The sequence below is a fragment of the Acomys minous genome (genome assembly GCF_964271855.1).
Source record: "Acomys minous genome assembly, chromosome: 1".
In the NCBI taxonomy this organism is placed as follows: Eukaryota; Metazoa; Chordata; class Mammalia; order Rodentia; family Muridae; genus Acomys; species Acomys minous.
The window spans coordinates 31,990,001-32,862,500 of NC_140483.1; the positions used below are offsets into that span (position 1 = coordinate 31,990,001).

Consider the following 872,500-nt stretch of genomic DNA (forward strand, 5'->3'; position numbering starts at 1 on the left):
AGAAGAGTGGAGGAAATCTACTTCCCTGTATGCTGGCTCAGGAGAGGCGTTTAGGGGCCGGCCCGGCAGAATAATTTCTATTAGCTAATAATGTTCTGTTGTCTGTAATTTAACCAGTATCTTGCTGTTAGCTATTGGATTGTATAAAATTCCAAATATTCAAGGGTGATAGGTGCCCAAAATACTATGTACCAGAATCTATGCTGGCTGCTTTCCAGATATTGCCTCATCTGCACAGGATATGACTGTGCCCCACTTACAGATGGGAAAAAAAAAACAATAAACCAGCTGCTGTCTACTTGGTTTGAGTGCTTGCCCAAACACAAAGTTATGGGAGAAAAGGGTCAAGCCCCTCCCTAGATGCCTGTTTCACAGGTCTTCTGTGTATTAAGGAATTGTTCATGTTGTCTCTGGCTGGCGTCCACCTGGTTTTCTTACCTCCCTTCCTGGTTTTTTTTTTTTTTTTTTTTTTTTTTTTGAGACAAGGTTTTTCTGTGTGGCCTTGGCTGTCTTGGACTCACTTTGTAGACAAGGCTGGCCTTGGACTCACAGAGATCCGCCTGCCTCTGCTTCTCTAGTGAGTGCTGGGATTAAAGGTGTGTGCCACCGCTCGCCTCCAAATCTCTTTTGGTTCATCTTAGATTGACTCAAGAAAGGGAAAAAAAGACTACCAGGCCAACTAATTTGTGGCTGTATCCCTTTCTCATACAACATGAAGTATTTTAATAATTATATAAACTATAAAAAAGGATTCTAATATTTTTTTTTTTTGGAAACTTTAGTCCTATCTGGAACTGGAGGCAAACTTTTTGTAAGGTGCTCTGTTAAGAGTTGATTCCCGTGCACTGCACTGTAGTGTGTGTGTGTGTGTGTGTGTGTGAGAGAGAGAGAGAGAGAGAGAGAGAGAGCGCAGCTGTGTATGGTCAGCGAACAATTTGTAGAGAGTTGACTCTCCCCTTCACTTTTCTGTCTTTGCCGTGCTGCTTGCTCCAGGCTAACTGGCCCTTGAACTTCTGGCCAATTCTGTCTCTGCTTCCCGTCTCACCACGAGTACTGGGGTTTCAGCTGTGTGCCACTGCAGTTGGCTTTTTATGAGGTTCCAGGAATGGAATTCAGGTTGCCAGGTGTGTGTGGCAAGAACTGTTAGCTGCTTACTGGCTTCCAAAATCCTTGTATCAGGTAAAGATTTGGGGGAAGATTCTCTACTTCTGTGTGGCACCATGCCCCTCCACTCTGAGTGGAGACAGGATTGGAAAGCACACATGCATTGCTCTCAGAGAGGTTTCATGTTTGCTTGCCCTCTCAGTTTTGTGACTTTCTCCACCAGCCTCCCGTCTGAGTAGTAACTCCCATGAACAGGTAATTTATCTGGCCTTTGCCTGTTGCCTCATATCATGGGGCTGTGGTGTTGTCATCTTTGGACCCCACAGTAAGACCTTGGCAAGGAGCAAACAGGAGCTTGGATCCTCCTGTGATTACTGAGTAACTCCCTTCCATAGAGCTTTGGCAAAACACACAGCACAAGAGCAAGGGCATGTCTAGCTCCTCCAGATTGTTAAAAAAAAAAAAAAAAGATCTTAGGGTGACAATAGCATCTAAGGGTGATCAGGTGGATGGGATGAGGCTTATCAAAAGCAAATTAAACATCTTCACATTGGCTGCTTTTCACACGGTCTTACTGGAATTTTCCCCAATCCTCCGAACAGTTAGAAAGTTCAATTTGGGTTTCAGGGAAACCAAACCACAAGTGCAAATATTTATCGAGCACCTTCATTGCACACAGTTGGCCTGAATGAGCTAGGACTCCGTAAACATTTATGTTTAAAGAACTGCATAGATTTTTTTTTGCTGAACCAGCAGGTGATACTTCCTTAATAGAGACATTTACCAAGACTTTCTTAAACAGACATCATCTCTTCTTCTCCTTCTCCTCCTCCTCCTTCTTCTTTTTGTTTGTTTGGTTTTTGTTTTTTGAGACAGGGTTTCTCTGTGTGTAGCCCTGGCTATCCTGGACTTGATTGGTAGACCAGGCAGTGCCTGCCTCTACCTCCAAGTGCTAGGATTAAAGGTGTGCACCACCATGCCCAGCCTGCATTACCACTTCTTTAGAAGAAAAATATCATCCCCTGGCAATGGGCAAAGAGACGCCATGTTGGTATTCTTCTGTCACTCAGGGGCAGAGCAGATGGCAGTCCTTTGTTCATCCTAGCTTGATGCTTGGCTTGGTAGCCTAGGGTACCTGTCTCAAGCCTAGGGCACATAAACAACCCCCCCCCCCAAAAAAAAACCCACCACCACCACCACCAACAACAACAACAAACCCAGAGTACTAAGCAAGGTTGGAAGGTTGCACAAGACAGAGTTGCATGATGTCAAAGCTCACTCACTGCATGTCATTAGTTCAGTCAGAAGTTGCAGGTGGTAAGAGGAAAAGCTGAACACAGAGCAGAAGAGAACCTCCAGAGAAACTGGGATGATTTAGTCCAGCCTGGAAGCAGCAGGAAGAAACATGGTTAAAGCAGGGGCAAAAATGTGTGCTGTGCTGACTTCAGCCCATCCTAGGAGTACTGCCTCCTAGGCACATCTTCCAAACCTTGCTCCTGCAAAACCTCACAAGTTCATTTGAGGGACGAGGAGGACATGAGGGTATGGAAACGAATGAAGCATGGCAACTATCAGAACTCAGTGAAAGATCTGAGGCCCAGGGCTAGAGCAATGACTCAGCAGTTAAGTTCACGACACTTCAGAGGATCCAGGTTCAATTCCCAGCACCTACATGACTGCTCACACTCTTTAACTCCACTTCCAAAAGACCTGATGCCCTCTTCTGGCTTCAGCAGGCACTGCATGCATGTGGTTCAGACACATGTATTAAAAAACAGCAGCAATGGACTGGAAAGGTGGCTCAGAGGTTAAGAGCACCGGCTGTTCTTCCAAAGGTCCTGAGTTCAATTCCCAGCAACTACATGGTGGCTCGAAACCATCTATAATAATATAATCTCTTAAAAAAAAAACAGTAACAAGAAAAAACTCAGATTAAAAAATACAAAAACAAGCCGGGTGTGGTGGCGCACACCTTTAATCCCAGCACTCGGGAGGCAGAGGCAGGCGGATCGCTGTGAGTTCAAGGCCAGCCTGTCCAGGACAGTCAAGACAGCACAGAAAAACCCTGTCTCAAAAAACAAAAACAACAAAAACAAAACACTAGAGGCACTCCAACTGCGGGGAAGCAGACAAGTCATGCCTTGAGTTTTGGTACATCATCCTAACTATCCAGGGAATGAAAGGCTTATATACATGTCAGAGCATGTGTAGAAACAAAGGTTCAAGAGGGCACATTTAGGTTCCTAAGTGGACGTGGGAGGTTAGGTTTTCCCTCCAACTATGTCCAAGGGCTTTGATGCCACAAGAAGGATGCCCAAACAGATCTGCTGCACGGCCAAGGGAACTAAGGAACATTGACACCTGTCCTCAGGTTACCTCAGGACCAGTCTATCTCTCAGCCCCTCTGCTACCTCATCCCTCCATGTTGGTTCAAGACCTAACGTCTTCTAAATTGATTGCAGTGAGAACTCTCACTCTAAACATTCATCACGCAAACCAAGATCCAGCTTGACGTCTGTAGTGGTATTTAATTGTCAATTTTTAATTAATTAATTAATTTATTATTTTTTGTTTTTCAAGACAGGGTTTCTCTGTGTAGCCTTAGCTGTCCTAGGCTCAATACTTTTAATCTAGCCTCTTAAAATTCTGCTCAGCTCTGGGCTGGAGAGCTGGCTCAGCAGCTAGGTCCACTTTCCTTGCAGGGAATACAGGTTTGAATTCCAGTGCCCACATGGTGGGTCGTGACCATCCATAACTCCAGTCCCAGGAGAGTCAGCATTGACTTCTATAGGCATCAGGTATGTACATACACATACAATAATTTAAAAAAAAAAAAGACTCCAGACAAGCAAACAAAAAACCCCCTAAATTCCTGAAAGCCTCACCGAGTCTTGCTACTGTGTGCACCCACTGTGCTCCACTGGGCCCCTGGCTCTTGGGTTCATCCCCTTTTTCCTATGTAAACCCAGCTAAGAATCACCCCAGTGACTTTCCCCTTAAGGTCTTCAGGTGATAATCTTCTGGCTATGTCTTACAGCTCACCATTTCACTAAAGTTTAAGTCTCTGATAGAAATCGGATCTATAGTGAGTCTTACGCAAGTGTGCTCTTTGGCCACACAGAACACTGGCATCATCTGTGATTGTGTTGCCTCCATGCCCCACCCCAGACCAGCTGAAACAGACTGCACTTTACCAGGGGGCCCACCGAACACCAGGCACATGAGAGGCATGCTAAGTTGTTCAAGAATTGTGAATAAAGAGGCACAAATCTAGATTCTTATTTCCCTGCATAGTACTCTCTGCTTATATTTTCTTTTTCTTTTTCGAGACAGCATTTCTTGTGTAGCCTTGGCTGCCCTGGAACTCACTCTGTAGTCCAGGCTGGCCTCAAACTAAGAGACCCACCTGCCTCTGGCTTTGCTGGGATTAAAGGTGTGCTTATATTATCTTTACTTTCAGAACAAACTCACTTTATTTTTAGTTTTGAGACAGGTCTCATGTAGCTCAGGGTTTTGAATTTGCCTGGTCTTGAACTTGATCTACCCTGAAATCCACACTCTGGCATGGTCTGCAGCCCTTGTGATCTGACTCTCCTCTCCAGACATCCTCTTCCAGTAGTTGTAATGACCGTCCTCAGCTCAGCTCAGCCTCTTTCCTCAGAATTCACATATCTTCTCTTCCTAGGAATCTCAGTCTCTTAACTTCCCACTTCCTCTCTCCATACTTGAACACGTCCCATGTCTTACCTTGGGCTGTTTCCTCAGGCAATCTTCACCAGCCAAGCGGAATGTATGTGGGTAGGTATGTATACATATATGTTTTGTTTTTCTTTTGGGATGGTGTTAGTGATCAAACCTTGGGTCTTGTACAGTGAAGTTAAATCTTTAGTCTCACAGCTTCTCATTCTGAAGATAATTATAATTTTTTTTTAAAAAAAGGATGTATTTATTTATTATGTATATAGTATTCTGTCTGTAGGTCAAAAGGGGGCACCAGATCTCATTATAGATGGTTGTGAGCCACTATGTGGTTGCTGGGAATTGAGCTCAGGACCTTTGGAAGAGCAGTGTTCTTTACCTGAGCCATCTCCCCAGCCCCTAGTTACAATTCTGTACTAACTCTGTTTACTGTTGTCATTATCTTATTGAGTCAAAGGCTCTCTATACATAGAGCTACAGCCCTGACTGGCCTTGCAGCTCACCTGCCCCTGCCTCCTAACTGCTGCGAATAAAGGTGTGTGCCACCATACCCAGCAAGATTAAGATATGCAAAATCCCTGCACCAAGTTCCATAATTACAGCCTTCCCCTGTCTTCTCTCTCCTCCCTCCCTCTCTTGGTGGGATTTTCAAGACAGGGTTTCTCTGTGTAATGGTTCTGGCTGAATGTCCTGGAACTCTTTGTAGACCAGGCTAGCCACGAACTCACAGCGATCCACCTGCCTCGGCCTCCCCAGTGTGTGCGCCTTCCATTCTCTTAAGCATGTGGAATAATTTAGTACTTGATAAATTCACTCTAGCCTTGCCTGGAATTGATTATGTAATATAAGTTGGCTCTGGAGTGCTTGGTTTATGGGTATGTGTGGCCATCTCCAGCCTGACTACTTTTGTGGGAGTGAAACAGGTCTGTGTAGCCTTGGCTGCCCTGAAACTTGCTATGTAGAGTAGGCTGGATTTTGAGCTCACATAAGTCCATTTGCCTCTGCCTCCAAGTACTAGGATTAAAAGTGTGTGACATCATGCCTAGTCTATTTCTTAAATGTTAGATGTTCAAAGCAATAAAGAGGGTAGTAGGCATTTTTAAATACCCACGCAGGTTGGAAAGTATGACTTAACTACTTGCTCACTGGGATAAGACATTTATGTACACATAACAAATTCAAGTTTGTCTACGTAAGTTTCAGCTTACCAGGTCAGTTAGTTCCTTCCTGCTTGTATTATAAGCAGGGCAGGCCTAATTGAAGAGGCAGACAGATGTGGTTTTTAAAAAGAGATTTTGGAATTTCCTCTCTAGATTTCATCATTTTTTCAAGGGTGGCTACAGCACTTACTACCTCACACTTTCTGATCTCCCTTTATTATGGCTACTTCTGTTGAGGTCAGTGGTCTGTATATTTAGTAAGTGTTGATAGGTGTTATCACCCTCTGCTGGTGCTGCCTAATTTTAATAGGAAAGTATTTTAAAGTAAATTCCAACCAAGACTAATTACAGATATACATGAATACACATGAATTCATGAAACCATGAATATACATTAAAAAAAATCCTTAGAAGACACACTGTCTTATGTAATTGTGTTGTTATTGTCAGCCAAACATCTCCTCAGTCTCACATCTAATATCTAAAACATGTAATCAAACATTCCTAACTGTCTGTCACTGTTAGAACCTGTTATGTTTCATTTCAGGCCCTGACATGTAGATGTGTTTGCATGTACATGTGTGTACCTGAGAACAGAGGGCAGTGTTGGAGCCCTGGAACAAGAGTTACAGGTAGTTCACGATGTCTGATGTGGTGCTAGGAACTAAACTCTAGTCCTCTTTAAAAGCAGCTGGTACTTTCAACTTCTCAGCCAGCTCCCCCAGCCAGTCACCTCCCTTCCTGTCACTACACTGTTAACTAATGCATGGACTATAAGAAGCAATATGAACTTACTTTCAATAGTTTGGACTGACTCAGAGTCAGTTGGTAAATAAGCAGACAAGTATTTTGTCTGAGGAAGGAGGACCATTTTGTTTGGTCAGAAAAAATGTTCTTGGCTTGATGAAAAGTCATAAAATCAAGCTGTGTCTGGTCACTGAATAGGCCCAGCAGTCTCAGAACCAGCCCTCTCCCTGACCTGCAGCATACTCAAGTTAGAGAAAATGGATGACTTCCTGTGTGCTTAGTTGCACAAATTAGCTTCTTAAAGTTTTTATCAACAACCCCAAGACAATGAGATGGTAGACTCATTTACAAGAAAAAGACTACACATTGTTCCTCCTCATTAATTTATCATTTAATATAAATGCTGACAGAAAGCAGATAAAGACCTTGTAGACACTTTCATATATTTACAATCCAAAAGGTGAATCACCTCCTTCTATTTGTTAAAATGAATCCTTTTATCTGCAACTCACAAGGGCCTTAAATCCTAATTAGGAGCAACAAGAGGCTGAGTCAGTTTCCAAGGTAATAAAGGAAATAGCATTTTAACAAAATGTGGCATCTTTAATATAAACAACATGCACACAAATAATACAAAATTGAGAGAGAAGGCCTTAATCTTCTCAAGAATACGCAACAAGTGAACCATGTACTCATTCAGATCCAGAGCTCTGTGGCCCTAAACACACCCCTATTTCTTTTTTCCACCTAATTTGTTTTGAAGACTGTTTAAAAAGTGGAAATATTAACAGATTAAACGCTGGAATGTTACATTTCAAGCAATATTCTTTTTTTTCTTCTACAAAAAGAACTTTCAGAAGATAATGCCTCCAAATAAAATCTCACCTTTGGCCAGACACTATGGAATTAGTCACAGGCTGATGAACTCCAACCATTATCTGTTCTCAATTGGAAACATTTGGAAAATGTAAAATTTCACAAGATTCACTAATTTAAAAGTCAGCTGTTACTTTAGGCTCAATAAAAAAAAATCTGTGCAGGTGGATAGAGAAACACACACACACACACACACACACACACACACACACACACACACACACACACCACCCTCCCCCCAAAAAAGGGAGCTGAGGCTATGGAAAAAAATCCAGGAATGTAGGAAAACCGTTTAAAATAGTATTTTTTGCAGCACTGATCTGAGAAGGGAATTCACACTATTCAAAACTGCAATTTCATAAAGCCATCTCTATTCTGACTCAAATCTCATGGGCTCCTTTATTGGCTTAGATTACTTTTGTTAAGTATACCTCTGCAGGGCACAATCACATACAATCAATACGATTGGTAATTACACAAGCTCTATCCCAAGCAAGTATGAATCAATGTTAAAGTTATATTTTAAAAACAAAACCAAAAAAGAAAACCTAAGTAAAATCCACCCAAAAAGGTGATAATGACTGCAGAATGTCTCAGGAGACTAGTAAGAGCCAAGAGACCAAGTGATCATAGTCAGGGAAGGGTGGCAGGGGGTACAGGGGGAAAAGACCACAAAGAGGAACCTCACAACTGGAAAATGTTTAGGTGGATGAAAGGTTTGTTCATAACCTTGGTTCACTTTCTGCATTACTCCTGGAAAGTCAGATTCATTACAATACAAAGATAGGACCAGTGAATGGGTGTGTGTGTGTGTGTGTGTGTGTGTGTGTGCGCGCGCGTGCGCGCGCGCGCTTCCTTTCAAATCCAGAAAGTGGGAAGACAAAAGGATGAAAGAGAGGATAAGTGAAAAGTTAGGTAAAACAAAACATATTGGGGTGGGGGTGGGGGAATCTCTCAGGATTTAACTAAACTGGGAATGTGGAGTTGAAAAGCAAAAGTTTTTAAAGGCCTGTAAGTAGAGATATAAAATGTTATGAGGTGGTTAGGGTGTTACTGTGAAATGCCAGCCAGCCAACCAACAGAAGCAGGCTATACAATAAGTTATAAAAATAACAATTTTTAAAAGGAGACCAAAACCAAACAAAGCAAGCAGACCATTATCCACCCAGTATTTGTTTGCATTGTTTCTTGACCTTTCAAGCACTCACTGGAGCTGGGACCACCTGAAAGTTTCCAGTTATAAGATGACTCTGAGTGTACAACCTAACATGGGAGCCAAAGACTTGTGAGCTCTGTCTACTTAGCATTAAAAGACAAAACACACAGAACCAAACGAGTCTTCAATTAAAAAAAAAAAGTCCTTTTATCTAATATATAACATACATTAGGATAACAAACTCCACAGGATTTCGTTTTTCTAAATACACATTTTTCTGACACAGTACTGTCTTAAGGTTTAAGTTTTCCACCTTGGGTTACAATGCCTTAGTTTCTTGTAAAATGAAGGTTAAATTCAGAGAAATTCAGTGTTTGTCTGAAATCCAGAGGTTCTAAGAACAATTCCAGTGCTAAGGGAAGTCCCCTTGGTCACAGTGGGATTCCAAGGGCTCTCTGCCCACGTTATTCAGTGTAGCATTGAAAAACCTACTTACTGAGAACACTTATTAGAATGTGTCACTCCTGGGGTGGCGGTTTCCTATTCTTTATTAGTGAAACTAGTATTTCTAATCAATTAGAATCTGTTACTTATGAAAACTCCATTAGCAATTACAGAAATAGAATCTTAAAATTTCAAATTTTGACAGAACAAAACCAAACCAGCTCTCCTTGAAGTGGCTCAGAAAAGCTGACTGAGAACATTAAAAAAAAAAAACAACAAAAAACACCCCAAAAAAACAACTGTTAACACAATTTACCAAAACCTCCCAGGAAGTCATTTCAGCAGGAAATTTTAAAAAGCTGAGCTGAAAAAAATAAATAAATATAAAAGCCATAGCTGTCCAAGGTAGACATGGGTGTGCTTCTGCAAAACAAGCATGCAGGTAAAGAAGCTGACAGTAGTAGACTGCTTGTTCTGTTCAGCTCTACAGTGGAGAGTAAACGGTCTCAGTGAAATTGAATTCTGTTTTCAGGAGATGAGATCCCTTTGCAACACTACAAGCATGTATAAACAATTACGATCTTAACACACTCAAACCTTTCAGAGGGGCAAGAGTGTAATAGTGTAATACTGCAGTTAATTTGCAAGGTCATTAATTCCTCCTGAAAATTAATTAGGCCATATCTTTTAATAAATTATGGATGGTTTCTACACAAAGATTTTACATATTGAACTCTTGATTTTTTAAAAGCCCAAATGGAGAACATGGTGAAATTTCATTCTATCACTATTTGTACATATAAATAATAGCACATGAATCTCATTTAGTGAAAACAAGCTGTCCCTGAACATAAGCTGAGCAGGTACTAACTACTGTTAGTTATTTCTTACAAGCCTCGAGGCTCAGGTGGAATCCTCAGCCCCATGACTTTACCATAGTGAAAGTACACTGTCCTGTAGGCACAAGTGAAAGTACAGAGAGACACAGAAGATACTATTACATCAACACAACCCCCAACTGGAGAGTGAGTTGCTGAAACAAATATTGTCAAGGATGATACTTACTGGTTAGGAAAAACTGATAAATTTCCGTTACTTTTAACATTTTATAAGGCCAGCTAACCTTAACAGTTAACTTTAGACATCTACAGAGTACAATCAACTTACAAATACTACCAGGTTTCATAATCAAAATGGCTATTTCCCCTAAAACCAAAACAGAGTAAAGCACAAGTCTTTGGCGCTCCTTAAAGAAATAGCAGGTTGGTTATCATTCCTTACCAGACCTTTGCTTGCCTGCCAGTAGGGCAAATACCACATCTGTGCATCACTGAGTAATAACGCCATTAGAAAAGGCAACTTCACAGAAGTCATTGGCTAAGCAAATTCATTTGAATGCTCTGTTTAGAGGCAGCAAACTGTCACTGTTACAGATTGGGTAAGTCAAGGGGAAACTGCAAAATGGCAAGGGATAAGGAAGGAAAGAAAAAGGACAATTATGGGAAACTTAGGAACTAAATTTCAAGCTCCCACACTAGATGAAGCTCACGGGAGTCTGATGGGACTGTGTATCCAAGTGGCAAGTGAGAACTGTATCAATCTTCTCTCTTTAGGCAAAATAATAAATACATGGGAGAAAAAAAAAAAGAGGGAAGGAAGATGAGAGAAGGGAATGGCCCACATTAATGCCGTACCAAACAAGTTCTTATACATTCTGAGTAGTTCAATTTTTATAATTATTAATAATAGTGTCTCATCGTTTGAACATTACTACTAGAAACCTATGCTACAAGTTCTGTTTAATTAGAAAAGTGGTAAGGAATGGCTCTTTGGTCACATCAGACTCGAAGTTATCTGGAAGAGGGTAGCTATTCGACTTATTTTGTGACTATAAATTAGTTCTGAGTTCTTTCATCATTTCCAGAGGCTCACTGAAAACAGAATGAGCCAAAGTGCTTTTATATTCACTACAGTAGCATACTGGCTTTGTTTCTTAACAAGTGTGAACAGAATGCTCCTTAGCCCTTCCAGAATTGTCTGTGTTCATCTGAGATGATCCTCAGTCTTGAATACAGTAAAAAGCAAATAGTCATCTTCAGAAGAAAACACTGAAGTGAAAAACATCCACAGTGCTGAGGATGCTGAGTGTGGCAGCGTATGCCTGAAATCCCAGCGCTCAGGAGGCTGAAGGATACGGATCATAAGGTCAGAACCAGTTTGGGCTCCGTGGTTAAGACTCTCTCTTAAAAGGGCGTGGTGGTGGCGACAGTGGTGCAAAACCTCTACTTCCAATTTGATGGGCTCCTTTTTTAATGTCTATAAAGACACATAAAAATCAATGCTTTTCAGATTTTGACAAAAACAGCAGTTAGAGTCACGAAGTTATGCCTCCATTTATTGTTGCCTCATAGCACAGTTTGTTAAAGGAAGGAAAAAAAAAATTAACCCTCAAAGTTGTGGGGAGTTTTATTGAATCCCTAAACCTGCCAGTGGGCAAAAACAAGTAACACCCCCCCCCCCAACACACACAAAACACACCTAAGAAACGATAAGGAAAATGACTAAATAGCAAATAGCAAAATTGTAGGCACATCATTTTCCACTTTCTACCCAACCCAGATTGACTATAGAGACTGGGGCTTGGGGAACTCATGCTACTATTTAAGAGACTAACTTTCTCCCTAAATAAAAACATATCTAAAAGGATACTAGTGCACTGCAGCAGAGTGTGCCTTTTGGGGATTTCACACACACACCACAATAGAAATTTACTTTTATTCTGAAGTCCAACAAAACCAATATGCAGAATTCTTTTCTCCTAGTCATTCCAATTTCCAAAATAAACCATCTGCTTCTCAGACTCAGGAATTATCTGACATGTCCAAAGGAGATAAGATCTGCCCAAACCTGTCTACTGAAGGCAAGAGGCCAATAATGTGGCATTTTATAGATGTACAGAAAAATAAAAAGCCTGTCAGACATAACATTTTTTTCCTTCTCTCAATAAATAATGAGTAAAGTATAAATGTAAAAGACATTTTATCTTAAAAAGGCAAAAAAAAAAAAAAGCAAATGTACAAATATTTAAAATTAAAAGGAAAATGTATGCATCAACTGAGAAATGCCTCACCGTCATTCGGTGCCTCTACCTCCCAATCAGTCATTTTATTGCAACAGCTGCGCTCATGCGAAGAAATCTTTAAAACATACCCAATATATATACAGATATAACCATGTATATATGTATATATATAATATATATATAAATTTTCATTTAAATAAAAAAGAAAGCTCGAATCCCAAGCCAATATGTGTATATCAAATCCTTGACCAGCCAGGTCTGTAGGGCATAATCAAATTCAATGTGAAATAGTATATAAACACGGTGCCTTGACTGGGCAAATTAAATAATCGCTACTCAAATGAGTGTTCTGTTTGGATTTCCTACTGGTAGGCAATGGCAGGACTATTGCTCCCTTCCCACCCCCACCCACTTGTTTCAACTAACAGTATGAAATGGACACAGAGCTTAGACTGAGGTGGCTCTGACCTCAGCAGGAGTTAACGAATATAAGAAATAAGAAAAATACAAACTTTTGCTTTTACCCAACCAAAGCAATGCAGTAACTTATTACATAACCAGTGCTTTCTTGTTTAGTAGTATTATCTAGAAAGGGAAACTAGCGTCAGGCAATTAGAGGGATGGAGTGATTCTATGAAATAGTCCCCTACTAAACTCATTTTACATGGTCTTAGTAAATTAAGCATACAGTGGTAGTATTAGAATATGTGCAGCAGAACTAAATAAAAATCCTGCCTTCCTCTTCAACGTTTTCATAAATGTTTTTAATGTCAGAAAGCCAAGTCTACGAAAACTCACTTCAAGTTATTTATAGCTATGCTAGTAATTCTGCGAAGCAACAAGTAGTCAATGCATAAACTATCCTGAAGACTCAGGCAGTTTCTATCTGCCAAATCTCTCTTATGCTTTTGAAAGAAAATAAAAATTCAGTTGAAATAATGTGTCCCTGTTTACTGAAGTTCATAGCAAGTGCTAAGTTTTTATTTAAACATTTTATTTTTTGTATGTGTTTTTCCTGTGTGTATGCACATGCTCACATGTGTCCCTGGTATCCACAAGGGTCAGAAGAGGATATCAGATCATTTGGGAGTGGAGTTACCAGTGCCTGTGAGCCTTCTTGTGGAGTCCCCTGGGAGAGCAGCCAGTGCTCTTTTGCTAAGCCACCTCTCCAAGTTTTAGAACATGGTTCATTGTCCTGATTTTCCTATCCTAGAGTTTCAAGAGAAGTTTAATTTGTAAGCACAGCTCCAATTTTCCAACATGAGCTCAACACAGGAGAACAGGAATTATCTATTTTCACTATTAAGTTGAAATTCTTTTTTTTTTAATTCTGTTTTTTTCCTGCCTCAACATCCTGAGTCCTGGGATTACAGAAATGAGACATCATGTCCAGTTTAGAGTTCATTCTTAAAGTAATCTTCATTTAAATCTAATTAAACACTAAACACTAAGTAGGCTTTCAGATGTTATGGAAAGAATGCAAGGAATCCTTCACACGGAAATGTGTAGCTCAAACAATCAACTGCTTGTAGAAATCTCTAAAAGTTGAAACTAAAACCCTACTCTACTCAAGTAAGTTTTACTATTGTAAGAAAAAAGTATCTACCCACGAAGCCAGTGATCCAGAGACAGGGCGGGTATGAGCAGGTTAAATACTAGATCTAATAAAATCAGTTCGCTGCACAGTTTCTAATAACCCAATCTATTACCACAGAATTCTTGAAAACGGTGCTTTTTGTCTATTTTAGTTTTCAGTTGTGAGAGTTGGAAAGGACTGGGAGAAAGGAATTATACACTGGGTATGTAATAATACCAAAATACAAGAAAACCCTACTTCATTAAGATCATACAATTAATCAAACAGAGTGTATATATAATATCTTCTTTTTTTTAAGCCCTGGATCCAAGGCGTCCAAAGTTATTAAAATAAAGTTCATTCACAGAACAAAAACAAATTTAATCTGAATTGCTTGCAGATACTGCTAATTTTCTTTTTCTTTAAATTAAAAAATGCATTAATGTGAACTATGTGCAGGTTTGTTTAGTAGTGGTATTTGTGCACATTGCCTCTGCTGCTTTTCCTGAATTTCACTGACCACTCAGAGAAAAAGTCTGGAAGTTATCCGCACTTCTGTCCCTGTGCCCCAGGAACTGATTAAGAGCAGAAGGTTGAAGCAGGCGCCCACATTCTAGGGAGCAGAACTGGAAGTAACTCCTGATCTCTGGGAATCACTGCTGTCTCCTCCTCCCTCAGGGTCTTCTGACAGGTTCAAAGAGTTGGTCTTGTTTGATAGGAGGCTGAGATTCTCTTGTGTCAAAGCTGATCCATTTGGTACATCACTGTTAATTACATGAAAAACAGTTGGGAATTTTAAAAGGAGAAAAGCAATTACCCTGAATAAGATCCAATCCACAGGACATATCATTTAGCACTGCAGAAAATGTAAACCAGGAGTGGTGGTGCATGTCTTCTTCAGTCCAAACAGGAGCAGAGACAGGTTCATCTCTATCAATTTCAGGCTAGTTTGGGTCCAGGCCAGGCCAACTAAGGCTACACAATGAGGTTCTACCTCAAACAACCGAAACAAAAGACAACTATATAAATAGCTTCCAAATTTTGATGATAACTCCTCATCCACATTGTAGCATATGGATGATAAACTAAAACTGACAAGCTTCTTGTTCTATACGTGCAGGTTTTGTCAGAACACAAGCTGAGAACTGAGCTAAGAGTTACGGAAACAGGCATGGCAATGCCCAGCACTTGGGAGGCAGGGGTAGGTGGTGAAGCCCCCACCCCACAGCCCCCAACATTCCGTACCTTACAATATTTGCTGCCTGGAATTTAAGAAAACGTGCTAACCTCCAATTCACCAAACTTACTTGTATGGGAATTTATTTTGAACCCAGGCCAGCATACAGATTTAAAATAGCCAAAAGCTAGGAAGATAGCAACAGGATAATTAGAAATTCTTTTTGTTTATTTTTATTTGTTGTTGTTGTTGAGACAGGGTCTTTCTAGGTAGCCCTGGCTATCCTGAAACTCACAATGTAGACCAGGCCGGCCTCAAACTCACATAGTGAGTACTAGGATTAAAGGCGTGTACCACCATGTCCAGCTACATTACAGATTCTTGTTGTAGGTAGTGAGGAGGTCAACAGAGGACTGTGCATTCAAATGCCTAGAAGATGGCAAAGAAGATAAATAAGGATACACAAGTGAATCAAATATCATAAATGGGAGAGATCAAATAAAACTGTGGTTGGAGATGGCCTGAAAGATGGTCTACTTCTGCCCTGTCTCAAAAGACCAACAAAAATCCCAATCTAACTCCACAACACTAAGCAAGGCTAAATGCTAAATCCATTAAAAAGACAGACAGGCAGCATTATCAATGATAAGAGGTGGAAATACAGAAGTTTTAAAAAGTTCATATCTGAGCTGGGCGTGGTGGAACACACCTTTAATCCCAGCACTAGGGAGGCAGAGGAAGGTGGATCTCTGTGAGTTTGAGGCCAGCTTGGTCTACAAAGTGAGTCCAGGACAGCCAAGGCTACACAGAGAGACCCTGTCTTGAAAAACCAAAAAACCAAAACTATAAAAACAAACAACAAAAAAACAAGTTCATATCTAGCCATGCGTGGTGGTGCACTCCTTTAATCCCAGCACTTGGGAGGCAGATCAGGCAGATCTCTGTGAATTCAAGGCCAGCCTGGTCTACAAAGTGAGTCCAGAAGAGCCAGGGCTCTGTTACATAGAGAAACCCTGTCTTGGAAAACAAAACAAACAAAAAGTTCATATCACCCATGGAGTATTTGTTGTAATAAAAACTAAAATGGGGGTGGGGGAGACGAGGAGACCCCGGAATACAGCTTAGTGGTAAAACACGTGCTTAGTACTTGTGAGGGTCTGAGCTTAGTACCCAGCATGAAAACAATATAATATGATGGGGGATGGGCAGGCTTGTAATCATTTATTAAATTTTGTTTTTTACAGTGAGTACTGATTCTGTTTTATATAAGCATAAGGCTATATTTAAAGCAAGGAAAAGGAAATGTAACCGGAAATATATTTGTTAGGAATTAATTGGACCCTGGTTAAGTGCTAACGTGTGTGTGTGCATTCGCGTATGGGTTTTGATACAGTATCACTTTGTAGACCAGACGGGACTCAAATTCCTATCTTCTTACCTCATCCTCTCCAGTGCCCATAGCTATATCCCACTCCAACTCGAGGTAAATTTTATAACTGCTAGATTTAGTAAAAACATATTCTTTTCCCTGCTGAGCAGTGGTGGTAAAAACCTTGAGTTCAAGGCTAGCCTGGCCTATAGAGCAAGTTCCAGAACAGCCAGAGCTACACAAAGAAACCATGTCTCAAAATACCAGTGTATATATTCATACTCTTTTCTCTTTGTAGAAAAAAATTATTTTCTTTAAATCAAAACATATTCATAAAAAATTAATTTGGGTACGGTCAGATACTATAATTATTTCTCTTTCACATGTGGTTATTAGGACTATAAAACTGTCCCGTTCCTTACCTGAATGTCAATGTAAGGTCTTCAGCTGGGACCTTGTTTTGTGGCTCTGGCTGTCCATTCTCTGCTTGCTTACTTGTACCCAGTTTGCTTTTCATGTCCATAGAACACTGGTTCTCCTTTAAATAAAGAGGAAATAAAGTCAGTAATCTGTGGTGTGACAGGATAGACCAAATCCAGACAACAAAAACTAATGATTAAAAATAATAATAAAATAATAATAATAATAATAATAATAATAATAATAATAATAATAATAATAATAATAATTCCTAGTTCATTAAGAATTAACAACAGGCCAGGCATGGTGGCACACACCTTTAATCTTAGCAACTGGGAGGCAGGGGCAGGCAGATCTCTGTGTCAAGGCCAGCTTGGTCTACAAATCGAGTCCAGGACAGCCAAGGCTACACAGAGAAACCCTGTCTCGAAAATACCATTTAAAAAAAAAAAAAAAAAGAATTAACAACAGGAACTGGAGCAATGGCTCTGAGGTTAAAAGCATTGCTAGTTAAAAGCATTGCTGTTCTTCCAAAGGTCCTGAGTTCAATTCCCAGCAACTACATGGTGGCTCATAACCATCTATAATGAGATCTGGTGCCCTCTTTCGGCCTGCAAGCATACAAGCAGGCAGAACACTGTATAAAATAAATAAATAAATAAATAAATAAATAAATAAGAATTATGAACAACAACAAAAAATGCCTAAAACAGGCAGATGACAGAATATATACAAAAGCAGTACATTCTACATTCTCACTACCTTTGAAAAATGCCTCAAGCTGGCATGAAAACATAGCACAGAAAACAGTGTACAGACTATACCTCCTTTATAAAAACTAGAAAACTAGAAAAACTAGAATTTTATTGTGTAAATATATCTTAATATTACAAAGTCTAAAAGATTAAACATCCCATCTGCTTCCCTAATGAGTATGTTAAACAGGAACTTTAAAATTTCCAATTAATTGCCTTGTTTTCCCCAAAGTCTATGGCAAAGGACAAACCCAAAACAATAACTAAGAACAGTACAACCAGGTGACAATTCATCTTTACAAGAATTACCTACAATATTAGTCACTCTTCAAGGTACCTGGAATGGACTCCAAATGATTCTGAACTCTAGAGCCACACAGAGGTCATTTCACCTTCCCTCCCCTTTCCCACCATCAGCACTTACCATACTCAGTTCCCGGGTTCTCTTCCCGATCTCTCTTTCCACCTGATGCAGTTCCAAGCTTAGCTGCTCACTTGACATCATTCCAGGCCATTTTGGAGGCAGTGGAGGGGGCTGTGGCTGGCCTGCCAGGGTGTTCACCTCCCTTTGTAACACTAGCCGGTTACTAACAGCCTAGTGCACAAAGCCAAGCACATACACAACTCATCACACCTCATGCCACACAGTGAATGCTTTATTCCAAGTATTTTACCACTAAACTAGCCACAAGTTTGCAATAAAAAACAATCTATAAACATTCTCTTTTTTAGTAGCACCTGAATAAAAAAATTTTTGTTTGATTTTTCAAGACAGGGTTTCTTTGTGTAGCCTTGGCTGTCCTAGACTCACTTTGTAGACCAGGCTGGCCTCGAACTCACAGCAATGTGCCTGCCTCTGTCTCCCAAGTGCTGGGATTAAAGGTGTGCACCGCCACGCCTGGCTTCAGAATAAAAATGTTTTTATTTTTAAAAAATGTATTTTAAAGAATGTGTGTGTCAGTATGTGCATGTAAGTGTAGATGCCTAAGGATGCAAGAAGAGGGTGCTAGACCCCCCAGGAGCAGAAATTACAGGCAGTTGTGAAACAGGAGCCAAACTCTGATCCTCTGCAAGAAAGCAGCCATCTTTCTAACACACAAAAAAATTTTCATATTTCAAAAAGAAACCGATTATAAATGTATATATTTCTTTCTTATTGTTATTTTCCCTGATGTAATTCTAAATATTCAATTTTCCTTTTCTATTAGTCAAGAACTAAATCTAGTTCTGAGTTCTCTGAAGAATAGCTATCTATACTAGCACTTAAGCAAAGTCTTTAAAATTCTGTGTTTATTGTAACCCAACATTTACTATTTAAGGAGGCTGAAGAGGTGGTTTGGTGGTTAAGATCACATACTACTTTTATTGAGGACTAGGCTCTGTTTGCAGCGCCCATGCCAGGAGGTCTGTCTGCAGTTACCTGTAACTCCAGCTCCAGGCAGATCCAGTCATCCTCCAGCACCTGTATTCCCGTGCACATACCACCCCACATACCACACATAAAGAAAAAAATTAAATGCAATTTTAAATCATTGGGAGTCCTTCAAAACTAGAGCACAAAATAGCTGTAATCTCAGTATAAGTACTAAGGGTGGCCACACAGGAGGACCATGAGTTTGGGGCTAAGGTCAGCTACACAGTGATAAGCCATATCAGAACTCCTAACACAACAAGGCAGTATCCGTAGGTCTGTACCTCTAGTCCACGTAACTGGGTCTGCTGGCTGATCTGATGGTTCAGTTGCTGCAGTTCTAGCCGTAGCTGCTCTCTCTCAGCAGACAGAAGGGGTTTTCCATGGCTGGCCACTTCTGCCATGGACAATTTCTCTCTTTGGTAATAGAAAAAGAAATCATGAGGCAAACTTTATGTAAAGATTTATTTTCTGAAGTCACTACTAACTAAAAAGCTGAATGCTTTCACATATTTATAACAAGTAAAAGGAATGACTTGTACCTCTCAATGAAGTGTCCCTGAGGAGGTATGTTTGAATGAGGTGAGTATGGAGAATCTCCCCAGCCACCATGAGCTCCATACGGACTATAATCTGCAAGGGAACAGTTTATTGTAGCAACATTTAATTCACAAGTTTGATTCATCTAAGGCAAAGCACACTGATTATGTACATCTCTGTCTAGAAAGTCATCTGCCAAAATGACCATAAATGTTACTTGTTTCTTCCCCACTGAACTTTCAGTTTTTATAGTTTCTTCTTAGTGTGTGCACACTGAGTGAATGTAGAGGTGAGGACTAGACACACGTCTGATTTTTATGTGTGGGTATTGGGGACACTAATTCAGATTTTCTTTATCCAATCTCCTCAGTCATTTAAAGACAAAAGCCATGGGATTTCCTCCCCACTTCTTTTCAGACAGTCCAGAATAGCCTCAAAATCACTATGCAAGCAAGACTGAGCTTGAATACTCTGACCCCTTATCCCCACCTCCCCAGTGCTAGGACTACTGGCTTGTGTCCTAACCCCTGGCTTATGTGGTTCTGTGTACTGAACCTAGGGTTTCATGACTATTGGGCACACTCTACCAAAGAGCTCCTCCCCCAGCCCCCAGAAAAATCTTTTGTTTTGTTTTGCTTTTTATTTTTCCATACAAGGTTTCTCTGTGTAGTCTTGGCTGCTTTGGACTCAATTTGCAGACCAGGATGGCCTAAAACTCACAGAGATCCACCTGCCTCTGCCTCTCTGCTCTCAGAGAATCTTAATATATAAACCCTTAATTTTAAGTTTATAACCCTTAAAATTCCCTATGGTGTAATTGCTTTTGTTTTTGCTTTTTTGCTTGTTTGTTTTCGAGACAGAGTTTCTCTGTATAACAGCCCTGCCTGTCCTGGAACTCGCTTTGTAGACCAGGATGGCCTCCAACTCACAGAGATCCACCTGCCTCTGCTTCTTGAGTGCCAGAATTAAGGTGTGTGTCACCACACTCAGCTTTGTAATTGTTATCTTAAAGAGAATGTTTAAAAATCATTGCAGTTAAGATTTTTTTTAAAAGATTTATTTATTATTACATATGTAGTGCTCTGCCTGCCTGTATACCAGCAGTCTAGAAGAGGGTATTAGATCATACTACAGATGGTTGTGAGCCACCATGTGGTTGCTGAGAATTTAACTCAGGACCTCTGGTGAGCAGTCAGTACTCTTAACCTTTGAGTCATCTCTCCAGCCCTGCATTTAAGATTCTTTTTATTAAAAGTTGATTTATTCAGATTACAACTCAATTGTTATTCCATCACTTGTATCCTTTTGTTCCTCCCTCTCTCTTGCTTTCACCCTATTCCCCTCCCCTAGGTCTATGACCGAGGGGGACCTCCTCCCCCACTATATGGTCATAGGCTATCAAGTCTCATCTTTGTAGCCTGCTTATTCTTTCTTTGAGTGCACTAGGCCTCCCCACCAAGGGGAGGTGGTCAAATATGCGGCATCAGAGTTCATGTCACATTTTAAGATTCTTAAAAGGACTGACAGAATTAAACTGAGAGTCATGACTACTACTCTGGGATTCTTACCTGAAATGCTAATAGATTTTGGGGGTGCTCCCTGAGGTGCCATAGCCTGCATTGGGCCAGCACCCTGATACAGTGTTTTGGATGTTCGAGAGATGGCACCAAACCGGGATACTGTTGGTCGGTCTCCAAATGGGATGAGGTCATCATCACTAGTTTCCACTGCTCTTCTCTGAAGATCCAATCGCTGGTCTCTCATTCCTTTACTTTCTACATTCTGATAAAAAGCAAAAATGAGATGATAGCTAGTATAATTTTCACTAGCTCTGCAGAGACGTCAATAAGAGTATGAGTATGTTGTTCTTATTAATAAGAATAAGTCTTTAGTTGTGATTGCTTTTAGATCACAGTAAGAAATATATGACCAACTTTAAGTACAGATAGAAGATGATAGATCCATCCATTTCTAAATAATATATATGAACGTTAACTTGTTAGGCAAGCACTTTACCACTGAGCTATATGCCGAGCCCACATACCAGTGCTTGAAAGGCACTAAGTTAAGATGTCTTTCATGTACTTGACACTAGGAAGTTACCAATTTTTAAAAAAGACTTTATTTATTTATTGTATATGAGTGTTTTATTTGCATGTGCACCTGAATACCACAAGTGGACACCAGATCTCATTATAGATGGTTGTGAGCCACCATGTGGTTGCTGGAAATTGAACTCAGGACCTCTGGAAGAACAGACAGCGCTCTTAACTGCTGAGCCATCTCTCCAGCCCCCAGAGGTTAGCAATTTTGTTACTGTTTACTGATTTAAGAAATTCATTTTACTTTGCTAATGTTACTTCAGTGTGATAACCCTTTTGAAAGCACCCTACACTATATTACTACATTTCACTTCATTCCAGGGAAAGCCTTCCTGTGGTGTAGAAGCATACACTTTGTTCATCACTGCACACAGAAAGTTTTGTTTCTATTTAATTTCACCTTTTTTTGTTTGCTTCATGTATTGGTGTTTCGAGACAGGGCTTCTCTGTGTAGCCTTGGCTGTCCTGGACTGGCTTTGTAGATCAGGCTGGCCTCACAGAGATCCACCTGCCTCTGCCACCCAGAGTGCTGGGATTACGGGTGTGTGCCATTAGTGCCCAGCTCTCTAGTTTCACCTTATTTGACGCTGGGGACTGAGCCCAGGACTTCGCTGTGTCACACTTCCAATCCCTTTGCAGTTTATTATATATATATTTTTTTTCTCTCTCTGGCCTGCCACCTCCTTGAGATGGTATTATCTTAAACCAGCTAGGTAAACATTATCTATGAAAACCTATACAAATCAGTAAGGAACCTTTTTGGAATCAACAGGGAAAATGATGTCAAGTGAAAGCTTTTGTGCCTTTTTTTTTTTTTTGAGACAGGGTCTCAATGTTACCTTGGATAGATTAGAACTCACTATGAAGACCAAGTTGGCCTTGAACTCAGAGATCCACCATCTCTGCTTCCCCAGTGCTGAGATTAAAGATGTACACCACATCTAGATTTGAACTATTAAAACCAGCGGCTTCTAATAACAGCTGGCTCTGACGTTGTTGCCTTTCTGCCTCATTCTCTTAAATGTTTGGAATTTTAGGCATGCATTATCTGGCCAGGAATTCATGTGTATGCAAAAGGAGACTCTAGAAAGTATCCATTAACACTATACACAAGGAGCTTAAGAGGCAGCTCAGTGGTTAAGAGCACTGTTCTTGCAAAGGACTCATGTTTGAATCCCAGCACCCACATGGTAGCTGACAACCACCCCTAACTCTAGTCCCAGGGGATCTAATGTCCTCTGATGTCTGAGGACACCAGGCACACATGTGACACACTGACATGCATGGGAGTTAAACACTTATACACATAAAATAAGTATAAACAAACTTTAAAAAAAAGAAGTTAAAAATTATACTAATAGTAAAGCATCAGGCAACATAGATCTGTAAGTGTAGCTACTAGCAAGACTAAGTCAAGAGTACCACCAGCCTGATTAACCTGTGCTACAGAGGGATTTCAAATCAGCCAAAAACTTAAGTGAGGTGCTGTCACAAAAGGAAAAAGCAGTATCCGAGCACAGTGGCACCTGCTCATGGTCCGAGCTACTCCATGGAGACAAGAGGGACAGTTTATGCACAGTCATCCTGGACAATACAAGAAAACCCAGTGGTTTTTCCTTTTTTGTGGTTGTATAAAACAAAAACAAAAAACATTGTACAGTGTATGTGTATATCCAAATAAGCATTAAACTCAGGGTAGAGGTTACTTTCTGACAGAGACGAGGTGAAGGAGAAAAATGAGATTGAGGGGGTGGTTAACTACTTTTGTAAAGTTTTATTTCTACCAAATGGGAAGCAATTAATATGTAAAATACTGATACATAAATACTTAGAAACATCAAACTTTGGCTTAATAGCTACACAGTTATTATAGCCTCATTTAAAAAAAGCTCACTAAAATTTTTTGGATTTTTTTTTAACTAAATAAATTAACCAAGTTAGTTGTTTAAAGTTCAGACTTGTGGGCTGGAGAGATGGCTCAGAGGTTAAGAGCACTAACTGCTCTTCCAAAGGTCCTGAGTTCAAATTCCCGCAACCACATGGTGGCTCACAACCATCTATAATGAGGTCTCTTCTGACCCGCAGGTGTATGTGCAGGTAGAACATTGTATACATAATACATAAATCTTTAAAACAAAATGAGATAAAGTTCAGGCTTGTAAGAAGAGTTTTAAATTATTTTTATAAAGAAATACATAATCTTTTAAAAATTGTTATTTTGGTTTTTTGGTGCAGGCTTTCTCTAGATAGTCCTAGCTGGCCTGGAGCTCACAGAGATCCACCTGCCTCTGACTCCCAGGTACTGGGATTAAAGTCTCAGCGTACTACCACTGGGCAAATTATCTTTATGTTTCTTTGTACATCTGTGTAGGTATGTGCACTGAGTGCAGGTCCCCATGAAAGATAGAGGAGGGCACTGGATCATCTGGAGCCAGAGTTGCAGGTGTTATGAACTGCCCAACATGGGAGCTGGGCACAAAGCTCAACTCCTCTCCAACAGCAATATGCTCTCTCTTTTTTGTAAGATTTATTTATAATTATGAATACAATGCTCTGCCTGCATGCACACTGGCAGACCAGAAGAGGGCATCAGATCACATTATAGATGGTTGTGAGCCACCATGTGGTTGCTGGGAATTGAACTCAGGGCCTCTGGAAGAGCAGGCACTTAACCACTAAGCCATCTCCCCAGCCCTGCAATATGCTCTCTTAACCCCTAAGCTATCTTTCCAGCCCTGAAATCTAGGATCTTGATTAAATACTTAAAAGTTATTTAACTTGGGTTCTGAACAATTGTTGGGAAACTGCTACCTGAAATGATATACAATATACTCTTCTTTGTCAAAATAATAAAATACTTTATACTTAAATGAAACAAAAGCAAAGCTCAAATAGTTGTCCCTAAAACTGAAGATGAGAATTTCTGTATCTAGATTTATATTAATTATGGCTTAGCCATTACACATACCATCATTTCCACACTCCCTGCTGCCACAACATCTTTGGGTTTTGCATCTTTGGTTCCAATGTAGGAGCCGATGGTATCACATGACCAAGGAGAATATTGGCTATAATCATTTGCTTTGTATTTTCCAGCTACCTTCAGTTCTTCATCCAAAAACTATAGGAGGGGCAGGGGAGATAGAAAATAGAAAATGGGTCTATGAGTTAACAAAATAGAAAAAACAGGGTTCTTTTTTTTTTTTCTTTCTTCTTCTTCTTCTTCTGAGACAAGATTTCTCTGTGTAGCCCTGGCTGTCCTGGAACTCACTCTGTAGACCAGGCTGGCTTCGAACTCACAGAGATCCACCTGTCTTTGCCTCCCAAGTGCTGGGATTAAAGGCATGCACCACTACCATCTAGCTAGGGAATTTAGAACATCAAATTAAAGCAATATAGTAGTAGTTATTTGATTATTATGTGTCAGAATAGATTTTTATAGACTGAAAAATGTGAAGATTATTTTAGCCTTCATATTTTTACTGGCAGCTAAAAATTAAAGGAAGTAGTAGTTCAACATCCTTCAGCAAGTCAAGCTAGGATCTTAGGAGGCTTGTTCACCATTTCTTCCACCATCTTAGATGAAGTCAACATTTAAGTAAATGTGGACCATGCCATACATTTGCTAGATCCCTCCAGTGTGACACCTCAGATAAACGAGAACTTTCTTAGCAAGTCAGATGCTCTATGAGGTGGTGGAGGAGATGCAACAACACATTGCTGATGCTTCTTCAACGGCAGAGTTTCTTGTCTTGAATACATTCTGTCCCCCAAGTTGATTCAATTAAGTAAAAGAGTAAGATGTCTCTTTTCATTTTCTTGACTAAAATTCATTGTTATCCAGTAACAATATCCATTCTGAGGCCAATATATTTTTTGTTAAATTTCAACATTTACACTTTTATAATGCTTAACATTTTAAAAGTCCTTTCTCATGTAGAACAGCTAACTTTAAAAACATATTACCAGCCCAAAAGTAAGCTCTTTCCACCTGCATGTTATATATCATGCAGCTATTTAAAAAAGTAAGTTTACATCAAATATAAACATCCAGGTTAAGCTAAAAGAAAAAAAAACCCCTACAAACAAACAACATGCGTTCATACACATAAAAACGTTGAATTATAGGAAATGATTATAGGAAATGGGAGTTTGAAGAAAGTATTCTTTCTATCTCATGCATTCCTGTAATATGAGTATAGGATGCCAACATATAGATTGTTGATAATTAGAATGTAAGCTTAAATATAGAACTAGCAGGTATGGTGGTAGACACCATTAACCCCATTACTCTGAGAGACAGAGGTACTATGCATTTTTACTTATATTACCTTCATATATTAAACAAGCTACTACTTATTGTATACAACCTTTACTGTATGTTTGAAATGGGGGGGTCTTGCTATATGTAGCTCAAGGTGTCCTTGAACTGATGTCGATCCTCCTACAAATACTTCCTGAATGGGGAGATTACAGGCTTACACCACCACACCCAGCTTTCTCTTTCCAGCTTACATTGTTTATTATGCATAGTTTGTCAGTTGGCAATGTTGTTTAGATTCATAATTCTATATATAAAAATGTAAAACTTTTTTGGGGGGCTTTTCAAGACAGGGTCTCTCTGTGTAGCCCTCGCTGTCCTGGAATTCACTCTGTAGACCAGACTAACCTTGAACTCACAGAAACCTGCCTGCCTTTGCCTCTGCCTCTGCCTCCCAAGTGCTGGAAGTACAGGGGTGTGCCACCTCATGCAGCTGTAAAACATATTCTTAACACATATTATTTGACTTGGGGGAAAAAAAAGCCCTATACCCCATTTAGATTCATTATGTATAACAAACAATAAAGTATGAGACAAGGTTTCATGAATCCCAGGCTAACCTCAAATGTGGTGTGTAGCCAACGATGACCCAGAACTTTTGATCCTCCTGCGTTGTTGCCCAATCTACAAGGTGTTATGGATTGAACCTAGAGATCTGTGCATGCTAGGCAAATACTCTACCAACTGAGCTACATTTTCAGCTCAAGTTCACTAGTTAAAAGACAAATAAAATTGGTAAATCTCTAGCAAAACTAGCCAGTGAAAAATATTAGTATAAAAATCTAAAAACAAGGAAAATACACATTCATGATAGCTATAAGCAATATGTTGCTGGGCTTAGTAACCCACACCTGTAATCCCAGCACTTGGGAGGCTGAGGCAGGAGATCCTGAATTTGAGGCCAGCTTGAGTGAACCCTGGCTACAGTGTGAGATTCTGTTTCCAAAAAAACAAACAACAACAACAACAACAACAACAAAAACACCCCTAAGCTATAAGTACTATTTTATAGAAACATAAATATAATGCTCAAAATTATTGCTGGTACATAAACCAACAATGACCCTTGACTTTTACTTTCTATCCATATTTGCACATCTTTTCTTTTTTTTTTTTTTTTTTTTTTTTTTGGTTTTTCGAGACAGGGTTTCTCCATGTATCCTAGGCTGTCCTGGACTCACTTTTGTAGACCAGGCTGGCCTCGAACTCACAGCGATCCGCCTGCCTCTGCCTCCCGAGTACTGGGATTAAAGGCGTGCGCCACCACGCCCGGCATGGTTTTTTTTTAACTACACAGACTTTTACTTGCTGTTTTTCTGGTTGAGATGGAGGTTTCTTTATGTAGCCTTCCTTGTTCTGAAACTTACTCCGTAGACCACGCTGACCTCTGTCTCCCCAGTGCTAAGATTACAGGTTCGAGGCCAGCCTGATCTACAGAGAAAGTTCCAGGATGGTCAGGGCTACACAGAGAAACCCTGACTAAAGCAAAACCAAAACAAACAGAAAAAGTAGAAAAGCAGGTGTTGTATACAGAAAGATGATCAAGATATGAAATCCCAATACTTGGGAAGCTAAAGCAGGACTGCCATGTGTTTTGAGTTCAGCCTAAACTGATCTAACTCAAAAAAAAAAAAAAAATGCCCTATCTCCAAAACTAAGCCAGCCAGCAAGCAAACAAGAAGGAAAAACTTGGTAAAATTTAATTTTAATACATTTTATTTTGGGGCTGAAGAGATGGCTCAGTGGTTGAGAGCACTGACTGTTCTTCCAGATGACCTGGGTTCAATCCCCAGCACCCACATGGCAGCTCACAACTGTAACTCCAAGATCTGACACCCTCACACAGACAAACATGCAGACAAAACACCAATGCACATAAAATAAATTATTAAAAATTAATTTCATTTAATGTATTATAACCAAGTTATTAAAAACATCAACAAAGGTAAGGTTTGGTATCCCATATTGTTAATCTAAGCACTCAGGAGACAAAGGTAGGTGGATTTCTATAAGTTCCAGGCCAATCTGGGCTATGTAAGTGAGTTTCAGGCCAGCCAGAGGCTCTATGCCGAGTCCCTATCTTAAAAAGCAAATCAAAGCAAAAATTTTAATATGAGATTTTAGTTTGGTGTTTATTTTATGTTTACAGCATATCACATCTGAATTTGAACTAGCCACATGTAATGTACTCAACAACTCCCTGTGGCTAGTCGCTACCTTACTGGCCAGCATGGATCCATGTAGAGTCAATGAATCCTAATAAAACTGAAGCAGATATTTTTATGAAAATTAACATACTGACTCTTTTGTGAGTTTCTGTTTCGTTTTGCTTTAAAAGTACTGGGAACTGAATCCCAGGCCTCACAGATGCTGGTCAAGTGACATCAATATTGAACTAAACTCCCAGCTCCCAACATATTTATTTACTTCTGAATTCAATACTGAAAATCCTATACCAGTGAGTCAAGACTTGGGTAAAACCATATCAATAGAATGAGGGGTCAACTATATGGCTCAAGTGACACATGTGCTGTATAAATCTGACAACCTAAGTTTGGATCCTTGGAACCAAAGAAGAAAGAACAAGCTGTCTTCTCATCTCCCACGTGGACCTCCCCCAACACACACAAAATGACTAAATTATTAAAGTTCTGGTGTAAAGACAGAAACAGATCAATCAAACAGAAGAGTAAAGAATCATAGTTGGTTATCTGTCAGTTTTTCAAGACCCGGTCCTCATCTAGTGGAGGCTGGCCTCCAACATATAATCCTGCTTCAGTGTCCTACTGTGCTGGAATTACAGGTCATCATATCCACCCTAATTAACTAATTATGACAAAACTGACTGTAGGCACACTGAAAAAAGGATGCTCAAATCATTATATGGTATAATGCCAATGAGCTATCCCTAGAGGAAAAATGGATCTTGATTCTAATAGTTCACATAATTCAATTCTAAATGGGTTATGGATCTAAATGTATAACAGTGAATCTGAAGGAAAACCAGAAAATAGCCTCAGAATTTTAAAACTTGATGAACATCATAATTTGACACTTCATTTTCAAAACAGGGTTTCTCTGTGTGGCCCTGGCTGTCCTGGAACTCACTCTGAAGATCAGGCTGGCCTCAAACTCAAGAGACCCATCTGCCGCTGCCTCCTGGGATTAAAGGCATATACCACCACCACCTGGCTCTCATAATTTCTTAAACAGGCTACAAAAAACTATAATGGTAAAACTAATAATCAGGATTAAAAATTTCGTGCTTACTTCCTCTTGATGGAATGCGGGAGGCAATGTCGGTGAAGGTGCAAAAGGAGGTGGAGAGATAACCTTCCTTTCTTCTAGTTGGGCCATTATTTCCTTCCGTCTGCGATGTAGCTCATCCAGACTCGGATGGGGTTGGGGAGGAGGAAGCCGACTATAAGGAGGCTCCTGGAAGTTGAAAGGTTATTTAAAATTGGCAAAGAATTCCAGAGCATAACAATTAAATATATATATTTAATTCAGAATACATACCCATTTTAAAATACAGAAATATCAACAATAGAGAGAATAAAGAGAAACAAAAGAAAGCCAACCCAAACTCTCTCTAGATCTTCCAAACTTCCTAGCTGATATAGGCTTTAGTACACAAACTAAGAATGTTCAGATTTGTTGTTTTTTTTTCTTTCTTTTTTTTTTAAAAAAATAGTAACTTCAAATTTTAGGACCATGAAGATGGCTCAACAGGTGTAAGTACTGACTTGGACTACAAGCCTAATACGCAAGGCCAATTTCAGGAAACCACAGGGCACACTTGTAATCCCAGGATGCTTATGGAAATATGGGAGGAAAAGACAGAAGAATCAGCTGCAAGTTTGCAGACAAGCTAACCTGGAGTATGCTGAGCAACAACTAAGAACCCCCCACCCCCACCCCAAGGTAGGAAGTAGGAGCTTACTCTCAAGAGTTATTCTGACCCAAGTATGTTGTGGTACACATGCACCCGTTCTCTCTCTCACCAACTATATATACACATACAAAAAACAAGTTTTTAAAAATTACTTAAGGTGCTGGAGAGATGGCCCAACAGTTGAGGGCACTGACTGCTCTTCCAGAGGAACTAGCACCCATATGACAGCTCACAACTGTCAGTAACTCCAAGATCTGACACTTTTACACAGACATGCATGCAGTCAAAACATCAATGTACATAAAATGAAAATAAAATTATTAAAAATTATTTAAGAAAAAAGACGTTTTCATATAAAAAAGTAAAAAGGTTATTATCATAGCAAAATAAGAATCTTCATAAATATAAGTTAACTCTATGTAATAAGAAAAAATATAGCATACCCTGGGATATGAAGGTCTGATTTGAGCTGGATGAGGAGCCATTGGATAGTAACCCTCTACCTGTTGGTATCGTTCTCTGGACTCGGGTACATAGGATGGCACTGCTGCAGATGGAATCTCAATGGGTATAGGGCTTTCCCGGAAAATCTCCTCTCTTGTATAAGACTGAGCAGGGTACACACGGCGGCCATCATAGTGAGGTGGGTACATAGGTGGGTACTGTTGTGGCTGTGTGCCATACTGAGAGTTTATGACACGATCTTGGAGGTAGGGTGGATAATGATCCAAGTATGGAGGACCAGGTTCAGGAGCAGATGGTGGAGGTCGGACAAAGCGGGACACACATGGTGGTGGAGTATAGTACATACCTGGACAATACAAAAGAGTAACCCAAAACAATAATGAGTACATCTGTTTTTCTATATAAGTTTTTGTTTTCCTTTGAAAACACTGAAACATAGCTAGGAATTGGCGGTTCTTGCCTTTAATCCCAGCACTCAGGAGGCAGAGACAGGCGGATATCTGAGTTTAAGGCCAGCCTGGTCTACAGAGCTAGTTCCAGAAGAGCCAGGCCAAACAAAGAAAAACCTAAAACCAAACCAAACCAAAACATTAAAGCATTTAAGTACTAATAATCTATGTTTTGTTTTTTGAGGTCCTGGACTCGCTTTGTAGACCAAACTGTCCTCAAACTTAAAAGAAATCCACCTTGCCTCTGCCTCCCCAAGTGCTGGGATTAATGGTGTGCACAACCACATCTGGCTCCTAATTTCCTGATAAACTTTTGCACTACTTGTGTGAAACGTTATGTCAGCAAGCAAATACTATCCTTAGTGCCTGGAGCACAGGCTAGCAGTACAGTGTTTGCCCGGAATTGGAAAGGCACTGAAATTCAATCCCAGGGAAACTACCTCTTCTTCCAAATAAATAATTATTGAAAATAAATGGAAAAGATCAATCTACATATAGTGTAAAATAGTAAATTGATCCTTTCTTCTGGTTTGTCCTAATGTAATACACAAGCATCCTTGAAGTTCAGGTACTACTTAGTTTTTCCTCTGTAAATTTTCATATCTAAGACTGCATACATACTGGACAAACACTCTATTACTGGACTAGCTTTTTAGCCCCTTTTTAAATAGTTCATTTTGAGATAGGGTCTTCTGAAGACTATCCTTGAACTCACTCGGTAGCCCAGGCCTGCCTAGAACTTGAGATCCTCCTGCCTTAGGCTCCTCAGTAGCTCGAATTATAGGCCTGCTCTACCAGGCCCTGCTATTATAGTTTCAACTTTGTAACTATTATGTGCTAGAAAATGTAATATACCAAAGATCTACTTTTCATAGCAATTATGATAGCATGCACAAGACCTGCACAAGCTCAGAAAAAAATTCCCAGCGTAGAGCGGGAAAAGGGACATGCAATCTTACCACTAGCTGAGGAACTATTAGCATGTGATAACTGCTGTGAGGGGGAAGATCAGCCTTCTTTACTGAAGTGACCCCCTAGTAGGCTCACCAACCAGAGCAGGCCCCACTCCCAAAATAAGCTCAGCAATATAAACTGTACTTGAAAGGAAAAGAAATAACAAAAACAACAACAACAACAACAAAGAGTCAACCTCTGCCGGGCATGGTGGTGGCACATACCTTCAATCCCAGCACTTGGGAGGCAGAGGCAGGCGGATCGCTGTGAGTTTGAGGCCAGCCTGGTCTACAAAACGAGTCTAGGACAGCCAGGGCTACACGGAAACACCCTATCTTGGAGGGGGGTAAAACGTCAACCTTAAAGTACACAGTACAAAGTACAAAGGTACAAAGGGGATGGAGGGTGGTAAGGGGAGGAACTGGTAGAAATGGGTTCAAATACATTGCATGGAACACTCAATAATTAAAAACAAAAACAAAAACAAACCCAGGTATGGTGGTGCATGCCTGTAATCCCAGCCCTCAGGGATGCAGAGGCAAGCAGAACTCTGTGAGTTCAAGGCCAGCCTAGTCTACACAGAAAAATCCTGTCTCAAACCCCTTCCTCCCAAAAGCCCATCTTGCTGTATACATCTAGTGGCTTCTCTGACTCTAAAGTTCTTGAGACAATAACTATGACAGTAGATACTCCTGGAACCACCAGTTAAAGTTTTCTCGGGCTGGAGAGATGGCTCAGTGGTTAAGAGCACTGGTTGTGCATCCAAAGGTCCCAAGTTCAATGCCCAGCAACCACATGGTGGCTCACAACTATCTGTAATAAGATCTGGCCTGCTGGCATACATGCAGGCAGGATATTGTATAATAAATAAATAAATAAATAAATAAATCTTTAAAAAAAGAAAGTTTTCTCTGCTTTCTACACCTAGCCATGCAGTGCTTTTCTAGGATTCATTTTCTAAAGACTTAGTTTAAGCCTACTTCTCTAGTACTTCTAAAAAATATGGGAGGAAACCATTCTCCCATTAAACCATTTTATGCTTAACAGAGGTACAAAAATTTTCTTCTGCTTTCTGCAATTGAACCCTTCCTGATAGAGTATAAAGCCTGAACAAAAAGTGATATTTTTGGGAAAATAAAAATCAAGTCAGATTCTTTTACAACCTGTATCAGTCACATTATATCAATCAAAATCTATTCTTACGCTGAGTGCCCGCAATTCTGGCATTCAGAAGGGTAAGGCGGAAGGATCATTTTGATTCAAGGCCAGTCTGGGCTACAGTGAGTTCAAGGCAAGCCTGGTATACATACTGCAAGCAAGTCTGTCTCAGAAAACCAACTAACCAACCAATAAATAAGCAATAACAAAACAATAAAGATTAACTACTTTTAAGCCAGGTGGGATGGCACACGCCTTTAATCTCAGCACTTGGGAGGCAGAGGCAGGTGGATCACTGTGAATTTGAGGCTAGCCTGGTCCTCAAAGTGAGTCCAAGACAGCCAGGGATACACAGAGAAACCCTGTCTTGAAAAAAAAAAAAAAAACAAAACTACCCTTGAATGTAGAGATGACATATGTAACTTAAAGGTAATAGCCTAGAAGAAAAGGAGGAAATGAAAGATACTTTAATCTATTACCATTAAAAACAAACAAACAAAAAATAGCCTCTGTCTCCGAGATCCAACGCTTTAGCTTGAAATATCAGCATTCCCTTTCATCTTCTGTTTTGTTGAGAGGGAGGGAGGGAAGGAGCCAGGGAGGCTATTATTCACTTTTGTTTTGTTTTTTGAGACAGGGTTTCTCTGTGTAGCCTTGGCTATCCTGGACTCCCTTTGTAGACCAGGTTGGCCCTGAACTCAGAGATCTATCTGCCTCTGCCCCCCAAGTGCTGGGATTAAAGGAGTGCCCCATCATGCCTTCCAACCATTCTTACTATTAAGCTAACTCTATACCACAGAACCTCTGTGTTTCTCAACAGAACAGTGTTTCTCAACCTTCCTAATGCTGCGACCCTTTAGTACAGGTTCTTCAAGTTGTGGTGACCCCAACCATAAATTATTTTTGTTGCTATTTCATAACTGTAACTTTGCTACTGTTATGAATTGTAATATAGACATTTTTGGAGACAGGTTTGCCAAAGGGCTCACAACCCACAGGTTCAGAACCACACTGCTCTAAAGATGTGTATATAGACATATTACAAGGCAAATGTCAATAACTGAAAGGAAGGAAATCATACTGTGAATGTAGTTAGCATCCACTACATATTTTTTTCATTCTTGGTCAGCTTTTCTCAGTATACTTGCTCAGTAAGTTAATCTCTTCTATAAAATTTAAATTTTATTCTTTTTACCTATATGATAAAGTTGAGTAACTTAAATATATGAATATATTTATTATCCAACTTCATTAAGCAGGCAAAAAAGTTTAGTTGATCATAAAAATCTCAGTTTTCCAATTATTAAAAGATACACTTTTGCCAGGTGTGGTGGCCCACGCCTTTAATCCCCAGAAGAGGCAGAGAGGCAGAGGCAGGTGGATTGCTGTGAATTTGAAGCCAGCCTGGTCTACAAAGCAAGTCTAGGACAGCAAAGGCTACACAGAGAAACCCTGTCTCGAACCAAAAAAAAAAAAAAAAGAAAAAAAAAGAAAAAAAAAGGACACACTTTTGCTAGGAAGTGGTGGTGCAAGCCTTTACTCCCAGCACTTAGGAGGCAGAGGCAGGCGGATTTCTGTTAGTTCAAAGCCAGCCTGATCTACTGAGTGAGTTCCAGAACATCCAAGGTTACGCAGAGAAACCAACCAACCAAACAAACAAACAAAACTCCTACTGCCCTTTTTCCTAAGTTAGGAGCGTGAGTGACATACATAGAGATCATTACCCTGCTGATAAGGTGCTGGCTCAAATGCTGGAGCAGCTCCTCGAGGATCCTGATAATAAACATCTGCTTGTTGTGCTGGATATAATGGAGAACCTCGAGGTACCATCTGAATTTGTTTGGTGACAGGCATAGGAGGCAGATCTGTTGGTCCCCTTGGAGGTACAGGATGTGGATTCACAGGTAAGGCAGAAATACTCTTAGGGGCAGATTCCAGCCTAAGGGAAAAAATTATACAAGACAACTTTAAAGTCTCTAAAATATACTTTTAATGTACATTAAATGTTACACATATAAAGACTGCCAGTACTTGGAAAACTGATATACTTGAATGTTAATCAATTCCACAAATTTAAAGAAATTAATCTCCCTTTAAAAATCATTACTGCAGGAAAAATAAGTAAAAGGCAACAAAACAAAGGCAAAAGTTTTATTTTCTAGGCCAGGATGTAGCTCAATTGGTGGGGTCAATCCCTAGCACAACATAGGTGCTGCAGGCTTGCAATCCCAGCATCTGGAAGGTAAGAGGCTCAGATGTTCAAGGTTATCTCTGGCTCCTAAGTGAGTTAAAGGACAGATTTTGACTCAAAACAGAAGAACAGCAAACCCCAGTAACCATTGTGGTTAAAGCCAAACATTTCTTTTCCCTGTACTCTGTTTACAAGGAAGAAACTTGAGTACGTACAGGTCAGGAGGGGATCCAGGAGCACTGCTGCTCAGGTGGTCTAGCTTTCCTGGTTTCAGACTAGAATCAAAGTTGGAGTCTGTCCCACGTGGAATCAGCTGTGTCACTGTGCTCCCCGCCGATACAATTCCATTTGGTAGTGCAGGAGGTTTCCTGCTGGACAAATCCACTGCACTTTCATCTGGAAGTATAGGTGCCGAAGGCAGGCCCACCTCATTAAGTTGACCCAAAGAGGCACTCAGGGGTCTTCTGGGAACCAGGCGTTTGTTCATTTTACGAAATCTATATGAAAAGCATATGTTTCAACTAAAAATACATTATGCAATTCAGAATCAGTTAAAATTGTTAAGGAGTACTAGAATTTGTGTGTAAATGACTCATTTTGACATCTAGTTAATGATAAAATATAGCTTCCCATTTATAGGAACAATGTAATAAAAACTAAAAACAACTTTTAAGAAATGTACCATCGGGCTGAAGAGATGGCTCAGAGATCACTGCCTGCTCTTCCAAAGGTCCTAAGTTCAATTCCCAGCAACATGGTGGCTCACAACCATCTATAATGAGATCTGGTGCCCTCTTCTGGTGTGCAGGTATATGTGCAGGCAAAACATTGTATACTTAATAAATAAATCAATAAATCTTTAGAAAAATATACCATCCATAAAAAATTCCTATGTACTCAAGAGAATTTAATGATTTTTTTTAAAATGTGCATTGGTGACATAGTGTCAGATCCCTTGGAACTGGAGTTACAGACAGTTGTAAACCGCCATGTAGGTGCTGGGAATTGAACCTGGTCCTTTGGAAGAACAGACAGTGCTCTTAACCACTGAAACACCTCTCCAGCCCTATTTTTATATTTCTTAGAGCCAACAAATTATTCATTCCAAAGTCTGTGTTCTATGGTTTTTATACTTACTTTTCCAGTTCTTCCTGCGAGTGTGCAAACGTACAGCTGGCCCCACGAGGGCATCCTCCCCTCTGCTTCATATCTCGACACATGTACGTTTTGTATTTGCTATGCTGTGGAGGCTAAGACCAAAATCAAAACGTCAGATATAAAACAAAGCACATAACAAATATAAATTTTATGTTTTCAGTTTAGAATTCTGATTGCACAGGATATAAGCTAATTTCCACATTTATTTAACCTACCCAGAGCAAAATGCTATATTTATTATTATTATTATTTTTAGTGTGTGTGTGTGTGTGTGTGTGTGTGTGTGTGTGTGTGTGTAGTGTATGCATGGCACAGTAATGTGCAGTTCAGAGGACAGTTCTGTGGAGCTGGTTCTTTCCATACACTTTTATCTGAGTTCTAGGTATGGAACATCGGTTGCCTAGCTTGCATAAAAGTTTTTGCCTGCTGAGGGATCTTCCTAGGTCAAAATTAAAATTTAAAAGTAGTTCTAATAGGGGCTCAGGGTTAAGAGCACAGCTTACTCTTCCAGAGGACCTGGGTTCAATTTCCAGTGTCCATATGGTAGCTCACCACCATCTAGAACTCCAGTTTCAGGGAATTAGACCCCCTCTTCTGGCTTTCATGGGTACCCAGCACATACATGGGCACACTGGACAAAAGATAAAGTGCAGCTCCTAAAACAACACAACCCAAGGGCCACAGCACTCAGACCACATCAGAGAAGTTTCTCAGTGCAGTGAATGGGGCTAACACAGAAACTCACAACTGGTCACAGTGCAGAGAACAGGTTACTGGAGTACTCAGTTACAGATAGGAATCTATATGTCACACACATGCATGCACATGTGTGCCCATACACACACCTTCACCAAGGCTTAGAGACCATCATGGATGTGAGGTCTGGCAAAAAGACTATAAAAGCCAGAGGTCAGGGAGGACCAGAGCAAAACAGTGTCTTCAAGATATGACAAGACAAATGCACTCAAAACTCTCAGCAGGAGTGGGATCGCCTGCATAAGAGAAGTCAGTGAACATGCTACCATGGAGTGGAAAGAGGCTCGTGAGCTCTCACCCCTAAATAAAGAGCTCTGAATAAACAGCTGACAGCTTGTGAAGGAGGAAGACTTGAGGTATGCTGACTGTGTTCCAGTAGCTGGCCCCACACTCAGAAGTACACAGATAGTACAAACTGCAGGTGATGGGTTATTAAATTTAAATTTTAAAAAAGCAAGACATTAAATTGGAGGTAGAGGTTGAGTCTGGGAGGAGCTGGGCAATGAACATGATCAAAATTAATTGTATAAATTTTTCCAAGGGAAAAAAAATTAAGTTCTCATTTTTTTTCCAGCATTCAGGTATTCTCAAAGATATGTGGCACCAAAAAATAATAATGAGCTAGAGATGCCTTAGTGGTAAGGAGCACTTATTATTATTATTGCAGAGGACTGGGGTTCATCTTAGTTCCCTGCACCCAAATGATGACTTACAGCCATTTGTAACTTGAGTTCAAGGGGATCCAATGCTCTTTACTGACTTCTGAGGGTACCAGGTCTGCGCATGGTACTCATACGTATACACAGAGAAAACACACACACAGACATACATAAATAAAGCCAACTATCCTTCTCAATAAAGTTCAAGGTTCTCTTTTATTCTTTTATAGAGTTTAAGAATTTAAATGTATGTACCAGACACGGTGGTACATACCAGTAGTCCCAGCATTTAGGGGTAGAGGCAGGAAGATCAAGGGGTTCAAAATCTTTCTCAACCATACAGTGACCTCATGGCTAGGGTAGTGACGGATCAGCCTGACTCCATCTTAATGTCAAAAGCTATCTTATTACAAGGCCAAAATAAGTTCATTCCTGCTTTCTGTAAAACTTGGGTTTGAGCATGGTCTGACACATTTGACAGGCGGGTTGGATACCTTATACCCTGCTTTCCATGAGACGTTCTGCAAAGTTCCTACATAATCAAAAATCCGTGAAAAGTCCCTAGTGTTGTAGTTTTGGGGCTAATATAAACCCCAAATAATAAAATTGCCTGTGTTTGATGCTATTTTCTCAAACCTCACTTCTAGGGAGATAGCCGTCTGACAGAAAATAAAGCTTGAAAATTTGCCCAAAGAATTTGGGTAACAGTCTTTATGTTCATTCAGTGGGGTTAACAGTGAGTTATGTTAAGACCCTGTCTCACAAAAAGAATAAAACCAAAAAGACTTGCAAAATGTATGCTCTTCTAATATTTGGTTAGTCTTCATATAACATATTACTATCTCCTAACAAAACCCACAAAATCTGGGTCAGCAAGACAGTTCAGTAGTTGATGCTGCTAAGCCTCCAGAACCTACAAGGCTGCCTGTCCTTTTACCTCTACATTTGAGCTCACACATATATATACACAAATAAGTGTAAAAAAAGTATTTTTTTAAAAATCCTTTAAAAAAAAATCCTTAAAATACTAACAAAGAAAAATGATCTGCAAATATTTGTGAAAAGTACTAGTGATACAGTGTTGGTACCAAAAAGTCACATTATCAAACTAAAACCTAACAGAAAGTGAAGAGAGTAATCATTTTAAATGGAACAAACTTTACCACAGAATCTACTTTTGTCCGTCAAATGTTGCTATATCTAATGTGAAATGACCCCAGCACCATCAATAAGAATTATTGTCGATGGGTGTGGTGGCTCAGGCCTTTAATCCCAGCACTTGGGAGGCAGAGGCAGGAGGATATCTCTGTGAGTTGCAGGCCAACCTGGTCTACAAATAGAGTTCCAGGACAGCCAGGACTATTAAACAGAGAAACATTGTCTTAAGAACAAAAAAAGAGTAACTGTTAGATAAAATTACCAAAGCAAAACTAACTGCTAACCATGCTTACAGTTTCTATAGTTAAAGAGTCTTTCTTTGTGTTCCATTTTCTCCCAAGACAAGGTCTCTGCATAGCCTTGGTTGGTCTGGACTCTCTTTGTAGACCAAGCTGGCTTCGAACTTACCGAGGCCCCCTAGTTCTGCCTCCTGTGTGCTGAGATTATAGAGTTGTGCCACCACGCCCAGCTAGAGTCTTTTTTTTTTTTAATTAAACAGTTTTTATTTTTTACATATACATTTATATTATTACACATATAAACAGTAAACTACCTATAGCAAGAAAAACCATGACACAATCAGGAATTACATAAATGTTATATTGTTAGTGTTTTGACTATTTGTATTTGACAGCCTTGAAGAAAATATCTTTCCTATCTTGGTATAGAGTCTTTTTTTAAACAATTAAAAAATTATATGAAGCTGGGCACAGTGGTGCACACCTGTAATCCTAGTACTCAGGGAGGAAGAGGAAGGTGGACCTCTGAGTTCGAGGCCAGTCTGGTCTACAAAGCAAGTCTAGGACGGCCAAGACTATACAGAGCAACTCTGTCTCGAAACACTCCCCTCCCCCCCAAAATGTGAATGGGTATTTTGCCTGCATGTATCTTTGTGTGCACCAGTGCATGCCTGATACCCACAGAGGCCAAACAGGGCATCGGATTCCCTTGGACCTAGAGTTACAGGAGGTTGTTAATCATTATATGGGTGCTGGGACTTGAACTCAGTTCTCTGGAAAAGCAGCTAGTTCTCTTAACCACTGAGCCTCTCGCTAGCCCCTATAGTCAGGTCCTTAAGATATTTATATCATTATGTTTTGCTTTGTATGTGTATCTACAGTGAGCAGTGTCTAGGTATACCCAGAGAGGCTTATCTGAAGATTTCAAACAGCAACCCCTTACCTGCTGTTGATCTGTTCCTTTTTTGCTATGGTTCTGGATATAATCAACCAGCCCATGTACTACTGTACGTACAGCAACCAGGCCATTTTCTAGCTGTTCCCATGTTGGAGAAGGAGCATCTATAAAATCAAAGATTAGACAAAACCCATAATCTTATGCAATGTTTTAGCCAATATTAAACTAGTGTAATCAAATTAATCATTATGCAGCCTTCAGACACCGTCTGTGATGGTTAGTGGTACCAACTTAAAAGGACCTAGAATTGTTGGTTGTGGTAGAACAGGCTGGTAGGATTTGCTCAAGGAGGTGGAGGCAGGAGGATCACAAGTTTAAGGCCAGCTTGGGCTACAAATTTTAGGGGTTGGGGATTTAGCTCAATGGTAGAGCACGTGACTAGCAAGTGCAAGGCCCTGGTTTAGTCCTCAACTCTGAAAAATACATAAACCAAAGGACCTAGAATCCCCTGAGAGGCGGATCTCTGGACATGCCTGTAGTCCATTATCTTGATTATGTTAATTTATATGGAAAGAGCCATCTTAACTGTGGCATTCATCCCTCTGTTTCCTGATTGTGGGTGTGAACTGTGAGCTGTTTCAAGCTCCTTTTGCCTTGACTTTGCTACCATAATAGACTGTGCCTTGAACTGTGAGCTAAAATAATCCTTTCTCTCTTAAACTGCCTCCACATACACACACGCATAACATACTAACATATACTAACAAAAATACAAAATGAAGTGAGAAGACATTTTCTTTCTTTCTTTCTTTCTTTTTAAAGATTTACTTATTTATTATGTATACAGTGCACATCTGCACACCAGAGGGCACCAGATCTCATTCTAGATGGCTGTGAGCCACCATGTGGGTGCTGAGAATTGAACTCAGGACCTCTGAAAGATCAGACAGTGCTCTTAACCTCTGAGCCATCTCTCCAGCCCTAAGAAGACATTTTCATAGGTGAATCCCATATACGACTACTGCTGATGGCACTTGAACTGGGTTTTAAAACACAGGTGGCATTTCAACTCTGAGAGAGAGATTCAGAATTGAAAATAAAGGAAAACCCAACAGTCACGCAAAAAGATCACTTTTGGACCACCAACTCTCTCTCTGAGATTTTACTATTCTAGTGGCTGGGGAAGTAATAATAATAAAAAACAAATCCCCCCCACTATACTCAAAGTAAAGATCTAGACAATATGACAAATGATAAAACTGTAAGAGTACTTAGAGAATGATGAATTGAAAAAAATGGAGCAAAGAAAAGTAGAGCAAATATTTATTAACTTTAGACAGAGATCTCCTTGAAGCAAGAAGGAGGGATACAGCCGGGTTGCACGCCTTTAATCCCAGCACTTGGGAGGCAGAGGCAAGTGGATCTTTGTGAGTTTGAGGTCAGCTGAGCTAGTGAACTTTTTGGGCTTCTTCATCTGAGACATGAGCTGAGTAGGAAGGTCAGCTGGGTGTTTTCTCTGCCTTTCTGAGCTAGTGGGTTTTCACCACAGCATCTGGTTTCTGAGTCTTCATTAGTAAAATTGAACATTTAGGATTTTCATTTTTAAAACAACAGGATAAAATACTACATGCTGTGGCAGAATTATGATGGAGATCTGTTCTTTAGTGAGCTAAGCAGTATAATATAAAGTATTAAATTAATTTTAGTAGAAGTGTGTAGTCATAATGTTATTGTGCACCCCTTGTCTGACCTCAGTGGGAGAGGATGTGCCTAGTTCTGCAGCTACTTAATGTGCTAAATCGGTACCCATGAGGGACCTCCCCATTCATTCTCTGAGGAGAGGGGAGAATTGTGTGGGTGGGTATAGAATATGCAAGGGGGGGGGAGACTGGGAGGAGAGGAGGTGAGCTGCAATCAGAATGTAAAGTGAATAAAAAAAAAAAGACTCAAATTCTAATTTCCGTGCCCCCGTATCTGGTTGTGATCCTTGTTCTGAGAATCTCCTGTTTGAATGTTGTATAAACATTGTTCCCCAACTGTTCCCTGATAACAGCCTGAGCAGAGGAGAGAATAGGGCTGCCACACAGGGAGGAGAGAGAGGACGTGGAAATTCAGCCACAAGCAGAGGTCTAGGAGACATCACGAGAGAGCAGCTAGAGCAAAGAAAGCCATAAAAAGCAAGCATTTCAGGGATTTCAGCTGGGTGGAAGCCAGATTGGCTTAGAGGGTTTAAAATAAAGTAATATTGCTCAGTTATTATGCCATAAAGCTTCTTAAATAAATATAATAGTCCAGTCTCAATTATCTGGGAGCTAACTGGGATAAGAGAGAAACTGCACCACATTTTTATAACAACTACTAACAAAGGTGAACTAATGGGGAGGATATTATCTGGGGCAAAGCCTAAAATATTGCTGAAAACACCTGGGAAAGCTACTTTAGGAAACTTTAGAGGAATGTAACAAGAGATAACTGAAGAATCACCAAGCAGTTGTGAGGTACACATAGATAGTCCACTAACTACCGTTGGTTTTACCTGGACTAGGGTCAATGTTTGCTAGTAGCTCCAAATGGGGTCTTAGTCGGTTCAAGTTTGCTGGGTCTCCAGTCCGCTGAAGAGCAATTGTTAGCTCCTGAACACTCTGTGCAAAAGAGGCAGGGGTCTGCAACTTAAAAGAAAAAGGTAAACATTAATTTCCCCAAAGACCAGATAAGCCTTTTATTGTTTTCGTTGTTGAGCTTGTTTTTCCCCCCAAGAAAGGGTTTCTCTGTGTAGCCTTGGCTGTCCTGGACTCACTTTGTAGACCAGGCTGGCCTCGATCTGCCTGTCTCTGTCTGGGCATGCACCACTGCACCTGGCTCAGGTAACTCTTATAAAACACAGTTCATTCACATCTTCATTTTTGCAGTTTATTAAATTGATTTTGTATCTATTCACCTAACCTATGCTTTGGCCAGACTAAATTAACTGTTACCCAAGCAAGATGCTTCTCTCTATCCACAGCTTATTACACTGTGTATAATACTATGTTCCTCTGCTATCACACACTTCCAATGTAAGCCTTTCTCCATATACCAGCTTTTTAGTAGGGTTCTTAGGTAGTCCTTCCTGATACCTGAATTTTGGAAGTATAATCTAGAGATGTCAGACAACAGTATGAATACTAGAGAATACAGTCATACAGAATGAAAACAAGTTCTTAAGACCAAATGTCATGGCACTAAATATATATATAAACTGTATAAACTGACTTTCATATATTAAATAGTCTAAATAAGGGGCTGGAGAGATGGCTCAGAGGTTAATAGCACTGGCTGTTCTTCCAGAGGTCCTAAGTTCAATTCCCAGCAACCACATGGTGGCTCACAGCCGTCTATAATGAGATCTAGTGCCTCCTTCTGGAGTGCAGGTGTACATGCAGGCAGAATACTGTATAATAAATAAATAAATCTAAAAAAAAAAACAGTCTAAATAATATCCTTTTACAATCTGATTGTAGGACACAGAGAGATCGAACTGATGTGGAATCTTCCTCGCTCTTGGCTAGCTTTCATGGTGGTGCTATACAGCTCTATGCAGGCTGCTGGGGGTGACAAGTCAATAACGGTCTCACCCAGCAGTTGACCCTGCGTGCTAACCTGCCTAGACAAGAGGGCCCATCAATGCAATGTGGCAGCCAGCCTTGCCGACTGAACAACTACTGGGTTCTTAGGCTTCCTTCACAGCCAGCCATTGCTGAGTTAGCTAGACTTTAGCCTGTAAGTCATTCTAATGAATCCCCTTTCTATATATAGAGGTGCATTCTATTCTGTTACCATAGAGAACCCTGAATAATATTCAAGGAAGAGTTACAAACAGTTATACACCAAGGAGAAAACAAAATAAAACTCATTTCTCAATCAATCTATAGTTATCCAAGAAGTGTCATATTTAGAGACAAAGAAAGACTAGTGTGTAAGAGATTTAATGATTAAAAATATATTCTAAAGCTACCATACCAAAGTTCGAATGACCATTATCGTTTATAACTACAGTGGTTTAAATAGAAAGTGGCCCCCACTCATTAGGGAGTGGTGCTACTTGATAGGGATTAGGAGATTGGTCTTGTTGGAGTAGGTATGGCCTTGTTGGAGGAAGTGTGTCACTTGGGGTGGGCTTTGGAGTTTCAGAAAACCAAAGCAGATCCAATGGCTCTCTCTCTTCCTGCTGTCTGAGATCCAGATGTAGAATTCAAAGCTATCATGTCTGCCTACATGCCATGCCATTATGCCATAAAGATAATGGACTAAGCCTCTCAACTATAAGCAAGTGCCAATTAAATGCTTTCCAATTAAATGTTGCCCTTGTCATGCTGTCTCTTCACAACAATAGAATACTAAGACAATAACCTAAGTGTTTGCAAAGGGCACAAAATTCTCTGATTCTGTATAGAAGGAATAATATAAGCTGCTCAAAGGAATTGAATTATTTAAGATCATCCAGGTACACAGCATTAGTAAATGTTAAATATTTTCAAAATACTCAAGAGTTGGCAGTCATTTCTGAAATTATAAATATTTAAGGAAATAGCAAAAGATATATACTAATATTATTTAGCATACTACGACATAATATTATAGTGTTTTAAGACTTTCTATACCACATTCATATATTTTAGGTTGATATGTATCAATGGTTATATATACTATTACTCCAGTTTCAAGAAAAATCTGTTTGTACATTAGATATAAATCACAGAGGTAGACCTAACAGTCACATCCTCTGTAATGATCTTTACATCAAAACAGAGCCGTCCAGGCAGTAGTGGAGCACGCCTCTAATTCCACTACTTGGGAGAAGAGGGAGGTGGATCTCTGTGAGTTCAAGCCCATCATGGACTACAGGGTAGAACAGCCAGGAAAACCCTGTCTCAAAAATAGTATAATAATAAACCAAACCAAAAACCCAATAGTCAATAAAATAAAAACAGGGCCACTGAAAATTTCAAATTCACTATGGGAGGTAATAACTTTAGTATATGTAAAATTATTCTGAGTGGGAATCAAAAAGCCTCAAGGTATACATCTGACAGATCATTCATTAAAAGGCCACTATATAAGATTAAAAGGCATTTGGAAACAGGGCTTAGGGATTTGAAAGATGGCTCAGTGGTTAAAAGTACTGGCTGCTCCACCAGATATGATTTGACTCTGAGCATCCACGTGGTAGTTCACAACTATCTGTATGTAACTGCAGTTCCAGGAAATTCAAAGCCCTCTTCTGGCTTCCTCAAGCCATAGATAAAGGAAGAGAGACAATGATAAGGAACATGGGGGAGCACTGCCTGGAGCACCATAACACTAACAAAATGTTTACAGAGGCAAACTGTCATTCTGATAAGACTAGCTATGACACAACACCTCGCCATGCTGAATCTCACCTACAGAAGACAAAACTATATCAATATTCATTTGTTAAATAACTACAAAATAATAAATTATCAAGACTCCAAATTACTGATGAAGTAAGGGGCAATAAAGACCCTACCTTGTCAATAATGGACTGCATATGAGATTTGTGCGACTGGTCTCCATAAAGCAAAGAGGACCACTGGTCTGGTGCAATCCGTAAGCCTGCTTCCATAGCAATCTGTACTATCTGGGAGTCGTGTTCTCGCCGCAGAGCTTCGTAAGTCCTAAACTCTTCTTTCAGCTGCATCAAGGAAGAATCTTCATCACGTTTGGTGACCTAAAAAGGCACACAAGCTTCATATGTTATAAAAACACATATAGACCCAAAAAAAAGTAACTTAAAAAATACAATTTATTTTGTGTATCTTGGTTTAATGTGCACCATATGCAGCGAGCATACACAGAGAACTCCTCCCAGGAATCAGTCCTCTTCTTTGTCCCAAGACCACCACTGAGTCATCTCACAAGCCCAACAAAAAAGTTCAAAATAATAATTATCTTTTAGCAGCAATAGTAAGATTAAAATAGAATACACATCCTGCCTGAAAAACATCTCCCATTTAGATGTCAGAAATCTTGTATTTTTTTGTTTTGTTTTGTTTTCATTTTTTGTTTGTTTGTTTGTTTTGAGACAGGGTTTCTCTGTGTAGCCTTGGCTGTCCTGGACTGCTTTGTAGACCAGTATGGCCTCAAACTCACAATAATCCACCCGCCTCTGTCTCCCCAGTGCTAGGATTAAAGGCGTGCACCACCACACCTGGCTCAGATTTTTTAAAAAACAAGCCGGGTGTGGTGGCGCACGCCTTTAATCCCAGCTCTCGGGAGACAAAGGCAGGCAGATCGCTGTGAGTTTGAGGCCAGCCTGGTCTACAGAGCGAGTCCAGGACAGCCAAGGTTACACAGAGAAACCCTGTCTCAAAAAAACAAAAAACCAAACCAAACCAAAACAAAAAAAAGAGTTCTCATTATATAGCTCTGGCTGGCCTAGAACTCACAGACATCTGCTTGCCTCTGACCCCCTCCAACCCCTACCCCTACCCTAAGATTGGGTTAAAGGTATGTAACACTACACCCAGCCATAGATGTTAAAATCTTCTTACGAAGAATGATATATGTGGGTAAAAAATTCAGACAATATAGAACTTAACAGATAGCTGTGAGTATACAGGCATTTTTAGAATTAAGGAAATATTTGATGAGTGTAATTATTTTTTAAACAGTATTTGTTTCTTTTTATAAATGCAAGTGGCAACGTATCTAACACTAATAACTAAAGAGCTTCCAGTGACTATGATTTTAAATATGACTAATTTGAACTTAATTTCTCCATGGAGTTTTGTAAAACAGGATACAAAAAGTGTACAGCATGAGATAGACTATAATAATAATATATTTTTATAAAAAGATTTATTTATTTTATGTAATGAGTGCTCTGTTTACATGTACAACAGAATAGGGAATCAGACTCCATTACAGATGGTTGTGAGTCACCATGTGGTTGCCAGGAATTGAACCCAGAACGTCTGGAAGAGCAGCAAGTTCTCTTAACTGTTGAGCCATCTTTCCAGCCCCATAATGTTATCTTTTAATAATAAAACAGGCCAGGCATGGGCAAGATGGTGCATGCCTTTAATCCCACCACTTGGGAGGCAGAGGCAGGTGGGTTGATCGAGGCCAGCCTGGTCTACAAGGTGAGTTCAGCACAGCCAAGGCTACACAGAGAAATCCTGCCTCGAAAAACCAAAAACCTGGCAGCTGGACGTGGTAGTACTCATCTACAATCTTAATACGCAGGCGGTGGAGGCAGGACCATCAGAAACTCTTTGTCTATATAACAAGTTCAAGATCAGGGAGGGCTACAAAAATCTGTTTCAAATAGAACCAACAACAAAACAACCCTGTGTTTGTTTGGTTTTTTAAATAAACAAAAAACTCAACCAACCTTTTAGAAAATGAAAGGCAGGGAGGGAGCCCCAGTACCAACTAAATGGGGGTGGGAGGGAGCAGACATGACGTCAGTCCATGTCTATAAAACACACTGAGGTGACATAAACAACTCCTTAGGCTTTTACCCATGTTCAGTGGGACCCCCACAAAAATTAGATTGCAACTGAGAAAGACACCTGATTGGAGGTGGAGGTGGATGCTGACCTCCATGCCACACACATATTTTTTAAGTATATTTTTTTAAAAAGCCACCTTTATTGAATACTTGGTATGTCTTAGCTTGTATGTTATATTAACTACTTAAGCTATAGTATCTCACTTTAATCTTTTAGCACATCTGATATAAGTGCTATTGTTATCCCAGTAGCTTATACTTTTGAGTAAAGCTGCATTTAGGCCAAAGGTTTAAAATTTTAAAAGTAATTCTAGCCTAGAATCACTAATTCCCTAAGACATTTTAAAATATATTTGGAGGTTGGAGCTGTAACCATGACAGAATGATTAATTCCCCATACTTCCAAAAATAAAACTGTAATGTAATAACTTTTTTATTTCCATAAGGACCCTATTATTATAGTAGAAAAATTCCCATTTTTAAATTTTCTACCTAAAAACATTTCAGACTACTTTAGTCAGAAATTACATATCACACTTAAAATTTTTTTTAATGTATTCCTTTTTGTTTTTTCTAAAGCAATACTGGGTTTTATTAAGCAAAATAGTACACAATCTCAGAAAAAGAATCAAGTATGGATGTTAAAAGAGATTGCCATTTCATCCTTACAACACAGTATGGTCTAACTAAACCTTTCATTAGGAAGCCAGGTGAACAAACACAAAATCCAACACTGTAGTCAGAAAAACAACTATACTTTGCCATTTGCCTACACACACACACACACACACACACACACACACACACACACACGGGTACTAACAATTTTTAAATATTAAAGATTAGGAGCTGAAGAGAGGGCTAGTCTTTCAGAGAACCTGAGTTTGGTTTCTTGTCAGGTGGTTTACAAACACCTCTAACTCCAGCTTCAGGGAATATAACAAAAATATACGGCATACACTCACATATACACATAAAAGTAATAACTAAACAAAATGACTAATGAATGACTTAAATAACATCTAGGGTCAGTGGATAAAGATGCTGCTGCACAGCCTAATGATTTGAGCTAAATTTCCGGGATCTACATGCTGAAAGGAGAAAACCAATACCCACCCACAAGCTGTTCTCTGACCTCCATATGCACACAGTGACAAATGTATACCCATCTACCCCTGATCCACCACATTATACAAAATAAATGAAATTTAACACACACACACATATACACATTTAAATATATACCTATATATGTAATTAAAAACTGTTTTATACCTACCCATAGTGGCATACAACTATAACTGAGGCAGAAATACTTGAGTTACCTAGTCCAGGAAAACTACACAGTAACTCTGTCTCAAAAAACAATAGCGAACAATAAAATTCCACTTAAAAACTTGTTGATATTTTATTGGTTGATTGTGAAACTAGGAACTTCCCCAGAGTGTGTCACATATGCTAGAAAAGATTCTTTTTTTCTTTCTTTCTTTCTCTTTTTCTTTTCTTTTTTTTTTTTTTTTTTTTTTTTTCCGAGGGGGGCACATTTTGTTTTGTTTTTTAGTTTTATTGAGACAGGGTTTCTCTGTGTAGCCTTGGCTGTCCTGGACTTGCTTTGTAGATCAAGCTGGCCCGAATTCATAGAGATCTGCCTGCCTCTGCCTCCCTGAGTGCTGGGATTGCAGGTGTGCACTACCACACCAGGCTGGAAAGCTTCTTATAATTTGTATCTGACTGTTTTCGATAGTAAAGAACACGTAACATAGAAAGCATATAGACATTCTGAAATATATTCTAAATTATATTCACCGAAGAATTATATTATTCTTTCTAATCACTACAATAAATATTTAGAAACACTTTGGACTGGAGAAGAGTAACTTTGGTTACAAGTACATATAAAAAACTGAGACCCCTTTTCAGTAGAGCGTATCAGTTGAATTATAATGATTTCAGGAATGAATGATTTCTTTTTGTTTGTTTTTGTTTTTTCGAGACAGGGTTTCTCTGTGTAGCCTTGGCTGTCCAGGACTCGCTTTGTAGACCAGGATGGCCTCGAACTCACAGTGATCCACCTGCCTCTGCCTCCGGAGTGCTGAGATTAAAGGGGTGTTCCACCATGCCTGACCAGGAATGATTTCTTGATAGCTAGCAGGATTATGAAATATTGGCTACAGTCTATATCAGAAAAAAGAACATTTTATTTTAAAAAGACAAGAAAATAAAGCAGGATGAACAAAAAGTGACACCTAGTGGATATCAATGGAGAAGATTCAATTTGGAATACGAGAAAGTATGTCCAACATTGTCATTTACACTGAAACCAAATGGTGACTGGTTGTCTGGGATTATATAAGTATAATTACATAAGGAAGAAACTTTTATAAACCTTGCACCGTTTCAGTGACTCTATTTGAACCATTTTTGCTTAAGGTCTTGGTGGGTATGCAGGCTAGTTTCATGTCAACTAATACCAAATGGTCATTCTGGAAGATGGAACTTCAATGGAGAAAATGTTCCCACTAGACTGGTATGTAGGCAAGACTGTAACACACTGTCTTGTTGATCAATAATTCATATGCCCACTTCTGTAAGGACTCTGCTTCAATTCCTGCCTCGAATTCTTTCAGTGATAGACTGTGGTGTGAAGTGTGTGCAAAATAAACCTCCTCTCCAAGTTGCTTTTGGGCATGGCATTTCATCACAGCAACAGAAACTCTAAGTAGAAATCCAAACTTAGATAGTGGGAAATAACAGGTGATTAATCTCTTCATATAAATTTAAGGGCTGAGACTGTATTTCAACGACAGAGTACTTGTCTAACGTGTAAGGCTTTGGGTTCAATCCTGATCAGTACAGACAAACCAAACCCAATAACACAACAGGATTTACTAGAATAATAAACTATCTGCATTCCTTAAAAAAGAAAAATGCTGGTACTTTTAAAAAAAAGTACAGGCAATTTTTATTAAAGTTCAAGGTTAATGCTAAGTTTGGAGAAAGAACAGTATTTCGAGCTGGAGTTTAGGTTCATACCTTGAAGCAGGAGGCCCTGTAGAGAAGCTGAACAACATGTCCGATGCTGGTTTTCGACGCTTGAGGAAACCGTGGCTCCAGTCTTTGCACCACAAAGAGAACTAACACTTTCCGGGACAACGCAGAACCATCTTCCAAGGCCAGTAAGACAAGCTTCAGGGCTTCCTCCTGCATTGCTGGGAAAAACAGTACAATCAAATGTATCGTGAGCAAAGATGACATAAGTCCACTATCTGAAGAGCAACATAGTACCATGCCATCAACAAGCAATGCAAGGAGTCAGGCAGTGGGTGTACATATTTAATCCAACACTCTGAACTGGAGGCCAGCCAGGTCTAAAGAGTGAGTGCTAGAACATCAGGGCGACACAGCAAGACCTTGTAACAAAAAACAAAAACAAAAACAAAAACAAAAACAAAAACAAAAACAAAACAAAACAAGCCAGGCGGTGGTGGCACAAGCCTTTAATCCCAGCACTTGGGAGGCAGAGGCAGGTGGATCTCTGTGAGTTCGAGGCCAGCCTGGTCTACAGAACAAGTTCTATGACAGCCAAGGCTACACAGAGAAACTCTGACAGGAAAAACCAAAAACAAACAAACAAACAAACAAAAACCACCACCACCAAAACAACTCAAACCAACAACCAAAACCCAAAGAACTCAATGTATTTATAACTACATTTTAAGCCACTTTTGTGGGCAATTCTATCTTATTATATTAAGTAGATAAGTGCTTTAGCATAGAGAAAAGCATTCAATGAACAGTAATACATTAAGCTTCTGTTATTAAGATAAAAATCTGTGAATTCTCTGAAAAAGTAACATCAAGCCAGGACTGTAAAATTGGGCAGTACTCAAAACAGAATATAACAAAAGATAAGGGCCTATACTTTGCTTAAGGGTTTTTACTCTTATACTTTTACAATACCTAGTAAGGGGGAGTGGCAAGCCAACAGCAACAAACAAACTTTAATTACATACCTGGTCCAAGGAACTGGCAACCCCGAGCTCTGACTGCTGCCCAGAGATTAGAGGAGAGTTGCTGAGGATTCTGGTGCTGGAGAATGAGCTCTGTAACTGTGCGTTCACCTAAAGATCGAGCAGCCCTCATAGCACGGATCCTGCCTTCTTCTTCCACTAGTTGGCAGTGGACCAGAGTCACAAGCTTCCTCTGCATTGGGCGACTCAAAACACTCTGAGTAGTGCTATTCAGACCCACTCCTGTAGAGGAGAACAGAGAAGCTATTTCCAGGTTTACAGTGCTTTATACAGACTTTATAATCTAGGAGCACTTCCTCTGGAATGGCCGAGTTGTGTGTCAGTTCTCCGTCCTATTAATATATTTAAAGTAAATGATAAAGCAACCATTTGGTGGTGCACAGGCCTTTCATCCCAGAACTTGGTAGGTAGAAGCAGGCATATCTCTGAGTTTGAGGCCAGTGTGTTCTACAGACTGAGTTCTAGGACAGCCAGTGCAACACAGAGAATCCTGTCTTGAAATAGCAAAACAAGAAAACAAATAAAACTATACAAGACTAACATGTAAAAAGTAAAATAAATATATGTATGTATGTAGTTACAACATTCAAAATATTATTACTCATTTTAATCATAGATGAAAAGCTGACAAAAAACATTAGCAATTAATTCAAGACCCAAATACTGATGTCCTAACAGTTCTGACATATTATTTCATAGTGGGTAATATTTCTGAATAGTTAAACAGCAAGTAGGCCCTTTCTGGAAGGTAATGACAACTTCCATTTTCCTTCTTTTTTCTTTTTTTGGTTTTTCGAGACAGGCTTTCTCCATGTTATCTTGGCCACCCTGGACTCACTTTGTAGACCTGACTGGCCTCAAACTTACAGCAATCTGCCTGCCTCTGCCTTCCAAGTGCTGGGATTAAAGGCGTGCACCACCATACCTGGCTCTTTTTTCTTTTTAAAAACACTGTTTTAATTACTTATTTTTATTTTATGTACTCTGATGCTTTGCCTACATGTGTGAAGGCGTCAGAACTCCTGGTGCTGTAATTACAGACAGTTGTGAGTTGCCATGTGAGTTCTGGGAATTAAACCCAGGTCTTCTGGAAGAGCAGCCAGTACTCTTAACCACTGAGCCATCGCTCCAGCCCAAGTTCTATTTTCTTACCACATTTTCTACAAATACAATCTAAAACTAGACAAAGATTCAGAGTTATCAAATAAGAGCTGGGGAGTAGCAGCTAGTATACATAATATTGGGGCTTAATCCTCAGCACTCCATAAACTAGTAATCTCAGGAGTTTGAAAGGTATAGACAGGAGGATTAGAAAATTCAAAGCTATCCTTGACCATAAAGCAACTTTGAAGCCAACCTAGGCTTTAAACTCTATCTCCACCGAAGGGTAAAAAAACAAAAAACAAAGCTGTCAAAAGATGAAAGCCTAGCCAGGTGGTGGTGGCTCATGCCTTTAATCCCAGCACCTGGGAGGCAGAGGCAGGTGGATCTCTGTGAGTTCAAGGCCAGTCTGGTCTACAGAGTGAGTCCAGGACAGCCAAGGCTACACAGAGAAACTCTGACTTTAAAAAAAAAAAAAAAAAAAAAAAAGATGAAAGCCCTTCTAAAACACTATTGTATGCATAGCCATTTCTATAGTCATTCATATTTCTAATATCATATAAACTCTGGATTTAGTACTACTTTACTTGATATGCTTATAATATTATTTAGCAGTTTATGATGAAAAATAAATTTTATTAGCATTCACAAGGGCTGGCAATATAGATAGCACAGTGGTAGAATGCTTGCCTAGGAAAGCCTGGAAAAGGAGGAGAAGAGGGAATAAGAAAAGGGAGGATGGAGAGAAAGAAAAGGTTTTCATTTATAGCACACAATCTTTGTGGTAATAGAAGTATCCATACAGATATTTGGCCAGGTGTGGTGGGGGACACCGTTAGTCCCAGCCAGCCCTTGAGAAACAGAGACAGGTAGATATATGCGAATGTGGCCAGCCTGGTCTACATAGAGAGTTCTGGGCTAATCAGGGCTACGTAGTAAAACTCTGTCTCAAAAAGCAAACAAACAGGAGTTGGAGAGATGGCTCAGAGGTTAAGAGTACTGGCTGTTCTTCCAAAGGTCCTGAAATTCAATTCCCAGCAACCACTTGATGGCTCATAACCATCTATAATGAGATCTGGTACCTTCTTGGGGACTTGCTGGCTCACATGCAGGCAGAGTATTGTATCAATCAATCAACAAATCTTTTAAAAAAGCAAACAAGCAAACAATTGTTTGTTTCACACGAGTTTTTCTTTTTTGGTTTTTTAAGACAGGTTTTCTGTGTAGCCTTGGCTGTCCTGGACTCGCTTTGTAGACCAGGCTGGCCTTGAACTCAGTGATCCACCTGCCTCTGCCTCCCAAGTCCTGGAACTAAAGGCGTGTACCACCACGCCCAGCTTCATAAGGATTTTATAATTACATTTACCTCTAGCACTGCTGAGTGGCTTCAGGTACAATGCTAATTCTTCTACACATTTCTTGGCTTCCTCATAATGCTTTGTATCTTCAACCCCACTACACAAAGTAATGGGCTGTTGCTCAGGGATCTGGAGACCAAAAAAGAAAAGAAAAAAAGAAAGTTATCAATGTTTCATTTATTTATTAAATATTTTATTCAGTACAATAGTCCTGGTTCTCACAACATTAAAACTACCAAATTAGCTAAATTATTTCAATTTTTTTCTGGCATATACACATCCATTATTATTTTCATAACAGCCTTACTAAAAGAGAATTCAGCAGGGTGTGGTGGTGCACACCTCTAATCCCTGCATTCAGGGAGGCAGAGGCAGGCGGATCTCTGTAAATTTGAGGCCAGCTGAGGCCACACAAAGAAACCTTGTCTCAAAAAAACCAGAGAGAGAGACAGACAGACAGAGAGAATTCAAATACTATATATTGGATTGCATATACAATTCAATGATCTAGTATTAGTAAATAATTTAGTATTAGCAAATTTACAATTGAAAACTATAACAATCCAACTGAAATTTTTTCTCACCCCCAAAAGAAACTTCTTACCCTTTTCTTGACCCAAGACAGTCTCAAATGCACAGCCCTGACTGACCTAGAGTTTGCTGTGAGGACCATGTTGGCTGGCTGCTTTTGAAGTACTGGGATTAAAGATATGTACTACTATATATAGCAACACCATGTTTTCAAGGGTCAACCAGGTTGTGGTATCTACCACTTTTCTTTCTTTCTTTTTTTGGGGAGGAGAGGGGAGCAAAATGTACAGAGAACAGAGGAAAACCTCGGTGGTATTTCTCATATACCTAGAGACAGGGTTTCTCACTGGCTTAAAACTAACCAAGTAGACTAGGCTGGGTTGCCAATAAATCCCAGGGATCTCCAGCCTTGACATTAAAGGTGTGACACTATCAATATATCTTTTTTGTAATATTTATTTACTTAATGTGCATTGTTGTTCTATCTGCTTATATGTCTGTGTACTGCATGCATATAGATGGTTGTGAGCTGCCATGTGGGTGCTGAGAATCAAACCTGGGTCCCCCAGAAGATCAGTAAGTGCTTTTATCCACTGGGTCATCTCTCTAGCCTCCACACCCATTTCTGTCTTCATTCTGGGAATTAAATTCAAGATTCCATGCTTTACCAACTGAGCTATTTCCTCAGTCCTCAATACTTTATTTCTATTTCTTGCTTGTTATTATTTCATTATTTGAATATATCTCGTTGTACATACGTGGACTCCAACAGATAATCTGCATACATACCATATTTAATATACTTACCACATTCTTATCTGCCCACTTTTTGGTTTTGAGGTAGGGTCTAAACAACCCAAGCTGGCCTTGAAAGCACAAGGATCCTCAAGCCTCAGCCTCTCAAGTGCTTGGTGGACTATAGAATTGTACCACCATGCCTTGCTTTAATTTTCTTATGGAACCATGGCACTGGGTAGAAAGTAGTGCCACACTGTAGATTTTTTTCAAAATTAAGTATTTGAGTGTTGAGTATAAATGTTTATAAAGTACAATGTGGCTCCCTCATGATATAAGCTTATAGTTTGCAATAATTAAATCAGACTAATCAAGAAATTTATCATTTCACATACTTTGTGATAAAAAATATTTAAAATCTCTTTCAGTAAGTGTGGTGGTGCATAGCTTTAATCCCAAGACTCAAGAGGCAGAGGTAGGCAAACTTCTGAGTTCAAGGCCAGCCCAGTCTATACAGCAAGTTCCAGAGCAACAAGGCTACATAGATCCTGCTTCAAAAGACAAAAAATTTAAAAAATAAAAAAAAGAAAGAAAAATGAAAAAAAAAAAAAAAACCAAACAACTGTTCAGCAATTTAAAAATATACATTAATTAGATGCTAATCTATGGTTTGTAACCAGTGACCAATCACTGACGCATACCCCTTCCTGTCTGAAACTGTCTCTTTCCCTCAACACCTCCTTTCCCCCATTTGCTCCCACCTACCACCTCACTGTGGTTTGTATTTAATTTCCCCGAGGACTAGGGTTTTTCTCTTATTATTTTTTATCTGCCTACTATAGTTATGCCTACTTCTTTTTGGAGAAATGTCTGGTTGGAGCACATACTTTTGTTTGTTTTTTAAGATTTTCAAGAGGCCCATGTGATGGCTCATTTTGTTTGGTTGGTTTTGTTTTGTTTTATTTACTATTTTTTTTTAAAATGTGTGTTTTTTCTGGAGACGGTATCTTGGAATTGGTACCATATATTTTTGTGCATCTTTGCCTCAACTAGCATGATACACACGACTGCTAGTATCAGCTGTCCGGTCTTTTTTTGGGGGGGGGGGGGGGTGAGACAGGGTTTCTCTGTGTAGCCTTGGCTGTCCTGGACTCACTTTGTAGACCAGGCTGGCCTGGAACTCACAGTGATTTGCCTGCCTCTGCCTCCCAAGTGCTGGGATTAAAGGCGAGCGCACAGCTGTGATGGCTCATTTTTAAAGATACTTACTCCCAATCCCAAGCCTGGTAACACAAATTTGATCGCTGAGACCCACATGGTAAAAGGAAAGAACAGACTCACACTGAATTGTCCTCTGGCCTCTAAATAACTGCCATGGCAGGCACATGCTCCCATGTGCTTACAAATAAACCAATGTCATTTTAAAAATTAGAGTGTAAGCAACACTCTGTGGTAGATAACTATTTGAAACAATCTGAGCTTGCTCTAGCAAGTGTTCTAGCCTATTCCCACATTTAAGATATGCTACCATATAAGCTCAAACAATTTTCTTTTTTGTTTGTTTCTTTGAGACAGGATTTCTGTGTAGCCCTGAATATCCTGGAATTTGCTCTGTAGACCAGGCTGGCCTTGATCTCATATAGTCTTAGGACTAAAGGCGTGTGCCATCTGGCTGGCTTAAACAATGTTTAGGAAATGTTAAACAATGTTATGGAGTTGTGGCAACAGCTAGAGGTGTATGAAGAAGAAACAAAATTTTAGGCTAGTCATGAATGGAGTAAGAGAAGATGGTCATGTTTCCTGGAAAGTTTTTCTCTGATCCATCTTTGGAACTTAACTATGCTTCTACCCTCTGTGGCAAAGGTTTCCTGCACCCACTCTGGGCTTTTCTGTGTTTGATCAGAGGACAATTCCAGTCAAGGCGAGGTGCTACACATTAGTCACATCTACCTCTCACTAAACTATGATCTTAAAGAACCAAAGGCTCAGCATTTTTAACATTATGTCACATAAAATATTTTGAATATTTTCTAGTGCTTAAACAGTTCCCTATTAGACTTGTTATTATCTAGTCCAGAGTGTTTACATTTACCTTGTTAATAGCAATTTTTCAAGTATCTTGTGCATTTACCGTTATTTAATTTGCTATTTCCAAAACCCCATCTTGTGAGAGACTGACTGCTAAAGAGTAATAATGTAACAGCTGGCTGGGTGTGGTAGCGCATGCCTTTAATCCCAGCACTCGGAAGGCAGAGGCAGGCGGATCGCTGTGAGTTCGAGGCCAGCCTGGTCTACAAAGGACAGCCAGGACTACACAGAGAAACCCTGTCGACCCACCATGTGGGTGCTGGAAAATGAACCTGGGTCATCTGCAAGAACAAGTATTCTTAACTGCTAAACCATGTCTTCAGCACAAAGATCTGTTTGTTTGAACTGGATGAGTGTTCTGCCTCCGTGTATGTAAGTACACAATGAGCATGCCTAGAACCCACAGAGGCCAGAGGCTGGTGGTGTACACCTTTAATCCCAGCACTCAGGAGGCAGAGGCAGGAGGATCTCTGTGAGTTCAAGGCCAGCCTGGTCTACAAAGCGAGTCCAGGGCAGCCAAGGATACACAGAGAAAGAAACCCTGTCTCAAAAAGCACAACAAAATGTAATGGGTAGGGACATTTTTGTGCCACTGGAGGGAGCTTGAATAACAAAGAAACAGAACACCCAACTAGGGGCAGTGGAGGAATATATACTTCAGTCTGTCACAGAAAATACAGTATTTTCTAGGGAAAACCTGTGTTTTCAGGGCCAAATGTATTATTAAAATATAAAGGTAAACTCAAGAGTTAGTAATCTGAGTTACAACATTTATACCTGGAAAGACTTCTCAGGTGAAGGCTGATGCCTAGGGAATGTGTCGTCGTCCCCCCCCCCCCCCCCCCCCCCCCGCCCCTCGCTCAACTACAGCGCCCTCCAGGAGGATGTTCGAATGAAAACAGGGATCGGTATAATCTCATTCAAGTTATTTTGGTATGAAAGACTCAGATTCTAAAGTTCAGTGGCGTTTGTGGAAAGGATGTCATTCTGTCTATGGTTTCTTGCTAACTGCCTTCTTGAGGTGATGAGTTCTCCTTGACTCTTCCCATTTTCTGTATTTAATATGCATAGTTGCATATCCTTGAATATCTAATCATGTGTATGTCAATTTACAGAAATTACTGCTATACTAGACTTTGTCACTAGATTTTTTAGGTCTGTTTTGTTTTGTTTTTGAGACAGAGTCTCAAAAATAAAAAACCAGTCACTAGATGTCCTTGAACTCACTATGTGTACCATGCTGGCCTCAATCTTGCAGAGATAGCCTGTCTCTGCCTCCCAATTTTCTTTGGCTCTCAAAATTTATGTGAGGGCTGGGATGTGGCTTAGCAAAGTGTTGCCTTCACATGCACAACGTCCTGAATGTGATCCTTAGCACCACATAAACCAGGTATGGTGCCACATGCCCGTCATCAGGAGGTAAAGGCAAGAGGATCAGGAGTTCACAGCCATATTCAGTTATACAATGATTTTGAGACCAGTTTAGGATACATAAAATCCTGTGTTAAGAAAATAAAATATTAGTTTTGGTTTTTACTCTATATTTGTGGGGATTTAGGAAATTTTTATAAATGTTCAGTATTTCTGTGGTAGAGACTATACAGTGAATCAGTTCCGATGTTTAGGCTATTTTTAATTAGTTGCTTTTCTAGACTGTAGTGACATTCCTCTGCAGGCCTCCCTTGTATGCATGTGTTAAAACCATCTGGTTTGATATCTGTAAGTGTGCTGATAGAGTTACAGGGTTGTATGCATTTTCTTTCCTTTTTTTTTTTTTTTAAGTTTTTTGAGACAGGATTTCTTTTTTTTCTTTTTTCTTTTTTTTTTTTTGGTTTTTCGAGACAGGGTCTCTCTGTGTAGCCTTGGCTGTCCTGGACTCACTTTGTAGTCCAGGCTGGTCTTGAACTCACAGTGATCCACCTGCCTCTGCCTCCTGAGTGCTGAGATTAAAGGCATGCGCCACCACGCCCGGCTAAGACAGGATTTCTTTGTGTAGACTTGGCTTGTAAACCAAGCTGGCCTCAAACTCACAGAGATCCACCTGCCTTTGCCTCCTGAGTACTGGGATTAAAGGTGTGAGCCATCATGCCAGGTACATTTTATTTTCTAAAGCCTACCAGTTTGCACTCTCACTAGCACATGCAAGAACCCTGCATTTCCACATCTATGACCACTACTAGTCAGATACTGGTTTGTGTCAGGCAGAGGAACTAAAAATAACTATAAAACAAAACAAAGCAAAAATCCCTATTATCTAAACCTGCATGTTTCTGATTACCAGTAAGATTAAATATCTTTTTCCTGGTTAAAAAACAAATGAGGAGGCTGAGACAGGCAGATTGCTGTGAGTTCGAGGTCAGCCTGGTCTACAAAGGGAGTCCAGGACAGCCAAGGCTATACAGAGAAACCCTGTCTCAAAAAACCAAAACAAACAAACAAAACCAAAACAAAAAACAAAGGGCTGGAGAGATGACTCAGTGGCTAAGAGTGTCGCCTACTCTTCCAAAAGTCCTGAGTTAATTCCCAGCAGCCACACGGTAGTGCACAACCATTTGTCATGGGATCTGATGCCCTCTTCTGGCCTGCAGGTGTACATGCAGGCAAAACACTGTATACATAATAAATAAATCTTTAAAAACAACTTTATAGAAGCATTTTAAGTTTACAGAAAAATAGCACAGACAGTTCAGAGAATTTTTATCACTTCATTCTCATTATAACATTCTGTTGGTAGGATACATTTACTGGCATTAATATGCCAGTGTTAATACACTATCATTATAGCTAAAAATCCCGATTTTACTCAGAATGCCTTACTTTCTCATAGCCTTCCTGTGTTTCAGAATCTCATCCTGAATACCTAATATATTACTTTGTAAAATTCTAGAAGTTGTGACACTTTCCCAGTACCTCCCGGGTTTTGTAATTTTCAGTTTTACGGAGTACTGGTGATGAGTGTTGTATACTGACTTTTGACAGGATGTTGTTTTTCTCCTAAGGAGACTGGACTAAAGATATTTTTGACATTAAGTCCACAGGAGAAAATGTCTTTTTCATCACAGCATCACAGCCAAAAACCCACTATCAATATGACTTATTTCTGTTCATAGTATTCTGGTTCATCTGGCTGAGACAGCATTTGCTTGATTTCTCCAACGTAAATATGTGTATTTGATTTATGTTATTTGTCAAAACCACTCTTTAATCATAGCAATGAACACATGTGTTACTTAAATGAACAAGAGACAAAGCCAGAGATTATATATATTTTCAGAACTGTGATAAAGTTCAAAGATGTAATCTGAGAAGAGCCATTAAGATGGCTCAAAGGCCAAAGGTGCTTTTCACTAACCAAGTCTGAAAACCTGAGTTCAACTTCCAGAACTCACATGGTGGAAAGAGAAAGTAAATTCTTTGCTTCTGTCTTCCATGTGCCCCCAACAATAAATAAGTAATAAATACAAATAATATTTGTTAAAAGGTGCATAAAAAGAAAATAGACTTTTTAAAAAATGCAAGAACCCTTTACCACAACAGTAGTCAATTGAAATCTTATTTGGGGTAATTTTACATTTACAGATATAAGAGTTATTGTGGTTTTATCAAAATGGTGGTTACATGGGCAATCCACTTTCCAATAAATGTATTTAATAATGGCTTAAAGGGTTAGGGAGATGGCTCAGCAGTTAAGAGCACTAAAGATTCAAATTCAATTCCAAGTACCCACATCAGGTGGCTCACAACCACCTGTAACTCCAACTTGAGGGAATCTAATACCCTCTTCTGGCTTTCAAGGGTACCTGGACACATAGGGCACGCCATTAGATAAAATACCATCCCCCCTCTCCCGCTTTGAGACAAGGTCTCACTATTGTAACCCTGCTGGCCTGGAACTCAAGAGATCCGCCTGCCTGTCTCCTCAGTGTTGTGAATAAAGGCATACACCACAACATCCAGTGAAAATAAACTTTTTAAAAGCCAAGAAAGGAAAATTCAATGTTATGACTGCCCTTAGATAAAGTGCACTTTGCCTTTCTTTCTATATATGCTGTGAAAATTGAGTCAACCCAAGGAGAGAACTAGGTTCAGAGTCTGGTAGAAACACCAGGGCTCTGGGTCAATGACTTTAAATTTCCTAAATGAAATAAAAATCACAGGCCCAAATATAGAATTATGAACACTTAAGCCCATCCCTTTGCTTGAATACTTGCACAGAATACTCCAGGCTTGTTTTGAGTATTCGCTGTCCTACCCTAGGACTGACATTCCTCCAAAGAGTTCTGGTTCCTTTCATTGGAGAATTGTATTAGAAACCAATACCTAAGCTGGGCATGGTGGTGTAGACCTTTGATTCCAGCACTTGGAAGGCAGAGGCAGGTGGATCTCTGTGAGTTCAAGAACAACCTGGTCTATAAATTTAGTTTAGGACAGCCAGGACTGTTATACAGAGAAACCCTGTCCTGAAAAACCTAAAAGAAAAAGAAACCAATATCTAAACAGGAGGCAGGTGCAGTGCTATTGGGACTGTGGTGTCCTTAAGATTATCCTGGCCAATGGGGCAGGAAATATGCAAAAATAATCTAAGTATATACATATTTATAAATATTTCTGTATGTAACCACCTACATTAAAATAAGCATGTCCACACAGATATATATAACTAAAAATAGTCAATTAAAGACAATAACCAGTGTTAAGTTACTATCATACCTGAGCACCCACTAGCTGCAGTAATGCTGAGTTCACAGGAAGGAGCTCAATGTCTGTATTGATAGTGGTCTGGTCAAATGGGCAAGCCTTACGGTGGAGTTTATTCAGGCACATTTTGCAGACAGTATGGCCACATCCCAAACTGATGGGTTTTCGAATTGTTTCGTCGAAAGTCTGAGTGCAAATTGGGCAGGAAAGGAAATCCGTCCATTGTGGAGCTTGTACAGGCATTGCTTCTGGAGTTACAATTCACTAACACGCACGCACACACACAAATCTAAAGCAAAGATTCCACTGGAATCAAAATCTTGGAAAAAAGTTTGTCTTTTTTTTTTTTAAATATCTTCTGTAGATACAGTCAGCACATAGTGTGAAATATAACCTGGAACAGAGAAAGGAAAACAATTAGAATGATCTGGGTCCTCCCCCCCCCAATTTAAGCTGTTGAAAAGAAACAAGTCCAAGCTTTCGCTCCAACCCTCCACATTACTTTAATATCACAATAATCTACCTTTTTACATCTTTATAAAGTCAGAGCTATGGTAAAATAACCAGTCCCAGCGAGGATGAATTAGCTTGCACAAAGGTTTGAAGGCTATAGGAGGTTAGAATTAGGGCCTCATTGTCTTTTTCCTTTTTTTTTTTTTTTTAGGCAGGGTTTCTCTGTGTAGCCTTGGCTGTCCTGGACTCACTTTGTAGACCAGGCTGGCCTCGAACTCACAGCGATCCACCTGCCTCTGCCTCCCGAGTGCTGGGATTAAAGGCGTGTGCCAAGCCCCCCCCCCCCTCCCGACAGACCTCATTCTCTTAAATACACACATGCACAGTCACAGCCCCCCTCCTTTTCTTTCTTTCTTTCTTTTTGCAAGTCTCTATGTTCCAGGCTGGCCTGGAACATGCTATATAGACAAGAATGGTTTCAAACTCAAGAGATCTGCCTGTCTCTGTCTCCCAAATGCTAAGACTAACTGTCCTGGACCTTGCATTCCTTTTTAAGGAAGCTAATAATAATATTTCATTTCTTTTTTTCCTTCCTCCCCCAAAACCCCTTCTATTTTCTTTCTCTCTTTTTTGTTTTTATTTTGAGACTAGGTTTCTCTGTGTAGCCCTGACTGTCCCAGAATTCTCTCTGTAGACCAGGCTAGTTTTGAATTCAGAGAGATCCGCCTGCCTCTGCATCCCTGAGTGCTGGGATTACAGGCGTGTGCCATTGCACCCAGATCCTATGCAGATATTCCATACAAAAATAATTCCGGCCTTTTTGCTAGTTTGGGTTTTGTAGACAACAGTACTTTAATTGCTTAAACACTCTACAAATCCCAATCATAACACATCTCATGGCATTTTTTTAAATTATTTATACAGCCATATGCCAAACTGTACTAAAAATGCTTCACACAGAACAAATGTATAAAATGTATGCCCTATTGTCATCACACTTGATAAGAGAAATGGAAATGTATATGTATATAATAATTAAGAGATAGAAGCCTGGTGGCAGTGGTGCACACCTTTAATCTCAGCACTCGGGAGGCAGAGGCAGGTGGATTGCTGTGAGCTCAAGGCCAGCCTGGTCTACAAAGCAAGTCCAGGACAGCTAAGGTTACACAGAGAAACCCTGTCTCGAAAAACCAAAAAAACAGACAGAGTGAGAGAGAGAACACACGCAATTAACAAAAAGAGTCTGGCTAGAGTCCCAAACTCTTATTCTCTTATCTCTATCATCATGGACACATGGAGGATTACAGAGAAAGGAAACTCTACCTGCAACGTCATTCAAAAGCTACAGATGAAGTTGGAGACACATCACCCCCAGCCTGCATTCTCTGATAGCTATAAACATCACAACCACTCTGTGTTAACAAATCTAATCTAAAAAGAAACAAATTCTCTCTCTCTCTCTCTCTCTCTCTCTCTCTCTCTCTCTCTCTCTCTCTCTCTCTTAAAGATTTCTTTATTTACTATGTATATAATGTTCTGCCTGCATGTATGCCTACACACCAGAAGAGGGCACCAGGATCTCATTATAGATGCTTATGAGCCACCATGTGGTTGCTGGAAGCTGAACTCAGGACCTCTGGAAGAGCAGCCAGTGCTCTCAACCTCTGAGCCATCTCTCCAGTCCCCAAAATCTTAATCCTTATCCTTCACCATGGTAGTTTAGGCTGGTCTTGAAGTAACAATTCTGACATCATCTCAACCAATTTTTTTGAGTATGGTACTGGGGATAGAACCTAGGCTATGTGTATACTAGGCAAGTATGCCACCAATTTGTTATATATATATATAATATATATATGTGTGTGTGTGTGTGTGTTGCCATCCCTCAACACTCTTAATTTTTTCCCAAGTTAACATTAGAGTTAAAATGTCTCAAAAATGTTTACAGTAAAATGATCTCCCTCTTACTCATCTGTCCAATTCTCATTATCACTCTGAATCATAAATTAACACATTACTTCCCATTGTTTCTTTATGCATGTAAATATACAATATATTCATTGGAGAGAAATTATTTTACATGTAGTTATTTACAATTCTTCTGCTCATAACTAATCAGTTCTTTTCTCAGGAAGTATAGCTAGAGAGAATAAATGTCTATCAGTTCAACCCTAAATAAGACATTTGTATCAACTCCTCCAGGCTTATAGGAGATGCAGAAGATATGGGAAGAACCTAAGTGCCAGAGAATAGAGAGGAGTGCTCTGAAATGCTGCCTTCTGGACATAGCATGGACACTATATCCATGAACTCACAGCAGCTCTGGTTACCTGTACAAGAACTGCAGGAGAGCAAACAAGTTAACAACATACCATGGATAGGAGAGAGGCTCAGGAGCCTCCATCACTATTGCCAAGTGCGGCTGATGGCTGCAAGAGGGAGAAGTTATTTTTCTTTAGGAGCATGGCCATTGTTAGGTTGTCCATGCGCCTGTGGAAGGTTCCATACTCATGTGCATGCAGGAAAACAGTAATTGGAGTTGGGTTATTTTTATAGAAAGAAAACAGGACATAAAGATTAAAGGGAGGCAGGACTGGAGAGATGGCTCAGAGGTTAAGAGCGCTGCCAAAGGTCCCAAGTTCAATTCCCAGCAACCACATGATGGCTCACAACCATCTACAATGAGATCTGGTGCCCTCTTCTGGTGTACATGCAGGCAAACATTTTATGTATATGATAAATAAATAAATCTTTAAAAAAATTAAAGGGAATATGTTGGGAATAGTTGGTAAAAATAGAAGGAGGTATTGGGGTAGATAGGATGGAAATACACTGCACAAGCATAGCCAGGTGTGGTGGTACACGCCTGTAATCCCAGCACTCAGGAAAACAGCAGCAGGCAGATTTCAGTGACTCTGAGGCCAGCTTCATCTACAAAGCAAGTCCAAGACAGCCAAGGCTGCACAGAGAAACACTGTCTCGAAAGATACAAAAATAAAACATTGTGTAAGTATATGGAACTGTCAAATAATATATCTTAAAGATATTCTTTGAAAAATTAATTGGGGCTGGAGAGATGGCTCGGAGGTTAAGAGCACTGTCTGTTTTTCCAAAGGTCCTGAGTTCAATTCCCAGCTAACGACATGGTGGCTCACAATCATTCATAATGAGATCTGGTGCCCTCTTCTGGCCTGCAGGCAGAATACTGTATAAATTTTAAAAAATGAGTATGGTGGTACACACCTTTCAGCCCAGCACTCGGGAGGCAGAGGCAGGTGGATCTCTGTGAGTTAGAGGCCAGCCTGGTCTACAAAGCAAGCCCAGGACAGCTAAGGCTACACAGAGAAACTCTGTCTCAAAAAACAAAAACAAACAAACAAAAAACTCGCAAAAATCTAAATAAATACAAAAAAATTAAAAAAAAAAAAAAAGGTAAAACCAAAATATAGCAGACGGCCAGGCAGTGGTGGTGCACGCCTTTAATCCCAGCACTTGGGAGGCAGAGGCAGGCGGATCACTGTGAGTTAAGAGGCCAGCCTGGTCTACAAAAGCAAGTCCAGGACAGTCAAGGCTACACAGAGAAACCTTGTCTAAAAAAAAAAAAAAAAGAAAACAAAACAAAAAACAAAATATAGTAGACAACAAGAAAGGTTAAAAGTAAGTATAGTCACTTGCTACCAAAATTTGAGAACCTAAATTCAATCCCTGGAACCCAAATGTGGAAGAAGATTTCTACAAGTTGTACCACACACTCTACATGGTTTTTTTTTTGTTGTTGTTTTGTTTTTTAAAGAGAGTTGCGGACACTGCTGAGGCTGAGGGCATCTGCTGTTCTCCCAGAAGATCTAACACACACGGTTCACAACAGGCTTTAATTCTCTTGTTTGAAGGTTTCTCTGTGTAGCCTTGACTATCCTGGACTTGCAGTGTAGACCAGGCTGGCTTCAAACTCACATCAATCTGCCTGCCTGCCTGCCTGCCTTTGCCTCCCAAGTGCTGGGATTAAAGGCGTGTGCCACCACTGCCCGGCCAGGCTGTAATTCTTGATCCAGGGAATCCAACATCTTCTTCTGGTCCCCACTAGTACCAGGCATGCACAGTGCACAATCATAACTGAAGACAAAACACATATGTACATACAAATATATTTTTTTAATTTAAAAAGAGAATAGTCACACAAAGAATTAACAAAGATCAAATAAAACAAGACCTTCTAATTCAGGGTATTTGCTCACTTGGTGAGGAATGGAGGGATTTCATGCATCAACAACCAACTGATTTTTGACAAAGGTACTAAAAAATATAATTGGAGAAAGAAGGAGTCTTTTCAATAAATGGTGCTGAGAAAATTGGACATCCACATGAAGAATGAAAATAGATCCTTCTTTCTCACCAGATACAAGAAGCAAATAAAAATATATTATGAACTTATGTAAGATCTGACACTGTCTGAAGAAAGCAGAGGGGAAACATGTCAGGATGTTGGAATGGGCTGCTTTGTTGTTGTTGCTGTTGTTTAAGGACACTCTAAAAAGTTCAGGAAACAAAAAATAGAAATTATATTACATAATACTGAGCTAGAGAGATGGCTCAGTATTAAGTGCACTTGCTGTTCCTCCAAAGGACCTAAATTTGATTCTCGGTACTCAAGTAGGGTAGGTCACAACATCAACCTGTAATTCCAGTTTCAGGGACCTGACACCCTCTTCTGGCTTCTTTGGGCAACTCCACACAAATGTGCTATACACATTCACACACATGAATAAAGTGGAGACAGAGACTAAATGGTGCCTGCTGGTCACTAGCCTCGCTCCAGGCTCAACAAAAGATCCTACCTCAAAGGAATAAGGCAGCAAGTGATAGAGCAGGAGGGCTCCCTTAAGTCCTCCTGTGCCCTGAAAGCTCAAATGCACGAGTACCTGCACTCATAAACCATAGTCACTTATATTCTCTCCTTAATTAAAAATTTTAAAACCCTGAAAGTCAGTCTTGGATATTCTATTACAAGAACTATAAACTACAAAGCACAGATTTTTTTTTCTTTTCTTTTTTCTTGAGACTCAAAGTTTGAGTTAATTGTGGAAACTGAATGCTCCAAAAATTTCTACTTCCTCCAACCTCATTTTTTTTCAAATATTCAAGCTTATCAAATACAGTTGTTTACATCATGATACACACACAGACACATACACCCCACAGGATATATGGTTTAATGAATGTAATAAACAATCTTCTACTTTGGCTAAAAATAAACACATAAAATAAAATTATTAAAACACCAACATCCTGATTCTTGGACAAAGGGATGACTCATCTCCCAGATGGCATGAGATTTCATTATGTTACTCAGAATAGAGTCTAACTTGGAATCCTTGTTTACTATATTGGAACCACTGCTGATTTATATTGCCTATGCTACCTGTGTTATAAACAGCCACCTTGGTTGTCAGATCCCTGATTAAAAGAAAGATCAAAGGGCTGGAGAGGTAGCTCAGGGGTTAAGAGCACTGACTGCTCTTCCAGAGGTCCTGAGTTCAGTTCCTAGCAACCACATGGTGGCTCACAACCATCATAATGAGATCAGGTGTCCTCTTCTGGCGTGCAAGTAGAACACTGTATATGCAATAAATAAATCTTTTTTTTAAAAAAATCAAACTTAAAATTCATCAAATACCTGTTCTAAACTAGTTTTTCTGTGGCATCATTATAGCTGCTACTTATAGATGATAAACACTGGATGTTGGGCAGGGGCTGACACAGAGGCTGACTATGTAGCCCTTGCTTGCCTGGAACTCACTATGTACCCATTTGTGTTGAGTAAAATCAGTGATGCAAAGGAGTATCAGGACATGAACCACGTAGGATAGACTGTGTACCATGCTCTATCCAATTTAAGGCATCTGCTGGGGGTCTTGAAAAGTATCCCACAAGAGTAAGGGATTACAATGAAATGCTATGAAGGCTGTAATACAGTTATTACCCAATTTAAAATGTTAAAAAGGCTTCACACAGAGAGGTACTCAAAAGTAAATGGCAGGACTATGGTTCAAGGAGGCCAAATTCCTAAGTTAATTTGTGTCACTTTACAGATGGAAGTTAATAGTGCTTGGTTAACATTAGGAAATTTTTGTAAGTGATAAGAAACCTAAAACCAGATAATTGTGACAGCTCTATAAATTAAAATCTATGAATTCTATACTTCAGTGAACTTTATTTTCTGTAAATTTTACATCAATAAACCTGCTGAGAATAGTTAAAGGTCTGACGTCCCCTGGATGGGGAGACCTGGTGGCACTCAGAGGAAGGATAGCAGGCTACCAAGAAGAGACTTGATACCCTATAGAGGGGGAGGAGGTCCCCCTCAGTCACAGTCATAGGGGAGGGGAGTAAGGGGAAAATGGGAGGGAGGGAGGGAGGAATGGGAGGATACAAAAAAGGGGATAACCATTGAGATGTAATAAGAATAAATTAATAAAAAAAAGAATCGTTAAAGGTCTGTCTTGTTATAGTTTTGTTTCTCAAAAGTTTATTTTTAATTTTAAAATGTCCATTGGTCAGACTCTTCTATAAGCACAGCAACAGCCCTCCTGTATACATAAGTTATACTGCTGTTAAATGCTAAGTATATCACAACCATATTACCATCATTATAGGTTCATATGTCCCTGATTCAGAGAAAAAGAGAAACTAAAATTCATAATTACCTGTTTATGAGAGTTCTCTTCTCCTGACATAAGTACACCTGTTTACAGATGATACACAATTTGTGGGCAGCATTTTCAACCCATGACTAAGTGTTGAGCTGGATTAAAATGCAGGTTTTTGTTTAGGTTAGGTTTAGGCTACCCCACATGATGACTTTTTAAATCATTATTCTTGACCTTAATCTAATTTGTCACTTATCTGAAACATTTCTATAGCAACCAGGATGAAGGGACCACAGCAGAGAAGAGAAAATTTTTAACTATCCTGAAAACTGAAACTAAATAAGCAATAACACAAGGAAAAACAGAAGTTTAATATTTCACTTAAGTGTCATTAATTCCCAAAGGAGCATTAGTAATTTACAGAGGAAACTATAGTCTAAGATTTAAAGAGTCAAGTGTTAGTAATGACACTTGAGGAAAGGCACAATTTTGATTGTAAAATTATTTCTTCATAAAATATATGGATTACCAGGTGTGGTGGCACATGCCTGGTCTACAAAGTGAGTCCACGACAGCCAAGGCTACACAGAAAAGCCCTGTCTGGAAAAACAAAAAGTATGTGGACTGAGCTGGGTAGAGTAGCACAGGCCTTTAATCCCAGCACTCGTGAAGCAGGGGCAGGTGGAGCTCAAGGCCAGCCTGTCTACAAAGCCAGTACAGGACAGCCAGAGCTACAAGAGAAACCCTGTCTCGAAAAACAAACAAACAAATATATGGATTAAGTTCTAACCTTACAGCACACAACACACTAGCTATAATTCTGTATGCTAATATTTCTATAAATGTGCAACTACCTGAGACATAAATGAAGAGAAAAGCTATTAAGTTGCGAGGTAAAAAGCCTGGAAACTGGAACTTGGTTATCAGCCTCCTTAGGAAGAAAAGCTAAAGGGGCTGACTCAAGTGGGTTTTTGTTTTTGAAACAGGGTTTCTGTATGTGCCTTGGCAACCCTGAACTCCCTAAGTCAGTGGTTCTCAACCTGTGGTTTATGACTCTTTTGGGAGTCAAACGACATTTTCACAGGGGTCACATATCAGATATCCTGCATATCAGATATTTACATTACAAATCCTAACAGTAGCAAAATTAGTTATGAACTAGTAACAAAAACAATTTTATGGTTGGGGTTACCACAGCATTAGGAAGGTTGAGAAAACTGCCCAAAGTAAACTGGCCTTGGAACTCACAGAGATCTGCCTGCCTCTGCCTCCAGCTGGCTAAGTGGCTTAATTTTCCTGTGTCCAGAGGCAAAGAATCATTTTTAGGTCCAACATAGTACCAAAACTTAGGAAGAAAAGCAGTGATAAGGGATAAAAACCTGAGGAAAGTGTCTGACATGAAAATGAAGTACAGTACCCAAGAAAAGTGTCCAACTGCATGAAGCCTCTAACTTTATGTTCCTCTAAAGTCAAGTCATAATACATCATGTAAAATGTGCCACACTGAAAAAGTATAACAGCAATTACTATAGAAGGGATAGAATGAAACAACCAGACTCAAAAGCATCATCTTAAAAGAACTTTAATTTAGCAGTAAGGAAAATGTATAGATTATATCAAAACTGCAAAGTTATTGTATTTTTTTAAACATTTCATGTTAATACTCTACTAAATATTTCCTATACTTTAAGTCAGGCACATGAAAATACTGTTCACTACATTTAATGGTAAGCCAGTGAAAAATAGTTATTAAAATGAGTAATAGTTTAAAACATTCACTATGCATTTTAATTTATTCATTTTTTTTTTTTACTGGTTTTAAATAAAACAAATTCCTAAAACTGGCTTTTTTTGTGAAAGCTGTTGTCATCTTTTTAATTTTTTTTAAAGATTTATTTATTTATTTATTTATTTATTTATTTATTACATAACATATACAGTGTTATGCCTGTATGTATGCCTGCACACCAGAACTCATTACAGATGGCTACGAGCCAACATGTGGTTGCTGGGAATTGAACTCAGGACCTCTGGAAGAGCAGCCAGTGCTCTTAACCTCTGAGCCATCTCTCCAACCCCAAAGATTTTATTTATTTATTTTTTCATGCAGTAAAAAATTTATTTATTTATTTTTGGCTTTTCAAGACAAGATTTCTCTGTGTAGTTTTGGCTATCCTGGAACTAACTTTGTAGACCAGGCTGGCCTCTTTTGCCTCCATGCCTGGCTAATTAGCTTTTAACAGCTAATCAATCTCTTCAGCATCTTGTTACTTTTTAATTATTCAGCTTTTCTAGTCATAAAATTCCAAATAAAAGATTCGTGAATAAAGCTTGGAAGTTTTAACAGATTATTAGCAGTTCAAGCCATTTTTTAAATAAAGCCCTTCTCTGCAAAATATGTTTTGTTTTTCTTAGGCAAGCCTCATTATGTAGCCCAGGCTAGCATCAAATTCATACTCTTTTTCTTTAGCTTCCTAAGACTTAGAAATATGCCATCATGCCTTATTTTTTGTTTTTAAGAGTCCTCCAGTACCAAAAATTATTTTTACTTACAATGGCAAATAATAACTTGGAAAGTAGGGACAACTGTTTACAATGAAAAGATACAATTACAGCCTATTCATTTTTCAAATTGATGAACACCAGCTTTTAATTTTGTATTATTTCTTAAATTTGTCCCTCTTTACTAGTTCTTGTCTCAACAGTGTGTATAAATGACTGCTCAGAATGGGGGGGGGGGACGTCTCCAACCTTTGTCCTTGGACACAGGCCTTTCATCCCTGCATTGGGGAGACAGAGGCAGGCGCTGGCTGTGACTTCCAGACATAGTGAACCTCTGTCTCAGTCAACAGTACCTTCCTTCAGTCTTTGCCAATCTTCTAGGCTCTGCCATTTGCCTTCTCACTGTCCATAGTCAAAATATCATTTCACCTCCTTTAACCACTAATTGTAACAACTCTTGAACACACAAAGGACTTTTTCATAAAATCCAATGATTATTGCCCTTCAATTGTTTTAACTTATTCTATACTCCTAGAAATGCTGCCCATTTCTGGATCTAATTCAAAATCCTGTTCAAGAAGTTACTAAACACTAAGCCACTCCTTGCTTGACTCTGTTAAGTGTTTCTTCTCTTTCCTACATTGGATTGATTGTTGGCTCCTCAGAATGCTTTCTATTCTCTTTTCTAAGTTTTCTATAATGACTTAGTCTATATTTTTATGCTTTCTACTACCAACTAGGTACTGCTAACTTTGAAAACAGCATCTTAAGTGCAGGTATCTTTTTCAAATGTCAGAACTTATACACATACACACACACACCAAGATTCAGCAAGACTTTGACCCTTCCTATATATAAAACCACTTCATCTCCAATTAACCTACTGCTTTAAAAAAAATACTTATTTATTTATTATTATGTATACAGTGTTCCTGCCTGCATGTACACCCACAGGCCAGAAGAGGGCATCAGATCACATTACAGATGGTTGTGAACCACCATGTAGTTGCTGGGAATTGAACTCAGTTCCTTTGGAAGAGCAGGTTGTGCTCTTAACCACTGAGCCATCTCTCCAGCCCCCCTACTGCTTCTTTGGTTTTTTGTTTTTCAAGACAGCTTCTCTGTGAGGTCTTGGCAGACCTAGAACTCAGACATCTGCCGACCTGTGCCTCCCAAGTGCTGGGACTACAGGCATGCACCACTACTGCTGAACTACTTTCTGCTCCTGTCAATAGCATACTGCCTGTGATAACATGAACAATCATCTTTGACTACTTTTCCTCATATCCCCTGATGGCAACATTAAGGGAAACCACTGTCTCTTGCCCTCTTCCTAGTACTGGATATTGATTGAATGCAGAGCTTTGCATATATCTGGCAAGTGCCTTCCACTGAGCTGCTGGAAAACCTTTCTATTTTTGAAATAATGCCCAGTTAATGGTAGGCCACCATCCCTGACCTCATGAAACAATTCAATTATACAAGGAGGGCAAGTGGGAAGGGAAAACCCAAACTTATACTTAATACTTGGGAGGCTGAGTCAAAAAGACTACTGTAAATGTAGGGCTAGCCTGGGCTACATAAAAAACTCCAGGCCGGTCTGGGTTTACGCGTGACACCTTATTTCAGGAACAAGCAAAATAAAAAATGACAAGTTGAAAAACTTTTAGAGGGCTGGAGAAATGGGTCAGTGGTTTGGGGCACTGTCTGCTCTTCCAGAGGACCTGAGTTCAATTCCCAGCAAGCACATGGTGGCTCACAACCATCTATAATGAGATCTGATGCCCTCTTTTGGTATGCAGATATACATGGTGATAGAGCACTCACATACATAAAAATAAATAAATAAATAAATAAATAAAATATTTTTAGAAAGAAAGAAAAACTTTTAGAGAAACATTAACCAAGAAAATTGAGAGGGTATACAAATTAGTAGAATCACAAATGGAACAGAAAACACTATTTTTAATGTTACAGAAACAGAGCAGGAAAGAAACATGCAATCTGAAGACCTCTAGCAACTGGAGATTGAATTAGCACTCAAAAGACTCCCCAGGTGGGTGTGGGAACAACCACTTGAGACAGAAAGATTACCATATAAATTCAGGTACAGGCTGGACTAAATACACATATGAGCTCCAGGCTAGCCCCAGGAAGAATGATACTCAAACAAAACAAAACAACCCACTATACACACACACACACACACACACACACACACACACACACACACACACACACACATATATATATATATACACACTAGTAAAACCTCAGGAACAGATGAAATCACTGACAAATTTAATCAAAATTTAGAGCATTAATTCACAAATTAAAAAAAAACATTGGCCTTGCAAGGTGGTGCATGCCTGTAATCCCAGCACTCGATGAGGCAGAGGCAGGCAGATCTCTGTGAGTTTGAGGCCAGCAAGTCCAGGACAGCCAAGGCTACATAGAGAAACCCTGTCTCAAAAACCAAAAGAAAAACAAAAACAAAAATAAAAAAACAACAACAACAACAAAGAAGGCCCACTATCCAGCTCATTCTCCAGGCCAGTATTATCCAGATAAAAAATGAAACAGAGATTACAAGGAAAAACAGTCAAAGACTATATACATCAGTATCTCTTTTGAATATGGACATATTAAGTTTAAAAAACCAGGATCAAGAAAAATATATTTTAAAATATATACTATACCCAAGTTGGATTTATCTTGTAATTCAAAGTTTGTTAAATAAACGAAAAGCAAAACTATATCACACTATACCAATAGAATCACCAAGCAAAAAATCCACAATAATTTCAATTAAAAACAGAATATATATTTGACAAAATTCAATGATCTCTTATAATTAAAATGACAAAGAATTTATCAAAAGAAGGGAATTTTCTCAATGTTTATTTTATTTTATTTTTTAAATCCATTCAACACCATACTCAACAGAAAAGATTAAAGAATCCCCTTTAGGCTGGAGAGATGGCTCAGAGGTTAAGAGAACTGACTGCTCTTCCAGAAGTTTAATTCCCAGCAACCACATAGTGGCTCACAACCATCTATAATGAGATCTGGTGGCCTCTTCTGGCATGCACACACAACACTGCAAACATAATCAATCAATCTTAAAAATAATAATAATAATAATAATAATAATAATAATAATAATAATAATAATTCTCTTTAAGATTAGTAAACAGCCAGGCCTGGTAGCACATGCCTTTAATCCCAGCACTTGGGAGACAGAGGCAGGCAGACCACTATTGAGTTCGTGGCCTGGTCTACAGAGTGAGTCTAGGATAGCCAGGGTGACACAGAGAAACCTTGTCTCAAAAAAAACAAAAAATAAACCAAACAAAAACAACAACAAAAAAACCCCAAAACAAAAACAAACAAACAAACAAAACAAAACAAAAAAAAGGAACCAAGCCAGGTGTGGTGGGGCATTCCTGTAATCCTAGCACTCTGAGAGGCAGATAGCTGTGAGTTCAAGGCCAGCCAAGGCTACACAGAGAACCTTGCCTCAAAACAACCAAAACAAAACAAAAAAAAAAATTAGGAACCAGGGGCTGGAGAGACAGCTCAATGGTTAAGAGCACTGGCCGCTCTTCCAAAGGACCTGGGTTCAACTTCCAGCATCCACACGACTCAGTCATCTGTAACTCCAGTCCAATGCCTGCCTCTGTCTCCCAAGTGCTGGGATTAAAGGCATGTACATAATATACAGTCCTACAGGTAGGAAATAAAGTAGGAAGATTAGGGCTGGGTGTGGCAGCAAATGCCTTTAATCTCAGCACTCCGGAGGCACAGGCATCTACAAAAGCTAAGGCTGCAGAGAAAAATCTGTCTCAAAAAAATAAAAACAAACAAACAAAAAGGATTAGGAACCAGGTAAGGATGCCTTCCTTCACCACTGCTATTCAATGTACTTTTAAATCTTAAGAGCTATAAGAAGTAGTAAAAGGCAGCCATGAGGAAACAAAGAACTAAAGCTCTCACCTCACAGATGTCATTATCTCCTTGAAAAGAACTAATTGACCAAGTAAGGAGTACAGATCAATACTCAAAAACAATTTGTTCCTATACAATGAATGATCTGAAAAGAAAATGTCCAAAATCAAGCTGGCAGGTGGTGGTGCATACCTAGGAAACAGAGGCAGGTGGATCTCTGAGTGTGAGGCCAGCATGGTCTACAGAACAAGTTCTAGGTCAGCCATAACTACACAGAAAAAACCCTGTCTCCAAAAACAAAACAAAAAAAACAAAAAAAAAAACGGTGGTGGTGGTGGTACACACCTTTAATCCCAGTACTGGGGAGGCAGAGACAGGTCTACACAGGTCTGCAGAGTGAGTTCCAGGACAACCAGCGCTGTTACACAGAGAAACTCTGCCTTAAAAAAACAAAAAACAAAAAACAAAAAAAGAAAACGTCTAAATTCATTTTGGGCTGGGTGTGGTAGTATGCACCTTTAATCTCAGCACTGGGGAAGAAACACAGGAGGATCTCTGAGTAGGAAGCAAGCCTGAATAATTCCCCATTTCCTGTTTTTGGAATGTCAAGAAGCAAAACTCTTGAACAACAAAACAACACCTCAATACCCTAGAGACTGTGAGTACAGCTTAATAGTAGACCACTTATATACATGATGACCTAGGTTCAATTACCCAACATGCTCTGAAATAGAAGAAAATAAGTATCCTTACTTCAATCCCTCCTAACTGCTACTCCACCCAACATAAGCCATCACACTACACAAGCTGCAGCATCCAACACCCTGTTTTACACACACACACACACACACACTCACCACTACTAAAACTTAAGTTTCGTAAATACCAAGGCTCTTCAACAGGCATAGGCAAGAGCTTATAATGCAGAAGCAGAAAGATCTGGAGATCAAAATAATCTTTAGTTCTATTCTGAGTTCAAAGCCAACCTGAGCTACAAGAGACCGTAACTCAAAACAGTAACAAAAGATAGATGAGTACTTAATCTGGTAAAGAGTAACTCTAGGCTGGGTGATGGTGGCACATGCCTTTAATTCTAGCAATTGGGATGCAGAGGAGGGAGGATCTTTTGAGTTCCTGAGGCTAGGCTGGCCTAAAGAGCAAGTTCCAGGACAGCCAAGGCTACACAGAGAAACCCTGTCTTGAAAAAGACCAAAAAGAAAAAGAAAAAGAAAGAAGGAAGGAATGTATTTTACATGCATTATCTAATTTAATCTTCACAATTACCCTAAAGCATTATTACATTAATTTAACAGACAAGGAAACTGAAGCAAAGGTATATACTGTGGCATTTTTCTTTTCTTTTGTTTTTGGCTTTTGGTTTTTCAAGACAGGGTTTCTCTGTGTTTTCTTGGCTGTCATGAACTTGCTTGGTAGAGGAGGCTGGCCTCAAACTCACAGAGATCTGCCTGCCTTTGCCTTCCAAGTGCTGGGATTAAAGGTTATGTGCTACCAAATTCTATGGCAATTAAACCCACATATTTTTACTTCTTTATTTGACTTTTTGAGACAGATCTCTTGTAGCCCTGGCTGACCTTGAACTTCTGATCCTTCAGTACTGGAAAGATAGGCCATGTATTAACACATCCAGCCATTTTCCTTATTTTGAACAAACAACAACATTAACAAAAATCCCTTCCTTGCTGGCTGCTAACACTAGCCAGCCTATCAAGGTCCATAGTCTGGTAATCATTCCTCCTCTTCTATCACTTAAAACATTTCTGTTAGGAGAAAGGAGGGGACATTATCTCTTACATCAACATCCTTTCCCATAACTACTTGATTGATGCTCTTATCCATAAAAAACAAAAGCTTGCATATTTACTATGCCCAGTGTCCCAGGAACTGATACATCCCTGAAATTCTCTGCCCTGAATTTAGTAACCTATTAACTGATCTGTCTTCAACCTTTAAAACATTTTTTTTCAAACAATTAATATATTTTTTATAATTCCAGGCACCCAAAAGCAATTAGTAGTTAAGAACAAAGTTTTGCATCATTATGATAGAGGTCAACTTGAAGACATCTCTAGTGAGATAAGATTCAGAAACTGGCATAAGGACCCCACAGAGCTATGTGAAAACCACCCTCAAAGTGTTACAACAGAGGAAGAAGGCTAGCATGTACCTCAAGGACAGAGGAGTGGCCTCATCAATGTCAGGAAGGCAGCTAGCTACCCCAGGCTGCATTCCCATCCTCCCTACCACACTCTTGAGCTGCCATCTGCTGGCACTACAATTCTCTCCACTTCAAACCCATGAACATCACTGAAAAAGAAATCACTGCAACTTGGTTTAAATGCCAGTTTCTTCAAGAACCTGATATTCAGATACAAACCATTGAGGCTCCTCTTAAAAAGAAAATTCAACTTTCTCATAATCAACTACTTTATGTGAAAAAGGCACTGTTACAATGGCTCAAAACCATTCTTGAGTTATGTGTGAGTCAGTCCAGCTTCTAAATAGCATATGCTGTCCTTCCCATTATATCTCCTCTTTCAGTGTTAATCATGAACTTTGCCTCTTCATTGTGATAGAAGAAGCATGATAAGCAGCAGGACCTTGAAAGCCTCAGAGAAGATACAGTTCACAGCCACAGAGCGCCTTTCACAGCTGCATGCCAAGATTTGAATTCTGGAAGCCTTTGAATGAAGGGACAAAACTCCTCATTCTGTTTGGATGGTGATGAAGAGCTGTCATCTGAATCTTCCATCAAGGAAGGATCTTCTTTGGGAGAAAGGAACACTATGAAAAGGTTCAGATGGCCGGGTGGTGGTGGCGCACGCCTTTAATCCCAGCACTCAGGAGGCAGAGGCAGGCGGATCACTGTGAGTTCGAGGCCAGCCTGGTCTACAAAGCAAGTATAGGACAGCCAAGGATACACAGAGAAACCCTGTCTCGAAAAACAAAAAATAAAGAAAAGCTTTAGAGTGTAAATTCCCAAGGTATATAGGTGACAATGTACTAACTCTGTAAGGTAAACTCTAATCAAGTGACAAAAATCAGACCCCGCATCACAACCTACCTACCAGATGACTGTGTAAGGGGTAGACTTGTCAAGTCAGGAATGATAAATCTGTCCAAGCCATGTGAAAAATCTGAGGGCTTTTCATGTACAGAGTCTCTATCGACGTCCTCTTCAGACACTGTGTAACTCGAAGATGCAGGCAAAACTCAGGAGGACGGTGGGCGAGGCAGCCCACCATGGCTCGGCTGGGGATCCTGCCACCTCTAGCCACCAAGGTTGGATTAGTTTATTTTTATCTGTATGAGTGTTTTGCCTGCATGTACTTATGTGCACCATGTATGTGTCTGGCACCGAAGGAGACCAAAGGAAAGTGTATGATACCCCTGAAACTAGAGTTACAGATGGTTGTGAGCCTCCGTGTGGGTGCTGGGAATTGAACTCAGGCATTCTTGAAGAGAAGGCCTCTAGCCTCAACCTTGTTTTCTGAGTTAGGATCCCACTCTGTGGTCCAGGCTGGCCTGGCACATGCTTTGTAGATTGGACTGGTCTCCAACTTGGGGTGATCCTCCTAGCTCTGCCCAGCCTGGGCTCTATTATGCGTTCCAGAGCTAGCACAAGGGCTCACTTGCCATCAAGTTTGACAATCTGAGTTAAGTCCCTGAAACCCACATGAAGGAGAGAATCATCTCTCTAAGTTGTCCTATTACCACCACACATGTACCGTGATACACATGCAAACATACACACTAAATGTAAAAAATATAATGGGGGAAACAGGTGTGTGTTAGTGAGTTAGTCCTGTTGGCACACACCTGTCACCCAAATACTAGGAAGCTGAGACAGAATTATGTATTCTAGCCAGCCTGAGAGATATGGTGACAACTCATCTCAAAACAAAACAAAAAGTATTACAGAGGAACTGAGAACATTTCTTCTAAAATGTTCTTCTAAAAGTGGACAGGGTTGTCCACTTTCCTTTTTCTTATTTGATACAGTGCTCCAGGTCTTAGCTATAACAGATAAACAAGAGAAAGATATAAAATGAGTAACAGGAAAGTCAAATGATCCCTATTTGCATATGGCATAGTTCTTTACTTAAAAGCCCCTATTGGGTTTACTAGAAAATTCTCAGACTAACAAAATCCTAACAGTAAAAATGCAGGATACAAAAATCAATGTAAAAATCAAAGTAGCCTTCATTTACACCAATGGTGTACTCCTAGAGGAAGAAGTCAGAAAAAATATTTCATAAAATAACTCCAGGGGCTGGAGAGATGGCTCAGCGGTTAAGAGCACTGACTGCTCTTCCAGAGGTCTTGAGTTCAATTCCCAGAAACCACATGGTGGCTCATAACCATCTATAATGCAATCTGGTGCCCTCTTCTGGCCTGCAGGGGTACAAGCAGGCAGAGCACTGTATACATAATAAATAAATCTTTAAAAAAAAAAAAAAAAACCTCCAGAAAAATTAAGTATTTAGGACTATATCTAACCAAAAAGTGAAAGACCCCCATAATAAACTTTAAGATATTGAAGGAGAAAATCACAAATACCAAACAACAGAAAGACATTCCATGCTAAATTGGCAGAACTAATATTATGGAAATGGCTATACTACCAAAATTAATTTAGACTTAATGCTTCTATCAAAATGCTTTTATAAGTTTAGCAAAAAATACAAGAAAACATATGAAACCAAAAGAGACCATGAATAACCAAAGAAGGAACAAGAACAGTGCTAGAGGCATTACAATGTTCAGCCTGAAATTATACGACAGGACTTTGCCATAAAGACAGCCTGGTGGCTGAGGCAGAGGCAGGTGGAGCTCTGTGAGTTCAAGGCCAGCCTGGTCTACAAAGTGAGTCCAGGACAGCCAAGGCTACACAGAGAGACCCTGTCTCAAAAAAAAAAAAATCAAAAAAAGAAGGAAAAAAGAAAAAAGAAAGAAAGAAAAACCAAAAAGAACAAAAAACAAAAGCAAAAACTCACATCCCAGTTCTCATTAACTTTAGCTCCTGGGGATCCAATGCCTTCTCCTGGACTCCATGGACATTTGCACCCATGGATTGTCCATTCATACATGGAGATGTATGCATGTACACGCGCGCGTACACACACACACACACACACACACACACACACACACTTTAAAATCATTGAAAAAAGAAACAGCACTTGGATAGTTTTCACTTGAAAGTTTATGTTCTAGCTAGGCGTGGTGGTGCAGGCCTTTAATCTCTGTACTCAGAAGGTAGAGGCAGGTGGATCTCTGTGAGTTCGAGGCCAACCTGGTCTAAAAAGTGAGTCTAGGACAGCCAGGACTACAAGAGAAACCCTGTCTCAGAAGAAAAAAAAAGAAAAAGAAAAAAAGAAACTAAGTTTATGTTCTAACAGCGTCTGTCTACTTATGTTAGGGATGTGGCTCAGCTGGCAGCACCCTTGCCTACCATGCATAAAGCCTGGGACTCCATACCTGGCATAAAATGGGGTGGTGGAGCACACCTGTAATCCCAGGATTTGTGAGATGGAGACAGAAGGATCAGATGGAGGTAGGCTGAGAAGTTGGCTACACAGAAGATTTTGAGCCTTGACTACAGGAGACTATCTCAAACAAAGCAAAAGAAAACCCACTACTACTTTCTGTTCTACAATATATGCCTATAATTTTTGATTCTCGACATTACAAAAATATTAAAAATTTTCCACTGTGAGTGTATTATCAGGGTTTATATACAGCATAATATGATATTTAATGATACTCTCACGAGACTGCAGGTACTGACTAGGCAGGGAGCTGGGGCTGTAGAGTAACACGGTGGCAGGTGTTGCTGCGGGTAATCTCTTTTACTACTCTCATGTTAAACATGTTAGCTATAGTTCTCCTACGCTCACATTTAATTTACAACTTTTATTTTGCGTTAGAACTATACAAAAAGTAGTCAAACTTCACATAATTATGAATAAAACATTTTCCAAAGAAGCTCAATTCATTCTTTGGTCTTAACTGGCCTGAAACTTGCTGTATACCCTAGACGGACCTCAAACTTGTTCTTCTGATCCAGCCTTTCCAGTGCTGGGATATAGGAATATACCACCAGGTCTGGCTCCTTTGTTCACATTTCAACATTCCTGTATGCAAAAATACTGAAAGGAGCGAGGTGCACGCCTGTAACCCCAACACTTGGAGAGACAGAGGCAAGTGGATCTCTGTGAGTTTGAGGACAGCCTGGTCCTCAAGCAAGTCCAGGACAGCCAAGGCTACACAGAAAAACACTGTCTTAAAACCAAACAAGTCTGGAAGAGGGTGCTACAGGGAGGGATCAGTGCTCAAGAGCTCTGTTCATCTTCCAGATGACCTGAGTTCAGTTCCCAGCACAAGGATCTGACACCCTCTCTTGGACTCTGGACGTGCGTGCGCGCACACACGAGAGAGAGAGAGAGAGAGAGAGAGAGAGAGGGGGGGGGGAGGGATAGATAGAAAGAGACAAGAGACAGACAGAGAAGAAAGACAGGGAAAGGCAGACAGACTAGAGGCTTGAGGAAATGACTAAATGCCATGCAAGCATGAAAACCTTCGTTCAGTTTCCCTAGAACCTGAGGGCACAGAGGTATGTGGCACATGTGCTGGTGGCACAAGATGGCAGGACTATGAAGCTTATTGGCCAGCAAGTTCAGCTAATAATAAATTAGTTTCAAGTTCATTAAGAGACCCTGTCTTAAAAATTAAAGGTGGATAGGCCTGAGAGAAGATGGCTCAGGGGATAAAGACCCTTGCCACTAAGGCCCGACAATTTGAGTTCAACTCCTGAAACGACAAAGTAGAAGAGAATCAATTCCTTCAAGTTATCCTCTGACCTCCATATGCATGCAGTGGTATGTGTACATCCCACACACAAAGGTCTAGTGATACTGGAAAGATTCTCAACACTTTCTCTGGCCTTCACCTGCACATACACACTAATAAGTATATTCATAAACACAAACATATGCACAAAAAATGCTAAAAGGTTAAATGGCACATATGGTCTGAGGGGCAGCACTACTTCAGACTGATTACTCTCATGCCTGGAAATACAAAGAATTCCTTAAGAAACTGAAGCAGAATAATTTTTTGTATATAAACATTTGACAAAACTATTCTTATACTCTAACCTCCAATGAGAATTCAAATCCAGCCTTGACCAAGAAATATTAAACTACATCCTAGGAAGCATAGTGATTTTGAAATCTAAGTGTTCTACTATAGGGCAATCTGAAAGGGAAGTCTTTCTGAACCCAGTCCTGAAGAATACCTAACTCCTGTGCATAAATATAGTCAGAGGCAAAGCTAAACCAGGTCAGAAAACCCTGCCAAGGAACATCCTGACCTGAGACAGTCAACAAACAGGGATCACTTAACAGTTTGTTCTTCACTTTGTGGGAGACTGACTACTTTATAGATATATGAAATTAGACTAATTAGACCCCACCAAATTCCATATTAAGCCCTTAAGATCTTGAAGACACTACAGAATTCTAAATGATCCATGGCATAAGGGGGGGGGGAGGGAATCATCAATGAAGAACCTCAAGTATCAGATGACCTAGCTTTAACATCATTAAATATTATTAAATTTATGTTTAATTTTTCATGAAGTAATTAAAAAGTACAATTTAGTAATTATGTAACAAACTGCAGCAATACCAAAAACTTGTCTTCCTAAAACTAGGAATTTCGAGCTGGGGAGATGGCTCAGTGGCTATGAGCATTGGCTGCTCTTCCAGAGGTCCTGAGTTCAATTCCCAGCAACCACATGGTGACTCACACCTGTTTGTAATGGGATCTGATGCCCTCTCTTCTGATGTGCCTGCAGACAGAGCACTCATATACATAAAGCACATGAATAAATAAAATTTTTTAAAATATATGAATGTCTAGGGGTTGGAGAGATATTAAAGAACACCTGTTGCTCTTGCAGAGAACCTGAGTTTTTCATTCCCAGTCCCACATGGTGGCCCACAACTATCTGGAGGATCTGACATCCTTTTCTGACTTCTGCAACAATCAGAATGATGCACATACATACATACATGCATACACTCACACATATAAAATAAAAACTGAAGATAAAAATATGAATGTACAGGCTGGAAAGATGGCTCAATGGTTAAGAGCACCACCTGCTTTTTCAGAGGTCCTGAGTTCAATTCCCAGCACACATGGTGGCTCACAACCATCTGTAATGTGCTTTGATGCCCTCTTCTCCAAATAAAGCACTCATATGCAATAAATAAAATAAATTTTAAAATATGAATACATATTTTATAGTATTTGGACCTAAAATGAAAATTAAGCATTTCTTTAATAATTCAAATTTGATCATAGAAGGATTTGGCAGTGTACAAATAACAGAAAGCTGGGGTCATAATTCACAGTGGGAAAAACAGATACCTGTCAATACAGAAGATGCTTCTAGGTTTAGTACTGACACATATGGTGGCTGCATTCAGCTCATTTATGTCACAAGACCTAGGTTTGAGTACCTTTTTTGTTTGTTTGTTTGTTTTTGAGACAGGGTTTCTCTGTGTAGCCTTGGCTGTCCTGGACTTGCTTTATAGAACAGGTAAACCTCAAACTCACATCGATCAGCCTGCCTCTGCCTCCCTGAGTGCTGAGATGAGCGTGTGCCACCACTGCCCGGCTTTGCTTGTTTCCTTGAAACAGGGCCTCATTCTAGTCCAGACTCATCTGGAACTTACTCTGGCACAAATTAGCCTCAAACTTGCAGTGAAATTCCTGACTCCACCTTTACAGCGCTAAGAACCACTACCCACAGCTTGGGCCTTTCTGTTAGTGATGATGATGCCGTATAGGATGAGGACAGAACCCAGGCCCTCATGAATGCTAGACAAGCATTTTACCACAGAGCCATACACTCCCCAATCTTGTAATTTTTTAAATGATATACAATATTCTTCTTTCCAATTTATCATAGGAAAATCAAACATATTTTAACTCTGAATATTACTAAGAAAATATAAATCTGAAGGCTGGGCATGGTGGCACAAGCCCAGTACTCAGGGAGGCAGAGGTAGTGGGTCACTGTGAGTTCCAGGCCAGCCTGGTCTACAAAGCAAGCCCAGAACAGCGAAGTCTACACAGAGGAACTGTGTCTCGAAAAAGACCCAATAATAATAAAATAATATAAAGCAAAGCTGTTCTTTTTTTTTTTTTTAAGACAAGATCTCACCTTGTAGGTCAGAATAGTCTCAAACTTGTGGCAGTCTTCCTACATCTGAGGTTATAAGCATGAGCTACCATACTCAACTGTAAATCTAATCTATAAGCTACAGTCTCAAAGCTTTATAAATTAAATAGTTCTTTAACAATATAAACTGAAAATATAAGGATACACTGATACTGAAGATATGAAAAATGAGGCATCAAACAGTTTTGACAAAAAATAAATACAAACAATGCCCTAAAGAAACATTTTAATGTTGAATAAAAATAAGGATGCTGGCTCTGCTCACAAATGGTCAATATCTAATTTTTTTTTTAAAAAATCTACCATTTAATGATCTTAAGATTTTTAGGCTGGCAGCAGGAGCCATTCCTTTAATGCCAGCACACAGGAGGCAGAGGCCAGCAGATATCTGTGAGTTCAAGGCCAGCCTGGACAACCAAAGCTACACAAAGAACCCCTGTCTTGGATCCTCCAAACCCCAGAAAAAAAATTTAGTTTGTGTGTGTGTGTATGTATGTGTGTGTTGTGTATGGTGTGTGTAATAAGTGCATGTGTATGTGTAATACGTACATGCTCACTAGGAAGCCACAGGAGGTCTCTGGGTGTCCTGCTCTGTCCCTCTCTGCCTTATTCCCTTGAGACAGGGTCTCTCACAAAACCTGAGACTAGGCTGGTGACCAGCAAACCCCAGTGACCCTCCTGTCTCTTTCCTACCACAATACCGACATTACAGGCATGCACAGCCACACTCTGATTTTTACATGAGAGCTTGGGGTTTGAACTTAAGCCCTCACATCTGCACAGCAAGCACTCTTGCCAAGTGACCAATCTCTCCCGGGTTCCCTAGTTGAAGGCTTTTGTTTTCAGAAAATTTATATCAAATGAGATTAGCAAATCCTTAATGAAGGGTTTTTTTTTTCACAACTTAAAAGTTTACAAATTCACAAATTAGTATTATGTAATTGTTGTGATATGTTTAGGGCCACAAATGAATTTAAATATCATTAAGTATCACTACAATACTTGATACATGATACTCTGTCTATGTTTAATAAAATTTAGTATGAAAAGAAAATCCACCAATTTGAGTCTTCAACAACAAAAAGAAAGTGTTCTGAAATTCTCAGCCACTGCCCCCCCCAAAGTCATATTAGCAGAAACCATGTAACATAAAAATTGTTTTTCCAAGATAGAAAAAAAATCAAAGCATCCAGGACAATACTATACTGGGCATAAAATAAATTTACAGATAATTTACTATACTACTGTACTCCAAATCCTAAACAACATAGCTCAATTTCCATATTTTATTCACCATCAATTCTTGCAGTAGTCTTGAATCTAGTACTGCTAATTAATTTCATGTTATTGAACAATACTTATAACAAGGACAGAGATAAATTTTAATTAGAAATTTGCCCTAGAAATTGGCAAAAGCTATCAACCAATCTTTTTTGTACAAGTTAACTTTCCTTTTAAGAATATTAATTCAGCCGGTGTTCAGGATGCTAAGACAGGAAGATTGTTAATTCCTGCCAGCCTAGGCTACAGCAAGACCCTTTCTCCAAAACAATAAAAGGAAAGGAAGAAATGCAAAGCCCCTAGATAGATCCTGAAAGTGAACAGTAAACAGTCTTATTGAATGCATTCAAGCTTGTAAATACAATTTACTGTATATACAGGTAGAAATTGGAATATAATTCACCTCTTCTCCCATTTGAAAATGTATGTGGTTAATGCCTTGAAAAATTGCATTAGGAGGAATAATTAACTTTTAAGTTTGAGTTTTGGGGTTTTTTGTTTTGTTTTGTTGGTTTTTCAAGACAGGGTTTCTCGTGTATCCTTCTTTGGCTGTCCTGGAACTCTCTTCGTAGACCAGGCTGGCCTCGAAATCACAGAGATGCACCTGCCCCTGCCTCCCAAGTGCTGGGATTAGGGAGGCTGGGGTTAAAGGCGTGTGCCACCACACCCGAGAAATTTTAAGAAATTACTGCAGTATAATATACTAATACAAAAAGAAGGCTGTCTCACCCTAAACCTAGCCATTTAAAACAGAACCACAACTGTTCCTTGTTTTTAAAAATTATCAGTAAAATTATTGTTTGGTGTTGTGATTGGTTGATTTGATTTTTTGAGACTGGTTTCATCAGCCTTGAACTCAGGATCGCTGTCTTAGTCTCCGGAGTGCTAGGATTCACAGGCACGATCACAATGCCAGGCTAGAAGTTTCTGAAATCTTAGAAAGTAGGCTTTAAATATGAAATTTCAAACAGGAAAAAAAAAGGAGGGGGGGGTAAATTTTAGGGCAAATTGGCAAAAAGTAGTATAAGAACATGAGACAGATGCAAGTAATCTCTCCTAAGGAAGGGCTTCCAGAAAATACATACTTTATGAGAAAGGTTAACGTGATTTCTTCTGTCATACACAATTCAAAATGGCTAGTTGGAAAAGTTCTATTCAAGCCTTAACCATCTATCTCCGCGTTGCCAGTAAGTGGCTTTGTTTCCAGTTTCACAGACTATTCTGGGATGTCAAGTGTTATATTATTGCTGCTTCAAAAGAGCCCTTGTTTCGGTTCACTCTCACCAGGGATGTGAGTACAGTGTTATTTACAGAGACCTGATGTTTAGGATGATGTTAGGAAAGGTCCACCCCTAACTACTTCATCCTTCACCAAGACATTTTGCGTTTTTGTTATTGTTGTGGCACTTAAGTCTTTTTGAAAAAGACACCTGCACATGGCTTCGCCTTGGCCAATAGGGTTTTCGCCTTGGCCAATAGGGTTTATCTCCAAGAACTCCAGGGAAACCTACACCCTAAAACCCACTTGGCCAGAGGAGGAAGGGGGCTGGGGAGGAGCAGCCACGCCTGGCAGCGAGGCAGGAGCGACGGCTGTTTACAGACGCCTTCTCCCTCCCCCCACCGCACAGACAGGGGTCCAAACAACATTTCCTGCGAGCAACTCTCCGCCTGCTCGCTGTCCTCCGAAGGACCGCGGAACCGGCGAGCCTCGGACCTCATCCCGCCTCAGCCTCCCCAGCCTTCCCCGCGTCCAGGGCGGCGTCCGCACCGCCCCTCGGCCTACCTACCCCGGCAGGCCCTCCGGGCGGCACGCGGAGGCCTGAGGCCTAAAGGACGCCGGCCACTGACAAGCCCCGGGGCCGGTCCCGAGCGCAGGGCGGGTGTGGACAGCCCCATCCTCTCCGCCGCTGCCTATTGTTCTCGGCCGCGGCCGCCCCGCTCCCCACACCGCCGCCCGCCACTTGCTCACCGCGCTGGTCCGAGCAGCAGCTCCTCTCAGCTCCGAGTCCCTGCGGCCGTCGCCACCGTCGCGGCAGCCGCCGCCGCCGCCGCTGCCACCATCGACTCTGACTCTGTCCCAGGCCGCCGGACCACGGCCGTAGCCGCCACCGCCAGCGCCGCCTCCAGCCCCCCACCTGCTGCTGCTGAGGCTGCTCCTGCAGCAGGGGCCATCTTGTTGGTCGGCCTCCCCTTCCTCCTCCGCGTCCTCCGCCGCCCGTCGCTCGTTGTCCTCGTCCCCTTCCTCTTCCTCAGACTCCGGCCCGCCCCGAGACTGGGGCGGAGATGGGGGCGAGGCTCCTCCTTATGGGGGTGGGGCCAACTGGGGCGGGGGCGTGGTTAGCGGTGTGGGCGGGGCAGGTGGAGGGCGTGGCCCGGAGGAAAGCTCTGAGTCACCGGCCCCAACGCCCATCCCGGAGCAAGCGACGCGCCCCGCCCTTGTCCCGAGCGCCGTCGCTCCTGGAGCGGAGAAACTGGTCTCACCTACTCCGCGGCCGCCCGCCCGCCGGGACCGTGGCCACATTGCCTTTGGTGCGGGAAGGGTAGAGGCCAGGCGGTGCCTGAACGCTCGCTCCTAGCCAGTCTCGCGCTGCCTCTGAGCTTGTCAGTTTCTCAGGTCTGGATCTTTCCTTTACTCTTGCATCTTTTTGGCATCTCACCCCTTCCAGTACCGTGTGTGTGTGTGTGTGTGTGTGTGTGTGTGTGTGTCTGTGTGTGTCTGTGTGTGTCTGTGTGTGTCTGTGTGTCTGTGTGTACACCCATAACGTCTTAAGCTGTATGAACAGTGAGGTCCAAAAATATTCGGAGCAAAGGACTCCTAACTTTGGGACTTATTGCAGCCATTCCTAAATCCTACTGGAATAAAGATGCTAGTTTAGTTTGGGAAAATCGACACATCTTTGATAGAATTCGGTTTAGCCAAACAACTTGCTCTGGAGAACTGAAAAAAATGGAATTCTAGTACTATGCGGTATATAGTAATTTCACATTAAAACTGTCCTCAGAGCCGCGCGTAGTGGTGCACACCTTTGTAGACCAGCCTGGTCTACAAAGCAAGTCTAAGACAGCCAAGGCTAACACAGAGAAACCTGTCTGGAAAAAAACAAAAAACAAAAAAGTAAACTTTCCTCAGAGCTGGGCTGGTAGCACACGCCTTTAATCCCAGGACTCAGGGAGGCAGAAGCAGGCGAGTTCGATGCCAGCCTGGTCTACAAAACCAGTCCAGGACAGCCAGGGCTCTGTTACATAAAGAAACCCTGTCTTGAGAAAATAAACAGAGCTGTCCTTAGATCAATACCACTTAATATTTCCCACTCTGCTTTTCCTTCCAACTTTGGCTGTGAAAGCAGAGAATTTGTGGTTCTGTTTTTGTTTGTTTGTTTGTTTGTTCTTGAGAAAGGGTTTCTCTGTTAGCCTGCAACTGGTGTGTAGACCATGCTGGCTTCAAACTCAGAGATCCACCTCCCTCTGCCCCATGCTCAGCCTATCCTTTTTTCACTGTAAACTCATGAACATCAATTTTTTAAAAAAAAAAAATGTAGAACCACTTCTACCTCTCACACACTTACTGGGTGATTAGATGTTTTGTTTCTTGTTTTTTCTTTTGCTTTGGTTTTTGGTTTTTGGTTTTTGGTTTTGGGCTTGGTTGGGTTTGGGTTTGGCTAAGTTTGTTTTGTTTTTGTAATAAGGTATCCTGGAACCCAGACTGGCCTAGAAGTCCTCATCCTCTACCTACTGAAAGCTGAGGTTATAGATGTATGCTGCTATGCTGGCTAGGGTTTGGTTCTTGAAACAGGGGCTTACCCTGTAGCCCAGGCTGGCCTGGAACACACAATGTAGCCATTGGGCTGACCTCCCACCTCTTGTTTTTCTTGTTTGATTATTCCAGAGAGGATTTCTCTGGGTAGCCTTGGCTGTCCTAGAACTGGCTGTGTAGACCAGGCTGGCCACAAACACAGACTTCTGCCTGCCTCTGCTTCCCCTAGTGCTAGGATCAAAAGCATGTATGCCACCACTGCCAGGCAAATCTTCCCACCTTTTTTTTTTTAAGGTTTTTTGAGACAGGATTTCTGTGTAGCAGTCCTGGCTCTCCTGGACTTGCTTTTGTAGACCAGACTGGCCTCGAACTCACAGTGATCTGCCTGCCTCTGCCTCCCGAGAGCTGGGATTAAAGGCCTGCGCCACTATGCCCAGCTCCTTCCCACCTCTCACTGTGGGATTATAGGTGTGAGCCAACACATCCAGCTCAAGTAGTTTTTATATTATCTCTAAAATATCACACATTTTTCGAAACCAGGAAGAGTTCTTTGTAGTTGATTTATAACTTCATGGTGCTAAGATTTTTACCTTATTTTTAGATTTTTCGTCTTTTGATTGTTTGCTGCTTTGAAGTGAGCTAAATCTGTAATCTCTTTAAACTACTAAATACAGTAGTTCCTACTTATCTGAAATTTCTATGATTTCAGATACCTCTGGACAACTATAAACCAAAAACATTAAGTGAAAAATTCCAGAAATAACTCGTGAGGTTTCAAAGAATTTCTGTAATATGCTAGTATAATTGCTTTATCTACCATTAGTTAACTGTGCCCAACTTAATAAACTAAACCTAATTATTTTTCTGTATAAGTAAACACACAGAAGGTCCTGTACTATTGTCCTTCAGTTCTGTGGTCTCCTGAACATCTGGAAACATACGCCCAGGTCAGAGCCTGGCTCTTGATGTAAGCTGGGACCTAGTTTCCAGCAGCCATAGGGTTTAGGCCACCATGGGTTAATCTAAACACTATCTCTCAGAAAGGCTCTTCCTCCTCAAACAACCAGGCCTCTATCCACCTACTAGGAAAAACAGATTAATCTATTTCTATTGCTGCTTCTCCCATCTCACTCCTAGGGAACCTTCCACAACAGAAGGTTCTAGCGGCTGTTGCTAGGCACACATGCCAACTTGTTTAGGGTAACATAGCTCAGTTCCCATTACAAACAACCCAGTGAAAGTTCCTTAAACTAGGAACAGTGATACCTCAGTTGACAGTTTCTTAAAGTTAAATTTGTTTCAGTATTTCAACTAAAAAATAAGTTAGAAACAAAGGTTCATCAAAGTTCACTTTAACTATACAATTAGGCAAATACTTGTCAAAAAAAAAAAAAAAAAAAGAAGAGCATATCTGAAGAAACAGTGTTTATAATAAAACTAACCTGAGTGGAGTCATTTATGTTTTGAATTCTGCAACTAGACTTGAAGTGAGATACAGAAGATAATGTGTCCCTTGAGACCAAGTCTATATAAAAAGAGATGTGCTAATCCACCAAGGGGAAAAAGAGATAGTTTGAATTTTATTCCCAAATGTATAACCATTTGTAAATTTTAGCTAGTAAACTAATCTTTCCTTCCCTAATTTTGCTGTTTAAGTTTTAAAAACATTACTAAAGTCTTGAAATTAGTAGCCGGGCACAGTGGGGCATGACTTTAATCCCAGCACTCGGGAGGCAGAGGCAGGTGGATCGCTGTGAGTTTGAGGCCAGCCTGGTCTACAAAGCAAATCCAGGACAGCCAAGATAACACAGAGAAACCCTGTCTCAAGAAAGCAAAACAAAAAAGAAAGAAAGAAGTCAGTTAAGAATTAGTTTAAAATTGAGAATTGAAGCCGGGCATGGTGCTGCACACCTTTAATCCCAGCACTCGGGAGGCAGAGGCAGGTGGATTGCTGTGAGTTCGAGGCCAGCCTGGTCTACAAAGTGAGTCCCGGACAACCAAGGCTAACACACAGAGAGACCCTGTCTTGAAAAATGAATTATATAATATGTTGAAGTTAATATGTGTATTTAATTTAAATTTGAAAACTTTAGACATAGTGGTGCATGCCTTCAATCCAGCACTCAGGAGGCAGAGACAAACATATCTCTGTGAGTTAGAAGCCATCTTGGTCTACATAGTGAGCTCAGGTCAGCCAAGCCTACCTAGTGAGATTCTGATTCATAAATAAATAAATAAATAAACAAACTTATTTTTGTTTTTGTTTTTCAAGACAGGGTTTCTCTGGGTAGCCTTGGCTGTCCTTGACTCACTTTGTAAGCCAGGCTGGCCTCAAACTCACAGAGATCTGTCTGCTTCTGCCTCTGAGTGCTGGGATTAAAGGTGTGCGCCACTACACCTGGCAGATAGATGGGATTTTTTGCTCAGGGACTGATGGATTTTCATGCTTAGGGATTGGTGGGTTTTGGTGAACATTTTTTTGTTTTTTGTTTTTGTTTGGTTTTGGTTTTTCCCAGACAGAGTTTCCCTGTGTAGCCCTGGCTGTCCTGGACTCACTTTGTAGACCTGGGTGGCCTTGAACGCCTGCCTCTGACTCTCTGAGTGCTTGGGTTGCAGGCATGCCCCACTGTGCCCAGCTAGGTTTTGGTAAACTTTTAAACTCAGAAGTGGGTTTAGACCTTTTATCCTACACAGGTAGACCTGACATTTTTAGCTCTTCTGCCTCAATTCCCTAAGTGCTGAGACTAAAGACCTATGCTACTATACATGGTGGTCTTAAAAGTTTCTTTGAGCCAAAGGGGGGGCGGAATCCCACCAATCCCTGGGTTTGGCTTGGCATCTCACCAATCCCCACTGTGGAAACCTCCACCCAGGGAAAACTCTGCCCCCACGAAACCCTATATAAAGCCTGTCACCTGCTCAGTTCCTGTGCTTCTTGCCCCAGTAGAGGCGACCACCCACTTTTGTCTTTCCCAGTAAATCTCTTGTGTGAGGTTTGTTGTGTGGCTTGTTGTATAGTTTAACTTTGTGACACCTTTCCCTTCAGAGCCGCAACATTTGATTGGGAGAAACCTTTCCCCTCAGGGCAGAACTGTGACCCCCTCCACTGGAGAGGCTATTCTCCTTAGAGCCTTAACACTTACAGCCTGGGTTACAGAGTGAGAGTCTCTCAAAAGTTAATCAGGAGGCAGAGGCAGGTGGACCACTGTGAGTTCGGGGTCATCCTGGTCTACAGAGCAAGTTCTAGGACACCCAGGGCTGCACAGAGAAACCCTGTCTCAAAACAAAAAACAAAGCAAACTAGCTAACTAACTAACTAAATATATTATCTGTTACTAAACCAAGTATGGTGGCACATGCTTTTAATCAGAGCACTCAGAAGGCAGAGGCAGGCGGATCTTGGTGAATTGGAGGCCAAGCCTGGTCATGTAACAAGTTCTAGGCTACAGAGTGACACTGTCTCAAAATTTACTTAAGACAGTTTAAATATTTTATAGTCATGTTGTGCTTAGAATTCTAAGCCATTTAGTTTTATTTACTATTTTATGTAACTTTAATGTGGAATGCCCAGAAATTTAGATTCTTCCCTCATCTCCACTACCCATATACCACTAAACAAATCAAGTTGCATAAAGCCGTTGGTTCCCCCAAAGCATGAAGTAAGTATTCAGTAAATCCCTCTGTCTCTATTCTCCTCTGTAATTTTTGTGCTTTGACATAGGGTCTCACTATGCATCCCTGGCTGTCCTGGAACTCACTTTTTAGACCCAGCTAACCTCCAGCTTGCAACAGTCGTCCTGCCTCTACCTCCTAAATGCTAGCATTGCGGGTGTGTACCGCCATATGCAGCTCAGCACTCGGGAGGCAGAAGCAGGTGGAGCTCTGGGAGTTCAAAGCCAGCCTGGTCTGCAAAGTGAGTTCCCAGACAGCCAAGGCTACACAGAAAAATCTTGTCTCAAAAAAAAAAAAGCAAAAACAAAAATCATTTTCTGTGTATCATTCCAATCATTGATTTATTGATTGAAACAACAAAAAGACATGCCAGGCATGCCTTTCAATTCCAGTACTCTTGGAAGACTGGGGTGGGGGAATTGCCCTAATTTGAGGCCAGCCTAGGCTATAGAGTAAGATCCTGTAACAAAGGGGAGAAGAGGCAAATAATGATGATAAGCCGAGTGGCGCACACCTTTAATCCCAGCACTCAGAAGACAGAGGCAGGAGGATCTCTGTGAGTTTGTGGCCAGCCTGGTCTACAAAGTGAGTCCAGGATAGTCAAGGCTACACAGAGAAACCCTGTCTTGAAAAAACAAACAAACAAACAAACAAAAAGCCGAACAACAACAGAAAAAGAAAAGAAAAAGAAAAAGAAAGAAGGCCTCCAGCCGTACTAAGCAGTGTGAACTTCAGCTGACCCTATGAGAGTTATCTCAGAGTGATAGTAAACAGGCTGCCTTAATGAAAGAGTCATTAGTTAAGGTCAGCATTCTGGGCACTTCCCTAAACAGTGTCAAAGAGAAAGCATTTCCACTTTTCCCCAGGCCAAATGTACTGGAATGGCCCGGCCTTATACTAGGTTGCTAGGGAAGCCTTACCAAACAGTACAGGCTCTTTGGCTTGGACAATGAAAGCAGTTTTCTTACTTGTTGGAGGCTAGACTTCCACAACCAAGGTCAGCAGATTGACACTTCAGAAGCCACTCTCCTTGGCTTGCAGACTGCCACCTCATCATGTTCTCACACATCTGTGGGGTCTGTCTTAGTCTTCTTTTGGATTAGGGGCCACCCACATGACCTCACACTCATTTTACCTTAATTACTTTTGTATTTGTTTACTTTGATTTTTTCAACACTGAGTTTCTCTGTGTAGCCCAGGCTGTCCTGGAACTTGCTCTGTAGACCAGGCTGGTTTTGAACTCAGAGATGTGTCGGTCTCTACTTCCCAAGTGCTGGGACTAAAGGCATGCGCCACCACTACCTGGCCCAAATGATATCCTCTAGGAGTAATACATTTTCAATATCTTTGTGTGTGTGTGTGTGGTTTTTCAAGACAGGGTTTTTCTGTGTAGCCTTGGCTGTCCTGGACTCACTTTATAGATTAGGCTGATGTCGAACTCACAGCGATCCACCTGCTTCTGTCTCTCAGAGTGCTAGGATCAAAAACTACTATTGAAAAAAATAGTTGTTGGTTGTATTTGGACTCCAGGTCACTGTTTGTTAATCTTATGTGAAGAGAGATTTTATTTGCTATAGTCAGGGAAAGTTTATTTTTGTTATGTTCAATAACATTAAAAGTCTTAAATATGAAAGGGCACAGTGATGCACACCTTTAATCCCAGCCCTTGGGAGGCAGAGGCAGGTGAATTTCTGTGAGTTGGAGGCCAGCCTGGTCTACAAAGGCAGTTCAGGCCAACCAAGGCTACGCAGAGAAACCCTGCCTTGAAAATCAAAAAACAAAAGTCTTACACATAATGACAAATGTTGGGTGCTATATACAGGGTGTAATTAAGCAGACAGGGCTCTTATCTTATCTTATCTTATAAAGGAATCAATAATCTAAAACAATAATAGCATAGACACAGAATTTACCAACCTGAGTGAATAATTACATATCAACAGATCAATGGATGACTGTATAAGACTAAGGTGAACTTGAGTTCAGAAGTAGACAGAGTTTCTAATGCTCTTGGTTTACAAATACTAGGTAATATAAAAAGAGGCTGTGAGATCATCCAGGATTGTATGTGAAGAACAGAATAAAACCTTAGCTATAAAAAGTATTTTTTTTTAAAGTGGCCTTGGAGGCATCTCACAACAGCGTTTCCTCACTTTTTGACTTTCAGGAAAAGGGCTGAATTTGCCTTTCTAGATCTGAATTCATTTTCTTCTCAAATGCATTGGCATTAGATTTTTTTCCTCTTGAATTTAGAGGCTATGCTATGGTTGGCTTTCATGACGCCATTAGCTTAGCCTTCTTTAGTCTGGAACAAAGAAATGCTTCCTTTTCTCAATAGGAGGAGCAGGATTAGAAGAAAAGTCAGTGGGTCTGTTAGTGTAGCTGCATGTACACATATGTTCTACCTGAGCTGTTTTTTAAAGGTTTTATTTTTAAGATTTATTTATTTACTATGTATACAGTGTTCTCTTTGCATGTACACTAGCATACCAGAAGAAAGCGCCAGATCTCATTGTAGATTGTTGTGAGCCATGTGGTTGCTGGGGATTGAACTCAGGACCTTTGGGAGAGCAGCCAGTGCTTTTTTTTTTTTTTTTTGGTTTTTTTTTTTTTGTTGTTGTTGTTTTTTGTTTTTGTTTTTGTTTTTCAAGACAAGGTTTCTCTTTGTAGCCTTGGCTGTCCTGGACTTTCTTTGTAGACCAGGCTGGCCTCGAACTCACAGTGATCCACCTTCCTCTGCCTCCTGAGTGCTGGGATTAAAGAGGTGTGCCACCACCGCATGGCTCAACAGCAGCCAGTGCTCTTAACCTCTGAGCCAGCTTTCCAGCCCCTGCCTCAGTTTTTACAAACCAGCAATTTAATGACATATTACCTTCTGTTGTAGAAATGAAGCAACATTTCTCTATTAGGAAGGGCAAGATTCTCACATATTCTTGAAAGTTGGGAAAAAGTAAACATTACTAAGTTTGAGACTACCTAAATTCTGACCCTTTCCTCCTTGCATTGAGAGCTCTCCACTTGGGAAAGGCAAGGGGTTTTAAGTGGTTCCTTCCACTACGGGGGTCAGAAAGTTCACACACGTGCCTGGCTTTCCCTAACCCCCTACTTAACACCCAACATTACCCTCAGTCGGCCAGCACGAGGGAAAGAGACCTACGACTGGTCCACTATACATGTCCTTGCTTTAGATTTTGGATCTGTAGTGAGTTACAGGAAAGTAAGTGGCATTCATCCTCTCAGCCGATCGATACCCAGAGACTAGCAGGAAGAGCTTCATAGGCCAAAGGCTGCACTGCCTGGAGTTCTCCATGGCGTCAGTGAAGCCAGGCCATTTCAAGGCTAGCCTTGGTTTCCTCACTTCTTGACTTCAACCACCACCTGTTTCCCAGTCTTATTCCAGTAAATCCCCCTTCTGCTTAAGTTAGTCATTGGGGTGGTTTAACCTATAGAAAGAGAAAGGTAAGAATTCAAGGGACCACAGAAGTGACGTATGTTTCCATTTCTTATATAGCTACCCTTGTCTCAACTTACTGGAATCGTCTATATTTTCCTATCTGTGCTTAGTCATCAGCCTTAAAACGTAAGGCTTCATCTGACTCATTTCACTGTAACTGAGATGAAGGAATTCCAAATTGCATGTTCCCTTCTGTAAACTTAGCTGATTGATTACCTACCTCCAAGTATAATGAGCACCTTTATCACAATTTCATTTGAATTTTTAATTCATCAGCCAAGGCTATTTAGTCTCTAATTTAAAAACCAATATTGCAGATTTGTTCTCAAAGGGGAAAAAGCCATCTGAACCTCTCTTCACTGAAGATTATTATGAGCACAATGTGCTTTTTATTCCTTTTGCCAACAAGAAATTTCTTAATCAAGCACTTCATCTGGGGCAATCAAACGTTCCTCACTAAAATTACATGTGAAAAGATTCGTTTTTAAGTTTTTGCAAAAATATTTAAATTGCCAAATTGAAATGTTTGTCTATAGTTTTTTTTAAATGTGTTCAGAGATTCCTTTCTTTCTTTTTCTAAAAAAAGATTTATTTTTATGCAGTATTCTCCTTGAATGTGTGCCTACAGGTCAGAAGAGGGTACCAAATCTCATTATAGATGGTTGTGAGCTACCATGTGGTTTCCGGAAATTGAACTCAGGACCTTTGGAAGTACAGCTAGTGCTGTTAACCTCTGAGCCATCTCTCCAGTCCCTGTGCAGAGATTTTTAACCTTGTTTCTGTAGTATCTAATCAAAGCATAGTTGTTCTCTAGTGAGAACATTAAAAAAAAATCATAGAAATTGATCTTTTTTAAATTAAAAAATTTGTTATTCTTTATATGTACACATATTATTACACATAAATACAATAAACTGCATACAGCAAGAAGAACCATGAGACAATCAGGAATTATATAAATGTTACATTCATAGTTGTTTTGGTGGCAACCTTGAAGAAAACATCTTTCCTATCTTGATGAGTCTACAATTCTGAATGTAAATCAATATCTATCATAGCCCATCTCTATCAACCTAAAAAAAATCTATCTAGACCTAAAAACAACTTAACCCCTAAACAACTAAGCTTAATTGTAAAACTAAACTCTCTGGTCTTCAACCCCATCAGAGACTTGAGAAGGAATAAAACCCAAGTTTACTGGATGTGCAGGTTAGCAGCTTCCAAAATGAAAACATGACAGAGACAGTTTGCTCCCTGAACAGTCACCCAAAGCTCTGTATAACACTGGAGCATCTTCTTCAGCCTTCTGGCCCAATATATATGACAGGCAGATTTGTGGAGATAGGAACTGCTGAGGAATTGTTTACCTTGTCTTGGTAGAGTTTGGCCATTGACTCTACCTGCATCCAAGCTTGCCCATTTTTAGGCAGAATTTTGTCTGTGGCCAAAATGACATTTTGCCCAGTGGCTTGTTTGCCACATTTGAAGCCATCTCCATAAGGAGGTTCTTTGATGCTCATCATCTTCTTTGAGATAGGCTGTGTGCTGCCTGTCTTGTTGTTAAAGAATCTTTAAAACAATAAAAACATCTTTAAATTCTATATTCTGTAGGTCTCATCTATGTGTAGCATCATACCTATGCATCCCCCACACCTCATACATTTATTATTTTAGAACTATATAGTGCTTGTGAGAAATTATATGTTTTCAGAACAAAAGAACCGGACCCTGACACTGGATCAGATCTGACAGGATTCATTCAGCATGCTGGACATCCTGCATCATTCATGTTCCAGCCCCAAGGGCTTCAGTTGCTGTTCCTCATCAGAACAGGACAGCTTCCAGATAGCTTCAAAGAAAGCTTTCAATCCCATTTGGTCCAGCATTTCAGACTGTCCCACACAGGACTTCTATTAAGTCTGGAATTTCTCAACATCTAGAAACTGGGCCACAAATGCTATTCCTGGCTTGTTAAACGATCTTCCCCAATTTTATTTGAGCCCCTACAAAGGTATTGTTCACTCAAAATCAGCCAGAAGAAACCTTAAGAGAATGATGCCCCACTTCCCTTGAGGGGGGTTGGGTAGGTTTTTGGTTGCTCTCATGGGCTACAGATGTTTATTTTCATTGGGAGTTGTGTATAAGTTATTATTGGTCTTATTCAGAGACAAAATGAGGCCAGACTTAGGGATGCCTTTCTCTTCCTTTCTCTTTCTTTTGTAAGTATGGAGATAGGGGTTGAAAAGAAAGAAAGGGGAATATAGAAATATATAGGGATGATAGGACAAAAAGTATATTATTGAATCTACTCCTAAACTTAAGGCCTTAATTGTTGCTCACAAATAAGGTTATTTTTAATTAAGGTATAGAATTTTGTATATTGATGCAAAATAAGTTTAATTTTGATACATTGGTATAGAATTCAAATTTAAGATTATTCACACATTACATATATTTCTACTCTAATCTGAGGTATTGTATCAATACAACTCAATTATAATACAAGGATTACTTCCAATTCTTTGAAAGTGCTATTTCAGGCTGCTTAGGATAACTTAGTAATACAAATTAATTGTTAGTTGATTAAATCATGGTCATGTCAACTACTAGTCTATTTTTATCACAACAATATTCATCCTAGGTTTAACAGAAATTGATTTTTGAGACATAACCTTGCTATGTAGCCCAGGCTGGTCCAAAGCTCACAATACTCCTACCTCAGATCCCAGAGTGCTGGGATTACAGGCTTATGTCACCATATGTCTTAGTTATTTTCTACATGGTGCCCTGACCAAGCACCATGACCAAGGCAACATATTAGAAGACAGCATTTAGCCGGGCAGTGGTGGTGCACGCCTTTAATCCCAGCACTTGGGAGGCACAGGCAGAAGCAGGTAGAGCTCTGAGTTCGAGGCCAGCCTGGTCTACAAAGTGAGTCCAGGACACCCAGGGCTGCACAGAGAAACCCTGTCTCAAAAACCAAAACAAAGAAACAAACAAACAAGCAAAAGACAGCATTTAATGTGAGGATCACAGCTACAGAGGGTTAAAGTTTCATGACCATCATGGCAGCAGGCAGGCAGGAATGGCGCAGGGACCTTATATCTTGATCCACAAGATATTAAAAAAAATATTTGAATGTATTTAGGTGTTCTGCCTGTATGTAAGCCTATGCGCCATGTGAGTGCCTGGTGCTCTTGGAGGCCAGAAGATGACATCAGATTCCCTTAGATCTGGAGTTACAGCTGGTTGTGAGCTTCCATGTCGGGGCTGGGAATCAAACCTGGGTTCCCCCCCCCCCCCCGAAAGAACAGCGGGTGCTACTTAGGCATCCTTCCAGCCTTCATCCTACTTTGTTTCTAAAGAAAATCTTTCTCAGGGCTGGGGAGATGGCTAAAAGGTGAGGAGCACCGCCTGCTCTTCCAAAGGTACCAAATTCAATTCCTAGCAAGTGCGCGGTGGCTCACAACCATCTATGAGATCTGGTGCTTTCTTGTGCTGGGAAGGCATACGTGTGGAAAGAATGCTGTATACAGAATAAGTAAGTAAATCTTTATTTAAAAAATCTTTCTTAAAGTCTGCTAAAGAGTGAGTCCACGGCAGAGGAATCATTTGGGGTCTGTACCTTTCAACTCATCATAGCTACCACAGACAACGCCAGAGAAATACCTCTGACTCAAGAACAGCCAAATGTCCCATGTCTTATTTATCTCTGCCTGATATGGGAGCTTTGCTGTCAAGTCTTTAGCAACCGTCTGTCTGATTTTTTTTTTTTTTTTGTCAAGACAGGGTTTCTCTGTGTAACAGCTTTGGTTGTCCTGGGCTCCCTTGGTAGACTAGGCTGGCCTTGAACTCTCAGTGATCTACCTGCCTCTGCCTCGTGAGTGCTGGGATTAAAGGTGTATGCCATCACTCCTGGCCATCTGTCTGATGTTTAAGCTATAGATTTGGAAGACCATTTAGTTGGCAGTTAGAACAAGGGTAGTCAGTTTGAGAGAAATTGATACAGAGAGAAAAAACACAGTATCAGCTGAGTATTCAAGAAAATATAGACAAATGCCTAGAGTAGACATTTGTGTGTGCTAAACCCCAAAGTAACTTTTAGATCAGAACCACATTACAGGCTATTTGGTTGGCTGTACTCGGGTTTTGTTTGTTTGTTTGTTTGTTTGTTTATTTTAATTATTTTACGTGTAGAGGTGTTTCGTCTGCCTCTATGTCTGAGCACCACATGAATGTCTGGTGCCAATGGAGGCCAGAAGAGGACATCGGATGCCCTGGAACTGGAGTTACAGACAGTTGTGAGCTGCCTTGTGCATGCTGGGAATGGAACCTGGATCCCCTGGAAGAGCAGCCAGTGTTCTTAACCACTGAGCTGCCTCTCCAGGCCCAGGACTCAGGATCCTCCTGCGGCATCCAGTGATCTCGCCATTTCCTGTTTTCCTGCCTGTCTGAAACCTATGGCTAAGACTTTTCTCTGTGAAAATTTCCATGTAGCTAAATGACTTTCACCAAGTCATTGACTAAGTGTCCAGACCAAGACTAAGGCAAGCCAGGAAGGCAGAGGCAGCAGGGCTGTGGGAAGATAAAGAAGCCCCCGCTTCCCCTCTTCCCAGTTTTTGGAATCCGCCCGGAGGCCAGAAACTGCCACACAATGACAACACTGAAATTGCCTACGGAGATATTCTCAAACCATGGCGCAGAGCAATTCAATAGACTCTCAAAAGGCCAGAATCTGTGTGGCATTCCTCTCTCCTCAGCTAAACTTAAACAATTTGCCTCATAAAACCTTACAGCTTCATTTACAAAAGGAAATCCTTAAAAGTGTACCAACCCTTCCACTGTTTGCATTGTAAAGCTTAATTGTAAACCTTCGCTTAATCTCTCCCTCCCTCCTCTGCCCCCTTCTTAGTTATTTATGTTTGTTTGTTTGTTTGTTTTGAGACAAGATCTCTCAATATAACCCTGGCTGTCCTAGAACACTCTATGTAGTCCAAGCCGGCCTTGAACTCGCAGAGACCTGTCTACCTCTGGAGTGCTGGGAATCTTTTTTTTTAATTTATTTTTATTTAATTAATTTATTCAGATTACATATAAATTGTTATCTCATCCCTTGTATCCTCCTGTTCCCCCCTCCCACTTTCCCCCTATTCCCCTCCCCTATGTCTGTGACTGAGGGAGACCTTCTCCCCCTGTATATGCTCATATGGTATCAGGTCTTTTCTTGGTGCCCTGCTATCCTTCCTCTGAGTGCCACCAGGCCTCCCCATCCAGGGGATGTGGTCAAATATGGGGCACCAGAGTTTGTGTGAGAGTCATTCTCCACTCTCCACTCAACTGTGGAGAATGTCCTGTCCATTGGCTAGATCTGAGTAGGGGTTCGATGTTTACTGCACATGTTGTCCTTGGTTGGTGGAGTAGTTTGAGCAGAACCCCCGGGCCCCAGATCTACCCACAATAATGTTCTTCTTGCAAGTTTCTAGGACTCTCTGGATCCTTCTATTTCCCCATTCTCCCATACTTCTCTCACCTACAGTCCCAATAGGATGTCTTTTCATCTATCCCAATCTCCTGTTAAGTGAGGTCTTTCATGGGACATGCCCCTTGAGCTAGTGTCCAATTATAAGTGAGTATATACCATTTGAGTCTTTCTGCTTCTGGGTTAACTCATTCATTATGATCATTTCTACTTCCAGTCATTTGTCCACAAATTTTGGGATTTCCTTGTTTTTCATAACTGAGTAGTATTCCATAGGGTAAATGTACCACAGTTTCTTTATCTATTCCTCTACTGAGGGACACTTAGGCTGTTTTCCAGGTTCTGGCTATAATGAATATGGCCGCTATGTACATATGTCCTTGTTGTGTGGGAGTGCTGGGAATCTTAAAGTGTCACCACCCTTGGCTTTTTCATTGCTTTTTTCTTTATTTTATTTTACTTTTTTGGTTTTGGTTTTTCAAGACAGGGTTTCTCTGTGTATCCTTGGCTGTCTTGGACTCACTTTATAGACCAGGCTAGCTTCAAATGCACTGCCTCTGCTTCAAGAGTGTTGGAATTAAAGGTGTGTACCACCATTCCTGTTCTCTGCATATTATTCCTTTTTTAAAAAGATTTATTTATTATGTATACTGTATGTATCAGATCACATTATAGATGGTTGTGAGCCACCATGTGGTTGCTGGGAATTGAACTCATGACCTCTGGAACAGTAGTCAGTGCTCTTTACCGCTGAGCCATCTCTCCAGCCCACATATAATTTTTTTTAACAGCTCCAATATGGATCTTTAATTTTGAAGATAAAATAACCAGTAATTTGAGTGAACAATTTGACATAGCATGTATTTTTCTATGGCCCAGAATTATATGGATCTATGCTGTAGCTAGTAATAGCAGAATTAGACAAAAAAAAAAAGGTGTATTAGTATTAAATCTAAAGATATTCTTCTGTGGTTCCCCAAAGGACAATAAGTGAGCAAATCTTGTGATTAGCATTTATGCTCTAAAATAAGGAACTACTCATTACGAGCATATCATTCTTTAAATGACAAATTTATACCTATCTGAAGCATCTCTCCCTCCCTCCCTCCCTCCCTCCCTCTCTCCCTCCTTCCCCACCCCTCTCTCAAGATTTATTCATTTATTATTTACACAGTATTCTCAGTATACCACAAGAGGGCACCAGATCTCATTATAGATGGTTATGAGCCACCATGTGGTTGCTGGGAACTGAACTCAGGACCTTTGAAAGAGCAGACAGTGCTTTTAACCTCTGAGCCATCTCTCCAGCCTCGGAAGCATCTCTACTTGATTAACTTGTTAGCTTTGCTTCATTCTGACTCCTCCAGGATTTCTTCAGGCTAGTGAAGTATCTGCTTTTACCTGAATAGAGGCCCCTATGGGGAGAACACTCCTCAGGCTACTGTGGGCAGTGCTAGAATGCATCTTCCTATTGCCCTCCACAGAATTACAGTCTAGATATTCTGCTCCTGGTCTGTAATTCCCATGAGTATACAAGCACATATGACTATCTGTGGTTTACACAGAAGGAAAATAGATGTTCAGATATACTAAGTATCATTTTCATAGTTGAGTAGTCAAGTATCTTTTGAAATCATGGGAAATTTACATTTCCTGACACCTTTGATGATCTGTTCTTGAACAGAAGAAAGATCAAGTTGAGTTAGATATTCTACAAGTGGGCCACATGCATCTATTGAATCTACTTCAGAAACATTTATTAGAAAAATACTCTGCGGTAACAATTTATTAAGTATTGAGGATACAGAGATGAATAAAACATCCTTGCCCACAAGAATTTTTTAAAAGATTTTATTTATTTATTACATATAGTGTTCTGTCTGCAAGTATGCCTTCAGGCCATGAGAGGGCATTAGATTACATTGTAGATGGTTATGAGTCATCACCCTGTGGTTGCTGGGAATTGAACTCAGGACCTCAGGAAGAGCAGTGCTCTTAACCTCTGAGCCACCTCTCCAGCCTGCCCACAGGAATTTTTATCCCAAAGCAGGACACAAAGAGAGGAAGCAAATACATTTTTGGGTATCCTAAAAATAGAGAACAGGTTGGGCATGGTGGTACACACCTTTAATCCCAGCACTTGGGAGGCAAAGGCAAGTAGATCTCTGTGAGTTCAAGGTCATCCTGGTCTACAGAGTGAGTACCTGGATAGCCAGGGTTACAGGAGAAACCCTGTATTGAAAAACAAAAAATAAAAAGAAAGAAAGAAAAGAAAAGAAAAGAAAACAGAATCATAGACAAAGTACAGATTTACACAGACTAGATGAAGGTGTGTGAGCTCTGTGAGGGCAGATGGCAGGAAAGGTTATCTTGGGGAAATACTTTTTGACATAGGTTATGAATGAAATGTAGACTGTCAAGTGCTTGGCCACTGTTTGTGGTGCTATTTAGAAAGCTGTGGAGCTTTGAGGAGGTGGGCCTGTCTGCTGGAAGTAGATCAATGGGGTCAGGCTTTTAGGATAGATCACCAGTCCCACTTAGAATTTTGCTTCCTGGTTCACCCTATGTGAGCAACTGCCTGAGGTCACTTTGTCATACCTTCTCTACAATGGTGGCTTGCATGAGAACGGCTTCCAATGGCTTAATATATTTGAATGGTCGGTCCTCAGTTGACGGAACTCTTTAGGAAGCATTAAGAGGTGTGGCCTTGTTGGAGGAGTTGTGTCATGGAAGTGGGCTTTGAGTTTCCAAAAGCCAACACTATTCCCGATTCTCTCTCTCTCTCTCTCTCTCTCTCTCTCTCTCTCTCTCTCTCTCTCTCTCTCTCTGCCTCATGCATGTGTTTCAGATAAATAGAAGATCTCAGCTTCTGCTCCAGTGCCTGGACTCTAACCATTAGCAACTACAAGCCCCAAATTAAATGCTTTCTTTAATAAATCGCCTTGGTTATGGTGTTTTGTTGCAGCTATAGAAAAGTAAATAAGACAGATGGATTGATTCCCTGTGGAATCTTCATCATGATCAACAACCCCCCTGCAGAAAAAAAAAAAAAACAAACCAGAGAGATGATGATACACAGCCAGGGGAGATGGTTGATGGTTGTTTCTGCAAAACTATCAGATATGTAGATAGAAGTAGCTATATAATAGTTTAAAAAAACAGAAGCATTTATCAATAGTCATACCTACTGAGATAGGACTAATTGACATGACAAATAGATTTTGCTTTGCTTTGTTTTGTTTTTTGAGACAGGGTTTCTCTTGTAGTCCTGGCTGTCCTAGACTCACTTTGTAGACCAAGCTGGCCTCAAACTCACAGCACCTGCCTCTGCCTCCCGAGTGCTGGGATTAAAGGTGCGCTACACCACCGCCTGGCTTTTTTGGCTGTTTGAGACAGGGTTTCTCTGTAGCCCTGGCTGTCCTGAACTCGTTTTGTAGATCAGGTTGGCCTCAAACTCACAGTGATCCATTTGCCTCTGCCTCCCAAGTGCTGGGATTAAAGGCGTGCGCCACCACAGGGGGCTCAAACAGGAGATTCTTAACACATTTCAAGGCATTTTCAAAACAAGGAAGAGGAACCAATTAACCAAGAAAACCATGGGATCTCAAATACAGAGTATGAGTATAGCAGAGGTACTATATGGGAACTGTGTTTTAGGAACCCCGGATGGTGGAAATGTGCCAGGACGCTTTTCTAAAGTTGGTAAGTGATCAGAGAATGCAAAAAATAGCACTGAGAATGAGTGACACATGGGAGACACATGAAAACAATGTTTCATACAAATTGTAAAGGTCTAAGGAAATGATTTGAGGTATAAAACATGTTTTAGATTTCTTTCCCTCTCTATGCTGTTATGATACTAAGACTTCGAAACTTCAGAGTTTTAATCAATGGAGTTTTGGTAAGCTATTGATCTAGCCCTGCTAAAGCACTACTACCTATGGTCATAATGACGGCTCATAGGTGTGGGTTGAGGAGAAGGTTTATTGTAGATACGAGGGAGAAAACAGCCAGAGGCATCTGGAAGGCTCCAGACTGACCATGGCCATGAGAAGAGAGTGCTGGGGGAGAGCAAGAGGGGAAGAGAAGAGAGGCCGGGGAACCCAGAGAGCAGGAGGTGAGAAGGACCAGTAGCTGAAATGGCGGAGGTTATATAGGGATCAGAGGCTGGGGAAGGAAGCCCCGCCCAGTCGCTGGCTTGGAGAGTTTAGGACAGAGGGTGGAGTGTCACAGCCATTTCCCATGAGTTTGAGACCTAACAGAGTGTAATTTCAACCAACATTTGTGTTCAATGACCACTTGACAGATGGCCAGGGACAGAGAAAACCGACTGTGTGCCGTGACTACCTTATTTCAAATCCTGTCTCCACCTGTGTGGACTCGCACAAATGACAGTCTCAGTTTTTCACTTACTCATCTATAAAACAAGGATAATTTAGCATTACCTACTGTTATGGTCGGTCTTCATTTTCAACCTTATTGGTTTTCTAGGATCACCATGGAAACAAACACATCTTTGTGCATGTCCATCAAAGTATTTCCAGAAAGATTGAACTAAATAAGGAAGACCTGCTCTGAAGGTTGGCAGCGCTGTCCAACAGGCTGAAGTTCCAGACTGAATAAAAAGGAGGAAGAGGCCTGAACACCAGCGTACATCTATCTCTGCTTCTGGACCAGAGAGCCGCTGTGACCAGCTGAGTCATGTTCCAGCTGCGTGGCTTCCCCACTGTGTCCCTTCTTAACTTCCTCTCTTGAGTTATTTACATTGAATATTTTAATTAAAAAAATTATTTTACTCACATTACATCCGGATTGTAATCCCATCGCTCTTATCTTCCTGTTCCCACCCTCCCTCCCTTTTCCACCAAATTCCCCTCCCCTAGACCTCTGACAGGTGAGGTCTTCCTCCCCCTACCATTTGACCTCAGCCTATCAGGTCTCATCTGGATAGGCTGCATCCCCTTTCTCTGTGTTCCCACTGGGCCTCTCTGCCAAGGGGCAGGGATCAAACAGTGGACACTTGGGGAGGAGGCAGAGGCAGGCAGATCTCTGTGAGTTCAAGGCCAGCCTGGTTTACAAAGTGAGTCCAGGGCAGGCAGGGCTACACAGAGAAACCCTGTCTCGAAAAACCAAAAATAAATAAATAAATAAATAAATAAATAAATAAATGCTGTTCTACTGTTTCTTCAAGTAATATCAGTACTAATAAACCATCATGTATCATGTGCCAGGAATTGTTGTAAGCATCTTTGGTGTTGTAACACCCTAAAATGTAGGCATAGTCATTACCTTTTTTCATTGCTGTGAGCAATATATATTTATATAAATGAGTTTTTTCCTGCATATGGGTATATTATCATGTGCAAGTCTCATGCCTACAGAGGCTAGAAGACAATTTCCGACTCAGAGCTGCAGTTACAGACAGTTGTGAGCTGCCTTGTGGTGGCTGGCCTCTAGGGAACGGCCATTGCTCATAACTTTGTTGCCATCTCTCCATCCCTCAATAAAACTTTTACAGCAGCATTATAAATGAAGAGCAAAGTTATTTTAGTTTGGTTTTCTGTTGCTGTGATAAAACTCTATGACCAAAAGCAACTTGGGGAACAAAGGGTTTACGTGGCTTACACTGCTAGGTCACAGTCCATCACTGAGGGAAGTCATGCAGGAACCGAAGCAGAACCTATGGAGGGGTGCTGTTTGCTGGTTCACACTCCGCTTCACCCAGAAAGCTTTTCTTTTCTTTTAAACTGTGAGTTCGAGGCCAGCCTGGTCTACAAAGCGAGTCCAGGACAGCTAGGGCTCCACACAGAAATCCTGTCTCAAAAAATATATATGTATATAAAATACATATTTATAATATATATGTTTATTAATTCCTTGAGAATTTTATATATTAAAATCATATTTATCCTAATCCTTCTGAGATCCACCCTACCTCCCTGCCCTAACACCAGCCTCATGTCATTATTATTATTATTATCATTATTATTATTACATAACCCATCTACTCCAATTTGTTCCGTCCATATGCTTCTGGGTATTGGGCCATCTGGAGTGCGGTTGATTTACCAGCAGCCACAGCCTTAAAAAAAAAACAAAAACAACAACAACAACAAAAAAAACCTGACTCTCCAACCACCATGAACTATCCGTAACCCCTTTCTTTGGGATGGGGGCTTGTAAACTCCTTCCTGCTCTGTGTTAGAATGCTGACTGGCTTGTTTTTGTGCAGGTCTTATACAGGCAACTGTAGCTGTGACTTCATGAGTACAGCAGACAGTATTTTGCTGAGTCTTCTCTGAACTCTGGCTTTTACAATCTTCTGGCTCTGTTTTTTGTTTGTTTTTGAGGTGGTCCCTTAGCTTTGGGGAGGGGTTGTGACACAGATGTCCCATTTGTGGCTGGGCACTCCACACTAAATTATTCTCTGCACGTCGACTAGTTATAAGTTTCTACATTAATAACATCTGCTGCACAAAAGAAACTTCGATGAGGTTTGAGGGCTGCTTTAATCCTGGCTCAGAACTGTCCACCTACTCGGTGCACAGAAATTGATGGAACTTCTGAGAGATGTGGAACTTCCCAAGTGCCTGTGGGTCTGAGCAAGAACCACATCCAGTCCTGCCTGCAACATTTAGCTTTCTTTTATAGCGTGGGCCCATTTGCCTAGGGATGGTGCCACCCACTGTAGGCTGGGCCTTCCCACATCAAATCATCAATCAAAACAATCTCTGGGTATTGGAGAGTTGGCTCAGAGGTTAACCACACTGGCTGTTCTTCCAGAAGACCCAGGTTTTATCACCAGCATCCACATGGCAGCCCACACCCAGTCCCAGGATAGCCAATGCCCCCGTCTGGCTTCCACAGGCACCACACACTCAAATGAATTGACATAGACCTGGATAAAACACACACACACACACACACACACACACACACACACACACACACACACACATATATATATATAAATATTTTTTTCAAATGTTCTTTAAAACAAACAAAAAGTCTGGCCAATTTGACGAGGGCCACTCTTCAACTAAGGCTTCCTCTTCCTGAGTGACTCTAGGTTGAGTCAAGTTGACAAAACCTAGCCAGAACCATTATTATCACCAGATTACAAACAAGGAAGTTGAGGAAATAGAAAGGTTGTTACTTGCTCAGAGGTCATACATCAAAAAAGTGGTAGAACTGGTACCTGAGTCTTGGTTATGGCATTTCAGCAACTGGACTGCCGGTGCTGCTAAAGCCCAGGAGCAAAAACAACTAATGTTGCTGGATATGCAAAAAAGAAAAAAAGAAAAAAAAGTACGCTTAATGGAGAGTTTGAAACTCAACCAATAGGTCAATTTGATTTTGTATGTTCAGAAGATGTTTAAGACTTAGAAATGTTTGCTGATAGAGTGCATTTGACAAAGAGCCATCAGTGTTCTAAATCACCCAGAGAATGCATTAGACAGGATGTATTTCAACTCCTTGGGGAAGTGTTCACAAAAAGCCTTCTTGGGTATTAATCGAGAGCTCACAGCTGGGAGTGGTGGTAGAGGTGCAGACCTTTAATCCCAGCATCCAGGGAGGCAGGACCAGGCAGATCTCTGAGTTCGAGGCCAGCCTGGTCTACAGAGTGAGTTCCAGGACAGCCAAGGCTACACAGAGAAACCCTGTCTCAAAAAACCAAAAAAGAAAGAAAGAAAAAGAGCTCACTTGTATTATAAATAATTTTATAAAGTACAGGTTCAGAAATTTTAAAATGTAGAGCTGAGAGTGAGAGTAAGCTTTGGGCCCATCTTTATTTAAAACTGAAGTTCATAAGTGTGTCGTGAAGTATTTCTGAGGGTCCAGTGACCCCTCTGTACAAGTAAACACCTCTGAGGTTTGAGTCATTCTTCCTGCATTCCTGTGCCTACGAATGTCCTTGCAAGACTGTCTGATGGCCGTTACTCTAACCTCACAATGTCAGAAAGAAAGCCCAGAGGCTCTTTTCTTTTAAGAATTACGTTTAGTTTGTGGGAAAACATGTTTATAGTCAAAAGAAATGGATGAAACACAAGTAACAAATCTTCAACACATGTTAACAAGTTCCATGTCTGTAATCCCAGCACTCGGGAGGCAGAAACGGGTGGATCTCTGTGACTTCAATGCCAGCCTGGTCTACAAAGTGAGTCCAGGACAGTCAGGGCTACACAAAGAAACTCTGTCTCAAAAAACCAACAAAACAAAACACTTTAACAAGTTCAACAAAGCTATACAAAATGAGCCAGTAGGCTGAAGCTAAGCTAGTTTTATTACCGTAATCTTTTTTGCAGCTTGTTTTTTTATATGACTACTATTAGCTCTTAGCTGCTGGGCACTGTATGAGTCAGTCACTCTACATACACTAACCTCTTTGAGTCCTATTTGATATGAGGAAACAGACACAGAAGGATTGGCTACTGGCCCAGTGTGGTTGTTATAGTATCTTAGATATCCACCACAAAGGCCCATGCTTTGGGAGATACTCGTGGGACCGTGTGCAAACTTGAGGGGCAAAAGGCTTTCCAGTCACCTGAAGAACACCCTTCAGTGGAACTGTTGGAGTGTAGCCCCTTTCCCTTGCTCTCCTTTTGCTTCCGGGTGTGTGATGAAACGAATGTTTCTGTTTTGCTATCTAGCTATATGCTTTCTAGCTGTATGCCACTGACTTATCACAGATCCACAAAACAGTAGGACCAACCAGCCTCGAACTGAAATCTCTACAAAAGCGAACCAGAGTCAATCTTTTTCTCTTCCTAAGTTGATTGTCTCGGCCATTTGTTTTGGTGACAGAAATCTGACTAACACAGTGACTTAATAAATCATGGCGATCCATGAGTCACAGTTCATGAAGCTGCCTGGTTCTTAAAGCCTGTGGCCTCTCTGGAGTAGCCCACGCCAGGACAGATTCTTTGACAAGCAGAACTGTGGGACAGGTTTGCGAGCTTGCTCTCTGTTTTGGTGGAGGTGGTTGCAGCTGTATGAAGTGAGCTGCGCACATCAATTGCTCTGGCAATCCCTCTCGCCAGAATACTTGGCAAGATCACAGTTGCCTTGCTGACCGCTCCTCTGCTTTTGAGATTCATGAACTTGATTTTTCTCTGGTAATCAGAGAGGATGTGTATCCTGAAGGAAATCCAGTCTGACAAAATTCAAAGAGCTGTATAATCTCACAAAGACATTTTTTTTCCCAGTCTGAAAATACTTTCTCCCTATCTGAGACTCAGTCTTCTTGCTATCGGGGAACCACAGCCTGGGAGTTTGTTTATTACTTATTTATTTTGTTTTCTGAAACAGGACTTCTCTGTGTAGCCCTGGTTGTCCTGGAACTCACTCTGTAGACCAGGCTTGCCTCTAGCTCAGAGATCTGCTTGCTTCTGCCTCCCAAGTGCTGAAATTAAAGGTGTGTGCCACCATCATTCAGCTGCATGGGAGGTTTTGTTTTGTTTTGTTTTTAATGAGAATGGAATTGATAAGAGAAATAGAGAATTTAGGGGCAATATTTCCCTTAGGCATCAAACATGAGGAATGAACTATTCCCTCTGTGTCAGAAAGCACAGCTAATGGTCTGTATTCTCAGGTCTAAGGTCTTTCTTCATGAGTCAGAAACTGAGGGGGACACACCTAGTATTTGTCAACATTTTTGTCTGGTTTTTGAAAATAAAGCCTTTACCCACATTGATGCCATGTAAGTCATTAAACTGTAGGACATGCTGCTGTGTATAGAGTGGTCCTCCCATGCAGGAAGTTATAGCCTCACCACGAAGACAAAACTAACAAACAGTAGAGCCTGTGGTACAAACCCTTGATGTCCAAAAGCCAACTAGGATGAACAGAAAGATTACCCAGAGCTAGACTAAACTTGGAAAGCTTAAATTGACAGGAAACCTTAGGAATGGGTTAAATTGAGACTAATGGTGGAGAAATATGGGGACACCCAGAAGTTGTGAGGGACACCATTCTTCCCAGGAGAAGAATGGCAGTGAATAGATGCTCACTGTGGGATCTGTGGGATGGGCTTGCTAACAGCAGGCCTTCTTACACAGGAAGGGATTTAGACATGATTAGATGGGAACGCAGGCTTAAAATCAACTCAGGTACCCAGCCAGGGAACTGCTACTGTAGTAATCCAGATCTGAGATGCTGAGGAACCCAACTGAGGCCGATGGGAGGGGACGGACAGAGCAAACAGATGCTTAGAAGGTCGTATCATTAGAGGAATTAGGGGCTGGAGAGATGACTCAGCAGTTGAGTGTTTTGTTTGCTTTCTTGTGGAGAACCTAAATTCAGCTTCCAGCAGCCACACTGGGTGGCTCATAACCGCCTGTGATCTAGCTTCAGGGAATCTACACTACCCCTCCACCACACTGCACATACGTGCTTGGGTGCATGCACAAACACACAACACATACACACTCACACACGCAAACACACATGGGGATACATACATATACACGAAAATAGAAATTAAAAATGAATCTTAAAAAAAAAAAAGGAGCTGGGCATGGTGGGTGGTGCACACCTTTAATCTCAGCACTCGGGAGGCAGAGGCAGGTGGATCGCTGTGAGTTCGAGGCCAGCCTGGTCTACACAGTGAGTATAGGACAGCCAGGGCTACACAGAGAAACACTGTCTTGAAAAACAAAACAAAACAAAGCAAAATAAAAAAGATGGGTTAAAAAAATAACTGGTTTCTTTCTGAGTGGTGGTATATACCTTTAATCTCAGGACTTGGGAGGTAGAGTCAGGCAGATCTCTGTGAGGTCAAGGTCAGCCTGGTTTACATAGTGGGTTCCATGAGAGCCAGGGCTACACAGAGAAACCCTTTCTTGAAAAACCGAACCAACTAACCAAACAACAGCAAAAACAACGAAAACCAACTGGTTTCTCCTATGCCCACTGACATTTATGTTTATCCAGCTTTACTTCCTCCTTTTGTCCTCCTGTTTCTTTAAACCTTTTCCTCACCAACATGTAAAACCACGAGGAATAAAGGAGTCTAATAAATTAGTTCTGGACAGCTTATAAATGTTTATCTCAATGACAAAAGTCTCAAGAGTCGGTTTTTGTTTTGTTTAAATTTTTTTTTTCTTTTTTCTTTTTTGGAGACAAGATCTCAAGTAGCTCAAAGCTGTCTTTGATTCTTTCTGAAGCTGAGGACTGTCTTGAGCTGTTGATCCTCCGGTCTGGACTCTGTAAGGGCTGCAATTCCAGATGTGTGCCCTGACTCTGGGTGAAGGCTCCTCACTATTGCTCATAAGCTGCCCCTCTTTCATCATTGCTCACTCCCTATTTTCTTTCCTTCCGTCTTTTTTCTTTTTCATATTTACTATACAAAAGCTAACATCTATAACACCTTCTTTATCAACTGTATATTCACCTGGAAAAAAAAATCCCTTGAGTGTCATGGTGCTCTCTCAAACACTGTTGTCTTCTATTTTAGACAGTAAGGAAGACAATGTAGTCAACACTGAGTGCAATCTGTTGTTCAGAAGGATTCCTCGTGCTCTTTATAATGTGTCCCCATGTTGTTATTCTGTGTAGACACACTGCACTTCATCTTGTGCCTTTCATCTGAAGATCATAAAGCATGCAGCAAACATTAATTAATTCTTACGACAACCTTCTGAACTATAATTTGTATGCATACACAGTAGATGAATCACCCAGAAGACCAGCAAAACATAGCTTTTATGGGAAGAATAGGCTTGGCACTATTTAGTGCATAAGCAACCTAGTCGAATACATTAGGGCAGGAAAAGAGGCAATTTTTTAAAATTTAAAATAAAAAATGAGGAGGTGGAGAGATGGCTCAGAGGTTAAGAGCACTGTCTGCTCTTCCAGAGGTCCTGAGTTCAATTCCCAGCCACCACATGGTGGCTCACAACCATGTATAATGTGATCTGATGCTCTTTTCTGCCTGTAAGCAGAGCACTGTATACATAATAATAAATATGTACATCTTTAAAACAAAAAAGAGTCTGGGGGCTGGGCATGGTGGTGCATGCCTTTATTCCCAGCACTCCGGAGGCAGAGGCAGGTGGATCGCTGTAAGTTTGGGGTCAGCCTGGTCTACAAAGCAAGTGCAGGACAGCCAAAGCTACACAGAGAAGCTCTGTCTTGAAAAATAAACAGAAGTCTGGATGCGGTTTGTACCTAGACTTTCAGCACTCAAGAGGCTGAGGTGAGAGAATTTTAAGCTCTAGGCCAGCCTGGGATACATGGTGGGGAGTAGGAGAGAAGGAACAAAGGGAGGAAGGAAGGAAAAAAGAAAAAAGAAAAAGAAAATGACTGGGATTTAAGTAAGGACATATCTAAATGATGACTTTTGTAGGTTCCACAAGCAACAATAACCATCAATAAAACAAAGATGTGTTAAAGGCTGCTAATGGCTACCCCTTTAATCTTATTGTCACTCCCAAGACAAGCTCTTTAGAAACAAAGAAAGCCTTGTGTTAACTGAAGCTTTGATTTAGGACCACACAGAGAAAGTGTGCCACAGGGCTGACTCATCAACACTTGCTCCCTGCATAGATTTCCCTGGAGTGTCTCTCATCTGGGTGTACAGCAGCAGGCCAAGGCCAAATGAGCTGAAGAGAGAAAAATCCACATTAATGTTTTTAGGCTACTCTCTTTAATAAAATAAACAAATAACATAAAATAAAAACAATAATAGAAGACTGGAGAGAGGCCTCGGTGCTTAAAAACATTTACCTTTCCCCCCAACAACCTGAATTCAGTTTTCAGCATCCAAGTCAGATGCCTCACAGCTGCCTGAAGCTCTAAAGGCCTGATGGACCTTCCACCTTCTTCAAGTGCAGACACATGTGGCACAGACAAATACATAAATAGAAAGAAATCTTAAAAACAAAATAAAATGAAACAACCAAGCCCGGTGTGGTCGTGCGTGTTTTTAATTCCAAAACTTAAGAGGCAGAGGGCAGATCTCTGTGAATTTGAGGCCATCCTGATCTATATAGAGCAAGTTCCAGGACAACCAAAGCTATATAATAGAGCGACCCCTGTCTCAAAAACAATGCCAAAACAAGCCAAAAGACCCCTCCCAAACTAATAATTTACTTTTAAAAGATATCTCTGTGTGTGTGTCATGTGTCTGTGTGTATGTCATGTGTGTATGTCTGTGGTGTGTGTGTGTGTGTGTGTGTGTGTGTGTGTGTGTGTGTGTGTGTGTATAGTATATGGTCATTAGCACAGGTGCCTGAAGAGACCAGAAGACACTGTTGGATACTCTGGAGCTGGAGTTACAGGCCTTGTGAGCCATCTGATGTGGACTCAGGGAACTGAACTTAGGTCTTCTGCAAGAGCAATATACACTTAACCACTGAGCTATTTTTCCAGCTCCAATACTAGAATTTATAAAGATCAATATTTACAAGAAAATAGGTTCTCCCTTCTTGACTCATTGAACAATCAAGACTAAATCAAGACAAACGCGTTAGTGTGAAATGGAGTTAATATCTTTTCCTCTTAGAGGGAGCTCATCTGCATTCTAGCTCTCTGATGTGGAAATGTTTACATATATTAAAATATCATCCTTTAAATCTAACAATTACCTTTGTGGCCCTTAATCAAGCCCAATGGCTTACATCTAGTAAGCAGGTTGCAGAAATTTCCAGTTCCTTTCTTTGTCGACAGCCTCACATCCTGAATGCTAGAATTATTGGCATGTATCACCACACATAGTGTCACGTTGGAATCTCTCTTTTTTTTAAATATTTATTTATTTATTATGTATATAGGGTTCAGCCTGCATGTACACCTGCAGTCCAGAAGAGGGCATCAGATCACATTACAGATGGTTGTGAACCACCATGTGGGTGCTGAGAATTGAACTTAGGACCTCTGGAAGAGCAGGCAATGCTCTTAACCACTAAGCCATCTCTCCAGCCCATCACGTGGGAATCTTGAAAGCCAAAACTTAATTGAATTTATAAAACAAATATACATTTACATTCCATAGTTTGTTTTTGGTGTTTTTAAGACAGGGCTTCTCTGTGTAGCCCTGGCTGTCCTGTAACTCGCTTTGTAGACCAGGCTGGCCTTGAACTCAGAGATCTGCCTGCCTTTGCCTCCTGAGTGGTGGGATTAAAGGATTGTACCACTACTGGCCAGCTCTCCATAGTCAATTTATAAGCTGAGAAACACAAGCCCAGTGTGGTGTCACTGGTCTACAAAGTGAGTCCAGCCTGGTCTACAAAGTGAGTCCAGGAGTCAGACAGTAGGGGAGGAGGACCCTGTTGGTCAGAGGTCTAGGGGAGGGGAATAGGGCAGAAAAGGGAGGGAGGGTGGGAACAGAAAGATACAAGCAAGGGGATTATAATCTAGATATAATATAAATAAATTATAATAAAATATGTATAAAAAAGAAAAATAAAGCATAGTAACAATTCCATCAAAGAAAATCAAAAAAATAACTTGGTGTATAGGTTTTCAGTTGTGCCTTAAAATAAATGATTGTTTTACTTTGTGAAAAAACAAAAACAAAACAAACAAACAAAAAAAACCCAAAGCGAATCCAGGACAGTCAAAGCTACACAGAGAAACCTTGTCAAAAAAAAAAAAAAAAAAGAAAAGAAAAGAAAAAAGAAAAAAAAAGATGCAGAACAAAAGCTATACACTGAGGCAAAAGGTCCAAACTCACTCTAAGTAATAAGATTATTTTATTACTTGCCATTTATTAAAACAGGGGCCATATATTTTACTAGGTTTTTACCCAACATGTTTGTCTTTAATTTAACTTGTTTTTGTCTTTGTTCTTTTGGTTTTTTAAGACAGGGCTTCTCTATGTAGCTTTGGCTGTCCTGGACTCACTTTGTAGACCAGGCTGGCCTTGAACTCACAGCGATCTGCCCTCTGCCTCCCCAGTGCTGGGATTAAAGGCATGTGCCACCACGTCTGGCTTTTATTTAACTTTTTCAACAAGCAATATTATAGGGTAAATAATAACATTCATATGTAAAAGGTGAGGACTCAGATTTGGAGAAAGTAAGTGACTTAGAGTCAAAAGCAGTAGAATTCGCAGCTAAAATATCTAATTCCAAGTTTATTCTTTATTTTACAAACCAAAGATTTTTTTTTTTAAAAGCAGATGGTTACTTAACACTGGTGGAGGGGTGAGAAACTCATAAAAGTTGCCATAATGTATCACTAAAGCCAAGGTAAAGGAATGAGTCATCTCCCTCACTCCGTGAAAATCAAAACGTCTTAGCTTAACTCGACCTGATCAATGCAGAGATCATTCATTAATAATTTAAAACGTCCATCTTTGCATAATAAAGTTCAAGTTAGCCTTGCTCCCCAACACCATGCCAAATCACAAGTTGTGTGCAACAGAACACCATTAATTAGTTCATTGTCTAAACCCCTTTGTTAATGGCGCTCCTGCACAGTGCTTTACAACTTGAGTTTTATTGGCTGAGTCATTCTTATCTTTCCTCAAGATTAACTGTCAAGGTTCCAGTAAGATTTTTCAATTTAATTTTTGAGAACTTCATGCATGAGCAGTGCAGGCCACCATTCCTACCCCTCCTGTGTCCCCTCCCTCCCCCCAGTTCATAATCTCCCCTTTAATATTATTGTTACATGTATATGCATATATACACACACATTTACTGAATCCATTTGGCTTTGTTCATATGCGCACGCGTTCAGGGCTGACCGCTTGGGACTGGACAACCTGTGTGGGAGCTCATCCCTGTAGAGATTGGTTTTCCTTTTCTTGGCAGGCACTGTCCACCTGTAGCTCTTTATCTAGGGGTAGGACACGGTAGAATTTCCCCTGTCCACACTGACTTGTCAAGTGCTATTGTCATTATGCTGGTCTTGTTCAGGCAACCATATTGTTGAAAGTTCCTGGTGCAGCTTTCATGTCACATATAGAAGACACTGTCTCACAGCAAACATCCTAGGTTTCTGTCTTTTACAATTTTTCTCTACCCTCTTCTCAGAGACTTGAGTATCTGGGTTGTGTTGCAGTTGTCGACATTGGAGTTGGATGTTGTGCTATTTATTTATTTTTTTTCATTCATTGGTTTTGTGAACTTGACACAAACGAGAGTCATCTGGGAAGAGGGGCCTCATCTGAGAAAATGCCTCTATCAGATTGGCTTATAGGCAAGTCTGTGGGAGCATCTTCTTTTCCTTTTTAACAATTATTTTTGTGTTTTGTGCTTTTTGTTTTTCAAGACAGAGTTTCTTTGTGTAGGCCTGGCTGTCCTGGACTTGCTTTGTAGACCAGGATGGCCTTGAACTCACAGAGATCTGCTTGCCTCTGCCTCTCGAATGCTTGGATTAAAAGTGTGCGCCACCACACCCAGCCTCTATGTGTGTGTGTGTGTGTGTGTGTGTGTGTGTGTGTGTGTGTGTGTGTGTTTTAGTTGAAAAGTTAAAAATTTCTTAATTTTTTACTCCTGGTAACACTACCACAATTTGCAATTTACACAATTTACAATTACCTGATGTATTGAAAAGAAAAAGCTACAACAGGAAAGACCTCAGGAATGTCCATCTAATTGACATTACACTGCATTAATCAACAGCTGCACTTTTAGCAAACTGTGGCTATCACAGTCCTGGACAAGAAGGGTTCCCTGTTGAAGCTGCAGTGACTTTTCTGACTGGATCATCATTCCTTCTGTGACAGACTTTTACATTTCCTCTAATGCATGTGGCATGACTGCCTCAAAGTAACCTGCAGCTTTCCTGACAACTCCTTGCTCTCTCTCCTTCTAAGAACTGTAGCCTTTTTCTGCTGGATTTTTTGTTTTTGTTTTTTGTTTGTTTTTGGTTGTCCTGTCCTCGAACTCACAGCAATCCACCTGCCTCTGCCTCCCAAGTGCTTAAAGGATTAAAGGAGTGTGCCACCATGCCCAGCTCTTTTCTGCTGTTTTAAACAAACCTGCTACCATATCTGCCCTTTCCACCACCAAATCCATGGCCACCACCATAGGGACTGCCTAAGCTTCTTCCACCAAAGCTGACCCCCTTCATGGGTCCATAATTTGACTGTTGTTGCTCATTATAATATCCAAAGTCATTATAGTTCCCACCACCGCCATAGTTACCTCCACCAAAACTTCCTCCTTCATCACAACCGCCATATTCTCCTCCTACGCCATAACCACCACCTTGGTTTCCACATCCTGGTCCACTACCACCATAGCCTCCTCTACCACTGTAACCAGGACCACGACCATAGTTGCCACAGTCACCTCCAAATCCACGATATCCACCATCACCACCTCCATAAGTACCTCTGCTGCCATCCTCTCCACCACCAGAGCCTCCACTTCCACCATGACCAAAGTTGCCTCCACCACCTCCAAAGTTTCCACTACGACCCATAAAGTTGCCAGATCCACCTCCACGACCTCTCTGTGATCCAGCAGGCTGCATCTCTTGTTTACAAAGAGCCTTTCTCACTTCACAATTATGCCCATTAATAGTGTGGTGTTTCTGAACAACAATTTTATCAACTGTGTCATGATCATCAAAAGTTACAAAAGCAAATCCTCTCTTTTTTCCACTCTGCCTGTCTTTCATAACTTCTGTGGTTTCAATCCTGCCATACTTTTCAAAGTAGTCTCTCAGGTTATCTTCTTCTGTATTTTGTTTAATACCACCAACACAATTTTTCTTCGCCATTGAATGGGCATCCGGATCTACAGAATCCTCTCTAGAAACAGCTCTCTTTGGTTCCACCACACGCCCACTAACCTTGTGTGGCGAAGTACACACTGCAGCATCCACCTCTTCATCACAAGAAGAGTAGGTCACAAAACCAAAGCCCCTGGAACGTTTTCTTTAGGGATCTCTCATTACCACACTGTGCCCCATTTCTCAAAATGTTCTCTTAAGCTATCATCTGTGGTTTCAGAGCTCAGACCACCAATAAAACAGCTTCCTCAGCTGTTTTGGTGCCTTTGAATCATGGCCCTCCATTTTGAGATCAGACTGGCCTCTTCCAAATGGAGTTCAATATCCTTTTTGTGTTTTTTGAAGCAGAGTTTCTCTTTGTATCCTTGGCTGTCCTGGAAATCACCATGTAGCCCAGGCTAGCCTTGAGCTTGGTGATCCATCTGCCTCTGCCTCCTAAGTGCTGAGATTAAAGGTGTGTGGCCTACAGACTGGACTTTGGGGGTATATTCTTGATTAATGATTGATATCAATATGGGGGGGGCAAGCCCACTGTGGGCAGTGACACCTCTGCAAGGCGAGAGGATCTTGGGTTATAATCAATATGGTTGAGGAGCTAGACAGATGGCTTAGTGGTTAAGAGCAGTGGCTGCTCTTCCTGGAGGACCTGGATTCCATTCCCAGCATGTATCTCATGGCTCACAGCTATCTATGGTTCCAGGTCCAGGAGATCTATGCCCTCTTTTGGCTTCTACTCGAGCAGGCACAAACATGGTCCACAGACATTCATGCAGGCAAAACACCCATACATATAAATATAAATAAATAATTTAAAAAGAATGCTTATGTATGTATAAATAAATAAATAGATAAATAAATAAATAGATAAATAAATAAATAAATAAATAAATAAATAATGTAGCCAATCAAGCCTTGGGGAGCAAGCCAGTAAGCAGCTTTCCTCCATGGCCTGTGTTTCAGTTCCTGACTACACATTCCTGCCTTGAGAGCCTGCTCTGACTTCCTTTTGTGATAGACGATGAAAAACCCTTTCTTTCTCAAGTTGGTCATGGTATTTATCACAGAAATAGAAAGCAAGCTAATACAGTCACTTCACAGTCACATGTGTTCTACCTTTGACCAAGTGTGGTTCTCTGCAATAGTCTCCACCTGTTGCAAAAGAAGTTTCTTTGATGAGGCTGAGAGAGTTGGAGGACAGCTTGATTTACAAAACAAGGCCAGGACAGCTAGGGCTCTGTTACACAGAGAAACCGTGTCTTGAAAAAGCTAAAAAACAAGGGGCTGAAGAGATGGCTCAATGGTTAAGAGCATAGCCTGTTCTTCCAGAGGTCTTGAGTTCAATTCCCAGCAACTACATGGTGGCTCACAGCCATCTACAATGTGACAATAAATAAAATAAAAATAAATCTTTAAAAAAGAAAAAGCCAAAAAATAAATGCATTAGCTTAGAAAAGTGGCAATAGAGGGCTTAGGCTCCCCTCTTGCGACCTCTCTCACATTTTCCTTAATAAAGGATCCACTACCATTTTGTGTGTTTCTATTACTAGGAAATTTTTTTTGAAGTTAGAACAAATATTTTTTAATTTTAAAAATTTTCTCTTGACTTAATCTCATGTTATTCTATTCGTCAGATCACTCTTGAGCCAATAGGCTAAATCATGCATATATGTCATAGCCCAGGTTTGTGTGGGTACACTAATGTATGATGCTTATACAATGGCATCTCCTGATGGACCGTTCAGCATATAGCACATGGGTATGTGACCCAATGTCATAACTTTTAGTTAAACTTGTCATCTGGTTAGATCTATATACACATTACCTTCTACAGTGTTCCAGATTATTCTATCAATTATAGTTCTTTTTCTCTCAACTCTTTGCCTTTTGTTGTTGGTGTTGTTCTTAGGGTATTTGTGCTGTTCTGACAAAATATCCCAGGCTGGGGAGCTTGTAAACAATGGACATGTATTATCCCTCTTTTGGAGAATGGAAAATCTAAGATCAAGTCACTGATGCCGATCATCTGGTGAAGGCCACTCATGCTGACTGAAGGAGGGACAAAGAGAGCTGAATTCTGTGAAGCGACTTTCTTTTTCCTGAGAGACAGAATTTTGTAGTGTGTTCTATGCTTGTTCAGAACTCACCTGGTAGCTCAAGCTTGGAACTCACAGACATCCTTTGCTGGGATTAAAGGTGTGCGCCACCACGCCTGGCCAGACCTGCCTTTTCAGTGTTGCATTTGCACTGTTTGTTGCCTTTGTGAATTTTAACTTGTTTCCATCCCTCCCTCCCTCCTTCCCTCCCTCCCTCCCTCCCTCCCTTCCTTCCTTCCTTCCTTTCCTCCTTCATTCCCTTCCTTCCTGTTTTGTTTTTTTGAGACAGGGTTTCTCTTTGTAGCCTTGGCTATCTTGGACTTATTTTGTAGATCAGGCTGACCTGGAACTCACAGAGATCTGCCTGCCTCTGCCTCCTGAGTGCTGGGATTAATGGTGGGCCCCAGCACCGCCTGGCTTCATTTCTTTCTTGTTGGAGTACATTCTCAGGAAAATCTAGAGAAGGATAGATGTAAAACAAGTTTCCTGAGTTCTTGAATACACGATAACGTCATTTTCTTTATGGTTGGAAGATATTTTTCCCCTCAGATTTCTGAAAACATTTTAGTTTTAGTATTGGAAATATAATTCTGGTGATATTTTGTTTTATTCTTTTAAGTGTGACTCATTTCCCACTCAATGTAAGGTTCTTAAATCTTCCCTTGTCGTGTTTCTGAGTGTTTAAAAATATCACAATGACAACTGAGAGTGGTAATGTGCACCTTTAATTCTAGATCTCTGAACTCAAAAGCAGGCAGATGTCTATGAGTTCCAGCCCAGCCTGGTCTATGTTGAGAGTTCCAGGCTAGCCAGAAAACACAGTGATACCACAAGGGTGTATGTGTAGGAAACTCAAGAGATGTCTCAACCACAACCAAGACAACCGCTGCCCAGTGCCACATGACTAGGGTGGGGCATAGCACTTGGAAGACAACCCCAGATACCCAGAGGCTGGGAACCACTAAGATCAACAGGTAAGTGCTAGAAAGAAGGAAGAAAAGGAGGAACAGAATGGTGTGTGCACAACGAAGGGAAGTGTAACTGGAAACTTGAGGGTAGTTAGGAACAGCCTCATGTGAGTGGCCAGTGATGCTACCTGAGACCATGGCAAAGTCTTGGCTCATCTGCCACTAAGGGCCATGTCTGGGTCCTGGCTCTGCAGCAGCAAGGGTCTGTTACCACCACAGGGCCATGTACCTGGTCTGTGCTGCTGCCTGAGGGCTGTGCAGAGCTGGCTCCTCCCCTCACTGGCTGTAGCTCTAGGGAAATCTGGCCCCAGGGTTGGGAGCAGGAGAGCTGGCCCTGTCCCTCACAGGCTACAGCATTGGATAAGCTGGCAGGGGCGCTACTGGAGAGCTGGCCCTGGCAGTATGCGTGCAGGAGAGCTGGCTGGCTGACCAGCTCAGCTACCACTCAGGGCCGGCCAGACCCAGGTCTTTAAGTTGGCCCACGCCAACATCTACACCATCTGTGAACTGCTGGAGCACTCGAAGGAGCTGGTCTTCCAAATCCAAAGCTGCAGGATCTCCATGAAACAGGACAACAACAGGAGGAGGAGGAGTACCAGAGAGGATCCAGTATTGATAGCATAGCAGAAGCCAACGGCCTTGAACCAGACCAATGACTCATTGCAATGAACATTTATTTGCAAGTAAAGATATGTAGACAAAAGGGTGTACTGTGTGACACACTGTAACACACTATAGCTTCTATAATGAGATGTGGGGGGGGGGTTGTGTGTGTGTGTGTGTGTGTGTGTGTGTTTTATTTTTTTTTTTCTTCTGACTGGGAGCTTGTAACTTTTGAGGGGGGGATTGTAAGGGTAGAGGCCAGATATGAAGGGATTGGAAGATGAATGAGATTGGGATGCATGATATGAAATTCACAGGGAATAAATAAAAAATTAAACATAAATAATTAAACATTATTTTTGTTTGTTTGTTTTTCGAGACAGGGTCTCTCTGTGTTAGCCTTGGCTGTCCTGGACTCACTTTGTAGACCAGGCTGGCCTCGAACTCACAGCCATCCGCCTGCCTCTGCCTCCCGAGTGCTGGGATTAAAAGCATGCACCACCACGCCCTGCTTTTTTAAACATTATTTTAAAATGAAACGTATACTAGTTGTTAAAACGTAGATTTTTCTCACCAATAGAGCATGATACATTAAAAAAAGGTTTAGACCATGATAATACTTTGAATTTTAGTTTTCACTTTTCTGTTTGTTCTTCTTTTTGGTATTTTAATTTAATTCTCTGTGAATTTCACATGTTGTATTTTGATCATATTCACTGCCTCCCCCAATCCTTTTATATTAAATTGTTTGTTTGTTTGTTTTCTGGTTGAGAGAGAGAGAGAGAGAGAGAGAGAGAGAGAGAGAGAGAGAGAGAGATCTCAGAGGTTAACAGTGCTGGCTGCTCTTCCAGAAGACTGTGGTTCAATGCCTATTATCCACACAGTGCCTTACAATCTTTTATAAGTCCAGTTCCCAGGGATCTGATGCCTTCTTCTGGCCTCCATGGGTACCTGGAATGCACGGACATACAAGCAGGCAAATACTCATACAAATTTTAAAGAAAGTCATGAGCTGAAATACTGGTTCTTTCTTTCTTTCTTTCTTTCTTTCTTTCTTTCTTTCTTTCTTTCTTTCTTTCATTTCTCCTAGATATCTGTGAAGAAAAAAAATGAGCAATTCTGAGGCAGAAATGAAAACTATATTTAGAGTGAAGAAGAACAAAGAAGTAGGAAATAATGAATGGAGCAGGCATTACAGGGGTGTGCCTATTTTATTCCTTACTAATTTTATTTTGTAATTGTTGCTATTCTTGGTTTGGTTGGCTTTTTTTTTCTTTTGTTCTGAGACAGAGTCATAGGTATCCCAGGCTGGCCTGGACTCACTTTTTAGATGAGGATGACTTTGAACTCTCAGTCCTCCTGTCTCTGCCTCCCAAGTGCTGAGCTTACAGTGAATGCCACCATGCCTAGCTTTCAAGAACTTCTTTCCAGCACTTGGGAGGCAGAGGCAGAGGCAGGTGGATCTCTGTGAGTTCGAGGCCAGCCTGGTCTACAAAAGGGAGTCCAGGGCAGCCAAGGCTACACAGAGAAACCCTGTCTTGAAAAAACAAACAAAACCAAAAACAAACAAAAAAGAGCTTCTTTTGGGGGGGGAGGTGTTTTCGAGACAGGGTTTCTCTGTGTAGCCTTGGCTGTCCAGCACTCCCTTTGTAGACCAAGCTGTCCTTAAACTCACAGGGATCTGCCCACCTCTGCCTCCCAAGTGCTGGGATTAAAGATGTGCGCCACCATGCCTGGCTCAAGAACTTCTTAAGGTGAGCCAGGTGTAGTAGCACACACCTTTAAGAAGCAGGTGGACCTCTGAGTTTGAGTCCAGTCTGGTCTACAGAGCAAGTTCCAGGACAGCCAGGGCTACACAGAGAAACCCTGTCTAGAAAAACTAAACCAAACCAACCAGCCAACCAAAACCAAAACCAAACCAAAACAAAAACAAAAAACATTAAAAAAAAAACACCCCAAAGTCAGCTGTGCTATAACGGCCTAACATAATCACTGCTATGAAATATAACACATCCAAAGTGTTTCTGTAGGGGTGAAGAATTTGTTACGCCATCTTAGAATTCCCCCCTACTGCAGAAGGGCAGAAATATTCTAATTTTTGATCCATGTTGCAGCTCCTATTTTAATCTCTGGAAGCTTATAAAAATTTCCACTGTCCTCAGGTTTCTGAAATTTCATGACATGACTTTGTATGAATCTATTTATATCAATTGCACTGCATACTATATGAGCCATTCCAATATGGAAATTCACACCCTTCAATTTGAAAATTTCCACTCAGTGTTTCCTCTCACTTTCTCTGTTGGTTTCTGGAACTGTAATTATTTGGTCCATTTGGATTAGTGCTCTGATTCTGGCCACCTCTTCTACATATTTTGTGTCACTGCTTTTTGTTTTACTTGTTTGTTTGTTTCCAACACTATCTCCCATATATTGAGTTTCTTCATTTGGGTACTCAAGATGTTAATTTACAAGACTTGATTTTCTTTCATTTTTTGGGTGGTTCAGAACAGGTTTCTCTCCTTGGCTCTCCTGGACTTGATTTATAGACCAGGCTGGCCTTGAACTCAGAGATCGGCCTGCTTCTGCCTCCCTGAGTGTTGGGATTACAGGCATGCTCAACCACAGCCGGCTGATTTTATTTTCTTTCTTTCTTTCTTTCTTTCTTTCTTTCTTTCTTTCTTTCTTTCTTTCTTTATTTCTTCTTCTTCTTCTTCTTCTTCTTCTTCTTCTTCTTCTTCTTCTTCTCCTCCTCCTCTTCCTCCTCCTCCTCCTCCTCCTCCTCTTCCTTCTTCTTCTTCTTTTTGGAGACAGGGTTTCTCTGTGTAGCCCTGGCTATCCTGGACTCATTTGTAGATCAGGTTGGCCTTGAACTCACAGAGAGCCTCCTGCCTCTGCCTCTGCCTCTGGGGTTGCTGGAAATGCAGGCATGTGCCACCACATCCAGCTGACTTGATTTTCTTTTAAAAACGTATTCTGTTATTTTTGTGTACGCGTGTGTATAGCACCCATGTTGATCAAATCCAGAAGAGAGTTGTTGGACCTCACGGATGCTGACATGGGCGCTGGGAATTGAACTCAGGTCGTCTGGACGAGCAGTACTAACTTCTAGCTGCTGAGCTCGTAAGAGTAGATTTTCTTGGCTCAGTTGTACTTCTTTACATCATGAATGTTTTATGACATGAGGTCATTTTTAGTGGATGGAATGCTTCCTCCTGTCTCTCTGAGGATGCTAATCAGGACTTCCTTATTTGTTTGTACTATTCTTCCTCCCACATACTCCGCTTCCTCTAAATTTTGTTTTTGGCACAGGGTCTCATTCTGGGGCTGCTTTTGGTCTGGAAGACATTACGTTGACATCGAATACGTGGATTCAGCCTCCTGACTGCTGGGAGTATAGACATGAGCCACTATACCCAGCTGATTTATTTTTTTTAAATGTGGTTTTAAAAAAATTTTATTAATTTATTCATATTACATCTCAATGGTTATCCCACCCCTTGTATCCTCCCATTCTTCCCTCCCTCCCATTTTCCCCTTATTCTCCTCCCCTATGACTGTGACTGAGGGGGATTACCTCCCACTGTATATGCTCATAGGGTATCAAGTCTCTTCTTGGTAGCCTGCTATCCTTCCTCTGAGTGCCACCAGGTCTCCCCATCCAGGGGACGTGGTCAAATATGAGGCACCAGAGTACGTGTGGTTTTTTTTATTTGTATGATTGTTTGTTTTTTGTAGTGCTGGGGATTGAACCCACAGCCTTGTACATGTTAATATTCTTGTTGAATAGGGATAACATATTGCAATGCTATGAATCCTATTTCAAGCAATTGCAAAGATGGAAAGGATTAGTTCTAAGCAGGTCAAAATCCAGTAGACTATTCTACGCATTGTGGCGCATGCCTTAACACTAGCTTGGGAGACTGAGGTAGGAAGATTCTAAGTTTGAGTCCTGTTTGGACTGCATTGCAAGATTCTGCTTCCATATAATAATAATAATAATAATAATAATAATAATAATAATAATAATAATAATAATAATAATAATATAATAACGACAACAACAACAACAATAACAACAACAACAGCAGCAACAACAACAACAACAACAATAATAATAATAATAATAATATCAGTAGACAAAGAGAAGCCAAGAGTGCATTCTATGTACTTTACCAGGTACAGAAAGAGAAAACCAGGGCTAGAGAGAAACTGCCCCCAACAATAGTATAGACTTCAAATGTATAGATACTATATGTTTTTCTACTTCCTTTTATGAATCATTGACAGGTCATCAGTCTTTACTAATGACAGGCATTATCAATTTTAAAAATTATTATATATAGTATTATATATAATATAATATATCTTACACATGTAAGGTGTTATATATTATGTATAATAAATTATATTACATATAAATTTAGATACTGATAATATTCCTGGTGAAAGTTCTGGAATTCAAAAGATCTTCATGTTTTCATCATTAACATTGATCAATGCTGTGTATTTCTTTCTTTCTTTCTTTTTTTTTTTTTTTCAAGACAGCATATTCCAGGGTGTTCTGGAACTTCCTCTGTAGACCAGGCTGGCTTTGAACTCACAGAGCTCCACCTGCCTCTGCCTGCCAACTGCTGGGGTTAAAAGGCATGTGCCACCACCTCCCAGCTTGTTCTCTACTTTTTATTAAAAATTATTTTATGTAATCCCAGCACTTGGGAGGCAGAGGCAGGTTGATCTCTGTGAGTTTGAAGCTAGCCTGGTCTACAAGAGTGAGTCCAAGACAGCCAGAGCTACGCAGAGAAACCCTGTCTCAAAAAATAAATAAATAAATAAATAAAAGAAAAGAAAAAAAAGCACATTATGTGATTAGAAGTGCAAGAGGAAGAGAGAGACACCCTACCATATTCTTAGGCCAAAGAAGCTTTCCCCCTACTTGATAGTAAAGATTTCAAATATATAGGTATCATGATATGCTTTCCCTCTTAACATTTTTTTTAAATTTTTTTGGGTTTTTGAGACAGGGTTTCTCGGTGTAGGCTTGGCTATCCTAATTTTCCCACTTTTATGAACCACTGACAGATCACCAGTCTTTTGTAATGGCAGGCATTATCAATTAAAAAATTACTATGGTTAGCTTTCTTATGAATGGGTCTGACAATGCACGTGAGGAAGATGTCTAATTATTTCTTCTTCATTCTCTCTGCAATTTTCCAAAAATTTTTTCAGTTTTAATTGTAGAGATAACTTTTTTTCAATACTGACAGTATAGCAAGTGGCTAGAGTATCTGGGAAATTCTCTGTCTGTGTGTGTGTGTGTGTGTGTCTGTGTCTGTCTGTCTGTCTGTCTCTCTCGCTCTGTTGTCTGTGTGTGTGTGTGTGTGTGTGTGTGTGTGTGTGTGTGTGTGTAGGTGTGTCAGGTGACATGTATGCGCCATGGCACACAAGCAGAGGTCAGGGGACAACTTTCTGGGGTTTGTTTCCCTCCTTCCACTTTGCCAAGCTCGTGTCTCTTTTGTCTGTTGCTGCACCCTCCAGGCTGGCTGCCCTGAAAACTTTCCGGAAATTTAGGAAGGAGTACTAGACTCTGTTCCAAAGGGAGATAGGACGTGCCACGGAGATTCGGAGAGCGATGGGACAGTGGGACAGTGTGAACCGAGGGAAGGGCAGCTCGGCCCAAAGCAGTAAGCTGTGTACAGCTCAGAAATTATCTCTGAGGGGAAACGAAAGCGAAAGCCTCATCCAAGGCCAGCTGCCTGGCACTACCCAGCTGGGATCTAGTGCTGTGCTAACGCGTTCACTTAGTATTAGTGAGACCCTAGGTTCAGTCCTCACTAACACACACACAAATGGGGAGGGGGAGGGGAGCCGGTGTTTAGGAGCAGAGCTCTTTGGGGGTGTTCAGAATTAGGTAGGGTCTTTAGGGCAGAGTCCTCATATTTTATAAGAGGGGAAGAGATGAGAAGAGGCAGGGATCCACACAAGCGTCTCCCGCCTCTAATCTTGGGATGTTCGCCATGTTTTGTACCTCTCTGTACGTAAGGACTGTGCCAGCGAGGATTCCCAAGATGTGATCCCTATGCCATTACCCTGTCAGGACCAAGAATTAAAAATTAAATCGAACTATCCTAACGGCCTGCAAAGAGGGAACAGTTACCATCAGAGAGGCAGGGTGAGAGGCAGTCACGGGGGTCAAGGCAGGGCAAGCATAGAAAAACCTACCCTGTAGTGGCAGGAGATTTGGCTCAGGCGGTGAAGTACACAGGGAAAAGGTAACCTTCCGCTTGGTGGCAAGGAATGGAACTCATCACCTGAGACTAAATTTGGAGTGTTGACAACTCTGTCAGGTCTGAGCCTGGAGTCAGCGAGTAGGTCATTCCTACAGAGACCTATCTGCCAGGGGCCTGACTGCTGCAGAGACTGAAAATTCTGAAGGTCTAATGGGCTATTTGGTATCTACAGATGTAGGCCTGCATCAGGAGAACAGATGCTTACAAGGTTCCTCCCTCCCTCCTTCCTTCTTTTCTTTCTTTCTTTCTTCCTTTCTGATTTTTTTCCCCCAAGACAAGGTTTCTCTGTTTAGGCCCGGCTGTCCTGGAACTCACTCTGTAGACAAGACTAGCCTTGGTAATTCCTTTTCTTTTCACACTTTCTTATTCTCTCTCTCTCTCTCTCTCTCTCTCTCTCTCTCTCTCTCTCTCTCTCTCTCTCTCTCTCTCTTTGGTTTTTCAAGACCGGGTTTCTGTGTGTAGTCCTGGCTGTCCTGGAACTCTCTTCGTAGACCAAACTGTCCTTGTCACAGAGATCTGCCTACCTCTGTCTCTCGAGTGCTGGGATTAAATGCCTGAGCTGCCACCAAGCCCGGCTGAAAATGTAACACTTTTCAAAAAAAGATTTTAATTATTTTTATGAGTGTTCTATCTGCATGTACACCTGCACACCAGAGGAGGGCATTAGAGGGCATAGGTGGTTGTGAGTCACCATGTGGTTCCTGGGAATTGAACTCATGACCTCTGGTAGAGCAGACTTTGCTCTTATCTGCTGAACCATTTCTCCAGCCCCAAATTTAACATTCTTATGGTTTTTGGGTTTTTGTTGTTGTTGTTGTTGTTTTTTGAGACAGGGTTTCTCTGTGTAGCCTTGGCTCGCTTTGGAAACAAGGCTGGCCTCGAACTCACAGCGATCCACCTGCCTCTGCCTCCTGAGTGCTGGGATTAAAGGCATGCGCCACCACCGCCTGGCTTGCTTTTTGTTTTTATCCCCCTCCATTCACGCAATTTTGTTTATTTATTTTTCATTATTGGGTAATTTAAAGTGTTTTTTTTTCTTTCTTTTTGGCCCCTTGTATTTCATTTTTATTTTATCTTCTCTACATTTAGTAGTATTTTGAATTGACTTTATTGTCTTTCTTTTAAGAATAGTTTTTTAAAAAAGATTTATTTGTTTATTTATGTCTACAAATCTTGTTATATATAAATGGTTGTGAGCCAACATGTGGTTGCTGGGAATTGAACTCATGACCTTTGGAAGAGCAGTCAGTGCTCTGAGCCATCTCTCCAGCCCCAAGAATAGTTTTTACTTTGTATTCCCTTACACTTATCTAATTTTCTTTCTTGAACTCTTTCATTGTTGAGTTTCCTTCCTTCTTTCCTTCTTTTTTTCTTCTTATGCTTGTGCGTATGTGTATATGCAGGTGAAGGCCATAGACTGAGGCTGAGGGCCTTTCCTGGATCACTTTACAGCCTTATGTGCGGAGCGGCCCGCTGTCTTCGTGGCTGTTCTAAATCCTGTGAAGAGACACCATGACCAAGGCACTTTATGGAAGAAAGCACCTAATTGGGGCTTACAATTTTGGTGGGTTAGTCTGTCATCATGATGGTGAGAAATAGGCAGGCGTGGTGCTGGAAAAGCAGCTGAGAGCTTTACATCCTGATCCAGAGGCAGCAGGCAGAGAGACACTAGGCCTGGGGAACACAACTCTTCTCCTAAGCCCACACCTCCTCTAAGAAGCCTGTACTTCCCAATCTTTTGCAAACTGTTTTCCAACTGGGGCCTAAGCATTCAAATATATTAGTCTATGGGGCCCATTTTCTTTCTTCTTTATTTGTTTTGTTTTTCAAGACAGGGTTTCTCTATGTAGCCCTGGCTGTCCTAGAACTTGCTTTGTAGACCAGGCTGGCCTCGAACTCACAGCGATCTGCCTGCCTCTGCCTCCCTGAGTGCTGGGATTACAGGCGTGTGCCACCACACCTGATTTATGGGGGCCACTTTCATTTCAACCTCCACACTACATCTATGGAAGTGAAAGGACAATTTCTTCCTTCTACCATGTGGGGTCCCAGGGAGAGACCTCAGGCCACTGGGCTTGGTAGCGAGTACTCTTACCTGCTGAATCATTTCACTGACCTGGGAAATCATCTTTTTCAAAAAAAAAATTATAGTAGAGGCTATAGAGATGGCTCAGGGGTTATGAATACTACTTGCTCTTGCAGAGGACCTGGGTTCAGTTCCCAGTGTCCATATGGTGGATCACAATCTCCTGTGTAACTCTAGTCCCATGGGATCTGCTGTCTTCTTCTGGCCCCTGTGAACACCAGGCATGCATATGGTACATGTACACATACATGAAGGAAAAACACTCATATGCATAAAATGAAAAATAAGTAACTCAAAATAAACATGAAAAGAGATAGATATGCCAACACAAGAAGCATTTAAAACCTCAAATAGACATAGCCGGAGAATAAACTCTCCCCGACTTAGTCCAGATGTTGAAAATAGGAAACAAAAAGACAATACAAAACCTGTAAGAGAGGCAGGTATAATGGTGCACGCCTTATAATCCCAAAGCTGAGGCAAGAGGATTGCATGTGCAAGGCAAGCCTTGGTTACATAGTGAGTTCAAGGCCAGCTTGCCTGGCCTCAAAAATGAATGAATGAATGAATGAATGAATGAATGAATGAATGCTGTAAGAGAAAAATGCCAACTCACTTTCAAGGCAGAAACATCAAAATGACATCAGACTACTCACCAGCAACTCTGAAAGATACGAGGGGAAAAAAATTATTTTGCAACAACTTCAAAATGAAATGCACAGAATTTAGCCAAAGGGATGAAAAAGCTTTATGAAGTAAAACTTTAAAACTCCAAAAAGAGACACCAGATGATGGAAAGACCGCCCACACTCATGGATTTGTACAATTAATAGTTTAGAAATGCTATATAGAGGGGCTGGAGAGATGGCTCAGAGGTTAAGAGCACTGACTGTTCTTCCAGAGGTCCTAAGTTCAATTCCAGAAACCATATGGTGGCTCACAACCATCTATAATGTGATCTGATACTCTCTTGTGGCCTGCAGGTGTATACGCAGGCAGAGCACTGTATACATAACAATAAATAAGTAAATCTTTAAAAAAAGGAAGTCTATAAATATAGCATTGGAATCCACATACATATGCAATGCAACCACCATAAAAATATTATGTATTTTCTTTCATATGTGGAATGCTGACTTAACGGTACATAAGCACATATTGAATAAAAGTAAAAAGAACTATGAACGTGAAGGAAGAGGACCAACAAAAATTAGAGAGCCAGGTGCAGCACTCTGGGAGGCAGAGGCAGGCAGATCTCTGTGAGTTCGAGGCTAGTCTGGTCTACAGCCAAGGCTACACAGAGAAATCCTGTTCACCTCCCAACGCCCCCCCCCCAATCATTTAATTTAAGAAAAAGAAAGAAAGAAAGGAAAGAAGGAAGGAAAGAAGGAAGGAAGGAAGGAAAGAAGGAAAGAAGAAAGAATTAAAAAGGAAGGTATTCCTCATGTTTCATTTCTGTATAATTATTCAAGTTCTGGGATTTCAGGCCACCACGCCTGGATTTTAAGGAGTCTTTGTGGTCCCATACTTAGCCTTTTTGAGCTTTTGAGGAGGTAGATAGAGGAGGATCAAAAGTTCAATGTCATCTTCACTATATAATGAGTTCAGTGCCAACCTGGGCTGTGAGACCTTGTCTCAACAACCCCTGAGCCCAAATTTTGGTCACATCTCACTCGTCTCTCCCTAGTGAAAAATATTTTTTTTGCCTCATACAATTTATATTACATTTAAAAGTAGGTTATTTTAAAATTGCTTTATTGAGGAAGATGATTTTTTTTTTGCTTCCAAATAGGTTTGCATTTTAAAGAAGAGAGATATTTTTCAAGTTTCATTTCTTTTTTTTATGATTTTATTTTTACTGCTTTTAATTATGTGTCTGTGTGTATGTGTGTGGAGGTATCAGATCTGCTGGAGCAGGAACTGCAGGTGACTGTGTGCTGCCAGGGTGGGTGCCAAGAACCGAACCCAGGTCCTCTGGAAGAACTGTGAGAGCTCTTAACCACTGAGCCATCTTTCCTGCCCCCAATTAGTCTATAATAAACTAATTTAAATATAAATTTTACATGTGTCTATGTGTGTGTGTGATCGCAGGTACAGGTAACAGTGTATGTATGGAGGTATGTCATGGACAATAGACTTAGTTCATGAAACAAAACTTAAAATCTGGGATGTGAATTTTCTTCAGGGGATGCTGGGGACCCGTAGAGCATGCTAGAAGCTTTAAGGATCCAGGTGAGCTTTTAATAGGGTCAAACACATGCAAAGATACTATAGCCCTTAAACTGCGTTTACAAGGAATAGAAAGTTTTGCTTAATAGATCACCGAGGAGAACGACGACAAGCATGGACAAGAAATACACAGGAACGTAAGAGACCTTTATGCCTTAAGACACTAGCGCATTCCAGCCTCCTGAGCTGGAAAGCCACTGTACACACTATTTCCTTCTGTCACTGGTGTGCCAAAGGTCAAAATACTCTCAAACACGAATGTATTTTCTTTCTCAGACAAGGGTGTTGGCAACAGAGGTCAGAGGACAACTTTCAGAAGCTGGTTCTCTCTTTTCACCATGTGGGTTCTGGGAATTGAACTTAGGTCATCAGTCTTGATGACTTACCTGCTGAGCCATCTTGCTAGACCCTTCACTTTATTATTTGAAAAAGGGGTCCCTCATTGAACCTGAATATCGATTGTCCTGAGTAGGTGACCTGGGAGCTCCAGGGATCTAAAGAACCAGCCTGCCTTCATCTTAGGCTCAAAAGCCATCCTATAGTAAAGGCAAACCAGGCTCATTCCTGTGTATGATTAACCTCTGTTTCTCCAGGATTGGGCTCTGCTCCATCTGTAACCCTAACTGCAAATGGTTTTGTACTGCTTGTTCCAGGAATGGCCATTATGTCTTTGTTTCAAAACATTGCTTACAATGTCTTGCAACCTACCTTTGTTTCAAAAGGGCTATTCTGAATACCTTGCTATGCCTACCTCCTTATGCCCTCCTTGTAACCACGTCCTTGTTTCAGGAGGGACTTGCTAAGTTTATGCTCTGCCCCTGTAACCTTGACTATTTTGCCTGCCAAATCCCCTATTTGGAAACTCTCTCCCCCTGACCTATGAAAGCCTTGTTTTCCTCACACCCAGTGCTGACCTTTCAAACCCTGCCACAGGGGAGGCAGCCTGTGTACACGATTTTCAAAAAACGTGCTTTAATTAATTTGGCGATGATGATGGGTTGGTGGTTTTCCATCTGCCATCTTTGGGGTTAAGAGATCTTCCTGTCTCTGCTGCATTCAGAGGTGTGGCGGCTGTAATCTCAGCACTCAGGGAGCCAAGGCAAGGGGATTCCAAGTCTGAGAGCAGCATTGGGTAAATAGTGATATGATATTAAACAATAACAAACGCTTTGACAACAACAACAACAGCAACAACAAAACTGCACTAGGATGTGATGTCAATTGTACTCTTCAACCTCATTTCAAGTCATTCTTCTTCCACGTGCCATGCACTGACCACTTTTCTTTCAGTATCCCACGAATGTTAATCTTCATCTCCTAAAACACCGTGTTTCTCAGGTCGGAGGAAATGACAGCATCTTTTGTAGACTTGACTTCCTAAACACTCCAAGAAGATTTTCTTCTGTTCTGTATTATTTTAGTCACATGCCTTTTCCTTTATAAACTTTTCAGTACTCACAATTGTACATAACATATGTATTTGTCCGCATCCCACCCTTATTCTGTTTAAGCTCCGTGAATGAGTAGAGTGATAGTGTTTTGTCTTTTCTCACTGCCCCCTCCCATACACAACATATGTATCTCTACCACCTCCCAGATGGCCTCTAGTACCTGTTCAGAATACACTTGATTTCATTAACAAAAGAGTAGTAGGATGCACAGAAATCTAATTTCCCAGCAGTTCTGTGGTTCTGTGATTATTAAAAGGCACACTTCCTTGAGTGATGCTATTTCACTTTAAGATGATCATTTGCTGTTGTCCTTTATTTTGGTCCATATAAATAAAGCAATCATGCCCCTTTGTTTCTGGAAACATTACTCATGAAAGCAATGTGTGTGTGTTCATGTGAGTAATTACGCTTGCAAATGATAATGGGTGTTGTTTAAAGGAAATGAAAATAGGGGCTGGAGAGATGGCTCAGCGGCTGAGAGCACTGACTGCTCTTGCGGAGAACCAGGATTCAATTCTCAGCACGCACACGGCAGCCTACAGCTGTTTGTAACTCCAGTTCCAGGGCACCAAAACCCTCACACAGACATACACTCAGCCAAAACACCAAGGTACACAAATTTAAAATAAATAAATTATCAAAAAAGGAAGAAAATAAAAATATACCAACTAGATGCACTTCCTCCCCACAAACTGCAAAATTTCTCTGTGCAAATAGATGAGACTGTGTCTGGGAACACCAGATGGTTATGTGATTAAAAAGGCTCTTCAGAAAATATTCATGAAACTGACGTATAGTTCTTTTTCAGTGTGGAAAAGGGGTATACAAAATACTACCAAGGGTCTGGGTGTGGTGGCTCATGTCTATAATTACAGCATCCAGGAGCCCGAGGCTATAGGAGTCCCATGAGTCTCAGGCCAGCCTGGGCTACATAAGAGTTCCAGACCAGTCTGGGATATGGAGTGACACCACTGTCCCCAAACAACATTAACAGCAGCGGTGGCGGCGGCGGTGGCAAATGACAGCAAATTAAGAAGGCACTAGAGAAGGTATCTTGGAGTTGGTACCACACATTTTTGTGCATCTTTGCCTCAACTAGCATGATACACAAGACTGCTAGTGTCAGCTGTCCGGTCTTTTTTGGGGGGTGGGAGTTGAGGGGGATTTCAAGACAGTGCTTCTCTGTGTCCTGAACTCCCTTTGTAGACCAGGCTGGCCTCGAACTCAGTGATACGCCTGCCTCTACCTCCCAAATGCTGGGATTAAAGGCGTGCGCCACCAATGCCCGGCCTGTCTGGGTGGTCTTTTGCTCTCTCTAGGTAGACGCTGTGGATGGAAGAGAAGTGCCTCCAAGGTCCTACTGAGGCCCATGAGTGTTCAAAGTCTAGGTGTCGGGCTGGTAGAAACAAATTTACAGTTCCAATCTCTGAGAACCCACAGTGACCTATTGCTCTAGACTTTAGAAGCTCGAGACTTATAGCCCCGGATGCTCAGCTTGGAAGCTTATTGCATTGATTTTCAATCACCAATAGCTTTAGAAATTGTCAACTTTTATAATCCTCGGCTTCCAAAAACAGTGTACTAGCTGCAAAAAACAGCTGCAGCAGGTAGTGTTGGTGACCTGCGGCTGTGCCCCCTAATAGTATAGCTCTGCAAGGGTGTTCGCTGCTGGAGCCCTCAGCGCCATAGTCGGAACTGTTACAACTCCTGTGCCTAGGCTGCTCCAACCGCAGCCCTTCAAGTGACCACCTTTAGAGCTCACAGCCTCTATTGTCACTGTTAGGTGAGGCTGCTAGGTCTCAAAACTGGGGATAAAGGGCTACTTGAATTGCCTATTAACATATCAAAGCTGATGCTGTCTAGGGCTTTCGGGGTCCCTACCAGTTACAGGGTCCTTCTGGCTGGCATACTCTGCCCCTACCCTAGACTTCTCCAGCTCTAGGGCAAGGCTGGGCCTTCCCTCCCCTCCTTCCCCCCCTCCTTCTCTCCCTCTAACCCCCGTTTCTCTGATCCCTATATAACCCTGCCCTTTTGGTTACCAGGTCACTTTTGCTCTCTTGGCTAGTCTCTTGACCTCCCCTCTTGGTCGGTGGCTCCTCTGTTGCTCTCCCTCGCCTCCCCCCTCTCTCCTCACATGGTCCTGCTCAGTGTGGCCATGTTCACTCTGGACTCTTTCATCATATCTGCCTTGGCCTCGGCCTCTGCCTCTGGCTATGCTCTCCCTCATAGCTACACTAAACCTTCTCTTCCACCATGCCTGGGAGCAGTCAAGTCTTCCTTTTAGTTCTTTTTTTCATTCAATGACCTCTCAAGTTATGCCTTCTACTTAATTTTTTAATGTAAAGATTTATTTTTTTTGTTCTGTTTTAAATTATGTGTTGGTATATGCATAAGTATGTTCACATGAGTTCAGGTCCCCAAAGAGGCCAGCAGCATCAGATGCTATAAAGCTGGAGTTACAGATGGTCATGGTTGCAAAGTGCCTGGTGTGGGTTTGGGGGTGTGCTCTTAACTGCTGAGACGTCTCTCCAGACCCAGCGTAAGCTCTTTAATTGGGTCTGATGTTGCTATACCAGGGACCAGTACAGGAGCCTGTTGTCTGGTTTGCTCACAAAGCATGCTGGCCAGCCTGCTTGGAGAGCTAGAGGGATGTGTGGCAAGGATATCAGCCCCAGACACAGCAAAGGAAGACTGTGTCACCTTCTGCCACAGCATGGTGCCTTGTTCATACCAGGTACAGGCCTTTTGCTGGGCATCCAGTGAGCTCCGCCAGCTTCGGTTAGGGTGAAGATCTTCATGATGACCAGGATCACCTAGAACTCATGGTAGCTTGCGATGACAAATAGTCTGGTCTAAGTACTTTGGAACAGTTGTGGCTGGCACAATCATGGTGCCTTCTAAGGCTGGCCTTTAAGAGGAAACAGCTCTGACTGTAGTGAAGGTGCCCGTCCTGAAGATGTCTGTGGAGAGTTTCAAAACAGCTGCTGTTGGCATGACAGATCACAGTCCAGCTGGCTGCCTGGGTCACACTGCTTTCTTTGTTTGAGGGGGCCAGGGAACAAGGGGACCAGAGATGGTTCTAACAGCTATCAGTTAGGAAGCCAGATCACCCTGCTGCTAATATCTTAGCTTATCTAAAATAAAGATTAAGAGGGCTGTTTGCAATAAAGACTTATCACTAGCATTAAAAGTGCTTTGACAGTACATAACAGTGCTTCATTTCTGTCCCCATAACACCAGGAAAGGTGATGGGTCCTTTGACCTGTCTCATTAGAAGACTCCAAAGTCAACCTCCGAGCCTGGAATCAAATGACCATATGTAAGACGGCATTTTGTTCCTGGGATTTCTTTTTCTGTTCTTTCACGTTTATCTAGTTAGTGTGCATGTATGTGTGTGTGCGGGCACACTCGTGTTTCAGTCATAGGACAACTTGCACAGTTAATTCATCTCTTTCTACTATGTAGGTTCTGGGGATCGAACCGAGGCTGACAGGTTAAGTGAAAAGCATCCTTGCCCTCTGAGACATCTTGCCAAGCCAGGAATTTCTTTTTCTAAAAGTATGGAGGTCCACGGCTTTAGCAGTATCTTAGGGGAGCAGATGTGTTACACTCTATCTGTAATCCAAGCTCTTGGGAGATAGAGGCAGGAGAATTATTAGTTCAGTGCCAGCCTTAACTAGATCATGAGTTCAAGGCCAGCCTGGTCTACAGATCGAGTTCCAGATAGCCAGGGCTACACAGAGAAACCCTGTCTTGAAAAAAAACAACAACAAAACAAAAACCATCCCAAAGAAAACACACACACACACACACACACACACACACACACACACACACACACACACGCTAAAACCAACAACAAAAAAATAGTATTGTGTGCATTGGCCACATTTTCACATTAATAAACAGGAGAGAAATTGGCATTGCTTTTTGTTTGTTTCTTTGTTTTGTTTTTTCGGTTTTTCGAGACAGGGTCTCTCTGTGTAGCCTTGGCTGTCCTAGACTCACTTTGAGACCAGGCTGGCCTCGAACTCACAACAATCCACCTGCCTCTGCCTCCCGAGTGTTGGGATTAAAGGCATGTACTACCATGCTGTTTTTGTTGTTGTTGTTGTTTTTAAGACAGGGTCTCACTATATAGCTCTGGATGTCCTGGAACTCACTCTCTATGTCCTGGAAGAGGATGGCCTCAGACTCGAAGAGATCCATCTGCCTCTCTGCCTCTAGAATGCTGGATTAAAGTTGTGTGGCACCACACCCTGCTTGGCATCACTTTTTTAGATATAGAAAAGGAGATGAACTAATTTTCTACACCTTTTACCATTAGTAAATGGCAAAGACAAGGCGGAGAGGAAAAGATTCTCTCAGACTCCCCTACCTATTTTTGGCCCCTTGCCCAGGGTCTATTCCAGTCTTCAAGCCATGACTCTTTTAAGTGCTCAATACTATCTTGACATTTTCTTTTGATCCAAGTAGAGGTTTGCCGGTAAATAACGGAAAGCATTTCACAGGCAGAGCGACTTCAAACACCCACGAAAACAGGCTGTCTAAGGCACTGACCGAATGGTCTTGCCCGTGTTCAGCTTTCAGATTTCCTCTCCTTCATTCATGGGCCATTCTTCTAGTTTTGGAACATTCAACGCTTTTGAAAACTGTGGCTGTGCTCTTTTGGAAGATTCTCGTAACTATGTTGCCACCTGAACTGGAGATGATCTAGATCACCTAGTGCCCTCTGCTGTAGCAAGTGACTAACTACTCCAGGATCCCATTTCCTATAAGAAACCGATCTTTGCTCTTACATATCAGGATAGCAAAGGAATCTAGATTTATTGTAATTCCTCCTTACACCTGAGACTTTTATTGCCAATACTTAATTCAGGAGCCAACTGAGAGGATATTAAAAATATTTAATAAATTCATTTACTTGTGCTTTTGGTTTATTCTAGTAGGACTCGTGTGAAATCTATTGTGGCATTCTATGATACTTTTAATTGGCCCTTGGTGACAATCTCTTCTTTTAGATCAGTGGTTCCCAACCTTCCTAACTCTGTGACCCTTTAATACAGTTCCTCATTTTGTGGTGACCCCCAATCATAACATTATTTTTGTTGTAATTTCATAGCTGCAGTTTTGCTACTGTTATGAATTGTAATGTAAATATCTGTGGTTTTTTTTTTTAAAAAAGATTTATTTATTTATTATGTATACAGTTCTCTGCCTGCATGTACACCTGCAGGCCAGAAGAGGAAATCAGATCACATTGTAGATGGTTGTGAGCCACCATGTGGTTGCTGGGAATTGAACTCAGGACCTCTGGAAGAACAACAGTTGGAGCTCTTAACCGCTGAGCCATCTCTCCAGCCCATATCTGTGTTTTCTGATGGTTTTAGGCCACTTTTGTGAAACAGTCATTAGACACCCCCCTACCCCCCACCCCCCCACCCCCCGCAAAGGAGGCCTAACCCACAGGTTGAGAACCGATGTTCCAGGACCTTTCCCCAGGATTTGGCAACACAAGCTCATTATTTCTACACAAACCACACTGGAAGTTAATAAGAGCTTAGGTGTTTCAGTAAGATAGGAGTTTAAATCCAGGCTCTGAACTTCAACTTACTTTTTTTTTTTTTTTTTTAAACACAGGGTTTCTCTGTGTAGTCTGGCTGTCCTAGAATTCATTCTGTAAGCCTGACTGTCCTTGAACTCACAGAGAGCTGATGGCCTCTGCCTCCCAACACTGGACTAAGTTATCCATTCTTGAAAAGCTTTTGTCTTGGCTGGGCATGGTGGTGCATGCCTGTAATCCCACTGCTCGGGAGGCAGAGGCAGGCGGATCACTGTGAGTTCGAGGCCAGCCTGGTCCACAAAGCTATCCAGGAGAGTAAAGGCTACACAGAGAAACCCTGTCTCGAAAAACAAAACAAAAAGCTTTTGTCTTATTAGGGTTTCTGTAGCTGCAATGAACACCTTGGCCAAAGCAAGTTGAGCAGGAAAAGCTTTATTTGGCCCAGGTTTCCATATCACAGTTTGTCATCAAAGGAACTCAGGACTGGAACTCGAACAGGGCAGGAACCTGGAGGGACAAACAAATTGAGCAGAGGCCATGGAGGAGTGCTGCTTACTGGCCTGCTCAGCCTGTTTTCTTAATAGAACCAAGGTCCACTGATCCAGAGGTGGCAACACCTGCATTGGGCTGGGCCGTCCCACATTATTCACTAATTAAGAAAATGCTCTACAACCAGATTTTATGAAAGCATTTTCTCAAGTGAGGATCCCTCCTCTATATGACTCTAGCATATATTAAGTGAACATAAAATTAGCTAGCACAGATTACTATCTGTAGAATGGGAAAAGCGTCCAGTGTAACATATAGAATCACTGGGGGGATTTAAATGGCGGAGCACATACTTAGGACTGATTGCTCAACCATTATTAGCTTTATTATTTTTAGTATAGTTGGCTTAGGTAGGCTCTGCTTTGAGTATTGCGTTTACTGACTGAGTGAATGCTTTGGAGGACCAATCTGGTTCTTGCTATGCTTGACAGAATTTGCAAATTGTACTTCTAAAATGAAAATCTGTCTCCAAAGGGCTGTGAAATGGTGCGCTCTGGGCGTGGCCCAGCCAATGTAATGATTTTCTAGCTGCTGTGGCTGCCTGCAATGGGCCTGCACAAACATGGGCCCATGAGCAGTCAAGCATCAATTAGGGAGGGTTCCTCTCCCTGATAACATACTGGCTACCGATGGACTCTGGGAGAGGAGTGGTCATTGTCTAGAGCTGTGTACCAGATAAGAAACCCACCAGGCTCCAGTGGATAGTTCCAAACCATGTTCACACAGAGTTTCCTGGTTAAATTCAATTGGTCTAACACCAAAACAGTAAGATGTGAATGTAACAAAAAGGTCTTTAAGGGAGGGAAGGCTTACTTGCAGTAGGAGGGAGATGACTGTGGGTGTGTGGGTGTGGGGGGGGTTTACAATAAACTAGAATGCACTTTATATATGTATGAAATTGTGCAAGAGCAAATTCAATGGAAGCTATTTTTAAAAAGATTTGGGGGGGGAAACAAAAAAATCTATTTCCAAGAAAGAAATTTCTGAATTAAATCTCTACATCCTATAATTCCTTTTTATAACTCATATTCTGATCATTTTCAGCTAAAAAAAAAATGTGCCCCAGATCACTCATCCTGTTAGACCTCTTTATACTTGTCAATCATTTGTTATTAGCTCTTCTTCCTTCCTTGTGAAGATCGTAATACAATCTTCATTTAATTAAGTATGAGGGACCTGGGACACAGAGAAGAAAAACCCCTGTAAATCATGGAACTGGAACAAGACAGGGATAAACAACTTTTCTTGTTGATTTCCCTGTACTTGTACAAAGGGGTTGCCTACATTTTAATTTAATATTACTTTAACAAAAGTTAGATTTTAATATTACCTTAACAAAAGTTTAACCGCAGATTAGATGCTGCCCACACACCCAAAAGTTTTAGACCAATTTATTTCAGTACTTATTTAATTTTACAGTGTCAGCCCACTGTACTGGTGCTTACCTGAAATCCCAACACTTGGGAGATAGAGGCAGTAAGGTCAGGAGTTCAAGGTCATCTTGGTTTATGCGGTGAACTTGAAGCCAGCGTGGACTACGTGAAACCTTATCTCAGAACACTCTCCTTCCAAAATTTAACATTAATGCTAGCATATAGTTTAAAAGGCCAAATAGTATTATTATAAAAGTTATGAAAAAAGTGATCTTTAATTCCACTTGTACTTCTCTCCCTCACACTGCTTGCTCTCTCAGGGATTGGTATTTCATGTCTCTTAATTAGGCAAAACACCTGTACATCACCATAATATAGGCCTATAAACACATTCATATATCTACGTATGTAGATTTGCTGTAAAGAACTAACTCGTGTAACTGTGAAAACAACGTCCCCCAAGCTGGAGTCCCAAGAGAGCCGGTGATATACTTTGAAGGCCTAATAGAGTCCAGCGGGGTCTGAGAGCCTGAGCACCCGCAATGCCGAGGGCAGCTTAATCTCCATACACACGTGCTGCAGCCACCCAGCCTTAACTCAACCTTTCCCCACCTTTTGTTCTCCTCAGGCCCTCAGCAGATTAGATGCTGCCCACACGCCCATCATGAGAGGCTGCGTTCTACCAACGCAAGCAGTTAGTATCTCTTATGGAGACACCATGAAAAGACACCCAGAAGTTAGGCTTAGCAAATAGATGGGTACAAGTTGACGAGAAGTTAGTGACAGAAAATTAACCACCGAAATGCTTGCACTGTATTTCTTTTTTTAAAAAAATTTTTAATTAATTTATTCTTGTTACATCTCAATGGTTATCCCATCCCTTGTATCCTCCCATTCTTCCCTCCCTCCCACTTTCCCCTTACTCCCCTCCCCTACGACTGTTCCTGAGGGGGATTTCCTCCCCCTGTATATGCTCATAGGGTACCAAGTCTCTTCTTGGTAACCTGCTGTCCTTCCTCTGAGTGCTACCAGGTCTCCCCCTCCAGGGGACATGGTCAAATATGGGGCACCAGAGTTCCTGTGAAAGTCAGACCCCACTCTCCACTCAACTGTGGAGAATGTCCTGTCCATTGGCTAGATCTGGGTAGGGATTGCACTGTACTTCTAAGTAGCATACTCACGCTGCTGTTTCCTGCTATTTTGGTTTTAAACATTACCCGTTTGTTATCACTTAGCACCTCCACACCTGTAGTTCTCTGTATGTTCACGGTCTCCATGTCATGACCTAACCATGTTATTGGACAATATTTGTTATGATTTTTATTAAAAAAAATCGAAAGGTTTTTATTTTTATGTGCATGGGTGTTTTGCCTGCACATCTGTCTGTGTGCCATGTGCACGCATGGTGTTTATAGAGGACAAAAGAAGGTGTTGTAGTCCCTGGAACTGGACTTACAGAGGTTGTGAGCTGCCATGTGGGTACTGGGAAGTGAGCCTGAGCAGCCAGTGTGCTTAACCACTCACTGCGCCACGTCTCCAGCTCCTTGTTATCGTTTTTACTTTCACATTACTAACTGAATGAAATTCAAAGACTTGTTTGTTTTTTTTCCTTTTTTTTTCCTGTGCTAATTTTGTTTCAGTCAATAGTTTCCTACTGCCTCAGCTTGGCTGGCGCTCCCACTGTATAGCTAATTATTCTTCAGACCCTGAGAAAGCAGTGTACATGTTCTTTCAGAGTGTTAAATATATCACGGATCAACTGGCTCACTTTTTCAGATTTTAAGATATTCATCATGTACTTCTGCAATGGCTTGTTCCAATTTGGATGCTACTACATGACAGTCATCCAGGACTTGGCTACAGCTTCAGGGGGAGAAATGGCGCTGCTCTGGTGGTTTACTGAATTTGCCCGCCTCCGAGCTGGGTTCTGCTTGTCCCGTTTCCCCAGCCTCTCTGTGTTATTCTCCATTCTACGATGTAAGCTGCCTAACAGCCTCATGAGAATGGTTCCTTTTGTCTTTGGCAGGATAAGTCAGTGGAAAGAGCAGCCGCAGATTGGGGGGGGGGGGCAGTAAAAATGAGAAGAGTGTGTGTGTGTTATGTGTGTTTCTGTGTGTGTGGTGTGTGTATGGTATATGTGTGTATCTGTGGTGTGTGTGTGTGTGTGTGTGTGTTACATTGTGTATCTGTGTATGCATCTGTGTGTGTGTGTGTGTTTTCTTAGACTGGCTTCAAATGCATAGTGATCAGCGTATCTCTGCCTTCTGCGTGCTGGGATTTAAGGCGAGCAGCTCTATGCTCGGCTTGTTGGGACTTTTGAGAAAAAGTTTCACCCTGAAACCCAGGCTTGCCTTGAACTCCCAGTTCTCACAGATGTCATCCTATCTAAGTTCTGGGATTACAGATGTGTGCCACCATGTCCGCCAAGATGAGGTTTTGATGCCCCTGACTGTCTCGTTTAGTGAAAGCCATGGCCTCTATCAGCTTATTCTCTTTATATAACACTGTTTCTGGATTTTGATAACAAATTCTTCCCTTTTGCTCCTTCGGGCCTTTGTTCCAGAATGCTTCCTACTCCTGATTGCTTTTGTTAAATCCTATAATCAGTATAAATCTCTCTAAATTCTAATTCTCAAAGTCTTTTCAATTATGTAGTTTGAATGTACTGTTCTCTTCCTTTTTTCCCTCACAATGTTGCAACCCTCTGCTGCTTTCTGAGGAAGAATACATAGGAGGTGGGGATGGGGATGGGGGTAGAAAGGTGACTCAATGCTTAAGAGCACTTGTTTTTGCAGAGGCCCTGGGTTCAATTCCCAGCAACAACGTGGTGGTTTATATCCATCCATGGCTCCGATTACAAGGGATCCAGCACCCTCTTCTGACCTCTGTAGACACAAAGCACACATGTGGTAAACAGACATACATGCAGGCAAGACACTTGTAAGTATAAAATAAAATAAACAAATATTTTTTAATCAGGAAGAAGAGGCAGGTAGATCTCTGTGAATTCAAGGCCAGCCTGGTCTATAAAGTAAGTCCAAGACAGCCAGGGCCTGTTACACAGAGAAACCCTGTCTCAAAATACACACACACACACACACACACACACACACACACACACACACACTTCATATGAAATAATTTTTTTTCCTCTTTTTGGTTTCCTGAGACAAAGTCTAACTCTGTAGCTCAGGTCGGCCTAGAACTCACTGTGTAGTCCACGGTGACCTCAAACTCGTAGTCTGGCCTCAGTCTCCTAGATGCTGGGATTACAGGAGGAATGCATCACCACGTAGGTAACTTTTTTTTTTTAACCACGTGACCATGTCTCGAAAGCCCCCAACAAGTGAACAAATAAGCATATGTTGCTTATCTAAGGGAGCGGCGATAGCAGACCAGAAGTGGGAAAGAGGAATTATGGGACAGAAGGGATTAAGTGGGGGTGTGAGGTAGGAAGACAGGTTGGAAAAGAGGGATATGAAGAAGAACAACAAACACTAAAAGCTTTTGAATAAGCCATACGGGCCCCCACTGCTGTAGAAGCATTTATTTTTTTTTTAATTGAGTTACTCTACACAGAGGGGAGAATGCCTCTTCCAGATGCTATAGGCTCCTGAACAAAAATCCCAGTGACAAGTACAAGTTACCTCCCCTCAAAGTGGTGACCAGGGAGGTCCTGTAGAGTGCACAAGCAATACCGCCTACTGTCATTCCTGTAAGGATCTTCCAGAGCTTGATGGTAAGACCCTGCTGTCAAAGACACCATATTTTTGAGTCATAGGACATGAAGGAAAAAAAAAAATCAAGCTGTTACTGATCTTGAAGCTTTATTCCTACTGGCTAACTTCCATAATGCTGTGCATGCTACAGAGGGAGAGAGATGTAACCACCAGACTTATGTAGCTGTGAACCCTACAAGCTACAACAATAAAAAGCCTGGAAAGACTTGGCCATTGGTGCAATAGTGACACGAATGTTTTAGGGGTAACCAGCTCTTTCTGGTTGGAGTTAAGGTCCTCAGCATAAAGCAGAACTCATACTTAGTATTGTTAACGGGGCCAAGAATCTGTAGCTGCATAGGTCACTAGGCCTTAGGAGAGAACATACTACTGTTGTGCTGCTGACTAGGCAAAGTATCAAGCTGCACCCCCCACTGGGTTCTATAACCATAGATCTGTGGGGGCTCTTACCTCTGACCAAAGAAGCTTCTTGCAGAGATGGTGATTAATTCACAGACTCACAGCTGGTGAAGAGCACAGAAGACTGGAGTGCTCAGGCATAAATGGAACATCTTTCCCATACCTCTCTTCCCAAGCCCCAGGGATCATCACAAAAGAGACGGAGGAAAGATTGTAAGGGCTAGAGGTGGTGGAGGACGGCTTTGAAAGGACATGTCAGGGCCACTGCGCACGGGAACAGCTGTGACTGCATGCGTAAGACCACACCTGCCAAGCTTCCTGTTTGAATAGCAAGGGGCTCAGAAAATCCTCTGGTAGAGGAAAGCTTGGCCATTGATGGATGCTGGGCGGGGGGGAGGGTTAAGCATTTGTGCTTAGATGTGGCTCCTGTTCCAGGAAATGGCCCTACACCCATGCACACACTGGCAGCACTAAGTGGACTCAGTGGGGTTTTTTTTTTTTTTAAAGAATGTATCAAGTGGGAAGAGAAAGTGGTGTGAGGTTTAGGAGGAGTTGGAGAGGAGGGAGTTGGGAATAGATTTGATTAAAATACATTATTGTAGTTGTTGTTAAAGACAGGGTTCTCTGTGTAGCCCTGTGTGTCCTGGAACTCACTCTGCCACTAGGCTGGTTTCAAACTCACATAGATCCCCCTGCCTCTGCCTCCCAAGTGCTGGGATTAAAGGCACATGCCACTACCTCCTGTCAATAAAAACACATTATTTTCAAGTATGAAATTACCAATAATTAAGGAAAGGAACTTTAGCCAGGCACGATGGCTCATGCCTGTAATACCAGCACTCAGGGAGGCAGAGGCAAGCAGATCTCTGTGAGTCTGAGGCCAGCCTGGTCTACAAAGTGGGTCTAGGACAGCTAGGACTACACAGAGAAACTCTGTCTCGAGAAACCAAACCAAACAAACAAACAAAAAAAGGAACTTTAAATAAATAAAAATTAAATATATTTGTCTAAACATGTCTGCTTATTTATTTTAAAAAGTTGTGTATGTATGTGTGCACAAGTATTTGCGGGTGACTTCACCTGTGTGTTGCATGTGTAGAGGCCAGTCACTCTTTCCAGATCACTCTGTACCTTATTTTTTGAGATAGGGTCTCTCACTGAACCTGACACTTATCTTTTGGCTAGACTAGCTGAGCAGCAAGCCTCCAGGATCTGTCTGTTCCTGCCCCAGTCCTCCAGCCCTGAGTTACAGATGCAGCCTCAACCTGTGCCTCCAGGTTGATAACAACATGGGAGGCAGTCCAGGCTAGAGATAGTATCTCCTCATCTCTTTGTTTCTTCATTACTTTATAACTTAATTATTACTATCGGAAAGCCCAAGGATAGTCTGGTTATTAACCCTTTGCATGTGATGTTTCCCCCCACCCCACCCCTGCTGTCTAAGAGCCCTTAATATCTTTTTTCATATCAGGTCTGAAATTCGATAATAATGTGTCATTTATTGTGCTTTCTACTCAATAGATTTTATTTGGTCTGAAAATTTGTCTTTCAGCAACCAGCAACTTATTTGTGTAAGTTTTTCAGTTATTTTCTTTGTGTATTTTTCCTCCAAATTTAAGCATTGGAGTTCAACTCATCCTTGAATTTTTCCCTTCCTTCCTTCCTTGTTTTGAGATAGTGCGTCTCTATGTAACCCTGGGTATGTATCTCTATGTAGATCAGGCGGCCCTCCAGCTCAGAAAGATCCACTTGCCTCTTCCTCGCGTGTGCTAGGATTAAAGTCATATACCACCACCACCTGGCCCTTTTTCCTATTTTTATTCTCTCATATTTTCATGGTGTGTGTGTGTGTGTGTGTGTGTGTGTGTGTGTGTGTATGTGTGTGTTTGTGTGTGTGTATGTGTGTGTTTGTGTGTGTGTGTGTATGTGTGTGTGTGTATGTGTGTGTGTGTATGTGTGTGTGTGTGTGTGTGTGTATGTGTGTGTGTATGTGTGTGTTTGTGTGTGTGTATGTGTGTGTTTGTGTGTATATGTGTGTGTTTGTGTGTGTGTATGTGTGTGTATGTGTGTGTGTGTGTGTGTGTAACTTTTCTGAGGGGGTTTCTGCCACTCTCTCTTCTAATTCTTCTACTTGACTAAAATTTTCTGCTGTATTTTCCACTTTGGAAATAACTTTCTTGTTTTCCAAACGTATTGACTTTTTCGGTAATTTTTAAGGTTTATTTTTTAAAAAAGAAAGTATGGCTATTTCATCTTCATAAATGTGTCTGTGCACATTTGTGCACACTGAGGCCAGAAGAGGGCATCAAATCACCAGACACTGGAGTTACAGATGGTTGTGAGCAACCATATGTATACTGGAAATCGAACCCAGGTCTTCTGGAAGACCAGTCCCTGACCAGCTCTTAATCTCTGAGCCCCAAGATTTATTTATTTAATTTCATGTGTATAAGAAGTGTTTTGCCTACTCGGGAGGCAGAGGATAGCACTCGGGAGGCAGAGGCTGGCGGATCACTGTGAGATCGAGGCCAGCCTGGTCTACACAGCAAGTCCAAGACAGCCAAGGCTACACAGAGAAACCCTGCCTCAAAAAAAAAAAAAAAAAGAAGTGTTTGCCTGTGTGTATGTATGTGTGCCATGTACATACCTGGTGCCAGTGGAGGTCTGGTCTTCTGGAACTGGAGTTACAGATGATTGTAAACCACCATGTGGGGCCTGGGGATCAAATCTAGGGCCTCTGCAAAACCAGCAAGTGCTCTTAATGGCTGAGCTATCTCTCCAGCCCTTGTCTTTTTATTTTTCAGCATTATTTATTCAGTGCTGGTGTAGAACCCAGTACAGGGCTGTGAAATCAGGGCCAGGGCCTCAGTGCTTCACCTATCCCAGGCAAATCCCTACCACAGTACACTGTAACATCCTTTTAAAAGCCAGTGCTGTCAAGCCAAGTGTGACTATGTCGGCCTAGAGTTGATGGACTCAGGTGTCCAAGGCACACAAGTCAAAAGTTCAAGGGCCTGGGCTGTGTAATGAGATCCTGCCTCCCTTCCTCTCAACCACAAACAAGGCACCAAACGAGACTTGTTATTTTACTTATCCTTTTATCTCTTGGATGATGTGAGGTTACTTTAAAAAAAAAAAAATATATATATATATATATATATATATATATATATATATATATTCTCCCCTCCCCCCATTCCCTACTTGCCCAGTTTCCTTGAGTTCTTTTTTTTTTTTTTTTTTTTGAGACAGGGTCTCTCTGTGTAGCCTTGGCTGTCCTGGAGTCACAGTGTAGACCAGGCTGGCCTCAAACTCACAGAGATCCACCTGCCTCTGCTTCCCGAGTGCTGGGATTAAAGGCGTGCACTACCACGCCCGGCTCATCATTTATATTTAAGTGCACATACAGCTTTATTTTTTGGGGATTTAGAACACATAAACTAGCACACACGTACCCCACATAACATACTTACACATACACATTTATACAACAAAACAAATATGGTAGAGAGATACAATTTTACAATATATTTATTTATTCTGTTAATATAGTAAATTACATTGATTTTTAGATGTTAAACCAATCTTACATTTCTGGGAGAAAATTCACTTGGACGTTATCAATAGGTAATATTGTTATTATGTTCTTGAGCCATGCTGGTTCTTGGTTTTTGTGTTTGTTGGTGTATTATAATATTTTTTTCAGGATGTGGTATCTGAATAATGTTAATTTCAGAATACGTTTATGAGTAATTCATTCTTTGAAGTTTTGAAAGACTTTTCCTAGTGTTGCTATTATTTCTTTTATAAATGGTATTGTTGCTGTTAATTTAAATGGTATGGTCTAAGAATGTTTATTATTAGCCCTATAATTATTATGGTGGTATTATCTAACCCACTACTATAGCCAATAAGAATCACAGAATCCAGATAGATCTTATAATTGCCTTATATCACCTTGGGCTGGGCAGACAACTGCACGTACGCTGTCTCATATCTCCCAGCCCCCATCCCATTCCATCTGCTTTAATCATTCCTAGCTGGGCTACGTCCCATTCATAATCCCAAATGCTTGCTAATGTTCTTCATCCGGGCCAAATCCTCCATCTATGCCGGCCATGTGCTTCTTTCTCTACCTAACCCACGGCGGTGGCCTTTTTCCTTCTCCTCTTCCTCTGCTTTCCCTTCCCAAAATCCTCTTCCTCTCCAGCCCAGAACCTTAGCCAGGCCTCTCCCATCCCCCCTGCTCATCAGGTGTGTCTGCTTCGCCCCCACTCCCTGACACAGGGTTTCTCTGTGTAACCTTGGCTGCCCTGGATCACTTTGTAGACCAGGCTGGCCTCAAACTCACTGAGATCTGCCTGCCTCTGCCTCCCGAGTGCTGGGATCACAGGCAGGCACCACTGCACAGACTCTTTTATACTAATTATATTCAAGTTGTATATGTAGCCTTATTTCCTGTTTTGTTTTGTTTTTCTTTGAGTCTCTCACTGGTCTAGAACTCACCAAATAGGCGAGGCCAGGTGACAAGCCAGCCCCCTTGGATCCGGCTATATTTGCCTTCTCAGCACTGAGATTCTAATGGATACAACGTTGTCTGGCTGTCAATGTGGGTTCTTGGGACCTATTCAGATCCTCATGCTTGTGCACGGTATTTATTGGTTTGTTGTTTCAAAGTACCCAATAACAGCAATATAAGAAAAGGAGGAAGGTTTACTTTGGGCCACAGTTTGAGAGTGTAATGCAGAGTCCAGTGCAGGGGTGTCATGGCAGCAGGAGTTTGAGGTGCTGGTCTCCCATGTGTCCACAGTCAGGAAGCAGAGGGTGATACATGCCTGTGCTCAGCTCACCGTTGTTTTTATTTAGTCCTAGATCCCAGCCCATGGAATCATACTGTTCACCTTTAGGGTGAATCTTCCCATTTCATTTCACACTTGCTAGATAGTCCCTCACAGCCATGCTCAGAGATTTGCCTTCGCGGGGACTATAAAACTCTGCAAGTTAATAATCAAGATTAATCAGATTACAAGGACACTACTTTACCAACTGAACTATCTCCCCAGTTCCCATCTTTACATATTCAAAAACATTTATACAGTACAACTTTAAACTAAAAACTTAAAAATATTTACAACTCATACTATGTCCAATTAATGCAAGTTTAACATGCTTACACATGTGTATTTTCTTTAAATGATGACATAGATTGCATTCTCTACAGACATAGGCCTTTTCTAAAGCAAAATTTTGACTAGCTGCCCATTAATCTATCTCATTGCCAGGGATCTTGTAACCGTTAATTAATTACTGCCAGAAATCTCTCGAGTTAAGACACTTGATTAACATTCCTCAGTGAAGTTTAATGTGGTAATTGCATCTTTCTTGTCTCTAATGATTAAAATGCTGCCACTTGGCTTCTTCCTCTTGGAGCCTATTATTTTGAAATCAAGGATGTCCAATTTCATGGCAAACTTTCCTACCAGACTTGCTGACTACAAAGGAAAGCTAACAGAGTTTTTCAAGATCTTTCTCCATAAACAAGGCATACTATTAGCATTTCTTCTTATTTTTCACTTAGGAATAGCTCAATGAAGGGAACCTCTAGGCCACTAGGAGGAATATTTTGTATAGCTGAACATATCTGCTCTAGCATGGCCATTTTCTTCAGTGTATTTCATTCCTATACTAAAGAAAATTTGACATTTCAGTTTCATTTACAGTAGGTCAAGATTGTAGCCAGGTTCACTACAAAACCAAGAATTTTATAAAAAGTTAGACTTAAAGGGTTGGGCGTTGTGGTGCATGCCTGTAATCCTAGCACTTGGGAGGCAGAAGTTGGTGGATCACTGTGAGTTCGAGGCCAGCCTGGTCTACAAAGTGAATCCAGGACAGCCAAGGCTACACAGAGGAACCCGGTCTCGAAAAACAAACAAACAAACAAAGTTAGACTTAAATAACATTAAATCTCCACCTTTGTATCTATGAAGTTTGTCATATTCATACTCACACAATTTTTCTCCTTGGAGTGATAGCTTTAGAATATACTATCAATATGCTCACTGCACCCGTATTTTCTGTGTGTCGTATTTTCAGTAGAACTTGCACTTCTCTCTCTTAGCTACTTTTCTGCTGCTGCGTTAAAACACCATGATCAAACCTAACTTATGGAAGAGTTCATTGGTTTAGTGGTCCAGAGGGATAAGAGTCTGTCTGTCTGTCTTGGTGGGAAGGCATGACAGAGGCGGGAAGGTGAGATCACATCTTCAGCCAGAAACGTAAAACAGAGGAAGCCAACAGAGTGTGAGTTGAGGCTATAGACTCAAGCCAGACATCCACACCACTCCAGGACAAGCATGTCACTTGCCCAAACAATGCCACTAGCTGGGATCAACGCTCAAATATCTCAGTCTATGAGGGATAGTCTACTTCTCTCACATTATCTGCAAGGTTAAAGTTTTGATTTGATTCTTTAAAAATATATTTATTTATTTATTTATTTATTTATTTATTTAGTGTGTGTGTGTGTGTGTGTGTGTGTGTGTGTAGTCCCAAGGACACCTTGCAAAAGTCAGTTCTCTCCTTTTATTGTTTTTTTTTTCCTCTCTTTGAAACAGTGTCTTAATATGTAGCCTTGGCTAGTCAGGAGCTCGATTTATAGTCCCGGCTGACCTTGACTTCATAGAGATCTGTCTATCTTGCTTCCCCGTGCTGGGATTAAATGCCTGTGCCTCCACATTCTGCATTAGTGGTATTATTAAGGCAGGCCTTGAAGAGATAGGTATTTTTAGCATATAGATTATATTTAAACTGGTGGATCAGTTGAAATCACAGAGAGAGTGAGATAAGAAAAAAGGTGCAAGAGCCAGACCCAAAATTTTGAGATCAGGTTGAGCAAGGTGATCTAGGAAGCAAGAAGAGCCAGTGAGGTCAGGAAATCATGATTACTGGCTGCAAAAGGAAAGAGATATCACTGGACTGAGAATTAGCCATTGGCTGTGGGCACATAGAGGTTACTTGTGACCTTAATAGGTAGTTTGAGTTGAGAGATGGGATGAAACCAAGCTTAGAGCATATTTAAGAGGAAACATGGGTAGGACTTGTAGAAAGAGAAAATATAAGCAAAATTTAGGAATGAAGAATCCTGTCAAAGAAAAAGAGATACAGAGCAGAATCTGGAGGGAGGTGTTAGTGGGACAATATCTGACATTTGGAGCACAGAAAAGAATTCCTATCCTGAGTGCTTTTCTTTTCCTTTTTTTTTTTTTTTTTTTTTTTTTTTTTTTTTTTTTTTTTTTTTTTGAGACAGAGTTTCTGTGTAGCCTTGGCTGTCCTGGACTCGCTTTGTAGACCAGGCTGGCCTCGAACTCACAGAGATCCACCTGCCTCTGCCTCCCAAGTGCTGGGATTAAAGGCGTGTGCCACCACCGCCCAGCCCCCCGTTCCCTTTTGACATTAATTTTTTCTTATATCTTCCTTGGACAAAGAGAGGGTATGTATTATAGTTCTAAGGGGTTGTGGAAGGTTATATGCAAGTAAGTGGGCCCGCCATCAGCTACAGATAGGGTAAAAGTGGAATTGAACTCCAAGCACCTTGCCAAGAGGTCCCGAGAGAGAAGCAAACAGTAACTGAAAGCATGAAGCTTGTGTGGGATGATCAGTTTAAGAAACGGCCCTTTTGCCGAGGTTGTCCACTATGATGGGCTTCCAGCAGTTAGAGCTAGAGACAGCCTCAGGAATGTTACCCTGAAGATACAAACCATGAGTGTCTGTGTTGATAGTTTCTCAGTGTTAAATATGAAGGGGAATTATTAAGACTGAAGGTAGTTCAGACTATCTTAAACTCCTCCTAATTTTTCGTGTGTTTGTCCAACACAGCTATCACATATACAAATAGGAGAGGTAGGTTTCTTTGGCTCCAATTTTAGATGTCTGATGGCTGGCCAAGTCAGACTGCATTCAGTGTGACACACTGTGACTGTGCGTTACCATTGTAATGTCACAGTCTGAGGAATGGGAACCAACAGACTGACAATAAAACCAATGGAATCCACGGGCTACTGTAACCTTAGAAGGCGCCATGGTCAGCACTCAGCCCGTGGATGTTCACAGGACCAATTCTGTGAGGGCAAATGGAAAATGCTATCCCTCCATCTACCAGCCATCTCCACTGGGGTTTGAAGTTCCAGTCTCCAGGTATACAGAAAGATGACAGTCACTGATGAACTGTTACTGTCACCATGCCTCAAAGCAGAATTTCAGGATTTGGAGGCGAAAGAGGGTCAGTGGTGTGGTTGGTAGCGCCAGAAGAACCCGTGTTTATTCAGCAAACAGACCATATGGGGAGGATGCTCAGCCTTCCACTTTCTCTTTTGCGGCCAGCATGCTGTTTACCCTAAAGCAGAGTGAGGACAGGCCACCAATTTGGTTTCTCTAAACCCAACTTCATTACCTAATAATTTAGGGTAATTCCTCTGAGCGATGAACAATAAGCGGCTTGTTGGCTTTTGTGCTCTGTATTGGCATGGATATTCTCTCTCTCTCTCTCTCTCTCTCTCTCTCTCTCTCTCTCTCTCTCTCTCTCTCTCCCCAGTGTTTTTGTGTGCCTCAGGCAGCGTTTGAGACAGGCTGAGTCAGAGGTGTTTGCCAAATGCCATTTACAACTAGAAATGCCTCATTGATTTTTATTGTGATTCCATCAGTTGATTCTCATTTCTTGAGCCTCTGACTCTGGGATTTCCCATGTGTAGCCTTTGGCTGGATGCTCAGTCTGCGCCCTTCTTCAAAGTGATAACCAAACCCCCCACAACTTTCCAGAAAAAGAAAAAAATAGGTCCCTTACAAAGAAGCAAGAATCAGGGTGGCTTTGGTCTTTACAATAGCAATTTCAGAATGCAGAAAGCATTGGGGAAATGGCTTAAAACTTCTGAAGGAAGATTATTTCCAACTTGCATTATGCAGCCCTTATGAGACAAAGGGAGGGAGGAGCACATTTTCAGACAAGCAGGTCCTTAGGGAAAATTTCCCATGTATCTTTTTTGATGGTGTGATTGAAGGTCACACAGACTATCAACATAGGAGATCGGCATTAGATAGACTGAAAGGGTTCTCTAAGGCATTTGCAGGGAGGCTCCTAGGAAAACAGCTTGAGGTGCTAGGACAGAAATATTTAGAGATTAGATTCATAGAAGGCTTAATGTATCTGGTACGGAGTTTGAATGTGTTAGGAATTATAGAATTAAATGCATAGTTAGGTAGATTATCAACTATAGGGAAAACAAAATATTTTGCAGGAGATGAAAATGACCACAGTTGACATTGTCTTGTCCTGAAAACATATATGCAATGCCTCCAACAAAGGAATATGCAATAGCAATGCAAGCATGTTACTCAGAGTATAAAAGAATATAGGAATAGTGCAGAATAGAAAATAATTGCCTTTGGGGCCAGGGAAATGATGGGGAAAATGACTGAGCATTATTTTTCATTTTAATATAATTCATGAAAGTTGCTGACATAGAGCTAGGAGAAAGCTAGTTTATAATCACAATATTTCAGGCACATTGTTTAAGATACTGCAATTAGATATTTATGTGGTTTTTCCTGTACCACATTTTGTATATTGCAAGGACTTAATTGTTTTGTGGATTGAATCTTTTAAAATATGTGTTGGCACACATCTTTAATCCCAGCACTTGGGAGGCAGATCTCTGAGTTCAAGGCCAGCCTCCTCTCCAGAGTGAGTTCCAGAAAAGGCTACACAGAGAAACCTTTTCTCAAAAAACCAAAACCCCTTCCCAGCACCCTCCAACTCCAAAACAAAACAAAACGAAATAAAAATCCCCCCCCCCCAAAAAACCCCAAAACCAAACCCAAACCAAACAAAACAAGATGTCAGAAGATGCAAAGTGTTACTAGTCGTCAGATCCTTGAGATCAGGGATTATTTCAACTACATATTTATAATTACATAACCATATAACTTTTCTTTATTGTCAATATTCTTCATTGTTACTTATGTGTCTGTGTGAATGTGTGCTGCATGTGTGTGGGTGTCCAAGGACACCAGAAGTAGGACCTCCTAAGCTAGAGTTCTAGTCACTTGTGAGCCTCTTGTCTTGGGTGCTAGAAGTGAACTTAGGTCTTGAAGAGCAGCAACCCTGAGCCAGCATTCCACCCCTATCACTTTTCCCTGTATTGATATCTGGGATTCCACATGTGTAAGTCTCCAGTAGGGCTAAGGGAAGCTCTTTCCTTAGTGCTAGTTGATGTATAAATAATACCGTGTGGAGTGACTATTTCACTGAATTAGTGAGGTCTGCTTCTTTTGATGCCAGAAATCTAAGCTCTGCCACAACCCCTAATCAAAAAACAAATTATACTAATTGGGCATGGTGACTGGTGCACACTTGTAATCCCTGTACTTGGGAGGCAGAAGTAGGAAGATCAAGCTAAATTCAAGGTTGGTTTTGTCTACAAAGCAAGCTCCTGGTCATACTGGGCTACATAGTAAGCCTCTGTCTCAACAGACAAAAGTAATAAACAAACTAACAAACAAAGGTTAGCAGGAAACAACTGTTGATAAAGAAGGAAAAGGGACCACATGGAAGAAACAAACTAACAAGAGGCAAAGAAAGAAACCCATGAAGTACGCTACAGTTTAAATGCATCACCTCCCAGATGCAGGTGATGTCCATGTGGTGTTAGGAGGTGGTGCCTACTTTTATATAGTGATCAGGTTACACGGACTTTTCCCTCTTAGGAGGGCTTGGGTGTTCTTGGTGGAGGGAGACATTCCTCTGGCCCTCCCACCTTTCATCATGTGAGGATCTTATGTTCTTCCTTCTAAGAGTCAGCATTCATATAAGAATTAGCAAAGCTGCCACTTTGCAAGCAGAGACTGGCTCCTCACCACACAACGAACCTGCCAGCTCCTTCATTTGTACTTTTAGCTTCAGTGAAGAAACTTTTATTGTTCATAAATTCTGTTGTCTGTGCTGTATCATCATAGCAGTTCAGACAGACTAAGGCAGAAACTGTTTTTTGAGAACTTTTGGGCAAGATGGCTCACACGGTTCTTAATTATTATATTGCACATTACTCTGTGATAACCACATTAGTGTATTCTTTAGTTATGTTGCACCTTCTAAGAAGAGAACGGCAGAGATTGTCAAGGTCAGCCAGGGAACCAGCTGCCACCACCTCCTCAGATCATCTGCCCCAGTCCGGACTTCTGTGACTCATGCATGCCGAAGAGGTGTGGGGAAATCAAGGAGCTCCAGTCACTTAAGCTAGCCAGCCGTGTAGTCTGTCTGCAGCCAAAGTGTTGATGGATAAAATGCAAAGACTGGTTGGTGTGCAAATTCAGCTTTCACTTTGTTGAGAGAGGATTAAAAAATAGAAAGGCAAATTCTATTTAGGTTTAGACAGTTAAAGTCGAGAAATAGAATTTCTGTAAAAGAGTAGGCTTGAGATAAAAAAAAAAGTTTTTTTTTTTCTACTTAGGAGCCCATATTATTGAGCTGCCAAAACCAAAGCCTTCCTATCAGGACTCATCACAAGGCTGTGCGGCAGCCACAACTTTAAATCTGTAAGTTCACAGCTCCAGAGTTATATTATCCACACACTAAAGTGCTAAGAGGGGGAAAATACAAAGGGGCCTCTTCATCGCAGGCATTTCAGTTCTTTTCTAGTCCTCAGGCACTTGGTAATTTCACAGAGTAGATATAGAGTGTTTGTCAAGCAGATCTCTTCCGGCACATTCTCTTCCTCACGTGTCTAACAGGCGAGAGAGGTTATTTTAAGTGGAATGACTCGCCTGCTTTCTATTTGGTTTTTGTTTGGTTGTCCCCTATACAGAATCTCATTTTCAACAACATAGCTTAAAATAAACAAACAGCAAAATTCGGAAAACACCTCCAGGATTCAAAGGAACACAAATGTAACTCAGGAATCGAAGAAAACAAGAGTCCTAGAAACAGTCACTGCAAGAAAACATTAATACTTGTTATTTAAAAATCTTTCATTGGGCCTGAAGAGATGGCTCTGTGGGAAACAGCACTCACTGCTCTTGTAGAGGACTGGTGTTCGGTTCCTGGGACAAACTGTGTGGCTAACGACCACTGAGACTCCAGTTTAGGAGATGATGCCCTCTTCTGGTTTCTGTGGGCACTGGCACTGATGTCAAACTCATACACAGACACACACACACATGCGCGCGCGCACACACGTACACACACAGCATGCGCGCGTGCGCGCGCACGCACACACACACACCCAATTAAAATAAATCTTTAAGAAAATCTGCCGTGTGAAAAATAGCTGTGAAATTAAAAGAATTTAGATAATCTTCAGAGACTTATTTTCTAGATAAAAATCAAAGAAAGCAGTCTGTATTTTCAATATTAAATGATGTAAGACATAACCTATTTCTCATCTACTGTTTTAAATTTTAAAAATGTTTGCAGATTCATCATTGCAGGTATTATCATTATTTATAACTGAGGAGATTGAGTTGTGAGACTGTCCAGTGACATGGCCAAGCCCTGACACATCCTGAAAGGGAAATACCAGAATTCTTATTTTAGTGGTTCTTTTTTGTTTGTTTGTTTTTTTATCTTTCATTTGTAAATACTGTATCTTTGGTTAGTTATCAGCATTCTCAATTTGTAGTTGAACATATAAAGACAAAATTTAAAAGTCTCAATATGTTTATCCCAAAGCATTATGCAAGAGAAATAAGAATGAAAAAATATGCAAACCCTGACTTGAAGTTCTTTGCTCGCAAATCACTTAACCACATTAAATGTGAGTGAGGGCTGAGGAGTTAGTTGTTCAGAGCACACAGTCCATTACTGCTCTTATTAAGGTTTGTCCTACTTAAAAGGTTTCCATTAAAATCCATTTCTTCTTGGCAGACACCGGAGTCCTTGTATAATTATTCCTCTCCTCGAGAAATATTACAAACAGCTGCAAAAATATATAGGTAAATAACAGAAATGGAGCGGGTTTTAAAACCATGACAAAGCCAGAAAGTCTAAAGTTGTAAGGTATAAGTAGAGGGCTATTTCTATCACAGAGTTATGTAGTACATAAACCAACACATGGCCAATCATTACAGTGTTATTATAGAGCATTTTGTTAGGATCACACAGGTTTCTTGTCTCCCTTGCAGGGAAGAGCTTAGGCATTTCATGCAGATATTTGTTCTCACCTTTTGACTCACAGAGACAAGCAATGTCCTCCTTATGTCTCTGTGTGTCTGTAGTTTTGGCTTTTTTCTTTCTCTTCTGTTTCTCTCTTTGTTTCCTCACTTTCTCCTAATGGCAGTCTGGTTACAGGAAGCTCGAGTCCCAGGTGTAGAAGTGGCCTTTGCTTACTTAGTACTTGATGTTTGTGATGCCAGCTGTAGGCGGACTACTTTCTAAGACTTTCTATGTTTTAGCAAGAAATTCCTCAAGGATTATTTTCTCTTAAGAAAGAAAAGAGACCTTTCTCTCAGACCTGGAAAAATCAGAATGCTTGGTCCTATTGTTCAACTTTTTTCATCAGATGAACTCTGTAGCTCTGTAGCTAGTTTAATCTTACAATTTAGCTTCAATCCTCCCCACTAGCCCTTTCATCAATCTCAATACCCAGAAAAATAAAGATGTATAACTCAATTTCTGCAACAGTCTGAATGCTTGTGCGTTTGCCCTCCCTCTATACCTCAATTTGTAAGTTAAAACATAACAGTGTGAAGATGTCAGGAGATGGGACCATGAGAGGGATCTTTGCTCTTACATAAGAGGCCCCAGACAGTGGCCTTGCCTTTCCTACCATGTGAGGACACAGTGATAAGACATCTTCTAGGAACCAGGCAACTGTCCTTTGCTGGTACTTTGATCTTAAAGTGAGAATTTTTTTTCTAAGTCATCTAGTCTATGATATTTGTTATAACAGCTCAAATATTTTTCCTTCCTTCCTTCCTCCCTCCCTCCCTTCCTTCCTTTCTTCTTTCCTTCTTTTCTTCCTTCCCTTTCTTTCTCTCTTCCTTCCTTCTCCTCCAAATACTGGGATGGGAGCTGTGTGCCAACATGATCACCTTGACAATATCCTTTTTTTTGTTTTGTTTTGTTTTGTTTTTTGTTTTTCGAGACAGGGTTTCTCTGTGTAGCCTTGGCTGTCCTGGACTCACTTTGTAGACCAGGCTGGCCTCGAACTCACAGCAATCCACCTGCCTCTGCCTCCCAAGTGCTGGGATTAAAGGTGTGCACCACCACCACCCAGTTTGACAATATCCTTTAATCAGCTAATGCTCTACTGAGATCAGAGGGAGATGATATCTATCGTTCCTGCCAACAACCTTGAGTACAAGAGACACCTTACGTTTGGGAACCTGTGCCTCACCATGGTTCTGTCAATAATCAGGACACAATTCAGCAAGCACAGTTATTACAGACTGACTGTTAAGACACTGGGACATTTTGGAAGTTCTGAAAAAGCCTCAATAATGGCTGTTTTTGTTTTTGAGATCCTGAGATACTGCTAACGGTTGGGATTATTATTTTCTTGGTAAGGGAATAAACAAACATTACAGATTTAAAAATCATTTAAATGTAAAGTTGTTGCATCCCACCCCCATCTGTATTCCTTTGGTTCTATCGTGACTTCTTCCCACCCTGACCTAGGCCATCTCCAAAATCAAAATCTTTCTGACTTCTGGGATTACAGATGTGAGCCACTCTCCTTGGCTCAGCTGCACCTTTGTGACACCTTTGCTTTGGTTTTCTGTACTTTGGAAAGAAAGCTTCAGTTAAGATATAGCTACATCTGTAACTATTTAATTAATGAATGTTTGTGGTCAAACTGTATACATTGTTTCAGAATTTTCTTGTTTAGCACTACTGTGAATTATTTCTTCCCAGATACACATCACTTTACATGATTGCATACTTTTATAGTGTGTATAGAAGTATCATATTGTCAGCAATAGATTTTGCTGGATATTTTAGGTTCTTTTTTTTTCTTTTTTTTTTTTTTCCCAACACAGGGTTTCTGTGGATAGCCCTGGCTGCCCTGGAACTCACTGTGTAGACCAGCCTGACCTCAAAGTCAGAGATCTGTCTTGTTTTGCCTCCTGAGCCCTGGGATTAAAGGTTTCTACCTTTGTTGCCTGCCTTGGATATTTTAGTTTTAATAGATGTCTTAGGGTTTCTAATGCTCCGACAACAAGCAAGTTGGGGAGAAAAGGGTTTATTTGGCTTACACTTCCAGATCACTGTTCATCATCGAAGGAAGTCAGGACAGGAACTCAAACAGGGCAGGAACCTGGAGGCAGGAGCTGATGCAGCGGTCATAGAGGGGTGCTGCTCACTGCCTTGCTTCCCTTGGCTTGCTCAGCCTGCTTGCTTTCTTCTTTTTACTGGCATTTTCCCAACATAATATTTTATTGATTCATTGAGAATTTCATATCATGCACCCCGATCTCACTTATTCCTAATTCTTCCACGTCTGCCTCTCCACCTTTGTGACCTCCCACCCTAAACAAAACAAAACAAAACAAAACAAACAAACAAAAAAACCAAAACCAATCAAACGAAACCAAGTCCACTTTGTGTTGTTTATATACTCTCTGGAGCCTGTTTCTTAAATAGAACCAAGTCGTTTCCCTCCTGCACCCCTACCCCCTAGAAGCTATCTGTTGTAGAGCGCTAACTTCAGCATCCTTGTCACACTTTTTAAGAGTTCTCTTCTGATGGCTTCCTGTTTAGGCTGCTACTTTTCGGGGGGGGGGGCGGGGAGCTAGAGATTGTCACAGAAGCCTTCCATGTCCCTCTTTCTCAACCGTTGAGTCTACAATCATCGACACCACTGCAGAAGCAACTTCCTTGCTCTTTACAATCAGCAGGAGCACAGATAGGATCATGTGCTTTCACATGGTTTCTGGCAACAGCACAGACCATGAACATGGCCTCTGGCTGCAGTAGCACCATGGACCCAGACATGGCCCTTGGAGGCAGCTTGGACCACAGACATCACATGAGCCTGCTTCTCTTCTCTCTCTCTTTCTCTTTCTCTGTCTCTCCTTCCTTCCTTCTTTCTCTCCCATTTATTTATTAATTTAATTTCTTTACAGCCTGCTCCCAGCACTCCTCTCCTCCCAGTCCTGCCCTCAAGCCCCGCCCCCCCCCACCTGCCCTATTCCCTCCTCTCCTTTTTCTCAGAGACCGGGAACCTCCAACAGGTATTAACCCACCTAGGCATCTCAAGTCACAGCAGGCAACAGAGTACTGTAGAACTCCAGACCACCTGCCCAAGGATGGAACCACTTACTATGGGCTGGACACTCTCCCATCAATCACAATTAAGAAAAATGTCTTACAGCCAGAGCTTATGAAGGCAGCTTCCTAATTGAGGTTCCCTCCTTTCAGATAACTAGTCAGCACAACAGAAAATACTGTTTTATTTGATCACTGAATACTTCTTTTGATTATTTCTCAAGAATAAATACTAGAGATGGAGTTTTTGAAACAGAAGATATGTTTTTGTTTGTTTGTTTGGTTGTATTTTTTGGTTTTGTTTTGCTTGGTTTGTTTTTTGGTTTTTTGGTTTTTGAGACAGGGTTTCTCTGTGTAGCCTTGACTGTCCTGGACTTGCTTTGTAGAGTTCGAGATGGCCTCGAACTCACAGCCATCTGCCTGCCTCTACTTCCTGGGCACTAGGATTGAAGGCTTGCGCCACCACACCCAGCTCAGAAGATATGTTTATTTTTAAGCCTTTCTGATATTTTTCCATATTGCTTTCCAACTGTTACCTACGAGACTGCATACTTTTACCCTCATCAACTCCTTGTCAATCTTTATTGACAGCCAAGGAGATATTCTTTTGATTGGCTACTAATGAGGTTACACATTTTAATTTATCTTTGGCGTTTTGTTCTTCTTTTGTGAGTTTCTTGCTCCTAAAAGTGTTCATTTTTCCTCGATGTGGATGTGACATTAAACACTTGCATGCTGAAATGCAAGGAAGGAAACTCAAGTTCTGAAAACAATTATCACCTCCTGCCTCTCCCAGAATTGCCACCATTTGGTTTGCTCTTCTCATCCAGCTATTTGGGTTTTTTATAAATTGCTTCCTTTCTCCAGTAGCTTTCTTGGTGATAATTATTCTTTTATTCCCTACTCAAGAAAATTTTAGATTTTTCAAAATGTAGTTTTTTGTTTGTTTGTTTGCTTTTTGCCAAACCAAACCAAACCAAACAAAATAAAAAACCCTTTACTCAGATTGGGTTATTTCTTTTAAATATGGAAACCTGGAAATGTATACCTATATAAGAAAATATTAAGCAACTAGTAACCAAACAATCTGTCTTACCAGCTTCCCCCTTAGGTTAAAGATATTAGCTTTTAAAAATTATATTTCAGGATGGTTTCTATTTAAAGAACATATAACACATTGAGTAAAGTAGTTGTGACACTGGCGTTTGTCACAAAGTAACACTTTGGAGAAGGTAGAGTCAGTGTTACTGCAGCAGCTCTTACTGCCTGTTTTCTAAACACTTTGCTGGGTTTGTTGTTTGCTTGTTTGTTTGTTTGTTTGTTTTTCTTATTAGAAAGGTCCTCCCAGCCTGGCGTGGTGGTGCACGCCTTTAATCCCAGCACTCGGGAGGCAGAGGCGGGCGGATCACTGTGAGTTCGAGCCCAGCCTGGTCTACAAAGTGAGTCCAGGACAGCCAAGGCTACACAGAGAAATCCTGTCTCGCAAAACCAAAAAGAAAGAAAGAAAGAAAGAAAGAAAGAAAGAAAGAAAGAAAGAAAGGTCCTCCCTATGTAGTTCTGCCTGGACTGGAGCTTGTTGTGTAGACCAGACTGGGCTCAAACTTGCCCTGATCTTCCTGCTTCTGTCTCTGGAAAGCTGAGTTTACAGGGGTGTGTTAGCACATTTGACTGAGCTTTGCTGTTTTATTGCTGACCTTAAAGTCTGCTCTCACTGCAAAACGCATCATCACCCACTCCAACAGCCTACTCACTGGGTGCTGCTGGAGCGTGGCGATATCAGTCACACCAGAGAAGAAACTCTTAGGGGGTTCGTTGGTGCTCATATCTCTACTTTATTTTTAGGGCTGTCAAGCAATGGTGAGGACATTAGACATTCCTTGACTCCCGGTGTTTCAGTCACTCTTTCCTTGGCTGTTCCCCTCACTCAGCTATTCCCTCAGCCTCTACTGACCATATGTTCTTTCTTTCTTTGGTTTTTTTTTTTTTTTTTTTTTTTGAGAGTCCCAATTTCAGGTATTCTGTCCTGTTGCCAAATTAACTGCCAGACCATATGCCTCATGTTTATTTAGGGGAAATATGTCCACTTACCTATGCTTCAGCTCCCTAAACTTTGCTTATTGAGATTTCCACTGGGCTTGCTAGACAGTTGATGACATTTTTCTTCTAAAATGCAGTTTACATGTCTTATTCCCTGGGAAGCTTTCCTTCACAGCTGTCCTCCCTTAAAGGCTGCTCTTACATATTATGATTGACTTCCTCAGTGTATTTGGGGAAATGAAAATGAAAGGGTTTGTACTACACATGCTCTGGGTTTATCCACTTGTGCTCTGCTGTTCAGGAAGGCGTTCTCCGCCTAGGTAGAGGACACCTTCATGTTTCTGCCGCTAACTCTTTGAGTCCGTCCCTCTCCCTTCTAGTAGTCTGTGGGTCTGAATAATCTCAACAGCATACTTCCTGTCCTCCATGGTTCAGTCTAGAACACTACAGGGAAGTTATGGGGTCCAAGGTGTTCTTTCCACTCTTAAGTTCAGAAGCATAGTTCAGAGGCTCAACGGTGTGTTTGTGTTTGTGCGCGCGCGCGTGCGTGCGTGCGTGCGTGCGTGTGTGTGTGTGTGTGTGTGTGAACTTCAGCATTCTAAGAATCTCAGAGGCAATCAATGCATTTAGGCACAGGTGCACACATGAAACTTCTAAGAACAAACATCAGTTTCCAAAGCGGTATCAATTATAAGGAAAAGAAATATTTTCTAAATTATTTTATATAACAAATCACTGGCACACAATGAAATGGAAACATTATAGTACCGGGGGCTGCAGAGATGGCTCAGGGATTAAGAGTGTTGGCTGCTGCTGCTCTTCCAGAGGCTCCAGCCCATTAATCCTCACCCCCCCACTACCCTCTTCTCTTCTCTTTTCCCTCCTCCTTCTTCTACCCATCTCTGCTACCCCTCTCCTCATTTCTTAACCCATACAGTCCTTGTGACTTCTTTTTTCCTTTTTGGCTGAAGAACTAATGCTTCAGTGGGTAAAGACTTGCTATGCACGTGTGAGTGTCTGAGTTAAATTCTCCAGAATTCCTGTCAAGCCGGGTGTGGTAACTAGAGTCTATAATCCCAGTGCTCCTATGACCAGATGGGAAACGAAGACAAGGGCATCAGCGGCAGCTGGGCATGGTGGCGCACGCCTTTAATCCCAGCGCTAGGGAGGCAGAGGCAGGCAAAGCTCTAAATTCAAGGCCTGGTCTACAAAGTAAGTCCAGGATAGCCTAGGCTACATTACTGTTTTAAAAACATCTACCGTACAGCTCACACACAACTCACCCTTTCTCTGAAGGCTAGTTATGGTTTAAAAGTATTATTTAAACACTTTTTAAATCTTTCCTTCACAGGAGTCTCAAATGTAAGAAGCACAATTTTCTTTCTGGACTGTTCTTTAATGAGTGTAGCATACCTCATTTGCATGCATTTACCCAGACTTTGGAAGACTAGCCTAAGGAAGATTGAATGTGCTCGGGATATTTTACTTAAGAGTTCTTCAAAATTATTTTTCTATCCGCTTCCTTACAGTGCTAATTTTAGTAACTGTTCTATGCTAATTTTATTGCTGATATTACTGCTGCTCGGTTACTTCCACTGCCTCTCATCACTGCTACGAGTTTATACCACATCTTCCCAAATGGCCATTTTTATAGTTAATTTCGATTTGACTCCATGTGCTTTGTCATAACAAATCATGTACTGTACTACTAAAAACAAAAACAAATACAAATACACAAGCTGGACAGTGGTGGCACACACCTTGAATAGTAGCACTTGGGAGACAGAGGCAGGTGGATCTCTGAGTTTGAGGCCAGTCTGTCCTACAGAGCTAGTTCCAGGGCAGTCAGGCCTACACAGAGAAGTTTTGTCTCGAAAAACCAACAACAAAAAAACAGACAAACAAAAAACCACCAAAAAAACCCAATCCCCCCAAAAATCATTTACCCACTAAAACAGTAAAAAATCAAATATATATGCATACAAATATTCATATATATAAAAACCAAATATGTTGTGCATATACAATACAAATATGTTGACATCAATAGGTTTTGCATATACACTTTATATATACTGAGTCCATTTATAGTCTATAATAATAAAAAAAAAAGGCTATAAATTTGAAAGTGCGTAGGGGCATGGGAGGAGTTCAGGGAAACGCTAAGGGAACAAATGATGTAAATACGGGACTCATGCATGATATTCTAATTTTTTTAATTAAAATTCTTATAAGGAAAATACGATGGTATTATTATCACTATACTCAACTATGAAAGATTATCCTATTTATAAGCCATTTATTTAGGCAATGTTAAACCTGGGCCTAGAATTCAGCTGTTGCTGATGTTTTAGATTCAGTATTTGCCCAGTATGCTACATATATATAAAGAATATCTATAGAAAAAATATACTAGTGAAGGCACAAGATCTTAATAAAATTCTGATTTATAAAACAAAACAAAAAATCTGGTTTGCCAGATTTATATCATCTATGCCTCACATTTTCAATAAACGTGTGTGTGTGTGTGTGTGTGTGTGTGTGTGTGTGTGTGTGTGTTTTGAGGCAGGGTTTCTTTGTGTAGCCCTGGCTGTCTTGGAAGTCTCTTTGTAACCTGGCCTGGAACTCAAAGATCTGCCTGCCTCTGCCTCCTGAGTGTCGACATTAAAAAGGTGTGCCAGGTTCATGTTCTATATTTTTGTTGTTGTTGCTCATTTTTTTCAGATATATTCTCCTTGTATGCTGTCTCAGTGAGGCTGCAAATGACAATTCTTCCTCTTTAGCTAGGAATATTGAGGTATGTCTGGCTCATGCTGTTCAATTCCTACGGTATTACTGCCTGCGCTTTCCAGATGAGACAACAGCGTATACAAAGAGTACAGAAGCATCTCCAAGGAAAGTGACATGGGAAAAGCAAAGCCTCAAGCTCTTATCACAATTTGAGTCTCTTTTTTTTAAAAGTGTAGCTCTTCTTCTTACAAGCCCTTTGTCATCTTCTTAATGAACTACATATCACTTTTAGCAATCCTGACATAATGAGCCCAGTTCCCACAGGAACACTTACTGTATTAGGTCATACACCCTAGAAATAGCCACTTTGATTGCATGTCAATATTATAGCCAGAATGGACTAAACTCTCCCATTCCGGTATTTTGAAATAGATCAGAGATATTCTGAAGGCTGTACATACAACCATACGCATGTGCACAGATGTAACATAAGGACTTGGAATATTGCTCAGTGGTAGGATGCTTGCCTGCTATGCTCTGGATTTATTCGCCAGCATGGGAGATAGATGATAGATAGATAGATAGATAGATAGATAGATAGATAGATAGATAAATAGATAGATAGATAGATAGATAGATAGATAAATAGATAGATCTGTAATGTTTTGTCTACACTTGATTGATTGCATTTTCTTGTTATTGTCACCAAATGATTTTTGAACATTTTATTCTTGTCACCCACTTCACCTCTTTTGCCTTCATTGTTTTTGCTCTTGTCAAGTATTATCTTATTCTAATCTTTATCTTTCAAAATTCTGCCATTCCAAATTCCAATGCCTTCTCTGTATAATGAAATTCCGTTTTGTGTAACTACAGCATTCGTTTGTATCAGCAAATATCCTCACACGTACTTCATTATACAGCTGTTTGTGTGCAGGCCTCATGCAGCCAACTGCTCGGGAAACTCATGAAGACAAAAAGCTTAGCATACCAACTTTCATGTCTGCCCATTGAGACAACTCATGGTATTTGTGTGAGCCGTTGTGACTGAATGGATGAGTATCTGAAAGCCTTGGTCAGCCTAGTGAACAGCCTGAGGCCCTAAGAGTATGCAGATGTCAGGCAGGGTGGGGTGGCACAGGCCTTTGATCACAGCACTCAGGAGGCAGAGGAAGATGGATCTCTGTGAGTTCAAGGCTAGCCTGGTCTACAAAGTGAGCCCAGGACAGCCAAGGCTACACAGAGAAACCCTGTCTTGGGGGGGAAAAAAAGAGTCTTAGGTGAGCTGGCCCCGAGGGTTTGAGCATGGGAGAGTTGGCCTGGTCACCTGCTGTTTGGTATTGTGGGCAAGCAACAGATGTCCTCTCCACCCCCTTGGCCACCTATGGTAGGAGAGCTGTCCCTGCCCCTCACTAGCTGCAACACTCTGGAGAGTGGGCCCTTGGGTGGAACAATAGAGCTGGTGTTTGCGGAGATGAGCCAGCCCTGAGGGCAAGAGAGCAGGAGAGCTAGCTCTGCCTGTTGCTGGCTGAAGCATTGGGGGAACTAGTCAGGGCAGTGCTGGAGAGCTGGCTCTGGTCGTGTGGGTGCAGGAGAGCTGGTTGGCTCTTCAGCTCAGCTACCACCCAGGCCCAGATCCAGGACTTTACACCAACATCTACCCCGTCTATGAACTGCTGGAGTACATGAAGGGGCCAGCCTTTTAGATCCAAAGCTGCAGGATCTCCATAAAACAGAGCAACAACAGCGTATCTGAGAGGAGTCCCAGTGAGGATCCAGTATTTGGTGGCATAACAGAAACCAGGGGCCTCGAACCAGACCAATGACTCACCGTAATGAACATTCCCAAGTAGCTATGTGTGGATAAAAGTGTCCACTGTTGGACACACTGTAATTCACTAAAGTTTCCACAGTGAGATTGTTTTTGAGACAGGGTTTCTCTGTGTAGCCTTGGCTGTCCTGGACTCGTTTTGTAGACCAGGCTGGCCTTGAACTTAGAGCTTTGCCTGCCTCTGCTTCCCATGTGCTGGGATTAAAGTCATGTGCCACCACTGCCCAGCTGAGATATTTTGAGGGGGAGGTTGCAAGGGTGGAGGGTGGGTATGAGGAGAGGGAAAGATGAGTGGGATTAGGGTGCGTGATGTGAAATTTACAAAGAACAAATAAAAAGCTTAAAAAATAATAATATTGATGATGATCATGACAGGGATGGTGATATTGACTCCCAAACACAATGTTTAACACAAACAATATTATTTCCAATTCTGATTAAAAATTTCAGTCAAAAGCCGGACATGGTGGTACATGCCTTTAGTACCAGCACTCAGGAGGCAGAGGCAGGTGGATTGCTGTGAGTTTGAGGCCAGCCTGGTCTACAAAACGAGTCCAGGACAGCCAAGCCTAACACAAAGAGACCCTGTCTCAAAAAACAAAACAAAACAAAACAATTGTAGTCAAGAAGATATTTAATGTATGTACTTTTTATCCTTTTTATATATCTTTCTATATACACATATCATAATGATTAATCTGTAATTATTCTATATTGTAGAGTATAGCATTTAGGGGTTTATGTTTTTCTGAGACACTAAATTGTTTTTGTTTGTTTGTTTTTGTTTTTTGAGACAGGATCTCACTATGCATTCCTGGCAAGCCTGAACTCACTATGGACCCAGGACAGCCTTAAAATCACTGAGCTCCCACTGTCTCTGCCATCCAAGTGCTGAGATTAAAGGTGTGTGCCACCACATCTGGATACATCTTTGTTTAAACGCATTAAACGTTATATGGTTAACACAAACTGTTTCATGAAATGGTTTGTATTATGCGCAGTCAGACCCTCCACACACTTGCCCTTTTCTCTTTTGGTATTGGCCTGGCAAAATCCCCATCTGGTAACACAGTTTCCCCTCTCTTCAGTGCCTAAGCAACTGGAGAGAACAAATTATCATGCTGATTGGGGTAATTTTAAATTATGACTTCAACAGTGAACTGGAAACTCAGTGCCCTCCAGTAATGCTTTGCATGCCCTCAGGTCATTCGCTTCTCCCTCCCCTCCCCCATCCCATACCCCCACCCCCACCCCCACCCTCAGATAACACCGGTACCCTTCAAGCCTCTCTTTCAGTATCCCATCTTAGCTGTTGGCCTTGCTTCTTCTTTCAGTGAGAAAGAAGAGAAAAATTCCATCCTCTCACCACTTCTGCCCCACCTACTTATGTCCTCCCGGCCCTTATGTTATGAAAGTTGAGCTGTTCCTGTTTTGTATGAGACGTAGACATAACTTTCTTGCTGTGCTCTGGGCCTTAATTTCTTTTTTTGCTCTTAAAATCGCTCCATGTCTTTCCTTGGCCTGTTTGCTTCCCTTTTTTCTAGGGTAATTTATAGATAAATACAATAAGAATCTCTTATTTAATAAAGACTTAAACTCACAGCTACTGCTTCCTTTCTTCACTCCTTTTAATAGGAAAAGTCTCGAGAATTATCTGTATTTCTCAACCCCCCACGCCAGCATTTCTCGTGCCATCTTCTGTCTACCCCAGAAAGGCTGTAGGATGCAGCCAGCACACCGTTCGCCTTCGTCTCACTAAACCCAGGGCTCATCCCTGTCTTTATCATGATCGGCTTCACAGAGCAGCTAATGCAAACGGTGGTCTTCTTGGAACCCATTGGCTTCCAAGAAACTTCTTTTGGTTTTCCCCCTGTGTTTCTGGCCACTTGACAGTTTACTTTATTGTTGGTTCCTCCTTATGACTCTGAGAAATGTCAAAGCTTGGAGTGTCCTGACACTCAGGACTCAGTTCTCTTTTCTCTCTCCCCCAGGAGCTCTCAGCCACATCTACAAAACACACACACACACACACACACACACACACACACACACACACACAGAAACACATTTTCTTTCTTTCTCTCTTTCTTTTATTTTTTTCCAAGACAGAGTTTCTCTCTGTAGCCTTGGCTGACCTAGACTCACTTTGTAGACTAGGCTGGCCTCAGACTCACAGAGATCCACACGCCTCTGCCTCCCGAGTGCTGGGATTACAGGCCTGCATCACCATGCTAGGCTACAGTAATTTTCTTAAGTCGTGTATGTATGTATGTATGTATGTATGCATGTATGTATGCATGTATGCATGTATGTATATGGATGAATGTGTGGGGTTTATGCTTCTCTTTATGTTTCTTCTATCCCCTTAATCCCTCCTCTGGGGTTTGATCTGGAAGTCACCAGGTAGAATAAACCAAGTTGGTATTAGGCCTGATTTGGGGGACTGTCACAGAAGCTCAGAGTAGGGTTTAGAACCTTTGTGGGAAAGGGCAGCACTTACAAAAGATGTCTCTAGCAGATAGTCAAAGCTTGAGTAGAGGGAGCCTGGCATAGCCTGTTGGGTATCCACAGAGAAAAGTTGCTGTGTAAGAGACAGAAAGCCTGGGTAGGGTCAGGCATGGTGGCAAATGCTTATAATCTCAGTATAATTTTGAGACTAGTCTGTGCTACATAGTGAGACTTTGTCACAAGACAGACAGACAGACAGACAGAAAAATTAAATAGACTGAGGAGGACATTCCCACAGGAGGGACAGGCAAGCGGGGTGTCAAAGGCTGAGTGGGCTGAGAAAGGCATCCATCAGTTCAGGAGGGGAGTAGTGGTGACAATGAAAACTCCGTTCCTTAAAAGGGAGTTAATTATATGCATACTTGTATTAAAAAGGTGGGGCCATTAGACGGGAGGGAAGACAACCAGAATGGTCTTTGTGATGCTAGATTAGAAGGGATTTGTGTGATTTCATGTTTGCCCCTTGTAGATATAAAAAGTGACACCAATACATTAAATATGTGTATCTTGTACAATATCTTGATATTCCTTAGCCTTGTCCACTGAGAGGCCCCAGGACTACACCGCAACATCTTAGTGACAAATGTGCCTATCGATTTTGGGCTTATCAATGTGATCCTCTATAAAAGCAGACAGGGAGGGAGGGCTCTTAGAGAAACAGCTGATTCCAGTGCTGCGGTGACAAAAGCATAAGATAAGCCTAGAATATCAAAAAGAAAATGCACCAAGAATAGAGGAATATGTTTTTGTTTTTGTTTAAGTTAGCCTAAAGGAGTTTCCAGTGGGCAAAATCTTTGGACAATTTGAGTGCTAAATTAAAGAACTATAGAAGCAGATCACAACCAGGTGTGGTGTTCATGTCCATCAGGGGGCTAACCTGGGCTACATAGTGAGATTGTATTAAAAACAAGAAACAACAGCAGCAGCAACAACAGCAACAGGCCAGAAGTCATTAAGTAAAATACTAAATCATGAATCAATACAGATGAAAGTTAATAAAAAAAATATGAGGTAAGTTCGGGTTAAAGAGTGATTATATACAGTCTCAAAGGGCCTTTACACAAAATGCTAACGACAAAGAGGGAAAAAAACCGTTCAAAGTGGAGAAGCTTATAAGATATCATTTTAATCAAAGGATTCAAATTAATATCAGCAAAACTGAAACAATTTCGAAGCTGTACATCTACTACCTGCTAGGATAAAGCATTAGGAGTCTGAGATCTGTGTGTGTTATCTCCAACCGAAGTTCTTAATCTGAATATAATTACAGTGCAACTTGCAGAAGCATGAATTGCGAGACGTAGCTTAAGATAAAAACACTCGTGAGTCTCCCAGGAGTCAAGGTAATGAGAACCTGAGACTGTAAGAAACTGTTCCTGGTGAAGCAAACTAAAGAGATATAATGGGCTAATGCAATACACGATTCCTAACTGAATCATTTATATATAAAGGGCGCCCTGATTTCAATAAAGCCCAAGGTTGCATGGTGGTAATATATCAGTCTTTTTTTTTTTTCCTGTCTAGTTTTGTTTGTTTACACTAAAAAAAAAAAAAGGATATTGAAATGAGATCTCACTATGTAAGGAGGGGAAAATCAAGGTGTAGAAAAAAAGGTCAACAGGGTAAGCCTAAAAAAAAAAATGAGAGGTGAGCAATGCCCTTTGAGGTTTAAAATATTCTAGATACAAAGTTGGAGAAATCTTTCTGGCTCCAGAGGAAGAGAGTGGTCGTCTCAGCCAGAGTCTCTCCATTCAAGGGTGGAGAAAGGGTAAAGGGAGCCCCCCTACTGCTCCTTCACCGAGTGCACCAGCTGAAAACACTTCTGGGGTAGCATGCTCAGGCCTGCGGCTGGAGGGATGACTCCGCCCCTAAGAGCCCTAACTGCTTTCCCTGAGCGCTGCTGCGCTTGAATTCCCAGTACCCACAAGGCAGTTCAGATCTGTAACTCCAGGATCTGACACCCTCACACAGAAGTGTATGCAGGCAAACACCAATAGCACATACAATAAAACAAAAATACCTTCAGGTCAGTGTTCTGGAGGCAGTCAGAATAGACAGAATGGTTTCGAGAAGCTTCAGAATCTGACAGCCTGACCGCCCCACCTCTAACAACCAGTGCTCTCCAATTTCAGGTGTCAGTGAGCAGTGTGATTTACAGGAGGGAAAACTTAGGCTTTTTAGAAACCAGAGCATCAGATACTTAATGGTCTTGACTGGCATCTAGATGTGTCTTTAGGTCTTGGTAAAATACTAGGGTCTTTCTTGGATTCAGGAAGTAGAACGGGACAGCCTTTAGCTGGACAACACTGGGATGCTCAAAACCTTCCAGACTCTTCAGCACGGTTACCTCATGAGTTGGGCTGGTGGAAGGCCACCATTAGCTCCTCTTGGGAAGTCTCACACTTCTGAGGGTCACAAAATGGACATTGTGTATATCATGGGCCTTGTACACTATTCCAAAGGCACCTACAATAATTTCAGTCACAGGCTCATTTTGAGTGGTAGCTTCTCTTCTCTCTGATCAGGGACTCTCTTACTGGGGGCCAAGTGTTGGGAGAGCTACCGGTTATTGCCACCCAAAGCTAGTTCCCTGGACTCTACAGGCCAGATATAGGCACAGGCCAGGCTAAAGAAGCCCACTCAAACACACTCCCACTATATGGCCAGCTGCAAAAGGCACAGCTTTGAATCACATTGTGGGTGCCCACTGATCCTTAAGCATTATCTCCGCCCTTACTCAGAGGTGCAGTCTCCTGTATCCCAGACCAGTCTCAAATTCTCTTTGTAGCTGAGGATGACCTTGAATTCGTGATTCTTCCGCCTTACCTTCCAAGTGTCGGAATTAGAGGTGTGTATGCTAGGCAAGCACTCTACCAATCTTTAAATCTTCATACCCTAAAATTCTGGATTTGAGCATGCACACACACAAACGTGTGTGTGTGTGTGTGTGTGTGTGTGTGTGTGTGTGTGTGTGTGTATACAAAGGAAAATGCCCTTCTTTACTGGTATAAGGAATAGTAGAGTGGTAGGGCATTGGCTCAATATTGTTATTATGTTATTATTGGGTTGACCTTGGTTATTGCTTTTTATTATTTTATTATTCAAAAATAATTAACTTGTTTGTGTGTGTATGGGTGTCTTGCTTCCATGTGTGGGTGCACATAGATAGCTAGTATCCCCCCATGCGAGAGTGGATGTTATATTCCCTGGAACTGCAGTTACAAATGGTTGTGAGGAGCCATGTGGCTGCAGGAAATTGAATCCAGGTACTCTGGAAGAGTAGCCAGTGCTCTTATCTGCTGAGCCACCTTCCCAGAACTTAACTACTTTTAAATGACCAAGGGGAAATTTTTGTTTTTACAACTTTCCTGTAATCTTTAAGATTTATTTACTAGACAGGGTTTCTCTGTGTAGCTCTGGATATCCTGGAACACTGCAGACCATGCTGGCCTTGAGCTCAGAGATCTGCCGGTCTCCGCCTCCAGAGTGTTGCGATTACAGGCTGCTTTAAGTCACCGCTGTGTTTTACCTGGTCATTTAAACTAGCTTTGTAACTCCTGCCCTTGCTTCTGGCCTTGCTTCTGCACAGTTAATCCTCAACACTGCAGAAGCATTGGCCGTTTCAAAGCCCAGAAGTAATCTTCTTACCCCTCCACTCAGCATGGCCTTCCATCAAGTTAGAATACTCTGAACTCTTTTCCTGGTCTGAGCCCTCTGTCACCTTGGCTTTCAATGATTTCCCCAAGCATGCTTCCTCTCACTTTCCCTTTCATCCTGGTCTCAACCATACAGCGCTTCCTGCTGTTTTTCAAGAGCATCAAGAGCTGTCATCTCAGGGCATTCGGTGTTAACCAGCCCTACCTCTTTAGGATCTGCCCAGACCCTTCCTGAGAGAGGCCTTTCCTGACTACAGATCTACAAGACACTCCTCCTCTACCCTGTTCTATTTCTCTTCATTGCATTGACTTTTGCCAGACATTATAAGGTACATTGTTTTAATTGCTTATTGATGGAGTTTGCCGCAAATACGTGTGGGCCCAGACTTTTTATGTCAAGTTGATTGTCGTATTCCTAATTCGTAAGTGGTGCCTCTTAACTAAGAAGTACTTAATAAGTATGTGTTCGATTCAAACATTGAGACCAAATAAAAATTAAGACAGTAGGTTTTGACCAGAAAACACTTCTACCTGCTGAGCCGTCTTGCCAGACCTTCCATCTTGTATTTTGAGAAAAGGTCTCTCTCACTGAGACCTGGAACTAACTTGTTCAGCTAGATTGGCTTGTCAACAAGCCCAAGGATCTGCCTGTCTCTGCCCCTAGCATTGGGATTACAGATGTGCACCACTATAGTAGACTTTGCATTAGGTGCTGGGGATCTGAAGTCATGTCTTTATGTAGCAAGCTCTTTAACCTCTGAGCCATCTTCCTAGGCCCAAGGCTGTTATGTTTTATTCTGATAGGAGAGGGAGTCAGAAGGGAGTCACGGCAGGGGTATGAGTTCATTATATACCTGCATTTCCTGTTTCTTCTCTCGGCTTAGCTACTTATAAGGAAACCAAAGCCTTTGCAGATGAGCCAAAGTATCCAAAAGTTGAACTCAGTAGCAAGCTGCATAAAATATTCAATGGCATTATTCTACAAATTGAAGGAACTAGTCATGTCTAGAGGGACGTTTCATTTTTAACAAAGTGTTTGATTTTTAAAGAGGATAGTCAAATATATACACTGAAAAAATAGATTTTATTTTTAGATGAAGAGTTTAAAGTCTGTTAGAGGAAGGCTTCTTGTAGCTGTAGGAGTTTGAGGCAGAGTGGAAGAGAAGATGTAGGATGGATTAAAGAAACAGTTGATAATGTTAGAGCAGAGAGGAAAATACCTAGTTTTATTTCGTACATTAGGCAATGCTGTTATCATTACAATCAATTTGCAGTCTTCTTGCTCTGAGAATAGGCTCTAACTAGAAAAAAATATATTTTTGGAAATTGTGCAATTCTGGGTTAAACATGTCTCCGTAACTAAGCCTGGCTATTTGAATCTTAAAGCTCTAAGAAATACAGCAGAAGGCTCAATAGGAAATGTTGACCTAAGCGGGCTGCAGAAGGTGTGATATTCGGAGTGAAGGCCAGACCAGAAATTCAAAACAAGTTTCCATTGGCTAGGTGGTTCTTAAAAACCACAAAGGTCAATCAGTGGAAAGACAGGTGCTCTTTAGAGTGTTGCTATGCATTCCTGTGCTCCTCTCAGGAAGATGAAGAGCAGGTGTTTGCTCTTTCAATGTAGGCCTTCTCACTTAATTCTAGATAACTATAGTTAGTTGGAAGGCTTCTCGGGAGAATTTTGAGGGCCAGAAAGTGAATGCTTACCAGCCTTCTTACTGGAGAGGATCTAACAGCCGGCCCCTTCAGTTGACCAAGACAAAGGATGCATAATGCATTTGATGGGCCAGATATAGGCTTCATAGGAGGGAAAACCAATATGGAAATCCCTCATACTTTTGTCTCCCCGCCCCACAAAAAAACAAAACAAAACGGAAAAACCAAACCAAACCAAGCCAAACAACAACAACAACCACCACCACCACCACCTACCTGGGATGTCAATCAAGCTGTAAAAAACCCCAAAATGACAAAGATGAAAAGCAAGGACGCAAACACCTCCTCCAGACAGAACAAAGAAATCCCCATGATAATGGAGAAGTGGCAGCAAGAGAAATAAAAATGCATAACTCATATCACAGGATATAAAGGAGTTGTATTTTTCAGTGAGCAAGCACTGAGAAGCCCACACAAATGCCCACAAGATGCAACGGCAACACCTGCCAGTCCCAGAGAGCATAAAGCCATGTCACTGCAGTCCACCCAATTAGGACCTATCTACTCCCTTTTCCTTTTTTCTTCTCCCTGAACTCCACTCTGGAATCCCTGACATCATCCACAAGGGAAGAACTTAAGAAGGAAAGAAAGGGGAAAAGAAAGCCACCCTGATTCCTTTCTTCTAATGCAGTAGTTCTGAACCTTCCTAGTACTTCAACCCTTTAAAACAGTTCCTCACATAGTGTGGTGACCCCAAACTGTAAAATTATTTCATTGCTATTTCGTGACTGTAATTTTGCTACTGTTTATGATTCATAGTGTAGCTATCTGATATCCAGTAGATCTGATGGGCGGCTCCTAGGTTGAGAACTACAGCTCTAAAGTGTCCCTTCTAAGCGTAGAGGCTAAATTGTTGTGATTTAAAGACACACGAGAAGAGCCAGCCTGCCTCCATCTTAGGCTCAAAAGCCATCCTATAGCGAAGGCAAACAAGGCTCATTCCTGTGTATGATTAACCTCTGTTTCTCTAGGATCGGGCTCTGCCCCACCTGTAATCCTAACTGTAAATGGTTTTGTACTGCTCGTTCCGGGAATGGCCATTATGTCTTTGTTTCAAAACGTTTACAACCATCTTGCAACCCTACCTTTGTTTCAAAAGCGTTATTCTGAGTACCTTGCTATGCCTACCTCTTTATGCCCACCTTGTAACCACGTCCTTGTTCCAGGAGGGACTAATATGTTCTGCTCCTGTACCTCCGCTTACTTTGCCCACCAAATCTCTATTTGGAACCCCGCTACTCTGGAGTTATAAAAGCCTTGTCTTCCTCAATTCCAATGCTGACCTCTGGAACCCCGCCTTAGGGGAAGGTAGCTTGTGTACACAAATTAAAAAAAAAAAGTTTGCTTTAATTAATCTGGCCATGATGATGACTTGGGTCAGTGGATTTTCTCTTTTCATCCTTGGCATTAACATAAAACCTACTTTTCGCTGAGCCTGTGGTAGCGTACACCTTTAATCCTAGCACTCGAGTCTCTGAGTTCAAGGCCAGCCTGGTCTACAGAGAGAGTAAAAAACAAACAAACAAAAACTTTCTACAAGTAAACAGAAAAGTCATGAGATTTGCTGTGATTTATACCAGAAGGCAGGGAGAAGTTTTTACCCACTGAGATAATTCAAGAATAGAGTTATGTTTTGACTGAATCCCCAGGTCACACTGGCCTAATGTAATGAACACAGAGAGTTTTCCACTGGAAGGTGGGGACCTTCCGGAACCTTTAAAGCATCCCGACCTCACAGGTATAAAACAAAAGCCTTACAATTCCCGTTATCAGTTCTATTCACCAACAACTACAGTAGAATCTTGAAATAAAATGCAAAGCAGTTTTTAGGGAAGAAATAAATATTTGATCCCCAGTATTGTTAAAACAAACAAATAAACAAAACCTCTCCAAACAAAAATGTCACATGAAAAAGTCCTAATGGGACCCATTCACCTTCACAGTTACTATATGCTGATAAAAAGAGGAAGATTGGGGTGAGAGTTCAATCGAATAGCACAGAAAATGCAAGCCTGTGTAATAAAAAGATATCAAATCAGCCAGTTTTTAATTGGTGAATTTTATTTATTTTTGTTTGAGTGTGTATGTGTGTGTGTGCTCACTTTTGCATGTGTGTGTGTGCATGTGCTTGTGACCAAAGGACAACTTTGACAGTCTCTTCTTCTCTGCCTGCTCCTGGGCTTGAACCAAGGTCAGCAGGCTTGTGCAGCAAGGACTGTCATTACTTGATGGGCCATCTCTTTTGCCCAGTCATGGTTATTGAATTTTTAAAAATTACTAAAGTTCTCATGCAAACTTATTTTCTTAAACGTTTATTTTATATGTATATGAGCATTTTGTCTATATGGGTTTGTGTACCTTGACATGCTTGGTGCCCAAGGAAGCCAGAAAGGTGCAAAGCTACTCTGTGGGTGCTGGGAAGCGAACCCAGCTTCTTTAGAAAAACAGTAAGCACTCTTAACCACTTAGCCATCTTTGCAGCCCAAAGTTACTTTTTTTTTTCTTTTTCTTTTTATCCTTTATTTTGAGACAGGGTTTCTCTGTGTAGCCTTGGATGTCCTGGACTTGCTTTGTAGACCATGCTGGCCTCAAACTCACAGAGATCTGCCTGCCTCTGTCTGCCTGGGATTACAGGCATGCGCCACTGTGCCCGGCGTTACTTATTTTTTTAAAAAACAAAAACATTTATTTTTATTTTATGTATACATGAATTTGTGTGCAGTGTGTGTGTGTGTGTGTGTGTGTGTGTGTGTGTGTGTGTGTGTGTGCAGGAGCCTGAGGAGGTGAGAAGACAGGGTTGAATACTCTGGACTTGGAATTACAAGTGAGCTACCATGTGTGTGCTGGGAGCTGAATCCAAGTTCTCCCCAAGAGCAGCATGGCTCTTATTTGCTGAGCCATCCTCCAGTTCCTCACTCAAAGTTCTGGTATCAGGTACACTTGCAGATAGGCTGGCTCTACACGGAGAATTTCAATTTTAAAGGAATTGTACAAAAATCTTAACTCTTAGGGTAGCTCCTGTCCTCTAGTTCGAGATGGTTGTTAGATTATAACATTGTATCTATATTTTCTAGGCAGAAGAGGGAAGAAAGGGAGAAAGAAGAGCCCAGTTCTTCCCTTTGTAGGAAAGTTGCCCCAGTTGCTCATCTTATGACTGCAAGGGAGGCCAAAGACTATAGTTATCTTGGCTCTTCTAATCTTGAATAAATCTGGAGTTCTGTTACTTAATCAGTAGGAGAATACGGATATGGAGGCAAGTATTTAAGAGCCACTTGAAACAAAAGACAAATGTTTAGCCACACGCAAGGAAACTCAATAACCTGCTATCTTATTTAATCTCCTCTCACCAAGAAGAGAAACATCTTAGAACTTTCTAGCACAGGTTTGTGGATGTTTTTACTCATTCTACCATTCACATGATAATAACTTAGGAGTGCCTAGAAAAAAAAAGGACATGATTTTTGTTTTTTCCACTGAGCTTACATCTAGGGGAGAAAAGTGGTCATGAACAATATAAAATACAAAAGGGTCATAGGTGGACAAAACTGGATGTCTTAGATCTTGTGGGAGGCAGAATAGAAATGTCAGTTATATTGGGAAAAACAGGATATGTATTCAAAGTGAGAAACAAATCAGTAATAGAATGCAATTAAAATGATTAAACTAAAAAACCGTATAAGGAAGAAGGAATGTGGCTCATTTGTAGAATCCTTGCCTAGCGTGCACAAAGCCCTAGGTTCTATGCTGTATAAAGTAGGCATAGTGATTTACATGTGGTACTCTGAAATCTCAGTACTCAGAAGACATAAGCAGAAGGATCAGAGTAGAGAGTTTGAGGCTAGCCTGGGGTAAGAATCTTGTTGTTGTTGTTGTTGTTGTTGTTTGTTTGTTTGTTTTTGAGACAGGGTTTCTCTGTGTAGCCTGGGCTGTCCTGGACTTGCATTGTAGACCAGGTTGGCCTCGAACTCACAGGGATCCACCTGCCTCTGCCTCCCTGGGGCTGTGATTTAAAGGCATGCACCACCACTGCCCGGCAAGAATCTTTTAAGAGGTTCTAGAGCAGGCAAGAACCTGTACCTGTTTCTGGAGGTTCATAGTTTGTTTCCTTGTTGTGGCTTCCTCTCGGATTCCTTGAACCTCCGGGCCCGGCAGCATGACATCTGCCTTGGAGAAAGAACTACATCACCTGAACTGTTGCTGTTATTACTTCTAATGGGAGAATAACTATGGGAACACTAAAGGTTTTTGACCAGACCATTAGCTCGACTTTGGATGAAAGCCACGAGCTGGTGTTCAGCTCTTCACAGGGAGTAGAACAAGTGGTATTAGGGTTATACAACGTGAGAGGTGATAATGTAGCGGTCATAGGGGAAATTGACGAAGAGACAGATTCTGCCCTGGACGTGGGGAACACTGGAGCAGAAGCTCTGAGCTCTGTAGCCCACTGAAGACTCAGTGTGAGTCAGATGTCTGGAAATTTGTACAGGAGATGCTCCTTCTAAGATGATGTTTAGATTCCTTGTACGAGCGTGTAATTGTGTGATTGTGGGCTTTGACTTCATGTTGGTACACTATAAATGTAAGTTGAAATAGTTCTACATTTTTATTGGGAAACAGTGTCTAGTTTAATAAATATGGTTGCCTGGTTTATTTTTCTACTAAATTATATAAAAATCTAAGGATCATTTTGAAAATGTAGAAAATACCATGACTTTTGGTAATTTAATATTTATGGGGCATTGGTTGTAAGGAGAACTTAGGCTATTATTGTAACTTATACATACAAGTAATAGTAATAAAAGAGGCATTTCTTTTTGTAGATAAAAAAGGCATTCTAAAATGCTTGTTTCTTAATGATCACAATATTTATTTACTTATTTATTGATGGGATATCAATATATAGACAGATCGTCATTTACTTTTATATTAGATATATTATCATAGGACTTAGATATAATTTTTTATAAATTTATAATTTATTTTTAATGCATCAAAAAGTGAAAAGAGTTAAGAAATGTCTTGGAGGAGGGTCAGAGAAGAGCGGGAGGAGACAGATTTCCCTTGATGTAGAAGAGGAAAGTGGTCATTCCCCCCCCCCCTTTTTTTTTACTGTGAAAACATTCATAGTTTTTGAAGTTACTTTTCTTCAAAACATATGTATTTAAGGAGTGTGTGTGTGTGTGTCCAAACCCTAGAATTTAGATTAGGTCTGTTGCAAAAACTTCAAGGGATTTTGGGTTTTACTGCCAGAGCTGTGCTTGGACAAAATGATGCAGAGAAACCACCAGGGAGGTCATACCCTGCTGAAGTGGCTAACGCCACACCCACACAGACGCCCGGCTACCTCTGTGATTACACAGCTTCTTCTTGCTGTAATGAAGCAGAGAGCTCCTCCTTATTCAGTGCTGGTGGAAGTGTAAAGTGATGTGGCTACTGTGGAGGTTTCTTAAAAAACTAAAATTAAAACTACCATATGACCCAGCTATGTCACTCCTGGGCAGGGACCCAGAGGATTCTAAGTCATACCACAGAGATGGTGCACATCGTATCTGTGCACGATTCACGTTAGCCAGGAACTAGAACCAGCTGAGAGATCCATTGGCAGATGAGTGGATAAAATGTGTTACACACACACACACAGACACACACACACACACAGACACACACGCTGGAATTTAATTGAGCTGTAAAGAAAAATGAAATTGTGACAGTTGGAGCAAAGTATATAAAACTGGCAATCACTATGGGAAATAATCCAGACTCCAAAAACAACTACTGCATACTTTTTTAAAAAATATATGAATTCTAGTTTTTACTTTTTATGTGTGTGCGTGTGTGTGTGTGTGTGTGTGTATGTGTGTATTCTGGTATAGGTCATGGATCGAGAAAGGAGTAAGTCCTGAGATTCGTGTGTAGTTGGCATGGGCATGGCTGGGTCAAGGATCCCAATGCCTTGGCCCCAGTGGAAGTGGCAAAAGCCTTCCCCAAGGGAGGCTCACTGGGGTGGCAACGCCTTCCTTGGGTTCAAGTGCGAAGGCTGAGAGTATGTGCAGAAAATGTCCACTATAGCTTTCTCGCCCCAGAGGTTACAGCCTGGAGGCTGTTCCCACGCAGAGACTGCTCCTAATGAAATGGCTAACCCTGCCTCCTTGTGTAGCTCACCAGTGGGGTGGGGAGGGCTGTAGCTTCTCTATCAGAGAGTCCAGACCACCTTATCCTAGCTTTTCTGTGTCCACTGTCTGTGTGTGTCTGTCCGTTCTTCATTCCCTTACAGCCCCAGTTAGCTATGGAAGGAGACTATGAGAAGAAAGTCTTAAGGGAAAGGGAAAAAGAGTAGTAGAATTTAAGTGACAAGGGAGCAGATTAGGGTCTACTGTGGTGCAGGGACCAATAGGAAGCTGGTAGGGAAAGGAGTAGTGGGGTAGGGATGGAAGACAAACAAAGCAGGTATGGCTATAAGGAAACCCATTACTTAGTATGCAAATTAAAAAATATGTCTTCAAAGATTCCTGTTTGTTTTTTTTTTACGTAGGCAGCAGCTCAACCTCTCCATGTTCAATGACTTGTGTGGGTGTTGTCTTCAGCAATGGGACTTTGGTTGTCAGTTTGTGGAGAGCACTCCATAGCATTGACAACAGCCTGAATGGTTTGGGGATTTTCAAGGGACCTCCCCCTTTGGCCAACAACTCAATTGGATGTAACCCAGTACTAGATGCTTAATTTGGTAACAAGCGACGGCTAGTTGGAACTCCACTTCCCTCATGTCTGGAGGGTTCGTTAGGATCACCTTCATGTATTTTAGGAAGTTTCCACTGCACTAGGCTTACCTACGGCTCCTCAAATGTTCCTCAACTCTAGCGGTTTTCCCCCATGTTCCCTCCCTCAACCCCATCTCTCCTTTACTCCTACATTCACTGGAGTGTCCTCAGTAGGAAAAGGTACTCTGCACGCTACTGAAAGAAATGTAAATACCAAACCAGCCAAGAAACCCCTTTGATCTACAATGCTGTCCTGACTGCAAAGTATGCTAGAGCACAAAGCTTGTGCCTGATTTGACTTAAGGCCCACTCCACAAGACAGAACCCATACCTAACACTGCTTGGGTGAGCAAGAACCTGAGACTAGCCCGCTTAGGGACCTAGGGTAAAACCGAATAATACTGGTCTTAAAAGAAAAGAAAAGTATGCTGGGCGGTGGTAGTGCATGCCTTTAATCTCAGCAGTTGGAAGGCAGAGGCGGGAGAATCTCTGTGAATTCGAGGCCAGCCTGGTCCACAGAGAGAGTTCCAGGACAGCTAGAGCTGTTACACAGAGAAACTCTGTCTCAAAAAAAGAAAGAAAGAAAAGTAGTGATAAAATGACTCCTAATGATATTCTGCTGTAGTCAGAGATCAATGTCTTATTCAATCATCATCATCTTCTTGCATGCAGCGTATGGGAATATAGAGACCCAGAGCCAGACATTACAGGGAGAAAGAGAACTTGGAACACACAGCTCTAAATTGGAAGTTTCCATCAAGTCCCTCCCCCCAGAGTTCAGGGAACCCCATGGAAGAAGAGGCAGAAAGAATGTGAGAGTCAGTGGGGACGGAGGACTCCAGAACAAGGCCCTCTGAGTCAGCTGAGCAAAGCGCGCGTGAACTCACAGAGAGTGAAGCAGCAAGCACCAGGCCTGCACCAGGCCTACACGGGTCCGCACCACGTCCTCTGCATACATGTTTTAGCTTTCAGCTTAGTAATTGGATGGGACTCCTGAGTGTGTGAGTCTCTCATTCTTGTGCCCTCTCTTGGGGCCCTTTTCCAGCCGCTGGCTTGCCTTGTCTAACGTTGCTGTGATGGTTTTGTTCTATCATATTATACTCACTTTGTTAAAAGGATTCCATTTTAATAGAATTTCTTTACATTGTTAAAAAATTAATTTAATTCAGATAAATATTTAAACTAGGCCGACAAGAGAAGACCCTATACCTTTGCAAGAATATATAAATGCTGGATACTTTAAAAGTTGAAAAAAATATTTTGCCAGGCTTGAAGAAAAAAAAAAAAAGGCCATTTCCATGTTCTAGAGAAAAGAAAACAGAAGCGGAGCATGACAGGGAGCTGAATTTAAGCACCCATTAAAGATCGATGGCTCACATGAGTAGGAATTAAACACATGTTGTGAGACTGAGAGCCTAGAAAGAAACACATAGCAACATCATGGATAAATCTTTAAATAACAATACATACAATAATTATGAGTAAAAAAAAACATAAAGAAATATGTTTTAAAGTTACATTTACAGACAATTTTTTTATTTTTGAGAGAGGGTTTCATCCCTGGCTGACTTCAAACTCTCTGTGTAGCTGAGGGTGATCTAAGATTTCTTACATCATTTGATCCTCCAGACTTGAACTCCAGATGATGGGTGGGTACATAGGTGTGAAATACCAAGTTTTTGTGCTGCTGGAGATCAAACCCAGGACCGTGCGTGCTGGGCAAGTGCTCTGACAACTACACTAGATCCCCAGCCCTAGAAAACATTATTACATGCGAGCTGATTTATAGTAACAGCAGATCAATGGTTGCCCAAGGATGTGGGAGATGAGGCCAAATCCTCTCTGGGACGGCAGCTATGCACATTGTCTTGATGGTGGTAATGTTCTTAGATATGTATAAATGTCAAAAACTTGTCAAGTTTCACATTTCAAAACTGTATAGCTAATTGTATGACAACCATACCTTACAATCCTTCTAAAAAGAAATGGAAAAAAAAAAACCCAGAAAAAGCAAAATCAATATCCAAGTAAACTTAACACCTCCTCCTTCCTACTTATCTTTATGTAATTGTTTTTTTTTAAAGTTTATTATTTATACAGTGATCTACATGTACATCTGCAGGCGAGAAGAGGGCATCAGATCACATTATAGATGGTTGTGAGCCACTATGTGGTTGCTGGGAATTGAACTCAGGACCTTTGGAAGAACAGTCAGTGCTCTTAACCTCTGAGCCATCTCTCCAGCCCCTTGTTTTTTTTTTTTTTTTTTTTTTTGTTTAAAGGAACCTGCTTATCTATACTGCAAATTGTAGGTTTTATTGATGGCAATAAAAGATCCCTTAGCTTTTAGGGCTAGACACAGAAACCTTTGTGAGTGAAATTTGTGTGTGGGATGAGGTGGGGAGACTAGCCATATTTTCATAATTGTTCAAGGTGAGTAATGGGAACAAGAGGACTTATGCTATTTTCTCTACTTTTATATACTGAACCGTTTTTATGATACGACAGAAGCCCGGGTACTATCTGAGAGGTTGGTCATCACTCAGGGGCTGAATAGATAGATAGTCCCTGCACCTTCTTTTTTCCAGGGTGATTTTGTTATTCACTAAAGAGGGTCTAAGAAAAGGAGTCTGATGATGAGATGAACTTCAGGCATCTTTACTAGGGATCATTTTTATTTCTTCCTAAGTTATACCAATAGTAAGTTAGCTCTTCTTCTTCGAGAGACTTTTGCACTTTGCCTGCCTCTCTCATGACCGATCCCCATAAACCATATTGCTTGGTCATGTTGTGGTTGTCATTATCAATAGTGGTGGTCACTGTCCTCTTCCTCATCTTCCCTTTCTCTTTTCTTTCTCTCTTTTTTCCTTTCTTCCTTCTTTTTCTTTTGTTTTCTCTTCCTTTTTCTTTTTCTTTTCTTTTCTTTCTTTCTTTTTTTCTTTTTCTTTCTTTTTTTTTTTTTTTTTGAGACAGGCTCACATTGTAGCCCAAGTTGTCCTGGAACTCATCTTATATCCCAGCCCAGTCATGAACTTGTAGTCTTCCTGCCTCCGGGGTTACAGGCGTGAGCCACCAGGCCTGGCTGGCTGAGCGTGTCCTTGTTCAGTCGCGTTTGTTTGTTTGTTTGTTTTCTGAGACAAGGTTTCTCTGTGTAATAGTCCTGGCTGCCCTGGAACTCTCTTTGTACGCCAGGCTGGCCTCTGCCTCCCAAGTGCTGGAATTAAAGGCGTGAGCCACCACGCTCAGCTCTTATTCAGTCTTAAAGAATGGCTTTAGTGTAGGCTTAGTATGTTTCTCTAGATGGCTTTGAATTTCAGCTCTAAATAAATTGGAAGGAGGAAAGTTTTTCTATTTACATTGTATCTTTTGTTATCTCTTATTTCTCCTTCAGGTATCCATTGCTATATTTCCTTCTTTCTTTCTCTTTCTTTCTTTCTTTCTTTCTTCTCTTCCTCCCCCCTCCTTTTCTTTCTTTTTTCTTATGACAGGGTTTCTCTGTGTAGCCCTGGCTGTCCTGGAACTCTGTAAACCATGCTGGCCTTGAACTCAGAGATTTGTCGGCCTCTGCCTTGTGCTTTGATTAAAGGCATACACCACCACAACCCAGCTCTCCAGTGTCATTTTTCTAACTTTCCCTGTGCCCGAAAACAAACAACAAACAAACAACAAAATAAAACAACTCTGAAGTGATATAACAGGGCACCTGGGGAGTGGCTCAGTTGGGTTAGAACCCCTGCTGTGCAAACATGGAAACCTAAGTTTAGATCCCCCACCTAGGTGTGGCCATGCATGCCTGTAACCCCAGTGCTGGTCAGAAATGGAGACAGGAAGTTTGCTGGAGCTTGCTGGCTGCCAACCTAGTCAAACACCAGAGAGCTGTAGGTTCAGTGAGAGACTGTCCCATGAGAATACGGTAGAGAGCAGTAGAAGAAGACACTCAGCATCCTTTTTTTGGCTTCTGAGTGTATACCTAAGCACACACATACAAACATACACACACACACACACACACACACACACACAGACACCATATACACACATACACACTCACTTATAAGACAAAACAAAACAAAACAAAACAAAACAAAAATATATATATATATATATTTCCCGAAACAAACAAACAAACAAACAAAAAACCAAACCAAACTCTCACAGGTTAAACACATCTGCTAGAGTCATGGAGCACTTTTATTAGTGCAAGTGGATTAAATGGAGCACAGAACTTAAAGTTTCTTTTCTTTTTTTAAGTTCATCGATGGGTTCTCGGACATTGCACAAATAACCTAGTGTTGGAAGGGTTCCGGTGAGTGGACAAGTTCCCTTGAGGGCCTTCTAAAGTCTCATTAGATACAGTACCTATTCATTCCATTGAAAAAATATCGTTGGAAGTGTCATAGAATACACAACTCTTCCTCTCATTAAATATGCATTGAAACATTTAACCTTGACTGCAAATAATAATAATTTAAAAAGTTAAACTCATTATTTTTTTTTTAAATAGCTAAGAAAACATGTTGACTCAGGGAAATGACTAAATGTAGAGGAAGGCCTCAGGCTTAGTTTGAACTGTTTCATAATGTGTCAGTTTCACCTTTGGGCCAGCTTCCTTCGTGGTAAAAGAGTGGTTTCAGTAACTAAACCTGCCCATCATAGTAGCCAGAGTAAGCAAGACCCAAACACAAGATGCTCATGGCCTTCCTCAGTGGTCCACCTTGTCAGTTTGTCAGGATAGAGGATTATCTGGGAGACAAGCCTTCCCGTGTGCCTGACAAGGGTGATCTAGACTAGGTTAACCGGTGAGAAGACTGACTTTAACTGTGAAGTAGCACCTTTTTTCGGCCTGGGGTCTTGGACTTATTACAAAGGAGAAAGTAAGCTAGGCACTGGCATTCATTGTCCCTTTTGTCAAATAACTTGGCTCCATTTAGAAGACACCAGAAGGCAAAATCCTTTTCGTGTGTTTATTTTCTCATAGAGCCTGGCTCAGTATCTACTTCTTGTTAATTAAGTCCTAACTTTTGTTAGGTATCAAAACTTAAAGCATTCAGCTGGGCCCAGAGGCACATGCTTTTAATCCTAGCACTCTGGAGGCAGAGACAGGGGGATCTCTGTGAGTTTGAGGCCAGCCTGGTCTACAATGAGAGTTCCAGGACAGCCATGGCTATTACACAGAGACACTGTCTCGAAAAACCAAGCCAAACCAACCAACCAACAAAACCCTTAAAGCATTCATTTGAGTCAGTCTCAGGGTTGGGAGACTCTCAGGGTACAGAGCTTCACAAAAATACCCTCTGGGAAGGACCCAGTAGGGAGGGAAAACCCAAATTAGTTGGAACACTCTTGCTATGACCCAGGGTCTGCAGGCAGTGACATTAAGAGAAAACGAGAAAAGAAACTTAGGTTTGAAGGTCCTTTCTCAGAGCAGTCTTTGGATCTGGGTGGGCAATAATGACAGGGCAAGTGAAGAGCTGTAACTAAAGAGAATTTTCAACTCCAGAAGCATTCTAGAGCTCAAATCGCTGGACACATTTAACTCATACAGTAACAGTTACTGAATACTTCCTGTCAGCCAGGTAGGATTCATCCTGAAAGACACAGGAATGAAAGAAGTAGGTCCTTCTGGAGTCTCTAAAATATTTCAGATTAAGGTTACATGTTTAGGTGCCATAAACCTGAGGAAAAAAAAGTTCTTATGAGATTCAGGGAACATAGAGGTCATTTTTGACTGCTTGATCTAGAAAGGAAGATATTCACAGTTCAAAGATCAGTACGATGTTTTGTGGCAGAAAATAGTTAATTTTAGTCCATCTGTCCTCCAAAATCTATTCTCTGAAAGGATGAAAGGTGAGACCCGGGCTGCCTTCACAGCAGTGTTAGCGTTTTCCTATGCACTGGTCTGAGTCTGGCAGAACTAATCAAGGGGGGCGGGGTGGGGGTGGGGATGCTTCAAGAGCCCAGAGACACCTTCAAAGGACAAAGAGTCCAGCCTGTTGAAAAAGTTAGTCCTCCGAAGTGACTTGCTGGCCTCACAGAATGGAAGTATGCAAAACAGGTTTGTAAGGAGAGAATCTCCTCAAAAGGAATTAGCACTCAGTCAGTGTCGGGGATGATTGGCAGGCGCCAGCACGCCTCCAGGAGGACCTTGCGCACCTTGCTCTTTTAGCTCGCCTAGGGTCTGGTTTGTTCTCAGCGCTTTCAGGGCCCGCCGGGTCAGGCGGGGCTGTGTACGCGCGTGCGCGCCGCCGCCTCCGGCAGGGAAGGCACCTCCGCCCTCGGGAGCGCGCACGCCGCGCCGAAGGGACGGGCGCGCGCGCTCCCGCCCGCCGCCGCCTCCACCTCCTCAGTCCGCCCCCTCCCTCGCCTCTTCCTGCCGTGCGGTCCTCTCCCCTCCCCAGCCCGCTCCCTCCGCCCCGTTCCCTCCGCCCTCCCTGGGCTTCGGCGGCGGCGGAGTGAACGGGACCGGCCCGACCGCAGAGCTCTGGGCGGCGGGTGGGACTCGGGCGTCTGACAGAGTTGTTGTTCCGGCAGCGGCCGCGGAGAGCTGAGGTGAGGTGAAGGCGGCCTTCGAGGGGCCCGAGGGCGGCCTGACGGCGGGGAGCCGCGGTCCGGTGTGTCTAGGGGAGGGGACCCGGCTGGTCCAAGAGAGGGTCGGGGTGCGAGGCCCGGCCCGGGACCGGGATGCTGGAGGACCAGGGCGGAAGGCATCCGGCCGGCTCGGCGCCGTCGGCCCCCTCCCGAGTTCTCCGGGTAGCTGCTCGTCGCGGCGGGGCCGCCGGGCGGGAGGCGGGGTTGGCGCCCCTCACCTGGGGCGGGGTGGTGGCTCGGGCGGCCGCCGCCTCCAACTGTGCCCTCCTGACATTGCCGCCGCCCCCGCCGCGGGCTGCCTGGATGTGGCTGCTGCGGGGTTCGCTGTCCCAGCAGCCCAGAGTCCGGGGGGCGTGAGGACAGGGTTATTCTCTTACCCACTTGAAAGCGTCTGTTGGATCCCGTGTCCTTCCCTCGTTCTTCCCCCTTCCTCCGCCCCGCGCACTTTGCTCTGTTCCTGCTGGCGATGCTTGTGGTTTTACTGTCTGGGATAGGTAGGTTTTTTTTTTTTTTTGGGGGGGCAGATCTCTACCTGCATGGAATGCCCCGCTTCAAAGTTGACCGCGTGGGCCGTGACAGACACCCATCCACACCCCCGCGCGTGTTATGGGTCCTTCGTGTCCCGATAACTGAGTCAAAGTTTCTCAGACTGGGCTAGTACTTTGCTCTGACCGCCAACGGTGCAGGGTTGGGCAGTGCGTCAGCTTGTGGAAAGGGGCCACTGGCCATTGGAGAGGTGGCCAGGAGCAAGGGGGCTGAACTGACAAAAGTTCATTTCTGATCTCAAGACAGTTTCGTTCAGGTGCTGTGTATTCTCGTTGGAGTTCTCAGAGTTAGCTATTATCAGAAAAGACTCAAATTTAGCCGATTTTTAGAATCGATGGTTTTATGCAAATAAAACGAACCGCTAACCTTTAATGGTAAGGGCTTGCTTTGACATGTTTAGTGCTGTTTGGAAACTGATTTCAAAGCCTGCCTCTTTTTTTTTTTTTTTGGTCACTGGAAGGTTTATATAATTTTAATGCGTTTAAGTTTTCTTGTGTATGAGAAGAGGTAGATATTGGTGGTTACAATTCAGAGAACACAATTTCATGAAAACCTTAAGACTTTTCTTCTAGTCGTGTTTACGTTTGGCATGTGCTGCACTTCTGTAGAATATCCAGTAGTTACGATCAGAAGGTGCTGACATGACGTTTGTGGTCAAACTGGAAGTGTATTTTGCTCGTGGAAAATATTAGTTTACATGCTGCTAGGAAAGGGAAATTGGCCTGCGATCCATTTTCTTAGTTGAGTGCTCTATATGAAACTGACGTTGAGGTTGCAAAGAAGAAAGGCTAGAGGAGTTTAATGTATATGTTATTACAAAATTGTACTTCTTGAGAAGCTGGCTAAGACTTTGAGTTAGATCGATGCCCATGTTAAATTAGTTAAAGATGTATTCTAATATTACTAAATTATCTGGGGGAGAAAATAGATGTGGTTGTGCAGGGTTTAAGCATATTGTAAAGCCTAGTCCGTGCTCTGGAAAGCTGCAAGCAAGGTGGTAAATTCCAGCACTATTGAGGCAAATAGTAGACAAAGAAACCAAGTGCAAAAGAAACGGCTGTAGACCTATGATGTTTTTCTTTTTTAAATATTTGATGGAAAGTTCTGTATCTAATGTTTGGGCTGTTCTGAGAATTGGGTGTTCATCGTCTCATGATTTATATCAGTTTTTTTTTGAGAGGTTATGCTGTTTTTGTTTGGATATTTATTTTTTAAAAAGACATTTAATTTTATGTGTATGAGGGTTTTTGTCTCCATACATGTCTGTGCACCACTTTTGTGCCTGGTGCCAGAGGAGGACACAAGAGGGCATCATATCTTCTGGAACTGGAGTTACAGACAGTTGTTAGCAGCCATGTAGGTCCTAGAATTGAAGCCAGGTCCTCTGGAGGAGCATCTCATGTTCCTAAACTGAGCTGTCTCTCCAGCTTTATTTACTTAAAAAAAAAATGTTTTTTTTTTTTGAGACTGAGTCTTATGTGGTAGCTCTGACTGGTCTGAATTCACTATGTAGCCCACGCTGATCTTGTACTCATACCAAAGCCTTCCTCAGCCTCCTAAGTGTTAGGATTATGGACATGGACCAAGCCCTATGTATTTATCTTTGACTGACAAAGTATTATTAAGCATGTGGAACAGTTTTTATTCTATCAGCTCGTTAGTTCTGAGTTTGTGACTTGTGAAAAACGTGTTTTTTTTTTTTTTTTTGCCTTACCTAAAACTTGAAATGGTTTTATTGTAGTATATTTATTTGAACTCTCAAATACTGCAGTGGAGCTGAAAGTCCTAGGCCTGGGGGAGTAGAGAAAAGAGGAAATTCTGTTGTTCCTAGTATAAATATTATTCAAGAGAGATCAACTCTTGTACTGGGTAGAGCTGGAACTCTTATTTCAGCCTACCGTAGCTTTCTTTTTAAAAATTCTTTTTAGATTAGCTTATTATTAATTTATTGTTTATGTATACGAGTGCTTTGCCTGCACGTATTTGCACGGTGTGTGTGTGTGTGTGTGTGTGTGTGTGTGTCTGTCTGTCTGTCTGTCTGTCTGTCTGTCTCTGTGTGTGTACCTGATGCCCCTGGAGGTCAGAAGAGGGTATCACATCCCCTGTACTTATAGTTAAAGATGGTTCTGAGTTGCCATGTGGATGCTGGGAGCAACCTGTGCTCTTAACTGTTGAGCCTACTCTTCAGTCCTCAGCCCCCTTCTTTAATTGGCATGGAGATGAAGTCCTTAGGAGACTGAAGTCAATAGTGTAGCCTTTGGGAGTCCCAGAACAGAGCTCCCCCTACCCCTGTGTTTTACAAGTTTCAGTCAGTTTTTGCATGCTTATAGCATCTTTAAAACATTATTTTAAATTGTATTATAAAATGTATTGCCAACAAAACAAAACAAAACAAAACAATAACAACAAAAAAACAACCCAAAAGAGCAACAAGAAAAACATCAGACACTGAGATTAATCAGACCCAAAGTATAACTTTTGTCTCATATAAAAGACTAAGTCCTGGGGTTTGAGGAAGGACTGCAGCATAAGACTGAATGTAGGACTTTTTTCTTTTTTTCTTAGTCCTTTTTTAGGGGACAAGGTCTTGCTGTATAATCCATCTTGGGTTCCAGTGTGCTATGTAACCTAGTCTGGCTTTGAACTTGTGATCATCTTTGCTTTTTTGGGGGGGGGGCGGGGTTTCTGAGACAAGGTTTCTCTGTGTAGCCCTGGCTGTCCTGGACTCGCTTTGTAGACCAGGCTGGTCTTGAACTCACAGCGATCTGCCTGCCTCTGCCTCCCGAGTGCTGGGATTAAAGGCATGCACCACTACACTCGGCCCTTTATGATTTCACCACTATGCCTGGCAAACCCAGGGATTTCTTCTTCATAGATAGTCTAATAATCATTTGCCATGACAAATGGAAACAGAAAAGACAGAGTTGAATCTGAGTAATGAAGGCATACTCATTAAAATTTCATTTTAAAAGATTTATTTTATGTACATTTATTTGTTCACATGTCTGTCTGTGTATCACATGTCAGCCTGGTGCCCTCAGAGTTCAGAAGAGGGTGTTGGATTGTTTGGAATCGAAGTTATGAATGGTTGTGAGGTACCACATAGGTGGTGAGAATAAACTGCTCTTGACCTCTGAGCCATCTCTGTAGCCTGATACACTCTGCTTTTGACTTGATTGATATCTTTTCAGAGTAAACAGTAGTTTTGACTCTGTAATTAATATTTAAGTTGGGTATAAGTATGAGGACATAAGTGGATCCTAGTAAGAGTTAATGGGATTAGGCAGACTTACATCTTAACATTTGATTTTTTATATTTCACTTACTTTTCATATTGCTCTTATTCAGCCAACAAGATGTCACAATTGTTTGAATATAGTAAGTTCATGCTATGCTGACTCATTTTGGTTATCTTTTGATTTTTTTTTTTCAAGGAAATATATAGGTTTGGGGGATTTTTTTTTTTTTGGAAACATGTAGGCTTATTTTAGTTGATTCAGAGTCACATTTGAGCTAAGATTATTAGTGTGCTTGAAAATTTGAGCCTTCTTATTTTCTAAATAGTCTTAAAAATGGAAAACATACTTTTTATAAATACTCATGAAAAATCTGGCTACAGGCAGTGTTGTTGTGATAGACATAGTACAGCCAAAAATACATTTAGGAAATGTCTTTGCTCCTTATCCAGTTTAGCATGCTTATATAGAAAGTCAGAAAAGCAGTAGGTGTGGTGCACGCCTTTAATCTCAGCACTTGGGAGGCAGAGGCAGGGGGATCGCTGTGAGTTCGAAAGCCAGCCTGGTTTACAAAGTGAGTCCAGGATAGCCAAAGCTAACATACAGAGAGAACCTGTCTCAAAAAACAAAACAAGAAAGTCAGAAAAGCATTTCAACAAAACTTTTTTTTCTCAGAATATGAAGTCTAAACAGTCGTTTGTGAATCATGTTTTCACTTGTCTGTTTTAAACTCAACAGGCAGTACATGTCTTTAAGAGCAAATGAGATAAAAAAGCTAATCCTACTAGAGAACTCTAGTAATAGAAGTTCCACTGGAAGATGCAAGCTTGTGTTGACAATTTGGGGAAAATTAGGGATGGAAAATTTGCTTTTTTTACTGCATTGTTTTTTTCTGTGTAGGTTTCTCAAGTCTTTGGTGGCATTGACACCAATACCAGAATCATGGGAGATTTTTGTTTTTTTTTTGGTATGATAGGACTCCTGGGTAAAGGGAACCATTCACGTTAGTAGTAGTGCTATGTTTGCGACTTGTTTCCTTCAGGTGTATGGATCTGAACAAGGCAGAGAACCTTGATCTTAGTTGATACTTTCTAAACCACCTACCCAGTTTCCATAGTTTGTTTTACAGTGATGCCAATAAGTATCTGTTGCTTTTTGTTTTGAAGAGAGATATGAATTGTGTGATGAAGAAACTATAATCAAGAATAATATTTCTTGATGTACATACATGAAGGGTACTGGAGATCATTGTGTTGAACACTTATTAAACTATTTCGACTATATTCCACAAGATGAAATATTGAATATCTTATTTCTGCATGTTCATGTTCATGTTCTCTCCCCGCGCCCCTCTCTCTCCAAAGAACAGTTTGGTGAAATATTCCTTATCTTTTCAGGACTGTGTTGATTGGCATCTGACTTGGAACATAAATGCACATATCTTTTTCTACCTAGCTCTGTCTTCAATGATATTGTCATGGTGTTGCTTGACTGGTCATAGAGGGCTTTATTTTATTTTATTTTATTTTTTCAAGACAGGGTTTCTCTGTGTAGCCTTGGCTGTCCTGAACTTGCTTTGGAGACCAGGCTGGCCTCGAACGCACAGCGATCCATCTGCTTCTGCCTCAAGAGTGCTGGGATTAAAGGCAAGTGCCACTACGCCCAGCCTCCATAGAGGGGTTATTTAAACCAGGGACAACCAGCAAATGGTATAATTTGGGCTCCCTGCTACAGCTAATTGTTAAATGTAAAGCACATTACTGGCTGTAAACACTTCAAAATACTCTTTTCATGTCATTTGTGAAAAAATGCTAGGATTCAACTTCCCAATTAATTTAACACAAGTAAAGATTACCAGCCTCATTTAAAACAAGCAACACCCCCATGAACATCCAAAACCTGAAGTCTAAGATCATATGGCTAGTTAGTTATTGGTAGACGCAGGGTTCTGTATTGGATCTTAGTATTTCTTCATCTGCCTCAGAGACAAAGCCCCAAATTATCTCAAATTCCCTTTGAGATGAACTTGAACGCCCAGTCCTTTTACTTTGACCTCTCAAGTGCTAAGATTACAGACATGCATCACCACCCTGCCTGGCCAGCCAGCGTGCTTCTGTCCTTTCCTAACACAAGCCATTCACTTAATGCAGTTCCAGTGGTCTGTTAGGCAGTTTGAATAGAGATGAATAAGGCTTGGTCCTTGACCTTGAAGCCTTCATGCTTATGTGGAGGATTAAATATGGGAACACAGATAATGCAAGGCAGAAAGTAATGAGTGGTAAAGAGATAAAGAACCACAAGGGATTAGAGAGGTGGGAAAGATTGATATAGTTGTAAGGATGGGGGAGAAGACATTTTAACTATGCTTAGAAGAACGGCTCGAGTTTTGGACTTCTGGAAATAAGATGACTAGTTTGGAGAGAAAGGCCTTACTGGGCCATGAGCTGCAGTGATCAAAGGCTTAGAGGCATGGGCAGGGAAGAGTAGTGAAAGAGCGAGGTGAGAAAGTCAGTCACCCTCAGGTGGCTAAGAGCTTAGAATGTTTTTCTTTCTGCTTTTCAGCTTGTTATTTTTATATCTAAAGTCATCTAGTACTTCTTAGCACAAGGTTTATATGTTGTGCTTCTGATTAAAACGTGACCCTGAGAGCAGTTAAGTATAGTTACTGCAAAAGTTGAAGAGAAAAATTATAAGTATTAAAGAAAAAACCTTGAGTTCATTGATTCTCAATGTGTTGGAAAGACAAAGTCTTCCATTTGTAAGACATTATTGGTGTTTTTCTTTCATTTTGTTTTGTTCAGTAGACAGCATCAAATTGGCTATACCAAAGTAGGAAATAATGGTGTTTTCAAAAATCATCTAGAATGTGGTTTCTAAATGACTGGGTCTTACATCTTTGAGGCTGTTTTGGTTTAGGCAGAAAGGTAGTGTTTGAGCTACTAGCTTTAGAATTTAAGGGACCAAGGTAGAATTTTCATACCAAATTCAGATGTGAGGGATTGGATGAGTAAGTAAGTAAGTCAGTCAGTCAGTCAGTCAGTCAGTCAGTCAGTCAGTCTGTCTGTCTGTCTGTCTGTCTGTCTGTCTGTCTCTCTCTCTCTCTCTCTCTCTCTCTCTCTCTCTCTCTCTCTCTCTCTCTCTCTCTCTGTGTGTGTGTGTGTGTGTGTGTGTGTGTAGAGGTCAAAGGTTGATATCAGGTATCTTCCCTGATGGCTTGCTTTCCAGCTTAAGTATTGAGGCAGGGTCTCTTGAACCCAGAGGCTGTTGATTGTGTTAGTCTAGCTGTCCGGCTTGTTCCAAGGTTTCCTCACCTCCATATCTGACCTCTTGGGTTACAGATGGGCCTGAGATTTACAGTGGGTGCTGGAGCCCTCATGTTTTTGTAGCAAATTTATTACCCAATGGACAATCTCCTCAAACCTGAGGGGTTGACTCTTAACCCCAAAAACTTTCTTGGATTTCAGTATGAATTATTTGACAGCCAGTAAGATTGACCATGTTTTGAAGTCTTGTATGGAGGATACCTTGTTCTGCAAGGACACTGGTGGCTAGAAATGAAGATAAAGAGCAGTAAGTTCTGTTTGTTTATCAGCCTGAAACACTGGTGGCAGTTCTCCAGCTTTTCTGTCTGTTGATTTTACACTTAGGCTTCTAACTAAAATCCTGCACAATTTGAAGAAGGGTTACTTCTCTTTGACCTCCAGTTCTGTAGAGGTAAAAGCCCTCTTTAGTGTTGCCCAGGTAACAGCACACACACAGACTTTGATAGCTCACCACTGAAAAGTGTGGAAATTTTTGGAAACCTTGGTAATGAAGTTGCTATAGTAAATAACTACTTGGTTGGTAAAACACAGTGTTTTGGGGATGAGCCTTGGTTCCAAAATAAATATGAATTGTGTCATTGCTAAGCTGTTTTTCTAATTTATTTAAGCTTCTGATATGTTAACAGTTTTCTCATGTCATTTTAGACAGTTGCAGAAGTCTCATGAACTGTTCCACAAGACAGACAGCACAACCAGAAAAGTGCAGTTGCCGCCATACTTCACATACACTGAGTAGCTATTTAGGTCACCACAGGGTTTTTTCTTTCCTTTTTGAAACATAATAGATTTTACCAATTGAGAATCTTAAAACTCCTTCACATTTTCTATCATTTTTAAAAAAAAATAAAATGCACACCTTTAATCCCAGTACCTGGAAGGCAGAGGCTGGTGGATCATTGTGAGTTCGAGGCCAGCCTGGTCTACAAAGAATGTCCAGGACAGCCAAGGTTACACAGAGAAACTCTGTCTCTAAAAAATAAAAAATAAACGAAACAAACAAACAAACAAACAAGAATGTGATGTTGATTTTAATTTAAACAGTGTCATCAGTTCTAAGGATGTGCATGTGATGTTAGCTGTTAGAATTTGTGGTGAAAATATATGCTGCTTGGTACATGACTGAAAATATGAGGTAAAACATGCAGTATAAATCTTTGAAGACTGTTATATGAAAGTAAGATAAAACCCAAAAGGAGCTTTTGTATGTCAAATTACTGGGGAAGAAACACATTTTATAAGGCAAGTGTAGAATTCATTCATGTATCAGTGAAAAATTTCTCAACAACATCCCTCATGTATACATATGTATATCATTATGCCTGCAATTCAGAATTATTTTTACATGTTACACAACTGCAAACACAATTTTTATAAAAAACATTCAGACCTGTGGTTTTCAGTTTTAAGATGTAAAAGATGTAGGACCCTAACTTTTGATAAGCTATATTGTAGAGTGTTTATTCTATACTTCAAGATGCATTTGCCCTTTGGAGGCCTTCTATTAAGAACTTTAAAAATAAACATAAATGGTTCTGAGAATGGTTACTAGGTGGGCTCAAGTGCACATGTATGTTTCTGTACGCATGTGTGTATTATACATTAGAGACAGGTCTTACTCTGCAACCCAGAGTGGTCTCTGACACTTACCTTCTACATTTGCCTCTTGCATATTGGGATTACAGATATTGTATACCATAATTCATGGCTCTGAGTTACTTTAAATTGTTTCTCTGTAATTATGTATTTTATTTTCTTTGGCATACTGTGATTCGATTATATTCATACATTAATGAAAAATCAACTCTGAGATGGAATCTCCTAATATGTTGGCAAGCAGTGTGATTTCTGAGGTTTGTTTAGTTAGTTAGTGACTTAGTAGCTATTTGCCAACAGACTTCAATCTTTTCTCATGAAATACAGTCTATCATTTTAAATCCTTGCCATACTTGTCACACTTTCACCTGTCATGCTTGGAATAGTATTTTGCTTTGCTTTTGATCTGTTATAAAGAAACATTATCAATTGACAGTGAATAGTAACCTTGCTAGTGCCTTCTTTTCTCCAACCTTTTACACTTCCATACCTCAACACTACACTTGATCTTAGCCAAAAGGTTGAGCAGCAATCCACCTCCATAGTGAGAATCTACTTTAACAGTAACTCAGGCTAACATTAGCAAGGCTAGTGGAAAAATAGAATTGGATGATATTATCATTATTGTTATTATTTAAATAATAGGTTCACTTGTTTGCTTTACTGGTTAGTTTTTATTGTCAACTAGACAGAAACTGGGGATTGTGGGAATTGTCATCTGGGAGCTGTGTCATTATTAAACTGTTTTTCTCATTTACTTACACTGCTAGTATGTTAACAGTTTTCTTGTGTCATTTTGGACAGTTGCAGCAGTCTCATGAACCTCAAACTGAGGAATTACTCTATGAAGTTGGCCTGTAGCCTGTCTGTGGGGCATTTTCTTGATTAATGATTGATGTGGGAGGGCACTGTGGGCAGTGCAGCCGCCGTGTGTGTGGTCCCCAGTCCATGCTAGGCTTCCCTTCATGTTGGGCTGTAATTTCTAAGTTGAAGTGAATTCTTTTCTTTCCACATTGCTTTTTTTTTTTTTAAATAAAAAAACTTTTATTCTTCTCTCATACATTACATCCCAACTGCAGTTTTTCCTTCTTCCATTCCTTCTAGTCACTCCTCGCACTTCCTTTTTTCCCCAGATCAACTCCTCCTCTGTTTCCCTTTAAAAGAAAGAAAAGAAAGAAAGAAAGAAAGAAAGGGCAGGTTTCCTAGGGCTAGCCATTGAACATGGCCTAACAAGGTACAGTAATTAATAAAAAAAAAATCGTCATATGACAAAGAAAAAAAAAGAATGCTCGTAAGTGTGATAGATTAGCATTTAAACCCCTAATTCATGTATGCTAAAGTATATACAATAATAAAACAATGGCTAAAAAAAAAAAAAAGACCGCACAAACCCTCATATCACAGCTGGATGTGCCAACCCAGTAGGAGAAGGATCCTCAGCACAGGCAAAAGGAGTTAGAGACACCCCCACTCTTATTGTTGGGAGTCCCACAAGAACATCAAGCTACATAACCATAAAGTGTATGCAGAGGATGTACCTCAGCCCCATACAGGGTCTGTGTTTGTTGGTTCAGTTTCTGTGAGCCCTATGAGCTCTGCTTAGTTGATTCTGCGGGCCATGGTCTTGTGGTGTCTTCAAACCCTCTGGCTTCTACAATTCTTTCTCTCCCTCTTCTATGGGGTTACCCTGGCTCTACCCTAACATTGCTTTTTGTCACAGAACATTTGTTAATAACTAGTGATTTTTTGTTTTGTTTTTGTGTTTTTAAGACAGAGTTTCTCAGTGTAACAGAGCCCTGACTGTCCTGGACTCACTTTGTAAACCAGGCTGGCCTCGAACTCACAGAGATACGCTGCCCTGCCTCACAGTGCTGGAATTAAAGGCAGGTGCCACCATGCCTGGCTATAACTAGTGTTTCTAAAGAAACTTCCTGCATGAGTTACACAGCTTAGTTTTTATTGACTCTAGGGAACTTAGTTTTCTCTTAAAATTCTGACACATATATTTCTTGTCACCATTGTCATTAGTTTTGATAGATGAAGCATATTTCTCCTGTTGCATTGGGTGTTTTGAACAATAAATTTATAATCTTTACCATTTGAAGATAAAAGGATAATCTAACAATAGGTTACAGAAACGAGTTTGTTAATCTGTTAATTAATTTCCCTTTTTGAGAATGAATTTCATTACCTTTTGGTGCTTTGTTCAGTTGAAGTGTTTTTGCTGTTGTTGTTAAAATGTTAGCAGTTTTTCAGCTTTCTGGTATTTTGCTTTGAAAAAGGTCAAAATAGTATCCTTTACTGATAGGTGTCATAGCAGATGTGTTTAAACCTAGCACTAGAGAGGCAGAGGCAAAGAGAATTGCTTCAAGTTTGAGGACAGCATGATCTATACAGTGAGTTTTAAGCTAGCTAGGGCCACATAGAAAGACCATGTCCCCAAAGAGCAAAGCAAAGCAAAGAAAACAAAGCAAAAACTTGAGGAAAAAGGAGAAATTATTTCTTGTTCAATGTGAGCGAGAGTAGTCGTCTTTGGTGTATACATAACTAAGAGCCAGCCAGGTGCAGTGGCACAGCACTCAGCACTCAGGAAGGCAGAGGCAGATGGGTCTCTGTGAGTTTGAGGCCAACCTGGTCTACAAAGTGAGTCCAGGACAACCAAGGTTACACAGAGGAACCCTGTCTAGAAAACAAAAACAAACAAAGATAATATGCACCATATAGCTAATCTTTTTTCCTTTGATTTATTTATTTTGTGGGTGTTTTTCCTGCATGCATGTGTATATATCATGTGTGTGCTTGCTGCCAACAGAGATTAAAAGAGAGGTTATCATATCCCCTAGATCTAGAATTACAGATGGATGTGAACCTCTGGGTGGGTGCTGGGAGCAAAACTCAGGTTTTCTGCCAGAGCAATAAGTGCTCTTAGCCTCTGAGCCATCTTATAAGTGAATGTGTGAAGTAGGAACTGTTCTGTATTGCTAGTTTGCAGATGAGAAAGTGGTCTTATAGAAGCTTAGCAGCTTATCCAAGATCACCCAGGTCATTATAGAGCTTTCTTACGCCTAAATTTGTCCCATATTTATTCTCAACAACTCCTCTGTATCTCTGTATTGGTTATTTGCAAACAGGTTTTGTGTGTGTGTGTGTGTGTGTGTGTGTGTGTGTGTGTGTGTGTGTGTGTGTGTGTTTTGACAGGGTTTTTCTGTGTAGCCTTGGCTATCCTGGACTTTGTAGACCAAGGTGGCCTCGAGCTCACAGCAATCCTCCTGCCTCTGCCTCCCGAGTCCTGGGATTAAAGGTGTGCACCACCATGTCTGGCTTTGCAAACAGTTTTGATGATACTTGCCTTACCTATTTTATAAAGGGTGGTTATGAGAATCAAGCTAAGATTTACAAATGAACCGAGAAGGTATATTCATTTTAGTAGATCATATCTGAACTCTTTCATTTTGTTATTAAGTTGTAATTAGTAATAAGTAGTACCATAGGATAACAAATGAAAATATGAGTGACTATTATCTGACAAGTAGAAGACATATTTTCTTTTTGTGTGAAGGATATGTGAATAAATCATAGAGGAAGATAGAAATATGAGTGTATCAGACAAACATGGGTTAGATGATTTGTAGTATTTTGAGTTCCTTTTCTGCAATGAAGAGGATTATATGTAAATGATATTAGGTGACCTATAAGATTCTTTCAGTAGCTTATGAACCAAAAAAGAGAAAAATAATATAAATAAAAAAGAAAACCATTTACAAGTATTTTCAAATTAGCTAGGAACATCCAAAATAATTTTGTCATGTTAGTGTTAGGCATCAACAATCACCTTTTTTTTCTTTTAAAAATTACATAAATGATGGGTTTGGAGAGATGCCTCAGAGGCTGAGATCACTGGCTGTTCTTCCAAAGGTCCTAAATTCAATTCCCAGCAACCACATGATGGCTCACAACCATCTATAATGAGATTTGGTGCCCTCTTCTGGCATGCAAGCATACATGCAAGCAGAACACAGTACACACAATGAATAAATAAATATTTAAAACATTACATAAATGCAAGGTGCACAGCATATTTTGTTACAAGTGCACAGTAAAATGGTTTTTTTTAAGCAAAGTAACTCTCATCCTATATTACTGTAAATTTGTATGTTTGACCTTCCTATTTTCTCACCCTCCATATTTCTATGATCACACATAAAAAATTCTGGGTGTCATTGAGACCATGCAGCATTTTTATCTCTGTTTCTAGTTGATTTCATTTACTATAATGTGTGTCAGGTTTACCCCTGTTACTGCAAGTGACAGTGTAGTATCTCTGTTTCTTCCTTCCCTTTTTAAAAAGATTTATTTATTTATTATGTATACAGTGTTCTGCTTGCATGAATGACAGAAGAGGGCATTAGATCATATCATAGATGGTTGTGAGCCACCATGTGGCCTCTGGGAATTGAACTCGGCCTATGGAAGAATAATCAGTGCTCTTAACCTCTGAGCCATCTCTCCAGCCTCTCATCCTTTCTTCTTTATGTATGTGTCTAATCACATTTTTTATTGCTAGATAACCCCTGTGACTTTCTGTTTTCTCAAAAATAATCCTGTGTTCCAGATAAGTAAACTCAGAATAAATGAAAAGCTGAAGATGACATCAGTCACATTAGTCTTAAGTCCTGGTTCTGTGTGGATTGACAAGCAGGAGCCATTTGTGATGACAAGTGATAGATTGAAAGTGATTGTAAAATTTGTTAATGTCTTTCCATTTCTAAGCAGTCCTCAAAGAAACTCATGTGTGAGCATGCCTCCTGGTAGCCCAGCTGAATAGCTATGCCATTTAAACGGACTTGTATTTTAACTGACAAGGAACTGGTAGTTTTTGAGATTAGTAGAGATATACTTGATTCGTTCTGCAATCCTTGGAATAAAAGAGTTTGGTTTTTTCCTTCAAGTTTGTTTGCTTGGTTCTTGTAATGTTTGATAAATATCTCACAAGCTTCTGTTGTGAAACTAATTTCATGCTTTCTGATAAGATCAATACTAATGATTATTTTACTTGGGCCCCAGGGCTCTCAATGAATTCATTTCTACCAACCAGAGTCACCAGTGGTGCTTTCTTCCTAGAGATACCTTCTACCTTCCAGGCATAAGGTGTTGGCAGTCTCCAGGCTTTCATTTCAGAGGTTATCTGACTGGGTTTGATAGGGCCTAGGCAGACAGATGATCCTGATAGTGTCTGGAAAGAGGTGACAACAACACTAACATGGCAAGACCTTAAACCTCAAAGTTGCCTAGTGCATCCTGCACATGGGGGTAGGCAAGGAGGAAAGGGCTTCTTTTAATGTTTAGTGGTGTATGTGTATAAACAAAGTTTTATTTTTTTATTGAGTTGGTTCTTGGCACTTTCATACATGTATATAATGCATGTGATTATTATCTTGACTACCCTCTCCTTTCTCTCCCATATTTTTATCATTCTCACTTTCTACCAGTCCCCTTTCCAGATTTATGAGTTTTGGTTTGGTTTGGTTTGGTTTTGTTTTGACCCATTTAGTTTAGCCAAGGCCATCTGTGTGACCATTGTATTGGGCCCACTGGCATCTGGCGGGGTCCTCAGTGGGTATACAACAGAACATAATGGTTCCCTTTTCCCCCAAATCTGTCAATAACTAATAGTTCAGCAGTGAGGGGTAGGGTGCCCTAATCCCTTTCTCTACCCATGGCCCATGCATGTGCAGACTTACTGTAGCAATTCACAGTGTCTGAATTCATGGCTGTGTTATGCTTAGAAACTGTTATTTCACAGCAACTTCTCTTTTGTGTTCTTGCTCTTACATTCTTTCTACTCCCTTCTGCTAATAATTTTTGCCAACTTGACACAAAGTAGACTCAACCAAGAAGAGGGAACCTCAATTGATGAATATTCCTCCATCAGATTGGCCTGTGTGCCCATCTGTGGGGCATTTTCTTGATTAATAATTGGTACATGAATACCCAGCTGACCGCCACCCTCTAGACTGGTGGTTCTGGGTTACATAAGAAAGCAGGCTGAGCAAGCATGCAAAACCAGCTAGTAAACAGCACTCCTCTGTTGTTCTGCTTCAGTTCTTGCTTCCAGATTCCTGCCTTGAGTTCCTGCCCCGATTTACCCCAATGATGGAATGTAACCCATGAGGTGAAATAAGCTCTTTCCTCCAGAAGTAGCTTTTGGTCAGTGTTTTATCATAACAATGGAAAGCAAACTATAGCACCCCTTTTCCAAAATGTTCTGCAGCATTAGAGGGGAAGATGTAACTGTCATGTTTAGGGCCAAGTCTTCAACCTTCACTTAATCTCAGCACCTTGTACAGCTGTAAGTCTGTGCATTCACCACTATTCACTAGAAAGAGGCTTCTTTGATCAAGGCTTAGAGTAGCATTTGTATTTTAGTGTAAACATAAATATGTATGTTTGATGCTATGTCAGTATAGCTAAATGTGATGGTTTGAATAGGCTCATATATTTGAATGCATAGTCACCAGGAAGTGGCACTATTTGAAAGGATTAAAAGTATTAGCAGGTGTGGCTTTGGTGGAAGAAGTTTGTCATTGGAGGGCTTTGAGGTTTCAAAAGCTCATACCAAGCTCAGTGTCTCTCAGTTACTTCTCCAGCACCATGCATGCCTGCTACCATGTTCCCTGCTGCCCTGTTGTTTCCTGTTATAATGATAAATCTCTGAAACTGCAAAGCAATAGTTTTCACTTAGCCTCCAATTAGATGCCTTTTTTTTTTTAAAGATAAGACCTGCGGTGGGTCATGGCATCTCTTCACAGCAATAGCACAATGGCTAAGACACTAAATAACAGTATTAAGTTACCTGCTAGGGTCTATGACTGGTGTTTATAGTGTCACATATGAGTTCCCTCCTTTGGAGCAGGCCTCAAATACAATTAGAGAGTTGTTGCTTATCCCCATGACTTTCATGCCACTATTGTAAAAGTGGGCATATCTTACCTGGCAGGTGATATTTTAACTAATAGGGTTCACAGCTGGGTAAGACATTGATGGAAATTGATGGACTTTGTCTTCCAGCAGCCTGCATAGGTAGGGAGGAAGCTTTCTAGCTCAATGGAATGTCTGTATGTCGTGCAACTTAGGTATGTGATATATTCATCAATAGTTTTATCATTTAGTTATTTTTAAATTATGATTTTTTTATTTTGAGAATTTCATACATGTATGCAATGAAATGTTATACTTAATTCCATCTCTGTTTTCCAACTCCCTCCATATCCCTTCCATCATGTTCCTCCCAACTTTATATCTCCTCCCTACCATCTCTAAGTCCAGTTACTGTAGTCAGTATGTGCATGGATATGAGGTCATCCGCTCAAGTATGGGAGACCTAACAGTGGTAATATCCCTCTCACCCCAAAATTCTCACTCTTGCAGGAACTAATCAGCTGCTGGTAGTACTTCATTAAGGGTTGGTGCCTGCAGAATACCTTCCCTATAAATGTTAGAATTTAAACTGGTTTGATTTTGTGCAAGTACTGAACAGATCTTGGAGTTTATCAGTGTGGTACTCATGTTTTCTCAAAAGACAACACTTCACTGCTTTCCTCCTCATCCTCTGGCTCATACATTGTTTATTTGTTTTTCCACCTCTACTAATCAGTTCCTCAAGTTTTTTTTGTGGGGTGTGATAGAGGGAAGTGTTATATGTTTCCCTTTAGGGCTGAGCTCTCAGTCTCTTATTCTCAGCTCTTTGACCAGTTATATATCTGTTTGGGTTAGAGTTTCTATTGCTGAAATGAAACACTGTGATGAAAAGTAACTCTGGGAGGAAAGATTCTATTTCCTTCACACTTCCATATAACAGTTTCTTGTAGTCAGGCTTACTATTGCTGTGATGAAACACCAGGAGTAAAAGCAAGTTGAGGAGGAAAGGGTTAATTTGGCTTATAGTTCCCCATTGCTGTTCATCAATGAAGGAAGTCAGGACAGAACTCAAACAGGTCAGGAACCTGGAGGCAGGAGCTGGTGCAGAGACCATGGAGGGGTGCTGCTTACTGGCTTGCTCCTCATGTCTTGCTCAGCCTGCTTTCTTTTGGGCCTCCCACATCAATTACCAATCAATAAGATGCCCTACAGTCTTTTTTGCAACCATATCTATGGAAGCATTGAGGTTCTCTCAGAAGAGTGTGTAGTTTGTGTCAAGTTGACATAAAACTAGCCGGCACACAGTTCATCGTAGGAAAGCATATAAGGCAGAAAATAAAACAGGGTAGGAACTTGGAGGCAGGAGCTGATGGAGAGGCCAGTGGTGAGTGCTGCTTACTGGCTTGCTCCTCATGGTTTGTTTAGACTGCTTTCTTACAGAACCCAGGACCACTCAGCCCAGGGCTTGTTCCACCTTCAGTGAGCTGGGCCCTCCTACATAGCCACTAAGATAATGCCCTATAACCAGAGGCATTTTCTCACTCGAGCATCTCTCTTCTCAGATGACTCTATCGTTGAGTCAAGTTGTACAATCTAATCTATGTCTAGAATGTCTTCAGCCTCTGAGACTTACTGCTAAATATGCTCACCCTTTCTAGCTCTTTCTGAACTCTTGCTGGCTGGTTCAACTTAGCTGTTCTGGCTTGAACTCCTCTCCAAGCTAAGTGATTCTATCTGGCTTCTCTTGCTTTGCTTGGCCTCAGGTTAACTCTAGCAACCTGTTCTAATCTTCTGGCTCCTCATTCTCTGCTCATTCTGTCTTCAGCTGTGTCTAGTTTGCTCTCTCTGTAACCTTTTGTTGTACAACTGTCTTAGTAGAACTGCCTCCTCCCTCTCTCTGTGCTGCTCTCCCAAGGCCTCTTTTTCTTGTCTCTTCTGGTGAGAGTTGGGCCCATCCTGTCCTGACTCATTCTATCAAATCTTTCTTTGAGTCATCACTTTGTCTGTCTCTCAGTTAGATGTCACTTTCAATCATGGGTGCTTCCTTCTACAAACTAACTGTACCTCACTTTTTGGGATTAAAGGTGTGTACTAAGGGCATGTCTGTATTCCAGCCAGAGGGATTAAAGGGGTGTAATAAAGGCAAGTCTGTATTCCAGCCAGAGTAGCCATGTTGGATTAAAATCCCTCTATAAAACCCAGCATCTCTGCATTGATTGTGAGTCACTGCAAAGTAAGGAATTCTCTAACCAATGGTAAGAGCAGCATAGGCCTATCTATGAGTATAAACACAAATATTTAGGAGGCAGTTTGATAACATGACCATTTAAGACTATAACAATAGCAGGCCTATCACCTAGGGCCTATGACCTCCTCAGCCATGAACTTTTGAGTAGGATTTTAGTACCAGAGATGAAATTCTCTCCTATAGAGGAGGCCTCAAATCCAATCAGACATCACTTAAGTAACTGCAACAGTAAGGCCACTATTACAACAGTGGGTAATCCTGCCTGGCAGGTCAGTATTAAAGGATATGAGTCTTAGCAACAGCTAAGATCACTGATGTTATTTCTTCCCCAGGAGCCTCTATGTTACCTTCTAACACCATGGAAGCTAGCTAGCAGGGAGGAAACTTCCTGGCCAGTTTGAGATTGATTTCTCAGTCTTACAGCCAAAGACACACCAAACTTTTATCCATTTATCTATTGATGCCTTTAGGCTGTTTCTACTTTGAGAACAATGCTGCAGTGTGTATGTGAATGCAGATCTCTTTAGGATGGTCAAGTTTCATTTTCCTTGACTATATATGCAGGAGAGGGATTCCTGGGTCAGATGGTGGGTCTATTTTTATCTTTTCTGTATTGTTTTCCATATTGTCTTTATCGATTTATATTCTACCCATAGTACTCTGTAGGTTTTGACTTTTTCCAAACCTACTTTGAGGTTCTTGAATGCTTATACCTCCCTTCCAACCCACCTACCCTAGGTAGGACAGGAGAGAGGTTAATGGGGACAGGAGAAGTAGACCTTTTTGGATTCAGTTCCTGGGAGCAGTTCCCCTCGTGTAGTCGGCAGGATTTCAACAGACCAGCAATTCAACCAAAGTTGCTACCGGAACCTGGAACAGCAGCTGGAACCTGGAGCCCCAAAGTGTTCTCTGTCGTGGTTCTCTCTAGGAGCGTCTCAAAGTGGAGCGATGAACAATACCAAGACCCCAAAACCCCAGCCTCCCGTTTTGGGCTCATGTATATATATAATATCCTCTCAGAATCCGTACTAAGATGAGTTTCTGCTGGCAAAAACCAAGCCCCTGAATGAGGTGGTTCATCTTCTAGTGGATAAATACCACCTGATCGCTCACAAGTCTGTTCCCCATCCCACACTTACGATCAAAACAAAACCATGTGTACATCCACTACAGTACTCAAAGGTCCCTTTTATACTTTTACCAATGCTGTTTTGATAATACATCGATCCCAATAGGGGTGAGGTGATATCTCATTGTGGTTTTGATTTATGTTTCCCTAATGATTAATCACATTGAGTAACTTTATGCATACCTCATGTCTATTTTTATGTGTTCTTTGAAAAATGTCTATTTAGAGATTTTGACTGTTTTTTAAATGACTTTTTTCCTTTTAAGTTATTGTGCTGCAAGTATTTTGGATGTCAGCCCCTATATGGTATTTGGTTTACAGATATTCCACAGGCTACCTTTTTATTTGTTGTAGTAGAAGCTTTTTAGTTTGATGTAGTCCCTTGCTTAGGTTTGGCTTTGTTGCCTGAGCTTCAGTTGTGATAGACATCAACATTGTTGTCTATGCCAGTAGAAGAAGCTTTCTCCTTGTGCTTTTTATCACCCTAGAAATTTCACAGTTTTAGTCTTATTTTTAGTTCTTTAATCCATTTTAACAGTCATCATTCTTTAAATGTCAGGTTTCTTGTACTTACACTGAATAAAGGTATATAGTTGCCTAAATAAAATGCAGACCTTTTTCCTTCCCCTGCCTTTAGTTAAATATGTATTTTGGGAGCTGTAGAGATGGTTCAGTGGTTGAGAGCACTGATTACTTCTCCAGAAAGCAAGGTTTGATTCCTGGTCCCTACATGGTTTCTCACAAAATCATCTCTCACTCCATTCCCAGGAGAGCCAATGCTTTCTGGGCCTCTACCGGCACCAGACACATGCATGGTGCAAAGGTATGCATGCAAACAAAAATTCACACACATAGAATAAATAAAGCAAGATAAAATATATTTTTGAGTGTAGGTGGGTAAAACAGCTTAATAATATTGTATGTTTGGTACTTAATACTTTCTTTATGAACTCCTGCTGAAGTTTGGATTTCCCGAGTGTGCATTTTTAGGAGAAAGTTAATATCATTATAAATTTGAAAAGTCATTTTAATTTTATGGAGGGTTAGAGCTTTATGGATTTCTATGCAGTTGATTTCATTCTCTGTCATTTTTTATTCTATAAACATTTATTAATAAAGCAGTATATGGATTTTGTGGTAGGGAAGCAGAAATGAAAGATTGATGACAAGCTGACAGTTATGTTCGGGAAACTGCAGTCTAATAAGTGTGAGTGTCTTTCCATAAAACATCAGTGGAGCATGTGCCCCTATCTGGGTACCAGTTAAGGTCCCTGCAGTATTAGAGTTGAGATTAAAGAAGGCAGGAGGAATTTGTTTGGTAAAGATATTGAAGTTTGAAGTAGTATATCTGTTCATCTAGACCTGGTGGTAGCTCTTCATCTTTTAGAAACAGTGCAAAAGCATCAAAAAGGTATTTGAAAAACTAGATATAAATGAAACCTTTAGGCCTTTGCCTAAGAGTCTGCTTATTTTTTATTTTATCCATGATGCCTGTTGTTTTTAAAGTAGTCAGTTAGAAAGAAGGATAATTTAGAATCAATGAGATATTGCCTTAAAAACTGCACAGAAACCCATCTTGTGATGGGTACTAATAGCACAATCTCATTTCCCTCCAAGAGTAACAGAAGCAGTGATTTTGAGTCTTACATGTAGACAATTGATGATATGGGTGGTATGGACCAGGGCATGTGTGTCTGACAGCATCAGTACAGGAGCAAGTAGTTATAACTGGGCAGGTTGAAGCATGCTTTTGTGAGTGTTCTTTTTTATATGGCCTTTATGATCCTGGTTCCTTCCTTGTTTTTTCTAAATAACAAAGAACTCTGGCTGGGGAACCTACTTTAGAGAGATTATTTATTTTTTAGTGACTTTTAAAAAAATGTGCATTGCTGTTTTGCCTGCATATATGTCTGTATGAGGGTGTAGATCTTAGAGTTATAGATGTGAGCTGGCATGTTGGTGTGGGGAATTGAACCCGGGTCCTTCAGAACCTGGGTCCTCTGAAAGAGTAGTCTCTTTATCGTGCTCTCAACCACTGGACCATCACTCCAGTCCCTGGAAAATTAATTAATTATTTCTTGTTATATTTTATTATTATATTTTATGTGTGCATGTACCATGTTGCATATGTGGAGGTCAGAGGGCAACTTGGACTAGTCAGTTCTCTCATTCCATTGTATCCTGAGTAATGAACTCATGTTGTCAGGCTGGTAGCAGATGCTTTTACCCATTAAGGCATCTAACTAGCCTCTGAAGTGTGCTCCTCCCTTCCCCAACTGTAAGGCTTCAGTTGTCAGCAAACTGTATCTGGTCCCATGACAAAAGTACAGCAAAGAAAAGAAAGAAGATGACTGATTCTTAGGTGGTATGGTCAGGCAAAAATGCTGCTACTCTCAGGGAGCTACTCACAAACTCTACGTATTCTGGGGATCCCTGTCCAGGCACTGTGGTCCTTCCTTCTCCCAGGGGTTGTTGGCCCATGAGCAACAAGACTTCAGCTTCAAAGAGACAACTCATTTTATTGTTTCAGGGGTGAGATGTATAAAGGTTCTTTTTTAAAAATTAAAAAAATGTTTTATTTATTTATTTAATTAGATATTTAAAGGCTCTTAGGGTTACAGGTGGGAAGGACTGATTGGGCATAACACAGTACCTAATTATCATATGGGCAAGAAAGGCTGATTAGTCAGAACATAGTACCTAATTATCGTCTGGGCAGGCAAAGGAGCAGGACTGTGTGTTGAGTCACAAAGCTCTTATGCAGGGTTATACTCTGAATATGGTTAGGTGTCTGTGCCTAGAGATTAGAGATGCTCTCCAGATAGGTCAGGCAGAGAAGAGAAAGCCCCACTGAAAAGGGGAGGCCTCCATTTTGCATTGATCTGAGAGCTATCTGGACATGGTGGACTATGTATGACCTTAATAGCAAAGTCTTCCAACATGGACGGTTAATTTAGATCAGAAGTTGGACTCGATGACTTTTAAGGGTCTTTAAAATTTTGCGATCATATTGATTGGTCTATTCATTTCCCCCTATTTTGCTCAGGATCTTTTTTTTTTTTTAATAAGATAGAAAATAGATTATTTTCTTATGGCAGGATATCATTAGGAATCATTTTATTGATTTTTTTTTTTTTGAGATAGGGTTTCTCTATGTAGCTATGGCTGTCCTAGAACTTGATTTGTAGACCAGGCTGGCCTCAAACTTGGAGATCCCCCTGCTACTGCCTCTCAAGTGCTGGGATTAAAAGTATGTACCACCAATGCCTGGAAGATTTTTTTTTTTAACTTTAAAAATGTTACTTAGACCAGTAATGTTTGGTGTTACCCTAGGTCTCAGGGGTACTTGTCTTTGGTTCCTGGTCACCCAAGCAGTGCCAGGTATGGGCTCTTCCTTGTGGAATGAGTCTTAGGTCAGACATTGGTTGGCTACTCCCACAAGATCTCTGCCATCATTGCCCTAGCACATTTTTCAGGCAAGACCAAGTGTAGGACAGCAGTTTTGTGGCTGGGTTGGTGACTGTCCACGTTTCTTTCAGTAGCCTCCAGAGTACCTTCCTGTACCAAAGAGACTAGAATATAGGGGTGGAGGCTTCATGTAGGCACTAGCCTGACTTCTCCATGTTGAGTTGCATGGGTGCTGTCCTTGGCAATGGGTTCTGTTATCAGTTTCTGGATAGTAACCCTTTATCTTGGGAACAGCCTGGATCGTTTGGGAATTTCCATAGGACCCCCTCAGTCAACAACTCAGCCGAGTGCTGCCCAATCCTACCACTGGAAGCTTTCCTTGCCTGGCTATAAGAGATGGTCAGTTGAGACTCTGTGTCTCCTATTGCTAGGACTCCTCATTAGGATCACTTTAATAGATTCCAGGAAGTTTCCACTGAACTAGACCCCCCCAGGTGCCCCCAGTTCCAGCAGACTCTTCCAGAACTTTCTCCCTCCATCTCATTTCCCCTTCCCTTCCATGCTTTGGTCTCCACAGGCCTCAATCTATTATATTTTCTCCTCTCAGGGAGATCCTTAGACCCCTCCTCTTTACTTAATCTCTCTGGGTATACAGATTGTAGCTTGGCTATCATTTACTAATGGCTAATATACACTTATTAGCAAACATACCATATTTATCTTTCTGAGTCTGTGTTACCTCACTCAGGATGATTGTTTTTTCTATCCATTTGCAAATTTCATAATGTCAATTTTTGGAAACAGCTGAATAATAATACTTCATTGTGTAAATGTACCACATTTCTTTTATCTATTTTTCTATTGAGGGACAACTAGGTTGTTTCCAGTTTGGGGCTATTATGAATAAAGCCATAATGAACATGGTTGAGCAAGTGTCCTTGTGGTAGGTTGGAGCATCCTTTTGGTGTATGCACAGGATTGGTATAGCTGGGTCTTGATCAATTCCCAGCTTTCTAAGGAACCACCATATTGATGTCTATAGTGGCTGTGCAAGTTTGTACTCTCAGCAGCAGTGGAGCATTGTTCCTCTTGTGCCATCTCCTTGTCACTTGTGTTATTGATCTTAGCGATTCTGACAGGTGTAAGATGGAATCTCAAGGTAGTTTTGATTTGGATTTCCCTGATGACTAAGGATATTGGACATTTCTTTAAGTGCTTCTCAGCCATTTGAGATTCCTCTATTAAGAATTCTCTGTTTAGATTGGTACCTGTTTTTAAATTGGATTATTTGTTTTTGTTTTTGATATTTAGTTTCTTGAGTTCTTTCTAATTTTGGATATTAGTCCTTTATCAGATAAATCTTTCCACATTCTGTAGGCTGCCGTTTTGTCTGATTGACAGTGTCCTTTGCCTTAAAGAAGCTTTTCAGTTTCTTGAGGTCCCAGTTATTAATTGTTGATTTTAGTGTCTGTGCTATGGGTGTTCTGTTCAGAAGTTGTCTCATATGCCAGTGCATTCCTACTTTCTCTTCTATCAAGCTCAGTGTATCTGGTTTTATGTTGAGATCTTTGATCCACTTGGGCTTGAGTTTTGTGCAGAGTGATAAATATGTATCTATTTGCGTTCTTGTATATACAGACATTCAGTTTGACAAGCAGCCATTTGTTGAAGATGCTGTCTTTTTTCCATTATGTATGTTTGGCTTATCAAAAACCAGGTGTCCATATGTGGGTAGACTTATGTCTGGGTCTTCAGTGTCTGTTTTTATGCCAATACCATGTGTTTTTTATTACTCTTGCTCTGTAGTACAACTTGAAATCAGGAATGGTGAGACCTCCAGGAGTTCTTTTATTGTTTAGGACTGTTTTAGCTCTCCGTGTGTGTGTGTGTGTGTGTGTGTGTGTGTGTGTGTGTGTGTGTGTGTGTGTGTGTGTGTCCATATGAGGTTGAGAATTATCCTCTCAAGGTTTGTAAAGAATTGTGATGAGAATTGCATTTAATCTGTAGATTGATTTTGGTAGGATGGGCATTTTTACTATGCTAGTTCTGCGAATCCATGAGCATAGGAGATATTTTTGTCTTCTGATATCTTCATCAGTTTCTTTCTTTGTTTTTTAATATTTATTTATTCATTTATTATGTATACAATGTTCTGCCTGCATGTGTGTCTGCTTAGGGCAGACACCACGTATCATTATAGATGGTTATGAGCCACCATGTGGTTGCCGGAAATGAACTCAGGACCTCTGGTAGAACAGACAGTGCTCTCAACCTCTCTGAGCCTTCTCTACAGCCCTTCAGTTTCTTTCTTAAAAACTTGATGTTTCTATCATCCAAGTCTTACACATGCTTGGTTATAGTTACTCCTAGATATATTATTTGGGGCTATTGTGAAAGGTGCTGTTTTCCTTATTTTTTCTCAGTTCATTTGTCACTTGTATATAGGAGAGCTACTCATTATTTATTTATTTTTTATTTTTTTAGTTAATCTTGTATCTAGCCACTTTAGGCAAGGTGTTTATCAGCTGTAGGAGTTCTCCGGTGAAAAATTTAGGGTTACTTATGTATACTATTATATCATTTGAAAATAGCAATATTTTTACTTTTTCCTTTCCAATTTGTATCTCCTTGATTTCCTTCAGTTGTCTTATTGCTTTAGCTAAAACTTCAAGTGCTATATTGAGTAGATATAGCGAGTGGAAAGCCTTGTCTTGTTTCTGATCTTAGTGGAGTTGCTTTGAGATTCTCTCCATCTAATTTGATGTTGGCTACAGGCTTGTTCTAAATTGCTTTTATTATGCTTTGGTATGTCCTTTTTAGTTTAATTTATTTATTTATTAGATTTTTTAATTTTTATGTGCATTGGTGTTTTGCCTGCATGTATGTTTGTGTGAGGGTGTCAGATATTGGAGTTACAGATCTTGGAGTTGTGAGCTGCCATGTAGGTACTAGGAATTGAACCTGGGTCCTCTGGAAGAGTAGTTAGTGCTCTTAGCCCTTGAGCCATCTCTCCAGTCCCATATATATGTCCCCTTTATCCCTCATCTCTTCAAGACTTTTATCATAAAGGGGTGTTGCATCCAATGAGATCATGTTGTTGTAGTTTTTTTCTCTCAGTTTGTTTATATGGTGTATTACATTGATTTTCATATGTCCAACCATTTCTGCATCTCTGGGATGAAGCCTACTTGATCATGGTAGATGATCCTTAAGATTTTTTTTTTTAAAGGACTCTCACTGTGGACTTAGGTTGTAGTAGCCAGAATTGGATCACTTCCTAACTTAAACTACTTGTTGACTAGGGTGATAAAAACCACCTCTGAGGTGGTGACAAGAGGAGAGAAGCAATCACTATTTGTGACACATGAAAATTAATGGAAGTTTACTATAAGTAATTTACTTAAATTAAGAACTCTGCAGATGTAAAAAAGTGGGGTTCAGGGCTTGGGGAGGAGAGAGTCTGCTGTCTCCAACATTGTGACTATTAACCAGCATTATATTATGCTGCCTCTAATTTAAGGTAATATCTTTAAATACACAGATGAGAATAAACGAGGATAAGTATGAATTGTACTAAATGTTAGGGAAGGGCAAATGCCCTGCCTATAGAGATTTGACTGTAACAGTGGTCAGATAGTTGAGGTGTTGATATTGATGACTAAAGATATAATACAGAATGTGTTGTATAATAGAATTTGCATAAAGTAATATACTGATAAATAATCCTTTGTCTTACCTTAGGTACATAAAACTCAGTTTTGCTGTTACATAGTTTCAAGGATATGGGAAGTTGAGAAGATTCAGAAAAGGACAAGGAAAAGAGAGCTGTGTGAAGGAAATGGAGCAGACTGGATAGGGTCTCCTCATGGTTGTAATGGTCCTAATAGAGCCCTCCCGCCTGTAAAGAGCGAGTGTGAGTGATTTCCTGTCTCTTCTAGTAGTCTTAGAAGAGGAACTTGAGATTACAACATACTTCTTGGTTAGAGATACAACTTCCTGACTATAAAGGCTGTTCAGTATTGACTTTTGGGGAAGATGGCTGGTTTGAAGTTTTAGTAAGTAAAAGGCAATACCCTTAAGTAAAAGATTATAGCATAGATAGTGAACATTTTTGGAAAGCTTTTGAACTAGGGTGTAGTTCTCTTCTAGTCAATTTCTTCTGTAACATCCTGTCTCGGCTTGTTGTTGTAAAATTTTTTTCATTTTTTATTTTAGTTTTTCAGAGACAGTTTCTCTGTGTAGTTCTCACTGTCCTAGACTCTTTTGTAGACCAGGCTGCCCTTGAACTCACAGAGATGTGTCTGCCTCTGCCTCTTTGAGTGCTGTGCCACCGTGCTGCCTCCTCAGCTTGTCTTACCTCACTTGAATGAATATTAAAACAACAAAACATGTCTTCTTTATAAATGTGTCTTTTTTTTTAAAAATTAAAGACAGAGTCTCACTATGTAGCTCTAGCTGTTTTTATTTTTCTAATTGCCTTTCTCACTATGGCCACATATTTTCTTAGGAGCCTTTTTTTTTTTTCCTCTTAAGAAAGAAACCAGGGGTCATGGTGGTATATACCTTTAATCTCAGCACTCTGGACAGAGAGGCAAGTAGATCTCTATGAATTGAAGCCTTACTTGTTCCATATGGGAAGTTCCAGGTTAGTCAGGGCAACATAGTGCCTTTGTCTCAAAACAAACAAACAAACAAATAAACAAACAAACACACTGCCATTTAAAACCAACATCAACTTCTGTGAACATCTCTTGTGTCATATTCTAAGGCCCTTTATATGAATGTGTTTTAGAGTTGTGTGACTATAGATGCCCAGCACATCATGCTTGGATCCTTAAGTCCTCACCATGAAGGAGTCCCTCAGATGTGGCTTGAGTGAATCTGAACATGATAGCTTGCTTCACTCAGACCAGCATTATAGTATTGCTATCTCCAAATTGTGTTAGGTACTGTGTATTTGTATTTATTTTTGTAGGATCAGGGGGTCTCACACATGCTGGACAAGCATTCTACTACTAAGCTGTATTACCAGCCTTTCCACATCCTGTTCTTTAACAATGAGCCACTACCCAGAATTTGGAGGCAGAGGCAGCAAGAGCCACATAATGGGACCTCATCTTAGTGACCTTGAGTTACTAAACCAGCTCACATTCAAGGAGGTGGGGACATAGTATTCAGTTTTGGAAGGGAAATGTTTTAAAGCTAGCCTCCAGTGTGCTTGGTAGACACAAGTCAAGTTTTTGGAGAGGTTATTTTGATTTTAACTTTACAGAAATAGGCTAGGCATGCTGAGGACCAGAAGAATGGGCTGAATTGTTCATGCTTAAAATAAGAGTCTCCTGGAAGCTGTTCTTGCATAGTCTCTCTATTAATAGAGAGGCATCATAGAACTGCAGTACTGCACGTTTTCCGTGGGATTTAGTAGGTCAGATAAGCAAACTAGCACTGTGTCAGTTATTTTTCTAATTGTTATGACAAAATACCCAACAAAAACAACTTAAAGAAGAAAAGGTTTGTTCTGGCACACAGTTCCATGACATCAAGGTATGGTGGCAGAAGTAGGAGACAGGTTGGTCACATTGCATTTATAGTTAGGACACAGTATCATGAATGAGCACTTTTGCTGGCTAGTTTTCTTTCAGTCTGATGTCCCAGTCCTTGGACTGGTACTACTCATATTTAGGACAAATCTTCCCACCTCAGTGAGCCTAATTTGGGTAATCCCTCACAGGTTTCCCTGAGGGTTTGTTTTCATAATACTCAGATCTCATCAAGTTGATAGCAGAAACTAACCATGAACACCTTCTTTATTTATTCCTTCAATATGTGGTAACCAAAGATAATCGTTGTTTTGTTTTGGCCCTCAAATGGCAAAATTGTCTGCTTTCAGATGTTGAACCAGAGGAGAGGGATGTGGAGGTCATTCCACAGCTCAGTTAGGTTGGGGTATATTAGAATACTGTTATATTCTACCATGATTGCTGTTTTCTTTGAGTTCATAGACTCCTCTGCTAGTTTTTCTAGGCAATACTGTCTGCCATCTTGTTACCCATGACAGTATCTGAGAAACATGAAGACATTTGGAGATGCCTTATAGTCTTGAGATCTCATGTTAGGGACTATCCAGTAAATGACTGTACCATTTGAGATGGAGAAAATTATAGGTAGCTGGCTTAAAACTACAGAGTATTACAGGGATTAAAAATTATTTCTTTGAAAAACATTGATAACAGTGTTTTCATTTAAAATAATACATTTGTGGCTGGGGAGGTGGCTCAGCAGGTAAGGAAGATGCCTGGCACCAACATGGTTGAAGAGAGAACTGACTTCCATAGTTGGATTTTGACCTCCGCACATACTTTACTGCATCCATACATATATACACATACACTAAAAGAAATGTAATTTAAAAACTTAAAAATGTGAAAAAATAACTCGTGTGGTTATGCTTTCAGCAGTTCACAGTGTCTTGTTTACATAGTCTGGTTCTGCTCACTATAGCTTGATTATTCAGAGGCTGACTTTGTAATTTATCCTTATCTGTGTATTTTTATTTTCCTTTCTATTTGACTTTTTTACTGCCTGGTTGTATCTCTGCTGATAAAGACATGTAAAAGGTAAGAGAGGAAGTTGGATTATATTTGTGTTAATTTAAAAACTTGTTTAAAGTAGGAAAATGTAATATATATATATATATATGTACATGTGTGTATATGTATGTATGTATGTATATATATGTATATATTTTAAACATTGAACTTTGAAGGTGAAACCTTAAAAAAATCTAGGCTTTGATGTTGGGCCAAGTCTTACTACTGTCTTATATTTTGCTTTTATGTACTTGTATTAGGTTTGTTTCTCATTGTGACAAAATATCTGACAAAAGTGATAGGAAGGAAAGGTTGATTTAAGAGCACAATCCATCGTGATTGGGAAATCATGGCAGGAGGAGTGTGAGGCTGGTCACATTGTCTGGAGACAGAGAAGTGAATACAGGTGCTCAGCTTGCTTTGTTCATTTTTTCTTATCATATTTTTTGAAGTTATAATTACCCTACTTTCCCTTTCCTCCCTTCATTATCTCCTATGTACCTCTCTTGCTCTCATTCAGTCTTGTGGCCTCTCTCTTTATTTTTTTAATTTGGTGTGTGTGTGTGTGTGTGTGTGTGTGTGTGTGTGTGTGTGTGTGTGTCTGTGTGTCTGTGATGTCCCTAAATATATAAGTACAGCCTACTAAGTCCATATAATATTACTTGGTGTATATGTTTTCAAAGCTGACCATTTGATAATGGATAACCAATTGGTATGCTTTTCCCTGGATAAGACTATATAAGCTTCTTTCAGTGTTTCTATTGTTGTTTGTTTAGGGTTGAGCCCTCGTGACCAGCATGTCTATTGGTGTTCTTTTTGTTCAAGTCATGTTAGGCAGTTATTTTGGTGAGACTTGATGGGTGTAGTTTTTCTGCTATTTCTAGGAGACACAACCTCAAAGCGAACTTCCTGTTCCTCTGGCTCTTACAGTCTTTCTGCCCCCTCTTTCGAGATGTTGCCTAAGCTTTAGGTGCATGAGTTGTGTTGTAGATGCATCACTTGGGACTGGGCTTCACATCTCTGCATTTTGATTGGTTGTGGTAATGATTTTTCTCAGCTACAACGAGAAGGTCTTTGATGAGAGATGAAAACTACACTTATTTGTGACATAAGGATAAATATTTAGAATGCATTCCGGGATATATTGGTTTAGTAATGTGGTGATTGTAGATTATCCTGCAGCATCTGTGATTTCATTAGCCCTAGTTTATTGGCTATATTTCTCATACCAGACATGATTTACCTCTTGTTGAATGGCTGTTGGTTAAGTATGTGTTGACTGGGTATTTGTTCCACTACTGCCTCTTCTGGTAACATGAAAGCAGGGAGGAGGCTGTGAGGTTAGGTGCAGCCCTGGTCCTTTGGGCCCTGTTTCTGAAGTGCATGGTGTGCTCAGCAGTTGGAACTTACCTTTTACCTCTGGGAGCAGCCAAGGGCAGTGTCAATAGCCTTAATGTTTGGGAGTCTCTTAGACAGCCCTGACCAACAGCTCCAAGAGCATTCTCTGGCTGGTGAGATGGCTGCTCTTCTAAAGGTCCTGAGTTCAAGTCTCAGCAACCACATGATGCTTCACAACCATCTATAATGAGGTCTAGAGCCCTCTTCAGGCAGGTATTACATGCAGACAGAATACTGTATATACATAGTAATAAAAAAAACATAAAAACTTTTTACTATTTATTTAATTTATTCAGATTACATCTCAATTGTTTTCCCCTCACTTATATCCACCCGTTCCTTCCTCCCTCCCGCTTTTACCCTGTTCCCCTCTCCTGGGTCTATGACCGAGGGGGACATCCTCCCCTACTGTATGGTCATAGGCTATCTGTCAAGTCTCAACTTGGTAGCCTGCTTATCCTTTCTCTGAGTGCCACCAGGTCTCCTTACCACAGGGAAGTGGTCAAATATGGGGCACCAGAGTTCATGTCTGAGTCAGTCCCCATTCTCCACATAATTGTGGAGAGTGTCCTGTCCATTGGCTAGATCTGAGAAGGGATTTGATGTTTATTGCAAGTATTGTCCTTGGATGGCCCAGATCCGCCCATCATGATATTCTGTTATAGGTTTCTAGGGCCCTCTGGATCCTTCTATTTCCCCATTGTCCCATACTTCTCTCACATAGAGTCCCAAAAGGATGTCCTTACAACTATCCCAATCTCCTGGTAAGTGAAGACTTCCATGGGACATGTCTTTTGGACTAGTGTCCAATTATATATGAGTATATACCCTGTGAGTATTTCTGCTTCTGGGTTAACTCACTCAGTATGATCATTTCTAGTCCCATCCATTTGTCCACAAATTTTGGCATTTCCTTGTTTTTAATAGCTGAGTAGTATTCCATAGTATAAATATACCACAGTTTCTTTATCCATTCTTCGACTGAGGGACATTTAGGTCGTTTCCAGGTTCTGGCTATTTTGAATAAGGCTGGTATGAACAGCAGCCTTGTTGTGTGATGGAGCATCTTCTGGGTATATTCCAAGGAGTGAAATAGCTGAGTCTTGAGGAAGCCCTATTCCCAGTTTTCTGATATAGCGCCAGATAGATTTTTCCAAAGTAGTTGTACAAGTTTGCATTCCCACCAGCAATGAACGAGTGTTCCTCTCTTTCCACATCCTTGCCAGCATGTGGTGTCACTTGAATTTTTGATCTTAGCCATTTTGATGGGTGTATGATGGAATCTCAGAGTCGTTTTGATTTGCATTTCTCTTATGACTAAGGAGGTTGAGCATTTCTTTAAGTGTTTCACAGCCATTCAATATTCCTCTGTTGAGAATTCTCTGTTTAGTTCTGAGCCTCATTTCTTAATGGGGTTGTTTGGTTTGGTGATGTTTAATTTCATGAGTTCTTTATATATTTTGGAAATTAGACCTTTGTCAGATGAAGGGTTGGTGAAGATCTTTCCCCAGTCTGTACGCTGTCACTTTCTTCTGTTGACAGTGTCTCCTGCCTTAACAGAAGCTTCTCAGCCTTATGAGGTCCCATTTATTAATTGTTGACCTTAAGGCCTGAGCTGTTGGTGTTCTGTTCGGGAAGTTGTCTTCTGTGCCGATGTATTCCAGGCTCTTCCCCACTTTTTCTTCTAACTGACTTAGTGTCTCTGGTTTTATGTTGAGGTCTTTGATCCACTTGGATTTGAGTTTTGTGCATGGTGATAAATATGAGTCTAATTGCATTTTTCTATATGTAGACATCCAGTTAGACCAGCACGATTTGTTGAAGATGCTATCCTTTTTCCATTGAATAGATTTGGCTTCTTTGTCAAAAATCAAGTGACCATATGTGTGTGGATTCATTTCTGGGTCTTCAGTTTGATTACATTGGTCAACCAGCCTATTGCTGTGCCAGTACCATGCTGTTTTAATTACTGTTGTTCTATAGTACAGCTTGAGATCAGATATGGCGATAAGAGAAAAAAATCTTTAAAAAAAAAAAAAAAAAGAAGGCTTCTAATGCCAGGTATTGGGGTTTTTGTTAGATAATCTGTGGCTCTTGGGGAGAACATTGTCATCTCAGATGGGAAAATTTCATTTAAACTATGTGCACACTTAACATGTACTATAGGTATGTACTTGACAGTATGAATTCTAATGAAAATTTTTAGACACCTTTACTGTAATTTTTATCCCCTTCCTCCTCTTTTTGTGTTTAGTCCCTCCTCCCTGACTAAAGGCCCTCTTTTTTCCCCTATCAGACCACTTGTACCCTGCTATTTCCCTCTGTATTGCCCCGTCTCACCCGCCTCCCAGTGGTCCCCTTTTACTCTCCTAGTTACTACAGCTCTAGGTTAAATACTCACACCTGAAGACTGGGGCCAGGTGCTCAGATAAGACATACGCGCCCTGTGTGGTGGTGGCAGCAGTGGTGTACGCATGCCTTTAATTCCAGCACTCAAGAGGCAGGAGCAGGTGGATTTCTGTGAGTTTGAGGCCAGCCTGGTCTACGAAGAGAGTTTCAGGACAGCCAGGGCTATTACACAAAGAAACCCTATTTCAGAAAAACAGACAACAAACAAACCAACAAAAACAAAGCAAACCAAAAGAGAGATGACATGCAGTTTGTTTTTCTTGGTCAGAGTTACCTCATTCAACATGTTGCTTTCTTTCTAGTTCCATTCATTTACCTGCAAATTACATGATTTCATTTTTTGTTAGAGCAGAGTAGTATTCCATAGTGTATATGTGCCACATTTTCATTATCCACTGCTAATTGAAGGACTTTTAGGCTGCTATTTTGACTTGAGCAGCAATAAACATTGCTGAGCAAGTTTATAGAGTAGGATGTTTAGTCTTTTGGGCATATGTTGAGGAGTAGTATAGAAGAGTCATATGATAGAATTATTTTAAGCTTTTTGAGGATTTTTCCACATTTATTTCCAGAGTGGCTGGACTAATTTACTATTCCATGACAACCTTTAACCCTGTTCTGGCCTCCATGGGCACCCGCATACACATGCACACACTAGCAAATAACTCAATTAATAAGTTTGTTATGTTTATTAACTACATATAATGTATCAAGCACTAAGGGGTGTTAAAGTTCATGTAAAATTAGCCATGTTATTGGCAGCCTATAGAATAGAATACTTTAAAATAGAAACATGTACTTTCAGCTATACATTATATTTAATAAAATATGGAAAATTAAGAATTTCATATACTAATACTGGAGTGCATACAAATTTTATACTGAAATTAACATAAACTTAAAATTTGTTAATTTTTATCTTTTAAAATATTTATATACTTTTTTATTGATACTATATTAAGAATTCTGATCATCTTGTTGAGTGTCTTCAAAATCTAGAAGTCATAGGCTTAATAATTATATGTCCCCAAAATGTAATTAAATTTGTTCTCATGACTCTAAGTGTGATGATTTTTGTTCTTTGGAGAATCAGATAGTACATAACTAGATATTACATAACGAGATAATTAAAACTACATCCATATCCTGTAATTCTGTTATGTCTTAGGGTCTTTTGTGATTAGTGAGATGTGTTGGAGGACAGAATCAAACACGTTATTTATAAAGGTTTTTCTTTTAATCAAAGCATTCTTTTTGCATGATTATATATTTTGACTTTTCAGGGTACATGTTTTATAAAGAACTGAGTGCATAAGAGTTTAGTGTCTATCATTATGGTGTAGTGCTTCTCTACTGTGGGTGAAGGGCCAGGTTGTAAGGACTGGTCTGTTGGACTGAAGGAGAGGTAGACAGTTTAGTTTTTGAGAATAACAAAGCCAGATGATGTTGATTTAATCTTTTACATAGTATTCAAAATATTAAAACAAGTTGTTTGAAGATTTAATAGAGTCAAGTAAATGCATGTTCAAGACTACATTTATGAGGCTGGACTTGAAACTCTTCCAGAGGACCCAGGCTTGATTCCTAGCACCCACAACGTGGATTACAACTGTCTCTAACTACAGTGCGGGAATCTGATACCCACCGTCTTTTGGCCTCTAAGGGCATTGCATGCATGTGGTGCACATACATACATGCAAGAAAAGCACCTATACTTACAAAAATTATGAAGAATAGATTTATAATGAGACCTTGTAAATAAATTAATAATTATGTTACTGGCTTATTTTATGTCAGTATTTATTCCTGGTTCCTTTGATATTGCTGTCATTGTAACCTACTGTCATTTGGAGGTTGGAAAGAACAATTAAGTTATTTCTTTACCTCTTAAAGCTCTTAATGAAGAACAGAAACAGGAAATGGTTATAATGTATGAGACATTGAATAAATAATAAAGAAAATATATTTCTGTGATTCAGAATTTTAGTATTTAGAATGCCCAAGATGGAATGACCTTTGGTGAGGGCTGCCTTCCTCTGTCATAATACGGCAGAAGGTATCACATGGAGTAAGCACATGAGAATGAGGAGGAAAAAGTCTCTTCTCCTTTATTACCCACCCACTCTTGAGGTAACTAGCCCATTTGTGAGATAATGACATTTAACTTATTTCTGTAGGCTGGTTCCTCATGCCCTAATTAAGGTCTCATCTCTTAATATCATTAAAATAGCAATTAAGATTTGGCATGTTTTGGAGGGGACAGTCAAGTCACAGAAGAAGCCAGATGTGGGGTGAAGGTGAGTAGGGAAATGTGATGAGAATGTCAGTCCTGCATTCCCCCAGAGAACAGGACAACAGAGAATAGAGGTTTTCACTGCAGGAAGTCTTGACACCTTTATTGTTGCAGACTGTTTAGCCGAACATCTTGGGTAGGGACTGGGTGGACATGTTTAAGACCACTTGTGCACAGCTCTCCCAGAAACCATTAGGCTTGAGGTAGACACTTGTCCCATGGGCAGTCATTGCAGGTGGCAGACGACTACAAGTGAAAGTGATTTGTCTGCTTCAAGTATGGATTCCATATTTACTTAGGTATGGTAACCTAGTACAAATGATTTACTCTTTTGAATGTATTCTTCTATTTGTACTCCTATAATAAAACTGTTTAAGTGACGGTTGTGAGTGGAAACTGAAAGGTAAGTAAAATTACCATTATTCTTAGGTTAATAGAAATAACTTTGTAAACATTAGTAATAAAATAGTAATTAGCAAATGTGGGTTTGGGTGGACCTACTTTTAACAAGTTAGCTTAATGTTTAACTCTTTGCTACATGTCAACACATGGTTGTGACAGTTGTTAGACTTCTAAATTATGCCATTAAAATGGAAAACATTTATTTTCTCAAATTAGATATTGTTTCTTTGAGCTTTTTAAAAATAAAATCAAAAGCCTATAATTGTCTTTTTGGCATGCTGTTAAGCTCTTAGGTTTCAGATTTGAAAAAAAAAATGAACATTACATAAAGTGCTTAATTGTATGGTTTGATTTTCTTGTGAGAATGATATCACAGGAATGTTTTTCTTGTTTTTGGAGAAAGGGGTTATATGAGATGACCATGAATTAGTCTATATATTCTGTTTCTTTGGATATTTGAAATTCAAATTTTAAAATTGCATATATTTAAGGTAAACAACATCATGTTCTGATACATGCAGTGCAGTAAATAGTATGGTGTAAATTGCTTGAGCTTGTCGACATTGTGGGGAAAGGGTTGTTAGTAACAGGATATAGCAAAATTATGAACATCAGTCTCAGTATCTTGCAGAAGTTTACTGTCTAGTAAGTATTTGTTCCTTGGCCTCTTGCGCTGCATTCATTTACCCAGCTGCTTTAGCAGAGCTCTGGTGGTACTCCATTAAGAGTTACGCATGCATAACAGACAATCCTTCTCGCTTAGGAACAAAGAATGTCTAAAGCATACATGTAGTTCTAGTTGGTTTGTTTGATGCTGGGATTATAAGGGTCTGTGATTTCCAGTAGTAGTGTATTGTTATTTAGGAAACTAATTCTGGAATATTTTTTGGAATAGTTACAATTTACTGATTTTGTTATAAAAAGTACATGATAAAAATCATTTAAGGTGAGGCTTCCTGAGTTTCCTACGCTGTCTGCATTAAACCTGTTATTATTTTCAACTTTCTCTTGAAGGAGGAAATTGAAATGTGTTTTTGGCTTACAGAAGTTTGACATGTTTTGACAAGAGTATGAAAAGTTAAAAAAGGCTTTATGTTTTGCTTTTTTTCAAAACCTTATTTCCTGTTGCTGAATCGCTACATTAGGTGTTGTTAAAGTGATGTACCCAGGTTATAATGAAAGGTTGATAATATCTAGCATTTTATGCACAATTGCTAGGTGACATGTGGGTAAACAGTTGAAAGTGTTGAGAGAGGCATAGACTGGAGGGAGGGAAGTTACTCCCTCAGAGTTTACTGTGCTGGTTTCTGTGCTCTTATCTTGAGAACAGTTGAGGTGGTGATTTTGGAATGTTAAAATATCACATATTTCATACATATGTATAATTTCAATGTGTTAAAGAAAATAGGAAAACTACTTAACAAGAAAGGTAATTTTTATATATGATACATGTAATTTTATTCCACTGTCTTTGTTGAGCAGCATGAGAGGCCTGGAACAGGCCATGTAACACATCCATCAGTGATACATGTTTGTAACTAGCTAGTGTTTGTGAGGCTCTGAGTCTTGTCCTTAGCACTGGGTAAAGTTGGTGAGTCTGAAGCAGAAGGGAAGCAATCCCTGCCTTATTTAGCCCCTTTAAAAGAAAAAGACAGGGACAGTCATTTTGCTATTAGGAAGATAATTAGGGAATTTAGTGGGAAAATGCCTTTTTACTTTGTGTTTAGGTATTGATTTATCTTAAAATTCTCAGGCACACATTTGAGAAAAGGTGTTACTTATGAAGCAGGATTGCTGTGTTTGTGGCTATATGTTTATCATCTGAACCATTTGTTTTATTTTGTATTTATAACCTGTTTTATGTTTCTTATGGCAGAGATAATTTTTTTAGAGATTTATTTATTTATTATTTTGCTTACAATGCTCTGCTTGAATGTACACCTGCAGGCCAGAAGAGGGCATCAGATCACATTATAGATGGTTGTGAGCCACCATGTGGTTATTGGGAATTGAACTCAGGACCTCTGGAAGAGCAGTCAGTGCACTTAACCTCTGAGCCATCTCTCCAGCCCCCAAGAGATAATTATATACTGTGGTATTATCTCATTGTAAGTAACTATACTAAAAATATGCCTTTGGTTAAACTGAATATCAAATCTAAAAAATGGTTTGGAAAAAATCAGCATTTATCTTTCTTGCATAAATAAATGAAAGTAACAGGAGATAATTATGCTAACCTTGAATTTATTAAGTGATATTTATATATTTGTCACTTTAATCTTTTAGACTTGAGTGTGTTTAATACTTACAGTTTTAGGTATTGCTTTATTACTTTATTTTTAATTTTTACGTAGTGCTAAGGATCAAGCCCTGGATCTCGCACATGCCAGGCAAGTGTGCTTGCTCCCTCTGAGCTGTTTTCCAGCCTTTAATGTGTGATATTAGCTACAGAGGGAACTAACTGGGTTACTTTTCTCATCTTATTTTACACATTTTTAAAATTCTTATAATGGGATTTGTTTTCAAGATAACTAGGTTTTCTTATGTCTTCCTTTCATCTTGTTTAAAGAATCTACTTAAGTACAGAATAAAAATTGTTATTCTGATGGTTGTTGTAAAAGCCTTGAGATAAGATAATCTTATTGTTTCCTATTATCATCAGGTATGAATTTATCATACCATACAGGTTCTTTCTTGAGAGCTTGAACTTATTTTTTAAGAGACAGAGTCTCCTTTTGCTGCAGTTGGCCTTAAAGTCCCTATGTAGCTGAGCATGCCCTAACTTCTGATCCTACTGTTTCTATCTCTCAGGTGCTAGAAGTACAAGCATGTCACCATGCCTGCCTTGAAAGTAGTTATGGACCGAGTTGGTACATAACAAACTATTCTTGCATCTATGCCACCTCATATAGAAGATGCATATTTTATGATCTGCAGTGCAAGTTAAGAAGCTCATCCTTAGGGAGTTCTGTTTACCTTCCCACAGATGGCTACTTTTATTTGTGTGTGCTGCTTTGCTTTGAGAGATAGTCCCACATTTATTTATTAAAAAAAAAAAAGATTTATTTTATGTATATATGAGAGCTCTATCTGCATGTACAATTGCACACCAGAAGAGAGTATCAGATCACATTACAGATGGTTGTAAGCCACCATGTGGTTGCTGGAAATTGAACTCAGGACCTCTGGAAGAGCAGTCAGAGCTCTTAACCCCTGAGCTATCTCTCCAGCCCCTTGTTTGTTTATTTTTAAAACGGTGTCTATATATCCCTGGTTGTCCTGACTCTATGTAGACCAGGTTGACCTTGAACTGATATTTATTTTATATTCATGTTCATTAACAGGCTAAGACAAAGGGTATGTCCTATATGGTTTAGCAGTGTTTGTGGAGAGGCCAAGGAGAATGTTTTGGAAATTCTAAAAGTGTTTTTCTTTAATCTCTTTTTTAAAGAGAAAACAACCCACAAGTATATGTGACGATTTGTTGTAGGTACTGTGACTGAAGAAGGGCTTATAGGTTGATTCCTGTTTGCAGTCTCAGCTTTTAGTATTAAATAGTATTGGTTGATTCATAGTAAACAATAGAATGAATAAATTCATGATAAACACATTAAATATTCTTTGATGTCTTTTGGGAAAGTATTATTTTCTTCCATTTTTGAGATCACATTTAGGAATTATGAGACACCATAGTTAGTTACTCCGTTTCCTCAAGATTGGACAGATGTAAATAGCCATTTACAGAAAATTTTACCTTATCCACTGTCCCATATTTTTGTACCTTTTCTTTTTAAATAGTCATTTAAGAGTTGTTTAGATGTTTCAAAGATGTGACAATTTCAAAGTGACTAGTTTCTCATTTCCAATTAATTCCTACTTCTAACCTCAATATTGGTGTGCTCTGCCTCCATCCTTACCTTCAGGCTGTTAGCATCTCATCATAAATTCAGAAGATGTTAAAATAGAACATGATACAAAGAACGCCACTTTTGAATAAATCTAGATTTCTGTTGTTCTTGGGTAAGTCAGGCCTTTTAGTCCTTCCTTTCATCCTGCCTGTGATGTGCTGGGGAGTGAGCCTAGGGTCTTGTGTTTGCTAGGCCAGTGCTCTTTTACTGAGCATTAACAGTTAAACCAGTGATTAAATAGGAAGCTCCTGGATGAGTAATTGACAAGTAGTAAAATGGCAACTGCTGAATGATAGCAGCTACAGTGGCTATGTTTACTAGTGGGAAGCAGAGATAATCAAGAGGATTGATGATATGTTTGCACTTGAAGATTAAGGAAGATCACACAATTGTTAAGAGTATGAAGTATAATACATTTCTATTCTTAAGATATTGAAGGCCACTTGTTTTCTGGATTTAGGCCACTTTTTCCTCTAACTACCTTCAAAAGTTGTTGAAATGGCAGACAAGAAATATGCTTTAATTGAGGAACATTGCTGGTGTTGAGGAAAATTCTTGGAAAGAAGTTGTATTTCCAAAGACTGAATGACTGATTAGAACTGTGGAGAGATTGGGATGTTGTAAGTCCAGGGCTAATTACCTTATCTTGGGCTAGCTTTAGCCCTCAGAATAGCCATTCCTTGACTACCTCTGTGTTGGGACCTAACATTCTGTGACAAAAACCCTTTGAATTCCATTAATTTACCAGTCCACTAGCTCCTACCAACCCAGAAGCTGAGAATGTCACTGGAGAATGTCACTGGAGAATGTCGAAGCCTACAGAAAAGCATCCCCCATCTTGCTGTGACCATTTTGTCAGTGTGCCCATTAATGTATTTCAAGCTTGCTGGAACTAACACCCTGTGAGTAAATAGATAAAACCTTTGGAAATCTATTAACTTAGCAGATCACTAGCTTCCACCAACCGAAGGCTAAGAATATCATCAGATAGCATCTGAGACCTATACAAAAGCTTCCTCCATCTCTGTCTCACTGATGTCTCATTGTATTTTGAGTTAACCTTGATTTATGACTTTATTTGTTCTGTAAAACTATAAATAAAATGCCATGACTGTTTCCACATTGAAACATTGGATTTGGGGGTAACCTAAATATGTGTTCCTAGGCTTGATCACTCAATGGTTCTAGAATAAACTCTTTTATTCTCTTTAAGGTAAGAGCTGTGCTTTCTGTATAATGTAAAATTCTATAGTGCATCTAGTTATTCTATGATGAATTTCATGAGAAGTCTATATAGTATAATTTCTGCTGTAAAATAAACTTTAACTTAGTAAATGATAGTGTATGTGTGTGTGTGTGGTGTATTCTGCTTAAAATAAGCATAGCCTCTCCTCCATTGCTTTAGTTTGGCCACATCTCTTATGAAAATAATCACAGGTTGTTTTGTTTGGCCAGATTGATTGCTTTATTAACCATGCAATTTTGAGTATGCCATTCAGCATTTTCTTGTTTAATAAAGAAATTTATTAATATTAATTCTGTTGTGTTAGTTTTACGAATAGAAAGTTAATTTTTAGTACAAAATAAACACTCAATAAATGTTTGCTGTTATTTATTCTATACATTTCTGAAAACCATGATTCCATGGTGAAAAAGCAGGCTTGTTGGCTCCAATTCCTTAACGATTCTACTTTATTAGTGATTTATTAAAGGCATGTATCTCTCTTACAACCTGACTACCCTAAATAGGAGGGAAAGGAGATTAAGGAGAACAAGAATGAAAACTTCTGGGTATTAGTTCTGTGGGGCAATTCCCCTGGCGTAATTCTCAGGAGTCTAGCAGATCATCTATGTGACAGAAGCCGCACTGTCCGTGGACTGAACTTGGAGTTACACACTGACCACCGCCGCTGCTGCAAATCCTGAAACTCCGTGCACTGGGGGCAGGAATCCCAGATCTCTCTCTCCAGTTTCCCAATGTTCTTCTCTCTCTCCCCTGCTTCCTCCTCCCAATCAATGGTTGTTTTTGCAGTACAGTACCCCTGTCTTTTGTCTTGGGCTGATCCTTCCTCTCAGTCTGTACTCAGATCTTTATCAGTTTGTAAGACAAAGCCTCACTGGGGTCAAGCATCCCAATACTGTATTCACCTTGGGCCCAGACTAAGGCAAGATTACATTCAAGCATCCCAAGACTGTTTTCACCTTGGGCCCAGACTAAGGCAAGATTACATTCTCTTCACACAGGCTCTTTGGAATCTGGTAGATTGGCTTTGAGTCTTGTTAGCTATCTATTTACATGTCACACTGGATACATTACTTAACCATCCTCTTCCTGTTTTCCTTTTCATAAAATGAAGATAATAGCTACCTTACAGCATATTCTAAATACATAGGCACTTTGTAAATGGTAATTATTAAAGGTGTTATGTCTAAAATCCAAGTCAATAGCATTTTCTTGGGTGGCAATATGAGCAAGTTGATTTGGTTTTTCTTATACTTGACAGCCAGCTGAATTGAATATTATTTCTATAATCAGGGCTAATTTTCCTATCCAGGTAAAAGCTTAATGCTAGGACTAGAGGCTGAGGGTAGAAGATTTTCTTTCCTTCTTTCTTTCTTTCTTTCTTTCTTTCTATCTTCCTATCTATCATCTCTCTGTCTTGTAATTTTTCTTTTTTTTAAAGAAACTTTGTTTTTTTCTGGTGCCCCATATTTGGCCATATCCCCTTGATGGGGAGGCTGATGGCACTGGAGGAAGGATAGCAGACTACCAAGAAGAGACTTGATACCCTAGCATCATATTCAGGGGGAGGAGGTCCCCTCAGTCACAGTCATAGGGGAGGGGAATGGGGTGAAAGCAGGAGGGAAGGAGGAATGGGAGGATGCATGGGATGGGATAGCAGATGAGATGTAATATGAATTATTTTATTTTTCAATAAAAATGTGTTTAAATAAAAAAAAGAAACTTTGTTTTTTGATCTTTCTTGATAGCTCGCCTCCTGTAGGCCTTGAATCTATATGTCATGAGGGTTGTCTTAATGTATTTCTATGTACCATGTGTGTCCTGATGCTTGTTGAGGCCAGAGAGGTTATCAGATGCCTTGGATCAGCTGGGACTGCAGTCATGGATGGTTATGAGCTGCCTTGTGGGTGCTGGGAATCACATCAAACACCAGTGGGCTTAACTGCTCTGCTATCTCTTTAGCCTCACGGGTGTGTGCACCCCTTTGTATGTGTGTGTGTGTTTAGGGGTGGCTAAACAAGTTTTTCATATTATTATTACCTTGATTTTAATTTTTAAAAAGCTGCCTATCAAAATTTGAAGCACATTCAAAGTTAGTATTGATACAAATATTCCCATGACTTTTAGCCACCTTTAGCAGGTGATGATGATATACATTTGCAGAGATGTAGGGAGGGAGAACATGGACTCTGTCCTTTAATGGCTAGGGATATATCTGAGTATTGCCTATGAGGCCTGGTGTCAGATGGCGAATGATTTTGCTCCTTTATGTTTACATCCCCTTTTCTACAGAAGATTACATGAAGAAAATCCAGAACTACTGATAAAAAAAAAAAAAGTGCAATTCTGATGAGGTTGTGAAGTTCTGTGTGCTCCTAGATTTTCAAAAACACAACTCACTCAATATTATGCATATATTCATTTATTTATGCAACACATGTGAGTGACTTATATGTGTCAAATATTCTCTAGATATCTGAGTTACACCAGTGAATACATAGCCTTGATATTTTAGTTACTTTTTTTTTTTTTTAAATTGCAGTGACAAAAGTGCCTGAGAAAACAGTTTCAAGAACTTAAGGTTTCTTAGTTTGGATCATGGTTTCAGAGATTTTAGTCCATAATTGTTTAGCCCCATGTATTTGGACAAACATCAAAGACAGTGTAACTATGCGGAAGGGAGCATCTTGTTAAGAAGAGGTGGCGTGAGGGAGACACATGAAGAGGCCAGGGACACATTCCCAGTGACCTGCTTCTTCCAACTAGGCTGTATCTTCTGCCTTTACCATTTTCCAATGATGCTGTCATAGTGTGAATCTTCATGGGATCTTAATGGGATCTTCATGATTGAATTGCCTCTGGAAATACTGTCGTAGGCATATTTAGAGGTGTGATCCAAGAATCTTAGGTAGCTCTTCATCTTACCAAGTTGACAAAATCAGTCATCAGACTTTGACAATGTAATGAGAGAAACAGGTAATAAGCAGAAAATTCAATATAGAAATAAACTAGGTTAAGTACTAGGAAAAAACATGCTTAAAAAAAGTAAATAGAGCAAGATGAAGGGGGATTAGAGTTTGCTGCTTGTGGTTAGATAAGGTTTTGGATAAGGCCATTAGAGTAGATCTCTCAAGAGGATAGTATTTGAGCAAACAATTTAATGGAGGGCTAATGGTGGCCAAGCAGACACCTGAGAGAAGAATATTTCTTGTGAAGGGACAGAGCCCTTTGTTTCAGGCTAAGGAAAGATCATTATAGCTGGGATTGAGTGAACAAGGGGAGAATTGTAGATGATGGGCTGCAGAAGGTTCATGTGATGTGGGCACAGTAACGAAGAGGGATACTTTGTAGAATACTAAGTCTATAAAATACTTTAAGGATACTTGGCATTTGTTCTGGGTGAAATAGGGAACCATCAAGAGCTTTTTCTTTGTGTGTGTGCGTATACAGTCCAGTGTGCTACCTCAGGTGTCATTCTCAGGAACACTGTCCACCTGCTTTGATGTGTGATCTTTCATAGGTAGAGTTTCAGGATCTGCCTATCTTTCGAACATTGAGATTGTAAGTGCAAGCTGTCATGCTTCGTGTTTCTACAGGTTTCTATGATCAGAGTCAGGTCTTCATGCAAAGTCCCCACCCTTGCAACCTTCTGTCAAGAGAGAAAAAATATCTCATTGTGGAAGCGTTAGTGTGTCAGAGTGTGTTGCACAGTGTATATATATATATCCTTTTGTCTACGCTTCTTTGCTTACATTGTTCATTGTAATGATTCGTTGGTCTGGTGAGAGGCCTCTGGCTTCTGCTACTGTAGAAGAAGCAGGAACCTCACTAGGACACCTCTCAGATATCCTGTTGTTGCCCTGTGTCATGGAGATGCTGTAGTTTTGGATCTGTAGGACTGGCCCCATCATGCACTCCAGCAGTTCATTGATGGGGTAGATGTTGGGTTGGGCCAATTCACAGCCATGGATCTGGGCCCGAGGGGTATCTGGGCTGGTCAGCCTGCCGGCTCTCCTGCTCTCTTGAACTTGTGACCAGCTCACCAGCAACCCCTGCAACCAATGCCAACTCTACCCAGGTGAGGTGCAGGGCCTGCTTTTCCAAATGTTGCAGCTGGTGAGGGACTTGACCAGTTCTCCCACTCTCATGACTCTGGGGCCAGCTCTCCTACCTGCCATAGATGGCAAGGGACTAGGGGAGGTTGTGTTTTCCCATCCAAGCCACAGACAAGAGGCAAGGCTGGCTCTCCTGTGCTCACACTCTCTTGACTGGCTCACCGGCAACCTCTACATCCAGGGCCAGCTCTACTGCCCAGGCGAGGTATAGAGCCTGCTCTCCTGAGTGCTGTAGCAGGAGAGGTGCAGGGCCAGCTTTCTTGCTTTCATGGCCCCAGGGCCAGGTCTCCTACTTGCCATAGGTGGTGAGGGGTGAGCAGGGAGGAGGGTATCTCTCCTTCATCCGTGCCACCACAGAGGAGACAGTGGTATGGCCAACTCTTTCTAGAATTGTATCTCTCTCTCTCTTTTTTTTTTTGTTTTTCGAGGCAGGGTTTCTCTGTATAGCGTTGGCTGTCCTGGACTTGCTTTGTAGACCAGGCTGGCCTCAAACTCACAGCGATCCACCTGCCTCTGCCTCCTGAGTGCTGGGATTAAAGGCATGCGCCACCACGCCCGTCTGGCTAGAATTGTATCTTTAGGCCAGCTCACTGGCAACTCCTGCAATGTGTGGGGCTGCTTTGTATTTGGCTAGGGGTGGGGTCAGTTCTCCTGTTCTCATACCACCAAGGCTAGCTCTCCTATGATGCCTAGGTGAGAGGTGGGGCACAGCCCTCACACATCAGTATGTCCTTGGGAAGCAACCCAGACCAGAGACTTCCACCTGGCTTTTGGTGGTAACAGACTCCTGCTGCTTCAGGGCCACCGACCCAGGCATGGCCCCCAGTGGCAGCACAGGCCAGGACCCCATCATGGTCCCAGGTGGCATCACTGGCTGTTCCCTATTACCAACGTGTGTCCACATGCTTCTGTTTCTCTTTCTCTTCCATTTCTCCACCTCCTACTCCTTAGTAGTTTCTAGGGTCTCTGAATATCTGGGGTCATCTCAAGAGTGGTCTCAGGAGTGCTATGCCCTGCTTGTGCTTTATGGCACCAGGCAGGGGTCATCTTGGCCATGATCTGATCCCCTAGGCCTGCACAGCGTAGGACTAGTGGCCATCTCAGGCTAGCTCCCTGTCTGGTTCCCATGGGTCTGTGTACATCTTGGGCTTGTTCCTCGCCCTGCCCCCTCCCCCCAGTGGCCCTATGGTTCATTCTACTCGGCCTGTGGTCCCAGGTAGGGTTCTTCTAGTCTCCAGATTGTTTTCCATCCTGGCAGCTTTTTCCAGTCCTGCGCAGTGCAAGACTGGTAGTAGTTTCAGGCTAGCTCCCTGCCCAGGCCCCCTCGTGCAAGACTGGTAGTGGTCTCAGGCTAGCTTTTTTCAGGGAGTTTTAGGCTACTGATAATTCAGACGTTCATAGGTCAGAACACAGACTCTGTCTTTTCTGCCACCTACTGACACACATGTGACACAGCAGCCACATCTGCACCGCCTCTAGGGGCAGATTATTTTTATTTTTGAGACAGGGTCTCATGTGACCCAGGCTGGCCTTGGACTCATGCTTTTTGAGTGCTGATATTACAGTACATTTTTATAAAAATCATGTGGTTTGATTCGAGTGAAGGCTTAGCCTCAGGTAGAAAGGTTTGGCTGTTACTGGACTAATTAAAGTAGACATCCACTAGAGCAATATGAATTAATCAGGGTCAGAGACATACTTGCATGCATGTTAGTGCAGCTCTTCCTTGGGCACTCCTAAAGCAGTGGGTGCATTGTTTAATAAATGGGTCATTGTAGTTTTTTTGGGCCTTGGTCAGTTGTCAAATCCAGAAGGGTTTTGGTTGGCAAAGGTTCTGTATTATTCATATCCACTCACTTATAAATGAATACTATTTCATCTTCCACAATTGTAAGGGATATTCTGTAGTCATTCTAGTTTTTATGCCTAATAGTCCTCCTAGTGTATACGATTTTGACTCACACTTACATTTTTTTGTTTCTAATTTGGTTTAAGAGACACTTGAAAATGAATAGGTGGAACACACAATTTAACAATGCAAGCATGTTACCCACATTTGGCAAGGAGGAAATTAGATTGTGTGTACTACAATTTCATGCTTTTAACAGTGTTCAGCTATTTTTGGAAGAATATAGCTTTTAGTTAGACTTTATTGAATGTTGGTATACTGTTTATAGTACATATGTGAAAAATTTTAGTTCTAAGCATTCACACAAGGTGTGCATTTGGATATCATATTGCTCATTTAGTGAAAATAGTGTTGAGTTAAAGTAATAATTGAAGGCTGTTTGACCTGGTAGAACTGGTAGATTTGTTATTGGTATATGGGGAGTGGGATGGCTTAGGTGTAATCAAAATAATCATTAAGCTCCTTTAAGATTATCATAGTAGATAATGAGTGACACACACACACACACACACACACACACACACACACACACACACACACACACAGTCATGTATATAGTAACATACACACACACACCCGACTGCCTGTAGCACTTTATATTTGTGGACCTTTAAGATGCATAGAAAATGAAAATGTTTATGTTTGGATTATAATACCTTGTAACAAAACATATCCTAAAGAGACTTGAAAACCCTTTATATTCTGATTGTGTGTTAGAACATTATAGAATTCCTTTAAAAACAGATTTGTTTTTTATGTGCTACTTTCTTGGATATGCATGTTGAAATTGGATAGATTCATCTTGAGTTTACAAAACAGTAAGCTCATATTATATTTTAAGAGGTGAATCCATCAGTTCTTTTTTGGCATATACATTTATATTATTATGCATTAAATAAATTAAACTACATACAGCAAGAAGAGTCATGAAACAATCAGGAATTATATAAATGTTACATTCATGGTGTTTTGGCTAATTGTGTTTGGCAACCTTGCAGAAAACACCAATCCTATCTTGGTGAGGAGCTCATATTATTTAAAAGACCTCCATTATTTTTTCCAATTGATCCTGTTCTAAAATAGAGTGCCATAATAAAAGAGAAAGTTAATATTTTGGTTTAACAAACTGCTATGTAATAGTAGGAAAAACTGATATTTGAGATGGCTTACTGGAATGTGGGTTAGGAATGAATCAGATATTATATAGAATGAGGATGTTAATAAATTACTTTATATATAATATTTTAATATTCAATATATATTTAATATAATATTTAATACATACACTATTATACATGTAATTTTTTTGAGACTGTGTAGCCCTGGCTGTCCTGGAACTTACTTTGTAGGCTAGGCTGGTTTCAAACTCAGATCTGACTACCTCTGCCTCACCAGTGCTGGGATTAAAGGCGTACAACACTACTGCCAGCTGAAATAATTTAATCAAACTTCCTACCTGATGTTCATAGTTCTATATTTAAAACAAATTGTTTATCTATTAAAGAAATATTTATTGAGCCCATGCTATTTTTAGGCATTGTGCTAAGCATGTATTGGTGAAAAAAGCAAAAGCAGACACAATCCTTGCCCTATTGCTGATAGTTTAGTGTCTGTCTTATAGTTAAATATTCAGCAAATGATGTTTTTAGTATTTTATTTATTTAGATCATTGAACATTTCTTTCTAGGACTGTGAGATGGCTCAGCAGGTACTTGCTGGCAAGCCTGACAGTGTGAGTTTGATCTTAGGACCCGCATGGTGGAGAGAGGCAGCTTCTACAAGTTGTCCTCTGATTTCTACATGTGCATGGTGACATGAGTGCATACACAGACACACATACATATGTACACCACATAATAATGTAATAATTGCAAGTTTTTTCCTTAGTGTTTTGAAAGTTTTCATATCTAGATCCTGTATGTTTTGTCCAATTTCACCTGTGCTAATTTTAGAAAGCAGTGTTGTGCACTCTCCGTCATGGGAATGTATGTGCACATGCACGGGTGCTTGTGTTAGTGCTGTGTGTTGTCCTCAATCACTTTTCACCTAGTTTTTAATTTTTTTTGAAACAGTGTTTCTCTGTGTAGCCTTTGCTGACCTTGAACTCACTCTGTAGACTAGGCTGGCTTGAACACAGAGATCTGCTTGCCTCTGCTTCCCAAGTGCTGGAATTAAAGGCACACACCACCATGTTTGGCTTCCACTTAATTTTTTGAAACAGGTTCTCACTGAACCTGGAGCTAGTTGATTTGTCTAGACTGCTAGCCCTGTGAGCTCCAGGGACTCCCTTCTCTGCTTCCAGTGTTGGAAGTACAAATGTGTGGCATACTGCCTGGCCCTTTTTCTGGGTTGTTGAGATCAAATTTAGATCTTATGATTGTGGGGCAAGCACTTTAGTGCATGTGCCATCTCCACAAGCCCAGTGCTGTCTTTGAGGTTCATATTCTGATGGGTAGGGAAACAATTGCGTGTGTATGTGAGTTCTGAATTCTGCAGTCTTTCTATGCTTGCTTATTAGTTGTAGAAGGAGGGTTTCTTTTTCATCTGCTTGCTTGTATCCTTTTTGAAGTTACTGATCATTTTTTCTAGTAAATTTCTGAACTTTTCATTTAGTCTTTCGCTTGTTTTACTAATTAGTTCAGATCTTTTGGAGAAGTCATTGCATTGCTTTTTCTAGTGTGTCTATTGTGTGACTTGCATATTTGTAGGTTTCAGTGTCTCTTCTGGCTTTATTTGGGAACTTTCTTATGGAGGGTCTTACTCTGAGGCCTCATTCTTTTTTTTTTAATATAGTACATGGAAGTATTTTATGGTACAGAAATGCATGGATGTTTAGCTCCAATAATCATCTCTGACTTAAGCAATGGAAAGAACATCAAACAAATTCCTAGTTAATATATTGATCTGAAATCTTAAATAGATATCAATAATGTTATTACCTAAAGAATTCAAATTTCCATATACATATCAAGATTTTTGTCGAAGGATTAATATTTAATATTGATTCATATTAGTAGTAACACAGTGGTTACTCTTTTTTATTATGTTATTTTTGTACATATACGTTTATATTATTACACATATATACAATAGATTACATATGGCAAGAAGAACACAATCAGGAATTATATAAATGTTACATTCTTAGTGTTTTGGCTATTTGTATTTGACAGCCTTGAAGAAGACATCTTCCCTCTCTTGGTGCATCTAAATTTCTGAATGGAGATCAATCTCCATCACATATTGTCATTATCAACTTAGAACACCTATATAGACCTAAAAACATCTTAATCCCTAAATAATTAAGCTTCATTGTAAAACTAAGCTACCTGGTCTTCAACTCCCTCAGAGACTTGAGGAGGAGTAAACTTCTCAAGTGCAGGTTAGTAGCTTTCCAAATGAAAAGATGACAGAGACAGTTTGCTACCTGAATAGTCACCCAAAACTCTCTATAACGTTGGAGCATCTTCTTCAGCCTTCTGGCCCAATATATCTGATAGACATATTTGTGAGGCAGGGACTATTGAGGACTTGCTTACCCTGTCTTGGCAGAATTTGAGGCCTCATTCTTTAGTACTGCTTAAGGAGAAAACAAATAATTACAAGAACAGCAATGCCAAATTGTACAAGATGCAAAAATATACTTAATATCCATTAGAACAACTTATTATCATTAGTGACTACAATCCAAGGGAGTACTAATGTAGACTAGTGCTGTACTCTCTTTATTCTGTGTTTCTGTGGTTAAACACATTCTGACCAAAAGCAATGTAGGGGAGGAGAGAATTTAGTTGGCATATGTTTCTAGGTTATAGTCTATTACTGAGGGAAGTCAGGGCAGGAACTCAAGTAAGAAATTAAAGGAGACTCCATGGAAAAATCCTGCTTGCTGGCTTACTTACAGATAGGCTCCTGCTTAGCTAGCTAGCCTCCTCATACAACCCAAGGTCATCTCCGTGGGTTCATGAGTTCAGTGAAGACAACCCCTCAAGACATGCCTACAGGCCAATCCGATGTGCGCAGCCACCCAGTCAAGGGCTCTTCTCAGAAGATTCTAGGCTGTGTAAGTTTACAAGTAAAACTAACTAGGAAAAATGTTTTTTGGATATTAAACATTATTTAAAATTAATGTGTAAGAGGAAATGAAAGATTAAGAAAGGGGGAAGGGAAAGAAAAATAGAGGATAAGCAAAGTTAAGTAAATGAAAACTATATGACAGAGGATGGAGAAGGATGTTTTAGAGTGGAAGAGAAAAGAAAAGAGGTTAGAGAAGACAAAAATGAAAAGAAAAAATGAAGATTTTTAAAAAATAGTCAGAAAGTTTAGAGGGAAGAATGGGAGGATTCAAGGGATGGGATAACCATTGAGATGTAACAAGAATAAATTAATAAAGGAGAAAAAAAACCAAAATTCAATAAGTGTAAAAAGGAGAGTAAAAATAAAATGAAGTTTATTGTTTTATCTTGGAAAAACAACTACTGAAAATATAGTGGAGAGAAAAATAAACATGGTGGGTGGAGGAATGAAAAGTGAAAAGATGGCCCAATAATGCAAAATAAGAAAATAAAATGTTTTTAAAACTATAAAGCAGCAAAACTACTGTTAAAAATAAAATAAAAAGAAAAAGGGAAGATATCAGGGGGTTAGGTAGTGGGGAACAAGAAAGGGAAGACAAGGGTGTGGAATGGCTTCCTGTGGGCTGATGGTTATGTGTACTTGGGGCAAGGAGGAGCATCTGCTGAATTTGTGGACTTTCTGTTTCCTTTGTTTATGTGGGTGTTGAACTTTTTGGAGGATTTTTCCTGTTTCCTGTCTTCCTTCCAGGTGGCTGTGTTCATCTTGGCTTTTCTTGCCGTCTGTTTTTCCTAGACTTTGCAGGTCTAGGACTTTACCTTTGTGATTTTTTGACACTGTGTTCTATGTGGAATAGAGTGCTTTTTCTCCTCTGATTGTTCTCTTTCATTTGGTCACATGGAGGTAGCTTCTGTCCTGACACCTGGTGCAGAAGTTGGGAGATCACTTCTTGCATCTTATGCAGTTTGTTGCAGAGACAAATTGTCCACATGGAGAGGACTCCTCCTCACAGCAGTCACTGTGTTACAATAGAAGGCTGCTGTGAAGTTGGTCAGGCTTACAGTGTGTGCTACAGTTTCTTTTACACACTTACACTGAATCTTTACATTTTTATACATTTCTCTTTAATGGTACTGTGTACGGTTTGTTAATTTAAACTTTTTAAGGTTTATTTGTATTTTATGTTAGTAAATGATAAAAAACAGGCTATTACCCACTTATACCATATATATTCATGACAGTTCTGTTTTAGCTGTCACTGATTAAAATTGTGATAAAACACAATATAGGGAGAAGGCTTATTTTCGCAGATTTAGAGACTTCAGTACACAACTTCTTTAAGATACCCGAAACCATTGTTAGCCTTAGGACAGACAGAGACAGCAGTGGTTTACTAATGAGTATAGTTTCTTGTACATAGTAGAGACTGGAATATGTGATAAATGAATGAATGAACGTGAACACCAGAAGGTGTAGTCATCCAGAGAGCCAAGGCTGTAACGTGGGAAAGAATTTGCTTTGATTAAGGTACTGTAATGAGAGAGTGCATTGAGCCTAGTAAGGCATGGCATATAGGCTGGGTTTTAGATTGAATCTGATTTTTATGTATGCGTTTATGTCCTGTTTCTTCCACTGGAAGTATTTCCCCTGAGATAGGCAGAGGTAGGGTTTACTTTGGAGAGGACTGACCATAACCTGCTGATGTGAGGAGTGAAGCAGAGGAGGGGAAGCAAGGATGACACCTCGTGTTTTGTTTGAGTAGAAAGAGGTTTAGTGACTAAATGAGAAATGTGGATGATGAGAAACAGTATGGAAGGTTCATTAGAAATTATGTTTGGTCACATTTGACTTAAGATACTGATAAAACTTTTCGTTGGAAATGACAGGGATTTGGATTCCAAGTTAAGAAATTAGAGGAACATTTGTGTTGGGATAGAAATTTGGGAGACTGAACATAGAGACACACATGAGCTTTTCATTCAGCATAGTGGGATGGTGCCTACAGTGAGTGTGCAAGGGGAAGAACTTCCGACGTTTAGAAGTCAGGTAGAAAACTTCAGCAGCTTAGAGAAGGATTGACCATGGAGAGATGCTTGGATTGTATGATGCTTTCGCAAGAAAGGATTCAAAGTACAGCTTAAAAGAGAAAAAGACATGCCTTGCCAACTCTTGCTGGAGTTTTATAAACATAGCATATGAAGTGATTAAAAAACCTACAAGATAAATGGTTTAAGCAAAGAAAAGTGATTTACTCACAAAACAGCAATATTACACATAGCTAAGGAGTATAATCATTTTTTGCTTGAGTGTTGTAGAAATTTTGATTAATTTTGAAAAAGATGAGAACTAATTTTTAAATGTGCAATTTGAACTTGGATCTTTCTTTCTTTCTTTCTTTCTTTCTTTCTTTCTTTCTTTCTTTCTTTCTTTCTTTCTTTTGCCAAGATTAATGGTTTTATTGCCACCTAATGGCAAAGTGGAACATTGCAGTCATGTTTATATGTGTAATAGAGTGATGTATTTTTTAAAAAAATAAATATTATTAATTTATTCATATTACATCTAAATTGTTATCCCATCCCTTGTATCCTCCCATTCTTCCCTCCCTCCCACTTTCCTCCTACTCCCCTCCCCTATGTCTGTGACTGAGGGGGACCTCTTCCCCCTGTATATGTTCATAGGGTATCAAGTCTTTTCTTGGTAGCCTGCTATCCTTCCTCTGAGTGCCACCAAGTCTCCCCATCCAGGGGACATGGTCAAGTATGGGGCACCAGAATTTGTGTGAAAATCAGACCCCACTCTCCACTCAACTGTGGAGAATGTCCTGTCCATTGGCTAGATCTGTGTAGAGTTTTGAAGTTTACTGCACGTATTGTCCTTGGCTGGTGCCATAGTTTGAGCAGGACCCCTGGGCCCAGATCTGCCCATCATAATGTTCCTCTTGTAGGTTTCTAGGACCCTCTGGATCCTTCTATTTCCCCATTCTCCCATGCTTTTCTCACCTAGAGCCTCAATAGGGTGTCCTCCCCTCTGTTCCACTTTCCTGGTAAGTGAAGACTTTCATGGGACATATCCCTTGGGCTAGTGTCCAGATATAAGTGAGTATATACCATTTGACTCTGCTTCTGGGTTAACTGATTCATTATGATCATTTCTAGTTCAATCCTTTGGTCCACAAATTTTGGCATTTCCTTGTTTTTAATAGCTGAGTAGTATTCCGTAGTGTAAATGTACCACAGTTTCTTTATCCATTCTTCTACTGAGGGACACTTAGGCTGTTTCCATGTTCTGGCTATTATGAATAAGGCTGCTATGAAAATGGTTGAGCAAATGTTCTTGTTGTGTGGTGGAGCATCTTCTGGGTATATTCCAAGGAGTGGAATAGCTGGGTCTTGAGGAAGCTCTATTCCCAGTTTTCTGATACAGCGCCAGATAGATTTCCAAAGTGGCTGTACTAGTTTGTATTCCCACCAGCAATGAAGAAGGAGTGTTCCTCTCTCTTCACATTCTTGCCAGCATGTGGTGTCACTTGAATTTTTGATCTTAGCCATTCTGATGGGTGTAAGATGGAATCTCAGAGTTGTTTTGATTTGCATTTTCCTGATGACTAAGGAGGTTGAGCATTTCTTTAAGTGTTTCTCAGCCATTTGATATTCCTCTGTTGAGAATTCTGTTTTGTTCTGAGCCCCATTTCTCAATTGGGTTATTTGGTTTGGTGGTGTTTAATTTCTTGAGTTCTTTATATATTTTGGATATTAGACCTTTGTCAGATGTAGGGTTGGTGAAGATCTTTTCCCAGTCTGTAGGCTGTCACTTTGTTCTGTTGACAGTATCTCTTGCCTTACAGAAGCTTCTCAGCCTCATGAGGTCCCATTTATTAATTGTTGACCTTAAGGCCTGAGCTGTTGGTGTTCTGTTCAGGAAGTTGTCTCCTGTGCCAATATGTTCCAGGCTCTTCCCCACTTTTTCTTCTAACTGACTTAGTGTCTCTGGTTTTATGTTGAGGTCTTTGATCCACTTGGATTTGAGTTTTGTGCATGGTGACAAATATGGGTCCAATTGCATTTTTTTTTTTTACACATAAACATCCAGTTAGACCAGCACCATTTGTTGAAGATGCTATCCTTTTTCCATTGAATAAATTTGGCTTCTTTTTCGAAAATCAAGTGACCATATGTGTGTGGATTCATATCTGGGTCTTTGATTCGATTTTACTGATCAACAAGCCTGTTGCTGTGCCAGTACCATGCTGTTCTAATTACTGTTGCTTTATAGTACAGCTTGAGATCAGGTATGGAGATTCCTCTGGAGGATCTTTTATTGTACAAAATTGTTTTTAGCTATTCTGGGTTTTTTGTTTTTCCATATGAAGTGGAGAATTGAACTTTCAATGTCTTCAAGAAGTTGTGTAGGTATTTTGATAGGGATTGCATTGAATCTATAGATTGCTTTTGGTAAGATGGCCATTTTTACTGTATTAATTCTCCCAATCCATGAGCAAGGAATATCATTCCATCTTCTGATGCCATCTTCAATCTCTTTCTTCAGAGTTTTGAAATTTTTTCTTTTTTTTCTTTTTTTATTAATTTATTCATATTACATCTCAATTGTTAGCCCATCCCTTGTATCCTCCCATTCCTCCCTCCCTCCCGCTTCCCCCCTACTCCCTTCCCCTATGTCTGTGACTCAGGGGGACCTCCTCCCCCTGTATATGCTCATAGGGTATCGAGTCTCTTCTTGGTGACCTATTATCCTTCCTCTGAGTGCCACTAGGCCTCCCCATCCAAGGGACACGGTCCTATATGGGGCACCAGAGTTTGTGTGAAAGTCAGATCTCCTTCTCCACTTAACGGTAGAGAATGTCCTGTCCATCGGCTAGACTGGGTAGGGGTTTGAAGTTTACTGTCTATATTTTCATTCGCTGGTGCCATAGCTTGAGGAGGACCCCAGGGCACAGACCGTCCTGTAGTTTTCCAGGACCCTCTGGATCCTTCTATTTCCTCATTCTCCCAGGCTTCTCACCCCTAAAGTCTCAATAGGATGTCCTCCCCTCTGACCCATCGAAATTTTTTTCAAACAAGTCCTTGACTTGCTTGGTTAGAGTAACTCCTAAATATTTTATATTGCTTGTGGCTAATGTGAAGGGTGTAGTTTTCCTAATTTCTTCTTCTGCATGATCTTCATTTGTATATAGAAAGGCTACTGACTTTTTTGAGTTAATTTTGTATCCAGCCAATTTGCTCTAGGTGTTTATCAGCTGTAGTAGTTCTCTGGTAGAATTTTGGGGGTCACTTATGTACACTATCATATCATCTGAAAATAGGACAATTTGACTTCCTCCTTTCCCATTTAGATCCCCTTGATCTCCTTTTGTTGTCTTATTGCTCTGGCTAGAACTTCCAGTACTGTATTGAAGAGATATGGAGAGAGTGGGCAGCCTTGCATTGTTTCCGATTTTAGAGGAATTTCCTTAAGTATCTCACCATTTAATTTGATTTTGGCTATTGACTTGCTGTATATAGCCTTTACTTATTTTTATTTATTTAAAATATATTTTATTAATTTATTCATATTACATCTCAATTGTTATTCCCATCCCTTGTATCCTCCCATTCCTCCCTCCCTCCCATTTTCCCCTTACTCCCCTCCCCTTTATTATGTTGAGGTATGTGCCTTGTATCCCTGATCTAAAAAGAGTGGTGTATTTGATAGAACATTTCTGGCGACTTTTGTTCACGGACTGTCCATGGATTGCCAGGTCTTGTGTTCTTCAGGTCAGACTGCCTACCCTGCCCTCATCACAGGACCCATTTACTCACTATGCACATTCTTTAATTTAAGGTTCCTTTTTTGTCTTTCATGTTTTTGGTTGTGTATTTTTCTATAAGTATTCTACCACCTTACTTGAAGATACCCCTATACTCTGTACTGTTTTCCTGTCATTTTCGGTGTTACTTTCTTTATCACCTTTAGTTTGGGAACAATCAGTCTTTCTCCCTCCCCCCCCTCTCTCTCCCCTCCCCTCCCTCTCTCCCTCCCTCTCCCTTCCCCCTCCCTGGTTTCTCTCCCTCCTCCTTCCTCTCTGTTCTTCTTCAACCCCCAGCTCCCCACTAACAGTTAAGCTTTGGAACAGTTCATACCTGTCTAGCCTTCTTCAGGCATGTAAGCCAGGATTAGGTCCATGGTCTGTTATGTAGTATATAATATCTAAAGGCAAAATTAGTTATGTGAATGAATATATGAAGTTCTTGAAATTCTGAGTTTCTGTGAGACTATAGATATATCAAGAAAATGGAATTTTATTGAATTTGATTATTGAGACTTAACTTGGTACATGAATTCTGTGTATGAAAGCTTTCTGTTTTGAGTGTTGTTAAATATTAATATCTCTGGAGAAGAAATGCTTGTCCTAGAGTATTAAATTTTATCTTTATTTGTCAATTTCAGTAACTGCCCAAATACTTCAAAGTATGGTACTTGATATTTTGGAGATAAGTGTTTTGAAACCTTTTAGAGTTATAAAGTAATTGAATGTCTATATTTAATGAGACAGGGTTTTACTATGGTTTTCATTTTTGCTGTGTTGAACTTCTGGGCTTAAAGATTTTCCTATTTCAGACCAGGCTAACTGAGACTACAGGTTACCCACCCCTCCAGCTCCCGTGTGTGTGTGTGTGTGTGTGTGTGTGTGTGTGTGTGTGTGTGTGTGTGTGTGTGTGTATGTATTTTCAGATTCTTCCTAGTCACATGGTTACTCTTTACCCTCTGTTTGTTGAAACAAACAAACAAAACCTCCAGTATTTCTTAACAAAATAGAGAGTTAAGTAGAGGTAAATTTGTTTGGTTGAGCTACGGCTGGGTTGTATTTTTCAGGTAACAGTATTCTTTTAGTCTGAATGGAGAGCGTGCATTTCCACCCTACAGCCTGGTCCAAGAAGTCAGCCTTCCTAATTTGGAGATAATCTGCCTGCCAGGATTCTTTTTCATATGAACCATTTAAAAAGCTTTCTTAGTTCATTTTTAAACATTTGTTTTAAATCAAGTTTTACTTTTTTCTTTCTTTCTTTTTTCCCCCCTCTTTAGTAGTGCCAGGTGGATGTGGGGAGAGAAGTTTGCAGAACTGAAATGGAGGTCAGAGCTTCATTACAGAAGGTTAGCGGGTCATCTGATTCTGTGGCCACACTGAACAGTGAAGAATTTGTTTTGGTTCCTCAGCACGCAGATGACACTTCTACAAAGGATGATGGGAAGCCACAGCTGAAGGTACTGTTTCTTCTTTTTCTAATATGCCACTGTTTTTCATTAATTTTTTCCCCCTTTCAACTCTTCGGAGCTTATCAGAGGATGAAAACTAAAGGGTTTCTTAAAGTACTGATTGATTCTTTCAGATGACTGTAACAATAATAAAGTAAATTAATGTTTTAGTCATTTAGAGGCTAATAATTTGGTTTGAATTTTACCTTTAAAAAATTCTCTTTTGGTTATTTACCTTCTAATAAATTCTTGGAGGAAAAAATAGGGAAATAGAGAAAAAGTAATATATGTACTAAACTTACTGATTAATTTTTACATAAATTTATTTGATTGTTTTTATTTTTCTTCTGTGTTTTAATTGAAAGTTTTTCCTGTTATGTATATTTTGCTTGAAGTCATGTGGTGAGAGTTTGGTATATGGTTTAGCAGTTTACTAATTAGTTCAAAGTGTATACCTTACATTTTTGGCAGTTGAATTTTTATTTGAGTATTTTCCTTCTCTCTCCTAAATTTTGGGTTTCCTTTTCTAAGTCAAAGAATAGAAAGCAAGCAAGCCCTGTTGTATGTGCGTGGAGAGTGGTGACTATTCTATGTAAACAGGAATGGAAATAATAATAAAGTGCTGCTTTATTCATGACTGTTCTTACTAGTAAGAACGGCATCAAAATGTATCAGTGAGTCAGAAATACATTGTAGAAGAGATTAATAAATACTTTTGTCTAGTACATAGTTCTATTCAAATGATAGTACCTTATTTTTTGACACAGCTATATTAGCAATATTGTGCTTAAGATATCATTTATTTATTTAAGCTTCTGCCTCATTTACTTTTCAGAATAAAATGTAACTAAGAAAATTAGCATTGATCTGTTGGTGTGCGTGCGTGCGTGCGTACGTGTGTGTGTGTGTGTGTATAGCATGTGTGGGATACAGTACATTGTGTGGATATCCATGGACAGTTTTCTGGGGTTGGTTCTCTCCTTTTATCATGAGGGATCTGGAGATTGAATTTAGGTAGTTGGGTTTGGCAGTGAGAGCTTTTACCCACTGAACTATCTCACAGGTCTTATATCAAATGTAGTTTGAAAGTACCTGGAATGTTTTATGAAGAAGCCTCCTTTTATTTAGTTATTTTATCATTCAGGATTTCATTATGTTATGGGTATGTGAAATAAGGTATCATTGGGCAGAATCTCAGTATTTAATGATTTACATTTGAGTAAATCAATAGATTTTGAATTTTCAAAATGAAATTTTTAAATAAATTAAGCCATTTAATGAAGAGGATTGAAAAAGAATTGTCTTGCTCTGCTTTTAGATAGCTTCCAATGGTGATGAACAGTTGGAAAAAGCCATGGAAGAGATTTTGAGAGATTCAGAGAAAGGACAAAGCAGTCTACTTGCTGACTGCCAAGGATCCAGTGAGGCTTCAGACTATTCCTTTGGATATGTTCCAGCCAGCCAAACAAATAAGCCACCTCTTCAGTTAGTTTTGGATCCTTCTAATACAGGTACAGTATTGGATACTTAAAGATAATAAGGGCAATGGAATAAAATAATCAAAAAATGAGATGAAAATGAGAAAAATTTAGTTTAACATCCTTTAATTTTGACAAAAAGATTTGTGTGTATGCGTGCGCACATGTGCACGTGCACCAGTGTTCATTGTATGTACTGCTGCACATACCATATGTCTATATGCCTACAAATGTCATAGCTATTGGAAACCCTTGGAACTGGGTAGTGTTTGCACAATGTGAGGGGTAAAGGTCTTTATGTGTGTGCTGGGACCTGAACCACATTCCTCATGATTGCACAGCAAGTGCTCTTAACTTTAGCACAATAGGTAACCTTTCTTTTTTTTTTGGAGACAGTGTCACCCAGACTGGCTTTAAAAAACATTTAGGATACTGAGGCAGGAGGATGACACACTTTATGCTAGCCTGGTGACACTGTCGTTCCCCCTCCTCACCTCATTAGTTTAGTTTAGATCAGGGATATCATGTTTTCACTTCTTGTTAGGACTTTCTATTTTTGCTTTTATGGTTTTGCCTCTATATGTGCCTGTAAAATATTCACGTGTCAACATTTTTCTCTGAGAATACGAACTCTATGTTTGTGCCCTCATATTACCTTTGCTGTTTTGCACATAATATGTCCTCAGTACTTGTTGAACATGTTAAACATTCTTGGGAATCAAAGAATAATATCATTGATCTTTTACACTATGTACCTTTCTGCACAGTTTAATAACCCTTCTTTTATTTTATAACTGAGAAAAGTTCCAACTAAAATAGCATATGTTTCATTAGTATAGCTCATAAACATACAGCGACGTAGAAGTCTGATTTATACTTTGATGCATTTTTAGTATGTTATTAGGGGTTTTGAAAGAACGTACCTGAAGCCAGGTGCAGTGTAGCACACTTGTATTTCCAACACTCAGGGAGGCAGAGGCAGGCAGATCTCTGTGATTTCAAGGTCAGCCTGGTCTTCAAAGCAACACAGAGGAACCCTGTCTTGAAAAACAAAAACAAAAACAAACAAAAAGGAACATACTTGATAGAATGAGTGTCAATTATAGTAATTATATTTAAATTATCTTTATATTTAATTGTTAATATTTATTAAATAAATGCAATTATATTCAATATTATTTATAGTAAGGGAAATTTATTAGATTACCTTATAAGATATAATCCAAACAGTCTAACAATGGCTGTCTCATGCTGCAAAGCCTAAGATTCTATAGTTGTTCAGTCAATGAGCTTAGATGTCTCAGCAGTCCCAATCTGGAGCTGGCTGCCTAGTCAATTCCTGGAGAGCTGTTGGTCTTCAGTCTACAATGGAATTCTGAAGAAGTTGGTTTTAATACTGGTGAAGAGTTGCTGCAGCAACAGGATAGATGAACTTGCCAACAAGAGAGGACGAGCAGGCAAAAAGCCGTTTCCTTCTTCTTTGATCTCTTATTTATGCAGCCACCAGAAGATGCCATAAAGGTTATTGATGGGTCTTTTGCTTTAAATAATCTCATTAAGAAAACTGCTCATGAGTGCCAACGCCTTGGGTGTAAATTGATTTTAGATACAGTCAAGTTGTCAACTGAGTATAGCAACCAAGTGAAAGAGAAACAGAGCTCAAATGAATTCCTGCTTCAGATGTCTTAAACCATTGTGAAGTAGTCTGATCTTGGTTCAAATTTTCTCCATGTCATTGTTCTCTGTAACCAGCTTGCCTTATGGTTGTACAGTGGCTACCAGCAGTAAATGATAGTAAGGCTGGGTCATAATATGCTTAAAGCTAGAGAATGAAGTTCAGCTATTTTACTCTAATTTAACCAATTGACCAGAAGGATGACATGAGTTGACTGATCAATGTAGGTCGTTCTATATTCAGACTCCTCAATAAATCATTCTAATGAGGAGAAGTTATCTGGACTGGATTAGTACTTTACTATTTAAATTTTCAATATTGGTTTAATATACATTTAGATATTGAGCAAAGTATTAAATAGTGGAGTATGATGAATATGTGTAGACAATGTAATCATAATGTTTAATGTAGCAAGGATGATTCAACATTAAAATGTATGAAAGTGGTTTACCATGTAAGTGGTACAAAAGAAAAACTCCTATCAGTGGGTACATATTAAAAAATGAAAATGTCATATATATGAATATAAATCTATAAAATTTTGATAGGTATAATTTCTCTGGTTAAATACATTTCCTTCTTTCAAGAGAGAAAGTGGGAAATAGGAGAGGGAGAAAAAGGGAGGGGGAGAGAGAGAGTTTGTAGGCTTTGATCTTTTCAAATCTACTTTATTTGGGATTCTTTAATGCTTATATCTCCCTTCCAAACTACCTAACCTAGATAGGAGAGAAAGGAGCTTTATGGGAACAGGAAAAGTAGACCTTTTTTATACTTAGTTCCTAGGAGTGATTCCCCTGGCATAGGTGGCAGGTTTCAGCAGACCAGCAATTCCACCAAAGTTGCTGCTGGAACCTGGAACAGCAGCTGGAGCCCAGAGCAGCAGCCAAAGCTGGGAGCCTCCAAGACTTCGTTGGAGCGGTTCTCTCTAGGAGCGTCTTGAAGTGGAGTGATGAACAGCCAGACAATACCAAGACCCAAAAGGCCCCACCTCCTTTTTTGGAGGATATAGATCCTCTCAGAGTCTGTACTAAGATGTGTTTCAGCTGGCAAATACCAAGACCCCTCACAAGGTGGTTCGTCTTCTAGTGGATAAACATCACCTGATCTCTCACAAGTCTGTTCTCCATCCCATACTTGGGATCAAAACAAAAACATGTTTATATCCATTACAGAGATGGGGCTGGTGGCGGGGAGAACGTGAGAGAATGTGAGAGCACTTGTCAATCTCTGAACAGAAGGAAATGTATTTAACCAGAGAAATAATAACTATCAAATCAAGATCAAGTAGGAAGTGTATCTATCTATTGCTGTGGCAATGTTAAATTCCAATAGTCTAGCCAATGCAAGATGGCTGGAAAAAGAAATGTATGTGTAGACAGAGAGTAAGTGACAGAATTAGCTTCAGTTCTGTGGAGGAATATGGAGATTCAGTAGATGGCATTGGACAGTTGTTTCTCATAATGGAATAAAATAATCAGACCCCTGACTCTTCATACAATAAAGTTCCTTCTAGAGATTCAAATATTTGCGAGTGAAAATAATAATTTGAGTGATAGAGAATTTGTATAGCATGAATGAGATACTGAATTCTATTCTTGGAAAAGGAAAGAGAAGGAAAAAAGAAAAAGAAAAGAAAGAACCAAGCATTTAATAAGAAAATACTAAACTGGGCACAGTGATGCACGCCTGTAATCCTGTCCTTCAGGGAGGCAGAGGCAGGTGGATCTCTGTGAGTTCAAGGCCAGCCTGTTCTACAGATCGAGTCCAGGACGTCCAAGGCTACACCGAGACATCCTGTCTCAGAAAACAACAAAGGAAAACAACACAAAACCACACAACAAGAAAAGGAAAAATAAAAAAAGAAGATGAAGAAAATATTAGAGAATATCTTTTTTTTTTTTGGCGTGTCAGCTAGGAAAAGTCAAACAGGAAGGGAAAAGAATAATATTGTAATGTAACTAGGAATGAAATCATAGGAAATGTGGTTCAGTGAAGGAGAACTTAATGGAATTACTTGAACATTTATATAGTATTGAATGTATACCTACCCACTTAGAGATAATTTTCTTTTAACTACTTCAGGCAGACACGGGAATCACTGTAACCATGCCGAGCACCTTTCTATCCTCTTTTGTTTGCTGATACATGTATCACACACACATTCATTGAAAAACCCAAGAGACAGTCATCCAGGGCAGGCATTTCCTGAAATTGGCAGCTGGGCACTGAGCGTGCCTGGAGCTCCACAGGACGCAGCAGCCTTGGCAGAGGCCTTGGAGAAAAGGGCAGCCTGAGTTTCTATTTTTTAGAGTCATTGAGATTCTTGAATATGGAGATTTATATATTTAGCCATGTTTGGGAAGTTCTTAGCCATGCTTTCCCCCTTGGCAGTTAGAACCCTCTTGCTTCCACACATTAAATTCTCTTGTCTTCCTGGAACTTACTTAACTAAGTGTTCAGCATTTGCATATTGTCTTGAGCCTGAGCAGAGTCTTTCTTGGGAGCTCTCAGTTCCCTCTCAACTCATTTTCCTTAAGCTGAAGGAATTTACTGTAACATTTTTTCTTCTGTAGAAAAAAAAACCTCTGTTAAATAACTTTCCACGGACTATTTCATTTTACATCTTATGTTACTCAGATTTAGAATTTTTTTTAGTTATTTCTTTTATTTTACTACTTATTTTGTAAGAAATTAAAATCCTTATATTTGTAAAAATTTAAAGGTTTTGTTTAAGGTTTTAGATCCATTTATCTACTATTGTTTTGTATTTATAATATTTTGTTACACAGATTTGTAGAAGATTTATATTCTTATAAAAAAAAACAAGTTAAAACCTCCTCGAGCCAGGTATAGTGGCACACACCTGTAATCCCAGCACTCAGGAGGCAGAGGCAGGTGAATCTCTGTGAGTTCCAGGCCAGTCTGGTCTACAAAGTGAGTCTAGGACAGCCAAGGCTATACAGAGAAACCTCGTCTCGAAAAACCAAAGGGAAAAAAAAAATCCCTCCTTATTTTTAGAAACCCAGTTCTACAAATGCCAGTAAGCTTCTCTATGTACTGTGCTTGCTAGTTCTTATGCATGATTTTACTATAGGACCATGTTTGTTGCTTCATATGTCTTACTAAGCTGACAGAAATGCATAAAACATATGTGCATGCAATACTACTACTACTAAAACAGTTTACATATTGATATTTATAGTTTAAAGAAAGTTAATAGCTAAAATGACTTATAGTTTTAAAGTTGTTTTCTTCTTATATGCAGATAGATATTCTATAACAATAATGAGATTTTAAAACATGTTCTGCATAGAATTATATATGTTTTTGTTATATAGAAGGGTAAAATTGGGTGAAGCAATCATCAAAATTAATTGGAGGAAAAATAACTTCATTAGAATACTTAATAGTTCGCACATACTAGTGAGCCAGTGATAAGAAAATGAAGAAATGACTGTTGTTGTCTGTGGAATATGTTCTAGTGACTTGATTGTTTTCATTTGTCCCCCCAGAAATTTCCACACCCAGACCGTCTTCTCCAAGCAGATCTCCTGAAGAAGACAGTGTTCTCTTTAACAAATTGACATACTTAGGGTGCATGAAGGTCTCCTCCCCACGTAGCGAGGTGGAGGCACTACGGGCAATGGCAACCATGAGAGCTTCCAGTCAGTACCCCTTTGCTGTTACTCTGTATGTGCCTAATGTTCCAGAAGGTTCTGTGAGGTAAGCCTTACTTTTCTTAACATATGATTAATTATTCTGAGGTGTGCTCAGTATATTGTATCATAAATCAGATGTAGGACAATCCAAATTAAAATTTACATTTAGGCTTAGAACTTGTTCTTATTTGCAGAGGGTATTTTCATCATTATTAGGATAACAAGTTAAGTCCTGACTAACAGCAGTGTAAGTTTACAAAGTTCGGATAAAAAGTTTTTAGTGTCCTAGGAAAAAAATTGTGTTAATATATTATTTATGTGGAATGTGTGTGGGGACATGTGTGGAGGCAGAGGGCAGACACTAGTGGTGCTCTTTAGGTGCTGTCTACCTTTTAAAAATTCAAATTAAAAAAATTTGTAAGGGTGCTGGAGAGATTGCTTAATGGTTGAGAGCACTGGCTATTCTTCCAGAGGACTCAAGTTCAATTCCTAGCGCCTTCATGGCAGCTCACAACTGTTTGTCATGCCAGTTCCAGAGGACCTGACATCCTCACACAGACATACATGCAGGCAAAACACCAATGCACATGAAATAAAAATATATAAAAATTAAAGTAAAAAAATTATTTTTTGAGTCAAAGTCTCTTACTGGCTTGGAATTTGCCAAGTTTGCTAGGCTGGCTTGCTGGTTAGCCCATGAGAGCCTCAACAGCTACCTGCTGACCTCCTAGCACAGACATGACAAGCATAGGCCACCATATGCAGATTCTTTTCTTTCCTGTGTGTTCTAGAGGTCTAACTCAGGTCATCTTAACTTGTAAAGCAAGCACTTTCCTTCCTCCCAGAGCCTTCAAAATGAGTGGCAGAGAGAGGCAGATCCCTGGGGTAGATATGTGCCAGTTTAGCCACAGGTCCGAATGCGAGGTTCTCTCTCAAACAATAAGGTGAGCAAGAACTCTTGTTGTATGAAACAGGACCTGAGTTTGGGTCACTACCACTAGGAAAAAAAATCTCAGTGTGACTACATGCTTGCAATCGCAGCATTGCAAGACAGGAGCAGATGCAGGATGAATTGGTGGGTCTTGCTGACTGCCATTGCAGATAGGAAAATGATGTACATATATGATGTGTGTATATATATATATATATATATATATATGTATGTATGTATGTATGTATATATGTAATTTTTTTCCATATAGTTAGCTATAGTTTACTTTGGAGAGTATATGAGTTGGCTAATAAGGAAACAGAAGAATGAAGAACTTGTCAATATGAAATGATTTTGTGTGTGTGGTGCATGTGTATGTACATGTAGATTTTCAGTAACATGGAGATAATTTGTTTACTTGTATTAATAACTGTTTTGTGATTTTAAGATACTTGTCTTATGTCATATATTAGCATGATGTTCTTTGATAGTTGATATCTTATCTTTTTTTAAAATTACTGTAGGATCATAGACCAGTCAAGCAATGTGGAGATAGCATCTTTTCCAATTTATAAAGTGCTGTTCTGTGCACGTGGGCATGATGGGACAACAGAGAGCAATTGCTTTGCATTTACAGAGAGTTCTCATGGTTCAGAAGAATTTCAGATACATGTTTTCGCCTGTGAAATTAAAGAGGCAGTAAGTATGATGCAATGTAGCATTTTTTTTACAGAGTTGAATTAAGGTAATATTTTTGAACTTTTACTTTCCCTGTCCTAGAAAGACATTATGTAAACTTGGATACTATACAGACCATGTTAATATTTTCAGTAGCATGTAACTAAACATAGAAAGCTAACTCAGTCTGGTACCTTATGCATGAACATGATATTGTAGCTACAACAGGTATAATAGACAATACCATTTGGTAAAATGTCCTTCTACCCTATGGTTACTGTAGTATTTGCTTTTGGTCAGAAAGGATGAGTATTTTTGTGCCTCTTATTATTTAGCTCAAGTTCTGTAGTTCAAGGTGGTTTTTTTTTTTAAAAGTGCCTCTTACATTCCCAGATTCCTGCTGGGCGTGGTAGTTGTATAATGCTTTCACCTGCATGTTATACTAACTCTCTTTCTCAGGTCTCTGATGATATATCGCTGGTGATTGCTTTTTATCACTGTAAGCTTTGAGTTCACTCTTGAGTTGGCCCAGTTAAAAATAGAAATGCTCACATTGAGTTAGAGGAACTTAGAGTCCTTTGAAGATGTCAATATATTATTAGGAATTATTCCTAATTAGTGGTTTATCCTATCATTGGGATAATAGTTCAGAACCAAATGCCTGCAAATGTGCTCTTTTCTGAGTGATTGACTTGTCCCCTAACTTCAAATTATATTTGTCTAGTACTTGAAGCCATTTCAAAGGCTTTCAGAAGGAGGTTTGTGTGGGTGTGCTAGCTTTTGAATCTTAAATTGTCAACAGAAAATGCGAAAAGCAGTGCCATTCTAGTCTTTATTTACCATACAGATCGAACACATAATTTTAATTATTGAAGTTTTTATGGCTATATCATGAGAATTCAAAGAAATGTAGATCTTTGTGTGTTTCATATCAAGTGTGCTTGGCAGGCTATTTCTTACGCCTTGGTGATTATTTTGCTTTACACTAAGATGAACATGTGTGGAAACACATAATTTATTCTGTATCTATAGAAATTATCTGCCCGAATTCACACCTTCTACAAACTTCGAGTTGTTAGTGTTGCTTTTTCAGATAAAGACAATGTTTCAGAGTGTACTATATACTTAATTCTTCCTGAAAACTGTGATTGGCAAAAGCGAATGTGTCCAAGTGTGCTGATAGTGTGCCTGACACACAGTAGACGTGAGTGCGAATGTGTTAATGGAACACATGGATTTTTGTGAATGAGAGGACTATTTCAGATTCTTACACACTCCGCTGCAGAGGTGGGGAAACAGACTGGTAGCGTCCTGGCATTTCATGTTGACAGCTGTCAGTTAATACACCTGTATGGTACTGGATCAGTGGAGCCGAACAACAAGGAAATAAACTCTGAAGAATTGAAGAACCCTACTGTGAGATGGAAATGCTGCTCTAAGGAGGAAGCTGAGAGGAAACCTTGCTGCAAGCATTTCTATAACTGATGGTATGCAACTGTCTCTTGGGATTATAGCATCTATTTATTTATGTAGGGGGAAGTCATTCATTGATTAAGATCTTTTAGCAGTGGGTGGTCAATGGGGGGAAAAGTGAGAAATTCCTCCCATGATAATTTTGGAAATACTAACATCTATTACATTTCTAGACAGTGTTGCTGGTTGTAAGAAAGTGATTTTTATGTAGTAATTAAAAAAAATTTTTTTTTTGAGGCAGAATTTCTCTGTGTGGCCTAGGCTGTCCTGGACTTGGTCTGTAGACCAGTCTGGCTTTGAATTTACAGAGATCTGCCTGCCTCTGCCTCCCTAAGTGCTGGGATTAGAGGCATACATAAGACATTTTTGAAAGTATTTTATTGTCAGTCATTGATATTAAAATATATTGTTCAGAAAAGGAGGTACATGACCATGGCCATTAAATCTTATTAATAGGGAACATTTTTAAATGTTGAGCTATCCATTGACTTAGGTATTATAGGAGCATCTACTTGATTGATGCTCATAACATCCTGTAATATGGATAGGATTTATTTAGATAGCTGAGCTTATGTTTCTGTTTGCCTGGAGCAACTGTAACTCATTGTCCAGGCATATTACTAATTCCCTCATATTTATTTTAAAAAATGTTCTCATTTAAATGATAATTTGTGTGGTTCCCTTTATCTTGACCCAAGAATGGATAAGAGAGCTGGGCTTCAAATTGAAGTCTTTAGCTAGGAAGAACTGTACATTTTCAGCAACAACTTTCTTGTTGTTTAAATATTATAAAGAATAGGGGCCACTAAGATGGCTCAGTGGATAAAAGTGCTTGCTACCAAGGCTAACAACTTCAGTTTGATTCCTGGCACCATAAGGTGGATGTATTCTGTGCCCTCCACCCATGTGTGCAAAATACACACACACACACACACACACACACACACACACACACACACACACACAGTAATAAAAGATAAAACTAAAAAATTGTAAAAAATAAATGTAAGCTTGTTTTTCATTGTGTTTTATAAGTGAATTTATCAGCTGCATGGCTTGTTTTTCAGTTATATTTGCTCAAGCCTGTCAGTATCTTCCTTACCTCATCAAAAAATATAATTACACTTTGAGTTTATCTGAAATCTTTTAGTTACGTTTATTGGTTCATTTGGTTATCTGTTCCCAGGAGCTCTCTGTCTTGTGGTAAATGGATAACTGCTATTTGAGTCCTTGGTGGGTACAAGTAGCTTAGGGACTAAAGAATAAATATTATCATTTATGTATGATATGTAGCATTGCCATTAATTACTTTATTTTCCCTTCTTTCTGCCCCCTAAAGTCCCTGGATTGTACCTGAAGGTTTTCTACTTAAAGGAAAGAAGATGCTTTCTCAAGCAGTAACAACATGGCTACTTCTAGCTGGCCTGTGATGCTGTTACTTCACAATGAATCCATCTCTTCAAGCAGCAGATGCCAACAGTGGGAGAAGGGAAGCCCCGTGAGGGTGATGATTCTCTTGGACACTGAGATAGCAGGGTACATTTGGCCTGTTGCCCTGGGCAGTCTTCTGTGGGACCCCATTGGACTGGATCTTTGTGGCATATGGCAAAAGAGTTGGACAGTCCAACTAGATGTATCTTAGTGTTGTGATCTTGGTACAGGGAGAATGATGTAAGGCTTCTGCTGAGGCATTGCAGACAAAGTACTAAGATGATAAGGAGGTCCCCATGCTTCTTGCCTCTTTGTGTGTGTGTGGATGGTATGTGCGCTATGTATGTATATGAAGGTGCATGCAGCTATGGTCTCATTTCCTGTGTGCGAGGATTTAAAGTATGAACCACCATACTTTACCCACTAGATTTTATTTTATTTCTTCGCCCTGGCTGTCCTGGAACTCATTCTGTATAGGTCAGTTCAAGACGGGTCTCAAATTCACGGGGATCTGCCTGCCTCTGCCTCCCAAGTTCTGGGATTAAAGTTGTGTGCTACCATACCCAGTCACATGATTTTTTTTATGGAATGATATTGTTACATTTCTTCCTTCTTTCCCTCCCTTTCTCCCTTCTTTCACTCCCCTCTTTCTTTTTAAAAACTTACTCACTTATTTTATGTGTATAGGTGTTTTGCTTGCATGCATTTCTCTGCAGCATGTGTCTGCAGTGCCTACAGAAGAAGGCATCAGATGTCCTGAATCTAGAGTTAGACAATTGAGAGCTGCCATGTGGGTGCTGGGAGTCAAATTAGGGTCTTATGGAAGAGCAATTAGTGCCCTTAACCATGGAGCCATCTCTGCAGCCCCACATTTATTTTTTAAAAGAACATTTCTTGATAGTATATCTAAAGAATAGATTATGTTATATGAATATTAATAGAAAACTTTTATATTTGAAAAAGTAACTAGATATTTTAGTAAGCATTATTTGAACTTTAACTGTGTAATATTTGCCATTTAGGTAAATACTGAAATAAAGTTACTATAATGCTACTATAGCTAAGATTGTATTCTATATCTGGTTCCAGATGTCTATGTGTCCCTCCCTCACACAGTAGCACAATTCAGATGCCCAATTTTGTGTCTATTGTTTTCTATAGATGCTTTCTGTGGAAGCAATTCTACTGTACCATTTTTCAATAAACCTCTGCTCTCTACAGAAAAGTGTCTATTGGATTATTTGTGTGTGTGTGTGTGTGTGTGTGTGTGTGTGTGTTTGTGTGTGTGTGTGTGTGTGTGTGTGTGTGTGTGTGTGTGTGTGTGCTTTAATAATGTGCTCTATGGTATAGTATTTGCCATGGTATGTACTTTATATTTACTTTACAAAATTAGTTATATAGTCCTTAAGAACTGACATGTTAATCACTGCTTCTGAACTTTACTATCATTGCATCTCTTTTATTCTGTTCACTGACTCTAGAATTCACACACAATTTAAACCTTTTTGGTGGAAATAGCTATTTGTGAGAGCACATTTAAATTAATGTCATGATAGTTAAATATGAAACTTAGGTTAACATTTCTGATTTTGGCTGACTTAATGATCTTGCTCAACCTAAACACATTTTATTAGTACTTGTTGAAGTATAAGATTGATGTTTTCCAATGTATCCATAGACCTAGAATATTACATTGTGCACAAAAAATGCCTAAGAATTTATTTAATGAGTGAGTTTATTGTTTTAATTGCACAAGACTTGAGGTCACTACTTCTTGTTAATATCAGTTCTTTACTGCTCTTATTATTTTACCTTGTTTAGATAAGCCCATAAGTAGACAGCTAAAATATTTTATAGTTATGAATACTGTGCTATAAGTATGGTTCTACTATTAATGTTAACTGTATTTGCTTGTGGGTTATTTCTATAGAGCTGTTAGTGGTAAAAATGTTAAATTTTTTTATTTAAGAATTAATTTGGTATTGGAAATGTATTTTAGGGTAATTGAATAACTGGTGAAAGTGCGACTATTAAAAGTTTGAGGACAGTTTGTTTTAAAATGTAGCATGCTTTTATATATATACAGGAAAATTAATTCCAGAATATATGAATTAAACAAAAACAGAAAAGTGAATAATGTATTTCATTTGAGGTAACAAATTCCATTTTTAAAAATTCTGAGGTCAATCATAGCACCTTGTTTATGTTCAAGGCACCACAGAACTATAATGGTAGCTCAACTGTTTCTTTTATCAGAAAGAGTATTTTTGTTTTAAGGGAATTAAAGTCAGTGTTTCCTAGATTAATATGTTCATTGATAATTTGACCTTGAAATTGAGAAACTTGTTAATATTCAGTGAGATCTTACTTGCATTTCCCAGTGTAAGGTAATGAAAACAAGACCATGGTTTGACTCCTCTTATCTCACTGTGTTCTTATTACTTAACCAATGTGTTGATGGACTAAGAGATCTGAAGTCTTTGGTGTTTCTAGTGCACAGTTTGAGATGTTACTTCTGACACTCACTTTGGACCCATGGGTAAGAATAGCTTTTGGAAAGTTTAGAAAAATTCTGAGTCATAAATAAATGTGAAAATACAAATACACATATAACTTCATGCTAATAGAATAGATTCAAACATTCTCACTATTCACCCTGGAAATCTTTTATACTCCAAAACATTGAGTAAAACATGGACAGCTCTTCAAACTACACTACCATAAAATGCTCTTTGCTGAAAGGTGTTAGCGTCAATGCTATGGCTCAATATTACCTTTCTCAAGCTGAGGGTGTTCCAAAGAGAAACTGAGGACTTTAGCTAAAATCTTTTTAGTGAGTGTTCATTGGGAAATGCAGACTCTACTCTCATTTTGTATTTATTTTTTGATCCTTTCATTGTAATATTTTATAATCTGGAGACATTTACATTAAATTAGTTAAGTCTCTCTCTCTCTCTCTCTCTCTCTCTCTCTCTCTCTCTCTCTATCTCCTCTCTCCCTCTCTCTGTCTCCTTCTCTCCCTCTTTCCCTCTCTCCCTCGCTCTCCCTTCTCTCTCCCTCTTCTCTCTCCCTCTCTCCTCTCTCCCTCTCTCCCTCTCTCCCTCTCTCCTTCTTTTCTCTCCCTCTCTCCTCTCTCCCTCTCTCCCTCTTTTCTCTCCCTCTCTCCTCTCTCCCTCTCTCTGTCTCCCTCTCTCCCTCTTTTTCTCTCTCCCTCGCTCCCCCTTCTCTCTCTGTCTTCCTCCCTCTCTCCCTCCTCTCTCCCTCCCTCCCCCTCCCATTCTGGATACAAGTTTCTGTAGCTAAACCTAGCCTTGAAGTGGTGACAATCCTACTGTCTCAACTCTTCTAATGCTGGGAGTACAAGTGTGAGCCACTACCTGGCTTTTAAAAAGTGCTATTTATCTGATTGTATGCATGTCTGTGCACCATATGCTTCTATGAGCCTGTAGATGTCAGAAGAGATGTCAAATCCCCTGGAACTGGGATTATAGACAGATGTGAGATGTCATATGGGTGCAGGGAATCAAACCTGAGTCATCTGCAAAAGTGCTCTTAACCACAGAACCATCTGGATCTTTGTTTTTAAATTTTATGTTTACTAACTTAAAATATTAGCATTTAAAGAAACAAAACAAAAATGGTTGAAAGATAGCTGTTAAACAATTCTTTCTTAATGATGCTAGTGTAGCTCAATATGAACACACTTGGGCATATTTATGTAGTCTAGGTACACATTGATTCATTGAGTCTGAGTCTCTTCTTTACTACTCTGTGAGAGCAAGTCATTGATAACAGAGAACTAATCAAAACAGTGCAGCTTCCTTTAAAAGTCCTCTCCACCCACTCACTTTACTGGTTTGCAAGAAGCATTGCAAAAACCTTCCTGCTTTGTAAGATTATTCAGATTTTTTTAAAGATTAATTTATTTATTATTTATACAATGTCCTGCCTGCATGTACATCTGCAGATCAGAAGAGGACACCAGACCTCATTATAGATGGCTATGAGCCACCATGTGGTTGCTGGGAATTGAACTCAGGACCTCTGGAAGAGCAGATGGTGCTCTTGACCTCTGAGCCATCTCTCCAGCCCCAGAATTCTTACATGGGGTAGGATGTGTAAGCTGAGTCGGTCACCTACAAAGCTTGGTCTGAAGGTGTGTGTAAGAGATGAGTATTGATTGATGATAGCAGACAGTATCTATTTCCCCCAGCAGATCAATCCTTTATGTGTCGGGCACCCAAAAGACCCCTACTGTTCATATTGGGGAGAAACTGCTTTGATTATAAAAAAAGTAGAATAAACTAATGATACATTTTCCCTCCTGACAAATTATGCCTACATAGTAGAGTTAAGCAGTTTCTGTGCAGGGACTCTTGCATTGTCTTATTTAATTCAGCCACTGGAAAACCTTTTCAAAGAAAATATCCCCTCATAAGGAAATCATCTCTTGTTCTCAAGATTTTTTTTCTAGTTATGCTTTTCATGCATTTTGTTAGGAGTGCTGCTTGCTGCCATGCTTGAGTGGACCTGGACGTGCTGCTTTCTTCAGGTCCCAGCTGCAGTTCTTGAATGCCAGTTTCCTTCTCTCTAGGGTTTACATCGAATCTTATCTGTGTAGGTGTGCAAACACCCATCATACTTGAATTTAAGTCTGTGAAATGATGTATTACTGTTGATTTCATATAGTTAAACACTCTATGGAATTAGTGTGCTTTTTGAGGGATATTTAGGCAATATCTTTTTCATTGGATTTCATGCTAATGATATTCTTCATGTATAATAATTTAGAATTAGGATGATCTGCATTTATTATAGTTATTTATCTACCATTTTTTAAATGCATAACTGACAAAACTGTTATATACTGTTCAAATGGTTGACAGATGCTTACACTATATTTACTTTCTGTACCAAGGAAAATTGTGGGCATAGAAAGTTACAGACTCAAACATGTGAGAGAAGGATACCGATGTGAATTTAGTTCTATTGTCTAACTGTAGTTCCCTTTTCACTTTTTAGGTAAGCAGAATTTTATATAGTTTCTGTACTGCATTCAAACGTTCTGCCAGACAGGTGTCTGATGTTAAAGATTCAGTCATCCCGACCCCGGACAGTGATGTGTTTACCTTCAGTGTCTCTTTGGAGGTAAAAGAAGATGATGGAAAAGGAAACTTTAGGTGAGGATATCTGAAAGAGTAATCTGAAAAAAAGCTAACATGCCTGAAATTAACGTTGTGCTGGTATTCGCTAGCATCCTTTCTAGACATTAGATCATGTTTGTGTAAAATTTGAGATAGGTCAAGAAATATTTGGCTGGTGAATGATCATCATTCACTGTTCCTCATACTTCTCAGCTAGTCAAACAATTTTAATGATTAAAAGAATCTGATGTTCATAGAATATTAACTAAAGTCATAAAAACTGGGCACAGGCTGTAATTTTGTTAGCCACAGAGAATCATTTTTTCTTAAAAGTGTTAATTTATTCTTCATTTACTTATTTATTCTGATTTTTTTTTTTTGAGACAAGGCCTCATTGTAGTGTGGTCTAGGCTTGAATTCTTTATGGAGCTGAAGCTGGCCTTGGAACTCCTGATTTTCCTGTCTATACCCCCTGAGTGCTGGGATTATAAATATGCCACCCTCAGCTAATTCGTTTTTTCCTTTATTGTATTTGTAGGGAAATTTTTATATCTCTTTTGTATTTGTATGGAAAATTTTATATCTCTTTTATTTATATTTTTTCCGAAATAATTTTCACCAAAGTATTATTTTTAAAAATTACGTCTTCTAATATTGCTTGGTGCCAGTGGAGGTCAGAAGAAGGCTTTGAATCCCCTGGGCCTGAGAACTGAACCTAGGTCCTCTCTGCAAGAATAACAAGTGCTTTTAACCACTAATCCAACCATCCAGCCCCTTATTAAAATATTCTTTACCAAATGATTTTTAGTGGTTGCTTTTAGCATATTATATGGTTTGACTATCATTTAACCACCTTTTTATTATACATTAAAATGCTTTTCTTTACAGTTCAAAAATAAGCAATAAGAAGTGGCTATTTTATTTAAGTCACTTAAACTCATATACATTAACAGTCTCTTTAATCTTTTTTCTTTTTTTTTTTGACAAGGTCTCACTAGAAAGTCCTTGTCTGTCCTGAACTTGAACTCACAGAGATTGGCCTGCCTGTGCCTCTCAAGTGCTAGGATTAAAGATGTGCACTATCACACTTGGCCTTTAGTGTTTTTAGTTCTAACAATAATTGCTAGTTAGTCATTTTAATAATAAAAAGTAAATATCAAATTGAGTAAGTGCTGGAAGTACTTTTCTTTTTCTGGCAAGACAAACTATTTTAAGTGTACAAGTTGTATTTGTTCATTATGATAATAGCTACTTTATCTTTTCTCAGATTTTGATGAACTTGCTATGATCTGTATCTTTTGTCCATCTTTTATTTATATTTACTTGGATATATAAAAGTAGTTTTAAATTCTTGGTGCTTAAAAGAGTAATATGTTCTTATTGCTTTTTTTCCCCTTGAGTTTAATTATGGTATGGGTGCTCATGCTCACCAGTAGATGAACTAGAAAACAGTCTTTAACAGATTAAATAAGCATTATTTAAAAATTTTTTTTATAGTTTAAGAGCTAAATTTGAAATTATACCATGTTGTCATAGTTTTAGGTACCACATTTAACCTTGATTGGGACATAAAAACATAAGACTCTTTTAATCCATGATCAAAATTTCTAGAATTTTTATGTTGCTGGTTATAAAATTTACTGTTTTCTATCTGTAGTAAGTTGAGATTTAATATGTCTTAAGAATATAGTGTTCTCACTGGGCAGTAGTAGTGCACACCTTTAATCCCAGTGTCGGAGACAGTGCCGGCCAAATCTCTGAGTTTGAGGCCAGCCTGGTCTATAGAGCAAGTTCCAGGACATCTATACAGAGATATCCTGTCTTGAGAAACACAAACAAACAGACAACACAAAAGAAGAATATAGTGGTCTTCGCTTGATACCTTGCTGTTTTGTTCTCATTTTAGAATGTGTGATTTTATTCTACTATTATGTTGCTAATTTTTGTTATTTTTGAATATTTCAGTCCTGTGCCTAAGGATAGAGATAAATTTTATTTCAAAATAAAGCAAGGAATAGAGAAGAAGGTTGTGATTACAGTTCAGCAACTTTCTAACAAAGAATTAGCTATTGAGAGGTAAGCAGCTTACTTACTTATATCATACCTCAGGCTGGTGTTGACGTTGCTAATGTGATTCAGATGCCTGGTTTCTAAGCTCCACTATGCTGCTCACTGTGGCCTTTCATTGTGTGTTGTTTATATCTAGTCCACATCTCCCGCCTGTCTTCCCTCTTACCCTTTACTGCCCCTACAGACCCCCTCCCACTGATTCAACCTTTTTAGTTCATATCCTTTTTGTTGTTGTTAACATTTATTCATGTCTAGGGTGATCAGTTGTTTTAATTTTGTGTCTTAAAGCTTCTGAAGTTCCAGTAACATAATGGAAAAATGTGTGTGTATTTATTCATAGGAATGCTTTTAAGTAAATAAATGTTTTAGAGGTCCTGAAACTTTTTATAAGCTCATGAACAGATGGTCATTTCCCCAAAATTTGATTTTAGATGACAATTATTATCTATAATATAATATATTCTTAGTGGTTGACAGGAAAACAAAGGAAAAAAATGGACAAGATTAAAAAATTATTGGAAAGTTATTTAGGTGGTTAATAAACACATCCAAAGTCTCAGTTTTCAAATAAATAAGATGAAAGTAAAGTTGGGGTATGAGAAAAAATATATTCTTATATTGTCAGTAGAATTGTCAAGTGTTGCATATACTCAAGAAACCAACCAATCTATAATACAGTGATAAAAGAGTCCTGCAGTTGGATATATGAGTTTAGTTCTCAGGAAAATTACCCATCTATCTATCTATCTATCTATCTATCTATCTATCTATCTATCTCACACATATACATATATAAACTAATTAGTTAATTAATTAAATTACTTCCCAATCATAGCCCCCTCCATCTCTTCTCAGTCCCACCCTCCCTCCCTGTTCCCTTTATACCTCCCAACTCTCAGAAAAGGGGAGTCCCCTCCACCAACCCAACTCAGCACATCATGTCACATTAGGACTGAGCATATCCTCTTCCTCAGTGTGTGTGTGTGTGTGTGTGTGTGTGTGTGTGTGTGTGTGTGTGTGTGTGTAGTGATTGAAAAGCATGCAATAGAGTCCTTGTCAGAGACAGCCCCTGTTCCCTTTACTAGGGGACCCACATGAAGACCAAGCTGCCCATTCGGTGCGTATGTGTAGGGAGTCTAGGCCCAATTAATGCATGGTCCTTGGTTGGTACTTCAGTCTTTACAAGCCCCTATGGTCCCAGGTTAGTTGGCTCTATTGGTCTTCTTGTAGAATTCTTGTTCCCTCCAAGTCCTTCTATCCTTCCCCCGACTCTTCCACAGTGCTCCCTGCACTCCACCCAATGTTTGGCTGTGAGACTCAGCATCTGTTTTGATCCATTGCTGGATGGAACCTCTCAGAGGACAGCTATGCTAGACTCCCATCTGCAAGCATAGCAGAGTGTTGTTAATAGTGTCAGGTATTGGCTCCCTCCCTTGGTGTGAGTCTCAAGTTGGACCTGGCATTGGTTGGATACTCTCTCAATCTCTGTTCTATCTTTATCCACGCACATCTTGTAGGCAAGGTAAATTTTGGATTGAGGTTTTTGTGGGTGGGTTGGTGTTCCCCTCATTTTCTCCAATAGGAGTCCTGTCTGTTAGAGGGTGGCCTTTTCAGTCTTCATGATCCCTGCTACTAGGGGTCTCAGCTAGAGTCACCTCCTTATCTCAGGGAAATTATTGTTTTGAGTACTAATATCAATGTCTATATATAATATATATGTATATGTTTAGTATTTTTGTTGTGTCTGTCTATATATATGTGCATGTACCTATGTGTGTGGAGGCCACAGTCTCATGTGTTATTCCTCCTCAGGGGCTTTCTACCTTTGTTTTTGAGACAGGGTCTGTCATTGACCTGGGGCTTGTTGGTTAGACTAGGTAATAGCTGACTACTGAACCCTAAAGATCTGCTTTTCTCCGTCTCCTCTGCCTTCATATTACTGGTATACATGACCACACTTGCTTTTTAACCTTGGTTTTAAGGGACAAACTCAGGTCTCATATATGCACTGTAGGCAATTTACCTATTAAGCTATCTCCTCAATCTCAAGGATGTGTGTGTGTATGTATATATTTACATTTTTTGTTTATATGGGTGTTTTGCTTGCCTTTATGTTCTTGCACTGCATATGTACAGTACCTAAGGAAGCCAGAAGACATCAGATTTTCTGGAGCTTTAATTACAGAAAGTTTGAGATACTATGTGGGAACCCAGGTACTCTCCAAGAACAAAAAGTATTCTAAACTGCTTAATGATCTTACCAGCCCCAAGGGTATATTTAAAGTTATTTACATACAAGTTCTTAAAGAATAGGAGATTGGAGATGGTCCAAGAGAAGGAAAATTCTGTGCATCAAGACTCTATGCTAGGACCATTTCCTTAGTTTCCCCTTCTCATCTCTATACTGGGATGAAGGTAGGTAGTAGATGAGGTGCTGGTATTTGGCACCTTAACCACGTCTGTTATAAATCTTGGAAAAGGTGTCTGGGCACAGTTACTTGCAGCTTTCTCTCAAATGTACTTATTTCCATCTTAGTCCCATCTTTGGAGCCTATAACTAATTTCAGGTAACAGAAAAAATGTTTATCATTTTGGTGCATGGATTTATGTTTTTAATTGCTTAGATAGTTTTACTAGCTATAAAATGTATTTTAACAATTTAAAGACATGATTTCATATTTAACATTTCTGATATTGTGTGTGTCTTACAGTTGGTGGTATCTTATAGTTGTCGCCTTTTTTGTGGTGGCATTTAAAAAATAGCAGTGTGCCTTAAAATTGAAATAAGCTGAAGACAAAAAGCACCGTAATATTTAATATCACAAGCCTAAAAGAATATAATTGGAATTTATATGTATCAGCCTTTATTTAAAAATTTTTGGATGAGCATTAGGTCTAGTACTATTTGAATTTTTTTTCATTTGAAAGTAAGTTCAAACTTACAGAAGAACAAGAAAAAGTACCTACAAAGAACATTTAAACTTTGTAGTCACATTTATATATTGGTAGATAACCGTTTGCTTTTCACCTCCTCCCTTCTCTTTTCCTCTCTTTTTTACTTACCTATGTACCTATGTGTTGGGTCCCAGCCCGCGGGAAAAATCGAATCAGGGTTCACCTGAAAGAGGGAGTGGGGATTGAAAGTAGGATACAGAGACGCAAGAAATAACAAATCAAGTCAGGAAATTTCTGATCAAGATTCACTTTAATGCTGACTAGCAGGAACATATATAGGGCAAGGTCAATAGGATCTATTCTTATCTCACTCACCTTAGCCCCCTGGCAAGAACACAATAGCCCAAATCGCTCCCTGTAGAACTTCCTAGTTCTCTGAGTAGTTCCTTGTAAGAACTTCCTAGATCCTCTGGGTGGTTCCAAGTTGAGACTTCTCTACTTCTTTCAAAGGTAAATAGTCCAAGGATGGCCTAGAACACAAGACCTCGTGGTGAGGTAAAGGTCGGCAACTCGAAGGTCACAGCATACAGCCTAAGCACAGGATTTCTGACATGGCAGAATTTAGCATGGGTCCCCACACCTATGTGCCAGGTGTCCTTGGGTTTAACACATGTACACAGACATATGCATACATAAACACATACACACACACACACACACACACACACACACACACACATACACACACACCACACAAACTCACACATATATACAACCACAGGAAATATAAATTGTTTTTTCTGACAAACTTGGACTAAGTTACATATAACATAGCTTTATATCCCTAGATGCTTATGAATGTATTTCTTTTCTTTCTTTTTTTTTTTTTCTGAGATAAAGTTTCTCTGTGTAATAGCCCTGTCTGTCCTGGACTCACTTTGTAGACCAGACTGGCCTCAAACTCACAGTGATCGCCTGCCTCTGCCTTCCAAGTGCTGGGATTAAAGGCGTGTGCCATCATGCCTGGCTGCAAGTATTTTTCTTAAGAATACAAATGTCTCTTACATACATAGTATGCTTCTCAGCTTTAATAAATTTAGCATTCACTCTATCATCTACCATTTGTTGTCTGATTTTGCCAGTTAGTAATATCTATTCTTCAGTTCAGGATTCATTCTAGAATTGGATATTGCATTGAGTTTCCATATGTCCATATGTCTTTGCTTTTTTTAACCTGGGATATTTACATAGCCTTTCACTATCTTTACCAAGTGAAATAATAGAAGAATAATCCCTCTACTTCCCCCCCTTTTTGAGACTGGATCTTATTATTCACAGCTGGTCTTGAACTCACTCTATATCTGATGGCCTTAAACTCTTCCTATTTGGGATTATGGGCATGTGCCAGCAAGCCTGGTTTCCTCGACTTTTTGGTGCTGGGAATTTAACCTAGAATCTTATGTGTGCTAAGCAAGTGACCTGTTACTAAGATACATTTCATACTCTCCTCATTTTTTAAAATAAAAATATTTTATCATTATTTGTTTGTTGTGTGCATATGTGCATGTGTGTATATGTGTGTGTGCATGCACTTGTATATCTGTACACTTGAGCATGCTATAGTGTGTGTGTGTGTGTGTGTGTGTGTGTGTGTGTGTGTGTATGCCAACTTGAATTGGTTATCTTCTACCATGTAGCACTCAGGGATTGAGTTCAGGGCAGTTGGGTTTGGTGACAAATACTGTTAGCACTGAGCCATCTCAACTTGAGTTCCTCTTGCTATAACATTGCTTTTTTTGGAGTGTGTGTGCCTAATACTTCCTTATGATCAGATTCAAATTGTATATAGAGATTGTATATAATCAGATTATGTATTCAAATTGTATATGTGTACTTCACAAAGTATGCATTTAGAGATACTTGACAGTGCCATGGGAATTTTGATTCTGATCAAAATATCTGAGTTCTCTGTTACCTTTCCCCACTTAAAACTAGTAAGCAGTCTGTAAAGGCACATTTTAAGACTACAAAACAAGACAAAACAAACAAACAAACAAACAGACAGTTCCCCCCAAATAACCCAAAACAAATATCCCAAACACTGATCCTCTTTAAATTGTCTTTTTTGGCTTAGCATTCATTTCTTATTCTTTTCCACTTCAATTAGCTTGAGTATAGTGACCATGGTGAATATATGTGGAGTAGTTGAGTGCCTAATTATTTTTGTTTACTAACTTTGTTAAACATTTACATATACATTTTGGAAATAAGGTGGAAAATAATGACAGAAATGTTACATTTGTCTATTCTTATATTCATAAAATAATTTAATTTACTCTCTTCAGCAACATTCAATTTTAGTGTTACATAGGCTATTTAGAGCACAAATATTTTTCCAGAGCATAAAATCTCAACTTCTGCTCCTAAATTATCTCAGAGAAGTTCTTTGAATTATTATAATTAGACTTTTCCCAAAGACATTTGTATGTTAAGATAATAGTTTTAAAAATTATTCTGTATGAGCTGGGTATGGTGGCACACACCTTTAATCCCAGCACCTGGGAGGCAGAGGTAGGTAGATCTCTGTGAGTTCAAGGCCAGCCTAGTCTACAAAGCAAGTCCAAGACAGTCAGAACTGTTACACAGAGAAACCCTGTCTCGACAAACAAAAAGAAAAACAAAACAAAATTCTGTATGTCACCACCTACTATATTGCTTTTATATTATTTATTTTTCCTCTTCCTTCTCTTTTTGTGATAGAGATTGTAGCCAAGACCTTGCAAATACTAGACAAGTACTACCTATGAACTGTATCTCCAGCTCTCTAACCGTTCCTTCCTCCCTCCCTCCCTCCCTCCCTCCCTCCCTCCCTTCCTTCCTTCCTCCCTCCTTCCCTCCTCTCACGTTCCTCTTCCTCCTTCCTCCTCCTCCTTCCTCCTCTTCCTCCTCCTCCTCCTCCTCCCCCTCCTCCTTCTCCTTCGCTTTGTAGACCAGGCTGATCTCAGGCTCACAGAGATCCACCTTTGCGAGTGCTGGGTTTAAAGGCGTGCACACCACACCCGGCTCTTCACTCAGTGTTTGAGACAGGATCCCGTGTACTCTAGACTGATTTTGAACTCTGTATGTTGTTAAACATGCCTTCAACTTACTGATAATCTTGCCTCCTCCTCTTAAGTGCTGGAATTACTGGCAGAAGGCACCATAATTGGCAACCTCTATTTTTTAAAATTTAAAATTACTTTTTGTATATGTTCTGTTTATGGGTGTTTTGCCTGGATGTATGTACACGTACCATGTGTGTGTATATGGTACAGCTGGAGGCCAGATGAGGGTATCAGATCACCTGGACCTGGAGCTGCAGATGGTTGTGAGCTGTCCTGTGCATCTGGGCGTTGAGCCCAGGATCTTTGGAAGATCATGCAGGTGCTGAAGCACCTCTCCAGATTTACTTTGTTTTATTTTATCTGTATGAAATGTTTTGTCTTTATATATGCCTTTACATCTTGTATATGCTGTGCCTGAAGATGTCAAAAGAGGGTATTGAGATCCTTTGCAAGTGGAGTAATATAAGATGTGAGTGCTGGGAATTGAACCCATGTTCTCTAGTAGAGCAGTTAATTCTCTTAACCAAAGAGCTGTTCTTTCTACTGACAAAGATAAATTGTATATGTTTGAGACTGTACAGATTTTATCACGAACAATAATTTTAATACAGAAATATTTCCTCAACCTCCTAGATAACCATTTGATTAGTGTGTACTACATATATAAATAACATTTCATCCATGTATACAATGTACTTATATTTATTCTCTGTCACCTTCTCTTGCTGCCCTCTTATCTTGTTTTGCTCCTCCATTTTCCAAATACTTCCCTTTACTTTTATGGTACTCTCACTCTAGATTACATTTTCCTTAGATGACTTTTGTTTTTGTTTTTCAAGACAGGATTTCTCTGTGTAGCCTTGGCTGTCCTAGAACTCACTTTGTAGATCAGGCTGGCCTTGAACTCACAGAGATCAGCCTGCCTCTTCCTCCCGGGTTCTGGGATTAAAGATATGTGCCACCATTGCCAGGCTTGACATATTTTTTTTATGGTTGAGTAAGACTCCATTATGTACAGTTTTTTTAAATCCATTCATCCATTACAGACACCTAGGCTTACTCTATGACTTGGTTATTATGACGAGGGCTGCAGCATGGGGGTGTGCTGGTAGCTCTATCGTGTGCTGATCTGAGCCCTCATTTCCTTCTGATTCTACAGTACAGTGGTCGATAGGAGCAGATGGTGGTTGTTTCTAGTTTACTGAGGAACTGCCATAATGGTTTCTATAATAGCTGATGTAATTTGCACCCCACCACGTATGCACGAGGAACATACACTTCCCCTCTCTCATTCTTGCCAGTTTGCAGTTTTTGTCTTGATGCTAGCCATTCATTTTAGCTGGAGAGAGATGGAATCTCAGTGTAGTTTTTGCTGTGTTTCCTAAAGATTGCTGGTTGTTTTTTCATGGATTTATTGGTCATTTATACTTCCTTTGAGGACTTTTTATCTCATTTGCTCATTCATTGGTTGGTTTATTCTGGTTTTTATGTTTTAAATTGTATACATTTTGAAAATGAATCACTCGACAGTTGGATAGCTGGTAAAACTTTCACCCATTCTGTGAGTGTTTCCTCACCTGGTCCTTGTCACCTTTGCAGAAGCGTCTTCTGTTTTGTGTTCAGTCTCATTTGTTAATCCTTGCTATTATATCTGTGCTATTAAAATTCCATTCAGAAAATCATTGCATATCTTTATATCTTGAAATGTTTACTGCAAGTTTTTCTCTAATTGATCAAAATTATAAAGGTTTTTTTTTCATCTTGAGTTGATTTTTCTAGCAAATGAAATAATAAAGCTATCTTGATGATAATCTCATACTTTCAAATATGGATTATAATTATCAATGGTTAGTAAATCCATGCTAAATTATTTGCTTTCTTTTTATTTATTTTTTTAAAGATGATCTCCATAGTATCCAAATGGGAATTGGCGTTGAGATTGCTTTAGGCTAGTGAGTCTAACTATAAAACAATGCTCCCTTTGACAAAATTATCTGTGATATGTGAGATTTTGTAAATAGTTTAATCTGTTTTCAAAAGAAACAAAACTTTGCTTTTTATTATGTTAAATGCAATGCCTTTAAATCATGTACTGTAAATTGTAGATTTTAATTAATCCAGTAGGTGGCAGTCTCATCAAGGGAATACTTAACACTTTTGTGTCTTTACTACATAGCTACTGTTATTTTTAATAGAAAAACAGTTGGTGTGAGAGAATATACTTCAGATAACATAATTGAGCTTCTCTTGTCAAGGAGAAAATAAAATTTATTTAAAACATAAGTATATAAAAATAAAAATAGAAAATCTCTGACATACTCCAAAGTAGAAAGAATAATACATTGAACCCCAGGTGCATTCAACACCCCCCTGGAATTCTAATTACTAGTTTTTTTTTTGGAAAGACTTGAGTTTTTATTAGGAAACAAGCCTATTTTATTTCTTTGCACTCAGGAGCATCTCATATGTTGCTATTACTTATATTGATATTGATATACTGCAGTTGTCTCTTTTAACCCTTTATCAGAAAATCCTCTCTTTATCTTAGCTCCTAGGACAGCATTGGAACCCAGAGCTTTATAGTTATTACTTAACTCTTCTGAGAACTGTTGTAGGCACTGTGATCTGTGAGGTGCTATTATGTTGCCTCCATGGTTGAAGAAAATGAGGCATGGAGGCTTAACATCTTGCCTGTGGTCATACAGATAATTTTGAGTTGAGTCTGTCTACTACTAGAATTCATGTTTCTACTTTCCTGCTTCAGCTTAAAAATTAAAAAGACAAATGAATGTATATAATTTTTATTGGCTAAAATGTATTGAAATATGAAGTACATTATTTTAACACTGTGTAATAATACGCTATATTTTTTGAAGAAGAAATAAATAAGAGAACTGCTTCCTGTTTGACAATTTCTATTATTTTTTCCTTTTCTGACTTACCCAGGTTGAATGTCACATACAAAGCTTTAAGAACTGGACATAAGATAGAGAACACTAACAATAATTGTTACACTTACACATAGTTGGTGATAGCCACTGGACAGTTTAGTTGTTTTGACAGTACATGAGGAAGAAAGATGTTGTTATGATTACTAAATTTGTGTAGGTGATGGATCAGAGGCTTAATGAGGGTAACTAGGTCCCTTGTCTAGAAACTAGAGTGAGGATTTAGTAGAGGCCATCTGATTTCTGAGTATGTGCTATTAAGGATGGAACGCAAATAGATCTTGATTACAATTAATCAAGATTAGTCAAAGAAGTGAGAAAATAAATAAATTGGTCATCTTGGTTTATTTCAGAACAAATCACAAGTGAAATAAACTGTAGATGGTGGGGCACCTAAATAATTTTTGAATTATTTCAAATTCATCATGCTCTGAGAGAAAAGCCGATTGATTTATAGAACAGAAAACTAACAATAAAAACAGATGGGAAAATAAGGTGACTGTTGACTTATGAGAGGTCCTGAGGGCTGCATGTTAATGATTTGTTTAGTTGTATTTTATGTACATTGGTGGCTTGCTTATAGGTCTGGCTGTGTGAGGGTGTTGAATCCCCTGGAACTGGGATTATAGACAGGTGTGAAGTCTGCTATGTAGGGCTGGGAATGAACCTGGGTCCTCTGGAAGTGCAGACAATACTTACAACCACTGAACCACCTCTCCAGACCGTGGGCAGTCAGTAGTGATGAGGCCAAGCTCTTCCATTGCATCCAAAGCAGAAATGATCATTTCTGACCTTGTCTCAGGTTTAAGTATCATCACATGTGGATATACTGTGAAATATTTTTCTGCACTCTGTCACATTGATGGGAATTTTGAAGGCCTTATTTGATGATTCAAATATATTATTACTAATGTATTAAGATATTCTTATATATTAATATTACAACAATATATTTTATATAAAACAATATATAATATAAAATATTACAATTATCATTATAGTGTTAGTTATAACCTACTTGTGTGTTTTGCAAAAATTTGCAGTTCATGCTTCATGATCAAAAAACCGAGAGAGATACTTTTTTTTTTTTCCGTATTAGTTTTTTTAAGAGTTGGTTTTGTAAAGTATTGGTCTTTATTTTTTTTATGAGACAGTTTGGGCAGCAATACTTCATACATTAATAGAATGGATGTTTTATATTCTAATACTGGTAATTTCATGCTCTGTGGAAGGGTATTGTAGGCTATTTGGGAAGAGATTTTTCTGCACCATTGTGTTTCCAGGGTTGTCTTCCTGCTTGGTGCACTAGCCAGAGTGAACTAGTGCCTCAGCAGCCCCAGTGCAGCGACCAGCTTTGCTGCAAGCATGCAGTCCAGTTGGCACTAGCTGCTGACGTTGCTAGGAAAGAGGGATTTACATGAGTTATTTTTTAAAATTAACATTTAACTTATGATTTTGACAAAGTACATGCCATCAGGGACACTGATATTTCTATATATGTATAAACTTGTAAATGATGTTCATCCATGCTCTACCTAGCACCCTCTCTCACTCTCCCGTCAGCATCTTTAAAAGGCTTGTCCACTGTGTTCTTGTTGGTCTCCCCTCCTACTCCCCCATCTCCAGTGTCTATTGTTCTATACTCCTATAGGCTGACTTCTTCTTTTTCATATGAAAGAACCTGCAGTATCTTTTTTTCTGTGTCTGGCTTGTCCCCTTGCCGAATGAATGCAAATAACTACAATTTATTGTGTTGTATTTATATGTGTGTTTGTGTACATGTGTATGTAGGTGCATAAGTGCACATGTGTGTATGTGCAGTCCAGAGGTCACCATCAGGTGTTGTTATTCAGTACTATTGGCATTTTACTATACAACATAGTAAGCAGGTGTGAGTGTTCATGTTTGTGTATGTGCATGTTCAGCATGTGTGTGTACTCAGCTGTATGTGGCTCAGATGTTCCTTGGTTACTCTCTACTTTATTTTAAAATTCTTTTTCTGGGTGTGTATATATGATGTGTGTTTGAATGTGTGTGCAATAGCACACCACTTTTATGTGACTTTCAAGAGTAGAATATAAGTTGTCAGTGTGGGGTTTGAATGGCATAGCCCCAATAATATTAGGCATCTAAATTCTTGATTCCCAGTTGATGGTGCTGTTTGGGAAGTTTAGGGAGGTGGTTGTTGTTGCAGGAAGTATATCACTTGAGGTGGCTTTGAGAGTTTAAAGACCGCTGTTATTTCAAGTTGTCTATCTCTGCTTTGTGATTCTGGTTCAAGATATAAGCTGCTGGCTACCTCTACTGGTGTAGTGTCTTCACACAATTATCACAGACTCTAACCTCTAGAAATGTAAGACCAAGTAAACTCTTTCTACAAAGTAAAAGGATTCCTTATTTTTCTTTAAAGAAATATGTGTAGTGTATTTTAAAGGTATTTTTATTTTTATTTTTGAGATTCATTTATTATGTATACAGTTTTCTGCCTGCACACCAGAAGAGGGCTCCAGGTTTCATTATAGATGGTTGTGAGCCACCACCATGTGGTTGCTGGGATTTGAACTCAGGACCTTCAGAAGAGCAGTCGGTGCTCTTAACGGTATTTTTATTTTTTATAACCCCTTTATCCAATCTTAGCCTCCCTACCCCTCCTTCCATTCCCCTCTGGTTCTCATAGAGTCCTCCTATTACTTACTTTGAGTTTATATTCTATGTGTGAGAATATGCTGTATTTGTATTTATTTTTAATTATGTTTTCTTAATGATTTGTATGTATGCACATTTGGGCATGCGCCATGCCATAGTGTATGTGTGGAGGTCAGAGAAGAGCCTGGGGGAGTCAGGTCTCTCTTTTTTTGTTTACCATATGGGTTCTAGGGATTGAACTCATATTGCTAGGTTTCTGTGGCAAATATCCTTACTCTCTGAGCCATCTTGCAAACCTTGATATTTGTCTCTCTGACTTCAGCTTATTCACTTACCATAATGATTTCTTGTTATATCTATTTTTCTGTATGGCACACTTCTGCTTTACATATACACATATATATATGTATATATATATGCCTATATGCACTGTAATTTTAAAGAAATATTGTAATGACTTATTTTTATTTTTTGTTTTTAACATTTTTAAAAATTAATTCATTTTTATATATACATTTATATTATTACACATATATCTAATAAACTACATAAAGCAAGAAGAACCATGACACAATCAGGAATTATATAAATGTTACATTCATAGTGTTTTGGCTGTTTGTATTTGGCAACCTTGAAGAAAACATCTTTCCTATCTTGGTGCATCTAAAATTCTGATGCAAATAAATATCTCATTTCTGTCAACTTAAAATATCTCTCTAGACCTAAAAACATCTTAACCCCTAAACAGTCTAGCTTAATTGTAAAACTAAATTCTCTGGTCTTCAGCCCCATCAGAGACTTGAGAAGGAATAAAATTAATTACCCGAGTAAACAGGAAGTGCAGGTTAGCAGCTTCCAAAGTGAAAAAAATGACAGAGACAGTCTGCTGCCTGAACAGTCACCCAAAACTCTCTATAGTATTGGAGCATCATCTTCAGCCTTCTGACCCAATATATCTGACAGACATATTTGTGAGGCAGGAACTATTGAGGACTTGCTTACCCTGTCTTGGCAGAGTTTGGCCATTAACTCTGCCTGCACCCAAGCTTGCCCATTTTTAGGCAGAATTCTGTCATGGATACATTGGTTGGTATAGAATTCAAATTTAAGATTATTCTTCACACCCATTAGATGTATTTCTACTCTAATATGAGGTATTGTACCCATAAAACTCAAGTAGAATACAAGGTTTACTTTCAATACTTTCACAGTGCTATTGCAGGCTGTTTAGGATAAGTAAGTTATACAAGTTAATTGTTAGTTGATCAAATCATGGTCATGTCAATTACTAGTCTATTTATATTACAAGAATATTCATCCTAGGTATAACAAATAGATAATAATTCTATTCATAGATGCGGTAAAATAGTTACATAAGGTCTTCCAAAACCCTAGAGACATACAGATATGGCATTTAAAGATGTTTTTATTATTTTAAAGTTTCATTGACATAAGACAGGTTAACCCCCGTCAATACTCAGACTACCTCAAAGTACATGATGAGCATTTATTTACTGATTTTTTTCAAGATTTATTTATTTATTATAGATGGTTGTGAGCCACCATGTGGGTGCAGGGACTTGAACTCAGGACCTGTGGAAGAGCAGGTAGTGCTCTTAACCTCTGAGCCGTCTCTCCAGCCCCTGGAGGCAGTTTCTGTTATTTTGTCTCCCCCCCCCCCCCCCCGGGCTGAGGACCGACCCCAGGGCCTTGCACTTGCTAGGCAAGCGCTCCACCACTGAGCTCAATCCCCAGCCTCTACTTACTGATTTTTATGTGCATTGGTGTTTCTTGCATGTACGTCTGTGAAGGTGTCAGATCCCTGGAACTAGAGTTACTGGCTGTTGTGAGCTGCCGTGTGGGGGCTGGGAGTTGAACACAGGTCCTCTGGAAGAGCAGCCAGTGCTCTCAACCACTGAGCCATTGCTCCAGCCCCCATAGTTTCTTTATTCATTTATCCATTGGTGGGCATATAGGCTAATTATATAACTGGGTTATAATGAATAGTAAATTGTTGTGTGTTGACTTCGTATTTTTTGGTATATACTCAGGAGTGGTATGCTTGGATTAGATAGTAGTTTTATTTTTAGTGTTTTGAGGAGGCTACATGGATTTGCATAGTGACTGTACTAATTTGTATTTCTACCAACAGAACATGAGAGGTCTTTCTCCCTTTGTGTTCTTCTAGCATTTGTTGTTTGATTTCATCACAATAACCATTCTGGCTGGAGTGCCGTTAAATCTCAGTTTATTATTGATCTGCATTTCTATAATAGCTAAGGGTGTTGAACATTTTTCATGTAATTATTTGTTATTTGTACTGCTTTATTAATTTTTCCAATTTATTTATTGGATTATTTTTTGGGTCTTTGATTTTGTTTGGTTTTGTTTATATATCTTACATATTATTCCCTGGCAGCCAAACATCTGGAAAAATGTTCTCACAACTTGGTAGCAGTCTCTTTATGCTGATAATTATTTCCTTTGCTATGTAGAAACCTTTAAATTTAATTTTGATGTGGTCTCATGTACAGTCAGTCCATGCTGGTTGATATTGGGTTGTTCGAGTCATATTCAGGAAATTTTTGCCTCTACCTATATCACTTTTTTGTTTGTGTCTTTGGAACAGATTCTTTCACTCCTTGTAATGCTGCCTAGCTTGGAACTCATTCTGTAGATTAGGATATCCTAAAACTCATGGCAAGTCTCCTGTTTACGCCTTCTGAATACTGGGATTATAGGTATTTTCCTCCATGCTCAGATGTATGTCTATATTTTCATTTATTTTCCCATATATTTTCAGTACAAGTTTCAGGCTTTGAAATCTGACATTCAAGCCTTTCATCTGTTTTGAGTTATATAACCAGTACTTGGGGGATTTATAATTTTAAGTGATTGTCTGGGAAAGTCATATATTTTAAATTGGTCAAAATTTATTGAGACTTGTTTGGCGACCTGATATATGGCCAATCCAGGAGAATGTTCCATGTGCTGATAAGAATGTGTACTCAGTAGCTATTGGATGAGATGTTTTCATATATATTCATTAAGTCTTCGCTTTGTTATATGATCCAGATTACATGTTTGCTTCTTGATTTTTGTTTAGGTGATCTGTACACTTAGGAAAGTGGAAGTTTAAGTCCGTTACATTTACTATACTTGAGTATCTTCCTCGTTATATTTAATAATAATTACATTATGTATTTGGAAGGTCTCAAGTTTGGAAAATATGTTTACACTTGTATCTTGTTAAATTGGACCTTTTATTAATCAGTAATGACCTTATTTATCTCTTTCTATTTTCCTCAACATTTACTTTATCTGATATTATTGTTATTCATGCTCATTTGTTCTATTTTCATCAATATATATGTATATTTTTTTCTAGCTCTTTATTCTTGGTCTATGCTTATCTCTACCCAGAACTGGTAGGCAGTATATAGTTTGGCATTTTTTTCTTTTTAAAACTTTATTCAGCCTATGTCTTTTGATTGGTGAATTTAATCTAATATTGTTCTGTATTATTAATAAGTATGAATTTGTGTCATGTTGATAATATTCTGCTTGTTTTATATATCTTTGTACCTTCTATTTCTTTTAGCATTTGTTTTGTGGTTAGGTAGTTTTCTGATAACCATTTTATTCATGTTCCTTTCTTATGTGTATTTGTCGTTCTAGCAAATTTTGTGCATTTGTTGGGTTGAATGATAGTCTTCATCATCATTTAATTTCTAGTGCTAGATTTCCTAAAGTTTCTTAGAATGCTGCTCTGACAGTCATAAATTCTTTCTATTTTGCTTGTCTAAATGTTTACTGTAGTTTTAAAGATAAGTTTGTTTGGTATAATATTTTTTCTTTATGTAATTTGACTTATACCTTCCGTTAAGAAATATGCATTACATTTAATGGACCTTTCATTAAATGTAACTTTATATTTCTCTTTTGTGTTTAGAATTGTAAATTTGTTTGATATGTGAACATGTGTTTGTGAAGCTCTATTTTTTACCTTAGTTGCATCTGGATGAAGTTATTGGCTTGATTGTCGGTGCCTACATTTGATGATTTTGGAAAATTTCATCCATTATTTTGGGAAACTTTTTTTAAAAGATGCCCTTTCCCCTTTATTTACCTTCTGGAATTACCAGAATCTATAATCATAGACTGGCAGTGTGTTGCCTTAATTTTTTTAGGCTTTTTCTTCTTTTTCCCTGCCTCCGCCTCATCTTTCTCAACTATCTTCAAGTACAGAAATTCTTCTGTTCGATTTAATCTGCTATGGAAGCTTTCTTACAACCTTTTCATTTCATTGTTGAGTTCCTAAATTCTAACAATTCTGTTTTTTTTTTTTTTTTTTTTTTGAGGCAAGGTTTCTCTGTGTAGCTTTGGCTGTCCTGAACTAACTTTGTAGACCAGGCTGGCCTTGAACTCACAGAGATCCACCTGGCCAATTCTGATTTTTAAAGGTAATTTCTGTGTAGTGAGTTTTCTATTCATATTCTGCAGTACCTTTCTAATTCTTTTGTGTTATTTGTCTGTATTCTCTTGCATCTCATTGAGTTTCTTTAGGGTCATTATTTTTCAATTTTTCATTTATTTCAGATTTCTTTTAAATTAGAGTCTATTCCTCTTTATTTGTTATTTTTCTTTGTAGGTACCATGTTTTCTTTCTTATTTCTTCTGTTCGCATATTGTCACCTGGGCACTTTGTATAATGTTTATTATTTCCAATTTTATGAAATAGGTTCCTAGAATTGCAGAGCATGCATAGGCCCTTCCATACTCACTAGGAGCAAGGCTGAGTAGCCAGCTGCCACTTTAAGGTTAAGGGGTGCTATGAGCCCTTCCCTAGATCCTTGCCAGTATATGCAGATGTTTATTGGGGCTGTGGTCTCTGATTCCTCTCCATTTATAGAGTTGGGGACTCCATTGGGATCTCTGTAAGACAGAGGTGAGTAAGGGGTTTCGAGATAGTGTCTTCAATCCTCACTGGAAATAAATGTTGTGACTGGTAAACAGGTTCAGGAGGGTTTTACCCACCTGTGTCCTCACAATTATAAAGGTATGGTATGTTAGATTCCAGGTCACACCAAAGAACTTCAGGAAATTGGTGCTTTCCTCTGATTTGGCTGTATATGCTGTGAATCTGATTGGTAGAACGGAGAGGAGTAAGGGCTTCAAAAGTCCAACTTTAAATAGTAGAGCCCCATCACTCACTTTCCTCTGAATTACCATCCACTCTTTCTACTGCATACAGTGTTCATGTGACTCAGTTTTTCCTCGAGGCTGAGGCTGTCTGTCATTGCAGCTGCCCAGAGAAGGAGAATGGAGAAGAAGGCTTTGGGGCCAGAGTATAGCGTGCAGGGCCTTCTGATCTCCAACGTAGTTAGCTCAGACACAGGATCCTTCTTAAGATGTCTGCCAGCACAATATGAGTATGTTTGGGTGGAGACCTTGAGTCCTAGCTTGCTTGGCAGAGCCCAGGGCTTTCGTCTATTTTGTATGTTTGCAAGGTGCCAGGCTGTGGTCTTGTGAATGCCACCCAGACTCTTTCCCTTTAAAGCAGCACTGGGAAGTGAGTCTCCTCCCTCCCTACAGAGTTGTGTGGCTCCCAATGCTAGAGTGTGTTTCTCTTATTATTTTAACAATATCCTATAGTTCTGAATTTTACCTGGTTACCTGCTCTGTACTGTTGCATTCCAGCCCTCTCCTACACCCATGGATTCAACATTCAGCTACACATCTGGGGAAAGAAGGACAGTGCTACAACACACCATTACTGAAAGGCACTGATATATCACATGATACACACTAATAATTAAGACCCATGCACTTTGAACATTTGAAGAATAATTTAGAGATGTTTCTATAATACCTTCAGCTTCACTGCTTAATTTGTGCTATGTGGCTCGAGGAAAAATATATAATGAGAAAGGGAAGTGATGAATGTCATACCCCATAGCAAGGGTAATTGACAGGTACCTTTTCTTTTATTTTCTTGAGTATGAGTCTTAGCCATGGAATACTGAAAAAAAAAAAAGTAACCTGTGGCTCTTTTCTTATACACAATAGTATGGTTGATGTTACTAAGTCAATGGATGGTAGAATTTGAATTATTATTTTTCGCCTTAGCTAATTTGATGTTAGGGTGTTAGGGATGTATCTCCATGAGAGAGGACTTCACTCACAAGGCCCTAGTTTTGATCTTTAGCACCATAAAAATGAACAACAAAACACTCTCCCCTTCTGCTAAGCTCATGTTAGGTATTTTACTGAATTTTCTGAGTACTTGTTTTTACCTTTATCATTGTAGGTCATTATAATTTTATTTAGAAAGATGCTCAAGTCACTGACTTGGAGTTGCCTAGATTTTAGTTTCTTAGCCTGCTTTATTTTCCTATGTAAATTTATAAATTCATGAACATTTTTAACAAACCCAGTGTTTTAGACATCATAATGATTAAAAAATTTAAAGGGATAGACCATACTCTGCATAATATTCTAAGTGCTATTCTGTGAACTTCTTTGTCCTCTGTGGTATTTAGTAAGGTAGTATGTTTTTTCTTCTTGCTTTTAGAAGATAGGCTAATGTTTGTACAAAATACTTCCAATGTTCTTACACAATTATGTCAGGTGACATCTGGTAGAGAACACTTGGCATTACCAGGTGATTTGTGGGGCGGATTATTGGAAACTCCTATTTATCTCTCAGCTTTGGACTAGAACTCTCCTAGTTGTGATACAGTGTCCTGTAGAGGAAGGTGGACCGTGGAGTAAGCTTTAACTATGTGGTTGTATATGGTTACTTCTCAGGACTTTAAGGATTACTTTTCCATGCATCTTAGTCAGGGTTTCTATGGCTGTTAGAAAACACAGTGACCAAAAGCACCTTGGGGAAGAGAGAGTTTATTTGTTGTACATATCCCAGGTCACAGTTCATCAAGAGAAGGCAGGAACTCAAGGCAGGAACATGGAGGCAGGAACTGAAGCAGACCTTACTAGGTTGGCTCTTTTGGCTTGCTCGGTTACTTTCTTAGACAAACCAGGACCACCTGCTCATGCTTGGCACTATCTGAGAGGGCTGGACCCTACTCTCATTAGCCAATACTCAGTGAAATGCCCCACAGATTTGCTCACAGGGCAGTTGGAACCATTCTCTCAGTTATGATATCCTCTTCTCAGGTATATGTAGGCTTGAGTCAAATTGAAAAAAACAAACAACAACCAGATCACCATATGAGTAATGAAAACATTACTTACTGTGTTACGTTATTTCATTATTTTCTGTAATGTGTTATTACATGTTGTCTTAGAGTTCTTTTTGTTGTTGTTGATTTGTTTCTTGGTTTGTTTTGGATTGCCTTATGTATCCCTGGTTGGCTAGGAGCTTATAGTATAGACTAGGTTGTCCTTAAGCTGACAGAAATCCATCTGCCTCTGCCTTATGACCACTGGGATTAAGGGGATATGCTTCCCTGCCTTGTGGTGTTAATTTAAAAAATTATCATTTTGGAAATCTATCTGGTGCTATCTCAGAAAAATGGGAATAGGGCTTCCTCAAGATCCAGCTATTCCACTCCTTGGAATATACCCAGAAGATGCTGCACCACACAACAAGAAAATTGGCTCATCCATGTTCATAGCAGCCTTATTCATAATAGCCAGAACATGGAAGCAGCCTAAGTGTCCATCAGTAGAAGAATGGATAAAGAAACTGTGGTACATATACACTATGGAATACTATTCAGCTATTAAAAACAAGGAATTCCCGAAATTTGTGGATAAATGGATTGAGCTAGAAATGATCATAATGAGTGAGTTCACCCAGAAGCAGAAAGACTCAAATGGTATATACTCACTTATATCTGCATATTAGCCCGAGGGGCATGTCCCACGAAAGCCTTCACTTACCAGGAAACTGAGACAGAGGGGAGGACATTCTAGTGGGACTCTAGATGAGAGAAGCATGGGAGAATGGCAAAGTAGAAAGATCCAGAGGGTCCTAGAAACCTACAAGTAGAACATTATGATAGGCAGATTTGGGCCCAGAGGTCCCGCTCAAACTAAGGCACCAGCCAAGGACAATACAGGCAGTAAACTTTAAACCCCTACCCAGATCTAGCCAATGGTCAGAACATTCTCCACAGTAGAGTGGAGAGTGTGATATGACTTTCTCACATACTCTGATGCCTCACATTTGATCATGTCCCCTGGAGGGGGAGACCTGGTGGCACTCAGAGTAAGGACAGCAGATTACCAAGAAGAGACTTGATATCCTATGAGCATATACAGGGGGGGGGGTAATCCCCCTCAGGAACAGTCATAGGGGAGGGGAATAAGGGGAAAATGGGAGGGAGGGAAGAATGGGAGGATACAAGGGATGGGATAACCACTGAGATGTAACAAGAATAAATTAATAAAAAAAACTTTATAAAAAGACCAAAGCTCAAAAACAAACAAACAAACAAATTATCTTTGTTTGAAAAACTATAGCTTTAAAGGAAATTGTGTCACTATTGCATAGAGGTTTCATGTACATGTATCCAGATTTCTCCAGTGGTAACGTCTTGCATAGCTATAGCTCAGTACCACAAGAAGGAAATTGACATTAATAACATCTATAGACCTTAGAACTCTTTGACACTCTTTTGGAATAATATATGTAATTTTGGTAAATAATAACTTCCTATGCTATAGCACAAATTTCTCAATTGTTGGTTTAAAATATTTGTATATACTGTGCAGTGTTTATAATATTCCGTATGTCAGCTGTCAGCTTATTCTTATATCCAAATGTCTCATACATGGTACACAGAGATTATACAGTTCTACTTTTCCAGCAAACACGATATTCAATGGTGACAGTAGAGGGTGCTGGAGGGACACTTTGCGAAGAAGGTGTTTTCTGCTTCTGATGTGCTGGGATTGTTTTTCTTGTTTTTGCCACGGATGTGGGAATGATGTTGGATGCCAGCTGCACACACACACACAGTCTCTCCATGATCTCGTACCTTTGGTTTTGGCCAAGTGAGGCACTCATGTGACCTTCTCAGTATAGACACAGTGTGCTCTAGGCTCTGTACTACCTTGTTTATGTGTTGGCACCAGGAATCTTGATTTTCTTTGCTTTTCTGCCTGCTACACTTAGCTGCCTGCTTACTGACTTTGCCTGGAGGGTCCAGCAAAGTTTGCTATCCAAAGGGCTACAATCACTCTGCCTTTCTAGGAAGATCTGAATGTTGGAGAAAAGATTTTCCTTCCCTTTCCAAGTCTGCTCTTACTTGGGATGCCTTCCCTTTCTTTATAATTATCCTCCTATTATAGTAAATGATTCTTTTTAACAACTTTTATTTTTTTTTATCTCTTTTAATTATGTCTGTGTGTCTGTGTTGGGGTATGTGCTCATGAGTGTAGGTGCCCACAGAAGCAAGTGGAATTGTTTTTCCTGGAGCTGGAGTTCCAGGTAGCTGTGAATGCTGGGAGTCAGACCAGGATCCTCAGGATAACAGTGTATGCTATTCACTGCTGAGCTGTCCCTGCAGCCCCTAAGTATTTTTTTAAATTTTTATTTTATTAATTTATTCATATTACATCTCAATGGTTATCCCCTCCCTTGTATCCTCCCATTCCTCCCATTTTCCCCCTACTCCCCTCCCCAATGACTGTGACTGAGGGGGACTTCCTCCCCCTGTATATGCTCATAGGGTATCAAGTCTCTCTAAGTATTTCTTTATAGTAAATATTTTCTGTTCAAGTTATTGTGTGTTCTATGCCCTTACTGGATTTCAATTGACAGTTTAGTTGGAGTGGTTTCTAATGATATTAGCCAGTATCATGGATAAAGTTTCTATTACATTTCTGGGGAAGCAAAACAAACAAGCCAAGAAACCCCAAATAATTATTTTAGAAGCCCAACTGATGTATATTGATAAGTTAATCACTACTGTGTGATTTTTTTTAATCATGAGTTTATTTCATTTTGAGTGTCTCATAAACAGATTTTTTTCATATCAAAGCAAGAACTATGAAGGTGTTTTATTTTTGCTTTTTTTGGGTTTGTTTGTTTGTTTTTGGTCAGGGTACTACAGCATGGTATTTACTTTGGTAAGAAATACAGCTGGCTAATAATGCAGCACTGAATGAGGGCATCCTGCTGTTCTTTCCAAAGCTTTTCCATTTGACATCTGTGGGGCCTTTTTAGGCCAATAAATTTTGGAATACATTTATATACTTACAGAAAGAGTCAGATTATTTTCTTTTACTAATAAAGTATTGCTTAGTTAAAAACATTTTATCTTTTATTTTTAATGGAAGCATTTAAAATGGACTTACCTTATGTTTATGTCACGTGTGTGCCAGTACCCTTGGGGGCATCAGATCCCCTGGAACTGGAGGTACAGGTGATTGTGAGTAATCTGAAGTGAGTGTTAGAACTTGAAGTCAGGTTGGCTGGAATGAGCAGCCACTGCTCTTAACTGCTGAGAAATCTCTTCAGTTACCATAATGGACACATTGGAGAAGAAAAAGGAGTTTACAGAGACTTCTGGAACCTTTGGAAGGGAGAAGGATAAAAAGCTAATAATTTTAATTTAGTAGGGTTTTAAGATAACTACTTAACAAATTAAGTGGAAGTTTAAGTAATTTTAAAGTTAAGTTGTAACTTATTTGTGCATATGTGGGTATACCAGTGTATTTGTTACTTCTCTGTGGCTGTTGTAAGACATCATGACTAAACTAAGGCAACATAAAACAAAACGTTGAACTGGATTTATGGTTCTGGACAGCTGGAGTGCATGATGGCGGGCTGAAGGCACAGCCTTTCCGTGCTGTAGATAATGCTTTTTTCTATTTTCAGTGTACTTTAAGCTTTTCTATTTTGATAATATTTTTCTTTTTTCTTTAAAATTTACGTTTAGATGACTAACTCCACTAGAATATGGGCAGTTGTTGTTTTATGGTGACTGTGGGAAGTTTTATATAGCTTGATTCAGGCATTTTTGAGGGAATTGTTTCTATGAATCTAATTATGTTATACAAAGATTATTGTTTTGAATGACTTTATTTACTTAAATATATTCAAAATGTAAATATGAAAATAGGTCTATACAGAAAATATAGTTATCATGCCTGAATTGCTATTCCTTGAGTCTTTCTTGTAAGTGGTCCTAGACTGGTGTATACAAGCTTAGCTTTCGAGAGGGTTTATGTCATTTGTAGAATTGACAGAAGTAACTAGTGTGCCCCAGCTATTTGCACAAACACCCACTTTCTTTATGAATTTTCCCATTGTACAATATTAATGTAAGACGTAATTTTCCACATTCTCTGTAATTAATACTAAAGCAACACTTAGAAATGATTAATCTTGGTGTTTGTTATAGCTTAATGATAAAGCTGATAAAAGTCATATTTTAGGTAAATATTCTAAGTATTATGGAAGATAGATTTTTTTTCTTAATGGTAATTGTAAAAGTTACTTATACTTTGCAATTGCATTATGCTTTACAGTTCGCTTTCACTGTACATCTTTTCCCCTTTAGCCTGACAGTAACATAATGAGCACAGGTGTTACAGGTGATATTTGTATTAGGAAATGTGGAAAATGAGGCTTTAATGTTTGTGCCTTGATAAGGTCAAGATTGGGCCAATGGGTTATAAGTTTGAGAGTAACTTTGGACATGCAGTAGGAACCTGGAATAAAAGAAAGGAGAGGGGAGGGAGGAGACAACATGACAGCATGGCAGAAAGGGTAAGCACGTCTACAATAAATCTATAATTCACCCATAATTTTTCAGGACAGTAAAGCTACAATTAAATTTTTCATAAAAATCACAATCTGAGGTTGTATGAAACTAAAGATAGTTGGAAAAAAAAAAGATAGTTGCAAAACACTCTTATTTTCCAGGATGTATAAAAAGGAATTTCTAGTCTTTTCTAATGATCTCCCCACACGGGCAGACTATGAATAAAAGACCATAGAGTTTTGTTGTGGCAGACATAAGATTAACTTCTAACCCTGTAACTCAGGGCTACAGGGTCACAGTTGTGTTACTTTGGACAAATCACATCTTCCTGAAAATAAATTTTTTTATTTAGCTATATGAGGCCAGTTTGGAAGTACAAATATAGTAATATAGTATACCTGGCAATAAATAGTGGCCACTAAAATGATTATAATTATTGTTAATGGGTTAACATAATTTCATTCTCAGGTGGTTTGGTGGCAAATTTTGTTCTATCTTTTTGCATTGTTATAGGTAATATGTATGTGTGTGTGTGTGTGTCTGCTCTTTGCTTTATTAATGTTTTATAATGGGCTGGGAATGTATCTCCATTGTTTGAATATTTGCCTGGCATATGCATGAAGTTCTGAGTTCTAGCTCTAGCACCAATATAAACTGAGCATGGCGGCACCGATCTGCAATTTCAGCATTTGTCGGGTGGAGGGCATCTTGGCTGCATAGCAGTTCTAAGTCAGCCTGGAATACATGAGACCTTGTCTCTGAAATGAGCAAGCAAGCAAGCAAGCAAGCTAGCTAGTAGTTGTCTTGTGGAAGACCTGAATTTTGTTCACAGCACCCGTATCAGGGGCCTCACAACCATCTGTAACTCCAGCTCGGGGACCTACCACCATGAGCACATAGCCCCTGCCACCCCCCCCACCACATATTTTGATAATAAAAATAAATCCTTAAAACCAACCAGTTAATCATTTTGTATTTACTGGCATCATAGATCTTACCATAGATGACATGATTGGGTGTTTGCTTATTTTTCTCTCCTGTTGGACTGTGCATTCGTTGACAACATAAGTGAGACAACAATTTCCTTTTCAACTTTGCTCATGGAATTAATTAAAGAAAGTTAAATGCGTTGAAATCTACAGAGAACTATTTAATAATGACATTAGGTGTTGTGTCACTAATAATATGTGTGCTAATTCCTGACATACTTCTAACAGCTATTTTTGTGTTGTCCATAAGAAATCTTATGTATTTTATAACTTTGGGAATGAAGTATAATTTTGGGACTGACTAATAGAGCTTGATTAAAAAATGTGTAATTTTATTGCTGGAGGAACTAAAGTTCTTATATTGTACCTCTAGTTTGCTAGAAGGAAAAGCGGAGTCCCAAGGGTATTAGTTAGGTGCTTTCTCAAATGCCATGCTGCTGGCTGGTGGCAGTGAGCTTTATTTATAAGCCAGGAAAGGAGTGGTGCATCAAAGATTACCGAACTAGGTGATGAGTATTACTACTTAAGGGAGGTCTGAACTTTCAAGGCTCTTTTTGTTGCAAACTGTAATATAGGATTATTATGCTAAGATAATGTCAAAATTGTAGTTTTACTATTTGTGTCCAAGTGATTGAGAAGTAATAGTACGGTACTTTATGTTTTCCAAAACAATTAAAAGAAAAGAGGATATATTAAAAACTGTTGGCAGCATTGGTTTAGGCAGGACCCTTGAGAAATAGATTAAAAAGAATATAGTACTTTTTTGTGTGTGTTTTGTTTTTTGTTTTCGAGACAGGGTTGCTGTGTGTAGCCCTGGATGTTCTAGAATGCTCTTTGTAGACCAGGCTGATCTTGAACTCACAGAGATCCGCCTGCCTCTGTCTGCCGAGTGCTGGGATTAAAGACATGCGCCACCATGCCTGGCATAGTACTTTTTGTAACTTAAAAAAACTTAAAATTCAAGAGCGTGTTTTTAACCCAAGGAGATGTTGGAGAGAGCAGAGCAGGCAAGAGAGCATGAGGTAAACCCACCTTGATTGATCTTAGGACACAAAATGAATACATGAACACCAGTTACATTATTAATTATTATTAGCACAAAATAAGACAACAGTAGAAAAACTAATACAGCAAATCATAGAATTAAATTTAAATTTTTGAATATTAGAACAAATTGCTTTTTGTTTTATTCCCAATGGTCCAATATTTGGTATGGAGAGTGACTACCTGAGTTTATAAGCTTTATTGATGGCTGTAGGCATGGTCTTTGCTGGACACCGAAAGCAAGCTGTGAACAAGGCATTCTCAATCCTCACCCAGAGTATAAGCATGATTTCCTGGAGTCACACCTGTGTAGAAGACTGTTGCTAGGAAAGCAGGCCTTTGAAGACAGGAAGGGGCAGGTTAAGTGTTGACTAGCCAGCTGTCAGTATAAAAATCAACACTTTAGTTTTTAAATGTTGTTATAGATCAAACCTAGGACCTTGTGTATGCCAGGCACACGACAGGAGATGCTGGAGAGAACAAAGCAGTGCTACGCTTTAACTCCTGACATTTCCCCCTAAATTTTAAAAGTGTTTGATTTAGTTATATTCTTTACTTTATTTTTTATGTAAAATTCTACATGGCATATTTTTATATTTTGGGGTTCCTGTGGTTAAAGCACTCTGTTAAGTGTGAATGTGCATTAGCAGAGTGATGCTCAGGACAGGGCACAGGGCTTACTGAGTTTCAAGACCTATTTACTAGCAATATAAAATTGAGTGTATTGTTTAACTGATCTGGATGTGGCTTTGCTTACCCATAAAGTGGAGCTAGTTATAGCCTAGAAATTTAGAAAAGCTGAAATTTAGAGTTTATAAAAACTCTTTTCAGCTGGGCAGTGGTGGCACATGCCTTTAATCCCAGCACTTGGGAGGCAGAGGCAGGCAGATCACTGTGAGTTCGAGGCTAGCCTGGTTTACAAAGTGAGTCCAGGACAGACAGGGCTACACAGAGAAACCTTGCCTTGAAAAACCAAAAACCAAACCAAAACAAAACACTCTTTTCAAATAAAGTAGCGTTGGTAAGATTCGTGAAGCTACATTAGCACCAAGAAACATTGGTGGTGAGTAATAATTACTAATTATGTTCTGGATAATACTGTCACCAGCATGATAGCACAGTTAGTAATGAAGCTCATGTAACTTGATGTTCTCTCAACTGAGTATAATAATGCTAACATGCTATGTGTTGGACATGACTCTTAAGGATCAGGGTACTAAAATTTTATTTTGTTAATCTAGCTTGATACAGAGAGACCACAGTGTCTTTTTCATATTTTAAAAATAGTTAAAAAAATCTTACCTGGGTCGATTAATTATGACCCATCGTTTTGGAATAACTACAAGGCAAATAATATCTTTTATTTTTCTATTTACTTTTACTATCATATTAATAATTTAGTATCACTTTTAGGGCTATTTCTGATCTTGGTTACTTTTTTGTTTTTTGTTTTATATTTTATTAACTTATTCATATTACATCTCAATTGTTATCCCATCCCTTGTATCCTCCCATTCCTCCCTTCCTCCCACTTTCCCCCTACTCTCCTCCCCTATGTCTGTGACTGAGCGAGACCTCCCCCCGCTACATGCTTACAAGGTATCGAGTCTCTTCTTGGTAGCCTGCTATCCTTCCTCTGAGTGCCACCAGGCCTTTCCATCAAGGGGACGTGGTCAAATATGGGGCGCCAGTGTTTGTGTGAAAGTCAGTCCTCACTCTCCACTCAACTGTGGAGAATGTCCTGTCCATTGGCTAGATCTGGGTAGGGGTTCGAAGTTGACTGCACGTATTGTCCTTGGTTGGTGCCATAGTTTGAGCAGGACCCCTGGACCCAGATCCACCCATCATAATGTTCTTCTTGTAGGTTTCTAGGACCCTCTGGATCCTTCTATTTCCCTATTCTCCCATGCTTCTCTCACCTAGATTCCCAATAGGATGTCCTCCCCTCTGTCCCACTTTCCTGGTAAGTGAACTTTCATGGGATATATCCCTTGGGCTAGTGTCCAGATATAAGTGAATATATACCATTTGAGTCTCTCTTCTTCTGGGTTAACTCACTCATTATGATCATTTCTAGTTCAATCCATTTGTCCACAAACTTGGTTATTTTTATATGTGAAATAAAGACCTAAGAATTTTGACTACTTATTTTTATGATTTGTATATAATTTTGCATGGATCTTGGTTTCTTATTTATTGTGTTCTAGAAAAAGCAAACCGATTTGTGAGTACAAAACTCAGATTGTAAAGTTATTATGAATAGGCTTTTAGCTCACTGGGCTTCTGTATTCTTCTTGATACCTTATTTTTCCTTTTCTTTTCCCCAACATTTTCAGATGTTTTGGAATGTTATTAAGCCCAGGTCGAAACGTGAAGAACAGTGACATGCATTTACTGGATATGGTAATGACAACCTTAAGCATCCTAATCAAGTACAGAAGACAGTTATTTTATATTTTATTTTAAAATTTTGTCATGTCAGTTGTTTATTTTAATTTTGTGATGGCAATATTAAAATAGGAAACTCAAAGTTAAAATTGCGGATGCAGGAAAGATTAAGAAAGTTTCTATGTAGACAATAGGAGAAAGCACATAAAAGGACGCAGCTGTGACAGTGCCTGTCTCCTTCATCTGTTTAGTTTCTTAGGAAGGTGTCTTTTCCTTGAGACTAAAGCAGCAGAGTGCGCATCCCACTTCTCATTTAGTTAAAGCACTGTCAGCTGTAGCTCTGTGATGACATTGTTTCCTCAGAAGCATTTCCCTTGAGTTTGTCCTTAGCAATGGAAACTGGCTAGATTTCTTTAAGAAATGCTATTAAAAGATTAATGAGCCAAGTGGTGGTGGCACACACCTTTAATCCCAGCACTTGGCAAGCAGATCTCTGAGTTCGAGGCCAACCTGGTCTAGAGAGTGAGTTCTAAGACACCCGATGTGCTACACAGAGAACCCTGCCTCAAAAATAAAAAACAAACAAACAAACAAGTATTAATTATATACACTTGGGTGTTGTTGTTGTGAAGTAGCAAGGCATCTTAACTCTTGAACAGAAATGCCTTCAATTGTTGCCACCAGTTAGCATTCATTCTGTGATTTAGAGTTACAGAAATATATCAGGGTAAGGATAAAATTCCTTATTTTGTGAGTTTATATTTTTACATTATATATATTTTCTGTCAACTGTGTCTCATAAATGTAATTAAATATCACTGTGGGAAGTTTTTCTTTTAATTATTTCGTGGAACTTAAATTAGCACTAATTTTATAGCAATACTGCAATGCTTTGTTCAAAATTTTGAGTACCTAGTTGTATGCCAACATTGTACGAAGTATTGGGGTTTTAGGTAAAGTATAGTTGTATAGGTGTAAAGTATAGTTCTTAGTGGCTGTGGGCACTTTGTCTTGTGATGGAATCAGGCCCTTTAAGTGTATACTTGCAGCAGTGGTTAAATGCTTTCTCCAGTGTATAGTGTGCCATGGACATTGAGAGGAAAGACTGCCTTGGGAGGTCAGGTGAGGACAGCCAGTTAATATCGAACGTGTAAGCATAAATTAGTTATTGATCCATCTCTCTTTTACCCTTCTCTACAATGTTGGCTTTCCAAAAGCAAGCCATAGCATTTTGGATCCATGAGAATTCAATGAGAAGATCATTTTGAGAGTACTGAGGAATTGGAAAACTATTAAGATATAAAGTTCTAGTTAGCTCGTTCAGAATCTAAAGGGTTAAGAAGAATCATTGCTAGAGGTTCCCCCCACAAAAGCTAAAATCAGATTATAGAGTTATAAAACTTGTGTGACCCTCTGAGGCTCCTAAGTCACACCTTTGAGTCATCGCTGTCATATTCATGTTCCTAGAGAGAGAAGTGGGCTCACTGCACAACAAACAGTTGAGCAGTGAGTGTTAGGCTTTGCATTTTTAATTATCAATAGCTGTGATTTACTGTTATCTTGTGTTATTAATCTTCATGATATCTTAATATGTGGTCACTGACCTTTGGCTAGAATTTGTCTAATAAAAAGGAATTCAGTATTGAAACTGAGGAGATAGTTCTGGTTATTGACAGGTTGTTCTTTGTAATAAGCAAAAGTTACACTTTTTGTAATTTTGCCTAAATAATTTTGGTTTTGATTTTTAGAGTAAGATGTTAATACTCTTGCTCTGTTAACCAACACAGCTCCTGTTACATACTCAAATGTCATGTGAAACTGAAAAAATTTTTTCTGCCACTTCATTTATTTTAACAGACTTTGAAAAGATATGTGTGTTACATTAACAGTCTGTGAAACTTTTCTATTCACACTGAACAATTTATATGATAAAATTATTTTTAGAATTTCACATATGTGTACACTGAATTTATATAATTTCTACCCCTCTTCCTCCCACTCCATCTTGGATTCATGATCTCTTCTGTAATTGTTATTGTAATATACACACACACACATATACCTCACAGTCTTCTGAGTTGTTAGTATATGTACTTATGTTTAGGGATGATCACTTGATATTGGATAATGTATCAGGAGATACACTCCTGGAAAACAGTGATTTTTCTCTTTCATAGCAACCATTGACTACCTACTATTCTTCGTCTAGGGGTAGACAGGACCTCGTGAAATTTCCTCCTTCTCCAGTGGCACCTCTAGTGGTGTGGTCATTTTGCAAATCTCTTTTTCGGCAACCTTAGTGTTGTGTTTTCATAGATGTAGCATATTTGTCAAGCCTAATGGTACTCTGGCTCTTAGAATCTTTCCTCTTTGTTTCTCTTGATGTTCTCTGAGCCTTAGGTCTAGGGCTTGTGTTGTAGATATTCCATTTAGGGGTGTGCACCCTATGGTCATTTGTTCTCTGCATCTTGGCCAGGTGTGGATCTTTGTAATACTTTCCATATACTACAAAAAGAAGCCTCTTTGATGAGGATAGAGAGTTACACTTATCTATCGGTATAACAATAACGGTTTAGAAAAGAGTTAAGCTATATTGATTTAAAAAGTGATAGTAGTAATTTTTCCTTTAGTATTTCTGACCTTTCGTCTCATGGGCACCAGACATGAATTATCTCGCATTACATGGGCCTATAGTCTAATTATGCAAGATACCAGTGGAGAAGAGTAATCCATACTTCTACCGAGATGTTGAACTGACAAACTGTAGAATGACCCACCCTGAAAGATAGCCCCAATGGTGCAATAGTTTCTTTGCACCATTTAACTCTTGAGGGTGTTGAACAATTTTTAAGTAATGACTTTTCTTTCCTATGCATATTTTCTAAGTAGGTAAATTCAGACTTTATACTTATTAAACCTATTACTTTGGTTTAAGATCTTGTCAAAGGGAAAGTCGTAAATGACACCATTTGCTACTTTGCTGGTTGTTATGACAGAGTATAATGTAAGGGAATACAATACGCAATGTGAGGGAAGAGGACCATTCTGGTTCATAGTTTAGCAGGGTGCAGTTTCATAGTAAGGAAGGCATAGGAGAGAGACTTGAGGGTGGACATGCCCATCCTGTTAATAGATCATAAGATCATAAACATAGTTTAATTTATATTTATATATGAACTAGTACACAAATAAATTCACACATAACAAAACTTTAGTTTTGTTGAGGGAGTGAGGAGTACAACTAACAGAGACTCAATATTCTGCTAATAGTGAGAAATTTTTTTTTTGGTCAGGGAAGTTGTAGGGTCAAGAGGAAACAACATAGGAAAAGCCTAACAGCAAAATACCACAAAACCCAGAAAACTCAGGAACTCTACGTTCAATGGAACTGGAACACAGTGTTAAATTCCAGCCTTAGAGATGCTCCATAGTATGTCGATCTTTATAATGAACTACATGCTGATACTGGCTTAAAAAGCCACATTCTATATTGCAATCCAGTATATTTGGAATGTGTATGTGTGTGGAAACCACGGAGGGAAATAGTCCTGAAGGAGTTCATCTGTGTGTGATGAACTGCTACTTTTTCTTCTATTTGCCCTTTCCCTTGTCTTGTGGATCTTACTTTCTTTGCTTTTCTGTTTCTCCTTCCTTTCCTGTCATCTGCCTCTAGTTTTTTTTTTTTGTTTTGTTTTTTTTTTTTTTGGGTCTGGATGATACATAAGCTTAAAGGTTTTGGTATTGTTTTGAGAACATCCTGCTGTGTAGCCTAGGTTTGGCTGTAACTCAGAATCCTTTCCTGAGTACTGGGATTGTAGTTACGCACAAGTATGCCTGGATAAAAGTAGTTTTTGATGTTTCTTTTCTTCATTTCTCTCTGACAGTTTCCTAGTGCACTTGAATGCTGTTCTTTATATTTTAACTTCATCGTTTTCTGCTACTTTATATGTGGCTTGTCACAGCCTGCTGAAACCGTTAAGCTTCCATGGCTAACTGCCTGCTTTTCTGTATTTGTTAGTTAAAGATCTTGATTACTCTAGTTCATCTTTCTCTATGCAAGCACAGCAAACATTCAGCACACAGAAACAGACTGCTTCTGCTGCATAAGAAGCTCATTCCTGTTCTGAATGGGGACTAGTTAGTAAGAGAGCTAGAGGAGAGCGTGTGCACACGTGTGTGTCTGTCTGTCTGTCTGTCTGTCTGTCTGTCTGTCTGTCTGTCTCTCTCTCTCTCTCTCTCTCTCTCTCTCTCTCTCTCTCTCTCTCTGTGTGTGTGTGTGTGTGTGTGTGTGTGTGTGAGATGTGTGTTTCCTTTACAAACTGTCTTCAATTACTTCATCCCTGGAATGCAGGATTCTTGGCCATATGCCATACAATTTGATTGCCATACAGATTGATAGCAATATACTAGAAAAATATAATAAGTGACTGGCACAGTTTTATAGGAATTCAGAGGAATGTCTATGAGGAATGGAGAAAAGTTTAATAAAGAAAAGTTTTCTTTATCTTGGTCTGGTTCTTTTATCACTGTTCATAATATGAGGAAATAAAAAACTGGAAGTTCTGTAGATAGCATTCTTTTGCATTTGCATGTGTTCACACACACACCTCTGTGATGTTCTTGAAGGTGCCGTTTTGTCTCACTTTCTCTGCAGCATATGTGCACAACTTGTACATGGTCTTGCTTTCACTGTAGGAGTCAATAGCTGGCCAAGTAAAAACATTAAAATGGAGGAGATAAGGAGAAAAGTAAGTGGGAGGGAAGGCAGGAAAAAGGAAAGAGAGGTGAAGACAGTAGGGTGGGGAAGAAGGAAGTGAGTATGGTGGAAGATGAAAGATGAAAGAGAAATAGAGATAGATTTGTTGATTATAAACAGTCTCCTCAAAGTGACTTATTATTGAGTTATAGGTACTAAAGGTATTAGGTTTGAAGACGTTACTGCCAGAAAGTAAGGTAAAAATGTAAGATTATTAAAGCTGGGTGTGGTGGTGCACGCTTTTAATCCCAGCACTTGGGAGGCAAAGGAGTTCAAGGCCAGTCTGGTCTACAAAGTAAAAGGGAGTCCAGGACAGCCAAGCCTACACAGAGAAACTATGTCTCCAAAATACATACATACATACATACATACATACATACATACATACATACATACATACTATTAAATAGTAGAACATTGGAAGAAAATTACTACTTTTTCCTTCTGTGATTTGCTATTAATCCACTCTGTAAGTAATTGTGTGTATGTGTGTGTGTGTGTGTGTGTGTGTGTGTGTGTGTGTGTGTATGGTTTTTCTTTTTTCTTTCTTTTTTGATGCTAAGAATTGAACCTAGTGCAGGTAATTTTGTATTGTGGTCTTTTATATATAGATATTATGACAGCAAGCAGAAGATCACATATAACGTAACTTTACAACTTTATGTTTAGGGATTCAGCATAGATAGGCATGCCTCTTTTCATATAAGAAGTACATATCTTTATGTTGAACTTGTGCTTGAGGAGAGCTAGGATACAGCAATACTCAAAGAAATGATTTTATATGGGAAAATATAAGACTTGAGTGTAGATACACATTTTAATAAATTCAAATGGTTAAGGCTATAGCTTAAGTGTGGTAATTTTCCTTGTGCATAGTATCCATGGTTATGTTTGAACTTTATAGGAATCCATGGGAAAGAGTTACGATGGCAGAGCTTATGTCATCACAGGCATGTGGAACCCCAATGCACCAATATTTCTGGCACTTAATGAAGAAACCCCAAAAGGTGACTTTTCTTAAAATATTTCTTTATTGCCTCAGATTTTTTATTGTGAACACTCTTGTGTTATTATATTTTTTAGGAAGTGTTGATGCTTATTTAAATTGAAGATGGTTTTATTTAGAATGTTGGTGACTATTTATCAAGTTCTTTCCCTTTCAAGCTTTTGTGAAGAAAGCCTTCATTAGTCAAGTCCTGTAAAAGCCATGTGGACTATTTATTTATAATGATAAAATATGTAAGCCAAAATTGTAAAATGTTGTGAATCTTGTTTTACCATTTTAACTAAGAATTGTAGATTATTTACATTTTCATTATTTATCCAGTTTAGATTTTAGAACTTTGATCTGCCCTTAAACTCAATTTATAGTTTTACTTGATTTATAGTTTTACAGAAAATGCTTTATTGTCATTCTGTTAAATATGTATGTTCAGGATATAATACATTAGTTTTATCTTTAATTTTATTCAGGTTTTTATTTATTTAAAATATTTTTTTAGTTATTTAGTTTATGCACACAGTTGCCTTTTGGCTAGAGACAGGAAGCATTAATGATTCCTAATAGGAGATTAGGCTCTTCCAGTGAAGAACATTAAAAGGATAACTATTCTTTGTTGTTTGTAAAGAGTGGATGTTCACTAGTTCCATAAAGTACATACATTTGATTATATATTGTGTTGTCTAAAAGTGAGGGTTAAAACATAGCAAAACAGTTTATGTAAAGCTCAGCCTTGGCTGGGAAAGTAGCTCAGCAATTAAGGCATTTCTTGCTAAACAAAGAAGAGGACAGTCATTCAGATTCTTAGTATCCAATAAGTGATGGGCATGGGTAGCCACCATAATTCCAGCCTTGGAAGAAGAACAGGAGATCCCTGCAGGAAACTGGCTAGACTTGCCATGCTGAAGAGCTGGGGCTGAGTGAGAGAGTATGCCTCAAAAAAAAAAAAAAATAGCTGAGTAGTATTCCATAGTGTAAATGGGACTGTACTGAGAGAAATATAGGAGATGGGAAAACAGGAGGATCTGGAGGGTCCTAGAAACCTACAAGAATAACACTATGATGGGCGGATCTGGGCCCAGATGTTTCTGCTCAAACTATGGCACCAACCAAGGACAATGTGTGCAGTGAGCATCAAACCCTTACCCAGATCTAGCCAAGGAACAGGACATTCTCCACAGTTAAGTGGAGAGCAGGGATTGACTTTCACATGAACTCTGGTGCCCCATATTTGACTACATCCCCTTGATGGAAAGGCCTGGTGGCACTCAGAGGAAGGATAGCAGGCTACCAAGAAGAGACTTGATACCCTATGAGCATATAGAGGGGGAGGAGGTCCCCCTCAGTCACAGTCATATGGGAGGGGAATAGGGTGAAAGTGGGAGGGAGGGAGGAATGGGAGGATACAAGAGGTGGGATGGATAACAATTGAGATGTAATATGAATGAATTAATAAAAAAATTATAATGCAAAAAAGGGCTCCTTTGTCCTCCATGCTCAAAGCAAATGAACATATGTACCTGAATATGCACACATATGAACACACATGCTCCCTTCTCCCCACATGTGAACATGCACACACATATTGAACACACATGCTTCCCAACATGTAAATATGAACACACATACTCCCTCCCGTACATATAAACACAAACACACATGAACATACATTCTCTCCCACATACAGACATGCACACACATGGACACAATGTCCCTCATATATAAACATGCACACACATGAGCACACATGTTCCACTCCTGCACACATGTAAACAGATGAAAATGCATACTCTATCCCCCATTTATAAACATGTACGCACTTGAACACATCACATACATACATAAGAAAGCAAGTGCATATGTAGATGCCAGAACAGGATGTCTGTCACTTTGCTGCCTTGTTCTCCTGAGACAGGAATTCTTACTGAACGTGGAGCTAGGCTGGCAGCCAGCAAGCCCCAGTGATGCTCTTGTCTCTGCCCCACCATAGTATGGTGTAGGTATGCACAATTGTGCCTGGCTTTTTATATCCTTGCAGGAGATTTTCCTCCACCCACTTGTACAATGTGTTGTTACCTATGGAGCCATTTCCACAGCTCAGTTTATTTTTTTTCAAAGATATATATATATATATCATGAACAGTGAAAGTACTGACAATTCTTCAGAGGTGTTTTCCTCTTAGTTCACGTCACACGGAGATGTTTATATCAGCAGTACTCTACTGTACAGCTTTAACACTAGAGGGCTGAGTTTCTCCTCTATTTTGAAACTACCACACAGACCTACCAGTTTCTGCCATTTCTACTTTAGGTTGAAAGAATGCACCTGTAATTTTCTAATGATGTCTAAGAAACCTGATAATTTTAAAGTAAAAGTTATTTTCAACATTTTATTTATTTATATTTTTGTTGCTGAGAATCCAGCCCAGGGCCTTTCCCAATTTCTCCACAGCATTTCTCATATTAAGGGTCTGATTTAGAGAATGGAAAAACACATGTGTCAGGAGATACAGATACTTGGTTATGATAGAATAATTAGTGCCTGAGGAACATTCCTGGAATACTTGATTACTTATTTAGTCAATGGTTAGGAAGTATTTAAAAAATATATATACCGAGAGAAGGAAATGTGCTTGTCTAGAACTGTAATTCATATATAACTTAGTAGAATTTGTTTTTTTAATAATCAAGAAATAATAATACCCAGAAATTTTCTGTTGTAGATAAAAGGGTATACATGACTGTGGCAGTGGACATGGTAGTCACTGAGGTGGTGGAGCCAGTCCGCTTTCTCCTGGAGACAGTAGTTCGTGTGTACCCTGCAAATGAAAGGTTTTGGTATTTCAGCAGGAAGACTTTTACAGAGACTTTCTTCATGAGGTTGAAACAGGTAGGATGTTTTTTCTTTTGTGCAGTAACATTGTCTTCTGAATAAGCCCTCCCCCTCCCTCCCTCCCTCTTTTTTGATAGAGTCTCATGTATCCCAGGGTGGATTCACACTGATTAAGAGCTAAGAATGATCCCCCACTTGTGTCCATGGCAACCAAGCCCTCTACCTACCAACTTAGTTATAGCTACCTTTCATTTTTAATGCAAATATACTCCATTATGTTACAACAAAAAGCAATGAAATTCCTTTAAAAAAATCAAGTAGTATTTGAAGCCAGCCAATTTTGGCAATATACAAATTATTGTTTGTCTAAATAAGCCTGGATTGAGGTACCTGTAGAGTATGTCATACTTAATAGAAATATTAATCAGTAAAAGGTAATGTCTTCTGTTTTTATCTACAACTATTTGAAACAAAGAGCAACAATAAAAGCCAACATCACCTCCCTAAAATAAAGACACAGAAATATTCTGTGCTTATAAAGTTAAAAAAAATCAAGTGTATCTAATGGTGATTTCTATTTGCAATATTAATTAATTAATCCACATCAATCTTTGTGAGTATGTATGCATGTTAGTCCTGTTTTGTCTGAAATATAATTTTTGTTTTGTAATAAAGGAAGAAGACAACTGGAAAATAATGTAGATTCTAATAGTGTCAGTTTCTAAAATGTCTATTTTTAGTGTGTAAAATCCTTCATGTGTTTTTGTTATTTCTCCCAATCTCCCAAATTTTGTAATATTTTCTGCCTTGTAACTGTAATAAGCAAAATGCAACATGACAAGATCTGCAAGTGCGTACAGGAGCTATCTATTCAATTCCATACTAAAAAGAAATGTCATAGTTCAATTAGGCCTTATATGTTAGGTCCTTTGAACTGGCCTTGGCTTGTATCTTGTATTACATTATTTTAGCTGGTAGTTTTCATCTGGTTTTATTGCTCCATGGAATAGTCTTGAAGCGTATTGTAAAGAATGTTGTATGAGCATCATCCAAAGCTTCAGCCTTCTGAACATCTTTTAATACTTTATGGGCTTTCCCTTTTTCTCTCTCATCTGCTTATCCTTCCTGCCCTCTTTTCTTGTTAGCACTGCCAACGGGTTCGGTATTTTCAAAGATATATAATGGAACTATGCAGAACATGTGTTGTCATACTTCTGTTGACAGTCAGTAATGTGGATTCTGACTCCCGGAGAACTGAGAAAAGTTGTTAGCGTTTACTAGCTCACATAAGAGTCCCGTGTGTCTATCTCTGCCCACCCTTCCTCCTTCATTCCCTCCTTCCCCTACCATGAATGCTTATATGCACATCAAAGTATTAACTATATATTTTATAATTAAAAATTGCTAATGTTGTGTGACTATGGTAAGTTCTATTAGAGTTTTGTTAGTAATAACAAGACTTTTATGTAAAGTAAAAAATTAAATTAGGTCCTTGTTAACATTCAGCTACTCTAAATGTGAAACTGATTTAAATGCATTGTAATTATGAAAAAGTGATTTCTAACTTTAGTACCATAATCTATATTAAAGAAAACATGGAAAGCTGTGTGTGAACAATAGATTATTGATTAATCAACAGGTATAGTAAAAACATAACATTAGAATACAGAGAACTTGAATATTTACTAAAATCCATGTGACTAGTCATTGTAGGAGCTGAGATTATTATCTCCACCTCAAGCCAGACTACTCCAAAGAGGCCAGACTGCCCTCTTCCTGTGACTCAGACACTGAGTGGAGTTTTGTACAGATTGGATAGCACTGGTCGAAAGAAGGAATTAAATGAACATCCAATGTAGTAAAGATTGCCTCTGAAATTCTGGATGTAGGCAGGATTCAAAGGATTCAAGGATTCACTTTTAAAGGATTCAAAGGAAAATGGCTTAGATCTAGTTTCAGAGTGATTTGGAACTCGATGTTAGAGCTCCTTCTTTTATTCTAAGACTTATTGGATGGTCTCAGAAATAGTTTGTGCTCAAACAGGTTTAATCCAGACTCCTGGGGGAAAACACCAAGTTATGTCGAGTGTCCTTCCAGAAATTACTTTTTTTCACATTTTCTCAAATATTAAAGTCAGAACTGTTCAGTTTGTGTACCAGCACACTCTGCTGTACACACTTTCCTGTATGTATAACCTTAGGTAAACTGTCTCTTATTCCTGAAGTGAAGACTTTATTATACCATCTCAAAGAGACGTCAGAATGACCACATGTTAATCATGCAAAGTCCTTAGCACAGGGATCATCACTCGATAACTGCTTAGTTGACAGTAACTATTGTTTTTAACTAACTCCCCATTTTTTCATATCTAGTCCAGTGGTTCTCAAACTGTGGAATATGAGTCCTTTGGGGGTTGAACGACCCTTTCACAGAGATCACCTAAGACCATTAAAAACCACAGATATTTACCTTATGATTCATAACAATAGAAGAATTTCAGTTATGAAGTAGCTATGAAAATGATTTCATGGTTGGCCATGATCACCGTAACATGAGGAACTGTATTAAATGGTCACAGCATTAGGAAGGCTGAGAACCACTGGTCTAGTGTATTATATTTGGGTGGATAGTTTGCTTAATTTTTAAGGAAATATATGTGAATGAATGAATGAATGAATGAATGAATAAATGAACAAATGTGTAACTGACTCCTGAAAAAAATCAAGATTTTGAAATTTACTGGGCCATTGAAAGCTGTTTTAGTCAGAGGAAAATCTGGGTAAATTCATAATCTGGTACACCATGCTATGTTACCGGGAATCAGACTGTCTCAGAACATTATTTGGAATAAGATCTTTTATTCCGTTCTGGAACTTAGTGCTTCCATTCTTAGGTGGAGAGGAGCCACTGAAGGATCACTTCCAGGTGACTTGGTGACTGTTGATCCCTTCAGTGACCGAGTTTCAGGGAGAAAAATTTTGAGCTGATGCAGGATAGAGTTTTGGACATATGAATTTAATATCCTGTGAGACATCCAGGTGGAGATGTTTAATAAGTGCTGTGTCACCAGCAAAAGGGACAGATTCAGTCTGTTCCTCTCCTCTCAACTACTGCAGCCTGGAATTCCCTTTTACTTAGGCATTTCCACTCTGGCCACACTGGGATTTGTGGCTTTACCACAGAAAGAATTCCAGGTTGAGCCAGTACGAGCAGACTTGAACTGGTTCAGCATAGGGGCTACTAGAGAAGGAGGGCCTTAGGGACGATCAAGTCATTCTCAGTTGTGGGGTGGGTTTTCCAGTAAGAGGTATAATTGGGGTTCTCCGCAGTGGCTGTGTTTAAGATTTCAGTGGCTCTTGCTACATTTCCAAAAGGTGTTATAATTTTTGTTTGATTTTCCTTCCACCTTCCATCACCCCTCTTTTTTTCCTTTTGTTGAGTACTTTAAGAAAACACTATCAAGTGACCTACAAGAGAGGCACATTCTCCTAACAAGTAGATTGTTTTAATATACTGGAAATTTAACAAATGAAATCAATAGGCTTATCCTAAAAGGATATATGACAAAAAGTCTTTTTAAATATAGTGAGGGAAGAATATAAATGATATTTAATGATGGAATTTTGTCTATCTTATTGCTTGTTCAGTATTTTGTTGGGAGTGCACATACACATGCATGTTCATGTATGTGGAGTGTACATGTGTGTGTATGTTGAGGCCAGAGGTCAGACTCAGGTGTTGTCCTTGTCTGCTTCTACCTCAGTTTTTGACCCATAGTTACATGCTGAACTTGGAGCTTGCCAATTCAGTAGACTGGCAGCCAGCATTCTCAGGAAGCCTTCCGTCTCCATTTCCACAGCACTAGGATGGGTGCTGGGGGGCGGACCAAGGTCCTTATGAATCCATAGCAGCAATTTACCAACCAAACTCTCTCCCTGTACATTACCCAACATTTGGAAACCTGTTTTTCATAAAAATAATTCCTCCCTATAAAAATGATTTATACTTTATCTAGTGTTAAAATATATAGAAGTGGGTTTTTTTTTTTTTTTTTTTTAGGCAAGGTCTAGAAGCTCAGGCTGGCCTCCAATTCACTGTATAGGCAAAGATGGCCTTAGATTTTTGATCCTTCTGCCTCTGTCTTACAAGAACTGGGGTTGCAGGTGTGTGGTATCATACCTGGTTTTATGTGTGATGGAGATTGATCCTAAGACTTTCAACATGGTAAGCAAGCATTGTGAAATGCAGTTAAATTGGTGGAAACAAACTTGTTTTAGGCATGACAGAACGTAGAGATAGAAACTTGAAAAATGCAACATTTACTTGAGTGGATGTATTGATCTTGTTCCATAGTTAGGTACCTTTGAGAATACAGTGTGTCAGAGAAATGAGACATTTGGGTAAGTAGGTGGGTTTCTGTAAAGGAGGTTAAGTCTTAAAAAGTCATCTGAGTCAGCCTCACTGGACACATCAATGGCTTTGAATTCTCTTATTCTGGGGATTTGTGGGTAACTACAAGAAACAGTCTGAGGGAGTTACACAAAGTAAAGCAAAAATAAACAAAAAGCAGAAAAAATAATGTTATAAAAGAAATGCTCATATGTTAATTTTAAAGTAATCTTAATGAACATTATCTATGATAAAGTCATTTAGGAAATAATATTGATAGCGGGATAACATACATATATATATTAAATGCACATTTCTCCCCATCTGTGCCTCTCTGTCTCTTCCTATTTTTGGAGAGAGTTTTCACTCTGTAGCTCCAGCTGACCTGGAATTCATTTGTAGCCCAGGCTGGCCTCAAACTTAATGGCAGTTTGCCTGCCTTATAAGCATGAGCCACTATTTCTAGTTTTAGATTGGCATTTCCTAAAATAAAATTAGTAAGGTCCAAATAATTGAAATAATATCTATTAGCATATGTGATGTAATGTTGAACAAATGTTCTGAAAAACATATTGCTGCTTATTATGGAGATTTTTCCACTCTAATAATAAATGAATTGTGTTTATTTATTAAACATCTGTTCTGAAATGATATTCTGAATTTTATATTTGACTGTAAAAAGAATCACCTCTCATTTGTATGTGTTGTAAGATCTTATGTGTTTTGGATATAAATGGATGAAATAAGCATTTAGAACTTATATATATCAGATGGACTGCTCCTCAATGGACAGTAAAGCCTTTTATCTCTCTGACCCTCAGTTTCCTTACTTTAAAGTTAGAGTGTGGGCTGATGGTGTTACTGAAGGCATTTATGACATTGGAATAACTGAAGTACACCGTAGATAGTTCAGTGACTGTCACAGGCAGGTTAACTGAAGGACAGATTTCTTTTGGCATATGTGGTATAGTGTTTACAATAATAGTATAGTATTTAAAATAAACTCCCAAACTGCACTGGATCTTTGTTACATTAATAAGTATATATAAAAAGTATATATAGCTCTGCATATGGTATATGACAAGTGAAAACAATGTCCAGTACTGTGGTGTTTTTAGATGTAGGGAACCACAGCAGTAAAATGATATAGGTGATAGAAAAAGCTCCTTTATGGAAATACATGCCATTTTCTATAAGCCTGTCGAAATGGAGAATAGAACCTGTGTTCACGTTTAATGAATTAATTAATTTTTACATTTTATTTTATTTTATGTTCATTGGTGTTTTGCCTGCATGTTTGAGGGTGTCAGATTCCCTGGAACTGGAGTTACAGACAGTTGTGAGCTGCCATGTGGGTGCTGGGAATTGAACCTGTGTCCTCTGGAAAAGCAACCAGTGCTCTTAGCCATTAAGCCATCTCGCTAGCCTTGTTGTTTTAACATTTAAGATAACATGTATCTTGGTGGTTTTGTTTAATTTTTAGTGTTTTTAGGATTTTGAGGCAGGCAGCTCTTCTACTGTCTCTGCTGGCCTTAATGCCTCCCTAATAGTTGTGGTTGCAGGTGTATTCTACCTCACTGAGCTGTGTTATTGTGACCAACCAAAGGTCCTTCTTTCTAAAATTAAGAAGACATTTATATTGTTTTTTTTTTAATTAAAAATTTTATCACTGAAAAAAAGCAGTTTTTTCTCTAGGGATGAGACCCTTCAAGGTTATACAATCCTAAGTGGCCAGCCCTAAACACAGGTATATAGAACAACACTAAATGTGCTCAGTGCTTGTGTGAATGTGTGTCTGGCTGGAGGGAGGAGAGGCAGATGTGGAAGTGATGTTAACACAGCACCTATGTTTGATATTCTAAAGAAAATAAAAACTTAAATTTAGAAACGTTAAAGGAATTAAAAGTTTTATCTTACAGGTAACTGTCAACGAGGCCAAGTTAGATTTTGATTTTACGTATTTTGCATCAATTGATGTGATCCTGGGTCTTTACTTTTTAATTTGTTAATATTATGGACCAAATTGGCTTTTCCCCCCATCCAATGTTGAACTAGCTTTGCATTCTCTACATAATTCACATTGGTTGTTATGTACCATTTTTTTTGTGTGTGTGTGTATGTGTGTGTGTTTATTAAGTGATTTGACTCTTATGTATCTGATTTATAATATATTAATTACAATTAAAATATTTATATGTAAAGAGATAGATTTGCTTATGAATTTATGCATATAAATATCATTTAAAATTTAAATTATATCAATAGCTTATAATCTGAGTATGATTATTATATAATATTAATACTATGTATATTTATTGGTATTCATAATACTGAGTTTCAATATGACATTTCCATAATTATTTTGATCACAATCACATCCCCTCCTCATTATTCCCTCTTGCCCTTTTCCTACTTTCATCATTCCTTTCCCTCTTCTCAGCTGGCTCCATTTCTTTCATTGGGGTTGTTTACAAGTATTTGGGCACCTCACCAGTGACTAAAACACTGATGAAAACATCTCTCCTTCCCTATCAATCTTTAACTGCATATAAATCCTCAGGGATGTGTGGGGCCTCATGATCTCCTGACAGTCTTGTACAAGTAATGACAGCTTCTGTGGGCTCAAGGGTACTATAGCCATGTAATGCCCAAAAGTAAGTGTTCCATTCCAAACTCCAGCTCTGGCTCTGAGCTTCTTTCTGTTCCTTCTTCTATGCTGTTCCTGAGCTTGTCCCATTTATGGCTGGGCACTCAAAAGTCATTTATTTTCAGTACTTTGAATACTTAATGAAACACTGCTGATTAAGGCATAAAGCTATTCTTACCATAGCTGACAGACAGTAGCAATAATTTGTGAGCACAATGATTTAGAAAGCAATTTGACAGCTACATCATGTCCACTTAGCCAAAGAACTGTAATACTTTTCCCTCTATGGCCTATCCCCACCTCAGTTGTGAACTTTTAACCTGGTTTGCACGTCCAGATTTGAATTTCTTCCTTTCGACCAGGCAACAAATATAACTAGAAAGTGGTTGGTTACCCTAATAACAGACTTGCCACTATTGCACCAATAGACTCACTTGCCCAACTGGGTAGTATTGTTGCACATAACATCCACAGCTGAGTCAGACTGTGGATAGCACTTTTTCTTCAGAAGTCTGGCAAATAGCTGATTTTGATTTGCTAATGTAGATACATTGCTGTGTGTTGCTGCAAATTGATCTCAGGGCCTTGTTGATCATAAATAGGTGCTCTGCCATTGAGTTGCAATCCCATCCAAGATTTGCTAATATATAGTTGATATTTTTTGTCAAGTTTTATTAGCTGTAGTAAATCTCCCTGTATACTATGGTTAGATATTACTCACTAGTGTGACTTGCTGTATTTCATTTTAATTGAGTTTCAAATGTAAATTTAAACAATCTTCTTTGGATTTATTTATTTAAAGATAGCATCCCATGCCAGGCGGTGGTGGCGCACACCTTTAATCCCAGCACTCGGGAGGCAAAGGCAGGCAGATCACTGTGAGTTCGAGGCCAGCGTGGTCTACAAAGTGAGTCCAGGACAGAAAAGTCTACACAGAGAGACCCTGTCTAGAAAACCAAAACCAAAATCCAAAACCAAAACCGGAAAAAAAAGGATCCCATGTAACTGAGTGTGGCTTTGAACTTGCTATGTAGCTGAGGATGGCCTTGAACTCCTGAACCCCTGTCTCCATGGTTCAGTTGGTAGTGTGCATTCTGGCCTACCATGCCAGTTGAAATCCAAAGCCTAGACTCAGTAAAGAAAATGATCACATAGAGTTCAGACACATTAGTTGGCTGTTTTAGCTGTTATTTTTTTCTCAATATGAGATAGCCAATAAAGAATCAAACACCGTTTGCTGTCTGTCCTAAAACTTGTGATGTCTTGAAGAATAATTGCATTGTGTCAAAATGGTTAGTAAATTAAATTTGTTAATACTTACATGATTACCAGCATGCACACATCTCTAGCACTGGAAAAAATGGTGAGGTGAATAAATAATTGACAAAATATGTTAAGGACAGTGTACTAAAAACTTCTCATAAGTTAAATTAATGTGTGTTGCTCTTCATTTTAGTCGTTTTTAGTGAACCATTGTTATACAGTTTTATTTCCTTTATATTTCCAATATTCAAATATATTATTTTATCTTTTTCAGTCTGAGGGGAAAGGCCATAGCAGCACTGGGGATGCAATATATGAAGTGGTGAGTCTGCAGAGAGAGTCTGACAAGGAGGAGCCAGTCACTCCTACTAGTGGAGGGGGGCCACAGTCACCACAGGAGGACGAAGCAGAAGGAGGTAAGAAGTTGAGTGTATTCAGTTACTCCACTTAAATGGATGCTTTGCTTATACTCTTCAAAAGGTGTGTGTGTGTGTGTGTGTGTGTGTGTGTGTGTGTGTGTGTGTGTGTGTGTGTATGCGCGCGCATGTGCATGTGCATGTGCACCTGCCTACTTAAGCAGCTGTTCCTCTTTGATTTCAAGTATTTCTGAAGTAGTTAATGAGAAGTTTCAAATTCTCTGAAATAGTTTTAGAATTTCAGTGATGTATTCTCCTTATCTTTGATAGTTTTCAGTTGCAACCTGTTTTTATTGTTGCTACATTCTTTACCACTCACTTCTCTGAAGTAGCACACTGTCTGTTCTATTTACTACATGAATGCTGGGGAGTGATGCTCAAAAGTCCCTTACATCATCTGGCTGTGGGCTTGATGCTCTCGTCATTGCAGCTAGGGTTAGAATGACAAATCTTAGCTCTAAGCTCTTGTGATTGCTTCCAGTATGGGGTTTATTAACAGTAAATTTCTTTTTCCCTTTAAAAGATTCTTATTTATTTATGAGTGTGCACACGTGTGTGTCCTTGGAGGCCAGAAGAGGGTGTCACGTCCCCTGGTGCTGGAGTTGTTGGTGGTTGTAAACTACCTGAATTGGGGTGTGGGTGGTCCTCTGCAAGAGCACTGCAAGTGCTCTGAATTGCTAATCCATCTTTGAAGCCCAAATAGATTTCTATATTAATATTGTCTGGAAAAAACCTTAAAGTTCTGTTTCTTTATATGTATTTATATTATCTTGACTGCCATAAAATATTTTTGACTACCAATTATGGTTTTTTACTTGTGAGGCATCAATCTGTTTCTAATGTGTCAACTAATTTCATTGTTAGTTGTACACATGCTTTTATTAAGTTGCCTTTAGGGATAAAACTAAGGCACAGAGAACATAAGCCACTTGCTTATGTCACTCGACTGCAAGTGGCATTGCTGATATCTGAACCCAGGCTGGCTAATTCTGCTGTGTTATTTTGTCGCATTCTACAAGTTACTAAAATTTACAGTCAACTTTTTAGAACTAAGGCAAATGCCCATAACAAAAGTAGCCATTTAAAAGCATATATTGTTAACATTTTTGAGAAACCATCACTCTATTTCCAAACTATTTCCATCAGCTGAGAGGTAGAAACTATTATCTAAGAAGTTACTTCTTGTTCCTCCTTACCCTCGCCCCAGGCAACACTAATTCACATTTTTATTTGTGGTTTTTATTTATTTTCTGGGAAATTAATATAAATAGAATTATAAAAATAACTTTCTTTTACATATGGCTTCCTTGACTTGTCACAATTGTTTTGAAGTAGTCTTTAGTAATACACATTACAGTGTGTATTAATATTTTATATTTTTCATGTATGAATAACAGTGATATAGTGGTGCCTCAGTATCTGGTTATCAGTTGAGGCTCTTCAGTTATTGGACCAGTTAGATGTTGTGAGGAATTTGATGAATATTTACATGAAATTATTTTTGTTTATGTGAAGTCATTGTGCATCAAAAGATAATACAGAGAAAACAATATAAGAGATTATTTGAAAGACATAGTATCTTGAATATTTTAGTAAATCTTAACAACAAAAAACAAAGAAAGAGAGAGAGATATAATACATTTTTATGTTGAATTTGTATTCTGCAACTTTAAAAGACAGAGCACACAGCTAAATGGCTGTTAAGAATATTTATTTTTAATTTAATTATGTATATATGTGTATGTCTCTGAGTATGTGACAGTGGCCATTAATATAAACTGCATCAAGCTATAATTTATATATTTTAATCAATGAGTACTCATTGAAGTTTGAAAAATTGCTGCACCTAGAGTAACACTAGTATAATTATCAGTTTTTTAATATTCTTTTATAATTTCACATATGTATGTGTAGTTTTGGGTATTTTATTTCTGCTATTCTCACTCCTTCTGAAACTTGTTTTCTTCCCCAAAACCTCTTTCTAGTTTTTTTCTAATCAATCGCTCTCTTTTTTTTTTTAACTCACAGAGTTAATTTTAGTTGCTTACTTGAGTATGGAAGGGGGTCTTATTTACTGGAAAATGAACAGTTTACCAGTGGTTACATTGGTAAATAACTCCTGGGGCTGGAGAGATTGCCTAGTGGTTAAGACCATGAACTGCTCTTGCAGAGGACCCCAGTCGCCGTGTGTGGTGACAAACTACTTCCTATGAGGTTAGCTCCCTGAAGAGCCAATGCTCTAGCCTTCCTGGGCACCTGCACTCATGTGCATGTTCCTCCTCCCCTTGATAAAAAATGATAAAAATAAGTATTTTTTAATAGCTGAGTAGTATTCCATAGTGTAAATGTACCACAGTTTCTTAGTCTATTCTTTTACTGAGGGACACTTAGGCTGTTTCCATGTTCTGGCTATTATGTATAAAGCAGCTATGAACATGGTTGAGCATATGTCCCTGTTGTGTACTGAAGCATCTTCTGGGTATATTCCAAGGAGTGGAATAACTGGGTCTTGAGGAAGCCCTATTCCCATTTTTCTGAGAAAGCACCAGATAGCTTTCCAAAGTGGTTGTACTAATTTGCATTCCCACCAGCAGTGAAGTAGTGTTCCTCTCTCTCCACATCCTCCTCAACATGTGGTGTCATTTGAGTTTTTGATCTTAGCCATTCTGATGGGTTTAAGATGGAATCTCAGTGTCGTTTTGATTTGCATTTCTCTGATGACTAAGGAGGCTGAACATTTCTTTAAGTGTTTCTCGGCCATTTGATATTCCTCTGTTGAGAATTCTTTGCTAAGTTCCAAGCCCCATTTCGCAATTGGGTTGTTTGGTTTTGTGGTGTTTAATTTCTTGAGTTCTTTATATATTTTGGATGGATTGATCTAGAAATTATCATAATGAGTAAGTTCACCCAGAAGCAAAAAGAGACAAATGGTCTATACTCACTTATATCAAAACACTAGTCCAAGGGATACGTACCATGAAAAACTTTACTTACCAAGAAAGTGGGTCAGAGGAGAGGTCATTCTATTGAGACTTTAGGCGAGAGTAGCATGGAAGAATGGGGAAATAGTAGGACCCACAGGGTCCTGGAAACCTACAAGAAGAACTTTATGACAGGCAGATCTGGGTCCTGGGGGCCTCCTCAAACTAAGGCACCAGCCAAGGAGAAATAGGCAGTAAACTTCGAACCCCTACCAAGACCTAGCCGACGAACATGATACTCTCCACCATTGAGTGGAGTGTGAGATCTGACTCTCACACGAACTCTGGTGCCCCTTTTCTGACCACGTCCCCTGGATGGGGAGGCCTGGCAGCACTCAGAGGAAGGATAGCAAGTTACCAAGACGAGACTCGATATTCTAAGAGCATATATAGGGGGAGGAGGTCTCCCTCAATCACAGACATAGGGGAGGGGAGAAGGGGGGAAGTGGGAGGGAGGGAAGAATGGGAAAAAAAGAGGAAGGGCTAAGAATCGAGATGTAATATGAATAAATTAATAAAAAATGTAATAAAAAAAGAGAAAGTGAAAAAAATAAGTATTTTTTAAAAAAGAAAATGCCTTCCTTTCCCTCAGATCTGGTGACTGCCAATATTTCCTCAGTGGAATGTGGAGTCCTGTGAGCCCCTCCCTCATGGGTGATGAAATGGTACAGGTCTAGTTGTGTGCAGGTCTTGTGTAGATGGCCACAGGTTCAGTGAGTTCATGAGTGCAGTTGCCATGCCATGTTCTGAAGACACTGCTTCTCAGCACTCCTCCCCAGCTTCTGCTGCTTACAGTTTTCCCATCTCTTCTCTGGAGTATTTATCCCCTGAGCTCTCCAGAGTCGCTTATTCTCCAGCCTTTGAGCAGTCCTGAGTCTGCATTAACTGCTGTGCACTGTGAAAAGAAGCTTCTCTAAAGAAGGCTGAGAGCTGCACTAATCTATGGGTATAGATATGAGTATTAAGGTTGTTTTACATTATGTTCATTTAGCAAAACAATAGTGAGTTCTTGCCTCAGACCTGTGATCTCTCCAGCCACAGCCTACAGACCATGTTCACAATACAAGGCATGAGTTTTGTCCCATAGAGTAGGACTAAAATCTAACCATAAACTCATTGGTAACAACAACAATAACAATGCCACTATTGCACCTCTGGGCATACCTTAGCAGGCCTATTATTGTGGCTGGGTAGGACTGCTGATGAATTTCCCCCCAAAGCAGCTTGAAGTAGCACCTTCCCACACTATGAATGTTAGCTAGCAAGGAAGAAACTTTCACCAGATCAAGCTTGATTTTACAGTGTTCTGCAACTCAAATGTGACTACCAGTACAGTTACAATAAACAATAAAACACTATTGTTTGTTACTAGCAATACCCTATAAATATTGAATATACTTGATAAATATATGCATTTATTTTCTTGGGTAAATACCTACCAGTAGACTGACTATATATTAAACATGATTAGTTATGCCACTTTTGTAAAGTAGCTGTACCAAGTTTTTATCCTATCGAAATGAGATTTTTGTTTTCATATGATTTTTGTTCTTTGCATCAAATGTCTGGTTACATAAGTTTAGAGCATCTCTTAAAAAGTCATATTGTTTAGATGTGTAGTCACATAAAAATTATACTTGTAGAGCTGAAAATCTTCAGTGGCTCCAAGGATCTAACTTATACACTGTCCAAAATGATACTGGTTGATGGCAAAAACATTAGTTCTTCTGCACATTTCTTTGCCCATGTGTTTGCCTGCATTGGCTTTTGATAAGGACTGGCCTACACCAAAAACCTTTATTTATTTATTTATTTATTTATTTATTTATTTATTTATTTAATCACTTTTACAGCCTCATACCAGCCCCTTCCCTCTTCTCTTACAGCAGGACTAGGCACATCTTCTCTCACCCAGGCCTGACAAGGCAGCCTAGCTAGGGGAAAGGGATCCAAAGGCAGGCAACTAAGTCAGAGACTGCCCCTACTCTTGTTGTTAGGGGACCCACATGATAACCATAATAAGACAACCATAGAGCATGTTTTAAGAGAAATTGTAGTGTCTTTCAGTTTCTGCCTGCGGGTTATACAATACCATGTCAGTAGTGTTCTATCAGTCATAGGGGTTACTTCCATAGTGGCTTTCCACTGTTCTCTTTAGAATACTTTCAGGAATTCAGCTGCCTGTATCACTATTGATACAAATGGGAGAAGAACAAAAATCACAAGCAGGAAATTTATTTATGTATTTTTTTTTAGAATTAATGCAAGCCTAGGCATTGTTTTTATTGTGGCAAAAAGACATTTAACATGAGATCCGCCCCCCCCCCCCAGAACTTTTAAGAAAAATACACATTTCTATTTATACACCCTATTCAATGCCTCACTTTTTTTTGTGTGTTTTACATTTTACACTATGTTTATTTGACATCATTTTTTTTTGGTGTCTATTTATTTTTTGTGTACGGAGGGGCTGCTCTTGAGGTTAGAGGACAACTTGGAGGAATCAGTTCTCCCTTTCTAGTCTGGGGGGTCTGGAGAATTGAACTCAGGTCACTGGACATCTTTACCTGCCGAGCCATCTCCAAAACCCAGTACCACACTTTTGACACATGTATGGGCTTTGTCTACTGGACCCTATGGATCTTCAGTAATCTAAGGCAGTTCAGACACCACAGTTAATGGTTACCTCAGGCCCCACAGGTGTTGGACTCAGTCCAATAACAATGTTCTCATTTCCCTTGCAAAACACCACCACTAATAGGTTACAACCTATATTGGAGCCCAGCCAATTGTCTATGAGCAGAGAGCTCCTACAATTCTCTTCTCAGACTTGATTAATTTGCTATAGTGACTCACAGACCTCACAGAAACTTCTGTGTATAGTATCTTTTTTTTAAATTTTTATTTATCTTGTTACATCTAAATGGTTATCCCATCCCTTGTATCCTCCCATTCTTCCCTCCCTCCCATTTCCCCCTCTCCTAGGACTGTGCCTGAAGGGGACTTTCTCCCTCTGTATATGCTCGTAGGGTATCAAGTCTCTTCTTGGTAACCTGCTATCCTTCATCTGAGTGCCACCAGGTCTCCCCCTCCAGGGGACATGGTCAAATATGAGGCACCAGAGTTTGTGTGAAAGTCATAGCCCACTCTCCACTCAGCTGTGGAGAATTTTCTGTCCATTGGCTAGATCTGGGTAGGAGTTTAAAGTTTACCACCTGTATTGTCCTTGGCTGGTGCCTTAGTTTGAGCAGGACCCCTGGGCCCAAATCTGTCTATCATAATGTTCTACTTGTAGGTTTCTAGGATCCTCTGGATCCTTCTACTTTGCCATTCTCCCATGCTCCTCTCATCTAGAGTCCTAATAGGATGTCCTCCCCTCTGTCCCAGTTTCCTGGTAAGTGAAGGCTTTCATGGGACATGCCCCTTGGGCTAGTATGCAGATATAAGTGAGTATATACCATTTGAGTCTTTCTGCTTCTGGGTTAACTCACTCATTATGATCATTTCTAGCTCAATCCATTTATCTACAAATTTCGGGAATTCCTTGTTTTTAATAGCTGAATAGTATTCCATAGTGTATATGTACCACAGTTTCTTTATCCATTCTTCTACTGAGGGACACTTAAGCTGTTTTTATGTTCTGGCTATTATGAATAAGGCTGCTATGAGCATGGTTGAGCAAATGTTCTTGTTGTGTGGTGGAGCATCTTCTGGGTATATTCCAAGGAGTGGAATAGCTGGGTCTTGAGGAAGCCCTGTTCCCATTTTTCTGAGATAGCACCAGATAGATTTCCAAAGTGGCTGTACTAGTTTGCATTCCCACCAGCAATGAAGGAGTGTTCCTCTCTCTCCACATCCTCGCCAACATGTGGTGTCGCTTGAATTTTTGATCTTAGCCATTCTGATGTGTGTAAGATGGAATCTCAGAGTTGTTTTGATTTGCATTTCCCTGATGATTAAGGAGGTTGAACATTTCTTTAAGTGTTTCTCAGCCATTTGATATTCCTCTGTTGTGAATCTCTGTTTAGTTCTGGGTCCCATTTCTCAATTGGGTTATTTGGTTTGGTGGTGTTTAATTTCTTGAGTTCTTTATATATTTTGGATATTAGACCTTTGTCAGATGAAGGGTTGGTGAAGATCTTTTCCCAGTCTGTAGGCTGTCGCTTTCTTCTGTTGACAGTGTCTCCTGCCTTACAGAAGCTTCTCAGCCTAATGAGGTCCCATTTATTAATTGTTGACCTTAAGGCCTGAGCTGTTGGTGTTCTGTTCAGGAAGTTGTCTCCTGTGCCAATATGTTCCAGGATCTTCCCCACTTTTTCTTCTAACTGACTTAATGTCTCTGGTTTTATGTTGAGGTCTTTGATCCACTTGGATTTGAGTTTTTTGCATGGTGACAAATATGGGTCCAGTTGCATTTTTTTACACATAGACCTCCAGTTAGACCAGCACCATTTGTTGAAGATGCTATCCTTTTTCTATTTAATGGATTTGGCTTCTTTGTCGAAAATCAAGTGACCATATGTGTGTGGATTCATATCTGGGTCTCTGATTCAATTTTACTGATCAACAAGCCTGTTGCTGTGCCAGTACCATGCTGTTTTAATTACTGTTGCTTTATAGTACAGCTTGAGATCAGGTATGGAGATTCCTCCAGAGGATCTTTTATTGTACAAGATTGTTTTAGCTATTCTAGGTTTTTTTGTTTTTCCATATGAAGTTCAGAATTGAACTTTCAATGTCTTTAAAAAATTGTGTAGGTATTTTGATAGGGATTGCATTGAATCTGTAGATTGCTTTTGATAGGATGGCCATTTTTACTATGTTAATTCTCCCGATCCATGAGCAAGGAATATCATTACATCTTCTCATGCCATCTTCAATCTCTTTCTTCAGAGTTTTGAAATTTTTTTTCAAACAAGTCCTTCACTTGCTTAGTTAGAGTAACTCCTAAATATTTTATATTGCTGTGGCTAATGTGAAGGGTGTGGTTTTCCTAATTTCTTCCTCTGCAAGCTTGTCATTTGTGTATAGGAAGGCTACAGACTTTTTTGAGTTAATTTTGTATCCAGCCAATTTGCTCTAGGTGTTTATCAGCTGTAGTAGTTCTCTGGTGGAATTTTGGGGGTCACTTATGTACACTATCATATCATCTGCAAATACGGATAATTTGACTTCCTCCTTTCTTGTTTGGATACCCTTGATCTCCTTTTGTTGTCTTATTGCTCTGACTAGAACTTTGAGTACTATATTGAAGAGATATGGAGAGCGTGGGCAGCCTTGCCTTGTTCCCGATTTTAGAGGAATTTCCTTGAGTATCTCACTATTTAATTTGATTTTGGCTATTGGCTTGCTGTATATAGCCTTTATTATGTTGAGGAAAGTGCCTTGTATCCCTGAACTCTCTAAAACTTTAAACATGAATGGGTGTTGGATTTTATTAAATGCTTTCTCTGCATCTAAGGAGATGATCATGTGGTTTTTTATTTTCAGTTTTTTTATATGGTGGATTCCATTGATGGGTTTCCGTATATTAAACCATGTCTGCATGCCTGGAATGAAGCCTACTTGGTCATGATGAATGATATCTTTGATGTGTTCTTGTATTCGTTTTGCAAGTATTTTATTTAGTATTTTTGCATTGATGTTCATAAGAGAAATTTGGTCTGAAATTCTCTTTCTTTGTTGAGTCTTTATGAGGTTTAGGTATCAATGTGACTGTGGTCTCATAGAATGAATTTGGTAATGTTCCATCCCTTTCTATCTTTTGGAGTAGCTTGAAGAGTATCGGTATTAGCTCGCCCTTGAAGGTCTGGTAGAATTCTGCACTGAAACCATCTGGCCCTGGGCTTTTTTTGGTTGGGTGACTATCAATGATTGCTTCTATTTCTGTAGGGAAAATGGGATTAATTAGCTTGTTTATCTGTTCTTCACTCAACTTTGGCAAGTGAAATTGATCAAGAAAATCGTCCATTTCCCTTAGATTTTCAAATTTTGTGGTGTTCTTGCCTTCAAAGTAGGATCTTATGATTCTTTGTATTTCTTCAGTGTCTTTTGTTATGTCTCTTTTTTCATTTCTGATTTTGTTGATTTCAATACTGTCTCTCTGCCTTTTAGTTAGTTTGGCTAATGGTCTGTCTATCTTGTTGATTTTTTCAAAGAACCAGCTCTTGGTTTTGTTGATTCTTTGGACTGTTTTCTTAGTTTTTAATTTGTTAATTTCAGCCCTGAGTTTGATAATTTCCAGACGTCTACTCCTTTTGGGTGTTTCTGCTTCTTTTTTATTCTAGGGCTTCCAGTTGTGTCATTAAGATGCTTATGTACGATGTTTCCAATTTCTTTTTAAAGATACTTAGTGCTATGAATTTTTCTCTTAGCACTGCTTTCAATGTATCCCACAAATTTGCGTATGTTGTTCCTTCATTTTCATTGAATTTCAGAAACTCCTTGATTTCTTTATTTCTTTCCTGACCCAGGTGTCATTTAGCAGAGAGTTGTTTAGTTTCCATGTATGTGTAGGCTTTTTGTTATTTCTGTTGTTGTTGAATTGCAGCCTAAGACCTTGGTGATCTGATAGGATACAAGGTATTATTTCAATCCTCTTGTATCTGTTGAGGCCTGCTTTGTGACCTATGATGTGATTAATTTTGGAGAAGGTTCCATGGGGTGCAGAGAAGAAGGTACATTCTTTCTTGTTTGGGTGACAGGTTCTATAGATATCTGTTAGATCCATTTGACCCATGGCATTGGTTAATGATGTTATTTCTCAGCTTAGTTTCTGTTTCAATGACTTATCTTTCAGTGAGAGTGTGGTGTTGAAGTCTCCCACTATTATTGTGTGGGGATCGATGTGTGGTTTAAGCTTTTTTAGCTGATCTTTTACATATGTGGGTGCCCTTGTATTGGGAACATAGATGTTCAGAATTGTGATGTCATCTTGGTTGACTTTACCTTTGATGAATATGAAGTGTCCTTCTGCATCCCTTTTGATTAATTTTGGTTGAAAGTCTATTTTGTTCGATATTAAAATGGCTACGCCTGCTTGCTTCTTGTGACCATTTGCTTGGAATATTTTTTTCCAACCTTTTACCCTGAGGTAATGCCTATCATTATGGGTGAGATGTGTTTCTTGAGTGCAGAAGAATGTTGGATCTTGTTTATGCACCCATTCAGTTAGTCTGTGTCTTTTTATTGGAGAATTGAGACCATTGACGTTGAGAGATATTAATGACCAGTGATTGTTAAGAGTCTTAATTTTGATGTTGGTTGCAGTCGAGCGTTTGTGTAGTTGTGTTTTTGCCATGGTGTAGTTATCTATTTCCTGAGTAGTTTTGGTTGTAGCGTGACCCTTTGGGATGGAGTTTTCCTTCTAATACCTTCTGTAAAGCTGGATTTGTGGATAGGTACTGTTTGAATTTGTTTTTGTCATGGAATATTTTGTTTTCTCCATCAATGGTTATTGATAGTTTTGCTGGGTAAAGTAGTCTGGCCTGGCATCTGTGGTCTCTTAGGGTTTGCAGGATCTTTGTCCAGGCCCTTCTGGCTTTGATGGTCTCTGCTGAGAAGTCGGGTGTAATTCTCATAGGTTTGCCATTAAATGTTATTTGGCCCTTTTCCCTTGCAGCTTTTAATATTTTTTCTTTATTCTGTAAGTTTTGTGTTTTGATTATTATATGACGGGCAGTTTTTCATTTCTGGTCAATTCTATTTGGTGTTCTGTAGGCCTCTTGTATGTTTATAGGCATCTCTTTCTTTAGATTGGGGAAATTTTCTTCTGTGATTTTGCTGAGAATAGTTTCTGGGCCTTGGAGTCTGATATCTTCTCTTTCTTCAATGCCTATTATCCTCAGATTTCTTCTTTTCATGGTGTCCTTGATTTCTTGGATGTTTTGTGTCAGGAGTTTTCCAGATTTGGCATTTTCTTTAATGGTTGCTTCAAGATCTGTGATTGTATCTTTTAGACCTGAGATTCGTTTTTCCATCTCTTGGAATCTGTTAGAGAAGCTCACCTCTGTGTCATTCGCCTTCTTCTCTGAGGTCTCACATTCTCGTTTGTCTTCTGTATGTGTTCATCATTGAATCCATTTTCATCTTCAGATATTGAACCGATTTTTTGATTTCTTTCATCTGATTGTTTGTGTATTCCTGAGTTTCTTCCATTGCCTGTTTATAGGTCTTCAGAGCTTGAACCCTTTTACTCATTTCTTTCATCTGGTGGTTTGCATTTTCCTGAAAAATTTCCAATTCCACTCTATGTGCTTCTTTTATGTCTCTCACCTGTTTGGCTGCGTCTTCCTGCATTTGGTTATGAATTTTATTTGTTTCCTCCATTATCATCCTCATTACTAAGGATTTGAGGTCATTTTCTTGTATTTCCGTTATGTTTGAGTTCTCAGGGTTGTTTTCTTCGGGATAGCTGGAAACTGGAGACGCCATGGTGTTTTGGGGGTTTTTTGCGTATGCTTTTACACTCTCCTTTAGACATCTTGCTGTCTCTGTTTTTGTTGGGTAGCTTCCAGAGTTGGGTGGAGGGAGTCTGATGATAGATTCACTTGTTTTCTCACGATTTTCCTAGGCTGGAAGCTCTGATGCTTCACTGGTATGGATGGCAGGAGCCTAGCCCTGTTGTTTTAGGGTCTCACAGCCAGTGATCCTCAGCTCCCATGTACTGTGGGTCCCACAAGCAGGAAATTTAAAGGGCAGAGCTAGAAGGCTTATATACCCTCTTCAGCTGCTAAAACACTTAGAAGGCTATATACCCTTTCCCCTGCAAATACATGGAAAGGTGGTTAGAGAAAGCAATTGAACTCTGTTTTTCTGAGGCAAAGTAAATAGGCATGATAAACATTTACCAGAAAATTACTTGAACACCAGATTTCAAATAGTATGTAACAAATGTCATTTTCTTCAGGAATGACAGCAACATAGAGATGGAACCATAAGAAAACAAAATGAATATTCATTAAGAATGCATTATACAAGTTAACATTTTATAATCCTGTTTATTTAGTAAAGACATTCTTAACTTCTAATTTTTTTTTATTTTTATTTTTATTTTTTTTTAGTTTTTTGAGACAAGGTTTCTCTGTGTAGCCTTGGCTGTCTTGGACTGGCATTGTAGACCAGGCTGGCCTTGAATTCACAGGGATCCACCTGCCTCTGCCTCCCAAGTGATGGGATTAAAGGTGTGTGCCACCGCCGCCCAGCTTAATTTCTAATTTTAATGGTAAGTGACATGAATTAAGTGGTGAGTTATCCAACTGCAATGTAGGGAAGCCTGTGCCATACTTAGCTCGAAGCCCATGGCACTTTATGAAACATGAAATGAGGCATTCTTTAAATCACCAAATAGGTAGAATGACGTTTTTCATTTCTTGAAAGGTAGGGTGTTTGTTTTTGTTTTTGTTTTTGTTTTGTTTTTGGAGACAGGGTTTCTTTGTGAGCCTTGACTCACTTTGTAGACCAGGCTGGCCTCAAACTCACAGTGATCTGCGTACCTCTGCCTCCTGAGTGGAAAGGTAGCATTTTAAATATTACCTTTAAAGGTAAGAACATTGTATTTTAGTTAGTACTATTGTAGATTTCCTAAGTTTTTCTAAAATTGTAGACTTTGGACAGGAAAATATAGTGCAACATAATATGCAAGTCTTCCTTATTTACGGTCTTTCATCATCAACTACCATGATCATAAAGTGATACAGATAAAGCATCAGAAGCTTTTAACTTGAGGGGAAACTAAATTTGACTTATGTTACTTTTTATGCAGTTGCTTAACAGAATTGTTTCCACATAGCTGCATCAAAGGAGCCACTTTGAAGTGGAAGAAACACGAACAAAATAGCCTCAGGAGTAGTTTGGAGATAAAATTAACAGTTTGTAAACTGCAGCAGAAAAAGAGGAGCAACAGTCAAAGACTTTTATGCTGGTTTCTAGTTTAGGTAGTGATTGGATAATCTTTAGTACCAGTAGAAGAGGGGAAGGCAGGCAGCACAGGTGCGGGTGTGGAGGCTCTGAAGCCAGAGTCCTCGGCCTTGTCATGAGCAGGAAGACCCTTGGGGTATAAACCTGAGCATAGAATTGGGATAATTGAAAAATTTCTGCTCTTCCTGAGAGTGATTCTAATAAAGTAAAATTGGGCCTTGTTTTGAGTTGAAGAGTAGAGTAAGGAGGGACAGCGGTGTCTGAATTACTCTTTCAAGACATTTGTTGAGTAGATTGAACTAAAACCACTAGGTTTTTCTGGCTAACTGAGGGCATTTTTAGGATACAAGAGATTTGATGGTCTTTGTAGTTGGACAAGTAAATCTAAGAATAGAAAGGAATTCACACACCCAGTTTTTAAGCATGGGATTTCTGACTTGCTTCTGCGTCTCTATAAATGCTGTTTGCTCTGCTTAGCAGGCTGCTTCCACTTAAGTCCACCTGAGTAAGCCTTTTCAACCAAGGCATGGTACCAGCTGAAAGAAAACAGTAATTGTAGTATAGGAGCAGCTTCTCTACTCAGAAATGTTTCAAAATATTTTCTAAGACCTTTTTTTAGTAGGTTACTCAGGCAAATGATATTTAAAGTACACTTAGTGCAGAGGAGCTAAAGGAGAGCTTTGCAGATCTGCTTAGCGTAGTGTAATGATAAAAGCAGATACGATTGTCAGAAAGAACCATCTCAGGACTTTGGAAAGTTATCAAGATCTCATGGACAGAGTGCAGTCTATTCAGTAGAAAGACTATTGAAGCTTGTAAGAGACTCAACATATCATGGACTCAGTGATAACTTAGTGCCATAGAATACAATACTGATTTATTTTTGTGGTACTTTGAAAACAAAACCCCAGCCTAGCATTTCTTTTGATACTGGAAAGGATTTAGTTCATGGGAAAAGAATATGGAAAAATATTTTTTTCTGAAGTATGGTTGGGAATAGTAATTGTACTTTTTATAGCAACAGAATGGGAATTCTGGTTGGAAAACCATAGGTTGGCCAAGGTCTCAGAAGCGGAACTTTATAAAATCCTCTGTATAGAGGGCAGTTTAGCAAGCTGACTACATGTGTAAGACCATACACTCCCAGGAGATAAGAGAAAGGGCTTTGACTAGTGACACATCTCCATGCTGAACACCAACACTAGAGTGCTGTTTTCAGAATGATACCTTCAATTGTAGAATTGAATTGAAAGGTATAAAAAACATACATTGAACATTTCAATTTCTCATGTTCATATAGTATTAGAATGCAAGCAAGACATCAAATTTTTATTTTTCTTTAATTTTTTCCTCCTTTGCTCTAGACATTTTTTGACTGTTTGAGATGTTACCTTGTCTTTTGAAAAATCTATCAGCTATCACCTCTGTAAAACTACGAAAGTCAAAGAGTAGGAAGTAATAGTTTCTTTTCTTTTATAGATAGTTGTTCATGCATTTTCAATACACTGTATTATTAGTTCGGTAATTGACATCCCTGTCAACGCACACATCAAAAGTTAGAACTGGAGGTGGCATAGAAATGTCTGCCTGCTGGGGCAATTGGAGTATTCTTTTATTTAATTATTTTCAACAATTTGCCTGTCAAAGCAAAAGTGGAAGTTCAAGTCATTCTAAATTGTCTTACTTTAGTCTGTAATTTAAGTAAAAGTGGAATACAGATTCAGAGTGACTAAAACTGCTTTTAATTTTCTGGGAAAGATCTAAATTAAATGAATTAAGGTATCTTGGCATATTTTTTAAATGCTGTTCACAAAGTGTGTTAAAGGGTATATTTTGAATGCAAGGAATCTTAGCAGAAAGTTAGGTCCATTGCAACAATATTATAGGGATCGCTGTAAAATTCCCTTGTCACCCCTCTAAATTCCCACATATTCATAATTGCCCTGCTATTGAGACTTGGGTAATCTTGCCATTTCCAATATGAACTTTGAACGGGCTGTTGGTTAGCTTCATATTTGCATGTAGTTACTTGTTATGTGTAAGGGACAGGACATTACTTAAATTCAATGATTGGCATGTGTTAGTATGCTGTCCTTTAAGACACATGCCCAAGACTGACAGGATGGTTCAGCCAGTAAGGGCACTTGCTGCTAAGCCTGATGACCTGAGTTTGACTCTAGAACTCACATAGTAGAAGGAGACAAACAACCCAAAGTTAACAAGCAAATTTTTCTCTCACCTCCATACATGTGCTATAGTATGTGTGTACAAAATAATTTAAGTGTGGTAAAAATGTAAAAAAAGACACATCAATTACTTTTAATTGATCTGATTCATAATAACATTAAATAGCCATTTATATTTGTTGTAATCTGTGTTCATTTTTATATTTTGCTGACAAATATTTATTTATCCCAGTTTGGCCCACAGATTTGTAGTCTCCTGTCTTTGCTTTGTAAGTGCTGGGATTGCAGGTCTGTGCTACCATAACTAGATAAAATGATATTCTTTTAAAAAGTTCACCTGTTCTATTTGGGAAGAGAAAAGGACCAGAAGCAAGGGTGATAATGGGGGGGGGGTATAAATGTGATAAAGGTACATGATATGTGTATGAATGATGTTGTCATAATAAAGTCTAGCACTTTGTTCAACGGATATGCTAGTGAAAACTGAAAATAAATTTCCCCTGACTTTAATGACTATTAGCTGTCCAAAACTATTTCTGACTCATAACCAGAGAGTGAAATAGTCTCAACCACTGATGCTTATATCCTGGTAGCCTCTTAATTCTTAGTCTCATGATGCTTATATCCTGGTAGCCTCTTAATTCTTAGTCTCATGAGATTAAGAAGGGAGTCACCAGCAGGTGTTACCACACAGGCCATTTCACAAGCAAAAGTTGTTTCAATTAGGCAGCTGCTTAGGGAGCTGTAGCCACACAGCTGTTACTCACCCCGCTCTTTTGAGTTACGCAGACAAGTATAACTTTTTTTGGTTTCCTTTCTAGAACCTGGGCATGCTTTCTCTAACGCTTTGAGCTTTCTCCCTCTTTTTCTCTGAAGTACCCTCCACCCGTTTGCCATGTGGCTGCTTGTCTGCCATGTGGCTGCTTGCTGAGCATGCGGGACTGTAACTTATAAGGCATGCCTTTTTTTCTTCCCCTTCTCCATTGCCAAGAGTTAACAGCTTGTCTGTTCCAATTTTTCTTCTTGTTTTCTCTCTCACTTAAACTTTAATAAAATTGTCCTTGAGCTTCAAAAACAAAATTCTTTGTATTCAAATGGGGAGCATAGAGAAGACATTGAAAAACGAGCTGCTTATAAAGGTGACAGCCACACACTACTGAGCTGTGCATCTGGGATTTAACCGAGTCTCTCTGAAGTGTAGGTGTGCGTGCCTTCCTGAAGATTGTTTTTTCCTGTTTTTAAAATGATGCCTCATTAGCTCCCAGCTGGAGCCTGATGGACACAAACAGTCTCCTAGCTGATGCCACTATTTGTGTCATTTTACTCCTGGAGCAAGGACTTAAAATTATTGGCTCATTTAGTTAGTTGTCATTTCAGTTGTATAAGTTAAAGTAGATGTTATTCTATGATTTAACAGGTGAGGCCTTTAAAATTGGTAGAAAATTCTCTAGTGTTTTATTTAAGTGACAAGATTTTTGAATTTTGTAGACTGAAATCTGATTCAGATGCCAGCAGAATCTGAAATACATCTTTGTGGCAAAGTGAACTTGGAGAGGCAAGTTGGCAGCAGTTGGTGGAGAGCCTTGAGGAAACATTGACTGCAGGTTCTTGTCCAAGCCTTCTTAAGACTTTGAGCTAGGTCACACTATCAGCAAGGACAAGTTTGAGTTAGAGTAATCCAGCTGGAAGGGAGACGTGTAAAATATACTTAATTGAAGAGCCTATGATATATAAATCTAATCCGAATAGGTAAAATTAGTATACTAGCTTGGAAATAAACAAAGACCGATTTTAGGGCATTGGATGACAGGAAAAGGTGACTGAATCATACCCGTCTAAACTAGCCACATTCAAAGGCCGAACTAGGTTAGGTTGTCCTGGAAGAGGGGTGTAATTATGTATGAGTTAATTTCATTAAGTCTCGAACATTTGTATATTTACTATATTTTGATTTAAGTTTCTATAAGATAAAAATTCTTTCATTGCTATTTATATTTTAGTAGGAATAAACATTTTAAATCATGATGGAATTTTTAGGCAAATGGATGGAACTAGAAATGATCATTCTGAGTCAAGTAACCCAGACCCAGAAAGACACAACAGTATATACTCACTTATAAGTGGATATTAGCCCAAAATAGATGAACTCTGAGAGACTCCACCGAGCAGGGGATAGGGACAGATACTGGGACTTGAAGCTGGACTCTGGGTGGTGTGATGAGAGTTTTAGAGGCATCTTGAAGCATATTTTTTTTTTCTATTGAGAATTCTCTGTTGAGAGACATCCCATTTTTTGGAAGGATCCAGTGGGTCCTGGAAAACTACAGGCGAGTCTGGGCCCTGGGGCCCTCCGCAAACTGTGGCAACAGCCAAGGAAAAAATAGGCAGTAAAAACCTTGAACCCCTACCCGGACTAGCCGATGAACATTCTCCACTGTTGAGTGGAGAAGGAGATCTAACTTTCACACAAACTCTGGTGCCCCATATTTGAACAAGTCCCTTGGACGGAGATGCCTGGTGGCACTCAGAGGAAAGATAAGAGGTCACCAAGGAGAGACTTGATACCGTATGAGCTTATTCAGGGGGAGGAGGTCCCCCTCAGACACAGACTTAGGGGAGGGGAGGGGAGTAGGGGGGAAGTGGGAGGAAGGGAGGAATGGGAGGATACATGGGATGGGCTAACAACTGAGATGTAATATGTATAAATTAATAAAAATGTATTAAAAAAAAAGAGAGACATCCCATTTTTTAAAAATTCTAATTTAAACTTTTCTATTTCTTTTTTATTAATTGAAATAGAATTGTATAATTTTTCTGCTTTTTCCTTCTTCCAGCTCCTCTCTTGAACCCCTTTTATGTCTGCATCCCCAACTCTCAGGATAGCCTCTTTTTCTTTATAATTGTTTTACTCATATGTGTGTGTGTGTGTGTGTGTGTGTGTGTGTGTGTGTGTGTGTGTGTATATATATGTTCTATACAAGCATATATAAATACAACTTGCTAAATTGTTTTTGTTGTTGGTGTGCATATGGTTTCAAAGCTCATCATTCTGCATTGGAAAACCAATAAGGATTGTCTGTAGTTCTTTGTCTCCAGGTGAGACTCTGAAAATCTGCCCCATCCACATTAACATATCCATCAAGATTACAATTGTTTTGGTTTTATTTATGCAGCCATTTCTTGGAAACACTGTTTCATAGCAGACTTGTCAGTGTTCTAGCTCTTACTACAGTCTTTTCTCACCCTCTTCCTGATGATTCCTAAGTCATAGGTGCAGGAGCTTTAATGTAAATGTATCCATGGGGACTGGGATCCCCAAAATCTGTTGATTTCTGTATTGTGTCAAGTTGTGGTTTTCTGTGATGGTCTCCATTTGCTATAATGAGAGGCGATACTTACGCATATCAGTAGGTTTAAGAAGGTATAGACTGTTGTAAGGAATTATGTTGGTCTAGCAAAGTGGCAGTGGTAGGTTTCTTTTCTAACGTCCATGACCTCATTAATTATGGGAAACTGGCTGAGTTTTTAGCACCAGGCATGATTTCCCTCCTTTTGAGTGGCTCTTTCGTCAGCTGTTGGACCTTTAGTTCAGTTAGACCACTAACATAAGAGTGCCACACATTGCATCTTAATGCATATCTTGCCATGGTGGTAATTGTGGTTCATAGGTGTTGGAGCTGGGTAGGGCTGTTTAGTTGCTTCCTTACCTTGGCAGCCTTCATGGTATTTTCTGGAATCATAAATGCAAGATTGTAGGAAAGAGGCTTCCAGGTCACATCCAGCTTAAAGCATACAAATTTTGTGTCCTAAATGTGCAGTATCTTCAGTAAGGCAACCAAGGGTTATATGGATAATCTATATTGTGGGAGTCACTTGCACTACCCTGACCAACCATTTGAAAGGATTTTTTTTTTGTTCCTGGTACTGGGATTTCAGTTAGTCTGTGGTTCTTGTAGGGGGAGCATTGCAAACCCAAGTGGCTTCACTTCTTTTAGGCTGTGTGTGTGTATCCACACACTTATATGTATTGTGTGTAATTTTAGGCAAATGTAAACTCACATGATTCCTTGAGGTTGTATCACACAACCTTGGTGTTATTTGGCCCTCATCCTTCACTCCTCTTCTGAGCTGACCTCCCTCTCTCTTCCCCAGTTCAAGCTCCCTCCCCTGTTATACCATTTCCCACCCTGTGCTACCTTTATCCTGCCATTTCCCCACGCTTTCTCCTTCACCTGTGATCCCTTTATACTTTGCTGGTTTCTGTGGTTACTCTGTGTCATATATGCACATTTGAATATTTGGAGCCATAGTTCATTCTTTAAAATTGTGTCATTTGTTTGCTTGACTTTGTTTTTTGAGTTCTTTGTATAGTCTGGATATCATCCTGAGTGAGCTGTGGAGTGACAAAGATTTTCTCCCACTCTGTGGGGTTCTTTTGCACTAGAATGAGTATTTTCTTTAGCTGTACAGAAACTGTTTAGTTTTATGAGTTGCCACTTGTACATGGTTGGCCTTACTTCCTGGGCATATTGAATCCCATTGAAAAATTTATTTCACACACCCATAGCTTGCAATATGTGTTTTCTCATTAAATTTTTACTTTAAAAATTATGTATGTACATTTTTGTCTGTATGTATGCCTGCACATCATGTGTACGCTTGATGCCATAAATTATTCTTAAATGCTATTATTCGATTATTTAACTTATGATTATTTAATTTTTAAGAAATTTATTATGTATACAGTGTTCTGTATGTATGTACACCTGCATGCCATAAGAGGGCATCAGATCTAATTACAGATGATTGTGAGCCACTGTGTCATTGTTGGGAATTGAACTCATGATCTCTAGAAAAGCAGCCAGTGCTCTTAACTACTGAACTATCTCTCCAGCACCTAATTATTTGACTTTTTTTTCCTTGGTGTCTGCTCCCATTTTTTTTAGTGTTAATTTGATGTTCTATAGTTTTTCCTTAATCAATGTGATAAATATCTTATTTTCTAGCTGCTACCTTTATTATCCTTTATGCCAGTATTTAATTTTTTAATGTATAAAAGCTTATTTTTATGACATTTGTTTATTTGTATATGTATGTATGGTGTGTGTATGACGATTGTACCCATTTTAAAAGTGAGATCAAAATAAATTTTTCTTAGATATAATTACCTCATCAGTACTTTTAATAATTATTATTGGACATGACAGAGATCAGATTGATGAAATATGGGATATAAGAGGGAAGTCAAATTTAGTTATCTTTGGGTATGTACATTTTTATATATGGCAATAGAGCTTGTGCTTCAAGTTTGGACAAAGAAAATGATCACATACTCACTTTTCTTATAACATTATTTAGATAATATCTTCTTAGAACCTCTGTTAGAAATTCTTGAATGACAATATAGTGGATATAATAATGTGGAAAGGGAGAGGTTTCTGTGCGTCCCACTCCTAGACAAAGAGCTCCAGTTAACTGTCTACTGCTGGGATGAAGGGAATTAGCCTCTTCCAGGTATGAGCCTGCTATTGATTTTACAATGCAAAGTGAAACTGTACACACACAAACAACAGAAATCTACTGAGCAGGTTCTATTTATATATACTTGTGTATGCATGTATGTGTACCCATGCACTTGGGCATAACAAGTATAATAAAAGAAAAAGAGGCTGTCTATTTGAGAGGGAACAGGGGGAAAGTGTGGGATACTATCTAGGAGGGTCTAGAGGAGGGAAGGAGAAATTATGTAATTCTATTTAAATTAAAAACATTAAAAAATCACAACACTGAAAAGATAAAAGTTTACAGTTAGTTAAAAAAAGAAATCCTTGAGTTTTGAAGTGAATTTGAAAAATTTTTAAATTAAATCCCCTTCTAGGACAGTTGTAATGGTGAGATTGCTAAAGTTTTAAGTTAACACTAAATTCCATTTGTTATCTATCTATCTATCTATCTATCTATCTATCTATCTATCTATCATAGTGTCTTATATAGCCAAGCCTGGCCTTGAACATTCTAAGTGTATTTCATATGGACAGAAATTTAGTATATCCTTTAATTGTATAGTATTTTGTGACATGGATATAATATAAAATATTTCTCCAGTTATCTTTTGAGGGTTCAGTAAACAACTTGCATTTTTTTTACTATTATACATGAAAACTACTAGGATACCCAGAGATAATCCATCCTGTCAGAGGGGAGAGCATTATCATTTTCCCTCCCCCAGAAAGCATTTCTTCTGCCCGGTATTTGAGTGCTGGCTTGCTGGCTCCATGACCTTTGTGCAGTAGGTGTGCTTCCTGCTTTATCCGCACCAGCCTTACTTGGTGTAGTATAATAAGTTAAAGTGTACTTATGCTTGACAAACAGATCTTTCATTTTTTTTAAGATTATAATTTAATTACAACATTTCTACTTTCTCTTTCTTTCCTGAAAACCCTCTCACACACTCCTCAACAATCTTCTTCAAATCTTTGACCTCTTTTTTAAAAAATTAATTGTTATTGCATTCATATATGTGTATATATATATACACATACACATATTTTCCACATACACATATATTCATAAATCTAACCTGACAGGGAGATACTAATCATACTTCAACTGACCTTAGAAATGTAAGTGTTCTAGAGAATCATCATGGAGTTCGTCAACGTTGCTGTCTGGTGCATTTGATGCCTATGTGCATGTTCGGCTTGCAGCTTCCTTTTGTGGTCTCTGCATCCTGCTCTCTTTTATGCTAACAGCAACAATATTTTTGAGCACCTCTACATGCCAGAGATTATTGTCAGCATTTCCTGTCTGCAGTCCCTCATATGCAGTGCGCTGTCTTTATAAGCATGAGTAAGTCTACAGTTCTGTGGAGCCTGCTCCTTAGTGATCTTGTATCTGAGAGTGCCTCTGGTCACCTTACCCTCCTGCTGCCAGTCTAGTGATTAGGATTCAGAGTGAAATGTGCTGATAATGACCTTGACCGTCTACTGACTTCTCCTGAATTAGAATCCTCTTACTATCCGACGGGTGCTCTTGCCACTGTGGAAACAGATTAGCTGATTCACAAAGTAATGAATTCTACTTTATAGTCATTAATAATAACAACAATGTGTATGAAATACTTACTTTGGGAAGTATTAATTTCTCACAGTACCATAAGATGACATTTTACCCATCCCCCCCTTCCCCTGCCGGAACGTAGATTGAAGCTTTTTCACATTTTTTTGTAATATTTTTCTTGCTAAAACCTTTCCTTAGGTCGTGCTTTAGTTCTTTTTCTCATATACTTACCTCATTTTATGTGGGAGCGACCTTTTCATTCTTTATCAACTTCATGCTGGGGTTTGAGATATAGGCCGAAATTGCTGATAGCAACTGTGAGTCCCAAGTGTCTGTCTGTCTGCAGGCTTGGGGAAGCAGGTGTCTGCAGGCTTGGGGAAGCAGGTGTCTGTAGGCTTGAAGAAGCAAGTGTCATTAAAAAAAAAAAAAAAAAAAAAACAAGGGGAGAGGGCGCTGATCTGGGTTATCTTTATAATAAGCTAAAACCATTAAATATTTAAAATTAGGAGGCTGGTAACAACTTAGACATTATTTATTTTCAATCACTGTAATTCTTGAGTTTGTTATAGCCAACCATCTCATTTATGCTTCTGGAGACTGCGCCTCTGAGATTCAGTGATGGTGTCAAGACCGTGACTGCTTTATAATGATCCTCTCTAAGGAGTTAACTGCTTAGCTAGCTGGGGCCAGATTGAGGGTTTGTAGTGCAGTCAGGACTTAATGGGTGCTTGCTGTATTCAATGGGTTCAAGCCTTTCCCTCAGATTACTTTGTCAGTGTCAGTGCATGCGTCACTCTTAGTTTGGAGGTGAAGGCACCTGAGCTTCACTTTTCTGATTGTTTTCATCTTAGCACAAGGTGCTTGCTGATACTTCCTCAGAGACCCCAGTTAGAGTATGCTCTTCTTCATTTTTCTAGGCCATCTTACATTTTCTAGGGCTCCTTACATACGGAGACAGGGTTAATCCTCCCACCATCTTGCTTTAATCATTCTTTAGACGTACAGGGTAATGATTTTTAGAATACTGTGTTATAAATACGGCCTTTGTTTATTCATTGCTCTCACTCTAGAGTGTGAGTTCCTAAGGGGCAGATGGTATTTTATTCCTTTTTGAATTCCCATTGCTGAGTTGTGGTAAGTGTTAAGTAAATGTTTGCCTAATGAATGCAAATATTTTTGAAAGTTAGGTTTAGGAAACAGCAACATCTTTTTTACTTTGTTGATATGCTAACAGCATAGGTGCTGTAGTAACAAATAAATGTTCATAAAGGAGTTAATAGCAGATTTCTGACTGCTGTTCTTGGAGATGCCACCTTGTGAATGTGTCCTTTGGTATCAAAGAGTCTAGATTTTGAGAGGATTCTCATTGTTTCACAAGTGCTAAGGGTGTTTCTCTGAACTTAAAACATGTAACAGTTTGGCTTATGCCGAGCACCTTCTTTCTTTCCCTGATGTGGAATGGTGGTACGCGCTGGCCAGTTACCCACCTGACCAACACCAATAGAAACTGTAGACAGTAGGGCTACAGAGATGCCCATCAGTGAAGATACTGGCTGCTCTTCCTTTGCTCTTGGTTGTGAGTACTGAGAGGGAAAGTAGACAGAGTCCCACCCCTCTCCAAGAAGCCATCTGCAATTGATACCTGCTGACAACAGGAAAAATGAGTTTTCTCCAGTGAACTGTCTCTGAATACCAGGGTATGCCTCATGCCCAGCAATAGTTGGCCAGCAGCAAATGAACCTCATGTTATTTTTGTGGACTTTTTGTTTCATTTTGGTTTTGTTGTTCGTTTTTGTTTTGTCTTTTGCCTGCTTCAATTGTCATTTCTGTGGGTTGTGTGTGTGTTTTGCCTTTTTTTTTGTTTTTGTTTTGTTTCTTTTTTTTTTTTTTTTGAAAAGAGTGTGAGAGACAAAGAACAAAAATTTTAGTGAATAGGGAGGTAAGTAAAATCTAAGAGCAGTTGGGGAAGGGGAAGACGTACCAACCAAAGACAATACATTCAGTGAACCTAGACCCCTGTTCATATCTAGCCAATGGACAGCTCTTTCTCTGCAGTTGTGGGGAGAGCGGGGACTGACTCTGACATGAACCCTGGTGCTCCCAATTTGATCACTTCCCCTAGTGGGGAGACCTAGTTGCTCACAGAGGAAGGGGATGCAGGCTATCCAGATGAGACCTGATAGGCTGTGGTCATATGGCAGAACGTGGGGGTGGGGAGGGGGGGGAGGTCCCCTTCTGTCAGAGGTCTAGGGGAGGGGAATAGGGCGAAAGAGGGAGGGAGGGTAGGAGCAGGAAGATACAAGTGAGGGGGATAACAATCAGCATGTAATCTGAATAAATTATAATTTAAAAAAAACACTTGCTGCTCTTAGAGAGGACTGGAATTCTGTTCTCAGCATTGATACCAAGCATCTCTCATGACCACCTGTAACTTCATCTCTAGGGGGTCTCTTTTGGCACCCACATACATGTGCGGATAAACACAGACACATACAAATGCAAAAATAAATAAAATCAACAATAATATTGTAGACATGTATTTATCATGAACTTTACTAGTAGACAACACATTGTGCATGTCAGCGATTAAGTGTTTGCATAAATAAATATGTTCTGTTTGACTGTGTTGGGGTGGACCCTTAGAGCAATTTGTGTGCTTTTTTTTCCCCATAACCTCACTTCCGGAACCTACTACTGTGGTGGTTTTATTTTGTATCATTTCACTGTGTGGTTGACTGTTTTTAAAATCTGTGAGCCCTTGCAGAAATTCTCTGAACTCTGGGGATGATTTTGAATCTCCTGGCACAAATAACTCTTTCTGCTTTTTTGGTAGGGGTATGATTATATGAAGAGAAATACCAAGAACTAATGTTCCATTCAGACAATTAAAATCAGTTCATTGGTATGTGTCTCAATGTCTACTTTAGCCTGGGTGTTCATCAAAAAGTTTCTCAGAGGAGGTGGCATTTAAATTGAGATCTGAGTGACAGGAGAAAGCCATGCATAAGAGGATGAGAGAACATTTCAGGAGAAACGAGTGCAGAGGCTCAAAGGCAGAACTGCACGGTATGTTTAAAGGTGAGATAGGAGGACAGGTGTCTTAAGAGTAGGGGCAAGCTAAGGAGTGGGTAGGTGCTTACTGGAGCCAGGGGTCTTTCTCCAAGCCACAGCGAGGAGAAATGCATTCCTTTTGCTTTTAGTTCATTTGAATTTCCAAACTCTTGAGTTTTAAGCTAGGGAAAGCACAGATTAGATTTGCAGTCTTAACTTCCCCTCTAAGTGCATATTTGGAGGAGAATTTAACTGAGTTTCATAAGTAACTGGGATATGTTACTTATGAAAATGGGAGGAACTTGGGAAAATACCAGTTTAAGAAGAAAATTGAGGTTTTTTTTTTTTTAAATTAAGAGTTTCCAAGTGGAATATCAAGAAGGCAATTGATAGAATGTTATAGCTAAAAATATTGAGCTTTTTATTATATCCACTAGACATTATTCAGTGCTTATCAGTTGTCAAATATTTTCATCGTGTAAAGGTCAGTGAGAGCTGGAAGATGGTCCCTTAGATAAGGATATTTGTCTACAGAGGCAGGCAGGTCTGTAAACCATTACCCAGAGAGCTAAGTGTTGTTCTATGGCGTTCAGATAGTACTTAACCGATCCATCAAAATGGTACTTTTCTCCTCAAATCTTTTTTTCCTGATTAAATATTTTGGATCAAAATTTAATGTCTTATTCTTTTAATTTTTTGATATTTTCATACATGAAATTATATTTATATCATTTCCAATCTCACTTTTCTTCTCCTGCACCTTCTCCCATGTACTTCGTACACTTCCAAATTCATGAATGCTTCTTTAATTATTGCAATACACACACACACACACACACACAAACACACACACACACACAATTTGCTGAGTCCACTTAGTGTTGTTCATATGTGTTTAGTGCTGATCACTTGGATCACATAGTCTGTCAGGGGGCTTATCCCCAGATAAAAATTAACTCTCCCTTTCCCATTAATTGCTCATATCTCTTCATGTAGGGGTAGAGACATGTAAGAATTATATTCCTGCTCATACTGGCTTGCCAGTTATTGTCATCGTACAATTCTTGTTTAAGCAGCTATATTGTTGGGATCTCATGGGTGCCGCATATGTAGCAAACTGCCGTTGGAGGCGGAGGTCCTTTAGCTACTACAGGCGGATGCAGAGGGCCTTTGGGTATTACAGGCAGATGCAGAGGGCCTTTGGGTATTACAGGTGGATGCAGAGGTCCTTTGGGTATTACAGGCAGATGCAGAGGGCCTTTGGGTATTACAGGCGGATGCAGAGGGCCTTTGGGTATTACAGGCGGATGCAGAGGTCCTTTGGGTATTACAGGTGGATGCAGAGGTCCTTTGGGTATTACAGGTGGATGCAGAGGTCCTTTGGGTATTACAGGTGGATGCAGAGGTCCTTTGGGTATTACAGGCAGATGCAGAGGGCCTTTGGGTATTACAGGCAGATGCAGAGGTCCTTTGGGTATTACAGGTGGATGCAGAGGTCCTTTGGGTATTACAGGTGGATGCAGAGGTCCTTTGGGTATTACAGGTGGATGCAGAGGTCCTTTGGGTATTACAGGTGGATGCAGAGGGTCTTTGGGTATTACAGGCGGATGCAGAGGTCCTTTGGCTACTACAGTTTTTCTGCCTTCTCTCACAGGATGCTCCTTGAGCTGTAGTTTTGGGGGTGTGTTGTAGATCTATCGTTTATGATTGGATACCACATTGTTAGCTGTTTTCTGTTTGATGCAAAAAGAAACTTCTTTGGTAAGAGGTTAAAAACTATTCTCACTCTGGGTATAGGGCAAGTATTTAGAATGCTGTTAGGAAAGTGACATCGATAAATCCTCCTCTAAGGTCTGAGACCTTAGCAGGCACGGGTAGCTAGCTAGACTTATGATGCTAGGCATGAGTTACTTCCTATTGAGTGGGCCTTAAGTTCAATTAGTCACCTGTTGGGTACTCCAGAGATGTGTGTCACTGTTGCACCCTTGGGGCTATCTTGCTGTGGTTCATAGACTTTCCAGCTGGGCAGGACTGTTGGTAACCTTTCTGCTGTGGCAACTTGCATAGGACCTTCATGAGAGCCACTCCTCAGGGAGGAGACTTCCTTGTCAGATCCAGCTCAATTACTCCCAAGTCCTGTGACTGAAATATATGCTGTGTTCAACATTAGGTTCTTACCTTCAGGTTTTGGGAGACAACTAAGGGCAACAACTATAGCCTATATTATTTTAGGAATTTCTTCAACTCCTTTCACCAACAGCTTGAAGGAGCTTCCTTTGCCTGGCATTAGTGTTTTTTCTGTTGAATTGTCTGTAGCTCTTGTGGGGAGCACTATCACCCCAAATGATGTGACTTCAAATTATATGTGCACATACACACCCATACTTGTATGTATTATGTATGTATTGTAAGTAAACATAAGGTAATATGTTTCTCTGTGGCATTTTCAAATATCCTCTGTATTATTAACCCTCACCCACTCAGCTCAGTTCTCCCCATTCTTCTCAAATCTTACATTTCTCTCACAGTCATTGTTTCAACTGTTTTCTAGTTGTAATGCTTACTGAACTCTTTGAATGTTAAGGTCTTCATTGTTATAGGTATTTTAAAGAGTACTGAAGTTCGTTCTTGCTGCCTAGCATTGTGTAATACACACAGCAATCTCACATAAATAGTCAGTTTTCTCCAGACTTTATACTACTCTCTTATCTCACAGAAGCTTTAACAAATATTTTTATTACTTTGAGAATTTAATAGAAAATTATTTGATCATATCTACTACCACATCTCCCCTACTATTCCAGATCTACCCTCACCTTTCTAACCCCAATGTCATGTTCTTGTCTTTTTTCTTTTTAAATTTCAATAAGCTATAGTGTCCCAATCTGTGCCTTCCATATAATTCTGCGTGTGGGCCATCCACTAGAGTGTGGTAGACCTGCCAGGGCGCACTAGCCTTCCCTCCACAGAGCCATAAACTGTCATAGCTCCTCAGTTAGAAGGAGGCTTGTGAACCTCTTCCATGCTAGAATGTTGACTAGCTCGATCTTGTGTAGGCCTTGTATAGTCAACTGTAGCTGTTCTGAGTTCATGAGTATAAGCATTCTATCATGTTCAGAGGACTCTGTTCCATTTCAGTTTTCTTCATCTTATGTAACTTAAAATCTTTCTACTCCCTCATTTATGATGGTTCCTGAGCATTGGGAGGGGTGTGATATAGATGTCCAAATCATGGCTGAACATTCTACTACACTTATTTTATGCACCTTGACCAGCTGAGAATTTCCATGTTAACCACTACAGAATGAAACCTATGATGTGGTCTGAGACCTGCACTAATCTATAGGTAGAAAGCTATTAATTTAGAGGTCAGTATGATACTATGTCCATTTGGCAGAAAAATAATAGCTTCACCCCTGGGGCCTGTGAATACCCCAACTGTGATTTTTTGACTAGATTTAAAGTATGAAAAATATATTTTCTCTTCGGAGTAGATTTTTTTAAAAAAATTGTTTATTTATATAGTACTTGGCCTAATGTGAGCCAGCAGGCCAGAAGGGGGCATCAGGTATCATTATAGATGCTTATGAGCCACCATGTGGTTGCTGGGAATTGCACTCAGGGCCTTTGGAAGAGCAGCCAGTGCTCTTAACCTCTGAGCTGTCTCTCCAGCCTCTGAGGTAGATCTTAACTACAAGCAGAAATAGGTTGGTACACAACATGTGTGTCAGTACTGCACCAGTGCCACTGTATCAATATTGCAGTTCACAGAGTTCACATCTGCCCCCCACTTCACCCACCCAGAAGCCTGCCTATCATACTCTACCATGAAAACATTCATATATCTTTCTCTTTCTCCTTTTTGACCACTTTCCTACTCCTGTGTATATACATACAGATGGACCTGGATAATTACTTTGTCTTTAGCATTTTGATTGTCTAATTTGCTCAGTAACTCAGTAAGACTTCTATTTAACACTGTCTACTTGGGAACAGAATTGTCTAAAAGTATGAATGTGGGGTGTAGCCTGATCTCATTGGTAATCCTTTGATGGCCTGATTTGTATGGCTGCCTTAACTTGTTATGTAGGCACTCCTTTCTTACTGCTTTTGGAGTGTTTTTTCTTTCAGAGTTCCAGGCTTGATTAAAGAGTATGATCTCTATTTTAGAAAACTTAAGCACTTGACCTTGTAGACCCTATGGTTAAAATTGAGTTGCTGCTTTCTGTTTCAACTTCTTTTTTCCCTAATTAATTGGCTACTTTAAAGAAGTCTTTTCTTAATGATATGTCTAAAAATAATATTTTCTTACAGCTATTTGTATATGTTCTTTCTATTAATCTTTTGGGAGTGCCCGTCCTTTACCCTTCATTTTATTGTGAACAATAGGCATGTATAATAAATTCAAATAGATGTTTTGAATTTTAAAAATGACTTTTAAATTCTATATACCAGGTTTATGGTTAAGAAGCAGTTGCCTAATATTGTTAATTGTCCTTTTGGCAGGGTGTATTGGCAGCTGTATTTCTCTTGAGTGCCATTGGCAATTTCCACTAATTAATGATACATTTTTTGTTAATCACTTGTTTAGTAATTATAGAGATTATTAATTGGAACTTGTAACTAGATTTAGAATTTAAATGATCATAATTTATTTGGGAAGATATCATCAAACTGTGGTTTCCTCTGCTTTGTGCATATCCTTTCTAATAAGTCATCTTTTGATGGTAAAGACGGTTATAATAGTTTGGAAATTGAGGAAAATCTTTTCATGTTAATATTAATGATTTTTTCCAAGTATGTCAGCTTTCATGTAGATCACATATATCCTGGTTCTGTTGTGCATAATATTAGACCTTACATTATATGTACATATATAAGGTCATAAATATTTAACCTTAGTTTGATGCTATCGTAATGATAGTATGTTGAAATAATCAAAATAAATAACTTTGTTACAAGGCCAGAGAAGTGGCATGTTTAGGTATTTGCTGCACAACCCTGGCCTCCTGAGATTAGTCGCTGGATCCCATGGTAGGAAGAAAGAACATGCTTCCTGCTGTGATCCCAGCATGGACAATGGTAAAAACTCCACCACATATGATGGTGATGATGATGATAGAAAACAATGAAAAATCACTTTGATATTGTTCTAGATTGACTAGCATCATCAAGTTTTCATAATTATGTAACATATACAATTTATAAGCTTTTTGGCTATCTTCTAGTTATGTAGTTAGCAGTATAGTTTTTTTAAAAAAACAATTACATACTTATTCAAATAAGAATTTATTTACTCAAGTAAAATTGAAAAAAAAAGTCTCTGAAAACTCAGAGGTTTTTATTATTTTAAAGTTCAGAGATGTAATAATTGTTACATTATTAGTTTTATTTTAATGTCACTTTTTTATAAGTTATAAGTTTATGTTATTTGGTTACTAAAAGACCTATAAGACAAGAACTTGGGAGGCTGAAGCAGGATGGTTATTAATTCAAGGGTTAGTCTGGGCTATGTCATAAGATACCTCAACTTAAGGCAAAACAAAGAAAAGGTGACAGTTTATAGTCTTTTGATCCTAATATAGTTTATTTCCTTTATTTCATTATTTATTTATTTTATTATTTATTTATTTATTTATTTATTTATTTATTAGAGACAGAGTTTCTCTGTGTAGTCTTGGCCTTGCTTTATAGACCAGACTAGCTTTGAACTCACAGAGATCCACCTGCCTTGCCTCTTTGAGTACGGGGATTATATGTGTGCGTCACTGCACCTGACTTATAATGTATTTTCCATTAAAAAAGATTTGTGTATATGTGTGTTGGTATTCTTATACACTTAAGTATATAATATGATTGTATATTTATGTATTCGTATTCTTTTTATAATATTTAGTTCTGAAAATTTTCTTTTATGACTAGGATGAAAATCTAGCTAACAGGAATACATGTTTGTTTTCTTTCTTTCCCCAAAGCATGGTGTGCCCATAGTTGGAAGATGACTCTTGATTAGCTCAATGGAAAAATCATACATATTTATTTTGTTTGATCTAAAATTTTTGATTTGATCTATTGTTCCTTTTCTTGGTGCTGCATAATTCACTGCTGCACTTGCATGTTAAAATCTGTGAAAAACTAAGAGTGAAAAGAAACTTGGAATGCTTTTCTAGTTACTTTGAAGTAATACCAGAAATGCAGTTGCAACAATAGTGAAAATGGGTAGCCAACACTTCAGTACCAGTGAAATGTGCCAGGCTCTGTGTTTAGTGTTTTGTAAATATTTTCTCCTAATTATTTTTCCATATTTTGAGATTGAGATTTTGTTTCCACTTCAGGCACACTTAAATCTGAGAAAATACTCTTCTGGTTGCATGGGTCTGATGCTATTGGTGTACACTATTTTATTCTGCTTTTCTGAAATAGACAATCACACTGAAAAGAAACTGAAGCATGCGTTTATGGAAAGGTGTGAAGTTAAGCATGTTATATCCTACTCCTTAAGTTGTACATATTCTTTCGGAAAGATCCTCTAACTCTGCAGAGGACTTTGAAACTGTTTTCAAATTCACTTAATTCTGTCTTAAAAATCTTTGAAGTATCCATAAGCCACACATATAATATTAATAGCACTGGTCGAGAATAAGACTACCACCACAATTTAAAGCCAAATTATGAAGCAAGTTTTAATTAAACACTGACCAGGTGGATGGAGTCTGACCAGGCCTATTTCTGGGTTCCCAGAAACTGACCACTAGTCATCTTTTACAAGGGCTAAAAAGGCAAGACCACTGGGTCACCACATTTCCCATCAGGCCCAGTTGGGGTAAACATATATCCTGACATTCTTCATGCCAGTGTGCCTCCTGCCTACATCCTATCATCCAAGCATATATCCTGATGTATTTCCTGACCGTATACCTCCCTCCCTCATGTGACAAGTGGGAGCTTAACTGCAAATAGAAGCTTTAACTTGCAGTATTTTTACTGTTGATACTATACTGCTTTGGTTTCACATTACCTCCTTGAGTTATATCCTGGGTCAAATCCTTGACTCTCTGGGGAGTATCTAGTTATATTGGGATCTAATCACCATCAGCTTACTTGTACCCAGGCAGGAATTATCATCTAGTTAAGCAGTAATTAACAGAAGCAGAAGGGTCAAGGGCCCTGTGATGACTGACATCAGAGTTTCTGTGTAGGAGGAGCCTGGAATTAGAGTGAGCACCAGTCATTTATTTCATCTCTGGTCCCCTTTTTGCAATGTTTCTTGAGTACAGTAAGATTAATGATTCTAAGAAGTTTGTATAGCAACAACAATTTTCTCTTAAAGTCATACAATACCTCTTTGTTCTGCATAAAGCAGGTAGAGTGCCCTATCATATTGTAGAGCTATTATAGCTAATGAATCCACTTGATAATAGAGCTGGTCTATTTGATTTTAATAGGTACCTTTTCTGGTATGCCAACAGGCACTGTAGGTAGCCATTTTCCCCTCTTATGTCAGGGAGCTTCCTTTTGATATAACATTCCTGGCTATGGATGGACAAGGGGTGATGTACTCTTTTCTGTAAGTACTTCTTGCTGAAAGTAAGATATCATTGAGAGGGCCAAGAAAACTGAAATGCTAGTCAAAGGGTCAGGGGGAATTCAGTCAATGGGGTATCTACCAGAAGCATCTGGTTCACTGACCTAACTGAAGAGACAGGGAGCAATCACAGTGGCTGTACAGGTCCACATCAACTTTCAGCAAGTCCTGGGCTTGCAGTCGTTTTGGAGCAGGTGGTAGTCAGCAGATGTTTCCTGGATAGTGCCTATCAGTCAAGCCGAAATGTGCTGAGAAAGATATAGGCTGGATACAGACGTTAGCTTAGGAACCTAAAGGAAGATCTTAGTTTGGAACTTTCAAGTCCATAGTCCTCGTAATTGGAGGAGAGGGGAGTCCCAAGACCAGGAGAGAGATCCTAAGCACAGGAATAGGCAGATGGGGAAACTTAGGTGGTACTAATGTGGAGTCCCTTTGACCTGTGAGAGGTGGATCCAGGCCTTAAGAGTTCCCTGACTTCCTGAAGCCTACATGAATTTTCAGTTTACAAAATGAGATAAAAAGCTTTAGACATATTAGCTGTACTGAAATCCACATTGTAGAAAAACAGCTAGCAGTTGTCTGTGAAAAAGCTGGAATAGACTCAACACCTCCCAGTCAGAGCAAAAGCTATGGTTTGGGTTAAAAAGTTTTTCCTCTGTCCAGAAAGCCAGATACACAGATTGAGCAGAGATATTTTTAGCCCAATAAGAAGCACCTTTGAGTCTATATTTAGAAGACAACCAAATTTTTTGACTGATAATAGGAATCGGGCCTCTATGAGCTTACCAGAACTCCATTGATCAACGTTAAAACCCTGAAGTTTTGAATCTTAGTGTAACAATAGCATTGAAGGAGAAAGGAATCTGAAACATTTACCATTTTTGACATATCCTAGCTAATTTTTTACACCCACAGAACTTAAGATTTCATATCCTCAGATTTTTATTCTTCTTACAGTAGTTGTTGAGACCCTCAGAGCTGGCATAGATTTTAAATCTTTTTCGTCCCATCTAATCATTACCAGAGACTCAGTAGTTATTACTTAGAATGGTCAAGAGACCTAGGAGAGCTAGAAAAAAGCAAGACCTGATTTTCACATACAAAATGGACTAACAATGTAGTTGCCTGCTGCAGCCAAGCTGACAAAGTTATAGTTGACTTAGTCATAAATCACATCAGAGATCTGAGAAGGATGAATTGTAACAGAAGTATAAACCAAATGGCCTAGGTATCAATTAAAATGACAAAGACCAAAAAAAAAAAAAAAAAAAAAAAGATAAAGAATTACTCATTTCCCAGATGGTCAGCCCAGGCTCCTGTGGTCTCTGTGGTTTCATTTGAAGCAGAGGTCCCAGGGCAGCCATCAGGCCCAAAGAACACCTGAGAGATTTTTCTTGTGGAGGAGAACTTGGGGCACTGGCCTTACTTTGTCTGGACAAAGTGAGGCAACCAACTCTCCATTGTCCTGCTTGTCCAGAGTTCGGGCAGGGTGCTGGCTGCAGACAAGGCGCTGGGGCCATCAGGCCCAGTGTTGAGTGTTACCACACTGGAGGTGGATTTGTTGTTGTGCCCTATCATCTTTTGGGAGACTTTGGGGTCACTGCTAGGAGTTGGGGTCCCTATTAAACATTTTAAGTGCCATACAACAGATCTCTTACAAGTTTGAGGACAATTACGTATAAAGTGTATCTGAGCTAAACCAACTTGCTTCTTTTAGTTATTTATTTTAGGCTTAACCTTGAAACGTACAAGAGGTAAAATCAAGTTTTTTCATGTAATTAATTGTATTAGTACTTAACATGGCTATGTATGTATGTTTCTGAACATATTAAATAATTTGATCATTTCTAAGGTGACTAACCATTAACTTGCATGTCTTAATTATTTTTAATAGTTTACAGTAAAATTGTAGGTTTTATAAGACTAGGATTTTATAGCTTTATTCCTGTTATGTTTGTCCCTAAAAATATAACAGCTTCTGAATTGAAGCCCTTTTCATATCAAAACAAAACTTTAACTCATAAACACAGTTGAGCCGGGCATGGTGGTGCACACCTTTAATCCTAGCACTCGGGAGGCAAAGGTAGGCGGATCACTGTGAGTTCGAGGCCAGCCTAGTCTATAAAGTGATTCCAGGACAGTGAAGGCTACACAGAGAAACCCTGTCTTGAAAAACAAACAAACAAACAAATAAACCAACAACAACAACAAAACCTCATAAACACAGTTACAGAGAGACTAAGAACTTAACCTGATCCTTTTATGGAACACCATTAGAGAATGTAACACTTTCCTATAGGACCCAGTTTATCAAAATAGCTAAAGCTTAAGAAGGTTCACAAAGACATGGAGACTAGATGTATATATGTGTAAGCTTGAATTGACCTTCGGTAAAGAGAAACAGTCTTGAAGCCAGTGGTTCTCAAACTTCCTAGTGTTGTAACTCTTCAGCTTAGTTCCCCGTGTTGTGGTGACCCACAACCATAAAATCATTTTCATTGTCATGCTCAGGTGCAGTTTTGTCTCTTTTATGACATGCAATGTAAACATCTAACATGTAGATGGTCCTAGGACACCCCGATGAAAGCTCTTTTGATCCCTAAAGGTTGCAGCCCGTAGATTGAGAACCGCTGCTCCAAGCCCTTTGCCAGACTGCTGATGTCATTGTCAGGCTGCATCATAAGATAGGAAGCAGCCTCTGCTGTTTCATGTTGGTGCTCATAGCTGTGGCCCTAATTCTTCAGCTTCTTATTTATCTATTTATCAAGATTACATATTAATAAAGATGTCATAATAAAAGAGCTTAGAATTTTAAAATGTCCTAACTGTGCAAACAATTCAGTGCTCACTATCTGGGATTCATTCATAGTCCTGTAGGGCTTGGATGACCTGTTTGGCCTCATCCTGGGCAGCATACACAGCCTGTCTTCTAGGTCCCAACCAGTTCCTTTTCATTGTGGCTGGTAATTCCGATGGCTGTCATGTGACACCAGCATCTCCGAAACTGCAAGGGACCCCCATTGCAACTAGGCTCTCTTTAGGAACTCCAGCTCTGCCACACATTGGCAGACCTTAGCTATCTTCCAGGACCCCTTCATATCCGTAAAGTCCATACCACCTTGGTGACTCTTAGGTTATAAACTTTGGCTGCCAGTGCAAGGTACATTCTTGCATATGAATGCATGAAGGTGCAGTTTTAATATCTTATTAAACAAGTATTGTTTTAAAATCTATCTTTCATAAACTTTGCTTTCAGGACAAGAATTCTCATATAAAAATCCATCGTAGGGGCTGGAGAGATGGGTCAGAGGTTAAGAGCTCTTCCAGAGGTCCTGACTTCAATTCCCAGCAACCACATGGTGGCTCTCAGGCATCTATAATGTGATCTTATGCCCTCTTTTGGCCTGCAGGTATATATGCAGGCAGAACTCTGCATAATAATAACTTTAAAAAAATCTATCCTAGTGCAGCACATCTTGTTGCTTCTTTGGTTAGCCCGTGCCACATGATCATCTTTAATCAAGATGGAGGTGAAGTTACCTGTCACCCCTCTTCCCCAACCAGAGATGGCTGACATATCTAGCTATGTGGCTGCCCAAAGATGGTGGTAAAGTCACACGATATCCATTCTTTCCAACCCTAGTAGAGATGGCGACCAGCCACTAGTAAAAGATGGTGGCAAGCCACATGTTGCTTATATCCCAAAATGGAATCATGCCATATCATTCCTTTAAGATTACCTACGAATAGATTTTTAACTATCAACCTCATGTTACAAGTTTTAAGTTAACTTTTTCCACAGCTATTACAGGTTTTTAACCACACCAAATAAACATAAATCTTGAGGTACAGATTGTTTACATAAACCAAGTCTAAGTTTTTTGGCTGTTCTGCTTTCCTTTCTTTTCCCTGTCAGTGTCAGGTGGCTCAACTGACACAGGACGTAGAGGAAACTTTTAAATATGCCTGGTTCTAGAAAAGGGAGAACCATAACCCAACTTTAGAGCCATCTTGTCAGTAAAGTAAAACAGCATAAAACAACTTGAATCCAGTGACCAGAGAGCTCAGAGATAAATGCTGAGCCCTGGCCGTAAAAGCAGCAATGGTAGTGGCGGTGGTTGGTGGCAGGCGGCAGCAGAGAGAACAGGTAGACTCATCCATATACGCAAAATAGACAAAACTTTCCAACACCAAAACATAAACAAAGCTTTCTATTTAACAACAGAACAGACAAAACTTTCCAGCCACCCAGGACCAAGCAGCTGGGCGGTGTTTTGCTTTTTGCCCTGGACAGGAGAATATTAGCATCTTGATGATCTCTGTCCACATCCTGGACACCACAGGACACAATAAGACTGTGACTAGCCAGGAAGTACTTACTGCTTTTTTCAGCACAGCAGTTCACCCTGATAGTCCACGGACTGAGGGTAGCCTCTGAACCTTAGGCTCAAGGCACTTGCCTCCCAAAGCAATCCCTGAGCCCTGGAGTTCCAGAGTGAAGGCCCTGCTTTAGAATTTGGGTGGGAGTTCTGAATCTGGCTGGGGCAGCCAAAAATGTTAATTCTACCAGTTGAGAATAAGACTACCACTGTAATTTAAGCCAGATTTGAAGCAAGCTTTAAACAAACATTGGCCGGGTGGATGGACTCTGGCCAGGTCCATCTCTAGAAACAATCTCTGTAAGGTATTTTCATTCTTGTTTTGACCTTACATTAGGCAAAAGATGAAATGTTCTCTCATGTTACATGTTTTGAAAGAAAATCTGGTTTCTCACTTTTCTCTTTCCAGTGTTTTTCTCCCAGTTATTGTATATTCATGAGCTATTCTAAAATATAACACTAACAAAGCTCTACTAATCAAGACATAGTTGCAGCACTGAAAACAGCTAGGTATCAGGACACAGGAAGAGATGTGTAGAGCATGAATCGTTACTGAATTTAGTGTATTTTACAGTACCGTTTTCATGGAAACCTTTCCGCCCTTCCTCCATCCCTCTCCTCCCCTCTCTTTTTCATTCTCTTCTCTCCCTACCCCCACGCCAAACTAGATAGAATGTTCTCGCCAGTCTTCTGAGGGATGAAATTAGCAAAGGAAGTAGAATGCTGTATTACTCTATCTCTCACCTCCCTGTATTTCATAAGGTTTGGAACAAGAAAAGGCCATTTAATTTTTCCGCTTACATCAACTCATTCCTCACCTCCTATACTGTTACCTTGGTGTTTTATATTATCGGCATTCATATGTTAAAAATCAAGATGGCTAACATCTGTAAAACATTCTCACCTTTTGCTAGGTATTGAGATGTATTTTGTGTGTAATTCCTTGCTCATTTCTTACAACTCATCTGTCGAACAGGCAATATCATTTTCCTGATTTTAGAGAAAGAAAACAAAACCATAGAGGGACTAAGTTATACTTGACCATGATCACAGCTACCAAGTTATGACACTAATTTCATTCAGAAAGCTTATTTTCAGGATCCATACATTATCAATGGTGTATCAAATCTAGTTTCCTGTACTATGTCTGGACACAGATGCCTGTATATTCAAGGTCATTTATTTTAAAAATTCAAATTTTATTAAAATTAGAATATTTTATTGATAAATACCAGATTTTAGAAGAGAAGTTCCTGAATCAAATATATGTTGATTATATTTACCTTCATCCTTATTTCCTCCAGCTCCTTACTACCTTCCTATGTCTCCACAACTTTTTTTCCTTTTTCTCTTTTTGAAATTAAGCTGTCAAGTTGAATCTCTTCTGCCCATGTCCTTCTGGGTGTGGGGCCATCCACTGTAGCATGGTGAACCTACCAGGGGCCACACTTAAAAAAAAAAAAAAAAGAACTGACACTTCAAGGTCACTGATTTTTTTCTTTTTAAGGTACTTGTTTTTCTCTGGTTGTATTGACTTTTTCTTCCATTTTTTACTCATGAAGGAAAGCTTAAACATTTATATAGTCTTAATATTTATAACATTTAGACACTTAACTATAGTGAAAGGAACATAAAAGGGGAAATAGCATAATATGGAGAGAACAACCCCCAACCTTTGTTTCAAGAAAAAGTCATATCTGGATACATGTGATAGGCACTCTATTTTTCTTTGTTGTGTTCTTCCACTTGCTGGCGTCTTCACTGTGTTTTGTTGTCCTTTGGTCTTGTATCTTTTTCATTCGTCTTTCTTTCTCTGTGTTTGCCTTTCATCTGTCTAGGAGTTTTGCTTTAATCTCGTGCAGTAGGAAGTTTATTTCCCCGTTTCACTTATTTCTTGAGGTGAGCAGCGGTCAATCAATAAATATTATAAACTCCTGATTGTAGATTTTTGTGGCCAAGAAGACAGGTCTGGTGTACATTTTGGGGTTACTAAAGTATTAATTTCATTGTTCTTGGCTAACAAGAGAAATTACACTTTTGGATCCTGTCATTTTTATCTATGGTCCAGATATTAGTGTTTCATGGGCATGTTGCATTAAACAGCTTTGCCTTTTCAGGCTTGTCTCTGGCTCCTAGCATTTAATAGAAAGTGTCATTTGGCATACATACTTGTGTAAGTGCCAAGTACAGCCTCTTCTATAAACCATATTATGGGAAACTCTAAGGAGAAGGAATATTTAACTCTGGATTCCAGCGAAGGCTGAACTCGTTCTGTCAGTCATTTGCAGAATAACCTTGAGCAAATTACTCAACCCTTCTGTGCTACAGTTTTGTCATTTGCAAGGTAGGCAAACGCTAGATGATTAAATGAGTCATTACCTATTAAACAGTATTTATGAAATACATAATAGTGCCTGGAATAAGATTGCTTTTTGAAAGGATATTCAACAGAAGCTGTAGCCTGTGGTGATGGCTAATCCCGCTGTCATCTTGACAAACCTTGGAAGAGAGAAACTTGACTGGAGGATTGCCTACATTAGAGTTGCCTGTGGGCATTATGGGGTGGGACATTTTAAGTTGTTAATTCACGCTGGAGGGCCAAGATCACTGAGGATGGTACTTTACCTAGAGAGGTGGGCCTGGGCTGTGTGAGAGAGGTCACTGAGTGGAAGCCTGGGCGTGAACCCGTAAGCCACGTCTCACGATGGTCTCTCCTTCAGTTTCTACTTTGAGGTTTTTGCATCAAGTTTCTTGCATGGCTATGATCTGGAAGTATAAGATGAAATAAGATCTTTTCTTTCCAATTTGTATTTGGTCATAGTGTTTATCACATTAACAGAAAACAAACTTAGGACCTGTATGTTCTTCAATTAAGTTCTTTTTCTTTCAAATATTAAATTTTAACTCACTAATATTATTTAAAGTTATGTTTATTTCTTTTTAGCTTGTGTTTTTCCTCTGCTGTTCAGTTTTTTTATGGTTCTGAGTTCCTCTTTGTGATTGAAAGTAATGGGAGATTGTGGGAAAGAAAGTACATTGCCGTTATCAGTAATAATTTTCTGACTCACTAGTAAGGATTTATAATAATGTATTTTTAATATATATGGCAATAGAGACTATTCAAAAGATAAGAATTCCTACCATATCATTATCTATACTTAAAAAACCTTTTTATTGGATTCTTTGCAAGTTTCACATCGTGCGCCTCAATCCCACTCCCCTCCCCATCCCTTCCTATCCATCGGCAGGCCTGGCCGCTTCACGCCCTCCAGAAGTTCATAGATAGGTAGATGTTGGGGTGGGCCAGTTCAGAGTCCTGGATCTGGGCCTGGGTGGTAGCTGAGCTACTTAGCTGGGCAGCTTTCCTGTACCCACACTGCCAGGATGAACTCTCCAGCACTGCCCCAGCTAACTCAGTGCTGAGCCGGCAAGGGGCAGAGGGTCTGTTCTCCTGCTCTCATGACCCAGGGGCTAAGTCTCCTGCCTGTTGCAGATGGTGAGGGGAAAGGTGGGGGGACATCTCTTCTGTGCCCATGCCATCTTAAAGTGCCCATACTTTTAAAGTATTAGAACATGCCCGAAGTATAACACTAAAAAATGAAAACTGTATTCTGTAAATATATATGTAGTGCTTACTCTGTGGAAAGACAAATACGTTTTCATGATGTCCTTTCTCAAAAGTGCCCCATTTCCCATGAGAACGTAAGGGTTGTGTGGGGTAGTTGTTCACTCCGCTGCTTCCTTCGGGTGCTGTAGTACTGACTCTTTGTTGCTTTGTGTTTGCACTCGCTGTTCCTCTGACACCAGTGAGACTTCATTTGCTTTGCATGAGTGGATTTCCAGGGTGGGTCAAACTTTTGTCTTTACTTTGTTATCCATAGTTTTTAACATAATGTCCCAATTTTTATCTGTTAGTACTCTAAAATAATTACACATTTTCTCTGTCTACATGCATTTTGATTTTTCTGAATTTGTGAATGGCTATGGCTAGTTCTTTTCGCCTGCGCAAATAAACTTTTATTAATTAAATGAATGTATTGTTACATATTCCAGATATGAATTATTTTACGTTGGCTTACTGTCTTTTGTAGTATCTTAAGTTCTGTTCTTCACAAGGATCCTTGTGGGAGCTGCTTACCAATTTAGAAAAGCATTGATAAGCCTTGGTAGTTGTGCTCTGCTAGACAGTTTTTTAATCTTGTATTATTCAAAATGACTTTTTAATAACTTAGATAAATTTGGTTCACTATATTCCTTTTCTCTATCTTCCCCCTCCATGATGAACTATTACTAGACTCAGTTTTATGCAGGCCTTCTCTAGGTAACTGCAGTTGCTATGAGTTCATGTGTACAACAGCCCCCATCACACTCAGAAAGCAGCTTTCTCAGTGCTCCTCTGCCTCTTGTAGCTCCCACTGTTTTTCTGCCCCCTCTTTCCCCACCATGTTCCCTGAGCCATGGTTGGGGTGCATGTGATAGACATCTTCCACTTAGGGCGGGACACTCAACACTCACTCACTCTCAGCACTTTCACCACGTGTAAAACTTTGCCTGGGGTAAAATCTTTAGTTTCCTAAAATGGTTGCCTTGTTTTAATTTATACTTAACATATTTATGGTGCACCATGTTGGCTCTTGTCTCTGATAAAAGAGTCACAAATGGCAGGAACAAAAGTCACTATCAAGATCCAGGCATTGTTTTCATTTCTTTGTATTCCTCAGGTCACGTCATCCTTCTAGGGAACCGTAACCAGAGAGCCTCTGTGGTGATGTGTGTGTGTCATCCAGCCAGTGACTTGGTGGAGAGACTGTGGGCACTGGGAATTCTTTCCTAAGCGCGTGTGCCTGTGTGGAGAAGGGAGAAAGATAGTATTATTGGAGCGAGACTGCCTGCCTCTCCTCACACCCCTGTCATTTGTTTTTTGTTCAGTTCTGTTTGCTGTGTGGGGATCTTAAGCTTTTTTCCTGATTTTCTTACATGTGGAGAGATGGTGGATGAACTATTTTCTAGGGAGGAATGAGACCCAAGACCTGTCATTCTGCCATCTGCTGATATCACAACTAGCTTTAACCTATTGTCCTTGGATCTGTCTGTATACTCTTATCTGCAGATAAAAATTTTCATGAAATTATCTGAAAAATTATCCAGGCTCTGTGGCACATGCCTATAATCTCAGCCCTGGTGGTGGTGGTGGGGTGGGGGTGGGGGCAGCAAAGGCAGGTGGATCACTGTGAGTTCGAGGCTAGCCTGGTCTATAAAATGAGTCCAGGACAGCCCAGGCTACACAGAGAAACCCTGTCTTGATAAATCCAAAAAAGAAAAAAAAATATGAATATTTTATCCAGGTGCTAGTGCTTTATTTTGGTAGACATATAGCCATGTCTTGTGTTTTATGGTTTGAAACTACTTATGTTTTGTATAACTTTTGTATAACGTTTATTTTTTCTTTTTCTGTAGAGAGTGATAATGAACTCTCAAGTGGAACAGGTGATGTGTCTAAAGACTGTCCTGAGAAGATCCTCTATTCTTGGGGAGAATTGTTAGGAAGATGGTAAGAATTTATTGTTTGTTTGTTTGTTTGTTTGTTTGTAGACAGGGTTTCTCTGTCTAGTCTTGGCTGTGCTGGACTTGCTTTATAGACAGGCTGGCCTCAAACTCACACAGATCCATCTGCCTCTGCTTCTCTGAGTGCTAGGATTATAGCCATTCACCATCACACCCAGTTTATTTAGTTTTTATTTAAAAATTTTACATTTATATAGATATATACTTAATGTTAATTTTCATACTAACTAAAATTTTGTCAGTAAAGAAAATTTAAAACTGTAATACTCAAAGCTATTTTAACATGCTAATATACTTTACATTATTTATTTAGTATTTGTGTTTACATGGTGTGTGTGTGTGTGTGTGTGTGTGTGTGTGTGTGTGTGTATGTGTTCATATATGGTGCTCAGAAAACTACTTTGTGGATCCAGTCCTGTTTCCACCTTCATGTGTGTTTCAGGTCTCCAGGCTTGCCTTTACTAGCTGAATACACAGGCCCTTGATATATGAAAATTTTAAAATGAAAAATAGAAAAAAAAATGTTATTCATAGATGCCCTTTATGTTTGTCTGTCTAGATCTTCCCTCAGTAGGGGTTCTATTTAAGTTCCTTTGAGAAATTATTCTTCCTATCCAAAGTTTGAAGGCTATGTAAAATGAATGAATTTCTGGAAAGATCTGGAGTGCCAAAGTTCATTGGTATCTTTGAATTAATTTCTTTATTAAAATATTTTTTTTTTTTTGGCCAGGCGTGGTGGTGCACGCCTTTAATCCCAGCCCTTGGGAGGCAGAGACAGGTGGATCGCTGTGAGTTCAAGGCCAGCCTGGTCTACAAAAGCAAGTCTAGGACAGCCAAGGCTACACAGAGAAACCCTGTCTTGAAAAACCAAAAAAATTTTTTTCTTATTTATTTTTCTTTTTTAAAAAGTGTTTCACTTAGCCAAGCTGGCCTTGAACTTCTGATAACATGAACTTCTGGTTCTCCTTCCTCCACCTCCCAAGTGCTAACATTACAGGTGAGCTAACATTACAGGTGTGCAAACATTACAGGTGTGTCAGCATTACAAGCGTGTCAACATTACAGTCATGTGAGCATTACAGGTGTGCTGTCATTACAGGTGTGCTGTCATTACAGGTGTGCTATCATTACAGGTGTGCTATCATTACAGGTGTGCCAGCAGAAGGGGTTATGCAGTGCTGGGCTTTGTGCATTTTAGGCAAGCACTTTACCAACTGAACCAAATACCTAACCCTGCTTCAAAATTTTCTTAACAAAGAAAGCTTGGAACCTAATTAGAAAATTCTACCAAGTTATAAAAGGTGAACTATTAAGCCTTATGCAGTCTTTCTCAGAATATAGAAGGTAATTATTTTGAATTAATTTTATGACACTAACATACAGTGATCACAAAACCAAATTAAAATATTATGACAAAACCACAGTCAAGAATGCTTTAGAAACATAACCTTAAAAATCTCCAACAATAATAAGAACATGTCAAATTCAGCGATTTTTAAGAAGAAGAGAGAATAAAGCCCAACACTGGGTTTTATTCTGGGAAATCAAGTGTGGGTCAGCATTTGAAAGTAAATTAGTACGTTACCACATCACCACTAGAAGAACAGGGATGTAATTATTTCAATAGACACATTTTAAAAGCCTTTTAAAACCCTTAATCACTCATTTATGATATGACTCAGCAAACTAGAAACCCAGGGAACTTTCACAGCTTTCTAGGATGTAACTATAAACTGTCGACAGCTGTTATTCTTTGATCTTTTTGTGTGTGTTTTGTTTTCTGTTTGTTTGTTTGGTGGTGTTGATACAGGGTTTCTTTTTATTTTTAATTTTATTTTAAAGTATCCTTAGTTAAACTAGGGCAGGGCAGACATTAATCCTCTAAACTATTTTGCATAGTGGGACAGGCATGGGATACCTGCCCCAATCCCATGCCATCTGCTTCTAATAACTTCTACCAATCTACTTCCCATCCATAATCCCAAATACTTGCTAATGTTCTTCATCTGGGCTGGGTTCTCCATCCATGCCGGCCATGTGCGTCTCCTCGGGGTTTCTCTGTGTAGCCCTGGCTATCCTAGAACTCACTCTGTGTACCAGGCTGGCCTCACACTAGAGATCAACCATCCTCTGTTTCCAGACTGTGGAGATAAAAGGTATGCACCACCACTATCGGGCCCCAGCTGTTATCTTTAAAAATGAAATCTTTTAAAAGTGAAATCCTATGAGTGGAACAACAGAGGTATATACACTCTGGACATTTTCATTCACTTAGTATAATATTGGGAACTTTAAAAAATTATTATATTTTTTATTATTTGAAACAATTTTTAACTTTAAATATATTTTGATCATATTCTTTCCTTCCCCCAAGTTCTTCCAGATCCTCCACCCCTCCATACCCACCCAACCTTCTTTCTCAAAAAAAACAAGAACTTATATGCAATAACAGAACCTCTCAAAACTAAGAAAACAAAGTACCCCCCCCCCAAAAAAAAAATAAAGCACCAAACTATAGCCAAATAAAAGCACACACAAAAGACTGTGGAGTCCTTTTTACGTTGGTCACTACTCATGAATAGGAGGCCTGTCCAGAAGTGGTTGATCTACCCAGTGTCACTCCACTGAAGAAAACTGGCTTTCCTTCAACCAGCAGGTATAAGTGACAGTTTAGTTGTTAATCTTTACCCTAGTGGCTGGAGATATATATATATATATACACACACACACATACATACATACACACACACACACACATTCATTCATTGATTCATTCAAAAGTATAGCACAATAAAATGAAATAAAACAAAACAAGGAATATCACATTCAAGTTGGAAAAGAAAAACCAACAGAAGGAAAAGAGCCCAAGAGAAGGCACAAGAATCAGAGACCCACTCATTCTCATACTCAGGAGTCCCATAGCAATACTAAACTTGAAACCATAATATAAATGCAGAGGACCTGACACAGACCTGTTCAGGCTGCTTCAGTCCCTGTGAGCGCATATAAACTTTGTTTTCTTGGTGTCCTTTATCCATTCTGGCTCTCTCTGCCTCCTCTTCTGCAGAGTTCCCTGAGTGCTTGGTGGCAGGGGGTGGGGACGGGGCAGTTGATGGAGATATTCTACCTAGGGCTGAGTTTTCCAAGGTCTATCTCTCTATCTGGCCGTGGGTCTCTATATTTGTTCCCTCTCTGATGATGGATGAGCCAGGACACTGATCTATGAGTGTAGCAGAACATCATTAGGAGTCATTTCATCACTACATTTTTCATCTACCTGTTTGTTTGCTTGTCTGTCTGTCTGTCTATCTATCAACCTACCTACATATCATCTCTCTATCCCCCCTCCTCTCTCTCATCTCTCATCTATTAGAACAGTCTTATTTGCTTTACCCTAGGTCCCTGGGTTACCTAGCCTCAGGTTCTTGGTTACCCAAGCAGTGTCAGGTATGGGTACCATTTCTTGGAGTGGGCCTTAAGTTGAATCAGTTATTGGTTTGTTACTTTCATCTTATCTAACATAGTTAAAAAGAAAAGAAAAGGAAAACAAGATTTGAAAGGAAGATATAAAATGGTATCTAATTATAAGAGATATGCTTTTCATTTTTAAAAATCAAAAGGTTTGTACAAAAACAAAATCTACCATTTGTTTTACATACTTTTTTTGAGACAAGATCTTATTATATATTTTGGCTAGCTTGTAACTTATTATGTAGACTAGGTTGGCCTAGAACTCATAGGTGTCTGCCTGTCTTTATCTCCTGAGTACTGGTGTTAAAACTCCATACCGCTGCTCCTGGCCTCATTTTACAATCTTATACAATACAAAGTCAATATGTGAATATTAATTCTACTTAACTATACTAGCAATGAAAAATTAGAGATGGAAAACTTAAAACACACAAAGTACCAACAAAAGTTGAAGTAATTACGTAGAAATCTAGCAAATTCTTTTAACTTTGTGCTTTGGAACAGTAGAAAATATCAGTGAAAGAATCCACAATGTGAGAAACACATTGATTTTAGCATCCAAAACAATTTTGAAAATAAAAAATAAAGTAGGAAGATACAGTACTTGATTTTAGGGTTTGCTATATTAATTGCGAAGACTTGTATTGTAAAGATAGACATATAGCTCCTGGCAAAGAATGAAGAACTAAGAAATAGAAGCAAAGTTTCTAAACATATTCTAGGTAAGACATTTAAATGGCAAATTAATAAAAGATATTCAATGCAGTCATCAGAGAAATGAAAATAAAAACTATGTACCGAGTATTGATTAAAAGCACCAGGCATGAGATATTCCTCTTACAAGTTCCTGTTGATTCAACCCCATGAGCTCATCATGTACCTATTTTAATGTCTCGCTTACACAATGTCTGTTTTTATTCAGTCATCTTTTCCTGGGAACCACAGTGGATACTGATGTTTTAGAAATGACATGCATGCTAGTTTTTACTCTTAAGCTTTATCATGTTATAGAGGCAAACAGATATTTAAAGATAATTTTATTATAATTAATAAATGCTTATGTTAAATATTATAGACTCACTGGAAACTTTGAATATAAACACAGTAGAAAAATAACAATAAGTAACCATACTTCTACTCATCCATCTTCAGTTGTCACTGAAATAAAGAAATGCCCACAGATTCCTTAAGATGCTATTGTTTATTAATAAATGAGGCTGCGAAGCTTCTGTAAGGCAGGAGACACTGTCAACAGAAGAAAGCGACAGCCTACAGACTGGGAAAAGATCTTCACCAATCCTACATCTGACAAAGGTCTAATATCCAAAATATATAAAGAACTCAAGAAATTAAACACCACCAAACCAAATAACCCAATTGAGAAATGGGGCTTGGAACTAAACAGAGAATTCTCAACAGAGGAATATCAAATGGCTGAGAAACACTTAAAGAAATGCTCAACCTCCTTAATCATCAGGGAAATGCAAATCAAAACAACTCTGAGATTCCATCTTACACACATCAGAATGGCTAAGATCAAAAATTCAAGCAACACCACATGCTGGCGAGGATGTAGGGAGAGAGGAACACTCCTTCATTGCTGATGGGAATGCGAACTAGTACAGCCACTTTGGAAATCTATCTGGTGCTAATTCAGAAAAATGGGAACAGGGCTTCCTCAAGACCCAGCTATTCCACTCCTTGGAATATACCCAGAAGATGCTCTAGCACACAACAAGAAAATTTGCTCAACCATGCTCATAGCAGCCTTATTCATAATAGCCAGAACATGGAAACAGCCTAAGTGTCCCTCAATAGAAGAATGGATAAAGAAACTGTGGTACATATACACTATGGACTACTATTCAGCTATTAAAAACAAGGAATTCCTGAAATTTGTGGATAAATGGATTGAGCTAGAAATGATCATAATGAGTGAGTTAACCCAGAAGCAGAAAGACTCAAATGGTATATACTCACTTATATCTGCATATTAGCCTGAGGGGCATGTCCCACGAAAGCCTTCACTTACCAGGAAACTGAGAGAGGGGAGGACATTCTAGTGGGACTCTAGATGAGAGAATCATGGGAGAATGGCAAAGTAGAAGGACCCAGAGGGTCCTAGAAGCCTACAAGTAGAACATTATGATAGGCAGATTTGGGCTCAGGGGTCCTGCTCAAACTAAGGCACCAGCCAAGGACAATACAGGCGGTAAACCTTAAACCCCTACCCAGATCTAGCCAATGGACAGAACACTCTCCACAGTAGAGTGGAGAGTGGGATATTACTTTCTCACATACTCTGGTGCCTCACCTTTGACCATGTCCCCTGGACGGAGAGACCTGGTGGCACTCAGAGGAAGGACAGCAGGTTACCAAGAAGAGACTTGATACCCTATGAGCATATACAGGGGGAGGTAATCCCCCTCAGGAACAGTCATAGGGAAGGGGAATAAGGGGAGGGAGGGAAGAATGGGAGGATACAAGGGATGGGATAACCATTGAGATGTAAGAAGAATAAATTAATAAAGGAGAAAAAAAAAGAAAAAGAGAAAAAAAAAGATGCTATTGTTTGTTTGTCTTTTAAATATTTGCTTTCATGTATTAACAAACTTTGGTAGTGATGATTAAATCCTGATCTTTAAACATGATAGACAGGCAAGCATTTCCCCCTTCATATTACCCTTGTCTTCAAAAACAATTTTAAACATTTGAGGTAGGATTTAAGTTTGTCATGCACTTGTGGTCTCCCTGTGTTAGCTGCTGCAAGTGCTGTGAGTACAGGTGTGCACCACTACACATGGTGGAGCTTTAAAGGTTTTCGGTATAGCAATTTAGGGGTAGCGACAAACTGATCAATAGAGGTGTTGACTGACTGTATGCATCGATCATATCCTTATCAAATGGATGGACCTTATATATGGAGAACAGTCTCCAAATCAAAGACTTCTGAGGTAGAATTGAGAACATTTCTCAGTTAAAATTCAGTCTTCATAGCTTTAAAAGAAATAAAACAACACATTTCTTAATTATATTCAATTAATATTACTTTAGATATAATGATAAACATTAATGTAATATTTTATTAGTTATATAATTTAGAATTAAAGAAATTTGTTAGAAGAATCAAAAGGAACTGTATTGAGGAACCAAGGCAATACATTTTAACCCTTTGCAAAGCTTGCTAGATGTTTTCTATTTCATATCTTTCTATTCTAATTGAGTCATTATTAAAATTGTGTCATGAGAAGACTAAAAAGTTTATATTAGATATCTAAAAATAGTCATTTTTAGAATATCTGTTTTAAACATTATCTTTTTGGTTTAAAAGGTGTAAAGCCTTGGGAATAATAGATTCACACAAAGTTTTTTTGTGATTTATTATGGTAAAGCACCTTTTGAATAAAGGTTTATGGTTTTAGAAAATTCTTCTCTTTTTCTTTCTATCCTCTCCTGCTTTACTTCCTGTTTTTTATTTTATTTTATTTTTTAATTTAATTATTTTATTTTATTTTATTTCATTTTATTTTATTTTATAGACCAGGCTATACTTGAGGTTATGATTTTCCTGGCCAGCTTCCTGAGTTCCAAATTCCAATGTGTGTCAATAGAATTGGTGTTTTAAAAAAAAAGTGTTTTTAACCTAACTGAGCTCTCACACACTTTCAGGAACATGAAATAAAAGCTGATGGAAGCTTGGAAGATTAAAATCACTAAGTGTAAACATGCATAGCGTCCTACTTTTCACACTAGTATAATGTTCCATTTTTCTAATCGAGGGGGAAAGCCTCAGCAAAACCACAAGCAAATTAAAATAGAAGTATATATTCTTCATCTTAATAATAACTTAAACTTATTCCTTCTCTTGATTACACCTCCTCTCCTTCTCCTTTTTCTTCATCTTTTTCTTTCTCTTTCTTCTCCTTCCCTCTCCCCTCCTCTCTGTCCTTACCCTCACCCTCTCTCTCTTCTTTCTCTTGTCTCTTTGGAGCTCCACACTGGAGCCGATGCACAGCATTCAAGTGCTGTGACACACTGTTCCTTACGGTTTGTATACAGTCTCTGCATATCTAGGACTTGCTCGTCGGGGAAGGAGAAGTCCCAGACCTTACTTATTGAGATCCCATCTTAAATTTCAAGTTTTAATTCTTTACTTTTATGAGAATTTTTTAAAGTGTGCCATACTGCTGCTTTTGTATTCACCTAAACTCTAGGCATCTGCTTTTCACCCCTCTCTCAAACCACTGGTTTTCCTTGAAATAATGTCCTTCATTTGAAGTTCCTTCTGCTAGTGGTTATCTTTGAAAACATTTCTTATATACTAGGCAGTTTCAAGAAACTATTTGGAAAGCAAATTACCTAAGGATTCCTGAAAAAATTTGGTTCTACTAGAGTCAAAGAGAATATTTGCCTCTAAACTAGTATTCCTTACTTAGCTTTGGTAGTCTAACATGCCCAGTTTATCATACCCTCATTTATTTATTAACTAAAGCATGGAATGCCTTCCATGTACCAGGCATGAGTTTTGGTGCTTAGAGTTTATGAGTTAAGAAGACACAAATTATTGTCTTCATGAAGAATATATTTGTATGTTAAAATACTGATTACAAGAATGAGAACTTTGGCTTAGTTGTAGGGTGTTTACTTAGCATGTGTAAGACCCTGGCTTTAACCCCCAGCACCACTAAAATGAAACAAAGCAAAATTTAAAAATAATTATTGTACAACTAGTAATTATTTAGTTTATATGTACATTAAAAATTGTATTAGATATCTCTTTCTAGGACAGCTCAGCATGTGCGTTCTACTTGGTTGTCTCTTCCTGACAGCTGCGTTAGTGTTCCATCCATGCGATGGCTGTATGTGTCATAGTTTTAGTGGAAATATTGAAAGCATTGTTTAGTTTAATACATTATTTTTGGGTCAGCGATATTGCTTAGCAGGTAAAGGTGCTTGCTTGTCGTCCCCTGAACTCATGTGGTAGAAGGAGAGAGCCTGTTTCTCAAGGCCATTCTCTTTCAATTGTGCAAATACTCCACTTGTACAAGAATGATAAAATATTTTAAAATTTACTTTATTTATACTTTCCCTGATTATTCACACACAAACACACACACACACAGACACACACACACACACACACACACACACACACACACACACACGTTATCCATTAGTTAGTATCTAAGAAAGTAGATACTATAGATAGTTTTAATTGCAGTTTTATTCTGTAAAACTAGCAAAGTAAGGTTGTTAATCCATTATATTATAAATTACCAAGTATTCTAAAAACTTGTAAGATAAATTTATTTAGATTTTTAGTGGTAGAGAAAAAAAGATTTTCATTATACCTTACCAAGCAAATGCCTTAAAATCCAGTATTAGTAGAATATTGGTACAATTGAATTATTTAACACAGATAAATGTTCTTTTTTTGTGTGATTGTTAGCCATTAACCTCAATAGATATGTGTACCCATATCCATATATGAGTATATGTATATGCATATGTATGACTTAAACTTTTAAAATCCTGGGTAAATCATTATAAAGGTTCTAATCTAACAGCTTATTTAATCAAGCCTAATTATTTTCATTGTGCCTATAATGCTGGAAACATACTGTAAAGGATGCATGGTTGTTGGAGGCTATTGCAGAAGTGTAAGGTAAATAAAGTAAGTGATAGAGAACTGTAAGTTTCATGAGTGTGTCAGTGGCTGAGAAAATATGATCCCGTAGATGATGAAGTGCTGGGAATGGGATGGAGAGAGATGTCAGCAGCAGCAACTAGAATTGTAGTTCAGTTAGGTTAAGGTGGTGATTACTGATGCTGAGGCGATTTTGGAAAACAATCAGATGATGAGAGGAGACCAAGTTCAGATTGGGACATAGCTGATTTTAGGGCGCTGTTGATCCCCAGGTACCCTGAAGGTGTTGCAGAAGTAGTAGTAATACCTTCAAAGAAGAAAATAAAAGAGTTAACTCAGCTAGAGGAAAGGGGTCCAAAGGCAGGCACAGAGTCAGAGGTTGTGCTTAGGCTGGCTTGGACTTGGTGTGCTATGGTGGATTGGTACCATGTGGGGCTTCCTTTTGTCTGGGAAGAGGGAGAGGGTATTGGGGTTGAGGGTGGCGTGGGGTTGAGACTCGGAGGAGAGGAGGGAAGAGGTTGTGATCAGGCTGTAAAATAATTAGATAAATCAATGTGAAAAAAGAAAAAACATAAAAATGGACCCTTTATGAACAAATAAAAAATAATTAGCTCTCTGGTGACAAGAGTGGAGAAGCAGTCATTGGTGGAGTGGTGGGTGGGGATTAAGAAGTAGATTTTATCATTGATCCCTCTAGAAACTTAAAGGTGAAGTAAATGAGTAGTCTGCACTAAAGGATTAAGAAATACCTAGTGAACTTAGTGACATGGGAAGATGTCATGGGTCATTTGAGTGAAAGCCTTTTAGGAAGGACAACGTGGTCTTGTTGAACTGAATTAAGAAATGAATGCTGGGGAAGAAGCATATAGCGTGTATGTAACATTTCTGGGCTCAGAGCCATTGCAGGGCTTTCTGAAGAAGTCAAGCATGCTGTAGTCATCTGCTGGAGTTGTTACAGGTAATGATTTATTTATCTAACATGGAGCATGCACTATATTTAATTACTTTGAATCCTCTTCTGTAACTTTATACATTATGTGACTCATAATTTATAGTATTTTCCTTCAGCTTCAAGGAAATGTACTTAGACTTTTTTGTACTCACACTGTTGTTTTTAATTAATTTTTTTCACCTAGAGAATCCATAAATTCAACTACTTTCAAAGCATATGTTTTTATGATCCAAAAGTATAATCAGAGCCATACATTGAATTATAACAATCATGATTTTATAAACAACCCTAGTTCTCTTATGGCATAATGTTTTTAAGTAGTCTCAGACTCAGTTGGATAATGAAAAGGAGAGCTGTAAGAAAGTTCTAGGTATCAAATAGTGTATTCAATTATTCTTCTATTCAATAATAATTAGTACTTTTGTATCTGTCATCCTTTATGGAGCATGTTAAACATGTTTTCCTAAGTTAACTAAAATCAGATCTAAGTTAACTAAAATCAGATCTTATGTAAATATATAACACCACTTTAAAGAATTGAAGCTATTTTATATTTATATAAATAATATGTATGTAAATATATTTATACAAATATATTTATATACAATAATTTATCATCAATAGAACTTTTAAAAATATAAATATAGTGCCAGCTAACCTGGGCCCAGGGGCTTGTGGAGACTGAAGCACCACCCAAGGACTATGCATGAACTGCAGCTAGGCCACCTACACTATGTACCCAATGGGCAGCATGGTCTTCTTGTGGGTCCCCTAGAAAGGGGAAGGGGGGCTATCTCTGATAAGGTCTCTGTAGCATGCTTTTCAATCACTTCCCCCTGGCAGGGCTGCCTTGCCAGGACACTGTGAAGAGGAAGTGCTCAGTCATGATGCAACTGGGTGTGCTGGGAAGGGTTAGTGGGTGATGGCTCCCTTTTCTGAGAGGCAAGGGTGGGGGAATAGAGGGAAGACGGAGGGAGAAAGGGAGGGGGAGTACAATTGGGATATAAAGTGACCAATAACTAACTAAAATTTAAAAATATACACAAATTAAAGGACTTTCTAATTATATTATGTACATATTTACATACACTATATGAGTTTTTCTAAATTTTTTCATATGTATATTTAAAAGCAGGTTATAATAGTATGTATCTAAAATAATACCTATATACTACTTTGAATCCTGCTTTTTTCCCTTTACCCAGAATAATTATCTTTTTTAATAGTGTTAATTCTTTTATGTTCTAACTCTTTGTACTTCATTTTGATTTGAGCCCATCAGGTTTGCCAGCTTCCATTCCCTAATCCTCCCTACCCCCTCCCCACAGAAGTTTAGCTGAATGAAAGTAGAATGGACATAACTTCAGCGATTTACACAAAATCCTGTTGTGATAAGTTTAACTTATTATATAAGTTTAGAATATTATGATTTTTCTCCAAAGATATCTAGTTTATGGCAATATGTGGGGGAAAAGAACCTTTGAATACATTTTCAGAAAAAGATGCCAAAACTTGGGTCTGGGCTTGTGACAGAAGAGTGTGCATAATTTGGAGACGTATGTGGGATACCAATTATGTAAAATAGACATATGGATTGTATGACTTTTCAGTTTTAAAACTTGAAATTAGAGCTTGGTGTGTTAGTTCAAATTGGGATACATTATCAGGTTTTTGATTTGGGTGGTTGCATCAGGGTCAACTCTGTGATATACTGAGCAAAAAATGAGAAATGTCTGAGCAAAATGGACTGGACCGTAGCTCTATGTCAGGAAAGAGTGAGGCGTAGACTGGGTGAATGTTGAGCAGATGGCTTTGATCGTTACAACAGCTACTCTGTGATCATTGGCTTTAGACAACAGATCTTTGCCTTTACTGTGATTCTAAACAGCACTTGAGAAAAGGATAAGGCTCATAAGCATAAGCTGCCCCTCTTGCAAGATGTAGTTGTGTATGTTCTGGTGTTTGTATGAAAGTAGGGTTCTCATTTTACAGAGTACTTGTAGTCATATAGGCCAGCAAGACAGACTGGGAACTGACCACAGTGAGCAACTTGCCATAGGTTCACTTTGGGTATTTTAAAATCTAAGTGGTCCATTGTGTCCAACCTTGTACTGAGGCAGAGTGTTCCAAATTAGGAGAGAAAGACAGGTAACTTCTCAATCAATCTTTGGGTCAGGGTGTTGGGATTGTAAGAAACTGGAGCTTGCATATTTCATTACTGTAAGGTAGGGCCTGCTTTTGCCTTTTGTCCAGCTCAGTCTGAGTGCCAAGATGCGAAAGGGCTGTAATTCACCTTCAGCACTTCAGCTGCTTCTCTGGCAACACACCCAAGTTGCTGTATCCCCATCCCAGGGGATTTGAATGGCTCTTGTTCTTATCTTGGATATAACCCAAAAACTAATACTTAGATTAGTACATAATCATCATGGGGCAGGTGGGTTTAAAAATATAAATGATAGAGTGAGGAAAAAAAAAAACCCTTTCCCTAAAGATGGAATAACATTGCTCAACAAAGTATAGAATGAAATAGAGAAAAATAGTTAAAGACATTACTGAGACTTAAGCACTGCTTTTGGTTAGTGCTCCCTGACAATTTCTTTTGATCCAGGGTTATACTTTAATATAAACTAACAAATATTCTTTTCATAGCAACAGCAGTTCAAGACATGGATCATGAATGCTTTATTTTCTTCTTTCCTCAGGCACAATAACCTTGGTGCCCGACCTAAAGGACTACCCACTTTGGTGAAGAGTGGTGTTCCTGAGGCATTAAGGGCAGAAGTGTGGCAGCTATTAGCTGAATGCCATGACAACCAGGCAATGCTGGATAGATACCGAATTCTTATCACAAAGGTAGGGCATTCTAATAATATTTTCATGAAGAAACATCAAATTCTGTTTTTCAATGCACCAGTAGCCCATCAGTATCTTGAACTATTCAAAAAATTAATCAGTGGTATGCTGTCAGTATTTTATTCTATTCTGAACACTTGCTGGATTGTGTTAAACAGTTCCTGTGATAGTTTTGAACACTTTATACCTTGGTTTCATTTTAAAATTTTAATGTAAAAGAAACTGGAAGTAGTAAAGTTGATGCTATAAAGGATTTGCTTATAAGTTAGCTAAAGGGACATTGCCTCCAATATGCTTGTGAGATAACTAACTGAGCTTGTAGAAGCTGTAGGCATGAAAATATTGTATCATAATTGAAGTTTAGGCTTGTGAAGAAAGTTACTAAGATTGACTTCTAGTTAGGTTACATTCCTTTGACTGTTAAAAAAAAAAAAAGAAGATAATCCTGACTTACAACTAGCCCATCTGTATATCAAACTACATGCCTCTATAGTGCAGCTCACTGGGGCAGTGCAGGGTCACACCCATCATTAAGTACCTCTCTACCATTAAGTGTGGTGGTTTGAATAGGACTAGCCCCCATAGACTCATTTGTGTGAATGCTTGGTCCATAGGGAGTGTCACTATTAGGAAGTGTGGCCTTGTTGGAGGAGGAAGTGTTTCACTGGGCGACGGCTTTGAGGTATATAAATTCATGTTTGGCTAGTGTGTTCTACTCTCCTTCTGCTGCCTGCAGCTCAAGATGTAGAACTCTCGTTTCCTTCTCCAGTGCCGTGTGTATGCATACCGCCATGTTTCCCACTATGATGATAATAGACTAAACCTCTGAACTGTAAGCCAGCCCCAATTAAATGTTTTCCTTTATATAAGTTGCTGTGGTCATAGTGTCTTTTCACAGCAGTAAAATCCTAAGACAATGTCTCTTGTACTTTTACCAGGTGGGCAAGATAAACCTGGGTAGCAACTAATGTACTTCAGTAATTATGGCAGATCTTTGTTGTGTAAATCTCCCTTCTGCCCAAGTGGCTAGACTTGAGGGCCTATGCCTTGTTCAAAGTATAACCTGGGGCCGTGACCTGAAAGAGATTTAGGGATGGCAGCCTATGGAGAATGAGCAAGCCTAAGGTGTATATAAGTTAGTAAAATCTTCTACTTGCACTCACCCTTGATTAGTAGCTGGTGTTATAAGTCTTAAACAACTTAGCAAAATGGAATAGTGTGTCCTTTGTCTCACCTTTGGCCAACTCAGTATCCATTCCCCTCTGCCCTACCTCTTGTCTTTCCTTGGTTTTTTGGGACAAGGTTTCTTTGTGCTACACACTTGGTACTTGTTTGTCATGATTCAGCAGCTGTTAGTGTCTTATTTTGGTCCAGTTAAATTTTCCCATTAAGGGAATGGTGAGATTTGTAAGGTCGACTAATGAAACAATTCAGTTGGAAGAGGCTTCAGGTTGTAGTAGGACTAAAATCATATTCTATATAGGTAGGCATGGCTGGACAGTTAAGGGCAAAGGGATCCAAAGGCAGGCAACAAAGTCAGAGAGAGCCCCCGATCCTGCTGTTAGGAGTCCCACATGAAGACAGAGGTGTGCATCTGTTACATGTGTGTGGGCCTAGATCTGTCCCATGAATGTTCTCTGCTTGGTGTTTCAGCTCTATGAGCCCCTATGGGCCCAGGTTAGTTGATTCTGTAGGTTTTCCTGTGGTGTCTTTCACCTCTCTGTCTCTTTCAATCCTTCCACAAGATTCCCCAAGCTCCTGCTAATGTTTGTCTGTGAATCTCTGAATCTGCTTTCATCAGCTGCTGGGTGAAGCCACTCATTTTACAGTTATGGTAGCCTTCTGTCTGCAAGTATAGCAGAATATTATTAATAGTGTCAGGGGTTGGTTCTCATGATATGGGACTCAATGTGGGGTAGCCATTGTTTTGCCATTCCCTTAATTTCTTTTCTATTTTTATTCCCTGCACTTTTTATATGCAAGAAAATTTGTGGGTTTAAGGTTTTATAGCTGGGTTGGTATCCCCATCCCTCCATTGAAAGTCTTGCCTTGTTACAGGAGGTGACCGTTTCATGTTCCGTTTCCCCTACTGCTAGCAGTGTTAGCTAAGGACACCCTCATAGATTCCTGGGAGTTTCCATTGTCCTAGATTTGTAGTTTGTCTCAGAGATACTCCTTCACGGATTCTAGTTCTCTCCTGCCATCCTCCCCACACGTCATCCCTCCTGTTGCCCTCCTGACTCCCTCTCCCACCCAGCTTCCTTTCTATCTCCCCCAACCCTGATGTATATTTTATTTCCTCTTCTTAGTGTGATTCAAGTGTCTTCCCTTGGACAGACTTTTTTTTTTTTTAAATAGACATTCTCAGAGACCATAGCTTGCAAAGAGAAGAAGGATTATGGTGAAGCTTTACTTAAGACTTGGCTTTTAAGAAAAAGTGGCTTGTAATTTAATTCTGTAGAATTAGAATTTAAGGTACAGATTTATTTGCAAGTGTTCCTGTTAGGGATAGCATTCTTTTTAGGTGTGGAACCACTGCACATTACAGCTGTTTGCGCTGTTTTACCTTACACTTACCCCTCATTTCTCTATAACCTTCAAAATTATATCCCTCAAAGCAACTTTGTTTTGTGGTGTCATTGCTTCAGACAACCAGGCAACAGTAGTGTGCTTTTAGTTCCTCTCTAGGCATATGTAGGAATCAAAACCCAGGGTTTTTCACATATTGGGCAAGAACTCAGTCATTGTGCCATACTTGTAGCCTTTACTTTCTTAATGTGTACTTCTCTAGCAGACAGAAAGATCTGGGCTTAGTGTGGGACAAACATTTTATGGTTTGTTGGTTTTTATAATATTATCTAAAGAACGAACATATTGGAGGGGTTGATAATACATGCCTTTGTGGAGCAAATGCCTAAAAAAAGTACCGAAGTACATTCCAATGGCAATGAGTAAGATTGATAATTGTAGATATCTGTAGACCAACTTCCTTGTGGAGTCTAGGACCAATAGAACAACAGTTCAGAACAGCTCTTAGGTCCACATTCATAAAGAGTTATGTTACATGTGGTTTTATATTGTATGTGGTTTTAGGTTGGAGTCTTTTTTTTTTAAGCGGGGGCAGTGGGAAACACACAGAGCAACACGGGGCCCACCCAACGACCCCACCCAACGACCGGCACCAGGGCAGGGCTCCACACGGGAAGCAGGGCAAGTCGGGTTCCGTGGCACCAGCTCCCCGAGTGCCCAAAGGGAAGACTCCCACTCCACCAACCATAGCCTCAGAGCGGCCCTGGAAGGGGAGGATCTATCTTGGAGGGGAGTTTGGTTCAGCAACAAGTACCGACTGATATGAGTCTGTACTAGCTCCTCTGTATACAAATTCTAGCTTTCAGTTTAGTATTTTTATGGAACTCTTAAGTGTGTAATTGAGTGGGTCTAATTGTGTTATATTTTGGGCTCTTTTCTTACTGTTGGTCCAGTTTCAATGTGATGGCCCCAAAAGATCTTACGATCTTTTGTTACTTTGTTATGTTTGGTTGTTATGCTTAGAAGGCTGTTCTTTTGTAATGAGAGACAGGAGGGGGGCTGGATCTGGATCAGAGGGGAGGAGGGTAGGAAATGGGAGAAACAGAGGGAGAGTTACTGTAATTAGGATATATTGTATGAGAAAACAGTCTATTTTTAATAATAGAGAAGCAGTTTATAAACAATTAAAAAAGAGAAGTACAGAGATTTTTGTAGACTCTTGATCCCACAGAATTGTTAAATAAGAATGACAAAATATATCAAATGTAGATGACAAAAAATTCTTCCAGTTCAAGAATAATTGTCTGAAAAGGCATAGAAAACAGAGAAATTCAGGTTTGTCTGATGCCCTGTTACCTACTCTGCTGCTAATTTATTTTACCTCATTCTTTAAGTTGATGAAGCATTAAGTACTTCTTTTGTTTCAGACATTGTGCCAAGCTATGGTGACAGTAAAGTCTAATAATATCTCTACTGACTCTTGAGGAGTTTATGGGCCAGTGGGAGAGAAAATCAAGTAGAAAAAAATATCATGGTTAACTGCTATGGCTTGATGTGAGCCAAGTGACAGGAAAGCACAGAGACTGAATCGGGCAACTCTTTAGGATGCTGACATGCTGAAGAAATGAGTTGGTGGTGTGTGGTGGGCATTGTGTCTAGTGCTTTCATACACTCATTCTCCTTTTTTCCAGGTTGAGATCATTGTAGCCCTGGCTGGCCTGCAACACACTCTGTAGGCCAGACTGGCCGTGAACTTACGGAGATCTGTCCTTTCCCTCTTTCTTTCTTTCTTTCTTTCTTTCTTTCTTTCTTTCTTTCCTTTTTCTTTCTTTCTTTCTTTCTTCCTCCCAGTTTCTGTGATAAACACACACACCACTATGCCTGGCCAGTGATGTAATTCTTATTTTTAAAGAAGCGGGAGTCATATCTGAACTCATTAAGTTGAAAACTCTAAAATGGCATAGGCATTTAACTCTTAGTTCTAGTAAGTTTTTGAAATTATAATATGATTAGGTCACTTGTCCCTTTACTCTTTTCCCTTCAACCCTTTCCATGTACCCCCTTTGCACTCTCTTATGACCTCTTTTTCTTTATTCTTGTCACATCACAACCCCCATAATACATAAGTATGACCTGCTCAGTAATATAATGTTACCTGTGTGTTTATGGTCTCAGGGCTGACCACTTGGTATTGGATAACCAGTTGGAGGCTTTTTCTCTGGGGAAGACTATTTCTCTGAGCATTCCCCGGTTGCTTGTTCTTTGTCTGGGATTGAGGCCCCATGTGCCTTCTCCTCTCCATGTTAGTTAGCATGTTCATTGGTGCTATTGACGTTCAGGTTGTGTTAGGCAACAGTGTTGATGAGACTTTATAGGTATAGCCTCTCTGACATTTTTAGGAGACACAGTCTCCATGTAAACTTCCTGTCCCTCTGGCTCTTACAACCTTTCTTCCTTCCTCTTTTATAATGATTGAGCATTAAATGCAGGAATTGTGTTGAAGATTTATCAGTTGTGACTGGGCACCACATGATCTCTTTTTCTCTGTGTTTTATTGTTTATGGTTTCCGTAATGGTCTCTATTTGTTTCTTTATGAAGCATGGCTACATAAGTAGAGTGTAATTATGAATTATACTGGTTTAATAACAGTGGTATTATGGGTTCTTTTCCCAAATCAATGACTTCACTAGCCCAAGGTGGTTGGTTAGGGTTCAATTTACAGGCACATTTTTCTCCTGTTAAGCTGTCATTACCGCCTTTTGTCTGGTAAAGAGTCTTTATAAAGAAGTGAGGAAGAAAGCAGTGTTCTCTCTTCTTCCTACTATGTGGAGTACTCATAAAGATTTATAATTAACTGGAGGACTATGTAAGAGCCAAAGGCAGCTGTAAGCACCACTTACCAAAGGACCAGGTAACTTTCTGGAATTCTGGAAGTTGTGTGATTCTTGGAAAATAACATAGCTATGTGGGAATATGGTGGTCTTTTAATTTTCCTTAAAAAGCCCCTATAACAGGTGTCTCTCTGGAATTCTAGAGTGTCCTGATTAGAGGCTATCTGGTCAGTATTTAATTAAAGTTTGCTTCAACTTTAACTCAAAATGTGGGACTGGTTTTTCTGTTCTATTGGGAAGTGTGCATGGACCTCCTAAGTGAATCAGCAGTAGACCAGAGCAGAAGCACCTGCTGCTGTGCTTCTTGTAAGATGGGTGTGTCTGCTGTCTGTCACCGTAGGCTTGGGTTGCCACTCATGCCTGTGATCTCCAGACCTGGGCTGAGGGTACCACTGCTTCTGAGGGAGCTCCTTAAGGTTTTTACCACATGTCTGAAGGCGTTCTTGACACCCTCACTATCACTGAGACTTTTTTTTTAATTGCTGCTTAAATAGCAATAATTTTTGATGTGCTCTCAGAGGATGTCTGTCCTACCGCCCTTATAGAAACAAGCAAGTAGAATTCAAGGCTTCTGGAATGAGGATGAAATCTTAATTGCTGTCATGAGGACTCACTGAATATAGTCACGTTTTTACATAGTCTGAGCCATTTGTTATGGGGGAGGCTGTGTATATTTTAGGGCAATTTGAATGTTATGTCTTATTACAGAATTGTATGTGCAGTTTCTGTAATTATTTGACATATATGATACAGTTAATCAGTTCTGCTAATTAGTTTTTAATAACACAGCAGATACTAGGTTGTGGGTTTCTTCTTTTGTAGAAGTGGTCAGTTTTCTACATTCATACCATATATATCATTAAAACCACAGCACAGCTAACCAATAATCTTTCAGAAATCATAGTTATTAGCTTTTCTCCTTCTCTTTTACCTCCAAATGAATATTTTGTTCTAAAAGTACATGTGCATAAATATACATGTACCTTCTCTGTTTAAAGAATTTGTGTTTTCTTATTTGATAGAGCTAAATTTAAGTCTCACATCTCTCTGGAACACATTTGTGATCTTCTGAGCCTCTGGTATTTGTACATAGGCATGATGATTGCAGCTACTGGGACTATGCAAATTAAAGTGGTGAAATGTTTACCACATAGTAAATACTCAGGGTTCACCTCCGCCTCATTACCATCCTTAAAATAACAAGTGCAGTAGTAATGATAATAGTAATACCGACATCAGTGGCACTGTATGTTTCTATGTTAATATATGTGCTAGGTAGTTTCTCCAGAAGCACCTGTGTGACTACCAGCGGATGAAATTATAGTATGTCAGATTCACCCCCGTTCCTGTTTGATGAGTATTATGGTGAATTTGAAGGCCAAAACTTCTTGCTTTAGTAATCAAAGAAACTTAAAAATATCATAAAGTCAAAGATGTTGCCTGAAAATCACTTGTAAAGATAGACAGAAATCAGAGCTGGCAGGACTGTTCAGCTGCTAAAGGTGCATTATGTGCAAAGCCTGGCTACCAAAATTTGACCCCCAGAACCCATGTAAAGTTGCCAGGGGACAACTCTTTCCACATAGTTGTTCTCAGAACTCCACATGCATACTGTACTCCTGTCATCTGCTCACTTATGTTCTCTCCTCCCCTCTCCTCCTCCCCTCCCCTCCTCCCCCTCCTGTTTATCTTATACACACAAATAAGGATAATAAAATTTAAGGAAAAAATAGATTCATTCAGGAATGGGGAAGTACTGATTGCATTCCCCTAAAAAATGTGTTCCCAGGGATCCCAAGATGGGTTTAAAGTCACTCTGTGGCCAGGGATGGCCTTGAAATCTTGATCTTCTTACTTCTACATCTTCAGTGCCACCATGTTCCATTTGCATGATGCTGGGATTCAATCTAGGGTTTTGTGTATCTGAGACAGTCACTGTACCAACTCCACAACGCGTGCACTCACTAATGAATTCACTCACTCTTTTTTTTTTCTTGTCCAAATGAAAACTACTTTAAACAAAATTCATTATTTTACTTACTTAAGAATATATAGTTCAGTATATTCTTTTTATATTTGTATTGCTATTATAATTCTCACTGAGAATCTGACAAACGTTATACAACATTTTCATCCCCTTAAAAAGTAACACAATAGTGCCGGGCGTGGTGGTGCATGCCTTTAATTCCAGCAGAGGCAGGTGGATCCCTGTGAGTTCGAGGCCAGCCTGGTTTTACAAAGTGAGTCCTGGACAGCCAAGGCTACACAGAGCAACCCTGTCTCAAAAAACAGAAAAACAAAAAAACAACCAACCAACCAACCAAAACAAACAACAACAACAACAAAAAACAAAACAAAACAAAACAAAACAAAACAAAAAGAAAGAAAGAAAGAAAAAGAAAAGTAACACAGTATCTTCAGCTGTAACCCTACCCTGTCACCAGGCAGCTGCTAATCTATTTCCTGTCTTTGTGGATCTGGCTCTTTGAGCACATCCTCAGGTCTATACAACATATAATTTTATTTCATGTAGTACTGTATTTTTGGTGTTCATTCATATTACAGCATTTGCCAGTCCACTATTCCTTCTTATAGTTGAATAAAATTCTATTGGATGGATAGCTCATACATATCTTTTTAAATATATCAGTTGAGGAACACCTGTTTCTCCTTTTTGGCTACTTTGAGTAATTTTGCTACATTATTTGTGCAAGTTTTTGTATGAAAATAGGTTTCTAGTTTTCCTGATTAAAATAGCTGAGTCATAAATTTTTGAGAAAGTGCCCAATGGTTTTTCCACAGCTGTCTAACCATTTTACATTCCCAGGCGCAATGCATGAAAGTTCTGTATTTTCCACATCCTGGTCAATACTGTCAGCTTTGTAATTTATTTGATTGTGGCTGCTGAAGTATATATGCTTTTATATTTGCTTTTCCCTAATGATTATTATATTTAACATCTTTTAAGGTGCTTGGTGGCCTCTTGTTTATATTTTCTTTGTAGAGATATACATTAATAACTTTTTCTCTTGTCCTGGCTAGTTTTATGTCAAGAGAATATAAGCTGGAGTTATTTGGGAAGCGGGACCCTTAATTGAGAAAATGCCCCTTTAAGATTAGGCTGTAAGCAAGCCTGTAGGGCATTTTCTTAATTCATGATTCACTGGGGGAGGGCCATCCTATTGTGGGTGGTGCCAACCCTTGCCTGGTGGTCCTGGGCTCAATTAAGAAGCAGCTGAACAAGCCATGAAGAGCCCCCCAATGTGGAGCATTCCTCTATAGCCTCTGCTTTGGCTCCTGACTTCAGGCTCTTGCCCTGCTTGCGCTTCTTCCCTGACTTTACTCAGTGATGGAGTATTGGGAGTGTAAGCAAAACAATCTCTTTCCTCCCCAAGCTGCTTTTGGCTATGGTGTTTTATCACAGCAATAGAAACCCTAACTAAGACAACTCCTTTGAAAACAGGTTTTCTTTTTATTATTGTTGAGTCCTTTGCAAATTTAGGTTATCTATCACTTAAAATTCAGCAACTGTTACTGAGCATCTTTGTGGTCCAGAGTCTTGGTTCTAGCATTATTGACACAAAAGGATTTGTGTATTTGAGGAGTGCCACCTAAGGAATGCCGTGTCCATGCACAGGTTGAGCAAGTATACAGCGATACAAAATATGGTTGTTATAGTTAGTGCCATCTCCTTCCTTCTTCCTCCTCCTTCTCCTGTTCTTTCCCCCCCGCCCCCATCCCAAACTTCTCCTCTGGAAGGGTTTGTTTTGGATGACTGTTTGAGGGCATAAGGTTCATCATGAGAGGGAAGCCACATCATGTAAAGCAGGAAGCAGCTGGTCACATTGCATCCTCATCTTTAAAGCAGAGATATGAATGTTGTTTGTCAATTTGCTATTTCTTTTTAAATTCAGTCAGGGACTCTAGCCTATAGGTACTAGTGCCGTATCCATTCAGGGTAGGCCTTCCTGTCTTAATTACATTTCTCTGGAAGCATGCATAGCGACACCCAGAGGTATGTTTCTATGGTGGTACTATATCTAGTCGATAATGATGATTAACTCATGATGCCTCCTCCCTTCCTCTCTTCTGCCCTCCCACTCTCTTGCTGTTTCTCGTTTTCTTCCTTCCTTCCTATCATTTTCTTTTCTTTTTTTTTTTTGTCATAGTAGGACTTGTACACATAGTAATAAGCATTCTAAATTAACATCCCAACCCATCTTTACTTTATTTTTATATGTGATCTTAGTTTTTCATTCTGGCCTCAAACTTGTTACTGTCCTGTTTTAGCCTCTAAAATTGTTGAAATTAGAGGCATGCTTTACTATACCTGGCTCCGAAACCTTTCTTCTTGTGGTTAGTGTCTTGTCTGTGGAATACAAAGTGAAGTGACTTTATTGCTTGAGTGGACCAGGGATAACCTCACAAAGGATGGCGTGTCTGTGGTAGGAACCTGAGTATCATATCTGAACAGTGTATGAGGAGGGGTGCAGTATACGGAGGAGTGGCCTGTGGAATAATTAGCTGCCCTTTAGTGACTTAACCTGGGTTATCGCCATCTACATCCTTTATCCATGGAGCAATACTTGTTCCTTCTTAAACAGGAACAACTCAGTTACAGTTGATTTGCATTAAAAATAATACATATTATGAAGAACTCAGAAAGTGAACATCATATCAAGGTAATGTCACAAGGCAATGTTTAATTGACCGTTCAGGGCCAGTGTGCTGGAGTTTGACCAATAACTTCTAGTGTCTGTCCAGAAAATGCTTGAGTGCATATTGTATTCCAGATACTGTGATAGCATGAAGATGTATATTAATATTTTAAATCACTTAACTAAAAAGTGTCATTTACTGATTGAAATAAAAACCTATAGGCTTATAAAGGATCATTTCAGTTTTATAAACTGAGCATTAAAAAAAAACCGTATCACAGGACAAAGTAGGAAACAGTTACAAAATATTACTTGAATTATTGATGCCAAAAAATCCTTTTTAGAAAAATAAGTTCAAACTAAACCAAACCAAACAAACGCAAAGTGAGCAGAAGAGTGGACTGCTATAAGAGTCTGTATGTATGCTGTTTTCCTTATGGCAGTAAAGCCTCACTATTCCGGTCAGATCATTGGTACTACTTGAAGTAAAGCCTGTCTTTTCTCTGTTTGCCTGTATTCTATTTTTGTAGGTGACTTTTCATAAAGCATGTAGCTAAAGAAAAAATTACTCTAGCGAAATGTACTATAATTATAATCCTATAAAAGAAAAATACTTAAATTGTTACTTTTCTTATGATTCAATAATATTTACTAAATAAATAGTGTAATTATAGTATTGATTATGAAGTTTTTTGTTTGGCAAAATTTTACTGAAGGAAGCTTCATGTTATTTTGTCAGGTAATTTTTTAAAACAGAGTTTACTTTTTAAGAGTGTAGTTTGTTAGTCAAATAACACTGAACACTGAACACTAGATTTCATTAAGAGAAAAATACAGGCTAAGTACATGCTGCTCTGTTCTGTGTTGATAATTTGTCTTACAGGGTGTGAATCTTTAGTGAGATTATGTCAGCTGTGTCTGTTGCATTGGTACCTATAAGAACCACAGTCGTTTATTCCACCACGTTACTGATACAGCCATAAGTTTAATTAAGTCACTTTAGAAAATTTCCAGTTCTTTAAAATCTAATAATTAGTTATTAATCAAATAGTGAGCAAGAGAATAAACTATATTAATTGTGTTGTATTCCTAATGCCTGGAACAGTAAATGCTAGAAGATGAAAAAGAAATAAGAATTGGCTGGGCAGTGATAAAGCTGCTAGAAAATATGCCATTTAATTTCCTGTAAAAGTCTCTTGTTACATAATTATATATCTGCATAGTATTTATTTTCCACTGCATAATTTTAAAGAAATTTCCTTTCTCTTTATCTCCTAATGTCTTTGCTTGTCTCTCATCTGTAGTAAAGTCTATATGTATAAAACTTGTAAGTATAAAGAATACTAGTCTTTCTGCTTACTCCAGCTATAATCGTTTGTAAATTTAAAAAATCTTACTATTTTTATCTGTACAAGCGATTCCCCTGCATGTGTGTCTGGGAACCACTTGACTGCCTGGCACGTATGGGTATCAGGAGAGGGATTCGTGTCCCCTGGCAGTGGAGACAGCATTGAACCATTCTGTGGGAGCTAGAAGTTTGACCCAGGTCCGCTCCGCGATCATCAAATACTACTGACCGTTGAGACTTCCCTTTAGCCCCAACCATAAGTGGTAGAGGAATTGCTCTGTAGATGAGTCTTTCTTTGTCCCTACCTTCACGCACAGCTCCTTCAGACAAAGCAGCGGTCACTTAGCTTCCTGTCCAGGTGAAGAGGCACTATAGTAATAGACATTTGCCTGTCTCTTCCATCAACTGCGCTTATGTTTCCCTGTGGATTTTAAGATATAACTTTATTTTATTTTATCTTTTTATGCTTTGTTTTCAATACATCCTGACTGCAGTTTCCTTTCCCTGTATTCCTCCATTCTCCCTCACCCTACCTTCCCCTCTCCCCAGATCCACTGCTTCTCCATTTCCCTTCAGAAAAGAGCAGGCTTCCCAGGAACAGCCACCGAGCATGGCATAACAAGATACAGTAAGACTAGGCACAAAACCTCAGATCAAGGCTGGGTGAGGCAACCATAGGAGGAAAAGGTCCCAAGAGAAGATGAAAGTATTCATATAATATCTAAGGTAGGCCATGAGAACATTAATGCATGTTTAGAGATGTGAGCACTTTAGGACCTCTTGGTAAAAATGCTTGAACAAAATTTTCTAATATAAACTAATGACATGCATATTCTTTCTTTACTCCAACTCCTCACTTACACTTAGCCTCAGGCTTTTCAGCATGTAGGGTCAGAGAGAACAAAAAACACAAACAAATAAACAAAACCCCACTGTTCAGTAATCAGAATGGTGCCAGGAGAATATTGCTTACTTTACCAGAAATAATATTAAATAGAGGTCACAACTAGTTTATATTCATTAAAAAAACCAAAGAGAGGTTCTGATATGATAAAATGTATTACATATGCCTGAAATCCTCAAAGAATAAATAAAAATGCCCTATTAAAAGGAGGAAATGAAGAAATAACTTTTATTTTCAGGAGATCTGCAAATGATATGTTATGTTTATGTGACCCTCTATAATTCTACAGCTATGATTTCTAGCATGACAGTTCTAGGAAACTCGAAATTGGTTATTACTTGGCAATCCATGTCGTAAGGTAGGAAGCACAGTGGCCCACTTGACAGTGGTTACACCACTGTGTAGTGTAAGTCAGCACTGTCTACTTCCTGTGCTCACTCTGCCCTGTCTTCAGATAGCTGACCATGTACAAGACACGAATGAGTAAAACTTTGCTATTTTCAATTTAGTCCAAGGCTGTGTGGGAAGTTACAAATATGGAAAGTGGTGTACTCTACCTACAGAGTTTCTGTCTGGTCATATCCATTACTTCGCCAACAGGGTTAGCAAAATAGGTCTTCTTCAGAAAGGAGTTCATCTGAAAGAGAAGGAATGTCACTACCATACAATAAACATGGTTTTCATGTTTTTATTTTAAAACTATCGAGCAATATGAAATTATACTTGATGGGTTAACTATTGAGTTTATGGTATTTTCTTATGAAATATACTGAATTGGCTAAGGCAAATAAACCTTATATTTGATGGTTTTACTGATGTGTTCAATTACTAGAAATATATAGCTTTTAAAATCATTCATACTTTTTTAAAAACAAAGTCCGACTTTGAGGTCAATGCTCTCCTGAAACTTAAGCAGACCTCTTGCTTCTGTATCCCAAGTGCTGGGATTCCAGGCATGGGCCACTAAACTAAGCTTTGGTTTCTTTTAAACATTGTTCTAGACAAATGAAGAAAAACTTTCATATTTTACATTAGAGTATGTGTGTAGTCTTTTGAAAGAAGGCTTTGGTGTTCTCCAGTAGAGCTCACTTTAGCATACTTGAGTATATATTAGTCTGTAGCAGGGCTGCATTAAGAACACACAATGAAAGAGCGAAGGAAAGTGATGGTCTTTTTCTTAAATCTCACAGATACTCAAAAGCCTGAGATTTTATTTTTGGAGCCCAATAACTTGATTGGCTGTAGCACGTATTTTAGAGCATATTTTTGTTTGTTTATATAGTGTGGTGTGGTGAATGTTTTTGTGACTGGTATCTCACTTTGACATTATTTCTCCTTCCAGATCTGTGTTTAAATGAACTAGGGACAAAGTGAAAAGGGATAGGCACAGACACTCATGAGGCAGGCACTGAAAACCTATCCTGTAACTCACACACCACATCACATGTCTGCTTCTCTTTGGAAATCGTTGCCTTTTGCAGGTTCTGGTTTGAGAGCTTCATCAACATGCTTGTTTCTTTTTCAGTATCTTTTTTATCTGCTTCTTTACATGCTATTTTATTTTGTCTTTCTGTCTTATTTTCCACTCACTTTATTCAATGTCCATAATGTAGTCATGAAAGTTGTTTTCATTATTTATAGCCTTTGTCTTTGTATGTGTGTGATGTGTGCTTGTGTGACACATGTACATGTATGTGTGATGTATGTGTGTGTACTTGTACATTTGTTAGTGTTAGAGCATGTTATACACGTGGAGGGGACAATGTTGGATTCGTCTTTGCCTTCAATGCTGTTATAGACGGGGGTCCCTGATGTTGTTTACTGTTGCATATACTCTGCTTACTTCTCACCAATTTCCTGTTTTCGCCTCATGACTCCCTCTTGGGGTACTGCTACTGCAGATGCAGCCTCCCAAGGCCAGCTCCTGTATGGATTCTGAGGCGTCTACCTCAGTTCCTCCTGGGGCAAGTGCTCTTCTTTACAGCTGTACTTAGTGTCTTATGTTTGCAGAACTTTGCATTTTCTCTGCTTTGTTCTTTTCTTTTTAGTTGTAGAGCTTCCTGTTGATATTTGAGCTGTCAAGTTAGGCTGTGCCATTATCAAATCTCTCTCTCTCTCTCTCTCTCTCTCTCTCTCTCTCTCTCTCTCTCTCTCTCTCTCTCTCCCCCCCCTCCCTCCCTCCCTCCCTCCTTCCATCTCCCTCCTTCCCTCCCTCCCTCCCTCCTCTGTATCCCTGGAGCCGACATAAGCCCTTGATAAATGTGTTTAACGATGAAGTGAACTAAACTTGATAAGTTAGTTCTTCATGATTAAAAACCAAATAATAAAGCCACAACAGAAAAAAAAAAAGTCCAGAAACAAGAGGAATGGGATTTGAACTTATTAGTTTTGAGCTGTTTCATAAAAGACTTCCAAGTTATAGAACATAGCTGATTGACTCACTGAAAAGTCGACTTTTTTCTTGAAACTAGATAGAAGACCACGAGATGGGAACAAAAGTGTTGAGAAAGATGAGGGAGGGAAAAGGTGATAAGTGACATGAAAAAGGAACCGAGGCACTGAAAGTGGGATGACAAAGACAGGCAAGAAGGATGGTGAAGAATAAGCATCAGAGAAAAACAATGAAACAAATTTGCTTATAAATTTTGTAGCCTGATTCTTTGTAACCTGATAGGATATTTTAAAAAGAAAAATTATATTTTTAACTTGTTCAGTGTGTTCCATTATAGCCCATTTTTGACTCATAATTGTTCATGTGTAGAAACATTCACAATATTACCTTCTTTAGTAGCAAACTAAATATTTTAGGTTCTGTTTTTTCCCTATGAATTGAAAAATAAAGTAAGTGAAAAATCCAAAAGACTAATAAATAAATTAATATGATTTAGGAGATAGAAAAATATAATTCTTCTCTGAAATTTCTTCAGCTCCTTTAAAATGATGCTTTATAAACGTCATGTCATATTTAGTTATGATTCCCTTACATTTAAAATTTTTTGAAGCTTAATCCACAAACTGACTTTTGAAATAACTAATATGTTCTTTATGTAGTTTTTAGGATTGTTTTAAATTAGATATTATAATAAATTTAACATGTAACTTTACATAATATTTAAACCCTAAGAATTAGTTGGTGTTCTTGGGACAGTGAGATGGCTTAGTGGATAAAGGCATTGCTTTCAAGCCTGATGACCTGAGTTCAGTTCTGCATCCTACATGGTTCAAAGAGAGAACCGGTTCTGCCAGTTGCCCTTTGACCTACAAATGTGTACTTCCTAATGAAATGTAATAATAACAATTACTGAAACAATTGGTCATGAGTTTGTAAGAGAACAAAAAAGGCTACAGGGAGGGTTTGCAGTGATTAAAAGAAGGAGGAATGTTAAATTTCCATTATAATCTCTAAAATAGAAAAAGCAAAAGAGGAAAGAATACCAAAAAGTGCTTATTAGTATTTTTATGTGGTCACTTTCCCTCTACATTTACTGTTTGCTGTCAGTAATGTTTCTAATAGGCACATGGTAGATTTCCATTTTTATAGTCAAGCATTTTAATGTCTCAGTGATAAAAAGACAAGGTAGAAATTATTCAGAACCTTTTTATTCCTGAGTTAAAATGTCAGGGGTATGCGTACTTCCTCCCTAAGAGAGAACTTTAGTTGTCACTGGTGTCAGAAGGATTCAATCACTTCTACCCTGTAAGAAGCTGATCTTTGACATGTTTGTGGAAACTGCTTAATCTTTTAATAGATGACTAATTTTTGAAGACAGCATCATGAAGCTTTTGTCTTGATATCTGCAAAACCAATGTTAGAATTTTGACTTTGAAAAATTTTCATTTGACTCTTGAAAGTTTTTCCTGTCTAATATGTAAAAGTAGAATGGAGATTATGGTTGGAAAACTTCTCTAATAATTTGTCTGTGTAGCTCATATTTCTAAGTACGTTTTTATTTTATAGTGATTAATTCTCATTTTTCTTACTTTACAAGGCCTTCAAATCTTCTATTTAAAGGGTTTCAAAGGTCAGTGTTTGCAGAGTATTTGAGTGAGTTTGTAAAATGAAAGCTTCCTCCATCCAGCCCTGTGTTCAGGGGAGTGGTCGAGGTCTGGAGATGGACGTGGTACAAGTGCGTCTCTAGCGTGTTCCTTGAAGCTTTGCTTCAATTCTAGCACTGCAAAGCAAAAACTTTAGCCAACCAGACAAAAATAAGAACTCCAAATCTGAGAAGAGATGATCTTTTCATACATAGTCTTTAAAATTAATGTTCTCTCTCTCTCTCTCTCTCTCTCTCTCTCTCTCTCTCTTTTTTTTTTTTTTTTGCATAGAACCTAACATTATGGCTGGCAGATTTTCCTTAGATAACACATACATCCTCGTTCCTTGTGGGGGCTGAAGTTGTTCCTCTTGCTGCTGGGCTTCGAATGCACTAAGTCAGTTTGGTGGAAAGAGCTCTTCCCACTTAAGCAGAAACAGAGTGAGTTTAATCCTGGGGAAGAGACTTATTACCACGAGGAGTGTCAGTGCTGAGTCCCAGTGGCACAGAGGAGGCTTTCACTGAGTATTCTGGGACTAATTAATCAGGAAATGACTCTAATTAAAAAGGAAACTGCTTATCAGCTGTGTGCTCAGGGTATTTCACAGATGGAACTGTAAACCTGGATATCTGCACTTTTGTTTCTAGCATTGTTCTTTTAACTGTGTCTGTCCCTGTTGAAAGAGAATATGAAAATATTTTTAGCAGACTTTATTATATAGTAATAAATTAGATATCAATTTGGCTTCTATCACTTTAAAATTTATATGAAAACAGTAATTTTGGAGTTAAAAAGTTTGATTGATCTGTAAGGCCTTTTAACTTTTAAACTTTCTATATTTTTTAAGTACTAGAAAAAACTGCTATTTAGAAAAATTGAAAGGAAACAGCTATGTTTATGAATATAGCTAACTGTACACAAATATGTAAATTTATCATGAAATACCAAAGTTGAAAATCTAGCAACTACTAGTGAATTTAGTTATAAACCACCTTGACATTTCTAATTGCATAATAGTGGTGGCTTGATGGTTAGTCTCTGAGAAAGAGTGTTTTAATTTCAGAAGAGTGTGTGTGCAATATGTGTTATACGTATTATTTCCTAGGTAGGTTTATTTTTATGATTATTTATATCATGCTCTCAATTGACCAGATGATAATTAGATCTGAACCACTCATGAGAGAGTCTTAGTTTGTTTCCTTTCATTTCCTTTTCTTTTCCTTTCTGAGACAGGGTTTCTCTGTGTAGCCTTGGCTTTCCTAGCCTTGCTTTGTAGACCAGGCTGGCTTCGAATTCACAGAGATCCGTCTGCCTCTGCCTCTCCAAGTGCTGGGATTGCAAGCGTGTGCCATCGCACCTAGCTGATTTGTTTTAAGTGCTGCTTTTGTCAATATTACCTCTTACCTTTTGAGATTTATCCTAGTAAGGTGTGTGATTTTTAATGAGCAGTAGTTTAATGAATTAGAAAGGCAAGAACTAGAAAGCTTACTGTCAGCATAGGCTGTAACACTGTATGACCCCAGTTCTGCATCTCCGCTCAGTAGCTCTTAATGTATTCTACACATATTTTTATGAAGGGAATCTGAATTATGGTCCTTTGTGAAAAATCTGTATTTTGTGTGATTATTTCAAATTAGTTGTCATTTGAGGTGGTAAATATTGTACAAATGATTGCTGTTCTGACACAGTATGATATTACAAACTCTATAACAGACTTTAGCCATTGCAATACTGTGACAGATAAGGTATTTGCTTTGAATAAGTAACTATAGGTCTATTAAAAGTGTAGTTTGTTAAACAAAGAAAAGTTGTTAACTCAGCAGTGTCAGCCTTTTATATACAACATGTATGATGGAAGCAAGATGCTAAATTCACCACACTCATACGGCCACTACTCTTAACGATTTTGTACATCTCCAGGTTATGCCTAGTTCCTTTGAATAGTAAGTTTGTGAATCTTTGCTGCGCTGTGTAACTTAATTACTCAGGTATTTGCTTTATTTGAGGTTGTAGTGTATGCTTGAGGAACACTCAACCTGGGTGTGTAAGTACCTGCATGTAACCCCAGAATTGAGGATCCTAAATTAGGAGGATTATGAGTAGAGTCCCAACCTGAGCCAATTTTTCAAGACCCTGTCCCCAAAATGTATTATGCAAATTAATACAAACGGATGACAATAGAACAGATCAAAGACTGTGTTGTTTTTTAAGGTTTAATTTATGTTTTTTATGTTTATGTTTTATGTAACAACTAAGTCACTTGATGCTGGCCTTTTACTTTTGGAAAGTCAGAGAATCAAAGGGAGAAAAAGTGGTTCTGTGGAATGATTTTTTTTTTCTCTCCTGGGTTTTGGCTGTCTACTTTCATTTTGCTTTAGGCTTCTCTCCTTTAACTCTCAAAATGTATAGAGGCTTTTAGGAGCCCAAGTAATGAGGCTTTTATACAGCCCAAGGTAACTTTTACTCCCACTGATCTTTATTGGTATATTGCTCAACATATCACATTAAAAACCATCGTGTAAGTTCTTTCCCAGGAAAATAAGTCTTCTTTCCATTCCTCCTGTTACAGTATATTGAGAGAAGCAGCCGTCAGCACAAAAGACAACCACATTAGTTTAACATACTTTGTGATGGCACCAGTAGCTTAACACAGAGTGTAAGGCTTATTGGAGCCCTACGTCTTGGCCCCTGAAAACTGAAAATGGGTCAGAATGTGCAGGGAAAGATATTGTGACAGGCAGTCCTCTAGGAAAACCTCAGCATTGCTTTTTGCTGTCGAACTGAAATGTCACATAACTAGTACATTAGCTCACACAGTGTGTGTGTGTGTGTGTGTATTACCTTTTAGAAAGTACTCTCATTAAAAAAAATAAGTCAGACATTATGATCTCTTTGATCACTGTCATAAGCATAGTGGTTTGAGTCTCGTAACCTAATCTCTAAGTGTTGGTTTAGAGGAAGGAGGCTTGATGTTAGGAGGGTTCAGAAACACAACTTAGCCAAATATTTCAAGTACACAAGGGAATGTAGAATGTAGAGGTAAATTGTCATTCTTCTTTTTTTTCTCCTTTTTAAAAATTAATTTATTCTTGTTACATCTCAATGGTTATCCCATCCCTTGTATCCTCCCATTCTTCCCTCCCTCCCATTTCCCCCTTATTCCCCTCCCCTATGACTGTTCCTGAGGGGGATTACCTCCCCCTGCATATGTTCATAGGGTATCAAGTCTCTTCTTGGTAACCTGCTGTCCTTCCTCTGAGTGCCACCAGGTCTCCCCCTCCAGGGGACATGGTCAAAGGTGAGGCACCAGAGTATGTGAGAAAGTAATATCCCACTCTCCACTCATTCTTCTTTTTTTTCTTTTAAGATTTATTTATTTATTTTGTATACAGTGCTCTGCCTGGCATGTATACCTGCAGGCCAGAAGAGGGCATCTGATCACGTTATAGATGGTTGTGAGCCACCATGTGGTTGCTGGGAATTGAACCTTTGGAGGAGCAGTCAGTGCACTTAACCTCTGAGCCATCTCTCCAGCCCCTAAATTATTATTCCTAAAAAGCATTTTTTGTTATTTGGTTATGTTTGGGTATCTAATGAAGATTAGGGTTTGTGGACTTGAACCATATACAGTCTTGAGGAAGGAGTTCTTTATTGACAAGAATCATTTTTTTTTTTTACTTGTGGGCAAATTATGCCAAAGTAATGATATAAAAATATTTTTTTTCCAGGAAAAAATGGGTATTAACTCAAGTTTTATCTTCTGCAGAATCACACAACAAGAAAATACTTCTGCTTTTCTTTCTTTTTTTTCATTTGAAGTGTTACATGGTATATTTGGAAAGAACATGCATTTTAATGTTATACCTGAGATTTACCATGACCTTTCCCTGTGCTGTTTGCTGATGCTAGAGGTCCAGACCCCAAGAGGCTTCTATCTAAGGTTCAAAACAGCCTTTGCTCACCCCATGAGCTCTTTCTTAAATATGTTTTTAATACTGCAACTAAACAATTCCTTGAAAATCTTTTATTATTTCAGATTAAGAACAAGATACAGAGCCAGGCACAGTGGTTGCACTCCTGTAATCCCAGACCTTGGGGAGGCAGAGGCAGGCAGATCTCTGTGAGTTTTAGGCCAGCCTGGTCTATAACTCGAGTCCAGGTCAGCCAAGGTTACCCAGAGAAACCCTGTCTTGAAAAACAAAACAAAACAAAACAACAACAAAACAACAACAACAACAACAACAAAGATACAGACTTTATTTTTTTCTGGTTTTGCTGCTCTTTATCGTTTTTGAAGATCTTTTCTCTACTATTATTGCCCTTGAGTTTGAAATACTTCTCTGATTGCTCCATTCGTGAGTACATTACATTTGTTTTTCTTTATTTGAAAATGCCCACCTTAAAGAACATTTTCACTGGACATAAACTCAAGGGTTGACAGTTTTCCTTTCAGCATTCTGAAGACAATTTTCTATTGCCTTCTAGCTGCCTTTAAGGTTGAGAAGTGAGTTATCATTCCAGGATTGGGGTTGAGTGTATGTGGCCTGTTCAGATGCATGGACTTCACACTTGGTTACCTGTTCTCCTTCAACCTTGGATTTTTAATAGCCCTCTAGCAAGAACCATTAATTTTTATTTTGCAATGTATTTTTGTTTGTTTCTTTCTTCAGTTTTGGGGGAATTGTATGTTATAAAAGTCGCCTTTGGATACCTCTCCTATATGTTGGGTGAGAGCAAAGTTCCTTATGCTACAATAAGAAGGACCAATAATATTTATACCAATTATTTTAAACATTTGGCCAATGTTTAAAATTTTTAAGAAAGGAAATAAAAGTAATAATAGTAATTTATATTCATAGTTTTTAATATTTTATAAAGGTTATTTCTGTATGTTTCCTTTTTTAAATTATTTCTTCTCTGATTGAAAATTGATTTATTACATAAAATATATTCTAAATACAGTTTCCCCTTCCTCTGTTCCTTCTATTTCTTTCCCACTTTTATTCCTCTGGATTCAAGCTCTTTCTGTCTTTCAATATAAAACACAAAAGGCTATATGGGATAATATAATAACCTAAAATAAAAATTAACACATCAGAATTGGACAAAACAAAAAGGAAAAGAGCCCAAGAGAAACAGAGGTCCACTTGTTTGTGGTACTCAGGAATCCCATAAAATCACTAAATTGTGTGTGTGTGCGCGTGCGCGTGTGTGCGCGTAGTCAGTCTTTCTGCCTCCTCTTTGCAAGGTACCCTGAGCCCCAAGGAAGGATATTAAATTGAGACATCTCATTTAGGTCTGAGTGTTTCAGGATCTCTCACTCTGCAGAATGAGAGTGGGGCCATGGGTCTCTGTATCTGTTCCTATCTACTGTAAGAGGAAACTCTCTGATGATAGCTGTGGAAGGAGCTGGTCTATGAATATAGCGAAGTGTCGGTAGGAGTCCATTTTATTGCAAGTTTTGATTTTTTTAAAATTAGTAGTGTGTGGTTTTACTCTAGGTCATTGGCTATCTAGCCTAAGGTTTTTGGTCACCCAAACAGTGTTGATTATGGGATCCATCTCGTGAAGTAGGCTATAAATCAAATCAGATATTGGTTGGTCACTCCCACAAACTTGGTGCTACCATTGTACTAGCATATCTTGCAGGCAGGACATCATTGTAGATGAAAGGGTTTGTAGCTGCTCTAGGGTTTACGTCTCTCCCTTAGTAATGTACAGAGTACCTTCCTGTCCCATAGATGCTAGCCCATAGGTGTGACGGCTCTATGTAGGCATCAGCTTGACCTCTCTATGTTCAGTGAGTTGTGTAAGTGTTGTTTTCAGCAATGGGCTTTCCTGTCAATATGTGGAAAACAACCTATTGTCATGACAACAGCCTGGGTTATTTGGGGGTTCCCATGGGACCCTTTGGCCAACAACTAAATTAGATGTAACCCATTTCTGGTACTGGAAGCTTCATTTGGTAATAAGAGCTGATCAGATGGGACTGTCTCCCTCATTACTTAACAATTTTATTTAGATCTCCTTCATATATGTATTTATTTTAGAAAGCTTTTACTGTATTAGGTTTCTATACTACCCCTCATATGGTTCTTAGTTTTAGCTGTCTCTCTTGTAATTGCTTCCCCCATACCCCTATTCCCTCCCTCTCTCTGCTTGATCTTCCCATTCCCCAGACCAGCCCCCCGCCCAGTTTTAATGAATTCCTAGAGAAATCTGTTTGTTCCTTCTTAGCGCATTCTCTATATGTAGGTTCTGTGGATTGTAGCTTGGTTATTAACTTATCACATAATACGCACATACAGGTGAATATGTAACATACTTCTCTTTCTGGATCTGAATATCTCATTTGGGGTGATTTTTTGTAGTTCTTTTTATTTGTGAATTTCATGATTTCAGTTTTTTAAATGGCTGAGTTATATGCCATTGTATAAGTGTACATCATTGTTTGAACCTATTCATCTGTTGAAGGCCATTTAGGTTTTTTCCAATTTCTGGCTGTTATGAATAGAGCAGTAATAAACATGGTTGAGAAAGTATCTTTGTAGTAGGATGAAACTTTTTTTGGGTGTATGTGCAAAAGTGGTATAGATGGATCTTGAAGTAGCTCAATTTCCATCTTCCTGAGGAACCATCAGACTGATTTCCATAGGGGTTTTTACAAGTTTGCACTCCCACCAACAATGGAGGAGTATTTCCCTTTCTCCATATCCTTGCCAGAATGAGTTATCACTAGTTTTATTGATTAAATAATTTCTTCATAGAGCCATTTTGAAGTCTTCTCAAAGGTTTTCATTTGTTTTTCTGTACCTTTTCTTCCCACTTCTGTCCTCTTACCCACTTCACATTGCTCTTTCCTAGTATGCATTCCTGTTCTCTAAAAGTTACATTCTGTCTTCTGGTTCACCATTCTGTCTAATTTCAGAACAACTTCTGTAGGTGATTTAAATAAAGATGATGATGAAGCGTTGGTATAACTTTTGGCTTATGTGTGGCATATGCTTAGAACCCAGCATTCTTTTTTAAAAAGGGAAAAAAAGATTTTTGAATATGTTGGCTAAACCCAAAGATCTAACAAGTCAGCTGCCAGGTTTCTAAATGAAAAATCAGTATATTTTGTCAGGAAAGTATTTATTTGACCAGGGTAGCATGTAATAGGCTTTTAAGAAAGATGTTACTGAATGATGAATGAAACAAAATACATGTCTAATTTTTAAGCCAATTTTGAATATTATATATGTATATATTTAATTTTTTATTTTTAATTCATTCACTTTACATCCCAGGTTAGCCTCCTCTCTGATTGCCTCCTGATCCCACCCTCCCTCCCCCATACCCTCTCCTTCTCTCCTGTAGTCCTCAGAAAGGAGAGCCCTCCTCTCCTAACATCTGACCTCAGCCTTTCAAGTCTCATCTGGACTCCCTTATCTTCTTCCTCTGTGGCCTGGCAAGGCTGACCTGCTAGGGAGAAGTGATCAGTGTGTGGGGTCCAGAGTCCATGTCAAAAGTAGTCCCTACTCCCTATATTATGGGACCCACAAGGAGACTGTGCTACCTATCAACTACATCTGAACTGAGGGTTTAGGTCCATATCATGCATGGTCCTTGGTTGGTGTATCAGTCTCTGTAGCACTCTCCTCCTCCACTGGATTTGTTGGCTCCATTGGTCTCCTTATGGAGCTTCTGAACCCTCCAGGTCCCCCTATTCCTCAACTCTTCCCTAAGACGCCCTGCACTCCACCCTGAAGTTTGGCTGTGTGTCTCGGCATCTGCTTGGATCTCCTGCTGGGTGGAGTCTTTCAGAGGTAGACTCCCTTCCTGTTCCTTCTCTTCAATTGCTTCCAGTGTCCATTCTATTTGCCCTTCTGTATGAGAATTAAGCATTCTCCCTGGATTTATTTTTCTCTCTCCTCTTATTCACTTCGCACTGCTCTTTCCAAGTATAGATTCCTGTTCTCTAAAAGTACACCCTTCTGGTACACCCTTCTGACTAATTTCATAACAACGTCTGTAGGTGAAGTTTAAATGAAGTTAATATATATATAAATATATTCCCCGACATGCTACTGATGAGACAAACTCACCATCAGTGTCTAAATTGTCTAAATCCAGGCATCATCATGTCTGTCTTAGTCAGTGTTCTGTTGACTCCTATGAAAGAAAGCATTTAATGGGAGCTGGCTTACAATTTCACAGGTTCCGTTCACTCCCGTCATGGCAGGGAGCGCGGCAGTATGCAGACGTGGCACTGGGGCGGTGGCTGAGACACTGGTCGAGTGGCAGGGATGGGGAAGAGACTCGGCCTGGAATGGGCTTTTGAAACCTCAAATCCCCACCCCAGTGACATCCTTCCTCCAACTAGGACACACCTCTGTTGATCCTTTTCATAAAGTGCCACTCCCTGATGACTAAGCATTCAAATCTTTGAGCCTATGGGGGACATTTTTATTCAAACCACCACCAGAGAATAGAGCCTTTATCATAGTTGGAGGCTTAGTGTTTGAAAGAGAGCACCAATAGTGGGTCACAGGTTTAAGCTCTGCTTCTTTTCCATTGTCTACACGTAATTAAATTAGTAAAATTTAAGCCTTCATTTCTTCCCATGAATCAAATTAATTTCTGTATTTTCTACTTTTTAAGTTGTTTTTGGCAGCATGACAAAATATATTTTATTAGGTTTTAACAGCACTTTTATTATTTCCTTGTGTATATAAGTATAACATGTTCATATGTGTATTTGTGTGTTAGGCAGGCGGAAGTCCAGAAGTCAACATTGGATCCCTTTCTTAATTACTGTATCAATCTTAGTTTCTAAGACAGGTCTCCCTCTGACCCTAGAGCTTGCCAGTTTGCTAGACTTGCAGGCTAGTAAGGCCTAGCGATCTGCCTATTTGCCTCCTGAGCACTAGGGCTTTATAGAAGCAGAAGATGTCTCACAGTTTTTAGAGATCTAAAATTCACATGTTCTCGTATCACCAACTGAGCTCTCACCAGCCCTTACCATATACATTAAAAACTTTAATGTAGGCCACTTAAAAGCTATGTATACTCTCACAATAATTATAGTTCAAGCCAGTGCTGGGTGACAGATGGCTTTTTGTTTCCTTTATAGAATACAAAAACATACAATAAAAAGGTGCTGAGTGATTTTTTAAGAATGTGCAGAGCAGTGATCATCTTGAAATCTTACTGTTATTATGAAATAAAACATATTCTGATCTTTAACCCATTTTATTGACTTGTATGTAATGCCATTTATGGCACATATTTATCTCCTAGTTGTGCATTTCATTTACACCTTACTGGTATTATTGTCACAAAATTATAGTATGTATTTGGAACCCAAGTTTTTATAGAATTAAAATATCCAGAGATGTTACTAAACATCAGAAAATGCTTAAATCATCCTTGTTGAGATGGTTGATGTTCAGCATTGGATTTGCTGAGTATTACTTGAGACATGTAGATTATGAGTCACTGCTTTGGGAATGTTTTTTGCGATGCTGAATTTTTTTCTTGAAGTTGGCACACTGTTTGTTTTATATGAGATTTGGTTGGCATAACAGGTAGATAATGTATGCTTTTCTTAATCAATAGTTTTCTGAAGCTGCTCTATCTATAGGTTTTTGTTTCACTGCCCCCATAGAAGACCTTCACACGTCTTACTCTTATGAATGGAAAACTTCCATGGCCTTCAGGAATTTTTGTTTTTAAACTATTTACTCAGCTACACACACACACACACACACACACACACACACACACACACACACACACACACACACACAATCTGGGTACCTCAGAGGGCTGGTTAAATATTTGCTGTGTAATGGTCTTGATATTTTTGTGAATCCTAGGCTAGCCTTAGTCTTTGAATCCTCCTTTTAAGAATTTCATATATGAGTGCTGTATTCACAGCAATTCTACTTTTCCTCTCCTGTCAACTTTTCTGTCCTCAAATTCATGATTTCTTTTTAAATTATTTTTGTTATATAGATACATAGACACACACACACACGGTGGGTGGGCTGCTGAATATATTTAGTCCTGTTAGTGTGTATCTGTTTTTAGGACTGACCACTTGGAATTGGGTAACCTATTAGGAGTGGTCACACTCCTGGAGAAGATTGATTATGCCTATCTCAGAAGCCATTCATTGCTTGTAGCCATTTATCTTGCATATAAGGCGAAGTACTTCAGACACAGTTAGAAATTGTATTGTTTTAGAAAAAATGGCATTGGTAGGTTCTCCACTAAGGCCCATGGCCTTACCAGCCATGGGTAGTTGGCTAGATTTATAGTACAGACATGAATTACTTCCTATTGAGTCCAGTTAGACGGATACTGGCTAACCCTAAGATATATAAGTGCTACTATTGCTATGGGACATCTTGCTATGACGGCCATAGTGGTTCATAGGCTTTATACCTGGCTAGGACTGTTGATAACCTTTCTCCCCCGTAGCTTACATAGCACCTTTCAGTGCTGAGAAACAGTTTTCAGAGAGTGAACTTTTACACCTCTTGCTTTAATCTGGCAAGTGTGAAGATGTTTAAAGGGGCACGCAGTGCAACACGTGTGTTGCTCTATCTTGCTTCCGATGGTTGGCATCTTCTTCTTGAGTATACATAGGGAATGAGGACTGGGGAAGCTGTGCCTTCTTATTTTTCATACATTAATAGAGAAATGGAATTCTAGTGCTATTTGACTAAGACATGAAAAATCCTTACAGGAGATGTATTTAAGATTCTCTGCCAACTTATATGCTTAAGAAAACCCCGCAAACTATTAGGAATGAGTTGGGCAGATGCAGTATTTGTCTTCTAATGTATAAGCACAACAAAACAAGAACAGACAGCCTGCCCGCTGTCTCTTCTGCACAGTGGGGTTAGATAAGTACTGTCCATAAATGCAGCAGTGCAACTGTTACCTGATGACTTATCATTTGTATTGATTTCTTTTCATGTTTTCCAACCCATATTGTACAAAGTAAAAGTTAAGACATATAAATACATTCCAAGGTTACTGGGTAAATGGGTTCCCCAAATAGCTCTTAACTCTTTTTAATACCTATTTTGCATACAGATAAAATAATAATCTTAATTTATTAGTTTGTTACGTGCTAAAGATTAGAATTATTTTTATAATTAATTTTCATTCACTTGGAGGAAACTGTTGATTAAATGTTTATTGAAATTGTTATTGCTTGAATGGCATGATTTTACTGCATGTTGCAGTCAATTAACCAGTGTTTTCATGGTGCATTCTTAAGAAACACTGCTTGTTCAATACTTCCCCTTTGCACAACACCAGTAACTTCATTTTTCTTTGGGGCATACAGCTGTTCCCAGCCTACTCAGTGCCATGTCAGGGCACAAAATCATCTTGACAGAAAGCTCTAAATTATAAATAGTCACACAATGACATTCACTTGGGCGGTGAATTTATAAAAAGAGTTATTAAGCAAAATGTCATTCCAACCCATTACTAGAATTAGAATGCCTTACATTTTTTGCTGCATTTTTTGGGGTACTGAGATAGTATTTGTAAATGTGAGCATTTAAAATATTAGGGATATGAAATGTCCATACATAGTCATAGCAAAGCTATCAGATAAATAGTTTTTAGAGTTTTGTTCTATCACTAATGTTTTTAAGTTCATACCTTTGCCCAAAGAAGACCGCTGAAAATTTAGGGTTAAGATTGTCAGAAGGCAAAATTACAAGAAATTCGCTTTTGACATCTGAATTGGCTTTTATTTGTGGTTGTAGCTTCTGGCAACTCTTCACAATCTAAATACAGTGTGCATTCTGATTTGCTGGGCCAAGGAGGGTGGGCTTATAGATAGCAGAGGGCTGAAGAGTATAGAAACAGAGAACAGAATATGTTGTTTTTGTTTTGAAACACTTGGCTAATAAAAGAGAAAGCAGACTTCTTTATTGTGTCAATTAAAACTGGCCTGTTAGGGTTTCACTTTCTTTTTCCAGTTTCTCAAGAGTTCATTTAAGAACTTAGTTTTAGTTCTGTTAATTGGAGCGTTAGCATGAAATACTCCAGTTTAATTAGGTCTGATGGGCCCAGTGCAGAAGCTTAGTCTAAACAAACATCCTGTTAAAAATTTTATTTACGAACTCTATAGTCTTGATAATTTTCCATATATATAGTACTATAAATATGTTATATGTGATCAAACAAAAGAACTAAAAGTTGATTGATATCATTGTTTTGGTATAAGCAACTTCAGAATATTGGGTATTGAATTGATATTTTGTATTTTCTCTGTGTGTAGCCCTGTTTGTCCCTGGAACTCACTCTGTAGACCAGGCTAGCTTTGGACTCACAGAGATTTGTCTGTCTCCTCCTCCCAAGTGCTGGGATTAAAGACGTGCATATCCACCTCCCGGCAAGTGTTTGCTCTCTGAACGCACAATTCTTTATTATACATCTATTTTGTAAGTTTTATGGGAATCATATGAAAACTTACTTTTAAACCAAGGTACTTTTCCTTGAACATAATTATGTGTCATTTAGAAAAAGATTTAACATTTTAGTAGCTGGTTGCCAGGGCTGGAGAGATGGCTTAGACGTTAAGAGCACTAATTGCTCTTCTAGAAGTTCTGTGTTCAATTCCCAGAAACTACATGGTGGTTCACAACCATCTATAATGTGATCTGATGCCCTCTTCTGGCCTGCAGGTGTACGTGCAGACAGAGTACTATATACCTAATAAAAACCTAAGTAAATAAATAAATAAATCTTTTAAGAAAAATAGCTTTTTGCCGTAAGTCACCCTTGTGTACCTGGATAGTTTGAACATGTAAACAGGAAAATCAGAGGACAATAACATCTTGTTGATAGTCATCACATGAGAAAATTTAGAGCATTGCAGAATCAAAGTTGGCGTTGTGAAAAGTTAGATCATAGGAGCATTTAACATCGTTGCCATTCATGCATGTGTTTATGCATGTGTGTGTGATGATTCATTTCACTTAAGTCCATAGGCCCTAACCTAGTCGTTCTGTTTACAGTGTTCTATTTAGTGGGCCAAAAAAGTACCCAACTCTGTGTAGATTCTGTTTCATTCTTATGAGTTGGCTTTTGATCACATTTTCAGCTTTGATCACAAACCTCCCAGAACAGAGGTGTTTTCCTACCAGGCCTTTTCCAGTTTATCAACATTCATTTCCTCTTTCAGACATGTCTTGAGACAGCATCATAAGTTTATTCTTTCCATTCTCAATTTCTGTCTCTTCAAAGTGATTTCTGTCAGAGGTTCAAGGTTCTGAGTTGTTCTCTTGGCCACCTGATCACTTTAGCCACTTAGCTTTGAAAGTGCCTGCTGAGAAAGAAAGAGCGTTGTACTGGCAGATGTAGGTCATCGCAGTTGATTTGTCCCTTTCTCATTCCTTTATAACATGGCTCAAGAATGATGGAAAAAATACAGTAGTCTTTAGCTTTGGTTTTTTTTGTTGTTGTTGTTTGTTTGTTTGTTTGAAAAAGCTTTAAATTTATGGTAAATTTAAGCCACTGTTGCTTCCAATACCTCTTTAGGCCCATGGTTTATAAAAATGTGTGTGTGTGTGTGTGTGTGTGTGTGTGTGTGTGTGTGTGTGTGTGTGTTGATAATTAACCAGAAAGGAACACAAATCCTCTTAACTTTAACCTTTTATCAAATATTGCCCTCCTTTACTACGTGCTAGACACAGTGCTTGCCATTGAAGATATCAGTTAAAAGACATCAGAAACTCTTTTTTTGAAAAAAGATCATTAACTATACTTGGTCTTTTGGTTCATTCATTTAGCTACTTAATTAGTTATTTTATGCCTGGTACTTAGAACATCTCTGGTTTTATATAGTAGGAAGCATTCCTGTTCATGCAGAGATGACCAGGGAAGACATCACTTAAAGCGAGCATGGCGACGCATGACTGTGATCCAGCATTCAGAGACAGAAGCAAGAGGATTGCGGCAGAGTGGAGGGCAGCCTGCTTAGCAGAGTTTCCTCCGGTGTAGTCAAGACCCTCTTCAAATCTCTTAGCACCACTTCCTAAAAAACAAAACAAAAACCAAATACCAACCAACCAAACAAACAAACAAACAAACAAAGCCCTATAGTGCATTGGTATGAAAATGTGTGTTTGAAAGAACATCTTGTGATTTTAAGTTATGTTTTTCTTATACTATTTTCTATGTTTTCATAGTGATATAATTGGATATTTCTAGAAGCTTAATGGGCCATGATGGACTCAAAAACAGATTAGTTTCTTTAGTAACATTGCACTCTTCAATGGTGCTTTCACCTTTGACTTGTAATGATTGTTGTAATTTTCATCATCATTATCAGAAATCATCTTCTGAATATTAATTATATATGAGAGAGTTTCTAGTTTTGAATAATAATCACACCAGTGTTGACTATTTCAGCATTGTGTAAATCTATCAAAACAGAAACCAAATATAAATTTCATACTTTTAACTCTGATGACCACAGTGAAGCTAATAGACATAAATTATAAAAATTAAAATATTTATTTACCATATTAATTTCATGTTATGAATACAGCTTCCAGAAACTAAATTGCTGAACATGATTCTGAACAGCTACAATGTATGGGCAATTTGTTTTGTTTGCTTGCTTGTTTGTGTTTGACATGGCATATTTATGAGGCTATGTGCCTTCAGATGGCTCAGTTTTCCCAACACACTTTTCCATTCCACTCAAAAAACTTAGTTTATAGTATGGTGGTAAAAAATATAACCTCACTTTTATACAATATTTATTTGTTGAATCATTTTATGTTCTGTTTCCAAATTACGAACTACTGGGTTCTAAACATAATGGTATTTCAACAAATGTTGACACCACTGTTGGGTAGCAATAATTTGTTATGAGAGAGCAGCTAGGTTACCAGAACCTACCTCTAGTAAAGATTTTAGATTCCTATAGAAAATACTGAAAATAGATAAGTCAATATAATAGTTACAAAGACTAGTTCTGCTACACTTTGTGAAATGATAAAAATTTAATATCTGTGTATAGAGAGGAATTTATATATGCCATTGACAAGTAAAAAAATCTAACAACTGTTACAACATTAATAACTCAAGAACTCATGAATATCAATGAACCTAGTTAAAAATAATGATCAAATTAATTATTGAATAATTCACTCTTATTTTGTGAAATAATTTAAGCACTTAATGCAATTATAATAAAGTTATATTAGATTCTTTCTGGTAATTTTGAGTGGTATTAATTATTTATAAAATTTAGGAGAGAAAATATTTTGTCACCTGATAAGCAGAGACTAGGAACATTACAAAGTTGGACAGTAATTAATACAAAGACTCACAACTGGTCAAAGTGCTGAGACTATGTAGCTTAGCCTTAAATGGAAATTAATGTGCTCTACCAATCCAAGGTTGAAGAAATATTGTGGAAGAGGGAGCAGAAAGAATGTAAGAGTGGGTGAAGAAGAATTGTATGAGATCCTTTCTTCAGGAAATGACCTGTCATTTGATTCATGAGTTCAAGGCAGTGGTGGTTACCTGCTCAAAGATCTGTAAATTGCAGCAGTGCTGTGAGGAGCTTGGGTGGCTACACATGTCATTGATCTGTTGGTAGTGCAGGGCTGCAGGAGGACAGTCACTTGTATTTTGAGAAATGGCCACTGGCACGTTTCCCATGCTGCAGTGGGTGGCCACATAGCCATGTGAGTCCTGGCAGTAGAACTACCTTGATTAGGTGGGCTATTAAGAAGTCAAATAAGAGGTTCCTGGAGAGATTGTTGAATGGTTAAGAGATGTTACTGCTCTTCCAAAGGACCTGGCTTTGGTTTTCCTCACCCATGTGACAACTCAAAACTACTCTAAGTCTAGTTTCAGAGGATCAAGTGTCTTCTTCTGGCCTCTGCAGGCTCCTGGATGCATGTGGTACATACTAACTAACTAACTAGCTAACTAACTAACCAACCAACCAACTAACTAGCTAACTAACACACACACATGCACATACTGTCACTCATATACATAAAAATAATTAATGAAAAAGAAGATTGCATCAAGTTGGAAAAGGAATGTGTTGTGTTGGGAATTGGAAGATGAGAGTGGATATGATCAAAATACATTGTATACAATGAAATTCTCAAATGAATAAATAAAATATACTTTAATTAAAAAAAGAGAATACTGCAAAATTTAAAATCATTGCCCTAAAGGATTATATACAGTTATGTTACTGTGTTAAGATAGGAGGATTGTCTTAGACTCAGGGTTATAATGATAGTGGTCATGGCTAGTTCTATTAATTGCTGGGTAAGGAAGTTGAGAGGAATGAATTTGTGTATTAGAAAGAATTATCATTTTATAAAATTACCAAGACTTATGGCATATGCAACAGGAGGATGTCCCCAAATGCTACAGTCTTCTCTGGCTAAGTGTGGCGGAAAACCTGTGTGTGCTTCCAGAGTGTCATTTACTAACTTATAAGATAAACCAGTTATTTGGATAGGGGACACCCAAAAGAAACAAGCCAACAAACAAAACTCTGAAAGTGTTAAAGGGTATAAACAAAGCAGAAGGGTGTGGAGTGATGTTGATAGAAGTAAGCTTCTAGCAAACTGGCATTGGTTTCAGAGAGCTGAGGAAATGTGCCATGTTAATATGCGTGTACTACATTTGCTGATAAATATTGGTTATTTGATTAGGAAGGAACATGTGAAACTAAAGGCTTTTGATTTTGTAACAGAAACATGTAAATCTGTTTTTATTTTCTAGTATGGCTGTCTCTAGGAAAAGACAAGAATTTCTGTTACTTGCCAGCTTAAATCCTTCTGAGGCCTTACCAGTGCTTATGAAACTCTTATGAATGTTACCTTTGTGAGGCACACAGGATGCCAGAACACTGAACAATGAATGCCTAGTACCTGATAGGCCTTCAGTAATTTTCTAATCTAACAGACCTCTAATTAGATGAATCTGGGCACAGCTTTGCAATAAGTAGGTATTTTTAACCTCTGGTGTATTCTACAGCAGCACCTTGAGGACTCTGGGTAAGAAACGACTCAGAAGGCCAGAAAAATTAGATTTCATACAGACAGTTGTGCTCAGTTGTTGCTGTTTGACTCCATGATAATATCCTGCTGTTCATGGGCCTTGATAGTGTTCAGGACTGTCATGGGCATATTGTTGGATACATGTGCAATATTCTGATTTAAGTAATGTGGAAATGGTACTCCAACTTGTATCTGAAGATTTTATTTGTTGTTGTTTTTTAATTGAATTCCAGAAACAACTTGCAAAAACAAGAGTATGAATATTTCAGGTTTTCTTTTTCAAACCTGAGTCATAGATGTTGCATTTCAAGCCAAGTTAAAGTTTGATTATTCTACACTTCATGCCTCTTTAAAATTCTAGTTGCTATAACAACTTTGATATTTCTTTATTATTTTTAGCACATCAGTTGCCATAACAATAAGATATCTCAAAAAATAGCAATTTTTCTTTTATAATGGAAAACTTCCTTTCAATTAAAAAGTGAGTTTAAATTAACATTTCCTTCCTTTAGTGTTAACCTGTTATTTAAACTGATGTTCACACTTCTGTTTCCATATAATTTTGTAGGTGTTTTATAGTTAAACTTTCCCACTATGATTTTACTATACAAAATTTGAAGGGAAATGACCACTTTTTGTCCTTTCTGTGAGCTAATATTAATTTTGTTAAGATTTCATTGAAAATGTATTAAATTATTTAATTTCTAGATGGGCTATTCCATAAAATAAAGAAATATCTTAGATATGAGATTTAAGAAAGCTTGACATTTTTCTCCTGTTATTTTGAAATGGACTTCTAATGTTTTAGTCATACTAAAAATGGTGCCATTTCACTTACCCAGAAATAACCTGCACTTTAGAACTAAACCCCGACACTTTTTAATAGAGGAGCACTATCATGTAGTCTTTGAGAGAAGTTATTACAAGCTTTGTTTCAGGTATTTCACCTTTTGCAAATTGTAAAAAGGAAACAGAAAATACTGTTTTGTGTTATGCATAGAAAGCCAGAATGATGGGAGTTGTGTATTGTTTTTAGTACCTGGTCACTTGTAGACTTAAACAGCTTTGTCTGTGTCCCCCTACTGCCCCTGCTGTGTGCAACACACTACAGTTGCAAAGTATGATTGTGTTGGAAGACAGTGTTCTGATAGATGTCAACAGTGATGATCACATTTTATCAGGCAAATACTAAATGAGCACTCATTGTAGGCAAGTGAAATTACAGGTTCATGATGATCTTTGGTAATGATTTACACAAAACTTAAACATCTTATTTAATCACTTTTGCCATGTAAACATGCACGTGATCCATACATTCTTACATACAAAATGTTTCCATCTTACTGAAAGTTCTTTTATAGTCAGTCTTGATTTCAGTGAATTTGTGTGAGTTCTCATACATACAAACACTTGCAGATACATGTTCATATATTATGCACCTAAGCACACTAATGAGCCAGCTACTATTCTGTTACATTTCAGCAAAAGTTCTTTTTATCTTTTAGAACTTTGTGTAAAATGTGTTCTTTGAGGCATGACTTTTTCCTTAGTGTTTAGGAATATTTTGTGTTGTTCAAGCTATTTTTATTCATTTTTTTGCTCTAAGCAGCAGGCCACAGTAGGTACATATCAGTTTCTTTATGTATATACCTATGTGTATATTGTGTATGTTGTTTCCAGTTTGGACTTTTTAGTTTTGTACCTACTGCCAGGAACGTGAATGTGTGTGTGTGTGTGTGTGTGTGTGTCTGTGTGTCTGTGTACAAGACTTGATATATCATTATTTTGTGGATGTGTTTGCATGTCTTTTGGGAAGAGCTGCTGGGCCATAGTGTAAATTTGTTTAATACCATCATTATTTGTCACACTTTCTAAATTTGGGCCGTTTTACACCATCCTCACCAGTTTGTGAAAGTTTGAGTTGTTTTACAGTCTTACCAAAATTTTTATTGCCAATCTGTTACTTTTAGCCACTGTAGTAAGTGCATCGGTACCTTATTATTCATTGTTTTTTTTGCTTTGAACTAATGACTCGATACCTTTTACTCCCTGTCCTTAAAAGTTGTATATAGTAATGGGTTTTATGTGGTGTTTTCAGTCACATATCCCTTGTTTAACCCAACCTGACTCACTCTGTCTGTTAGAAAAGTTGGCCTTTCCTGGAGGTTCATGCATTCAAAAAAAATTTTTTTTACAATTAAAAATTTAGATAGCAAAGTCTATTTCAGTAATCTGTACTCACTTTGCTGGGCAATAATAGCACCTGAAGCTTAGTTCCTCTCTTGGTTATCACTTAGTACTCAGTGACTAGCATCTTCCCAGCTCCCCATTGCCATTACCAGCCCTTGATACCACAACTGTACTCTCAATCTCTGGTTTTTTTTTTTTTAACATTTTTTGATTATTTACATTTTTATCAACTTACAGTATCAGTCTGTGATTGTAGCAGCAGTTTGCATAAAATTTCCTTTGTTAGGTGTGTGTTCTCTGAATAACTTCTTTCAGTCTTTTGGTTTGCTGATTTCCTTCCTTCCTTCCTTCCTTCCTTTCTTCCTTCCTTCCTTCCTTCCTTCCTTCCTTCCATCCCTTCTTCCTTCTCTCCTTCTTTCCTTCCTTTTGTTGTTGCTAATTATTATTATTATTTTTATTTAATCACTTTGCAGCCTGATCTCAGTCCCTCCCTCCTCTTCTCTCAGTCCTAGCCTCATACCCCACCCCCTGTCCTATTTCCTCCTCCTTTTCTCAGAAAAGGGGAGGCTCCCAAGGGGCATCACCCACCCTTGTACCTCAAGTCTCAGCAGGACTAAGTGCATCCTCTCCCAGTGGAACCTTACAAGACAACCAAGGTAAGGGAAAAAGGGGGTATGTAGTGGCAGACAACAGAGTAAGAGACAGCTCCTTCTCCCATTGTTAGGGGGCCCACATGCTGTCCATGCTGCACACTTGCTACTTATGAGTATGGGGTCTAGCCCTACCCCATGCATGCTCTTTGGTTAGTGGTTCAGTCTCTGTGAGCCTCCATGAACCCAGGCTTCTTGACTCTTGTGGTGTCTTTGACCCTTCTGGCTCCCTCAATCTTTCTTCCCACTCTTCCACAGAACTCCCCTAGCTTAGCCTATTGTTTGGCTGTGGGTCTCTGCATCTGTTTCCATCAGCTGCTGCATGAAGCCTCTCAGAAGATTGTTATGCTAGGCCCCTGTCTGCAAGCACAGCAGAGTATCATTAGTAGTGACAGGGGTTGACTCTCTCTTATGGAGTGGGTCTCAAGTTGGGCCAGTCATTGGTTTGTCTTTCTCTCAATCTTGCTGCATCTTAATCCCTACCCTTCTTGTAGGCAAGACAGATTTTGGGTCGAAAGTTTTATGGGTAGGTTGGTGTCCCCCTTCCTCTAGTGGGAGTCCCACCTGGCTATATGAAGTGGTGACTTCAGGCTCCTTAACCCCCACTGCTAATCTCAGCTAGAGTCACCGCCATAGACTCCTGGGATCTTCCCATATTCCGGAGGTGACCCCTACAGGTTTTTGTTATCTCTCTCAATCTTCCCCTTCCCTCTTTCCCCCTCACTCCACACCTGATCCCCATCCCTGTTACCCTCCCGTTGCCCTCACCCACTCAGTTCCTTCCCTCCATCTACTTCAGATGTCTATTTTATTTCCTGTTCTTATTGAGATTCAAGCATCCTCCTTTGGGCCCTCCTTGGCTTCTTTGGGTTTGTGGATTGTAGCATGTTATCCTGTACCTTATGGTTAATGCCCATTTATAAGTGAGTAATACCATGAGTTGATTTCTGGGTCTGGGTTACCTCACTCAGGATGATATTTGATGTCCCATTCAGTTGCCTGCAAATTACATGAAGTCTTTGGTATGTTTTTTGTTGTAGCAGCAGTTGCATAAACATTTCTTTGTCCAACACACAACAAGAACATTTGCTCAACCATGTTCATAGCAGCCTCATTCATAATAACCAGAACCTGGAAACAGCCTAGATGTCCCCCAGTAGAAGAATGGATAAAGAAACTGTGGCACATTTACACTATGGAATACTACTCAGCTATTAAAAACAAGGAATTCCCGAAATTTGTGGACAAATAGATTGAACTAGAAATAATCATAATGAGTGAGTTAACCTAGAAACAGAAAGAGTCAAATGGTATATACTCATTTATATCTGCATATTAGCCCAAGGGGCATGTCCCGTGAAAGTCTTCACTTACCAGGAAAGTGGGTCAGAGGGGAGGACATCCTATTGGGTTTCTAGGCGAGAAAAGCATGGGAGAATGGGGAAAATAGAAGGATCCAAAGGGTCCTAGAAACCTATAAGAAGAACATTAAGATTGGCAGATCTGGGCCAGGTGTCCGGCGCAAACTATGGCACCAGCCAAGGACAGGCAGTAAACTTCGAACCCCTACCCAGATCTAGCCGATGGACAGGACATTCTCCACCGTTGAGTGGAGAGTGGAGTCTGACTTTCACACGAACTCTGGTGCCCCATATTTGACCACGTCCCCTGGATGGGGAGGCCTGGTGGCACTCAGAGGAAGGATGATAGCAGGTTACCAAGAAGAGACTTGATACCCTATGAGCATGTAGAGGGGAGGAGGTCCCCCTCAGTCACAGTCATAGGGAAAGGGAGTAAGGGGAAAATAGGAGGGAGGGAGAAATGGGAGGACACAAGGGATGGGATAACAATTGAGGTATAATATGAATAAATTAATAAAATATATTTTAAAAATTCCTTTGTTAGGTGTGTGTTTCCTAGTAACTTCTTTCAGTCTTTTGGCTTGCTGATTTTCTTAATGATGCCTTTTGATAAGAATTTTGGAGTATTACTAGGTTAAAATTTAGCTTATTATTTTTATTATCTGACAGACTTTGCTTATGCCAGAAGATATTATTCCTCTAGTGTATTCTCTTTTGTATTTCTAAACTGTATGTTTAGATATATCATCCATAACAATAAATTTTTATGTGTTGCATGAGGAGGTGTGTAGTGGAAGTTTTCTTTTTAAAAAACCCTCAGGTACGTAAATAGTTTTTGAATTATTCCTAAATGTGGGATGTGGGGCTACCTTCGTTTATCCACAGCTTTCTGTGGCACAGAGAAGGGTTTGGTCTTTCCCAGCCTCAGTTAGTTTAATTCTGAGGACTCAGAGAGGGATAAATATCAGAGGAGGGGGGGGCAGAGGGGAGACACACACACACACATACACACACACACATACACACACACACACACACACACACACACACACACACACACACACTTTAATGGATGCTTCGAGGAGAATGCTGGGAGGAGGTGCTTTGAAGAGAAGGAGGAAGGCTGCGCTGGTGTTTTTGCTGTTGCTGGCCTGCTGTATATCCTGACAACTGAGATTGGTATTGCTCCAAAGAACTTGTTGGCCCTACCCAGCCAGTAGAAGTAAAAAGAACTCCGCCCCCTCCCATCCACTAACCTTCTTTCTCTCCTACCTAATGTTGGGGGTTGGAAGATATTAGAAGAGGTAAGGGGTGGACAAGGAAGAAAGGTAGAGGCATAAGAAATGCAAATAAAATAGATAATAAAAAATAGTGCATATAGAAGTGACCTTAGTGGATATTCCATTGGATGTTCAGATTTTTCAAGTGTTGTTGACTGAAAAATCTCCTTAAGCACAGACTTGCTTTAGAGATCTTACTGAAATTCAACCGATAGATAACTGTAAACTCACTCTTTAAGGTATTTACTGTTCCACAGGTCTGTTTGTCTCTGCTTATTAGGTCAGTCTCTAGTACCATGGTCGCACAGTAGGTCTTGGAACCAGGTTGGATCAGGCTTCCAATTTTGTTTTTTATTTTCTTTTAGAAGATTGTTGTGCAATAGTTATCCTAAATTCTTTGTGTTTTACATCTGGATTTTATAAGCAATATGAGTATCCAATAGATAAACTGGTGAGAAGAGAACCTGACTTTTTTTTTTTTTGTCTTCAAAATCATAGTGATTAGATATTTCTCCATTTCCTTAATCTTTTAAGTTTGCCTTGGTGACATGTGGTCATTTTTAGAGTAGAGACATTATGTTGGTGTTATTAGATTTATGCTTGTATTATGCTATATGAGCCTATTGTGAATGGATTATTGTTCTGTAATTTTACTTCCATTTTGTTGCTTGTATAGAGCAATGAAATACCTCATATTCTGACAAAGTGTTCTCATTCCTTATTTTTTAATGGGTGTAAAAATAGTTGTGTTAATATTTCTCACATACACGTAATGCCTTTCTTGATTGGCTTTTCATTTCCTTATTTATTATAGTGACCGAAACTTGCAGTACAAGGTGCACAGAAGTAATAATGACCCACATGCTTGTCTATTCCCTTTCTGAAGGAAGACTCGTTAATATTTCATTGTAAATTACTCTACTAGATATACGTTTCTCAATTATATGTCTTTATCAGGTTGAGAAAATTCTCTCTATGATGTCCATAGCTAAAATTTCATTGGTTACTTTTAATCAATTTAATATTTAATTTTTGATTCAGAAGAAAGCTAACATAACAGAATAAACTTGTGTTGTGCCTTTCAGAGTCCTCTGATCCAGTAGAGTGTTACTTGTCATTTCAGAGCACCTGCTTTGTAGCACTTAGCTCGGTTGCCTTAGTATTACACTGAGTAGTACAGTACAGGGTGATTGGAATTGCATTTAGTAGCAGTTGGTATTCTTAAAATAAGTAATTGATCATTATTTTTTGCTAAAAATCAAGTTCTAAAAGTTTTTTCATCTATTGATACAGAATTGGATTTAAGTTGTAAATTAGTAATAATCCTTTAATATTTGAATATATGAAGAGATAACTTTTCTCTGTTACAATTAGATCATATTTACTGACTTCTTCCTGGAAGTTTTTGTTATTTAAGGAGTTTTGCTTATTTTAGTCTTACAGGAAACTGTTTTTTTCTGTCCTCATAGATTGTACCAATTGTTTTCATATATCTTCAGTAAATATTTTTTAAAGATTTATTTATTATCATGTATAGAGTGCTCTGCTTGCTAGTTTACCTGCAGGCCAGAAGACAGCATTAGATCACATTATAGATGGTTGTGACCATGTGGTTGCTGGGAATTGAACTCAGGACCTCTGGAAGAGCAGTCAGTGCTCTTAACCTCTGAGCCATCTCTCCAGCTGTCTTATGTATACATCATGTTAAACATTTGTTTGTTAAACTCCTGTTCTGTGCCCAGAGGTATAATATCAGTCCTTTAGATATAATGGTCAACAAAGCAAATATTTGGTCCCCTATGAAGTTGCAACTTGATCAAGAAGACAAATGAGTGAAATAAATAATTACAAATGATGTACCATATTTTTTGGACCATAAAATGCACTTCCCCTCCAAAAGTAGAAGAGAAGTTAAGGTGCACCTTATGGTCCGATTGCTGTTTTTCTTATTTTACTGCTTTAAAAACTGGGTGCGTCTTATGGCCAGGTGTGTCTTATAGTCTGAAAAATATGGCAAGTATAGAATCTAGTCTGGTACTCTTGGGGAACTCAGAGAAGGTTCCCAGGGGAGGAAGTTCCTGAACTACGGCGGAACGAGTGTAACTGAATTGAATATGGGAAAGATGGTAGTACTTTGAGCGGCTGGTGTAAGCACTCTGAGGCAGCATGGAGAACAGTGCTTTTTTGTGGCTTACAGCGGCGAGCTGTGAAGAGTTTGTCTAACTTGGATAACCTAGAAGGAAAATGAGATTAGACAATTAAATGGAAACCAGATTTTATAGGACTTTTTATGAAATGCAGAATAAAACTTAAGTATTTTAAGGAAGGAAATGACATTATTCAATTTGAATTCTGAAAAAGATCCTCTTTTTTTGCATAATAGATTGAAGAGACCAGAATGGAGGCCATTGCAGTCATTTAAATACAAAGTGTTGCTGCCTTTCCTAAGCTCATGACAGTGGAGACAGAGAAATGGGGTGGTTGAGGAACTAAAGCCTGAATGCACACATTTTTTTTTTTTTTGGTTCCTTTTAAAATATCTTAAGAGAGCTGGGTGCCTGCAATCTCAGCACTCGGGAGGCTGAGGCAGGTCAATCTCTGTGAGTTTGAGGGCAGCCTGGTCTATAAAGCGAGTTCAGGAGAGCCAAGGCTACACAGAGAAACCCTGTCTTGAAACCAAAACAAACAAAACAAAGAGAATAAAATAGAAGACATTTACATCAACTTCTCCAGTGCTTTGTACCTCTCACGTGGTTCTTTTGAAAGCTGCTATTTATCCTACTTGGCTAATGTCTTGCCGTTCATGTTACATCTATCTTGCACAGCACAAGACATTATGACCAAGGAAACTTATGGAAGAAAGGGTTTTTGGGGGGACTTATAGTTTGAGACATGACTGTGATGATGGGGAGCATGGCAGCAGGTATGTAGACATGGTGATGATGGGTCACTTGCTGAGAGCTTACACATTGATCTACAAGTACAGAGCAAGGAGAGTGGGACCACTGAAGTCCAGTCCCAGTGACTGGACTTGTCTGTCAACAAGCCCACACCTCCTAATCATTCCCAAGCTGTTTCACCAACTGTGGTCCAAGTATTCAAATGTGGAGCCTATTGAGACCGTTGTGATTCAAACTACTACACTTATTTTGCTGTCTGGGACATTGTTTGAATTTTTAATAATGAAATAATAACATATAAGATAATATATAAAATATAGTACAGTCTAAATTACAAAGTCTCATGCTTCTGCTGTTTCTTCTAATAAAATACAGTTTGGGCTTTTAGGAAGTCACTATAAAGTAAATCTAACTAAAGGCATTTCTGAGAATTGTCCTTGTTAGCATTCATCAATTGAAAGGAGAAGGTACTAGTTGCCAGTGATGATTTTAAAAAAGAGTGGCAGTGACACCCACACTCCTAAAATGACAACAGTGATTATTGAATTGAAAAAAAAGAATGGTATATGTGATGAGCTATGCAAGTATATGTTACTGCCCTTTTGCTATTGAAGCTCCGCTTTGTAAATCATTTCCTGTAATTACCACACCAGAAAAACTGATACAAAGAAAGCCAGGAGCCAGAAGAACCAGTTAGTGTAAAGGAGACTATGCCTTATTGGAAACTCTGATACTTTTTAAGTTAGTGGATGGAAAGATGGAGGCTTAATGGGTGAAAAGCACTGCTTCCCACTGTGACCTTAACTCCTGGAATCCCATGCAACCATGGATTGCTTACAACACTTTTAGATGAAAATCCTTGCCAGTGTTATGTTTTGGAAATATGTGAAACTGAAGCAATCTAGAGTTTGAATTCCTCTAAATGAGGTATGTTTTTATAAATGTGCATTTGCTCACTATTTTAATGATTTTAGGAATAATTCATAACTTTCAAAATGTGTGTATTTTTAAATGATTTAAATTTTGGTAACTTGGGTAGCAATAGCAATTAATAGCATTTAAATTTAAAAAGTGTTGTTTAGATTTACTCATTTAATTTTATGTGTGTGCATTAGTGTATGCTGTGTATACTGTGTGTGTGCAGGAGCCTGTCCAGATCAAAAGAGGGCAGCAAGTCTCCCAGAACTGGAGTCTTAGTTTCTGGTGCTTGTGAACTGCCATATGGGTGCTGGGACCAAATTCAGGTATTCTGCAATACCTTTCATTTCTCTCCACCACTAAGACATCTTTCCAACCTCTAGGACTTGATTTCTGAAATTGTTTTGTATTACAAATTAGCATCTTATTTTTCTTTGTATGGAATGGATGACATATCTTCATTCATGAATATTTATCAAATATAATTTTATTTTGAATATTTATTATGTTTAAGAATATTCTTATCTCCTTTGCTTTAAATGACTTTACATGTTTAAGTACAGTGTTTCTCTGTAAAATAATACTTTGTCACATTTGCATTATATGTAAATATTTATTTCTCAAATCAAAATATATTCATCTTGAGGTTTACTATTTGAGCTTGTCTCATAAATATTTCTGTTGGGATATGTAATTATCTTTCGTATTTCACCTCACCCATGAAGATTTAAAAAATAACAGTCTTCCAGAAAGATGGTTTAACATGGGGGATGGAATAGGCTTCCTGTGTTTTATAAACTATTTTATAAAACCTGAGGAGATGTTATAACATATTTTCTGGATGACACGGATAAGTAGAAAGGAGAGTATGTGATTTAGTGATACAGTGTTAGGACTGGTATTTTAAAAATCATTTTTAGACCTAATTTCTTAATTGTAGTTGGAGTCAAACCATGTTTTCCTTCTCTATTCCCTACTTTGTTCATTTGTGCAGCAGTTACTGTACTGATTGAATAGAGATTTAGGCCTTAAAATATTTTATTGCAGTTATTTATTTATTAAAAGAGGGAGAGATAGGGAAAGAGAAAGAAGGAAGAGGGAGGCAAAGGGGGAGGGAAGGGAAAGAGAGGAAGAGAGAAATAAGAGGGGGGAGGGGAGAGAGGGCACCCACATGGGCATGCTTGGGCTAGGTCGCACATGTGCTGTCAGTGGAAAACTTGTTGGAGTCTGTTCAGTCCTTCCACAATGTCATGGGTGGGGATCAAACTTGGGTTGTCAGAGTTGTTGGTGACAAGTACTTTTTACCTGCTGAGCCACTTCAGGTTTTAGATTTAAGAATTTTATGAAGGAAAAAGTATAAAATCCAATAGCAAAAGTCTTGGCATATAGGACATGTTTCCAGCAAGTGCTACCTTCTATTTGTATTTTTATTTTCCTGATTTATTTTAATCCTCTAACAACCATAAAATTTGTTCTGATATATATAAATATAAAATATATATGAAAAAAGTTTAAAATAAATGAATGATTGTATGTAGTAAGTAAACCTAAATAAAAAATTTTAATATACACCAAATACTTGGGCAAATATTTATTTTGCTTCTACTAACTTAAATATATGTGACTCAAGCACTGTGGGATGGATTTCTTTAGCTTTTTGGTGTATTTGGTATAGTAGGATAAACATGATATCAGAATAAGTATTTATTCTGATATCTCCTGTCTTCTGAGATCATATTTGACCCAGGTATTTCTTCAGACAGGTTTCACTGTCATGAGTCCAGTCCTGGTGTTTTGTTGTTCAGGTCAGTGTGCTAAGCTCAGCACATTCATGTGGGTGTGGCAGGTATTGGAGAGATGATTACATGACTTTTAATTTCTGGCCAAAATATGACTTTTATATAGAAAAATAGTAGTTATATCAATTTAGTTCATGGAGACTTAAATTATTTTTAATAATTCATATGTTCTTTTGACCAAAGTGTATTAGATTTCTGCTGACTTTTTAGTATCATAGTACCTTGTGATAGTTTCTTTATAAGGTTTAAAGGTGTATGCCAGTTTTGTTTCCCTAGTACTATTTATAAGAAATAATTTCTGCAAATGCTATAAGGGGAATGCCTCCAGAAGTCCTTACATACCGTTTACATATTATGAGGATTGGTCAGTTTCATTGTCTTTTGTCAATCTTGCTCGGAGCTCGCAGAGTAAGTCTATAAGCCTGCATGTGCCTGGCAACTGTTACCTAGTGACAGTTTCAGCTGCAGTAGCCATTGGCTGTGCTGTTGATTGGGGCAGGAGGACCGAGTCACCTTTCTGATGGTGAGTTCTTCTGCATCAGCTCGGGATGAGGAGGAGGAGCAGACTCTGGCTCAGGTGGAGGCAGCAAGGCTGAGAAACTGTGAAGAATCTCTCGGCAGCATCCTGATAACTGCATCACAGTAATCGGACTTCTGAATCAAGCAGTGCAGCCTTGCAGCTGGTCAGAGTGAATACACGAGAAGCACCACCTTATTCTTCTAACAAGAGAAGTATTTTCTGATAAGTGAAACTCAGCATGTGCAAGGAGGAATATCCTGTGGCTGACATAAAGGACTTTGCTGAATGATGTGTTGCTGCACGAGAAAATAACTTTGAGAAGAATGCTTTCTATTAAGCTGCTACATTGTTCCTGAAGGAAGTGCTTTCATTTCTAGTGCATGCTATTTCTTCAAAAGCTATGACAACAAAGAGTGACAAGAGACTCCCTGAATTGTTTGTACTTGGGAAAAAGACTTTGGCAAATGTTAGCCCGATGCCAGAATGACCTTGGAAGCCTTTTGGATGGATTCTGCCCTGCCAGAATCGCAGTCTGTTAAAGTCCAGGATTTAAACCCATCATGATATTTTGAGGTATTTTAAAACAGTGCTACTTCCCAGACTACCTGATGACCCTGCTTTAATTGTGCTTTTGCTTAAAATAGAATACAGAAACAGAAGATGCATTTCTTAACATATGGCTGCTAATAACTGCAAATATAATAAACAAGGTAATTTTCCACTTTCAAATATGTAGTTGAAACAATGATTTAATGTGTTAATCAGCTAATGGAAATAAGGAAGGTCTAACAAATTCAGATAAGAAGCGTACTAGAAAGACGTAAGTAACAGATAATAGAAGCTCTCCGTGTACAGGGATGTTCCCATTATGGTCTAAATTTCATCTGTATTTTTGAGATTTGGGCATTGTTGCAAATGTGAGGAAGTACTTCGAGTTATGTATTTTATTATGCTTTTTATAAGGAAATGTTATATAAAATAATGAAAGTTATTTTCAGTTATATATGCTGAAGTTAATACCAACGATTTTATTTTGAAATAAAAGAGACATAAATTACAGTGCTGTTAGCAGCACCATCAGCTGAGGTGGTCTAAAGCTGTTTTCATATAAATGCTTAAAGAATGAATGCAAAATAAGGACTTCAGAACTTTATCCTATTTTTAAGTTTTAGGTGTTGTTGTACTAAGTTATTGCGTATTATCTTTTCCACCGGAAATTACCTTGTATTTTCATAAGCATTATATAGCAATCTGGAGCCTGATTCCCTGCCCCCCCCCCCAGTGTACCTTATTGTGCCCATGCAAACGAGCCTTTTGGAATTAGAATTGACAGAATTATTACTCTTATCTTTTAAAAAATGGTAGAGAAATGGGTCCTAAAGTTTCCTACCAGCATCAGATGAGGACCTCTGAGGCCAAGGGCACTCTTTGTCACATGAACTTTTTCTTGGCTTTATCTAAAACTAAGATCTTAATTATTTAAATTATAAAATATGAGTGCATTTTCTATCACAGTTCATCACAGTCAAAGCAGGAGACCTCAGAATTTAAGACTATTTCCTTTATTTTTCTTTCTACTCTCTAAGAAACTCTGTCTTAAGAGAAACACTTCTGTCCCTGACAGTTGATTTTTTCTTACAGATTTAATTTTTCATAGTACTAGCTAATAAATCCATTTTCTCTAGAAGTGCCTGTATCTGCAAAAGTTGCTTGAGAGCACCGGAGGGAGCTAACCAGAGACCTCTGTTCACCTTTCTAGCTCACCCTCCTCCTCTATCCCCCAAAGCTGAGATGTGTCACTGGCGAACTAAGGCTGATGAAGAGACCTGAGCACACTGTGGATGCTCAGCTGTAATACAGGCACTGGCACTTTCTGCTGAAGCAGGTTCTGAGACACTGATTGCAGAGTTTAACAGATGCTGGCACGGGCACCCGCTTGTTGGAGCCAAAGCTACAAATTCCCTTAATTCCAAGCCATGAATGAATCCAAGTGGACTGAATGGAGGATCCTGAACATGAGCAGTAGCATTGTGAATGTGTCCGAGCATCACTCCTGCCCACTTGGATTTGGTCACTACAGTGTGGAGGATGTCTGCATCTTTGAGACGGTTGTCATTGTCTTGCTGACCTTTCTAATCATCGCTGGGAATTTAACAGTCATCTTTGTCTTTCACTGTGCGCCACTGTTACACCATTATACTACCAGCTACTTCATACAGACGATGGCCTATGCCGACCTCTTCGTTGGAGTGACCTGCTTGGTTCCTACTCTGTCCCTTCTCCATTACTCTACAGGTGTCCACGAGTCCCTGACGTGCCAGGTGTTTGGATATATTATCTCAGTTCTGAAGAGCGTTTCTATGGCATGTCTTGCTTGCATCAGTGTGGATCGCTATCTTGCAATAACCAAGCCTCTTTCCTACAATCAACTGGTCACCCCTTGTCGCCTGAGAATTTGCATTATTATGATTTGGATTTACTCCTGCCTAATTTTCTTGCCTTCCTTTTTTGGCTGGGGCAAACCTGGTTACCACGGTGACATTTTTGAATGGTGTGCCACATCTTGGCTCACCAGTGCCTATTTTACATGCTTTATTGTTTGTTTACTTTATGCTCCTGCTGCCTTGGTTGTCTGCTTCACTTACTTTCACATTTTCAAAATTTGCCGGCAGCACACCAAAGAGATAAGTGACAGGAGGGCTCGATTCCCTAGCCATGAGGTGGATGCTTCTAGGGAGGCAGGACATGGCCCTGATCGTCGCTATGCCATGGTTTTATTTAGGATAACCAGCGTGTTTTACATGCTATGGCTTCCGTATATTATTTACTTTCTTCTAGAAAGTTCTCGTGTCTTGGACAATCCAACGCTGTCCTTCTTAACCACCTGGCTTGCAATAAGCAATAGCTTTTGTAACTGTGTAATATACAGCCTCTCAAACAGTGTTTTCCGCCTTGGCCTCCGAAGGCTTTCTGAAACAATGTGCACATCTTGTGTGTGTGTGAAGGATCGGGAAGCACAAGATCCCAAACCTAGAAGACGGGCAAATTCCTGCTCCATTTGAAGAGAACTGCACAGTAAATCAAATGCAATGTGACAGTGGTTCTGGATTGTATTCTTGATTCATTTGGAAATTTGTCCTAGAGAAATATTTTGTGAATAGTTGACCATGAAGTGAAGAATGAGATTAAAGATCTCTTTTATTTCCTTTTGTGCAAGAAAAAAAAAAGCTGAAGGAAAGGATGTATGGTGAATAATTTCTAAGAGATTTACAGCTTGTGAATTATGTTCAGTGTTCCATCCACATCACTGATGATAGGAGAAATTCTTCAAATCTATAAGACATGAGCAAGCCCCTTAGCATCTCTCTTTCTATGTCCTCTCTGCCTATGTGTCTGTCTTTTATTTAGTTCTTACTCTTTGTAGTTGTGGGAGTTATTATTTGCTAAACTGCCATTTATGAAAAGTGCTGGTATGTATATGTGGCCAAGTATAACCTTTCCATCAGAGCATTAAGACATGCCAGTCTGCATCAGTTGTGTTGTCCTTAGGGAGGATGCATAGTGTTACATTTTATTTGTCATACAGCGCTTGTGTTTATGTTCTTGTCATCTTCTCTATAGCACAGATTTCTCCACTACAAACAGAAAAGAGAAGTTTTTTTTTCCTGTGTAAACGGTCATTTGGTTTCTGCCCCCTTTTTTCAGCACCTGATTTTGCTTTTTCAATTTTTCTCCATATGAATCCTATGGAATACATTCTGGAAGTGGCTTAGCTAATGAAAAAGTCCTCTATATATGGCAGTCAAGATGTTAAACAAGTTATTCTTTCAAACAAAGTAATCTAGAGGTTTTGAAGACACTCATATCTGCTTTCTTTGAAGGTAGTTCATTGCCTAATGTAAAGTCCTTTTTGCTATAATAAAGCTTTTTTTCTCTATAAAGCCCACAATAATCCTAATGCAGATGCAGAATACTTACCAGTATTGACGTGTCATTCTTTGTGCTACTCAGAGTGCCCTTTAGAAAATGCCAAACACTGAAATTGTATGTTAGGTTTGCAGCAATTTATTGTCACGTCCACTACTCATTTGTGTGGTATGTATTTGAATATTCTGTATTTTTTATAAAAATATAAATCTATTATGTGACCTGTGCCTAATGTTTTCTTAGCACTATATATATATATATATATATATATATATATATATATATATATTATCAATGTTGTTGAAGTTGTCAACATTGGTAAACATATATATGAACTTATTTTAAAAGGAAGATACTTTTGTGTTGTTGTTATTTAGATATTTATATTAGATGAAGCTGCATTCTTAGTGCTGCTGGGAATGTAGTATACTTATAAAAAACAGTCTAGACATGTCAGGACTTTGTTTTATAATGGTGTGTTTTCAAATGCAGAGATGAACTTATTTTTTAGTGTGCTATGTGAGGGTACTAATACGTTGGATGTTTAGATTCAGCTGTAGAAAGCAGCTGTGAACATAGCAGCTTACGTTTTTATCCCGAGTTCTTGACCTGAAGAGGGTTGAAATTTTCTATCACATTGCTGAGGAGTTTTCTTCTCAGTACTTGAGATTTTTGTGTTTTATGAGAAGTATTTAATGAAGTGTGCCTATGATCCTGACTTAGAAGCCGACCATGTCTGTACACTGGTGTTTTGACTTCAGAAGTCTGTTAAAGAAATGTTGTCACTTATTGAGGTTGTTCTGAACCCTTGTATATTTTTTAAATATGTAAGAAAGGTTTAAGTAAAGAATAAAATAATATTCTATATATCAAAACCAAACTTTGTATCAGTTTACCGAAATACCAGGAACAAGAATTACTTTTCTAGGAATCAGATTCAGATTGTTATGTACTTCATAGCTGAAGTTTGTGTGGACTGTTGTCTCCTCTTTGCCACTGGGATAGTAGAAGAATTGAGGTGTACTGTTTTAAACAGTATTTCTATCTCCTCAAACATGACAAATAAATTCTCCAATATTATGCATATCATCAAGGAATCCATTTTTGATTGGCTTAATGAAACATAATTTAGAGGGGCTAGAAAGATAGCTCAGTGATGGAAAGCATTTACCACTCTTACAGAGCCTTGAGTTCCACACCCAGCACCCTGTGAGGCATCTTACAGCCATCTGTAACTACAGCTCTGGCAGATCTGATGTCCTCTTCCGGTCTCAGCAGGTACTCACTCTCATCTGCACCCCCACAGATATATACATAATAAAAAAAATAAATGTTTATGGGAATTTAGAGGTCCGGACAGAGATCCTGGAGCTGTTCCCTCTCCTAAGTTTTCCTATAATATTAACTGGCTTTGTGCCAGGTTCAATGTTAAGTTTTATATGTATCATAACACCTAATCTTCTCAATAGCCCTTGATTATATTACAGTTATACTTTCCAGTCTAGAGCTGAGGAAAGGTCACTAAGCCAATTACAGGATCTTGTTGCACACGTCTCTGGCCTGGTGTCAAAGCCTCTGTCCTTCGCTGATGTACCCCACAGTTGTCCACACCTGGCCGTAGCTGACTAACGATCTTCACTGCTGTTTAGACGAGTCCCTAGACCTGTGCATCTCTCACTGTGCTTTTTCCTTCAAATATTTTCTAGGCATCATTTATGTTTTCAATGTTGTCTTTTGCCTCAGGTTTCCCCCCATGGGTATCATTTTCTTTGGTCTCATACACTTCCTTTATTAAAACTTTATCCCATTATGTTCAACCTTACCAGCGTATTTTGTAGTCAAACAGAAAACTCTGGGTCAGGATATCTCCTTGAGTTTTGATCATTTGTGGTAGACTTTCCTTGAATAGCTTTTTCAAAGCTCTGAATTTTTCTTGAAAAACAAAAAGATCTTTTTTTAAGGAAAGAGTAAAAAAATAGATGTTCTCTCTTTTAATAAAGAAGATACTATCTTTCAACAGACACATCCTTGTCCTCTGGCTCTTAGAATCCTCTTTTGCTCCCTCTTCTGAGATAAGTCTCCTCCTTCTTGTATAGATTGTGTTGCAAATGGTTCAGTTGGAGGCACCTCACAGGCAGTTGTTCTCTGTGTTTTTACTAGTTGTGACTCTATAATGTCCATCTGATGAGAGTGAGAGCTACATTTATATATTACCATAAGCGCCGGGGAGGATTTGGGGAGGAATGGGAATATGAATATGATTAAAATACGTTGTATAAAATTCTCAAAGAATTATACAAAATTATACATTATAAAAATTTTGTCCTAAAGTAAAAGGCACTAAGTTAGGAACATTCTGGACTCTGGTCATTTTACTTCTTTTTTGTATACTTTAATATGCATTTACATAATAAGATGACAATTTGATGTAGTTCTTTGAATCTTTTAAGAATGAGTAGGGTAATATGTATTTCCTATCATGGTATTGCATCTCATAGTGCTTATATCTGGTTTTGTTGTGAGAGAAATTATGCTGTTTTCTCTTACCCAGGGATACTTGGTCCTACAGCTATAGAGTGCTATAGGGCTTTGGACCCCACTAATGTATGAAGCCTGGCCTGAAATGCTAGCATTGCTGTCTTGGATAGATACTGAATGTTTCAAGACTTCATTTTTCTCATTGTCAAAATCAGAGACTGGTTTCTTCTATTACAATGTGTGAGAACTAAATAGACCTTGGAGACTAGGTCCTCAGCATGGCTTCTTTACATAGACAGTATTCAGAAGGTGTGAGCTGCCATTTGACTAACTTTCTGCTACCATCTTTTTTTCCCCCACCAATTTAAAACTAAAACAAATCCAACCAAAACAGAATTAATCCATTCAGAATAAGGCTTTTCTAAGATAGCATATTTTCCTGCTTACAGGTACTTAAAACCCAGATTTTGGATTAGACTTAGGTGTTTTTAGTTACATAAAGGTCCACAACATCTGAAGACATATTTCCCAGGAACAGTTATCTGTGATAAAGACATCCCGCAAGCAGTTGTTAAGACAGTCAGGTATGAGTCAGAAATTACTTTCTTATTTCTGTGTTTTAAAAATATTTAAAACATTCTTTTTACGACAGGGTTGCAATAGTAAGTAGGGATTGTCTTATTTTTCTTTGCAGAAGTATTTTGAAGTATTTTGTCACATATATTTTTCAATTACTAGTAAGCTGTTTTTTTCTTTAGGTACTATAATTATATGAGTTTAAAAATAATGGGATTGTTGGAATAAAGAAAATTTCTCAGATCCTCTCATTCTCTAATCATTAGATGTGAGAAAGTTGCAGCCATGTAATGAGCAGATGAAAAATGATCAAGATAAGGGGAATCTGACAATGTGACATTCTGAGCAAAGCCTCACCTGCATTCAGGTAACATTGTCTGTGGGCACAGAGGCTTTCGCTACTAGACCCATGCTGTGTAGTTCTCTGTATTTTCCTCTGAATGCTTTTCTTCTCTGAGTGAAGCTATTTTAGTGTTAGGGATGCAGTGCAGTTGATAGAATGCTTGCCTAACACGCACAGCGCCCTGAATTCAAATCCACAGGACAGCATAAACCTGTAAATACTTCGAATTCTAGTCCCAAGGGGCCCGTTGCCCTCTTCTGGACTCCATGGGCATTGCAGCACAGAAATATGTGCTGGCAGAACAACCATACACATGAAGTAAAAAAATATTTTTCAGAAAGAAACAATTTTATTTTATGATTAAGACAAATCAATAACTACTGAGGAAAACAAAATAATTATAATGAAAAAATAGATTCATTTTCAAAATGAATGTTTTGTCCAGTGTCAGTTTGCTTCATAATTGTAAGTAGTAACAACTTTATTTTAAATAGTATAAGTGGTTATACATAATAAGATATTAAGATGTTTTGTCCTTTGCTAGTTTTCTGTTGTTTCCTTTGTATAATGAAGAATTATTTGATGACCAAAGATGTTTGCAAATAAGAGCACTAAATATTGCTCTTCTGGTTCCAGGAGCTTATGATAGGTAAATAGCTCACCGTAAATGAAATGCGAATGCTTTTCTAACTTTCACCTTCATATAGTTTATCTTCACATACTGTGTATGTGTATGTGTATTGGGGTAAATATTTTGCTTTATGAAGCTTGCTATTTAACTATTTATATAATCATTTTAAATATTAAATAAAAATGAAGTCATTATGGCCTGAAACAGCTGACTTGCTTAAAAACCAGCCTCTTTTGTAGAACTTCATTAAGTAATAAAACAGAAAACTAAGAAACAGAAAATTGAGCAGCATTAAGTATCAAACTTATATGTAGTTCTAAAATGTTTAACTTAATAGAATTTGTAATACTTTCTTTCTTTTTATTTATTCTTTCCTTTCCTCCTTCCACTCTTTCCAGTCCCTACCACACATATCTGTCCTCTCCCCCAGAGCTGCTGCTCCTCTGTTTTCCAGTAGAGAAGAGCATGCCTGCCAGTGATACCAACTGAACACAGTAAAACAAGATTTAGTAATGCTGGGCACTGAGTCGCATATCAAGGCTAGAGGAGGCAACTCAGTAGGAGGAAAAGGGTCCCATGATTGGACAAAAGAGTCAGAGATAGCCCCACTCCCCCTGCTAGGAGTCCCATAATGCCTCAAGCTATACAACCACAGCATGTATGTAGAGGACCTAGCCCAGATCCATGTGGCTCCACGACTGTCACTTCAGTTTCTGTGAGCTCCTATGAGCCCTGCTTAGTTGATTCTGTGGGCCGTGTTCTCCTGGTATCTCTCTCTTCTCGAGGTTCCTCAAGCTCTGCATCTGCTCCCATCAGCTGCCAGAAGAAGTCTCTCTGATGATGATTGGGCTAGGCACCAATCTATGAGTACAACAGAATATCACTGGGAATTATTTCATTGTTTTTCTTTTTGGTGGGGGGAATAAGTACTGTTTGGTTCTACCCTAGATCTCTGAGCTGGAAGCTGGATGGCTCAAAATTTATAATTCTATACAGATACATAACATTAGAAAGTTCTTGGCCGATTGTAAGTTAGAAAATAAATATGTTCTTATTTGCAAATCATCAATTAAGTGAATCGTGATGTTATTGATTAATGAATGAGAATATAAAGCAGTTGCCAGTGAGGAATAAAAAATTCTTACCTCAAATTAGGCAGTTTAAGAAGCCAGGCATGGTGGCACACACCTTTAATCCTAGCACTAGGGAGGCAGAGACAGGTGGATTGCTGTGAGTTTGAGGCCAGCCTGATCTAGAATGCCAGTCCAGGACAGCCAAGGCTACACAGAGAAACCCTGTCTTGAAAAACTTTTTAAAAATCTTGGTAACAGACCCAGAAGGGCCTGCTGAGACTGCGGCACAAACTAAGGACCTTACATGGACTGGACATGTAAGGCCCCCTACAAAGATCTACCCAGTGTGTAGCCCAGGCTTCATGTGGGCTTTCTTTGGCATGGACTCTCTTGCCAGCTTTTCAGTTATTCCCCCTGGCAGGACTGCCAGGCCAGGGCACAGAGGAAGAAGATGTGCTCAGTCCTGATGCAGCTTGAGCTGGGGTGGGTGGGTATGGGGGCTCCCCTTTTCTGAGGAGTAGGGGATGGGAGATCGGGAGAGGGATGGAGGGTGGGACTAGGAGGTGAGAAGAGATGAGGCAGCTACCAGGATGTAAAGAGAATAAAAAAAATATCTTGGTAAAACTGGTATTTGGCACAGTTCTGCCTCTACCCCCTCTGCCATTTGGTTGGTAATAATAATTTTAAGCTAACCTGTCATAGATTTTTGATTTTCTTTGTTTAGTAAATGCATGGCAAAATGGATAAATGATTGGATAATTATTTTGAGAGTACATTAAACTTGGTACATTGTAATGAAAGCAAACATCTCTATATGGTTTATGTACTATTTATTATTTTTACTACTCAACTAGTAGAATCATTATTTGAACCATTTAAGTCTCAGTGATATGTTAATGCCTGTGCTGGCTAGTTTTATATCAACTTGATACAGGCTAGAGTCCTTTTAGAAGAGGGAGCCTCAATTGAGAAACTGTTCCTATCTCACTATCCTGAGGGGAAGCCTGTGGCACATTTTCATGATTGGTGATTGATGTAGGAGGGCCCAGCTCATTGTGAGTGGTGCCACCTCTGGACAGGCACTATAAGAGAGCAGGCTGAGCAAGGCATGAGGAGCAAGTCAGTGAGCAGCACCCCTCCATGGCCTTCTCTTTAGTTTCTCCCCTACTTTTCCTAGATGATGGGCTATACGCTGTAAGTTGGAATATGCCTGTATTTTCACAAGTTGCTGTTTTATCACAGCAAAGAAAAATAACTAAGACAATGCTTTGTCTTGTTCTTTCTTCCTTCCTTCCTTCCTTTCTTTCTTTCTTTCTTTCTTTCTTTCTTTCTTTCTTTCTTTCTTTCTTAAGGAAACTGTAGACTGGTGGGAGGAAGGCAAAGAAATAGCTTCCCTACAGCCCATGATTTTAAATGACCATGGGCAATGTAGCAACAACTCACCTCAGAAGAAAGTTTTATTTATAACTGTCTATTAAGATGTAATAAAAGATAGTAAGTAGTCAAGTTCCTTTCCTTTCCTTTCCTTTCCTTTCCTTTCCTTTCCTTTCCTTTCCTTTCCTTTCCTTTCCTTCCTTCGTTCTCCCTCCCCCCCCTCTCTCTTTCTCTCTCTCTGAAACAGGGTTTCTCTAAGTAGCCTTGGTTGTCCTCGAACTTGCTCTGTAGACCAGGCTGGCTTTAAACTCTCAGAGACCCACCTGTCTCTGCCTCCCTAGTGCTGGGATTAAAGACATGCACCACCACATCCCGGTGTAAGACTGAGACCTCTAGAGAGATCTCTAGTCTATTCCTGGAGTCCCCACTAAGAGATGGAGTCCATTGTAAATGCAAACACATAACAATTTATTGAGCCAATCTGATGAGGCTTGTCCAGCTCTTTCAAGCTGCCGGCCCCGAGAAGCAGAGGCATGGGCCTTTTATAGGTTTGAGACAAAGAAATGAGTTTTACAGTATGTGATTGGTTTGCATTTGGGCAGAAAAACTGCAAGCAGGGAGTTACAAGCCTTGGTGTTTTGTGGTTGGATAATGGGTGGACGGGCAAGTTGACCTATGGAAAAGACTGGTTGAAGCAGTCACAGGGGGTGTTTAGGAACTTTTTTAGTTGGGGAGGGGTAATGGAAATTTTTAAACATAGCTGCTTGCCCTTGAGTCCAGCTGGACCCTGAGCACAGACCTTGAGTCAAGTTGGACTCTTCAAGGTTTTTCCTGTCCCTGACACACACACACACGCACACGCACACGCACACTCACATGCACACGCACACGCACGCACACACATACACACAGTGATCTGATATCTATCTGTCCTTGGTTCAAGCTGGACCCTCTAGAAATTTACATGCTTTGGTCTTAATGGGGTCTTTAAGGGAGGACTGGGTAGGCTGACTTTTACATTTTTCCAGACTTCGGCCTTAATGGGGGTCCTTAAGGGGTCTGGTTCCTTCATCAGCTTCTATTTTATTTATTTTAAATGCATGAGTGTTTGCCTGTGTGCATGTGTGTGCACTCTATGTGCACAGTGCTCAGAAGAGGTTGTCTAATACTCTGAAACTGGATCTGATGCCACCATGAGTTTCTGGGAACAGAACCTTGGTCTTCTGAATGATAGACAAGTGTTCTTACCCCTAAACCAGCTCCTCAGTTGCACTAGTTTATTTTAAACAAAAGAATTCAAGGAATCATCGAGTCCTCCTACTTTTTTTTTTAAATTTTACAACAGGCAAGGTGTAGTATTTTAAGAGAAAATCAGAGAATGCTTGTAGAGATGAACCAAGTAAAATTATGTTTTCTTTTTTCCCTGTACATATCTGTTAGCTTGCCTGTTTAGAAGCACCCATCCTAGTTTCTCACAGTAAGTTTATGTTGTTGTTAATCCCTGGGAATTAGTCCTTAAATTCTAATTCCCATTCCTTCCACATTAACTTGCCACCTATTCCTCTTCAGTTGAGATTATTTTTCACTTTTGTTTTTTATTTTTAAGAAATATTGCTTCAGAAAGAAAGTCTGGGACATTTTAAATAGAATTATAGAGAATAAGTCATATATTGTTCCATCACCTGATAGAATTAGGTATGAAAATAACGAAGGATTCTGGTTTTCTTTTGTTCAAACACCCACCCACCCTCAATGAAGTTAAGAGTCTTGAAATGTGGGGATTTCAGATGTAGTTATTTATATCTTAAACATTATTCATCTTATGGCATATTCTTCATGAAAATCTTTGTAACTAAAACTATATCTGTATGTAGCATTTTTGTAATTTTAAAAGAGGAATACTAAGTCAAATTGTAATTACTCTCCATTTTCCTAATTTCTTTCCAAAAAGGCAGGATCTGTTTATCCTTAGAACAACAGTGCCTGCAGCTGTGAGGTTCTGCAGAATCCTCACCCTCAGCAGGTCCACAGAACAACCATACTGAAGCTCCTGAGTTTGCAGTGCATCCCTTTGCAGTTCCTACAAGGAATCTTTTTGTCATGTATTTCTTTCCCAACTTAAAAAAAATCTTGCTACAAATGATATTTTCAAAAATTGTTGAACTGAGGTCATCTTTCCACCTTAGTGTTCTGTTCACTCAGTGCTGCTACATCCATGCTTAAAGCCCTGTGTTCTTTTGAGACACTGATGTTGGCGAATGCTGTCCTTCCAGTGTTAATTTTCCTCAGTGTTGGCTAGTTCACTGTGTCTGGTATGGGCCACACTTTGAGAAAGGCAGAGCCTTTTCCCTTTTGTGTTCTGCCTCTGCTGTAACAGGGACAGCTTTTAGAGAGGGAGGAGTATTCATCTAAGTAAAACCAGCCAACCAAACAAAAAATGCAAGAAGCATGGAGGGCTGGGCAGGGGCACGAAGACCTCCGCTGTTGAGGTCCGCAGGCCTCCTAAGGTGCCCCCATGGGAGCAGTCTGCAGAGTGGCCCTTACGTGCTTTGTCTAATATGACTACTACACTATTTTGAGCTTCCTGCAAGGTGCTCTGAGCTTTGTGGGGTGTGGTCTGTGTACTGTTGAGCTGAAGTGGATTTGCTTAGAGATGTCTACCATGACTCGAGTCTCTTTCCTACAGCTTGTTCTACCAGCGTTTCTGAGTGGAGCTTGACTTTACCATCCTCTTCTCCTCTGCTTTCCAGTCACACTGTATAAATTTTAAAAAAGCTTTTGCAAAGAGTATTTTAGGAGACTTCAAAGATTACTTAATGTAGCTGTCTATCTTATTGAATTTTTCCTTCCAGAGTTCACACTCAGTGGACTTGTAAGCTATAATCTGCATCTTAAAGGAAGGGGAGGAACCATCAGGCCAACTGGCTTTTAGATAATTTTTCCTATATTCAGCTGAAATGAACATCTGAATTCTAACTGTGATTATATGGGAAATTTCACATTTCTTTGTTACCCATGAGTTTTCTTTGTACTTTAATAGAATCATTGCTTTGCCAAGTATTTGCTAAATCTTGAGCAATTCTTACAACACTTAATTTAGAAGACCCTCATCAACCTTTCTCTAAATAAAATCATGTTATATTCTTCTTTAAATGGGCTCAGACGTGAATGTAATGCTTTTGCATGGGATATACCCAAGAATATATGAATATGAATCTATTGTTTTTCTTGGTTTATATATTTGACTATTGTTTATTCAGCCAAGAAAGTAAACCAGGTAGATTTAAAGTTATACATCTATATTGTATATTTTATTTTAATATAATGAGTTTATTTTGAATAGATATATTTTAAAGAACTATTTAATTTCATTTTTCTATATATATGCCCTTTATGCTTTTTAAAAAACACAATTTGACTTCGGAAGATGGCAGTAGGAGAACTGTAAGTGTGAGACCAGACTAGACTACACAGTGAGACTTTATTTCTAATAAACAAAAACAAGTAAAAATATTGAAAATATTTAAAAAGGTGAGCAGCTTCCTTCAGCCACATATGCTCTCTGTGATGCCTTGACTTGTCACAGGCCCCAAACAGTAAGCCTGATAGCCTGCAGCACAACTGTAATTCTCCCCCACATCTGCTGTAGTCATGTAACACTAACACACATGTTACATTTATTTCCCTTGAACTTTACCTCAATTGCCTCAGCCTTTATCAAACTTTTCCTGGTTTTCTAGTATGCTAATATTTTTATTTGTAAGTGTGATAAATTTATCTTTAATGTATGAAACTAGATTATTTGAAAAGTTAATTCCACACTTTGTCAGGAATTCCCTAAACCTGCTATATGCTTGGAGCTGTGTTGTAATGCTTGGTAATTAATATTCAGCATATAATTACACTCATGGCTGAGATTCATTGCAGCAAATGGACATAAAAGGAACAGGTAGAAGCATTCATGAGTCCTCCTAGTGGAGAGACACAGGGACCACTTCATTCTTCCAGCAGGGCGTTGTGATAGCACGTGTGATGTGACATATCAGTGGAGCTCTTCAATGGGAGCTGGTCACACAGGAGTCCTCTTCCTGTCACCTCCCAAAGTTCTAGAATCCAAGAAGTAAAGCAGAGATTAACATTAATCATATGTTTTCACCATCAAGGCATACTTTCCTGTTTCTCTTAGGGTAGGTTTCGTTTAACTTTAGGGAACCTTTGCTGACCAAGTTCAAAGCCAGCTAGGGGCCAGCGTTGCCCACAAGCTGTTCTAAGGACAGGTAGACTCCAGAGGAATGTATTGACTTTCCTCAATACATTGTCTTACTGATATTTACTAAAGTACATGTGTTATGTAAGCATTTTGAGATATTGGTGGAGTAGAATTTCTTATGGTTTATATGAACGGGAGTCATTTCGTATGCTTTATGTTTATATAAATTACTTTGAATGTGCTTATCAAGATATTATACCTCTTCTTTTTATAGCAGTAAACTTTTCATTTGTAATATACCTTAATCTCTCCTTCTGTTGTTGCTTTTCTTTAACAATAGTTTCAATTATTGCCACTCTCTTCCTCATTATGACTAATTGCAAAAATAATTTTTAAAAGCCAACTTACAAAGATATTATACAACTTATAAAACCTAGTTTTCTTCTAATGCTTGATTGTTATTTTAACTTTATGAGTTTTTTTAATATTAATGGGATATTTTACTTGAAAAACAGTTTAAAAATGAAATTAGCTAAATCTTCATAATTTGACCTTCATAAATTATGTTTTAATTAGTTTATAGAAAGAAACTGCTGTTCTACAACATTTTTTTAAATATATTTTTTTATTAATTTATTCATATTACATCTCAGTTGTTAGCCCATCCCATGTATCCTCCCATTCCTCCCTTCCTCCCACTTCCCCCCTACTCCCCTCCCCTCCCCTAAGTCTGTGTCTGAGGGGGACCTCCTCCCCCTGTATATGCACATACGGTATCAGGTCTCTCCTTGGTGACCTATTATCTTTCCTCTGAGTGCCACCAGGCATCTCCATCCAAGGGACATGTTCAAATATGGGGCACCAGAGTTTGTGTGAAAGTTAGATCTCCTTCTCCACTCAACAGTGGAGAATGTCCATCGGCTAGTCCAGGTAGGGGTTCAAGGTTTACTGCCTATTTTTTCCTTACAACATTTTATTTAATGTAATTCAAAAGGTATTTTGGAATTGCTAGAAGATAGCATACTTTCTTCCAAACTTAATGAATTACAATTTTTAAAAAGATAAAACTAAGCCTTTCTGTTTATTCATTCAGCAAATCTAAGCATAATTTATTATATGATCATTTGTTCTCTATAATTACCTTTTAACTATAGAAAGTTTTTAATGTGGATGCCTTTAGTATTTGAAACTTAGTTTACAAGATTTTCAAGGAAGCCTTTCAGTGGAGATTTTTAAAATGAATGGCTATTGGCGTCTTTATTTACGTGCGGTTCTTCCCAGGCACAAGCGAATGAGTGACTGACTTCAGAATTCAAGGCCTGTCACATTGCAGGTTCCTCGTTTTCTGTCCACGTTTTCACAGAAGGTCCACCCATGCTCAGAGATTGCCACCCTTTTGCCAGATATCCTCCCACTCCCAGCAGTCCTCACAGTCAGGCCTTCAGCCTCCTCTCTGCTCACACACATCTTGCTGCTTCGGGCCTCATGCTTCAGATTGTTGATAAAAGGTGACTCTAACAGTTACAGAGAGGCCTTATCTACACCAGCTTTCCTTGTTTAAAAAGATACTCACTTTTGGTTTTGTTTGCTTGTTAATGTTTTTAGTGCCAGCATTTAACTAGACTTTCACTTTATAGCTTTATATCTTAATGGATGATCACTGAGAAAAGCCATGGGGACGTATGTCTCCCTTGCTTCTGATTCTATTAATTTATACAGTTCTTTCTTCACTACTTTGACTCCTCTGAATAGCTACTTATTTTTATCTTCCACAGAAAAGATTGTTTTCATTTTATTCAGTTTTCATGCTTCTTCTTGCTGTGCACCCTCACCTCCTAAGAGGGAAACAGCATTTCACTCAGAGCCCTGGTTGGGTTTCACTGTGAATTCCAGGCAGTTCTAGAGGTCATGGAGGTTCCAGTTTCATCCTCCAGAGTTAGAATTACAGGTATAAGCTTCCATGCCTACTTCATTAAATCCTCTGTGCCTCACCACCTACCCCCACCCTTTGTGTGTGTGTATGTGTGTGTGGAGGGAGGAAGTGTGTGTGTGTGTGTGTGTGTTCTGGAACATGTAGTCAGGTGTTTTCTTTAATAGATTTTTCACATTAAAAAAAAAATAGACCCAGTATCACCAGCTGGTTAGACTGGCTGTCCATCACGCCCTAGGAATCCTTCGCCTTTTCATTTCTCTGATATTGGGATTATAGACACACACAAGTGTGCCCAGCTTTTTATGTGGGAATGGGAGATATGAACGCAGCTCTGTATGTTTGTATAGCAAAACTTTACTAACTGAGCCGTCTTTCTTAGCCACTAAAAGACAGGTGTGTGTGTGTGTTTGAAGGCCACACATATGCTAGGCAAGTACTTTACGACTGGTTGATATTCCCAGCTGGCTTATTGCATTCTTTATGTGATTTACATCACTGGAACTTTAACTGATAATTTAAATACTGCTTCCTATTTCATAAGTGCTAAGGTAGTCCCATCAACTGTCGCTCAACTCTGTCACTTTAAGGTATTTATTGTGAGCCCACCTGTTAATTCTTAACATGTGTATCTTTTGGTTGCACATCAGATATTCGTACAAACAAAACTCCCCTTTTAATTATAGTTCTGACGTATGAAAACTCCTGTTAGCACACACTTTAATGAGGAATTTTCAACACTTTCCTCATTCATTCCATCAGCAAACATTTACTGTCTAATTTATAGAAGTTTACTAAGGTATATAAATTGTGGTAAGTCAAGAATGATAAACTCTTTTTCATAGAATTTATGTAGAAATAGAGGGGGCATGGGCTGGGGAGGTACTTCACGTGATCATTGTACAAATCTCTCATTGTTATGACCGCCCTCCACACAACATCAGAGGCTCTCTCATTTGAGAATCCCAGTAAGCAATGAACTTCTGAACAGCCAATGTCCTCTGTGTACAGAGGGAGGTAGATATTTCTTTCTTTTTTTAAAATTTTTTATTAATTTATTCTTGTTACATCTCAATGGTTATCCTATCCCTTGTATCCTCCCATTCTTCCCTCCCTCCCATTTTCCCATTATTCCCCTCCCCTATGACTGTTCCTGAGGGGGATTTCCTCCCCCTGTATATGCTCATAGGGTATCAAGTCTCTTCTTGGTAACCTGCTATCCTTCCTCTGAGTGCCACCAGGTCTCCCCCTCCAGGGGACGTGGTCAAATGTGAGGCACCAGAGTTGGTGTGAAAGTCATACCTCACTCTCCACTCAATTGTGGAGACTGTTCTGTCCATTGGCTAGATCTGGGTAGGGGTTTAAAGTTTACCACATGTATTGTCCTTGGATGGTGCCTTAGTTTGAGCAGGACCCCTGGGCCCAAATCTGCCTATCATAATGTTCTACTTGTAGGTTTCTAGGACCCACTGGATCCTTCTACTTTGCTATTCTCCCATGCTTCTCTCATCTAGAGTCCCAATAGAATGTCCTCCCCTCTGTCCCAGTTTCTTGGTAAGTGAAGGCTTTCGTGGGACATGCCCCTTGGGCTAGTATGCAGATATAAGTGAGTATATACCATTTGAGTCTTTCTGCTTCTGGGTTAACTCACTCATTATGATCATTTCTAGCTCAATCCATTTGTCCACAAATTTCGGGAATTCTTGTTTTTAATAGCTGAGTAGTATTCCATAGTGTATATGTACCACAGTTTCTTTATCCATTCTTCTACTGAGGGACACTTAGGCTGCTTCCATGTTCTGGCTATTATGAATAAGGCAGCTATGAACATGGTTGAGCAAATTTTCTTGTGTGCTGGAGCATTTTCTGGGTATATTCCAAGGAGTGGAATAGCTGGGTCTTGAGGAAGCCCTATTCCCATTTTTCTGAGATAGCACCAGATAGATTTCCAAAGTGGTTGTACTAGTTTGCATTCCCACCAGCAATGAAGGAGTGTTCCTCTCTCCCCACATCCTCGCCAGCATGTGGTTTCGCTTGAATTTTTGATCTTAGCCATTCTGATGTGTGTAAGATGGAATCTCAGAGTTGTTTTGATTTGCATTTCCCTGATGAGTAAGGAGGTTGAGCATTTCTTTAAGTGTTTCTCAGCCATTTGATATTCCTCTGTTGAGAATTCTCTGTTTAGTTCCAAGCCCCATTTCTCAATTGGGTTATTTGGTTTGGTGGTGTTTAATTTCGTATGAGATGAAGATATTTGGGTTATTATATCAAATCACAAAAAGAAGACACATCATTGAGAATTACATAGAAGTGGTTGATGTTGGATGCTGTCTCCGCCGGGGTGGTCCCATGAGGGGAGAGAGAGTGCCCTCTGAATCATAGGATCTGCAGCAGTGTGTCCTCATTGCTGAACTTAACTGTTGGTGCCGCTTGATACAGCTCCAGAAGCAGATTCGGATATACAGAAGGTCCTAGCTACATATGTAATCTCAGTTGGATTCTAATTAAAGAATTATTTGGAAATGAGATAAAATGCCAGAAGGTGGTATTGTGCAGTCTAGTTAGGGTTAACAAAGTTATCAGAGTTATACAGAAAATATGAAAACTGAATTCAAAATTGTTATGCATTCATTATAATTTATTAAAATAGCTTTTCAGCATAATTCTCAATCTTTTTCTATATAAAAAATGTAATTTTGTTCTGAGGCTGTATATTTGTAACCTAAAAACTTGCCCTTTTTCTTCTGTTTCAAATTATGAAATTTGGTTTGGAGAAGTAGCTCAGTGGTTAAGAGTGCATGCTGCCTTAGAATAGGACCTACGCTCAAAATCTCCTATAACTGATGCCTTCTTCTGGCCTCTCTGTGTACCTACACTCATCTGCATAACACATCACACACTTGCATACATACAATTAATAATAAAAATAAATCCTTAAATATGATATCAAATTGCTATATTATGATGTCATTTAATATATAAGCTTATTGCTTTGCATAAAGTAGTGTTTTTTAAAGGTTACACTGATATTTTCTGAGCTTCAGCATTACATCTCAGAAATCTTTGTGGGTAATCTATATCTTGAATAACAGCAACATTATTATAGTATATGGACAAATAACATTGCAACCCAAAACTTGACATTTCAAAAGCAGGTGCTGTAATTCTGTGCATTGGGATCAGTTGGTTAAAGGCAGTGCTATGGTGCTGACATACAGTAATAACCAGTTTAACATTTACACTGTCTACTGATAGCCTAAGAATTTTATTTTCACCCATTTCTATTATAGAAAATAGAAAATGAAGGGAAATAAACTTTTGGTTTATTATTGATTTAAAGGCTGATCCAGGTAGTAGCCAGTTTGCATGATTTCAGTTTATTTCCTATAGTTTTGTCCTCAAACTCAGTGTTGCCTACACGGGGGAGGACAAAACATCTCACAGTTGTTATTTTCTGTTAGCATTATCATAAGATATAACATTATGTGCTTGGAGCTGATATAATAATACATGATATCATAGTTGATATAATAGGAATTTAATATGTAAAAAAAAATATCATCCAAGAGGATATTTTCCTTGGTTTTATACTTGACTTTCAAAAAATTATTCTTTTTAAATATTTTATTAGTTTATTCATTTTACATCTCAATGGTAATCTCATCCCTTCTATCCTCCCATTCCCCCCATTCCTCCCTCCCTTCCGCTTTCCCCCAGTCCCCTCCCCTATGTCTGTGACTGAGGGGGACTTTCTCCCCCTGAATATGCTCATAGGGTATCAAGTCTTTTCTTGGTAGGCTGCTATTCTTTCTCTGAGTGTCACCAGGCCTCCCCATCAAGGGGACGTGGTCAAAAATGGGGCACCAGAGTTTGCATGAAAGTTGAACGGTGGAGAATGTCCTGTCCATTGGCTAGATCTGGGTAGGGGTTCAAAGTTTACTGCCTATATTGTCCTTGGCTGGTGCCTAGTTTGAGCAGGTCCCCTGGGCCCAGATCCGCCCGTGATAATGTTCTTGTAGGTTTCTAGGACCCTCTGGATCCTTCTATTTTCCCATTTTTCCATGCTTCTCTCACCTAGGGTCCCAATAGGATGTGGTACATTTACACTATGGAATACTACTCAGCTATTAAAAACAAGGACTTCTCAAAATTTGTGGACAAATGGATTGAACTAAAAATAATTGGTTGAGTTTAGTGAGAGTTTACCTAAGTGCCTATATATCAGTTCTAAAGACGTTTTTAAAAGTAGTCATATTTCATGGATAGGACTCATATAGATGGTATTCTTCTAGAAAAGTGGCAATACTTTTGTTAACTAGTAATAAACTATGTAATTTGATAAATTCCTGTCATTAAGAAAATGCTTGTAGTTTCTGTGCAACATAGTATTTATGAGGCAGTACAATATGTCATCAGTATCATAAAGCTTGTAGCTGCGGTTTGCATATCACTTTTTATTTTGCTTATTTTCAAGAGCATCTCTGTGAACTTCAGCCCTCTATAACTTGTACCTGTCTTTGTTTGCTTTTTAATTTAATTTATTTTTTATATATTTGAATTTTTCATACAATATATTTTGGTCATATCCACCCCCAACTCCTTCCAGGTCCTACCCACCCTACCTACCCTACCACCCTACCCACCCAACTTTATTTTCTTTTTCTCTAAAGAAACCCAGTAACACATGTAAAGCAAAATTCAAAATAAATAACAAACCAATAAGACGAAAAATAGCAACACAAAATAAAAACTCCACAAAAATATATAGAGTCCATTTTTTGCTGGCCAACTACTGCTGTTGGGGCCTTCTTACCTAATTAATACAGTACTTGAAGCTTTAGCCAGAGCAATGAGACACCTAAAGGATTCAAGAGGAATCAAATAAATATAAAATTAAAGTATTCTTTTTTTCCAGATGATATGATTTTTACATGAAAGACCCTAAAGACCCCTATCAGGAAATTTCTATGACTGATAAACAGTTTTAGCAAAGTGGCAAGATTAAAGAAATTAACACACGAATTGTAGACTTTCTATATACAAACGATATACATACTGAGAAGGAAACCAGGGAAACCAGTACATTTCACAGTAGCCTTAAAAACAAAAAAAAGCCCAAAAACAAAAAACAAAAAACCTTCAGATAACTTTAACCAAGCAACTGAAAGACATGCGTAACAAAACTCTAACCAGGCAAGTAAAGAATTGTATAACAAATACTTTAAGAAATTGAAAAAGATTGCAGAAGATGGAAAGGCCTCCTATGCTATTAATCAGTTGGGTTAATATTGAAATGGCTATCCTACCAAAAAACAATCTACAGATTCAGTTCGTTCCCCATCAAAATTTCAATACAATTCTTCACAGAAATTGAAAAAATAAATAAACAACTTTAACTTTATTTGGAAACACACACACACACACACACACACGCACGCACGCACGCACGCACGCACAAACAGGATAGTAAAAATAGTTCTGAATAATGAATTCTGAAGGTACCACCATCTCATATTTCAAGTTGGTCAACAGAGCTATAATAATAAATAGTGAATGATATTGGCATAAAAATAGACATGTTGACCAATGGAATAAAATTGCAGACCCATACATAAATCTGCAAACCTATGGACACCTGAGTTTTGTAAAGCAGCCTGAAAAAAACAATGGGAAAAAGACAACATCTTCAACAGTTAGTGCTGTTCAAAATGGCCAAGATTAATAAAACAAATGACAGCACAAGCTGACAAGGATGCAGGGAAAAGAAACATTTATTCCTTGCTGTTGAAAGTGCAAATTGATAGAATCATTATGTAATCTGTGTGGAATTTCCTTAAATATTAGCTATGAATGTATCTACCACATATCCATCTTTACCATCCTTAGTCATACACCCAAAAGTGTCTGTAACTTACTACAGAGACACTTGCTCATCTATATTCAGTGATGCTCTATTCATAATAGCCTGAAATTGGAAACAGCCCAGATATCCATCCACTGATAAATGAATAATAAATCTGGCAAATTTACACAATATTATTCAGCTTCTAGGAAAAATGAAATTATAAAATTTTCAGTAAATGTAGGGAGTTATAAATAATAATCCTAACTGGTGTAACCCAGACCCTAAAGACAAATATTGAATGTTTTATCTCATATGTGGATGTTAACTTAAGCTTAAGATAGGTGTGCTTTAATTGAATAGCTAGAAAAGTTAGGTAGTATGGTACCAGGGGAGAGAAGCAGTTCTTCCATGGAACAGTAAATAGAATCTAGTACTGTAAAGGGATAAAGCGGGAACTAGAATAGGAACCATAAATGAGGATGGAGGATGGGAGTGCAGGGCAAAGTAGGGCATATGAGGAGGAACAATGGCGCTAAAGGCCGTTTGGAAACATACCACTTAAAAAACTTCCTAAAATATATACATACATGAAAAGAATTTAAGTAGAGTTACCAAATAATGAGGACACAATGCCCCAGCTGGAGATCTTATGCCACCAAGTAATACCTCAGGTCTCAGGACGAGGTTACATCTTGTTGAATTGTTGGCAAAAGGGCCCATAGACCCCTCCAGACATCACAGGTTATTTCCAAAGTCATTGCTTGCTCACTGCAACCTGATAGTGAGGTCTTATTGCTGAAGACTCCTGTCTTATGTCATCAAGCATGGAGAAATTTGAGCTGGCTTCCAACTAGAGGCTTCCTCCTTACAGACTAGCATTCATATTGGAAAGTATTCATCAATGTGACCCAGCTACAATACCATCCTGCTACCTCCAACAATGACCTGCATGAAAGACATACAATCTTATGGAGCCATCAACCACTTTGTGGTTGGGTCTAAGGTCTGCTCTTTGAGATGGACTCCGTACCTGACACTATTAAAGTGGCAAAGAACTTTAAACTAGGTAGGTCGTAGGCGCTATCGGAAAAACCTACTGCTTAACCTTCCAGTAAAGGAATATAGCAATAAAATGACTCCTAATAATATATGCTATACCCATGGATCAGAGCATTGTTTAGCCTTCATGAGAGAAGTTGCTGTTGCTTCTTCTTCTACTCCTCCTCCCCCTTCTCCCTTGAAGTAGATAACTAGTACATAAATCCACAACTGGACAAGGTACAAAGAGTGAGAGTACTTGGAGCACTAAGGCCTAAGTGCAATCTTTATGAAACGCTCCCCTCAAGGCTCAGGAACTTATGTGGAAGAGGTGTTAAGAATGTAAGAACCAGAGGTGATGGATTGCTCCAAGGAAACTGTCTTCTAGACACAGCAGGACTGATACACAGATGACTTCACATAGACTGACAGCATGCACAAGACCTTCACTAGCTCAAACCAGACAAAACCCCAGCACAGAAATGGGGAATTGGACACAAAGTCTCACCCATAACCAGGAACCTAGTTGTAGTTGATACATGATGGGAAAAGAAAATCAGTTTTTCCAGTGCAGTGATACTTTGTCAACCACACTCACATTAAAAAAAAAAAAGCTCATGGGGGCTGTTTCTTTGCTTTGTTATCTATAGTCAAACTGGGTTTTGTTAGCAAATATTTTATGAAATGTCTTAATATATCTTTACATTAAGTGAATGGATATATGGTCTCACTAGATTATAACAGAATTAATGGATAAAATCTTGATTTTTATTTATACCTTAGGTATGTTTTAAATTACAGACTAACTCAGAAACTGTTGCTGTCTGTGAAACTTTTGTGTAACTTTGTCCGTTCTTGGTTTTTCCATTTTGAGTAATTTCTGCCTTTCATTATTAATCTAATACTTGTTAGAATAACACAGAAATTGTATTACCATGAATGTTTATAATTGAACCCTCCATCTTTCAATAAGTTCTTGATTTTGCTTGTATTGCTACAATGTGTATGCCACTTACGGGCATAATCTTTGGTATTAGCTTTACATAAAATACCAATCTTCTAAGGCACTTGTTGAAATAGAAATTTTGGTTCAGCAAGGTTGGTCTGAGTTCAAAGCTCTTCATTTCAACAAAGTACCCTTTTGATACCATTGTTCTGAATCTTGGTGCCCTGTATTAGATAGAAGTTTGTGTAACATATATAGCGAATGCTTCTTATTGCACTTAATAAGTGCTTTAGAGCTAGCATGTTTATAGGAAGGATGATTATTAGCTTGCTTTCCCATTAGCTCAGATCCAGCTAGCTTTTGCATACACCAGAATCACACAAGATAAAGTTTGCTAAGACTGGACATTCATTGGCTTTGATCCATGGAATGTGGTTTGATGGGGCTTAGGAACATCGGATTCTGCACGTCAAAACTATACATTTCTATGTAGGTGAACTAACACTGAAGGTTACAAAAGAATACTTTAAAACCTGAAGCTGCTCTGTGTAGGCTCAGTTTTCTTAACCAATATATTTTATTACAATTTATTAACCGAGCGTACGTCACTTATAACCCGACTAACCAAAACAATAGGAAAAGAGGATTAAGGAACACAATAACAAAACCGTAAGGAGCTATTCTTCTGGCGTAATCAGCAGGATTTCCTCTGCTGGAACCTGGAGTAACCAGAACCCGGAACCTCAGCAGGAGCCAGAGCCAGAAAGCCTTCTCTCTAGGAGCATCTTGAAGTGGAGCGGTGAACAGCCAAAACTATCCGAAGTCTCCAAAAACCCCCGCTTCCAGTTCTGGGTTCATTTATATATCTCCTACAGTCTGTTCACAGGATTCTTTTCAGCTGACACGAGGTGGTTGGTCTTCTAGTAGGTTAACCTCACCTGTTCTCTCACAAGACTGTTCCGATCCTACACTTGGGATCCTAAAAAACAGGTTTATCTCTCCTTCAGCTCTGTGAATTCATGTGTCCTTTATTTAAAGTCAAAGATACAATGGGATCTCTCAAAGATGAGATTGCTTTGGATGTTAGTGTTGGGTTAATAAAGAAGCAGTGAGCTGTTTTCTGCATGCTTTGGTTTCATGTACCATCGCTGCAGGCCAACTGCATAATTTATTGTAATATATCAGTGGCAAAGACCATGGCTTTGTTTTCTACCTAATTAACCTCAAAGGATCTTAACTGCATAATTGGTTGGAAGCAATAGGTGTGTAGGTATTTGAAATTCTGGTAAATGCATGATCAATATTGATTCTTCTGTTGGTGATGACTAGATTATTCATTCTATCTCCAGGAAGCATTTAAATCTTTAATAATACTAGTAGTTATATTCACCAGGTGTCCCATACAAGTCTATTCCTCATAGAAAACAGAAGAGGCTCTTGCCTTTTTAAAATTAGAAATTCAGATAACAGATGAACTATTTGCCATTTTAGTTTGATACTACATTCTAAAAGCATACCATCCAAAGTCATTTAAAAAATTGTATCTTTGTAACTTATTCTTCACTTGGTAATTTCTTCTAATTTATGGATGAGGGCGGTGTTTACATAATACCTAATTGAACCTATGCAAATTATTTAAAACAGAAGGTTATACAGAGGTTGTCCTTATTAGATAATCTTACCAGAAACAGCCTGTGCTCTTTCAACTGCATAGGCTCAACAAACTATAATGTCACCCTAAATGATTTAACAGCTTTACTTAGGATTAATCAATCATTTCCCTAGATTTATTACCTCATTTATTTGCCAATTTGCATATGATTTCGAAATTCAGAAATATTAAGCAAACAGTAATGTACCCAGAAATGGATTACAGAATAAATTGAATTAAAGCAGTGTCCTACTTTGCTTTTATGTTACTCTAATAAACACTGTGATCAAAAGCTACTTAGGGGAGAAAAGGGCTTATTTGGCTTGCACCTTCCAGTGTCAAAAATTCATCTGGCAAGTTAAGTTCAGGCAGGCCTGAAGTCAGGGAGCTGGAACAGAGCCTATAGAGAAAGGTGTTTGGTGGCTTGCTCTCCCGACCTACTGGCCTAGTGATACACTCCTTCCAACAGATAGAGAGCAGTAGATGAGTGGCTGTCAAACAGTGCCCCACAGATGTGCCTGCAGGCCAGGCTGATTGAGACAATTCTTCAGTTGAATTTCCCTTACAGTTACATCAAGTTAACAATAAAAACTAACTAGGAAAAACAGATTGTGGTCAAGACAGCCCTGGACAGATGTATGAGGTGAGTGATCTGGTGTGACATCACTCCACTGCTCTGCCCTGAAGGACAGTTTGATTTTGCTGTTTCTGCATGGTTTAGTCCCTTGCTACAGTTCCACCTACAGCAAAGACATTAGGAAGGGCATCATAGCCAAGTGTAGTGAATTCTGTGTTGTGCTCACAGAGAGAAGTTTTCGCAAGGGAAATGGAAAATCCAACAGGAAAAAAATTTAACAGACATATCAGAGACAATAAAATATAGCATGATTTTTTTCTTGAGTAGAAGTCTTGGGCCAGATGACCTTTTATTACAGTTGACTGTTCAGAACTTTTTATTAACCACCTAAGAACCATGCTTTATAATGCATAATGTTCATAACTATCACTAACACAGATAGTCAGTATTTTGAGACAGCTTCTAATAATCTTAAAAATCTTAAATGATTTTCAATGCATAATAGGAAGTAATTTTATCAAAATATGAATTACCATTTTACTTTGACATTCTCCAGCATCATAGGACTGTTTTTCATCAAAATAAAAATTTCATACTATTTATCTAGGTATTTCTCTTAATACTTCGGCTGCTTTAAGAGAGCACCAGCTTTCTCCAGTGGGTAGCCATTTGCAAATGAAAACTTAGCTTTCTCCTATAAGTCTTACTGGGGAAGCAAATCTCTCTTATGGGTAGGCCCCATTCTTGGTAGTAGATGGCCAACACAAAATGAATTCAGCAGCATCTTTGGAGCTTTTTCTGTCTCATAATGTTAAATCAGAACATTTTGTTAGTTTGTTTGTTTTGTTTTCACTTACAGGTCCTTTACTCATACAATATGGATTCTGGTTTTGGGCTTTTAATGGATTTCTGTGTGTGCAAATATGTCTCTGTGTCTACATGTGTTTTTTGGCTCCTTTTCTTGTTTGGTTGTATTGTCATATTCTGACTTGTTCTGGTTTATCTTAATGTGTTGTTGTTGTTGTTGTTATCATTATTATTATTCCTCAGATGCCTGTTTGTTTTCTAAGGGGAGACAGAAAGAGTCTGGATCTGAATAGGAAGGGAGGTGAGAAGAAACTGAGAGGTGTGGGAGGGAAAAACATAATTGGAATATATTGTATTAAAAATTCTTTTTTTTTTCTTTTGGTTTTTTGAGACAATTTCTCTGTATAACAGCCCTGGTTGTCCTGGATATTGCTTTGTAGCCCAGGCCTGACTTGAACTCACAGACATTTGCCTGCTTCTGCCTTCTGAGTGCTGGGATTAAAGGGATGTACCACCACACCCAGCTCAATTATTTTCTTTTTTTAAAACATTTTATTTTGTGTGCATTGGTGTGAGAGTGTCATGTGGTTGCTGGGAATTGAACTCAGGTCTTCTGGAAGAACAGCCAGTGCTCTTAACCGCTGAGCCATGTCTCCAGTCCCTCAGTTATGTTTGGGATTTACTGTATTGTTAACCGTGAAGTAGACTTTTATCTCATTGTAAACTAATGCAGTCACACTTTTGGTGTTCTGTGATAGCTATAGATATGAGCTGCACTGTCACTTTTAAAATTAATTTAGATTAAATGAAACTTGAAAACCTAATTATCATATTTAAGAATATTTTCAGTACTAGATTGGACAGCAAACATTCGGGATATTTCTGTCTCATGGATGGTTCTTCTGGTCCATACCAGCTAGACCTTCAGATATTACCAGGTGTGGAATTGCTGGAAGATGCACATAGGATTCATTAGGATTAGGTTTGTTTACAAACGTAAATAAGAGTGGCTAAGTTTTTATTTATTTATTTTTATTTTTTCAAAACGTTAACAATTTTAATTAGATGAATAATTAATGGATTTTCTTAAGGAAATACAGTGGCGGAAGATAGGAGAGGGGTCTCAATAGCCTCGGTTTTATAATAATGAGTTGTCTTTAACTAGATTATCTAAGAGTTATTAGAGTGTGTAGCTGAAGAAACTGTTTTAAATGTATATAATCCAAGCTCTAATAATGGTGAATATGATGTCACAGTCCCTAATGACTTTTTTGGACTGATGTGAAATTATGTGTGCTTTATGTTTGCGCTGACCTTAATTGTAGGCTTTACACACATCCTGAGTGCAGAGTGAGTGAGATATCTTCAGCCCCACCTCTGTTCTTCTTCTCCATACACTGGAATTGGCTATTGAGAATTTCTTTTTTTTTCTTTTTTTTTATTAATTTATTCATATTACATCTCGATTGTTAGCCCTTCCCCTGTTTCCTCCCATCCCTCCCTCCCACTTCCCCCTTCTTCCCTCCCCTATGTCTGTGATTGAGGGAGACCTCCTCCCCCTATATATGCTCTTAGGATATCGAGTCTCTTCTTGGTAACTTGCTATCCTTCCTCTGAGTGCCGCCAGGCCTCCCCATCCAGGGGGCGTGGTCAGAAAAGGGGCACCAGAGTTCCTGTGAGAGTCAGATAAGAGTGGCTAAGTTTAAAGACAGCAGAAGTTTATTTTCTACCTATGGGAGTGAGGTCTGGATGTAGATGCTCCAGGCTATACAGGTGGCTCTGTGGTGTAGAGAACTGAAACTCACTCTTTTCTTGTCCTCCCCTGTTTCTGTTGTCTATGTTCAAGATGCCCATTAAAGCTCCAGCCATCAACTGTTCCACAAAGAAAAAAGGGGAACATAAGAGGGATCCCTCATATTATAGGGTATGCTACAGTAAACATATTAATTTCTATTTCCCTTTAAGGGTTATATATAAAAGCTTTATTTAACTAATATTTAAATGTATGCATATTTATGGCATATATTTAGATATTTTAGATAAATGTAAACATTGCATAATATTATAAACAGTAAATTTTTATTTCTTTAAACATCTATCATTTCTCTATAGAAAAACATTAACATTTTCTTCTAGCTTTAAAAAAATTGTTTACATGCCGGGCGTGTTGACGCACACTTTTAATCCCAGCACTCGGGAGGCAGAGGCAGGCGGATCACTGTGAGTTCGAGGCTCATCTGGTCTACAAAGTTAGTCCAGGACAACCAAGGCTACACAGAGAAACCCTGTCTCGAAACACTAAAACAAACAAACAAACAAACAAATAGATAAATATGTTTACAGTACCTCAGCATGTTACTCTGCTATGAAACACAAGAACTTCCATTCTCTTAGCCATCATTTAGTGTTACTTAACTAACTTTCGGAATCTCTTCTCTTCCTCTCTTCTTTTCTTTCCTGAACCTCTGGAAACCACTCTTCTACCTTTAACTTTTAATTTTTTATTCTTGAGACAGGGTTCCACTGTAGCCCAAGTTATTTTTGATTCCTCAGTGTAACCCACTCTGGCCTTGAACTCTTGGCAGGATTCCTGCCTCAGCCTCCTACATGCTGGATTGCAGGTGTATCCCACGATGTGTAGCTACTCTCAACATAAAGAGGCTGAATTTTTTTTCTTTGAAGAGTCTACATATGAGTGAGACCTTTTATTGCTGCCTTTTTGTGATTGTCTTTTTCCTTAGTTTGAGAACACTTTGAAGCAACTGACCAAGCTACTTCTAGCTCCCCACTACATCCCAAGTGCTACATATAATATGTGTTCTTATAAATACTTATTGAATGACAACATAACTATAGTAGTAAAGTGTGTTGAAATACTATATTCCATTTAGTTAGACATAAAATTTCATTTCAGGCTCACTTTTGTGTATATTTAGAACCCTAGCTCATATTAAAGTTAATAGTTGAAAGGTAGCAAAGAAGATTTTCCAGGTGTAGTGACGCACACCTTTAATCCCAGCACTGGGGAGGCCGAGGCAGGAGGATTGCTGTGAGTTCGAGGCCAGCCTGGTCTACAAAGTGAGTGAGTCCAAGACAGTTAAGGCTACATAGAAAGACCCTGTCTTGAAAAAACAAACACAAACAAATAAACAAAAAAGAAGAAGAAGATGATGATGATGATGATTTTAATAGAAAAATCTATTTTTATTTTTAAGTAAGTTATTTGAAAATTTCCAATGTTCAAAATTGGTATTTAACCTCTAGATTTACTGTCACACCTTTCTTTTTAAGCTTACATCCTCTTTGACACTTTCCGTTTCACAGTTAAATATTATTTTTCAAGATAAGTAATTTTTCTTTGCCTTTTCTTTATTGGAGTCTGGTATTTTTGAGGGCATATATTTAGAACATTGACTTGTATAATTTCTTAAGAGAGAAAGTGGCATTGATCTGTTTTTTTCCTTTTGAAAATAATACTCTGTTGGTGGCTTGGGCGGGTCTGTGTAGAATTAAGTGGGCTTATGTCTGTAGATGGACTCCTGCAGATAAAGCCACAGCCATCTTCAGTCAGGAGGCCTTGGTGTTGATGTACTGGTTTTCCCTTGGGCCCATAGATGTTGTTTCTTATAAGATAAAAACCTGGCAGGGAAGGAAACTTGCTCTGTTTTGCTGCTATTTTAAGTACTAAGGAAGTGCTTGGTAGACCTAGACACTCTTCATCACATCCTCAAGTGACTGCCATTTCTCTGAGATTTTTTTTTTTCAAAGCAGTTAAAATTTCCAAGTGGTTTCATGCTTTCCATGTGAGATGTAACAGTCCTCTGGGGAAATTTTGCACTATTAATATATGGTTTTAAAATCTCAATCACTGGATTGCTTCCTCCTCCCATTTAGATGATGAAAATTTAATAAGGCTAATTTCATTACTAAGTTGGTTCATAGAATTTTTAACAGCCCAACTGTTTTCAGAATTTTTAACTACTTTTCCCTTTTTTTCTTCTGATATTGCTTATTGTTACCACCACCACCTTTTGCTGTTACCCTTTACCCCAGGAGCTAGGTTTCTGTGAGTTGCACAAAGTACCTCCTGCTCTGCCCCCCACCAAGTAAAGTGCTAAGTAAACATGGGAAGATTGTAGCGCATGTTTAGATACATAAGCTGAGGAGTCCTTCCTACCAAGAGCTACTCAAATTCTCTGGTTGGGAGGTAGCACTTGAAACAATTTTCATCCTTTATCATCTTTGTCCTCCTGATGAGTTGAATCTCTCAGAAAAAAAGTTGTTTTTTTTTTTTTTTAATTTAGTCACTTTATAGCCTGATCCCAGCCCCCTTCCTTCTCTCTTCCCACTTGCACCTTCACATGCTCCTCCCTCCATTACCCAGTCTTCTTCTCAGAGAAGAGGAGGCCCTTACAGGGCAATCTACCCTGGCATCTCAAGTCTCAGCAGGACTAAATGTGTCCTCTCCCACTGAGGCCTGACAAGTCAGCCCAGCTAGGGTGAAGGGATCCAGAGGCAGGCATCAGAGTCAGAAACATTGTTAGGGGACCAACATGTTTACCAAGCTGCACATCTGCTACATATGTGTAGGAGGTCTAGGTCCAGCCCATGAATGCTCTTTGGTGATTCAGTCTCTCTAAACCCCTATTGGTCCAGGTTAGGTCTTCCTGTGGTATCCTTTATCCCTCCAACTTCTTCTGTCCTTCCTCGCACTCTTCCACAGAACTCCCGGAGCCTCACCTATTGTTTGGTTGTGGGTCTCTGCATCTGTTTTCATCAGCTGCTGGATGAAGCCTCTCAGAAGACAGTTATGCTAGAATCCTGTCTGCAAGCATAGCAGAGTATCAGTAGTGTCAGAGGGTGGCTGTCTCTCATGGAGTGGGTCTCCAGTTGGGCCAGTCATTGGTTTGCTATTCCCTCAATCTCTGTTCCATTTTAATCCCTACACTTTTTGTAGGCAAGACAAATTTTGCCCCCCATCCTATTTCTGTTCTCTCTCTGCTCTGCCCCCCAGCTCTCTCCATACCTGATCCTCACCCCTATTACCCTCCTCACCCCCTTTCCCACCCACTGCCTTTTCTTTAGCTACTTCAGATGTCTGTTTTATTTCCTCTTCTGAGTGAGATCTGAGAAGCGTCTTCTAACTGCCCTGAATTACATACCCATCAGCCTGAGTTTTACAGGCTTTTAATGGATGTTTGCTGCAGCCCACAGACTCTTGTCATCCTGTGAGGCTTTGACGGAAACTGCCTTCCTCTGAGGAGTGGTTCTTGATGCCTCATTGCTCACTTTCTTTGAGTCCCTCAAATCTGAGGGACTGAAAAAGTAGTCAGAGAGTAAAGCTTTGCTTAGTTTTAGTGGTATAAGGACAGTGCCAGGAATTTGAAAACAGTAAACTTTTGTTCCTGTTGTTACAGATTGTCCTCTTCCTCACCCTTGGGATTTTGGGTGTTAATTATTGCAAAAGTAGGATATGTATAGCCTCTGTTACAGGAGTCATTGGTCAATTCTGGGCTCTTTATTGTGTTTTATTTTCTATGATGAATTATGTTAATGTGAAGTACAAATACAGAAATAAAAATATGAAAGAATAAAATTATACATAAACCTCCTCCCCCTTTTCTATTTGTTTCTTCCTGCCCCCACAGTTGTGTTTTCTAGCTCAGCATATGGAAAGGATGCATAATAAACACTTTTGTACACATTCTTTTTCATATGAGTTTGCTATAGTTTTTATATAGAGAGGCAAAGCTGCCCCATTCCTTTATCACCTCTCCATAAACATATTCTGTTGTTAGATTAACAAATAATAATAATGGGAATAACCCTGGCCACATAGCATCTTACGGACATTGTAAGCTTTTTAAAACAAATCCTTAGAAGTAGAATTGCTAGGTCAAAAACTAGAATTTCAAGTTAGATCATTGGTTAGTGTCTTCCTTTCCCCATACATATTTTTGGGGGTTGAGTCTCAAAATATGACTGGTGTAGGCAAGGATAGTGATAGAGGGAAACAGGCAGTGAGGTCTAGGAGGGCATCTGAGGATGGCAGGGTTCTGGGAGAGCACTGGCTGGCTTACTCTGCTTTCTCTTGCTGAAGGAGAATACCATAGCCAGAGAATCTTAAGTAATAGTCTGGCTTATGTTCTGGAAGCTGGGAACACTGAGATTTGAGGGCCATGTGAATTGAGGCCATTCTTGTATTATAGTGTGGTAGAAGGCACCACATCTCTAGAAATGAAAATCACATAAGAGGAGATCCCTGAACTCTCTTTACCACGAGTCTGTTCCTGTGGTACTGGCATTGAAGTGCTTGTGAGTGACCTAGCCACCTTTTAAAGGTCCCGTTGACTTTCCTTTTATCAAGTATATATGGTTAGGTAACATCGAATGTTTACTATGCCCATGAATTGTATTTTGTAATGAGAATCTCATTGTTTATATAAAGTTTATTCTAGAAAGTTTAAGAATTTCCATGTGGGCCTAGGCATGGTGGCTCACACCTTTCTTCTCAGCAGGCAGATCTTTATGAGTTCGAGGCTTGCTCTTCATAACAAGTTCCAGGCCAGCCAAGGCTACATAGTAAGATCTTGTCTTAATACAAAACAAACAAATAAACAAACAAAAAAAACCCGCCACCAACAACAACAATAACAAAAAACTTCCATTTGAAAATTGAAGTTGAAATTCATATTCTTTCTATGTTCTGGTTAAAACTTTTTATGTGTGACATGATCTCATATAGCCTAGGCTTGCCACGTAGGAAGTTAATTTTTAAAGATAAAAATAAAATAACTTAAAAACTCAACCTAGTTTGTCTCCATTTAGAATGTGTCTTCATTTTTCTTCTCATTTCTGTGATTAAATGCTCTGACCAAAACAAACAAACAAACAAGCAAGGTTTGGTCAAAAGCAACTAAAACAATGAAGGGTGCGTACTGTGACTGAGGCTGGCCTTGAACCCTGATGGATCTGCCTGCACTTGCACAATGTAGGGGTTACGGTGTACACTCCAGTCCCTCAATCTGGAATTCCTATCCTTTTTAAAAGTAGGAATTTAATTTTTAAATTAGATGTATGAATGTGTGTGTGGATGTATATGTGTGTGCGTCTGTGTTTGTGTTTGTAATACATGTACATAAATACAGTGCCTGTGCAGACCAGAAGAGGTTGTCAGGCCTCTCATAGCTGGAGCTATAAGCAATTGCAAGCACTCCAGTATGGGTGCTGGGGACTGAGCTTTGCTGACCTACAGTTCTCTACTAGAGTAATCAGTGCTTGTAATTGCTGAGCCGTCTCGCCAGCAACTGGAATTCATATCCTTAACAAGAAAATTATTGCATCTCATTGCCTTGTATTTTTGCTTTTAATTCTTCAAAAAAAAACCAACAACAACAAACAAACAAAAAACAAAACCCTGAGTCCTTGTAAATCTGTCTTCTCTGCTCTCTCCTTTTTCTTGGTTTTCTGGTCCTGCTGTGTTGTGAGTTCTGTTTGCTGCCGTTTATATCCGCAGCTCCTCCTGGCACCCATTCTGGGTTCTCTGCTCCGGCTCCTTATGCTTCTCTCTCCCTCCTACTCCTTGCCCTTTGTCATTGGCAGCCACTTACAGATATTCTTGCTCTTTCTTTTCTCTGTCGGTCCAACAACGACTGCTTAGAAAGAGCAGCAGCCTTGCCATTTGAACAAAAGAGTCCACCGGCCTTTTGTAGGTTAGCTATTGCTTTGCTTAACCAAAACATGAGTAGCCTCTTCATCTCTTGTTAAGTATCTCTGTTATGCTGCAATATCAGTGTCTGTGACAGTGACTGCTTTTAAATTAATTTTTCATACTGATTTCTATCTTAAAGGTTTTAACTATCAGAGATTATCATAACTTCATCCAGTTTATTGATTATAATCAATAAAGAGTATTTATGGATTACTCTTACAGTAATTTGAAAAGTAGGTATATTTGTTCAACTGAGGAGTAAACTAATGTGTGAATACATATTTACACCCGACTGTTGAAATACACATGTGCTTCTCTAAACTTCAACTGTGTGGTGATTATGTGTACACTACTTTGTATGTTACAAGATACAATTTTGTTAAAAGAGGCTATCTTATAGTCTTCCATGTAATGGTTTGCCATTATTGTTGGGCAGACATCAATATATCTAATCAATAAGATTCATTTAATACACATGGGGATGGCATCTTGGAAGGTTCATATTTTAGCCCAAGTGAGATTTTGTTTATTTAGCATGTTGCTGTACTAAAGTGATGCCTAAAATGGCTTTTTTATTTCTTTTTTTTTTTCTTTCTAAATCTCCTCCAACAGAGAGCACCTTTACAATGTTGTTTTATTGGGCAAGCTTTCATTACAGCCTAGATACATATTTAGTAAATTTATTATGTGCTTCTGTTTCTGAGACTTATGCTTTCTTCTAGACCAATGCATTTATATTATTTAGTTTTTCACTGAACCACAGAGTTATTTTCTTCCTTATTAATATCGTTTTTCATCATTTCTGCCATGTTTGCTTTGGAGGAATCTTGATTATTTTTTAACCAAATGATACCGCAGCCTGAGAAAAGTGGTTGAGATCTGATGACATTTGATGAATTGGCTTGTCACTTGGAATTGTGTATTCTACCCAGCTCTCTATTTGAGAGTGATATTTTCCTCTGGGAGTGCTAGAAAAAATTGTTACAGTATTATTCCTCAGAAATATTATTAACAGTAATATGTTCATGGGTCATATTTAGACAAGGGTGATAGGATGGCAATAATTGGCCTTTCCAAACAATTACTACACATTTGCATTTGGAAACTAATTTTGTTTTCATCCTGGCCGTAATTGTATTAACAAATCCTGTGGTTCTGATGAACTGCAGCTCTCATATAAAAACAATGACTTTATTCCTATATAATATTTAGGTCATATTTAATTGTAATTATTTTGCTAGAAATGAAAACACAGCAAGTTTATACTTCGTATTTAATTAAATTGGAGTAGTATACCATTATACGATATTTCAAATGTCCAGAGCATTATGTAAATCGGGATGAACACAGGATTCAGGGCAAAGTAGTTAGGGTGTCTTTCACTAAAAGATCTCTGCTAAAAATAGCTATTCTCTACAGTGTCAGGCTACGGTAATTAAGGCTAAAGAAGAATGATGACAGCCTTTTGCTCAGATCCCCTTTGTTTATTTTAGGTTTAATGCATTAAGTTCAAAATAATGAATCCTAGCCTAGAATTCTCTGTGTAACCAGAGCTGGTCCAGAGAGGAGTGTAAGAGGTAAATTGGAGTCCCTCCTCCTCTTCCTTGCTGTAGAAAGGCAGTGTGTGTTGTCTAATGACACGACAGCTTACAATTAAAAGCATTACTCCTGCTTCTCTTTTGGCTCGTTTTAGATTTGCCTATATATATGCCAACACCTTCTTCTTCTTCTTCTTCCCTTTTCCCCAAGTAGTGTATGGGAATGCATTTTTGATAACTTAAATTCAGATTGCTGATTCTTTTTTCTTCAGTTTCCTCTTACATTAACCCTCCCCTTTTAAAGGATACTACTATAGGTATCCTTCAAGTAGCTGTATTTACTCCCTTCCTCCCTCTCTCCCTCCCTTTCTTTCTCCTTTCCTTCCCGTTAGGCTTTATAAATAAACAGTGAGATGCAACAGAACTAATATGGAGAGATTTATCTGGGGAGAAGGGAAGTGGAAAGGAGTTAGGACTAGAGTGGGCCATGAGGGTAGCGAGACAAAGACAGAGAGACAGTGGGAGAGAGAGAGAAAAGGGAAAGGGAGCCCCTTAGGGAAAGAGCAAGAGAGATCAAAGAGGAGTGCAGGAGTAAGAGAGCCACAGGTGGCAGGTTTGTTCTTTTATATCCTGGGCTCCTGGCACACACTTGGTGGCAGGCAGCCTCTGATGATGTCAAAGGTTGCTAAGCAACCTAAAGGCATACCAGATAGGCTAGCCGACTACTAGATCTGATTATGAACTAACACTTCCTCCTTCCCATTCTTTGAAAATATTGCATTTCTACCACCACATTATGCACTAATTCTTAAATGTGTATTTCTTTTCTTTCCATTCCTAGACTCTCAAAGTTCATGTCTAACTACTTGATTTCTATACTTGACATATAATGGCATCTTCAACTGACTGACTTCAAAGTCATAAAACACTCTCTAGTATCTCTAACCTTCCTACCTCTATTTCCTATAGCCTTTGCTTTTTCAATTCATAACACCTTGCATAATAGGAATTAGTTTTGGAGACCCGGTTCATTTTGCTAATAGACCCTAGTAACTCCTCTGAACTTTGATTTTTCATTTATAAAGCACAGACAAACAGCCACTTCAAGTTCCAGTCTTTTATCCAGTTGTTTGGTGACTGTGGAAATACCCTGATCTCCATGGTAGTACTCGTTAAGTAGATACGAAGTCTTTTCATGACTATATTCTATGCTTTTTTGTTCCATGTAACAAAGAAGTATAATGAGAGCCATGTACTAGTTATGTACCTTTCATAGCTAATAAACAGGTCCTTTACGCTAAGATTTTAGTTTAGTTCACTGAATAATGGACTTTCAAGCTTCTTTACTGACATCTGTTTTCTTATTAAGTTACCAAAACTTTAAGCAAGAAAGGAGCTGTGATGAAAATTTTATTTCAATACTCAGATTTGTTGCTAATAGGTACGTCTAAGAAAGAATCAAGACCCAAGATGGGGAATTCCAATTTGCTCTCCTGATAAAGAATTTATATAGAATTTAGAATACTGCTAAATGGTAACCAACCATGTTGCTTCACAGATAAAAGACAACTTTTCAAGCAGAGTCAATCAATAAATATTTTTATAATATACTCAAAAATATACATTAAACAGCATGCAATAGGTTTTTTTTCCCTAACAAAACACTTAGGTAGAGATGTATGTTTTCATTGAACATTAGCTTCTGGTAAGTACAGAATATCATTGTTATAAAATATCTTGGAAGGCCCATGTATAATACTAGAGTTGTAATTAAGTAAGTTTTCAGTAAAAGGCATGGTTTTACAACACTGGAACTAAAATAAATTAAGCTGTAATTTACACCTCGGAGAAATTGAAATTTCATGCTTGTTATCCATAGCTACTAGAATATTTGTAGGTACCTTGAGCATGCTCCTTCCGTTTGACTACATTTCCTGACTATCCATCATGTCCTTTGATTAATCTCTTGACTGGTGGGCTTTTCAAGAGTCATTACTTCATACAACTTATCACATTGTGCATGTATTAGATGGGTTTTAATGACAAATAAACCAATTTAATTAGTTGGGGAAAACAAAGAATATCTTCATTATATTTTTTCACGGTATAAACATGTTCACCGGAAGACATAAGAAAAAGCATTTCTGTTCTGTCTTGTTCATAGTGAAGGCTAACAGATGATGTCTTGTCAGGGACAAAGGCAGAAGGAGTGGTACTGTGCATATGGCTTCTCCTCTAGTCACTGCCTTCCACTGAACTTCTCTTCATTATGAATTTTCCAACTAACACTTCACATAATTTCTAATTGTTATGTGGCAAATGTTTTATCCATGTTCACTGTAAAATACAGATGTTGAGAAACTATGTGTATAAATAAAACTTCTTAGAAGCACTAGAAATTCCCTGTCATTCTCTGTTACAGCATGTGCTTAGAAGTGCTGAAAACAAGTGAAGACCATAGTCTCTCAAAACATTAAGAAACTTTGGTTTTAAATTTCCAGATGGGAAAGAGACCAAGTGTCAGGGAAAATGATCTTTAGGTATTTATATTTGTGTGTTTCACGCAGTGACTTAAGGGCCACATTGACAGAGGTGTCATTTGTACTGTTTGGATTCATAAATCTAAAGACATTGTTTTCACTACACAGGTGTACTTAAAGAAGCACGAACATTTAAACAAATGCACATATGAAATTAAGTATTAAAATTAGGCAACTTTTAATTTTAAGTAAGTTCTAGCTTTTGCTCGCTGTGCTTCTCGTGCTCTAGTGCTGTGCCTTAGGCCTCTTTGACACCTTACTTCTTTTGGGGATTCTCTCCTGGCGCTATCATACTGCAGGGTCACGGTATACATTAAGAAAACCTCTATGAAAGTTCTAAGTTTGGACTTTGCATTTATTTCCATTAAGTTATTTATGCAAAACCCAGTTGTTAATACCCATTGAACACTTACATTGATTTTTATTTTCCCCCCTCTTAAGTGCATTTAGAATGGTACTTTTATAGCATTTCTTAGTTATAAATTCTTAGTAAAAATTTAAATATCATTTATTTTTAATTTGTTTGAAATTTAGTTCATGCCATTCAATAGATTATTTGCTACGTGAGGAAAACTTTGAGTGTAGGAGGTGTTTGTTATCAGTTACTGCCTTTTTAGAAAAATCCTTGTTTTTTTTTTATAGTCTAAAACATATTATTAGCATCATGCGTTGACTAACGCAACAAATAGTTTAAAACTTTTCATTTACTCATAAGGTATCTATTTTTGTGTAGAATGTATACTGATGATATCTTGAAGTTACCTAATATTTATTGTATTCTGATAAAATTCTTTATCTTTATTTTAAAGGATAGGTAATATATTTTTGTTAGGTCTATAACAAAGACATTTGCAGAGTCATCTTTTGCATGAAAAATGGTGAACCCAAACTAACAAGTGAGTTTTTCACATTTGCATGAGTTGGTGATTTGTTTAGGGAATGACATATAGTAACAATAAAGTCAAAGGAGGTGAGGGTATTGAGAAATAAAATGTGATAAAGTGAATGTGGTTATTCATTTAAAGCTGAACCTTGGATCATCAGAGCAGGAATACTTCATATAAACATAAAGAGAATGAATCAAGGAACAGCAGTTTAAACAGATGGCTATTTAGATGTAGTCTTAGTTATTATTAGAATATAATTGCTTTTTAGTAGAGGAATTATGACTGAAAAGTGAAAACATAGGCTGTTTTGTACCATCTGATTTTTAAATGCCAGACTAGTGGCATGTAGTCTTTGACCAGGTGGGGTCCATCTGACTCCTTTAAAAGGCCTAGGTAAAGAGGGTTAAGTGGCAGTCATACTTATTCTATAAGAGATGGAGACCAAATGGAAAAATGACCATAGATCGTTTATGTAAGAAGCTTCATTTTTAACGTAACAAAGCAGTAAGAGACCCTGAGATAGATAAGAAGGGAAGTTTTCTATAAATTAAAATTAACTTGACTACTGATTTTCTTTGACAGTTTCATGCATGTACATAATATAGTCTGGTTACTCTTAACCCCACTCTCTCCTCGCTCCCTTCCAACTCTGTCAATCCATTCTTCTCTTTATAAGTAGATCCCTTTCTCATATTCCTATCTTTGTCTTTTGTCTTGATACTCACTGAGTTTAACCAGGACCATCTGTGTGGCAATGAGTTTCACACTATCCCTTGAGCCCAGTAAATTCACCATTGGTATACAGTGACTGCCTTTGCCTCAGATCCACCTGTAGCTAATAGTTCTACAGAATGGTTTATAGTTTCAGGAGTCTCTAATCCATAGATGACTGATGTCAGGCCTAATCTTGTCTAGGCCTAGTACAGGCAACCATAACGGCTGTGAGATCATAATTTTAACAGGTATATGTTTCATTCACTGTTCTGTTGCTGTGAAGAGACACCATGATCAAGGCAACTCTTGGAAAAGAAAGTAGTTAATTGGGGCTTGCTTACAGTGTCAGAGGCTTAGATATTACCATCATGATGAGGAACATGGTGACCTGCATGATACTGGAACAGTAGCTGAGTTACATCCTGATCCACAGACTGAGAAAGAGAACTGGGTGTGGCATGTGTTTTTGAAACCTCAAAGCCCACCATCCAGTGATACACTTCCTGCAACAAGGGTACACCTACTACAAACAAGGCCAATCTCCTAATCCTTCTAATCCTTTCAAACAGATTCATTCCCGATGACTAAGCATTTAAATATATGAGCATGTGGGGGGCATTGTTATTTACACCACCACATTCCCTTCCCTGGGCCTTCGCAGGCTTTTGCCATATCATAATGTAGTAATGTATTCAGTACAACTTCAAAAGTCCTCGTAGTCTTTGTCTCATACAGCCAACCTCTTAAGTTTTGACCTTCTACAATGTCAAAATGAAAAGGCAGATCAATATTTCCAACATACACTGGCACAGAATATATATTACTATTCCAGAGTGGGCGAGAAGGAATATAGAAAAGAAATACTGGACAAAAGAAGATCAAACTCTAGCAGGATAAATTCCAAATTCTGCATCTTCATGTCTGATGTCAGAGAATTCTTTCAGATTGCCAACTGCTTTCATCTTTGTTGGCTGCAACACACTTCTCTCTTGGGCTCCCTTTACATCTCATTTGCAGCTCTTCTTGGCAGGTATCCCACTGTTCTGACATCTCCAACATCTTGTGGTCTTCAGTGAAATCTGGGCATCATCTTCACAGCTTCGTACAGTGGTCTCTCTGGGCCTTTATGCAGGGACAAACCCTAAACAGGCCTAGCATCCACAACCCCTTTCCTGCATCCTTGACTCTAAAGTCAGATCCAATTGTCAAAGTTCTGTTTCTTGATGGGGCTGAAACTTGTCCCCCTCATTCAGTTACATTAGTGTCAGTTTCTTTCACTGCTTAATCTTTTCTTTAATTCCTTTTCACAACTTGGACGATTTCCTGGGTGGAGTCTTGCTATGTGTCCATCTCTCCCTTGAGTATATTTAACATCAGGCTTTTCTTCAAACTTTTTATCTCCTTGAGCACTGGATTTAGCTCCATTACACTTTCTGGTGCTTCTTTTCTCCCTAAACTGTACATTTTGTATTATCTTTGTCAAACCTTCTCCTTTTCATTATAGAGCTACAGGAGAATGATCACTAATAACCACATGACACAATCAACGCTCGGCTATCTTAAAATCTCTTTCAATGCCATTAATTCAAATTTCTTCAATTTAGTCTTAGGCACACTTTTAGGACAAGAACAAAAAGCAGCCAGCCACATTATTTGCCAAAATATGACAAGAATGGTCTCTAAACTACTTACTAATATTTTTCTCCCCTGAAATTTCTTGAGCCAGGCTGTCATAATTTACATTGCTCTCAGGACCTCTGTCTTCCGTGTTCCTAGTAGTATGGCCCATTAAGCACTGCTTAATGTGGTCACTGTTCTCCTAATCCACATTCCCAAAGTCCATGGTCCACAAACAAACAGCATAGTCAGTCCTCTCACAGCAATCCTCTGCTCTCTGATACTAACTTCCGTCTTAGTCGCTGTTCTATTGCTGTGAAGAGACACTATGACCACAGCAACTCTTATAAAAGAAAGCATTTGATTGGGGGTTGTTTACAGTTTCAGAGGCGTAGTCCATTACCAGCATGACAGGAAGCATTTCAGCAGACTGGTGTGGTGTTGGAGAAGTTGCTGAGTGCTGGATCCTGACCTGTAGTCAGAAAGAACCTGGGCCTGGTTTGGGCTTTGGAAACCTCAAAGCACTTCCCCAGTGACACACTTCCTCAAAAAGGCCACACCTCATAATCCTTCCAAACAGTTCCACTCTCTGGTGACTAAACATTCAAATACATGAGCCTTTCAGGGCCATTTTTACTCAAACCACGACACTATGCCATGCCTGTAATCTGGCACTTCACAGCTCTCCTTCTCGTACAGCTCTCCTTTCCAATGATGTTTTCTAAACAGGTGTCCTACAAAGAAGTGACCACTCAACTGTCACTTATTTTCACCATCTTGAGCAAACATGAACCACTGTATTTACTTATCCTCTACACCTTTGACTCAATGAAAGGTGGTTAAAAGGAACAAGGCTTACAGCTCAGTGCCAACTTGAATTCTCTATAGTATCTTGCATTGAAGGTGTGTGGTATCTTCAGCAATAGGATCTTACCAACCAATTCTGGTGATAATCAAGAGGAAGAGTGAGAGATACATGATTTGGTGGCTTCTGGAGCCTCCATGGTCCACAACCCGTAAGGAAGTGCCCACATCTGTGCTCAGTCTTTTTAAGTAGCGTCTTGGTTTTAGGAGCAGTGCCACCCAACTATTTCTTACATCTCTTCTAAATCTGTTTTAAGTTATTTTTTAAATTAGATTATTCTCACTTGCTTAAACATTACATTGGCATTCAGTACTGGTTAAGTAACTCAGAACCGGGAAGGTTCTGTGTTTGAATGTAGAGAGAAGCAGAAACAGAAACTACAGCCCCGGGAGTCCCAGGGTTTCATGGTGGTGTTGATTTTCTTTCTTTCTTTTTCTCCACAAACTTTTATTTTTCCTTGTCCTTTTATATTACCTAACCTTGGTTTCTAGATCAAGATGATTTTCCTTCTTTGTTTTCAGAAGGCATTTCCAATCACACCACACTCTTTAATCACAATTCTTCCTGACAGGTTTTTGATTGGATCCAAAGTTGCAGTCTGGGCCCTGAGAGTCTAATTTATGTGTCTATTACAGCAGGTCTAAGACACTTTCATCCCTGCTTTTTACCATGGAATTTTATTGAATATCCTAAAAAATGTATATGGATTTTACTCATTCAAAAATTTCAAATTAGAAATGCAAATTGAGAAATTTTACATTTGAGTTTATTTGAAGCAACATTATTAAAAGCATGATATTTCAGCATTATATTAAAAATAATGTTTTCTATATAAAGTCAGTAAGAAGAGAGCTATTATGCATCTCCTGCAGATATAGTTACTGCTTTGGATTTTAAGCAGTTTCTGGGATACACCCCTTTTGTTACCCATTGTGCCCTGTTACTCAACAGATGTACAGGTAATGAATTATCATAAAAAGAAACCCACTAGGAAGTCCCTGAAGTCCTGCTGATTGGAGGATCTGAATCCATATATGGATAATGTGTCACTGGGCAGAAGGATTTTATCAGTAGTGAAGGTGTATGGGGATGTAGTTCAACTTAATCTTAGCATGCATTATTTAGGATTTTTAAATTACATCATCAAGTTAAGCATGAAATGGGAAACATTTTATCCTTAGTGTGTGTTGTAGAAAGTAACTGAGACTTAGGGTTTAATTAGTTTTGAGGGCACAATTTGTGAAAGACACCCTAAGATATTTTGTGATATGTTTGTCTTTGAAAATCTACGCAGTAGATTCTACCTTTATTTCCAAGACAGTTGGACATGATCTCCTGGCAATTCGACTAGAAAGCAGCTACAATGTTATAAACGTGGAGTGAACAAGTTAGCATTTTAGGTGCTTCTGATACAGCCAATGTGTTCATATGAATAGATACTATGAAAGTAAGCTACAAAAGTCAGAGCTGTACTTGTTAAATTCCTCTTTTAAAATTCTGTGAAAAGTTAGCTACCGCCGCTGAATGTATTATTTAGTTATAGTTGATTCTTTCATAGGTTACCACACTGGGTTAGTAAATCTGTTTTTCTTACAAAGCAGAGGCATTCACTCCCAGGGAATATTTCACTATCACCATTTGATATACATAGTCACTAATGCATTACATTGAAGTTGGTATTTTGTAATTTTGCAAAGGTGGCATTATTTTAGATTGATCTAATTCTCTATATTGATGCCTGGTGGCATTTATTAGATGAGTATTATCTACATTTTTTTAATACTGTCACATAAAATATCTTAGGTCCAAGTAGAGGCAGAGGTTAAATAGTTTGCCTTTGTCTTGAAAGACTTTATCTTAACCTTTGTTAGTCTTGTGGTGTTTTCGAGTGGTTTTCCATTAGCATTACACAAAGAAGTTAAAAATAAACAACAACAAAATCCACATTACACAACCAAAACACAAAATAATGCCAGGCCTGAGACTCTGTCCAACAGTTAAGTAACGTGGCAGGTGTTTCTGATATGTGGCCAGGGTTGGAAGTCTCAGCATAGACATCTCTCTATACTCTGTTCCCCTCTCATCCTGGCCATTATAGCAGCACGCCAGGAGAAGCTGTTCATACTGCGCCCTGTGTGCAAGGCATTCCTTCAGGAGTGAACAGAGCCACCTGCAGATCTGTTATGCAAATAAGCAGCTTCAGAAATCACTGATACAGAAGAGAGTACCATGGTGGTAGCCTTTTATGCCATCCTCCTCAGTTCCAAAATACAAGACAAATTTGATAGTCAGTCTGCCTTAATAGATAAGATGTATGTATGTACCACACAAGTGGGGGAAGGGGGAAAGGTCTGAATGTTACAGTAAGTGAAGATTCAGATAGTCCAAGGAATAACGGAATTGCTTATGACATGAAATGTTGCTTCGGGTTTCAGAACTAAAAGAACATGAAATTGGGTGTAGCAAGGGGATAAATAGCAAAGAATAAAGAATACACGCTGTACACACCATTGCATCTCTTTGTGATATATTGCTAACTGTGCTTGGTCTTATTACATGTTAATTAATCTTCATTGATATAAAATTAGTGGCCTTTAACAACACTTTGATTTCAAGCCTGTTTGTGAGAGTAAGAGGAAACGTGGCTGTAGCTCTTAGGACCATTGTATATGCTTTTATTGTGGTGAACATCAAAGCAGTGGTTAATTATAGTACTACCATTTCTGTTCTTCACCTCATTATCTCTGTCTTGCACTATTATTTTCTGCTGCTGCTGGCTGTACAGCATCAGGCCTGGCACCAGTGAAGTGTGAACACAATGCCAGCACTGCATTCAGCACAAGAATAGAAAGGCAGATGGCAGATTTTACTATTTATAGTTGTAGCCAATCTGCCTGAGGTGAGCCCTGCTGAAATGGTTTTTTATCAGGAATGTTTTCATTTATTAAAGGGATGAGGAAATGAAAGCCAAAGAAAAAGCCCCAGTCCTCTGGACTCTGAGAGTAAAAATTTTGTTATAGATTACAAAGCAACTACAGGTATTGATTAAGCATTTATAAACTGAAATTATATAATCTCCATTCTCTAAATAAAGACTTCAGGCCTGCAGCATCCTTCATGGCAGAACAAAAAGTTTATTGTTCAGTGATAGTATGCTGCCATAGCAACTGATACAGTGAGAATTTTAATTATTGGGAACATAATGAGAATATGAAAACTAATTATTTAAGCTTGTTGACTATATCATGTAAACTCAGGCTAGTTTTTACTTCCTTGCTAGTCACCTCTTGACTGCATGGGAAGAACACAAAAGGATTCTATTTGTTACTGATTATTCATAGTTTTGAAAGAGTATATCTTTCTAAATTGATACATATTTATGGTATCAGTTAGTATATTGATAAAGACTTTGTGTTAAAAATAAAACTGCACATTAATTATCTAAGCCTTCTTATTCTTTAGCTATCTGGTCTAAAAACTGATTCAGTCTCAAGAATTACAGTGAACTGGTAATGAAAACGCTCTAGTACAGAAGTTAGGTGGTCCCGAGAGTCTGAAATAGAGCCACTGATGAGGAGTGACAGGTAAGAAAGCTCACATTCTCTTCATAATTAATAACTGTTTATGGGTCAAAATTTATTTGACCCATTCATAGTAACAATATAACGTATTTTGATTTGATTTATTGGAATTTAGCAGAATACTTAGTCATATTCTAAACTATGCCACAACTTCTGTTTACTCGAAGTCATGACTAAATACCTGTCATATGAATTTGTTAGTTTTATTTAGAGGGTGAGCTGATTTGAATTTTCACTTACAATTTAATAAGTTATTAGAGAAAGTTGATGGAAAGTTAGATTTAGAACAAGACAGTTACACAGTCTAGACTTGTTCCTTTGTTAACTTCATATTCATACTAAATATGGCTAAGATAATAGTGACTTGGTTAGGCACAGCTGATCATTCCCTAAGCATCTCCAAATGGAAAGTTCAGGGTTTTAAAATGTGCTTATTGTGGAGAGTGTTCTGTCCATTGGCTAGATCTGGGTAGGGGTTTAAGGTTTTCTGCCTGTATTGTCCTTGGCTGGTGCCTTAGTTTGAGCGGGACCCCTGTGCCCAAATCTGCCTATCATAATGTTCTACTTGTAGGCTTCTAGGACCCTCTGGATCCTTCTACTTTGCCATTCTCCCATGATTCTCTCATCTAGAGTCCCACTAGAATGTCCTCCCCTCTGTCTCAGTTTCCTGGTAAGTGAAGGCTTTCGTGGGACATGCCCCTTGGGCTAATATGCAGATATAAGTGAGTATATACCATTATTACTTTCTCACATACTTTGATGTCTCACCTTTGACCATGTCCCCTGGAAGGGGAGACCTGGTGGCACTCAGAGGAAGGACAGCAGGTTACCAAGAAGAGACTTGATACCCTATGAGCATATACAAGGGGAGGTAATCCCCCTCAGGAACAGTCATAGGGGAGGGGAATAAGGGGAAAATGGGAGGGAGGGAAGAATGGGAGGATACAAGGGATGGGATAACCATTGAGATGTAACAAGAATAAATTAATAAAGGAAAAAAAATAAAATGTGCTTACTTATAAAAATTAAGAGATGGGGTGTGGCCATCTATAAAAGTCAAAGCTAAAAGGCAGGTGGAGAAAACTCAGCTGTTTTCTGAGGAAAATGGGAAAAGCTGTCATCACATACTACTCAAAAATTAAACACTAGCCACTGCCAGCTCCTCCCCGACCCCCTCCCCCTCACCCCATCCTGTTTCTGATGTGTTTTCACACACACATTCAAGCATGTATGCACAGGTATGTGGATGCAAGAGGTTGACATCTGGTGTATTTTCAGTGTCCCACCTTAGTTTTTGAGACAGAATCTTTGGCTATATTGTAGAACTCACGGCTTGGGCTGATCCACCTATCTCCAGTTACCAGCTGTGGAGCTCTAGGCATGTGCTGCCATGCTCAGCTTTACATGTGTCCACTCATGTCACTCAAGGCCTCAGGCCTGTGTGCCAAGCAGTCTGCTGTCTGAGCTGTCTCTCGGAAAGAGAAATGGCAACTAGCAACTTCTTTGAGCCGAGTTGAAATGGCTTCACTAGGAAGAGAGCATCTCCTTTCATTCCTGGTTCCATGTTCTGTAAGTCTTCTCGTGTGTGTGTGTGTGTGTGTGTGTGTGTGTGTGTGTGTGTGTGTGTGTGTGTGTGTTTCTGCTTCTCTTTTGGGGAGGGAGTGGAAGTCACAAAGGTGGAGGCAGACCTGGGAGGACTAGGAAGTGAGTGTTAAATACCCAAATACTTAATTAAACATTATGCTGAAAAAAAAAAAAAAAGAGAGAATGACGTGTGTGGGCTCATTTACATATTAGGAATAGTTCATCGTTGTTTTATGTAAGTGGGCCATGGGAAATTCTATGTATTTCAATAATATAAAAGTAAACAAAACTGTAATTAAAAAGGTTAAGGTAAAAAAAAAATGATTACCACAGCATGTGCTACGCAAGAGTGCTACCACTGAAATACAACTACAACCCTAAAATGTCTTTATGAAAGACATTCCAAATTTTATGTATTTCATCAGATTTTATTTGGGGGTTTTAATGGTGTTATGATTGAAAATTTTATGGTTGCTGGATCTTTGATAAAGTGATAGAAGTCACTTCTTTTTATACAGTGTGACCTTAATGTTTACCTTCCTGAGAGCATTTACTGAAAGCAAAACAAAAACAAAGCCCAGAAACTGATTACTGTTGCTAAGCTTAATCTATTAGACCTAGAATTTTAAAAATTAACATTAGCATTTTCTTCTCAAGGAATATTATATTTGCCATCCCTTTCATTACAGATGGCAAATTTTAAATGAACCAACTGTAAATTTACTGAGAGCCCCATCTAATATAAATGTAAAGGAATTTAGTATCATATCCCATTATTTTTTTAAAAGTTTGTCTCTGTGCCTCAGGATACCACAGTGGTCCAGGAACTCTGCAGGGTGCAATTATCATGGCCCATGAACCCTGCAAACTCTGCACATTGTAGGTACCAAGTCAGCAGTGATGGTTTGTGGCCTAAACTGCAGGCGCTGCATGGTGGCCAGCTGGTGAAGATGTCCAGTTGGGAGTTGGTTCTCCAGAGGGAGTTTGTCCATAGTCTTCAGTCATTCCTAAAAGAGGACAGTAGCAAAGACAGTTGGTGTGCGTTGTGTTCAGAACTCTGTAGAAATAAGGAACAACTTGGTTCTTTTTGTTATTTTGTCTCCCCCCCCCCCACCCCACCCCACCCCCCGACCCCCAGAGCTAAGGACCTAACCCAGGGCCTTGCACTTGCTAGGCAAGTGCTCTACCACTGAGCTAAATCCCCAACCCTCCAACTTGGTTCTTTTTGTAATCAATGAATGTAAGGATTTCCATTTCCCAGTGTCTTCAGTGTTCTTCCTGAAAGTCATATTTTCCTTTTTTAGAGAAAATAATTACTTTTGTAATACATTCAGTTCCTAAAAGATTAAGAATTAATTCCACAGGGAAATGCTTTGGTTGCAGACTTTATAGCAGCTTTAAAAATTGCTTCTTAACAACAACAACAACAACAAGCAACTTGATTCCTGTGTATATAGGGATCACAGTGTGTGTGTGTGTGTGTGTGTGTGTGTGTGTGTGTGTGTATGTGTGTGTGTGTGTGTGTGTGTGTGTGTGTGTGTGTGTAAGTCAGAGGACAACTTGTCCGAGCACATCAAGTCGTATAAGGACTGAGCTCATCCTCATCCACTGAGGCAATGACAAGGCAGCCCTGCCTGCCAGGGGGAAGTGATCAAAAGCAGGAACAGAGTCCATGCCATAAACACACTAGGGGACCCACATGACAATCAAACTGCCCATCAGTTACTCATGTGTGCGATATAATTTCTTATGTCTAAAAGTAGATATTCGTTAAAGTAACAGTGATACTATTAACAAAAAGTATAACTTGGATCACAGTAGTGTCTGCTTTTTGATACTAGGCTGAGTCACTATTTAGAGGATAAAAAAAATTTCCCATTTGGAAAGGATGTATACTATGTTACAATAAAAGTATTTCATAGTCACTTTAACTTTCTAATACTTTACAAGGAAAATATTTTTTAAAGAAAAGGCAAAGTATGTGCATTGCTGCTGAGTATGTTTTATCACAAACTTCTTAAAATTTTTTCTTTAATTACAGTAAATAATATATTGAGATAAGTTTAATGAGTAAAAGTTTTTTTTTACATTCTAATGTGGTTTTGTTTGGAAATGTATGAAACTAATTTTAAAACCTAGGCAGTTGTTAAGTTGCTCAGTGTACATAGATATTATAACGTTGTATTGCTACTTCTAAAGCCTTTTTTCCTTTCCTTTTCTTTTCTTTCTTTTTTTCCTTTTGGCTTAAGAGGCTATATCAAGCTCATTTACTGTTTCGATTTTTTTTCTAATTTTTAAAAATTTGTTTATTTTTATGTACATTTGGTGTTTGGCATACATATATGTATGTGTGAGCGAGTCAGATCCACTGGAATCTGTTACAGACCAGGTAGTTGTGAGCTGTCATGTGGACTCTGGGAATTGAACTCAGGACTTCTGGAAGAGCAGCTTCTTTTCAGTAGTGCTTTTTTTGCTCTCCCTCAGTAACTGTAGTTTCATAAATGCCTTTCCAGCTGAACTTTTGTATTTTGTCAGGTTTTTAACAACTTAGAAGAGATTTCAATTAAAAATAGATTATAAACTTAGATGTGGGTGGCAGTTGAATGAGTTGCTATGACAGTTCTTATTAAGAGGTTGAATCAAGTGCAAAGTAGCTTAACAAAATGTGAGAACTATGGCACTCTCTGTCCTAATGACTGCCATGCTCACATGGGCTGGGTGCTAAGGAGTACACTTTCCTCCTGGAGAACAAGTTCTGCCTGGGGGTAATGGTGACTGATGGAGACATTAATTCACGTCTGTTAAGAACCCACATTTCTAAGAAATACTTCTTTGCCATGGGGAAAAGATCTTAAGGACCCTGAGGCATGTTTGTATCTCTCCACTTTGCCAGCCCTCAGAAAAAGTGCTTAATAAATACTGCAGACCATCAGCCCATTCCAAAATTTCTTGCTTATGAAGGAAAATTAAGAATTTCCCCTTTATAGAATGTATTAATCTTTACCTTTTTATATTCTGCATTTTAATGGAAGTATAGATTATTGTAACCCATATCTCTGTGTAAAACATTTTAACATTCTATTATTAATAGGCTGTTGGACATTAATTTAGCTATTGAACATGAGTGAAAATATCACTTTAACTGGTTTTAGTTTTTATTTTGTTTAGAGTTGGGTTCTTCATGTTTTGCTAAGGTTAGTCCTGAATGGTTAGATCTAGTAATCCTCCTGCATCGTCCTGTCAAGGGCTGAGACTTGAGGTGTGCATTACAACCTGTAGCTTAAGAGGTCTCAAAAATTTCAAAAGAGTTTTCATTTCAGAACACTGGAAACAGAAAACAGGAAGAAATGAACAAAGAAGAATGTTGCTCGCTCTAGTTTTTAATGTTTTAATATTGGAATGTCACTACAATGTTTCTATATTCAGAATATCCTGGTATGTTTTAATAAATATGTTCATTGAGTAATGTTCAACTCAAGATCAACAATTATCACCTCTTCATGTTCACCAGTGAAAATATTCAAAATCATTTCTTCTGATTTGCAAAAACAATTAGTATATTGGCAGCATCTATAGTTGCCTTATTGTACATGAGAATACAAGTACCTCTCTCTGTGACTCAGTATCTACTGACCAATCTTTTCTTGTCTCTCCCATCTACCTGCTCTCTACAACCTCTGGTAATTAGTTTTGTTGTTGTTTTGTTTTTTGTTTTGTTTTTTGTTTGTTTGTTTTAGCTCCAACTTCTATGAGATCAACACTTTTAGATTCCACACCAGTGGGACAGTACAGGCCTAGGTCTTTTGGTGCTGGAGTTATTTTGCTTCGCTACACAAAATGTTAGCGCTTTAAATCCATTAAGACCTGCAGAGAAGACCTGCTTTCAAGGACATTCTCCCACAAATAAGTAATTTCTCATGCCACATGCACAGGATCATTAATAATTACTCATCCACCTAGTTGTTTCTTTCCATAGTCAATCTGCTAAAAATGTTCCCAGAACAATCTCTTGAAGTGCACATTGTGTTATATAATTTTCTTGATTTCTTTGGTTGAGAAGAAAACTCCAAATTCCTTAAATGATCTAGATACCCTCTGCCATCTATATTGAGCCAGCTCTCCAGGCATGCATGTATAGTGGATCAATCTCTGCATGAGTCTTTGAGAAAACCAGCTATTTGTTTATGTTGGCCCTTCTATTTGGAATCCACAATTCGATTATGAACATTATATCAAACGTAAATTCTCTAAGCTTTTTGTTTTTCAATCTGAAAGTTTTTTCTCAATATTTTTGGTTTCTTTGTAACTTTTTCACAGTAGCAGCTAACCTCATTCTTTCCTATGGTTCTTTATGCATCTACTTTTTTTTTCTCCTCTGCCACTTAAGAACTAGTTGAACACATGTGGCTAAAGTGACGGCAGAGTGGTTCAAAGCTTGTACAGAAGACCCAGGTTCAGTTTCCAGCACCCACATGGGGGCTCCCAGCAACTGTACCTCTAGTTCCAGGGGATCTGGAGCTGTCTGCACAGTGGCTGCTGCAGACTTCAGGTGTACATTGGCACATGCAGATAAGTACACACATAAAATAAAATAAACAGATCCTTAAAAATAAATATCTATTTTTGATCTTAGCCATTCTGATGGGTGTAAGATGGAATCTCAGCGTTGTTTTGACTTGCATTTCCCTGATGATTAAGGAGGTTGAGCATTTCTTTAAGTGTTTCTCAGCCATTTGATATTCCTCTGTTGAGAATTCTCTGTTTAGTTCCATGCCCCATTTCTCGATTGGGTTATTTGGTTTGGTGGTATTTAATTTCTTGAGTTCTTTATATATTTTGGATATTAGACCTTTGTCAGATGTGGGGTTGGTGAAGATCTTTTCCCAGTCTGTAGACTGTTGCTTTGTACTCTTTACGGTGTCATCTGCCTTACAGAAGCTTTTCAGCCTCATGATGTCCCATTTATTAATTGTTGACATTAATGCCTGGGCTGTTGGTGTTCTGTTCAGGAAGTTGTCTCCTGTGCCAATATGTTCCAGGCTCTTCCCCACTTTTTCTTCTAAGTGATTTAGTGTCTCTGGTTTTATGTTGAGGTCTTTAATCCACTTGGATTTGAGTTTTGTACAAGGTGACAGATAGGGGTCCAGTTGCATTTTTTAGGGGAGGGGAATAAGGGGAAAATGGGAGGGAGGGAAGAATGGGAGGATACAAGGGATGGGATAACCATTGAGATGTAACAAGAATAAATTAATAATAAAAAAAATGAAAAAAGAAAAAAAATAATACTCTGTCATTCCAAGATTAAATAAAATAATTACACTAGAAAAAAAAAACAAAAACAAAAAAAATAAATATCTAACTATGTGATTTTAACTTAATGTCTGCCTGTGTCCTATATAGTTTGTGCTCCATAAATGTGTACTGACTTGAACTTAAACTTTTGAGTACAGCCTCATGGACACACTGCTCATCCAGAGACATTCGTATTCTATTCCTAGTGCTACCATTTACTCTTAGAATTTCATCTTGACATTTAATTTGTCTATGACTTAGTGGGTGTTTTTACTTACAAAGTGGGTGTAATGATATTTCACTCTACATCATAAATTATTGTGTTATTTGCTGAAGAATTTCCTTGAACTCCTTGAGAAGAAAATGGTCATATTTATAGGAAAATAATGAGAGTTTTGCCTCTGAAACATGAAATTTTTAAAGATAAATGCCAAAGAGTCAGAAATTATATTATCAATTATGGTGCACATGTATCTTAATATATATGTGTGTATGATGCTTAAAGTTTGTAAACTCATTTTCTAATGTTGGTGTAGGTCATGGTAACTATTTTTAGTGAATTTTAAGTAACCAAATTTGTTAAATAGAAGCAGATTATGTTGGTGCAGCCATTGAGAGTCTAGAGTTTGGACATAAATTACTAAGTAGATTCTTGGTCCATTCATATGACCATGTATAGTCATGTAACTTTTTAATATTTTGTTTCCAGATGTATAAGTTAGAATAATAGAATTTCTACTTACAAAATAGTTTTAAAGAATAATGTGTTTCAGATGAGATAGAATAATTATTTATTCTTATACTAACCTTTCTTTGGAGAAATTCTATACAGTTGGGCTTAATCAAAAGTGATTAATAATTCAGCTTTTGCTAACCCTGAGCTTTAAATAGTTCTTTTAGTTTTTATTTAAAATTTCTTTATACAAAATATTCTGACCACCTTTTTCTTTCCCTCAGCTCCTCTTAGATTCTCCCTACCTCCCCTCTCCCAACTCTATGATTTTTCTCTCTATCTCTGTGTCTGTCTCTCTCTGTGTCTCTGTCTCTCTCTGTGTCTCTGTCTCTCTCTCTCTCAAATAGGTAAACAGACAAAAATAACTTCTATAAAAAAATTAAAAATGCATACACATACACCCTATGAATACAAAATTGAAAATCATAATATACAAGCAAAAGATGAAAATGCCCAAATAAAGCAACATGAGACAAAAGGTTCACAAAATATTATTGCATTCATTTTGTGTTGACCATCCACTGTAAAGCCAGATCTTAAAGGCTTCAGCTTCCAGCCTGTCTGCTAACCTCAGCCTAGAACGCTTTCAGCCACTGAGATGTACTGCTGAATAAACTTACCCTTTACAGTTCTTTCTAAACTCTGGCTGGCTCGTTCATCTCAGCTGATTCATATTGGCTTCTCTCTTGGCTTCTCACTGAATTGCTCTACTGGGAGAAACTGCCTCTGAACTCCACAAACTGAACTGCACTGAAATGCCTGTACTGACTGCACAAACTCTACTGTGTTTCTGTAGTCCACTCCCCTCCTCTTCTGTACTAACTTTCTCTGTGATGTTCTTAAGTAGTCTCTCTCTCCATCTTTCTTTCTCATTAGGCATATCCTATCTATGATACATTTTGTCAAATCCTTCTTTGATTTGTCACTTTGTCCTTCAATCAGATGTCATTGTTTGGGATTAAAGACACGTACTAAATGCATGTCTGTATTCCAGCCAGAGGGATTAAAAGTGTGAACTAAGGAAGTATCTGCATTCTGGCCTGATCACACAGACCTAGGTCTTTCGATGTGATCCCTTGCCAGAGTATCCACGTTGTTAGATTAAAATTCCTTTACAATCTATTAATGGGCATGGAGTCTACCCTTAAGTGTGGTTAATACTCAGTGACACTCCATTGAGGAAACTCATTTTCCCTTTGCAAATTGATTGGAGATAGTGTTTTGGTGAGGGATGGGAGCTCCTCTCCGCTTTTCACTCCCGTCTGTTTTGAACCTGTAAAGGCTCTGTGCATGCTGCCAGTCTCTTTAAGGTTCATATGTGCCTCAGTCCTTGTGTGTCAGATTGCACTGTTTCCTTGGTGTCATTCACACACACACACACCCTTTTACATTATTTTAAATGATGTCTTGTGTGTGTGTGTAGAGTTACAACAGTTGTGAGCTGCTGTGTGGGTGCTGTGAATTGAACCCAGGTCTTCTGGAAGAGTAGTCAGTGCCTTTAACTGCCGAACCATCTCTCCAGCCCACTATTCATTCCCTTTAGCTCTTTTACCTTCTCTTCTGAATAGCTCCCTGGCCACTAAGGGGAGAGGTTTGATGAAAACATCCATTTAGGATGGAATATTCCAAAGTCTTTGACTTTCTGCACAGTTCTGTCCAGTTGTGAGCCTCTGTGTTAATTCCCATATACTAAAGGAGGATGTTTCTCTAATGATGACAGTGATGCTCTGATGTATGGGTAGAGTGTCTTTAGGAGTCATTTTGTTGCTATATTACTGTGGCAGAGAATAGTATTTTGTTCCCCTCAAGGCCATGGCCTGTCAGTCTTAGGCAGTGTCAGGCAAAAGTTCCATATAGTGGAGTGGCTGTTAAATCCAATCACATAGTGATTGGTTACTCCTACAACACTTACACCATTATTGAACCAGCAAACCATGCAGGATAGTCACTGCTGTACATCACAGGGTTTTTAGCTGGTATCCTTGAGTGTTAATTCTCACCAATCATAATGCTATATATAGTTGTAGAAGTTACCTAATTCTAGACTCCATGGAATTTTTTAAAAAAAGAATGGAATATATATATGTACATATTAATATTTAATATATATTAGTGATTTATTATACTAGGGTTGTTGTGTCTTCACACAGGCTGATTCAATTCTGTGTAACATTTTAGCATCAAAGTAGAATGTTTTAATAAAAATGAATTTTATTGTATAGGTTTATCCATTGGGGCTTATCTCTACAGCTCTGAGTTTTTATTAGTTGTAGTTTTCTGCAGTGGTCTCTGTTGGAAAGAGAAGTTTCTTTTTTATTTAATTGTTATTAATTTATTCATATTACATCTCAATTGTTAGCCCATCCCTTGTATCCTCCCATTCCTCCCTCCCTCCCGCTTCCCCCCTACTCCCTTCCCCTATGTCTGTGACTCAGGGGGACCTCCTCCCCCTGTATATACTCATAGGGTATCGAGTCTCGAGAAGTTTCTTGATAAGGGTGAGGATTACACTTTTCTGTGGATATGACATATGTTTAGATCAGTGGTTTCCAACCTTCCTAAATGCTTTGACCCTTTTATATAGTTCCTCGTGTAGTGGTGACTCTCAGTCATAAAATTATTTTGTTGCTACTTCATAACCATAAACATTTGCTATACAGTATATCTGATATGTGACCCCTATGAAATGGTTGTTGGATCCCCAAAGGAGTCATGACCCACAGGTTAAAAGCCACCATTTTAAGTTGATATTAAGGATTATGGTGGTTTATTAAAGTGGTGGTTGTAGGTTTCCTTCCAAGATCCAAGACTTCACTAGCATTGAGTAGTTGGCTATATTTCCAGTACCAAACATGGATTTTCCTCTTGTTGAGCAGCCTTAAGTCCAATTAGAGAGTTGTTGGTACCACCAAGGGAAGCATGCTTCTACTATCTCTTTAGGCTTATCATGTCATAGTGGTCCTTGTTCACAGGCAACAAAGCTGGGTAGGACTATTGGTTGCCTTCCTCCTTTGGATACTTTCCTGATGCCTTGTGGCACCGTGAAATCTGGTTCTCAGGGAAGATGCCTTCAGGTCAGATCTACTAGGTCCTTTGGGACACTCCTCTGAAGTTTAGGCAGCCTTTTTTCAGAGGTTTGGGTATCTAAAATCAAATCCTCATGTTTGCCCAATAAATACTTGACCCACTGAGACATCACCCTAGTACATTCTACCCTTTAGCTTTGTTACTAGTGTAAACTCCAAGTTGTGGTTTCACTTCTTTAAAAATGAAAAAAAAAAAAAGAAGGCATTCTGAGGATTGCTTTTCTTATCTCTTTGATGAAATATCTAATATCTGACAGAAATCAGCCTAAGGGAGCAGTAGAGTGTTTTGGCTCACAATTTGAAAGGATGCATTGCATTCCTTCATGGAGGATGAGAAAATTGGAGTTTAGTGTATGCCTGGTTGCTTTACATCAGGTAAATGAGGAGTCTCAGTGAATGCTGGGCCTCAGGTGGCTTTCGTATATCTATTAATTCTGTATTCCTAGACAATGGAATAGATTTTTCTTCTTCAGTTTATCCTCTCTGAAAACATCTTCGCAAGAACACCAAAAGGGCCTCACCAAAGGGGCTCAGTAAGGCTTAAGGTATGCTTAGTTCTAGTCAGGTTGATAACAATAAAAACATTATCATCACCACGAGATTTCCTTGAATCCCTATTTTTAAATTGAGTTTTGGTATACTGATTTAAAAAAAGATTCAAACCCTCATTATATATCTTGTTAGAAGTGATATTTCTTTGTATCTGGAGAGTGGGAGACAGTAGTAGCTATCTCTTTTTCCCCCTGTCAGTTAGCAGGCAAGTCCTCAGCGAATACTAACATATTCTTATGGTAGACAATGAAACGGAAAAAACAAGTATCTCTTATAACAGATATCTTCATTAACTTTGTGATAATGTAATTTGAACCTCATCGGAAATTCTTTCAGGGCTGAGGAATTTCTTCATAAAGTTTTTATGTCTGTTAGTTTTATTATGTAAGCTGACTGTATGTGTGTCAGTTTATTGCTGTTATATTTGGAAAGAAATGCAGTTAATTTATGGCTTCTTAGTCATTGGTGACTGTAAGATGCAGCTAGATTGTATAATGATCTCTGTGGAGTCCCGTCAGCAGCTAAGATTTGATATTGGATTCACTGCCCTAATTTCTTACACATTTTGTTCTCATTCCTTTCATAAACCATAAATGTACAAATATAACCCCAAACCCACACTTAGTTGGAAGGTAAATGCCTGTTAAATTTGTCAATTATTTGCTGACTTGGTGTGGGCTCCTCTGTGTGGGAGGTTACTGTTTAGAAGCAACTTCAGTGGATCTGTTTCTAGGTAAGTATCTTAAGTGCTCTTTCATCCTTACTTTAAAAGTCCTCACCCATGAATAGAAAAAAATAAAAAGAAAGAAATTCTGTATTTGTTTGTATATGGCCTTATCATACTAACTGCTTAGTCTGCAGATAGGTACAGTAATAATGTAATTTCTTCATGGACGTTTTCAAATGAAATTATTCTTTCTTTTTTAGAACAGTTAAACATCTATTTTTAATTTGTTTCTGAGATCTACTATTCATTTCCATGTAAATTTTCAGAGGGCTTCTGCATGCCAGCTATTTTTCAGCATTCCAGTCCTTGGCTAGGTCTTGCATATTTTGCTTAATTGATTCATTTTGGTTGGAAGGTGTTACTATACAGGAGCTTTAGATCCCGTTTCTTTGCCACTTTGCAGATCTTTACATTTTACATTCAGTAAGCACTTGGTGTTATTTCAGCTGTCTGTATTCTAGTAACACTAAAGGTGTTCCTGGATCTCTAATCAGCAAATTCTAATCTCAAGTAGAGGTGCTCCAAAGCATTTTTAAATAGTTCAAAACCAATATTATTACTTAAACTGAAAAGAAAATCTCACAGCTCTAAATTTCTTACTACTAGGCTTATTATCCTATGAAAATTTAATAATCTGGTGTCAGATACCTGAAGCAGTACAGGTAGACATGCAAATATGTGGTGGCGTCTTCCATGGAGCTGAAACACTGACCTTGAGTTCAGTGTGAACATGTAAGCGGAATCCTAAAAAGAAGATTGTTAGTCTCTAGGCTGTTGTTACGGTCAAGTCCAGCACAGCAGTAAAGCTAAAGCCTGCTCCATGGAGAACTGGTGCAGGTAGCCTTAAAAATCTGTATTTTGCTCTTTTAAGGGGGTGAGCAACAGCTCCAATGTACTAATTATCAAAACAAAATAGAAGAAGCAAGCTTATTGCCTCAAAGTGGATTATTATTTTGACAGTTCCTATTTTTCAATAATAAAAATTATAGAAAATAAAAATCCAATAATTTCCTCAGCTTTTGAAGGATGAGAAGAATGGTTTCTGAAGATTCAGAAAAGATAGATTACATAAGCATTAAAGGAGGCCTCTGGGTTTAAAATACTGAGCTGTGATCTTGCATAAGTGTACAAACAAGTCTGATTGATAAAGGCTACTTTAAATCTGTATGCAGTTGACTTTCATCCCAGCTACAGTGCAGACATGTGCAAAGATGAAGTGAAAGTTTTGATAATAGCTCTTGAAGTCTCAAGGAGTGAGGAGTTGAAGAACTAAAGCTGTTGAAAAGCTGGGCCAACTTGTTCCTGGATCCCTTAAACTAAGAATAATTCTAGGAGCTTAGGTTTTCCCCTATAAATAGTGTAGGTGGATCAGCTTTACCTTTAAATAGTTGAGACTTATTCTGGTCTGAAGCCCTGAAGATTAAAAGGAACTGGAAACCAGGCTCTTTTTTAGTTTGTAATCCTTTCTTCAGCTTTTCCCTTAGTTTAAGTATAATTTATAATTGCATATTTAATTTAAATAGAATTATTGGGGGAATCTTTTTGTTGATACTATTCTATTTACTGTTGTCCTCCTTTAGTTTGTAATCTTTCAGGGCACCACTCTCTTCATTTCTGAGGCATCAATCTAATTGTTTCTATCTCAAATTTCAAAAGCTATCCATAGCTGTAAACATCTGAAGTTCAGAGTCCACAGTGTGACATACCTATCCCCTGACAATTATTACTGGTATGTGTCCTCTTCATGCATCTTATATTGATTGGCTCTTTCAGGTTTCATTGACTGCCCTGTAGTTAACATTTTCAACAAATTAAAAAATAATTGAAACTCACTCAGAACCTGGAGTTCACTGATTGAACAAGGCTAACTGACCAGTGAGCTTCGTGCCTTGCCTCTCACTGCTAGGATTAGAGGGATGCAATGCTCGGTCCTTATGCTTGCACAGCAAATACTTTATGGACAGGGTAATCTCCCAGACTTAGAGCTATAAGTCTTACTAAGCTAATTGACTTTTATGTCATTGTAATGGTAACACTAGTTAAAACTTACTCCTATAGACTGAGAAATGGCTCAGTGTTAATTGGCAGGCTCACAACTGAAAATATTGCTTATTTGCAGATACACATCTGGACAATTTTTTATGGTCTCTCCTATAGGTTTTTCTGAGGGAAAATCAAAGGGAGAACTGAAAACTAAAAGTGAAAGGAAAAATTGGACTTTTCCCAGTGTCCTAAATCATGAATAGCTAACTACCTGCCAGTAGTTAGAAATAGTTTCAGACCAATGTACACATATGAAAATCAGCCTACTAGTGTGGTAGCCCCATTTCAACCGTCACACTTCTAGAGAAAGTGAAGAATGACAGTCCAGGTCTGAAAGTCACTCAGTTGGTACCTGCTTCTCTGTGCACAGAATTCTGGGTCTTCATTTAGCACTGAATATTCAGAGGACAAAAGAAGAAAGTAAATCTGATGTGGCCATGAGAGAGGCTATGTCAAAATGAAAATACATTGAGGATTTCCTTCTTATCAACCAATAGGTCCTTCCTGGCAGCAAATCATTAAGGATGTGAAAGGCCTGAGGAGCACAACCTACCAGCATGTTTTAATTAACATATGTAAACATTCTGTACAAGAAGATTAAACAGAGAACGTTTGTCATGGAAGGGCCTGTCCATGAAACAACCCAAAAGACTTCAAAGGCCTGGAGCCATCCAGAGTCATTCTCTGACCACATTAGCCTTAAAGTGAAGTTAACAGAGACTGCAGAGGGGCCTTTATTGAGTTTGTTTTGTTTTCTTTTTAAGAAAAAGGAAACTTGGACAAAATGCACACAATGGAATGAAAATAAAAACATTACAAATTTGTGGGAAACAACTAAATCAGTAGTAAGAGGAAATTTGCAACATAAAACATTACATTAGAAGTAAGGCATTAACAGAATTGTGCCTAAAATGGGCCAAGCTTGGATGTAGGCAGAGTTGATGGCCAAACTCTGCTCAAAAAAGGGTAAACAGGTCCTCAATAGTTCCTGTCTCACAAATATGTCTGTCAGATATATTGGGCCAGAAAGCTGAAGATGATGCTCCAACATTATAGAGTTTGAAGTGTCTGTTCAGGCAGTAAACTGTCTCTGTCTTTTTTTTTTTTTTTTTCATTTTGGAAACTGCTAACCTGCACTTCTGTGTCACTCAGGCAATTAAGTTTTATTCCTTCTCAAGTCTCTGATGGGGCTGAAGACCAGATAGTTTAGTCTTACAGCAAAGCTTAGTTGTTTAGGGGTTAAGATGTTTTTAGATCTAGATAGATGTTTAAAGTTAATAGAGATGAGATATGATAGATACTGAGTTTTAGACTCACCATGCCAGGAAAGATATTTACTTCAAGTTTGCCAAATCCAAATAGCCAAATCACTATGAATGTAACATTTACATATTTCCTGATTATTTTGTGGTTCTTCATGTTATATGCAGTTTACTTAATTTATGTGTAATAAGGTAAATGTATATGTAAAAAAGAAGCATAATAAAAAATAAATTATTTTAAAGAAAAAAGGTATTAAGTCCATTTGTATAAGATTGCCTCCAGCAAAGAGGAGGGACTTCCTAATTCATTTTTGAAGCTAATATTATTATCCTAAAACATGAAATGCTTCAGAAAAATAAGTCTACGCACAATATTTCTTATGAGTTTACTTCAGAACTCAGCAGCATAAAACACAAAGGAATGAACAGCTGTGTTCCTCCTCTGTGTGGTCCTTACCAGCTCGCTACTCACAGCAGGGCTTTGCGTTGCTCCTGCTTCAGCCTCGAGGGGGATGGATTCAGCATTCTCTGCAGACTTTGGTTTCATTTGTATCACTAAGGTTTTAATATAAAATAGGTTGCAAATTTTATGTTTTATATTTGAACCTTACATCATTTATATCATTTTCTGGTTTCTTTTCTTCTTCTTTATTTTCCTTTTTAAGAGATACATTATACCTTTCTCTTAGAGCATTTTACTTATTTTAGCCTGAAGTTCACTTGTTTTAAAGGAGGCGTCTAAAACATTTTTTGCAATGTGTTCAGATTTGATTAAATGCCCTTCTGTATGACTAGGTGACTATAAAGGAGGAAGCACTGCCTGGGTCTCCATGGCATCTGCAGTGGGTGTCTGAAATTTTCTTGTGCTAGACTTTCACAAAGAAGGACTTTTACTGCACAGTAAAATATGGAATGATGTGTTTCTTTAGAAGAAATATTTTTCTTTATTATGCTATAATTCCATGTCATGTTCCAGCTTTAAGAAGAAATCTTGTATTTGTTCAGAATAATTTAGTTTCAGGCAAAGTACATTCCTGGAAGCTTAAAGTTAGCACTCACTATCTAGATAATTTTCTCTGAAAATAAAATATCTACAGGGAGGTAGAGTAAGAATTGTCACATATGCTTCTATACTTCATATTTTCTAAGAAGAGAAAATGAAATCCTAATTCTGCTGGGAGTATGTCATGTTTATTTTTGTTATTAATTACTCAAGGTATTAATAAATCTGGATAGCTATTTTGGGGGCATCAGTTATATTGGAGTTTCCAAAGCTAACATTTCAAGGGATTATTTATTGATCCATAATCAAGTTTCCAACAGTTAGAATAAGCAGGAAGTTGCTGGTATATGACATTGTGGTATGTCCTGATGGGCTTCTCTGGGTTATTGATAAATTAAACGCATGACTATTACATACATACATACATACATACATACATACATACATACATACATAACCATTTCTTCTAGGCTGGAGAGATGATGTACAGGTTAAGAGCACTGTCTTTTCTTCCAAAGGTCCTGACCTCAATTCCCAGTCACCACATATTGGATCATAACCATCTATAATGAGATCTGGTGCCCTCTTCTATTGTGCAGGCACACATGTGGGCCGAATACTGTATAAATAAATAAATAAATAAATAAATAAATAAGCAAATAAATCTTTTAAAAATATTTCACAATTATATTTCCATATAAATGAGAGCTTTTTATTTAGACTTAAGCATTTAAATTAATAATACTATGTTAACTAAATTCAGTATGTATATTTTTAACCCTTTAAAAATAACTAGTCAAAATTAGTAGCTTATTTATCACTGGTTTGCAGATGTCTGAAGTTGAGTCACATTCACAGTGTCCACCTTACTAGGAAACAAGTATCCCTTCTGTCAAGTTGATGGATGTGTTCATCTCTTACTTAAGTATAGTATAGCCTCAACTATTGACGTAATATCTAACATTAAACCATCCCTGACAGATCTCCTTCCTCTTGTGACCCCACTTATTGCTTTTCTTAGTTTCACTTTGGAGACCTAAGCTCCCATCATGGCTTTTCTATAGGAACAGCCATTGGCACCCCATGAAAGAGTTTCTACCCATCAAACAAAACCTGAAGCACTGTAGCCTACCCAACTTCGTAATCACATGTAATGACAGCTAGTGCAGGCAAAAATCGCAGTGTTTCATTAAGCTTTATGACAAGCTTGTGGTAACTGTGACAAGTTAGTGTTAGCTGAAGATGTTGCCTAAGAATTCAAGGCCTGTGGAGGCTGTACTGCCTATCTAAATCCATAAAACCGTCTGGAACCATTCTTTAGGGCTAGAGTGTCATGCTCTAAAACAGACACTGCAAAGGGGGGATTGCTGAGTGGACAGAGTGAGAAAGGTGATGCCTGCCAGTGACGGAAGGCAGGCCTTTCAGTGCTGTCACTGTAGCCCTTTCATATCAGTTGTTCCCTGTTCCACCAACTATATAAAGCCATTTGTAGCTATTTCGAAGCAGTCTCCTTTTCCTGTAGTTTCCCCAAAGGTTGAAGGGAGAGGTTTTCAATTCCATTCTGTTTTTTGTTTGTTTGTTTGTTTGTTTTTTGGTTCTTCCGATAACGGTGAGAGCAATCCATCCCAATTACTCTTTGAGGCACCAATATGTCTAAATAAAAAACTGTGTTAATCTTTCCACAGTTCAGTTGTGTTGACCTCCTTTTTCACATAAAAAGTCTGCCTTTAAGCTGCTTGCTAGCCACCTTGGTATATTCTATAAAGGCCATGATGTGTTATCTCAGCCGGAGGGAACTCCCTGTGCTGTTTTATGGTTTCACTGCCAGAGTGAGTTAACATTTCCACTGTTCAAAGGATGGAATAACAATTGAGATGTAATATGAATAAATTAATAAAATATATTAAAAACATTTCCACTTTGTGTGTGTGTGTGTATGTGTTTGTGTGTGTGCACGCGCGTGCACATGCGTGCTGTGAGTGGTGTATTTATTGTATCTTTGTGTACATCTGGAGGCTACAACAAGACACCTGGTGTCTGGTGTTCTGTTGTGTATAGCTCTACATCTCATTCCTTTGAGACAGTCTCTTACTGAGCTTAGATCTATGAATGTAGCCAGAAAGCTCCAGCAGTCCTCTTATATCCATCCTCCCTAAGTGCTGGCATTAGAGCTGTGTACATGACCTTGTTGGGCTTTTACATAGGCACTGAGGATTAAAACTCAGGTCCTCGTCATGGTGCAGCCAGCTTCCTCACCCACTGGACCATTCTCCTGTAGGTGCTATCAGTGAATATTGTTTTAAGCTCCAGGATGCTAATGTATTCCCATAATTTGTTAAGTGACATGTTTCCAATAACAAAACGTTCCTAGGATAGTGACCTTAGAAGACAACCTTTTAAGGACATTGGATAAGGTTTCAGGAAAATAAGGAAGTGACAAATTGTTGGCATTTTCTTTGGTTTTCTGTCATTCTGGGTCTTGGGTTCAGGACAAATGTAAATGTACATCTTTCAGAGAAAATGATGAAAGGAATCTGTGTATAGCAACTTAGCTACAAACAGAAGGAAGGAATAATGTTCCTAGAAATGTGTCATCCAGTCATCTTGCTGAACTATGCTTCTTTTACTTGACTGTTCAGAGTACTATTAGTTTATCATATATTTCATACTTTGAAAGTATAATCTTACTGAATTTTTTATTATAAGAAATACATATTTTATATTTTACCTATTAACCTTATAAGTTTCAGAACCTTGTGTATTTCGAAGTAAAAAAAAGAAAAAATATCTTCAATATGTTTCAATCTGACCATCAAAAAAAAAAAAAAGGCAAGAACTGACATTTCAACAGAAACATACACTGAAGCAGGACTCCATTAAAAAGAGAATGCTAATAATTATAGGTTTATTATAGATTTAACTCATTTAATACTACTTGTAGTGAAAAGGACCTTAAATCATTGTATTGCCAAGGGACTCGTTTGAATCTTATTTACAGTTTTGATGATAACCTTCTTCTATGCTGAAGGCCAAACTGTACTAGACTGATGGTATGTTAGGAATATGCTTCAAGTATTTTCTGATTAGAAACATCACTTTTTAGTTTAGATACCTCTATATATTTAGTTTAGATATATATCCTTGAAACTGAAAATAAGGCTAGAAGATAGAATGATTGAAATTGCATTTGCGCTACTCTGTTTCATAGCTTTCCTAAATGGTCAGTGTTTAAAGTCCAGGTTCCTTTGAAGTCTTGATAACAAATAGGGTTCATAGATGCTACTGTATGTCCTGAACACTAATGGATTCTTGAATCTTCCAAATATCCACACATGCCAGTGGCCTTGGCGATATGAAATGGCGCTGGCTTGTGTTCTCTAATGCTTCCTGTTTAAGAGGCTTTATTTCTAGAGTGACAGTCGTGTTCCCCATTGAGTTTCACGGAGGAAGAACTATGAGCTTCTGGGGAGTTTTTCTTCCATGTTTCCAGATCCTGTAGACTGTGAACTAGTGAATATCTGCTTATTCAAAATAGTATTGTACTTCCATTCATTGCCAGGTTATATAGTGCTGTGTATTCCATCCTGTGACTTAAGAGAATGCTTTGAGTGGTAAGCCAGAGCACAGAGACTGGTGGCTTATTGTAAGTGAGTAAGTGGAGAATATGGGCAGAGTTAATACACACACACACACACACACACACACACAAATAAAAATGTCTTTCAAAATTAGACTTGCCTCTAGAACTATCTCTTGACATGTGTGGGTGTCAAAGTTGCTGTCTGTTGAGAACCTGTGTTTTAGACACCATAAATAATGTACAATAACTTTAAATGATGTAGTCTTTTTTAAAAATGTTTGTTTATTTTTAACTTACTTTACATCTTGATTGTAGCTCCCTCCCTCATCTCCTCTGGGTTCCACCCTCCTTGCCTTCTCACCCCACCCTCCCTTCCTCTAGTCCTTAGAAAGCAGGCCCTCCTCCCTTACCATCTGACCCCAGCCAATTGAATCTCATCAGGACTGCCTGCATCCTTTTCCTCTGAGGGTTGGCATGACTGCTCCGCCAATGAGTGGGCAACAGGGTCCATGTCAGAGGCAGCCCCTACTCCCCATATTATGGGACACACATGGAGACTGCGCTGCCTGTTGACTACATCTGAGCAGGGGGGTCTAGGTCCCTCCATGTGTGATCTTTGGTTGGTGCTTCAGTCTCTGTATGTCTCTCTGTGGCCAGATTTGTTGGCTCTTTTGCTTTCCTTGTGGAGCTCCTGTACCCTTCAGGTCCTTTTATCCCCCATCTCTTCTCTAAGTCTCCCTGAGCACTGCCCCTGTGAGTCTCAGCATCTGCTTCGATCCCCTGCTAGGTAGAATCTTTCAGAAGACCTCTATGGTAGGCTCACATCCTGTTCCCTCTTTTCAAGCACTTCCAGTGTCTATTCTGATTGCCTTTCTGAATGAGAATTAAGCATCCTCCCTAGGCTCCACCTTAATATTTTGCTTCTTTAGGTCTGTGGGCTGTAGTATGATTATCCTGTTACGTGCACTAGAGTTTATATTACGTGAATCTGCTCTTAGAGCAGGAATGAAAAAAAACAAGACCTTGAGTAAAATCCATTTGGCCTTATTTTGTGATTCGTAAATTAACATTTGCTTGCTGTCTATGGCTGCTTGGTATAAAACAAATTTTTAAACGTAGTTGTCAAGAATCTGGAGAAATGACTTAGCATTTAAAGGCTGTTTCTGTTCAATCACAAGGACCATAGTTTAGATCCCAGTATGTATGATGGGCGCTTACAAATGCCTGTACCTCCAGCTCCAAGGGATCCAAGCTGCAAACATGTGAGCACACGTACACAAAGAAGTATACATGTATGCATGAACACACACACACACACACACACACACAGAGAGAGAGAGAGAGAGAGAGAGAGAGAGAGAGAGAGAGAGCTTTTTTAAAAATCTTGAAAAGGAAAAAAACCTTAAAATAAGCCTTTAAAATAGTTTTTATATATACCTGTGCTGACTTCTGTATGGAACAATATAAATCATCCATTGTAAAAGCATAAACTTAAGAACCAGACTTCTGTGGTTCTTATGCCGTCTGTATGCTTGAGTTTCCTCACCTCTAAGGTGAGCATTAGAACCTGACTTCTGAGGATGAAGCCAGTTAGTGTATAGAACAGTGACATCAAATAAATACTATTAGTGTGTTAACTGTAGAGTGCCAAGAATCAGCTCAGCTGGAATATAGTTCTACAATTCATTATTTAGCAGAGGTGTGCAATATATGAGTGTATAAAAGATGTTTTCATAGTAGAAGGAGGACAAAGCATTTCACTTTTTTTTCCCTTAATGTCAGCATCCTTAGTGGTGGCATTTTCTTTTATGTACTGATTGTGCAGAAATGGATGAATAATCAGAAAATTGTTCAGTTGGCATCTAACAAAGCTACTTAGTTCAGTTTTTAAGACACACACACACACACACACACACACACACACACACACACACACGTTACTTTAGATTGTAGCAGAAAACTCATTACTTAGGAGAGAGATGAAATAAAATGAAATAAACTGCCTTTTTCAAAATATATATCATCTCCACTGTCCTCCAGGTGGATACTTCCACCTGTGGGAAGCTCGACCATGTGTTAGTAAGGGGTTTAAGCACCTCTGGAACTCGACTCTTTTTACTTCCTGGATATGTGTATTTTCATGTGATTTCCTCTTCATGGAGTATCACTTTGTATAAAGAACAGATGATTCACAACAGTCATATTGCTCTCTTGTGTAATGGTAATGGTATACTGTTCCTATTTTTGTACAGGTGAGTCCACTGTATTAAATCAGGCACTTTGCATGGGTTGGTTTAAATACTGCTCACAAGTAACCGTTGAGATAGTACTCTCATTATCACCACCATTTACAGATGAGGATAGTGAAACGAAACAGAGCAGTAACTTGCCCAACATCCCATATCTGACAGGGTGGCTGGTCTGGGTGAAGCTCATCCGTGCCTGGTGTTGGCATTCGTAGTCACTCATGTTTGCCCTTCCTTCATGCTTTCCTGCTTGGTTGAAACATCCTAGAGCTGTAGTAGGGGAGAGCAGTGTAATTCAGAGACCTTGCATTTCAGGCATTTCAGGCTTTTTGCTGTCTTAGGAATGTCAGATTATGGAGGTTAAATTAATGTGAATCTGAAGAAAACTCTCTTATTTAGTGCTTATTCAGAACTGTTCAGATTTTACATATAGAGAACTTGTTTTAAATGTGGCGGCCATAAAATATGGTGAGCCACTTTGAACACACACCAGGAATTAGCTGCCTTCCTAGTCTCACTAAATACAACCCCCCTCTGCTAAGTTACCTTTAATGGCCATATTATTCATCCCTTTGCGCACTGCAGTTATTTCACCCTAGAATAGCAAATGTTATCATAGCTTTGGTTTAATGATTCTATTTCAGAAGACAGAGAGCGTGTGTTATGGCATATGAAAGCAGTGCCGGCAAGAGAAAGGTCATAGTTAGTGATGGATTAGAGGTTTGATTGATTAGCAGGGCAGATTATGGAAAGGAGATGGGTTTGTTGAGCTTCTGACAAATACATTTTTTGAGAATTACTCACTTATGCTTAATGACACAAAAGTCACAGAAAGTGTGCAGAAGTTCATCAGACTTGATCCAGAAATAAGTGACAGGCCATGTTCAGGCAGCCAAACACAGAAGACCTGGGGATGTGGTCTAGTTTGGGTATGATGTGTGTTATCCAAAGTTCCTGTGCTTGATCCTCATGGTGGCGATGTTGAGAGGTGGTGAGCTGAGCGTGTAAGGAAAAGATGCCCCCACCCCCGAGTACAGGTGACCATAGGGAGGGACTGGTATAGTTCTTTTGGCATCCTAGTCAGTTCTTGGGAGAGAAGGAATTACAACAAGGGAAGGTGAGCTTGGAACTCTCCGGCTTCCTGTTGTGTTGTGTGATTTTTTTCCATCCATGTTCCAGTTCTTTTGTTGCTGTTTCTATAAGATTCTTTCTAGAAGCTAAACAGCTATGAATGCAGCCCATGATTTGGTGACTTCCTCTGCATTCTGCTAATAACAACCTCTGAAATTGTAAACTAACAGGATGTGTAGTGTGTACACCTGTAGTCCCACTATTCAGGGAACAGATGGGCACTGCAGGCTCCACGCCAGCCAGAGTTTTATAATGAGACTGTCTCAAACAAACAAACAAACAAACAAACACACACACACACACACACCAGCCCTCCAAAAAGTCACAGAATTGATAAAATATATTTTTGAAGTATAAAAACTAAACTAACCAACCTCTTTACCTCTATATATTTTATTGCAATTGAAAGTAGACCAATATAACCTATAAGCAATTTTCTAAAGCATAACTTACATCTTTCACAGTCTTATTTATTTGTTTTTATTTATGTGTATGTGGTGGTGTCTGTTTAAGTGCTACACATGTGTAGGTGCCATGGAGTTGGAGTTCCAGGAGACTATGGGCCATTACAAAAGAGTGCTGGAAACTGAACTCAGTTTCTCTGAAGGAGCAGCAAGCATTCTTAGCTGCTGGGATGTTTTTCCAGCTCCTTTATACCTTCCGATTTTGAATCACTCAGTGAAGCATGGCTTTTCCTAATAATTGCCATTTTTACTCTTCTTAGTGACTATGTATCCCTACACAGTCACACTCTATCTCACCTCCTTTCATTTGAGGGCTTTTACTCCCGTAGATTTTAATGATCTCTAACCTCATTGCAGAAGTCTCAGATTTCTAGGTAATTGCCTTCACTGACATGTATTTTCAAGTAGTTGCCTTCTCTTGTAACCCCTCTGGCTCTTTTTAGTTTCGCCTTTCTCTACTGTTCTCCTCTGAATTCTTTTGTGTGTAATAATATTAATCTGATTGTCATAGTATTTGTAGGATGTTCACTTCGTGGACTGACACAATCTGGAATTTCCTACTCCATTTGAAATTAAAATTTTAATACCATACAAAGCCATGCTTTTTAAGCACTTGTTCCCAAGATGAAGAAATTATGCCCATGGTGATTTTCTTTCATCCTGATTTCTTAGTGTAAGAAGCATGGGCAGAGCTTCTTTACTAATATGGAGAAGGTGCTATGCTGTATATGCCATGAGGCAGTGATCATTTGGGATCAGGTTGACTGATCTCAAGGTGAGGAGTCGCTGCTTTCAAGTGGCCTTTTCTTTGTACCCTTGGTGACTTGAGTTTCTGAGATTGTTTAATGAATATAAAACCACAATTTGTTTCTCAGGCATCTATACATATTGATCTTCCAGTATCACATTATTTTAACAATTCTAATTCTTAATTATGAATCCTAAGTCCCTTTAGAATTAATTCCCCCAAATCCAAAGATGGGTTCATGATGTTTGCAGTCATTAAATGCCCAGCTGGTGAATTCCTTGCCTTTCATTGTCTCTCTTCTCTCTTGAGTCAGTCAAGCTTTAGTGATTTCATTGCTATTTCTCTGCTTAGGAGAAAGCAACCAGAGGGAAAAGAGAAATGTCATTTTGCCTTTGCTTCCTGTCTGTGTACCTGGAGATGGAGAGAGAAGGGGAGGGAGAGAGAGGAGTCTGGCTGGTGGCCTGCAGGGTTGTTGGTCTCTTCATCAGCCCAGGCTTTGGGGCAGCTGCTCCTTTGTTCATTCCTCAGTCACCTCACCCCTGAGGGTGATCATTGGTTGTTTCTTCTGATTTTGCCTACTGGGCTCCTCTTTAATTTGGAGGGCATGTTAGCTACTGGTGACCACTGTTTCCTACACTGCTGTCATCTCTCACTGGGTGATCATCAGGATCCATGTTTGAGATTCTTTTCAAGCTGTGTGAAGCAGCACCTTACGAAATGCTACACAGAGAGCCAGCACTTTTGCTGTCCGGTTTATAGACTGACCTCAGTGGTGTCACGTTTCATCTTGGTGTCCTGCACTCTCCATCTACAGGGTAGATATCCGAGAGCTCTCCTTGAATGACTGTTGAAATAGCTGCAGATAGCTTGTGTATTTGTGTCATTGTGAGATTTGATTCTTGAGGCTGATTAAAGAAACTGTTACTGAGAATATTGTGTGTGTATGCAAGACTTTCCTCTTGAAGGTATAAATTGAACATGTTGGAAAGGCAGGATATGGTTCTGGACTAATGTTTAGATGTTTCCAGAAGCGGTGGCTTTCAATCACTTCCTGCCACTGGTAAGAGAGGGCTGTATAGAACAACAAGGTGGGAACTATTTTCGCATCTCCCCAGTCCCACGTGTGCTTCTTTGACCTTCAAACGGCCTGCAAAGTATGAGGATCATTTATTACATCTGATTATCTTTACTGTGGCAAAATACAGCATTTTGTGTATCACTTTAGCTTTATATACATGCTTGTTGTCATTAATTGCATTCATAGAGTAGTAGAAACATCATCACTCTCTATATTCCACATTGTATCATCATCCCCAAGAGGAACCCTGTACTCTTGAAATATTAACTCCTTCCACCAGCCCCTGTTCCCGCTGACCTCTGCCTTTCTGACTCTATGAAGCTGTCTATTCTAGATATGTAATATAAGTGGGGCAGTATGTTATCCTTTTGTATCACTATTCTGGTTATGTAATACATGACACAACTTTCATTTCCTTTTCATGGGCGAATATTATTTCATTGTATGTATATACTCTTTTTTGCTTATCCTTGTATTCTGTATCTAATATATGAGATGATACTATTGAGTTGTAATTATATAGCCCTATGAAGAATTATTATTGTTGTTCTTGTTGTTGCAATAAAGGACTATTTTATATCTTTTTACATTTTTCAGTAAGAGAAACATGACAATTATGTTTTGCTAGAAAGGAGATGAGTTATATGAATACCAGTGTGATTTCCTGCTAGATACCTAAGTACCTATGCTCCAAATCCACACCACCTGAATGAGAATCCTGGGTCCCACATTTATCAGCAAATATAAAGCATGCTGGCGAGGATGTGGGGAGAGAGGAACACTCCTTCATTGCTGGTGGGAATGCAAACTAGTACAACCACTTTGGAAATCTATCTGGTGCTATCTCAGAAAAATGGGAATAGGGCTTCCTCAAGACCCAGCTATTCCACTCCTTGGAATATATCCAGAAGATGCTCCAGCACACAGCAAGAACATTTGCTCAACCATGTTCATAGCAGCCTTATTCATAATAGCCAGAACATGGAAACAGCCGAAGTGTCCCTCAGTAGAAGAATGGATAAAGAAACTGTGGTACATATACACTATGGACTACTATTCAGCTATTAAAAACAAGGACTTCCCGAAATTTGTGGATAAATGGATTGAGCTAGAAATGATCATAATGAGTGAGTTAACCCAGAAGCAGAAAGACTCAAATGGTATATACTCACTTATATCTGCATATTAGCCCAAGGGACATGTCCCACGAAAGCCTTCACTTACCAGGAAACTGAGACAGAGGAGAGGACATTCTAGTGGGATTCTAGATGAGAGAATCATGGGAGAAAGGCAAAGTAGAAGGACCCAGAGGGTCCTAGAAGCCTACAAGTAGAACATTATGATAGGCAGATTTGGGCACAGGGGTCCTGCTCAAACTAAGGCACCATCCAAGGACAATACAGGCGGTAAACCTTAAACCCCTACCCAGATCTAGACAATGGACAGAACACTCTCCACAGTAGAGTGGAGAGTGGGATATTACTTTCTCACATACTCTGGTGCCTCACCTTTGACCATGTCCCCTGGAGGGGGAGACCTGATGGCACTCAGAGGAAGGACAGCAGGTTACCAAGAGGAGACTTGATACCCTATGAACATATAGAGGGGGAGGTAATCCCCCTCAGGAACAGTCATAGGGGAGGGGAGTAAGGGGAAAATGGGAGGGAGGGAAGAATGAGAGGATACAAGGGAGGGGATAACCATTGAGATGTAACAAGAATAAATTAATAATAAAAAAATTAAAAAAAAATAAAAACTAATTGAAAAAGAAAAAAAAATAAAGCAAATAAGCCTATGTACAATGCTTAAAATAGTGTAGTATTGTTGCTATGTTGGATTAAAGTTACTTTGCCATGTGTTGTCAGGGTCCAGTATACTTCTGTTCATTTACAGCCTTGCTGTATAGTCACTGTGTGGCTATATATTTTTTAAATAAGATTTAGCTGTAATCTTTAATGGGAACATAAATAATAATGGTGATAAAAATCACTGAATTATCACGAGGATTAATAGGCAGGGTTCAGTGTAGGACACTTAACACACTAACTAGAAACACAAAGCCTCTAACAGTGATAGTGTCTATCAACTTAGTGCTTTCAGCTATGATCACATTCATCAGTGGGATTATGTATGTTAGCTCATAGCCATATCCCTTTGAAGGTATTATTAGCAGGATAAAGAAAAGGGAATTGCAGTGATTGTGACATACCTCTAAAATTTGCAGTTGAATTTCTACAATGGGATGCAAGTTTTCTTTGTGAGAAAGAGAATATAATTATGTGGGCATGTATGTACTTGTGAATGTATGTGTGTTTGTTCTTGTGAATATTTATGTCTGTATGCTCTTTGTAGTTATGTATGTATATATGTCTCTGTGTGAATGTGCATGTTTATATGTTTGTGAGTATGTTTGCATGGGTTTGGTGTGTGTGTGTGTGTATGTGTGTGTGTGCACACGCTCGTCAGTGTTATCAGTGTGTATATGTTTGTTTTCTCTTTAGTTGTATATGTGCTGTCTGTGCATGCTCCTTGTGTCTTTGTGTTGTAAAGGGATTGAGAAGAAGATAGTCCTTGCTGAAAGCAATGATTTGAGTATATAGATCTATTTATATTGTGCAGATAATTTGGCATTGGGAAAGAATAAATATTAAATGGCTTCGATTATTTTCAACAACTGACAAAGAATAATGTAAAATATATCTGAAGAAAATGTTGATATTACTTATCTACTTATTGTATATCAGGGACTTTGTTAACATCTCTATTTTGGTTTTTATCAGGTCAAGTTCACAATAGCTGCCTTATTAGATTCTATTGTTGTTGAGAAGTCACGAGCATGAAATGGTTAAGGTCATGTAGATATTGTGGTGGAGACATTGGAAACCATAAATCTTTTTTTGCCTCTCTATGGTAATCACATGTTCATCTGGGCAGAAGTCGTTTCTCCAAGTAAATATCACACATTCTAACTTTCCTTGTGCCTAAGTTGTAGCCAAATAAAAATGAATTATTACTGATGTAGGAGAACTGTCTTCAAAAAGAGTTGGTCATGCTGTTCCTTTCCCCATCTTCTGTTCACTATTTCTCCTATTATGGACATGTGGCCTTGCACTCAAGGACATTTATACCTAAAGATCAGTGTGTGCAGTAAGGCAGGAAGGAGCTAAGTCTGTAAGGCTTGAAGGATGGGGCCTCTATAGCCACCCTGGATCGCTAACCTTTGAGCACTTGCACTAGAGAGAAAGTGAGTCTCTCTCTGGACTTGCTGAATGCTCAGAAACGGAAGTAGTGCAGTGCTGCTGCTGGAGCCTTCCTTGCCCCAGTGCATGCAGAATTGCTGAACTCGACCATGGCAACTGATTTTATTTAAATTTTTATGAAGATTTGTTTTAAAAACACAAACAAAACTCTGCTGTTGCTGCTCATGAAGCCAGATTTGTTGAGTTTGAGCATGTGTACAGAAATTGCTCAAAACAACAACAATAAAATCTGGTATGTATTTTCTTATCTTTCTTAAGCAAAAATCAACAAAGCCTTGACAGCTCTGTGCTGCTACCTCCTGCTACGTAAGGTCTCTTGCACTTATTTTCCCTTTGCACAAGGGTCCCTAATGCTGAGGAAGAATCACTCTGCCACATAAAGGAAGAAATTGAACAGTAGTTTGTTTTATTCAAGAGTAGTAAAACATAGAAAACAACCTGTATAGATATTCATTATGGGAACAAAGTAGATTCCAGAACTACATTGATGGAAGTGAATGTATGTTTAGGTGTAATGGGACTGTTTTTCTATTACTTATTTTGATCAGAAACTAAAAGGTGTTGAGAATATATGAACTGATCAGCTGCTTGACAGGCAGTCTTAAGGCGTCAACTGTAATGGATAAGAGCTTATGTATGCACAGACGTGCTCAACTGGAAACACCCTCTAAATCACAGCTTTATTGTCATTGCTTCTGATGAGGTAGCACAGGGACAAAGCGTACATACTATGGTCAGCTCATCATATGAATAAAGTTTATTTTTCTTCATATTAGACAGGATGAACAACCTAGGAGCTTTATATCTCAGTGACTAGTGGGGAACACATTGTGTTTACGCGTAGCCTTTTGAAGTCACACTCTGTACCAGAGCTCTTTGGACAAGAGATTCTTGGGCAGTCTCAATTTTAATAGTGCAAAATTTCAAAAGGCCAATACTATTTTGAAATAATTAAACCTAAATTCATTTAGCATTACTAATTCTAGTGCTGAAGATTGAATGAATTATACATTACTTCAACATCATGGTTCCCATTTTAGCTACAAACAGGAATTCTTACCTCTCCTTACAAAAAGATAGCCTTGGTTGTTTGCGTTTTTGTGAGTTTTAAAAAAGAACTGTATGCAAATGTTGTATAGATATTTGGATGTAGTACTCTGGGCAAAATTTTGCTCTCTTTTCCTAACTTGATGTACATGAGAGTTTACAGTTAACATTTTTAAATGCTTCCCTGCTTATCAAGGTGATATTTTGGGAGGTTTGTGTTTGCATTTGAGGTAGGGTAGCTTAATGGTGGTTTGAATAGGCATGACCCGCATAGATTCATGTGCTGAATGGTTGGCCATAGAATATTGGACTCTTAGGAGGTGTGGCTTTGTTAAAGGAAGTGGGCTTGTTATTAAAGAAAGTGGAGGCTCAAGCTATGCCCATTGTGAAACATATCAAGTCTCCTGGCTGTCTTCATATCAACAGGTAGAAGTCATATTCTGTATGTCTCTGAGGGTTTTGAAGACCTTATCTAACTATTTCACCTTATTTTCCTATTGATTTATATATATCTGTTGTACCTAAGATGTATATTCTTGTTATAAAAATAGACCAGCAATTGATATGACCATGATTTGATCTACTAACAATTAACCTGTATAACTTATTTATTCTAAGTAGCCTGCAATTGCACTTTCAAAGTATTGGAAGTAAACCTTGTATTAGAATTGAATTATATGGGTATAACACCACACTAGAGTAGAAATATATATATATATTGTGTGTGTGTGAAGAACAATCTTTCATTTGAATTCTACACTAGTACATATAAAATTAAACCTTTGCAGCTATATCGGTAATTCTATGCCAGTGAATCAAAAATAAGTTTGTGAGTGATAATTGAGGCATTAAGTTGAGAGGTAGAGTCACCGATCCACGTCCCTATATATTTCTATATTCTCCCCCTTCTTTCCCTTCAACCCTAACTCCAAACCTAAGAATGGAAGATAAAGGGAAAGAGAGACATCCCTGAATCTAACTTTTTTCTCTCTTCAAACAAGACCAACAACAACTTGCAACCAACTTCTATTGATAATAACCCTCTATAGCCTAAGAAAGCAACCAAATACCTATCCGACTCCCTTAAAGGAAATGGGGTGTCATTCTCTTAAGGTTTCTTCCAGCCGATGAGCATCAGGGAACTCCTTGTGGAGATGGCTTCAAATGTGGCAAGTGGGCCACTGAGCAGAATGTCATTTGTACCACAGACAGAATTCTGCCTAAAAGGGAGAAAGCTTGAATGCAGGTAGAATCAACTGCCAAACTCTGCCAGGACAGGGTGGGCAGGTCCTCAGTAGTTCCTGCCTCACAAATATGTCTGTCAGATATATTGAACCAGAAGGCTGAAGATAGTGTTCCAATGTTACAGAGAGTTTTGGGTGACTTTTCAGGTGGAACACTGTCCCTGTCATCTTCTCATTTGGGAAGCTACTAACGTGCACTCCTGGCATACTCAGGTGTTCAAGTTTATTCCTTCTCAAGTCTCTGATGGGGTTGAAGACCAGATAGTTTAGTCTTACAAAGAAGCTTAGTTGTTTAGGAGTTAGGATATTTTTAGGTCTAGATAGAGGTTTTAAGTTGATAATGACAAGATGTGATGGAGATTGATTTACAGTCAGAATTTTAGATGCACCAAGATAGGAAAGATGTTTTCTTCAAGGCTATAAAATACAAATAGCCGAAACACTAAGAATGTAACATTTATATAATTCCTGATTGTGTTGTGGTTCTTCTTGCTATAGGTAGTTTGTTGTATATATGTGTAATAATATAAATGTATATGTAAAAAATTTAAAAAGATAGAAGTCTTGGCTCCTGCAGTACCAAGTCTCCCTGCAAGCCACCATGCTTTCCATTGTCCTCATAAATGGACTAAACCTCTGAAACTAAGTCAGCCCAATTAAATGTTTTCCTTTAAAAAAGTTGCAATGTTCACAGCAAGGAAAACCCAGCGAAGGCAAGCACAAACTGTCAAGTAACACTTAAACGCACTGTCTTGGCACTTGTCCTTTGTAAACTGAGAAACAGACCAGATCCTGGTCATTTGTGTGTTTATAAAAACAGAAATTTCATGGGTGTGCAGGTATATGTGTGCATGATGTGTGAGAGAGGACAACTTAGTAAGCAATGTCTCAGGAGTCACCCACCCCTCCACCCTCCATATCCTGTCTCTCACTGGCTTGTAGTTTGCCAAATAAATGAGGATGGCAGGCCAGCCAAACCATGGATGCATTTTATCTCTGCCTCCCCAGCATTGCAATTTTAAGTGTCCTACCCTACACATGGCTTTATCATATGGTTTGAAATCAGATTCACCTCTTATCAAGGCAAGATCTATATGGACTGAGCTGTCTGTCACTCTTTCTCTTCATAATTTTGAGAAGGTTAAATGAAAGTCCCCCCAAGTGTATAAATTAGATTATTTTTGTCCTGCGTTCACACGACATCTCATACTTTTCCTTCAAGTCACTAAACATTGTCTTTCTTAATGTGCTAAAGCCAGAGCTTGTAAATGGGTTTATTTAGTTGTGAGCCTAGACTTTTCTGTTCAGCCATCTTTCTAACCCAATATAATATAAGGTAAAAAAGAGAATATCAACCTGAGGGGGGCAGGGAGGGGCTTGAGGGACAAAAAGAAGAGGAAAAATGATACAATCCTATTTCAATTAAAAATATTTTAGAAGATAAAATAGATAATACAAGGTTTTATTTTTCAAGTTAAAAATTGGAAACTCCAGCACATGTGTGAAACTGCCTGAAACTTTGTTTACCATTTGGACAGCAATGGCGGCAAAAAAGTCAGTTGAAGACCTTGATGTCCGTGAGCAGAAACAAACAGCAGTGTCCCTGCCAGATCATCAGGCTGAGGCTGGGAGATGCTGCTGTTAGGCCGCCTGTCTTGTGGTTAAGTTACTGTCCTGTGGTTAGCTTTGGCTAACCATGACAATGAAGTCATGGTTTTCATCTTCATCATGATCATGCTTGGTTCTGAAATATACAGCATATGGGTAGAAATGAAGATAAACATCACTTTAGGAATCAAACTTTTTTTATCTTCTTTTATCATAATATACTATTATACAAAAAGGAAAAGAAATAAAATAAGATGTTGCTGAGAGTCTATGTGATTAATAGAGAAAGTTCAGAAGGTTGAGTCCAATGAAGATCTTATTAAAACTTATTATTAAGTACCGGCTGTGAATAAATACTACATGAACTGAAATTTATTTTAGCCTCCAGAACTCTATTTTTCATTGCCTCTGAAGAATAATGTGAGCAAGATTACAAAGGGAATGTATTAAATGGTTAAAAGAACAAAATGTCTAAGCAGCCGACTTTCAAGAGCTGAAAAATACTGATTACCATACATGAGACAATCCTTATCTAGTCACTACAGCACCCCTGGGCCTTTCTGTTGCTGGGTACAACATGAAAGTAATAACTTATTTTTATAGTTATTTTATCATTCTAAACTCCCCAGACTTGGATCCTTTTCTCATGGGTTTACCTGGCTTGAGCCATTTATTTTATGTGATAACTGTGCATTCATTACATAGTAAAATGAAAGGCAGTTACTGCTGTATTAAGCACCATTCTTTCTGTTTTTCCACACTGATATTTTAGAAGACCATTTAACATCTGTCTTATTGGTCTGAAGCTCAGATTGATCTTGCCTTTAATTTAGTGAAAGTTAGTAGCCGTCTTAGATTTCAGGACTGATCTCTTCATTCTTTGGTGAATTAAATTATAAAGAAATCTCTTCTATTGATGTGAAGATTGAAGTCTTAGAGGGAAAACACCAATCCCATCTTTAAAGGAATATAATCCATATTTAACTATTGTCATTTAGCTTTTCCATGCTGGAGTAACCAGATATTAAGCTGCCGTGGCAATTTTGTTGCTAGAGAAACTGCCACATAATTTTTTTAGAACAGTTATTGAACTGTCCTCATCTACAGGTAGCACGTTGAATGGAGATACAGCTCAATGACGGACTACTTGGCTAGAATGAGCACCTGGCTTCCGTACACAGTGTAACAGTGGGAAAGAGGAGAGAGGAGAGGGGAGAAGGGAGGCACAGAGAATGTAAGACCACAAAAGAAAACAACTGTGGATCCGATCTCGTTGTTAGTCCCTTAAAAACCAGTCAGACTTTTTATTAGGTAGAAGTAAGAGTAGCAACAATTTTCTTTTGGATTTTTCTTCAAATGTTTCTTTTTAAATAATATTGTCTGGATTAAGTAACTGTCTTAGTCAGTGTCTTATTGCTGTGAGGATTCAACATGACCATGACAGCTCTTATAAAAGAAAGCGTTTAATTTGGCCTTGCTTACAGTTTCAGGTTTTTAGTACATCATCGCCATGACAGGGAACATGGTAGCATGCAGGATGACTTGATAGCATACGCAGAAGCTGAGGCCCCAGGACTAGAGTTACAGATGGCTGTGAGTCACCTAGTGAGTGCTGGCAGTAGACTCCGTGTCCTCTGGTAGAACAGCCAGCATTCTTAACTTCTGAGCCACGTCTCCAGAACCTACATTTCCTTCTTGACACTATCTACTACTTTCTGTTCTGATCACCATTCGTTTCTGCTTTCTATTTTCTTTCATTGTTTGTGTGCTTATGTTGTTCTGAACTAGGTGTAGGGGATGTATATGGTGAGCAGAAGACACATTCCTGTCCTCAAAGGAACTGGTCTTAGGAAAGAAGTTGGCCAGCATATATTTCATGCCTTCATGGCCTTCTTTACCCCAGTCTTTCTGTCAGGAATTCTCACTGTCGTCACTATTGCTTACTCTCTGTTATTCATGGACACTCCTTTTGTACTCCAAGGCTTTTTGAGGACTTAAGACAAAAGTCAAATTAGATTAGTTAATATTCTAGCTCTTCTTTTTACTACTAGGGTTGTGTACTAGTTTTGCTCAGCAGTTTTCTAGCTAAGTGGCCAATATATAACTTACCACTGTTGGAAGTTCAGCTTTCCCTTCTTTCATGTGGATTTAGAGCCTATTTGTGGATCATTGCTATTTTAACTTAAAGTAAGTAACTAGGCAAGGACTATTATCTTTGTGCTCACAAACTTCATAACAAATGTTTATTGTGCTGAAGTTCTTGCCTCTCAACTAGTGAGAGTCTTCAACCAGAGTCCAGGATGGGGAGTGCCTCTCCCTCCCCACAGCAGTGATGTGTCATCAAATGCTGACAGGGCAGTGATGTAATCTACCTCAGTTTGCTTTATTCTTCCCTTTCGTTTCTTTTTGTCTTTTGTCCTCTTGATTTTCGTTTACTTCATCTTTTGTCTCTCCTTTCCTATACCATTTCTCAAGAACACAAACATAAAAGCAACCCCCAAAACCTCAGCCACTGTTAGCATGCTCACTGTTGTGATCCTATCTGTGTTGGTTGGCCTTGGCTGACTTAGAAGTTAGTGTAAATGGACGTATACAGTTTAGATATTGCCAACTGTTCTCTTGGAGACATCATTCTGGTTAAGAACAAAGAATAGTTTTATATTCCTAGAATTAATTGGATTGTTATATGCACAATTTTATGATTGAGTGATAGTCCATCATTTAGAGAGACTTCTGTTTTCCTGGACAGTCACCGAAGGGCAGTTCCTTGGACTGTTTGTAGAATCATCACAGCTGCTACATATTTTCTCATACAGACTTTTTGTGGGTGTGTGTTTATTTTTCTTTTGGTTAACTTCTACGAGTAGAATATGTTATGTTTAACACTCACCTCCAATATTTTTCTGAAGAATTTTCAAGCATACAAATTAGTTAAAATGGTATTTTAGTGAGCGCTCATATATTCACCATCTATATTCTTTTGTTAATATTTTACTATATTTGCTTTATTACATGTTTATTTTTTCTGTCAAATTATGTAATATTTTGATATATTTTAAAATAAGCTAAAGTTGTATGCTTGATTATTCTTAAATGTGCCTGTCAGTTTTCTGAAATTATTTTTATTATTTTATTATCAGCATGTGGTTTTTACCTTGTAGTTCATTATCAGCTCTGAATAAAACTATGGAGGCAGACAACAAGAGCAACTAGTAGCAGAAAATATCCATCTATCCCATACTTGGTGTGTCAGAAAGAGCTCCAGAAAGTACTAAAACATAATATTAATCAAGGCCCCATATATCAACTTTATGTATTAGAAAACTTGGACCAACAATGTGTTTCAGTAAATGAAGGTAGGTGTCATGTCACCAAATCCATTGACCTAAGTCCAGTCCCCTGTATCCATATGATGCAAGGAGAAAACTGACTGCTAAAAGGTGCCCTTCAATCTCCACATGTATGCTGTGGTGTATATGCCCCAAAGGGCGATGGGGGTGGAGAGACAGACACGCAGAGAGATAATAAGAATAGAATAAATGTTAAAAATGTTTAAGGAAATGTTATTGAAGAAAAAATGTAACAGAGGTCTGCTTCTTGTATTTTTTTTGTTGGCAGCCAGGGACAATAATTGCAGTGTTCTGGACTCTGGTGCCCCATATTTGACCACCTCCCTTTGGTGGCGAGGCCTGATGGCACTCAAAGAAAGAATAAGCAGGCTACCAAGATGAGACTTGATAGCCTATGACCATATAGTGGGGGAGGAGGTCCCCCGTGGTCATAGATCTAGGGGAGGGGAACAGGGTAAAAGCGGGAGGGAGGGAGGAATGGGAGGATACAAGTGATGGGATAACAATTGAGTTGTAATCTGAATAAATTAATAAAATTAAAATTTAAAAACAAAACAAGCCAAAGCAATAGCAATGTTCACTTTGTGATCTGTAAACATGGATATATTTAAAAGACATTTTATTTAACTGTCAAGATATGTAAAAATGATGTGCTGAATTTTTAATTTTCTCCTGTTGGCAAGTGCTTCTGTATTTGGGTCTGGCTCTCTAGTATCTCACCTGACATGTACCTCAGGGTGGGTTTAACTCGATGTCTCAAGCCTTTTGTGGGTCTGATCCTATGGTCCATGAGAAATTAGGTTTGTTTGTTTGTTTGTTTGTTTGTTTTTTTCAGTACTGACATCAAACCTGGGCCTTATGTGCTTTACATAGTTTTCTGACCTCCATGGGCACTGCATCTAAGTACTGCATAGACTTACCTGCAAGCACACAACCTTACAGAAACATTGAAAAAATATATGTATATAGCTCTAAAGTAGTGCATGTCAGTCTATTAAGTGTTTATTGTTACCAGTATCATTCTGGACTGAGCTGAAGACCCTGTGGTCAGTTGTCCTTATTTTGAAAACAGTATCCCCCAAGAGGGACGGCAGAGAATGTAGCAAACAGTCAAATCACAAGGTGCAGTTGCTTCGTCTTTGTGAACTAAGTCTTCTTAAGTCACCTATTACAGCTGGAGTTCAGTGTGCTTAAAACACAGTGCAAGCTGCTTCATAAGACTCAGAAGCTGATTTATAAAATGAAAATGCCGTGGCATCAAATATTAATATTTTGCTAGCAGCAGGCAGTCCAAATGTTAATGGCTGGTGTGCATTTGAAAGCCTACTTAACTGTGAATTTTATTAGGACCATTTCTCAGTGCTAGAGTTATAAATGGGCTTATAAATGAGAAATTAGCCGCCCCTCTAGGGAGCAACGGTTTCTTTGAAATCTTAATTAACCGATCATACTGCTCTGTTCTTCCTTCATTTGCAAGCACTTTGTTAAATGCTGAAGAAAACACCATCCAGCAGGAAACAGTTTAAGTAATGAGAGCACTATTCTGTTATATATTTAAATATAGTTGTAAGATGAGAAAGAAGAATTTTAAAATAGTTCATATTTACTTGTTTGAAGGTGGATTTTGTTTTTAATTTTAGGACATTGTGCGTTTTTTTGTTTCTTCGTTTTCATCTATTGTGCCTTTAAAAGATAAATTATGCCATGGGCTGGGATGATGGATCAGCATGCATAGGCCCTGGTTGCTTTCCCAGAGGCTCTGGATTCTATTGCTAGCCCTGACATGCGGCTCAGACGTGTCTGTCATCCAGTTCCAGGGGATGTCACATCCTTCTGGTGCCTGCACATACCAGGCACATATGTGGTGCACAGATATGCAGGGAAAGCACCCATACACATAACATAAAATAAAATACTTTTTAAAGTTCAGGAAATTACACTGTAAAGCTAGGAATTTTTAACAGGTCAAACACTAAAGTATAAGAAGTATATAATGCTAGTTATAGTAGGATTTTTGCATAAAAATAAGACAGGTTTTTTTAAAAGAAGCAAATCTTAAACATAATGGAAAAATTAATCCACTCTGAAGTGACATCTAGAAAAGATGAGAGTGGTGCAATGAAAATATAAAGGTTAAAATGTAGTTGCTCTTTGTTGTTGTTGTTGTTGTTTATTTTATTGAGGCAGGAATTTTCTGTGTAGCCCTAGCTATCCTGGAACTCACTGTATAGACCAGCTAGCCTGGAACTCACAGAGGTTTGCCTATCTTTGCCTCCCAAGTTCTGGGATTAAAGGCCTGTGCCACCACCGCCTGGCTGTAGTAGGTCTTTTAATTATATAACTTTGTAGAAGTACATTATGCATTCTGATATAAAACTAATTCTGCGAGATGGCTTAGCACTTGCTGCCAGATTGATGAACTACATTCCATCCCTGGGAAGTAGGAAAAAATCTACTTCCACATGTTGTCCTCTGATTTTCATACTGTGACACACTTGTAAACACACACACACACACACACACACACACACACACACACACACGCTTCTTCTACCATCACTTTTTAAAAGTAACTACCAAAATGGATGTAATGTTTTGTAAAAGGTTTTAAATTTATTTTTGTGTGTGTGTGTTCAAGTGTGTCACATGTGTTCCTGGTTCCTACAGAGGTAAAGGAAGGCATAGAGCCCTTGAACTGTAGTCATGGATACTTGTGAGCCACCATTTGTGGTGCTAGGCTCTGAACTTACGTCTTCTTCAAGAGCAAATGTGCTTAACCACTGAGACACTTCCCCAGCTTCTAGTGTCATTTTAGACAAACAAACAAAAAACGTGCAAGAAATGTTTAGGTCAGTTTTCTTTTGACTTTAAAATTGTTTTACTTGTGCAAATAATTGTTTCCAACCTTAGCTATTTAGATAAAGTCATTATTTAAGTCACTTAATTTTCTAGAAATAAAGTGTAGAAACCGGACTTCCCAAATACATTTGCTGTCTTCTTCTCAGATTCGGCACCATGCCTTTTTAATGCCATGCATATTTACGTAATGATCATATCTTCATGTACAGAAGTATCTTTCAGGAGGGATAGCATATATGTATAAAAGCATAAAATTATGATGTGTGTTGGAGGTGAATCTTAATGATCTTGTGTTTGACAGTGACTGTGTATGAAGCCAAAGAGATAAACAACAAAAGAAAAATATTAGACATTATTAAAATTGTAAAAGTTTGAATCAGTGGATACCATCAAGTAAATGAAAATCACAAAGAATAGTATAGATCTAAAAATCCAGAATATTTCTTATATATTTTTATTAATTTATTCATATTACATCTCAATTGTTATCCCATCCCTTGTATCCTCCCATTCCTCCCTCCTTCCTGCTTTTCGCTTACTCCCTTCCCCTATGACTGTGACTGAGGGGGACCTTCTCCTCCTGTATATGCTTATAGGGTATCAGGTCTCTTCTTGGTAGCCTGCTATCCTTCCTCTGAGTATTTTGAGGGCTGTTATAAATCAGTAAAAAGTCAACCCAACTGAAAACAGGAGAGTAAATATTTCTCTAAAGAAAAACCTAAATATCTATCTAAATGAAAAGATGCTTAATGGCAGTAGCCATCAGAGAAGTGCAGATCAAATCCACAGGATATACCCTTTTTTGCTCACTTATCTGCCTCTTCTGCACTGCTGTTCAGGATCTGAAAACACTGCAGCTTCTTTGGATATCATAGAGTTCCTATGAAGCATAGTAATGCCATTGACATATATGTACCCATAAAAACTAAAAGCATATACTTATCTACAGGTGGTACTCAACAAAAAATTCAGAATATTCATAATATAAACAGAATGTGCTAAAGCTATACAATGGAATATAATTGAGCAATAAAAAGAATGGAAAATGGTTTTATGGTATAACATGGATGGATTTTTAAGACGATATGCTAAATGAAATAACCTTTAACATGAACTGAGTCTACAAGTTACATGAAAGTAACCAGCCACCAAAGACTGCATGTTATAATGATTCTGTGCTTATGAAAACTGGGAATAGTTAGATATATAAAAGCAGAAAGTAGAGGCCTGCCAACATCTAGAGGAGCTGAGAGTCTTGGGGTGAGTGCCAGCAGCATAGTATGAGGTCAGGCTAGGGTTTGGGAATGTTATAACTTAGTCTTGTGGCAGATGCACAGCTTTGCTCAAAGCCTAACAGTGGGAGAAGGAAGTGTATGTGAGGAGACTTAGCCACAATGGGGGCATAAAAATGAAAGGAAAGATTGCTTCAAGGAGATGATGGATTTGGCTTTTAGGATACTCAGTTTGATGTACCTGTGAAGCAACTTTGTGCAGAGGCTCAGTAGGCAATTTAAAATGTAGGTCAGAAGCCTGGAGAAATAATTTGACAATCATTACTGAATGGCTTAAAGGGAAGTGATTGTGTGTCTAAAGAGGACTGTTGGTTCAAAGGAAAAGGAGACAAGAACTCAAGAGAATTGTATAGAAAATGAGTTGCTAGCAAAAGAGACAAGCTACAGAGAGGAGAAAGCAAACCAAGCTGGAGGTGCTCAGGCACCCATGGAGGAAATGGTTAGCAGTGACAGAAAAATATCCTGTGTGCTTGATAATTCGGTGGTCACTGCAACCCTAGCCAGATGTTGCAGTGTTGTTTTGAGGATAAAATTCAACAGGGCTTCCACAGAGTTTCTTTCATGATGACATTGAGTTAGATTTATGAAAGAGAAATCTGCTTTCTTTAATTATTAATGTCAGAACTTTCCCCTTTAATCTACATTTCTATTCCATTGTGCTTCCTTGTTTTAAAATCACATGTGCTTTAATCCAGGTTGGTTTTTCTTTTCATAACCAAAAATAGCAATGCAAACTATAGCATCTGTACTATACACATTATTAAGACTCTCAAATTATGTAAATTTCCAACTTCACACAAAAAGGATTTCTATGGGATTCTATTTATACAGGCAGGAAAATTCCTGTCACTAGTGCCTTAACTCTTATGTTTCCAGGTGCTGTTATAAAGACAAAGCAGAAAGCAGGGGAAGGGGGGCGGGGAGAGGAAACAAATGTGTTTTTCCCAGTGAAGATTTCGTATCATCTGGCTAACCCGCCTCACTTTCTTGTATAGTTAATTAAGGGTGGTTGGACTTAGCACAGCTACACTCTATGGAGTTATGATTGTGCTAGCCTTATCCCACACCTATATTTGAGAGCCCATTTTAAACAAATTCATCTCAAAGTGGCCCTTTGAAAGTCCTTTCCAAGGAAGACTAATGCTGTATTTCTTCCTGCTCTGTGTTTCCTAGGAAGTTAGATGTTTCGGGATTCTTTGAAATTCTAGCATATGCTAAGGCAGTGGTATACAAACTGTTATTATGCTCCCTGTACGTTTAGTTTAGATATGAAGGTTTTTCCCATAAGAACTGTGGGTTGAAAGCTTGGTCCCCAATGCAGCTGTGTTCCACGAGGTGGGACAATTAATAAGTAATTGGATTGTGAAAGCTCTAACCACATGAATGATGAGTTCATGTGCTGATGGGTTCTTTGGGAGTGGAACATAGTTGGGGGAAGTAGGTCATTGTGGGTATGCATTTAAAGGATGTACCTTGTATCTGTCTCCTTTCTCAACAACTGTTTCCTAGATGCCATGAAGTGAGTATCTTTGCTTTCATTAATACTGTTCTGCCCTGTCATAGGCGTAATAATAAATAATAATAATAATAATAATAATAATAAACAGGGCAAGGTGGCTGTGGACCAAAACCATGAGCCAAAACGAACATTTCCTGTTTACATTAACATTGTCAGGTATTTTGTTGTGACAATAATAAAGCTATCAAACTGTATATATACATCTGTGAGTGCCCATCAATTACAGGGTTTTTTTTTTTGAGAAATTATTATATGAATGCACTGTGATAATAACTATTTTCTCTTCCTTTCAGTTCTGATTGTTTCCAGCAGTGTTGAGAAGTAAATCATAACCATGAGACAATGACAAAGACTTAGCTTTTCCACAGTTCACAGAGAAACACCAATGACAGCTGTATGCTGTTAACCTTCAGTTCTTTCACCATGACACACTCTCATAAGGTTAAGAGCACAGATCTTTGTAGCACCAGGAAACTCCAGAAGTTCCTCAACTTCATGTTATAGAATTAATGCAAAAGATTTTCAGACTTAATATGCCCTGTGAGTTTAAAGATGCTTACTATGTGTCAGGGACCTAGCTACTAGCAGAGTAAACAGAAAACAAAGTGTAGGAACATTAGGAACTTGTCCAAGAAAGTAGTTTTGAGGTAGCTCGGGAATTTTTGTTGTTGTTGCTTTCTTTCATTCATTCATTCATTCATTCATTTGTTCATTCATTCATTCGTTTACTCCTGACGCTGGGGTTTTAGACCTGTACAGCATACCTGCTTCTGGTGGTAGTCCATGTTTTTCACTCTGCCTTCTGAAATGAGCATTCCTTGTGACAATCATCTTTCCTCACAGTGATGATGTAGATTCAAAGACCAAAGTGAGTGGACTCCAGATGGGACTTGGATACCCTAACCAGTATTCTCACTGTCTTAATGCGTTCCCTTCCCTTAGCAAAGGATTAAACACAATTGCTTCGGTAATATTTGGATGTCTCTAGAACAGCAGTGATTACTGACATATGCACAACCATAGAGCCTTCAGAAGCCAGCATATAGAAAACATTTAAACCATGCGCCATTATGCTTTTCACTGGTTTTGACAGAATAAAACATTTTATTCTGTATGACGTATGAATGAGGAATAGCCATCTTAATTATAAGTTTGGGCACTCTAACAGAGTATTGGGCATCTTGGAGCTTTGGAAGAAGAAATTGGAAACCAAGCAGTTCCTCTCTGTTTAGTTTCTCTGGCTCTGAGAAACTTTAGAACACCGGTTTTAAGAACTGCATTTCCTGTCTTAAGTCTTCCTGTCAAAAGATTTGTCTCTGTCCCCTAACCCAGGACTCCATATTCAGAGAAATGTTTGTAAGCAAATGATGAAGGGAGGTTAGGTTGCTTCTGTGTTGTGGTCTAGACGTGCACTGTATAGTGTGGCTACTGTATCCACAGATCTCTGGAGCACTTACAGTGTGTCTGGTCAGAACAAGTTCTAGGGTAAAAACACTTCATATCACATCCTATAAACTGCTGTGAAATGGGAATACTGAGTATTTTAAGAGTTTTAATGTTGATTACAGGTTGAGGTGATATTTCGGGTAACTTTGGTTATATAAAATGTCATTAAATTAATCTGTTGGGTGTGATGTCTTAGGGAGGCCGAGACAGTAAAATGCAATCTCAAAAGCAACCTGGGCTACACAGTAAATTCCAGGCCATTATGAACTAAGTAGAGAGGCATTGGTTTCTATTGATTTATTATGGTACTGTGTTAGTTACATTTTATTAGATATTTTTATTTCTTAAAAAGATTCATTACTTATTATGTATACAATGTTCTGCTTGTATGTGTGTCTGCCCATCAGAAGAGGCCACCAGATCTCATTATAGGTGGTTGTGAGCCACCATCTGGTTGCTGGGAACTGAATTCAGAACAGACAGTGCTCTTAACCTCTGAGCCATCTCTCCAGCCCGGATATTTTTATTTTTGACGTTATAATATAATTTCATTTTGCCCTTCCTCTTCTCTCCAAACCTTCCCATACATTCATCCTTGCTCTCTTTCAAATGAGGTTTTGCCTTCCAACTGATAAATATTTTTCCTGACCTCTTTTACTTTTCATTGTAGCTTCAAGAAAAATTTAAATTTTCTTCCATCTGATTCCTTTTGCATTGCCAGGTCAGTAGTCACTTCCACTCAGCCCAGTTCCAGATGTAGCCCATTAAGACTCCTCATTCACAAAAACAGGGCTAACATTCGCCCAGTTTTTTCTTCTAGGGCCTACCCAACCTCCTGCCTTGGCTTGAAGTATTTTGTTTTTTTACTGGGAAGACAGGAAAACAAATGAATAAAACCCCCCAGATACTAAGTTTGTCCCAGTTGGATGTCATGGGGCCCGGTGGATTTGCCAGAAGCTCCATAAAGCAAGGTTAAGGAAATCCTGTATACACATTTGGCACAGCGACCACCTGAATGTATTGCTGTTGCTTTGTCTGAGCTACCAAAATGTGGGGAAAAACTTTTTCCTTATTTTCCAGTGTTTTCATTTTGCTAGTAGCCAAAGTACATGTTTGTTGGAACACATTCCAAGAATGGAATTGTGTGAGGCAATTCTGAGTGCTTGTGGGAAAACTCCGAGAAAACAAGATTCTTGTGACCTCAATTTCTCCAAAGGCACAATGTGGTTCTTGGAATGGGCTTTTTGTGCCCCACTCAGGTGTAGCGAATAGCAATGAGCTTGCTTTAGATTATTCTTTACAACTGGCTATTGTTATTTGCTTATATGCCTCGATGGAAAAATCTGTTTTGCTAGGTGTAGCGTATCCTTGTAATTATATACAGCTTGAACTCATGAGAACTTTACTCATGTGACTTTTCTTGCTTAAGAAAGGTCAGAGTATGAAATGTCTGATGCTCTGAATAAAGTTAGCTATTGCATGAGACTTTAGTCCACCACATAATTTTTAGGCTCCATTCTCCCAGGTTCACTCTACGTTTAAAGTGGGAAGTAGATGCTGCATCAGATTGATTGCAGTATACCTCCAAAGACATCCGCACCCCAGACCTTGGTGGATCCATCTTTGAAGAGTGAGATGCCAATTTGACAAGCCCTGAACCCTGGGAGGAAAACAGGTGGCTGGTTTCAGGCAAAAAGATAGAAGTGACTGATAAAAATTATTTCAGTGCGAGTGTCCTAATGTGTGTGTGGAACACGTCCACATAAGGCAATGAAGGAGTCTCTCTTGAAAGTATTTTCACTTTAAAATTCTGTATTTTCCACCAACCCTTCATCAGACAAAGGTCTAATATCCAAAATATATAAAGAACTCAAGAAATTAAACACCACCAAACCAAATAACCCAATTGAGAAATGGGACTCAGAACTAAACAGAATTCTTAACAGGAATATCAAATGACTGAGAAACATTTAAAGAAATGCTCAACCTCCTTAGTCATCAGAGAAATGCAAATCAAAACGACACTGAGATTCCATCTTACACCCATCAGAATGGCTAAGATCAAAAATTCAAGTGACACCACATGCTGGCGAGGATGTAGAGAAAGAGGAACACTTCATTGCTGGTTGGAATGCAAACTAGTACAACTACTTTGGAAATCTATCTGGCACTTTCTACTTCTTGGAATATACCCAGAAAATGCTCCACCACACAACAGGGACATATGCTCAACCATGTTCATAGCTGCCTTAGTCATAATAGCCAGAACATGGAAACAGCCTAAGTGTCCCTCAGTAGAAGAATGGATAAAGAAACTGGTACATTTACACTATGGAATACTACTCAGCTATTAAAAGCAAGGAATTCCTGAAATTTGTGGACAAATGGATTGAACTAGAAATGATCATAATGAGTGAGTTCACCCAGAAACAAAAAGACTCAAATGGTATATACTCACTTATAGCTGGACACTAGCCCAAGGGGCATGTCCCATGAAAGTCTTCACTTAGGCTGTTCAGATGTTTACCATTATAGTCAGAGTACCCACCGTAAAATTACAATAAACAACTTAAAAGCACTGGGCATTGTGGTACATGCCTTTGACCCTAGCATAAGCAAGGCAGAGGCAGTAGAGTCTCTGAGTTCAAGGCCAGCCTAATCTTCATAGTAAGCTCGAGGCTAGTCAAAGCTACATAAAGAGATCCTGTCTTAAAAAAAAACAAAAAAAAAGAAAAGAAAAGAAAAAAGGAAAGGAAAGAAAGAAAGAAAGAAAGGTTTTCTTTAAATATTCAACTCAAAAAATTATTAAGAATGATTAAGGGAAACATAACACTGGGAAAAAAGTTAAAGTATGAATGCCAGCATTCATTGTTTAATTAAATGTGGCTGGTGAAAGTATACAGCCTGTGAATTATTTTCTTTAAGGCTTGTCCCCAAACCATACATTCTACCAAGTCTTTCAAGTTGTTCCCTGATAATTCGCTCTGTAAATATTTGCAACTTGACCTCTGCTAAGGCATAGGACAGTAGTAAAATCTCAAGTGTAGGTTTGTGTCAGGTGCTAATTTCAGAGCATCTCTCTTAGGTGACTAAGGAAATCTTCAGAAGCCAGTTGATCAATCGCCTTTGTTTGGTGTGTGATTAGAGGACAGTGCTGATGAAGGGAAGATCTTTGGCATCTTTGTCACTCACTGCATGAGTCTGACTGCTCCTGCCTCCTTGTGTTCTGGGACTAGAAGAGTCTGCTGTATCTTAATTCCATCTTGCTTTCCAGGTCATCAATTCAGTTTTTCTGGGCCTCTCAGACTCCGTGTTCTCATTAATGATGCTGTCTGTCCATTGCTATCTAGATGTCCTCATTTTCCTCCCCGTCTCTCTGAGTTTAGATCAGATCTCTGTGACTCTATTAATAGCAGTATCTGTAACTTCACCTGGTGTCTCCTCACTTTCACCAAGTAAATTAACACAGCTTGGTTACAGGTTCAGTGCATATATTTTAGTATCAAATAAGGTGCTTTTCAGACCTTCACTTTAAACTAAGTTAAAAAAGTAACACCTGAATATACTCACGATTTGCTTTTCCCACTACTGCAATATTTAGAGATGTAAACATGACTACAAGATTTAGTGAATAAAAATACAGAAAGCCACTTAAATGCCAGTTAATGGTAATCAACTACTAAACTTTTAATGTATTTCCCATGCTATGTTTTTTCCATTAATCTGTTTATTTATTCACTTTACATCCTGATTACAGCCTCCATCCTCTCCTCCTAGTCTGCCCCCCCCCCCGAACCCTTTCCCCATTCTCCTCTCCTTCTCAGAGAAGTGGGAGGTCCGCCATGGGTATCAACCTTCCTTGGCACATTAAGTCATTGCAGGACTAGGCTTATTCTCCCCCTATTGAGGATTGACAGAGCAGCCCAGTTAGGGGAACAGGATCCAAAGGCAGGCATCAGAGTCAGAGAGGGTCCCTGCTCCAGTTCTTGGGGGACCCACATGAAGACCAAGCTGTGCACATGCTACATCTGTCCAGGGAGGGAGGGCCAGTCCAAGCATGCTCTGTGGTCAGTGGTTCGGTCTCTGATTCCCAGCCAGGTTTCTCTGTCTGTCCTAGCTCTTTGAGTGATGGGATGTGGGAATTTCCTGAGGTGTCCATTTGCTTAATACTCAAGACTGCAATTCTACATTTTTTTCTTCTATAAGGAAAGCAGCTACTGCTCTTCCTCACTCCCTGTGGTTCTTACATTTGCTGCATTAAAAATAAAAAGTCCCATGTACCACAGTACCCCAGTTTTCTTTGAGGGCTTCATTTATAGTATGATCTTGACACAATATCACACCCATGATTGACATCTAGAAATACTCACTTGAAAGAATGCTGTTTGATGGGAGGGAGGGAGGAATGGGAGGATACAAGGGACGGGATAACAATTGAGATGTAATATGAATATGTAATTTGAATATTTTTCAAAAAAGAAAGAAAGCTGTTTGGTTTGCTACTTAGGTAAGGGACTGTACTTAAACTGTCTGCATATACCATTTAGCCTAATCTCAGTTGATTTAGCAAAATATGTGCTTTAGATGTCTGAGATTGTGAACTGGACATGGCGACTTGTTCCAAAGTGACTTACAGATCAGTCCTGATTAAACAAAGTTTTGAACAATGAGCTCATTTGTTTCTTATGAGTGAAAATGTGAATTATGACATTGGCTGTTGCCAGAGTCCCATCAGATGAATTCTGCATTATAATGGTTTTGTAAACGCTCTTGTATTGTATTGTATTAAACATTACATGTAAACACTCAGCAGAGGAAGTGTTTCCTCTCCCTCTCTTCTGTTTATGGCTCAGTATGAGGCCTGGCCCACCTTCTGCTCCACAGCCATGTGCGCTCTTTCTGGACGCCCTGCCTTTCTGTCATGCTTCACCGTTTTTCTTTCATAGGGTCAGTCACTCAGCAAATACTTCTTCTGTCCTACACATAGGACATTGTATTTCTACCAGAATTATGGTGGTTGTCTTTCTCTGAGGAGAGAGAAGATATAGCATATAGCAATGTACTGTATGTTTTATATGAGCATATACAACTTGGTATTAATATAGACGAAGAACATATTTTCACCCAAGATCAGTAGGAAAGCACTGTGAATGGAAAATAATGAGCTTTACTAATGGATAATATTTCAAGTGGTGGAAGTTGGGCCATTTAGACAGAGAAAATTGTACAGAAGCATTGAAACTTAACGGAACAGTGCAGCTTTGCAGATGGAATGTATTCAGATAGAAATGAGGGCTTTTCAGTTTGAGCCCACAGTTGGTACCACATTGTAGATAGATTTAAGTGCTACCAAAGAACAGCATGGCACTTCAGGTGGATTAGCCTAAAAAGAGTTTTATGGGCTAAAACAGGGAAAAAGTAAAGATATGATGGTATATTAGCTGCTGAAATTCTGTAGGGCATAAAGTGATAATATCCTGAGCTGGGCAATAGTTCAACATCCCCAGTGACCTGCCTGATGTGCAAATGAAAATGCCAATTATGTTTATATTGTGAACTTAACATTTACTTAATTTCATGCAAAAATGTTTTATGTATTACCTTGATATGCCAACTGAAAACTCTGGACAAATTATTGAGATTTTTGTTTGTAATAGGCTCAGTAAAACCATACAATCAGTCAAGTACATATAGACTGAATTCTTCTTTTAGTTCCCAGAGCCATTGAATCAAGTCAGATAGCAAGTACCATACTTAACATAGGAGGAATAAGTGAATTTTCTTTTTCAATTTTTTAGTTTTTATAATAGTTATATTTTTCATTCGTGGCCCAAAACCTGAGATTTAAAACAAAAACAAAAACAAACCCCACACATTTAATATAATTTGCTTTTGTCAGAGGTTTGAACCCATTAATTATGTGACTTGTTTCTTATTAAAATAGTGACTTATTTTAAAATAAGTAGGTAGGACTGGGTAGTGGCTCTATGGGTAAAGCAATTGCTACCTATGCGTGGGTCCTGAGCTTGAATCCCCAGAACCCATGTAAAGCCAGGTGCCGTGGTATGTGTCTGTCACCTCAGTGCTCCTATGGTGAGGTAGGAGGCAGACAAGAGGAACGTCCTGGAGTATATGGGCCAGTGTTCTGGTTTGAACAGTGGTGAAAAACAAAGACACCCTCTCTTAACAAGTTGGAAAGTGAAAAACACCGCCCAAAGTTGTCCTTTGACCTTCACTCCTCAGCCATGGCTCATGTGTATGTGCTTTCACATGAATGTGCACATAGATATGAACACATGCACACATCCACAGAGAGTCTTATAAAATTATGGAACATTTGAATGCATCTTTTTATCTTTTATTTGTGTAAAAAAAATTCCCCCTGTGGTGAAGGATCAAACCAAGGGCCTCATGCATGCTAGGGAGCTGCTTTGCCGTTACCTAATATTCCAGCCCTCGCTCTACTACTTCCTCCCTCTTTTTAAAGTTCCGTCTAGTTTGAAATAGAAAGCTTAATAAGAAAGTTCTGAACATCTTTTTGACTATTAGAGAAAATACAAAAGATTATGTAGGAGTTCTCACTTCTGTTTTAAGATGGAAACATCTTATTTTTATAATTATTTTCATATGTGGGCTTTTTCTTTTTTTTAAAGTATTGGAATTGAGAAACCTTTAGTATGTATTTCATGTGAAATTTTGTTAGTCGTTGCTTATTCTGAGAATAAGCAATGCATGCTTACCCTGCCTGCCCTTCTTATTCTGATTTATTCAGTACTCATTTAGCAAGAACCTACTAAAGTTTGAGGTACCAGGGAAACAAAAGCCAGAACTGATCATGGCTCATTAAAGGTGGCAAACAATAGGGGCTTCCAGGCATGCATTCCAGTGAATTAATTGGCATAGTTAATGGTTAAGTGGGTTGGGGGAGGAAGAGACAGTCATTCTGGGTGTGTCCTCAGAGACTGGAGTGAGGGCCTGTGGGGAAATCGAAAGTGAGTTTTGGACTCAAATTTTGAGTGCAGCATGACAGCTCCATCAGACACATAGTTCCTAGATAACAGTCTTTGCACATTTGCTAGTGGGTTGCATAGATGCTTGTTAAAAATACAGCTTGCTTACAAGTGCTAGAGAGATTTGGGGAGTGCAAATCTAAGTAGGATCTTGGAAAATGTACTGTGAAGCAGCTTCTCACATAATACTGAGAGTCAAAACGGTTTGCCATCTGCTTTAGTACAGATCCAGGAGAAGAAAGTTAGTCATGATGTCAGAGGCGATCATAGCACATCTCAGGGAAAGCTTTTTAAAAAAATTGATTCTTAGTTAATTTCATATCATATACCACAATCACACTCATCTCTCCATCCCTCCATATCTACTCCCTGCCCTTGCAACCCCCCCAAAACAAACAAACAAACAAACAAAAATCTCACCATGGTGTGTCTCACGGTATACCCTTTTGTCCCCACATCTTTATTTGAAAATGTGCATTGCAGTGAGTCATTGATCTGTTTCGAGGCCTCTGGTCTCTGCTGTACCATCAATATTGTATTCTCACTGGGACTCCTCTTGGATATCCTGTTGTTGCCATGTGTCATGAAGATCTTATAACTTTATTTCTGCAGGACTGACCCCTTCATAGCCTCCCACAGTTCATAGATGGGGTAGATGTTGGTGTGGACCAACGCAAAGCCCTGCATCTGGGTTTGGCTGGTAGCTGAGTTGTTCACGTCACCAGCTCTCCTGCACTCGCACCCCCTGGGCTAGCCCTCCCACACTGCCTTCTTGGCCAGCACCTCATGGGGCCAGCTTCCCTGGGAGAGCTTTAAGAGGGTGGAAAAACCGTGTAAGATGAGAAGTGAAAGAGGAAACCACAAAGAACTACAAAATAATAGGCTTTGTCTGGAACTAGAATGCACAATTATCCAAGTGTTTGAGTGATAGTCTGCATCTCTGAACCCACATAGAAAAAAAGTGTTGAATAAAGAAAATACAAGGCTGATGAGGACTGGCTGTTCCTCTAAAAGACCTGATTCAGTTCCAGACCTATATGGTGACACTAACAGCCATCCATAACTCCAATTCCTGGGGCTCCAACATCCTTTCTGACCTCCATGGGTACTGCATGCATGTGGAGGCACAGTCATACATGGAAGCAAAACACTGAAGCACATAAAATAAAAACAGCTCCTTTTTATATACATTTTCTTTTGATTTGGTCTTATTACAAAAGGTTTTCTCCTCTGTTTTATCTCACAGTGATTTTTTTCTCCTGCCAAAGGAGGAAGAGTTAAAGGTCTGAAGAAACTGGGACTGACTCTGTCGAATGGGAAAAAAAGTTCAATATATGAAAAAAACCATGAAACAGGGCTAGAAAGATGGCTCAGTGGTTTAGAGCACTCGCTAGAATTGCTCTTTGAGAGAACCCAGGTTCAATTCCCAGCATCCACATGGTGCCACAAAATCATTTGTAACTATAGTTTCAGAGGATCTGATGCTCTCTTCTGGCCTTCACTGACACCAGGCACTCACATGATGCACATACGTTCATGTAGGGCAAACACTCATACATATGAAGTTAAATAAATCTTTAAAAAAGTTTTTAAAAGAAACATGAAACATTAACCAGAATTTAGGAAAGCAAAAAAGGCTTCATTACTAGATGTGGTTAGAACATTGAATTTACCAAGGCAGGCTTTATGATTGGTGATGAGAACTCATATAGTTTCTTAGGAGCAAAGCTGCCCTTCCTTAGATCTTCCTGTTTCTCTTACTATTAATGTAAATTTTATTTTTTTGTATTCTTAGATAAGTAACAAGGTATGCCAATGAAAATGCACTGTCATAAAAAGGAATAAGATGGGAATTATATAAGTTGATTTGATATAAAAATAAATGACCTGTTTCAAAAGCCACCCATATTTCAGGATATAAGAATGGCTGATTCTAATGTAGTTTTCATGTATATACAGTACCTCTGTTCTGCTGTGTTTTGTTTTGTTTTGCGGGGTAAATGAAGCTAGAACACACTGACTCTGTTCTGATATTTTAGATGATCCTTTACACAAGTGAATTAGCAATATCATTTCAGTAGCTACAAGGCCTGCTTTTCAGTTGGGGTGCTTCAATTAATTAATAAAATATAGGTATTTTCTTAAACAAATGATCAAATGGTTAATAGTAGTTTTGATATATGCTCATGACTCTAGCTGTGTCAATATATCAGTGTGTAGTATACATATGTACAATGCTGTCAGAAATAAATGTCCATGGCTCCAGTGAGCCCATCTAAGTTTTGCAGTGTACCAGGTTCCCACATGTTTGAGTGAAGATGTGCGGTCATTCATGGAAACCAGGGATGTTCACTTCTTAGTTGCTCTCACCTTATTTTTTTTTTTTTGAGCCATGGTCTCTCAGGGAACTTAGTTGACTAGAGTATCTGGCCAATGAAAGTCTGAGATGTGCCTTTCTGTCCTATCAGCACTAGCGTTACAGAAGGTACCTGGTTTTTATATGGATACTAGGGTCCAAACTCAAGTCCTCATGTTGCACAGCCATCACTTTACTGACTAACCCATCTTCCCAGTACCCAGACTGTTTTTTAAGTTATCTAAATGAAAATTTTATTTTGACTAATACTTTGTTTTAGATAGATAAAGTTTTGTAGTGGTATCTTTGAACTGAGAAAATTCTTTTTTTGAGAACACCACAATGAGTTCTTCAGATTTGTTGATTATGCTGGGCATAGCAGGACATAATGGTCATCTGAGCACTTGGGTAGTAGAGCAAAGATTGTGAATGAGATATCAACCCAAGCTATGTAACAGCTTTGACTTTAAGGAGAAAAATGTTCACTGATGTATGAGTCTAACCAAATGTAGTTGGAGTCCACACCAAACTGCCCTGCCCTGACACCAGAGGTAATTGCAAGAGGTAACCAAAGCCCCATGTAAATTATACTTCATTAGAGGCACCCCCACAACTCAGAGAAAGTTGTAATGGTCACAGTTAGAAGTTTTCACATGTAAAGGATACAGAATAATGCTAGCCAAGAGACAAGCAAAAAGGCAACACCTAGGGGAAGCACTACTCGAAGCATCTTTTTTTCTCCCACTACAGTCATGGGCATTTATTTTCAGAATCAGTGTGTAACAGTGTACATGGCCTATTGTTTGCTGAAGAAGCCAACCCAATATGCTGAGCTGAGTTTTTATTGGGGTCTAATCACATGCAACTGGTGCTCTCCTGTATGAGTACCTGCACAGCCACCCTTGCTGTTAGGGTCACCTTCAGTTTTGAGCCATCTGGTTATCTTCAGTGCCTCTTGCAACCTTTCTTTAGTCTCTACCTCTCTCTAGAACTACATGGCTCTAACCTTCATGCGTGGCCACATTATGACCGAGGCCTCCTGTGATATTTATTAGTTTAATGACTTACATCTAAATATCCAGTGTCAAAGGCCAGTGTTCTTTTTTTCTTCACCACCCATCTGCATTTTTCACATAATAAAAAAAGCACACAAGGCCAAAATGAAATGGTGGGTCATAAAACTGAGGCTACACAAATGAAGTCAGATGAACTAGCTCTTCATTACCCACTGAATTCAATTAAAATGTTTTTATTTAAGATCACCTTTTTACACTCTGTATCCACTCAATGTCTGCTTTTATGAATTCCCTTCTTAGTCACTTAGGATTACATCACCTGAGGATGTCCAGTGCTCTCCTGCTATGAGCACCTGTGTCCCCCCCCCCCCCCCATTGCTGTCAGCGTCACAGACTTTCAGTTCTGAGCCCATGTATCTTCAGCGCCTGTTGCAGCCTGCCTGTGTCTCATGTGGAATGCCACTCTGCCACTTGACTGCTTTTGAAACCATTGTTCTATTGAGCTTCTACAGTCAGTAGTGCCCATATGAATTATTTGTCTCTCATCATGTATTTCCTTCCATCATTATTTATTCCTCCTCATCTTCAGGAGTAGATGTTAAGCCTCCTGCTGTTTAGAAACCAAAAAGACTCTCGTCTTTTCTGTTATTCCTTTACATACTATTGCAGTGCCTTGTTGCACATAAACACATGTTAAACAAAACTGTAAATGGGTAAAAACTGTAAATAGGTACATGTGTAACTAGGAGTATATTATTAAAGCATTTTGTAAATTATATCATCTAAATTGTATTTTAGAAGTTTTTGAGATAATGATAATAAAAAAAATGGATCTCTTTTTTTTTTTTTTTTTTTTTTTTTTTTTGGTTTGTTGAAGACATTTTGCAAACAAAGTGGTTACGGAATGCTTTAAAACATTAGAGTATGTCATCCCACCTCCACCTTCCCTGATGTTAATGTTCATTCCCTAAACGTTTATGTTTTCACTCAGAAAGCAAATGCACTGAAGTATTAGCCTCTCTACACTTTCCTGTCTTACATTTTAATAATACTTCATATATTCTCTCTCTCTCTCTCTCTCTCTCTCTCTCTCTCTCCCTCTCTCCCTCTCTCTCTCCTCTCTCTCCTCTCTCTTCTATCTCTCTCTGTCTCTCCCTTTCTCTGTCTCTCTGTCTCTCTGTGTGTCTCTGTCTCTCTCCTCTTCTCTCTCCTCTCTCTCTCTCCCCCTCTCTTTGTCTCTCTCCCTCTCTCTCTCTGTCTCTCCCTCCCTCTCTCTCTCTCTCTCTCTCTCTCTCTCTCTCTCTCTCTCTCTCACACACACACACACACACACACACACACACACACACACACAGCTAACAACTGTATGCTCAATATCTAGACTAGGTCTGATTCTTAGTATTAAGAAAAGTGCTTGCTGAAGACACAAATGATTTCAAACTGTATAGCAAATTGAAAGCTTATTTTATATAGATTTGACTTTTTGTCACCCATTTTAAGGTATAACTGGGGTCAAAGAGTTTCAAAAAAGAAGAATTTAGAGTGCCAGGCAGAGTGATAGAATGCCTTTTAAAAGTTCTAAAACGTATTCATTGTATAAAATAAGTGTATGGATTGTTTAAACCTATAAAATAATTATCAAATTGTATCTTTATCAGAGAGAACGTCACAGATTTTTTTGCAATAACAAAATGTTATTTTATTTATTTTTAAATTATATATTCACTTTACAGCCTGATTGTAGCCCCATCACTCTTATTTTCCTGATTTGTCTCACACCTTCTTTCCCCTATCTCCCCTCCCGTTCGCCTCAGAAAAGGGGAGCACCCCCATCAATGCACTCTGGCACATCAATTTGTATCAGGATTGAGTACACCCTCTTCCACTAAGGCCAGACAAAGCAGCCCCATAAGGAGGAAGAGATCAAAACAGGCAGCAGTGCCCATGTCATAGACAACACCCAATCAACTTACTAGGGGACCCACATGAAGATCAAACTGCCCATTGGTTACATACATATGTGTCAGGGCCCTAGGTCCCGTCCATGCATGCTCTTTGGTTGGTGCTTCTGTCTCTGTAAGCCCCATGGGTCTAGGTTAGTTGACCATGTTGGTCCTCTTGTGGCATTCTCATCCCCTCTGGGTCCTTCTATTCTTCCTCCTCACTCTTCTACAGAATTCCCCGAGCTCTGCCTAATGCTTGCCTGTGAGTTTCAACATCTGACTCAATCAGTTCATGCATGGGGCCTCTCAGAGGACAGCTATGCTAGGATCCTGTCTGTAAACATAGCAAAGTATCCTTAACAGTGTCAGGGGTTGGCTTTCTCCCATGGAGTGGGTCTCAGGATGGGCCAGGCATTGGTTGGACAGAGTCCCTCTGTCTCTACTCTATCTTTATCTCTGCACATCTTATAGGCAGAGTATATTTTGGATCAAAGTTTTAAAATGTTATTTTTTTCTTCTTTGCATGATACATATAAAACTATTTTGTAAAATTTTATGATTTGAAGAGTTTAAGAGAATTTGATAAATCATAATCCAATAATGTAAGAAATCATATAAGGCTAGGAATATGCTTAACTTAATATTTAAGAGCATGAATCTCAGCCTTTTTTCTTAAAGAAGCATCTTTCCTGCTGATAGAGGCTCAACGTCACCTTGTGTCCCATTTGATCCTTGAATTTGGAATAGTGAACCCATAGCAGCCCCGAGAATGAATGCAGAGCGGAGTCTAGGTTTAATATTTTTCAGATATGTTCTTGAGTCTAAATGTAATCCTCTATGTGTGTTAGCTCTGTCCATGGTCTGCAGTGTCCAGATCTGCAGTGCTAGAGTCTCAGTGAGGCACTTCCTGTTCCCACCTTGGCACTTGGCACCCATCATAACTGTTACCGCTTTATAAGTCCACTTTCTCCTCACCTTCCTATCCCTGCCCCTTTAGTTCTTTCTGTTTTTATTTTTATGTTTAGATACATGGTACCATTATCTAGTTCTGGCTGTCCTTAAACTCAGTATGTAGATCAGGCTGACCTTCAACTCACAAAGATAAGCTTACCTCCCTTCCCCAAGTGCTGTCATTAAAAGTGTGTGCCACTACACCTTTAGTTCTGTCTGGCTTTAGTTCTTATAGGTGCCACACTCCACCAAGAGATTTTTTTAATTTGCTGGATAATTTGTGTCAGGCATGACTCAGAGATGTTAGGAAGTATGTATATGCTGTTTCTAGCAAGAAACTTATTCATAATGCGTTAATTTAATTTTTGCCTTTATATACCTGACTTATGTTAAGACTCCTCTTCATATTCAAGAGATACAACTGGCAATGATTCAGCATTTTTGCTACTGTTTGTTGCTCATGATTTTAGCAGCATGTTTGAAATCAGACTACACTTTAAACTTTCTCATTTCATCTCTGGCTCTTTGGATTTTTGGCAAACATCAAGGCAGATAAATGAGACCCACCACTGCAAACCCATCTGCTTTCAGGGACATGCAAGCATGCCAGTTTGTGATGTTTTATCATCCAACATAGAACTGAAGGAAGTTCCCTATAGAGTAAGAATAGAAGACACATTCTAAGGTCAAAACTTTTTTAGCTCTGAATCATTTATCTTCCTACTGATTGTGGCTAGCAGTGGTTCACACTGGCATTTTTAATAGCTCTGACAGATTGGAATGATGCTCATAAAGTTGGACAGATAGTATGGTAGATACGAAGTGACAGCACAGCTTATGCTTTAGGGGTGACAATAGAGACTAATAAGAAAAGTACTGTCATGGTATTAGGCATATGAAAAGCCCAGGTGTAGACAGGTGTTTCACTTCTCAGAAGGCCATGTGTGAAAATAGTCATTCTCACAATAATGGCTTTTTAGTTTTTGGCAGCTCAGAAATTGTTTCATAAAAAATAATAGGATGTGGGTCTTCCAAGCTTGTCTTCCTAATGCTTCTTGGCATTGGAATGCTTTTCACGTCTTTGTCTACAAGAAGCAAGTGAGTGGTGACTCTTTTCTGGTAGGAGTTAGGAGAGTCACGCCAGGTCTGCAGGTGACACTGAATGCACATCTCATGCATTGTTGTGGATTGGAAACTTGAATTTGAATACTATTTAAGATAAAACAAACTCTAGTTTGTCTCTTTGAATTGGTTTTAAAGTGATATTCAACAAACTACATGGTTGGACAATGGATTTTATCTATGAGAGATTGTTGCCTTTTTAAAAGATAGATTTAATTTTAATACTTAAAAGTTTTGAAAAAATAGAAAATTTGGAAGGTACTATGTAAATACACAGTGATGCTACTCATGCAAGCAGTTTCTAGGGCCAATGAGTCTACTGATATTTCTTCATAAATATCCTGCAAAGTCCCAAGAATTATCCTGTGGGCCACTAGGCACTGGTTTGTCCCTGAAGTTGTCTACCTATGGCAGTTATGATTTTATTCATCACCTTTTAAAGCAGGGTATAAGTGAAATTGGTCACTGTATGAGACCTGTGGTCAGTAAAAACTTGGGAAGTGAAATTTTCAGTCTGTGTGGTCATTGGGTTTTTATATTCAGAATCCCATGTGCTAAACAGGTGTTCCACTGCTGAGATAACACATCCTTCCTTCACTCTGTAATATAACTTTTTACATATTAACATTCTACTTACCGTTTTCCAGACCTCTCCCAAATCTTCACTGTTAGAAAATTTATTTCCTTGTCAAGTATCAATTTTCTGTGTATCTATTCCTTTTACTCAAGCTGCTTAAAACAGTTCCATGTTTATTCAGCTTCAGTATTCCATTCCTGAAAGCCATCAGAATGTCCTCTGAACTGACTTTTCAAATGTGTGGTAGCAAATTGGGAACTTGTCATTTTGCTTCTTTTCTTTCTCTACATGATATAAGATCTAATTACCACCCAGCAGGAAGTAGCAGCTGAAGTGAAAAAGGCAGCAGAGAAGGTCCTGACTTACTGGGCTGATCAGCTGCCTGCTCTTTGTGCACTTCTCAGCTACAAACAGAAGGGACCAGCATCATTAAAGCATCTCCAGTTCTAAACATCTTTCCTTTGCTGATATAAGGCAGAAAGGGGATTTGTTCAATCTTGGAGGAAGCAAGACATTAAACAATACATTTAATGTGCAATTAGCAGTCTTTGATGCATCTCTGAATTGTACAAAGTATTTTCATCATTAAAATCACTCAGAGTGTTTTCCTGACATTTAAGTAGAGATAAAACAAAGATTTTCAGGGTTAAAATAAAATTAAGGTAATAATCAATCTTTTTAATAAGGTTCAGAATTTCACACATTTTTAAGCTTTTGTTTTTTAACTCTCTATAACAATATTTCTTAAAATCATATTTAAACTGTAGGTTATAGGATTCCTATTTGTAGATGGATTAGTTTTGTAGTTAGTCTAGTATATGTCTATATGTGTGTGTGTTGGGGAGGAGCATGTAATATTCTTTAAAGGACTGTGGTCAATGGTTCATTTACCATACTGTTCATGAATTGAAAAGTAGAAAACACATTCTTTAGTAGATGTAAAGAAATATGTGCTCTATTATTTTGAAGTACACGTTATTATGGCAATTCTAGAGGGAGAATATGTATACCAAACCTGAGAGTGCAGCTAGGCATGGTGATACATGCTTAAACCCCAACACTCGGGCAATGGAGGCAGGAGAATCAAGTTCAGGGCTAGCCACGACTGCATGAGAGCCTGTCTTTAAAATAACCCAAAAGACAAAGCAACTACCAAACCAAACCTAAAAATGTGTATATTCTCTAACTAGCTGCTGAACTTCTAAGAATTTATCCTTGAACACACACACACACACACGAGGCTGAAGAGATGGCTAATGGCTCAAAGAGTTGCTTTTCTAGAAGATCTGAGTTCAATTCACAACACTCATGTCTTATGGTTCACAACTTCCTGGTAACTCCAATTTCAGGGACTTCGCTACCTTCTTCTGCCTTTTATGGACGCTGTCATACATGTGCTATAATTGCACAGAAACACACATATAAACATAAAACAGTAAATTAGAAATCTTTAAAACAACAAAATTTGGGAGGTACAAAAAAGTGTCTTTATGAAATAGAAAAATATTAATAGGCTAATATTAAAGAAATAGTATGCCTGAAAACAGACAGGTCCTTTTTAAATCCTGATTCTAAGAGATCATCATATAGTTACATGAATTGGTAAAGGACAATCAGCAAAGAAAAGAATCATATGGTTTGTCTTTGGAGATATGTGTGTACAAATTTATTTGATTTCTCTGTTTCTCATACAAACAAACACACATTCTTTAGGCAGGACATGAAAGGACATAATTGGTGGTGGCATTTATTTTAGGGGAAGTAATAAAACTGTGTTAGGAGCATAGAATATTAGCTGTGCATGATAGCACATGGCTTCAATCCCAGCACTCAGGAGCCAGAGGCAGGCAGATCGCTGTGAGTTCGAGGCCAGCCTGGTCTACAAAGCGAGTCCAGGACAGCCAAGGCTTCACAGAGAAACCCTGTCTCGAAAAAAAAAAAAAAAAAAAAGAAGAGAGTTTTTTACTACATCATGGCCACATGTATGTGGGTATATGCATGCATGTAGCACTTATGGGACTTGCAATAGTTGGTTCTCTCCTACCAACGTATGGGTCCCAGGGATCTGACTCAGGTCATCAGGTTTGGTTACAGGTACTTTTACCTGCTGAGCCATTTTCCTGTCTCTCCCTGAAGACTTTTTTTTTAAAGCCTTGGTTTTTAGGTATATTTTTTATAACCTTTAAATTTATGTATACACACGCACACAATTTTACATAATTGAAAGTGAAGTTTTACATGAGTAATCAACTCTCCTTTTTTCCTTTTTAGGACTCTTCACAGGAGAGCGTGATTACTCGAGATATTCATCGCACATTTCCTGCACACGATTACTTCAAAGACACTGGAGGAGACGGTCAGGAATCTCTCTACAAGATCTGCAAGGTAGGACTGTAGCCTCACTTCTGATTTGATGTTCAGGGCTGGTTTTTAGAAGCCTATTATAAGATTGTTATATTTTGTTACTGTCTCATGTTTTCTTTGCATGTATTCTCTGCTTACACATACTCCACCAGGTGCTCTACACTAAGCCTGGAAGGTGACCTTCCTGCTTCCTGTTCTGCCAAGGAGGCACAGCACAATCCCAGTTTGTGTAGCAGGAAAAGAACAGAAGGTCCCCTCAGATGAGATAATGGAGAATTGTCTCCACTTTTTGACTATAGGCAAACGTGAGAGCTGGTGTGGGCCACTTGTTGAGTCCTGGCAAGTTCCTACATGCTTTGTGTGGTGCTCATTTTGAAATCTTTCATTTTCTTCGTCATTAGTAGACTTAGAAAAGCTGCTTTGTAGTATATACTCAAAGATTCTGTAAGGGGAGAAGAGCCATTAACTGACTGATTTCTCAAGTTAAATCAGAGATTCAGAGTGACTCCTGATAGCCGTAAGTACTGTCCTCCCCTGCAGTTCCCATAGAGCTTGTCCGTGGACAGTCCCTAAATGTTCAAGTTGGCCTTTCTAAGTGTTAGCGAAGGCTGTAACTATTCTGAAGTATTCACACATCAATCATTTGGTAGCTACTAGTTTTTGGTTGCTTGGTTGATTTGGTTTGGTTTTGATACAGAAATGCTTGCCAGAATTGCTAACAAGAACAGTTGTTAAACTTTGGGAGTGGAAATGACATATCTTTCAGTAAAATGCTTCGTGCATATTCTGGTTGTCTCCTTTTCATACTCTTCTTTCCTTCCTTTCTCTTGTCTTCTTTCTCTACCCCTCCCTCCTCCTTTTCCTTCTCTTCCTTCTATCCCCTCTCCTTTCCCTCTCTCCCTCCTCTGCTCTTCTTTCTCATTTCCCTCCTCTTTCTCTTCCCTTCTCACCTCTCTGGCTTGCTCGTGCTCCTGATCTATTTCCAAATATTATCTACAGATCAGAAAGAGGGCTGTGGCCTTGGTTCAAGGGTATGGTCTCTGCTTATCACAGACAGGCTCTGGCATTGATCTTGAGCATTGAATTAACATAATACAATTAAGTAAGTAAAGAAATAAATCTATTTTTGCATCAGTCTTCTTTTTGAACCAGAAATATGTAAATTATTTAAAATGAGTATTGTATACTAATTGTTATAAAATTTAGTTTAAAATTTAAAACTTGTAAAGTTTAAAAATTATCAAAAATACAGTATATTCATTATATACTTATTAAAAAGTAAAAGAAATTATGACAGTTTTTTTTTTCATACCAGTTTAAAATTTCTATAAGTAAGTTAGCTTCTGGTTCATATAAAAATGTAGGAAGTTTTATAAAGTTCCTAAGTTGATTTAGAAGAATCTGGCTTGTGACATATGAAGTAGCATTTTCCCCCAACACTTAGTATATCTTCAGGTAATTAGTGGCTTTTCCCTCACTTTTTCTCTGCTGATACTACTTTTTTCCTATGACTAAAACATGCGGCTCTATAGCCTTTCAGTTCTGGTGTACTATTTGGATCCATTGTAGTAAAGGTAGTATTTACTTCATTATATAATAGTTAAAAGAAAAGTCTCTGGAAAATATCTGAACACAAAGATAAAGGTTCACTGATGAGCGTGTGTAAATTCTTGGTATCCTTTGCTTTGTTGTTGGGATAATTATCCAAGTCTGGTCCTTTACAGAGTAGTCCTTAAAGCATTTATATACACATTGCACAGTCACCTTAGACCCTGCGTCTGTTTTACCTCATAAATAGATAGTGCTCAAGCTCTTTCTGAATGAAGTATGTTACAAAATATGGATCTAAAATACTTACTGAGGAGTAGCATAAATTTTACTAAATTTTTGAATATGTGGAAAATGAAGATAAGGGATCAAGCAAGTTTTTAAAGAATCTAATCATATACATATATATATAATTTTACAATATGTTGTGTTGTGTACATTAGTGTGTGTGTGTGTGTGTGTGTGTGAGAGAGAGAGAGGGGGGGGGAGAATATTGTAGAACTTAAAATATGTTAGAGCTGTACTGCATGGACCACTTGGTTTGTGACTGACCTGTTTGTTGTTGTTGTTGTTGTTGTTTGGTTTTTTCCCCTTGACTCACTATTATTTAGTAGTCTGGGCTTGTCAGGAAACTCTAGTTGGTGGTATAATATAAAATAGTTGTACATAATTATCATATATATGTTATATGGTATTTGCATAACTAGTATAGGACTGAATATTCTTTTCAAACTTCTTTCTCCACTTTTCTTGCCTGTTAAAAATTAATTTATTTACTCTGTGAGTGTCAATTTGCAGGAGGATATGTGTGTACATGTGAAGGTCGGGGGACCATTTGCAGGAGTTGAATCTTTTTCTACCTTTTGAGCCCCAGGGACCAAACTCAGGTTATCAGGCTGCTGCTCCACTTGCATGCCCTAATTTGTTTTTTTAATCCAATGTAAGTCACAGACCTTTCGTTTTATAACTGCCATCCCATATCTCTATTAGTTATTCTGTGTAAGCTAAAGGCTCCTGAGTGAAACTTACCTGCTTTAGTTTTTTTGTTTTTGTTTTTGTTTTTCATTGATAGGTTAATATTCAGCAACATGCCTTCTAGTTTCTTTGTGTATATCTTGTATAGACCTGAATAAACATTAATGCTCTTTGTTCTTAACATGTTACTTTTGGCATAATTTATACATAGAATAATTTCATGTCACCTGTACAAATCCTTCTTTTTCTTGTCTTATTGGGCTTTCCACAACCTCTAGTTTAGTGGGAGAATGAAATAGTGATGGTACACATCCTTGTATTGCTTCTGACTTTACAGGAATATGATTTACCACTTAGACTGGTTTATCTTAGACACACAAGCAACAGAATTCTAGGCTTTTTACAAAAACAGTGTTCCCCATATGTTACTATTATAGTACTTACACATTTGCATGGTTTTGCACACATATTACCACATTTCTTTGTGATAATTATCAGTGGATATTTTCTATGGTTATAATATGCCCAGCCTTTAAATTAATCAGATATTACTAGGAATGTCTTGTTTATTGTAAACTTAGAAACCATCTCCAGGTTCAAGGATATCATAGTCTGACCTTGTAGTTGAGAAGTTTCCTGTAGCTTTAGTGAACCCAAAACTGTTCTGAATCTTCAGATTAGAAGAGACTGCTAAACACTTGCTGTCAGGGTTTAATGGGCCTGTCAATTCCAGTTTCACTTCTTATATCTTTTTTTCAGAGCAGGAAGAAATCAAAATGATTAAAAGCTTTATCTGTTGTCATGAATTTGTTTGGAGAGTGTTGTGATGAGAGTTTAATAGTAGAACTTAGAGATTTCTGCTTACCTCACCCCCTGTCTCTATTCAATATTATAGTTTCAGAATGCCCTTGAGGAGATAGTGATTGTACTGTTGAGCCAAGTAGCTAATTTCCAATTCCATATGATATAAATATGCTTTAAGTAGTGAGACAACAGGGTATAATTTAAGTGCTGGACACTGAAAGTCATAGGTCTAGTTTTGATTCTCCTATAAAGCAATGATATGTATCAGACTGAAAAGTAACAGGATAAAAACTGCAGAAGAAGGGCATGGGCCCACGCAGCAGGCTCAGGTCCACACAGTGGACACGGGTCCGCGGGGTTCGAAAGATGAGATCCTCAATCATTCGGAGGAGGAGGATTGTGTTCGAGAGCTACACAGAAATGTGCACCCCTGAGAGCAGCCTGAGTGGGAGGAAACACTTAGTGCAATGTATTAGAAATACCCAAGCCGAGATCATCTAAGATGGCATTGATCACACACTGTGTCTGATCTGCAGAACAGCAGTGAAAGGCCACCAAAGGACCATACTGAGAGCTCCAAAACACAGTGCTGGTGTTTCCCAGAAAGTAGGAAATCCTGTCATGTGGATCATCCATGCCCTCCCACCACAGGACCATGGAACCACGCTCTGGTGAGCTCCCAACAACCCTGGGCAGCAGCTGCTGCAGCAGCTGGTGCTGCTTTTCGGGTTGTGGCCCAGTGCATGCGGGCCAAGGAGATGGCGTTCGAGAAGGTGATGGTCAATCCGAGCAAAGACTGCCCCGCCCATACCACAGACCTCATGGACTTCTTCTCACGGGCCTGGGCCATGCTCAGTGCCAAGAGCTAGATCGTGCACAAGTAGATACTGAGTGGATATTAGGGGCAGCAGCGAGGCTGGGGCCCATGGTGGATGGAGCACGCGATGGAACCAGGGACTCTGGAGGCGCAAATCAACAGAGCAACCAGTTCCCAGGACAAGAAGCTGAGCTGGGTCAACATCAGTGGTTTCTGCTAGCTACTCAAGGAAGACTTTGAGGGACCTCCACTTGCCACCTGCCTGATGGCCCACAAGATCCAGTACTCACAGGAGTAGGAGGTCATCCAGGCCTTGATGGCCAGCAACAATCTGGTGAATTGAACGGGAGCAGGAGAGCGACCCTGAGGACACAAGAACAGGAGAGCTGGCCCTTAGGATGCGGGAGCAGGTGAACCAGCCCTGGGGACATGGGAGACTAAGAGCTGGCCCTGCCTTGAAGACACAGGAGCAGGAGAGCTGGCCTTGCCTCGAGGCCATGGGAATGGTAGAGCAAGCCCTGTCATGATGACATGGGGGCAAGAGAGCGGGTCCTGTCCTGAGGACACGGGAGCAGGTTAGCCAGCCCTTCCCTGAGGACACAGGAGCAGGAGATCTGGCCCTGTCCCGAGGACATGGGAGTGAGAGAGTGGGCCCTGCCCTGAGGACAGGGGAGCAGGAGATCTGGCCCTGTCCCGACCATGGGAGCAGGGGAGCAGGCCCTATCCTGAGGACAAGGGAGCGGTCCCTGATCCAGGGCTCTAAGTAGACCTCACCCCAACATCTACCCCACGTATGACCTGCTGGAACACATGAAGGGGCCAGACCTGCAGATTCAAAGATTAAGAATCTCCTTGATATCCAATATCAGTCCCAGTGAGGGTCCTGTAACAATAGTGTAGGCCTCAAACCAGACCCATGACTTTAACAATGAACATTTTAAAGTAAACATATGTAGGCAAAAGGATATACTGCGTAATACACTACAGCTTCTGTGACAAGATTTTTTGTCTGTTTTCTTTTACTGGAGGGAGAAGAGGGATTTTGGTGCATGACATGTAACTCATAGACATTCAATAAAAGTTTTTAGAAAACGCAGAAAAACCCTTTGTTGGGTTTACTCCTCAGTAGAGATGCAGCATCCCAAAAGACTCTTCTAATTTGCTGTGATTCTAAATGCTGTGTTTTTTTTTAAAGATTTATTTATTATTATGTATACAGTGCTCTGCCTGCTTGTACACCTGCAGGCCAGAAGAGGGCATCAGATCACATTATAGATGGTTGTGAGCCATCGTGTGGTAGCTGGGAATTGAACTCATGACCTCTGGAAGAGCAGTCAGTGCTCTTAACCTCTCTCCAGCCCTCTAAATGCTGTTTACATTTCATTCTTTTAAAGAACGACAGATAAATGCATAATCTAACAGTTACGGGTTATGTCCCTTGTTAGCACTCAGTAATGAAGGTACACTCTAGTGTGTGGGCTTTGCCTGGTTTTATATGTGTTTGTGTTTGCATCACCACGTGGAGTTTGCATAGCCTGACTTTTAGCTATACATCTCTTTATAAAACCTAAGTTCAGTCCATCATAAGAAGTTGTTAAAACATTACTCACAACAATATAGATTGAAGTGACTTTGGGCATTTAATTCAATTTGTGCATACTGCTTCTTCTAATGTTTTGATTAGCACTAGTGATTTCTGAAAAAGAGGCTACTGCTGTGAATTTAATGAGAAAAATTGAATGTATTACAGAGAGAATCAATACTCTTGTTCATGTGAGTTAATAATTGGGTAGTATAATGTCTTATGGAAAAACAAAAATAAAGATAACCTTTATTATATTAAGTACTTCATATCAAAACACTATTGGGTTTACTTTAAAGGCTAGAGCACTTAAGGTCTTGGTTTTGGTATTAATGAAACATACAGTTTTCAGAATTCAAACAATACTGATTTATGAATGAGGTGTAACATTAACATTGTTTTTTAGGAAAAGTATTTATGGTTGAGAATGAATTACTTCTCCCTGAGTTAATGACATTTTTAGGAGAATAGTTTAGCTATTTTACTACTTATACTTAAATTCTCTTCTTTGTGGTACCTGAATGATCCTTAATTCAAATGAAAACATTTATCAAACTGATGATAATCTACTTTATGTAGCTTCCTGTCTAAAAGTTTTTATTTATGTAACAAAGTTCCTAACAGAAACAAAGAGAAAGATTCACTTTGTATCATAGTTTTTAGTCTGTGGCCAGCTGCTTCCATGTCTATGGCCTTCAGTGAGGTGTCACACAGTGGCCAAGCACACTTGGCTAAAATACAGCAGCTTGTTTAGTTGCAGGCTGGATGGAGAGAAGACAGGCAGGAAGTGGTAGAGCAAGATTTAGGGTGAAGGCCGTGCTTCTAGTGACCTACTCCTTTTGTGATGCTGTACATCCTAAGGTTTCCATGGGTACCAGCTGAGGAGTAAGTGTTGGACATGTAAGCCTGTGAGGAACACTTTACACTCAAATTACGGCACCACATTTGCCTGAGCAACCCCTCAGAATCTCTCTTTTGAGCCAACCAGATTCAAAGACATGCGAGTCCTTTGGTTTGGAGGGAGATATTCTTGGATCAAAGTGCACCCAAAGAATTTAATTCAGAATGTTCTTGCATTTGGATTCACAGCTTGTGCCCAAGCAAGATTCAGCCACACAGCCTCAATAAGCCAATAAAGAGTAAAATTAATAGTAGCAAGAAAATGAAGGAGACTTTGTTGTGGTTACTTTGGGAAGAGAGCCAAGAGATCTGGTGAATCTCCGAAGTCTGTCTTAATGGTTGATGTTCTTTAAGTGGAATTAAAGTTTAAATAGAGGACCAAAGATATGAAGGATATGATCATCTAACTCATCCTGGTTAAGGTGTGGTCCTGACAACCACTGACCCAGAGATCCTTGTCTAGGCTTCAGTTTCATCATTTAAAGTGGTCTGAGCTGGGCGTGGTGGCGCACACCTTTAATCCCAGCACTCGGGAGGCAGAGGCAGGCAGATCACTGTGAGTTCGAGGACAGCCTGGTCTACAAGGGAATCCAGGACAGCCAAGGCTACATAGAGAAACCCTGTCTTGAAAAACCAAATAAATAAATAAAACAAATAAAAATAAATAAATAAAAACAAAGTGGTCTGGCAGGTTGTTAGGACTGTGTAGAATCTCTTTCCAGGGGACAAGTTCCCCTCTGGCTGGAACCTTTTTGTTCTCCCTGTATGAGATTCCTAAGGAAATCTCTGTAGTCTGATTGAGACACAGTTTCTGCCAGGGGAGTTACAAGTAGTACCTTGGAGGATTGATTCAGTAACCCCTTAAAGAGTTAAACAGACTGTTAAATCTGTGCAGATCACCTCTCTTTCTCTTGAGTTCTGGTGAGTGTCTTTGAATTAGGACATTATTTCTAAGGCAGATCTAAATATTGGCTGCTTAGGATTCCTTTGAATCCCGGGGCTACCTGCCCTGCCAGCACATCCTTAAAAAACACTCTACTAAGTGTCTTCAGTAGACCTTGAGGGACAGTAGTGTATTCTCAAAGCCGATTAACTTTCCTAAGGAAAATGGATTCCGTCAAAGTCATCTTAATGTTGAACAGCACAAGCTCAGCACTGCAGACTCGTGAAGACTTGTGCTTAGAAAGCACTTCGGAAATCTTATTTGACACCTCTTTCAGGCTAACTTCCTCAGGAAGGGCCCTTACCACACATACAGGAATGACATCAACCAGCTGTTTTAGCTGACTCTAGAACCTATGTTATTTATATTGTAAGAGTTTTCTTAGGGATACAAGTGCATCTTAGCATAAACATCATAAATGAAAGTTGGAAGATTATGAAACAATACTAAAATGCAAAAAAAAAAAAAAAAAAAAAAAAGGACCTGGTTGTCTGCATGCATGCAATTATGTTACTGGAAGACAGTGAAGACGAGATTGTGCACATTGTCTTTGCCACTGTACCTGAAGTTACTCAGTCTTCTAGACAGACTAACATTTTAGTTATTTTGTTGTTGTTGTGGGATAGCCAAAACATCATTACACCCAGGACATGCTTGAAGCATCATTACACCCAGGACATGCTTGAAGCATCATTATACCCAGGACATGCTTGAATCATCATTACACCCAGGACATGCTTGAAGCATCACACAGACTGATTTCAACCAGAATTTTATAATCTAGACTTCCATTTAAAAATGTACTTTAATTTCAGCATACTTATAAGTTCTCCTTGTGTTCCAGATGCTTATCGGAAGTACTTTTGGGTGATTGGGACCATATCTCTGTGGTGCTCAAGGCCTTTACAGGCTTTAGTAAGACCAGTGGTAGCTAATAATGATAAAGAGAAAAATACAGCATGCTTACACATTTTGTCCTATATTACACCCAGTTTTTAAAAGGTAGACCTTTAATATAATTTGTTTGTTTGTTTTTCAAGACAGGGTTTCTCTGTATAGCAGCCCTGTTGTCCTGGCTCATTTTGTAGACCAGGCTAGCCTTGAACTCACAGAGATCCACCTGACTCTGCCTCCCAAGTGCTGAGAGTTAAGGCATGCATATTACACACACACACACACACACACACACACACACACATACCTTGTAATCACTATACAGTTTTACCAACACTTGGAAATTTTCTTTTTTATTATTATTATTATTTTATTATTTTATTATTATTTTTTTTTTGGAAATTTTCTTAAATTAAACCATTTTGGTGTTTCATGGGGTTTCCAGTATTTCGATAGCTAACTCAAGGTCAGCATCCTCACACAGGCTCCTCAATAGTAGAATATCTTTTGTCACAGAAAATGTTCTATCTTTTATTTGTTTCAACAATTGGATTTTCTATTACAATTTTATAAGCATGTTTTATATGCCCTGGTTCTGTATATATATTTACAATATGCATGTTGCAAAGTTTCTCTTTGTGGCTTGCTGTTTTGCTGTCTTAGTGGGATCTTTTGATATCTCTTTTATGTTTAGTGTTTTTATTTTTTGTTTATTTGAGTTTTGTTTGGTGGGTTTGGGTTTGGTTTTTTGAGAAAAGGTTTTTCTGTGTAGCCCAGGCTATCTGTAGACCAAACTGTCCTTGAATTAAGAGATTCACCTCCCAAGTGCTAGGATTAAAGGTGTGCTCCGCAATTGCAGAGCTTATGTTTAGTGTTTTTGTCCCCTGTTTACAACCACATACACATATATGTTACATAATTTCAGCTGAAATCCTAAGTTGCAGTCTGTCACTGAAGGGAAAGAAAAATATTGTCTAACCCAGAGTCCTGAAAACATACTGTATTTGCTTTTTACATTGACGAATGTGATCCATTCACAGTTTACTTGTTGTGACATAGGGTCCAGGTTCATTTCTTTCCTTCCATTCATATTTCTAGGGGATCCATGTCTGAATTGAAGTATTGTGTCAAGTATATGTGCACTTGCTTCTGGGGCGTTGTGCACCTTGTACATGTCTTAGTAACCAGTGATTCACTATTATGTTTCCTGAGGTTTTGTGTCCTCTAGTAGGAAGTTTATTATCTGATAGTATTAAGCCTCCCATTTTACTCTGCTTCACAGTTGCTTTTGCTACACTGGTCCACTTATAGTTCCATGTATTGTAATCAGCTTATCAATTTTTGAAAACAAATAATCAACCTCTTCCAAGATTATCCTTGGGATCATGGGACCATGTTTAACATATTCATTATGTACTCTACTACTGAGCTACACTCCAGCTCCTACGGTTTGACTAATTTTAGACTGCTGAGGACTTTTTTTGTATAAAAAATTAGATTCTTCCCAAATCGCAACTACAAACCAGAATTACTTCCTGGAACTTTCCTGTACAGATAGCAGGAGACAGTGAAGTCTTTATTCTTTCTCCACCGTCTTGCTGGATGGTTTTCTCAAGAGTCCCCTTTCTACGTGATACTTTTATCATCGGTGAAGAAACGTGAGTGATCAGGGGGTTTTTCCAAGTTGGTTAATAGTTTCACATTTTCTAAAGGAGAGGAAAATTTATACTGATCCTCTTGTCTGTAGGAGGATAGAGAAGGTACCAGGGTTTGCGTATTGAGACATCTCATAGGCTTATGAGTTTTTAATGTTAACACATTTCACAGTTAGCTGTTTTTGAAGAAGTTTCAAGATTCTGCTTCATTGCCAAGGGCAGTTTTTAAAATATTTATTGTATGTATCTCCTTAATATATACACTAATATGTGTGGGTTCTGTTGGAAGCCAGAAGAGGATTCTCTTGGATCCAGAGTTATAGGCATTTGTGAGTTGCCTGACTTGAGTCTTTTAGAAAAGAAGCAAGCAATAATAACCACTGAGTCATTTCTTTAGCAACAATTCTGGGTTTTTGTTTGGTTTTGTTTTTTGGGTAGGGGAAGGGTTGAGACAGGGTTTTTCTGTGTAGCCTTGGCTGTCTTGGACTCACATTATAGACCAGGCTGGACCTCTCACAGAGGCCTGCCTCTGCCGCCCAAGTGCTGGTATTACAGGTGTACACCACCATACCCAGCTTTTAGCAACAGTTTTTAATAACTATTTACCAGTTCACCCAAGTCTCTCTCTCCCTCCTTTACCAAGCCCCCATTTCTGAATATGTTTTGGGTAGGTTTTTTTTTTGTTTTTTTTTTGTCAGCTTAACACAATGTAGAATCAAATGGAAAGAGAAACCTCAAATTTAAAAAAAAAAAAGCCTCCATGAGTATGCTTGTTGACCATCTATGGAGGCATTTTCTTAATTAATAGAGGAGAACCCAGCCCTGCCAGGGCCATGCCACCTCTGGGAAGGTATAAAGAAACAAACCAAGCCAGCCATGAGAAGCAAGACAGCAAGCAGCAAAATGGTACACAGCCTTCCTTCATAGCCTCTGCTTTATTCCGGCCTTGAGGCTCCAGCTCTGAATTCCCCTGATGGAAGACTGTAAGCTGTAAGGTGAAATAAACTCTTCTCTCTCCAAGGTGCTTTTGGTTATGGTGTCTGTTACAGCAGTAGAAACCAAACGAGGACAGCATCTAAACTAATATGGGAACTGGAGAAGTGTAAATTGGAAAGTGTTCTCTCTCTCCCTCCCTCCCCCCCCTCCCTCTCTCTGTCTCTGTCTCTGTCTCCCTCATGTGCACATGTTCATGTACACACAGAAAGAGCATCAGAGAGAGAGAGAGAGAGAGAGAGAGAGAGAGAGAGAGAGAGAGAGAGAGAGAGAGACAGACAGACAGACAGACAGACAGACAGACTGACTGACTGACTTGTATGTGTGCATGTGTGTATGTATGTGTGTTTTGAGGATTAACCTCCTATTTTTAGGATTAACTTCTTACCGGATAAAACTTATTTGATAAATTTGTTAATGTCACCTTAGTGATTTGTTTCTGTAAGAATTCAACTTAGAAGATGTGGTTTTATTTTAAATACACATTTTCTTCTGAGATCTAACAAGGAAAAGGTCAGCTTAGTGCAGCTGGAGCCTGAGAATGAGAATGAGTGATTTGCAATGCTCTTGAGAGTGCCTGAAGACATTTAAGATTTTTTTTCTTCAAGTGCATGGTCCCAGAAGAGCTTTTCTGGAAATAGCTTTGTAGTTTCTGTGCATCCCATACATAGTCTTTCAACTGAATAGCCGGTTAAGCCATCACATTACTACTGTGGTTCCAAAAAGCTTGGCATATGAGGATGACTTAAAAATGAAGGTGGTTTGGAAGTAGAATAGAGGAATTACTTTGGATATAGTCACTCTTTAGAAGACAATGTTGCTGTTAGATGAGGAAAGTAAGATTTTTGTTTTGTTTTGCTAAAAGAGGATGGGATTAAAGAAGGGCTAACCTGCAAAGACAAAGCACAAGATTCTTCAAATAAAACAGTATTTAGGCTTCTTACTCAGTTTATTATTTTTCTACCATTTGAGAGCTATTCCTCTACTAGGTTGAAGTGCCTTAAATGTCCTGGACAGCAAACTTAGAGTAAATTCTGTATGGTGCTGAACTGCAGGGTTTGCACTGCTTATTAATCGCACACAGTTGCCAGTATCATTCTAACTCTGAAGCCTCCTCCTCACTCAGACCTCTTCCTGTTCTCCCCTGGGAAGACTGAATCTGAACTGCCCTCCTCCTCCTTCCCATCTGTTTGGATCTTAGTAGCCCGTCTCTTCTGGGAAAGTTGTCCTACCCACTCTACCCAAGGCTGACAATCTTATGTGTTACATGAACACTCAAATTAGTGAAATTATATTGCTTTGGAGATATTATTATGATTTTAACAGTTCCTTCCTTTTTTTTTTTAAAGAAAAAAAAATAGTTTTCTGACTACATTGAAAGAGAGCACTTAGATGAGTAGTGACTAGAGTACCACAGCCTGCCGTGCCTTTCACGGTGGCTCCCACCTGTAATCCCAGTGCTCATGGAGGCAGAGGCAGGTGCATCTCTGTGAGTTCGAGGCCAGACTGGTCTACAAAGTGAGTCCAGGACAGCCAAGGCTATACAGAGAAACCCTGTCTCAACAAAACAAAAAGGACAAGAAGTTGTTCTGTGAAATGATGTTATTATGCTCATGTATGTCACTGTAGCAACCATATTGTCTCTATACATGCCCCATGGCATCATGTTGTAAAACTCAAATAGACACAGTATAATTCTAGTGTGTGAATGTTTCTTCATATGTGTGTTCATGTGTCTAGAAGAGTGCATATATGTGTGGATACCTATGTGTATAGGTATGTGTGCACATTTGTGCACACACATGTGAAGACCTGAAGACAATTCTGGCATCATCCTCAGCAATGCTATCCACCTCCTTCAAGACAGAGTCTGTCATTGGGGATCACAGTCAGGCTAGACTGGTTGCCAGCAGGCCCCAGGGATCCTTCTGAGTCTGCCTCACTAGCGCTGGGCTTACAAGCATGCACTTCCATGCCTGAGATTCTTAAATGAATTCTAGGGCCTTGAACTCAAGTACTTGTGCTACAAAGGCAAGCCATCCTCCCTGTTCCATAATAAAATCAACCTCAGTTTTTTCCCAATGAAGCCAGGTAAGGTAGTATATGTCTGCAGTTCTTTCCCTTGGGAGGTTGAGCCAGGAGGATTGAGTTCAGTGGTAGCCTATTCTACATAATGAATTCCACTCCACAAGACACTTACTCAAAACACACAAAGTAAAACCAAGCAAAAAATTATTTTTTAGACTTAAGATTATTGTAAATGATAATTTGAACACAGTCTTTCTTTTTATTTGTTGTTTTTGAGAGTTTTTTTGGGGGGGGCATGGTCTTCGATTTTGAGACAGGCTTTCCTTTGTAGCCTTGGCTCTCCAGGAACTCAGTCTGTAGACCAGGCTGTCCTTGAACTCACCAAGGTCAGCCTGCCTCTGCATCTAAAGTCTTTCTTTATTGAGGCCAATCTTGCAGCAAAATATTATCTTTGGCATATTCTATGCCTTGTTTAGTCACACTGAGTACTAATTGCCTCGTGTCAAGAAAGTTAACTTGACATACTTGATGATGAAACAGATTGGGTATTTCATATCCTGTGCGAAGCCTGTCAACAAGACAGGACGCAAGGTTTAAGAAATATACTAGGGAAATGTGGAGGAGTGGGGCATCCTAGAAACAACATTAGGCCACAACATAGCACCACCTTCACAGAAGAAAGGTTTGATGAAATATCTCAACCTACTATGTACTTCAAGGAGAGCAGACCAAATGGAGACCTCAGCTGAAGTTCATATCGGACATTACATTTCCTCCAGGAAGCTCTTCCAGCATAATCTGAGGTTGGAGTGCACACAGTTCCTTATTTCTACCAGCTCTGGGAAGCCTTTTCAGGTTAAATCCCTTAAAGGGGCTGGCTCTTGCTTTTCCGTGTTTTTAGAGAGCTCGTGAATAGTACTCTCCTTTACCATACCCTTTACACAACCATGGGTCTGAGAACATAGACTAAACGCAGTGGACAATTGCCCATAACCATGGAGCAGTTCACTTCTGTGCGGACATTGAAAAACATTAAGAGCATGGTAGTCTAGGTTTCTATATCTTTTAATTTTTGCATCTGCTGTTTATAAAGTAGTCAGTATACTTTTAAATTATTGCCAAGGGCTTCCTTTAAGATCTGTTATATAAAAAGAAGCCTTCATCTAGGAATTGTGCCAGCTGTGTTAGATAAGAAAGCTTCTTTGTGAGTGAATATTTGTGAGTACATCTAGCCCAGTTCAGAGTATTTCATATCAGTCAATCTATTTTAAAGTTATGTTCATACTCTTCTTGTTACCAGCTTATAGGACACACTTAATAACCTTTTAAGCTAATGTTTTGTTATAGTTGGTAAATAAAATACTGTGAAATTTGTATATACATATACATATATTACTTAACAGTCTCAAACTTATAGGAAAGTTGCCTGGTCAGAATTTTATTTTACTAAATTATATTTTGTGTGATTGGTTGTCATTATACCTCTTTGTCCCCAAATACTGTAGGATGCTTTTCTTATAAACAAGGATATTGTCTTATATAATCGTAACCTGACTCCTAGTTAATCATGAAGCACAGAGGTATTGCAGCTACTGAGCAGTAAATATCACCCATGTTTCATTGATGGTTGGGTTAATGGGTGTCCTGTATAGAAAGGGATTGAGTTTAAATCACACATTTTATTTCATTCTCACTGACTCTTGGATTTCATCAGGTCCAGAATACCTTCGTATTGTTTCTTTCGCTTTTTTTGGTCTTAAAGTGTTTTTCTTTTTTAATATTCTTAATTTAATCACTTCACAGCTTGATCCCAGCTCCCTCCCTCCTCTTCAAGTCCCACTTGCATGCCCCGCCCCCACTCCCTTCTCTCCTTTTTCTTAGAGTAGGGGAGGCCTCCCAAAGAGTACCAATTCACCCTGGCATCTGAAGTCACAGCAGGACTAGAGGTATCCTTTCCCACAAGGCATCCAGCTAGGGGAAAGGGATCCAGAGGAAAGCAACAGAGTTAGAGACAGCCCCTATTCCCATTGTTAGGGGACTCATATGTTGACGAAGCTGCACATCTGCTACTTAGGTGTAGGGAATCTATATCCAACCCATGCATGCTCTTTGGTAGGTGGTTCAGTCTCTGTGAGCCCTAATGGTCCCAGGTTTGTTGACTCTGTAGGTCTTTTGCTCTGTCCTTGAACCCTCTGGCTCCCTCATTTCTTTCTCCTACTCTTTCATGGAACTCTTGAAGCTCAACTATTGTTTGGCTGTGGGTCACTGCATCTGTTTCCTCAGCTGCTGGATGAAGCCTGTCAGAAGACAGCTATGCTAGCCCTGTCTAAAGAAATAGCAGAATATCGTTAGTAGTGTCAGAAGTTGGCTCTCTCCCATGGGGTGGGTCTCAGGTTGGGCCAGGCATTGGTTTGATATTCCCTCGATCTCTGCTCTATCTTTATCCCTGCTCATCTTGTAGGCAGGACAAATTTGGGGTCAAAGGTTTTATGAGTGGGTTGGTGTTCCCCTTACCTCACTGGAAGTTCCACCTGGCTACAGGGTGTGTCGACTTCAGGCTCCTTAACCCCTGCTGCTAGGAGTCTCAGCTAGGATCACCTCCATAGACTCTCAGAAACCTCCCCTGCCCCAGAGATGGGCCCCACTGATTTCTGTTCTCTTTCCTAGCCCTCTCCACCACCCCCACCCACTCTTCACACACCTCATCCCTGTTACCCTCCTCTCCCACTCAGTTTCCTCCCTCTATCTACTTAAGATATCTGTTTTATTTCTTCTTATTTTTGAGATTTTCTTGCTTCATTGCTCAGCATCTTCCCTTGGGGGATTCTTGGCTTCTTTGGGTTTGTGGATCATAGCCTGGTTGTCCTATGCTTTATGGCTAATATCCACTTATAAGTGAGTACATACCATGCCTGTCATTTTGGGTTTGGGTTACTTCTCTCAGGATGATCTTTTCTAGTTCCCTCCATTTGTTTGCAAATTTCATGGTGTCTTTGTTTTTAATAGCTCAGTAATATTACATTGTGTAAATGTAAAGATTACAGGCCAATTGCTTTTCAGATTGCCCCTGAATTCAGCCTCGTTTTATGTACTCTCATGATTAGATTTACACTATACATGTTTGACAAGAATTATATAGAAGAAAACATCAGTACCTATCTTCTTTTTTTAAAAAAAGTTTATTTATTATTTGTACAGTGTTCTGCCTACACATGTGCCTGCACTCTATCTAGAAGAGGGCACCAGATATCTATATAGATGGTTGTGAGCCACCATATGGTTGCTGGGAATTGAACTCAGGACCTTTGGAAGAGCAGACAGTGTTCTTAACCTCTGAGCCATCTCTCCAGCCCATCTCTTCTTCTTAAGTCCTATACAGTTTCACTTTGACCATTTTTGGTGATCTTCACTTTGATTACATAAATAAGTTATTATCTACCAGGCTTATCTACTATAAAGGGTTTCCCGCCCCCCTGTAGTTAATAGGGAGTATTTTATGGAGGTATTTTGTGACTGTATACATTTGCCATTTTGAGTCATATTTTTATATACTCATTCATTCATTTATTGTAATATCCATGTGTGCTTAAGTATTATCTTATAAATTAATATTTCTGTTAATTCTTCAATAATTTCATACATGCGCGCAATGTACTTCATTCATATGCACTCTCCTCTCCATAATTCTTTCAAAATCTGCCTCTATTTCTCGCTTCCTTCCCAACTTTTGCCCACTCTCCACCTTTAAGAATAATCCACCAATTTATTATAATGCTTTTCTTATTAGGTCCAATTTGTTACCATCCTTATTTTATTCATCTATTATATATTATGTTCTGTCACTACTGTTACTTATTTTGATGCTCAAATTGTCACCAAATTGGCCAGTAAGATACCTTCAAGCTGGTTTCTATATCTCTTTAGCAAATTCTCTTAACTTTGTGAGCATGGCCTTCTATTATTGCTCAAAAATATGTTCTATGATATTTCTTATTTCATTGCTTAGTCTACACTTATCCAATTCTCCAGAAGATTCTGTTCCTTTAATCAAAATGGTAAGAAACCAAGATTTGAGTGTGAAAAGTGATGACTGTTCTTGGGTGTCATATCTTGAAAGTCTTATCAGTGGATAAAACTAGGGGATGTATGTGTGTACAAATATATGTGCCTGTATACTTGTGAGTATGCCTTTTCACGTATGCTTTTCCTTATTATTGATAGAGCTCATATAGCAAACTTGAGCGCAGTGCAGTGGGTTTCAGTGTAATCTCCACTATTCAGTTTGGGACACTTTCATCAGTTTAAAAAGAAAACCTGAGCTCGTTAGAAGTCACTTCCATCCCCTTGGCATCTTTATACTGTGTCTCTATGAGTGTGCTGCCTGTTGTTTCTTTGTAGCAGGTTCAGTCTTCTGTCAGATCTTCTCACTGAACCTCTGCTTAGTGCTTTGCAGAAGATTGAATTGAGAGTTTCTTCAATTCTTGGACCTAGTAATTCTGCCATTCTTGGCTAAGGGGATAGGTGAAGTGTGTTTTGGATTCTCTTTCCTTTACTTAACCCTCTAGTGGTAAATTCTGGCATCCCTTTACTTCCTGTTTATATAGTTTCAAGGTGCTTCGTAAGTGAGAGTTTTGAAGCCTTCTCTGTTCTTGTCAGTGCAGATGGGAAACCAGTCTGTGTGGTGTACTACAGGAGTGCAGAGCCTTTGGCGAATCTCTGTGGATCTCTTATTCCCAAGACTTCCCTTTTACTATATATACCACCATTTAAATTTTAACTAGTTTTATTGTATATATTGAATGCATCGGTATCAAAAGATTGCCACTACTTGTAATTGAATTTAGTGTCAAAGACTTGTGACAGAAATTATATGAATTTTTATTGAATAATATCCATATGTAATTACTAGATTTTTGAGAACTATGGGTAACGTTTAATTTTTTAAAATTTTTATTAATTTATTCTTGTTACATCTCAATGGTTATCCCATCCCTTGTATCCTCCCATTCTTCCCTCCCTCCCATTTTCCCCTTATTCCCCTCCCCTATGACTGTTCCTGAGGGGGATTATCTCCCCCTGTATATGCTCATAGGGTTATCAAGTCTCTTCTTGGTAACCTGCTATCCTTCCTCTGAGTGCCACCAAGTCTCCCCCTCCAGGGGACATGGTCCCCTGGACCATGGGGAGGTCCCTCAATATGAGGCACTAGATTTCGTGTGAAAGTCATACCCCACTCTCCACTCAACTGTGGAGAATGTTCTGTCCATTGGCTAGATCTGGGTAGGGGTTTGAAGTTTACTGCCTGTATTGTCCTTGGCTGGTGCTTTAGTTTGAGCGGGACCCCTGGGCCCAAATCTGCCTATCATAGTGTTCTACTTGTAGGTTTCTAGGACCCTCTGGATCCTTCTACTTTGCTATTCTCCCATGCTTCTCTCATGTAGAGTCCCAATAGGATGTCCTCAGCACACAACAAGAAAATTTGCTCAACCATGTTCATAGCAGCCTTATTAATAATAGCCAGAACGTGGAAACAGCCTAAGTGTCCCTCAGTAGAAGAATGGATAAAGAAACTGTGATACATATACACTATGGAATACTACTCAGCTATTAAAAACAAGGAATTCCCGAAAGTTGTGGACAAATGGATTGAGCTAGAAATGATCATAATGAGTGAGTTAACCCAGAAACAGAAAGACTCAAATGGTATATACTCACTTATATCTGGTTACTAGCCTAAGGGGCATGTCCTATGAAAGCCTTCACTTACCTGGTAACGTTTATTTTATTATGACACTATTATCCAGAAGATGTCTATGAGAAAAATTTGCTTCTAAATATTATGTTCTGAATTTGTGTATTTTTATATAATAAAACGTTTAAAAAGGAAAAACAAAATAAAAAAAACATAAAATTCTGTTCCAAATTTAAAAAAGGAAAAAAAAGAGCTTGATGATTGATATGTACTTTGTCTGATTTTTAACCATCACCCCTGATTGTCAGATGCTTCAGGGAGAAGGCCTTTACACTGTGTGAGCCTCATAGGTAGAGTTGCTGGAAACCACCTGACAGATCTGACCCTGATGAGGCTCTGGGAGTGAGGCTGAACAGGACCTGAAACCCAGCTCTGTCCTGGATGGCTGCTAGGCTGGTTGTCTCTCCACAGGGAGATTGTTGCTTTTCAAGGTTATTCAAGGGCTAAAGGATGACATTTTCCAGACAACTCACAATTCAGGTGCTTTTCTGAAATAGTTATTTCCCATGCTTCTGTAAGCCTTCATTGGCTTTTTAGAGTTCTGAAAGTGTTGATCAGACAATTTTCTCCTACTACGGAAGAGCAAACTTGGAATTCCTTGTTCTGCCTTCCAAAAACTGCCATGGCCATGCTTGTGTCCACCTGTGTGTGTTGGGAAAGTACAGGCGTGTAGCAGAGCTTTAGATTCTATTCCCACACAGAGGCTTCATTTTAGTTAGTGTTCTACCTTTCCACGCATCAGGCAGCACACGACTGCCTTTCTCAGCTCCACGTAGTCAATCCATTAAGAACTCTTTGTCACTTACCAGCCAATTTCTCAGCAGCTCCACTGTTGTCACCCTGGTGTAAATTAGTGTCCTCTCCTTCTTGGTCTTCCTGTTTGCAGTAACTGCTCATTTTCCTCAGTGTAAAAACAAAGGACCTTACAGAGGTTGACCAGCCTGTAAAGTCATACCTGGATATTCTTCAACTATTCCGGCTTTGCCACATGTACAGACAAGCCCATACTCATAGCTCTTCTGCTAAACTGGCTCTTTGTTAAAGCCAACAGGTTTACACGGCTCACTTCTTAGCTTCCCTCAGTTCTCTGCTCAAGGGTACTTCTTCATGGGCAGTGATGGCTATATTCCCCACTACTAAAAGTTAAGTATCTTCTGTGTCTCTTTATTAATGTCACAAGCTACATCCATAAAGTCTCAAGAGCACAACTGCCTAAACACTAGCAGAACAAGAACAACTGTACACACGCCGACGTGGACAGGGAGAAGACCTGAAGGTCTCAGCCCTACACGAAGAACTGCAGGCACCTAAGGAATGCTGAGAGTGAAGAAATCATCTTTCCCAGGGAAGAGCCACAGATGGGTCAGCCTGAAAACATACAGATACAGGCTGTATATAGACTGACCAGGTTATATTTAGGACAATATATATTCATATTCATATAACAACATTTAATGAAAAAGAGACCATAAATTCTAAAAGAGATAAAGGAGAGGTATGTGGGAGAGTTTGGAGGAAGCAAGAGGAGAAGAAATGATATAGTTATAATTCAAAAAATTAAAAAATTCTTTTTAGTCCATTTCTCTTTCGTATTTTATCAGTATTATACTTACTACTTTCAGTCATATACATTATTTACCATGACAGTTGCCATCTTTTCATGTTAAGAAACTAAGCTTCATTAGAGCAGCTGGCTTGTCCATTTTGCTTACTGTCTGTGCTGGTCTTCCATATTTTGTCTCAATGAAAGTGAAGATAAGTAATTATGGAAAGTGGCAGAGCTAGGATCTGAGATGCTTACCATACAGAGCCACGAATGGAAAACACCTAAGAAGCATTTGGAACCAGAGGCTTAGAGTGTTGTACTAGAAAATTGCTGTTCCAGGCGCTGGAGTGATAGAGATCCTCAGAACCTATTGCTTTTATTGGAAAACACATGGTGAGTTTCAAAGGAAAGAAATGATAAATGAGCTTTTATAAAACAATTTGTTCATCATCGTGGACTGATTGTTCTAGGTACTGAATGGATATGGAAATGTAATTAATTGATAATAATTCTAAGAGCTTGGGGGGAACAGTATGAGGGATATTAGGCGCCGAAATTTTTAATTAGAGTAGTCACCTAGAAACAAATTTCAAGTGTAATTGAACTGTAGCCTGGGAATAGACCTATACCGATATTGTACATGAATTTTTCAGCATTTGTCACTTTTCTGAAACTAATGATTCATGATTATAATCAATAACGGTTTTGCTTTTATTAAAAACACTTTGTATTTAATTTTTTAGGCTAGTAGCTGAGATAAGCTAATTCAATTTAATTTTGAACATGTATTTCTACATAATAAAATATACACACACATACTCATGCACATATTCACAGTCAGTCATTTTTACAGGATCTGTACTTCTAGATTCATCTAACTTTGTAAAATTTGCTTGCAACCTCAAAATCAGCACTTGTAAACCATTAACTTTTGTGGTTGTTCTTCTTCTTCTTCACATGCATTCACAGAGTTTAGAAATTGGAGTGTTTTGATGCTAACTTCCTATACTGTAAGCAAACATCACACCATGTTTTTCGTGGTGGTTTTGGTGTGTACCAGGGCCCCATGTGCAGCACTGAAGCCCTGCCTAGTGCTGCTAGCTGCTGAGAGGTTGTGATGTGCCTAGGTTATACATACCCTCACTGAAGCATGAGTTCTCTCAGTAATAATGAGTCAATAGTATGTGTTAGATTTGTTGCCTTAAAACCCATCACAGTTACAACCAAGTTTTGCCATGGTGGATTGCTGAAAATGTTGTGGCCAAAGGTACGTAGGTGCCTAACCCTTTCTATTCCAGGGAAAATAATCAGAATTGTAGAGTCTAGTGGCCTGACAACTTCATAGACCATAAGTACAGTTAATAGTAAGAAGTGACTGTGTGTATATATAGTTGTTAATTAAACTCCTAGGTTTTGTCTTTTATATATTTGTATTCTGGAGGTGATAGCCAAATTCAAATAGAAATACAAACTATTGAATGAATGGCTACTAATGAGTACTTTTTAAATATTTAAATTATAATTTAAAAATTATGAAATGTATTGAACATGTTTAATTTGTACTTGTCACTTTAAAAAATAAGTAATATTCTTATACTTACAAATAAGGAGAAATATTGCCAGTACTTTTCATTAGCCCCACACCTTCTTTAATCAAGTCCTCCCCCCACCTAAGCAGCCACTCTCAGAATTTTGTGATGATTATTCACTCGCCTCCCCAGCTGCAGTCATGGTTATGGTCAGTTTTGAATACTCTGTGAGTATGAATCAAAGAGAAAATGTTGTGCTTGAGAGTTAAGTTTTATAACTATCTTCTGAACTTGGTTATGCAGATCAAGCCATCTTCAGACCTAGATATCCATAAAACAAATAGAGATAACAGCAAAGAGACTGGGCTGTAGAGCTAGACAATTCCATGTGAGTTGTGGCTTTCATGCTTTCTTTCTTTGTATTTTTAGAAACATCCAAGAAAATAGTTTTATGTCATAGTAATATAAACCAAGAAAGGAGCATTTGAATTTTCAGTTGTTTATAAATAAGTAATAACTTCTTGATATTTCCTTATCTCAGTTGGATAAAAGTGTTTTAATAAAATGATATGTGATAGACTTGTCCTCACTGCCTCTAAAATGCCTATACTTTAATACTAATAATATTGCTTGAAGCTTGCATGTGCACTTGCGTGTGAGTATGTGTGCACATGTGTACACGCACGCACACACAATCTCAATCTCTCTCTCTCTCTCTCCCTCTCTCTCTCTCTCTCTCTCTTTCTCTCTAGTATTTCTGGAGTTAGTTTCTTACTGTCCTTTCCATGTTCTAAAAACGAAAGAAAATCCTGGGGTTTTGCAACAAAAAAAAGTAAAGCCTGTATTTTGTGTGACTCTATTGAGGATTAACCAATATAGTCAGCTATAAGTGCCCAAGCTTATTTACAATGCCAGTGTCACATGATATGGCTGCAAGGAATTAAATCAGGCAGGTTGGAGCAGACACAACACAATTGAAGCTATGGCAATTTTATTAAGATCAATCAGACTTTTTATAACTTTATCAAAAACAGAATATAATGGCAATTTCCATGATCAATATAGTTGTAGCTGCCAGGATACAGTGAAGCCTGCAAGCCATACAAGGCACACAGATTAATGCCTAAGATCAATTATCCTGTCAAGCTTCCGTGCTTCCTTGACTACTAAGGGAACACACACAGAAACACAAAGTGACCTGAAAGCTTCGCTGCCTGAGAGAGTGCATCAGTCTCTCAGGAATTGGAAGGCCCAAGAGCAATGAACTCTAATCTTAAAAACCTATGATGCATGCCTCTCAGAGCAGCTAGGCCAAGCCAACCCCATGGGTCCCTGTAGTTAGTTAATCTAATATACAGTGCTTGGTGTGGTGCCTAATATGCTCAATAAGTGGTAGTTACCAGGAGAAGCATGAGTTTACAACAAAACTTTTTTGGAAGCTCTCTAGCTCTGTGTGTGTGTGTGTGTGTGTGTGTGTGTGTGTGAGAGAGAGAGAGAGAGAGAGAGAGAGAGAGAGAGAGAGAGAGAGAGAGAGAGAGAGAGAGAGAGAAGATTAGATTATCAGTATGTATGAGTGTTTTTGTTTGTTTGTTTGTTTGTTTGTTTGTTTCCAACTTGAACATACCTGTTTCCATAGCATTACTCTACAGTGCAGCTACATGTGGAGGGTCTTTCATAGTGGTTCCCAGGGTGTTGAGGTTTGCAATGTACTTTGGTAGTGAAAATTTGGTACCAGATTGCTTAAATGTGGATCGCATCTTGTGTTGAGTATCTGAGTTAAGTTGGAAGCAGAGTTAAATCATTATACTTCAGTTTCCTTATTTGTGATAGAGGGGGCAAGTTGAATTGATATTAATGATACCAAGAGGGTATGAGGAATTAATTTGCTAAGTCTGAATAACTTGTGTAACCTGTGTGAAGAGTACATAAATTTAAGTTATGAATATTTGTTGCCTTAAGGACATTGATTTTGTCCAAAAACTCTTATTTTGTTTTATTATTGTAAGTAATAAAATAAGGATTGTGTCTGGCTTGGCTTTAGTTAGTGGGCAGAGTACCTTCCTGTACCAAAGACACTATGACATAGGAGTGAAGGCTTTAAGGAGGCACCAGCTCAACATTTCCATGTTCAGTGAGTTATATAGGTGTTGTCTTCAGCAATGGAGCTCTTCTGTCAGTTTGTGGAGAAAAACCTATATTCTTAGCAACAGCCTGGATTGTTCAAAGATTCCAATGGGACATCTTTGGTCCACAATTCAATCAGTGTAACCAGATCCCAGGACTAGTAACTTCAGTTGAGGCCCTGTCTCCTTATTATTTGGCAGCTTCATTTAGATCACTTTCATACATGTTAGAATCTAGGAAAAGAATCATCCTAAGTTAGGTCTCTTAGACCCAGAGAGACAAGATGGGGCAGGTAGGGAAATAGAGTAAGTAGATAGTTTTGGATGGATGGGGGTGACTGAAACTATAGGATTAAATGAGGAGGGGAAAAGGATACACAGATGAGGGAAGGAGTTTTGGAGAACTTAAAGATCATTGAAGGGACCGGAGGGGGGGGGGGTGCATGCCTTTAATCCCAGAACTTGGTAGGCAGAGGCAGGTGGATTGCTGTGAGTTTGAGGCCAGCCTGGTCTATCTACAAGGTGAGTCCAGGACAGCCAAGGCTACACCAAGAAACCCTGTCTCAAAAAACTAAAACAAAAACATATCATTGAAGAAAGCAGTAGAAGGCGTTTGCATTTTTTAGTGACATAGAATGGTTTATTTAACCTCTTTGTGACTCAGTTTCTCCATCAGTCAACAGAAGATAATAATATACTTATCCAGAGAAGTCATTACCAAGTATCTTAATTAGGGTTTCTATTGCTGTAATGACACACCATGGCCAAAAGCAAGGGGGAAGGGAAAGGGTTTATTTGGCTTTCACTTCTACATTGTAGTCTATCGCTGAAGGAAGCCAGGACAGGAACCTGGAGGCAGGAACTGATGAAGAGGACACGGAGGGGTGCTGCTTGCTCAGCTGCTTTCTTATAGAACTCAGAACCACCTAACCAGGGGTGCTCTCATCCACAATGGCCTGGGTCTGTCTGCCGATAGCCTGGTCTTACTGAGGCATTTTCTTAATTGAGGCTTTTTCCTCTCTGGTGACTCTTAAGCTTGTTTTAAGTTGACATAGAAACTAGACATGAACTCTGGTGCCCATGATTTGATCACTTCCACACGGTGGGGAGGCCTGGTAAACTAACAGAGGAATGGGAAGCAGGCTATCTAGATGAGACCTGATAGGCCGTGGTCAGCCTGCCGGGGAGGAGGTACCCTTCGGTCAGAGGTGTAGGGGAAGGGACTAGGGCAGAAGAGGGTGGGAGGGTGGGAATGGGAGGATACAAGCAGTGAGGGGATAGCAATCGGAATATAATCTGAATAAATTATAATAAATTTAAAAAAAAACAGCCAGTACACCATGATTGAGTAAGTTGCTATATGCAAGTGCTTAAAACAGTTTGTAGTGCTCATTAGCAAGTACATGCTAATAGTTATTTAACAGGTATAAAAATTAATGCTAAAGAATTCTTTAAAATGTCACTTGTGTTTTTAAATACTGTATTAAATCTCCAACAATTTCTAATTAAATATTAACGTAACAACTGTGACCCTGTGGTAACTACCAAGTGTATTTTTATTATTAATATTTTTGCCATTTGACTTGTTAGCAATTTAACTTACTATATAACTTTTCTGTATATAGTTTCTATTTTGTTAGTGTCTTGTATATAAAATTCTTACTATTTTCAGCTTATAGCAGACTACAGCATCTGGCCCTTCGTTCTCTAGTTCTTCAAAGCAGTGAGATCACAGCAGCGTTTCAGTGTTCTGCTCATTCCAATGTGGAACCTTTAGAACATGGCCTCTGGCAAAGGCCATAAAGAATGAGAGTGCTATGTCATCTCTACCTTCAAGAGGTTTTTAATTATCAAAATAAATAGTGGAGCCACCCAGCTCTTCCTAGGACTGTACACAATAGTCAGTTTCACCAGCTGCCGTCCCTCCTTCCAGGTGTCTTCCCCCTGCAGTGCCACCTGCTTTGTTCAGTCTGCAGTGCTCTTGGCAATTGTTCTGTACATTTCCCCTGCCGTTGTTTAATTTAGTAATCAGGAGGGAGGTTAATCAAATAGAACCCTCTTCTTTATTTCCAGAAGTGGTACCCAGGTGATTTTTTTTTTAAAGTCCGGGTAATCAGGCATCTCTTCAGCAAATAGTAAAGTGATGTGTAGAGAGGTCAGGTATACAAGATAAGCTTGAAAAGAGAGAGAGGTTGTGTTTAACTCAGAAAACTTATATTAAGCAGAACAGTACTTTACGAATTCCAAGACAAAGAAGTTGCTCTAACCCTGTTTTTCAGACTGCACAGACACACTAGTAAGTCAATGCCAGCTGAGTAGCTTGATCCTGAGGAGTCACTTATGCTGCCTGTCCAAACCTAAATCATAACCCTGTAGAAAGTAAGATTACTGTTGCTGGTGTTCACAGCATCCACAGTCTAGTTGGAGAATAGTTCATGGAGGCATTGAGTTCACTACATCCCCATGTTTTAGAAATTGTCCATCTTCATTTTTAATTAAACTTCTCTTATAACATAAATAAGCATGTAAGTAGAACAATTTCCAAATAAAGTTAAATATGTTTGTGTAAAAAATATCAAATATTTGTCAAGTGATGCAGTTTGATGAAGCATATTTGGTTTTGGAGACCCATGGTTTTAGGATGTCTTTTCTAGGGAAGGGACAACTTTGAGAACGCATTACTGTCTTTCAAAATGTTCATTCTCATTTAAAAATCTCAGAGTTTCTGGTTTGTAGGAAAGGAAGTGACAAAGCACCCTGCTTTCAGAAACACTGCAACCTAGGGCTGGGTTAAAAGTTCTTCTCTTTTTCCTTACACCTCTTCCAAAAGCAACCCCAACACACACACACCATACATTTTAAATAAAACTACAAGTTAAACCATCAGAAATGTGGCTGAATAGATCGTGGAAATTAAATTTAAAGCATGCTAATTGATCTTTCAGTTTTTAAAATTAGGCAGGGCTCTGTAAATTTGGTAGTAAGGAGGCAATGCCCCTTTCACATTCACTGGGTAGTGGTTCCGATGACCCAGCATTTCTCTTTTGTTTTTGGGTGTTTTGTTTTGTTGTTATTGTTTATTTGTTAGTTTGTTGTTTTTTAAATGATTACTCTGTGTGGCTTTGTAGAGCAGCCTAGCCTTAAACTCATAGAGATCCACCTGCCTCTGCCTCCATGAGTGCTGGGATTATAGGCGTGCGCCACTGTGCCTGGCTTCAGTGGTTTTATTGTGGATGTTAAAGGAGAATATGGTAATATCATCTTAGCAGAAAAGAGTTAACAGAGAACAATAGTCCCATAATATAATTTTCATTTGTGTTTCATCTTTGCCTTACTGACTCATTAAATATAAGATTCAAAAAGTCCATATGAAGTGCTAGAGCTGAGCAGCTTCCTGAAGCTGAGTAATGCGCTTGGCTCTAGTTCTGTACAGTCAGGGAGGTGAGATCTGCTGTGGGATGCAGTAAATGAGAGAAGAATAAAAAGAGCTATGCAAAGTAATTTTTAGGAGTTTGAAAAAAAGACACATAGCCACTTACTCAACAGATAAGTAAGGAACAACAGTAATAAATTATTCCTAGGATTTCAGCTCTAGAATTCAGGGGACCAAGGAAATTAAGAGTGGAGGAACAACAAGGCAGTCCCTTAATTTTTGTTTGCAATCCTTCTATCTTAATATAATAAAATGTCATAATCTTCAAAATAAAATTTATATCTTAACCAGGCAGTGGCACATGCCATTAATCAATCCCTGGACTCAGTGGGCAGAAGCAATGGATCTCTGAGTTTGACCAGCCTGGTCTACAGAGTGAGTTCCAGAATGGCCAGAGATACACAAAGAAACGCTACCTCAAAAGAAAAAGAAAAAAAAGAAAAAAGAAAAAATTATAGCTTATGAGCTAAAAAAAAAAAAAAAGAGTACTGAGGTGTAAAATATAATTGTATTAGCATATATTTTTAAGTTATAAGGACACAAAATTAGGCTACTTCAATACTTTGGGTCCTAGAATGAATTGGGTGCCTCTAATTAGGAAACTCTTGAGTGTGAAGGTGATGGTATAATAATTTTGCAGAAATAACAAGGATATGTAGTTATCGTAAGGATGGGAATTTGGGATAATATGGTAGACAGTGATTTTATTATGCTTTAAAAAAAGATGCTCCTTCCTTCCCTTTGTCCTTCCCTCTTTTTAAGACCATAACAAGAAGTGGAGCAGCTCTACCCCATTCTTCTTCATCTCTTAGTGAAAAGGTTGCCACATTGATCCCACTTTTGAACCTTTTTAGTAACATAGCCCCATGTTTTTCTCTAAGGCCGTGAGTTTTAGAAACACTTAGGTCTTCACAGACAGTACTATATCAAAATCCATTGAGTTGAGAGGAGACGATTTGTGCCTTTCCACTGACTCATACTGTTTAGGGATGGTTATAGTTTGCAGGAAGAGGAACAATAATCACTAGCATTTTCAGAATTACAAAGGAATGTACCTGCTTTAAAAAAGAAGAAAGATGTAGGATATTATTTTAATAAGCTATTGGAGGAGGGAAAGTCCACTTTCTCCTGGGATGTGATCCTTAGAGGCTACCCATGCTCCAGTAGGTGGTCTTACACTCATGCACACACAGAAAGCACTAAGTGGTGTCTGGGTTTTAAAGGGGGGAGGTGAACATGTATCAAGTTAGGAGTGGAAAGTTCTGCGAGGGACAGGGAGGATTGGAGAGAAGGGAAAGGGGGTTGATTTGGTCAAAATGCATTGCATGATGAAATTATCCACACATTAAAAAAAATGGGATCAGAACGATGATTCAATGGGTAGAGGCATCTGCACTTAATCTCTGCCATTCACATGGTGAAAGGAGAGAACCAACTCCTTCAAGCTGTCCTCTAATTTCCATACCTCCACATGTGCACATATGCACACATGCGCATGTGTGAACAAGATAAATAGAAAGTAAACAAGGAACAAATTCAACTTTAATTAAATAGAAGAAATAAAGCAATAAATGCAGTATATGTGTTAATTTTTCTCAACTTGGAAACAAACTGCATCTTGGGAGGAAAGACCCTTACTTGAAAAATGGCCTCCATCAGATTGTCTTGTAGTTGGGTCTGAGGGGCATGGTCTCACTTGATGATTGATGTGGGAGGGCCCACTGTAGGTGGCATTACCCTTAGGCAGGTGGTCCTACATTGTACAGTAACATTGGCTGGGCAGGGGAGGCAGGCCAGTAAGCATTGCACCTTAGCTTCTGTTCCAGTTTCTGTCTGGAGTTCCTGCTTTGGTTTTCCTTGATGATGGACTGTATATAACCTGTCAGCCTCATAAACTTTTTTTCCTGAAAGTTTATTTTGGTCAGTGTTTTATTACAGCATAAAAAGCAAATTAAGACAATTATCAGAAATCATTGAAGTTGAATATACAGAAACAAAACAAAAAATAAACACAAAAAGTATATCTCTTTGAAAAACTAGGACAAAAATGAGAATAGAAGGATAGATAAATTGTATATTTGTACGCCAAAATACTACTCTAGAATAAATATTGAACAACTATGACATAATAACATGGAGAAATCAGAGAAATATTACACCAAATAAAAGAAACCAAACACAAGAGTGTATCTGATATGATTTATTTATATGAGATTATTTTAAACTTACAAATTTATTGTAAAATTCAGATCAGTTGATGTTTGAGGAGGAGATTAGACTACAAAGGCACAGGCGAACATTCTAGTGGGATGATAAGTTGGTTGTTCTTTAATGATATTTTAGCATAATGCTACCAATTCAAGCATTCTGAAAATCAAACGTATGTATACGTTTAGCTGACTGTATTATACACTGAAAAAAAAAATGGTTATAAGGCCAGGCAGTAGATTAGTGCAGAATGCTTGCCTAGGTATGTGTCAGGCCCTGGGGTCATCCTCAGTACTGGAAAAAAATGCAAATATCTTTAATAACCATTGGCCTTAGCAAGAAGTCTTCATACACCTTAAACCACAATGTGTTTTATTAAGCACATTGAGTTGAAATCATCTCAAATAAAGCACACTCTTGGGCTTGGTACCCACCTAGAATTTAAGTAGCAGTCCTCGGATGTTTAGCTTTTATAAATATGGCAGTATCTAACTTTTCTTCTGTATCAGGAGCCAGTAAGTGAACCATGGCCTTCACAGCCTGTTTTTGTACTTTCTTTGATTTAGGAATGTCTTTTAAACTTTGACTGAGACCATGATTATCCTTCAAAATCTAAAATGTTAGCCATCTGGACTTGCACAGAAAATCTTCCTAACTTTTTATCTTCCCATTTTATCAGCATACTCTCCTTGCTGGCTCAGCCTCCTAAAACCTAGTATATAATGTCTTCAAGTGTTTAACTACTAGTTAGAAAATATTAAGCCAACTACTTTATTTCCTTTCCTGTGAAGACAAAGAGGCAAATATGGACCTGAATGGTATATTCATTATTTCCCAAGGAGTGGTGTATTCCCTCTGAGTGGAGCTCTTTTGCCGTCTTCCAGCTCATAGCTAAAGGGTCAGGAATGGTATGGAGTAGCCAGTTCCTGCAATAGTGGATGTATGTTCTCAGCACCATGTACCTTTGGCCATCTGAAAAACACACAGGGCAATGCTAAATGCCTTGTCTGCAGTATGCATAAAAGGGGTCACATTTACTCTTCAGCATTCAGAAAACAGAAGAGGAGTTTGAAGGTCATTAAGAGCTTACAGCAGGCATATACAACCTTTTAACATTGCAAAGCAATGTTATCTGTAAGCTTGCATTCTATAACCTCACAAAAACCATCACTAATTGTGTGTTTTGTGTTGAGTCATAGTGATAGTGGTTCTTGGCATCAGCTGCAGGTTGGACAACCTGTTTAAAGGTTTTAGTGGTTGTTTTGTTTTTCAGAATGGTGGACTTGTACTATGGTTGTGAAAAGCTTCGAGACCTTTCTGTTGCAATGCGCTAGAACCCTCATACCAGCTTTAGAGCCTTGTATTCCCCCATCGTCTTCCCAGGGTTCCCATAGGCTCATGTAAATTAGCTTACATTAATAATTTAGGTCATCCCAGTGTCTGTTTATTTGTATACCCTAAGGATGGCTCTTGATGATGGGACATATAGCATTGCATTAGAAAAGGTATCTTAGAGGAATCCCAGTGCCATAGTAGCAAACTGGTTCAACTGGGAAAAATCAGTGAAAATGTGACAGAAAGGTCAAAAATAGGACAAACCAGCACCTAATGTGAGCCAACGCTTAAGATTTATGAGTTTTCTTCTTTTGGGGGGGGGGCGGGGGGAGGAATTGAGACAGCATCTCTCAGACTTGAAACAGCATCTCTCTGTGTATCCTTGGCTGTTCCAGACTCAACTCTGTAGACCAGGCTGGCCTAGAACTCACAGTGATCCACCTGCCTTTGCCTCCCAAGTGTGGGGATTAAAGGCATGCACCACCACACTTGGCTTATGATTTTTCTTTTCTTTTCTTTTCCATTGTATTTATTTTATTACACAAGTTTATTACAATGTACAATAAGCTCCAAGATAGCACTGCATTCTAGCTGTAGGTGGCAAAGATGTTATGGCAGGGAATCCAGATGTTTAAGTAGGAATGGAAGAGGGTCACCATCAGCTCAGATGAGGAACAGCTTACTTTTTGCCAGATTTCTTAATTCCACCTGTGGCCAGGGGGCCTTTCCCACGGTCTTGGCTTTCAACTCCTCGAGTTTCTTCTGCTCCTCTTTCTGTTTCTGCTTGAAAGCCTTATTTTCCTCGTCCATCTCCTTGGCCTGCTTCCTGGGCTGTTTCAAGGGCTTCTTTTTGCCAGCTTTGCGGCCCCTTAACCAGACCCTGATCCTAAGCCCTTATTACTTTTCTTAATATGACTTTTTCATTATCTTTCTCTAGGCCTACTCTGTGTATGATGAAGACATCGGGTACTGTCAAGGACAGTCCTTTCTTGCTGCTGTATTGCTGTTGCATGTAAGTAATTTTCCATGTTTTAAATAGCACAGTGTTGCTAAGGTTTTCTACAGGGTTTTGATAATCCTGCTGATTTCCCACTTTAGGAAGATTACACGTGGCATAGTTCTTTAAATTATACCTTGGGTGATGAAAGATTGGGTGTCCAAAATAGGACAGCTTCTTAATTAGTTTTGCTAACTTGAAGCAAATAAATTACTTATTTAGAGTTATTTTTAGCCTAACTATAAAGATAGCAGCATAAGCACAGATATCAGAACTCCGACCACTATGAACTACTATACTACAAGTCTCCTAGATTTTCTGTAGTTTATTTTATGCACTCCTCCTTACTGTCAGTCACTTTCCTTTAGCGTCAGTTGACAGATTCCGGGCTTTGAAGTGGGATTACAAAGATAAGTAGTACAAGTAACGTACGTACAAACTTATTTTTATTTCTCCTTTTGGTTCTTCATTGATTTTTTTCCTGACAAGAGAAACAATGCATGCTCACTGGATAACTTATGTACTCATCAAAGTGAAGCACTGGGTGAGCTGCTAGACAGGAGCCTTGCCCAGGAGACATGTTGGAAACCTTTCTGGAGCAGGTGGATATTTTGGCAAGAAATAATTAAAATTGAAGAATTTTAGACAAAAGAATCAAGAACAGGTGTATGAAAACAAATGGTACTGTATTTAGAGAGAAGCCCTGTGAAATCACTCTTTACCACGTGTAAGGAGTGGTGTGGGTAGAAATGGTAAGGTAGGCAGGAGGCACGTGGCAAGGACTGCATAATCATGTCACTGAACGTAGCTTCCCTCTAACACACACGAGCAGCCCCTGAGCAAGGGTAGACATTCACACACTTGTGTCTGATTTTGTTTAGAGGGCAGACTGAAGAGACTAGCTGGAAACCATCAGTCTCCAAAAGATATGTTGAGACTGTGAAAGTTGATCAAGTGAGAAATATTTAGAAGGAAAACTTAACAGGTTCTGGGTTAGTGAAGGAGAAGTCAAAGGTGCCATGCCCAGGTCTCCAGCCTGGCGGCTGGTAGGTGTGCTACTTTTAGCTGATAAAGTCTTATTAATTCAGGTTGAAAGCAAGAAGTTTGGGGTTGATGAATAATTTTGTCTTAAATTCTTTCAAGTTGGGATTTTCTGAGACTCTACTAGCTGTCCAGCAACCCTCTGAAACCAGAGACTGATACTTGGGGACACTTCAAACCTGACATATTGAGTATAAACAGGACTAAGAAAAGTGAGAGTGAAATTTGAGAACACCAAACACTGAAATGTCTGAGGAGGAAGTGGACTCTTTCCAAAGAAGGAGACAATGTAGTGTTAGGTGCAGTAGAGAGGCCAGACTAGTTTAAGCTGACACATTACTTTGAGCCTGGCGCTCTGAAAATGAGCACTTGTAGTAAATTCCCCATCTTAATGCTGATTACCTCATAGAAAAAGTAAAAGTACTTCTGTTGTCACCTTACCTCACTTTATATTAATCCCCTTCTCAGTGCATCATCATAAGTTCATGATGCTGTTTGTGTTCTTGCTTGTTTTTCTTTTTGATATCTCTACATCCTGTCATCTTGGGATGGCCCATGATATTAGACACTTTATACTCACAATTCTTAGGGGCCCTTCTTCCAGGTCTGAACGCCAGTAGTATCTGAGATAGTTAGGTCCCTCAGGGGAATGGACAATGTGAGCTATGGTGTGTGTCAGAGCCAACTTTCTTCTAAAGGAACCTTTGTGCTCAGTGATTGAAAAGCTGAGATTCATGTCAAGGATAGTGCTGCTTTGTTTTGCACAAAATAACCTCTGAATATTTATATCTTAGAGATCTGTCCATTGTGTGTCACTTTTTCTGGGGAAATGTCTACCTTAGCTAGGCAGCAATGACAGACCTAGGTCCACCTCAGGAAGCAGATGAGTTTGTTGGGGTTACTTGCTGGACTATGGGGACAGCAGTTACATATGGCAACATGGATGACTCTGAGTCAGCTACAGTCACCAAAGGTCTACTCCAGCCTAAGCATCAGTGCACAGAAACTGAGTCCCTAAAGCTCCTCGGTCATTTGCAGGCAGCTGGACATCTTTCTGGCAGTTGTTACAGTTTAATAACCCAGGGGATGGACTTGTGACCATCCTACCATTTGCGAGTTTCTTAAGACTTCTGAGCTTATTTCATTTCTGAACCTTGTAAGAGTTCTAAGTTTCATTTACTTCCTGGGTCTTACAGAGCCTCCCTCTAGAATGGAATGAAAAGAGACCACTACACAGCACACCCCTTTCTATAGACACACAACACTGCTTTCATTAAAGTTGACTGAGAACGTGGCTATAAGAAATCTGTTTTGAGGTTTCTGGGAGGCTTGGTATATTTTCGAGTTTGTAACTATTTGGAAATGTACCCTGTTCTTACCTCTTAAGGAGAGCAAGAATGAGTCAAATAAGTAGGAAAGTCAAATACTCAGAACTTTTTTGTGCTACCTGCTTACAGTAGTGAAGGCCATATAGTAAGTCAGCCTTTGTGAACTTGGTCACTAAAAAAGCCTCCTACAGTATGGCCCACGGCAGACGTCATTAGCACCTCTCATATGCTAGTGGAGTCATGAGGTTGTTGTCATAGATTTTAAACTTGAAAAACAGAAATGCCTTAAAAAGACTGATATTCAGCATTGTACTAATGAAAATGTATTCTAGTATGTAATTATAGTACTTTTTCTAAGTTAATCAGTGTACTTTGTTCATCTACCAACCTTCAGGCCAGTTGAGTAACAGAAAGGGATCTTTCTGTGTCCGTTCTCTCTGTTTTCTGAGGCAGTAGAAGACGACAGGCTAGTCTAAAGAATTCACCAAAGACAGCGTCTCAGGGCCCAGGGGGATGGGATGTGGTATTAGGGTTTGCTGACTAATATCTCATCAGTTACATAAGCTGCTGTCTTGTTTGCTACAGTCGCCCTTGTAGCTGCAAATTAATCACTGCCAGGGCCTGCTTTGTGGAATGCTGTCCTTCCTCACCCACAGTCATTTATATTTTGCATTAGTTACCTAAGAGGGAAGAAATACCAAAAATGAAAACATATTAAAAATAAAGTTTTGAAATTTCAAGAGTTTCATATCTAGATAGTCTTTTAAAATTAGATTCTTTTGTGCTTAGAAATTTTTCAGGGGCTTTGGCAATAACTTGTTTAAGCAGTGCAAGAATTAATCAAACAAATGCTGTTACATTCGTGTAGTGGATTATAAGAGATATATGTAGTTAGAGGATAATATAGCATGTGTAGTGTACAGCCACACTTTTCAACTAATATTTTTAGAAATTAAATTACAATAATATCATATTAATATTTGTTCAAAATGAGGCATAGTGAATTATTACACATTTCATTTTTTATAAAAATAACATTTAGTTTTCACCTAGTATATTTTGCTACTGTATTTATTGCCAACTATTTTTAAATAAATTTATATTGAATGTATACTATTATTTTTTACCTTTAGAAAGTCATGCTCGTTTTTATGTTTAAATTACTGTATTTTAAAATATTTGGCATCTAGGGAAACTCTCCAGATGCAGGCAGGATTATGTTAAATATCCAGAATATTTAAAAATATTGTGTTAAAAATTCATAATTAAGCACAAATCCTTTGGTTTATGTGAGGCAGATATACATATATACACAGGGACTTTTCTCACAGATACTTATACAGATAAACACCTGGTTAGAATTTCCCTACTATTAGTGTTTACAATCTCTGGGTTCAGTTCTCAGCAGCCACATGGTGGCTCACCGCTCTCTGTACCTCCATCTCTCCCACTCCAGAGAATCCAGTACCTTCTTCTTGGTCTCTACAGGCACAGGGCACACATGTGGTACACATGCATACATTCATGCAAAACACTCATACACATAGAATAAAGTAATCTTTTAAAACAACAATAAAAAACATTGAAAAATTTAAATATCCACTATTACAATCCCAAGCTAAGTCATAACAAAACATCATAATAGACATATGCTAGTATTTTCTATAGTAGAATGCTATAGTAATGAAAAATATTTACACTACATAGGTTATTATGAATACTATGAACATAAGTTCTACTAAAGAAAGCAAAGTGTAAGATTATATTTTCTATCATTCAATTTTATGTAACATGCAATAATAAGAAATTTTTTATTTTTAGAATACTACATAGATGGAAGGAACTATATAGGACAACAGTGTTATGGTTCCTGTTGATCAGGATAGCAGATTTTCTAGGAAGAAGCTGTGTTGGGAGGGGTTCACAAGGGAAAAGGCTTACACAGGGATCTTTAATGCTAAAACAGTATTTTCTCTCTTAGACTAGCTGAAGGCTGCATGAGGCCTGGCAATCATTTGTTTTAGCTTTGTGATCAGTTGTTCATTAGAGCATACTTTTGTGTATTTTGTGTATTGTTTTTCACAATATAATAGGTTAAAAAGTTATTAATCCTTTAATGGAATTTCCCTCAAAGACAGAATTAAGATACAACTTTCTCAGTGGCAATAAAAAAAATGGTAAGCAGATCAGGCTAGAGAGATCACTCAGTGGTTAAGAGTGCTAGCTGCTGTTCTAGAGCCAAGTCAGACAGCTCACAACAATTAGCTCTAGCTCCAGGGAACTGAAAGTCCTCTTCTGGTCTCTATGGACACCCACCCATACATACATGTGCATAACACACAAACACATAAAATAATAATAAACTATTATTAAAAGAAGAAATGATAGAGGGGACCAAGATGGCGGCGACGAAGATGCCCACTGCCTGATCTGCAGGGAAGAGGCCACAGACGCTAACTGGAACCATGGACCGGGAGAGCTAGGGATAACTGGTTGAGAGAGATCCACACAGTATGGACCACGTGTGAGTCAGACCTCCAGTCATCCAGCACCCCAGGAAGGACGGCAGACCAGTCCCCAGCACCTGAACAGGACGCAGACTGTAAGTGAGGAGCTGTGAGCATCGGCCTTGCTTAGCAGTGCAAGCTCAGTACTGAAATTGCAGCAGGGGTACCTCAAACCTCCTGGCCTAGGGAAAGCCCTGGGAAAAGGGGGGATTGGGGCCTCAGACCCCACGCCAGTCCACAGAAAGCCCAGGTGCCATATGGGCACCTAGTCAGCTGTGGGTATGTTCCCCAGCTGCTGAGCACTCTGAGAAAGAAATGCTGCAGCCTTGCTTGGCAAGCAAACTCAGGATTTGGGACTGGAATTGCAGCAGAGGTGCTTCAAACCTCCTGGACTAGGGAAATCTATGGGGAACGGGTGGATTGAGGTCTCAGCCCCTCCCCCACTCGCTCCACACCAGTCCACAGAAAGCCCAGGTGCCACAAAGACGCCAAGATGGCTATGGGTATGTTCCCCAGCCACTGCACGCTCTGAGAAGGAGACTCTACAGACAGTAATCCAGTCCCCAGCACCTCTTCAGGACCCTGCCTACAAGCTGCGAGCTGCTGAAACCAAGGATATACACCCACAGTGGTGTGATCTGAGACCAGAGATGCTACCAGTGGTCAAGGACTGTAGCAGCCCTCTGAACAGGTCTGGGCAGAAGCCAAATGACTAGCACCAGAGGACTACCCTGGCACAACTTGTCACAACAGACCCAGCCTAGCCAGGCTCCATAGCCTCGCTGGGATTCTCATGTTCTTGGGAGTGGCTGGGTAGGTCAGAGGAGATAGGGCAAAAATCTAGCCAACCAACAACAATCAAAAGGCAGTAGCTGCTCTCTGCCTGACAGGCAGAACCTAGGTTCCACTACCTGGTTGGAGCAGGCAGAAACCTAAACAACTTCTAGAAGCTAACAGAAGTTCAGGCACTGTAGGGGGATCTGAGCCTAGGACCCAAAGCCCCAGGCCCCAAGGCAGGGTATTCAAAGCCCAGCCAAAGACAGGAAAACTGACTCTACATACACTACCTCAAACAATACTAGAGCTGCAGAGCACCAGCACATATCTCGGCTGACCCAGTAGGGAGCCCAGAGTATGGAGCAAAGTCTTCAGGAGCCAAAACCAGGGTGCCTGCTAGAGTTCCCTGACCGCCACAGGCAAAGGACCTCGACCTACAATTACCCATCAACAAACTGCTCTCAATGACCAGTGAAGGATTCCAGAAGATACCTTCCAACATCAGACACAGCAAGATGACCAAAGTCTGGTGTAGAAACATGAACAACAAAAGTCAAAACAAAGATAACAATTAAGATGTAATATGAATAAATTAATATTACACACACACACACACACACACACACACACACACACACACACAATATGGCATCTCCAGTACCCAACTATCGCAAAGAAAGCAACCCGGAGAGCTCAAGCACAATTGAAATACAAGAAAATGACCTCAAATCCCTAGTAATGAAGATGATAATGGAGGAAACAAATAAAATCCATAAACAAATGCAGGAAGACACAGCCAAACAGGTAGAAGACATAAAAGAGACCTATAGAGAGGCACTGGAAGGAATCCAGGAAAATTTAATCAGTTGAAGGAAATCAATAAAACAGTTCAAGATCTGAAGATGAAAATGGAAACAATGATAAACACCCAGACAGAAGAAAAACTGGAAAGAGAAAGCTTAGAGAAGAAAGCAAACAACACAGAGGCGAGTTTCTCTAACAGAATCCAAGAGAGGGAGGAACGAATCCTCCTAAGACTAGAAGATACAATTGTAAGTATTGATGCAACCATCAAAGAAGATGCTAAATCTGAAAAATTCCTGACACAAAACATCCAAGAAATCAAGGATACCATGAAAAGACAAAACCTGAGAATAATAGGCATTGAGGAAAGATTAGACGCCTGACTTCAAGGCCCAGAAAATATATTCAACAAAATCATAGAAGAAAAATCCCCCAATTTAAAGAAGGAGATGTTTATAAGCATACAAGAGGCCTAAGGAATACCATATAGAATAGACCAGAAAAGAAAAACCTCCTGCCACATAATAATCAAAACACAAAATATACGGAACAAAGAAAATATTAAAAGCAGCGAGAGAAAAGGGCCAAGTAACATTTAATGGCAAACCTATCAGAATTACACCTGACTCCTTAGCAGAGACCATAAAAGCCAGAAGGGCCTGGACAGAGATCCTGCAAACCCTGAGAGACCAAAGATGCCAGGTCAGACTACTATACCCAGCAAAACTTTCAATAACCATTGATGGAGAAAACAAGATATTCCATGACAAGATCAAATTCAAACAGTACCTATCCACAAATCTGGCTTTACAGAAATTACTAGAAGGAAAACTGCACCCCAAAGGGACAGGCTACAACCAAAACTACACAGGAAATAGATAACTACACCATTGCAAAAACACAACCACACAAACTCCCTACTGTAACCAACATCAAAATTAAGGGATTTAATAGTCACTGGTCATTAATATCTCTCAACATCAATGGACTAAATTCTCCAATAAAAAGACATAGATTAGCTGAATGGATGCATAAACAAGATCCACCATTCTTCTGCATTCAAGAAATATGTATCAGCCACAAGGATAGACATTACCTCAGGGTAAAAGGCTAGAAAAAATATTCCAAGCAAACAGTCACAGGAAGCAAGCTCGTGTAGCCATTTTAATATCCAATAAAATACACTTTCAACCAAAAGTAATCAAAGGGACAAGGAAAGAGACTTCATATGATCAAAGGTAAAATCAACCAAGATGACATCACAATTCTGAACATCTATACTCCAAATACAAGGGCACCCACATTTGTAAAAGAACTATTAACAAAGCTTGAACCACACATGGATCCTCACATATTAATACTGGAAGACTTCAACACCCCACTTGCACCGAAGGATAGGTCATTGAAACAGAAACTAAGCCAAGAAATAATGACATTAACCAATGTCATGAATCAAATGGGTCTAACAGATATCTACAGAACATTTAACCCAAACACAAAGGATTATACCTTCTTCTCTAGAACTCCATAGAACCTTCTCCAAAATTGATCACATAGTAGGTCACAAAGCAAGCCTCAACAGATACAAGAAGATTGAAATAATACCTTGTATCCTATCAGATCACCATGGTCTAAGGCTAGACTTCAACAACAACAACAACAACAACAACAACAACAACAACAACAGAAATAACAAAAAGCCTACACACAAATGGAAACTAAACAACTCTCTACTTAATGACACCTGGGTCAGGGAAGAGATAAAGAAAGAAATTCAAGACTTCCTGAAATTTAATGAAAATGAAGAAACAACATACCCAAATTTGTGGGACAAATTGAAAGCAGTGCTAAGAGGGAAATTCATATCACCAAGTACCTTTATAAAGAAATTGGGAACATCCCACATAAGCAACTTAATCTGGAAGCCCTGGAAAAAAAAAAGAAGCAGAAACACCCAAAAGGGATCAAACTCAGAGCTGAAATCAATAAATTAGAAATAAAGAGAACAATTCACAGAATCAACAAAACCAAGAGCTGGTTCTCGAGAAAATCAACAAGATAGACAAACCGTTAGCCAAACTAACTAAAAGACAGAGAGACAGTATCCAAATCAACTAAATCAGAAATGAAAAGGTAGACATAACAACAGACACTGAAGAAATACAAAGAATCATAAGATCCTACTTTAAAGGCATATATGCCACAAAATTTGAAAATCTAAGGGAAATGGACAATTTTCTTGATCGATTCACTTGCCTAAATTGAATCAGGATCAGATAAACAAGCTAAATAGTCCCATTTCCCATAGAGAAATAGAAGCAATCATTGGTAGTCTCCCAATCAAAAAAAGGTCAGGGCCAGATGGTTTCAGCACAGAATTCTACCAGACCTTCAAAGAAGAGCTAATACCGATACTTTATAAGCTATTCCAAAAATACAAATGGATGGAACATTACCAAACTCATTCTATGAAGCCACAGTCACTTTGATACTTAAACCTCACAAAGACCCAACAAAGAAAGAGAATTTGAGACCACTTTCTCTTATGAACATTGATGCAAAAATACTCAAAAAACGAAAACAAGAACACAAAAAAGATATCATTCACCATGACCAGGTAGGCTTCATTCCAGGCATGCAGGGATGGTTTAATATACAGAAATCCATCAATGTAATCCACCTTATAAATAAACTGAAAGAAAAAACCCATATGATCATCTCCTTAGATGCAGAAAAAGCATTTGACAAAATCCAATATCCATTCATGTTTAAAGTTTTGGAGAGATCAGGGATACAAGGCACATGCCTCAACATAATAAAGGCTATATACAGCAAGCCAATAGCCAACATCAAATTAAATGGAGAAATACTCAAGGAAATTCCTCTAACATCGGGGACCAAACAAGGATGCTCACTCTCTCCATAGCTCTTCAATATATAGTACTTGAAGTTCTAGCCAGAGCAATAAGACATCAAAAGGAGATCAAGGGTATCCAAATGGGAAAGGAGGAAGTCATATTATCCCTATTTGCAGATGATATGATAGTGTACATAAGTGATCCCCAAAATTCCACCAGAGAACTCCTACAGATGATAAACACCGTCAGCAAAATGGCTGGATACAACATTAACTCCAAAAAGTCAGTACCCTTCCTGTATACAAAGGACAATCGTGTAGAGGAAGAGATTAGGGAAACTACACCCTTCACGACAACCGCAAGCAATATAAAATATCTAGGAGTAACTCTAACCAAGCAAATAAAGGACTTGTTTGAAAAAAAAAAAACTTCAAATCTCTGAAGAAAATGACATCAGAAGATGGAAAAATCTCTTTTGTTCATGGATTGGGAGAACTAACATAATAAAAATGGCCATCTTACCAAAAGCAATCTACAGATTCAACGCAATCCCTGTCAAAATACCCACAAAATTTTTTCAGAGGCATTGAAAAATCAGTTCTCAACTTCATATGGAAAAACAAAAAACCAAGAATAGCTAAAACAATCCTGTACAATAAAAGATCCTCCAGAGGAATCTCCATACCTGATCTCAAGCTGTGCTATAGAGCAACAGTAATTAAAACAGCATGGTACTGGCACAGCAATAGGCTGGTTGATCAATGTAATTGAATCGACGATCCAGAAATGAATTCACACCCACATGGTCACTTGATTTTTGACACTAAATCGGCTAGAAGAAAAAGTGGATAAGAGCCTGGAACACATGGGCACAGGAGATAACTTTCTGAACAGAATACCAATAGCCCAAGCCTTAAGGTCAACCATCAATAAATGGGACCTCATGAGGCCAAGAAGCTTCTGTTAAGGCAGAAGACACTGTCAACAGAACAAAGCGACAGCCCACAGACTTGGAAAAGATCTTCACCAACTCTACATCTGACAAAGGTCTAATATCTAAAATATATAAAGAACTCAAGAAATTAAACACCACCAAGTCCAATAACCCAATTAAGAAGTGGGGCTCAGAACTAAACAGAGAACTCTGAACAGAGGAATATTGAATGGCTGAGAAACACTTAAAGAAATGCTCACCATCTTTAGTCATCAGGGAAATGAAATCAAAACGCCTCTGAGATTCCATTTTACACCCATCAGAATGGCCAAGATAAAGAACTCAAGTGACACCACATGCTGACGAGGATGTAGAGCAAGGGGAACACTTCTTAATTGCTGGTGGGAATACAAACTTGTACAACCACTTTGGAAATCTATCTGGAGCTTTCTCAGAAAACTGGGAATAGGGCTACCTCAAGACCCAGCTATTCCACTCCTTGGAATATACCCAGAACTCCACCACACAACAAGGCTGCTGTTCATAGCAGCCTTATTCATAATAGCCAGAACCTGGAAACAACCTAAATGTCCCTCAGTTGAAGAATGGATAAAGAAACTGGTACATTTACACTATGGAATACTACTCAGCTATTAAGAACAAGGAAATCCCGAAATTTTTGGACAAATGGATGGAACTAGAAATGACCATATTGAGTGAGTTAACCCAGAAGCAGAAAGACTCACAGGGTATATACTCACTCATAATTGGACACTGGTCCAAGAGGCACATCCCATGGAAGTCTTCACTTATCAGGATATTGGGATAGATTGAGTACATCCTATTGGGACTCCAGATAAGAGAATTATGGGAGAATGGAGAAATAGAAGGACCCAGGGGGTCCTAGAAACCTACAGAAAGAACATCAGGATGGGCGAAACTGGGTTCTGTTCAAAGTACTGCACCAATCATGGACAATACTTGCAGTAAACAGTGATCTTACTCAGATCTAGCCAATGGACAGGACATTCTCCACACTTGAGTGGAGAGAGGGCACTGACTCTGACACAAACTCTGCTGCCCCATATTTGACAACTTCCCCTTAGTGGGGAGGCCTGGTGGAAATCAGAGAAAAGATAGACTTGGTAGCCTATGATCATATAGTGGGGGAGGAGGTCCCAGTCGGTCACTATCATAGGGGAAGGGAATAGGGTGAAAGCAGGAGGGAGGGAGGGAGGAACGGGTGGATACAAGGGATGGGATAACAATTGAGATATAATCTGAATAAATTAATTAAATTTAAAAAAAGAAATGGTAAACAGAACTACTTACTATTTGTGTTGGAAATCAGGGTCCCATATAATCAAGACTGCAGCAGCTACATATCTTTACAGTATGTATGTATACAACCAAAGCTATTTGTGACATAATTTTCAGGAATTTTCCTGCTATGTGTGGTAGGCCTTGGCTCAGGGCGGTATTTGTGTCATGAAACTGGGAAGTCTGTGGCAGAGATTTTAATGTGGTTGAAACCCAGGCTTTACACTGTCATTTTACATCTCTGTTTGTAGTTGTGCTTGTCTGCCCTTTCAAATCAGAACCCCTTCAAAGCACATTTAAGAGCAGCTGTGAATTTGAATCATTTATGTAGCATGTTTTAGGTTAATGTGACCTTGGGCAGGATCCCTAAACTGGGGTTCAGTCTTCATTTATAATATGGAAATAATATCATGCCGTTTTAGCATACTGAGTGCTGACTTTGTTATGAGTGTAAAGAGTATGGCTTACTTTGTAAATGTCACAAAAGAATAGTCATGATGTGAAACCCAGACTTCCTTAATGGATGCAAAGTCAGTAGTAATCAGTTAATGCCATTGAACCTCACTAGCCTCATGTCTCAGAGGTAAAAATAATACCTTTTTATATGATTTTTGTAAGAATCAGGTAGATTCTTGAATGTCTGTTGATGGTAGCTGCTGTTTTTCTAAAATTAACAATTACATACACAGCCAATTTTCTTTTGGCCCCTGATCCTGCTCATTTAAATTGGAAATTCATAGGAAGCTAAAGAGCAGTCATTTGATTTAAATGTGTTCTAGCATCTATTGGTTTAAAGGGGAAAGTAAACAAATCGCTAGCGGCTCTCGTTCTGTTTGCATTTCAGTCCATGAGCTGAGAAGGAAGATTCATGAGCTTATGAGATTCCAAATAACTAGCATCTGCCTTTGTTGAAACAAGTCAGGAAATCAGTGGATTTGTTTACTGCCTTCAGAGAACACCATTTTTATAGTACATACAGAGATTATGTTAATTGTCAAAATTCTGGTTTTATCCAGAAAATTCCTTTTTTACATTACATGGCTTTTCCAGGCTTTTTGTTGTGGAGAGATACAGTGAGACTAAGAGGTGGTCTCCATCCATTAATGGTTTCTGTCCGTTGAAGGTCTTCAGCAATACAGACGGCAAATCCTTGCTACTGGCCATTATGTAACAGCAACTACATCACCTCATTGCATTACATCATTCTCAGAGCATGTATGCTAAGCAGACGTTTCACTTTATATTTAACATAACCACAAAGGACATTGTAATGTCTTAAATTACAAAATTTTAGTGTTTATCTTCTCCTTTTCCCAGTCTAATAACATTGATTTTGTGAGAAACTTCTAGTACAAAATAAAATGAGACTGTGGTATTAAAGACCTACCATGTTCCCACACCTTAATATTTTATTTAAAAATATATTGTTCGAATGTTTTAAGCTAATTGCCTATCAGTGGTAAATTGAATTGTCTTGTTCAGTGAAACATTAATCAGTGTACGAGACTAGGCAGACATTTTAGTGGTTTTAAGTAGGTAGCTCTGCTGCTGGGGAGACGGTAGGAGAGATTCAAAAGTCCAAGCATGGCAACTAGTAGATCTTAGTTGGTCTCTTCCCTCCGGTATGTAAAGAACACTTAAAATATAGAACTAGTGAAGTTCAGAGTCATTAAGTGATGTATCTGATGCAAAGTGCAGGCATTACGGTTTACTTACAGTGTGTGATCTGTAAGGCGTCAGGTGCAGAGGTATGCTGTGAGTATAAACTAGCATATCTATGCTGATTGCTTTCCTGACAGTGTTTTATCTTCCAAAAACTGGTGATACACACACAGGAAATGCTATCATGTACACACAAAAATTGCAAATGCTCTTAAGAACATACATTCCAAATAGTCATTTTGATAGAAGAAAGGGTTTAAAACAAGTTTCTTTTATAATTTTTTGAGAAGGTAGAATTTTACTCCTGTACTCACTTATCCTCTTAGTACTTTTATGTAAATCATTATTGTAATTGTTGATGAAAAAAAAAAGAGTCCCTGTTTTTCAAGGAGGGAAAGAGTAGGCAAGCGTGTATCATCTCTCACATAATTCCATTTAATCCTTAACAGCATTTTTGACATGTACATTATTATTTCTAATTATTTAAAACTATAAATATTAGGCATTCAGATCTTTTCTGCTCAAAGTCACCAGTTAACAACTAAAAGCATATCTAGGACTTTGTGGATATTGATAAGACTCCAAACTCATGTTTTTCTACTGCAATACCTTTTCCTTTTCAAGAAAAATAAAAATGTAATAAATTATGTATATTCTAGTGTGCTTGTGTTGGGGTATATGCATGTGAGTGAAGGTAGTTCTGGACAGTTCAAATGGAAAAAACTTATGGCAGTGTGGAACAAAGGAATTCTGAAATCATTCCCTGATAGCTTGTGTGGTAAAAAATGCTGTATGAGACTCTGTTCAGTGGTCTTCTGTAAGTGCACATCCGTTTGGGTTTCATTTCTTAAAGATGTAAACATTGCACATTAATAGATAAGAATGATAATGCTAGTTAAAAGATTAAGTTATAACCACCTATGCCCTCCATGCTGGTCTTGTGCAGGCAACCTCAGCTACTGTGAGTTCAGGAGTATAGAGACCCTGTCGTGTACAGGAGACACTGTTTACCTCCAGTCCTTCCCAACTTCCCAACCTCTGTATCTTAGAATGTTTCTATCCCCTCTTCAATATTTCCTGAGCTTTAGGTGTGTGTGTGTGTGTGTGTGTGTGTGTGTGTGTGTGTGTGTGTGTGTGTGTGTGTGTGTGTGTGTGTGTGTGTGTTATAAATGTCCCATTTGTGGCTGAGCACTCCACAGACATTTTTTCTTTTCTTTGACCAGTGTGAGAAGGATCACAAGTTCTAGGCCAGCCTGGGTCTCATAGATGATAGCTTCTAGGGGAAGGAGAGTAAGTTTTTTTGAAGCATGTGGCTCTTGGTCAACCATGGTCCAGTGAGGACTCAGCTGCCATGAGTACATGGAGGATACAAAGCTGGGAAAGGAAGTGGGAGGTAGATCCAGAAGAAATTTGGGGCAGGAGTGGCTGAAAATGTCATCAAAATACATTGTACACAAGTATTATATTTTCAAAAATTAAAACATATTTTTAAAAATGGCTACACTGGAATCCCAAACACCAAATGTAATTGCTGACTGGATAATAAACACTTTTCATAAAAATAAATTATGTAAACATAATTAAATGACATGTTAAAAACAAGATAATAGTCAAAACTCACCACTTCCTAATTGTTTTACAAGATTTCACTCTTAGTTGCATTAAAATGGTCGCTGTCATGTGTTATGTTCCTATGATGGATCACCTGTGTCTGAAAGTGTGCTGCATGTCACTGCTATGTCTAACTTCAGCCCACTTGTTTCTCCCTTATTAGCTATGGATAGTTCAGACATTTTTAGTGCCACCGTGTAGCACTTCTAGCCACTTTTTTAATATAAATCTCTTTTTTGCATTATAAGTTTTTATTAATTCATTCATATTACATCTCAATTGTTATCCCATCCCTTGTATCCTCCCATTCCTCCCTCCCTCCCATTTTCCCCTTACTTCCCTCCCCTATGACTGTGTCTGAGAGGGACTTCCTCCCCCTCTATATGCTCATAGGGTATCAAGTCTCTTCTTGGTAGTCTGCTATCCTTCCTCTCAGTGCCACCGGGCCTCCCCATCAAGGGGACATGGCCAAATATAGGGCACCAGAGTTCATATGAAAGTCAGTCCCCACTCTCCACTTAACTGTGGAGAATGTTCTGTCCATTGGCTAGATCTGGGTAGGCTTTTGATGCTCACTGCACGTATTGTCCTTGGTTGATGCCATAGTTTGAGCAGAACCCCAGGGCCCAGACCTGCCCATTATAGTGTTCTTCTTGTAGGTTTTCTAGCCACTTTTTATTGGCATTATTAACCCAATATTTTGTTTGTGATGATAGTTACTTTTATTGTCAGTAAAATTTTTCCCATTGTTTGTTTTTGTTTGTTTGTTTGTTTTTTGAGACAGGGTTTCTCTGTGTGTATCCCTGGCTGTCCTGGACTTGCTTTGTAGACCAGGCTGGCCTCAAACTCACAGAGATCCACCTGCCTCTGTCCCCGAGTGCTGGGATTAAAGGCGTGGGCCACCACACCCGGCTCTATTTTTGCCATTGTTAAAGTCATTAATAGCCACCTATAAGTGAATACTGTTTTAACTTTCAAAATGTTTCCACATCATAATCTGTCTTGCATAATAGCACACATGTAGGTAGAACCTTTACTCCTGTGATAATGCTACTCCACTGAATTCTACCCTTTCTAAAATACACATTGTCATAACCTCAAAAGCAAAATACGATTACAACTCGGTATATGAATTTCCTTTCTTATTTACTATGAAAATGTCAGTATTTACTGTTTAGGTGTAGTTTAGTACATTCTAATATATATATATACATATATATATGTATACTTTATGTGTAGACATATATATGCATATACATCCACATGCATATGTGCTAGTGAGCGTGTGGAGATCGGAAGTCAACATCAATGTCTTTCCAGTTGTCCCCACATTAGCCTTCTCTCTTACTGAACTTGGAGTTCACTGGTTCAACTAGTTGCCTAGTTAGTGAGCACCAGTATCATAAGTACTAGGATTACAATCATGTTCCTCCATACGTACATCCACGTGGGTGCTGGAGTTCAAACTCAGGTCACCCCCTGAGCTACCTCAACAGCTCTTGAGAATAAATATATTAATTAAAGGAGAGATATCTCAGAAAAAATGTAGTCATGCTAAGTAGAGCCTATCAGTCTTTGAGAAGAAATAGCTCTGTTTTTGTTTTACAGAGGGCCATATATTTCTAATCAATTTCTCATTTATTTTATTACCAAACTTTTAAAAATCCATAGGAGTCATTGCAATCTTTGATCCTTACATGATACTATCTGGGATTCCATGCTTTCTTCTACTTGGTCTTCACAAGTAGGGTCTTTCTCCCAAGGCTGGATGACTACTTCATACATTTTCCCCTGTGGCTATTAGTTAAAAAGGAAAAGCCTGGTTATTGCTGAAGTTAGACAAGGAGGATACTCACTGTAAGGCTGCCTCTCCCCCACATATAATAACCATATTAGGTATTTAGGTGAAGGTTATGGGCTAGAATTATCACTTAATTGTCACAGTTCTTTTTTCTTTTTTGCATCAAATCTGAAGTCTTAAACAATGTTGTTTTCCCAGTGTATTAATTGGGTGTGAATATTCTTTGTATGAGGAAGAGAGACATAGAGGAGATAGACATGTCTTTAAGTTGCATATCTAAAAGTGAGCAGAAGTCTGTGTCTGCTTGTTATTGTCCTGTAGTTATTTTGAATAGTTTATCATGATCTGGCCTATTCTGGATCATGCCTCTGTGTGTCCTGTAGCTGTAGCTATGATTTCCATGTACCCAACCTCACCTGTCCCAAGATTTAGTCTTTATCACGTGAGTTGGTTGTGAAGGTCTGTTCCATTCTGTTTTTTATCTTTAGTGGCTTCCACAGTGTGTGCATCTCAGCTGTGCAGTAACGCTGTGTAGGAAGGCCAAAGGGCATTAAGCTATCTATTTGCTTCAGTGGGTTTACCACATTCAAGGAGGGGCTGGCATTTTATTCCCCTTGTAAGATGTCAGGTGGCAAAATATTCAGCTAATTGGCATCTACTTATACACAGATTGAATGAATTGGTTTCACTAAGGCTGGCTACAATAGTTGGGATATTACTTTTTGAAGAGCCACTTGTGAAGAAATACAAGAGAAGATCATGAGGCTTACTTAGGCTTTCATGGTAGGAAATGTATTTTATGAGCTAGAGGTGCAAGTTGCCTTTGCTTCAGACAAAAATGCTAATGCAGAATAAGGAGTGAATTCTCTGTTTTTTATGCCACACAGCTAGGCTCTGAAAGTATGTAAGACTTAGGTCAGGAGTCAGACTTTATGAAAGGCTTTAGATACCTCCTAAATAAAAAGAAAACAAGTTAATGTTTAGATAATCCAAATTACAATGAAGTATACATATTTAGTAGTATATTTTATTAACAATTGAGACTTATCCTAGTTTCTAAGTGTGTGAGTACCCCATTTTGGATAACAAGTTAAATATGCCATCATATTTCTAAGTGAGAAAATGAAACTTTGATTTTGTTATTCAGGCATGAAGTTAATTGTAATCCGAGAACTAGGGGAAGCTGAGGCAGCACACGATGAGACCTTGTTTCAAAAACTAAGCAGTAAATAATAAAAATCCATTTATTCTTTGTCATTCTGATCCTGATTTATGTGACTACACCATAGCCATAGCCATCCATGTGTTAAGAGTGATGTGTAGACAAGTTGCTTATTGAACCTATTGTTGATACAAAATTAATAATAACTCAATTATTCATTCATAGGAATCTGACCAAATGAATTCACATAGTAGAATACTCTATAGCTATTATTAAAATAAAGATGCAACTGTTTATAAAAATAGAGGGAAATAATTTCAATGTTAGTGGAAGAAAAGCAAGGTATACATCTATGTGTAACACACAGACATACACACACACACACCATTTGTGTAGAAAGGGGGAAAGTAAAATAAAATTTAATTATTTTATACAGAAAAAGTATATGAAGTCTTTTTTTATGCAGAAACAATGGTAGGACTCAGAATTATTGTATGGTTAGGAGATTTTGCTCCACAGAGAGATAGAGGCTTCAGCCATTTCTGTGGAGGACTTGAAGGACCTTTTCACATATTCTGAACAAATGCCAATCATTCATGTTTCATATTGTGTTTTCCTGTAGATGCCGGAGGAGCAAGCATTCTGTGTTTTGGTGAAGATCATGTATAAGTACGGATTACGAGACCTATACAAAAGCAATTTTGAAGATCTTCATTGCAAATTCTATCAACTTGAGAAGCTAATGCAGGTAAGGAAAATGGGACAGCCTATCACCCATGAATCTGTTGTTATCCCACTAGAGTTTGTGAGCAATAATTAACTATAAAAATTTAGTGGAAACAACTTAAAATGTAAATTGCTTTTTTACATCTTATTATTGCTTTTGACTTTGGAAACATTAAGTTACTTTTTTTTTTTTCAAAAGTCAGTATTCCTTATAGGCTTTAAAAGTCAAACAACTATATCTAATAAATGAACTAGTTGGGCTTGATGACCATTTAGATACCTCATGTAAATTATTAAGTAGATAGATTTTTGGGTCTTTTCCAAAGTGAGCATTTTGTATAGTAAGTGGTTTAATGTCTGTCTGTCTGTCTGTCTGTCTGTCTGTCTGTCTGTCTGTCTCTCTCTCTCTCTCTCTCTCTCTCTCTCTCTCTCTCTCTGTGTGTGTGTGTGTGTGTGTGTGTGTGTGTGTGTGTGTGTGTGTGTTGTCTGTTTATAGAGACAAATGAGCATTAGCTTTTCTGGGCCTTTGTCTCTATCCTTCTGTGATGGAGTACTTTGTACTTGGCCTTCCGTGCTTTTGAAAAGCAATTGTATATTAACTAGGGAAGGAGTAAAGCAGCATGAAGGCATTGTTCAGAGGCTCTTTATCTTGTAGTACACTCTTGTACAAGTTTACCTTGTCACTTTTATATGATCAAGATTTGGTTTTTAAAGATATATATTTTTTTATTTAACTGTATGTATAAATCTGCATGCATATACATTTGTGTTTGGGTGCCTGGCAGTCAGAAGAGGGCAGCAGAGCTGGAGCTGGAGCTGCAGGTGGATGTGCTTCTGGGAACCAAACTCAGGTCCTCTGGAAGAGCAGCAAACGCTCTGAACTGCTAAGCCATTACCCAGGCCCAGATGGGTCTTTGTATCTAGCCATGCTTTGGAATTTCCCAAGGGCTCAAAAGTATTCTAAACTCATTATATAGCTCTGATAATATTGTTTGATGATTTTCAACTGTCATCTAATAAAATTACATACTCTTTATTAAAAATTTAAATGAAATTTTAATCCATGAGTTTGAAGATACATTTCATTTCTAGGTAGGAGGTGAAGCCTGTGTTTTGCCTTGGAGTCAGAATTTCATTAGAATGAGGGTGCTCTGAGAGAACAAGATATTCCCCCAAATAAAGAACACTCATGTCAGCAAGGATAAGCTGTTATAAGACGTCTTCGCTGTCCACATTCATCTGTCATGTGTTGAATCCCCATCACTTGTTATCCCTCTGCACACTGACATAAAAGGCCACCAGTGCTAGAATACAATTCAAGTACAACAGAACTTGATAGATATTGCAGTTATTAAAAGAAATAAAGCTTCTATGGGGCACAAGAGTTCATGTGAAAGTCAGTCCCCACTCTCCACTCAACTGTGGAGAATGTCCTGTCCATTGGCTAGATCTGGGGAGGGATTCGAAGTTTACTGCACATATTGTCCTTGGCTGCTGCCATAATTCGAGCGGGACCCCTGGGCCCTGATCCGCCCATCATAATGTTCTTCTTGTAGGCTTCTAGGACCCTCTGGATCCTTCTATTTCCCCATTCTCTCTCACCTAAAGTCCCAATAGGATGTCCTCCCCTCTGACCCACTTACCTGGTAAGTGAAGACTTTCATGGGACATGCCCCTTGGGCTAGTATGCAGATATAAGTGAGTATATACCATTTGAGTCTTTCTACTTCTGGATTAACTCACTCATTATGATCATTTCTAGTTCAATCCATTTGTCCACAAATTTCAGGAATTCCTTGTTTTTAATAGCTGAGTAATATTCCATAGTGTAAATGTACCACAGTTTCTTTATCCATTCTTCTATTGAGGGACACTTAGGCTGTTTCCACGTTCTGGCTATTATGAATAAGGCCGCTATGAACATGGTAGAGCATATGTCCTTATTGTGTGCTGGAGCATTTTCTAGGTATATTCCAAGGAGTAAAATAACTAAGTCTTGAGGAAGCCTTATTCCCTAGATGGGGAGGCCTGGGGGCACTCAGAGGAAGGATAACAGGCTACCAAGAAGAGACTTGATAGCCTGTGAGCATATACAGGGGGAGGAGGTCCCCCACAGTCACAGTCATAGAGGAGGGGAGTAGGGGGATAGCGGGAGGGAGGGTGGAATGGAAGGACACAGAGGATGAGATAACAATTGAGGTGCAATATGAATAAATTAATAAAATATTAATTTCAACAGTTGTTCCCCTAACTCTTTCATTTTGACTTTTAGGAACAGCTGCCAGACTTGTACAACCATTTTTGTGATCTGAACCTGGAAGCTCATATGTATGCATCCCAGTGGTTCCTCACTCTGTTTACTGCCAAGTTTCCCCTCTGCATGGTCTTCCATATCATTGACCTTCTGCTGTGTGAGGTACAGTATACACCTTTCATACCTACGGCAAAGTAGAAAAGTCTGCTAGAAACAGTTACTGTCTTTTCATGTTATTAACCCACACTCATGGGCAAAAATTTCAGTTGAGTTTTTAATAAAGATTATGTAATTTTGTTATTTGTCAGGAACAAAATATTAAGGCTTTTATAATTTCCACAAAATAAAATTAAGTGGATAAATTTGTGTAATTACAGTCATAAGAAGCTTTATCTTTACATAATATATCACCAATTAAACTTTTTAAAAAGATAAATAAATGCCTTTAGAGTCAGCGGTTTTCACTATTGACACACTTATACTCCATTGAGGAATATGAATGAGCCCCCAATCATTAGTTCCTCCATTCGTTAGCTCTCTTTGTATGTGTGGTATTTTTTTCCCCTAACAAATAAAAATTTTAGGTCATCTAATTTTCCTTTCCCATCCTGCCCTCTCCTGTTCTCTCCTCTCCTTTCTGCCTTCACTTCCCCATCTCTTCTTGCAGAAGGAGGATGCAAAGCTATCACTTCATGCCTGCCACCGAAACACAGCTGGGCCCCTTTATACTTTTAGGCATAGAATGTGCCAGGAATTGGTTTTTTAAATTCCTTTGGTGCTTGTATTTGTTTACTTTATTCTTTAGTTTGCTTAGTTGACAGAATGCATTTTTTAAAATTTTTACTAATTTATTCACTTCACATTTTTAATCTGATGCACAAAAACTGAATAGGACTTAATCTGATGTACAAAGCAGATTCATGGAAGATAGGAAGCATGGGTTATTGCTTAACTAATGATATCTTTTTTTATTTAAGATTTATTTATTTATTATTTTTTATGTATACAGTGCTCTGCCTGCACGTACACCTATAGGCCAGAAGAGGGCACCAGATCACAGTATAGATGGTTGTGAGCCACCATGTGGTTGCTGGGAATTGAACTCAGGACCTCTGCAGGAGCAGTCAGTGCTCTTAACCTCTGAGCCATCTCTCCAGCCCAACAAATGATATCTTCATAGCAGAACAAGTCACATTTTATAAACTGAAACAAGGATTGTTGCCTGGTCGAATACATGATCTAGCATAACACCGACTAGAGAATGCCAGTTGGGAGGGGAGAAAGGCAGAGAGGTGGGGGCAGGGAGAAGAAAGGGGAGAGTGGACAGGAGGGACAGGAGAGGAAGGGAGAGAGAGAAAGAGGCACAAGGGGGTAGAGAGAGAGGAGAGAGAGAAGGAGAGAGAAAAAGAGAGCACCTTTTTCAGTGTGTCTGTGCACCAGGCGACTGGATGCATTTTATCTGTTTCTTTTGGGGTAGAGCAATGAAGGCTCAACCCCGCCTTATCAGTGCATATAATTTACCATCAATGTACACCCATACCTGCTTTATCCTTTTAAATAATTTATTACACATACCCATATCTCATATTGTACTGTCTGTCAAAATGTCTAGCAATTATCTTGGTTTTCTGGGCCAGGCATGATGGTGCACACCTGCAATCCCAGTACTTACGTGGCAAAGGCAGTGGGAACTCCATGAGCTCCAGGACAGCCAGAGCTACATAGTGAGGCTCTGTCTCAAAACTTGATGAAAAACAATCTATTTGAATAAAAGTATAAATGTACACAAAAGTAAGGCTACCAATTTTAATCAGCCTAGACATTGATAATTTAACTTTAAAAATAGTATTTTAAAAGTGTATAAGCAATATAAAATCTAAGTGTTATTTTTTCGCCTTCAACAAGAAACATCATTTTATATGCAAACATTGCTGGACTCTTGCTCTCAAAGGCTCTTGTTATTAGTCACATAGCATCTTAAATTGGAAAGCATTTAGTAGGCAAGGGAGGTTTTGAATCATTTGTGAAGCACTTTGGCAAGGAATATTTGAGTATTCTGCTAGATTCACCATAAGAAATCTTGAATCTTGATTATGTAACAGCAGTTGATGTTGATTGATAATCCTATTCATTTTGCTTATAAACTAGTGCATAAAATGTCATTTTAAATGTAACCAGTGGAAGGATGCAAAGAAGCTAAATCCTTCTTCGGTATGCTATGATCCATCACAATACACACAAAGAAAACGTAGGCATTTATGCACAAATCCTACTGTGACTGATTATCCTGAAGGTTCTGACTTTCGTTTTAATACAATACTCTTTTTAAGAGAAAACCAAATTCAGGTGTTTTAGTTCTATAGACCTAAAGCCAGTTACTACTCAAAATTAATGAGTAGTATTAATAAATAAGTCTTTATAGGCATTATCTTAAGTTATATACCGCGTTAAGGGCAGTGTCTCATGAAGTGAAGAGAGTGGCTTATGATGTTAATGGTTTTGCGTTACACACAGCATGAACGTGAAAGTACTTACCATCCCTTCCTAGTGTTTTCTTAAAGAGATTATCTATGTTCATGCTAGATTAGCCTGTGGTTTTCATTACAGACTTCAGTGTGCATAATTGTTCTGCTAAGTGAATTTCCCATTGCTTCTGGTAGAATATTAATGCTGTGGTGCGGTTTGATGGATGGATGAGTTTCTAAACTTGTCCCCTGAGCCATGGCATCTGGCACTGCTTGTGGGTCCTCTGGAACCTGGATTCATAATTTCTTGGGAAGTTTAATCTTGAAGATACTTGAATTTCTAATGCTGAATACTAAGAAAATTACTCAAATTTATAGTAAATCAATGCAAACAAAATGTATGTGTTCCTGTTCTTTGTCATCTGTGATCACAGTGGGCAAAAAAATCACAGTGCTCACTACAGTTAATAAAACCACCACAGATGTTCCTTTCTCTCACCTTCAGCCTATACCCTGCTGCTGGCATTTGTTTTTTTATTATTATACAAAGTAATATATTTCATTATTGCTTTTTAGTAATTGTTTTAATTTCCTTCCTTAAGCTCTTCTTTAAAATATTTTCTTTTCTCCCCTCTCATGGACTCCTTTCTTTCTGAGACTGAGTTACCTCACTTAATACAATAATTTCTAGATAAGCAAATAGCACCAAAATTTTCATTTTTCCTTTTGGCAGAATGAAAGTTCACTGTGCATGTGAACTGGATTTTCATTATCCATTCATCTGTTGATGGAAATCTACGTAGCATACGTTTCCTGACTATCATGAACAATGCTGGAGTGAATGTGGGGGTGCAAGTGTCTCTGTGGTAGTGGCTTAGAGTTTTTAGGGTGTACCCAATAAGCAGTAGAGTTGGGTCGTATGGAAGTTTTAGTTTTAGGTTTTTGGAAAGCCTCATACCCAAATTGGCTTCTCTGGTGCTGTGATAAATGTCTTGACCAAAAGCAACTTGTTAAGTGGCTTATACTTCCTGATGACAGTCTGTCACTGAGGAAATTGAGGTCAGGAACTCAGGCAGGAGCAGAAGAGAAGCCACAGAGGAATGCTGGCTTGCTCCCCTGGCTTACCCAGCTTCCTTTGGTGTACAGCCCAGCCCCCTATCCAGGTGGGGCACCACCCAACCTTCTTAATCAGCAGACATGAAAATGCCTGACACTGACATCCCAAAGACCAGTCATCCAGACAGTACTTTAGCTGAAGTTCCCTCTTGCCAGGTGACTCTAATTTATGTCTCTCTCTCTCTTTTCTTCCCCCCTTTGGTGTATTAAAGTTCTTTACTACAGAGATCTTTTACCACATTGATTAGCCTCATTTCAGCACCTGCGTAGATCTCCAAAACATGGCATAGGTTACGGTCATAGCAACGTGGTTTCTTCGGAAGGGACAGAGTAAAGTAGCTCTTCAAAATAAACTTGTGAGGACCAGTATTTAGTGTGCCTCAGGATGTTCATCCTTTCCACTAACTCATCTCTGTCATCTTTGTCAAGGACTGTTTTGCAAAAGAGCTTTTAAATAAACTCTGACTTCCTGCCTGTCTGCTTTTTCTCTTTGCCCCTTTCTTTCTTCTAGTTAATAAAATATTTATATCAAAAGCTATTCTTTTCTATGTAATAAATATTCTAGTGGAAGAAATGGTCTTAAATAAACTATACACTGGGTCTTTTTTTCATATTTCTTTGCAAGAAAACAGTACATACAGATCTTGATATTTGCCAGTTAATATTTTGTTAAAAAATGAAAGGCTAGAAAGTTCTTAGAAAAAATGTTGATTTTTTTTACCCCACCAAAGTCATTCTAACAACAAAATACTAGTCAGTAAAGTGTTTTATTCAAAGATCCTATTGTAAAGTGTTTTTTTAAAAACCACTGAGTTTGACATTAGTCCTAAAGAGCCAACCATCATGTCATGTGCTCACCCTCTCATTCTCAAGTTAAGATCAAACTTAATTTAGCAGAAAGGGAATAATTGTGTCATTTTGGCCATACAGCTTGAGTTTTTTAAAGCTCCTGGTTATTAGTAATTATTAAGGTAAATACTTAAGCCTGGCTCTGTGGTGGGCTGCGCTGATTCTTTAACTTGGTTGAAGCTGTGTGGCCACAGGATCTAAGTTAGAGTTCTGAAATATACTTCTTGTGCTAAAATGAATGCACCATTTGTAAACGTTTAGCCAGAAAATGAAAGGAAAATTATTTTGCCCTCCTGTTTTAAAGTCTGTTTTTTAGATAAGAAGCCTATAATACTGATAGTATAGTACGAACATTGTGTTGCTAACCCACCAATAATAAAAAGCTGTACTTTTTGAAATAATTTTTATTAGCATACCAAAAAATAAAAACTTAATGCTTTCTCACAGAAGGAGCATGCCTAAGGCAGTCAGCACCACGATCCACATAGCTGAGAATCGTCTGCATTACAGACCTGCTTCAGGTCCTGTCTGAGGGGCAGTCGGGAGCCTGATGTTCAGCACCATACATTCATCTGCCTTGGTTTTGCTCTTCATGTAATCAGACACAACAAACTTCTTGTTTAACCTTTTATCCCTGTCATATTCACAAGATTTGTGCACACTTTCTCATCTAGGCGTTGCTTATTTTCTCCACTGTAACTACACTACAGCTCACCCTGCTTTGTTGTTGATACCTTAGATTGTTTTCACATTCATGCTGCTGAGTGTGGCTGTGAGTGGCCCTGAATTGCCTTCTGGTGAATAGGCGCACACTTCTGTGAATATACTCTTAGAAACAACATTGCCAGGCTTGTGTGCACGTGTGTGCTACCCCAAACCACTATGCTATTACCTTTTGAGTGGTTACTCTTTGTACCAAGGGGAGATACTAGTTGTATTTTTAGACAACTAATCCTGGGTAATATTACAATTCACAAAAATGCAGCAAAATGAAACTCATTTGGTTATTGAAGATACTGATTTGATTTCTGAGATTACATTTAATTTAGGGACAAAGGGCTAGAGTTTTGCTTTTATGGAAAATAGAACTTTTCACATAATATAATCTGATTACAGTTTACCTTCCCTCTACTCCTCCCAGTTCCTTTTCTCCAACCCTCCCATCTGGACCCACTCTATTTCTGTCTCTCATTAGAAAACAAACAGGCTTCTAAGGGATAGTAATCAAATAAGATTAAACAAACAAACAAACAAAAAATCACAGCAAAATTGGATAAATCAAACAAACACAACCGGGACAGTGACACACACCTATAATCCCAGCACTTAGGGAGGCAGATGGATCTCTGTGAGGTTGAGGCCAGCCTGGTTTACAAAGTGAGTCCAGGACAGCCAAGGTTACACAGAGAAACCCTGTCTTGAAAACAAACAAACAAACAAACAAACAAAAAGAAGGAAAATAGCCCAAGAGAAGGCACACGAAATAGAGACCCACTTGTTTGTACACTCAGGAATGAAAACACTACTCTGGAAGCCATAATTTATATGCAGAGGATCTGGTACAAACCTGTGCAGGCCCTGTGCATGCTGCCTTGTCCCTGTGAGTGAGTTCGTATGTGCTTTGATCGTGTTGACTTAGAGGGCTTTGTTTCTTGGTGTCCTCCAGCCTCTCTGGCTCTTACAGCCTTTCTACCTCATCTTCCTAATGATTCTCTGATTCCTGAGGGGGGATGGATTTGACAGAGGCAAACCATTTGAGGCTGAGAGTTACAAGGATTCTGGTTCTTTGCATAACATCTGACTGTGGATCTCTGTATTTGTTCCCATCTACTGTAGGAGGGAACTTCTCTGATGGTGGCTGAGAAAGGCACTGTTCTATGAGTATAGCATAATGTCATTAAGAATAATTTTATTTCTTCTTCTCTTCCTCCTCCTCTTCCTCCTCCTCCTGCTCCTCTTCTTCTTCCTCCTTCTCCTTCTTCTTTTTAAAATAGTAGTATTTCATCTACCCTATAGTCCTGTGATATACAGTCTCAGCTTATTGGTGACCCAAGCAGTGTTGGGTATGAGTTCCATCTTGTGGAGTGGGCCTTACATCAAATTAGATATTGATTGGTCAGTCCCACAAGCTTAGTTGCTGCCATTGCTTCAAGCATATCTTGAAGGCAGGACAGTACTGTAGATCAAAGGGTTTGTGGCTGAGTTGGTATTTGTTCCTCTTTTGATAATTTGCCGAATACCTTCCTATAACAAAGACACTAGAACATGAGGTGAAGGTTTCATATAGACACCAGCCTCACTTCTCCGTGTTCAGTGAGTTCTGTATGTGTTGCCTTCAGCAAGGGGAGCTTTCTGTCTGTCATCTTGGCAATAGCCTGGGTTGTTTGGAGATTCCCATGGGACCTCTTTGGCCAACAACTCAATTAGATGTAACCCAATCCTGATACTGGAGTCACTTTTATGCCTTTATGATAGAAGTTACCCTGAGGGGGAAAATTCTGAAAGAATTCACTGTTGGAAGAAGGAACATGGAGACAGCTAAAATTAGTTAACAGTTAAGATATCAGACTCCAGGATATCTTGATCCTCTTCAGTACCTTGTGGATGTTAGTGAACCTGTATAAGTCTGTAGTTTTAGTTGTAAAATAAGATGATTTACCTTTCAGGTCAAATAAGATCGTGACAAAGTATTTAGCGTTAGCTATCCCATTACTTATACTATAGCTTGCACTGTGCCTTGTATCTGTATAGCCCTTAGTTACTTCTCGGTTTAGAAGTAACCCAGTCTTCTTAGCCCACCAGCTGGGATGCTTCTTTGATAAAGGCATAATTGTAGCCAGTGGCCTTGATAGAAGTTTCTCTTTATCTCTTCTCCTATTAAGGGTTCAAGCAGTTCTCCAAAGTTTTCTTCCCCTCCCTTTCCTTTCCCCTCTTTACAAAAGAAGTAAGGAACACTGCAAAATTTCTCTCCGTCTTGACAAGATAACTGACAGCAGGTGTTTGGAGTTGACTCTTTCCAGATAGTTCAGTTTTAGAGTACGAAATATATTCAGCTTTATATAGTAACTTGATATTTCGCAAAATTTAAGGAAATCATTGACCCTTTGAATTAGAGGATGTCTCCAGTGCCACCTTTCTTATACGAATGATGAGAAAATGACAGTTCCATATTATCTGATTAAATACTACCAAGGATAATTCCCCTTTCAAGGAAGTTTCTGACGTTAGTTAAATAGAATCATTATATAACATTCTCTTCTTTTAGCCCCACCACCTCCCACTGAAATTAACTTCTTCAGAATAAGATGATGTGAGGACAGATAATACCTGTGGGAAGAATAGATATTTCTTAAAACCCTCAAGAGTGGTTGGTATATGTGCACAAGAAAACAAAAAGTAAATCTTTTGTGTAATCAACAACACCAACACCAACAACAAAACTTGTGTAAGTTAGTTAAAGTTTTGTTACCAATGGAAGTTTTCAGAACCAGAGAAACACTCTCTCTGAATCTCATTCTTGAATCATGACATCAGGCTCTTTCCATTTAGCACCTCCCACCCCACCCCCCATCTACACATTCACGCACACACCACCTTAGGAATAAATTTAAACATGGAACTAAAATAACTTCTTAATAAAAAAACATAAAGCAAAAGCTGCAAAGACCTTCCATAGTCATGCTTTAGATAAATTGATATTAAATTCACAGATTCAATTCAGTCTTCGTTAAAGTATCAATTTTTTTAAACCAAATATGAAAAAGCAATTCCAAAACAAAAGCAAAACAACAAAGCCACAGGTACTATAATACTGATTTCAAAGTACCATAATAATAACTGAAACATGAAACCAGATACGTAGACCAATAGAACGCAGTATAAAACTCAGAATCTAGTAAAGCCTTGTAAGTACAGCCCTTTAACAAAGGTGCCAAAAACACATTAAGAAAAAATAAGACCACCTCTTAATTTTTATGTTCTATCCTGTACAAAACACATTTATCAAAAGAAATAAATTTAATATAAAGAAATTTAAACCTAAATGCCTGACACTATTCCATTTAGGCATATAGCAGAAAAGGAACAAAATAGATAGAACCATTGTTCTCGTGATTTTTTTTTCCTTGTAGTAGTCAGGCAACCAACAAATAACCAGTAGACCATACAGTATATTGGTGAGATAGTATGATGGAGAAAAGTAAAGGAAAGAAAAATACAGCAGAGCTGGCTTCTATTGTTAACATTCTATCCTGAATTACTTACGCTACATTATTGAAAACAGTATTATGGGGCTGGAGAGATGGCTCCCAGATTAAGAGCACTGGCTGTTCTTCCAGAGAACCTAAATTCAATTCCCAGCAACCATATGGTAGCTCATGACCATCTATAATGAGATCTGGTGCCCTCTTCTGCCATGCAGGCGCACCTATAGGCAGAACATTGTGTAATTAATAAATAAATAAATAAATAAGTTTTTATTTTAAAAAACCAATATATTGCAACAATAGGAAACAAGTTGGGAGGCAGAGGCAGGCATCAGGGTGAGAGATGATGGCAGATTGGACCAGGCAAGAGAGTTGGTTTATGGGGCACCTTTCAAAGGTAGAGGCAATAGGAAGTGCTGGTGGATAGTGGCATGGCCACTCTGGTTCTTCCAGGAGCATCTTGGGAGCAGCCTGCCGAGGGGAAGTTACTGTTGTGGGACTGTGGAATGGCTAGGGACTGTTACTATTACGTCCCCAATTCTGACGTGCTCAGATTACAGTGTCTTTGGTGTTTACTGTAGAAGCTACTGTTGATACTCTTGAGGACGTTTAAAGTCAATGTTGGTATTATTAAATTGAAAGTGTACAGTGGAAAAATTATGAAGGCTGAGCATCAGGAGAGTAAGCACTTGGACCTTCACATAAAGATGCATGTTCATCACTGAAGATAGGAATAGTATTTTGCTTTGGTGAAATCTACATCACATTATTTTGAAGATCCATAATACTTTGAACCTGTTTAGTAATTCAATATTGATTGTGTATTAGTTCTCATGTTTATACTAAGAATCACTGACATAAGTTATAAGGTGACAGATTGGTTTGTTGATGTTGTTGTTCTTGTAAAAATCTCGTAGTTCATAGCTATAGTAGATAGGGTTAATTTTTACTATTTATTGTTATTGTTGCAAAAAAGGTGGTGGGGGGACTCATAGTGATTAGAGGAGGTACACGCGGATTGAGTAAAGTAACAGCACATTTTTCTAAATTTATGATTAAATATTTGAAACATGCAAAAAGAAACCATAAAACTGTACATTGAATTCCTGTGTAGCTGGCTGGCTGGCTAAAAGATATTTTAAATAAGTTTAGAAGCTTTGTTGGTACTTCTTTCTGACCATACCTAGGCCTCCTTCAGAGAAACTGTATTATAGAGCTAAGTGTTGATCATTTTTCACATGACCATACTTCTGTTACATGTCTATGAATCACAACAACGTATAACAATGTATATAGAGGAAATATTATTACACTCAATGGTTTGTCAGTAGACGTCAGTCTTTCTGTCACAATAGATATTAAACCTTTTTCTTCCTCTAGGTCATCTTTCATTTAATAACCTCCGAAATGTCCTTCCCGTCTGCCCTGTTTTTTAAGCCCATCATTCCTTGGTGCATCCAGGAAAACTTTAGACAACACCCTCAGGTTGTGTTGTCTCTGTGCTGAGACCCCTTCCACGGCTTCTGACTGCATGGCACATTTTCACTGGCTGGTGGTGGTCCCTTCGTTCCCAACAACACTCTAGTCACCAGCCGACCTTTTTTAACTGTGCTTCAAGACGGCCTGCCCTCCTCCAGGGTTTGTACCACCTAGGTGTTTAACTCGACGCTACATGTGTTGTTTTTCTTCTGCCTGTATCACCTTCTTCACTCTTTAGCTGCATTTTTGTCCTATCTAAAGATAAATGTTCCCTCCTCTAAAAGGTTTTGTTTGTTGGTCACTAGTTTTCATTTGTTTGTTTGTTTGTTTGTTTTGAGACAGGGTCTCTCCATTTATCCCTGGCTGGCCAGGAACTCATAGAGATCCACCCACGCCTGCCTCTGGAGTGCTAGGATTAAAGGCTTGCGCCACCATGCCCGCGCCTTGGTCACTGTTGCTGACTAGACCCGTTCTTTTACTTCTGTAATAGACCTGTGGTTCACTGCTATTCTCCTATTCTGTACTGCTTTCCAATGCTTGTTTCCTCTGTGAGGCTAAAAATGCTCAGATGGCAGAGCAGACCTTTCTGTGTACTACTGAACACCTTGACGTATGCATATAGACATCTGTTGGAGGAAAATAGGAGTGAAGAAATAGTGGGCAAAAGTATTTTTATCCTCTTTATTAAAATTCTACAGGCTGAAAATTAACTTACCTCAAGTTTTATAAGAAAAACAGTAAGTTAGTACCTCAGAAATGTCTTCCATTTCAGTTAAGCCTTCTTTTTAAGTTTTAAATTGTAACTTATTATAATTTATTTAGATTGCATCCTGAATGATATCCCCTCACTTGTATCTTCCCATTCCCACCCTCCCTCCCTCTTCCACCCTATTCTTTTCCCCAGACCTCTGACAGGGACCTCCTCCCCCACTATATGACCACAGCCTATCAGGTCTCATCCAGGTACCTGCTTCCCCTTCCTCTGTGTGCCCACTGGTCCTCTCCACCACGGGGAAGTGATCAAATCGGGGGCACCAGAGTTCATGTCAGAGGCAGTCCCTGCTCTCCCCACAACTGTGGAGAGTGAGCTGCCCATTGGCTAGATCTGAACAAGGGTCTAGGTTTACTGTATGCAAAGATGTCCCTCAACCGAAGAATGTGTAAAGAAACCGTGGTACATTTACACAATGGAATACTACTCATCTATTAAAAACAAGGAAATCCTGAAATTTGCAGGCAAATGGATGGAACTAGAAATGATCATCCTGAGTGAGGTAACCCAGACCCAGAAAGGCTCACATGGTATATACTCACTTATAAGTAGATATTAGCCCACCATAGATGTCCTCTGAGAGAGCCCACCCAGTGGGGGATCAGCATAGATGTTTAGTTAAGCTTTTTAAGAAACAGAAGCCTAGGTGATAGTTCAAGTACAATGAAGATTTTTCATGAACATTGAGAAAATGCAGGAAAATTTGAGTAAGTTCCCCAGGAAGGGCAGGCATCCAAGAGACTACAGGTGATCACATTCTGAATCAGATGTTCATGTCTTCTGACCTCTTTTGGTAGCTTTGTTTTTTGGATGCCGCACATATCTCAGAAGGTGTGAATGACACTTCCGGTACAGTGAATTGCCCTGAGCAGCCTCCTTATGTATTTAGATAAACTTTCTAAGAGCGCACCTGACTGATCTGACATGTCTTCAGCTATGCCAGCATAGCCGTATGTCACAGGTACAGGTAGGCCAGTTCCTCATCTGTAGTCCAGTAGTATGTGTAGGGAATTGGACTGGGCAAGTCACATGACCTCTAATCCTTCTACCTGGAGCTGTATGTGGTTCCTTAGAAGGTACATTTTGGATTTGACACAGGAAACAGTTTCTAGTGTTTATGTAGTTTCATGAAGTAAAATTTGTAGTTTTGACTACACTAGAAAATGGCACTTGATAAATACTCTTATGCATCTCAAGCTGTATTTTATCCAGCTTGAGGTGTTTACTTAATTAGAGTAGGGAGTGGAACAATTGCAAAGCAGGATTTAATCTTTACAGTTACAGTTCGATCCTTAGAGCTAAACTGTTTACTGTTGCTTTACGTCATTTCATGGTATACTTTCATTGGCAACAATTTTAACAAAGGCAGCATACAAGCTTGGCCTGTATTTTAATGGCTACCTGCAAGGCTGTGTGGGGCATCTGCGTGCTTCTCATTCTCTGGAAGTTGCATTGTCAAAACACTTTTTAAATAGTTGTAACTGACAGGCGTCTCTGCAGTTATTACTAGCAATGTCCTTTCGTTCATAGATAATTTGTATTGTGTCATAGAGAAGGAGCTATTATTTAGTAGCAGCTGAAAGTACATTTGTAAATGAGAATGCGTGGCAGAGAAGATACTTGTATTTTTAATACTGTGTTCTACATAGCCAAGTTTAGCTGATACTGGGCTTCTCTTTTTAAGTCTCCCAGAACAGCATGCTAGCAGGTGGGCTTTATCGTAGTGTGTTTGTGGGTGACACACCCTACAAAAACGGCATACTTTGTTCTAACCCACACACAACACCGTCTTATTCATCCCTTATATAGTTGGCCAACTTAGAAATAGACTTTCACATTTAAAAATTTTTAAAGATGGGAGCTGGAGAGATGGCTCAGTGGTTAAGAGCATTGTCCGCTCTTCCAGAGGTCCTAAGTTCAATTCCCAGCAACTGCATGGTGGCTCATAACCATTTATAATGAGATCTAGTGCCCTCTTCTGATGTGCAGGCATACATGTAAGCAGAACACTGTATATATAATATATAAATAAAGCTTTTTTAAAAATTTTAAGACATCCTGATTTTTCTTGTCCTTCAGCTACACAGAAAATAAAGCTTTTTCTTTCTTCAGACAGAAGTAAGTTATTAAAATAAGTCATTGTTTACTCTCCTGTTAAGGTTAGGGTCTTATCAGTTGAGTTCATTGGTTTCTCCTTGCAGTACTGTTAGCCTAGTATCTCAGATGTGTCTCGATGCTCTGGCCAGACTTCTCCATGGCCAATCACTCCTTGGGCTTCACTGTTTGACATTTTAACCAAATAAAGATTTGATCTTTTCTATTATCCATGGCCTCTTGATTATATATAGCTGTAGGTCTATACTGTCAGCCGGTGGTACCCAGCTGCCTGTGCTAAGGTTGCCATTGTACTGGGCGAAGGGGTGTGGTAAGGCCTTCTGGCTTCCTGCCTCTTAGGCTGTCTCACCAGAGCATTCAGAAGCTCTGCTGTTTGAGATGTCCACTTGACATTTTACCTCTTGTCCATGTTCTAGTACTGTAGCCCATTTTGCTCTTCATTTCTGAGGACTAATGCAAGAAAAATTTTTACATAATTGAATAAAACAATTTTCTGTTTGTGCAGTGCTTCCTTGACCTAAGAATTGGAGCTGGCCTGGTTGTTGTTTGTTCCTTAAGCTCTCTAATTGTTTCTTATGTAAGGCACTCAAAGCATTTGGAAGTATAATTACTTAAAGCATGTCTAGTTGTTCTTCTAGGATCCCAGTGAAGTAGGTACATACTACTTCAGACAGGGATTTTGCTTTGCTTTGCTAATTAACTAATACAAGAGTCTCTATTTTGTTCATAAGAGTCCTTAATACAAAGAACAATTAGCATCTTCTTAATGCACAGATCTTGTACAAGTGGAGAGGCTGGAGACCAAACCTTGCCCTTGAGCAGGCTACACAAGCACTCTACCACTGAGCTAGATTAGGGTGTAACTGACTTTCCTTTTGCTTCTACTTTTAAGACAGGGTGTTGCTAACTGACTTCGCTAGCTCGGGGTGTTGCTAACTGACCCTTGCTAGCTCGGGGTGTTGCTAACTGACCTCGCTAGCTCGGGGTGTTGCTAACTGACCTTCACTAGCTCAGGGTGTTGCTAACTGACCTTCGCTAGCCTAGACTCATTCTTTAGCTTAGGCAGCCCTAGAAATTGTGGTGCCCCTTCCTTGGCTGCTCAGATTATAGGACTGCACCATCAGGCCCTGCTTGCAAATCTCTTCCACATCTTCTTAAGACGTTTTTTATTAGAAGTTACAAAACTCTCTGAGAAGATGAATGGTAGAAACCTGTAGTTTATGAACCCTTTCTTTTCTTACTAAATAGAACCAAATTCATTTTACCTAACAGTTTTCAACTTAAAAATAAATTATGATGAGCTGAAACTAATCTTATTGGACATATTTAAATAAGTGAGCATTGAAACCCCCTAAGTTTTCAGGGCTCTGCAAAACAGCCATTAGAATGACACATTACTCTGCCTGCTTATCTATCCAGTGATGTGCTAACTCTTGCTCCAGGTCTCTCTCTCTCTGTCTATGTCTTTCTCTCTCTCAATTGTAGTTTCTCTCTCTGTTAATGTCTGGTAGTGAATCACATGGGAGTTTCAGAGATGCTGTTTTTGAGATCTCCTTAGTGTCACATACAGTCTAAGCCAAAAGTCTAAATCTAAGCTGCAGCACTATGGAGTCTTAAAGCTGGAGGGAGTGACTGTTCTTTGGCCTCCAGTTACACACTGGAGCCTTCAGGGAGCCCTCGGGCTGGGGAAGCATTGGTGTGGCACTTCTCCCCATGTGGCTCTTCGGCAGCAGTAGACTCTGCTCTAACACTCCTTTCATGGTCGGTAGGTGCCTCTCCCTAGAGCTTTCTTTCTCTTCTCCTTCCACAGTATTTCCTCCCCTTTGTTTTTAGGCTTTTCATCTTCTGTCTTTCTACTCTGAGGTTCTCAGAGTGCTTTTCAGTTATTTTGTTTGACCTGAATTTACACTGGAGAGTGTTTCAGATCTGACTAGAATTAGGAAAGTGAAGAAAGAAAACTTTTTGCATTGGTCTCAGGATATACCCTAAGCAAGTCAAAAAGACATCCTAAATTGCCAAGGTAACAGCTTTGTTTCAAGACTCTCTGCTTCACTTTCTGCTTGGTGCTATTGTATAAAGACTTTTCTCTTTTTTCTGAGTTAGGAAATGTTTAGTCCTAAAAGGAGAAGGAAGCACTTAAATTCTCCAAGAAGGGGTTGATAAAAGAAGAACCTTGTCCTGACTTAATCTGATGTTGCAGATGGATTTCTCTCTGCTCTTAACATCAGATTGCCTCCTTCTTTTTTGAGATCCTTAGTACATATGTCTCCATACATTACTCTACTGACAATCACATATTCCTTCTGGTAGATCAGGCTTAGTGTAAGGATAATGCAAATGCAGAGCAATCTCCTGAAACCCTCTCTAGGAAGTAGGAACAGATTCCTCAGGCCTTCTTCATGGTGACTTTGCATCTCCGAAGCTTTCTTCATGCAAGTGTTTAAGATGACCTTTTATGTCATGATGGGTAACATTTTTATCTATGTATTTTTCTCTAAGGCATGCAAACTACTTTTAAATATATTGGTAAAGAATAATGTAGAATTTTATTTGAAGTTTGTCAACAAGTTTTAATTATGTTTTAGCGACTTTATTAACTCTCTTCAGCTTTGAAATCTCCAGTAGATTTGATACCAGATAATACTTTGAACCAAGTGGAGTTTCCCCCATTTACTCTAATCTTGCAAACTATAGATTACACCAAATCAGTACACGTCCATTAAATATTCTTCAGTGCAGGAAGGAGCTTAATCATGTTGATAGCATGATTGGAATAATTGATACTTGCGTACAGTAAAATAAGAAATCAGCACTTTTTTCCCGATTTTTCCTTAAGAGAACTATACTAAGGATTTTAGATCAGACATGGCCAGTTCAAATACACAAAAGAGATTGAAATAGGCTAAGCACAGAAGATTGCAGAGCTCCTGGAACTACAGTGAGCTAAATAGGAGCCAAGCTCACATTATTTGGCCAAATAGAATACATTCTCAGCATGCAGCCTCTGGCCTCTGACTTAGAAAAAGGACATATAATTTTGTGGAGGGCGATTTGGAAGTGGTGAGAGTGACTTAATCATGATAAATTGCTGTTTGTGATTTGGAAGTCCGTATTGCAGTAGCCACATTTCTGGTGATTACAGAAACAAGGCTGTGCTGGAAGAGTGTAATTGCACTTGAAAGCCTCAGTTGGTATCTCTCCAAGCATGGGTCATAGACAGTCTTTATTACAATAATTTGGGGAAGAGAGCAATCTTAAAACTTATTAGAAAACTAGAAAAATAAAAACTATGGGATGGCCAGATGTGCTAGCACATGCCTATACTCCAGTGTTGGGGTTGAGGCTAGGTAACCAACACTAGTTTAAGGCTAACCTGTAATAGATAGCAAGATACTATTTCAAAAACAAAAATCAGATTTTTAAAAAGGTCTGATAAACAACAATTTGTTAGGTAATAACATAGACATATAGCTATATATTACTGAACTGAGGAATGAAAGCTTAGAAATCAACTCATGTATTAGAGATCAGTTGATTTAAGCCAGAGTGCCAAGGCAATTGAGTGAGGAAATATTAGTCTCAAAGAAAGATTGCTGGATAACTAAATATTGGCATATGAAAGAGTAAAATTATTTCTGTACTTCATTACATACACACACACACACACACACACACACACACACACACACACACACACATGAATGAATTCAAAATGGAGTGAGCAACGGTATAATTATGAAAGATAAATCTATTGTAAATCTTACTGGCTGTTGGAGGAACTAATGAATTCCTATATAAGATATTCATGGGAATTGGAGGGCTGGCTTAGCAGCTAAGAGCATTTTTTGCACCTTCAGAGGACCTGGATTTGATCCCTGGCCCTGGCACAGCAGCTCATAGCCATCTGTAACTCCAGTTTCAAGTGATCTGACATTCTCTTGTGGCCGTTGTGAGCACCAGGGAAGCGCACAGTGCATAATGAAGGCAAAACACCATATACGTAAAATAATAAATAAATAGACACCTATAGCAGTAGTTAGCAAAGGAAAAAAATCAACTAAGCTGCAGGTATATAGTGTAGTGGGTAGAGTTCTGGCCTAGCACATTTGAGATCCCTAGGGCTCTGAGTTTGCTGTACAGATGTGGTCCCCAGGATGGAGGACAGTGAAGAGCGAGATGGAGAAGCAGGGAGTTACTGAGCTATGCAGGTGTTGTCCTCTTCAGGGAGGAGAGGCAAGAGGCTGTACTCCTTTCACTTCTTTGAATTCATTAGTGTGTCGGATTCTAAGAATTAAGGTAATAGTCGAAGGTAATGAATTCAGAGAAATGGAGATTTTACAGGAGCATCTAGCTGTGCTTCCTGGGCTTCCGTTCTTAGTGTGCATTCTAGAGCAACACCCCTGCTGCGCTGACTTCCCAGGCTTGTTGGTCAGATGTTACCCTGAGCAGGCATATCAACAAAGCCAAACTGACAGAGAGCAGACACACATTTTAACAGCACAACTTCCTCAGCAATTTTATCTGGATTTGATTTGTTTCACACCAATGCCGGACCAATTGTGACTAAAAACAGGCCTGAGGATTTAGGAGAACAAACAGAGACTTTTTAGAGTTGGCAGTTGCCATCCAGAGTAAAGGGGGATCTGTATTTTCCTATTATAGAGTATTTGAGGGCTTATTCAAACATTCGCTTCCATTGAGTTACAAAAATGGTTTATAATCTTTAATAGTGTCCAATTAATATTAATTAAAACACTTCCTTTGAAAGCCTAAAACTACTCTTCCCAAATTAACACAAGGTTTTAAAAACCTCTATTCTCAGATATCTTTCTTTTGAGGTAGTAACTCCTGACCAGACTGGCCTTGAACTTTCAGTGATACTCCAGGCTCTGGGCCCCAAGTTGCTGGGATTACAGGAGTGAGCCATCATACCTGGCTTCACAGATGCCATTTTAAAAAAGAGGAATAGGGCCAGTAATGTGATGGCAACATAGTAAAGGCATTTGCCACTGAGCCTGATAACCTGAGTGTGATCCTCAGGACACACAGGCAGGAGAGCATATACTTCTGCCAGCTGCTCTTTGACCTTCTCACATGGGCTGTGGTGCCCCTCCTCTCCAAAAACAAAAACGAATGAATGTAAAAAAATTAAATAATAATACAATTTGATATTCAATAAGTCTGTATGATTGATACTATTCCCTCTTACTTTAACTATTTCTTTATTTGACAACAAAATAGATAACCAAGCTTAAAAGATTTTACACTTAGATATATTAGAATGATTTTGTTAAATGTAAACTCAAATAAGACAGGTTCTTTGTTCATTTTAGGTCTTCTTAAAATACACACTCTTGTTTTTTTTTTTTTTTTTAAGACAAGGTTTTTCTGTGTAGTCTTGACTGTCCTGGACTCACTTTGTAGACCAGGCTGGCCTTGAACTCATTGATCTGCCTGCCTCTACCTCCCGAGTGCTGGGATTAAAGGCGTGCTCCACCACGCCTGGCAAAATACACACTCTTAAGTGATAATCAAATCACTTTTCTCCTCCCCCTCCTCCCGTAGTTAGAATTCTTGAATTTTGGTTTCTTTTTTAAAAACACATCAATGTTATTAGAATATGTTTTTATTTTAATACCAGGTATGAAGATATGGGGCTGCTTTACCACAGCCGACTATGATTTGCCTTGTGCTCTAGCAGAAGCATCATTTGCCAGCTGACGGTTGTTTCTGTTATTGTGTGACATTTGGGATTCTGGCAACTTTTCAGAGGGTATATAAATGCTAGAGCTCTGATAGATGGGGTTGGTGGTTGGTGGTCATTTACGGGTGTTGATGCAGTTTCTTAGTACTTGTGCTCAAAGAGGAAATAAGAAGAAAGAAATTAACTTCAAGATCTACCTCCATCCATTCTTGTCTATATAGTGATAGGGGGTGAAATGGGAGGTGGGGATAAAGGATGGGGAAAAACAAAAACTCAGAATGTAGTAAAAAATCAATCACACCCCTCAAGCCCTCTCAAATTGATGGCCTCCTTTTCTTTGATTATTATTGTATGTATATATTTGTGTGCATAGACATGACTTGCTGTGCCTGGTTTTGTTGTTTGTGTGCATGTGATTTCAGGGCTGACCACTTTGCACAGGACAACCAATCCCTAGGAGAGGCTAATTCTCCCTCTCCGCAGCCTGTGGATCTTTGGCTAGGGGTTAGATTTTTCCCTCCTCTGGTTAGCATCTCTTTTGATGTTGTCATTGTTCAGGTTACCACTTCTGTCCATGCTGCTTTGTATCTAATGGCATCCTCTGTGCCTCACTCTAAAGCCCAGGGTCTGTTCCATTGTTCTTTCTAGCAAATTCTAGGGTTTTGGATTCTCCTTCATGCTCACTGGGTCCAACAGACCAGCCTTACCCCTCTGACAGGATTTTTGTGTTCTATTTTGAGTCGGTAACATTACTTAGTGGTGGAGACCTAAAAATTTTTGAAGGACTTGGATTGGAGTAATCAAATGCAATAAAACATACTATGCTGGACCATAGGATTTTGTACATAGATACTTGGTTAAATTTGTTTTTTTGTTTGAGGAAGGAGCTCATGATGTAGCTTAGGCTGGCCTCAAACTCCTGCTTCTCTTCTCTCACATTACTGAACCCTAGGTTGTGGATATCACCATGCCTGCCTGGGCATTTCCTGTTTTTCTAAGTCTAAAATTAAGTAAATGTTGGCAATTTCCCATGTTTCAGTATTCGAAAACAGTGATGTGTTGGGAATAAGACGAAGACCTAGCCACCTCCATACTGAGGGCTGTGTGCTGTGGAAGTCCTATTGCTGTTGCCTGAGACTGTCACTGCACATGTCATGCATGACTCTTTATGGCACATGTCTTCTTGAAATGATTGAGTGTATGTGATGTATCTGACAAACATGGCCCCAAACACAGAACTGCTCTGAACGGCAAATCAATGTTTCTGAAAACCTGCACATTTCCAAGTTGTTGCACAATAGAGTCATAGCTGTCTTTGTGTTGTTTTGTCACATGTTCAAATAAAAGTTGTGTGTCTAAAGAGATGTAGCATGTTAGGCTTGGCTTCCTTCCCACACACCAGCCCTGTCTACCTGAGGGGTTTGACAAGCCCCAGTTATTTAAGCAGTAAACAATAGAAAGTTACAGTCACGGCAATCACATGGTAATGCTGACGGTTTTATGAAATATCCGAGAAGGCCAGAACTGTGAAGGTGTGGTGCCAGTAACCACATCTACTTTAAAAACAAATGCTGAGCTGAGCATGTTAGTGCACACCCACAATTCCAGCCCTCGGGGACTGAGGCAGGAGGATGGTGGATTTAAGACTTGAGCTACACAGCTAGTGAGGGCTACATAATAAGATCCTGTCACAAAGATAAAACAATGAAATGCTGAAGTGATCTGTTCATTGCTTTTATGAATTATTCCTTTAGCTTTTGTGTCATATATGTACATGTGTATTCGTGTGTGTGTGTGTGTGTGTGTGTGTGTGTGTGTGTGTGTGTTTACATTGGGGAGTGTACATGTGCCAAGGTATATGTGAGAAGGCCAGAGGACAGCTTTTGATAGTCAGTTTTCTCCTGCCACTATGTGGGTCTGAGTGCTTGAACTCAGGTTCTCAGGCCTGGCAGCAAGTGCCTTTACCTGTGGAGCCATTTCTCTGCCAGTTACAGTTATTTCTTTTCTCTTTTGTATTAATTACACATTCAAAAGTATGTTATATAATACTAAATTGTCTAATGGTATATACTTCTGCAGAATTGTAGAGGAGGATACATGTTATGTAACATATGCAGTTTTCAGACTCTAGATTTCTGACCATTTCTCTGTTGTAGTTTCTTAACTTGGTGAAAATAATTCATAGAAACACATTTGAGTGTTGTATTCATCATGATAACTTGACTTTTAAAGGTTAGGTTGCTAAAACTTCAAATTAGTATCTCTAATGACTCAAAGACACTGAAAGGGGTGAAAACTGGTGACTAAGACTCAAAGCAGGGAGCAGGGCACAAGGGAGAGCCTAGAGTATCTTGAAAGAAGACACGGCCTTTGTCTCCAGAAAATACCTAATTGTTCAACATCTAAGGTACCAGAAATACTAATTTAAAAGAATTTTACCTCATTTATTTATTGAATAATTAAATAAACATTGGGCACAATATATACTAATACTGAGATAGTTCTAAGAGATGCCATGGTTACTATAATAGACAATGTTGTTACACCCATGGCACTAACCAACTAATAGTCATATAGATAATAAATATTTTAAAAATATGTTATTATAGAAAGTGCTATGAAGAAAAGTACAAATTGCCTAAAAATTTTATACTAAAGAAAGTTATTTTAGACTAGGAGTTCAGTAATGGTTTAAATAAGTAATAATTGGAGCTGAGATGTGAGAGTTGAATAGGAAAAATACCACCAATGGGTGGTAGAGGTGCACATTGGAGGTCTTGGGTGTGTTTGTGTGCTGTATATGTGATTACCAAGTTTGTCGACCAAGCACCTTTACCCACTGGCCCACTTCATTCCCACCCAACACTCACATGGAGGATCTTAAAATGTACAAGTAGTTGCAAATATTATTTTAATGTTTCTGAGATGAATGTGGTTAATGTGATTAAATGGATAAAGAGACCAGGGAGACACTGCTGCTTAGGAAGAGCTGCTGATGATGTTAGCTGAATTTGTACAACTCAGATGGAAGCATAAAGCTTACCTTCTCCTTCTTTTTTCAATAGATGTGTGTTGTGCCTAAGGAAGAACTGAGCTGAGTCCTTAATTGAAAGCGAACATGCAGATAAGACCTAGCTCTAAAGTGGCTATATAAATTACATGTGTGTAGGAATGAGAAGAGTGCCCTGATGCTGAGAAATAGTAGCTATGACATGTAATATGTTTGTGAGAGATTGGGGGACATAGGAGAAAAGGAGATGGAAATATAGTTCTCATGTATGAAATCCTCAAGAGAATTTTAGATGTTGAAGGAAGAAGAAAAGATAAGGGGGAAGAAAGATCATCTCTGTCTTGGTCCCTATGTGGGTGGATGATCTACTGTTGCTTGGAAACAGCTTGACAAAGGCTTTTCGGATTTGCAGGGCTGGGCCCTATGTATAATGGGGTTCAGCACTAGGGGAAAGATGAAGTAGGTTGGCATCAGTGTTCATACATAAAGAAAAGCTAGTATATTGCCATCTTTGCGCGGTAGTTCAGACCTTCATCCCAGCTCCTGGAAGGCAGAGTCAAGATGCTCAGTATCCAAGTCCAGCCTTATCTGCATAGCAAGTTGCAGACCAGCCTGGCTTACATGACATCCGTCTTTTGACATTGCTGAGTTTTACCTAGAAAAAAAATACTTGTATAGGGTGGTGGGAAAATGTCATGTCTCAAAATTCTGCATGCATAGTAGCTTGGACATTACAGAGAAAATTTTTGTGAGACCCATTTATTGTTGTTGCTTACTTTCTGAAACACTGTTGGCATTTTCCCCAACATGTTTTCCATTTGGGAAGAAGGATTTAGTGGAATTTAGACATAAAATTAGAAACAGCCGAAATGTGTAATGTTTTCCCCACTTTACCTGTAATTTTCATTTTAACCTTTGGTTATTTTTAATTTATATCTTCTGTAGAAGTTGTATTTATGATGTTCCTCTGGTGTTTTGGAAGGAAGGTGGCATGATGCCTCATGTTTCCAGGAATGAAACAGCCTTTGACACAGTGTCCGCTGCCTGGCTGGGCCAGGCAGAGGGGCTCCTCTCTGCAGTGTGTGAGTTAGTGTGCCTCCAACAGTCCTGTTAGGTTCTGTGGTAGTTTGGGGGAGCTGCTGGAATCAAGGAGTTGCAGTGAAGTGATGATGGAAACATAATTTCCCATGAGCTATAGTGAAAAGTCCATGAGTTATCTTTGATTGGCATCTTTGATTGTTGATACTTTTTATTTGTGTTATTGTTGTTGTTGTTGTTGTTTGTTTGTTTGAGACAAGGTTTCTCTGTGTAGCCTTTGCTGTCCTTGATGTGCTTTGTAGACCAGTCTGGCCTTGAACATAGATCCGCCTACATTCTAATTTTTTATGACTAATTTTTATTTGTATAATAATTTGGTTTTAATTTTCTCTTTTAATATTTATTCTTCTAGTAATCTTTGCCAGACTGTGGGGGTTTTGTTAGGATTTTTAAGCGAATGCCTCTACTGAAAAATTTTACTTATTGATTGTTCTTATTTCCTCACATAATCTGGTCAGCAGTACTGAACCAAAAGTAACTTGTTTTCATTTTTAGTGAATTACCAAGAAGAAGTCTTTTAAATTATCTGTTATTATAAAGCTAGATTTTTGCACACGATAAATGAATGTTAATATCACAGTATGTTCATATTACAGTTTCTAATTGGGCATGGTGATTTTTTTTTTAACAAATGAGTCATCTTCTAAAATATACATATTTTGGCTGCTTGGATTGTGTCACATTTTCTCATTTTTCACTGACGAGTGGTGCCATCTGCTGTTTGTGGAAAGTCAGTTATATTTTAAACCACCACTAGGTAGGATAGATATATGACAGCTATGAAAATGCAAACACATTAAATAGAAAAGGCAGAAGTGGGGCTGGCGAGATGGCTCAGCAGGTAAAGGTACCTGCTACCAAACCTGGTGATGTGAGGGGAGCCCGGGGACCCAACTGCTAGAAGGAGAGAACTGGCCACACTGTGCTTCCACGGCTACATAAGCAACACACACACACACACACACACACACACACACACACACACAATAAATTTTTTAAATTAAAATTTAAAAATCAATTTGAAATATGTGGTTTGTGTCTTAGTAACATCTTGGTGATATAAAAATCTTTAATTTCTGACAAGATCTTGTACCCATATTCCGTCATGGTTTGTTTACTTAACAACTCTACCTCTCTTTTAGAGTAGCGAGTAATCAGCCCATTGCAGCTGTTTGGCTAACTTGCCCCTGGTTTTTGTCTTATTTGTCTTTTCTTTTTTCTTTTTTTGTGACTGCACAGGCACCTTTTCTTCAAGGTGCTTCTCACCAGCATGGCCTCCTGCAAATCACCTGGTTTCTCAGCACCTCTCATTCGCTTCATGTGAGAAAGAATATCCAAAACCAAGGTCGTAGGCTAGAGAGGTGGCTACAGTTAAGGGCTCTAACTGCTCCTCCAGGGGGCCTGGCTCCAATACCCAGCACTCACAAATATCTGTAACTCCAGACCCAGAGGGCTCAACAACCTTTTTGCCACACAAGATAGACAGGCATACATGCATAAACACCCACTCACATAAAATAAAATAAATATTAAAAAAAAATAAAAACAACAGCAGCAAGAAAAGCAGTGTCATTTTAAGGATCAGATGGGATTGTACTTGTCACATGTCTAGCACAGTCCTTCCCTTTCACAAAATGTTATTATTTTAGTGAACCTATTTTCTGTGAATTTCTTTTTACATTATTTCAAAACCATCATTATCTGAATCAGATGTTAGTTGAGTATGATGCTGTACACATCTAGTCCCAGCATGTGGGAGGCAGAGGTGAGTGGATCACTGTAAGTGTGTTCCGAGCTAACCGTGTCTATTTTAAAAAATAGAAGGGGGTGTCTGTTAGAATCAGATTTTGCCGCTATGGCATCACAAACTCTCACAGCACACACTTCCACAGCAAGGCTTTTGAGAAAGGAAGCAACAACCAACAAGGCAGAGCCTGGCTTTCTGCTCCTGGATTTCATCTCATGAAGTCATTGGAACTGCATGCCACTCTGAATTCTTAGACTTTATGACCGGCACTGATTGTGTTCTGTGCAGTAGCATTTTTCTCCTGGTAACTGTGTCACTCTCTAGTGACATTGCTAAGAAGGGGGTGGACAAGAGCCCACTATGGTTACCTAAGCACTATAAGCCCCAGTGCAGAAGCTTCTAAATAACTAATTGGAAATAATGACAATTTTCTGCAGGTTTTATTGCTATTTATTTTTGTTTCCCAGATTTGGGGTTAAAAGAACCATGGCTGATTTGAAGCTTCAAGCAAAAGTTGGCACCAAGTTCTTTAGTAGCAGTTTGTACAATGCACACTTACACTACACAATTCCCCCTAATTTAAAGAAATGTGTTTATTTATTCACTATTAGGAGATTATAATGGTCCTGAGGAGAATTCACATGTGATCAAAAAGCAATTTATAATCAATATGTATGAGGAACGGTTGAAGGAATCAGTATTTAGCTTGACATAAGGTTATGGCCAAAAGCATCTTGGATAATATGAAAAACATTGTCCTTCATTTCCTGGGGCCAGAACAAAAGGAAGTAAATGTATACTCTAGAAGAGGGGAGGAGAGTGTTAGATGTGAGGACAGTCCACACGGCGGAGCTGGGAAACACGGAAACTGGGCAGCATTTGGGTGTCTGGCTGTTTTCCTCGAACTCAGCTTATCAGTGTCTGTTTCTTCTAGTTGGGATTTGACATCAGAAGGCTGGAAAGGATATTTGTCCCATGACCTTGTCTAGCTGAGGGATAATTAGACAGCTGCTGATGCCAAACTACAGTGCAACTAGCCCATGGAAATCATTCATATTATCATCCAGAAATGAAGAATAAATACCAAGGATTAAGTTCATTAGCTTCTATCATTTTCTAGAAGGAAAAACTATAAATACTTCTCTCTATCCACTTTTTAATGTTTTATTCTTTGATCTGTTCTGTTTGTTTTTTGAAATAGGGTCTTCTATAGTCCAAATTGACATCAAACTCACTGCACAGCTGAGAATGGCTGTCAACTTTTGCCCCCCACGCCCCACCCTTCTACGCATTAGGAATACAAGCCTCATGTACTACTGTGTGATTCTGGGGATGGAAACCAGCCCTATGCATGAGAGGCAAATTCTTTACAAACTGAGCTACACCCCCAGCCCTAAGGTATTATTCTTAAGACTAAGTTACTACCAACCAAGGACAATGCATGCAGTAAACCTAGATCCCTGGTTTGACCACTTCTCCATGGTGGGGAGGCCCAGCAGGCACACAGAGGAAGGGGAAGCAGGCTATCCGGATGAGGCCTGATAGGCTGTGGTCACATGGCAGGGAGGAGTCCCCTTCTGTCAGAGGTCTAAGGAGGGGAATAGGGTGGAAGAGGGAGGGATGGTGGGAACAGGAAGAGACAGGTGAGGAGCTAACAATCAGGATGTAAAGGCAGAGCACAGAAAATGCTTGAGTGGGGTGAGCATTTTATTTGACTTGTAGCATGGAGCCCCTCGTGATAGACTAGCTAGCAGTTTCTGGTATTAATTTCCATTATACTTAGCATATGACTGCTTATATACATTGTGTTAGCTTTGCAGATAGGGAGCTCGGAGCACTGGACCTGCCTCAGTCCAGTGCATCAAAAGTACATTGGGTGCTTACATGACCCAAGCAAATAGCACGGCAGTGGACATGAATTTTCTAATCTGTTGCCTTGAATTTGTTTCAACAACTCTATGAACTAGTAACAACTAATACTTTACACATATTTACTGAATGATTAACAACTATCTTTGAGACTTGTAGTCTGCTTCATAAAATAGAGCAGAAACTTTTAAAATACATCCTATAGTGGAAGAGGACTGTAAGAAGGGAGATGCCAAGTTTTTGTTCTAAATTTTCAATAAATCTAAAGTTTTGACCTTACCAAAAACCAATCAGGATGTAATCTGGATAAATTATAGTAAATTAAACTTTAAAAAGACCAAGCTGATCATATTGATTAGCTGGGGATAGGGGGTCAGTCTTCTCCAAAAAAAAAAGAAGAAGAAAGAAGAAGAAAGAAGAAGAAGAAGAAGAAGGAGAAGAAGAAGAAGAAGAAGAAGAAGAAATGTTCAGATCAACTTTCATCAAAATACACAGCAGATTCCTTGGGCTGTTGCATAGCTGAAATTCCACATAAAAATTCTGAGTTCTGCTTGAAGAACATTAACACAACGATCCTTAGAACATGTAGTGCTTACCTGTGTATCGGACACTGTTCTGCATGCTTTGCATATAGTTGCCCATTTAATCCTCACAATGGCCATGTTAGGCCTGTGCAGCTTATGAGGAACCTGAAGTATGGACAGTTTAAGTCCTATAGTTACAAGGAGATGAAAATTCAGAGATAGGAAGCCGGTTTTCTTAGCCCCCCTCATAACTACCCCCAAAATAATAAAACAAGAAGTCAATTAGATTTACTTCTCTAGAAAACATTCGTGACATTCACTTAGCTCTAGAAAAACATAAACTGGACCAAGATAAAGAAAATTGCCAGGGGCTGGAGAGATGGCTCAGTGGTTAAGAGCACTGTCTCCTCTTCCAAAGGACCCGGGTTCAATTCCAGCCCCCACATGGCGGCTCACAACTGTCTGTAATTCCAGTTCCAAGGCATCTGACACCCTTACCCCCACACCAATGCACGTAAAATAAAACTAAATAAATTATTTTTAAAAAAGAAAAGAAAGAAAGAAAGAAAATTGCCAGGGAACAGGGAGCCAGTGAGCAGCAGAACTTCTTCCTCCGCAGTTAGTCCCTCATGTGCACGCTGTGTTGCCGCCTTCCTGGCTGCAAGAGTGTGCAGGCTGCCCCTCTACCAGTGCTCCCAGGTTACACACTTTCCTCGCTGCCGCTGATTTTTAAGTACCAGACCCCCTTCTGTCTGTTTGTGTTTGTGAACCCTTCGACAGCCTCCGCAAAGACTGGCTGATTGTCTAATACTGCGCTTTCCCTGTGGCACTCCCCTTTTCCTCTGCCACCTCCATCCGTCCCTTCCTGATACTTTCATTCATTCTTTTGAACATAAATTGCACATGAATAGTGACATTAGTCACCCTTAGCTTGTGATGTCATGAAGTTTATAAGATGTAAGTTAAAAACCAAAAAAGGAGTTTGAACGGGAAAAAAAATGCTCTGATCTTGCCGCCCATCCCTTTATCTTTTTATTCTGTTCCGTTCTTTCTCCTCCCTTTTCATCTTGCTGTATTGCTGACACTGGCCCAAGCAAACGTCCTGCCTTAGCCAGGCCACATTAATGGCTGGGACTACAGGCACATGCCACTGTATCCAGCGTTTTTTTAAAAAGAGATGGCTGTGGGGTTTCAAGAACAGAAACAAGGAGGCTATGGCTACAGGGCCTTGAACCAACTGCAGTCAAGTGACAGTGGGGACTGGAGAGATGGCTCAGTGGGTATGAATGCTTCCTGCATAAGTAGGAGCCCCTGATACATGTTTTGTTTAAAACACCCATTTTATATTGTTAGAATTTTCAGAGTAGGGTGGAACGAACTAAAACATGATAGATGGACTTGCTTAATCAGAATATTTCAGGATGGGATTCAAGAAATGGAACATTTAACAAATCCTCTCACCGTTCTTCACCAGTGCTCCTCATCTATCTATTTAGGAGTCCTATGTACAGAGAAGACAAGGCACGTACTCACCAAGCTAACTAGAAGCTGACATGGAGCCACAAGAGGTGTCCTCTAAAGCCATTGGGTTACAATGTAGTATTAATGAACTGCTATATATAACTGCCAGACTGCTTAATATTAGACTTAATTTACTATGTTTAGGTAGGAATGGATTTAACAAGACTTGTAGTGCCTTTCTCTGAAATTACAGCTATTTTTCCAGCAACCAGATTATTCTAGTTTCTATGGTATCCTTTACTAATTAGGTCTTTTTGTTTTGTTATATACCACTCTTGTCACTTTTTTTTCCTGGTTGTTTTGTAGACCTCAGACTAATTAACTAAACTAAATCTTCCATCCTTTCTTTAAACGAATATCTTTGCCCCACTCTAGAAGTGATTTCCAGTATAAGTTTTTGATGAGAGAACAGCATTTCTTGGAAAAGCACTTTCAGGATGAGAGGTTTAATTATCCCTCCCTTCCATGGATGCGTTCCTCTTGTCAGTTCCTATAAGAGGAACCGTCTCTGTCTTCCATTTTGTGATATCAGTGTGAGTGAGCTGAACTGTATCCGGAAGCTGTTAAATGACTACCGTGCTTCATGGAACCAGAAGTCATGGTTTGTCCCTTAAATTATATTGCCTAGCTGAAAATACCCACAAGGCCATTTTTGTTTCACTTCCTAAAACTGGAGTAAGTAATTATTATGCTTCATAGGCCAGAAGTTACAGATTTCAGATATCCCTGATTTGTGCATGGATGGGATAGATGGATAGATATTGGGAAAATATGGTCTTACATCACTGTATTTACTATGATTTTTGCCTGAATAGAACATATAAACCTGTAGAAATAAGAGCGTTGCCAATTTAGAAATGTTTTCACTCCAGGAAAGCCAACTGCTCATCAGAGTGCTGGGTTACATTTAAAATTGTTGTCATTGCTGCTTTTTTATATAAATAACTTTGACTTCATTAAAACTTCACATTGAAGTATATGTTACTAGTTTGAAAAGCACATTTGTAGTTGGCTCTTCTGGTGAGGAATGTGGTTTCCCAGGAATCAAGTGAAATGCATTTGCCTTAAAATTTGGTGACACATGATGAGCAAATACTGATTTTTCTACAGAATTTGAAGGGATAATACTAATGGCTCCTTTTCTCTGAAATTTCTCTTAGTTTCATAAAATGTAACTGCTGATTTGAAATTTTGTTGCATTGCTTTCATTGTTTGCTCTTTAGTCTCACTGTTAGTCTGTCAATGTTTTATCACATTCAAGCTGTTACAGTTTATTAGCACTATAAAGCATTTGCCTAATGTGTGAAGGTTTGGTTTCCATCTGTAACAGTAGAAAAAATTATGTACACATTCCAGTCTTTATATTTTACTAAGATTAACTCGTGTTAGTGTGTTACTTGTAGATTTGTTTACTTATTTATTTAGGGACAGGGTCTTATATATAACCTTGGCTGGTCTGGAATTTGCCCTATGGATTACGCTGCCTTTGAACTCACAGAGATCTGCCTGCCTCTTCCTCTGGAATGTTAGGGATTAAAGGTGTGTACCACCATGCCAGTCCTGTAGGTTTTTAAATGGCTAATTAATAGCTTCCTGTTATAGTAGCAGACTGCCTCATTACCAGAATGGGGTGTGTGTGTGTGTGTGTGCATGCTCACATAGACAAATCACTGAACAAACACATTTGTGAAATTAAATAGAACCTACAATCTAAATGATTGTCACACATTTTGTTAGTGCTGGCAAATCCTGTAGACCAGTGCCTCCCAACCTTCCTAATACTGTTATCCTTTACTACAGTTCCTCATGTTGTGGTGATCCCAACCATAAAATTATTTTAACTGCTCCTTCATAACTGTAATTTTGTTACTGTTGTGAACTGTAATGTAAGCATTTGATATGTAGGATACTCATATACAACCCCTGTGAAAAATTCCTTTGACACCGCCCTCCCCAAGGGTCACAACCTGTAGGTTGAGAACCACTACTGTAAAGGAACAAAGTAAAACCTTTTTTTTTAAATTCTGGTAGAATAACATGTTCATTAAAAAATTTTATATTATATTACTTTATATGTATGAGTGCCCCTGGTGTCTTTGGAAGGCAGAAGAGAGTGTCAGATTCCCTGGAACTAGAATTAAGATGGTTGTGAACCACCGTGCGCGTGCATGCGTGTGTGCACGCGTGCGTGCGTGCGTGCGTGCATGCGTGTGTGTGTGTGTGTGTGTGTAGGAAATACACCCCAGTCCTCTAGAAGAGCAGCCAGTGCTTTTAACTGCAAAGCCATCTCTTCAGCCCCACACATCTTCATTTTACAATGCACAAATGTAATGTTACCTTGATATTATAACTACTTTGAGACCCTTGCAAAATAAAAATATTCTGATTTGTTTGCTGTGCAAAGCATCAACTCTATTTTCCTTCATGAATTTTTATAGGTGCGAATGTGCATGAAAGGCATATTCATTAGGGAATTGAATAGGTTACATTTTGATAACATTTTGTGGTCAGATTTACATGTTCCTGAGATTATTTAACATTTTCATTAGTCATTTCTCAGTCTCTGAAGCAATATCCACTCTCCTGTGCACCGGTGGTTGAATTTATCAGGTTAGCTTTAAATGTTTGCTACATATTAGAAATGCTTGAAAACCCCAGACCCTGCCTACATCAGCTAAAGTGGACTCTAGGGCACCAGTAAGACATTTGGGGTCATTCTGACAAGCGGGTGGCCTGGTAATGCTTAGTTCTCGTCCTGGATTCACAATAGCATGTGGGAGTCAGTAACGGCATTCAGGTTCTCTACCTGGTTAAAGGGGGGGGGGCTTGTTTATGGCGTGGAGCACCCCCAGGCCAGCTTGCCTGCAAGCTTCCGGGAGGTTCCATCTCCACCACCCACCTCACTTGCTGATAGCATATGCATGCCACTACATCCTCTCTTTGACACTGATTTCTAGAATAATCAGCTCCTCAGGCTTTCACAGCAAGTGCTGAGCCACCTCACAAGCCCCGCGGTTCCAGTCAAATGAAGCTATATTCCTACAGCTCCCCTCTTACGGCCAAGTGCTGTAAAGTTGGTAGCAGGAAAGGGTGTGAGGAGTTCAAGCCATAAGGCTTTTATACTCTGGGGAATAAGATTTTAGACCTCAAAGCACAAGTAACTTTGCTTGACTGCGCTCAAGGTACATCACAGTTTTCACTGGCTCCTAGTGGCTGCCGGTGGCAGGAAATCAACAGCAAATAGAAGAAAGAGTGCAGTTGCTCTAAGATTGCAGCTTGGAAAGAAAGGAAAAGAATGTGGGTTGGCAATGTAGCTCAGTGGTAGAGCTTAGCCTATGCAAAGTCCTGGGTTCAGGAGAGAGAGACTGGAACCCGGGAGGGTTCATATAATTAGAATCACCTCTCTCAAACTTACTCATTTCTTACATTCATTCCGTTAGCATGGAACATCTCTGTTTCTGATGACTGGGATGTACCTTTAAAGACACAGGCAGTCTCCGTCCTCCATAGGGGACTACTGATAGGTGAGTGAGTGGCCACCAGTGAAATCCTGTGTGCAGCAGGGGAAAGGCACTAGTCCCAATTTGTCATACATCTCTCTTCCTCCTTTTTTAAAATAAATTTTATTTAAATGTTTTATGTGCAATATATTGAACACTTTGTTATTCACTACTCATCTGAGGGGAAATAAAGAAATTATAGTAAATGTGAAAATATTATGAAGTGAGGGGGAGTAAGAGTCACCTGCAGTTTGTATTTTTGCATTATTTTAGTTATCTGTAGTTACATAGGGAAGACTTGGCAATGAGGGTTTTTAGTTTAGTTTAGTTTTATTTTATTTTATTTTATTGTCTTTATAGCACAATATTCTATTGTGGTGGGTTTTGGGTTTTAATTTTTTTTTCATTTTTAAAATTTTATTATTTTACTTTTACATATACATTTATATTATTACACATATATACAATAAACTACATACAGCAAGAAGGACCACAAAGCACTTAAGAATTATATTAATGTTACATTCATAGTGTTTTGTCCATTTGTGTTTGGCAACTTTGGAGAAAACATCTTTCCTATCTTGGTGAGTTTACAATTCTGAATGTAAGTCAATATCTAGCATATCTCATCTCATCAACCTAAAAACATCTATGTAGACCTAAAAACAATGAGGGTTTTAAAATAGCTCTTCTGTGGGTCTGTGAAATCTGCTACAAGAACCCTTTGCTTGATTCTCAGTGCTCCAATTCTGACCTCTAGTGGTTGCTCATGAAAAAGCCCCAGAATCAGATCACCTCTTTCTGCTGATTGCCTATCAAATTCCAATATAGCAATCCCAGAGGATTGGACCTTTAAAGTGTTTCAAGAGAGACAGAGTAAAGCCATGGACTTTTTGGATAATTGCTGCAATATTCTTGCTGAAGGATTTATATTTAGAAGGAGCCTGTGACTCTTTACTTTTGCATGTTAATTATCTATATCACTTTCTCCATTCTTTGAGGACACAGAGGGTATTACTATTCAGTTCATAGGAGAGAGAAATTTATGAAAGAAAAGCAAACTGGATTCTGTTCTGCTGTGTTGCTTGTGTGTAGTACAAGCCACACCCGACCAAGTGGATGGAACCATGGTTTTATGGTGGGACACTGGTGTCATGTAGCCTCCTGGGGCTGTGCACTGAAAAGAGCACATTGTCATTTCTGTGGTGTTTGTGCAAAAGCATATGCTAAGGTTAATCATACAAAAATCAATTTGAGGAAATTCTACAAAAAGCAGATCAGTATTCTTCAGAAGTGCCAGGGACGTGGAAATGAGGTGAAATCTGTCCTAGATGAAAGACTAGGTGGAACTGAAATTGAATTTCAAAATATGGCATACAATTATATCCTAGGTCAAAAAAAATTACATCTGTGGGGCATTGACCAAGCTTTCATCCTTACTTCTTGATTTTGTTCATTATGTATGGTCTGGTTATATACCATGCTGACGTTTTGTAAAACTCAGTAAAAGGTATGCAGAGATTCTTGGAGCTACTTTTTTTAAAAGATATTTTCTTAGTTAAATTATTTCAATGAACATTTAAAAAAACAAAATCACTTATTAATTTTGTTCATGATCTCAGAAGGTACAGATTTGGGAAAGCACGGCTGTATGACCAATTGTGGTCCATTTGGCATGAACTAGACCATCCAATTCACTTCCAAGATAACTTCTTTCATGTATCAACATCTTGGTAATCATTGGCCTTTACCAGTGACATTGTCTGGTGCACCACACCCTCTCTCATTGTTCCTCCTAGGACATGAAGGGCTAAGTGTTCTTGTGCTTCTTATTTGATAGCTGGATTCCAAGAGTCTAAGAGCGGTCCCTAAACACCAGCCCTCAAAACTGGCCTTGCATCACTCCCACCAAATTCTATCAGTAAGGCAGTGACCCACTTATTCAATTCAGAGGAGAGTCCAGAGGCTCTATCTCTCAGTGGGAGAAGTGTCATCCACCAGATACCTAATGAAAGTTTTACTAAGTAAGCACTGGAGATGAAATTAATGCAAACACCAAGGATCTGTGTCATCCTAACAGCCCTAAGCTCTGTTTCTGGCTTTAAGAGTTAGAAACATTGTGATGTCTCCGAGAATCAGTTTTCATGGCTCAAAAATGGTAACAATAACAAATACTCCACAGATTTGGCAAGGAAATTTCATGGAGAAAAGAGCCATAAAGTGCTGAAAATGGTAGGTTAATATATGCCTTAATAATAATTGCTACAATTTGTCAGATACCAAATCTGCCCCTCTCTTGATTTGCTTTTTGTGTGCAGTCTCCTTTGGTCATTCCACCTTCCTGGGGTGCTGTCGTCTCATTTGGATGGATCTCAGAACCAGCACCCATTCCTCTTACTGTCTGTAGTATTCTTTTATTTTGGCCACCACAGGTTTGCTGACTTGGCACCCACTTGGTAACTTTTCCATCCCCACACGCTACTATTTCCTTTAATTTTTGATGACTAATGACCCAGGTGTTGATGATATGTGGCACTTTCTTGACATTACCTTTTCAGCATTTATCCTCAGGGCTGTCAGCATGATTTTTGACAGCGTCTCTCACAAACTGCGAGCTTTCTCTGAACCCACAGTTGTCTGCTCATCACAGCCAAATGTTCAGAGCCTTTATTTCAGGGAGTGCTTAACTGTCAGCCTTTATTTTGCAGGGTGTGGGCGCTTAGTGGTTAGCCTGTCCAGGAACACTGTGATTGCACTTGAGAGCAGTTACTCAATCTGGGGCAGTGAGTTGTAGTTGTTCTTTAAGGCAAGGATGTTGTCAGATACTGGCTGAATTATGAAAGAGCGGTGTCCAGATCAGATAAGGAACCATTGTTCCTTGCACACAAGGCTGATTTCAATCTGCTGTCACCTGAGGAAAGTGGTAACCCTTTCTGCAGCAGATTGGATTGTTACTGTCTCATATCCTGAAAGCAGTCAGCCACTTTTTTTGTTTTATGTTTGTTTTGTTTTGTTTTCTGAGACAGGGTTTCTCACTGGCCTTGAAGTCACAAAGATCTGCCTGCCTTTGCCTCCTGAGTGCTGGGATTAAAGGTGTGCGCCACCACAGCCCAACAACCAGCCACTTTTTAATGAGTGTTTTCAATGTAGAAACAAATAATAGAATCTTGTTTGGATAGACTGTACCTATTTCTACTTTCTGCTCTGTAATTTTACTTGTATTTAAATAGGAGGGCTTTAATCTTTGAATTTAGAGGCTACAGTAAAGAATACTGAAACAAGGGATAGATTCACTTACTTGTACTGTGAGCTTTTGGCCGCTGTAACACACACCTGAGATAATCTGTAAAGGGAAAAGGGCTGGTTTGACTCACAGTTTATAAGCTTCACTGTGTGGTTAGATGATCCCATTTCAGCAAAACCTCATGTCTCATATCCAGAAGTATAAGAGGGGGGAAGAAGCCAGAGTTCCACAATCGTATTTAAGGGCATCCTCCCAGGGACCTAAAAATATCTACTCAGCCCCCTAAAGAGCTCTGTCACACACGCCTCCCCTACCCCCACCCCCCACCCCACCCCTGGTAGAGCATAGTGTCCTTTCAGACCTAAGCTGTAATATTCACCCTGGCTTGAAAAACAAAACAAAACAAAACAAATAATAATAATAATAATAATAATAATAATAATAATAATAATAATAATAATTTTTAAAAAGAGTAAGGAGGAAAGAGAAAGGCTATGCTTTTAATGTAATTAATCAAGATCTTGGCATATTTAAATACTAATCTTTGTACAGATACTCTTTTTGTTTGTTTGTTTGTTTTGTTTCAAGACGGTCTCAGGTAGCTCCTGGAACTTACTATGTAGACCAAGCTGGCCTTGAACTCATAGATATCCTTCTGTCTCCCAGATGCTGGGACTAAAGGTGTGTGCCACTACATCTGGCTTGTATAGTCTTGTTTATTATTTTGCTCTTATACTAAAACATAGCAGTTAGACTTAATATTGTAAATAACAGGTAACCATAACAACATATTTCTTTGATTATTCAATAATCCCTTGTTCTTCTTTATTGAATAACACATAAAACATAATATAAGAAAGGAATGAGGAATCTTTTGTCTTCACTATTTTCTTTAACCAGAGTTTTACAAGGGAATGAATTACTTTACTCTGACCCCTTCTGACCCAGAATGATGCTCAAAACCTCAAACAAATGTTCAGATGTTATCCACGTGTTTCCATGTGCTGCTTTAAGTGGTTACAGTGGTCATTTGTCTTCACATTTACTTTCAACCCACTGCTGCCCACGACTGATTACAGTATTCTCAAAAACACACTGCATCCTGGGTCAGGAGAATGGAAGAGTCACAGAGGAAAGAAGGGGACACAGTCCAATGCCATGAGCTCAGTTTAGTTTGGAAAAGTTGATTCCAGGCTGTAACCAAACCACAGTAAGATTGGTTACATTATAAAGGCAAGATAAATGAAAACTGATTGAGCACAAAGTTTTAAAATGCTGTCAAAGCACAGTATTGATTTGGTTGTAAGGTTGGGCGAAAGTTGAGTTTATGAAGGTACAAGATATTTCCAGAAAGTTCACACCTATTAATAAAGTGCTAGATATAACTTCTGCCTGAACAGTAGAAACATTCTGGATATGACAGCCCCCACCCCCAGTTTATTTTTTCAAGCTATTTTGGCTATTTAAAGTTTTTGTTTGCATTTCTCTGTTATTATTTTCATAGCTTGTTGCTTTTAATACAAATCAAGAAAAGGGGTTTTTACCATAATATGAGGGTGATTCTATGAAGACATGTACATAGGGAAAAGAGTCAACTACAGAAATATTAGGATGGCTAGTATAGTTCACTAAGAAGGTGTGCACTGTGTGTATTCCTGCACTGTTTGGTGACAGGTCAGTAGACTTGGGATGAAGGTGGTCTAACCATGCTACTAAACGTGTATGTAAGTGTGAGCTAGTCACACTCATATTCTGAGCTCTGAGACTTGTTGCCCAGCAAGATTTCCTTATTGTGTAAACACAGGGAGGGAGGGGCAGTGCTTTACCATGATGCTGTGACTAGCAGTCGTGGTGATTGAATATGCAGTGGAATTTTCAGTGAAACCATGGAAGGGAAGGAGAGGAGGAGGAGCTAATTTCAGGGGAGGAATCAGGCACATGTTAGATTTATTCTGATGGCAAGTTGGTAAGCACTCAGTCATGAAAGTTCATTCTGCCTAGCAGCTATGATGAGCTACATTGTCTTAAAATGGGGCCTTTTAAAAAAAATGCATACAAACTTTGGCATATAGTCAGTAGTTAGTTGAGTTTAGACTCCAAATTTAGATTGGGAGAACATTTGCAATTTTAACCTACATTTTAAAAACAATCTAAAATAGTCTTTAGGGCCACTGCAAGTTCTCACCTGCATCTACACACATAACACCCCCCCCCCCAACACACACACAGGTGAGCACTAAAGCATGCTAACTAGGCAGGCATGGGACTCCCTTGGGATGAGGACGAGCTCTTTTGTGTGACCTACCCACTCAGCAGTGGTATCTCTTGTTTTGTCTGCTACTGGGAGGATATCCTTATTACCCAGAAGTCCAGAGTAGGATTAGAGAATTCAGCCAATAATTTCAAACATCATCATCATTTTCCCATCTGGAACAAGGAACTTGATTTTTTGCAAGCCTTAAACATAGGGAAATAACCCACAATGGATAGAGTCTTTTTAGTAACCCACAAATAGATATAGTCTTTATAAAAGGGTAACTTTGTATTGAATAGAACATTGAATTTTAATAAGTATGTCAAAGAAGTTTTAATTAGTATGTTATTGATGTTACTATGGCAGAATACCAGATAGAAGCAAGTTAAGGGAAAAAGGACTTGCCTTAGCTCACCAGTTAAAGGGGTAGTGTCATCATGGCTGGGAAGGGGGTCACATCTGTGGCAGCAGGAGCACAAGCTGCTTGCTCACTTTCAGCAGGTGACGAAAGAGATCTCTGGCTGGCCCATAACCTTCCTGTTCTGTCCTATACCTACCAGCTAGGCCCTGTGTGCAACAGGCCCCGTTGGGTCCTAAAACAGCACCACCAGCTAGGCCTCAGCAAACAGTTCACATTCAACCATCATACCATTGTAAGTAAAAATGAAAGTGGGAATTTTGTTAATAATGTTTTATATCTTGAGAAAATGCTTAGTAAAATAGTTATAGGCGATGATGCAGTTCTGTTGATCTTCACTTTTATTTACTTGTTTGTTTATTTGTTTATTTATTTTTCTGTTCCAGGGTTTGAACATAATCTTTCATGTAGCTTTGGCTCTCCTAAAGGTATGTCTATTTTCATCTTAAATTATCAAAATATTTTACTTCTCTTGCTTGTTACTGAAATCATTCCATATATATTCTGTGACTCATTTTAGACCCTTTAACTTTTTATTTATGTGTTTGCAAGTATGTATATAAGTATGTGTTCATGTATGTATGTTTGTGTATGATGTGTGTGTGTGTGGAAAGAGATAGAGAGAAAGAGGGAGGGAGGAATGGAGGGATAGAGAGGGGAGGGGAGAGAGAGAGAGAGAGAGAGAGAGAGAGAGAGAGAGAGAGAGAGAGAGAGAGAGAATACTATAGCATGCATACTGAGGTCAGAAGACATCCCTCAAGAGTCAGTTCTCCCCTTCCACTGTGGGATGCAAAGACTGACCTCAGGCCATCAAGGTCACACAGCCATCATGCTGACTGATACTTACATCTCTGAGATATCTGATTCTTTCCCTGTCATTCTTTTGAATTATTGTGTATTTGGTATTTGTTTTTCTTAAAAACCCATTTAATCTTTCTAACACTCCAAAAACATAAAAGACACTTTTATACATATGAGTGGATGATATTTTTCTGTCAAAATGAAGCCAATTTTTTTCTAAAAATACTTTTTATTGTAGTAGCAACCCTGGAGGCTCCTAAACATATAATTGAATTATTTTAAAGCACATATCATTTTCCTGCTCTTTTCCCTAATAGTTTGAAATATATGACACTTTAGAATTCAATTATAATCACCTTGCTGAATTTTATATCAACATAGCAATATAGTTCTAATAGTGTATTAGCAGTAAGATATTTGCTCCAGTGTTGGCGAAAATAACCAAAAGAAGACTTTCTGTATTGAAGATGGAAACTGCTTTCCTTTTCCCCAAGAAGAGTGTGGTTACTGTGAAATTCTAGGAAACACAGTCTCACAGCAATCTGCCTAGTCCTATGGTCCATACAATATTTCACCTATCTTCTACAATGCTCCTTGACACTAGGGGTGGGAGCTGTTTGCAGATGTATACAATGGGACTAAGCTCCATAACTCTGTAATTTAATTGGTTGTGGTTTTGTTTGCTTGTTTATAACTGTTACAAAGAAAAGTTTCCTTGATGAGGGAAAAAAAGATTGTGGTTAAATCACAGACATTGGGTCTGACAGAATCAGTTCTACTTTCAGCCTTATTTTGTGGCCTTTGGTAAATTAAGTGCTTTAGAACTTTAGTTTTGAGATAATAATAAAATTAATTTATAGTATTATAATTAAATAAGATGATATGTTAAACTTCTTAATAACTGTCTAGGGTATTTACTACCCAATTAACATTAGCTGTTATTATTAGTCACATCCTCTGGTCCACATGACTGTGGAGCAAGTGCTCTTTTGTTTGCTTTTTGTTTTTAAGACAGGGCTTCTCTATGTAGCTTTGCTGGACTGGATGCATTTTACAGACAAGGCTGGCCTTGAACTCACAGCAATCCACCTGCCTCTGTCTCCCTGAGTGCTGGGATTACTGGCATGCTCCAACCATGCCTGGCTGGAGCAGGTGCTCTTAATCTTGGAGCCATCTCTCTACTTAAACTGTTTTCTTAAGATGGCAGAAATATTTTTACTTAGTCCTTTTATAAAATTGTGAGTCCTGACTTTTTTCCTGATACTAAAATAAATCAAAACTTTATCACACGCCCTCTCAAGAAGGTTAGAATAAAGTTGAAAAATGACTAGGCAGGAAAGGCATTATGTGTTTGAGACTAAAAAGATCATCAAATTATACACACATACGAGGAAGTCCAATGAGGTTCTGGTTTTTGCCGTAATTTTTTTCACTCTCGAGCATATGTTTTCCAAAAGTCTTTCTTATATTTGGTCACTTATTTATTAGTGTTTAGTCTGTCCTTGTGTAACTCAGTGCTATCCTTCTGGGTATAAGAGCTTTACTGTGGACCAGCTTAATATTGTAGCTATGGATTAATTGCTTTCTTGAATGGCATGTTAACTTGTTTGTAATATCTTTAATTTCTTAGCATTTTAACCCAGACATAGCCTTGGCAGAGGACACTTTTTGACCTCTGAATAGAAAGGCATCTATTATCTTCTTTACGGGCACTTGAAGACCCTTCAAATGTCATATTGCAGAATATGTTAAAAAAGAAAGGAGGAACCACTGGTAAAGTAGGGATCTGTGCTGTGACTCCCTGTGTGACCCTGAAACTGAGTCCACACAGAGAGCGAATAATATGAGGAACTGCACTGATGCAAACGGTAGTGATCTGATTACCCCGCCTGCCTAGCAGACGGAGCATTCAAGCATACACAGATATGACTTCCCAGTTCTTATATGCCAGAAAAAAAGACTATGCATCTGTTTGCATAAAAGCTAAAATCTGACAACTTTACAGTAGCTCTGAGCCTGACTGAATTTAGAGTGGAACCTTTCTCTGTATTAGAAGTGATTTTGTGTGCATCTTCTGTGCTGTTAGCATTAGCACAGGTCCAGGTGATAACTAAAGAGGTGGAGGCCCAAGGGCCCCTGAAATGTTGTTTCAGTAATGACAGTGACTGAGTAATTGCTTTTATTTTTAAACTTGCTGCTAGCATATCTTAACTGAACATAATAATAGGATTCTTTATAATATTTTCATACATGTATATAATGTACTTTGATCATGTTACCTGATCATGTTTCAACCAATTACACTCACCCGTCCCCCGTCCTGTGCTCCCTTCCCCTCTAGTAGTCCCCTTTTTCATGTGTTTTTTTTTTTAATTGTATTCTTCATGTGGAAAAATATGCAATATTCATATTTCTGGGTATGACAGATTTTCTTAGCATGGTGATCTTCAGTTGCATTTATTTTCCTAAAAATGACATAAATCCATAGCCGACAAATCTATCATGTGTATTTTTTGCTTTTTCTTTTTTTTAAATTTATTTTATTTTTATTTTTTCCACATTTTCTTTATTGTCCATTGGTGAGCTCCCAGGCTGATTGTGACTATTGTGAATAGTGTCACTTGAAAGCATAAATGTACAAGTGTGTGCGATGTGCTGGCTTTGATTTCTTCAAGTATAAACCCCGTGCAATAGCCAAATAGTATGGTGGTTCTAGTTTTAGATTGTGAAAACCTTTGATATCGTTGCGTAACTGCGTTAGTTGACATTCCTAACCAGTGGCATACCAGGGATTTCTTTTCCCCTTCATCCTCACCAATGGTTTTAATTTTGGTTTTGTTTAGGTCTCACACAAATATACAGCAGTTACGACCATGTAGACCAGTGCTTCTCACCCTTCCTAATGCTGTGACCCCATAAACGCCATAATTGTAATTTTGCTACTGTTATGAATTATAATATAAATATCTGATATTTACATTACAGATACGTAGGATATCTGTCATTGACTCCCAAAGGGGTTGCTACCCACATGTTCAAAACCACTGATGTAGAAATTAGAGCCACTGTTCAACTTCAGGTGTCATCTCTTAAAAAAATGTATCCAGTGATGCATTCAATTCATCCTCAAGAGTCTACAAACTCTTTACTGCTCCAACAGTGTTTAAAGTCCAAGTTCAAAGTCTCCTTAGGCTCAGGCAAACTAAACTCTCAGGTCCTTAAAAAGAAAAGGTCACAGCAAAAGTTATATGCTTTCAAGATAAATTGGGGAGAGACATATGCAAACATTTATATTCCAAAGGCGGTAATAGAAAAATATTTAAAATCATCCCAAAGTAGGACCCAAACCAAGCAAAGCTTAAATCTCTGTGTGTAGTCGAGCCACTCCTGCACCCTTGTTGAAGGGGATCCAGGAGACTGCTCTGTCAAGCTGGCTTTGCTCTTTTCTACCTACAACTTTCCTTAGCGAGTTCTGCTCATTGCTGTCCCCTCTACCATCCTGGAGTCTCTGCTGCAGCTTCAGCCTCACTCTCACGGCTTCTCTCCACATCCTCTCAAGGACTACCTACAGGGCGTCTCTACTTGCAGCATGCTGCCTGGACTGCCAGCCTGTCCTTTGACATCTCAATGAAAGCCTCCATGACGTCACAATTCTTATATTCTTCCTGACTCTAAACCCGGCATTACTTGGATATTGCCAAGGTCTTCTGTCAGCACATGCTATTCCTGGCCCCACTTAGCCATTGCTGCCTTTTCAAGCTAAGTATGAGAAGTGAATCTCTAGGTTCTTTGGCTATACAGGGCACTCTGGATATTATCACCTCAAGTCTTGGAATCAGATTTTCTTATCTGCATCCATGACCCTGTGACAGGATGGTCCTGTAGAGTGCTCAGATGCTCTTGGAACAGCTGTCTTCTTTTGCACACAGATAGCACTTGGCTTTCCTATGGTATAGCAACTCCATATTCCTTGATCCATACTTTACATATATGCTCTGTTTCTGACTAAACTGCAAATTGAAAAAAAAAAATTTAAGTTTTACACCTCTCCTTTTATATCCCAATTATCACTGTAAATATGGCTAAAATAACAGTCAGTCTGGGACTGGAGAGATGGCTCAGAGGTTAAGAGCATTAACTGTTCCTCCAGAGGTCCTGAGTTCAATTCCCAGCAAGCCCAGAATCATCTATAATGCGATCTGATGCCCTCTTCTGGCCTGTAGGTGTACATGCAGGCAGAACACTATGCATAATAAATAATGAAATCTTAAAAAAAAAAAAAAACAGACTGAATGTTTTACTGCCTTGAACATCACTCTTCAAGGACACTATACAATACTTTGGTGATAGCTAGATTTTTGTGAGAAATGTTTGAGAGGAATTATTTCTTAAAAGGCAGAATTTAGCCAGATATGACACTTCAGCAGTTGACTGCCACCAAGCCTGATCCCTAGAAGTAGAGAACCAGCTGCAGCAAGTCATTGTGACCTCTACAAGCATGCTGTATTGTACGTACAAGTTCCCCACACAAATAAAAAGTAATAATAATAAAAAAAATCTTTTCAAAGAGGAACAGTTCAGTTTATTTGGCTTGTGATTTTAGAAGTTCCCTCCAAGGTTGGTTGGATAGTTTGCTTCAAGCCTGAGGTGAAGTACAACTTCATGGTAGCCTAGACACATGGCAAAGGTGCCTTCCCTGAGATCCTCTTTCCCCCTAACTCTCATGCTTAAGTCTGTATTAAAACACTTCTAATGAAGTCTCTGACTCTGCTTAGCTGCAAAGTGGATAATCCTGACAGTTTTCTCCATCTTGGCACTACAAATCCTAGCTCGCCTTGAGTAGACATCCTAACAAGCTATGGGGAACTTCCAGCTGCTGGGAGTGACAGTATGGATCTGTTTCTGTTCTCTCACTGCTGACAGTCTCAGTAGTGCCATCAGGTTATATATAAATCCATCCATGGGTTGAGCCATTAGCTCGGTCGGAGCTGTCAGGTCTCAGTCTCTCTCAATGATTCGATGCACCACTTGGAAAGAAAGGCTTCCACATAAGCCTTTTGTGGAGGACACTTCATATCCAAACCATGGCAGCTTTATAATCGATCTCCCACAAAGGATCAGAGTATGGACAAAATGGAGCTAAGTGCAGCCTCCATCTAGTTTGCAAGAGAACCTCCATTTCCGTTTGATGCGCCCTTTACTGCCCACATTTCTATCAGTTTTCTGGTCTGCCAAGCCCTTCCTTGAATCACGCGCACACTCTGCCCGCATCACCCTAGGCTCTCTCTAGCTCACTTCTCCAAGCTTCTCCAGCTTTCTCCTGCAAAGTAACTCCAAAGCTTCGACCTTGTCCATCGTAGAGCAGTGGCGATGGCCCTACCTCTTAAACACAGTTTTCTGCCAGCCAGCCTTCAGGCATCGTAACAAACACTTAAGATAATCACTCCTTATAAAGAGAAAGGACTTATTTTTGATAATGATGTCATGTGTATCAGCCCATGACTGATTGGCCCTGTTGCTTTTGAGCTCATGGAGAGGCAGCACTGCACCACAGCCATAGCATCTAACAACAAAACTGCTTCCCCCACAGAGCCAGGGAAGAAAAGGCAAGCAAAGGGAGCAGAGCCCCACAGTCTGCTTTGGCAGTGTATCCTTGGTGTCCTGGATATTCTAGTAGGCGCCATCTCTTAAAAGATACTTCCAATAATGCTCTCTAAGGACCAAGCCTCTAGCACACACTCCTGTGGGGGACATTATAGACACAGACAATAGCACTCAGGCATAGCCCACCCTCTATTACATGGCCAAAGGAGGAATGAATAAAACGGACTTACTAGAGAACCAAGAATTACAGAATTAGGAGCTGTTTGTGAGAGGTGTGGGGACATCACACACACACACACACACACACACACACACACACACACACACACACACAGAGTTGTTTAGCACCTGGCCAGTGAGTTCAGTATTCCTTTGACCTTCCCAAAGATCATTCCCACTTCCCTTTCTGCTGCCCTTAGGAAGAAGGACTCAGGTTCTCCAGAGGCTTACCTGCACTGTGTAACACTGTGCTTGAATACTTTTTGTGTTAGGGAGGAACACGTGCCGATACTGGGCAGTGAATTTTTGGTCTCCTTGGCATTTGATGAAGCACTTTTGAGTTCAGAGTTCTTGTTTCTGTGCTCAAAGATGATGGCATAAGAAAGACTGAAGGTTCAGTTGTATTTTCTTCAATCTGAGTTAGAAGTGGAAAGACCTGAGCATGGAGAGAAAAGTGCAGTAGCTTTTGCTTGCAGCTTTTTTCTTTCCCCTGAAGGAATGCCTGCTCTCCTGCTGGGGGCAGCAAAGCTCTACTACTAGGTGTAGAAACAGCTTAACAGCAGGGCGCACTGAATTCTGTGGCCTTAGCCTTCCTTTATTTTGTATCTCCAAAAATTATTTCAACATCTCTCTTTATTTGAACTGCTCTTTATTTTAATCTAATGTACCTCTATGTTATGATAGATTCATGCTAAAACAAACCAACAAATATATGTAGAGAACTTCTAACTGTTGAACACTCAGAGGGAATTTTGTTTCAGAAATAATGCATTCTGTGAAGCAGGGATCTATATGGAGGTGGGGAGTCCATTATGCATTGCATGCATCAAATCTTATTTTAAATTTATTGAGGTAATCTTTCATTGTTTATTTCTCATGAGGCAGGCCAGAGTGCCAGGAATCGAGGATACTATAGTAAGCGTATCATTGCCCCGAGCAGCCAGTAATTAATTTGATCTCAGTGTGCCACAGAAAATATGAGGTCATTTGGCAGAGACAGAATTAAACCTCCCTGCCCGACTCTTGTGACTAAAGTAAGTTATCAGCATAAATTCATTCAAGCTTTCAAGTTTGTTACTTTAAAAACCCTTTCTTCATCTTTATCTTCCATGTCTTCGCTTCCTTCTGCCGTTAGTATGGGTATGTTCAGCATTCATTCCACGGCCAACTTCCCACCTATATTCTTCCCTTTTCTCCACCTATTCTTCGTCCATCTTTCCTGCCTCACTTTCGAGAAGCCTGTCACAGTAGGTTGTATCCCGTATTAAACAGACCTATTTTGTTCAGATCCTGGATTAGGTGGGTATGGTGAGGAGAAATAGAGATGACATCAGGTGTCCTACAGTTGTCATGGTTATAGTGGGAGAAGATGATGAGTGTACAGTTGTAATTGTCCTGTCTCACAGGTACTCGGGGCCAGGCATAATGGCATGCCCCTTTAATCCCAGCACTCAGGAGGCAGAGGCGGGTAGTTTTCACTACAGCCTGACCTATATAGTGAGTTACAGGCCACCAGGGCTACATAGCAAGACTCTGCCTCAAAAAAGTAGTAATAGGCAGAGGGTTGGCAACCTAAGACAGGTTGCCAGGTTTATTCTGCGAAAACCAGGAGAGATTTTTTTTTTTTAAAGCATAACTAAACTGAGAACAGAATTTTTGGCAGGACCAGTAACCTGAAAATGTTCACAAAAGAAGAAAGTCTAATGGTGAATCAGTGTTTAGCATCGCTAACCATTAGAGAAATTAAAATTAAAAATACTTTGAGATTCTGTCTCATCTCAGTCAGAATGACTGTCACCAAGAAGACAACTGAAGGGCTGGAGAGATGGCTCAGCTGTTACAGCACTGGCTGCCCTTCCAGAGACCCCGGGTCAGTTCCCATAGCCACGCGCTGGTTCACAGCCATCCGTGACTCCAGTTCCAGGAGCTCCAGCTTCCGCTTCTGATTTCCGCAGGCATGCACGTCCTGCACATAGATGCGTGCACGCAAGACATTTATAAATGAGTTAATGAAAAGGATTTAAAAACAGCAGCAAGTAATAACAAATGCTGGGAGGATATAGAGAAACAGTAACCTATATTCACTGTTGCAGGCATTATGGAAATCAGTGTGATGGCATCTCAAAAAAACTACAAATAAAACTATTGTATGATCCAGCTACACCACTCCCGGGTGTGTACCAAAGGACTCTATGTCCTATTACAGAGATGTGATCATCCTTGTTTATCATTGCTGTCGTCACTAGCAAGGAAATGAAATCAGGCTATATGTCCGTCAACAGAATCAATTATGAAAATGTGGTACACACATACAGTGGAGTTTTATTCTGCCTTAAAGGAAAATGAAGTTATGAAAACTTTAGAAAAAATAAATGGAACTGGAAAATACTATATTAAGTCCGATAACTCAGACTCAGAAAGACAAATACTGTATGTTCTCTCTTATATGATGATCCTGGTCTCTCTCTGTTAGATATGTGTGTTGCAGAGAGTGTAAATATGAATAGAGGCTAAGAAATAGAAAGGGGCCCATTAGAGTGGGAAACGTAAAAGAGAGATTCAGGAGAGAGCATGAGGAGGACATAGAAGGAAGAGGAAGCCGGGTTGGGGTGGAGGGAGGCTACGGCAAATAGCACAGCAGGGAAGAAGGGGGCGCGAAGAGTGAGGAGAATCTACTAAGTGAAATATGAAAATCACACATGGAAACATGCTACTTTGTAGGCTAATTTTAAGTATAATATATAAAAATACAATAAATTGTTAGTGAAAGTGGCCAAGTTGAGTCCTTTGCTGTCTTTATATTGCTACTGTCAATTAGTACATTTTCATCTGAAACTAGATTTTTTTTAAAGATTTATTTTTATTTTATGTGTGTGAATGCTTTGGCTACACATATGTCTGTACACTGCATGGATACAGTGCCCGTGAAAGCCAGAAGGTGGCCACTGGAGTTGTGACTGTCCGTGAGCCACCATGTGGATGCTCTTTAATCCAGGCCCTCTGTGCTCTGAACTGCTGAGCCATCTCTCTAGTGCCTGAAACTATATTTTAATCAAACCAGCTAACCTTCTGACAATTTACTTTTTCATAAAATGAAGGGAGAAGAAGATACTATTGGCAAAGATCTAAATTTCTTTCAGGCAGACACTGTCAATCTGTGCTCTACACCTATGTGTGTGTTTATCTGCATATGTGTATATACCTCTGGGCATGTAGGTTTGAATACCTATGTATGTGTATGTGTTTGTATATTTCTCATATAGCTTAGTCATGTAATGATGGACATCAGTCATCTTACAATTATGACATTTGTTAAAGTGCTTGACTAAATTTATGTGTCTATAGTACTTAAACGTAAGTGGCACCGGGGCTGGAGAGGTGGCTCTCTAGTTGTGAGTGCACACTGCTCTTGCAGAGGACTTATTTGTTTCCCATCACCCACATCAGGTAGCTCACAAGTAACTGTAACTCTAGCTCCAGGGGAATCTGCTACCTGTGCTCACATAGAAATACCCACACACATATTCATAATTAAAGTAAAATAACGCTTTTTTGAGTGGCAGGATAATATAAAATAAGGTAAATATTCCATTTATGAATTTCTTATAAATAATAACAAGGAACTTGTCTTCACCAAATACCTGAAATGTACCAGATGCTGTGTTAAGCCCTTTTGAAATAATCTTCATAATCTTTTCCCCCTCTTTGTTATAGTGAAATACAATATAAAATTCACCATTGTAATAACTTTCATGTACAGTTTGTGTGTTTGAGGTTGTTCCCGTTATTGTACAGTAATAGCAGTCATTTCTAGACTTTGTCATTGCCCCCAGAAGGAGCTATGTCCGTCTCACTCCTCTGCCCTCCCAGGCACCATTCTATATTCAGTCTTAGGAACTGGACTGTTCTAGGTACCTGTGTGGTGACAGTACTTGCGCCTTTCACTTAGCGTAGTGTAGAGCCCTTAATGTTAGTAATCTCCTGCTGTAGTGTACATCTCAGTGGTAAGTGTACTGTCTCATCTGGCTCAGGTCATTCTGCAAGTGATGTAACAGAATCACAGTCAACTCTGTCTTACTGCAGAGCCGCTGTTCAAAACCCTTAAGCTATGATGTATGCACATGTTTAAAACCTCGTGGATACTCGGTAAAAAGAAGCCTTTTTATATCCAATGTGCTATTCACACCTCGTAATTCTCAGTCACAATTCTCTGCCTTTTCATCGTGTACACAGGGAATTCTGAGACTGTGGTAAAATCAGCCTCTGTTTCACAAGTATTGCTTTTGTATAATGAGTGAAAAGAAAGCTTCTCAGTGAAATTATTTAAACTCTGTGTGTAAGATTGTCCAAATTAAAAAAAGTAATGTTTCTGGCTGAATAGGACAGAGGTAGAGAAACCCAGGGCCATTATATGGACAAATAATTGAATTTAGACTGCTGAACTCACTGTCATAAATGATCCTAAAATTAAAATATTCTCTGCTCTTGACTGGCCAGAACAATATTTGATTGTTACGTTAACTCAGTGTTCTTTCGTCGTGCCTCAGATGTATGAAGTCATTCCTGAATGGCATGCCATGCTGTAGTTCAGTTCCATTTGCCTGCACCCAGTCACTGTGTGTGAGCTCATCGTCATTCTCAGAAGACTTTTGTCAGAGGCTGTCACTGAGCCATAAGTTCTTATGACACTTTTTATCTGTGTGAGTTGCTAGTACTGCTTTTCAGCATGAAATAGACTCATTTTGTTCATTAAGGTGTTGACAATTTGATGACTCACTTGAGAATCAATTGTTGTCATCACAATGGTGTAACCAGTCAGAAAAAAATGTAACTGAAACATAAATTTATTTGATACTCACTTTGTGAATGTTGAGAGAAAGCTTAAACATTCCCCTTGTACTAAAACTATAGTACCTAGCACTCCAGCTTGCAGGTTCTCCCCTCTGGCTTTCCTTTGACTATAAGAATTGAGTTTGGGGAAAGTTAAAGTAATTTAGAACAAAGTCATTCGTTTGTAGCATTTATAATTTTGAGATATTTTTTATTTCTATTTTAAAAGATAAAGAGTACATGAAAGAGGAACTATAAAAGGTGTTTAAATAGGTAGCATGCTTATCTCTCAGATTCCAGTGAGAGAATTTGCCTAAAAGGTGGGTGTTCCAGCTCCTTGCCATTATTCAGACTCTGCTATGTGTGGTTTCTTCCACAGCCCCCTGGGGCATTGTCTTCCTGTTCAGGTTAAAGCTAGGGCATTCCCGAGGCCGCATCCCATTCAAAGGAAGAGGAGAGTGCCAGAGATAGATAGTGGAGAACAAGAAGTTTTCTTATAAGCAAATAAACTACACATTACACTTCTATTTAGATTTCGTAGGCAGAAGTTCTGTTGCTGCCCACACAGCGATGGGGGAATTAGGAAATATAGTCTGTACCCCAGTAGTCAGATGCCGTCTTCCAGCTGTACTCTACAGCGGGAGAGCACGCTCTCCTAGGGAGTAGTCACAGTCCGTCCTAGTCTGCTGCTCTGACGAACTTCATCCCCACACAGACACTTCCTCCAAAGGACACATTCCAAGGCTCCATTTAATGACTGCAAAGCCACAGATTGGTAACCTGGGTGTCTGTGTGGTAAGCAATGGGATGGTCTAAAGGGTGTAGAGTCCTAGGTATAAGGAACCACAGAATTCATGGAAGTTCAAGTTAAGAACAACCACCTGGGATCTGGAGCTTTGCTATAGCCAGTAATTAAAACCACTGGATTACTCACCAGAGTGTCTTTAGCCAGTTTCTGATACAACTGAACACTTAACATGGGCAGGGACTAGCACACTCCACAGACATGAATGAGAGATAATTTGCCATTAAGGAAAAGTTCAAAATTTACAAAAGTCAGATTCATTTCATGAAATTCACTAAAGGGCAATTTGAGCCTGACCTCTACAGATGAGAGCAAGATCTTCACAGTTACAGCCAGTGCTATAGTGCCAGGTGAGTGGCTCCGGGCCTGCCCTTCAGGGACTCCAGTGAGTGGAGAAAGAAATAAACCTGAACATGGTGGCACATAGTTTTAATCTGCACTTGACAGCAGACGCAGGTGGATCTCTGTAAGATTGAGGTCAGACTCTCCACATAGTGAGTTCTAGGCCAGCCAGAGCTACGTAGTCAGTCCCTGTCTCAAAATAATCAATAGATGATAGATGGGTAGCTTAGTAGGTAGATGATAGATACGTAGATAGATAGATAGATAGTAGATAGATAGATGGATAGATGGATAGATAGATAGTAGATAGATGGATGGATAGATGGTAGATAAAAATGAAACAGAAACAAAGTAACTACATAAAAAAGAATCAAGGTATGGCGAGATGGCTCAGAGGTTAAAAGCACTGGCTGCTCTTCCAGAGATCCTGATTTTAGTTCCCAGCAACCACGTGGTGGCTTACAGCCATCTATAATGAGATCTGATGCCCTCTTCTGGCCGACAGTGGCACACATGCAGGGGGAACTTTGTGTACATAATAAGTAAATAATTTTTTTTTAAAAGAAAAGAAAATTAAAATATGTAAAGAATTATCCCCAACCCAAATGCCATGTGGCTTCAAAAGAAAAAAACTATGATGAAGAAGAGAGCTAACAATCTGTGGCCACGAAGAGCCAGGAGGATGGGTAGCGAGTAGGTTGGAGAACCCTGTGAGGATGAGTGTTCTGTGCAGCCGCCTGGCACCGGGAGTAGTGGTAGATACTATGCTAGATGAAGAACCCAGGGGAGAGGAGGGGGTATTTTATTCTATATAGGCAACTACAAGTTAAAGAGACAAAACAGAAGTTCTTTCCTGTACTCATGTGCTCTCCCTGTCCATGCAGTGGTGGCAGATGCTGTGAAGCCCCACAGCCTTATATCCAGCAGAATGCTCTATAGATCCTAGCAGGGCTGTGTGGCTTAGTAGTAAAGTTGGTGGCCAGGATGCAAAGGGGAGAAAGAGCAGGGACTGAGATCTCCATACCCCTTCCAGGTCGTTCATTACTCAGTGACTGAAAGAGACCTCTCACTAGGCTCCATTGTCACAAGAGCTGCAAGGAGCAGGCTCTTAACACACAGGCTCTGAAGGAATGGTGCTGATCCAGACTACCAAACTCTTGAGTTCCTTTATTCCTCTCTTACTATCTTGGTCCAAGAGCTGTTTCTCAGTGTTTTGTGTAGCTAATTTCCTTCTCTTTCCTAAATTAATTGACAGTTATATATAGCATGTATTATCCAAAGCTCACAAAACACTTTAAACAGCAACATGATGGTAACTTTATTGTTTAGTTTAGAAACCTTTCTGTTCTGTACCAAAACCCACAGTGACTCAGCAATTTCCATGTCTAAAACTGTCTTTTCCTTTTTCCGGGCCAGCCCTTATGGTGGTTACAAGTTACTAATAGCCTATTGGGAAATGTGCGTTTTGGTATCGGTTATTACATTCTCAAGGAATCACTGCACTTAACTGGCTTAGATTAGTTAACTTAGGTGTATGGGTAAACATGGATTCCAGGGAGGAAAACAGGATTCAAGAAGGGTACAGTTCAAAATGTCTTTAAGTTTCCTGGGTTTTTATACTTCTACGCATTTTTTTACTGTTTATTTATGAAATTAAAACAAGTAACTGCCTTGCTATAAGAAAACTTACTAATTGCAAAGAGCAGAAACTAAGTGAAGCACACCCACCATCTTTACATTGAAGTAACTCATTTCATTCCTGAGCAGACCGCCAGGTTTCTCTCTCGTTTTCCTGTGGAGGAGTCTCTGAGGGAGAGTAGAGCAAAAAATACTAAATCTGTAAATGTCAAGGGGCCATTTTAGTTGATTCTTGCTTACCAAAATAAAAGAGTTCAAAGGCTGTGTGAAATTGTAATATTTTAAAAGTAAAATAACTGAGCAAGTAGAATTTGCTAAGGCAAAAGTCTTCTTTATATGTTCTTTTCTTCCATTATCTTCTCAGGTAATGATTTAAAAGCTGCCTGTTCTTTCTACTGTGACCTGAACAGATAACCCAGTATTCCATAGGCAGAGAGCAAATATAGAAGATAGAAGAGGGCAGTGATGGATGTTGTGAACTAATCCAAATAAATTTACTGGGTTGCCATCCTCCAGTCAGTAAGAGAAGGCCTCTGTCAGCCAAGCAACATCGAAGCTAAATGGTACTCTAAAGATGAAGGCAATAATAAGTTTTATATGTCCAAGGAGGCCAGTGTGGTTGGAATTGAGCGACCTAGTAGGAGTTAGGGAGGAAGAATTGTGGCAGAAGCCAAGTCCGTAAGAGCATAAAAGCAAAGTATGGCATGTGCACTGGGGTTCAGCAGGAAGCCGTTATAAGTTTTAAGCAAGTAGTTTGCCTTGAGATTTTGGTTTTCGGACATCATTTTCACTGAGGAGTGCTGGTGTATAGGATGTAGATGAAGGGGCTGACCATAGAAACATGGACTCTGCTTAAAATGTTATTGCAGCACACCAAACAGAAAATAAGGCTAGCATCAGCTAAGGTAATAAATATGGAAAAAGAAGGCAGATTCAAAGATACTTGTTGAAAGTATGAATTTTTCAAGACTTGTAAATGGTTTGGAAGGCTGGGGGAAAGAGAAATGAAGGATGTCCTAGTCCATCTGCATTACTGTAGCACAGTGTCTAACACTGAGTAATTTGAAACTAGGATTAATTCAAGGGTTCAAAAAACCATAGGGAAAGCCTTCTGGAGAGGGTGCCCTGGCTGGGTCACAACAGAACAGAAAAGTAGAAAGGGGACCAGCCAGGTGAAGATGGGACGTAGATAGAGGAGCATGCGCTGAGGTGACTGCGTACCCTTCCCAGGAGTCATCCCATCAGCCTAGGGGAGCCACAGCTCACTCCACAGGACCAATCTCAATCTTGCTGAGCCTGGAGCCCCAGGACCCAGTTATGTCTCCCCTCTTAAGTGTTCCACCGTTTCAGCGCTGGCTGGAGACTGTCAGCACATGAATCTTCCCGGGACAAGCCACAAGCACACCACAGCTATGCTGCTCTGGAGAGAGCACTTACTGAACTTTAAGACTGTAGGGAAATTCACTGAGTCTGTTGAAATAAACAAACAATTATCAGGATAAGAACATGAATTTATTAATATCCTTATGCCTATGGGAACCCTGAACTCAAAGAAATTTTAGATGTCTGAAGCTTAAGTATTTCCTTTAAAGACAGGCTTCATATTATTTGTGTGCGTGTGTGTGTTTATGAGTCCCAGATGACTGGCCTTAAACTCCTAATCCACTCACCTTCTTCTCCCAAATGTTGGAGTTACAAGCTTGCATATGCCCCTAGGCCTAGCTTTTGGCCCCACTGTTCTATTCTCGACTTTTTGGAGAATAACATTTTGGCTTCTGTATGTACATGAGGACATGTGGCATCTGTCCCTCCATGCTTGGCTTCCTTCATACCCTCTAGCACTTCAGTCACATTGCTGTAGATGACAGAATTTTGGTTTTTTAGGGCCAAATAATATTCTGGAGAAAGAGAGAGGGAGATGTAGAAATTTCCTTTATACATTCATGATTTGATACACTTAGGTTGATGTAATCTTTGGCTATTGTGAATAGTTATTTCTACACAAAACATTGTAATGCAGATGTCTCTTCTGCATACAGATTTCTGTTCCCTTGCCTATGTATGAGTAGTGGATCAAATGTTAGGTCTATTTTTAGGTTTTGGATTTTTGTTTTGTTTTGTTTGAGACCCTGTTTTCCATAATGGACACAGAGATTTACATTTCTGCCAACAGTGTATAAGAGCTCCACTTTCCCCACAGCTGTGCCAGCATTTGTTAAATTTTTAAGTGATTTATTTTTATTTTTATACTCTATATCTGGAGGTGAGTGTGCATGAGTATAGTTCCATTTGAAGGCTAGAAGGGGGTTTCAGACAGAACTGGTGGTACAGGCAGCGGGGAGCCACCCAGCGTGAGTATTGAGATAGGCATTCCAGTCCTCTGCAAGAACAGCAAGCACTCTTAACCACTGTTTATTTTTGTGTGTTTCATAGTTGTCATTTTAACTGGTGAGGCAGCATCTTATTATGGCCTGATTTATATTTCCCCAATAAGTAATGATCTTCAACTTTTCCCTATTTCTTTGGCTATTTGTATATGTTTTTATGATAAATGTTTATTTCTGTCATTTGCCCAATTTTAGTTGAATTATTTGGCTTTATTGATATTGGGTTATATGTATTCTCTATGTAATCTGGATATTAATCCCTGTCAGATAGTCAAAATATTTTTTCATTCTTATGTTTGCCTTTCTCTCTCAGTTGTTTCTTTTGTTGTTCAGAAGCATTTTAAATTGATAGGCTATCCTTTGTCAGTTTCTTGTCTTGTTGCTTACATATGAGGCCATGTATAAAAAAGTCTTTGTCTAGACCAATGTCCTAAAGCATTTCCTCCTTTTCCCCCTTGGGGGATTTCAAAGTTTCTACTGCTACATATAAATCTTTGCTATAGCTTTAGTTGACTTTTTTCTTATGTTGAGACATAAGAAGTTCCTGTTTGTTTCTTTATAAAGATATTCATGTTTTCATTGGTATCTGTGTCTTGTTCTTGATCTTAGAACGTCAATATCCTCTTCCAATTTAAATGATGTAAGTTATGAGTTTATCATAGATAGCTCATATTGTGTTGAGGTATATTCTTTCTGTGCTGAATTTTTAGAAAGTGTTTATTATGAAACATTATTAAAATTTATCAAATGCTTTTTTGTGTCTTGAGATCATGATGACTTTCATCCTTCATTGTGTTGCTATAATGTTTCTCTACACGTATTTATTGACAAATATTTACACACTGGCATAAATCAACTTCATGATTATGTATAATCTCTTTTAGATGCAATTGCATCTACTGATACTTATTTAATAGTATTTTCTTGAGAATTTTTGCATCTATATTCAGCGAAGATGATTGTCTCTTTTTCTTTTTTGTCATATTCTTATCTGGTTTGGGTACCTGGTATGCTGACCTTATACAATGAATAGGAAGGCTTCCCCCTCTCCCTTTTAATTCTTTCTCTCACCATAGTATCCTTTCATTAAAAAAGTATATACTTATTTTACTATTTATCTTGCTTGACAAATTTAAATAAAATAGTTAGAAAGCTCATGGGTGACTATTATATGATATTCTGTTATTCATCAGTTTAGTGTACATTTGCTAGGTATGAAGAAACCTATTGAAAGGCTTGTGGGGCTGGGCTGACACTGATTTTGAACTTGGAACTTCTTATTTGTATTTCCACCATCATTTAATGTACAATGGGAAAGATGACATCAAGGCAAGAAACAAACAATCACTTAAGAACAGTTTAATGCTCTGTCAAGCGCATCAATGGTCCTAGATTACCTTACAGACCATTATGACGTTTGATTGTGTAGTTTTGGATGGAACAGGAGGTTCACGAGGATGTAAGATAAGATGGATTACTGAGACATGAGGAGACTGTTAGATGAGTTATTGACACTGTACAGACAAACAGAGGGTCCACAGCATGATAGTAGCTCAGAGTATAGTAGAGGCCCAGCACCAGAGACAGACACAGCATGATGGGGCCGTGGAAGAGAACAGAGCCCACAAGCAGAGGCTATTTCTCTACCTCTTTGAGAATGGGGTGAGTAGGGGCTTCACAGCACGAGCCTATAGCCAGGTGCTCTGATTCCCAGGTTGGAGGCAGGGAAAGGGATGGAAACCAGCATGTGACACTGCTAGGTGAGAAGTCCTAGCACCAGAAGTCAGTTAGCTTGGAATCTGCAGTCAGAGTCCTTATGGGGAGCCTATCAGTATGTGAGAAGAGGCCTGGTCATTCTTAGAAAATTTGGCCTTCTCAAGTTTTTGAAAAAAAATATTTTAATATCTTTTTAGCTGACTATAGTATCACATGCCTTTAATCCCAGCACTCAGGAGTCAGAAGTAGGTGGATCTGAGTTTGAGGTCAGCCTGGTCTATAGAGTGAGTTTTAGGATAGCCAGGGCTACACAAGAAACCCTGTCTCTAAAATACAAACCCAAAATTATTACATTCTTTATACCTGAGTGGAGCCCCATAAAGACACATCTTGATTTTCCTGTAAGTCAGTGGCTTTCAAGTCCAGTTGAATCTGAGTACTCAGGAAACTGAAACAAGAGAATTTGAAGTTCTAGACCAACTGTTGAGTGGACTAGTTCACTGGAGCTAGTTCCACACAAGCCTAAGCCATACTGCAAACCAAATGGAGCCCTTAAACAAAAGTAAGACCTATACTCCATTCTCAGCCTTGCCTGCTTGCTGGAATTGCAGCTACCATTCTTGGCACAAGGACATGCGGGAAAAGTTCAAAAAGAGAAAACACTGTTTCTCAGCCCATGTCAAGTGTAGCAACATGAGAAAAACATGCAAATGTGTGTTATATAAGAATTATATCACAAGGGCCCTTTACAAGGAAATGAGAACCCAAAGGAATGCTTAAACTCAAGCATTCTTATACTGTATTTGGTGAAGAATGGGGAGCTAAAGAAAAAGTTACCAAGAAGAAGGTATGAACTAAGAGTGGTGAATTTAAGGATTTTTTTTTGTTGTTGTTGTTGTTGTTTTTTGTTTTTTGGTTTTTTTTTTTTTTTTGGTTTTTCAAGACAGGGTTTCTCTGTGTAGCCTTGGCTGTCCTAGACTCACTTTGTAGACCAGGCTGACCTCAAACTCACAGCAACTTGCCTGTCTCTGCCTCTCAAGTGCTGGGATTAAAGGAATGCCTGGCCAAGGAAATTTTGAGAAGGCCTGTTTAATAGGCTCATTTAGTATCCCCCAACTGCACAGAGAGATGCGATGCTCATGCTTAGCAAGGACCCCTTAGATGGGACTCTGCTTGCTTTTAACACATGGTGGCAAAACATCCTCCTAATGTTTCTCATTGCTGTATTAAGCCCTGCTCAGGGGGGAGAAACTGCCATCAGTAAAACAGCCCACCAAGTAGGCAAGACCCAAATATACTTTTACTCATCTGTACTATCCTCATGTGGCATAGGCTGTGGCAATATTGAATGTGGAAAAGCATTGTACTCACAAGAGAGAGGGAGGGAGTAATCACCACCACACAAATGAAGGAAACTTCAGTTCTACTCTTACTGTTTTGTTTTGTTTTGTTTTTTGCTAGTGCTGAAATCTACGAATGCATGTGTGCGATGGAGTGGAGTATAAAGGGGCTGTACACTGTATTACAACTCGGACTTGTCCACTTTAAAAAATGAAGGGCTCCATCTTGACATGTTCATTTTGCAGAAACAAATTCACTTGTAATACAGGAGTTGACCCATATAACTCCCTTACAGGAAATATTATTTTTCATTGTGACAGCTGTTAAACTAGCTCTAGCATTCTATGCAGCATGAAAGATACCATAGTTTGCCAGCTTAATGGATACTTGGAGATGAACCAGAGAAGGTTGAGACAATTAACAATTTACAAGATTAGTCCAATACCCATTATTTTTCACGGTAGCAAAACACGTACATAAATGCTAGCAAGAATGAAATTCTAGTCTACCTTCACAGATCACTAATTAGTCTAGATTCTATGACATCACTTTAATCTGATCAACTTTAATTTTTTAAAAGCCTCTCTAACATATGTTTGTGCCTTCTGGTCAACCATGAAAATAAATATGAGCTTTATATACACTTCCTAGGAAATATGATGAAAAACCTGAGATAGCATTCCATTTCACACCTATGTCACAAACATGACTTCAAGAAAGAAACTCTTGTGTGAATGGACTTTGGCGGAGCTTCCAAGATTATAGCTTCTGGAAATGTCTGATTGACGTGGAAACAGTCTGTCACTTAAAATTTAGATGTGCTGTGTCATCAAAAGTCTATATTTAAAAGTGATATTCCAAGGCAGGCAGTGGGTCTCCTGCACTCAGGCCCCTCCTACCACCCAGCCCTATGAATCTCAGATTCCTTCTTAGCAGATGGCAGTGACAGGTCCTGGACCAATTCTTTTCAAATACAGGGGTAAAGCATAATTGTAATATGACGGTTTCTTTATAAGGTAATTGAAAAATAGCCAATGCAGGAGATGCTGAGTTCCCTGCTGTCCACATGTACTCTTGGATCTTGACTTTCTGCAAGTGTCATGGCTGTGACCATCACTTATCTGTTGTCTGGTTGTTCCATCACTAGAACAAATAAGTTGTTATGTCTTCATATCTTCCAGTGCCTAAGATCTCATATTTTACAACTCTGCTGTAAGATCTAGAATATTTTTTCAGTGTGTGCAACGTTGTATTAGAAGACATTATCCAAACACCTATGTATCTGAGGCATCAGGGAAGGTTGTGAATAATGGTCACAACATCAGCTACAGGACACCCCGTGAGAATCAGGGAAGGTCAACTCATAGAAAACAAATTGTCTTTAAACAGTTTGGCTAATATCACAGATGTGTGGGATAGACTTACCCTCTCTTGTTCTAAAATAATACCTTACGATATTAAAACGTATATTAAAGTCTCTAGCTGAAAACAAAGTAGGGCAAGAAGAAAATTTGAGAGATGTGTAAGTTAATGATGTTGAGAGTGATAACTGTTCCATGGATACATGTTTATTGCTAAGTACATTGTCTTCCTTCAGGTTTCTATTGCTATGATAAAACACCATGACCAAAAGCATGGGGAGAAAGGATTCACTTCTTTTAAAGTTTCACTTTGTAGTCCATTATTTAAGGAAGTCAGGAAAAGAACTCAAACAGGGCAGGAACCTGGAGGAAGAAACTGATATAGATGCCACAGAAAAGTGCTGCTTACTGGCTTGCTCCTCATGGCTTGCTTAGTCTGTTTTCTCATAGCACCCAGGGCCACCTACATCAGGATGGCACCACCCACAACGGGCTGGGCCCTTCCACATCAATTGCTAATTGTTAATGGAGAAAAGATATCACAGTCTTACCTACAAGCCAGTCTCTGGAGGCACTTTTTCAGTTGAGGTTCCCTTTTTTTCAGAGTGATCCTAGCTTCTGTCAAGTTGACATAAAACTATCAATCACATACATCAAATTGTATACATTAACTGTCTACAACTTTGTGTGAGCATTTATATCTTAAAAATAATATATATGTACACACGCACACACACACACACACAAATAGTAGCTGCCTTCTGTGCCACCTGTCAGTGCAGTTATTAGAAGTGGAGACAAACTGAGTGCCTTACCAAAAGAAGTGGTAGGGCAGATGGGATGCTGTAAAGTCCATTCAGAGTTATCAAGTCGCTTTGGGGACCATTTTATTCTGTATAAAACAAGCAAGGACAATAACAATATAACAGCATTCTTTGACAGTTTTTCCCTGTCTCACAAGAGATAAGAGATTCCTGAAAAACAAAGCAAACACGCACACACACACACACACACACACACACACACACACACACACAGACTTAGACAAGTCTACAATATCTCAGTAATCTTTTTCTCCTTCTAAGTCCTATAGCTTTGTAAGTTGAATCACCTACCACAGTGCCAGTTAATTATGTGCATCTTTTATTTTATATTCTATTTCTTTGATATATGAGTTACAACTGTAAAATAATGAGACTCGTTTCCCTGTGAGATGACTTATAAGCTTAATCTCATTACATTTCATTTTCCCCTTTTTGTCAAGTACTTGAATAACCTATACCTAGAAGCAGCCTCTGACTATCTTCCTACACCGGAAGTGTTAACGTGGTGTTGGGTGGAATTATGACTTGAATGAAAGAACAGAGCTGGTTGTACGCCATTTTACAGTGCTGAGAGGTCAGTGCTACTCTGAGTGCCGTCTTTCATCTTTGACCTGATTTCTGGATCTTAGGAAATTTTCAAATTTTAAAGATTTTATCTTTTAAAAAGCAGTCAAACGAAAGAGAAATAGCTTGAGAATAGTGCTATGGCACTCTCATTTCCCCTAGTATAGTAAAAGCGTGGGTGCTTAATCTGTGTCTTAGAGTGAGGCAGAGGTACAGGTAGCTTGCCAATATTTTATCAGTCTTTCTGTGGCTCTTTTTCTATTGTTAATATGTTCAGAATTCTCCTTACCTTTCTTAATCCCCATCCAAATAAACACAGCACTTAATACATTTTCTTCTCTTTTATATGACTTCCTGGTAAGAATGATGACAACTACTAGGTATGGCATACCTGCCATGTGCCAGGCTCTATAAGGAATTCCTATATATGTATCTTAATAAATTTGCAGAGCATATTGGCCATGTAGGTGATGTTGCCATTTTATTGAGACTAGAAGAGGGTTAAGTAATTTACATATACATAATAGCTAGTAAATATAATTAAGGAGTGGAGCTATGGCTGTGTTGATAGAGACTTAACTAGCATTTATGAGATTCTGGGCTAATGGTTTATACTGCAATAAAATGGTAGTGGTGGTGCTATAAATGGAGCTAAAAGATGATGTAATAATCAGTACCTTACTATGTTCCTTAAGATATATTTAATTCTTAATACAGCTCAAGGATTAGGCCAATCTCACAAGCCTACTTTCGTCTTCATCAATTATAGACAACAAACACATGCCTATACTATAGCATACAGTGTGCTTTTTCTTTTATTAGTGTCTGATAAACCCTATTATATCATCCTCCTTGGATGTCTCTTTCACTTTAAAGTCCTGAAATTTGGAGATTATTTGCTTTTCCATCTTTCTAACCAACAAAGTAACAATGTAACTTTTTTTTTTTTTGCAACCTAACAGTTTTTAAAATTTAGTGTTCACAATAGTAGGCCTGTGAATTCAGTCAAATATGCTTTTCATTTTACAATGTAAAGCTTTTTAGGTCCTGAGCATGCCGGGCAGTCATGGCCTAGTAGAATGGCTCATACAGAGCACTCTCAAGTACAAGACTTCAATTAGGTCCTTACCATTGTCTTAGGGGTTTAGTGCTATGACACCATGACACTGCCACTCTTACAAAGGAAAGCATTTACCTGGGGCTGGCGTACAGTTCAGGGGTTTAGTCAGCTGTCATCATGGCGGGAAGCATGGCAGGCAGCATGGTGGCATGCGGGCGAACACGGTGCTGGAGAAGGAGCTGAAAGTTCTACATGTGCATAGCAGGCAGTAGGAAGAGAGGGTGAGCCACTGAGCTGGCTGAGCTTTTGAAACCTCAAAGCCCGCCCCCAATGACACACTTCCTCCAAAAAGGCCACACATACTCCAACAAGGCCACATGTCCTAATCCTTTCAAATGCCACTCCCTATGAGCCTACATAGGGCCATTTTCATTCAGACCCTCACACCACTGACCACCTGCTTTCCAGCAGACCAGAAAATAAGACTTCTATGGCTTTGGGACCACTGCTGGCCCTTTCCCTATTCCTTTCTCAGTGCAAAGAAGTTCGTCCCATACTCAAAATGATTCTGACATAAGGATTATTTTGAGCTAGATGTGAAAGGCAGACATAAGACAAACTTTTTGTCTTAAAATAGAGCAAGAATGCCCCCTGTGAAGATGCTCCTGCTATTCCCCACAGCAGCCCCACAGCAGCCCCACAGCAACTATCAGGATGAGGATGAGATGGCGTGGATGGCCTACAGCGCAGAGTAGATTGGAAATCCTTCTAAATAATCATAATCTACATTTGTTTCTCCAAATACTTCCTGCAGTTTGTCACCCTGGGAGCTCAACATGCTTTTCCTTTGCCTTGTCATTTCTCTAAAGAAACACTGCTCTTTGTTAAGAAGCTGTGCAGGCCCAGAAGCTGCCACTCCTTTGAGTGCCTTATTTCTCAGGGCCTACGTGTATCAGCACCTCATAGATGTTGAACTTGTATTGTTGTTCTGCCTGTGGTCAGATTTATTTACAGAACTCCAGGCAGAGAAGCTAAGTGGATAAAGAAAGGTTTTTCTGTTCTGTGGATGGTTTTTCCAAACTCCCTTCTTATCAAGAGGATATTTCTTGGGCTGGAGAGATGGCTCAGTGGTTAAGAGCCCTGTCTGCTCTTCCAAAGGTCCTGAGTTCAGTTCCCAGCAACCACATGGTGGCTTCCAACCACCTATACTGAGGTCTGGTGCCCTTTTCTGGTATGCAGGCTCACATGTAGGCAGAGCACTGTATAAATAATAAATAAATAAATAAATCTTTTTTAAAAAGAGGATATTTCTTAGAATAAAAACAACCCTTTATAGTAATGTAAGAAAACTTGAGGAATGATGTAGTATGAACTAGTTAACACAGAATTGTTATTCCAATTTTTGAACAAATATATAAATCAAATCTTTTTCTTAAGAAAATGTTCTGATTTGTCACTGACTCACTTGAACAGTAAATAAGATATTGTGAGCTTGGAAGATAGAAGAAATACTGAGATAATTGTAGCTCTTCTATTGCTTTAAAAATTCCCAGAATCCAATCTTCCACTTCACTGAATGTGATGTTCTGTAATAGCTTTGTTTTTGTTTTTTGTTTTATATTGACAAAGATTCTGTCTGAAAGCACAACTGAAAGTAATACAAAGACAAAATATAGCAAGTGAAGGCGTGAACATGCATAGCTGAGGAGCAGCATGGGGGGAAATTTGGGAACTGAGTTCCATGGCCATCTGTTAGAAATTACTCTCATGCAGTCGTTATCAAATGTACCAAAATACTTTAAGTACTTTTCTTGCTGATATTATATTTTAATCACTGCATTTACTGCTTAAAATTTATTTTATAAATGCCAGAGCCAAACCATTCAGTTCTACGATGATTTGATTCACTTTTAGTTCTTTTTACCAGAATCCTTTTGGAAAAGCGTATCATGTCTAGTTTATATGGGGGAAACATTGATGTCTGAAGTTCTTTAATAGTAAACCATTGAAGTTGAAATATCTCCATACTCTTTACGAGAAAGACTAGGTGAATGATGACAAACTAGCATGGAAGCCTGCATCTAGAACACGAAGGAGCAGGGCCAGCATACACGCCGAGAGGGCTCGAGAGCAACCTGGGTATGTAAGACGCTCTTTCTGAGAAAAAAAATCTGTACACTAAGGAAGTCACTGATTTCTTCCTTCCTCTGAAAGCCAGAATGTTCTGGATTGTTTCTGACAGTGCTTTTCACAATTGCCTTCAAGAACACTATCTTAATGTTTTCTTAGACACAATGACATAGACCTGGTAAAAATGAGACTCTCTGACCCCATATGTGTTTGTAGAGTAGGAAAGATCCAGAACTTCTTCCTTAGTTTCCTAGTTCCAATACAGTGTGCCCCATACTAGGCAGTCCAGTACAGGTATGCACGCGCGCACACACACACACACACACAGAGAGAGAGAGAGAGAGAGAGAGAGAGAGAGAGAGAGAGAGAGAATAAGAATCCAATCAATAATTTTTCATAGTAAAAATTGTACTTAATAAAAGTTTTTGTTTTTTATCTGTATTTTTATTATTTAATTTTTTAAAGTATATTTTATTATAGCATTTCCCACTTCCTGTCCCTCCCTTCAGACATTCTTATATACCCCTCCTTCCTGTTTTTCAAATTGATGGCTTCTCTTTTCACTAATTATTGTTATATACATATATGATTATGTGACAAGGGCCTTGAACATCTCAGGCAAGTGTTTTGCCACAGTACTACATCCTCAGCACTTTGTTTTTTGAGTTGAGGTCTATGTAGCCCAGGCTTTCCTTGAATTTGTGATCCTCCTGTTTCTCAAGTACTAGGGTTATAGGTGTGCATCACCATTCCCAGAGGAATGTTATTGTCTGGTTGCATTTTCTTTGCTTGAGATTTGGCAATGAATCAAACAATATTTTGTTAAAGGAAGTAATAGGTCCCTTCCTGTTTCCCTATAATCCCATTACCACAATTGTTCTCTCTCTTTTATTTGAATTACGGGTATATGTCAGTAAATAAGTTTCTATTGATTACTTCCAGATTTGCAGCTCTTGTTGGTAGAGTAGAAAATGCTGACTCAAGGGAAAAGAAGGAAGGAAGGAAGGAAGGAAAAGAGGGAGGAAGGGAGGGAAGGAGGGTGGAAGGAAGGAAGGAACGAATGAACGAATGAAAGAAAACACTTGGGGTGCCCTGTTGGCTTTCTTACTTCTTGACCATGATAAAACATATATAAACATACTAATGTTTGACACCAACTACAAAAATAAGGAGCTGGGATACTTGGATTTATTCATTGTTAGGGTGTCATTAAGCAACTATCCTGAAGGTGATCTTGTGTTTTTGCCTTCATTTTGTACAATTGATTATTTACTTTATCTTAGAGATTTACAAATGTATGTATTTATGTATGTATGTATGTATGTATGTATGTTTGTTTGTTTTTCAAGACAGGGTTTCTCTGTGTAGCCTTGGCTGTTCTGGAACTCACTATGTAGACTAGGCTGGCCTTAAATTTAGAGATTAGCGTATCTCTGTCTCCTGAGTGCTGGGTTTGAAGGTGTAGATCACCACTGCCCAGCTTGGAAATTTGTACATTTTAAACTGTGGTTAATTCCTAGTATTAGCAGCCTATTGAGGAAGCATTTATTTGATCAGAGATGGTCAAAACTATATTTTTTTTTGTCTAATAAAACAGAATTAAATTGATGTTTCAAACTGCTGTTTATCAAGTCCTGTAGCATATGAAAATTTATTTGGTTTGGGAATTTCAACTTTAATAGTTACTAAATAGTACTCTTAGTATTATGCTGTAAGGTTTGTGTTTCAGCGTTACATATATATAAATGTGGCCAGCCTTCCCAGTGGTAGTATTGCTTCCCAGTATTGCTTCTGTATACCCTGCAATTAGAAAAAGTCACAGTCTTTTCATAAACACTTGAGCTTAAGGGTGTGTCACTTACTGAATGCTGGTTCGTGTTCTTCTGTTCACATTCTGTCATCTTACCCTAACACCTATCTTGTCTGGAGATTTCAGTAATATGACAAGGATTGGAGCTTCCCACTTTAAACACAGGGCATGCGATCAAATTTCTGTCTGTTTTTGCTAGAAAGCAAGAGTGAGTAGGGTCAGCCTTTTAGCTGTCTGTCTGATTTCACTGTGAGCATCACATGTTGGGAAAAAGCTAGTTCATCTGTCTGTGGGTTTGGGATTCAACAGCATAAACTGTCAGACGACACTGATTGAGGGTGGGCTGGGAGGGGAGAGCGTGTCTGCCCAATGGCTCGCTATTGGCTTCCTATTACAGCATTCTCCCCTGAGACTCACTCTGCATGCTCATTCACCTACCTCCCCCTCCTCGGCTCGCGCCCCTTCCTTTCCTACCCCTTCCTTCATTACTGATTCACAGCTAGAGGCAGCACGGTGGCGGTGGCGGCAGTAACGGGGCAGCCACAGCCACAGCAGCAGGGCTGCTTGTCAGGAATCACGGATTGCAATGAGCTCATCCTTTTCTCCTTGCAGCTTCACAACTGCCCTGGCTTCCTGGCTACAGCTACTGCCGCCTGCTTACACACAGATATATTCCTCTCTCTCTCTCTCTCTCTCTCTCTCTCTCTCTCTCTCTCTCTCTCTCTCTCTCTCCTCCCTCCCTCCCTCCTTCCCTCCCTCTCTCCCTCCCTCTCTCTGTGTCACACATGCTAGAGCCCTCTGAGCAGCTTGTCCATTTTCACATATATATCTGAACTCTTCCTGCTCTGCTCCTGGCCATTTTTCTGGGATTCAATTTCTTTTGCCATTTTTTAATTTACATCAGCCTTTGATTTCATTCTCCAGTTGACTCCAGAGCTTGTGCATAGTTGATAATTTAGACAAAATGTTTTTCTTGTGGCGACATTAGCTGACAGTTCCCATCCTAGACCATCTTGTGCATCCTCTTGGGGAGACGTAGCCTGGCTCCCCTCTCTCTGCAGTTCTTAGGATTGTGGATGAGAGATCCAGCTTTCTCATTCTGGATACCTATTTACTGCTCATGGAAGAAGGGGTGCCCTGCCCAGCCCCAGCTGCTAAGCTCACACCTCCTGTCAAAAAGTCCCAGGACATGCACGACGAGAGGAGCAAGCTGGTGAATGAGTATGCATGTCGCGTGCTGGAACTTCTGGGCATGGGGCATCGGCTGTTTGTGCCTCGGCTTCTGGCGGTGAGACTGTTTTTCATTGAACTTAATTTGTAGAGAATCTGTGTAGTCCTTTTCAAGCATGTCACTCTGGAGGCTCATGGGCTCCTGCTTTCTTCCCTTTCAGCCCTTTCTACTGAGAAGGAGGGCGAGTGGTGGCCACCTTTGAGAAGCTTCCTTGGAGCCTGGACCATGCCACTCCTTAATTGGCTATATGAAATAGAGGCTCTTTTCTCAGAGTCCAGGATCCCATCAGTAGCATTATCTCTGTGGCAAGGGGAAGAAAACAGATTTTTTTCAGGCTGTCTGGGCTCAGCAATGAAGCAGAAACCCCCAAAACTTGATGTGATTTTTCTCTTATTTATGTCCCCAAAGGGTTAAATTTTACAACAGAAATAGCCATCTATCTAGACTGTGTGTGTGTGTGTGTGTGTGTGTGTGTGTGTTTCTGGCTTTCTAACCTCCTCACATGATTGCCAATTAGATTTGGGCAATGGGGATTTAGTACCTAAAAATCCTAGGGTGGGAAATTGCAGATTTCTCTCCTGGGGTGGTTGAACTGTGTCTATAAAACAGCATACAGCTACTGGGTCTTCTCTGGGAGTCTGAGAAGTCTGGCCTGTTTGTTATTTGATTTCCTGAGTAAGAGAAAAATAACCCTTCCTCATTTCCTACCAAGGGTTAAAATTAAATACCCACAACCGCTGTGGCAGGGTTTCTCTTCAGTGTTTCCAGAGCTGTACCTAGCAACTGTTGGGTGGTACAATTGGTCTACAGCAGTCCTGTACCATCATTTGGTAATTGGAAAAACAAAACAACCCAGCATTGTCTGTTTTGTAAAATGGAGTTTTAATGCCGCTCCAGATTTATGTGATTCTCTCAGATGCATATCTTTTCAGTACAATATTTATTTGCCTGTTGTGAATTCTTACTTCTCTTCCTCCATTTCTTCTGTCTGATCATAACAGACATCCTGTAGTCATGTGTATGAGAAATTTCTCACCATGAAAAAGTCAGCTCATCATTGCAAGATCAAGTTAGGTATGGTGAGCAGTATAAAATTATAAAAAGGGTTATTTGAGAAATGTAACTATTTTTTTCTGTGTAGGGGAGAATTTTTAATAAAGCTGAGCACATATGTTTCAATGCCTGGCTGAAACAATTGCTCTCCTGATTCACAGTCCAATTTACAAGGGAGAAAACTGGAAGCTCATGATTGTATTAGAAATGAGTTGTATTTTTAAGTCCATATGCTTTGACACTAGGAATTCCTAATACACATTTAAACAATTCCTGCATCTCTGAGTCTTGGTGTAACCATTTTCCATATCTTAAAGACTTCTTAAATTAAGGTTTCTATTGGTGACTTAACAGTCATCTGGTGTAGCCTATTTGACGTTTACATTTTCAGTGTTTTGAAGTAAAACATTAATTGATAGCTTAAAAGATGTCTCACACACATATCTGTACTAGAGATAAATTTAAATTTTTAGTTAAGAACATTTAATTAGCAATAAAATCCACAGGGAGTTGGGCTCCCAAACTTGAGATCTTCATGAGCTTATATATGTCCCCGTGTTGCAACTGGACAAATCTGGAGGCCAAATGAGTTATCTGAAGTAAGTGCTTCCCTCAGGAATTTTTGGACTCTGCCATTTAGAACCTAGACAATAGTGCTAACTATATGGCATATAACCAACATATGCGGAGCTTTATATGTGGCCATTTGGAACTCTTTACCACTGTTATTCTTGAAAGGTTGTTGGTAGAACCCTGCTTATATGTAGGTATACTTGGGGAGTCCTTTAATTAACATGATGGCTGTGAATTGGGATCTGCTATCGAAGGAGTTACCACTCAAAGTTTAGCTTGTATGCTGGGAGGGTGGGGATGGGTTCAATTGCTCAGCAGTGATATTGGACTGGCTGAGGACTCAGGATGGATGGATGGTCAGCACAGGGTAGTCCTGAGAGGCATCCTGCCACAAACAGTATCATTATCTTTCCATTCTAGTCAAGAGGGCAAGACTGAAGTTTAAGTCATGACTCTGCCTTTTTAGTCATGTTATAAACATGAATATAGTCAAACATGTACAGATCACCTATTTTACTTTAAAACTTCACTAAATTTCTTCATTATAAATTAATTTTTCCAAAAAAAAAAAAATCAAAGCCAGTCACAGCTGTGCTTACCTGTGACCTGGCACTGGGGAGTCTGGAGCCAAAGATCAGCTTGTGCCACACAGTGAGTCCCAGGCCAGCCTGTGCTGCAAAGTGCCTCATTTAAAAACAAGAACAAGATCAAGCAAGTAGATTTTCTGTCTGAGCCTCACTTATTGTTCCTAATTCACAGAGAGAGCATCAGAGAACTAGTTGATGAGGCTTGTGGACTATGAGACCAGTGAGTAGAGGACACACATTTAGATCTCGGGTTTTTGCCTTTCAGAAGCACAGGCTGTAAAGAACAGTTCTCCTGATAGACAGGTACAAGTACCTGCGCCAACTCCATGTTGATGACTTATCAACTGTGTTTCTTCATTGGAATTAAAATACCCAAACAGATGTAAACATCTTCTACATCAGCTAAACCACATCCTCCTCTTCTAAAGTCTCTTAGGCCAACAGAAGTTGAAGGAAGGGTAAATAGAAATCCTATTGGACAGCATAACTGAAAGAAGAAAAGGCCATTTGGAGTAAAACCAATATAGCTGAGAAAAAAAAACATCAAGATCTCGCCGTATTCACCCAGAATTTGTTGCTTAGTAGAGAGTACTTAGAAGTTTAGAATTAGAAACACCTGGAACTAAAATCAGGTGTTTGAACTGTTTCAAATTTGCTTCCTTTAAAAAAAAGAAAAGAAAAGTCACTTTGAAATGTGTTAATTTTTTTTACACTGAAAACACATTCGAAATGATGTCAGCAGTAACACATGGCTAGAGAGGTTGTGCACTGCAAGTGAACTCTGTTAGGGAAGGAAACTTTTACTCTCTTCACAGTCAGAATTTTTTTTCTCCATGGTGTGTCTTTTTACAATCATATGACATAAGAAATTATTGGCATGTCATTATGTATTAAAATTAATGTCACCTATAGTTTCTTTCTTTCTTTCTTTCTTTTTTTTTTTTTTTTTTTTTTTTGGCTTTTCGAGACAAGATTTCTGTGTAGCCTTGGTTGTCCTGGAATCCCTTTGTAGACCAGGCTGGCCTCGAACTCACAGCGATCCGCCTGCCTCTGCTTCCCATCCAAGTGCTGGGATTATAGGCATGTGCCACCACACCCGGCCTTCACCTATAGTTTCAATACTGATATTCTGGGTATTTCCACAGTGATTTCAAATGACTTCCTGTAAAGATTGAGAGAGAGACAGAGACAGAGAGAGAGACAGACAGACAGACAGACAGGGAGAGAGGCAGACAGACAGAGAGAGAGAGAGACAGAGACAGTGAGAACACGTGTATTCAAGCAGATATCCTAGCTGCCCATTTAGTAACCATTACAATATTTAATATTGGTGAACAGTTTTATGCTATCAAAATATACCCTAATATGTTTCTACTTCATGGGATTTTCTGAAATATTTGTTTTAAGTGAAGGTAAAAGACTACTAAAGACAGATACCTCCTCTGTTTCCCTCTATCACTAAATTTGTGAGACTGCTCACTGAAGAGAGAGATCCTAACTTTTTCAAAAGTTAAAAACCCAAATACAGTAGGTATCATGTGTATACTTCTTATGCCCCTCAAAAGGCCCAAATCAGCTTTATATCAAAGTAAGTCCAAATTAGTTCCCTAATTTCTACTGTGTAAATTTTGGCTCTTAAACCCTGGGTCTGCTATACCCAGAGCCTGTATGAATCTATAGACCACACTTGTGTTGTGTCTGTTGTGTATTTGGTGATTTCATTCCTATTACTGAGGCAACTTCAAAGAATCTTATAGTGAAACCACGTCTTGCAGATACTTAAAAAGAAACAGAAGTAGAATTTGTATAAATGTCTTTAATCATATCAGTAGTCTTCGTATAGAAGCCTGTTCAAATGAAAGAATGAGTGGTGTTGCCTCTTAGGATGTAATTGATAAACATGGCTCATTATTTGAAAAGATTTGTCAGATAGCTTGAGGAGCAAGAAGTATGTGTTGATAAACCTCTGATTTTATTTTAAAGATGTTATCCGTAAGTAGTTCTGGGTTAAAAGTTGGTTGAGTTTTTAAGTTGAAAGGAAAGAAGACACGTTTGTTTATTTAAACATCTCTAGTTTTTAATCTATGTTACCGCTGACCACTGTTATTTAACAGTGTTGGAAAAATGCATGCCTTTTGATATTTTTTTCTCTTGCAATTATTCAAAGGTACCATAGGAAAACTCCTAAGAATTTGCCACTAAGATGCAAAAAGTTGGCTCTTTTATTGGCTAAGTTTATAACCAAAAATACATGAATTTTCCACTGTAAACCAAGTCTAACTTCGATGGACTTCTATGGTCAGAAGCAGAGGCATTTTTTTTTTTTTTGGTGGGGGTGGGACTTGGTTTGGTTAGAGAAGTGTCAGTCTTCTTGTTAGGGGAACATTTTTTAAAGCTTAAGACTTATCATCATGAATCGTGTGCTAAGCCTCTAATCGTTGACAAGGGATTAATTTTCCTACAACTATAAGCCTAATTACAACCCTCGTTATCATCTTCATAGCCAGGTAATTATTAATTCGTGTCTATTAGTAGTGCTCCTGGCTGAGCCCATGCTTTGTTTTCATAGGAAGCTCTTCTCTTTGTGCTTAGGGTGTTGTGTTTTGTTTTGTTTTGTTTTGTTTTGTTTTGTTTGAGACAGGGTTTCTCTGTGTAGCCTTGGCTGTCCTGGACTAGATTTGTAGACCAGGCTGGCCTCAACTTACAGAGATCTGTCTGTGTGTAATCCAAATCCAAAACTGCCTCCCAAGTGCTGGGATTACAGGCATGTGCCACTGCGCCGGGCTCCTTGTGCCTTAGATTAACAGTAATATTAATGCTTGACATCTGTGAAACATTTGCATTTAGTAGAACGGGTTCAGTGCTACTCAAATCAGAATGCATAAAGTCTTTCATGTATGTAGTACATAGGTAAGGGGTTGAGGAGGGTGGGGGAAAAGACACACAAAGCAACAAAATGCTAGGTAAGTTTGTCTCTAAGTTGTAAGACTTTATGTTGAACATGAAAAACTTGTCTTTCTTGCCCTGAGGAGTTGTATTAGTGGGCAAGGAGCTTGCTGTGCAGGGAGGAAAATGTTGGTTCTAATCCCCAGCACCTACATAAACACCAGGTGTGATGTGTGTGCCTGCAGCCTCAGCATCAGGAAATAGAGTTGAGGGGACTCCATGAGTTCACTAGCCAGCCAGGCTAGCTGGGACAACATGAGGTGGGGAGGCAGCTGAGGAAGGCATCTTGTTGTCAACCTTGGGCTCTATAGGCTTGCACACATGGGCAGGTCACCACCAAGACCCCATTTGGCTTTTACTCATGGAGCCATGACTGTGTAATCCAAAACCAAACATACAGTGAATCTTCCAGGTAGGTGTGCACACATACACACAAACACAAACACACACACACACACACACACACACACACGGGGGGGGGGGGTCAGCGAGAGAGAAATTATCATTTTTAAAGTATTTTTAAAACAAACTAAAGATATATAGCTTGGGACTAGAACATACGGGTTTTACGGGTGAGGTCCCAGTTCTGTCCCCAGCACTCAAAACAATAACAGAACCTGTGTTGTGTCAAATTCCTAGTGAGGCGTGCAAATCTTTGAAAAGTTTACAGTACCTGTCCCCCAGCTGTAGAGGAACACCCTCTTAGATAGCATGTCAGGAAATGGACAAGTGTCCCTAGCTGATAATTCACTTATGTCATTGCAAAGACATGTTAGGTGATACTTAATGATTATAGAGGTCTTTTAAAGATAGGAAACCGGTGGGAAACCCCTTTGGGATCAGAGTAGGATTTCAGGTTATCTTGAACACCAAGGAATACTTTTTAAATTTTTGTTACTTTATTGTATGCGTATGGGTGTTCTCATACACGCATGTCTGTGTGCCATGTGCATGCTGTGCTGGCAGAGGCTAGCTAGCAGAAGTCATTGGATCGCTGGCAGAGGCTAGCTAGCAGAAGTCATTGGATCATTTGGATCTGGAATTACAGATGGTTGTGAGCTGCCATGCTGGTGCTAGGAACAGAAGCCAGGTCCTCTGCAAGAGCAAAAAGTACTCAAAGGAGATTTTTAAGTGCCTTTTGCTTAGTGGAATTTCTTTTTACCATCACGGTGAAATTATTATTATTAAAATCCACAAGAAAAATATGAATTATTAGAACTTACACTATAGGGTGTTTTATATTTTAAAAACAGAATGGGAGGTGTGTGCTCCCATGTGTAGGTGTGCTCACCTCTGCATGTGCACATACACGGAAGGGAAATGGCGCCCCTCTCTATCATCCTCTGCCTTAGTTCACCTCACTGCACCTGGAGCTAGGCTGGTTGGCCAGCAAGCCCTGGCAGTCCCCCTGTCTCTGCTCCCTCATAGTGCTGTAGTTACAGGTGTGGGAGCCACGACACCCAGCCTTTTACATGGGTGCCAAGATTCAGACTCAAGTGTTCATGCTTGCACTCTCAGCTCTCTTGCCGCTGAGCAACCTTTTCTAGACCTTAGATTACTTTCTTGGTGGAATTAAAAGTATCAGTGAGGATAGGCACTGCTTTTAACCACAAAAATACCATTATCTAAGAACATTTGAGCAAAGTAAAGGTAACTTACCAAATCATTATCCCTTATGTTTGTCCTGGACTTAACAGAATGCATCCATATACCTTAACTTACTTCATTTTCAAGATGGAAAATGTGTGCAGCATCACAAGTTAGCAAGAGTTGAAATGAGAATGAATTTATTTCAACCTTTATAATCATATTTGATTCCCTTTATGTTCTAAGTACTTTCCAGAGATTGAGGTGCCTTATCTACACTTCCAATCTTGGGCCTCCTTGTTATGTGTTGCCATGTGTTTACTTTTTGGGTTTAGCTAAGTTAGGCAAGTCAGTGTTACGTGTGTGTGTGTGTGTGTGTGTGTGTGTGTGTGTGTGTGTGTTGGGAACATGGATGGGCCTTCAGAGGACAATTTTGGGAAGTTGGAAGTCGCTCCTTTCATCTTTACGTGGGTGCTAAAGATTAAACTCAGGTTGTCATGCTTACACAGTGTCCTAGTTAGGGTTACTATTGCTATAATGAAACACCATGACCAAAAAGAAAGTTGGAGAGGAAAGGGTTTATCTGGCTTACACTTACATACACTGTTTACCCTCAAAGGAAGTCAAGATAAGAACTCCAAACAGGGAAGAAACCTAGAGACAAGAACTGGTACAGAAACCATGGAGGAGTACTGCTTACTAGCTTTCCCCTCATGGTTTGCTCAGCCTACTTTCTTATGCAACCTGGATCACCAGCCCAGGGATGGCACCACCCACAATGCACTGAGCCCTCCCGCATCAATTAGTTAAGAAAGTGGCCTATAGCCAGATCTTATGGAGGCATTTTCTCACTTGAGATTCCCTCCTTTCAAAAAACTCTAGCTTGTAACAAGTTGACATAATCCTAGCCAGTACATCCAGCAAATTATTTAGCTATGGGGCCATCTTGCCCTCCTCCCTATAGTGTTTTGAAGTAGATATATGTTTAGAGATTTGTCCAGAGACACAATCTGAGGTGGGCTTCAGCACAGCCCTCATGGAGAGACCTGCCAAGCATTGCCCCCAAAACTGTGGTCTCCTCCAAAAACAACCTCAGTCTACAATGCCATTCCCACTTGACTAAATGTCCAAGGTGTGAGGAAGAAGTGTTCTTCATTCTTGATCCCAACCTTTGTGCATTTATGTGAGCTCAATGACAAGGCTTGAAATTAGGTCCTGAGCAGATTTAGAAAATCAGGTGGCCAAGCTGCTAGGTCAGTGACCGCTTGATTTCTCTAGCTTTTATGACTCAATTATATGGTGTCATCAGCAAGAGGATCTTGCTCTCAAGTTCTGGAGGTTAACCAAGAGCAATACCCTGCAATGTTTTGGGGTCTGTGGGACCACACTGGGCAAGAACACAAATAGAGATAACCCATTCCTGGTCCTGGGGTTTTGTTCACTTACACATAACAATACTAATGTCCTAATTGAGGTATTGACCCTTCATTCTAGGGTGACTCCATTTAAACTTTTTTATATATGTACAGGTATTCATCTTAGGATGCTGCTGCAGTCATGAGCTTCCATGTGGCTTTTTCATAGGGTATCCCTCCTGTACCCTACCATCCCACCCCTCCCCACTTGACACATTTGATACCTGTCCCATTATTTTCCTTTCCCTCTTTACTGTACTCTATCTCTCTTCCCTTGAAAGATCTACTCCTCCCCCATGGGTTCTTATTAGTCTTCTGACCTCTGTGGATGTTCCAGTTAAAGCACACACATCCAAAGATTAAAAGTAAACATTTACTTATGAGATAAAACATGTCAATTAAGTAACATCTTTAAAACATTTCCATGTATGTGTGTTTGTTTGTATGTTTTGAGATAAATATATTGGAACTCACTAAATAACCCCAGCTGACCCCAAACGCACGGTGGTCTACCTACCTCAGACTCCTTAGTATTAGAATTTCAGGCCTGTGCCATTTTTCCCAGCTAAAATATTTTTTTTCTTTTTTACTTACTTCTATATACTTTTCTACCTAAACTGTTTGCCACAGTTTTTAAATTTTTACTAGAATATTGTAGAAGATATTGCAAAACCTAGAGGAAGAAATCATCCAGATTCATTCATCAAGGCAAACATTTTGTTTTGTTTCCTTTTAAATTTCTTTTCATATGTGCAGATATTCTTACTGATTTCCACATGGTAACTTTTAAAAGAAATGAATTTTGTGAGCAATTTTTTAGTAAGAAGTCAATAGTCAAGTGGTTTGCTTCATTTACTTTTTCATAGCATTCTTTAATTGTTGGGCCAATTTCTTATTTCTTCTCTTGAGCTGCTGTTGCCATCAATTAAAAAGCATCTACCCATTAGGTGTTAATTATGTAACTCTGATGGGCTTTGATTGCTTTGTTTGTGTCTTTAATGAGTTTCTAATAATCTTTTTGAAAAGTCATCATCAAAGCAAAGTCACAGATTAATACAGGAGTCCTCTCATTTTCTTTTCTTCTTCTAGCTTAGTAGCTTGGTAAACTTTGTCAGGATCCACTACTGTGATCCCCATATAATATAAGTTAGTTAATAATTGTCTCTTAGCTTACTTTAGGATTTATAATTTCAGCATGTAACATAGCAATATGTTTTGAATAGTAGAAATACTAAAAGTATCTTCTGAAGGTATATTCAGAAAAATTATCATTGTTTTTTTGTAATAAATTTATTCATAATGCACACAGGCTGAAGTGTGATGTGTCTTCATGATTGTTTTTCAGACCTCAAAGGAAGACCTCCTCCAGGCTGATTTTGAAGGTGCTTTGAAGTTTTTCAGAGTTCAGCTTCCAAAGAGATACCGGGCAGAGGAGAATGCAAGAAGATTGATGGAGCAGGCCTGCAATATTAAAGTAAGATCCATGAACTACATACGACAACAGTATAATTTGCATGTAGAACAACATAAACATGGCAAATGGTGTCTTGTGCGTCTGTGTTGCTGGTTTCTGAGTGTGTTTTGGGGATGTTACATACAAACCAGTCCCTACTAGACTTGTCTCTCCAGGATATTGACAGTTGTTATGCCTTTCAGTGGACTCACAGTAAAAGGTCGAGGGCTCAGATTGTAATAAAAGGGAGGCAAACGTTTATCTTCTAGGCGGGGCTCTGAAACAGGCTGCTATAATAGTGGTTTCCATGGCAGCAGACTTGGTATTTAGCTTTTGCCATCTGTTTTAAGATTATTTAGGACAGAGCAAGAAAAACTTGCCAAGCAGTTCTTTCCTTTTCTCTCTAAGGTGCTTGGGCAAATTGCCCTTCATTCTGTCCAGAGCCACCTAACATCTACCAGGTATCTGTAGATATATTGGTCTATGTCATGTGTCTGATTAAACAGCTCTTATAAAGTAACTTAAAATTGAAAGCTGTTTCCAGGAAAATGAAAGTTAAGATGAGTGAACATATTTTCTCTAAAAGATTTGGAACCAATTTGCTAACGTCAATACCTATGTGTCTAGAATATATTTATCTAACCATTAGACTGACAGGCAAGTCTTACGGACCTTATATTATTGTAGAAAAAAGACAAACATAATAATTTTTTATGTTAGAAGGTGATAAGTAGATGTAGAAAAAGAAGAAAGGAAAATGGGTCAGTTGTGGTGTTTTTTTACTAGTGTGTGTAGACTTCACTGAGAAAGGAATGAGACAGGGTAACTCATGGAGATGTGGGGTGTGGCGGGGGGTGGGGGGAGAGTAACGCTCCAAGCAGGGAAGAGCCACCGATGTCCTGAGACCAGCTCAGGCCTTGTGAGTGTAAGGGATGCCATGTCAGCAAGTAGTAGACAGGAGTGTATAGAATCAGAATAGAAGTTAGCGGGCCACAAGGAGCCTAGGGCTGTAAGTTGTTATATTTAGGTTTACTTTGAAATGGGAACCCTAGCAGTAAAGAGTAGTATGCTCTGGGTTCTGAGAAGATCACATCAGCCACACTGAGGGGTAAGAAGGGGTAAAAGAAATAGAGAGAGCACACAGGACCTGAAGCAATCCCATGGACAGAGAGTGACTAGCGGAACCAGCATAGCACAGTGGAGAAGAAATAGAAAGTGTTGAGATGCTGGGTGGGATTTGAAATTGTCACTGTGTAAATATAGCTGTGAGAAGATGAGGCAAGCTCATTAGATTTTGAACTAAGCAAGTGAAACAAGTGTTTCCATTAACTGAATGATCACATTACTTAAGATATAATTATTTGAGCCTAATAAATAATCGATTTGGAGATCTTCCAGGTACTATTCCCACTGTAACACTTAAACAACAACAACAACAACAAACTAGGAAACAAAAAGCAGGGTCTCGCGGTGTAGTCTTAGCTGGCCACTATACAAACTAGGCTGGCCTCAAGCTCAGAGATTGGCCTGCCTCTTGCTCCCGGGGCTGGGCTAAAAGGTGTGTGACACCATGCCCAGTTTGTGAGATGGAAACACTTACCTCAACAATAATTTTGATTTTTAATTCTAACCTATTTTAAAATAAATTACAAATGCCCCAAAGCACAAATCTGGTGAAAAGTGAAGTAACTGAATAGGAAAAAGATTGTTTTGTCTTTCAAATGAACCCCATATTCAAAAAGATCATTTTCTACGTACACTCTCCCCACAAAAAAAAAAAAAATCTCTGAAATCTTCATCCTGAATGCCAAGTTGCTAAAACCTTCAAAACTAATTATTTGAGCCAAACATAGTGGCATATGCCTATTATCCCAACAATCAGGAAGTTGATGCAGGAGAATTGATTCAGCTTCACTTTGAAGACTGCTCAGACTAAAACAGAAGCCAGACAGATGGACGGACGGACAGACCAACGGGGACGCACGCACGCACGCAGCATGCACGGACTGATTGGGTGAACTAAATGTCTTAGCCAAAACTATGTTTATACGTAGACTTTGAAGGTGTATCCCATTGGCTGGGGACTGTTGACTGAATTTTGTAGGAAGTAAAGTTGAAGCAGGTTTTACCTATTAGTTGTTCTAGAGATGCCAAGAGAATTAGGTACCTGGGTATTTTTAGATCATGGTTACTTTAGAAGTCTGTTAAAGTTAAACATTCAGTTCCAAAGTACAAATGTATACCAGGCCTAGTAACACATGATTTTAGTCCCAGCACTTGGGAGGTAGTTGCAGGTGGATGTAACATACAAAAGGCAAAACTGGCCAGAAAGAAGGACTAGGAAAGAAATTTGAGGTATTGGGGGCTTATTTTGTACCAGGAACTATGCAAGAGAACTCAGGAGATAAGGATAAAATGGTGAGGATGCAGAAATTCATAGGCAAGGAGCATACGAAGTTATCCAAGACTTGAATGTAGGTTGAGGGAAGCGCTGTGGGTGGGCCTTGGGGTGAGGGGATTAGAAGACTGGTGAGGAAAGCAGAGCCATGGGAAGCCATGTGGGTTTTAACCTGAGGACTCTGGTAAGCCCTGAGAGCCCTTTTGACAGAAAAGATCAGATTTATGTTTCAGATGTGTTGTTCTAGCTGCTGTGTGGAAAATGCATTGACAGGCATCTTATGAGATGTTGGTGACAGCACTTTGCAGGCACCCTTCTAGTAATCAAGTGAGGGGTGACTACGTTGGATATTATGGGCTGGAGAGAGGTGGACAGGAGATAGTAAAGAGAAGAGTCAGCACACCTCGTGATTAAATGAGCAGTAGGATGGGAAGAGAGCCGGTGAAGGAGCTCAGCATTCCTATGTTGGCAACTTGATAGTGATCACACTGAGAGAGAAAATAGGGGAATAAGTTGTGAGAGTAGGCAATAATGAGTTAAGTTTAAGATATGTCATGTTGCTGGCACACTTGTGTGCAAATAAGCAGCATATCTAGTAGTCAGGTGGATAGTGACGTAAGAGCTGATCTAAAAGTAGTAATGTTAAAAACAGTGGGTAAGTGAATTCTTACAAAGGAGGATACAAAGTGTTCAGAGAAAGAGGGGTTGAAGATCAGTGCATACACATCAAAAGCGAACTCTGGTTAGAAGCAGGCAAAACTAAAAAGGCAGGAGAAACTCACAAGAGTATGACAAGGGAAAGTTAAGGGAAAGGTGACTGTTATCAAGAGAATAATCAGAGGCCCTGGCTTCTGTCATCAGCCCAAGAGGAGGAAGATGATGAGTGTAAGAAAAACAAGTATTGGTGGCCCCTAGAAGTCATGTAAGGGACTGAGGAGTAGAAAATGGACTTCGTGCTATTCATAATGATCAAGAGGTACCTTAAAGATGGCCTTAGAGGGAGCAGCTTCAGTGAAGTGGATTATAAGAGCCAATCATTAAAAGGATAGATCAGAACTGAGTAAATGGAAGAATGAAGATGAGGCACTCTTTCTAAAAGATTATAGAAGACAAGAAATGGAAGAGATAGCAAGTAAGTCAGATGGTAAATACCAGAGCAAGATGGAAGACATGCATAAAGTGAATTTGGGGAGAATGGGAACGTTGAGTCTTTAAATGCTGAAAAGAAAACTTTAATGAAACTTAATTTTTACACTAAGCACCTGCAGTATTCCAGGTACTATGTTAAATCAAAAGACTATGAGGCTGAGCAAAAACAAGTATGCTCTCTCAACTCATGGAGCTTGTAGTGTTTTAAGGAAGATGTTAATAAGATAGCCACATTAGTAATAAAGTCATGGGAATGAGGATGTAACTGTAGGTTGCTTGCCATCATCTTAGTTACTTCCTTATATTTATGATAAAATCCCCAAACAAAAGCAACTTAAGAAAGGGTGTACTTGGCTTATAGTTTCAGAGAGATACAGTTCATGATGGCAGAGAAGCATAGCAGCAGGAAGGAAAGGCATGGAAGTAGGAATCAGAAGGATGAATGGTCAAGTCTTATCCACACTCAAGACACAGAGCTAGATGAGGAAGTTGGGCCATGCTATAAAGTCTCAAGGCCCATGCCCAGTATCTACTTCCTCCAGTAAGGCTCAACTTCCTAAAAGTTCAGACCCTTCTCAAAGAGTTCCACTAAGGTATTCAGGGATCAAGTATTCAGACAGGGGCATTTCACATTAAATGTATCTAGCATGTGCAAAGCCCTGAGTTCAAGCCCCAGCACCACATAAACCAAGTGTGGTAGCATCTGTAACCCCAGAACTCAGGAGATAAAGGTAGAGACAGAATGACCAGTCAAAGGTTGCCTGTAGCTCCACAGTGATTTGTAGGCTATTCTGGGATACATGAGTCCCTAACCCCAAAGTGAAACAAACAAACAAAACAAATTGTATTTACAAGTAAGACTGTTGTTCAGAACAACACTAACGAGGATATATGACAGCAAAGAATAGGGGGAAATAAGCAAGAGCCATTGTACAATTTAGTGAGGAGGACATAGGAGCTGGTCCATCAGAAGGTCTGTGTTATTTCTATTAAGCAGGACCTAGGATCAAGGCACTATAGTAGAGTAAGAAGTCTGACGCTCATGGTTTTAGGCATGTAGAAAACAAGAAGTGCTGGACTGTTTGATTAGAGAACATGAGTCTGTACTAGAAAAAATATAAATGTTTTTGTGGTTTCTCTAGAAATCTTCAACAACATAAATGATATTTCGATCTAAGTTGAGGTTTGCCAGCATAAGGCAAGGGACAATGATATGTTAGTAAGATTCATCTTGGCAAAGAGAAAAGGAAACATTCCTGGTTTGCAACTCCTGCCAATTTTCATGGTGTAAATACTCCATATCAGGCCAATTTTAATCTACCAGTGAATTAATAACCATATCAGTTTCCAAATACTGACAGTCATTTCCCATGCTGATAGCTGCTACCTCATGTATATCTGAGGGTTAGGAAGATGAGGCTAGTAGCAGGGGAGTGGGCAACATAATGGATCCTGAAATTTCATTAAAAAGAAAGTAAAGACACATTGGGACTATTGTGACTGGAAAGGAACTGTTGGATGCCAGGAATAGAAAGAATAGTAAAAGGGGTGATTAAATAACTTATTTGTAGTTACTGAGGGAGTAAAACTTTTTTCAAAAATCCTTAAAGGTAGTTTTCTGATACTGTGATCAAAATTATTTGACTATCAGCTCAAGTAGTTTGTTACAATAAAACCATGCCAGTTGCTATTGACATTCATGGTCAGGTGCTATGACGTGCTTTTCTTTGTCCTAACAATGGGGTCGTCATTGCTTCTGGTTTGTGCAGATCACAGTTCAATCTTTGCAATGTGTAAGGAAGAATAAAAATGGCAGAGGCAAATGAGTGTCTCAGGAGTGAATGAAAAGGCCCCTCTGTAGCTGGATTTTGCTACTTTGTTGGTTCCTTACTCTCTTCTTCCCTTCTCCACACTTATTCCACCCTTCCAACTCCCAACACTAGATAGGAGAGAAAGGATAGAGGGGAAGCAGGTGTCTTTATTGTTAGACTTCTTCCTGCTGATTAGGCTTGTTAAGTTCTTTGGGGCAGTTTGATCTTCGCTGGGAGGATATTTGATTTCTTCTTTGCACATAACCACTTGACAAACAACAACAGCAACCAGCAACCAGCAGCAGCAGCAGGAGCAGCAGCTGCTGCAGCCCCTCCTGGGACTCTAGCATTTATATAACCCCTCAAGAGTCCCTAGAATTCCAAATGTCATACAGTTGCAGAAACTATCTGCACTGGAAAAATCATGCTTCTGCTAGAGCACGAGACAAATCATAGTCAGCTGCTGTGGACAGTCTGAAACAGCCCATATCCCACACCTGGAATTAAAATAAAAACACATTCTCACAACACGTCTGTGTTTTTAAAGAAACCAAAAATTCTCACTACAGTCCTCTTGGGTAAATGGAAAATTCTAACCTGGTCTGTGTGGCTTATACACCAGAATTGTCATCCTATTCTGTTCTGGAAGAGTCCAATGACAAGAAGTTACCATAGTAACTAATTGCCTTAGAAAATTCTAAACTATATTCTAGCATAATCACCTATGCACTGGGCTAGTTAATTTCCAATATTCCAGAATAGATGCAATTTAATCTTACCCTTCACAAACCATTATCTTAATGATAGTTGTGAATGACTTTACCTTTTGCTTCCCTCTGAGAACTCTATCCATATTTGTAACCATGAATTTTCATTCATTTGAAAATAACTTCACTCTAGAGCAAAACTGTAAAGAACATTAGTACTTAAATCAGTTTCCCTCTAGTTTCTTAATGCTCTTTGCTATTTATTGCCAGTCATTGTTGTTTTATGTAAATAAGAATGTACTCTGTCAAGTAGAGCTTTCCTTTGAATTATCAGAAGCCACACAGAAGCTTTGTTAACTCCCTGGAGCCACATTCTCTGCCCTTTTGTGCAACATTGAAGAGGCTTTTCTATCAATCTATTTTATTTTTAATTTTATGAAACTGCATCCTGTGTGTTCCTCTCCTGTAAGACCTCTCTGTGACACGGACAAACACACTTGGGACATGTTTTATTTAATGCCATAATCCCTTGTTGAAGAAATGTTTATTACATTTTAGGATACAGAGATGTGATGATAATGAAGCAGTTTATCAACACATGTTTTTCCTCCCCTCCCCCTCTTGTGAGACTTCCAGTAAGCATTCCTAATTCCTCAGTGCACCTCAGCTCTGGGTTATTGTTTTGTTTTCTCCTTGAAGCAAGGGGCAAATAATGTTGGATGTTGTCTTAAACAATTGATGCCAGGTGTAGAAGACAAGCTGTCCTGCATAGGCACCAGGCACTTGGCACCCTCAGGAAGCTCGGGCTCATGCTGTTCTTAAGTGACTGCCAGGCATGGACTCCTTTGTTTGACTCTGCACTTCATCTTTACCCTGGTATCTACTTCTGCCAGTTCATTAAAAAGAAAGCCATGCAGGCACTTAAGATTTAATTTGATGGTTGAACTGTGTATTGTTTCATGAACTATTCCACATATACATCTTTAAATACTCCTTCCCACAGAAAATAAGATAGATACAAACTTTAGTTTTATATTGATATCCCTTTTTTTTTCCAGAAAAAGAAATAGTAAACGACAAGAATACTGTTTTGTACCCTTTTGTGCAAATCCAGAGTGGTACTGTGTCCTCCCCTCACGTAATTAACAAGCAAAAGGAACACCAGAATTGCTTTCTCATCTAGTAGTTTCTCAATCTAGAGAAACTTTATTTTCTCCCTATCTTATTTTCTCCTAACAGTCTTTGAAAGTCTCTGGAAGATTAATGGTTGTGCTTTAAAGGGGAGCTTGTACATTTTTTTCATATGCCATTCTTAAGTGTTTAGCCAGTTGTTACTATTTATATTTATCAATGTTGGAGAATAGACCCAGGATTTTTCTTTAATTGAGAACAGCAGATAACTTTCCTATAACTACTTATAATGAAATCAATATTTCTTTGTGTTGTGTGTTTATTTTCCTATTTTATTTCATATTGTGTTTTAATTGTGCTTAATAATTTGGTTTGGGAATCGAATTTGTGCAGGAAAATATAGTATTCTTCTGTCTCCTGTAGTTTGCCCATTGTAAATAATTTGATTTTGTTCTTTTAGTTAGAAATAAAAATGAAATTAAGTGTCTTATGTATTTAGATTAAGTTAGTTTAAGAAGGCAGTGACTTTGGTTCCTGGGAGTTCAGTAAAGGTGTTCTTCAACTTAAGATGAGATATATACATATAAGCCCATCGTACAGTTGCAAATATCATTAAATTAAAAAATACATATCTGGTATACAACCTACTGAAACAAACATAGCTTAACAACACACTGTACTGTAGAATATTGCTTCTTTGCCCTTTGATTCTGTGTCTAGCTGGGAAGTGCTTCATGAGAATTTAACACGTACCACTCACCTGGGTAAAGGTCAAAATTTAAAATTCAGAATTTTAAGTACGGTTTCTACTGAATGTGTATCACTTATATGCAACAGTACAATTGAAAAACTCCTTTCAGTTTAATAAGTCTAAATTAAAGATACCAGTGCCTCTACTTAGGTACAAAGCATAGTCATATTGTATTTACACTGTTATTTATATTCTCATTTCTCTAAGCCTTCAATCTGTTTAGCATTTCACTGGCAAGCAATCAGAATCTATTAACCTGAGTAGCTGCTTAGCATCCATCTTCTCTTCCTCTCACTCACATCTCTTTTTAAGCATTTAGTCTTGCACTTGAAATGGTGGGAGAAATAAATAAATGAGTACAGCATCCCCAAAAAGAAAATGAAATTTTATGTTATTCATATATCTCCGATAGATGCTTGTTGAGTTTTATGAAGTTCCACACAAAGACAAACTACTAAGAAAAAAGTGCAGTCCCTTGCTGTAACTAAAGGGTATACAATAAAGTGGAGAATCTTTTTTGACTCAAAGTTCTCTGGCTTGGGGGCTTTCTACTACCATCTATGGGGACAAGGAGCCATTTCTTTCATCTGGAATGTCTATCTGTTGTGTTTTCTCTTTCCTCTACCTGTGATGGTTATTTTTAATTGTTAAGTTTAATTGTTAAGTTGCTCAGGTTAAGAAATGTGTAAAATATTAGTAAGGCTCACCTCTGAGCATGCCTAATTTCCTGAGGCAGTTAGATCATAGAGGCCCGGCCTAATGAATGGCTTAACCCCCCTTCATTTAAGATGGCATTAGTGGACGGTAGTGAGCAGTAAGGAGATGGGGGCTGAGGAGATGGATCATGGTGTAAAGCACTTGTTTAAAGCTCTTGCAGAGAACCAGTAGGAGGCACAGGGCTTCCTGTGTTCACGATCAGCCCTGGGGAAACCAGGAATGTTAAACATGCTGTACTCTCAACTACCTTTTGACATTTTCTCCTAAAATAGTTTCAGCTGAAATTTCTCACATATATTTGACAAGTTTTATAAATTTCCACTTAAAGGCAAACAAACCATTGAAGAAAGAAGTTGTCCCCTCCTTTCCTTTCTCTTTCCCTCTCATGCTCTGTACTTTTTCTTTCTTTCTTTTTACTTCCCCATCTCGTCATTTCACCCTCAGTTTCTGATGTCTGTCAGCTACCATTTTTGTGCTTATATGCATTTGCTACTCTATGATGGCCACAACAAGAATTGCACGTAGTCTGGGGGTCTCAAGCGACAGAAGAAGCCTAAGGTCAAGGGGTCATCAGAATTGGTTTTTGAGAGGACACAGTGACACACAGTGGCCACATTTTTGTATCTTCACGTGATCTACTCTTGTCTGAGTGTTATGTGTCCTAACCTCTTTCTACTAGGACACGTCACTTTAAAATAAGGAACACCTTGGTTGATTTTAATTCCACCTTAAAGGCTTTATGTTCAAGTATATTCAAATACACAGAGGAGTTAGGCCCATACCCTTCTTTTCATAATCAGTTGAACATAAATGCATTCTTAGGCAGAGCTTGGTGGTGCACACCTTTAAACCCAGCACTTGGGAGGCAGATGCAGGTGGGTCTCTGTGAGTTCGAGACCAGCATGATCTACAAAGTGAGTCCAGGACAGCCACGGCTACACAGAGAGACCTTGTCTTGAAAAACCAAAAAAAAAAAAAAAAAAAGGAAATGTGTTCTTGGTTCCTCTAAAAGTATTCTCTCCAGCTGAGTGTGAATCTTACTTAGCAGCCCTGAGGGTCTCCACATATCCTAACTGCACCAAGTGCACTAACACACAGTAGTTTCCTAATGTCAGAATACACAAGTTCTCCAGTTTTCTCTCAAACCTTCAGGTTGTGTGAAAGATCCTACTTTTTTTTTCACAGCTATCTATCAGCCCACTTATGCAAAGATTCCAGCTGGTATGCATGTTAGCTGAAAGTTGTACTTTACCTCAGTGCCCTGCACCAGGGTGACCTTCCTGCGTAAGCGTACATGCCCCACACACGCTCACTCACAGTTCCTTTCTTTGCCTAAAAGAGAAGCAGTGAGTTGTACAAGTACATGTCTAGCACAACGTCCAGTGGAAGAAGAAAGGCTATAGCCTATTTTAACTGAATGAGTATTTTAAGCAAGAACAGGGTTTGAATAAAATGTTTTACCCAATTTGAGGAGTGCTGTTGTTTTAAAAGTTTGGGGCAGATATCGTCCACAAAGGGGGAGGTTTCAAAGAAGGCTCTCTGAGAATGGGGTGGTCTGGGAGCATTCAGAACCGATCTCTGCCTTTGCTTTCTGTCCCCTCTAGTCTTCTCTACACACTCCTTCCTATGCACATTAGTCAGCTTCTCACCCACCGAGCGGCATCCCCATCCCAGGGGGAGATAAAACTCATCTAATTGTTCCTCGGGGCAGAGAAAAACTGCAGTCCCCTGTTTTCTGAAGGAGATCGCCCACACCATCCAGCTCGGCACATTTACTCTCAGCCCACACCAGGGTGCCATGCTCTTGTCACAAACTGTCTCTTCTGCCTGGAACATTCCTTATGTAGAGTTCCTGAAGAAGGTGGGATTTTGGAGGCCCACATACCAAGGTTTGATTTTGTCTCTAGTTCTTACTAGCTAAGGGATCCTGAGAGTTACTGAATCTCCTTGAACACTATGAGTTCTAATCAAGGCCAATGCCAGCCACACAGGAGATTGTTAGAATTAATTAAGTTAAGCAAATATGTGAAGCGCCGGCTCGGTTATTTTCCTGTTTCTTCCCATAGCCGTGTGGTCAAGCAAACTCATTTACTTTAAGACCTGATCATAAGCTGTTCCCTCCGGGAACCTAGGCTGTTATTTATTCTGACTCTTGAGTTCCTCCATTAGACCCTACAAGGGGGTACGAATGTAGCTTCCTTGAGCCATGCTAGTGGAATTCATGACTTAGTTTTCCCACTTCCCAGCTCTGGCAGATCTCCTACGCTCACCATTTCAGTTTTCTATTTGATAAAGTTGGAGACGATGAGGAGGATTGCCATGCTTATTACATAAGGGTTCTGTAGGAAGAAGTATTGCAGAAGGCAGGGTATAATATTTAGCATTTCATTATTTCTATAAAGGTTTTGAGTCAGCCTCCCTCATTGCAGGGGGTTGCAGTTCTATGTTGCCTCTCAGAGTGTGTCTGACCTAACACCTACCGTAGTAGGCCTGTGAAGGAAGTCCACTTCCTACTTGTTTATACTTAATCAGTTAACAAATTCTGTTGGTAAGATATGAAGAACCTTGATCATCAAAATTTCCCTTACAAGATTGATTGTTGGCCCTTTGGTAAAATTAGAGGTAATTTTTCCTGAAAATCCTGATGGAAATAATCAAAAACAAAACAAAACCCCTTATTAGGCATTCTAGCCTTATTTTCTATAGAAAAGTGAAATAAGAATGAAATTAGGAACTGGAGATGTAACTCATTTGGCAGATGAGTTTGCCTAGTAAGTATGAAGCCCTGGGCTGTGACCTCAGCACATAGGAGCAGAGGTAGAAGGGTCAACAAGTTAAAGGTGGTCCATAGCTTCATAATGAACTTGAGAACAGCCTGGGCTACTTGATACAAATTTTAGTGCCTTTTGGTTGAGAGAGAGAGAGAGAGAGAGAGAGAGAGAGAGAGAGAGAGAGAGAGAGAGAGAGAGAGAGAGAGAAAGTACATGATCACGTGCATGTGTAAGCTAGACAACAACCTTGGTATCATTCCTCAGGAGCTAGCCATGTTGTGTTTTGAAACAGGGGCTGTCGTTGGCCTGGAACTCACCAATTAAGCTAGTCTGGTTGGCCAAAAAGCCGTAATAGTGCACTTGCCTCCACCTCCACAGCACTCAGATCACAAAGATGCTCCATCTCACCAGCTTTTTTTTACATGGATTCTGGAGATCATACTCAGGTCCTCATGTTTGCATGTCAGGCACATTGCCAACTGAGCGTCTCTCTAGACCCTAATGGTTTTACCTTAAGCTAGCCCAGGGCTTGGTGTAGGAGAGTGAGGAGCTGGGGTGGGCACCAGAAATTAAATAGTGTATTCTCAGTTTGGAGAAAGATGCAGTGGGAAACAGGAAACAACAATTGTTGAAGTAGTGCATTATTTAACATTTACTTTGTAATGATAACATAGCAGTTATGTCCTGCTTTTTGGAAGCCGGGTATATTTATCATTTCATAGGCAAAATGATGCCATAAAGTGGGTGCTGTCGCTGACACAGTTTTACAGACTGGGCAAAGAATGTTAAATCCCTAACAAAAGCTACTTGACTAATAATAAGTAACAGACTCAAATTTTAGATCTAGGTCATGTAATTCCAGCATCTGCAATTTGCTACCTCTCTCAGACTTTTGTCTATACTATCCAAGGCTACAGTACATAGTTGTAGAAAAAAGTCAGTTTTTCAAATGTGTTTAATATTACCACTATTTATCCACTACTTAATGTAATAAAACTGCTCTAATGTAGCAAGAGTATGTTGCTATATAATTCATTTATTGTTATTTAGTATTTAACGTTTATTACATCCTGCTACTTTAGTAGGCGTTCTGCTTGGCAATGATCATAAAAGAAAATATTCCTGTTTTCTTGAAGTTTTCAGGGTAAAAGGAAATGCACATAGCACAAAACAATGTATACTATTACAAATCATAACAAAAGGAAGGGAATGAAAATGTTAACAGACAAAAATGACAATGGAAACTAATTTGCATCAAGGAATGAAGAAAAAAAAACTTTTCTGAACAGGTGGCATTTTAAAGTTTAGTCCCAAAGAATAATAGGACCTCACCAGCTGAGGATGAGTTAAGAATGGATGAAAGGGCCAGGTAGATGTCTCAGCGGGTAAAGGCCTTGCCTTGTACCAAGCTGAGCTCCATGCCAGGAGCTCACATGATTAGAGGAGATCACTGACCTCTGCATGTTGTCCTCCAAACTCTGCACATATATACTGCACATAGACTCACCACCCTCCATACACACAAAATGGATAAATACCTGGGAAATTTTTAAAATCATTATTAGAGTAATTTTTTTTCTTGTAAATAAAACTGTTTGGAACCAGCTGGGTTCTTTTGTTTTAAAAGGATGAATGTTTTAGACAGACCAAGCTATAGAAAGAGAGAAATGTCTCACAAAGAAGAATAGGGTTTCCAGAATTTTCTAGGAGGGCATGAAGTAGGTATAAAACAACCCAGGAAACATGAAATGATTTGAAAGGAGCAGTTTACAAGCTGCCTTCCTTAGCTGCCTGCCATACTAGCCCTCGGGAGGCTGAAGCGTGAGTATTGGAACTTCTAGGCCAACCTAAGCTGTAAAAAAAGAAAGTGCGGGGCTGCTGAGCACCTGCTACCAAGCCTGATAAGCCTAGTTTGCTTTCCCAGGACCCACAATAACGGAAAGAACAGATCCCTACAATTGTCCTTTGAGAGCCATACCCACACTCTCATGCACACACATACATAATGAATAAAGAAAACACAACTTTAAGATTTCAAAAAAGAGACTACCTTCTGTATTTTGGACATGCAGGATTAGACTATGCTGTTATCAAGTGTATCAGCAGGGCACAGAAGAGTTTATACTTTGGTCAAAGGCATAATATTTTGAGGAGAACTGGCCAGAATTAAATTCTAGAATCTGATTTCTAAGTGGCAAGACTGAGAGCATCATTCTTCTCCCTTCAGAATCACACGGATATTGCCAGGAGAACAAAACAGACAGAATACGGTCTGCATTGTCAAAGAACGTAGGAAATACATGCAGCCCAAACCCCAAAATGCGTTGATAGACAAAGATGACAGAATTCTCAGAGAAGCAAAACCAACAGTATCCGCAGGAACATGCGGGCCTTAAGTGTACTTAAAGAAGAAGCCCCCAGGGGCTCCATGAAGACTTACCCAAATAACATTAAAACAAAGCCAAAAAAAGTCATGATTGTATCTTTAATGTTAAACAATATCAAATCTAGGGGAAAATCTTAAAGATTGCTTCAGAGTAGTAGTAAAAAGTGAAGACTACACAAAACAGAGAAACAGTGACGTAAGTGTTAATTCACTAACGATATCATTGATAATTCTGTTGTAGATTGAGGCATTTACAATAGTAAGAGTTATCTTTATACTGTGTGCCAACACATATAAAATATCTTTATTACTGATAGAGATCCCAGTATGAAAGGGTAATAACTTATATCAGATGGTAAGAATGCTACTTGAAAGAAAGCCAGCTGGTGTTTGAAGACCAGTCCTCATCTTATATGTTACACTTGTACACATATGTACCTTGTACTGAGCTGTGCCTTCTGTATAGGCCATGCTTTGTAGATAATGGCTTAAAACAAATTAAAATCAATGGGCTCAGTTTCAAATGTAGGGGTGTCTCCTGAGATAATTATGGGAAGTGAGCTCCTGAGAGCCATGTTCCTAAAACTATGCTAAGGCCGGCTGAGGCCCAGTGCCCAGCCCTGCCTCTGCTAGATGGTTTCCAGAGCTGTGCGTTGAACTTTGCTGAGTGATAATCAGTGATGCTTCCTACTCAGCCACGTTTGGGATTTTCCTCTTGGAGGTTTCTCTTCTGAATAGTGTTTTTCCTAGGTCAACTATACAACTAGCTGCTGTCTAGTGTTGGGTTTGCTGCACAATGACATGCAGGCACCAAAGATCAAAGGTCTTGGGGATAGGACCCTGGAAATACAGTGACTTGTGTTGTAGTTGAGTTTTTCACAGAAGCCTGTGCTTTGGGGCAGTATTATAAAAAGGAGGCACATTTCACATTCTGTTTCTCTCTGTGTGGTCTGTATGCATGTAGTATATGTATATGTACACATGCATATTCGTATGTAAGCCAGATGTCCTTCTCTATTGTCTGCAGTTTTAAGCGAGGGAATCTCCCCAGGTGGTGGTGGCACATGGCTTTAATTCTTCTACTCAGGAGGCAGAGGCAGGTGGATCTCTGAGTTTGAGGCCAGTCTGGTCAATACAGCAGGTTCCAGAACAGCCAGGGCTACACAGAGGAACCCTGTCTCAATAAATAGATAGGTAAATAGGTAGATAGGTAGATAGATAGATAGATAGATAGATAGATAGATAGATAGGGGAATAAATAAATAAATAAGAAAGAATGAAAGAAATCTCAGTGAACTTGAAAAGAAAAAAAGCTGTTTCAGCACAACTTAGTGACCAGTAAGCCTCTGGGATTCCACTCCTGCCACACACCCTCAGTGGCACCTCCTACGACATGCCCTGTTTGTTTGTTTGTTTTTCAAGACAAGGTTTTTCTGTGTAGTCTTGCCTGTCCTGGAGTCTTTGTAGACCAAGCTGGCCTCGAGCTCACAGAGATCCACCTGCCTCTGCCTCCCGGAGTGCTAGGATTACAAGTTTGAGCCACCATGCCCGATTTCTGACACGCTGTTTCCATGGATACTGTGATAAGCTCAGATCCTCATGTCTATTCAGCAAACATTTACATGCTTAGCTGTTTCTCCTGCTCCCTGTTTCCATCCCACAGAATTCTCAGATTTTGTCATGGTTTGGACATGGACTGCATTCTCTCTCTCTCTCTCTCTCTCTCTCTCTCTCTCTCTCTCTCTCTCACTCTCTCTCACTCTCTCTCACTCTTCATTGACCCATGAATGAACTGCTTGTCGGGAAAGAAACAATGCACTTCTAGGTACCATGTTACATATGTGTTGAGGCTAAACAGAACACCCTTGTTGCTACAACACTAAGGGAGGGCACTACCTTGCTTTATTAAGCAGGGACTCTCATTGTTAAAAGTGAGGTGATTCCCATAGAAGCCATACACACTGCCAAAGGGAATTATTACTGAGAACATGTTTTAGGTGACTAGATGCAAAATGCCCATCTCACCTGATGACTACTGCTCTAGCATTTTCCCATTAGCCACTTTCAGCTCAGGAAATAGATTAGACTCTTAATGGCCTATGCAACCAGGAAATGAGCAGCATATTTATAAACTGCCACCAGTGAATTTGAAATAAAACTTCCTGCCTTTTAAAAAGGAAGGCTCCTGGCTGGAGAGATGGCTCACTGGTTAAGCATACTTGCTGCTGTTTAGAAGACCCCAATTCAGTTTCCCGCACCCACATGAGGTAACTTACAACCATCTGTAACTCCAGCTCCAGGGGATCCAGTGCCTCTGGTCTCTACATGCAGGAGCACACACACCTACACACAATTAGAAATAATAAAAATAAACATTTTAAATTAAAAAATACACTCTGTGTAAGGTCACCCCTTACCCTCAATATATTATAAAATATTTCTTTTTTCCTTTCTTAGCCCAGCCTTTTTTTTTCTAGAATATTTTCCTGCAGAATTTTCAAAAGAAGACTATAAACATAAAATCAAGTTTTTAAAGGAAGCTTGATTTGATGTATTAAGTACAAACAGCATCTTACCATTAAGCTTGGACCATATGTTCTGTGTAGAGAAACAGCTCATTTCTTGTTTCGTTCTGCAGTTTACAGGAAGTTTGACCCAGGACAGCTATGTGAACACTCTTATAACCCTACTGGGGCAATTTTAGTCTTACCTTATTTTGCACCAAGAGTTTAGCTGTGCTCTGTGGAGTGACTGTAGGAAAAGCATTAGGAATAACTGTCCTATACATGGGCAGAAAGCAGTTCATGCTTTTAGCTTCCTTGGGGCCTTAAGAGCCAACAAGGCTGAAGCTTACTGCTGAGCAGCTCTGTGACTTGGGAGCTGTGAGCAGTTGAGTCAGAGGATGTCAGAGGGCTCATCCAGCTGCTAGATCACATGGGTCTAAATTTCATCTGGCATTGCTTAGATTCCTGAATTTACCTCTACAGCCTTGCTTTCTGTACCTGTTAAAGACAAAACTCTTGGGAAAAAAAAAAAAGAAGAAGAAGAAGATTTAAATGACAAGGCTTTGAAAAGAAAGGTTCAAGTCAAAGTGCTTTGAAAACACATGATTCCAAAGGATACACTTTCAAAAGTGTTTGGGTGCGCGCGCTCTCTCTCTCTCTCTCTCTCTCTCTCTCTCTCTCTCTCTCTCTCTCTCTCTCTCTGCATGTGTGTATAGACAACTATGTTTTTCATTATATGTATAAATTTTATATTATTGCCATAGCCCATTGATAAAAATTGTGATAGGTTGTGAAAATAAGGGCCATTAAAATTTTGACCTACATATTTATCATTATGTATTGCTTATTGACCCTGACTTTCACTCTTACCCAGACAAACAGACCTTCACAACAAAATTTGGTTTGTTCAGAGGCATTATTATTACTACAGGAAAACACCCCCCAAAAAACCCACTATCCAATAACAAGCGCCCTATATAAGCAGTTCAATTTGAATAATTTGAGTACTGCTGGTGACTTACTGATGAAGCAGTAGCCCAACAAGTGTGAGGTGCCAAGTTTGATTTCCACGGTCATACACACAGTTTGAGTAATTCTTTCATAAATAGCCATTCTTACATAGTAGTGTGTTTTCAAGTGGTGTCAACGAAGTTTAAGTAGATTTGGCTTCTCTCCCATGCTGCTGCCTTAAAATAAAGACGCTCACATGGCATATTGATTACAGATCACAAGGCTGATTACATCCCAGAGAGAAAACACTTCTCTTTCTCCCACAATGATATTCTTTACAAATGGAAGACCGTTTTCTTGCGATCATTTATAAAAACTGGCTTCGTGTAGTTTCTCCGTTAAGTTTTATTCAGTGTGAACTTTAAAAAAAAAAATACCTGAGGAGAGCTGGCCCTGGTTGGCCATACCTGCAACCCCAACCTGGGAAGCCTAGTGATACTGTGTCTTAAAATAAAAAATTAAAAAAAAAAAGTTCGAGGCTGTAGCTCAGCCCTTGTCTATTATGCATAGTATCTTGGGCTCAATCCCCACTATTTAGATAGAGGCAGGAAAGCACAAGAACTCATGTGGTGAATAAGGGGACTGGGAACTGTTCCCTGGTCCCATTTATATGATTCAAAATATAACAATAAAAAGTGAAATAGGCAGGCATGTTAGCAGGAGGATTATGAGCTCCAGGCCAGACAACCTGGCTTACAGAGGCTCATGCCAGCTTTGTGGGGTGGGTCCATTGCAAGACCCTGTCTCAATTTTTTAAAAAAGGAAGGGAAGTCTGGGGAGGTAGCTCATTGGTAAAGCACTTGTCATGCAGGCACGAGGACCTGAGTTAAGATGCTCTGAATTTGCATAAAGCCAGACATTAGCACTGTAACACTAGTGTGTCTATGGTGAAATGAGAGGAGAAGGCAGGAGGCTGCCCAGAGCTCACAGGCAGCGAGTCTGGTGCACACAGCACTGATCTAGAGGCATTGCTCAGTGAAACGTGAAGACTGACGCCCACGGTTGTTTTGTGATCCTCACACATGTGCTGTGGCTGTGCGTATACTCACACAGATGAGCACATGCAGGCATGGTAAAAGCGGTATCTACCCCCTAACAGTTTCAGTATACAATATAGTTCCAGAGATAATCACCATGCTGTGCTTTACACCCTCAGAACTCAGCCATTCTCACTGTGCATGGTGGCACACGCCTACAATCTCAGCCCTTGGGATGTGGAAGCAGACTGTGTTATAACTGAGAATTTGAATTTGTGCCCTTTGACCAATATCTCCCTATTGCTTCTTCCCCCAAAAATCTGCCTACCAAACTTCTATGAGTCTGATATTCTTACATTATGCATGTAATTGATATCAGACAGTATTTTTTCATTGTGGTAGCTTATTTCATTTAGCATAATGCCCTCCAGGGTCATCTTGTTCTCAAATGGCAGAGTTTTCCTTTTTATGAATTAATATCTCATTCACATATATAAGCATATACATGCATATACATATGTATATAAACTAACTACAGAAGGAAATATGGGATCTTCATATTTGCTCATACACCACATATGCTGAATGTAGCCACCCATTAACTAGCACTTAGATTCTTGGTTATTGTGAACAGTGCTACCATGGACATGGAAATACGGGTACCCCTTCAAGATAATGAACCAAAGGGCCTGGTGGGACAGGTCTTTAATCCCAGCACTCAGAGGCAGATCTTCATGAGTTCAAGTCCAGCCTAGTCCACATAGTAAGTTCTAGGCCAGCCAATGATAAATAGTGAGACCCTGTCTCAAAAAAAAATAAAGATAAATAAATAGATAGATAAATAAATAAATAATAAAAACAAAACCCCACCAAATAAAAAAATGCTGACTTTATCAGTGGCGTGATTGCAAGGCCAAAGAACATTTCTCTTCATGACTTTTTTGAGAAATCTTGTTAAAAGTTATTTTTACACAGCTGTGTTTGTTTCTCTTAGTTTCTCTTTTAACCTGGCTACCACACAAATAACTGAGACTCTTTTATATTTGTTTATAAAGCTTTACATCCAATACAATCTTGAGTAGTTTAACTCTATTCTTAACCCTATATGTTATCCTGACTTCATCTATGCAAAAATCCCCAAGTTACTTGCTTTTTAGTTGTTTCTCTGCTCCAGCTCTATCATTTTTCATGTTTCCTGCACCTCTTCCCGTGGCTGAATCCCCTGCTGAATCCCCCTACTTCCTCTTCTAATTCCTCTTTTCCTGGCTGGCAGGAAGTCCAGCCCTATTCTCTCCCCTGCTCATCAATTGGCTGTAAGCTGCTTTATTGACATATCAGGGGGACACTTGGGGAGCAGTGTTTCAACAACATTGAAATAAGAGAGACTCAAAAGAAGAAATACAGAAACCAGCATTTGAACTACACAATAACCTTATGCCAATAGAACCTTCATGCTGTTTTCCATAGTGATTACGTAGATTTGTGTCCCAACAGTGTATAAGGTTCTGTTTTCCCAACACCCTCAGCAACACTTGTCCCTTTTTGTTGTCTTTTTGTTACTCACAATGTAGCTTTGACTGGGCTAGAACTCATAGAAATCCTCCTGTTTCTGTCTCTGAATGTTAGGAGACGCTCTGGCCACCCTTTGTCTTTTTGACTGTAGCTATCCTAAGAGCGGTAGTTGTCGATTTTGACTTCCGTTTCTCTGGTGATTCACTTTTCTTCGGAAAAGTATCTTTTCAGGTTCTCTGCCATTTTTCCAGTTGAATCATTCTGTTTGTGGGCTTATTTTCTATTGAATTATATACATTTATGATGTATTTCAATGAATAACCTCTCATTAGACACATGATCTGAAAATAATTGTTCCATTCGTTTATTTCCTTTCCTCTTGTTACTTGTGCTGCTGTGTAGAAGCTTCCTAATTTGGTGGAGGAGGACAGAGCTGGTGTAAAGAACTTCATCACAATATTTTTAGTCTTAAGCTTTGTGATTTGAAATCCTTACTATAACCTTTACTACATTTCAAACTATAATTTTAGATTATGTGTGTGAGTGTTTCGCCTGCATGTATGTGCACCATGTGCATGTCCGATTCCTTGGAACTGAACCCATTCCTTTGCAAAAGCAGTAAGTATTCTTGACCAACGAGCCAATGCTCCCTCACCTCACATTAATTTTGGAGGTGGTATGGAAGTCTACACTTACTCTCTTACACATCCATGTCCAGTCTTCCTAGAACTTATTGGAAGAGACTGTCCTTCCCAAAAGTGTATTCTTTGTGCTCTTATCAAAGACTGAAGATACAGTCATTTCTGTCCTGCAATATGGAGTTATAGCTGTGTCTTCATTTACACTAATACTTTAATTAGTTTATTTATTTTACATGTTGGGGTTTTTACCTACATGTATGTCTGTGCACCACATGCATGTGTGGTGCCCAAAGAGGTCAGAAGAGGATGTCACATATCCTGAGATTGGAGTTTTAGACCATTTTAAGTCATCATGTGGTTGCTGGGAATCAAACCTGGATGCCCTGGAACGCCATCCAGTGCTTTTAACTGCTGAGCCATCTCTGCAGCCCCAGTAGTTTTAAGTACAAATCAAGACTGTAGTATACACTGAAACTTACAAATCTGAGGAGAATACCTTAGAGAAGAGAGTCCATGAAGAGCATAGTCAGCAGTAGTAATCAGAGCGTCTTGACATGAGTTAGTGTGAGGTATTCACTGTACTCAGGCTTCTTGAGAACAGAGGTGTTATAGTCACTATTTGCTGATTGCTGAGGAACCATCTAATTTCCTACCAGCAGAAACCCTTATGCATAGCTATTCTAGCTAAAGCCACGAAACTTACAGCCTAATTTCTAAGGTAAAGCTTTGGTCCCCTCTGCTGTTCCTTACTTTTTGTGTAGTTTGCCTTCTCTGGGAATCCTGATAATGCCAGGCATCTTATCCCCATAGAAGGGAATGCTGCTTACCAGCTGCCAAAATAACCAATAGCTCTGTACCGTTGGTAAAGTCTTGGAAGACTTCTTTATTTGAAATGTATATATTTATTGAGTATTAATCATCAAAACCAAAAGGAAATCGTTTCACTTTTAATTTCTGCTTTTTATTGGTAGTTAAACAAAACAAAACAAGGAAGCATATAAAATGGTCTTCTCTTCTCCCTTCAGCCTTGCTTTACTTCTTTCCTAACAGCATAGCCTGACAGTGACAATATGCTGAAAAAGGGAACACTAGCCAAGGACAATACAGGCGGTAAACCTTAAACCCCTACCCAGATCTAGCCAATGAACAGAACACTCTCCACAGTAGAGTGGAGAGTGGGATATTACTTTCTCACATACTCTGGTGCCTCACCTTTGACCATGTCCCCTGGACGGGGAGACCTGGTGGCACTCAGAGGAAGGACAGCAGGTTACCAAGAAGAGACTTGATACCCTATGAGCATATACAGGGGGAGGTAATCCCCCTCAGGAACAGTCATAGGGGAGGGGAATAAGGGGAAAATGGGAGGGAGGGAAGAATGGGAGGATACAAGGGATGGGATAACCATTGAGATGTAACAAGAATAAATTAATAAAGGGAAAAAAAGAAAAGAAAAGAAAAAGGAAACACTAGTTCATTATAAATAGGATTCTGTAGCTTTGCTTTCAAATGCTAAGGGATTCGAGAGGGGGTTAGTGACTAAACTAAAGTAGTAGCTATTATTTATAATGGCTTTTTTTTTTTTTGGGGAGTATTTGATTCAGCAGAAGTACCTTAGCATTTCCGCTTAGATGGAGGTGGGGCTGTTACTGCAAGTAATCTTTCATGCTCTAAGGAGCCAGGTTGTGTTTACCTGTCTGAGGGTCAGTTCCTTCCACTATTTCCTACAAAGAATAAGCATTATCTAAATCTTAATTAATTCTATTTTCCTCATTCTGCTTCTATTCAACTGCCCTGCAGTAAAAACAAAACCTCATTAAGTTTGCCCACAGCTTTCTGACTCCTCTGATTTTTATGAAATTTAAAATGACTAGTGTAGAAATATTAAATAGAGCACAAGCTATCTCTATCCATAGTGCTAAGGAGAATCTCCACAAAAAAAGTGTGTCTGAGTGTGTGTGGGGGGGGGGGGAGGGGGAAGGAAGGGAGGGAGGGAGGGAGGGAGGGAGGGAGGGAGAAGAGAAGAGAACTTTTGGCTTGTAATGAAGCTCCTCACAAAATGGCTGCCTCCCAATTGTACTTTACAAAGCTGACTCAGGTATTTATAGCTTATTTTCTTTAGTAGAAAAAGCTCCTGGGATATCAGTTTGCATAGTAGATAATTAATTACCCTCAACACATATCATAGATGGATTTTTTAATGGAATGTCTTCAGTAAGTCATTATCTTAACACAAAAAAAGTGTGTGCTTTTTACAGCAATATTAAACTTTAGTAGTTCCAGTAATTATAAATAATAGAATGGTTTATCCACAATTAGCTAATTTGGGGCTCATTTACAAACTGTAATCTTTAAGACCATAAAACTTTTTACATCTCATTTATATTGTCAACCCCGCATAAAAGAACAATGCAGGATAGTGAGCTGCATTTAAAGACATATTTCTAAAATATTATCTGATAGAAATGCGATTCATGGCCTGGAAGTGACAGAATGTTTGCCTAGTGTGCCTGAAGTCTTGGGTTTGATAACTAGCTCAGCACAAAAGAAAGCAAAGGAAAGGAAAAAATGCATATGTGTCTAAGAGTTTACAATAAAAATAATCTTTTAGGGGTTATTTATGTTTAAAAGAGATGAACAGAAATATACTGATTTAAAAGGTAAACAGATGTGTAATCTACTAATATTCAAACAGTTTAATTTTTCTTTTTCTCATCTCTATAACACCACCCATCTTCGTCAATATGTTTCCGCATTGGGCATCATAGCATATGCCTTAATCCCAGTACTTGGGAGGTAAAATAGGAGAGCCAGAAATTCAAGGCCAACCTTCTACAGATATTGAAGTGAGTTTAAGGCCAGACTAGGCTAAATGAGACTCTTTCTCCAAAAAAGAAGAAAAAGATGTTTTAACTTTAATGTACAAATAAGTTATCATTTGCATGAGTGAAGTTGGACTGTTCTTGGCTTTGCCACTGGTATGGTAACCTCTGTTTAACAACCGGGATTGAAGAGATGCCTCGGCAATTGAGAGCACTGCCTGCACTTACAGAGATGGGGCTTCAGTTCACAGCAGCTACATGGCTGCTCAAAACTGTCTAACTTCAGTTCCAGGGGAATCCAATGCCTTCTGAAGATACCAGGCACGCATGTGGTGCACTTACATATATGTAGGGAAAATATTCATACACATAAAATAAAAAATACATCTTTTAAAATTATATACTCTGGACTAGAGATGGCTCAACAGTTATCATCCACCCATAAGAGTGCTAACCTGAGGTGCCCTCCTCTGTCTTCTTTGGGTACTTGCATGCATGTAGTACTTGCATGCATGAACTCAGGGAGGCACACACACACACATACATATAAATAAAAGCTAAAATAATGAATCTTTAAAAGATTTGTATTATTTTTCTTAGCCCATTAAGCAATTGACTGACTCTTAAGCAAACCACAAAACTTTTTTTTAAACACTATCAAGAACCATTCAGTGAATCTACTTCAATCATAATTTTTTGCTGAAGCACAGACTGCTGGAGTGTGCTGTTGATTAGTAACTTGGGAAATGAATGTCTTTCCTGCAGTCTTCCTTTTCTTTGTACTTAGCAATGCCATGTAAATAATATTGGACACATGTGTTTTCAGTTCACATTTTAAGTATATAATGATATACTAAAAGCAAAATAATAAGAGAAAAATATAAAATACAGTTTTGGAACTGTGAAAGTTTGTTTCAGGAAATGGATTGTTAAAAAGTGAATTGAGTGGCTGGAGAGATGGCTCAGCAGGTAAGTGCACTTGTTGATCTTGCAGAGGCCCCAGGTTCAATTACCTGGTTCACATGGTGCTACCTGACCATCCATAATGCCAATTCCAAGGGATCCAATGCTGTCTTCTGATCGCTACATGCACCAAGTACACATGTAATGCACATTCATATATACAGACAAAATATTTACATATAAAATAAAAGGAACAATTTTTTTTTTTTAATTTAAGTACATTAAGAAAAAAAAAAGTAGGTGGTAAGAAGATGCCTCAGTGGTTAAGAACACCGGCTGTTGTTCTGGGTTTGATTCCCAGCACCAACATGGCAGCTCACAACTATTTATAATTCTAGTTCCAGGGGATCTGCCACCCTCTTCTAGCCTCTGTGGGTACTAGGCAAGCATGTGATAGACATACATGCAGACAACGCATATACACACAAATCACATTCAAAACTTGTTTTTTAAAAGAGACTTAATAATAACAACAATAACAATAAAAAAGAGAAACAAAACATGCAAACAAAAACCCCAGCATGGTGATGCATGCCTGTAATACCCGCACTCTGGAGGCTGTGGCAGGAAGCCTGTCAGCTGATCTATAGAACAAGTTCTGGGCCAAGGCTACATATTCAGGGCCATCTATGGATACATATTAAAGTGAATTCAAGGCCAGCCTAGGCTAAATGAGGAAAGAAAGAAAGAAAGAAAGAAAGAAAGAAAGAAAGAAAGAAAGAAAGAAAGAAAGAAAGAAAGGGAGAAAGAAAGAAAGAAAGAAAATGTTTTAACTTTAACTTAATGCTAAGTTGTTGTTCAAATGAGTAAAGTTACATTGTTCTTGGCTTTGCCACTGCATTTTGACTACTGTTTAATCCTGTCTCAAAAACAAAACAAAACCCCAAAACGAACAAACAAAAAACAAAAAGAAATCGAATGACTCTATCTTCTGTCTTGCACTTGTGACAAACCTGATACAGGGAGGAAAAAATCCTGAGCTTTTCTAGTCACACTTAGTTTTTGTTCAGACGCTGACTTACTAGAGCTATGACTTCAAATTACTTGAACTCTTAAGGCAGGTAGCCTCTTAAAGTGAGGACAATGAAAGCAAGACGTATTGTGTGACAGTGAGCACAAATCATGTCACTGGAATTCCCCAGGCCCTCTCCCTTCCTTCCAGGCACCCCTAACCTAATCCATGTTGTCTTTGAAAAGGAGTGAATTAATAGTTTTGTTGCTCAATGCTAAGCTTCTGGGTAAGCTCTGACTCTAAGCTAGCTCACAGGATATTTCTCCAACTCTGAGGTCCAGATGAACAGTGGAAAGCCTCAGTTTATACAATTATAAAGAAGGATAATTTATTTCCACATGAGAGCCCATAGTAATGGTGTTTTTGTTGATCGGGTTATAACAGATGAATATCATTATGCAGCAAATGCTTTCTTTGTTCCTTGTTCTTGTCACAATTGCTCAATTTAATAAAAAGTAATTGATTAAATTCTGCTAGTCTTGTATTCAGGAAACTAGAGAGGATAAGGAACAAGAGACTAATTCCCAGCTGGGCGTTGTGGTGTTGTCTCAAAAAACAAAACAAAACAAAAAGACAGACAGCCACTGACTAACAGCCACTGTGCTGTTACCTTCCACCACCTTTGACCTGTCTCAGTCATTGCTAACAGGGTCATCGGTGTCAGTAGTCTGAATGCTCTTAAATACAGCAATGGCTACAAAGATGAAGATTCTCATGGAGACTGATATAGGATTGATATGCAGTACCTTTTATTTATTTGTCTTTTTGTGTGTTTTTCTTAGCTTAATTTTTAAAAATTAAGATCTAAAGATTATATTTATTGTACTAATGTATACCGTGTGACGTTTTAATACACATAGACATTGTATGTTATTTTTAAATGGCTTTACTGTGGCTGGTCTGGCTTTGGTTCCAGATGCAGCTGGCATGGAACTCATTACATAAACAAGGCTGGTCTTGAACTCACAGAGTGCTAGGATTAAAGTTATATACTACTGTGGCCAGCTACATTGTATGTTTTTTAAATCATGTTAAATATATGGTCTCCTTAAGTATTTATCTTTTTTTTTTTTTTTTTTTTTTTTTTTTTTGAGACAAGGTTTCTCTGTGTAGCCTTGGCTGTCTTGGGCTCTCTTTGTAGACCAAGCTGGCCTCAAACTCACAAAGATCCGGCTGCCTCTCCTTCCCAAGTTCTGGAATTAAAGGCATGTGCCAACATGCCTGGCTCTCTTTTCTATCTTAAATTTTACTCTTTTTTTTTTTTTTTTTTTTTTTTTTGTATGGGTGATTTGTCTGCATGTATCTGTATACCACCTGCATTCAGTGCCCACGGGGGCCAAAAAAGGCCTTTGCATCCCCAGGAACTAGAGTTAGAAATAGTTGTGAACCTCCATGTGGATGCTGGGAATTGAACCAAGGTTCTCTGGAGGTACAACCAGTGGTAACTGCTGAGCATCTCTCCAGTCCCCATTTATCACTTCTTTATGCTGATAATATTTGAAACCTTATTATGGCTTTTTGAAATATATGGTACATAACTCTCTGTTGTCACTCTATTGTGTAGTAGCACCTAGTACCTCTGACTTTTACCTTACTGTAATTTCACATCCATTGAGCAGTTTTTCCCACTCACTGTTGACTCACTGTCCCCAGGGCCTGGGAACCACCAGTCTCCTCTCTGCTTCAGTGAGGTCAGATTTTGTGGATTCCACATACAGGATCACATGGCTTCTTTACTTAGCCAAGAGATATTCTGTTCCACTTTGTGATCACACTAAATATTCTGTTGTGTCCTATGTTCCACATTTTCTTTAGTCATTCATCAGCTGATGGACGTTTCAGTTGATTCCATTCTTGGTCGTTGTGAATAGTGCTGCTCTAAGCAGCCTGTTTTATTCTTTCTGTTCAAAATTGCTTTTGTTATTCAGAATTGTGTGTGTGTGTGTGTGTGTGTGTGTGTGTGTGTGTGTGTGTGTGTGTTTGCATACAAATCTAGTAGAAAAACAAAAACTGGAGAGTGGCCGATTTAATCTTAGCACTGGGAAAGCTGGGGCAGGTGGAGTTTTGAGTTCCAGGCCAGCCTGATCTAAAGTCTGAGTTCCATGATGACCAGGGTACAAAGAGAAACCCTGTCCTGAAAAACCAAAAACCAAACTAAGTCTAGAAATGTTTTTGTCTAGTTCTTCATAGAATGTCATTTGTACCACCCTAGGAACTATGAACATCGAATCTACAGATCTCTGTGAGTATTATGAACGTTTAACAATATTTATCCTTCTAATGTAAGAAAGCTATACACCTTCAATTTTAATTATAAATTATAAAATTAATTATCACTTCTTTAGTTAACTTTAACTTATTGTATACTAGTATTCTAGCTCTTCTAGTTAGGATTTCTATGCCTGTGATAAAACACAGTGACCAAGCAATGGGGAGCCAAGGGTTTATTTCAGCTTACACTGCATGGTCACACCCCATGACAGAGGGGAGTCAGGGAAGGGATTCAGGCTGGAACCTGGGAGCAGGAACTGAAGCCGAGGCCATGGAGGAGTGCTGCTTACTGACTTGCCCCCTCAGGACATACTTAGCACTTTCCCTCAGATAATCCAGTGGCACCTCCCACAGTGAGCTGGGTCCTCTTACATTAATCATTAATCAAGAAAATGCCCAGTAGACTTTGCTCTCAGGCCAATCTTCTGGGGGGCATTCATTCTCTCATCTGAGGTTCTCTATTCTCAGATGACTCTAACTTGTGTCCAATTTACAAAAAACAAAAAAACAAAACAAAACAAAAAAACTTGTCAGCACATACAATTACCATAAGTGAGACTGCTTTCTTGATCTATGTTGAGCATCACTCACTATTGCTATTTAGCAATAGTGCTAATTTTTATATGTTGATCGTCGTGGGGGGTTGGTTCTGGTTTTGGTTTAGGAAGGGAGACATCCAGGCTGGAACCAGTGAGCACCTGATGAAGCCCTATGTTTCCTAGCCTGACCCCTTAGTCCTGTGTGAAAACATGGAATCAGCATGTCACTTAGAGTGGCTTGTTTTGGTTACTAGTAAAGCTTATTAAATCGTTGAATGCTTTAGAAATCAAGGGAAAGTCGTTTGTAAGTAGAAATCCATTGTAGTCTGCTCAAAGAGCTATGGTAGGTCTGAAGTAGCCTTCATTGAGCTATGGTAGGTCTGAAGTAGCCTTCATTGAGCTATGGTAGGTCTGAAGTAGCCTTCATTGGGAATGATGGAAACATCAGTGAAGGCCTAGGATCACCTAGCACATTTGTTGTGGGTTAGGTCAAGTGTAATGTGGATGTGTTTGATATATATTTTGGTGTTTTAATTGAGGTAAAGCTGAATTGTTGGTTAGAGACATTCTTTCCTTCTCTGGACTCTATCTCACCCTTTCTTTGTGGTAAGATGCAAATGAGACAATAGGCTGTCCTGTGAGCCTGTCGGGCAGGTCTTCATGTCCCTGGTTTTCTTTTCTCTCTTAATGCTGTGGGGTTGGGTTTTCTGTTTGCTGAGGTTTTGGGTTTGCTTAGCAATTGCTAGCAAAGATAGGAAAGATAATGCGCTGAATAGCTGGAATTCAGCACAAGAATAATGGTTTTCTTTATCTCTGCATAATTTTAAAGAGAACTAAGGTTTCTCTAACCTCTGTCCTTGTAGTTTTCCACTCAGCTCAGTGACTGTTTGAAATGGTTAGTACTCTGAAGAGCTTCCTTGTTTTTTTCTAGGGTTTTTCACTCACGTTGTTTTTTATATTTTTTGTTCTGGACTCGCGAGGCACTTGGGATTTGTAATGTTTACCCCTAAGTATAGCTAGAAATACTGGAGTTTGGTGATGAACAAAAGAACTCATCCTCTTACCTCTCTGTCTTTCTATATCAGCCCTGTGGTGTTTTATGGTTTAGGAGGTCCCTTAACATGAGTAAGTCCTAAACACCTAATACATGTTTGTACCCCGTTAAAACCAACTGTAAAAGTATGCTTGAAGGTGAGATGAGGCTCACTAGGCAGGAGCAGTGGTTTCGCCATGCCTTTGCCTGTGCCTCTGAGCACTCAGACCTCTGCCCTCTGGGCTTTATTTCTGCCTGGGTTATTCTGTTCTCCTTTCTGTTTGGCCTGATTTCATGGCAGTCATGATGAGCATGTTCAGTAGGTAGAAGCTGAGAAGGGAAGAGTCTTTGCAGCCACTCTCATGAGGTGAGAGGATTTTCTTCTGAGGTGGGATCATTTTTTTTTTTAAGTGTGTTTGCCTCTTGGTGGAAACTGTTGTTTTCACAGTAAAACTTTTGCTGTTGTGTTTGGAGAGAACACAGACTAGAAAAAGGTCATCATTTTTATAGTCAGGTGTTTCCTAATTTTCATTTTGATTGTTCCTGTTTCTAAGTGTGACATTTCAGAATAGATGTTCTTGGAAGGCCAGGATGTGTTAATCAACTCAAACTTATGTAGTGGGAAACAAGTGTGATTTTGTTTTTAAAAGTATAATTTTAGGAAGATGGTCTGGGAGATGACAGCCTCTGCCTCCAGAGTAAATTAGCCCCTCAGTGCACCTTCTTACAACAGCATTTAAAACCATGGTAGGAAACCACTCCAGAATCAAGTCTTTGTTTACACATATGCATTGCATGTAGAAACATCTGTACATACATGTGGGTGAATCATTATGCATGTAGAAAAAGGACTGCGTGAGAAGGAGGAAGATTTTAAAGAGGAGAGAAGGAAAGAGAAAAAAAGAGCAATGGAATAGTGTGACATGAAAGCAAACAACGGAGAGAAGAGACCAGCGGCAGGTGTGGCTGGCAGTGGGGGAGGGGCACAATCAAAGGTAAAGTATAATGGCCTAAGTATGAAACACACCTTCATGAAAACCATTGCTTTGTGTGTTAATTTTTAAAAACTTTGATTAAATCTTAAAATATTAAACCATCTGGAAAACTTTCAAGTTACATTTTAGTTACTCTGGTTTAAGCAGAAAGGCTCTAAACATGTCAAAATTGCTTTTTCATTGAATCCCCTTTTCATGGCAAAAAGACTTGATTTTAGAAGTTAACTAGAAAGTAGACTGCATTTATTGAAGCACGTAGCAACTCTGGGGACTTTGTCAATACCCAGACTTCACGTTACCCTTTGCTTTCTACTCTGATACAGATTAGACAGGCATTCTCTGTTTGACACTCCCCACTGGCACATTTAGTGGAAGGAAATATGACACATTGCTTTTGCTTTTCCTGCATACTGGGGAAACCACTGATCTAGTCTCTCCCTCTCAACTTACATGACCAAGAGGAAACTGAAACCTAGCTAAGTTTACATGGCTTGCCCTGGCATAGAGAGCTAGCTGGTTCCTGTTTGAACTGGGGACTTGTGTTTACCAGGAGTGCCTTGGTTTCTGCTGCTTGTTGCTACACAGCTTCTCTAATTGGTGATGTCCTCAGCGCCTGCTATAATCTTAGGTCACAGGTAATTCTTTACTGTGCTGCCGGTTCTCCTAGTCAGTGGCAGGCTGACTACCCAGAACTGCAGGAACTCAGGAAGATGACCCAGTGGGCTCAGTCCCCCAGTGGGCAGGTGAGTGAGTGTCAAGAAGGACGTCTCGGGAAAGCAAAGAGTTAGTCATGAACACAACAGTTAAGAAAGCAGCTCAAGTTTGTGGGGGGGGGGTTAGCAGACCGATTCAGAGACAGTAGAAAATGCCTTGGAAAAGCAAAAACAAACAAACAGAAAAAAATAGAGGAACAGGGACAAGTTTTTCTTAAGATCATCAGTTTTCAAAGAGCATGCTTTTTGTGTACATAAAGAAAAAACTTAATTTCCTCCCAAGATCCAGAAGCATATTTAAGAAATATTTAAGAACAGCAAATATAGAAAGGAGGAGGAGATTAGAAATCCTAGTTAGTTGTTGCTCAAGAAAATCTAAGCACTAAGGTGGAGAAAAAAGCCACTGTGGATTTAGAAATGAGATGTCAATAATACGCTAGTCTTTGTGGCTATTAGAAGATTCTTGAAGGAAGTATGTTAAGAGTTTATAGGATTGTTTATCTGAGAAAATTACCCACCATTTATGTAAAGTTAAAACTATTTTACAACCTTCAGTGTTCTTCTAAACCTATATTTGCACATGTATTCTGATACCTTACCCTTATTAATTTAATATGTAGATCTTTAAAGTGCTGCATTCTATTGTTTTCCCCCCATATGCTTTTCTTCTGGGGGGATTTAAGTGTTCTTAACCAAGAAGATTACCTATTGTTTCACAAAAGGTGCTCTGACTGGGCACAGAGGGGACTGCTCAAATGAGGTTATAATTCCTGTTTGCCCCTGGGCGGTTGCCAGCACAAAGAAAGGCATGATGGGAAGTAGTTTGGTTACCTTTCACAACAGGTGTCTTTGTCAGTGCACCTATTCAGATATCAGAGTGTGGAAGCCGTGAGTCACTGCAGGAAGGCAAGTACGAAAGCAAGTGCTCTGGCTTTCAGATCTAGGGAGGCACGCTGCAAGATAAATCTCAAGTCTTCTGCGCTAATGAATATATGAAGATGTTTGCAGTATCTTTAAAATACTACTGAAAAGATAAAAAAGGAATTTAAAAGGTATGGCCCTCCTGGGTGATTCATGATGCCTTGGGTCCTGATTATCATTTAATTTTTACTTGGCTAGTCATTTTTAGAATAACTGTGCTGGAGAATTCTTAATGAAAATAATGCTGTAAACAAGGCTGCATTGTTGAGGGTGGGGGGAGGGAGTAAAATGCTTTACTGGCTCCTGTAAGGATCAAGCACAGCTTGAAGCTGTTTTAATCTCGAAAATTTATTTAAGATATTTCATTTTCTGTTTAAGTAAGCCTATTAGACTTGGTTCCTAGCCGGGAAGTGTGCCCTCTGTGAGCAGGCACTTTCACTACAGAACTACTGAAGCTTCAGAACTCCCCAGGTCATGTTGAAATGGCACAGGATACCAGTTAAGTAACCATGCCAACCTGTAGAACAGGAAAACTTTTCAGGAAAATGGATACTAGATTCCATTCTGAGTTTGTTCACCCATTTTCTCACAAGCCAGTGAACTCAGATAACAAAGTCCTGGTATGGCGATGAAGCCGAAGGACTATAGCACATAGCAGGATTTCTTTTTACTTTAAACAGATGATACCAAACTGATGTCTTATACTAACAAAATATACTTCTTGGTCCTGTGGTACCATTCACTCAGTGCAGATACAGGAAGAGCAGGTAACAGGCTTTGGAGAAACTGTACCTGTCTCCTGTTTTCTTTGTCCAGTGCTGTGCCCAATGTAATAAGCATGTGTTACATATCTTAGTGGTTGAGGGAACTTTCATTCTTACCATCTCCAGCTGTCCTCCCAAACCACGTGTGGTAGCTAAGGGACAGATAGTTTGTGACTCTTTGCTGGTTTCAAGTAATTAAAAGAAACCTGGAACTAAATATAAAAGGAGTAAGAATATTTATCAAGGGGTAGAAAAACAGTTTATGAATGAAGCCCTATGTTTCTTCCAGAATCACTTCGGATATTTGCATTTTTAATGGGAGAAAGGAAAATAATTATCAACTGCTATTGCTGTCCCAAATGAATTGTTTCTTTTTTTATATATATATTTTGGTATCTTTTTTGTTTTCTTTTAACAGACCTACTCAGAAGGGAAAAGCATTCTTTTTTCCCCTGCTTCAGACTTCAGGAGATAAATTTTTAACTGCACTGAGATATCTATAAATTCTGAGAAATAAAAATGGTTTATCATCTTTTTATTTTCTAAGAATAACAAAAAATAAGCACTGATTGCTTTAAGAAAAATCTACTCTTCTTCCAAGAAGAATCTTCATATAAATAACACTGAAGTAAGAAGAGGAGCTATTGGAAAATCTTTTCATTACCAAAGACATAATATAAATCAACTCTTGTTTTGGGGAAACTTTCATATAGGATATTTCTAGTAAGGAAATGTCTCTTTGTTTCTATTGTTTGAAGTTTAAAGAAGATTCCCAAACCTGAATTTCTCCTGGGTTGTGTTGAGACTGCAGGTGTTTATGGTGTGTACTTCCTGCTTAGATAAGCTGCCTCCTGAGTTTTCCACTGGGGGTGAACTGCTAGGCAAGCCTGTGATAGCAGCTGCCTTTTCTTTTTTTCCCTCCTCTCTTTCTCTTTGGATTTTGACACCCAACCCCTGGATCTCAAGTGGGTGTGTGCACTGGCACTGAGCTGCCGTGGGAGTTTTTCCCTGGATAGTCTGGTCTGGAGCTGGGCAGCAACTGCTGCTGTAGAGAAGCCAGCAGGCAAGATGATGGAAGAAGTCTCCATTCTGGTAGCCTATGATGCCCATGTTTTCAGCCAGCTGCATGATGAAGACTTCCTCACTAGCCTTGTGGCCATCAGCAAGCCCAAGTCCATGGTAGGTGGCGCCTTGCACACTACACTGGGGCTTCTGTTTCTGTAACAAGATGGTCACGTTGCATAGCAAGGGAGGGGCAGGCCCTTGTGCTGTGAGTGGAAGCTCCACTGTTGACTGTGCGACAGGCTACCGTGAGGTCTGCAGGCTTTCAGTGATTTTGTTTCATAAATAGTGTAATATGTCAGTAGTATGTTTTGAATACTGCTGTAGTGTTAGGCTGAGAAGAATTTTATAATGCCAAATACTTTGCTTTGTCTTTGTGTATGAGTGTTAGGTGAAACTAGCTTCAGTTTCATATATTCTGTTCAGTCTCTTTGAAGTAGAACATTTCTTTCAGTGGGCCTTATCATCTTTGTAAAGTGAACTATCTAGAAGTCAAATAGCTGTTAGGTCTTAAATTTGCTTCAAGAAGAACTAGAACAAATGAACGTCGTGGAAAATTTTAAGTTGTGGTGTAATATTTGTAGGGTTTTTCTTTTCTACTTTCTTGTCTCGGCGTGTGCATTCTGGCATGATAGAAAAATACATTCTTAGAGCATTTGTTGTTGCCTCTATCTCTGTGCTGGCCAGTGAGGCTCACGCGGTGATCCTTGTCTGTAAGCAAAGGCTCCTAACTGTGCCTGTGCTGTTGCCTTCCTTGCAGTGCCTCGCCGTGCTCATCGCAGCAGCAGAGCTATCATTACAGTTAGCCCACCAGTATGAGAACCCACTTCTCTGTTTTAAGGCACAGGGAACATTAAAATCACAGTTTAGTAGGGTTTTTCCAAGTTGTCAATTACCGTGAAAAAGATAAGGGGACAAATGCTTGATTGAGTTAAGGAGACTTAAAAGGTCTTATCAACTAGATGTAATGTTTCCACAGTTGTTTAGCTGCCGACCTGAGTGAAGGATAAAAAAAAATTCATATAATTGGAGAGGAGGAAATGACATTGATTAGTTATTTAATGATATTAATGGGTTTATTTAAATTTTTTATCACAATGTGATTCTGTGAAATAGTAACTTAGTTACTATTATCTATTACTAAGTTATGAGTTAATTATCTGAATAGGTTCTAGAGGACCCAGTAAAGCCATTCCGTGTTGTAGAAAGAAGTTGGTGCTTTTGATAATAGCATCCAGATGAGAGTGCATAGGGCTTCATTAGATTCTTCACTCCCATCATGTTTACTAAATGCAGCTTAAAAAATAGGTGGTTGAAAGCAAAACCAAAACTATAATATACTTTTACATGGGTTTATTAAGAGATTCATTTGGCCAATTACATGTTTTATTAATATAGACACAATTTCTATGCTTTACTTTGCTTTCTAGATTTACTTATTTTATTCTATGTGTGTGTGTGTTGTATGTATCTGTCTGCATGTATGTCTGTGTGCCATGGATGTGTCTGGTGCTTGGAGAGGTCATTAAAGGGCATTGGATCCGCTGGAACTGGACTTATGGATGGGTGTGAGTCAGCATGTGGTGCTGGAAACCAAGCCTGGGTCCTCTGGAAAAACCACAAATGCTCTTAACCGATGAGCTATCTCTCCAGTCCCACAGTTTCTATTTTTATAACTATATACATTTTGTGAAGTTTATTGCCTACTGAAATATATATGTTGAGTCAGGATAAGAAAATCCTAAACATTTAAACTTCATTAGGTCCATTAATTTCATAATAGTCCATCAGAGATTTTTCTCATTTCTTTGTGATGGTTTTTCCAAGAACCTCTCAGAGTCTAAGCTGACTCTTCAAAACTTACAGGAGTGTTTTCCAGACCAAAAGAAAGAAGAAATAAAACCAGATGTGGGTGCAGGTATAGCTCAGTGCCAGGGTATCCAACTGTCATGTTAGCCACCCTGGCTTTGGTCCCCAGCACCACAAAGGTAAGCAGTCAGACAGCCAGCAGAAGTGCAGTGGCAGAGTGTAAGTAGAGAGAGCACAGGAGCTGAAGAGATGAACAGCCCCTGAGCCACAGGGAGCATCTCACCGATCAGTAAAGATGAACACTGTTTGGAGGAGGGAAGGGCATGAAGGAAAGAAAAACTGGAAACGTGAATGACTGCATGACTGAATCTTAATGTGCTTTCCAAGAATTATGTCCATTTGTAGAAAGTTTATGTATACTTGATGTAGAATTTGATTACTGCTATGGATAGTTTCATATAAAAGGCATATAACACTGCTTTGATACCAAACTTTTAAACAAAAATTGTATTTTAGCCAGACATGTTGGCACATGACTTTAATCCCAGTATAGAGGAAGTAGAGACAGGCTTTAATATAAGTTCAAGGCTAGCCTCATCGACACAGTAAGTTCTCGGCCAGGAGGGCTGCACAGTGAGACCCTGTCTCAAAAATAAAACACACAAAAAGTTACATTTAATTTATTTATTGTTTGAGGGGTGATGCATGTAGAGATCGCAGGACCGCTTTGGGAGTGACTTCTCTTCCTCGTCCCTGTAGGCTCTGGGGATCACTCAGGTCACTCAGTTTGGAGGCCAGTGCCTTTACCCACTCAGCCATTTTGCCAGCCCTATACCAAACTTTTCAGTAGTTTAGATACCAAGTGCTTATTACACAACTTCCTAAAGACAGTTAAATTTCTTTATTAGATGTGAAATTGAAGATAAGCTTTCATAGATAATGACTTGATTTTGGTTTGTCTAGAAAACCTAAAATGAAATTGTTCTAGGACACAGTGTTCACCATTTGCTCTTGGTTCTACATCCCATATTGGTTTTTTGGTTTTGTTTTTGTTTGGTTTTGTTGTTGTTGTTGTTGTGCTTTGTTTGAGATGAACCCTCAAAATCATGAAAGAAATCCTTAGGCTTTCTATAGTATGAAGCAGAATGCCTCCCAATTTGAGTTATGGCTATGCTGATAAGCAGGTGACATCCTTATTATCTTATAGGACACTCTTTCAGATGGGTTGGCCTTTTTGAAGGAGGTTTAGATGCTTAATGTAGGAGTGGGCATTTTTCTGTAATTGAGGTTTTTTTTTTTTTGTAAGAGGAAATATGTTGATTCCTTGAATGTAAAAATGTCTGATTCTAAGATATGGACACTGAACCTTTTCTTACTTACAAGTATGTACATAGACATACACCCACACACACCACACACATACATACATACACACAACCACATACATCAAAGGATAACCTGTGGGAGTTAGCTCTCTTTTTTTTTATTACATGGGTCCTGAGAATCAAATACAGGCTATCAGGAGCTGGCAACAGACACCTGCCGAGCCTTCTTACTTACCTCTGAAGGTGAATAGGTAGGGAGGTGGGTGAGTAAGTGGGTGGAATGAAAATTTGAAAGTTAACTAGCTTGTATTTAGAAACAAAATCATACCATCAGTCCCCCTATGTATATATAAGTCTTTTAACTTAGCTGAGATGCTTATAGAAACACTTGAGGCACTCTAAAGGCTGCCCAGCCTCTTCCACCTCTGCCTTTTCCAATTCTTTGCAGGCTTTCTTTTTTGGTGCAGTCTTGCTTGTTGCCCTTGAACTCTTGAGCTCAAGTAAATTATCCTTTCAGTAGCTGGAACTGCAGGTCTGCATCACTACTGTATCCAGCTTCAGCTATTTATAACTGCCTGGTATAAATGCAGGGGAAAGCCACACCTGGTACATTTATCATGCTCCAGGGAAGCTTTTGAATATGTATTTAAATCCAAAATGCATGATCTCATGTTTAAATAGTAAATAAGACTAATAGCTAATGCATACTATAATAGACACAATATTTCAGGTTAAATGTCAATTTATATTCTGCTCAATTATTTCAACTTTCTAATTTATTCACTTTTTTAAAAAAGTGTTTTGAGACACTGTTACCTTAGCTGTCCTGGACTCACTTTGTAGACCAGGCTGGCCTCAAACTCAAAGAGATCTGCCTGCCTCTGCCTCCCAAGTGCTGGGATGAAAGGTGTGTGACACCACACCCAGCTCAACTTTCTAATTTATTATTAAGTGGCTAGGAAAGGAGTGTTGCTTTCAGATGTATGATAATAAAAGCTAATAAAATTAGCTGTCTTTAATGTTTGTTTTGATACAGTGTTGTGAGTGCAAGTAGAATGTCCACCCTTCAAAGCCCTTCCCCCAGTCTAATAAGAGAAAGGACCAAAGTCAGTATTTATGAGACTCCTGTTAGATACTATAGATAGAAACAACTAAAAAAATGATTGCCACTGTTGAGTAGCGAGGAAGAAGCCTTCAGAGTAAGGCTAAACAGTAAGTTTGGCTTTGGAGGCTGGCCATGAGTTTGCTAGGCAAGGAAGGGTCGGGTAGTACCTTTGTGAGAAGGGGCACAGCTCCTGCAAAGTCTGAAAGGCTGATGACTGTTCAAAGCACGTTATTTTGGGGGAGAAAAATGAAGATGAAGAAAGGATCTTTTATGGCCGCTCAGGATGAGCTAGAACTTACTGTGTTGTCTAGGCGGCCTTGAGCTTGTAGCAGTTCTCCTACTTCAACCTCCTGAGTGCTGGGATTACATGTATTGTCCATCATACCTGACTTTGTTAGGATACTTTGAAGTTATAGGTCTTTCAGGCTAAGGATATAGTTTATCCAGTAGATGGTCTGCTATACAAGCAAGAGGACCTGAGTTCAGTCCCCAGCAAGTATATAAAAAGGCAGATGTGGGGGTATATGCTTAAAATCCCAACACCGGGGGACAGATAAGAGGATCTTGTGTAGTTGACAAGAGCCTAATTAGCAAGCTCTAGGTCCCAGGGAGAGACCTTGTCCCAAAAAGCAAGTGGACAGTAATACTTGAGGTTGGTGTTGACTTCTGGACTCCATGTGTAGTCTTGTACAGGAATACATGCACACAGTTAAAATCATTGTATTTCTGTGATGATCAAAGAAAAGCACTTGTAAAGAAGTCAACCCAGTGATAACTCTTACCAAATACCTCCGTTCTGGGAAAGGGGTCCATTCTGAGTTCCTGAAGGAGGTCTAAAGGAAGGAGTGAGCTGAGTAGATAAGGTTGGTGTGGGTGTAGAAGGAGGAGAGGGTGCATATGATAGGAGAAAGGGACTGTGGAGTTGCCCTGCTTGACTAGGGGATCAGTTCTATGGGAAATTGGAAGCTTTCTACCCTGAAGATTGTGTAGAAGAGCGACGCTTGAACTCAGATGGCTGGAAGGCCATGTGGAACCAATAGTCGGGAGTGTGTCTGAGCCACTATCTACTGAGCAGATGGGCTCAGTTACATAGGCAATAATGCGGCAAAGATGGCCAGGCAAGGACCACATGGCCCAAGGGGGAAAATGCAAAGGCAATAGATAAATGCAGGTGAAATTGTTGATGAGTGTCTGAACAATTGGCCATGGTAGCATGAGTCAGAGATTAGTCCACACTTGTTCATATTAGTTCTTATGGTGGATAGGTACAGTCATACTACTTAGAAAAACATGATTGCTCCATATGAAAAGAATAACTGATTGGAACAGGTTGAAATTACTACAAGATTGCCATGGTGTTAGAATAGGAAAGTTAGATACTGTCCTAGTTTGCTTTCTGTTGCTGTGATAAACACCGTGACCAGAAGGAACTCAGGAAGACTAGGACTTACTTCATCTCACAGTAATGCTCCATCATTCAGGAAACTCAGGGCAGGAACTCAAGGCAATAACTGAAGCAGAACCCATGGAGGAGCTTCATGTACTGGCTTGCTTCATTGACTTGCTCAGCCTATTTTCTTGTACCACCCAGGACCTCCAGCCCAGGAATTGTGTCCCCACTGTGAGCTGGGCCCGCCCATATCAGTCATTAATCAATAAGACGCTATACTCACTTGCCTACCAGCCAAGCTGATGGACGCATTTTCTCAGCTGAGGTTTCCTTTTCCCAGGTGACCTGGCTTGTGTCAAGGTGGAAAAACATAAAAAGCAAAAACTAACCCAAAATAGATACCAAAACTATAATAAGGAAAAGATGACCCATTTTGGCTTTACCATGTCTCACATCTTGAAATTTAATATTGTTCTATCTCTAAAGGAGACTTGATTGATCAGTGGTTAACCTTGACCTTTAACAAAAGCCACTTCATCTAACACAGGCAATTCTATGTTGGGTCTGGATAGATACTCTTAACTGACAGTTACCAAAATAGTACTAGACCAGCAACGGAAGGGGCCTCTTTCAAGGAACTACTGTTTCCTCTGTTCTATAGATGGGAGATGATGGTAAGCATTCTGCAGTTTCTTCCCCCTTAGTGGTTTGGCACATGGACTATTACATCAAGCAAGCCAAATTAAGAAGAAAAAGAATCAAAGCAATTCTATATGCTAGAGATGAAGAAAACATCAGTGCACTTACTTCTGAATCATCACTGAATAAACATTTCCAATATTGATTAGAATCAAATATTCTAAGGCCAACTAAGACTCTTTCATACTTAAATTGCTTATTGAACATACTTTATTCTCATTGTCGTTTATCATATTCGTATCTTGCACTCTTCATCAATTTCAAATTAGTCCAGAGAACCAAATCTTTCCCCTTTTGATTTATCAACTTTGATGAGTTAAGGTTCTTAGAATCCTAACAGTAGAATCCTGTATTATTTGAAGCAAAAAAAGTAATTTGTTGCATAGATGCCAAGGTATGTCCTTCTTGAAATGCAAGGGCAAACTTTGAGGTAGGCGGTGATGCTGGGCCTGGTCTTATGATGGCAAGCATCTTGCATCTCTTGCCATTTAATTAACTTTTTCCTTTACATCTACTTTATTTCTCCCTCTGTCCCTGAGTTCTCCAGCTTCCACATTCCTGGGACAGAATACTGCTGTCATGCAGCATCTAGATTTATAGCTCTATCATACACTGAGCAATATTGCTGCTGTTGACTCATGTATCTGTGTGCCTTTGGCGAAAAACTGATTCTGTAAAGTCAGGTAAGTTGAGATGACACAGAGCCATGAGTACATGACTGGGCGTAGCAGCAGTAGTCTCAATAGCTCCAGTTAGACACAGTATAAGACCCATCATATGGTGAATGTCTAAACACACAGCAGCATATCCATGGAGTGGAGTACAAATACCAATTATAGAAGAATGAAACACCGATACTTGTACAGCATAGATGAAATTGACAAACATGCAACTAATGAAAGGAATCAGTGGCAAAAGACTAAATACTAGATGATTGCTGACACTGAAGATGAGATTTTGAAAATGTGTAGTGAAGATAGGTATTCTGTATATTTTGTATATACTTAAATTTTTTCTTTATCATAAATTTTTTAAAGTTCCTAGCTACTTTCTGTTGATATTTCCAAAACACTGAATCTATTTCAGTCTTAACCTCTACTAGTCATTTTGCCTCACACTGCTTTCTTGGCACTTTTCTCTGTCTCTCTCTGTCTCCTTCTCTCTGTCTCTCTGTCTCTCTGTCTCTCTTTCTCTCTTTCTCTCTCTCTCTCTCTCTCCCTCTCCCTCTCCCTCTCCCTCTCCCTCTCCCTCTCCCTCTCCCTCTCCCTCTCTCTCTCTTTCTCTCTTTCCTGGCTTGTAACACTCCCATGAGTACATACATGGGGTATGCTGTGCTCCCCATCTCAGCAAAGCGTTCCTGCTCTGCCAGCTCTCTTTCTCAACATTGCCTTCCCTCAGCTTCCTCTTTCACTGAGCTTTTCCCAAAGATGAAACATGTGCACTTTCAGATACCATCTACCCCCTCCCTTTCAGTTCAGCTGTCTTCTATATCTGCTTAGACACTCTGTGGTTTGCGTTCCACATAACTTCTTCTACACTTCAGAGATTTTTTTTTTTTAATGAAACCCGGGATGGCTTTGAATTCATTGTGTAGCAGAAGAAGACCTTGAGCCCAAGTCCTCTTGCCTTTACTTATATCCAGTACTGATGTTATCAGTGTGGAACACCACACCAGGTTTATAAGGTGCTAGGGAAGAAACTCAGATCCTGTGCATTTTAGGCAAGTATTCTACCAACTGCGCTATGTCCTCAGTCCTTGCACCGGGCATTTTCTCAATGCAATAACTTGAATATTGCTTTTAGAATTATTTTTAAAAGCTTTTTATAATGACAGTATGTGTTTCTAAAAACATAGCCCTAATAATAATAATACCTATCTATGCTAAATGTTTTGCTACCTTCTATTTTATATATGTTAACTGTCTGTTTCACTCCCCCATTCCTTCTAGTGTGTGAATCTTTTTATTTAGAGATTTTCATACATACCTATCATTGTACTATACTAATATTCCACCAACTTCCATTCCTTTTCTTTTCCATCTGCACAGGGAGGAAAACAATGTTTGTCTTCCTGAATCTGGTTTATTATTATATTTAGCATGATGATATCCAGCTCTATCAATTTTTCTGTTATTTTTTCTGAAACTTTCAAGTGAATTGGCCCTTTACTTTCCTATCCCCTTTGAAAGTAATTATGAACAGAAACCTAGCCAATGAAGCTCTAAGGTCCCAACACTGTTGTTCCAACATGATCTCTATAGTACAGGGATTCTCAGTAGTTGTGAAGCCATAGAGTTCTTTGGCAGTCTGGTTGAGTCCGTTGGGCCTTGGGCAGGAAAATATTTTCAAATGTAGAAAGTACTCAAGGCTAGGAAACTAATGATATTGTAATAAACTGGTCAATATTTATAGTATTTATTGGTGACCACTTACAAATAATACAGTATATTCTTACCTACATTTATAACTGAAAACTGATAAATTCAATTAAAGGTTCAGTGGAATAGTTTTTTTTTTCTACCTTAGCCCAAGGACCTCCTCCCCCTGTATATGCTCATAGGGTATCAAGTCTCTTCTTGGTAGCCTGCTATCCTTCCTCTGAGTGCCACCAGGCCTCCTCATCCAGGGAATGTGGTCAAATATGGGACATTAGAGTTCATGTGAAAGTCAGTCCCCACTCTCCACTCAACTGTGGAGAATGTCCTGTCCATTGGCTAGATCTGGGTAGGGAAATAGAAGGATCCAGAGGGTCCTAGAAACCTACAAGAAGAACATTATAATGAGCGGATCTGGGCCCAAGGGTTCTTCTCAAACTATGGCCCAGCAGTAAGCTTCAAACCCCTACCTACATTTAGTGAAGTTATTTTTAAATAACTTTCCCTCTTTTTCTATTCTTAGATCTGTGTATCTAATGTGGACTCACATTAGAATGTAGCTGTGTGCTTAGCTCTTGGCTGTTAAGAAGGTAATGCAGCAGTTACTTGTATTACACACTTATTTTGTTAGTGGTTCATTTACCCTCCTCCTGTGTAGCACATAACACTGTGTTGAATGTTCAAAGACTTTGAAGCAGATAACAATCTAGCTGGGTGGACAGCAGTGCAAGCAACTGAGCTGATGATGTGAACAGTACTAGAGATGTAAGTGATCTTGCCCATTTGCTCCTGAACATTTAGGCGCCCCCTGAAATGAGATATTCTTCCTGCCTTCCTAAGTTATGTGCTGAAATTCATTTTCCATGTGGGTTGTTTTTTTTATCCCCTGACTCTGTCTAACAGTCGTTCCTGGCAGTGTTAGCAGGCAGTGTTTCTAGTGAAAGGGACGGCAAGCTGCATAGTGGAACCCTGTGCCAAAGAAACAGCATTTAGCCAATATCCATTAGGCTAAATTGTTCTCTGTCAAAATTGCACTAACGAATATAGCTACCAGTAATGGTTTTCATGCCTACTTCAGTTCTGAGCATTATTTATATTTATTTTTTGATTTTTCAAGACAGGGTTTCTCTGTGTAGTCCTGGCTGTCCTTAAACTCAATCTGTAGAGCAAGCTGTCTTTGAACTCATAGATCTTTCTGCTTCTGTCTCCTGAATGCTGGGATTAAGGTGTGTGCCACCACTGGCCAGCATTTCTGAACATTATTTTAAAGGAAAAAAAATCAAATCATCAGGATATTAGGAAGAAAAGTATTCTAGACAGAAAGAATATGGGTGGCGGTGATGGCGCACACCTTTAATCCCAGAACTCAGGAGGCAGAGACAGGCAGATCTCTGTGAATTTGAGGCTAGCCTGGTCTACAGGGTGAATTCCAGTACAGCCAGGGCTACACAGGAGGCAGAGGCAGGCGGATCTCTGTGAGTTCAAGGCTAACCTGGTCTATAAAGTGAGTCCAAGATAGCCATGGCGACACAGAGAAACCCTTCTTGAAAAACCAAAAATAAAAAATAAAAAGAGCCCTGACCCATATGCCTCTATAAATGTTGGTACAACTGCTCGTGGGAATCTGGACAGTGAGAATCTATACTTGTCCTAAATATGCATATGCCTTACAAGACATAAAGGAGGATTCCATCTTTTTGTTTCTTTGTTTGGGGTTTTGGGGGCTGTTTGAGACAGGGTTTCTCTGTGTGGCCTTGGCTGTTCTGGACTCACTTTGTAGACCAGGCTGGCCTCAAACTCACAGAAATCCACCTGCCTCTGCTTCCCAGAGTGCTGGGATTACAAGTGCACGCCACCACACCCAGCGGATGAGTCCATCTTAATTGTCTTTAAGAACCTACTGCAAACCCTTAGAGTGTTTCAGTGTATGCACTTTTTGTTTTGTAAACACTTCCGGAGCAAAGTACTTCCTACTCTGGACAACAGCACAGAATGCAGGGAAGGATGTGAAGTTTCATGGATTCAGACTTTGTTGTTCAGACTCAAAAGTCCCTTTCTGGAATAATCTTAATGTTGTTAACAGCCAAGTGCTCCATTTGAAGTCTGTTGGAACAGTTGGCGGCACATCCTTCCCCAGGCTGTCCTTAGAGTGTAGAGGTAACAATATGTGCACGGCAGTGGTGTCCTGCCTGAGCATATGCACCCCCTGTTAGAGAAGCGCACTGAGGCACCTGCCAGTCTTTTCTTCTTCCATTTGTATCGTAAGGTGTGCAGTGAGGAGAGGATGTGGTAGAGCACAGGTCTGGAGTGCACACTCTCAGCTGTCTATTACTGTACTACTCCAAGCTAATAGATGATGACAATTTTAATGATTTGAATTTTCACATTTTCAAGGCAGTGTGAGGACTACATAATATGTAATAAGCGTGAGGAATCAGGATAGCTCTTCTAAATAGTCAGAGTGTGACCCCAAACTCTGTAGAGTGCGCCAGCGCAGTAGTCACAGTTACATTAATCCAATTCCTTCATATAAAAGGATCATTTTTTATTGCTACTGCCTAAAAGGTGCAAATTACTTTTCTTCTTGAACGTAGACTGCTCAGCTTCCTTCTTTTAAATACATCTCCTGCTTAAAGCATTAATGTCATCTGTAAATGTGTAATACAAATTGCCATTGAGTTAAACTCTTCAAAGATTTGAGCAATAACGTATAACCTTGAGAAATAAGGTATAACCTGTCTCTGAAGTTCGGTACATGAGTAGTAAATGTTTTAATGAACAGCTTTCACAGTGATGAGAATGGTACAGAGAAGAGAATATGAGAGTGGGTAAAAAAAAAAGTCTGTATCTATTTTACCGATGACTGAGTTGGTTGAACTGTCAGAGGTTCATTCTTCCCCTGAGACTTACCTTACAGCGTATTCACCTTCTTCCTGATTTGTGGGTCTCTTCTTACCTGTTGGCCATCAGCCCAAGAAGGCAGAAGGAGCAGAAACTGAGGCTCAGAGCTCAGAAATGACCTCCTGGAACCATTTCAGGGAGATAGGTCAACTTCACCGGGGAGAACAAAGGCCGTATGATCCTTGAGGAGTGGGTGAGGGGTTTCCAAGCATAGGTACACAACATTGAGTGGACAAGGCACTTCAAGGATGCGTGATCTGCATTTAGCAGCACGCTCCTATCATATGAAGGGGAACACAGTACCTAATTGTCCTATAGGCCCAGTGAGGGGCGAGCTAGCAGGGAGCTGTGTCAAGAGCCATATATCAGATGTGATTAGGGACATCTATGTCTAAAGACACTCTGCAGATGAGGTCTGGCAGAGAGCCGGAGGCCCTGCTGGGGACCAGGAGACCTCCATCTAGCAGACTGGGCTATCCGGATTGGGAGGACTGCAACCTCAAACAACAGGGTCTTATTATTAAGACTGAAGCTTGGGGTCTGGAGAGATGCCTCAGTGGGTAAAGGTGCTTGCCACCAAGCCTGATGGTCTGAATTCAATTCCATAATGGAAGTATTGAACCAGTTCACACAGGTTGTCCTACCTCCATGCAGACAGCAATACCCATACATGTGTACATGTGTGTGGGGACACATATACAATAATAAAAATGTAATACGATTTTTTTTGTTAAAGAATAAAAATAAAACTTAGAGTACCGCATTGCGTACAAATGAGGGCTATTGAAACAACACCCAGGTTGTCTGGCAGACTCCCACCAAAAGACAAGTGCTTTTTCTCCATCCTTATCAGGCTAACATGTGACAGACGTTCTACTAAATTGGGTAAATAAGTAATTGAGATAAGTGACAGAAAATTACTTATTTTGTTAACTTCCTATTAAACTGTTCTGTCAACTCTCAGTGGGACTTAACAAAATATTGGAAGTGTTTCGATTTCAGTACTTCTTTTGGCCAAGTAGTATTATATTATGTAAACATATATATTATTTATTCGTTCATTCCCTGAAAAGCATCTAGATTAATCTCATATCTTGACTATTGTGGCTAGTGCTGCAATAAATATGGGGGTGCAAGTGTCATTTGCGCATTACTATAAATATTTCATCTCTTTTGAGTGTATACTCGGTAGCAGTATTGCTGGATCACATGGTAGCTCCATCTTTAGTTTTGGGAAACCTCGGCTCTGTTTTCCGTAACGACCGCACCAAATCTCATGCCGAGCAGCAGTGTGTGAGAGCTCCTTGTTCTCCAGCTCCTTGCCTGCGTTTGCTGTTTTTCTCCTTCTTGATAATAGCCATTCTCACTGCGATTTTCTTGTGCATTTCTCTGATGATTGGTGAGATTGAGCATCTTGACAGCACTACATGTACAGAATGAAAAGAGGAGCCCGTTCTGCGTGTTTAGCCTGCATAGTAACCACATGAGAGAGGACGTTTTGAAAACGATGTATACGTAACTTCACGGTCCCAGTGTGGGAAGCAGTGGGAGCAGGGTTTGGGCAGAGGCTGTCAGGCTGTGGGTCTGTGCTGTTTATCCTTATTCCAAACGCATAGCAATTGTGCATTGCACTCATGCATTGGATACTATATTCAATATCCCTTTATTATGTAGCACTTTGACATTCAGAATCTGGACATTATTACTTTTCAGCAGTTTCTCAAAAGGTGATAAGGTAGATGTCAAACTTATAACTATAATTTCCTGGATTGTTGAAGCATGGCTGCTGAAAATGAATATTGTTTTTTAAATTTGCTTATTTTTATTTTATGTGCATTGGTGTCTGACTGCACCTATGTCTGTGTGACTGTGTCAAATCCTCTGGAACTGGAGTTGCAGACAGTTGTGAGCTGCCATATGGGTTCTGGGAATTGAACCCAGGTCCTCTGGAAGAGCAGTCAGTGCCCTTAACCACTGAGCCATCTCTCCAACCCAGTATATATTGTTTTAATGATGATTGCCATTGTTACCAAATTGGTATTAGTTTTCTTTAGCATATTTGAATAGCAAAATAACTGAACTTGTCCAGACTTCAAAAGCTCTTTGTAGCTGTGTCTGGAAAAGAATCTCTGTTCTATAGCAACATGCTTATAGTGACTGTAGTGTGGCATGCTTCTTTTTCAGTCTTACAAGCTTAAAAAACTGAAATGTAAACCTGCCCCTCACTCTGGTTTTTCAACACAGGATTTTTCTGTGAAGCCCTGACTGTCCTGTAACTTGCTCTGTGAACCAGGCTAGCCTCAAACTCACAGAGATCTGCCTGCCTTGGCCTCCCAAGTGCTGGGATTAAAGCTGTGCACCACTACTGCCCAGTGAAACTTAAGCTTTTTAATAGTATTTATCATTTACCTTGTTCAGTGATGCGTTAATGAGAAGAGTAAAGACAATAGTGAGGTCCATTTACACCTCCTGCCTTCATGAGGTTTATGATTTTTAGCAGTCCTTTTGGGTTTGGTTTGGTTTGGTTTGGGGGGGAGGTTGGTGTTTTGGGACAAGATTTTTCTGTGTAGTCTTGGCTGTCCTGGACTCATTCTGTAGACCAGTCTGGCCTCAGACTCACAGAGATCCACCTGCCTCTACCTCCTTGAGTGCTAGGATTATAGTTATGCACCACCGTGCTCGAATTTTAGCAGTCTTGATATTGAATGTTTTATTATGACACAGCTTTTTTCAGTTCTGCTGTGAATTTGAGTAGTCATTGACCAGTGTTAGGTGTATATATAGTAGGGTCACTGGAAAGGAAATGTTTGTGTAGGACGTGGAGGAAGAGATTTCTGAGCAACTGATTAACATCCCTAAACTGAAAACCCAAAGTATAAAATCCAAAACTTTCCAAATACTGACATGTCATTAACAGTGGAAGATTCCATTCCTGGTCTACTGTGATGGGTGGCAATCAAAACAGTTACATTTTTAAAATACATTATAAATTAATAAAAATACAGTACATGTATAAAGTATATGTGAAATAGAAATGAATATTACATTTAGGCTTGCATCCTATCCCCAAGATATCTTATTTTATGTGCCCAAATATTCCAAAAGAAGAAGAAGAAGAAGAAGGAGGAGGAGGAGGAGGAGGAGGAGGAGGAGGAGGAGGAGGAGAAGAAGAAGAAGACTCCAAAATATGAAGGATTTGTGGTCCAGACATTTTTGGGGATAAAGAATATTCAGTTTATAAAACCATATAGTACTGAGTGTATGTGGATTTAAAAAGATCAATTTTTTGTAGCTGAGGCCTGTAGGATGATGTTATGTTGATAGAAGACGCTGCACTCATAGGAATGGTATCTGTCTATAGACTCTCATTTCAGAGAAAGTGGCCATGCAGTTAATTTGGCAGGCAACTCTAAAATGCTTTGTTTAATGGGGATGTTTAAAAGGTTACCATTATAGGAGATTTGAGATGATTAAAAGCAAAGCAATTTTGATCAGATATGTACATACAATTTTCCAAGGCTTTAAGATAGGATACAGCAATATATAAAAATTTGATGTTTCCACATAGTCACTGTTTGAATGGATAGGATAAAGCTGTTATATTGACTAAAGAGTCACTTTCATTGGAGAAAATCTGGGTTTAAAATTCTATATCAAGTTAATTAATGAATCACTTCTCATATTACTAAATGATATTTCTATGATGGCTTATATCAGAGATTGTGGATTTTAATTTTTCTATAAAGGATGTCATATAGTAGAAAACCAAAACTTTGTTCGTGTTAAGTGAGCTAGCTATACCTTCAGCTTTTTATTTTAAATTTGCCATTCTAGTGGATAAGGAGGTATCTCCTTGTGTTTTTCATTTTTTGAAATTGTGATAAGATATACATAAAAACTGCCTCTTAATTGTTTTAATTTATATACTTCAGAGGCATTAATTATATTCATGTTAGGTGCCTCATCAGGGCAGTAGTTATCACATCAGTTTCATATATTCCCAGTATTATACAAGTATCATCAAGTACCTTTCAAAACCTTTTCACACTCCCAAGAGAGAATCTCTGTACTCATTAAGCATTTCCCTCACTATTCCCCAAGCCAGAGAACCTCTAATTTATTGCCTGTCTCTATACTATTTTCTGTTCAAAGTCTTTTACATAAAGGAATTTTATGCATACATTTGTCTACGTTCACTAATTTAGGATGTTGAGCTCTTTCCTGGACACATACAAGCCTGACAGCATGCTCACAGCAACAACAGAGAATATGGTATCCTCTCAGTAGTGGTATCTTCCATTTACATTTCAAGGTGTTGAAATCACCTGTTCAAATCGTCTTATGATGGAATTGAATCATTACTTATTGCTATTAAAACCAAAGCCTCCTCACTCTCTGTGATACTGCCAAGCTGCTGCACACAGAGACACAGGACTGAGCTGTGTGAAATGCTTTATGCTCCCAGGTACGGCCTGTGCTTATCTCGGTAATGTGGACTGGAGATAAAGACGGCTGGAGACAGACCTGGACTGCTTTTATTCCATGCACCCCAGTTGCCCCTCCCCCAGGATCTTCTGTGATGTGCTGACAAGACTCAAGCAAACTCACTCTCCTTGCTTTGTTTCTGATGCTGTTGTTCACATTAGCTCCTGCTCTCTGCAGCCTGTTTTCTTTGTGGCTGGAGTCAGGCAATAATAAGATGTGTGGTTTTTTCACCTTTGAAAGTGTAAAGCATAAACTGAGTTGGGTGAGCATTTTGCTTTTTTGAAATCATTGTTTAGATAAAATCAAAGCAAAGCCATGAAAGATTGGTCAAAGGCATTTTGTGTGGCAGGCAGGTGCTAATGAGACGCACCATATGCTCTGTATCCAAATGAGGCAGATGACTGTGTTCTGTTCTGTGGGTTTTACTACTTTGCATGCCAACTGCCGCTCAAATTTGACTCACAAAAGGTACCAGACGAGATACAGACAGATCATCTCAAATCCACAGCCCTGGAAAAGTTGCTCAAAGATATGTCCAAGACCCTTGCGTCATCCTGCAGCAGCTGAACTTACACTTAAAAGTGGCCAGAGCACCTGCCTCATTAGAAGAGATAACAGTAAAAGTCACATTCCTGCTCTGTGATCCCAAGAAGCTTCAGTGTTCTTGGAAGAGAGCCCTAAAATCTAGAAATATCTGTGACTTCAAAGCAGGTTATAAGCAAGAACAGATTGTAGGGCACAGACTGAAACTGTTTGGAACAGTGCCAGTTGAATCTAATTAGTTAAGTTTAGTTAATATGGAAAATGTATCATTTAAGAAAGAAGTTGCCAGTTAGTTGAAAGTAGCTGAATTCTTATTCCTCTAGATTATCTGAAAAGGATCCATAATAAAATTTATTTTGGCTATATATAACCTATATGTCTTAGGAAGTTTTGAACCCAGGAGCTAGTGATAATAATTGAACTGTATAGCAATTTTCAAAGATTTTTAAATTTTATTTTATGTGTACAAATGCTTTACCTGAATGCACTAGCACCTTGTGTGTGCCTGGTACCTATGGAGCTCAGAAGAGGGAATTGGACCCCCTGGAACTGGCATTAAGGATGGTTGTGAGCCATCATGTGAGTGTGGGAACTCACTCCTGTGTAAGAAGTGCAAGAACCCAGGTCCTGTGCAAGAAAGAACATCCGAGCCATCTCTCTAGCCCTGAAACTTTTTGTTTCTGTGTTTTGTTTTTTGAAGTAGAGTCTCACTATAGTTCTAGCTAGCCTGGAACTCTCTGTATAGATCAGGCTGGCCTTGCAATATATCCCATTTTAGTAGTTTCAGATGCTGGTTGCTTTCATTTCTGTTCCCATTCAGCGGCATTGGTATCCAAATTTTAATTATTGCCTGGTGTCGTGGGAAAATGTGCCCTTTTATCTGATATGACACAGACTGTCTCACTGGGTCTCAGTACAGGTATCCAATATAGACTCCTCTCTACAGATTTCTTTAAGAGAGCTGTATAATAAGACAGTCCAGCTCAAAGGATTTTGATGCTTTCCCTGGAGGGTTGGCTTGCACACAGTTGCTGTGTGATCAAGGTACCTGCAGTAAGCTCTATGCTTTCAGAGGTGATTGTTTTGCTCCTGTGGGCTCTGCTATGCAGGTAGGCTATGCTGTTCCTCTTGTTTTGCCTGAAGAACAGCATGCCTTCCCCCTCTCCCACCGCCCCCCCTCTTGGTTGACTCCTTTTGAGAAGGCACATGTGTTTAGCATAGTCTTCTATTCTGCAGACTTTATGAGACTTACCCTTGTATCACTGAGATAAAGAAAAGGGCTCTCTCTTAACTTCCAACTCTTCTTTCTCCTGGCAACTGTCTGCCCTATTCTATCTTTTAAAGTTTATTTTTTAAGTTTTAAAATGTTTCACCTTTTTTTATTTTACTTTACTTTGTGTGTGTGGGAGTGGGCACATGTGGAGATTGGAGAGCAGCTTGTGTGGTCCATTCCCTCCTTCTCCTGTGTGGTTCCCAGAGACCCTGTGGTTCCAGCAGCACCTCTACCCACCAAGTCATTGCCATAGCCAATTCTGGTTCTGTTTTTAAACGGTGTGGCAAGTAGGGAAATTACCTCTCTACTATAAGTGGGTAGTCTGAAGTAAAGGTTTTAAAATAGCATATAGCTATCTTAAAGGTTCCTTAGGGTTGCCACAGCAGAAAGGAGCAAATTTTCACTTACTGCTGTGATCAAGTCAGTATTTATGACCTAAAAATGGCTGGCAATTCTTAACTTCAGACAAGAAGTCTCAACACCCAAAAGATAGAAGCAAATTACAAAGCTTCAGTAATTTTCTGAAGCACTGTTTAAATATATACACGTTAGACACATTCCAGTGTCCAGGATAGATTCCCCAGCATATTTATCTACAACAGATCTTAAATATTGAAAACCCACAGAAGCTGGTGCATACATTCCTCTGTAATTAGATAAGAACATGCTTATTGCTGGTCTGCAAATGGTTCGTAAAGACTGCCTAAGACACTGTGCAGATGACAAATGTTGAGGGATGAGCTACATTTTCTCATGTTTTAAACTGTAATTGTATTATTATAAACTCTAGTGGATTTTCTCAGAGACACTCCACAGTTGGGAGGGCCAAGGCCAGGTGGTGTCTTTGCAGATCTTGTAAGCTGCTTCTGTCTGAGGGTCCTGAGTGGAGTTGTCCTCTTCATGCCTTGAGTGGAAGGAAATGAGGATACAGCCTTTCCTTTAGGGAGCATAAATATGACACTGCACCTAACACTTTTTGCCTACAGCCAGACCCAATCATGTGGTCTCCCCAAGTCTTAGAGATGGCTAACCCAGAGTGCTGTGAAACTCAGCCCAGTGAAATGGTGAGAAGGACAGAGCAGTGACTGCATGTTGAGGGGCTGTTTCTTAGTCACCTCTACCACAGCCATATCTCTCACTGCGTACAGGAGTCTGTGGGTTTGCAAAGGATAGGGAAGCGTTGTGCTAGCAGTGTGGTGGTCTCCCTTTTCTAACTTCTGCAGAAAGACTCCACCTAGAATTCTCACTTTTAGAAGAGCTTTATAAAGATGTTATACATCTCACGGTCACCTGCTTGCACAGATCAGTGACGGAGAGATCTTTGTTTTCATTGTCTCACCTCAAAACACCCCCTCACGCTCATTTGCAGCCACTGCTTTTCCCGTCGCTTCAGTCTACTTTCTGTCTATCCATTTGCCTCCTCTGAAAATACTGCAAGAACACAGTAATATGGTATGTAGTGTTTTTGTTCCTGGCTTCTCGCGTTTCGCATACTGATTTTTGAGATGTATCTGCTGTGGTATGTATGAGCAGTTCCTTCCTTTTTATTGTGTAATAGTTTCTCAGAGCACAAGGGCCCCCATTTTGTTTATCTGTTTGCTCACTGCTGAACTTTTTTGTTTTGTTTTTTACTTTTTAAGATAATTTGAGATCATACTATAAGTGCAACATTTCTCCCTTGTTTTTCCTCCCTCCAAGTCCTCCCATATAACACTCCTTGTTCTCTTTCAAATTATGGCCTTTTTTTCATTAATTGCTATTGCATGCATATTTGTATATGTATGCATATATGTATTTATATATATTCCTTAATATCACATACTCAGTCTGTGTAATGTTACATGCAGGGATGTTTCCAGGGCTGACCATTTGGAATGGATAGCCAAATGGTGTGCTCTTCCCTCGAGAAAACTGTTTCTCCAAATCTCAGTATTGCTTGTTAGCAACCTTATGTTTTTTGCAGGACAATCTCTGTTCGAAATATTTGCCTGGCCTTGCTAGTGAATTATGAGAATTTCTTATACACTACATACATACACATGTTCTTTATCAAATTTGTAATATTTTCCCAGTCTATAGCTTTTCTTCATATTAAGGATGTCTTTTAAAGGAAAAAAAATTTTTTTGAGACAGAGTTTCTCTGTGTATCCCTGGCCATCCTGTGTGTGAGTGAGAGCAAAAGGCATGCACGACATGTGTGTGTGTACGTGTTCCTGCGCAGCTTTCCATGGAAGCAGAGGTATCAGATCTTCCTACAGCTGGAGTTGTAATTGTGAGCTGCCTGATGTGGGTGCTGGGAAGTGAACTTGTGTCCTCTGCAAGAGCAGCACATGCTTTTGACAGCTGAGCCATCTCTCCACTCCCCTATTTATTTTTAATTATAATTTCCTTTATTTTTGAGAATTTCATATATGTGTACAGTGAAATATGACTATATTCATGCCCCATCCCCTTCCTCCGACTCCCCTATATCCCACCCCAAAACAGTGTCTCCTTCCCAACTCCGTTTGTCTTTGTTTTTTAATAACCCACTAATGCAAGGAGTGTTGCCCATGTGTGGGTGAGTATGGCACCTCCATGGAGCATGGGAAATGGAACCAAGGGAGCACCCAAGAGGAAGAATGGTATCTCTTCCCAGCATCTGTCAGCTGCTGGTAGCTCCTCAATAGGGTGCGAGGCCTGTCTTCAGTGTCTCCCGCTGTCTTCAGTACTGCTGCCTTAACCTTTGGGATCAAATATGCTTAGCGCACATGGTCTAGGTCCATATATCATTTAGAAGGAATGGGCAAAATGGGAAAGAGGGCGTACCTCTTCCTTTGAAGGACATTTCACACCCCATTTTGTCTTAGACTTCTATTGCTTGGTGTGTTACAACCAAAAGCAACTCAGGGAGGCAAGGGTTCATTTCATCTCACACTTCCATGTAGCACTGCGAGGAAGGACGTCAGGGCAGGAACTGCAACAGAGACCGCAGAGGAACATTGTCTCTCATGCTCAGCCTATTTGCTTGTATCACCCAGGACCACCTGCCCAGGGGTGGCACCACCTCCACTAGCTTGGGTCCTCCCCTATCAGTTAGCAATCAAGAAAATGTCCCTACACTTGCTTATAAACAGTGACATTATCTTAATTGTGACTCCTCTTCCCAGGTAACTCCAGCTATGTCAGGTTGAGGAACCCAAACAAGACACAGTTCCAGTCATCCCATTGGTGAAATTTGTCACTGATGATTATAGATTGAAAGGAAGCTTGGATGTGTACTTTGTAGCTGAAGGCCCCATCGACTGGAGTATTTCAATCAGCCCAGGCTGCCATAGCCAAATACCATAGATGGAGGGGACAGTTACTTCTCACAGTTCTGCAGTCTAGCAAGAGCAAAGTGCCAGCAGATGGTCCTAGTAAGAGCCCTGGTCATGGTCTGTAGATGGCTCCTTCTCATCTGTTCCCTCATGCAGAGAGGGAGAACCATTTCTATATCACAATGTTAATCATATTAGTGGGACTGTGCCTTCATGAACTCATCTGGACCTTATTAGGTTCCAAGTACTCCTCAAAGTACTACATTGCTGGTTAGTGCCTCCACATCTCACTGTGGCTGGGGGGTGGGGGTGGCATGCACATACATGTTCAGTTCATATCAAGGAACTATATACTTATAGGCAATCATCTGGTTATGCCCCAATTATATTAAGTTATAGCTAGCTGTATTGTCATGCTCTGCTTAGTGACATTACAGTTGGTGGTAGACTATTTGGACCACATGGGTCCTTTAAGAATGTAATGATACTGTAACAGTCTTTGTATAAATATAACACAGTGATGTTTGCATAATGTCAGAGTCACCTAAGGTCACATTTATCAGAACATAGCTCCATGGCTAAAGATAAATGGCTGTATTTATGAATCTTCATAAATGCATTGGCAACCATCACAGTGTTACACATGTAATCTTGACACTTAAGAGGGGAGTCAAGAGGATTAGGAGGTCAAGGCTAGTCTTAGCTATACAGCAAGTTGAAGCCAGCCTGGGCTACATGAGACCTGCCTCAAACAAAGTTGAACATGGGTCATTCACTGTTGTGAAAAGTGCAAAGACTGCTGTCAGTGAGATTTTCCCAATTTAATAACTGGTGAGTCCTAGGGGAAGTAATCACAGTGATCTAATAGATTTTATTTCAGAACTGAAATAGCTGTTTTTATTTGTTGAATGCAATCACCATAGACACAAAAATTGACTATTTGCACTTTTGTTTTTGTTTTTGGCTGTCGTTATGTAGTAATTCTTCACTTTAAAAACATGCACCGAGGGCCTGCCATGTGCCAGGGTTACTAGGATACTTTATCTATATCCAGAAATGAACTTATTTGGCGTTGAATACAAAGTAGTCCTGCCATCCTGAAACACTGCAATTTGAATACTACTAAGAGGCCTCTGCGATTTATCATTGTGTTTTGGAAAGCTCAGAATCAGAAGTGAAAGGGACTTAATAACATATCCCAGATCTGTTACCATTAGGCCAACTTCAGTTTCCTTTACTTAAAGTGAGGCGACTGATGAGCTGGGGAAACTGTTTTCCAGTGTGTCCTCTCCAGGCCACCAGCTGAGGATGGTGCTGCCCACAGTAGAGCAGACCTTCACCCTCTAGCTCATCTCTCTGAAAATGGAGTAGACTAATCTCCCAGATTCTTCCTAATCCAATCAAGTTTACAAACAAGACTGTCACAAAGAGGGAGCGTTTAAAAGTCATTCCAGCTTTGTCCTCCTCTAAGACAGAGTGAAAGAGTAAGTGATACCTAGTGCAGACATAATTTTATTGAGCCGTAGAGGATCCACATCATTCTTGTACCTTCTTCTCCACATGGCCACTGGGTTAGTGAAGGTAATGAGTGTGTGTGTGCGTGTGCATGTGTCTAACAGAATTTTAGTTTTTATATGATAAATATTTGCTATTTCTTTTATAAGGAAACACAAAAGGATGACTTTTGTGTTATATTCTGAGATAAAATTCACAGTCCCTGCTGCTAACAGTGTCCTGAACTCTTTGTAGACCAGGCTGACCTCAACCTCCCAGAGATCTGCCTGCCTCTGCCTCCCAAGTGCTGGGACTAAAGGTACATGCCACCACTGCCCGGCAATATTTAACTTTTAAAATATCAATATATTGGGGTTTTTTTTATTACTTTCTGCAATCATTTGGCAGAAATACTGTGTGAAAGAGTATATATAGCCTCTTGGTTGAAGCTGTTACCTGCGTCCTGTTTTAGATCTAGGCATGGGTTTTGTACCTTGCTTTTTTACCATTAAAATAAGACTTCAGTTATAAAACAGCTTTTCTTAGATTTATTTGGCGATGTGTTTTTGTTCTGCTTTTTGTGGCCAGTAAAATTTTGAGCTATACTTGCTCAAAAGCCTACAGTGCGGTGAGTTCTGGATTATAGGTGAGCTGGAAGTAGACATGTAGAGTGGTGGAGGTGGAGATGACCGTAAGGGAACGTCTGAAATTTTTCTTTTCTATGTAGAATTATATCAAAACCACTCTACAAAGTTGGTCCTTTTCAGTTTTCAAAGAAAGAGATTTATTAATTAATTAATTTAAAAAGAGCTGTGTGGCAGCACCCATGTTCAACTCTCCAAAACATTCTGAAACAGTTTCTTGATCTTGACACTTTTTAGGTGTGTACATCTATGTGGTATGTGTACATGTGTAGAGGCCAGAAGAAAACAATGAGCAGTGTGCCTTAGGCTGACAGACTGCAAGCCCCACAGTCCTCTTGTCTCTGCATCCCACAGCACTGAAGCCCGGGCCTGGAGTCACACCTGGCTTTTTATATGGGCACCAGGGATCCAAATAGGCATTGGGGATCCAAATTCAGATCCTCGTGCTGTGTTTGTACTGCTCTTAGCCATGACACCATCTTCTATCTGTTACTGTTTGAATGGAGCTTGCTTTTAGAACCACGCACAACTCAAGATCCTTTTCCAAGTATCCCTGGCTCTTTAGAATAAAATAGCAGTAGTTAGAAACCAAGATATATGCAAGATGTGTTTATTGCTTCTAGGCTCCCTATTGTTTCTGGGTCAACTTAGCAGACAGCTAGCTGTCAAAGACACACACAGACTCACCCATGCTCTCTCTCTCTCTCTCTCTCTCTCTCTCTCTCTCTCTCTCTCTCTCTCTCTCTCTCTCTCTCTCACACACACACACACACACTATCACTATCACTCGCACACACTCACACAGTCCCATACACAAACATACACTGACTCATACACATACACACTCTTTCACATACTATCTCTCTTACACACACTGTATTTACACACACACACACACACACACACACACACACACACACCCCTATACTTTTCTGACTTTCTGCCTGAAAACTGACTTCACATTATCACTTCCCTTTACAACTCAGTACCATTGAGCTCATCTCGGTGTTTTCTCTATTATAATTCCCCTGACAACACTAAGTCTGGATCTGTAACTTATTTGCTAAGTCTTCCTGGTTGTACCAAATTGCCATTCCTGCTGTCACTCTGAATTGTATGGCTTTCTTCTCCACCCTGCTGTAAATCTTCATGCCAGATTGTGCACTCTCGTGCATGCTCTCCTCATTCTGCCTGGGCACCTGCCATTCTGTGCAGATGCTCTTGTCCTCCTTGCTGTGCTCCAGCAGAGCACACTGGACCATCTGTCTGCATGTCCCTATTTCATATCATGGACCCAGTCGCCTTCATCTAGGTTGTTCCAGACTGTGTATATTGTTCACTCATCTATTTTTCAACCAAACCCATGAAATTATTGAACTAATTTTATACTTTTTGGTCATCGAGGTTTTTTTATGCATACCCACAAAAGAAGAGTTTAATTAATTCAGTCATTTTGAGATAGGTTCTGACTATACAGAATAGGCTGGCTTCAAATTTACTATGTCGTTCAGTCTGGCCTGTAGCTCTCTCTGTAGCCCTCTGTCTCAGCCTCCCAAGCACTAGGATTGCAGCCATATGCCACCTCTCCCAGATCGTTATTTCTTCTTCTTAAGTGGCATGAATACATAATGAAAAGTATGTTCTTAATAGAGTCAAATTCAGTATCAGATCTTTACCGCATCTGGATTAGCTATGGAACATGTCCTTTGTTCAGATGCAGGTGTGTCTTGTATCTTTTAGCTTTTTTGTCAGCAAAGAGGATGAGTATAGCCCAGCACCCAAACGAAAGAAATGCTTTTCATGAACCAAAACTGATTGATTTTATCTTTTCCAAGGGTAGTTGATGGGCAGGGACGATGACTCAGTTGGTAAAGTACTTGCAACAAAAGTGTGACAACCTGAGTCTGATTCCCAGCACCCAAGTTTTAAAAAAGAAAAATCTAGGCACAGCTCAGTGTGTAGCTGTAATTCTAGCGTTGAAGAGGCAAAACTACAAGAATCCATTGTTTTCTGGTTATTCAGTGTAGCTGAACCAGGAAGTTCGGGGCTCACTAAGAGACGCTATCTCAAAAATGACTGGGAAACGCATGCGCCATGTACTTCTAGTCTTCACATGCATCCATGTGCATGCACGTAGATGACCGCGTGTGCACACACACTCACAAAGGTAATTGATTATCTCTGAATTTTCATTAAAGTTCCTTATTACAGTTTTTCTTCACAAGGTTTTTTGTGAATATTTTTTGAATCTCGGTTTCTGTGTTGTGTGATTAAGTTGTTTTGAGAATATCTAGGTCTGGTCTTTGCCTTTCCAGATTAGAAATAGCACATACACATGCATATATTATGAAGTCAAGGATATGAAATGAATGGTTCACTGTAGATTGCAGCCTGACTTTTCCTGGTCCTTATGTATTTTCATTTATAAGTAATCTCTAAGCCATAAGTAATCTCTAAGCCATGTCCTCAGAAAATTGTTAGCATAGAAAAAGAAAATATGGAAAATGTAAAATTCTGAAAGTTGGCCGGGCATGGTGGCACACGCCTTTAATCCCAGCACTCGGGAAGCAAAAGCAAGCATATCGCTGTGAGTTCAAGGCCAGCGTGGTCTACAAAGCGAGTCCAGGACAGCCAAGGCTAACACAGAGAGACCCTGTCTCGAAAAAAAAAAATCTGGAAGTTTTAGAATATATTTTCAAGTTAATGAATTTATCATTTGAGATTTCTGTGTTCTGTTAGATTCCTGTAAGAATCATGACACTAATATTTCTAATTGTGTAAAAATCTTGAGTCTGGGTAAGGAATAAGCCTTTTTAAACAATTATTTATTCCTATTTTATGTATATTGGTGCTCTGCCTGCATGTATGTCTGTGTGAGGGTATCAGATCTTAGAGTTACAGACATTTGTGAGCTGCTGTGTTGGTACTGAGAATTGAACCAGGGTCCTTTGGAAGAGCAGTCAGTGCTCTGCACCACTGAGCCATCTCTCCAGCCCCAGGAATAAGTCTTGATGAGCCCACTTAACTGACTTTTCAGACTTTAGGTTTAAATTTAACTTTGTTTCCTAGTGGAAAATATCTCCAAAAATTAAGCCAACCAATAGTTGTGAGAGTAGAATTGATAGAGTCCAAGGAAATGCTGACTTTTAATGGGAAAAGATTAAAATTTAAGCATTCTTTAAATTGGCAAACTTTGAAGTAGTTTCCACTTATGTTAATGAACCTAAATTATCATATACTTTATAAAGACAACAAGCTGCTACTAAAAGCTAACTTAATTATTATGTTAGCCAGTAACAGTTTGCTCTTGGAAAGAGAAATAAAATTTTTGCTGAGCATTAGGAAGTACCAGAACTTATCAGTTACTTATATCTTGTGTTTATAGACTCACCCTTAGGCCCAAGAAGTTACTTGCACTTTTTTTTCCAAGCATGAACTTGCATTTTATAGCTTAAATTATATATTACACTGTAAGTGATATTTCCCCAAATCTTCTCAGGACAGACTTTATATACATCAAGTTCTGTTGTAGTAAGGGATGAAGAAGGAGAGGTACCATATTGCTTATATAAGATTAATTTTGAAACAGGAACACTATATTTAAATATATGCATATATGTATTATATATGTATATGTATGCATACATACATACATATACTGGGCAGAAGTATATGTACTGCCATACATACACACACACACACACACACACACACACACACACACACACACACACACAAAATCAGTGAGTTGTAAGTTCAGTCTTAGCCATAAATGTTGGTATTACCAGTACCTGATTCTAAGTGTTGATCTCCTTGAAATAAACACAGTTATACTTCACTGACAGCACTGGTGAAATCCAGACTTTTGAGGACTCTTCCATTCATTCATTCTTTCTTTCTTTCTTTTTTTTTTTTTTTTTTTTTTGTCTTGAAAATTTTATCTTAGAGATTGTGGTGTGTGTAGGAAGCCCATTTAGACCCCAACTGAATATAGAATACTTTCCCCCTTCAGTTAGTGCACTTGACACTGGTCTATTGAATTGCTTTTTATTTACCAGAGCTTCAGAGGATAGGCAGTTACAGGAATCAGTAACAACAATCATAACAACAGATGCTCCAAAAAGAGTGAAAAATAAGAGAGAATTGAATTGTAGAAATGTGAAACAAAAATAATTATGGTTTTTTTCATCTTTCCCTTGTATTTCACATGATTTTTTAAAAAGATTTATTTATTAAGTATACAATGTTCAGCCTGCATGTAAGCCATCAGGCCAGAAGAGGGCACCAGATCTCATTATAGATGGTTGTGAGCCCCCATGTGGTTGCTGGGAACTGAACTCAGGACCTTTGGAAGAACAGCCAGTGCTCTTAACCTCTGAGCCATCTCTCTAACCCTCCCTTGTATTTCAAATGGTGGCATTTATTTCAGGTTATCAATGAGATCTTTAACCTTAAGCTAAAGGTTTGTTATGCAGATTTCCACCAGAAATCATTTTACATATATATTCTAAAGCCCTTGGATCTAGAGGAAATGGGTAATCAGAGGTGATATGTGCCTTTTACTTTTCAATGACAGTAGCTAAGGAAATACAAGTGCACCTCATTGTCCAAGAAGTTTGGGTAGCAATGCCTGATGCTTATAGAATTTACTACAAAACCTCAAGTGTAGCTTTTTTGCCAAGTTCAGTGGGCTCCATGTTCTAACTCTGGGCATAGCTGACAATTCCCACATAGTTTCTTGTACTAAAATATAATTCAGTAGCACTAAATGTTCACCCAGACCTCTCTCCCTCTTTCCTCCCCTGCTCCCCATCCACACTCTGTTTAATGAATTATAATCTACTTTCCACATATCCTCTTCTTGGCTGTGACATCAGAGTGACTTGATGCGAGCCTTGTCATTTCACTGTTCTTATTACAGGCATTCCCTTGAAAGTGATATGTGATAGCTGAATTAGGAAAGACACCAGCAACTAGGCACCGCAGTCTTTGTTAGTTGTAGTTATACAGTCAGTTTCCTCTGTAAATTATTATAGTCAGGAATTTATTAGGGAAAACATGATTAAGAATTTTAACATTAGCGAAAAGCTGTTATTTGCTGCTCTCATCTAACATTCAAACAGCAGCATTCTGAGGAAGCTTTTACCTCCAGCTGCTGGGTAGCTCCTTCTCCTTTGGTTCCCATGGATATGAGCACCAAAACACACATTTCTCCATTCCTTCTGTTTCCTACCATCTCTGGTCTCCATAGAAATAGGAATGTAAATACCACAGTGCACACACCTCGGAGAAGCACGCAGACACACTTTACATTAGGCCTCTCTTTTACGTGGGTACAGAGGAAAGCACAATTTCAAATATGGTTCTATTTTATCTTGTCCATACACTAAATTATTCAGTACTATTTGCAGTCAATTTTTAAAATTACTTTGATAGTGCCTTTCTTCCTAACATGAGATTTTTTGGGGGTGGGGAAATGGAGGATCTTACTGTTGTTAGGTATGCATTCTCCACATGCTGAGTTCATCATGTGCAGTGTTTCACTTCATCCTTAGCTTTGCTTACTCCATGATTAAAGAAATTAATTCTGATAGGAAGAACATTCCCCCAGCACAGCACATAAAATCTCAATAGTCTCATTCTTATGTATTATTTCAGAAATCACTGCACAGATTAGAAGTAATTGTTGGCTCTGTCAAACATATCAGGGGAAACTGCCATTTGAATGGGTTATCACAATTTTCTCATCTAGGTTTTTAAGAAATCCTCTGTTAAGCAGGTTTCAGTGTCTCTCCATTCACCAGCCCTGTGTCATCACACCGTTCCTGAGACTCAGACTCAGGGAAATGTGTCTGGGCGCAGCCTTCATCTGTCCATTCTAGTGCTCTAATGAACAGATCCCATTTGAACCACCAGACGTTTAGAGTGTGCTTCCCTGAATAAGTCTGTCCTAGGCCTTAAGGGATCCCAGTAGGTATAGAAACGTTCATACCCCAGGAAAGGCTCACCATAGCTGGAAATGCTTATTAAATGAGTGGGTTGGACTTGTGGTAGAGAAATTAAAGGAGGAGGGAAGTAATTTGGCCTAAAGACCTCTTGCTGGCTCCTTCTTTTCCATTTCCCCCTGTCACCTTCTTCATTGAGGCCTTTGCTCGTGACTTCGTTTTATAATTTTTATATATTCTTTCAGTTGCTGCCTTGCCTTTTTGTTTATTCTTCTAGTTTAACATATATACTTGTAGGAAAGCATTGTAGGAACCAGAATTGCTAAACACGAAGCCTATTTCCTTCAAGGGAAGGAAACGATGCCTCTTCACCCAGAAGGCTAGAGTGGGTGCTATCTAGCAACCTGGCGATCTCTTTGCTATTCTATGGAGACAGCCTCCACTCGAATCCCCAAAATCCTGAGCACCGTGTATACACTAATGCTGAGCTTTTTTCTCTTGGTGAATAGAGCCCTTCCTTGTGGAAGAGGTCCCATGTACTCTGCATCCTCCATCAATAGAATCGAACTTTATGCTTAATACAGATCATTCCTCCGTAGGCCCTTAGCCTGCACTGTTTATCATTCTAACCGAAATGGTCCCAGGTGCTTGCTATAAAGGTGTACTTTGCAAGGGAGTTTTGATGTAACCACCCCTGAAGCTCTGTTGTGATCATTGTCATGTGGAGACTTTCCCCCAACGTTTTATTGTGCTTGAATGTGTAAGAAAAGTAAACAGTGAGGTCAGACTCCGTACCTGCTAAAGTGGTACTGACTGGAGTTTCAGTCTTCACCTCACACAGATAGTTTCCCTGCTGGCTATGGCACTTGAAGGGACCCCCAACACACACCCTTTCCAGATTAATATTGTTTTTTAAAATAAATTTATGTATATGTGTGTGTGCACATATATACATGACTGTGTGAGTATACACACATATACACACAGAGGCCAGAAGACAGAGTAGGGCCCCTTGGAGCTGGAGTTACAGGTGTTTACAGGATGCCAGACTGGTTATATAGGTACTAGAATTAGAACTGTGGTCCTCACGATTGACCAGCCATATTTCCAGCCTCCAGATTAACATTTTTAAAAATATGCTCTCATCCTTTTATTTTCCCCACTTTGTATTAACTTATTTTTTTTCCCCAATGATGGGGATCAAAAGACTCTTAAGATCTCCTGCATGTTAGACAAGTGTTCTACAGAACTGCATCCGCAGCTCTACTATTCCAATTTGAAACATTCGTAACTTCCTAACAATAACATATTTAGTTCTTCTCACTTACTTTTCTTATTGCTGTGACCAAGTACCTCATGAGAAGCAACTTAAAGCCAGAAGGGTTTGTTCAGGCTCACAACTAGAAGGAATGAAACCCATCAAGGCTGGGAAGGCACAGCAGCAGGAGTGTGAGGCCACCGATCACATCACACGTACAGCCTGAAAGCCGAGAGAGGTGCATATTGATGTTCAGCTCTCCCCTCCCTTTTATGCAGTCTGGGGTCTCAATCCAGCTCAATTGTGCAGCCCACACTCAGCTTGGGTCTTCTCTCTTCAGTTAACCCTGTCTGGCAATATTCTTCCAGACATGCTTAGGGGCGTGCTTCGTAGGAGAGCCCAACTTCAGTGAAGGTGACGATGAAAATTAAGCATCACATGCTTTGTTGTTTGAGATGAAGTCACGGGCCGCCCACACTGGCCTTGAACTTGGTGTGTGGCTGAGGAGAAGCCTGAACCTGACCCTCCTGCCTCCACTTCCCAACTACTGCAGTTACAGGCGTTGCTACCACGCCTGGCTTACAATTACTTAAACACTTTTTAAAAGATTTATTTTATGTGCATGACTGCTTTGCTTGTATGTATGCCTGTGTACCATGTGCATGCTTTGTGCCTGCTGAGGTCAAAGACTTTCAAATGTGAGTGGCCATGTGGGTGCTGGTAACAAAACACATGTCCTGTGCAAGAGAAGGAAGGTTCTTAACCACTGAACCATTTCTCCAGCCTAAGATATTTTTTAAGAGCTTTCTGGGCATGGGGGTTATAGGATGGGAGCTAGGTGCGGCTAAAAGGTAACATGGTGGCTTGGCATGTGTAAATACCTGGGTTTGACCCTCAACACCACAAAACAAACAAATGAGATTTCTAGGATCAGTTATTCTGCCTAATAACTCCTATAAGCTACCAAAACAACATAAGTATAGTTAGTAATTTCAGGTCCCCTTGTGTTATAAATTGCTTCTCATATCCAGAATGAATACAAACATCTGTTAAGACTGTGTGCCAGTTTCTTATTTGAGAAAATGTAGTCACTGAACCACCAACTACCATGGTAGATTCACACTTTAATCAGTGGCAGCAACCTAGGCTGGCTGCACTTGGGCCCCGGTTTGTGTCTTTCTTACTTCAGGCTATCTGGACTTTCACACAGGAAGCCACAACTCAGCAGAGCTAGTAGGCCTTCACTTCCTAAGTTTCCTTTCTTACTTTCAGAATTTTTTTTTCTGCTTCGTAAATAATAGGGGGAAACACATCTATTCCTTGACATGATTAATTGATACTTGATGCACACATACACGGAAGGGAGTAGCATGGTACTATGGATGTAGGGGTTGGTGTTGAAAGGCCCATCAGGAGGTAACTGCCTTAGTTTAACCCACTTGTACTTGAACTGCACCAAACAGTTTTCTGATGAGCATAGAGGATATTAGAAATTGAATTTACTTGATTTTAAAAATACCCAGCCTGGGGCTGGAGAGAGGGCACACTGGTTAAGAGCACCACCTGCTTTTCCAGAGGTCCTGAGTTCAATTCCCAGCAACCACATGGTGGCTCATAACCATCTATAATGAGATCTGATGCCCTCTTCTGCAGATAAAGCACTCATATGCAATAAATAAATAAATTTTTTAAAATACCCAGCCTGGTCTACAAAGTGAGTCCAGGACAGAAAGGGCTACACAGAGAACCCTATCTTTAAAAAAAAAAAATCTGGTCCTGCATGAATTTCATGTTAGGACTCTGGCTAGTCAGACAGTCTACATTGTCTAGGTCTATTGGATGCTATTGTTTTTCAGAAAATGCCTTATAACTGGCAACGAGAGAGTGTGGAACAGGCCTATGGTGTATCTGTCTCTTATACTTGGTAGATGCCTCTATTACTCTTCGTAAATCATGATACTTACATAGTCAATAACAAAACCTTTCTGTATGACAGCCCTCACATCCTGTCTCCTTCCTCTCTGTCCCAAATTTCTTTATGAATTTGTAAAAGCATGCTTTCCTCTAACCCACAATAGCGTGGGTAAGTTATTATTTCTGTTATGACATCCGAGTTTCTCCATGAATTGTTTCAAACTATCTTTGTTCATACCGTGTAGCATAGTGGCTTGTAGACAGTAGACACCTGTTGAATTGATGAGCATGTACATGTTCTTCCCAAGCGTGTAAACAATAGGTGCAACACTGGGTCATGGACATCATGGGAGCCAATGTGTGGGTTCCCAGAATTCCATTTATTCAGTGCTCACAGTTCTTATAGGCAACAGAAAGTCTATAACTCCATGATCTCTAGTTGATCATCATAAAAGACAGACCCTGAGACTGTCATCAATAGCACCATGGTACATGTCGTCTTTAAGAATTCGGACCTCAATCTATAAGGCTGTTCCACAACTACTGAGTCAGCCCCTAGATCAGTGGTTCTCAACCTTTGGGTAGGAGTGTCACTTATCGGATATCTTACATACCATATGTTTATATTATGATTCATAATAGCAAAATTGCAGTTATGAAATAGCCAGGAGAATAATTTTATGGTTGGGGTCACCACAACATGAGGAACTGTATTTAAAGATCACAGAGTTAGGAAGATTGAGAACCACTGTTCTAAATGATAAAAATGGATAAAATTTGAGGACTATTATTTTTCTGTTTGTTAAAATATTAATTTGAGTATTTATTTGTGTATGTGAGTGAGTATGTGGGTCCCTGCGGAAGCTAGAAGAGGATGTTGGAAACAGGAGTTATAGTTCATTGTGAGTTGCCCTAAATAGGTGCTGGGAACCAAACTCATCCTTTGTAACAGCCCAGGCTCCTAGCCACTGACATATGTCTCCAGTCCATGCACTACTTCTTGTTGTTGTTGTTATTGTTGTTGTTGCAGCATAACTTCTGCCTAACTTGAAGTAATGTATACGATTCAGTAACCAACTACAGAAAAAGGTTAAGTCACAGAAGACTAGGAAGAAAAATAAAAGAGGCACAATTATAACATTTAGATTTTATTTGATTAAGACTTATCAGGCTGGAGAAATGACTCAGAGGTGAAGAGTACTGGCTGTTCTTCCAGAGGTCCTGAGTTCAATTCCCAGCAACCACATGGTGGCTCACAACCATCTATAATGAGATCTGGTGCCCTCCTCTGGTGTGTAGGCACATGCAGGTAGAATACTGTATAAATAAATCTTTTTTTTTTTTAAAGACTTACCTATCTAGCATCCATCTCTCTATCTATTATTTGCATGTATGTATATGTGTCTTTGTGGGTTTATATTCACCACATGTGTACTAATGCTGCGTGAGGTCAAAAGAGGGTATCAGGACCTCAGAAGCTAGAGTTACTGATGGCTGTAAGCCAACACATAGATGCTGGGAACCAAATCTGAGACCTCTACCAGAGCAGTAAGCTTTCTTAACTACTGAGCCATCTCTCCAGCCCCAGCATATAGATTTTTTTATTCCAAGACAGGGTTTCTCCATGTTGCCTTGGCTGTCCTGAGCTCACTTTGTAGACCAGAACTCACAGCCATCCGCCTGCCTCTGCTTCCCTGAGTGCTCGGATTACAGGCATGTGCCACCACTTCCAGCTCCAGCATATAGACTGCAAATAAAATCAAACATATAATGAAACTTAAATGGCAGTTCAGGGCCAGAATTTGGACCCAGACTGCTTAGACTTAAAAGAACCCCAACCTGCTAGCTGTATAACCTTGGGTAAGTCACAGTCTCTGTGTGCCTGTTTCTCCATATGGACTGTCAGGGCAATGATAATTTCTACCTCCTTACTGGCAAATTCAAAACTTAATTCACACAAGGCACAGAGCCAGAGCCTGGCACACAGGAGTACTGGCCATGCTTGCTGATCCTGTAGGGGTGTGGTGGAATCACTGCCCTCAAGGCAGACCAATGCTAATGTCAGTCTGTTTGCAGGTCTCTGGTTTGCTTGCTCTGCAGTTTTCCCCACTCCAAGTCTTCATGGCTTGACTCCTCCCCAAGTGGTGCTTATACTTTCCTTGTAGAACCCAGCAGACTGGATTAAAGAATTATCTGTAAACTCTTTAAAATCAGAGACTGCCTTTGTCCCACTCAGCACAGGCAGCCTATTGTGAAAGCCAGGCTTGCACAGTAGCTCTTAGTAACTGGTTCTGGGAATGTGAGGTAAACAGTAGCAGGCGCTCTGCGATTTGCGTTCTTGGGACTCCAATCTCTGCTAGATTGGTGCCTGTATACCTTAGACCTCTATGGCCTTGGTTAGCAATTCCTCTCTCCTCATGATCCAAAGTGACATGCAGCTCCTCAAACAGGTATCTTTCCATGGATGTGACCTGTGCAGCCACATGGGTCTCCACACTTGGTTTCCTGCTCTAACCTGACGTCTTGAATCCTTAGTTTTTTAACAGAAGGCCTGGATTTTCATTTTACACAGTGTTGGTAACTGTGTGGCCCCTTCTATCTGTGTTCATTGTCCCTCTCCCTGGCACACTCTTCCTGCCATTGTCATTGTCAGGCTTACTCTGAGTTCAGTTTCATCTTTATTCCTCAGAGAAGCAGTCAAAAGTGGAGTCATGCAGCTGAGCGCAGTGGTGCATGCCTGTAATCCCAGCACTCTTGGGGCAGAGGCAGACAGACTCTGTGAATTTGAAGCCAGCCTGGTCTACAAAATGAGTCCAGGACAGCCTAGGCTACTCAGAGAAACTCTGTCTTAAAAAAAAAAAAAAAAAGGTAGAGTTATGCACTATACCTCAAACATCACTCCTCCCTCAGCGTGCTATACTGATTTTGTAAATAAATACAGTGTATATTTTAGCTGTATGATTATTGGGACTACAAAGCCTACAGTGTAGGTGATAGGCAGTAAATGCTGGTGTAATGAGTGAAATGATTTGAGTGCATGTGTTTTGTTATTGTTGTTTCTTTGTTTTTAAAACACTGGTTGACCTGATACTTATTATGAAGTCCATGCTGACCTAGAACGTTCAGTGATCCTCCTGCCTCAGCCTTACAGGTTTTAAGATTACTGGTGTATACCCCCATAACTAGTATAGGTGATTTTTAAAAATAAAGATATTTGGTATATTTTTTCTTTCCATGTTAAAATCTGTGCATAAATCTCTCTTAATCTCTCTTTCACCCCCTCTCTCTTCCTCTCGTTTCCCCCTCTGTCTTTCCCTTTCCCCTTCCCCTCCTCTTCTCTTCTCTATTTTTCTCTCTCTTGTTCTCTCTCTCTCTCTCTATCTATCTCTATCTATCTATCTATCTATACACACACACACACACACACACACACACACACACACACACATTGCTTTTGAAAGGTAGAAACAGGAGAATGGATGCAAGTTCAAGGCCATCCTGATCTACATAGCAAAGTTTCAGGCCAGCCAAGGTTATGTAGAAAGACTCTGTCTCAAAAAATAAACGAAATAAAACTAAAAGAACAGCAGCAGCAACAACAAGAAGCCACTCCCAACCCTAAAAGGTGCATACAATAGCAGCACTGTCCTAGTACTGCTGGTGGCGGTTTCACCAGCTTTACTTCTTTCCTTTCAAGGTTGATGGAGCTGGTCAAGTTGCTCATTTTTCTTTCTAGCTGTTTATCTTTGTCAGCCTGCAATAGCAAAGTTGCATATATTTGTCTTATACATTAGCCTCAGTAAAATTCCTCATAGCATAAACGTCTATAGCTTTCAAACTACTTGTAGATATTTTAAGCAAAAGATCTCCCCTTGCTCTAATTGCCAATAGCAACTGACATAAAAGAGCTACGTGAATTTCCTATCACCTGATATCTATTTACTGTTAGTACAGTGCTTGTAGGATTGGATACAAGCAGAGAACAGTCTCCCTTGGCTCCCTGTTCATTCCTTCTCTCGTTTCATTCTTAGTTTCACATATACTTGATTAGCTCACTCATGATGCCTAGCTTACTGGCTTCCTCTAGCCCAACTTTGGAACCATATCTGATTAATCTACTCCCTGGAAACAAACCAGTGTCGTCCGACACATACTCAAATTTAAGGTACTATAAACCATCTTGCAATTTTAATTTCTAGAACTTGATAGTTGTTCTTGGACTTTCCAAACACTATACTGAAATTCTTAACCCAGAAGTCCTTTAAAGATAGAATTTTACTTGAGAGGTTATAGTAGATTTTGAGTACTTCTCCTAAAACAGAAATCAAACATTCAATATGGTGTACCAACTTAAGATACTACTGCTTCTTAATTTTTACAAAGTGAAAAAGAATTAGAATTTTAATAATTTAGCTCCAGATTGAGGATCCTTAACCAATATAGTCATGGAATTTTTATTGCTTAATTTAAAAACAGGCTTAATGGCTTCTTCCTCTCTTGTAAGTGCAAAGAATCCAAGAAGGAGATTTAAAAAACAATAAAAATTCCATAGTGTCTTTTGCCTCCTGGGAGTGAAGAAAAGAGCCCCACATTATTTATATAAATCAGTACTGTATGCAGTGGAACGGAAAGAAATAAGTGTAGGAAATAATGCACAAAGAAGTGCATTCTCAAGGAACATGCAGCTTCAAAGCTGTTGCATCTCAGAGCTGATGGATCGCAGTACCTTAAGGTGATTTGCTTTAAGCTATAAATCTCTTGGGTCATTTTTGCTCTCAATGCATTTTCCCCAGATGGCTGTGACAGAAAAAAAATATATTGTTTCAGCTTGCCTTTTCTTAAGACTGTATGAAATTTTAAGCAAGTTTATCCCAGAATTAAATTCCTGGCTTACCCACTCCACAGGCTATTTGACCTTCTTTCTTCTAGGCTGCCCAGAAAAATCAGAGTGAAAGTGTTAATATTTTTTATGCCATATATTGGCAAGGATCTGAGGTTCATTATCTTCTGGTCAGAAGTTAAAATAACTGTGTCCAGCCTTGAGTTCAGTAGCTCAGTTAATTGTACACACACACACCTTTTCTAAAGCAATAAAATATCCAGTGTGACTAGAGCAGAAATTATTTGTCCCTAAACTCTTTGACTACATATTCTTTTCAGTAAAAAAAATTAATTTTACTCCAACTTTCAGTGTTTTGTATAATTTTATAATAAATTATGTTTCTCTACCATAATAAAATAGGCACTAATGTAGATATGTTTAAAATATGGGATAAAAATGCACAGGACAAATTGTCATGATCACCTTTTGGTTTTTGCAAAATACGACACAGAGAAAATACAGGTCAGAATTCAGTGGACCATCAGCTCCTTGCCTAAGCGCAGTGGAAAGCAATTGCACAGTCTCAGGAAACATGATGACTTATTTGCTTCTGAAACAAATTACAGTGGAAATATTTCCAGTAGAGCACAAGGATACAAAGACTAGTTTGGAGGTTGTGCAGTAGTCCTAACAGGAGGAACAAGGTGTTGAACCAGGGATTTGCCAATGCTGCTTAAGGGAGAAGCAAGCACAAACTATCCCACATTGAGTATCCCATAAAAAAGGAAGTCAAAGGTCACTTCTGAGGCCTGATTTGAGCTTCCAGATAGAAGATGAACAATGGAAGAACAGAGTGTTTGAGGGTAGGAATGGGGAGAGGAATACAGGATTAAAAGTTCTCAAGTGGGAGCCAGGTGTGGTCGCACACACCTTTAGTCCCGGCACTGGGGAGGCAGAGGCAGACAGACCTCTTGAGTTTGAGGCCAGCCTGGTCTACAAAGCGAGTCCAGGACAGCCAAGGCTACACAGAGAAACCCTGTCTTGAAAAACAAAACAAATTTCTCAAACAGGAACTACTGAATTGATGGTATAGATTTTTATAGCCTTTTGATATGTGAAAGTTTTAGGCCAGTCCCTTAGTTAGGGTTACCACTGCTGTGATGAAATACCACAAGGAAGGCAAGTTAGGGAGGAAAGGGGCTATTGGGCTTACACTCTCACCTCACTATTCATCATTGAAGAAATTCAGGACAGGACCTCATGCAGGGCAGGAACCTGGAGGCAGGAACTGATGCAGAGGCCAAGGAGTGTGCTGCTTACTGGCTTTTTCATCCTCTCTTGTTCAGCCTGGTTTCTTATAGAACCTGGACCAACCCACAATGGGCTGGCCCCACGCCCATAAATGACTAGTTAAGAAAACATCCTATACTCTAATGGAAACTTTTGAGACAGGGTTTCTCTCTGTAGCCCTGGCTGTCCTAACTTGCTTTGTAGACCAGGCTGACCTCAAACTCACAGCAGTCTTTCTGGCTTTGGCTCTTGAGTGCAGGGATTAAAGGCGTGTGCCACCATGCCCGGCTATGGAGACATTTTTTTAATGAAGGTTCCCTCATTACAGATGACTCTAGATTCTGTCAATTTGACATAAAACTGGCCAGTATAACCACAAACTATAACTATGGATGTTTTCAACATATAGATAATATAGAAATTCCTTACCTCCAGACATTATTTATTGATAAGAAAGTTTTATAATAGAAGTGCTAAGGAACTCCACAGAAATAGTTTGCTAAATCTAAGATAACAGAAAAACGATTAGGAGTGGACAGGTAAGCAGATCACATAAAATGTATTATCTCCTAAAGATGCTGTAGCCTCAGGACTAGCCAGCTTATACTTAAACAGGGCAAAGAAAGTTGAAATCAATATTATAGGAGTTTTCATAAACACTTTGGTGAATATATACATTCTAGAAAGAGCAATAAATACCCCAAATGGCTCACATACAATTAATCATTAATGAGTTTGAGAACCTGTCAGAGGTGTATTTGTCTTTAGGAGTAATTAGGAAACCTGACATGTCAGAAGAGGTGGACGCAAGTTCCATGGCCATAGGTTGTTTGTTACTATGAATGGAAGAGGAAGACACTTAGTAAGTTGATTGCTGTGGTCTTGTGAGTTAGAGTTATAGTAAGAAATAAGTGCATTCCTTTTCTCTACCCTCTTACATTATGGTGATCCTTAAGTATTAGAGGTTGTTTAACAGTCTTCTATAGGCTCTGATGTTTTATTTCTTAATCTTATGGATAAAATATCATTGACTAATGCCCCTTTATCTTATTGTTAAAAGCTGAAACAGTCTAAGTAGTTTGTGTTGCTGTCTAGTATGAAGGGGCCAAGGAGAAACCCACGGGCCAAGATCTCTTCGTGGACATCTCTTGGCTCCTGTCCGTTTCCTCTCTAGTCCTTTGATTTACAAACTGCTGCAGAATGACTGTTACAAGTTTGGTTACCATTGACCCACTTATTATCCATATTGATAAATTCTTGTAGAAGTATTGATAAATTCTTGAGACCCTATCCTAGAAGCCTCCTCAGTCATACAAAATATATTTCATGTCTATTCTTGTCATCCAGTGATTAATAACAAAATGGAATGGTTTATTGATCCTAAGAAATGATCTGGTATGTACAGAGCAGCAAATAATGATTATAGCTTTTCTCTGTTATAAAATTGTTTAGCATTTTGATTTAGGACCACCAAGAACATTTGCTTTGAAAATTATTAACTTGGGCCTGTGGTGGTTTGAATGAGAATGGCCCCTGTAGGCGCGTGTGTTTGACTGTTTATGAAGTGGACTCTTTGAAAGGATTAGAACAGTGGTTCTCAGCCTGTGGGGCCTGTGGGTCTCAACCCATTCAGGGATCAAATGACCCTTTCACTAGGGTAGCATATCTGATATCCTGCATATCAGATATTTACATCATTATTTACAATAGTAGCAAACTTACAGTTATGAAGTAGCAATGAAAATAATTTTATCGTTAGGGATCATGACAACATGAGGAAGTATATTAAAGGGTCATAGCATTAGGAAGGCTGAAAACCACTGCATTAGAAGCATTGGGAGGTGTGACTTTGTTGGAAGAATTGTATCAACGAGAGGTGATGGTTGAGGTTTCAAAAGCCCATGTCAGGCCTAGTGAGTCTCTCTCTGTCTCTACCTATGGATCAGGATCCAGCTCCCAGCTACTGCCATGCTCTCCACCATAATGATCAATGGACTAACCTCTAAACTGTAAGCCAGCCCCAGTGAAATGATTTTTTTTTTTTGCTATGAGTTGCCTTTGTCATGGGGTCTCTTCATAGCAATAGAACACTGACTAAGAAAGGGTCCTATGAGCTTTTTAATTTACTAAGCAAGGATTTATCTCATAATCTTTTATATACATTAATGATTTTTAAATTATTTTAACTTTTTAGTGGCACTTTGGCTTGAGTTTAGGCCTTCATTCAGGCGGGGCAAGCACTCTGCTATTGAGATGTTTTCATTTCCTTTTGGTTTAGTTTTGGTTCTTTTGTTTTGAGGCTGGATCTCACTAAGTTGTTTAGGCAGACTATCAACTATCTCTAGCCCAGGCATGTCTTTATTGTGTAATTCAGGCCTGTGCCACCAAATCTGGTTTGATATGCTTTCTAAAAGTATCGTTCACTTATAAAATAAATAAATACATTTCTCAAGCTATTCCATAAATAGCTTTTACTAATGATTGGCCCAATGTTACTTTTTTTTTTTTTTAGAAAGATTTATTTTTATTTTTAGCGAGTACTTTACTACATGTGTGTATGTGAATCACGTGCATTGCCTGGTGCCTGCAGAGACCAGGAGAAGGCATCAGATCCCCTAGAATCAGAGTTATGAATGGTTGTAAGCTACCATGTGGATTCTGGGAACTGAACCCAGGTTCTCTGCAAGAACAGCAAGTACTCTTAATCTTTGAAGCATCTCTATACCGCTCAATGTTACTTTTTTGAAAATGCATTTACCTTTATTTTATGTGCATTGGTGCTTTGCCTGCATATCTGCCTATGTGAAAGGGTCAGGTTTTGGAGTTACAGACCGTTGTGAGCTGCCGTGTGGGTGCTGGGATTTGGATCCAGGTCCTCTGGAAGAGCAGTCAGTGCCCCCAACCACCGAGCCATCTCTCCAGCCCATCAATGTTACTTCTGAGCACAGTGAGAATCCTCTCACTGAGGTGGTCCTCCCTCGCTGCCTCCCACACCACAAATTTCCTCTTGATCTGCCTTGTACCTTTTGATCGTCTGTTTACGTGTGGTAATTAGACATGTGTGGCCTTCTGTCTAGTCCTTCAGCCTCCCAAGTAGCCCTGTCTTCCATTGCAGGCAGAAGAGGAAAGTTAATGAGGGCGGGTTGGTGAGAACTGCTGTCTGCCCACTTCTGGCTGTCTACCAACAGCGTAGCCTAATGCACGCTGCCTCTCTTCATTCTTCTCATTTGTAAATTCTGAATAACTTGCCTCAGTATCTGTAAGAGGCTTAAGTCCTGGCATTTCTAAGTTTTCACTCTAAAGCCGTTAGGAAAAAATTTGACCTGAAATAATTCCATACACTTTTAAGGCCAGTTCCTGCTGATCAAAAACAATAGAGCAGTGGTGGTGGTTTAGCATTTAAAGACACTTGGTGGAAGGAGGGAGAAAGCCAATTCCATGTACACTGTGGCACACATATGCATGCACACACACAATAAATTGTAATATAATTTATACCACAATGCATGTGAAATATTATCAATATTCAGAATAGATAATTAAGCAAAAAGACAAAATAAGGTGATAACTGATATATTTCATTAGTAAGGTCAAAACTGTTACAGCAAGGTCATTTGGAATTAATATAAAACAATTTAAGACAGTCAAACTATTTGACTACCCCTAACCCTGAGAAATATACTCTTTTATGTGGTGTGTATGTGAATACCCACACCCATGCAGATGCATATGGAGATCACAGGTTAACTTTAGGGGTCTCATCTGCCCCTCTCCACTTTATTTTCTGGGATAGTAGTGTCCCTCACTGTATCTGGAGTTCACCGATTGGCTAGACAGGCTGTCTTGGCAAGTCCTCGGGATCCTCCTGTCTCCACCTCCCAGTTTCTGTGATGCTTGCCACCATACTTGCCTTTTATCTCTTTGTTATTCTTTTCAAGTAAGTGTTGATCATACAGGCTCAAGTCCCATGCTTATGCAACAAGCCCTTTACCCTTGGGGTCCGCCCAACCCCAAGAAATACATTCTTAAAGTGATAAGAGAGAGAATGTGGAAAATGAAGGAAGTTGAAATGTTCCACATTTTGAAGCATTTTGAGTGTTGACTACCAGAAATAGAAAATTCCGTACCTGATTTCTTAGGGAGGTCTCAGTCAAAACACAAGTATGGGGTTTATGCAGAGGGAGTTAAGTGTGTAAGAGCACTGGCTGTAAAAACAGGAGGGCCTGAGTTAGATCTTAGCACCCACTTAAAAGCTGGGCATGGTTGTACACCCACACGTAACCTAGCACCCTGGAGAGTAGAGACAGGAGGATGCTCTGGCCTTTTGTCCACCCACCTAACTCCAGGTTCAGTCAAAGACACTGTCTCAAAGGAATACGGCTGAGAGTGATGAAACAAGACACTCAACAACTTCCTTTGGCTTTTATGGGTCTGTGCACAAGTGCTCCCACTCCCCTCACATGCTCACAGTTACAACTCTACACATGTGCTAAACTGGTTAAGTCACCCTCTAGTTAGTATATTAGGTGTGTATGGAACATAAGTGATTCAGTGGTTGGACCTCATCTCCAAGCTACTTCATTACACATTTGCAAATAGTCCCGATTTCAAAATCCAAAGCGTTCTCAAGTCTGCATGTGTCCTGTAAGGGACACTCCAGCTGTGTTCTCTTGCTGTCTTCCTCTCCAGTATCTCCACGTGACTGATGTGGAGAAATGTAAGGCAACTGGCTAATGACTGCTTTCTCCTCGCCTGTTACTGGAGGTCACTGTTGAACACTCTCTCGCCGTTTCCCTACTTCTCCCCTCTGCCTTTGACTTATAGACTCTGTTGCTTATCATTTCCTGATTACAACAGAATATAACTTACTCTCATTAGTACGTGGCAGGTGAAGGCATTAGTACCAGCAGTGGAGTTAATAAAGGTTCTTTGGTGATTTTGTTTTGTTTTTTTTTTCCTTTATTAATTTATTCTTGTTACATCTCAATGGTTATCCCATCCCTTGTATCCTCCCATTCTTCCCTCCCTCCCATTTTCCCCTTATTCTCCTCCCCTATGACTGTTCCTGAGGGGGATTACCTCCCCCTGTATATGCTCATAGGTGATTTTGAATTGATACTCACAGGTATTACCATCCGGGAAATGAATAAAAGGCCTCATTTGATTTATTGCAGTGTCCTTCAAATGCTGTTCATCATATCTTTTACAGAAGTGGTTCTCAACATGTGGGTTGCAACCTGTGCAGGGGTCACATGTCAGATATCCTGCATATCAGATATTTATTTCATAATTCATAACTAGCAAAATTACAGTTAGTCAGTAGCAATGAGAATACTTTTATGGTTGGGGTCATCACAACATGAGGAATTTAAAGGGTTGCAGTGTTAGGAACTGAGAACCACGGTTTTAGAGAGTGTAGAAGACATGAAAGTACTTGTGGATACTTCTCAGTTCCTTAGCAAGGCTTGGATCCAACTTCAATAATACCACAGTCAGTGTGAGTTTGCGCTTCAGCTGCAGCCATGTGGCCTTTAACTGTCACTTACTGTGTCCAGTTCAGTATTATGGCATTTGTAACATGGGGTATTACCATTTATAGTTTATTTTATAGTGGCATTCTTATAGCCAGTGACATGAAGAGAAGGGGATGGTTTTCTTTTTTCAGTTTTTAAGTTAGCATCTATAGGAATGGATTTAATTCTGGCATATTCATACAAATATGTCATTCTTGCTATTAGAAAACATATAAAGACTTTCGACTGACTTCTGTTTGTAAACATTTCATGAAGTTATTCTTATGTAAACAGTAATAACAATTATTATTTATACTATATAATTTTTGTTCCCTCTTTAAACCATGATACATCACTATAAGTTAAGCAGTTAAAAGGACATGTGTATTATGGAGATTTAAAACATGGGTCTCACTGAACCAAGATGAAGCTGCTGTCAGGACTGTGTTCCTTTGTGGAGATCCATTTCCTTGCTTTTTCTAGCATGTAAAGGTGGCTCACATTCCTTTATTGAGGGAAGTCGGCTTCCCAAAGCAGCAGCAGCAAAAGCAGCAGTGGCAATGATTGGCCTTTTGGCAATAGTCACATCTTCTCAGTGAAGTCAGAAAATTTCTCTTTTAATGACCTGTGTAATTTCACAGGGCCAACCCAATAAGCTAAAATATTTCCATCTTGGAGTCCTTAGGCTTAGTCACATTTGAAAATTCATTTTGCACTGTACTATAAAACAACATATTCACTGGTTCGGGGATTAGCATACAGGCAGTTTTGAGTGGCCATTTTTCTACTTCAACTTCTGTTTCAAAATTGATTTTATGTGTGTGTGTGTGTGTGTGTGTGTTTTACAATTGTTTTAAGAATAAAATCAGTAAATAAAATGTGTGTGAATGTGGCCAAAAAAAAAAAAAAGGTGACATTAGCATCAGTAACACTGTGGAGCATCTCACCTGTGAAATGGCCTACTGTCCCTATGCTGGAGTCCAGAGCAGGCCAGAGGGATTGTCTGGCTGCAGTCAGCTCCATCCAGAACTTTGCCATGTTTGTTCGGCTTCTTCATGCCAAAGAAAAGGTTGATGAGTAGGCAGGCAGTCTCCAAAGGTCCCTCCAGCTCTCTGTAGCTAATTCTGTGTACATGGGTATTTACTGCATGAGTCTCCATGTCAGGCCCAAGTACTATGTACCATGTCTGTAACCAGAGCACTGGTTCTGTTTAAAGATGCTGCCTCCCTGAGTGTAGCTGTTGTCTGTCATGTCAGCCCTTAGCTGCTATAGCCCTGCCAGGGCTGGAACCCAGTCCAGTTTTATTTTCCTATTTGTTTGTTTAGCTAAAATTCTTAAAATATAGCCTGGAAAATTAAATTTGAGGCCTTGATAGGCAAAGCAGTCCACTTCAGAGCTGTATCTCCTGCCATTTTTAGAGTGACATTTTGAAATAATGAGTTCTTGTTATCAGTTGTACTCATTTCCTGAATTCAGCTGAATAGGAAGTTCTATAAAGGTAGAGGGTGTTCCGTTGGTGAGATAACACACACTGCACACTATTCAGCACTAAAAAGGACCACAAGCTAATTCTTAACACATTCTTCAAATGCAAACCTTCGTTACTTTGATTTGACTTAAGGGGATAAACACCTGTGCTTGAGAAAATAGATTCTTTCAATTTTAATAATATTTAGTTGGCCTTTTGTACTTTTAATGAAAACTATATGCTGAAGAGGTTATCTTTATTCCTTTCTTCAGTAAGAAAAATTGCAAATTTCTGTATTCCATTCCCTAAAATAACATATAGTTAGTATTTATCCCTGAACTGTAATGTCAGAATGCAAAGACTCCATTTTCTCAATTACCTCATACAGGCCTACAGTCTCACATCAGCCCTGCTGACTCCCCCCATCCATTCCCCCTGTTGCATTGTGCCAATTACAGGTAGATGTTTGGTATCACCCCACAGCACAAGATAAATAAGCCTGGAAGGTTTCCTAGCAACACATTGCTCTGGGAACTTGTTCTGTTTCCCTGAAGAAAATTAAGCCAAATATGTTAGCGTCTCAGCCAGATGGGAAAAGATTTACTTACTGAGGGTGTTTAGTGCATTTAAAATACACATATTTGAAAGTGTTAAATGCCTTCACATAGACAGTAAGCTTGAGTTTTACATGTGAAAAAACCTTACTTAACAGTTTAAAGATTTTTAAAAGGAATGAGCTTGCTATGAGTTATTGATTAATGGATGCACTGTAGAACTATATATAAAATGCACTCCCATGGGACTTATGCTCAGCCTAGTCCCCAGTGCTATAGCAGTCCACTGCAAAAACACTAAAAGTCTACTCCTTTCACAATACCCTTAGTACCCACCTCCCCATCCAATGTTAACTGCTTACAACCTGTATTTTTTCCCAGTTTCCCTTAGCTCAGGCCAGTCTCAGCACCAGTGATTTGCTACCTGATCTTGAGAATCTGTTTTCAATTTTCAATTTTAATGCATAGAAAACTGAAAAAGCAGGAGGACATCATCAAAACCAAGAAAAAAAATGTTTTTCTAGCACAGAATCTCGTGTCTTTCTCTTGTTTAACTAGTGATCCGTGAGGTCACTCAGTTGGCAGGTGGCACTTTCCTCCTGCTCCATCTAGCTGGTCACAGTGTGCTAGGGCAAGTCTTTGGAGTAATCAGGGACCAGTGGTTCTCATGGCAAGATCCAACAGTGGCTTTGCAGCTCAGTCAAACCCTGGAGAATGTCCTCACTTCTTGATTGAATGGAAGGTAGTTCCCCAAGAGCCAGGTGAAAAGTCTCATAATGTGGTTATTGGATGGTTTGTTTTGTGTATCGGGCTTGGACCATGTTTGTAATAATTCCCAGTTGTGCTCAAAAGCACATCACTGCGGGACATCACATTGCTCTTAGTCGTGAGTACCAGGGTAATCAGAGTAAAAGAACAATGCCTGGCCTCTGTGTGTTTAGCAAACCTTCTGGCCAGATCACAGGGAACTGACCTTATCCTTACCCCAGAAAATCTATTTTCTTGCGAATCATTTCTGTTCTCTTTGGCTCTTCTATTTTCTAAATGTTGTATAGTGAGCTAACAGGAAGCAACTTGTGGAGGCTTAGCATGAACTAGACCTTGTAAATAAGAAGACAACAACATAGCATCCTTAAGTCTTTAAAACAACACCAAATAAAGCTTTTCTTCAGTCTCATTCTTTAGGACCTAGAAGTAAGGGAATTTTGATGTTTGAAAGAATTATATACGGCATGGGTACAGGCCACTGGTGGGTCATTTCCTACCACATGTAAGGCCCTGGGTTTGATCCTAGCACCACTAAAAAGAAAAAAGAAATTATTAATTTTTATTATTTTATTATTATTACTTTTTATTAGACAATGATGAAAATGAACTCAATTTATCACATAGAACAGAATAGATTCTTGTACATTAAGGACAGACCAAACTGTCCTTAAACTCAGAGTCTGCCTTTGCCTCCTGAGTGTGCCACCACACCCAGTTTAACAGCTGCCTTTTGAGGATGATATAATTTTAGCAGGAAATAGATGACTTGTTTCACTTTTATTGTTTTATTTGGCATAATTACCTTACACATCTTCAGGCTTCAGTGTTTTGCTTTATGATATTGTTACTCAATTTTTTATTTTTACAAAATTTTTCATTTTTCAATAAGATAAATTATACATAGCAATAGATTAAATTAATAATGTCAAATGTATTCACAAAATATTGTGACATCAGCAGTGTAGTAGAACAGGGACAAACTATAACTATTTTTCTAACATTAGAACAGAGCCACACACGCTTGCTTTGTTTTTGTTTTTGTTTTTTTGCTTTTTGTTTTGTTTTATTTTTTGAGACAAGGTTTCTCTGTGTAGCCTTGGCTGTCCTAGACGTGCATAGTAGACCAGGCTGGCCTCAAACTCACAGCGATTCTCCTGCCTCTGCCTCCCAAGTGCTGGGATTAAAGGCATGTGCCACCATGCCCGGCCACACATGCTTGCTTATTTACTGACTATGGCACCTTTTGTCACAGCAGTGTTGAATGTTTGTAACCTCAGATGCAGTTTACAAAGCCTGTAATGTGTACTAGCCTAGCCTTCATAGGAAAAGCCTACTAGGTTCTATTCTAGACTCTATCTGGTTTTTACCACTAGTCTTGAGTTGGAAATGCTGCTTTAAAATATAAGAAACATAATTGGGGTTTTTTGTTTTGGTTTGGTTTGGTTTTGGTTTTCTTTGGTTTTGGGGTTTTTTTTTTTGTCTTGTTTTGTTTTGGTTTGTTTGTTTGGTTGGTTTGGTTTGATTTCATTTGGTTTTTCAAGACAAGATTTCTTTGTATAACAATCCTGATTATCTTGGAACTCACTTTGTAGACCAGGCAGAGATCCACCTGCCTCTGCCTTCCAAGTGCTGGGATTACAGGCGTGCGCCACCATTGCTCGGCTAAGAAACATAATTGGAAGATACTTTAAAAGTGTGTGTGTCTTATCTAACATGTTCTTCCCCCAACACTGCAGGTTCCAACCAAAAAGCTGAAGAAATATGAGAAAGAATACCAGGCAATGCGAGAGAATCAGCTGCAGCAGGAGGACCCGATGGACAGATACAAGGTATGGGGCATGTGGTACTCACGAGGGCAACAGTCACCTCATCCCGACTCAGCTGGTATGGGGCATGTGGTACTCACCAGGGCGACAGTCTCTGCTCATCCCGACTCAGCTGCCGTGCTGCGTTCAGGTCTCTCTGCTCCACCCTGAGCTGTCCAGACAGGGGCAAGCTGACTGTGCGTGTGTCTTCATTTTCAACTGACTTCCAAGTATTCAACTATAACATTTCTTTTCTTTCAGTTTGTATATTTTTAGGTAACTCCAGCTGTTGAATTTATACTGGGAGTCTTCATGAGAAGCTGAAAGAAAGGGAAAAAGAAAGAAAGTGGCTTTCTGCTTTCAGAAATGAGGAAAATAAAGCAGGAAATGGCAAAAAGTAATGTCTTAGCGGTGCATGATCACGTCCACAGAGACTGTTAGATGTGACTGTTCCAAGACTGACTCAAGGTTATTGCAAACTTGTCCCTTTCTGTAGCAGATGTTAAAAATTACATACTCAGAAGGAAAAATAAAAAACCACAAAGATGTATCAAGCACAGTAATGTGTTTGTTGCAAAAGTTTCATTTTCACAAACAAATCATAGGTAACAATGATGTTTATATGTAGTTGCATAATCAAAATTATTTCATTTATATCTTTATTAGTTGGGGTATTAAAAAAATTGTCTCATCACAAAGATAAATCTTTTCCGTGGTAACTGGAAGCACTGAGCATAGCAAGCAGTGTTGGGAAATGGTGACTTGACTTTATGTTTTCTCCTCTGAAGTATTGTTGTCTCCTTTCAACTGTTTTAACTCTTGAGATTCATACAGATAGGTCAGAGACCCTTCTTGCTGCATCAATATCCAACGGGTGCCAAATACCCTTCCAAGAAAAGTATTATTATGGCAGCATTCTTTTTTGTTTGTTTGTTTTGTTTTGTTTTGTTTTTCAAGACAGGGTTTCTCTGTGTAGTCTTGACTATCCTGGACTCACTCTGTAGACCAGGTTGGTCTCGAACTCACAGCAATCCGTCTGGCAGCATTCTTAATAGCACCACCCTCACTGGGATGGCTTTTACTTCCATAAGCAGAGTTGCATCTGTGGTTGGGAAGGTGTGTGTTGGCAGCAGTCACACTGTGCATCTTGATTTTATTGCTAAACAGAACAACAGTGTACGCTCACAACAGAGCATGGTGGACAGGACCTATGGGTTTCCTAGTCAAACAGACTGGAGCTAAGTTCCTGGCTCTCTGGAAGAGGCAACAGGATTTGGAATCATAGATGAGGATTTTGGTCCCTATGTTACTGGTCAGTATTTTGAGCCATCATGGAATCTTTCCTTGTCTGTAAAACACACAGGCACATATGATTTTGTGGTGGATTAGTATGAGATTAAAGGCTGTCATATGTTAAGTCCTCCGAACATAACTGGTATTTGCCTGGTGTCTTCCTCAGTTACTCTCTACCTCATTTTTTAAAGGGTTTCTCTGGGTAGCCTGACTGTCCTTGACTCGCTTTGTAGACCAGGCTGGCTTCAAACTCACAGAGATCTTCCTGCTCTGCCTCCCCAAGTGCTGGGATTACAGGTGTGCACCACCGAGCCTGGCTTCTACCTCATTTTTTTAAAGATCAGATCTCTCATAGAACTCGCATAATTAGGCAATGAGCTCCCACACAGCTATACTGTTGCTGTATGTTTGTTTGCTCTTAATGTAGGTGCTGGAGACCTAAACTCAGGTCTTAGTGTTTGCATGGCAAGCAGTTTACCAGCTGAGCCATTTCCCCCACCATACTGTATTTCCTGTGAGACAGTGTCTCCTACATCCTAGGCTGGGCTTGAACTCACTGTGTAGCTGAAAATTATTATGTCTGACTTCTGAAGCTCTCGCCTGTACTTCCTGAGTGCTAAGACCGCAGCTGTAAACGACCATGCCCAGGTTGTGTGATGCTGCAGACTGAACCAAGAACCCAGGGCTTCTGCATGCTAGGCAAGCACTCTACCAACAGAGCCACATCCCCCAGGGTTCCCAGCATTTCTTCTGTGAGCCCCAAGTACTTGTGTCAAAATACAGTACTTATATAAAAGTCATACTTGTACATAAAAGACCTTTTGTCAATTTTTGAGCTAATTAATGACTTTTGATCAATATAAATTGTGCATTCACTTTTTAGTGTTGCTCACTAATTTCCAGCTAGAACATGTGGAGTTCCTACACACACACACACACACACACACACACACACACACACACACACACAGAGAGAGAGAGAGAGAGAGAGAGAGAGAGAGAGAGAGAGAGAGAGATATTAGCATAAACATACACAATGCCTACACTGCCTAATCCAGCATCAATTTTGTTTTGAGATACAGGGGACCCTCAAACAACTGCTTGCAGCCTTTAGTGGGGTCTTTCTGTTTAACTACATAAGATTCCAAAAGAGAGAAAGACTTTCTGGAGAGTGAATAAAAAATATTGTTTCTAAACCTCTTCTGTCTTCCTCCTTAGGCTGGTCAAATGTATGTGACATTGTTTTGTTTATCTGACCTTTCGGTTTGTAAATTTGACTGAGTTCAAATGGGGTCAAATGTGAGCTACGAATATGGCTAATGATGTCCTGGGAAAATATATATTAAAATAGAACATTTTAAATATTAGTGATCAAACCCACTAAAGCGTATAAGAAGATTAGAGATCAATGTTCTTTATACACTGAGGACTTGGATTGCTTTCAGTGTGGGGAAAGAACTTGAGTAAGACAGTGGAAGCTTCTAGAGGACTGCAGTCGTCGTCTACCTTTAGAGGAAGATACTCTCTTTTTCCTGTTAAATTAAGAGCTGTTGATACCAATATGGGTCAGGCCTTTAAAAACACTAATATTAATTAAATTCAGTGAGTTTCCCAAAGCAGAGTAAAAGTTGCCTGTCCTGCAGGGGAAGATACTGAGAAGAATGTGGAATGCTTAAGCTGTCTTAGGTTTGGCACACATAGTACCATAAATAAATAGCTTACAGCTTAAATATATAGCCATGTTCAATATAGTTAAGTATAGAACATTTAGCTGCGTTCATGAGCTTAGTTAGGCACAGTAAGTTTTTTTAAGTCAAAATGGAAATCAAGCATGTAGGTCAGTGGTGAAGGGCTTGCCTCACATGTGGAAGACCCTGGATTTGATCCCCAGCACCAACAAACCAATCCTAGACAATATATAACTCAAACAGAAATGATTTTTCTCATGACTTCTGTACATCATTCTTCTGAATCACAAACACTGTTGCCTATTGTTGTAGCTGCTGAAGGATGTAGCTAAGGAGAAGCAGATGGCATCTGATGGTGTTGGCCCTGGCTCAGTTACACTTCACACATGATGCTCTAAATGTGATGAGCACCAGATAATGTTTTAGTATGTTTTCCTTGATCTCCACCATCTTCCAATGTTTTTCTTATATTTTTAGAGATGTTTTTATTTCTGTTCTTGTTGAGAAAACTATATGATAATAATATTTCTATATTATCTGTAAGTATTTACTTTTCATTTGTTATTTTAATTTTGGAGACAAGGTCTCACACTGATTCACACTGACCTGGGAACTCACTCTGAAGTCCAGTTTATCAGTGCACTAGAATAGAAAGCCACAGTGCCTTGTGGGACAAATCCAGATGACTGGCTTCTGCATACCCATGGCTGCTTTACACAGTGACTGCCATTTCAGTGTAGAAATGTGGCTGAGATGCTGAGATGTTTATTCTCCTTTGCTGAAATATCACCCAAGGTTGCTGGGGGTTTGTTTGGTTTGGTTTGTTTTGGTTTTTCGAGACAGAAGTTTCTCTGTGTAGCCTAGGCTGTCCTTGAACTCGGTTTGTAGACCAGGCTAAATTCAGACTCACAGAAATCTGCCTGCCTCTGCCTCCCAAGTGCTGGGATTAAAGGTGTACACCACCAATCACCCAGCTGTTTGTTTGTTTTTAATAATAAAGAAATGCAGTGTGGTTTGCTACCTGTAGTTACTTCTGACAAAATTTTGTTTTTAGTTTGACACTTTAAATGTCTAAATTTCCATAAGAAAGATGAGTTGAATGTGATGAGACAAGGAAGAAAGCATTATGTTACAATACCCAGAGGTTTCTCTCAAAGTTTCTAGGTGAAATAGATATGTAAGAGTTCATCTGTAGCTATTTATGTCTGTAGATCAAAACACTGTCTTCTGAAAAATCTGAGTGTGATAATCAACTCTTTTAAAAGAAGGGTCCGGCAGAAACACTTGCAAAAGCCGATGGTTTTGTTGCTGGGTTTGTAAGAGAAACATTTTTTCCTGACCCCTAAATTATTATTATATATATATATATTTGGGCAGGGGGCTGGGTTTTTGTTTTTCCAGACATGGTTTCTCTGTGTAACTTGGCTGTCCTGGACTCATTTTGTAGACCAGGCTAGCCTCAAACTCAGAGTAATCCACCTGCCTCTGCCTCCCAAGGGCTGGGATTAAAGGCACGCACCACCACCGCCCTGCCCTTAAATATTTTTAAAAGCATATGCCAAGAATTCCTCATAGCAGCAGACAACACAGCCAGAATTTTGTGTGAGGTTTATGGAGCCACTTCCTTCTGCATCACTTTTTCCCTGAAAGCTGAGTTCATTTTCTTTTCCTTGCCAGTTAGCATTTCTCTGGTTTTTCCTCACCATCCCTTAGATGGCCTCACCAAAATTTTAGTCCCCAGAAATAAACAGAACCAGACATAGTTTTCCATTTGCTTTCCCCTGCTTAGCAATTTCAGAAATAAACTGTTCTTCAAGGCTTCCAATCTTGTCCTATGAGGAAGTTCCTCCCACCCAGTATTAACACAAAATCGACAAGTCACCTGTAGTTGCTAATATTTCCACACACTGCATTTTCATGTTCATAAGTCATGCAAAGTGCAAATAGCAGTGTGGAAAGGGAGGAGTTCTCAAGCCAGCGCCTTCCTGAGTTGAGACTTGCCCACTGGCTGCCTCAAGTATACTTTTCCACTGAATGCCATCGCAGAGAGAACTTCACCACATGACATTCCGAACAAACAGCAGTTTTAAGGAGTGTCTGTTCTGTCACTACCATTTCCTAAGTGTATTAGTAGGTGTGCAATTTCACTGGATATTCCTTTTTTTTTTTTCCAATTGTCTTTGTACCTATGGTTGAAAACGGTAGTTGGTCTATGACCTCTGTGGAGGTAAGTTGGTTTTGTTTTTTTTTTTCCATCTGTGTATGTCTGTGTTAGTGTCTGTCTCTGAAGAATGTGGTATCATCCTCCTAATAGTTACTAACCAAACTTCCCCAGCTATGTAAATCCTGTGCAAGAAGGGAGGGAGAGACTGAGGAAAGTTGTATGGTTTTGTTCAAAATGCACCAGCTGTGGGACAGAGCACATCTCAGAAGTGGGAGTGGGAGTTACATAACTTGTGCCTCCTGTAATCTTCTCTGAAAGGAAAGAGGAGCCGTCTGCCTGGTTTGGTTCCAGGCTCTGAGATATCGGCACATCTGCCTTCACTAACATCCACCCCACTGTGTGGGTCTCTGCACTGGCTGAAGTTATGCAGGTGACTCCCTTGGGCAGGATCTTGGTTTAAAATAAACCAAGCCTCTCAAACCCAACTTTGTCCCCCAGTGTAATGTGAAGGAAAACTTTTTTTTTTTAAAGTGGTCAGTTCTGAAAATAGTTTTGGCTCCGCAGGCAAGACTGAAAAAGTCACCTATGCACTGTAAGATGCTTTAATCCTTGGGTACGTTCATCACAGGGGATCTGGGTGTCAGCAGCAGACTCTCAAGGTTGCACTTAGTTGCCCAGAGAGACAGCTCATTGCCCAGGGTTGCCCGCTGGAGGATGATACTGCATTTTTGGCCCCCGTAGCTTGCTTTTCCCTGTCAGTGAGTGCAGAGCAGGCATCTGACACTTCCCACTGCTTGCTTCCGCAGACACCAAACTGGAGCTGCTTGCTAAAGCAAAAGCCAGTAGGCATGCCTCACGGGCCAGGCTGCTTTTTAAGGACTCTCAGATACTTCCTTCCTTCACAGAATTCCCCTTCTTCTTACCCCTTTCTGTCTGTGTCTGTGATGAAGGGTTCAAGTTTCATGAGTAATGAGAAATTTCCATGTAGAACTTCAGCTGTGCTTGCTCACAGCTTGCTTCTGTAATACAGAATCCACCAGGCCTGGACTTCTAGTCTAACTGCTACCTGGTACTACTTTTAAATTCTCACGAAAGTAACTTTCCCATGGACATCATATGACTACCTGTGGGTTAACTCAGTTCTACACACAATAATAGCAACCTGAAAAACTGGTAGCATTTAATATGACGTAAATAATAGTTGAGGAAGCATTTGTATCTGTGCACTCTGTGAGCACAGTCTCAATAAAAGCAGGGCGTGTAACTTAGGAGCAGGTGGCCTCTTGAAGGGTTTTATCAAGAAATGAGAAAAATCTCATCCCCACCCAAGCAGTCTGCCTTGTGAAATATGTGGTGTTGAAATCGTGCTGGGTTACTGTTGTTTCCTGGCAAGAAGGCCATTTATTGAAGAGGTTTCTTCTGAAATGTGTTTTTTAAAAATCTAAGCTTTCTGCAAGTACATGAGTTGTTTCTCCAGAGAAGTAATAGATGTCTCAGAACTACGTTTTCTCCAGCCTCTGGTAGATATTGGGTTCTGTCAGCTAAGGTTCAGCCTCAGAAGTCTTTGTTTCTACATATCATCCATGTACTTGAGTGGGAGTGTAGCCCTGTGGGAACACAGACTTTTACCACATACAAGTAGCCCTACTGATCCAGAGAACACTGTCTTTTCAGGAACACACGAGGCAAAGAAGAATTTCTCAGGTGTTAGGTTGTGTCTTGGTCACTAGAAAAGATCCAGTGTGGCTTTGTGTAGAGATGTAGAAAATGGCCTTGTTTACCAGACTTCAATTTTCCCCTTCTTCACTTTTTAGTGTTTTATCTCTTCTAGTAGAATTGAAATTCTGAATTGAAAGGGTTTAACCAAAGTTTTAAAAATCCTGTTGTGATTGTATTATATTCATTGTGGGACACCTGGGAACATTTCAAAAAGAAAAAGAAAGCCAAAACTAACCCACTGCCTACAGCTAATACCTGTTGCTCATATTATTATAAAAATAGGATTTTCTAGCTATTTTTAGAGATTTTTCTCTAATCTGTATTAATATGTGAAATTCTATCACAAATTTTCTTAAAAGAAGTATTTGAGTAATTTGGAATTTCATCTTTTGTTTCTTAGTAGATCTGTTTTGTAAGAAGTTTTTTATATATCGCAACTGTCTCAGTCCATTTTTTTTCCAAAAAGACATAATTAGCCAGGTGTGGTAGCACATGCTTTTAATCCCAGCCTTCAGGAAGCAGAGGCAGGTGGATCTCTGAGAATTCAAGGCCAGCCTGGTCTACAAAGCGAGTCAAGGACAGCCAAGGCTACACAGAGAAACACTGTCTTTAATAAAAAAAAAAAAAAAAAAAAAAGCATCAAAAAAGACATAGTCAAAGTAGTGCAGGCCTGCCTTTTAGCTTCTCTGCTGAGCTTCCCTGCTTGTCGGTCCTTGGACTCCATGACCGACTCTGGCCTTTCTCTTACGTCTGTTTTACAGACTTTCTTCAGAAACAGAGATGGCACTGGGTTATTGGAGATTGCTTAGTCTGTGAAACAAACTCCACCTCCAGTGTGCACCGACACACCACATTCCAGAATACACATTTGTCTTGTGTTTCTCGGTGCTTTGTCTGGCCTTACCACCCTTTAGAAAACACTGTCAGGAGTGTAACTCTAAAACCAAAACGAGCTCGCTACGCTGAAGCTCTCTCTCCCCGTCAGTCCCCCTTTGACTCTCCTGCAGCAAACAGTAGCAAAGAAAGCATTTTTGATATCGTGCAATATAAAACACTAAGTGCCACTCTGAAAACAGACATGTGTACTCGGTTCATGGCTAGTAAAGAGATACCGTGAGCCTTAAGAGTCGTCAGGTGATTCACTCATCGCATGTTTTAAACTTGTCTTGAGAGTTCAAAAAGGGAAAAATCAGCTCAATATTGTATTTTACCCAGATTCTTTTAATCTGAAGTTTGAAGGAAACAGAATAAACATTTAGAAAATACATTTCAGGACCCATTGTTCCCAGTAACACAAAAACAGATATTCACAGGCATAAATATATCTTTAAAAAAGAATAAAACGATCAGCTGGTAGCAGAATCACAAGCCCACATGTCTTCTTTCTTTTTTCTTTTTGAACCCATATATCTTGAGTTTAGGTTTAATGCTTTTAAACAGGCTCAGTTAATTTGGTCCCTCATCTTGGAGGAGAAGTAGTTTGGGGGGGGGGGGGCTAATGTCCAGCATCATCCCTGCTGTGTCTTGTAGACTATTTCTCTAAAGGTCAAACTGTGCATGTTTCAAACAAGAATTGTTCATGTCTATGTTCTAGGTCTGTGTGAAAACCTCCCATAACTGGGAGCACGTTTGGAAACCCTGCTGTTTGTGGTGCCTCCTAGCTAGCGAGGTTCTGTTGGGAGGGTTAGGGGATGTTTGTTAAGCTGCACTGGGAGAGAACCGCATCTGCACCGCTGGCTAAACTCACTGTTGTTTCCCAGACAGCAACCTGCCTGCTGTGCCACTGCGCCTTCTCTTTTACACCTTTGAGAGTTCACTCTGTTGCTGCTGCTTGTTTTGCCCTGCCACTTTCTACTCCCACGTGCAGGCACTAATCATACTTCTGGCTCTTACTCTTTTTTCTTCAGAGGGAGAACCGGAGGTTACAGGAGGCCAGCATGAGGTTGGAACAAGAGAATGACGACCTTGCCCACGAACTAGTGACAAGCAAAATTGCTCTGCGGAATGACCTGGATCAGGTAAGTTTGCCCTTCACATATAGAAATGATACACAGCAGCTTCATCGAGGGTGAGGACAAACGTGCTTTCAAGTGTTGCCTGCAATGTTCTTGCTCTGTTTTGGTTTTGTTTTGTTTTATTTTGTTTTTTGAGACACAGCAATTCTGGCTGGCCTGGACTCACTATGTAGACTAGGCTGGCCTAGAAGTTACAGAGTTCCACCTGCCTCTACCACCCAAATGCTGGAGTTAAAAAGGCCACCCCCACCCCGACCCCCGACCCTGCCTGTGGCTTCTCAGTTCTTGACATGAGTGAGCTGCTGGATAGATGTGGGGGAAGTGGGCGGGGGGGGGGGGCAGACGGGCTTGTGCTAATTACAGAGAGTGGAAGCGCAAGTCTTAGAGAAAGGTTTGGATTGCTTCCAAACAACTTGTGTGACATTCTCTTTTAAATCCTATAAACAACTCTTTCCTTTGCCAGTACTTTTCCTAAACCCAGAGCTGCCAATATGATTACCTAAAAATATTAGTCAGCAAGAGCATGCTAATGCCACCCTGACGTTTGGAGGCACCTTCCCGTTACAGTGATAGTTCTCATCTGGGACGTGTAGAGTTGTACGTAAGGAGCACGCATTAAGGGTAAGGCCAGGCGTGGCAGTATACATCTTTAATCCTAGTAATCAAGAGCCGGAGGCCGGAGGATTGGGAGTTCAGCTTCTATGCTAGCCTAAGCTACATGAGAGCCTCGCTAATGAAGACAAACAAGGAAGAAAAGCAGAAGGCACTGTGGAAGAAGAGCTGGGCTGTTGAGCTGACAGGTGTCCTGGTGTGGAAGGCAGACTGCCTTCCTGTGGGTCTTCCTAACTCCACCCTGGGCAGCCCTTTATCAGTCTGTATTTATAAGGAGTGTCTACCTCGTGGGATGATGTAGGAGTTCAGAACGCCCTTCAGTCTGTGCTGGCTAGTTTGATGTCAGCCTGACACAAGCCAGAGGCACTTAGGAAGAGGGCACCCCCCCCCCCATTAAGAAAATGCCTGCCACAGACTGACTGTACTCCATTTTCTTGATAGACGTGGGAGGGCACAACTCACTGTGGGTGGGACCACCCCTGGGCTGGTGGTGCTGAGGTGTACAAGAAAGCAGGTTTAGCAAGTCCATACGCAGCAGGCCTCCCCATGGCCTCTGCATCAGCTCCTGCCTCCAGGTCCATGCCCTGTTTGAGTTCCTGCCCTGACGTTCCTCAGTGATGGATGGTTACCTGAAAGTGTAAGCTGAAATGAACCCTTTCTGCCCTCAGCTGCAGTTGGTCACTGCCTTTTATCACAGGAGTGGTTACCTAACTAAGACGTGTAGTGTGTATGCACTACCTGGTAGCTGTCTCCAGGAAACCTCTTTGATTGTTTGGCTTCCCTTGTTCCTCACAATAACACTGACTGTCTCTGAACTTCCTCTTTTCTCTTGCAAGCATTTTCTGAGATGCTGGCTAAGATAGAAGCAGTCCTGTACAGTTTTACATTTCTACTGTGTTCTGCATTCTAAAGTAAAAATATTCATAGTAGACCAAGATCAGGAAAACTGAGAATGAGTCTGAAAGAGGAAATCATTATTGCCTGTGTGGTGACTGGATATTTACAGGATTTAAGTACAAAATCACTAATAATGTCATCTGCTTAAAATTAAAGGATGGCTTAAAGTAGTCTCTGCCATGACTTTTTTTTTTCCTCCAATTTCAACAGCTAATTTGGAAACTCAAAGTTTTACATTTTTCTTAAGTGTTTTGGTAAGATGTGTGTTTTGTATTTGAGGAGGCCAAGGAAGGGCATTGGATCCCCTGCAGCTATGTTAGACACTGTTGTAAGCTGCCATGTGGGTATTGGGAACCAAACTCGGGTCCTCTGCAAAAGCAACATGTGCTCCTAATACAGATCTCTGCAGACCAACTGTAAAGTTTTTTAAATGGGAGGTAAGATCTAAATATCAAGTAAAATAATAGGGCAGGACAGAGCTGTGGGAATCAGCATTAAATCTGATTTTTTTTTGCTGCCCAGTGCTAGAGATTGAATCCAAGGACTCAGGTATGCTAGGCAAGCACCAAGCCCTGAATTGTCTTTTGAAATAAAAACAAATAGAAAATCAAATCAGTCTGCTTGGAGCACAGAGAATAGAAAGTAGAAAGAAGCCCATTGAGTCCCTTTAACTACAAGTTCTATTCACTCCGGTCCAGCTGGAAGTTGATAGAAGTCATAAGAGAAGCATGTGGCTAAGAGCCAGAGCACTTCAGCCGGGGAAAGCAGGGTACATGGGAAGGTCTCAAATCCATACTCACTTTCCAGGTGAATTTACTCACCTCTGATCCTACCATTTTGAGTCATTTATTCTTTATTAATTTTTTAAAGATAATTAAGTGAAAAAATGGAAGGTCTGTGCTCAGTGGGGATATAGTAAAATGAGCTAAAAAGAAATGAAAGTTATTTGGTCATTTGTATTAAGCCTATATAACATTTAAGCAAATAGATTTTTAATGATTATTCTCCATACGCTAAGTAAACACTGTGTGTAGCAATTTATAAGTATTACCTCCTTTAATCTTACTGATAATCCCATGAAACAAATACTCTTTTAATGTCTACAGTAGTAGGGCCATTCATTTGAACCCTCTTGAGATTTCACCATGCCTAATCACGCAGTATTCAAGTGAAAGCCACCATATTTTGCCCAGCAGTCTCTCTGCAGCGAAGGTAACCAGACATCTGTGCAATATGAGTATCTGTTTCTGAAACAAAGATTACAAGCTTAGCAATAACAAAAATGTACCAACCAGCTAACTAACAAATGTCTAGTGAGCTCTTTCCTCCATGTCTCAGTCTGCTAGAGACTCTTTCGTGAGCTTCGTTTGGCATGGCCATGGATCTCTGGGTTTTTTCTCCAATGTCTTATACTTGTACAGTGTCTGTCACTGCTTTTTCACCTAGATAAGACTGAAGGCTGGATGCAGATCAATCTAGTCCTCAGTACAAGAAGAACTGCCCCTTCAGGGGCACCATGTGCCACCAATTGCCTCTAAAAGGGGCTCAGTTTGACTCTCAGGCCATTAACTCAAATCCCTCGTTCACCAGCATCAGCCGTCTGGAAAGCTGCCTTTGCTGGTTCTCCTACAGGCTTTTGTGGGGAGGTCACTTTCCCAATTCTCCAGTCTCTTTGTGGGTGTTTTATTTTATTTTATCTTTGTAATAAATTTTGGTACAAAGTAAGTGCACTATTTTTCCATCAAGAGCAGACAACTTTTTTTTTTTAACTGTTAGTTAGTTAGTTTGTCTGTTTGTTTGAGACAGAATTTCTTCTCTGTATAGCCTCTGCCTCCCAGAGTGCTGGAATTGCAGGCATGCCCCACCATGCTTGGCTTGACTTGTTTTTGTTTTTTTCTAAAGGTATTTGTTTTAAACCTTTATTTTATGTGCATTGATGTTTTGTCTGCATGTAAGTCTATGTGAGAATGTAAGATCTTAGAGTTACAGACAGTTGTGAGCTGCCATGTGGGTGCTGGGATTTGAACCTGAGTCCTCCAGAAGAGCAGTCAGTGCCCTTAATCACTAAGCCATTATCTCTCCAGGCCTGAACAGACTTTTTTTTTTTTTTTTTGTCTTTTGAGGCAGGGCTTCTCTGTGTAGCCTTGACTGTTGTGGACTTACTTTTTAGACCAGGCTGGCCTTGAACTCACAGTGATCCATTTGCCTCTGCCTCCTAAGTGCTGGGATTAAAGGCATGTGCCACCACACACCTGAACAAAAACGTTTTTAAATTTTTTATCTTATTTTATTTTTCAAGACAGAGTTTCTCTGTGGAGCCCTGGCTATCGTAAGAGTTGCTTTGTAGATGAGGCTTGCTTTGAAATCAGAGATCTACCTGCCTCTGCCTCCAAAGTTCTGGGAATAAAGGCATGCGCCACCATGACCAGCTTTGTTGGGCTTTTTAGCTGCTCACTTTTTCATTCTGGGCCTCAGGTATTTTTAAAGTGTTCTCACTCACTGGACCCACTAGGGTGTGGTGTCAGGTTTTGTCTTTGTCTGGAAACACTGCACACACCTTTAATGTTCTGGAATGGTTATTTCTGCTTGGTGCTAATTCAACTTTTGAGGCAATGGATTATCATAGCTCTCATTTCAAAAATGGAAAAACTGATACACTCCAACTTGCAAAGTTATTCTTTAAAAATAGTCAATTTATTTAAAAATAAACATGAAAGTTTGTTTACTATAATCTACCCATAGGAAATAAAATGTAGAAATGAGGTTATGTCCAGCAGTAGAGGAGAGTGATAGTGCTTCTGTAAAATAAGTGTTTGGAATAATTTTTAAAAAAATAATGTGGGTAGAATATATGCATTGCATATAAGAGCATACCATGTTATAAACAAAGAGATATTGCTTCAAAAGTCATCTCTCCTGCAAGAGAATCCCTTTTGTGGAATGGTTTGAAATGAGTGCTGTGATGAGCCTTCTGAAGAGAAGAGACACCATAAGTGTCTCCGCATACTGTGGGTGTTGCGTCAGTTCCTTTAGAAAGGGCTCTAGAGGCGGGGAGATGACTCATTAGGAATAGTGTTTGCTGTGCACACATGAGAACCTGTGTTCAGATTCCCAGCACATGCGTAGAACACGTGCATCGTAGTGTGCGCCTGAACCTAGCCCTGGGGGAAGGAGACAGGCAGACCAGTGGAGTTTGCTGTGCATTCATCCTAGTTAAGTTAATGAGCTCTGAGGAAGAAACAAGGCATTAACTTGTGCTTCCCATACATATCCAGATGTACATACACACACACACATGCAGTACAGCATACCTTTGCTATCTCCATGGTTCCCTCTGGTGTTTAAAAAGGTGATATCCTAGAACCTTTGCTTTATAGCTAATTATATAGAGTAAAGAAGAAAGACTGCTCTCTCCTAACTTCTGATTTTGCAGTCTCTGCCTCTGCAGGAGGTTTTTTTCTTATCATGCAGCCTTTTGGCCTGCTGGTCTTCAAGGAAGTGCATCAGCCTGGGAGTTTAAAAAACTGGCTTTGCCTGTTCCTCCTGTTTGCCCAGGGCCTTTGCTTTCAATAGATCAGAATCCAGTCTTTTAATCAAAATAGTAAACAGTAACAAACATGAAAGTGGGTTGTATGAGAGGCCATATGTAAAGTAAATAAATGCTGACTAGGTACATTTTCAAAATCAGTAATTTCTTGTCCTTGTTGCTGTAGTGCTGGTAGGGCATCCTGAATGCCCTGGACAGCAAAGGCACTTCAGCTTTCCTCTTGGGCAGAGGTCTCTTCTGAAGACTCACTCCTAGACTCCTTACTAAATAAAGACGCCTCACAGATCAGAAACAATCGAAGAAACATCTTCATTTCAGTGCTTCTGGGCCCTTTCTGCTCTCCCCTGCTTTCAAGGGACAAAGAATTAGTGCTTTCCCACAGAGGGTATGTTTGAGTTCCTTCTGACCACAGGCCAGAAGCTATAGGTCTTGAGAGGTACATTGTTTTGTTTTGTTCTAAACTGTACAATTGGCTGAGTGAGTTCTATCAGGAACCATTATGTTAAGCTCCTCATGCCTGTTACCTCAGCCTGCGATCAGGCTACTGGTAGACTTGTGGTTAAGTGGGCCGTGTAGTCCCTGTTTATGTCACAGAAGCCATCAACTGTGATCTGAACCTCAAATATCGATAATCATCAGGACTAAAGATATGATAGGGTTCTACTCAGGTTATCAAATTATGATAAAGGTTTTAGAATATCGGTTCAAAGGTGGAATTTGAGTAAATCTGCCTAATATTATGCTTGTTAAACATTGTAGATAATGTCTGCTTGAACAAGGTATAAAACTGTTAGCTGTACAAAAATCTGGAAACCTATTTTTACAGGGGAATCAGGTTCAAGACCTGGCCCTGGCCCTATTTTGATGAGTAGGAAAATGACTTCTACTTCACTGTGGGACATAGAGGAGACTCTTGGAGTAAAGTCTCCTAGAAGACTGTGGGACTCTTCACCTGCAGGGCACACAGCACTTTGTTAATAGCATATATTAACACTCTGTTGATAACTTATGTAAGACCACCTACCATGGCCTCACAGTCACTCTTCAGTAGCGAGCATGTACATAAAAATGACAGGGTCTTCTGCATAAAGGTTCAGGTGTTTCTAAAAATATTTCACAAGGAAGAGCTTGTTTCTTATAGTTCCAAAACTAGAAAATGGCTGGATATGCTACAAGGTTCAAGAAGCTTCCCATTGACGTCTACGTAGCATTGTTTCATAGAATAGTGTTCAGGTTGTCAAAAAGCTAAGTTAATCGCTCTTGAAGACATCCAGCTTTTAAAACATGTAATACTGAGTTTATACTGTGCATATTGCAAAGTGAAATTTGCTGGGTTGTGGCAAAAAGAAGAAGCTGTTGCCATATTTTTTATTGACAGAACTCAGTATTCTCAGGTAGAGCTGGACTCAGGGGGAGGCAGATTTGGTTTGTTTTTAAGAACTTGGGTGTAGTTGGTTTTTTCTGATACACCATGATGTGACCACCCGGAGACTTTGAGGAGGGTCTCCTGCTTGGTGAATCACCTCAGTCATCTGGATAGCAACTCTTAGAATTTAGGTTTAAGCTCTATAATCTCTGAAATTCCCACAATTCATGAATACTTAACTACCAGTTTTTGCAAATTGCGTTTTTGGGTCTACCTCTAATTTTAGTATGTCCATCTGCTCCTCTGATGTTTTCCCCTGACATTTAAATCTTATTTATATTTATGGATTAGTTTATGTTGCTTATGGGGATGTGCATGCTTCACAGCATGTATATGGAGGTCAAAGGACTACTTGTGGGAGTGAGTTCTTGCCGTTTGCCATGTGGGTTCCAGGAATAGAACTCTGTTGTCAGGTTTGGTGGCCAGTGCCCTCACCCAGGAAGCCAATCACTGCTCCCCTCCATCTTAAGTTTAATGCGTCAGAATAAATTTTAGAGTCTTTAAGAGATGTGGGGTGGGATGGGGTGGGGCAAATGCTGTTGGTGGTGGTGGTAGTGGTGTGTGTGTGTGTGTATGTGTGTGAGATGTAGCCATCTTGGCCTCAAATTCACTGTACAGTCAAGGGTAATCTTGAGCTTCTGGCCCCCCTGCTTTCTCCTGCTGAGTGGTGGGATTGCTGGCATGCTCTCCCAACTCCCATTTATGTGGTGATAGCACTGAGGGCATTATAGATAAGGCATGCTGTCTGCTGAGCCCCCACCCCTGCCACCCTGAGTCTTTAAGATGCCAAAGGAACTTTTTCACTGTAAATGCCCAGTAGTTCTGAATGCTCTGGAGACAGTTTTGGCCACCAGAACATAGTGAGACAGGAGCTGGAGGACAGTCAGACCTGAGAAGCTGGGTTGCAGTTCTCGGCCAGGTTCCAGCAGACTACAGGCCCAGCAATTTAGACACGTGGAAAAGATGTCGAAACACAAACAGAAGCCACTTGGCTACTGTGCCAGATTACTTGGACAGTGTTTGGCTACTGTCATCTAAGACAGTTTCTTCAAATAGCTGCCTCTCCTCTGCCTCAGGCTGTTCTCTGCTAAGCTCCTCCCATGGCCTTCTACCACCCCCTGTGCAAGCAGTCTGCTGCCCTAGAGCCTATATCCCCAGGGTGGCTGTGACGCAGGGACACAGTGAAAAGCAAAAAAGACACGATTTCTCCTGGTGTTTAAAGCAAGCTAGCAAGACCTGTAAGTCCCACACACAGCTTACCACAGCACTGTGGAGTATAACAGGAGGGACAGAACAGCAGAGGCAGTTAGATGGGAGTGAATAAGGCTGCCTTGTTCACTGTGATGTGTGGGTGTGGCTAGCTCGGAGCAGACAAGGCTAGCTATACTAAATAGATCTAGGAGAATTCTGGTTATTTTTGGTTCTAAATCCAAGTTAACAAGAAAGTACTGTCTTTGAGCTCCTTCTGGATTTCTGGTACAAACTTCATAGCCCCTCAATAGGTTCTTTGTCTTAATTTCTTCTTCCTTTACTCACACATCGATATGAGTGATATTGTGGGCCAGTTTACCCCATCTGGTCTTCCAATTTTCCGACCTAAATATTGTCCATAGATCAGTCTGTTTGTCCTCGCTGAGCCCTCCCCATGTGCTTCTAAAACTGAAGCTTCTTTTAGAGGAAGGCTCTCCCTCCTCATCAGGTCCATCTATTCCGATCATGTGTTCTTGGACATGTGAAAAGGTGCCACACGTGTTTAGAGAGAACAGACTTCAAGATCACTCAATTCTGAATCTACGCCACACTTGTCATGTTAGGTACTGAACCCCAGATTTGTCTCTCCAACTCTCGGTGATATTGACTATAAAGCATTGCTCTGAAATGATTAGGAATAATGTGAAGCAAATGGCAGCATAAAATTGGCTGGGGGAAAAACCACCCCCGAGGTCAGCTGGATGAGAACAGCCGGAGGTAGCCATCTGTGAGACTGGAGAAAGCGTTCTGCCTCCTTCTTTACGGCTGTCTGTCATGCTTACTGACTTGCAGGCAGAAGACAAGGCTGATGTGCTGAACAAGGAGCTCCTCCTGACCAAGCAGAGGTTGGTGGAAACTGAGGAAGAGAAGAGGAAGCAAGAGGAGGAGACTGCCCAGGTGAAAGGCCCAGCAGGCTTTTGTGTATAGATACATTGACAAGAATTTGGTTAATACTTATACAAATTTAAAATTTTATTTTCCCCCAAATCAAGGGGGATATTAAGAAGTCATTTTGCCTTTGAACATCTTTTAGGAGTTTTCCTTCATTGAGATGTCTAGCAGGAATGTTGAGATTTTTCTAGATTTAGTGACTTTGAATTATGGTCCTAGAGCATTGATGAATCTGGAAATGTTGTCATTATCCAAGATCATTAGCTCTTCTGAAGTAGTTATGAACACTGCCTGACTCTGAGGGCGTTGACCTCCACCAGTAGCTTCTGCAGTGCTGAAGAGGATGTTATGGAATTATTCATGGCCAACATCTCCTGCTTAGAACATAACTGACTTCCACAGGGAGAAGCTTTCTAAAACCATGAGTGACTTTCTTTCTGAGGAAAACTCAGAAATGCTAAATATAAACTGAATTTATTCTCAAGAATTTCAAAGGCCTTCATCTAAGCAGCCAGAGAAAAGTTACATAAGGAGAGGTGTGTCATTAGCACCTTCAAGGTGCTAGATTACATTCCGGTTTGGCCAACAACTTGGCAAAATCCTAGTATCTGAGCTTTTTCATTCTTAATCTTCCTCTGACCTAGACTTATATAGCTGCTGGTAAAAAAAGGGAAAAAGAAAAAGAAAATTTGGCTGTAAGTATAATATTTATAATGTAGCATTTCACTGATGAACAACTTTCCCTGTGCTGTGTCACTTTTCTCCTTCTGTGTGCCTCTAGTTCTTCTCAAGAGCTCTTACCTTACATCCCTTTCTGACCCCAAAGCCTCTTGTCTGCAATAGCAGTGGCCATGGGGGCTGTAGACAGGAAGACCTAAGTACAGCATAGCTTTAAGAGTAGCACACTTAGAACACAGTATTGCCCTGGTGTTTTGTTGTAGCCTCACAATAAAGACCGCTTCTGAACTGGCACTTACTTAGCAATATGTTTATCAAGTACTCGGAAAGCAGAAACAGTTTTATTATAGGGCTAGGGCTACTTGTGTGTCTTCTGCTTTGTAGAACAGAAAGCCTTCTCCATCACTGTAAGTGGTAGGTTTTAAGTCAGGAAGCTCAGGAAGACTTGACTATAGATGTCTATGGAAATTGATCAGCATTTTGGTGGGAGGCCTAGAGACATGGCTCAGCAGCTAAGAGCACTTGCTGTTCTTGCAGAGGATCAGAGTTCCCACCATCCAAGGTGGCTCACAACCAGCTGTCAGTCACTCAAGTCTAGGGAATCCAGCATCCTCTTCTTACCTTCACTGGTACCAACACATATACGTGCATACCAACAAACACAGTCACAAAATTAAAAACAAAATATTTTTTAAAAAACCAAGTTTGACTGTACTGATATATATATATATATATTTTTTTTTTTAGCTAAAAGAAGTCTTCAGGAAACAACTAGAAAAGGCAGAATATGAGATAAAGAAGACTACAGCTATCATTGCTGAGTATAAACAGGTAATGTGCCCCTTGCAGGTTTATAATTTTTTCTATAAGAGCAATTACTTTTATTTTATTTATTTATTGGTGTGTTCTTGCCAGAGATTTCTAGATTTACTGAGACCAATGTCTAACTTAACTCTCTACTCTAGAGTAGGCAATAGTTGGATTTTTCTGGCTGGTAATTTGAGAAGCCTAGTTGGCTAACATCATCTGTTGAGTTTTTTTAGTGTTGGGTAGCTCCTATGGGATCGGCAACAGTCCCATTGGGACTCTCTTCTAGTAGGTTGCACTGTTCTTTGCAAAGCTTAGTAACTATATTAAATGGCAGTGGCTAAGGGAATATCATATCATCTGCTCTCATGTTTCAAAATCATGACGTAACCTCCCTCCCCCAGGCTGGTTATTTAGACTTGCCCATTGCAACCAGTACTAGCAGAACATTTTCTGTGGACCTTACAATGCCTCGTTAATAGAGAACTGTGCTTACCTGAAGATGCTCCTAGCACCGTCCCCAGGGTGTCTAGAACACTTTCACTCCAGCTCCTGCTATATCTTCAGGTCCTTGTTGGGGTGGCTGGACATGGCAAGGACCTTTTATCCTATGAGACTTCAAGTGGAGCACTTATGTTCTTAGATTTCTGAATTTCGTGCTATTTTGATTTTCTTTGTATGCCAACATACAAAGGACATTGACATCTGATATGTACATTTTTATGGTGTGTTTTTATGCAAATAAGTTAAATATGTTTTATAGAAAATTAGTTACAGCCAGAAAAATATAAAACAAGCCTCTCTTAATTGTACTAACTAGAGATAATGACTGTATTGAGTATGCATCATTATATAAACAAATGCTATATAAATAAGTATGTAAAGGGGATAAACTGTGTAATTCCTATTATTTTTCTGGAGGGATATTAGTCCATTCATATACTAGGAACATCATTTTCGTAAGGTTGCCTCTGGGTCAGGATTGTAGATCCATAGTAATAAATGCATAAATATGCACACACATAGATACACACATACTTACATAAACATATACATATGCATACATACATGTATACATACATACATACATACATACACAGAGACATGCATGTGTGTGTATGTGTGTGCATGTATGTGCTAGTGAGTATGTGTGAATATCCCTCCTATTCATGGAATATGAATTAGAGTGAGATTTCAGGGGTATCTTCCATGTTTTGTGATAGCTGCATGGTTTTTAATGCTTTCTGGTGGTGAATCTTGATACTTCAGGAGATCACAACATGAATTAATCTACTTTTCTTCTCTAGAAAATATTTTTGTTTTGTTTTTTATTGTTCTTTTGTCTTGAGTCAGTAGCCCAAGTGGCCTAAAACCCTTTATTCTTCCGCGTCAGCTCCTCAGTGCTGGTATTACAAATGTGCACTTTCACATCACCCTCCAGCTTCTCAGAATTAAAGGGTAGTTCCTGTGCATAGACATAAGGAACCCACTGCATATGGGCAGTGAGGAAATATCTCTTCCTATCAGCATGTGTGTTCCCAGAGTGCGTGCAGGAAGGCCTTTGTGGACATGCTAAGGTTTGACCTGCACTTCAAAGGCTAGGCAAGAGTTGGCATGTGGATTTGGAGGGATGCTGGGTGGAAAGTGGTGTAAAGAGGGATGGCATGGGGGTAGGTTAGTGAGCAGAAAAACATTTCATTTGGCAAGAGATTCAGATACAGAAGGGAAACAGATCCCTAGGGGCCCAGGCCTGGGCTGAAGAGTTAGGGTTTGTATTTTGTTTGAAACAGGCTTTTTTTTTTTTTTTTTTTTCTGAGCAGAAAGTAGCTGCTGGTAGATGTACTATTGGTACTGTTCGGATCTAGTGAAGAATATGGAGCCAGTGGGAGAGATGCACAGGCAGGGGCACATCTCAGATTAAAAGTGAAAAGAAATAGAGCTCAAAGCCAAAGTAGTAATAGTAAAAAATAGGGAGACATGGGGACTGTTTGGAGTGATGGTTTGTTCTGTTTGAAAGGGCAAAGGTAGTTCTGAGATTCTTGTAGAGTGATTAGATTCAAATCAGCACAGGAAACAGGAAGACTGTGAGCCCTGTAACCTGACACCACATGCAAATGTATTTTAATTGCCAATGTATTCCAGATGCACAGCCATACCTAGAAGCTATGCATTCCAGATCACAGCTTTTTTTTTTTTTAAGATTTATTTATTTATTATGTATACAAATCTCGTTTTAGATGGTTGTGAGCCAACATGTGGTTGCTGGGAATTGAACTCATGACCTTTGGAAGAACAGTCAGTGCTCTTAAGCTCTGAGCCATCTCTCCAGCACAGCTTTTAACATGGGCTCCTCACACTTGCTCAGAAATCCCTCTTATACATGGACCATCTCTCCATACCTTAAGTTTTAAAAATATAGTAACTAGAAGAGTTGTGTTGTTTTTGTTATTGTTATTATTGTCGTTTGAGACAGGATTTCTCTGTGTAGCCTTGGCTGCCCTGGACTTGCTTTGTAAACTAGGCTAGCCTTGAACTTACAGAGATCCATCTGCCTCTGCTTCCCCACGTGCTAGAATTATAGTCTTGCACCACCACTCTTGACTTAACTGGAATTTTAAAAAATGTCTGTGAGGGGCTAGAGAGATGGCTCAGTATTTAGGAACACTTGTTGCTCTTACAAAGGACCTGGGTTCATTTGCCCGGCACCCACATAGTGGCTCAAACCATCTGCAACTCCACTTCTAGAGGCTCCAATGCTTTCTTGTGAGTTCTGTAGACACCTGGCACATATGTGGTACACACACATGAGTTCAGGCAAACACTGGTATACATAAAATAAGCAAATTTAGATGGGTTATACATGTTACTAGTCCAGTGTATACTTTAAAATTTGATATCCCTTGCTTTTCATTCATGTTTTAATTTGTTTCATATGTTTTAAGACTTATTTTCATTAGTTTTTATAAAAGAAAAGATTCTTATTTCAGACAATAGATTTAGACATTCTACTTTTTAAATATTTTCACTCTGGAAAGCATTTATTTCTACTTGTTCCCAGTACTTATCAACACCTTATTTCAGAATCAATCACTAAGTAGTTTTATTAAATGTGTGCTTCCTGCTGGCCAGGTGCTATGCAGTGCTAGACCCTGTACATCCATTGTTTTCGTTTGATTACTGCAGCACTGTAGTCATGAAGGAGCTGAAGTGTTTTACTCACTGTGACACCTAAGGACTGTTATGATTGAAAAGATATTCTATAGCCTAGTGGGAACTGTCGCTGGTTCAGAATTCCTTTCATTGAATTCCCAGTATAACACCTTGTACAAAGTAGATTCTCAACAGAGATTCTACAAGTGATTCCATGGGTGACTTTAAATCCATTATTCCAGCCACGGAAAGCTAGTGATAGCAGGAACCCATATCTACCCTGTAACATGTCTCTCCTGATTAAGCTATGCTTCACACGTAGAGCACTCAGGCCCTGCTCATTTCAGAAATCACCGCGTTTATGGTGCTGCTCACTTGCAAAAGGTCTCCTAGGATCAGACGTGCTGGTGTGCTTTGTGGGTTGATAAACAGTTATGTCACACTCACTGTTTTCTAGTAAAGAGACTGTCTTCTCTGCCTTTAGATCTGTTCTCAGTTAAGTACCAGATTGGAGAAACAGCAAGCAGCCAGTAAGGAGGAGCTGGAAGCAGTAAAGGTAAGAGGCAGGCTACTTCTGTTATGTGATTTCTTCCAAAGCCATCCTCAGAGCCTCCTCTCCCTGTTCTATTAACATGCCAGACACTGAAGAGTCTTAGTCCCTTCCTGCCCCAGGATGTCTTTCCTTACATTTAGGCTGCTATAGATGGCGTAGGACTTCAGAGGCAAGTAGTGGGAAGGAGGGGCAGGAGAGCCCGGGGTCTATGTCTTTCTTGGGTGGGAACCTGAGGTGCTCAGCAGCTCGAGTCATCTGGCCTTGATTTGGATTGTGCAGGGTCTTCCTGGCACCCTGTTTTGTTTTGTTTTGTTTTGTTTTTTTTGAGACAGGGTTTCTCTGTGTAGCCTTGGCTGCCCTGTACTCCCTTTGTAGACCAGGCTGGCCTCAAACTAACAGTGAACCACCTGCCTCTGCTTCCCGAGTGCTGGGATTAAAGGCATAGGCCACCACACCTGGGTCTGGCATGCTCTTAAACAGCAAACTCTACTGGCTGGAAAACACTTGTTAGTAACCAGCTGATTCAGCAAATGGTTTTTATTTTAATAATAAAATATAACATAGTAAAATATAATAAGATAAAACAAAAATTATCACATTGGAGTTGGACAAGACAAACAGAAGGAAGGCACAAGAATCAGAGACCCACTCTTCTCACACTCAGGAACCCAATAAAAACACTAAACTGGAAGCCAGTTTTTAATGATTTGTTTTTCAAGAAAATGTGTACCGGCTCTCTTTACGCTGCCCCCTGGTGGGTAAAAATGCTTATCTCACTTCTCCACTTGAGAAAAGGGATTGCTTGTTTCCTTAGAAATGAGTAATGGGAGCAGAAAGTTGTATGAAACTCTCAAAAAACTAATAAAAATATCATTACACCAACTTGATTACTATTCTTAATAGTATCAATATACAATATATTCTTAAGAATACCAATACAGTGTTAGTTTACCAGTTGTCTTTCTATTTGGAAATATACAGCTTTCAGAAGTGTCTCTGGGGGCAATTTAGCACGTAAAGGAATTGGAGGTTAACTTCTCTAATCTTAAGTTTTTCTTCAAAATAGGACATTGCCTGTGTTGTAAGATAATTTTAGAGGTTAAATAATACTTAGATTAATTTGAGGGATGATATAGATCCAGTCTTTACATTTTAAGTGGACTTTTATTACTTTATGGTACAAAACATTAATTTGAGTAGACAAATCTACCTTCAACATATAGCATAGAGCTTATGGAATGACTCCATCATGGTATAGAAGGACCTTTACACCAGGCCTCAGAGAACACTGATTTCTTACTTCTAGCTGCCATATCTCTCATACTGTGCCTGCCCATGTCAGAATCCTTGATTTCTATGAAGATATTCCTTTTATGGCATCCGTCTAGTCTTTTATTTTATTCAAGTTAATACAGTTGTTGATCTAAGAGTTGATACTCGCTGTTGTAGACCAGTTGCCTAGCAGACACAGAGGCCCCTTGTTCAATATCAAGTAAACCCTCTCCCCACCATCGTGAGACAGATGGAAGGGGCTGGGAGGCTGCTTCTATAGCTTGGTAAATTTTCATCATTTACAGTCCAATAAAAAGTCAGTATGAACATTTAGGCACCAGATATTTAGTCAACAATAAAAGTGTGGCAGATATTTAGTGTATTTTATTTTGTGCCAGAACTGGATTAATTATTGCCACAGGTTAAGTAAGAAATTGAAAGTGCAGTGATTTTTCCAATGTATCCAGTGAATACCACTCAGCAATAATGTGAAGGGTAGATTATGAACAAAAATGAGAGACACGCTGGTGGGGATTGAAGAGATCAAACTATGTTACCTTAGTCCCTTGAGGTAGTGGCTCTCAACCTTCCTAACACTGTGACCCTTTCATCCAGCTACTCATGCTGTGGTGACCCCAACCATAAAAGTATTTTGTTGCTACTTTATAACTGTAATGTTGCTACTGTTATGAATCTTCATATAAATAGCTGTGTTTTCAGATGGTTTTAGGCAACCGCTGTGAAAGAGTAATTTGACACCCCCCCCCCCCCGAAAGACGTCACGACCCACATCTTGTGAACCACAGCAGTGATTATACTTATCTTTGCTTACTGCAGAAGAGAAGGGCTTGTACAAGGAACACCTGTTCTGGGACTGGTGGCTTTTGTACTGACTGCAATCATTTGGTGACAGCCAAGTCAAACAATGCTTTCAGAGTTAGGATATATGAAAGCAATATGCTACCATTAAAAATCATGTAGCGTTTTAGGAAGTTGTTTACCTCTAAGATACAGTTTGAAGTTTGGTGTCTCTTTTGTATGTTGCAGGGTAAGATGATGGCATGCAAACACTGCAGTGACATATTCAGCAAGGAAGGAGCCTTAAAGCCAGTGGCCGTCACCAGAGAGGACCAGGGCATGGGAGCCGAGGATGAGAAGGACGCGCTGAAGAAGCAGCTGCGGGAGCTGGAGCTGGAACTGGCGCAGACTAAACTGCAGCTGGTGGAAGCCAAGTGCAAAATTCAGGTTGGTGATGTGAGAAAAGGTCAAAAGAACACAAAACAAACAACCCCATTTTACTCTAGAGAATTGACACAGCCCTGGGTTCATAGATGAGGTCTGCAAACCCGACATGTAGTAACAGTAAGTCATAAAACGTTTACTTTTTTAAACAATTCCAATATACAGATAGTCAAATGTTTAGATGAAGTAAATTTGACTTGTAAGGTGGTATACTTAGTTTGATATAATTATAAAATTTGGCTGAATATTTCATACTGTGGGACAAAGTTATTCTCAATGTTATTCAGAATTGATTCATACTTTAATTTTGGAATTGTCAGTTCTAAGAATGCCATTTCACATAAATACCTAGTGCCAACATGTCAGAAGTCTATTCCAGACCATTTCACAAACTATAAATTCTGTTCTAAATTTTGAGATAAAATGTATTTCATGGCTTATTTTTAATGAAACTTGCCAGCAATTCAAACAGCTGATTTTTTGTAGGTTTTAAAGAATGATTTTTATTTTTGCATATGGGTGTTTGGCCTACATGTATGTCTATGCACCGCATATGTACAGTGCCCGTGGAGGATAGAAAAGGACATTGGGTGTCCTGGAGATGGATTTACAGATGGCTGTAAACTACCATGTGGGTGCTTGAAACTGAACCTGAGTCCTTGAAAGAGTTGCCAGTGCTCTTTTCCTACTGAGCCATCTTGCCAGCTCCCAAACAACACTTTTTTAAAAGCAAACACTCTAATACAGTATAATTCAAATATATATCACTTTGATACTTATGTGCTACAGAACGATGAAAAACAGTAAAAAATAAAAAGTTTCTATAAATAAATCACTCGGCTTCTGTAAGGACAGGAAGTTTTTTATGTACAATAAAAATGCTATACCATATTAACATATACTAGTCTAAAATCTGAGCCAAAGTGTGTTTGAAGTGGCATTTGCTGGGCCGCCTGGCATGAGAGCCTGCCGTGCTAACATGGACATGTTGTGCTCAGCACCAAGGCTGGCGTTAATGTCATGAACTTACCTATGTTCCATGTCAGGAACACCTCAGATTCACTACACCTCGGTTTTGAGTTAATTTCTTAACATTACCAAATTTTGTCATGACCTTCCCCATTCCCCACATTCAGTTGTATGTCTCACATGTTGGAGAGGTGGTCTCAGCCTCTACTTTAAGAAGCTGGACTAGCACCGGCATCGAGGCACCCACCTTTACTCTGCGCACTCAGGAGGCAGAGGCATGTGGATCGCTGAGAGTCTGAGGCCAGCCTGGGCTATGAAGTGAAACCCTGTCCTAAGAAGCTGGGCTTTAAAGCACTGTCCTTAGTTAGAGTCACGATGTTCCTGTTTACAGTGCATCTTGTATCCCTAATATATCCTGCACCATCACATCATATAGTATATACATAATTTGCATAATCCAAACCTAATTTAAATGAACTCTTAATAATTAAAGTTATATTTCATGAGAATTTAATATGCCTTTTTTTTTTCAGTTTACCCTTCATTTGGTCACTTTGTTTGGCTGATCTGGAAATGACAGCCCACTGTTCCCTTCCCTTCACAAGAGGCTAACGCATGCTTTGCTTTGGGAAGGAGTCTCAGCTGATTTTGCCAAATTCCTTCCTCCAGTCTCTCAGTGTGGATTGTAGCAATTAGAAGACTGGACCTGGTGTCCGGGTGGACCAATCTGTTTGCTTTTAACCCAGTAACTCCCTCACCTCTCCACCACGCCCATGCTACATTAGCGAGCCTCCTCTGGACCCTGAGTGTTCTCCAAGGCAGTTTTCGAATTGGAACTCATTTGTACTCATATTGTTTGTGGTTTTAAACATGTAGTCTTCAGTTGCAGCCTAAATCTAAATTTAGACCTAAATGGGAGGGAGTTGGGGAAAATAAAATGTGGTTAATTTCACTGTTCATAGAAAGCACAGATTCTCATTTTCATAGGTAACCGTTTTAGCTCTCAACTTTCTCTTCCATTAGGAAGCCAACAAAATGTCTCCTGGGCTTTGAGGGAGGGCTGGCTGCAGAGGCCTGGTGAATCTAAACAGCATCTCTTAATTTCCTTTGACATTTATATAACCTGTGATCTTCTTCCACTAGGAACTTGAGCATCAGAGAGGAACGCTTATGAATGAAATACAAGCTGCAAAAAACTCTTGGTTTAGCAAAACCCTGAACTCTATCAAAACAGCTGCAGGCACCCAGCCCCTGCAGCCAGCACAGGCGCCCCAGCCGCCCAAGGAGAGCACATAGCTCTAGCCTCTGCCAAGCACAAGAGCACAATAATCAAACGACGGAAACCAAGAACTTTCCTGTTGTCCCTTTGAAAGAAAGCAAAGGAAACCAGAAAGCAAGTTAGAATCTCTCAGTAGCTCTATCTCTTGTGTATGACATGTTTCAAAGGGATGCTATTTAAACTGGCCTGATTTATGTTGAATATCTATTTCCCAGCTTCTTCATGGAAAGCCACATTCAGATTCATCATAGTATTACACATTGTTTTATATGCCTGAAATTTAGTTGGAAATGAGTATCTAGAACTGAACTAAATGCTTTTGTTTAGAATTAACTTCATAATATTTTTTATCTTACATAAAAATGGAGACATGTTAATCCAAAGTTAAAATGATAAGACCTTTGTGACAGAATTCTCTTTTTAAAGGGAAGCTAAGGCTCGTTAATATTCCAGGATGATTAATTATATAAAGCACACTGTGGGGTGGCACATGATCACTTTACAGGTTTTTACCCTGAAAGTGGCTTCCAGTGTCAGGCAGCCACCCCTATGCCAAGATAAGAGCAGGCCAGAGGTTGGTTTGAGAGTTCCCTCCAAATTACTCTGAGTTGGCTGCATTTGGGGATGGAGTGCCAAGAGCTGTGGAGTAGATGGGCTACTGCACTCTAGGTAAATAGAGAGTTGCAATAAATATGCAATAAAATCATTTGGCGCTGGCATGCTAGCAGATCCCTTAAGGACTCCACAGAGGGTTCAGTCTCCTGATCTGTCTGTATAAGAACACAGAGGTAGCTTGTGGCAGATGTAACCACAAAGATGGATATTGTAAGTTGCAGGCTTAGGGACCCTTCCCTGAAGAAGTCTAAAAAGGCCCATGTTCAGGCATTATACTTCGAGTGGACCAGAGATGAGTCACTGGACGATGACAAACTTGTTAAGGCAAACACCAATGTCCTGTGCTGTGTGAAAGGATGTGATGTTGCCAAGGAAGTTGAGGAAAGCTTCCCAGCAGCTTTCCTAACTTTTCCCTTACCCCCAAAGAGTGTGCCCTGTACACCTGGGATTAAAGAGAAACAAGTGCATTTTTCACATTTTTGATTGACTAAACCTTTATAAAAATACTTAACTCATGGAAAGGTAAGGTTGTTGTCTAAAAAAATTGGTGCAAATATTTTTTCAATTATATATGACATACCTATATAAATAACCCTTACAAGAAATTCTTTGGTAAGAACAAAATTTTTCCATTTTCTAAGCTACTGTGGAAGTCTCTGGTCCCTTTACAGCAACCAAACCTCTGTCAGTCATGTACTTTAACATTTATTTAGATTCATTGTTAAACATACTGTTTCCAAAGTATCTTAAAGTACGCAGTGCCACAGTGGGTCTCCTCCGTGCCATATGTTGTAAATGTAACAGCACTCTGAGAGAGCCCTCTCAGCCCCGCCTTCAAGTTGCTCATGATAGATCCCTTCCTCTAAAATCATTTTTGAGTTCTAGTAAGAATTTCTTTCATCTTCAAATGTCTGTATCATCTCAGATATGGTTGTTTGATATGTCACACTTACACACGATGCTCTCCACATAGAAGTTTCTCTTTCCCTTCTGACACCTTCATCTGTAGATTCATCTTTTTACTAGCACTCCGGGTGTCTCTGTTGCCGTCAACATTCCCTAAAATACAAAATTCCATAAAATAGAACAACTACCGTTTCTGGCAGTCACTTAGAGCAGCTGGTTAGCTTTATTGTTACTGTGCACTTTGAGTCCAGAATGCTCTGGACACGTCACGTTTTCAAATGGCCAGCTAAATTAAAGTGCACTTTTGTGAACTTCCAAATAACATTCACAGTTCTTTTTAACTCCTAAAAATAAATGCATTCCACAGAACACCTAAGTTGTCTACTTTTCATAAGTGGTAAATGAGGGAAAAAGAATGGCTCTAGTTAAAATCTGTATCTGTTCAGGTTCATGGCCCCTTTCCTTTTTCTCTTCAAACAAAACCACCAGGAGCATATGCTTTACGAGTTAAATACATCTTTTGAGTTTTCATCTTGTACTTACAAAAGACACATGGCAATATGTAATCTTTTCTGTTGTCCAGGACCACATGATTCTTGGACATGTGTAGTGGTGTTCTGTCTCAACTGCCTGGCATTACACTGTCTTTGGGTTAGTAGCAGAAGTAAAGAAAATCCAAGGACTAAGTGATTTCTTGTTCACTCTTTTACCATAGCAAATCCTCAAAGCACACACTCCTCACTGTTGCTTGAGAACAGCAGAATGCCACCGTAAAGTCACTACTCACCTTAATTTCATTTACTCTTTTATATATTTGAGAATTGCAACTTTTTTTTTCTTGAGATGGGTTTTACTATGTAGTCTAGGTTAGCCTTGAACTTAGAGCTTTCCTACCTCAGCCTTCCAAGTGCTGAGATTACAGGCAGGCACCATAACAGCTAAAATGATTTTTTTTAATTCCTTGTAGAAAAAAAGATAAACAAGCCCAGTATCCAAGATATTTTCAAATGTTTTCATCCTTCCATAAGATGTACATGATATTAAACACTCCTTAAATGCAGATGTCTCCAGCTTCTGAGAGGTGATCATTCCTCTTTTCATTGAGTTCTGTAAGATACAATGAAGATTCAACCCCTGGCTTTTCTAACTTGCTGGTCTCATTTAGTATATTCTTGAATGCAGAAAGACACTAGGCTAGATTTGGGAGTGCATATCTTTGGTGTACATCCTGAGCCAAGTCACGGTTTGGTTATTTTTAGTACCAAACATGTAACTTAATGCAAAGAAATTCTTAGTTCACTATACTTCAGTATATGAGTGCCTCTCAAAAACAGTAATGGGAAAGCCACGTAGGTCTGCAAACTGTCTTTTCACACAGTATCTATCTTTCCTCACCAGCTATTAAATTAGTAATTCCTTCTTTTTGGCTTTCTTGAATTTACCCAATAAAGTTATTTGAAAATACCCCTTCATACTGGTGGTGAAAGTTTAGTTTTTGTTTTTCTTTCATTTATTTTAAATATTCATTTTTCCTACAGTACATTTTTATTTTTCTCCAACCCCTACTCCACTTCAACTGTTTTCCAGTTAGTAGCTACTGGGTTTCATATCTTAGCTAAAGACAACTGAAGCAGCATACAGGTGAGAGGGCACAGCAGATAAGAAGTTCGAGCTTTAAAGTCGTTACTGAGGGCAAGTATCAGTGTTGGCCATGGTGGTGTGTACCCACAGTCCCAGCACTCAGGAGGCTGAGGCACAGGCATGTGTGAAGTCGAGGCCAGCTTGGGCTACCCAGGGAGTTCCAAGCTAACCAAGGTTACATAGCAAGGCCCTGTTTTTGTTGTTGTTGTTTGTTTGTTTTGTTTTGTTTTTTGTTTTAAATAAATTATGTGGCTACTATTAGGACTGAGCTTTTGTGTGCTCTCACTGAAACCATTTCTGCTCATGAATTCACCAACCCTGTGCATCAAACGTGAAGGTAGTTGTCTGTGCTTTAGGACTTCTTTAAGATCATTTTTAAAGGACCTACTTTTATCTTCTAAGAAAGACACTTAGAAAGAAGATTGTATTTCATAACTTATTCTTTATAATACTCTACAATACATTATTCTCTTGCTTTAAATCTAGCAAACGAGATAATAAACAGTTCTGTTGTATGATGTGAATAGTTAGGTGTGTGTGTTTGTGTGTGCGCGTGCGTGTGTGCGTGTGTCTGTTGTGAAATTTTATAGAGTACCTGATTCTTTTGTTTACCTAGATACCATGCAACCAAATACACGTTAGATTTCAAGACATAATGATCAAAACTGGAGGCCCAGACAGCAGCTCTGTGGCCTGTTTCCAATGACCATGCACAAAACTTTGCCTAGTCTTTGTGCTGAGAGTCACATTCAGCACATTCTTCCTTTCTCATGGTGGCTTATATGTAATACATGCAAGGCACTTTACATTCCTAGTTCCTTAACTTTAAAACTCTGCAAACATGAGGACGCCCATGCAGACTATACCTCACCACGTGATGATGATCTTGAATTGTAAGAAGAAAAAGTAGGTGCTTATAGAATTTTAATGACTACAGTCAGCTGTTGTGTATCATTCTCAATTTCCTCTTTAAAAACAAACCAACTACAGCTTGAGCTTACCTCCAATAAAGCATGCTATAAAACTGTCGCCATCAGTGTGTCCCCCTCATTCTGCCCTCATCTTTGGTTTATCATTAACTGTATTTGAAAAAAGGTTTAAGAAAACTGAATCATTGAGAAGAAACTGTTTATTGGCATTTGATTAACATGCGACTCCTTCCATTGAACTACAACTTTGAATAACTATATGACATATAGGAAAATATCAAAGAAACTGATTTGTGAGACTATAAATGCATCAAAAGACAACTTCCATGAAAGCACAAGAATAAAGCTGGAGATGATCCCAGAATCCATGATGTCCCCATGGCCTCCCACATTGGTTTTAATATTCTTTGCATTTTGCATAATACATGGATTCTTTGTGCTAATTAGGGGACAGTTTTTGTCAGCTCCATTTCTTTCTTTACAACTCCTGTCTTTCCCTTACTGAGGAGGTAGTACAAATCCTATGCTGTCTCTTTTTATGGACTATGATTTTCCCCAGCATCTACAATGAAAACAGGATAGAATAAAGGAGTTGATTAGTCTGGAAAGTGCTAATTGACTATAAAATCAACACTAGCCATCAGCCTATTCCTTTGTAAACACTGACCAGTTAGTTGTTTCCATAATGCCATGTATTATGTATAGTACACTCTATTAATGTAAATGTGATGCTTGTTAAGAAAGTGCAATTTATTGTACATTGTCCCTACAAATGTTTACTTTTATAATCGTTATGAACTTGAATTGGATTGGTATCTTGTTTAGATATGTGAATGAAACCTTGTGAATAAACAAATGTGACCAGGAAGGTAACAAGGTGGCTGTTTTGTGAGCCAGTGACGTTTTCAATGCTTTGTGTTGCCCCTTTGGTCCCATTAAACAGTAATAAACATTTGTTTTAAAGTTCATGTGTCTGATTTTTTTCAAGTTGACTTTATTTTGATTCATCTGACTGTAGTGTTTATATAACACTTACTGATGTTAGTCAACTTAGAAAAATAAAAGCATATACAAGAGTTTGCTCCAGGATGTACATAACAAAATGATAGCCAGTGCCAATAGCCTATTGAGGACAATAAATTCTTTGATTACAAGTAAAAGAAGTCATCCCAAGCTAGTTTAATAACTGTTAAAGGCAATGAATTCAAATAAAACAGGAACATCTATACCATCGCTCCCTAAGGACAAACAGACCTGAAGAGTTACTGAGATCCAAGCAACTGGCTCCAAAAACCACGTTAGCTTGGCTTTCCAAGTGATGATTATGTCTTTTTTTTCCCCAAAAAACATGTTTTCTATCTTCTAAGTGCACATCCACCAAATTTTCACATCCTTTGATTAGTTAGCAGATGTGGACTAGCTGCTCTAGCCTCCTAAACTCATATTTGTGCAAAAATATGAGTTGGCCCATCTGGGTCAGATAACTGCTACTCATTTTTCAATATACAAGAAATAAATTTAAATGGAATTTTGTGCAAAAACTCAACATTTGAGTTGTATGGGATACTAGAAACAACCTCATGTGCACAGGTTCTAGTGTTATTGTTGGCATTTTTTTTTTTTTATCTCAGGACACAAGGGGGGTTTGGTGTTCCTGACTTCTAAATCTACTATATCCAATCACTCAGAATAGCAACAAGGTAAAGGTTTTCTCTTCTTTTGAGATACGGTCTCACTATACAGCGTGAGTGACTCTACAGTGTGGTGGCTTCAATAAGAATTGCCCCCAAAGGCTCAAAGATTTGAATGCTTAGGAGGTGTGGCCTTCTTGGAGGAAGTTTGTCACTGGAAATGGACTTTGAGGTTTCAAAAGTCCAAGCCAGGCCCAGTGGCTCACTTCCTACGGCCTGTGGATCTGAATGCAGAACTCTCAGCTTCTTCTCCAGAACCACATCTGCCTGCATGCTCCAATGCTCCCTGCCATGATGACAATGGACTAAACCTCTGAGAATGTATACACGCACTTAATTAAATGCTTTCCTTTATAATAAAGACTTGCATGGTCATGGTGTCTCCTCATAGCAATAGAACACTGACTTAGACAGTAACCAAGGCTGGTTGGCCTTAAACTTACAGCAGTCCTATTTGAGGGTTGACATTGCAGATGTGAATCACCATGCCTAAAAAAAGTTTTGTACATGGGGACTTTTGTAGACAGGTAAAGAAGCCAAAATGGTTTTGTTTTGTTGACTCTCTTAAGATGTAAGACTTGAACTATTTTAAATGTCTGTTAAAGGAAAGTGAAGTCGGGGCTAGAAAGATGGATTAGTAGTTACATTACTGCTCTTGCAGAGGACCCTGGGTGGGTTCCCAGCACCCACATGGTGGCTCCCAACCATCTATAACTCTTAGTTCAAAGACATCTGATGTCCTTTTCTGGCCTCAACAGGCACTGCATTCACAGTCCACATACATAAGTGCAGGTGGGACATTCACACATCAATAAAAGTAAATCTTTAAAAAAGAAAATGAAGTAGAAGAGATGGGAGACATTACCTGTCTTGTTTCGGAGAAACTAAAGGTCTGTATCTTGCTAGGTAGACGAAGTAAATAGTCCAGGCCCAGAAACTGGCCCAGTGGTTAAGAGAATGGTAAAACTGACAGTCATAGATCTATACCTACAGGCCAATACAAAGAAAGATGCCAAAAGACCCTGGTATTATAATTAAGGAGAGGAGGTCTAGGGAAACAGAGCTGTGCCCAGAACACAAGCATTTTGAATGTTAGAATTTAAAAATGAGTAATTCTGAAACATGAGGTCTAAGGTACAGTTATGGATATCTCAATAAAACCAAAACTATTTATGGTGTCTGGGAAGATACAGGCTTATAGGAAATGTGATATTTTATTTATCTTTAATTTTCTAAGTACGGTTATTAGGAATTACAGTCCCTGCTTGGACATGTGAGAACTCTATTCTGAGAATTAAAGCCTAAAAGCTAGAAAGACCTTAAAACTGGAGATTTGAAACAGAATGTAAAAACATTTTTTAAATCTAGGATTTGATTCCCACACTTCCTGGAAAAGAATGTGCCTGGTTTTCTTTCCTGTTGCTGTGAGAATATATTTTTTTCCAAAGAAGAATGGAGTTTGTTTGGCTCACAATTCCAGGTTACTGTCCGTTACTGCAGGAAAGTCAAAGTGGCTTTCTTGTATGGGGGAGAGATGAGCAAAATACCTACAGCTGTGCCCAAGCAAGAAAAAAAACTTTAGGTAGCAAGAAGGTATAAAGAACAGCAGAAGGCCGAGCGTGGTGGTGCACATCTTTGATCCCAGCACTCGGGAGGCAGAGGCAGGTGGATCTCTGTGAGTTGGAGGCCAGCCTGGTCTACAAAGTGAGTCCAGGACAGCCAAGGCTACACAGACTCTGTCTCGAACCAAGCCCACCCCCCCCAAAAAAAAAACCACAAAACAGCAGAGTGGGAGGGTGAGATGGATTACACGGTTGGGTGTATAGTTTTTGATGAGTGAACTTGGTTCTACTACACTCCTTAGTTGTTCAATCAAACATTAAGTGCTGCCATGAAGTCATAATTAAAGCCCTAAACAGTTCACTTTGTGTAGAAGAGAGCTTGGATAATCAAGGTAGGCATAGTTCTATTAGTTGTACTGTCTTATAAACAGGCAAGGCTGATGCTTCCAGAAGAATAGAGTTCTAACCAGCTCATTTTCTTTGAGGGTAGGAGGGAGGAGACAGGGTTTCTCTGTGTAGACCTGGCTGTCCTAGAACTCACTTTGCAGACAAGGGTGGCCTCAAACTCAAGAGATCCACCTGCCTCTGCCTCTCAAGTGCTAGGATTAAAGGCATGCGCCACCCTGCCCAGCTCCAGGTCATGTTAGTATTTCCTGGCTTCTCGTGGATAAACTGTGGTGCACAGTCTACCTATGATTTTCCATTCCAGCCCCCCTGTCCTATGGGCTTTGGATTTGTTTAGCCAATGTCTACTATGTAGATCAATTCCTTTCTCGTCCTTTTATTCTCTCCTAGGATTCCACTTATTTTGACTAATGCAGTCTAGAGGAGTTTCCCTGACGTCACTTTGAAGAAACCTAAATAAAATCTGAAGAGTGAGCAATCTAGGCAGTAGACAAAGTACAGACTTGTGAGGGGGAAAAAAAAAAGCTAAACAGTGTGCCCAAAAAAATAACAGAAATGCCATTGTTTAGCTAGGAAGACTGTGTGGAAGGAATTATGACTGGGCTCCAGGTGAAAGTCGTCTTGGGGGGCTTTGCCCCATTGAGACAACACTGATATCCCACTGAGAGAAGCATCTGTGATAGACTGAGAGGAGCCTTTGGGCCAAGGATTAAGAACAAGACTGGGGACACCTGCCAGGCAATTGTATTGCAAATTGACCATCCAGGGAGGGGGGCAGGCTGAGAGACTAGGGACAAGGCTGAATGGAGGCAGGCTGAGAGACTAGGGACAAGGCTGCAGGATCCGACCATGAGCGGAGCGGATTGCTTCTATCAGGTAGATGATCTGTGTCCTGGCCTGGAGACATTAAGGGATTCGCCCCACGGATACCCTGAAGGTTTAGTCTTGTTCTCCTTAACTTCCTTTCCCTCCTGTTTAGCATAGTAGGGTTGTAAGGAAGATGCCTTTGTTTAATGAATTCATAATAAAGTCTAATTGTTAAGGAACCAGAGCCAACAAGAAGGTAGGGGTGAGAGCAGATAAGAGCAAAGGGTATGAGAAGAGTTTTGAGTTTCCGTACATTTTAAGGAATAAGTCAGCAGGACTTGCACCAGCCCATGATGTAAGGACTAAGACTGAAGGTTCAGTATGGCTTATGACTTGGGCCTAAGCAAGTTGGATGGCCAAGTGATGTTTCCACAGAGTGCAATGGAGTATTGGTTCCTTGTTTCTACCTATTGTTGGACACTTTAACAATAAAACATACGCTAACTTATAGGATCTTGCTACTTTGTGCATGTTGCCTCCAGCTACTGAACTGAGTTCAAATGATCCTCATCCACCAGCCCACTAGTGACATGGCAGGGCAACACAGTGCAGAGGTTCTCCATCTTGTATCCTTGCTGAGGCCATTTAGGTTTAAGGAGAATTTGATCTCCTTGATGGAGAATCCCATGGGAAATTACCCAACTCTATTCTAGAAACCCACGGTCAAGATGCCCCAGCTAACTTGGCTTCTGGTAAACTGCCTGCTTGTGCAAACCTCCCCTTCCAGCTAGCCAAACTATCTATCTTAGCTTTTTAAAAAAAACTGCTTGTCTGTGCAAAACCTCCCTCTGCAACTGCTGAACTACCAGGATGTGGGTTTTGCCTTTAAAAAGTCCTTACCCTAAACACTTGGGGCTACACTAGGGTCCCAAATACCTGAGTGTAGGATTAGGCGCTAGAAGAAATCATTTCAATTAGCTACTGTTATGATTAATAACAAGAAAATAAGATAATAAGATGCCAGGCAACAGGTATTATATGAGGTTTATTAAGTGAGTATGGAGAAAGAAAGGGGAGAGGGGTACCCCAGAGAGAGACGAGGGAGAGAGAGAAAGTAAGAGAGTAGAGCAGGTAGAGGGGGGAGAAGGGTGAGAGAGAATAGAGAGACCACATGGAGGATCTGTCTTTTATATAATACTTTGAAAAATTCCCTCCTAGGACTTAGGAATAAACTACCAAACCAGCACACAAATGTTATATTTACAGCTCATAGCACTGTAACCTGTGCCCAAGCCAAGAAACAATACTGTTAGGTCTGTCAGAAAGCTGGGATAAGTCTCACTCAGTACCTGTGGCTCCTCCCAGCACTCCTCACCTACCCTACCCTACCTAAACCTCTCCTCTGTGAGGCTGGGCTTCTGTTTCCCTTCCCTCAGCCTGACCCCTGAGCCTGAGCCTGGCACAGGGCTCTAGCAGGTTTGCCCTTCACCTATTTCCTTTGCCTTCATAAAAACCTTTAAACTATATCCCTAAAGCCAAGGTCTATTCCCTTATATGGCCACTTCCTCCTCCTGAGTCTGACAAGCAAGGCCCAGCTATCAAACTATTGAAGTCCAGCATTCAAACCCCTCCCACCACTCCTGTTGGCTGCCTTAATTAACATGCCCAATTAAAATGTAAAACCGCATTCTAACAAGGAATTTCACCTTTTACCTTTATATACTGTCATTTGCCTATGGGCCACATCTATCTCCTCCCTATCCAAAAACAGTCCGTTGTCTGCTAGGACAAATATCCCTCTCTCTTTTTCCTTTCCCCTTCTCCTCTATCTTGTGTCTTTGTTTCTTATGCCATTTGGACCTCAGGGGGGAAAAAGTCTGTGCTGAGAACTTGGTCTTGGAGTGTCTTGTGCCAAGAACTTGTCCCTTCAATGTAACTCAGCCATTTTTGCTACAGGTCTCTTGTCCCGAGTAGCCTCTCTCTTCCTAGGCACCTCCCTTGCTTGCTCTCCCTCTCTCCTCTCATGATGCGATTTAGTCAGCTGGCCATGTTAGGCCTGGGCTCTCCACCTCTGTCTGCTTTTCCCTCGTATATACAATAAAAATCTCCGTACTTTAGCAGTAGTCATACTCTCTTCCTTTTGTTTTCACAATCAATACGCAAGCCTCGAAAGGCAGTACATTTTTGTCATTGTCCACTCCGGAAAAAGACTTTCATTTTTAATGCTGCCGGCCAGGCAGCTGGTGGTTTGCGACTTTTATTTAAATTGTAACTAAACACTATGTAGTTTGTGCAAGTTTGCGAGAGAAATTCACGCATGCTGTAATGTCTAGATACATTACTGAAAATTCTAGTACGACAGCACTTTCCTTCTGGCTTGCTGCTGATTCTAATTGCTTGCCGAAGCATCTATAAAGCCGACAGCAGATTGCCTGGCCTCCCAGGCATTTATGTTTCCATGTGTGTTGTAGACGTCTTTATGTTGTCAGAAGTTAAAAATTTTTGAAAGGCGGTTTGCGCAGGGACTTTACTTATCTGGGATGCTACAACCAGAAGTTTAAGAACGTCTCCACGTTCCTTATGTGGGATCACTTACTCCTAACCATGTTGAAAACTACAAAGTAACTTAACTGTTAGTAAAGAGCGAAGGCACTGGGAAATCTGGTATCAAGAGCTAGCTCATAAAGGTCCCGCAGAATCAAAATTTCTGCCATTGAAGACGTACAACCATTCTGCCTAAGAGCCTGTCGCATGGCCACTGCAACCTTTCTAAGTCTAAGTGACGAGATGGCGCCACGTCAGAGGTGCTAGGCCCAGGACCTCTCCAGAATCCCAATACCCACTTAAAAACAGTCAGTGTTCTCTTCAGGAATCTTCCTCCCTTAACTAATCTGTCCTGTCCGGACGTAACTTTCTTCGGGGGGCGCTCCTTTGTTCTTCTCTCACAGCAGCCGAAGACAAGATGGCCGAACCGGTACCCCGGCATCCTAGCGGCGGAAGCAGCCCTTTCTCTAACCACTTCCCATTGGGTCCCCTGAATGCTGTGCGTTAGTTCCGGGGCTAGGTCACGCCGAGGTTCCGAGCGGAGACTGCGCAGCCAGGCTACGCCGTAACGGAAATGACGTCTCAGTTGCTGGGGCGGAAGGAAAAGGCTGGGCGCGTCTTGAACATTTGAACACTCGCGAGAATTGAGCGTTGCTAGGCGACCCGGCTGGAGGGCGGGACTAGACTCGGCGGGGCGGAGCTGGGCGGAGCCTCGCGAAGGTTCCAGAGGCGTCGCGTGCGGAGGGCGGGCCGCCGAGTCGCGCCGGGTTCGTGTGTCTCGCTGCCGGCGCTGCGACGTTCGCGGGTGGCGTGTTCGGCTCTTCCTGTGTTCTCCTGTGCACCGCTGCAGCTCCCTCCTCAGGCCTGACCCGCCACACCATGGCTTCCACTCTGGAGGAGGTAGGGGTCGACCTCGACCCGGCGGCCCGTGCCTTTCCCCGGGCTCGTACCCGCAACCCCTGCCCCTGTCGCGGTCCCGCGGCCTCCGCGCCGCCACCTGCCTGGGCCCTGAGTGGCCCGGCCGGCCGCGGTCGCAAGGTCGGGGGTGTGTCGGGAGCCCAGTTTTTGGCGCGGTTAGTGGTCGGCTCGCGGGTGATTGCCCCCTGTCGTTTGCCTGAGGTCCTCTCGGCTCCCGGTTCAGGAACCTTCGTTAAATTAAACCTCATTGCAAAAGCTGTTAGCTCTGAGCCGGGGGCAGCTGGAAGGAATTCCTATGCCCGCACGACCACTCGTGATACACTGGGCACCGCATTCATTCCGTAGGGTGGTTACACATCCCCTGTTATTTCTGAACGCCTTGGGCAGTGCTTACGGTTTTGGTTTTTACTTAGCTCCAGAGCGGACCTGCAGGCCTTACACACTCTAGGGAAGAGCTCTACCATTGCGTTACATCCCCAGTCTTTGTGTAGAAAAGCATTCTTAAAAGTAATTGAAAATTTAGTTGGAGGTAATGGTCGGAAATTGCGTGGCGTCTATTTTTAGGTCTGTAAACAATAAACGTGGATGACTTGACTGTTTTAGATCCTCAAGTTTTACTCAGCTACAAAACAGGAATGATAATTTAATTTGCTCGTTTTCTGGCCTATATTGGTTTTAGGTGATTGATATATTGTGATTACAGAAGCGTTGGTTAGCTGTTAAGATTCGCTTTCCGGAAAATTTCTCCTCCCTTTGAAAAGACATCAGCTTTAAACGCAGAAAAACTGAGAAGTTATGTCAGAGTATTAGTCTGGGTATCTTGACACAAATAAGTGGTCTTGGCCACCACGTGCTCACATGGAGAGTCCGCAGTGGCCAACCGTTGTGCATACAGGTAGTAGTTCAGCGTTAACCCTGTCCAAAGGAAGGATCTTTCCTTAACTTTAGGTTTGAAGATAGGCATGTAGGGAGGGGCACGTTCTTCTTCTGAGATAAAATTCACCTTATACAATCACATTGTGTATAGTTCAATTTTCCTGTTGTGCAGCCATCGCTATTACCTAGTTGCAGAATATTTTCATCTCCTCAAGTAGAAATCCACTGAATAGGTGCTTCATCTAGCTGGACTGGTGCCTGGTTTCTCGTTCATCCGTGGTCCAGCAGTATACCCTTCCTTTTTAAGGTGGAGTAATATCCCATTGCAAGGACACAATGCATACTCATTTGTTGGCACATGGCTTGTTTCTCCAGCTGGTTGACTGAATCCTTGTAAACAAGTTTTGGTTTGTACGCATGTTTTTAGTCCATGTGCCTGATAATAAAAGGAAGCTACCATTTCCACAAAAATTGCACAGAAGGTCCTAGTTCTCCATATACTCACAAATGTGTTATTTTCTTGGGTGGTTTTGTTGTTCATATGATACCATTCAAGTGAATGTGTAGTACCACCTTCCTTTCTGTTTGTGTGTGTTCCTGGTGTCTTTTCAGGGGGTTTTGAGCATTTTGGGCAATCTGGGGGTGGGGTAGGTCTCACTAAGTAGCCTTGGCCTTTCTCTGCCTCCAGAGGGATAGAACTAAAGGCATACACTGCCAGGCCAGGCCAAGCACATTGGTTTGAAAGCCCCTATTGAATAACTAGGAAACAAATTCAAAGAGAATACATATTTACATACAGAAAACAAATGCATGCAAGAAGGAAGGAAGAAAAATTAGAAGAGAAAGTGGGTAGGGAGCTGCTCTATCTAGTCTCAGTCACCTTAAAGTTTGGATACAGAGCCTGCACTATCATTGGTTTCAGGGCTGATGAACACAAAAATGGAGCAATGCCTCTTCTGTAAATCACTTCAGTTGATATCTTACTAAAGAGTACTTAGAGCTAACACTGGCCATAGAGATGGTCTGGGAATTCTTCCATGAATCAGCTAGAAAAGGATTCCCATTTCAGTCAAAAGCAAAACCTCTTAGATTTGATATATTTTCTTTCACCTTTTTGTTAAGTAAATCTTTATTCTGGGAGTAAGTATTTGCTTTACTTTTAATATTTTTATTATGTTGACATTAGAATCCATTTAAATTTTGAAACCACTGTAAGACTTTGGATGAAAAAACCTTGATTCTATATTCAAAAGATGAGTGTGCAGTTTTGGATCTTAGGATCAATTTTTCTTGAGATTGTGAACAGGAGCTTCACTGTTGGTCTTTGTCTAAACTGTCTGTTATTAGTAAGTACAACAAATGAGATCATAACGGCCACAGAGTAATGAGCTATTATAAGATGAAGACTGACTAACTCCTTTTTACTACCTAATATCTAGCATTTAAAAGATTTTTTAAAAATAAATTACATCACTTCCTCCTTCCTCCAAACCCTATTTGAGCATTCTGCAGCTCTCTTGCTCTTCCTTACTCTCTCTCTTCCTCTTCTTCTTTTCATTAATTGATATATACGTGCTTAAGTCTATGTAATGTGTAGGTAAGTTTTCAGGACTGACCATATGGTAATGGCTAACAAATTGGTGTGCTCTTCCTTAGGGAAGATTCTCGTGCTCTCAGCCTTTTTTCTTTGCCTGTAGTTCCCTGTTGTAGGCTTGAGGCCTCCTGGGCGTTCCTTGTCTACCTTCTCGTGTCTGTTGTTCTTGCTTAGCTCAGGGTTAGGCAGTCATGCTGGTAAGGTGTTTTGAGTGGATGTAGCTCACAATCTCACAACAAATTCCTATGACCTCTGACTCTTAACAGTCTTAACCTCTCCCACATCCGAAAATGCTTGAGCCTTTACATACCTTAGGTTGAGGGAGCTACAGATCTATCCACTGGGACTGGACTCCAAACTCTGTTTTGATTGTGGTTTTCTATAATGGATCCTGAACAGTTGTGTAAATGGGGCATTTAAGAATGTTTAACATCGAGCCTTTTATTTAGTACTAAGGTATAAAGTAAGGTGGCTCTTTTTCAGGTCAGCTTACCAGTTACTCATAATTATGTCAGAGGACAGTTGGGGAAAATACTTAAGCCCATTGATTTGTGTTTGTGTGTATGTGTATATTTATACCTTATATAGCAAGTGTATGCAACTGTCCACGGAGGCCAGAAGAGGACATCAATACCTTGGAAGTAGAATTAGATTTGTGACCTGCCTGGTGTGGGTGCTGGGAACTAAACTTTCCACTGTCTGTTGAAAGAACTGCATGGGTCTTAATCACTGAGCCATCTCTCCAGCCCCAGCCCACTGATATTCTAGCATTGTCTTTTTGTTTTGTTTTTGTTTTTGAGACAGGGTTTTTCTGTGATACCCTTAGCTGCCCTGGACTTGATTTTGTAGACCAGGCTGGCCTCGAATTCACAGCAATCCTTCTGCCTCTGCCTCCTAAGAGTGCTGGGGTTAAAGGTGTGCGCCACCACAGCCTGCCTCTAGCATTGTCTTTAGTAGTGAAGTTCCACCTTATGTGTTTGTCTCTAGAAAGCAGAGGGCTTACCTGGTGTATTGTCATGACAAGAGAACAACAGTTCTGCAAAGACCAGTTTCTAAGAGTGTATTCATGGGGTTAGACATCTAGGTTTCCTTTCTGTGGTCTCAGTTTCTACTAAAAGATCAATCCAACTGCTTTTTTCTTAGAAGCAGAGTATCTGCACATTTATTTACCATGGCACATGTGGAAATCAGAAGATCTTGAAGGTATTGACTCTCCTTTCACTTAGATCCTGGGAATTTGACTCGGCCATCAGGATTGGCAGTGAGCACCTTTATCCATTGAACCATCTTGCTGACTTTTTAAAAATCTTCTTTTTGTCTTAAAAATTCAAATTCTGAGATAGGAGAATCAATGAGAACTAAGAAAGTGTAGCCTTCAGTTACCTCAGTAACAGCCCTAGCACTTCCCAGTCAGATGGATTCTTATCTCTTTTACTATAATATTTAAATTTTCTAGCATGTGATGCCTAGACTTGGTGTTATAAGGACATCTATGAACAATTTTTTTCTATTTTTGTACTTTTAAATCCGCCAAGATTCCTTTTCAGTGTTCTAGCACAAAGGTAGGTAACAGCCTACCACACTGGAAAATATAGGCTTGATTGCTATTGATTTAAGATTGTTTTTCTTTAATAAAAAGGAAGTTTGAGTTAAAATATAGGCTTGATTGCTATTGATTTAAGATTGTTTTTCTTTAATAAAAAGGAAGTTTGAGTTATTTACAGTTTAATGAACAAGAAGAAATAATTAATTTTGCAATTCTTAAATTACAATGAATTTTAGTTTTTAGTTCTTCAGTAAGTTAAATTGGGCAGCAGGTCTTATTTATCCTGTTTACCTCTATTTTAACACAGTTGCAGAAAGACCTAGAAGAGGTCAAAGTACTGCTGGAAAAATCCACTAGGAAAAGAGTACGTGATACTCTCACAAGTGAAAAATCCAAGATTGAGACAGAAATGAAGAACAAGATGCAACAGAAGTCACAGAAGAAACCAGAACTTGACAATGAAAAGCCAGCTGCTATGGTTGCTCCTCTTACAACAGGATATACTGTGAAAATCAGTAATTATGGTATGACCCGTTTCACTGTATCTAGTGTTCTGCCAAACAGAAATGACTACATAAGTGTGTGTGTGTGTGTGTGTGTGTAGTTTATGACTTTTTAAAAATATTAACATTTGGTTTTTACTGTTTCATTATATATGAAAACAGCATTAGATAAGTATACTAGGAGGCCAAATTAACATATTTATGATGAAGAATTAGGATCTGTCTGTCTGTCTGCCCATCTATCTATCTATCTATCTGTATTTATGATGAAGAATTAGGATCTGTCTGTCTGTCTGCCCATCTATCTATCTATCTGGGCTTTGCTTTTTGTGTGAGACTCTTGGCTTGTAGTCCATTTTGTCCTTGAACTCTCAGACCCACCTGCCTCGTGTGCCACAGGCTCACTCTGCTTTTCCAGACATCTTACTGTGTTGTTCAGACTGGTTTTAGAAGTCAGCTTGGGCTCAAGAGGTGCTCCCACTTATGCCTCTCAGGAGGCAGGGAGCCTAGCTGTGCACCACCATGCTGTGCTTAGGGATTGGAATCTTAAACTTACATTCGACTTCATCTTGAAAGGGCTGGAGTTACACCTTATTTATTTTATTTTTATTATTTTTAGAATACTTAGAAAAGTAGAAACAGTTATTGAATTAGACAGTATTTATGTTTAGCTTTTCAGCTTAATGGAGAATTGGTAATTTCCCAGAGATAGCGTCTGAATATGTAGCCCAAGCTGGCTTTGAACCCCCTGTGTAACTGATGATGGCTTTGAATTCCTGCTTCTCCTGATTGCATTTCACAGTGCTAGGATTGTGTGTGTCACCATGCCACGATCTGTCAAGTTTTAGGTGGAGGACAAAATTATTTAACAAACAGATAAATAAGTATTTGCTGGGCATAGTGGCACATGCCTGTAATCTTAGCTGCTTAGGTGGCTATGGTAGGAAAATGGCAATTTTGAGGCCAGTTTTTTGGCAGTTTAGATCCTTTCTTAGAATAGAAAAATAAGTGCTGGAATGAAACTCAGTAGTAGAGGGCTTCCTGGTATTCACAAGGCTAAGGGTTCCAACTCTAATAGGAATACTTTTTTTGGAGAAAGATGAAACACATTTAATAATTGTAGTTTTATTCTAACAAATAACATTTCAGGCCTTAGATTTAAAAACTGAATTTGAGTCTACATTCTCCCACTTGTTGGATGCTTAGTCTCAACAATAGTACTGTTTTTAGAAGTACTGTTTGACCTGGGCAGTGGTAGAGCATGCCTTTAATCCCAGCACTTGGGAGGCAGAGGCAGGTGGATCTCTGTGACTTTGAGGCTAGCCTGGTCTACAGAGTGAGTCCAGGACAGCCAAGGATACACAGAGAAATCCTGTCTCAACAACAATAACAACCCAAAAAAACAAACAAAAAAATGATGCCTGGAGAGATGGCTCAGTGGATAAAAGCACTGTCTGCCCTTCCAGAGGTCCTGAGTTCAATTCCCAGCAATCACATGGTGGCTCACAACCATCAACACTGGAATCTGATGCCCTCTTCTGGCCTGCAGGCACACATGCAGATAGAGTGCTCATACATAAAATAAAGCAATGAAAAATTTAAAAAATAGAAGTACTGTTTGAGACCATAGCTTCTCCATCTTGCAGATTTTTTTTTAAATGATTCCTTTTTGTTTCTTATGCACATTGGTGTTTTGTGTTTCCGGGGGGGGGGGGGGAACGGGACACCGGGGGGAATCCTTTGGAACTGGAATTACAATTGTGAGCTTCTGTGCGGGTGCTGGGAGTTAAGCCAGGGTCTTCTAGAAGAGCAGCCAGTGATCTTAACCTCTGAGCCATCACTCCAGCCCCCTATCTTGAGAATTTTTTAACTTTTAGTTTTTTGTTTTTCCCCATGTCTCTGTTACTGGATTTTCATTTTCTGGAGTTTTATTTTCCAAATTTTATTTATGTGTATGCATGTTTTATTTGCATGTATGTCTGTACTGCCTGAGTCCAGAAGAAGGTATCTGATATCCTGGTATTAGAGTTATAGTTGCTTATGAGCTGCTGTGTTGGTTCTAGACTTTGAACTCTGCTTCTCTGGGAGAACAGCCAGTGTTCTTAACTGTTAGGCAATTTTTCAGGGCCTCTATGTGGTTTTTATAAGTCATATATTCTTGCTCTATAGACAGTTTCAGATACTACTGTTCCATCTTGTTTGTTTTGCCAGGATGGGATCAGTCAGATAAGTTTGTGAAAATCTACATTACCTTAACTGGAGTTCATCAAGTTCCCACTGAGAATGTACAGGTGCACTTCACAGAGAGGTGAGTTCTTGTTACGGGAAGTACAGTGCTCATTGCCTTATCATGGGGCTCTTGTCTTCTGTATGGCTTCCAAACGTGCTTAAATTTAGACTTAACTATACTCTAACTTTTAAAGAAGTGGGACGATCGAGTCTACACACTAGCCCAGCTAGCTGTTCTCAATCTGGGGATTGAAGGATCCTTTCACAGGAGTCACATGTCAGATATTTACATTATAATTTATAACAGTAGCAAAACGACAGTTATGAAGTAACAACAAAATAATGTTACGGTTGTGGTCAGCACAGCATGAGGAGCTGTAGTAAAAGGTTCCAGCACATTAGGAGGCTGAGAGCTGCTGTGCTAGACTAAAGCCGGTTATTTACTGTTTCAAGAGCTGTGCAATGCCTGTGTTAAAGAACCGAAAGATAATTCAGCCACTGTTGGGTTGTAGGTCATTTGATCTTTTGGTAAAAAATCTCAACGGCAAGAATTACTCCATGATTGTGAACAATCTTTTGAAACCCATCTCTGTGGAAAGCAGTTCAAAAAAAGTGAGTATCTTTTTTTTTTGTCAAAATATTATAAAAACCTTATTAAATTGAATCTGGCTAATTTAGGCTGGAGAAGAACTAAAAATTTTCTGCTGTATCTATCTGTTACTGGTAGTGTGTAGTCTCCTGACTGATGTGTAAGTAGTCTGTTACTGGAGCAGCTATTCTTAAGTACTTCTGGTGTCTACTTCTGCACTACAGTGGCAGAGTAGATCATTTAGCCCATGAAATGTAAAATTAATAATTTACTGTTTGGTCCTTTGAAGAAAGTTTGCCAATTCATTGTAGAGTATTATTCTAAGAAATGTTTTTAAGAGATCACTGTGAGTTTAAGAACAGCAAAGGCTACAGCAAAGAAACCCTGTCTTGAAAAACAAAACAAAAAAATAAAAAAATAAAAAGTGAGTTTTAATGCCAGTGTTATCACTTAGTAGTGTGACCCCTGGCATTTCTTTGCCTCATTTTCCCCATTTGCACAGTAATTATTAAAATGGTATAAAGACAGATAGGAAACACTAACATTAATAGTTTTAATAGTATTAGGTGCATTTTATATAAATTGTGATACATGCAAGGATCTCTTTAAGTACTTAGCTTAGTTGTTGAAGTTGTAAAAATACATTAAAAAAAAAAACCTAAAAACTGTTGCTCATACTTTTTACAAACTCTAGTCTTTTCCAGTTTAAGTGATGTTTAGTATATTAGATATATAGACATGTAATTCTTCCTGTTAGGTATTTGCCTAAAAGTAGTAATAAAAGCCAGATAACTTCGTTTGTTACTCTGAGTTGAAGGACTAATCAAGGCATCTAGGAGTTAGATAGTTCATTGGTGAAAGTGTTCCCCTTCCTTGCTCTCCCTGCAGACATGTTCCCCTCTATTTTTCCTTAAACCACTGAGATTAGCCAGTCCTTTCAACACACCATGTCTGTTTCCCCTCGCTTTTCTTCTCGCTCTCTACAGTGCCCTTCTTTCAAGTCTTAGGTTTTAATTGGATCACATTTATCACAGAGATGCCCTTCTAATGAAGTTCTCCCCGTACTTCCCATTAACAGCTTCTTTTAGAGTGTGTGTGTGGGCACACGGGCCACACATGTACACACTCCATGGTGATAAGAAGGTGGCCTCCTGTCAGCCCTTGCCTTCTACCTTGCTGGGACAGGCTCTTGCTGGTTCACTAGCAGCAGGCTAGCTAGCCCACAACCTTCTTGGGATTCTCCTGTCCCCTCGCCACAGGACTGCTGTGACTACAGTTGTGTGTGACCGTGTCTAGCTTTTTACTTGGGTTCTAGACATCTGCATGACATGCTATTCTAGCCAAGTTTCTATTGCTGCGATAAAACACCAAGACTAAATAACATATCCAGATCATAGTCCATCATGAAGGGAGCTCAAGGTAGGAACCGAAGTCAAGGCGTAAACATACTGGCTTGTTCTGTGGAGCTTGCCCACCTCACCCTTGCATTCTCACTCTCTCACCTCCCCAAGTGCTGGGATTAGAGGCGTGCACCACCTCGACCGGCTTCTGTCGTCTTATGCAACCCAAGACCCACATACTACCCTTAGTAGACTGGGCCCTCCCTGCCAACGGTTAATCAAGAAAATTTCCTCTGAACTTGCCACAGGCAGTCTTGACGGTTCCTCTTCCCAGGTACTCTAGGTTATGTCAAATTGACAAGAACAAACCAGCAAAACCAATCAAGACACATGCACTTGGGCTTTACCTACTGAACTGCAAGGTAGGTTCAGTGGAAAGGTCTTACGGTCTCAGGTAGCCCAGCCTTACTCCATCCCACTAAGTAGCTAAAGATGGCCTTGAACTCTTGATAATCCTACGATCTCTCAAGTGCTGAGGTTACAGGTGTGTGCCACAATGCCCTGTGTATGTGATAGTAGGCATCAACCATGGGCTTTACAAATTCAAGCACTCTGCTGAGCTGTATCTCCAACCCTATCTTTGGGACTTGATGGCATTATCATTGAAAGTATTCAGGTTTTTCTTGTTTTAGTCTAGCCAATTCATAAAAGGATTGCCAGCACCAAGAATGCATATTAATGTACTAGCCACTTGATTGTGTAAATTACTATTTTCTAAATATTCATGCTTATTTTTGTTTCAAACTCCATCTGTCTCCTTTTCATCCAGGTCAAGGCTGATACAGTTATTATCTTATGTAAAAAGAAAGCAGAAAACACACGATGGGACTACTTAACTCAGGTGGAAAAGGAATGCAAAGAGAAAGAGTGAGTCTACTTCCCTTTAATTTTTACTCTTTTCAGCTGAGGTTACGGTTTCACTTTTATGGATAACAACAGCTTTATAGACAGTTTCCTGAGGTCTTGGGCCAACCTCTTGGAGACAGGGTCTCTCTATTAGGTAGTTCTGGCTGTCCTAGAACTTACCAGACTAGCTTTGAACTCATGTTCTCTGCCTCCTGAGTGCTGATATTAAAGGCCAGCACTGCTATGCCCGGCCTGTTAAAGCCTATTTGAAGAAGGCAAGGACCAGTTTAAGACAGTTACTATAGAGCTTGTTCTTTGGCATTGTTTTTATCCCTGGGCATATTGGTGCATAGGCCTGTTCTCAAATAAATCTGCTCTAGGAATTCTTGAAGAGCTCAGCTTATCCAAATAAGTTGATTCCTTAGATGTCTCTGGGGTATAGTTGGTTTCACACTCATTGGTTTTGTTGACAGGAAGTTTTTTTGAGGGGTGGGGTGGGGGTGTGAGACAGGTTTTCTCTGTGTAGCCTTGGCTGTCGTGGACTTGCTTTGTAAAGACCAGGTTGTCCTTGAACTCACTGAGGCCCACCTGCCTCTTTCTCCCAGAGTGCAGGGATTAGAGGTGTGCACCACTACACTCAGCTGTGTGTGTGTGTGTGTCCGTCCCCTGCTGTGTATTTCAAACTCTGTGTCTCCCAACTAGTGAGATTATATGTATTTACTATCATATTCAGTTTTACTTTTACCCTCAATTAAAAAATCTTACCAGATGACTTCCATTGTGGATCAGTTCTAAGTTTGCTCCTGTAGTTGGTAGTACCCTCTACTGAGTCACTTACTCATTTTTGCCATTTCTCCCCTGGTAGCCAGCATGCATTTGGGAAGTAGTAGGCTAGAGTTAGACACATGTGACTACTTGAGGCTTAATTTAAGCCTGAGTTTAAATAATGAGACTTATAAAAATAAATGTAAAGTTGATTGGCTCTGTTTAGACATTGGTTGAACTCAAATTACTTACCACTTTAATTAAAGACTATAACCTTACACAGATCCATGATTCCCAAGTTTAGTGATTCTTTTTTTCTAACTAAAATTTATTAGTTTCATTATTCATACCATAATGCATGCTTGTAGGGGTTTGTAGGTTTTGAAATGTGAAGAAATGTGCTTTTAAAACTCAAATTAGGCCAGGCATGGTGGCGCATGTCTTTAATCCCAGCACTCCGGAGGTAGAGGCAGGTGGATCACTGTGAGTTTCAGGACAGCCTGGTCTACACAGCAAGTCCAGGACAGCCAAGGCTAAAACAGAAACCCTGTCTAGAAAAACCAAAACAACAACAAAAACCCCACAAGTTAGAAAGGTAATTACTCACATTTGCCTTTTACTCTTGAAATCTCACTGCCTTGTGGTCAGTCCTTGCCATTTGGTGTTCTTCCTTTGTCTGCCATGTTCATGTGGGTGTGCAGTTTTCTCAGGATGAACCTAGGCATGCTGTTTGGCTGTATACTTTAGTGTCCCTTCTTTCTAGTCTTAAACTTCCCACCAGTTAAAAATGTAAGCATGTTTTCCATGCCTCAGTTTTTCCATTGTAGCCTGTTTTCTTTTTCACAGAAAGCCTTCCTATGACACTGAAGCAGATCCTAGTGAGGGATTAATGAATGTTCTTAAAAAAATCTATGAAGATGGAGATGATGACATGAAGCGAACCATTAATAAAGCATGGGTAGAATCCAGAGAGAAGCAAGCCAGAGAAGACACAGAATTTTGAGACTTTTAAGTCCTTAGGGGAACTGTGATGTTGAACACACATGTTTCCATTAAGGGAATGTTGTTGAACTGCACATAAAATTTGACAGATAACTATTTACACAGCCTTCTAAGTATAGACCACAAATTCTTCATTTCTTACTGGAGGATTTGATTTAAATAAATAATGCTTATTAAACTTTTTCCTTCATTAGCACCCTGGTCATTTTGTTTAAGAAAGGGTTATATGACATTCTTTCTGAAATGTAAAAAAGAAATCTTACATAATGAAAATGTTACATCACATATTTTTGTTCTGGCTGGGAGATAGAAAACAAGTATTTCCCTATATACAACTGACATTAGCTCACAGTAATGTAAAAATAAAACCAAAGTTTTTGCATAAACTTCAAATTTGTACACAAACTTGCAAGTTACTATAGAGCTGTTGTCCATTATTACCAGCTTGAGTAGTGTGTGTGCCATATATTACCATGTACTACTAATGGACTTAAGTATATTTATGAATATAAATTTAGACAAAATACAAATGACAAAAATAGACATCTTGTGTTGGTAAGGACTGCATTGGATCAGATGGCTTTTAAAAAATAACCATGATGTGAAAACTTGAAGATCCATCTATTCCTTTGTTCAATAAAGTTGGAGTTTTACTTAAAAGATCAGTTTTGCTATCTGTTTTGAAGTGTATTCAAAGTTAGGTTTTGTTACTGCATTTGCTGCACTAAGAAGCTGGAGTGATACCAACAAAAAGAGCAATTAGATGCCAGAAGAAAAAGCCAGCAGATCAGTACAACTATAATTAAGAATTAGGTAAAAGGGCTGGAAAAATGGCTCAGAGGTTAAGAGCACTGGCTGTTATTCAAAGGTCTTGAGTTTAGTTCCCAACAGCCACATGGTGGCTCACAGCCATCTGTAATGAGATCTGGTGTCCTCTTCTGGTGTGCAGGTGTACATGCAGGAACAACAAACACATAAACAGAATACATGGCCGGAAGTATAATGCCTCTAGACTGTACTATTGAAACACGAAATAGACTGGTGAAGCAGATTGCATATTATAAGATTTAGAATAGAAAATGATATTTGGTAGGGGAAAGTGAATTGTTAATGATATCAATATAACAAAATAGCCATATTCTCAACATTTACAGCATCAAGGATCTAAGTGTAAAAAAGGTATATAAGTACTAGAAGACACGGAATTCTATTATAACCCAAGAATGAGAGGAAAGTTGTAATTTAAAATGTAAAAGGAAAATACGTGGCAAAAACACACACCAAAACTCATGGCATAATGGGAGATTTCTGCTAATTATAAATCATTTATAGAAAAAAAAAGCTGGGGGAGATGACATTTTCTTCAGTGGTGTAGCCACTGGTAAATTCTGCATGCCTCCAGTAAGTAATCCTAATAAGTATGATTAACCCTGTTCTAGAAAGTACTAAGAAAAACCATACCACCCTAATTTACAATGGGAAAATTGCACTTGATTTTTGATTTTATGTAAGTATAAATATTTAATTTCATGAGTAGGTTATGAAAAATAAATGGATAGCACAAAAAAATGGAATGTATACAAAGAACAAATGTTAATAGGACTTTTTATGATGGTACATCATAGTAGAAATGGATAATGTTAACATTAGAACCACTGAAAAAGAACTAATATTCAAAACAAAAACAAAACCTAACTCGAGTCCATTTCTGCTCTATTATTTATAGAAATAATAGAAACTTTTCTCACCACTTTGGAGGCTTGCTTTGGCAGAGGGTGCAAAGGGGATGAAAGTCTTCCAGCCCCTTGATCTCATTTATGAAGGTGAAGGCCCCACCACTTCATACCATGGACTGGGCATTAAAGTTCAATACGCATTTGGGGGAAACAACTATTTAAGCAACAGTATGCATACTGAGTTTAGTACAAGTTTTTCTCAAGTATCTTTAGAATATTATCATTTGTCCATTTTCTGGATTCTGTACCACAATTAGTAGTAATAGCAATATACTGCAATTTTGGTATATTGTGAAGAAGTTGGTGACAATGAGTTTTGTTTTTTAATATTTTAAATTTTCTGTGCCTTGGTGTAGGGGTGTCAGATCTTGGAGTTACAGACAGTTGTGAGCTGCCATGTGCTCACAATTAAACCTGGGTCCTTTGGAAGAGCAGGCAGTGCTCTTAACCACTGAGCTATCTCCAGCCCTGAGTTGGTTTTCTTTTAAAGATTATTTTTAATTAATTGCACATAAGTGGATATGTACATGTCATTGTGGTTGTCAGAGGTGTTTGGATTTCCCAGGGAGCTGAATTACGTCGTTATGAGCTGTCCAATAAGGGTGCTAAGAACTGAACTCTGGTCCCTTGGAAGAGCAGCAAGCACTCTGCTGAGCCAGCCCGCAGGAGTTAAGATTTTTATGTAAGATAAATATAGACTATATTGGTACCACTCTTTTTTACTTAATAAAAACACATTTCTAGGGTTGGAGAGATAGCTCAGCATGTAACACTCTCAAAGAACCGCAGCTCAGTTCCCCATATTAATCCCAGGTGGCTCTCTAGCTCTAGTGGTACCTGACACCTGGCCTCCCAAAGCACTTGCCCCCACCCCCACACATGCACATAAACAGCAAAGAATAAATCTTGAAACAAAATTTATAAGCAACGACAATTTAGGAGCTATGAGTTACCCTAGTGTATCCTGTAGTCTCTAAGCATCATTTCCTACTATAAGAGCCAGTGTACCCTAAGGACAGGTGTCTGCATCAGGACCTATGAGCTAAATGGACCCTTAGGCCAGTAAACAAGGACAGTAAGTAACCTCACAGGATCCAGATGCCAAGGGGCTTCAGCTGGTAATAGGACAATGAGTAAGAAGGAGCAGAGTGGCCTGAAGCCCCAAATATATACAAACTTCAAAGTTCACAGGAAGGAAGAATGATTGGTTTCCATTTTTATTGTTAGTATACCAACCTGTTTACTCTAGAAATTTATTACACATTTATCTCAAAGAGACAAAGGAAGCTAGCCCAGGAGTATCACATCATAGGAAAGCAACCTGTCAGCTAGACGGGATGTCTAAGTCTTTTGTGAAGTGACTCTTTAAAAAATATACTTTGCTACTAAGCATCAAACTTGAAGGAAAAACCATAATTTAACAAATTATTTTTATTCCATTCATACCATGTGTGGGAGTAATATGTCTACTGTAAAGTTAAAAGGCAATTCAATGACAGAGAAATAACCACATTTAAAATCTAAAAGTAATTTAACTCAGAGTCAGGTAGACTAAACATACTACACCAAAACCAGGGTTTGGTCTTTTAATAAAGTCTCTTGACAGGATTGGCCTCCTGGACAGCAGGTTCTGAAACTGATTTACCATATTGCTCGCTGGACTCCAGAAAGTAGCCCATGGTCAGCCAAATGGCGGAAGACAATGCGACTAAGCCTCCAACGACGCTTAACACCACGTGGGCGGGATGTCATAATGCACCGGTTTCTGATTCTAACAGGACAGCTATCCCGTGGAAGGGCAGCAATTTCTTCACTAGCCATATCCTAGGGGAAATAGCAGATCATAATAATGCCTAAAGGAAAGGAAGAACAGGCTACAATCTTAGCCAAAGAACACTGGATATGGTAGTAAGCCTTAACCTTTGAGTAGAAATAAAACAAATGTTTCATTTTTTTCCCCAATAAACTATAATGACAAAGTTCAGTATATTTTTACAAACAACAGATACTGTGTAACCAACACTGAATTATAAAGTAAAATCAGCACCCAAAGCTTTAGCTGTGCCTCCCTTCTAAGGGCACTGGCTAACAGCTAACATTCACTAACACCATAAGTTAACATTTTTCTTGTTGTAAACTGTATGTCATATGCCCATATATTTTCTCTCTCATCATTTGTTTGGCTTTTTATTCTACCTATACTGTTTCAAGTATCACTAATATGCTGTCTCCATGGTTAACTGACAAAAATTTGTATATATTTAATAATTATATACTGGCACATAGTATCATTCCTCTCTTAGCAAATTCAAGTAAATACAGTACTATGACTATTACGCTATATTTTTAGCACAGTACTTCTTCACCTTATAACCCCAAGTGTGTGCCTACTGACCAATTGTGCTTGACCCCTACAGACTCCCATCTCTTGGCAGCCACCATTCTGTTTCCATGGTCAACCAAGTTGCCCAAAGCTCTCTTCTTCTATTTAGTGGAAGAAATGTAAGACCCCACATTGTGGTAAAAGGCACAACAGAGTGGCCCCGGGTAATTAGTTTTCTGCTCATTTAGCTTAAACCAGATGAGACTTAAAAGGATGTCTATCAGCCAAGCAGTGGTGATGCACACCTTTAATCCTAGCACTCGAGAAGCAGAGACAGATTTATCTCTGAGTGTGAGGTCTATAGATCGAATTCCAGGACAGCCAGAGCTACACAGAGAAACCCTGTCTTCGGGGGGGAAAATCATTCTGCCAACTTGTATACATGTTTGTTTTTTTATATGAACTTTCAGCAAGGTAGGTAGCCTTGAGTTTAACTTATAATTTCCTACAAGCCTCTTTAGTACCACTTAAGTGTAAAACCTTGTGCCTCAGGTGCCAAACAGCTGTGACACCCTTTTATTTAGCCAGTACATAACAAGAAAGGCTAAATGCCCCTCCTAACTATGGAGGGCACAGGAGTTCAGGAGGGCAGGTCCTGTGCCAGGACCACAGGTCATGTTTGGCACATAGCTCATGCATCAGCAACCCCTCCAAATGTCTTGAGGGTTCCAAGACCAGGATGAAGCTGAGGAGACCTTAGATCAAAATATTTCTGGTTTCTATGTGGTCACCACTCACTAGTCTGTCTAGGGACTGCAGGAATGAGTGAACAGTTGTCCTTTATCCTAAACTTACCAAAGTCAAATATACAGCTGTTTAGGTTGATTTGAGTATCTCATCTCATTCTCCAGAAATTATAGCAATACAAAGTTACAATGAAACAGCGTCAAGAAAAATCTGAAGTCAGTTAATTTTGTGGGGAAAAAAAGGGACTAAACTGGCTACCTGAAGGTCTTTTGGCAAAATGGTATTTTTTCTGAGTGAGTTGATCCGAAGCCTCTCATCTGCATATTCATAAGCCATTTTTCGTCGCTTCACATCCCGCAACATTTTCCAGTCTACATAGTAGCCTCGGACTTGACCTGCCGCTGATGGAGGGACCGCCTAGAAAACAGAAGCAAGGACCGTGGGTGCTGCGTGTGTTTTTCCAATCTTATAAACCACCTTCAGTCACTACTTATGACTTTCAGCAATGAAAGATTTAGTTACATTTATTTGGCGTGTATGCATGAATATGTGTGCTTGTGTATATGGATGGGCATGTGTGTATGGAGGTGAGACGGTAACATTAGTGAATCAGTTTTCTCCTCCACCACGTGGGTCCTTAGGACCGAACCAGACAGGCTTGGTGGCAAGTACTGCCCATTGAGCTATTTTACCAGCTCAATATTTAATATATTAAAAAAGTATTACATTTATTTATTTGTGTGTGCATACAACTCTTGTGGAAACCAATGGCAATCTGCAGGAGTGCTCCTTTTTTCTTAAACCACTGTCACCTGCTCCCACACCCTCATGTTCTGATGACTTCAATGTCCCCTAGTTGTAAAACAAGAAGCCGTGTGAAGAGAACAGCCAAGTTCCCACTCCCACACCCACCCGCTCAGGAGCGTTTGGATACACGCTACAGCACCGTCAGCTTATTTGTCATCTCTGTCCGTTACAGTGGCCATGGATACGGCTAGTAGGCACTGGCAGAGTAAGCAGGACAACTGGGGACATAATTCTTGATACTAACGCACCTAAAATTTCAAATATCAACCAACTTTGGTTTTGGTACAACTGCAAAAATTAGCATCCCAACTGCGATATGTTTTATGTGTAAAGATACAAGCATGACTTTGAAAACCTGCTTTCAACAGAAGACTGTAAAATGTTTCATGAAGCATTCTAATCTTGACTTGTTAGAATACATTTATTCCCGGGCTAAAAATACCTATCAAAATTACCTGCACCTGCTTTTTAACTTCAATGTAAATAGTAGAAGAGTTATAAATCACAGTTGTGGTTTGCCTTGCATTTTTATTGGACAAAACCGTCAGATGTGACCTAACCACATTCCTAAAATCTAATTTCTTTTTTTTAAAATTTATTATTTATACAGTGATCCACATATACACCTGTGGGCCAGAAGAAGGCATCAGGTTACATTATAGATGGTTGTGAGCCACCATGTGGTTGCTGGGAATTGAACTCAGGACCTTTGGAAGAGCAGGCAGAACTCTTAACCTCTGAGCCATCTCTCCAGCCCCCCTAAAATCGAATTTCTTAACAAGAGCCTGTATCATCTCCGGCTTGCAAAAAGGCAGAGCTCGGGCGAGTCTTCCTGTCCTCTATCAGCACTGTTCCCGACTCTAGTGGCTCTTTCTCTCCAATATACCGTTGTGATGTTGCTTCTGTCACAGAAAAGAAAAAAAACCCAGGTCACCCTCTGACTCCTTCCCCAGAAAAGCTCTACAAGGCTTCTCCAGCTTCCCTTGCTACTCTTGCCAGCTTCTGTCCGCATACAACACTGCGACTCCTCAACTCTGCGGCCAGTTCTCCTGCCCTTCCTCTAGCCCTTCAGTTTTCACGGAATGGCCGCTCCCTACGCGGAATTCTGTCACCGCCGGCTTCCAATCCCTCAGCCCCGTTTTCTTCTCCATTTACGCGCAGTTCCTTATAAACCGGAGTCAACCTCGCAGCTTTCCAATCACAACCCACACCTGACCGCCACCTCCTCGCTCGCCGCCCGGGCCTCTCCTAACCTAGCCGGATGGAAGGAGCCCTGGGATTGGTCCCTGCGCGTTACAGGTGAAGGGGTTACGGGGGACCCACAGGATTCGGAATTCAGGGGTGAGGGGGGGGCCGGCGAGAAAGGCGAGGGCCTGACCTGCCGGAAGGTCCGCAGCAGCGAGCCCAGGACGGACGCCGCCATGTTGCCTGCCTAGCCACCCAACCACCGCCGCGTTACGACACCGGAAACCGATTGCGTGTGGGGCGGGGCAGGTGCCTCAGAGGGCGGGCCCGGGGCAGGACTTGGCCTATAAGGCGGACAGGCTAGATTTAAGCTCTCGCGGTATTTCACAGACCTTGGGGTGCTCTACAAGAGCCTGGGGTTCCTTTGTCGCGGCCCCGCCCACCCTGTTCCTGTAGTCTCCGCGTTGACGCCACCTGGCGTCCGTCACTCATCCTGCAGAATTGTCACCTGTATGTCACATTTCTGCTGTAATGATGGTGGAGATGGTGATGGTAGTGGCTCTGTTAGTTCGTTAGTTTCTGTTTGCTTGTCTAGAGTTTTAATATACATTAAATCTGTATTAAGGTTATATATGTTTTAATTTTTGTCATTGAATGTATGTGTGTGTTGCACGGTGATGGTAGAGTGTGTGTGTGTGTTTGTGTGTGTGTTTGTGTGTGTGTGTGTGTGTGTGTGTGTGTGTGTGTGTGTGTGTGTGTGTGTGTGTTTTAAAACTTGATGTTTTCAGTCTAGCACAGGTTCTGTCTTGATAGAGTGAGGAATAGCGCATTGGGTTGTTTATGCGGGAACCTCCCAAGAGGAAGGACAGTCTTTTCCTTAGGAGTTCCAATGTTCTCGTAATGTTTCTAATGGGCTAGGGAGAGTCTGACCGAAATTGTCAGGAAAAGACAGCAGGAGTCCCTGCCATCATGCTAAGATCTTTAAAAGTCTAGTCCACCAGCATCAGGGAGACATCTGCCTCAAACTCTGAACACTCCCCTCAGTCCCGCTGTTCACACAATTAAGCATCATCTATAGTCATCTCAGGATATGGATACACACAAACTCTTTTATTGCCTTTTCTGTTGTTTCTAAGATACCCATTTTGTTTACTAAAGAGAGACAGAAGGCATGGGGTTAAATGGGTGGGAAGATCTGGGAGGAGATGAAGGAGGGAAACTATGGTCAAAATGTATTGTATGAAAAAAATTATTTTCAATTAAAAAAATTTAATGTGTTACTATTTCAGCAAAGTTTTTGGAAGGGGCTTAGAAGTCGGATATGCTTATAGGCTATATAATAAGAAATGGGGTTTATACAATTATTGCACAGACCCATGGGGACTTATTGAATTTCTAAAAGGCCTATAAAAATCTGAAAATTTAAATCCAGTATGCACACTTACAACATCTCTGAAAGTTAGACCTCCCCCCCCCCCCCGAGATAGGGTTTCTCTGTGTAATAGTTCTGCTGTCCTGGAACTCTCTGTGTAGACCAGGCTGGCCTTGAACTCAGAGATCAACCTGCTTCAGCCTCCTGAGTGCTGGAATTAAGGACATGCACCACTATGCCCAGCAAAAGTTAAACTTTTAACTGCTTCATTTTCCCATAATATATTTCTTAATTTTCTCCCTATCAAACCCCTAAGAATGAAGGGCACAAAAAATTCAATACTAAAAACACACAGATGAAGGAAGAATTAGGAATATTGACTGGAACTTGCAAGTTTAACATGGAAGCCACAACTTTACAAACCAATCCTAAAATGCTATGTACTTAATATGTAGGGTGTGTAGAGTCTGTGCATTGTAGTTTGTATGGTTAAAAGTTAGCAACACACAAGATAATTTCTATCAGCTTTTTCTCTTAAGTTATGTTTATAGCAAAACTACAGTTAAAATGTTTATGACACTTGCTTATTACACATTCAAGCAAAGTAGGGGCATGCTTGTCTTTGATGGCTGCGCATCCACTTACTGGGTTCTTACTTGTACAGTGAGCAAGCAACACATACTGTCTTTTCAGGAATTCAAGGTAATTTGTGCTAACAGAAAAATCTCCAAAGAAAGTAACTGGAAATTGTATTAAATACTGTTTTTAATTATGAATAAGTTTAATAATAAAACAAGGGACTGGTGCTCTGAAAAGGAGGTAGGGACACTTTGCCATTGGCAAATGGAGAGACAAATGGACAAATGTTCCAATGGGAAGTGATGTCTTTAATTATCTAGTTTATCTTCTGCTTCTGACACCTCCCAAGGCCTCCCCTGACAGACTCCACTAGTAGACTTTGAGTTACTGAATTTGCTATTGAGAGAGAAGACAGAGGTGAGTATATACCATGCATGTCTTTCTGGGTTTGGGTTACCTGACTCAGGATGATTGTTTCTAGTTTCATCCATTTGGTGCAAATTTAAGGATTTCCTTATTTTTTGATAGCTAAATAGTATTCCACCCCAACACTCAGGAACTTGGTAGATACCACTGCTGTAATCTTACTGAATGAATACCTTCCTGGACAGCAATGCATGCAGTGGTCTTTTTTTTATTATTATGTATATAGATCTCATTATAGATGGTTGTGAGCCAACATGTGGTTGCTGGGATTTGAACTCATGACCTTTGGAAGAGCAGTCAGTGCTCCTAATCTCTGAGCCATCTCTCCATCTCCATGCTGTGGTCTTGTGAAAAGGACTTTGCTGAGCTACATCTCTGCCCTCCAGCTGCTATCACAATACCATCTTTATCAGATTTCTTTTTTGAAAACAACTTTCCCCCTGGCAGGCCATGTTTTCTGACAAGGAACACAGCCAAGAAAACATCTCCATGGTGTCATAAGAATAGTTAGGAGAACTATATCTGTCTAGAGTTGGGCACAGGACCATGGCCAGGTCTTTCTGGAAAGCAGCCAGAAAGACTCCAAACTCTAAGAGCCAGGTGGATCTAATTCCTTGCATTATTAAAAATGGCAAATTAAGGCAAGGTAAGAATGGTAGCGCATGCCTGTAATCCCAGCACTTGGGGTAGAGGTGGGAGGATCAAGAGTTCAAGATCCTATCACAGAAGATCAGAAACAAACAAATAAGAACAGCAACAAAAGACAGTGGCTTATTAAGCAGTAAGTCTCAGAGGCTGAAAACATTCTAGGCCTAGGTTAGATTGTACAGAGTCTAGAAGCTTCCAGGTTAGATCTAGGTTAGCAGACAGAGGCAGTAAGCATCTGAGACAACAATAGAAACAGGAGAGTAAAAGGTCCCCTTTTCAAGAGAGAGGAAGTCAGGAGAATGAACAGAGAGAGATGCACAGGATGGGTTTTTTTAGATGGTGTCTGGAATCCTTCTTTTGGGATGTTGGCTGAGGAGGAAGGTCAGTATTATCCCCAGATTGCTAAATCCTCAAAGACCACCAGGAGTCCGAAGCCATATTAAGAAACAAAGAGCCTTTATTGCTGAAGCTAACCAATACTGTGGATCAGTAGCAAGAGCCTTGAACCGTTGGTACGCAGGGTTTTTATTGTGGTTACAGCAAGGAATGGGAATTTTAGCAAGAGTGGAGTGGTGTAATGGGATCAGTCAAGCCTGGTGCTAAAAGCTTAGGCAATCTATAGATAACATTTGGGGACATTAGGTACTTTCCCGCTATCGCATGATAAGGTCTAGGGTGGTTTTTGTTTGTTTGTTTGTTTTTTGTTTTTTCCTGGAACAGTTTGTGCTTTTTCCAGTAACTGGGGTAAACTTGAGGACAGGTTTAATATGAAGTCTAGTGACAAGTTGGAGTTGCCATGGCTTGAGTTCCACATTCCCCCCTTTTCCTGTAACCACTCAGGCCCAATCATGGGCCTGAGCAATAAGGAAGGTCTCTAGAGATGTTGTGTAGGGGCTGATATTGGGGCCTAAGGGCCAGCAGTTGTACTATGTTGATCCTTTCCCTGACCAAAGCTGTTAACCTATTGATTACACAGGGACCAAAACTGACTAGCTGTAACAAAATCAAAAGTGGCCCTGCAAGAGCAGAAACTAATGCAGTCAACCAGGGGGACCAGTGACAAATGGACTCGTACCAACTCTGAGATTATTTGTGTCCAGTTTCCTTTCTTGGAACCTCTTTCTGATCAGATTCGTAAGCTACCCCTGCATGGTCAACATGAAAACAATAGTCTTCTCCCAAAGCCACACACAACTCTCCTTGTTGTAGGAATAATAAGCCCAGGTGCTAAGCAGATGCTGAGACTCACAGCCAAACATAGGGAGTCAAGTGAAGAAGTGGGAGGAAGGATAAAAGGACCTAGAGGTGACAGTGACAAGAGTTCCACGAGAAGACCAACAGAGCCAACTATCCAGGGCCCAGAGGGGCCTGTTGAGTCTGAAGCACCAACCAAGAACCAGGCATGGACTAGACCTAGGTCCTTTACATAGATGTAGCCAATGGGCAGCTCAGGCTTCATATGGTTCCACTAGTAAAAGGAGCAGCCCTGTCTCTGACATGGACTCTGTTGCCTGCTTTTTTATCACTTCCCCCTGATAGGGCTGCCTTGCCAGACCACAGGGGACGAGGACGAGCTCAGTCCTAATGTGACTTGAGCTGTGGTAGGTGGGTGGGGGGCTCCTCTTTTCTGAGGAATAAGGGAGGAAGTGGAGGAGGGAGGGTGGGACTGGGAGGAAAGAAGGGAGGGGGCATAACCAGGATGTAAAGTGAATAAATAAATTAATTAATAAGGAAGATTGCTTTTTCACAATCCCTTTGCATGAGCATGATAGGAAAAGGTTTCCTTTCTCAGTATTTACTTATAGTAATAGTTGTCCATAAAGATGTTGTAAAATCTTACTACAAGGAATGTTAAACAGTCTTACCTCATGCCAATATTTTGTGCAATAGCCGTTAGAAATAATTTGTAAACAGTTTCCTCAATCTACAATTTACCATTATATGAATGATATATTACTGGCTGGTTCAGATGTAGATAACCTAGAAAAATGTTTGATGAAGTAAAGAAAGGAGATTCTATCAAATATCTAGGATATAAGATAGGATTACGGAAAATTTGACCACAGAAAGTACAAATCAGGAGAGACCAATTACAGACTCTTCATGGTTTTCAAAATTGCTGAGAGATATTATCTAGCACAGCTCACAGTTGGATTAACTACTCAAAAGCTAAATAATCTATTTTACAAGGTAGTAAGGACTTAAACAGTCCAAGAAAATTATCAGCGGAGGCTAAGAGAGAATTGGCTCTGGTAGAAAAGAGATTACAGGATGCCCGTGTAGCTCACTTTGATCCAAACTTTGATTGTATTTTAGTTATTTTCCTTCTACTCCTTCTCCCACAGGAATTGTTATGCAGGGAGAAGATAGCATCTTAGGACGCATATTGTTAGCACACAGAGTAAAAAATTAATGACCTATGTAGAAGAGATTTCTGAATTGATTCTGAGAGAAAAATGAGACTTTGTCAATTAGCAGGAATAGACCCAGCAGAAATTATGGTACTCTTTACTAATGTTGAAATTGCCTCATTATGTGCAGAAAATGAACATTGGCCAAGAACTTGCAGTATTTTTTTTTTTTGGTAGAGATTAACAACAAATATCCTCAAAGCAAGAGTCTTCAGTTTATAAAAGAACTAGTTGGATTCTCCCTTGTATAGTAAAAAGAGACACCAATTTCTAGAGGCCCTACATTCTATACTGATGCAAATAAGGAAAGGCCGTCTGTAAGTCAGGAAAAATAAGTAAAGTGGCTCAAAGTCTTTATGCTTCAGTTCAAAAATCAAAGTTGTATACCATTCTTATGATATTATTAGATTTTCCAGAATCTATTAATATAGTTACTGACTCAACATGCAGAGAGAGCTGTTTTATATATTGAAATTGCTTAACTTATTCTGGGTGACTCAGAATTAACTTTGCTATTTATTCAACTGCCATAAGTAATTAGAGATAAAAAGTAGTCACTGTATATAACACATATCAGATCCCATGTGGGTCTACCAGACCCTCTATTACAAGGTAATGATGAAATTGATCAGCTATTAATTGGAAATGTACTAGAAGCCTCATAATTTCATAAGAAATACCATGTTAACAGCAAAGGTTTGAAGAAAGATTTTTTTTTTAAATCACTTGGCAACAATCCAAGGAAATTATAAGGAAATATCTTACTTGTTCTTTGTATAATCAAATTATACTACATGCAGGAAGTAACCTAAAGAAATGGAATTTTGGTAAGGGATGTGTTTCATTTGGCAGAGTTTGGAAAATTAAAGTATGTGCGCTATACCATAGATACATATTCAGAATTTCAATGGGCAACTGCCTTAAATTCTGAAAAGTCTGATTCTGTAATTATACATTTACTAGAAGTTAATGGATATTATGGGGATACCTGTACAAATTAAGACTGACAATGCTCCAGCATATGTCTCTAGTAAAAGGAAACAGTGCTTTGCATACTACAACATATAACATATTACAGGTATGCCACACAATCCTCCAGGACCAGCAGTTATAATGCTCAGTAAACAGAAAGCGGTAATAAAAACTTCCAGAGGTAAATTACATAGTACTTTATTAACTTTAAATTTTTAAAATGCTAATGAAGTAACAACAGCTGCAGAGAGATAGTGGATTGTAGAAAATCTGCTGAATTAAATCAACCTATGTATTTTAAAGATGTGTTGATCTCAGAATGGAAACCAGTATCTGTGTTATGCTGGGGAAGAGATTTGGCCTTTGTTTCCACAGGAGAAGAAAAGCTGCGAATACCATTAAACTCAATAAAGATTAGAATCAAACAGAAGAGATATACTGAATAAGGAGAGGCGATAGTTCATCAGACAGCTTCGTCATTCAGTCCAAATTAACTTATAAAGACTAACAAATGCCTTTCATTTGACTAGGAATGAAAAAAAATATTATTTTCAAATGATAATTTACCAAAGGCATACTTGTCTTACTGGCATGAAATAAAAAAAATGGGTTTTCTTAAATCACTTGTCATAATTCCACGTTATAATGTTAGACTAGATTGTCATGTGACCTACTTGGTCATCAGCTTTTGAGTTTTCTTCTTAACAAAAAAGGATATTTTGTTGTTTAATATTAAAAGCAGGGTTAAGAAATTTAAATTGAATAGGTAAATTCAAAGGGTTACTACAATTCAAACTTGTTTTCTAACTCTCTGAGAGTTGGAGTGATTTGGAGCTAAGATAAGATATTTGATCAGGGTAGTGGCAGCCCATGCCTTTAATCCCAGCAGAGACCACTGGATGGCTATATGTTAGCTGTTGTCTAAATTCTAGAGTTGGCAGTGACTACGGTGACAGTGGTTCATGTCATTAATTCCACCACCTAGGGACAAAACTCAGATACAGATCCTAATTTGTATGTTTGCAATATTTACAGATTGTTATAAAAACTCTATACAAGGTTACTTGAAAGGCAGCTAATTTCCAATGGGCACAGGAACAAAGTACAGCTTTTGTGACTGCCAGTAAACTCATCTCCATGCATAGAACTTTGACCAATATTGAACTAGATAATACCATAGTTATGGATATCATATTCATCGGTGAATCGGCAACTGGGGACTCTTCATAAAGCAAATAGGAGTCCACCAACATTTGCCTATTGGCTTCTATTGCAAATGCTTTCCACATATGGAGAATAAATATTCTCTCTTTGAGAAACAAATCTGGACGCTTTATGAGGCATGGAGAACATTATACTCAGTCATTGCCAATCATCCTATGGTTATAAGGGTGCCCCTTACAATGATGGATTGGATCCGTTCAAAGGCAGAGTCTTTTGCAGCCTTAGCCATGGAACAAAAAGGCATTATAGAGGAACTGGTACCTCTCTGAATTCCTTCATGACCAGAATGTGGTAGCAAAGGGGTCTGTTTTCCCATACTGAAGCAATAGCTCAATTGCCTATAATCCCAATCCCCAAACTACTCCCCTCTCCCCCCCAAAAAGAGACAGCTATTGAACAGTGGGGACCAATGAACTCTGCACAACATTTGGCTAACACATGGTTTACTGATGGTTTATCAATCACTGGTATAACCAAAATTAATGGAAAGCAGCAGCTAATACCGAGGAAGGAACCCCCAAATCGGCACAGCACTATTGGCCTTAAGACAGCTAAGAGAACAAAAGGAAGTTTTCTATCTTCTCCAATTCATGGTGCATGTGCAATGGTATAGCTATAGAAAACCACTAACTGGCAGACAGATGGCAAAGGCATGAATTGAAATGACAAAAACCTACCAAAATTTAGCAAAGACACCAATTTTGATGTAGTTTATACAGGCAAGACAGACAAAACATCTGAAAATAATGAAGTAGTAGACAAATTGGCATCATGTTTAATTAAGACTAGAATATTAAAATTTGCCAGGGAACAAATTCAGAATAAATCAGCAAGAATGATAGATTACACATGCAAAAAAAAAAAAAAAAAAAAAAAAAAAACTTGAAAGTTTACTCTTAACACTAAAAACACAAGGGGAAACGGAGAACTAAACTAGACCAGGACAAACAGGAGAATAACTATGACAAGAGATCCACAGCCACGCAGTGGTTCACGCCTTTAATCCCAGCATTTGGGAAGTAGAGGCAGGCACATAAGAATCACAAGGATTTAAATTTAAAAGCTGCTTGCAAAAGGCAGGGTGAAGCCGGGCGGTGGTGGTGCACGCCTTTAATCCCAGCACTCGGGAGGCAGAGTTCAAGGCCAGCCTGGCCTACAAAGTTAGTCCAGGACAGCCAAGGCTACACAGAGAGAGAAACCTTGTCTCAAAAAAAAAAAAAACTAAAAAAAAGGCAGAGTGAAATTCAAAGTGAGTGTCCTTTGTGATCTAAAAATAAAATACACTTAAGCCTTGAATTTATATATAAAAAGAAAGAGGATTACAGGTATATTTATCTACATATACTAAGGTATATTTAGTTTCAAATGTTTAAAATATTTTTTCATTTATTTATTAACTTAATCTCTTTGCAGCTTGATCCCAGCCCCCTCCCTCCTCTCCTCCCAGTTTCACCTTTATGCTCCCCTCCCCCATTCCCTCTTCTCCTTTTTCTCAGAGAAGTGGAGGCCCCCAAGGGGTATTAACCCACCCAGACACCTCAAGTCACAGCAGGACTAAGTGCATCTTCTCCCACTGGGGCCTAACAAGACAGCTCGGCTAGGGGGAAGGGATCCAGTGACAGGCAACAGTCAGACACAGCCCCTACTCCCATTGTTAGGGGACCCACATTTTAACCAAGCAGCACATCTACTACATATGTGTGTTAGGGGTCTAGGCCTAGTCCTCCATGCGTGCTCTTTGGTTGCTGGTTCAGTCTCTGTGAGCCCCCATGGGCCCAGGTTAGTTGACTCTGTAGGTTCTCTTGTGGTATCTGACTCCGTCTAATCTTCCTCCCACTCTTCCACAGAACTCCCCTAGCTTAGCCTATCGTTTGGCTGTGGGTCTCTGCATCTGTTTCCATCAGCTGCTGGATGAAGCCTCTCAGAAGATTGTTATGCTAGGCCCCTGTCTACAAGCACAGCAGAGTATCATTAGTAGTGACAGGGGTGGGACACTTGAACTAGTGTCTTCATTTCTTACCAGATATCAAAGTACACTGCAGGTAAAGAGATGAAAAGTGGGCTGGGGCTGGCTGAAGCCATGGCTCAGGCATTAAGAACACTGTACTGGTTTTACAGAGGACCTGAGTCTGGTCCCCAGTACCCATATCACATGGCTCACAACCACCTGTAACTACAACTACAGGTGGACCTGGCCTCCACAGCACTTCCCGCATACACACATACCCCCTTACAGACACGCATGCGTATACATAACTTGAAACTGATAGTTGTAAATGTAACTTTTATTCTCCAGATGTAATTGTTGACTTGGAGACCTAGTCCTTGAAGTGTCTAGCCTCTGTAAAATCTTCTGTAGGCCAAGAATGTTTTCAGTCTCTGAGATTTACTGCTGAATAAGCTCACACTTTTTCTTTCTCAACTCTCATTGGCTGGTTCAACTCAACTGTTCTGGCTTAAACTCCTTTCCCAACAGACTGATTCAATCTGGCTTTTCTCTCAGTCTCCGGCTGAATTGTTCTGCTTGATTTCAAACTAACTTCGGCAATATGTTCTAATCTTCTGGCTCTTTCGCATTCTCTGGCTTGCTCTGTCTTCACCTGTGTCTAACGGTTCTCTCTGTCTGCAGCAGGTCTCTGTACCACTGTCCCAGCAAAACTGCCTCTCCTCTCTCTCTCTGCACTGCGCTTTTAAGTCACCTCTTTTCTCTCCAGTCTCTTGACAGTTGAGCATACCTATTCTGTGACATCTTTCCCTGATACGTCACTTTTTCTGCCTCTCAAGTAGACATGAGTGCTTCCTTCTACAACCTAACTTTACCTTTGCTGTTTAGGATAAGGGCTTGTCTGTATTCCAGCTGGATTATACCGACCCAGAAGGTCTTTGGATGTGATCATAGCAGCCACGTTGCTGGATTAAAATTCTTCTACAGATAATAAAAGTAATTTTTATAAAGAAAATACAAATGCATACAGTTCTTAAACAGTTAAATTCCAACAGACAGTTCCAATAACATTGGAAGTATGCAGTCTCACTAATTTCCAAGAGAATGCAAGTTAAATTAATGAGATTGAGACAAGCTAGCAAATCAGGTGGTTTTTTTTTTTTCCTTTTAATTCAGTGCTGTCAGAGATGTGGACAATGCATTTAAAATGTTCCCAGATTCCTTAGTACATGATCAAAACCTCTTCCCTATTTATTCTAGTTCATTAGTCATCTGTTGATTCTATTGTGAGTGCCACAGGTGCTCTGCTTAATGGCTGTAATGTATATATTACATGCTTTGTGTGCATGTATTAGAATTATTCTCTGGCTCCTCTTTGTCCCCCATCAAACACTTTGCTTCCCTTTGGTTTGCCATCTACTCCCTATGCAGGAGGGGACGGTTTCCTTATTGTCTCTGGTTAGGGAGGGTTAAGTAGTTGTTCCTTTTTCTTATTTTGTAACCAGGAAGTGGTACCAGCCTCTCAGTCCCACAGTAGGAGCACTTGCCCTTAGCCCATGCTTGTGGCCATAAGTCACAGCATCCTTGCCTCTGAGCTGCTCCCCATCTGCCCGTGCTCCACAGTGCTGATGTTTTCTATGGCCATGCAAGAGCTGGGTGTGATTGAACTTGGAAGAACTAAATTTCTTGGACAAACAGAGGGAACTTTAAGGAGGAGGAAAGTGGGAATGAAGGAGGCCGAGTAGAAGGAGATAGAAAGACAAAGCGCCACACACACACACACACACACACACACACACACACACACACATACACACACACACACACACACACACACGCACACACACACGTACACATGTACACACACACACATGCACGTGCACTCACTTCTGGATCTAAAATGGCGTATACAAACTATGGGTGAAGCCACTGTTCTCATTACAAATTACATAACACTATCAGATTACTGGCATGGCTGTCTCAGGAGTAGGTTCAGTGCAGTCTGGAGGGGCCGCTCTAGCTCACTTGCCTGAAAGCTCCTCCTGGAGTTAAGTGCTGTGAGCCATTTTGGACACATGATGGCAGTAACAGTACATCTGAGCTCTAACAGGCAGGGTCTGTGCAGATTCCACAGGTCTCTCCCGGGCGTGTCCCCCTACCCTCTAGCTGCACTTCAAACAAAGTGACAACGCCTTGTCTCTCATTAGATGGGACTCATGTCTGGGGCTAATTTGCTTCCTTTGCAGGTAAAAGAGGCCACATCCTGTGTACAATAAAAACTACAAGCAAAGTGCTGTCAAAGGAAGTTAAACATGAAGCATTTTCCTTTCTCTCCCAGACTCTCAACTTGTCACAGATTTTTATTTGCTATTTAATAAAGAAAAATGAAATCATTAAATTCAGTTTTAAGCCATTAGCAGGAATTGAACCACTCACTTCTAGATTATACAGTGCCAGTTCACAATGCAACGTATGAGCATTTTAATTGCATGCAGAAACACTGATTCTACACAATTCATATTTTATAATGTGTGATTGCCTATGCATCTAATTCTTACCAGAACAGTGTGGTTATTGCTTAAAAGTAACTCAGTGGCTTTTATTTCTTTTCTTGATAAATGTGTGCTCCCTGTTATACTCTATTGGAAGATAGGGAGGAGCCAATCCGCAAACAAATATATGTCGAGTGGAGACGTGCTATGGAGCATGAAGCAGGGAAGAAAGAGAGCTATGGTGGCAGTCTCTGTTAGATCATATAATAAGAGAAGGACTTCTGTTGACATTTAAATGGAGATCTGAAGGACATGAGGGATGGAGCCCAGAAGTTTCTAGAGAGAAGAAAAAATCCCAGGCTTCAGAAAGAATAACAGATATAAAAATGTAAAGGCTGTGCAATGGGAGATGCCTTAACTGGAGTTAAATAAGATAGCGAAGGCAGAGGAGGCCAGAACAGTGGGGCTCCTGGTACCCCACAGAGGGCTTTGAATTCCCAGCATGAACTTCAGTTGAGATCAACACCTCCAAACTGCCGCATGAATTGATGACTGGCATCACCCAGAACTGCAGAAAGAGCAGCTCTGGCTTCTTTCATACAGTACTAGCCACGCCCTATCCCCCACCCCACCCCCTCACACTCTCTAGTCCCACCTCTTAGTCTAGCTACTGCCTGGTTGACCAGTCCTAAGCAGGCAATTGCTGGGCTAGTTCACTTGGATTCAAAGACACCTTGTGTTTAGAGCAGGCACCTCGCCATTCCTGTCCTTGTTTCTCTGATGCTGGCTTGGACATCCAAAGAGGGCTGTTTGTCACTCACTTATGCACAGCTCCCACAGCCAGTGAGTAGACACTGGGGAGAGAGACGCCTTAAAGCAGCGGTATGGAGGCCTTCTCATAAGACCCCAAAGAGATACCGAGCAGTGATATGAATGGCATCTGTGTGTTGCTTCTCCACTCTTTCTCCTCCCACTGTCCTCATCCCCTACTTGTTTGTTTGCTTGTTTTTGTTTTTGTTTTTGTTTTGTTTCGAGGAAGGGTTTCTCTGTGTGGCCTTGGCTGTCCTGGACTCACTTTGTAGACTGGGCTGGCCTCGAACTCACAAAGATCCACTTGCCTCTGCCCACCAAATGCTGGGATTACAGGCATGTGCCATCGTGCCCAGCTCATCCCTTACTTTGTACTTTGATCTCCACAAATTACTTACACACAAACCTTTATTTTGGATTCCACATTGGGGAGTGCAGGGAGAAACGTAGTTGAAAATTTAAAATTCCCCACCCAGAAGATCCTCCTCACTTTGTTGATGACACTGCAGGTCCTGCGTGTCCTCTGCTCCTATTCTAGGTCCTGAGTTCAAAGAAGTCCTCACCTCTTGTCTGTGCTCCAATTAACTGGATTTTAAACTTCTCTTTTAGCCTCACGTTATTTTTGTTGTTGTTATTGTTGTTGTTGTTATTTTTGTTTTTGAGACAGGATCTCACTTTGTACTCCTGGCTGGCCTCAAACTCTTGGTGTGGACCAAAACCTCCCCTCCCACCCCTGTCTTCCAAGTACTGGAATTACAGATGTGTATCGTCACGCCAGACCCTCCCTCCATTTTTACTTCCTCCATTTTTATTTCCGCAATGCTAGCACCTGCCTTAGTCTACAGTCAGAGTGAGTATCTCAAAACACTACGTGCTTTGGGTAGCTAGCTGCTCAAAATAAAACCCAAGCCCCAGTGTAACATTCATGGTCACAGTAGGACTCTGACGTCCCATCACACTCCCAAACTCCTCTGACCACACTGGGTTTTCCTTTCTCAACTCTTCCTTCCAGTGGTTTCCCTCAGAGCCATTCTTCCAACCAACCTTTGCATCAAGACCAGGTTAGTTCACACTTGTTTCTGTTGACCAAGAGAGTGAGGAGCAGGTGATAAAGTTGAGATGAGAGTGTGGTACACAGAGTGTGTCCTATGTGGACACAGTTCCATACTAGCTCATCTGATCCAGTGTAGGAATCTGAAGCTCTTTCCCCAGGGGAGAACTACTGCTTTGAGTTTTGTAAAAAGAAACTTTGCCTTTTCAGAATGCGAGGTTGTCTTATGGTAAAATAAAATTCTACACGGAGCAAATGTAGGAAAAGCCTTTTAATTGGTATATTGCTCATCATGGCTCATGTCTAAACAAAGACAAAGCAGTTCACACTGGCACATTTTCGATTGATAGTAGTGGATACCATAGTCAATTTCCACTTAGCATCCACAACCGAGATAAAGAGCAGAAACTTGCCTGTTTGTTTTGATTGGTGACGTATAATATGCATGCAAATAGGTTTTTCTTTCTGAGTCTCATTTTCCACCTATGTAGTCAATGTCTTCTTCTGCCCCCCCTTCCCCCCAAGACAGAGCCTCTCTATGGTTACCTTGGCTGTCCTGGATTCCCTTAGTAGACCAGGCTGGCCTCGAACTCAGTGATCTGCCTGCCTCTGCCTCCTGAGTGTTGGGATTAAAGGCATGTACCACCATGCCTGGCTTCAATATCTTCTCAACTTGAGGCCTTGGAACCCTTTCCACCTCTCTGGTTGTGCCTGAAGGGACACTGGACATAGCATGCCAGTTGGCAGTGTAGGGAGGGGCCAGATGCATGGGCATGCAGGGCTGGCATCCAGTCCATGATGTTTGGCAGCTTGGTCTCCCTGCATCACAGTTGAAGTACTTTAGTTTATTTATTTGTCTTTGTGCCATATAAGCAAGTGTTCTGTCACAGAGCTCCACCCTTAGCACCATATGGTTTGTTTGTTTGTTTGTTTGTTTATAAGTCTGTCATGATTCAGATATGCCAAGTATGTGGCTGCTTGAGATAGAAATAGTTTTAGGAGGCCAGGCGGTGGTGGCGCACGCCTTTAATCCCAGCACTAGGGAGGCAGAGACAGGAGGATCTCTGTGAGTTCAAGGCCAGCCTGGTCTACAGAGTGAGTCCAGGACAGCTAGGCTACACAGAGAAACCCTGTCTAGAAAAACCAAAAGAAAAAAAAAAAAAAGAAGTGGCTTTAGGATGACTTTGCTCAGCTAATGAGGCATAGCGAAGCAGCTCATTCTAAATTCTTCTCTCCAACTCCTAGAGTTCATAATCTCAGCCATGCCTGGGTATCACACAGTGTCTTTTTTTCCACTTAGATTGATTCCCTATTCTAAGGGTTTTCTTTATTTCTCCTCATTAAATTACTCTTAATTCCATAAAAAGTTCATATGTTGACAACCTCAACAACTTAAAACAATTGGAATATATCTTCTCACTGTCCTGGATGCCAGATGCCCCAAAGGGGGCTGTGCCTCCTTCAAAAGTGCCAGGGTGGATTGCTTCCTTCCTTGCATCTTCACCATCACCATCACCTTCTGGCCGTTCTTGCTAACTTCCCTCATCCTCTGGCCTTTATCTCTGTATGTGATTCTGTTTTTCTTCCCTTTGATTAGAATACTCTCATTTGGATTAAGGGTCCATCCTAATCAAAACAATCTCATTTCAACCTTTACCTTGATTATACCCAAAAAGACTATTTTCACATGGGCTCACCTTCTGAGGTTGGGGAAGGAAAACTAAACACACCACTCTCCCCTAGACTTCAAGGAAAGCACCTCAACTTCTCTTGTCAGCTGCTTTACCTCATTTACAGCTCCCCCATTCCTCTTTTCTTAATTAACTCCCTTAGGGCTGATTTATAATTTATGTGCACAAGTCATGACAATTTTAAAAGCATATGCAAGGTAAGCATATAAAAATTAGATTTTTTTTTTTAACAGAAATAGTGCAAAGTCAGGAAAGGAGGGGTGGAGGACTGCCATAGTCACATACAAATCTCATAGTGTGTTTGTATTGTGTTCCCAGCTCATTGGAAAACTAAAGAAACACATTGCTTTCAGGTCCTTAGGAGAAGATCTGGTATCTTGGGGATCCTCAGAAATAGTTCTGGATTGATGATTGAAATTCTCACCAGTCAGCATGTCCTAACCAGATCATCAACCATAGTAAGAATGGACCAGACTGACACGCCCAAGTTTCTCTTGTTGCTCTTGGACTTTCCCCTCAGTTCCTGCCTATATGGATACAGTCTGATAGCCTAATTTTAGAATTGCCTCTTTGTCTCTTTGTTTAACGGCAAAAACCACACACAATGATAATGGGACAACCTAGATGTTCTGTCTCTTTCAGAGGAAGACCGGAACAAAAGTATCCTTGGAAGGATAACAGGGGGAGTGGGCTCCCCACCCTGAAATAGAGTCATAACATGTATATCTGTCCCTCTAAAAAGAACACAAAGCTTAGAAGTCAGAGATGAGACTCTCTGTGTGGGGTTCCGCAGATCAAGTGCTCTGTCCTGCCCAGAGCTAGCACCAGCAAGCCTTATGCAGTGGAGACAGTGCTGATGTTAAGAAGCATTGACCAACTGGCTGAAAGCCAGGCAGCTGTGCTCACCCTCAGATCCCCTAACTCAATGGTTCTCAACCTGCCTAATGCTTTGACCCTTTAGTACAGTTCCCTATATTGTGGTGGCCAACCCCCCAACCATAAAGTTATTTTCATTACTGCTTCATAACTGTAACTGTGCTATTGTTATAAATTGTACTGTAAATATCTGTGCTTTCTGAAAGTTTTAGGTGACCCCTGTGAAAGGATCAGTCGAGTCCCTCAGGGGTCTCAACCCACAGACTGAGAACTGCTGTTCTAGACTGTGTGAGAGAACTCTCTTTGTGACCTAGAGAGACAGACATGCAGGGACTTCTTGGCTTTTATGAGTTTCAGGTCAGCTTCAGTGGAGTTGGGGAGGGCCACAGTGTTCCCTCTGTGCCTGAGCTTGACCTGATTGTCAGGCTGATGCCAACACTTCTGCCACTGCAGATGTGTGGGTGACTCTTCTTACCAGAAGAAAGTTGACATTTGGAAGTTTTTGAGTCTGACTCAGTGTCCTTTCAGACACTCTCTTCCAGCTGCTTGTGGCTCGGTCAGAACAGAACGTTTTGTGTGGTTTCAGAGTGAAGGCCGTGCCCATTTCCTTTTGCAATGCCTACAATGGATTTCCACTTGAAGGAATAAACTCTTGATAGGAAAGCAGCCTTTTCTTTCTTCCACATTGTCCCCCCTTCTTTTTCTGCTTCCTAGTTCTTCTAATTCCAAACCTAACTAATGAAAGGGCAAATTGTTAGGATTTAATGTCAATGCGTTACTTTTGGTAGCTACAAGGGCAAAACTACCCAAGAGCCATAAGGTAGAAAACATCTGCAAAGCCACAGGGAGATGTCCCCGCTCTTACACTTGAAGGTCCATCATTCATGTGACCCTTGAGCCCCAGAGCAGTAGAACAGTGTGTCATGTTATCATACCCATGGCCCACACTGGGGCCTGGAAAAGAGCAAGGGGACAGAATGTGCACTTTATACTTCATGTTTATCAAAGATACTCTCTCCATAGCTTCCTCTCAGGGCCTGACCTAAAAACATCTAAAGAAAGTCTTGAGTTCTACCCTCCCCAAATTTAAGCTGGTTTCTGCTTGGGTAATAGAACTGTTCCATTGTTGCCTGGCCTCTCATATTTATCAATTGTAAACAAAACCAAGTGAATCTGCATCTTGACTCATTTTAGAAAAGGAAACGAAATTGTATTGAGACCTTTTCATCATCTTCTCTGTGCTACTGTAAGCTCTAACATCTCCTGGTGTTCCTCGCGGAGTTTCTGGCTCATCTTCAAGAATAGACCTAGTCCAACACTTTCACAGGTCACTGCATGGGTTGTAGGCACATGGAGGCCACCCAGCCTTCCCATGAAACCTTTGTGATGAAATAAGTTAGAAGACTGAGTTCTGCTTACTGGGCATCTGCTTTGAGGCCTCCACTTGGGAGTTTGCTTTCTTCTTTGGATGTGATTCATTCTGAGTGGTCCCTCTCAGTATCTCTGGCATACATAAGGAAAGAAAGGGAGGAAAACAAACAACAGTAACCACTTAAATGGTCCCACCTTCATAGGATACAAATTATAGGGTCCTGTCTTCTCAAAGCTCATTAATATATTGCACATAGTACTGAGAAATGTACAGTATGTTCCTTAACACATACATGGAGATTACAAGCAATCACTAATTCATTTATTCCTTTTGTAGAAGTTGTAGGGTGGTGCTTCATTAAATTTGACTTTTTTCTACAAGAAGGCTGGTCTGTCTTTCCCTTTAGAATGTGAAGTCTGGAAGAGCTGGGCTGCTGGCAGTCATGGCTTTACCTTGTTCAATTCTATTACCCTGCTGCACAGAACAATTTCTGCTACATACTATGCACTTTATATATCTTTGGGAACAAAGTTCAGATTGTATCTACCATATGAACACATTATGCTAGTTGGTGAAGTAGAAATGGTCCTCATTTTATTCCTTTGGAGTCTCTCCTTGAGGTTTGACATCAGACTGTCTATACAAAGACCCACTGTACAAAGATCCACTCCCCACTCTCGTGTGTGAGGAAACCAAAGGGTCTGCTCTGGTGGAAAAAGGACATTTGCCTATGAAGCAGAATGGTGACCCAACTGGAAAATATGATGTCATGAAAATGAGAGACTCGTCCCACCCATGTGGCTTCTTTCCTGCTGAGCCCATTGGTCTGTGTGGGCCATCCATGGCTACCATAAAGGATAAACTTTATCCCTTTGTAGTAATAGATTCTGATTATGGTGGCTCAGAGTGCTGGGAAAATTCAATGAAGTTTGGCATCAGTCCTTGCTAATGATCTTATTTGGATAAATACATGGTAGTAATCTTTGTTTCCTCTAAGAAAATCTAGGCTGCTCTGATTACAGACATTGGTTTGTTAATCTTGCTATGCCCCAACGAGACCAACATTTTATTAGCTCCATTTTCCAGATGGTGAGACCAAAGCAAACATATTAACTTAATTCCAGGAAACCTAACTCTGACATTGCAGTTTTTCCTCTTACTCACCAAGCCTGCCAATTTGTGTTCATTATCTGATAGGAAAATAACTAGTTCTGTGATTCTAACATTATTTTCTTAACAACTATATTCCTTGGGCAGCATGATCAACAATAAACACTTTTGAATGTAGGACCTATGGATTTCTGCTAACAAACAGAGGGGAGTTAGGGGAAAGTGAGCTGGTAAAATGATGGAGCTTATCAGAGAGGTTAATTTTAATTGCTTGCTGATCTCTGACATGCACACTGCGGCAGAGTTCAAGCCACCTATGCCCTTAGTCTTCAGATTTAAGTGTGGGATGCAGTTTGAGCGGCAGGCTCTGGAGCCCTCACGTTTACTTAGCTTGCACACTGAGTCCCCATCTGGAACACTCCACACCATACTGGGTTATGGTGAGGATTAAAGCGTTGAGTACTGCTTAGTACTCAGAGCGCCTGGTGCACAGTGAGTGTCCAGGATGATCACAAAGACAACGATTTCTCTTCTAACTGCAAGCCACAGGGATCCTTTCTTAAAGTGTTGTCTCATGTCATAAAATGGACATTTCTATGTCTAATTGAGGTCTCATTTACCAGACGTTATTCAAAAATGAAGCTCTGTGAGCATTTCCAGAAAATAAGAGTAAGATTTAGGAGGGATGGTCGACACATACACACACACACACACACACACACACACACACACACACATACACACATACATACACACACACACACACACATACACACATACACACACACAGAGAGAAGAGAGAGAGAGAGAGAGAGAGAGAGAGAGAGAGAGAGAGAGAGAGAGAGAGAGAGAGAGAGAGCAGTTTTTTAATAAACTCAAAAGCCTTTATTGTGAGTCTGTCAGGTGTAAACTGCTGTTCCGGGGACATATGCTATGCGCCTGTGCATATGCACATGCAGACAATATTATTTTCTGACTTAAAAGTGTGTACATTACTGTTACCTCACCCAGGAGGCTTGGCTGGCCCCCCAGGCAGAGTTAGTTTTCTCTTCTGGCACTAATCATACGCATAGACTTTGTAAGAATCTTTGTAAAAATGTGCATGTGCATGTGTGCCTGTATGCACATATGTGTATGTTTGTATGGGTGTGTACACAGGTATATACAGGCTGGAAGGCAACATCTGGCTATCCCAGAGCTTGCCAATTTGTCTGGCTGCCTCTAGCTCCTCCCCCACAAGCATGTGCCACCATGTTTAGTATTCTCATCTGGCTTTAGGGGATTGGACTCAGGTCTTTGTACTTGGGTGGCAGTTCTTTATCAATGATGCTCCAGCCATATATTATATGGTGAGCTGTGAGTGCAGGAGCTCAGGGTCAGCTCTTACTCATCTGTAGCACCCACTAGCTTTACTAGCTAAGACAGAGCTTATCTCTGTTGTGCACCCTTCCCTTAGCTCTCACTTGATCTCACTTTTGGATTCTCTGTTAAACTTGTCTCTTTCAAGAGTCCTGTCCCCCATGACCTTCCTATGGGTAGTTTTGCCTCTTTCACACCCCTGAACACATACACTGGGCATCACCAGTGGGCTAAGAGAAAAAAGGGGCCTTTCTTCTTTAACAAGGGACATTTATTTTATTCAAAGTGATTCAATTTCTGTGTACACAAGAGAATTTATGCCACTAAAGCAGAGGCTGTGGATGACCCGCATTTGCAATTGGGTGGGAAGACCTGCTTAGTCTTACGTAACAAGCCAATGGGTGAATTCTGCCCTCTATCAGAATCAGGTGGAATTTAGTATCTGTATTTTTTCTGTTCCTCTCAAGATGCTTGAGGACAGCAACTGCTTTTTTAATCAAATGGTAGAGATCCTCCAGGAGATCAGGGGCAAGGCCTTTGGACTTAAGGATTCTCAAGGTATTATTTCCAGGCACAAAACGGACCCGTGTCCCTCAGGATCCTAGCTACCTGGGAAGGAGTCAGCCCTTTCTTGGCCAGTTTGTAAACTTGTTCTTTCATGTTGTCAGATGTCAGCTTCAGCCACATGCTATGCGGTAGGCAGTGCCAACTGGGACAGGCCCTTCCCTGGAGCATGTCTGGGAGCAAAGAGAGCAACATGGGGCATCTTGAAAAAGTCTAACAGACTAAGCTCAGGCATCCTGTGCTTTCAAAATCTAGAAGTGGTCTTTCTCTCTGTCCAAGAGACTCCCCTGCCTGCCAACGCAGCTTCCGTTGAGAAGGATGATCCAGCACAAAGAGGTACTGGGGTCTAAAGGAACTTTGGGCCATAGTTTTGATCAAAGAACTTTTTGATCAACTACATTCATCTCCCCTTTTCTTTCCTCAAAGTTCCCAGGCCCAGTCATTTAAGGAGGGTGGCACATCTGCCCATCTCATCTCTCAGTTGAGTTTCTGTAGCCTCTGGCTTTGTCCAGTGGCAGGAACTTGAAGATTTTTCAGAAAGTGACCACACAGTACATTGCCATCAGAGTGTTTCAGCCAGAAGTGCAGATGTTTGTGAACACCCTGCCAGCTGCCAGCCACCAGTCTACTGTCAGTCTGAATCACCGTCCATCTCCTAGACCACACGGGGCAGATCATCCTGCTGTGATATGCACACTCCCAAACACACGCCATCTACCAAGACGTCACTGCATGCCTTACTCCACAGTCAGGCTCACACACTCGCCATAGACCCTGCTGCCTCCTGCAAAGAGACAGCTCATCTATCCGCCCCCTGCTGTGGTTGTGCTTAACCAGGTCCTTCATTTATAATTACTTTTGAAGCGTAGCTTTAAACTTCTCCCAAAACCACAACGACATGGTAGAACGTAGGGCTGCCAAGACTTAAAAGAGTCGGGATGTCTGCCTTCCCCTTGCCTTGGGCCATTTTCTTTGTTTGTGGGACATTGTAATGAAAAGGTGAACAGACATGTTTCTACCCTTGTCTGATGGCTCCTTTGGAGTATAAACCAAAAGTCTTAGGGTTCATAGTGGCGCCAAGACTCCATGACAGAGGCTCCTTACAGAGGCTGTTGGATAAACTGCAGTTGGTTTTAGACTTGGCTAGACCAGTAGGATTCTTGGGGAGTTTGTCATTGTCACTGCCAACAGGCTTTTAAGAACTAAGCAAAAATAATGACAGCCCTTAAAATCTTGGGTTTCCCTCTTCGGCTTCGGGAAGACAGTGATGCTTTGGTTTAGATGACATATGTCAGATAAATAGCTTCATTCTTTTTAAACAATTCTTCATTTATATCTATGTGTGTAAGGGTTTTGCCTGCGTGTATGTTTGTGCCTAGTACCCAGAGAAGCCAGAAAGAAAAGGTGTTGGATTCCTGAAACTGTAATTATGGGTGGTTCCAACCTGCCATGTGGGTGCTGGGGATTGAGCCCTGGTCTTCTAGAAAAACATCCAGTGCTCTCAACTGCTGAGCCATCTCTCCAGCCCCAGGTTCTGGACTCTTAAATAACCTGTTTTACTTCTAAATTCTCCTACAGGGTTAGGAGTTTCAGCTCACAAAGTCCAGCACAGATCGCAGAGTGCGTGGATACAGTTAATTTCTTTGTTTGGCATTTAGTGGTCTCCAAAGTCTGGGTCTCACTTACCACTTCAACATACTACTCCCTTCCTTTAACTCTTGTTCAACGTGCCTCTTCTATTTTCATATATTTTCCCAACATTGTCATCTTTCTGACCGCGTGTTCCCAGACTCCTCTCAAGGCACCTCTTCTTTCTGAAGTGTCGGCCTCCCAAAGACGTGCTTGTGCTGTTTGGTCTCACTCTTCTCATTTTATGACAGTTCTCATGTGTTCTGATAGCTTCAGCTGCCACCACTGTGTCCAGATGTCTATCTCCGTTCACACATCTCTCCTGAATTTCAGACACTATCACCTCGCTGAGTATTTTCATTGTCTCAGTGGATACCTCAAACTGAGGTCCAAAACTGAACTGACTGCTTTCCTGGAGCCTCACCTACTCACTGTACTTCCAGTGGAAGTGAAAGAGCCCTAAGGCGGAGCCTGGGATTCAGCACTTGATTGATTTCTTCCCTCATGCCTGCCTTCTTATCTCAGTGAATACTATGATGTCCAAAACGACACTTCCTATAATGCCTGCATTTAATCCATTAGCAATCCTTACCAGTTCTCCCTGGAGAAAATTCCCCTACCTCTGCTTCTCGTTAAAAGACTACAAGTAGTTACCAGTTTGTACAGATTCCATACATTATCACCTCCGTGCTGTTTTCCCCTCCTCCATCAGGCTTCCTCTTCTTTAGTTTGCCCACGGTCCCTCCCCGATGCAATATCACTGTCACCACGTCCTTACTGATACGTGTATCTCCAGACTTCTGTCTTTTAAAGCTGTTGTTAATTTATCCCAACAGTGTTTGTGTGGCGGCAGCTGTGAACAAGGCAGAGATGCCGCCTGCCCTTGCTGGGCTTACATTCTGGTAAGAATGACAGGCGTCCTGTGCTTGTAAGAACCACAGCTGGGAGGAGAGCCCCAGGTGAGGGGAAGGCGACAGAATCCTGAGGGAGGGGAATGCCACGTCATGAGTGGGAGCACGAACCTCCTGCACACAGTTCTGAGTTTGGTCTTTCTGCCTTCTTTCCTGAGACTTCTTTTTCCTCTGAGAAATGTAATACACACTCACGGTGGGATATTTAAAAATACTGAGATACATGAACAAACAAAACAAAACAAAACAAAACAGCGAGCACCTTGAGTCTCACCGTCTCCTAACACTGAAGTGCTCACCTTTTCAGCTCTGGCCACACATTTCACAATGATATTCTCCATCATGTAAGTGAAATGAGTCAGACCATGAAAGACACATGTTGCATACTTTCCTTTATATGTAGAAAATATATCTGTATATATGTCTGATTGTGTGTGTGTGTGTGTGTGTGTGTGTGTGTGTGTGTGTGTGTGTGATTCAAAAGTAGAAGGGAGCTTATGAGAGGGGAGAGAAAGAGTCCTAAACAGAGGGCAAGGGAGGATAGGAAGAGAGAAAATATTACATATTTACTCTTAAAACAGAAATCTAGATTTTTATATTTGACAAAATAAAAGCATAAGGGGATTGGAGGGGGGAGGGAGACCATTGAGAGGGTGAGGAGAGATGGGCTGGGATGAGCATAAGCGAAGTGTAACGTATGTGTATGGAATGTCATAATGAGAACTAATATTTTGTATGCTAGTTAAAAATTAATTTAAACATCTTCCTACATTGAAAATATAATATGATTTTCCTTAAGAATCTTCAGTAATTTCCCACTGTCTAACATTCCACGTGACCAGCTCAATACTTAGCAGTAGATATTAAATAGGGTAGTAAAGGTTCCAACTCGTATGACAATATCTGTATTTAAGTCCTCCTAATGATTAGCTGCTTTAGGATGTTGTTTTTCTGTGTTTTCACTATGGCACTAACTTATCTCCCAACAGTATCATGTGATCCTTTCATGCCATTTTTCATTTATTTGTTTTAATTACATTGTTTGGTGTGTGTGTGTGTGTGTGTGTGTGTGTGTGTGTGTGTGTGCGCGCGCGCGTGCATACCACTGCATGTATGTGGAGGTCAGAGGACAACCCACAGGAATCTTTTTCCTTTGACCATACGGATCTGGGTTCAAATCTAGAATTCAGGTGGTAAGGCTTCGCAGCCTTTAACCTACTGTTCAACCTCCCCAGCCAGCCCGCTACTCTTACTTGGGCAATTGAAAGCCAGAGAACTGCATGTCCCAACCCCCTTGCAGCAGTGCTCCCATTTGAAACTGTCTATTAAAAGCTGCTTTTGCTGTGAATCCTGAACTCCCACCTAGACGGTTCCCTTTGGCTCTCAGGCTATTAACCTTTTCTTCCCATGTGAAACTAGTGTGTTTAATGGGAATGTAGAGCCTATGAAAGGCTTGTACTATCCACCTATACTTGCTATAATGGTCTCTGTCTGCTATCTTGGTTAGGGGTGGGAAGTACAATTACTTGTGGACATGGAGATAGTATTGAGAATGTAGTTAGAAACCGTATTGGTTTAGTTAAGTGGCAGTGGTTCTTCTCTAGGGTCCTTGGTCGTACCAGCCATGGGTAGTAGCTATGTTTACCATGACTATAAGGAATTCCTACAGCTGGCCTTAAGTAAAACTAGGATGGCTGTTGTTACCCTCAGGATTTGAGTGCCACTACTGCATCTTGTAGAACATCTTGCTATTCTGGTCACTGTTGGTGTTCACAGGTATTACAGCTGGGTCGGTCTGTTGAGTGTTTTTCTCCCTTGGCAGCTTGCACGGCTCCTTCTGGTCCTTAGGGAGCTTGTTCTTAGGGAGTATGCTTCCATGTCCATTACAGCTCAGTTTTTTCCAAGTCCTCTGTCCGAAGCATGTGGTGTCATTGGTAACAGGGTTCTACCTTCAATTTCTGAATGCCAACCAAGGGCCACGGCAATAGCCTATATTGGTGTTTGGGGGTCTCCAGGACTACCCTGATCATCAACTTGAAGGGAGGTTGTGCCCAGTCCCAAACACTCTATCTATACCACAACCTCTATGCCTAAGGCTGAGGCTTATTGTAGTAGAGGAGGCAGAAAGACTGTAAGAGCCACAGGCTAGAACAGTACATCTGCTGAGACAGTGTCTTCTATATATGACAGGGAATCTACAAGCAGGAAGACTCAACAATATGGTTGCCCAAAGGAGCTTAAAAATGACAACACCAGCTGACACACCTAAGTTGAAGGGGCATTCTCACAAGGCTTCACCTCTCGAGGAAGAGCTATAGGTGATTAGTAGTTTCTAAGAGAGGGAGAATCAGTCTTCTCTATGGCTGAGCTCCCTGAGAGTTTAGCCAAGGCTATCCCAAGAGGTCAGCCTTAAATACATATGAGCAACACCAAATGACCTCAGCAGGATGTATTTATAAATTTATATACACATATAACTATTCTATGAAAAGATAAGAGATCGTGAATTTGAGAAAGAATGGAAGGGACGCAGCAGGATAGAGGAAGGAGGAGGGAAAGTTGTAAACACAGTACCCATTATGGAATTCTCAAAAAATAAAAAAATTGAGTTATGAACAAAGGATTCTCCAGGCCCAGAGTAGATGGGAAACCTACATGACCAACTCATCTGCATCAGTTATTTTCTTTCAGAATGGAGAACTCTTTTTTTTTTTCAGAGTGGAGAACTCTTAAACAATGTTTTTCTCTTACCAGACAAATTTAAAGCCAAATCACCCAAACAAACAAAAAAATAAGCCTGTTGCAGAAAACCTGGTACCCAGGTCTCAATCCTCACCCTAACGCCCATCCTTAAAAAGGACCAATTAGCTTAATTTACTGTTTACAGTTAAATTTACATATATTCTGGTCTTTGTAAGATGACCATGGGTTCAGTGGGGGAGGAAACTCCATAACCCCTTCTTTGACTAAACTGTATATAATTTTTCCCCTTTATTAGTGTCTGTTTCCTAGCCCTTTAAAAAATACAAAACCATGCTGTGGGCTTAATAAATCTGAAGGCCCAGTAACACCTCTAACAATGAGAGATACTCGGCTGAACTTTGGAGTGAGGTGGGAGGCAGAAGAATGTCTTTGGTCCCCTGGCACTGGGGGTACAAGTGAGGCAAGGCAGTCCTCTGAAAAACTGGCTGCTTTGATGCCTCAGGCCACCGGGATCCTCAGCTTGCCTGTCACTCTGGAAGCTCAGGGTTTCCTAAGAAGTAGAGGCAGGCCTGAAGGGGCATTCTCACAAGGTTGGACCCTGTTGTCTTTGATCTATGCCTTAGGGCTTCCACTTCCCCCCAATGGTTCCCACATCCCTTCTGAGCTAGGGCTGCGGCTTCTGGCTCTCACACCTTTGCACCTGGCTTAGTTTCTAGATCTGTATGGCTGCTAGGACAGACAGCAGCATCCAATGCTTCATTGCTTCAAGCAAGACATCATATTCAGTGAACAGGGCTGTAAGCTTTAGTGATTTAATGTTCTCCTGTACAGAGGTTTATTGAGGATGCGCGCAGTTACACAAATACAAGAGAGGATTACAAGACAGGAGCGAATCTGGCAGTAACTCAGAACCATCACCATGAGAAGAATTCCCAGAGCCTCTGGTGTCTATTGTGCCTGGAGCTGCAGTAAGGCTTGATGGAGCCATGCTTAGATGAGGCTGTTTTTTCTACTCCATACTCGGTAAAACAATTTTTTTTTTTAGGCTGTAACTTGCCCTGAGAGACTCCTTTTAATGATCAGCATTTTAGAATTATTTTATGCATATGAATGTTTTGTCTGCATGTGTGACGGTATAACACATGCATGCCCGGCGCCCACGGAAGTCAGAACCGGATGTCAGATACCCTGGAACTGGAGTTACAGATGCTTGTGAGCCATCAATGTAGGTGATGGGAATTCAACCCCAGTCCTCCGCAAGAGCAAAAAGAACCCTCTTAACCACTGAGTCAGCTTTTGACTCCATTTTGAGTACAAACACAGACACAAAGTGACTCTATGTGTTGGTGGGCATACAAACAGCGCAGGTACTATAGGTACAACCTGAAAGCACAGGATGACAAACGATTTATCCCTAAAAGTAAAGAGTGCCATGGGATAAACTTATCAAGGTAAATTGGGACCATGTGAGCACATGGGTCTGTTGAGATAATTTCAGGAAAACTGTGCCCTAGCAGACTACAGAAAGAGGACAAATCCCTCACCTAGACCCCAATGGAAAGGAAGGCACCTAACAGTGTCAAAGCAAAACCATTGATGTACACATCAAGAGACTGGCAGTCCTCACTGTCCCAGGGCCTGCAGTCCAGCTTAGGCCCCACTGTTGACACTGCACAGTCAAATTGCCACCTGCCCATGCACCTGCTCACCTGCTCACACGTCTGTTCATCTGTCCACTCAGCAGCGGCAGTCTTCGCTGTCCTGCACCTCCTTCTGCTGCTTGACTCGGGCCTGGGGCCTAAAACACTGTGCTTGTGGATTAAAACAAAACAAAACAAAACAAAACAAAACAACAACAACAATAACAACAACAACAACACTGGCCCTAATACTATTGCTACACCAGCATTTCCAGATTTCAGTTTCAGACTTTGGGACATTTTGGATCTGAGCCTTTTGAGTTAGGGGTGCTCACCCAGTGATGTCTCTGAAGCATTCAAATTTCAAGACAATTCTGAAGTACTCCTATTCCAAGCATTTCAGGTAATGTATACTCAGCCTGCACCTCAGGCCAAAAAGCTTACACAGTAGGAGTGTGTTTTCCCATAGATTTAGAGGGTTGAGGTTCAATATTGAGCTATTAGCAGGGTTGGTTTCTTCAGACACTCTTTCTTTCATTTACAGATGGCCGCCTTCTTGCTGTGTGTCTTCCCAGACACCCCTGTATGTTTCCCTTTATCTTACTTCCCTTTCACTTAAAGGACACCAGTTATGTTTGATTAGCATGTACCCCAATGACATATTTGAAATTTAATGATCTCTTTGAAGACCTTATCTCCAAACACAGTGACACTCTGAAGTGCTTAGAGTGCTCAGAGGGGCAACATACAGACCTGAGGAAGACAGCTCATGACATTTTCTGAATTGAACTACAGATTGAGAAATATTCCCATCAAATCCCAGTAAGGTTTGTCACAGAGTGAGGCAGCCTGAAGATTAAGATGGTGGGACATACCTAAAAGAACATATAGACTTATGAGAGAATGGAATAATTTAGACATTGTTGGGAGTTAATCAAATAGACCAATAGCAGAGTAGAGAATAGAGAGGCAAAGTTATACATGCATGGACCCTTGGGGAAAGAAAGGGGATGTGAAATACCACAGGAGCAAATACATATTTTTTTTCACAGATGTCCAGTTGTTTTTAGCATCATTTAAGGCCTCTAGATACCCATTTAGAAAAAGTATTGACTACTTTTTTTTTTACAAAAATATATTTCAGATGTATAATAGACCTACATGTGTTAAAATGCAATTTAAAAACCTCTGTAGAACAATACAGCTGACTACCTTCATGACCTAAGGATAGGAAAATGCTTCTTAAGTAAGTCACAGGCAGAATAAACCATAAAGGGAAAAGATGATAAAGTTGAGCAAATTAAAATGAAAAACATCTGCATAATAAAATACCAGACAGAAGGGAATGGAGAAGTACAAATAAGGAGAAAAAGCCAGTAATGTGAGACTATACTGTGCTCCACGCAAACAAATTAGCACAAGATGATACTATAAGCACCTTAAAATAGTCATTAGTTTGCTAACACTGGATATATGGGTTTACATACCAGTTCAGTATGACAAGGAAAATCATTTCAAACTTGTTATTTTAAAATTTGAAATGTTAGCGTATATAAAAATAAAATGTACATCAGAAAAGAGGTTGTGTTTAAGCTTCATATAGGCATGTAATAAAAATGTAGAGAGAGCCAGGCATGGTGGCTTATGTCTGTAATCCTACTATGCTTGAGGCTAAGGCAGAAAAATTGCCTTGAGTTTGAGGCCAGCCTGGAACACATGGTGAACTCCAGGCCATCTTGAGCTACAAAGTGAGCCCCTGTGGGGGAGAAAATTAACAGCTGCATTGGGATAACAACTGCATTAAAAATGTTTCTACCTCTGAGTGCTCCGAGGTGCATTTGTGCATGTGTGGAGGCCTAGGGTCAACTCCAGGCGCCATTCCTCACACCGCGTCTCTCACTGTCCTAGAATTCCCCGAGTTCACTGGCTGGCCGGCCAGCAAATCCCAGGGCTCTCTTTGTCTCTGCAGGTGGCACCAAACTTGACATTTTTTCCCACTTGGGTTCTGGGCATGGGAAGTCAGGTCCTTGTGCCTGCATGGCGAGCACTTTCTGGGGTGGAGCTGCCTTCCAGTCCACAGAGACCCTCTCTTAGAAAGAGGGGCATGCGATGGATCAGACAGCACACAGAAACTTTAATAGTGTTCGTATTTTGCTTCTGATGCTGGGTAGGGGCGTGAGTGTCGTTCCTACACTGCTCTACCCCTTTTCATAGCGTTGAGATATTCCATGCTTTTTAAAGGCACCATCTTCAGCTTCAGGCTGTAATGGGAATAACACGTTGACAATGAATTTTGCCTACTTTTCAACACTTTGCAAATTTATATTTAGTAAAGGCTTTGCTATCTGAAGGCAAGGATGAATATGGGACAAACTGGAGCTGGAGGCAAGAGTGGAGGGGTGTCAGTCTGCAGAGGTACCTATTGGACGTCTGTCCCTCAGTCACACACAGGACTGCCTCTGGACCACAGATGGCCTCAGATGGGTGACCTCAGCAGTTCCACAGGAAAACCATGTCATTACCACGGCTTTGCCCTTATGTGGAATGGAACAGTTGCTGTAGTGTAGCCTCGCTGTACAAAACAAAACGCCAAACACTCGCTATTAGGGAGAATTAGGATTGTCTTTTTCAAAAGCATGAACAGCATGGCCTTGGGAGGATCATTTGGGCTGCCAGCCTGGGACTGAGTGGACAAGGAAAATGATGGAGTTTTCCTATGGTTTCAGCTGCTAGTCACCTTCAGGGGAGGGTAGTGGAATCTCTCATCATTTTAATTTACGTCCTTGAAGTTTGATAGGTATTGCCATAAATTTTGGCATAAAAAGTTCTTTTTATGCCTAGAACCAACTTAGAAAGAATTCCCAGTAGTATTGAAATGTGCCAGTATAATGATAAACAGCCTGGATGGCGAAGGACAAAGGCCCTTTGCTGAGTTCCACACTGTAGGTATTCCCACAATGGCCTGGTTTTTATGTGATGTCCCTGAATGTGGACTTGGGAAGGGATAGGCACTGTTGGCTTTGGAAAGCCCACCCAGGCTGCCTTCGACCCGCTACTTCAATGTTCCTTCCTAGAAGAATGGTGAGCCAATATCTCAGCCATAGGAAGGAAGGACCGCCAGGACAGAGGGGGCTCCTGTAGCTACAGCCTCCCCATTCTGTCTCATGCACAGTGTTGAGAGTTCATTGTCCCACTTAGAACATCAAAGCACTTCCTTCATAGCCACACACTTGTAGAGGATTCCTAAACTCTGTTTCTGTTTAGAAAAGAAACAGAGTTTTAGTGTCTTTCCTGAAGACATCAAGGACCAGATCTGCGTTCACTTTCCTTACACTCTTTGCAAATCAGCAGCAGCCAAGGGGACATGTACTTTTACACCTTGTGTGGAAGCTTCTAATCTGAAGATCCGTGTTGGTTAAAATGACCTGAGTACAGCTAACAAACACCTTGGCTCAATTCTTCAGAAGAAAAGACATAAGTGACCATAGATAACGAGAAACCTCAAGGTAGGAAAGCATCAAGATTAAGTATGCCATAAAGAATTTAGGTTCAGCGAGGTGCAGTGGCGTATACCTGTAATCCCAGCACTCGAGAGGCAAGGGCAGGCAGATCTCTGTGAGTTTGAGGCCAGCCAGCCTGGTCTATATAGTGAGGTCCAGGACAGCCACGGCTACACAGAGAACCTCTGTCTCAGGGGGGAAAAAGAATTCAGGTTTTTCCATAGTTCTGTCAAGTCATTACCCTTTATCCTGTTGAGGACCTCCCATAGCTGGAAGATGGCAGCCATGTTTTAGGCAACCATGACAAGACTGATCTAATGACAGAGCTAAAGCCATTAGGAAAAAAAATTAGACCTTATAAAATAAAATAAGACATTTATGCTCCAAAGACTATTATCAAGAATGTAAAAAGATAATTCAATAAATGAGAGAGGATACTTCTAAGTTATTTTTCTATTAAGAGTTTAGAAGCCAGACATGGTAGCACCCAAGGCTTGAAAGGCCAAGTCAAGAATATATTGAGTTCAAAGTCAGCCTGGAGTGTGTAGCAAAACTGTGAAACCAAAAGGCCAAAACAAAACCATAGAATATTTAAAGAACTTTTGTAATTCAACAATGAAAATATAAATAACAATTTAAAAATGCGCAAAGGGGGCTGGAGAGATGGCTCAGAAGTTAAGAGCACTGCCTACTCTTCTAAAGGTCCTGAGTTCAACTCCCAGCAACCGCATGGTGTCTCACAACTATTTATAATGAGATCTGGTGCCCTCTTCTGTCCTGTGGGAGTACATGCAGGCAAAACACTGTATACTTAATAAATAAACAAATCTTTAAAAAAAAATTAAAAAGGGCCAAGGATTTAAAACAACATTTTCCTAAAGAACACACATCAGTGTCTAATAATTACATGAACAATTTCAGTATTATTAATCTTTACACAACGAAAATGAAAACTACAAGATTCCACTTTACATCCAGTGGGGTGTCTATAATAACAGAAGACAGACAACAGCAAGTACTGATAGGTCTTAGAAAAACTAGAATGCTGGCATGTTGTGGATTGAATTGTAAAATGGTACACCTACTTTGGAAGACATAGAATTAGCGTACAGCCAAGTAATCAATTATACTCCAAGGTAAATAACCAAAATAGATGAAAATACATATCCGCACAGAACCTTATACACAAATGTTCACATTTGCATTACCTATAATTGCCCCAAATTGGAACTGGCACAAGCATGCATTAATTAATTAATGGATAAACAAAATGTGCTGATATATAATATAATATATATTATACTTGATATAATACAATAAATAACATAATATTATTGAAACATAAAAGGTTTGAAGCTTGACAGCCCTGCTAAATGGAAGAAGCCAGTCATAAAAGACCATGTACTTCATGATTCCATTGTATGAACCCTCTAGAATAGGCAAATCCACGGAGACAGAACAGACCGGGAGCTGTCACAGGCAACTAGGAAAGGATGAAACAATTGCTAATACGTGTGGGATTTCTCCTGGGGTTCTGAGATGTTCTCAGATTAGCTAATGGTGCAGCCCTGTGAGTGTCCTATGAATGCACAGTTGCTTCAAACTTTATAGCACCCTTTCAAAGATTAATGTAATATTATGTGAACTGTAGCTAAGTGCAAAAACATTTATATGACAATTGCATGGCTTTAGGGGAAGCAAGACAAAAATGTCAATGGGATAATGAACACTTTGTTTTTGTGAAATTTCTAAAACTATTTGGTGATTGTGAAACTTACTCATTTTAATTTGTCCATTCCTGACTCTTTGTCTTATGACTTAACTGTGTCTAGTGATTCGCAACACAACTTAAATGGTACATTTCAGAACCGCAGAGGGAACTTCTGCAGAGATCTGTATCTGGCTTCCAGCCCAGCCCAGCCAGACCAGAGTCTCTGCTTTGCAACCCACAATGTTGCTGTCTGACTTGGTTAAAATCTCCCAGTGAGAGGGCTGGGGAGATAGCTCAGCAGGAAAGTGTTTGTCGTTCAAGTGCTTGTAATCCTAGCATAAGGATGTGGAGAGAGATGGGTCCAGGAAGCTTGCTGGCCAGTGAGCTCTAGTCACAGCGAGAGACTCTGTCTCAAAAAACAAGGCGGTTGGCTCATGAGGAATGAAGACTTGCTTTCTTCCACAGCCATACATACATGGGGCACACACATCCCTTCCTGCCATTCCTTCATGTTGTCAAGACTGAGATAATTAAAGAGTACCCAGAGTGCAGGTAGCCCTGGGCAAATAGAATGGGGATCAGTTAATGTTCTTCTTAGGTCAGATGTTGTAAGATATAATTTATATGTGTTAAGTTCTACTTGCTTGAAGTATTCATTTTAAAAATACTTATTTTCATTCATGTGCATATATGTGTTTTGGGCATCTGCTGTGTGTGTGTGTGTGTGTGTGTGTGTGTGTGTGTCTACAGAGACCAGAGGCCAGAAGAGGGTATAGGATCGCTGAAGCTGGACTTACAGGTGATGGTGAGCCACCCAGTCTCCGTGCAGGGATGGAAACCGCGGTCCTCTGGAAGAGTAGCGAGTTTTCTTGTCCATGGAGTCATCTCTCTAGCCCTTCAGGTATGTGTTTTGGTGAGTCCTGACAGGTGTCTAGTTCTGTGACAACTTCTACGGCGAACACACAGAGCGTTTCCATACCCTTTCTCCAATTTCTGTGTTCCTCTGTAATCATCTCTTCCCCCTATCTATTAGACATGCATTTGAGAATGTTGGGTAATATTAGAAAGCAAGTCTTGGAAATATAGGTAAGAAAACAGAGGGCAAAATTACTATATAAAGAGTTAAAAGAAGCAAAGAATTCCATATAATGCAATCTGAATGTGCCCAGTCTTTACTGAACATGTGCATAGATATGCATATTTTCCCATGCATGTTTTCCATTCATTTGCAGAAAAAACATTAGCGATTATCTCCAATGTTGGGAATTGTAGGAAATATTAATTTTCTTCCTCATAGTTTTCTGCATTACCTATTTAGACTGTAGCAGTAAATTGCTTTTATAATGAAAATAATAATGTTTAGAAAGTAGCAACCTCTGTGCAAGTGACACATAAAGAGCTTCCTAAGGAAAGCTGCTGTTCCCAGTGGGCTTCAGACCCCAGCTGTAAATTCAGCTCTCTGCCCCACATTCCGCAGGCAGCTGTCTTCTAGCAAGTGTTATTGCCAAAAGAGATTAATAAGAAGATATTGACTTCCAGTAAGTTGGATATCAAAAAATATTGACCCAGGAGGAGAAAATATTGGTGGAAAAAGAATCAAGGTCTTTCATGGCCTTGAAAGGAATAATAAACCTTCCATTTTGCTGAATTCCACATTCTGTTCGTTTTTACAGGCAATTGCACATTTCAAGTCAGAAATGGCACGTCCTGGTACGCACTGTCAGAAGCTCGAATTTCAAGTTCACTAGAAAGGAAGCAAGGGAAAAGACAATCTTGCAGGTACAGAAAAAGCATAATTTACAGAATGGGAGCGAGGACGTGTGCCAAGATATCGTGACAATAAAGTCCGTTGAGGTTTGGTTTCAGCTCTGTTAGATTCAGTAGCATCCTACGTAAAGCCATCACAGGAGAGCATGGCAACCATCACAAACAGACCAGCTTCTCCAAGTGACACATGACTGATTTAGTCTCCCTCAAAGCCAGCCACCAGTCTATTGTGTTTCCGGGGATTTCTTAGGACTAACACAATGGGGGGTGACTGTAAGTGGAATGCTTTCTTCCACATTTTTTCGCAAATAAAAGAGGATGATATAATAACATATTGGTTGAGTCATTTGAGCCAGAGACTTTTTTTCCAGGTTGTTCTAGAATGCTAGACAAAGCGATTAGTTGGAGTTGGTTTCATGTTAAAATCATCCCATAGTTGTGTGGTGTTGTAGTAGCAGTTTTCTGTTGTTGTTTGAGACTCACTATGTAGTTCATGTTGGCTTTCATTGTGCAGCCTCCCTACTTCAGATATCCAATTGCTGCGATTACAAGTATGTGTCCCCAAGCCCAGCTCTTGGTATAGATTCTGATGTCATTTTTTGTTGTTGTTGTTGTTGTTGCTACATTGAAAACATCTCTAAAATGTCATAACTTCAAACAATTTTTGATTAACCCACTGTTCTGTGTTTGGCAGTTTGAATTAAGCTGAGCTGGGACTGCCCAGCTTTCTCCAATGTCTGGTGTCTCAGTCAGGGTGGACACTGGGCCCCGCCCCCTCTCTCTCTTTCATGCTCCAGAGGCATGAAATCCTCAGGGAATAACTGAACTTGCAGAGCTATAGGAGGACAAATCTTAGAGTCACAGTATCCACCCTTTAGCTCCGTTCTATTGGGAAAGAGAAGCCAACAGAGCTACTTCTGATCCAGGCAGTGGATAGACAGACTCATTCTGTGTCAGGAGGGTCAGCAGAGAGTCCGCTTTTAGCCTTCATGAACTGAACTTGGAAACAACACAGTAGACCTAAAAGAGCAATAAACTTTGGGGTTTGATTTCCTGTGTCTAAGTTATGGCCTGGTATTAGATGTGACTCCACCTCTGTCTGAAGTCTTACATCAGTCTGTGCTTCTTTGCAGCACATCAGTAAATCCAGTTGCTATTAAGGAATGTGCATGGAGGCACAAACCTTTAATCCAGCAGAGGCAGAGGCAGAGGCAGAGGCAGAGGCAGAGGCAGAGGCAGAGGCAGAGGCAGAGGCAGAGGCAGAGGCAGAGGCAGAGGCAGAGGCAGAGGCAGGTAGATCTTCGTGAGTTCGAGTCCAGGACAGTCAGGGCTGTTACATAGAGAAGCCCTGTCTCAAAACTGCCTCCACCCCCAAAAAGAAAAGAAATAAATGTGCAAGTTTTGTAATTCTTAGAATAGTTACAGCTCTAAGAAAAAAAATCCTGAATTCAGAAAATTCTGATTTAGGGAACCAGCAGTCAGGGGTGGTTCATTTAGCTTGGCAACGCCATCAAAGCCCAGGTCGCCTCCATTTCTTCTCTTCCTCCTCCTCCATCTCTTTCTTTTTTGCTTCCTTCCCTCCCTCTTTTCTCTTCCTTTTTTCTTCTTTCTCTTTCTTTGCTTCTTCTCTTGCTATGCTTCTTTCCTTCTTTTATGCTTCTTTGTTTGCTTGTTTCTTTCTTTCTTGTGTCTCATAAGTAAAGGCTATCCTTCAACTCCTGATTCGCCTTTCTTTATCTCCCAACTGCGGCTGTGATTCCGAGTTCCTTCCATTTTTTTGTTCTGTACCCTTGGCATTTTGTCTTTTCCTAGTATTCTTTCTGGTCGGTTATAAGGTGTTATATACGCCACAGTTTTAGGCATTCTATGCAGAGGGGACAATACTCAGCTCTTCTTTGGGTCGTGTGCGTGTGTGTGTGAAAGTGTGTATGTGTGTGAGTGTGTGTAGGTGTAAATGTATATATGTCTGTGTGTGAGCCAAAATAAATGTCTCAAGAAAAAGGAGAAGGAAGAAATGGAGGAGAAGGAGGAGGAGGAGGAAGAGAGAGAGGAGGAGCAGGGGGAGCAGTTTAGGTAGGAGTGGTAGTTCACATCTCAAATTCCAACACTTGGAAGACTGAGGCAAGAGGGTTGTCATAAGTTCAAGGCTAGCCTAGGCTACATAGTAAATATTCCAGAGCCTTTCTTTTCTTATTTTAAACCTGAGATTCTCTCAGGTCATAGAAAAGGCAAGGGTGTTGGTGAATCTGCTAACAGTGCCTACCCACCACCACGGCTTTGGATCAGTTTGTTTAATATTTGAGAAGTTTGCTTTGTCTTTGGGTATCCTGAGGATCTAATCTGACAAGATGTGATTATAAGAAACTTAATGTCAGTGCATCTTACATCCTTTTGTCGCCTCTTGATCTTTAGGCAGTGCTGACCATGATGTGACCCAATTCCTGTCTTTGCTTTATCCATTCCTCAAAGCAGTTGAAAAGTTTTGGCGTGTGTAGAGAACAACCAAAGTTCGCAGCGATCAAGAAGAAGTCATACAAAATGTAAGTAATCCAATACTAATAGGCATTCTTGTTCTTAAAAATAATTTGACTTGGGTCTTGTTTGTTTGTTTTTGTTTTGTTTGTTTTTCAAGACATGGCTTGTCTGCGTAGCCCTTGCTGTCCTGGAACTTGCTCCATAGACCAGGCTGGCCTCAACCTCAGAGATCTGCCTGCTTCTGCCTCCCATAGTGCTGGGATTAAAGGTGTGTACAATTACTTTCCCGCAAGTAATTTGACTTTTAAGGACTCTCTCTGACTTTATTCTTCCCCAGCTCTAGCCTTGCTGCCTCTACCCATTATAACCTGTTTGCTATTTTGGAGTGAGTTGTTTAAAAAGTAAAACTGCTGGGGGGGGGTTAGGTGGGGAGCTGGAGAGATGGCTCAGAGGTTAAGAGCACTGGTTGCTCTTCCAAAGGTCCTGAGTTCAAGTCCCACAACCATATGGTGGCTCACAGCCATCTATAATGCGATCAGATCTGGTGCCCTCTTCTGGCCTGCAGGAGTACATGTAGTAAAAAAAACACTATATATAATAAACCTTAAAAAAAAAAAAGTAAAACTAGAAGCTGGAGAGTTGGCTCAGAGAGTTGGCTCATTGCTCTTGCAGAGGACTTGGGTTCAATTCCTAGCACCCACATGGTGGTTCACAACCTTCTGTGACTCTAGTTCTGGGGATCCAATGCCTTTTTTGACCTCTATAGACACCAGGCATGTGATGCACATACATACATGCAGACAAAGCACTCATACACATCAAATAAAATAAGTAAATCTAAAAATAAAGCAAGACTTTCACCCTGATTCAGGTGACATTGCAGGGAAAATCGGAAAGGACATCTTGGAGGTGGAGACAGGGCCGGCCTTGAGAACAGGAGTCCAAACGATGCAAAGAGGGAGGATGTCATGCTCACTCTGATGGGGAGGAGGTGGGCAACACTGGTAGTTTGTATTTATTTGCAAATACTGGAGGAAGAGTTTGGCTATGAGGGAAAACCAGAAAGGGCTAACCTGAGAACTTGAGAAACCTAATCCTGTAATAGGAGTTTCTTGAAAAATCTTAGCAGCCAAGTCTAATATGATGGGAGATTTAGTGACCTGGGAAAGCCAACTTTATTCTTCCATTTCCTTTTCTTTTCCCTTTCCTTGCTTTTTTTTTTTTTTTGAGACAGAATTTGATTACAATGTCCAGGTTGACCTTATACTCACAATACTATTGCTTCACCTGAGTTGAATGAGTTAAATGCTGAGTGCTGGCATTACAAGGATAAAGCCCCATGATCAGTCATCTTAAAGGTTGTCCTTGATGACATCATCCCACCCGTGATATATAGACGGAAATGGAGGCATCTTCATCGGCTGCCACCATAGCTGCCAACTGCTTCAGATGGGAATCAGCAATAGTTATCAAAACTTGTGTGTGAAACTATAATAAGTAGGGTATTTAAAGATTTCAAAATGTATAATTACAAAGGGCCAAACATTCTCCTTAGTGGAGCTTGGTACAGATGACCTTAAGCAAGTGATCACGGTAACACCCCAGAAGTGGGGTGGCTTGATATCGGTGGGTACCCTCTGATATGGCATGGTGAGAACTCCTAACATACTGCCCAGTGCACAACCAAACTCTGGTCATGAGGAAACATTAGCTAAAAGTAAACTGAACATGTTCTGCAGAGTGATGTGTCTCCACTCACCACAGCTTTCAAGGCTGCAGTAGATAAAGGCAGAAGATCCACTCTAGGTTGCAATCGGATGAAGGCCATGAATTACCCTAGATTAGGTCTTGGGACAGGAAGAAAAACTTTTTTTTTAATTATAAAAGATATTAGAGAGACAATTTGATCTGGTTTGAATGTGATGTATAAGCCAGGTAATCAACAGTGTTGTGTCACTGTCACTTCCTGGCCTCTGTCATCACGAGGAAGTTATGAAGGAGAGTATTTCTGCTTGGGAAAATACTATGCACTGAAGTAATTTACAATAAAGAAGCTAAAAAGGCAAAGCCTACTCATAACTTAGTCTCAAAAGTTTGAGAAGAATGTGGATAGATGGGAATTCTTTATAATGTTTCTGCCCAGTCCACTTTATAATGTTTTCTCTAAGTCAGAAATGACTGTAAGCTAAAGTTTCATATGTGCAAGCGGTGACTGGGCATGCCCCTCTGCTGTTATACTTTCTCCTGTTGCCTTGGCTGAGCCATGGACCTGGACAGCCCTGTGATGGAGACACCACCCTCCCTATCTAAACTGCCTTTTTGTGTTGCTGTAGGAGAGAGGAATTCTTCTCTGTCTTGTTAAGTTGCTGCAATGGCGAGTAGCAAAGAGCTTCTCTCACTGATTCAGTTATAGCCACCGAAGGCGTAGAAAGCAGAGTAATACAGAGTGGCCAAAGATCACTCAGATGGGGAGAACTAGTGAAAGGAAATTAAGGACTGCGACCTCCTAAGGGGCATCTGGCAGCAAGAGGGCCTCCTGAAGGTGGCTTACAAAGTTAAAGAGCAGAAAAGAAGATCCTAGGAGGACGAAAGCTATTTGGGGGTGGGGAGCTTCCTGGCCATTTGTGATTCCACCACACTGTAAATGTCTGCTCCTAATTCCTGGGCCAGACAGCTGAACTGTTTGTGGTCATAACTGAAGGAATGAAGGGAACGTATGGACTGAGATGGAGATTATCTTTAGTGCGATATACAGGGACCGAAGAACTCACGTAATCGTACAAATGTAACTCCATCTTGTGACTAGGCCAGAGTTTCTGTCTTTCAGAGTTTTGTAAACAAATTCCTGAAAAAGCCATAGCCCTTGGGCAACCAGTGAGGGAAAGCCAGGACACCTGCCTGAGGAAGATAAGATTGCTTAGCCACCAGTTTGAAGAGCCCTTAACTCCTGACCAGAGTCATGTAGCCTCAAGAATATCTATCAGTTTGGGCCTGTTTGAGTCAGTTCAGAGAGTCCCTAGGCCCGGACCAGAACCCTAACCAATCCCAGATGCACTCCTACCCTTGCTCCTGATCTGTGCTAATAGAAGTAATGATTACCTAACCTGCCTTGGAACATCCCTTGATCACCTATGAAAGAGTCTGCATGCTCACCTTGAGGTCTTTCGCCATCTTGCTTTGCATAGGTGAGGACCCCAGTACGCTGGATCTCTGCAGAATAAAGGCTCTTTGCTTTGACTTCGGACTCCTGGTGGTTTTGAGGGGGGGGGGGTCCTTGCCATCTGGGCACAACAGAACCAAAGTGGATAATAATCATAGTAACAACAGCAGCGATGCAGGGTCCTCGTCCTGTCCTTTGGACTATTGTATAATCTTTATGTGTTTCAATTTGTTTGGTCTGCACAATACATGTAATGCTCCTATTTCAGAGAGAAGGAAAATTAGGTATGATGAGGTTAAGCCGAAGGTCACCTGCCAGTTACAGACACAAGCTTCAGGCACGAGCACTCTGCCTCTTGGCTCATCTCTAAGCTAAAACCAAGGGGAATCCTGAGTGACCCCTTTAGACCTAACCCACTCTACTCATTTTTAGCTCCTAGCTTTAGTGACCAATTTTAGAGGTCATATAGCTAAGGGCATATTATTATTAGTGTCCAGCAGCTTTGCTGTAGACGACCTCTGCTATGTGGGTCACAAGGGAAAACTTGCCTAAGTTGTTTTTTCTTTTAGAATTTGGAGGTCACTTTTGCTATCCTAAATCAGGAGAAACTACAGAGCCCTCCACCTGGGCCTGTGCAAAATGTAAGACTCTTTGACGTCCGGTTTTTGATCCTCCTAACACCGTCATCTTTTGAATACGCATCCTGTGACGAGCACTGATGTCTGGCTGTGCATATGCTGACCCTGATGATCTCACCTTTCCTAACCTCTAACCACCTTCCTCCATGCCTCCTGACTAGCCTGCTTCTTATCCTCTAAACGTCATCAGTGAATCCTATTTTCAGGGACGTAGGTTTGAGGCTTCCTTTCTCATCATCACCCTTAATTGCTGTGCTAGTTATTTTCTCATTGCTATGACAAAATGCCCGACAAACGAAACTTGAGAGAGGACGAGTTTAATTTTGCTCACGGTTTATGTAAAGTCCGTCATGTCAAGAGAGGCATGGCTACGGGGATATATGGAGGCCGGTCATGTGCAATCTGTGATCCAGAAACAGAGAAAGACAAATGCTCCTGTTGCTCTCCTTTTTCATTCATCCCGGGACCCAAGCCCATGGGATGATGCCACTCACATTGAGGCCACCTTAACTGAGCAGGTACACCTCTCTGGAAACCTCAGAGATACACTCAGAAGTCTGTCTCCAAGGTGATTCTAAATCCCACCTGGACCAAGCACCACAGTTACCACAGTTGTCTCATGCATAAGCCCTTTCTCTTCCAAAACCCCCATTGTTTCAGTACAGAGCCCGAGGAGCAGAATGGGCCTGGTTCAATAGCAAAACCAAAGACAATTCTTTTATTATTATTATTATTATTATTATCATCATCATCATCATCATCATCATCATCATCATCATCAAAGAGTTACTTATTTTATGTGCGTCTGTGTTTTGCCTGTGTGTATATCTGTGTGATGGTGCTGGATCCCTGGAAAAGGAATTACAGACATTTGTGAGCTGCCATGTGGTTGCTGGGAATTGAACCTGGGTCCGTTAGGAAAAACAGCCAGTGCTCTTAATCACCAAGCCATCTCCCTAGCTCCAGGGAAGACAACTCTTTACTCCCTCTTTTATTCTGTTTTCACCTTTCCCTCCAGCAATCTCTGACAGCGGCACTCTCTTTTCCAGGTTAGAGTTCCCATGTGGCCAGCGTGTGGCAGGCACCTGGGAAGATGTGTGGCAGAGTGTGCCCCAGAGCCCCCAGGTCTGCTCTTCTGTCCCTAGGCCTCTTCAGAGCCCTGCCTCTCACAGGTGTGAGGTGATGGAGAAGGAAGGGGAGGAGGGTCAAAACAGGGTATACCCCTTAAAGTCTCTGCTCTGACTTCTATCTACGCAGAAGGATTTTTCTTACTTTAAGAGTAGAAGGCAATAAGTTCCAGAATGTCTTAAACATGGAAAAGAGACTTAATAAATATACTTTCAAAGCCGAGACTCAGCTGCTGGCCAGGAGACACACACACTTTCTAATACCCTTGTTCTGCATCCTCTTAAATGGAAACAGCCCCTGGTATTTTTAGCTGCTGTGTAATCAAAGTAGGAAGGAAAGGGGAATGTATATTTTTCCCCTCTCCTAGTTAGAATAAGAAGAATGAATTGCTCAATCCTTAACAGAGTCCTGGAAGGGAGGAGAATCCCTGAGTCCCATTGATTGGCTCCTCCTCTGTCCTAGCCATGATTTAAACCCAGGGAGGGAAGAAGAGAGAGAAGAAATCGAGGGACAGAGCAGCATTGAGGTCTACAGTACCAGGACCAGTACACAGGAGGCAGGAGGCTTGGAAGTGGTGCCTGGCAGCCTCCCAGGTAAGAATGCCAGCTACTGAGACTCTCTCAATGCTTGGGAGGGGGATGGCCAATGTGAGGATGACCGTAGGCTGAAGTGCATTGCTGGAAGTCCTGGCAAGGGTGTATAGATTAAGTTCAACCTATCTCTCAGGACCTGTGAACCATGTCCTCAGTTGGTCTTGGCCTCTGCCCTCCCCATGCCAGAGGGCACCATCCTTACCTGCCAAGTGTAGAGGGCAAGGCATCAGATTCTACATGGAACAGTGTTTTCCTTAGGTCTATTCGTGTTTCTTCTTACAAGACCTCTTCTCTCTGTGTCATTTCTTATGTGCTTAGCTCGTTGCTCTCTTCAAACAGAGCTCTCATTTCAGCCCTGATTTGGAAACTATATATAACTTTTCTGCCTTTGAGATTTCTGTGTGAACCAATGAATGTGATGCTTGCAAACTCACTCAGAGGGGCTCATTTAGTTGTACGTGTTTTAACCATTATTTGTGAGAGGAGAACTTCTTTCTCCCCAACTTCTCCGAGTTACCCTCACAGTGCCTCAAAGTAGGCATTTTGAATCACTTCAACAGTGATCTGGCAGACTGAGTTTCAAAGGTCTGACTTTTTATTTATAATTTTTGTGGGTAGGAGAGGATTGGGCAAAGGAGCGAGGAGGACTGAATGAGAGACAGGATTCCCTCCTAGGGACCAGATTAGCTTCTATGAGCATCAACAGAATATTAACCGCAGCCTAAAAATAAGCCATTGTCTATATCTGGACACAGGTAAGCCCTGACTCTGCCTCTATTGCAGCCCTGGAGGGAAGGCGACAGTGTCAGGAGAAGAGACTCAGGCGGAAGTAGAGAGTATCAATACCAGTGTCATTTCCCCCAGCCACAAAGGGGAAGTAGCACCTGACTTCCTTTCGTGCTATTTAAAATTCTTTTAATGTCTCCAAGTGTGTTGGTTCCCAAAGCAAGGAAACTAGGGCAGATGATTTCCAGCCCATCTTGTGGCTTCTGGCTTCTATTCCAGTGCTGGGCCGTGGTTTGACACACAGGGTAGACCAGCTCTTTTCTGAGATGGCGCCTGAGGCAATCTTGCCCAGGCCCATGGAAACTCTGCCCCTTCGTCACTCATTCCGGAACCCTGGCTCCCACAGGATCTGGCTGCAGACATGAGATCACGGTCTAGGTTGTGTTGGAGCATTTATAACCACCAGTTTGTGAGCTGAGGGTGCTGCATATCAAGGCTGGATCCTGACGGTCAGCAGCTTGGTCTGGTCCTACCACAGAGGACTCAAGCAGATGCCGACCAGATGCTATCAAAATATGTGCATAGCCAGTGTGGGTGGAAGAGTGTACATTGTTGGACATTAGCAGTGCATCTTCAGCTTGATAGAAGGTTGGGACTTCAAAGTTCTTTCAACGTGTGGAAAACCACATTAAACTAAAGAAAGAAATCGTAACTTTCCATTATGGGTCTCTCCTCATTAGCATTCACCTGGAGAGGATGCCCACCACGGCCATGGGGAATAGGGCTGATTGTAGAACAGCAACACCTCATCATTCCAGGGACTGTGTTTTTAAAAGAAGGTTCCCAAATTTAGATCCCATGTCTATCTTATCTTCTCATTGTGGATGGGCCTGGTCCACGGAGGCTAACGGAAAGCCTTTCTGTGAGAAATTAATTCATTCTCACAGGGATAAATGATTGTCTTTGCCTATTGTTCACAGACAGCTTTTAAAGCTCTTAGCATAGAAACTGGTGTATAAGGAGTGTTTAGAAAATGGTAGCGACGATTATCATCATTCATTGGACCCTTTGCAAAAGGCAGATTAAGATTTAGTTGATAAAAGAAAATGAACCTGTCAGAACTTCTGAAAAAGCAGTTGAGCCCCAGGGCTAAGCTGGTGTATTACCCATTGTCTTTTCTGTCCCGGATGGGTAGGCAGCACATATAGACACAGGGTTGTTGCATAATGTGTGAGAGCTCTTCTTACAGACACTTCCTGGGGGCTCCTTAGATGGACCCAGTGAGCTAGGAGCACAGGAGCACGCAACCTGGAATGCAATCTTGTATAAAGAAAGCTATGTCTTCATTCTCTACCTGTCTCTCATCCTGTATGGAATGCCTGTTCAGAGAGTTCAGAGTCACAAATAAAAATATTTGCGTGAATTTGGCTAAAATGGAGGCTGGTCTAGCAGGAACAGTGCTGCCGTGTATACTAGATTCTCTTGCAAACTGAAGACTGGGAAATGGGGACATTGGTTTTCTGAGGTCTCACGGGTCATACCAAAGTAAGTTGCTCAGCTCCCTGAGAACCTGATTTCCTAGGCACAAGACTAAGAACTACTCGGGTCGTGAGCCTAGCCTTCAACGGCTGAGCCATCTCTCCAGCTGGGCGTGGTGGCGCACGCCTTTAATCCCAGTCCTCGGGAGGCAGAGGTAGGTGGATTGCTGTGAGTTCGAGGCCAGCCTGGTCTACAGAGTGAGTCTAGGACAGCCAAAGCTACACAGAGAAACCTTGTCTCGAAAAACCAAAACCAAAACCAAAACAAAACTCCTCGGGTCCTAGTCTGTAGACCACTGGCAAACTACGCTCAAGAATGAGTGAGAGGAAGGATTGAGGGGGGTCTGAACTGTGAACCCCACAAAAAGACCTACAGAGTCAGCTAACCCGGGTCCATGGGTACTCACAGAAATTAAACCACCAACCAAACAGCATATATGGGTGGGCCTAGGCCCCCTATACATAGGTAGCCGATGTGTAGCTTGTTCTGCATGTGGGTCCCCTAACCAGTGGAGCAGAGGCCCTCTCTGACTCTGTTGCTTACCTTTGGATCCCTTTCCCATAGCTGGGTGTCTTCTCTGGCCTCAGTGGGAGAGGATGTGCTTAGTCCTGCTGTGACTTGATATGGCGTGGTGGCTTGGTACCCATAGGGAGTCTCCCCTTCTCTGTGGAGAAGGGAAGGGGGTGGCATGTGGGACTGAAAGGAGGGAAGAGGCTGTGATCAGGATGTGAAGTGATTGAATAAATTAATACAAAAAAGAGTGAAGGAATAAGTGAAGTTTGCCAATGACATTTGTGGCATCAGGACATCCTTAGTCACCCACGCCTTCATTTTTCTTCATAGTTCAATGAGGCCTACCCTATTATTTGGGGAGAGAATATCTTCTTAGTGACTCTACTGGAAATCCACCGTAATACAGCTTCTCTGAGGCCTAATGCAATGTCCTCATTTGCTTGTGGTTAACCGTTAGGCAGGATGAGGTCATGAAGAAGCAGAGAACGCCCTGAGTTTAAGTACAAAACTCTTTGCCAGTGGCTAGAGGCTGGCAATGCTTGTTTGATGTAAGTAGTATTCTTTTTCCTAACTTGGTGTGTGTGTCTTTCTTCGGAGAGAATGAGGTGACACAGAGGCTGTTTAGTGCTAATGAGAACACGTTGGGAACTGAGAGGCCTTTCACTCTTGCTAAGGCTTGGTTGACATGCGGCCTGGGGGGGGGGTAGAGGTCTTGGTACTCTCTGCTGCTTCATACCTTCTTGTGGGAAGTGGTGGGACGAATGTTCCCTATGAGGGAAACACAATTCATCTTTCTAAGCATCAGCGTGTACTGGTCACAGGCCAAGCAGGTCCAGGCTGCCGTTACTGATTTATTGGTGTTTTGTTGAATACCTGGTGTGCTTTGGCTTTCTTTTCCTTTCAGAGCCTCTCTCCTGAAGGAAATATGGCAGGAAAGGATATTTGGTGTTTTTCTTTCCACATCTACAGTATATATTGCAGAAAGATGAAGAACACAGCCATGAGGAGTGGGTAGCCCTGGTGTGTGATCCCATCTCTGCTGCTTAAACTAGTTGAATGTCCTGACCAAATTATTTAACATTTTGAATGCTTATGACACAAAATATTGTTGAATGACTGTCATCATTTTGAGGATTAATTAAAGCTAATGTTTTTTTAATTGATTGGTCCAGTACCTGCCATTTAATAAACACAAACACAAATCCATTGTCCCTTATTATCTAACTTGCAAGATATTTGGCCAAAGCTGTGCTTTGTGGCTAGAAAAATAGGAGAGATCTGTGTTGTTCTGTCCTCTGCCATCCATGAGCTTACAGGCATTCTGGGCTGGGAGCAGACTTGCAAATTGGGACATGGTCCATTTTGACTAGAATTTGAAGGCACAGGAGTAGCTGCAGCTAGCTACCAAGAAGAAAAAGCATGCAAACATAGACCCCATGATGTTAGTGTGTCTCAAGGCAGATCCAGTGGACCAACCATCTAGGTCAAGCTGAGCAGCAAATCCCTTGGAAAGCCTTTCTCTTAGTCTCATAGGGTCCACAGTGGCAGCATTTACTGCTGTCACTGTCTCTTACCTTCCCGCACCTCTCAATGCCCCTCCTGCACTGATGCCTAGTTTCAGTCAGATGGTAGTTCCTCAGGGGACCGCTGGCTTCCATGGTTTCCTGTATGTAAATGCCCTTTGCCTCATGAATTCCTCCAGCATATTCCCTGCTTTCCATCAGGAACTACCTCACTCACAAAGAACCATCTTTATTCAGAAATGTGTCATCTGTTGTTTTTCTCCATGAAATTTGGTGTCCCCCTGCCCTCCACCCCCGACTGAGAGCCGCCTGTGGTGTGCTGTGCATATTAACTCAGAGGATGAAGTCACCAGCTTCCCTGTTCCGTTCAGCAAGAAAGGCTTCCCTCCTGCCACGTGCTGGAGCCAGAGCCACCAGCTTCCCTTCTTGCTCACACTTCACATGGCTACAGTGAGGATTTCCCCCTGCTCATCTTCTTTCGAGCAATCACTCTGCCCAGGAAAATCTGAGCTCAACATGTGCAATCAGAGAGGCTGTGATTAGCAAGGACATCTTGTTACAATTCAGGACAGGCGACACAGAGGGCTCCTGCGAGAGCTTCTGGGGTTTCTCATATTTCAGGCTTCAAAAACAAACAATGTGAGACAGGGTTTTGGATCGCCTTGCTGTGGTTTATGGCAGGGGTTCCTTTTTTTTTTTTTTTTTTTTTTTTTGGTTAGGAACTTCCTTGTGGGATGGGACTGGGGGGGAACATCTGCATTCCATTTAGGGCTCAGGAGGAGTGAGCTTTAGGCAGGAGGGTGGCGTTGGATTGTAGGAGTGGGCAGAGTGGTTGACCTTGTTGGCTCTAGTGCTGCACAAATGGGATTGGGGTAGCATGGATCACGTCCTGCTATCCCCACAGTAGGTGCCCGAGTGAGTACAGGAGCATGCAGAAGTGAAGGCTCCATTGCTCACCTGGCTCTAACTATGCGGCCTTGGGCTTAGTAGTCATGTAGTCATCAATAAGTTGTTATGTTATGGCCACAGCTTCTCAGCTTCTGGCTTTAGAGTTAAGCGAACAATTTTTTCGGTTGCTTTTATCACTGGGATAAACTTTTGAACAAATCTCGACTCCATATTTCTATTTCACACCTACCCTCCAACTCATTTTGCTGGCTCTCTCAAGTCCGCCTTCTCACAGAGGTCTCACGCAGATCCCCAAGCTTTCCTTCTGGCTTTGGTATTAAGCCACTTTCATGAACTCACATCCGTCTTCTTGCCAGAGCCTTCTCTGTCTACTCTAGTGCACACCTTTTCTTCCGTCCTAGCTCAGGTTGCTAGTATCCACATAGTGTGAATGTACGTGACGCTCGTGCCTGTACATGGCTGTTGTTCTTTCTCTTCTCTCGACTTGTACAACTGTTCTGGGTTGCCCAAGTTGCTTCCTGCAGTATGGTGTGATACGGGGAAAGGACACCTTTATTTAGTTAGGGCTACTGTAGTTTTCTCCAGTTATTGAGATGATAAATGTCTACAGTACTGGACCAATGCCCCTTTGGGGGAACTCTGAATTCTTGCAGGCACCTCCTACTAGGGCAGAGAACCCCTGATGAGCCTTGGGCCACATCTCAGCTGCAGCCCCAGTTGGGAGCTTTCATGAGCCTTGCTCTATGACGTCAGCCTGACTTCACCAATCTCCAGGGTAGAGTTTTTGTGGAGCTCTACCCCTCTACCAAGGGCCTGTCACTAAATTGCTCTTGGCTAGTTGAGTACCCATCTTTTGGCCAGCTGGCCCTTTCCATCCATCCTGGCCTCCCCAAGCCTCCAAACTTTTGGTAGATGCATAGATGCTTGGCACCCATTTATTAATGAAACCCTGACCTTTCCATTTCATCTGGAGAATGTTCCAGTGCCTGAAATGTAGAAAGAGCTTGGAAGCCCGGAGCCATTTTCACTGTCTTTAATAACACATGCCTCAAAAGATGGGCAGAGCCAAGGACTGAGTAGCACAAATGAGTCATATGAGGACCCCTCTCTTGCAAAATAGCTAAATGAATATGATATCCCCAACACACAAAATAGCTAAGCTTTAAGGATATGCAGGTGCTTATTACCCTGATTTGGTCATTACACACTGTACACATGCATTGAAAAACCACACTGTGTCCCACAAAGAAGTACACATATGACAACAAGAGGGAACCAGCTTGGTGCCATTCTCTGTGGTGCCACAGCCCTTCAACACAACAAACAGTCCATCTGCTCAGATGAAGGCATTGCATAGGGGCAAAGGTATGTGCACCAGCACTGCATAGGGATGGAGGCATTAGCAGACTACAGCTGCAGGGGTGAGAGAGGGGAACGGAGGGAATAGAATTAGAAATCCTTATTCTCTGGGGGTTCATATGCTGGAGCGGAGCAATCTTCGCACTTCCTAGCTGTGGTACCCAGGACAACTTGCTCCGTGTCTCCAGCATCTACCTCCTTGTCAATGAACCTGAGAGTCAGATCGCTCAGGTTTAAAGCATCCTTCTGGCCTGGAGGTATATGTAACTTAGTTTGAGAAACGCACATGGTAAGCAAGAGACCCTCCCCATAGTATCCAGAGAAAAACCACAGGACTCTTAGCCTTGTGCCTGCCTGCAAACGTGCTTCAGCCTCCCTGTTTGTAAATAGAGGTTACAAAAAAAAAAAAAAAAAAAAAAAAAAGTCGGTGTAGTTCAGCATGAGAGTGCTTGCCCCGGCATGTGCAAAGTCAAGTTCAATTCTAAGACAAGTGAAAATGTTAATGGGGTTAACAATAGGGCTGTTGTGATGGCTGAAGGAGTTAGGGGCATGAATACTCAGAGTAGTTCCTGTCACATAGCAAGCGTGCTATGTGCAGCTATTTCTGCTGATCAGAGAAGTGGTTGGTGCTCAGGCTGCTCTAAAAACCAGGGATCAGGGAGATGAAGGAGAGGCCGGCTTAGCTGAAGGCAAAGAGAAGCCTTTCCTGGTACCGTGAGCAGTGTGTGGACTCTTAGAATCTGTTAAAACGGGCAGTTTCCTCTCAGCCAGCCCTCATGGCTTTCCTTGTGTTCTTCTTCTGCATCTAGGCCCCCTGGAGTGTCTGACCCCCCTTTCTCCAAGCATGGGTCTCTGGGGGATATTCGCCTTCCCTCTTGGGCTCCTGCTTGCTTCCTCGCTCCTAGTGGCTTCAGCCCCAGCCACTCTAGAATCTCCTGGCTGCAGCAGCAAAGAGCAACAGGTCACTGTAAGCCACACCTACAAGATTGACGTGCCCAAGTCCGCTCTGGTTCAAGTAGAGACTGACCCCCAGTCGCTCAGTGATGACGGGACGTCACTGTTGGCCGCCGGGGAAGCTGGGGAAGAGCAGAACATCATCTTCAGGCACAACATCCGTCTTCAGACGCCGCAGAGGGACTGTGACTTGGCGGACACTGTGCAGGACCTGCTGGCGCGGGTGAAGAAGCTGGAGGAAGAGATGGCAGAGATGAAGGAGCAGTGTAGCACCAACCGCTGCTGCCAGGGAGCCACCCTGGGTAAGGTTACTCCCAGCCATTCACTCCACAAACAGTGAGTGTCTGCTCTGCGCCAGCGGCTCTGCTAGCCTCACAGGTGCCCTGAGGTCTTGGTGCAGGCCCCTTTCACACTGGGCTTTTCTTAGGCTGAGGCCGTACCCCTCCTGTTTATTCACTAATTCAGCTCTGGGGGCATCTGGAAGCCCAGGCAAGGAGGGGCTCAGCAAATCGTCCTCCTGGGCTAATGACACCAGACAGGAATCAGGTCTGTTTAAGGGGGAAGTATAGAACAGAGAGAAAGGAAGGCATATGTGATGTTGAGAAAATTCTTGAAGTTTCTTCAACGGTTCGACGAGGCTGGTTTTATCAGCTAGCACAGTTCTGAGAACTAGTGAAATGTGTGAATTAGAGGCCTGGTCTATAGTAAGTATTCAAAAAACTGTAAATGCTTTATTAGTAATAAAGTGCAAAGAATGATATTTTCACAGCGCCGTAGTTTAAGAGCCTAGCTGCTCAAGTGACAGTGAGTGGTGCTTTTTTATTGTTTTGCTTAAGAGAACCCTTAAATGCCAGGTACAAAACTAGGACCAGGGACACACCACTGTGAAGAAGGCACCATGATACAACTCCCCCCTCCCCGCTTCTCGGCCCCCCTACCCCACTCCTTTCCGACTCCCCACACCTGCCTACCTGCTCCAGTAGCCCCACTTTGGAAGCTTTCTTAGAAAGAGAAGATGAAATTTCAAGAGGCAGAAGGGACCGTGTTGCCTGGCCTGACCTCCAGCTTCCCTTAGCTGTGTGTGTAGGAGGGCCTTGGCCAAACGCTTTGGTCTGCCATTGAGGCTGGGCTATTCTGCAGTTTCCGCAGACTCAGTTTACAGCCAGGCATGCCAGGTCCAGCTTCCACCCCCAGGAAAAGGCAGAGTCGCACCTGCCTCTCTCCCTGGAGCCATGCCCCTTTTAGGCTATAGCCCAACCACCACTGTAGACCATTTCAAGTCCCTTTATAGAGAAACACTAGCCCCCATCGCTCAGAGAGGAAGGAACCTAGTGAATTCGCCCGAGAAGCAGCTAATTTTAGACAAACAAAAGAGAAACCGAGGTTTGGCTCAAGTGGAAAGAGTTTTCCTCACAGAGCCCCAACAAGATTCAGAATATGTTAGCCATCTCTAACCACTCTCCAAAGGAAGGAGACCTCCACTCACTCCTCACCCGTTTCTCCTCTTCCTGGCAGATCTGGGCCGTCATTGCAGTGGCCATGGGACCTTCTTCCCAGAGACCTGCAGCTGCCACTGTGAGCAGGGATGGGAGGGCGCTGACTGCGAGGTGCCCACCTGTCCCGGGGCTTGCAACGGCCACGGGCGCTGCGTGGATGGGCGCTGCGTGTGCGACCAGCCCTACGTGGGGGTCGACTGCGCATATGCTGCGTGCCCCCAGGACTGCAGTGGGCATGGCGTGTGCGTGCGTGGCGTCTGCCAGTGCCACGAGGACTTCACTGCGGAGGACTGCAGCGAGCAGCGCTGTCCTGGAGACTGCAGTGGGCACGGATTCTGTGACACTGGCGAGTGTTACTGCGAGTTGGGCTTTACTGGCCCTGACTGTTCCCAGGGTGAGAACCGAGATGCTAGCTTTGAGGGCTACCCTTCCCCCAACAGCCGTGGTCCTAGTTGCACTAACTTTATTGTACGTTGTCTTTACTAGGGAATTTTGCCCTTTAACCTACACAATGATCCGCTTGGAGGGTTTAACAATACAGCAGACTGGAGGGGAAGGGGGCCCCCAGGTCTCACCCCTGCTTGAAGAGATATACAATTGATGGCTGCTGGGTATGGTTTCTAGTAGGTTGCCCACATCTCAGTGGGTGGGCCAGATACCCAAGCGCACACAGGAAGCACTAAGCGGACTCAGCCAGGCATATACAAAAAGAAAGGAGGGCGGGGGTGGGGGTAGCAGGGGTGAGAGGGGAGGGTGGGAAGGGAAAAGGAAAGAGGGAAAGAAGGACGTGGAGTTGGGAAGGAATGTGTTGAAGGGGATGAAGTGAGGGATAGATATGATCAAGATGATTGTATTCTGTATGAAATATTCAATGAATTAAAAACAGTAACTAACTAACTAAACAAATAAATAAAAGAATAAAGAGCTGGGACCACTGCCAGAGCTTTCCACATAAAAGTTCCTGAGAAGGTTCTGAGAATACGCATTTGAACAGATTGCCCAGGGGCTGCTCCTGGTGGTGACGGTGGTGATGGTGGTGGTGGTCCTCGGTCTGGTAGTGCATGTATGCATATGCTCAGTATTAATGCAACCAGACCGTAACTCCCTGGAGAACTGTGTCAAAAATGGTGCGGTGCTTGCTCTGCATCCTGTCGGCCCACTGCCATAGCGTGGAGTGTGTAGCCGGTGCTACAGAATATTCATTTGGCCACCAGGGTTCACCGTCACCACCCTCACCTCCTGTTTCTCCTCTGCCCACAGTGGTGCCTCCTCAGGGCCTGCAGCTGCTCAAGAGCACTGAGAACTCCTTGCTGGTGAGCTGGGAGCCCTCCAGTGAGGTGGACCACTACCTGCTCAGCTACTACCCCCTGGGGAAGGAGCACTCTGCAAAGCAGGTCCGGGTGCCCAAGGAACAACACACCTATGACATTACCGGCTTGCTGCCTGGCACCAAGTACATAGTCACCCTGCGCAATGTGAAGAAAGACATTTCCAGCAGCCCTCAGCATCTTCTTGCCACTACAGGTGAGGAACAAAACCAGGTACCCCAGTTGTCCCAGGACAGGCTCCATTTAAAATGTTTCCCCTGCTTTCCCCACAAACACCCTTCTATTGATCGCCCTAACTTGGAGTCTGTAAAACAGCACCTGAGTTCCTAGGTTCTAGAGAAGCCATCCCAGTTCTTTCTTCCCCTTTTCCAGATTTTGTTATTACTGGGTTCTCCAAGTCAGCAACAGAAACCCGATGCACTGGGGCTCAAGAGGTCTCCTGCTTCTGCCCCATACTCCCAGACAAGTAGTCAAAGAGTGAGTTGCTAGCTCCCCATTGGGCTTCCAAGACCATTCAGCAAGTTCAAGTAGGGATGGGTGAGAAGTGGTTGAAATTCCCTGGAGCAACAGATTCAGGTCATCAGGAAAGAGAACACAAATGGGGCATCTGAAGGCTTACAAAGTTGTTTACAAACGTGGGCAGCATTTGGGTAGTGGGACACTCAAGGACTAGTAGCAATCATTGGGGCTTGAAAGATAGGATTGACATTGCTACACTGACCTGGGGGACGCTGTAGGAAAGGCTGCCTGAGCAGGTGATGTTGGTAGAGGGATACGGGCAGTCTCCTACACCTCGGCACGGGGCAGAAGGATCAATGGCATGGACTCGCTCCTGCTCTCTGATCTATCAGTGATCTCTTCTGGCTGAACCCAAGGTGAAGGGTCTGGGAGACTTAAATCAGAGAGACCAAAAACCTGGACTACAGGGCGGGGGGGGGGGGGTGCAGGAGACTGGCTTGGAGGGCACAGTGTCCATTTGCGTCACTAGATGACACTAGAATGAAAGGAAGGACAAACATCACTGCTTATGTCACTGAAGGCAGCAGGTTCACCTCCTGGTGAACATCCAGGGAATTTAAGAGCAGAGAGGGGCCTATTTCCTGCAGAAAATAAGAAAAGCCCTGGGAATAGCTCTCAAAGCAGTGTTCTTCCCCAGACAATGAAGGCAGGGGTCGGGGCTTCTGTTTAGAAACTTACTCATAAAGGAATAGTCACCATCACTTTTAAAGGTGGGCACATTCCTGAGCATGCTTTAAGAAATGGCTAAGTACTTGAGATCAGGCCCCAGAAACCATGTTAAACGGGTGGGCACAGTAAGCATTGATACGCCTAAGGCTGGGGAGGCCAGCCAAAGCTACTCAGTGGGCTCCAGACTGGTGTAGGATCCTGTCTCAAAAAACAAGGTGGACAGTTCTTGAGAAACAATCCCTGAGCTGAGGAGGCTGTCCTCTGGCCTCTACACACTTGTGTAAGTGTACCCACATATGTACACACACATACCATGAACACACACACACACACCATGAACACACACATCCACCATGACTGCATACATACAAACATGAACACACACGGTGGCTAATAATACTTCTGTGGCAAAAATTCTAGAATTATTATGCAAATGAATGACTCAGAGGAACTGGACCATTCTCACTGGTTCTGTGTCAGTTGCTTTAAAGGCCTTTAACTGCAAGATTACCACACTATAACCACCACACCATAACCACCACACCACCACTACACCATAACCACCACACCACCACCGCTACACCATAACCACCACACCACCACCACACCATAACCACCACACCACCACCACTACACCATAACCACCATACCACCACTACACCATAACCACCACACCACCACTACACCATAACCACCACACCACCACCGCTACACCATAACCACCACACCACCACCACACCATAACCACCACACCACCACCACTACACCATAACCACCATACCACCACTACACCATAACCACCACACCACCACCACACCATAACCACCACCACTACACCATAACCACCACACCACCACTACACCATAACCACCACACCACCACTACACCATAACCACCACACCACCACCGCTACACCATAACCACCACACCACCATCACTACACCATAACCACCACACCACCACTACACCATAACCACCACACCACCACCGCTACACCATAACCACCACACCACCACCACTACACCATAACCACCACACCACCACCACTACACCATAACCACCACACCACCACTACACCATAACCACCACACCACCACCACTACACCATAACCACCACACCACCACTACACCATAACCACCACACCACCACCGCTACACCATAACCACCACACCACCACCACTACACCATAACCACCACACCACCACCACTATACCATAACCACCACACCACCACTACACCATAACCACCACACCACCACTGCTACACCATAACCACCACACCACCACTACACCATAACCACCACACCACCACTACACCATAACCACCACACCACCACTACACCATAACCACCACACCACCACCGCTACACCATAACCACCACACCACCACCACTACACCATAACCACCACACCACCACCACTACACCATAACCACCACACCACCACTACACCAAACCACCACACCACCACTGCTACACCATAACCACCACACCACCACCACACCATAACCACCACACCACCACCACTACACCATAACCACCACACCACCACCACACCATCACTACCACACCATAACCACCACACCATCACCACCACACCATAACCACCACATCACCACCACCACACCACCATTACCACACCATAACCACCACACCACCACTACCACACCATAACCACCACACCACCACTACACCATAACCACCACACCACCACCACTACACCATAACCACCACACCACACCATACCCACCACCACTATACCACCATCACACCATAACCATGCCATAATCACCACACTATAACCACCACACCACCACCATCACACCATAACCACCACCACCACACCATGACCACCACACCATGACTACCACTATACCACCACCATACTGCCATCTGCAGCTGCAGTTGTGGCGGCACATACCTGTAATGCTAGTCCTCAGGAAGCAGATGCAGAAGGACCACAGGTTCCAGGCCACCTTGAGCTACCCAGTGAGACCCTGTCTCAAAGCAAAACAACTTTAAAAGTATATTATGTAATTTAAAAAGGAGGCATTCCCCCCCTCTATCTGTGCTTAGGAACTACACTATGTGGCTGCCTGGCAGCTAACACCCTTTAGAAATCCAGTTTTAATGAATATTCTTAAAGCAGCTTTGACTTTTGAGAGTTGGGATCAATTTAGTTGTCTGAGTGGCTCTGATTCATTCCTTTTACTCAACACTTGTTCTTTGAGGACCCACCATGTGCCAGGTGCTGTTCTAGGCGCTGACAGAAATGACTGCCTGTAGCCTATGCTAAATCCCCGGGGAAAGGACCGGATGGGTAGGATGTTGGCGTGTAGTCTCTGTGGAAGCAGAAGACTGTCTGTCCTGTTTTGTGGCAGGAAGATAATGAGCTGTAGTGGATCATTGTTGAGAAGGGCTTTGAGAAACACAGCGGTTTTAGGGCAAGCCTCTGTTAGCAATCACTGGACACAGCCCTGTAGGTGAGCAAGTTGTAGTTTGTTGTTCATTTTATCCTAGGACAATACTCATCATGGAGGAACCCATCCAGGGGTGTCTTGGTGAGAATGTAAGGAAGGGTTGGCTTTAAAATATGGGGTTGAATTAGATAATATAGGGGAGTAGGCATTGGTTTTGATTGGGATATTGTTAAGAAGTGGGGGGTAACTGTGGCTGGGCATGTTAGGGACTTCTCTCTATAATGAGGCTCATTATAGGCAGCTAAAGCTGTGACTGGAGAGAAGTAGCCCCTCGCCTGTCAGCCAGGAGAAGGGGCATTGTGTCACTGCTTTGGACAATAGTCTTGTTTCTGTCTGCGTTCAGACCCCATTATAGAAGGGCTCTGTTTTTGTCTCAGTCTTGCACATTTGCAGAGTGTCCTTGGCTCCCGCTCAGTGAAATGGTTTATGCGCATGGGAGAGCTGAGCATGGCTGTGAGAGCCAGGTCAACTTCCCAACAGTAGAGGCTGCTTTTGTCTGCAGCTGCATCTCCTATGGGCAGGGCAGTGCTGAGACTCCCAGGGAAGAGCAAAACCATCTGTTCCAAAGCGTTAGCAGCCTTTCTTAGTGTCTTCCTTCCTCGTAGGCTTTGTAAAATCCCTCGGCTGTGAAGTTTGTCTTTTTGTCTACACTGATTCAAGTTCAAATCTATGTTCCCTGCACCTGAGGGGGCCTCAGACCTACTAACACTCATTCCCATCTTGAATGTTCTCCTTAAGTCCTTGCTTTTTTAAAAAAAATTATGTGAATATTTCCCAATTCTCTTAAGCCGTGTAGGACCTCTTCCACAATTCTCAAGTCACCCTCACTACTTTACTGTTGACCTTTCACTTGGGGAATTCCCTCTTTGAATGAAATCTCAAAACAGGACCTGGGACTAGCAGGTAGAAGCTGCAGGCGAGAAGGGCTCTGGGAGGCTCTTTGTCTACAGAAGAGAGAATCTTAGATGCTCAGAACTGAGAGATCTTGAGATAACGGAGTTCATACTCAGCCTAAGATGAAAGTTCCTTGTTGTATATCCTTGATGAGTGGTCAGCTAGGACAGGTGGAAGTGCCTCCATCATAAAGGTGACAAGACTTTGGTAGAGGAGAGTCTTCAAAGTTTTTTTTTTCTTTTTCTTTTTTCCTGTCTGACACTCTAAGAGCAAGTTCTATCAGCCTGGGACACAGCTCTTGCAAGTCTAAGTGTTGACAAAAGACCTCAGTTGTGCTCCACACCCCCAAAGTTTTTCCCTTAGAGTGTCACTCATTTGAATTATAATTTCAGGAACTTGTTTCCAAGAGGTGTTGGGGACGATAGGCCATATGACCAATGTTCAGCCATCTTGTCCAAGTCTGCACCTTTAAGTCTCTGTCTTTCCCAGAGCTTACCTTTCACCAGAAACTAGCTGACCCTGTTGTGAGTCAGCAGCTAAAGACAGATAGGGATGGAGAGACCTTGTTGTGAGTCAACAGCCAAAGACAGATAGGGATAGAGCAACCCTGTCGTGAGTCAACAGTTAGACTAAAGCTAGATGAAGACAAAGCAAGATACCCTGCGTAGCAGGACGTCATGACCCTGCCTGGAATTCCCTATGTTTTGAGAAAAACCCGCAACTGCGTTGCTATAGCGATATGCTTCCCTGCTTTCTGAATTATAAAAGCTGCTGCCTGACTAATAAAGTTGAGAGCTTGATCAATCAGACTTGCTCTCCTTCCTTGTGTTTTGCATTTCTCAACAGGTGACCTCCCGGGTTTTAGTCGAACCCTGCAGGTCGGGGCAAAAAGGCAAATGTTTAACCCCATGTATTTTACTTGAACAATGGTGCATGATGAGAGTCCTTTACAGAACAGGGCACTGGGGCAACATGAATATACTGGGAACCTTGTGAAAGTACTAACATTAGATAGAAGGTTCTGGAAAGATATAGAGAAGGACCAAGTTAAAAATCACTTGCTTTGTAGTTTGGGTTAATCTATAGAGCATATGAGTACTGTGGGCTCTCATTTGGGAGTTAGAGGACATGTTATGTATTGAAAATTTGAAGTACATTGCATCAGTTTTACATCATCTCTTCCCAAGGACAAGGACTCTATAGACAAAGTTCACAGCAGCTGAGCCTCTAGTGGGGCCTTGTAGATGCTGGCCTGAGAGGAGCAGCTCCTGTTTTGGGCTGCCTGCTGTGGAGAATCTCAAGAGCTACACCCAGCTGCTACTCAGGGAGCTCTAAGACCCTTGCTAAAGACTGTGTCCTGAAGATGAAGTCAGCTCTCGGTGTGTCAAGAAAGGGAGCTGACTTAGTGGCCAATGGCCTGTTGTCAGCCCTCTGTGACCTCTGCACTCAACCATTTTCCCTTATCTTCTCTGACCTGCTCTAGATCTGGCTGTGGTGAGCACTGCCTGGGTCAATGAAGAGACTGAGACATCGCTTGATGTGGAGTGGGAGAACCCTCTCACTGAGGTGGACTATTACAAGCTGCGGTATGGCCCGTTAACAGGGCAGGAAGTGACTGAGGTCACTGTGCCCAAGAGCCGTGATCCCAAGAGTAGATATGACATCACTGGTAAGAGTCTACACTGGGAGATTCAAGATGGTGGCTGCAGAAGCCAAGGGACACAGTGTACAGTGGATCTTAGAGACCACACTTGATTCTAGAGACCTAGATACAAGCTTTCTCTAGGGTCTGCTGTCTCTGTACAGTGTTTCAGGGCTGGAAACCCAGAACAATTCATTAACAGGATACACCTAAAGTGTCCTTCCAAGTCAGCATAATTTTTGAGGCCCTATGTATATTTTAGGATGTATCTGATGGCGTGTACATACTTCTTTTGGAAGATTGTTACATGTGGGTAGGATGGGGAGGGAGGAAGATATTGAGAGAGAGAGGGGAGGGATTTGCTGAGTTCCATGTCAAGAATGGAGAGACGGGGGAGAGAGAGAGAGAGAGAGAGAGAGAGAGAGAGAGAGAGAGAGAGAGAGAGAGAGAGAGAGAGAGAGAGGAGGGAGAAAGAGGGAGAGAAAGAGGGAGAGAGAGAGAGAAGAGGGAGAGAGGATTTGCTGAGTTCCACGTCAAGAACGGTTGTGTTACCCATGGGGTGGGGAATCCCTTCTGAGATGACTGAACTCATTCCACTAAGACCTGGAACTTAGGAAATAGGGACACAGGGTTGGACCAAGTTTTGTAATACTTGAACTTTCTGCACTTTTTGAGGTCTTCTTTTAGAAAAGCAATACATGTGGCACACAGTCACAAATACCAAGCTAGGCCAGGGTCATTAGAAGAAGCCATGTAAATGAAGGCTCCTCAGGCTCATTAGCCTCATGGCCCATCCTCTGGGTCCTTACCCTGCTGCCTACTTCCCCAGTTCCTTTTTGAGAAATAGCTTGCAGCTCTCCATGTTTGTGGAGAGGAGAATGAGCGTGTGGGCTTCGTGGATGCAATTGTTTGTTTTCATTTTGCTAATGGAGTCTCAATAGTTGTGTCATGAGGAACAACCACTCAAGTTGTCTCCACGGGGAGCTAACTTAGCCCAGATTCCCCTCTTTCTTTTATTATGAGAAAGATGTTTTGAGGGATTCTGGTTGTTAGGAGCTGGAAAACATTTGGACTATAAATAAAGTTGGGAGGTAAGTACTCAATAGCTCACAGAGAACAGGAGCCCCAAGGACTTGGTGCCATCTGTTCCCCACCCCTTCACATCCTTGTTCTCTGTCTCTGCACTTTGGGGGTCAGCGTACATCTTACCTTCACAGGAAAACCCAGGTAGAAGCTGGGGGTGGGGTGGCGGTGTCTGCAGCCCATCTTCACAGCCATGCTGGTTGCTTTTCTTTTTCTTTTTCTTTTTCTTTTCTTTTCTTTTTTAGGTCTGCAGCCTGGAACGGAATACAAAATCACAGTGGTCCCCATAAGAGGTGATCTGGAAGGGAAGCCGATTCTCCTCAATGGCAGGACAGGTATGGAGGTTCAATCGTATTCACATTCACATTTAATCATATTCACATATTCAAATCTTAGGATTTCCATGGAGATACGCCACGGCTTTCTGGATGGGCATCTATACCAAGGGAAAGAAGAACAGAAACAAATTTCTCCTGTTTCACTTCTTTTCTTGTCATGGGAAAACCTTCTTGGGATCTTGGAGTCAAAGGGACCTATCATCCCTGATGCCTTTCTTCTGATTACAGTTAGTTCAATCACTGAATTATTGTCTCAAGGCACTTAGCAGGCATGCAGAATTGCATTCCCTGAGGACAGAGGAGCTAGGCTATTTGTCACGTTGTATTTGTATTTGTTACTAATGTCTACACTCAAGCAGTCGGCTTTGAAATGGGAGATGACGGTTAAGACCCTCACATAGGAGTCATGGTACAGTTAGCATTTGTCTGTCTATTGAGGATACTTACAAAATGCTTTGCAGCAGTAATTTATCATTTATCAACCAGTATGGAATTTGGAAACAACGTAGGCTTAAATGCATATTGGACTGTGAGCCTCTGGCATTAATTGTGCTCCTGCCTACACAGAGGAGGAGCTGGAAGAGGCTGGTGACTAGAGCCTCCCAAGAAGGACTCCTTACATTTTGAGTTTTTCCTTAAAAGGTGGCTTCGTTCTTTCCAGTTCAGGCTTAGAAGTAGCTAGGTAGGGTGGTACAGTGATGAGGATGGGACAGTGTAAGGGATGAATTCACTATTTCAGTGTCCTAAGAGATGGTTGAAGTATGCACCAGTTACAGAGCTGGGTAACTATAAAGGAAGAGATGTAATTTAACTTATGATCCAGACAAGATGGACCGGGTTGTCTGCCTAAATGGTTGATGAGATATTTGAGTGAGTTGGAAAATGACAAGTACTACCCTTGCTGTGTGCCAGGCAGCAAATTCTCTCAGCATTTTTTTTCCCACGAGTTTGGTCATTTAGTTCTCACAGTCAGTCTATGGATGAGCTACTACTATTATTTCTAGGTCGTATGCATAAGAAAACTGAGACTTAAAAAAAGTGAAGGTCAGGATCACCCAGCCAATGGTAGAGATGGATTTGGATGAAGGATGTGCACCTCTAAGCTTTGAAGCTTAGCCACAGAAGCAAAGTGCTTCCTAGTTGACCCTTCTGTGAGAGATGAATTTGTTTTCTTCTCTTATACAATCAACACAACACTTGGTCACTAATGTGTGTGTGTTTGGATTATTCACTATATGCCAAGCGATTCTCCATCAGACACCAACTGGGTGTCATGTAAGTCATTTAACTTCTAACAGTGCCTACTAGAAATAGTGTTAGATTTGGACTGAGGGGGCCATAGTTAAAAATAGGCTCACAAGAACATGGGAGGGTTGCTTTCTTAGAATCTGAAACAACAATAGGGAGGCCAGTTGTAAACCTCAGCAGCTGTGGGGGCGGTGCATGGAGAAGAGGAAGAGATAGTTCTTTTGAGTTATGGTCCAAGAAAGCTGGTGTGTTCAGCAGTATAGCCACTGAGCAGCTGCATGGTGGAAGGGGAGGGGTGCTTCAGAGGGAGAGCGAGAAAGCACAGAATGTCGGGCAAAGCACACTTTGAGTTTTGGTTGGTATGAGAGAAAGAGAGAAAAAGAAAAATTTTTCTTTTTTCTTTTCTTTTTTTCTTTTTGTTTTTTTGTTTTTGTTTGGTCTGAACTGAAAAAAGCAGGCAGGTTTATTGAGGCTGATAATCACATTATCTCATTAAGGGGACGATTATTCCTCCCATTGCCTTATCCTGTGTTAGGGTGAACCAGCTTTCCTGTGGGCTAAACTCTTGGCCAGGAGATTTACAGGCCTCTGCGGATGGACTTTTAGGGGAGAAACAATAGCACATTCTGAGTTTTCCAGCCAATCAGAATGTCAGTTTCCACCCAGAACACCCAGGAAGAGAGGTGAAACTCAGCTGCCGTTCTTTTGACCAGGGGGAGCTTGCTTTCCCTTAGTGAGATTTAGGGGAGCCCTGATACTGCCATCTTTTCGTGTTTTATTTTAAATCCTAAGGAGGCCAAGTGTGAAGCTTCCATTCCTAATGTTACCCAGGGGAAGCAGGATAGAACGTCCAAAGCAAGACCAGGAAAGAGGATCCACCTTCACTGGCTTACAGGTCAACTAATCCTGGTACCAAAATTTCTGCTTCATGACTAAAGCCTTTTATAGTCACATTAAATGTCACAGCCTCTAAGTTCTTGCAGCAATTAATTGCATGTGCCATTGAATTGGTAGTTAACCTTTCAAGTATATTATCCCAACTAGACTATTAGTATCTGAGAAGTGTTTTTATTGTCAATTATATCCTAATGTCAGGATGAGATATTTTATTGGATTGCAAATAAATCTATGGTGTGTAAGCTACTAAAAGAAAAAAAGAAAAAGATACTATAGTTTCTGAGGTCAGGAAATAATCTCAGACCTGGTTGAGACGATTAGTTAATTAAGGAGACAAACAAATTTGCTTTCTTCAAATGTTTTGTATCTTGTAAGGTGAAAAAGAATACTGGAACTTAAGAATAGCATATTCATATACTGGGAAGGAAGAATGTAGTTCAGTTATTTTCCATTGAACAAGTCAACCAGTGGACCTTGTTAAAGCAAAACTCTTAAAACTGAAGGGTCTCCAAATAAAAGAGTTTATTGAGCTGTTACAGCTGCTAGACAAAAAAGCAAAATAAAACAAAACAAAATCCTGACCAGGTTCTTGGACCAGTTCCTTTGATTATTAGCAACAAGGCTAAATAGCAATTGGAAATATGTGAGTGGAATGTAGAGCCAAGAATATATTTATAAAATTCTGGGAAGGAACACATATGTGCTTAACACTGAGTCTACTCTGACAACGGGTAAGAGAGATTGGATTATCATGGGCAGCAGGGGATGTCACTCTACAGTGACAGCTCGGAGGCTTGGTGGGTCTCCCAGGACCTTCTGTTCCACTGCACCAGGACCTTGAGTTATTGTGCAGAAAAAACTTTGAGGACAAAACGAGGAGAAGGCAGACCACACTCAAGGGATAGGGCCAGGCTTCTCAAGAGACGGAGAACAACGAGCATTTAACAATATTGACACAGGATTTCGAAGTTAGGTTGGTCAAAGGGCATGACCTGTATTTAAAATTTAAAGTTCTAAAATTAAAAGATTGAATTAAAATGTTCTAGCATACTTATTTTTTATTTCAAGAATCATGTTATTTGTCAATGAGATTGTAAGATGTTTTATGAATGTATTCTACAGGTTTACAAATGAGCTAAGGGAGTGCTGAGAAGAATAGGTTAGGTCAAAAAGGTTGAAGAAATTATTGCTACACCTAAAATCAAGACTCTTTTTAACTGTAAACTCTGTTCACGATTTTTTTTTTTTTGAGAAAAAAGCAAAAACAAACAAAACAAAACAAAACAAAAACCCGAGCCAGGTTTACAGATAAAAAAACAATTCTGATATGGCCACTCAAAGGCCATTAACATTTTGTCTTTAAACATAGTTCAATAGTTGTTTTTAACTCTCCAGTTTCATATATTTCTCAGGAAAGTGATGTTGTTTGCACGCAGGCACTGTTTACAGTGGCAGCATGTGGTGACAGCATCTTTCCCTTCTCTCACATTCCCATAAGTCTTCCTGTCTTCCTGTCTTGCTTTGGTATCATGTAGAGTGGAGAAAACTTTGGAGTGAGAGAGCAATGTTCATTGCTCTGGATGAGTTGGTTTTAATAATTCTGAAAGCTTACAAGTAGATAGGGTGTGGTGGCTCTGGTCAGTGACTATATTTAAGTCAGAGTTTCTACGTAGCATTAAAGAATTAGGAGAAGTCTTATTACTAGCTTCACCCAAGTTGCTAACTGATTCGCTTCCTTTACCGTCTTCCTCCCTCCTCTTCAGTCATTCTTTTATCAAACTAATATCATGAAAAGGACCAGGCTGACAGTGGTCAGCGAGGACCACCAGTGTCAGCAGGTGGGAAGTCGTGGCTGGAGGAGGACACTGGGACCAGGTTGGAGAGATCCTGCTCTGTAGATGAGGCTACAGCTGTAATCCATCTATGATTTGGCTCGCCACTGCAGCTACTGGAAGATTTTGCTGCATGGGAAAACGGTTTAATGATCTCCACATCCCCTCTTGGCAGACAGGGAGGTTTTGGTCTTGCAGTGCCGGCTTCGTGCACTTCTGTGAGTGTGTGGGGTCCATCCACGAGGTCTTCTCCTCATTCTCAGATGTCAGTATCTCAGTGTTATCTTTGTGCCGTCCTGTGAATGGTCAGGGACCACAGCTCTGTGAGGACCCCCCTTCTAGCTTATGCTGTTAAGGAGTTGAGGGAAAGGGGAGGGGAAGGAGGCAGGAGTTCTGAGTTCTAGCCTCTAGCTGGACTTGCGTGGTTAAAGTTTCAGAGGTAGAGCTGTTCTAGATATAGAGCTAGGCTGGGTTTTCTTTCCTGGTGCTCGTAACGAAGGTTTCTTTATTGATTGATTGACTTAGGCTTTTGGCTGTAGTGTTTGTTATCTCACCCAGGTCTGGAAGCTCACTCCCCAGAAAAACCCACGTTAGAGAAATGAGTACTAGGGTAAAAGAAATGCTCTATTTAGTGACTGAAGGATGAAGAAATGGGAGCTTTTACTTGCAACCCCCCTTGAGTCTAGGAAGTTGAGGACTTACAGACATAGGACGAGGCCTTCTAGGGAGAGCGATCCCCCAACGGTGAGGAGGAGATGCTGCTGTCTTTTCTTTGAAAAAAAAAAAAAAAACCAGAGCTCTTTCAGAAACTTGGATGCCTCCTCATTTCATGGTCTCTTGTGTTCTGTTTCTTTGCTTTTTTGTTTTAACCTTGAAGGAGAAAGAGAGATTTAGCAAGGTCTAGGTCAAGTTCCTCCTGCATTATAACTTTGGACAAAACATTTCTCGAACGATTGCCATGTCTGCAGGCAGAGTGGAGTACAATCTGACCCAAGGGTTAAAGCCAAAAGGAGGCCAGCCACCGTAGGAAGGCAGAGATGGCAAGCCTCCCCATCCCACTGTAGTTACCCGCAGCGTGTGCAGGTAAAAGCAGAGAGAGCTGGTGTTCTTAGCAAAGCGTCCTTCAGGTCCTTCAAAGGCAGCTTAGGCAACTGTTACGGTTATAACAATTCACTGGATGTTTTCTACAGCAAAGCCAGTGGAAAATGACAATGCAGTTAGCTTGATTATCTGACCTGTGTAGTTTGTGATTTTTAAGCAAAGGGCAAATGAGTCTACAGGGGGTTTGTTTAGGGTTTTCCTTGGCAAGTACTCCATCCCTCTGGTGTCTGATGCCCCTGAGGAAGAACAAGCTCCAAGGCTAGCCAGGCTGGATCCCTCAGTACATGTAGACAGTCTGACCCTGCCAATCCGCTGGCTGGTGCAGGGTGCCCAGAAGCTGTGGGCCAAGTGCTGACTGTGGCAAGGTAAGAGGCTAGGATCTGGGACTTCATAGATGTGGGCGGGTCACTTTGGAGAGGGCGAGGATCAGGGACGTCAAGAGCAGGACTGCATGCCTCTCTCTGTGACCGTACTCTTCTAGTCTCATTTCATCACTTATTGTCCCAGAGAGAGCTGCAACCTTGGTAGGCTGTCACCATCCCTCCCCACCCCCCCAGCAAGCACAGACAGAAAAGGGTAAGGGGGAAGGGAGGCAATCCTCGCTGTTGTGCGCATGCTTTCTTCTGAACAGCCTCTTAGAGCCCCCTGAAGTTGCCATTGGGGTTCTGCAGGTTTCTGCATCCAGACTGCCCCCTCTGTCACTGCACGAGGCCCTGTTGCTGATGAGATATGTCTAGTGTCCCAATAGCCCAAGGCTGCTTTCTCTCTCTCGTGTCTTCCACAAGTTCTAGTCTACAACTATGCTATTTCGGGTTACGCTAGCCTTTCCATATAGATTGATGAGATGCCAGCCGTATTGGATTGGCTCCACCCAAGTGACTCCATTTGAACTTTATTATCTCTGAAAAGATTGTTTAAGAACAACAAGGTTCTATCCCGAGGGACAAGGCAGAGCACTTTGGAGTTATTGTATTGGAGCGGGAGGACTAGACACAATTTAACCCACAGCACTGCTGATCCTCATCTGCAAAGCAGACATTCAAAGATAGTTAGTGCAGTGACCAGCACTAACAGTTACTACTATTGACCTTAGAGAAGTTATCTGGCCCATATAAGCCTAGCGTATACTCATTGTTCTAAGAGGGGAAGTCTTTAGTAGTTCTCCAAACTTCTGAGGCACCTGGTAAATGTCTTGTGTTTTTACCATGAGATTTGATAACTAATGTATGAAAAGCACCATGACCCTTGGTGTGTGCTTAGTAAATGGCAGTTGACTTACTAAATGAAATATGAACTGCCTCTGGTAATGGAACTCATTTCATTTTTTCCTGCAAATAAAACACTGCCCTTATGTTTGATAAAGGTGTACTGTAGCTAATGTTGAAAAATGGGACTATGTGAAATTATAACTTCTCTCTGAAAAATCCTTGGCTAAGAGACCAATGATAGATTGGGTGTGTGGGTAGAAAGGAGAAGAGTTCAGCTGCTTTAGACTAAGAAGTTGTTCTGTGGTTTTTAAGCTAAAGAGAGGTGGATCCATATGCAGATCTAGGGTTATGTCTTACCTTTGTTCTGCCAACATCTTTATCAGTGGCTTTGATGAATGTGTACAGATGGTTTGCTTATAAACTTCTCCAAGGGCAGGAAGTCCTCATTCTTTGATGTACATCATAATCACTTAAAAGTTTTGTTTATGTATGTACTAACTTATTATATGTTTTTAAAGGCAAAGTTCTGCTCTGCAGTTCAGTCTGGTGCTAAACTTCATATATAGCCCAGGTTAACCTTGAACTCATAATCCTTCTGCTTCAGTGCAGGAGTTATAGGCACGTACCACCACAACTAGATATGTGTATGTGTATGTTCAGTGATACTTGTTTTTAATCCCAGCATTCAGAAGGCTGAGGTAGAGGGTTATGAGTTCAAGCCCTGGCTGGGCTATATAGTAAGAATCTCTTTTTCTAAAACTCCCCCAACTCACCCAACCAAAAAACAAAGCCAACCAGCCAAACATACACACAAACAAAAACCTATGAAATAAGTTAAGAGATGTTAGGACTTATTTTAAACTTTCTGAAGTGGAATCTCTCCTGGTGGCACTTGTCAGGGACCCAGTGGTGACAAAATTTGAGGACCCCTTGATAAAGGTTAGTAAGTGCTGGTGTGAAAAAAATTAAGTGCTTCCTGAGGCCATAGGTACAGGGTGTGTCATTGAGAAGCACGCGTGTGTCCAGGATGCAGTTGGCAAATTGTTCTGAATATAAATAACCTCACCAAAGACTTCTGGCTGTTTTATTTATCGATAACTGCTGAGTGCCATCACATTCTCTGCCATATACATTGTTGTGGGATAAATGAATTAAAATTTTGACACTTTTATTTGGGAAAGAAAGAAGAAAGGGACATTGTATAGATAGACGATAAATGCCAGGTCAAGAAACTTTAATTTGGAAGAAGTAGATAGACTAGTTCAGTTGTTTCGATTTCAGGAGACTTGAGAAAAGGAAGGATAGCTGTTCTTGAATACTTGCTGAGTGATCTCTTGGAAAGTGCCTTAGAGGCATCCCATCTGTACATAATGGCAGACATGTTAAAGGAGTTATACTTCATAGAAACTACTATGTCAATAATAGCATTGATTACTTCTTAGGGTATTTATCGGCTGCACCTAATGGAGTTTCCTCTAATGTATTCAGTGATCTGAAGGTAGAACAGATTTGATTTTCAATCTACCAGGGACGTCGTCTCAGTTTAATGTTAAGGCAGAGGCTAGATGTCCGCTTGTTATAGTTGAAGGAGAGACACCCTTGCATTGTCAAAAGACCACTGACCTAGACCTTAAAGTGCCTGTGGATTTTACCAGGTGAGTGGTCTCTCTAACTTTTCTTTCTTATGTATTTTTATGAAGAAATTGATGGACCCACCAATGTGGTCACTAATCAAGTGACAGAAGACACAGCATCTGTTTCCTGGGATCCAGTGAGGGCTGACATAGACAAATATGTGGTGCGCTATATCTCCCCCGATGGGGAGACCAAGGAGAAGGCAGTACCCAAGGACCAGAGCAGCACTGTCCTGACAGGCCTGAAGCCAGGAGAAGCATACAAAGTCTTTGTGTGGGCAGAGAGGGGCAACCAGGGCAGCAAGAAAGCAGACACCAAGGCACTCACAGGTAACAGGAGAATGGAAGTTGAGTAGGCTTCCTCAGTGTAAGAAGGAAGTTGCTTTGGAAGGTGAAGAACATTGCTACTTGGCATCAGCTCTTTCATTGGTGGGGTTGGAGAGTATTTGCAAAAGTAATTTTAAAAGATCTTTATTAATATTTAAAATTGTTATACAATTTATTTTGACTATATATTTTTTCTTCTCCCAACTTCTCCCAGATCCCCGCCCCCTCACCTCCTTTCTCAGCCAACATCATGCTCTCTCTCTCTCTCTCTCTCTCTCTCTCTCTCTCTGTCTCTCTTTCTCTCTCTCTCCCTCTTCTCTCTCAAAAAAGCCCCTCTGAAAAATAATAAAGCAAACAAACAAACAAACAAAAAACCCAAAACACTAAAAATCAAAACAAACTAAAAACAAACGGTTCACAAAACCCCTCGAGTTTGTTTTGTGGCTGCCTGTCCCCAGGTCAGGGCCCTCTTGGAGTGTGGTTGATCTGCCCAGTAATACTCTACTGGGGTAAATGGATTTCCTATTTCCTAGCAGGAATCAATTTCCATTAGCTTCTTGCTTAGGGTGGGACTTTGTGTCCTCTTCTCCTGCCCAGTGCTGAGGTTTCTGTCCCTAAGCAAATTTCAAGAGTCACATTTATGATTTTCTTTTCTGTTTTAACCTCAGACTGAGAGATAAGACTATTTCATAAAAATAGCCATACTTATTTGGAATGAAATTCCATATACATCTCTCTTGGAGTAGAGTAAAACTTTGTAATTTTTATTTTTTTTAACGAACACGTAAAACACTGGACCAGCTATCAACGTGAGTGCTTATCTCGGTTTGCAGTGGTGACAGAAGCCCTTAGCATGGAGCCAGGAGCTCTCTTCCAGACCATGGAAGTGGTTTGCCTCTTACACCAGCACTTGCCAAACACACCAATCCTTCCTTTAATTGTTCAGAGACACAAAGACATCCAGACTGCATCCACTTGTTTTGCTCGGCTCAGGCCTGAGGACATGCTGGGACATGTCGGGGCCATCCCTTGTGTTTAAAGGCTCCTCTGGGGGATTCCCTGAGTTCACAGCAGCCTAAGACATGCTCTTCCAAACAGCTAGTAGGGGGTTAGAGGAAAAGGACCCTCTGATTGTGCTTGGACAGTCACTGAATACAGAGAACCTAGACAGTTATGCATAATAATTAGGAATACAGTGTCAGATCCTTGGCTGTTCAATTTCTAACCCCAGAGCTACCAATTTATCAGCTGGATGGTGGTGGCTTAATTTCCGATTGTAAAGTGGCTCAGGCGTGTCTGTGACGTAGGAGTGTGGGAAGGGTTACGTGAGTGTCTTAGGGTTACTGTCGCTGTCATGAAACACCGTGACCAAAAGCAAGCTGGGGAGGAAAAGGGTTTACTCAGCTTATGCTTCTACATCATCAAAGGGAGTCAGGGCAGGAACGCAAACAGGGCAGGAACCTAGAGGCAGGGGCCGATGCAGAGGCCACCTCGGGGTGCTGCTCACTGGCTTGCTCCTCATGCCTTGCTCAGCCTGCTTGCTTAGAGAATCCAGGACCACCGGCCCAGGGATGGCACCACCCACAATGTACCGGGCCTTCCCACACCAGTACCTAACTAAGAGAACGCCCTACAGGCTTGCCTACAGCTCAGTCTTGTGTAGGCATTTTCTTAATTAAGGTTCCCTCCTCTCAGATGACTTTAGCTTGTGTCTAGTTGATAGAAAACTATAAGGCACAGTGAGTTGATTCCTGTAAAACAACCGACACGCATCAAGTAGCCTAGATTGCTTTCTGTTGCTGTGATAAAACACTGACCAAAGGCAGCTTGGGGAGGCAAGGGTTTGAGAAGGTGACCCCTGAAGAAAGCCTGGGAAGGCAGGTGGGAGCTAGCAGGGAAGCAGCGTGTGTAAAGGTGTCAGGCTGGGCGGCTGTAATCTCAAGTTTCCTTTATGGTGGGCATGGCTGTGAGGTGGTAAATAGCAAGGGACAAGGCTGGGACATTAAAGCCAGTTCAGTGTCCCAGGAGTTAGACCCGCTACCCTCCCATCTCTGTGCTTCTTAAGGTCAGTGGTCTCACAGGACTACATGCTTTACTGAGGTGACGGCCAAGCCTGGCCAGCTGTGATGTGCAGGTTGAAATGCTTTCTTTCTGGGAACACTCTGAAGGAGCCGGCTTCTAGATCAGGGTAATACAAGGCAGTACTGTTTAGCCACGCCTTTTGTTTGTACTATTTGGAGTTTTGGCTCTAAGGCCTGGCGTTGTTAACAGCAAGCTTTACAAGTGCTGACCATGCAACAGTTCACCTATGAGGAAGGACTGCATGTTCCTGCTTTGCAGAGGTCCAGAAAAAGAAACTTAAGTCGTACAGTTGGTCCTAAGTGAGGAACCAAGAAAACCAGAGCCCACTCTCATCACACAGACGCTCAGGCAGATTCTGCTACGATCCTATTCATTAGCCCACACCTCATTACCCCCAGTTTAAATCTCACTCCTTTCCCTGGACACAGATATAATGTTTAAGTAGAATGCAGTAACAGCTCCTATTTCTAGAACACTTTAATTCCCAAGGAACATGTCAGAGCAGGGGGAGAAGATTACGGAAATATGCTCGCTTTCAGGAACAAGAGGTACTGTAATAGAGTGCCATGTAAGGCATGGCAAAGGAAAACTTTGTATGTGGAAGCCATTTCTTTACAAGAAGAAAAGTTTATAGAATTGATCGATATATACGACTCTTCCTGTAATCTGAATAAATTAATTAAATTAAAAAATATAGGCATTTAAAAAAAAAGACTCTTCCTTAGAGTTATACTAGTAGTTTTTTCTTAGGATACCTGACTACTTGTCTATTTAAAGCCTTAAGTTCTCTCAATCCCTGGCACATAGATGGTTGCGGCATTAGTTGACACCATTATTTTGGCTATGCGACTGGCCTTTTAGGCACTAGAGAGTAATAAAGCGTATTCTCTCCTTTTGTACCTTCCATAAAGAAATTGACAGCCCAGAAAACCTGGTGACTGACCGGGTGACAGAGAACACTCTCTCTGTCTCGTGGGACCCAGTGGAGGCTGACATCGACAGGTATGTGGTAAGCTACACTTCCGTGGACGGTGAGGCGAAGCAGGTTCCTGTGAGGAAAGACCAGAGCAGCACCGTCCTCACCGGCCTGAGTCCGGGTGTGGAGTACAAAGTTTACGTGTGGGCAGAGAAAGGCGATCGTGAGAGCAAGAAGGCCAACACCAAGGCTCCCACCGGTAAGCGGGGGAAAGTGTGAAGTGATGGGTTTGCGTGCGTGCCATACCACAGGCTGGGATCTGAGACGAGGATCTGAGTGCTTGCTGCGTAATTTAAGTTTGATCCTGAGCATCCGTGTGAAAAGATAGATACACTTGTAATTCCAAACCAGGGAAGCAGACAGGTGGAAACCCGAGGCTCACGGGCCAGCCAGCCTAACCTAATCAGCGAGCCTCAGGTCTCAGTGAGAGAAGTACAATTGCGTAGCTGTGATGCTTTTCAGCGGACTCGGTGGATATGTGTAGAGGGTCTGGTTATGGAAATATTTGTGACAAAACTTTCAGAGTACTCACCGGTAAGGCAGCCCTTGATAAAATGATAAATTAGGTACCCTGGCAGCGAGGCAGGTGTTTAATTGGCTGTCGCAATGTGCCATATGTTACTATAAAGAGACTGTTCCTTCTTTATTTTGGGGAGCCGAAAGCCAAGAAAAGAGGCTAAGTGTATAGCTAGCCTAACATTGAAACTGAGCCTCAGAAACTGCTCTCCCTTTGACTTCCAGTGGAGATTGGGTATGGGGACCCATTGCCTTGTGTTGAGTCTTCTGGAAGACAAAGAGCAGGATTATGGGGTGTGGCTCCCACTGCTGCTGCGGCTTAGACTTCTCACATGTTTTCCTTTCAGACATCGACAGCCCTAAAAACTTGGTGACTGACCAGGTGACAGAGAGCACTCTCAGTGTCTCCTGGGACCCTGTTCAGGCCAACATTGACAGGTATATGGTGAGCTACACCTCTGCTGATGGAGAGACCAGGGAGGTGCCAGTGTCTAAGGAGAAGACCAGCACCGTCCTCACAGGCCTGAAGCCGGGCATGGAGTACAAGGTCCACGTGTGGGCCCAGAAGGGGACCCAGGAGAGCAGGAAAGCCAACACCAAGGCACCGACAGGTGATAGAGCAAGCATTGTCTCTGTGTTATTTCTAAGCTCATGAGACATCTAGGTTGAGTTTTCCTTCTCTGACTTTGGCAGATGGGACGATTTTGTTGATTTGAGGTCATAGTGCTCCAAAGCAAAGCGTGTACCCTCTTCTCTTTGAATGAATGCCTCAAACGGTAGTCTCCAAACTGTGGTCTTTAAAGGCTGATGCTTACTGCCCACAACTTCTGCCTGGGGGCCTTCTATGTTATTAAAACTAAATGTTTCACTTTGGCAAGAAGTAAATATAAAGAAATCACAAGTGACTGTCATGCTGAGAGGGCCAGACTTGTAGGTTGTGATCCACAGACACCTATTTTTATTTTAATTCCAGTTGTTTAAACCCTTCCAACGAAGTTTGTTTTTGTTTCTGCCCTATGGATGAATGCTTCAGGCAGAAATAATTGCAGTGTTTTGTTATCTAAAAATAAGCTCCTACCCCTGCCCCGTGTTGATTTTTTTATTAATGAAAATATCCATTTCCATGTAAGACTCCATCGTTCATTTGAGTTAGCCATTTACATGTTAACTGAGTGTAGTCAGAAGAGGCATTGCTCAGGGTGTTTTCTTCTTTATTTGTGTTTTCCTCCTTGATCATTAGGTTCTATTCCTTCAGCTGGTTAAGCACAATATCTTCTCATCCTGACCCGTTACTGTTCCTCCCTCCTAGTCCCCCAGCACTGTTCCTCCACCAGTTGGTTGGCCAAGGTTGGTTAGCCGAGGCTCCCCAAAACTGTTCTGATGGTGTCATCGCACACCTCTAGGTAATCCTCCAGGACAGCTCTCGACACAACCCCAAGCATACCTCACTTTGCTGAACTGATGTCTAGTTCACGGGACCCACACATGCATTCTTTGTCTAGACAAATAACATGGTCTGTATGGATGCTGAAGCCCAGAGTGTTCTGTGTGAGAGAAGCCAGCCATTCTCTCACTGATTTTATGTTAGCACATGTCATAAGCAGATCACATGTTCCCCGTGCTTCCGGAAGGGCTCCTCAACCTCAGCACAGTTGACACTTGAGCAGGACAATCCACTGTTGCAGGGGGTCTTTCTTTTGTGTTGGAAGATGTCTAGCACACCCCTGTGTGTCCCGAGTGCTGAGTTGTGGCAATCAGAATGTCTAGGCTGAAATCTCTTGCTCCATAGCCAATACAATAAGCTCCACCAGGATCCTGGTGAAACAGATTAAAGTTCAGACCTCACACAAGGTACAAACATCTTTTCAAATAATTCCATTTTCTAAGTCCTAACACATGGGCCTCTTCAATTTCCTTACTAGTCTGGACATGGTTGGTCAGCCAGGGATCCTAAAATTGTTGATATGCCTTACTTGTGGCTTCCAGGTAGAAATGTACCATATTTTTTGGACCATAAGACTCACTTTTTACCCCCAAAAGTGGGGGTAAATTAGGGTGTGCCTTATGATCCAATTGTTGTCCATCACGCATCAACAAAGAGGTCAATTACTGATGTCTTCAGTGTGACTGAGAATATTTTTTTCTTGTTTTATTGCTCTAAAAAATGAGTGCATCTTATGGTCTGAAAAATACAGTATATATCAATTTTCCTGAGGTCATAGCCTAAAACAACATATGAAGTAGAACCTTTGAACAAATGATCTTAGGAAAATGGCTTTTGCAATGGACTATTTAGAAAAAGAAAATATTACTAGCTTATTGATAAAATATATTTTGATTACCTTCTGTTATGTAGTATGGAAGTAGATAATCTTTTGGATTTATAAAGTGTCAATGACTTGGTTTCATCATTAGTAATGATAGTTGAAGGTCTTTCATATCTACTCAGTGCTAAGAACAGTCATAGTGTGTTATTAACTCATAGGATGTAATACTATGATGTAACATATCCACAAGTTACAAATTAATATTTCTCATCTCCTGTTTTTGTTTCCTCTGTGGAAGAAATTGAGGAACAAGGGACGGAATGCTGGCTTTTCTTTCTTTCTTTTTTTTTTTTTTACATTTTGAATCTCAGAATTAATATTTTGTGGTCCAAAGCTGTAAACATTGTTTTTATCTTAGTTGGAAGAGCTAAACACACACACACACACACACACACACACACACACACACACACACACACACACCCCTAAAACAATCCTGCTTTACAAATGTAGAATACAGCGAAGAAACTTGCCCAAGTATTAAAACAAAGTTAATAATTGATGAAAGTAGAGGCACATGTTGAACATTAGCGCCTGGAAGAACCTAAAATCTCCAGAAGAGCCTGTATACAATTTCAGCCATGGAGAAACAGCTCAGAGACTAGCAGCTGCTATGCCTGAGGGCATCTACCAAATGCTGGCTGATGGCAGAGCCAGCACGGGGTTCTTGGTTTGCTGGCTGGAACCCCAGGTGCTTCCTGCCCCTCAGCTCTGCCTCTTAAGTCCCTTTGGGTGCAGTGTTCATTCAACTGTCCTGTGCTGCCTCCCTGAGGCTCTGAGTTCAACTGTGGAGACAATGTCTGTCCAAGAACTAGAACAGAAAACGTCCCCTTCCCAGGCCAAGTGCTCTCATTCTTCAGCGTCTGCTAATCTATTTATTGATCTTCCCTTTTCCTTTTAGATATCGATGGCCCCAAAAACCTGGTGACCGATCAGGTGACAGAGACCACTCTCAGTGTCTCCTGGGACCCAGTGGAGGCTGACATCGATAGGTACATGGTGCGCTACACCTCTGCTGATGGAGAGACCAGGGAGATTCCTGTGTCAAAGGAGAAGAGCAGCACTGTCCTGAAGGGCCTGAGGCCGGGGGTGGAGTACAAGGTGGATGTGTGGGCCCAGAAGGGGGCCCAGGACAGCAGGAAGGCCAACACCAAGGCCCCCACAGGTACGGTCATCGTCATTTGAGGATATGCCATAGTTCATAGTAAGCCTTAAGGAGGACACCTGCTATTCTTTCTCTGGCCTTGGAGGAAACCAGTGCTTGCAGAAGAGCAGAGCGGTAGGCTTTTTGCCATTCCACCCACACCATCCCCACATATACCCTTTACAGTTAATCTAGAAATATGGACCTCGGACTTTGGTCTTACAAAGATTAGTGAGTGCTCACATCTACACACTGTTCCTCTAATTGTGTACGTCCCTGTCACTGTCAGTCATTGAAGTACTTCATTTTGAAGATGAACTGACATAAAGCATATGCTTTAGGATGTAGGAGCTAAGTGCTCGGACACGGCTTTTGGTGGGATTTCCTTGGACCAGGAGGGTTGTTGTTCTGTTAGCGAGTAGAGTCTCTGGGTATTGTGCGTTCTGTTTGGACAGTCCTCGAGCTCCCGTCATGCACTGCAGCAACTGATGATTTCAAGGCGTTCCCATTTCTGTCTCGTTTGCAAAGAATAGCCTTATTAATATGCGCTTACATATAAGACTCAGTCTTTAAAGTATACAGCTCAGCATTTAGCATCACATAGTCACAAAATTACCCAGCCATTCGCACTGCCTATTTAGAACATTTCCCACAGAATAGGGACATGATCTGCGGTACTAGTTACTGCCTCTCTCATCCCCTCCCCATCAGTAGCAACAGCTTGATTTCTTTGTCCTGGAAAGTTCTAATACATGGATTAACATGATAAGTAGCATTTTGTGATTTACTTCTTTCACAAAACATAGGTTTCAGGTTCATCTGTATTATAACATACATTGACATTTATTTTTTTATGAGAATTAATACTTCCTAGTATAAATATACATATGTGTATATCAGTTTGTATTAGTGGCTATTTGGTTTGTTTCCACATTTTAACTATCATGAATAATGTTACTGAGGCATTCATTTCTCTTAGATAGATGTGTTAGAAATGAATTGGTACTTCTTTATATTTAGTTTTTGAGTTGCTGCTAAACTAATATTTAAAGTGGTTGTGTCTTCATGCATATCTGCAGGCAGAAATAAGGGGGGTTTTCTTCATTTAGTTGGCCCTGAGAAGAATCTGTTGTGTGGTAGAGCAGGAGCCCACACTTCCATTCACAGCTGAGAGTCCTCAGTCTAGTGGAACACGTGGTTTCTGTAATTCATGTAGAGCCTGATTCAAAGGGTTTGAGTCACAAAATACTCATGGAACATCACAGCATCTTACTGTGTGTGGATCTAAGAGCCACTTTTACAGGTGAGGAGACTGGGCTTTAGTTAGCAGCTGAAGGCTCCAAGGCCACTGGGCTGTGACTGGAACCCGGCCTCTCTAATCTCTGACTATGTTCCTGTTTTCACCATCCTTGGCTGTTGCTTTGAGGGTCCAAGAGTCTAGTTGTGAGGATAAGATCTCTGTCAGTGGATCTACTGAACACCAATATAGGAGATAGGGAAACTGTAAGAACAGGAATGCTCAGCCCAGGCTTAAGGTGCCCAGCGTGTGTGTGTGTGTGTGTGTGTGTGTCTGTGTGTGTGTGTGTGTGTGTGTGTGTGTGTGTGTGTGTGTGTGTACGCGTGCATGAGTTTAGATCAGTGGTTCTCAACCTTTCTATTGCTGCTACCTTTTAATTCAGTTCCTCATGTTGTGGTGACCCCCCAAGCAAAAAATTATTTTCGGTGCTATTTCATAGCTGTAATTTTGCTACTGTTATTGGTCATAATGTAAATCTCTGTATCTCTGTGTTTTCTGATGATCTTAGGCAGCTCCTGTGAAAGGTTGGTTAACCACCGATGGGGTCAAGACCCACAGGTTGAGAATCACTGGTTTAGACAAAGTCTTGTTGGCCAGCGTATATTGATCTCAACCATGATCTCACCATGGCCTCGGTCTTTTGAGTCTTGGGACTACAGACTCAGTTTAGAGGTGACTATTGATCAAGCTTTTCTTTTTAGATATTGACAGCCCCAAAAACCTGGTGACTGAGCAGGTGACAGAGAACACTGCCACCGTGTCCTGGGACCCAGTACAGGCTGACATTGACAGATATGTGGTGCGATACACCTCTGCCGATGGAGAGACCCGGGAATTTCTTGTTGGGAAGGAGGAAAGGAGCACTGTCCTGACGGGCATGAGACCAGGAGTGGAGTATCATGTTGACGTGTGGGCCCAGAAGGGGACACGGGAGAGCAGGAAGACCAGCACCAAGGCCCCGACAGGTAACTTCGCTGTTCCTTGAGAATACAACGATTATTAGCCTATGCCTGTACGAGATTATCTTTGGGTTTCTTTTACTGCTATTGGCCCAAGTCGATGATCTGGAGAGAACTGGGATGGCAGAACATGGCCGTACAGCTTGCCTCTTAATGAGGACTTCGTGTTCAGCGTCACACGGGTTAGTGGGGAGATGAGGATAGAACTCAGCAGTCAGTGCTTGCATAGCATGGACAGGGCCCTGGGTTTGATCTCCTGCAGGAAAGTAAAGGGACTAACGGTGACAGGTGACTTCTGCCCAGTGTTCTTCCAACTGTGTATTCCCTTTGTGCTCAATGTCAAAATATTTCTCTCAGTGAAGAGGAGGAAAGGAGATGTATGTTTGGGTCTGTGAGGTAAGCACTTTTCACCTCTGCTTACACATTTGGTAAGGACAGCTGTATTAGAAGATATTTACATATTAAAATTTATCCTTTAAAATTCAATTAGTTTAGTATACTCACAGCGCCCCGTAACTATTGCTGTAGTCTGCTATTAGAGTGTACTCTCATCATCCAAAAGAACTGCGCTCAAGCTCACACCCATTGCCAGCATTCTCCAACCCGGCTGCCTCCAACTCTATAAAAAGTGCTGTCTGTCTATAGTGCTCTGTTCTGGGCACTGTTTATATGTGAATTTATAATCTATATGGCTCTAGTGAGATGTATGTGCTTAGGTTTATTGTGTTATAACGTGTCAGTATGCAAATTAGTATTTCATAGTACATGCGCACACATTTGCTTTTCGGTTTGCTGGTTGTATGGCATTTGGATTATTTTTACTTTTAAAAGTCTATTATAAACAATGTTATTAGGCCATTAGCATGTAAATGTGTGTGTGTGTGTGTGTGTGTGTGTGTGTGTGTGTGTGTGTGATGCTGGGAACCAAACCTCAGACTTGGTACACGCTAGGCCAGTGGTTCACTATGTTTCCACTCTTCTAGGCACAAGTTTTTGCATACATATGTCGTCACTTTTCTGAGTTATACAGCTAAGAGTGGAATTACAGGATCATTTGGTAATTCTAACTTTAATTTATTAGGAAAAAATTGAAATAGGATTCTACACACCCACTAGCAACAGATGAGGATGATTATTTTGTCCTCAGAGGCATTTGCTGAATTAGCTGAGCAGGAGTCAGTGTCTCCTTTTCGTGTCTGACAATTCCTCAGTTCCAAAAAATGAGTGGTTTCTTCAAATCACATAGCTGATATCTCATGGATCTGATTTCAGAAATATTCACACAATCCTGAGCTATCTTATAACTCATTAGCTTAGGCCCACATCTAAAATGAGGAAAGTAGTCAGGTACCAGTTGCCCAGGCTGGCAGCAGAGCCAGCATGAGGTTCTTGGTCTGCTGGCTGGAACCCCAGGTGCTTCCTGCCCCTCAGCTCTGCCTCTTAAGTCCCTTTGGGTGCAGTGTTCATTCTGCTGTCCTGTGCTGCCTCCCTGAGGCTCTGAGTTCAGCTGTGGAGACAACGTCTGTCCAAGAACTACTGAAAAGGCACACAGGACATGGGACATTTTAAGAACAGGAAACTCCCCCTTCCCAGGCCAAGTGCTCTCATTCTTCAGCGTCTGCTAGTCTATTTATTGATCCTCTCTTTTCCTTTTAGAGATTGATGGCCCCAAAAACCTGGTGACTGACCAGGTGACAGAGACCACTCTCAGTGTCTCCTGGGACCCAGTGGAGGCTGACATCGATAGGTACATGGTGCGCTACACCTCTGCCGATGGAGAGACCAGGGAGGTTCCTGTGTCAAAGGAGAAGAGCAGCACTGTCCTGAAGGGCCTGAGGCCAGGGGTCGAGTACAAGGTGGATGTGTGGGCCCAGAAGGGGGCCCAGGACAGCAGGAAGGCCAACACCAAGGCCCCCACAGGTATGGTCATCGTGGTTTGAGGATGTGCCATAGTTCACGGTAAGCCTTTAGGAGGATACCTGCTATTCTTTCTCTGGCTTTGGAGGAAACCAGTAATTGTAGAAGAGCAGAGTGGTAGGCTTTTTGCCATTCCACCCACACCACCCCTCCATGTTACTTAACATATTAGTTCAAAACAAGGATCTCATAATATTTTCCTCTTCTTTTGTCTCCTGAAGGCTAACAGTGATTGGCACACCCACCCACTGTTTATCAAAGTGTTCGTTTCCTCTGTGATCAGTCCTAAAAGGATCCTCTTGAAAAGGATGTATGCTAGGATCTGTGAGCCCAATACTTTATTGAAATAAATGGCTTTTGCTGTGCTCTTTCCGGGATGGGGTAGGGGTGGAGACATCGTTTTCTTAGAAAATAAGCTCTCTTGAGCACTGTGTTTTCTTTCTACTCTGAAGATCCTGTGACTAAGTACACCTAAGAACAGTTGATAAGTCTAAGTCTTGTCTATTCGTGTTTCCTCTTCATCACAAGCAGCCTTCCCAAGATGGGAAGTTAGTATATTCTTGCCATATTCATAGAATTGCACAACTACTGCCACTGTTTCAGTGACGTCATCAGCAAGAGGAGCCTCATAGCCATGCGTAGCAACTTCCTGTCCTCCTTCCCTGCAGCATTATGTCACAGTCGCTCTCTGTCTCTATAGATTTCTCTACTCTGTATATGCCTTTAAAGTAAAAGTATATTTTTGTTAATTCTTGAGAATTTCATAATGTACACATTGTATTTTGACCATTCCCCATTCTTTCCTCTGACTCACCCTGCCTCCTCCCAAGATTTGGCTGTTGTCTGCTCCTCCTTTAGAACTCACCAAGTCCAACGTCCAACTTATGCTTCCCATATACTCATGGAGCTGTCCATGGCTGATTGAACAGAGGCCACACCCTTTCCCAGAACCCATCAACTGTCAATAGCTCCTCATCCGGGGGTCTAAGTTCCATGAGTCCCTCTCCCATCCATGATGGAATGGTACCTGGTTTCATGTTGTGCATACTGTATGCAGGCACTCACGGCTGGCTGAGTTCATGATTATAGTGGTTTTGTCACATCCAGCAGACACTGTTTTTGTGCAGGTCCTTTCCAGCTTCTGCCTCTTACAGTCTTTCTGTCTTTTCTTCCTCAATTGCCCTAAGCCGTGCCCTAAGCCACAGTGTGTATGATATAGATGTCATGTTTTTGACTGGGCCCTCCACAGACCTTTATCTTCGATACTGTGAAAAGTTGTGAGTTTCTGCATTAACTTCCATTCACTATACAAATAAACTTCTCTGATTAGGCTGAACATTTGTTTACATGGATTCATATCTCATGTGGCCTTTAGTGACTTACTTTTTTCATATGACACTATTCTTCAGGATCTTTCCACATTGTAGCATGAATCCATTCTTAATTTTATCATTAGTGAATCTTTCATTGGTGGCCATATGCCATTTTATTTATCCATTTGTCATTTGTATGTGTAGTTTTTTCTCTTCCACTCTTGAGAGTAATGATGCCATAGCATTTGTGTTCTAGTTTGTTTCCAAAGACATATATACCCAGGAGTAGAATTTCTGGATCATTCTCTTATTTGGTCCTTTCTTTTTTCAGTATGCTATATATACCAGTGTATTTCTATAATGTTCACACCACTTTATAAACCCATTAGGAGTGAAATAAGGTCTTTCTTCCTCTCCTCAGAGCAATTTGCTGAGTTGGTAGTATCCCTGTTTTACAGTTAAAACTTCTCAACTCCAGTGAAGTCTTTGATTTTACCAAGACATATAGATAGTTAATGAAGGTGGTGCTTGATTCATGAAGTGCTCATGGAATATTGACCTATCTTATAACCTAGCTTAAGGTCCACACTTATGGAAAAGGAAACCGAGGCATACTCAGAGCAGCTGAGTGGTCCAAGTTCATGGCTGGTAAATGGCAGGCCTGGGATAGGATTCTTGGTCTACTGACTATAACCTAGGGTATTTTCTATCCTTCAGCTATTCTTCTGAAGTTGTGACTAGTATATAGCCCTCTAACTGTGGATGTCATGGTCATACCATTGTCTTGTTTTTCCTCTTTGAGGATCCAAGAGTCCAATTGTGGACTCTATCTCTGAAAACTTGAAAACACACATATGGGATGGGAAAACTATAAGAATGGGAAACTCAACCCAAGCAAAATGGCCTCCATCTTTGGGGTCTATTCTAGTGTTTATTGA

At 39.9% G+C, this 872,500-nt stretch overlaps 6 protein-coding genes, 2 long non-coding RNA genes and 2 pseudogenes across 20 annotated transcripts in view; 5 read left to right on the forward strand and 5 right to left on the reverse strand.

The window, feature by feature from the left end:
• LOC311599319 overlaps nt 1-101,840 on the reverse strand; it is a 155,240-nt gene extending 53,400 nt beyond the window's left edge. Inside the window, exon 1 of the long non-coding RNA XR_014779865.1 lies at nt 101,831-101,840. This is a non-coding gene — a long non-coding RNA (uncharacterized lncRNA). The remainder of the gene's footprint in view (nt 1-101,830) is intronic.
• RC3H1 (ring finger and CCCH-type domains 1) lies at nt 8,503-88,333 on the reverse strand. Its single transcript, XM_084782313.1, has 20 exons — nt 88,049-88,333; nt 61,987-62,368; nt 53,931-54,051; nt 51,446-51,685; nt 50,466-50,641; nt 45,447-45,647; nt 42,456-42,588; nt 39,965-40,083; nt 36,189-36,301; nt 35,267-35,548; nt 34,585-34,799; nt 30,278-30,645; nt 29,210-29,374; nt 24,587-24,739; nt 21,085-21,298; nt 19,519-19,609; nt 19,261-19,393; nt 17,990-18,160; nt 16,813-16,928; nt 8,503-14,608 (listed from the first exon to the last, which is right to left on the reverse strand). The coding sequence occupies exons 2-20, from the start codon at nt 62,215-62,217 to the stop codon at nt 14,458-14,460; spliced, it is 3,393 nt and encodes a 1,130-aa protein (XP_084638439.1). The 5' UTR covers nt 62,218-62,368; nt 88,049-88,333; the 3' UTR covers nt 8,503-14,457.
• LOC311599369 lies at nt 88,455-107,251 on the forward strand. The gene is made up of 2 exons (XR_014779875.1): nt 88,455-88,693; nt 106,930-107,251. It is a non-coding gene; the product is annotated as an uncharacterized lncRNA (long non-coding RNA).
• Nucleotides 107,252-119,358: 12,107 nt separating this feature from the next.
• LOC311606345 (heterogeneous nuclear ribonucleoprotein A3-like) lies at nt 119,359-120,411 on the reverse strand (annotated as a pseudogene). The gene has a single exon. The product of its transcript is annotated as a heterogeneous nuclear ribonucleoprotein A3-like (transcript).
• A 70,889-nt stretch (nt 120,412-191,300) lies between these two features.
• RABGAP1L (RAB GTPase activating protein 1 like) lies at nt 191,301-764,947 on the forward strand. Of its 7 annotated transcripts, XM_084782439.1 has the most exons (26): nt 191,303-191,510; nt 249,375-249,554; nt 250,864-251,056; nt 256,211-256,421; nt 257,813-257,987; nt 265,893-266,050; nt 267,980-268,090; nt 295,788-295,854; nt 301,500-301,602; nt 304,319-304,485; nt 313,002-313,143; nt 355,760-355,853; nt 368,640-368,790; nt 521,091-521,204; nt 553,186-553,260; nt 571,673-571,798; nt 574,049-574,192; nt 612,307-612,348; nt 650,090-650,218; nt 732,369-732,461; nt 741,209-741,319; nt 749,842-749,946; nt 751,366-751,449; nt 755,060-755,131; nt 757,448-757,645; nt 759,755-764,947. In XM_084782439.1, exons 2-26 carry the CDS (start codon nt 249,417-249,419, stop codon nt 759,905-759,907), a joined length of 3,156 nt encoding a protein of 1,051 aa, XP_084638565.1. In that variant the 5' UTR covers nt 191,303-191,510; nt 249,375-249,416; the 3' UTR covers nt 759,908-764,947. The 7 variants fall into 7 exon arrangements, with proteins under 7 accessions (XP_084638566.1, XP_084638565.1, XP_084638567.1 ...); XM_084782440.1 differs by lacking the exons at nt 741,209-741,319; nt 749,842-749,946; nt 751,366-751,449; ... (1 more) ...; nt 757,448-757,645; nt 759,755-764,947 and adding an exon at nt 732,699-734,716 and having other exon boundaries at nt 191,301-191,510; XM_084782441.1 differs by lacking the exons at nt 191,303-191,510; nt 249,375-249,554; nt 250,864-251,056; ... (13 more) ...; nt 574,049-574,192; nt 612,307-612,348 and adding an exon at nt 640,120-640,640.
• GPR52 (G protein-coupled receptor 52) lies at nt 413,438-417,996 on the forward strand. 2 transcript variants are annotated; one of them, XM_084784022.1, is made up of 2 exons: nt 413,438-414,541; nt 415,591-417,996. In XM_084784022.1, the coding sequence occupies exon 2, from the start codon at nt 415,808-415,810 to the stop codon at nt 416,891-416,893; it is 1,086 nt and encodes a 361-aa protein (XP_084640148.1). In that variant the 5' UTR covers nt 413,438-414,541; nt 415,591-415,807; the 3' UTR covers nt 416,894-417,996. The 2 variants fall into 2 exon arrangements, with proteins under 2 accessions (XP_084640148.1, XP_084640149.1); XM_084784023.1 differs by having other exon boundaries at nt 413,438-414,404.
• A 6,715-nt stretch (nt 764,948-771,662) lies between the features above and the next one.
• CACYBP (calcyclin binding protein) lies at nt 771,663-783,451 on the forward strand. Its single transcript, XM_084797088.1, has 6 exons — nt 771,663-771,890; nt 776,232-776,448; nt 778,639-778,735; nt 779,169-779,268; nt 781,415-781,512; nt 783,103-783,451. The coding sequence occupies exons 1-6, from the start codon at nt 771,870-771,872 to the stop codon at nt 783,257-783,259; spliced, it is 690 nt and encodes a 229-aa protein (XP_084653214.1). The 5' UTR covers nt 771,663-771,869; the 3' UTR covers nt 783,260-783,451.
• A 2,746-nt stretch (nt 783,452-786,197) lies between these two features.
• MRPS14 (mitochondrial ribosomal protein S14) lies at nt 786,198-790,406 on the reverse strand. 3 transcript variants are annotated; one of them, XM_084797106.1, is made up of 4 exons: nt 790,250-790,337; nt 789,579-789,773; nt 788,323-788,481; nt 786,198-786,818 (listed from the first exon to the last, which is right to left on the reverse strand). In XM_084797106.1, the coding sequence occupies exons 2-4, from the start codon at nt 789,663-789,665 to the stop codon at nt 786,636-786,638; spliced, it is 429 nt and encodes a 142-aa protein (XP_084653232.1). In that variant the 5' UTR covers nt 789,666-789,773; nt 790,250-790,337; the 3' UTR covers nt 786,198-786,635. The 3 variants fall into 3 exon arrangements, with proteins under 3 accessions (XP_084653232.1, XP_084653233.1, XP_084653234.1); XM_084797107.1 differs by lacking the exon at nt 789,579-789,773 and having other exon boundaries at nt 786,408-786,818; nt 790,250-790,406; XM_084797108.1 differs by lacking the exon at nt 790,250-790,337 and having other exon boundaries at nt 786,408-786,818; nt 789,498-789,617.
• A 20,303-nt stretch (nt 790,407-810,709) lies between these two features.
• Nucleotides 810,710-811,160, reverse strand: LOC311596816 (small ribosomal subunit protein uS15-like; annotated as a pseudogene). Its single transcript has one exon. The product of its transcript is annotated as a small ribosomal subunit protein uS15-like (transcript).
• Nucleotides 811,161-832,692: 21,532 nt separating this feature from the next.
• TNN (tenascin N) overlaps nt 832,693-872,500 on the forward strand; it is a 69,586-nt gene continuing 29,778 nt past the window's right edge. The window contains exons 1-12 of one of the 2 annotated variants that reach the window (XM_084800088.1): nt 832,693-832,813; nt 840,192-840,638; nt 841,852-842,226; nt 843,093-843,356; nt 849,205-849,390; nt 850,692-850,781; nt 858,771-859,034; nt 862,025-862,288; nt 862,953-863,216; nt 865,834-866,097; nt 868,075-868,338; nt 869,989-870,252. In XM_084800088.1, the coding sequence (XP_084656214.1) occupies nt 840,227-840,638; nt 841,852-842,226; nt 843,093-843,356; nt 849,205-849,390; nt 850,692-850,781; nt 858,771-859,034; nt 862,025-862,288; nt 862,953-863,216; nt 865,834-866,097; nt 868,075-868,338; nt 869,989-870,252 (2,911 nt within the window). In that variant the 5' untranslated portion in view covers nt 832,693-832,813; nt 840,192-840,226. The remainder of the gene's footprint in view (nt 832,814-840,191; nt 840,639-841,851; nt 842,227-843,092; nt 843,357-849,204; nt 849,391-850,691; nt 850,782-858,770; nt 859,035-862,024; nt 862,289-862,952; nt 863,217-865,833; nt 866,098-868,074; nt 868,339-869,988; nt 870,253-872,500) is intronic. The other variant, XM_084800089.1, reaches the window with a different exon arrangement.

Excerpts from the sequence above, each read along its gene's own strand:
- CACYBP (XM_084797088.1), top strand. The coding sequence starts at position 771,870 with ATGGCTTCCACTCTGGAGGAG. Across the intron at positions 771,891-776,231 it reads TGGCTTCCACTCTGGAGGAG|TTGCAGAAAGACCTAGAAGA; the intron begins GTAGGGGTCGAC and ends ATTTTAACACAG. Across the intron at positions 778,736-779,168 it reads CAGGTGCACTTCACAGAGAG|GTCATTTGATCTTTTGGTAA; the intron begins GTGAGTTCTTGT and ends GTTGGGTTGTAG.
- MRPS14 (XM_084797106.1), bottom strand. The coding sequence starts at position 789,665 with ATGATACAGGCTCTTGTTAAGAAATTCGATTTTAGGGGGGCTGGAGAG. Across the intron at positions 788,482-789,578 it reads TTCTGCCTGCTCTTCCAAAG|GCGGTCCCTCCATCAGCGGC; the intron begins GTCCTGAGTTCA and ends TCTGTTTTCTAG. Across the intron at positions 786,819-788,322 it reads TTTTGCCAAAAGACCTTCAG|GATATGGCTAGTGAAGAAAT; the intron begins GTAGCCAGTTTA and ends TATTTCCCCTAG.
- GPR52 (XM_084784022.1), top strand. The coding sequence starts at position 415,808 with ATGAATGAATCCAAGTGGACTGAATGGAGGATCCTGAACATGAGCAGT.
- RABGAP1L (XM_084782439.1), top strand. The coding sequence starts at position 249,417 with ATGGAGGTCAGAGCTTCATTACAGAAGGTTAGCGGGTCATCTGATTCT. Across the intron at positions 571,799-574,048 it reads AACTTGAGAAGCTAATGCAG|GAACAGCTGCCAGACTTGTA; the intron begins GTAAGGAAAATG and ends TTTGACTTTTAG. Across the intron at positions 749,947-751,365 it reads AAGAGGAGGAGACTGCCCAG|CTAAAAGAAGTCTTCAGGAA; the intron begins GTGAAAGGCCCA and ends TTTTTTTTTTAG.
- RC3H1 (XM_084782313.1), bottom strand. The coding sequence starts at position 62,217 with ATGCCTGTACAAGCTCCACAATGGACGGATTTCCTTTCCTGCCCAATT. Across the intron at positions 36,302-39,964 it reads AAGGAACAGATCAACAGCAG|CCTCCACAGCATAGCAAATA; the intron begins GTAAGGGGTTGC and ends TTTTGGTCTTAG. Across the intron at positions 16,929-17,989 it reads GAACCCGGGAACTGAGTATG|GAGAACCAGTGTTCTATGGA; the intron begins GTAAGTGCTGAT and ends CTTTATTTAAAG.